Below are 955,678 nucleotides of genomic sequence, written 5' to 3' on the forward strand. Positions count from 1 at the left end.
TTAACCCAAAAGCTGTCGCATTTACAATCAAAATAATTTAAAGATGATTTAAATAATCGTTAAAAATACAAATTTCCACAAAAAATAATATATATTATTATTTACGTTCCACATATAAAACATATACTAAATCTCTATATCATATTATAGAGTATAAGTAATATTAATTAACATAAAATACAGTGTTAATAGTGTTCCACAGAAGACACTAGGGTTAGAGCGCATGTCACAGTAACTTGTTGGCTCACGGTGCTCTCAGGACGGCAGTGCGGCGCGGACGGACGCGCTAACCGCCTGGGTTTCACTTGTTATACTGAAAATAGTACGCGCGAAGTTTATATTATTACTAATTTAATAGTAAAATCTTGAAAAAAATCGCGTTTTTCTAACCTTTATTATTACTTTTTAATTAATAATGATTTAAATCAATTTTATTTTGGTTATAGCAATATGTAGTTTATAATTTACTTATATATAAAATGGATACAACATAAATATTTTAGTTTTGTGTTTAAAATGCATTCACGTGTGAAACTGAAGGTATAGTGGTATTATTTTGTAATGGCGTTCAAAAGACTCGTTATCGCTTGGGCGGTCTGGCTCGCGTTGCCATTGGCAACGGGCCATCTCAACGTGCTCATTAGCCAGGCTGAAGTTATGAAGTTGTTAGGTGAGTGCTAATCTTCTAACTGTACGAAGTTATATATTGAATTATAAATATTATATAGGGTTGTTATTGAGGGTATATTTGTATTTCTTTTTTTATATTTTAACAAAGTATTATATCTAGTCTTTATATTTATGTTTCATTAAATATCTTTAATTGAATCAATGTAATTGGTATTATGTTTTTAATTTTAACAAACGAATAGATAAAAAGCTACAATTAAAAATTAATAAAACAAGCCATTTTTGTTTATTTTGTATCATTTGCTTAATTCTAGATTACGAGATTAGTCATCAATAAAGTAGGCATTATAAAATGTATAGTTTATTTAAACATTCTGTCTTTACAGGTGATCGTAATATTTCCTTAAGAACTTATATTTCTCATTTTATATCTCATAGCGATATACCTCATTTCTCACTTTATGTACTAAATACATATAAATACAAATAAATAAACCTAGCTACCTATATAATATTCCATGGACCAACCAAAAGAGAAGAATAAAATAAATATCCAAAATATAGAAATGCATTGCAATCCAATATCATAAATATTTTAATAATTTACAGTTATTCAACAACTTATGACGCAGTGCGGAATGTACGTATGTACATACACATATATGTATTTAGATAGGTACATACATATCTAACATAATTTAATACATTTAGAGGGCGAAATTCTAAATTTATATTCATAATTTCATATGAATGCTTAAAGCGTAGGTTATTCGATGATGATAGATATGTATTTCTAAAATTATTAAAATGTTATTCCATAATTAAGAAACAAAAATGTTGTTTTTTTTTATAAAACGTATAAAAATTTTGCATAGCGGAGCGGAACGGAATTTGAACCCGCGCCAAAATGCTGAAACTGTATTTTTAAGAGATTCAAATCCTGCTACGTTAAAATTTTTGAATGTTGTATAACAGTATTTATCTTTCATAGTTATGTATATGAAGGTATTGAAATAATGAAAGAATTGAAAAAAATGGGTCGATTTTCTATTATATTACAAGCTTCTTCCGCATACATCAGAAACACAAAGAGAATACCTAGAGTTTAGACACTTAGATCTTCACTATCCACAATTTAGTTCCTCCACTCTACGTTAGCTTTTACTATATATTTCCCTAAAAGATACAGCAGTGGCACAAGCGTGCGACTGTAAACGCGTCGGTTGTGGGTTCGATTGCCACTCACGCCAACGACTTATTATTTATTCATGATTTTAAATACCACAAGATAACAACGGAAAGCGCGGCGTTGAATTCCGCCACTCAAATTCGGCTGGTCAGGTTCCTGTCAATGTCAAAAAAAACAAAGTCAATTCAGCATATACGATTCAATAAATATATGAAAATAGAAACCCAATTGTCTATTATTTCAAGAGCTTATGCTCAGTTGGAACTATTTATAAATGTTTACCGCAACGGTTTATCAATAGATTTACGAGTATTTGTCGTTTAAACAGCATAAATAATGTTTTATTGCGTATACGTTATTTACGATAATTTGTTTTAGCAATTTAGATCCCACTATAGGTTTTATATTAATTGATGATTGTGAAACGGAAATGGAAGTAGGTTTGATACTGGAATGTAGCAAACTGGTTTTGTGCTACGGCTTTGCTCACCTCAAATTTTAGTATGATTCATGACACATTAGTACCCGGGGTAAAATGTCCACTATAAAAATAGACAAGAGTAAGTTTAACCTGCAAAATAACTCTAAAACAGTGTTGCGTTAAGTGGCGATACTTAATACACAATATCTCGAAAACCGAACAGTTAGTGGAAAACAGAGTGTCTTAACACTACATATCCTCTATGAGGGAAAAAGCATGGATTACATCCGTCACAAATAAGCAGAGAAAATATAAATGAAAAACATTTTTAACCAATACACTATTATCTCTGACACTATCAAAACACCAACACTACGAGTACAGTGGCGTGGTCCTGACGTCATCCCCCGTTCTTGAAGATCAAAAAAATGTAATTATCTACCCCCGATCTACCCTCAACCATTTATATTTGTTCTACAAATTCGACGTATTTCCTATACGCAATTGAGCGCGTTTCCAATGTTATACGACTAGATTTTTGTAACGTTAAAAAAACTATTTTTTAAGAAAAAATTAAAAAAATATTTCACTGGTTTACTAGTGAACAAAAAAAATCCTGAACACAACTTAAAAACTTAACACAAAAAAAACATATAACACAATAAGTCATGAAGAGAACAGTCAAATTGAGAGCCATAAAAATAAAAGTTTCAGTTTGTGATAACAAGTTTTAACAAAGGATTCCTCGAGACCATCGCAGGTGGTAACTTTTATAGCGGCATCTATCAGACGAGACGTGTCGCTGTAAACAATGGAGAGTGAGTTATAGCGCAAGTAGTTTATTACTTTAGGGAGCTCGCGACATTCGAATTGGGATCTTATTAGAGATAAAAGAAACACACTACCGCGCTATGCATACTGGATTGTAACTGGAGGTTTGATAAATGATATGTGGTGTCCTCGTAGAGGTCTCCGTGGTGGAGTGGTACAGCGTCTGTCTGTAGACGGTGGTATTAGATTCATTCTTCTTTTGGGGAACTGAGGTGGACTGATCGTGGTGTTAATTTACGCTACTTGACAATCGGTACGCAATATCTTGGACGAATAACGGAAAGGGAACGGGTCATCCGATTTTCCTGTTTTGTTCGTCCATTCTTTTACTGATCCAGAAGAAAAAGTTAAAAAATAAATATAAAATCTAATAACTTAAACTTTTTTATAAAACTAAAAATGTCTAAATGTTTTTTTACAAAAGAAAATAAATTCAGTTATATTATGCCGGTCAGCAGTTCATTTAATATGCTAAATACTTAGTGTTTGCGGCTTTGTTATAAAAAAATGTATTCCTTTTGTACAAAGCCTTTGTTATAACTAATTAACAAAACATATGCTTAGACACTTTTTATGCGAAATTACTAATTATTAAAATAATTCATAATTAAAATTCTCTTTTGCAAAGGAATTCCATTTTATATTCCAGAAATATAATAATACCTATTGAGACCTAATAAGTATGTTACCGTTAAGCAATTTTCCGCCTTGTCCATGCATATTTTCGAAACTTTCCCAAAACTACCACTACCAAAACTACTTAATCGATAACTATGACACTTTGTACACATATTCCTAGAAATATTTGAAAGGACAAAGGATTTTAGGGCATAGGAGAGGAGGACGCAATGCCTTCCGCATTCGGCAGAAAATGGGGAACGGAGTGTCTTAACACTAAGTTCCCTCTGGCTACCCTGCTGTGTGCGGGATATAGCGTGAAGCTGATTTAATTTTTTTACAGAGGATTTTTTTTAAATATAATATCTTTTGGCTATAACATAAAAAAAAGCTTCAACGAGCGAAGCTGCATTTGAGTCTAGTAGTTTATAACTTGATTAGTAACTTAATTATAAGCAATAACTAACCGCTTAAAGAAAAATTCTTCATACAAATAATACTTGTATATGTCAAAAATAATAGACTAAAGAGACATCTGTCGAGCGGGGATTAATGACAGTTCAAACATCAATTTGCCGAAGTCTTATCGGCCGCCGCCAGCGTGGGGTGCCGTGCCCACCTATTTACAGTGAACGTATATGGTACGAATATAGAATATGTCATGGGGACTGGAAATTTGGTTCCCCATCCCCAATTTCTATTGAACTAGCCCCTAAATGGCTGAAATGAATGAAAAGCGTACTTGGTGTTCATATATGTTGTTTAATGGATTCGTTGTTGAATTATTTAGAACGATTGTTTTAGTTTTTCTTTTATTATATGTAATAAATAGACTAGGCTTTCCTACCCTGCTGTATGCAGGGTGTGTTTTATTTATTAAGTAATTACGTCTTAGATTAGTGGCCCAGCGGCACGTCTAACTGAAAGCGCGAAGTACCGCGTTGAATTCACCAGTCAACATATTTATTTATTTATTTATATATACTTTATTGCACAAAATTACAAAAAAACAATGTACAAAAGGCGGGCTTAACGCTAAAAGCATTCTCTCCCAGCCGACCTTGTCATGTGGGATAATAAGTATGCAGGTGTGCAGAAGTAAAATATACATACATATACATACATACACATCCAATAAATATATAAATATACATATAATATATAATTATAATAAAATATTACGGATATTATAAATAAATATGTTGAAATACATACATTATGTTGAGAACGAAGTGTCTTAACACTAGGCTTTCTCCGTCACTCTCTGTGGAATACAGCTTGAACCTACTATAAATAATCTTACAAAACCCATAAATTACGTATGTACAAGTCAGTACTACGGTAGGAAGTGTCTTATTAGGTCATTTCCCAGCAGGAAACACGCCACTTGTTGCTGAACGGTAATGACGCGTGAACTAACTGACGCCGAGAAAGCCTTATCGAGGGTAGTATCAATAAAACTAAAAGTTATATGTATACTAGTATTGCAGGTGTAATAAAGAAATGTTAATTTTATGAAGGGCTTTCGTATAAACGTGGTGGATGTTGGGTTGATTCTCTGTTAGTGGAGAAGTTATATTTAAATTAATTTCGTTTTGCCTCTCTGGTAAGAGACCACTATTCAACACGTAATATCTTCAAAACGAATAGACTTACGTTACTTTTACTTTTAATTGTGGTTTGATCGCATATTTTCTTTGTATATCAATGACAAGAAAGGAAAAAAAACATTTATTCCCCAGAATGAGAATCGAACACACGACCTTCGTATTTATTGTTAAGCAATGTGTCGCTGTGTGTGGTAACGACGACGTTTACATCTAAAATTACCAATTATTATTATCAACTTATTAATATTCCTATACCAAAAAAATGAAAAAAAGTGGTAAAAAAGCGTGTTATCACAAAACAAATTTAACTTTAATAAATTGACATATGAGATTTTTAATAATACCTGACAGTTTAACACGTATTCTGTTGCTTTTTAATTGGACACCATGACACCCGCGCCAGGGTTGCCACGTTATAATTCATCACTACGCTATATATACACATATTATATGATAAAGTAAACCGTTACAAATGACTCAGGCCGATATATTACCAACCCTATGATTTGTAACGTTCTCATGTTATGACAGCTGTCGTTTTTTATGAAGTATAGATATTTTCTATGTATATTTTTGGTAGATTTTTAGTGACATAATTAGAATAAAATGGAACCTCATCATTTGTATAATATTAAAAGAGTAGTACTTTTCCATCATTGGAAAATATTTCAGTGACAACAAATATCTACTAGTTTTCTTCCATGTATAGATTCATACTTTACTTTTTCATAATCAAGAATATCTTTTTTTCCTCACGCTGTATCACGCACGTTGCAGGGTAGTCAGAGGGATCCTGGAAACGTTTCCCCATTTTCCGCTGAATTCTTAAAGCATTGCGTTGAAGTGGTGGAATTCAACGCCTCGCTTTTTTACCGGAAGAAGGAATGGAAATACTTAATATGTAATTCCCCTGAATGTGAATCAAACCCACAACCATCATGTTTATAGACCTTTGTGCCTCTACGTCACGACGCGACTTTCTCCAAATAAGCTATTTACAAATAATTTTACGCCATCCTAACATTTAACGGTGCACAAATATAAAAGCAAATATTATGATTTACATTATAAAATACCTGTTCAAACATTGCAGAGACAAAACGTGCCAACATAAGAAATCACGTACCTAACGTTTATATTATGAAGAACTTTTATTAGCTTCATGCTGTATTCTAGATATAGCCAGCCGGGTAGGTAACGGTAACCTAGCATTAAAACACTCCGTTCCCGACGTGCCACCCAATTTTGTTAGACGCCGAGTGGTGGAAATCACCGCCGCGTTTTGTATTATTATAAGAGCGAGAAAATGAACATTATTCGCTCCCTCGAGTGAGAATTGATTCTGCAACCGTTGTGTTTAAGTTTTAAAAAACTTATAGTGTTTTAACGTAGCGAAACTCAAACCTGTATCTCTTGAAAACGTCCAGGTTCTCAGTTAAGTCGTTTTGACTATATTTTCGTTCTATTCTTAGTATATTTAATTAAAACTCTTTAAAAATAAATATAATGCAAAAATAAATAATCCATGTACGTTAACCAAAGTATTCCCCAAAGGTTTCAAGCCAAAAATTGCTTCACAATAAATGAAATAGTATGGTAAATTGTGAGCATTTATGGCTTATCATTTTTGTACTCACCTTTACCCCTTGGGGGTTGTTTCGTTTGACATTACGAGCTATCTGCATGTTTTTGGGTCTACTGCTGTTAATTTATATGAATGTATGAATCGATTTTCTTTTTTGGTATATTCCTTAACCGATCGTAGCTGGGTATACAGAATACATACTTTTTTATAAATTAGATGTTGGGTGGTGGAAGCTAACGCTGCATTTTGTCTACAGAAACTGAAAAAGTAATTAACATATTTAAGATATAAAATTTCTTCGAATATAGAAAATTCAGAAAGTGGGCAGTGGAGTGTTTTAACACTACGTCCCCTCAGCCTCGCGAAGTTGAAAAAAAAACTAACTCTACAAAATTCCGTATGGATAAATAAAACAAAATCTAAGTCTTTCTAAAATATGAACTATTATCTAAGAAATAATACAATATATTTTAATATAAAATAAGTAACTATTTTCTCTTACACTCGAACTCCATATATGGGGTAAAGTGAAACGATGCGTGAACAGTTTACGTATGCACCTTGCAAGCTGAGCGTGAAAGTATTCCCTAAGTTGAGCGGAGTGTTCACGCGTGAAGGATGCCTACATAGTTATATCACGTGTTTTACCATACGCTTTCTTATGACTTAAGAGTACTATATATCACTAGATCGTGCTATACATATATAGTTGCGATTGATACCTAAAGTCTTATATTACATACCTATATATTTATATAATTTTGAGAAATAATTGTAAAGGCATAATTTTATAATCATATTATCATTAAGGACTTATATACTTTAAAATATATCCATACAAAATAACATACGAATACCGCTCGCAGCAAAACGGCGTGTCCGTTCGGCGCGCCGATGTCGCGTAGCCGTCGGCGCCCACCCCTTAGTGGCTATCTGTCTGTGATTGCAGAATTTAAACTGTTTTAAGCTAATATTGCTGGGTGAAATAAAATTGTTAGGTATCATTTGAATTTAAGGCTAGTTGGGGCGCAGAGAGTTGCTGCAAAATCGACTGGTTGTGGGTTCGATCCCCACTCGTGAAAGTGAAATATTTATTATTTTAACTCAATAACTCAAAAATTTGGCGGAAAGTGGGAAATGGAAGTGTTTTCTTGGGGACGCAACGTCTTAACACTAGGTTCCCAAGTTCCCTCTGCCTAACCTGCTATGCTTATGAGGGATACAGATAATAAAATAATAAATGTATATTGTTAATACTTCTACTTATACTCGGACTTACTAACATCTTACATAAAGGCTAATAATAACAACGTAAAAATATAAATAATTGCTGTTAATATATTAATATAAAAGAAAAAAAGAACAAAATCTATAGAAAATAATAATAATAATAATAACTTGTAATAACAGCCACTTGTTGGGTAAGCTACGTGCGTCGTACAAATCTACTTATACTTAACCCTGGCGTAACGTCATTGATATCCCGGAGGAATCTTTTATTAGTAAATTAAGCGGAAATCTTGGATATCAATATCATATTATATCAGAGATTATTGCTTCTTCGAGGTCAAATGGGTTTGTTTATGGTGGTGGAAGTTATATCTTTTGGACAAATTAGTAATAGGTTATGATGGGATATAATTGTGTGGTAGGTGTTGTGTTTTATGTGAATGCTGTATACACTGAGAAAGGTAGGCATGGGGAACCTTTGAACCTAATGTTAAGACCACTCGTTTCCCAATTTCGGCCGAATTTTCGAAGCAGCAAAGCAACGCGACGGTAGTGGGATCGATTCCCACTCGAGTAAATTTTTTTATCAATTCCTCGCTAAGAAAGTAAGATGACAAAACTTCGCGCTAAGTTAAGCCACACAACACACACATAAAGTCTCAAAAATTGGTTAAGGAGCACAGAATGGAGGGTCTTAACACTAGGTTGCTACTACTTTACTATACGCGGCATATAGCGCTAGGCTAAAACAAACATTTCTTATTGAAATGTTCAATTATATCTATACTAATATAATAAAGCGGAAGAGTTTGTTTGTTTGTTTGAACGCTAAGATCTCTGGATCTACTGGTCCGATTTACTACCTATGTTTTTGTTTTGTATGAAAGCTGCATTCTTCAGAAGTGCTATAGGCTATATAACATTACATTACACATACAAATTAATATATTTTTAAGTACTTTCTAATTTGACATGCAATTTATTCTGCCATGTTAATAACAACCGTCGCGTCGCTACGCAACCGTTACCGCGTCATTTTGATATTCATCCTTATGAAAATAAATATAATAGTCACTTTTAGCATTTCATCTAGATTGAAATTATAGTTTACTGTATAACATTCTAATAAATAATTAAGGAGATGTCACTGATTCGAAATGACCTAGCCTTCGGGCGGCATAGTATGAGTATGACCGACGCGAAAATATTCTTATAGTTCAAGCAGGCGTAGCCGCGTCCGGGTCCACTAGTAACAATATATAAAGAAAGCCATCAAATTAAAAAAAGAACCAAATTTCTCAAACAATAAAGAAAACAGCACCGTAGAGTTAAATTATTAAAAACTTTAATTACTTTCTATAGAAACCGCGTCGCACACTAACAATACTTGTATTAAACATTAAATTTACTTCTACGATAGTAATTACTACAATTGTAGTACTCGTGTATAGAAGTAACCAGCCCAGACCCACAAAGGCTTTCTCTAATAATGTTTTTGCACAGTCACAAGATTTGACTAATGGTGGTGGTTGTCGTGAACACACCCCGCTTCCCACGAGCTCGATGTGTATACCAATTTAATGTTGTAATACGGGTTTTCGAATTGAGTTTAATTTTATGAGACTGTAAGATTTGAGTGACAAGCGAAGGTTATAGGGTTTTATATTTTTTTTGTTCTAGTGAGATATGACGCCGCGTTTAGTTTCGCCATTATATCACAGATACATTTCCGGCGGAAATACTACTAATATTGATTTTTATTTTTGAAAATGATAAAAATAAGGATATTTTGATATGTTGAGTGTACGGGGAGCATAAGTTTTAATAAATATGTCAGTATGTCTCTTTTTACTAATGGAAAATTGTATATCTCGTACAAGCTTAATTCTATGTTATACAAAATTAAAATAAACGTGTAAATTAAAAAACCTTTCCTAATGTTCAAACTCAAACCACAAATTAAATTACAAATATGTAACCTCATTAAAAAAATCCAATTACTTAGAATTTTTTTTCGCAGCACCTACAAACTGCCGAGTCATTTAAGATATTAAAAGAAAGCATAAAATTCAGGATAGCAGGTGTGGATGTTACCTATGTGAAATTCATGTGTCGGCTGGCTTCATACATCCAGTAAACCTGACAGGCTTCATTACAAACTGTGAAGTCTAACTTCTATCATAATGTTATATTATACGAGTATGCAGTTAAGGTTGGATTAATTTTATTAACCTGGAGTAAATTTTTGTTTTATTATTATAAGGCCATCTTGGCCCTTAATACGCGTAATGTACGATATTCATATTATTGCTGTGAAAAAAAAAAATAACAATATTAACATATATTATGTTATCAAAACGTTAATTATAATTAAGGGAAACATGTATGAAATCAGTTTGTTAGCATAAAATAATTTATACCCTAAAAAAAAAGACCTAAAATAAAAAAGTCAAGTTAACTGAAACAAAAGCGATTCCAAAAAGCTCAACTTCGAATTTACGTAACGTAACTTATAAATGTTGTTGGTATTTGGGAAAATGTTCTTTTATTTCATCCCTGGGGCACCATAAAGGTTAAACTATTCAGTGATAATACTCGAAAACTTTTCAAGGGCACTTGCAGGAGTCTCTATGTTAAATGACTGACAAATAATTAAAGAAGTTCCTTTATTTTATAAATATGAAATTTAATTATAACGTGGTGCAGCGGTACAGCGTCTGACTGTAGACGCAACGTGGGTTCGATCTCCACTGGGAAAAGTGGACTATTTTTACGTTCTCCCTCCGGCAATGTAACAAATCACGGCGTTGAGCTCCGCTATTCAATACATAATATCTCTTAAAATGAGTGAAAAGCCCTCTTTTCATTGAACGGAGTGTTGCGTTACTCACTGATACCATAATACTTGAAACCTAGATTGGTCAATGACTACAAGGTTGGTAATTGAAAAATATATTTTCTTGTCTAAAACAATCAGAGAATTTTACCTAAAACCATTACGCCGTAAATGTTCATCACACAAGTTCTAAAGCAAACAAATCAAAATGTAAATAACAATAAGAAATTTGGAATATTATAACTTTAAGCTCCATAAACAAAGATTACGGTAACATCTTATATTAAAGCGGATGGTAGTAATTTTCAATTACAGTTTCCAAGAAGGTACAAAATAAAGGATTTATCTCTGAAAATGAGGTCAGGAACGAATTGAAATTTATTGTGACGATAACGGGAATTGTAAGGAATCGTAAATTTCCTGAGATAGACATTATATTTTGACATTTTGATATAATATCCTTGTAAATGTGATCCTTTTTATTTATTTTACGCCATTAGGATAGGAGGCTAGGATAATTAAATTACTATATACTATCAATGTTTCATAATTTCATTAAAAAATCAGAATCCTCTAGTAGCTTATAATGTCGTTTGTTGCAAGCGCTCTTTGTCTATGCAGATTTAGTACTAGAAGTAAATACAATGTAATGGAAGTATTTACATTGCTTTGCAGGGTTAAGTAGACTTATACCTTACTAGCGGACCCGGACGCGGCTACGCCTGCTTGAAGTATAAGAATATAATTTCTATAGAAATATAATTTCAATCTAGATGAAATGCTAAAATTGACTATTATATTTATTTTCATAAGGATGAGTATCAAAATGACGCGGTAACGAACGCGGTCGCGTAGCGACGACGGTTGTTATTAACATGGCAGAATAAGTTGCATGTCAAATTAGAAAGTATTTTAATTTATTGGTACATATGTGTAATGTAATGTTATATAGCCTATAGCACTTCTGAAGAATGCAGCTTTCATACAAAACAAAAACATAGTAAATCGGACCAGTAGATCCAGAGATCTTAGCGTTCAAACAAACAAACAAACTCTTCCGCTTTATTATATTAGTACTAGTGGACCCGGACGCGGCTACGTCTGCTTGAACTATAAGAATATTTTCGCGTCGGTCATACTATACCGCCCGTAGGCTAGGTCATTTCGAATCAGTGACATCTCCTTAATTATTTATTAGAATGTTATACAGTAAACTACAATTTCAATCTAGATAAAATGCTAAAAGTGACTATTATATTTATTTTCATAAGGATGAATATCAAAATGTCGCGGTAACGGTTGCGTAGCGACGCGACGGTTGTTATTAATATGGCAGAATAAATTGCATGTCAAATTAGAAAGTACTTTAAAATATATTAGTTTATATGTATAATGTAATGTTATATAGCCTATAGCACTTCTGGAGAATGCAGCTTTCATACAAAACAAAAACAATGTAGATCGGACCAGTAGATCCAGAGATCTTAGCGTTCAAACAAACAAACAAACAAACAAACAAACAAACAAACAAACAAACAAACTCTTCCGCTTTATTATATTAGTATAGAAGTATAGATAGATAGATATATGATTTTAGCAAGTTTTTTTCAGCTTTACGCTATATCTCATTTATAGTAGGGTAAGATAAGGAATTTAGCCGAAATCTCGGGGTAATACGTGTTAAGTTGAGGAACTTAGCTCCGCGCTTTGCCTTATTACCAGATCGTGGAAATCCAAGAATTAATTATTCACGCGTAGTCAACATTTGGTGCGGTAACTGTAAATAAATTAGCGATAAAACATTCCGTTTTTATCGGTCTTTAAACTTCAAACTTGAAACTTTCTTTTACAAATTATTGTTAAAAGATGAACGGTACAAACCTTAATATATGTTCTAAAAAAGTAAAATTAAATAGCTAAACCTCCAGACCTCCAAAGTTAACTCCTTTTGCTTGCATTTCGACATTAGATAAGAACAAAAGGCACATTAAAACGGCCCGAGCATTCGCGTGAGTAAAGAACAACGAAACAATAAATATATGGTTATCGCCATTTTAATAAATGTCCCTGAAAATGTGCAGAATATACTAGAAATGCAATAAACGCTTATCTTTGAACGCCCTCGTGGAGATAGTATTGTATATGACGTCTGGGATCACTTTACTTGGATTTGTGGCTTGTAGACAAAATTAGGGAAAAATCTGATAATACGATTTGCATATTTTTGGGTTTTAATATATCTTTCAGTATAATTTTCATACTAAATGAGCGAAACGAATGTTTCATTTTATATCCCGCATATTGCAGGTTTAGCACTAGCTCCTTTCTCCACTTTTCGCTCTTTCAGCTCATGTTTTTTCTTGTTACCAGAGCGAGGAAATAAAAAAAACATTATTGAGAATGGAAATTAAACCTACAATCGTCGCGCTTACAGGCATACGTTGTGCCGCTACTCCACAACGGTCTCAAATTCTTATAATAAATTATAATTAGTGTATTTCTCATACACTTGTAATCTTCATTACAATTCAATATAAATTATATTAAACTTAGCAGAATTTGTACGCAAGGTCCTCGGATACCCTATGAGTGCTCTAGCCAATTAATGTAGTTACACAGCTATTATGTTATTACTTTTATTGTTACGCACTAAAGCAATACTTTGTTCTAAATTATATTCTAAACTACTTCGCTCTTTAAATTTTTATATCTGTAAATAAAACCATACAAAACTTTCATTAGAAAAGAGTCGTAAGTCGTAATTTCTTCACTCTGGCACCAAAAAAAAAAACCGGAATACCCCATATACAAAGCCTCGAAAAATTCATCGGAGAATTTTAACACTAGGTTCCCTCTGCCTACTCTGTTGTGTGCGGGATACAACATGAAATCGTTACAAATTTATTAAAAAAATCTTTACACAAACGTACAAACAACACAATAGCATTAAAGATTCATCGTCCAAATAATTGAAACTATAAAACAACATTAAAAAAAAAAACCTCCATTTGCTTAAAAACAGACATTTCAGTACCCACCGTCCGTAAAATGAACCCAAATTACGGGCTCGATGGACTTGCGTTACGTAATTACGTGTAATGGGTCGTTACAAGTAACCAGAGTGCGTGTTGGCCGTTATAGTGCGTTTATAGACACTGCTGTCCTCCTACCCTTAAAACTTTGATGTGATGTAATTGTGATGTAAAGATGTTTACCTGTTATTATTATTATAATTAGAATGTTATTTTCATAACATTTTACTATAAACGAAAAAAATAATAATGGGACAACTTTTGACTGTAAGCGCGATGGTCGTGGGTTCGTTGTTTCTCCAGTAAATGAATTATTAAATTTAAGAGGGGAGCGGAGAAAGAAATGTTTTTATAATAAGTTCTCTCTGTCTACCAAAAAAAATAAATATAACGAAATTACACGTGAGTTCCATTTTATTATTAAATTTAAAATATTTTTCATTTATTCTTTGATAAGAAATAATATACAGCGAAGAATAAAACAAGTAAGCATAATGCAAAAGCGAATTCAAAGTCCAGGAACCTAAATTACCATTTCATGCCAACGAAGGAATTTCACGAAGCTCATTACCACGTAATTATAGGTAGAAAAATTCAAAAAATCAACTGTACACGATTCGATAACGTAAACACGTCGTTATAAATGTAAAAACGTGAACAAAAGAACACAAGGGTAACTATAAGCACTGTAGGTACGGCAGTCTCATTAACAACTCCGTGTACTATCTTACAATATAATGACGTACATATATTCGCGCCTCGACAAAGGACATGCCGCGGGGTTCATCTTCTCGTTAGTTTATAAATATAATTAGAATACGATTGTTCTAAAGAAAATGTTAACAAACTTAATTATGGCGAAAACATTGTTGGTATTGTTGCATTTTCTTTGTCTTTAAGAAATGCGAGAGTAAGGAGTGGTGAATAAGCAATTTATAATGTGCTTTTATAGTTTGTTGTAATTTTGTCTTTTGTCTGGGTTTATTTTTTTAGTTTATAGTTTCTTTATACGTTGGAACTAAGTAACTAATAAAATAGAATAGTTTTTAGTAATCTTACTATAAAATGTAGAGGCCAGTCGTGGCGTTGGGCACAATCGTTTGGGGTTCGATTTCCACTCGAGGATGAAATTAAATGTTTAGAATTTATTTCATTAGTTCTAGTGTAGAAGAAAATTACTAAAAGTGATGTCTAAAAGATACTTTCTTAACACCATCTTTAGAATAATACGTTATTATATACGGATATGTATTTTTGTAGTGATATTGAAAAGTATTTTAAATAAAAACAGTATTTTTTTTGTGATTTTTGAACCAAATATTATGTCATATAATATTCAGAGTTGGAAAGTAAAAAATATTGAATTTTAAAATTCTATATATTTTGCTTATAAAATATCTATGTCTAAATTTCATTTTACCATACAAATATCTTTATTTACTTGTATTTAGACTCTGTACAGTTTGTCCTGACTTAAATTACGAGCCTGAAATTAGAATTAAGTGCTAGAGTTAAATATCCTCTACAGGATTTTCTGCTGGAGGACTAAATATATTTGAAATATAACGCAATATAGGTTACTTTAAAGTAGCGAAATTGATTTTTTATTTATCTATGATTCTAAAAGAATTAGCGTGAAACCTTAACGTGAAAAATATATTCAACGAATGGTTGGAATAGCTTAGTAATATATCATGGAATATACAATCTAGCTGTACTCATAAAAATAATTCGACTGATTATCATCTAAGGCTTACGCAAATGTGAAATATATGAGAAAATATAGTATTTAGGGCATTTATAAAAATAGTAGGGCCCAAAATAATAATTTTTAAAATCTTACTGTTTGTCTGTGCAATTATGCACGGTTTTCTCAGAAACAGCTTTAAACTATTGGACGTAGTTTTAATTATAGTATTTCGTTAAGCTTCTTTTAACATAAATAAAAAAAATATATCAGTTCACTTTCCCACGCAGTCGAAGCTAGTATATACTTTAATGCAGTCAGAATTATCATAGACAGACAGACTAGCTAGATATAAGTTTCTTCATTAAAACCTTTTACAATTTAAATAGATGTTTGTAGCAAACAGATAAACAGCGATGCTCAAAGTGGCAGTGTCTAGGGCGTCGGACGCATGTCTGTGAACTTAGCAGAGCATTGTCCAGCAGATCAAAAAAAAAATGGAGTTCTCTTCGCATGCACTTGAGTTCTATAGTTCCTGATAGGTTTTATAAATAGTTCTGTCGTTTTTACCCCTGAAAAAGTTATGTAAAAAAATGATCTGCTAACTTCCCTTGGCAGATCATTTTTTTGCAAATAAAAATCGGGGCGAGATCTGCACTCATAGGGATGAATAAAATAGTTCTTGATAATTTTTAACAATAGTTCTGTTAATTTCACGAAGAAAAAAATTTTGAAACAGAAAAAAAGAACGTTCGTTTCGAAAATAGTTCGAAAGGTAAAGTAATTTTTAAAATTAATAAAATGATACTCAGAGGCGAGAACTCTTTATTTTACAATAGAATATAAGTAGTTCTACGATATGAAGCCTGAAAGAAAACCAGAACTCTGAAAAAATTGCCAGCAGAGCATAGTTGATTGTATGAAATATTGAAAAATGTCCATTTCAACTCTTCATATGTGAAAGTACTAAATAATTTTCTATTTTAATGTGCTCAGACTCGGGAACTCTTTGATTTCTAACAGAATATAAGTTGTTCTATTATAAAATGTCAATTATAAAACCAGAACTCCTGTAAAAATGCCAGCAGAGCATAGTAGAAAATTCGATTTGTTGAAAAATATCAAATTAACTTGTTGCGACAACAAATATTTCTTAAAAATATTAATATCATTCTCAGAAGCGAGAACTCTTTATTTTACAATAGAATATAAGTAGTTCTACGACATTTAGCCTGAAAGAAAACCAGAACTCTGAAAAAACTGCCAGCAGAGCATAGTTGTTTGTATGAAATATTGAAAAATGTCCATTTCAACTCTTCATATGTGAAAGTACTAAATAATTTTCTATTTTAATGTGCTCAGACTCGGGAACTCTTTGATTTCTAACAGAATATAAGTTGTTCTATTATAAAATGTCAATTATAAAACCAGAACTCCTGTAAAAATGCCAGCAGAGCATAGTAGAAAATTCGATTTGTTGAAAAATATCAAATTAACTTGTTGCGACAAAAAATATTTCTTAAAAATATTAATATCATTCTCAGAAGCGAGAACTCTTTATTTTACAATAGAATATAAGTAGTTCTACGACATTTAGCCTGAAAGAAAACTAGAACTCTGAAAAAACTGCCAGCAGAGCATAGTTGAACATACGAAGTATAGAAAAATGACATTTTTAACTCTATATATGTAAAAGTACTAAATAATTTTCTATTTTAATGTGCTCAGACTCGGGAACTCTTTGATTTCTAACAGAATATAAGTAGTTCTATTATAAAAAGCCAATAATAAAACTAGAACTCCTATAAAAATGCCAGCAGAGCATAGTTGAAAATTCGATTTGTTGAAAAATATTAAATTAACTTGTTGCGACGAAAAATATTTTTTAAAAATATTAATATCTTGCTCAGAACCGAGAACTCTTCATTTTTCAATAGAATATAAGTAGTTCTACGACATTTAGCCTGAAAGAAAACCAGAACTCTGAAAAAACTGCCAGCAGAGCATAGTTGTTTGTATGAAATATTGAAAAATGTCCATTTCAACTCTTCATATGTGAAAGTACTAAATAATTTTCAATTTTAATGTGCTCAGACTCGGGAACTCTTTGATTTCTAACAGAATATAAGTTGTTCTATTATAAAAAGCCAATTATAAAACTAGAACTCCTGTAAAAATGCCAGCAGAGCATACCTGATTATTCAATTTGTCGAAAAATATCACATTAACTTGTTGCGAAGAAAAATATTTTTTAAAAATATTAATATCTTGCTCAGAACCGAGAACTCTTTATTTTACAATAGAATATAAGTAGTTCTACGATATGAAGCCTGAAAGAAAACCAGAACTCTGAAAAAATTGCCAGCAGAGCATAGTTGATTGTATGAAATATTGAAAAATGTCCATTTCAACTCTTCATATGTGAAAGTACTAAATAATTTTCAATTTTAATGTGCTCAGACTCGGGAACTCTTTGATTTCTAACAGAATATAAGTTGTTCTATTATAAAAAGCCAATTATAAAACTAGAACTCCTGTAAAAATGCCAGCAGAGCATACCTGATTATTCAATTTGTCGAAAAATATCACATTAACTTGTTGCGAAGAAAAATATTTTTTAAAAATATTAATATCTTGCTCAGAACCGAGAACTCTTTATTTTACAATAGAATATAAGTAGTTCTACGATATGAAGCCTGAAAGAAAACCAGAACTCTGAAAAAATTGCCAGCAGAGCATAGTTGATTGTATGAAATATTGAAAAATGTCCATTTCAACTCTTCATATGTGAAAGTACTAAATAATTTTCAATTTTAATGTGCTCAGACTCGGGAACTCTTTGATTTCTAACAGAATATAAGTTGTTCTATTATAAAATGTCAATTATAAAACCAGAACTCCTGTAAAAATGCCAGCAGAGCATAGTAGAAAATTCGATTAGTTGAAAAATATCAAATTAACTTGTTGCGACAAAAAATATTTCTTAAAAATATTAATATCATTCTCAGAAGCGAGAACTCTTTATTTTACAATAGAATATAAGTAGTTCTACGACATTTAGCCTGAAAGAAAACCAGAACTCTGAAAAAACTGCCAGCAGAGCATAGTTGTTTGTATGAAATATTGAAAAATGTCCATTTCAACTCTTCATATGTGAAAGTACTAAATAATTTTCTATTTTAATGTGCTCAGACTCGGGAACTCTTTGATTTCTAACAAAATATAAGTTGTTCTATTATAAAATGTCAATTATAAAACCAGAACTCCTGTAAAAATGCCAGCAGAGCATAGTAGAAAATTCGATTTGTTGAAAAATATCAAATTAACTTGTTGCGACTAAAATATATTTCTTAAAAATATTAATATCATTCTCAGAAGCGAGAACTCTTTATTTTACAATAGACTATAAGTAGTTCTACGACATTTAGCCTGAAAGAAAACCAGAACTCTGAAAAAACTGCCAGCAGAGCATAGTTGTTTGTATGAAATATTGAAAAATGTCCATTTCAACTCTTCATATGTGAAAGTACTAAATAATTTTCTATTTTAATGTGCTCAGACTCGGGAACTCTTTGATTTCAAACAGAATATAAGTTGTTCTATTATAAAATGTCAATTATAAAACCAGAACTCCTGTAAAAATGCCAGCAGAGCATAGTAGAAAATTCGATTTGTTGAAAAATATCAAATTAACTTGTTGCGACGAAAAATATTTTTTAAAAATATTAATATCTTGCTCAGAACTGGGAACTCTTAATTTTTCAATAGAATATAAGTAGTTCTACGGCATTTAGCCTGAAAGAAAATCAGAACTCTGAAATAACTGCCAGCAGAGCATAGTTGAACATATGAAATGTAGAAAAATGACAAATTTAACTCTTCATATGTAAAAGTACTAAATATTTTTTTCAGAGTTCTGGTTTTGTAGTTAGCTTTGTATAATAGAACTACTCATATTCTATTAGAAATCAAAGAGTTCCCGAGTCTGAGCACATTAAAATAGAAAATTATTTAGTACTTTCACATATGAAGAGTTGAAATGGACATTTTTCAATATTTCATACAATCAACTATGCTCTGCTGGCAATTTTTTCAGAGTTCTGGTTTTCTTTCAGGCTAAATGTCGTAGAACTACTTATATTCTATTGTAAAATAAAGAGTTCTCGCTTCTGAGAATGATATTAATATTTTTAAGAAATATTTTTTGTCGCAACAAGTTAATTTGATATTTTTCAACAAATCGAATTTTCTACTATGCTCTGCTGGCATTTTTACAGGAGTTCTGGTTTTATAATTGACATTTTATAATAGAACAACTTATATTCTGTTAGAAATCAATGAGTTCCCGAGTCTGAGCACATTAAAATTGAAAATTATTTAGTACTTTCACATATGAAGAGTTGAAATGGACATTTTTCAATATTTCATACAATCAACTATGCTCTGCTGGCAATTTTTTCAGAGTTCTGGTTTTCTTTCAGGCTAAATGTCGTAGAACTACTTATATTCTATTGTAAAATAAAGAGTTCTCGCTTCTGAGAATGATATTAATATTTTTAAGAAATATTTTTTGTCGCAACAAGTTAATTTGATATTTTTCAACAAATCGAATTTTCTACTATGCTCTGCTGGCATTTTTACAGGAGTTCTGGTTTTATAATTGACATTTTATAATAGAACAACTTATATTCTGTTAGAAATCAAAGAGTTCCCGTGTCTGAGCACATTAAAATAGAAAATTATTTAGTACTGTATCATATGAAGAGTTGAAATGGACATTTTTCAATATTTCATACAATCAACTATGCTCTGCTGGCAGTTTTTTCAGAGTTCTGGTTTTCTTTCAGGCTAAATATCGTAGAACTACTTATATTCTATTGTAAAATGAAGAGTTCTCGGTTCTGAGCGAGATATTAATATTTTTAAAAAATATTTATCTTCGCAACAAGTTAATGTGATATTTTTCGACAAATTGAATAATCAGGTATGCTCTGCTGGCATTTTTACAGGAGTTCTAGTTTTATAATTGGCTTTTTATAATAGAACTACTTATATTCTGTTAGAAATCAAAGAGTTCCCGAGTCTGAGCACATTAAAATAGAAAATTATTTAGTACTTTCACATATGAAGAGTTGAAATGGACATTTTTCAATATTTCATACAATCAACTATGCTCTGCTGGCAATTTTTTCAGAGTTCTGGTTTTCTTTCAGGCTAAATGTCGTAGAACTACTTATATTCTATTGAAAAATGAAGAGTTCTCGGTTCTGAGCAAGATATTAATATTTTTAAAAAATATTTTTCTTCGCAACAAGTTAATGTGATATTTTTCGACAAATTGAATAATCAGGTATGCTCTGCTGGCATTTTTACAGGAGTTCTAGTTTTATAATTGACTTTTTATAATAGAACTACTTATATTCTGTTAGAAATCAAAGAGTTCCCGAGTCTGAGCACATTAAAATAGAAAATTATTTAGTACTTTTACATATATAGAGTTAAAAATGTCATTTTTCTATACTTCGTATGTTCAACTATGCTCTGCTGGCAGTTTTTTCAGAGTTCTAGTTTTCTTTCAGGCTAAATGTCGTAGAACTACTTATATTCTATTGTAAAATAAAGAGTTCTCGCTTCTGAGAATGATATTAATATTTTTAAGAAATATTTTTTGTCGCAACAAGTTAATTTGATATTTTTCAACAAATCGAATTTTCTACTATGCTCTGCTGGCATTTTTACAGGAGTTCTGGTTTTATAATTGACATTTTATAATAGAACAACTTATATTCTGTTAGAAATCAAAGAGTTCCCGAGTCTGAGCACATTAAAATAGAAAATTATTTAGTACTTTCACATATGAAGAGTTGAAATGGACATTTTTCAATATTTCATACAAACAACTATGCTCTGCTGGCAGTTTTTTCAGAGTTCTGGTTTTCTTTCAGGCTAAATGTCGTAGAACTACTTATATTCTATTGTAAAATAAAGAGTTCTCGCTTCTGAGAATGATATTAATATTTTTAAGAAATATTTGTTGTCGCAACAAGTTAATTTGATATTTTTCAACAAATCGAATTTTCTACTATGCTCTGCTGGCATTTTTACAGGAGTTCTGGTTTTATAATTGACATTTTATAATAGAACAACTTATATTCTGTTAGAAATCAATGAGTTCCCGAGTCTGAGCACATTAAAATTGAAAATTATTTAGTACTTTCACATATGAAGAGTTGAAATGGACATTTTTCAATATTTCATACAATCAACTATGCTCTGCTGGCAATTTTTTCAGAGTTCTGGTTTTCTTTCAGGCTAAATGTCGTAGAACTACTTATATTCTATTGTAAAATAAAGAGTTCTCGCTTCTGAGAATGATATTAATATTTTTAAGAAATATTTTTTGTCGCAACAAGTTAATTTGATATTTTTCAACAAATCGAATTTTCTACTATGCTCTGCTGGCATTTTTACAGGAGTTCTGGTTTTATAATTGACATTTTATAATAGAACAACTTATATTCTGTTAGAAATCAAAGAGTTCCCGTGTCTGAGCACATTAAAATAGAAAATTATTTAGTACTGTATCATATGAAGAGTTGAAATGGACATTTTTCAATATTTCATACAATCAACTATGCTCTGCTGGCAGTTTTTTCAGAGTTCTGGTTTTCTTTCAGGCTAAATATCGTAGAACTACTTATATTCTATTGTAAAATGAAGAGTTCTCGGTTCTGAGCGAGATATTAATATTTTTAAAAAATATTTATCTTCGCAACAAGTTAATGTGATATTTTTCGACAAATTGAATAATCAGGTATGCTCTGCTGGCATTTTTACAGGAGTTCTAGTTTTATAATTGGCTTTTTATAATAGAACTACTTATATTCTGTTAGAAATCAAAGAGTTCCCGAGTCTGAGCACATTAAAATAGAAAATTATTTAGTACTTTCACATATGAAGAGTTGAAATGGACATTTTTCAATATTTCATACAATCAACTATGCTCTGCTGGCAGTTTTTTCAGAGTTCTAGTTTTCTTTCAGGCTAAATGTCGTAGAACTACTTATATTCTATTGTAAAATAAAGAGTTCTCGCTTCTGAGAATGATATTAATATTTTTAAGAAATATTTTTTGTCGCAACAAGTTAATTTGATATTTTTCAACAAATCGAATTTTCTACTATGCTCTGCTGGCATTTTTACAGGAGTTCTGGTTTTATAATTGACATTTTATAATAGAACAACTTATATTCTGTTAGAAATCAAAGAGTTCCCGAGTCTGAGCACATTAAAATAGAAAATTATTTAGTACTTTCACATATGAAGAGTTGAAATGGACATTTTTCAATATTTCATACAAACAACTATGCTCTGCTGGCAGTTTTTTCAGAGTTCTGGTTTTCTTTCAGGCTAAATGTCGTAGAACTACTTATAGTCTATTGTAAAATAAAGAGTTCTCGCTTCTGAGAATGATATTAACATTTTTAAGAAATATATTTTAGTCGCAACAAGTTAATTTGATATTTTTCAACAAATCGAATTTTCTACTATGCTCTGCTGGCATTTTTACAGGAGTTCTGGTTTTATAATTGACATTTTATAATAGAACAACTTATATTTTGTTAGAAATCAAAGAGTTCCCGAGTCTGAGCACATTAAAATAGAAAATTATTTAGTACTTTCACATATGAAGAGTTGAAATGGACATTTTTCAATATTTCATACAAACAACTATGCTCTGCTGGCAGTTTTTTCAGAGTTCTGGTTTTCTTTCAGGCTAAATGTCGTAGAACTACTTATATTCTATTGTAAAATAAAGAGTTCTCGCTTCTCAGAATGATATTAATATTTTTAAGAAATATTTTTTGTCGCAACAAGTTAATTTGATATTTTTCAACTAATCGAATTTTCTACTATGCTCTGCTGGCATTTTTACAGGAGTTCTGGTTTTATAATTGACATTTTATAATAGAACAACTTATATTCTGTTAGAAATCAAAGAGTTCCCGAGTCTGAGCACATTAAAATTGAAAATTATTTAGTACTTTCACATATGAAGAGTTGAAATGGACATTTTTCAATATTTCATACAATCAACTATGCTCTGCTGGCAATTTTTTCAGAGTTCTGGTTTTCTTTCAGGCTTCATATCGTAGAACTACTTATATTCTATTGTAAAATAAAGAGTTCTCGGTTCTGAGCAAGATATTAATATTTTTAAAAAATATTTTTCTTCGCAACAAGTTAATGTGATATTTTTCGACAAATTGAATAATCAGGTATGCTCTGCTGGCATTTTTACAGGAGTTCTAGTTTTATAATTGGCTTTTTATAATAGAACAACTTATATTCTGTTAGAAATCAAAGAGTTCCCGAGTCTGAGCACATTAAAATTGAAAATTATTTAGTACTTTCACATATGAAGAGTTGAAATGGACATTTTTCAATATTTCATACAAACAACTATGCTCTGCTGGCAGTTTTTTCAGAGTTCTGGTTTTCTTTCAGGCTAAATGTCGTAGAACTACTTATATTCTATTGAAAAATGAAGAGTTCTCGGTTCTGAGCAAGATATTAATATTTTTAAAAAATATTTTTCGTCGCAACAAGTTAATTTAATATTTTTCAACAAATCGAATTTTCAACTATGCTCTGCTGGCATTTTTATAGGAGTTCTAGTTTTATTATTGGCTTTTTATAATAGAACTACTTATATTCTGTTAGAAATCAAAGAGTTCCCGAGTCTGAGCACATTAAAATAGAAAATTATTTAGTACTTTTACATATATAGAGTTAAAAATGTCATTTTTCTATACTTCGTATGTTCAACTATGCTCTGCTGGCAGTTTTTTCAGAGTTCTAGTTTTCTTTCAGGCTAAATGTCGTAGAACTACTTATATTCTATTGTAAAATAAAGAGTTCTCGCTTCTGAGAATGATATTAATATTTTTAAGAAATATTTTTTGTCGCAACAAGTTAATTTGATATTTTTCAACAAATCGAATTTTCTACTATGCTCTGCTGGCATTTTTACAGGAGTTCTGGTTTTATAATTGACATTTTATAATAGAACAACTTATATTCTGTTAGAAATCAAAGAGTTCCCGAGTCTGAGCACATTAAAATAGAAAATTATTTAGTACTTTCACATATGAAGAGTTGAAATGGACATTTTTCAATATTTCATACAAACAACTATGCTCTGCTGGCAGTTTTTTCAGAGTTCTGGTTTTCTTTCAGGCTAAATGTCGTAGAACTACTTATATTCTATTGTAAAATAAAGAGTTCTCGCTTCTGAGAATGATATTAATATTTTTAAGAAATATTTGTTGTCGCAACAAGTTAATTTGATATTTTTCAACAAATCGAATTTTCTACTATGCTCTGCTGGCATTTTTACAGGAGTTCTGGTTTTATAATTGACATTTTATAATAGAACAACTTATATTCTGTTAGAAATCAAAGAGTTCCCGAGTCTGAGCACATTAAAATAGAAAATTATTTAGTACTTTCACATATGAAGAGTTGAAATGGACATTTTTCAATATTTCATACAATCAACTATGCTCTGCTGGCAATTTTTTCAGAGTTCTGGTTTTCTTTCAGGCTTCATATCGTAGAACTACTTATATTCTATTGTAAAATAAAGAGTTCTCGCCTCTGAGTATCATTTTATTAATTTTAAAAATTACTTTACCTTTCGAACTATTTTCGAAACGAACGTTCTTTTTTTCTGTTTCAAAATTTTTTTCTTCGTGAAATTAACAGAACTATTGTTAAAAATTATCAAGAACTATTTTATTCATCCCTATGAGTGCAGATCTCGCCCCGATTTTTATTTGCAAAAAAATGATCTGCCAAGGGAAGTTAGCAGATCATTTTTTTACATAACTTTTTCAGGGGTAAAAACGACAGAACTATTTATAAAACCTATCAGGAACTATAGAACTCAAGTGCATGCGAAGAGAACTCCATTTTTTTTTTGATCTGCTGGACAATGCTCTGCTAAGTTCACAGACATGTCGGACGCTTGTATTGTCTAAAGGCATAAGGGAGGAGGGTGCCTTGTACGAGTACGTAGGGTTGCCGTTACTTATGCAAATAAACTAAATTGTTGGTAATTGCTTAATTGTATTATTGAAGATAGAAAGGTAAGTAAAATATATAGAAATACGACTTTTTGAGACAGTTAACATGTATCTATAGGATTCTTAAGAAAATATGGCCAAGATGTGATTTAAAGTGTCTAATTTTAAGAAGAAAATTGAAAATTTTAGTGTAGGTATGAGTATCACGCATATTTAGAATTATGAACTTAATGGACCTGTCCAAACTTAAAATGCCATTTTATCAGTTAATAATTATATTATTTTAGGAAAACAAACAACTTGAAAAGAAGAAATAATAGATTAGGTGAAAATGTAATTATTAATATTATATTATATTTATATCATAGTTTTTATACATTTTCCAACTTTATTCTGTCCCTCACTCTGTATGACATTCGTCAACCCTCAGATACAACTATATATCTATACATATATATATATGTATATGCATATTCAAAGTAGGGGTAGTGATTCATCAATTGTGCAAAGTGGCACTTCACAGTCAGTCCGTTTGACTGTCGCGTCCGCTTTGCCGCCTCCAAATGAACGCTGATTGGATGATCCGGGGTTTTAATTTTTTTATATGTTGTTTTTTTTTTCATTTTTTTTTTGAATTCATCCACTACAGATTTCAATATCGAGCTAATATTTCGACAAGTGCCACTTCTAAAATGTAACATTTTGTTGGTTTGTTTAATTTTTGTTCGTTTCAATTTTTTTGTGTTGGTAAATTCTGTTTTAAACCTCTCCTGGCGTAGCATCACTGCATCTGCTCTGTGGGCTGTGGGTTCTATTTCAATTCAGGTGGATAAATTATTTTAATTTCTTTGCTCTCGTAATAAGACAGCGCGGCGTTGAGCGCGGTGGTAAATAATTATTAATAAAGGAAGTGAAATATTCATTTACCACCGAACCCACAACCGTCGCGTTACAGTTACACCCTTGTGCCGCTGCGCCACGACGTCCATGGTATAAAAAGGAATATTATAGTAAAAAACACAATTAACATATTTGTGCTACATACAGTTATTACCACGCTTAGATATATTTTGCTACAGAATACTAAGATAAAATTTTTTGAAAATTACATAGCCATTTTAGTTCATACCATTGCATTACCTGAATTTTCAAGACACTTTAAGAATCAACTCACGTAGGTACAATCTCATTGTACAAAAATGCTAAAGTACCAAAATACTCTCGTCCAAGCACTCTCTTTAGTTGCAAATGGAGTTAGTTAGATAATTTGACGCACTACGCCCCACGGGAATCGAACTGCCATCTGGGGAAGGACATTTGTTCGGTGCATTCATTCGGCTCCAATCGTGGAATTCCACCTCAATGAATTTTAAATCCTAAAGCTGCAATTTAAGATTCATTTTTCTTTGAATCGTTTGGCAGAAATTAGAATAATGTAATTTTTTTTGCGATGCAGCCGAAATTGTGAATTGCTGTTAGCTTGACATTGAGGGATCCCGAAAAAGAAAACGGAAAAGTGCATTATCATACCATCTGCTTATTATCTGGAGGAGAGTTCGCATCTTTTATATCATTTAGGTGAAAATTATTGTATGGGTGGATTTTAGTTAAAAATGTTGATTTTAGTTATTATTTTTAATTTTATTATTAGGGGCCATAGAAAATATGACTTGGTACTTCAAAAAAAATATTTTTATTATATGTTTAGTTTTTTGACTTTGTATTTAATTAATTATTTAATTTATACCTTGTTCATAAAGTTGATAAGTAACTAACCCTTAATCAAACAAGCTTTATTTTTCGAGTAATTTGAAATCTGGTCACGGCTTTTAGGTAAGTGGGTGCCGTAGATTTCGAAAAACAACTCCTTTTTTTTATAAAAAGGGGGGAAATTAATTAAGTGGGAAATTATTTCCCATTATCCGGAATAGCTCTCAACTTTTGATATATTTTTACTACAAGTTCTATACATGTAAGTTGCTTCTACTTTACTTGTTTCTTTTTTGTCTTATATAATAAAATTGAAAAAAATACTGTAATATGAGTGAATAAAGTTATAAAATGAAACAACAACGTTAGGAATGATATATAGTTTTAATATAAACTGAAACTTGATTACTAAGAAAAATAATATTATTGAGGTGGAACAGTGTGAAAGGTTTTGAAGCAATTTTTAGCACACAAAGCTACTCCACAGGCGGAACACAGTCTGTTGTTGGTGAGTTTGTGATATGAGATGTTTCTCCTAAGGCTGTCAGTAAGGCATCCGTTGAAATCTGTTGGGCTTGTATAGTAGGCGTTTCTTGTTTATCTTCATTCGATTCGAAGCCGAAGATATATTCAAGACGTTGTTCAATTAGGTTATCGTCAAGCTGATTGAGGTAAGTATCGGAAGGAGAATGAATGCTATTGACATAGCATGAGTCATCTTCAGAATATGAGGCTGATAAATCAGACAAGTTGTCTAAATTTTGCACCACCTCCTCCAATTTTTTCTTTGGTAGAACTTTTTGTAACTTTTTGGCGTCCATATTTAAATAGCTAAAACAAATAAAAGGAAGTCTAAACTAACTTGGTAGTCTGAGCAGTACAAATAGTTCTAAAATATAATAGTTATAAAAATCAAGTGAGAAATCACACAAACACAGTCATAACTTTCGAGAAAGCTCCATATATGAGTTACTCGCTGACAATTTTGTGTAAGTTAGATAAAATTATAAGTAACTATACCTGTTTAGGTACGTATATAGTGCAACAGACAAATTATTTATTGTATATATAGAAATTGGTATTTTTCAAATGCAGGAACAAACAATGGGAAATAATTTCCCACATAATTAAACCTAAGAAAATACAACAAATATCAATGCTGCGAGCCCAAAAACCGTAAGAAACATTCAGAAAACAAGTCTAGTTTACAATATTATTGTGTTTATGCACTTACCAGATTTTTTTCTTCAAAAACTTTTAAATCTTCCGTTTGAACCGGTTTTTTCACAAAATATTTCAAACTGTGTTTTTGACATTGACATACAATGACAGTTCGCGCCTTAAGACAAAATGTTGCAAATAAATAAAATTAAAAAATTCTGTACGATTATTTTTCCCTAAGGTTGGTACTGATTAGAGTTGCCAAAAACGAAATAAAACAAAAAAATTACAGTAGTGGCATGTGGGAAATAATTTCCCAATATTTGATTAAGGGCTAACAAACAGATAGAAACGCTTATAGGTGTTTAGGGTATAACGGATAACTAACGGAGAGTTGTCGAAATACTTATGGAAAAGGGAAAACACATTGAAAAAACGGGATTTTACGTTTTATCTATATTTATCTATTCGTTGGATATAAATCCACAACCGTCGATAGTAATATTAAAGTTTTTTTTTAATAATTTGCCTTTTATAATATATAACCTTTTATTTCTTTTTTGTTCTAGGCCTAGACGCGGAACTGTATTACGTGCGAGAAGGCGTAGTGAACACATACGCTACCGGTTTCATAGTGCCCGTGCCGGCGCACATTGCTGACTTGGAGTTCATGTGGCAAGCCCTAGGGAGAAGACCGGTAAGTGAATCGGTAATAATTTATGCATTTATGCGGTATTTACTTTACTTTTATGAGTGTTTTCTTTCTATTTTTGTGTTATTTTTAAGTAAAAAATATTTTATTAGAGTTGTTGATAATTTTGTATTAACTCCTCACTTTTGAGATACCAAGAGAAAATTTTAATATTTTGGAAGTAATTCTATTTAGAAGGTTAATAGGTTAGTTTAAAATAGTGACAGATTCAATTTAGTTCTATCAGTACTTTTTTTTTTTGAGAGGCCATTGTCGTGCATGGTTAGTTTGGTTTGACCCCCACTAAGAGGAATGGTAATTTATATTAAAATTAAGTTCCGTCATTCATCATGCATTGTGTGAATTAGGCTGGAAAGCGAAAAACAGAGTGACTTAACACTAACTCTCTATGTCTACCCTGATATACGGAAAAAAAGCGTCAGAACTTTTTATTATTTCTTTACGCGTATTGATACCTATTTGCTATTCAGAGTTAACCTTTCAATTACGACCTATTTGCCTCATTTCTATTGTACTCGAATGTATGCGAATATTTGTTAAAATTTAACAAAAGCCGGTTATGAAAAGAGACCCTATAACAATGATCAATAAACTTTTATTGATGAACATTTGATATCATTGTTAGAAAAGTATATTTATATGTAGTTACAAAAATATTAAATTATATATATAGTTATATTTATTTGTTACAAATAGAGAATGGAATAATACTGGGTATTCTGTGCTTAAAAAAATAAACCTACTTCTAATATATGTCTATTTTCTAGATGCCTATGATGTTATGTAAAATTTCCCATCCATAATACTTGGATAACCATTTCTCTAAAACTACATGGCCGATTTCAATAAATATTAAAAAATTATCAATATGAATCTTTGTTTCTGAGAAATTTGATAATAAATATATATACTTAGGAAATTGAACACACGGGCTATGAAATGTAAATAAATTGTAATACTGAAATATCAAAAATATATAGGTACATTTACATGTGAAACTGTGAATTTCATTATTCGAATAAGATTAAAAATATACTCATCTACGATAAAAAATATAGGAAAAGCTTTTGGTCTTTTGAGATTATAGTCGCAATGTTACTATAGTAAGGTCACGTATAAAGCACGTGGACCTCCCAGAGGGCAGAGAGATATATTTTGTAAGCGCAACGTCTGGTCCTCTCTCGTCTGTACCTACTACAAAAGTATTTTAAATTAAAAATTAAAGAACATATTTCTTATGAAATATAACACAAGGTAAAATAATTAAGTTGGGCTTTAGAGAGTTTACGTGTTAATTATCTTTATAAGATTTTTTCGGGTTTGAAATAGATATTATTATGTTATATTAATATAAAAGTGTAGAATACGTTAGAAATCAAAGACTAAAATAATAACTAAATATTCCCAAAATAAAAGTCCATAATGACCGTAACGGTGGTTAGTGCTACGATAATTCTATCAGCCACACATACTTATTTATATTACGATAAAAACATAAGAAACTAATTAATTTTATATTGCAGTAATAATTAGCCTTATAGTCTGTCCCAAATATAGCAATGCAATAGAACGAATCTAGTGATAAGATACTCTGTTTTTTGCATTTTGCACTATGAGTATCCTTAGTGATCCTTATACCATAAATATAAAGAAATTATCATAAAAAATGATACAGAATTCTATAATGAACGTAAAAGCTGCTTTAATAGAATGAAATTAGTCTTTCATTCAACAGTATTTCGAATACGAACTTTAATTGTTTCAATGTTGTTTCCGCACTTCCAATTTGGCTAAAGCGATTTAATTTTAAGAAACAAAAGACCAGATTAAGTCGACGTTTGTCATTGAAATTCAGGAGCGTGTTTCACGAGTGTTTATTGGTTCATTAATTTGATAAATTCTCGAGTAATTAAGATTTACTTTTCGTTATTTAGTAGGTAATTTGTTATTGTATCTATATATATAAAATCGAAAGGTCACTCACTCATCACGAAATCTCAGAAACTACAAGTGCTAGGAATCTCAAATTTTGCATAGGAGTTATTTATAGGACGTAGGTGCTCGCTAAGACGGGAATTTGCAATATTCGACTTCTAAGGGGTTGTTTTTGGGGTCCAAAGTTTGTATGAAACTTCGTTACTACAAATGCTAGGAGTCTCAAATTTTGCATAGACGTCACTAGGACGTAGCCATGGAGACAGAAATTAATAATAACATAGTTCACGCGGGTGAAACCGCAAGCGGACCGCTAGTTATATTTATAAATGTCGGATATTTTATTTACTAAATGAAGTTGTGAAAGTAAGAAAGAAGCATGCATGTTTCTTTTTCCTGATGGGCGTTGAAATATATATGTATGTCTTAAAAATTATTATTATTATATGTTATTTTTAATTTGTAATAGTAATACATTCCCTTTGTAGAGTACAAAGTTATAAAATATAAATATTTAAAGAATCTAGCAGCTTTATTAAAGTTTTTTTTGCACAAGCGTAGATCCTTCCTCTGCCTATCATAACTGAAATTAAGTCTGAAATTCTTGTGGAAAACGGAGAACTAGAGAGAGTCTTTGCCTTATTTTATGGAAAATGAAGCGTGAATTTTTAAATAACTATTATCAAATTATTATTTTCCGCATCTACAATATCATATGACGAATGACAATAGGCGAAGTTCGCGACAAAACGTCCAGTCACGTTGAGGATTATTCACTGTGTCGTTAGTAATTCTGCGCACTCGCTTGTTGCGACGTGATGGTCGAGGCATAGAAGTTTTAATGCTATAATACTAGAACATATTGTTATAATACTTCCATATATGTGACCATTTATTTTATTTTAAATATTTAAAAAATATTATAGTGTAATAAAATGATTAACACGTAATTAAGCCTGTATATTGTTAGGTAGAATTTTGCGTTAAGACACCCTATTTTTGTAGGCCACCCAATCCATGTCGTCAGAAAAATCAATAAAAAAAACTCATATAATCAATCAATCAAAATTAAATACCCAAAATCTTAATAAAACAATTATTAATTATTCATACAAGACTTGTTCTACAGTTGCCGTACGTGATGGCGATAGACTACGAGAGCAAGGGCGCCATGCTGCCGCCGCAAGTCAATATATCCGAGCGGGGCTACGTGCCTACTTCCCTGCAGACTTTTAGGTAAGCCCAAGGTTAACTTTTATCTTGTTTGTTAGTCCTCAAATAGGTGGTTGTTGAGAAATTTAGTTGTTTTGTCTTTTTGTAGCATATAACTAAATGGTTTTTTTTATAATAAGGAAAAAAACTTGAATTGAAATGAGGTCATCGTGGCATCGATACCCAATCAAGCAAATGAATTATTAATTATTAATATTTTCATTTAATTTCTTAGCTCTATTACCAAGCGCGGCGTTGAGTTCCACTACCCCACACGCAATATTTCGAAAATGGACAGCGAAGTCTCCTTTGCTATATGTCCTCATATTCCTGTACCGCGTAAAGATGAAAAAATGTATATATTACAGAAATCGTGTATATTTTATGTAGCTTAACGCAATATCGGCAGGGTAGACAGAAGGAACCTAGTGTTAAGACACTACACTCTCCGCTTTCCGGCGAATTCTGGAAGCATTGTGTGTTTGTATATTAATATTATAAAAGGTGTAAAATTTTGTCTGACTGTATATATAAAAAATAACTTTTCTCTAGGGTAAGGCTACCATGCACCGGCTCGAGGAGTGCTGAAATCCTAGTGACGATGCAGTTGAATATTTCAGCGCCGGATCGCGCTCATAAAGACGTGCGGCTCACGTTCAAGAGAAACAAGATCTGTTTGAAAGGTAAGCTGTACTGGAGTCTTGTACGGAATAGTCGTTGTTTTTCGGATATTTTATTCTGTTTTAGTCAAATGTCCTGCAGATTGTGGTAGTTTTTGGAATTTATTCCATTAAAATGATTTTCTGACTTGACTAAGAAATATGTAACTATTATTTTTCGTTGTATTTTTTATGAATCTTCCTTATTTTGAAGCCGCCTTGGCGCAGTGGCGCAGGCGTGCCATTATAAGCGCGATTTTTGTGGGTTCTATTCTCACTCGAGGAAATGAAATATTAAATATTTTCATTATCTTGCTCTGGTAACAAGGCATATGATCAATATATGAAGAATATAGGACATATACAGAGGTTACCAAGTAAGATTGAAGCTACGTAAGCTTAGAAAATCTTTGTATTTCGGTAATAGGTTAAAATAATAAAAAAAAATAAGCCTAAAATTTAATAAACAGTTAAGCCTACAAAACAAATATAATATTTTGTTAACAGAAAAAAATACCTTGCTACAAGCAGATAAGATGCCACTACAAAAAAACATATTTGAAAAAATAAGCGGCCTTTATCAAAGTATTTTTAGAATCGTTTCATGCGATCACACAGAATGAATGCACCGATTATTTTTACTGCCACATAGCGTGGAAATAAATTTAATATTGTTTTGATAAAAACAAAGAGAAATCGCCCGTAAATATTGTTTGCTTTTATTTCAGTGGGTATTGCGTTCATTGGTTTAATGTTTTCGTGGAAAGGATTTTTTTTAATAATAGAGCTCTTAAAACTATATTTATTGGGAGTTTTTAGGGTTCTGTACGAGAAAAGCAAAAACGGAACCCTTATAAGATCGCTTTGTTGTTCATCTGTCTGTTTGTCTATCTGCGTGTCTATTAAGATTATTTTTTCATTTAGAATGGACTGATTTTTTTAAATGTAATTAGATTTGTGTAATTTACAATAATGTTACAATAAATAGAATTAATTCAATTACTTTACAATTACTACAGTTTTCGATTACGATTACTAAAATTAATTATATGGAGGCTCTAGTAACCCGTAGTAGTCGTGTGTCCACACCAAGTGCCTCACAAAATTAGAGAATGGAATGCTTAAATCTAACTATAGTACTTTGTGAAAAAACATAGTTTAAATAAAAACAAGTCACGAATCTTATAAATACACTAAGTACAACTTAAAAAGAAGAAAAAGATAGATAAATAACATATCTCAAAGCAATTTGAAATATATTCGAAGTTAGTCTTCCTTCCCTCTTTACAACAGCCAATAGATACACTAAAAACACATAAAATGATATAAAACCCGACTTCCCAAACACTTTGTCTGCGGCAATAATAATAACAATAAATTTACCGACTACGCTCGTAGAGCTCGTAGGCGTGTTTATATAGAAAAGTATAATCGTCTACGAGAATATTATAAGTGAATATTTTAATTTTCTTTAGGAAATATAGGATAAAATTTACTGTTATTGACTAAGTTTCTTTATCTAACTGAAGTTGTTAAGTTATTTGTATAAGAAAAGAGATTGGTTGGATAATTCTTTTGGGTATAAATGTACTGGTGTAAAGTAAAATGTGGTAGTCGTCGCTTGTTGTCCCACCTTTCCCACATTCCTAAATTTACAAAGATGTAAAATTTTAAATTTCTACTTTTTGTCATTTATATATTGTTTTACATAATATATAAATTATAAATTCATCATCTAGAAGATATTATGTATTTTTACGAGTTGACGAAGAAGAAGCTTGGAATTTCGAGAAATCCACTCTCTAAGAGAGGACTCCCTACTAAGAGAGGATTCCCTGAAATTCCAACAGGAATGGAGAAAAAATCTAAAGTCTAATGAAAAAAAATTGTGGGCGACCACTTAAACAATATAAAGAAGACTAAAACATAATATAAAAGTTATTATTTGAAATTTGTGCTCTATTTAAATAACGTTATCTGATATCGGTGGTAATACTTTTCAAAATTTCCCAGCACGCGTTTTATAATGCAAACGTGCAATTTCGCTCAGATACCCGTGCGACGTTTTGATATAATGTTTAGCATAATAACAAGGTTTGTTTATATTATTTGTACTCGGAAAACGGTAATAAACGTGTTATATTTGATCCTAATCTGGAATTTATATTAAAATAAATAAAAAATTTATTTATGTTTTAATGTTATAAAAAAAAACTTCAGTGTGAAGCCGTGATCTCGTATATAGCAGGGAAGTTAGAGGAACCTAGTGTTAAGATACTCCGTTCCACACTTTCCACCTAATTTTCTAAAACACATAAAAATTTACTCGCTCAACTAGTAATGTTTCATCAACAACAGTTGAATGGCAAAACTAAATCAACGTTTACTTTTCTAAAGCAAGAAATGAAATTAATTTTAATATCACTTTCCTTCGAATGATGGTTCAACGGAAAACCATCGCACTACAACCTAAAGCTTTCCACTGTGCCATAACAGCTTTACAGTTAACAATAAATTACAAAATTACATCAAAGCCTTAATTTGAAAAGCTCAATAAAAACAAATTTCGTCTTATTTTCACAGGCGAGTTACCACGAGTTAACTCCACAAATCACACCCTCACATTCTTTATTAGCATGTAGACGAATCGGTAGACGCAACAGGATATTTTGCAAGGGATGAAGACGTATTAGGGGTGGTCTCCTCCCCTCTATAATGTGTTTACAAGTATCGATTGTTCTATTGTACTTTTATTTGACTTGGAAATTTTATGGTCCCTACAAGCGTCGAGTTTATTGTAACGTTTTATCAAATTTTAGATCTGAATGTCGAGGCAGTAATTGTGTTTTGTATTTAAAATGTATGGATTTTTGAGTTATTTATTTGTGTGTCGTTTGTTATTTTAATTGGAATTGAAATTGAATTTTATTTATTACTTTTTTTTATTTGATATCTGTTATTTTTTATTTGTTTTCCTAATAGCTTCTTTTTTGGTATAGCAGGTCAAGCAGAGAGACCATGATTCACTTACTGAATCCAGATATTTTTTGCAGGTTAATATTCGGAACTTGGACCATTGTGGCATGGTTTCTAGTTGTAAACCTAAATAACAAAAATATTTTATTGAAATATAATCTTAAATATAATAAAAATAATAGAGAATATATATGAATTTCACAAAGATTTAGACATATAAATGTCTAATTAGTACTACAGTACTTAATGAAAGTAATAACTTAAAATTACTTGCTCTTCTCTAGCCATACTTGAAATCAGAAAATTAATTTTGAAGCTTTCGTATTTATTTATATAAATAAGAAACCTTATTTTAAATATTAAATAAAAATATTGGCAAAGTAAATTATTACATAAGCCTAATATTAAATTTAATTAAATCTTCGTCTCAACCGTTGCTCCCAAGCCCACGCTTCACTGTAATTTCACATCTATTCTATATCTACTTAATTTAATCGCTTCAATTTGTAAAGTTTTACGCTCAGTTTGAACTGTAGCTGGGTATTTAATAAAACGTACCTGAGATGATTGCTGTAACCATAGCCTATATATACCCAGCCATGTTATATTGCCCACTTAAATATTAGAATATTTTACTTATTCTATATAATTCATAGCTATCCATTCCTGTTTCACTAACACCGTCACTTAAGGGTATTTCTTTGATCCAAATATTTAACAGTCGTATATGACGCGTCATATATTCTAAACGTCCGAAGTAATGTTTAACTAGTAACCTATATAACATTACTGGACAAATGAACTATCCACGAGTTTTTTTTTATTCAAATCAGTTCCTGAGATTACTACTTTTAACTTCAACAAAGAGCGGCTTTGAATTCCTTTAAAATGTTTCGGATTCGGGCCGAGAGTGTAAACTGGAGTGTATGGACTGCAGGTTTTCATGCAGAATGAGGAGTAAAGCTGGAAAAGACTAATTATAGAATATTTTATATTACGCATATTATTTGTAACAAAATATATTGCTTGTGTTTATGTTAAAAAATATTTCATTAATTCTTAAAAAAATACATTTTGTTTGGTATCAATTTTTACTCTAAAATGATGGGGCTGTTTTAGACTTGTGTTATAATTTAATACATTCTCCCATTCTATCCCCATACCTTAAAAGTTTTTCTATTATCCTAATATTTCATTTACTTGGTTTCGTTTATTGAATGCTTAAGGTAAGATGCGGGAACTTTATGGATTCAAGCTACGGTTAAAATTCCACGTGAAATTGATTTTCAAAGTTTTCACTTAATAACAAGGGCGATAACTTGGTGAAAAAGGAATTGCATCAGTGATATCTTATTTTGGCTAGATATATGTAGTGTTATGTACAATTTAAAATTTGAATGAAAATAGAATAGAAAATGCAATAACGCATATCTTAACTGAGAAGGATTTCTAAGGAAACAGAGAAAGGTGATTTTTCAAAACAATAACAAGAAATTTATTTAGATCCTTATAATGTTTTTTTTAATCTCTGATTGTTAACTCTTAATAGTTGCTGTACATGGTTAAAAATGTCAAAACGCAAAAATCGCGGCCGTACGTCGATTGCAATTGTTTGCACACACAATTTATAATGAATTATAATTAATTTTTATCTATATTTAAGTGCTTTTTTCGTTATTTAGTTTTAAAAAAAGTACAACGTTGAATTTCACCACTTTTTGTGTGTTACAAGACGATATTTTGCTAAGTTATCTCTGCTTAATTTCCAATACCTTTCTAGCCAGGCTAAATGGGACTGGAGCCAGACTAAATGGGACTGGAGCCAGACTAAATGGGACTGGAGCCAGAGTAAATGGGACTGGAGCCAGACTAAATGGGACTAGAGCCAGACTAAGCGAGAACTAAACAAGACGGTTATGGTTTCGATGTCCCTTAGAACTGAATTATTTAATATTTTCATTTGTTCAATCTGGTAACAAGACAAAACGCAGCGTTAAGTTGCCATTACTCAAGTTGTACGGAAATTGTGGAACGAAGTGTTTTAACACTAGCTTCCCTCTACCTATTCTATTATATACGCGGGATACAGCGTGAAAACTAAAAAAAAATCTATTTCACACAGGTTTATCAACAATAGTCACTCACAACGACACAGCACGTCTAGCAGGCGACGCCAATCGGAGTACCGGAGGAGTTTTGTTCGCGGCGGGGGGATGTGCCGCGGCTGCTTTAGCTCTATTAGCTGGGGCGGCCGCAGCCGGCACCCTGTATAAGCGTGGCAACAAGGCGAGGCATCATGATTCTATACAGTATGTAGCTTGTGTTTGTATTTTATTTGTGTAAAAAGCTGATTGATTATATTATAGGCCCAAGTATGAATCTTTAACGCGACGGTTGTGGGTTCGATTCCGACTAGGGGTAATGGAGACTAGTCGTGGCCCAGGGGACGACTGACCGACCAATTGACTGACGAGACTGCAAACGTGACTGATTGTCAGTTCGATCCCCACTCGAGGAAATAAATTCTTTTTTAATTTATATATTTTTTTACTATTACTATTATTTATACTTGATATCTGCTATATTATGAACAATTTCGTGTAAAATATATGTACGATAAAATAGTTTATTTTTCGTACAGTGAAAAAAAATCTATAATTTGATTTGATAAATTTTATATATTCCAAAATATGCCTTTTTATATAAACATTTATTACGTAAAGTTTTGTAAAGTCGTTTAAAAGAATTCGAAATAGTTAAAGTACTCTCAGTCTTATCAGTGGAAACTTTCTGTGAAGTTAGTAATGGTTTTAAATTGGCTCTATCCGAATTTCTCATACTGGAGCTTCTTCTAACTGAATTATACTTAAGGTAGTCTTTAAAATTATATATTTTTATAAATACAAGATAGCTTGAAGCTAAGATAACATAGAAAAAGAAGTATTTTAATATTAATTTCCTTATATATACAATGCTATAACTATGCGGGCTTATAAACAGCTAGAACAAATGCGAGATATAGACGTAGAAGTTTGTGCAAAATTGACACCTACGTATATAATTTAGTAACAAACTATTGAAAATGGATTTTCCTACTTTCACTACATTCCCTCTGCTTACCCTGCTATACTATAAAAAGCAAAAAGCTGTATTTATTGTATTTTTACTTAAATTCTCAATAATAAGTCTACACATCAAAAATATAATAAAAAACATGGTCAAAATTATACATCTAAAAAGATTTTAGAAACGTCTACTTCTGGTAAGACCTTGTCTTTGTTTAACATTAACTAAAATTAACGCGATATCACAATTAATTAATATCTATTTGACAGGCTCTCCTTTCAGGAATAATAAAATTTCATCCAAACTTTCACAATTAATTAGTTAAAGTTGAAAAGTAAGATAACTTCATTTAAAACTCGAGTTTTCAATTTTCCCGAAGAAATACCATTTAACTCTTTTTAAAATTATATCCTAATAGCTGTTCAAATATTTAAGGGTTTGTTAAGGGTGTTTAAATAAGGAAAGTTGAGAAAGAAATTTTGTTTCATCAGAAGGAGCCTGTATTGTCTATTCAATTTTGTACTATATTGACATTTTGTGAGTAGCTTTTTGTAGTCTCACTAAGAGAAAAATAATTTTATAATTTATGTTAGCCAAACCTTACCTACTATGTACGGTACCGTTGCTACTGCTACTTTCCGCCGAATTCTGGAGAATGAGAATATTTATTTTTATCGACTAGGGATCGAATCCACAACCAGTCGCGTTTACACACTTGGCACACTTTGTGCCCCTGCAACACGTCTGGCCCCCTTCATTCATACATTCAAAAAAAAAATTTGTGAATAAAAGTGAATATAGTGGTGGAGCTGGACTACTGTATACGATAAATATCACTACTGTACTGTAGTCATAGATTCGATTCCCATTGGTGTAAATACAGTAGCGTAGGACGGAGAAACAACATTTTAAAACCATTCCATCTATTCCATCTATAAAAGTGTATGAGATAAAAACAAAAAAAAAATAAGAAGAACACTATAAAATAGTACTAAATCAAACGATGTTCTTAACTTATTGGTGTTCCCAAAGGCGTACTGATGGATGATAGTACCGATAATAAATTATGTGGTGACATTTAATTGCTTTAGTGCTGTAATGAAAAATGGTTTCAGGAGTTACCTTCAGGAGTATGGAGATAAGATAATGGTTTTAATGAAAATTGTACTCACATTTTGTTTGTAGATAGAATTTATTAGTTTTTAATGAAATAATCCCGCATAGCAGGGTAGGTATGTATAACATAGTGTTAAGACATTTTGTACTTAACTTTTCACCCAATTTTAGAGATACTGCTTGTAGAGTGGCAAAACTTAACGCCGCATTATTTTTCATTAGAGCGAGGAAAAATTTTTACAGAAGTTATATTCTCTATACATTTATGTATGTATGTTCGTATGAGTAGATACCTAGCGGCAAACCTCAAGCCAGTCTGGATTTGAAATTGTATCGCCACCTTGAAAGGTTTCGCGTATCGCTTTCATTTTCCTATCAGCGGTTTTGTTTGCCTTTTTGCGATGTTTCAGTGCCGTGCTAAATTTAACTTTGTTGCTTCTTATTATTATAATATTGGGAAGTAAAGGAAAAGCAAAAGTAAGGTACCAGTTGTGATGCAGGGGCACACGTGTGTGACTGTAATAGCGACGGGTTGTGGATTCCATTCCCACTCGAGGACATGAAATATTTAATATTTTCATTTCTTCACTCTGGTCGTAGAAGGTGCTCGGGGCTCGGCGTTGAATTCCGCCACTCAACACACAATTCATCCAGAGTTCGCCCAACAGTGGAGAACAACTCTCAGCTTTTTCTTTGCTTATATATTTTCTAGGCTTATGATCTCGCTATATGCTGTTAATAATACATTCCCACAAATGTGAAATTTAAAAAATGCATTCAATTATTATGAATATTATATTCTACATTACAAACAACAAGCTGTATGTAGAGCCCTCATTACGTCCTAAATTGTTTTTACAGCGTAAAAAATCGTAATTGCGTACAGAATATGAAAATGAGCATTAAAAGTAGAATAGTAGCAATGGTACTTATAATATCGCGAGTTTTCCCTTTTTAATTTAATGAAATGTAATTTACATTTCATTAAACTACTTTACTTAAAAATAAAATATTTAATTAATTTACTAATATTTTAATTTCTTTGCTCTGTTGTCGAGGCATAGCGCGGCGTTGAATTCCGCCGCTCAACGTGCAATGCCTAAAGAATTGGGGAACGGAGTGCCTTAACACTAGGTTCCTTCTGCTTACCCTGGTTTTTTAATTATTTTAGTTTCCTGAAATTGAATCCATAACCCGTCGTGTTTACAGTCACACGCTTATGTCCTTACGTCGCGGCTGCCTTCTTATTATCTTTAAAATATTTCAATAGAAAATACAAGAAAAACTCATAATTATCCATATTAACAATATAAATCGTTCCAGTACATCGTATACGACAGCAGCATATGGCAGTCACCAGAATGTATTGCTACGTTTGGACACGCTCGGTCGACCGCCGAGTTCCACAGGATCTTACGCTACTATAGCGAGCCTACATAAATTTCCCTTTGGTAAGTTGTTTATATGTATATCTAATTGTAAGCACGACAGTTGTTGGTTCGATTCCCATTAAGGGAAATAAATAATGTTCATTATCTGGCTTTGGTATCACGACAAAGCGAGACGTTATATTCCAATAACGAACATTTCTTTGAAAATCGAGCGGTGCGTGGGAACAAGTGATATGAAGTTTGAAAAATATATAAAAATATATCTAATAGCCACCGTGGTACAGTGGTTGACTATTAACGCGATGCTTGTAGGTTTGGCCTCCGCTAGTTGTATTTTCATTTCACTAGATTAATACGGCTAAGGCATGCAATCTCTCAAATATGTTTATTTACAAAATATATGAGAAAAGTTATCTTTAAAAGAAAAACGATAAAACAAAGATATTTTAAATGCATTCTCATGAAAATTGTATAAAATCTTATTATTTAAAGATTTTTTGTTTCTACACAGGTAGCCGTAGGTCACCCTCCCCCTACGCGACTACGCACATCGGCGAGCACATCTACGCTAAGCCGGAGTCCCGCGTTTCTTATTACGCTGCATCTAACCTCACGCATGTTTCACAAGTAAGTAAAAGTGACTTAAAAAATTAAAAAAGATTTTTCAAATGAAGGGGGGAAGTTGGTATTAAAATGTTATTTTTGCTTTTCTAACTTTTCTGCTTAAAATATTAAACTACGTATATGTTATGACCAGAACATCACTCTATTCTCTGTTCTAATGAACAATTGCTTTTGACAATTTATTCATAGTAACGTGGCGTGGTAGGTAAATAATATACAAATTGAACTTTTATACATTTATATAGCACTATTATTTTTAATATCATGCTGTATCCCGCCATACCAGTGTAAGGATATGGAACTTGAGAACCTACTGTTAAGGCACTGCGTTCTCAATTTCCTCTATGATAATTTCACAAAAAAAAAAAAAAAATCATTTTGAGTTTTGCGTATTACTCGTACTTTTGTTATTCCAAATATAGTTTCTCTTACAACAATATGTGTTTTCACATATGATATTTAGGATGTTATCCTCTTAACGTCTTTTATTTTTCCTTGGTAACCACTGACCCAATTTTGGGCATTAACCTACAAACAATAAATCTCCCTAATACAACCTCTACTTATGTACTTACGACCACGAAAGTACAAAATTACGACTTCACCTTTAATAAATTAGCTTTAAATTACGACTGGGTGTCAGTTATATTATGAGAAATGATTGTAAAATCGCCTTACAAATTATAATTGTATGTTTATTAGTCGTTTTATAGTAAGATATTTCTGTAGTTTTGATACTTTCGTTCTAAAATGAACGAATTTTTTTATAAGCTTGTGTAAAATATAAAAAACTTTAACTTAAGTAAAATATAAGATAAATAAGCGGTGGTTAGTCAATATAATTATTTTGAGGCCAGTCGTAGCGCAAGAAGAAGCATGTCACTTTAAATATGACAGTACGATTCCCACTCGACGAAATGAAATATCTGGGGCCACGGCAGTGCCAGTGTCGCGACATGTGCATTTGTGGAATTTTAATTTATCACTAAAGATTGATTTCACGTTGCATTGTTAACGTTATTTGGTTGTTTATTTCAAGTTAAGGTTATTCAAGTTAAAGATCTTAGAGCGTTGATTGTTTGACATTTTTACATAAAAATTTTCAGCTGAATATTTTTAAGGGGATTTTTGCAAAATATTTTAGTAAGGACAAATTTGTTTTAAGAAAGTTCCTGCACTGATTGTCTCCTTTATGGAAATAAGAGCTAGTTTTAAACTTTTTCATCTTTTTTGGAATGGTTGAACTGCTCATAAAATGGGCCCTTTAACTCATTAAGGATCCAATTTAAACGTGCTGCACCCTTCAGGTGATACAAACGTAACGCAATTACTGATCTTCTTGGCCTCCAAGTTTTCAAAGTTCGTCTGGATAAGGCCTCCAATTCAAAATTAAAAATTATAAAACTTTAGAGTAAAAGAGAAATTTATAATTTAAGATCAAAGTAGAAGAAATTAATGTTAGTAAAATAACTTTTGAAGATACCCAATATTTTTTTGTTATTTTGCTATCTATCTAAATAATATATTAATATTTATATTATAGGTTCATAAAATAAATAGAGAGAGAGATAGAGAGTACACTTAAGGTCCCTGCTAGGTACCTAGATCGATGCCGTTCAAATTAATTAATGCTCAAGACTTTGGCTTTGTGCCTGAACGAGGAGCCTCCGTTATCTAACTAAATACAAACCACAAACAAGTCGACTGAAGTCCATGAGCCTTTTGCGGTTGCCAAACGCTGGTATTGTTAGACGATACAAGAGTACCAGCTTTGTTCCTTAATAGCTTACTGTTCCTTGGGAACTGAGTATTAGGTGCCTTGAGTTTTTGATATTTCTTTTGCTTTTCTTTCAGATAGAATATACTATTCTCTAAAATATATAACAGTCTTAATGTGAACAGACTGTAAACACGTTGGTTGTGGGTTCGATTTCCACTAAGAATTAAAGCTAAAAATAAATAAAAACTGTAGTAAATATTTATTATACTTATATTTATTATACTACTACTACATCAATAGTTATTTTTCCTTAATAAATAGATAATATTTATTTGACAAATAAATGTTTAATTTTATATCAAGGTACCGGAAACGGATTTTGTACGTTGGGCAAATAAAAATTCTTAAGACTCAGGACACTTCTAAAATACTATGTCACTTCTAGATCACCGATATCATAATCAAAAGTGATTATAAGCCTTGGCAAGGAACGGCATTTTTAATTTGCAGCCCTCTTTGTTCACGAATTTCATCGCGACGAGACGTTGGATCTTTAGGAAATATGAATTAGTGTCCTAGAGGCGAGGCGCTAACGAAGGTGGAAATCGTTATTAAGAATTCCTCTTTGACACCGCCTTCGGTTAAATCGCCTTGAGGAACTGTGCTCAGTAGAAATGTAATGTATTGACATATACATCTACTAAGTGTAACTCTATTTCAAAAGGTCCGTCGTCGCGTCGTGGCGCAGGGTCGTGGGTTGGAAGTGTCTTATTGGGGAACAGAGTATTTTAAAACTAGGTTTACAGGTTTCATCTGCCTACCTTGCTAGGTCGGTCAGTGAAAGATTCCAGTCAGTGAAAGGAGACTCCTCAAATAGTTATAGTATAATAAATAGTCTATCTTTTTTCTAAAATACCTTCTGCTTATATATTGCTCACTAGTATAGTAAAATAACGGTAAAGAAACACTGTTATTTTATATACATTTTTCAACAGCAAACAGTGACAAAAGACCGCATAACGGACCCGGCGGAGCAGCTACGATATCTGACCACGCCGAGGTCAAACATTCGTCTTGAAATATTAGTCCACGAGGGCACTTTTGGGAGAGTTTACAAAGGCGTCTTCAAGCGAGGAGATACGTATGAAGAGGTTTTAGTGAAAACTGTTTCAGGTAAAATATATTATTTTATTACTTTTTCAGTAGAATAGCTAGGTGGACAGAGAGAACCAAGGGACAAAATACGCCACGACCAAAAGCAACGCGGAGCTGTCTCCCAGAGCGAGGAAATGAAAATATTTCATACTGAAAAAATAGATTTCATTCACCCGAGTGGTAATCGGACCCACAATCGTGATGTTTACAGTTGTACGCTATAATCCGCAGCAGGGTAGGCAGAGGGAACCTAGTGTTAAGACACTCTGTTCCCCACTTTCTGCCGAATTCTGGATGCATTGCGTGTTAAGTGAGAGAACTCAACCCGTTTGTGCCCTTAGTTATTAATACTATTATAATTTCTATATATACATGTAAGTATATATTGTACTTAATTATTTTATAATTACTATGCTTAGAAGCTGCATCAGCGATGCAAGCAGCTTTGCTAGTCGCAGAAGGGCTAAGACTGTGTGGATTAGTGCATGGTAATGTACTGGCGCCGATGGCAGCCTGCGCGGAGGAAGCAAGGAAACCATTGCTTGTATACTGCTGCGTATCGCATTCGTCTAATTTAAAAAGGTAAATAATAATAATATTCATTGTAGTATGTTTTTTTATTACCAGTGTTTTTTTGGCTTTGATTGTTATTTTTTCTACTGTTTTCTCTACAAGTAGTTTTGAGAAAGAAATTACGCTTATGCTTATCGGAGGTCAAATAAAAAAGGATAATAAATACATATTTTTACTGGTATTATTAAATATTATTTATAAGCAAAATGTTTTTTAGATTTTATTTTTGTATAGACAAGTTGCGCGACACACTGAAAACTCTCTCTATATATAGTCTTCGCTTTTACTAATTTTACCCGCTACTATTTCTAGAAAATAAACCATAAATAAATTGTGAGATTGCGTAAATGTACATTACTAGTACAAACATTTGATTCACAATAACTCATAAAATGAACAGAAGAGAATAATGGTAGGCTATAATTATGACATAAATAATATATTAATTATACTTATTAAAAATATGCTTATCATATTAGGACACAATAAAATAGCAGTTAAATGTAATTGGGTACAATCAATTATTCGGTGGCGGTCGCTGCGGTCGGTGCTCGTCCCAAACAAATTCATTATAAACTAGATTTTGAACATTTCCAAATGTAATTGTCATTTTATTTAGCATTTGGATGTGCTAGTATTACTAGTATTACTGCAATCTATATATATAAAAGGACTTGTCCTCACTGACTGAGGTAAGACGCACGCACAGCCGTAACCGCTGTGCGTAGAAACGTCAAATTTGGACAGATGTTTACTTTCGTAATCTGGACATCCACTAAGAAGGGATTTTGAAAAATTTTAACCCTAAAAGGGTGAAATAGGGGTTGAAAGTTTGTATGGAAAATAATTTAAATCAGCACCGATTTTTATAAAATTTAAAATTTAGATTTTTAAAAGTATTTAATTGAACACGTGTTTCATCGTTTTCTATAATTCTCCCCCTAAGGGTGCAAATAAGGGGTTGAAAGTTTGTATAGATTTTTTTTAAATCGGCACCAATTTTTATAAAATTTGAAATTAAGACTCTTAAAAGTATTTAATTGAACACATGTTTCATTGTTTTCTAGAATTCTTTCCCTAAGGGTGCAAATAAGGGGTTGAAAGTTTGTATGGAGTAATCTTTAAAACGCCACCGATTATTATAAAATTTGAAATTCAGACTCTTAAAAATATTTAATTGAACATGTTTCACGGTTTTTTCAAATTTACCCCCTAAGGGTGCCAATAAGAGGTTGAAAGTTCGTATGGAAAAATCTTTAAATCGCCACCGAGTTAATAAAATTTGAAACTTAGACTCTTAAAAATATTTCATTGAACACGTGTTTCGTGGTTTATTAGAATTCACCCCTAAGCAATACGCAGGCGAAGCTGCGCGCGTCCGCTAGTATAATATATTACTTACTAGTTTGAAATAACGAAACGATTTAGTTTTTTTGTTTGTCTTAAAATATTTAACACTATTTACCTATTTGTAAGCTCATGAACTTTCCTTATGAAGCAAAATATTGATAACTAATTAATCCCCAAAAATATAATTTTTTTAGCTTCCCATTGTAAAGATTCCCCTGCCTATCCTGGTATTAGCAACCTACAGTGGAAAGTCATCCGTTCCCCAAACGGAGTATTTTAACGGAGTATTTTAACTACGCCTAGTTATTATGTCATTGCACTTTAAGTATGACGCGTCAAAAATAAATATCAGCTAAAATTTTAACTTTAAATTCTCCCATACAAAAATACAAAATTCAAACAAATTGTAAACGCCAGAGATATATCAAGAGTACCAGCGACATGAAACGTTAAAACGACGCGGAAGGCGGATAGACGTGTCTACTCACACATGCTGACTCGACGCGTCATTCATATCATTGTTTTGACTTCTGACGTTTAACACCTTTCGAAAGCAGTTAGTAACCCCGAACTAGTATTAAAGGAATTTAGTTTTTTAATTTACAAGTACATACATAATATTATTTAATGTGCAAAAAAATACTAATTGAAGATTCGATAACTATGGATTTTATTGCTATTTAAAAATATGTTCTTTAAGTTTTACGATGTATGCTGTACATTTGGTATGTTTGGTACGAAATTTAGTAGTGAGACATTCCGTTCCACACTTTCCGCATAATTTTTTAAACACTGTGTTGAAAAGCGAAACTAAGCGACGCCTAGTGTCCAGACACTCTTTTTAACAAATATATCATATAGATAATTTTTCAACTTAACTTAACTTACTATATATTTCCCAATAGATACTTAACATCATGTCGTCTCGGACACCAGGCGACCCCGGCGACGAGGGAACTGGTGGATTTAGGTGCACAAGCTGCTTGCGGTTTGGCGTACTTACATGTACAACGGTTGGTGCACGCTGATATTGCTGCTAGGAATTGCGTGTAAGTAATTAATTTAGATTAATTTTTAATGTTTTCTTCTGAGTTTGAGTTCCAATGAATTAGTTACCAAAAGAAAAATAAAATACTGATAAAAATTAATATAATTTAATAATTGATAGAGTCTGAGCTATAAATAGTTCCTTATGTATATATCAATTATCTTTTGTAGCTAAAGCTACTTAAATCTAACGGCTATGCAACTTATGGTAGTCGATGTTAGTATTGATTGGTTTTCCACATGTGTCCATTAACATCATTATTTGCAGCACTGCCAACCCACACAAGTTTATAGAGCGGTACTGAAACGAAACGAACACGTTTGCCCTATAGTGATAAGGCGAACCTTACAATTTTACACTTTATCCTGCACATAGCAAGGATAAGCAGAGGGAACCCGAATCTATCGTTAAGATACTCCGTTCCCATTCAGGCATCTCCGCTCCCCACTTTTCGCCAAATTCTGGAGTAATTGCGTGGTGAGTGGCGGCAGTCAAACGCCACGCTTGTTCCTATGCACCACGACTGACTCCAATATAGTATATATAGTATTCCCAATTTTTTTTCTACATAACAGAGTGGATGAGAAATTGAGACTGAAAGTGACAGACAACGGGTTATCTCGGGATTTGTTCCCGGACGACTACCACTGCCTAGGTGACAACGAAAACAGGCCGGTAAAGTGGATGGCGCCAGAGTCGCTGTTACAGAACCAATACACAACAGCGACCGATGTGGTAACTGTAGTCTATCTGTATTTACTACTTCTTTAAGAATTCATGTGTTTTCTAAATCTTGTAATTCTTCTGTTTTTTTTTTTTTAATTTTTTCTTAAAATTTGTATTTATTCATTATTTTCAATTTTATAATAAGAAAGATAAAGGGATACTAATAGTGTTTTTTGACAGTGGTCATTAGGAATAACACTTTGGGAGCTAGCGACATTAGGGGCGTCGCCTCTTGCAGAACTGGATGCAGCAGACGTTGGGGCCTTCCTCAACGGAGGTTACAGACCTTCTCAACCGCACAATTGTCCTGATGAATTGTAAGCATACCTATCATACCTATCATTCGAATGAAACATAGTATTTTATTTAAAAAATAATTTAGACAATGTGTTTGTTCCGAAGATATTGTTTGATGAAATTTAGTTTCAAATTACTTTGGTTATTATGATATTTAATAAATATATTTGAATAATATATAAATATTATTTCATATAGAAATGACATAAAAGGCATTGAGTTTTTCCACTCAACCGACAATGTCAAAAATGTAGGCAGACATGGTGGAATGGCATTTCCTGACACTAGGTTCCCTATGCATATCCTGCTATATGGCAGAGTGAAGCTAAAAAAAATATGATAATAAATATTATTCTACCAGGTACGGTCTTATGTCTTGGTGTTGGACTACATCGCCGCCAGCGCGTCCGACTGCGCCCCAACTATTAGCAGCACTTCATGATTTCAGACAAGCTCTCAGTACTTATATATAAAAATATATCTAATTTTCATTCTTCAACAAATCACTACTTTTCCACAAATATTTAGAAAACGAAGCGCACATTTAATCGATTATTTTTTCTTCTTGCTCATGATATTTATGTATGTCTTTCAGAATATGCCATTGTGCCTACCAAATAATTTGTGAAATGAGTTAGTTATTATTTTGCTACTTAATTACGGTTACCTCAAGTTATACCAAAATAGTAACGTGCTGAGTTTTAATTTATTTCATTATTAATAGAGGCATTGTGAAAATAACATATAAACATATAAATAAGTGAGGTAATTATATATTTTGTCCTTTTAGGAATTAACTGTTTTCTTAATAGCATAATATTAATATGAAATAAAAAAAAGAAAATACAGACTGTATTTTATAGAGCGTGATATGATGAAGTCTTAAGTACTTAGTCGATATATCTGTACGTTTTTTCTATAAGCTAGATAGGACTGAAAATTGTAAGTTACTAAGGATTCGTAGAATTCTCATAACCTTGAGAAATTTGAATGGTAAAGACATTTTATATTTTATAATTATAATTAAAATAGACATTGAAAAGCTAAATATCTAAGTCTCTGAGAATGACAGAGTCAATATTGAAATTAACGTAGAAACATTTATAAATGTACATAATATAATATTCCTATAAGTAAATAAATTAGATAAAAATAACGACGATACAATATGTATATACAAAGTCGATGCAAACGGAATTAATTTTCACATGTAACTTGACAGAGTTATTAATAAGTCTTATATTGGTGTATTAGAATAACAAGAAAATAATAATAAGTTAGGTTAGAGTTCCTGAGGACATATGTCCGTCCAGGCTGGCGAAAGGATTAACACCAAAACAGTAGTTAGTCACGGTTCAGATACTGAATTGGCTTTGATGGACTATTACATTTACTATCAGAAAGATCATATAAAATTAAACGAATTGAATAATTGAAAAATTAAAAATTATATTTCTCTTAAATTAAATGATACTTTAGAGCTCCCTAAAAATATAATAATTATTATATTCAGAATTGATCCATTGTAGTTAAGTAAGAGTATATTAGTCTCAAATGGCAGTTAATATGAAACCTTACAAATAACTGCTGGTAAAAATAATCCCTCGAAGCCACGTTTCAGTACAAACTGTGATCAAGATATAATTGTCTATTAACCACAAATTATAAAACATTATATAATACCTATTTATGTAAAAACCATAGAGAATGATGTAAATATTGGCACGTGTTTACTTGTAACACGAGTTAGAGGTAAGGAATGTCCACTTTACGGTGAATAAGTTATTTTAATAACAGTTATATATTATAAATATAAATAATAAAATATTAATTATACTGATGCAAATGAATTGATCATTTTAAACTCTTAAACTTAGAAAATAGATTAAAAAAGAAAATATTTGAGCTGAACAGGTTCTTCTATATTATAATACATACTATGAAAACTTAGTAAGTTGTGACATTATAATATACAGTAATTGATAATTTAAAAATGATTTTTCTTTTTAATCTATATTCAGAATTATTCAATTTTCTCGTTTCGTTTCTTCAAAGCTTAGCTATAACTTATTCACCTATTAAATATATATTTTATTTTATAATAAACTATTTTGTAGTTGTATGATGCTACTTGCGACTTGGTAGTGTTTTTCGATATCGAATTTATATATGCGTAGTTTTGTCATTTTCAACTTCTAAATATTGGAAATGAAAGCATTTTTGCAGTGTTATTTTTATGGTACGACATGCTCTTTTTTATCATACATGTGGCGGAACAAAAGCACTACGAAAAAATTTTCACTTAGGACAACTATAATTTTGATGTATACTATGTTTTTTTAAATATTATCACAATTTTACTATTGTTATAGATATACCATGCCAAAGATTTCATTCTTTACCCATGTGCAATAATACCGTAAGCTTTACTATCTTTTTATTTATTTTTATGCAATTATTAATGTATTTTGTTATATCCTGTTACGAATTTAAAATAGCACATTAATTTGTATTGCTCTTACCTATTAAGTTGATAACGCGGTTTTGGATAATACAGGGTGTTTAACTCTAGGCATTTCATGCGAATCTACAAAAGTTATTTGAAAATTAATTTGCGCTTTTCAGCGCTAGGTTATTATTATAATTATAATATAATCCTATTATGTACATGAAATAATACATAATATTAAAATAATATTTCAAAAGAAATACATACATGCACAAGTAGGCTTATTGTATGTAACATTCACGGCCTATGAGTGTTTCGTTCGTGGAATCGATGTTTACTATAAATAAAATACTTTCGTGTCTATTCTAAAGTCTACGTAATTTAATATATCGTATTCTAGATGCCATAGATCGCTAGAAGCTATCTATATTCTTAATTGTAATTAAAATAAGATACTGTTTTATAATATGTATTATGTATTTGTATAGTTATAAAATCAAAATCAATATAGTGTTCTCAGATATTTTTTTTTACTTTTACCTAGATAAAATAGTCATTTTAATAGTAAATAACAATATCAACTTAACTTGGCATTTTTGAAATTTGTCATTTTTCGATGCAGTTTTTAGTTCTTTATTATCATTCAAGAAAAAATACACGAATTATCTACATATTATTATTTCTTATAAAATCTTTTCATAGTACAGACAAGCGCTATATGCTACCTATTAATTATTATAATCCCTTAAATGTTAAATATAAGTAGGTTAAAAAGCCCCAAATTCTAATATATAAGACATTATTTATTATATTTTTGTGAAATATTATATTATATTTTATATGGTGCGTAATATTAGTTACATTGTTGTACGGTTTACTTTATTTATTTTGAAAATGCTTATTTTTGTATGTTTAATATTTTCAATAATTATTTATTTATAAAAGTGAAGTCGTAACTTTAATTGGTAATTTATATTTTGTTTATATTTAATTTGTCTTAATAAAATAGAAATCTGTTTAGCTCTCGCCGAGTCCTGAAAAGCTAGAAGCGTTTAAAAGATTACAAAAATTGCTTTAATATCAAAATAATGTTAACATATTGCGTTAAGAACGTCATCTAATTTATTTACTATAGAATATATTTGTTTTTAATTTTAAACAAGGTTTTTTTGGACTTTTCAATCAAAATATTAATATCCAGATTTCACATACATAATATATGTATTTTTTTTTGATTGAATAAAGTGGAAATTGAAGTGTCCTAACACTAACTAATTTCTTTCCGTCCATCGCGCTTGTGGGTTGTGTGACGCTGAAGAAATGCATTTATTATATTGTTTACCATTATGCCGTATCCCGCGAATTTCATTTCATTACAGCTAAATTCTGGAGGTATTGAATGTTGAGTGGAGGACCTCTAAGCCGCGCCTTTGCTCGTCAGCAGAGCGAAATAAAAATATTAAATATTTCTTTCCCATGAATGGCAATCGAATCCACAACCGTCGCGTTTACATTCGCCCCCTAGTGCCACGCAGCCCCATAATGTATGGGAGTAACAAATATCTTCTCCACGAGAGCTAAATTGATTTCTCAGGAATATTGTAAAAATGAGTGAATTATAAACGTGTCGTACGACAATGAGTGCCAGATGAATGTGATTGCATTACATGTTATGTGTCTAGTTAGTATAAGTGGATGTACGCAATGGCTTCTGTGAAATAAAAGGAAGATGTTATTTTACAATATACTTGAAGTTTTATTTATTCCCATATTATATTAAATTCAATATTTAACATACAGGATGTTCCAAAAATTCTAATGCAACTAAATTCTAGACACGAACATCAAAAAGTAAGCAGCTCTCTAAAATAGAGCAGTTTTGGAAAATAAATTTCACCATGTAAAATTCGTATAAACTTGCATATGAAAAAAAATAAAACGTCGCGCAGTACGGCGACTGACGAGTGTAGTCACGTACGTATATTCTTCTAAAATTTTACCAGAGATCAGTTTGAGTTCGTAGTAAATGGGGATATTTTCATTTCTTTGCTCTGGTGACGAGGCAAAAAAAGCACGGTGTTAAATTCCGCCACTTAACACGCAATGACCCAAGAATTTGGCGGAAACTAGTCAACGGAAGTGTCTGAATGGGGAACGGAGTATCTAAACACTAGGTTCCCTTTGCCTACCATATTATAAACGGGATACAACGTAAAATTAAAAAGAAACAAAAAAAATCATACCATAATGGCGCAGTAGAACAGGATCTGACTGATAACACGATTAATTGTGGGTTCGATCCCCAATTGAGGAAACGGTTGTTTACTTAACCCCGTGTTTAAGTTCGAGTGAGTTTTGTCACTGAATTTTCTATTTTGAATTTGAGCGGAAAGCGGAGGCACATGAATCTAAACATTACGTTCTTTCTCAAGCTTTATCTCATATGTACAAGATAAACATTGCAGTTTGAAAAAATCCTGAATACAGAAAATCACTAAGCCAGGAAGCATTTTTCCCGCTATACCGAAACTTTAAAATTTTCAATATGTATTTTCCTGCGTTTACGTTAGAAAAATTGCAATTTCTGTGTGTTCAAACAGCCCGCGGGAGGCCGCGCGACAAAGTGGCAATATTCTATCTCGACGGGGCTCCTCAAACAAGGGGTGGAGACCGAGACGGAAATACACAAATTTCCTCCTACACAAATGGGATAGACTACACTTATTAATTGGACAGAATTGACGGAAGTTCAGACGAAGCTTGTTTTTGACAAATTTCTCTTTGATACGGCGATTACTTTCACCTCAACGCTTCAAGGGTCGACTAAGCGAGACATAAATAATGTCTCAAATGACTTGTTTAGAAAAGTGTAGACGTTTACGCGATAAAGAATACTTAATAGAGATTGAAAAAACAAGAAAGGAGAGCCAAATGAAGTTAGCTGAGCAATAAAAATGTTGAATATTTATAATATCTTCTTGTATTTGAAGTTTGTGCAGTAATTTAAGAAAGAAACAAAACAATGAATAAAAATGTGAATTAAGTCTTTCTCTATTAAGACTCTAGAGATTAAGTAAGCAAGACCATCCGTATAACAAAAGAAATAAAATCATCTCTACATACCTTGATAATTTTATTATAAACTATATTATGTAAATTATGTTCGAGAATTATGGAATTATGGTCGTGGGGTAGGACCACAAGGGTGTGACTGTAAATGCGATGGGTTGTGAGTTCGATGCCCACTCGAAAAATGTAATATTTAATACTTTCATTTCTTCGCTCTGGTATTGAGGCAATTCGGCGGAATGTGAAAAAAGGAAGTGTCTTAATGGAGAAGGTAGTGACTTAACACTAGGTTCCCAAGCCTACCACACGGTATTTTGACCGCAAATCCAGTGGCCTACATTGATAAATGAACTATGAAACTTAAAAACTTAAACTGGACAAGAATAGAAACGCGTTCTGTAAAAAAATCTTGGAGAGGCTTTTACTGGAAAGTAAGACAATCTTCGCAGGTGTCAGATATCTTCGATGCACAGACACCGATCCGTTCCGATTTTATAATAAGTAGAGTTAGACCACTAAATAATTAGTGAAGAACATAATCAATTCATACATAACATCGTTTGATATGAAAATTTCGCGAACAAGTGAATAAAGCCCGTCACCCTTGCCCATTCGAAACAAATTGTAATTTAATTAAATTGATATAGACAAAGCTATTTTTCGCTGTGACGTTCAGCGGGACACGTAATCTGATTATTTTGATTGGTCTGCCGTTTTTAAACGGACCTTTTTGCGTTCTATGACCTCGGTTGGTGTAATCCTTTTCATTTTGGAAAATGTTCGGACAAATGCCTTTTAGATTTAATTAAACGTGATTGAGGTGTATTACAGGTGTATCGCTTTGGCGGTGAAGAGAGTCAACTCAAATAATACAAGTTTCGTAAAAAGGAAGATCTTAAGGCAATGAATAATAAAGTAGAAATATAAGACAAAAAATAAATTTGTACATACTAGTTGTATGTTAATTTAATGCAAAATATATATAGACAGGTTATATATGTAACTGTTCCAATTTATAATTTACTACCTTGAAACTTTGAATATGTGAATTTACTCTGTTAACCATAAAATCCACAAATTGCAATGATATCTATATATTCATAATAAGCGATATTAATACTTAATTTCCAGTTCCGTTAAAAGCGATATTTTAATAAATGATATGATGACATTCTCAGTTTAGCATTGCCGTGATTGACGACTGATATCGTAGGCCCGCTTTTCAAGCTTTATGGTAGAATTCGGTTGAGTAATTAATGCATAGTAAAGCCTACCCCCAGGCCTGCCCATGGGTGGCAAATATCAGTCACTGCTCTGATCTCCTAGCCCTGCAACACCATTGGTCCAGCATATCCGAGATGTATGAAATGCAAAGGATTTGCTTCTCTTATTGAGGCCTATTCTTGGTACTTATCTGATTTGATTTAGGTATAAATTTATTGTAAATGCAATATCTTGATATTAGCTCAAAATTTTTACCATTTTTGTAAATATTTTGGAGATTTTTCTAATTCTCTTAATGCTCAAGTAAGAGTATTTGGCTATAACAAAACTATGAAGACAATATAAACCAAAGCAATTTCAGATCTTCGAATATCTACCCATATAGCTTATATAGATAGATAAAAGTAGACAAAAGTGTCTTGACGGTTGGCGACGAAATTGGTCGTGTGGCGGTCGTAAACCCTTTATAGCACCGTTGTGGGTTTATGGACTGTGGAGTGGTCTAACGAATCGGCGCACGGTTAATAGGTCTTAAACTTACATTGTTACGTACACATATAAACGATTTAGCTTTAGATTTTCCTAGTTATTTCTTAGATTGATACAAGGACATAATGTATGAAATGTAGTAAAATTATTTTGCGGAGAGCATAGGAACCTGGTGCTAAAACACTCCGTTCTTAATTTTTCGCCAAATTCTGGAGCATATCGAGGACTGGATCACTTTTGTATATTCTCACATAAAAACATTAAAATATTAATTTATACAAGTTGTTTTGGTCATATGCAAAATTAATTATCCTCTATTAATGAAACCATCGTGGCGCTTCGACTCAGCGCCTGATTGTGATTGTGACGGTTGTGGATTCGACACTCGGGTGAATAGAAAACAAAAATAATTCATTTTTGTTTTCTACTACTAGCAACAAGACACGGCGACAAGAAACACAGCTTTAAGATCCGCCAATCACACGCATTGCCTATAAAAGTGGGTAACAGTATCTAGGTTCCCTTTGTCTAATAAATTTGTTTTCGTATAGGCAAGTATGTTTAAGTAAAATATTTTTAAAGTATTCAAAATTCTTGCTTTTCTAAACTCATAACTCATTTTCAGTATACATATATGATAATTTACAACTGTTCATTACATCACCAATCACCGCCCTTACCAACTTTCACACCTTTGTAACATGTGCCTTTTATGTACTCACTTTACTTTCAAAAACATCGTAAGTTATCAAATTTTTGTCAAAGGAAAATAAATCTTATTTTCTATGAAGTAGAGTTGGATGTAGCATCTTTACGCTATATTAGAAGGTTTTATTATGAACAAGGCTTTGTATTGCGATGTCATCTATTTTGTAGACGCGACTGCTCCCCAGCTGACCTGCTATAATTTGACGATGAAAATGAAAAACTTATGTTTTATTGCGTTTGTGTGGAGCTGTTTACTGAAATTTTATGTGAAAAAATATTAAATAAGTTTTAAAAATGTGATATATTTCACTTCACAACGGTGTATTCTAAGTGATGTCATTCTATCGCTCTCTTGTTTCCTCTACAACATAAGCAGCGGAAAATTGAGAATATTTTAAATAAATACTTGCGGAAACAAAAATTAACTGAGGACTTCGTGGCGTGACTATTGGAACAGCCTCTGCCTCTAAGTTTCATGCTGGAAAAGACAATTTTAGTCTGCTATCTTCAGTACCTCGGTTTTCCACTGAAAATCCAGCATTAAGACACTCCATTTATTATTTTCCGACTTATTACAGAGACATTTACATGTTACCAGAGCGAAGAAATGAAAATAATTTATGTTCTCTAGAAGAGTAATAGAGTCCACACCTGTAACGTTGCGCTACGACGACAATCAGCAATTAACTTAGACATAATTATTAAAATTAAAACTGAGAAAACTCCCAAATTTGAAATGATTAGCTGAACATAAAGCATCATAAACACAGAAAGTATATTATTATTAAAATAAATATAAAATTTCAATATTTTAACAATACAGTTTTGTTTTACGAATATTTTTAAAACAAATACACATCCCTATTGGAGGAACTCTTAAACAATATTTCATTAAGGCGTCAAGTTTAGAGCAAAGTTTGATAGCGAAGTTACAATTAAAACATCGAAGTTCTGTTTGTTTGTCTGCGTCTGTTATATCTCGAATCTTGAATAAACTTTGTAAGAAACACGGCAGATAATGAGCCTTTTGAATGCTGGACGCAGTTAATTGTAATTAGATATAATAATTTGACGGCTTTTATGATATTTAGCTGTTTTTTTTTAGAAATATAATTTGGGAATCCTTGTATCACAGATTATTTTTTCAGCTTTACGATGTATCTCGCTAATAGCAGGGTGGCAAAAGAGTAGTAGTAGTGTCAAGACATTCTGTTGCCCAATTTTTGCCGTAATCTGGAGACATCACGTGTTGAATAAAGCGCGACGTTGAATTTCGCACTCACCATACAATGTCTTCATAGTATCAACCGAATCAACCGAAATGAAATGTCTTAATATTAGGTTCTTTTTATCCTTTTATATACCGGATACAACGAAGGTATTTTTAAATCATTGTCAGATAGCATCTACATGAACTTAGTTGAATAAATGAAAGGGCTTTACCGTACATTATTTACTTGGTTTTTTCATAGTCCTAGGTATAGTATAATAAATTCCCACTGCCACTACCGTTGTGGTTCGATACACTCACTATCGTAAAATGCACATTGCACGGTCTGTTTGTACATAAATTTTAAATCCACAATGTGCGGGTTTTTGGGATTAAGCGGCAAAAAACATATCTACTGGTGCAATCTAATATATATACATACGAATATGTAGGTATAAAATGTAAATGAAACTAAATATTTATGAATTGTTTTTAGAGTTGCAATAGTTTTTTTTATCTTTTTCGGATTTTTACGGAGTTATGGTTGATATTTTTATTTGTCTTTAGGTAATTTATTGTGAGTATAAGTTGCTTAACATATAGACTTTATTGCAAGTTATCATCAATCTATATTGAAGATTGACAGAATTGTAGGTAGACAGAAAGTAAAGGTGACCTTTACTTTCTTAATTTAAGTCACATCCCTTACTATTTGGCTACGGAACCTTAATATAAGAATCTTTACAATTATTTGACATAAAATAATAAATCTTCCAAGACTGTAGATCCTGCATCTTCATGTAGCGTGAAATTTCGCGTCCCATACCTAATGGACGATGGTGCGCTATTAAATTCTAAACGGGATTGATGGGTTCTCCAATGTTCTCATAAATTTTACTACTAGCGACCCTACGGGCAATGACCGGGTCAAATGCGACATTTTACTTAATGTTAGTGGCTTTTTAAATAAAAATTAATAGGTGTATTGACGACGTTGCAGTGGTTGTAGATTCGAAGCTTACTTGAGAAGTTATTTATAGTCTACTAGAAGTCTTCGTCCACTCGTGTATTCTTAAAAATATAAAAAATATATATTTTTAGCAGAATAAGGAAAGAGCTAGCGTCAAGACACTCCGTTATCCATTCTTTAGTCTATAATTATATATTTCAAAATAAACTGTACCAAATAAACAAACAAGCATCTAATCAATATATTTTCAGCAAGATTTAAATCAAATTTAAAAAAAAACCACCCTTTAAGAAACCCCGTTTATACCTTTTATTTAAAACAAATATTGGAATCGTTATAACGCATTACTACGTGTAATCGATGCGTTAGGAGTTGTGTAATATGCCCACCTTGAAACAAGGGCCGCTAAAGGCATGTATGGCTATTAAAATTACGATTGCCAAATATATTTTTTATCAGTTTAAAGGTTATTTTATAATTTGATCTTTAAATGTGTATTGTTTTTTTATTATGGTTTTTTTATTTTTTACATGGGTAGGCCATGTAGAATCTAATTTAAATAAGAACGTTATTTATATAGTTTATAAAATTTGCAATATTTATAAAAAAAAACTAGTTTTCTAAGCTGGAATATAGTTATGTACGAGTTTTTGGGTTCAATAAAATATTATAATAATGCCTCATTTTTACATATGTACATTCTCCAATTTCCCGCTCTGGTAATAAGCAAAGCATTGAAATCCGCCATTCAACAATCAATGTCCCGAAAATTTAGCGGAAAGCGTGGAACGGAGTGTCTTAACACTAATTTGTCTTAATTTACATTGTGATATGCGGGAAAAAGCGTGAAGCTAAAAAAAACACATAATTACAATATTTTTAGTCGGTAAGTGGTACGTAAATTTCCTAGCCGCTCCCCGATAAAGACGCTGAAGGCAGCAAGATCAAAGGTTGCTAGGTCACCAAACATTTGAGAATAGACACTCAAACTTCTCTTATTTCGTAACCTTATATGACGATATTAATTTATATCTGGATGACGGATCTCGTTTCTATTTGATATTGTAGAAATGTACTGAAGGATGTTTGTTTTGAAGTTTTTATATAATTAAAGTCTAAATTGTAGATTTTTATTTCATTTTAAATTACCTTACTTATTGATATTTAAAAATATAACATTTATTTTATTTAAAGTGATATTGTGTAATTGTGTTTCTTTTTCTAAATTATAATATCAATCAATAATAATAATAATAAATTTAACTAAAATAAAAAAGAATAGCCCAGTGGCATGTCTATGGAAAAGTCGATGTTCAGCTCTGGACGAAGATTGGCTGATTAAAATAATGATGATAGGAATTTAAAAATTTGACTAATCTATTCTTAAATAAAATGCAATAAAAACTTGGCAAATCACAAACGTCTAAAGCACACTTCAGACCAACTAAGGCCAGATTAAATAATACTTTACGGTACAAACAATAGAATTTAGATTAAGTTGTCGGTATAATAGTAGTTTTGTTTACGACAACTCGGTTAAAGTTTAATTGAATCGGGGTAAGTGTTGGGTCGGGAAGCGAACCGAAACTTGATGGAGATTTAACGATTGTGTTATAGGTTGACACTTAGATGAGCGATCGTGGAGGAAATGGCACGTGTTCTTTTTTAGCATTAAGTTACGTGAGACTCAATAAACAAAAATATTTAGGCCGTTGTCTTGTGGGAGGTAATTGGTAACAATTATCGTAACTTATTGTACAACGCTAGAGATTTTCAATGCGAAACACTATTATTATAAGATTATTTTGTTAAGCCAAATGAAATCTTTGCGAAAAATCTTTTAAAAGATCATGAATTAAAGTTTTAATATTTTTACCTCATATTATAACTTCTTACTGTTATGACGGAAACATTCTAACAACTCTTGCAGTTGACACTGGCCAATGAAGATCCAGATGAGAGATACTTCCTATATCCTTATAAACTTAAACTACTAAGCTACTAATTACCTTAAAAGAGTGTATTATTTTACAAGAAATCCGTCCCTCAGAAAATAAACACGTACCATTTGTATAACTACAATCTCTGAGGCCATAGAAAGTAACGTCCCTAATTCGATTATCACTTCCTTACTCGCCCTCAGGGACGGTGGAGTTGAATTGCTTTATTGCGTCGTCGTAATTTTTGCTGTTTGTTCAGTCACACGAATATATTACCATTAAGAGGGTTTCGATGTTCCCTGTTTACACTGACCATTGTTGATGAGAGTTCAAATAATTAACCTACTTTGATAATTATAGTGTAAGTTTCATTACTTATTTGTTAAGTCTAATTTATTTATCCACAATACTCATATACAAATAAATAATAAAAATATTTCAACAAAAACACTATACGAATTTAAATTTAAAAAATCTTATTATACTTACTATAAAAAAAACAAGAACGTCTTTAAAATTATCCACAGTGCTGAATTTGAAATTCATGCATTAGTTTTTGAACTTATGCATATTCCGTTAACTCCTTGCAAATGAGTTTTCCGTATAGAAAATTCAAATAAAAATATCTTAACACTACGGAATGGGGAAAGAATAACGCAAGATTAAACTGCAAAGAAAGTTGGAATGTGGAATTGCAGGAGCGACTGCAAGACAACTGTTTTACTAAACTTTCAGCAGATCTCAGTTTTAGTGAAGTTCGTAACTTTTTTCCTCCAGAAGGTACTTGTGGATGTCTCTTATTTCTTGAATAATTATGCTGAAAATTATAGTAATTGCCGTAAAATTTTCACTTTCAGTACGCTTCTATTGAAAGAAAATTGTAAACGCCATAATTTCGCGTAAAGCTTTGTCTGGGACGAGTCTGGTTAAAAAACAAAAAGTTAAAGACAATACAAAATGTTATAACAAGAAACTTATTGTTGAAGTTATTTGTCACTGAATTTGAAAAGATGTAGTCTCATTTAATCACATTTACAGAAAATATTTAAAATAAGTAGCATTAGCGTGAGCCGTCGTGGTGCAGGAGCACAAGGATGTGACTGAAACGCACCAGATCTTGGTTTCATCACTACTCGGAGTAATGAATTATTATTTATTAATATTTTTATTTCTTAGCTCTAGCACCAATGCAAAAATCCGGCATTTAGTTACGGTACTGAACACGCAATGCCTAGAAAAATTCAGCAACAAGTGCGGAACGGAGTATCTTAAAACTAGGTTCCCTCTACATACATATGCTATATGTGGAATACAATGTGAAGTTGATTTTGTCGCATTAGGTATACCATCGAGTTCAGATTAACAATTTCATCGAACTATTAGCATGTTAATGCTATAATAACATGCAAATTATGCCCGATCGAAAATCAAGACGCTCTCTCAATGATGGTTAAAACAGGTTTAAACCAGTTTGAGCCACCCTAAACCGGATTACACCGCATCAAGGCGGAGATGTTCATTTATTATGTAAATACGCGACAAATTAAGCCCAATGGGTGTTTCATTTGACAAACGTGAGCCGTTAAATGTAGCGCTGTATTTATGTTATCGATTAAGTAAACATTTTTGTTTTGATAACATTTATTTACGACGTTCATGTACTTAAATAGGGTAGAAGCGACGCCAGGGCAAAAAATCGTTTTGTGAATTTTGTTAATTTAGCTTCATGCTTTATTCCGCTTGTAGAAAATTAAAGAAGAAAGAAATTGATTTCAGGGTTCCCTCTGCGGGCAGAGAATTTTCTAAGCATTGCGTTTCGAGTGGCGGAACTAAACGCCGCATTTTATGTTAATGAAACCAATATAGAAATCAAAAAATGAAATCAAAATTAAATGAATATTCAAATCAAACTTCAGAAATGTGTGAAATACGAAAACAGCAGAGTAAGCACTAGAGAGCTAGTGTTATGACTTTCGAGTGGAAATCGAACCCACAACCTGTCGCGTTTACAGTCGTTCCTTTGACATAGTATATTTACAACTTAAAGCAAAAAATGTATATCACGTATAATAACTGACATTAGATTTCAGTTAGTCTCCGTAACAACTTCGTCTCATGTCTGGTCCTTAGGCGATGAAAGCTTTTAAACGCTGACACATTCTATTATAAAGTTACTTTCTGCAAATATGCTATCAAGCGTGTCATGTGCTTCCACGATTTAAAGTCAATATGTAACTTTAGACTTCACTTAACATAGTTAGTGGGCGATGAAGACTTGCTCTAGAGTATTTTAATGATAATATCCGCCGGGATACATGTTTGGTAAACTATAGAGCCCAGAAGCTAGGATATATTGGAATTTGGTGCCATTTTGCTCCATGACATTAGAAAACTGTGCTTTTTTTATGTGTGTGTTTCAGATAAGGTTCCATTATAGCTTGACTACTTTTGTTTGGGGAGTCAAACATTATATTTGTTATGGAGCTGATGACAACTGATTAAAATATATTTTTTTCAGTTGTGAATATAAAATTATGAGGTTTGAAAATTTTTTATATTTACTCTTCTTTATTTTTATAAAAAAAAAAGATAAAACCAATTTTATACAAAGCGTATCCTAATCTCACAAATTAATTTTATAATGAAAAATATATTAGTTCACATACTAAAACAACCTGGATCAAATCGCAATATAGTTTCAATTACGCGTGTAGACTACACATCCTGACTACTTTCTATCCAATTAGGATTAGTAGCGCAGCGTGAGTTAGAGCGACTTTACGTCCTTTAAAAAATATCTATATATAATATATTTTTATGACATAACAAGACATAGAGTATTACAAATTATATACGCTACGATATCGGCATACATTTTTCATAATTTTATTTTTTTCTTCGTTTATTCATATATAACCTCTGGGGGGCCGTCGTGCTTCTTACTTCACACCTTCACCAGTATCGTCGATGCTATAATCTCGAAGGTCAACCAAGGCATATAAATATTAAATAGTTAAGTAATATAAAAATACTAGTAAACAGTTTTTGAATAAGCACGCTTGTAAACGGGCCATATCTCTAATGGATCCGATCAAGGAATAATGCTATGTATTAGTGGGGAGCTTTTTGAAAGGTGTCCGTGATTGGTTTTTAATTATTTATAAGAAGCGGTGCGTGTTAGCTTTTAGGAAGCTCCTGTATTTTTCTTTAATTACTCCATTAATTGGATTTCGGATTATACGACGTGTTCAACTGAAAAATGAGCCTAAAATTTTTTTTTACAATGATTTATAATTAGATTTTCCTTAAAACAGTTGTTATTTATTTAAAATATTACTATAGATTTAAAACAATAATTGGATTATATAGTGATAATATAATATTGCAATAGTATATTGTATTTTGAGGGATAATCTAGATTTCCAATTTAGCAACCCAATTAATTGGGGCGATGCACAACGCACAGTGTACATGCAAATCAATATGAGACACGGTGTGTATAGAAATGACATGCCAACGATAATATTTGTGTTGCCAATAGAAATGTTTACACGAGCGACCCGTGGAACGCTGTTGGATCTACTATAATATTTTAGTTTCAGTGTACAAAATATAAAACTTTATTATTATATTTTAAAAACTTGATTATAAATAAAATAGTAGGTATTAGAAATTAAAAAAATATTTAAATATTTAAGAAACGTAATATTTGGACAGAGCAAGAGTGAGTGTTTATTTCAATAAACATCTGATCCGAATGATGACCGAAGTCATGAAATCATTCGGTTTTAAGATGTTCTACTCGTCACTTTCTGCCGAATTCTGAAGGCATTGTCTGTTTGCATTTGCTACGACACCAGAGCGAAAAAATGAAATTATAATTTTTTCGAGTGGGAATCGAACCCATAACCTGTTTCGTTTACAGTCACACGCTTGTGCCGCTTTGCTAAGACTGGCTTGAAAAAGTATTGTAAATCTTAAAAGAAATAATGAAATTACATGAAGAAGTCATAGGGATAACTTCTACAACTATAAGCAATTTCTGCCAAAAAAAGGTGAACCATAAAAGACGAAATCAATCATCGTCGCAAGTCGACGAGCCGAGATAAAAATCGAGCTATTCGAGTGTTCTCCAATAGTTTTATTCATTTCAGTAGATTTCACGGGTGATCGCATCGCAAATTGCGCTTCCCGGCGCTCCCCGGGATCGAGCTCTGCCATCTGTTGGCAAAATAATGACCTCGTCTGGCATCCCCTCCCTTTTACGTGTAGGGGTAAAGAAAATTATGGGCTTTATGTTAGGAAAAGAAAAGTAACGTGTATTAAAAATCTGTCGACAATTCTATTATGCATAAAAACTAACATAACTAACATGTTCTTCCAATTATTATTTTTTTCATAAAGCGAAGCGGGTTTCTAACGACAATTCTATACTATAAATATAATCACAGCCTCTAGATATTCAAATATATCAAAAGATTTTGTTCGAAAATTTCCTTAAAATGAGCATAAAAGGAAGGAAAGCCGCCTATAATGAAACTATTTATCTCCGGCACTCCCTTCCGTGAATACCGGTCCACCCGATCAGTTGAGAAATAACCCTAAATGTATATCATTAATATACTAGAACCAACATACGTATATTATACGTATAGCTTTCACTTTCTTACAAATTACCAGAGGCGTCATGGCATAGTATATGGGACTAAAAAGCGATGGTTGCGGGTTCAATATTCACTCAAGGGAATTGTTATATTTAAATTATTTTAAGTTTCCTGCTTTGGTTGGAAATTGGGAAATGTAGTGTCTAGGTTCCTTCTGCCATCTTGCTATGCTCAATATAGTATGAAACTATTTTTTTATATTATATTTTATAACATTCTTTTCTTATAGATAAATGCTCTATTAATTAATTTAATATTCAGAAAATTTGTAATATGTACAAATTTGTGTTGAATCTAGAATCTCTAACACTAAAGATGTTAATAAATATGTAAAATATTTTTTAAGGAATAAAATATATCAATATTAAAAAAAATATCCACATAATTGACGTGACAAATGACTTACACAGTTAACTCAAAAGCACATTACAATAACAAACTTTCTAAACACGTGGAAATGTCAGATTGACGTATAATTAACTCGTCGGTAATCCCGATGAGGAGAAATATCAAATACTTTGATGTTTTGGGTCAGGAATCAAGACACTTCACGTCACGGAGGGTAAGCCCTACGCATGTTAAACTTAAATAAGATTTAAATGATGAAATTTCATGGACGTCAGTCAGGGGGAGCCTAGCGTTAAGACACTCGGTCCCCCACATTCCGCCGTTTCCTCGAGGCTTTGCGTGTTGAATGGCGGAACCCAACGCCGCGCTTTATCTCGACACCCCAGCGAGAAATGAAAATATTAATTATTATATGAAAGTATTGTTTTTCCAGTCACACGCTTGTGTCTCTGCGTCCAATAGATAATCATGCTTTATTAATGCAGTTAGAACATAATTATTGTGAATTCAAATGTCTATGCTAAAATCTTTATAAAACCGAATTCATAGTGAAAACTTTGTAAGATGCCATTAAATGGTATAAATATAGCTTGTTTTATTAAATCTTTTTAATACAGGTTGTAAAGGGGTTACATTTTAAATTTTAATTTCCAATTGTCCGCAGTACCATGTCTTTTTATTAAAAGCCTATACGTTATATTAAATTAAACATTTCCCTACCATAAATTTTGATATCCACAAATTCGATTAACGAAACCAGGTAGTGCAACCTATTTTTCTTTTAAAACATAAAAAATTTACATCATAATAGGGACCCTCGTCATTTAGGAAAAACCTTAGTCATTTCCGCAACGTCCCGTTAGCGGTCATTGAACCGTATCGCCGGGAAAAATTCACGGACGACCCTTGTAATTAGTGACAATCAAAGGAATTTACAGCTTCTTTTACAATTTTAACGAGAAAAAGTTCCGCCGATTTGGTGCCAGAAGAGTGATTACTCGTCTTTGGGTATTAGCGACGTTTTGGCTAATGTAACGAGCTGGTCAAATTTAAGGCAAAACCAGTTGTTTTTTTTTTCTTTTTTCACATAATATGCAAATTTGTAGGTTAAGAAAGGAAAATTCAGATACGTTACTCTGTTCTCCTGATTTTTTTCTATTTTAAAATCAATTTAAAACCACAATTAAATATAATACTTTTTGGATTAAAAATATATTTTATTAAAAAGAAGCCACATAAAATGTATTTTCTATTAGGTATTATGCTCTATTTTATATAGAGAATAAAAATAAAAATGTAATATATTCTAACAATAGTATTTACTAAAATATTAATAGGAACAAAACAATTTTAAATGGAAATCGTCACTTAGATATTTATTTTGAACCTGCATCAACACATCTGTATAATCTATAAATTAAATATTCATTTTATTATTATTAAAATGTTTTTGTTTCAATAATATTCAGCTTACATTTTCAGTTAAGTTTTAATTGTTCATTTCTATTTCATCCATTTTGCTAGTTGATAAAAAATAAATCAAAAATAATAAACTAAGTATCATATTTAATTAAGTAGACATGGAGTGAGCTCACTGAATAATTAATTTGTTTACAAAATGGTTTTATCTTTCTATCAAAATTAATTAGACAACAAGTATACACTTGTTTCTTTTAAGAATAAATAAGAATAATAATTGAAGAAAAACAACGCTTTAATTAATTATATGAAAATATTTTTTATAAAACTTGTTATAGAAGCTTTTTAATTATAATATAAATTCAATTAATTTAAATAATATAAAAAATACTTCCATTTCAGCAAAATATATAAAATATATGGTCTAATTTGTGGTTTTATAAAATAACAAAGAACCAAAATAATAAGTTCATTTGATTAGATAAAATGCGACGAGCTCCACTGCACAAAACGAAAAGATTGAACAGAAAAAGGAGAGCGGAGAGTCAAGTTCACAATATTCTTTATTCAAATAGATTATGCAAGCACTTGAAACTGTTGAAAGTTGTTATAACATAAGCTATCATCTCCCCACAAGACAGTTCTATTGAAATCTCCATAGTGGCTATATTTAATAGAAAAAGTTACAATTTTATGATTTAATAAAATTTAATTATATGCAATATATATATTTGCATATATCGCCATTTTTTCTTTGCTTAACGTATAATGGCATTAACGTAAATATAATAATGTTTTTGTAAGAAAATAATAATGAAGACAAATAATATTGGTTGTCACAGATTGCGGCTTGAAACGTTGTGGGTTCTATTCCTACTCGGAGGAATCAATTATTTAATATTTACATTTTTTTGCTCTGGCAACAAGACTAAGGACGGCGTTAAGTTCCACCTAAAAGAATATCTCAAAATTTCATTGGGGAACGATATACACTAGGTTCCCTTAGCCTACCTCACTGCAGTGAGATGCAGTATAAAGCAAAAATAATAATAAACAAAAACGTAATTTCTTTAGTACCTAATATCATGGACCGAGCAACTCTCCAGTGTCCAGTAGAGCAGGTAATTTCGAGAGGCAAACACTTTACTGGGTGGTCCGCATTAAATTGTCATTAAGTAAAAGCTGGGTAATGCCAGGAATTATTTAATTAGGTATCACCTGTTACACTGATTGAGATATATGGTGCTTACTTACCTTCCTTTGTAAATAGGTTAACCTGGGGTTTTTATGGTTATTGGAATGTTAAGGGTATTACTTGCGGTTAATTTCAGTGACCATTTCTATTGCCTTTTGAAAGTTACAATATTTTAGTTTAATATCAAAAATTATTACAACACACACTGTTATCACTAACTGAAGAATACAGTACCTATTTATTACTGAATGAATGAATTTACTACTAGGACTAGAGCCTTATATATATATAACATTTGAGGAATTTAGATATTACGATAAATAAAACGTGAAATTATAAATTTCATAAATTATTTCAATATGGTGGTATATATTTCGTGGAATTTTAATATTCACAATTTTTTTTATTTCACACTGTATCCTGTGTTGAGATATCCCGTTCCCCACTCATACTAGTACCCCTGCACCACGACGACCACTCCCTCTACATATTCTGCTGTTAGCGGTGCAAAACATGAAAAATATACAAAATTATATATAAACAGAATCGTGAAAAATTCACATTTTGATTATTCAAGGAAATTATTTGAATTTCTGTGACTGAGATTCTTCAGAAAATCAACATATTTCATTGAGTATTTGACTTTAACATGAAAAACACAATTTTCTATACAAATACTGCCTTCTAAACTACAAAATACAGGTTATATTTTCCTCGATACAAACTTATTTCACTCAACATTTAAAAAAGGACTAAATTTCCAGGTCACTTATGCAGAAGTTCATTGAAAGCATGTGAACGCTTCCAATGAAAATGCCTTCTTTGAAAATGTTTCCTTGCAAAACATCACGAACGGCGCACCATTTTAAAACTTCAAGTTATGATTGAAATATTGCAAGTTGGCATGAGCTCAGGCAGTAGGGAATTTGCGACGATCGAATATGAATTAGGTATATGTTTTTATAGCTTATGTACGTGCTTATTTTAGAAGTATTAATTTTTTAGAGATGTAAAATAAGCTTGAACAAACAATAAGAATATTTTTTTGCAGGCAGTAGATAGGTAAATTTAGGCGGTGTAAAATGGAAAACGAAAAAGTTTCTGTCCGCTCTCCACTTTTCACTTTATTTTAGAACTATTGCGTGAGAGGCCGTCGTCGGCGGGGCAAGGGGCACAAGGGTGTGACTGTAACGCGATGATTGTGGGTTCGATCCCCACTCTTGCTAATTAATTATTATTTTCATTTCTTCGCTCACGCACCAAGGCAAAAGCCCGACGTTGAGTTCCGCCACTCAAAAAGCAATGCCTCGAAAAAATCGGCTGAAAGGAGTGCCTTAACACTAGATTCCCACAGCCTACCAGCAGCCTATACAGCTGTATACGGGATACAGCAAGAGGCTGATTGCATTTTTTAAATTTTGCTGGAGTGGTGGAACTCAAATTTGTCATTACCACAGCGAGGAAATGAAAAACATAAATCGATCGACATAAATCCTGAGATGGAATCGAACTCATAAGCGCCGCGTTTACACTAACGCTATACTGCTACGCCACAAATAAATATAATTCTATATATAAAAATAGTTATTATATTATAAAAACAGTATAATCTGTAAATTTACCACCACTCTGACAACAGAAGGGGTGTAAAATTGATGAATCATCGATGACCCCACGCCTTGCCCTTATTCCCGGGGAAGGTCATATGATACCGCTGTGAGCTAATGCAAAAATTGTGTGATATCAATAATTGTACCATATAAAGTTACAAGACCAATATTTATACTCATCGTGACTTTAATATAAATAAGTGACTTTAATGTTAAAGTGCATTATTTTTACTCGATTACGCCGAAGCAAAAAGGAGGGTTGTTTACTTCAACTTCCTCCCGTTAGAATTAAAGTAGGTGGTACCACGGCAGTCTTCTCAAAATCACAATGAGCATGTATGTATTAATTTCTTAAACATGTATGATGTCTATACATATAGATATGTTATTTAAAAAAATATATAATAACACTAACTTTTACACAGATTTTGCGGAAAATGAGGAACGGAGTGTCAGGATACATCGTGACACTAAAAACAATAGTTATAAATATATTAATTAGTTTATACGTAACCAATTCAGTTAAGATTTTTTTTTTCATACTTTTTAGAGCATAATTATTATATCAGGTGACTATTAGGTGATTTTTATATCAATTAGGAACTTAATTTTATGGATTCTATGATTTTCTTATTTCGCACAATTGAGTAAAATGATGTGGTAAGAAGTCCTTCGAATTTCCACTTTTTGATCATTTAAATATATTATGTACGCTTAGTTTCTAAACAGAATAAAGAAACATACTTACCTCTATTATCAATACAAAAAAGTTCCTGCATGTAATACATAATCTTTTTTTAAATAAATCGTATACTACTTAGAATCTTTCTTATAAATGAGCCATAAGGCATAAAATTACTACCAAAAAGAAACAAAGAAAAATCTCCTCATATTACTTAACATAAAACTAGACCACCAGTCATAATAACAAAGCACCCAGTATATTATCTTTTATATAACGAAAATGTAAAATCCAGCTTAGTTTCATGTCCTGGTAGCTTGTCCCATCAGCATTTAATTCACTTAGCAGCGCCCGAGGGTATAGGAAGAGGCAGCGTATGGAGATGATTCGATTAGAATTCGTTATATCAGTTGCATGTGCATTTTGTAACATGTTGTAATTGATTTTGTATGAGCGTTTAAGAAAGTTAGTCGGTGGAGGTATATATTATACTATTTATGGTAAGAAGTAGAATGAGAAAAAATTGATAAATTTATTATTGTTGTTATTTTACCTTAGGTAATTGTGGGTTCGATGTCCGCTTATAGATAAATCACGTTAACTTAACGGCGTTAAGTTTGGCTACGAAAAAAGTAGAGTAACTGTAAGCATCAATATGAATTAGTCTTAAATACCACGCCGTTCATATTGTACTGATGTATATATTGTATTTTCCCTATTTTATTACTTTTGTACCTACTATAAGAAAATCTGGTTTTTCGAAAAACATTAGATCCATTACAATCATTAGCGTTATCCAACGTTTTAACAATAACACTAACTTTTCAAATGTAACTTTACACTATAGCCTTAAAATGTTTGTATCACAATATAAAAATAAATCAACCAAACGAAACAAATTCAGTGAATTGAATGACTAACGAAGCCCTTTGTTTCTAACTGCGACACTCTTTCAAAAATTCAATCGAGTTTACAGACGACATTTTGGAATAAACAACAATATATATTTTTTTGGAATATATATTTTTCTTATTTTACAAATCTCCTTCTCTAAGACAAGCAATGAGAATTACTGTTGAAGCTATCCCTTTCTTGAGTATATGTAATTTATAGATAACTTTTTTTGTGAACTTGGCAGAGGGAAGGGACCTAGTGGTAAGACACTCTGTTGCCCACTTTCCGCCCAACTTATAATTATCATTTCACCGAGTGGAGCCTACGACAAACGAGACAACCAAACATATACTGGTGCATTTGCCTATATACTGGTGGGGTAACAAATATGACATAAATAAAGGCGAAAAGTTTAATTTTTTAATAGTAAAATTTAATTAAAAGATTTATTTATAATTTTATATTCGATTGTAAATACAAATATATTTTCAATACCACTTTATTATAAAACTGAATACGAACAATACAAATAGCAAGTATAAAAATAAACATAATACATCAAAACAAATCGAAGTTCCATGGAGAGTGCTTAGAAAACACATTTTATACGAGTGCCTGGCTAAGTGGCTATCTTAGACCACGGCCAGAGTGCTGTTGTGGACTCACGGTAATGATATTTACTTAACTCTATGAAAATACATTTAAAAAAGTCCTATCTACCCTCAAAACGCTATTGAAAATTCAACTCTATTTTTAAGTTATAAGGTAATTATTAAAACAGCAAATGATTATAGGTCATCAACGTACTAGCTCTATACTTTAAGTTTTCTTGTAGGAAACTCTACAATTTAGTTGTTTGAAATTCATTCTGACGTACAAAGTTTGAAAGATTAAATAAAAGTTTAAAGCTGGAGATTGGCGCTGACGTAGAAATATATTAGCTTTGAATATTGTTATCATAAGTTAGTGGAAATTATAATTTAAACTCAATATTAATATTATAAAATTTATTTGTACTGATTGACTTGTTTTAATTTTTTTTTATGCATAATCTTGCTTCGCTTAAATTTTAAGTTAATAGTTAAAAAAAATCTCTAGCCTAGTATTCAAAAAAATTGTTTTTCGATGGGTTCCCTCGGAAAAAGAAGGAAAATAATATTTAAAAAAGAATATAAAAACTTAAAACGAAATTGAGTGATTTTACTTGTATTCCTTTATCAACAAACTTCACAACTCATAATTATTCACAGCCGTCATCTTAAAGTTAAAAGCGTTTTAATTTATTTCGACATAATAATTTCAAGTGTTTATTCAAACAGTGTTTGAAATATCCCTGTGCATAGGTAGTGGGTTCAAAGGAATTATTTGTAAATAAGATCAGATGAAATTGGTGTTACTTCAAATATACCTACGTAAAAAGATTGGCTTTCTGTGTCAATAAAAGAAAAAAATTCTTTCATATATTTAATACTTATATTTTCATTCCTTCGCTCTGGTGTCGAGACAAAAGCGCGGCGTTGTGTTCCGCCACTTAACACGCAATGTCTTCAGAATTCGGTAGGAACTGGGGAACGTAGTGTCTTAGCACTAGGTTCCCTCTGCCTTCCCTGCCGTATACGGGATACATCGTTTTTAGATTGATTGATTCTGATTTTAATTTTTAATTTTACTTACATGTAACCACCTATTTAGAATTATTAACGTTATTTTGATATATTTTTTGTTTTTTTTTTGTCAGTTTATCTCATTAAAATATATATTAATACTAATTTAAAGTGATTCCTTAATATCATTAGTTACAAAAACAGCTGTGCCAAACGGAAATTATACTTACCGCTACCGTTAAATTATACCTAACGTTATAAAATAAGCCCTCGTGTAAACAAAACCCAAAGATTTATATGAACTCCTAAAATATGGGGGCTCACAAAACTTTTCTCTGTTTTCACATGCAACTTTGCGTATCATAAAGGAAATTTGAAACACTTGCCGCATATTTTTTGCCATTTTCTTCACATCGCCGATGCTAATATGGTTAAACCTTTAAACCTTCCTTCAAACTGAAGTTGCAAACTTTGCAGTATCCTCAAAACTGTCTTTGATACATGTACTCGTAAAATATGTAAGTGGCTATCGAAAGTAAATAAAGAAGTCCTGAAAATGAACACCATAGATTTTTTTCAGCTTACGCTTTATCTATATATATAAAATCGAAAGATCACTCACTCATCACGAAATCTCAGAAACTACAAGTGCTAGGAATATCAAATTTTGCATAGGAGTTACTTATAGGACGTAGGTGCTCGCTAAGACGGGAATTTGCAATATTCGACTTCTAAGGGGTTGTTTTTGGGATCGAAAGTTTGTATGAAACTCCGTTACTACAAATGCTAGGAGTCTCAAATTTTGCATAGACGTCACTAAGACGTAGTCATGGAGACAGGAATTAATAATAACATAGTTCACGCGGGTGTAACCGCGAGCGGGCCGCTAGTTCCGCATATGACTAAGTAAAAAGTATTTAAGTCTTTATAATTCATTCTACTAGATATATTTTGTTCGAGATATCACTCAAAATATTTTAAAACTAGACTGTATTTAAAATCTTCTGTTATACATATAAAATAAGCTTAACACTCGCTATGTTACTTAAGAACAACTTCTTTAAGCACAATTTTATTATGCGATCTCTTTTACGCAATATCGAGTTTTCAGTCCTTTGAAACTACTTCGAGTGTGAAATTTGCGTTCATTTCATTTACTTTCTGCTCAATAAAAATTTTCAATACAACGGATATTTATAATGAATTTTGAATAAATATTAAATTATAGAAATTGTGGTGGTGGAATTAATTCAAATTATTAATAAATATTAACGTTTGTACTTAAATCTGTTAAAAATAATTTTCAATACCGAAGTCTTTTAATAGATAAAAGGTGAAAGGTGTCACATATTGGTCATGAAAATAATATTAATGATTGTAGCGTCACGGTGTATCTAGTTAAACTTTCTAATTGAGAATTTACTTTTTAAAAATAAAATACTAATTTAAATTAAACTATTTAATACGTCTAATCGATTTGGAGATCACAACAATATTAATTCTTAAAGTTAAAAATATTTGTATTACAAAAGTTATAATGTATTGCGACATTTAACATGAATTTTTACGAAACAATAAAAGTGCTTATAACAATAATGGGAATATTCCGGTGGTCTCGCTGAGCCAGCGGAATAATCTCGCTTAACCTAATACTGAGGGTTTGGGTGAGTGCATAACTATCTTGCCTGTAACAGCTTACACGGCAGAGGCAGCCTGTCAAGACACTTCGTTCCCCATTTTCAGACGAACTCTGGAGGCATTGCGTGTTGAGTGATAGGACTTAACACCACGCTTTTCCCTCCACACCAGAGCGAAGAAAGTGCAACTATTTCATTTCCTCGAGTGGGAATCGAATCCACATCCTGTCGCGTTTACGGTCACACTTTGCACCACGACTGGCCTCCGATATTATTGTACTTACTATAAAATGGAATTATATATGTTTTTAGCATACAATCGAATCCATAATCATAAATACGCTCACTGTGCCATATATTTTGATACCTACTATTTTTCTTAAGTTTTTTTTTTTTCAAATATAATTTTAATAATATTTAATGTATACTTAAAGCAAATAAAACTTTTAAAAAGCAAAATTTAAAGCTTTCACAACATTTCGCCACAAGAAAATATTAAAATCTCATAATATGGTAATATCAGTTCATGTCTCGAGGGCACATTTCTCATTTATTAAAAACGGGTATCTATGTACCTACTGGCGCCCCTGATTGTCTTCAGCCGCGGGCCATCGATCTCCAAGGATATTGGAAAACAAAGATATTATCAATTTTTATTATTACCGGTGAGATAGACTGGAATATTGAGTGGGTGAGGGGGCTGACTTCATTTTGTCATTTATTTCTGATTATTTTGATGTTTGATTAGCTGAAACAAATGATTGATTGATTCTGGAATTATTAAATTTTGTTTATATATAATTAAAGTAGTACAGAAAGTCTTTGTGATTATAGATTTAGAAATTTAATTTATTTTCGATTTAAATGTATAAAAATTCAAGCTTTCTAAAATTATTCTACGACTGCACCTACAATAAGTTTTAACTAGGTGCGAAACTCTTTTAGGTTCCCAAATTGAAGGTACATAACAAGCTACAGGTATATAATAATATGTCGATTTACAAAATATGCATAATCTGTACATGTTCATACAGTATGTGCCATCACGGTGCAGTGGGACAGCGCTTGTTAACGCGATGAGTAGAGGTTTGATCCTACTCCGATTGCTAACGCAACATATTGGGGGTTTCCACTCTAGGAAATGGGGGCTGAAAAAATTATTATTCATAATACAAATAATTATTTTACAAAGGAAAAAAGATAAATATATATCTTTAATAAATAGCATACATCACCTACCTACCTTCTATATCTATAAGGGACCTAAGAATTTATTTATATGTATATAAACAAAATTCGCTCGAGCAAAATACGAAACTGTGTCAAATAAATTAAACGAGCATGCACAAATTGCGTATAAGAAGGGTCCAAAGTAATTAATCACCGGCTGCCTTAGCCGTCGTTTTAAGAGACAATACGCTAAAATGCTTTTAATATTTAGATATACACATACGACTATACGTAATAGAAGGTGGATATAAATCATGAATGAATACAACCCAATGATATTTTAGACTTACACGTGATCATTTTATAAGTATTAAGTAAAAAATTTTTTAATAACGATACGAACGAGCGAAATACGAAAAAACGTAACTTTTTTCTTATGGTTAAAACAACCTAAGCTGCAAGCTAAAACATCGTGTCTTCATACAGAAATTTAATATATATTTATTTTTTTTTGGAAAACGTACAAAAATTTGAACGTAGCGAGAATTGAACCCGCGCTTGAAGTTTCGTTCAATTAGATATACGTTTCCTAAAAAAGTATTTTAATCCTAATTATGGAATAACACTTTAAATTGATTAAGAATTTAATATATGCTAAACTTGCAGTATAAAGGACATCCTACAGCCTAACGTCAATAGTACAGCAAATGAGATGAAGTAACCCGGAGTCTAAACAGCGGAACCAATTGCAAGCTCATCCGTGTTTGTCGTAGTGCTTCCTCCGTTTCTACTACCGGTATTACTATTTGATAATCATATATTTATTTAAAAACTGCGAACAAAAATAGCGAGAAATGAGATTATAAGAGTGTTTCTTAGTCAATTTTTATTAATAAAACTTTGAGGTGATTTTCGACCCCCAATGGGCGGGGCTATGGATGCCAAGGGATTCTTACCGTCCTATGTACAAAAAAGGAAAAATTTATTTAAATTAATACTAAAAGTAAATATTTAAAAATAATTGATACTCTATAACGATTCAAATCGTACAATTGTTGTTTAAGAAATGAGGATAATCTATAAAAAAATAAAATATTAAAAAAATGAATTTTATAGAGTATTTTTTCTGTCAACTTATTTGGTTGTTTCTTAGACATTCAGTGAAAAAACTTATTTTCTCATCAAAGCTATATAAATAACACGTAAAAATAATATTAGTACAAATAGTATTAGTACAAACTGAGTAAAATATGAGTCGAGAACACGTAGTTATATTTTTCCCCACCGGAACACAGCCGCTCTTTGAAACTAAAAACCGGAGATTGCCTCGTCTTCCATCTTGCGATGTCTAGATCCCATCGACTTCATTAGTGACAGAAATTAAAATTCTTTGAAGACAATACGTTCCTACTATAGTTTACAGTACCTTAAGAGGAAATTTAAGCACTTCCCGTTTTAAAACCAAAACTTGACGCTCTTTCCGGCATTGCAGACACACAGAGAAAGTAGTGTAAAGACACTACTTTCTCTAATTTTAATTAAAATTTTGAGATACTGTGTATTGGTGACGGCACTCAACGACGTACAGAGCAACGAAATGGAAGTAAATCTAAGCACTCACCCAGTGGGAAACGAACCCACTACCTTTACAGCCGCACGCTTGTGCCCCTGCGCCACGACGGCTTGAAATTAAACAATTACCCACCACTACACTATCAGAGCCAAAAGGAGTGAATAATAACATAACTTTACTTTACGTTCCCAATGTAAACAAACTTCGAGATTTGTTTGAACAAGAGCTACGAACTAGATTTCATCTCATTCAACAAATTGTTATTAAAATTCTGCTGGCGTTGAAGTTTTTTCACTACCTAAAAGGATTGGTAGACTTCGCACTAAAACGCTCTCGGAGGATGCATTACGAAATTTTTGATGAAATTAATAGAGTGGGGAATAATTTTAAGTGGTTTTCGTTTTTTTTTGCTTTACGCTGTATCCGTCATGTGGCGGGGTAGGCAGAGAGCCTAGTGTTAAGACACTCCACTTCCCACTTATCGACGATTTCTGAAGGTATTACGTGTTAACTGACGGAACTTAACGCGGCACTTTAACTGTTTATATTATTTTTTATATAAATTATTTTCATTACATTTTAGATTATCTTCTTCTAGTCATATCATTTAAGTAAATTTAGATGTTAATTAAATTTGCTAACTGCTGTGGTTATAGGCTGAATTCGTGTATTTGTATTAGGCATACAACGTCTAACCTCGGTCTAGACAAGTCAGCGTCGCTAAGGCTAAGCCTCAGAATTTACGATGTCTCTGTTATTGTTTATTTTTTTCCAGTTTCAAGATTTATCTGACATCGCCAAGTAGAGGGAACTTAGTGTTAAAATACTCCGATCCCATTTATACTCTTCCGTTCCCCAATTTCCGTCCAATCCTGGAGGTGTTGCGTGTTGAATGGTGATCCTCAATATTCCACCATTCTTCGCTCTGACATCAGCAAAGAAATTTGCATTTGAAGAATGGAAATCGAATTCACAATCATTTAGCATTTACGATCCCACGCTTGTATGCGTATGATGTATGCGTCGTGAATACCAAAAAACCAATTATTTTAAATTTTGGATAATTGACATTTTTCTGTAATAGATTCGAAGCAAGTATTCGGTATCCAGAATACTACTAAATAAATAAACTTAACATGCAAGAAAGAAATAATTAAAGAAAAAAAAATCATTTAACTTACAGTTTAACGAAGTTCAAATAAGTTGACGGCGATTTAAATTCCTCTTCGTAAATGAATGCAATGTTTGCAGCGGATCGAGCGAATATTGCAGCGTTTCTAAATTTATTCAGCAAACTCATAGCCTTGCTGCCAGTTTGATTTACAAATTGAAGATGCTAGAGCTGAGTGATTATAATTTTCATTACTTATTATTGATTTCAGTCTGTTCGGTTGGACGCGTTATCTCAGGAACTATTGGTTTGAATTGAAAAAACATTTTTGCATTGGATATTCAGTTTATCAACGAATATATCCTTTTAATGCGAGGCTAGACGCTAGGGCACAAGCATGTAAATGTAAACGAAACGTATGGGGTGTCGATTCTCACTCAGGGAAATATTTAATATTTTCATCTCTCTGGTAGCGAGGCAAAACGAAGTGTTAAGTTCCACTACTAAACACACAATGCCGGCAGGAAGTGGGGAACGGAAGTTTCTTAATAGGAACGGAGTTTCTTAACACTAGGTTCCCTATGCTTAATATTTCATTTCTTCGAGTGAGGATCGAATCTAGAACCTATTACACTTACAATCGCACGCCGCGCCTCGACTGGCTTCTAATGTTGCGTACTTTATTTAATTATTTTATAAAGTGTTATATAAATATACCTTGAATCTCCATACGCAATAAACAAAAAACATAACTTTTTTAAAAAAATAATTATCAAATTACATAAAAAAGACATATTAGTTAACTTTTATTCACCAAATGTTAGCTGTCCGCGTACAAAGCTAACAAGCTATCATGCTATAATTAAAACCGAACTGGGATGTAAATGGACTCGTATGTTAATTTATTTAAATAATAGACGCAGATTACAAGGTGCTCGCATTAAATTAACAAGGCTAGATGCCGTTTTGATATTACATGGTGTTGACAATATTAATTATTTTATTTGTTCGTATAATAGAAAAGAAAAGTTAATTATATAGATGGAAGATATAAAAAAAAGGATTGGGTCAGTAATTAATATACTATGTATTTAATTCCATTTATTAAAATATATAACTGTATTATTAGTGGGTGAAGCCCTGAACAAATGTATTGTGAAAAAGCGGAGAACTAGTAGGTTATTTTTATTTACCGTGTTAAGTGAAACATAAACCGAAAACGTGAAATAAATGTATATTTTTTATAGGGATTAATATAAGGTAACATTTTAAATAGCATATTAAAGTAAGCATCTGGGAATAAGAAGTCGTATTTTTGTAACACAAAGGAAATGAACAAGATAAAGAAAATTAACATTACCTGTTCATTTCTAATCTTATTTATTTTAAATGTTTTATACAAATGAAAAAACATTGTTAACTATTTTATTTAGAATGGAATTTGTGAAAGCTGAGATATAATTTATATTATAATATAGATGATTATATTATTGTATTGTATATATTATATACAATACAATAATAAATGTCATCGTGACGAACTGGGATAATGTATGCCTGTTTGTCCTATGGTAGATTTGGGAATCACTTAGGTGATTAAGTAAATTACAATGATTTTGCGTACGCTAAAATCTGCCAAAACAGGAAATACATTAAATAAGAAGAAGATAACTACTCTACACGCAATTTCTGAAAACTGAATTATAAGAGGAGAATGAAGAGAATGTCCTTACATTACGTTCTCTTTTTCTTCCTATAAAATATGTATATACTGGAACAGCTATAGAAAATATCAATATTCCTCTGTTATAAGCATTTTCGAGTAAATTTCATTTATAACTATGAATATTGGAAATCTAGTTAAAACCTCATCTCAGCTTCGAGCCCTTATAATAGGCTATTTCGTTTAAAGAGTCAAAATACAAAATTTCTTAACACAGTTTGTTAGTTTCCGATCGTCGTTAGTACTAAAATCCACAACTCAATTAAACTTTAAAGGCTCTTGATAGAGCCTTAATGAAAACAGGTCTGTGTTCTGGAGCTATTTTTAGCATGCCAAAATACGTTTTATTACAATGAAATAAACACGTTAATTGCTTACATGTGTACATTATTAATCGAATCATCATATATATTTGTTACGAAGCAACTTTAATTTGCGATACGTTAGTGTTTTAATTACATTATAATTTTGTAATCCTGTAAAATATTGTAAATTTCTGGACGAAATCGACTATTTGCATTCGTTTATTTTTTGGCAGATTTATATTTTTCTCTGCACATCAGGGTTGGCAGAGAAAACCTAGCATCAAGACATAGCGTTTTCCAAATTCAAGACGGTTAATTTTCTACTTCAATGCATTAATCGAGACCTAAAGATTTAGGTCCCTATTCTCCCAAATTACACCAAGTATTCTCCTTAAACTGTTGTGGATTAAATTGAAATTACAGGATCCTACATGGTAATACCCTCGTCAAAGGACTTAGGGCGCGGACTCTTGGAACACTAAGACAGTATGCGTTATATACTCATATTAACTATAGTAGCAATTGAATTTATTCTTTATACATAATGTAATGGAGGTCATAGAGCAAGTGATATTTAATTTCTTTATATTAGTATACAGTGCTTGCTATGATTTTGCTTAATTTTGTCCATTGTATATTTTTATTAGATTCACGATATATTTCGCTGAGTAGAAACAGAGGGAACCTAGTGTTAACATACTCCGTGCTCCACTTTCTGCTGACTTTTCAAAGCATATGAGTAGAAAGATAGATATGAATAGAAATGAAACCAACAAACGTCGCGAATTACATAACAAACAAACGTTTGCTTCTGTTTTGTACATTGTATTTTTTTGTTAGATTCACAGTGGAAAGTGGAAAACAAAGTGTCTTAACACTAGGCTCCCTCTGCCTACTTCATTAAACGGGAAACAGAAGATGTTCCATTATAAATAATGTCTTGCAGTCGCATCACAAACGCATTTTCTTACAAAATGTAACATTTTTGTCTCAAGTAAGCGTTCATAAAATTCACGAGTTTCCCAAACAAAATTTATTGGGCAGACGCCAGCCTAATACATTTAAAACCCTTTAGTGTCGCCATCAATAATGCTGGGCTTACTGAGTGGTGGAAAATTCTTTGACGTGTAATGTGTTTGTGTATAACATATGCAGTTATGCAAGTAAGTTCTATTTTTTTTAATTAAAAAAAATAAATCAGCTTCATGCTGTAGCCCGCAGAGTGGGAAAGCACGAAATCTAATGTTAAGATTCTCTCTCGCTCTCTTTCTCCGTTCCCCACTTTTATTATTTTAATGCTTAATCAATTATTTAATTTCATGCATCGTTATTACAAAAATAAAAGTTAAAGTACATAATTTTTGAGCCAAATATCGGATCAAAATGGAACGATAAACGTACGCAAAGACTGGCAATCCGGAAAGTCTTTGAGAAGACACTATTCTCTCCTTTACTGTTCATTTTAATGACATCGCATATTATGCAGTAATGTGCAGCGCCATAGTATGTAAATTTACTTAATTTTATATACAATTAAGCAGGTATTATTATTATTTACTTGAGAAGTAAAAATATTTCAACTACAAAGTTTTCAATTAACGAAAAATACAATTTATGACGTGCTTTTACATCGGCATGATTGTAATTCATTAAGTATGGAATGGTCACAATATACGTAAAGAAACATTGTGAATAAAATTCTTACCTATATAATTAAATTATTCATTTACAATAAGGAAAAGTAATTTATTTCATTATATTTGAAGTAAATAAAAAATAAAATAAAAATATTTATTTCAGTTCCACATATAGCTACATAGAAAGTAATGATACCAACCTAGTAAGTAACTAGTATAATACTAGTAAGTAAGGAAGTGCACATTAAATACACAACAGAATAGTACATTTAAATAAATATAGAAAGAATAGACACCAATCGTGGCACAGGCGCACAAGCTTGCGTCTGTAAATGCGAGAGATTGTGGGTTCGATTCCCACTCGAGGAAAGTGGGGGATAGATATGTCTTAATGGAAACGTAGCGTCTTATCATTAGGTTCCTTCTGCCTACCGTGCTATGTACAGGATGCAGCGTGAAGTTAAAAAAAATAAAAAGAAAGATAATAGTTTTGCAATCATGCTCTCTGTTTCATAAGACACATTTCACCTTCATCCTGCAGTCAGAAGAGAGAGTCAAATTTATCTTGAAATGTTTTAATATTTCATGATATTTTGTACGTCGCTTTCCGTCTTATTTATGAGAAATTGGGTGGCGGAACTCATGCTGCGATGAGAAAATGCAAATAATTCATTCCCCTGAGTATGAATCGAACTCTCAACTATCACATGAATGCGCTAGGATGACCTCAAATTGTATTCGATGACTAAATAATTATTTAATTTATTCGTCGTCAAAAAATATGGATATATTTTAATAAAATTTAAATATGCTTTCACAAAAATAATATTCGAACTCGTTAGCGTCAAAACGCAAACGAGCTAGTTTAAATTTACATAGAGAAATGATAATAATATAGCTGCCGTTGTGTTAACAGAGCAGGGCGATTATTACGCAACTCATTCGATACGTTAAATAAATTTCAACGCGATTTTTTTTATTGGTTAAATTTCGGTCAATTATATTTTATTGTTACATTATTTTATTCATTATACTGGAGAGTTATTTATTTACAAATACTTATATTATCTATACTTAACTTAGCTTCACGCTTTATCCCTAGTCAGAGAGATCGCTCTTTACTTTTATACACATATTTTTTGAGCGCCACTCATTCGTTTGACATGCCCAAACTGCATAATAAGTCACATTTAATATGTTATAATAAATCAGTACGATTTACATAAGTTCTCGTGGAAAAGAATGCTTGGAAAGATTGAAAAATGTCGCCCATAACACACAGTAAATTTTATAAAATAAATAAATAACTTCAGAAATAATCTTGAAAATAGTATTACCACTAGAAATACTAACGTATTTCGACTTTTATTTGCGGATAAAAGCAAAATTTGGACACTCTCCAAATTAACTCTTAGCCGAGGATTGCAATTATATGCGGTGAAACCATTACTGCAATTGAGAGATAACAAAACAAAATAAAGTACTCTCTTAAGTACTTATGAAGTAAGCTGCAGGCGCTACTTCTTAAGCAGTTACATAGTCATTTTGGCATATCTACGAAAATTTATATAAAATACTTATGAAATTTGTTAAGTTATGATATTATTAATTCGTATATATTATGTTTTTTTAACTGGTTTCAACCATTTAATTTTATTTCCAATGAGAAAGTAGGTCAAATAAAATGACTAGGAAGGAATTGATGTTTAGTTAAATATAAATTATAAAGCCAAGTCAAACAAATAATCCATTTTACAGAACATTTTTCCGACTTCCGACACAATGTCTTGAAAATTTTCGGTAAGCTGAGATTGGAAGTTTGATAACTCTTGCTAGTCCTGCTAAATACAGGATACTGCGTGAAGCAAGATATTATGTAATACCTTATACCTTAACTAATTAGAAGACAGAGAAGGGAGTAATTTTCAAATCCTACCTTATCATTTTTTACACACATATTCAAAAGTCCCTCCTTTCCAGATTTTTGATCCAATTCGGATATATTTGAATATTTAAAGCCATATCGTTCCAAGCAACTGCGACGCTTGCTATCACTAAAATCCTATGTTCAGTTTTCATAACATACCGGATAGAATAGTTCCTTCTGAAAGTTTCGAACGACTTAATCCGGCGGAATAAAGTCAACGTTTTATTGGCTGAAATTCAAGCTTCAACGACGATATTTTTGTTATGGGCGGACATAAAATTCTAAAGTCATTTTAATGAACACCTTGTGAAGACTTAAAAATCTTTTATATAAAATATAAAGAAATAAGATAATAAGTTGTCTCTTAAGAGGATCCGTATCGGTAATTAACATTGACATTACTTTTATACACATATTTTTTGATAAAGGTTAGTCTGTTCTGGAGATAAACCTGATCAAACAGTAAGACAAACAAAAAATTTAAATATAATTTTGTAATTTAGTAACAAGACAGGCACTTCATTTTAAATTAATAAAAATTATATTTACATAACATGCAAAAAAAGCTAAATTTGTAATTAATAAGAACGAGTACAAATATACCAAAAAAAAACACAAATAATATAGTTCTCAAAGTTTCCGAATAGAATTTTCAGTCTGTACAGAGTTGATTGGGGATCTATCGGTGGCATCACTAATCACTCGGTGATCTCGTTCACTTCATTGTTCGTCCTTCACTACTGAATGACATATACAGTAATAAATCAATCAAACGTGTATTGGATATAGTTACCATGTGGTAGGAGGTGTAGGTTGTAAACGTTCGTGTTATTAAAATTAATATTAATAAAAACGTTATTTACAGGTTACCGTTGATAGGGAAATAATTTTCTTTTCCTCGCTCTGGTAATAAGAGAAAGTGCTGTGTTGAGTTCCACCACTCAACACCCGATATCTCGAAAATTAAGTAGAAAGGGAACGAAGTGCCTTAATATTAGGAATAAGGATATCAGACTTGATCATAATAAAAATCAATATGAATCTTTCATAAATGTTTTAGAGAATTAACAAAATGAACACTTTTGTCATAAGTTTTTATACATTTGCAATCCAAAATATTTTTTAAATTCCGCCTAAGCTTATACCTTAACCGCACAACTGTTGGTCCAGTAATCCTGTCATGGTGCGACAACCATAGACAGGATTATTCGCATAGTGTTGAGAATTAGAAAGTAAATATAGATATAGTAGAGTTTATAATTGAATTCAAATTACACAATAGATTAGTAAATAGTAATTATTCTGTTGATTTAGGTCCAAAGACAATATTGCTATACGATGTTCCATAACTGTATATAATGCTAGAGACAAGTGTCGGGTAGTTTGTGATTGACACTGGCTGTTAAACCACAGATCGCTTTGCAATTCTGTTAGGGCTGTGTAATTAATATACGTATGTAGTATGTATGTGTAAATTATGTTTCATGTTATATCATAATTAATAAATGCCTATTCCAATCATTTTTCCATTCAAGTTTAATAATTTTAGGAAAGGATGTAGCAGGATTAGGATATGAAAACTGCACTGCTTTTAATGAATTGTTTTGACCATAATTGTATAACATGCTTTTCATCTGAAATAGGGAAATACGAAATATTTGTCCCAACGCCTTGCAGTAAGGGCTTAAGTGGAGATTACAACCCTTAACGTTAATCTTAATTTTCTTGCTATTATATACTTTAAGTGCTCATTATTAAAATCTCTTTTACATAAGACCACCGTGTGGACCTAAGTGATTACTAAAATTTTTAATAAATATTTTTACACTAAAAGGCACCCGAAGAACTCTGTCTACAATAGGTTTTATTCGAGAAATGACCACTTAAAATACATTTCTTACCAATTTTCCTTAAGCCGCCACAAAGCTAAGACCTATATGATATTTTCCGAACACGGGAACCCAAAGTACTTTACAAATCCCGTCTGTCCGCTCCCGCATTGGATTATAGGAAGTCAGATTGAATGAGCTTGACCGTAAAACAGGATAGCAATTGCTGGTAGAACGAGACGAAATACTACATTCTGTATTAAACTGTGCAGTGTAAAATTCCATAGCATCGTAAACAGTTTTTTAAAACAAAAAGATGTAACATTCATTGTGATAGTTAATCTAAAAATAACTCTATTTTTATGGGAATAAGATTTAATTTGTATCAGGATGACTAAAACAACGAGTCTCTGAACGGGCTTAATAATTTCGAAGGCGTGCCTAGTTGGCCGTCCGAGGGATTTTGAGATTTGTCGCTGATTTTTTATTGCTATTGTGGAATTATTATCGCCGCAGGGCGGAGGTGGACAAATAGTTTTTTTACAGCCGCTATGGGGGCACCAATGAATGGGGTTAAGCTCCAGTATATCAGTGTTATTGTGTGGAAGTAAGTCCGCCTGTGCTTTTGTATGTTTAACATTTTACGTTTTTCAGCTTTTATGGAAAATTATTGGCTATTATGAAAGTTCGCTGCTGTTGGTGCTGTGTGAAAAATAATAAAAGAATTTAAGTTGTATGGGAAGTGTTTTGAATAGAATAGAATAGAATTATATATTAACATTTTGTATTTACATCTATTTAAAAAACTATTATTAAGAGAAACATGTTGAGACATTTCGTTCTCGACTGTTTCCTGATTTTAGGAACGTTATATATTGGAAACGAATTAGAGTTATATCTTAAATCAGCCCGATATCGCTGTAATTTTATATAAATAAATATTTCCTGACAGCATACATAAAGCCAGGTCACATATTATAAAATGTATGCAATAATAAACATCAATTAAGATATTGATCAAAAATGTCTATATATAACTTACGGCGTAAAGCAATAATTGCGTATATATTTCTAAACAAACGACAACAGCAATATAACACGACATAAGACCCTCACGACAAACACGTCTACAAGAACCCTTTTTCTCATACACGATAAAAACTTGAAAACTTAATCAGGCCATGTCATTTTTTACCATAAAAAACCTCATCATCTATCATCGCGTCATGTCTGCTCATGAAAAGAGGCGAAACGCAACCTTTTTCAATAGCAAAACCCTGTCACACGGCAAAGTGCTCTACACACAAAATTATAAAAAACACATCAAACAAATATAAATCTTATTTTATGTTGATAAAGATTAATATTGTACAACTAAATTTTTCTGTTTAGTTTATACCTCTGATTGTACGTATATCGTACCTACGTATACCTACTGGGGCCGTAGATGCGGTTATTAGCACCAATTCAGTGGGGTGAATATCTATGCCTTAATTTGCTTACGTTGCTTTGAAAATATGTACATACATTATAGATATTATGCGTGACGCGTATTTTGTATGAAATCCGGACATTTTTGACGGATTTACGGATCAGTGGTGTTTGATGTAAACTAACGTATCGTTTACAAGCTACCGTTTTTTTTTTCTTTTCTATTTTATTTAGAATATTTGCATAGATTAGGGTTGTATTTTTTGGGAAAATTTGTTCTGCTCTAATATGTAAAAAAAGTATTTTATATTTTACTTCTATATTTAGCTATGTTATACATAGGACAGCGCCTTGATCCGCTCTGGTAAACAAAACGCGATCTTGCATTCCACCACTTAAATGTTTCGAAAATTGGACGTATTTGGTGGGACGTCTTTCATTGTCTTAACTCTACGTTCCCTCCATCTACCCTGCTCTTTGTAAATAAATAGTGAAAAACATTACCAACATCAAACGGTCCAAGCTGTCCAAACTATATACATAATATATTAATATGTATACAGGAATAGTCATTACCTACGGATATTTGGCACGGGCGTTGGCAGCGACAGTGTTTTCCGAGTCGAAGTCATCACCGATTTGGCACTCTTGTAGAGCGTTAGCAAAACGCTGATACTATAGTTGTAAAAAGTAATAGGGTTGCGTTTTCGCAATTTATGTAGTCATATGGGCTGCATTGATATTTTTAACTGCCTTGAAAGCTAATATATTTTCTTTAATGCTTCACTTTAGGTAGACAGAGGAAGAGAAGGGAGGTGGTCTCTTCTCCATGCTCCGCCTGATTTTCGAGATATTTTTTTAGGAGTTTTAGTTACCATAGCGACGAAATTAAAATTAATTTATAAACCCATAATCGTTCGTTTTTAGTAAGACGTCGGCATTCATTTTATTTTATTTACTCTTATGAAAATCATGATATTTTTCAGTATTATAGACAAGATACAAATAACATTGAGTTTCACATAAATAATAACGCCAGAATAGTAAGTTAAAATTTTTTTAGCTTCACACTGTATTAGCATTAGTTATTAGTATTAGGTACCTGAACAATTAAATAAAAATATTAAATATTTAATTCCATGAAGTCCAACCGAGTATGAATCGAACCCACAAACACAGCGTTTACAGTCTGTGCCTATGCGCTGCCTAAGTATACTAGTATTAAGTATTTCATTAACCTCTATTTCGTAATAATTTTGCTAAAATCTGACATTAATACAAAAACTACCACATACATATATTTTTTATACAAACAAAAAAAGACTTAAAAAGCTTAGAAAGCTAAACCAGATTATTTTTCCAAGGAAAAAATTAACATATACAAAAAAATGTTAATAAAGTTTCGCTTATGCAAATAACGTATGAAAATATGAGTTAGTAAAACATTCTACTACGACTTGGTCTTTGATCCTGCCATCAAAAGTTGCGACACGCGTAATCTCTACATATAACTTTGTGTAATTCGTGCGGCAATTTTTTTTACCTTTTATTTTTTTACTCTAGTAACGTTGCGTTAGAAATGTGGCGTTAGGTTCCGCCACTTAACGTACAATGTCTCCATTTGAGGCACAAAGCTGAGAACTGAATGTCTTGATAACAGATTCTGTCCTGCTATATCAAGGATAAAGCGTAACGCTGAAAAATATAAGTATGGCTTTAACGCTTCATTGTCAGTTCAGTCATTATTTTTTACAGCGACATCCGAGGCTGAGATCACCCACTTTCTTCCCGTTAAAAAATCTTGTGATAGCAAGCGAAACCTTACTGTCTTGTCTTAATAATATTCTACATACAGGACAAAGCATACCGATTAGTTTCGAAAAGTCGGTGGAAAGTGAGAAACAGAATGTCTTAGTAGTACCCTGCTAAATGCGGTATACAGTTACAAAGCTAAAAAATATTTAAAAAAATAATTATAGAAAGGCACATATAAGCACAATATTCCACTATGCCAGTCGTAGGACGTAGAGGAAGATTGATGAATGAAACTATTCTTTTCGCTTGCCCCCGATATATGTACTCTTGGAGTTGGGGAAAAAAGGCAGGTGTATTCAACTTTTCATATTTAGGATACACATCTTACGTCAAACAAGTATTGAGGTCACGTGAATTACCATGCATATTATTAAAATGTTGATTTTAACCAAAACTACTGATACGTTTCCTGATTTAAATTATTAAAACAAAACTATTTTAAAACTCACATTTAACTTCATATAAAATGTAACCCTACAATTCTAAATCTCGTACAGTGAATTATAACCCGTTACCACGCTACAACACGAAGAGGCACTTCAGACGGGCGCATTCCTCGCCATAATAAATGACAATTAACGCTCGTAGGATACACTGGGATGCTGCACGGTAGTGCCGAAATCTACAGTAAATGAAATTATGGGGTTTAATAAAGTGATGATACACAGCTAACATTCCTATTTAGACATAGTAGAATAGATATGTATCTATAGTCTATTCTAGCATTACAAATTTGGAGAGTTTAGGTTTAGGTTAATATTTGCGATACAAGCCACCTCAGGCAATAACTTTTTTTAAAGTTTACGTGTTGAGTGACGGTTCCGTCACTGGCTTTGCCTCTTTACCAGAGTGAGGAAATAAAAGTATTAATAATAGGCAACAGGCGACAGATTCTTACAGGAGACTAAGAACATGTGCAGTCGCACGCCAGTGCCACGACGAGCCTCAACTACGTATATAACATAATTATTAAATATTTTACATTTAATCCTACCGAGCGTAATCGTTAGTGGTCAAATTATATTTAAACAGAATACATAATTAAAGATTACATATTTTATTTATGTTTTCATAGGTCAAAATGATTTCGTAAACTGTAATAATAAATTTTTTTGAATTACGTGAATGATTTATTTTTATTATAATTTACGAAAATTTCAGAATGGAATTGAAAGAGAAAAATGAAAGATTTAATGAATATAAGTTACTAATACTTGCTATATTTATTAGCAAGTTTTTGTAGGTTCGATCCCCACAAATCCTAACTCGGGGAAATGAAGTGCGGCGTTGAGCGCAGCCACTCAACAAACAAAGCTTTAAATTCAACCAAAATTGGAAGTGCCTATAACATGAAGGTATTTTTATTACTGTTAATATCATAACCTACTTTCTACGAAGCGGGTAAAAATAGCGTTAATTTGTCATCCAATTAAAGTAAACGATATCGCCCCACGCTTACACGTTAGAAGTAACACGGTATAATCAAATAAGTCATAATTTCCTTCAATTCACGTCTCAAATTATCACCATGGCGACGCCTGCGCCATCTCTTGTCAGTTCATTAACTTTTTCGCATGTTTTACGAAAGGGAACAAGTTATAAGCTATTTTATATATTTTTTTAATGTTTTTCTTATAGTATCTGAATATTATAACATATAACTGAACATAAAATAGTGATTATTTTATGTTCAGTTTCACGCTGTACCCTGCATGTAGCAGGGTAGGCAGAGGGAACCCTAGTATTAAAACACAGATTTCCCCCGAATTCTGAAGGCATAGCGTGCTGAGTGGTGGAACTAAAGACCAGCCCCGGACCAGATCACCAGAGCGAAGAAATGCAAATATTAAATATTACATTTCGTCAAGTGCACATTGAACCCACCGCCTGTCGCTTTTGCTATTATACGTTTGTGCCCTTACTCTACTACTGGTTTCTAATATTTTTGCTTATAAAAGTATTAGACTTTAAAGTAGCTCTTTTCAAACACTTAGAATAAGAAAAATGATAGAAACGTATATATTTTTGTAATCTTCACAAAATATGTCATTATCATGTAAATAGATCAATAAAAAAATCGATCGATTGATAGAATCAATTTATTTGATTTTTCCAAAAAAAAACATAACAAGCAATTATGAGCCTTAAAATAATTGTTGTTAGAATTTTTATGAAAATTTATTATAAAGCTGAATTTGAATCTATAACTACTACATATACGACGACGATAACCACAAAACTACTGCACCATACGGACTTCTTAACACCACATACAAACTTACCATCACTTCACCCATACCTCACGCCAAACCTGGAGTTCCGTGAAAAATCTCCGCAATAAATCTTTATTGTCGTGTTGTTTACTCCGCATTATTTGTGCCTCCACAGTTTTCCTTGCTTTGACAACTTTATTTTTTCTCTGCCGTATGGACCTTGCTGTGTAGACGTTTTCCATTGATTTCTACGATTATTTTAATTAAGCGGAAAACTTGTGCAGTTTAGAGGAAAAATGGACTTTATTGTTGGTACGCTATAAAGGTAATGGACCGTGGTGGATTTTTATGTTGTCCTTAAATCGTAAATATTTTATTTTATAAGGTTAAGGCTGCTCTTATAAAGTATTTTTGTTTATATTAATTTTCACATATTTCAAAAAATAAAATAAAAACTGCTTCACGCTGTATTCCGCACAGGGTACATAGAGAAAACCTAGTGTTAAGGCATTCCGTTCCCAAAAAAAAAAAAGCTTTTTTAATGAATGCTTAAAATGTTTATTTATATTATACAGATTAACATTACTTTACTTTATAGCTGAGAAAAACATGTACGGGTATTTTCCAAGTACATTCCCATTTCTTATATTTGAACCCACAATACTCACACATGCAACTTAACCCAACTGCGACATTATTAAAGTACCCACCTACCATACTACAATTAGAAAATTAGTCTCGATTTGCAAAATGAAAATTGTCAGCAACATCTGCTGTGGTTGCACAACTTGCTGTGCCGGCGTCCAAATACTCTGCAGGGTCTATTTTCCGTACGTGTGTCCATGTAGAATGCGATATGTGATTAAATAATAGTGAAGAATAAAGGAAAAGTAGTGAATTTATTCTTTTTATTTTGGTTTGCTTGATATTAATTGAATATAGCTAATATCTTAAAACTTAATGTATCTTAAAGAATACACAAAAACAAAAAAAAACAAAACTAGCCTACAAATCACTCATGTACAATTTAATAATTTAATACTTCGTTATAAATATGTAAATTTTTATAGTCATCATAATTAAAAAATACGCAAAATGGTACGGTAGACAGTAAAAATAAGAATGAAAAAGAACTCAGATGATTTAGGCACGCCGAGAGAATGAGTGGCAATAAAGATTTATGAAGCAAGAGTAAGTAGTAAGCAAGCCGTGGAAAATCTCAGTCGATCTTCGTGAATATAGTATCGATGATACTAGAAGAAAGTAATGCAAAATGTATAATAACCTGAACGTTTGAAGAAACTAATGACTATAATGAGATGAAATAAGTATGATACTTTAGCGTATGTTCTCGTGCTATCAGAACTGTTTCCTACTAATGAGCACTTCGATATTTCATATGACGACATATATTATAATATTATTTTCACTAATTCAATTCAATTCAAGAGTTAAATCTTCATATATATTATTTGCAAGCAAATATTAGGCTAAAACTGAGAATATCAAAAATGTTTAATGTAATGTTGTATAAAACACCAAAACTATAATAGATTCATTATTCATACAACAGTTGTAGTAGACTGAGATCCCAGGGTCCCCAGATCTACGCCATTTTAGCAAAGCTGAAATTTTGAGGACTATTAGTCCATTATCTAGTTAAGACCTACCTACTCACAAACTTTGCTAAAATGACGTAGGTCTCGCGGCTCTGGGATCTTGGACTATAACTATCCCAAGCCAGCCCAAACTATTTTTTATACGATAAATTTAAAATCTCGCTAAACCTCCAAGCACAACATAAATAAGCTGTTGATCAATCACAAATACATATACAAAAAGTGATAATTACGTCTGCACAAGCCTTGCGCGGGTCATCCTTAATTAGAAAAGTTGGGAGCGACGCGCTGCCTGCAATCGCGGCGCGGCGTTCGTAAAAATGTCATTTGGCGACAGCAGAAATTTTAATTGGATACACAATACTTTTAAACTTCATTTCCTGACGGATAGAGGTTAAATTAAACTTGTTACGCCTTTGAGTAATTGCAATTAAAATAACATTTTACTTTTTGTATACTTGGTTGGTAACTCTTAGTTAGAGTTAGACGCTGTCATCGTAATTTAGTTGGCTGGTGTCGGAGAGCTCTATGGTTGTTTATTCGTATGTCGATGTAGAATAATTTTCAATTGAAATTTACGGTTTGGGCAATATACAGTACATATATGATGGTACGGCTCTAAAACAGTCTTTATTTTAATATCGAAACGCTTTTTCTGCTTAAACATAGCTTTAAGCATTTTAAAATAAATGAATATCGTCATATTTTTTTTTAAAATGACGCTGTATCCTGCACATATCAGGGTAGGCAAAAGTAATCTATTGTTAAGACATTCCGTTCCTATTGAGACACTTTCGTTCCTCACTTTCCGCCGAATTCTCGAGACAGTGCGTGTTAATTGGCGGAATTTAACGTCGCTATTATTCATTCATATACTTTATAAACACCAACTTTTATTAGATATTTAAAAAGCAGCCATAAACAGAAATAATTTTATTTATTATTTGAACATTTATCGCTTTTAGAAATTTGTATAAGGAATACTTTCTTTTTTTGTATAAAAAAGCGGAAATAAACATTCTTAACAAATAAATATTCTAATTTAATTGGCTGTCCAACGCTAACCGGACATGCTCCAAGAAATTTCACATAACGTAGCGCAGTGGAATTTTCTAGAACTAAAATCCTGTTAAATCGGATAGGTAACAAGTTGAAACTGCAGAGCAGTAATGAACGGCATTCCCAACATTCCAGGATACGAAGACATAGCAGGTGAGAGTTTATTGGATTTCGCCTTTCTTGCCTTTGCCAACATTTTATTGAGTTCGGACTGAGTTTTACTAAAGGCCTTTGATATTTGGTTTAGTAAAGCGCTTTGAGTTAGAAGATATCCGGATACTAACGTTCGGGGTATACTTTCATTATCTTGTTTTTGTTATTCAACGACTGCTCGGATCAATTTTCTTGTCTTTTTACTTGGATTTTTTACTGTTTGGATCAGTCGTACAATCTTTTTTGCGCTTACATTACACGTTTAAAATAAAATAGAGAATTATTTTAAAAATGGTTAGCTAATATATTGTTATTCCTATTGATCTTAGTCTGAGCTTGTACAACTTTGTATATGTACTTAATTAGCATCGAATTAACTACCACCTTATTTTTCACCTTTACTGATTACAGTGTTCCCATTAAAATAAGTAGTTTATCTCAAACTGAGAACGAACGACGTAGCTTAGCCACTAGGCTATCTCTGCATATAAATGCGGGAAAACATACATTACGGTGCTTTTTTTGTATTCCGAATACAGCAAGGAAGCAAAGAATAACTAGTGCTAACACTCTGTTCCCTATTTTCCGCCTTATTTCGTAACGGTGCGTTTTGAGTAGCGAAATTCAACGCCACGATTTGTCTTGTTACCACAACAAGGGAATAAAAATTATTACAAAAATTATTACACAAGTATTGTTTTGCAAAGAAAATTGAAAATCAATTAACTATATTAAAATTCCAAAAAATATAATAAATGCTTGAACATAAAAAAACCGCAAACGAACCCGTTGTACTGTCCTAACCTAATGTTATAATGAATAAAAAAAGCAGTATAAACTTCCATCAGATATCCATTTTACTGTTAAAAAATTATAACAAACAAAGAAAAGCAACTTTTGTATAACATCCCACAGTTTTACGTCAAAAACGCATTTAATCACGATTTAATATTGTAGATTGCAAGTGCGAGTGAGTTGCACTTGGTACCAACTTTTTCGTTTTTAGTTTTATTCATTTTTAGGATATAATAGGTTATTTCTCCAAAATAATATTAAATACGCATTTCGGATTTATTAAAGGTTGGCAGTGTGATTTTAGAGACATGTTATGAGTAGCAACTTAATACCTTACCAGATCAAGGAAATGCCAAGTTCCCTAAGTGGGAAACGAACCCACACCATCGTGTTCACTGCGCTAAAACAGCTTCTAACTTATACTACATTACATAAAATAATAAATATATACTTAAAAAAAAGTATTTATTTATAGAAATCATATCAACATACAAGTTTCGATACGTTCAAAGTTTTGAAACATATAGCACAAGAGGTAGCTTATCGCAAAGTTACAAGTGGATAGTACCACCGCATTCTCATATCCCGCGGGAAGACGCAGCCTGGAATGCTGAGCACATATTGACTTGTTAAGTTATTATTATGCAAAAATATTCATTAATATATAAATATTAAATTTTACGTTGTTTTGGGAGAGTTATTTAAGTTCTAGTAAACCATTTATTAGCCGTTCTAGTAGAAGGGCGGCGTTAAACTACGCAAGCTTTTGAGCAAAACACTAGTTTTTGCCAGTTATATTTTATATTTGGAAAATGTATATAGCTATATAAATTTTAGATTTTTTAAAATTTTGTGCGTTTGTTCACGCTAATCTCAGAAACGGCTTAGCTGATTTAATTGCTGTTTCACGTATCGTATTTAGGCAAACATTTCATGTTAGTTTTAATTCATTCAAATAAAAAAATACACTTTTAAAAAATTTTGTTCGACAAAACTACTATCCCATCAGCCTTCCGACGACAAAACTGCTATAAATAAGTATTTTATTGAATTAGCTGTAACTTTATTTTTCTATATGGAAGCGGGTGAAGCCGCGAGCGAGTCACTAGTAATAAACAAATTCACAAAGCCACAATTCCACGTGTAATTAACTCAAAAATAAAGCATCCATTAACCTAAGTACTACAGATTTATATGTCCTAATAAAAATCGCGGCTAATAATTTCGGTACCATAAAAACAATCTTTCAGCTCCTAATGTATTCAAATTGCGGTCTGGTTAAAGAATATTCCTGTTATCCCTTTATTCTACGTAATCCACTCGTTATCTGGAGGATAATTTAAAAGAGAAGGATATTTAAGTAATTTTATGTTTCAGCGAATTTTTTCCTCGTCATCGTTCGTTCAGAATGGTCTCTTTGTAATTTAAGCGTCGTAGTTTATTATACGGATCTAATATGAATAAAGTAATTGGTTGCGTGTTACGTGATGAAAATGTTACGAGAATGTTAGAAATTATAAATATATATCAAAATACTGTTAGCTCTACTTACTTTATAGATTTTTACACGGATAGCGATATAGTATGGAAGAGAGTTCTCTATCATACAAAAATTTCTGAATATTTATCCACACTCACCCTGCAGGATACGAAATTGGATAACTCTGTCCAATATTTAATATATTTTTTTATTAAAAAAATAAGCGAAAAATCAAAAAACGATGCACAGCAACGCATGTGAAGTTATTCCACAACTGTCATGCTAAGCTATAGAATTACAACATTAGGTCCCCTCCTATCCTTGAAAAGACCTGCCGGCACGTGCTCCACCATCCACCTAAACACCTTTTTATCCCAAAAACTGATATAGATATACCTAGGCCAGTTCAAACAATTGTCTCGAACTCCCCCCCGTTATTGACGCGTCGCACAATACCCGCCAAATTTGCATGCAGATACTGTTCAATGCACCAACAATACAGTTTGGAACAAACGAATAACTATATAATATACAAAGACACGAATTCCCAACTAGTCTGTATAGAAAAGATAAGGGAAATAAAATTTTGTGTGAAGTTAGGGATATACGTTTTTAGATTCAGCTTTTTTCTTTCTACTACCTATAATTTATAACTAACCCAAACCAATATTAAAGGAAACTAAAGAAACGAAAGGAATATAGGAGAGAAAGTAGACAGGGGGACTCCAGTGTTAAGACACTCCGTTTCCTATTTTCCATCTAATATCATTTGAATATAACTAAATTTGAGGAAAAATACCAAAATACTGCATTCGAACCGCACCAAAACAAAGAAAAAAATCAAAACTACTTAAAATTGTAAGAAATCCCTACTAATATCACCAATAACCTCCAATTGAACCTCAACTACTAGCTGAGCGTATCATAGTCATACATCGACCAAAACAAAAAAAAACAAAATTACTCAAAATAGCATAAAATCCCTACCGATACCACCAAAAGCCTTTGAACCTCAACCTCAACCACTAGTCCCCAGTACATACTCTACGCATCCTTCGCAAGCCTCCACTACGACTTAACGGCAATCACGGCTTTGCGACACCCAATACAGGCTGGCGGGCAGATTAATTGAATAAATTTGCATTTCATTTAGTAACATTTCCATTTGTTTCAAATTAAGCAACTACGTACAGTGAGTGAGAGTTATGAAGTGTGAAGTGGGATTATCGTTTGTGTGTAGCTAGTGTGTTGCCCCTGGCTTTTGGTTATTATTTATTCTTTTGTTGAATATGACTGGAAGTCGTTATGGCGCAGTGGTACAAGTGTGTGTACGCCATGGTTGGTGGGTGCTCGAGAAAATTAAATATTTAATATTTTCATTTCTCTTTCTTTCTGGTAATGAGGCAAATCGCGGCGTTGGATCCCACTGCTCAACACGCAATGCCTATAAAATTCGTCGGAAAGTGAGAAACGGAAGTGCATCTTAACTATTAGTAAATTATAATAATATATTTTCAGTATTTTTTTAAGACAACGCATGAAAAATTTTAGAATTTTTTAAAGTATATTTATTTCACTTATATTGACTCTCTACTCTACATCAGTAATGAAGATCTCGTTCGTTCGTTCTTTACCTTACTTTAAGGATTCATTAAAAATGTGTCAATCAATAAATCTACATCACACAGTGTTTGTGGGTTCGATTTGAGAGCACTACATACCCTTTGATGACATTTGTATGAGAACCACTAAGATACCATATAGAGGGTGCATGAGAAAATGTCCTACTTTTTTATCCATTTCATTATTCTGAAATGCCATAGCTTTATTCCTCTTTGCAACTCTATCAATTTGACAATATCTATCTATATTTATACATATATTTTTTTATATTTTTATACCTAGATATATAAGGTTTATTATGTTATATATACAATAAGTAAATATTTCAAGAAATTATATAATAAATCAAATTTTCCATCATATAATCGAGTAAAACGTGTGACCCGAGAGAGTGCGACGATTAGCGCCATTTGAGTTTCAGAATATGTACGTGATATAGAATAAATTACAGTGTTTCACTTCACTAGGTGCCGTACCTACTGATGAGGATTATTATATACTCTTTAGTTTGTTTTAGTTCTTACTTATAAGACCTGTGTACTTAAAAATGTTTTTGTCAAAGGGATACCTTATTCCATTTTTGTCTGGGAATGGACAACGTCATTTCGAAAGTTAAGTACTGTTTTTTTTGCATCTGGTACCTAATAACCAAAGTAACCACCATATTCCATATTCCCTAATAGTACTTAGATGAGTATATTCACACAGAAAGATTTAAGCTTTATAAAATAACAAAGAATTTTAAATTTCATAAAAATATATATATTCATGATATAGAGATAGAGAAATAAAAAGATACAACACTTTACGGGTAAAAGCGACAGGCCTATCTATATAAAATAAAATATATAAATATTTAAGAAAATACAAAACCGTCTTGAGCATTGTTACTTGATATTTCAACCAAGTCATTGTTCTAAAGTTTTCTCAGTCATTCTAACCGCAGGGTACACTATCTAGAATTGCTCCGCTGAGACAATGTAAGGCGGCGAGAATGCATTTTAGAAATCAAAATACCCACGACTACTCCAACGAGGATATTCAATACCAATCCAATCTTATCAGCAGAAACTTTATATTTTCTATTTTTCCGTATAGTAAGTAATATAAATATATTTTTATTTACATATAAATATTCTGGTTGTTCTACATATAAATATTCATTATAGTTTTACATATAAATATTCTGTTGTTCTGGTTGGTTGTGTTTACATATAAATATTCTGTTATTATATATATACTGGTTGTAGCCCAAAACTGCGTGGATTCCCACTCCAGGGAATGAAATATAGTATAATTATGTAGAATATTTTCATTTTCTCACTGGGGTAACGAGACAACGCGGGGCGTTGTGTTCCGCCACTCAACAAGTAATGCCTCAAGAAATCGGCGGAAAATGGAGAACTTTTATTTTTAATTAGATTATTATATATAGACTTGCAATTTTGCTGCTGCTTAATAAGTGTTTTTAGGTTTCATCACTTACCAATCCCAATGTCATTAATTAGATCCTATAATTTTTATAATAAAAAATATAATATGTTGTTCGTAACTCCATTAATAATTTCATACTTTAAACTTAAAATCTGTTTTCCAACTAACTTCGTCTCTAAGGTCAATATTATCAGACCACGGTCCAAGAGCCATCTAGGTTGATTTTCCATGCCCTAGGGAATGCCTAATCTCTAAGCAATAACTTCAAACGAGAAAGGCCACTTCAGCGTTAGAATAATATTTTTTTCCATGTATGCTTTACTAGCTTTAACTTGCGGCTTCGTAATTAAAGTATTTGACTAAAACTTAACTAAATTATTTAACTGATAATTGGATTCTTCTTCATGGTTAATAAGTTAACCAAATTATAAAAATATATATATAAATAAATGTTCATATACTTATCCCTTAACATTCAAACATTAAATGGAAAAAATTGTATATAAGATAAATAAATATTCATATATCCCTTAACATCCAAACATAAAAATGCCAAAATATAGTCTGTTAGATAATAAATAAACCAGACAAACAAGAATCATTTTATTAAAACATTAAAAATGTTTTACTGGTCGTAAACATTATGTATACAGTATTAAAACTGACGAAAGACCTAATCGATGGCTCCCCTTCCAATTAATATACCAAATCCACCTTTCATGTTCATTCCTTCGAAAAAATCCAGCAAATCTTAAACGATTTCGGGAATGGGGGAATCCACCTAATGAAATCTTTCGACTAATAGAGGGTAAAAGAAATGAGGAACGGTAATGATATTCTAATAAATTGTATCAGAATAACTATATAAATATAGAATTTGTGATGTTGAGGAGTTGATCAATGTATAGTATTTTTTCGGGTTTTTCTGTAAATGAACTCTTAATACTAGGATATACGAGCTTAGAGACCCTAGTGCTGAGGCCCTCTGCTCTCGAAATTTCACCCGAATTCGAGAGATCCCACTGCGCCACAAAGGCCTGTCACGCAGTAAATAGTACAAGTGTCTAAATTTAATTTAACAAAACATTTACAAAAAATACTATTACAAATAGCTTACTACATGTTTTCAACAAATAAACGAGTAAATTTCTATTCTCAAACACCCCAGTTTAGTGTCACGAAGGACGGTTCAAATTAACACGAGAGTTTATTAATTATCCCCGATCATACCGTCGTCGGACATTTTATATGCTTATGAGTTGTTAGCAAAAACATCAATTTACATTATTAAACCGGTCTCGGCCATGTCGGTGACGGTAAGCGGATTACTCTGGACCTAATTGAATGGTGTCCGCGGGTGAGCCAAGTTCTGAGCGAAATCTTTGTGGTCAGGATATTTTGTATTGGGAATATAGGTAAGGGGTACGGTGAATAGTTTTTATTAGTAATGTTTATGATAGTAGAAGCTAGTAATATATAATATGAAATTCATACCTAAATAGATAGAGTTTCAAGTATTTACATACAAGTATTCTATCACAAAAACATTTTAATCTATTACTACTTTTACGAGTCATAACTAACGGCCATTATGTATGTACTTTACTAAAGAACTGGCCAGTTTTACAACTTCGCTATTTAAATTTCAGAACTTTAGTCGACATCTGCAGTAATAATTCTTTGGATTTTTATTTGTGGATTAAACAAATGAAGATTCAAATTAAAAACAAAAAATCTGTGTTTTACTATCAATAGTCAAGTGCCTATAATATAATTAAAATTAAGGTTCCGTAGTTTATATGCAATATAGATACATACATATATTATTTATATTAGGTATTAATTAATTTGCCTGTTACATTTGCCTTTTGTTGCCAAGTATAAAAAGAATGAAAAAGTATTAATAGATAATGTTGACCTTCGAGGAAGTTGTAAATATTCCTTTATTTGATTCCTTCTTAATGATATTATCACGTTCACCCTTCCCTTAGTTAAAATACATAATTCGGTTATAAAAATGTTAATATAAATCCTTTCGCCATTGACCTAGAAAGTTCCACCACGAAAAAAAGGAACAGCAAGAAACAAATTAGTTTCAATATTACATTTTTATCTTACGCTCCTGAACAATATTTCATACTATTACACAAAATACATAAAGAAACCCCCTCATACACCTCTACAATACACTTATTACATCTAAGACTAGAATTCAAGCAAATCGCTTTATACTTCTGGGAAGGCTATAAGGCACACATTCGCATGGACGGGATCCTCATAAGCCGATTAGAGCTGACGCTGGGCCTTCCAATTTGGCAAGCAAATCTCTTCACACCTTCATACAATAAGGCTTTCGTGCAGGTGAAATTACACTACGGATTGACAACTCGGGGGTTAGCGTTTTTAGGGTGTATGAAGTTACTTGTAGGGCTTGAAAATGATATGTAGATTGGCACTTTTGGTTTTTCTTTAATATTATACAGTGCCATGCGTGTGACTGTAAGTGCGATGGTTCTGGGTTTGATTCCCACTCTTTGAAACAAATTATTATTTATTAATATTATCTACTATCAAACACGCTACAACTGTGCCACAACGAACTCCTAATATTATATTCTGACTTTAATGAATATAAATAGTCCAAACTATAACTACTAATATAATTCAAAAATCCTAAACAAAACAAGGTGAAATAACTAGTTATATTACAAAATAAAATGAAACTCTCGACAAGGCGATGCCTTTAAGCAAACTGTCAAGAACAATTAAATATTCACCTCTCGACTGCAGCACTCGAACGATTCTAACTTGTGTATTTAGAAGGAAGTTCTATGATTTCCAACTAATGGAGAACTTGGTTCTACTTGTTGTTTTGTTTGGTATCGAAATAAAAGTATGTAATGGAAATTTTAATTAAAATTATAACTTTATCAAATTATTAGATATACTATGAGTAATATGCGGCGTTAAGTTCCGTGACTCAAACGCAATGCTTAGGAGATTGGGCTGTGTGTGGGGTAAGGAGTACTAGTAATATTAGATATTGTGCTATTGGTGTGGGATATATAGCTGACCTGCTAACCTTTGCAAAGTATACGGCTCATGAGGGTGTAGATTCGATTCCAACTCGGTGAATATTTAAACACAATTTTTATTTCTGTTTTTGTGTTCCACCTGTTCCAGCTATAGGTGATAGCTCCTCTGGTGCTCTACAGGGTCTTCAGTGGCGGATTACTTACCATCAGGTGACCCATACGCTCATTTGCTTTGACTATTCCATAAAAAAAAAATGAAATAATTTTTAGACACTTCTATTATAGCCGCTACAAATACTATAGTGAACAAGTAGAATTTTAAACAAAGTGGTTGAGCTATTAGTGGTTATTTGTCTCCATTAGCGACGTTAAACATGCGACAACTCCACCTAGTGTTCGATACGGTTATTCGAACTGTGAATCTTTAATGTGACTGGCATGTTCATTACAAAAACTTTTATTTTCCTTGTTTTCATTTATTTGAATACTAAAATCTAGGTTTAGAGGCCAGTCGACTGGTTGTGGGTTCAATCCCCATCCGATCGTACATTTTAATTTTCTAGATGAACGCAAAAAATCCAATCGTAAGTCAAAATCTTCCACCTCCACCCATTTTGAGATGTATCTACGTGTTATATGGCGGAACCTAACGCCGCGCTTTGCTTTATTAAAATTATACCTAATTGGATTCGATTCTATGGCTATCAAGCTCCAAACTCACTACATTAACTCTTATGTATATACAAAAAGTCTACTCTAATATGTAATTCTAAATGGTAAAACCACCCCAATGCTAATTAAAAGTGAACTCATTTATTCGTTTTTCACACCAAGAATCGGCCTAATGATACCTTTAAATTTCTGTATCGGCCCTTTATTGGAAAAATGGGATTTAGGTTAATTAAAAAGTTAATTTCATTCAATTTAGATTGTATTAGCAAAAGGAAATTAAAAATTCGATCGACCTCCTTCAAAGTTGCATAGTAATGAGGAAAAAATATTATACTTTTCCTTATTTTGGTTGGTATCGAAAAAGCTTTTATCTATATAATATGCGTATATTAAACTTTTCGAAGCCGTCGTAGTGCAAGAGTATAAATGCGACTACAAACGCGAAGGTTGTGGGGTTTACTCGTATAATGAAATATTTAATATATTTATTTTCGAGTTTAGGCACTCAACAGCGGAAAATGGTGAAAGCAAGTGTCTTAACGGAGAACGAAACTACTGAACATTAGGTTCCCTCTGCCCACTCTGCTATATTCTAAGATTTCTAAATTTAACGTAAAGCTAAAACAATCAAAATAATATCATTTATATGATAGACATAAAATAAAAAGAATACAAGTTCTCAATAAATCGTAGAACGAGGACCGTTTCACTCAACTCTCCGATGGCTCTTACGTTACACTCAAAGTGAAGTGCTATCAGTATCATCGAATTAGCTACTACTTTCTTTTCATTGATTTCGCAATGGATAGGTTTCATGTACCTATTTTTTTTAAAGTACAATTTAATATAGAATCTGTACGTTTTGTTTTTAATAAAATAACACGGTAAATTTGATATCCCCACTCGAAGAAATGAAACATTTATCCTCCGTTAGAGGAAGCACGGCGTTAAGCTCCGCAACTCATCACACAATGTCTCGAAAAATACGAGGCGGATTGTCTTAGCACTAAGTCCCTTAAGATGTTTTTTTTATATAATCTTTATATACATTTAATGTACTTTCAGGGGTGTGAGCTGCTGGGTCATTAGCTTTTTAACACTAGAAGCGCCGCCGTCCCATTTTTGACCCAAACGCAAGGTTGATTGTATATAACTTTTTTATTTGTTAATTTATGTAAATGAAATTTTTTTACTATTACCAATTTTACACCTTTATTTAATTAAAAATATAAATAATTTTATAGCAGTCATACTTTTTGAAAAAAAAATAGGTTTACCTAGAACTGCCGCTGGGTCATTTTTGTCCCGCCATTATTATTTTATTATTTGAGGGTATAATTTGACATATTTTCATGTATCGGGGACGAGGTGGAGGGGAAAGGGCAATGCGGGGGCGGAAAAAAATTTGAATAATAGGTTTAGCAGTCAATGCCTAAGTTTTTAGGGTTCTGTAGCTTTTAAGGAAAAAAAAACCCTTATAAGATAATTTTTTGTCCATCCGTCTGTCTGTGCCTTTATCTCAGGAATGCTTGGAGAAATCGAGTTGATATTCATATGAGTATATGAATATGAACTATATGACGATCTACAGTCCCTTGATTTCCTGAAAAAGCGCCCTTAAAAAATGATATGACTATTTATATAGTAAAAAACATGTATTTCGACACTATAAAGGGAATCAAATTAATAAGGTACTTTAAGTTAACTTAGAATTATGAAAATTGGTAGCTAGCATCTACATGTAGTACTAGTACAGGAAAAAATCTGAAAACTATACATTTATGTATAAAACTTAAAAAATAATAGCCTGAAAAGTAGGGTAAAATTGGTGTCAATACTAAATTTTGCCGCTAGTCCAAGTGAGGTATCAGATGAAAGGATGACTAAGCTAGGCTTGAATTTCAGAAAAACACTTGATACCAAATGTGGGCAATTGTAGGGTAGGTAGAGGGAACCTGGGAACCTAGTGCTATGCACTCCGCTGGCGTTTTCCGCCGAATTTTGGAGGCATTACCACGCAATGTTATAAATCATCTGTGATGTATCACTGATGAAGAATATATTAATGCATTACTTGGCCTAATAATAATATTAACTAATTTCAATAACTTATAATTTTATAAGAGTTATTCAGTTAGTTGTCACGACCTTAGAACGTATTAGAAATATTTGATTCTTTCTTTGTGTTTTATTTTTTGGTACTTTTATGTTTGTTAAAGAATAAGAATTGATTATTAAATATGGTCTACATATTTTACGAATTATTTTAATAATATTTTTTTTGTATTATACCAACAATCAACATAATAAGTAGAATGGGACAAATTTGTCACGACGGCGGTTCAAAGGGGGTATCAATCTTCGGCACTTCTAGTGTTAATATTAAAGATTTATTAAAACTCAATTATTTCTGTCCGTTTGCATTCAAATTTATCTCATAAAGAAATGTTACATATCTTTCAGGATACTACAGGATGCTTCCCTATACGGTAACATGATATGAATTTTAAATAAGCTCCTTTGCATTAGAATTTTACATTATATAACTTATATTCTGTCACTTAAAATAGCCTTATCTATAGAAATAAAAGAAGATAGATTTCGTTTTAAAATTAAAGATTACATTTTTAAGCAGTTTATTTTTAGACAAAATTATTTTTCATCATCTTTCTTGCATCAAGTGCTTCTCGATACGAAACGTAGCGACTGTAAGTTTAAATTTTTATAAGATAATTCATAATTAAAATGCTGGTCCTCTACAAAAGGAAATGAATCAATTATTTTATTATTATTATTTTCTCTATCTGTATATTATACTCATATATTAGGTATACAGTTCGTTTATAGCAACTACTATATTGTATTATGTTACTTAACTACAAGTATATAAATCAATAAATTCTTAAGTAATTAAGTCTTCAAAACCTACGAGAATTGTGTTTTATATAACTTTACGCAAGCCGTAGGAAGTACGTTAAGATATCAAAACATGTATCTACCCTGTATCCGTATATTACCCTGGCGTACAACAATTTATAGGCCCAGAGTACAGTCAACCATAAATTAAGAGGCATACATTACGGTGGCCCTATAAATTGGCACTATAATGAACCATTAGGCGGAAATTAGCGAAATAACGACCAACGCATGCCACTAGTTAATGAATTATTATTGATGAAATATGTATACCTTTTTTAATAGGGAAGGAACATGTGCAAAAAATGTTTTTTTTTATAAAATATCTCAATGTAGATTCTATTTTCTTGAAAGAATTGAAGAAAGGAGGAAGTGGAAGATCATCGTAAATGGAAAGCTATTAGAACAAATTAATAAAGTGCTACCTAGTAAATACTTTTAGTACACAAGACAGATACAAAATTTGCGTGGAGAGGCGTATTGCTGCCGGTTATAGGATTAATGGTATCTTGGCTGCATTGATGACCAGGTGTAAAGTTGGCGTAGCTGCATGGTTAACCTAAACAATAAAGAACGTACCTACTCAGATGATTCGGATGACGGTGGCCTGTTTTATGCTTGTAAAAATGAATGATGATGAAAATTTTGCCCTACCTGGTTAAACAACGGGTAGTGTCTGTTTTTTCACACACACTGATTCGGCTTATAATATCTACATTTACATTAATAGTGAAATAACTGAGTTCTCTCCGCATATCACACTTAATAAATAGTGTTATTTTATAAAAAAAAATTAGGCGATACAATAAAGATGAAAAAATATAATATTTAAACTGTAAGTAAAACCTACTAGACATATATATATACGTATATAGCATATACATATACTCTAATATGGATATGCCTCTATGCATAGTTTAGATAATACAAGTGGTTGCATTTCAGTACGAAGCACTTGTCGTGTTCTCACTGATCAAAGCAATTATTAACGTAGAATAATATACAAATTAATATTGGTTATAGTGGCGCGATAGGACAACGTTTTACTGTTAGCGCAATAGTTGCGGGTTCGATTCCCAGTCGATGAAAATAATAATTTTTAGACAATCCGTCTCGCATTTTTCGAGACATTGTGTGATGAGTTGCGGAGCTTAACGTCGCGCTTGCTCTATCGGATGTTTCTTACTAACTTAATTATTAACGTAGAATAATATACAAATTAATATTGGTTATAGTGGCGCGATAGGACAACGTTTTACTGTTAGCGCAATAGTTGCGGGTTCGATTCCCAGTCGATGAAAATAATAATTTTTATTTTCCGCTGTGTTGACCAAAGTGTGACATTGAGTAGCACTAGATTATCTCTGCCTAACTTGTTTTACATGAAATAAAGTGAATTAACAAATAGATCCTTAATATACCCGACAGTCGTAATTAAATTACGAATTACCTTCTATATAGACATTTTTTCTTATTTACGGTTATCATACATAAATTAAAGTTAGTATAAAATCTAGTTTTAGATTTGTTTATACCAACCAGTTTGTGCGCTGCCCGCAATATTCCTCTGTTGTCTGAAATAACAGGCTTCGTGAAATGTTAGCTGGCTGGCAACTTTCATAATATTTTCTGTATATTTTATTAAATTCATTTTGAAATACCCATCTCTATATTCTGTTTGTGTTTTTGCTATTTGTTTTTATTTCATCGTAGTAAAATCATTAAAATGGAACATGAACTCCTTACTGTCGTGTAAAGTGTAAGCTAACATATGTATGTCAACTTTGCGGTGGTATATTTTATGGTAAAAATGGTTGAAAAATATATTATAGTCGTTTGTTTCTATTTTAAATATTGAGAAAAGAAAACTTTAAATTAAGTATTTATAATTACTTGTAATTTTTGAAAGTGATAAGTCATATGTATGTACATTTAGCTATGACTTTAAGTAATTACAAAATTAACACTATGTCAGTCCCAAAATAAACTATTAATAAATAAATTATCTAAAATTATCTTTATACTTAAACACGTTTCAAACATAAGAAATAACACAAAAACACTGTACTAAAACGACACCAAATTACTCATCCCCATACAAAATACTAAAAACAATTTCAAATTCAAAAGGCAAACGTCTCATTACAAATATTTATTATTTATAGCACCACTTGGTTTCAGCCAAAGCCTTACAAAGCGTTGCATAAAACTGCAATACAGGGTGATCCGGCGTCGGGAAATACCCGCACTTTACGATTATTACTTCCTCTTCGCTCTCTGTGACTCTGGTGGATTCACTTTATTCTTTATTATTCTTTCAAAGGGGAAAATAGAATTGCCGGCTACCAATAACAGTTGCAGTGCTGCAAATGGTGGCACTCTGTCAACCTTCTTTGTTCTGATTCCGGAATTTATGAGTTTGCCTGTATATTTGAATTTTAGGTGACATAGTGGTTTGTAATGGCTTTTGACGTTATAGTTTTGTAGTAGGTTTTTGATGGAGTACGATGGTTTGAATTCATATCTGAAGCAAGAAATATTTGTCTGGTTTGGGTCTAGTTACAGTAGGATTTTGGTACGATAGTTAAAGTACGACTTTGGGACCTATTACCCTAAATTTAATTTCTGTAACTATGTAGGCTACTGACTACAAAACCAAAATAAAAAAATAACAAATAACTCATATCCCTAATTCGATACAGAATCACTATAATTAAACATGTAAAAATTTAACATCAAGATATTTTTAAAACTTTGCTATAAAAAATGAAGAATATTCAAAAAAAACATTATACACCGTTGAGACAGGTGAAAATGATATTTCACAAGAAGCCCTAAAAACCGGCCATCATCAAGAGAACTCCACTTAACCATCTCCACGACACCCCATAACAATTTCAAACAGCTAAAGTTAAAACGCCTACGGGTAAACTTTGAAACAGAATTTTGTCTCTCACGTCTTACTTGTACTATGGGCAATCTGCATAATTCGTAGACGCTATAAAAATGGTAATGCAACTCACTCTGCTTTCAGTCCTAATAGGTCGAAGCCTCGAGGCTGATATGGTTTCAGTGTTTATAACCCTCGGGTACCAGGGTCAATTTGATGTTTTAAGCATTTTTTCTGGTGTGAGCAGATTTTCTTGCCTTTTTATGGCTTCGTAAAAATATTTATGGTACATTTTATGTGATTTTGAGGCCAGTTATGGCGCAATGGCCCTAGCGTGCGACTGTGAATTCGATTTTCACTCGAGGAAATTAAATATATAATATTTTCATTTTCTCGCGCTGGGAACGTAAAGTGACTTAATAGGGACAGAGAGGCTAACCTAGTGTAGGTTCCAAGGTTCCCTCTAGTTACACTGCTATATGCCAGATACAGCGTGATTCAAAAAATATATGTGATTTATATTTATGTAATTTATGACATGTACAGCTGATAGTAATGTTTTCAGTTTTTTATCTTAAATATCAGAGTAAGTACTACTAGTAGTAAACACATAAGCAACAAGTTTATCAAAAAAACCCCTTGACAAAGTCAGCTCATTTGTAACACTATCAAAATTAATATAAAAACCTGACGCCACACGCCTCACATGTGAAGTCCATCCTAACAAGGCTTAAGAGGCGTTCATAAATTTCCGTAGAGCGATAAATAAGGAAAATTGCCAACCCTTGTCTGGCTGTATCAAATTGCTGCACAAACATGTCAGTGGTAGAGCCGACAACTTCTGAAAATTGTAACACGCTTGCTTATGTTTCTTGTTAGTTGCGGCTTATTTAGCCGTAAAATTAAATATTGGCTTTTAAAACGATATTTACGTTAGTAGCCGCGTTTACCTTACTTTTCTAGATATTTTTATTTGGGATTTAAGTTCTACACAGCTTGACTAGCTATCGTGGCGTAGTGGGAAAATATTTGTAGGCATACGAATATGAACATGGCGTAGCGATACAGCGTTCGACTAAAACGTGACGGTTGTGGGTTTGATTTCCACTCAAGGAAATTAAATATTTTTGTTTGCTCAGTCTCTAAACGAGACAAAGCGCAGCGAAGAATTCTGCCACTCAACACGCAAAATGGGGAATACAAAATTCCTCCACCTATCCTATACATAGTTCTACAAAAGATACATGACAAATAAATTTCAATAGATCATTTTATAAAAAGACTTCTATATAAAACACAAAAACACAATTACTATTAAAAAATAAATTTAACATTTAAAGTATAAACAGAAAAAAATCGCATCAATCATTCTTCTAAACTTTGGGCATTTCCCCCGCTAAGTTATCAGCGCTTTGTTTCAGTCATGAAGTGTTTAATATAACCATTAATCTTGGTGAATTTCGTTCTTATAAAAAAGAAATCCAATATATCAATATTTTTTTAACAGCTTCTCGTTGTATCCAGCATGTAGCAGGCCTGCCTACGCAGAAGGACTAGTGTTAAGACGCTCTGCTCCATACTTGCCGTCAAATTCTAGAGGCATTGCGTGTTGAGTGGCGGACCTCAACGCCGTTCTTTAGGCACGTAACGTACGCAGTTGTCTTCATATGGGAAATATATATACCTCCACTAAACCATGATGCTACTTTAATCTCGTTTTCTGATAAAAATTAACTCCTCATAAAAATTATCAACATTTACGAAAACTTCCATTTATCATTTAATTTACAACGACGCGTTTATTGCCGATAATTTTCGTTCCGATAAAAGCACTCATTTTATGTCGTTAATATTATTATGAAGTAAAATGGAAAGATAATAATCCTGTAACATTAATTTTATTAAATTTGCAATATAATTTTTATATGCTTGCACTAGTCGTCGCCCGCAACTTTATTTGGGATTTACTTTAACATGTAAGATTAGAAGAAGGAAAACTAAGACCAGCCTGCTGAGGCAGAGTTATGCAAAAGACAGTCTTTTCCGTCTCCGTAGGAATTAAGGTAAATTTTCTTATTGTCCCTTTACACTCCTTAAGAACCCTAGCACTAGTTTCGCCGCTTTCGGTAGTGCGTTGTCTGTGAGTCACCACTGAAAAAAAAACGTCACCAAATTTGAACCTACGTACTCCTAACCAGCCACCAGTTTTTATCTCTATAGGATTAGTTTTAAATGTTTGTAATGCCGCACCCAAAATACCTTAGCTATAATAATCATGATCTAGTTTCACATTTGAACTTTCACTTTTAAATCATGACAACATTGAATGCGTTTATATAATTAGCGAGAAGCAAATAAGTTTCCGTGGTGTAGCGGTTATCACATCTGCCTAACACGCAGAAGGCCCCCGGTTCGATCCCGGGCGGAAACATATTTTTATAGTAAAAATACATTTTATTGATTATTATATTGAGTTTTGCAAGAAACAAATCGACTCCATCTTCTGTAATATTATTGTTTAATGGAAAGTTTATATATAGTAGCAGGTTATATATAGTTTATAAATAGTTATTTATTCTTCACGAGTGGCAAATCTCTCTGTTCTCCGTCCAAAACAAAAAAAATGATTGTTCAGTGGCAAAACTCAACTCTACACTTTTATTTGCCAGAGCGAGAAATTAAAATAGTAGATATATATTCTCCGAGTGGAAATTGAAACCACAACCATTGTGTTTACATTCAAGAGCTGAGCCACTGCGCTACTAAGTATATCATTCAATATTTTCATTCTTTGCACCTACTGCTTACTGTTTTTTTAAGATGTGACGTCAAAATTGCATATTGGGCCATACAAAAAATTCCAATGGACAAATAAATACTTAACGTAACAAGTTTCCGTGGTGTAGCGGTTATCACATCTGCCTAACACGCAGAAGGCCCCCGGTTCGATCCCGGGCGGAAACATATTTTAGTATTTTTAAAAAATATATTTTTTGTACACATATTTAAGTTGGTAGGTCCCTTTTTGCTCTACATGTGATAACAAAACACTTTTTTTTGTTTTAAGTACTCCTTACGTCCTATAGTATACCTATAGTATACCTACAGTATACCTACACGGTATTTCTCATTTCTCTTCTGCTTTATAAATTACTAGTTGACAATCGTGCCAAACTTTCGCCCAAATATCTCGAGTATCTTAACACTGGGTTCCTTCAGTAATACGGTAAAAAGCGTGAAGGGGTTTCTTTTAAATTATACATAACTTAACCAAAACCTAAATAATTATAAATATAGATAGGTAGAACCTATACAAACTTAAAACATTTAATCTGAAACACCATAGCAACGTTTGACGGCGTCTCGTCGCCTTATCGAGCGGCAATTTGCGAATACCCCTTTGATGTGGCAAAGACAGCCCGACCGTAAAATAATTAATTTTAATTAAAACCAAATTATAGATCTCACTATCAAAGTCAAGTTTTGATTTAATTATTCTATATTCATAGTATTTACAATAGTTTAGTTGATTACGTTGATTTGGTTGGTACGGCTGCAAGAGTTTGTTTGATCACGAATCTCTTAGAAAATAGTAGAGTAGGTAACCAAAGAATGTTTGCTTAGATATTCCGTTTTCCACTTTTCCATTTAAAACTTCTTTCTCAGATCTTTAAATATTCAAAGAATAAAATTGTTTTATTAGCAATTTCAAATCAACTAACAACAAAAGTCATCTTGTATAGGTACCATATTTATATGAATATGAGGATTCGTGAAATGTATTTTATAAATATAAACATTCCTCCGAGCAGGAATCGAACCCACAATCATCTATCTAATTTACAGCCCAGCCCTGTTTCAATGCACTGCGATGGCTTAGCAGTTTTATTTTTTAATTTACATATTATTTCGGAAAAGCAAATAAGTGACTTATCACTGAACTGTCTATAACTATTATAAAAAGTAAGCAAATTCTCTGTGATATTTTAATTAATTCTCTTTATTGACTAATAATATTTTTTTAAAATGTTTATAAAATATAAAAAAGTTTTAAACGATGTTTTTGAAAGCTTTAGTTTTAGTCAGCATTTTCCTTTATGCTAGAAAACGAGTGTGAAATTCAATCAAATTCATGAATGGCCTAGCTTAATAGGCGACTGTCAAACGCAAGGCTTTAAGCTTGCTTGCTTTTTTTTCATTAGCTTCCAATTTCGAATACCTGTAAATAAACTGTATAAAAATTATATTTGTATAAATTTTATTTTCTTTTAAATTACTAGTGTTACACTTGCGGAAGTGCCTGGGAGTTGTCATGTAACGAAAGCTCACAAAAAATATCGCCATTTTGTTATATTTCTTCTTGCTGTGCCACGATGGCCTAATTATACATAAATACAAATAAAAAAATAATTGGTCGTTTAGTCTGTGTGATCTCAAAAACGGCTGAACCTATTCAAATGCAGTTTTCACTATCGTATTTTTGTAAACTTACCTTAAGCGGTTCGCTAGTACACTGTAAATAGTATTTTAGTACGTTTTTCTTACAAAAAACTTTATTATTTTTTAAATTAAGATATTTAATTCAAAAAAGCAGAGATAATAATAAAAAAATATATTAAAATAAAAACATTCCACCAAACAAAAATTATAAAAGGGTAAGCTATTACACGAACACTTTGCTATAAAACAACTCTAACATTATATAAAATGATTATTTCACGTTAACATAACTTTGTTTTGCAATTTTAAGCCTTATTTTTATGTAACTAAAGTTTATTTAAGCTGAAGTAGACATAAAGTAAATAGGAAATAATGATGTACGCATAACATTGAGTGTTTTGCTTAACTGTCAGTGCAGGCCTCACAAAACATGGCAACCCTTGTTTTGTTTATGTTCTCATTCATTTAGGTTTTTTCAATTATACGGACGCACCAACTTGATTTTATAGGAACCACTTTGTTATAAAAAACGTCCTTAGGCTTAATCGACAATGGCTAACGCATGCATTATATAGAAGAAACATACTACCTGCTAGTAGTTGAATAAATGATACAAATTGTGTATAGTCACTTCCCGCTATATTCTGCATATAGCTTATTCACTTTTCGCCCAAATTTTAAGACAAGCTTACAGTCAGACATTGTGTCATGATGGCATCTATTAACACCCGTAAGTGGGCAGAGCAGACTTGGGAGCCTAGTGTTAAGACATTTCATTCCCCAGTAACACACTTTCATTCCTTTCCCCACTTTCCGCCGAATTTTTGAGGATTGCGTAGTAAGTGACGCAGTCTAACGCCGCCCTTTACTTGATGTCCAGAACGTAGAAATGAAAATATTAATTATTTTATTCCCTTTAGTGGAAATGCTCCAGGACGGGCTCAAATTTTATTATGTGTTCTATATATAAGGAAGAATATAATTACCCAATAAAAACTGAACGTTAACGATATAAATGCGCTACTTTATATGAACAATAATATTATCGTACGGTTTCAGTGTGTAATGAAGCCATTTTAATTGTAAAATAAGTTTAAACGTTTAAGTAATGCACATAATTGTAAATACATATAGTTAGTCCCTACTATTAATATAAATGTGACAGTAACTCTGTCTATCCATTTGTTACTCTTTCAAGTTTTTTGACAGACAGTAAGACCGATATGAATTACATTTTTTTCTATTCAGTTATGGAACCCTAAAAAATAAAAATAAGCTAATATACACTGATTTACATACATATATACACTGATATCACCACTATATTTTATCCACGTTTTACCACTTCATTATTGATACAGTCCTAAAGGTATCCCAATCAAGCGGAGCATTCGACCAGACGCACGGCACACACTGGTCACCAGTGTATGAAGAGACCTTCACTTCACGAGGTTTTCTTTAACGAACAACGATGATCGAAACATATAAATTAGTATATAGCGCATACTATATGATATAATTATATAGAGTTGATAGTAATAGCGCCAAGCTTTATTATTATTTTTTTTTTAATTTTAACATATTTGAACTCGTGTCTCTTGGAAACCGTTCAAGTGTTCTGCTCACTAAGCCATATGCTCTAATCAAAATGATATCAGCATTTATTACCATGTATTACAATTATTTATGCTAGAACCCATGGAGGTTGCTAAGTTTAAATCTCAATCATGTTAATAATAAAGCTTTTGTATCTTGCGCAGAGCAGTGTAGGCAGAGTATTCATGGGAATTACTGTTAAGACACTGTTTTCCCATTAAATCTCTTCCGTTTTCCATTTCCCGCCCGAATATATTTTGGCTATAATTAACTCCTGCTTTATAGATTTCAATTTTATCATTATTTTTAAACAAAATAACGAAACTTAACACTTGTTGTTCAAATGTATAGTCTTTAAATTCATATAAAACTGCAACAATATATTTTACAATATATAACATATCTTAAGCTACCATAAGGGGATAGTACAGGCCAATATCCAATGGTGGTCAATCACAATGTAATTGGTTCGAGGAGCAAGATACCCGTGAAATGACCCCCCTGACGAGGGTCCCTCTCATCTCAGCTTTCTATTTAGCCCGACACACTCAAGCTTTGATACTTTTAAGTTTAATTTTAAGGATCGACACATTTTAAATTGAATTAAACGTAGTGTTTTATAAAATATTTGCATTTATATTGTTTGGATTGTTTTTTCATCTAAAAGAACTAAAAGCAAGGTGAACACAGGCAGTGAGAGAGTAGTGATAATGCACTCCATTGCACCCCAATTTTCGGGACATTGCTCATTGCTTCAACATATGAGAACCTTCTTCAGTTGTCAAAACATGAGATCTATAAAAAAAAATATTGTTATAAATTTGGACTTTATAGGAGAAGACGTCTATGCAATATTTATATAGGAGAAGATTATTTGAATTGAAATATAAGCGATTCCTTAATCTTAGCACATTGGAGGTGATAACTTCTTTTCACTCAATGTTTCAGGAAACTACAGAAATATCAAATATGAATACCTCACAATCATAGAAATCTCAACTATATTCGGCCTTTAGCGACCCAATTTCTACTTAACGGAGCATAAGTTTGTACATTTAACATAACTCTAATATACATTGCAAATGTCAGTACACCGTCTGTACGTACAAACAGTAATATTCAATGTACAGATAGCTGCATATTAGCAACACCCTGTGAACACAGATGCATGGTGCGACGCCTCTCTGTATAGAGCCACGTTAGGTTTACATTTAGAAAATTTGTAATCACTTCTATTCTATAGTAGAATAGGTCTATTTTAGTTGAAACAAGATATTCTAGAAGTGATTTCATTGGAAGTCAACTAGAGTGTATGACCGCAGAGATATTCAGTGTAACGTGTATGTATAGGGGTTATTAAATGTATGTATGAATGTATGAAAAATGTTAATTTTTATTACCATAATTTTGAGACGAGTGCTAATGAAATGATTAGCTCTTAAATACCAGTAGAAAACAGTATATTTATTTCTTTTCCTAAGCTAAAAACAATAGTCTTGTATTAACGACAATTTATTGAAAATAATTGACTAACTTAACTTTTTATTTTTATTCGGTTGCCAGTGGGAACCTAGTGTTAAGATACTCCACTCCCCAATTTCTATTTCTGGTAGAGGTAGTGCATGTTGAGTGGGGGTACTCAAAGCCCCTCAACACGCAGTGTCAAAATATTTAAACTTTATACAATATTTTTAAATATTTTGTCGTAATTAACATACAAATATAAGAATTCCTTCAAGTGGAATTTAAATTCATAGTCATTATGAATATGTAGGTAAAAATAAATATATTTTTTTACAGTTTGACACTGTATACTTATATCAGGGTAGACAGAGGTAACCTAGTGTTAAGACACTCTGCTTCCTTGCCCCCGCCCAGTTTTCGAAACTTTTCCAATAATCTACCTTATACACATAATGATATAATTTTCATGTAAGTATTCATTATTTCTATCTTTTGAACATGCTTAGAATTGACTTGAGAGTGACAGCTTTGATTGTCATTAAAATCTAAAAGACAATATATTCGCCCTTCCCATTTTCCCTTACTTAAATTACACCTTAAACGATTCTTTGATGTTGGAACCCCTTTTTGTCTTGACAAGAAATGCATTTTGTCTTGAGGTTTCGTAAAAGTAAAAAAATGATTTAAAGTAATTTATGAGGTTTTTAATGTATTGGAAATGTTATCTTTAGTCAGATAAGATATGTATACTTCTTTCTAATACATATATTTACATATACCTATTTTAAGGTTAACGTAACACAAATACCTACTATATTTTTAAATGAAACTCTAACCAGGTTTCATTTAAAATGTAACACATGATATCGGAATTCAAAGTATAGACAGAGTATATTGCACGCTCGAAGCGCCATAAATAAAGACAGTTCTTTATTTACTGAACTGAACTGACAGAGTATGTCCACAGGTTCATCTGAAAATTCATCTTTAACATGATGAACCAAATTCTGGAGGCATTGTGTTTTGATTGACGAAACTCAACGGCACACTTTACGTTAGGAAATGAAAATACGAATTATTTAATTTCCTTGAGTAGGAATTGTATCCATAGCCTTTCGCGTATACAGTCGCGCGCCTTTGCCCCTTGGGTTCGATCACACACCTCAAAAATGAATATGACAGGACTTCTAACATTTTCCTGCCCAAATCACAAATACAAGAAATGCACAATCCGAAAACTGAAATAAAAACATCCCTTACTTAAAAAAAAACCTTTTCAATTTTCTATAATAACAACTCTACAACTACATACAAAAAAGTACTTTTAAATTGGCCTCGTGCTATCAAACAGCAGCCAGACATCTTACTAATGAAGTTATTCTCCCTTCCTGTCTGTTTAGGAAACAATTAGGTATTATTACAGACCCTAGCTGAGGGACACGCCCTCGCTAATGTGTGTTGTTCACGATAGGTCGCAGTCAAGAGGATTTTAAGGCATTCAGAGTACGAAAGGTACGGAATTGTAGGAATAGTTTTGTTTATACACTGCCCTCCAAAAGTTAGTTGAAATTAATTGACCTTATAAATAATGTCACACAATTTCCAAAATTCGCAGTTTCATTGAATGATCTGTTTATTATTTATGTTTGGTAACACTATTCTAATACATACAAAAGGGAATTCCCCAAAATTCATTTTGTTTTCTTCAATAATATATGGTTATGTGCTCACTGCTTGAATTGAGTGCGTCAAAAGTCAGTTGAAGTAGTAAAATTTAAACGATCTCTGATATTCTCGCGGTTTTAAAGTTATTTATTAGTATTGTTAGGGCAGTGTAGGTAGTTTAAATTTAATAACAAAATATTTTGAGGCGATTTGAGTATTTTTGAAATCATAATGGCTCCGAGGCGAAAACTAACTGTAGAGGAAAGAACGATCATTGTATGTGAATACAAAAAAATGAAAAACTTAAGTGTTGTGGGAAAATTATTTAAAGTTAGTCCAGAAGGCGTGCGAAAAATAATAAAGAAGAGCTTGGAATGTTCTAGTCTTATAGATAAGCCACGGTCAGGGCGTCCTAGGGCTACTACTTCTGTTGATGATCGACAAATATTGCGGCTGTGTAAAATCAATCCCAAGATTGTGGTACGACAGATCAAAGATCAGTTACAGGAAGCAGGAACTTCGGTTTCTGAAAGTACTATCAGGCGACGTCTGCATGATGCTAATTTACGAGGTTACGTAGCTAGAAAGAAACCTCTTTTAACATCGATCCATAAAAAAAGAAGATTGGAGTTTGCCCGCACATATTGGGATAAACCAATAGACTTTTGGAAGAGAGTAGTCTTTAGCGATGAATCGAAGTTCGAACTATTTGGAAATCGACGCCGTCAAACTGTATGGCGCAAAAGCAATGATAACTCTTACGACGACAAATACTTACAGCTCACTGTGAAACATGGTGGTGGGAGTATAATGCTTTGGGGGTGTTTTTCTTGGCATGGTGTTCGCCAGCTGCAATTAATTGAAGGCAGAATGACAGCACAGACCTATTGTCATATTTTCCATGATAATTTAAAACAATCTGCTGAAAAAATAGGGTTAGGTCGGATTTTCAAGTTTCAACAAGATAATGACCCGAAGCATACAGCAAGGATAACTAAACAATATTTTGAAGATAACGAAGTGGATTTACTGGAATGGCCTTCAATTTCACCCGACCTTAACCCCATTGAACATTTATGGGATGAATTAGACCGCAGGATCCCTATTCCCAATAGATGCAACAGAAATTTGTTTAAAAATAAAATTCTTGAAGCATGGTTGACTATTCCGGTCAAAACACTACAAAATCTTGTAGAATCAATGCCTAGACGACTTAAAGCAGTTCTACATAATAAGGGCAGTCATACAAAATATTAAAAGATAAGATATTGGCAAAGACACAATCTTAAAAATAATTTTTCAACAATTTCAACTAACTTTTGATATCCTAATTTAACAGTTTATTTACCGGAACTTATAGCTATAAAAGTTATGATGGTTCTTTTATTGATTAAAATACTCAAAATTGATTATATTTTCATAAATAAATATTGACGCCATGTTTTTATTTTGTTTTATTATAATTCTCTCCCATTTATTACATTATTGATCATTTCAACTAACTTTTGGAGGGCAGTGTATGTTTGTGTGTTTGTTTTCAAATTTGTTAAATTGGAGGGATTGTATTGAAATGAATGCTGCTATTATTTATATTGATTTTTTGGGATGTGATGGGTGTAGTTGAGATGTGGATTCAATTCCAGTTTGGGGAAATATTCAATTGTTCATACTTAATAACCAGATTAATTAATTGAAAAGTGGAGGGTAAATTGCATTAACGCTTAATTTCTTTGCCAATGCATAATAATTTTTACAAGGATGACCTAAATTCTAGCTGAGATTAATTACTATTAAAACTAACATTCTAAATATGAAATTTTGGGACGATGGATGTTTGCTTTACTTTCGCACAAAAACTACTGAACAGATTTAGATAAAACTTAACAATAATATAGCTTATACTTCAGAATAACACAGGCTACAATTTCAGTAAATGATTTTCAGTAAATACGTATGATATGGCTATAATAGCAATAAGCCTAAGCGGGCGAAGCCGCGCATGTAGTATTTGTTTGCTCACATTAACATTATAATATATAACGATATTTACAAAACTCCTTTTGGATACCGAATAGGAAATTCAGTAATTAGGAGGCAAGCGCTCATATCGTCCTCGATCTTACGTCAAGCGAACTTCTTTGACAAGTGATCCGTCAAGAAGAAAAGCAATTATTACTTTCTACGCTAGGTATGTACCTACTTTATATAATAAACCATTCGATATGAAGATGTTTACTTTGACAACACTACAGTAACTCGTATACAAATTAGTAAAGTTACAATATAATTATAATTTAACTAAAGGGGAACTATGTTGGAGATTCTTGATGAGTTTCGAACAGACGGTATTATATCTAATGGTATTTGCTGTATTGGTTGTTAAATATAGAAGTGAATAATAGATTTATTGGCTGTATTTCGTTGGAAGTAGTGTTTCTAATTTCTGTAATTGTTTACAAATTATTAACATAAAATATTTTCTACTAGATAATTTTGTTAATAAATAAAAATTATATCTCTATGACCTTTTTGTACATGCTTGCATTGATTACGAGAGATAGAGAGAGACATTGATAAAGGCCTCGCTTTATCGAATCACACCGTTTAAACATCTACATATACAGCTAGCTTTTACAGGCGATAGTTATGGTTTCAATTCCTACTTGCAATTATTTCCAATTTGGTTTTCACCTAACAGACTAAAATCTAATGCGAATGCGGCTAAAAGTTAAGATTTTTTTAAAATTACTAAATTACTAGCTATCTTGCAATTTATTATACATATACATCAAAAGACTAAGAATTTAAAAACCAAACACCATTCTACTTCCCAATAACGAACAGCAAAAACACATGTCGGGTCTTACATTCAACTTGGCTTCACCACACAACCCTTTACACTGAAGCAACATGCACATGCACATCCACATGTACATGTACATACATGCACGTACATGTACATGTGTGGAGACGATACGCCTGACTGTATGCATAGATTCAATTTTCTCACTAATGATCGTCTGTGTACGACAACACTGCGACACTGACACGCGTTGTTCTAGCATACCGCTAATTTAGTCTTGTAATTAGTGGTACATTGAATTTTTAATGAAGTCATTTTCTATCTATTGTATAGTTATATATAGACATATTATTAATGTTGAGTTTTGTTTGTTTATTTGTTTCTGGAAGATTTTCATGTAGAATTTTTTTTCCTTTATAGCTTCACGCTGTATACCGCATTTGGGCGGGTAAACAGTGGAAACTTAGTATTAAAACACTCCTTTCCCTATTTTTTGCCAAATTTTCGAAGCATTACGTTTTCGGTGGCGAAACTCAACGCTGCTATTTTCCCTTGTTACCAGAGCGAAGACCTATTTTTTTTTTAAATAATAATTCAGTTCCCCGAGTGGGAACCCACAACTGTCGCGTTACAATCACATGTTTGTACCCCTACGCCATGATGGCCTCAAGGTTTTCAATAATGAATACAAAAAAATAATTAAAATATTACCATAGGAGTATAAATAAATATTGTACTGTAGATCTGTTATGTTTTAGTATCAGTTAATATAACTAACCTACTAATTTAAGTTTCTATTGAACATGAGAAACTTAGTTACATTGTTTCACGGTTCAATCATAATTGAAGGTAGTTTGATTGGTTTATTAAGCTTCTCCTACAATGTAAATAATAGCAATATTAATATAAATTTTGTATTAGAATATCGTAGACATACATCATGTATTTTGAATTACATGGACATTAAGACGTAATTTTCTTTTGCTTTGCGCTTTATCTTGAACGGAGAGCGGAGAACAAGCATTCTTAACCGTAGGTTACCTTTGCTTATCTTACTAAATGACAGATAATAAATGCGTCAAGCTGAAATTTTTTTCCTAGAAAATCAGAAGTTTGATAACAGCTAATGTTATGAAAACAAATAATGATTATATTATTTTCCATAATTTAAAAATGATGATTACATTATTTTACCTAAAAAGAAAAATAACGTTCAAAAAAACTTTTACAACTATACAAAAAGCTAAATTCACATATAATTACATACAAGAAGTCCCACCGACTCAATATTCCAGTACAAACACCAGTGTAATAGAAAACATGTTGCTGCCGGCCGGAAGACGAGCGCAAACAGTTTCCGGATGTAAGTAAGTAAGGGTCTGGGACTACGTTATTTTTTAACCATGTTTACTTAACGGGAGAACGTCTTAAGATAAAATGCATTTTAAATTTTAGTTTTTTGGTTTTTAATAGAGTTTAAACTTTATTTTAGTTTGTTATAAATCTTCCTTTTCGAGTATAAGAGTATAGACTAATCTTTGAAATTATCAGCTTTACGCTGTGTCCAGAAATGGAAATATTAAAACATTTCATTTCCTCAAGTGGGAATCGAACCCGCAACCTGTCGCGTTTACAGTCACTCTTTCTGCTCCTGCACCACGACTGGACTCTGGACTGGACTGGCCTCATTTTTTTCTTTTCTACCTATATAAAAGAAATTGGTAAGAAAACTTAATTTAAGGAGAATCTCAAGGTTTATTCAGTAATTGTGATGATGCGGTGCGGTTTACGGAGGCTTTTAAAATAGACACAGCGAGTGTTGTCGGCAAGTACACACTAACACGTCCTGACGGGCTTGCGGTTAAGTCTATGGCAGTACTGTTAATGTAGGCGAGGTTGATACTGGAGATATTTTTTAAGTTAATATCATTGAAAGTTATTATAAGAATATTTCATGTACATTTAAAATCAAAAAAGATACATTAAACTAAATAAATTGATATGAAGTAGCTTTGATCAATTTCAATTCTTCTCCACCACAACAAGAGCAGATTTTTTTTGTTGGATATATTATTTGTTGAATTTTAGTTCAGCCTCACGCTTTATCCCACATATAGTAGCCAAGTAGGTAGACAGAGAGACCACACTATCAAGGGATTGCGATCTTCACTTTCCGCTCAAACTTGATATAATTATCACGAGTTACTTCTCTGAGAAGATTTAAGACGTATTTAAGACGAGAAATCAAAAATAATAAAATACTCTATTCTCCATTTCTTCGAATGGACACCGAAGATTTATTAGATAGCATTTAAATTGAGACGCTATTCCAATACACCACAATTTTGATAGACTCTAATATTATTTTTTTATGGAAACGAATTTAGAGAAAAAATAAAAATATTATAACATTAACTGTATATTAAAGCAACATTAACGGGAGTACCAGTCCCTGTAATAAGTTTACGGAGTACATCGTTTCTCCATCCCTCCTAACGTTTAGGCTAACCAAGTTTTTCGGCACTCAAATCTGTGCGGCAAGCTTGGTGTTTGACGGAGCCCTAATGTTATGTACAGTTATTTACTCTAATATGTACTTGAAGTATGTATATAACATTTATCTATATTTACATAATATTAAATTTAGTGCTGTACCCGCATGTGACAGCGAAGTCAAGGAACCTAGTGTTAAGACATTCATTTTCCAAATTCCACTTAACTTTCCAAACATTTTGTGTTGAATTACAAACTCAACGTCCACTTTTTCTTTGTTTTTACCAAATGGAAATCAAACCCATTACTCCCTACTGCGCCATAGCAGCGAATTCTATTATAAATAATAATGCACTTTATATCCATAGAACGCAGTATAATTGCATGTTGTTCTAATATTATATAATTACACATAGAAGTAGTGTTCATATTTCCTATATATACCTAGACAAGTACTGTCATCTTTATTTACTCGAGTAATTAAATCCACTATTATTACATTGCAGTCGCGGCAACTCTACAGGCTGTTATTATAGATAATTCTTAGTATAGGTTGGTCTCTATTATGTGTAATTTATTGCGTAATTTTATGGAACTTTAGTGTATTGCTTACTTAGATATGGTAAATAATTTTAAAATTCAAATTAAGATTTTTTTTTGAGTAAATTTGCCATTTTCACAAGTTTTTTGAATAAACTATCTTATTGGACCCATAAATACTAAGATCTATCGGAGTACAACTTTAGGTATTCAAATACAACATCAGGCTATCAAATCATTATACATTTTAAATTCTCGTACCTGCAACAAAAAAAACATAATTTTCTTCCCAGACAAAATAAACATAAAATCAAAAATGAAAACACCGGAAAAGCCACACAAACGAAAATGGAAAATTGGTAGGATTTCAGAGAACCCAGCAGCCGTGCTCATATCGTAGCCAGAAGCACACCCATTCGCAACTCTTTCATATCGAACAGTGATGTGATTACACGCATAACTCGATTTCGATTAATACTCCAACCGTACACCGAAAACTACGGTTTCTGGCGTTCGAAATCAAATCTGTAGCACTGATAAGCCTTATCACTACATATTTGGGTTTATAATTGACTGGAAAGTACAATATTGGTGGTATTACATTTGCAAAATGTGGGAAGCATGAGGAATCCAATTATTTGGACACAATCAACGAGGGATCATCATGGGGATGTGTCGATGGAGAAGTTATTCAATGGAACAGTTAATTCTAACGAGTTATTTGAGTTAACATGATTGCCACTAATTTGGTCTAATAGACCTAATTAACGGTATTTACGTTGTCTGATATAAGTAAAAGTACGTAAGTTATATTTTTTTTAATATTATAGTTGTTTTAGTATATTCAAGCCTCTATATGCCTCTATATGGAACATAGAGACCGTCGTGGCGTGGTGCTGTAAATACGAAAGTTGTGGTTTCGATTCCTACAGAGAAGAGTGAAATATTTAATATTTCATAATGTTGATATAAAAGCCATTGATATAAAAGCCATTCCCTAAATTCATGTAAATCCCAACTTAAAAAACATTTGCTCAATAGCGAAAGTAATTTGACATAGCTTTAATCAGTGTTTCTAGTATATATTATATATGTGTATATATGTATGGGTATATATTATGTATGTATTATATGTATATGTATATATAGTCGATTTAACAGTATATATAATTATATATTTATAACTTGTGTAGGTATATATACATATATATATATATATATATATATATATATATATATATATATATATATATATGTAGCATGTATTATGTTTATAATGTGTTAGTTAATATATATATTTTTCTGATATTTTATTTTTTTTTCTGTGTTGCACTGTGTTGTTATTCCGCTGTTTGGCACTCATCCACTTCCATAGGTTGGCTGGAAGAGATTTCTTTCAGAAATAAGCCCGCCATTGTAAACATAACTTTTTAACTGTTCTCTTACTATTTATACATGTGCAATAAAGAATATATAATAATAATATATTATAACACTATGGTTTTGATCATTTAGATAATAAATAGGAAAATCCATCCAACCATTATCGAAGCAGTCGTTCGATATTTGTAGATACATCCCTTTATGTAATACTTATAGTAGTATACTTAACCTACTTTATGTAAATATCTATTCATATTTATACGATTATATGAATAATATTGCCAAAGTCTCAGAAAACATCGTTGACATTGAATAAAATCACCGTTCATTCGGTGTAATGGTTGCTTGGAATGGCAAAGTTTGACAAGAAATATACGAGAATGTATGAATTGACAACAGGATGACTTGTTTTTTCTTATACTTTTCCCTTTTTTTAGAGGTACAGGCAGGCAGGTAGGGGTGCAAGTTTAGTTTATAGCTAATAAATATTTTGATAAGAAAATGAGTAGGTTTGGTGATATTGTATTTTTTTTTGGTTGTCTATATATATAACTTCCGTTACTGCGAGACTCACATACAACGCAAATACCAAAGGATTATGGAGTGCAGGGGAATTCTAAAAATGTTATTAATATTACGTACATTTAAAATAAATATTTAAGATCCTTTGATTATAGATAGAGCCCTTCGTAAGGCAACGATGGTTATGGATTCGATTATCACTAGGTGGAAAGAATTATTTTATCACTTAACAAGCGATGTCTTGAATGTAGTAATGATTTATATTGAAAATTAGGTTCACTCTGTCTACCCTTCTATATGCGGAATCAGACTTAAGTTAAAACAAGATATCTTGTAAAAGAGACATAATAAAAAATACCCTTTTGAATATTATATGCAAACAAACTATCATACAATAACCATTACTCAATCTTTATTATTCCAAAAAAATCATTGAAAAACCAAGTCTACTACTTCCCAAGACTAATATTTTCTTAGCAAAAGGAAAGGGGGAGTTAGGCCATAAATTCCATGATGGTTAGTAGAGCATTAGTTCTTCTTTTATAGTTCGCGGGCTATTCAATTGAGAAAGTGGCTTATGGCGATCTTTTTGCCATTTATTTTGGACCTAAAGAATTAGGGTTGGGTATTTTAATTTATTGTTGCGGCAACGTCGATGTTCCATATCTTTTTTGTAATACATAACAAGAAGACTTATTTAATATAATTTATTTATTTTTTATGATAAATTTAAATATATAGGTAGGAATCGAACTTCTAAGTGTCGCGTTTACAGTTAGGCACTGTGCCACGATGGCTGAAATTGTATAATAAAAAAAATAAAGGTAAAACATAAACCTAATTAATTTTGTTGTAAATTCCAAAATATATATGCCTATTCTTTTTCTTGTCACTGTACATTAAGTGTAGCGAAATAACAAAAGTACCGACCGCTAAAACGACGTAATCCCCTGAGGATCCTCTAGTTTTTACGTAACCTTCCTGACTTTTCGCAGAAATCCAATATATTGGGTGCGGATTGCACTAACTAGAGCGAAAAAAATATATTAAACCATTCCCCTGAACAGGAATCGAACACACAACCATCACTCAAATACAGCACTTAAATCTAATCATAATACACGTATATAGTATATACCAGAAAGCAATAAACCTGTAATTAACGGATGCAAACACACAATGTCCACATGTCGCGTGGTAGCGACGAATCAATCATTTCAGTACATTAATAATTTTCATTCCAATTGTAGGTATTTGTCATTTTAAAATATCGACTAGGTCTACTATAAGCTAGGAATAAGTAAATGTAGCTTAGATATAGTCATTCGAGGTCATTATGGCGCAGCGGGACAGTATTTGGGTGTAAATATGGTGTTTGTGGGTTCAATAATCACTCGGAGAATTAGTTGTTTTCATTTCCTGCTTTGATAAGAAAATGCGAGGCGTTATGTTGTGTTTCTTTACACACAAATCATATGAAACGGTGAACAAACGAGTACTAGTTTGTTTCGAGAGTGGCCCCGGGTACATAACTAGGTAGTACCTTGGTACAAGTTAGCAGAGGGAATCTGGGAACTTAGTTCTAAAATACTTCGTTCACATTATGACACTCCTGTTCTCCGCTTTCTGCTAAATTTTCGACGCATTGCGTGTTGATTGCATCTCCTGTACTACTTCAAATAAAAACTAATACGTCGTTGTTGCACCAAATAAGTGAATACAAAATCCATCTAAGAAACCAGTTTATATATACAATTTCACAACTTGAGGCTTTTAAATATATAAATACTTTTTCATTTTAACATATTTATTCTTTTTTATATATTTAAAATATAATATTAAATGTCAAACTCATATAACGAAGGTCCTACTTCTATAATTGACTTGGAATAGTTAATTTTCAGACAACGACCTAATAAGTATACTTATAACGATCAAAGCGATGTTTTTTAATTGCACTCTCCACTCACCTTACCACTTCACACCCTTCAGACAAAATACTTGCCGTGTAACTAAAAAGGTGCATTTAGAATAGTGTAAGTTACTAAAAGAATAGCGGTGTTTGATAAGGATTACACCTTCAAATTCGTTTTCAGATCCTCAAAAATAAGAGACTAAATTAGAACACTCCGTTCCCCACTTTCCGCCAAATTCCGAAGGCATTATGTGTGAAACTCAACGCCACGGTTTGCCTTGGCACCAGAGCGAAGAAATGAAAATATAAAATATTTAATTTCTTTGAGCGGGGATCGAACCTACGACCACTGCGCCACGACGGTAACTATATTTAATAGTAGGTAAGTTAAAATACTAATTATAAAAAATATTTAAACGTAAATAAGGCATTATGAACTTTTAAATATATACAGCAACCTAAACTAAAAAATGCAGTGAAAATATCACATAAAATTAACTACTAAAAACGCTCGCCGACTCTGAATACTTCTAATTTAACTTCATAATTTTCATTTTTGAGCTGTATTTTTTAAAATTTTAAAAAATATAGGTAAAAAATGTATGCAAATGAAACGCTGGCAGCTCCAAAATGAACGCGAATGTGAATGTTTGCAAATTAACAACGTCGCCTGTAGCTTTATTTTATCAAAAACAATTTTCATTTATTACTTGCTAACTGAATGTTTATATAGATAACACCTATATAAAACTAAAATGAAACTATTCAAGCAAGTCGAAAAAATATAGAATGTTGAATATTATTTATTTTAGAGATCTATTTTAATTATATTTATTTGATTTATTTTAGGGATAGTGAGATGGCAGTATTCCAATTAAACAATATGATTTTGAATTTGAACCTTACCTCAAATGGAAATCGAACTCATAATCAACGTTTGTTCAATCATACATACATATATAAACTATAATTATAATATACTTAAATAAAAATTATCATAGAAGAACTGTATTAAAACAAAATATTTTGCTTTAATAATTCACAAAATAAACAAACTGCCAAAGCCAGATTCATTTCAAAGCACTTTGCACTCAATAATATTAATAATTTGTGAATTTTAATTTTAATAATAACATTTAAAAACATTTTCCACAGATATCTGTTATGGCCTTTTATTAAAACGAGTCTAATGTTTTTATTTGTATTGCCGATTAAAAATATATTTGCTTAAATAAAATTAATTAAAATTAAAATTAAATTAAAGCGTAATATTTATGCTTCTTTCAAAATAGATGTGAGTGTATCTCATATTAGGTCACCACTTTGCTATGAAAAGTATATATTTATAAAGAATTAGCTAATAAACGCCAGTCATGGCGCAGGGACACAAGCGTGTGACTGTAAAGGCGGCAGGCTTCGCTCTGGTGTCGAGGCAAAGCGCGGCGTTAAGTTCCACCGTTTAACTTGCTACTACATAATGGATACTGCATGATGGTGAAAAAAAATTACATTAATCATATATCATATAAAATATTTAATATAGGTACTTTCATAACTTCAACATTTTTCTAAAACGAAAATAACATTTAGGTACAAAAATTATAAGAACATTACGAAAGAAAAAATAAACTAAAGCGACTTAATAGCTCAACCAACCCATGTAAACACGAAATCGAATTTCGCAACATCAAACATTACTCCATACGATGTATCCCCTAATCTTTAAGAAATATTAGAAAAAAAATATGGAATTCGAGATCAAAGGCCCGTCACCTGCACGTATTTATGAGTGAGTTTAGGTAAAATGGCGCTTGAATTTGGACAAAATTATTTAAAAATTCCAAAAAAAAATTTTTCATCCTTATTTAGAAGTGATAAGGTCTATAATATATATTTTTTACAGTAAAAACAATATGGTAATAATCAAGAGGCTTTTAAAGTTTAAATGCTTGGTGAATTGAATTGTTTTCCCGCTAACCGCGTGTTAAAAGCGTTGCGGTTTGCGGCCTGTCGGGAAAAGGTGCGTTGACTTTGTATGGCGACAGTACATAATGGATAGCCTGTCGTTTTGGTCTGGATATAGTATAATGATATATACTAAAATTATATATTACTACAATATATGTATGTTCATAAAACTTAACAAATTTGTATTTCAAATCTTTTTTGCTTCACGTGTTATGTATATAGAAGAGTAGGCGATAAAATTACGATAGCATAAAACAGTATTTGCTTGTCTATTATTTTAATTACATAAATTGCATAAAACTTGATGCGAAGTATTAAAAATAATACCACTAAGAAAATTATAGAGACATGAGGTGTTCCATATTTCTATAGTTTTCTGTATTATAATATAATTGCTAGTTTGTATTTTGTTTTTATATTTTTTATCAAACTTTTAAAGATGTGTGTATTTTTATAATAAAAGTTGCTTAAAAGTAATAACATAATAAAAAGACAGAGAATGTTATACCATTATATTAACGTTGTTCTTCTTACAAACAAAAGGCATATTCACAAAAAACATATTTCTCAAACTGTTATACAGTTTAAATTTAATTTACAAAAGAAAATGCTAATGAAAATCGTCGCTCAGTGTCCCACACTCCAAAATTAGTAAACAATAAAAATTAATGAAATATAAATTAAATTAAAATAATAAAAATAAAAATTAATGAAATATAAATTAAATTAAAATAATAAAAATAAAAATTAATGAAATATAATCATTCTACCGAATGGGGATCGAATCTTTATTGTAGTTGTTTAAAAACGATTTGGTTTAAAACAAAAAAAAAACTTTATATGATGTAAATAAAAAATAAAAAGTAGAGATATATTTTTTATGTATAATACATTTTAGGTGAGATTAGAATCTTGCACTTTGACTCGATACAGTACAATATTTTCAACATATCACTCGACTGGGAGCGTGGCGTCTCCTGTAATCCGGCTACTCGGAGGTCGGGTTCAGAGGATGGTTTGAGGTCGGGAGTCCTGGCGCTGTGTGGCCCATGTTGACTGGACGTCCACACTAAGCCTGGTGTTAATATGGACCCCCCGGAGGAGTCCGGGGGGTGCAGGTTCATTAAGGAGGGGCGAACCGGGCCAGGGGGGAAACCCAGCAGCCAAAAGTCCCCCGCATCGGGCAGTAGTGGGATAGCGGCCGGGAGTGGGCGCGCAGTGACAGCCCGACCAATACAACCAGACCTGTTCCTTTTTGCTTTATTTTTTTATAAAAATAATAAATTTTATTATCAATTCAAAAGATTTTTTTATAAATCATTATTTTAAAGCATTTAATATTGTGATCAGTAGTTAGTACTTCTGTATTGAATAACATTATTTTATATTGTTATCAAGACACAAAGTATCAATACATGCAATCATAAGGAAAGCTTAGAATATAGATAATGCGCAAAATAATTATTAGTTTCCCTCTTTTTTTATTCAAAATAATATTGCTGTTAAACCTTTTTCATAGACAAATTAAGTAAAAATCTCAATCTTAACTAATGTGTCTAAATAAAAATATCATTTATATTGTCAAAAAATAAGCAGTCATTATAATCAATGTAAAGCTCAATTTAAAAACAACGTTAATTATTAACTTTTAAAAACAACTTTAGTATTAAAATCTTAAAATTTTTAATAAAAGTTAAAAAACATAGCCGTCTAGAAATGAACATTCTTGCTGAAGTGGCACGATATTGCCCACCGCCCCCATAAACATAATTTTAAAGTAATCAGCTCTTTGTGCACATTTTCAAAGGCTTATTATCCTAGGTTATGAAAGTGCCTGTTAGCAGACTTTATACGAAATATATTTTTTTATTCTCTTGGAAATAATGTTCTTTTATAGTTAATAATAAACAATTATAAAAAAAAATATATAACTATATAGACGCTAACATTTGTAAGAGGAAAATAGCTTAAAAATTGTTAAATTCTTTTTTAAATGTTCTATTTTGAAAACATTGCTTTTATTGTAGTCAAATAGTATTAGTTACGACGTTAGTTGCACTAATTATGCAAGCTTAATTGTAGATATTAACAAAACAAAATTTAAGTGCAGTTGAGGCCGTCGCGTCGTAGCGTAAGAACTCAAGCTTACGACTGGGCCGTTGTGGATTCAATTTCCACTTGTCCCTCAAGTGTATAAAGAAATATAATAATAAGATATAATTATATATTATATATCAAAATGATAATAAGAATATATTCTTAAAATAAACTTCTTACTTTTTATTAAATTTATAGCAGTGTCATCTATGAAATGTGGAAATATTTACAATAGAAATGGCCAAGGCATAGTTCACGTTACTCTTGATAGATGGTGGTAATTATTAAATATAAAGTTTTTAAATATACTATAGAGTAATAAAACATATAAAATAGTAAATTTATATATTTTACGATTAAATAATAAATTTTAAATACTCTTAATGTTTTCAACTTAATTAATTTGTATTATGATTTACAATTGTAGCTTCACAATAATATTGACTATGCAGTTCATTAAATATACAACAGATGGCGCTCTTTTAGATAGTATATAAAGACTGACTGACTGATTGTTTATAACATTATATACATATTTTTTATCTATTCTTTTTCTATGTAGAAGAATCTAACTATCTTATATTTGACCATGCCAAATATCTCCAGATACTCCTGATTCTGGTGGGGTGGTGATTCTTCGGCTTTAAACATGTTCATGTAATGTTTTTATTTTATTTTTCATAGTTATTTTTTTAGTAATATTATTTTGTAAAATGGTCACAAGATCGTCCTCTTTATAATAGCAAGTCCCCATAGCAAGCTTTAAAAAACAAAATAAGGAAAGCCTTCAAATAAAAACAATATATCTACATCTAAAAGTAAAAAAAATAACACTTATAAGATCCCTGCGCGACGTCTGACCTCAGTTTTAGTTTTAGTTTTAGTTTTATAATATAGATATGTTAGTGTGTACATATTATATTTTAATAGTTCTAACAGAAATGCATGACCTCATTATATTACAGATGATCGCAATAAAATACAAATACATATGTATTTACAAGATGTTTCGAGTGAGCTTAGAGTCGTTTCGTGTTTTATTATGCTGATCGTTCGGTGGTTAGCCTTGTACTATGTAAAAACTCACGTAGGAAACTGTAGGTGATGTTTTAATTACATGTTTTTGTATGAAATTGTATTGTAATATAATTAATCTTGTATGTCTTAAATCATGGCGTTGTGTTCTGCCAGTGTCTAAAATGAGTGAAAACTGGGGAACTGTGGCTTATCACTATATGAGATACGGCATGAAATCGTCAATCTTTAGCATCTCATTTAGCAAGATGGGTAAAAAAACGTATGTTACTTAAGCTAAGTTGTTTGTAAAACTCAATAAAGTTTATTATTATACCAGACCGGATTTTTTTTTTATAATTTACATATACCTAATGATCCCCCGGTATCGAACCCACACTAATAATAAAATAATCTGGCCCTCTCTTACTGCAACACGATAGCTACTATCTATTATTATTATTTAACTTTTATAATCCTTTAATCACTTTACCAAATCGATTGTGACCTTACAATGAAATATAGTTAGTTACATATTTTTTACAACTTCACGCATATAACAGGTTAGGCAGACATAGTGTTAAGACACTCTGTTTCCCACTTCAAATCCAAATTTTAAAACATTATGAATGAGTGGCGTAACTCAACGCTGCGGTTTGTTTTCTTATCACATTGAAAAAATTAAAAAAAAACATATATCCGAGTAGAAATTGAACTCTAAACCATGGTGTTTACAGAAAAACTCTGCGCCTACAATTACATACATTTTTCATTAAGTAATATCATCAAACGGCCAGTCATATAAATAAAATGCGGAACTTCTCACCGACATTAATATGTAAATTAGACACTATGTGCAAATACATTCGATCGTGATCTACACTATGTTTAATTTGCGATAGTATCTGTTACTGTTGACACCCTATAGGGAACTTGTTGGCACCGGATTTAAACGTATAATATATTCTTTTATACAATTCCTAGAGAAAAGGAGAATTCATTCTGAAAAGTCTATGATAACAAGGCGAACACCACGCAAGCACCATGCAATACCTCCAGAATTCGGGAACGGAAGTGTCTTAATGTGAACGGAGTGTCTTTACACTAGGTTCTCAGATTTCCTACCCTGCTGCTAGACTTCAGCTTTGAACAGATCTGTATTTTTAAACTTAATGTTAATTTTCTGATTAAAAATAATTTTATCCTACTAATATTGGATGGATGTTTGTTGTAGGTACTTTCTCGCATATACTAATACATACATTTAGATGTTGCTTTACAGTAATATAGCTTATACATCATAATGACACAAGCTAAGAATCATGTAAAGATTGTGATTATAATTTTTTTGTAAAGAATTCGGTTATTACATTACAATAAGTTTAAGCGGGCAAAGCCGCGTTTGGGTCACTCGTAAACATATAATATATATTTATCTATATTTTAACAAACCTATATTTAGCAAATCATAATAATATGTCAACAATAATTTATTAATTATAATTAGATTACTCAATCATGTCGTGTAAAACGTACAACTTGTCAATATAAATTAAAATCGATTTATCGTATACATTTTTTAGTTACGTCCTGGTAACTTGCAATTGTCACGAGTAGATTTTTTATAGTAAAGTACCTATTAACTTTGCATATTATAATTATTCTTTATCGTTTATTGATACTATTATAATATAGAACTTAACAGGATGTTAAAACGACAATTGTAACTCAATTAGGGCAGTTTTTACTTCATTTTTCTTTTAATTATTTTTATCAAGCTATTAACTACCACGAAATATACCTAATTGTCTATATGTGGGTACTTGTAAGTAAAACATTACTTAACAGTATTTAACATTTTATACATAACTGCCTTTTGATGTCTTTTTTTCTATTAGATTAAAAAATCATATCAAAACCTACAAAAAAACAAGTAAAGCCACAGTCCAAGATAAGTAAAATAGAAACGTACGATTAACATCGTCGGGACCATTTCAATTCGGTATCTCGTCACACAGCAACCGTGAGAAACACTACATATTATTGCTACAACAAAATATTATTGTAGTACTTGACTAAGGTCATAATAACCGATTATTATCTAACCGACGTGAATTGCAAAAATATATATTATATTTTTATTATGTTAGATGTAATTTAGCAATTGAATACTATTAATTTGGAGGAAGAACAAATAAAGATGAGTAAAAAGTGTAAAGAGTTATAGTAATTACTAGCGACCCTCTTGCGGCTTCGCCCGCTTTTACTACTGGATTATTCATATAATGTATGTTTGCAAAGCACTTAAGATAATGTGAAAATTAATTAAACCCTAATGCAACCCGCATTTTCCAATTGTTTCTAACAGCAAGGATTTTTTAGTAGGTACCGTAATTTTAAATCTGTGCTACGAATGTTTTCAAGTACTTATTAAAATATATTTAAATTACTATTTTTACATAGTTAAATGATTATTTTTAAACGGAAGAAATTATAAACAAAAACCTACCTACTAACAACTACTACAAAAAATATGAAACCAAATATATCGCGCTGAATTAATACATTCTACTCCAATTATCCAATACGTGCAAAAGCATCTAAATCTTTATTGCTATAGAGGCAGGCGGGTTTTTTCTTCGAGCTTGTGGTTAATGCTGAAGAGAGTAATCTGTCCCTGATAAAAAGCAAGCACGACGTGGCTGCCTGTGAGGAAAATTAAATAGAATGCATCGGCCGGGAATCAAACCCGGGCCGCCCACCTGGCAGGCGAGCATTCTACCACTGAACCACTGATGCGTGTAAGGCAGGCGGGCGCGGCGGACGCATGGCGAGTGGCGAGCCGTTTCGCAGCAAGGATTTTTTGATATAGTAACAACTTCTAAAGTACTTATTAAAATGAAAAACAGTAAAAGTTTTTGATCTACATTAAATGTGATACCTTTCCTTCATCCTGGAAAGAAGCTCAGCTAACGCCACTGCCTAAAAACCGCAATCCTTCTTCCATGTCTGATTACCGACCTATATCCATTTTACCATTTCTATCAAAAGTCCTTGAGCGTCTCATACACCAACAACTTACTAAATACCTGACTCATAACAACCTTTTTAATCCTTTACAATCTGGTTTCAGACCCGGTTATAGTACGACTACTGCACTGGTTAACATATCGGATAACATTCGTCTGGGTATGGAGAATCATCAAGTTACCGTTATGATTCTGCTTGACTTTAGTGACGCCTTCAATACCATAGACTTTGATATCCTATTAGCCATTATGTACTCTCTTAACATATCTCCTAAAGTGATTGATTGGTTTTACTCTTACTTGCATGGTTGCAAGCAACGTATCCGGACACAGGATTCTTATTCTGAATGGTCCCCGGTGCTTGCTGGCGTTCCACAAGGTGGCGTGTTGTCCCCTCTCTTATTTTCACTATTTATTAATTATTTCTGTCATAATATTGCTTCTCCCTACCACTTTTACGCTGACGACCTGCAAATATGTCGTCAAAGTTCGTTGCACGATCTTTCAAGCACAATCTTAGCATTGAATGAAGAACTGAGAGCTATTACAGTACGTAGTAAATCCTTAGGCTTAAAACTAAATGCAAAAAAGACTCAAGCAATTATAATAGGTAGTCCAAGACTTATCTCTAAAATTACGTTTCATGAATTGCCATTATTATCGCTTGATGGAACCTGCGTCCCTTTTACTGACAAAGTTAAAAATCTAGGAATTATGTTTGACCAGCATTTATCCTGGAAACCGTTAATTAGTGAGGTAAGTAGAAAAATATTTTCAGCTGTTGCGTCGTTACGTCGACTACGTAATATCTTACCCATTCCTACTAAGGTTGCGCTGGCACAATCACTCCTACTACCAATTCTCGATTATGCTGATTGTTGTTATCTTGACATAAAAGAGGAGCAATTAAATAAGCTTGAGCGGCTCCAAAATGTTTGCATAAGGTTCATTTTTGGACTTCGCAAGTACGACCACGTATCCGAATTTCGTAAAAAACTCAAGTGGCTCCCTATTTGACTTCGCCGGAATACTCATGTTCTCTGTCTTTTGTATAATGTTCTCTTTTCTACGCATTCCCCTTCATATCTTAAAGAACGATTTAAGTTTTTATGTGAATCACATAATTTACCACTCCGCTCCAAGTCTCGTCTAACCCTTGAATTTCCTCGTTATTCTTCTTCCGTCTATACCAATTCCTTCACTATCAAATCTGTCCGCTTGTGGAATTCCTTACCCATTACAGTCAAACAAGCTATGACTATACAAACATTTAAAAAGAGGCTGAAAGATTATTATTTAACGCTATAAGTACCTAGGTTTCGATAGTATTTTTTGTATTTATTTCATGTTCTTGTTTCTGTGTTCAAAAAAAGATTATTTTATAAACAAAGTATTATATATTTATTTATATATTTATGTATGTGTGTATGTATGTTTGTATGTATGTATGTATGTATGTATTTATGTATGTGTGTGTAAAACTAGATATCAGCTCTGTACACCCCTTCCCTTTTTCAGACAATGTATTCCGTCCTCTACCCAAAGGTTGCCTGGAAGAGATCGCTCTCTTAGCGATAAGGCCGCCAATTGTACTGTTCTATGTATTAATTCATGTATATGTGTCTTTTCTATGGTACAATAAAGAGTATTTTGTTTGTTTGTTTGTTTGTTTGTTTGTTTAAATGGCCAACGTAACTAATATACTTATTTATATGCTGAGAGTAAGGGGTAAGTGAAACTTGAGTAACATACAACTGATGTATCAACGGCGGGATGTGTCAACAATTAAATGCGTTTTTCTCTAAAACTATTCGCAATTTCGAAATACTGTGAAAAGCAAATTTTATCTTCGTTTAACGTAGAAAATTAATCAAGTATTTTAATGGATAAGGATTAATACCATTTTGGAAAAATATCCCTCACAATAAAAAATATATTGAAATTATTATTTTTAGACAGAAAAAATGATCACTACACGTTATTCTTAAAAGATACGAATATGCCGCCGCGGACTTTTTTGTAGATTTTATTAAGAGGAACAATACTCCAGTACATTTTTTCATGTAGTACTTACCATTAGAGCAGCGCATGCGCGAAAGTGTCTCAACGGGTAGGACTTTATACACATTTATCGTATTTATGTTAATTTACATAAGAATTTACAAATAATAAACTATATATAAACCTTCTACGAAAAACACCCGACTTAATGGTGAAGACCGCATCAAAATCCGTTGGGTGGTTTAGAAGAAGAAGAGTTAGAAACAACAGACAGACACGAAAAGCGACTTTGTTTTATAAGATATAGGATAGGATAAAAAACCAATGCACTTAATCTGTATGCAAAGAGCTAAAATGTAAGTTAATCTCTAGAATCGTATAGTTCAAGCAGACGAAGTCGCGGGTGGGCCGCTGTATAAAATAAAATAGTATGCAATCCGTATAACAAAAGTTTAAGTGTAGCTGTTGATTGGCGTCTAATCATAAATGCCTTTTGGAAGGTTGCCTTAGCCATAGCCTTGGCTCTCGTATCATCTACACCGACAGGCAGGTATGAAGAGGTAAAGTATTAAATTATTACTTTAAATATTTTTAAATTGCATCGGCATGTTTAATTTACTTAGTGATTTTTACTAGAATGTGTTAATAACTAAATATACGAAAAGTAAGAACAAACTACTACTAGATTTCTTTTAAACTTATAATAAAAACAAGCCAATTCCGAGTTTTACCCACGCATGAATTGTTCCGTACTCTTATCTGTGAAAACAGTAAAATAATCAGGTTTGTTGTATGGGATCCCCCTTAAATATTTACTGTATATATTTTTTTGTTTATTAGTATTTATTGTTTTAACTGCAACAGAATTATATAATCTCTGAAAATTTTAACTGTCTAATTGTCACTGTTCATGAGGTACAGCCTGTTGACAGACGGACAGCGGAATCTTAGTAATGAGATTCCCTTTTTGCTTTTGGTTACGGAACCCTAAAAAAGATGAACATTTATAATAATTTTAGAATAATGATTTCTATACAGCACTTAAATCGATTTCGAAAGCGTAATAAATTATGCTTATTACTGTTTAATCATAATTAATTGATTTCCATATGTTTATAATGTCATATTTACACTTAAACAATATGTACTAGTAAAGTATAGAACATTAAATATATTTTAAATCCGTTAGCGAGGCCGAGTGTGGTCTCTCATAGTGCAATTTAGTTCATGGAGATCCATTGTGCTATTGAATAGGTACGAACGAAGATATCTCAATTTAATGAACACTCCCATGAAAATACATTTGTATGAATATTTATGTTAACTTTTAGTATGCATGTATTATATTAAGAGTAAGAAATTAAAAAGGAATATTTAATTTTAAGCCAAAACGGTGTTATTTAGTGTTTTTTCTTTATTATTACATCCTTTTCTGAATATTGAGTCTAGTGGGCACAAAGTGTCGTTACATTATGTTCTCAGGTTTCCTCTGCCGACCCTACAATGTATGGCATATAATATACATATATATAGCTAAAAAATAATTTAAATTTCAAAAAAAAAAATGTTTATTAACAAAATAATCAACATTTAACATTTTATTAGAGCACGAACGAAGTATGTACTTACTTACGTTTGACCTAGCGTCATTTTATTATCCACTTTCAACTTTTACCTCCGCGCGTGTGGAGAAAGTTCTACTCTAATAAGGCTTAAAACTTTTTATACCTAATGATATAATACTTTGTTTTGCATTTGAAATAAGTTTCTAAATTTTCAATTTATGCAATATTTTTTAATCCTGTGCCTATCTATATAAAACGATGAGATCTTTTATTTCTCTCGAAAGTAACAAAAAGTTTTAAATAAATATACGATTAAAGGTGAAGGATAAATAAAGAAGTGAAGTGTGGAGACTCTCCGTTCTCAAATTACGAAAAATTTTAGACATCAGTTTTATTCATTAGACACTAGTTTTATCAGATACATTAAAATTGAAACAGTTAAAATATATATTTACCCGTATAGAGATTGAATCTACAACTATGGGATGACATTTTTTTAACTTCATGCTACATAGCAGGGTAGGTGGAGGGAACCTGGGAACCAATTTTTAAGACAATTCGTTCCCATTAAGATAACCCAATTTTGAAACTTCTCACGTAGAGTGGCGGACCGCGGAACTTAACGTCGCGCTTTATCTCCTTACAAGAGCGGGGAAATATTCATAATTCACACCTGAGTGGGAAGTGATCCCACAACCACCAAAATTAATACTTAGATCCAAAAATATATTACCTACAGTATTACTTAGAGTAGGTATACATAAGTGAAATCTTCGTTAATATGCTTATATTAGCAAGCTAGCTTTACGTGTTAATAAGTCACGAGTTGAATCCTAATTTTAGATATTCATTCATTGCCTAAGATAACATTCAGATTGTACCCACTATCGTACTTGCAATCTTAAAAGCTAGATATGCATTAACGCTTATGGAAGTGTGTATTTAAAATGACGTAACCATATGAATATGTTTAAAATTTTTTTTAGGTTCACGCTGTATCCCGCATATAGCAGGGGAGGCAGAGGGAACCTAGTGTTAAGACACTCTGTTTCCAATAAGATACATCTGTTTGCACTTGGGAATGAAACAAAATGAGGTAAACAATCTTAAATTTAAGAGTTTTCGTGTTCGAGTATTGAAATCTATTAGAGGACGCAGTTTCGATTTCCGGATGTTGAAGATGGTTTTCGTACAGGAAAGTAATACATAACTTTTCTACATAAACATTGTTATAATATAGACGAAAACGTATAAAAATAAATGCTAAATATATAAGATATTTAAATTAATTAATTAAAATAATTGCGTGTGTTGATCTTCCAGTAAAAATAAAATAAGCGAACTTATCAAATTCTCCTTTGCTCTTAGAAAAAGTTTCTCAGTTCTCACCAATCGCCCACATCCGTGTAAGCATATCATCAATTAAAAAGGCAAATTTTCTTAGAAAGATTTCTAATTAATTAGGCAACCTTTTAAATATCGGTAGCTCACCAGCGAGAGACGACAGACCTATCCAGATCATTATCTCAATAAAATTATGGCATCCAAAAGTAAACGGCTATAATTCGCTTTTGGAATGTACCTAAACCTAACTTCTAAGAAGTGTTCACAAAAACTTAGGCAAATTCACCGGACGCTGTTTTTTTAGTGCCAAAAAATCGTTCATCACTTTCAAGGTTGGCGGCTAGACTTGCACAAAGAATGCTTGTCAGTTCGTCTGTTTGTGTATGTAGATAGTGTATGAAGTCACGCTAAGGTCGAATATTACTTATGTATATATATTTGGTTAAGATTATTTCTTATTTGCCGACGGGAAAAGGTATAGGCGAGGTCTTTCCCACAGACGTGTTTTTTTAAGTTTGTATTATAGGTAGGTACAATATATACAAGGTGAACGTATAATAGACACTTAAGTGGCATTTAATGTGGTGTTTTAAATCAAAGTGTCATTTTTTATAATGTATAGTAATAATGTTGCATCTTGTAATTTAGAATATATGTTATATGATAAAATTTGTTATATGATAAAATTGTATGCAGAAGACAGTCGGTGCGAGTTCAAATTTTGACGAAAATGATATTTATTGAATTAAACTTATTGGTTATATGTAATCTTAATCTGTAAAATATAATAAAAGGATAGAAAATCGATTCTGAACATGAAGGTTAGGTATATAAAAAAAATAAAAATTAGTTAACCGACACAATAGGTATATCGATTACAAAAGTTTAAAAGTTTCGTTTTTCCGACTATGTGCGTTGATTGATGGAAACCATAGCCATATTTTTCCTTACCAGAGCGTGGAATCAATATTTTTTTAAATATTATAATTCCTCGAATGCGTATCCTAGCTAAAACCACCACATAGACGTTGTCCTGCACTACAGTATCTTCTAGAACTTACCTATTACGACATTTATATTAAGAAAATAATAGAGATTAAAAAAAATGCTTATAATTGAAGCACAATCGTGTTTCTAAACTTTCCTTATGATTGCGCGTCTTGATACTCTTAGGTATAACAATAGAAAATAATGTTACTCAATACAGAAGTACCAACACAATATTAATTGAACATTTATTTCTTACTACAATTATTACTGGTCTTTTATATCATTCATGATAAATAAACTTATGAATGAATAATTGATTAAGAAAAAAGCAAAAAGGAACAGGTCTGATTGTATTGGTCGGGCTGTCACTGCGCGCCCACTCCCGGCCGCTATCCCACTACTGCCCGATGCGGGGACTTTTGGCTGCTGGGTTTCCCCCCTGGCCCGGTTCGCCCCTCCTTAATGAACCTGCACCCCCCGGACTCCTCCGGGGGGTCCATATTAACACCAGGCTTAGTGTGGACGTCCAGTCAACATGGGCCACACAGCGCCAGGACTCCCGACCTCAAACCATCCTCTGAACCCGACCTCCGAGTAGCCGGATTACAGGAGACGCCACGCTCCCAGTCGACGATGAATACAAAAATATTGTACACTATCGAGTCAAAGTGCAAGATTCAAATCACACTAAATGTATAATATCCCATTTTTATTTTATCATATTATATTTTAAATTATTTTAATTTTTATAAACAAATTACATTATATTACAATATTTTTTCACAAAAACTTATTTATTAACAATTCAGATTAGATAGGAGGTATATGAGTTTGTCACATAGCGTAGGTACATACTAGTACAGATAGTCTCCAGCAGATGTCTCTACAATACTTTCTTTCCATACAAATGTATATATTGTCAAGTTATGTAGAGTACTTATATTTATTTATCTTACTGTTTCATTTGTACACATTTATTATTTATCCGTTTACAAGAAAAGGTATATATATATAGGTCGTATTTTTTTTACAAAGAATTCAAATATATAAGGTATATTATTTTACATTATAAGTAACATATTTGGCATTTATTAGATTATAGACTCTACAATGACTTCGCCCATTTTAACAGAAAAAAAAAAGAAAAAAAAAATACATTTTTCTTTTTATGTAATAGGATTTTACGGATTTTAATATAGTTTATACTAACAAAAAATATATTTATTTTACAAATTATTTTAGTATAAGTCAAAAATATATAAAAAAATCTTTCAAAAGGAAATTGAATAGACAACCATTACGTAGAGGCAAATATAAAGCAACTGGATCACAAAGGCGTCATTATAATAAAAAATAAAACGCCATTAGGCAACAATTTACGTAATTCAAAGAATAAACAAGATGTGATAACATTAGCAACTGTAGTTTCGTGAACTGTATGTTCTGTATAATTATACTTTTCTACTTTCAAGAGCGAGGAAGCGTTTGCGTTTGTCTAATTTGCATACGATAGAAATCAGCCAAGGTCGGTAGTAATAAACTTAATTGTAGCTCTCATTATGTATGTGTTACAGTCGAACGTTGAAATTGATATGTTTCTAGATTTGCCTAGTTCCTTAAATGTTTATTAAAACTTAATCTTAAACTTTGTTTCCAAGAAATATAAGAGATTGATCCCTCTAAAATGTTTCCTAAGTGACTAATAATCAACACACAAACAAAATTTCTGGAACTATAATGTGGATTTTTTTTTTATTGTAGATAGACATGCATTTATCCGCTATCTCACCTGGTGGTAAGTGACGATGCGAACGATGGTAGAGCATGTGTAGATAATGGAATCTGGAATTTTAGTATGTAGGGTATAGGGAATGTAAGGCATTACGAGAAGATTTATCAAAATTTCATGCTAACTGACTTGCGGTTAAAGACTATTAATATATAAATTTGTTAGCCAAAATCTGAAATACAAAACTGAACAGGCAAAACTGGGAGCGCCATTGATTCCACATTTCACTATACCACATTTATATAAACTAGACAACTATTAGAATGAATTTCTTACAATAATAGATACTCATATAAAATAATTAGGTTTTTTTTTTATAAATGTTTAACTTTTTATTAACAGCGACATCTAGTGTAGGATTTTATAAACTTTGTACTCTATTACAGTGGAGCACATTTAAAAAATATTTAAAATTTTAATTTACATATGGATAACCAGAGCGGAAAAATGAAAATTATTAATTTTCCCGAGCACGGATCGAACCGATACAGACTCCGTCGCCTGTCCCGCGATGATCCCTGAACAATTGATTTGCTTAGCCTAAGATCATAGTAATTTACCTAACAGCAAGCTAGTTGTTAGAGTACCTACTTGAAAAAAAAATAATTACACTTCAAGTATAATATAAATACCCAACTATCGATCAAATTCCTCCCCACTGCGCCACCGGCGTCTTCACAATAAATATATTAAAATACTTCAGCCTACCTTATTAATAATTAATCACTAATGAATTGATAATAAAAATTAATTTTGTCCATACATGCTATATTTAAGGATACAAATGTACTATAGAAATAGTTTTTGCAGTACTAGCTGTGTATTTATTGTCAAATGGAATGCAGATAATTGCTATAAATACTTACTGGTTTTGCTTAAGTTTTTTAGCTATTGTATAACTTAACACATTTATAATTTAAACGTTAGAACCAATGGCAGGGTAGCCATTGATTTTATTTATTTCTAAAACAATAAAAAAGCCGATTGAATTTTATTATAATATCAATCACGTATATATGAATAAACAATTTGCGTCAATTACGTTGTTAATTATGTTGAGTGGTCAGTGAATGATAGGACTTAAAAGTTGTGTCGATTACATAATTGTTCCTATATTATGTCTGTTATGTTATGTCACATTATGGTAGGATTCCATTACCTTTACCTTTTTATATATTTTACAATTTCCACTAATTTAGTTATTAATTATTCTATAATAGTAGTAATATTCACACTGTATCTGGCACATAGCATGATAGACCTGAAGAAACCTGAAGACACTCTCATTCTCTACTTTCCATCAAACTCTAGAGGTATTGTATGTTGAGCACAACGCCGCGCTTTGCGCTGATGAGTGAAGATATTTCATTTGCTCGAGTAGGGATCGAACTTACAACCACGTATATCACGTTTACAGTTTTAATTTAAACTCATAACTACCAAGTTTAATTAAATACATGCCTTCCTATACATGTAGCAGACGCCTGCTTTGCATTTCCATGTATTATTCTAATCACGCCAATATAAAATATCGATCGCAACACGCAATACGATATATAAAAACAAATGTATATTACGCATTTTCTTTATATTTCTTTATACACAATTTAATTTACTAATAAGACTTAATTTTTACTTAGTTTATTTTACCATTACTAGGGACCCGCTCGCGGCTTCGCCCGCTTGAACTATACAATTCTTGTTATTAATCTGAATTATTTTCTGTTCTAAATAACATTATCATTTTAAAAACAACATCCATGCATTGGAAAATTAAATTTCAGCCAATTCAATAAAACAATTATTTTGTAGCAATTTACTCGAACAACTTAGTTTTTACTGATATAACTTTTTTTATTTATGAACCGATTTAAATAAAATAAACAGTAAATGTCAAGAGAAGTTTGCCTAAATATCGTTAATTTAAAAAATCATTTTTTTAGGTCCCACTATATCGATACATGACAGAATAATATGAAATATTAATTATTAACTACTATGTATATTATTACATGTAGATTAAAACAAAAGAAAAACACAAACACATTTCTTTGTTTTTTAGACTTATTGCAAACAAGTTACAGAACCCAGCCCAGCACTTGTTTGTTATAAGAAATTTGACAAAACAGATATGTATGTATATAAAATAGATACATATTGCTTTATAAAAATATTGGCAAAGAGAACGTAGAGTCTTACGAGAAACTTGCAGTAAATTCCAACGTTCGTCGCTAAGTTGTGTAACTCAACGACGTGCTTCATTTCGCTAAAGCAGCTATACCATAAACATAATCTTCCCCAAAATTGAATTCGAACTCACACCCTAGCTTACAAACATACATACATACATACATACATACATTATTCTAATCATGTCAATATAAGATATTGACCGTAACGTTTAATATGATAGAAAAAAAAACAATAGATTAGAATGTCTGAATTTAATAGGATTAGTTGTACTTAAAGATTTATAGACACTGTCAATGTTTTGTCTCTGTACCGCGTAGTTGATTGATGTCGAGTGTATATTATATTACTATTATATTATATTTTATAATGAACCAGATCTTATTAATGACTTAATTTGTGGGCACAGAGGGCCTCGTTTCGTGGCGAGGCTATGACTGTAACGCAGCCGTTGCGGGTTCGATCGTCACTCGAGGGAATTAATTATTTAATCATATTTCCCTTCAGAGATGTGTAAAGTTTATAAAAAATCTTGTGGTTGATATAACCGTGTGCAGTGTTAGCTTGAAAGTAAAAAGTTGTCCTGCAAGGTTACAAAGGACATTGGTTGCTAGGTGGTATGTATGTATGACCGTTCATACAGGTCTACACTCTTTTCTTGTTTTATTTTTTAGCTTCACGCTGTATCCAAAATATAGCAGGGTAGGCAGAAGGAACCTGGGAACCTAGTGTCAAGACTCTCCTTTTCCATTAGGACATTTCCGTTCCCCACTTACCGCCGAATTGTTGAGGAAAAACTCAACGCTACACTTTACCTTGTTACTAGAGCGAGGAAATGAAAATATTAAATATTTCATTACCCCGAGTGACAATCGAACCCACAACCATCATGTTCACAATCACATCCTTGTGCCACTGGGCCACGACGATATCAAGTCTAATAATCCTATAGTATTTAATATTTATAACACTAATATATCATTCCCCGAACATCAAAAAAACTCTCGTCTTCTTAAACGACGATATGTCTATCATATGTCTATCATAAACCAACCAAGCTATCTTCCATTCAATAACAACTAAAATGGCAAACACACCGTATGGAGGAATTACTAAGCGATAAGCAACAGCTGATACATAAATATAACATCTAAAAATATAAGCCCTAAAACATTCCATGTAAAAACAAATAAATTATATATACAATAACAGATAAGAAACGAATGTTTCGTTCTAAATAACACCGTTGCCAATGATCTCGATAAGATTTGCAAGTATAAGTAATATAAAAAGTGTATTATGAAAAATCTAAAAAAAAAAAAAACACTTTTTATTCGTGCACTAAAAGGTAGAAAAGATTTAACATCTGAAGAGTTTCGCTTTTCAGGTCCTGGTTCTATCATCAGGTATGCTCGATGATACCATATTATATGATACCCAGCTATATGCGGAATACACCGTGAAGCTGAATTTGTTTAAAAAAACATATAAATGGAGTGTCGTACCACTGGATTCTCTGTTCCCATTTTATTTCAAGCAGAAGACACGTGTAGCTAAAAATAAGATAAAATAGTAGATATAGATTCAAGGCAGATTATAGATTACGAAAGACTCAAACTTCGTCTCGATTATATTATTTTAAAAATGCTTTTTTTTTAAAAGTCCTATGTCCTTTCTAAAAATACTTCTAAGAACACGTGAACAAAAAAAAATACAGTCGAATTGATAACTCCCTTTTCTTACAGGAGTCGGTTAAAAATTGTGGTAATTTGTTCACGTAATTGGGCGTGAAAGCGAAACGAATAAACTTACATTTTAACTTACATATTTATAACATAATTATGATACTTATAGACTATAGGCTCCGTCAAGGTCAAAAAAGATATATCTGTAAAATACACATGATGATTGTGTGTTTGTTCGATCTAGAACTTGAAAATTTGTAATAAACATTTATTCTATTGTGACAAAACGAAAATATGGCATTAAGTTCCGTTACTTATACCTAATGTCCAATAAGAGCGACGAGTGGAAAGCTAATCGATTAGCCACTAGGTTTAATCTACCTAGTACTTATGAAATGGAAGATGCGTGAAGGTCAAAAAAGATCCAAAAAGAAAAGGAAGAAAATAAAAATTCCAATTAAAGTTACTTGCACCCGCACATCCGGTGAACACTAATGATCGGCCTGACAAAATCTTGTTTTTGCAACACATTCGTAATAAAAATGCTTTAAGAGATAAACTTAAAGTTAATTTCCCTTTCAAAAAGATAATATGTGAATGATAGTTAGGATATTTATTTTCTGTTAAATAAAAATTGGAAATGTTAAAATAGTAAAAGTACTAAGGCAAAGGCCTTTCTTTAGTTTACTTTCATGATGAAATTATTTAGGTTTTCGATAAAATATCTAAAAATTTACATATAACCGAAAAAACACCCATGATTATAATTTAGATGGAGGACGTTTCACACCACCATTCAATATGCAATATCTCCAGAATTCGCAGGATGGAGAACGGAAATAATAAGAGTATGGCTACTTTTGGCATAAAAAAACACATAAATAACTTTGGCTTAAAGTAAAATAAACACATTACCCTTCTTTACTTCGTACAGTCAGCAAAAAAGAAGAAAATGCATTAACATTTTATCTCTATATGCTACCTCTTGTAACTTAAACGATGTCATCTACCTCCACGGAATACCGTTACAGCAACTGGAAGAGCAAGTTAGTTGTACTGTTCTTATAATTGCAGTTAATGCTGCGGTATCGAGCTATTCGCGAATATAGGGCATACGCATGATTCAAGTGCAATTGATAATATTATTTTTGGTGACATATAATAAGATAACTATTTATGAATTATTTACATTATAATAATACTTTACTACTTACATTATAAAATCAGCAGCAAGGAACCTAGTCTTAAGATACTCCGTTCCCCACTTTCTGCCGAATTCTGGAAGCATTGCGTGTTGAGTGGCAGAATTCGCCGTGCTTTGCCTCAACACCAGAGCGAAGAAATGGAACTCACGACTGACTTTTGATTTGCTAATTATAATAATGAATATAGCAGATTTTACCATGTTTTCAATAAAGGCTATTATAACGTTATTTTAAATTGTAAGGATGTCGTGACTTTAAATCACTTGTGTCATATGCTCTATATTTTTAATTTTTAAACTTACTCAAGGTGATTAAAATATATACATAGTTTCTTAGTCCATGTAAATATTCGAATTTACTGATTCTAAGTCCTTGACATTCTTTATAATATAAAATTCTGTATGGAAACCGACAATACTACAGATAATAGTATTTTCTTGAACTCTACATTATAAAATCAGGTTATAATTATTGTATTCTCTATAAATCAATCATATCGTCTGACTTCCAAGCGGCCATAGCCCTTAATGGGCAAAGGTATTTTTCGATTGTAAAGTTTAATTAATTATTTAATATTTATCGAAGACAATAAGAAAATGTGATAAATATTTTATGGCTTGTAGGAAAAATATATGTAATTATTATTTAATAAAGTAAAATTGATTAAAACTGCATTCTTTACAATATATAACAAATATGAATAAGGTCGATGTTATATATTTTTCAATGTGCACACAAAAAATAGGCCAGGGACGTATTGTAACATCCAGACATGGCACTCGATACCAATTTAAATCTAAATCTACATTTTACCTAAATTTTATCTGTTTTCCTGCGTATCAGCGTAGGTGGAAAGAGAGTAGTGATAAGATATTCCGTTACCAACTTTCGAGACATTGTATATTGGGTGCAATTCGAAAATTTATCAGAGTGGGGAATTTAACACAAATTCCCCACCACGGATTGCGATGATTGGGATCCACACGTTGATATATAGTCATATACTTTACCTTAATGCCTTAAAAACTTATAACAAAAATGAAAGTTGCATATGCATTGGCAGAATCAATTATAATAGCAACTAGTTGAGAGCAGGACACAGGTGCTCTCCGCCGTGGGAAAGAATACCTTGATCTTGAACTACGAATCACTTTTTTTCTCAATTTTGCACACAAACGAGTACGAGAGAGGCTTTCATTGCGAATAAACAATCTCCTTGGACGTCCAATCGACTCGTTACAACGCTATTAATGGAAACTATACTATAAAATTACTACTGTAGTTCTTGTTGTTTCAATTTCTTATAGTAATATGTAGTTGGAAGCTATCTTAAATTAATGGGATTTTGTTATTTCATTTTATTATTAACGAATCTAGTGATCATTCAGTTTGTTTACTTTTTATTTTTTTTATTAGCATCAAATGTTAAACAGAGAAACTCAATGTCGAAACTTAGGTTAATGAATGTAGTAAACGAACGAACGCCGGACTTTTTTCTATCGCGGAGAGTTTATAATAATTGAGGTTCTAATATATAAACCATTGCACCACCATGTCAATTTTTACATATTAAAGCGATTTTTTCACTTCGCAATATAATTTAACTAGCGGCCCTATTGCGGCTTCGCCCGCTTTTGCTACTGGATTATTCATATAATGTATGTTTGCAAAGCACTTAAGAGAATGTGAAAATTAATTAAGCCCTAATGCAACCCGCATTTTCGTAGTTTCAATAAGGATTTTCCAATTGTTTTACACAGCAAGGATTTTTAGTAGGTACCGTAATTTTAAATCTGTGCTACTAATCTTTTCAAGTACTTATTAAAATATATTTAAATTAGTATTTTTACATAGTTAAATGACATTAAATAATACATTCAACTCGAATTATCCAATACGTGCAAACGCATCTACATCTTCGTTGCTATAAAGGCAGGCGGGTTTTTTTTTTCGAGCTTGTGGTTAATGCTGAAGAGGGTATTCTGTCCCTGATGAAAAGCAAGCACTACGTGGCTGCCTGTGACGAAAATTAAATAGAATGCATCGGCCGGGAATTGAACCCGGGCTGCCCGCGTGGCAGGCGAGCATTCTACCACTGAACCACCGATGCTTGTAAGGCAGGCGGGCGCGGCGGACTCGCTTGTATAAGCATAACGTCGCGATGCGCGTTTCGCAGCAAGGATTTTTTGATATTGTAACAACTTCTAAAGTACTTATTAAAATGAAAAACAGAAAAGACAGTTTTGATCTACATTAAATGACCAACGTAACTAATATACTTATTTATATGCTGAGAGTAAGGGATAAGTGAAACTTGACTCGATACAGTTGATGTGTGAACGGCGTGATGTGTCAATAATTAAATGCGTTTTTCTCTAAAACTATTCGCAATATCGAAATAGTTTAAAAAGCAAATTTTATCTTCGTTTAACGTAGAAATTTAATAAAGTATTTTAAAGGATAAGGATTAATACCATTATGGAAAAATATCCCTCACAATAAAAAATATATTGAAATTACTATTTTTAGACACAAATATGATCACAACACGTTATTCTTAAAAGATACGAATATGTCATCGCGGACTTTTTTGTAGATCTTATTAAGAGGAACAATACTCCAGTACATTTTTTTCATGTAGTATTTACAATTAAAGCAGCGCATGCGCCAAAGTGTCTCAGCGGGTAGGACTTTATACACATTTATCGTATTTATGTTAATTTACATAAGAATGTACAAATAATAAACTATATATAAACCTTCCCTGAGAAATACTCGACCTAATGGTGAAAACCGCATCCAAATCCGTTGGGTGGTTTAGAAGAAGAAGAGTTAGAAAGTTCAGACAGACACAAAAAGCGACTTTGTTTTATAAGATATAGGATAGGATATCGCAAATTTAAATACATGCATAATATCCATATATTTCATAGAACCTTAGATACCCTTAGGATAAAACCAGCACGTTAACGTTTTTCTAATTTATCAACTTATTTGATATATGTAGACCGCATCAGGATGTTCATAAATATACTATATTTTTAAAGTTATAAATGACATCATTAAGAATTACATAGCTGCGTAATTTAAGTAATTAATTTAAGTCTGTATTCTAATTTGTTTTACACAGTAAGTGGGGAACCGAATTGTCCTAATGAGAACTCAGTGTACTGTCAGGTTCCCAGGTTCTCTCTGTCTACCCTGCTTCGTGTGGGGTACGATGTTTTACGTTAGATTAAAAAATAAATATTTGTATATATTTAAATAGTGATAGAATAAAATAAATACACAGCAATATTTTCAAGCAAAATTATTATTTCGACAGGTTAGCGGACTAAGTAACCTTTTCTTTACATTTGTAATATTTTTATAGCACATTTTACTTTTAAATAATTAACTTTTTCCATTTAACTTTTCACTATTAGGTAGGTACCTATATAAAGTAATTTTATATATAGGAAAGGAAGTTTTCCAAAATTCATGCATTTAGATCGGTTAAGTTTTTTCTGAGGTTAATGTGTACAAACTCACAGAAAAACCGACAAAAAATTATAAATTATTATTTTGGCTTCTAATCGGTCAGTTACAATTTTATTATTTGTCTAATATATATAAATATTCCCCCAATGCGGATCGAACCCACAACTATCGCGTTGCAATAATAGCAATAATATCACACTATGTCTATAATAATATACACCATGCCTATTACCACATTGCAAGACCCATAGATCTAACTTATTGGCGTTTAATTCCACACCTGGCCACTTGGTGGTCTTTTAGACCCCAAGAAAAAATAAGCACCTAACACCTGTGAATATTGATAAGAGTAATTCATAAGGACCTCTTGATAATGAGACAGATGCCGTTTGATGCCATGACCATATATGGTGAAGATCTACGCACCGTTAGAACTCAAGATAACTTCATTCACCTGTTTCCTTTCATTGCTTTTGATGTGTTCAGTTAGTTTTTTGTATTGCATTGTATGTACAATTTATTTTTATGTTATTTATATATGAGAATTAATTTAAGATATATTTAGAGTATGTACATAATACTTATGCCTTTTCACTATTGACTGAAATAATATAAAACGCGCCGTAGCCCGCAACTTCGTTTGCCTTGAATGCAGTAGGCTTTTTTAGCTTCCCGCACATAGCAGGGTACTTTTTCTAGAGGGAAAACTTTTTCTAAATAACTATTAAGAGAGGATTGCCCATAATTCCTACGGTTACGGTAAAAATAAATTTAACGTAGTGTATTTAGCCCGCCAGAGACACAAGGAAGGGGTAAACATGACAGGTTGTGAGTTCAATTCCTACTCTAGGAATTGAAATATTTAATATTTTCATTTCCTCGCTCTAGTAACGAGACAAAGTCGTTCGCTTGCGTATCCAATACGCAAGGCCTCCAGAATTTTGCGACAAGTGGGGACACTACGAATAAGTTCATTCAAGCCCCTCTATGCAGAATACAGCGTGAAGCTGAAAAAAAAGCAAAATATTTTTTTCACGCTACACACATAATGTTTTTATAGTTATATATAACGTCACATGAATTTCCATTTGTTAAATACTAGGTTTAAAATTATTTTATTTTATAATAGTGGAGAGCCTTCGGCTCCGGTCCGGAATGGGACCGGTTCGATTTCCACTGGGAAATGAGTTATCTTCATTTCGTTGTCTACCAAGATCAAGCATGGAATTTAATTTCGCTGCTGCACACGTAATGTCTCAAATATTAGGCGCACAATGAGGAGTGGACAGGAGTGTCTAAACATTATATTTTTATACACAGCCCACATGAATAATTTCCTTTAAATATAATGTTGGTTCCTTCTACAATCATAGTAAATATTGTAATTATATGCTTAAACATATAAGTCAGTCAAGTCGGTACAATATATGAATTTAATAAAACTTAATAACTAATTAATAATAACTTACATTAGTCCCACACCAAAATTATACCTTTATATATTAATAAGAAAATAGTATGTATATAAATAAAAATATTTTGCTATTAGTTATTAAAAGAATGTTAATATACGTTAGCATATGTGTTTAGTTAAAGGTGCATACAAAGGTGACAATGACATAGGTTTATTAATCATCAGTAAATTAATAGTTTTATTTCTAGTGCTTGCAGACGGCCGATTACATCCGGTGACTATTGGTTCGATTGACAGCTTTCGAAGGAGAGGTTACACGGGAGGAGCGGAGCGGAAAATTGTATTATGTACTTTTTAAAAATTTTATTTGTGCAAAAAGTTGTAGGCAGAGGGAACCTAGTGTTTAGACATTCCGTTTTCCACTTTATGCCGAATTCTGAAGGCATTGCGTATTGAGGGACAGAACTCAACGCCGCGCTTTGCCTCGACACAAGAACGAAGAAACGACTGGCCTTAAAATAAAGTGAGTGTAAAAAAACGATTATTTGGAATATTATTCAGATATGACATTTAAACATTTTTTTTTCAAAATATAACTCACCTAATTAATTCCTTAATAATAAAAGAATTTGATTTTATTTTGCGAATCAACCGGTTATTCTTATAATATGCATAAAGCCTTGAATATGACTAAGAGATCCATTTTATTTCTATAAAAAAAATGAGTGCAGAATTTTGTTAAAGTAAATCAAATTTTGTGACCTTTCACAAGCGTATTGTAATAAAATTAACATATTCATTAATATAAAACGCTTCCTTAAAATAGTTTTGATAAAACCACTAGCCCCATTTATTTAGTTATTTATTATTTCGTATAATTTCTATAATGGGAAATGTCAGGGTTTCAAATAAGGTAGAGGTAAGGACTAATATAGTTCGCTAATTAATATTGTCCAGTATTTTATTTTAGCGTGTAACTGTAAACGCGAGGTTGTGGGTTCGATTCTCACTTAATAAAAATGTTATCTATTAATATTTTCTATATTAAATAAATGCTTACACTCAAAAAATTATCTTACCCAAGATATGTAGATTCAGATTCTCAAATAATACGTAATGGCTATTCATAGGAACGAAAAAAGGAAAGCGAAAGAAAATTAATTATCTTTTTACCATGCTTTTAACTTTTTTGAACTTAATATAATTATATTTAAAAATATATAACTGCATCGGCGTTAACATGCACCACCCAATACCGACACGAATTGCTTGCTATGAAAAAAGAAATACATTTTTGCACGCAATTTCAATTCCGCTTCTTTCCACACGTAGTTCACCCTTATTATCCCGTTAGTCCAGCCTCACAAACAGGATTGACCATCGATACCTAATTACGAAGGAGCATCTTACTTTACCAATATAGTATTACCACCTGTCCAAATAAAACAATAAATTTGCTATCACGTCTATGGAAGCAACAGTATTTTTTTTAATTAGACAACGGATACAATTATACTTTTTAATTTATATTTTTATTTATAGGATCTGGAGGTTTTTTTTATAGTAAGTACTTGGAATTATCCTGCTCTAAAATTACGTATATAGGTTTTATTTTAACAAGGTATAATTTTATTAAGATAATTGTTATATATATATTTTTTTATTTTTTTGTGTGGACGTAAAAAAACGTTAAATCACGTTTTATCTTTTAACAGATATTTCGGTTACGCATAGTCTGTACCAAAGATCTCCGATTTCGGTAGGAAATATATCTAATATATAAAAATATATGATATAAAAATATATCATTCTTTCTCTTTCATTCTCATAGTTCATCTTTGGTACAGCGGAGAAATTAAAATATTAAAAATTTAATTTCCTCGTATGGGAATCGAACCGACAACCTGTCTCGTCTGCAATCACACGCCCCTCCGCCACGACCGGCCTCATAATTCATAAATGACCATATATTATAAGAACATCAAAGCTATATTTATGTGTACATTAAGTGTTTAAGAAAAGTAATTGGACGTTACAATTAAGTACTAGAATATTACGTAAACTAAAAAGTAATTTTCAACATAAACCTACAATTATGAGAATTTCATACATTGTTGTATGAAAGTTTATGTATGTGTCCGCCATTTTGAAATATAAACTAAAAATGTCTAGTAATAAAATTCAAACGTAACCTTATCTATATAATTAGCATATGAAATGAATTATAACTACTTATATAAAAAATATATGCATAAATAATATTTTTTTTACATTAAATTAAATAAAATAAAAGTCACTCCCACCCACTAATTTACTCTATGCTTTGAAACTACTAAGTCGATTTTAATGTGGTTTGTAACGTGACGATATCTATTTCAGCTTAACACTGAATCCCGCTTGTAGCTGGAGAGCCTTCTGTCAAAACGCTGCATTCTCTATTTTCCGCCTTATTGTTAAGACTGTTGTTGCCTGTATGGAGGCAGAGCTCAACGCCGCGCTTACTCTTATTATTAGAGTGAGGACACAAAAATATTTCGTTCGAATTAGAATGAAGAGATGAAAATACTCCGAACCCGGGTTTAAATTTACTCGCGTAGCAGAGTAGGTGTGGAGAACCTAGTGTTATAAAACTGCGATCGTCATTTGTCAGATAATTCCGTGTAGCGGAACTTAACGCCGCCATTATAGAATATTAATCTTAGAGACATATATTAAACTTAGAGAGATATACTTAGATACTTATATTTTATGAAATAGGGACATTCTTTATTAATTATTACGACCTTGATCTTAAAGCGCATCCTTATTCCTTATTGCATCAATAAAGCGCAAAACATCCTTAAAATGATTGTAATTATTGATACTTCTAGTTAATACTGTGTAATTTAATATTGTACCAGTTACTTTTGTATTGAAAATATATATTTGATATGCTCAATTGCTCTGCTCTGGTATGAACTTTTTTCCTGAATTTATTATAATTGCACCAACAGCTGAGCGCCGGGTTGTTTTTCTTTATTATTAAACGAATATTTTTAGGTAATAAGTATAAGTGATTCCTGTTTCTTAATCAAATTTTAATTTCATTAATTGATGGATTTTTAAATTATTATTGGCAGTTATTTAAGGAAATAGGCATGCGAAGCTGCCGTAGAGGCTAGTAAGAATATATAGATATCTATCTATATCCATCAATACCTAGAATCTAGATTATAGGTATTGATCAGTATGTATTGAAGTGAGAACATAAATTTAAACTTCAATTGGTATCCACAAAATACAATGCGCTATTAAATTTGTAATTAGCAATATATTCAATATACAACCTGTTTTCACTTGACGTTTATAATTTTTCTCAGGAGAAATGATCTTAAGGACCTTGATGGGACATCGAACCAGAACCACTCTTGATAAAAAAGAAAAATAACTAAAAAACACGCAAGTACTTTGAACTATGAATATTAATGTTGGGAATAATAATTTCTGATTATTTAGAACTTTGTTTACGTATTTTTAAAAGTTTTTAATGTTTAAAATTGTGGGAAATGGAAATATCTTAATGGAAACGGAGTGTCTTAGCCTCTGCCTACTCTGCTATGAAGGGCTACAGCGTAAACCTAAAAAACTTTATTTTTATATAATGAGTAAATAGTGAAGCAATGGAACTTCCCCTGACTGCAGACAAAGTGAGTAAGGTGACGGTGAGTTTCGTCACTAAACATGCCTCCCTAATTTCGACGGTAAGCGGAGTACAGTGTTTTAATATTAAAGGAGAATTCACATCATATATAAACATGATAATGTAGATGCTCAAAAGCTACAAGAATTTAAAAACCTCCTCCAAATGTAACAAATTTAAATAGTAAATAGTTCTATCAGCAACAATAATTTAATTTATTGTTTTTCAATTTATTTCGTTTTTGCATATTACTATTATATTATTATTATTGACTCAGTTTTTGCTTATAACATTAGTTTTGAAGTTGATTTTTTAAATAATTGTTTTACAATTTATATAGAACGTTGTGTGTGGCATTTTATTTGACTTGTCTGGGCAAGTTTATAACATTTGTTTAACATTTATATGTACATTTTACGTACATATATGTTTTTATAAGTATATTTCTATGATTATTTTAAAAAATACATAAGCAGGCTTTTTTAGATCTTCAATGGTAAAAATTAAAAATAAGACATTTAAAAAAAAAATAGAGGATTATTAACTTTATTATACAGCAATGGTCGTTCGTGTATTATAAAACATATGTTTATAATAAATGACCGACACGCACTTTTCGCATTATATATCCCGTATAGAAAGAAGTCTACAAATATATATCTATTTTGTACACAGTACAAAAAACATCAATTCCATTAGGATTCAACAAGGCTGAATTATTCAACAAGGCTGAATTATATTCCTTCAATATAAAAAACAGTACGCACCTTTGAAACTAACTTTATACGAGTATAGGGGCATTAATTAGTATAAAACAATCGTACGCACGACAGTACCTACTGAATTTTACTGTGCCGCATCTTGTATACAGTTTTTGCGAATATAATACTTGAAGACTAATATATGAATATAAAATATAAATATATAAAGGTGACCTTTTCAAGTGAACGCCATCTGCCCTCTATTTTTAACTAATGCGTTAGACAGATGCAAGGAGGAGGTAATTAAATTATTTTTTTCTTTAAATGGTCCTTATTTTCTTTTCATTATTTTTAAATTGTTTTCTAATGAAGAATGAATGCTGTTGCGGTTGCCACTTAATTTTTTATAATTTAAATAAATAATTTTAATTTTAATAATTTTTAAGTTTTTTCTAACCTACAGATAGCAGGGAAATAGAAAGAAACTAGTTTTATTGTAACTTCGTTCTCCACTTTCTGCTAGAATAACTCGAATATTAGTAATGAGTGGCGGAATTCTACATTGGACATGGGCCATAATATAAAAATAATTAATTCGACCGAGTGGGCATCTTACCCACACGGCGAATACATGGAACACTTAGTAGTTTCTTCTCATTTAGTTTCTCAAGTATTTTTTCTATTTATTATAACTTTCATTATAACAGCAATCATTTAGCTGTGTTGATACCTATCTATTCATAACACCTGTTGAAAATTCAACACTGATGTAAGCGTTAACAGAAATATTAATTACTTAAGATACAAAGATATTCAAATGTGAAAACGGAGATGTGCAAAGTATGCAAATTGAAAAGTAAAATGCCACTTGCACACTTGCCGCTTCGTAAGCCATTCCATGACTTCGATTGCTGAATGAAATTATTGCAGATGCTCTCTCATAGTTTAGTGGGTATTTTTTAGTTGAAACTCTTTCTTTCTTGCAAATATCATAGTAAAGAAACATAATTAAAGATATATATTTATTATTTTTGGATCAACATGACTGTAAGTGAAGATTGCGGGTTCGATATCCATTAGATGTAATGGCTGTATTCATAAATCGGGCCAATTGCAAATCAGTCTCGCACACGAAGGAAAAAAATATTATATTAGTAGTATAGAGGTTCTCTATATTTTTTTTCGATTCACGCTGTATCCCACATAAAGCAGGATAGGCAGAAGAACAATGGGAACCTAGGGTTAAGACACCACATTCCCATTAAAACACTAAATGAAAATCTTCTAAATGAAAATATTCCATTCCCCAGAGCGTGAATCGATCCCGTAACCGCCGGGCTTCAGTAGCTCGGTTGTGCCAAAAATGTGTAAAGCTAGACAAAAGAATAATATATTCCTGCCTATATTCATTTGTATGCATCAAATGAAGTATGAACTATCAAAATATATACGAGTACACGTATTAGGTAGTACAAAGGTATGACAAACGTGCACGACAAATAACAATAGAATCAAACTTGTCTAGTACAAATAATAGATTTAAATCGATTTCGGCAGGGTTGTCAAATGTATAATATTTAATTTTGTATAATATACTATTAAATATTAATGTTAATAACTGCTTAATTATAATTGTTTTAATCCTTTTTTTCCTGGTTTTGTTTTTTCGTTTTCCGCAAGTGCTTTAACTTAATTAGAAATAACGAAATATTCACATAATTTGGTACCTTATTCAATTTTAATAATATAACAAAAACAATACAATAAGGAGTCAAGTTCATGAAATAAAAAATCTACACCAATGTTTAAAATAAAATGCACGGACCGGCACATACTAATTGTCGTGTAAAAAAGCGGATTTTTTATTTTTATAATTATTAATTATAAATTGTAAATTTTCAAATTTATGGCGTCGCAGCGATTGACTTTAAACGCAACGGTCGTGGACTCGATTCCCAGTCGGGGGAATGAATTATTTAAATTTTCTCGCTCTGTTAACAACGAGAAAAAGCGAAGCGTAGCACACGCAATGTCTTAAAATTTGGGGAACGGAGTATCTTAACATTCCTTCTGCGTACACTTCCTATAGGTATGCGATATTATTGAATCTCATTTTCTATTAAAAGGTCTTTAAACCAACATATTTAAAAAAGCGCATAAAAATCCACAGCGACTGCTAAAGAAATTCATACCTTTATATATTTTCATTTCTCCGCTCTTAGCAAAATTTCTCCATTATTGTCGCTGTGGTACAAAATCTTATTGTAAACGAAATGGGTTAGCTTAGTTGTAAGTTTGACTTGAACTGGGGTGAAAACATTTATGATTGCTGTATTTTCCAGCTTCGGTAAAATAGTTCACTGCAGCGTGTTCCGCCACTCAACACAATCAAATGTTGAAATTACCTAATTCTAAATTCTGTAATAACTCATAGTAAGTGGAAATAGTATGGAAATAGAGATTGGCAAAAAATCCACCCAAACGAAGTTACAGGCAGCCACTAGTCTTAAGTAAATGCTAGTAGGTACTTTCCAGACATTTCGTTCGCAGTAAAGAACAGTGACGCAAAATGAGAAAAATTCTTAGAAATATTCCATTAGGTGATGAAGTATGTAATAATTAATAATATATTATGTTACAAACTCTGTACCTATAAAATTACTGTCTAAATTATGACATATTTAATAGACCAGATTTAAATATACTCGTACTTATTATCATTTTCAAACATTGTTTTTCTGTTTTTTCTTTGAGTATTAAATGTAAATTATACTCAAAATTTTTATAACTAAAAAAAATAAATAGAAAAATAATGTAAGCTAAATTTCAAGTAAAAATTGAATCCAAATGATTAATTACAACATTGAAGTACATGTTTCCCAAATACTAATGCAGATACTTTTTATATAAACTTAACCTAGCGTCAAGACACTCCTGTCTCCACATTCCGCTTATATTTGAGTCACTATATATTAAATTGAATTGCACTTATACAGGTCAATCGATCGGATTCAAACCCATTCATTCGCGTTTACAGCCGAAGGAGCCTTTTAGTACATAAAAAATATTTCTCCTTCTCAAAGGTTAATCAATTCATATTCAATGATTTTACATGACGTAGTTGATATTTACTGAGCACCTGACAAATGACTTGGAAAGTTAATTCTGGGTAATCTTACTAAGCATCCTGTTTCCATACTAAGAATATGTAATTGAAAATAAATAACAAAACGATTTATTATATAGACATGATGTTAGAATGGAAATGGAAATTGTTATTATATTGACAATATGTATAATTACCTACTTTTAATGTTTATTAGACATTTTAATAGTAAAACCTGTCGTCGTAGCTAGAAGGGCTGTGGCGTAGTGGCTTAAGCGTGGTCGTAGATGCGACAGATTGTAAATTCGATCCCTAGGAAATTAACTATTTAATATTTTTATTTCTTCGCTTTGGTGTCAAGGCATAACGCGGCGTTAAGTTCTGCCATTCCACACGCAATGCCTCCACAGTTCGGCGGTTAATCAGGAACGGAGTTTCTTAACACTAGGTTACCTCTGCCTACCCTGCGGTGTGCGGTATACAGCATGGAGTTAAACAAATAAGAATAGAAAAACCGTAAAGCTAAAAAAATTGATTAGGGCTGAGCCTTTACATTTTACCATAATAAATTAATCATTTATAAAACTCAGTAAACATTATTTATTTGTTATTATTTACTTAACAGACGATAACCTCAAAATAATATGTTACCCTAACCCTAACTTATTAAGATAAAAAGTAGAACATATCAACTGTAACAATTCTTTATTTGCCTAAAGGAAAAAATGTCGTCCCTACATTTAAATTAAAAAAAGAAAGAAAACAATAAATATACAACCCTAAATAAAATTACAAGACATTAACCACTTTCATTCGCTGGTAGGGCCACGTCAATCACGGACCTAAACTACGATATTCGGTCAATAGTTCTAACATTAGCATTTAAATTGAAACCTAATAGGGTATTAGATAAATTGTGAAGGTGTTTAGATAGCTGGCTTTGGTAACAAAGTTAGTTGAATTGTATGAGTTTATTGTGATTTAGAACCTTTATAGTAACATGGCTTTTCTGGTAGGCATGATTGAATATGTTACCTAAATAAAACAGTAGCTTTTTGTTTCATCCCGTATGGCTGGATAGACAGAAGAATCTGTGTTAAAACACTCCTCTCCCCAGTTTCCGCCGAATTTTCAAATCTTGTCTGTTGGGCAGCGGTTACTCTACCAAAGAAAAGGAAATAATTCATGTCCCCGAGTGAGAATTGAGTGGCGCAACTTAACACTGCAATTCGTCTAGAAGTACTAATGTATATGGAGCAAAAAAACACTTTTCAGCCAAATCAAATGCCTGACTTATGAAACTTACCAAAAAATGCAAGAATTCGTATACCTATATAATAAATATTTCACAATTATTCGCAATAAAATTTACATACACATGTCAGTCGTCTTGATAGAAACATTATTGTGTAGCAATAAATTGATGTTCACATTTATAAATTATTGCAAAGTCCTTGGAGATTATCCTTAGTACGTTTATAGTATTAACTTTATATTACTAGGAAATAAATATCTCTAAGCGTATTGTAGAAAAATATTTTTACTTATTGCGTTTATTTAAGAAAATGGTTTGTCTATATTATAAGAAATAAAATATTAAATATTTCATTTCTTCGAGTGGGAATCGAACCCACGACCTGTCGCATTTACAATCGTCTGTAGCCCTGAGCCACGACTGGCTTTATGAATAAATTATAAAATTTCAATATACAGGTGGTACCATAAAAATATGGAATTTCTGAATGGCAACCCTACGCCAAATTTCGGGCGTAGGTGTAGATAATTCGAAAGTCACACTTAACAGGTAAAACCACTAACTTATATCCAATAAATAAAATAAATGAGAAACATTGGGAGATTCGAAATGGATATAAAACAATTATTTTACGTATCTACATAATATGCTTTTATTGAAAGTTACTGTTTGTTTGTTTATAATTCTTTTTGGAACTTAGTGCTTTTACACTCCATTCCTATTAAGATACCTTCATTTCCTCAAGTGGGAATGGAACCAACAATCAATTTAAACTCGCGCGCTTGTGCCACTGCGCCGTGACTAACACTATAATTTTAACTATAATTTTCTCTGTATTTTCATTTTGTTGGTATGAAAAATCTCAATGTATCCATTGTTTAAGACGATAAATAGTTTCATACAAAATATATGAAATTTTATATTTTCTTGGCTCATATAAGAAACAATACTTTTCGCAATCTATACTATACTTAATATAATAAAGCTGAAGAGTTTGTTTGTTTGTTTGTTTGAACGCTAAGATCTCTGGATCTACCGGTCCGATTTACTTTGTTTTTGTTTTGTATGAAAGCTGCATTCTTCAGAAGTACTATAGGCTATATAACATTACATTACACATATAAACTAATATATTTTAAAGTACTTTCTTATTTGCCATGCAATTTATTCTGCCATGTTAATAACAACCGTCGCGTCGCTACGCAACCGTTACCGCGACATTTTGATATTCATCCTTATGAAAATAAATATAATAGTCACTTTTAGCATTTTATCTAGATTGAAATTATAGTTTACATTCTAATAAATAATTAAGGAGATGTCACTGATTCGCAATGACCTAGCCTTCGGGCGGCACAGTATGAGTATGACCGACGCGAAAATATTCTTATAGTTGAAGCAGACGTAGCCGCGTCCGGGTCCACTAGTTAACTAATATGACGAGCATAAGGTTTGTTTGCATTTAGATCTTTGTATTTTTCTTAACCCTTTGCTTTATTCCTTGTAGCAGGTTAGGCGGAATAAATTTTGTATCAAAACACTACTGTCTCCAATTTCTACTCCAATTCATAAATTCGTTGAGAGGCGAGTTGTATTCCGCAACATAATATTAAAAAAAAAGTCTTAGAAAATCTTTAACCAGGATCAGGTAAGTCTCTTATAACCTAATGGTTGTTAAATGTAATGTATTTTAAAATGCACATAAAAAATTATGTACAATTGATATTAATTACATTTTATTTGTCTCATCAAATACATTTGTTTTTTAAAGAAAATTTTATGAAAAGGAAGTGATTAATTATATTTTATATTACTTTTAAATTATGCTAATTTATATTAGATATATAATTGAAAATGAAAAAACATCCATCAACCGCAAGTAAACCCGAAGCAAAATACTAGTTCAAAATAAAAAAGTAAACCGAGAATTTCTCAAATAGCAAGGATCATTTGAAAGTCAGTACGTTTGAGACGGGCAAAGACCCAAGTTAATTAAAGACAGGTCACTAGAAGGTTGCACTACCAAATATAACTCGTAATTGTTTTGAGCCTTCATAAAACAATAAAACTGTTAGTTTACTATGAGTTAGTGTAGTTATTATATTATTAACTACTGTGCTGTAGAATAGTTACTATAGTTGCTAACGTTATGGAAACAGGACATAATTCTTGCTTGTGTTGTGCGTAAATAAATTTTATTATTATATATTTTATATTATTATAGAACGCTATGGGTAATTCAAATCCTATTTGAGAATATGTTAAAGTTAATGTAGTTATCAAAGGTGGAAAGCATGTCTCTGCATGCCTCGCAAAATGAAAAGATGCATAAAGTAAATAAATAATAAAACTCGATACTTAAAAAGTTATCATTTTCTAAACTGTGTGACATGGTGTGTAAACATAAAATTTACACAAACATTATGTATTTTTTTCTCTATTATTTACGAATAAATCAATTTTAAAATCAATTTATAAATTCTCATATTTTTTTTCTAAATATACAATTATCCGTTGGTCGCTAGTATAAAACGTTAATGGGTATCGAATAGTAGAGCGTAGAAGCACATTAGTAGAGGTAAAGGTTCGTTTATCTTTTCGTCAGTAGTGTGTATTCGTCAACGTCGCAAATGATGAATTTTCTAAGAAGTAAGAAGGTAATCTTTTGTCAGTCATTTTGCGCTTTGGACGGCTGACCTTTGAATTTTTTTCTGTAGATTAATCTAAAAAGAATTTTAATCAACGGTTTCAATTTTATCATAACAAAAACAGTTTGATAATATGAATGCTGAATAATTTTAATAAGTTTATAAAAAAAATATTAATACGTTGAAAGTAATTTCTTACTTTGACTGTCGAACACGAATTTTAAATAATATTTGACACTTCTGCTATTACATAGTAAAAATAAAAATCAAAAAATTTTCATTGTCTACTTTCATTTGAATAAAAATAACAAATTAATTGCCTACATTTATTTCAATTACAAAAATCCTAATAGATACTCAAACTATTTTTATCTATGACAGTATATTAATTTAACGATGAAATTTTACATGAATAATTAATGTGAGTTACTTTATACCGCCCACAAAATGATTAATCACTATTTTCTGCACAAAAGTAAAGAAATGGTAGGCGTGTTCTAAATAAAAAAAATAAGGTTCACGCTGTAACCCGCAGTAACAGGATAGGCAAAAGAAACCTAGGAACCTAGTGTTAAGACACTTTGATTGTACCGTGATTGTAGGATCTAAACACAGGACTTTGCCTAGTTTCCAGAACGAAGAAATAAAAATACTAGTGGGAATTGAACCTATAACCCGTCGCGCTTACAATCACACGCATGTGTCTCTACGCCATGACTGACCTTAATATTGTGTTCATGAAATAATCTGGTCTATTTTTAAAGAAAAATCTCCTCTCCTCTAATCTCCTCTCGTCTCAAGCATAATATAATTTCTTTTTTATATTCCGAATAATAAATAAAAGTAGTTCAAGTCAGCGTCCTTATCTCGCTAACCTAAAAATTTCAATATAATCTAATACGATCTAGAAGGGGAAGGCTGGCCCATATTCTATGAAAGGTCTCTTGTGTTAGCACGTGTGGACTTATTACTTGTTGGGAACTAAACGTTCCATAGTACACACTATATAAAAGATAATTTTATATACGTAAGTATATTTGTATTTCAAGACATAAATATATTCGTCTTTTGACTCTATTATAACGCAGTGAATCTTATTGTAGCGTCGTTGGTTTTGGATTTAATTTCTATGTAGTTGTTTCTTGTTCTCCCTGGATGCCATGGATCAAGAGGACGATGATACTAAACAGGGCGAGAGGCTAATGTCTAATAAGATATGAATTTTGTGGATTCAAATCCAAAATTCCATGTTAAACAATCTTATTGAGTTTTCCAATCTAATCTTCGATTTATATTTGGAGATTAAATTATTTTCATTTTCTCACTTTGATAATAAGACAAAACACAGCGTTGAGTTCAGCCACGCTACAAGCACCTGCTAAATAGGTACATATAAAAAAACCTAAGAACCTAAACAAACGTGAACGTAGAAATATTTTATAATCGGAGGGAAATTTGAAATTTACAACTTTCTTATACAGCAAAAGCAACATATAATATAATAGAAAACATAAATTGGTGTTTTAACGACCGACACTAGCACTTACGCAAGACGAAGACGCTTCTTCGTGACATTTCAAGCAAACATAACTAAATTAAACGTAAAACGCACAACGCGAATCAAAATTACCATACTTTTCTAATAAACCTCTAGAGACTCACTTTGTGCTATAAAATACGATTTCACATGCGCTCGTTTTGCATACATTATGAGAAAATTAGTGTTTTTTTTTCTATCTTGAATCTTTCGTATTTTGCAAGATAGATAAAAAAATATAAAAATATATGTACAGTGTATGTGTTATAAATGTACAGTGGAGAACGGAAGTGTCTTATTGAGAACGGCATTTCCCATGAATTTCCGCCGAATCTTTTCTAGAGGCATTGCTTATTGAATAGCGAAACTTAACACTGAGCTGTACTTCGTTACCAGACCAAGGGAATTAAAATATTAAATATTTCAATCCCTCAAGTAGGAATCGAACCCACAACCTGACGTGCTTGCAATCACTCGCTTTCCCCCTCCACCGCAGCTGGCAATGGCCTTTTACAAAAAAAACGTTTTAATAAAAAAATAACAACATATAAATATTACCCTTCCCTTCTAAAGGAGAACGTACTTCATGAACGGCCGCGCACTAAATTTAGTAAACGATAAAAAAAGTAAGTTATTTCACATTTCTTCAATGACAACTACTTACACAAATTCCAACAAGAAGTATTGCCATTTTAGGCTTTGATGGCTATGAACTGAATGTTAAATTCTTCAAATGTTTCCTCAGCCTTAAAGCGGCACTATGCTAAGATTTCTTATCGATTAATAATAATATCTTAATTATTTTTTATACGATCTGCCAATTCAGTGTATAATAAAAAAATATATTCAAATATAATCTACTTCAGTTAGACAGTATTGCATTAATACAAGTATGCAGTTCACTTTTCCGAGTTCAACGAAGTCCTTAAAGGGTCGCTCAGCTCGCGCTTTAAACCAGCTAACACTGGTTTTCACCATTATCCGGTATTTCCACCAATAAATAGTCGAGGGGGACCGAGCAAGCAGAAAGAGTTGAAATACGCTTAGTTCTAGGGAGCGGATCGTAATTACCAAATTCAGAACTCTTTATTGCTGGAAAGCAGGGAACAGAGTGTCTCGACAAAAGTATAAGTAAGTTATTTTTGCCTATCCTATTCAAAATAAATAAAATCATTCTTTGCTTAGCAATATATAAATATAATCGAAGAAAATTATTTAAAAAACACACATTACTTATACCTAACTTTCCAATAGATTTAATACGATACGACCCTGATACCGAGATGTTGTAAGCTGGAGAACGTAAAAGGACATCGGGGTCAACGCATTGTCTCACCGATGCGCTAAAGTGCATCTAGAGATGACTCCGTTGACCTTCGAATTGAGGAGCGAACGGTCCATGTGTAATAGACAAATATACATTTCTTGTAATTTATATATATATATATATATATATATATAAATATATATATATATATATATATATATATATATATAAATATATAATATATATATATATATATATTATATATATATATATATATATATATATATATATATATATATATATATGTATTTATGTAAACCGTAGAAATATATATTTAATTTAAGTTATTCAAAATTACATAAAGATATTATTAAGATATGAAGATATTATTAGTGAAATATTCACTTCTTATCCCTCATAGCAGGTTTAGCAAAGAGAACCCAATTTCTATTTATTCTTTTCTTTAATCCATCCGAAGTCGACAGCTTTTCTTACCTTACTTTTTGCCTACCATTTTTTCTCTCTCTTTTCTCAGTCTTACGCTGGCAGGTACAACTCAGTGTTAGTACATTCCGTTCTCCACTTTCCACCGGATGAGGCACTGCGTGTTAGTTGGCGGAGAACTCAACGACCAATATTACCATATTTAGTGAAGGAATATAAAACAAATAAAATGGGAATATTAAAGAAATACATAATTATGTAAATGTAACATAATGTTTTGTTTTACATCTTTCATTCAAATTGGATCACAGATCGAATAAGATCATTATTAATTGTTACGACCCAAGACGCGGCAGTACTCACATTATTTTTATACTTTTCCAAATCGAAGGTGTGAGAATATAAACGAAATGTAATTTCCTGCATTAATTAAATTACCGTTTATTTTATATTTTACTTTTATTATAATTTAACTTTATTTTTCACATAATTAATTATTTTGTTTGTATGAAAATGCATTTAGGTAGAAATGACTCATTAATTTATGCCAACATATAGCAAAGACCTTCCGTTCTCCGATACTATCGTACAGTTCCTTCCCTTTATATGTTTATTATATTCGTAATTTCTCACGATAGTCTCCTTTGGCAAATCGAGATAAAAAACTAATTATAAATGCTAAACGGAAATTAAAAAATCGATTAAAGTAATCGTTTCACAGTGAATTTCGAATTTATAAGCTCAATTAATGTGAATGCTAAGTTTACTGTTAAATCGTACCTATATTATAAATTCGAAAGTAACTCTGTCTGTCTGTCTGTCTGTCTGTCTGTCCTTTACGCAATCAGGGCCAAACCGCTAATTTAATTGTGATAAAATACTCATATAGAGATACTTGAGGGTCCCGGGATGAACATAGGATACTTTTTTTTTCTCATATTTGTAATATTTTCGATATATACCAATAAATTAAAATAATTAATTTGACAAGGAATTTATTCCGCCATGTTAATAACAACCATCGCTACGCGTTGCTAAGCAACGGCTTGCAAAGTTTGTTGTTTTAAGAAAACGTCACCCAAAGTGAGTTTGCTTAATGCATACATGGCGGGCGCCGATATAGATTTGTATACATTAACAAAAATTAGATGATTTCTATAATTTGATATTCATCCTTATGAAAATAAATATAATAGTCACTTTTAGCATTTCATCTAGATGGAAATTATAGTTTACTGTATAACATTCTAATAAATAATTAAGATGTCACTGATTCCAAATGACCTAGCCTACGAGTGGTATTGTATGACCGACGCGAACGGGCAGATGACTTTGATGATTTTGTAAATTTTTATATATTTTCGAATGACTATTATTATTTGCTGCTTATAATTAATTTATCTCAGTTCGGTTATCTATACCGATGTTATACACTTAAAATATCGTAATTATAATCATTTGAGAGTTTATTTAATATGTTCGCAAAAATTAATAATTATTTAATATAGAAAAATGTTTAGTACGCGCGCACGGCAAACTTTAGGTACTTTTTCTAATATTAAGAATTTCCTTTAGTTACTTTTATTTCTTTTGTTTGTTCATTTCGGTTACTCAGATATTTTTTCTAATAATAAATCTCCACTTATTATTATTTTTTAACTTATTTTAATTATTTATCCTTATATTTTCGCGAGCGTAGCCGCGTCCGGGCCCACTAGTCTTCATATAATTTCTTTCATATGTGATTGTTTCGTTCGATAAAGCATATTTAGCATAAAACAGAGTTAAACAAATCGACTTCTTCTATTTTAACGGGATCCCACAAACAGAACTTAACCAAGCTTTCAACAAACTACCCTCGAAGTGTATACTTTCCAATAAAAGAATCATCGTAATAGGTTCACGGCATATTGAATTAATCGTCGATATCGCGCACATACCTAATGCAAATTTAAGACTTATATAAATTTCTCATGGATAACATTGTCCAGCTACACGGGAAGTACCAGTTTTCAAATAAAAAAAGAATCGTCAAAATAAGTTCACCCCGTCAAAAATTCTGAGATAATTAACAAACATAAAAAAAAACCTTCGAATTGATAATTTCCTTTTCTTAAAAAGTCGGTTAAAAATCCACGCAAACCAGTAAATAAATTTGTAATTTCATATTATATCGCGAAATATAAAATTTTATACACCTACAAATCTGCACGTGTTGCGCAAGGCATTGTCTACCATTGTTATATTTACACAAAAGACTTTTTATACACTAGTGCTATACAAAAACAACCTCGTATTCTGACTGGAATGCTTTTACTTTCTTTCGATACATTTTTTGTGCCCATAGAAAAAGGACAAGGCTGTGGAATATTTTTGAGAGATAATTTAATATGTATTATATCATACTAGTTGTCGTTCGCAACTTTGCTTGCGGAGATTTAAAAACATGAAATGAAAGAAATATTTTAGTTTAATTTTAAGTAGTCATTGGAAAAATAATAAAAAAACTGTAGATATATTTCATTTATTTTTGTCTTTAAAAATACTTTTAATATAGAAATTGTAAAAAGAATTAATAAAACATTCTCAACTAGAAAGATGCACCATTTCTCACGAAAGTAGTTGCATTGATACCTGCTTGCATTCCCACGCATACTTGCATCTCTTTCTGTCATATGCAAGAAGCATTGCTGTCACACTCTATAAAAACACTTTCGACGTCATCCACTCTCACTATCTATAAAACGTATGCTCAAATATTTAGAATCTTATTATTATTTTATTGAATTTATTATTAATTTTTTTGTTTTAATTTTTCTTGAGGTTATTATATATAATTCCGCCTATCCTGCTTTGTGCGGAATACAGGATGAAGCTAAAAGCACACAAGAGGACTCTCTCTTAGTTTTGTTGAAGGGAGTGTATTAACACTAAGTTCCCTCTGCCTCTCTGCTAAGTGCGGGATATAATGTGAAGCAAAAAACTCAAAACGAAGAACAGAGTGTCTTAGCACCAATTTATTTTTAACTTACCCTTGAAAATATATAACATTTTTTTTCTTAAGTTTCATCTAATTATTTCACATACTACCAATAACATAAACATTGTAACTACTTTCTTTAGAAAGAGAGGTATAATAAATAATAGTCAATTAGACTGAGATAACGCTAAAATCATAGGACATTTTTTGCTGGCATCGTAACATTACTTTCTTTTACATCGCATGTGTGATTCGTTGATTCGGATAAATCGGTAAAAGAGCGAATGTTTTTATCTTTTTACAATATGATAATAAGAAATTGGAAATTCTATTATTTTAGTGAAAATCGAATCCACAACCAATACATCTTATGTAATGTCAGATGCTGTTCTACGGCACGGAATTGAAATGAATATTTTTCTGATTAGGATTCTTACTAAATAATATAATATTTTTAGCTGTATATTATTAACAGAATCTGTTGATAATCATAAAATAATTATCTTTATTTAATAAAAGATAAGGTTGATATTACGTTGATATTATTATTACTATTCAAACTTCTAGCGAATATACAATAGAAAGTGATAGTTTTTCACTTAAATTGTTCTGCTTGAAATGGTTCGAGAGAAAAGCGACATTACTCCATAATGCGTGCTTTCTCCGAGTTCGTTGGACACAGACTAAATAGATAGATGCCTATAACGATTACTCTTTTCGTATAACTCTTACAAAAGTTGATATCTTTTTCATCATAAAATGGTATGTATCGGAAAGTAAATGTACTAATTCAAAATTAATTTTATTGGTATGTTTTTGGTATTGAATTTTGTAGATCGAAAAGAACATAATTATGACATAGTGGCTAGAGATATTTTCATACTCTACGTTAGGTACATAGTAACGTAATCAGAGGCAAGCTGGGAACCCAATGATATAGCACTTCGTTCCCATTAAGACACTTCCGTTACCCATAGTGAATGTCTTAAAAAATAATGGCATGTCACTATTTTTACAAGATCTATATAATATACCGACAAGCTTACATAAGCAAAAACACTCTTCTATACAAAGTAAAAAAGTTTACCCGCATTAATCTAAAAATTTAATTCGCGGCTTTAAATTTCAATAGAATTCTATCACACACGTTGAGGTACAATACCTATTTATCTATAGACACGCGTATATAATAAAAATGCTACTTTTTTTCTATCCCTATTGTATCTTATAAAAATACATTTCTAAGGCAACGGAACCTTCGATTGTCGATTTGTTTGGTTGAAAATGTACTCTTGTAATTTTTTTAAATAGACTGTTTTGCCAAAATAATGCTATGAAATAAAGTAATTTTTAATTAATATTGTTATTAAAGTGTATGTTAAAGCCTTTCTTATAAGTTATATAATTTTGTCGTGAGTAGTACTTAATTCCTACTTACGCCATTAAAAATATTTTTATATAGATACACACGAAAATAAATAATAACTCTGACTCTTACTCATTGGGAAGATTTAATTAGTTGAAGAATCCCCGGGACCAACTAAGACTAAGACCTGCAACTGTTAATCCCTGCTCCCCACCACATGGAGAAGAGTCAAGCAGAGAGAAACTAATGTCGAGATACTCCGCTTTCTATTTTCATCCAAATTAGCATAATAATAGCTTAATACGATAGATATATGATGTTACATACGAAATTCCGTTAAAGAATGTTCAATAATTCAAGCAATCTCACGTGCAACACATGCCACCAAAATCCCATTTCTTATGAGCAAATAGAAAAAAAATAGAAATGCATAAGGTTTTTTATCTAAGCGTCTTTCACATAACTTTCCCCGGAACATAATAGAGCCAGGTAGGAGCATTATGGGGGCGGGTACAAAAAATGCACCTCTAAAAGCACCCAGATCCTTTGATAGTGACATTCTATAAACGAGGTCAAAATGTTGTAATTTTATAACTTTTATATGTTTTTCACCTTGGAATAGTAGTGTTTCACGAAACAATTATAGGTAATAAGTTAATATAAAGTTATTTACAAGGAGTAGTTAAATATCTGTGTTGTTGACACGACTTGGCCTATTCTATATTTATTTTTTTGTAAAATGTTATAAATTAACAATCAGTTTGAACGTATATGAAAGTAAAGTCTATATAACGTTTATACGTTATCTATAAAAATGTATGGCTCTACTAATAGACACCCAATATCTATTAATAAGTGAAAGACTAAAACAGGAAACCTACAAAATTCATTGCATTTATCCTTAAAAAAATCTTTAAATTCTATTAATATAATAAATATAAAAATAATTATTATTTAAAGGGTATCTTATATACGTTCCTATAATAAACGGATACTGATGATAAAGATATGATATCAATATAAGCAGAATATAATCACAACTGTACGTACAGTTGTACCTTATACCTAAATCTATTCCATAGAAAGTATTCACACACACACATACACATAGCCATGCACACATAAGTACAATTTAAATAATAAGCCCCTTTGAACACGTGCGCTACCTGCGCTTGCGCAAGAATCGTCCCCAAAAGATTTACTTTTTGCCGTTTCATCGCAATCTCTTTGTATTCATTCCATCTTTAAGTATTTTTATTTGCTATTTAAAAGATATTTTATAAAGATTTTAAATTTTGATTATTAAAAGTTATAATTACGTTGTAATAGAAGTAAAAACTATTTTTAGTTAATAAAAGAAAAATATAGTTTTATTTTGTTGTAATAGTAATTTAGGTATATTATCAATTTTTACCATATTTATTTAAATTATTCATTGGTTTTTATCGTACTTTTTTTCTGTCTTCTACAGTCCTTATAATGTGTATGCATTACATATATACGTATTTATATATAAAGAAGGTGAATTATTAAGACCCAAAATAAATATACAAAAGGATTAAAATAATATTTTTAGGATTTTATAGTAAACGAATCAGAGAAAAAGGAACCTGTATTTAAATAAGTAACCTGGGTAACTATGGGTGATTATATATGGATATAAACGATTTTATATATTTTTATAAATTTTCCAGCTTACACACGAGTAATAATAAAAATAATTCAACCTCAGGCTAAAAATTATTAGAAAAAAATATATTTCACTCGAGGTCGTTGTTGCGCAACAGTAAGTCACCAGCTGGTTGTAAACGAGACAGTTGTGGATTCGATCCTTCCTCAGAGAAAGGAGGAAGGGTGACGATTTTTTTAATATCTACATTATAATTACAAACATTCTAAAACTCTAGCTAAACAAAAAACGAACAATCATACTAATATGTTATATTGGCTCAAAAAAATTATACAAAAATTCTTACAAAATATTTACAAAGTCAATAAAAATTATAAAAAAATATAAAAATGTAACCCATCATATATCTCCAATATCGATATGTTACATAACGGTCCCTTGTTATCGCTGACCCTGGAACACCGGCCTTCACACATTCTACAAACGTTTGATCACGTTTGTTATTAACTAAATAATGAAAGACCTACGCATCGATATTACAACACGGAGTAGATCGTCGTGATTGGTATTCATTTTAAAATATCCAAAACATATTTTTCAGGTTCCGTATCTCAAAAAACGGAACGTTTAGGAACACTTTGTTGTCCATCTGTCAAGATGATCATTTATCTCGGGATCGTGTTGTGATAATGAAATAAATAGTATGAAATTCATATTAATTATTCAGGTCTACAGTCATTTTATGATTAATTTAAGACAAAAATTCAATATGAAAGTGTTAGTTAGTTAGTGTGTGTGTGTGTGTGTGTGTGTAAGTTTAATGATCAAAATTACCTGTCTCAATTTACACATACCTACACATTGTAGTATACTATTAAAACAAACATAACATAATATTAGTCAAAATTTTGACATAATACAATAATACTCACATCATTACTTAAAATTACATGCCATTAACTATTATTTCAACGCCTCAAATATTATTTCTGTAACCGAACATACACTCTATAGCATACAAACCTAAAATGGTCTCAACAAACACTATGTCATCATATGTATGTATGAGTGTACGACTATTTCTAATTACACCCGAACATAAGGACCTATAAGATGTGCAATGATTCACACGGCCTGTAATCTGTATAATCTTAGTTGGAGTGACCTAAATCCGCGCAACTGCTAGTACTTTCATTGTGAATGCTTCACGCACACTAGCTTGTACGAATTATATGTATAGTAGCTACTATAGCGTATGATAGACAATATTGTGACGCACACTTGTGTAAAATGCTAAATGTATGAAAGAAAGCAATGATTACCAAATAAGGTAAGTTTAGAAACTAGAAAAATACAAAAAAATGTTATTTAAGTAGACACATTTTGAAATAAATAGTAATATAAACATAGCACACATACGCAGTGTAAAGCAACACAAGCTTGCACTGACTCACACATGCGTGCACACAAATGGGTGGGTTACAGTTCAGCATTGTACTTTGGCATTAGACCGAAGAGAGTATAGTATATTATTTTAGAACTAGGACAGTTCCACCGTTCTCATTATGAGAAGGAATGTGGAAACGTCGATTAAGGGCTCGGAACCGAGCTCAGAGCAATTCAAGTTTTGTGAGACAAATGGAAATTTTGCAACGTTCATGACAAATGTTGTTAATGATTAATGGATTAATTCAAATACTGACGCAATCTACTGCGTATGCATATTCAATTTAATTCTTTAAAATATACACTTAATTTTCACTCACATCACAGGGTATGCAGAGAAAACTTAGTGTTAAGATACTCCTTTCCCCACTTTCCGCCGAATTTTCGCGGAACCCAAAACAGACGCATTACAGTCACACCCTTGTGACCCTCGGCCTCTATTTATTTCAACCATTTCACTATCTCACAAAAGCATCCAAAAGCACGCTTCTTTTAAAACAATTAACCCTGACCCGAATTGATTGCCCAACATTTTAGATGACGATAAGCCAATTTAGTAAATATTTATAACTTTAAACATAAAATCTTCAAATTTATATTACATGAAAGTAATTTTATATTTTATAAAACGGACAGCGGTTGCGCAAGAGACGTCAGACCTACTTTCTCAACAAGCCATCTTCAAGTACGCTATCAGCTAAATTATGTATTAGATTTTAAAACGACAAAGAATAATGATGAAAGAAATGCTTTGTAATTGCAACTAAATTGTATATCAGTGGCATCAAACAACGACAGAACAATATGGGCCCATCAAAAGGAGATTAGGTGAATTGGTGATGAGCATGACATTGCCAGCCGTTGGGTTTGTGAAATCGTATTACGTATTTGCAAACCATCTCTTCTGATCTATTTTATGTTAGAAGATGTTTTAAAAGTATCATGAACATAAAGAAATATATAAAAAAAATGACTTTGTTAAAAGAAAGTTTTTAAATATGCAAATGTTATTTATTCAAATTTTAAGCCATCAGATAAATCGATATGAATCGATTGCTCGAGTGATCTATCAATGTACGTACGTTCATGTGCACAAATAGAAAGTAATCGTGGAATAATTGATTATCGCCAGTTATCATATAAAATAGTGCATATAAAATATAAATACGTATAAAAATAGTCATAACCATTACGCAACTCTTGCGCATGACGGTTGTGACGTAACCGAAACGAGCTCAGCGAAAGTTAACGCAATTTCACTCTCCACGTTATCTTTCTCTTTACTTCCATCCTTCTCGCACGTATGGCTTTATTATTTCCTTTCTCTTTTTATTTCACGACTTTCCGTCTCGTTCTTACACTTATTACAAGTTGTTTCCGTCTTTCTCTAATGCCTTCTTCACGGTTGGTCTATTTTTTTATTTTCCAGCTCGTTGGAGGCGTTGCTGTAATATTTGTTTCTTTAGTTCAAGTAGTTATATGCTTAGAATAGTTTGTTATTAAAATATTATTAACTCTAATATTGATAATTATATCCTTCTGGCTAACTATATTATGAAAGATAAATGTTTATGACACTTTTTTACATAAATTACGCCTAATGTGCTATACATTTGGGGAGGAGAATTGTATGCAATGGTTGTGGGTTTGATTTTAACTCAAAAGTAATTAGAATAAAAATGATGTTCAAAGTCATTTATCTATAAGTTTTCTGCTCGTATAAGAGTATACGATTACACAATTACAATTTGATTTAACTTGTTTATTACCTACGTATTTAGGTATACGAGATTGTAGTTTAACAATAACAAACAATTATTTGCTTTAAATTATTTTCAATTAATCTGAATATTGTTTTATTATCAGTACTAATTAAGCCACAAATACATTTATCAATGAAACCGCAAAAGTAGGAAATTTATATAATAAATTCCTTATTATTTTGGCGATAATAACTTATTTAATAACATACATTCGAAATAAAATAGAACACTATGTGATATGTAAAAAAACAATGTATTTAATTAAATGTGTAATTACATTTAATTAAATACATTGTTTTTTGATTTTTCGCATTCGCATTAAAGATTTTTCCCATAAAATGTGTTTGAATCAAATTAATTTATGATTAGGAATGTAATATCATAAATGTATTAACCTAATTTTAAATAAAATAGTTAATAACCTTTTTATCTGTCACTATTAAAAAGGAAAAGATCTAAACCATCAATAAAAGGTTTGAACCACAAAACCAATTCGCAATTCGTACAAGTTCTGGTGATCGGTCCACGGGTATAAGCCCAAGGTTACTGTGGAAAGTAACTCTAGCATTCCGCTGCCCACGACGAGCTTTCGTCCCGCAAGGCTATCCACCTTGTCTATCCTTATCTTGGCTCACCTTTGAATTGCCGATTAAAATATTTACCTAAACTTAAGTTATGTTTGGTCTTTGAAATTTGAATAATCTAAGTGTATGTGTGTTTGCAAGTTTGTTAATAACTGTGGAAATAGATATGCTTATAGCTATTATTATGAATAGCTATAAGCTTGCTTATAACTATTATGAATTCATTTAGGAAAGAATAATATTTTTTTAGAAAGTATATTAGAATTTTATAGCCCTGTCATCAATTCGGCGGAAAGTGGGTAATGGAAGTGGTAATGGGAACGGAGTGTCTTAACACTAGGTTCCCAGGTTACCGCTGCCTACCTTGCTATGTGATGAATATTAATGATATTTACTGTGTAAATTTACTCATATATATACTCACTTACTCATATATATGTTATAATAAGAAAGACTAATTTATTATGTTATAATAACATTTTATAACTTTTTATCGATTTAAAATTTCGATAACTAAAACACAGGTATTTGAAAGCAAGAAAGCGTCAAGCAAAATCAAAAACACAAAATAAAAGGATATCAATGCTCATTTTTGTTCCGAGTCGCCAGTCACCTTCTAAAATGACTCAACAGGTCATGGCGACCTTTCCCTTTTATTTTATTCCTAAACCAAATCGCAGGAAGTGGCCAATTTTAATTCCTATGAAACCTTTATAAACTGTTCTTGAGCTTATATTTTTTGTATACTCATTTGGTTATACAGTGTGTGCATCATAAATTAAGTTTTATGTATTTTTTTTCATTGAAGTTTTTTTTTTCACTTAACGTAATTAAAATTTCATTGTGGCATGGTGGTAAAGGGTTCTTATCCTATTTAAAGAAAAAGGTTATAGGAATTACCTGTTTAAGTAATAAATAAATCGGCATCTCTTTAGATTAGTCAAAATGTAGCGTTTTGCTTGCCTATTCCAATCGCGATGTGACCAAGCAAGAAAATTAGGAACTAGCTTCGTTAAGTTTTAATTACTTTAAAGTACAAAATATACCAGAGTCAGTTCGAATTCACACTGAATTATGTATGACGAGAAATGTAAAAACCCGAAAATGACAAAAGGTGGTTGTCATTAAGTTAAGGTTTCTCTTATAGACAAAAAACAATGAAATTGGGACAGACATGAATAAAAAAATCATATTTTCAACAGTTTTTGACGAAGTCAGGATTTGCACATTATCAAACTTTTAAAAAAGATAAAAACGATACCAACAAATTGCACCTTACGCCGAAGACGTAATGGCTCGTAAACATGGCAATTATTGATTAATAATTTACATATAAAATCTATAATATAATTATTATAATCTTTGAATTAAATCAACGCAATTTACTAGATATATTGACAAGAATAGTATAATTTATGATATACATGATAGTTCTTATTTGAATGATTTAAACTGTAATATTATTAGTAATAGTATTTATATTTTATTTATTCTTTCAAAGAATAAAATCAGAAATAAAGTTATCAAGAAAAATACTGAAGTTTGGACATAGAAAATTAGTTAGTTAAAATGGCAGTACACGTAGGGCTGGACACGCCTGGATTAATGGTCGTTGGAGCAGACGAGACCTTAAGTGGAGATGACTATTGGACAAGCATAGCAAAAGACACATATCTTCAAATAAAATCAGGACTAACAACCTTCTCCTTCATAGAAAGGGCTGGTTAAATCCACTTCAGCAGCACAAAGATAACTATTGTACACACATATATGAAGAATAGGGTATTTGTATGTCCCTATCACACATTATATTACTATAGACAAGTCCATGAATAATAATAGGTGTAGAATATTTTCCCTAATGAAACTTCGTAATTATAATAAAGTCATAAACGATAAACATCGTCGAAACACAACACAATTATCACTCTTACGGCTTAAAACTTAAAGATGAAATTCCGTAATCGATGCACGAGGATACACGCATGTAACATGCATACGAAGTCAAAGTTCGCAACTTAGCCTTCGAGAGGGAAACCAATCAACTATCTAATGAACTGGTATACGAAATAAATTGCATATGTGAATAGATAATAATTCGTTTATAGCATCCATTGTGTTGCATGTCCTTATAATTTCTTATTTGTATATTAAGTTTTGTAGAGCCTTAGAAGATGAATTTGAATGTGAATGACGCTATATGGGCACAGTGGTTGTGTTAGGTATATCTAATTTAATATTTATTTAAATTAAAACAGTTTATGTGAAAATTTTTTTCAAGATAATTCATCAGTCATCAATTTCCTGTTGAGTGGTGAAACTCAACCCCGCTCTTTGTCTTGTTATCGGAGGAAAAATGAAAATGATTCATCACGAGTAGGAATCGAACCCCTGCACCACGGCTACTTCAACTACATCCTTATAATTAATCCATATTTTCGATTTATCTTTTTACACCTGTTAACAAAAATTAATCTTGTCATATTTCGCTCATGCTGGGACCTTGCATGTTAAACGCGGGTACCTACCCTTTATTACAATGAAAATTAAAATAAATATATTATATATTTCTTTCATTTCACATGCAATTGTGAGTGAAGGTTAAGGTTTCGATCCCACTCCGCGAAAAGAATTTCTTTCAGTCTATATTAAAATGCGCGGCGATGACAACCGTCAAGCAACACGAATATTAATACTTACTTTGTTAACACATAGCTATATTATACCAAAATTGACGTTTTTAGTACGGAAAAGGTAATTAAATATGTATATTATCCATATCAAATTACTCAATACGGAACTATATTATTTAAAACTCTAACAGCTCGTTAATTGTTAATTAACCGATACTTAAAATAGATTAATTAGCACGTTTCACTTTCGAAGCCATTTGTTTGAGATAAACAGCGTACACAATGCAAAGTTGATTAGGTTTTTGTATGAAAAACTTATTTACGCTTTTATATTTATTTATTAGTACATAGCTTCAGTGCGGTTGGCGAGCTGTGGATGAAATTACTTTTAATTATTTCCTTCGCATTGAAGAATGCGTAAAAGTTAAGATAACAAGTCGACCACGACTCTTCCACCGTACTATGGATAGGTAGAAGTGAGAGTGTTTCATTAAATCTCAATATGTAATAGAGAAAAGTGAAAGATGTGATATATTAATCCACAACCAATAATTTATTGTACACGAAATAAGCATCAAGGTTATCGTGGTTCAGCGGAACATCGTATAATTCTACACGCGACGGCTAGGATTTGATTCCCGCTCTGGAGAATGAATTTTCAATTATTAGCGATTGAACCCACACCTGGTTTATTTGCAGATAGCCACTTTACCGCTACACCACGAAGGCCTAATACGCCACGATAGATATCTATAAACAATATGCGTCTACAGCAACTAACGTGAGAATCGAATACAACTACCGTGAATGTACCAACGACCCTGAGACTGGTACCAGGAAGGAGGAAGGCTAACAACTAAAAATTCACAGCGTACGAGCCTACGTCGGTAATTTTCGGTGCGACGTGTCGGTGTGTCTTCCTCGTAAGTATTGGGGTACAATAGGGAATTTTATTTAATTACAAATATGTGTGATTGTTTGTGTAAATTTTATTTTAAACGGAAAGTGTAAATTCCGTTTTATTCCCGTTTCCGTATCAATTTAGAGAAATCTTTCAGTGCTTCTCTATACTCTCTAAGCCACTTACTTACACGCCTTCTAATTTCAACTCTTTAAGTATAATCATTTCGTCTAAAAATTGTCTGTCAATTACGCAGTAACGGAAGATTTTAGGTTTTAATTTTATATGTATTTCACGGTGGAAAGCCTCGAGCTAAATTAATACAAATTATCACATCAAAGAAAATATTATTATTTAGACTATTCTGGACTTTTCCTTCGTGTGTGATAGAAGGTAATGAAATCATTTTAATTAACCTAACCTAACCTGGCCGGAAAGCGTAGAAAGTGCCTTGACCACTAGTGCCTCTACCTACCCAGCAATGCTTATGAAACCTAAACTTAAGCCTGTGAAACAAAGCATAAAATAAAAAAAAATACAAATAGTATATAGATTTTTTACTTTTACATATATATTTTTAAATATAACTATCATAAAACATAAAATACAGCGCTTAGTATGCCACAGAAGAAAATCCTCGGTAGTCCACACTACATCTACTCAGCCTGCGTACGCGCCGACTCGCGAACCGTTTGAATGACAAATTTCATTAGACCTTGGTACCAGCCACTCGTATTTTCCTAGTGCGCACGTGATTTAAATACGAGAAAATGTCGCTTTTTTTGGATCTATGATATGCGATTGTATTGAAAATACTGTTTCTTTTCATTGTGTGGAATAATATTAATAATAACTTAAAATAAATATAAATATAACTATGTTCTATTTGTATGTATGTATGTATAACATCATAAAGAACTACAGGAAGATATTATCGTGATTTTATTATTACAATTAATTAACATAGATTTACGATTGATCGATATCAGAGGTAGTGATGTAATGCTATTAAATACAAACGATTATACTTTTTCAATCTGGTTTTATTTAAATAAATTCTACTTCAAATTCTTAAAATTCTTAGAAATATTTCCATATAATATATTAATTTTTGATATATATTTGCATTTGATAGTTTTAAGTCACAACTATAGTTTTAAGGCACTTCTTTTTAAACTTTCTTTCTCATTAATAAACACACTATGTGGTAGGGTAGCCGTACGAAACCCCAATAAATATCAATAAAAATAAATGTATACTTATATATGTTTGTGTAAGATACTTAAAAAATATATTGTTCCTTTATTTATACTGTAAGTTCACATTTATAGTAATAATTCTAGATTAACAGGAAGTGTACCCTAGGTTTTGATAAAGCGGCAATTTCCGTACCGAAATTCACGCTGACAAGTCGCTGGTCCGATTTCCACTCGAAGAAATTGAATATTTAATATTTTCATTTCGTCGCTCTGGTAAAGAGGTGAAGCGCAGCATTAAGTTTCGTCACTCAGCACACTGCCTCCAGACTTCGGCGAAAAATGTGAAAGTGCCTTATTGGGAACGGAATCTAAGCACTAGGTTCCAATATTCCTTTTTCAAAAAACAAACATTTACAACACTGAATGTCAAAGTAGCTAGTAATTACTATTCAAATGAACAGAACGTAAATAACTTACTGTGCACGTGAACAATGCTAACACTTATATGTATGTATGTACGCTTTAACTAAGCAACCAATTAAGCGGCACGCAGCTATATCAATCATATTGTAGCCCACGTTACGATCAACATAGATTTATCCTAGAAAACGCCAGGTGAGTATGATTTTTGTGAGATATTTTTATTTTCGCGCATAATCATTAGTGAGGTAGACGGAGAGAATGGAGAGTTTAACACTAATGTTAGATGTATAGATATTTGCAGCAAACAATATTTTTTCGTTTTAAGTTGACATTATGCCAGTCTGGCCGGCTGCATTACCCAGCTTTTAATACTGGCATTCATCTCTTTGTCGCTACCAAAAAAAAATTGGCAAATGCATGAAATTATGAAACTAATTAGCCTTTCATGGATTAACCGTGCGGGTGCCAGGCCGATCGGGTTGTGGGGTAAGGAGCTGAGAGCAGTGTCTGAAATTTACAACCCAAGTGTAGGGTAAGGGTAAGAAATATGTTTTTAAGTTTACGTAACAAAATATGTTCGTAAAGTCCCCAATTTTCATACATCATAGCGACATCACAAAGGACGCGTCCTTAACCAGAGCTATGCATTGTTTTTGTACCGACAGCCATTAATTACTACTACAAGTGGGCACCGCGGTAATCGTCCTCCTACATACTAGTATTGATGTTCATCGCGACCTCGGCGTCTCCTCTGTCACAATGTTTAGAGAAAAGTATTTTTTAAATATATTTTGATTGATAATTTTGATAGATGTATTGGTAGAGAATCTAGTGGTAAGACTCTCTGCTTTCAATAAGAATTCACAGCATTGCGTGTGGCGTGGAATTCAATACAGCGCTTTGTTCTAAAATTTAAAATATCGACCCCATAACCATTTAAAATGGGGAATAGCGCGATATGCAACTAACTTATTTCATTGGACCGGATTTTAGCTTGCAAATCAAGTCGTATGAGAAGACAGATTAATAGCGTTACGCGAGAAAATGCGTGAAACTGCTGCAATGTAGAGATCAGGCTTCCATTAATAAGCATACCTTATAAAATATAAATAACACATTTCATCTTGAGCATTTAGCAAGCTACCAGTCATAAGGGGTCATACGGCTCACCTCGATACAATCTACATCATTTATTGGAAACTCGGAACCAGCAGGTCAAATATCATGTGATTGATACCCAAGTCGTTGTAGGTACAGGTATAATCTATTTACTTTGTATGCTTAGCTATTATTAATCGTATATTATTGGCAAATTCTTATATATTTTATGCTATTATCCCGCACACAGCAGGGTAGGCACAGGGAATCTAGTGTTAAAACACTCCGTTCTTAACTTTGCGGTAGATATTGAATCGTAGCGTGTTGAACGGATGATATCAACGCCACTATCATATCCGGGAAACTAAAATAATTAAAATACAATCATACCCCAAGTGTAAATCGAACCCATAACCGTTTGTTACAAACTCTGTTCCACTGAAACATGAGGACATCAGGAAGATCTTTCTATTACCTATTAAGCCGTTCTTGGTTCAACTTATCTTATTCCATCAGTACTAATAGCTGGACGCTAATTTATCCTTGCTGATGCTATCTATTCAACTAGCTATTCACACTGTTAGTTCGCGCGGCCGTCGATTATACGTTAACAAAATTACAGTATAGGCTAGTAGGTTGTTAAAATTTATATTTATTGTTAAAGAACTAAGAAAGGACATCGTATTTTAAATTTTATTTTATGTACGAATGTTTTGCCAGTCATGAAGGCCAGTCGTGGCGCAAACGACTGTAAATGCGACAGATGGGGAATCGATACCCACTCGGGGAAATTATGTATTTAATATTTTCAATTCCTCACTCTGGAAACGAGACAAAGCAAAGTTATATGTGCCGTTCTTATCGGGTACGTCAACTAAGAATCAAAACGAGGATATAAGAGATGGGGTGAAAAAAGGCTCCAGAGACTAGTCAGTCTAGTCGTTTCTGTCAAAAAAATAATTCATAATAACCTTTTATTTTCATCTCTTGACTGACTGAGGAAGGTGCGGCGTTAGGTGCCGCCACCAATGTTTTGCGGAACAGAATAGAATAGATATAGCACAAATATTCATACATAAATACATTATACAAACACTCATTTATTACCTTTTTCTAAACAAGTTTTATATGCAAGCCATGAGAATACCATTACTTAGTTGTTTCCAAGTAAATTATAGAAGCGTTGAACACCATAACTTTACCGTGTATTTAGCTAAGTGTTTATTTATACCATATACATACATATATTTTTAAGCTTCACGCTGTATCTCGCACACAAAAGGGTAGGCAGGCAGAAAGAACCTAGTGTTAAGACATTCCGTTCCCCATTTTTCGTCGATATGTGGAGGCATTGCTTCTTGAGAAGCAAAACTCATCGACACGCATTGCTTCAACACTAGAGCGAAGAAATGAAATATATTATTTCCTCTAACGAGAGTCGAATCCACAACCTTTCGCGTTTATAATCACACTTGCGCCCCTATGCCACGACAGGCCTCTGTAATACATACATACTTAACTATATATATAAATTGTTGCTTACTTCATACGGTCCTATTAAAACTGCATTGCACGTGTCGCACTATGGACTATTAGACTAGTATTTAATGATTTAACACGCTTCTTGTTTCTTTGAATTTTACTCAGATACTATCTCAATTGAATAAATGTTTGTTGTCTGTTTAATTTATTATAAGGATTTTCTTTGTAGCTACGTCTCGCTCAATAACCCATTAGAGATAGCAGTTAGAAAGGTAGGATGAGACGTTCGGACTTCAAGAACATAGTATGGATGCTATTGGAGAAAGGTCAAGGAAAAGAAACGAGGATCCCCAAAGGACCTTTAAAAATATGGTGATAACAGTGGACGAGACGAAAGATGTAATACAGATATTGTAGCGTTTGGTGGTCCGTAAATAAAATGTGAAAAAAAATTGTTGAAAATAAAAATAATTCATAAGTATATTTATGATTAAAACAAGATATTTTGTATAGAAGGTTCCGAGAAATGTCAATTCAAATAGCACATTCCTTATAGAAAATAAATTTATTTTATTTTATACCATTCTACTTCCATGGGAATGTTACAATCAAAACAAACTTATTATTATTTATTGATGCAATAAGCGTAGGACAAGTTTATTGTTATTAGCAACGGTAGCCCCTTGATTGCTAATAAATAATGTAATGATATCATTTATGTGTGCCTAGCCGTGAAGCCTTTCGTTTCTCTTAAGAAAGCTGATTTTTACAGAAATACTAATTGTTTTTATTTATCTATGGCCCTATAAACTTGATTTATAATGATGGTTCTTTACTCGTACATTTACATATTAAATTATTGAATAGATTAAAAATGCTTGCTTAATGTAATTTTTATATGTGAATAGTTCAAGCAGTGCGTGTTGAGCGGTATTGTTCTTTTTCTGTTCTTAGTGAGGCAATGACAATTATTTAAATATGAAATGAAAATGAATAATATATTTCTTTTAAAAATAATTTCACCTTTGAAAACAAGACTGTATTTTTTTTTATTACATAAAATTATATATGTTATTTTTTTCTTTTCTTTCTTTTTCTCCGTGTGGGCATCAAACCCACAACTAGTGTATATACAGCCCACTTTCCCACTGCGCCACAATGGCCTCTAAGACTCTAAGACAGTAAATAGGTATATTTTATTGGTACTTTTCTGTTCTTCACTTAGTGAAGGGTGATAATTTTACAAATATTTATTATCCATCAATTTGCTATAAAATGTCATTGCCACAACACAAAATAAAGGTATCTCATAATAGAATTTGAAATTTAAGTTTTATATGCAAATTATGTTCAAGCCCATTAAAATACGTGGCCTTGTATACCAATCATCCATAATTCGCTTTAATACTAATGTTATTAAATTAACTTCAGTTTAATAGTTTGAGGCCGTTAAATAGTAATAATGGAGAATCGTATAGTTAATTAAAAATATGTTAGAGGAAATGGTTATGGGGCCGTCGTAGCGCAGTGGGTTACCTCTCTCTCTCTAGTCTGATATACGTGATAAAACGTTGAGTTCTGCCACTCAATATGCCATATTTCAAAACTTTTTGCAGAAAGTGGAGAATACAGATATGAAACAAATCCGTGAAGTAATTAATTTTATTCAATACGCATTCGTCACAAGTGTCAACGTGAACGCGAATAGAAAAGATTGCTATAATTCACGATTGATTGACATACATACATATACATCGAGCATTTGTTATTTGTATTATTATAATTAATATTATGCTTATGCTCTAATCTAAATAGTACATACGTAAACGTACATACTAGTAATTACATAATACATTGTAGATTCTTATCCATAGAAAATAAAATATTTACTTCAATATTGGTTTAAAATTTCATATATTAAATAGTCTTAGATTTGTCAAGAGGTTACCGGGATCGGAAGGGGAAGAGAAGAGAGGCATAAAGGAGGGCGTTAAGGTAAATAAGCACCAAAAAATAAACAACTGTATTTATTGAAAGAAACAATTACAACCATAATTTGTCAAAATATTTAATATTTATAATTTTAATATTACCAAATCCTTATGAAACTCCACTGTACCGCAGGATAGGGGAACTCTATTTTGGATTTCCTTTATATTTTCGTTATCAACTCTTGCTGTATACGTCCAACATACATATAGATGACAAATTTCCTAATGCTCCGAAGACATAAATTAAAGTGCATAACGTGTCCTCCTCTATGTTTTCAAAGTTAGAGTGAGCTTTTTTGACAATCTTATTTTCTGTGTATCATTTATAATACAAAAATACATAGTTACTAAAAAAAAGTTAACTTAATTCACTACTATATAAATGTTTTACTTTATCCTTCTACTCACGGAAATTAATTTCGATTCAAAAGGTCTTCCTTTTTTTCACAAAGACAACATTACGTATGCCACGCAGCTACCTATCTAATTTTAGTGAAGTTAGTTAGCGCATCTGAAGGTCGTTCTTTGTTCGGTTTCGTTTGAGGCTTAACCTATTCTAATATATGTATATTGTATACATTAAGACGTGAAAATAGTTTGGATTTTTATCTTGTGTTGACATTGAGTTATGTTTGGAGGTTGCGGATTCAAATCTAAAGATAAATCTTTGCGTAGTATAAAATACAGTCGCTTCACAATGATTTACCTTTTAAACTACGGAATGGATTTTGATGCGGTTTTGACTAATAGATAAAGTGAATAAAGAGTTAGTTTTATAAAAATTGTATTTCAAGCGTTTTTTTAAATGATATCCCATACTTAAGAAAGAAAAATCCTTTTTTGCCTCAAACGGATACAGGATGAAGATAAAAAAAAAATCATAATTAAAATAAGCTTGATTGTAAAGGAACTGAGGCTTCGATGCTATGTAGTACAACGGGCAGTTTTTTAATTTTCCTCGCTTTGATAACAAGACAAGGAGCAACTCTGAATTACATTAGATACTAAACATGAAAATGTATATAATATTAAAATTGGGCGGAAAATGGGAATCGGAGTGACTTAACACTATATAACCTATGCCTAACCTATTAATCCAGATATCTACAACTATAAAAAAAATCTTAATATCCCTTTCTTATACAAATCTTAATGTTAAAAATAAGTTCATTCTTGCATAAATGCAACATGTATTTAATTATATAAATTTGGTAAATCCAATGAAATCTTAAAATAGCATTGACATTTTTTAAAACTTATAAATGTGGATCACCAAGAAGGTTAAATAACAGTAAGTTGACTAATATGTGACCGCCACTGTAATTGGTAGAACGACAAAAATTGCTTTTACTTAAGTGACATGATTTCGATTGTGCACTTAGTAACCAGACCTGGCAATCGTCGATAAGGATCTGACTGTAAATGTGGTTGTAGGTTCGATTCCCACTCGGGCCGTTGAATTATTTACGTTTCCTGTTCAATAAGACAAGGTGCGGCGTTTAGTTCCGCCACTCGAGCTCGAATTCGAATGTAAAACGGAGAACGGTAAATTTATGTTTAATTATGCTAATTCAGGGGAGAACTTTTCAGCTTCACGTAGTGCCACGCATGTAGCAGGGTACTCAGGGGGAGCCTAGTGTTAAGACGCTCCGCTCCCCACTTTCCGCCGCATTCTAGAGACTAAATCAAACCATTCACACATTCTGGGTATTCAAGGTAACTCTGACTGCAGTTCAGCGAACATTTCTTTGAGTGGGAATCGAATCCACAACCTGTCGCATTTGCAGTCACACATTTGTGCCTTTGCGGCACGACTAGCCTCAAACTACTTACTACTAGTTAATTAAAATTTAAATATATCCACATTCATATCCGCCAATGATGTCATTCCTTGATACTTCGAAAGGCACACTGATTGTGCCTAATAAATTCAAATTCAAATTCAAAAAGAATTCAAAGAGAAATTCGAAATACAAAGTAAGTGGAATCTAAATTTGTTTTATTCAACACAACAACACGTAATGAATAGAATTGGACGGAAATTGAAGAACTAGAAGTGTCTTAATGGGAACAGTGGGAAACTAGGGCGTTCCCAGGTTCAAGTATTTTGTACCGTACAAAGCTAATTTAAACATGGCAAAACAAAAACAATAAAATATAAGGTAAAAACAAAATAATACAATTTCATTACTCATAAAAGTTAATTTCTATTCTTATAAGCAATAATAATAATATACCTGTAATAACAGATATGTAACGCTAGTATCTATGTAGATTGAAACAATATACTCTTCTAACTAACATACAGGAAATGCGGTGTTATTTTCCTATTTTCTACATAAAGGAAACCCACGCTGCAACCGATTGTTCATACATATATACATACATATATTAATATATTTCTATAGCGTCAAGCGAGAACCGAGTCCCCACTATTGGCGTTTCCGCTATTTACAGTGCACACTAAAAAGCCTATATACTAAAAAGTTCAAAATATGCACTCTTTCATATATTTTTTATACTAAAAACAGCATTATTTCTTGGAAATAAGATTGTTTTTTGTATAGCAAGTTTAGTACCTTGAATTAGTTAAACAAAGACCGCCCTTCGTTGCAAAAAACAGAACAACAGCACTCAAGGCATGGATTGGTGCAACAACGCTATATAGATGTTTATATGCAGAAGGAATTCATTAGATGCCCGCATACACGCAAATTGGAAAATTGTATCGCGGTAGGAAACGCTTGCTTATTTATGTACTTACATAGATATGTACAGAGAGAGAATGTGTGATATGATGAAGTGAATGAAGCGAAAGTGGGTTCAAATCCCATTTTGAGATTTTTTTTTTTTGTAATATAGGTACTTAAAGATCTCCCTGACGTGATCAGTACAGTTTAAGCTTTGTCGTTTCAATTCAATATTTATTTCAGTCTTCACGTTGTATCCCGCGTATCCTGCAGGATAGGCGGAGAGATCCTAGTGTCAGGGCCTGCCATTATCCGCTTTCCACTTAAGCTCGAAACATTGCGTGTTGATTAGTAAGTACTCAATTACAAATTAAAAATATACCTCCTCGTACATACAATGGAAAAGATTGTTTTATTGTTGTTTGTCGTTGAGTTACGCCATTTAACACACAATGTCTCTATAAGGGGTGGAGCATGAAAAATGAAATGTTTTTAACACTAGGGTCTTCACCGTGCTACTTGACAACCCTGAAAGAAATAATAAATACCTTTTAAAACTTATACAAAGACAAACCGATAAAAATCATACCAATCTATTGTGCTCAAGAAATTTGCGCAGCATCCATTCAAGTCTGTCTCAAAGTCATAAGAAGTGAGATATATCATTGAACGTGATGCGGAAGTAGATAATCAGAAATCATGAATCCAAATTACTTGCCATTTCGGCCGCCAGATGTCACTGAGCGCCAGTAACCAGATCACGTACTGACAGACCAAAGATTTCTCCACAATAAACAATTATATACCTTATTCCTTAGTAATAAGGGACACATATAGTTATATGCTAGCAAAAATAAAGAAGTCTGCAGATAGACGCGGCCTTGGTCCGCGGGGAAGCGTGGCATATTAATAAAGACTCTCGTATGCAATCACCGTTCAAGAAGACATAGGCAAGGTGGAAGAAAGGGCATGGAATGTCAATCGCGCCCAAGGCCAGCCGCTCCGTATAACCCTACCATATTATACAAACGACAAACCTCAAATAACTTTAACAACAATAGTGGCATTCTCAATTTGCGCGCATTACTCGCTAATTGCCGAGTGTAAACACAGATATCTTCTCTTAGACGTTAAATATATATGTTTAGACACGAGGTCGAGACGCTTCTTCCATTAAATGTCAAGGGTTCCTCTATTGTTAGTTTATGTAGGTATAATTATCGATGGTAAATTTCAGTTTCTATATAAAATGAAAAGATTACTTTCAATAAAACCTCATTGAAATGTTGTATAAGTGCATAATTCACATTTAATTGATTTGTAATCTTGTATAAATTACAGGCGGAGTCTAAATAAGTCTAAAAGTGGTCGTTGAATATTTATTTAATTGGCGTTTGCGATCACTTATGGGAAAAGCTCACATTATTATAAGTGAAGTGCAACTAAGAGGACTAATGAAAAACAAAAACGTATTAGACAAGTAATGTCCAGCGAATATAGTGAAAAATGCTAAATATTCGTAATTGCTCGTTGACTATCTTCACAAATTGTTTTATGGCTTACTACTTACATGCTATAATAGAGTAGATTGTTAATTATACCAATACTAACTTTTACATGAGGCTTCGTCTGTGTTGCCATTTAAAGATGAATGCCATAAATGCCCATAATTCTCATTTCTAAAGTCCATATTTAGTTTTTGATGTTAATTTAACAAAAATATGCATACAACAATTTTAACTGACCAGTTAACCGGTTTCTAAAAGATATTAAATTATATTTTTTTATAAAATGTAGAAAATTAGTACAAAATTTGTAAGATAAGATATTATACTCAGCAAAGTCAGTGCACGTTTGCGCTATTTAATAGCACCTATTAGACGTTATATTAATAGTAGGACTGGTAGCATATTGTATAAGAGATCAACGTCAATCGCCTTCCAGATTACTTTGAAGCGCAAGGATTAGTTTAATAGTGTTTTGTAAATATGTACGTCTGTCCGTCATAACAACGTCGGGCTTATGAGATACCTATTACATATAACTAATAGTATGAGATCTTATTTCCATGTCATTATATCAAATTATCTGATTATAACGATTGTGGATTCTATTTCCACTAGGGGGGGAATAATTATTTTTATTTCCTTCCTCTGGTAACAAGACAGATCCCGGCGTTAAATTCCGATGACACATATCACTGGCTCCCGAGACACTTCGAAGAGCTGACACAAAGAGATTACGAAATATAGAATAACTCATATCTATCTATAAATAATACATATCTAAATATGTTTTTTTATATCTTATATGTATATAAGATATAAAAAAACATAATGTATACACATATATCTATATCGAAGAAAGATAGAATTCCGACTAAGCAACTAGAGCAGCTATCAATGAATGAAAAAAATACTACTAAGTAGTTTATAAATAGGGAATACAAGGGTACAACATTGAATTGTTATTCGATGATACTACACTACACTACTTTGTAAACAATATTTTCAATAACAGTTTTTTTTTAGAAGAGTTTTATTAGTCTAATATTTTCTCCGTCTTTAATATGCAAATATGGAATTTGTTTTAAAATAAAAAAACAAAAAACCAGTGGTGTTTTAGTATAACGACTGCGTATATTTATCGTTCTAGAGTGATGTCACGATTGACATATTTTAATAATTGCGTTGTGTATTTTATATTTTTCATTAAGAAAATACTTGACCTCCATGGGAAGTAGGGATAGAGTGGGCTTGGACTTTTAGCTTTGAAAAGATTTGTAAATGTTTTTTTAGGATGGGCACAAGAATATTCTTATACTATTTTTCCGAAGAAAAGAAATTTTAATTTTCTTCTTTACATCCATCAATTGTTCCATCAATAACCAATTGTCCGGCACTGATACGGAGAGTTTCATCAACAACCAATGTTACTGAAATACAGCGAAAACTAGGAGCCAAATAATTTCTCAAAAAGCTTCAAATATACAACAAATCCTATATTAAATCATAATTATACGTTTGTATATACATATAAACAATTCTAAAGGCCTATCGCTATAAAATTTAAAATGCTTTTAAAACCTATTGTCCAAGTTGCACACTAGCTTTCAATTTGCAATTACGAACCATTACGTCGTTCATAATATAGGTACTGTACAAGGTCGACCGTGTGGAGTCACTGGTAACGCGTGCTGTGCTGACGAGGAAAGAATAACTAAATATATGTATATATTATATTATATTGATTTACATATTATTCTGGATTTACTTATATTGTTGATATAAAAAAAATAATAACTGGAGTAAAATTAGCTATTTTGGTTTATGAGTGGAGTTTCAAATTTTTTTTCAGCCTTAACGCTTTGCCCCACAGTTAAGAGGGTAGACACAAGAATTTTTTCCTAGGTTCCGGACTTGTCGCAAGGATATAAGCTTGTAAATGGCTGACTGTCAAATGGTTGTAGGTTCAATTCTCACTCGAGGAATTTAAATATTCAATATTTTAATTTTCTCGCTTTGCCAAAGCCCTGAATTTTCGAGGCATTGCGTGTTGAGCGCCAAGACTAAACGCGCCGCCACCAGTGATCGGTGTCTGAACAGGGAATATACACGAAAAGAAATATTATTGGAGGCATTGAACCTCGTACAATATGTACCTTTATCAGGGTAGGATAGACAGAGATTAGATACTCTCTGTCTAGACAAGACACTATTCTCCACATTCCGCCCAATTTTCAAGACATTGCGTGTTGAATTGTTACCAGTGCGAGAAAATTATTTTTAAGTATTTATTTTCCGCAATCGGAATTCGAACTCACAACCTATCGCGCTTACAGTTACACACTCGACCCTGGGGCCACGACTGGCGTTACCATTAATCATTAAGATTATATTCTTATAATGACTTCATAACAAACCAAGCCTTCTATTGATAGACTGAATAACTATAAAAATGTATTGAAAACTGCATAAAAGAATGCGTATTTATGATTTACGATCTACATTAAAAGGCATGTGGTAATGTGGCTCTAATGCTGAATTAACAGACAGATTAACTTGCAATTACTTTGCAATTATCTATATTAATTATTGTCTTTAATTCTGTATAAGAAGATAAATCTCATAGCTGTGCTTTATATCGCTTACAGGAAGGTATTCGCTTGATTGTTGATTTTTAGAAGTCGGTTAAAAAGGAAACCATTTAATTTGAATTCAAACATTGTTTAAGAATCTTATCAAAATACAATTTATGTTATTACAAGTTTTTACAAGAGTATTATCATGAAAAATGTTATAAATGAACATAATTACATTAAAAATAAAAATTATTTCAATATTAAATTATTAAATTTTCAGATATACTTACTTACATACCTAATTAAAATTTTATTCCAACTAAACTTTGCCAAATTTTGTTTTTAAGTTATCTCGTAATTAGTAGGTAATGCTCGTTCATTGTATTTAATATGCTGTTTTTTTTCTTTGAATATTTCCGTAATATATTCTTTTTTTCACGTCCTACCATACTTTTAAAAGAAGGAGCGGAAAAACTTAAAATAATTCATTACCTCGAATAGAAATTGAACTCACGACCGATTTTATTTATTAGTACCGTGGTGCTATGGCATATATATGGGTAAATATTTATATATTCCATACACCTATATATATTATAGGTAGGTATATGCAGTGCATCCGCCGTGATCCGAGCAAAGAGGAAGGTCGAAAGATTTACAGCCTTTTGTCTTGGTTAGACACTGTGCACTAAATAACATAACCTTTGCGAGTAAAACTAGTTTTATCTAAAATATTTAAATTTATTATATGTTTTAGTAGTAAAAAATACTAGACTAAACATAACTATGCCTAAGCATGTATAATTTTTCTAGTTATTATTAATTAAAATTGTTATCTAAATTTTTGAAGATGGTATCGTAGATATAAATTGTAATTGTAAATTTTAAATACAAAATTATATTTTAAAATTTAAAATATATTCTTAATTTAAATAATTTAATAATTTTCAATGTCTTGTCTTCCGCGAAACAAGCAATATCTCTAAAAAAGTATTGAGAATTTTATTGACATATTTAAATTATTTAAAAAAGGTAATTGAACGATATCCTAATATCATCCTAAAAATATAGTGTCTTAACACTATTCTTATTCATCTACATATTATTATGAATAAGCCATAAATAAAGAGACAAAAACAAATATATAAAAAACCAAAAGAATCGAACCCATTACCACACCCAAAGGGACGGTATGACAATAAAACGCGAAATGAGTAACAAAAAACAATACCTACTAAATACCCGACCTTGATGGATAAGTCAAATTCTTCAGATGTTCAACTTCAACGCGTAGGCGACCGCAAAAACTATCCTATGACATTGCTTTGTTTTGTTATAGCATGGTTCTAATTTGCTAGAGATTCGAAGTTAGTTAGGATTTTGTGGCACTAAGCGGTTGAGCTCGAATGTCGGCTGGACAATTGGTGCAGCCCACACTTTGCAACGTTGTATGGTTGTAGTTAAAGCGGGTTTCAAAATATATTTTCTAAATAAAAAATGTTTCGAAAGGAAAAAAATACCCTTATTTTGGCCTCTGTCTGTCCATATTTAACGACCATATATCTCAAGATTGAAATTGAAATTTATATCAAATATTTAGATCCACGATCGATTTTAACATAGCAAAAATCAAGCTTCTAAAAGATATTACAATTACATACAAAAATGTAACAAATGTAGAAAGTGGCAGAAATAAGGCATTTTAGGCATCTTCACCTTCTTTAAATTAATTACGTATTGAAGTGTCTACTAAAGTTAACCTTGCTTTTGTTTCTTTTTTTCAATTAAAATAAAAGTAATCAAAGTATCATTACAATAATTCCTCCAAATGAGAATCGAACCCAAAATCATCGCGTGAACAATCAATCAATACGATACAATAGTTTCAACTTACAATTACAATATAAAAAACTCCTTTATTATGTAATACAAATAATATTTTTTATTAACTTAAAAAGCCTCGCTAATATTCAGCCATAATACTATCAAATAGCAGTGTGGGCGAAGAAATTTCGGCAGGTAGGTAGCCTTAGGTATATTAATTCAAAACACAAACTCGATACGATCGTTTCAGTTCAGGTCTGTTGCACTTTGCAAAAATGATTTTACACCGTTTATGTCCTCATTTACATAAGTCCTTTGTTACACTGTATGATTATAAGAAAAATTAAGTTTTTAATTTTTGTATTAAATTAATGATGGATGTTTTGTTTAATAATGAGTATTTACGTTGAGGCTCAGTGGCTCAAGTGACTGTAAACGCGATAGGTTGTGGGTTCGAGTCCCACTGGAGGAAATGAGATTTTACATTTTCATATTCTCGCTATTGTAACGAGGCACGCGGCATTGAGTTCTGCTACTCAACGTGAGCGGTATGTCTTAACACTCCCTCTGCCTACCCTGCTATATGCGGGATATAGCGTGAAGGTGAAAAAAAATAAAAAAGTATATTAAAACAAAGAATGAGTGATTTGTCACTTACTACTTTTATTATTAATTCCGTAAACATAATTGCATATCAAATGTCATATAACTAACTATAATTATTTTCAAAACAATTTCATATAATTAAAGTATTTTTTATGAACGTTGCAATACTAAAATGTTCTAGAACCTGGACAACCTAAATTACGATACTAATAGGTATAATAATAGTGTGAGCATTTTTTACTGACACCGTCTGTCTGCTTTTTTGTGGCTATCTCGAAGTAAATTTGACTTTATAGCAAATAGGTATGAACTTTAAAAGCTTTCTAAAAATATATTCTATAAATATATAGGTTCTCTTAAGCCAATCTATACGAGATTTAGATATAAATGAAGTATTGATAGTTGCGTGGGAATGAAATACTTTGAAAAATCATATTTTTAAAGTAAAAAAGTACTTCTCACTTATCGATGAAATAATTAGAAATAGGTTTAGTATTAATTTGTTTGCGGTGGAACTAGAAGCGAAAAGTATAAAAGCGAAAACTCTATAATTTTGCTAAAAGCTCTTGGCTTGTCGAGAAATATCACCAATCTCTCTCTAGAATTTACTAAGAAGGTGGAATTAGTAGAATCATTTGTAATTTGGTTAGGTAGTGGTAGAAACCTCGTATAATGGAAGTTATCTTTAATATACGATTAAAGTGGCCTCCTAAGCATAAATCAGGAGGTTTTAGTAGGTTCCGGAGGCTTCCGCTTAGCTTCAGGAGGTTCCATTGAAAGGGGTAATTTGACATAACCTATACTACCTCGACATATAGATTATCCAATACAATACAACTTTTCAATTTAAACAGATATTTCCTTAGATTTGCGCAGCCAATCAAACAAACTATTGAGCTTTATAATATTAGTTTATAAAATATATGCATTAGATCATTCTATACATATATAAATGTATATGTATGTATGTATGTTTAGTTATTTCTAGACAACATGACGAATATACTTATACAAGCTTCATGGGTGAATAGTTAATTGCTCACATCTAGCCTTACAGGCGGTTATTATGTACAGATATTATTATAGACTATAATTTCAAGTCATTATATTACTTTATATAGTAAAATATATGAAGCGGCTATATTGTGATTTTCTCAAATAAAAGTTACTTTTAAAATTCTGATGATTTTGAATACATTTTCCGTATTTGTTTAATATGTTTACTTCTTGACAAGTGGATAAATCATAAAGAGGACCCAATAGTATCAGGAACTATACATTTTTAATACAAATTTAATAAAAAATACTACTAAAAGTTTCTGAAACCACAATTATTATACATTTCTTTTTTAATTTTCGAGACATATCGTATGTAGTGAGTGGCTCAAAGTCTCGCCTTATCTTGTTTCCAAAGCAAATAAAAATGAATTAGGTACCCTGCGTAGGAATCGGACCCACAAATATAGTGTTTACAGGTACATTCGATTCCCACTCGGGGAAATGAAATATTAAATAAGCGTGGCGTTGAATTCCGCCACTTAACACGCAATGCCTTCGAAATTCCGCATAAAATGTGAACGAAACGTCTTAAACTAAGCTCCCTCTACCTAACGAGATACAGTATGAAACTAAAATAAAATAATAAAATGTTAATAATGACCATATAAGGAATATCAGCAAACTAGAATAAAGAAAAGGCAAAGCTGTAGATTAGAACAAGTTTGCAAATAACACTATATCTTAGCAACAGTACGAACAATACAATACTTACAGCTAATGTTACGCCACAATACACCTTCTGTTCCACACTCAGTTAGGCCTGTGGTAACAACGTAACGTCCCACTTCAGTCAAGGTTCTAGCGAACATCTATCTATATTATAAGTATAATGCTTATGTTTATTTGTTAGTTGGAAAATAGATAATTTTACTATGAAAATGATTTCTAAATTTATTTGCTGGTTTGAAATCGATAAATATTGAATAATTAGATTAATAATTGTGTTAGATGAGCCGTTTATCAAGGAAAACACCAAACTGGAGAGAAGGCGAGAGATTAAGATACTCTGTTCCCCACTTTCTGGCCAATAAGGAAATAAAACTTCATTCCCCCGAATGAGATTGAACTCATATCAACACCTTTATAACCCACCATCGCTGTGCCGCTTTTCCAAGTCACCCACCACGATAATGTATAATATTTTTATGAAATATAAAAAATAAATATATATAGAGGATGGGGAAATTACATAAAAAAATAACCTTTAATCTTCCAACGTCTATCTTTGTACTTGAGTTAAATATATATATGTGAGTGTAATAGTGCGACTGCGTGCTCTCAAACATCACGTATTTGAGATATACATTATACATTCTTGATTTTTATTATACCAACTTTGCAAGAAAACTTGAATTCTGTCTTTTTGTAAATAATAACTAATTTTGTTTACATTTGCTAGTAATATAAATGTTACCTTCGATGCACACCTCGGGGCATGTCGTGTAAAAGGGTATCATTAAGATTAAAGCTAGGTCAAAGAAGGCGTTTTAGATATTTTTCTCAATGTACGAAGGTAGGTACTAATTTGAAACAATTGTCTGTCCAATTATAGTGAAGAAATAAGGATATAATTATTATGCTTTACATAGTAAATGTTGAATTCATTTGGTTCTCTTATTTATTTTATATAGTAACTATTTAAATGTATAAACCCGACTGAAGTTTAACATGCACATTAACTTTCACACAAATAGACGACAGCTGAAAAATTTTACTATTTATCTATAATATAATAAAACAGTAATAAAGTGTGTCTGTAGATTAAATTCTCTACCAAAATAATAATTTAGTGTGATGAAAGAATAGTGATATCACACGAATCTATGACTTGATGAATGATACCAGGTGGTAAATAGAAGTATAGTGTATACATACATATAAACAAAATTGATATGCCCATGTACTTCGTATACTAATCCTAATATTAATATTCTTGTTTTGTTATTTCAGCAAAGCAGGGCAGGCAGGGAACCTAGGAACCTAATATTGAGATACTCCGTTCTCCATTTTCCGCTGAATTCAAGACAATGCGTGTTGGTCTCGTTACCAGAGCGAAGAAATAAAAATATGAAAAATTCAATTCCCCCGAGTGAACCCACAACCATCGTATCACCTCTTGTGCACCTAGCACGCCTCACCTATTTCAATAAATAACATAATAAAAACATCTCAGTACATACAAAATTATCTATTAATTCCTTACTTAGGTCCATTACAAAGGCACTCTAAACAATAGTCTATAGTTCAACTAAGTCTGTCCGTTCACTTTGCATCGCTTTTTTGGCGAACGTCCTCGCCGGCATCCGCCTCGCATATAGGAGTACCCAAACCTATCACTTTTTTCGTTAGATCATTAAAAACAACACGATACACCAGTTTTTAGTCTCATTTCGTCTTCGCAAGGCCACAGCCATTTATTTTTCCCTTCTATGCTCACGCCGTTTTAATTTTATTTTCAAAACTTATTGTAAACAAATATTATGTGCTGATATTTTAATACTTTACATTTTATTTTATACTCTCCGCGTAGAATTCAAGTCCGCATTTTTACAACAATACAGTCGGATGCCTTAACGTTAAACATCTAGCTATATAAATAACTCTATCGGTTGGAACGAATTTCATTCATTTACAATCAATCGCTATTCTTGTTACATCTAAAAACTATAACAAAAGTCCCACAATAGAAAATAAGAGTGATTTGAGCAAAAACTGCAATGTTTTTACCAAGAAATGACGTAACTACCCACAATTCGCCATTAAATAGCTTATTTTAGTTTTACGACCAAACATTTTTTATTAGACATTAGAAAAAAAGTGTCAATATTAGTCAAAAGGAAGGAAAAATAATCGTCGTTGGACATACGGCGCAAGGCTACGAAATTTGCATGTGAAAAGATTTTGTGACGCCTTAGATTTTGTCGGTTTGTCCATCTATAGAGGAATAGCGTCGTAAAATGTGCCGAGAAATGTTTTTGCCGTAATAAAGTCATAAAATTTCTTTACTAGTTTCAACCTTTTTGGTGATCCAATTTTTTTTTAATTGACATAAGCCGATGACAATGGTATCGTCGTTAAATGCACAATACTCTGTTTTGTTTATACAAAAATGTCATTAAAGTGCCGACAGAACTAGAGTAGTATTATTGTTTTACTACGTTTTTGTTAAATAATATTTTTTTTTATTTTTTTTCTTGTATACATATATTTTCTTGTATAGAAATAAGCAACTTGGTTTTCCATGTTATACTTATGACCTTACATATGTGTGTTTCAAAGGATGTAAATGGATAATTATATGAACACCGTACTTCTTATAAATCGTTTAACCCCATAGGAATTTTAGGGTAAGAGGTAAAAAAATCTAGTTTTGTTAAAAAAAAACAATACAATCATGCTAGAAGCGAATTATTAACTAGTGCGGTTTTTTATATGCTTACTCTGCTACATCTTAAATTATTTTAGACACAAAGACTTCGAATTCGCTCGATAATGACGTAATACTAAAAGAAAGGAACTATTGATAGTCGAATTGCTACCCCCACCCCCACCCCGTTCTCGAATTTCTAAGCCCCTGAATATTTCCGAAATGAATATTTTTCAGAATCACAACGAAGTGACAAATTATTCCTACCAACTGCCCATATTCGGGTGAAGCTATTGTATTATACAATCTACATATAAAAGATCTCTGGAAACAATATTTATTTATTTTTTACAAAATTGCACTTTAGATATGTAATGATAATTATCATATTATATTTTAAATTTAAATCCTAAGTATTGTAACTTTTAAATAACTTTCGTTTTCGGCATTTCACTTTTGAAACTATTGCTATTGTAGAAACCGTCTGATCTTTCTTAGTACACGTAATAAAGATTCCAAATTCTAGATCACACCGACAGTAGTCAAATAAAGAATAGAACTATTAAAATAAACAAAACAATGAACACAAAAGGACAAATGTGTCCCATTGCATAATTACTAAAGAATATTTTTAAGAAATGTGAAAGTAAAAGTTCTGTTGAAAATTTTAAACTGAAATGAACCTTATTTGTAGGCTAATATGGACAAGAAAGCAACTTAGTGAAATATCCGTAATAAAAACTCGGCTACTCGGCATTTTTATTGTTTTGTCCTATTTTTATTGCCTCAAATTTTAGCTTTCGTTTTCAGTTCAAGACTGACATCATAAAATGCAATATTCATAGTTCGTACTGGTTACTTTAATTTTTGGCCTTTGAAATGTTATATTGCTATAATTAAAAAAAAATGTTTCGTACCCAGAAATGCAAGCTTAATGATTATGTCATTTTTAATTATCAGAATTGGTTGGTATATAGTATATTGTAAGAAAATAAATTTAATTAATTAGTACCGAATAATTAATATTAAAATCAATTTTTAAAAGAATAATAAAATAAAGGAATAAAAACCAGTCGTGTCGCAGGAGTACAAGCTTTTGACTGAATTCGAGAAAACGAAATAAAAATGATATCGTTCTAGGGAATGGAACTTGAAACAGTAACTGGAACTTGTGTCCAAAGTATATGTTCCTTGGAAATGAGCATGAAATGCCGCTTGTCTCAACTCTCCTACTGAAGCGAAAGCGGCAAATATAGTTGAGAGTTGCAAACAACATACGATTTGATACATCTATAAGGGCAGCATGGTAAACCCAACTATGCTCATTTAGTTTTAGGCACCTTGTTATTTTGTGTTCATTATATGGATTTTTCATATTTTAAAATAATTGTATCAGATTTCAATCCATAATTATTCAATAATCAATAACTCACCCAATTGCTTTTTTTTTTCAATATTACTTACATTCATAAGTAAATGCAGTTATTAACAGCAGGTACCCTTAAGAGATTACGATTTGGACATAATTAACCGCTTTCCAAGTCACCTTTATGGCTGTATCGATTAAGATGTAACAGTTACGTAATGGAACTACCAAATTAAAGTTAATTGGTGTGGTCGTTTAATTTAATTATAAAATATTTAGTATATGAAGAGTCAACACTCATACATTATAATATGTTGTTTAAGAGCACCTGCAGATACATAATCCTGATTTATTATTTACAACTATTTTAAAATATATAACTATTTAAGTCGAGCTCGAGGAAATGAGTAAGCAGGATAGACGGAATGTGATAACACTACGTTCTCCATTTTTCACCGAATTCTTGAGGCATTACGTGTTGAGCGGAAATCAACCCGAGCTTTGCCTCGTTACTGGAGCGACAGGAATAAATGTGAAATATTTAATTTCCTCAAATGGGAATCGAAGTCAAAACCTGACGCGTTTACAGTCAGTAACAGCCTTCAATAATAATTGCAATTATAATCCAACAATAATAAAAAAATCTAATAAACAATGCAACTTGTTTACAAACTAATTTTATTAACACACATAAGTCCTACCTACTCGTACGTAAGCCTATTAATCTATGTGATTTCGATCGTTCGAGATAAGCTCAACTCATTATCACCTATCAACGTATGTAGAGGCGGTCGTCCACTGAATATGCGCTATATAATATAAAAAATATAAGTTATTTTTATATAGAAAGTTCTGTCTTCTAAGCTATAATACAAAACACTTTTATTGTTGTCCTTCAAAGAGTTTTCTTCATTGGAGAAAGCGAAGCCAGCCGTGGTTTTCCAGCGAATAAAGCAGTTGCTTATATTTTAAAATTTATTAGAATACGGTACTTCAACGCATTTGGTCTAGGAATAAAAAACCCAAGATTATAAAAACTCCTAATAGGACTAGCACTAATGACTTAAATTCAAACTTATATTGCTAAAAACATCAGATAATGAAAAATGGAGTGACCAATCACTCTCTTCCAAAAAACTATAAGATAGGTTATTTAATAGATTTTAAAAAATACCACACTGGCGATACATATCCTTAGGCAAAACTAATTAAGCAATACCATCAACAACATAAAACACTACGCTATATTTTAGTGGTACAAATCACTGACAGGACCGCACCTTTTAAGCATACATACTCTATAATTATATACTTATTACGAACATATTAATAAATAATGCCAGTTTAACAGCTCTTACAATGCAAGAGACGCCATAAGGAATCTAGATGTAGAGAATGTTATATAGGAAGTTGTACTTAACTGCTGTTTCCATTTGAAAGGTTGCACGTGTAGTGTGTTTTCTATTAAAATGTATTAACAACGTTATATTCGCAAACAGCTTCTTTCTAGTTTTCTTTTGTAATATGCACAATATCTACGAATGAAAACGGTATCTCAAGATCGATCTCAGAGCGATATATGTGTATGGCACATTCTAAAGGCGGGATGCAACTATGACCGAATGCAGGTACAGTAGGTTACAACAAGACGAAACTGGAGGTAAAGACTAGTATATATTTAATAAAATTAAAAATTTTATAATTGCTTTAAATATTTTGTTAATTTGGCTCATTTTAATCTTTCTTAAACAAGAATATGCTTAGAATATGAGATAAGCTGAAAAGATGTGGACACCAAATTATCATGTTATTTTTCACTGACAGCTGAGATCCTTCCATCAAGATGACACGTAACGAAAACTACGTAAGCTAAGATAAAGTTGAGTTAAGATTGCGTTTAGTAAATCTGTGTTAAGCAGCTTTTATAGGATTATTCATTAGTTTAATTAAACAAATTTAAACTTATTTATCCCATATAAGAATAAGTCTTCCCTTTTAATAAAGGAGGAAGCCCAGCGAATACTTAACTAATTAATTAACTTACTTTATTAACTATTAAGTTATGCATGTTTTTTTTAGCTTCAGCTTCAACATCGCGCTATATTCCGCATAAATAAAGGGAAACTAAACATTGCATGTTAAGAGCGACGAAACAAAAATATTAAATTCTTCGAGTGAGAATCAAACCCACAACATATTGAGCTTGCAGTCATCCGCAATATAAGATAATATGCTCTTATTACAAATGTATTATTTTTCAGTTTTTTTATTATAAAAATATTAATAGGTACCTAAATAAAGACTAGTAATCATAAGGTTTAAAGTAATTTAAATCCTGAATTAAACTTTTTACCCTTTCATGTATTAAAAAAAAGATATATAACATTTTGTTTTACTATTTATTTATGAAAATGCGTTGCGTACGTGATTATTTAAATATCAATCGATATATCAATAAAATAGTAAATATTAAAAAATATTAATATTTTTTTTATTACTGTGAGAACTCAGGTTGGCCAACGAAAGGAGTAAGGATAAAGGACGAATCCGCTACCGTTAATAACATTTTACCACTTACATAATAATATAGCTATTGATTTTAATATAAAACAAAATGTCCCAAGAACAATAAATCTTTTTTATTTTTATCTAAATACATAAATTCATTTGCCCTTATTCCACATTTAAAAAAAACAATATTTTATATCATTTTATTACCAATCAACTTTAATCAGTGGACTTTACTAATAAAGTATACCTAAAAAAGCTTTTAAGTCTTTCCCTCAAACAGTTAGTTAAGGTACAAATTCTTTTATGTACTTGCCAGATTTATTTCTGTAGAAAGGTCGTATTAAAATAAAAATTTCGCAATTATTTTTTTTAATCACCATTTGTAATTAACCAAAATGGAAATTCAGGTGGTAAGAAATATTAATTAAATACTCTTATAGTAGTTTATACAATTCTTGATATTTATGACACCTATTAAAAATAATTAATTATTACACTGAAGTCGTCTTGCTATAAACACGAATGTCGTCGCTCGATTGGGAATCGAATCGAAGGAATTAATTATTTTCATTTTCATGCTTTGGTACAAGGCAAAGTGGGTTCCACGGAGTGTCTTAACACTGCCTATCCTGTACAAAATATTACTTTAATAAATATAAAACTAATCATATAAGTGCCTTTGTCTGTTTGTTAATTCTTATTTCAATACAATTATAACTCTACACCAAAAGTACTGCAAAAAGTATTTACCTAGCATAACTATATATATTTTTTGTATTATTACCTTTATTTGTTTAGTTTTGAATCTTGATTTTAATATTATTTTTAAGAAATAGACCATTTTTTTTAATTATTCTTACAATTGAAGCTATTTTCTTTAGAAAGATGAAAAACAAACTGTTTTCGAGCAAAAATTTTACTTAGAGTTAATTTCCTTTAAAATAACACATAAAATCTAAATCTCCTATAAATATTACGTAAAAATAGTCCTACTTGTTGTCTTAACTCTAAACAAAGTGATGGTTGGCTTTCGTTTAATCCGATCTTCCTGGTCGGGATGACTCGGTAATGCGGTCAGCGGTGCGTGATGATGCGTCATGCGTAACACAACCTTGCAATGTCTTTGGATAAGTAATTATATATAATGAAGGTATAAAAATTAATATGTACCTACAGAAGAACACTTTTCAGCAAATAGCAGGGAAGCAACCCCTCTGCTTAGTGTTAAGCCTTACATTTACTTTTGCCTTAGTGTTAAAACACTCCGTTCCCTAATTTCCGCCGCTTGAAGCAATGCGACCTTTGCTTTTTCACCAAAGCGAAGAAATGAAAATATTAAATATTTCATTTCCCGAGTGGAAATATGTAGTTATAGAAAAATATATGTAAATTAATATTTCTTAAATCTCAAAATTTATTTTTTATACACATGACAAGTCTGAAAAATAGCATAAATAAAAAAATGTAATAATAATGATATTAACCTATGAATTGCAACAATGATAATAATCGATATCCGGTAGAAAAATTGCAAAAATTGATATTGAATTCTAGATAAAATGTGCTTGTAGTTTACATATATAAATATGCAAGAAAAATAAATAAATATTTAATAGGTTGTATAATATACGTGTGACCGTAGTGGCTCAGGAGCACAGTTTGTGACTGTTATCACGACGATAGTGGGTTCGATCCCCACTCGGGGGACTGAACTATTTACATTTTCTCGGCTAACAAAACAAAACGCGGTGTTTGGTTCCGCCACTGTGTCCGCCGCAATATCTCAAAAATCCGGATGTGCGTGGGAAACGAAGTGAAATGTCTTAACACTAGGTTCCTGCCTAACCTGCTGATACAGGATAGAGCGTGATGCTGATTTTTTTTATGTAACACAACGTGTAAGCAGTATGCTAATCAACTCACGAATTAAAACCTTTCCGCACGTAATCTAGATCCGACCGGTTTATATATAATTGCTATTAAACGTTTTGTATTGACGCATATAGTAGGTAGGTACATACGGTACGTTACATAATATAATATATTCTTAATTTACATTAACAATTCTATATTTATTTAGATCTTTAGTTGTTATGACAATTTTTTTATATATTTCTATAACTTCTCAGCCAACTCGAGAGATCTAACGTTTATCTGGTGGATTCCCACTGAATGGTTATAGATAATTAGAAAGAAGATTTCACCGCCCAAGGTCTTCAAAGCGCAGTCAGAGCGTGTGACTATCAACACAATGGTTGTAGGTTCGAAATTTTTTGATATTTTCCTATCCTCGGTCTGATAGGCAATGCGCGAACTCGTTCGAAATTCGTAAAGAGAAGAGTTTTAATGGGAACGGAGTGTCTAACACTAGGTTTCCAGGTTTCTCTGAATACTCTGCAATGTGCGGGACACAAGACAAAAATAAATAAAATAATATTTTTAAAATATATACAAAAGCAACAACCATTTTAACTAACTAACATAATTTATTAATTATAAAACTAGCATTAGACCGCCTTAAACTATAAATGCCCCCCAAATATAATTATGCAAGTGGCCTTAAACAAAAGCAGACGAAGCCGCGGGCGAGAACTACTTCGAAACAAATCATTATAAAGCAGCTATCAACATCACGATTAACGTGGGTGTAAGATCACGATGGTAATTTGATACAGTAATAGCTTGGCTATAAAGCATTGTAGGATTTTGGTTCAGAAAAAATTGTATATATATCTGTTCAGATATGTACCTAATACGTTCTTGTTATTGTATTTATTTTATTTTGGCCTCATACTGTATCTCGTACATAGCAAGGCCCGCAGAGGGAATCTGGGAACCTAGTGTTAGGTTCCCCCGTTCCCCATTAACTCCTGTCCCACTTTTCGTCCCGATCACAAATTCGGCGAAAAGTATATTATACATAATTATATACCATATACCTTTATATTATTTTCTTGTTTATAATATTGTAAAAAGACTAATTATATATTGTAACTATAGGTTACATCTAGGTATAAATAACATTGATATAAATGGACCAGAGATGACGTGACTAATCAAAAGCAATTACTGTTTGCGACGGTTGTCAGTTCGAGTCTCGACTTCTTGAGGTTGCAATATACCTAAATATTTTGTTTAATGTGAAACATAATAGATTAAAAAAAACATTATCAGTATTAAATTTGTACTAAAAAGAGAACTATATTGTACTTTTTGTTAGATATAAGTTACTTTAAAAAAGACCTTTTAAAGGTTTTTTACATATCATTGCAATTTTTTAAATATTGAAGAAGATACCATTAGAATTTGTAAATACTCTTTATTCCCATAGATATTTTACATAGTTGACTCCACTTTATTTTGAAGTGCAATTATATCACTGTTCCACAAAGTTCTGTTCCATAAGGAATCTTTTATTTTTTTTGTTTTTTCTCGCTGTACCCCGCACATAGCAGGGTAAACAAATGGAACCTAGAACTCAATGTAAACACCCCATTCCCGTTAAGACACTTCCGTTCTCCATTTTTCACCGAAATCTCCTTAACATAGCCTTCATTTCCTCGAGCAGAAATCGAACCCACAATCTGTCGCGTTTACAGTCTCACGCTTCTGAGACTGGCCTCTGTTAACTTCTATCAATCACAAAACCAGTATGGATGATTATTTCAATCATTATGTAAGTAAGAAGTAGCCTTAACCTTTTACAACGCATTGACGTCTTAATGCATTCTACGAGTACATGCTACAAAAGCTAAACAAAAACGTCGATTAAAATATCTTCATACTTCCAAGTTCCTATCGCTAATACAGCAATTGTTTTAATACCTATATTTATTTTTATTTGGCCTTAGCAAGCATTATTTTTTAGCTGTACGTATCTCGCTAATAGCGGAGTAAATAGAAGAAATAACATGTTTAAGACATTATGTGTTGAGAGACAAGAATCGAAGCCGGGCTTTGTCTGGCTACCGGACAGAAGAATACTGTTTTTCCTGCACAAAGCAGAGAAGACAAAGCGAACCTGTAAATATAAAGTTAAGAAACTCCGTTCCCTTCATTACACCGATTTCTTGAAGCATTAAGTGTTGAGTGACGGAACACGACTCGAACTCCCACTCTCGAAGCCCCAAACCTGTGTCGCCATGTCATAACTTAACTTTCCTACATTACCTATATTTTAATACTTTACAAGTAAATGCAATGATTTTGCATAAATAGAAGTAATAATAATTTAATATCAGAAAACTATCGCATCACAATTTATGCTATGAGTTGTTAATAGTAGTTTGAACTTTGCCCTTCCTTGTGAGTAAGGAATATATTGCAGTTGCTATAATAGAGCCTTGATTTGCTTGTTTATAGTGTACGATTAGTCGTGTACGTTGATACGATTTTAAATTTTAAGAATCGATTTTAAAACATTTTGTTTCATCTTTTAAAAATTATTATTAAGATAACGTTTAAACCTTTAAACGTAGCAGGATTTGAATTTATATGTAATGTTTATATTTTTATTCTACGTACTTAAATTTTTTTTTTTGCGCTTCTCCAATAAATCTTGATCTTTCTTAATTTTTGTAATAAATGTAAATACTTTCAACCATGGCATTTTATCAATATGCCAATTTAGGCTTTGATCAGCTATTATTTATATTTATACCAAAAAAAAAAAATAATTATAAGTATAATTAAAATAATATTTCAGCAAGAGTCATTAGTTGCATTCCCCAACGCCGTCTTTGTAGGCTATAAAATATTGAAGAATCCTATCATTTCCTATAAAATTTCAAGGAATCTTCTCCAGTGCAATATTCGTCGCCAAATATATATAGTTTCGACTGAGCTTCATCTCTCAGTTACTTAGAAAATTAAAAAAAATATATAGATATATGTATAGATTATTTAGGTACCTACATATATTATGTTACAACCTACATTAAAATACCTACTGGAGGATTCGTCAATCACTGTATGTCACCATTGACTCACGAAGTATGACACGAGGTATACTTTAATAAAATATTATTTGTGAATAGTGCTCAACTGGCACGCTCGAAGCGCCATAAATAAAGAACCGAACCGAACCGAATATTATTTATTGTAAAAAGGAAATTTTAATACTGAATTATCTCGTCCTATGAATCATTCATAGAGTACATTACGTACAGATGTAAGTTAAATTCTATTATAATATTAGTCATTGATATGAAAATAATGGATTTAACACTTGAAGACATTTTCGCTGTAAATCGTCATAGCTTATTGTAAACGCGATGGTTGGGTGTTCGATACCCACTTGGGGTTATTAATTTTTAACCGACTTCTGTAAGAAAATGAGGTTATCAATTCGACTGTATTTTTTTTAAATTTTTTTTTTATGTTTGTTACCTCATAACTTTTGACTGGGTGAACCGTTATTGAATTTTTTTTTGTTTGAAAGGTGAAGCTACCCGAATGGTCCCATTTTTTTTTGGTCCATGTCTGACAATGGTATCTATGAGAAAATCACATAAGTCTTAAATTTGCATTATGCATGTGCGCGACAAATAGCCGAATGACTCAATGTCGCGCCAACCGATTTTGATGATTCTTTTTTTATTTGAAAGGATACACTTCAAGGATAATTTGGTGAAAGTTTGGTTGGGTTCCGATTATGGGATCCGGTGAAAATTGAGAAAGTTTGTTTTTTTTTTGGTAAAAAATTGATTATACTGTAATAGTTACAAAAACTGTTTAAATTGATATCAGAAGTGAGATTCCCGATCGTTGCATTTCTTTTCAACCAACAAGAGGATCCTCCAAAAAGAGGATGTTCTCATTTTCAACCAACTTCAAAAAAAGGAGATAGGAGGACGATACTTTTTATGTATGTTCTTGTCAATATACCAAAGTGTAACTTTGCACAAAAATAATACCTAATTAAATAAAGTTTTACATAGGACAACCACAACCACTCGTTGACAACTACTACCACCAACATCACCACTCGTTTAAAAAGCATCATTTTAAGATCTACCCATCACTTAAAATCGTAAAATAAATTAATTTATAACAAAAAGAAAACAAACAGGAAGTAAAACAAACAGGCTTAGTAATTAGATATTGTAGTAAAGGCTTTGTAGCATTAGCTTGACACCGACTTCAAAATTATAAAATCTTTATATAATTATTTTTCACTTTTTAGTTCGTTGTTAGAAGTCGGTTTTGTTTTTGTTTAAAATTAATTTTCATTTCCTTGCTCTGGTAACTCTGGGGTGTTGAATTTTCAGTCTCAGATATTAAGCGGTGCGTGGAAAACGGAGTCATATTATGGAAATTTTATTTTAAGCTTATATTAATAAACGTATAACTATGTTTCCAAAACAGATTTGAAATACAATTCTATACTTTTCAATTCAATATAAGCGAGTTTTTGTTTCTTTTACTTTAAGTACCTACAATGATTTATATATACATATATTTATTATAAATCTTGAATATTATTAAATAATTATAGGTATAGCGTTCTCACAACATAAATAAACTGTGGGCATATGCAAATATCCACGTGATACAGATCGATTAATATGAATTATTGTATAGGAAATGATCTGCCGGTTGGAGCTGTGATTACGTTTTACAAACAGACTATGAAACAAGTAGAGACTCTTTATTTAATAATTATAAGTTAACTAGTGGGCCCGGACGCGGCTACGCCCGCGAAAATATAAGCCTAAATAATTAAAATAAGTTAAAAAATAATAATAAGTGGAGATTTATTATTAGAAAAAATATCTGAGTAACCGAAATGAACAAACAAAAGAAGCAAAAGTAACTAAAGGAAATTCTTAATATTAGAAGAAGTACCTAAAGTTTGCCGTGCGCGCGCACTAAACATTTTTCTATATTAAATAATTATTAATTTTTGCGAACAACATTAAATAAAATCCCAAATGATTAAAATTACAATATTTTAAGTGTATAACATCGGTATAGATAACCGAACTGAGATAAATTAATTATAAGCAGCAAATAATTACATCAAAAATAATAGTAATTCGAAAATATATAAAAATTTACAAAATCATCAAAGTCATCCGCCCGTTCGCGTCGGTCATACTCATACTATGCCGCCCGAAGGCTAGGTCATTTGGAATCAGTCACATCTTAATTATTTATTAGAATGTTATACAGTAAACTATAATTTCCATCTAGATGAAATGCTAAAAGTGACTATTATATTTATTTTCATAAGGATGAATATCAAATTATAGAAATCATCAAATTTTTGTTAATGTATACAAATCTATATCGGCGCGCGCCATGTATGCATTAAGCAAACTCACTTTGGGTGACGTTTTCTTAAAACAGCAAACTTTGCAAGCCGTTGCTTAGCAACGCGTAGCGACGATTGTTATTAACATGGCGGAATAAATTCCTTGTCAAATTAATTATTTTAATATATTGGTATATAACGAAAATATTACAAATATGAGAAAAAAAAGTATCCTATGTTCACCCCGGGACCCTCAAGTATCTCTATATGAGTATTTTATCACAATTAAATAAGCGGTTTGGCCCTGATTGCGTAAAAGACAGACAGACAGACAGACAGACAGAGTTACTTTCGAATTTATAATATAGGTATGGATGGATAAGTTTTTATCATATATTTTGAATGTAATCTCGAAGCCTGTGTTTTTTGTTCGAATTCCAATTGGGGAAATGATCATATTTAAATTGTTTTCGTTTCTCCACTGTTGTTAGATTAATTGCAACTTGAGTTCCCCTACTCAACGAAAAAGAATTTAGTAAATGGAGGTAAATAGAGTGTCTTGAGCCTATGTCTCTTCTTTAACTCTATGACGACTGAAGAATATAAAGCTGAAAATGAAAAATGGATACTGTTCTAGTCAATTAGTTTATTGATATAGATATGTTGTTTTTGTTCATATCATACGCGTGCCTTAAAACCTAATAATAATATATTTTATAACAAAAAATATATAGATATATTAAAAATGCATTTATTTAATATTTACATAAACGTTGATTCATTAATATGTATCTGACAAGTTGTATCGCATAGATACATGATGTTGTATTTCTTATGGGAAATTATATAACAGAGGAAAATTACCTTCTGAAATAAGTTATTTCTTTAAAAAAACCTTGAAATAAAAAACACTTGTTACGAAAATTCGAATATAAAACTCGAATATTCATTTCGTTCCAGATTTAATATACAATTTATAGTTGAAAGTACGTTTAAATTAAACAGTTTAAAATTAATTTAATATTTATTAATAAATATGTGTTCAGTTTTTTAGCGCTGTATGCGCGTATTCTACGCTGTACCTCCACATAGCAAGGAACCTGAAACAGAGGAAACCATAGAACCTAGGCTCGTTTGTGTATTGCTGCTGAATTGTGGAACTTAACGCCGAGCTTTGCCTCAACACCAGAGTGAAGAAATGAAAATATGAGGATACTGTTGAGACGATCTTTATTGATTAGCGGAACCTAACGCCGCGCTTACCAGACAAGACAAATTATATTAATTTAAATGTCACAATTCCCGTTAATTCCATTTACCCGTTTCAAATTTGAAACCGTATACTACACCGTTAGTGACATTCTATTTTATACCATAGGTGTATCTAACATAATAATCATTTAACTTCCAAGTTCTAACTCATTTACGTATGCAACGCACAAACGAAACATTTTCTACATCTATATATTAACAAGTGCAACCTGGACTCGGTGGTATAGTATACATTTTATATTAGCAATCAACATAAAATAGCAATTACTTTTCAAAACACCTTCTCCTAGACATTTTTTCTGCTGCTCAGGACCCAGGAACATTTTCTACGTAAAAATTATGAATTAATATTACCAAACAATTAATTAGTTAAATATCTTTAAGAACACTGAAGAATTAGGCCGGGGTGGTGTTGTGGCACAAATTTCTACTTTAAGTATGGTGGCTTTAGGGTCGATTCCTACTCGGAGAAATAAATTATTTCTCTATTCTCATTTTGCACTTACCGCCACTTAGCACGCAATTTGGCGAAAAGAGGACACCGGAGTGTCTAAGCACTACATTCCCTACCTATCTATATGCAGGATTTCAAAGTATTCTTCGTTCAGAATAAACACCAAGTTGCCGTATTCCATTACTAAGAGAAAGGTTACCAGATCGTTAAGCATAAGTTCTGAAACATCGACATTTTCATGATTGACACTACACAACTAACTAACGGTTGAGAACCGCACCTTTAGTTAACTTGAGATTTATGATTTTCGATAAATATTGGAGATTAAACGTTATCGAGGTACAGTTGAAGACTTTTATAAATGAATTAGTTAATATTAAGTGGGGAATGGAAGGTTGTAATACTTTCCAGTTCCTTCTCTTCCCCCTCTACCCTCCTTGAAATATGCGGGATCTGGCGTTGAGTTAAGAAAATTTCATGGAGTCATCCTAGATATTGTAAACCTATATAGATAGTCTCCCGTGATAATTAGTAAAATTATGGAATTAATTTTCACCAAAATTTAAGAGTATGAGATTAAGACATTTCGTACACTATAAATGTTCTATCCAATTGTCAGACATAGTATGTTAATGGTAGAGCCCAACACTCCAACTTAGCAGAGCAAACTGAACCTACTGTTTCTCAATATCTACACAATTTTAGAAAAACGTGTCGAGTTGTCTAACTCGGCGTAGTCTTCTCAAAAGAGTGAGAAAATGAAAATAATGTAAATGTATTATATATATCTTAATTTATACCTTTATATACTAAAATGTGTCACATTCATTCTAGGTACCCTACTATAAGAGAATGTGAAAGCCTTGGGGGTTTTGGTAACAGTAATTTGTGTTATGCGAATAAAAGACTACGAAGGAAAAATCCTTTCTAACATGATGCAATAAACCATTATGTTACATACTGGTATCCTGATTAATAATACTATGCTATATATTAGATTGAGATCTATGAATATTGTTCTACCCACAGATATGTACAAGAATACTTATTACTAAGTCTCCGCTGTCCGTTTATCTATCCGTGAGTAACCAGGCTGTAACTCTGAACCGTAAACCGAACCGACAGTTCGACAGTTTTCCAATTCTGTCTTGGGAAAATTACAATTACAGTTGAAATTTTCACAAATGATGTATTCCATTGCCGTTATAATTAAAAATACTAAAAAGTATAAAAACAAATGTTTAATGTTTTAAATGATTTTTTTGTTATTTTTATAGATAGAATGGGACTGAACCCTCCGTAAACAGGGTAGACTAAGAGCTACCTCTTTCAGACAGAATCCGAGTCATTGAGTGTTGGGTGGCAAAACCCAACGCCGCACTTTGTATTGGCAGCAGGTACGGGAATGTAAGAAAAGTTACTTTGATCAAATGTATATTCTTCGAATGGGTCAACCAACCATTGTATTTTACAGAAAAGATAATTTTATAGCAAATAAGTTAAAATTAAAAACTTCATTAGGTACCTGTTGGTAATGTAGTTTTCAAAGTTTTATTGCCAGAATTGAACATATTTTTACGTCAACGTTATAAAAATTACAAAATTTCGTCAGCTCTACATTTGCGTTACAAATGACGTAATAAAAGGTGACTTTCAAGATCCGGTACTCTCAGAGTGATGCACGGGAAGTGAGTCATTCCATGTCGACTAAATAGGACACCAGATATCACTATTTTTGTACTATACTAACAAAGAGTTTGTCTCTTGGGAAAGTTACAATTATAGTCTTTTATTGTTTAATGATTCAGAAAAAAATAATTTATTAGCAGCCTCTCCTATGACGGTATGATTCAGATTTGGATTGCTTCGTATGCATTTGAATCATAAGTGGATCAGCGTTTGTCTCTTAAAATGTAAGTTATATTTATTTCCCCGCTGAAATCTATCCCCCCATTCCCCCTTTCCGAAATTGGGGGGGAAATACGAATTATCTTAGCACTAATGAAAGCGTACAAGGAACTACGCCCTTTATTCTCTTCGACTATATTATATACAACACCCAGGTATATACATAAGTAAATATGTATAAATATAGAATATTATAATATTCGCATCCATAAGTTGTATAATAAAAATAAATATCACGTTGTCTCCAATTTCTCAAATCATAGAGCTACGGCGCAGTGCGTAAACGTCAGGACGTGGATTCTATTTCCACTCGAAAGAACGATTTACTTAAATTTCCCTTCTCTGGAACCAAAGCACAGCGATGAGTTCAGCCACTAAACACGCAATATCTCCAAAAATTGGGCAGACATAGTGACTTAACACTAGGTTCTCTTTGCTGCTTGCTATATATCTATAAGGAACATAGCTTAAAACTTAAAAAATAAAGAAAAAACCAACAAATCAAAACATTAACAAATTTCAAGTAAATCTGTGCCTGTTTACGAAATTCACCAAACATTTCTCAAGCTTAAGGTCCACTAGTTTATTAAGGATAAATACCTACTTGCTGGCGCCGAGTGAATGTGGACAAGTATTTTAGTTATTTCCACTGTAAGTAAAAAAACATTATTAAATACACGTAATCTATATTTAAACTTGTATAATAAAACAAGTAACGATAAAAAAATATAATGAGGTTAATACGAGTGGCTGGAGAAAAAAAATGTAAAATTATTGATTTTATGTTTTAAAGTCTTAAGTACTTACGATGAATATATATATTCAATTATAATAATTAAATTCAAGGAATATTCCTAGAAAGAAAGAGTTTGATGAAAGCTTTTTTTAAAGAAAAATTTTAGAAATTTTAAAGAAAAAAACCACCCATAACCACAACGAAGTAGATAAAAACGTACCTAAACTGCGGAGATCGTGAAATAAATTTTCTTTGTTAAACGACTGATTCAGCCAATTAGGACTACTTACGAATGAACATTCCACGCCTCTTAGAAAACACTTTAAAACTCAACTGGCATGTACATTATATACCTAACACGTTTTTTCTCATAGAATTTCCGGCATATTCGTTAAGTGGCAATGGTTGCAAGTCCAAATTTGAGGAATAGAAAGTGGGGAACGGAGTGTCTTAACACTAGGTTCATGTAAATAAGTAGCTTTTATTCTTTTTATTACAAGGGAAAATCTAGGGCTGATTAATGATAAAATAGTTTATACCTACTTCACACACAATATAATAAACAAACGGCCTATAATAAAAATAACTTATCCATTACCCTTTTCCATTCAAAATGGGTAATAAAAAAACATTTCAATATTTCCATAGATTAAGTAATGAAAATGATAACTCCTATAAGTAAAATGTTATTACGGGGTAAAATATAGCCTAGTTTCAACTGCGTTCGGGCTCTGTCTATAGGTATCAGATTTCAGCAGTTTGGTCGAGAAAGTAAGAGATAGACAGGCAAAGCTACTTTCACGTTTGTTAAACTACGTATAAGTATACATCAATATCGACTGAAATCATATATAAAAAATATTTATTTATAAATTTTTAGGCAATCGCAAAATTAGCTTAGAGACTGAAAATAAAAAAAATGTAAAAAAACTTTTATTATTTTACTGTTAACCGGTAAAATCCCATAACTGGACTTCTATTTTAACGTTTTTTTTTCCTTTCACATATAAAAAGCTAGACAGATAGAAAGTAGTGATAAGAACACTCCGTTCTCTATTTTCTTTTCAATTTCCAGACAGTTTGCAGAATGGCAAGATGTTAAATCGTGCTTTATTTAGGTAATCTACAGAAGTTGAAAGCATTAGCAAATAATTAATTGGACATCCCTTATTTACATTACGAAAAATTTCTCTCTTTATATTTTTCAATATTCACATATTATGGTATCGACAAAATTTAATTCTCCACTTTTAAATGTTTTAAAGACGTTCTGTAAAATAAAAGGCTTCTACATATACTTTCCCATCGACTTCCCTTGATTATTTTCGTAAGAACTATTTCGTAATTTAATGAAATTACCCATTGGCGGGTAGCATTTGAAAATAGGCATAATTGGTTAGGATACAGCATCTGCAGGCTTATTACCTAATATAGGTTTGCGTCATAGACCAGGCTAAGCGTCCTGCTGTGAAACTGATTACTGTAACTACTTAAACCTAGTCAAATTGATCTCAATGTACGATAGGATTATTATTATTTGTACCAGAAATGTAATATTTTGAGCTTAAATGAGCTAAATATATTTTAGTTTAGCTTTACATTTATTTAAGAACTAGCCATAACAATTTTGTCTGCGTGGAGTAGGAAAGGTAAGGTTATATTTTATAACATAATATTTTTTTCGTTTCTGTAAAAATATTTATTACATTTTCAGCTTTAAATGTTACCAAGTCCATTTTGCTAGGCGATAAAAGTAGCGCGTTCAAAGAAGTATTTTTTAAAAGTTTACTGAGTATGCAAATGCCGAAATCTATACAAAAAAAACACTTAATTTTCATTTTCTTGTTAAATTCCTGAAAATATTCAATAAAAAAAAAAGATAATAAAAACAACATTTTCTTACTTCTTCACAACTGTTATATTATATACGAAATATAATTTTTCGTAGTGAAGGGTTTCCTGTTCACAGTCCATCACGGTTCTCATAAAGTAATTTACACAATACAATTTTTTCGCCACGTAATGCTCTGCACATGGCAATTCATCTAAGGTCATGACATAGAGTATAGACAGCAGTAATACAATTGAAAAAGATTCTTGAATAAATAAAAAAAAATGTTTAAGTTTATTTAAACAATAAATAAGAAAAGACCTAGGTAAGTGTTACTAGCTGAAAATTTGGTATATATTTACAACTATTTTATACACATTTCTTAAGGAATGTACGGATAGTCTTATAGGACAGGTACCTACCTATATCACTCCGTTTCTCACAGGTGCCATTTAAACGATAATCAATGTAACTCTTTGAACAATCAAACAACGGAAATATATGTACTTAGTGTATTCATAGTGTGCATTAATATAGTTAAAAAAATTGCTTGTTTAAATGCTAATCTCATATACTATTAGTTTAAAAAGATTTTTATAGAGAGAGCTTTAGAGCTTCCGAGACTATGACTATTCTTAGTTTATTTAGAGACAACGCAGGACAAATTTATAAAAATAAATATTTCTTAACTAGTTATTGATAACAATACGTTTCTATCCTTTACCAAACGAGTAAGTAATAATAATAATATAATAATTTGGTACTCTAAAAATGTTTTAGCTGTATACTATATTTTAGTTACAATCAATGACCTTATCTATACTGCAAGACCTCATAAGAGTGAGATTTCGACGGGTTCCCACAAAACTCAAGGCTGATGTAATTTGGAGACATGTGGCCACCACACTGCAAGGTTATACGACTAGCTTCCTGTGTTCTATTGAGTTTTGAGCTAATAATCTTAATTTTTTTATGTAATTTATGTAAATATGTGCTATTTTTGATATGTCATTATGTAATGTGTTAAGGGAAATAATATATCTTGATGCAGTTGAGATAATTTCTGCAAAATTAGAAGTTTTCCATAAAAATTGTATATTTTACCTTTTGCTTTTCTTACTCGTACACCTTAATCAGACACACGAAAGTGTACGCAACCAAGTTATAATTAAAAAAAAATAACGATTTCATACAACATTTGACTCCTTTCCTCCTTACAACTCGTAAATCATTTAATCCACATACACTCTCACTTCTTATTTATGTTTTTGCTGGGATATACCTGCTACTAAAAATTATGTAAAGCTTACAATAATAAGCACCTATTTATATGACTACCTATACATTGCAAACAGGAAGGCAAAGGAAAGTTATAATAATCAAGTTTATACAGAACTATGGCGGGTTGTAAAAATGTATGCGATTAAAATATTGGCAGTATGGTACGTTTTTGTTACGACTTTTTATGAAAGTTTTATAATTTCATCAAACCGTCAGATAAAACATTATATGAAATATGGAAACGTCATGTTATCGGAAATATTGGAAATAACAATATGACTCAATTTGTCATTCGTCTTTTCTCAGTAAATAACGGAAGTACCGACGTCCGTGCAATGTAGATTACATTTATCCTCTTAATAAAGATCAAAGGTTAATTAATATATTCATTTAATAGAATTAACATTATTTTATTCATTTATTAGAATTGATTACTATAAAACTGTATTATCCTTTAAGCAAGTTACTATAAAATATCCTTTGAATAAAATAAATTGCTTAAACTTAATTTCCGTATGCAATGATGGAAAAAAAAACGTACCTAGTACGTATAGCAATAAAATTACGTAGACACGTGATATTTGAACATATTATGAAATATCACGTTAAAAAAAATATCCATCCTAGGCTTTCGTGGCGCAGTGGCAAAAAATGTAACTATTAACTTGTTTTGGGTTCGAGTCCCACTCTGGAGAATGAAATGTTTCACATTTTCATTACTGTGCTCTGGTAACAAGACGAAGTGCGGCGTTGAGTTTCGCGATTCAACACACAAATGATATCTCAAATTCAAGCAGATAGTGGAAAACGGTCTTAACTCCTGAGTTCGAGATAACGTGTGAAGGTGGAAAAAAGTCTGCTAAATATATTAATCATAATAGAAGTACGAGTATATTAATTATTCACCAAGTTTTTCACTTAATTTCAATAATAAATTAATAGTTATCAACTATTTCATAATGGGAATTCATAGACTATAAACATTTTGAGGTATCGAACTGCTTGTCTATATTTATGTTATGTTAATAAGTAAATACTGTTTACAGCTTACATCCGAGTCCTACATCTCGTTCCCACAGTGGAGGAGAGCGTGCGATAAAACTCGACTTAACAAAATAAATATTCAACAGTTCATAGTTATAAACAAACGCGCATGTTAAAACGTACAGATAGTAAAAAAATGGGAAAGAAGTAAATAACATAGGTATCTTAAGTTTTTAATATAAAGGAGGGTTGATGGAAATAAAAACAGATGTTAATTTTAACTTTCTGAAGGAAATAAGAAAGATCCAAAATAAATTTCGTTACTTCTTTTTCAATAAGTAGGTAAAAATCAAATGATCTACTAATATCTAGATCTAGTTATTTTTTCACCATAATAGTAAATTGATAATCCCATCTCATATTCTTACTCTCTTTAAAGTCAAAATTATATTTATATTGAAAAATAGTACTGAATAATGCCGAGTTTAATTTTTTCACTATACACACATAAGTCGTAATTATTACTAACTTAATATATGAGAAACAACAACAAGAAATAACCGATCGAAATCAATAAAACCGAAACAATTTATTTAACAGAATCAGACACATTTTGAACATGGTATAAAATTGTACTTAATTGTAATATGTACATAGAATACACATATTTACTATTATATATATTTTAAGTTTTCCTTTACATTAGTAAATTCATATTAATTAGTAACTTCTTCCTTATTTTCATTAGAAGCTCGAAAACAAGGATAGCTAGTTGTTTGGTAAAGACCAAACACTAAAGTGTTATCATTGCGTTAGTTGAAATTCATTATTATATATAGTAAATAGCTTTATGTTTCCTCAATCAAGCTGTGAACAAAAAAAATACATTATATTGAATAACAGTTTATTATCAACAGCCAAAGGGACCTAACCTAATTTTAAGTATATTAATTATAATCTAATTCATAAATTGAATTATTTCTTATATTTATTTCATACTTATATTCAAGAAAACGTCTGTCGTTCTTGCTCAGATTTAGGACACACAAATACTTTAATATTTTTTATTATTCAACTTCACGCTAAACCCCACATGTAGCAAAAGAGATAATCTAAGACACTCCGTTCTCCACTTTCCGTCGAATTCTGGAGGCGTCACGCGTTGAGGGGTGGAACTCAACGCCCCGCTTTATCTCGAGTAATCATCGAACCAACATCATCCAACATTGCATTTTCACAAGCACGTATCGTATTTTTTAATTTGACTTTATAAGTTACGGTATAATTTAAAACATAAAAATAACAGACGTAAACATAAGACAGACACAACAAACAAAAATAATCGATCAATAATATCCAGTAAAGTCGATGCGTATAGATATGGGGGTAGTCCCATTTTGTAACTGGTATAATATGCTATATAATCAATCCCCGCATATACCGCAAATGGAAAGTAATAAAATTGTATCCTCTGCTGAATTGAAATCTGTAATAAAATTTTGAAATGCAAGAATGATTCTCTTTGCGCTTTATTGGTTAGAGTGATAACTTACATATTTTTTTCTCTATAAATATTAATTAAGAATATTATTATTACAAATTTTAGAGTTACCCCATTTTTCCCAACTGCAACATGGATATTAATAGTATTGGACTAGGGAAATATTAATTGAAAAATATACTTTTAGCTTCACTTCTCTAACGTATTTTTCAAACAGCGATACTAGTTAAATCTCTCCATCTCTACATATATTTGGTTTGGTAATTTAAATTTTTTGTAAGCTTTCAATCCGAAGATCTACAGACTAGGTCTTGATATTTTAATAATTATTTGTAATATACGATTATTTAATTAATATTAAATAATATATATTCACAATGTTATTGTATTATAATCAAAGAATTTTTCCGTCCTTTGTCCCATTGTGTAATACACACAACACAACACTTATATAATTGTAATGTTGAGCAATTAAATTATAGTTTAGACCAAAAATGATTTTTCTTTTGTTCTTTCGAATATATTGAACGGTGATCTAAAGTTTTACATACGAGTATGTCACTTGTCAAGTATGTATTAGAATTTGGAAGTAATTGATGAATGTTTGGCAGATTTTACTCGTCTATGTTTTTTTATTTTTTTTTATTATATAAAAATTGATTCGAAAAATTTGGTGTGCGAGTCTACAGTGTGCGGCATACAGCTGAAGCTAAAGAAAAAAATAATGATATAATATAAATATAAATATATAAATAATGATGGATTTTTCAGAACGTAAATGAGCAGTAAAAAAGGAATTTTGAAAAATCCAATGGAGTAAATAAAATCAATCATGAACAGAAATTTTAAACATGTAGTAGCTAATTTTTAGAGGTGATTTTTGTACGCGACAAAACATCTCATGGGAAAACTGAAAATCACGGAGACAAAGCCGCGAGCGGAAAGTATATCTTCACGCTTCTTAAATATTTTATGAAATAATCTATGAGAGGTTCAGATATTTTCTGTCCTCGTAATCTTTTGTACCAATGTATAAACAACTATAAAGGAGGAATCCAATTCTTGGCATTTCTTGCATGAAAGCTGAAATTTTGCATGTCAGTTCCATGTGGAGTTTAGTGCAGCTGGAAGAAAGAATTCCTAAAAATTACTAGGTATACGACTAAATATTGAGTTTTTTATCATACAAGTCCGAACAATAATTGCGTGTTTTGGGAAAATCAAATTTACAATAATCGCATACAGACATATAACTATTAAATAAATAATAATATACGCAAATAACGCACCTACTACCGAATTCTTAGAAGTATATACTTTTTAGCATTTAGTTTTTCACTATATAACAATAATTGCTGTAGGTTGATATAATATAATTAACTTCGATATTTTAGCAGGAAATGTATAATAATTTGTAATTCGAAATATCGTATCAAGGCTATCAACTTTCCGAACATTCTCTGACATTGGAAGATAAAATTCATGTATACACTTATATTACTGTAATAGGTAATAGGTATGTAGAATTTTTAACGAGTGTCGACGACCGTTTAACTGCATTCGAGTGAACGTAACGGGTTCATATCCCGTATTAAGTGTTATGTATCTTTAATAAAAAGTTTATATACAATGTTGTAAATTTATGTCATCTCAGCGATGAAATAATTATAATAATTAAAAATAGAAAGATAATTATTGTAATTATATTTTATATTCCGTCTTACTTTCATTCCGACTGGAAAACTAATTTATAATATCTATATAGTAATATACCTATAAAAAAATTTACGCTTTACAGTCCACGTAAAAGAACTTGCAAGCAACTGGTGTAAGTTATCTAAAAAAAATATTTTTGACATTTTAGATTATTATATAGTAAGGAAGCTAGTGGGAAGAACAACGAGAAATCATTTTTTTATTATTTCCGCTCATTAAAATATACAACTTAAATTATTTTTTTAAATTATAAAAGTATAAAAAAACATAAATCACTATTTTCAATGCTGACGCTACCACATCTATGCGCTACTTCGGAGACATGAGCAGTCTTGCTATAATTATTTTTAAACAGTTCCTGACGTCATTCTAATAAGGACATTTGAGTGTCGCTTTCATAATTTGTTCTTGTAAGTATATAATATAGGTCGCCAAATCACATCTGCACTCATAGAGACCTAGTTTCTTGATATCTTAATTATTCACACCAATATAGTTTTTTTTTAGCAATATGTGAAAAGATGTAAAATGAAAAGCTTTTCTTTTTCTTTAGTGTTTTTTTTATTATCCGACTACAAAAATAAGTGTATTGTTGTTTACCAGCCTATGTTATGTATATTTCTTCCTATATATCATTGTAGAGACGAAACATATTGATCGATTTTGATTTTTGATAGAATTAAGTCAATCGATTTATTTCAACCTTGCTTTATATCACCGAATATTTTGTTGCTGAATGGTAAACATATTATTGTATCGTTTTTAACATAAAAAAATACTAGTATCTCCTACGTCTCACTTTGATCTCAATTTTCCGCCAAGATGGCTTATTATTACGGATATTTTTTAAAGAAGACTAATTACGGATATTTTTCATGAATGAAGAAATCTTTTTACGTTAAGTCTTCCATTTATCGCGGAAAACTACACGCTATATTGCATCACGTGAACGTTTCAATACAAGCCAATATAAACCGTTTCAATACCTAGAGCGAGTTACCTCAGAATCACAGAATCGAACCCATAACCTGTAGTTGCAGTCACACGCCTGGGCACCTGCGCCACGACTGGCCTCTGCTAATAAAATGTATTTCACAAGCACCTATACAAATTTTTATTGGCATCGATTATATACTACCAATATATATGCAAAACTAGAGACATTGAAATCTAAATTTAAAATGACGCGAATAGCCGAGTAGGTAGGTATAACATATTATTTTTAGCTTACTACGGTATTTACTACGTACAAATGATAAGATAAAGGCACAATAAAATATTGTGAAAGTGTGTTTGATGTTTCACTTTTATATTTTTGTTGATAACGATGATAAAATCTGTGAATGTGGTGATAACAAATGAAGTTAAGTATCTATTTTGTTTCGTTTTAGAGTTCCTTTCTTAGCGTAGTAATTTGAACTTTGTACTCTTTGATTAATAGAATATTTACAAAATAATTACTATTATATTATTTTTCTACATCTTTATCACACCGGCTATAAACGCAGTGGTTGTAGATTCGAATTCCACTTGGAGGAAGAAATTAACTAGCAAGACAAACGCTTGGAAAACCGCCGCTCATCAGCAGAAAACTGGGCGTCGTGACCTGAAGCTGAAAAAAATAATTAGTATACAAAATATTAGAGAAGGATATTTGCTTACTAATTTATTGTATACTTCTGTAACAGCGAAGGCAGATGGAACCTAATGTTAAGACATTTCCACCCACATTTGTTAAAAACATATAGAAATATATTATTTATATATACCCTCAAAAACCACGAAAAGTTGCTAGTACCTACTATACGTTATATCAATTTAATCAGTCCCTAGCATTCTATCGGTAATCTTGTTTCATGGACAGATTGGCAAGGCCCTACACACAATATGTGTGATAAATATGATGTTATTTATTTGTCATTTTATATTATTATGATAAATGTTATAGGATGAGTAAGTTATATTTTTAAAATTTTAGTCATAGACAGATAAGTCAGTAGAGATGACATTCTGTCCATGTTAGAGACATGGAGTGTTGAGTGGCAAAGATTAAAGCTATATTTGTAAATTGTCATTGTCTTGACAGAACGAAGAAATATGCAAGCAAACAATGTATTAAAACGTATCTAAAAACGTCGATAATATGATCCAAAATTCTACTTAACTGAATATGTTCCACCTTAAAGATAATATTTATTTCTGTAGGAAAACTAACTACATACTAAAACTTTAAACCACAAGCAACCTGCACAACAGGCATCCTTAGACTTACCACTATTGTATAGAATACCTTGAAATTACCACAAATAAAACGCCGACAATCAATTTCCATACTCATCGTAAATAAATAACTGCGCGTCCTTAAACGGCCTCTATGAAAAATGACGACCGAGAAAACACCTAAAAAAACGCGAAGAACGCAAACAAAAAACACAAGTAAGTATTTTGGCAACATGAAATATTCAAATAAATACAATAGATAGATAGCTTAGCGAGTTAAGTATAAATATACCGATTTAGATAGTTAAGACTTTTCTCACAGGTTCCTTTTAAAATGTAAGTCTTGAAGTTGGTCATGTAATAGTTATAGAAAAAATGCACGATGAGATCAGCGGCGGCCTTGGATCCGCGTCGTCAGATGTACACGGTTAGGATTGGTCACTAGATACAATTTTTGTTTTCTCTGACTTATGTTAGAAATAAAATATAAAAAATAGTCACAAAGTATAAAAATAGTCAAAACTTTAAAAGCGTTATTCGCAGTTATTTCTGGTAAAAATTCACGTTTTTTTTTATTTTCCTTCAATTCCGATTTTTTGTATTTTGTTCAAAATACATTTATCTCATAAACTTAATAAGAAAGTTTACATATAAATAAATGTATACAAAAGGTTAAGCCTAAATTGTTACGAGTACATAAATAGTTCTAAAATAACCACAATTAATACAATAGCTAACTATATTTAAATTCTATATGTGATTGTTTTCTTCGGTAAAACCCCTGATGCTTACAGGACATTGTTATTGAAATAGAAATCCCTAATATTATAATTGGACTTTGAAGTGTTTTACGTAACACACGTATTTATTTGTCTAAAATTCCTCATTTAAACTTCGCATGGTCGCCTTTTCATTGTGTTTAATTAGAAAGCTCAGAGATCCTAACGAATTGAACTTAGGTTTAATTCGAACGTAGTAGACGTTTAAATTAAAACAAAATATTTGTATGTCTCTAAGGAGCCAATACTCAACAATCCTTACATAAACTACCAATTGAATGAAATTCGCAACATGGACTCGTCTTGCTTCCTGCTTGTGAAACAAAAACAAATGCATATAAAAACACTAATTACAGAATACAATAAAGGGACGAATAGCTGCACTGTCACTTCTAAAAATATATTTTTTTGCGCAGTTACTTTGACGACATATTTACTTGAAATATATAAAGAGTATAAATTCATATTTTTTTCTTATAAAAGTCTCATCGTTTCTGCAGTTGAGATTTAGCGAGGCATTAAATTCCGACATTCCACGCGCAATGTCTCGAAAATTCTCCGGTACGTGGGGAATTGTCTTAATTCTTAATACTAAGTCGTCTTTGCTATACGCAGAGTTCGCGTACACCAACCTAGATGCTCTTCAAAATAATCAATAATCTTGGCTTCTTCCGATGCACCATATTTCTGTTATAATTCAAGAAATTGTATATAATGCGAATAGTAGCAAAATGTATCAGCCATTCTATTTTAAAACAACGTCATCAGTCACGTTGGTGGAAACTTTGTCTCAACGTGAATCTGGAATACGTACATAATATAAATCAAATTCAAGGCACCTCCGAGTAAAAGTTAATATTTAGATTATATATGAGGTAGATATGTATGGGCTATGGGTAGTTCATTTTTTTATTATTATTTTCATACGATATTGTATTATTGTAATTAGTCTAAATTATTTACAATTTTGTTATGATAAACATAGTAAAGACACAGGGAACCTAATACTAAGACACTCTATCCCCATTTACCGTCTCAATTTTCGAGATATTGCGCGTTGAGCGGAATTCAACGCCGAACAATTATAAATTAAAATTTCACAACATAAATTCAATTGTGCAGTATGCTAATAAACCATAAAAATTATAGCCGTCCATGTTTATCAAATAACATTTCCCATTCTTAATTACAGCCTTCGTAATTATCAATAATTATCTATTTACCATACTTGTAAAAAATAGTTTAAATTTATATGCTTATATAAATATAGTATATTTATTTACGACATTGAAGACGTTCAAGACAAAGTAATTATACACCAAAAACAGGCACGAATCAACCATAGGTCCATAGTTCTCAAGGAAAACTTTAACTAAGTAATAGGAATTATATGTTATTATTATTTCTAACGTCACGTGGTGTGTAAAATACTATTTATAAAAGCTAATTAACGCGAGTATCAAACGAACGAGGAAATTGTAGGACTCGTACTAATAGTATAATGGAGTAAACAATATTTGTGTGGGGAATGATTTCTTCCGTCTTGAATATTGCATCACAATTAACATGTTAGAACTTGTGGACATTTTATTTGGATTTTTCTGCAATAATTGGATTTTTAAATCATTATTATTAGGAGAAAAGAAACTACTTAGCATTCACTGCTTATATATATTCTCCATGTGGATGCCCAGCCTATCTCGTTGAAGGGTGTAGAGTTTAGAGCAGTGCCTGGGATCCGTAAGTAAGTCTATACCAAAATATGTATTTAGTATTAATTTTCAAGTTCCACATTTTCTGTTATGTTTCGTTACAATTTTACGTGTTGATTTTATGTTATAAATCTATCTTTTTATCACTTTCTCCTGCAATAGTTTCCGGTGAAAGCCGCATCCGATAATATTCGTTGCGTAGTTTGAAAGACTTAAGCGTATGTTGGCGGGAAGCGACTTTGTTTTTTATTATGAACTAGCGCTCCCTTGCGGCTTCGCCCGCTTTAACTACTGGATTATTAATATATGAATGTTTGCAAAGCACTTAAGATAATGTGAAAATTAATTAAACCCTAATGCAACCCGCGTTTTGGTAGTTTCAATAAGGATTTTCCAATTGTTTTACACAGCAAGGATTTTTTAGTAGGTACCGTAATTTTAAATTTGTTCTACTTATCTTTTCAAGTACTTATTAAAATATATTTAAATTACTATTTTTAGATAGTTAAATGACATTAAATAATACATTCAACTCGAATTATCCAATACGTGCAAACGTATCTAAATCTTCGTTGCTATAGAGGCAGACGGGTTTTTTTTTTTCGAGCTTGTGGTTAATGCTGAAGAGGGTATTCTGTCCCTGATGAAAAGTAAGCACTACGTGGCTGCCTGTGAGGAAAATTAAATAGAATGCATCGGCCGGGAATCGAACCCGGGCCGCCCGTGTGTCAGGCGTATATTCTACCACTGAACCACCGATGCGTGTAAGGCAGGCGGGCGCGGCGGACACGCTTGTATATGTAAAACGTCGAGGCGAGCCGTTTCGTAGCAAGGATTTTTTGATATTGTAACAACTTCTAAAGTACTTATTAAAATGAAAAACAGTAAAAGACAATTTCGATCTACATTAAATGGCCAACTTAACTAATATACTTATTTATATGCTGAGAGTAAGGGATAAGTGAAACTTGAGTAACATACAGCTGACGTGTTAACGGCGTGATGTGTCAACAATTAAATGCGTTTTTCTCTAAAACTATTCGCAATTTCGAAATAGTGTAGAAAGCAAATTTTATCTTCGTTTAACGTAGAAATTTAATAAAGTATTTTAAAGGATAAGGATTAATACCATTATGGAAAAATATCCCTCACAATAAAAAATATATTGAAATTACTATTTTTAGACAGAAATATGATCACTACACGTTATTCTTAAAAGATACGAATATGCTATCGCGGACTTTTTTGTAGATCTTATTAAGAGGAACTATACTCCAGTACATTATTTTCATGTAGTACTTACCATTAAAGCAGCGCATGCGCGAAGGTGTCTCAACGGGTAGGACTTTATAGACATTTATCTTATTTATGTTAATTTACATAAGAATGTACAAATAATAAACTATATATAAACCTTCCCTGAGAAATACTCCACCTAATGGTGAAAACCGCATCAAAATCCGTTGGGTGGTTTAGTAGAAGAAGAGTTAGAAAGTTCAGACAGACACTAAAAGCGACTTTGTTTTATAAGATATAGGATAGAACTAATAACAAGTTATGCCTATCCCTATAAAAAATAATAATGAACATGTTAAAGAAATGGTCGGACCCTCCCACTATTGGTGTGATATGAGATATCTTTTTATCATTACATTTTTGTAACTTTTCCGTGGTAATAAAAAATTTTACTCAATAATTCATAGAAAAATTAATGTAGATATATAACGCAGTATGAAGGTCAGACGGAAATCGGACAATACAGCAATTTAATCTAACATATGCTATTGTTCCAATTTGAATAAGAGAAATATATTTATTGAGGTCACCATAGACCAATGGAAGGGTTTGATTGTAAGCGTGATGGTTGTTTGTTCGATGTTCACTCCGAGGAATGTTTTTGTTTTGTAACTACACTCTGAGGCCCACACATGGCAGGGTAGGCAGATAGAACCCGGGATCCTAATGTTAAGACACTTCCGTTCCCCACTTTCTACACACCACCGATCCCCAACTTCTCAGCTTTCCCCACTGGCCACAAATGTCAGGCGAGGAATGATTGGCGGCGTAGAGTCCTACCAGTCGACAGGTAGAAAAAATATCTTTGAAAAGAAAAATGTTGGAGTTTTTCAACAACTGAGAAATAGTTTATTTTAGTTCAAAAGATTCCGATCGTTTAATTTATCTTTTAGGATATTGAATATGTAGCTAAATATATTTTAAGTATTTTAGTTTGAATCATGTTAATAAATTCAATATGTAATGAAGAATGTGTATACAGAGTCATGTCAGTTAATGATTGTATTTTCTGATTACATCGATAGCAGAATAAAATTGATAAAATTTATGGAATATTTTTAAGAGTTTTAAAGTGTTATTCCACACTAGAGACACCAAAATATAAATATTTTTAAGTTTTACATATTAAGAAAAGACTCATAAATTTCAATAAATAGCCTAGATGAAAAATATGTATATTAGATATTCTCTAAATTATAACAGTGTAACTGATCGCTTTTTACCGAGCTACTTCTTTCGTTCCCAAGCAAACCCAATTCTACACTTTTCAAAAAAATCAAATATAATCAAATCATTTTACATTTTATGTAATTATTTATATTTTTCATTAAAGTACCAATATGTATATAGTAGGTTAATATCGACTTCAAGTACCCCTATGTTACGCAACGCCCAAATCTCATAATCGATGTCCACTTCGATTCACGGGTTATCACAAACGCAACACTGAAGGTTGTGACACAGTTTTCTTCTGTTTTATCTTTTAAGTGTGCGTTTGATGGCTTAAATATAGTTTTAACTATAATATGTTGTGAACGAAAGTACTTTTTGGTCGAGTGATAACGGCTGTTGAAACAATTTGATATAAATGTTTCTATTTTATTTATTATCGACTCACTTTTAAGCAGTTAAAGCAGGGCAGCAGGGCTTCGCCCCGATCAATACAATCAAATTAAGAACAATCAATTTTCACTCAAAAGTGAGAACGAAAAGTGAATAACGGAGTCACTTCTGAAAGGAGAGCTGTTCCTTTCTGTCTTTCTACCTAAGGTATTTGGTACAAAGATAGTTTGAATGACTGTAATAAATTATTTTCCTGTAGAAATAGAATTTCAGGAATTATGTTGTTACCAGGAATTTATTATACGGATTATAATTGAATTTTCCTTTATTATTACTAATGTTAGCTTAAAATAAATAATTGACTTTGGTTGTGTTGTATGTCACCGCTTACATATGATTAATCTTTTACAATATTTTAAGTAGATTAAATAAGTTAAATATACCAATAATAAATGAGTGGAAGATGGAAAACCACAAAGTTTTTGTACCTATACGAATAAATTAAGCCTGAATGACAGAAAAACTAATGACCAATGAATGACCTTCCTGAAGGAAAATGGAATATAATTTCAGGAACTGTTGCTATCGTTTCTAGGAAATTATTGTATGGATTTTATGGAAAATTTTCCTTAGCTGTTACTAACCAGGTTTCAAAATTTGTGACTTACCTACTGTTTGTTTTTTATACAATGCTTAAATGAACATATATTTTCAAAATTGTATATAGTAAAATGTAACAATTTTAATCTATCCGCACGAAGCCCTCTGCCTGCCCTACTATGCGAGAAAAAACGTGACACGACGAAGAAAACTTTCACGCATCTTCCACAGCAGAGAGAATGTCAAAGAAATGGCAAATGTCGCTGAATTCCGCGTATAGCATGGTTGGCTAAGGGACCTAGTGTTAAGACAGTCCTGTTCACCAATTTTCGAGACATAGGAAGAAATTGAAAATAATCCATTCTCCGAATGGAAATCGAACCCACAGCCGACGTGCCGTTGCTCCATAGAACTTTGAATGAACAAAAAAGTTGAGTAATTTATGTCTGTATATATAATTCGCAATACAGCATATCTATGGCGGATACTGATATTTTTTTATCTGTTTATTATTACTTAATGTTTAGACAAATTAATGTGTAATGTAAAATTAATAATACAAAAAATAAATCGTTTTGTCGTTTTGTCGAGAGTGAAAAGATATTTCCGTTTGAAAATGAGTTTTAAACACCTGTTATTTAATTTAATCTCCTTTTGTATATTTTTTTTTATTTAAAGAACTAATAACTATACAGACATTGGATTTTTCCATATCATTATCATTATAATTTTATATTCTTCCACATAAAAAAAATGAATATTTACTCTTCACCTAAGGCTCATGTGGTATATGTACATATGTTTTAGTAATTAATGGAGGTTACTTTCTTTCTCATGTTAATTACTAATGCGGTCGACAATTTTTTTTTTCATTTGGTTAATTTTTTTAATTCTCTTGTACCACAGTAGATTCTTAAAAACATGGACCCTTTTACAACTTTTTTTTTATTAGCTTCACTAGTATCTCGCATATAGCAAGGTCGGAGAAACTAATGGTCTAACCACCGAGGACGCAAAAGATCGTGCAAAATGGAGTAGTTTGACTAGGAAGGCAGACCCTGGCAATAGCCGGGATTAATGCCAGGAAGAAGAAGAAGAAGAAGCACGGTCGGAGGAACTAGTGTTAAGATAACTGTAATCTCCACTTTCCGCTCATTTTTAGAGACTACATACTATACTATACTTATACATATTTATGAAGAGGCCAGTTTTGGAGCAGGGGCACTTTAACATTACAGGTTGTAGATTCGATTCCCATTTGAGGTAATGAAATGTTTAATATGTTTATTTCTTCGTTCTGGTTCAAGGCAAAGCGCGGCGTTGAGTTCTGCACGCAATACGTTCAAAATTCAGCGGAAAGAGTGGATCGGAAGTGTCTTAATAGGAACCTAGTGTTAAGACACCTCGTCTTAACAGGTTCCCAGGTTCTTCTTGCCTCTCCTGCTATGTGCAGGATACAGAGCGAATCTACCAAAATATACATTTTTTATACATTTTTTTAGTTAATAATACAATTTTGCTCACACAAGAACACTCAATCTTTGATAACATTAAGAAATTATACACAAAGTTCACATATAATTATCTATCTATATAATTATTTTATTACGAATTAACAGTACGATTATAGACGATCCAAATTTAGGTAACCTACATTAGAAAGAGAGTGTTAACGTTCCGATAAGCAGTTTATAGGTTATCAGCTATATTCAGATATCTATCTACCATAGTGGTTTAGACAGCCGCGTGTAAAACAAAAAAATTGTTTAAAATAATTAAGTTGTTTTTTTAGCTTCACGCTGTATCCCGCACATTATATATTCGCGGATTTCAACGCCGTGCTTTTGCCTCGTAACCGGAGCGGAGAAATAAAAATATTAAATATTCCATTTCCTCTGCTGTATATCGAACTCATAACCTGCCGTGTTTACGCTACGCTTGTACCACATCACCACGACTGATATTTTCGTTATGTTTAATTTTTTAAAATTAGCAGAGAGAATGAACCCGTGCCTTCATTTACCCCGTCCTTCCCATAAAAAAATTAACAAAACCCTTGCGTTGTAAGTAGCAAAACTAACCAAAAAAAAACATCAAACTATCATTAATAATCAAAAAATCACATACAAAAAATCTTAATTATTCTTAAAATTATGCAAAGATACATATATTTAGTATAAAGCTGATAATAGCATATATTATGCATTGTGAGACACGTGCGCCCCGGTGCCGGTGTGATATTCAATACATTCACCCGCTGCCTCTGCGCTCTAGGGTTACGTAACGTAATGCCAACTTTCAATGTCGCGTGGCAAAGTGCGTTTTACCATCCGCTATGATAAATGGAATAATCTAAATTAACATTTATATGTGGATTTCTTTTATGTTTAGTGAAGCCTTTCTAAAGAAATTTTTATTTTCATTCAGTGGAGGTAATGTATATATTTTTTTCATTATATTATATTAGGTGGTGTTAAAATCCTCCATTCCCCCCCAGAAATGGATCCTCCTAGGAGTATTCCGAGGAACACTAGGTTCCTTTTGCCAAGAGGCAGGAGAGGGCCCAATTTCTTGATTGTAGGTCAAAGGGAACTACAACTAATAAAAGTTTACATACTAAAGATGAGTCAGTACTCATTTTGTTCAAAGTGAACTACAATTATAAGCTTATCATTGTGAGTCTATTAGGTTTTACATTCTTCAGGTTATTTCCTTTAGTATAGGTAATATATATATATGTTTTTATTTATTGTCAAATTTCATAACTAAAGAATAGATATTCATTTCGCAGCGATCTTAACAAAAATTGTCCTTACAAATGAACAGACACAAGAAAGACAGATAAAGATAAGCAGAAGAATAACAAAGTGATTCTATTAAAGTTCCATTTTTGTATATTGAAAATAAAACCTAAAACCAAAGATGGGTACCAGATATGCATCTGGTAAAAAGTATAATGAAGTAAATGTATTCGAACATACATATGTATATCGTAATATTTGTCTTAATAGCCATTTAGTAATAAACTACACCTATGTATGTCTTAACTAATTACAATAATAAACACCTAATAAATAATAAATAATTAAATAATATATAATAAAGCGGAAGAGTTTGTTTGTTTGTTTGTTTGAACGCTAAGATCTCTGGATCTACTGGTCCGATTTTCATTGTTTTTGTTTTGTATGAAAGCTGCATTCTTCAGAAGTGCTATAGGCTATATAACATTACATTACACATATATATTAATATATTTTAAAGTACATTCTAATTTGACATGCAATTTATTCTGCCATGTTAATAACAACCGTCGTTGCTACGCGACCGCTACCGCGACGTTTTGATATTCATCCTTATGAAAATAAATATAATAGTCACTTTTAGCATTTTATCTAGATCGAAATTATAGTTTACTGTATAACATTCTAATAAATAATTAAGGAGATGTCACTGATTCCAAATGACCTAGCCACCTAGCGGGCGGCACAGTATGAACGACGCGAACGGGCAGAGGACGTTGACGGTTTTATAAATTTTCATACATTTTCGAACTTTATTTGTTGTTTATAATTAATTTAAAATACACTTTGATTCTCTTCTTATTTTATTTGATATTGCCCGCTAATTATCCTACTTGATAGAGAGAAATGTTTAGTTATTTCGTAGAGTCGATATCTATGTACGCACGTACGGAAAACTTTAGGTACTTTTCCTAATATTAAGAATACCTATCCTTTAGTTACTTTTAATCCTTTTGTTAGTTCATTTCAATAACTCAGATAATTTTTTCTAATAATGTGTATCTACTTATTATTCTTTTTGATTATTTGAGCTTATATTTTCTTACTAATTCTATTGAGAATTGAAAATAATTTCATGAATATATTTAATAAATATTCTTATAGTTGAAGCAGGCGTAGCCGCGTCCGGGTCCACTAGTAAATAATACATTCACAAGAATAATGCAAGACACTAATTATTAGAAAACTTTCACCTTTTACGACTTGTTGCAAAATCTACATTTATTGCAACCTTTATAATATATTTCCAATATCGTTGACAACCGGTTTCTATTTCTATCGTTAATGAGTGACGTCAGGTGCCTTGTTAATAATTTAACTACATATTTATGCATATGGAATTTATATACTGTATAAATTGGTTGAATTATATACAAGAACTGCATTTTTTCAAAAAATGGTGAAAAATGCGAAACTGAGTATCTCTTAACACTAAGGTGTGTTTAAGTGATTTATTAATCACTCATATTATTATCAATAAAATAAAATCAATCATATTATTATAAATACCTATAAAAAAAAATTAAAGAAATTATTGGAAAGAATCTGATAATAATTGCTTTCTTCAACCAAAATCAGAACCAATTAATTTTCCTCCACATATATGTAACCACACCTACTCTAACAATCGCTATAATTCAGGCCCATCCAATAATATATTTTGAAAGCGGTTATTAACCTAAGAAAAAGATAAAATGTAAACAGGGAAAGTCCACAAATAAATATAATGAAATCCATTGATTTAGGACATATTCCAAGAAAATTTTTAGTTGCTTGGGAACTAATTGTAAATTATATACAATTTAATTGTACCTTACACTTTAGGTGACCACAATGACCATCAAATCTGTATAGACTCCTCGAACTGGTAACCTCTTTAGCAATAAATGATTACTGGCAGCTGTTTTAAAATTTTACCTGACTGAATAATTTAATAACATGTTTTTTATTTTCTTTTTACATTAAGCAGGCTAAGTGGACAGAACCTAGTGCTAAAAAGTTTTGTAATGCACCAATTTAACGCGAAATTTTAAAAAGTTTTAGTATAAACATGTTCATATCAACTGCGATTGAGTTCCACCATTCAATACGTAATACATCTAGAATTCAAGGAACGGAAGTGTCTTAATAGAAACGGAATGTTTTAACACTAGTTTCCCAGGTTCCCTCTACTACATAGGGTACTATGGGACAGATACAACAAAATATCTATAAAAAATATCTGTCAATACTATCCCATTGTATCACAATGGCCGCCATACCTATATTCTAATATATATAGACATAAATTAACCACAATAGCTAGAAAACTATAATTATTTCTTATAATTGCGGCATACGGAACCCGAGTAGGTGTGATCGGTCACCTTTGACCGTTTCTAATAAGCTATATGACAGGAGTGTGATGTCAAACGGCATTGTAATGAATCACTGCCCATAAAGGACTATTGCGCAATCAGTTTCAAACTTTTCCATTTAAAGCAGTGTGTTTAAAATTTGTATTGAAAAATAATATTATGCTATATTGGTTAATGAAATAGGAGGTGGTGTATGACTGTAGACAGCTTCGTGGGTTCGATTTTCAATTAAAGATTGTTTTGTTAATCTATCTTTATTTTATATTTTTTGTTTGTTGGCAGTTCTCCATTTTCTCCATTAACTGGCGAAAATCAACGTCGCCCTTTGTCTAATTACTAAAAGGAGGAAATGAAAGTAATGCATTCTCCCGATTACAGACTGCGCCGCTGCGCCATAACTTCCTTTTTAGTTATAAAAAACCTGGATTAAATTTAACTAGGACATGTATGTCTGAAATTTTCAAAAATTTAAATTAAATTAAAATTAAATAAAATTAAATAATTTTAATTTAAATTTAACTTTTTAATTAAAACAATATTTTGTTACATTTAAAATAAGGTAAATATGTAAAAGGAACCTGTATTCGTCGCATCCTTTACACTTTCGTAGTTGTTTAGGTAATATCCTTTCAACAATGCTGGATTTCTATTATTACAAGTCAGTGTTGTAAATGAAAGTGATTTCGCTTCACACTAACTTAAATTAAAACTTAAACTTTAAAAAACTAGTATAAATAAAAAATAATTAATTAACGCCGTTGCCGTTGTGGCGCAGGGGCTCAAACATGCAGGTTTAAACGCGACGATTATAGCTTCGATTCTCACTCGGGAAAATGAAATTAACATTTTCATCTCTTCGCTGTGGTAACGTAGAAAAACACGGTGTTGGATTCCGCCACTCAACACACAATGCTTTGAAAAATCGGCGAATGTTTTTTATTTTTTAATTTCGCGTCACTGTATGTTGAGTGGCGAAACTCAACGTTGCGGTCGGTGGGGTCTGAGGTACGTCTGGCACATAGGATGTGTCACGTGTCACTTGTTTTAGCTATATCCATTTGACCACGGAGGTCAAGCCACAGGTGAAAGCTAGTTAAAATATATTCCAAATGGTCATGAATTCCCCTTACCGTACCCCAATGACGTCACAAAAAACTTTTCCCATAATAACAAAATTGTTTTAGCGTCATACTCGTAGTTAGAAAATTATAGTGACGCCATTAGATCGTGCAATCATGGGTTATTTTGAACATAATAAACTATTGTTTTGTTAGAACTTTTTCCTTTTTTGAGGGTATACTGTATAATCCTTATTGGACTTGAATTTTTCATCAATTTTTCCTTAACTTGTCTTTAAACATATATTTTTCATTTAAAAATGCACATGTACGTATAATTTATGTATCAACAATTAAATGAAAGGTGGGAAATCAGTTAACAGTGGTTTGTCACTAACTATGCTAATAGTAGGATATATATACATTTTAATATTTTTATAATAAATATTAAAAAATAATTATAATATACATTATAAATACTGTACTGCAGGTATGATAAGTACAATGTTTACCGATAAATTTACATAAAGAAAAACATTTTCTTTTTCACGAGAAAGTGAAAAATAATGAGATGTTGCATCGAAAGTGATATTATGAAGTCGAAGAGTTTTTATTAAGGCCATTGTGATGTAGGGACACGAAACGTGCGATTGTAAACGCGACAGGTTATAGGTTCGATTCCCACTCAAAATGAAATATCTCCAAAATTCGGGAAAGTGGAGACCGGAAGTATCTGCAGGGGGAATGGAGTGTTTTGAAACTAGGTGATGTAGGACGTCCTCCAGCTAGATGGGGTGACGATATTCGCAAAGTAGCGGGCAGCGGCTGGATGCGAAGAGCTGAAGATCGAGCTCAGTGGCGTGCCATTGGAGAGGCCTATGTCCAGCAGTGGACGAGGACAGGCTGATGATGATGATGATGATTACCTAGTGTACCTGCCTACCCTGTAATGCCTTACATAGCGCGAAGTTAATAAAGTGTACTTCACAGTTTGACAGGTTATGGGTTCAATTCTCACTCGGAGGCTTAATAGACATAACGCTTAGAATATGTTATGTGTCATACACAGCTATTAGTCGAATCTATGACATGGTGGCCATTATCATTCTCTGGTCACACGACCTAAATTCAAGCTATTTGTGACATTTCATGCTTTAAATAGAATAATTGCACTATTGCCTGCTGATATTGCTATCCATCCCCATCCGTTCCCATTGAAATTTTCGATAACAAACGAACAAATGTATTATTGTATTTAGTTTACTAGGTTAGCTACGTGACTAATTTACCTACACTTGCACTACATGTAAATTATAGCCTCCGTGTACAATCCGCTGCTAGTTATAGCATAGCTCTGCGTGTGTTTTGATTCTTTTTAAAGTTTATTTGCTTATATTGTTATAAAAACTCTAAAAATATTTCTTAGTATTACAATGTCACAGAGATTTAAGAATGTTTGATGCCAGCTTAAGAATTTTGTTAAGATGTTACTCCTGACCTTGAACTATTGTGGTAAACCACTTCTATGACATGTGAAGGAACGATGGATGTAGGCATTAGTCCATTCTCGTGATCCGTTGTGGTCCCATAGCTAATTAACTTGGCACCTCATTGCCACCTCGCGTGTAAAACCTTTCAATTCTTCAGTAAAGTACTATTAAAATACTGTATGTTAATGCATTTATTGTATATTCCTGTAAGAATAATTTATAACAAGTATAATGAGTACATGTGTTTTACAAATTGTAAGAACGTACTAGCCAATTAGACTTGTATTTACGATAGTTTACAGAGTTGCGCGTGCGCAGCATCAGCCCGTCACACTTACAGGACAGGAGTATTACACATCGGCTGGAGGCGACCTTGGCTCAGCGTGAATCACTGCGGCGAAAGTGGGAGAAATGTGCCACCTCGCCCCGCGCCCACCGCTCACTTTTACTTTCCAGCGTGGCGCAACCGACGGCGGCGCCGGCACGCCACTCGCCCGGCGCCCGCGGCCCGCAGCGCCGTGCGCCGATACCTCGCCATCTCCCGCGACCTCCCGCGACCAGTACTGCCAGTGCCAGGATTACAGTGTTCAGTGCTACCTGTTCAGGATTCAGTTAGTGCGGTGAAAGTCCAGCTACTCGGCTCTACGGCGTTGTGCAACGCGCGGCCTCGCGCTCTCTCGCAGGAAGCGTCGCAATCGGAAGTGGCGCAAGCTCCGGGAAACCATCGCGCTCTCCAGCGCGCACCACCACCCTGGAGTACTCCAACGAGGACCTCTTATCTACCGCTGCCCCTCGGTAAGAACACGTCCACGTCGTACATGTTATTTTAGAAACGTTTAATCGTAGTCGTACGCGACAGTGCAGCCGTTCGAGAGCGCGGTGAAGGGGCCGCACTCGGAGCGCACAATTGGCGTCACCGGCGACTGAACTTCGGCTCGGGTGTCGGAAACGCAACAAATAAAGAAGTGAAATATCCAAGGACAATACAACTTTCAAGTGATTTCGCGCGCCGCCGACAATAAAAACTTCGTAACGCGCCTGCGCAACCTCGCGGTCTCCGCACCGCGCCGGGCCTCGCCGGGCCTCGCTGCCCCAACACACTTTCGATAGCTGTTACAAAACATCTCGGCACGTCGTTTTCACTTCAAATTCTCATTTCGTTAATAAACAAACAGAACTTGCTCATTATAATATTTGAAATTTTCGCATCGCTAATTATAATTAGTACTTATTCATATGCAAATAAGGCGTCCACTCTCGGTAGTTGTAGAGCAGCGCAGGAGTGCTGTTGCTAAGTTGGTGCCATTAAAGACATTTCAAGCAACTGTCATCATTAAGTAGAACTGAAAGGAACGCGGCCCAAGGCCAGTTGGATAACGAATTTTCGTTTAATATTAATAAATGGCAGCCGCGGCTGATCGTGACGGCTTCAATGGTGGATGCGGATGCATAGGCCGAGCTTTGATTGACTCTAGTAGAAACACTTTCACGAACTCCAACAAGCACACGTGATTCGATATCGATATTGGGATACATATCATTGCGATCACATAATTTAATTAAATTGTACCGAAAATGGTAATGGATTAAATCGATTACCAAATTGTGAATTCATTTTCTGATATACAGGGTGTCCCAGGAGTCAACGATAAAACGAAAACAGGTGATAGACCAAGTCGTGACAGTTATGGGAAAAATATGAAAAAAAATCTTTGTCATATATTTTTCATATTATATTGATTTTAAAAAATGTCGGAAAAACCGACACCCTGTGATGATTTTTAAGGTCCTAAGACTACAAATATTACTCTTTCTTCATTTTTTTTTCTGTAATGTAATCATGAGTAACCCTTCTATGAATTACAGTGTAAGATTGAAACGCATCTGCATCAGTTTTAAATAAAATGTCGTGTTTTAGCCAAACATTAAATTCAAAATAATTACTACACCCAACTTTAACCGACCGTACTGTAAAAAAAATGTACTACACTGTTTTTGCAAGTAATCTCAAAAGTTGGCGCATTTAATCTCGATTCCGAAATGGTACAATACTTGCTGGATTACTTCTTAGTTGAAGAGAGAAAAATCGAAATACACGGTAATCGGGGTGACGTTCAGCATTTTGGTATCTTTGCCGATACATTCTAGCTGCAGTATTAGCATTACATAATCATTCTCCATGAATGAAATGCATATTGGCAATGTGTCAAAGACCGAGTATATGGCCTGGGAGAGCCCGGACTTGAGCACTATCCTTACAAGTCCTGGGCCAGCCCCTAAGTCGGAAAAGTTCAGGTACCTTGGATCCGTCATGCACGAGTCTGGAGGCATTGATCACGATCTCCTTGGCCGGATAAGCGTTGCCTGGGCTAAATGGCGGGAGGTCACTGGTGTGGTCTGTGATCGCAGGATACCGTCCAAACGCTATCTGAACTTTTCCGACTTAGGGGCTGGCCCAGGACTTGTAAGGATAGTGCTCAAGTCCGGGCTCTCCCAGGCCATATACTCGGTCTTTGACACATTGCCAATATGCATTTCATTCATGGAGAATGATTATGTAATGCTAATACTGCAGCTAGAATGTATCGGCAAAGATACCAAAATGCTGAACGTCACCCCGATTACCGTGTATTTCGATTTTTCTCTCTTCAACTAAGAAGTAATCCAGCAAGTATTGTACCATTTCGGAATCCAGATTAAATGCGCCAACTTTTGAGATTACTTGCAAAAACAGTGTAGTACATTTTTTTTACAGTACGGTCGGTTAAAGTTGGGTGTAGTAATTATTTTGAATTTAATGTTTGGCAAAAACACGACATTTTATTTAAAACTGATGCAGATGCGTTTCAATCTTACACTGTAATTCATAGAAGGGTTACTCATGATTACATTACAGAAAAAAAAATGAAGAAAGAGTAATATTTGTAGTCTTAGGACCTTAAAAATCATCACAGGGTGTCGGTTTTTCCGACATTTTTTAAAATCAATATAATATGAAAAATATATGACAAAGATTTTTTTTCATATTTTTCCCATAACTGTCACGACTTGGTCTATCACCTGTTTTCGTTTTATCGTTGACTCCTGGGACATCCTGTATATTATAGAAAACGAATATCTATTGTATTATTGAAGTATATACTTGCCTATGTATATATGAAATAACAACAAAAACTCTCATTTTCATTTCACTAGTAGGCGTGTTCTCTAAAAGATTAGCAGTAAAGATTTAGATCGTGATTAACCAATGACAGAAGTACAATGAACACTTACACTTTTGAACTTTCACTTACAAGAAATACTGACGTGAAAGTTACTGCGCCGCGTTATACGCAACAGAATCTTACGGATGACTTCATTCTCGCTACAAAAGGCTTGTAGTTTCGAAAAAATTACCAAATTTTTGGAAAGTTGGTAGAAGTGAACAATGTACTGTAGATTGTTTAGGGAATTTAATGTTTTGTAAGAGTGTTTTGTAGAATCTACTATGATGTATATAAATACCTGTTTCTTTTTAAATTACATTATCAGTAACACTAATTTCTTTGTCTAGGATGAAAAATAATGAAACAACTGTCAATAAAAGTACATATTTTCCCATTTTAAAATTGATAACGTAGCTAAATCTGTATCATCAAAGACTTTACTCATTTTAGATGTACATCCAAATTTATGAATATTTGTAACAACAACAAACTCGCCGCAATATAATTCGTGACAGAACAATAAAGCTGACATTTCAGAGATCTAGAATTTGTCATCTCGTACTCCAGATTTGTAAAAATAGTATAAATTTATTTGATTCTCTAAATTTTAAGTCTAACAGATAATAAATAGGTATTACTTATTTCAATATAATACATTTTCAAAATTTTTGCCAAAAAACAACAACTGCGTTAAATATTAACACGGCTCAAAACTTAAGAATAAAAAAAATATATATTTTTTTTATTTTTATAACAAAAAATTGAAACGTAGTAGAAAATAGCTGTATTTTATTATCTACAAAGGTTTTTGTATTTATTCTTGCCCGTATAAGAATAACACATTTGAAATCTGTTTTAAATAATATGCTAATATATTAATGAATTCAGTCCCTCCGTTTGACTTGCTTCGATAAAAGTTGAATTGTTTCCGGAAATTGAAATATTCATAATATCATTAAAAAATTATATTAGTATAAGTGATGCATTATAAATTGTGGTTTTTTTTTCCGTTTTTAAAATTATTTACGACATTTGATACCTATTAAATGTCATTATTATATTTTTTAAAGCTTACTCATCTTTGAATAGCAGCAGGATGAAATAATTATAAAAGTAATTTTAACAAATTAAATCGATTTCAATATCTGTTAATATTGGTTACCTTTATTGTTTGTTTGTTTTTATAAATAAACAATTTAACAGTAACTGGCAAAATCAATAAATATTATTATTTAGATTAATACGATTTCACATATTGAAATAATATTAATAACTTTATAATATTAGTTTAAAAACAACTTTTTTCTTTCTATTTTTTATCACTAAGTAATTAGGTTAGTATCTTAAAATGGTTTGGATAAGATAGGCTTACTGGAAAATTACGATTGTATTTCCGTATAGAAATAAATGCTCATTTTAACGACAACGATGATATAAATTTATCTAATACCTTGTGAGGCAGTTACGTTTCTATTCTCACTTGTAACAATGCTTACCTATATTAAAAATATCCCGTTTCTAGATGTTTTAATAAAAATTGTAAACTAATTGTATCTGATAATCCTGAAAGGAAAGAAAAAGATAAAATAAATAGTTATTACAAAAATATTACACAATAACAATAAAACAATAACAATAAATATTTTTAGCATTTTAAAGTGTTTAGACTAATCATAGATAAATATTTTAGAAAACAAATAAAAATTAAATGTAGCGGGTCTCGCACCCGCGCCTCTTCGAATCCATTCAAGTCCCATCCAACGTACAATTTTCAAAGGGCGTGGGTTCAACTCCCACTAAGTTTAACTTTCTTTACGTTTTCTAAAACATTACTAAAATTGCGAAAATCCTTAAACATGTGAAAAAAACATTCAAATTATCGTTAAAAAAAATTTTAAATTCTAAATACGGCGCTCGGAATGTTAAATTAGGTTACTATTACAATATTATTGTCGACATTTCACTGTGAACTCTTGTGCCTTAGCTATTTTGCAAACTGAATAGACCATTGTTTAGTTACGAACGAAAGGTCTCGCCTACTCCGATAAATAGATCCGTGTTGTATTAACATGACAGTTTACTATTAGTTTCTATACTATAGGAAATATTCAGTTTATGAAGGATAGAGTTTGGTCACGAAGAATTTGGCGGAAAGTGGAGAGCGGAAGTGTTTTAACACTAGGTTCCTAGGTTACCTCTGCCTATGTGCGGGTACAGCGTGAAAATAAAATCATGATAAATTATGAAAAAAGCAGCTGTACAATTTTCTGGTAGGAAGCAGGGTAGACAACCTAGAGTTTGACGCTTTTAAATTATAATCTATTTTTAATTAATACTATTATCCATATTTATATTCATAAAAAAATATCCTATAACACACTATAAAAATAATAAAAAAAGCATAATTAATAGCTATCATTAACCTATCCATTACAAAACAAAGTTAAGCCAAATTAAAATTTGAAAAACAAGATGCAATTAAGGCGATTCTCATGCAGCCTTTTATATAAGTTCTCGGTACAGATGATATTTACTAAGTTATTCAATCGTTCTAGACAATGAAATGTGGAAGCGAAAGTGAAATGGTATTACGTTATCAACGGAACCAGTTTATATACAATTTATGTTATTAAATAACCGGTTCTTAAAACTTTCTGATGTACATTTTTGTAATTTTTTAAATTATTTTCGTCGTTGGGCGCCGTTTTTATTATGCATTTAATTGCAGTATGACCTAGATTGTACTTTTACTTAACCCTGTAACAGTAGGTACTCTTTAATTGGATTTACATTATGTAATATATAAATGTTCGTTGTTAAGTAGACAGTGTCCGTCCGTTCGTTCGAGGCCGTCGAGGCAGGACACAAGCTTGTGATTGTTAATGTGGGTTCGATTCACATTGGCAGGAATGAAATATTGAATATTTTCATTTTCTCGCTCTGGTAACGAGCGGCGTTGTATTCCGCCACGAAACACGCAATGACTTCAGAATTCGCCGGAAAGTGGGGAACGAAGTATTTTACCACTAAGTTTTCAGGTTCCTTCTGCCTTCCTGCTATTTACGGATACAGCGTAAAATTAAAAATAATATAAACGCATGCTTACTGTGATGCGATATGAATAAGATTTAAATATATTTTAATTTTAAATACATATTTATTTTAAATACATATTAAATTGATATTTATTTTTACTTTCATTCACTTTTAAATATTTATGACCTCGAAAAGAAAAAACTTTCATTGTAATTATGTTTTAAACTCTATAATTTATAACGGATTATAAATTTAATTTTTACTTAATTAAAATATTTTTCTATGATGTAAGATGTCCGTTTTCAGACCGAACCTTGCGTAGATAAACGCTTTAAAACGTTACAAATTGAAACATCGTTGCAGTATCTCGACCAATTTGTTCGCGGTGAATATCAATCTTCACTTTTCATAAAAACATCATTTACATACATAAAAACATTTAAAAATTACAAATAAAAACTACAAAAGAAATTATTAAGAGTTGGTACAGTGGGAACGCGTCTGACGTAAAAAGACGCGTTGTGGTTGTGGGTTCAATTCCCTGGTGAGATAGTTAATTATTTTCAATTTCCCGCTCTGGTAAAACAAGAATCTCTTGACACACAGACAGACAAGTTCTTTATGCCTACTTTTATATTCAGGAAAAAACGTGAATTCACGTATATCCCTTATTTTATATTAGTTAATATTTAAATTAAATTTCATCAAATTCACTTAATATTACAAAAAAATGAGACGAAAGCATGTCTAACGACCCACTTTGCATAATTATCTCAAATTTCATTTGCCCATTGTGCAAGCGCACTGGCTGAGCTCCGAAACGTGCTCGAATGCTGACATCGCTATCGACTTCGCTTTACGTTGTACTATTTACGTTGTTTTTGTTATCACATTTTTTTTAACGAAATAGGTTTCTGGCGAAGGAATAGATTCTGCTTATAGCATTGTCGTTTATAATTTTAATGTTTATGGGGTATTTTATGGGATAGGTACGGATAAACGTATTAGGTATTAGTTTTTTAAAGTTTTATATGAATTTAAAAGTTTAACTTCTACTTTGCGCCGAATTCTTGAGGAATTGTTGATTAGCAGAACTTAACCCCGCACTTTGCCTCGTTAATAAAACTAGGAAATTAAAGTATGAAATATTTTATTTTCTAGTGGGAATCGAAAACCGAAGAAAATTATCGCACTATATACGGATTAAATTGTCGCACTCTCGTGTCCCAAGACAGCGTCATATTAAAATATCATATAAAAAAAGTTTTCAAATTATTATTACCTATAATATGTCGTTTAATTTAATTAAGCTATAAATTAAAATAAAGTTGTCGCCATATTTAGTAATTTTACTTATATCTATCTACTAATATCTTATTACTATTGATCACTGACATTATAAAATACTAGCCACTGTTTGACAGCAGGTAATAAATGGTGTAAATTAAAAACATTTTTCTAGAAAAATTATGTTGTCACTTTCGTTATTCAATAAAACTAAAAAATATATCTACTTTTTGTATTTATAATGCTAAAATTTCGAACAAAAGTGTATAGAATGAAATGTTTTTATACGTAATATACCTAGGTATGCTGCTTTACTTTTTAAAAAACGAAGGGAAATGTGTAAAATTTTTAAAACGTGCTATAAATTTTTTATACCTAAAATAAAACTTTTATAGTTAAGTATCTATTAATTTATTACTTAACCTAGTAAGAATATTTTACGACAAAGCCTTAAATCTCCGAGTTCTAGACAACGTTTTGTATTTACTAACATTAAATATTGCTAGCGACTGTTAATTAACAACTTGACTTTGACCTAAATGTGTGTGGTTATTAATTGCTCATATATAAAATAATACATCTTCTGTTTAAGGTAAAGCTTATTACGCAATATTTTAGTATGAAATAGAAATAGAACGAACCTACTAAGCCATATATTGACAATTGCATGTAAAATATAGCAAAAAACTAAAAATATATTTAGATATTATGTTTTTACAAAATTTACTCAGCAATATTATTTTCCACTGCAATTTCCACACGACTGCGATGTAGTATTAAACAAAGTGTACAATAGAATCATCGTTTAATCAGCCACAGCCGCTAGCTGGCGAGTAGGTACCAGCGTAGGCGACGGCGATACACATTGCAACGTGCCGACTCGAATCCAAGGTCTTTCCTAGTGGAAGAGAACGGTGTTTCCTGCGGCCTATCTCTTACACACACACACGCGCCCACGTGCCCGTGTCGACTCAGAAGTCAGAAGCACCTAGGACTGGCAGCCGAGAGCTCATCTCCTGGTGTGAGCTGCAGCTTCCGAGCTCTCTGTTATATAAACGTCGGGCGATGCGCACGCGCAGTACTGTGTCACTGGTGCCCGCGAGCGGCTCGCACCGCCGAAGGACTGCGCCGACCTTTTTTTCTGTGCGTGCGATGTTTTCACTTTCGTCATTTTGACCGGCCAGTTTGATTTGACGTCGCTGGCGCACGGACGTGCCCACCAGACCTTGTGTTTATCCTGTGATCGCTGTGCTACGTCGGATTTTGTTTTACTTATTTTAGTTTTTTTTCGTTTTGTATATTGTGAAATGGCTGTGATGCAGTGCTAATATGTTCGACAGTAACGCCCTTTTGAATTTCTACAATGAGATTGCGAATAGAAGTGCTCTACAACTGGCAGGGTGAGGATTATTATTGTTTGTTTACTTTTAATTCGCATAGTTGCGTGCGCGTCGAGAGAGGCGAGAGTGGCGGTCCGGCGGGATGGCTGACACAACCTTGTGTCTAATGAACGCTTGTCTCCTCTCCGCCTCTCGCCTTCGCCTCTGGGCCTCGCTCGGAGAGGTTAATAGGTTCACATTAGACGGTGGTTTGCGAAATCAACCGAGCTCGCGGTACGAAATGCGCCCGCGCCGCTTTTCCACGCTTAGTTTCGCGCGCATTTAACACGCAAAATAAGTTTGAATAAATTTAATGCATTATTATTATAACCAATGCGGTTGTGTCGAGATGGCCTACATTATATTAAAACAATTACGACATTCTTATTGTGTTGCTTGCTCGCGTATATACGTATGTTTCACTTATCTGATCTTAAGTAATTGGGATTTCACTTTTGATTTATTATATCACAAAAAAATGTTTACATTTTTTTTGTTTTAATTAGCTTTAACTTAAGCTAGCATTTGATACTTATATTGTAATGAAGTTAAATTTATTTAATAATCTTTTTTATTCGTATGAATTTATATAAATAATGTGTTTTTATTCAGATTATTATAAAATATCTACTAGGTATGTGGAAATGAATAAGAGGAAAAATTATATAAAAAATATATTGTAAGTAATTGATATAAATATTATACCAAATATTTTATGCTTTAAAAAGCTATTTTCTTAATAAATTGTTACATTTCACTTCAAGAATATTTATATTCAAATATACATAACAAATTCAACATGTATATTCTTAAAATACTAACAAGTTGTCGCGCATGGTAGAGAATGAAGTGATATGTCACTAAGCAAGAAAAATAGAAATTTTACTTATAAACAAGGTTATTTTGAATTAAAATAAATTTATAATAACGATTATACGTTGCCTCATGAATGCTCTTTCTTTGGGCTTTACAATTAAAATTAATTATTATATATATTTAAAATTAAAATTTTAAAATTAGTTTTTTGTATTCAGAAGTTAAATACCAAATTTCAGCGTTTTACGCCGCTTTTATATATTATTTTTTTATTTAGAATTTCACCTAAATTATTGTTTATTTTCGAATTCTCAGTTCAAATCCGTTATCGTGTTATCACACAGTGCCTTGCTACCGTTGCCTTGAAGATTTTATATAATCTTATTGATAAATATAATTTATATTTTGAAACAATTACTACTTTTGATTAAACGACATATAAATATATTACAAATATTACTATTGCTCCATATAGGTCGAGATAAAACATGTAATTAACAGACACGATCCTAATCTTCTTTAAATTGTATATTAATTATGTTATTATTGGTTACATTTCAAACGGAATAGAAAATTTATTTACAAAACTTTATATTTTTACGAAATTTTATGCTTATTTAAATATAAAATTTCATAAATATATATATATATATATATATATATATATATATATATATATATATATATATATATATATATATATATATATATATAGTCTGTATGTACATATGTCTAACTTAATATCGGAAATTATTAATTAAATTTGGGAACGAAGTATCTTAAAACTTAACTGAACGTGATATGGGGAGGAATTATAATAAAAAAATTATATAGGTATATTAAAAAGAAAACTTAGTGACAAATCACTCTGAGTAAAATGTATCGATGAAATATTTTTTATTTTATTTACAATATACATATACTTAACAAGGTTTTGCAGGGGCTATCGATAGTTTTAATATACATACGTTCCTCTTTATAAAATTTTGACGTCATCAGTTCTAAAGTAGTCTATGTCAATGGTCACTGTTGGCACAGTTGTTAAAAGTTTAAGGGCAACCGAATTTGATTCAATGTCGCATAAACATATTATAAATATAAATTGAAGTTTAACTATTTCATTTAGAAAAGAAATGTTATGTTTTACAATATATATTTTAATTTTAAATTATAATTATATCGAAAAGAGTAAAATTTAAAGTTATTTGATCTGATTATAAACGCAATGGTTGAGAACTCGATCCATTTTCTTGCTTTCGTATCTAATACATAACTCGACATGTAACATTCGAATGTCGAATTCGAATGAAAAATGGAAAAATAAATATATTTCGACTCACTTTTCTATTTCTTACCGTCTATCCTACTAATTCACAATATTGAATATTCAAATAAAACATAAAAATATCGATGTTAACTATAACGCCATGACCTTTTTAGTAAAATCCACATATTGTTGTAATATAAACGAAAAACTTATTCGATTAAAACGTTTAAACCTTGAATGTTAGTCGTGTTGAGAAATAATTAATAAATATACACACGCAGTATTTATATATTTCATCTCACAAATTATCTGATATATATAACCTTCGATCTTACGATCTGTATCGTATTTTGATAACACGTTTGTATTCATGTCTCGAATATCTGGCGGAAAATGGGAAACGCAGTGTCATAACACTAAGTTCCTTTTCCCTACCCTGCTATATACGGAATACAGAGTGAAGTTTTAAAAATATCATTTTAAAAGTAATAATATTTTTCGTATATGTACCCCTTATTATAACACTATGGACTTCTACTATTTCTATTATATATTATTATTTACTATTTATTATATTATATTTGCGCATGTTTTAACCACTATCTAAGGAAAATCAACACTATTTTGTTGCATGGAGGAAGTAACCGAATCGTGAAGGGGGAAAAATAATTATCCAAATAATTTGGAAAATCCTTTAGAATTATTATATTGGCCACACTATCCTATATATTATATTCTTCTAAAATTTGCATGAAATTTTAACATACACAGAAAAATTTAATATCTTCCGTCCGTCATTTAAATATTAGTTCCAATAATGCTATATTGTACCAAATTATAAGCGGAACCGCGTAAATATTAAATATTTCAAATTTTTGGTTTCACTTATAAAGTTGAATTTAATTACATAGTAACAATAACAAGTAAATATATTAAAAGTAAGAAATAAATTATTTTTAAGAAAATTATTATTTTTAATTACTTTCAAAAATATTGGACGAGCATTGTACAAACAAACTGAAGGCTACAACTGTCTAATTTGCATAGTCTGTCTCGAAAATTGCTAAATAAACTTAAATGAAGATGACAGATGAAAAAAATATCTTATATAATTATTTAAAATTCGAAAAAAGTATTTGTTTTTTGTATTTAAATTGTTTTTATAATATATTTTTGTAACAGCTTGAAATTCATATTGGTATATTTTCTTATAAGAAGAGAAGAGAGAGAGAAGATACTTGTTAGATAAATTAATAAATAGGAAAAGTATTTTACAAGAAATAAAATAAGTCTCTCTATACGAAAAAAAATATGAGTTTCATATAGCTATAGTCAATAGCCTATTACGAAACAATTACACGCAAAATGACTTAATCTCCAACAAAAACAATCGGGGGCATTCCGTTATCGTATACCTAAATAAATATTTTCTCAAATAAACTGTGTATTTAGAACAATTTTGCGCCCTACAATCGTTACACGAGGCGAAGTTCCAATTTTTCACAATGTTTACTCTATATTTGTACGAGTACTTTCAAAGGGTTATGTCTACAAATTAATCTATTTGTGACAAACAAATGAAACCACAATGCTTTTAATTGGCTCTAAATGAATCACTTTGCCTCATTTTCCTCGAAAAGTAACGGCGATTGCAAGAACGCAAGTTTTGTAATTGTCGTCAGTACAATAGTATAGTACATATAGAACTAAAATGTTAAGTCGATGATATTTTTATTATTAGAATGAAATTTATTTAAATTTATGTTTTATTGAAAATATCATTATTGTAAAATTATTTATTTACTAACGATTTTTTGATCGTTTTTATGAAATATTTTTATAGTTACAGTTTCTGTATTCTTCTACTCTATTTTTTCTTGTGACTCTTTCTACTTTTGTCTAGTGAAGAAAAATGTATACCTAAATATTTTAATTACATTAAGAAATGTCCCAAAAGATCGACTTTTACTCACATTTGATTTGATATCTTCAGTTTATTTTAATAGATAAATCTTTGCTGCAATAAGTAACGTTTAAAATAAAATTATGAAATAATTTCATTCAGTCAACGGTGCCAAGACCACCCCAGCAGAACTATTTACATGAAAACAATATTCAACAAGCAATATATTTGTAAACGTTAACTGTAGGTTAAAAGTAGGTTTACAGCGTTCCGAAGCTAGCCTAAAGTGTCTTTCGCAATAAAGTAGCTACTTGTTTTGGGGCATACTAGAGATTTATTCGTTCAAAGAACATAAAATTTATGACAATTTATATATGTAGTATTTTTATTTCTTCACTCTGGTAAAAAGGCAGTATTGAGTTCCGCCAGTCAACAATTGGGCGGAAAGCTTTCCGCGGGAAGGGCGTGTCTAAACACTAAGTTCCCACCCTGCTACGCGAGATTTTTGAGCTACATTATTTAAAACTATTAAATTTATATTACTTTTCTTAAATCCACAGTTTTGTTTTTGTAATATACCTACATACGTATTCGTAGTTAATATGTTTTCGTATTCGATTTGGATTACTTTAACTTATTTTTTCATGTATAACATATAATATAAATATTTTAACAGTTATTAATGAATTCGTAGTTATTTAAATCCGTTCTTTTTAAACGAAATTTTAATATATTCAAGTATACTTAGTTTGCATTTCGTCTTGTTGGAATAATTTGTTACAAATTCATATTAGAATATATCGATATTTAAATAACCGTTTATTTAACATGTTTATTATTTTACTATATTCACAAGATAGTTCGTAAATATTACATAATATTATATATAGCAGTTATAGCACAATATAACTGTAATCTGTTTATGGATTTATAGACTTGTGGTTTTCAAACGGCTAATTAATGCTTTAACATATTGCGCACAACGTAAATTTAGTAAAATATTAAAATTATTTTCTTTTCGCTCTGGCGGCACGGCGTTGGGTTGCGCCACTCAATACGCTAAATGTTTTAACACTTGATTCTCTCAGAGTGAAGTGAACTGAGTGACAAGGTTGTTCTTCAGAGAACCACATCACTCAGCTATTCCTTTTATTTTGAGATGTACCCTCTAAACGCACATTTCGAATTAACTAATAGGAATAAAATATTTACAACTATTTAAATGATTCTCATGTATATGACCTTTAGCATATATGTATATAAAATAATAATTTATTGATCTACAAATTTCTTCATTCGTCTGACATTGGACTAAATTAAAAAATATAAGTATATTATCAGACAACCCGACGTATCCGTCAATAGGCGATGATTGTGAAACTATACGTTACATTAAAAGATAGATTACAGAAATTAAATTTTATGTTTTATTACTATTAATTGTCAATACTGTGATGACATGACATTATAAATTCATTTTATTTCGCCAGTCAGCTCAAACATGGTGCGGCGTTGAGTAACGCCTAATGTATATTGCAGGATGGAGTGTCTTAACATTAAATTCTTCCTGATTGCCCTGCTAAATGCGGAATAGAATCAAGCAATTTTTTACACAGACATAAAAAAATATTAAAAAATAAGAACAATAGATAGACCTGTCAAAATAGTAGGTATGTATTCCTTTTGTTCTAAACAAACAGACAAATATAACATTTGCATACAGTGGAGTGACATCTTTGCACTTGTTCGACAGTTGCTAAATCGCATTTTAATGTTCCCAGAGTACGATTGTGGCGGTCATCATCTATTAACACACTTAACAAGTTTCAATTCAATTAGACTGGCTGGCTAGTATATAGATAGCGTTTCTTAAATAAATATCTGTTTTATATCTTTTTTTCTTTGTATTTACGTATCTATATTAAAAAGAAAAAAAAATAGGGAGGAATCACTATGTTTTAAGTTAGTTTTACGCTGTGTCACGAATATAGCATAGTAGGCGGAGGGAAACTAGTGTTTAGACAGTCGATACCGAAATTTAGTGGCGGTACACAACGCCGCGCCTTGTCTTGTTGCGAGAGCGAGGAAGTGGTTTTCAAAATTTAATTTTGAAATTGTTAAATTTAATATATATTTTTTATATTATCCATTCTATGAATGTACATAAATTAATTTCGAATTTATGCTTTCACTTTTAAAAATCATAAACACTTGCACTTTGAAAACGTAATAATAACAATGAAATTATTTTATGACATCTCTTTTAAATTGCTCTTACAAAACAATTTAAAAAGGTAGGCAAATAAACGAGCGGTGAAATCGAAAGCGCGACCCTTCTGTCATTGATAACATAATAGCAAGGCTTCTAGTTAAAGTTTCTAGTTAAAGCAGTAACTTTTTACGACAATATAAAGCGGCAAAGATCAAACATCGCTTTGTCGTCCCGAAGGTCATAAACTAATTGGTTACAAGGATCATTCTTAACAACTAACTTTATTGTACGACGTAATAAAAAAAATAAATGAAATAAAAAAAAAATGTTACAGTCGAAATGATCCCCGACCCTTTCTTGTTCCTTGCGGCACAAATTACCGAAGGACGTTCGAAGTGGGTCACTTCGGAAATAGTTTATTGTTATCGGCTAGTCTGCGCGCGCGCAGCTCACACGCACACACACGCATCGGCCATCGATTTTCAAACGATCACGCACACACACAACCCCCTCAATTAGGGTTCCCATCCTCCTCACCGGTTCACCTTCACATTTGAATATCAATAACTGAGGTATTTCATCTAATGCCTTCCGCTTTCGTATGAAAAAATATATATTGAATAACTTTCCTAAGGTCAACGAGTCGATAAATCGTAAAATATCAAAATTTATGATATCATAATACCATTATAATGACCTCACGCTAAAGGTCACGTGTAACCTATTTATTTTATTATGACGTTGCCCTTGTATTTGATGTTTTATAAAATTTTCGACATTCGTCAGCATCTTTCCCTCAGTTCATATAAATTATAATAAAATTGAAAAATTGTACCGTGTTTATATAATCAATTAGATAACATAAAAAACATTATCATAATTTTAAAAAAATTATACTGTCCACAACGCTAATACATCGCCATTTCAATGCTTATACATCGAGGGTGCATTTATTATATAAATTAGTGATAATCATTTAAAATTATTAATAAAAAAGATAGTATACTTATATTGCCTATATATTTTACGGTCTATTCGATTGTTCGTAAGCTGTAAAATAAGTGAAACACCTCAAGGCTCTCAGACAATGCGCGTACAGTACGTACAGCACGAACAGCACACTATTGCACAATGTAGATAACGCGTAGACCTATCAATTTGGTCTAGCACATTCACAGGCTTACAAATCTGCGTTCACATCCGGAGTAGGGCGAGCACGCACACATCTGAATGTGAACATGTGTGCGTCACGCACACATGTTCACAATTTCCCGCAACTACTAATATTCGACGCACGCGCACGTGCATGTGTACTACAGCGTACTCACACACGTGTAATACGCCCTAGAGTGCTAAAACCAGAGTATCAGGACTGGAGAATGCGTGTCAATAGTACGTACCTTTTACCAAATGTTCGGCATTAGTGATAACGCCCTACATTGTTTGATATTTAATACGCTGTGTGAATGAAATATAGGATATGGCTAAATTAGATTGTAAATAAATATGTGTTTTGCGAAAACCTTTTAATATGTATTTTTACAAGTTTTAAAGTGCTATTTGGATTATTTCCCACTACGGAAAGAAAATTGTTTAGAAACAATAAAAATATATAATTTATAACTTATTTTCTTCCTTTTAATTTCAAAACAAATATTAGTACTACTACATTTTGTACGACCCCGTTGCAACAAAGTGTTGTAAAATAACTTGTATTCTACAAATGTAATATTTTGTAACTCAATGGCGAAAATACGAAACGAAAGCGCACGTTTCACGTCGAGATATATTTAGCAAGCTGTCAGTGTACGGGTAGGTCAGTACTATTATGACTAAAAAATGATAAGCTACTCTATCGTAATGAAGAATTAAGCAAGATCATTTTCTTCCCGTTCTTATATCGATTTTACCTATCTATAAACAAAATCAGTTATAATTTACGGCTTTTCTTAGTTAATCTAGCTTTAGCGTTACAATGGCTATGTATGTACAGCAAGTAAAATTTTTTTTATTGTTTGACTAAAGCTTATTACGACAGATTCATAATGGATGAAAGATTCCAAAAGAATTGTTATATAAGGCATCTTTAGCTTCTGTGCCGCAAATAGCAGGGTAGGTCGCTTTATGTCTAATTTTCGAGACTGTGTGTAAACCTGCGGAACTGAACGCCGGGTTTTGTCTTGCTTCCAAAGTAAGAAATAGTATCCGTCCATCCCTCCGAATCAAGAGAAAGAATCGAAGTGACTGAAGAGTCACATGCTGTGCCGCTTATTACAATAATGACAACAATGTTATTGAAATTTACTACATTTCAGGACAAAAATATAAATCATATATATATATACAATGTATGAAACAAACTCCTACCACACTTGTGTCGGCTAATTTAAAACTTCATGACATCTCTTTCCAAATATAAAATATCTATATATGTTATAACGCTTATACGATTTTTTTATTAGTCTCTACTTTTTGCTTTCAAGTCTCGATCACGATCTTCTTAATTATTATTATACACATCATCATAGTATAAATACAAGATCATTTTTTTAGATAATTATTAAATTTAAATTATATAGCTTTAGTAGAGAAGGCGCAGCGTTGAGTTCCGTTTTAAACACGATGCGTCTCGAGAAATGGACGGCTACAATTCTGCCAACAATACCTGAGAAGCTGTTTTTTTTTTAAATATTATTAAAAGCAAACTAAAGATAATAATCAAATAAGATAATATTATATAGATATTTTCTTTACATTAATTTTCACCATTTCTCAGATTTACGAGGTACGACGTACGAAAATATATTTCAGTACCATTTAAGTGGCGTGACTCAGTGTGGTTTTAGTTGCAAACGTGATTCAATACTAAGAGGCACCATTTTAGTGAAAGAATAATGTTAGGTCATCCTTTGAATTAGATGTAATACGCAGTAATGCCATATGCACTTAGAAATCGTATTTAATTAAAAATAAGTATTATATAATATTTGATAAATCATTTAGATAATATAATTAAGTGACAAAGGCATTGCATCTGACTGTAAATAAAACGGTTGTGGGTTAGATTCCTACTTGGGAAAGAATATTTTTATTTCAGTGATCTGGTACCAATAAAATTTGGTGAGTCATCCTGTTATGCAGGTAAAAGCGTATGTAAAAAATAGAGAATAAAGAAATACAAGTAAATACTGAATAACAAAATAATAATTAGCAGGCATTATAGCATTAGGCAGCCTTTTGACACGGACTACTTCTGAAAGTAAAATTAAAAACAGTACTATATCAATTTGCTTAACTAATGGTTATAGGTTTTACGAATAATACTGTCATAAATAAACATACTTACCAAGAAGTCATAATGCACAAGTGTTTATTCCATTACCCATTAGCAAGTTACTTGTTCTAACATAGGATTGTAGTAAAAACACTTATATACTTATATTATCATATTTTTATATTTTCACATTTTCATACTTTCAATAAGAACGATTTATTTTCATTTCCCCGCTCTCGCAAGACAAAGCGCGACTTTAATGGCTCATTTTCATTATCGCTAACTCATTCGTTATTTATCATCTGGGGAGTCCCCAAATATGGTGTATCGCCTGATGAAAGTAGGCTTTATATATAGAGCATGCGGATATTCCCGGCAAATTACTTAGCAACCAATGAAATTCATCGGTAAGTGGATAGCGAGAGTAGCGCGGACCTTATGGCATGCGTGGACGAAAACGATTATAGCATGTCGTCCCTACGATATGAACCTGAACCATGACCTGCCTGAACCATGAACCATATGCCTGAACAAAAATCTTCCGCATACCAAATACTTGCGAATATATGTAGACTTTTCAGAAATAACTTTATTCATCATAAAAGAATTATATTATTTTAATTTCAACAAAGATAAAAGCAACGAAAAAGAAAAAAATATAATATACATAGTGAGTATTGACTAATAAATAATTGTAAATAACACGCTCGCGGAAACTATACGACAAAAGAAATTAAACAAAAAATAAATAATACATTCTATATTTCCAACAAACATAAAATAAATGATTTGCTGTACAGTTTTTTAATCAACTTTAGACACTAATAAGCTGTCGCCATTACGAATGCGTCAAGAGGCACAAATTCATAATTAAATTGACTCCTCTTAGCAATCGACAGGACATTAAATAATTATAACTGCACATATTTATACGGCTCTTCATGCACGTTCGGTGCACTTCCTTGATGCCCCGCCTTTGAACATCATTGTCGATATTCACACTGATAAATCCTACAGTTTATAACTAGTAAATAATTCATTTCTAGTATTTTAACAGTATTTTCACGATTTTTTTGCCGTACATAACCGGGGTTACATAGACACTCCGTTCCCCATTCGGACACTTCCGTTCCACATTTTCCACCGAATTCTTGAGGCTTAGCGTGTTGAGTCGCGCTATTAAACGCCGTGCTGTTACCTGGTTATCTTGGTTGGAATCGAACCCACAACCTTCGTATATACGATCACACGCTTGTGCTCCTGCGCTACGATGGCCTCATATAAGCTTAAAATTCTATAATGAAATTTATCATATTTTTAATGTATAGAGTAAGATTTCGTTTCGAGATTGTCTAAGGATTTCCTTTGTAACAGTGACGCATCTGTTAAGCAAGAATCTTAACCTAGGGAAATGAAAACAATTAAACAGCACTACCTGTTCCTCAATTAATTTTATTAAGTTGCATATTTCTGTATTTCTGTATAATTAGCCCATTATTTCTTCCTAGAAAATGTTCTAGCGATTCGTAAGATAACGTTATTCATATAATTATTTGTATTTTTTTTTCTAATAAAATGAAATAAAAAAACAATGAAGAAAAATGACGACACCTATCATATTATTTCACAGTAGCGAACATGAATGTTAGAATATATTTCTTTTATAATAAAATAAGATTTTTTGGTCCAAGGTCTAATATTTCCCAACAAGTGGCTGTAATGAAGGAAAAAGACAATTTTCTCATAGCACTTGATGCGTATCTAACAAAGCAACTGCATAATAACGATGCTGTTAAACACTAAGAGATTTTTATAAAAAAAACTTACCTTAAAAACTAAGGAAGATACTAGAAACAATACAATTAACATAAATTCGCTTTTATTACACGCTCGTCTGGGTTTTATTACGTTTTATAATTTTGAGTATAAGAAAACAAAATAAAAATTTGATCAATTTTGTAGGGAATATACATTTTTTTTAATTATCTTAAAATTTTGAACTTATATCGAGTTTAATAGTTTTAAACGTGAATATTCACATTTCTAGATTAATTGACTATCCAACACAAAAAGATTTTGTTAATTTAAACCGTTAGTTCCTGAGATAAGCCCGTTCAACCAATAACATCCTTCACTTTAATAATAACAGAACGGATTTGGATTATATTATATTTATATTTCAAAAGCCAAAATTCTTTATAAGTTATATTTTCTTAAACAACACAATATTAAGTGCTGATGTCAGAATTTTCTTGAGAACGCGAGTTATGGAAAATTGCCTTGTGCCCTCTACAGTACAAGTCACGTACGTAGAATGAACGAAGAGTAAAGTTTTCCTCAAACCATTTCAATTTACACATATTTATTTGAACATAAACATAAAATTTCCCAAGTCGCTTTTTTTCGCTTAAACGTGTTTATTATTCATATTTGACACGTCTTATTTATTTTTCAAAGTAAATAAGAAATATGAGTTTGACTAAGTGTTAGACAAAACATAAATGTTATTTATTTTTATTCGATACATTATAGAAGGGTAGGTAGAGAAAACCTAGTATATAAAACTCTCCTTTCTCAACTTTCTACTCAATTTTCGAGATTTACAACTATTCTTACATGTTGTGGGGCGGAATTCAAAGCTTTGTCTAACATTTAACATTATTATTAAAGAAAAGTTTCTTTAACTTAGATACATCTAACTTAGAATAATCTCACCGAAAATAAAAATCACGTAACAAAGATGTAAAAGCAAGGAAATCAAAACCAAGTCGCTACAAGTTACGTGGTCGATTACGTAAAGCCTTTCGTATACTTTCTCTGTCAGCAAAATTTAGCGTGAACGGTTGCGCAAGCACGAAATGGCAGTCGACTAAATTTCATCATTTTGTACAGCGAGAGAAGATCAACACGACTTATACGGTGGTCTGTGACGAAATGTGAAATGTGAAGTTTCTCCAGATTTTGGAGAATAGTTCACAAATTGTGGGACACGATGTGAATCCTTTGTATCCGATACTGATTAATGTCGATGTGGTGGGGTGGTTTTAATTTTTTTAGATTTTAGCGGTATATTGCAATGACTGGAAAATTAGGACGAAAGTGGGAAATGGTCTATCTTAACATAAGACTCTCTGTCTGTGACATTTCTTATAACACGATAAAATTTTCAACAACGTCATCCATGTATTTTCAGTTTTCACACACGCAAAACACATAAACAAAAATATTTATATTCTTTAAATCTCAATTTTTTAACGTTTTTAATAAAACCAGAAATCCAATAAAATTGCTGATTTTGAACAAGAAAATGTAATTTTATGCAAAATATAATTTAAATTTATTTTAACCTAAATGAATTTTGTGTTGATTACCGCTTAATTTTACCTAACGCTGATGTGAATTGTGAGGTAACTTTCTAAAAACTGCTCGAGTGACCTTGAAATAAAACGTTCTTACAAAACCGCGGGCCACTCGCCGGCCCTATCTCCCCCTCCTGTGCAACGCGCGGATCTACGCATGCCCCACCACTGCCGCCCGTGTGTGCCCCACCCACACACGCACAGACACGTGTAGTACGCTAGTGCTGTGCTATATGAGTAGAAAAGACTAGTGAAATATCTAGCTCGGTCTTAAAAATTAACGCCAATTATATCTCGAGTTGTGCACATGTTTATGCTATAAAAGGAAATGTAGAGGAAAAGTTCTAAGAAGCTGACTTATTCGGAATGCGGATGATTGGATAGTGATGATTCACTAAAACTTCTCATGTATTCGCTTTCTTGATGGAGCAAAATGAAATTATTGAACTAATAACCTTTCCATGTGGAAGTATATAGTTTTCATAGTTACACCTTGACCCGATGCGCGCTAACAACAATCACCTTAAAAATTCTAGCAGTTTTGAAATCATCACCTTCCAAATAAGTGAAATCCTTGAACATGCTAAGTGGGTCATGATCAGGTTCCAATATGTCTCGTTGTCGGTTATTACCATTGAGTAGTAGCGGCGTAGATATGTTGCGCAACACTGTTGACTTTCATCCTGAAGGTCAAGTGCCATCCTATTTCAAAATGGACCTTGGTCGAGTCTAGTTTACCTCGGAACGGCGAGACAAGAATCGAACCGAATAAACGGAAGCTGTTATATCTAATCAACACTAAATTCCGTTTTTATATATATATTATTTAACTAATAAACATAACTGTCAAGTAAATCATATAAATTATTTTAATATTCCTAAGACTATAAGACACGTCAAGGTCACGAAACTTTGCAGCGTGAGAATCGCTTCTACGTAGGTATATATATATGACTTAATCTGTCATAATTTGTTATAATAATACGGGCGATATTCAAATGACTGTCTACAATCATATCCGACCTTTTCTAAGACACGTTCGTTATAAATAGTCATCTAACTGCAACGGTGATCGCAAAATGTCGAACACGAACTCGATTTCTTACCACTGTGAAGTGCGAACGAAAATACAGAAATACTCGAAAAGCCTTTACCTTAGACTTCGATGTAGGTATTCAAATTGTTGCTAGTTACTTTTCTTCCCTCACGACTAAACCTGACCTCTTATTTATTAGTTGATTATATGTAAATCACGTTTATTGAAAGACACTGTTCTCTCATTTAAAACATAACATTTGTGAAGTATCGAGTCAAATAATATACAGTTTAACTAATTTCTAGCGCGAAGCCGACAATTATTTGTCAGTTGAAGTATCTGGCACAAGAAATCAATCGTCAATCAAACGCAAGGTGAGAGTATACTCGTATGTAACTGTGGAAGCTATTTTAGCAGCATCGAAGGTAAAACTCATTCGCGCTTTCGGCTGGTCTCTTTACAAGGGTACGGTGCCATTTATAAATAAATACATTTGTGAGTTGCCAAGCTCGGTTTGGGCATGGCCTCATCTAACAAGTACATGGAAGTATGCGCGTATTTGAATACAATTCAGATTTGTGGTTTGCTGTGTGGATTGAATACGCTGTACACTAGTAAGTACGCCAGTAGGTACAGCTGCTAAGTGGTAGTCAGTGAGCGTATTGTTTGGATGTGAACGCTGCTTTACTTGTTGATGCCACGCCCTTGCCGTTTAGTCTAATGCGACAATAAAATTCTACCAATCATTCTGCGTGGCACCGCTGGATTGTGTCATCATATGGAACACTCGACTCGCATTCTTTATTATATAAAACAATAATAACAAGAGACAAAAGATAGTATCTATCTCTATAAATACGATACGTGCTTTTGGTAAAATTACAAAAATGTGAACGTAAATGTATTAATAACAAATAAGTTATTTACTATTTATAAAGCGCAGAACGGGAACAGAGATGTCACCGAAAAAAACTTATCTCAACGACAATGATCTCACGCGACTCTTGCCGACACTGATTAACATTTTAACAGTTCCTTGTTTTGCTACGTAGAAGAAATTATCGGTATGTTATCGTTTCCCAAAAGTCAGATGCGGGCTCGTAATCGCACTCATAGTAAACAAACGCGCGTGAATTTACCCAATGCGTAGAATCTTCGTAAAATATTTATAGAGACCAATTGTTTAGATCTGTAGAAGAGTAGGTGCAGATGCACCAAGATTGTTAAATTGGCCCCGGAATCTTATGAATGAACTGATATTTGTTGTTACCGCCGTTACATAATGGCTGTATGTGCTGGCACTAAACACTCCGTCCGAAGGCCGCCGGTACAAAGCGTGTGGCGCGCGGCGTATCGGCCACGCGCGCCCCGCTACTTCCTGTTTGACAACTATCGACTTACATCACTATCGCTTTCTGTCATACTTTGCACGGCTGTTAGATGCTTGTAAAGGGGTCCGCCCTGTTGCTAAGTACTTTGTGGGATTGTCATTGAAACATTGGTACCGGAATAACTGGTGGTGCTCTCGGTCTTCCTTATTTATGTTATTATTTGATAAGCATGGCCGCAATGTAACTAATCGTGGCCCAATTTTGTGGACCAGCGTGAAATATTTAACGATAGTGTAGTAAACTCCAAGGAACGCGGAGTGAGCGTTAAAATGGAAACGAACAATTCAATTAAACCGATCATTTCAGGCCTTTAAATGGAGCGTGAAAATGTCACAGCTCGTGGGACTTTGTACGAATGTGGTCCAGCGGGCTGTTAGCAGTCAGCTTCGCGTACCAACGCTTCAGAGCATGCTCAGCCGTGGATACCAGACAAGTTAATTGTTTGCTACATTCCTAGCGATCCTATTTATTGGTGCGCGTGTGATTGACTAAATTAGCGTCTAATTTCATGTTTAATTTGCTCGATAAGTCAATGTAAGAATGGTAGTGTTATGGAATTTTAGTCCATTTTCTAGAATATTGGTATTTAGAATGATGAAATTTAACTAAACTATGTTATACTGAATTTTGTATAAACCTGCACAATAGCTATGAACTTATAACTCGTTACGTTAAAGCAATAAAGAAGCAACTCAACTTATCTACATACCATTACATTACCCAATCTCTCGATGACATTCACGGCTAAAGCTATAAATATCGTGTCATAATGATGATAATTCGCGTGGGATCAAATTCGACATCCGTTGATAGGTTGGATTTATATTAAATAAAAATTATTATTATATTTTTTGTTCACAGCTTTACGCTGTATACCTACTACAGCAGAGTAGACAAAAGGAACCTAGCTTTAGGAAATTCCGGTACTCATTTTCCACCGTATTTTCGAGACATTTGCGTGTTAAATGGCGGAAGTCAATGCCTTGCTTGTTATCCGAGCGGGGACCTTCAGTGGGAATCGAACCCACAACAGTCGCATTTACGATTGGACGTCGCGTATATTATAGTTATAGATGTATTGGACTCAATATTTCAGTAATTTCACGTTACTCGTCAAAGAGAAAGGAAGGAGTATTACAAAATTATTGCTTCGAAATAGATTGTTTGTTAACACGACAGTAACGAATTAGGAAAGTTGCACTGCTACTAGCTCTCTCTGTTAACTTATTTCAAGAGTTCTTATAAAACATGTTTCTTTGCGTTCCACGCTGTGTCCCGCCTAAAGCAGAGTAGAAAAAACCTGGTGTCAAGACGTAGTGTCTTGACACCAGGTTTTTTCTTCATGCAATTTTCGCCCTAACTAAAGACATTACGGGATACTGCACTTTGCCGTAGCAGAGCGGGAAATGAAAACATATTTTTGAAGTTTCCAAGAATTTGTAATATCAATTAAATATACTTAATGATAAATCCAAAATCCTACAAAAAATAAGGCTAATTGATTAGAGTACTAGCGAAAACGATTTATTAGTTTATAGTAATTAGAAATTACGAAATAGGTAAAAACGCAGTTTCAACATAATTTTAAGTTTTGATTTCTTAAGAAATCTCATAGCCCGCCACTCATCACTGAATGGAATTATGTCTTGGCTCTATATTCCCTTTGCCTTCCCTGCATTATATTTGATTTATAATATACTATATATCGTCGAGCTAAAAAAAATATGAAATAACAATATATTTTTATATTAATAAGAAATATTTAACGCACACTTAATTTTCGTAATATAAATTAGGCAACGGCGGGAAAAGCTACTTTTTTCAATCTTACGCTCCACTAGGCGAACGACTACAATTTCATGCTTGTTTCAATTTCAACACTACTTATTTCACAAAACACTGTCGTTCGTTACTTTGTTCCTTACATTGGTCGTATACCAATTAGTTGTTACTGTCATTTAAGTAATTCGTATTAAATATTTCCTTTTTTGATGATATTTTTATATTTTTTGCTACGATTTTAGCGTGAAAGGCGCTGGTTCGTATCCAAATATTAAATCTAGATATTTTACTATTTATCTATCTTTATCATCTCTATCTCTATCTTTATCTTATCTATCTTTTGTTAAATAAAGCTAAATAAATCTTTCTTCGCTGATTTTCACAACGTATATTGAATCATATATTTTTTCCAACACATTAAAAATAATTACAATAAGAAATATAATGTTGTGAAACTAAATAAATAATAATAATGGCACAAATTAATTATTTTATATAGTATCCATAACAGTGTAAAACAAGTAGTTTTTCTCGAGATTTAAAACAATATATTAACAATAGCTAAATAAACATAAGTAAAACAAACAAATAAATCTTTCATTCACACCATAAACAGAGTTCTTTGAAAATACACGTGTTTCGTGTACGTAATATAAATCATATTTTCTATAACATACTTATATTTAATGATTGCCTCAGGTTTTTCCATACAATGCGCACGAAAGTTTCTTTTGCGAAAGTATTCCGAGCGCGCGCCAATTCTCGATTCACGCACTACATTAGGTATTACAATAAAATGTTTTGATCAAACAATTAAATTATTATACACTGATATACTTGATTACGTTCAAATTGTTGAATTTCTTTCTTTTCTTTCATAATGTTAAATTTTACTTGTAATTAAAAAATCATAGAGAGGCTAGAAAAAATATTTAACCAGGTAAAGATCTAGTACGAAAACGCCAAGATATTGAAGATGTGTAAATAAAATAAATAAAAATCTATTTTTAGAAAGCGTAGCTTGATAAGAACTTATGGCTTAGTAGTCAAAGTGCTTGGACGGCTTCCAAGAGGCGCGGATTCGATTTACATTTTAAAATATTTCAATATTTATACAATTCTATTCTATTAATTTTAGCCATTTCACTTATTGTTATTATAGTTTTACATATTGCTTTACATAATTGTAACGTAAGTGCTATTCTGATGTATAAGCAATATTAATATAAAGTTTCATCTAAATCCGTTCAGAAGTTTTTGCGTGTTCATGGAACAAACATTCACACTTCTAATATTAGTAGGATATATCGTAAATCTAAAGCAATTATCTTAATTACACGGCGCTACTGTACTTAGAGATACATCCTTTTAGAGCGCATATCATAAAACACCTTCAACGGAAAACTTAGATAGGAATTTGCGAATGCTAAAACGCACCTTTTTAATTAGACATACTAATTAGAAACAAGAATTTATAATTTACATATGTATGTATAGATATATTATATAGAAATAACAGATTAAAAAATATTGTTATAGTATATGTATTATGTATTTAATTTCAATTTCATATTGATATTAATTTGATTTTAAAAACTTTACGGTTACTTAAATTTATTAAAACACATCAATAAATTCAGATCTCTACAATTTTTGTATCTTCAGTATAAAAATAGACAATAATAAAAAAAATACTATATATTCAAATTTGTCAGTCATCCAAAAACCAAGTGTTATGAATTATGATCAAATATACTCTATAATATTTGTACTATCTTTCCTCTTTCTTCTTTTTCCCCTACTAATCGAGCATAGCGGAAAATGGAGAACGTAAAGACTTCATTAAATTAAATATCATTACATATACCTTTAGCATATAAAAAAACTATCAATAATTGTATTCACAAGTACCAAGATGATGTAGTTTGACCATTCTAAGACGGTATGTATCTAATTAATGTGGGTAGAATTATGTAACGCTTGTATTTCTTTTATGTTCCGGCCTTGAGCTGTACTTGTACTTGATACTTGTTCTGAGACATTTTTATTGCTCGGTGTCAACATAAGTGATATCTGTTTCTATACTTCCTGTTTATATTTATTTATGTATACGAGTATGTATGGCTGAGAATGTTTTTAATTGTTTTTAGAAAACTTTTTTTTAAAGCAACTAAAATTATAAGCTCGCGCGTTGGGTGTAGTCTAGACTTAGTCAGGCACATAATGAAAATTTAATAATTATAAATATTAATAATTATTAATAATTTAATATGGAAACCAAAGAAGTTATGTGTATGTTAAAATGAAAATAATTATACTTCACTCAGTTGATATTTACTCTGCCAAAAGAGCTGTAATTGTATTTAATGTATTTACCTTAATTAAACCCCCAATTAAAAATGTTCTCATCGCATTCGGTTACGGATTGTTATTTTTGACATTTCATATATTTCATATTTAACACATAATTCAAGGAACTGTATGTGATCCTAAATTCTTACATTGATTTTTTACGTAATTTTGAAACAAGAGTGTGTACTTTAAACATAATATTTCAAATAGCATTTAGCATACAACACGTTTTCTGTGTTAAGTCAAAGTATAATGTGCCAAGTTTCATCAAAATCCCTACAGCCATTCTTATGTCATTGAGTAATAAGCTTTCACATTTAAAATAATAATATAAGTAGCTACATTAGTAATTACGTATCGCCTTCGTATTACAAAATTAACGAGTGAAAGGTAAATAATTATCAATGAAATGAATACGGAATGTTTCCGGAATTTTGTTTACTATGACCGCGGTGAAAGTGAATTACCGAAGGTCAATAGGTATATATAAGAAAAGCTAAGATTGATAAAATATGTAGGTACATACTTTGAATTCGTTATTTGAAGCAAGTGGCGACATCTTTTATTAGTTCAGTTGAACTTTTAGCGCCATCTTTCGGCGGCGCACAGAAAGTAATGGAAAGTTTAACGTTACTTGTAAAGGTGGCCAACAGATATCAGTGTAAACAAAATTATATTTCTTTAAATATACTTTTGCGATTTATATTATAACCGTTTAGCTTTTGTTTAATATTAAAAATACAAATATTTAGTTACATATCTATCTCTACAAAACTTCAAGATATTCAATTGTTCTGATATATAACATATAATTTTCTATGAACAAACACCAAGCAACCCTGCAGATACGGCCGACACGAGTCGCTTGGCGCGCACAATGGCGGGCGAGCCTGACGCGCGCTGCTGCTCACGCGGCGCCCTGAAAATGTCACAATGCCAACTATTTTCATGTGACTTTTCACTATTTGAACACGTTTAATTCACTTAGTTATATTTTTTAGCATCACGCTTTAGTAGCCAAGGTAGGCAGAAGAACTTAGTGTCAAGATATTTCGGTGTGTCGAGTGGCGGAACTCAGCGCGGCCTTATTTTATTGCCAAAGCTAGGAAAAGCAACAACCGCTGCACTCAAATTTATCATATAAAATTATATACTCAAGTTACAAAACTCCAAAGACTGCTAGATTCTTCATATAATAAAATAAAAAAGGAAACTGTAATAAAATGTTATTTAAGCTAACTAATTTATAACATCCAAAAAGATTAATTATAAAATATTTCAACACTATAGAAGTATAGACCAATTTAACAATAATAGAAATATATAATAAACGTACTTTTTATATCGAAACAACCGAGTTCATTGCTCAAGGTGAATGTGAATTTTACATCACGATTTACCACAGAATTTGTAATGCTTTTCTTAACAACGCAAAAAATTTAATGTGGCTTTTTTTTAAATAAAATTAAAGACTGTAAGGTAATTGTTATATATATGGTACATACTGTCCAATTCAATAATAATCAGTAGCGAAGAATTACTAAGTATTACATAGCGTATTATTCGCATTCGCATTCGCATTCGTATAATCGAGTTTATTAGTATATTTTAGAAATTCGTATAAAAAATTGAACCCGCGCTCAAAACTGTACAAGCGCTCTGACCACTAACCCACACATTCTTATTAAACTACGTCGAAATTCTTAACTTTCTACTTAGCAGCTTAAAATCGCTTATGCTTATACTTGTGGATTCATCGAATTTTCCTATTTTCATTATTATTTTATTTTCAATAATATTTTTGAACTATTAGGATCTTAATTCAAGACTACAAGGAATATTTTTTTTATTTTTATCAAATTCTACATTTATCACCACGCATAGAAAAAAATATATATAATTAACAATTCAAATGAATTTCAATATACAAATGTTTCAAACGATTAAACAGCTCTCAAGGAAATGGTCCTTTGTTCTGAGAGCGCGTTTTTATACACACATACCTACTCCTTGCGAGCTAATTAGATTTAAGTATTTGTATGCTAATACATTTTTTATAAGCATTTTTTATGTGCGTTTCGAAACAACTTTTAATTATTTGCGAATAAAATAGCTGTTCAACTCAAGCTATTTATTATATCCTTTGTTTATTTTATGCGGAGTAATTAATATATTTTTAGAGATATTACCATGAAATGAAAATAGTTCATTCGCCCGAGCAGAAATCGAATCGGGAACTGTCACATTAACAGTCAGATACTTTGCCGTCGTCAAGTGCACTATGATATACAGACTATTTATAAACATAAACCTTAAGCTATTAACAGCAAAGAGAACAATCGGCGTTGCGTCCCACCACTCAACACGCAATACCTCGAAAATTCTGTGGAAAGTGGGAATCGGAATCACTAGTTTCTTCTGCCTACCACATTTTATGCACAATACAGAGTGGCTGGAAACAATCGCATACAGAAGTAAAAAAAAATGCAATAAAGCAATAATTCATATTGTAAAACACATTTAACACGAAGAACAATTCTTCTAAGCAATTTCTTTCTAAACGCCGCGACGAAGACGCCTCTGATCGTCATATAAACGGTCTTGCGTTACAACGCTAATAACTAGTTGCGACTTGCGATACATTATCAGGCCAAGGTCGGTTGCGACAGACTTTCTAGCACTTGCTACTAGGACGACGTGTCGGTGTCGGCTTCATTTAAATTCATCTCACCTTACGACCTTTTTTGATTGGGACATATTTATAAATGGCCATTGTACCCACAAAATGCTGAATACTTTTTTTTGGTTCACGTTGTATCCCGTATTGTGGGCAGGGGAATTTATTTCTTGACACATTGCGTGTTGAGTTGCGAAACTCAACGCCGCGCTTTGCCTTGTTACCAGAATGAGAGAATGAAAATATAAAATAATTCACTCCCTCGATTGGAAATCGAATTCGTGATGATTACATCACGTTTACAGTCACTACACCACGACAATTTATTATTATTTATTCTATTTATAAGAATTTGCCGCTATCGATGATATTGAAATTTAACGTTTAACAGTTCACTGGCTACAACCTTGTCTTCCTTTACATCGGCGTTTCGAGTCTAATATAGATCGAGATTAATGAACCGAAAATATGGCAAACCTCAATTCTGTACGATTTCACTTATTAGGTACATAGTACCGACTATCGTGCTAGAAAATGATAAATCTCACGAAACTACAATTTGGATGATTTGTTTAATATTTTCTACACGGGAAGGAGCACGCTATATAGTTGATTATGTTTTATTTGTTTAGCGCCAAGTACTACGACGATGAACTGAATGCACAATTTTTAATATATCTGCCATATTACTTCAGATTCAGTCAATCACAACTTAAAGACGCGTCTATTACCTACAATAAATATCTATGAAATACTGAAATTACAACATAGGTATGCATTACCATCTTGCGACAAATTGATAGTTTAAAAATTGCTTTATTTTAAATTGATTTAATTATAAATTTACTAATATAACAATTTTTATTTCCAGTGCTGGAATGATGGGTGAGGGGCTGCTGACGCTCACGTACGGCAAGCACCACGCCTGCATCCTGAACGAGGTGGGCGCGGCGTGGCGCGGCGCACGCTACTCCGACCTGGTGCTGGTGTGCGACGACGCCGTGCCTCTTGCGGCGCACCGGATCGTCATGGCAGCTGCCAGCCCTTTGATAAGGTAAAACATTATTTCAATTTCAAAAAAATATTGTTTTATAAACACCCCATATTTCGTTGTTTGTTCAGTTTAGGCATATTGGACGTTTAGCCATAGATCATAAAATTCTTTAGCCTTACTTGAACGCGAAAAGACAAATCATTTAAACTTTTATACATTTAATTATACCCCGAGGTAGGATCAAATATAACCATCGCAGCATATATAAAACATGATCTTAAAACTCTACAATAGGCTTTTAATGTTAATATATTATAAATGATTTTTTTATTTTCAGAAAAATACTGGATGACACACCATCTATTGAAAATCCAGTCACAATTCACATGTCGGGCATCAACAGCACACTAATGAGACATTTACTTGTTTTCTTATATAGCGGACAAGCATATATCGAGGTAGGCTTTGTTATATTTCCTATCATTAGAATATAATGTCCCAAAGATATATAAAATAATTTTAATAAATATTTTTTTACTTCAACAAATAAAATAGTTTTAATAAAAAAATAATATATTAATATTGTATCATTTTCTTTCAGTCTGGTGAAATAGATGATATGCAGGAGCTATTCGAATTGTTGGAAATTAAGTCAGACGTATGGAAATCTACAAAAGAAAGACAACAGGCAGAAGAGCGAAACAGATCGTGCGATAGATTAAAAGGCAAAAATTTCAAAACTGATATAAACAGCAATGAAAGTAGTAAACATGATGCACCATCCGGATCTTCACATTCAGAGAGCGAACGAGTTACACCAAGCGCAGGCTACAGTAAAGACAAAGAACGTGAATCTGATTCTATGACTATAAAGAAAGAAAATATGTCAACTAGTAGTAACGATGAAAGAGATGATGACGATCCAGAAAGTGACAAACGGGATAAAGAATGTGGCAGGGTTTCGTCACGTCGGCGGAGTTCTTCCAATCCTGTAAATTTATCACTAGCAAGAAATTCAGAGAACACAAGTAGCGAACATGACGATTCACAAGACCTGGATGTTGAAACTGTTGCAGCAAAGGTAATTTTTTATAACTGCATATCTGCTTTATATTTCATAAAAAAAATGTTGGCTACGTTAATAAGTCGAATCAATGACATTTATTATATTATTTTGTACTTTTTCCCAGAATATTGGAAGGAGACGATCAACCTCTTCAAGCCAAGACGACCAACCACAAGAAACTGTTTATAGAAGGCAATTATTAAGTGATAGATTAGGACGGGGCATTGACAGAGCAAAAAGGAAATCCCATTATTTGGAACCACCAGAGTTAGATTTGAGGACTGTTAAACTAGAAGAATACCAACACCTCAAGACAACTGATAATGAATTTATGGCCCTTGTTCAACCTTCACCCGAAAACTACGTAGTGACCCCACACAGAAAAAGAAGACCTGGCTTTCATAATTCACCATCACAGAATCCTCCATTTGTATCATTTCCCCCGAGTTATTTAGAAGAGATGGCCCATTTACGATATGCACAAGGACCTGGCGTGGCTGCAGGAGTAGCTAGACTTGGAGCATTACATCAGATAAGTGCTTCAGCACCTCCATATTTACCGGAACGAAGTGCTACTCCACCAGCAGCGGCACACGATGACGCTCTTAAATATCGACCTCCTAGTGCAGGGTCCTGGGGGCCATGGCTTTGCCAACCACAAATGGGAGGAGACGAAGCGCCATCAACAGAACACGAACAAGGTTCAAGTAAACAAGCACCGGTTCGTGAATACCGTTGTGAATACTGTGGCAAACAATTTGGTATGTCTTGGAATCTCAAAACTCATCTTCGAGTTCATACAGGTGAAAAACCGTTTGCATGTCGACTATGTGTTGCTATGTTCAAACAGAAAGCCCACTTGTTGAAACATTTATGCTCTGTACATCGGAACGTAATATCATCTAGTGAAAACGATGGACGGACCAACACGCCCGGACGCTTCAATTGCTGTTTCTGTCAGTTAACGTTCGAAGCTCTACCAGAGTTAATCAGACATCTTTCCGGGCCACACAACAGTTTGCTTTTAAGTAAAAACCTACACGAATGACGCCTGCCTACATGACGCGATCATGTGCGTTCTATTGGACTTTGAAACTTCTCTCTCGACCAGAGAGCTCAATTGTGATATGTGTTTAAAATGGATATATTTTAGGTGTTTAGTTTTAAGTACATTATCGCAGAGCGATACTCATAGTAAAGCATTCGCGAGTAAAGGTTACTGCGAATGTTATGTAACTTTTTTTTAATTTAAAATCATATTTGCCGAATGGGTCCAAATTATTATAATTTGTTTAAAAATTATAATCCGGGACCAATACCTTCCGAGATAGTATTTATTTTATTTGAAAGATATATTTTCACTAGCATAAATATTATTTAAAAGCCACCGACACATTAATTCCTTAAGCATAGAAAATAGATATGATTGTCGAAGAAAAGTTGCGAATGTAATACAGCCTTTATAGTAGGAACGTCACACGAACTACCTCCTAGTAGTAATCAATGTTTCATGAAAGTACCGGTGACATTGTGCAAGCGAAGACAGTTCATGTCTCTAGTCAGAATTGGAACTTAGAATTGACAAATGATTGTGTTGTTCATTCACTTAAAGTAGTACAAATTGTAATTGTATTATTATCATTCAGAAATCCTCTTATCTCAAATAAACTTACACTTTAATTTTTGTTCCATTTAATCTGACTTTGGCATTTCGCAGCTTTTCGGACATTTAAAATCTCATTATTAGTTTTTATTACTTGCGTAATTTCTAAATATAGAAACATTGTGTTCGTAATATTAAATTCGACTATGCCTTCACTTGTTCGTGCCGACTATTTTTCATTGTGGATGAACACCAAAGATTTGTAAAGCATTGACGTTGTTTTGGTGTATACATTTAAGAGAAATTTTAGGGACCTGAAATGATTTCGATGTGTTAAACTTAACGTATTATATTTAGGTACCAATTTAATAATCTCACGACTGTAGTTTACTTACTGATGTGTAATGTATCTTCTATGTACTTTCGTAATTCCACTACCAGCTTATAAGAGCTTGATCGCTATTTTTTACTTTTACTACCTATCTTAGTATTAATTATAACTATGACTCGGCATTATGTTCAAATTTAAATATTGTATCGCCTTGTCCTTACTTTATACTTTAGACTTTTTAATCTTTAATGATTTCCCTAAAGCGCACTAGTACCGTGGCCAGTTATTTATAAACTGATATCTTACATTAGTTAAACTGTATGGTTGATTGTTTATCTTTATATGTTCTGTACTTTTTATTCTTGCAATGTTATTATCGAAGACCAAAAGTGATTCGTCGCTTTAATTTTAAGCCAAAAGTTTGAGCTGTCTAAAGTTCGCTATCAATAAGTTTCGTTTGACATAATTTCGAATTTTGAATGAGCAATAATTAGAAATTGTATGTAGGCCTTATTTTATTGTTAATACTCATTTTTGGAAAATGTAGATTACCTACCGCATGAAAAATTAGGTAGTATATTCAATGTATGTATCAGGTAATAATTTTTGTAGACTCTACTTTTATTGACTTATTTGAAAACTAAAGTTACCAGAAATTTGTTCAAAACTTAGTAATATAATTGACAGAGTTGTCGAATCGCTTTAATAATAAATAATTTCCTTTTGTTACCTATCGTTATACCTGATATTTTATTTTACGTGTTTTGTTTTTATTGAGGTATTTTTTTTAATTGGGGAACAATTTAATCTTAAGAAACGTGATTTGATTTGTTAGTTGTATGTGATAAATGTTATTAATGTAAGGCGATGAACAATAAAAGGAATGGAGTCTTCCTGCTTTCTTTTTGTCTTTTTTTTGTAAATATTTTGTACTATAATTTTACGCCGCATGACAAAATCGTCCATAAAAACAATCGCTGCCGCTAATACGTAAAACGTTTACTCGAACAAATATTCTATATTTTTTACAATCCTAAAATACTTCCGTAGCATGTAAGGTTGTTGTGATATTCCGGAGGAGAGACGGAGATGCCTTTACGTGTCAATGCAAATTTTACATATCGAGTGTTTCTTACATTTCATATATGAATTTACGTGTTTTTTTTTTTTCATTTGAACGCCAAAAATAAAGCAAAGTAACTAAATTCCGAATTTAGAGTATTACTTATTATTTGTTTAATAAAAGTAAAATTAACAAAAATCTATGCATATTTATTTTACATATTCATAAAAAAATATAAGAAACACTCGAAACTTTACACGTTTGTAATAAAAATGTTTCTATTTAGAACATGACTTAGTTTATAATGTAAATACTTAGTTCGTAAGCTAAAACAGTTAAAAAAAACTTAATTTGTTGAACTTGAATAAATTGTCTTCGTTAAAAATTAAAATTGTAAATTATAAAAGTATTTTCACAAGTTTTTCTATCACATACTGTATGTACAATTTTTTGTAGATATTTTTTAGAATAATATAACATTCTGTAAATGTGTTCTTACCCTAGTAAATTAAATAACGAGAGTATTTTTAGTTACAAATGCTGCTGTTTGTTTTTTTTATCCTATCCTATTTTTAAATCTTTTAAAGAATTATTGCCTTCAGAAAGAGAAACGGAATGAGGTGAACGGAAGTGTCTTAATGGGAATGGTGTTTTACCACAAGGTCCCATCTCCCTGCCTACCCGTGTAATATGCGGGATAAAGGAAAAAGTAAAATAAAAAAAATACGTATAATTTTGCGTGTCTTAATGGGAATGGAGGGTCTTAACACTAGGTTCCCCGGTTAAATTCGCCTACTCTGCTATGTGTGAGATACAGCCAAAAGCTAAAAAGTATTTTAAAAAATATTGCAGATGTTTGAAACAGCTCGGTTAAATTGCTAACAATTTATTTACTTTTTGTCATACCTAAATAACAATTTTATAATAGTATAAATTAATTTAATGTAATATCGCCGTTAGCGATGTCTAACGATGTTTTATGATTATAATTGTATGTTTAAATATTATACTTAATTCGTGGATCATGTGTGTTCAATTACTCAACATAAGACATATTAGAGAAGCCGAAGTGCAGGTGGACATAATATTTAATAGTTCTTATTAATCGTACCTAAATATATATCGGTAAAAAAATACTTAAGTAAATAATATAATAAATAATTTGCCTAGTTATAAAACATTGAACTAATCGCTAGTCTCCAAATTAATGACCAATAAACGAAGTGCTTATTTAAATATATTATACTAGCGGACGCGCGCAGCTTCGCTTACTTATTTAGGGGTGAATTCTAATAAACCACGAAACGTGTTCAATGAAATATTTTTAAGAGTCTAAAAGAGTCGGTGGTTTAAGAGTCGGTGGCGATTTAAAGATTTTTCCATACAAACTTTCAACCTCTTATTTGCACCCTTAGGGGGAGAATTCTAGAAAACGATGAAACACGTGTTCAATTAAATTCTTTTAAAAATCTAAATTTCAAATTTTATAAAAATCGGTGCCGATTTAATTTTTTTTCCATACAAACTTTCAACCCCTATTTCCCCCCTTTAGAGTTAACATTTTTCAAAATCCCTTCTTAGTGGATGTCCAGATTACGAAAGTAAACATCTGTCCAAATTTCACGTTTCTACCATCAGCCGTTACGGCTGTGCGTGCGTCTTACCTCAGTCAATGAGGACAAGTCCTTTTATATATATAGATACTAGTGGGCCCGGACGCGGCTACGCCCGCGAAAATATAAGCCTAAATCATTAAAAGAAGTTAAAAAATAATAATAAGTGGAGATTTATTATTAGAAAAAATATCTGAGTAACCGAAATGAACAAACCAAAGAAGTAAAAGTAACTAAAGGAAATTCTTAATATTAGAAAAAAAAAACCTAAAGTTTGCTGTGCGCGCGTACTAAACATTTTTCTATATTAAATAATTATTAATTTTTGCGAACAATATTAAATAAAATCTCAAATGATTAAAATTACGATATTTTAAGTATATAACATCGGTATAGATAACCGAACTGAGATAAATTAATTATAAGCAGCAAATAATTACATAAAAAATAATAGTAATTCGAAAATATATGAAAATTTACAAAATCATCAAAGTCATCTGCCCGTTCGCGTCGGTCATACTCATACTATGCCGCCCGAAGGCTAGGTCATTTGGAATCAGTCACATCTTAATTATTTATTAGAATGTTATACAGTAAATTATAATTTCCATCTAGATGAAATGCTAAAAGTGACTATTATATTTATTTTCATAAGGATGAATATCAAATTATAGAAATCATCTAATTTTTGTTAATGATTTGTATAAAGAGATTTGTATAAATCTATATCGGCGCGCACCATGTATGCATTAAGCAAACTCACTGTGGGTGACGTTTTCTTAAAACAGCAAACTTTGCAAGCTGTTGCTTAGCAACGCGTAGCGACGATTGTTATTAACATGGCGGAATAAATTCCTTGTCAAATTAATTATTTTAATATATTGGTATATAACGAAAATATTACAAATATGAGAAAAAAAAAGTATCCTATGTTCATCCCGGGACCCTCAAGTATCTCTATATGAGTATTTTATCACAATTAAATTAGCGCTTTGGCCCTGATTGCGGAAAAGACAGACAGACAGACAGACAGACAGACAGACAGACAGAGTTACTTTCGAATTTATAATATAGGTATGGATTGTATAAATACTAAATATTTTCATTTCCCCACGGTGTTAAGTTCCGCGACCCAACGCGCACTGCAATCAGAATTCGGCAAAAAATGGGTCGGTCTTAATAGAAACGAAGTGTCTTCACGCTAGGTTTCCAGGTTCCCCCTGCCTACCCTGCTACGTACGGGATACAGCGTGAAGCTAAACATGTGATATGATATCCACAATTAGCAAATCGTCTATGATTACCAAACTGCGCCAATATTCCTAAATTTTCCAAGCCAAGATATACCTAAATACTTTTAATAATATTACTTCAATAAACTTTTTATTATTAGTATTTTATATTATTTTATAACACCATACATATTTATATACCCATTTTAAGAATTTATGCATTTTTAAGTATAAAATAAGTATAGTTTATTTTAAGTTAACTGCTGGTATTTTCATATTTAATGGTTTAACGTCTATTGCCTTGCATTAAGTGTAGGTACTTAGGAAGAAGATGAGTAAACACGACGATTACCGACAGGTTTAACTTATGTCTTTTTAGTATATAAATGTTTTTTACTGTGGCTTTGGCTTGATGGGTATCTAAGATGAAGTCTATTTTAAAGTTTAAATTCAAACAAAAGATATTTTTATATAGTAGCGACCCGCTCGCAGGTTGCAATGCAGTATTGGTATCGACGCTATTATACAGCATCGAAACGTGGGTATTACAGATCTCACTTTTCGTGAGACTGTTAAATAGTGCAAATGTATTTCGCGTTTTGTATTTACTCTGTTGATTTTATATATTTTTTTAACACCATAAAAAAATATAAAAATAAAACGTGTTATCTAATTAAAATTCTGTTATAAAGTTATACCCTTGTTCCTTAAAGGTCGTCCTTACCTTTGAAGAAGAAAATGTACATATATAAATAACATAAAATATATATTACATGGGCTGATATCAGGCGAATAAAAAAATTCAATGGCTGTTTAAAATTACTTCAATAAAGTATTTTCTTTTTTTGTTCGTATAATTATTTCTTATTAAGTATTGCATTTTGCAATTTGCTTTTTGTTTATTATACAAAGTCGTCATAAAATTATAGTATCTATAAATGTGAATATAAGTTTGTTTGATACGTTTTCACGCCAAAACTAATCAGTCGAATATCAAGAAATTTTGTACACATATTCTTAAAGATTACATACCTAGGATACTTCCTCCTTTGTAATCTTTACTTTACCTTTAAAAAGATAAGTTAAGTTTTATTATTATTTTTTTTATATTTTCCTTTGGTTATAATATTAAAATAAGCTTAAGTGAACGAAGTCACGTTTGAGTCTCTAGTAGGTACATTCGAACTTTAAATATAATATTTGTTACATTGTAAAAAAATAAAATACGATAACAATTTATTACACTCTTATTTATAAAAGAACCTTGTCATTAAAAGAAAATATCATCACGTGCAATTCGTAAGTAAAGGCTCTCGTGGCGTAGCGTCTAACAATTGTGGATTCAATTCCTACTCAGAGCATGAATTATTTTTATAATTAATTATCCGAGTGGGAATACAGATATTTTTTATTTTTATTTATATCTTACTTCAGAGTGAGGATCTAATTCAAAATTATTACGTATATAGATAATTTACACTAGTTAAGTTAGCCTGAAAGGCGTCGATCAGTTGAGTAACAAAAAATAAATTAATAATTTAAAAAAACCAGACATCTAGGTTAACCGGAAATACCCTATGAATTTTGGTGTCAAAATATGCGTCTTCTTAAACGGAAACTTCTTACATACGGTCATATCTTTTTTCAAGTAAATGTAGAAATACGTTTATTTGAGGAAATCATGGGGCCGTAGATCTGAGTATATGCTTTGAATTTCAACTCGATATCTCCGAGCGTTCCTGAGATAAAGGCTCTTGACAGACAGACAGACGGACGGACAACAAAGTGATCTTATAAGGGTTCCTTTTTTCCCTAAAAGGTACGGAACCCCAAAAATAACTAAAATCCCTCAGCCATCTTCAGATTCCATCATCAGACCAGCTCGATGGTACCATAATATTGTACTGTCATCTAATCTATATATAATTACCAAGTTTCACGACGATACAACAATTGGAAGCAGAGCCCCTAAGCCACGACGGCTCATATATAATTAATCTATTATAATAAATTAGATATTAATGTTAAATTAAAATATATCAACTATAACATTTAAAAAACAAAACACCTGTACCACAAGTCATATAAACATTGTGTACACAACCAACTAAGGATGGTCATAAAACAAACAATTTGCACTGTAAGTACTCGAAGAGTAAATGAAGTGAGTTTTAAAAATAGACAGCAAAGATAGAAATAAAAAGGATAAGAATAAAACCGGTGCAGGCAGATGGTTAGCAGCTTTTTGCCATCTATGACTCTATGGGCCGGCATGGGAACATTCCGAAACTTACCATTTACGAACAGAGAACGGAAACACTTGTAGTTACGTGTTATATATAGAGTGGAGTCGGTCGTGGCGCAGTGGCATAAGCGTAAAAGTGACTGGTTGCGGGTTTGATTCCATGCGGCAATGAAAAATTTAACATTTTATTTTCTTCGCCCTAATGACGAGAGAGTGAGTTCCGTCACTCAACACACAATGCCTCAAGAATTCGACGGAAAGTGGAGAGTGGAACGTGTTAACTTCTTCTTAAATGTCTTAAGAAAGATGTGATATATCACTATGTTTCTCCACTCTTATGTAGACAGTACAGAAGACGAAACAAAAACACAATTTATTTAACACCACAAACAATTGTCGATATAAATAAAAAAAATACATTCGTATCTATTTTTGAACAAACAAAAACTAGACAATGTATAAGCCATACCGTGTGGAGCTTAAAAAATGTCACTATCCCCTAACAAGGCTTTGCAAACTCCATTGCAGCATCATAAATCAACATGGGGTCACTCTATTAGATCAGGACCGGTTCCAGAGTAGGTTTAAAAGTGAGGGTCCGGGATGTAAGGCATCATTCCCAGTCCATACTTTGGTGACTCTTGATCTCCCGAGATGTTCAAGTTTCTTGTTCTGCTGTTGGTCGCGAGCGCTTCGGCGCAGATACCCTCGCTGGGATGGTGCCCCGATTATCAGGTATTTTTTTTTTAGATAATTATTATTATTTACTATATTTTTAAAGATTCATGAGATGAGAGATTTAGAAAATATATTATGGAATATTATTAATATTCCATAATATATGTATGCGAGTATGCGAGTGTAAACAGCAACAGGTTATGGGTTCGATTCCCACTGGAGGAAACGAAATATTTAATATTTCCATTTCTTCGCTCTGGTAACGAGGCTTAGATTGGCGGATAGCCCCGCCAGCGGCGGCAATGTGAAGGAAAGTGGGGAAGTGTCGTAATGGGAACGCAGTGTCTTAACACTAAGTTACCAGGGTCCCTCTGTCTACCTGTCTAAAGAATATAAATACGACTACTTTTCCAAGTTACTTATATGTATTAATTTTTCATCTTGCCTGGCTCTTGACCTTAACTCTTGTATCATCTTCGTCGATACTTATGTAATTACTCGCCATAAGGGGACCGGTTGTAAGGTTGATGACAATTGCTCCGTATTTACTTTTAATATGAATTATTCAGTAAATAGCTGAATAAAATTGAATTATACCTTTTTTAATTTTATTTATTGTTAATTTTCCTCCTCATAAACTGTTAGGAGCACAAAAAAATGCACAAAAAAGCACAAAAAAATGGTCATTACATTACGTTCGATGAGTATATATTTTTAAGCATTCGTCTATATATGGTTTTTTCCGGTACGTTCACCACTTTGCCCTTTTTGAGGACAACACTAGTTAATTTGGGCTTCAACTATTACATTTATTATTAATTAAATCGAGAAAAATAATAATGCTAAAAGCTAAAGTACCAGATAACCCAATAGATATCGGATTATGAACATCGTCAATACAAAATATATCAGATTATCTAATATTATGTACATATATTATACCAATAACTTGGAGGAAACAGTGGCGCAGTGGCTGCAGCCTTGATTGCTTGTCAGGGGAATATTTAGTCACTTCCACGTCCTATCTATACATGTCACTAATGTGAGCGGAAAGTGACGAATGGAGTGCCTTGACACTAAGTTCCCCTAGATAGATAGATAATCCCAGTTATAATTTTCAGCCCATGGCGAACTTCAATATCAATCGCTTCTTGGGTTCCTGGTATGAAGCTGAGCGTTACTTCACCGTCTCTGAACTGGGAACTCGGTGTGTTCGCACTAAATATGAGAGCACACCCGAAGGCAGGATCTTGGTCTCTAATGAAATAACTAACTCTTTGTAAGTATTATTACATTTTAGGGAAAGTTGATATTATAAGTATCTTTCATACTTATAATGATAATTAAAACATGAATAAGCACATTAGAATTCGAAATAGTTATTTAAGTAGAACAATAAACACATAATATACGAAAACAGTACATTATAGTATATTTCAGAATTAACTAATGTAAAAATTGGTTTTCAGAACTGGATTGAAACGTGTAATGGAAGGGTCTATGCAGTTGATTGGTAGAGAGGGAGAAGGTCGCATGATCATCAAATATTCGGCGATCCCGGCGCCCTACGACAACGAGTACAGCATTCTGGACACTGACTACGAGAACTACGCGGTGATGTGGTCTTGCAGCGGCATCGGCCCTGTGCATATCCGTAAGTATCACAGTAAGTTGAATATTTTAAAAAGTACGTACATAATATTGTTTTCTTCTCTTTACTGGCTATAAGGGGGATGTTATTATTAAACATATTTTTCGGATAGGGATTACAATCCACAATTATCTCAATAAATCAGATATTTGGTAACATCTCAGCACAAATCAATTATGCTATAATGAATATTAATAAATATTATTTTATAAATCTTACTTAATTATTTGACAGAAAATGCTTGGATCCTTACTCGTGAACGTTTGGCAACACCCATGGTAATGCAGAAGGCCTACACTGTGCTGGAGCGGTACAGAATTTCCAGAACATTCTTCGTTAAGACTAACCAAGCTGATTGCTACATCATACCTAGCCCCGTGGCTGATCCTTTGGACATTAAAAACGATGTCATTATTGACGCCAAAAACGTCCCATTAGAAGTATCTCTCGAAGAAAAGGCTCCAGCACCTGAAGTGCGTATTATAAATTATAATATGTAATTATAAATAAATAATGTCTTACAGTTAATATATTTAATTAATTAGACTGAAACAGGTAAAATTTGTAACACATTGTAGAAAATAATTATTAGATAAAGTAATAAATACAATCAATAAAAATATGTTTGTTACAGAAGAAAGAAGACCCCGCACCAAAATCTGAAAACATTCAAGAACGTTCCGGCGAGCTGGATATTTCTGTTGAGGAAAAGCCGATGGATATGCCCGAAAAAATGTCTGAAATGAAAGATGAGAAGTTGAAAATATCAAAAGAAGAAGAGATAGAAATGATGAAAGAAAAAATAGTGTAAACTATTAAGAAAATGTAAAAAAATAAGTGATGACTATTATGTAGTTGTTCTTGTGTTCTTAGCTTTTGAAAGCTACTGTACCAAATAAAGCATTAAAATGACATGTCGTTAGACACGTAATAGTCAGTAAACTTTGTCAAAGTTCCGTAATAAAATTAATAAACATTTCAACAATATGTTTTTATTTATAGCACACACACAACACTTTATAGTGTTTTCGTTTTAGTTCATAATATGATTGATTTTTTTTAAAAAATGCCAACTGTGTGTGCAACTATAATTTTACTCAGGTAAACTCGTTATCAGTAACGTCATAAGCAAATATTGACGAAAAATTGCATACTGTTTTCAATAAATTAACATTTATTTGCACTCATTAATTATAATATCGATCCTGGATCTAAGGAGTGCCTCACTGCAAGTATTTAAATTACCAAAAAATATAGTTCTTTATAAAGAAAGCGTCACAATCGTCAATAGAGTCAGTGATTCTGCATTCAGTATGTACATGTACATTCCACATGTATAAACAAGATTTTATAGAAAATATTTAGACATTTCAATTCATTTAGTAAGTTGGCCCTTCATTATCCGTCCCAGAAATAATAACTTTTTGTGGATCCTTGAAATCAATGTTTTTTTTTTTGATAATATTAATATTTGATAACACTTCATCAAAAAAATTGTTATGATTGTTAAATAAATTATACGCTTCCTGACAAAATTCAAAAGCAATTACTTCAGTCTAAATAATGTGGTTTTCAAAGATACTCAGTCTGTTATCATATAATATTACACTGTTATATTATATAGCTCTATTAGACACTGTGAGTAATTTAAAACAAAAAATAGAATAATTTTGAACAAAAAGGAACAGGTCTGGTTGTATTGGTCGGGCTGTCACTGCGCGCCCACTCCCGGCCGCTATCCCACTACTGCCCGATGCGGGGACTTTTGGCTGCTGGGTTTCCCCCCTGGCCCGGTTCGCCCCTCCTTAATGAACCTGCACCCCCCGGACTCCTCCGGGGGGTCCATATTAACACCAGGCTTAGTGTGGACGTCCAGTCAACATGGGCCACACAGCGCCAGGACTCCCGACCTCAAACCATCCTCTGAACCCGACCTCCGAGTAGCCGGATTACAGGAGACGCCACGCTCCCAGTCGAATGTTAAGTTGAAAGTATCGGTCATATTCAGCAATACCATATGAATTCTAATCCAAAGATTAATTTTGTAATTTTAAAAGATATATATTTTTTTAATTTTCAAATTTATTATGCCATTTTTATTTTTCAATTTGTTGTATTTATTTACGAAATCAAATATTTAATAAAAAAAGTAAAGAGACCTCCATATATAGTTACATAAACTACTTTGTTAATATTGAAAAATACTTAATAGATGGCGCTGCTAAAAAATTATCATATAGAAGTAGTAGACACCGTCTACTCTTAAACTTACAGACACATCAAATACGTATGATTACAATAGCCCAAGATCCCAGAGCCGCCAGACCTACGTTATTTTAGCAAAACTGAAATTTTGAGGACTATTAATCTTAATATATAGTTAAGACCGTATAAATAAGTTAAGGATATAATATCGCGGCGCAGCAGCCTTGACGAAAGCGAAGGGTGTGAGTTCTATTCCCACTCAGAGAATGATTTATTTTCTTTTTTCCCTCTGGTAAGTCTGGTAACTAGTCAAAGCAAGACATTCAGTCTTGCCATTCAATCTGCAATGTCTTAAAGATCGAGCGGTGATCGAGGAATAGTGTCTTAACTCCCTCCCTAGCTCCAATGTACCCCCTGCTCACCTTACTATATGAAGAATACAGCGACAATAATGATAAAAGTTTTAGTCGGTTAAATCTCGACAAAACAAACCCCAAGCAACCAAACTGTTTCTCAAATTTTATATAAATTATTCCACTCTATTTATCATTAAAGCGGATGTCATTGATTAATTTATTTAATATTTTAAACATGTTTTCGTTAGTTCTTCTTAACTCGCATTACGTCTTAAATAAAAACTTTTTTCCCAAAAACGGCCTTGACTTTAATTTATATCGGTAGGTCAATTCTGAAGTATAATTATTATAATCATTTGCCGCGTACTGATAGTCGCGTGTGCAGTCAACGCTTGACCAGAAAGACGCGCTAACGTGTTCATACTAATATAACTATAGAATTCTTGTTTATACGTTTATAGAATACTCAAGAATTTCAATGTAAGTACTCCATTTTTATATTTTATTAATATTTTTACTCAATTCTAAATCAAAATAAATCAGCTTCACGCTGTTTCCCGCACACAGCAGGGTAGGTAGAGAGAACCTAGTGGAGGTTCGACGGAAAGTAGTGAACGGAGTGTCTTAACTAGTGTTAAGATTATTCTGGAGGCATTATGTGTTGAGTGGCGGAACTCAACGCAGTGCTTTGCCTTTTTTCTCGAGTGAGGATTGAACCCACAACCGGTCGATTTTGCAGTCACTTTGTGCCCCTGAGCCACAACTGACCTCAATTCTAAATTTGTTTTTTTTATGTCATATACAAATTTTATTATCCTGTAAAAATTTTAAAAGGCAATGACATGTTCTTAGTAGTCATTTGACCTCACGTATGTCAATCTCAGATATTTATCATATATTTCAGTTGAGATCTCGTTTAGTGTTATTGAAAATTACTAAATCAATAAAGCTTTGAGAAGATGGCTCTTTAAGATATCATTTAGTATATTTTATTTAATTATTTGTAAATCTGATGGGCTTTATTTCTTGTAAATCTGATGGGCTTTATTTATATTTGTTTTTAACATTACCATGTTAGCTTTCCAGATACTATTATTGAAATAATATTTTTAAGATATTACAATTTATTATTCTGTTCAAAAAATAATGTGGATTATATTGTTCTGATTAAAAATATTGTTTAGTTAAATTACTTAAACAAATTAAATTCAATACAGGTTTTTTTAGCTTCACGCCGTATCCCGCACATCCTGCTCCCCAAGGTAGACAGAGAAAACCTGAGATGCCTAGCGTTAAGACTCTCCTTTCCCATTAAGATACTTTCGTTTTCCATTTTCCGCCGTATTCTGGAGGCATTGAGTGTCGCGTGAGAAATGAACCCACAAGCTATCGCTTTTATAACTACACGCTTGTGCCCTGCGCGCCACAACTGGTCAATAGTAAAATTAAGAAAACAAATTCAAATCAATTCTGATTTAACCCGGTCAACTCATAGAACAAGATTTATTTCTTGTTTGTAATATTTATAAAATTAGTTCACACGAGGCCGTCGCTCGTGGCGCAGCGAGAGTGATTCTACGTCTGATTGTACAACCGATGTTAGGGAGATCGATCCTTGCTTACATTAATTTTCATTTTCATTTTTTGCGGAAGTTGCCGCGGAAAGTGGAGACCGGAACGTATTTTCAGTAATTTCTCGATATTTCATGGTAGTATCATACGCGGCATTTGTAGTTGCTTTTCTTTTCATTCAGTTACGATTCTCAATTATCATAGAAAATTTAAAGTATTTTTTTAGGTTATATAGGCACCTTCACCTGACCTCAACCGTCTGTAACACTATCCTCGCAACAAAACCAATGCTGTTATTACGATAATATAACCTTGGCTAGATCCTATCAGGTTAATCTTATACAGAATCCGCAAAAAATATATTCGTGAATTAAAATAGCTTTTTTTGGAAAGCTAATTTTATTAGCTTATCTCTTTTTAATAACACATATCTATCTACCTTCTATTCTCAGTCTGTAACATCTTAACATGTCATTGTAAGGTTACCCATTTTTTATTTTCTTCATGCTGTACCCCGCATCGGGAACCTTCTTGACACACTCCATATCTACTTTCCGCCCAATTTCCAAGATATAACGTGTTGAGTAGTGGAATTGAACGTACTTTGCCCTATTGCCAGAAGGAGGAAATGAAATGAGAATTATAATTACCCCATAATTATTCTCAAGAATCAAAATTGAACTGGCCCCTATCCTCCCCAAACAGAACATTTTTACTACACCAAAATGGATTTAAGCGTTATTTACTTGTTTTTGTTGTATTATCAAAGAAATCGGAATCTAATGTTTTGATGTTTTTCCCTATTACTACTCCATACATTAATAACAGTAAATGAAAAGATAAAACATAGTTGGTTTATTTTTTCCTCATATTTTAAATTGTATGTTGTTAAGTAGTACAATTTAGTTCTATCGTATGATTAATGTGAGTTGTTATACGGACAAAAAAGGCCAGTCGTGGCGTGGAGGACACAAGCTTGTGACTAGTGCGGGATACCATATTACAGCGACAAAAACGAAAATTGTAAATATTTAATTTCCTCGAATGGTAATCAAACTCACAAGCTGTCGTGCTTACAGTCGCTTTGCTCCTGCGCCAAGACTGGCCCATAGAATAAATCTGCATATTTAAAAATATTTTTATTATACTTATTCAGTGACATAAATATCAATTATTATAACATATAATAATTGTTATTAAAATAAACCTTTTAATGATAAATCAGAACAGGTATTCAATATAGATATTTCTTTTCCACGCGTTTTCTACGCGAATATAAAAAATTTACTAAACTCTAAAAATGAAATAAAGAAAAAATATACACAAATATATGTTATTTAGTACATATTCTATTTTATTAGAAATAGTATTAGTGTAAAGTGTAAACAATGAGCTCTATAAAAATTCCTGCAGTCACCTTTGCCACGTATCGAAATTAGAACTATTTTATACTAGAATACGCAAGTAGGACAACATTATACCTAAGTGATTATAGTCCATACAATGGACAAGAAAAGAGAAATAATAATAATTACCTACTCAATTTTTTACAAGTTAGAAATATACTCGTAGATGCTCTACGAGTATATTTCTAACTGTTATCCCACAAATTTGTAGAGCGAATAATAATTTTACGGAGTGAATTTTCACTGTTGATATCTAATATCGAAGTTGTATCATTAAGCCCGGAAAGCGAATATGAAGAAAAAAAAATACTTACCTACTAGCTTTTACTTACAGATTTAAGATTTTTTTATGTATAACGTTAAATTTTACATGTACAAGAATCTTTATTACACAGTAACCATTTTTAGTATAAATACTAAAAATACCTGTAAACAGGTAGATCTTAAATTTAATTACAATGTTTTTTATGAGTTTACCCCTACATGAAGCATAAAATAAATATATTAGCTAATAATATTTAATTTACCCTGTACCTAGCATATAGCAGGGGAAAACAGAGGGAACCTGGAAACCTAGTGTTAAGATACTCCGTCCCCTATTTTCCGCTGAATTGTAGAGGCATTGCGTGTTAATTTATTGATGATTTAGTTTAATGATGGAAGTTAATACCGCGCTTTGCCTCGTTACTAGAGCGCGAAAATAAAAATATTAAATATTTAATTATTGATATTTAATGTAACTCATAGTGGTAGGTCAGTTTTGGAGCCTTAATTATCACATAATGCATTTAGTGTCATCGAATCGTGTATAAACAATAAAGATGATATACAAATCAAGTATAAATATACGAACCAAGGGCCTTCTGCTTTTTACATACAATGAGTAGGTACTTTAATCCGGAAGTGCCTTATTTTTAAGGCGGTGTTTACTTATAGCTTATCTTTATATCAATTCTCATTTATTTCTTATTTCATTTATTTAAAAAAAATATTGATTGGGACTTCTCCATATTAAATTTAATAAATTCTGTCAATGTTTATTAACGTCATTAGAGAATGCTAAATCTTTCCGCAAATAATTATAAACTTCAATCAACATATTTACACTTAGTTATATATAAATGATCGAAGTAAGGAAGTTATACTTCATTAAGATCTAGGTAGATATATTTTAGAAGTAGTCAATTAAGTAACACGCGATATCTATATGGTTTTGCTTAGAATCCTCGAAGAGTAAGACGCAAGGAGTCCATAAAAGTAAATACTTCTGACACATCTGTATAAATTTAAAGATTTAAATACTTAATAAATAATATTTAAGAGGATTATAGTCTTATCCACATGTATTCAACACTGCGGCAGGTACTTACTTAGCTAACTAAATATTAGATTAGCGACAAAGTTTTTACGGTTTTAAAAATTCATTATTTACAAAAACTTCACATAAAAATCTTAAAAAGACGAGTGTTTGAACAAACAATTATTTGTTGTAGAGGTGATGTCATATACGATTATATGACTAATAGACAGATTTAAAAATAGATCATTGTCTTGTCACTTATTTCTTTTATCTTTGTAGTCAGGGTAGACAAAATGAGAAGGTGGAGAGTGGAGAATTACTATGGAGGCAACCCGAACGTACGTAAAACAGATTGGTGCTTCTTTGTATTTAGCAAAAATAATTCAATTAAACTTGTTTGTTTAAGTTAAGGCTTTCATACTTTAAAGTTAATAGTTTTTTGAAAGTTTATGAATTTCAACATCAGAACAACGTATAACAATAACCGCAATGACTGTGGGCTTAATAAATTTAATTCCGAGTTCCGCCACTACGCCTCTGCATAAGTGTAAAAAGTGCAATTCTTTTCTTAGTTTTTCAAAGCTTTTGTCTCCAAAATCATTAAAAGTTAAAATAAAAGACAAATATATTACCTATCTCAAAAGATGTTATTAAAATTTAAATAATACTCATAAAGGAGTTAGACGTGAATTGAAGTTCAATTAGCACTACCTACGTACACATTATAAAATATTTGATGTAAAAAATATCAAGGTAACATTAAAAATGTTATATAACGAGTTATAAAAATCAAACATAGGTTCTAAATAGCGTTGGGAGTTCTGCTTAATCTTTTTGGTCTGGTTCTTGTTTGAAGATGGGAAAAAAATGCAAATTATGTTATTATATTATTAAATAATAAAAGTAGTATAATACCTATGCGATAACATATTAGAACATTGATATAATTAACATAATTTTCGAGGTTTTAAATCAATATGACCAAATACCATATCTTCGTGATATAAGCAAATAAAAACATAATAATGTTATCTTATATACATACAGTTATTGTCAGAAACACTTTAAATGATACCACAGTTATAACTACTCTATAAAAGCCTAATAACATTAAAAAAAGAGCTTACCAATAATAAAAAAAAAAAAATTTTTAAACATAATAAATAATAAAATTATCGTTGAAATATAAAACATCATTTGTAAATAATATAGTAAACAATCTCTAACCTGTGAAAGCGGCAACGTCGCACAGTCTTCATTCATGAAGTCGAGTCCTAGTGGCGAGTGGAACGGCGGTGAAGTGATTTTAAATCAACATGACACTTACACAGCACAACAACGCACACTCACATTTATGGTTTTATCGGTCCACTGGCTTAATAGATAGCTAAACCTCTAAATTTTCAGTGTCTCTCTTGCTTTTGAATTCATAAATTGCATCCCCTTAACATATTACGATATACATCTAGGGGGATCCGTCATATTCTAGTCACACATGAGCCTATGAGGTCTAAAATTTCGTATAAATTTTAATTCGATGAATGCCCAGCCCACAGAAATTAAACTAATATCCATGTGATCCGCAGAAGTGAGAGTACGCCATTTTAAAATAAAAACACTAAATAAAAGTAACAAAAAGAATTGTCTAAATTCGTAAAGTAAATATTACAAAAACACAAATAATAATCATAAAAACACATTATACACAAGAAAAAGACGAGATAATTTAACAAAGACATAGGCCGAAAGTCACGTAAAGGTACTTTAAATACAAAGCAAAACACGAAACTAAAAGTACCACCTACTAAAACTAAGACTGTTAATTTCTTCATAGGAGTTATAAAATTGGCATTACTATTTCCGCTAAGGGTAAAACATGTAAATACTTAGATATATTAATTACTATTTAATTAAATCAAAAACCAATTCTGATTCTTTAAAAAAATATAATATTTTACCCCATAAGCCGAATAGTAGTTTTAAGTTAAAATTTTAGTTTAGTTAAAAGATATATAATAAAATATTCATTTGGACTCTATTGACACTATTCATTACTTAAAAAGTTATGATTATAAGTCAAGTCAGTAATTTTTATTGTTATTTTTCACGTAATTGCTATAAATAAAGATGTAATTATTACAAATAAAAATTTATCCTTCAATACAATTTTATAAATATAGATGTAAATAATTCAAATTGTCAAGTCTCCGAAATTTTTAAATTTTAAAATACAACAAGGCGGAAGGTGGCATTCGACTACGGCAAATTTTGTCCCTTTTTGTGTTTCGCGCCATTGCTGCTATATCGTGCAGGAATGATTGATTATAAAACTATAGTTCCTAATAAATGTAGACTATACTTTTTATGCATGATTTGATATTAAAATAATTAGTACAATTTATCAAGACTATTTAGAAATAATTTCTAAATAATAATTTATTTCGTATTGAGTTTTTGTAGGTTCCCTCCCGTGTGACATTATAAGACTCGTTTCTATTTCATTTTTATACGGTTTAGTATCATAATAATTAAAAATCTTAATTAAAAATTTAAAAAGTATATTTTAGAAGTATTTTAATTATTAGCACTACCAGAATCATGTACTATGAATTATTACAATGATTTTTAATTATCTGTGCAATGTGTAAACTGTAAACATAATATACCTAACATAACTTCGCGGCTAAGTCTTGTTGTATTTACTTGCACTTTATTTTGTTCGTCGATGATTAAGTGTTTTTAATTATGTTGATGTTGTTTAATATTAACTTTATCATTAATCGAATTGTAAAACGTGATGATATGACATGTGAATTGTGATTACTGAGTGTATCATCCAAAATACATTATCTTAAGACTAGAAAGAAACAAATGTTGAGTTTTTAATATTACTTGTGATAAAAATATTAGCGATAGTAAAATGCAAACTCGATGTCGGCGATGTATTAAATGTAAGAATCGAAATTCAATATCATTTTTTGTGTTTAAAATTTTGAATATAATTTTGTGGGTGGTTCAATAACGTCATAAAGGAGATATAATAAAGTGCCTTAAAGTAGGCTTTTATATTTAAAAAAATATGTATGTTCGGTGGCGGAACATAACGCTGTGACTTTAACACTGTAACGTGTTGTCCTCGTAGAGAGGAATAAATAATCCATACCTATATTATAAATTCGAAAGTAACTCTGTCTGTCTATCTGTCTGTCTGTCTTTTACGCAATCAGGGCCAAACCGCTAACTTAATTGTGATAGAATACTCATATAGAGATACTTGAGGGTCTCAGGATGAACATAGGATACTTTTTTTTCTCACATTTGCAATATAATCGATATATACCAATATATTAAAATATTTATTAATTTGACATGCAATTTATTCCGCCATGTTAATAACAACTGTCGTTGCTAAGCAACGATTTGCAAAGTTTGTTGTTAGAAAACGTCACCCAAAATGAGTTTGCTTAACGCATCTCTCTATTGAAAACTGAAAATAATTTCATAAATATATTTAATAAATATTCGTATAGTTCAAGCGGGCGTAGCCGCGTTCGGGTCCACTAGTAATAATATATATTTTTTAATAATTATTGATTTTAGTGTGTGGATTTTTTTTGTTCACGCTGTATCTGTCAGAAAACAGGGTAGACAAAGGGATCATATTATTATTTCATCCCCCCGAGTGAGATCTACAACTGACCCTTTCGCACTGCCTCTGCGCCAGGACAGCCTCGTTGTCGATCATTTAACTTTAACAAGGATAACCAAAGCTTTTTTCGGCAGGTTATTCTAAAATATCCTATGTTCGAACTTTAAATTACTACTTTAAATGAAAGCTTCTTTTCATAAGCGTCATCATTCATCATTATAATATTTTTTGTTTGTGAATTAAATCATACTTATATGATAAAACATTCATTAATTACGTTTTATTTTAAAACGAATATTTTATTTTTCGCCATTTGTTTGATGTTACGCAAGTGAGCACTAACCTGACAGAGTGACTATAATTTATAAATTACTACACTTATTAAACAAATTTTATGTTTATGATAAATACGATATTTAATTGTTGAGTAATTTAAAATATATATATAAAGCTATCGAACTGTTACTACATCGCCTCAACGATGTCTGTTAAGGGAAAAGTACAAAATCTTGAGACTAGTAAAAGCTTTTAATGTTAATTATAATAAAAGATAAATGGTATTTGTAGCTTTTAAAAAGATAAACTGTATGTAGTATCAATAAAGTTTGTATATTAGCTACCACTGAGTTGGTATACCTACTTACTTATTATCTCATTCTTATATATTTCGTTGCAACCACGATAAACTTAGTTTTTTTAAATTGTAAAGTTCAATAGATAATAATATTCTCAAAGTATATATATAGTATATGAAAATTCGGTAGATTCATTATTATATTTCCGTACAAAAAATGTAATGATTTCTATGCTAAGTATGTAATTTAGTACGAGTATTATTGTGTATGTAATTACACAAAGATTTTATAACATTTATACTTATTTCATTTTAGATGTCCGTCCTAAGGGCTATAGCGGCGTTTCTCTGTGGGTTGTTGTCCCTCCAACTATGTGCTGCACAAGTAATCGAATCTGGACCGTGCCCGAACATCGCCCCCATGGATCCTTTTGACGCAAGTCGGGTAAGATCATTTTAAATAGCTTTTTACGTACAGTACTCGACATATCGTGGCCCTAAAATTGGCTTTCTGAACTTTTGTGTATCGTTCACTTAAGAAGAAAATAATCAAAAGTAACGGATAAGATAAGGTAAGTGACAAATGTATGATGCTGATGCTGTTGCATAACTTCAGTGCTCGTCGAATACTGCTTGCACAGTAATTTAGATTTTTTATTTAGGACATAAAGAGGGAACCTAGTGTGAAAAACCTTTGCTCTCCATTTTTTCACATTTTTTTTAAACATCCCAGAAACTTAATTAATTTATAAACATAAGTATTTGCTTGAACTCGGAACTGAAGAGTGTACGTACAGTCAAAGACCTTTCTGTATTTTTTACAATTCTCTGCATATTCAAAATCTACGAGTATGTATATCAATAAGAATTGAGAAAGCTGTATGTAATGATATATTATTTTTTTACGTCTTCCTCATTTTAAATCATAATTTATTTAGTCTTCACGGTCAGTACACAAAATAAGATGACTCAGCAAGTTATGACCAAAACTGCAAACTTACGAAGACTTCGTGATGACTGTAGACTTATTATTATACTCACGAAAACAAACTAGAAGTAAACTTTTTAATTTTATATTTTTACTTACTTTTGTAGGCCGTCATGGTGCATGGGCAAGCGTGCGACACTAAACGCACGGTTTTGGGTTCGATTCCCACTTGAGGAATGAATTATTTAATATTTTCATTTATTATGAATTATTAATATTTTCGCTCTGTGTGGAAAACGAAAGTGAGCGTTGTGAATCAAAAAAGACTATTTCTTTTTTCAGTACCTAGGAAAATGGTATGAATATGAAAAATATTTCGCGATATTCGAAGCTGGAGGCAAATGTATCACCGCCACCTACAACTTAACCGACAACAACGAATGGAAGATCAGTGTCCTTAACAAACAGATAAATATATAGTGAGTACTGAAGTGGTGATAAATTATTAAGTAAACACTCACAAGGATTTTTCACGTATCTTATTATTGTGCTCGAGGTCACAGGTTCAATTTTAATAATTTTTACAATGACAGTATTAAAATGAACGATGACTTGCTTAATGTCGTTATGCACGAATCGTGAGATATATTTTTAATTATTTTTTTTTAATATATGCAATTTTTATATATTAAAGATGTTTGAAAATGCAAATATATAACAATCATTTTACAATTTTAACAGCACAGGATTACCGGGACAAATTAAGGGGCAAGCGAAACAACAGTCACCCAACCCAGGAAGCAAGTTGTTAGTTCGATTCCCGTCTCAGCCACTTGCCCCCGACGCGCCGTACTGGGTCGTAGACAGCGACTATGACAATTATTCGCTAGTATGGAGCTGTTTAGAAGTTGGATCTTTTCATTCTAGTAAGTCTTAGTTTTTTTATACATATTTAATTTAGTTTTAGTGATGTAAATAGACTGTAAAATAAAAGATGTACCTTACTAGTCTAGTCTTATCTTAACTAATATTATAAGTTTGTGAATATAGATGTTCGTTCCACTTTCACGCAAGAACTACTAAATCAATATAGATGACATTTAGCCAGTAGTAGTATGTGGGTAAAGGTACATTGAGGTGGCATCCTTTTGTCATCCTCTTTTTGTTTCACGCTCTATGTCGCATAAAGTACGTTAGGCACAGGGTATCTAGTGATAAGACACTCCGTTCCGTAAAGTTAAAAGTAAAATTAATCTTATATTCAATGTTTTCAGTGAATTCCTGGATTCTGACGAGGCAAAGAGAACCTTCAGAAGAAATAGTGAAGAAAGTGTACGACATAGTAAAAGATAAGAAGATAAATGCAAAACTATTTTTGCGAACAGATCAGAAAAATTGTCCTGAGGATGCTTAATTATATTTACAGATAAAAATCGTAGAAAAAATAATATTCTCTAACTTACACTTCGTAATAGGCTTTAAGATTTTCTTTAAAAGTTAAAATACAGGTTGGTATTTGTACTCGTATTTTAATATTGTTATTAAATCAATTATAATATTTTAAATTATTTACGTAATAATATTATAGAGACATGGAAATTTTGTATAAAAAATGATAGTATCTGTACGAACACGAATATTATAAAAACCAAGTTATATATTAAGTTAAAAAAAATGTGCCAGTAATATATGAATAAGAATAACAATGCAATGAATATCATTAAAACAAATACATATATAAAAAATATATATTTAACTTTCATTCTTGTCCTATTTTATAATCCTATACTATATATACCGGCGCCCTTATGACTACATTGTTAGATTCTTTAGATCGCTTTTTAATAATTACAAATGGTTATTAATCTTAATTTCATCACATTAAATACACTACATAACGGCCGAAAGCTAAGGCACGGAAGGAGGAGGAGAGACACAACATAATATTAAGACAATATCATTATCAAGTGGGTGTACTATCATTGATGTGACAGCTGTTCTTTTTCTCCTCTGTAATCTCGTCGTAGGTGGGCACTGGGCAAAAGAATATGTTTGCTCTTGGTTTGAGAAACTTCGGCCATCTTAAATATTGAATAGATTGTCAGATTGTTTAGAATATTTTTTCTATTATAAATGCCGTATCTTTAGCATCCAGATGTTACTCGATGTTATGATGAAGTTCACGAAAACAAATAAAACAAAACATAACCTTAAAAAAACACATTTAATCTCAATTTCGTAAACACACAACGTAATAACTAAAATTAAAACAAGTCGATCAATCAAGTGGGCGTACTGTCGTCGGAGTGCCAGCTGTTCCTCTTCTCCCTGGTGGCCTCGTCGTAGGAGGGCGGCGGGAGGTGCGCACTCTTGGTCTTGGCGGGCGGCGCGGGGCGTTCCTCCTCCGCTTCCTCCGGGATGGAGTCCCGGCGGCGGTCGAACTCCGACAGCGCTGGTTGTGATATGTTGTTGCGCTGGGTTAACTTTGGTGCGCTGTTTGCTAGCTGGAAAGAAGGGTTTGTGAGAAGTTAGCCAGAAGGTTAATAAGATCTAAGCAATGATTTCAAAGCATGTTTCCTGATGATTCCCTCTGCACACTGTACTGTACCCGTTTTGGGATACAGCGTGAAGCTAGAAAACCAAAATATGCCAAATCGCTAAATAATTCCTTATTCTATATATGTCTCCTCCCTTGTAAAACCTAATGAAAGGATAGGAAAGAAGGAATTTACTTGAACTGCAGTTGACTGCAGGAAAGGTCCTGCATTTTGGAAAATATAAAGAAAAAAAAGAATCTAGTATTGTTAATTTCCCCCTGATTGAAAGTTATATTAAATTAATATATTTGTAGTAAATTCGTATTTTCTAATAACACATACACTTAATAACACAGTTCTTTTTATCATAACAGGCTCTGCCTACTAACGTTATTTTTTAATAGATTAAAAGATTTCCCTGAGTATTTGAACCCTCGACGATCACTCAATAACAAATCCTAACTGAGCCATATTTGTATATACTAGTAAAAATATCATAAAAATCTATTGATTCATAAAAAAATAATGTTTTAATGTACTTTTTATTCACAGTATAGTTGCGTTATGACGCAGCCAGCGATGTTATAAATTTCAGCTAATCTTACTGACACATTGTTTAAATATAGGAATTAAAATGGTACATTTAACAAGGTTTCGTTTCAATTTACACATATTTGTGTTGAGATTTTAATAATGCTTGTTTGTTCGTTAATAATGTTGTACGGAATCGTTGATAGTTCACTATATAAATGCTATGTATTATTATTGCAAAATTTTTCCTTGTTTAAAGATAATTTTTCTGGCACCGTGTTCTTCTTTTTAAAAAATAACGTTCCTTTTATCTTGTGGAGGTTAGTTAGTGTTTTTTATGAATATTTTAAAAATAAATTACCTTATACTGATGCGGTCTATTCTGGCTTGACAGTACGGGATTCGATATAATATGTCCTTTGCCTTGTTGATGGCTTATTTCCAAAGCGGATCGTAAAAGATCGACCTTAGACGCTGATCCCTGCGGTGTTTTCGGTGATATTTCTATATTACTGCACCTTCTTTGACTGTTACTGCCACTGCGACTTCGGCAAAGCTCGTTTATGTCGCCTTGTGAAAGCTAGAACAAGATTTTTTTGGTAAGGAATAAGGGTTCGAATTATACTATCCTTGGCAATATTTTTAAATAATATATTTTTTTATTTATGAAAGTAAATAAGTAAATGATTAGATAGGACTCATTATTGTTCTACAAAATGCCAATAAAAGATATAAATAAAGCCTATTTAAACACGAAGACGCAGGTATTAGTGAGGTTCCCTTTTTGTTATAAATTGCTAATTAACTGAATATTTATCACAAGACATTTAATCAATCAGTTATTTTCATAATAACATAACAAACTATAGTGAAAATGTTGTTAAAATAAACTTACTCTAGCTCGGGATCCTCTAGAAAGTGAATGTAAAGATCCGAGCGGGTTGAATCGAGTGATTATGTGAAGTCGTTCCAAAGATACCATCGTCTCAGCATCCTTCCGCAATGGTTCCCCGTTCAATTTGTCACCTTCCCCGCTTTCTAAAATATTTGTATTGGGAGCTAAATATTCATAATAGATTATCACTTAAGTACTCCGAGTGAGAATCGAAACAACCAGGTATCGCATTTAGTCGTTGTCACTTTGTGCGACAATAGCCTCAAATATATGCAATTCGGAGTATTTATTAATTAATAAATATTATTTATTAATTATATATTATCAATTATCTTATACGTTCAACGTCATTAAACAGTAAGTATTGTAATAATATATACAGTGACGCGTGGCGCGCCGCGCAGTGATTGTTGACGTTACTATCCCACATGATGACAATCTCGTGAAGGCCGAAAAAGAAAAACAATCTAAATATTTGGACCTAGCCCATGAGATTACCGCCATGTGGGATGTCAATGCGACTATCATTGTGCCGATAGTGGTTTCAGTTAACGGTCTAATAGCGAAAAGCCTCGACCAACACCTTAAGAGGCTATCGCTTAGCTGTTGGATCAAGAACCGTATACAGAAGGCAGTATTACTTGAGACGGCACGTATTGTGCGGCGGTTCCTCTCTCTGGAGCCCTAGCCACCGATGGCTTGGACCCGTGTCCCGCCCTCGGAAGAGTGGTTTTTTATATTTTTAAATGTATCTTTTTTATAATAATTTATATTTAAAAATGTAAAATTGATTCACTAATTTAATAAAAGTATATTCTAGTATACAACACAATATTATCGTACAAATGGAATTATAGTATGACACTCGTTCACATTATAATTTGACGATGTTGTGGCTCAGTTCGAGTCATTTGTATACGAAAGTGTTAGGTTCAATGTTTTCTATCTTATAGGGTTCTGCTATCTAATAAATACCTTTGTTATATAACAAACTGTACAAAAATATTAATAATTAAATGACACTGGATCATCTCTGGTTACCTCCAAAAGTACGAAAACTTAGTATAATTATTTGTTTATGTAGCCACTTTAGTAAATAATAGAAAAAAAAACAATAAATAAGGGGCAGTCCATAAATTGAGAACAAAATAGTTTATTTTGTATCAAAGCTTGTATTGTGTTAGTTGTTAGTTATATTCTATGATAACCTGTCTATTAGTAGGTTATCATAGAATTAAATGAATATAGAAAGGAATGCAAATTGCATCACAGGTAGGCAGAGAGACCCCAGTGTCAAGTTTGCGGCTGTTTTTTATTAATTACCATAATAATATCAAAAAAAAATATTTTAGGCTATTGCCTAATACATTGGGCTCCGTAACTCATATAGCAAATATTACGAGTAAATATAACAAAAACATTTTTTTAAAAACTCGATAAGAATATATTATCCTGCAGCTGAAAAATAAATCACTCACCAGTATCAGGATCACATACATCAGGAATGCCCTTCATATTGATGTTTCTAAGCCAGAAGTAATGTAGCAGTCCGTACAAGACCCCTCCTAAAAACGCTATGAGCCCCATATAACGGAACGCCTCTCTTGTACCCAACGATGCTATTAGCAGACCACCTCCAAAGCTACCACTACCTCTACCTGAAAATAATTTAATTTAGAATATTCATGTTTCCATATAGAAAAATATTGAAATCATTTCTTAAAGATTTTTAACATAACAAGCATCTATCGTCATATGTAGGTGTTAGATGAATTATGTAATCGTTTTAAAACAGTTTCTTTGGGGATAATAATAGAGAAACTAGTGTTAAGACACTTACATTAGAAATTATTTACTTAACAGGTAAACGTGTCTAGCAGCAGTCTAATGAGAGTGGAGAAATGAGAATTTCAATACTAATCCATAACTATTGTGTAAAAATGACTGACTCAAAATTATTTCTAACTATATAAACATTCCTTTAAATCCTTATTAAAAAAGCGAGAGCTATGAAAATTAGGTAATATTACATTTTTGTAAATTTTATCCTCCACCGACTTTGGTCAATTTTGTTGTCTTTGAGTGTTCTTTTGTATTTGTGTTTTAGTTATTTATTAATGTTTTAATTAAAATGTTCTTCTGAGGTGTTTGTAGAAGGACTGTATGAGCACCCATAGAAGTCTAACTATAATAAATTATACGTTACCAAGACTAAAATGCGCCATGCCCAAAACACCAATTAACGTAGCGAGCAAACTCTTCGGCGCTAACATAGCGCAGTAGGTCGCCGCCGCCACCCACATTAGATGCACGGATAGTGACTCCATGGCCTCGAATGGGAAACACCACCAGGAATTTCTATTGAATTGGGAATGTGGAGTCACTAATTTCTTAAGATTTATCGTTTCTTTTAGTAATAGAGTAAGTACATCGTAGCTTAAGAAAATAAAAAACGAGTGCAATATTACATCTTTACATCATAAAAGCAAATGTTATGGAAAATTAGAAGGTAAATCTGTTTGTTAGAAGACAACAGTTTTAAGTTTTAATGTCAATAATTAAAAAATCACTATAAAGAGGCTACTATATCTTGTTTATCCATTAATTTACCTTTTGTAAATTATAGAGTTAAGACACTTTCGTTCTCAGAGTACTATATAAAGGTTAACCATGTAACTATCAAATAAATTACACACCACATTTCCTGCTCTACCGTAATCTCCAACGTCTGTCATTTCGTCCTTTTCCATTAAAATACCATTTACCTAGTAAATGTATTTATGACGATCATTGTCAAGTTTATGAGAACAACGTACGTAGGTGTCACATCCAGATAGTTGTGTTAAGTATTGTAAAACAACTATAAATAGCTTATTATTTCGTATATAATGTATCTTTTATCTATCTTTATTAATATTTATTTTACGTAGTACTTAGTATGTATAGAATTAAACTAATATCAAATACTTAGTAACTAAAGAATGGATTTTATATTTTTAAATTACTTCAAAAAAATCGACGCCCTAAGTTTTTGGCTTTGGTTTGTGGAAAGCCCATATGAAAAACACATTTATTAACAAAAACAATATCTCTTGAATAGAGTAATAAAAAAATTCAATACGATACGAATACAACGAAACGATTATAGAATATATAATTTTAATTGCCATTTCTATACATTGGTGCCTTAATAATTAATTTTGATTAAATTCATAATTCCATTCAACGTCATATACAACCAGTAAATGCAACATCTCTACAGTACAATAAACAGTAGTACCTACAATTGAATAATACATTATCAGATTGCTGATAAGGAGCTATTGTTGTGTCATTAATTGTCAAGCTTTGCTCATGTAGACCTGAATGTTAGATTCTTAGGCAATGTTAAAAATAGTATGCGTTATCTTATATTTGTGAACTAGTAGCATGTAGGTGTAAACGTATAAGTAGTTGTGTGTGTTGTTGTAAGTACTTGCGTGTTTTTACCCAGAGCAAATCTGGGAACCTAGTGTTAACTGTTCCCCATTTTCCACCGCGTTCTGGAGGCATTGCTTGTTGAGCGGTGGCACTCAATGCTGCGCTTTACCTTGACACCAGAGCGGAGAAACAAAAATATTAAATATTTCATTTCCTCAAATGGAAATCGAACCTACAACCTATCACCTTATATTCACACGCCTCTGCGCAGCGACTGGCCTAGCTACTTTACTATAGACCGTATTTAGTTATTTTAAAATGTAGTCAGTAATAGTAGTCCTTTGTCCCCCATGAGAAGTAAGCGAGGCATTACTTCTTAATTATAGAAAAAGATAGTAAGCATCGCACACATAAAAATAAAATGAAATCAAAATTTAAATGAACAAATTAATTGATTCTTCAAATTAATTGAGACTCACTCAATAAAAGAATATCCAACCAGCCTAGCCGCGTGTGAGAAGAAAGCCACGATGATGACGTTGACGTGACCGATGCGAGACGTTATCGCGTCCGCTCCGTAGAGGAACGGAATACTGGATAGGGTGCCCACTGTTACCGTTATACCTGGTGGAAAGAGGAGGAGGGTGTGGGTTTTATTCCTTTTGTTACTATAATTATGATACTACAAGTAAGTTTTCAAATATTTATTAACATTAGCAAACAAATCAGATTTTCAAATACTGCCTTGTCAATACGGCCTCGAGATTAATAAAAAAATATAATAAAATGTATAGCTATTTCACTCAATTATTTTACTTCAAATTTGTAAACAAACAACGAAACTTATTGTATAAAAAAAGTCTTTAAAAAACAGGGCATACAACACATAAAAAGTACTTACCTAACAAAAAATTAGGAGCGCCTAATTCCTTCAAATACAAGAACAAGTAAGACTCGATGAATCCCCAAAAGTTTCCCAACGCGAATAAGAAGAAAATAAATACAATTATGTGCGGCATTTTAATTATATTTACTAAATCCCTTAGTAAATTGTCGGCTGGTAACTTTGCACCTAGCGGCATGACTGCGACGGTTATGGCTGATATTAGGAGTAACGCATCGTAAGTGTAAAATGCAGCAGAATAATCTGTGTAACCTGAAAAATAACGTAGAAATAAAAAATATATCTATATCTATCTATACTAATACTTTTTTTTATAATGTGTAGATAAATAAAAAGAATCTAATCATTATACGAAACTTCCATATACATTTTTTCTAATGAAACAGAACGCAATAAGAACACCTACATAAGTAAAATAAACTACACCTGAATAACTTTGCCTTTAAAAATAATGCGTAGCCATAAAACGTATTTTTTTCTAAATTATCTAATTTTAACTAACATAATAAACTTCAAATCAAATTATTAAAATAGAACATTTCATATAATGAATAAAAAAGAAATAAATAATTACATTAATAAAGACGCAATTACCTACACTAATAATACCAATACAAAAGTCCCAAACAAAAGAAAGCTAAACTTGAAACAAAACAAAACATTTAACACTATTGACATTGTACTGTCAAAGACAAGTAGATACTAGATAGCGCACTCACCGACTTGTTTACTTCTCATATCTATCAACATTCCTGTTATAGGAGAGAATATAGCCATTCCTATACTAGAAAAGAGTCTTTCTCTGCCAAAGTCTCCGCCGTATTTTTGAATCATTGTCAAAGCTATGGGATCCATGATCGTGACGCCGGCTGACAGCATTATGGTACCCATGAAACGTAGGAAGAAGTATATGTAAAATGTTTTATCGTCGCTTTCTTTGTAGTCCGGCGGGCATATGTCTGGACCTCCCTTTCTAAAAATGTATGAGACGATAAAATACACACGGACGATAAAAATGTTATCGGAATAAATTTCTTAGTTTTTTTACAATTTAGATAGAATATATAAATGAATATGAAAATTAAAATAGCTGAATGATCTGGATAACGTAACACTGAAATCATTTTTATAATATAAGTGGCATAGGAATTATGAATAATCTTTTAAAACTCACTCAAAAATTTCCATCATAGATCATTTTCAAAGTAAAGCGTGCTAAAAGATTAACATTTACAAGTTACAGTCTCATTTTGTAGCTTTGAATGTTTTTTTTAATTGTACGGGCAGCACTTCGTAAAAGGAAACTTAAACATTATTAATAAGATATAATAACGTATAGACAATTATTAATTTGTTTAATGCGTCAACTAACCAAACAACTATGATATCTACTTGTTTCTAGTAGATGTGAAATGTAAATACACTTGTTCATTTCAAACTGTATAATAGGTATCATTCAACGTCTTCTATTATTTTATTACAATTCACTAGACCTAGTATATCTGAAAGTAATCACAATAAAACATAAGAAATCTTACCTAAAATCACATTTCTGTACCATACAATCGGCTGACAAACTCTCAAGTCTTTGCTGAGACAGCTTCGTCATGTTATGCAGCATCACGAGTCCGCCGCATCTCAAATCTTCTTTATCTAACGCCGTTATGTTAACACCTTGCGCTATTAGAAGTTTCTCACCGAATCTTGATCTGAAATCCGTTACTGTATCGTTGTCGTCCTGAAACAATGATTATGATGATGTTAGTTAGAAGATATATGTTTATCGTTTAAATATGCAATGTTGTTTATACTACATGAAAAGAAAGTTGATAATGCTGTTAAATGGTTTCACCGGAATACAAAGTTATCATTAAAATATTTTAAATATTTATTGTATTACAGAAAAGTACAAACCCTTTCCATTTCTATGCCGAGCTGTTCTTTTGGTTCGCCCAAGTCATCATGCACTTCTATTAAAAAGAAGGCTGCATCGTTAAACTCTTCGTCGTCATCGGTCACGTTTAGAAAACTAAAAATTTTTAGTTTACTATAATTGTCTTCTATTGTAGATTGAAGCAAGTTTAAATGAGTTTGTAATTTATTATATAAATTTTATTAATTTTTATAATTAAAAAACAAAAAGGGTGTAAAGTTGTTTTATGATGTTTTAAGATGATTGCTTCGTTTAAACAGTAATATTGCTATTTTAGAAGTAACGTAAATAACGTAAATAACGTAAATGGTAACATCATATAATAGAAGGAATTAGACAAATTCTAATAAAATGCTTACTTAAGCCGGAAACGGAATACGGAACAAAAAAAGTGCTAAAATTTGATATTTCAAATAACATTTCAATGCCTCGTTGAGTGTACCTGTTATCTTATGGCAAATTCGTAGGCTCTAAGGAAGGCTTAGTAATCATTTAATGTTTGTAGTATTGTTTCAGACTGTTTACAAGACTATTAATGTGCTATAAACGTTAGATAAACTGACGTAGGCAATTTAATTTTAACCAGGTGCTACGGAATTATACAAAATATAGCAATGGAAAAATTATGAAATGCAGCACAGGATATTAAAGAAATCAAATTATATTTTAAAATAAATACATGATAATCCAAAAACCGTTGTAACATTCAAGTCTTAGACACTGTTGTGTAGATTTACCTACGCGATATTTCCATATAGTTTGAACCCTGGTGAGTAAAGTATGTTAAAACCTTTTCTTACATCACATATTACTTTAACTAAAGGTACATGGTATATCATATGTAAACAATGTGCATGTTTATTATTTGCTTTGTCTGGTCTGCTCCATCATAATCAGGCAGCAAAGTCATTAATTCGCAAAAATAAAAAAAGAAAGTAAAATTAGATGATGATCGATTGTCAACCTCACTGTATCCAAAACATGGTAATCATAAAAAGAAACACATAAACTAGACCATCCAGCAATATAATCGGCTTACTCTTATAAAAATATGCAAATTTTCGTACCTGCTGTTAGAAAGATTCGGTGGATAGATTTTATGTGATATGTGGAAGTCTAAATCATCTTTATCGTCTGACGGGTCACTCGAAGGATTCTGCGTCTGTGACAGCATACAGTGATCTACACATCGATCGAGTACGAAATCCACTTGTTCATCTTCATCTGGACACTCTCTGCTAGGACAGGGGCTCCACCAAATCTAAATGACCGTTATTTTGTTATATTGTAATAAAAGCGAAAGTAAATAAATAGTTATGTATATTAAAATTATTTTAAATATTGAATGAATAAGAAGTCGTGAACAGTCTTAACGGTTATAATAATATTGAATCAAATATTTAATAATTTAATTGTTAAATCTAATATATAACATTGGTTTAAATTTACCCATATAATAATTCTTCAGGTAATGTTCATAAGTTTGTAACGTTTCTTAAAAAGCGGTTTACTAGCTCATAATCTAAGATTAACAGATTATAGCTAGAGATATTTTATATTGGTGGTGAATAAGCACAAAGTACTCGTAAATACAAAAGGTTTGACGAGAGGATAATTTCAGAGACATTTTAAATATTATTTTTTTTAACTTTGCCTTAAATTCATTTTATTATTAGACGAGAAGATACACCCTGTAATAAGGTAGTTTGCTAAATTGTTTTTCCTTCCTAAACATTTTTTGAAATATTCAGGAAGATGCGTCTTTATCAGTTATCTCATAAGAACTTGATATGAGCTCATAGTCACTAATATGCATAAATTTAGCTTTATTCTCTTAACTAATGGAGACTCGCTATGACAAGACTGGTTAATCCGGATGAGGTCGATTTGCTCAAATTCTTAGAGGACAGGAGGTAAGTTTGTACTCGTTACTACGTAACTAGGGTCCTTCAGTGTTGATTTTGTAATAATTCATAAAGTAACTACTTTTGTGTCTATACAAGGTAGGTATCCTCTGTTTCAAAATCATGGATATTCCGGAATTAAATGACAACAGCGTAACTAAATCTGCTTACATGTATATTCATAGAACACTAATTGTTTCATATTTATTCTGATATTCACGTATATCTCCAAACCTAACCCGTAATTCTAATGAAATGAAAAACCGTAGCATCAAATACCTCTACACTCCGTTTTATAGGATGTCGCATAACATAGGCTGATGGCATCACTCCCGGCGTCTCTTGGTGTGGAATTAAAAGCAACGAGTGGTGAAACGCTGCGTTTAGTATCAGAGCAGTGATAACTACAGGTTTATACTCCCCGAAGCGATCGACCAAAAATCCTAAAAACATAATTTTCGATATAATTTGAATATAAAGTGATATGCGCTTTTGCTCATCCAAAACTTACCAGTGATAGGTGGGCTTAGAAAAGTAGTGAAAGGTAAAGCCAAATACACAAAAGAAATCTCTGGCACAGTTAGTCCAATACTTTGCATATGAATAGTAAGGTACGGCAAGAGGGATGCCGTCGCTCCGTACATCACAAACAGAGTCACTTTCAACATGATGAGATTCGGATTGATCCGCAACCAGAGTATCATCCTCCGCCAGCATCCCGGCGTCTCCTCGCTGTCATCGTCCATGTTGCTGTCGTCCTCGTACTTTTTTGGTATATCATCAAACGATTTCGCCATTGGCTATACGTATTCACATTTTCTTAACTAGGTTTCAGTGTTTATACGCGAGTTATATCTTATCGACTGACGCTCGGATCGCTGAGGTGATGTGACGATTATTTGTTTAGGTATTACGACTGCGACTCGAGTCGACGGCAGCGGGAAGCCAGGAAGGTCCCGTGCTCCCGAGCGACTGCGAAGCGGACGGGCAGGACGTCGCGGGACGCCAATTTACAAATAATAGCAAATTATCCTCGTTTAAGAAGTGTCACGGCGATTGGTGGGGATGCTAGTTAAATCGACTGGTGATCTGAAGACCTTGCGGGTAATAGCCGAGGTCGGGGCGCTCCTGCAACGGTCTTAGTCCCCGCGATGGCGCCCATCGCGAAATAACGTACAACTTCCTACGAATAGATACTGTAAGTTACTAATATTAATACCCTAAATAATTTGTATTTGATAAGTTAGACTAGATATCATTTTTTTAATAAGTTAGTTAAAAGCTTCAATTAAAGTGTAGATACATTCATATGTATGTATATATTAGTTTTTTAGGTAGTAAACTTCAAAAAAGTTGCCTATTATCTTAAAATTTACACTAAGGAAAAAAGACAATGTTTTTTTTACAAAAGCTGCTTTCGAAAATACTGTTTGATGTCGTCATATTTTATTATAAAGTACTGCTTGATTAAAACTAACTTTATCTAAAAAATCAGTACAAATATTTTGACCTTTACATGTTAAGTAAAGTCACAGACCAATTAGGCCATTCGCTACAGTATACGGCTTAGATAATTTTAAACTCCCAACTTCCTTTAGCGGAAAACTCAATTACTTTAAAGCGTACTAATTTTAAACTGTACGTATCTAAATAATCATTCTACTTCCTACTGATGGATTCCCACATACTTCATTTAATTAAATGACGCTCTGATATAATTCATAATAAGTGTTAAACTTCATTATAACATTAAGATATAATCATAATAAAATATAATAATGTTAGATTAAACAAGAAAATTAAATGTATCTTTTACTAAATGGTATATAAAATATATACAAATTTACGTTATATTACAATACTGGTAACTTAGAAATGATTATTTTTTATACCGCCCTCTTGCGTCAAGTAGCGTTAATATATAATTTCAATTTTTAAGTCCACAGATAAAATATAAATAATACACTTTTAAAAATATATCTTAACAGACTTGGCATCATGATTAAATATTGTTCTATTTATAAATTTGTACACATCTGTCTTCCCAAAATAATAATTGCTATTATTGTAGTGATAGTAATTAAAATGTATTCGTAAGTTACTATTTTATATTTATTGCCTATATTAAAACGCTTAGTTGAAAGAAGAATAAATAAAACACAACAACGTTTTAACATTAAATTTATTAAATATTTTTAAAAATGTTAAGTAAGTTTTGCAATTTTTAAATAACATATATCATTAGTACGAATTAATTATTTTACCTTAATTTCTTGTGACATAAGTTTCACCAAAATTGTGGTTCTATGTCTACTAGTAATAAAGTTTTATATTTAAAATTCTAATTTACGTGAAATCAGTAACTATAATTATTAAATACTTAAATTTCTTGAATATACATCTTGTAAATTTGTTTATATAATATGTAATTTTAATAATATAGTTTCACAATATATAATTTTAATACAGTACGACATTAACGAGTTAAAGTTAAAAAAATCACATAGCAAAAGTGACGACATCTATCGACACGATGTGCAGTTAAAAGAAAAGTAGGTCTCGATGTCTATAGTCTACTGCAAATTGTCAACCATAATGCATTGCGCATAAATGGCCGCCATGTTGCTGCCGTCTGAAAGATGTTCACATCTGTGTGTGTTTACTAATGAATTTTAAGGACTCTACTAGCTAAATTACTGTGTTTGTGAAATTGTGAGTGTACAATGGTTTTATTTTAGATATGTTTTAGTGTTTTAAAAGTCTATCAAATGTCTCTTAGGCCAATAAACAGTGAAATTTTCTTTAGGTAGTCATTCGAGTCGGACGGCATAATGGCTGACAATCTGATTCAAAAGCCACATAAAACTAGTGAAAAAAACAAGTATAACAACGTCGTTCATCGCACTACGAGTGAATCTATTCGACTGAACGAATCAGAGAAGGGAGTGACTCACCCGACGAGTCTTCAATCCGCCCATAACCCAAGGAAAATATCTTCCTTTCAGATTACCAGTGTGACTGTCGGCTCTCGGGTGAGCACTGATGCAGGCGACGACTCCGCTGACGATCTAGACGAATCTCACACCGACGACATCTCAAGGGTGACCGATATAGAGAATGAAACTCCGAGCTACTCAGAGGATACATTTTCGAAAGACGACGTTTTCTACAACGCGTCGAGTGCATCTTTAGGTTGTGCTCCTGTCATTCCGACGAGTTCGCAGTACGGGCTCGCGATCGTCGGCCAGGACACCAACACTAACCAAATAGGAGCAGTGCCAAATAGTAATAACACTGAAGTGAATGACATGCACGTCAGTGTCACTAATGCCGGAACTGGCAGCATTATCAACCTTATAGGCAATTCGAAGCCACAAGAAGGAATGAAGGAGATACAAGAACATGTTAGAAATGAGCGCTTCAAAGTTGTTAAAATAGAAAGTACTGAGCCTTTCCGCCGTGGCAGGTGGATGTGTATGGATTATCTAGACCATACCACTACACAACAAAATGCTCCTATCACACTTAATAACAATTTGGATGTGACAGAGACTAACAACTTGCAGGCTCCAGATAGTGGAGTTGTGATGAATGATAATCAACATGATGATATGTGTAATGATCTGGGGAATAAAGGACCCAAGGATCAAGTGAATACAGTGCAGCAAATGGATCAAAATATTCAGAAGCAGTTTCCCATGGCTTCACCTGGACAATCTTTGACACAACCTATTAATATAGTGCAACAACAAATACCTGTGAATCAATCTGTGTCTGTTCAGTCTCCACCTCTAGAAATGCCCCAACAAATGCCAAACCAAAATCAATTGCAATCTAACCAGCAAGTGGGACAGCAGCATCCACAGAGTATGACACACATCACTTTGCAAAATACACCACAAAGTCATGCCCAGCCCCCTCAACAACAGCAAGTGCAGCAAATTCCACAAAGCTTTCCACAACATCAATTACAACAAGTGATTGCACAGTCGCAGGGTATGGCGATGCAACAGATACCCATGCACCAACAATTGCCACAGCAGATGCAACAGATTCCTAACCAGCAAATGCAACAAATGGGCCAACACTTGCCTCCCACTCAGCTCACCAATATGCAGATTCAGCAACAAATGCCTCAAATGCAGGGAATACCGAACCAAGGACAATTGACCCAAGTGCCCGGTCAGCAAGCACAATTGCAGCAAATTCAAATGCAACCCATTCAAGGCCAGCCCAATCCGCAGCAAATTCATCAAATGCAACAAGCGCAGATTCCTAATATCGGACAAAGTCACCACTTGCAAGGTCAACAGACTATGGGACAGCAAGCTCAACTTCAGCATTTGTCTAGTCAGGCCCAAATACAAGCATTAAATCAACAAATGCCTAACCACATGCAACAAATGCAGATACCCACACAGTTGACTGCAACTAACCAGCAAATTTCTCAAATGCAAACACAAATGCACCAGTTACCCTCGCAGCCTCAACAATCAGTAGTTACTGGAATACACCCTCAAATGCAACAGCAGGGAATAGGGGTCCCGCAGCCTCAGTACAACCAAACAGTAAATCAACAGCCTAATCAATCAATGATAAGTGCAACTTTACCATCATCGCAGCAGCCCATGGTCCAACAGCAGCATAGTGTTCCACAATATCATACACAACAGTCTCAGATGACCCAGCAGGGGCAGACACTGCCTCAGGAGGTGCTCACTAGTATTGTAACATCACAGCAAGGTGCGACTCTCCCCAGTAACCTTCAGCCGATGGCCACTCAACCCCAAGGTTCTACATTGCCTGCGAATCTCCAAAGCTTAGGCGGGCAACAGCAGCAAACTGTGCACATGGCCCCTCAACAGGGTACTGTGCCACAAGGAAACATACAAATGATGACTGCCACCCCTCAAAGTATGCAGATGACTTTAGATAACCAAACCAATATGCAAATGCCGGCATCTGATCCCATATTCATGCAGCCAGGAAATGTTGGTCAACAGATACCTTCGCATATGACCCAGCCCCAGAATATGATGCAGCAGCAGGCTCAGGGGCAGATGGGCGGGGTGCAATATGTTCCTAATCAGGCGGTGCCGCAGGTGTCGATGGCGCACCAGAACATTCCGATGTCCATGCAGCAGACAATGCCGGTTGGAATGGGAGGCGCGGTGCACGCCAATGTGGTGCAATCTCAGACGAACATGGCGCTGGGCTACGGCGGTGTAGTGCCGGTCATGTCGCAGAGCAGCGTGGCGCCCGTCGAGGCCACTGTGTCCGGGACTAACTCGCCGGTGGTGTCCATGCCGGTCAACTCGACCGCGTACGCGAACGCGGCGGCGCCGGTCCATGACAGTCAGGGCTTTGGCAGCCCGGTTAGTGCGGTGGTGTCTCACGCTATCAGTAGCGCAGTGATTAACAATGTGAATGTGAATGCATGTGACAGTGGTGCCCCCGAAGTTGCCCAGGACGGCCTGCAGGTTGGCGACATCGGTGACGGAAAGGACGAGCCTGCTCCACCTCCTGAAGATGAAAGGTGAGTCCATTGACTTGGCGCTTTGTTAAAATTTATCTTAAATAATCCATTTTTACATGATGGTAATATAAAGATAAGATAACCATGGATCTGATAACAAATACACTGATTAATTTATTCTCTAAATTTCTATAATGTGTACTGTTTTAGTGATTGTTTATAAATTCATAGATCATTTTGAAATATTTTTCAGAGTGGTTTTTTGAATATAATGTTATAAATTGACATAATTCACAAAGTCTTAAATCTTTTATTATGTTGGAATTCATTTTAATTTAAATTAGGAACATAGTTCAGGAATATAAGAATATGAAAAGTTTATCTTTTATTGTCAGACATGACATCTTTTCTATACTAATAAAATAAACTTTAAGATGTTGTTTGTTTAGTTGAACACATACTAATTTCAGAAACTTTTGATTTTAATGGATGGAATGAGGAAGACTAGACTGTAGCTATACTACACCATGTTAATAGTTTTGACAAAACCCATTGTTCCTGTGGTCAGAGTTACCTAAAGCATCAAGAAGGTGTCATTTACAATTTTTTATTTATGGGGATGAAACTAAAACAGGATCTTAGTTACTATATATAATATAATTACTTTATTAAGCACATATAAATGGTAACCAATACACCATGTGGAGACCTCCATGACATTAATGTGCCAAAACTTAAATTATATTCAATTGAAATTATTACCATTTACAATATCTTAATCTTACTCCTTAAGTATAGGATAAACATTTTAAATAATAATTAATGTCCCTTTCCATATTTTACTTTTATTAATAACTAGTGGACCCGGACGCGGCTACGCCTGCTTCAACTATAAGAATATTTATTAAATATATTCATTAAATTATTTTCAATTTTCAATAGAATTAGTAAGAAAATATAAGCTTAAATAATCAAAAAGAATAATAAGTAGATACACATTATTAGAAAAAGTTATCTGAGTTATTGAAATTAACCAACAAAAGGATTAAAAGTAACTAAAGGATAGATAATATTCTTAATATTAGAAAAAGTACCTAAAGTTTTCCGTGCGTGCGTACATAGATATCGACTCTACGAAATAACTAAACATTTCTCTCTATTAAGCAGGATAATTTTAGCGGGCAATATCAAATAAAATAAGAAGAGAACCAAAGTGTAGTTTAAATTAATTATAAATAGCAAATAATTACATAAACATTTACAATAGTTCGAAAATGTATGAAAATTTATAAAACCGTCAACGTCATCTGCCCGTTCGCGTCGGTCATACTGTGCCGCCCGTAGGCTAGGTCATTTGGAATCAGTGACATCTCCTTAATTATTTATTAGAATGCCATACAGTAAACTATAATTTCAATCTAGATAAAATGTTAATAGTGACTATTATATTTATTTTCATAAGGATGAATATCAAAATGTCGCAGTAACGGTTGCGTAGCGACTCGACGGTTGTTATTATCATGGCAGAATAAATTGCATGTCAAATTAGAAAGTACTTTAAAATATATTAGTATATATGTGTAATGTAATGTTATATAGCCTATAGCACTTCTGAAGAATGCAGCTTTCATACAAAACAAAAACAATGAAAATCGGACCAGTAGATCCAGAGATCTTAGCGTTCAAACAAACAAACAAACAAACTCTTCCGCTTTATTATATTAGTTAATAATAATAAAAACTGACAATGTTTATATATGTAGATATGAAATAATTGGGTTTTATTATCTTATTGCAAAGAAAAATATGTTATAATATCAATACTTTTGTTGATAAAATTTACATAATTAATAGTAATCTTCTACAATTTATTTTCATTTATTTCATTATTGAAATAGATATTTAGAATTTTTATAGTATAAACTTTTATTCTGTTCCTAAAAAATAAATTAAAAGAATATTTTTAATCAGTAAATAATTTTCTTATATTTCATAGTAGTTATCTGTCTAATTGAAAAATGCTAATAACCTTGTTATATACCTTACTTATTTGGTATTGTACATTTTTATGTAAATTCCGATTAACCTGGCAACAGTTTCCAATATTGGCTAAGTGGGCGAGTGTGTGTACATCTATTAGCAAAAATAACTCATCCGTAGACAATGGCGGTTGTTTTCTTTGCATTCGGCCGCGGCTCGAACCGTCGAGCGGAATCCGACGTCCCTTTGATGCTGTTTATTTGCGCTTCGTCCTGCGACATAAATAGGTGGTTGACACGCACGGTGCATGGTGCCCGCCGGTATGCCGGTGACTCACGCGCACCGCGTCCGATTTGGTGACCAGCTAACAGAAGTTACCGTTCTCTTTTTGTTTCGGTATATTTTTATTGATTTTGATGAGATGCTTCCGATTATCGATTATGTATTTCTTGATAACTAACCATTTGTATTTATTATGCTGATGGTATCGCCAGTATTCCCAGGGCGAAATCACAATGCATGAGCCACCGGCGCCGGCGCAACGTCACTGGCGTCAATGGTAATCGAGTCGAGAGCGGAAGGCCGTGAAACATGAGATTGCCATTCGCTTGTGATCGGCTAATATCAATCCGGCGTCCGCTTATTAGATCAGTTAGGTCTTACTAAAATTTTACAATTGAACGACAAATTAGTAATAAAAGAGTCTTAGATTAAATATTTTCAACTTCAAGAAGTACATACCGCTGTGTAATATTTGCCCACAAGCATACTTATACATTAAAATTCCACGAGTTTTTCTGATAGCCTATTGTCTAAATGTTTTCGAACTCATCATACGTAGAAGCGTCATCGTTTACAAGTCGAAAGAATATTATTGTTATCTGAGGAATTTATTATGTTGCTTTACTAAAAATATTATATTTATCAGATCTCTTTGAATTTTTAAGTACATTCAATAATAATGCTTAGAGAAATATAATCAATTTTACAGATTCTCAGTAAATCCATGCAGTCTATTGGCGTGCTAATATTGGTGAAAGTACCGAGATGCACAAAATACCGCAGAGCTCAGTTCTCAGTATTGTCAAATAAAACGTTCACAACTTAACGACTTGTTAAATAATAGAAGTTGTATATTTCTAACATTTGTAATTTTTGTCTATAATCGCAAATTGAAAAATGACGTATAATTAAGATACTGTTTTATTGAAAAGATATGAGAGTATGAGAATTATTACTTGTCTTGAAAATTTGAATTCGCTTCATAGATACGGTCTGCTACAGTTTTTGTGTATATTACGTAAGATAACAAATTCGACGCCGCAACCTTTTTGACGTCACCACTTTGTAGATAGACAGTACGGTGTATCGGGTAATCTCGTAATTTGTATATTTATACTAAATATTGTTGATATGGGCTCAGGGATATGTATCATAAATGAATTGTGAGAAATTTAATACACAATATGTGAACGTCCATTTTATGTATTGTGTAGAATCATAAGTGATAAATGTATGTTATATTTATCTGAGCTTTTTTGCTAAATTTGCTGATTTATAGGAGCAGGCAGAGGGAACTTAATAAATAGTGATACATCACTGCATTCCTTACATTATTTTTTTTTTTATTTTTAGCTTTGCTTAAGTTTTGTTCCGAGTATCTCTGCGTACACTCCGTAGGCGTAAGCGCGGGTTGAAATCCGCGACGAAACTTTTATACGTTTTGATTTTTTCCTAAGTGTGTCTAATACTTTCAAAATATTGAACACAATAATTCATTATTCCGATTGAGTATTAAACCCACAACCATCGTACTGACAGGCATGAATAATAAAGAAACTAGATTAGATAACTATTGATGTTTAGATTGGTTCTCTCTTTCAAACTGTATAAGATTTACAAAGACCAGAATAAAACTGTACGACTGAGTAGCTACTAAAGGAGGATTAGTGAGTTATTATAAAATAAAACCAGCAGAAGCAGAAACCCTGTCAAATAAGTCCCAAGCAACCACAACGAGCGCGAAATGCACCAAGAGAATGATGACTTTGCGTGTAGATATGCATGTATAAATCAAGCGCTGTTTTGTTTTACGTATATGACCAAAGATGGTCCAATTATATAGTGTGCATGTTATTTTTTTTTAAGATACACCTCATTGAGTAAGACGGTGAAATATTAAGTATATTATTTAATTTCAGACGTTATTAATCGTGTCATTAGTCTGTTATTTTTTACCCGCACAAATTAGAGATTAGAGAACTATTAGTAATGTATTAAATCATTGGTGCTATTTTTTTTTCTTTAATTCTAGTAATATGGTAGAATAGTTATTATTGATGGATGTTCACATAGCTGACAAAAATAAATGTATTCAGTTTTAATATAAATAAATAAAAAGATAGCCAGAGGGAGTCTAGTATTGGTACACTTCGCTCCCCATTAAATTGCTTATGTAGGTATAAATTGTATAGCATCGTTATCCATTTTTCGGAACTACCTAATTATTTATCTATATTTATATTTGTAAATTAAATTTCTGTGTTACTAGCTTAATTAAATTTAGCGATAATTGTAATTTATTGCACTCATTAATTACTCATTGTTATTTAATTTTCGTTAAACGTATTGCAACGAATCTGTATATTATCATTTTAGATATAAATACTACCTACTTATCTCAAACAAACGAGTTCTTTGTTGCAATGTTAATAGCGAAACATGGATTTCTTTTCAATAATCTAATGTTACTTAACGACTTCAAGAAAAGTTGTTGGACTTTTTTTGTTTGTTTTTTTATTTGAGTATCTTTAATTTGATTTGGTTGATCTAATTAGACTAACAAGTGCACATACACTTTGTTTGTATGTTTGTCCACAAAAATAACTACTTGAAAACTATAAATCATGTCGAGATTATCCTTTTTTCAATGTAATTGGTATGTTACTTAAGAAATAGTCCCAGCAATTGGTTCCGGCGCTCTTTTCTCTAAATACTTATGGAAATTGGAACATATTTGAAATCTGTTTATTTATTTTTAATTAGATACCTTTGTTTACGAGATAAACGTTTTACAGCAAAGCGCATTAAAACAAAATACGTTTCACATTTTAGAGGAAACAACTTGGCATAGGTCGATGAGCTGCAGGATATTGTGCATTCCGTACATATTTTAACCACTAATTACTCGTTAGTCTCGACCTTCTTGCGCTCACATTTACAAATACTTTGTTTTATTATTATTATTTATTTTTTTTGTTTATTTTATATACTGTTAGGGTATTAATTCAATTTATAAATGAAAATTCTCGTAGTAACTGAACGACTGTATAGAATCATGATTCAGTGACTTCATTTTTTCCCCATGAAATAAATACACAGTGTAAATCGACTTCATTACTAATTATTGAAACTTGGAACTTCACAACATGTGAAATCTAAATCTAAAAATCTACTATGTTTTGTTTTCCTCATGACATAATTTTCCATTGACTATAGACTAATATAGCAAGTGAGTGTCAAAACTCACAGTTATCTATCAAACGTGATTGTGTTATGTTCCAATGAATCGATATCTCGGTTCGTTAACTGATAATGTAAATCAATTATTTATCAGCCATTATCCCTATCAATTAGGTATCTTTATTTTTACTTCCAACACAAATGTTCAATAGTGTGTGGTCTGTTTTATAATTGTTTTAGTTTCTGGCGTTGACCGTTTCCTACTTTTGTTTTTCTATTACGTTCTTATACCTATAGATTTATGCGTAATACCTATTTTCAAGTAATCATTAACATTCCAGGTAGGAATTAGTTTAAAAAAATGGAAAGAAACATCAATTTTTGTCTACAACATTAATTTTTGTCTAAAAAAAAATATACTAAAAATACAAAAATGTATTTTTTAAGGTTAGAATGAAGAATTTTAATTAATTTTGTTTTAACTGTTATTTTAATTAACGCTCCTATTAGAGTCTGTGAAGATTTCATTTCGTGCTTTCCGTATACATAATATACCTATATAAAAACGAGAGAGGCTGGCAATTTTAAACTGGATATTTACCGCTATATTAGAACTAATTTAACATAAATAATTTGATGCTTTTGATACGCTATACATAAATGCAATATTTCTTATATTATTAATTTTGTGTCGTTTAAAAAACGAAATAGATATTACAATTTATCCAAAGCATTTTTTTTTATTTAAAGATGTTGCTTATTGTAAAAAACGTGTTTATTTCATCAGCCACTAACAGTTTTCTTTCTACGACATTACCCCAATATATATATGTATATGTAATTTAAACCAAATATGTGACCGGTTTTTAAAATTTAATCAAACGATCTATGCAAATTATGATTTATTTATATAATCATTTTTTAATATATGAAATATTATTTAATAATTTGTTTTTTTTTCTGGAGTACGAGTGCATATTTAATTACTGACTGACTGTCTGTCTATCTGTGTGTATTTATATTCCTTTTACAAGTAAGCAAAACATTTATAAATAAACGTTCATTTACTATAACCATAAAAATAGCCTTCTAAGTTTACACAATAACGTAATACATGTTATCAATACACAACACTTACGCCAAGAATATTACTGAAGGTTCATTAATCCGATAATAGTGCGGTTATAATGAGAATAAAAGGAGCATTGGGAACTGCTGTGCATTGTATTGACCTCTGCATAAATGATATTTCTAATAATATCCTTTATCTCCGTTTATGTTTCGATTCTCATACAGCGGGGTTCCATGTGTATCTTATTCTTGGTTTTGTTTAATGTATTTAGTAGTTTATATTTTAAATTGGTTTTTATCATTTTTGTATTCGTTTCGAAATGTTATAAAATTCAAAATGAAAAATATAAATACCCAGATACCAAGAATATTTGCAACGAATAGAAAATGCATTGTGGTCGATGTAAAGCATAATATAGTAAAGTGGAAAGCGTAGGTGGTTGATAAGCTGCGGACGCAGTCCAGTTCTAGTTTTATATCGGTGTATAGAAATTTATGCGATTGAAAAGTACACGTCTGGTGCATTATAACATTGAGAGAAATTCACAACTGCCTATTCCGGATATCTCCGGGGCCTTTTGTCATTCTCCGCCGTCATTTATTATGTCTTCGAGTGACGTTGAAGGCAAGAATGACGTTCGTGTATTAAATGACGTATGTATGGTGCTGCCGTATCAGATGGGGCATCTACTTGCAATTCTAGCGTCGCCAGAACGAATCGACTGCCGCCTGCGCTTACCGGAAACAACCTAAAAATGGCAAACTGCCAGTCGTAATGAATGCATCTTTTCAGTATTCAGTAAATTATAATTTCAACAAATTTAAATGAAGCTTACAGGGAATTAATTAATTAATGTATTCATTTTCGCTTATCTCAATGCTCTGTTTAGTTATTCATATATATTATTAATATAACTTGTAGATAGATTAATAAAGATAAAACTAAGATATTTTTATATATATTTTATATAAATAATAATGGATAATACTCGTTAAAGTTACACAGACTAAATGGTGTGCTGTGTACCTACCTACCTGAGATCACTGCAAATTCGTACCTCGCTCGTGCACTTAATGTTTGTACTGCGGCAATATTGAAATGACCCAGTAGTTCGAAACCGAGCTTGCTTTCCCGTCGAGCGAAGTTCATTGGCACCAGTCGGTATTCTCATTCATAGCCTCGCACTCTGGACAAAACTAATTCTTATAGAAAGAAAGTGAGTGTCGGTTTCGCTATCGATGCCTATTTTTTGCGACCATTGTACGGCACTTACATAAAAAAGATAGCTGTAGGCAAAGTGGTTACGTAGGCGATAATATGTAGCGATAGTGGGTATGTCCGAAAACCTTTTATGAATCTCTGTTTGTATTTTGACATGGTTTACATTAGGCTGATAAGGTTTTTGGCAGTTGTGGCATCATCGAAATTAATTGGATTATTCGTTATTGGTTTTTACTAGACTTTTGTATGAATATATTTTTTATTGAATGAATGAATGAATGAAACATATAATGTCACATTTCACATGAAATATATTTTGTGACTAGGGAACGATAATAAATTTACAACTGTAGGAGTGACATATTTGAGTTTTGCAATAAACATTTAAAAAAAATTAAACCTAGATATCTTATCCGTTTTATAAACAATTTACGGCACGCACTAATAAAATATATTAAATAACGCAATTAAATATTTAAATTTTTAATTAACGTTCAGTTAAATTAAGTTCCCAACTCTTATCAAGTACAGTTAGTTACTAAGTGTATAATATATTATACAAAAGTCTCTTTCATTTGAAAAGTATGACGTGTCATTTCTTTTTAAAATAAGCAGATGTTAACCATCTGTGTTACCAGCCTTATTGATCAGATTGCGCACCTTGTTATACCACTCAGATGTGGTTGGACGAGATCTGCGCCTATTTGCAATCAATGAAGATTTACATATATATATCGTGGAGTACCAAGCGGATGCCACTCCGGTAGAGTGCATGTAAAATATGTTTCAAATACGCATTTGATCACAATTATGTTGGTTTTGTTTGTATATATCTTCCAACTGAGGCCAGTCGTGGCACAGGAACGTAAGCGTGTGATTGTAGACGCGACAATTTGTGGGTTCGATTTCCATTCGAAGAAATGAAGTATTTAATATTTTCATTTCCTCGTGATGGTAACGACTCTCTAATCAACTCAACAATGCCTCTATAATTCGGTGCGAAGTGGGGAACGGTGGAGGATTTAACACTGGAGTCTATCCTATGCCTACCCTGCTATGCAGCGTGAAGTCGCAAAAAAATTTAGGTAAGGCCAAGCCTGTTAGCCAATAAACTTGCGGTCATCTGTATCTGAATTACACCTACGTTATAATTATAGCATTAATACATATTAACTACTCGTTTATAGAACATGTAAGTGTACAAAGTAACTCCGACCGCACATTAGGTTACATCAAGGCAAATTACTTAATGTAAGATATAGTCTTCCTCGATAAATATACTTTCCAACACGAAAATATTTTTTGGTTAAGGTAGTTGATCTAACTAACTTTTCAAATTTATAATTTTAGTATACCAGTAAGGACATTATAGATTATAAAATTACAATATATACAAACTATAGAATAATTAAGCCTTAATTAATATTTGTAGATGGTAAACTTTATATTGATTGCATAAACTTACACAAATAAACCAAGGTCGCGGTATCGCACCAGGTGGTACCACGCAAATCCGTTGCTCGTTTTTGGTACGTTGGCTCATATTTGAAATTATTGATTATTTATTAGCGCTAACAATGTAAATAAAACGCAAGTTCGCAAAGCATTTTTTTGTATCAGTGTCAAAAGCTGGGAGTGACACAGTATACAGTGTAGTGACAAATCACTATGTTTGACGATGGTATCAGATTGTATATTTTGTACTCGGTATATTAATCTATTAACCATCCTAATAATGATTTATATTTTTAATATTCGATAAGACTTTGAAACTTTCAACCTTTAGTTTTCGTTTTGAAATGTATAAAAAGTATCTTTCTAAATCTAAATTTATTTTCTTATCTTTATCATAAAACATTTCCAGTAACTACATTTATTCGCATGTTAAACATAAACATGACTTTTACATCGAGAAACATAAACATGACTTTTACGCTAGTATTCTATGTTGACGATAGTTCTAAAAATATATAACAAGTAATTTTCTTACCCGCCAAAGAATGCGATACAGAATATATGAAATGGATTGGCGCTGATGCGAGTGCAATAAAGCTTAGAAGCTCATAAAACATTTACCTACCTGTTGATATATTGGTTGTTTTTACAAAAAGGATCTTAAAATATTTATATTTTTAACTTTCTTAGATTATTTTCCAGTGAAGTGGGCTTATATCTTATTATATCTTTCTTATGAAAAATAATGTTAATATTGGTTTTTTTTTATCTATTTTACAACATAAACTCGAACTTCTAAAGCTTTACACGTTTTTAGATGATGCGTCGTGCGTGCGTTTGTAAAATCGAAAATAATCATTGTTATAATTTGATAATATTTGCGCTTCGTTGCGTACTTTGTTATATGTTAGTAAAATTATATAAAAATAAATATATTAAATAATGTGTCTTATTAATAACACGAATAATATTACTTTGTTGACTGTGATCTGGGAAAGATATTAAATAGCAAATGCTTTCCCAGAACTTCAATCCAATTTCTGACTCAGTACATTACAATTCAAGTTTTAATATTGCTTCCAGAAACTCCAATACCGTCTTCCAAAAAATATTTTATTATTATGTATACGCAATTTATTACTTTATTTACTATAACCAATTTTAACTTAATAGTCACTGGAGGGAATGAACTATTTTCATTTCGTCGCTCAAAGACAATGTGCGGCGTTGAGTTCCGCCATATCTGGTTCCCTGTATCTATCATGTTATGTTTTATATATGGCGAGAAGCTAAATTCTCTCTCTTCTGTAATAAGAACTCTTTAATAATATTTTTTTACATTTTGTATCGTTATGAGATATGTATTTTCTTGGACGTTATAGTAACTCATTATCAGACTAAATACTGAAATGGAAATTGTGCTTTGAAAATAGAAGAGAAAAAAACTTTTTCTATAACATTTCTATATACTTAATGGAAAATATTAGTTGAGATTGTTTTGCAGTAGATACTATTAGAAGAAACTATAGATAGATATATCATAATTCCTACCTACTGTAAAAACAAATACAACATTTCGCCAATACCGGATCTCGTACTAATGTAAAAGTGAAACAAAAAAAAATAAATACAGATTCACTCTCACCGGCCTCTTTTGTTCGTCATAGTGCAAAATCAACTGTAATTTCCTGACCGAATTTTTTTATCTCGCCTCTCGATGTCTGGCTGACGGGTCATTTATCTTGGATTTATATTTTTTACTTACATCAGTCTTTGTAAACATTAGAGATATGTTAGGCGGTAATAGAAATTTTATTATTTGATTAATAGTCGAGAGGCCGTCATGGCGCAGCGGTTCCGTGTGACTGTAAACGCGAAGGGTGTGGCTTCGATTCCCACAGGGGGAGAAGTAGTTATTATATTTTCATTTCTTCGCTCTGGTGACAAGGCAAAGCGAGGTGTTGATTTCAGTCTTCTCTTCTTTTAATGGGTTTCGCTCCATCCTGAGGAGGCTTAATAGTGTATAATATAAGTATGAAAGTCATTGAATACGGCTATCCTAATAATTTATCTGAATAATCCGTAAAGCACCAATTAAATATGCAGTTATAACATAATGAATGAATCATAAACGGATTTATCAACGGCCAGTTATGTAAAGTGCAATATCAATTATAGTTGTACACGGTACAACACGTTCCGCAACTGCAGGGCGGGTCTCGTGAACTGTGCCGGTCGTTGCCCTCTCAGCCGAATCTACGACTTTCTAATGGGATTAAAGTTTTGTTACTTAAGACGGCGACTCGGACCTTAACTGAGGTACAATTGGAGTGTACACTGTTGTTATTTTTGTTAGCGTCACGCTATATCCCGCACACAGCAATGTAGACAGGGAAGACACTCCCCATTTTCCCTCGAATTCTGGAGGCATTGGGTGTTGAAGAGCGGAATACTTCGCCGCGCTTTGCATCGACACCTGACCGAAAACGAAATAATAAATATTTAATTTCCTCGATTGGAGGATCGACCCCATAAACTACGGCACGACTGGCCTCTATACTGCTATCCTACACAATTTTCTCCCATACATAACTGTCTACTAAACGTTTCACATAATTAATAGAATAAATCCAACAAACGTGCAATACTTCAGCATCATCGCTCAATAATTGGATAGCTTTACAGTACATGTGCAATTATACTCTCGTAAAGCTAGAGATCGAGCCGGCGAACGCGCTTTCACTGGCTTGTCGATCTCGTCAAACTGCAACTGAAACACTTCAGCCGTGTCGTTAGGTTAAGATTCGAATTCGTGTAGCAAAACTACCTTTTCCTCTCTCCTCCCCAGTCCGTGTCGCGCGGGGAGTTATTCATGAAATGCCTTATGGACACTTCGCTTATCTAAATAGCTGTTTCACATTATGTGTTTTCCTTTATTGATACTTATAATTTAACACTAATAGTGTATAGTGCTAAGTGTATAATAAATTATGATTAAAATTCTTGTCTAATTTTAAAGCTGATACAAGTAGTCGTAATAGTAAAATGAACTGTATGTGACGCACAAATATCATTATGATTATATCAATAAATCAAAGTCAATTTAACTTGTAATACGTTTAATTTTAATTTGTTTTGATAAATTACATTTAACTTCACAAATACAAACATATCTATTGTAGATTATTTTCATTACAAAGTATTATATGTATATTATTATTAGCTTTTACCTACGGCTTCGCTGGTGTGGTTAAATAGGAGATTTGTGAATGACATGTGACATATTCAGCAGGTACAGTAAGATAAACGTCACGAATGTGATGAAATAAAGCCTTAAAGCCTTAAAGCCTTTTAATAGATGGACTATTCAATACAAAAATATTTTTTCGATTCGAACCAATAGTCTCTGAGATAATTTCGTTCAACTAAATAAACATTATAATATTAGGTATGGAGTATAAATTTAACATATTACCGAAACTTATTTAGAAGTTTCTAAGTTTATGTAATTTGATACACTAATATAAATGAGGTGATTACGAACCAGCCATGTAGGTTCGTCGTGGTGCAGGGGCATAAGTTTGTGACTATGAACGCGACTGGTGGAGATGGATTCGATCCCCAGTCGAGATAATGAAATATTTTTTTAAATTGATATTTTCATTACTTCGCTGTGGTGTCGGGCAACGGAGTGTCTAAACACTAGGTTCGCTCTGCCTACCCTGCTTTGCGCGGCATACAGCGTGAAGCTGATTATGTTTACAGTAGCTCATGTTATTGTGACAGGTCCAAATCGAACTCTTCCGGCGCCTCCAATGCCGTATCTGTTAAACGTTCGACGTATTCGTATTTATCACAACGCTCGAAATAGTCCTTATCAGCGCCGCTCTGAGGTCAGTGGGCGCTACGTTGACACAAGCGATAGTTAAGGGCTACTGTACACTGACCGACAGGATGTTTAAATGTAAACATATTATGTCAAACAGTGTTTCAATTCCTTATATAGTTTTTTTTATAATATGTCGTCCTCATAAGCATGAGCGGTCATGAGCTACAATTAGGAGAAGCCGTTCTTAATATTTAGTTGTGCTGACACCGGAATGTAGTTCATGATGAATCATTTAGTATAGGCGTCCATAATGATGATTTGTCATAACCACTTTCTATATTTTTTCTGGTGTGCTTGTACTCGTCACTCCTGCGTGACGATTCGCCTTGATTTTTTCTAATTAAAATTTATAATTTGGTCATCTCCGTGTATGAAAACCCTAACAGCTCTGATTAATATCCTAGTTTCTGCGTAGTAGTTTCCATTTCATAACAACGTTATCTTTTTGACATCGCTCGTAAAAGGCGTTGAATGGACTTTATTATTATTATGGAAAATCATTTTCATTCACATTTACAATCATTTACAATACATTAACTTTCTTATGAACATCATTTTAAAATATATGTGCGTATTAAAATATCTCTGTCTAGTGAAATATCAGAGCCCAGTCGGGCACATGCGTGTGACTGTTAACGCGACAGGTTCGATTCCCACTCGAAGAAATAAAATATTAATATTTTAATTTCTTCGCTCTAATGTTGAAATGTTGAGGCAAACCGCGGCGTCAGGTCAGGCACTTCACACGCAATGCCTCCTGAATTCGGCTGAAAATGGAGAATGAATTTTGTATATTATAACACTAGTTCCCTATGCCTACTCTAACATGACGCTAATAAAAAAAATATGAGTAGTTACTTTTTTTTGTTACTTTGAGTAAGCTTAGCCGTAAAATTTAAATTCAATACATAAAACATCATTACATGTTAATTATTTATTGGTTTTGTAAACTCATACAATATTGAATGCCCTTCTCAGTGGGTGCGGAAAAAAGCAATAAATAACCCGAGTGTGCTCTCAGCGTATGCCCTCAAATGATTTAATGCAGACAGGCCTACCGCCGGCTCCGGACAGACACTGTTCATTGTTGTGTTAAACTTGACTAAACAAATTTGTATAAGAAAATACTGAAATAATAATGGTGTGTGTACTTTTCAAACAATTGACAGTAACTAGCCGTGTTGATTGGTAAACATGAATACTGTGAAGGATTCTTTTCAATATTTGCTGTTGGCCTTGCCTTCTTTTATAAATTATTTTGTATCGAAAATGATTTCTTAAGCTTCACCTGTATTCCGCATATACACTCAGTTCCCCACTTTGCGCGTAATTCTGGAGACATTGCATGCGTTGCGTCGACTCCAGAGCGAAGAAATGAACATAATAAATATTTAATTTCCTCGAGTGGGTATCGAACCCACAACCACACCTGTCGCGTTTACAGTCACACGCTTGTAAATATATAAATGCCCTGCGCCACGACTGGCGGACAGAAAATTAAATGGTTTTCTAAAATAAAATTAAATTGAAATATTTTCTAGGCTGTGTTAGCAAAAAGTGTTCCGAAAGGTGGCATGAAAGATACGCCCTTAGTTCCTATTATCAACTGGGTGGGTAATGATCACTGACGTAAATATGTATTCTGCTTCATTACAAAGGATGTGCTTCTTCTGTCAAGTTAAAACTAGTTCTAGTAGACGCTGCATAGGATGTGTTTTTACGTTTAGGTACATTCATCGACATTTTATTTTTTATAGTAAATGTGACATTTTGAAAATATAAGTTTTGTTTTAAATGTTATTGTTATTCTTGTTATTAATTAAAATTAGTTTTCTACAAAATATATTTTAAATGTATATCTTGCTCGTAAACAACATTATAATGATATGTTACAGTTACCACTTTCAATTTTGTATCGCATTATTTATTATGCCGCTTGCGCTTTCTATTTTGAAATTTTACCAACGCTTATCAAAGTTTGGCCTTTGATCGGTTATTGCATAAAACAAGTCAGAACTTGTATGCCTTATACAATTGATATTTTTTTTAACAGCAGCAGGGTAGGCAGAGGGATCCTGGGAACCTAGTGTTAAAATACTGTGTTCCCGTTAAGATGCTTTCGTTCCAACCATTCCGCCAAAATTTCTGGGGGCATTACGTGTTGAGTCACGGAACCCAACGCCACGGTTCGTTTTGTTACTAAAGCGAGGTAATGGAAATATTTAATATTTAATTTAAAACTTTGTATATAGAAATATTATAGAATATAAATATATCTAAAATCCGGTATCATATTGTAGTAGAACGAGTTTGGAAGCAATTTTCTTAATTCTCAATAAAATGAGAATCGCAATACAATATTTGATCGGTTTGTCGCGGTTTCTTTTGGATAATTTATGAAAGATACTTTAAAAATAATATTTAATTGCACCATTTTTAATGTATGAAATGCAATTTAGCTATTATATAAATTTATTAACTAAGCTTATTAGATTTAAGCGTTCCAACCTGTCCTAATTGGTAAACTAGGTATTAAGTTCGCCCCAATAAAATACAAAATGTAGGTGTGATCAGGAATCTAAAAGAGCGAGTGGCACGCAAGTGATTATTCCTCGAAATACACCCGTGACCTTCTAGAGGTCGTCCCTGTCTATCCGCACTCGTTAGGCGATAAAGTAATTTCTGAATGGATTAGACCGATTAAAAATCACCATTGGCTCTATGCCAGACCTATCTGTATAAACATTGCGAATTTAAAGAAAATGTCGTTACGTCAGCGGACCAATATTACGTCTTATGTCTGAAGGAATTTCGGTCTTGTAAATAAAATGGCTATTAAAATACTTATTAATATTTTTATAGGAGTACCGAGTACGTACTGAATAAATGTGGTGGCGTATACATTTTTTTTTGGATTTTTTTGATTACCTACCGCACATAGTAAATTAAAAGTTATTACTCGAATTATTTATAATTTACTTGTCCCCTATAAGATGTAAAATGGAAATACCCGCTGTATCCCGTTCTCATAAGAATTTCCAGAAATCCTCTCTTAGTGCTCCCATTATTCACATTCCTCAACCTACGTAAATGCCAATATTCAACTTCCTAACTCCGGTAGTCTCGTCAGGTCATTGAACACTAAAGCCTTTATAAAATAAGTTAAAAGGTAACCTCATATATTACACTTGATATTCCACAATTTTAAATGAGAAATTTAATTTAATTTCATAAAAGTTGCTTTTAGCTGCGATATATTGCGGAAAAGTATTTTAAAAACACATACTAGGTATAGCACTAAAATTAATGATGTTGAATAATATACAACATTTCCTGCAAAGCTCTCTTGCCTTTGAGCTAAATGTGCACCTGAAATACATACATACATATGCCAACAACTTCCACTTTCCAATATTGTTACCTCAAGGCGGCCTGGCCGAGATCTACGTCGTTAACTGGCTAACGATGAAAGACTGCATAGCGTGCCTGCAGTTGGCTATTATATTGAAATTAACGATCCGAGTTCCTACTTCTTAAGTTTCAAATATCCAGCGCTATGCGTCGAGATTTACATCTCTGTTTGTAACATAGTATTAGATACAGTTGTAAGAAATGTTCTAAATGATTGTGTAAACTATTATTGTAATACTGATATGTAAAATTGGCAGCGTATTGAGACCGTCGTGACGCAGGGCTACAGGCGCGCAACTGTAAACGCGACCGTTAAGGTTTCGATGTCCACTCGGGGGAATGAAATATTTAATATTTTCATTTCGTGGCAAATAGGGGCGTTGAGTACCACCAATCAACACGCAATCCCATAAGAATTCGTAAGAAATTCGGAAAGTGCGGAACGGAATGTCTTAACAATGGTTCCGAGGTTTCCTCTGCCTGTATATTGAGGCCGGGTAAAATTTATTATAGTGGCGCCTTTGAAGAATATAAAGAATGTGTATGTAATAGTTGTGGGTTCGATTTTTATATTTTAACCTTCACTCGTGGTAATGTAATATTTCAAAATATTTCTTTTCTTTGATAGTTATTACTTATTAGCGACGTCCATACTCCATAGCGACACGAGTTGACAAGAATGAGGAGTTCTTTCTCTGTTGGAAGTTGGAACTGAAAATAATTGAGGACGGAGAAAAATCATAATACGCTCAAATCACGTCTAAATCTAATCAACTTATTCAAAATATTATATTAATTATTTATACATATAATATATACAGGCATAATAAACAATAATAAAGACACTCCTCGCCATTTGAAACATTAAAGTAAAACCGGGAGTGGTGAATTATGTTAGTAGTAGCACATAGAAACAGCGTTCGTTGACCCCTCGCTAACAAAGAAGCTCTGGAATATTCTGTTACCATTTCTGGAAACATATACAGTTCGCCCACCACAGCCTACAGGGGTACGCTGTTGATCATTACTCATTGCGGCCGTGCTGTGACTAAGATATCTACATTTGTATTAGCAATTATTTTAGCGCATGCACGCTTGGGACCTTTAGTATAAAATTAAATAAGTATCAAATTACTATGAAAACACTTGTACAACATTATAGTTAATTTAAAACAAAATCCGCACACAACACGGTAGGCAGAGGGAACCTACTATTAAGACACCCCGTTCTCCACTTTCCGACGCATTCCGGAGATATTCCATGTTCTGTGGCAGAACTCAGCGCCGCGCTTCACCATCAGAGCGAAAAAATGAAAAAATGAATTTAAATAAATATTTCATTTCCTTTCGAGTGGGGATCGAACCCATAACCTGTCCGCTTTTACAGTAGATAACACTTTCTGCCCATGCGCCACGACTGGCCTCAGTATAGTATATTTAATAATAATTAATTGGATTTTTAATACATTAATAAACCTATCGAAGCTGCGCATGCGTCATCCTCAAGATAGAATTTAAAAATGTATTAAATTCATCAATCACGAATAAGTCAAGACAGTGATGCTAGGCACAAAGCTCCGTCGGCTCTCACAAAAGCTGTCATGGGTTTATAAATAGTTAGAATATCTCGGCGTGGGCTCCGGTGCTAGTGTACCTAGTGGCATCGTTATTTTTTTTTAAAACCTTTTTTATTTATGATCGTTTATATAGGATGGTTCGGGATTCGTGTAGGTATAAATTCTGGGAAAATAATACTAATAAATTTAATGAATCTAGTTTTTTCTATCTACAAATACAAATTAAAAAAAGCATTTTAATATGAAACATCCAACAACAAATATAAGCAGCAACTGGTATATTTATAATATTAATTAGTCTGTCGTACTTGTTGTATTATAATATGAATACACGTGAAGGCGCCGGAGACAGGTGGCGTCCTGTTGTACGTTGACTTCGCGGCCTTGGCGTCCACTCGTCTCAATGGCATGCCATACCGCGTCACTTTATGTTTTTTCCTCAAGGCCGGTTACGTTAAACTGCTATGGGCTTTACATGGTTTTTTTTTGAAATTGTGTGAAATGTAGCTACATGTTATATCGATTTATGTTTGGTTTTTTTTATTTAATAAATTTATTACATAAAACATTCATTATAATTTTTTTTTTTTTTCAATAGATAACTTCTTATATTAATAAACGTGTATATCAAAAGTTCTATTACAATGGTGACAACTGAACTTTAATTTTGAAACATGATCACATTTAACAAGTGAACGAACTGACTTCAAAACCCACTGCTCCAATTGGCTAGTTGGTGGATGACGTCATTCATGTCTGCGCCCCGTCTACGTCGCTCTACTTCCCGGAAACGTATACCACACTGCCTTCCTGCTATACTATCAAATGTAGATACTTATAAAACCCATATCACCCCAACAAATAATGAGGATGTACCCAGCTACTGGCTGTAAATGCGACAGTTGTGGATTTGATTCCCATTCGAAGGAGTAAATTTATTTTCTCGTTGTGCTGCATTTTGCTTGTTCAGTGGCGAAGTAAAACGGCGTTTAGTTTCGCCACTCAACACGCAACGTCTCGAAAAATTGGGCAGAAAGTCAGGAACGGGGTATCTTATCACATTAGGTTACCTCTGCCTACCCCGCTTTATGCGTGATACAGCGTATAGCTAAACAAGAATGAATAACCCGTCAACCGAAATGAGCACGAGAGAAATTAAACCACACCACATTAGGGCGCTAATATAGTTCTTTTTCGTTGACGTCACCGACGCCTGTCACTCGACCGCCATTGTTCCTGACAGCGCAGTAAGTAAGTCACTTACTACGAATCTAACTGTGATTTTGATGAATGAGTTTCACTCTTTATGTCATTGAACTTTGATCTGGTTCCATTCGATGTGGGTGTTGGAAATGAGTGAAGATATGTATATTTAGTTACGTTATTACAGCCGGTTACGATCTGTTGAGCTTAAAATGTATGAAAGTGTGCACTTGAAAGATATACTCTAATTTACTGTAACATTCATATTTTCAAAATTATAAACTTTTTAGACGTGCCTGAAACGAATATATTAGTCATTTAGGCTAATGTACTTGGACTGGTTAAGTTTACACGTGGACGCTAGTTTATTTTAAAAATATATATCTGTTTTATATTTAATTTATTAAAATACTTAGAAAAAACTAATAAAAGTGAATAAAAAGTTGAGTCTCTTGTATGATGTTTAATGATTTGTAAATATCTTGATGATTTTAAACATAAAAAACTTAAATGCTAACAAAAATGAGCTAATATAAGGTCGAGCTTAGCATTCGCAATACACTTGTAACCAGGAAGCGATGTACCGTTTACCTCACGTTACGTTAGCTTATTGTATTTACTGTGTATTGTCCGGCGGGTGAGGTTATGCATTATAATTCACTAGTGCTGTCAACAATGCTCTGGACCTCTGTCGCGTCCACCATCTACATTTATAACTATTACGTTAAAAAAAAAAAACTAATGTACAACACTATTAGGCCTATAGAAAAAAAATGAACTATTCTTTATTTTGCTTAAGATGTCAAGGAGTTAGCCTATTTCCAGACGTCTCGGAAATCGATGTGAGATGGGTGTCGCACTGCAGATACCTAAATATTACTCCCTGCGCAACCTATCGGAGAAACTCTGTCGAACTTTCATATATTTAATATAAAATAATAACTTTAAATATGGTCAACCATATTCATGAACTACGTGCGTATATTTTTGAACATCTGAACCCAAGACCTTGCGAAAGAGAAAACAATTGCAATACATTTGAAAAGTAAAAGCTTCAACGACAGCCTTAATAATGTTCGATTAGCTTATTACAATATTAATTGAGAGTTGTTCAATCATATAGCTAATAAGTTGACCGGCGGCAACGGTCGTTGTCTTCAATTAACCCAGTTCCTGGTCCGTTTCGTTTTGTTTAGTCTGCCCGATGTCTGCTTTCTTCTACCAGATCGCAATGGCTGTATACTCGTATGTAGTATAAGTAGTGTCTGTGCTAGGACAGAAACAGTGCTTTTATATTACGTGAGAGTTAGACACGTGTTCTGTAAGTACATATTGGTGTTATTGTATTTATTGTCAACTACGCGTATTTCGCTTAAATGTTTGTTCATTTATTCCGACTCTATGGTAAAGAAATATTTAATATTTTCATTTCCTTGTTCTGGTAACGAGGCAAAGTGCGGCGCTGAGTTTCGCCCCTCTATACGCAATGATTCAAGAATTCGGCGGAAAGTGGAGAACGAAATGTCTTAACGCTAGGTTCCTTCTGTCTACCCTGGTATGTGCAGGCATGTGGGTAGAAATAGCGTGAAAATAAAAAAAAGTTAAATTCCTAATGCATTTAAGTTGAATTCTTGGCATGTTTCGTCTTTTCAGCGATTTGCCAATCGCTTTTATAATAAAGATGTCGTAATATTGTGTTTATCTGTGACATTGTTGGAGCTTGCTTAACACAATGCACTTACAACTAAACTATAAAAATATTATTATATATTTCGTTCTTAGCGATGTTACTATTAGTTTTAGGTACGCGTTGGTATTCAGAAATATAAAATACTGATAAATATTATCTTTTATTTAATTCTGTAGTCAATATTATGTTACCGATTTACTTTCGTTGTTAAGTTACTTCAGTTCCTTGGTAGTTTAATTTGCATGTGCTAATTTTGACGCTGTCTTGGAACATTTGCTTTACACTATTTGATATAAGATAAGTGGATAAGCGTAGCCTAATCTATTATGCAATATAATAGCTGTTAGGATGCAAATTAATAGTATATTTATCGTTAAATATTTATATGAATTACAACAGGTTTTCAAATTTTATAAATAAAATATTGTAATACGAATACTGCTAATGAAGCCAGTAGTGGAGCAGGAGCATAAACGTGTAAAGGGAATGAAATATCTAATATTTTTATTTCCTCGTTCTAGAAACGAGCAACACGCAATGCCTCCATAATTCGGCGGAAGATGGAGAACGGAAATATCTTAATGGGGACGGAGTGTTTAAACACAAGGTTATTTTGTTCCCTCTGCCTATACTGCTACGTGCGGGATACAGCGTGAATCTAAAATAAAATGTAATACGAAACTTATCCATTAACAGTTTTTTGTTAAAAACAATTACAGCACACGAAGTGGTTATTTTTGAATATATATGTATTTACAATTTTAGTTTTTTGTACACCTACTCTGACGAGACAGTAAGACGGCTGACCCAATTGGCACAAGCTTACATCTTTAAAAGAGTACTACTTCCTTTACTTTCCTTGAAATTGTATGTATGTATAGCTTACCTAGAAACCTAACTACGTTTTTAATATTTTTTTCTACTACCTAAATAATTTATTTATTGAATTTTTAAAAATAATGAGATCAAATCAAAAATCTTTAGAATTAACAATTTGTGTTTCATTCTGCATGGAGAAAAGTAAGCATATCCTTACCCGTAGTATTAAAGCACTCGGTTTCCCAAGTTTTTCTTCCCAATTTTCGAGAGGTTGCCTAGTAAGTGGCAGCACTAAACGTCGCGCTTCGTCTTCTTACGAGTACAACCGTCGCGCTTACAGTCGGAGTTAATAAACCAATTTTGACTAGAGAAATTCGCCTACATCATACAGTCTCCTTTCTACTAGAAAGCACAGGCTTTCTTAGACATAGCCTTTTTTTTCACGACAACTCCACCTAAGTACAATCGCCTAATCGCTAGTATAGCCTTTTATTTTGTTTGATGGCTAGTCTTCGCACGTTGCATATCTTATAACAATGCGTGACCAGTATTATACGAGTATATATATCTTACCTTTAGAATGCGTTAATATTTTTTTGTATAACTGAATATTCTGAGGTTTGAGGAGTGTTATATGTTTGTGTATGTGCAGGACTGTTTGTGGCATCGTAGCTCCCAAACAGATGAACTGATTTTGGTCTAGTACCTATTCATTTTTTTTTTGACGATGGCTTACTCGAAAATGTTATTAGGCACGATTCGGAAAATTATTTTCAGTTTGAAGATCATCCGCTCTTTTATAGTGTTTGTTTACTTTTAAAGGTTTTGTGTCGGATCGGTTATCGGTTTTTTTAATAATGTTATCTTATTTAATAACATCATTTGTCGTTATTCGTTTTATTTTGGAAATACATTTGCTTATAATATAATTATAACATTTTGCAAACTTTTTGCGCAAAGCTAAGCTGGTGTCACGTGGTCACCGCCGTGTAACATGACGTTTCGCAGGTCCACACGCCCATTTGCGTGCCACGAGTGAAAAAACTTGGCATTGGTCACCAGCCCGTTTTATCCTATGGCGCTGTGTCGGTGGCGTCTCGCCGGCGCTTGCTCGTCACGCTGGAACACTAATTAGCGAATTTGTGTTGCCATATGTAAAATAATTGTGGGAATATTTTTGATTTTTAGGCAAATTGTTACTGGTTAAATAAAGTATTTGTGTTTTTTTTTGATAAATTAATCGTTTTTTTTTTGTTATTTAAAAAAACACAACATTGTAATTATTTTTGGATATTGTATGTAAATATACCTACATTAAATCTTGGTTAAATTATAATTGCGCACTGTTAATTTTGGCACAGATCAGTGCCTGCGTGTTGTGACTATTTCAATTATGTTTGCTATAATTGCGGACTGCAGTTTAATTATACACTTACCCATGAGAGCCTTCTCGGGTATACTTTGAAGTTTGAATAATGATATAGTATTTTCGTATTTCCTTGCATTCTTATTATAGATTTCTTGTTAAAAATTATAAATATGGTTTTTTTGTAGCTAACTATGTAAGGATGCATTGCCTATGATTATGACATACTGCAGTCTAGAAGTACGTATAGGATAATATACATATAAGTGTTATTAGATAATGTACTTCAAAGCGTAAGTGTGGCGTCAGATTTTACCTCATAGGGCGCAGTCTCAACGAAAGAAAATAGTTATTAATATTATGTATACCTAAAAGCTTATATTTTTCACTGCCGGCATCCCATTTGATTAATTCAATCGTTTTTCATTCCCTTATTTCAATATCGACGTAGTAATTTAGATTTTCTGCCTCGACATTCAATACCATTTACTTCAATTTTAAACTTCTTACATCCTCATTACGCGTAGTCATTAAATCTTTATAGAAATTATACGTATATTAAACGGCGGATATAGTTGCGTTCTTTGATACTTACTACTTGGTTAAACTACTTTGTATGTAGATAGATACCTGTTTCAAAGTTTAATGAAACTCTTTGCTTGGACAACTTGTTACTAAGATGGCCGTGATAAAATCTGCCACTGATTCAAACTTTTTAACATAAGGTATTAACTGAGATATATTTTAAAAGCAATGGGACGCAATCTAGCATATAAGATGTTACGTGTTTGATTTGATGAGATGATTGTGGGGTTAATTCCAAATCTAGTAATATTTATAATGTATGTGGTTTTTGAGGTCTGTTTAGACAACTTTATTTTTGCGATTAGATACGTGTTTCTTTGTAACCTGAATTAAAAAATTATCAAAAAAAAAATTGAAAAAAATGAATGTCTTTGCCCGCAAGCTTAAAATTTGTCAACTTCTTTCTATATTTTGTAGTTCCCGTTGACCTACTATATTGAAATTGCTACGGAACCCCGGTAGCCGAGTGCGACACGCACTTAACTTTTTTTTTATTTTGCGCGATTTTTTACTGAACGCAAAGTAAAATTTACCAACAAAACGAATAAAATGCGATATGAAATATTATACATTTTTAAAAGGGCCGTTATTTTGCTTAATAAAATAAACATCATATAAGTATCTTGATATCAGATAACATTAATTTGAAAATACATAAAACACTTTAACATTTTATTTATTTAATAATTTAAAAATATAACAGCGTTAGCTTATTGGTTGACCATTAAAGCTTAAGATGTATCGTTCAAAGAAGGCTCTAAATACATTTTGTTAACTTCTTTATGACATATTTGTAATGCTAAATAATTTGTTATTTATTTTGACTACTGATTTAAGTGAATTTGTGCATTACAATAGTTAAACATACTACAAACTACCTAACCGTACTTCTTTTTGGCTATTTTGTACAAACATGACTAAACAAAGATTAAATAGCAATAGGGAATACCACAACAGAGCCTGATAGCCTCACCATCTTTATGGGAAATCGGATTTTTAGTATACAATCAAAGAAATTGATTAAAATTATATGTATAGTAACTGATAAAGCAGGTAAATTATGAGTGAAGAAAAAGAATCGAATAATAATCGAATTTACACATTATCTGCAATTGTCTTTTATTATTTCGTTAATGAAAACAATTTATAATTGTTATTTAAAATGAAAAAGAAACATTCATATGCAAATGGAAAACAACATAACGGTTCAATAAATATATTATGATACATCCTAAACGTACTCAACTTAGCTTTATTGGTATTAACTTGCCAGACAATTGGATTAGAAATAGACGTTGAATCTAAATATAATAGTAAGTATATGTACATATGTATGTTTAGACACGACACATTCCACCCAGGAGAGTGGAATCGCATGTAAAATAGAAATATACTGACTTGCATGTATTTGTTTTTTTTTTTTAGCTTCACGTTCTTTCCCGTAAATAACAGGGTAGGCTGAGGGAACTTGTGGAGAACTGAATGTCGTAATGTATTAAAGAGTTATGTATGGCACTCAGTTCCCCATTCAGTTCAATTTTCAAGACATTGAGTGTGGAGTTGCGAAGCTCAACGCCGCACTTCATTTTGTTACCAGAGCGACGATATGATAATTAATTATTTCCAGGAATGGGAATTAAACGCACAATCGTGGCGTTTAAAATCAGGCGCCACGATAGTCTCACGTATTTGTACTCTTGCTTTTTTTTGTTTTATTTATTAACCATCGATACCTATTTTAGATAGAGCCTTGAGACTTTTTAAGTTCACTTCATTACTTATGTATGTACGTGTAGATTATCTTATCTTTATTGCGTACATAAATTGTGTGAATAACTGGATTTAATCTCTGATCCTTCTCATGATTCTACTCGGATTTTACATGTTTTTTTTTTGTTTTTAAAATATATTTAATAGTTTACAGATTAGGATCTATGCAAGATGTATTCTTTTTTATTAAAATTTAATATTTGGTTTTTTTTATAAGATTATTCACATTATAACCATAGTGATTCGCATTTTACTACTATTTATTACCGCCCAGAAATCTACTATCCTTGTGTCATGTGCAAATTTTATGTATATTTTTCATTAATTCGAAATTAACTAATCTTAACATGCAATTTCCTAATGCATATTATATTATGTATGTTCGGAGAATTTTTTACAATGTTTCGGAAGTTGGTATACAGTTTATACGCCAAAACAAAATTAGCCATTTATTTATCCATTGCCCAAACTAGACACTCGCGTGACAAAAGATTACTAGTTGCTTACAATTGTTTCCGCCGTTTGTATTCTTTTGCCTAATCGTGAATTATGAATAGCACCTAAAGTACCTACTTTACGTATACTAGTTGCAATATTAAAAATTAAATTTTAAATTTACTTTTATTTAAATATTAATATTTTTATTTAAATATTAAATTTACTAGTTTTTTTGTATTATAATTCGTTTTTTCTATATTTTTATTTGTAGACGTGGTTAGAAATAATAAATTGTCTGGATTCAGATAGTCAGTTTTAATCATTGTAATATGACAAAGACTCTATTTAATTAGCTATATAGCGTCTAAAATTTTATATTAACTATAAAGGGGGACAAGAAAATAACCATATGCTAACCTCAATTACCTTTCTACCAGATACAGCCTGCGATTATAAAATCTATTAACTCAAAAAGCTTATTTTAATATTAAAAGAAAATACAAACAATATTTTAAATGCAATGTTGCGACAATATTACGGCAAATTGGAGTTAAAGCATTATAGGACTTTTTCTTTTATTAGTCTCGGAAAATAACTGCGCACCAAATAAGAAAAGTGTTGCATGGAGGTGCATATGTATATATATGGAATAAGTTCGCTTTAAGATCCCGTTAATAACTGCATAACCGTAACAGAGATAAGAGTACGAAATTTTTACATAGATAAAATATCTGAGGAGCTCCAGTCATTCGATTTGAATGTTTAAAATGCCTGTGGTTCGAGCGACGAGGAAATTTAATACCAATTGGTAAATTCATTCCACGGAGTGTTTGTATTTACCAGTATTTCTTTGTTCTTTGCTTTTAATTGAAAAAAATTTTTTAGTTGAAATGAGATTATTTCACAGAATTATGCAGTGAAACTTTCCACTAAAGTGAAGTTAAGTTAAGTTGGCTTTGAAATGAGATGCTTTGTTCTTGCCTCAATTTCATTAGTTATAGTTAGTTTAATTGTTGTGTAAGTTTGTACGTTGCTTTTAACATTTTTAACTAGTGAAACTTAGCCTCTTATTGTTCGGAAGCAGGCAATATGAGAATATTTTTGTTTGGATTTCCAAAGTAAACTATTTTTGTACCTACTACACTGTTTGACTTCAGTTTTATAAAAAAATAACTCGTAGAATTGATAAAATTACTTGTAACAAAAAGATAAAATTTTCACAATACTTACATTAAATATTTTATTCATTTAGTTGTATATATTTGATTTTGGTACCTCTATTATCCAAGTACGTTACTTCTTCAACCTTTGAGGTTGGACGATGCACTTCTCAATTTATTCTCTTTTTACCATTAAGTCTGACCGTGATACTGATATCATAATAATAAATGATCACTGTAATTGAATATCCAGTTACCTACCTTGATTTCAGTTCAGTTTCAATGCGTTTTTTGCTCATATATTTTCAAGTTTAAATTCCACAATTGATTTTTTACTCTTAAATCGTTTATTGTTGTCGTTCAGTGAGTTATTTGTGTCAAAGGGGCTTTATTGTATTGTATTATTTTAAAGATATAGATAGATCTGTGTAACGTCGTCTTATTACATATAAATTAAGAGTGAAATCACTCTACATGTATTATTAGTTTTATTTTTCTTAGTAATTATTTTTAATTTATTTAACATAGTAAATGTAAGTAAGTGTAACGTTGGCTACATTCGTATGTAGTATGTGTATTCGTATGTGTATTCGTTCGTGTAGTGGCGCGGTTATGTTCGTACATAACTATTGCACATTAATTATATTGTCTTTTAAGTGTGATTTAGCCAAAGAACCGTTTCTGTGTATAATCACTTCTAATTCATATATTTTCTTATAGAAAGGAAATTAACAAAAATATTTTTTAAAATATCCCCTATATTTTAAAAAATATTTTTGTATAAGCGTCCGTTTGTACAAAATTCGTTGTCTACCTAAAAAAATTGAAGTATTTCTTCATTCTTGGTAATTATAAACTTTTAGTCTTAAATTAATACAATTAATTATAGAACATAGTAAGCTAAACTAAATGAACATAGTTAATACATAGAGCTAAATGTAGAATTTCAATCAATTCTTAATGCGTCCTATTATCTTTTTCCTTTTAGAGTTGAATATATTTCAATTAATACTTTAATTATAATTTAAAATTTAACTTTTGAAAATCTGCTTAGTAAGGCGGTAGTGATAAATTAAATTCAACGTCCTACCGAAACCTTTCGTTGCTTTATTACGACAGATTTATAAATAAGTAATTACTTGGAAGGTCATAAATTCAAGGCTGATTGTAGATGATATAAATCTCACAACCAGCCACCTATTTATTTTTTTTTACATCTAGAGGTCATGGACACTATCCCCTTAAAATAGAGAAAAGTGGATAATTTCACTACGATACAGGAAAAAAGGAAGAAACCTATTTTAAACTAGTTACCCGCGGCTTCGCTCGCTTGTATTATTGTGTGCAATTATTTTTTTTTTCTCTAACAATTCATTTCTCATCAGGCAATTACTTTCGTGATTTAATACCTAGGGAAGTTTGCTAAAATACATTAGTTAAAACTGCATTCAAATCCAGTTAAGATTTCTGAGATTAGCGTAAACAAACGTACAGACAAACAGACAAAATTTTAAGACTTATTGATAAATAATAGATGTCTTCTATACCTTTAATGTACAGACAACGATTAATTAGTTTTATTATACCTATGTATAGATTTAGGTAAGATTGTTTTTCTTTCTTTGGTACATGTTTTACCTGAAAATAATAGTGCTTCCTTCACTTTAAGATAGCGTGACACGGAAGAACTTATGATCAAGAACAATTACGTATGTTTTAAACTACCTCTTGGTGACCTTCGTCTTTTAAGTTTTAAACGTAACAAACAAAAATATTCATAGTTAATTTTTATTGTTCTTTTAAATAATCTACAATAATTTATTATATACTAACTTCATATAAAAAGAAATGGAATGATAGTAACGCAATATGTGTTTCATATCTATTACGTTTTTATTAGTTTCATGCTGTATCTCGCATATAATAGGATTAGCAGAGGGAACCTGGGGGCCTAAACTCCGTTACCCCCTTTCCGCTGAATTCTTGAGGCATTGCGTTACTCTGGTAACGCACGCGAAGAAATAAAAAAATATATATTTCATTAAACCTACAACCGTCGCGTTTAAACGTCGACGACACGACGAACACTACGGCCTCCTAATTAAAATGTAATAGCCCAATTACTTTTGAATATCTATAAACACATTTTTTTCTAGACCTATTTTCAATCAAGGTAATAATAGATAGAGTCGTTTATAAATTAATATAATAAATAAAGAAAATCCTTCGAAACATAATTTTATCGGCATAATATATCATATTACTTATGAATAATAATATTATTTTATTTTATTTTAGCTTATAACTACAGGTATTTATTAACATTAGGGTGAATTTAAATTAACTTGGAAATTTGAAGCTTCAAGCTTTTTATTCCCGACAGTTCAAGCTTTATATTCCCGATGTTTTATGAAGGCAAAATATATTTCATATCATAAAAAAATACAAAAAATTATAAAGCTCCTCTATGAAACGAAAAATATTGAAGAAACGCTATAATTATATAATAATGAGTTAAATATTAGTCAAGTTATATGTATTAGGTACTAGTAGTATTAGGCGCAATTTACAAGTTTTTCTGAACCGTACGTACAACTTGTTCAAACATGCGCTACGAATTACGTAGAATTATATTGCGCATTTGCTTTTGAGCCCGTATTTATAAAGCGCTTTCAACTCTGAAATCGATCTTGAGAGGCCGTTTTCATTTATAAATCTTATACCTCTATTAATGAAAACTGTATCTCAAGGTCGATCTCAGACCTAAGTGCAATATAATACAGGATTATTTGGCTGCTCTTAGCGTATTGATTAGTAGCTAGCCTAGACTGACTAGATAAGATATTTGTTGAAATGATCACTCGAGCGCGTGCCTGGCTTAGAGTTGCTAGAAGAAATAATGGAAAATATTATACACTTCTTTTTTTTTCTTTTAATAAACAAGATCGTTTATTGAGCTGTATATTGTTATTACACTAACTGTAACCTGTACCTGCTAAAATAAAATGAAAAGAAAAATAAATGGTCTTTAATTCCTATTAGTTCCTATAAATATAACATAACGATATCTGTCAGACATCTTTACACAACGATAATGCAAATACAGACAACGTCAACACAGCTAAGTGTATTAGCAACCAACATTCAATACCGAAATATGTTAGAGAATATTTATTCGCCTTTGTGATATTTTCGCATCTGTATCTTGCGTGTTTGATTCACACGAAGAACAAGTATAACGAGTAGTCACGTAAAACCATTTGAAATAATATCTTATTTCAACGAAGATTTCTTTTATATTGTAACACTATTAAATTATGTATAATCTATGGAATATAGGGCATTACGGAACTCTACCGTCGCTATGTCATTGTAGCGCATCTTTGTCTTTTTTTTTGGTTATTATAGGGTCAAGTTCCATTAAATATAGTTGTTAAAAATTTAATCAAGAAACGGACGTATTGTCCCTTAATGGGAACAGAGAGTCTTAACTCTAGGTTCCCAGGTTTTCTCTACTCACATTTGCATAGCAGTATTTACTGAACATTTATTGTCGTCTTGATTAATATATAAGAAAAAATATTAATAATAATATTTTCTCGTTACCCCTTGGTCTTCCTAGCAGACATCGGGGTTTATGCTATGCAAATATTGTGTTGTCATTGTATTTAAATACGTTTGCAATCTTTCAAGCAAGGAGCGGGTCATAGTAGCGTTGCAAGATTTTCTTACATTGATTGATTGATAATTAGGTACAGGTGAAGGTAATTAATTCATGTTTTAGTTTCGTTGAGTCTTAAGTGACATTTTTTTTTCTCAGCTTCACGCTGCGTCCCGCACTCAGCAGGATAAGCAGAGGGAACCTAATATTAAGACACTCCGTCCCCCATGCCTGGACACCAGAGCCAAGAAATGAATATATTAATTATTTAATATCCTTGAGTGGGAATCGAACCCACAACCTGTATCATTTACAATTACACCCCTGTGTCCCTGCGCCACGACTGGCCTCAAAAATATTTTCTAGTGCTTGATATAATGTCTAATTGATAGTTAGTTATATTTTATTAGTCGGTATAATTAATAGATTGTTATATTCCATTCACCCCTGTCGATATGAAGCGTGTGTCATTGATAATACGTTCATTACACACGAGTAATAAAGCGTGGTGATTGCGCGAATCACTTGCCGATAAACTATTTTGCACTTGCAACTTATACGTATGTGTTTGCGTGTGTTTATTGTGTATATATTGTGTATATATTGTATTATAATATAATATATATTGATATTTAGGTAGGTATAATATAAGAATATTTTAGTTTTAGTACCTTCGGTGCATTACAATAGTTGGTGAATTGAAATCGGGATAATAAGAAAATTTCTTAATATACACGTTTCCTACGTTTTTAAAGTGCAATTACACATCTCAGAAAGATAAATCGTTTCTTTTTAGATAAGTATAAAAATTAGAACGTAGCTGTATTTGAACCTTTTTTCGCCTTTTAAAAACCGTCTAAGATTTGCACGTTTTTCATTTAATATAATTATTTATTTCAACACAGGTATGTATCCAATAGATATGATTTTAATTGAGTATTAAAATTTAATCATCCAATAATGTAAACCTATTTTCTACTTTAATTACATATTGATATGTCGAAAATTATATTTATTACATTAAATTAAGGGGGAGGTCCCCCTAGAGGGGCTTTACAGTAAACAACAAATAGTAACATATAATCTACTACTTACTTTAAAGATGAATAAAGCTAAATAAATAAATTAATAAAATTTAATTTGACGTAGATACCTAATTTTTACTTTAATTGATACATAATTGGTGTGTTTTAATTTAATTTGTTGAGAAAAAGTATATAATTTTCCTTTTATTTTTAACAAAATTAATTACACATAGTTGAATGATGAAATAATTGTATGCATATACTGTTGCATAATTTTGCGAACCATTATAATTATTCCGCTCTCATGATTGGTACTTGTTTATAATTTAATAATGCTTAGTACAGACGGCGCTAGACTGTATCCTAGAAAATGAGATTATACGTTTTATGCATTATTTCCAATTATCTTAACAACACGGTAATTTAATAAATACACGTGTGTATAACTGAAACAAACATACTTTAACAATTGTGCGCGTTTGTTTTGCTAGAGCGGGGAAATAAAAATAATTGATTGTCTTGTTTGGGGTCGAACCCACAACTATCACGTTTACAGAGAACGAGAAAGCCCATTGCCTTCACGATAGACTCTTTAAAAACCAAATCTCATCAAAATACAATACGTCAATGTCATAAGAGTAAATTACACTATAAACTATATAATTTTGAATCTTAATAAATTTCTCTTAATATATTAACGTAATAAGTATATGTATATAGCAGCACCTCTTTATAAACTTTGTATTGACAGGAAAAATGATTATGTCTATTGCACGGTATGTCTCCGTCTGGCGCAGGCTATTCATTATAATTTAATTAGGTTCAGCTTTTAGGTTTCATTCTGACATTGATTATGGGGATTTGTGGGGAGTCTGAACGACTGCGCTAAATCTGTTAAGCCCCGACCTTCGTGAGCAGTTTTGGCTTTTTATTATAAAATGTCAGGTTTTCCTAGCTTAATTTTTAAATCTCACTGCGCTGACCTATTAAAAATGTAAGGCGGCAAATTGAATCCCACTAGTATAGCAAAGTAGCAGGTATTTTTAGCGAATATTTTTGAATAAGAACATATTTTTAATAATAAATTTGCTGGTGTATGTTTTAATTGATAAAAAAACCTTTTAATAAAATCTACAAATCTTTCGTGTACCATTTTCTTTATTATTGTATTTATGTGATATAATATTAATTTTGTAGATATATTGTATTTGAGATTTTTCCACAGGTTTATAATTTTTTAGAGAAATTTGAAATTTTAAACAGTGTTATTGAATACATATATCTAACCAAGTGTCTTGGAATTGCTATTAAAGTAAAAATTTGATTCAATACAAAGAGAACTTACTTATCATTCGCAAAACAATTATTATTCTTTAATCACGTTTTGATAAGAATGTCACGTGATTGTCACACTGTTCCACCTTGACACGGGGAATCCTAGTAATAAATATTAAATCTTGAGCATGACACTTCTTCATTTGGCTATCTGTTTTGTCGGAGAACCAGACTATTCTGGGATGGACACGGACCACCCGGCTCCCCCTATTCACACGCCCATGCTCTTAGGAGTCACTCCGAACAGCGATCAACAAAGCCTCAGTACATTAGTACCTGCATCACAAACAACGCAATACGACGCTAAATAAAAATATGTTTACACATGCACCAACTAACCGGACAACCTTGTTTCGTTACAGGTACTATGACAGTCTGCGACGCACACAGTGAGTCAAGCTATGTATGACGATTACTGACGAATTGCTCCTATCGATCGATAGCGAAATCGATTTTATTTTCTAATTTCATTTAATAGTCAATTGTAAATACACTGTATTCTTAAAATGTTTTATTACGCCATAAAACGATTGAGTGTTTTTTTCCTCTGCCATTATTATGCTGAGCCAAAACAATAACAGTAAAAAAAAACTTCAAGGCAATCCAGATTTATTATTTGTATTTTTTTTTGCGGAAATTGGCAAATGCACGTGTCGTTTAAGTTTTTTTTTAATTGACTTACCACACAATTTGTCACCTTTTTGCAATTAATTTGTACGTTTGATAAGCGCGAATTCGTCGGTGAGCGTCTTTTTGCTTTTTGTATTATCAATTATTTTTATGTGTTTAGCATATTATAAATGTGTAGTTAATTATGACTAACAAGTTTAGAAAAAATAAGACAGCGAATACTTTAATTTAAAAAAAAACTATTGCCGATTGTAGTCCTAACAAGTTTAAACGATTTCTATTAGTACAGGTATAATAACATGTAGGGCGTTTGTGTTAATTGTTTTTTTATCCATCTTAATGCTATTCAATATTATTATTATTTTTTAATTTAATGGATTTAACTCGCAATTGAATAGCATTATGATTATTTTAGAGATGTTCCCGCCAAGATGTGTTCGAGAGCGGCAGACTCCTCAGGGTTTTGAAGTTCTATATGGTTCATTGGCAAGGCTACCATAATTTACTCCATTCATTCTGTCTTCTACTTATTCTATTCTACTTTCTTTTTTATTATTAGCTATGTTATCCATTATCATCGTTTTTTTAACTACCTCAGTTTGTACATTTCGTTAACTAAAGAAGAAATAGAATTACATACATATTGTTTCTGACCTTTAAAATGAATCATGCAACGCCACCTAGTGTTGAGTAGCGGTACTATGAAAGTTAATGTAGGTGGAGCTCATTTTAATTCACCAATGGCTTTGGATATAAATAAATATATAAAATATATATATATAAAACCTATATATAAATAAAAAGTTTATACATAAAAAATAGTAAGAGATAAATTATTATCACTTTACTTGTTTTTATTTATTTTATTTCATCTAGATAACATAGTTTCTTAAAAGAGATTAAATGTGTTACATTTGAAAAATTTAGGACTAAAAATAAGTACTAAAATATCATTATAAAAGTTTACTTACTCGAAAAAATTACGATATGATACAAGTTTACAATAATTTGCCATCAGCCCGGATAGCTCAGTCGGTAGAGCATTGGACTTTTAATCCAAGGGTCCAGGGTTCAAGTCCCTGTTCGGGCGGTTTAGTGTTTTGTTATATTGATAAATAAAATAATATTACAAAACATTTTTTTTAAATGTTTTTTTGTTCGTGAGCCCTGGACCTCGGAGTTTTCGTATATGTCAAATTTATTAAGGTTAAACAATATTTGATGTAATATTGTATTTTTGGAACGAATGTGAAGTTATATACAAATATAAAAAATAACTATTAATTTAAAACAATTGTTTAAGTTTTCGGAGTCGTTATCTTTTTTAGTGAACTTATAAAAATATGTAATGTCAATCTGTCTCGCACGCAAATGAACTGAGAAAACTGAAATATTTTATTTTAAAACGTTATTGATATGGATTTCTTATTTATTAATTATCTTTTATTTTAATAATGTAAAATATCTTTTTTTCATTTATAAAAATATAAATAGCGCCATCTATGACTCGTAGTAAAAGAAACTCATTACGCTTACGGTTTCCAAATGTGCTCGCGAGATGACAGCACAATGTTATTAAAGAAGTTTTATACTTTACAATAGATGGCTCTAACTGTCCTGGATGTTTAGTTAATTTATATGGAAATAGGTATGGGATTTTGTCATTTTTAAAAAAATATATTTTAATTGTCCAAAAGTTTTGTTTTGTTTTATTTATATTATGTGTCTTTTAAAAAGTTAAGTTTATTTATTTTAAATAGGATTTTTTATATAGTTTTGAAAATAAAATATAAAAAGTAAGTTACTGATCACATCATTCTTCCCTAAGGAAATGCAATAGAAATAAATCAACTGACATTAGCTCTATCCTAACCGCCTTTAATGTCTACTATTGAATCCCAATCTAACGAACGTGCGTAGAAATTACACCAGGTACACATACACAATGCGTTACGAATGATTTTATTACACTCATTTGGCCGTACAATTTATTCCTAGTTTCACTTTAATGTAACAGCATGATAGCTACTTACTATGGCAGACAGTTCAGATTAAATAGGACCTAATCAAGTCTACATTAATGTCACTGATAAAAAGGTAAAACGAGGATTGTATGAAACTAGATTTTATCAAGAGCTTCGTCCGCATGTACAAATGAAAGTAACTGCATAAATAAATGCAAACGTGACATGTGTTATATATGGAACGGATTCTTAAGATTCTTCCCTCTGGCTACTCTGCTACATGTGAAATACAGCGCGAAACTGAAAAAAAAAAAGTTAATGTCAACAAATTTTGTGCATATGCCAACAGTACACATGTGCCATTAGGAAACTGGAATATTGTGTACCTCCTACATCATAAGAACAAAGGCATATCCTCGCTATCTCAACTAAAATCTGGGTCGCCGCTACTGTTGCAACCTACTCCAGTCCGCCGCAGCCACGTCTATGTAGATAAAGATGTTTATCATTTTTTGTTTAGATTCATATCTCTTTATAGATATTTTTAAGTCTTTATTACTCGTTGAAGCTGTAAAAATTCAACTTTTGCAGTAATAAAGTTAAACTGAAACATAAAAGAAGTTTATGGCAAAATTTTCATTTAAATAACCATAATATTGTTTGTTTATGTGCAATGTTTGCGAGATGTTTATTTACCTATTACATTAAATGTAAGTAAATTGTTTTTACTTGTTATATGAAATGATACTAAATATAAGTTGTTTTTAAAATATAACAGCATGCTTCATCATAGTTGTGTATTCAAATCTTATTCTCAAGTAGATTTTGATATTCAAAAGGAAATTTGAGCGAAAGCGGACGGAATGCAACAATTTACAAGCAGAATGAGATGCGTGCACAAAAGTCTTTGTCTTCATATAAAACAAATACGTATGACTTTATTTGTTTCTTGAACATATAAAGAAAGTAAATTAAAATTGTAGCATTTTTTTTTTTCTTAATTACACATAAAAAATATTTTATTTTAAGATATTTTAGGAAGGTACTAAAGGTAAAAGTTTATTTTGTAGTGTCCAAAGGAGGTTTGAATAATTTACGCTGTTTTTATTAGTCTTTTTTTTATATAGGTCTATATACCTATAGAATGTGGATATAAGTAGATAAGAGTTATCATTTGTTACTTTGCATTTACCAGAACACAACACTATTTAATCCGCCACAAGGTTTAAGTCTTTAAATATCTTTTATTATATCGTCGAATTAGTAATCATATTTATAACTTTTCTGATACATATTCACACTACCGATTTCATTGTCCGTCATATAACAGAATAGGTATAGAAAATCAACTTTTAGGACACCCCTTTCTTTACTTTTTGCCAAATTCCAGACTGCATATTGGGTGGCGAAACTCAACGCCGGGTTTGATCCATTAGAATTGAAACATAAAGAATAATATTCCGCTAAATGGGGATCGAATCCACAATCGTCGCGTTTGTAATCAGACGCCGTTCCACTGCAGCCACCAAGGTCTCAATAACGATGTTGCAATTTAATAAATTTCTCAACTCTAATTTCGCTGTCATAAATTTGATCCCTGATATTTTACTTAAATACAAGCTATCATACAACTAAGGCTACCTGCTGTCAATCTGCGCACGCGTCGGTCGTTACAAGCGCTATTGCGAAATACATCCACTTTGCTCCGTAGCTATGCGTCGTTGCGTGTCAAATGTAAATTGCCACTATTATTTTGATTAATAGACTCATGGAAAACCCCCATATTGTTTTAACGTCTTTCAAACGTTCCTAGAAAACGTTTTAATACATATATATTTTGCACATTATAATGATTCTATAATGGTAAAATAATTTGTGCAGGTGGTTGTGATTATGACATCAAGGGCTGTCGATCGTTTTGTTACCTAGTAGGTACCTACTTATATGTACGTACATGGATCTGGAAATCATTTTTAGGTATAGATGTTTAAAAACTAGCTTTTAACTGTGGCTCCGCCTTCGTGGTCAAAAGAAAACAACTACTCGTGTCGCCTTCCTCGATAAATGAACTATAGATACCTACAACACAATTTTTTTTTATTAGAGGTAATAAAGAATCCAAGCCAACTCTTCTGCATTCTTTTATTAGTATCGGTAGAGATGCATATATACAGTAGAGGTATATATTTTAAATGTTAGATACATTTAAAAAAAAAAACAAATTACATAGCAATTTTACAGCAAAATTTCATTTCGTTTGTAATTTTTTATTTCGTCTTTAATGTTTACTTTTTAATTAAGATACTTATCATTTTTTATAACATCATTTAAGCCAGGTATAGAGAGGTATAAAGATAAAACGAAATTATCATTGCATTACAGGTGTCTTTAGCGCTTACCCAACGTTGGTAAAACGCTCGAGAGTCATGTCCTTTAATAGTAAAATGCATATCAAATCGTAACTGTTGGGCAACCCTAACAGAACACTGTCGTTGCACTCCTTTGTCGGTGAGCATTGCGCTGTGCTATATCATAATGCTATGCTATTTAAATACTGCACTCGCAGGCACTGCACTTATTGGTCATTGCAAATTGCTAATGTAGAACATGAGTAACGCAGTAGACAATACTATTGTTGCGTAAACCGGTCGTCCTTCTGATTCTGACCTTTGTTACCATACGTTCACTATCTCTGCTTCACTACCGCTACCGTTGAAGAATTTAAAGCGGAAAGCCTATGTCGATTTGTTGCTTGAAACTTTGTTGTCGATACCTAGTATAACGTCCTGGCTTTATCCGGATGTAAGAAGGTAAAATACAGTAAAAGCGTGCCTAAGGAAGTTTATAAGCAAAGGGATTTTTCTTTATTTCAATTATTATTAATTTTTATTTTTCTACAAGGCTTTTGAAATTTAAATCTAATCCATGTTAAAGTTTTCCAGTGACTCGCTTTTGAATATAATCAGAAACTTTAACTGAGCCACGAAATTATGAACCATTCCTACATTGTACATATTTTTTAATATCTCCAAAATCAAAATTGTGGCGTCAAAAATAACAAATAACGAGAATTTAACTTATTAAAGAGTTTGCACCGCGTAAACATCAGAAATTAAACAGTGATGAAATAAATATAATATCTAACTCACTGTGATATTAATGCAATTCTGTCTCATTATAATTTATTATAATAAATTATCAGTTAATATGTCCAAACATTTCATATACCTAATATATGTTGACAATGACTCAATAAGTTTCCCCTTTCTAAAAATCTCAACAGGAATATTATGGCATGACTAATTTAACAAGAACTTATTTTATGAACGGTTGAATCTCCATTTCTTGTGAACTTTAGTTAAAACAAAAGAGAAAAATCATATTTTTCTCTTTTTATTCATATTAATCAAAATACTTAACCTAGTCTCCAGAAAAAATAATATTTGCTTCACTAATATATCTATAAACGTCTCTCAAAACAATACTCTGACCTACAGGATATAGCGATTGCTTTGTCTCTGTTACTCTTCTGAGAAAGTATAGGGTAAAATGCAGTAGAGTGCGTTGGGTTTTTCAGGGTACAATGTGTTAAGGGAAAGACTTGATGACAGCTGGGACTTTACAGGAATTTATATATTTAGAAATATACTTTTAAATAATATACTATTGTTAAAATGTTATGTTGTACATAATGTTGTGGTCTTTGTTATTACTTTAAACTTCGCTACCTCAGGTATGCAAATATCTTCCTATGTCCTTCAAAACAAAATACGTTCTTATTTGTTGATCTAGCACTATTACCAAATAGCATTCCGTGGCAGAACCTAGCGCCGCGCTTTGTCTTGACACCAGAGCGAAGAAATGGAAATATAAATTTAAATAAATATTTTATCTCCTCGAGTGGGGATCGAACCCACAACCAGTCGGTTTTACAGTCACACTTTGTGCCCCTGCGTCACGAGTGGCGTCTAGAGATTTTTTCAATAATAAATTTAAATTGATATAATATCAAATTATTATTTTCTATTGATATTTCATACAGACGATAGGTGACTGACCTTCTCGGATAATATGTGCACACTGATAAAGAATTACAATATAATTTTTATTGCAGCGAGTTATGTTATTTTTAAATGTATGATCTCAGCGTTAAAAAAACTTGTGACGTCATTCTGTGATTGGCTACAGGAATTTATACAATATGTACTTTGATATGAGTGAAGCGATATTTTCTACTGTGTAAATATATAAAATTATACATTTGAATCAATATTTAAATCAAAGTTGTATATAATATATGTAATTTTATAACAAATATAAGCCCCCTGAAACAAAATGTACATACATAAAAAACAAAGAAATTTACATACAATTTTACATGATAAGAAAAGTTACTTAAATATCAAGGAAGTGCTTTCTGTTAGGTATAAGTAAATACATCTTGACTTCTTGTAAACTTAAACAAGAACAGTTAATAAACGTAATGTTTGTTAACATGAACTGAATTAAATGAACTTTAAATATACACTATGTCTCACTCGCCGTATTAGTAAGACGTACTGCGCGAGTGCACGCAAATGGCTGTGTTAACGTACAGTACTGCCGACGATAATAATGTTACACGAATAGTCGCCGATCCCGTAGATTTACAACCTTCTCTGCTCATAAAGTAGATGTAAAGCTCGTTCTAGTGATATATTGTATATTGCTTTGGGCATTGTTTGATAAAATATTGTCTTACAAATTGTTGCTTATATATTTTGTGAATTATATTGATAATAATAACTATGGGCGAGATTTTGTCATTTTATATGTGATTAGTTAAAATTAATAATATTCGCATACGTATTAAGTCTCATAAAGAAATGTTTAAAAAATCGACAATGTTTTTCTATAGAATACTTATAGAATACTTTTAGTAGTAAATTGAAACAACAAAACAACGCGACACCCGTCAATCAATACAGGACATGCGAACTTCAAAACCAAACAGATTTACGGCTTGCAGGGACCATAAAATGAAATGTAAAGCCTCTCCGTACCGGCCGCAATGCGGAATCGCATAAATAACGCATTTAGCGTCTTATTTAGCAACTGCTCGCGAAACGTTCCAGGCACAACGGTTGAGCCGGTTAACTGTCCACTAATAATGTAACATTGGAATTAACTACTTATTGAGAAATCACAATAAATTATATTATTGACTTTTTATTTCTCGTATTTGGTTATGTTCTATCTAGGTGTTGATGTTCTGTAAGGAGCATATCAAATAATTTCAATATTATTCTAGACTTGTTTAGTGCCAATATTCAACGGTATCTTAGTCTTTTCTATTAAAATAATAAGTAGCGATCATTACATAGAACCGGTTATACAGCATCATTTTTTCTTCTTGAAAGAGTATCCATTTAATAATTTAATAAATTATTCTAAGCGTATGCAGCCACTGATTCATCGGCGGATGTAGATAGCGTTGTGGGAAAACTGAGATAAACAATATTAGCGGAAATTATCCATAATGTTATCGGTAGTTTGTATAGCGGTAACAATGTTCCAGAAAGTTAGCTGCTTAGACATATAGCCCCTTCCTTTTTATAATTATTAAAGACTGATAAATAAGTAAAGAATAAAGAAAATATTACCTAATAATTATTGAAAATAAACAGTTGTTTATTTATTGATTGTGGGATCTCCCTATAGGTCTCTTAATTTTTATGGGACAAATAGGAAAAAAACAATATAAATTACTCTTTTCATATTTTATCTTGACAACAGACATTTCGTTACGATTTTTATGTAGTGAAAAAGAAAATGTTTTTGATTTTTACGTTACGGTTACCCAAAGGAAACATTTGGTAGCATTCTATCAATCATCCCCTTGGCACCCGGAAACGACAAGTAAGGTCGATGTACGACCTTTCCCTCGAGCGACCTTGTAGATCGACGAGGGGTGGTTACGGTTTCATTATGTCCTACAATTGAAATATGTTTTTTCGTATTAAAAATATTTTTTGTATAATTTTTGCACTATGAAAAATACATTTTAAATATAAGATTTTATATAACTGACAACTGACTGTAATAATTCTTACCAACTTCTACGACTGAAGTGTAACAATGATTTATAAATAATATGCACAATATTTAATGACAGTCAATATCGTTAATCACCACTGAGCTAGATCACGTCGCAGTGATACAAGGACCAGGTTATTTCCGAGCACCTGTGAGGGTGTCGGTGGGCGGAAAATCAGAAACACTAAATAACGTTCCACATTTAAAGCTGCCACGAAATGTCAAAATCGTGCAAAACAAGTTGTTAGTTCAATTGTACAAGCGATGGTGAGCGAAGTGGAACAGTTAGACAACTTTACCAACACGTTGTTGACCCTGACCACTTTGCGCAGATCTCCACAGATCGGTGAAAATGTTGTAACGGCCGAATTACATCACGAACTACTATTATCACTATCGCTCTCTAGCTGTCGTATCATTATCGACTGATCGATATCTGTGCAAGTACAAATGCACCGGCCGTTGTCCATTATCTGCGTGCCCATTTGTTCTAATACGGTAAATGGGCACGAAATTGTCGCTGAATTACAATAATTGTCTGACAAATGTCGATACGCTAAACTGTATTTACTTGTAAGGTAGTTTGTTGGTTTTAGTTTTGATTGCAATAATATTATTTTTCTTTAACAGCGTCCGTAGCTTTATTTAGATTCAATTCCAAATTGGTGTTTATTTAGGCGTTACGAATTTCAACCTTGACAGGCTTAGCTCTGGCCGCGCTCCTTTAATCTAAATAAACCGTGTCGAGTTCTATCGGTATTGGAAAGATCTTAAAAATGATTATTTTATGTCAATTATTAAATTTTACAGTTCACACGCTATATACATTAATACGCACTCATAAATCTTGTAATGTTTACACTCCCTATTCTGCTTTTAAATTATTGGTCATACTCACACCCCTTGTTGTTGTAAGGTCGTCGCCCGTCCTTCGTTGGACAGGGTGTCAGGTTTACTGATCACATTAGTGTAGTGTTACTGACACCATGAATCCGAATGAATCAATTATTTGGTTTTGGATATTTTCTAACTCATTTTGTTATTATTTATATATTTTATTTGTTAACAAAATCATAAAATAACTGAAGAACAAATATATATTTCCTACACATTAAAAGTTAACTTTAACATCAAAAAACATCCTAGTCGTAATGTTAAATCTGCAGATATAAAAAGTTCGTGTTATTCACGGTCGTTCAAAAGCAGCTCCGTTGATTCATCAACACAATTTGGTACGCCGTGTGTGGTATTCCACAATGCATCTTATCAATGACTATGTGTTTGTTCGAGCTTATTTTAATTTTCCTATTGTGTCTCTCCTGATCACCACAATATTATGTTTATATTAACTAAGTAATTTAACGATAATTTTACATTAACTTTTAAAAATATCAAATGAAAGAAAAAACTTAATACTTAATAAATTGTCAGCTCAAATAGTAACATCGTGGTCATGTTGAAATCATTATATAACATAGTAAATGAAATTGTATAATCTATAAATCTTTCCGTAAGCCCGATTCGACCGTTTCCGAGTGGAAACTTACATTAAATATCGCCATTGCAATCAACATTCTAATTTCACGCTACAAAATAATTTATTTCATCCAGCTTGTGCCAGTGTCCAGGATGCTGCGTGTATGGGCATATTTTGATATTTTTTACTAATGACTGTCTTTTTTCACACTCTCTTTATTTTGGTGATTATTTTTATACCTACCATGCCCTTTTCTATGTTCTTTTTTAAGCTCAATGCTATGAAAGAAATAAAATAATTTTAAGCTTGTAGCCAATAAAACAATCTTGACTCAATTTCTCTTGTCACTTGTTTTGGCTAACGATCATCAATTAGGTCACTGTTTATTTCAGTGAATATTTTAGTAGCTGGTTTTGGGATTGGAATCACCTAAATACATTTATTTTATTTCATCTACATTTAAAGTATCAAAATATAAGAAAATATGATGAAATATTAAGTAATTAATGTATATTTACGTCTAGGATATCATCCTGTACGAAAATCATTTTATACGAGGCCGTCAGTAGTACAGTAAGGCATCATCTGATTACAATTACCTTATGGTTGCGGGTTCGTTGCCACTCGAGGGAACTGAGGGAAAGGAAAGAGCGGTCGACATAATATTTGAATTATTTTCATTTTCTATTTCCATTATGAAATTTATACGCATTTTTATAATTTATATAGCAGAAAGTAGGGCACGGAGGTTTGCTCTACCCAACCTGCTATATGTTAGATACATTATAAGGGTAAAAAATGCATAACAAAGCATTTTCCATAAATGTTTCATAAAATTGTGTTATTGTATTGTATATTAAACTATTTTAAACATATCAACGATTCTTCCAGTAATCACCATGTGCCGTTGCGGGGGTAGCAAGGTTACATTTCATTAGTGTTTTATACCGACCGGGATCCGCGGTCAAGGTGAGCTCGGCGCCACTCGCGTGTACTGAAATAACCTATCTGGATAACTGTGGAGAGAATAATTAGGCAAATCTGTATCTGTCCGGATGCTGTCAGACGGACTTATTGAACGGCTTTTTATCTGAGAAATATCATTGGAAAGTATGTTTTATGTTTAATTAAAATGCAATTCGACTAATTCTGATGATATTTAAATTATACTAATTGAATAGTTAATTAATATAAAAAATGAAAGTGAACTTATCACTCTTGTTTTTTTTTTATATTTAAACTCCTATAATTATATTAGTTTTATGAAGTAGTGCAATTAAGTGTTATTAAATTTTCTATGATAATTTTTGTGTATATTACATTTTTTTCGCGTAGCTTGGTAATTTCGTATTTTTTTATAGTAATCGTTTTGCACAATTACAACACACTTTATAACTCATTTTGTATTTATTATAGATTTTTCTAGAGCTTTAAATTGTAATGGCAATCTTAATGATTTAAAAGATTTAATGAGAAAGTGCATTAAAAAATGTTTAAATAAATGCAATATGTTTTGTATGAACGAATTAAATTTTGCTTATTTACTGTTAAATAGTCTTCATTATTAAGATATGACGCTGAAGTTAAAGTAAAGACTTTAAAGATATGGCATACTGACATGATAAATTCATATAAATTTAAATATACCTTACGATTATATTAAAAAGATTTTGAAAATTAGAATTTTTGTATACCAGTTCATTAATCAACATTACTTAACTATAGATATGTAGTAAAGGTGACCCAAAAAACAATAAAGAAATAGGAACATATACGCCATGTTATGTTGTAAATGCGTCCCATAAATTGAATCCGTGCCTCGGTGAACTAAACCAGGCTTTTGTGCTTCTGGTGTAATGAGATAACGATGTTGGCTTCACCACGTACCTACCGGCTTCTAACACATTTATTACCTTTACCTTTAGTTTTTATCAAGATTGGTGTTAAACAATCGTTTAGTATAATGATACTTATAATTATTTATTAAGAACTTGTTATTTTAGGCAATTTTTTAAATTACGTTACAAAGAAATTTGAAATCACACTAGTTCGTAATTAAATAAAATTGTAAATGGTCTATTTGTTGATCTGTTCTTATTTACTTTAAAAAATCTTTTATCTATTGTATTAACAAAATATTAATTAAAATAATACAATATAGGTTATTTTAAATATTAAAAGGAACATTTGTTATAAGTAAAATTTTATTTTGGTGATAGTATGAACGTCCTTTGATACTATGTGACGTAATATATACATATCATACGTATTAATTTAGTTACAAAATTAGCCTCCAGTATAAAGAACAGCGTAGACACCGTACAGAATGTAAACAGTAATAAAGTTCACTGCCAGCATCCACTATTCAATTAGACACAATCAATTGGTCAGTTTTCAAACGACTTGGCTAATTTCACTTTAAATTGGGTAACGTTGTCTGATTTGATAGTTTGCCAGAATATACTGGATTTAGGTATATGTATGTAATCTAGTTTTATCAAACATCTTATTATAATATCTCTGGTTTAGCTTAGCTTATAAAGCTAATACTAATAACATTATAGTAATGTTTTTGTTTTGAAAAATTTATTTGATATTTAAATTTTTTATTTTTATAAATAGTTCGCAACACCTTGTTTTATGAGAAACCTTAATAGTCCCACAGTATACTCATTAAAAGCGAATAATCATAGAATAGGGTTTACGATAGTTTAGCGTGTTGACACGAAAGTTTGTCGTTTTGCATTGTTCCATGAGTCACTCCAATCCCGACCTTTAGCTGCAATACGTGCCATGTTGCAGTACGATAATAGCTTCATCATACCGTCAATCATCATGAGACCGCACAATAATTTATCGAGCAATTAGTCGGCGATTCCGACCAGTTTCCTCGTAACTTCAATACTTTGCTTACATTTATGACCTATAAATGGCTGAATTTCAAAGAAGCTACTACGTCGGGCTATCTTTATTTTACCGAGAAATAAGCTTTGGTAAATTTATTACAAACAATAACGGCAGTTGGTTTCAATAGTAACCTCGAGTTTTTCTTGGCTTTCGGCTTTGTATTAAATTTCAAAGCGTATCATCGTATTTTACATATTCAAGAATGAATTAAATATGTATTATAACAATTTATATCATATTTATCGGTGGTGGTGTCCTTCGACCTTGAGCACACAGGATCGATGAGGAGTTAAGTACAGTAATCTTAAGTACATCATTGTACACAAACTCCCTCTGTGTGAGTTTTTGTTAATGGTTTTTTCTTTATTTTGACCAGACTATATGAATATTCTATTATATTAATAGATAGTTACATAAATTTTACACAATATTACTTATGTAAATAAAATAAATTACAAGTGCTGTTATTGAGTTGTAAATAAAAAAATATGATTATTAATATCATAAATATCGAATATATATTAAAATAATTTTCAATTAATCAATTTATCGCATATTTGAATCTACGTCGTGGTGCATTGGTAGCTTGTATGTATATATTTAATTAGATTTTTAATTAAAGATTTTATCACCTTACTTTCATGACCTTCGCCTGTGACTTTGTGATCAGCGGAATTCTTATTTATAGTTGTAGTAGAGTAGTGTCGTTCTGTTTAAAGACGCATCAATGAAACTTGGCTAGCGCAATCTATCTGTGTAATTTCTTTGCCACTACGAAGAAGTATCGTCGAAAGGTTCAAACAGTTTTTCAAGATCAAGTTCCTTTAATATAATATTGCCCAAGTAATTTGTGCTTATATGACCTCACTTGACTTTCACTTGACCTTTTTCTGGTAAATCATTATTTAATCTTATATTTGGTAGGTATATGTTACATGCCCTGTTCCTTATATTCATAATAATCACACTTTATCGTGTCCGCTATCTTTTGTTTAAAAGTTTAATCTTTTGTTAAAATTATTTGCCACACTTTATAGTAATATAGGGGCTAATCGTGGCGCAGGAGCACAAGCGTGCTACTGTAAACGCTACAAGTTTTGGGTTCGACTCCCACTTGAGGAAATGAAATGTTTAATATTTTCATATTGTTCGCTCTAGTAACGACTAACAAGACAAAGCGTGACGTTGAATTCCACCACTCAACACGCAATTCCTCCAGAATTCGGCAGAAAATAAGATGTAGAGCGTCTCTTTGTCTACGCTGCTAACTAGTAAAACAATATAATATTATATTGTATATAATATTATAGATTGTTATCATACATGGCTGTTACAGTAAACGTGCTGAAGCAGACTCAAACACAAATAAACCGTTCCAAAGGTACCTTTCATACCATTGTTTATAAACACGCGCTAACAGCCAGGTCCTTTACGAAATTATAAATAACTCTCTAGTACACATTTTGTCGTATTTGAAGCTTTATTTGCATGTACAGTGTACACAGCGAGGTTGCTCGACAACGGTCACTGCGGCTACGAGACACTAGTGTCGCACAAAAGGACATTTCCTATTTTGCACAGGCCGCTTTGTGTAGCTTTTATACTGTAAATAATATATGTAACTCTTTGTTTTTTTTTTTTCATTTATTATGTTTTTTGGATTTATTGGATAATCTGATTATTGAGTTGAGAAATTTATATAAAATCCAACATAAATGCATAATGTATAATAACAAAGAAATGTACTTGTTATGTTCAAAACCTAAATAGTATTGCGGAAAGAAAGCTCAACTCACATATTTTATATTTACCCAGGTCACTACAGGTTAAGCAGTGCCCGAATACATGTAAACTTTAAAACTGACACGGAATAAGAAATGTAATAATTTACTAGCCATTGCCAAAGTAAGTTATCTCATTATGTTTACATAAAGTTGCGTTGCGCACTTTAAATAACACTAAAAATCAAAGGAAATCGTTTTTATTACTTTTTATTTCTTTTTTATTGCCGTTGTCATAAGGTTTTACATAAAAGGTTCTGGCATTTAAGAAAAGTACACGTACACTACTCAGGAAAATCTTTTAGTGGTTAAGGTTACTTGAACGTTTGCAAAATTGTTATTAACGTCACTAAAAGTATTTTTATTATTACTATTTTTATTACAAAGTACCTATAATATATTATAATTAAAAAACTAAAAAGTTTGGTTGTTACTACTTTGACTTCCGCATTAATGCGTGACCTTAACTCATGTGACATCATCTACTATTGCATTTGACTGTGAATTTTTTATGTCGCGGAAATAATCCTTTTAAGACTCGTATAACGTCACTGTTATTCTGACGCACTTTCAGATTTAATAAAAAAATGTATATTGTGTACATGGCTTTGGTTATTTTATTTATTACACAAAAGCTTGTGCAGGTCCAAACTATTAGCGAACAGTATAATTTCGGTGTCATAAATTTTAATCATAATAAAACAAGACAACGTTTTATAAGTTCCTGTATAGTACGATTACATTTTTTAAAACCATTTACGCGGGAAAGTTTTAATTATTGTAGGACTTACTTACTATATTTATTTTACGTTCAAATTTTAGTGAACGTATTTGAAAACAATAAGCCAATCTGTAATAACGAAAATACATTGCCTGCCATAAATATTTATCTCGGCTCCATTCATACTCCGCTACTGGTTTTACGGCTGTTTCTATCTCGATGACGTGTACCTCTCCACTAATTGCATGTTCTCGCCCACTTTTGCTGCGTGACGGATTTCTAGACGACTTCCTACCGGCTCTTTATCTATCTCACGCCATGATTGGCACCTGAATGGAGAACACATCATCATTCATTTTGCCCAGCTTCAGGCGAGACTGATTTATAACCTAGATGCGAACGTATTTCAGTTGTTGGTTTGTTTATTTGTCATAATTCATATTTTATTCATTTAATATTGTGATCAGCTGAAGTATAGTATACTATACGCTTCAAAATTAATCACATTCTTCGTATTCATATTTATTTTTTATTTTGCATGACAGGAATGTCACAATATCTTAACTAGATCAAATGATTGCTTGCTTGCGTTAACCAATTTTACTGACACCCTCGATGCCTTGCCACTAACTGAACATCACTGCTTATGTATTTCTTCACAGCGCTGAGAATGATCTGCTTCGCTCGGCTCCTCTAGCAATAATGATTAACTTAATACTTCAATCATCAACAATAAAACTTGGCGGGATATCATTAATTGTGTATTTTAGTGTTATTGTAGCAATCTAAACACTGATAATATTGTTGGGTACAACGTTAACTAGGCTAGTTCAGTGATAGCGTATCGATCCTAGTTCCATTTTAGCGGCCTTATCTGCTCCAGTGTGTTCATGTGTGTGACGACATAAAATTATTTTTACCTTTAGCATGTTAAATACAAAAATAACGGACTTTATCGAATTTAGTACATTGGAGCAGGTAAGTTTGTACCGTTTGGAGTAGGCTAGGGCTGTGGTGACGTGGTGATGTGTCGGCAGCATCAACGGGCTGGCGCTGGCGCTGGGCGGTAGCGGTAGCGGCAGCCCCACGGCGGCGGACTCGCGCGACTCGAACGCAACCTCGCGTGCTCCCTCGCCGCCGCCCTCCGAACGACAGCAACACACAAGGTAGCCACGTTAGGATGTTTGGCTTCTATGGTTGTTTTGTGAATACTAGCTTTATAACACTATCAGACCTGATTGATAAACGACCACACTTTTATTTTAAAAGCGAACTAAAGATAATATTATTAAAAACAACGTTCGCAAGATCATATCTGCCGCTCCATCTCAACAATCATTATGATGCAACTATCATTAAAGTAATTTGCGTTGCATCAAACGTCTTGACGTACCAAATATGTACCTATAGCAATAGGTACTCTCTATATTAGTAAAGCATAATGTGGTCTTTGATCTTTGGATTAATGAAAAAGCTAGTATTCCATATTGTATGTAAATATCAAGGTGCTGGTACTGTTTTGATTATTTTGATATTATGGGTTTGTGGTCTTTTTGATTTTATGTTGTGTCATCATATTTAGTGTGATTTTATATTGTTTTTTTTTCGTGTTTTGCATGTTGCATGTTCATTTTGTTTATAGGTTTTGGTTGTTTATGCTGTTGTTTTGTAAATTTATATGGTATATGTATATAATGATCTTACATTTTATTTGGTAATGAATTTTTTTTTGTTGCTCTATTAAATAGGTTACCACTTATTACATTGTTGTATTGGCAAAACAAAATTCAACATTAACGATTCAACTTATTTATATATTTTTATTGATATTGTTGACATTCACAAATCAATTATAATATATTTTATAGCTCAAAGCTTGAAATATAAAATGAAACAGATAACCTATTATTCTATTACAAAGTAACTAAGCACAATAGGGAGCTGTTGTAGTAAACAATTTACTTATATTGTCACACGAGAAGCTATACTCAATGGGTGTTTGTCTGTCTGTCAACACATCTTTATTTACATACTAAAGTTGACGACAAAACAACAATGCTGCCGACGTATGCAGCTAAACAACATTGTAAAAAGGTTAATTATGAAGATTAACTTATCGGACACTTGAATAAATTTATGGAGGATGTCAACGATAACGAGTGTTAGGTGAACGATAATAATGTAATCCTAAGCTGCATACTTTGTAAATATTATATTATTAGTCTGTAACTAATAATTTGTCTCGTCTTGATTAAAGTTATTCGGAACATAACAATTTATTTTAAATGTTGAGTGGCGGAACTCAACACTGCGTTACGCCTTGTTACCATAACGAAGGACACTAAATATTTTAAAATATTATTATATTTTAGTTTTACTATGGAAAATATAAAAAAAAGTATTTTAGAACTTCAACCTATCACTGTAGGCGTGTTACAACCCGAGAGCAAATATAAATGTTCATATATTTACTTAAACACTGCACACCTACTTAGTAATATCAGTATTTAAATATACATATTATATGGACATGTAAAACAAAATATTAGCACGCAACCGGCAAAACCTATAATCGTCATATTAGTATTATTTGCTACATACGAGTATGTACTCGCGCACAATTCGGGAACGGCTAAGTGTTTATGTCATGCTCCGAGAATAGAAGGCAGCTGTCAATGGGGAGTTATTACGTTTTTTGTCCGGTCTCTCTTCGCGAGAGGTTGTTGACTCGCGTTTTGGATGTCATGGCAAGGATGAGGTGATCGCCGTTGCTTTGCGTTTTTTTTGTGTAGCTGTAGATATTATGTATTTATTTATTTGGTTTTTTTTATTCGGGTTGATAATATTATTGTACAAGTGAGAAAATATGTATTGATTGTATTAGTGATTTTCTTCATGGATATTATTTAAAGATATGTGAACCATATTATTTAAAGAATTTGATTTAGGTTAATATTTAACCATTTAAAATAGTTATAAAACTATTCTTAACCAGTAAAATGCGAAATTAAAATGACATATGTAAATATAATTTATTTTATAATTAATTAAAAGGATGTGGGGAAGAAAAAAATATTCTAAGAAACCTTTCGCTTTATCAAATACAGCTACTCTATTTGGAGTAATAATAAAAGGGACATTTAGATTACATAAATGAAAAAGTCCTTACGTTATCATAAAGAATTATAGGGCAGTTAGATAAATTTTATTATTTCTTGATCAAGTTCCGTTCCACGCTTTCCTCCGAATTCTGGAAGCATTACGCCTCATTACCAGAGCAAGGAAATAAAAGTATTGAATATTTTATTTCCTGAATTTATTTCGGGAATCAAACTGGAAACCTGTCGCGTTTACAGTGTCACGCTTGTGCACCTGCGCCTTAAATATTATAAGATTAGTAAAATTATCTGTTAAATAAATACGATTTGAGATAACTAAGACATAAAAGGCCGCAATTCTGGTTTGATGTCAAGAGAAACCACGTCGAGATTTAAACGGTGAAGGGTTATTGCCGAGCCTAAACGTTTGAATTAATAAAGTAATAAATGTTGATAATAACATTATAACATAGTGAACCAATCAAGTTTATTAATGAAATAATGCATATAAATAAACATAGGGGCAATAAATTTTATTAGGTACTTATTGTAACTTATTATTATTATACTAAATTTTGCCGGTTAATTTAACGCATTATAATGCAAGTTTGAATAAATATGATCAGCATTTAAAATATGTTAACTTATTTAATATCAACGAAAGTGTGAGAATTTATATAATTATTGTATAATAATACTTTAATAATTGTATAAAATATGTAACTTGTAGCACTTGTTTGCTCTATTACATTAATGACGGCAACAGTCGTAATATCATTGCAAAACACATCAAATTCATCATTAATAACGAGTATAGGTAATTGAAATAAATCCAGTCGAAGTACTGTTATTTATGCCTCGTTATAATCTGGTGGAATCAGTTATTTTCAATCAAAAGAGACACTGTAATTCATCGATCGTGATACCAAACCACTATCATATGCTATAGAATTATAAACTTTGTACGGACACCATATTATATTAACAAAAGTAGATTATGATTTGCTATAACTTTAATTAGCTCTTGCTTGCAAATCACAATTGGCTGTGCCCAAAAACTTCAATGACCCGTTACTCTCCGCCTAGCAACCGCTGTAAGAGTTCGACGGCCGGTAGAAGCCTCGTTTCAACCTCATAGATTCGCCATTCGCGATTTATCATGTTACTGTTGCTGTCAATCAATAATGTAGGTGGTGTCAAATTTGCTCTTTTTAGGTCATTTCTATGTGGATTTTGCTTTACTTTACTCAAACAGAATTAAACCTTATTGGCTTTGTGGCAAAACTCAAATTTAATTATATCGATTCGTCTCGATCGAGTAGTCAATCAATTTACAGTACATGAAGCCTTTGAATTATAAAAGACATGTAAATGTTATATTATCATACCATTATTATCATTTTATTTCTGCCATAAATATTTCTCAAAAAATGTGAGTATAAAATAACCCTGAAGCCTTATATTTTACAAAGCTTCATTAAATTTCTCACTTGGGTAGAGAGCGCTCGCAGTCACGACCTGACTATTCAAGCTACGTTCGTGACCGGTAATGACGCCGAAAATGTATTATGGAACAGAATCAATCTGTAATTCTTTCATCGTGTTCGGAACTGGTACAGGCTTGTCACAGGAGAAAATTTCCCATAGAAAACAACCATTTCTATATATTTGCTATTTACTTTACTAAAAATTATATAAAACGGTTTCATATAAGAAAATAATGGATATTTATATACTAGTTATTTATTATTGGAAGATTTTTTTTTTATACTACATAGATAATGCTGTGTAGCTAGAGTTACCTTCAGTTTGATCAATACCCTGATTTTTTTGTTTATTTCACAGTGGGATTGGCATTTGCCGATTACTCGCACATTAACCAACTCCGTCTAATTGCTCCATTCAATATAAATAAAGTAGAAATAAATAGCATTCTAATTAAATAAACATCTTCAAAAGAGGAGATTACGGTGTTGGCTCTCGGTGGTGGCGGTGGTGGTGTCTCTATTTACGAAGCATTGGCACCACGTCTTCGTCGGACATTAAATTTTATATGACGCTTTTATTTAACTACCACTTTATAGAATACAATAAAACGTATGAATTTCATAAACTGGATTGTACAATCTGGTCGGCAACAGCTTCTGAATAAACGAAGCCTCATGTAGTCAGTAGTCTCATATGACACTGAAACTAATCCCACTTGCCATTGTAGCCTTGGGAAGGTTCCACGCGCCGGACCGTGCTAGGGCAGCCTGTGCTTACGTCACCTACAAGGACATACACATACAGTTAAATTTCTACCCTTTTACACCACAATAAAGTTTAAAATGCCAAAAGGCTACTGTTAGTCTAGAATATTCGAACTGCTATAACCCGCTCGAGTTAAGATGCCTACTTTGTCAAGTGTAAGCCACAAAGTGAAAAGCAATTTAGCTACGAATTAGAGTTTATAACTTCTTCATTACAGTCTCTATAAAAGTGACTTAACTTAATTTTATAGGGACTTTCAAATATAACGTATCTATTAATGAAATTTTAGTTTTTTATATAGTCATTCCACCACCATACCCAATTCACCAGTTCCACCACTGAGCTGGTCAAACACACCATTACACTACTTAACCACAGGATATTTTACAGTATATATTTTATTTTAGTTTCACGCTGTATCCCGCGTATGGCAGGGTAGGCGAAGGGAACTTGGGAGACATTGGCAAACATTCAATGCCCTATGACACCAGAGCGAAAAATTCAAATATTTAATATTTCATTTCCTAGAGTGGGAATTAAACCTACAACCTGTCGATTTTACAGTACGACGAGGACGACTGCCCTCAATATAACCATGTATTATCTATAAAATTATCTGTATATGTTTGAGTTATCGGTTTGTGGCTAAAGCCACTTTAAGACTAATAACCTCATACCTACTGACTATTGCTATGGTTACGGCGGACACTAAATCTAGACGCCGTGGATGTCTTTAACCGCACAATCCGTCATCATTCTTTTGAACGTTGTTGACATGGCAGCAATGTCGTCTCGAGGATAACCATCATATCTTATACATATTATAGTTATTAAATGTACAGTATTTGTATTTTATGTAGTTGCGACTAAACGCGACAGGTTATAGGTTCGATTTCACTCAAGGAAATGGAATATTTAACATAATGGAGTGTCAGACACTGTAATATGTTAATTACTAGCGACCCCCTTGCGGCTTCGCCCGCTTTTACTACTGGATTATTCATATAATGTATGTTTGCAAAGCACTTAAGATAATGTGAAAATTAATTAAACCCTAATGCAACCCGCATTTGTAGTTTCAATAAGTATTTTCCAATTGTTTTACTCGGCAAGGGTTTTTTAGTAGGTACCGTAATTTTAAATCTATACTACTAATCTTTTCAAGTACTTATTAAAATATATTTAAATGACTATTTTTATATAGTTAAATGACTATTTTTAAACGGAAGAAATTATAAACAAAAGTCTACCTACTAATAACTACTACAAAAAATAGGAAACCAAATATATCGCGCTGAAATAATACATTCAACTCCAATTATCCAATACGTGCAAACGCATCTAAATCTTCGTTGCTATGCCTCTACAGCGGGCGGGTTCTTTTTTTCGAGCTTGTGGTTAATGCTGAAGAGGGTATTCTGTCCCTGATGAAAAGCAAGCACTACGTGGCTGCCTGTGAGGAAAATTAAATAGAATGCATCGGCCGGGAATCGAACCCGGGCCGCCCGCGTGGCAGGCGAGCATTCTACCACGGAACCACCGATGACTGCTCATGACGCGCTTGTATAAGCAAAACGTCGCGGGGCGCGTTTCGCAGCAAGGATGTTTTGATATTGTAACAACTTCTAAAGTACTTATTAAAATGAAAAACAGTAAAAGACAGTTTTGATCTACATTAAATGGCCAACGTAATTAATATACTTATTTATATGCTGAGATTAAGGGATAAGTGAAACTTGAGTTGGCACAGCTGATGAGTCAACGGCGTGATGTGTCAACAATTAAATGCGTTTTTCTCTAAAACTATTCGCAATTTCGAAATAGTGTAAACAGCAAATTTTATCTTCATTTAACGTAGAAAATTAATAAAGTATTTTAAAGGATAAGGATTAATACCATTATGGAAAAATATCCCTCACAATAAAACATATATTGATATTACTATTTTTAGACAGAAATATGATTACTAAACGTTATCCTTAAAAGATAAAAATATGCTGTCGCGGACTTTTTTGTAGATCTTATTAAGAGGAACAATACTCCAGTACATTATTTTCATGTAGTACTTACCATTAAAGCAGCGCATGCGCGAAAGTGTCTCAACGGGTAGGACTTTAGACACATTTATCGTATTTATGTTAATTTACATAAGAATGTACAAATAATAAACTATATATAAACCTTCCCTGAAAAATACTCGACCTAATGTTGAAAACCGCATAAAAATCCGTTGGGTGGTTTAGAAGAAGAAGAGTTAGAAAGTTCAGACAGACACGAAAAGCGACTTTGTTTTATAAGATATAGGATAGGATAAACAATGTTGAATCTATGGTGGCACAGTTGGATAGGCTAATCTAAGACTATGGTTATTTATGTAAATTAGATACTCTGTTTATCGATCTGCTTAGATAAAGCGAAAGGAAATGTATTTTTGAATTACGTAATTTTGAAACTTAAATTGTAATCAAATTTGTCAATTTTATCTATACAAGTGGTTATTATCAAAATTTATGTACATACTAAAGTTTTTATTTAAAATTAGAGAAACATGTTCTTTCACTTATCATTAATAAAATCTTTACTTCACACGTTACATTTTAGCACTTTTTATTAGTAATAATAGTTAGAAAAACCAAACAAGTGCGGCCACCTGCATCACTAAAAACAAACTTTTTATATAATGATACTTTTATTTTGAAATTAAAAATACCATTTACTAGATATAGACACTGCATTAATCTCATAGAAAAAGATATTCGTAAGAATATCACAGGGATATGATCGAGAATCATCAACTTCATTTACCAAATAAATATATATACATAATTAGATATGTATTCCATAAATAAATCTCATACACTACCACGGCGTTAAGTTCCGTCTTTCAACAAAACAATGTCCCCAATTTGGGCGAAAAACACAGAACGCAGTTTAACAGAGACTCGGTGATCTCTAATCTCTATGCATACTCTGCCCCAGATATGAGTGATACAACATGAATTAATTTAAACATACTCTGTTTGAATATGTTTGAAAACTGTGAGAAAAAAAACATTATATAATTTTTTTTCGAATAAATATTTTTTATAGTCGTTGTTATTGTCGTACTTATTTTAAGATATTTTAAGATACCATAAACAGTGTTTATTTTGTTTCTTAGGAGTCAATAAGTTTTTATATGAACAATTATGCAAATTAACTCACATTGGCAAAAACGTGGCACATAACTATTTCCGACTCAATATTTAAATAAATAAAAAAAAACAGCTTTATTATAGTTAGCAGCTTCGCCCACAGCTTCGCTCGCTTGAACTGGCATAGTTCAAGCGGGCGAATATATACGGTTATTTATTTAATATTATTTAGGTACATTTATAATATAAGGTATATTATACACGAAATAAGTTGTGATTTAAAACCTTGCGGACTTTATTTAGTAGATATTAGTGCGCGGGATACCCTTTTTTCACGTAATTCACATAAACACGGGATAAAAAGCCTATATATTCCTCTATGACCTCCTCTTTCTTTCTGTGAAAATTGGTTCTGCTGAAGATTACCCCGGACAAACAGACAGACAGACAAAATTTAAAAACAGTAGCTTATGTTCTCCTATATGCGTATGAGAAAACAGTAATTTTGACTTTTATTTTATTTTATATATAGATATGTAAAAAATATACCTGTATTTATGTTTTATTTTTTTTATACTGATCCATTTAGTTATGTATTGGTATATATATTTTTTATTGCTACCTTAATTAAGTCCTACATTTAAATTTTATTTTAAGTTGAAATACATGTTTTTTAATTGAAATTAAACAAAACAAATGCGCAAATATTCTAATTAATTACCTCGACAGCTATTACAATTTGTATTTTGTTATTATAAACTATAACAATTTGTCTACTGCAATTTATATAATACTTCTTAAGTATCTATAATTAATTCTATTACCAACATCCCATTAGTTTCATCTATCTTATTTATTCAGTCAAAATGGACAAAAAATATTTTGCTTAAAAATATTTTATTTATTATCGCTAAGTTATTTAAAATTAAGAAAAAAAAAATTTACTAAGAATATTCAATATTGAATATTATATTTATACTTTGAATATGTTTCTTTTTACTTAGCAAAGAAAAAAATCTGCTAAATATATCTTGAAGGGCAAACGTGGCTGCGGATACTCGATTTGTTATCTTGGAGCTATCCTTGGCTTCTGGTCTTACCGGGGCTAAACGTTATGTCGGTCGATATAGTAAATAGGTTGGAAAGTTTCTTCATTTATCTTTTCGATATAATTATATAAAAGCTGCCTTACATTTTTTAATGTGTAATTATTTTTAGACATTTAACTAAGCTCCAAAACTTTTTTATTTTGACACACCTATTTATTTAACAGTTTAAAATATTTAATAAAAAACTACATTAGTAATGTTCAGCTTACTAGATTTGAAGCTTATCTGTTAAGCTTGAAAAAAGCTTAATTGAAGTCCATTATAAACCTTTAATTTCAATTACATTATTAAGAAAATTGAGTTACCTTTATTACGTTCATTAAATAATTTTAATTGCTCAAATAAATGTCGTTGCCAAGGAGCTATCTGAATAAACATCGTAGCACTCTAGGAACCATAAATAACATTTCTAATTAGTGTTTATCTTGTTTTTCACACTCGATTCACTCAGCGGTGACTAACTGTGCAAATATTGAATGATGAAGCTTATATTTCACGTTCGCGTTAATATTATAGTCCAGTGAGTCACTTATTAAAATATATATATCATGTGAAAATTACGTAAACCAGTAAACTAACAAAGATAACAGTTTTGAAGCTTTGAAGGATGACACAGTTGGTAAACTATTTGGTTACTGGTAGTATGAGTGGTTACCTGACTTATTTTGGTCCACCTTTGTTTAATATTAATTTGCGAATAATCTGGCTAGTATAATATTTTTTTTAGGCTTCACGTTTTATCCCGCACATAGCAGGATGTTTTTTATTCCAACAAAAACATTGTTCTTATTAAATACTATGTGGATTTCTTATCTATGGTTGTAACAATACATATTCTCCAAAATATATATTATAATCATGCTTGCTACGTTTAAAATAAGTGGTAGCTAATATCTTCCATTCCAGAACAGGAGTCAATATGGGCATAAATTGCAATCACGACAAAACATTTCATGGCCTAATTGAGATCGACATGTCGGGACGTGAGTTGTGAAACGTGTTCTAATTATTACCCGTTAGCATTGACCTACTCTGCGAATAGAGAATTAATTAAAAATGGTAAAACCTAAGTCTAGGTTATAGTTTTTTTTTTAAGACATTGAGATTGAACGTTCCGCTAAAATATATAACGTTATCTATCTAATTACTTGTTGCTAAATATATATAATATTTTAAGCATATATTTAATTTTATTATATTTATTAAACGCTTTGTAAATTTCGAGCTGCTGAAAATCAATTTTTAAACATAACTAGGTTTCAAACCTCCAATTATGCTCGGCCTGGCTCTGTAGGCCGTGCTGTAACGCATAAGAAATGATGTCAGTTACCGTTACCATCTGTCAGTAGGTTTTATATCTGATGAACGCTGCCTACTCGTAACGGTTTACAGCAAGCACAATGCCGACGTATCGCCGAGGGTGATACAGTTAGGCTTTGCACGTACATCGGGGTGTTTTTAACCAGTTTAATTTTGTTAATGAATTATTATTATATTTATTTAGAAATACTAGCCTGTAACGTTGTTTGGTCCAAAATCCAAATGCACTATGCAGATAATATTCGAAAATTAATATGATTTCAAATTTTTCATTATTTTTAAATTGTTTTATATAAATAATTTGAATGTCATAAACAATAAATCAATATACATTTACTATATCATACAATTAGTAACAAACAGATGTATTTGTCTTTGCATAGCATATTCTCGAATAATCTTACGACAAACATTCCAGTAATTATTTGCATAGCATTATTTGGCACTGAGTAGCAGAAACTGTAGTACTAATAGTTAGACGCCCTACTGTTGGACATAGGTTACCCTGAAGAATCTCCACGCCGATCGCCCCAACGGATTCGGACCAGATCGTAGATTCCAACATACATACATAAATGCATATCGGTGTTACACGTGTAGATAACCTTGAATGATAATTATATATTTAAATAACTTTAAATCATCAATATAAATTTTAAATAAATATCAATTCAATTTCCATTACAAATATAAACAACAATAAATGAACACGCAAAAGGAGATTAATAAAATGGGCTTTATTCATTTAAAATATTTGGAATACGTTGTTTATTAAAGTGCTTATGCATGAATATAACAATTTTATACAATCACTGTAAACGATTACTTTTTGCTTCACTTGTGATATTAAATACTTTACCAATCATATAATTGATTCGATACGCTAAATATACCTATTTGTAAATCAATAAAATTTAGGCGATCGTGGCGCAGTTCCATAGCTAACTGTCAACGCTATGGGTTGTCGGTGCAATCCCACTCAGGGAATGAGAAAATTGAGCCGAAAGTAAATAACGGAGTGTCTTGACACTACGTTGTCTCTGCAAAAAAATTGTGAAGCTGCTATTTTCATTATTAGAATAGCAGGTCGACTCTGGTTATTTACACACTTAAACATCAACGTGCAGCTAACGCGTCTTTATATGATGTCTTATATTGCACTAGAGCTTATGTTTTATTATTCAATTCTATATGTTACTATCCTTCCATAGTGGAAAATTTTCACATGCAATTGCTACATGTACCTAGTTCAGTTTACAAATGATATTCAATGTCGTCGCATAGAGTACGTTAGTTGTTAGAACACTTGCAAATATGTGTGTGTATGTTTGTCCATTATTATTATACAACCGACTATAATTACTGTATTCATTATGTCATTAAGATCACTATGAAGCTGTGAGGCAATAATTATGACTATTTATATATGCAAATTAGGATTCGTTTGTATGTGCTACTACTATATAGGTACACGTTCGTTGTTAGTTTATGTTGTTGATGCAAGTGATTTATATTTTATATCGGCACGAGTACAATTATATTTCTGTATTTTAGAATATATTATTTGTTTCTAATAATTGTTTTCGTATTTTATGTTATGTTGTTTGCTTATGTTTTAAGTTTACTGTATTTCTATAGTATTATTGTAATATTTTTTATATTTGAAAGTAAATTAAAAATTATATATTTTTTAAAACTAATTAATATTAAGCTAATGTTTCATAATATAACACTTTTTGTATGTTCTTTTTTCAGGTAAGGCAATGTCTTCTATACGGGTGACATCTTTTTCAAGGCGGAGGTACGTGTTAGACATCCATCAAAAGTTATTCAAATATCAATCACGGAGTAGGTCACAGAGGACAACGTACTACAATTTTAATCTCAACTCAGCGTCAAATTTCTCGACGTCGGTCTTGGAGTCTCTTTAAATACATGAACCTGCCCTCGCTCTGGACAAACACTGGCGGTCATCCACCTCGGCATTGGTTACTTAATGTCCAACAAATTAGTCATGAGCTAAGACAAATATAAGTTTAGCGTTTGCCTCATAATACAATCACATCATTTGGTCAAAAACCGCAACGTATGTGCAAACAGCTCGCTTTAAACTTGACATTACTCATGCAGGTCCCTTGCGTGGCTCGCGTATTGCATCATCCATAATCGATCGTATGATCTTACCGCGTTCTAGAATGTACGGTTCCCTTGTAATTGACGTGCAAATTAGTTTTATTACTTGATTTTTATATACCAATATTTTCGAGTTTTTTTATTCAATTAGGTATAGGAAGTGAGTACATAAATAAGGTGATCAAATTATCTTCGGTGACCGAAATAGATTGTTTACACCACGCGTCGGCACACTGCCAACTGACACCTGAAGCAGCACTATAATGTTTTAGTAGGTACATTGTATACTAGCTTTTTATTTCATATTTTTAACGTCGATTTGAAATGTTACTGCAATATCAAGTAATGACTACACATAAGCGCGATTGTTTTTATAATAGATTGAATTGAACTTAATTTATTAGTACCTTAAACCACGCTACATATACCAAATAAATTGAGGCCACTCGTGGCGCAGCGGCAAAAGGGTGTGACTGTAACGCGACGGTTGTGGGTTCGATCGGCATTCGAGGAAGTGAAATATTTATTTACTGAAATAAATATATTTACTTCAATAAAGTCTTATACTAATCAAATCAAACATGGGGTATAATATATTCACAACACTTTTCGTATGTACTTGCTCTTCGCAAATCTTTATTCTAATGAAGTTCTTTCCTCGAGTTAATGACACATGACAATAGTCGATTGTGATGCTATCAAAAGTCACTCCTCATTACCGCTATCTCATACCGCATCGAGTGATCTTCATTTGCGATATCGCTTGTGCGATGTATGAATGAATCATTTATTGTTTCGGTAATCGTGCGTTGAATGTCCTTTGACATTGTGTTCTTGGTTTTTTTGCTCACACATCGCGTTCTTATCGCAAGAATGAACTTTTCTTAGTAATCAAATTTCATATATATATATGGAAGTGAAACTTAAAAGCACTCTTCTTATTTTTAAGTTTGTTGATTTAATCGTTAGTTTTTTTATTTATTTAAAAATTAATAAGAATGGAGTGTCTTGAAAGTAGTAACGCTATGCTGACTGCTGAGTGTCAAAGAATCTTATTTTAATTTTATGTTTCTTTCTTCAAAACTTAGACACATTGGTGCTGAGTAAATAAAGCCTAGGCCTCAACTTAATGTAACCATACCTCGTGAACACTTATGTTAGAATCATAAACATTTTTAGACTTGAATCCATTACCATGACGTACTGTCGCAATTGCCACATGCTCGAGTTATATGCCGACATTCGCAGAATTAGTGACATAATATTGTAAATATACCATATTGTATGATACTGTACAACTTTATTCACAATACTACAATATTATTTACTACGTATATTTAGTCATTATTATAAATAGGAAACGTCTAGAACAATTATGAATAATGCGCATATAAAATTTGTATCACCATCGCAACCATTAACTTAGAATAATCATAATAGCTGGGGTAAATATAATTATTTTATTAGTTGCAATTAAGCCAGCCTTATGTCTCCTCTCGATAAGCTATAATTCGTAAAGGGGTCACGTCCCATACGATAAAACTCCGCAGCCATCTTTGTGAATCCAGTTATCAGTGTTATCAGCGTTTGTTTACATTGACATGGCTGCTGTTTGCTGACAGCGATAACGATGTTTTGCATGTGGTGTCAATAAAAAACTTATGAAAAAATCTACTGCGTATTATGTACACACATGTGAAATGTTTACTGCCTTATCGGAATTTTGAAAATATGCACTCATACCGTTGGAACTGTATGTATGGTTATGCGTAGGTACTTACATAATATATTTTTGGTTATATTTTATTAATAATTTCAGTATTTAAAATTACTCCCATTATTTTTTCAATATCAACCACAGGTGATAAAAATGTCATATCTCAAGGTAAATTAAGAAATGTAAATAAAAAATTCTGTCCCCTCATACTACGACCGACAGAGAAAGCTAAAGGAGATATCTCGTTCAGAAGGTTCATCAAATCAGATCAAATGATCACATAATCACATGAAAGAAATGATCTTAGGTCGTCTCCGGCGCGTATCATTGACGTCAAATTACTTTCCGATATCTAAACACCTCATCAGCGTTACATAACGTGACTGTGCTATTTATTTGTGATATCCACTATCTTAATTGATCATTTAAAAACATTACAACGCGTGTAGGTAGCAATAATATTACATCAATATTTAGTTTCTCGTCAAAATATTTGTCTTGCTCTAATATTTCGCATATCATAAACCCAACCCACTGCTCAAATCAGAGTTGTTTACATCCTATATTCTCAAACAAGGTTACGTAAAGCTCCTGGCTCCTCGGTTGGTACGGAATACAAATGTATTCTCATTCACAGTTAGATAATGTTCGAAAAGTAGTTCATCAGTTCAAGGATCACAAAATTCTGCTGCTTGTTCCAGATAAGGCTGATGTTTGTGTGCCCTTTATTAAGTTGCTAACCAAATTGTTTACGTACATTCAAAATTATGACTTACGTAACGTGAGATAACTGAATGTGCCCTTCGAATTAAAGTATCAGGGTTAAGTCTTTCACAAATATATGATTAATTAATTTTTAAACTCTTGACATTTTGAAAAATGATAACTAGATTATTAATTATTTAAAAAAGAGTAACTAAAATAACTCTTACACTATGTTGTCCATATAATTTAAAATTATCAATTTATGTATCTTATTAATATTCTTCAATTTTATTAAGTGATTCGCAAGGATAAATATTGAAATGTATATAACAAAGAATATGGCATCGCATTCATTTTGAACAAGTGTGATTTCGTCATTTTCATTTTCTACTAACTGTTGACACGTGACACCACATGAGGTACTTTAAGAAAAGATTTATTTCAGTTCTTCCGCGACTATAAAATAATGTAGCTAAGACTTTTGAAATCCGGCCAAATTTAATGCGATTATGAGTCACAAAAAATATGTGGCTTCCTCTAAAACACCAACGACTACCGCATCGCGCATTGCCTCAACCGCATACCGTGATTTATGCATTTTATGGCAAAATACGTTTTTACTACACAATGTTGAAATCTCATGTCGAGCAAAAATTCCCGACACCTCGCAAAACATCTCGTTGATTCGTCTCTTGATATATTAATATGCAAAACTAAATTCAAAATAGTTTTATTTCGCTATAAAACCAGCTGTCACGATTTATGTAAGTGCTCTAAAAACACGCGTGTGGGTTGTTGTCATTCTTTTAAACCAGTCCCAGTTTTATTTTTGTATATTTTTTTCGACGTTCCTCCGCCTGTTCGACGTCTATATTATGAGCGCAGTTTTTTAAGTATCTGTGCCCAAATATCTTGTGTACGATGTTAATTCAATATTTTATTAGATGTCTTAGTTTAAGCTACATGTAAGGGAAAAGTAAATCCAATTGCAACTGTTTCGGAATAGGTAGTAATACCTACTTAACCTACTTACAAGTGAGCTTTGTAGTAGGGCTTCGATACCTTATTATTTCTTACTCAATTGAACATTTGAAGTGACTTGTTTCTCTTCTTATGTAAATAATTTATTCGTTTAAATTAGACTGATGAAGTGAATGGCGGTCGTTTCAAATGTTACACTCTATGGTTGCATCACTATATTGTGATAATTTATAAAATTTCTTAATTTTAATATAGTCAAACGCTTAGGATAGGTTGCACCATCCAGCACGTTAACAACATGACAAAGTTGGTAAATATACCAAAAGCGGAGAATAGAGTAACTAGGCTTCTCTTTGTTCTTGGCGAAGAGACACAAAAACAATGTATCGTAGCTACAATAGTTATCCTATAATTTAAAAAGCATTTACTGAACTTTGTAGTTTATCAAAAAAAAGTAATTATTATTATATGATTGATGTTACCACCAGTGCATCATAATTTGTGAAGCGACATTAGCTTTATGATGTCATCGCAAATGATATCACCTTCCGCTGTAATGTCATAGTTCATTTTCAATTTAAGTTATTTCCTTGTATTTATTATAATAAATTGCAAACTGCGCCAAAGTCTTACACTCGAGCAAATCTATCATATTGCGTGCAGATGGCGCCCATACTGTGCCCATACCAATGGTATTTGGGTATATGACCTTAAATAAGCTTTACATTTTGTAGCTTTATATATTGTCCATATATTTCTTTAAATAGACGAATAAAGCTTATCGCTAGGCTGATAGTGATAAGTTTTTCGGTTCTTTTTGGTGAATGTTCAGAAATCCTTAGGTATAGCCTCATATCCAATTCAAAAAGAATTATGATATTTCTACAACCCTAATATTTTACATACATATTTGAACTAGTATTAAAAAGTGTAATTCCCTGCTAGATAGGTAGGAGTATATCGAACAGGTAATATTAATATACAGGTTGATGTCCTGGTCGCATGATTACGACACTTTTACGACACTTTTTGCCATTCATATCGTCACAGTTTACCATATTGAGGATACCTATACAGTTTTATTAGTTTCTCTTGGCCAAAACAATTTGTTCGCCGACTTTACGATACTTTCACCAGTTTCTATCGATATATTATATTATTTATGCATAAATTATTATTCTTTAAGGCTTTTAGCGTCCACTCGTTGCTATCTGGTTCGTAGTCAACGCGTAAATACATGCACTTAAACGATTTCACTGCATGTGTCACATGCGCGCTAAGCCATTATTATCTAACTAGTCCTTCTTATAAGGGCGTTTTACTCTCATGCATGTACACAATCTTAATCTGCTTTTCGATGTCGTATACCTGTTCTGTATTTTAATGTTTGCATTATTTTGTTATTGCGAGAAGTGACATTCGTTTGTTCTAATTTGATTATTTATTCGTCATTATATTCGTTGAATGTCGACGGTTGTAAGATTGCCAGATTTTGTTGTATTGTTGTTAAATCGTCTGTCATGTGCCAAATGTCTGTCTATACCTAAGAATTTTCAACATGGAGATAATTTCACCTTTGTCACAACGTCCTATCAAATTTTTACTTAAGATATGAAATATTTTATATAACTAGTAGCTGTACTCATCAAATTTTTATTAAATATTACTACTTGTCCTTATTGAGCAGTAAATTAAATTATTCAAGCTAATCAAGATATGATGATGATGTAATCAACATATGTATATAAATTATTAGTATAAAATATTTATATATATTTTATGATCTACGTATTACGTCATACTCTACGAATCGCTCAGTTTTTATATTCGCACTACGAGTCACCCACCCTGTTCTGGCGCACGGTTCGTACATCGCTCCGTCTTTGTCTGCCGGCCGCGGCGACAGGCAGTCTGGTCGCTCGGAGCGGCCACCGTCGCAAACAAAACCCTAGGTCACGGACGCTGGACATGTTTTCCTCCACGAATCACTACACTCTCCCAGAACAGTTCTGTCGGGGGCCGTGAGTGTCTCGTGAATATTGCGATCTCCTACGGAATTCCGTTTCCGGCAACGAACTAATTTGAATGCACTTGTTGAAGCACTGAACTGCAATGAAAGGAACCACTTTGTTTTATCAGCACCGATGACGACTTTATTGTTAGGTCTCTACTGCCGGCTACCACCTGCCTTGCTTTTTACATTGGTGCCAAAATTGAATACAAAAAATTTCTCCGCCGCACAAAATTAATTATAAAGAAATTCGATAGGCTGAACTTGAAATAGCGTACGTGCCAAGTAATACATTAGCATCATATTTTAAATAGTTACTTATGCCAACATTGTAATTTTAACAGTCGTACAGGATAGAAACATACAGGTATATAAATATATGCATATCGTGAATTATCGTTTATTTTATGTATTTGTTTTATTGACTATAATTAAGATTTTTTACTATAGTATTAAATAAAAATATAAAATATATTCAATTTACCATATCGACGTAAAAGTTTTTTGTTTTGACAAATTACTTGAGTAAATCTCCATAGGTGTGACTATTTTTAGTGATTACAGGACACCACGTTGTTACCCGATTGTTTTAACACGAGTGGTGGTCTTTATTGTTTGTTTTGTTAGTTTTATAGCTTCCTTCTCATCACAGAGAACAGAGGTAGCCTTGTAAATAATCTTCTGAACAATGTTACAGCTAATACGTTGTATTATAAATTATTATTTGCATTCAGTTATGAAACTTGTTGACCCTTTAGTGACTTTAATGAATAAACTAATTAGGTTTTAAAAATATTTAACAAGTATTTTGAGCCATGCACCAGCCTAAATGTTTACGTATATTAATTTCCTAAAACGTGAGCGTCAATACTTTCATGTGACATAGTTAGTGACTGATGTCTTCCGGCCCGATTTTTACACTAATTTCTCTCATGTTCATTGCTTTCAAATAATTTGAATCTTAACGCATGGTAGTAGATCCTATTTTATTACTATATATTGGATACGGCTTCGCTAAGTGTTTTTCACGCCTCCGATTAATTTAGCTACTGAACGTCTACAATAGATGTCTCAAGTGCCAAGAGTGATTTTAAGATCTGTAAGCATGCTATGGTTTGAATATTGATATTCACGACATATTTAAATTAAATTGTATTTTAAATCTGTTTTACATAGTATGCTAAAAAGTACTATACTAAAAAGTAATGACTGGCAATGTTGTGTCGTACTTGTTTTTATTTCTTACTAGATTTTTAGTTTTTAATCGGGTCTTGTTTTGTCACTGTTACAAATAAAAATTACTCCAAAAAAAGCTTGACCCACTCTAATGTACGCACCACCATATGAAAGTTCACTTTTCACAATTTTCATTTTACGACTTAAATTAAATTCAATACCAACTTCTCTCATCTATCAACTCACAATTAAAGTTTACTTTCCAGATTATTCTTATCAACATTTCTTAGCTAGTCCCGCCCAATATAGCCGCTAGTTTTACATTTTTTAAAGTTACCGCTTAGAATCATTTTTATGTTTCAATAAAAACTATTAATTGACCTTTCTCTTTTAAATATTGGTTAAATTAAATAGGAAAGTAAATGATTTATTAGACTTAATTAACAATTTTCGTTCACATTACTCGCGAGTATTCGACGTTATATCGTTTAAATTTCCTACAAAAATTCCATTTAACACCAGAATGACAACTATCTTATTAGTTGCTTCTTAGTAGTTTACGGAAACAATATTGAGCACTAGTTTTAAGTTTTTGTTATCAATATATTAATGGATCCAATTTCAATCTCCAAATCCAAAAACTGTAAAGATTTGATTTTTCTTTCTTCTATTTCTTCATCTTTTTATTTTATATATAGACTTTCAAAATCCCGCCCACCTTTATAAATAATATGGCTAGAAAAATATGTACAAAGGTGCCATATTTTAAATGCAAACAGAACCTTAAAAAATAATTTCTAAGTGTGAACAAAAAGCAATTCATCTCGCATTAACGGTGCGCGCACAAAAAATATTGACGTCACCTCTTGCAAGAACCAGAAAATATAACTACGGCTGTGTTTATGTACCTATATGATTTTGCTGTATCAGCTATGTTATAAGATATATCTTAACTTGATATCTTACTTTGATTCAGGAGACACCGGCAAATTGTTGAGCACCATGTTTACTGAAATATAGCTGAATACATTTTTCTTTTTTTTATATACCTACTTATCTACTCATAAGCGATATAGTTCAAAATTATTTCTAAAAACTATTTTGAACTATTTCTCATTGCGTATGGGTTAATAAAGCCTGGGGGTTGTATTTGATAACGTTTTCAATATATCTATTGTCATCTTTTAATATTTCAAAATGGAATCGTTACCTTTGTTCCTACTATGCAAAATTTTAACTATAGCCGGTTAAAATAAACCCAAAGAACATTCTAGAAAGGTGAAGGAACTTAAAATTTCGAGCGTTTTCAAGTGGCTGTATGAAGATTGCGTACATGCCATGTTATTCGGCAACATTACAGTGTTCCTTACGCACACACATGTGTAAGTTGATTGCACAGTTTTTGTTGCTCTTTTTACTCTGTCCGCAATTTCTTCCATGAAACTTGCCAGAAAAAAACATTATCATTTAACAAAGTACTCCTTTATGATTAATGATTTAAAGTTTATCTTCTCTTCAAATTTTAAGTGATGTTCATTCGCCGTATATTCGGATTCTCATGTGAGTAATTAATTTTATTTGTGACAGGAACGCTGCTAATGATCGTGATTATTTAATGAAAACGTAGTAAAGACCAAAGAATAATTTTAATTGTTTGATAATAATTTATTAGATTTGATTTTGATCTAAAATATTAAGTATAAAGTCAATTTATTTTTAAAACAATCAAAAAATTAGAAGATTAGTTAGTTAGTTAGAGAAAAAGAAGAATAATCGATCACTCATCGCTTACCAAACGTCATATCCATTAACAGCTAGCTAGCACAAATTGACCGCATTGAAAACAATCAAGCGAGACCCAGCATATGTATGTAACACGAGTCCGATGGCATTGAACTTCAAAATTCGCTGCCCACACGTTGCTACGTACGCGAAACAATATAAGTGTACTTACTGCCACTGATTAAAATACGCTTAGCGTTCTGCGTTCTCGGTCGACTAAAACTGATGATGACTGACTGATAATACAGTGAGTGGCTTGGCTCGCATAACAACAAAGACCGTGTAAATGCGGCGATGATGTCAGACCTCCTCTGATCACCGCCTCAGGCTTTCCATTCGCAAAACTATATTCTTATTTTTCTTGTAACCACTCAAATATAAAGAAATAATGATTTTAATGAAACAACTAAATTAGTACTGTGATTTCCTGCTGGCTACCATGACTTGCCAAGTACTGGCTGGAGTGTTGCAGTATCACGGTCATGATCGCCTGTTGTGAGAATTTGAAGCCTTTTTCGAGCGTTTCTTCCAAATTACATTTCATTATGATCGGCTTGCGAAATTTTAAAGTACGTTCTCACTCAATTAAATGTATATTTTTATAAGCTAACATTTTGTAACTGGTCATATTATTTGTTCTTATAATAAATTAAACTAGCTCGGTACACCATTGTATTGTTTAAATGTATTTATATTTTAAGAAACAATAATTATTCAATATTATGCACACAAAAAGTTTGTACCTTTCTAAATAAATTAAATTACATACCTATAGTTAAAACCGTAGCGGGTGAATATTTTAATTTATGCGTCTTCTTTCATACAATAATATTTTTAACAAAATCTTTTATGTATGTGGTAACATAGGTTAGTTCCTTATAATTATGTAAATTGTAATTGTGTTCTATGTGAATGTGTGCTTGCTATGAATTATACGAACACAAATGTTACACGAAATTAACTAGGGCATTATCTACTTTATAATGCTGTTATTATATCTAATTATGTATATTTATTATAATCTGTAATGTAAGTTAGCAAACTTTTAAACCTACAAAAAAGTTTAAACTTTCTACATTTTTTTATATTAATAAGATGTTTTATTTTTTTATATTATTTAGATTTTTCTCTGTAAAAATTACTTAAATTGAATACTGATATATTATTTACCTAATTAAATAAGGGTCGATTAGTTTTAATTGATGAATTTATTAAAATTTTATTCTTTTATACGTGTCCTTAATATAAATTGACAAATTTTGTAAGATATGTACCTATATGTTAATAAGAGTAAGTAAGAGCACACACATTCCTTGCGGATTACCTGGAGAAATGGATTCCACCACACCTAAAATATGTTATATACTTTTGAATAATATTGAAACATTACAAACCGTGAAAATATTTTTATTTAACGCGTAACAGACGTGTATCTTAAGGGAATAGACAAAATAAATCACATCAACTTTCCCTTTTATCTATCAAGAACATGATATTTAGTGACATATGACAAGCAGCTCGTGTCCGACAAAGTTGAGGAAATAATTAATTTATTTCATTACCGTCAGATTTATTTTAATCGCCGCTTCCCCTGCTTAGGTTACGGTCTTCACATTTTGACGCGTTTCGATATTCTTAGAAAATTTGCCCGTTGTGCTAATAACCCCTGTTGCCGTACAACATGTCTTCACTAATGTATTTTAATACTTATAATAGTATGTCTACTTTGTCTTTAGGACCAAACAGAGTATGATAATTTTAGATGTAAAAGGCGGTCATTTAAAATGTGCTCTGATCAAAGAGATCCTGCGGTTGCTGGTCTGCAAGTGACAGCTTACTAATATGCCAGATTATAGGGTTTCCTTTTGTGATTTGTATTGTATTATTTTCTCTGAGTAATTTGGTCACTCTGAGTTATTTTACAAAATAGAATTGATGGATTCAAATCCTACTGGGGGATTCATTTACATTCAATAATAGAAATAGATTTATTAAGTAGTTATTTTATTATCATTTTTGTGCTTATTATATTGTATATAACCATTCCTATGTCACATCTTCGACCATAAGAATTGAAAGTCACTTGAAATTCAGAAATAAAGCTTATACCTATTCTACGAAATTGGCAATAAATAAATAGTTCAAACGACGTTTCGTGCCAGAAACAATTATTGCATGTAATTCCCAGAAGGTACTTTAATGTTGAGTTTTCCGTTTGGCTAAGTGGTCATGCTGAGTTGCCATTGTAAATGATGCCAATCGAACATCAAAATTTCTTCAGATGTTAATTAAAATTATTTGAAATTAGTCAAGTCAATGTATGGTATACCTTAATATTTTAAAAATGTTACAAAATATTATGAATTATTCATAAACTAATAGTATAATCCTTTTACGGACTTATTTCTTATACTGTACATTTTAGATATAAAAAAAATTACAGTTAGTTAAAGAACCAGGTAATGGATATCTAGCATGTATGTGTTATTTATTGTCCAATGACGCGCTAACATCTAAAAACTAGGAAGAGATTAAATAATACGTACGCTATCTTATATTTAACCATATAAAGATGGTAGGAATTCGAAGCTCTTACATTGTTGCCCAATGTCCTTGTTTACATTAATAATACAAGAACTCGAGCACGAATCCTGTTGATTTGTGGCATACAAGACTTCACTTCAAGTGTTCTGGCGAATGCTTTTTAAAATAACATAATGAATAAGTACATTTATCTGGACAAAAGAGACATTGACCCAATTTCGTTAAAATCATCTTTGTTTCGATTAATGCTTGCATTCTAAAAATGATTAACTTTAAGTTTTATATTTATGTATGAAATAATGTTTTTCTATCAAACTATATTGATAAACACTGTGAGTGTCATATTTAAGTTTAATGAGTGAAATTAAAAGCTTAAAACATTTTTCCTTTTCCTTGAATCAAAAATAACAATTCCACTAATTTTATACTCAATTTAAAGTGTAACAGTTATACGTAATTTTGAATTTTTATGAAAGGGAAACCTTAATCGGACTAAATCGGATTAAGGACGTCGAGTCATAGCATCATTTTAATTATTGTCGAAAGATAAACAAACGCTGGCGTAAGAAAATCGCCCACGGTCGAAGCCGGGTTCACATGGATATGCCATTTGATAATCGCAAGTAGATACACAAATTGATAAAAGCAAAGGAATTTTTTAATAGAATTATTTGAGATTCGGAAGGAATCTCAAACGTAATTCTTATTTCATACGTAATTCTTATTTCATATTTATGATCTTTTTATAGAGCGGTGTTAAGTTCCGCCGCTTAACACGCTCTAGAATTCGGCGGGAAAGGGGAAACGAAATTGTCTTGATAGGAGCAGAGTGTCTTAACATCAGGTTCTCAGGTTCTCTCTGCCACTATGTGCTGGTACAGCGTGCAGCTAAAGAAAAGTCATATTTTAAAAATAAAAATGAAATCAACTTCACTTTGTATCCCGCACACATCAGGGTCGGTAGAGGGAACTGTGAGAGTGTTAAGACACGTGCTTTTTATGTAAATTTCCTCCGGAATCTTCGATATTCAATAGGTTTCCGTTTCCCTCTACATCTGTCTCTTCTATTTTCATTTACAATGTTAGTACCACAACACAAAGCCCGTAAAACCCAACAATGTACCCGTTTGGGCATAACTTTGAGTCATGTTTGTGTATCAACGTCGTCACTCCACACCTAAAGTATCTTTACACAATGATCTTGAAGGGCGTGCACCAGAAATATTTATACTTTACTTCAATACTATTTCTTTCAAATTCTCTTAACTAAAACTACTTCGTAAATAATTTTAAATGCTATTAAATTATTGATAATGATAATTTCATATGGTTCTTTTAGCTTATTGAGCCGATCATTATTATGTGACTAGCGGACGCGCGCAGCTTCGCTTGCCTATTTAAGGGTGAATTCTAATAACCCACGAAACATATTAAAATATTTCATTGAACACCAATGAAATATTTTTAAGTCTAAATTTCAAAATTTATAAAAATCGGTGGTGATTTAAAGATTTTTCCATACAAACTTTCAACCCCTTATTTGCACCCTTAGGGGGAGAATTCTAGAAAACGATGAAACACGTGTTCAATTAAATACTTTTAAAAATCTAAATTTCAAATTTTATAAAAATCGGTGCCGATTTAAATTTTTTTCCATACAAACTTTGAACCCCTATTTCACCCCTATAGGGTTAAATTTTTTCAAAATCCCTTCTCAGTGGATGTCCAGATTACGAAAGTAAACTTTTGTCCAAATTTAACATTTCTACGCACAGCGGTTACGGCTGTGCGTGCGTCTTACCTCAGTCAGTGAGGACAAGTCCTTTTTTTTATATATACTCGTATATAGATAATATGTGATTTATTTATTATTATATCAGCCATAACATATACTATAATTGATACTTCAATTACAAAATTTGAAACATGAACTCCAGAATGATTGTTTTTACAATTATTTTCTTTATGAAAATACAACGTAAAAGCATTAAGTATTTAGCTGGCAAATAAGTACGTGTCACGACTGGCGCAAAATAACATTGTGGAAGTAATCGGATACTAGCGGTGATCCTATGTCAAAGGCTTTATCGCATTCTTTCCAAACATTCAAAACAACATACCACAGCACATAGCATCGAAACTAGTAGAAATATTCTTAGCTCTAGCTCTATAGCTCTACCAATGAACCGCTGCGTGATATTATTTGGCACATGCAATCTAAAATCGGCCAGCTTCATTTTATGCACTAAAGCTCAATCCAATATACCTGCCCCCGGAATAGATTTGTATGACGGAGCACGTGGACCAATCGAAACGCCGCCCATTGAGAATTGTTGAATAATAAAATTTAATTCGTGTCGGAGGAAGGCTATTTCAATTAATTTGGTGCCAGGAACTGGCATTTCTGTTTTGACTTATCAACGAGGAAACTCTACCATGTTAAATAATCTTGTACTCGTATTGTAAATAAATAGCATTCTCTTGTTGTGTTGCTCGCTTGTTTTTGTAAATTTCTTTTTAAAAAATAATAAAAAAAAATAATTTATATTTTTTCCCTAAAAGTAAGTGTATATATTTCTGCGAAATGCCCATCAAAATTGACATGCCAACAGTTAACACGAAATAGCAGTGCCCCGATTGCAAACATTCACTTGTAATGAAAATAATGATGGAAGCTTGCGCCACAGATCGGGCTGCGCGTGCGCCGTTTGCCGATAGCGGGAAATTGCCGACACTTGCGTAAATACGGTAGCCAAAGCCGCCGGCGTTAAAATTAAACACTCGAGATAAACTCGCGCCTATATAAGCTTTCTTGATCTCTATCTCTTGATATCATAATACTGACTCTGATTTGAATGTGCAATGGCGCGGATATCTCGCTTCCATTATCTTACAATATATATAATTTTAATATTTTATTATACAGATGAACATTTTTTGTGTCTATAGTATAAAAATTGTATTTTAAATATCGTTTGTTTTTGCATATTATGTCGATATTCATTAGTGATACCTATAGATATATAGGTAGTTTTTAAATATATAATGTAATCTAACAAGTACATTTATAAAAATAATAGGAATATTAATGTGTTTTGTATTTTATTATGTTTTCCTTTAAACAGTGTCGCTGCTGTCTAGTTGAAAGCCGAACGTTTTCATGGAATCACAAGTAGGCCACATGCATTTTCTAGATACATGATAACCATACGCAAATAAAATTGTATTATAAACGAACACTACTGTAGTTGTTTGGAGATAGTCATAACATTTAAATAATATGTTGATGTGTAAAATGATACAATAATATATAACTGATGTTTAAAATTTATTGTAGTTTGTATATGTACCAGGTATGTATATAAAATGGCTTATTTACTGTAATAACATATGGAAAATCCTCTATCTATTATCGTAAATGTTTATTGGTGAGTAATTTATTTGGTCAAAGTTACCAACTTCGACCTTCGCCAATGAATCTTTTTTGTGGTCAATTACGTAAACATTACGTTTGTGGTTTGGTTTACAGCCGAGGAAAAGTTGAGAATGACTGGACGTGGGAATCATTAGCTGTTAGATTTTCTTATGACTGTCTTCTATACGTAATGTTTTATTTTTTACTATCGGCCCGCACGCGACTTCACCCGCTAGGTCTTCACAATTATTTATTTACTAATCTGAATTATTTTTGTGTTCTAATACCTAATTTTTTTTTTATTTTAAAAATAATATTCATTCATTAAAAGCTTAAATTTCAACCAATTCAATAATAATATTATTGTATAGCAATTTAGTCGAACCAAATGCTTATATTGATATAAAGTCAAAGTGAGGTTTTTTTATTTATAAAACGATTTAAATAATACAAACACTAAAAGTTAAGGGATGTTTGCCTAAATACAAAAACGAAAATTGGACTTAAATTGCTTTAGTTGATTCTGTTACGCTTATAATTAAAAAAATATATTGTTTTAAGTTTTATTACATTGATACATGCCCTCAATAATATATTTTGTCATATATATTTGTTTGTCTAATTCTTCAGTTACTATTTTGTTATTTGTATAGATTTATTTATTTTAGGAAGCAAATATTAACGATCGTCTTTGAAAAATTAAATACTTTAACTAAATATTTTTTCCTACGGATAAGTAACTGCACATCAGTAGATGTGCATTATTTGATCACTGAGTAATACTCTGGTGCATCTGTCGTTCGTGGAAATCTTCCAGGACATTGTCGGGGACCGGGAACAATCTTCTTAGAACTTAGTCGCCTTGTTGCCCTTCTTCTCGGCTTATTGCTTAGCATTGTCAAACGTCACGACACTTGCTGTGTCTATGTCACTTGGACTTCCTTATTATATTATAAAGATATATAAGCTATATATAATAATCTTATAATAATCTTAAATGAGTAGATAATATTTAAACTATACACATAATAAATCTCTTATAAGTAACATATTGACTACAGACTAAATTAATTATAATTATTCATAAAGAATATACACTCTAGGTATTTTTTGTGACTGCAAATTAATTATATTCACAAAGAAATTAAAGTGTGCAACCATCGTCTATAGAAATATGTAGTGATTGGTGATCATTAGACAAATTCCGAGCACCACTTATAACTATAGCAAAAACTGTTTTGCGTCATTTCACCGCAGCTCCGATGGATGGAGTGTTCCACCGGTGTGACCGCCGCTCTAGGGGACGTTGACCGTGGTCTTACTTTAGGGGATTCAGTACGAGAGCTGCGAACACGTGACTGAAAGTACTTTTAAAAGTATTCCTCATTTTTTCTTACCTTTATAAGTAACGCTAAAAAACGTAACCCACTTTACGCCTGGCTTACATTGATTGATTTGATGTTGGTATTACTTACAATAATTTATGTGCGTTGCTTGTTATTACTTTATTATAACTAGGTATTATATTTTATTTCAAGTGAGTTTTTACGTAATTGTTTTTGTTTTCCTTGAAGGTGAAATAAGCGTGTTCTTATTACTCATTCGAACGAAAGGTATTATGGACTATGGTACCTAAAGATATTAATTACGTTACGTTGGAAAACGTTAATAAATTTAATGTTTTACGCAACGTATACTTTTTATTTATATCTGATAACCGATGGGTTATTTCATAGTTATCAATTGTTATTTTTAAGGAAAGGTAAATATTTTTTGAGTGATCTGCATGTATGTATATCAAGGTGTACACTCGTCGTTATATGTAATAACGTAGTACGGCTATAGCTATAGATATCGTGGTGAGCGGATATCGGGTGCGCGCTGAGCACGCGGTGCGAGCGCGTCCAGTCAGAGTGCCGCCGCGCCGCCAAACAGACGCACGCGAGACCTGCACGTGCAGCCGCACCACTAGTACACAACAGGTCCATCACTGAAACCAAACTCGGGATCCGTCGTCCCGCGGACCTCACTGTACGAACGATGTCCATTTGCATGTACCTATTCTGTCCATGGTTTTTTCTCGTAATGTACCTTGCGTTTCTCATGCTTGACGTGTGAGAGGGTTGCCGCTGAGTCGAACCGCTAAAGCGCAGGCGCGTCGCCGCGATCGATACGGGCGCGCGTGGCCCCTGCCCGAGTGCCCGCAGGCTGGCCGCGGGTGTCGCGGGAGTCGCGGGTGTCGCCGGTGCAGCCGCGTGCCGGAGCGCCGCTGGGTGCTGTAATGCGCGGCTGACCGCGTCGCCACGATCGCTCCGCACGCGCCGGGCACGCGGCCGCGCGGCGCCATGAGCGCGGCCACGCCGGAGGTGCGCGGCCCTCCGCACGACGCCGCCTCGCCGCCGCCGCCGGTGGCGCTGCCGAGGATCAAGCCCGAGCTAGGGCTCAATGATGCCACACTATTCGCAGTCTACTGTTTCATTAAAAACTTTATCGGGTAAGTCTTGTGGTTTATGCCGTTGATGGATAAATGTTCCACGTCTGATGTGGCGTGGCGAGAAATAACGATTTTAATCGTGATATATTAATTTAAAAAATTAAATGTAGTTTGTTACCCAGCTTGTAACCACAATGTCAATTTGTGACATGATCTTTCTTTATTTGAAGTACATTATTAGGTACCCACCTAGAAAAAATTGCCGCTAAGTCGGCAGAGCTAGAGCGTTAGAAGTTAATATACATATATACAAAAAATATATAAACGGTATATGCCTTTGAGATCCTAAGACTATTCGTTTACTGTCACGGTCTTGTCTTATATTTTTCACAAATTTCTCAACAGTTGCTCTAAATATATTATGTTATACATAAAATGATTTAGATAATGATATTTTAAGAATAGAGAATAGAGATACATAAGTAATTCTTGTAATTGAGTATAGTAACCGTAGTACGATATTCATCGAAAAAAGAATTTGATTCCAACTGAATTATAGTCCTTAATAATAATAAAAATATTATATAATAACTCATAATATATTTATTTATGCATTATTATCTCATAAACGTGACATAATGTACCGTATGCAATGTACAAACTGAACAAATAACATTTGCAAGGTCGTTGTATTATTTTTTATAAATATATTTATAGTCCAACTGTTTTGGATTGGTAATGAATTAATTAATCGGTCAAGGAGTGTGTTGTGTTGTAATTCTGAAAATAGTGACAAATATATATATATATATATATATATACGTAAAATAAAATTGTAAATTGTAATACTAATTACTATTTTATTACTTTATATTCAGAAATCCTTGAGTGAGTTGAGTACTTCAAAATTTAATTAATAAGAATTGAAACTTTAAATAAAATTTATGTCCATATTTATTCTGTTAAAACTGTTAAAAATTCTGTTAAAATTAATAAGAATTGAAACGTTAAATAAAATTTATGTCCATATTTATTCTGTTAAAACGAAAATTTTACAACAGAACAAAAATCTTTCATTGATCATATGATTCCTATGCAATTTTGACCTAAACTATAACAATTTTCAATACTTTTCTAACAACCGTAGTTTCAGATAAGCCATTCGAACAGATATGTGTCCAACCTTGAGCGGAATACTAACTGCCCACGCCTGTATTTGTTAACCTTTATAAGGTGATAGCTATTTTAAAACGCTATTTATTTTATCAATATGTTAGTTTTTGTTGTCAGCAGATTTCGATCGTTTTACGTGATACTTTTTGTTAAGTTTTCAGTTCACTTTTATCTGTATATTATTTTATCTTTCAATAAGTTGCCTCAATACTGTTTATAACCAAAAGTAATATTATAAGAAAATATCCAAATACATTTCAAACAAACAATCGCCTCATTAACTATGGAAATGAATAATTTATGATTTTTTTCTATGTGATTTATGATTACTTGTTCCTAAGAGCTATTGCCACTGAGTTTTTACTTATGTTAATATGAATCATGCTTATAAATAGATACTTTTACTTGCTTGTTTTTACAGAGCATTATCTAAAAAATAAGATTTTCTTAAATAATAATTTAATCAGAAATAGCCAGTCTACTAATACTGGCCGTGCCGTCGTAGGGCAGGGGCCCAAGTGTTTCTCTGTAAACGTGACAGGTTGTGGGTTCGATTCCCACTCGAGAAAATGTAATAACTAATATTTTCATTCAGCTTTGGTGTAGAGGCAGAGTGCGGCGTTGAGTCAACATACAATTCCTCCAGAAATCGGCGGAAAGTGTCTTAATGGAAACAGAGTGTCAGCACTAGGTTCTGCGTACCCTGCTATCTGCTGGATACAGCGTAAAGGTGAAAAAAATAATTAGAAATAAATTTATATATCACTGGACACAATAGACAAATTAAGATAGACGAACATGTTCCTGTGAACTCTTTCTTCTAGCCGATTGCATTGACCGACTTGGCAGTTGGCCAGCATCACTTGTACTTCGCAAATGCATTTGTAATTAACGCACTGCACTGGCTTTTCATTTTACACGACTAAAGAGAATGTCGTCCTATTTACCTTGTGGCAGGTGCTTGATTTAATGTCTGCGTGTTCATTTTTACTAATTAACCTAACCTTGCACCTATCTAGATGCAAAAAAGTTGATTAGAATATTTTTATTTTATACGAGTTCTAGATTTCACACATACATTCATACACTTGCAAAATGTGTCTTAATGTTATGCGTTAAAAATAAAAACTAAAAACTTAAAATTAAACGTAAGCTATTTTTTTTAAGTCCTCACTAAAAGAATGAATATTTAGCATATCTGTCCATATTTTACAAGTTGGAATTTTGGATGTTTTCCTTGGAAAATTATTAAAAGTCGTATATGTACTTTTATTTATTAGTCTACCATACTATTTCTAACTTTACGCATTGTTTCGAGCGGGGACTCGGAAAACACAGCTCTAACGCTATATCATAGCTCTTTTGTTTCACCTACTGTCATCAACCTCTTCATACACGTCCTTCTGTGGATTCCCCATGTTTTGCATATAGGTACCGTTGAGTCGTTCTCCAGTATCATTTGTCATGTTTTGAAAGGTTATACGAATAAACTTTCAGTTATAGTACCACTATATTTTTTAAGAACATAAGAAGTTATTATTATTAATGTTGATATATTGCACATATTATGTTAGCTGAACATGGTACATGCATACTCAGCTACACATTCAACACAATCCTATTTTTCCAACAAAACAATTCCGTAGTGGTGCAGCGGTACAAGGGTGTGTGTAACGCGACAGGTGTAGGTTCGATCTCCACTCGAAGAAGTGAAATATTTATCTACGTTTTAGTATATTTCCATTTCTTCGCTCTGGTGTCGAGGCAAAGCGCGGCGTTGAGTTCTGCCACTCAACACACAAAGCCCCCAGAATTCAACAAAGTGCCTTAACACTAGGTTCCATCTGCCTACCCTGCTCTGTGCGGGATACAGCGTGAAGCTGATTTGATTTCGGATATTATCTACTGTACACAGCAAGGCTTATATAGAATTACACGATGCATTTGAAACGCATTTGATTAGCGGGTGAACTTAGGATGCAAACTATAGCTTTGTTCTATTAGCTATCATCACTTTCACAATAACAAAAGGGAAAGTCGGTGGCGCTCGCTCCCTTGCGGTCAGATTAGCTCGAGCTATTGAACACCTAATTCTTCTTGTTCGTTTCATTTCACACTACCTAATGATTGCTCTCTAATATCTCTTGGTTTCACCTTAGCAACATTTGTTGTACTACGCCTTAAAACTATCCATGTATAGGCTAGATTTGTTTGTATTCATCTACAAAACGATATATTTTTTTACCATATTTCTTTTGTATTATGTAAACTGACACATAATATCTTACATAAGATCCACTGATAGCATCGACAGCACGTATATTGATTTTATCAATCTTTATATTAATCTTAAACATAAATTCTTTCAGCGAAGTCGTATTTTGTTATCTAATAAGACATTTTTGTCACGTCGTACTAAAAGCGTACCTATATAAAGAAAAATATGTAATTACCGAGAAAAAATTGTGGCTTCTAAAGATGGCCTCATTAGTTTTTCCTGTGTTTAAATCTCCAGTCATCTCTTTATGTTTTTACTTTTAAGGCATGTTTCGTCACCTCAGACAGAAATTGTTTCACAGCTCATTATATTTTATTTGGTGATCGTTCAATTTGCTTAAATTGGATATAGTTTCCGTTGACCATACTTAGAAGCGTTTTTTAAGTGTCAAGTAGACATCCACGCAGCATGTTTTATAAATCAAATTGCAACGGAACATGATGCACTTGCAGAATGAAAGTTCTAAAGCTGCGGAGTCCAACTTTCATTGTGATATCACAGACATTATTAATTAGATTACTTGCAAATATAATACCTTAATGATCGTAGAAAGCTCTGTCAACGGTATCGCGTGAATAGGCACCGTGCATCGACAATGGCTCCGCTCGTCAGGTCCAGCTCGGACCGCCTATCAGCTGTCGGCTCTCGCAACGATGCGTTTCGATATGATGGGAGATAGTGCGTGTCATTACAACTGCACGTAACTCGTAACGAACCTTGCGTAATCTACGCTGCGTTAACACATTTCGCATTCGAATACTTGTTATATCATTTTATTAGTATCATTAGATTCTATCAACTGTGTTTAATTAGTAAGTTCATGTTGTTGTTGTTGTTGCGAACAATCAACAAGAAAATTGTTGTTTTTTGCTTTATTTATATCCGATACTATAGCTATTGTTCAAGTCACACGCGCATGACTGTCTCTTAGTACTACAGTGTATTGATGTAACTATCTTCCTATGTCGACTTTACCTATTCAACATGTACATGCGTTATTTCAATGTTAATTATATGATAATAACGTAAAACTACTAATAATCATTTAAACTTATAAAAAATTATAAACTAATTTAAATTCATAATTAACTTTGTAATGTTATAGTAATTATATATGTAATCAGTAGTCCAGATCGGATAATATTTAATACGGTGCATTCATATGCATTTGCTTTAAATATATTATTAGCTTACATATTGTTAGCTTCATCCCATTCATAATACTGACGTGTCCCCAATGTTATTTGTACTGTGACGTTTCACCTGTTCATACTATTATGTAGTTTATTTATAACACTAATAAAATTACATAAAATTTTATGAATTACAACAAATTTCATGTTGACTAATCTAGATTATGTTGTGCGTGTAGCATTGCATTTGATGTGTGTAGAGCCTTGTCAATTAAGTCGATTTTTTAATATTTGTTTTATTTTCAAAGAATTTTCATGTTTGTTTGTTATATTTTTTGAAACTCAAAAATAAAGGCTTCCTTTTTCTTTCTATAAAAAAACTGGTTTTTTACGAATCATAATAAAATTTCTGTCACTTCAATTAACTTGTCAGATATTTTTTTACCATTTGTTAATACTTCCTTATATAAGTATATTGTATATCTTTTTATAAGTAGGAGTTTATTTAGTTAATATATTTCTCCCCTCTTTTAATGGGCTGCAATCTGCAAGCAAGCTTTGCAAATAATAGACGGAAAACAATGGCAGCCCATCAGCGGTTTTCAATTTAATTAAGCTTAAATCAATCCTTATATTGCTAGATTTTAATTGTGAAGCATTAAACTAGCTATTACGAGTTATCTTTTTTAACTATAGTTTTATATATTTTATCTTAATTAGTATTTAATCTTAAATAATTATCATCTTGCTTTGATAGAAAGAGAGTTCCAAATATGTTTCATTTCGCGCTTTATTCCTTATTTAGAAAAGTACGCAAGGGGAACCTAGTATTAAGTCTCCAATCTTTACCTAATAGTAAAGTTATATATTTTTTAATTATTGGAATATATTTTAAATGAAGAAATAAAACTTTAATATCTTTAGATATACCTTTGTATATCCTTCATCTATTAACAAATGTCGCGAAAGTTATATGCCATCGTATAAAAATCGCCTTGCGTAGTGTTGCGCAACGTCGTTGCATCTGCAATTTGCTCTGATGCATACTTAAAACTTGTTGCGTATGTTTGCGTTCACTTTTATAAGATCATGTACTATTACAAGTTCTTTCTAATCCACAATGTTGGCCTAACACTTCGGCTCTTACACCTTTTATATTTTAAAATTCTCAAGTATTTGAAGACACGAGGATAAAACCGCAATAACTATCCTATTTTTAGATTTAAATGGTTGATAATTTATAGAATTTTGGGGGTTGCTAAGTTTAACTTATTTTTGTATAATTAAAGACGAATGAATACCCGTGAAAAGCTAAATTAATATCTAAACACAATTTAACGTCAATCAACACAAATCGTTACGTGATTACTTAGACATCTCATCTCGTATATTGATTGACGTCGCCACAAGCCATGGCGCCACCCTTCCATGCCGACCCATTCACGCAAGGACGCCGGGAATAGGGACGCGCACACTCAGTGTGTACACGAATTCTGCGAACGGAAGACGTCTTTCACTTAAAATTCTAATAAAAAATAGCGCGAAAGTGAATAAAGGTGCCCCCCGTAACAGTGACCAGCCAGCAGGTGCCCTGGAGGACCATTTGAAACACCATTTGTAAGTTATCAACGCAACGTATCGAACTCTCGGCCTTTGTGACGCTTAACTAGGTCACGCTTCCGCGTCCTCAACCCGAATACTTTTTATCCACATATAACATGCTGTTGTTCTGCTTTCATTTTACCATTTTAGTATAGTTTTTAATTAATATAATATATAAAGGAACAATAATTTATATAATTTAATAATTATAAACTCAATTACTTCTACTACCAGTTCCTTTTCCTGTATTATTATTAGTAATTTATTCAACAACGGCGACATAAATTTCACGTAATTGTTTCATATACAATAGGTTTTTGAATCGGGAAGCCTGTGTTCAGAAAGTAAATCGATTATATGAAATAATAATTGTCAGTGCGAACGCAATTTAATTAATATTGGTATCTATTGATCTCGAATGGTTTACAAGATTTGTTACAAGACATATATTTACTAGAGTCCCGGAAATTGAACGGACTTCCTCCGAACATTGTAATATGGTCGGAAGCATTAGCCTCTACGCCTGTCGATTACGCTCCGATAATCTTGATATTCTCATTCTCCGATTGGAGAAAGTTCTGTAACTTCCATATAATAATGCTCTTGTTCATTTAGAACTTGATACTTGTTGATCCATGGAAATATATTGTTTCACAATTACACAACGCGGCAATTGTTGTTGCTTGTACAAACATTTTTAATTCATTCAATCTATTTATCCATATTTTCTCGCTAAGTGTTTGGTATTTTAAGTCCTTAAAATTTTCCATAATTTCAATATATTTTCTCAATTGTTTCATTAAATAATTACGATTAATACAAGTTCCCTTACACATCCATTTTAACTTTTAAGATTATGAACTTTATAAATTTATGTAAATTATCACAATTAGTTGGAAGTTTAATCACATAGCTAATACATCGAATTTCATTAATCTTAATAGATCAGTATTAAATATATAAGCATAAGATTATATTGAACTGTAAATATAACAATATATTTATTTGTTTATTGTCATTTATTTCATTGTCACATCGGAAACAAATATTTCATCCCGGTTTATTATAGTCGACGCTGCTGTCGTAGCGCGCTCGCCCGTCCACACTTCCTGTGGCGTCAGGTGGTGCTATTTCTACCTCTCCGTGAACCGACCCGCCGCACGATTCACGTTCAAAGTCGGTTATTTTAAATTTGAGAACAACTTCTCTTTTAATTTTTTTTCTTGTTGGTATATTTTGACACAGTGAATGAAATTGATTAATACTCGAATCAGGGCCATTCCTCTCCAAACATTCCAAATAAACAACGTACCCGTAGTAAATATTTTTAAATTTTCCTAAGCCTTGCGAAACTTCCCGCATTCCATCTAAATACTATTAATACGAAAGCTAGGCAATAATTTATCCGCGATTAAATTAGACGTCCACAAACATATTCCCGCCTAAATATAAACGAAATATTTGTTCGCGTACAGTCCACCTTGCGCACTCATCGGGCACTTATAAAAAGCGCGAGGTCAGAGTCTACTTCGGACGCACAGTGGTGTACTCGCACGCGACCCGTAAACACGCCCGTGTCGATATCGATGCTTCGTTATCCATCACGTGGAAGCAACATCAGTGACGTCAGGTGGCAATGCAACCGCCGCGCCAATGCTTCTTGGCAAGACGATTGATTGAGGGATCTCCGACACTAGTGTGCGTGTCGCAGCGGTGATAAGTCGTGTCCGTATGGTGCAAACACTGATGGCAGAGTTGCGGGTGCTGATAGGGAAGAGGGCCCCGCCCGGGAGCCCTCTCCCTATGACCCCGCCCGCCCAGCACCACTATACGAGGAGAGATCTAAAGACTAACCTGCATCGACACATGAGTATCGTCCTCGACAGGTCAGTAACAGTGATGTCTCCAAGCACATGCTCACTCAGTATATATTTGAAGACATAAATCGTTCAAACAATAAACGTAATGGTTAATGCTCGGCAGTAAATTTTACTATAAACCATTGCAAGTTCCTGTTGCGACACCGAACGTTCCGTATTTCGTAACCCCAGCCTCAGCGGTTAAAAGAAAGGCCGTTATAACAATCGTGTCTCAAGGTAACGTCGAACCACCTATCACCGCCGCTCCCTCGCCGTACGCCGTAGGTAATATACGTTAATTATAGTATTATGAATAAAATAATTTAAAACCCGTCAATTGATAGATGCTAGGTTCTCAATCGCACATGACGAGGTGATTGGTCGACTTGTCTATTATGTCTGTGGAACAATGTGTACTTGCGACGCTTCTAGACTATTCCTCGAGCTGTATAGCTATTTGTAAAGTTTACATGTTCTCATGTTGTAATTATGAACTAATGATTATTATACCTTACACAACTATAATATAATATAATATAAACAAACATAATTTGATGTTTAGCAATAAGTCTTTAAAACAATACGTGCTTATCATTTCCATAAATGGGTAATTCATCTAAGTTCTCGTAAGTACCTATACTAAATTGAATAAATTGAGATAGAATAAATAAAAAGAAGTATCTTGTTATTGTACGTCCAGATTAATCTTACATCTATTCCTTTGACGATATAATTAAATATAAGTAATTAAGTATCAGTAGAATTATTATATAATCACAATATTTGAGTATATAACGCCACACCTACAAAAATATTAACGTTCTTATTGTTATCTCGAAACTTTACAAATGTTGGTACATTTTTGTAAATTTCATTCTGATACGTTTTATTGATAATATACAAACATTGTAAGTTTCTAATCAAGGACTGTTTCGTTACAAGTTATTTTTAATGTGAGCCTAACCTTAAAAGACGTTGCTAATAATTCACACAATAAATATAGTAAAAATTAAATTGACGATAGGTATATAGGAGGCGTGCCCAACACGTTGCCAATGTTTTGTTGTCGCCCGTGCCACATGCCTCAATTATGTTGGCATGTGTCTTGATTTATCTATTTTACCTGAAGGATTTTTACACGAAATTAATTTAAAATATTATTTCATAATTCGATATGAAAAGTACTGATTTTTATTGTTCATTTTATTTGAGGTAATGGTTTATAATTATAACAGAGCCTGAAATCTGGCCAAATATCTGATTTATTACAAATATTGATTGATAATCGTTTCATCTACTTCTGTCTGCAAAGACTACTGGGCTGCCCATTGTCCAATAAACAAACGCACTTTCTTACACCCCTAAATGACCAGACTATCAAACTCTGGCAAAGTATACCTGCTCTAACTTTGTCTATGAGGGATAACAAAATAAATTATGATTACATAATAATAGGATTATTAAAAGGATATTTAAAAAGTGTCGTTTCAGGGATTCAGTTTGCTTGTTGAACTTTTAATACTAGTGTTTACTATGTTCCTTATATCGATACCGATATAAGGAACATAGTATATACATATGGGTATACACCCATAATATACTTACGAATAATCCAAATGATGATTTTATACATAATGTATAGACATTAACATTTATTTTAGATTTAGTTTATCTTATTCTCAAGATACAAATGAAATCATGATTTATAATAGATACCTGGAAGTAATCCAACAGAATGTGGCGGAGATGGTACGATCGCGTTATACCTCCGACACTCCTAGACGGGAGTCACTCGACGCCCGTCACATTATTCACCGCAAATATCGATATCGTCGCACACGCTCGGATTACGACGGACGGCGGGGGTGCTTTGTAGTGGTGACCGCAGTCGCCTGCTCCGAGACGCCCGCGCACGTCCACCCGCGTGTCCGCCGAGGTCGTCCTGAAGCCGTGCTCATGCCTCACCATTTAGGTCAATACACTTATTCGCGTGTACACTTTATCGCGCTCCTATTATCGCATTAAGCCTATTTTTGTTGGTGTATCGATCGATTCGGTCGAGGCGGGACGCAGTCTTTAATTTTATGAGTGGCGAGTGTAAGCGTCGGTGCGCGTGTCGCTCGTTGGATGACATCAGTTAAGCTACCACGTCCGCTGGAAAACAATACGCGCTCAGTGCAAGCTGTGTGCCCGAGTCGCACACACGAGGACCTCCATGGAGGACAGACGCTGCGCGACTTGCGACGCCCTGGGGAGGCGCAGCCTCTCCAGTAAGCTGCTGCAGGTGGCGACGGCGCAAGCGCACATGCGGACATGCTCGCATGGCACCACCACGACGGACACAATCACGCAGCAGTCAGACCTTGCTTCTCGGGCCCTTGCCGCTAAACGACGCAAATCGATAGCGGGCTTTAAGTTAAGCCTACCACCAGATAACAATCAAAAAGCTTCCTCCACCGAGCAAACCAGAAGCAACTGTACACGCAGGAACACTTGGTGTTCGTGAGTATCATATGTGTACATTCTCTTTGAATATTTACATTATTTCAGTACTTCTTTATCGAACACTTAATCCGTTGCAATTGATTGTACTACCTGTATTGTCTTTTTGCAACACCTATGTTATTTATCGCCACTATCTAATACTTACGTATCTCACTTATCGTTATCGAACTCTTGTCTTGTATTGAGTACGTGATTGTTGATGCGTTGTACAAGCTGCTTATATCAAATGTCATATTATAATTGTACATTTATATATATGTATGTATATCTTAAATTTTAATACCAGAGTTACATGTGCAATGCAATAAATCTTATCAAACTTTCGATATAAAGATAACCTTGAAAACAATGAACCTTGCCGTGTAAAATCAATCTAAAGAACTTTGTACGGACGTCAATAGATTTTTGTCGAAAGCATTTGAGGAATGGAACAATATAATTAATACATAATCTAATCTGCTTTTATATGTATCTTCATAATTAATAATTGTATAAATCTCTTCCGTTACTGAGTGATGAGACACATCGACAGCCGAAACTACGCAACGGCTGAAATTTGGCATGCAGGTTTCTTGTGGAACATTCCAGCATAAGCAGAGGATTTCTCGAAATTCCTGTAGGAACGAGAAAAAGAAGATATTACGTTTTATAATACACATTGCACTGTATTTCTATCATATAATATGTGTACTATGTTTTAATGACTGACATACGCAATTGAATCGTAAGGCCATATTTCTACATGCCATGCATATTCATGTTATTACCCTCCGTACATCTATAATATCCAATGTAATACCTATAATATTTACAGATTATTTTCTTGATCCTTTGTCTGCATACTTGTCTGATATGAGATTAGTCCAGCAACTCGAAACTAACGGAAACTTCAATTTATTCAACTTTATCCTATTGCGTCAATAAGGATGTGACCAGGAGACCACTTGAGTTGAGGGAACTTATCAGTCACGAAGGAGCTTTTACAAAATATGCAATGTTTCATAGAGCAGGTCAAAATAGAACAATAATATTTACAATTTCGACACGCGAACACGTCGTAAAAACATAATAATATCGGAAAATCGTTGCAGGCATTATTCTGTATAATAATAGATTTTCGTTTGCGCAAATATTCTTATATAGGCGATTAAATTAATTTTAAATTTTAATTGGTTTTTTTTTTCATTAAGAAAATTACAGTCAATTATAGAGTCTTAGTAAGTATAAACATATATTGTAGTGTGTGACTAATAATGATGATGATTGTTATTTAAATGATGTAATTGTATCGAGGATTCTTCAAACCCTACATAAATGGACATGATAAGTACATCAATTATCCACCACTTCAGTTAACTCCTGAGTACACAACTAACAATGATAATTTTCATATAATTGCATTTGCGAACAACACAAAAAATATTCACTTTTTGCAAATTACGGGTACAATTGATTCGTTGTCGTTTTTATAGTCATTTTGAAGGTCTCGTTATTTCTGTATATGTAGTCATCGAAATAATCTATACATATAATAAAATGGTACCTACCACCGTAGGTATACTACATGAAAAATAAAATCAACTTCACGCTGTATCCCGCACGCAGCGGGGTAGGCAGAGGGAACCTAGTGTTAAGACACTCCGTTCCTGCACACTGCAACTGACACTTTCTGCTGAATTCTGGAGGCATTGCGTGTTGAGTGGCAGAACTCAGCGCGCCGCGCTTTGCCTGGACACCAGAGTGGAATGGAAATATAAATTTAAATAAATATTTTAATTTTAATCTCCTCGAGTGGGGATCGAACCAGAACGATCGAACACCCAGTCGGTTTTACAGTCATACGTGTGTGCCTCTGCGCCACGACTGGCCTCAATATAAGATTAAGGCCGGTAAAAATACTCGTTTTTAGCTTGATTTAGTCTTAGGTTTTGAATAAATATTTTAAATTTGAAAATGTTAGAAAATAAAATAACAACAAGTATCGGTTTTTAAATAAGAAAAACATGAACATTTACCTGCAGGTATAGAAAAGGGCAAGGCAGGCATTTATAAAAGGAAGACACAACTAGCATCTTTATCTCAGAAAATAGTTAAATCGTTCTGTTCAATTTTCACCTAAACGCGCAACAACAAGTGTGTGATAGATGGCAAAAGAACATACGTTCTTTGACCTTACTAGTTTATAATCAGCCTCTAGCTGCTATTTAATAACTTAAATTACAATTATTATTTAAATTTTATACCTGTGTCCAATGTACAGCATTTTATCTATATATATAAAATCGAAAGGTCACTCACTCATCACGAAATCTCAGAAATTACAAGTGTTAGGAATCTCAAATTTTGCAAAGGAGTTACTTATAGGACGTAGGTGCTCGCTAAGACGGGAATTTGCAATATTCAATTTCTAAGGGGTTGTTTTTGGGGTCGAAAGTTTGTATGAAACTTCGTTACTACAAATGCTAGGAGTCTCAAATTTTGCATAGACGTCACTAGGACGTAGTCATGGAGACAGAAATTAATAATAACATAGTTCACGCGGGTGAAACCGCGAGCGGGCCGCTAGTTAGGTATATTACCAACATCAAGGTAACATAAAACAATAATAAATTGAAGTTTCGCATGTCATTGCAAATATTGCGTCATACAAAAATTAATGAACTCGAAGCTTTAATAATCGAACTAGTTACAAATTACCATTGTTATACATTCCTAAAGAAATATGACTTGCACGTTTGCTTAACTAACATTTTTTTGTGTATATTTTAATAAAAACATTTGTATTTGAACTATAATTATTTACAAAAAATATAATACTGATAGATTTTACATTGCTAGATTTTTTATATTCTAAAACACGATTCTATCGAAATTCACGAATTATCATTAGACAAATGTAATACCCTTCTAAAATATTTAATGAAAACAAACAACAATTTCAATATTAACATTAGATATTATTATACACTAATGAAGGTCGACAAGTATCACGATGAATCCAGAGTGCGGTAAACAATAAGCGAATACAAAACACCCATAACACAGTCGTACGGGAGTTACATACATATTCAACGGACACTTGTCTCGCAGTTGTTACTTTGTTTACTTGCGGCGGCGGTGACCCTGACTTTGCACTACTTTAGTAGACACTAGACACTAGAAAAGCATAGTATGTTCTTCTTGGATCTAGGTAAGCTTATTTTTGCAATTTTTATTTTATATTTTGATTCATTAAGTTAATAATACTGTTACGCTAGAATCTTTTAAATACTACGAAGATATTCCATTAGGCATCAAAGGAAGTAATTAAACAGCGTCTAAAGCAATAACGCTTATTAAGTAATGGATGGAGCCTTCAAAATAAATACAGACCTTTTACCGTTATAAATTTTCACTTTTAATAGAAATATATCTTGTAATGTAGTTTTTGTAAATCTTAAACTTCATTCGTACCTACATATAAAATTTCTTATACTGGATTCATATACCAATTTTTTAATTTACTTTTCAATTGTAACTGGAAAAACAGTTTTTATCAAATTGAATACTTTAATTTAAAAGCAGACTAATGAAAACGTAACTGCAATATATATTTTGTTTATAATACTGTTAACTGGCAATAGAGCCGCTAGCGCAGTAAACTTGGTAAACATACGTTTGCGGCCGCGGAAATTAAATTTATTCACGCTATTTCCATATGAGCGTCAGTTGCGAAAATAACTCATTATTATTATATTTCCAACCGAACAGTAATCGTTTCATAATATCGTGGATTTTGTAAGATGCGTTGTGTTCTTATTGCAACAGAACGTGGATTATCTCGCCTCCTGTTGTTGTTCGCTAACTTGAACGGACGCCAAATAGTCAATTTTGAGTTTTGCTCAATCACCCTCACTAGTCGTCTGGTTTCTGTTAGTGAATTTTAATTATGTCTTCTGATTTCATTTACGTACTGGTGGTCAATATTTATGTAATTGTAAATTTGAAATCAATTTTGTACTTGTTTGATGTTGTCTTTATGTTTTAAAGGTTAATATTTTTTATTATTTTACAAAGCTTTGTGAATATTTCGTTTTGTAAAATTACTATATAAAAAATATAACAATAATTTTAATTGTTATAAAATTAAACGTTTCTCATAATAAATTAAACGTCTATTCTTACAATATTTATAAATAAGTAAGATTTATTCTTAAATTACTAAAATACAATATGCAGTTAGTATCGCATTTTATTAATTACAGAACAATGTGCGGAAATCTTTGCACAATTAATGTGATAATGTTTGATGCGCTTTAAGTATCTCAATAGTATAATAGACTTTTTGTACAAATTTTAGAAGTAAAATTATAGTAACAATTAATAATTACTCAATAATTATCATCCAAACTCTACTTCAACTCTACCACGAAGCTCTGGTGATGCGTCTTTCTCAGAGACTATGTAATAAAAACAAATTATCTTAATTAGGTATCTGTATCCTGTATACAGCCAGGTAGGCAGAGGAAGTCTGGAAACCTAGTGTTAAGATTTCACGGATTTCCCATTAAGACTTTCCGAATTCTTGAGGCAGTGTGTGTTGAGTGACGGGAATCAACGCGCTTTTTGTTGTAACCTGTTGTCCCTGTCCCTGATGTGCTTTAATTTTTTTAAGGTTTAGCTATTCAGTACTCAATAAGGAAATGGAAGTCTCAATTTCACTAGATTATCTGTATCTCCGTAAAATGCGAATATGCATAAAAGTTCCTTATATTTTGATTTATTAACTTTGATTTCAATTAAATTTAATGTATCTCTATAAAATACCCACAATTAGTAGTGTCCTATAAATTAAACTCTTCAAAACAATATACGGAAGTATCTCTGTTAATGAATGCGGCAACAGTTTTACGACAGTATTTAGCCGCTTGTCTAATAATAAGTACTACCATGGAGTCACAACGCTTAAATTAGTTTTTATTGTTATGGTTAAACTCGTGTTTTACTACCGTAATTGAGTACACAACTCACCGATATCATTTATTTTTAAAGAAGTGTCAGATTCCTTCCTTATATCTCTTAAGACATATATATATTTTGTCAATAGAAATAAATTGTATGCTTAAGTAGGTACTTACTAAAAAATTGTTATTGACTGTTTGTTGATACTGATTGATTTTTTAAGCCATTAACTATTATATTTATTCATACTGGAAGCTATACTTACTTTAGTAATAAATCGTATTTTTTATTTGAGTATAACCGGTCTTAAACTCTCGGCTCTAAATCTTTTGTTTTCTTTGTGTTATTTTTGTTTTTCGTTTATCGCTGTAGGTATAAAAACTGACCAAATCTGGTCAGCCTTGAACCCACACGAATAGCATAATTCAAAATGAACATTAAATATCAAGATACAGCAGTTATGGATTCATTCTCGTTCCAAAGTGCGGCCTGTGCGAGGCGGAGCGGGTGTGTCGCAAAAGCGTTGCCTAGGTGTTCGGAGGCGCCGTCGTAGCCCGTAGTAGGTAGAGCCGTGCGCGCGCCGCTCGCCGGCTCCCCCCCAACCGCTCTCCCCCCCGCGCCGCCCTCGCGGACCCTGCTCCCAGTTTGCCGCAACGCGTCGCTCGGCTCGCCCGCGTCTTACCACTCGCAACCTTAACCAGCACTACCTCAACACGCACAACTCGCAAACACGGCACCGCTACGACCGAAGGCCGGGACGCGACAGTCCCGCATCGTACACTCACTCTCGGACACGGGAGCCATGCAAACTAAAATCATAAGTGCCAGCTACTCATCCATCATGAACAAACAGGATTTGCTCAGAGAAGTCGTCGTCAAGTACATCGACTACTTCTACCCTGTGTGAGTATCGACATGGTTACAACAGTTATATTTGGGCACCGCTCGAGTGTGGCGCACTGCGTCTCTCTGCGTCGCGTGGCGTCGGGCTGCGGAGGATGTGGCGGTGTTTGGGTGACCAGCCAACCGGTAAGTCGGTGAAGGTTCCACGGCAACGACTCTAGCTGCAACTGGACAATGCCTGCCATTGGCTGACGTCAGCGCCGCCTATTGAACCCAACCGTCTCTATCGTCGCTGCTGCTGTATCGATCCGCTGCATTGAACACCAAATCGTTTTAACAGTCTACGACGTATATATCTTATATATTATAAACTCTAACTTGACCTCGGAAAGCTCAGACACTGGCATTGATCTTTTCGGTGTTAGAACAAAAACCTTCATTGTCTGTAAATATACAGACTATACGTTCTCTATGAACGTGCTTTATATTTGCATGCGTAAATAAAACTTAATGAATATTTAATTCATAATTTGTGTAATTTAAATTAGCATAATTATGTAAAAATGCAGTAAATACTGATGGTAATACTCTTATTTGTTTTATCGTTACCGCTAGGTCATGGAAATGAGACTCTTTCACGATTAAGTCATTCATAACTAATATCACAGCATATGAATATAAAAATCAAGGGAAAGCATTGTTGCGTGATGTTTTTGCGTGACTTACAGTGACCGATGGCGTACCCTCAGTGTTCCACTTTACCCTTTGTGTTTAATTCATTTCATTATTAATGTTTCACAAGTATATACTCCAGTACAATATGCGAAATTTACATGTTAAAGGGAATTTGGTTATTATCACTTTGGAGCTTATTTGGGGTCATTCAAATATAGCAGTAAACTGTTGGTGTTGTTGTTTTTTTATGAATTAAAAAATATATGAATTTTTAAATTCAAAAAGCGTATGAACCTCTTATTCTGCTACAAACAAAAAACAGCTGACTTCCAACATAATTTTCTATCATAACAGAATCATAAAAATACATACACAATATATTCTTTCAAAATATAACATAGAAAGATAACGAACAATGCTTCTTCACATTGCATTGTCACCATTCCCGATATTAATAAAGTTTTTAACACATAACGGTCGTCGATCATTCAAAAACTGGTAACAGTAGTGTCGACACCGTCCCGTCGATTTCCCTTCGGCGACCTTGAAAGTGGCGCACGCCACTCGCGGCGATAACGTACTGCACTGCACCACGGTAATCTGTTACGGCGTTACGAAGCCTCACATACTCCTATAATACTATAATAGAACGTTACGTGCTATGTGTATGTACTTATATAACTTATACTACCACTACTACCACCATACATTTGTTTTTTATATAGACAAATGACTGGTGTGAAAATACATACAAACATATTATTTTTTTACTTTTTAATTTATTGATAATGTCAGATTAATTTTGCTTGATAGTCGGTAATTAAGCAGTGGGTTGTGCCGTATGAGTAATAAAGGAAATGTTGAATTTTCATGAGCTTTTACATATTTATTTGTTAACCTTTGTCTTCTAGGCGATGTTGTATTACAGCTTGTCAATGTGAGTGATTCACGAAAATAAAACAATACGATTTCATTGTTTTGTTTATTTCGATTTCTTAACGTAGATGTATTTTTATAACACTATTTTAACTTTCTAATTTTATTTTGTTGTTCAGCAATATGTTAATATATTCTGGTAAAAACTAAATGCATTATATTTTATTTAATACGATTGCTTGAAAAAGCTTTCTATCTTATATAAATATATTTACAATGTAACAAATAATATAAAAAAACATCAGACAATATTTAAGTTTATCAAAGTTGGAGGTCTCACAAGTACTAACCTTTGTTGATGCTCTTTTCACGACGCCGTGAAGTGAAGGGCTAAGAAAACACGCACGTGCGCACTTACAAAGCTCTTATCATGTCCTTTGTTCACTTGCAGGCCCTATCATAATACCTTATAAACAATATTCTTACGCACTCAAGTTAACACTCATATACAGTACATAACGCTTATTATATATGAGTTTCCTGATTATTCAGTTTTATTTTAGTGTTATGTACCACTTAGTATTACAATTCAATATAACCAGTTGCTTCTAACTTACATTATATTTTGATATTTCTTATTGTTTATACTGACATGGCTGTCATTGGAGTGCGCAAATGCTTTCTCTATTTTTTGTTGTGAGCTCTATTCTTTCATATGTCCGTCACAGTGTGCAATTTTGTCACCATCTACTTACATAATCTGTCACAAACATAAAAACTTGTTTCACCGAAATCAACCAAGAGAAAGCCCGTCTTATCTTCACTCCTCTGTCACTGTGATTTCAGTTGAGCTTTCAAATTATTTGTATAATAATTAATCATAATCAACAGTTTTTACGGGCGTGCCCATGAGAGCATTATTAACGTCACCAGCGGTCATGCGGTCCACTAGCGTTATTCAATACTTAAGTTCAGTAACGGACTGGTCGAAATCGATACGCAATCCTCGTCGTTGTTGTTCTGAACGCTCCAGTGGGCTCAACTTGAGCGTTGTTCTGTTCACCTCATTGACGCGGCACGGAATCCGAAGCGGGAGAAAGTCAAGTACATGCCGGTACAACGTGCCACATACTGGCTACCGGATGATTACACGACTGAGATTGGATCATAATGGATAAGTCGGACTCTGAGCAACTTAATGATGGCGGTGGTGGATGCCACCAATTAGACTGTGTCGGCGTAATGGGTGTATTCCGCGAACACGTGGTTCTCGCTTAGTTTATTGTACTTGTTAAGTATTACACGAACAGTTTTATATCCGCATGAGAAATGTAATGGAATATTGTAACTTTTATGAAATATCGCAATTAGTGTGGTACTACACTATTATTTTATTAAGCATACAATTTTCTCTTACTTCTTTTTAAGCAAATTGATGAAAACTAGCACATTAGATATGTATGAAAAGACTTTCTTTAACAAATTAGAGGGTAAGGTCTTCGAGTAATGGTAGTGCGCTATTCGCCTATTGTTCTCTTTGTTGCCACATAAAGCCGCTGTGGGTCACTGCTCTTGCGTTATTTATCCACAACACTGTGCCTTAATGTAATCACTCGTAAACTTACTTGTGTAAGCGGATCTTCTCAATATTATTATCTTCTTATTATTATATTATTATTATTAATATTTTTTTTTGTTCAGGCATAGGAAGCCTACTGTTAAGACACTCCGCTCTCCACTTTGCATCGAATTTTGGAGGCATTATGTTTTGAGTGGCAAAACTCAACGGCAGGTCGAGGCTGCCTATGCCAGACCCTCTTCGAACATGTGGATAATGCTGTTAGCCCTATTGGCTTTTACAGCGACACCGGTTGGGTAGGGAAGAGGGTACTCTGTCCCTGAAGAAATGCAAGCACTAAGTGGCTGCCTGTGAGGAAGTCGACGACTGTAAGGGCGCCCCCTGCGGGACTCGAACCTCGGCTTGCGGCCGTCGAGCGGACTGGGATTTCACCTATGCTAAGCAAACCAGCCGCGACATGAAGTCGCGACTGGGGACAAATTAGACTACTCTAAGGGAGCTAACGGTCCCTAACCGCTGGGCCCGACCGCGCCGAGACGCGATCGAGCCGTTGAATAAGCTGGACTTCGTCGTCGATTCCGTCGACGACGGTGTTTGTGTCGTGTGTGAGTAGTGTGTTTCCTACCTACATACGGGGCATTCGCTATGGTAATGGCGTCATCGGAGTCTAAAAGGACGCTGCGCGGGCGTCTACGTCTAGGGAGTGCGTTAGGGATGTAATCACACGCATTAACGATGAGGGGATTCGCGTGCGAGCCTGCGCGCTCAAAGTAGCGCTTCGCTAAACGTTTGCAATGCTCGTAAATCGATTCCAGTTCAAAGTCTCTATGTAGGTCGACGTTACGCACGAACCAGGGACAACCTGATGCGATACGTAAGAATTTATTTTGTACCTTTTGCATGGGATCTAGCTTAGTATGCGCGAACGCTACACAAGCATAAGAGAGGACGGGTCTTATACAAGTTTTGTATAGTGTCAGCTTATTTCTAAGTGACATTTTACTACGCTTGTTTATGAGATAGTATAATCTATTAAGAATGAATTTAGCTTTGTTGCAAGCTTTCGTGACGTGGGGTTTGAAGGAGAGTTTAGAGTCTAATGTGACACCTAGATATTTGACCTCTTTTTCCCAGGGAATGGCTTTATCTAATAGATAGATGGTAGAGATTTGCTCTGAACGAGCGCGAGGGAAGAGTATCGCTTTACTCTTCTCTGGATTAACCTCGATTCTCCATTGGCGGAACCACACACCAAGTACGCGGGCCGCTTTCTGAAGTCGATCGGCTATTATGCGTGTGTTACGCGAAGAGGTGTATAGGGCGGTATCATCGGCGTACATAGCCAAGTGTACATCCCTGGTACGAGGTATGTCTCTTGTGTACAGCGCGTATAACATAGGAGAGAGGGTTGAACCCTGGGGGACGCCTGCGCGGAGGAGGCGGGGGGAGGAGAGAGTTCCTTCTACTTTATAGCGGAAGTATCTATTTGACAGAAAATCCTGCAGGATGCGCACGAGACAGTCTGGCAAGCCAGAGCGCCGCAGCTTGAAAATTAAGCCGTTATGCCAGACCTTGTCAAAGGCTTTCGCTACGTCGAGAAAAATGGCGGCAGTATGTCTGCGGTAGGAAATTTTTACTTTATATTGGGCTATGTGCTCTACCACGCGATGGACTTGGTGGATGGCGGAATGTTTCTTTCTGAAACCGAATTGCTCTTTAATGAGCAGAGATTTGGCCTCTACCACCTCGGAGAGTCTAATGAGAATGATTCTCTCATAAATTTTTCCTAAGCAGCTGAGAAGGCTGATAGGTCTATAGCTAGAGGGCATGTTCCGCGGCTTGTTAGGTTTCGGTATACCTATGACAATGGCTTCCTTCCACTCGTCGGGGAAGGTGCACGACATGAGAAGGGAATTAAAAATAATGACCAATAGAGATAAGAACTGAGCCGGAAGGGACTTAAGTGTTCTATTAGACAATTTATCGGGCCCCGGGGCCTTCCTATCTTTGAGATTTTTGATGATGTCTTTGACCTCGTCTTCCGAGGTCGGGCGGAGCGATTCCCCTTGCGGGGGCGTCAGCGCCCATTCTGCGACCGCGGAATCCAAGCGCGCAATGTGGCTCGGGTCGCAGGGCTGACTACTCGGAGTACATTGAGCCTCTAAACTGTCAGCGAGACATTCCGCTTTTTCGGTGTCATCGGCGGCAACTGATAAATCTGGCCTAATGAGAGGAGGCATAGTCGAGAGACAATCGACTCTAAAAACACGCGACAGCGCCCAGAATGCCTGGTGCGATGGAGCGAGCCCCTCGAGCTTTTTATCCCACGACTCCCCACGCAGAAGTTCGAACTCGAATCGAACTCTCCTCTTTAATCTATTAAATTCCCTACGATTATCGTCAGTCGGGTATGCGTCGTGTCGTCTCATTGCTTTATTTCTGCGTCTAATCAATCGTCGGAGCTTTTCTGAGATTTCAAACCTACCTTCGGGTAGGTTTGGTACCTCTTTCGAGCAGCTCTGGATTGTGTTTTGAATATATTCGGTAAATTTATTCGCCGCGTCTATTGCTAACTCCGCGGAGTCGGCGATGCCAGGTATTAATTCCTTTAAAGGGGATTCATTCGAACGGAGGAGCTTTCCAAATTTCCTCCAGTCGGTTACTGTTTTAGTGGGTGGGCCTGAGGGGCGCACCTCGCCTAATTTGAGAATGACAGGACGGTGGTCCGAATCGAGGTCGGGAATTGTTTCTATTGAATGTTGACATAAGCCTACATTCGATAGAATCGCTATGTCGAGAACCTCGCCTGTGCCGTGGGCACTAAGGCGGGTGGGTGAAGGCGGGCCAATAACGAAAGCATTATATTTACTAGTGAATTCAAGGAGTCTCCTACCATCGGTATGAGTCATCGACGAATTCCAATTTTTATGTTTACAATTGAGATCCCCGATCAGAAGGACCGAGTCACCCATACTAAGTAGCGATAAAATGTCGCTTTCTAATAGTTGCCTATTTCCCGAACGATAAACGGAGGCAATAATCAATGGCTGATGGCCTGTGAGGAATACCTGGCACACCGACGCCTCGGCGGCTTCAAGAGACGGAGGGTCGAGCGGTATACAGTGTAAATTCTTTTTGTAATAAATCATAGTGCCGCCGCCTTTGGTGGCCCTATCATTCCTTACAAACCTGTAGTTCGCAATGCTGGGACTGCGAACCCCGGGCTTAAGAAAAGACTCCTGTATACAAAAGATATCTAATTGGTGAGTGTGAGCGAAGGCACTCACTGACTCACGTTGACGTTTGACACCATTAGCGTTAAAAGTCGCTATAGACAGGGCTCTTGGCTTAATACGCGCGAGTTGCGAGTCAGCGGGTAATGGAGTGAATCTATTGATGACCGCCATTGGAAAAGTTATTTAGATATGGAGCCCGCGATGGCTTCCAGGAGATCGATATGCTCGATTATCGCTTGGGCGCGGTCGTCTGGACTATTCGTATTCCTTAATTTATTCGCGAAAATTTTGATTTCGTTGAAGTCAAGAGATCTAACTAAATTTAGCACTAGTGCGAAATCGCTACCATTAGAGAGGGCGGCGCGTGAGGGCGCAGGGGTGGAGTTGGGAGCCCCGACCTTGACGGTCGGCGGCTTGACCGGCGCCGCAGCGCGGGCTACTACCGGAGGTGGCGCGGGTTTAAGCCACGCGTTCTCCTTAGGCTGGGGTGCGGGCACGTATTTAGGAGCCGGCTCCTCTATTTTGCGATTAGCCCCCCTGTTTTTGCCTCCGCGCCGGGTGCGTCTGCGCGGCGCGCGGGAGCATCCGCGATAGTTCGCGGGATGACCCTGCGTCTGACAAAGCACACAGCTGGGAGGGACGGCGGGATCGGGAGCTTTGCGGGGACAATCCGCAGTGGCGTGGTCGTCTAGGCACTTAACGCACCTAGGCCGCGCGAAACAATTTTTGGCCGAGTGGCCGTATAGTTGGCAGCGATGACACTGCCCTATGAGTCCCCTCGAATGTGGGGGTTCGACCCTGATGCCGGTGAGAGAGCACACCGACCTCAGGTTGAAAATTTCCTTTCCCTCTTTAGTGAGGTCCAGGACGACAAGGACTATATCAAATTTCGCTTTAGTGCGAGAATTGTAAAGCCGATGCGCTTGGCGCACGGGGAAACCCTTATTCCGGAGATCGGAGAAAACAAGCTCTACGTCTAATTCTTTCGGAATGCCCTTTAGAACTACGCGCAATTGGCGCTCGTCCTCTAGGGCGTACGAGTGGTATCCTATTTGATATTCCCTAAGGAATGAGGTTAGTTGTCGGTGCTCCGACGAAGTGGCTACTTGTATTTTGATTCCTACCTGCGTTAGGCGCGCGGTGGAATAGGAGATATTTTGGCTGTTAAGCCAATCAGAAACTTTGTCCCATTTGTGTTTTTCCTGCATGTAAATGGGCGGCGGAGGCTTGACACGGGGGGCGCGGGGGGTCTCGGGCTCTTCCCGCTCGGCCGCAGTTGCGGGGGCAGGGGAGAGGGGGACCGGCGACGCGGCGCCATTCGCACGGGTGTTTTTGCCCTTGGGCTTATTTGCCTTCTTGGGCGGCGGGGGGGCCTTAGGGGCCTTGGCCTTACGTTTGGCCGAACGAGATACGACGGTCTCGAAACCGTCGTCTGAGTCATCGGAGGAGGAACAGTTGTTCGCCTCCATTTCGTTACCGGACGGTTGCGGTGAACGGGGGGCGCGGGGGACGCGGAGAAGTTCCCTCGGCGGGGCGACTTCGGAGTCGCTCGGCCCGTCCGAGAGCATCGGCTCTACTTGGTCAACATCGGCACTCGGGCCGTCGTCGGGCGGGCTCGGGCTCGCGTTGCGGTTGCGCGCATAATTGACTGCCGCGCGGTAAGCCTCACTATGGTGGGCTTCTAGGTAGCGGAGGATATCCTCCTTTTCGGCCATTATGTCATTCCCCTCACCTTACGGTGGGGGAGGGTGTGTAATTTAAGTCTAAACTATCACTTTGGCAAAAACTAGTCTTCCGTCGGTGAACGGAAGGTGAGTGCCTAACTATAAAAACTGTGTAAGTACTCACAGAAGAGTAGACTCTCTAGTCCTATCGACCTCAGGACAACGCAGCGCCGGGCAGCACAACACAGCAGGGTGCTACGCAGCTCAGCACAGCGCAGGATGAAGCAGGAACCACAACACTAGAGTATATAACCGACAACGAATATACATAATAAGGGCGTCCGATTGTGCGACCTCACCGGAGCAAGGCCGAACCGGAACTGCCTATGCCAGAGCGAAGAAATGAGAATATTAAATATTTCGTTTCCTCGAAGGGGAACAGTCACGCTTTAGTCCCTGCGCGACGATTGGCCTCTTATGTTACAATTGTCTTCCTTTCCATCGTCCTTGTGTAACCTCTAATTGAGAAGTATCGACATTTATTATGCATGGCAGTGACTGATAAGCGATTTATGCGAACATTCCTTCGCGATAGTGTGCCAGGTGAATTATAAAAATAGCAATGCCAGGTGAATTATAAAATGATGTCAATCGTTATATATATAAAATTTAAATTGCAATTTATCCATAATTAATAACAATTTTCTGGTAACATGTAAGGAGGCAAAAATTGAACAGGACAGGCTTAGGCGTTATTGATTTCCCAATTTCATTTTACCAATAATACAGTTTTCTTATTCTATTAATGTTAGGATTGTTTTAATTGACTTCAGTGTAAATATGAAGGGAATTTTTAAATATTATTTTTATAATGAAACTCATTGAATTGTTTTTGTTACAGCGCATCAGGCACAAGCGCCGTGGCCATCGACAATAAGATCGAGCAAGCTATGGTGAGTATCCCTAATACATAAAAATACAATAAAATTTAACTTAAAATAATTATACTATTGATATATAATATTTATCTGTTATTAGAAACGGTCGTGTTTTAATAATACATATATCATTCGCGTTAGATAGAGTCAATATGAAAAGTAACTGAAGTAAGTACCTAGAGTTTTAGAGACAATGCATATTAGATAGCGAAACTCAATGCGGGTAAACTGAGTTCAGTCTAACCTCGGAATTTATGTAAACCTATGTACATATTTTCCCGGCAAGTTTCAACCTACAGCTATATCTTTCAATCAAATACATTACATTAACGCAACGAATGGTGTCTAAATTATACTGATAGCAATTTGCATCGATGGACATAGCCCATGTGACGATTGGTAAAAGTTAACCTCTCCTAAGTATGGAAAAGCGAGTCTGACGAGAAGTGAAGCCTCTATCTACATTTCCCTTTTACAAGGAACTTTATCATCTGTATTAGAAATTAAATTCTCTACACTTTCACAGTCTAAACTCAATAGATTTAATTAAAAAGCAGCATTAAAACATAGAATTATTTTATAAATGATAATTAAATTTAGTTTCATTGATAATAATTCTACTCAGAAATCACGTTGTAAGAAAATGTGCCACAGACAAAGTTTATTGCTGTTGCAGTTTTATGGATTCAAATCTTATATACCTTTATACATACATTACGTTTTATCATTAGTAGTTATTTTGATATATAAAACTAAGAATAATAGGTTCTTAACACGGTAGTGAGAAGAAAAGTAATTTATACATCCTTTTTTTATATTTTAGTAGTTTAATGTAATTTTTTTACCTGTAATTGATTGCAAGTAATTTTATACACGTGCACTAGCCACGTCAAGTTGATGCATTACGTGAGTGTTAATTCCTAATTGAAATTACAAACTTAATTTTACCTAAGCTTTATGACGCAAATGTTTTGCTTAAATCATATATTGTCATGACGTTAACGATATGATTGTTGTCCATAGAAAAACTTGAGCAATCACTTTTTTTGTAAATAATTTGTTTTAATTAATGTTCATTTTCTCACATAAACAGTAACTTACTTATTATTTTTTTTATCTCAAATTATTATTTAATGTAATTCAGCGCTACACGAGATGCAATATAATAACAATTTAATATAATAAAAAGCATCGTGCGAAAAATTTTAAAGGTCTTCATCTCTCTAAAGCGCAGTAATCCGGCGTCCTTTCGTTTTTTGTGGCTACTGTTGTTACGAAGATATTTTAAGTTTTTTTTTTATAATAAATTATATTGACTAAAAATTAATTTGACACTATGTTGTTAAAAATTGAATTTGGACAACATTATTATCAAAGATTTACTTATAATTTCAAAAACCTTTTGAAATGAGTTTTTAAATTTCATGTTTTATTATGATTTTTAATAAAGGTTCTTTAATTGTTACTAAATACAAAGGAGGTTTTGATCAAACCAATTTAGAGGTGGATTAAATTTAATACGTTAACAATTTATTCTTTTATGTATGTACGTAATATAACTAAATGCGCGTATGTAGTACAATTATTATAAAGGTCCGCTACCTTAAAAGCATGTCGGTATGCGTGTCAATTCTCAACACACCTTACACTTAGTCAACTACGTGCAATTATCCGCGCAATTAGGGCTAATTGACGTCAGTACTCTCACACTTGTATAAGTTCCTTATGAAACACTATCAGATTGACGAAAGTATCTACAAAATATTCCTAAAAATATTACGTTAAAATTAATTGGTAATCATAAATAAATATCATTTTATGTTATGTAAAAGTTTTACTTTAATCTTAAAAGACAAGTGTCAGTCAATCTACGAAAGAAATTTAAAGTAAATGTTAGAGAAAGTTGTGTAATAATGTCTATAATAAAATATAAAAACCCATTAGTAATATAATAATTATGAGTTATATTACTTAGGAAATAAATAAAATCGTAAATGATTCTGTAGTTGCTTTGAAAATATATAGTATTAATGTTAACTGGGTTTTATATTACGTTTCATGTCATTTTGCCGGGGATGCAATGCAAGGCGGTAAAGTCTAAGACCTACGCTGCTGTGTCAGTGTGTCGCCAAGTTCCGTATGAAGTTGAGCTCAAAACACATTCTTAGAAACTGTTTCCACTTGTTCGAGATAACATCAGCCTATTTATTCGAAAACTAGAGTTCGAGTTTTTTTGTTTAATTACTATAATGTGATAACCTACATTTTGTTCAATTATAACATATATTCTCGTACAAAATATTTGTTTTTCATAAAATGTTACTGCTAATGCATTTATTCTTGTACGATATATATTTATGCGAAATAGCCAAGTTTAATTGTAAATAAAATGTAACTAGGTATCTCCGGGTGTGAGCTGATTTTATTTCATAACATTACAATCTCGTAATATGTTTTTGAGTTCCTGCACTTGGTAACAAGCCGAAACTAGAACTAATGGAAATAACACTGTAATTTCTTAATACCGGATCTTAGCAGTATTTACTGAAGTATAAAACTTTATTACAACCCATGTATTAGACGGTACAAAGTGTAATTGTTCCCTGACGTCGTCTTTTATGAAGTAGATACGGTGAGCAAAACAGTCCAAATAATGATGTGACTGTTTATATAGGCTGAGTTGTTTATAAGGAAACCGTTACAATTGAATTGAAAGTAAGAAAATACATTGTAGACGAATGAGATCATTTAAAAGTTAATAGAAAAATAAACTTAGTTTTTATTGAATTTATATTCAGGAATGTATATATGTATGTATGTGTGTAATAAGAATTTAATCATTAAAGGAAAGGTAAACTAGATTTGTTGCCACCATCTTTTTCATCTTGATATAGTACTATTTTTATGTCTTTAATATCAACATTATCTAATCTAATAAAATCTTTGTTTTTTTACAATTCATTTAAAATTATCTAATCTGTTCAATTGTCAAAATAATTTGTTTATCATAGTATTTTTCCTATTTATTTTTGTTGTTTATCAAAAAAATATTTCCGTCATCCATATCTCTTGTTACAATTTTCTTATATCATATGTAGTTAGATAGTTTATATATATTTTGCGATTGCAATGAAGATTCATAGATGTGCGTTATTGAAGTGGACGAGCATCGTCTATAATTAGCTGCCACAGATGGCCTCAAGCGATTGACCCCAATCCAGCCCTAATGCCCACTAACATCACGTCGTATTTTTATCTCTCCATGTCCAGCACGCTCATCTGATTCTTTTTGCTCTAATAACGAAACTACTTTGTTGTTTACTCGCTTGGTTTACTATAAATTGTATTTTTAATATTACTTCTCGTGGTCCTATTTTGATACGTTTTATCTTATTTTTCTCTATATTAATATTTATTGATATTTGACATGTCTAATATAATAATTATTATATTCATCAGACTTCATTCTTTATGGATATTTACTTGTATTTATCTAGTTTTGTGAGGTCCCAATAATTGAATTTCCAAATTTTTTGCGCTTATATTTTTTCTTATACACTAGTTATAAATTTAACACTCCTCGTTTATCAGGTTAGAAAAAATAACGTTATAGCTTTGTTTTTTATCTAAATCGTACGACGACGATCCAAAAATAGTAACTCGATCAGTAGTTCGCCTTGAAACGCCATCGATAGTAACTTAGCAATAAACGTTGTGTTATGGATACTCGACAGTATTCAACATATAATTTCTGTGCTTTACTCGGGGCTCGTTTCGCAAGATCTCACGCCTTCCACTATGCGTTACGTCAGCGTAGTTATGTTTACTCAAGATTCGTCCAGTTGTGTTTGGAAGCCATAGCTCACACTACTGACCCGAATACCGACAGCTGTAAACGATTAGATGAAACGACTGTTTTGTTTTTTCTTTCTTTCTTTGATCTGTGATGGTCTACCGCTGTTTTAAACTGCTATATTTTATTTGTTTTCTACCATAACGTCTTTATCGTCTCTTAAGTTTGCACTATAGATATTATTTTAAATATCAAAGGCGACATTAAGCTGATGGGTGTTCTTTAAATTTTGTTTGAAAATAATAATTATTATTATATGAAAACTTGCCATGAATACTTAAATAAGATACGATTACCTACATGAATAAATTATTTTGCTCATAATAAGCTATTTGAATATTTGGACTGTTTTGCTATACAAATTAACCTACATAAAGTTTTAATTACGCTAATACATATTACATAGGTACATGTTGAAGGTCACAATAACTTTGATAATAATATACTCGACGTTCTCACAATTCGTTCCCTCATTAAACACCATATAAATTACGGTCTGGTACAAAATTTGTGTTTGCTTTAAACACCAGCCGTATGGTAATTTACTCGGTGCAGCTACGTGATTTGCATGATGCCGGCATGACCCGCCCTGACTAATAATAGATACGGAAGGAAAGCTAGCCCCGTTGCGCTGCAGGAGACACGTGCCTAAGTGATCACACCGCCGATTGGTACCGGAGCAGCATGAGATAGAGATTAAGCGACGACAACAGGTCAAGTCACGGCGTCGCGTGCTAACTGCCTTGCAAGCTTAGCTCCTTGGCTTTTAAACTGCTTAGTGTTGGCAGTTGTTAACACAGTTGATTAAACTAAAGTGTTCATTAAACGTGTTTCCCATTTCGTTTCTCTATTTGTGTAATGATAGGAAAAATTTTATCACTGGCAATGTGTTTTGTACGTATTTAAATTTGCTTCAATTACTTTTATCTTTTTATCTTTAACTAATATAATCTGAAGCTTATTATTTAAAACAAAAACCTTTATTACTTTAGATAAACAACTTCACTATACTATATCTAATAGGAGCATTATCACCGACAACATTGGCTAATGCCGTTTATTTTCCACGATTAATCCAACGGAAAATTACATAAATTGTTGAACCGAATCCAATTAATGATAGATCTTGTATCGTACCTGCGATACCGCATGTGAATCGTAAACATGTTTTGCAAAACTCAGATAGATTTATAAAAACAACTTTCACAGATACAATCTGATGTAAATAAATAAAGAAATATATTTTTTTATTATAATTTTAATATCCGAACCCACAACCGTCGCGTTACAGTCATCCTTTTGTGCCGATGCGCCACGACTGCCTCATTTTCTAAAGTCATAATTTAAAAATTGTCGAGTAAAGAAAGATATGTGGTTCTTGAATAAAGTACTACATTATCGCAAAATTTAACGAAAATGCTTAAATTATGAAAAAAGTAGATAATGCTTACCCTCGAATAAAATACAGTAAACACCGATCTTAACTTTCAAAATATACATTTATATCTTTTAATCTTTATTTATTATTCTCGGATCCTTGTTTTTGAGGCCGTCGAACCTCTGTATCTTCATAAAATACCTTTAACGATGTTTTCATCACTCGGGTCAATACTTCTCGAGATAGCGGGATAGGTAGGATTTGTCATCTCGTGTAGTCACTGTGGGTCAATTATCGAGAGCGGCCCTCTAATATAATGACCCCACTTTGTTTTCATTTACACATTACAGACAAATAAAACTCTTATCACGTAAGATAGCCAGGCGACGTCAACGCTTGTTTACTTTGTATTTTTTATTGTATTAAAATTAAATTCATTTAAGAAGATGAGGAAATTGATATCTGCTAAGAAGCCGACCCGGGTCATGTTCAAATTTAATTAAAATACTTTGCGTAACTTTTATTTATAGATATACATATGTTGCGAATGTATTTTTGTGACACTGTTATCTGTATTCGATACATAACAATTCAATTGTTTATAATAAAATATCAAATATAGCACTTTTTCAGCTGTGCAAATATCGTACGGAAAACAATAACTAGATATTATCACGGCGCTGTTGTGTACATATGGTTTTTAAATAACTCGGAGCTACAATAGGTTGTGCAAATTTTCTATTCGTGTGAAATATTTCGACGTGTATTGTAAATATAAAAATAGTTGCTTAATGAGTATTATTTTAAATTAAATATGAAAGATTTGATTCATCAGGTAATTTGAAACTGATTTAGAATTTATTTAGGCCAACAAGTAAAAAACATGAACTTTCCTCTTTATTAAAATAAAACAAGACTTTCAATAGTACAATAAAATTGTAAACAAAAGAATTTGCGTATTAATTGTGTCATTAGTAGCACGCCAACGCCGCGTCGTATTATTTTTATATTCGATTGTAAAGCATTGCCGCTTATTATGGCGATGATGTCACCCGAGCGTGAAGTTTACGGGCGCCTCTCCGCTGTTGTTTACTTATGCTACCAGTGAAACCTGTTGTTCGATACTCGTGATTTGAATCTGTAATCCTTATTTTTTTCAGATATAAATATTGTGAACGTCAACGTTGTTATCAGTATGCACTGTCTCTATACGGATATTTATTTGTTTTTTGTTGCTTTACTTGTATTTTATCTTAGATAAACGATTGATTAACATGACCATTTATTTTTGTATCGCATGACTAAGGTAATAAAACTTCCATTCGTACAAATTAACACCGTTTAGATATATGATCGCACAACTTGAAATTTTTAAAAATTTGAACTTTTACTAAAGAATTTAAGGAAGCTTTTCAAAACCTGAAATTTCATAAAACAATTTCGCAAATCTCTGCTGCGTCCATTGTTCCTGGTCGTACGATCACCGTTCAATGCAACCGGACTGGTTTTTATCTCATGCCCTTAGGTTCATTATATCATCGTGTTCTGTATTTTTGTACGTGACTGCGAAAAAGTTCAGCGCACTCGAGATGGGGACATTGCACCGTTTATCATTACACTGCGGCTACCTAACAGTCGGTGTGCTCTCTCAATATCAATAAAATCTCACTCGTCTTATCTTGGCCTCTTAACACATTTCTTGTGCCCTGTTATCTTACTTACCCATTAATGTGCTAATGTTTACTAATGATAACTAGATGTTTAATTTTTGTTTAGTGTTTGCTAGGCGTTCTGATTTTAGTGATCGCCAAGTGTTACCATTATGCGTTTACTTCAGTTCGCCGGGTGATCAATTGATTGCTAATGTCACATACGTTTCAATGAACCTATCGGCGCCCGTCAATCTTCAATGATGTGACGCTCACGGGCCAACCAACCCGAACCGGACGAATTCAGTTACACCAAACGCTTCCATTCCTCTTTCTTGAAGGTCAAAACTACCCACGTTGATATAAGAACTCATCACTGCGTTTATTTTTAATCACCGCTATTAATAGCCACTGAAAATTTAGCTCAGACCACTTTTAGTGTCATGTGCGCTAGCACCTAAGTGTACCTTGACTCACACGTCAGATAACCCAGACTTCGCGTAGGCGGATGGATAAGTAGCATATTTTTTTAAATTGCATTCGTTGTTGTTAATGGAAATATGGCAAATAATTTAAACTAAATATGTGTCGTTAATCTTGCCTTGTGAGTTAAGTCCGCATTCTTACCTTGCTGTTTCTATTTTTATACAAACATGTCATGATGTCAATGTAATACATGTTGTTGCAAAAATCAATAGAATTTTATTCATCTGAAAAAGCCTACTGATTTTGATCCGTTAATTATTAAATTTATAGTCGTTATATCTTTATTTAGCACTGAGTTGTTATTGTCCATATATGTATGATGCAAAAATAAATTCTGATCGACTTTTATTAGTGTCAGCATCTCGGCCATTTATATTAATACTGTGCTGCAAGTTCTCGAACACAATTAATTATGTAACTTCATGGGTTGGAATATAAATAATTCTTTGTATAAACAATAATTATAGCGTACCAAATATGGACACAATATTAGAAATTGTTATATTTATAAATTATATAGGTTTTTGCTTTGGATAGCTTATTTAAATGTTGAACATTACTTGTGTCCACTAGTCAATCGTACTGAAAAATCATGTGTGGCTCATTAATATTTAATCTTTCTTGTAAATATGGTTTGATGTTTGACGTCAGGTGGGAATAAAATATGATTTCAATGCTTAAATACAATATGCATATATTTTTTAATATGACAAGTTATGCACAGTAAACAATTAATGGCTAAGAGCTTAACGATGATAAATAATTATTTTAATATGAATTATTAACGTTTTACATGTAAAGTATATGTAAATTTCACGGCTTGTTTGTTGCAAACAACTCTACATAGTACGAAAACAAGAGCTTAGTTGATATCTATGCAGTATGTACAGTGTAAGGGTTCACACGCGGCTCGCGTGGCGATGACGTGTTCGCCGCCATTTTAAATAGGGCATGCGCGCGCGCAGACCATCAGTCGCCCGGTAGGACGCCACGCGAGCACGCCACTCGCTACCAACCCGCAGTGTCACCGCTGACTCTACTACCCGATAGTGCATAGCGCGCATTCAGTCGTCCAACAACGCTCAAACATGATCGACGTAATCAAACCCCGCGATGGATGCCTCTACGAAATCAGGCAGAGGGGACAGAAGGAACCCTGTTACGTGGTCGTGCCTGATACAAAAGTATGTTGTTTTATTTTTTGTTAATCGATTAAATGCGTCGTATTTATTTGGGTCAAAATCAACGTGTCGGCTGTTACTTATCGTGATACGTAGCTCGTAGCGGCGGTGTTGTTGAATTATTTTAATTCGTGTGAGCGCGGATGTCGTACTTAATGTATTCGTTGTTTTTTAACGGTTTCGAACGTTTTTATTATTTTATTTTTAAATATTATTTTGAGTTAAGCAAAAATTTTATTTCTTTTAAAGTATTTTGCGTCTTATTGAATAATGGATTTAATTCAAAATAGTTCTTTGATATTTTTATCACAATATTTTTTATCGTTATTTCAATTGATAATAATAAATAGTACATATTTTGAAATATTTTAACAATAAATTTGTATTGTTTCAGGATCTGGTTAAGAGCCACTTGATGTTCGCGGTGCGCGAGGAGGTGGAAGTACTGAAAGAGCGTATCGCAGAACTGATGGAGAGGATCAACCAACTTGAGGTGGAGAACAGCTACCTGCGCGCGCACGCCAGCCAGGACACGCTGGCGCAGCTACCGGCCGCCGGTGCCAAGCCGCCGCAGCCGCAGGGCCCGCAGCCCCCGGTGTCGTAGGCCCCCGCCTCCCAGGAGGGACTCGGGAGGAGTTATGGCTGTGCTATGTTATATCGTATGTTCACGGGAGAGACGACCACGAGTGTCCCAGAGTGTCCGCGACCCTGCACTATCGTAGTGCCACAGTGTCGCAGTGCCGTAGTGTCGTCCGCGACCGTCGCGCAGGAGCCGTCGCGAAAAACTACTATGCTTGGATCTATAGATATATTTTTCGTTATTTAATATTTAGGGTGCAGAATTTCGTGCTAACTGCCATGCTTATGCTACGCGTCTCGATGACGAGCCCGATAGTGTAACCATGTATTGACTATATTTTATTCAGTTATTCCATTTAAGTATCTCGTAAGTCGCGTGTTATTATAATATAATACTAATACATACTGGAGTAACTCTACGCAATCAACGATGACTGTTAATTTATTTTTCATTATTTTAGTAGACGTCGTAATTTAAGTTATTTATCGAGTTTTATAATGTTGAATACAGATGAAATGATATTGTTGTATTTTGTGAAGTCATTCTGCAATCGTTGGATATGTGGCAGTTTGATTGCCCGAGGAGCGCCTGCGCAGAGGACGCGCGTGGAGTTACAGAACTACTATGAAATTTCTTAGCGATACAATAGACGATTAGAGGCTTTGGTTGGTTTAATCTAATATAGAGATTTGTAAGACCCTTCATCATCAAAGTGGCAACTTGTGGACAGTCAAACTGTCTTGCCGCTGAGCATCGCCTCCCATGTAATATGTAATGAAAGGTTTTTGAACCATATCTGTCACTAGTAATAAACGAAATTGTAACCTAGTGTGATAAGTTTAAATAATGCGACATATTATAATAATTATAACTAAAATGTACTTGAGATTAAATCTCGCCAACTAACCCACAAGGAACTGCAGTTTCTGTCGGTGAGACTACTCAGTATGATTTTGTTCAGTATTTTTTCATATAAATTACACGTGTCCCTCGCCCCTACCCAATTTATGATCTGTCTAGTGTTGAATGTGTGGGATTTCCTTTAGTTGTACTTTTATTAATACAATTAATAAAAAAAAAAAACAATATATTTACTATTCGATGTTAGTTAAATCGTTTAGATATAGTCGTTGCGAGGGTGTAGCCTCGTTACCGCTGGCTTTAGTGAATTTTGCACGCTGAAACTAAAAAAAAAACTATTTTTATTCCAACCCTATAACTATACTTATAAATAATAGAGTTTATAGCAATTTAACATTGTATTTTTTTAATGATTAAAATTGTTTGTATATAGTACAAGTGTTGTAATACAATCGCGAGGAATGTACATAGAGTATGAAGGCATTTGAAAGATTGTTAAGTTAATGCTGTATTTAAACACGCTTCACCGTTTATCGAATATTCGAACAAAGTGGCTGGGAGTGTAATTCATACATTTAATATGAATATAATATATAGAGGATGCTGGAACGAGTCAAGTGAAGAGAGGCCCAGCGGATGATTTAGACTAGTATTTTGTACAAGGCTACGTATGTGTATAGACGTTTTATGAGGTCTTCGTAACTATTGTGATTAGATATGAACTATGATATATTATTCTGATATTGTAAATATATTGTAACAGAATGTCCAATGTAGCTTATGTTGACCAGATGGTTCCTCGTACCCAATAAAGCAAGATTTACTCGACATTTTTATCTTTTATTTTATCCCTTGCGTGTTTATTGCAAATAAATTACAAGTAAAAATGACAATAAAATTAATTAATTTTTAAATAATTAAAAAAGACTAATCATAATAAAAATAATAAGCAAAATATTAAGTAGCAAAGCGTATTTGTAATACAATATAGGGATTATTAAGGACAAAATCATTTCCATTCTTTTTTTCTTAATAGTAAATACTGTAGCGATTACAGCCTTTGTTTAACTAAATACTCCTTAAAAACTTATTTGGAATGTTGCCATTACAATAAAGTGGTTTTGTTCTCATTTTGTCTTTATGAAAAGATTAAAATTGCTCTTGAAGTGATTATGTAGACAAAGAGATTATATATTGTTTAATATTTCCTTTATCGGACAATAAAAGAGCTTTTGTGCATTATATTCAGTATTTAAAGGTAGAAATTTATCTATACAATTTAGATATGCTTTCAATTATATAGATAGAAATAGAAATAATAAGTATATAAAAAATTGGTCTTGTATTTCGAAAACGAAAAATAAATAAAATTGTTGTATTCGCTATTTAATATTTTTGTACAAAATGCTGAGAATTTTAATTACTTATATATTTATTTAAAGAGATGATTAATAAAACAGTAATTATACAAAATAGTATGACATAATTAAATAAAAATTATAAATTCATTAAAAACATGTTATGTATACAGTATGAATTTAAAATGGCACACAATATAAATATAACAATATTTTTTTAACAATATTTTATTTTTTTATATTAGGAAAAATGGTAAATTATATAATACTTGTTATATATGCAATAAACAAGCAATATACAATATCAATAATCATATAAAAACAAAATATATTAGTTTAAAAAGCGCTACATATTTAAAATTGTACGCATAAATTTCTGACGTGTACATCACTAGATGGTGTTAGTTTGGTTTTGTAAATAATATTGCTGTAGCTTGATTTATTCTCCATAGATGACACTAATGATTTATTTTTCATATTTATTGTTTATAATATGTTTTTAAATAATATTTTTCCTTTAAAAACTTAATACATACATATTATGTCTAGGACATAATATGTATGTATTAAGTTTATATATATATATTTTTATAATGTTCAGTATTTTTTTTACACTCATTTCACATATAAGTCTACTCGACACCAGATGGCGGTAGTTATAATACTGCTTGCTTGTTACTATTCTTTAAAAAAAAATACAAAACTTTACAGTTATATTGCTTCTACATCAGAATAACACATAGGCTATATTTAATGTGACGATTTTGTAGAATTTGGCTATAATTTAATAGTCACTTTAAGTGAGCTAAGCTGCTCGTAAGTTCTTGAATTCTTTTATTACATACAATCCACCCTGAATAATAAATAATAATATCGTTTATGCTCTTTATAATTTCCTACAATATGTTGTCACTTTAAAAAATATAGACATAAAATAATAGCTCTTTTTTCTTAAACGCTCCTAAACGACAAAATATTATAACCAGGCAAAATAAATTATAATTACAACTAAAAAATAAAAAAAATACAAATAGTGAGTAATATGTAACATATTGCAGAAATAGTATTCGACAATTTACTAGCCAAGATATACGAAGATAATAATGGGAAATTGGGGCTTTTACCTGGTAACATTTTCGGTAAGCCTTGAAAAACCAAATGCTAGCAGCCCTTTGAAAGTCTGTCAAATACAAATATGTCAATTGTTTTGACATTGGCATTGTACGTCACCGTTTCGTGTTGTGTTATTAGGAAATTAGGAATTCGCAAAAGTAAATTAAAACAAATATGAATTGAACTGTACTGAAAACAAATATGGATAATATGACTTTAAAAGAAATACAGAATAAGCTATTGCAATGGGAAGCGGCGGACAATCCCTTGGCACCTCTATCTTCCAGCCAACGTGAATCTATATTAGACTTAGAGAATCTTGTACTTGGAGGGTCTACCGATGTTCAAGAGGTAAATTATTATAAAAAATATTTGTATGGTTCAAAGTGTTGCTTATATATTGTAAATTGTAATAATTTAATATATACATATTAATATAAATTACATTTCGATGACTGATTTGAGATTGATCGAGAATTGTATTATACGTAGAATAATATAATCAAAATTTACAAAAAATAGTTGTTAGTAAAAAATAATATAACATTTATAGGAAAACGAAAGCAACCCAGGTGCATCTAACATTCCACCTATAGAAACTACATATGATTTTTTAGAATGGTATGATACTTTAAATGAGCAAAACATTAAGAAATATGACGAGCCATATGAAGCATATTATAAACAACTTGAAGATAGAAAAAATGAATGTGTATCTTTGACTGATCAGGTAAGCATGTTTTATTTTTCTTTATCGATATTTAACTCAAATATCATTTAAATAATATTACAGCTTCGCAATTTATTCCAAAATAGTCTAGTATCAAAAATATCTATTTTCCACTTTCCCTAAAAATTTTGGCACATGCTAAATTAGCACACAAAATAAAATATTTTATCCTTTCCTATATAATATTATCGTTTGTGGTGTTTTGAGAGTGCCAAATAGTCTCCCTATTAAAGCCACGAATGAAGAATGCTGATTCCCCGTATGCATTCCTTTATCTAAGCAATCTATACTAATATAATAAAGCGGAAGAGTTTGTTTGTTTGTTTGTTTGTTTGTTTGTTTGAACGCTAAGATCTCTGGATCTACTGGATCGATTTACTTTGTTTTTGTTTTGTATGAAAGCTGCATTCTTCAGAAGTGCTATAGGCTATATAATATGACATAACACGTATGTACTAATAAATTAAAATACTTTCTAATTTGACATGCAATTTATTCTGCCATGATAATAACAACCGTCGTCGCTACGCAACCGCGTTCGTTACCGCGTCATTTTGATATTCATCCTTATGAAAATAATAGTCACTTTTAGCATTTCATCTAGATTGAAATTACATTTCTATAGACATTATATTCTTATATTTCAAGCAGGCGTAGCCGCGTCCGGGTCCGCTAGTATACTTATATAATTAGACTTCTAAAATTTATGTAATTATTTTACAGATAGCAGCAACTATGTCAGATTTGAATAAGTTGACAGATGAATACAATTTAGTATCCAATAAAACAAATGTACTGCACACAATGAGTGAACAGTTGTTGGCTGAACAAAATAAACTTTCTGCAATAGGTAATATTGATTGATATCATCAAAAACCATACATTTACACTGGAGAGTTAGTATAGGAGGAGATTTCTTCTGCTCAGGGACATTGAGTGCCACATAAGGCAAATCAATATCAATAAGACATGTACAGACCACTACAATTACTGGAGAATTCTATAAATATATTTATTGAAGAAAAGATTTTCTTAGATTCTTTATGCACTCAGGATTCCTTCCTGAGAATTAAAAGTAAGACAAATTTCTAAAATCAAGTCTGAGCAGCCATTTTTAATTAAATTCAGGGCAGCCACAACTCGTCAACCATACTATATTAGTCCTATCATTGAAGTATGAACATCCAGAAATAATTCATTCCAGAAATAAACTAATGATAATTCTAACCAGCCCTAGATTTTTAAGTAAACTATAAAGGAATTTCCATAATTTGCCTCTCTCTCTTTCTGCATACTTTAGAGAACTCACATAACATAAAAAGTACTTTTATTTTTTATTCTAATTACAGGTGATGACATTAAAAGTAAACTGTATTATTTCAATCAAGTGGAATACTTAGCTCAGAGATTGAACAGCACTACATTGTCAGTGAACAGTGAAGCCTTCTTTACACTTCTCGCAAAAATTGATGATTGTTCAGATTATATGTTTAATAATGTAAGTATAAGTCCCGCCAGACAATATCCAGAGTTTGTAAATTTTCATGGAAACTGGAGAATGAAATAATTTCAGAGGGAATGAATTATATTCATTTCCATGCTCTGGTAGAAAATATAATATGTTAACAAAAAACTTTAAAATTTCAGAATTCATTCAAAGAATCCTACACATATTATGTAAAATACCGTCATCTGCAAAGTCGGGCTATATCTCTCATCAGAACTTACATAACACAAATATTGAATCATGCAACAGAACAAGTTTTAACACCTGATGAACAGAATGATAGTGAAACCATGGAAACTGCATATGCAGTGTATTTTGGCAAATTCCAATCAGCTGCACCTAAATTAAAAATGGTTATCAGTGAAATTGAGAAACGAGCTGAGAAGAATGAAGAGTGAGTTTGTTTTTTTTGTATTTCTATTTATGGTATATTGATGAATAAAGTATTAGTATATTAATAGAATAAAGGTGTAGTTGAATTTATATAAAATGAGTGTATAAGTTCACATATTAAAGTCTATCAACTTTAATAACTTGTTAGTAAAATGCAAGCGTTATTGATATTTTAAATATGACTATTAGATATGGCTATTATACTGAATGATAGATGAATAATTTTGTTTACCAAGTAGTTATCTGTGACTATTGGCGGATACTTAACGTGGGTACCCGCGGCAGACGGCGGTCTGTGACTGATGGCGGATACTTAACGTGGGTACCCGCGGCAGGCGGCGGTGACCATTGCGCGTCATATCGTACCAGATGTAATGAACAGAATAAAAATAAAAAAATATTATAAATACTTAAGTAGTTTGCCTATCATACTGAAAAACAAACAAATGATTTTGTTTCCCAGTTACGCTGCCCTTTTGGCGGACAGCCAGCGCGAGTACGCGACTCGGCGGGCGCGCGTAGCGGGCGGGGCAACGGCGCGCGCATTGGGCAGCGCCGCGCATGCGCACGCGCGTGACCACTGCGCACTGTATCGCGCCGCGTGCTCGCTACTGGCACTGGCTGTGCGCGATGAGTGCGCCCTGTACGAACACTTCTTTACGCAAAGGTCGCAGGCTCTGGAGTAAGTTAATCTGTATAACTAAATATGTTATTTTATATTTTGTACTTGCAAATTGTCATTGATATACTAAAATTTAAAACATTATTATCAAATTTGCAGTTATTACCTTCACCTATCAGCATGCAATGGTTCATATAAGACGTTGCAACCTTACATATAAACTAACTACACAAAGTTATAGTTTCTAGCTTAAAGCAATACTTAAAATATGGTTATTTCTTACTAACCCTACGATTGTTTGGTCAGATGTTTATTTTTGCCGTTAAGATAAGCTGTTAATACTGTATATCACTGTATATTATCCATAAATAACAATTACTATAAATAATCATTACTATCAAATCCACAGTGACTACCTCCAATCGCTCTGCAATGGTCTATATGAGACATTACGACCTCACATATTACATATTAACCACTTGGAGACACTAGCAGAACTCTGCGTTATATTACGAGTGGAAGTTATTGAAGAACAAGTCAATGATGATCGTGAGTTGTTTTTATAATAACAGTAGGTTAGACAGAAGGAACTTAGCGTTAAGACGCTCCATTTCCCATTTTCAACCCAATTTTGAAGAGGTCATTTAACCTCTTCAAAATTGGGTTGGAAATGGGTCCCTCGTCTGGGAATGTGGCCAATAATCGTCACATTTATAGTCAGACGCAGTCTCGTGTAATCTGTAACCATGGAATATTAATAATAATATTAATAATATACTTTATTTATTTAAGTGACCAGTGACTCATTATGTCTTAACTAGGCTTAAAAATAAAATTAAGATATTTAATTTAGGAATTACGCGTCCTCTACTTTTGGTTTATTTGTTGCTTTATATTTATCGTATTTATTTTTATCTGTAACTGCAGCGTCTCTGTCGGCGCTGGGCGCGGCGGCGCGCGCTCTGCTTGAGGACGCCCAGGAGAGGCTCGTGTTCCGCGCGCACGTGCACCTGCGCGCCGACGTGCTGCACTACCGCGCCGCGCCCGGAGACCTCGCCTACCCCGACAAGCTGCTTATGATGGAGGTGACACACACACACTACTTGTATGAGGACATGTGTGGATCTGAGGTTACATATGTAGATGTGAGATCACATGTGTGGATGTGGGATTACAGGTGTAGATGTGATTTGTGGATGTGTGAATTTGTGTGCGCGTAACTATGATTATATTACAATGTCATGGTTTATACTTCAGCTTCACGCTGTATCCCGCACACAGCAGGGTAGGCAAAGGGAACCCAGTGTTAAGACACTCCGTTCCCCACTTTATGCCGAATTCTGGAGGCATTGCATTGCATTCTATACTTATTACATATTAAACCTTTAATTTCCAGCAAATTGCTCTATCATTGCAAGAGCAAAGTCTGAAACGTAGCGATTCCCGCAACTCAATGGTGTCAGACATTTCGGCGACCTCTCAAGAAGTTGCAAACATTAATGTTGAGGCCCAAAGAAGGCCTCAGGCCTCTCCAGCTGATCTCCACGGGATGTGGTATCCAGGTGTCAGGAGGACTCTAGCAGCTCTGTCTAGACTTTACAGGTGCTTTTTTTCTATTTTATTATTGTTTTATTTATTATAAAAGTACGTCTAGAGGTCGTTGTAGCGCTGCGGCAAATTGTCTGACTGTAAATGCGACGGTTGTGGGTTCTCGTACTGCTATGAAAAGAGCAACTGTTGAGTTTCTTGCCGGCTCTTCTCAGCAGAACTGCCTTTCGAACCGGTGGTAGCTTTTTGTTTATATGTTGAATAAAGAATATTTTGAATTAAATTGATATATCAAGATATAGCGCGGCGTTGAGATTGGTTCAACACGCTATGTCTCGAAAATTGGCCGGTACGTGGGGAACCGAGTGTCTTAACACAAGGTTCTCTCTGTCTACCGCTTTTATACTTTTTTTTTACTTCACTCTGTATTTCGTATGAATCCAGGGTAGGCAGGGAGAACATGGGAATCTAGTATTAAGAAACTCCATTTCTATTGAGACACTTGCGTTCCCCACTTTTACCGAATTCTCGACACATTGCGTGTTTAGAGGCGGAATTTAACGGCGCGCTTTGCCTTGGTACCAGAGCAAAGAAATGAAAATATTAAATGTTTCATTCCGTTCAACCGTCGCGTATACAGTAACACGCTTGTGCCACAATGCCACGGCGGTCTGGACTAGCACCACCCTTTATAATTATATAATTTAAAAAATAAAATTCACAGGTGTCTTGAAAAAAGGGTGTTCCAAGGCCTCGCCCAGGAAGCAATCTCACTTTGCGTTCTAAGCGTAGATAACGCATCAAAACAAATATCAGCAACCAAAACGAATATCGACGGCGAATTATTCCAAATTAAACATTTACTTATACTGAGAGAGCAAATAGCACCATTCCAAGTAGATTTTATAATAAAAGAAACTGTTTTAGACTTCAGTAATGTTAAAAATGCTGCTTTTGGTCTAATACAGAAACCAAAACAGATATTTTCGTTGAATAGCAACAATGCGTTGTTAGAATTCCTCTTGGAAGGCACTCCGATGGTTAAAGAACATTTGTTGGACTCGAGGAAGGAGGTGGATAGGCAGCTGAAGGGATGTTGTGAAACATTCATTAGATATGCCACTGAGATATTGGTTGGGCCATTGATTGAGATTGTTGAAAAGGTTAGTGGCTTTTTTAATTTAAAACTCCAAAATCAAATCAAATCAGCTTCATGCTGTATCCCGCACACAGCAAGGTAGGCAGAGGTGACCTAGAGTTAAGACACCCTTTTCTTTACTTTCCGCCGAATTCTGAATGTATTGTGTGTTGAGTGGTGGGACTCAACGCCACATTTTACCTCGACACCAAGAAATGGAAATAAAAATTAAAATAAATATTTCATATCCTCGAGTAGGGATCGAAACTACAACCAGTCGCGTTTACACACTTTATACCGCTGCGCCACGACTGGCCTAACAAAATATTAATCCATTAAACAGAATTTGAATGCACCCTCATTACTCGTTTGTTACACCTACAACGCAATTTAAGCTTATTATTACTTCGATGATTAAAATCTTATTATAAAACTTAGGCCCTCATTTATAAACTGCTCTCAACTCTCAGATCGATCTTGAGTTGCCATTTTCATTCAGACTTAATTTATTTCTATTTAATGTAATGTAAATGCTAATTGAATAACCTCATTTTTCAGGCCCAAGCCTTCACTCCACCAGATCAACTAAAATCCCAACTATGGGCAAGTCCAGGGAAACTGGCAGTTGCTGTAAAAGAAGCTCAGAAACGTATAAAAACTCATCTCGCCCCACTACAGAGATCAATGCAACTGTATTTAGCTAATAAGGAGACTGAGTTTATATTGTTTAGGCCTATACGGGTATGTATTTTTTTTTAATATATATATACAAGAAAGACATTCTAAATGCCACACACAGCATGGTAGGTAGAGGGAACCCAGTATCAAGATACTCCGTTCCCCATTTTTAGCGAATTCTGGAGGCATTTTGTGTTGAGTGGCTTAACTTAACGCCGCCTTTTGCCTCGATACTAGAGTGAAAAACATAAAATATAAATTTAAATAAATATTTTATTTCCTCAAATGGGGATCAAACCTATCTTTTTATTTACAGAATAACGTCGTAGGATTCTTTGTACAATTAGAACAAATCCTAACGAATTCTGGCTACACATATGAAGACAAACTAATAGTAGCATGTCCTACTCCAGAACAAGTTTCTATATTTATTTCTTCAGCAAGCCTCATAAGCCATTCAGAACCCGTGTTGCCATATGGGAAAAAGAAACCAACTAATATTGTTAAAAGACCCAGTGTTACCAGCGTACCAGAAAATATTGAAGAAAAGAATATTGGGAATGTTGAAAATAAGGAACTGAAATAGATTTCCTTATTATAAGGCTGCCATGGCGCAGTGGCACAAAGGTGACTATAACGCGACGGATGTGGGTTCCTACCCTACTGTGTGCGGGATACAGTGTGAAGCTAATTTAAATTTAATGTGATTTAATATATAATTTAAGTGATATATTTATTAATAATAATTGTATCTGTAATAAAATTAATGTTATTGTTAAATAAAAACAATATATAATTTTAATTGTTTATTTACATATTTTAATTCTTATGTTACTATAATAAATACATACACCAAAGACAGTGTTTTATTTGAATAAAACAAAAGACATTTGGGTGAGATGTTTAATAAAGGTCTTAACTGATTCTGAATTAACTATTATACAAATTAACTATGGACTTAAACTCTGACCCAGTACATGCCAGCACGGATCCTAGTGTAGTCGGGAAGGGCTTCAGTGGGACCGACTGCGGCTACGGCAGGACAACGATCAAATAGGTATTTGTAGCATACATCACGGACATTTTGTACTGAAACTGAGTCAATTCTAGCGTCTAATTCATGAACTGGGATGCGACGGTTATAGCAAAGGATCTGACGACCTATGTCTTCACAGACTGGGGTAGTTCCATCTAACTGGAGGAGCATGTTAGTCTTCAGAAGGTTCTTTGCCCTTTCAACTTCACCCTCGGTGACAGATACACAGAGTTTCATCCATTCCTTTTGAATGTTGTACACCATGTCTTCAATTTGCATTGGCTCTGCAACAAAGTAAATTCCCCAAAGGCCAGTATCTTTGTAGCATGTGTTGAACGACTGGAAGCTGTGGCAAAGGTTTTCTACAGATGCAGCCCTGGCTAAGTAAGAGGCATTGTTCATACCGCCTCCTTGAGACCTGTCCCACGCTCCAATAAGAGTGTTTGCGACCATTAGGGGAATGTTGTCGGCGTCTGTCCAGCCAGCACCTTCAACTGCAATGGCAATGTGAGCCAGAGGCATAGAATCATCTCTAACACGGATTTCTGAGCCTGTGTATCTGCAGGGAGCCAGTTCAGGAACATCTAAGAAAGTATTCTTTAATCCACCCAAATGCTTGTTGGCCAAGTCTACAAGTTTGCCATGTTCAATGCCACCAGCTCCAGAAAGGACAATACGCCCTGGTTGATAGTGAGTCTTAATGTATTGTTGAAGATCAGCCTTAGAGATCTTCTTGATGTTTTTAGTGGGTCCAAGTATGGTCTGTCCTAAGGGAGTACCTTGGAATGCTGTGGCATGAAGATGGTCGAACACAACCTCTTGTAAATTGCTTTCGACATCTTGCATTTCACGTAGAATAACTCCACGTTCTCGTTCGATTTCGGGTTCAGCGAGTGATGAGTTCTGAATAATATCAGCAAGGATTTCTACAGCGGCAGGTACGTCGTTGGCGAGGCATTTAGCGTAGAACACAGTTTGCTCCCGTGATGTGTAAGCGTTTAAGTGAGCGCCCATATTTTCAACGAGTAATTCTAAGTCTGTCTGTGACCTCTTGCTTGTTCCCTTAAAAGCCATGTGTTCTAAGAAGTGAGCGACTCCATTGTTTTTGGAGTTTTCGTACCTTGAGCCAGCGTCTATCCAGAGACCTACTGTGGCTGTAGCAGCACCGGAGTCCTCAGAGGCAACGCGGATCCCATTGTCGAGAATAGTAAGTTTAGTTGGGGGAATATTGACTAGGGCTTGCTTGTAGGCCGCCGCTGTTGCAAGGGCACGGACATTATTGCCGTGCTGTGATATAAGCCTCGCTACTTTCAGCATTTTTCTCTTTTCCTGGCACTTTATAAGACTCTGCTCGCTGATTTACGTAATGTGCAATATTCTTGCTAGATGTCAAAAAATATTATAGCACAGATAAAAAAGAAAAATGACTTATGTCTCCATAGATATTTAAAAAGTATTTGTCTATTGCATATTACGAATGAAGAAATTATTATGTAAAAGGAAACGTAATCTAAGACAATAATTTGACAATTATTAAATTTTAAAATATTTTATTTTAAAGGTAGCATATAAACAAAATACATCATATTTTTATTTGAGGAAATAAGCGGAATTAATTTTCTTAATTTTACATACATTTAGTATCACATATTAGAAATTGATTTCTTTTCTTGGAAATTAGTTTAGTACGTCTAATGATAAATACATGTAACATAATGATATTACGGTTAATTTTTAGAATTGTTTTAAAATAATCCTTAATGCATAATAGCAATATTATATTATTTAACTGTAAAAATTAAAACGTTTCCGTGTGACGGAACGGCGAAAAGAATTACATGAAAGAAATCATGTGGAAATCATTTCTTTCACGCCTATTCCATTTCGTCGGAATATTACGGAAGCAATGATGTGTAGTGACGATTGTTATTTAGTTAATTTCGCTAAAGTTACCTGGGGAAGTGCGTGGCGGGCATAGGCAATAATACAGTTCCTACAAAATGTTTTACTTGTGATTTTATTATTACGTTCATCATGACTACAATGAAGAATCCTAATTCGTCGTCTTCTAAACTTGCACTCCTTAACCATATTAAATACGAGCACCTGGTAGCTGGAATATCAGGTGGCGTCACTTCCACGTTAATTTTACATCCTTTGGACCTCATTAAAATCCGTTTTGCAGGTAAGAAATGATTCTATAATTTAACCCCATGTCATAACAATCTCGTTTTATCTCAATGTGCCTACATTAATACACAGAATTTGAGAAATAATGTAAATATATAACTTATCGCCACGCTAATTAAAATTATTTCGAGATTCTATTTTATATTCTATAAAAAAATCGATTTCGCGGTTGCAATCTGACCTTGAACTTGAAATATCATCAGTTGAAAGTGGGTCTGTAATTTAAGTTCGTTGCAACTGATGAAACTTAAAGCAATTGTTGCAAATTGTTCTGTGATTTTCTTTGTTCAATATAAGTGGTTTCACTGTACCAAATTTTATTTCTTGTACTATTTTTTTGATGTTAAATACATTTAGAATAATTGAGTACTATAAATGTAAATATATTATAATAATAATTCAGTTTTAGTCTTTAATATAAATATACGGTAAATTGCTTATAATGATAAATGTATTAAGCAGCTTCTTGTTATATTTTTCATAGAAGCCTTAGTGTCAGCGTTAAACTTTCTGTCAAAACATTGTTGGTTTGGAAATGTCTAGAGAATGATGAATGGTGAAAGAATTTCTAAAAAGATTTATGAAGGAAGAGTGAGTGGTAGAAGCAAGGGAAGATTTTGGCTGACTGTATCATTGATACAGTGTTTTCAAAGTCACATAAAAAGCGTGAGGATCCCCTGAATGGCATGTATAAACAGGTTAATGACAGTGGCCAAGGCAAAATATGTAAATAAAGAATGTAGCATTTGTTGTCTACTCTGGTGAGTCCTCTAGTGACAAAGTGTGAAGTTTAGAAACAGAAAAAAATAATATTGCAAATTTTAAACATAAGCATAAAATTCATGTTTTACTATATAATATGCAATTGCTCTTTGTTTTATTTATGGCAGTAATTTGCAGGATGACACTAATTAGTCTGAACAACCATTGTTTAATATATTTTAATGAATGAATTCTGTAAATAACCAGTTCCAGGAAAAGTTTTTGAGAATATTTACCTTAGTTTTAAAAAGAATTTTTTTTTATGTATACATACATTTTTAAAACTATTAGAAATATGAGAAAGCACATATTTCTAGCATTGTAATGCATCATTATGATGCATTATATCTTGAATCTTGTTTTAGAACTTTAAATAATGTAATGAATATAATTATTTAATGGTACGGTATGGTTTTTTTATATTCCGAGTGTGCCAGTTGAACTCGTATCACTTCCCCAATGTCAAGTTTTCTGTGTATAATACATATGTTTGAATCTAAAATTCTACATTGATTTACACAAACATACATATTAACTGACCAACAAGTATGTAATAATAAAATTATAGATTTTATTGTGCTGTTGTGGCACAGTGGCACAGCATCGTACTGTAAATGACACATCAGTTATGGGTACAATTCCCACTTGAGGGAGGGAATGAATTGTTTTGTGTTGAGTGCAACCACCTTGTGAAGCTAAAAAAAGATATATTTTTTTTATTGTTTAACTTTCTTTTATAGTAAATGATGGCAGAACAGCAACAGTTCCGCGTTACGACGGTCTGGGCAGCGCTTTCGTGACTATCGTTAAGAAAGAGGGTGTCCGTGGTCTGTACCGAGGTGTAACCCCTAATGTGTGGGGCTCTGGGTCGGCATGGGGCTTCTATTTCTTATTGTAAGTATTATACATATTTACATGAGGCCGTCGTAGTACAGCGGCTTAGTATCGGATCTATGGTTTTCACTTGGGGGAAAAAAGATTATTATTTTGGTAATAAGACAAAGCACAAATTAAATTTATTTTTGAATATTATTATAAATATTAATAACATTGGATGGAAAGTGGAGGATAGAGTCCCTTAACGATAAGTTCCACCTGATTATTCTACTATATGCGGAGATAAAGCGCGAACCTAAAAAAGATACTTCATACGTAAGAAGGATGTAAGAATAAGCAACCTATGTGCATGGGAAGGTTGCAATAGTTGTTCATGTCCCCAGCCGTGGGAACAGAACGACTAGTATGCGTTTATTTTCATTTCAATATTGCAAAAACGTTAGCAATCTAAAAAATCAAAAGCATCGGCACAGCTGGAACTGGAACAGGTTCCAAAACCTCAATGGTACAGCTGGAAACGTACCTCAGTTTTGCCGGAACGTACCATTACTAATTTAGTATATAAATAATTATTTAGTAGCATTTATGTGACGTGACGTGGTTATTTTTAAAAATTTGAAAGTAAGATTCCTTTGAAAGTATTAAAACGATGAGGATATTAGTCTTGAATGATTAGTTCAGACTTTAGTAGGACTTTACATGTAAAATGACAAAGAAAAATTTATCAAAATCAATCAAAATTTTATTAGTTTTAGCGCTAGGTTAAGAAAGACTTGTTCAAATCTTAATTACGGTTTATTTTTTATATTCCAGTGGTTTAGGAACAAATTCGGTTAGACAATCAGATGGGTTGACGGACAACCGCTCGCTTGATCCTATAAGAATCCAAATTCGACACATTGCATGCTGAGTATCGGAACTCAACGCCGCTCTTTGTTATAAAGAAACGACATTAAATAAATGACCAATACCATTCTATTTCAGCTATAATGCAATCAAAACCTGGATTCAAGGGGGCAACGCCCGTACCCCCTTGGGTCCAGGCCTGCATATGCTGGCCGCAGCCCAGGCCGGGATCCTCTCCCTTATAATGACCAATCCCATATGGGTCGTGAAGACCAGACTATGTCTTCAATATAGTGAAGCTACAATTGCTGAAAATAAACGTTATACAGGCATGGTTGATGGGTTGACGAAGATATATAGGACGGAAGGTGTTAGAGGATTGTATAGGGTAAGTGATTTTAGTTTTTTTTATATTAGTACACTACGGTTTCTAAGTAATGGCTACCCTAAACTTATCTGTAGATACGCAAGTTTGATTTTAGGAATTTTCCTTATGATATTTACTTCCTTAGTCTACAATGCACAATACTTTAAAACTTTAGTGCGGCCACGATTCGTCGACAGAACCTACCGTAGTATTTTTTCGTAAAAATGGGAGAATATAAAAAATATATGGGTTTCCCCAAGTTTTGATTAAATAAAGATTTTTCGTTGCACTTCATTACATTTGTATGAAATAAATGCATTTTGTTTTGTCACCACAAAAAGCAGTATAAAGTAAATCATATATTTCGTACGTTATATAATAATTAGATAAATGTCAATAGATAAACCTAAAACCTGCCGGGCACATTACAGAGGTTATCATTTGCTAATGAGCAATTAGGTCTGCCGTAATTTCGCAAAGTTATAAGTAATTAAATCTATTTTATGTTATATTGCGCTTATATGGATTGTATACAATTACCAATTTAAATAATAAGGTATTAATATTATAAAACTGAAGTTTGTTTGGTTGAACCCGTTGATCTCGGATTTCACCAACAAAAAGAACCTTAGAACAGAGAGTTCGTTTCAACTCCTTTTTCTTGTTCGTTCCTTTCCGCCCGACTATTTGTTGGTGGAAATCCTAATATCTGTTTACTCTTTCAAGCTCAGTTCGACCCACTTCTCGGTATCCGATTAAAGTGAAATTTATATTACTACTTCATTTCTAATGACAATAAAATTACTTGTTATCAATATTGTTTTTAATCAAAAATAGAAAATATTGTAGTAAAAGGCTTGATTTGTAAAAAAATTTGCCTCTAACTATTATATTTAATCAATAATTATTATTGACTGTAATAAAATCTAGAAAGGTTGTTTTTAAAACAGTTTTTTTTTATTATTCTAATCTACTCTACCATTTGCTACATATACATGAAAATAAAATAAAAACAATTACTTTGTACTAAGTTATTATAAATGATACAAACTTAAATAGGAAATAAATATCCATTGCATTGTTAGAAAACAATTGAAAATATTATATAATAGAGAGAAAATAAATAAATATTTTTTAATAACCATTGTAAGGAATAAAGAAGTGCATTTAATTAAAAAAAAATCTCGTACATAGTTACTAGTACATTTTATAAGCTTCGATACGATTTCTAAAGAATAAACAAATCAATTATAGTTATTTTATACTGTCGATTGGATTAAAGTGATTCCGCAAGCCATATAAAAGCATTTATTTTTTACACGTGTAAACTTATGTTGAGATATATATATATCTCATCATAATATGATGACGTTAAAATATTTACCCTTGCGGTTCTATAAGTGTGGTTTATTTAAACTATAAACTGAAAGATTTGTTTGGTTGAACGCGTTCATCTCCGAAACTACTGTATCGAATTAAAGAAATATTTTTTGTTGTAAGTATAGTGCATTTATCGAGAAAGCATAGGCTATATTATATCACGTTAATCTTGTCTATATATGTACTTTACTGTATTGTCCACTTACTGTAATACTACTAGCAAATCTTTTATTTATTTTGTACGATGAGATGAGAGACGAAAGATGAAAACGAAAATCCATTTCTTATTGTGGTCGTCGTGGCGCAGTCGTAGACTGTAAACGTGACGATTGTTGGTTCGATTGGTATTCGTGGGACATGTTTATTATGTATTAATGTTTTTATTTCTTCACTTCACTTCACTGGTACTAAGGAAAAGCGCGGCGATGATTCACTCACACCGCGACTTGACATGGAAAACCTTAAAAATTATTACGGAAAGTGGGGAACGGAGAGTCTTAACACTAGGTCCATCCCTCCGTCTACCGTGAAGCTAAAAAAGAAATTTATTTTTTGTGTTTAGAAATTTCTAAGGTTTAATATTAAAAAGCGGCGTAGTTGGAAAATTTTATAACAAATTATCGATGGATGATCGATCGCGTCGATATTTCAGGGACAGATAAAAGGATCGATGTATTTTGTTAAGATTTGTAATGATTTGATTTGTTGCCCTTGAATGAGTTATGTAAATTTTAGTTTCATATTATATTAATAGGTTGGGTATATTTTTTTCATTTTTACAAAGTTAAAAATTGCTGGTACACTGCTGGTGGAATACTTACATTGTTATTAATAATATAATATACATTTTTCATACAAAAATGTAAAATGACAATTTTAAATATACAAAACTTAATAAGAGTATGTTTTTAATGAACACCATGTAATGTCGAGGTCTCACAATGATATAACTTCACGCGTCTCGTGCTGGTAGCGGAGTAGGCGGAATTTCAAAGAGAAATTTCAGTTAGTGTTAAGACACTCCACTTTTCGCTATGAAATTAATGAAACATGTCTATATAAATATAAGATAGTATTGCTTTATAGAACAGTGTACGCTGCTCTTTAGTTTTTTGGCCAACTTCCAAAACAGGATCTTATGTGATGTCCATTTTATTATTATTCGTGACGACATGGTGTGTACCTACTTTGTATTTTTCCACTGTTTCTAATACACACGTTAGAAATCACGGGAATGCCATACGTATCTGCCAAGAATTGGGTTTATAAGGTGGACTGGGATTTAGGAAGTATAAAGATCCTATACCTTTTATTGTTTTCATGTCTATCGTGGCGCAGGGGCTTATAGTGTGACTGTAAACAAGACAGCTAGTGAGTTTCTCGAGGAAATGAAACGTTTAAATATTTTCATTTCCGCGCTCTGGTAACGAGGCAAAGTGCGGCGTTGAGGTCCGCCACTCAACACGCAATGCTTCTTCTTCTCTTCTTCTGCAATTTCGGTGGAAACTGGGTAGCGGGGAGTCTTGATGATAATGGAATATATAAACACTACTATATCAACACAGATTCTAAAGTTCCCTCTGCGTGAAGCTGTACCCCGCTCACAGCAAGGTAGGCAGAGGGGACCTAGAGTTCTGGATTGCGTGCCTGCGCACCAGAGCGAAAATATGGAAATATAAATTTAAGTAAATATTTCATTTCCCCGAGTGGGGTTCCAACATACAACCAGTCGTGTTTACAGTCACACTGCCCCTGCGCCACGTACGGCCTCTATGTGTACGTATGTACATACAAGAAGTATATTTTAGTCATACAGCCATAGATACGTATATTTTCTATATTTATAATCTTGTACATAAATTATTTGCTAGTACGGTACGTGCCGCTGCCCAACACGCTATATGGTACAAAAGCATGCGACGGTTGATCGATCTGATTTTTCGCTATACATATATAAAGGTCGCAGTAATATTCGTTCTGTATTTTTTTATACTATTCAAGGTACTGTTAATAAAATAACACATTTGCTTAGCCCTAAAACGTTAATTTTCATAGGCTAAGGTATATTTTTAGAAAGTAATATTTATTATTTACCAGAGACCTGCTTAAGGTGCTAATTTTTACTTAAATTCGTTAGTGAAAACTGTATTTAAATTGGTTAAGGCGTTTTGAGATAAGCGACCAAACACACAAATAAACAGACATTATTTTTTTAAATCAGATATATTACGCAGATATATTACGCAAATAATAGTTTTAGTCATATACATATGTTACATGTATAGACAGTCATTAGTTACGTTTTTATTATGTATATTGATTTTTATTATATGTAATATCCATAGATGTATATATTTAGAGATAAAATTGATCACGTGTTACTCTATTGTCTATTAAGGGTAGTGCAATGATCTGAAAGTGGGTTATCTCTGTATTATATTTTTGTTTTTTTTCTACTATTCTATTTATTATTTTACATAATGTTGTCATAAATACGAGTATATATTAAATGGTGAAGTAAATAGCCTTTCTAGAAAAGAAAGGCCAGAGTGCGACTATAAACGCGAAAGGTTGTGGGCTCGATTCCCACTCGAGGAACACGCTCACACACTTCTTCACACTTCTTGTTTCTTGGTAACAACTAACAAGGCGAAACGCGGCGTTAAATTCTACTATTCAACACGCAGTGCCCCCAGAATGGAGTGGAAAGTGGGGAACGGAAGTGTTTTAACACAGCACAACACAGGTTTCCTATGCCTACCCTGCTATTTACAGGATACAGTAAAGCTAAAAAAAATATAATTAAACTGAACAAATGCACGACGTGTGTGCCAATGTGTATAGTAAAATTAATTTTTCGTTCCTTTCTCATGATTCTAAAAGATGTCTATCTATGTATACTTAACTTAGCTTCAAGCTTCTATTTACTATTCGTCGTAATTGAAAAATTTGTAATATGATTTTAAAATGAATAAAATTGAATAAAATTAATATGTAAACATACTCGTATTTATAGTGAAAATAATATTATGTATGGAATATCTTTAATGGTGAAAGATATCGTAATATTTTTATTGCGTTTCGTATTTTATATAATTTTTAGTATATTCGCTTGCGCGTGTAAAACGTATGGTTTTATTTTGTGTATTTTTGATACTAAATATAAATTTTAACCAATCTATAACGTCAAATATGTGGGTTAAAAGGAAGCTAAAAACAAACACTGGATTATTTTAGTTCACCCTTCTTAAAACTAATATAAAAGAAATACATGTAACAATTAGTATTTAATTAATATATGCTCCCTCTCAACATTGTCTATCGCGCACATACTGCGCATATGAGTCATGCAAAGAGAGGAGAGGGAAGCGTCTGTCGAAAATATGGCTAATGCCATATGGGTGGGTTAGAGTGAGAGAGGAGGAGCCTGCCTGCCGGTGCCCTCCACGCCGCTGCGTGAGAGAAAGGAAGGCCAGACGGACCGGCGCCGTAACACGTTACGTAACGATGCGGTTTACCATCTCATAAGAAATTATCACTTCAAAAATGAATTGAAACAAAATTTATTCTCACCAAAAGGACCTTGGTGCAATAATAATAAATAAAAAAAAAATTACCATTAAACCAAAAAAATAAATAAAACTTTTTTGTTATAAAGTTTAAAACAATATAATCTGGTTTTATACATGAAATTAAGGATTAAATATGATAATCCAACCTTCATATATTGACAAATTAAAATTTTCTTGTTAATCTTTTCCAGGGTTTCATTCCGGGCATGTTTGGCGTGTCGCACGGCGCTTTGCAATTCATGACATATGAGGAGATGAAGAACAGGTACAACCAGTACAGGAATCTACCCATTGATATTAAATTGGTTAGTATTAGAAAATATTAATATATGTCATTATCTATAAAAATAATTTGAATTTTTATGTAGGTTTAAATTTTTTTTTAAATTTTAATGAAACAAAAATATCATGAACTGATAAGACATTTAGATTTTAAGAAACCTAGATTGATCATGGAAGTTAATGTTTAGTTTTGCTTTAAATAAAAAACGATAAGTAAATATAAAAGTTTAAATAATTGTCACGTGTCTGGTTGAATGCAATAGTTGTTAGCTCAAATACTACTTATGGAAATAACATTGCAATATTCATTCAACTTTATTTCAAGGCTGCTTAGAGAAAACGGTTCGTCGGGTGCCTTTACTAATTAAAATTATTACAGTGCGGTTGATAAGTGTCCGACAAGTGGCCACCGCGAAGTTAGGTTTTCTGAATTTTTGGACATCATAACAGTTAACTTGTGTTGTGGCCACTACTCGTCGCCCGTAATGTATTATGTATTGATTTTTGACTGTAATCTAATACGCCTATTTAATTCCTTTCCAGACATCAGTGGAATATCTAACATTCGCGGCCGTTTCAAAGCTAATAGCGGCCGGCGCCACCTACCCCTATCAAGTGGTGCGCGCGCGCCTCCAGGACCAGCACCGCCACTATGCGGGCGCCTGGCATTGCGTCACCGAGACCTGGAGGTACGAAAGGTTCCGCGGCTTCTATAAGGGTCTGACGCCGTATCTCCTGCATGTAACGCCCAATATATGTCTCGTTATGCTCATATGGGAGAAGTTCACCAATAATCATATCTGATGGGAATCTTGTATTGCACCTTTATATTTTACTTTATTTTATTACACTGCTGACAGGCTATGTGCGCCTGGTCTTGAGGGTTGAATGATGGGAATTTATACTATGACTGTTTTTGTTTTTTTTTGTATCATCTGCTGTGGAGTTATGGGCGCTAGTTCTGGAAAGTCAAGTTGATAGGAATTTTTACTGTAATTGAGTTTTTTTTGTTTTTTTTTTTATAACCTCTTGTTGTACTTATCGGCGCCTAGTTTAAAATTTATGGGCTTCTAGCATTTTGTCGTAAATTTTATTGATTTAAATATTTTATAAATTTTCATTTTATTATTTGTGCCTGCCGCGTTTCATGCTATCTGATAAAAGTTAACTACGTCTGGTTTTTAATCTGATGAAATAAAAAAAAAGATATAAAATTAAGCATTGTGTGAACGCCAAAGTACAAGTAACAGTAGTTCATTTGAGTCATCGAAATCAGTATATGTTTTATGAATTGACAAGTAAAATATTATACTAAAATAAATACATATATAGCTCAATTTTTAACCATAATTATACCACATAATTATGTATGTTAAAACATTTTATTTCTTAGTTTGTCCTTCAAATGTTCTCTAAAATTTACTTTACATGTCAATTCAATATGCAAAATTTTGGATGTACACAGATTAATATTAGATCTCAGTTTTTTAGCGCCATATCATGATTTGACACTGACAGCTGTCAACGATTGGACAGGGTTTTAGTAATATCTGTGAAAGGTAAGGAAAAAACAGTGTATTGCATTAAAAACTTACAATTGAATTATTTTGACGTATTGTAATCGAATATGTAGTGTCGACATATATATATTGTTTGTAATAAAATTTAGATATTTTTTAATATAATTTAATTTATTTGTGTAAATTGTGACAGTTTTGTTAGATTATTAAGTTAATGTGTAGCAATGTATTATAATTTATTATTCATAATATAAATACATCGTACACGAGTTGAATTTGCTCTAGTTGGCCTCTTTAAATATTTGTTACGTTTCACACGGAAAGGAGTAAAAATAAAGGCTACCATTGACATTTTAATTGTATAAATAAATACTTGGTTTATCTGTATAATAAATCAGTATATATTGTTGGCTTATTGACATTACAATACGAATTTTTTTTCATGATATTATAGTAATGATTATGTGACAATTTTTTTTTATATATGTAATAAGTCAACAATATATAAGCCTGTCTCACGACATATGTTGTGTTTTTGTTTAATTTGTACTAATATTTGACGTCGTGCTTGTAAATTTAATAGTAGTAGTACAATTTCCCATCAGATCATGGTATTGTTAATTTTAACAACTGGCAACATTTGTGTGTTGCTAGAACTCTAGATATAAAATATATTTTTTTGTGATAATAGTACTTAGAATGTCTTGTAAAGATTTTTCCCATAAATCTGTGTAAAAGACATGTTTTTTCTTTTACATAACCGTTACATGTGTGGTGAGACGACGTTAGGTACCTTATGTTTAGTAATAAAAATTGTTTCATCTTGTAAATTAATAAATACGTCTTTAAAATTAATCTAATAAATTACTTAGAAACATCACTTTTATACGATGCTTAGCAAGTTTGATATTCTCCTATTATTGAGGCTTTCCCCTAGATATAACCCCGCCTATTTAACATGTTAAATTTTAAATATCACTCTTTCAGCCAATATTAGTTCAATTTAGTCAGTTTTAGTCGATTTACGTATAGATTAATCTATAACTAATAAAATATAAAAATTAGTTTAATCATTCATTATTATTCATACATGTTAGCAAAACATTGTTATTAACAATATTATATTTAATTAGTACAAAAATAGTAAAATATTTTTAACTCATTTATAATTTCAAAAGACAACCGAAGACGTACTTTAGTTAATATTTATTGATTATTGATAATAATATCAAGCTCAAATTAAATTTGAGTTATTTTTGTCGATTTATTTACAGTGAATGTACTGTAATTTAAATTGTTATAACCAAATATGTATATAGATCAATACATATTGAATAACTTTCTTTGCATATTCTTAGTGTTTCTCATTTGGTGGCTGGCCACAATAATCACTGAGGATTTATATTATATATATTTTTTATATATTAAATTAATAAGGACATGTTTCATTTCGCCTTTTCAATTTGTGTGATCAATAAATGATAGCAAATTGGATAATCGCCATGTTGTTTTTTTTTTCATCTATACTCACTTTTATCAATGGAAACACTGAAATGTATGTTTGCGTGCTATTTCGAATTAATTTGTATTTTTTAATCTTCGACATTAATAAATAAGGTAAGTATAACTTTTTTCACTTTATTTATATTTTTAAAATTTAATAATCTGTATACACTTTTTTACAGACATGAAGGATGGCGGGGTTTCTACAAAGGACTCAAACCGAATTTAATTCGCGTCGTTCCAGCAACCATGATTACTTTCTTAACATATGAAAATGTATCACATTTTATGTTACGACGGGAAAAGGAGATTAAATTAACAACATAGGGAGGGAGGGTGGCCATGTTCTTATATATCCAATTTATATATAGTGATTTAATATGACAGCTACAGTATAAGCAATTTGTGAGTAATGGTAAGTTACATTAAGGATTTTTTTACCTTAAGTAGTTTTGGTATGTAAGTTAAATTAAAAAAAATAAGAAGTTTTGGATTATTGCAAATATACCAATGATAGATTAATTAGATAATATTTGTGGTATCAATCGTACCTTTTTGCACAAAAGTTATGTATAATGATTTAAGTAAACATTAATATATGGTGGTATTATATAGAATTTGGGAAAATAGAGAACAGAGTGTCTTATGTCAATAAGGCTTTATTTGCCCACACTACAGTGCGAGATAAGGCATGCAGTTAAAAAAACACTGACATAGCACCCTCATTTATCCTACGTACATAATCCTAGGCTTAAGCTGAGCTTCGCGTTTGTGTAAGTGTCTCTAAAAGTAGAGTCAGAAAATAAATATCAATTCTTCTACACTCTATGTTACATCGTCGTAACTCGTCTGATAAGAAATGACAGTTGCTTGAGATAGTTATATCATAAAAAAACAGAGTTTATTTTCTTTTATTACCCCTTGCTCATATACGTTTTTCTAGTCTCGTTCAGTGAAAGTTCACAAAAATAAAATAAATAATTATTAAATATGTGACGATGCTATCAGTACAAGAGGTGTAGGGCGGTTCTCAAAAAGCAGTAGAAGCGATTTAGGTCAAGCACCTTTTACTTACACAATATATGAACCCTCAAACAAATGTAAAGCTTAGCCCAGGCCTAAAAAATAAAGGTTCATAACCAATTTTAATTTAAATGAATCCTTATTTAATTTCCAAATTGTTATTGTTAGTAATTAAATTTATTAATAAGTTAATTATATTACATTCAATATGCTTCGAATAGTGGTACCAAAATATTCCATATATTTTAGCTGTTTTTTTAGTTGAGCGTGAAGCTGTTTTTTTGTAATTAAACAAATAAATTTTCTTTTTTTTTAATTAGTAAAGTTAGTAGTTTATTTTGTTCAATATAGGCTGTGTTTGGTTCCTGATAGAAATGCCATTTGCTAGATAAGCAAACTTACAGGTAATAAGTGTTTTATTATAATATTAGTTTAGTAATTCTCTTAATACGTTTTATAGTTTTAGTTTTTGTGTTAGCTATAATGATTATAAAAACCCAAGGTAAGAGTTATACTTGATTGATTTACTTTTTAAGTTAATTTTTGATTAAATTTGGATATATGTAATAAAAAAACCCTTTTAATTTGTAAATTAAGGTAAAGCTTCAAAAGCATAATTAGATATAATGTAGACTTGTAGTATTGATTGCTTTCAGGTTTACAATAAATTGTAAAATTATTACATTCTGTCACAAATAAATAAAAACATTTTTTTAGGGGTGATTATAGTTTTATTACATACATTTAATGAATAGTTGGTATTTGATTGAGTTTTTTTAATATAATATTATATGTTTTAAATATAATTTATAAAAATTTAAAACGTCTATTATTATTGTTTCAAAAAGTAATATTGAAATATTTGGTTTTTTTGTTGTTTGTACCAAACTAAACTAACTAAATTTTGAAATTATTTTATTTTATTATTATTGATATTCTCATTTAAAGATTAAGATTTAATTTAATACGCACTTTGTCACAAAATAATGAAAATTCTAAAAAAAACATTTAATATGCTGCTTTAGCATTATCGGTTTCAATTACCTTAGTAATTTGTGCTTGCCCTAGTTTAGTTTAAGGCTTCCGCAAATTTTAATAATTATAATAAATTCTGTTCCTTTCCTTTAATTATGGCTTCTCGAACGTTCTAAATAATAATAAAGAAGTTTTTAACTGACACATGTTTTTTTTATTTCCCAAAAATAAATTCTTAACTAAGTATATTTAATTTGCTTTAAGTTTAATTTTTTGTGTAAATAAACCTACTTTTTCTAGTTTAGATCAAGTTACAATGTGACATTGGATTTACAATTTTGTTTTGTAGATTTTGCGATAGTTCACTAAAAATAAGTTTTTTTATTTAGACTGAATAAATACACAAAACATTGTTTTATTACCTTTAGACCTGCCATTAACTTAACATAATTGATAATGAAAGCGTCATGGCGCAAGAACAAGGATGTGACACGATTCCCACTCTAAGAATGTGGGGAACGGAGAACATTTACGTAATATTATGACACACATTTTTTCGTGGCGTTTGAATCTAACAATTCAAGTTCTTCAGAACCACTAAATGCGCCATGAAGATTATCATCTTCATGGCGAATTTGAATTTATGTATGTATTTTATTACATTCTATTACATGACGCGATCCAAACGCGGCTTCGTTTAAAATTTTTTTTATATTATTGTCCAATTATTATTATTCCTCTGAATCCATTCGATTAGTGGTTTTTGTGTGGAAGTGGAACGATTATACATTCCCACAAATTTTCACATTTATACGTTGTGGGTTCGATTCCCACTCGAGAAAATAAAATATTCAATATTTCCATTGGTTCTCTCTATGGTGTCGAGTAAAATTAATGTACGGTGTGGCGTTCTGTCACTCAACACACAATGCCTCCAGAATTCAAGAGAAAGTGGGGAGCGTAGTTTCTTAACACTAGGCTCCATCTGTTACTTGCGAGATACAAAATGCGAAGTTAAAAAAATGTAATAAGTACCTAATGAATACATTATCGGAATTCCCAAGTTGAATGCCTTAGAAACAAGAAGATTGTTTATAAGCGTTTTAATAATAAGTAATGAGATAGGGACAGCTCTATTAAATATTAACTATTATTCTACTTGTAATATTGATATGTTTGTTTGTTTGGTATACCTACATACATTACTCCTTTTGTGAGGAAATGCCTTAAAAAATAGATAAATAAATACTGCTAATGCAGCCTTCTGATCATCATGTACAGATGCAGTTTTTATTTTTGAAATAAAAATATTGAAAATGATTTTTAATGTCGAACATCTGGTGTATTATATTTATCCATAAAACAGTAAAATGAAATTGAGGATAGTCGTGGCGCAGGGGCACCAATGCGATAGGTTGTGCATTCGATTCCCACTCTATGAAATCAAATACTTATTAAATATTTTCATGTTCTCACTCTGGTAATGAGGCAAAAACTAACTAAAAAAAAACATGCAAAAATGGCGGAACTGGATAAAAAAATGAGGAACGGAATTGTCTTATTAGAAACGGTCGTAACGTAGGACGGTGTCGTAACATTAGGTTCCCTCTGCATACCCTGCTACTATATAGTGACTAACACATGCTACATATGTATTTCAAATTCCTTACAAAGTTTACGTTTTGGACGTTTACGTTTAATTTTTCATTCGTATTATGTTATCTAAGTACATCACGTACATACGATTTTGATAAACAAATTCATTATATCAGTTAAGAACTTAGGATATTCACGTAAAACAAAAATATTTAGTTTTGTTATAAATTTAAATTTTAAAACCTATCCTATATTTAAGTGCACCGAAGAAAATAACAAAACGAAAGAAAATGTCCTTCCAATAATGTCACAGGAAACGGGCGCGGTTTGATTAGTAATAGCTCAATAAATGCCTAAAAAGTAAATATATATATATATATATATATTTACTTTTTATATTTATATACATATTTACATACATATTCTTATCTGTTCTGTTCAACACGATGTGTAGCGTCACGCGCATGGCGGCAGTCGTCGCGCGGGAAACTGAATCATGTCGACGTCAGAATGTACTTGCGACCGCGAACTCAAAAGACGCGACGGCTTCTAGAAAAAAACAAAATTCAAACATGGTGAGTTTTATTTTAAATTAATTTTTCGCAATACATTAAGTTAATTAAGAAAAAAATAGTAACGAAAACGACTATAAAAGTCTATGATGTTTTATTAGTCATTACTTACAAAAAATATGTAGGTACATATGAAAAAACATGGTTTTATTTTTTTAATTTATGTATTATATTTGAAATTAAGTATTATTTTTATCTTCATTTTATTTAAAGTGAAGTTTTAGATATTTTGACAAGATGGCGCTCGATTTAAACGTTTGGAATAGGTTTTAATTATTCAAGACCGGTTGAATGTGGTCGTCGCGTTGAAAGCAAGTGTCTTTTTTAGTCAAAAATATTTTTTTTAAGATGCTATCTTTTTGATATTACCTTTATTAATGATAAATCACGGTGATTATTCATGCAAATATTAAGTATTTATGTAGTCGAATATATTCTCTGTTTTTTTATTCTTTGAATTAATTAAAAAAAAAATACTCGTGAAAAGTAAAAATATACTTTAATATTTATGTATTCATCTAATAAATTTATTTTAAACACTTTTGAGATGAAATAAAATATCTCGTGATATTAAAATTGCAAATATATTGTAAAATATTTATTATTAAAAAAAAATAATGAATAAACTGAATAGCTTAACTTTTATATCCAAATATACATATAGTCCATCCCATTAGCGTCCCCATGCGTATTGTAGGGTGAAAAGATTAATTTAGGTAGGCAATGGCTCGTCGTCGCTTAGCTTTGTACATTGAAATAAAAATCTTTGATTGGCGGAATATATACAGCCGCACCTTTTCTTATTAGATAGGGGAAAATCTTTCTTAAAGTATAAACATTGTTTCCAAATGAAATTTGAACTGGCTATCATTGTATGTTAAAGGCAATTTTCATTACGTATGTCGTAACTAAGTATTTAAATTAGATAATATAAATATCAATATATGGTATTGTTGGATTAGGCGCCAACTGGATTAATTGTTATCTTTTAAATATTTAAAATAAATTAGTGTATTTTTCAATAGTCATCTTGCATAATGTCTACTGCAATGTTAAAAAATCCTAAGTAAAATAATTGTTGAGGTCGCGAGAATAAAATATTTTTATATTACGTCCTGTCCATAGTGTGTAGAATGGGCTGATATGTCATCTCTGAATAATCCCCACAATACAAGAGTTGCAGGAATTATGATTTTAATCCTACTCGTGCAATACAATAGGTCGAGTAATATATTTTATGTAATTTATAATACACAAAAAAAATATGCATTTTAAGTTACCAGAAAATATGGCAATAGCTGTAATGGTAAAGAAGAGTGACGAAAGGTATCTAATTAAAAATATTCAAGGTTTGTAAAGATGAAAAAAATAATATTACGCCCTACGCCCATACCGAAGTCGGACTCTTGTCGCCAAGGCAAGTCAGGCATAAATAACAAAAAATTGTAAACATTATCTGTTATAATCTAGATTGCCACTTGTCTTTCCATATGTCGAAGTGCAACTTAGTAGCAGTGTTTGTAAACGGTGGAAAATCACATGGGCGCATATAAACATTAGAATATATTTAGATTTATGCGATGGCGTCTGCTTAGTGATATAGGTCACTTAAGTATTTAATTATGTAATAATTATTAATTAATTAGTATATATATATATATAGACCTAATTATTTCTAGGCTTGTTTCGAACGATTAGGTATTATATCATAACGTAAAAAACTTAGAATGAGAAACAATTTAGGTGCATAGTTATCCACAAACGGCTGGACGCTACTAATTTATATATATATATTTTTCATTAGAACCTGTATCCGTGCGATAAGGCCAGACAGCAACGAGTCCGATGATAGATCCAAATAAACTTCATTTTATTCTTAGTTCTGTTATCTCACGAGAGGGCAAAGTGTTTACTTCGTGCCTTTGATAACAATAATTGTGCACCACCAATTGTTAAGAACATACGCCTCTCTTTATTATTTAAGGAAGAATATTTTATTATGTTCTGGTTTTGTGTTGAGTGTTATTAAAGACTATTTGTGTGTGTTGTAATTGTCTAATTAGTTAATTTAGTTGATATTTTTTTTGTGTTTTTAGTAATATTTAATAATTATTAATTAACTAGAATTATAACAGGATGTCGCCTAGCAAAAATGGAAAACGTTATTCACAGGTGATTTTTTTTACATTTTACATTAGAATAAGAAAAATACGAGTATACAAAAATAACAAAAAAAGTCGAAGATTTCATTTAAATTCTACATATTTTTATATATTTTAAATTTTGATTACTGCCAGGTATATATCTATATAAGAAAATTTTTTCTCTCTCCATTCTGTACCATTCTCTACTTCTCATTTCTAGAGTTTGTAAGTTAGCTATTAAAATCTAAGGCCTCACATTCTGAAGCAGGCGTAGAAAACGCCTTCTTTTTAACCAATTTCTGTAAGAGGAGAAGGTTATCAATTTAACTGTAGAATTTGTATCTACTGACATATTATTCAGCTACTTCATGCTTGAAAAGCTATAATAGAATTAAACTATTTATTAAAGCCTATTTTCACGAATATCTAAAGAAAATAGTACATTTAATATCAATTTGATCATGTAGGTATCCCCTATCGTCTATCAATGTGTAATAGAATGGAAACGTAGTTTATTTCTTATCACACGTTTGATAAGGGAATGCTTATCCGATAAAATAAATATACAACGTCTCGTTTGCCTGATATTCAATATTTATTACGTACTCTAAGTAATTTACTTGCTCTACCTGTCGACGTACAGGTTTCGGGATTTGCTCTTTTACAGGAAATTTTTGATAAAACAGGATTATTTCAGTGTTTTAGTCATCAATTTGAAGAAAAATAATGCAAAAATTTAAACTTTATTATACCTACTTAATTTTTTTTTAGTGTTAAAGTGATATTGTTTAAAGTGATACAAAAGTTCTAGAATATTACTTAAAAAACAGATTTCATTGTGCATATAAATAAAAGGAATATTGTTTAACAATATAATGTTAGCTGAGGACGCTTTTGAGTCACAAGTCAATGGTCGTTTGAGTGTAAGTAATTGAGTAACTTACTTATGTATTTTGACGAGTCTTCAAATAAATATCAATAATCAGCTTTGGTTTATTGCCTCTGTCATGTGTACTAAGATAAAGAAATAATGATTCATGTTGTAATTGAGTGATATGTTTATAATATAAATATTAAATTCTATATTTACTCTTTAAAAACATAGAAATTTGAACGTACCGGGGTTGAACCCGCGTCTTTTGGAAAACCGTCCAAGCGCTCTGACCAACTAAGCCATAAGTTCAACGCGAATGTGAAACTTTTACGTTTTGTAAAAACGTAATTTTCTTTCGTAAGTGTGCAATAACACTAAGAAAATATTCTGTATTATTTGCATATTACAAAAATCTGTCAATTTATAATTTGACAGATAAAAATATTTTATTATGTACATATTATAAAATTATTAAAGCAGCGTAACAATTGAACGACATAATCCATATACGTCCAAAAATAGATCAATGGCGGTTTATTAGTTGATAAACGATTCCAGTAGCTCATTGATACTTCCCGTGGCGCAATAAATTCCTTGGCATGGTCTGACTATGACTGTCATTAAAAAGTATTTACTATATGAAAGTAGAATAGAAAACTATTAAAAATGTTGTAATTATTTTTAAATGCTCTAAAGGTTGCATATAGTATAGTCTCATGCTTTAAACATTTAATAAAAATATAGCATTAATAATTAAATATGGAAGGCAGCCAAGATAGTACATCCTAATCCTAATGTTTTAAGCATAACAATGATTAAACTTCTCAATTTCTTAACAAGGAAGGATAAGAAGAATATTCAATCTTGTGTAATATATAGTAAATTAATATTCATACAACTTAAGTTAGAAGCTATCGTGATTCTTGTGCCCCACAACCGTGTAAGCGCGAATGTAAGCGCGACTGTACCTACGTCAATTCCTACTTGAAAAAAAGAAATATTTATTATACTTATCTCCTCGTTCTGGAAGCGGGAGTGTCTTAATAGGGGCGGAGTGTCTTAACACTGGGTTGCCAGATTCAATCCGCCTACCCCAGTGTTGTACGAGTTTACAGCGAAAAGATTAGCAAAATTGAGTTAGTATTAATTAACATGGCTGATTAAGACCATTTTCAGAAACATAAGTTGCATAAACACGTTGTCAAATATAGCTAATAATTTGCTTTAGTATAAAAAGTCGATGAGGATAATTCTTTTTATTTAGTATAGATAATTTGATAACACGCAGAATTGATTAAAAAAAAAAGAGAGAGATACTCACAAAACAGGTGTAATATGTCGTGAACAGCGCTTGTATAAATAAATTTTGCATTACTTAAAGTCTTAACTGATTTGATTCTAAATGTTAGACAGGTACAATCGATAAATGTAAAATAAAAAACATCATTAAGAATTTGATTAAAATCTAAATTAGTAAACGTGCAAGCGAGTTTGTTTTTGTTTTTTTTTTTCAACATTCACATAGCTTCGACATGACGTTAATGTTTATTTTTGTTTTTTTTTTTAATTTAGCTTCACTAGAGCGGGGAAATTAAAATATCAGATATTTCATTCTTCGAGTGAAAATCGTATCCGTCGCCTTCACAGTCTGCGCTACGACGGGCATCAATCAAATCTCAATATATTTGTGATAGACACTTGAATTCAGGTCATTAATAACGCTTACAAAATATAACTTCTACTTTTATTTAATTAATGAGGCAAAGTAATCGTCTTGCACATTAAATTAATACGTTATCATTTAATTGTCAATTAAAATTATAATGGCTTCGAAATTCAATGATCAATTAATCAACTGTTGTAACATAAAGATATTAATTAGAAATAATTACAAAACGAAATACTTAGTTAATATTTCTTATGAATTCCTTAAAAGCTACGAATAATGCCTAAACTACGAATAAATAATCATCATAAAGAAAATAATTGAGGCCATCGTGGCGCAGGGACACAAGTGTGTTACTGTATACGCGACGGTTGAAGATTCAATTTTCACTTCGTGGGAATGAAATATTCAATATTTTCATTTCCTCGCTTTCGTAACGTCGAAAAACACGGCGTTCCCTTCAAGCACGCAACACGCAATGCCTAAAGAACTCGATGGAAAGCACCCCACTGTCCGCAAGTGTCTTAATGGGTACATAGTGCCTAAACACTAGGTTCCCTTCACTTACTCTGCCAAGTGCGGCATAAGCATACATAATAAGCTAAAATGCATACAGCATAAGCTAAAAACATCACGTTGATTTTTAAAAGGCCGAACGATATTTATTATTTAGCGTTGGCATTTAAATAAGGGGAAAAATAACTAAATAATTTGCACAGCAGGGTAGGCAGAAGAAACAGAGAAATACGAGTGTTAATTTGATTTTTTTATTTAATTTATGACATTAAATATTTCAAGAAATACTTTTCTTGCTCACTTCAAACAGTATTCTTAGCTATCTTCAACTAAATAATAACAACTTAATAGTAAATCTGTATCGGTCGATATCAAAACTACAAAGTCCTATTATTGTAGGGTTTCTCTTCCGTTCAGGGAAACCGTAGGAACGCTACTTGTGGTTCATCAACTTATTGTCATGGGGTCAGCTGGCGAGCAGCACTAGCTTGACGTGTTTTAACGTTTTAAATGATTGCCCAAAATAAGTGTGTTAAGAATTTAGGTCAAATTATATTGTATTTTTGGTTAAAGAATGAAAATTGTTTCTTTGGTAAAACTCCATTAAATTGAAAATTAAGAATACATTTAAATATAGGCAGAGGTTATATATATATAGTACTTTATAAGGTCTCTTAACAGTGACATTTTCCGTGTTTGATTAGGTCAATTGAAATGAGTTTATAGTAAATCTACAATGTTTATGGTAAACATTGTAGATTTACTTAAAAGTTGATTCACACTCTAGAGGTACATCTTTTTTGGGTTTCATCCTGGTTTTCATTATAGCTTTCTTAAACCGAGAATAATTATTATTACTTAAAATACCGATAACTACTGGATGGAAGTACCTAAATGAATTATAGTATGGTAGTAGTTCTAAATCTAAAATCATTAATTTCCTCAAATGGGGATCGAACCCATAACCACTTTATGCTCCTGCGCCACGACTGGCCTAGAGACAGTATAATTTCGAATATTTTTCGGTTGATACGGTAATCGTAAGAAATATATATTATTGGATTTGAGAAAATAATTTATTGACTATAAGAATGTACGAGTAGGTAGTTTTTCAAATGGTATAAGAAAGAATAAAATGTCTAAAATCTACCTGCGTACTAAACAAAAAAAAATCAATAAATATGAAATATTCTCAATAATACACGATATTAGATATGATTGTAATTTTTATTTTAATATAAACGTATTTTTTCATTACATATGTTTATGGATTAGTAAATTAATTAATTGATTCACATGAATTGATTAAATAAAAACAACTAAACGGATTTTAGATACACTAGCGACCCGCTCGCGTCTTCACCCGCTTGTACAACACTATTATTTATTTACTAAACTAGATTAATCGTGTGTTCTAATAAAATTCGGCAGAAAGTGGGGAACGGAGTGTCTTAACATTAGGTTCTCTCTGGCTCTCCTGCTAAATGCGAGATACAATAGTGCAAACTGGTCACTTAAATGGGTTTAGCCAAATCCTATTTTGTTATAAATATAGATAAGTTGTTTTTTTTTTATTTTAAAACAATTGAATATCCTTATAGGAACTACAAAAATGCAAATCTAAGGGATTAATAATTTTTGCAAAAGAAATCTTAGGTGCTTTGCAAACATGCAATATTAATTTTAAACAGGAACGAAATTCAGTGTATTAAGAATTAATTCAGTAGTTAAACCGAGCGAAGCCGCGACCGGGTCACTAGTATTAAATATACGCTACTACTACTTCGGTCAAAGAGTTTACTTTAAAATATATTTATAATACAAAGTGTAACCTATGTAGAGTTAAGACTACATACATTATGGTTGAACACGCTACGAGTGAGTCTACGCAGGAAAATGTTATTGCTAAATTATACTTACTTATGCGTGCAATTTTACATCCATAGAATTTTATTCGGAATGAAATGATTTTTTTTTTATTTTGTCATTTATAAACATTTTTTTAAAAGTATAATATTTAAGTATAATATATAATAACTTTTAATTTCTTCGCTCTGGTCTCGAAGCAAAGGCGCGGCGTTGAGTTCCGCCACTCAACACGCAATGCCTTCAAAGAATTTTGAAGTTAGAATATAATTTCAAAAAAGTTGTTATTAAAAGAAGGAATTGAAATACTTTGCTTCTATATCTTGATAACTGTTTAATTAGTTCAATAGAAATGCGATAACTCCCTATCAATTGCGTTGACAAGAGCCGATAAACAATTATATATAGACGGACAATTTGTACTAACATCATATAATATGTACTTAGTGTTATCCAACGAAGCCAGTAAAGGATAATAAGGTATTTAAATGTTTCTCTGTATGTATGTATGTTTGTAACTCAATATGGCTGGTTGTACGTCTGTACACAGGTTTTTTAAATTTTAAATAAAAAAAGGCTATGAGGCCAGAGGCGGAAAGGAAATATTTATTATTTTAATTTCTTCGCTCTGATCATCTGAATTTGGCGGAAAGAAGGCAGCGGAGTGTCTTTACACTAATCTCCCTCTGCTTACCCTGCTACAGCGTTATGCTGAAAAAAACAACTTATTTGTTAATAGTTTTTATTTTAACCTCATTTAGGATACTTAAATAAAATTTGTGACAAATAACAAAACTATCAAACTTGTTTATTAACTTTTTTGGAATTTTCCACGACCATGGTGTAGTCCATTTGAATTTAAATTGATTAATTATTATTTAAAGTAAAAATATATTAATAATGATAACCCATTTGACATTGACACATTATTTATAATATAGATTTTTTTTTGTATTCCGTACTTCAAAAGGTAAAACGGAATCTTTATAGAATCATTAATTACTTTTTCCGTCTGTCTGTCTGTCTGTCAAGACCATTTATCTTGAGATCACGTAGAGGTATTAAGCTGAAATTGATATCATATATTCAGCTCCATGATCCCTTGAAGCAACAAAAAAATTTGAGCTTTTAAATCAATGCAATCAAAAGATACTAATTTTATGCATCGATATTGCTGCCGGATTATCGAAATCTATAGGGACGTTCGAGGGATCTCTAGTTGCGAAAATTGACACAAAGGCAGAAAAAAATGGCATTAATATAATTGTAGTTCATTCCATATAAAATGAGTGAAAAAACGAAGCACAAACTTAAGTTTTTAATTTATAAAATTTTACGTTTTATAAATTGTACATTCTATTGACATACAATCCTGAAAATGGTATGGAAGTCTCAGTGGGCGAGTCCGACTCGCACTTAGCCGGTGTTTTTATTTGTCATGTAATATTTTTACCAAATCTTTACTTGAATGTAGAATTTCTTGAGACTTTCAGTTATTCTATAAATACAACATATCAAGTAACTCCTAATCTTATTATGTAAATAAATATATCTGTATGTTTTCTGCTCATATTCCATGTCCGTTACAACTCACTTATGAAAATAAAAAAAAACAATTTTGCCAAACAATCGCTTAGGAGTTATAAAGTTAAGCTCATTTGCCCAATTCGCATAATGGGTATAAGAATATCATCGAAACGCGATATCCCAAAACGTATCGTGGGAGCGTCGTTTAAAGTGGCATTATCCAATAAGTATAATTACATTATACTAAATTCCTATTTTAGTGAATCAACATTATCGGATTAAGTCCGAGAGTGATGCTAGCCCTAGATAGTCCCAGGCCCGCGGCAGGGCGGCGGCGGCAGTCCCCAGCGCGCCGCCATGAGGGACGGCGCGCCCCCCGCGTCCCTCCTGCGGCGCACGCTCCGCGCGCTGCGCTCGCCGTTCCGGTGCGGCGCTCCCCTCCATCTCGCCTCGCTCCGGCGCACCGTCAGGTTCTCAGTGTCGGACGGCGACATCGCGCGCTACTACCGCACTATGCGCAAGAAAAACAAGAAACGCGCCGAGTCCGTGGGCGCCGCGTCGCGCAGTACGGACAGCTCGCCCACCGTCGAGAAAAAGAAACCCATCAGCATACTGAAGAGGATGAGTAGCTTGGGCACGCGACGCGGCGATAGCTCCACGCCGACCTCCCTCTCGGAGGACGCCGAGTCCGAAATCGACCAAGTGCCGCCCCAGGAAGTAGTTTTACACCCCGATCAAGAACAGAAATCCGAGACTAAACGAAAAGTTAATCCCCAAACGAGCAGCGAGTCGACGACCGATAAAAGTGATGACACAAAAAACGAACCGGAAGTGGATTCGGGGGATAAGGTTTCCGCCGAAACTGAAACCAAAACAACCCCCGACGTCAAGGCGAAGACGGAAGTGACAAAAAAGCAGCATATTCAGATAGAGCCCGAAATAAAAAAAATAGTGCCAATTAAAATGGACAGTGATAAAAAAATAAATACTGTACCCGAAAAAAAATTAGACACGGAACAAAACTTAGTGCCTGAAAAGCAAGAAATTAACGTGGACAGTAAAGACAAAAACGAGCCATCTGCGTCCCCCGAGCCCCCCTTCATTCCCATCGCCGTGGAGCACCCCGTGGCGATGCGCGCCTTCACCAAGGAGGCCTGGAAGAGGCGTAAGCCCGAGATCATAAAGCCTGTGGAGGAGCCGAGTCCGGGCAACGCGCTCAAGCGCCGCATCGCGTTCGTCGCGCAGACGTCCGTGGCGCTGTCGGAGGACCGCGACGACGACGACGACGACGACGACGCGGAGGGGGAGGACGGGGAGGTGGGCTCGCTGGAGGAGGCCGTGGCGCTCGCGCGGCAGCGCCTCGCGGCCGCGCACTCGCCCGCCGACGCCGAGGCCGCCAACACCACCGACACCGCCGACGACAGCGCGGAGGGCGCCCCGCCCGACATGCCGGCCTACGGGGACCTCATCGAGGAGGGCCGCGACGACGAGGTGAGTAGCGAGAGGGCGCGAGGCGCGGCTGGTCGTGCGCTATGACCCTGGAGGAGAGCGGCGACGAGTGCTACCTGACCGTGTGCGAGTGCTGCGGCTTCAGCGCCGAGACCTCCCTCTTGTTTCCAGTACGTTTCGTTTCACGATAGTGTACGGAGGACGCGACGATGCCCTCCGTGAGTACACGCCAAGCTTCAACGTCCGTGTGCTTTTGCATTTGAATAGTTTTATTTTTAAAATTTTAACGCCTTAGCCATTTTGCATCTGTGAATATATCGAGGCATATGGTAAATAACAAAGCTTTTATATTATAAATATGTATATACTTTATACATACTATTATTTTATTTAAATAATATAATAGTATTCGATAACAATAATGGCAAGTGATAATTTTAAATATTTTTTTAAATAAATTACCTTAAAATTAGAGAAAATTGTACAGCTCAGGGTACCTATTATGTGCACTAACAATTTCATGAATCAAATAATCAGGTTCGTTAATAGCTTCAGCAAGCATCCATGAATCCGTAACTACGTTGTAACCTGTTATCAATAATAAAAGAAAAATATAGTGTTAACTTTTTAAAAATGCTAGGTTTGTTTTTTACTGTGCTTTTCTTTTGATTAATTCTAAAGTTTCTTCTGCATTACCTTATATTTAATAGACACTAAATGAAGTTATTTCTTGAAGTAAGATTATGTAAAGCTATAGTATATCATTTTCCAATTAGCTAATTATTCCAATAGATAATTCGTTATTATTAATAAATTAAAAAATAACTAATAGACATGTTATGCAATACTTAGGCAGAATTGCGAAACTTTTTTTACATATGACACATAGTATTTTTTTTAATATTTAAATGAAGTAGATGCTAAATAGATTCAAATATTTAGGACGTATTCTTTATGAGCAACTAACTTTTCAATTAACATAAAATCATAATTTGTAACCGCTTATTTACATTTTTAATATATAGTGGTCGATATTGTGGACAAAATTCTAATGGTGGTACAAGGTCATAGAGCTTTTTAAATTATTATCTATACTAATATAATAAAGCGGAAGAGTTTGTTTGTTTGTTTGTTTGTTTGTTTGTTTGTTTGTTTGTTTGTTTGAACGCTAAGATCTCTGGATCTACTGATCCGATTTTCATTGTTTTTGTTTTATATGAAAGCTGCATTCTTCAGAAGTGCTATAGGCTATATAACATTGCATTACACATATATACTCATATATTTTAAAGTACATTCTAATTTGACATGCAATTTATTCTGCCATGTTAATAACAACCGTCGTTGCTACGCGACCGCTACCGCGACGTTTTGATATTCATCCTTATGAAAATAAATATAATAGTCACTTTTAGCATTTTATCTAGATTGAAATTATAGTTTACTGTATAACATTCTAATAAATAATTAAGGAGATGTCACTGATTCCAAATGACCTAGCCACCTAGCGGGCGGCACAGTATGACCGACGCGAACGGGCAGATGACGTTGACGGTTTTATAAATTTTCATACATTTTCGAACTTTATTTGTTGTTTATAATTAATTTAAAATACACTTTGATTCTCTTCTTATTTTATTTGATATAGCCCGCTAAAATTATCCTACCTAATAGAGAGAAATGTTTAGTTATTTCGTAGAGTCGATATCTATGTACGCACGCACGGAAAACTTTAGGTACTTTTTCTAATATTAAGAATACCTATCCTTTAGTTACTTTTAATCCTTTTGTTAGTTCATTTCAATAACTCAGATAATTTTTTCTAATAATGTGTATTTACTTATTATTCTTTTTGATTATTTGAGCTTATATTTTCTTACTAATTCTATTGAGAATTGAAAATAATTTAATGAATATATTTAATAAATATTCTTATAGTTGAAGCAGGCGTAGCCGCGTCCGGGTCTACTAGTAATTTATATTTTTTTGAATCTACGCGTCTTCTGTATCACGAAGGGTAGATCTCCTCAGTTGTTAACTTTTGCCTATTAATACTTACTTCAAATAGAGATTGACATTTTAGTTCTGGATATCGAATCTATTATCATCTATCTATACTAATATAATAAAGCGGAAGAGTTAGTTTGTTTGTTTATTTGTTTGTTTGTTTGAACGCTAAGATCTCTGGATCTAATGGATCGATTTACTTTGTTTTTGTTTTGTATGAAAGCTGCATTCTTCAGAAGTGCTATAGGCTATATAACATTACATTACACATATATACTAATATATTTTAAAGTACATTCTAATTTGACATGCAATTTATTCTGCCATGTTAATAACAACCGTCGTTGCTACGCGACCGCTACCGCGACGTTTTGATATTCATCCTTATGAAAATTAATATAATAGTTAGTCACTTTTAACATTTTATCTTGAAATTATAGTTTACTGTATAATATACTAATAAATAATTAAGGAGATGTCACTGATTCCAAATGACCTAGCCACCTAGCGGGCGGCACAGTATGACCGACGCGAACAGGCAGATGACGTTGACGGTTTTATAAATTTTCATATATTTTCGAACTTTATTTGTTGTTTATAATTAATTTAAAATACACTTTGATTCTCTTCTTATTTTATTTGATATTGTCCGCTAAAATTATCCTACTTAATAGAGAGAAATGTTTAGTTATTTCGTAGAGTCGATATCTATGTACGCACGTACGGACAACTTTAGGTACTTTTTCTAATATTAAGAATACCTATCCTTTAGTTACTTTTAATCCTTTTGTTAGTTCATTTCAATAACTCAGATAATTTTTTCTAATAATGTGTATCTACTTATTATTCTTTTTGATTATTTGAGCTTATATTTTCTTACTAATTCTATTGAGAATTGAAAATAATTTCATGAATATATTTAATAAATATTCTTATAGTTGAAGCAGGCGTAGCCGCGTCCGGGTCCACTAGTTGTATTATACTCGTCATCCATTTTATATAACTGTCTCGTTTATAACATTTAAATTCATTCTCTTCTTTCATTATATCTTATCTCAGTGCATACGCACATTTATCTTTAACCGTTCTATTTAATCAATGACGCATATGCAATATGAACTTCTTATATTTACCACAATATATACAGATAACACATCGGGAAAACATAAAAATTAGAGCAAAATTAAAACAATTTTTTTTATTGCTTCACGCTGTATCCCGCACACAGCAAAGTAGGCAGGAGGAATATTGTGTTAAAATTTCATTTCCTCGAGTGGGAATAAAGCCCATGGTCACGATTGGCTTTTAATGGCCTAGCCTTATTTGGTTTATATAGATTATAATATTATATTACATATACCAGCGACGCGTAACGACATTTTAGCATTGACATTTTGGAGGAACGCATTGATCAAATGTATCGAGATATCCTGATTAACATAACGACATACATGCTTTACAAAAAATATTTTAATAATATACATATTAATGATATTATAATAATGAATAAACATACAAGTATATCATATTAGTTACCGAAGAACGTCGATTATCGACATCGTCATAAAATCCTTTTAAGTTGGTAAAATTAAGATATTGACACTCCAAGAAACTAGAAAGTAGCTTCAACCTTTTTTAAGGCAAGGAAAACAGAAGGACCTTAGAACTAAAAAAGTTTCCAAGAGGCACATCTTCAATTTTACTTAGCGGACTTTAAAAAATTGAAGATTTGAATTTAATTTAAGATTTTTAAAAAATACTTATTTAAAGGGACCTAATGTCTATGTAATCTGCCTTTCCGCCTGTCTGTCGAGACATTGCATCACTAGTGGCGGAACCCAACGCCACGTTTTATGAAAAGAAAGTGTAAAAAAAAACTGGCTCCGAATCTGTACTTTTAGTTATTTATGTCATTTTCCCTTTCATGTTTTTTCAAATTTCGTATTTTTTGATGTAAATGTAAAATTTAGTTATTTTCAAACATTTTATCCCCTTTATAACAATAGTAGTTGTAACGTCAAGCATGTTGGCGGTCACTTTGCGTAGAACGCCGTAACCGGACACCATACAGGTATAGCTTTACCGAGTCGCGGTTACGTAGTTTGTGCAACGTTTTGGTGTCGGTAACCACCGCTCACTACAATGCCCATACTAAATCTAGTTCAAGGATATTTTGACATTATTATAATTATTATATTTATTGTATTGATCAATTGTTTCTGAGTTATCTTGTTTCTTATAACCTTATATGGAGTGTTAGATATCAGTAAGTATTGTATGTGAAATCTGTATTTGTATGTGATCAAAACAATATCTCTAGAAATCCAGTTACCTATCTTTCAATACATGCGGTCGTAGCGTTTGAAACATGAATTATTTTTATATCGTCGCTATGGTAGTGACGGCGAAGTGCGGCGTTAAGTTCAGTCACTCAACACGCAATATCTCGAAAATAGGGCAGTGAGTTGGGCACGAAGTGTCTTAACAGTAAATTCTCTCTGCAGCAGAGAAAATCATCACAAGATTAGGACCTTAAACCTTTAGTTATGTTTACATCCCTTAGCATAGTGTTACAGTAAATTTTGTGACTCTCTATTATCCCATCAATTGAAATATTCTCCCTTACTAAAAGTTTTAATATGCATAGTAATGACGGGAATATATTTAATTCAAGTTCAATTCAAATAATTGATAATTCTTATAAATCAGTTTTCGCCACTGCTCTAAGTCAATAATTGTATTAAAAAATTAAAAATGTATATTATATAATGAGTGGGTAACGGAAGTGTCTTCATGGGAACGGAGTAACACTCGGTTTCCATTCTCCCTCAGTCTACACTGCTACGTGCAGAATACAACGCGAAGCTATGAAAATATATGTTTTGATACAAAAATGCCCCTATTTTGCATCCTTGAAAAGGTTCATTATTTTTCATGGTGTAGGCTTAGAAAATAGGTGCTCAGCAGAGTTGCTTCGTTAAAAGAATTAGGTTATGCCATTTTCATCGTTTTCTGTGGAATGTATATTACTTATTATATGAAGGTAAAATGTACAGTGCTGTGCGATGTTTACAAATATTATTTGTTTTTTAGGCCACTCATGGCACAGGGCACAAGTTGTGGGTTCGATTTTCACTCGATTTTCATTTTCTCGCTCTGGTAAAGAGGTGAGCGGCGTTGAGTTCCCCCGCTCAACACGCAATATTTCCAGAATTCGGTAGAAAGTGGGATACGGAAATGTTTCAATGGGACCGGAAAAAAACTTATAATTCACTCGCGTTAAGTGAGAAATGCACAAATCACTATAATCACTAGAACTTATAGCATATTTTGTATCTAATCCATATGCCGTCGACTCCGCGCATATACAATTTTTATGTTTTTACATTTTTTTCGAATTCTTTTAATTTAAATACCACTCACTTAAGCGTTGTCCTAAGGTCTGTATTTATAAATCGTTAAAATGGTGGCCCACCAGCACAAGGGTGTGCCTATAACGCAACGGTTGTGGGTTCGATCCCCACTCGAGGAAGTGAAATTTTTATTTACGTTTACATTTCCATTTCTTCGCTCTGGTGTCGATGCAAAGCGCGGCGTTGAGTTCTGCCACTCAACACGCTTGCCTCCAGAATTCGGCAGAAAGTGGGGAACAAAGTGTCTTAACACTAGTTCCCTCTGCATACCATGCTGTGTGCGGGATACAGCGTGAAGCTGATTTTTTTTGTATTTTGATTTCTTTCTGATTTTGTTTCAGTTGGAATTAACTATACTTGTCAATTAAATTATTCTATTATTCGAAAATCTGTGTCTATTAGACATTTTGAATTAAAAAGAAACAGCAAATTAACAACGTTAAGATAACATAAATACAAAATTATACAAGAAATACCGAAAAGTATATAAATATTACAAAAAAATACCTAAAAATATATTTTTGTATAGTAAAATACACTTAAATAAATATATTAAAGGTACAGCTTATACTATTATCTCTTTACATTGTGGTTTGCAATAACTATCTTAACAAAATGTAATAAAAATACTTGCTTGAGCATTGGACGTGCCAGTGATACCTACATATATAACTGTAGAATAAATCGTTTAAAAATAACTTAACAAAATTATATTTTTATTTATATTTAACTATTTGATTTTAGTTTTCAATAATAAATGTATTTTTTTAATAATTTTAATAAATATGGCAATAGTATTGCAGAAATGTAATTGACAAGTAGTTTTTTGGTCTTATCTAACGTATAGATAAGCTTTGCTCAGTGATATATCCGGTCATCAGTCTCTTTATACTTGCATTTTGTTATTAATTGCGCATTAACAAAAGTTCATTAAAACTTAAACAATTACAGTGTTAACAGTGATTTGTGAGGCATAGTGAGATTTTTTTTTCAGTGTACCCTCAAAAATATATAGTAAACTAGCTTCCATAGTTTTAAAATTTATATAATTATTTATTTTTATTAAATGTCTATCTTTAGTACATTTTTAAACTATAATAAGTGAATATATTATCGAAATTTTATATAAAGATACTGCATTAGCATAATTATATCTTATAGATTCACGAAGTAATTTAATACATTTTTTTTATTTTGATTCCACAAACTATTATAAAAAAGAACTTTTGACATTTAAGAACTATATTTTAGATCGGTTCAGTGAAGTTAGTGTGAGATTTGTAATTAAATGCAATAATTGCCAACGGACAGTTCTGGAAAGTGTTAAAAATTAATAAGTTTCTTATATTTATTTGTTCTATTTCGTGTGGAGATGTCATCTAAACACATAAGAAACGTAAGTTATTATTAACACTTTTTGACAGTTTAGACTCATACCCCGTTTTATCGACGAATATCGACAATGAATATATATTTTTTATTTAAGATTAATCAATTTGTAAAGGGTTTAATGGATCTATATTACTAAACTAACTAAACTTAACTTTTAAATTATTTTATTTATATTTAAGAATATTTTTTTAAAAAGAATTTTAATATTTTTTTATTACTTTTAAATTTACATATTACACATAAATAATTATTATATATAAATATTAATGCAAAAATATTTTAGTGTTTTAAAAAAATACTATATAAGCTACAAAGAAAATTATTCGACGTTTTTGAATTAAAATCTCATTTATTTTTTTTAGTAGTTCTAGTCTTAGCAGGTTTATGCGAAGTTACTAAATAAAAAAAAATGCTATTTTTTATTCACATATCATAAATTTTTGGAAAAAATATGTAAGTTTGAAACAAATAATAATATCTAGTATAATATACAACGTGTGTGAGTTTAAGGCGTTATCTCAAAAAAATATCTCCATGAAAATTATAAAAGAAACAGGATTTTACTATATATTTTTTATTAAAATTAGAATACTGTTAAATTTAGCTTTTTATTAATAAGTTAAGGAAGTTTTGTTAAAATACATTTACTTAAATATTTTGGTGGTCATCTATGATATAAATGTATCTAGAGGTATACTTTGATTAAAGTCAAAATGTCGAAATATAAATTTCAGTTTTCTTTTAATAATTTAACTACTATAGATATTGACAGTTGATTGGCAGGAATTAACGGAAATGAGAATTAGAAGTCGAGGTCGGCTTAGCGTCTTACATAGTATTACCTAATACTAAGTATCTTGAATTATGTCCAAAGGTTATACATAATAATAACAATATTTCAAAAATAAAAGATAATATCTAGGTAGCAATTATTGTTAGTAACTATTATATTACTTACAAATATTTTTTCTCATTTATAATATTAGTAAGTATGTACTTCCATTTTAACATTAAATTATTTTTAAAAATTTAATTTATTTAATAAACATTATTTATTTATTTAAAAATATGATATATATTTTAAATTCAGCAACTATACGTTACACCAATAGGCATCTAATATTTAAAATTCTCACACGTGTAAACGAGTTCTTAAATACCGTTGCTTAAAGTATATGCGTGTTCTGTTGTAGTACATATATATACTCGTGAATTTAATTTGGAAAAATATTATTCACAAATAATTATATTTGCATATAAGCATTCGGAGGATTGAAATATTATTCACCTTCTCTCTGGCAACAGAGCAGTGTTGATTTTCGTTACTCAACACGCGAATTGTTGTGAAAAATGGGCTGGCCTCAGTTGGTACGAATTTGAAATATTATATGGGCACGCTCGAAACACCATAAATTATGAACTGAACTGAATATTATATATTCTTAAAGTATTTCTTTATATAACTCATTTTACTAGATATTTAAAACGTATAAGAGGATAACTGTGTGTACCTACATGTAAATACGATATCGATACATGCATTTTGCTTACAGATTTTTAAATAATTGAAACTGATTTATTATATTTCATAGAAATAGGTAAAGAGTATTTATTTTTGGATTTGGTTTTATTATTTTAGCTTAAAGCTTTAATGCCGCATATATAGCAGGTTGCTAATTAGCGTGTTTATTGGCGGAACTCAACGCTGCGCTTTGTATTGTTAGAGCGAAGAAAGGAAATAATCAATTTTCTCATAGGGAGATCGAACCCACAAATTTAATACCGTTCACAGTCTGAGTCACGATTTTTCCTTTAATTTTTTATATTAAAAGTAAATATAAAAAAAATTACATTATACAAATATTATGAATAGTAGGTATACTACAATGTAGTATTTCCCTTTGTTGTTTGTTATACGGTTTCTGATCTCTAAAATACCAATAGGTCTCTATAAAATGTAAATATATTATTGATTTAAAATAAATTTGAAATCCGTATGGATGGAGCTTTTAAGCTACAGGTTTGTCTGTGTGGATTTAGGAAATATTTCATATTTCCTCATGGTAAAATTTAACCTATACCCTTCAATAATAAACACTCTACTTTTATAATAACTAATATTTTAAATTACAAATTTCTAGTTTTGAAACTAAATACTAGGTCGACTTTTCAAAATTTGTTAATGTTTACCTTACAATTTTATAAATATATTCAGATATCGAAGATTAATACGAAAAGTAAAGCCTCAAAACATATCAAATGATAATTTTCAATATACAAGAAATCAGACCAAAACTGAATTACGTGCGACACTCGCAAGACTGTAAAGAAAGATATCTTATTACAATCTCATTGACTTAACTAGGGAACGTAGGGCTTCACTCACGTTACTCCCATACCAGGTCATTTAGTAATACTGTACTTAGTTAATAACTATACGAGTACAGGCTATAATGAGTATACTGTGGACGAAGGTGCTGAAGTGCTGGAATATTTGTTAAATTATCAATTTTAACTTTTTCGCTATTCACATGAATACTAAATTGCCAACTAGTAGCGTAAGTATTGAATTTACGTGTTTATATCATGAATTACGCGGAAAGTGGGGATGAAAAGTGTTTTAATAGGAGCAGAGTGTCTTAACACTAGGTTCCCAGGTTCCCTCTACGATATATAGCGTGAAGCTGAAAACAAAATTGGTTATAAATGTTGTAAAATGTAAAATATGCATGATATAACGATGAAATCATTTCTTCATATCAATTCATTCAATAAGTATGTGTATAGATTATATTAATACAACTACTTAGTATATATTATAGCATAGCCACAAGTTTAATTTCATTTCCAATAATTGGTCATATACTCATCATACATACAAATATAAAAAAACATTTCAAATAGCACAACATTTCTCAATAGAAAGAGTAAAACATTGTAAAAAACTGTTAATTGAGTTAAAAAAAAAAAAAAAATACCCTTGTTATAGACACACGCACCAGCCAGCTCCGAGAGGCGGGAGCACCTCTACAAAATCCTGGTGATCGGAGAACTTGGCACTGGCAAGACTTCCATCATCAAACGATATGTCCATCAGTTCTTCAGTCAGCATTATCGTGCTACGATCGGAGTCGATTTCGCCCTTAAAGTTCTCAATTGGGACGCGAATACTGTTATACGCTTGCAGCTATGGGATATAGCAGGTTGGTTTAGTTAATTTTTTTTTCAGCTTCACTTTATCAGAAGTAGAGTAGCCAGAGAGAACGGAGTGCCAAACGATTCGCTATGGTCTCTGTATCTTTCGCCTTGTCCAATGTCAACGTAGCTGAAGTCTATGAATTTGATATGAAAAAAAAAACAGCTTCATTTTTTTGCCGCACAGCGAGGTAGAAGGAACTTCCCTAGATTCCTTCCCTAGAAAGGTTTGTCTTAAACTTTTAGAAACCCCGTTTTCCACACACCACCCGGCACCATTCAACACGCAATGTCTTCAAAATTGGGCTGTGCATTGAGAACGGAATGTCCCTCTGCCTACCCAGCTATGCTGTGCTGGATACAGCGTTAAGCTAAAAATGATTATATTAAACACAAAAAAGTTTTTATAGATTGATAATTTAACAGATGTCAATTTTAAATGTTAATTATTTTAAAAGTCATTGTTGTGTTTGAAAAGATTTTCAAACAGCGAGCAATGGATGATATGGGATTGATGTTCTCATGGATGTTTATGATTCTCATGATAATTTATTTGCTGCTCTTCATGGCTTTGCTTATAATGATTCCTTATTGATGTAAGAATTGATTTTATTTGCTTTTATTATGTATTTTTTAGACTTTATATATGCTAGTGAATATTGTTTTAAAATATTTGTATTTATTTAAGCATCCTATACTCTAATCTAAAATTTCAAAAGCTATTGCTATAATTATAAGTGGGCTATAAACGTAAAGTTCTATTTCTTCCTATTTGTTTAGTAAAATAAAATCTTCTCGTTAGAGCTTTCTTACATTTGTCCACTTCTGGTGGGAATTATCTGTAAGTCAATCATTAGCGCACGATTAAGGGTTCGAGTCCGACGCGGAGGAATGAAATATTTAACATTTTTTATTTCCTCGCTTTTAGATTTCTTTTAAATAGTGTGAACAATGATGGTTAGCATTGTGTCATTGGTTTTAAACTAGCTTTCATCTGCGGCTTGGCCCGCGTGGTCATATGGAAATAACAATGAATTGTATATGATAAACTCAATTTATGTGTAGTGCATTACGTCAAAATTATTCACGTGATGCAATACGGCCCATAGCCTTCCTTGTTAATTGAACTATTTAACATAACAGGAATTTTCAGTTCAAACCAGTTCTGAGATTATCGCGTCAAACCATACCAACTCTTCAGCTTTAAATATTAGACTGATTTAAAGTAATAGTACCAAAATAAATTATAACTGTATCATCAGATCTTTTTACATTTCGAGTCTAGGTGAACACTAAAATAAGCGTCAAAAACTGAAAACGAAACTAATTTTCCACTCATCTTCCAGGTCAAGAGCGTTTCGGCAACATGACGCGCGTGTACTACAAGGAAGCGGTGGGTGCCTTCATAGTGTTCGACGTCTCCCGCGTGGCCACCTTTGACGCGGTCGTCAAATGGAAAAACGATTTAGATACTAAGGTTCAACTGGCTGATGGTTCTCCGATACCCTGTATATTGTTGGCGAACAAGGTGAGAGTTATATGGAAAAGATTTTACAAAAACATAGTACTTACAGTGATGCTGAAGGAAGGTCACGTATAAACACATGAGGACCTCCAGAGGGCATTTTAATGACGGACTTAATAACAGTGGACGAGGCAAAAGAGGTATGCGCAGACCGTACTTTCGCTTTGACCACCCTGCCAGGGATCAGCGTGAAGCTAAACAAATATAGTTTCAATATATCACTAGCATCAAACATATACAATCATATGACGTCCATATATCAGCAATTATTTTTTACTTTCCTGATTGATTAGGCAGAAAGAACCTATTTGCATGCATCTTATAGAGATGTGTGTGTGTGTTTCTTTTTGTATTACAATAAAGTAATTAATCAAAATAAATTAGTTTACCTTAATTAATTATATTTAATACTGCACAGGAAAGAGAGAGAGAAAGAGAGAGAGACATAATTATATTTTAATTTATTGCATAATTTTGTCCCTCAGTGTGACCAACAAAAAGATGGTATAATAAATTCTCCCACAAAAATGGACGAGTACTGTCGGGAGAAAGGCTTTGCGGGGTGGTTCGAGACGTCGGCGAAGGAGAATATTAATATAGAAGAGGCGGCACGTTCGTTAGTACATAAGGTGAGCTTAAGTAAAAAAACTAAATTTATATGAATTTTCTTATTAATTGATGTTTTATTTTTAGTAGGTACATTAAAATAATAAAGGCAGCAACAATTAAAGGTAAAGGGGCAACAATTTTTATGGAACTTTTCTGTAATTAACACATTATGTAAAGAAATACACAATCGAATATAGAATATCCTTCTTTTTTGAAGTCGGTTAGTCATAATTATCAAAAACAAAATGAATCATTATTACTATTTACCTATCGAAGCATTCATTGTAATTGCTATAAAAACTTGGTCAGACACTATTGTGTTTACTGCAATTGTAATCAATTTAATTGGTTTTTTATCTAAATTAATAATCTGAATAAATTTGAGACCGTTGTGGCGCAGCGGCACAAGCGTGTTGTAATTGCGACAGATATTGGTTCGTCTCCCACTCAGGGGAATTAAATATTTAATATTTGCAATTCAAAGCACGGCGTCCGCCACTCTACACGTAATGCCTTGAGAATTCAGCGAAAAGTGAGGAAGGGAAGTGTCATAATGGGAAACGGAATGGCTTAACACTATGTTCCCAGGTTCCTTCTGCGTGCTAAAAAAAATGAAACTTGAAGGAAATAAATATAAATTCCAAATTCGAACTGGCAACCTAATTACCATTTATTCTTATGAATCAAGCTCATATGTATGTACAATATACATGTATGATTTAAGTATGGTTACATCGATCTTTCTAGAATCGATAAGACTTCAATTCCTTTATTAATTATCTTAAATGAGATTTCCTTAGCATAACCTGTTGCGAAACAACTGTCAGTGCAGTTTTAAAAACAGCCTTTTCTGCATAAATCATTTTTTCTTCAAGTATATAGGTATGTGAATTGTGACATGGTACAGTTAAAGTGAAGTTGCTAAGTGATTCCAAAAAAATTAATTTTTCATTTAAGAATAATTTGTAAAAATGGTTGTGAGTTCTATTCCCACTCCAAGGAATTGATTATTTTTATTTTCCCGTCGTTTCAACATTCCACATGTAATGTTTCTAATTGAGAAGAAAGTGGGAAACTGAGTGTCTTAACTTTAGGTTCTCTATCCATGCCACATATCCAAAATATTATTGTGACTTAAGGTGTCATATATAGTATCAATCCGTTTCAAGTAAAATTTTTTCGATATAACAAGCTTTAATATTTTTTAAAATGTAATTTCCAAAATAATAATTTCCGAGATTATAGATCTAGACAGACAGGTAGACCATAAATAATTATTATTTCCTAAGGCAAAAAAACACTTCGTGTTTAGATAAATTTATAACATCTATTACCATTAATATTAAATAGTTTTAGATAAATTCAAGTTATTTATGTGTTTTAAAAGATACGTTTGTAAATGCTAAGTGTAATAGCAATTACATGTCAATTTATCATAGTTTATATGAATAATTAAAAAAATGAATTACTATGTTCAGTTTTTAGTGAATATTTTATTCGAAATGTTGTCAATTGTACATTTCCATAATAACAATATGTTGTTTTGTACGCCAGTCGTGGGGCAGGAGCATAAGCGTGCGACAATAGATGCGACAGGAAATAAAATATTTATTACTCACTTAGATGTCGAGGCAAAGCGCTGCGTTGAATTCCGCCATTCAACACACAAAAATCCAGAATTTTGAGGAAAATGGGAAACAGAAGTGTTTTAATGAGAACGGAGTGTCTTAATACTAGGTCACCAGGTTCCCTCTGTTTCTGCCTTCTATATATAATATATGTATTTACGTGGGTAATTCAAGGTATTTCTCAATAGTATATAATTATAATTCTCAGAATACTTTCAAAATATGACACAACATGTCGACTTTATTTTTAAATACATAATTGTGTACAAAATCACGTTAAGCATAAGTAGTTTTCGATAAGCTTAATATTTGGGCTTGTCGTCCAAAGGCAAAAAAATATTTCGTGATGTCTAATCTAATTAAGTATCAAATAGTTATTAAGTACCTACCCATCAAATATGAGACTAGCCAACGTATATGCACATCGATCCAAATGAAGCTTTTCAATGATTAAAATCAACTTCAGACTGTATCCCGTACACAGCAGGGTAGGAAGAGGGAACGTAGTGTTAAGACACTCACTTTTCTTCAAAATAATGAGGCATTTCGTGTTGTTTGTGGGAGTTCAGTGCCGCGCTTTGCCTCCACATCAGAGCCATGAAATGAAAAGTAATTTAATATTTCATTTCTTCGAATGGTGATCGTACCTACAACCAGTCGCGTTTACATAGCATACACTTGTGCGTCTCTGCGCCACAAGTCCACGATTAACCAGATTTTTTTTAATGATAAAGATTAAAAATTATTTTTACAAGAAATTTAATTAGCAGTTTCTTATTGTTTGCTAATTCAATTTTAGCAATTATAAATCGTTACCATATAGGTTAGTACTATGGTGGAGGAAAAAGAGTGTGGAAGTCGATACAAAATATTATTCTTTCAATAGCCAATCCATCTCAGTCCAATTTTTTATTACTGATTTAATTAAAAATACTTAAATATAGATGTATATAACTAATATTATTTATACATACATATATTATTTATAAGACGTAGAATATTAAAACTATGATATGAATATTAATAACATTTGTTAAAATATATGTATGTAATTTATGTCAAATTTATAAGATTTTAAAAATTAACTCAACACGCAATGCTTCATCCGACCGAAAATGAAAAACGAAGTGTCCTGACACTACGAAGCGTGAAGCTGAAAAAAAAATTCGTTGTATTATATAGCGGCTGCTAGATTATTAATATGAAATTAATCATAATGTAATACGCTTGCGACGTGAACTAACTAAATTACATTTTCAATTAATGATCGTCATTGGATGTGATGGTTTTACAAATAATAATTATATTTACATTAGAATACTATTAAAATACCACCGTGTTTAACTCGTTCACGCACGCGATGACTGTAGATTCACCTGTATCCCGAAAATAGTCCTCGATTTTCACTTTCTGCGCTCAGTTTTTGAGACATTGACCGGTTTCAGAAAACTGTCCAAATTTTAAATGTTATCGTTTACTTTATGTAAGGCATCCCACAATGTTTCTATAAAAATGGAAAGAGGTGATGGGTTAATATATCAATAGATTCTCTCCATTTGTCTCTTGTTACTTTAATGTAGTCATTGTCGATACTTAGGTATAAGTAATTCAATCATTGCATCAATTATGCATGTGATTATTTTAGCCTTGTTAAAACAAATTATCGAGAAAGACAAACTCTGCTTTAGTATATTTTTCACATTTTGACGAATAGGTAAATCATCTTCTGTTTTTCATTTTTGGTCGAAATTTTGTAACTAAAGTCTTCACTATTTTAGAACGAGGAACCACCTAAAAAATCTCACGGCGATAACGTATAGTCGTTAAGTTAAAAAAGTAAATACAATAAAAATAATCAAATGTATCCAAACTATTATCCATTTTCCATGAAACAACCGGTTTCGAATGGAAACATCCAGAAGTTCAACGCATTCTGGTATTTGGACTGGTTCGTCGTGTAGATTTTAGCTTGATATTATTTTATAGCTATAGCTTAAGTACGCCGCCTTTTTTAATATTTATATTTTTTTCATATTATGAGGGGGGTTTTGTTTTATTTGAAAAGGAGACATTTGTTTTTCTTTAGTTTTACGCTGTATCGCGTTGATAGTTGATGTTATTCATAAATTTGTTAAAATCTGTAGTTAAGAGATTGTTATTTTATTATGCTTATATAATAAATATTTCTCTCAAAATTTTCAGCCTAAAAAGTCTAAAAGAAAAGTCGTATAGTATAAGCTATTTCATTTTGAATAAACAAACTAATACTTTTGTAATAATAAAAAGCTTATTGCTGTCATTTATGTGGAAATGTCACCGATAAGTCAGCATTTTTATGGCTTTACTTTTTTTATAAAATTTGGACAAGGTGATCTTTTGGGGTTTATATTTCTAGATTTTGTTTAGTTGACGTCAAAGGTGTTTTTTAAATTTAATTTAAGGTGAAGGTCAATTTAGTTACCTATTAAGAACATTACATATTGTTTTGATATGTGGGCGTTGAATGAAATATTTTGTATAAAAAGTTCCTTTTAGGAGTCTCTTAAAATATTAAATTTTAGTGATCCAAGAAGGAATGCGGTTTCATCATACCGTTGTCGTTATAAATAATGGCGCCGTTAATTTACTTATGCAACATCGTTACTAAGAAGCTACTAACTTATGTTAATGATTTATCTACCTACTTGTTTAGAGAAATATTGCGCAATGTATTGTAATATTTATTTTTTATTTAATTTTTTATCTTCACGATGTACCCTGTTAACTTAGTGTTAAGACACTTTCGGTCTTCACTTTCCGCCAAATACAGGAGGCATTGTGTGTTGAGTGGTAGAACTCCTTGAAACGCCTTTGTCTTGAAAAAAATAAGCTTTCGCCCTTTTTTTGGAACATTCAATTATTTGAAACCTTATTAAAAAAAAACATACCCAACTAGTTAACCTACTTCCCCAAAATATGTATAAAAATGTCGTAATTTTCTTAGAAATAAAAAAAAGAGATTCGTGTAACTCTTAACTCTGAACGGATCTTTCTATATTGTTTCCATAATACAATTACAAAAATATATTTTTTCTCCAGATCCTTCTCAACGATAAGTTACTGCAGAGCAACGATAAGGATGGAGAGAAGTTCGCCCTCGACCACAAGATCGCCAACGGGGAGAACAATCGCGACCAGAGCTCCGGCAGATCTTGCGCCTGCTGACCGACACCAGACCTAGCACTGATACCCTGCAAAATTACCATTTTTCTATGTTTTCCAACTTTTAACATGCATTTTTTGTTGTGTAAAGCAAAACTAAGTAGTACACTGGTTTTTTTTATTTAAAATGTTGTTCATTTTCTTATTGTTCCACAGTAGTTCCTTATTATTGTTTGTTTTGTTAATTAAATAATTTTAGTGTACATTTTGCAGTGTATTTTCTATAGTAACTCTACCATCGAATTTTATTTTCGTTATTTCTTATGTTATACATACATACATGTGTTTGCATGACATTTATATGAAATGCCTGAAACACACGTAACAACTAAGAATCTATATTTAATTTGAACAATTTCATTTTATACCGTTTTATAGCTTTAATATGTATTTGTTGAATAACTTGTTTTTTTTATATTATGCAAGTAATTAGAATTTTGTGAATGAGTTTGTTTTTATTGAAAATTTCTGGTATAAGGATGTAACTTACATATTATACATATTTAAATAGTGTTATTCTTCCTATATTTTTTTCTCATAATTAGAAACTTTAAGTATGACAGCAATACATTTTTACCAGCTTTGTTGAATTCATTTAACAAAGGTGGTAAAAATGTATTGCTGTCATACTTTATGTATAAATTGTTAATAATACTTTAGAGTATGTGAATATGTAGATTATGTCCTTTTACACTGAACCTGAAAAAAAAAGTTTAAACAATACACACTATACAAAGAAAGTGTTCTAACGCCATTTATAAAAAAAATATCTATCTAACATACAAAAAAAGCGATTTTTCTTATTTATAATATATTGGTGCGTTATTATATTAAAACAAATAAATAATAATATCTATAGTATTTAGATGTACGATGTATCAAAGTGCCTCTTGATCGAATTTCTTACTATGTGGGTAGTTGTAATGTAATTTCTTTTAAAAGTTCAAGTGCCATTTTCGGCTTGAGTCATATATAACGTAATATTATTATAGATTAGTGCGAGTATATTATTAATATTTGTGTTATTTTATTGTAATAAGTATTACTGTATGAGAGCGTGTGAAGTTATTTTAAAGTAATAAAATGTTTTGACATTATGATTGATCTTTGATTTTTCCTTTTTATACGTTTTTGGTTAGTAATAAATCACTCGTCTCTCTTCTATTTAAATGTTTTTTTTTCTTTTTTATTTCCATATATTACGATATATTAAAAATGTTTTTTTTTTGGTTGACTAAAACTGGTTTCTTTTGAGTAAACTTAAATGATTGAAATCAATTGTAGTAGTAAGCTCCAAATTTAGTACTAATTTGTGATTACATTATCACGTTCACAAGAAATATAAATCACTTAAGACTGCTAAGATCAGTTTATCTATAATAGTAAGTATGTTCGTATATAATTGTAGGCACAAAATACGCATACATAAATATGTAGCTAAATTATTAATCAAATTAAATATCCAACATTAAATAATCTACATATTCATAGTGTCAGTTTCACTTACGCGTTAGATAAAAACGTCTATTATCGATAAATCATCGGTTAACTTCTAAAGATATTTGCGCTGTCTAAGTCTATGTGCTATACCTACTAGCACTTTATTTGAAATCATTGTGGGCTAAAATCCCACTGGTGGGAATTTAATTTATTATGATAATATAATGAGATAGTAAAAACTGATAACGGACATAAAACTATTAGGCCTGAAAAGGAACATTATAATTGTTTTTGAAGACAGAATAGTTTTAGAATCATTATAAACTTGTTAAATTATAAGATATAAAGAAATAGCTTAGCAATAGGTCAAATAGGTGTAAAGCGTGATGAGTATGTATCGACGACATATTAAAATCAAAGGTCTAGAACATCTCATGTGGAATTTTAAATGCCGATATTAATATTAAAAGAATGTATGTATAAATATGCCTTTTTTATTCATAAGTCATATAAACATTTTTCCGTCATCGTTTATCATTGACATAATATATACCTACGCCCAAAACATATTTCTAAACACCTACATATAGGCCTATATAGATTAATTAATTATTCAGGCACGCGTTTCTAACCGGATTTTAAAATATGACAGTAGTTGGATATATCAAATAATATTATTTATGAAATAACGGCCAGTCAAGCTTTTTAGAGGTCAGTTGTGGCGCAAGAGCACTACAGTGTGACTTTAATGCGACAGGGCTTATAGAAGGGGTGTGCGTACGATTCCCACTCAGAGAAATGTAATATTAAATATTTTCATTTCCACGCTCTGGTAAAGACGCATATCTCGGGGTTGAGTTCCGCCACTCAAAACAATGTTCCCAAAATTTAGCGGAAAGTGGGAACGGATGTCTCTTAACACTAGGTTCCCAGGTTCCCTCTGCCTACCCTGCTATATGCGGAATACAGCGTGAAGCTATAAATAATAAATAACGACAATTATAGCGTCTATAAATAATTATTAAATTAAGCTTTTTTGGAGAAGCCATCAATATATAAAACTATTTAAATAAATTCCGGTTGTGGTTATGTTAACAACGTGGCTTATTTTATAATATACTGGCATTTGATGTTACCTAAATGTTTAGGTATAATCAATACCGTATAAAGGAATTTTAAGACAGCAGATCTAAATAAATTAATAAATTTATTTAATATTTTAATCTCCTCGCTCTGGTAACCAGATACAAATTGTTATAGTTGAATAGGCTTTGTTTTATAACAAAATTATGAGTTTGTGTCTGGCTGATTTATTGTAAATAAAAGGCCAGATCTGTGGTCCATTTGATTGTTCGGGGGAATAAAGCCTTTTCATTTGCCCGCTCTTGTAAGAAAAAATGAGGCGTTGAGTTCCACCATTCCGTTTGAGCGGAAAGCGGAAAACACCATTATGACACATAGCTACACTTTTAATTAATTTTTTTTTTACATAATAATGTAAGTAGTAAGTATTATAATAATAATAATACTCTTTTTTTGCATTCATTAATTTTAAACATATACTATATTATATTTGTTTATTGATCTCGGACTGTACACTGTACTACAAAATGAGTAAAAGGGATACTATAACAATTCGAAGACCAGTTCCATGAATATTCTACTACGGTGGCTATGAAACCCGTACTCAATTCACTAAGTCACATATTATTTTGAATGTCACTTTGCGTTCTTGGCTTACAATTTAACATAAGTAGTACGCTTTTCTTCGAACACTTGAAGAAACCAGCGTTCATGTTTTTAATAACAGTGTCTTGAGAAAACACGTTTTTAGTAGCGGTGTCTTAAAATGGTTTTTTTTGGCCACACTGTATCCCGAATACACCAGGGTAGGCAGACTGAATGTAAGGATTAAGACACTCCGTTTCCCATATTCCACCGAATTCTGGTGGTATTGTGTTGAGTGGTGGAATTCAACGCCGTTCTTTGCCTCCGCACCAAAGCGAAGATATAAAAATATTAAATATTTCTTTTCCTCAAATGGTAATCAAACCCACAACCTGTCGCGTTTAGTCACACGCTAGGGCCCACAACGGGCCTCAATGGTGTACCTACAAAATTAAGTATACAGGGTGGAATTGTCAGCACCACTTTAAATGAAACCACAATTTTAACTACTCTATAAAAGCCTAATATAATTCGGAGAAAAAATAATTCCCAAAAATGAAAAAGTTATTTTTTCAAACAAAATAAATAATAAAATTATCGTTTTAAAATAAAACGCCATTTGTAGAGTATAACATAGGCACGCACACACTTACCCGTCAAAGCGGCAACGTCGCATACGTATGTGTGCGTGACATGAAATACAGGTATGGATAAAAATCGTAAAATGAAAAAAAAATCCTACGTCTAAACTGTTGAGGTACCTTGATTAATTTTTTTAATTCTGTGTTGGAAATATTTTACCCTATATGCAGTTTCAGTAAAAGAAGCGCTGCCTCTTCCACCCTGTATATGGCGAGCCAACTGTAACGATTCACAAAAACTTGTTCTACACGATCTTAACAATTTTGCGAGACTGACAAACATGTATATGGACGAAATAATTGGTGTGACATATGTCCACGGTGAAGGTAGTTACGTCGGAGAGGTATTTCACTGTAAATGATCAATATATTTTGTTTTTATTTTGCAGGTGACTCAGCCCCAAGCGAAATATTTATTAAGATCGAGCTGACTATTTAAGAAAACACGTTAGAATTTGACAGCAATGTCGTATATTTGGTCAAAAAGGTTAGGTGAAATACGTTAAATGAAATCAAATTATAATTAACTTTTTAATTTATGTATTAAAAACTTGTAACAAATAAAAAATATTAAAATATATACAAAGTGAAGCTGAAAAATCAACTGAGACCAGTCGTTGCGCAAGGGCACAAATGTGTGACTGTAAACGTTGTGGGTTCGATTTCGAAGCGAGGCAATTAAAAATTTAATATTTTCATATTTTCATTTTAATTTAATATTTTCTTGGCTCAATTCGAAGGGAGGTGGGGAACGGCAGTGTCTGAACGGGAAGCGGAGTGTCTTAACATTAGGTTCCGAGATCCCCTATGCCTACCCTACTATTAGCGACATACTGTGCAAAATTTTGGAAAAAAATTAAATATTTGTTTATTTTTCAAACATTTTTTATTTAAATTGATAAAAATTACGTGTAGCAAGAAAACAAACAAACAGCATAAACGATAAGAAATTACCTTACGGGTCGTTAAAACTGCATTGACCTTTTAATTTTGTAAATGAGCATGAAGCTTCTCTTTTAAATGCTGCTATTAAATAATTATTTATAACATAAAAAGTAAAAAATTATATATAATATAAAGTTTGTCGTAGTGTATTTTTGTTTATTATAATATATATTATTAATAAATTGCGGTCGTAGCGGCGTTGTGGGTTCGATTCCCGTGAAACGTGAATTATTATTCATCCATACTTTTATTTCTTCGCTCAGGTAACAAGGAAAACGTTACAATCAAATTGTACTTATATAGAAAGTACAATTACTTAATTATTTATCATTAACTAATTATTTTGGGAATGGAGTGTCTTAACAATTATTTCGTAGTTTCTCTCTGCTTATCCTCCTATGTGCGGGATACAATAAAACATATTTAGATTTTTTTTTCAAGGAAAGTTGTGGAATGTAACTAGAGATAATGCAAGTACGAGATTTTAGATGTAACTGTTTCAAAAAGATAACGCGTTAAGTATGCAAATGAACTGGAAACCTTTTATTTGTATTTGCACAGAGATTGTGTTTTTTCACTCATTTTATCAGGACACATATAGTACTTGATAACCGCTCGTCTGCACCAGAGGTGTGTTCTAAAATATTGAGAAGTTGTTACTTAGGACACTAAGAAATTATAATTGAAATTATAATTTTTAGAATTATAATTTATTTGAAATTTTAAAATTATAATTTTTAAAATATTCTTAGTAATGAAATGAAAATTTAATTCTGTGTTCTTGCCTTTATAATTAGTTTGTGATTTTTTGGAAATGGATAACAATGGGGTAAGTAGTTTATACTTTTGACGTGTGATAATGTCCAAGATAAAGTTTAAAAATTAGAATTAGAGCTGGTGATCACTAAAAAAGTAGAAATACTTTGGACGACAACGTAGCTGGAACCTCTCTAGTATTACACGGAGTCGTGGACGGCGTTGATCAGTTACCATACTAAGGGTAGGCACCCACTTTCCACGTTCTGTCCAATTTTCGAGACAATGTGGGGCGGAACTCAACCCCACGCTTAGTGCACCAGAGCAGGGAAATAAAAAAAAATTACTTCACGCTGTATCCCGCACACAGCAGGGTAGGCAGAGGGAACCTAGTGTTAAGACATTCCGTTCCCCGACTTCTAGTGCATGTTGAGTGGCCGAATCGTGTGAGAATAAAAATAATTTAAATATAATAACTATACTGATTGTGTATATCAAACCCACAACCATCGCTCTTATAGAAAGACGCTAACCCACATAACTAAAAAAAAAACAAAAAATCTCTATTATTAACATAGATAAGTTATAAACAGTTTTCTTATATTAGTTTGCTTATTGTTGTGTAAACAATGTTATATCTTCATAGAAGCGTCATACTAATGAGATGTCGCGTCAATATTTGCCTATGATTAAATGGTTGATGACTAGATAGCTACTGAATTATTGTTTACAGTAATTTGTTGCACATATCACTAATTTATTATTAGAGATTTTAAAGTATATAAAAGGGCTCCTATAAATGTACAAAACTAAACTTCTCTTCGCAGTGCCGAAATACGTAAGTTTTGTATTAGGCCGTAGATCTGAGTATATGGCTTGAAGTCCAACTTAATATTTCTAAACTTTCCTGGGACTTTAACTTTAGCTCTTGACAGACAGACAAACGGACAGACATCTTTGTTTTCTTAAAAGGATCAGAACCCTTAAAAAAAACAAATAAAGCTTTATAGTCTCAATATATTATTTAATAATTTATTTATCATTAATATGTACATAAATTCGTGACGGTCGAACAACACAATTACCATTTCTAAAAAATCATTCACGACGGCTTACGACGGTCATCAAATGCACCTTTAGGCAGTTAGAGCCCAATTAAGGTAACGAAAAAAGTTGATGTTGAAAGACACGTTTGTTCCCAAGCTATTACTTAAGCATTATTTATAAATGAATTTGTATGTACAAATTCAGTACATTTATTCTATCTTGGTCAACTTCACGCAGTATCGTGGAAATGGCAAGGTAGCCAGTGGGAACCTTGTGTCATGACTTCAAGGGCAAGGAGCAGCTAATGTCATGACAGTTCATTTTCCTTATTCTGTCAAAATACAAGAAGCTTTTCGCTTTCGTGTTTTACTATTTTTTAAAGCATACTCCTTTTGAAGTATAGAAGTATAACAAACAGAACGTAGAAGTTACTACTTTTCGCCTTATGTCGGGCTAGACCAATTTTAAAATTTCAATTTTAAATATTTAATTTGTTATAAAATGTAGTATAAAGGTAGAAACTAGCTTAATTAATCTAAATTTATTATTATATTTCATTAATTTCAATAGTAACTCATAAAATGATTAAAGATTTAACATGTCATCTAACCTTTAGTGTCTGTATAACATATTGTTTTTTAATATGCTATTTTGAATATAACAGCTATAAATTTTTTCTCGGTTCTTTTTAACGGCTATTACTGTTAGAAATAACGTGTAGGGCCATCAATAATTCGTTACGTTAAATAATAGGTCTGTTTTTATATTAGATAGAGCAAAAAGATTTATGTGAATACAATAATGTACAGTGTTTTTTCATTTTAACTATGGACTTTGCCTCTTGCTTACTAAAAAATATTTAAATGACATCAGTGAAAATTTATGTATGAATAAGATTTCACACTCCTATTTAAATGATTAAAAATTCAATGATCTCAAAGTAAATATTTAATTATACAAAAAAATCAGCATCATCCTATATCCCTCACATACCAGGGTAGGCAGAATGAATCTGGTGATAAACACTGCGTTCCACATTTTCCGAAAATACCTCCAGGTATTGTGTGTTAGTGGCGGAACTCAACACGGATTTGGCCTCTACACCAGGACGAAGAAAAAAATTATTAAATATTTTATTTCCTCGAGTATCACATTTTGTGCCCCTGTGCCACAATTGGCCTAAACTTATTTATATAAAAGCAAAATTTTAATTTTATATAAGCCCCAGATCAAAAATATTACTACTTCGTCTTGGCAAAGTGCTTGCAGCTTCATAAAACGTCACAACCATCGCGTTGAACTTTTTATTCGTCCGTCAAACGCAACTTTTTATCTTTCACTGGACATCCTTCATCCATCCATCACCTGTCTCCTGCTATTCCTCCAGCTCGGAAATATTTATACATGCATATAATTAGTGTAGTCGTAACACTAGTATCTTAAAAATAAAAGAAAAAATGTTTGAAACAAAACATAAATTAAAAAATTATTATTTAAGCAATTAAGATTTAATCAACGTTCTATAAAAACATTTCTAAAGAATTATGTTTGTCATTCCTTTCAATTTTAAAATTACTGATGTCTCTTATAACAATTTCGAACCCATCTAAAACAAATATCTGTCTTCAGGCTACTAAGCGATTAAGGAACGATGTTGTAATAAACGTCGAAAACTTAACGGTTTGGACTCCGGAAGAGAAATCGTGGTGGAGACGAAAAGTACATAAGCCCACGCAAGTTATTTTAAACAATGGTAAGTATTTAAAGTTATTTAAATACTTACCTTACTTACCTTAATAATATTTTCTGATAATATGGAACAATATGTACCTATTAAGAGGACGGAAGTGGCAAGTCATCAAGTAAATCCAGGGCAAAGTATATTATAATTAAAACCTTTTTTTATATCCATAGAAAATATATCCTCTTATGATTTAAAAGAAGATTTAAAAAAGTTTTTACTCAAAACTGCTAAAATTATTTTATTACAGTTTCAGTGTGCATGAGAACCGGTGAGTTCACAGCTATTATTGGACCTAGGTAAGGCATTCCAATACTATTTAGTCAATAGTTATTATTAAAGGTAATAGTTAGTCAATAATATTGACATATTTACATATATATTTAAATATACCTGAAAAATACATTTTTAACAAATTTAATTTATTCCAACTAAGCTTTAACAGAAATTCGTTAAATTTCTTTCATCATCATATATCATATATTTATTATACATATATTTTTTCTACATTATATTATTTTCTATAGTGGCGCAGGAAAAACAACTTACTTGGTGGCGTTATCTGGAAAGAATACGTTACCAAGCACTGGCACTGTTAAAGTGAACGGTACTAATGTGGAACAATTACAAGGATTCGTTGAGATTCTGCCGCAGTTTGATGTATTTATGGAGGGCTTGAGTGTGATGGAGCATTTAATTTTTATGGTTAGTAAGAAATAGATTTACTTGTAAATAAAATGATAAATAAAAAAATAATTATAATTTCAGTTTTATTAATTATTCTATTTCTTATTGACTTAAGTGTAACGCACATTACACATTCACCACCACCCATTCTTAAACAACACGTCCTAATTATGTTCCAGACAGAAATGAAACTGGGGAGCATCAGGAAGTCTTCGAATAAGGCAATTTTAAAATCTTTAATACATGAACTAAAATTGAAGATGTTGGAAGACTCTCCTATCAGTTCATTATCAGGTGGCGAGAGGAGGTTGTTATCTCTAGCAACTTTAGTAAGAAATTTTATTACATAAAAAGAATAGAATAACGCTAAGAAGACTGACTGACATAGATCTTTTTCGAAAAAGTAACAGAGTCAACATTAATAACAATTAATATGTATTTACTTATATGTATAAGTAAATATATATATGAGATTTATAATATGATAGTAAAATAAAAAGAGTAACACTAACTTCATGTAGCGAGCGAGAGAACACACACGATGGATGGTAGTTTAAAATATCGACAAACAAAGTACTTTAAAATATTCTCATTTCGACCGTACTTATAAAAAATGTAAAACCACATTTTCATGTTAATAAAGGAGAATTTTTGTCGATCTTCTCTGTAATAATATTTCTATTTATACCAATAAAAAATATTATTTACTATATTTACAGCTATTATCAAAACCCCAAGTTTTGATTTGTGACGAACCAACCACAGGACTAGACAGTTACAACGCAGCATTAGTAATTGGAGTCTTAAAGAAGTTGTCGATTTGCGGGAAAATAGTTATCTGCTCTGTCCACCAGCCTTCGTCGGATCTGTTCAAAGAATTTAATGCCTTTTCTCTAATGTCTGAAGGAAAATTGCTATTTCATGGATCGCAGGAAGAATGTAAGAATTTGTTTGAACAGTAAGTTTAATAATTTGATATTTATGTCTCCGGTATATAGCAGGGTAGACTGAGGGAACCTATTGTTAAGATACTCTGTTTTCCACTTTTGTAAAATTTTCGTGGCACTGTGTGTTGAGGGGCAGAACTCAACGCCACGATTTGTCTTGTTATCGAAGTGAGGGAATAAAAATATAGATACCAAGATGTATTTTTTTTGCCTAAAAACGGGTAATAATATCAAAAAGCTTACACTAATAGCTATAATGGTAATTATATACGGTATAAAGACTGATGAAACTACCGTAAATCTGAACAAAGATCAATTAATCTATTTGACAGGACAATAATAGGCCATTCAAAAGTAGCTTTCATTCTAGTATTTTTTTTTCTTCTATTACACAATATGAGAAGCTATTTTAAAGAACCCATAGGATAGTTTTAAACTTGAAATAAGTTATTAATGCTAGAGAGAGGTTGATGCCTCGAAAATTCGACGGAAAGAGTGTCCGGTGGAAAGGGTGAACGGAGTGTTTTAACACTAGGTTCCCTCTGCCTACCCTGCTATATCCGTGAAGCGGAAAAAGTAGAAATTAAATAATATTCTAATATTTTTTCTAAACAGAATGAACCTCCGCTGCCCGCTCAACTACAACCCTGCGGAGTTTTACATCAAGGCCGTGTCCATGGACTTCGATAATAAATTTTTAGTTGGTAACATCCCACCGCTGGATGACGAAAGAACTGGTTTTGTGCGACACACCAGGTACTCCGTTTACATTGTATCGTTACGGATACAATTTAAAATATTATATTAATTACTTACCTACATATATAATTAATTGATTACTAAAAATAATCGTGTAATAATTAATTTCTATCTCTTTATATATTATTTTCCTCTAATATTTTTTATGGAATCTTATGTTATAAATGAATATATGATTTTTACATACTTAAAAAAATACTTACTAAAACTATTGAAACTTTAAATCTATATATATAAAAGGACTTGTCCTCACTGAAGTAAGACGCACGCACAGCCGTAACCGCATGTCTGTGAACTTAGCAGAGCATTGTCCAGCAGATCAAAAAAAAAATGGAGTTCTCTTCGCATGCACCTGAGTTCTATAGTTCCTGATAGTTTTATAAATAGTTCTGTCGTTTTTACCCCTGAAAAAGTTATGTAAAAAAATCATCTGCTAACTTCCCTTGGCAGATCATTTTTTTGCAAATAAAAATCGGGGCGAGATCTGCACTCATAGGGATGAATAAAATAGTTCCTGATAATTTTTAACAATAGTTCTGTTAATTTCACGAAGAAAAACATTTTTAAAATGAAAAAAAGAACGTTCGTTTCGAAAATAGTTCAAAAGGTAAAGTAATTTTTAAAATTAATAAAATGATATTCAGACGCGAGAACTCTTCATTTTTCAATAAAATATAAGCAGTTCTACGATATTTAGCCTGAAAGAAAACCAGAACTCTGAAAAAACTGCCAGCAGAGCACACACACAGTGGTACAATCAACTATGATTGTATGACATATTGAAAAATGTCCATTTCAACTCTCCATATATAAAAAAGTACTAAATAATTTATTTTTGAATGTGCTCAGACACAAGAACTCTTTGATTTCTAACAGAATATGAGTAAAAAATATATTTAGTACTAAAGTACTAATGATACTTTAGTAATGTTAAAACATATGTAGAGTTAAAATTGTCATTTTTCTACATTTCATATGTTCAACTATGCTCTGCTGGCAGTTTTTTCAGAGTTCTGGTTTTCATTCAGGCTAAATATCGTAGAACTACCTGTATTCTGTTGAAAAATGAAGAGTTCTCGCTTCTGAGCAAGATATTCATATTTTTAAAAAACATTTTTGCATCTCAACAAATTAATTTGATATTTTTCAACAAATCGAATTTTCAACTATGCTCTGCTGGCATTTTTACAGGAGTTCTAGTTTTATAATTAGCTTTTTATAATAGAACTACTCATATTCTAATATAAACTTAAGAGTTCCCGTGTCTGAACACTTTAAAAAAAAATAATTTAGTACTTTTACATATGAAGAGTTGAAATGGACATTTTTCAGTATTTCATACAATCAACTATGCTCTGCTGGCAGTTTTTTCAGAGTTCTGGTTTTTTTTTAGGCTAAATATCGTAGAACTACCTGTATTCTGTTGAAAAATGAAGAGTTTTCGCTTCTGAGCAAGATATTCATATTTTTAAAAAATATTTTTGCATCTCAATAAATTAATTTGATATTTTTCAACAAATCGAATTTTCAACTATGCTCTGCTGGCATTTTTACAGGAGTTCTAGTTTTGTAATTGGCTTTTTATAATAGAACAACTCATATTTTGTTAGAAATACAAGAGTTCCCGTGTTTGAGCACATTCAAAAAAATAATTCAGTACCTTTACATATGAAGAGTTGAAATGGACATTTTTCAATATGTCATACAATCAACTATGCTCTGCTGGCAGTTTTTTCAGAGTTCTGGTTTTCTTTCAGGCTAAATATCGTAGAACTACTTATAATTTATTTAAAAATGAAGAGTTCTCGTTTCTGAGAACGATACTCATATTTTTTAAAAATATTTTTTGTCGCTACAAGTTAATTTGATATTTTTCAACAAATCGAATTTTCAACTATGCTCTGCTGGCATTTTTACAGGAGTTCTAGTTTTATAATTAGCTTTTTATAATAGAACTACTCATATTCTAATATAAACTTAAGAGTTCCCGTGTCTGAACACTTTCAAAAAAAATAATTTAGTACTTTTACATATGAAGAGTTGAAATTGACATTTTTCAATATTTCATACAATCAACTATGCTCTGCTGGCAGTTTTTTCAGAGTTCTGGTTTTTTTTTAGGTTAAATATCGTAGAACTACCTGTATTCTGTTGAAAAATGAAGAGTTCTCGCTTCTGAGCAAGATATTCATATTTTTAAAAAATATTTTTGCATCTCAATAAATTAATTTGATATTTTTCAACAAATCGAATTTTCAACTATGCTCTGCTGGCATTTTTACAGGAGTTCTAGTTTTGTAATTGGCTTTTTATAATAGAACAACTCATATTTTGTTAGAAATACAAGAGTTCCCGTGTTTGAGCACATTCAAAAAAAATAATTCAGTACCTTTACATATGAAGAGTTGAAATGGACATTTTTCAATATGTCATACAATCAACTATGCTCTGCTGGCAGTTTTTTCAGAGTTCTGGTTTTCTTTCAGGCTAAATATCATAGAACTACTTATAATCTATTTAAAAATGAAGAGTTCTCGCGCCTGAATATCATTTTATTAATTTTAAAAATTACTTTACCTTTTGAACTATTTTCGAAACGAACGTTCTTTTCTTCTTTTTAAAATTTTTTTTCTTCGTGAAATTAACAGAACTATTGTTAAAAATTATCAGGAACTATTTTATTCATCCCTATGAGTGCAGATCTCGCCCCGATTTTTATTTGCAAAAAAATGATCTGCCAAGGGAAGTTAGCAGATCATTTTTTTACATAACTTTTTCAGGGGTAAAAACCACAGAACTATTTATAAAACCTATCAGGAACTATAGAACTCAGGTGCATGCGAAGAGAACTCCATTTTTTTTTGATCTGCTGGACAATGCTCTGCTAAGTTCACAGACATCGTAACCGCTGTGTGTAGAAACGTGAAATTTTGACAGATGTTTACTTTCGTAATCTGGACATCCACTAAGAAGGGATTTTGTGAAATTCTAATCCTAAAGGGGTGAAATGAGGGTTGAAAGTTTGTATGGAAAAAAATTTAAATCGGCACCGATTTTTATAAAATTTGAAATTTAGATATTTAAAAATATTTAATTGAACCCGTGTTTCATCGTTTTCTAAAATTCTCCCCCTAAGGGCGCAAATAAGGGGTTGAAAATTTGTATAGAACTTTTTTTAAATCGGCACCAATTTTTATAAAATTTAAAATTCAGACTCTTAAAAGTATTTCATTGAACAAATGTTTCATGGCTTATTAGAATTCATCCCTAAACAAGCAAGCGAAGCTGCGCGCGTCCGCTAGTTAAGCAATAAAAGGAAATATTTATTAAATGTTTTATAGAAATATATATCGACTAGCGGACCCGGACACGGCTACGCCTGCTTGAAGTATAAGAATATAATTTCTATAGAAATATAATTTCAATCTAGATGAAATGCTAAAAGTCACTATTATATTTATTTTCATAAGGATGAATATCAAAATGACGCGGTAACGAACGCGGTCGCATAGCGACGACGGTTGTTATTAACATGGCGTAATAAATTGCATGTCAAATTAGAAAATATTTTAATTTATTAGTATACCTATATGTGTAATGTAATATTATATAGCCTAAAGCACTTCTGAAGAATGCAGCTTTCACACAAAACAAAAACAAAGTAAATCGATCCAGTAGATCCAGAGATCTTAGCGTTCAAACAAACAAACAAACAAACAAACTCTTCCGCTTTATTATATTAGTATAGATAACTTTTATTTTAAATTATTTAACATGATGTACCATTATCAATCGTAGCGACATATCCCCAACTGGACAATAATAATAATTTCGTGTTAACTTTTTCTACCATTTCCATGTTCGTAGGCACGTCAACATGTAACATGTTCATATGTCAGACATTAATCTATTTTTCCATCGCCTATAAAAACTTAAGGTCAATGAATTATTTCGTAATATTTGTTAATACTTTCCTATATGGTAGGTTGCTAAGACATTCTTTTATAGTATTAACGAGTCTATTAAGCTATGGTATAAAAACATTCGTATTTGTAGGTTTTGCTTATATTGTTTAATGTTGTGCAATAGCACGTGTTTTGTTTAGAGTAATTAAATGTTAAAGATGGCTTCGTGCGTGTTATTGTACTTAAGATTGGACTACACGTTGTAGCAGGGTAGAACGGGAGCCTGGCAACCTAGTGTTAAGATACTCCGTCCTAACTTATACGAACACTTCCGTTCCTCACTTTTCATCGAATTCTGGAGCCATTACGTGTTGAGTGGCGGAACTTAACGCCACGCTTTGCCTCGCCCGTTTGCTTGACTGTGCACATCACTATTCCTATGAAGCTTAAAAGCTTTGCTTCTTATAAAAAAAAATTCGCTTACAAGAAAAAACTTACTGGTCACTTAAAAGAATATTTTGTTTTAATTTTTATACATTTAATGAAAAAATAGACAATATCCGTAAATCGATATAGTTTCGGCCGACGTTATAAGTATATTTTAATGGACAACAATAAAAATACAAAAAAAAACCAGTAGTACCTATATTATAATTGCCTTAAAGTTGAACGGTTCATAACTAACCTAGCCCACGTAGTACATCTTGTAGGCCGATAGTTATTTGTTGAATGTCATTGTTAAATATTATGTTGATATTACGCGTCAAACTCATGATGGTTTATGGCAACATTTTTTTTAGCCTATAAGCCCGTTTTTTTGTATTAAGTTATTTATTTAACTTCACGCTTTATCCCGCTGTAGTATGGTACTAAGGGAACTCAGTTTTAAGACATTTTGTTCCCCACTTTTCATCAACTTTCAATACATTGCGCTGAGAGACGGTAATCAACACCGCGCTTTGTCTTGTTTCTAGAAGGAGAAAAAGAAAATAGTTCATTTGCCTGAATGCGATTAAACCTGCAATCGTTGCGTTTATTGGGAATTTCAGACGTTGTGCTGCTCAACACGCAATGTCTCAAAGATTGGGGGGCGGTAATTGGGGAAGGAACAAAATCATATTTATTTCTATCTATATCTATTATCTATTTATGAAGTTATTATTTTGTTTAGATTCACGTGATTATTATCTAATGCTTATGTAATATTTCAACAGATGCCAAAGAAGTTGGTTAAAACAGGTACAGCTGCTACAGTGGCGCTCCTCACTGTTATTGAAACGGAATATAAAGAATTATATATTTCAGCTATTTTTTGGTATTGTAAGTATATATTATATTTATGATTATTTTTACTTTTATACATATTACGCAATTTACACAAAATTTAGAAGCCGTTTGTAAAAGTACATATAGTATGGTCGATACGATTGACTAGTCGGAAAGTTAAGAAAATTGGTAAAATCGAATCTGCGCAGCCATTTACATGTTTGACCACGATTCATTGACCGCATTGTACTTAAACAAACATAAATTCACGTGGTGTAAAACAAACTTGGTTTAAATATTTATATTATTCTAGGAAATATATATCTATAAATATAAATAAAATCAGAAGAACAAAGATATTATTAATAACTTTTTAAAATTATTAATAACAAAGATATAATATTAATAAACCATTTTTTTTTCAGGTTATGTCCTGTTTAATAATAAGTACATGTTATGTCGGCATAACAGGTAGGACCCAACAAGGGGTCCAGGATCTGAGAGGATTCCTTTGGCTTATGTGTTCTGAGGTATCCTTCAGCGTGTCGTACTGCGCTTTGTATATATTTGAAGCGGATTTAGCACTTTTCAAACGGGAAGTTGGCATTTATAGAACTTCTTGTTTTTATGCTAGTAGATTTTTAAGTATGGTGAGTATTAATTATATTTTATTCATTGAATAAAGATCATAAAACGATCTAAAGTTTTTTTAACATAATATTAATAACTTTTAAAGTTATTAGTTTTGGTTATAGATAGATATCAGGTAATATTTGATGCCATCGTAGCACAAAAAAGACGATTAACCCACAAACAGGTATGAACTCAAGTCAAACGTAATGGACTAGTATAATAAGAGCGGCATTAGATTCCTTCACGCTACACACATCATGGCTTATTAGACGAAAATGATATAGATAACACTAAGCTATCTTTATGTATCATAAAAATAATACAGGAAAATAAGGAACGGAGTGTCTTAACACTAGAATCCCTCTGCCTAGCCTGCTATATTGTTAATACAGTAGAAGCTGACAAAAAAAAATACAAATATAATATAAAGAAGTAAAAGATACCCTCCTGGAACCTTAAATTAAATTAAAATATTGAACCAAGAAACTTTGAATTCAATTTTCAGTAACTTATTCAGTTTTTAACCACTCGATCAAAAGGTCAATTAACAACGAAGTAAATGTTAGTAAATTAAATAATTACACTCTTTAGACAGCTTTACTTAAAGTATAAGTAATTACGTAATCATTATTCTGTGAATAAATTAGATGTGTTATTAATAATCATTCATATTCATAAGCTATTATTATTTTATATGATAAAAGTACACACATGTAATTTATCTAGTGATCGACATCTAGATATGAAGTAATATATTTACATACATTTGCAATGAATTAATAATAACAAGTATAAAAATAATAATAACCGTCTCTCTCTCTCTCTCTCTCAGTCTATCCAAGCTTCCTTCTATACTCTTAGATATAACTTAGAACTTTATATTTTTAAAAATTAAATCACATCTGAAATGGTCAACGGTGACCATTTCTGGGTTTACCTGTGGTTACTTCAAGATGGAATCCGGCTGATCCGTCACAGTAGAAGACATTTTTATCTCTGAAGACCCTTCCTGTACGTGTTGAACCTGTTTCCCCACGCCCCACGCAAACCTTCCAAGGGACCGGGTTCAAAACCTTTTAATTATACTAATAGCTATTGCAGTATTACAAAAGTTGTAGTGGTCTATTTGTCGATTGTAACCATTATTTAAACAATGATAGATTTTTTATTCATAATTCTCGACCCTTGACACTTGCTAGAAAAAAAGTTTTACTGCATTTAGTTTTGTTTTTTTTAGCTATACGCTATATTTCGCCCATAGCAGGGTATGCAAAAAGAGCCTGGGACCTAGTTTCCAGACACTTAATTTCCATAAGACACTTCCACCATTGAGTCGTGGATCTCAAGACCGCGCTTTGTCGCGTTACCACAGAGAAGAAATTAAAATTTAAACCGTTTCATTCTCTGAGTAGTAATCGGGAATCGAATCCACAACTTATCGCGTCGCACGCTTGTGCCTCTGCGCCCTTTGATTTTGATTTTGAATATTAATAGTTTGTGTAATACTTGAAGTAAACTATGCATGTGATAAATATCTCATAGTGTTAACCTTTAATACTAAGACCTATACCACGCCGCACCTCAAACTAAGTTCCTGACTAATAACTTTGTATGTCATCAATATTATATATATTATATACTAGTATTCATATTGTATTATGTGTATAAATAAATGTACCCAATACTCATATTTATTATACATTACACACATCAATTGCAACTAAAAAACCGAATTCTAAAGGAATTGCGTGTTGAGTGGCAGAACTCAATTGCGCGCTTTGCCACACCAGAGCGAAGAAATAAAATATTCGACTTCCCCAAATGGGAATCGAACTTACGATAAAATTACATTACAATTGTATATTTTTAGTCCCGAATCATTTACTCGTTTAGAGATAGATTTAATTGATTAGTTCATAGTGTCTGGGCGGATAGAAGGGAGGATTAGACTTCTTATAGAATAGAAGAAGAGAGGAGTGAGCTCTCTTCTCTTTTTTTTAAATAAATGAAATAAAAAAGTTATTTTATTCAGATGCCGCGTTGTATAATATGGCCGGTAGCGTACGTTGCCATCGCGTCGCTTGCAGTAGAGCTACCAGATCATTTCGTCACGACTCTAAAGTTCGCTGTTGCACTTATAGCCACTGCTATTACTTCTGCAGCTTACGGTAATTGTATGGGTTTTTTGTTAATAAAAATAATTAATTATATAAATTTACACCTTATTCTTATAAACTCATAAAAAAATGTCAACTTCCTAACGAAACCCTGATAGACAGATTGAAAACACAAGGTAAAACTTGAATTTCTGACAAATGATATTCATCATCATCATTAAAGAGTAGTGAGAACTGTCCACTTCATAATAAGAAATAGTTCTACAGTCGAATAGTTTTAACAAGCATGTAAGAATTTTGACGTAGGTTGATGAAAACGGTTTGACCTTTTCTAAAAAAAGTATTTTTTCTTTCTAAGTGTTATTACATTTTAAAATCGTTAACAATATTATGTAATCTTCCAGGTCTCGGCATGGGTGCCCTATTTTTATCGACAGGTGCAATGGGTGATATAATGCCGTGCGCAGACCTACCTCTTTTTCTGATGTCGGGTGCCTTTCTACGGATATCATCGCTGCCCACGTGGTTGTATCCCTTGAAGTATTTTTCTCATTTCTACTACGGGATTGATGTGTTAAGTAATATATACTGGAGGCAGATAGATTGGATTGGTAAGTTACGAGAATTGAGAATTTATTATATAAAAAAAATGTTTGCAAAGTATTTTTTTACATATAAAAAATATTTTAAGGATCTCAAGCATCCATAAACAACACTTTTATAGAACTAGACGCTTAGGCACTCTCAAACTAATCCGACAGGTTAATCTTGTTGGACTTTTTGTAAGATATCGATAAAAAAGCCCATTTACCAAATTGCATTATAAACATTTTTTTATTTATTATGTACTTATGAATTTATATTTCTAATGGTTATGGTTTAATATAAATGTAACCATTCATCATAAGAATGTAACCGTTATTTAATACATTAAATCTAGAAGGAAATTACATAAAAAATATATTATATTTATTTTTCTATATTATTTATTTTCTATATTTTAATATTTATATTTCTTTCTTAAGTTCTTTATGTATAGAAAAATCCTATTAGTAAAATATGAATGTAGCAGAAATTTTATTTCGTTTAGTATAATATTGTAATAAATTTATGTTCGCAAGGATGTTTATTTTATTTTTTATATATACGAGTAAATGACTTAATTCACGAAGAAACGAACATGAACACAATTCATTTGACAAATCCGTTTAAGCTTCCCACGATTATGTTAATGCTTCCTCAAATATATTTTAGTATTTATCTTTTAAATTTTTTCTAAAGCCAGCATCTAAAAAAATATATTAGATAATCCTGATTCTTTGGTTGTATTATTTGAACAATTTAAATGCAAATTTAAATATTTTATGGTAATAATGTTTTTTCCTTGATGAGGCCAGTCGCGGCGCAGGGAAACAAATATGCAACTGTAAACGCGACAGGTTGTGGGTTCGATTTCCACTCGAGGAAATTCAATATTTTATATTTTCATTTCCTTGGTCTAGTAAAAGACCAAACAAGGCAAAACGCGGCGATGAGCTCCGCCGCAGCGCCGCAACACGCAATGCCTCTAGAATTCGACGGAAAGTCGGGAACGGAGTTTCTTAACACTAGGTTCCCAGATTCCCCCTATTATGTTCTATTATGTTCGTGAAGCTAAACGAATGAAGTGAACAAACTGTTTAGCTTTATAATATTAGTTATGTTAGATTAGAATAAGAATTAAATCACTCGATACTGTTACCCTCACAACCTATCTTTACTTTACGTAAATAACAATCACATTTCGAAAAAAAAACAATGATTTTTTTATTTTCTTTAATTACGTTGTTTAAAAGTATAACGTAGGTACCAGTACCTGCAAATAAAAACGAGGTCAATATAATTTACTTAGTACTATATAAAAGGATTAAAAATATAATTTATTTTTATTTTAACATAATAATGGCAATTAACTTTCCTTTTTGGATAATAATTGTGTTAAATTAATGTAAGAAGAACTTTAAGAAGTCCGTTAAAAAGTAGCTTTGAATAATATCAATTAATATTTTACTAGACAACGCACAGACTATACTAATAGAAGTAGTAAGTTCTATTGGACTTAGAGAATTAAAATTTTGCAGGTTACGTTAGAGTATACGAGAGATATAAGAGCGGAAGAAACGAGAATTTCCTTTTTAGGTTTTAAAATCCTCGCATATTATTTAATAAGTAGGCGGGGGATTCTTTGTGTCTTAATTAATGTTTTTTACAAGCTTATTAAGCTTTTACAATGACAATCAATCAACTTAAGAGAATGTGACTACACTCTTTTGACGCACTTCTTATCGTCCGTGTTAATTGAGAATTCGAAATTGTGCTCCTATATGATTTTAATTGAACCTAAGAACATATCGTTATAAGATAATAGCTGTGGGTTCGATCCTTATTTAAGGGACATATTTAAAATGTTTTTAGTTTCTCGTTCTGGGAAGATAAATTAAATGTAGACTTCCACTTTTCACGTCCACAGAAAATGAAAAACGCAATGTTCCACCAGGTCCCATTTTCGTAAAGGAGTTTCGTTGGTGTGCAGCAAAAACTACTCTACCGAAGTAAAAAAAAGATTGAAAAATGTTCAATAATTTTATTCGAAAATTGTAAGAAATTGCCGTCGTCAATTATATAAAAAAACTAGCGACCCACTCGCGGCTTCGCCCGCTTTAACTATTGAATTACTCATATAATGTATGTGTTTGCAAAGCACTTAAGATAATGTGAAAATTACTGAAACCCTACTGCAACCCGCATTTTGTTAGTTCCAATAAGGATTTTCCGATTGTCTTAAAATAAACACAAATAATAACACAAACAACAGAAAACTTAATCAACTATCAGGGTCTTGGTTCTCTGATCGCGGTCTCAGACGAAAACCTGCTTTAGAGCAGACACATGGAAGGGGATGCGGGGGGGGGATTGGAATTGGACCCTCGGTTTCCTGAGGGAGGCCTAGATTAAACGACCAAAGTCAAGACGTCTGACCTCGGGCGGCCGGCTATGCGGAGGGCTGCTCCTTAGGTGCAGATCAGCCGATACATCAGCGCAATGGAATACGTTGGACGCGAGACGACTAATGTGTACCTCTAGGGTTTCTACCTAGGGTGGGTTACGGTGAGTGGCGCGTGGTGTTCACGTAGTATGGTGCCTGCGTCACTCGCCGGAGGGTGAGATTCTGTACTATCTGCAGGATTCCTCGTTGAGTAATACTCGCTAGGGCATTGTGATGTCATCAGTGTATAGTGCGTAGAGAGCAGGTGACAAAATTCTGACTGGGACAACGGCAGCGATCGGGTCGCTGCTAGACCCCGCACTCTCAACTCTCACGCAAAATGTCCTGTCACTTACAAAGCAGAGCGGCAAAGACATGCGCGACGTGCTGGGGGGTGCCCGCTCTGAGCACTTTATGAAATAAGCCCGAGTGCCAGACGCGGTCGAATACGCGTGCTACGTCAAGGAAGACTGCTATTGTACACTCACACTCTCTCTCGGTTGATCACTGTTGCATGGTTTACCCAGAGTGGTATACCCGCTCGCCAAACTGCTCGCTTCTTGGGTGGATGTGCGACTGGTGAAGTGAGAGAAATAACTTCTCGAACAGCTTGGCGACCATGCTGAGGAGGATTATAGATCGGTATCCCTCAGCAGTATAATGAGCAGGCCCTCGTTCCATGTCCGGGGGAAAGAAGCCAGGCGGGTGCGGCGGATCCACTATTATAAGCAAAATGTTGCGGGGCACGGGGGGACGCGTGGTGGGCGACGAACCGTTAATCAGCAAGGATTTTTTAGTACTTTAGTTTTAAATCTGTGCTACCAATCTTTATAATATATTTAATATATTTAAATCACTATAGATAGTATTTATGCAGGTGTATAAATATATATATGTTTGATCGCGCCATGCCCTGTCTTTTATATTTATTCCTCTAAGATTAGGTTGCCTGGAAGAGATCACTTTTAGTGATAAGGCCGCCCTTTCACATTTATTTTTTGTACGATTTTTTTTTTGTTTTTGTTAAATATGTTTAATATGGTGTGAAATAAAGAGTTTTTTATATTTTTATGTTTATCACTATTTTTAGATATTTAAATGACTATTTTTAAACAGCAGAAATTATTAACAAAAACCTACCTATTAATAACTACTACAACAAATATGAAAACAAATATATCGCGCTTAAATAATACATTCAACTCCAATTATCCAATACGTGCAAACGCATCTAAATCTTCGTTGCTATAGAGGCAGGCGGGTTTTTTTTTCCGAGCTAGTGGTTAATGCTGTTAGCCCTATTGGCTTTTACAGCGACATCGGTTGGGTAGGGAAGAGGGTACTCTGTCCCTGATGAAAAGCAAGCAGCACGTGGCTGCCTGTGAGGAAAATTAAATAGAATGCATCGGCCGGGAATCGAACCCGGGCCGCCCGCGTGGCATGCGAGCATTCTACCGCTGAACCACCGATGCATGTACGGCTGGCAGGCGCGGCGAACTCGCTTGTATAAGCAAAACGTCGCGGGGCGCATGGCGAGTGGCGAGCCGTTTCGCAGCAAGGATTTTTTGATATTGTAACAACTTCTTAAGTACTTATTAAAATGAAAAAACGTAAAAGACAGTTTTGATCTACATTAAATGGCCAGCGTAACTAATATACTTATTTATATGCTGAGAGTAAGGCATAAGTGAAATTTGACTCGGCGTGATGTGTTAACAATTAAATGCGTTTTTCTATAAAACTATTCGCAATTTCGAAATAGCGTAAAAAGCAAATTTTATCTTCGTTTAACGTAGAAATTTAATAAAGTATTTTAAAGGATAAGGATTAATACCATTATGGAAAAATATCCCTTACAATAAAAAATATGTTGAAATTATTATTTTTAGACAGAAAAATGATCACTACACGTTATTCTTAAAAAATATGAATATGCCGTCGCGGACTTTTTTGTAGATCTTATTAAGAGGAACAATACTCCAGTACATTATTTTCATGTAGTACTTACCATTAAAGCAGCGCATGCGCGAAAGTGTCTCAGCGGGTAGGACTTTATACACATTTATCGTATTTATGTTAATTTACATAAGAATGTACAAATAATAAACTATATATAAACCTTCTACGAAAAACACCTGACTTAATGGTGAAGACCGCATCAAAATCCGTCGGGTGGTTTAGAAGAAGAAGAGTTAGAAACAACAGACAGACACGAAAAGCGACTTTGTTTTATAAGATATAGGATAGGATAACTAAAATTTTTATTGTTACAGATTGTCCAGTCAATTCCACATTAAAATGTCTAGACAATGGAGCAGAAGTGTTGTATGAAAACGGATATTCAACTAATTATATTCTAGAAGACAGTTTAGGAAACCTATTTGTATTTATAGTGTGGAGTGTTCTAGGATACTGGGGCTTGAAGCGAGAAGAAAATAAAGGTTATGCTTATTAAAACTTTTGTTTTTTTTTAAATTTACAGCGAGTATAATAATATTTTTGATCTTTTTATTACCAAAATTACTTATAATAAGAGAGGAAGACACAGTAAGGAGTGGAAAACACAGTATCTCAGTATACATGATGATTTCCCATTAATGATTTTAAATATTAAATTTATTCCATTTCTCAAGGTTTTTTTAAGTTTACCACAAAAATGTTAGAAATTATGACATGATCGACCTTGGTGCGCACCATGAGCGTGTTGCTAGCTACGTCCGCTACGGAATGGGGCAATTACTTAAACGATTTACAATTTTATCATTGAATAACCGTTTGATTTGTTTACATCTTTCACAATCGTAAATTGTTCTCTTTGTGTGTATAAGGAGATTTTATAGGAGATGTTTTTAAACTATCGTGGAGCAGACGACTGTAAACAGAACGCATGCGGGTTCCCACGGGGGAATGAAATGTTTAAATAAAACAAACACTTGATGTTAACTGAAGTTTGCTAAAATACAAAATTGAAAATTGCATTTAAATCAGATAAGCCGTTAATAAATCTTATTTTTATTTTCATTATTATATTACTTACCTTACAAAAAACCTTATATACTTCTACATACTTTCTTATTTTGGAGGATACATTATTAATAAAATATAAGAAAATAAAACCCGTTTAATAATAAAAAAAAGTATTTATTAAAAAATAATTAATCCTATAATTAATTAAATTCATTTTATTGGCCACGGCTGTTGGTTACTTTGAGAAACCTACAAATACATAACTCGTATATATTATTTGAGGTAGTCAGTGCTAAAGTAATCCACATGATATACTAAAAATGTTAAAAAATATATAATAATAATATAATTTCCAGCTCTATTTGCTTTTTAGTACTTTTATTAAATGAAGTCGGTTAAAAATTCATTATACTTAGGATATAAGTTAGGTAAAATTATGTTAAATAATGTGGATGTCATCTTTTGCACTGACTACCTTTAATTCACATAAACAGGCGCTCCTAATCTCACGCACGATATCATTCAATATTATTGTCTTATATTAATTACATTATTATAGAATAGATAATATAACTATAAAATATAGCAGTGAACACAGTTTAGATTTATCTCTTATAGTCGATTTCCAAAGAGAACAGTATTCTTTTTTATATCACGCTGTATAAAACGTTAACATTTTAGATGAAATGAAACGAATCTAATTTTTAATAAAAAACGCCATTTTGATTACAATTACCAATGGAAAAACAAACATAAATAAAAAAAATTAAATGGCATCCATTACGATAAATATATGACATCAATGCTATACCTTCGTATGCGTTAGAAAGAGTCAATGAAGCGAGAATCGAACCCGCAGCTACCATCGTTACCAAAATAAAAACAATATCTACATTTAATACACCGGTGTGCCTCTACTCCTCTTGATAACCATAAGAAAAGCAACAATATGTGCTATAAAATACATTACAAGTAAACAAATGCAATTTCTCCAGAAATTTTCTTCAGCATAACCAAATCTCTTCAAAACATCCGGACCCGTCTTTATGCAGGGCATGCCTTTTATACTAACACAATTTATGGATTCTATGGAATCCCATTGAAGTATAGATATAGATTCGACTCCATAGTAGAACCCAGACATGTATTTTATCCAGGAAACGTAGGGGGACGCACTGCCCAGATTGAGGTATATTCCGGAGAACATGGTGCCAACGAGTTCGAAAGGCACCGACACTAGCGCTGCTGTCTCCATTTTATCAAACACAGATGATAGGAAGGATCCTATAAAGAAAAGTTATTATTTAATTCGTTGTAATGAATATTATTAGGTAATTTTTTAGTTTTCAACCATCGCGTTTGCAATGACCATAAATTTGTTTTATATTTTTTTATAAAAAACGAAAAGATTTGTCGCTAAGATATTTTTATTAGCGATAAATTTGTTTTTTGTTACTTAATATATTCCAAGTTGAATGCACTCTATATTTTCATCCTCTAATAAGGAAGTAACACCAATACACTAGAGCAATAATCCGAGAAGTAGCTAGTTTTCATCGTTACACTTAAATATAAACTTAAAAAATAAACTGGTTTTTAATTCGTCCAGTTATAGACTTTTTTTTATTTATATAGTGTATATAAATTAATAACCCAAAACTTTCCTTTAAGTCAATAAACTCGATCAGGAAGGGGATATGAACAGGTAAAGTCACGTTTTTATATAATAAAAACCGGTTAAAATCAAAAACGACGCATCACAACGCGCTTCATTAACATATTCTACTGACATTTTCATTCAAAACGCATCTTTAATTTTATTATTTTTTTAGCTTCATGCAGTAGTATCCCACACATAGTTAGGTAGAGGGATTAATGCCAGGAGGAAGAAGAGTTAGGTAGAGGGAACTAGACAACCTAGTGTTTAGACACTTTGTTCCCCGTTCTCTACTTTCCGTCGTATTAAGAATGTGTAATTTATCTAACACCAGCAGGGAACTTCCTTTGAACACCCTGGCAATATATAGTATTAAGTAAGTATCTTTCTTCATAAGCATCTTTCTTCATAATTCTTTTTTTTCCTTTTTTTACTAATCCAATACGATATTTCTTTAAACATCTCTTATTTCATGACATATTTTATTCATCTCTTAAAAAAATATTTTAAATAATATATTAGTAATATATATTTTTATGTTTAAATTTACTACGAATATATATTTTATAATAATAATTTAAACAATAAATTAGATAACATTTTTTATAAATCACTACAAAATGCTAATGAAATTGGATTAACGCCATATCTCGTCTAATGTCATGAAAATCTAAGGCTAAGTGATGCAAATTTCCTGAGAATATTCTTTTATTTGCTATTTTTATATGGAACTTGCTTTTTTATTATTTTATTTCACATATTTATCAGATTCCGCTTTTCAAACGCATTCGTAGACACACATTAAACCAAACTAGATATGTAAAATATGCTTTAAAAAGAACATAAAAATAATGGTGATAAATATCTAATGCTAATCCCGGATAGATCTAAACTAATATAAATTAGGAAATTTGTATACGTATTTAGAAGTCGCGTAAAAGTCCTGTTAGCTTCACTCTCCAACCGTCATTCGCTTCGCTCGCTAACAATAAAACTCACAATAATGCTTCATCAATTATACTTAATTTCTATATAAAAAAACACTCGCATAAAACCTTTTGAATAATAAAAATATTTTACCATAAGCATTCGCGTAGTTTGCGCAAAGAATGCAGACGAAACAAAAACCGAGCCAGTTCATGAAACCTCCTTGCAGACCAGCCACATTGAAGATCAGGGTAACGAAGAGTACTGGTTCGATTACCGCGCGAGGTATCTGCAATTAAGTGTTTACTTAGAAATGTATTACTAGAACCGTCGTATTGGCCGCTGCACCACAAAGATCTCTTTTACCGCAAGGATCTGTTAATAGAGAAAAAGAGAACTTTGTGTTCAGATACTCCGTAGCCAACATTCCGCCACACTCACAAACATAGGCTTATTTGTAAACCGCGCTCAACTCTGAGATCGATCTTGAGATGCCATTAAATAATCTATGAATACTATTACTACCCAAGATCGATCTCGATACGAGCCTTAGTGAATTTAGTTGCGGAACTAAAAATCTTACTTTATCTTATTAGAGTAAGGAAATGAATATAAATAAAATCGTACCCCAATTTAGGATCGAATCTACAACTTTTTGCTTCACCGTTACATTGAACTCAGTATACATATTAATAAATATAAATTTGATAATATTTTCTGTATGCATTATCAACAATTAAAAAAAAACTTGTTTTTAACTTTGTTATCTTTAAATATAAAGTGTTAACGGTTTTTGTAACTTTTAAGTAACAAAGTTCGAATAAAACGCCTATAATTACATTTTCAAAGTGTGTTGTAACAAAAATGAGCTGTCAGTATGAAATACATGTTTGACGTGTATAATTAAGAGATCTTTAGCTGCCACGTTTGTATGCAAGAGGTTATTTTTTCTCTTAACTAAAACTCCTTCATACTAATGTTCTACTAACTCATGAATTTCTGACTATTATTTTTTTTAGTTTTACCTACACACTGAACTCTATTTCGCATCTTTCCCCAATTTTCGAAGCACTGCTTGTTGAGTGGCAAAACTCAACGTGGTGCTATGTTTTCTTGCCACGTGGAGGAAATGAAAATGGGTCGGACCCGCAACTGTCTTGATTACAATTAGTTTGTGGGTTCGGTTCCCGACAGATTGTTAAAAGCGCAGCGATGATTTCCGCCAGTCAACTAGTTTCCAGAATTCAGAGGAAAGTGGGAAACGGAAGTGTCTGCAGCATACAGCGTGGACGTAAAAAAATGCCATGCCAAGAAAGACGGGTCCAAACCCCGCTACATAAAAAATTTATACGTTTCTTGTTATTTTAAAAATACATAACGAATATTGTTATTTTTTACATCACTTTGAATTAGTGGATTCATTTTAATGACACTTCGGTGAAAAGAAGCCTTTTAAGTATTAATGTTTTCGCGAGATATAATTGCATTACTTTAAATTGGAATAACACATAAATAAAACTGAGATGTGACAAGATATGTGTTAATTGAAGCGATGGATTCTTGGACGTGTTTTTATGTTTTTAAGTGAATACATAATTTAGTTTATAAACAGAATACATTAAAATTTCATAATTACAAAAAAAGTACTTAAGTACAAGTAAAATACTTAAAAAATCAAACTTTATATTTTTTTATTCTTTTGTGTTCTATGTGTTGAAACAAAAACTTTAAAATAAGTTAAAGAAAAAAATACTTACCCAAAATATAGCCTTAGATAGATAATACGGCAACGGAGCATAAAGCCCGCTGGCCGTCTCTCTCAACAGAATGGGCACTTCACCAGGAAACGTGAAGAAGACCGCGTAAATAAATAAAAATATTGTTTCCGTTATAGTCAAGTACAGAAGACCTTCGGCGTTTTGTATGTCCCTTTGGTCTAACTCTTTGAAGTGACCCATATAGGGTATGGAGATTATGAGGCCGACAAACTAAAAGAGAATTGGTTAATTTCATTTAAAATATTTTCATATAAATTAAATTTACGAATTCAGGTAGTATTAGATAGATGAGAACTTTCTTACTCATAATTTATTAAACGCCTTTTTAAAAATTTGTTGGACTAAATCAACAGAAATTATAAGACAGATAAAAAACTGTTACAATCAGAGACTTTCATCTCTTCAATAGCTATTATTAAATTTTGCCGATTTAATATCAATTAAAAACTAAATATCGTTTTTAAGTGCGGATGTTACTATTATATGCAAATTATAATGTTTTTTTATAAATTTTCTTACCATTAAAAGCACAAACTCTGCAATCCATATAGATTTGCTATGTTTTACAGATATTATATTCCTCCACATCAACCAGTAGAATTGTACGAAGTAGTTCACTTTGACTCTGCAAAGTTTCAAACACATGAATAATTCATATATTAAACTATGTAAATTAAAACATTACATTAATGAAAATTAAACTGTTTTCCATATATTCTGAAATTACAATATTTTATTTAATTAAAATACCATACATATTAGTACCAATAAGGTAAGTCAAATAGTATGTATATATGTTTGTTCATATTTATAATAAGTACAGATATTTGTTTACTTACAGAGTTAAATATCGCTCGAAATACACGTTCTAAAAGATAAAGAATATAATTTAAATTAATAAAATTATTAATACACTAAATAAAAATAAAATTAATACACTATATAAAAATAACAAAAAAGTTTTACATAATAAAGATGAAAGTTTAAGGACTGGAATCTATTACGAATGAATACTATCTAGTATCTACTATCGATACCATACATTATATTTTAATCTAAAAATATTGCTATACTTTACTCAATCTATATTATTATTATGAAAAAAAAATTGAAACCTATAGCTTTCAACTATCTAACTATCTTTTATCTCCTCCCCTTAACAATGACAATAACCTGTAAAAAAGTACCATAAAAATACTTTTTATACACATTTGCACTTACTTTTTCATCAGCAGTTCCATTAAAATATTCCATTTCGTCCTTCACATCGCCCACCTTATTTTCAATGGCGGCCGCTATACTCGATCTTTGATACTCGTTACAAATACGACGTATCCTCTCTCTGCTCTCCATTTCCTTGTCTATCTCTATTCCGAGCAAAGTTACATAATATTCCGCTGCATTGAAACCCACTGGGCATTTATAGTTGAGGCTGGGGAATAATTCTTTTAGTTGTTTATCAGAAACTTCATAATTTAGAAAATGAAAATAAAATAATTTCGACAATATTAATTAATTCGTCATAATTTCGTCATATACATTTAAGTTTTTATTCGGAGACTATGGTTATTTTATCAACTGCTACAAAATGAAGTATTATAAGTATTTGAATAATAATAAGTTGAATTGAGAACCTCAACCCTTGCTTAAAATAGTATATCAAAAATAATATAATGGTAGAGGTGGTAATAAATGTTGTTGTGTGAGAGTCAGGGATTTTGATTCACTCTACAACAGTTTTATTCGTATAATGTAATACAATTAAACAAAATAAAAACTATAACAATCATTATTATCATCACAAATTAAATAAAATTATTCCACAGAAAAAAACATTTAATAATATTATTTTTTTTTATGCAAATTGTAAAGGTAATGCTCAGCCTACATTTGTACATACATGTTGTATAAAATTATTTAACATTCGAGACAATTTGTCGAATACTAATATGACTCACAATATTCAAATTTGTAAATAATTGTAGGTCAATAACTGTTTTGGATATAAAATGGAAATAAAAACATTATATGAATGTTTTTATATTCCGAGTTGAGCTTTATTAATTTTATACAAGGAAGAACTTGAATTTGATTTTTTTCTCGAAATCTTTTTTTATATTTTCCACTTGTAAAGTCAATAACCTGCTGTGAGATATGGTGGCTTCAATTTGTTTCCCTAGAGCTAAATGTAAAACTAAATATAAAAGTGTAATTGAAAAAACATTATATATTTAGTTAAAACTTGCACATTCTTATAATCTCTATACAGCACAAAAGGCACAGCATAAGAATCACTTCGTTCTCTTCTTTACGCCCATTTTAACATGCTTTTATCTAAATATATCTGTCTACTTTATTATTATCATTATTACTATTATCATCAATCTAATGTATTCTATTTTTCAATACTATTTTACCCGATTTACGACCTATTGCACTGTTATTTGCGAGATTTGCGTGTTGAATCCGACCACAATACAATACTTTTATATTAGATTTTTTCAGGCAAGGATCAGAACAGCGAAAAAAGGATAGATAGATCTATCACTATGTCTAATCTGACTCAAAATTAGACTTACTATCAGTCTAACACATGCCGACGTCAATTAATAATCCATTATACTAGGATGGAAATATCAAACATCCACTAATTAAGAACTAAAATTAGAACTGGATTAGTAAAAAGATAAATATCTGATAAACGTCCACCAAATGATACTTTAATTGTAAATTATATTGTGTAAAGGTTTTATTGACCTTTATATAATTTTAGCTAAATATTTGTAGAGCTAATTTATAGACCGCGTATCTAGAGAGACTGTATTAAAGATTAGAGATAAAGAAATTTTATGATCTCGTAAAGACATCACGATAACGCGACATTTCTACTCCACATTTAAATTCTTTTGAAAATATAAATAAAATGATAATCAATCAATCAATTTTATTATCTTTTTGCTGTTCTTCCGCGTTCTGCATTGCAGTTGGACACAATTCGAACAATCAGTCCCATATTACATTTTCATCTACTATTTATTTAGAGTTATTATGGCAACACTTTTATTTTGTCTAGCGTCGTATTTTATCCAGTCACACTCTCTAAACTCTTATTTTAAGATTGCTTATTTAGCATAATAGTAAAACAATAAACATATATACATATATATCTGTTATAAATACGTAATGAAATATGAATATTTCAAAATTTGTAAGGACTAAGATGCCGTCATTGCGCACAAGCGTACCCCAGTTCTCTTTGCCCATCCTGCTATATGCAGGATACAGCGTGAAGCTAAAAAAATATAAGTATAAGCTTTACTTACGAGGCAAAAAACTGATCAGCCTGTTCAATAGTCCCATGAAAGGCTATACTGCCATTTGCTAATAAAACGACTTGGTGGAACAGTTCAAACACTCCAGATGCTGGTTGATGCACGGAACAGATGACTAGTTTACCACCTATGGCTAGCCTTCGTAAACGTGATACAACTGCACTTGCAGCTGAACTGTCCAAGCCTGTTGTGGGCTCATCGCAGAATAGTATAGGTGGATCGTTGAGTAACTAATAGGAATAAAAAAAAAAGGTGAATATAATAAAAGATCATAAAAAACAAGGAGAGTTGGAAGAGAAAATCTAGTGCCAAGATGTTAGACCTTGGCATAATTGAGCACGAGGAGACATTGTGTGTTAAATGGTGGAATTTAATCAATCAAACTCAGGCTCCTTTCAAATTAGTTAAATTTTTGATCCGTCGAAAGTCGTCGATAAAAATATAGAAACCGTCGTGGCAGGGGTACAAGCGTGCGACTGTAAACGCGACAGTTCACGGAACAGGACAAAGCGCGGAGTTAAGTTCTGCCACTCAAGACACGATAAGAATTCGGAAGAGAGTGACGGAAGAGTCTTAATTAGGAAAAAGAAATTTAATTTCATAATAAAATAGATAAAAAAAATCATATTTTTTATTTACCTGAACAGCCAATGCGACTCGTTTCCTCTCTCCTCCAGACAGAGCTTTAAGTTTTGTACTAGTACAAGACATTACTCCTAAATCGGCTAACAATTGTGTCACTCGTCTCGCGCGCACCGCTGTTGTTGCCCTCTTGTCCATCATCAGACGAGCCTGTTGAAGAATATAAGCCAATAAGAAATAAGAGATATAATTTGATCCGAATTATTACCTTGTCTTAGCAAGAATTGCTCTGAAGGTACCATAGTAAAATTATTCTCGAACCCCTAACTGTCTGTACAATACAATAATTGACAGTAACATATGGGCTGATTGGTAGACGATTTTTTTGGTATACAATTTGGAGTAAAAAACAATCGAAAATGCGATAAAAACAATGCGTCGAAACAATTTTGATTGAGTTGACTAACGAAAGTTAGACGATTAGTTTCTGTGCTTCAAGGGCCTGTAGATACTTGATAATAATTTAAGCTCGACACCTTTACGCAATCTTGGGAAAACTTGTCTTGACAGACGAGCAAAGAATCAGGCAGACCTAAAGGCTCCGGTTATTTTTGAGGCTATTGAACCTTAAGTAAATATATATCGTACCTATATTGTAACGTAAACATTCGATTATGTATGACACTGTAAATATATCCAAATAGTGTATATAAATACGACATTCGCTAAGTGTCGTCAATTCCAAATTCACATTTTGCGAGGAATTAATATTAATATATGCAAATATATTAATCTAACGATAAACTAAATCTTAATAATGTCTTTCCTATTTTCGTATATTTTTAAATAAATAATTATTTAGCTAGTCCACAAACCGTGAGAAGCTTTCAAATGTTTGAAACAATTATGCTAATTTTAGATAAAGGATTAGTGTTCTTAAAAATAAAATTTTAATATATTCAACATGGCTATTTATATCGCTAGAATACAAATAGATGTAGACAAATGTATTAATATTATTGGAAAAAGAAAAATACGCTTCTATTGTAAAGCCGTCGTGGCTTAATGGCACAGCGTCTGACTACTAACGCGACGGTTGAGGGTTCGATTTCCAACCAGGGAATGACTTATTATCATTTCCCCTCTTTGATAACTTCTTATCAGAACGAAGGAATAGAAATAAACACAAAATTTACATTACATTTAAATCTCTTCCCTTACTGAGTAACTGACAGACATCGTACAGTTTAAACTAGTGTACTAGACTTAAGTTGAAATTTGCCATGTAGTGTGGGAGAGTATTAAAAGAGTATTTCTAATTCCTACAAGAACTGAAAACAATAAGATTTACCATTTTTCGTCGTACAATCCACACAATCAAAAATTGCGGGCGACGACTAGTTTATCAAATCTTATTTACACCCTGGTGAAGCCAAAATGTGGATAATCCTAAGCATATAAAATATATAGTTTAAAAAAGCTTAATATAATATGGGAGTATCATCTTCAATATCGCCGTTGGATTTGTAATATGATATTGTAAACGTATATTAATCCAATGACCGGTGTAGTGGAACTGGTCGAACGATTCAAATAGGAACCATTAGGCCAGAACCATAAAAACGGTGTCTGATAAAGCAAATTAATAAGTTAATGACAGTTGAGATCAATATCGAAGATCTGGACACCCACTTGGCGGAATCCAAGTTACCCAAAATAAGCTAGCTACTTAGTTCTTGCGTGGCCCAAATTAAAATTAGTATATTGTAATATTTAAATCAAGGGTTGTTCTCCAAACTCGGGCACAGCGTATGACTGTAAAGTGTAAAAATGATGGTTGTGGGATCTTTCAGGGATTGAATTTTAATTTCTTCGCTCTAGTAAAAAGACTAAGCGGGGTTGAGTTTCGCTAATCGACATACAATGTATTTAAAATGTGGTAATCAGTGGGATACAAATTGAAGTTAAAAAATCATTCAGAAGGAATGCATTTTGTTATAAATATTACGCAAAAACTTTTTATGATTAAGCAATTAATGTTCTTTAATGACATTCATTAAGTGCAATATTTAATTTGATTTTGATTGCGTCGGTCTTATTGAATATATTCTTATACATTTTGAAAATTTTAAAGTGAGGCAAGTCATTAAATATGTAAATTATGTTGCTTTGATATTAAACTTATATTAAAATTTTAATTTGATTATAGTTAATTTAAAGAGAAGAACGTTTTAGAGCGCCTTTTGTTTTTAAAAAAATATAAAGTTTCTAAAACATAACCTCCCCTTTGTATGCTGTTGGTCCTCATACTTATTAACATGTTTTTATTTAGTCGAGCTGTAACAAACTATGTAATAAAATCTAAGAATCTGAATTACTTAATAATTATATCCTCGTAAAACTTGTAGTTATACTCGTACGTAGCTTAGGTCCCAATACAGTAATAATTATTATACATTAATAAACTCTGTTCTCATTAAGACACTTCAACTCTGTTCCTCAGTTTTTGCAACTCAATGCCACCTTTTACCTCGTTACCAGAGGAAAAACATGAAAATATTTAATTTCCTTTAGTGGGAATCAAACCAACAGCTTGTCGCATTTAAAGTCGCACGCTTGTGCCCCTGAGCCACGACTGGCCTCACGTTTTACTAATCATTAAATTAAATTTCAACCATATACTTAACCATATACTTATTACTTACTTACTTTATTACTTACAAAGAGTCAATAGATTTTTTATTGCGCTACGAAACTCTACGCGTCTACCTCTTCATAAGTATCTAGTGTAGCAGAAGTACAAAAATAATCTAGCAATATCTAGTAATAATATTCTTGGACTTCTACGAATAAAGTATAATAATTTCGTATGAACAAGCGACAGACATAACCGGTTGAAATGAGACGTCCTAGGCTACCCGTGTCTCCATAATTATGTAGTTAAGATGTGTGTTATTTCGTTATTAGCTAGACACGATCCTACCAGAACAAGTCTACTTACAAAGTTCGTTCTTATAATTTTACATTGTATTTATCATATATTTATCTATATTTAAATATCCATTGCAATTTAAATTATAAATTTAATTGGTTTTACTTCCTTTTCATTTCCTTGTGGTGCATATTGTATTTATCTCATTGAACGCATCATTTGTGAGTCTCATGTCATTTTCAGGGTCAGGTCATAATTGAAAAAAAAGTATTGCATGGTTAAGTTTTCGTCGCATAACAGGCAAAGAGAATAGAGATAGAGACTACGATGATTTATATATTCTCTTTCTGTTTATCATATGTTTGGCATTTGGTGTCAATTTATATAAAACTTAGACGAAAAAACAGATTTTCGATTTTTCCCGGATAAGCAAAAGTAACCTAGTGCTAAGAAACCTCGTTTCTCACTATTGACTGATTTGCGGACAATTACATGTTAAGTAAAAAAAGAAGAAGCGAATAATTACAGAAATACGCCCACGATATCTTAATGAATGAAAATATAAATGAACGTTAGTGTACAACCGCAAAATAACCAACAGTTTTCTACGAAATTTCTACATAATTGCTACGATTAAAAAAAACGTTAATTAAGTTTTACCGGAAAATAAATTCTTTAAATGGTTTTAATATCTCAGCTAATTGTTGGTCTCAGAGGAGAGGAGATCCCATAGGGTTATAGAACAAGTTTGATGTACTCATATTGTTTGAATGGGCGGAATTAAATAATTAAAAGATACCACTAGACAGTAGATACAAATAGAAAATAATACTTTAAACTTATTTATCTTTGCACTACCCTAGTGTTCAAAAGTGTCCTAGTCCTAGTGCACAAACAAAAAGTTCGGCGGAAAGTGGAGAAAGGAAGTAGACAGAGTCTCTTACCACTGGGTTTCCACTTTCACAGATTCTCTCTGCCTACCCTGCTATGTGCGGGATACAGGGTGAAACTAAAAAAATCTTTTAAGCATATATAAATTATTCACATAAAAAATAGGTACAATAAAAACGAACTATATTTCAAATTTATTCTTGCTAATCGGTTATATTTTACATGAATTATATTTCTAAAATAAATTTATTTATTAGAGTGCTCTATAATTGGCTGTTCTATTTTCATCATCATCATCATCATCTAATTATACAAAGAATTGCAAAACTTACCATAAACTCCATATGTTCAGCCACAGTCAGGTCATCGATCGACAAATCCTCCTGAGGTACGAATCCCGATATCCTAGCAATCAGGTCAGCTCCAGCAAGACGGCCGTTCAACATTAAGTAACCGGAAATCGCGCTTTTGTCCCGCCTACTGATGGCGGCGAGTAGTGTTGTCTTTCCGGCTCCACTAGGGACAAAAAGCTTTAGATATAGAAATATAAAGAAAGGATAAAATATGTAACAGATTTGTATATGTAGATCATTTATTGTTTGTAAATTCAGTGTTTACTTACGCCACGACTGCCTCTACGGGAATTCTTTTGCACTTTATGTATAACAAATAATATTACAGCCAAAGTGTTTTAGTGTCCATACTCTACACAAGCATATGAATGAAGGAAAATCAACCGATTTAGGTGTATATAACCTTAAATTTCATTTAACTAAACTACTTATAATAATAACGAGATCTACTACTATTAATATAGCTATAATCATGTAGACGACGGGCAAAGTCAGTAGCGGAACACTGTTAAACAATACTAGAGAATATAAATAATAATTAGGAAAGAGTATATCAATAAAGTTTACTTCTTCTCAACGAATAATAGCAGCTTTTAATTTTACAAATGGCTTCGGAGAAGAGATACCAAAAATTATAATTTATGATAATTTGAATATAATATGATAGCGCAACATTGAGCCCTTGTTGCGACACCGGATTCCGTGCTTCTAGTGAGGTGATCACGGTGACCTTACCTTACTAATATACATATGTATGTTGTTCAATATTCTATTTTACAATATAATTGGTATTAACAATATTGAAAAAACTATAAGTTTATGGATTTTAGTACAATAACAGGTTAAAATTTGTTAACTTGTATAAAATAAGAACGTGATGCAAGTACGCATATATTATACATATCTACATAGGTATTGTTATTTTGAATAAAAAGAAATGGCAAGGCACATCCTCTGGAATGTCAGTGAATACATTTATTTACTTTCAGCTTCCACTAAATTGTTGTAATATTTTAATTAAATGGAAGGAAAAATAGTATATTTAGAACCTTTTTGGGATTCAAACTCTATCATTTCTTATAGAAAAACACATGCACTTCATTGCAATAGTATTGGTTTTATAAAATATGTATATAACATTTTTAAGTTCAAAGCTCACCTTGAACCCATTAAAGCCACTAAGTTGCCCGACGAAACGACTCCGCTCACTGAAAACAAGAAAAGAAACATTAAAATTCCGTTATAGCACTCCAACATAATAGTAAAGTAAATATATTTTTTTTCTTTTAAATATTTTATACATAGAGATAGGAGAGTTTTAGAGACTAGTCCTGGCATGAATTTTAAAGGTTTGGAAATAATAATTGATGATTGTATTTGACCAAACGGGAACCGCCGTTAGTGGTTGACGTGTCATCGATGCTATTGCAATCTATTGACCGACTTATAAATGCAGTAAATTTATTAATGTTTATCATTAGTTCGTTACTCTGCTTAGCTTAGACTATACCTAAAAAACTGCAAATTCAAGGAAATTATTAGCTTGTAGCAATAACCTACGAATTAACAATTGTAGAGGTAATGGCGGTAAAAAATAACCAGCCTACAGCTTGAAAATGTGTAAATCCCCCACTGGTATGATGATTTCACAAAGATCTAATAAATTCATTCAATTTTTCTCTTTCTTTCTCTTATTTACTATTCCGTAAAATGCCAAATGCCAATGCCAAATGTATTTCACAATATTAACAAATAATCGATAATTATTTTAATCGTAATTACTTTAGCTAATTTCTTTCATTATAATGTGTTGCAATATCACATACCTTAGATGATTTTCATTATGGTAAATATGGTAAGTACCTATACCTAAGTTAATTTCTCGAAGTTAGGTTTCCTATACATTTTTTTCAAAGCATTTATACTAGGGAAAAAAATAATAAAAAGGACCTATAAAAAAATGAACATCTAAAATTAGGGCAGCCACGACTCGTCGACAGTATTGACTGTGGAGAGTTCAATCAGTAAAAAGTTTGGGCTGCAATAAACTATTCTTTCCGGCTTACATACATACATAGGTGTATAGGTTTATATATATGTATATCTAATGAGATAGAGCGAGAAAGACATCTTTTTTGACCTTTTAAAAAACTTTTCAGTTAACCTTGCTATTGAAAAATCCGAGACACTGGAGGTGAAACAAAGTAACACTATCTGTAAATAATAAAAAAGCTAAAACTTTAAATGAAGGGAAAGAACAAAATTTGTTATATCAACTTGTATCAATTTCAACTTCGTCCAATTGCGTAACTAACCTTCCATTCATTTTCAAATTCACATAAAGCTTATATTTTATTTTTATGACTATATTACGTATATCAGTCGATGGTTATAAAATTGTAACTACACGCTAAAAAGACATGGTGCTATAAATTATACTACGTTATGTATATTCTAAGTCAAATTATAAATAGAAGTAAAAAATAAATAATATTTCTCAGCTGACATAAATATTTATTATCTATCTATATATATAAAAGGACTTGTCCTCACTGACTGAGGTAAGACGCACGCACAGCCGTAACTGCTGATAGTAGAAACATGGAATTTTGACAGATGTTTACTTTTGTAATCTGGACATCCACTAAGAAGGGATTTTGAAAAATTTTAACCCTAAAGGGGTGAAATAGGGGTTGAAAGTTTGTATGGAAAAAAATTTAAATCGGCACCGATTTTTATAAAATTTGAAATTTAGATTTTTAAAAGTATTTTATTGAACACATGTTTCATGGTTTTCTAGAAATCACCCCCTAAGGGTGCAAATAAGGGTTGAAAGTTTGTATGGAAAAATCTTTAAATCGCCACCGATTTTTATAAAATTTGAAATTTAGATTTTTAAAAGTATTTTATTGAACACATGTTTCATGGGTTATTAGAATACACCCTTGAATACGTAAGCGAAGCTGCGCGCGTCCGCTAGTTAAATATATAATTCATTTATAAATTATAGATCGACCTCATTTCCATAGATTAAAATTAACAGAGAAGGGAAGTGTCTTAAAGGGAACGGAGCCTTAACACTGGGTTTCCAGATTCCCTCTGCCTACTCTGCTATAGGATACAGCGTGAAACTATAAAAAATTATGAGAATAAAAAAAAAATTCTCATAATACGTAATATGTAATCATTATTACCAAGTACATAATCACTAGCATAAATAATATATATTTAAACTGAGAACTATAACTATGTATATACGTCTAAAGAAATAGTCTATTTGTATTTAAATTCTAGAGAAGCTATTAAAAACTAAAATGATCATAATTTATATTTATGTAGACTGAGAAATATTATATATTCTTGTGAAATAACGAAAATAATAAGTATGATTTATACGTTTTTTTAAAGTCAAAAGGCAAAAGGTTCAAGAAGTTGTACTCGTATGTTAAGTGGCGGAACTCAACCCGTTTCGCGTTTTATCTTGCCAAGGAAAAAAAAGGAAATCATTCCCACGAGTTGACATCGAACCTACAACCATCACAATAAAAGTTAGACGATCTACGAAATAGAGAACGCTCATTATGCCTTTATAATTAAAGTCCTTCTAAGCTGTATCGTATAACACTTTTAATAAGAACCGTCGAGATAATGTAACACCTTCCTTACAGTCAAGGCTAGTGCAGTCATAGTAATACACAAAAACATGACCTACAATTTGTTTACAATCTTATTTTTTAAAAACTTTCCACTAGTGTTGTGACGATTATTTTAATAATATGAATATTTTCTATATTTTCTTTTTATTCTACATGTCACTTCGCTGTAAAAGATAATTGATTTTTTACTTCCATATAAATGAATTGATGAGGTCTTGTAACCTTTTTATTAATAACTTGCTAAACCTGATTTCATCATTAAGACGCCTACTGGCAATCTCATCACAGATACAAAAATTAAAACTAGGCACAAATATTCGCATATATTATAATAACGAGTATCTTAGGGTATGGCATAAGTTACAATCATTACTTTTAGTGGCTTTCTTAATGTGGCTTCTGGTATTTTAGGTACATCTTTTTTTTTTATTTTAAAATCTAAAGCAGTGTAAAAAAAACTCAACGTCCAATATTTATGTCTTTACCCATGTAATCAAATTAAAATTCTAAAAAAGCATTTTTAAATCAGATATCTTACGTTAATAGATATTAAAGTAAAATATCTATTCTGTCAATGCTATCGGAAGCGTCAACTGGCTCGGAATGCAGTTCTATTGTATCTATGTATATTGGAAAAAAAAATACTAACCTCCATGTAAAACTTTAACTTCTTCATACGTCGGTGACCTCCATATACTTGTTTGAATTTTCTTTTTTCTATACACTGATAGGTCTTTCCAAGATAACGTTAAGTTTTCGGGAGAATCTCCAAGTCCTGCCAGTTCATCATCGTCCCAGTTAACCACTGCGCCTGTCAGGACATTACGCGTAGGTACCTTCAACCCGAGATCCTTCATTTTGAGGTTACGTCATTTGGCACTGTGAACAATGATATATCAAAATCAAATGTTATAAATTTTTATATACATACACTATGCAATATAATAGTATAATTATAAAATCACTCTACAAGAGGCCATGGTGGCGCATGGACTAATATATGGTTGTAAGTTCGATCCCCACTCGAGGCAATGAATTATTTTTTAATCAATTTTTTCTTTTCTATGCTCTGACACCAAGGCAAAAAGCCCAGGATTGTGTTCCACCACTAAACTTGCAAAACGCAAACGCCTTTTAAAATTCAGCGGAAAGTGAAGGACGAAATGTCTTAACAATAGGTCCACTCTGCCTACTCTTCTGTATGGGGGGTACAGAGTGAAGCTTATTTAATTTTTTATTTTTTAATTCTAATAGGACTAATAGTAATAATTTAATATCTGCTAAGTGAGATATGCATCTGCATAATGTCGATAGTTAGCATAATGTCGATAATTTATTGAATTCATGAGCATTTAATAAGGTAAAATATTATTGGCACCAGTAAAAGATAGCTGTTCTTTCTTTGTATTAAAATGCTTTTAGTAAACACTTTACTCCGACAAGTATTTAAGGTAATTGATATAATAATTAAGATGGTACCCTTGAATTTGTAATTTTATTATTATAAGTAAAATATATTTTTGTTGTTGTGCTGTTGTTGACCTTCTTATACAATCTATCTACTTTCTACTTTCTTAGCTTTTGTACTCTATTCTCATACTACAAGAACACAAATAAATAATATTTTATTTATTAATACATTCAATAAAATTTACTAAGTTTGTAAATTTAAATAATACTATTCGGTTGAAAATTATGGATACCTCATCATCATTATAATTTCATGCCCAGCATGACGCCTACTTCTATAATATCTTGTATACTGCCAATACCTATATTTTTAAAAGTAAAATTTCCTATAAAATTAACAAAGTCCCTAATCGAACCAATACTATCAAAGAAAAAATCTACAAAGCCGTTGCCTATCTTTACTATTAAAGATTAACAAATAGCTTCAATAAATCACCCTTCATTAACGATTTCCTCTCCCATACAACACTTATCCGTTACGAGAGGCGTGTCAATAGGCTATATTAAGCGTATTTCGACATTGGTAACATTAATAGCTCTAGTTGCTATGAAATCTTAGTGCTTCATTATTTGTGTAATATATATCTAAAAATATAATTTAATCGTAATTTATCATTAATTACAATTACTTTTTTTAAAAAAATGTCTGTATATTTGTTGCGTTTGTTTACGATTGGATTAACCGATTTATTGCATTCACTATTGTAATCGTAGCAAGCGTTCCCTTAACATTGACAGTAACACATTTATAGTGTTTGTTTTATTTTAATCTGTTTATAAAAAAACAAGTTATACCATTTTAAGGTTCAATATGTTGTTCGACAATGTTGTTAAAAAATATTGTAAATTTGAATTTCTAATATTACTCACAATTATTTTTTGAAGGAGAACTAAACAAAAGAATTCAATAACTTTTCGCGGTGGTGGCAGAAAGAATCCATCGGAGTCTACTAAAGTGAGGAATAAAAACGATTTTAATGTAATATTCCTTTATCCAAATTAGAATTGACACTCCAATCACAAAGTACGGACAGACACTGCTTTACTACGTTCGTCTAATTATGGTTGTATATTTTTTAAATAAAAAAGAAATAATATATTTTTTTATGTTATTGAACGCTAAAACGAAAACGAGCCAAAACGAATAATATAATAAAATTATTTTCCACTTTTTACCGAGCAGCTTTGATCAGCAGTGAATGAGCGTAGTTTCAACATAATATATACCTACAAAAAAATATGTTAATTTGATAGTATTATTTTAATTTAAGGGCACAAACTTGTTTAGAATGCTTGAATGATTTGGTGTCGTGGTGTAAGTGTATAGACTTGACAGATGAAATGTTAGGACAGCTTATGAATTTAAGCAAAAATATTTGTAAGTTAATATTGACATAAATTAAAATTATTTTAATAATTAGTATAGTATCTATAAAATAATTAATAAATTAATTATAAAATAATTAATATTCTATACTCTACTTAATATGACAGCTATCCTACACTACCAAATTAGTCGCTCATAAAATGTGAGAAACAGTGAAATTCATCATTTTAAATATTGCCCAGAGACGCCGACCTACAATTTATCTCAGATACTTGGACAACACAACGACAAAGGAATAAATTAATCAATTCTATAAAATAACCTAAAAATACCAAATTAAATTATAGGCACGAAAACTTGAAAATTTGGACGCAACTTGTTTTACCGACCTCACGCAACACATTAACATTCACTAAACACATAAAAGTAAAATAATAATCACAAAAAATAAAACAAACCTGTTTTGACATAAAATTATTAGGCCGTTCTCATAATCTGTCCAATTTTTTATCTGTTGGTAAAAAGCGATTCCTTTTTTTATATAAGGGCTAAGCTGTCACCGCATGTCGTCGACCTCGAATAGTGTTACCGATGACTAGACAGAGGAAATCAATAAGTTTACATTTCCCATCTTAATTAAATTAATATAAGTGTTCAATTAGAATTAATACAATGTATTGCAACTGTATTTAATATTTTAATTGTATTTGATAAATTACATTAGTCTACAGATAAAATAAATGTTTTGCAAATCAGTAATTCTTTTTGAATTATAAAAAAATAAATATGTTTATTGTTAATTAGCTTATCGCAATTAAGCACATAAACAAAGTTTTTCAAAATTATGATAAAATCGAAGCAAAAGTTAATTTAATTTTTTATAATTAGTATGAAGTGAATTTCTTTTTTTTTCCGCTACAAGTCATATCCCATATACGAGTATACCCGGTAGCCTTATTTTTGCAGTGAAGCAAATCTAAGCTGTCCATTATGATATAAGCCTGGTGGATCATAATGATGATTAATAATAATAACAGCTTCACGCTTCACACAGCGAGGATAGGCAGAGGCAAATTCGCGTTAAAACACTCCGTTCCTCACTTCACCGAATTCTGGAAGCATTGGGTGTTGAGTGGTGGAACACTACGCCGCTCTTTGTCTCGTCACCATAGCGAAGAAATGAAAATATGAATGTAAATAAATATTTTGATTCCTCAAGTGGGGATCGAACCCACAATCGTCGCGTTACAGTCACACCCTTGTGCCGCTGCGCCACGACGACACCATACAACTATCAGTATGACCATTTTTTAATTTTTTTTTCCAAATGTCAAAAAATAAATAAAATATATATATATACATACGTACGCGTTATACAATGATACGTTATGGATTTTTTGTAGGTTTGTAGGGGATAAATGTCTAGTACAAAAACTACCAACTAAAACATTTCTTTAAACAAGAAATCCAATAATAACTACTTAGATTCTTACGATCCCACTACCACCTTCTTAAAGTATACAAAGTAAAGTACGCTAGAAAAACCGGACAAGCTTGAGTCGGGCTCGCCCACCGTCCTCGGTGGTTCCGAAACTTCTGGGCGAGTAAAATATATATTGGAATATGCATACGGAGCTCCTTCATCTGATACCTCACCTAAACTAGCTGCTTTAATACCAAATTTTGCCCTCTTTTAAGACTATTATTTTTTAGGATTTAACCACAAATGTATAGATTTCAGAGGTATTCCTGAACTAATACTACCCGTAGCTAAGTATGCTAGCTCCTAAATTTCATAATTCCAGGTCAACCAGATGTACCCAAATAATTTTGATTCCCACTACATTGTCGAAATACGCGTTTCTTGCGATAGAAACGGTCGTATCTGTTTTTAAAGTAAATTTGAGTATATGGTTTGGAATTAAACTCGATATCTCCAATCGTTCCTGAGATAAAGGCTCTTGACAGACAGACAAACAGATCGACGGACGGACAACAAAGTGATCTTAGAAGGGTTCCTTTTTTTCTTAAGAGGTGCGGAACCCTAAAAAGGGAAATATATCCACACCTTACGTTGTAAAAGAACGCTTACTAATCCATGTTCTCACAATAATAATTTCACTAATATTTAATGTTACAAGCCTTACAAACTTGCGGTTTGGAGGATTTTCACTTCGCGGTAAAGTTTCTTCGGAATATCATTTTACTTGTAGCGGATTTTAATATTTCTATTAGAACATAGGATTTTAGTTCATATTATTAACTGGGTACAGATTAGATTTATGTTTAACGGTTATTATGAAAATAGAGTTAGTATGTTTAAAACAGTTAGGTGAATAAGGAATATAATATCTATTATAGACTATTCCAAATTTCATGATTACTAACATAACCGTAATAAATTTCCTTATAGTCTTATAGAGAACTAGCGACCCTCTTGCGGCTTCGCCCGCTTTTACTACTGGATTTTTCATATAATGTATGTTTGCAAAGCACTTAAGATAATGTGAAAATTAATTAAACCCTAATACAACCCGCATTTTCGTAGTTTCAATAAGGATTTTCCAATTGTTTTACACAGCAAGGATTTTTAGTAGGTACCGTAATTTTAAATCTGTGCTACTAATCTTTTCAAGTACTTATTAAAATATATTTAAATGACTATTTTTAGATAGTTAAATGACTATTTTTAAACGGAAGAAATTATAAACCAAAACCTACCTACTAATAACTACTACAAAAAATATGAATCCAAATATATCGCGCTGAAATAATACATTCAACTCCAATTATCCAATACGTGCAAACACATCTAACACTTCGTTGCTATAGAGGCAGGCGGATTTTTTTCGAGCTTGTGGTTAATGCTGAAGCGGGTATTCTGTCCCTGATGAAAAGCAAGTACTACGTGGCTGCCTGTGAGGAAAATTAAATAGAATGCATCGGCGGGGAATCGAACCCGGGCCGCCCGCGTGGCAGGCGAGCATTCTACCACTGAACCACCGATGCGTGTAAGCCAGGCGGGCGCGGCGGACGCATGGCGAGTGGCGAGCCGTTTCGCAGCAAGGATTTTTTGATATTATAACAACTTCTAAAGTACTTATTAAAATGAAAAAAGGTAAAAGACAGTTTTGATCTACATTAAATGGCCAACGTAACTAATGTACTTATTTATATGCTGAGAGTAAGGGATAAGTGAAACTTGAGTAACATACAGCTGATGTGTCAATGGCGGGATGTGTCAACAATTAAATGCGTTTTTCTGTAAAACTATTTGCAATTTCGAAATATTGTAAAAAGCAAATTTTATCTTCGTTTAACGTAGAAAATTAATAAAGTATTTTAAAGGATAAGGATTTATACCATTATGGAAAAATATCCCTCACAATAAAAAATATATTGAAATTACAGTTTTTAGACAGAAATATGATCACTACACGTTATTCTTAAAAGATATGAATATGCTGTCGCGGACTTTTTTGTAGATCTTATTGAGAGAAACAATACTCCAGTACATTATTTTCATGTAGTACTTACCATTAGAGCAGCGCATGCGCGAAAGTGTCTCAGCGGGTACGACTTTATACACATTTATCGTATTTATGTTAATTTACATAAGAATGTACAAATAATAAACTATATATAAACCTTCTACGAAAAACACTCGACTTAATGGTAAAGACCGCATCAAAATCCGTTGGGTGGTTTAGAAGAAGAAGAGTTAGAAACAACAGACAGACACGAAAAGCGACTTTGTTTTATAAGATATAGGATGTTTGAAAAACCTAAAACTTTAATGTATTAAATTGCTCAGACCACTCAAAGTATGTATCAAGTGTTTAGAAACATTTATTTTTGCAGCTTCACGCTGTATCCCGCGTGTAGCATGGTAGGCAGAGGACGTTTAGTGTTAAGATACCCCATTTTCTGCCGAATACTGAAGGCATTGCGTGTTGAGTGGCAGAACACGACACCACAGCGAATAAATGTAGATATTAAATATTACTAACACTACCATTTTTTGGAAGAAATAATAAGAAATGTTCTAAAAATAAATCGTTTTGTAATAAATATAAAAAGCTTCGATAGTAATAGTTTTAATAGTTTCGTTACATTAAATGATCTTAAACGCCAGACAAAAAAAAATCTCCCTCTGTCTATGAAGTAGCACAGCTATCTATTAAATCCCGAAGTATAACCACAATTTAATGGTATCTTGTTATATTCTTTCAAGTTCCTTAATCCTTCTTTCTGTCAAGGTACTTCCTCCAAGTACCTTGATAGAAGTATCACATAAAATAATGATTTTTAATCATCAATTGTATCTATGTATATCTTTTTATTAGTGGAAAATTTCCTAGACTCGAGCATGAGCACGTGATATCGCCAAACATGAATAGTGAAGCTAGGAGCTAATTTGCATGCATAAAAGAATAATAAAAAGATTGCCATATTAATTTCCATATTAAAGTTCGATTTAAATATTCGATTAGTATTTTTCATTTTTAACAGATAAGAAAAAGATAAGAAGAATCGTAACACATATGTGATGACAATTAGAGTTTTGAAACTGCATGAGGTAAATAACAGGTTTATCGATATTACCTTCAAAATTTAAGATAAGTCCGTACTTTTACCTATATCTTTGTGTATTTCACATCCTTTGATTCGTAAAAAAATAATGATACACAAACTGCTTAAAAATTATAACAAAACTATTAAATTCACGTTTCAATCATTTAAATAATTGTTATTACTACATTATTTTGAGTATCACAATTTTATACGATAATTCCCTAACTAATGCTGAATTGTTTTCTTTGCATTAAGCAAAAACAAATTTGTACTACTGAGAAACAGAATGTCTTAGTCGCAGATAGAGCCTTAACTATAGACTTAACTCGGTTATTGTTAAGCGCTTAACTTTGCTGAAACCTCTACGCCTCATTAAATTCCGCACTATGCAAAATTAATATAATTAATAAAATTTAAATTACAATTACATTCTATGTAATTGTAATATAGACACAGAACAATACAAATTAATCTGAAAAGTAAAAAGTATCATAGCGTAAAACTGATTTTTAAAGTTCAACTACTTATATAAGATTTGTCGCTACATAATCTTAGTGGCGGGAAACCACTTTTAAAATTGTAGAGCGGTCAACATCAAAACCATCAATTTTCAAATCTAGAATTCCTTATTTTATAATTTAGAATGATGAATAGCAACAAGTAAATTTGTATAATAATGAACACAAAATAATGTGTCATTAAAATATCATTACTTAATTATTTTATTTCTACATGCACCTGTCGCAACGGTAAAGGTGAAGTCACTTAATAAAGCTCTTATTATTATTTGCTTTAATATTCCCCACATAGGTACGCAATGGGAACCTGGGAAACTAGCTCATCCGCTCCTCACTTTCCACCGAATTCTGGAGGCGTTTTAAATGGCGGAACTCAACGCTCTACGCGCTCTACCTCGTTACCAGAGTGGGAAATTAAAGTATTAAATATTCGTGCATTTCTTCTTGTGGGAATTGAATCCATCACCTGTCACGTTTTCATTGACACGCTTGTGCCACGCCTCCCTGCGCTACGACTCTGCTCAAAATATATATTTTTTTCCAGAATTGCAGAAAGAAAGTAAAGCGTTGGTTTTCACCGATCGGCACGCAGCATTGCTAAAATGGCGGGACGCCAATTTATTACTTTTTGTTTTTACATTACCTATATTTAAAAACAATGCTATAATAACTTGCACATATTAAAATTAAAATAAATACTGGTTCAATTTTAAAATGTCAATTTTTTCATTAGCCTATCAAAAACATAAATATGGTATGTATTTTCTTTTTTTTAATGGTATGTATTTTCTTTCTTTGTGTACTTTCAATGAATAAATGTCCTTATTTGATATATCTAACTAAAAATGTTCAATTTATTTAAATAACATTTTCATCTTTTGCAAAGACTTTAGAAGTATAATTAAAAAAACCCATATTGAACAAATCTGAATAGAGTTACCTAAATAACTGAAATATAAGCTCTAAAATAGAAAAGGCCTTCCATCTTTCCCGTCTTTGTCAAAATATGAATGTACCAGATAAAAAAAAAATAAGAACACGGAAACTAAATTTAAATAATTACTTTTTTTAGAAAACGTATAAAAATTCAGAGGTAGCGGTTTTTAAAAGCCTTTTGGTATCTGTGGAACCATTTAATAAAAAAGGTATTTTTCTTTCCTAAATATGAATTAACATTTTAAAAATGCTAAAAATAAATTAACATAAATTTCAAAGACCTCACGCGTTCCAAAAAAGCACTTAGTATGATAATGTCACGGTAACATATCGATATTTTAAAAAAAACCTATGAATAAAAAAAACATAATATCAATAGTAAATCTAATTTAAACCGAAGACTCACCTTTGAGAAACCGGTAGAGAACTGTCGCACGTAAAACTTTTATTTTTATTAAACAAAAATGTTAATTTTCCAAAAATCACTTCCTTCGACCACGTGGTAGAGACTTAAAGCTATGATATAATATAATCCTGCTTTTTTTGCTTATATCCAGTTCTCTTACTAAAGTGGCCTAAGTACCAACGCGGCCGCCGTCATCGAATCACTACATGCGACTGACACTAGTGTAAAACTAAATCGTCAGATATGTAATGAGTTTTTCCATTTAAACCAATGTAATAACTGAAATTATTATAGATTTTTTCTTATAAACTATTATTTACTATTGATTCTATGTGAAGCGGAAAATAATCGATTTATGTACGTAGTATATAGATAAAATTTATTATATCCGTTTTAAAAGGGTACCTATTTTCAAATAATAAGTATATTTAACCAGATCTATGGATAGTCCAAGAAAAATAGTAGAGACATTAGATTTTTATACAAGAGCTTCTAAAAGCCCTGTCGTCTAAGACGCTTAAACTTAAAAGCTTAAATTGTATTGGTGACTAAAATTTTAAAATAGCAATGTAACGTTAAATTGTATTTATAATAATATCTATTAGTAAAATACAGATATTCCATTCCTCAAGACACTTTTTTTTCAACTTGCTTTATACCGCACGTTGTAGGGGTAGGCAGAGGGAATCTAGTGTGAAGAAGTATCTTCGGAGTACCGCTCTCCACTTTCCGACGAATTCTGGAGGCATGCGTGTTCAGTGACAGAACTCAACACCGAGATTTGACTGGACATCAGAACGAGGAAATGAAAATATTAAATATTTAATTACCTCGAGTGGGGATCGAACCCACAACTTATTGTGTTTACAGTCACACATTTGTGTCCTGCGCCAAGACTGGCTTCCAACAACACATATCATATTTAAAATAAATTAAGTAATTTAAAATTGTATAAATAATAAAAAATATGTTTATTACCAAATAGTGAGTGTTAAAAATCTTCGTATACTGTCGATAATAGTGTAGGAAAGTTACGAGTATGTAAAAATTTTGAGGGGTAATAGATAGATAAGTAGACATAATAATAAAAAAATAAATAGATATCATTATCATAATAAAATCTTTATCATGATATAAAATTGGGCAATTAAGCATTTTTAAAACAACCACATATTAACCCTTTTATTTACATTATAATTTATTTATTTTATTTTTATAATTATCATACATTTGTGTTTTAACACAAAAATAGAAATACAATAAATAAACTAATCTTTAATTATCTGTCAAACTCTACCACCTTCGCCGTATTTTATTATAGGAATATAATTTATTAAAGAAGATTACGTTCTGAGGAATTCCTTCAAATAATAATTAATCTTCTGCGTGAGTGCATGTTACAATATACCTACCTAATGCGTGTTAAATGTTAACGTGTGCTACTTGCCGTTAGAGGCATATAAGCAAAATTTTCTATACTTTATAATCTATTTAAAGTCAATTAAAAATATATAATTGACATGATAATATAGCCAAAATGTAAACATATATGGTATTATTTAATACATTTTTGACGTTACATATAAAATTATAATGATATCTAAGTCCGATGCCACACTGAAATTATTTAATTCATTCAATTATTTTAATTTCATCACACGTTAGGTACAAAGGGAACCTCATTCTGTTAAAAGTTTTTAAATAGTCAACACGCAGTTAAACGTTTGTCAAAGCAACTCAATTGTTTTACTGGCATTTGTTTTTTAAATGTGGACACCGATAATTTTGGACGTCGAGTGCATCGTTTGTAACAAAACGTTGCAAAAAATTAAACACGACCCTTCCGACATGTCGCGGAGAATCGGTAAGATGGCGCATAGACGCTCGAGAACCCCGAACTGGTCTTTGGAAGAAAAACAATATTTACTAGAACTAATAAAGCAACATAAAGAGGTGGTTGTTACTAAAACTAACAATGGTCCCAATCATTCTGAAGAGAAAGATGTCGCTTGGAATGAAATTTTGCAGCAATTAGCTAGCAAATTCGGTGATAAGTTTTCAGATTTTTCAATTAAGAAAGTTAAAACGCAATGGCAGAATATGAAACGTATAGCTCGCGAAGAGTTATCGGTAATAAATGGTTCGGCGGCCCAGCAATGCACTAAGCAGTCTCAAGAAGTATGTAACATACTTGATTTATTGAAAGAGAACGGACTTAAAAAGGAAAGTGATAATTTGAACGAAACTACAATGAGTACTAACATTGAAATAAAAACAGAATGTATTGATGAGTAAGTTGATTGCAGTTGTAATAATTGACATTTTCGTAATAATTATTATTTACTTAAATCGTTAAATCATCAAATTATTAATTTATTGTAAATCAATATCGTTATTTCTGTTACCTGTTTCTCTTGTGTAAGATATCGATCAATGAAAGTTATTTTGCCTTAAATTTTACAGGGACATTACTGAAATAGATAGTATCAGCGTAGATATGGATGAACAATCTTGTAATTCTCAACAAGAAGAAAATATGATTACAGAATCCTCTCGTGCATTAACTAACGAACAAAATCTATTTATTAATGTTCGAGACTCTGAAGATTTACAAAATATAAATAAGAAAACCGCTTTTACGATGACTGATATATCATATCCTGATAATAATTCACATTTAAACGTTTTTAGCAAGCAATATCAAGATTTTTTAAGGTATACTTTCTTTTATTTATCTGACATTTTATTTAATTTTTTTATGTGGATTATTTGATTTCATTTTGTATATTGTTAAAGGTTTTCGGCCACAGAGAAACAAATGAAAATAGAATCCCTTCAAGAAGAAAGACATGTCGTAAGAGCTATGAGAGAAACAGCAGAGCTAAACAAAATCATAGCTGAACAAAAACTGAAACATATCCTTTGGATAAAGAAACGTGAAATGTTGTAAGAATCTTTTATTAATTCATAAATTTTAATTATTTATGGATTTTATTATTTTTGTAGCGTACGTATTTTGATTTAAAATATTTAACGTCTTTTTTTTAATTTATATACAAATAATATTATTTTAACAATAAAAAAATTATACTTTTTAGTAATGTGTAATTTTTTAATTTTTTGTTTAGAACTGCCATCTATTAAATAATTATGTAGTCAAGTGTTTGTTGCCTTACTGGTGCCATCTATTATTATATTGCGTAGCTTTTTGTGAGCTTGATGAAGCTTGATTGCTTATGGTTTTTTACAGAAAAAACAATATAAAATTATTTATTTAAATATTATTTTCGTTAATATAAATTGCGTAAACAGTACGTACTTATGAATGATAACGTAAAAAAGTAGATGCAAAAATGTTAACACTTCGTGACTTTACAGACTTTCACTAAATAAAAAATAAAAATAGTTGCGATTGTCCATGGTTGTTTGTCATTTAACTTGAAAGAATTTTCTTCGGGAATAATCGTGACACTTAATTATATTTTTAGTTACTGCCATTTAATTTTATTTATAAGTAATCATGAGTTTCATTGCCAGAACGAGAATTCCTATTTTGCGAGGACTTTCTAGTATTAGGTGAGATATTTACCGGTAAAAGATTACGCAATCCTAACCCAACAAGTAGTTTTAAAAATAAGAAAAAAAAACTTTTGAAATACAACATTTCTTTGTTGTTAAGTTATTTAAAATCTATAATTTATTTATTTTAGTAAAGAAATATTGAAAGTCACAACCGACTTGATTCATTTTGTCTATTACACATATAATTCTTATTGTTTTGATTATATCTTCGTACAATAGATATAGCCTACTAGATGATGCTATTTTCAACTAAAGTTATTTCGACTGGCCTTAGTGCCTTAAAAATAGGCTAAACCATATTAACTACATACAAAATGCTATGTTACATTTCAAGATACTCAAAGTTATTATAATCATATAAAAATATTGCAGAATGTATTCTGGAGAACCAGGGTCTGGTGCTGGCAAGGGTGGTGGCGCAGGTGGTTCCATCCGTGAAGCAGGTGGTGCATTCGGCAAGATGGAGGCTGCTAGAGAAGATGAATATTTCTATAAAAAGGTATTTTTTTTCTTCATTTATATGGATAACAAAAATAACCATATAATAACATTTTCCTTAGTTATATGCAGTGAGGTCCTAAAAAACTAAAAATTAATAATTTTTGACATGTTTTTTTAAGAAAACCTATAAAAATTGATTGTAGCAGATGCTAACAACATAAATATGTTGTATTCTTATAAAATTTTGATGCTGCTTGATGAGCATGAATGGCTGAGTAATCAGAGCACTTGAACAGATTCCAAGAGGTGCCAGTTCAAATCCCTTCTTTATTATTTTTTTTAATTTATTTTGTAAATCAGTAAAAAATATTTCATTTGTTACTTAAACAACATCATTGTGGTGCTGTGGGACAGCACCTGACTGCACTTGCAATTGTTGCAAATTGAGTCATTCTTTGACTTTCTCTAGGACTATTGGCTTTTAAACATTCATGACTTTCTCTAGGACTATTGGCTTTTAAATAAATTCTTACCTCCAGCAAAATGTAATCTTTCACTGATCCAACTGTGATCTTCATGAATGGCATTGAAATCCAATTCAAGCCTTTATAGGTCAACTATGTCTGTTACATTAAAAACTGATGTAAAACTCTTTTGTTCTTTTTCATACAGCAAAAAGAACAGCTGGCCAATATCAAGGGTCATTTGGACAAAGAAATCTCCTTCCATCAAGAACAGATCAAACGCCACGAGGATGCCATCAGACGTCACAAGGAACAAATGGCTGACATGAATGAGAACAAATAGATTTTTTTACCTTAATTATTAAATTAGCATCAAGTCCTGTTCATAACGAATACTATATTGCTGTTTAACAAAAGTGAATTTTAAAGTTAAGATGTCAATTTTTTTGCTTTTATTTTATTTAGGAATTAGTCTTGGACATCAAATATATTGTACAGGCGTTATTTGACTTTTTATTTATTTCCCTACTTACTTTTTTTAATGCCATGTGATGAATATTTAAAATGATATGCTTAATATTAAACTAAAAGTTTTAGAAATATTTAGTTACTTATTATAGAGTTGTCAGTGTCAATAGTGCTATAATTTTCTGAATTTGTATCTTTTTTTAATTCTATAGTTTTCAGCCATAACTATTTACAGAACTTGCATAATATGTAACAAGTTGACAATTGATGTTAAGATATTTGTTAGAGAGTTTTGTTACTTTTAATTTTATATTTTATTTAACATCGTGATGAAAATGTATAAATTTAAAAAAAAAGAATGGTTAGGGTCAAACAATATGTTACAGCAATATTTTTTTATCTTCATTGATAATCGAAGTATCAAAGATTACTTATCTTGATACTGTGATTTTCAACAAACGAAATGATAAAGCTTTGACCTTTAACATGAGTATGCTGATTAAATATTTTTAATAATTATAACATTTGTAATAATTCATGTTCGTAAATAATTTGACAGCTACATTTTATTAATCTTTCTGTATATTTAAGTAAAGTCAAATACATGCTGGATAGCGCCACCTATTAGGATAAGTAAAAAAAATAGGTTTCTTAAATAGTTCAGCGTGAATGAGATAGGTGTCGCAGTTCTATAAATAATTATTCGAATTCCATTCTTTAAACCTATAAATAAAAATTACAATTTTTAGGTGAGATTTTGATTTTTCATTGTGTAATAAGAATATGTTATGTTTAGTTAAATATTTAATTTTGGTATGTAATTGAAGCCATCTCCAATTTATAATTATCTTACTTTATCTTGGTAAATATTATTAAGGAGAACACTATTAACCTACATATTAAATATATTATTATAACAATTTAACAGAAGCTTAAACTCAATCCTTGGTAACTGGCAACAATAAATAGTTCCTGAAGCATGCAGACGATCTGAATAGATAAGAATATCTACATTATTCTAATTCCATTCGAAAGGGTTGACTGACCTCACTATTACTTTATTTCGGTCTCGCTAGAAGTCATATTTGTTTTTATTTTTAGTGTAAACTATTTAAAGTATATACAAATATTATGTGTAAATGACAAACGTAATAAATCGGAGTGCGTGCCGACTTGACAAGCTTCATCGACCATCGGGCGACGACCGAGGCGAAGGGAAGACCCACATCCACGAAGTTAGCCGCGAGTCGCGTTCTGCGAGAAACCCAACGTAGTGAAGCTCGCGCCAAGCGCTGTTCAGTTTACTACAAACTGAAATAGACGGCGCATGTCGCTCCTCGCTTTACAGTGGCCGAGTGTAGTGTTAGTGTAATAACAGCATATAGTTCTGTAGTGATTACTAGTGTTGTGTCACTCTGTTCCTGCGGCCGGGCCACTCCAACTTGTTGTGATGCATTTTAGCATATTACTATGGGTGTCTTGTGTAGCCCTCGCAGGATACGTTCGAGCGACAGAGGTAAGGGGACCATCTTTACGCGGCATTCCGGCTTTTTGTTAAGGGACCGGTATTATAATCTTACGTTTGTCCAAAGAACTCGTGTTCTTGCGTAATTTCAATGTCAACACGAGTGTTGTTTCTGTCATCAATCTAAAATATTCTTAATGGCCGTGTTTGTAGTGACTATAGTTGCACCGCAACGCATCGTTGCCTGCATTATAATATTATCGTTGCCTTGAAGTGTTCGTCAGGTAAACAATCGTTATCGTGGCTCCCTCCCATCGATTTATGTTTTTTTTGGTTTATATATTGGTAGTGGTATATTGTAAACAAGCGGCTAAGCGGTATGAATGGGAGCATGGTGCCGGATCGCCCACGAGCGCGGCTGGTGAAAGCGTAAAGCGTGTACGCAATACGCACTGGTCGGTCCAGAGACGCAGCTGTGCTCAAACCTCCATTTACTATGGGTACCTATGGACATATTTGTTTGCCTCTGGCTCTGGGGCTGGGGCGCGTGGCCGTGGCAGACTTCTTTATTGCCTTATGAATCATGCTGACACTGCACGCTGTGTTTTTGGCTGCGTTGCTTGCTTTTACATAACGGAGTAAATAGTTGAGTAACAATTGAGTATTGCATTTATTTTGTGTAGGTATTATGTTTTTTTTGTTGAATATTTAGAACTTACGTTTTAATGTGCCTCAATTATTGCTTACATGACTATAGATCTGAATTTTTTTAAAGATTTAATACAAACTATTTGATCTTCACTAGTTCTTATCTTAATTGATTATCATAATTAGAACTTTTTTTAAGATTAGACTATTAATCTACATTAGGTAGGTACTTAGAATTAAAGGAATTAAACATTTAAAAGTACGCTTTTATAACTGCAATTAATATCAATCAATAATGAATGAAGAAACAGTCTATACAGTTCAAAAACTAATCCATACTATTTTGATTTCCATTCAAAGTGTATCTTCTGAATAAAGTTTCAATACACGTCTAGCGGCGTTTCGTCCCGCCCGCCTCGCTTAACACTAGGTTCCCATTACCTTCCCTTTTGTGTGCGGGATACAACGTGAAGCCGAATCAAGTTTTATTCATCTATATATGTAAAATCGGACGTACTTCGACTTCTAAGGGGTTGTTTTTGGGGTTGAAAGTTTGTATGAAACTTCGTTTCTACAAATGCTAGGAGTCTCAAATTTTGCATGGACGTCACTTATAGGACGTAGGTACTCATGGAGACAGAAATTAATAATAAAGTAGTTCACGCAGGCGAAGCTGCGGGCGGGCCGCTAGTATAAAATAAAACACAAATATTATGGCTTTTTCATACCAATTACCAGTGCGTGCAATTCTTGAATTACTATTATTTAAAATTAAAACATCAAAATAGATTTCATTAAATACACAAAGTCATCAATCAATGATGCATATAATTAATAATTACATCGAGGCTGATTTTAACTTTTTTCTTACTCTCGTGCTATTTCCACACGAATGGTCAACTGATCGACTTTTATGGCCAGACAAGAGACAAAGACCGCTCATTATGTAAGAAAACATAATTTATACAATTTCTACTAAGTATTATATGCAGCTCCACCCGCATCATAAAAAAAGGAAATAACTAAGTTGTGTTTGACACGCGACACGAAGTAATTCTGATTGTAGGTACAGTGGGTTACAAAGAAACGATTCACGTGATACAGTATAAAGCTTTAGTTTCAATAAGTGGTTGAGTCTCGGAGTTCAACGCTGCTATTAAGCAAGTTACCAGAGCGAGGGAATGGAAATATCAAATACTTTATTTCATCGAATAGGAACCAAACCCATAACCGCGAGTCGCGTTTACAATCGCACTCTTGTGCCCCCGCAACAAGACTGGCCTCACAAAACACAAAATATTTTTTCAATTATGTTGGCTAGTCCATTTAATTAGTAGTTCCTAAGATTAGCTCGTTCAACCAAACAAACATTTCAGCTGTATAATATTAGTATCAATATTACTTCTAGCAAGTAATGACAAGAAACTATTTACCTTTAACTATTGACCTTAATTTTATATTGTAGTGATAAAAAGATACTCCCCAAATATAGTCATTTTCCAGTAACAAAATGAACTTTTTTAAAGTTAAATCCTAATACTATCTAGAAACCTACATATAATACAGTATATTTGTACTTATTTTAAAATAACATTATGCGGTTTCTATGAAAGTAAAAGTCTCATTAGATTTCTCTAATAAGGTTAAACAGATTTATTTACATAAGAAACTAAGTAATACGAGTGCTCTTTACGTATGCCGACGACTTAAATCAATATGTATCTACTGTACTTTTTTTTCATGAAACCCTCGTGCGAGTTGGATAAGAATCTAATGACAACACTCACGCTTGGCCACTTTATATTATACTTATTTAGAAGACGTATAAAAATTTGAAGGAAAAAATGTTAATAACCGTAAACAGAACATTCTATCACGTCACTCCATTCTGCATTCTCCGCCATTTTAAAGGAGTAGATACTCTACATGCGAGTGAGGGCGTCGTGGCACAGGGGCATAACGGTGCGACTGTCTACGTGACGGTTGTGAGTTCTATTCGCACTTGGGGGAATTAAATACCAGAGCGAGGAAACAAAATCCCAGTCACGTAGTATGGAGAACACACGAAGGACATATGAACCTCTGACCATGCAACAAACAGACAATGACAAACATCGGGTCTTAATAAAAATTTTACGTCGATGTATTAATTTTAATTTATAATAAACTTCATTACAATTTACAATACTATTATTACATAAAATAGTTTCATGTTTTTATTGTAAGCTTTCAATTTTTTTTTAACAATAATCACTCGGTTAAAATGCAATCTTACATTTATATCTCATATTAATTTATTTTTTATTAAATAAATATCTTTTATTTATAAATATCTCAGTAGAGTGGTATAAAGTGGGGAAACAATTTCTCGTTGCAAAGATATTCATTTACATTCGGTTCTGAATTTGTTACGGACAGGCAACATGGTTTCTATGGGGAAATGGCGTCCTCGTCTTATCCCTATATTTACATAAGAAAATTTAAATATTGAGCAAAGTGTTACGCTACATATTATTCTAAATATAGTATCTATGTATTTATATCTAATCCTTTTTCCGCTGTATTGTTTACTATTTAGTGTGTACCTACTGCCTTCGTAATGGGAACGGAGTGTCTTAACACTAGGTTCCCTGGCACCCATTGTCTTTCCTGCTATTTGCGGTATACAGCGTGAACCTAAAAAAATATTCGCGTATCTAAATATTATGAACAATAACGATTTAAGCAAACTTATAACTTTTTAAAATTTAGTTTTTTCTCAAGTTTTATGATTTGTCGGGAATTATGAATAGAACTTTTGTGTCAATATCGAGGACTCGCTTTAAGAAAACATATTTACAAGAATTAATAGTAGGTAATTTTCATTAGTAATTCCGTAATATTCACATTTTTTAAAACTCTAAAGAATAATTTAGGTTATAATGTGTTGCCCCATTGATAAATATCTTCAATATCAAAGTAAGTTGAAAGTTCATACTTATAAGGAACAAAGATATAATTGGCCTAGTAGGTAATTTTCAGCAAACCAACTTCTCGAGCAATAAAAGAATTTGTCGGAACTAGCTGGGAGACAAAAAGAATGCGAGTGCGACTTCAATAGAAATAAAAGGATGTGCTGTTGCCAGCAGTTCCGTACTATGGCATGGAACACATTCTATTTTTTCGCCCACCTATAGAATTTTTTTTCAGGATTTCAAAAAACTTTCTAGAGATAACGTCTATCTCTATATATTGTAATTTGGGGCCTATTTGGGCGAAATAAAGAATTGTAAGTAATGTGATGAATTAATTTTACAATCGAAACACATGGATAAAACTGTATTTTTTTCAGACCCAAATGAATTTTAAGAAAATTTCTCCCGGAAAATATTTAATTAGTGGAAAAATGGGTCCCGTTATTTCAATGATATAGTTGTGCAATAGGTATTACTTTTGAAGTATATCTAAAATACTGGACTTGTTCTTTTTCTTTTCAGTTAATTATGCAGTCGATATTTTTATTACTTTATAATATTTTAAATATTATTTTATATATTACTAGCGGACGCGCGCAGCTTCGCCTGCTTATTTGCATCCGTAGGGGTATATTCTAATAAACCATGAAACACGTCTTGAATGAAATAATATTAAAAGTCTAAATTTCAATTTTTATAAAAAACTGTGGCAATTTAAGGATTTTTCCATATAAAAGAATTTTTCTCTTATTTCATCCCTTTAGGGTTACAATTTTTCAAAATCCCTTCTTAGTGGGTGTCCAGATTACGAAAATAAACATTGCCCAAATTTTATGTTTCTACGCACAGCGGTTACGGCTGTGCGTGTGTCTTACCTCAGTCAGTGGGAACTACTCCTTTTATATACCTATATAGATAATAGACGTTAAATGCTACTATTAATTACACCCTGAAAAGTAAATCGTAAATTGAGAACAAAAGTTGTCATTACGATTTCTTTATTGCTTAGATTTGTAACAAAATATTAGTCAGTATATATATTATGGTTAAAATAAAGATATAATTTCTTGTTACACTCTAAAACGTTGCTATATATTCTACTAGCGGACGCGCGCAGCTTCGCTTGCGTATTTAGGGGTGAATTCTAATAACCCATGAAACATGCGTTCGATTAAATATTTTTAACAGTCTAAATTTCAAATTTTATAAAAATCGGTGGCGATTTAAGAATTTTTCCATACAAACTTTGAACCCCTATTTTACCCCTTTAGGGTTAAAATTTTTCAAAATCCCTTCTTAGTGGATGTCCAGATTATGAAAGTAAACATCTGTCCAAATTTTACGTTTCTACCATCACGTTACGTTTTTACGTTACGTTACGTTACCATCACGGTTACGGCTGTGCGTGCGTCTTACCTCAGTCAGTGAGGACAAGTCCTTTTATATATATAGATTATACTATTTCCAAAACAAAAGCCATGGAACTGTAGTTAAATAACCATTATTTACATACGTGTTTGCACTTGAATGGCGCCATAGATAAAGATTGTCCAGACTTTATTCGAAGCCGTGACCTCTGGCATAGATATCAGGCCACTGCGTCACCGTAACTGCATAATAAGTAAATATGAAATAAATGCAGATTATTTTGTTATAGTCCATTTAAATAAACAGTTAAACGTATTCTGGCATTACGTATTGTTGTGAATAGATTAGCCTTCCTGTCCAGTAGTAGTTTATATAACTGGACTAGATACATAGTAATGTAAACACGACGGTTGTGAATTCAATTCCCACTCAGTGGAATTAACTAATTTCATTTGCGAGAGCAAAGCCTTGAGTTGAGTTTCGTCACTCGACACGCAATGTCTCGAAAATTGTACAGAAAGTAGAAGAAGAAAATTGTACATACTTAATGTAGAAAAAAACCTAACTAGAAAAAAGAGAAAAAAAAAATGTATACTTTATCGTTGGAAACTAATTTTTGAACAAAAATTGCTGTTTCTATGCTACAAATATTGCATTTTAGCTGCAAATAAACGACTCCTGAGTTTATATTGCTGTCTTTACCTAAGCGACAATATCATGGCAAGGATAAAGACAAATTATATTTCTTCTGAGGAATAATTGTTCAAGTGCCAGATATAACGTAGCAATTTAACTGATATTGTAGCTGCAGCATTTTTTTTATTTAATTAAGAATCGTCTTTATTATGAAGTTGGTTGTAAAAAAGTTTTTATTGGAGTTACAGATCAACCTTGACTAAAATGGAGATCATTTAAAAAAATAAGTTAAGCTCGATTACATCGATGCAAAGGATATAATATTTTTAATTACCCTAAGTAAATAAAAGTGTTTGTACCCAAAAGTTTTCTTTCATAAGTTTAGCCTAAGTTATATAATGCATACATACATACATATATTAGTCCTTTGTTAGGGTTTTGTTTAAGAAAATGTTTTAAGTTGACGGCCGACAGCCTCAGGGCCGTGTGAGACCCTCATTGTTGATGGTGCTTTGTTCATACTCTTAGCCATAACGAATACTTGACGTACGTAATTATTTAAATTGAGAACAACACTTTTATTCTTAAAGTAAGTAATCAACACATTAAACTATCCTAATTAAAAACTAGTTTAGTTTTTCAAATTCTAGCTGTATCCCTCATAAAGCAGAGACGACGGAAACATTCTCAGTATTACAGAGAGAAAGTAAAAAAATATTTTCCTTGAAGGAGTATCGTACCCACAACTATCGCGTTCAGTCAAACGATGTCTCACTATGCCACTATGATCTCAAAGTTGTACTTACCTTAGCACAGTTTGTTTGTTTTTTTTAAGGAATTGTTACAATAAAAGGGTGTATAAAAGGTGTCTTCTTTTGTTCTTAAACTTGTTTTGAAAACCACCGATAACGATTTTTTTGAGATGCGATCAACATGCTTTTTCTGTAAACCAAGACAGAACCTCGTGTTAAGACTATCAAGAATAAGGATTCTCGTGATTTTGCATGTTAAATAAAGTAAAAAAACTACCTACTTATTTAGAAAACGTATAAAAATTTAAATGTAGCGGGATTTGAACTCGGTAATTCTTAAAAACTCTCTGTCCGTCTTTCTTAAGTGTAAAATAACACCTTTAAAATGTAAAAAATATTATCTTTTTTGTTTATTCTTAATAAAAAATCTGTACGATCACTAGACGTGTTATCATTTTGATAAAACACTGTAATCTAATAGTTTTATTCATATCTTATATTATTAAAGTCCGTATTTATAAATTACTCTCAACTTTAAGATAGATCTTGAGACGCCGTTATCATTAACTAATTATTAAACAGGATCTCAAGATCGTTCGATCGTTCTCGAGACCGATCTCAGAGTTGAGAATGGTTTCGTCGAATTGAGTTATATTTAGATATATTTCAATAATATTACCTATATTAATCTTAAGAAAACTGGGGCAAATGTTAGTGTATTTTTTTAAAAACATTAAACGGTAATCATATCACAACAAGATAACAATATTCAAGTAGTAATTAATCTGTTTAAATTTGCATTACTCATAGAAGTACAGTATGCTCACTGAAGCGCTTATCTTTAATGAAGAAGCTGTTTTAAATTATTTTTAACAAACTTTTAAATTTTCTCATTTAATCTGAAGTGTAGATAGAAAATAATATTACGTTTTTTCGCCAATTTTATAACACGTTTTTATAAGGTCGAGCTGTAACTAACTATGTAATGAAAATTCAACATTCAATTTTCACACAATTTATACACAATAGTTCATTGAAAAGAATAGAATTAAATTCTATTTAATTATTAAAAAAAATTAAGATAACATGTCTAAATTAAGCAATACGTTCATACTTCGCTCGTTTAAACTTTTGTACCTATTGTTTCTATATTATAGCATCATTTAGGGAGTGAGAATGCTATTTACCCAATTATTTTACAATTTGAAGTGTGAAAACAATCAACACACAAACATCAAAGGATTACAAAATTATTTTTAATTACCTATTATATAGATGAGACAGTAATTTATTTACTTAAGTATTTGTCAAGTAATGCAAAATCTTTAATGCATAGACATCTTGTGTAAAATGTGAAGTGAATTAATTAATATAACTTCATGTTTTTTCCCACGTTCGACATTCTACGGTGAAGATAACTTATCTGGTGACCAGGCAGACCAGGCAGGCAGGCATGAAACTTCGTTCCTCACAATCCACCCAATTTTTTTTTCAACCCAATTGCTTGTTGGTGAAACTCAACGCCGCATTCTATTTACTAAAATGGAAAAAAGAAATATTGAGGACAATCGTGGCACAGATTTTTTTTATTTCAATTTAATACATTATTTTCCTCGATTTTTTATCTTGTAGTGTTATTAACATCATCAGTAACATTTTGCCTTTCGTAATTTGATTGCTATTTTCATTGCGTATATTTTAAATATTCTCATAAAATTACATTGAATATATAATTCGTTTTATAAATAATGAAACGAATGTTGATGAACAATTAATTAATATGATCAATTTGATGCCAAAATATTTCATGGCTCGAAACGAATTAAATGAAAATTTTATTGATTTTGTTCATTCATTATTGTGTATATAAAACCATGATGCCTATAATTTGCAAGTTTAAATTAAAAAGTTAGAACTGTACTCCTAATTAAAAAAAATAAACAAAATTGAGAATATAAAAATATTTAAATTAGATAATTGTGACTTAGTGCGTTTGCGCTATGCTAACATAGTAAAAGACAAGTTCCATTTCTTTCCAAAGTACGAGATTACTCCCAGGAAAGATCTTTGAGACTCTTTAAACGAGCTCGATTTTATGTTCTAGAACTATTAATTGCTTACTTTGCTATAAACACTTGAAATGATGTAAAGTTTTTATGAACTTCATCAATTTTATTATAACATGTCACTTGATACACTTTGTTTATTTTTACCAATTTAGTCCTTTATCGTAGCTGTTATTGTCATTTTTTTATTTTTTAAAACGTAGTACCAAAACACTCAACACTGTGCTTTGTCAAATTACCAAAGCGAGGAATTAAAAAAATCGCTTATGAGTGGAAATCGAATCCATTACCATCGCATCTACAGCCGCTGTACCATGACGTACTCAAATCAACATGTTTTTATAAAATAAAAATGATTCCTCATATCAATTCAGATAATCTGTCATTGTGTCAAAGTGCCATGCCATGCCATCCAAATCTGGTCATCTATTTTTGAATGATACCACTTCATAACAAACTAATTGCGATCAATACTTGCACACGTAGGTTTTAGCAGCGACCGGAAATTAAAATATTTATATGAATTTTACTATACAGCAGCACCTTATGTCATACACGTGGTCTAATAATATACAGCTAAAACGAAGCATATGCTTTAAATATCTTATAATATTGTTCAGAGTAATTCATATAGTTATTTACTCGATACTGGTTACTTTCTCAGTTTCTTGCTACGTGTAGGAATAAGAAACCTATTGCTAAAACTCGAAGAAAAGTAGCGGAACCCAACGCCGCAGTTTGCAGAAAAAAAATAGCCATTACAACATATTTTTATACAACAGCTCTTTGTCATTCTTAATCTTCTTGTTAACATATTTAAACGCCTGTATAATTAAACATTTCATTCAAGTCAAGACTTCATTGTGGAATGTCAGTGGAATTCACAATGTTTATAGTTGCGTAACTATTCAAGTGGCGTTATTTAGTTACGAAATATACATACAATTTTGTAGTTTACATAAAATAAAAAGGCTTCATATTTTTATTTATGGCTAACTTTACCACTCTGCGTATAAAAGTTGGGGCGGATCATAAGTAAGTTAACTTAAAATCACGTAGCTGCCGACATCCTACTTGCAAATATTAACCTAGTTTTGTGGCCGTCGTGACGCTGTGGCACAAATTGTGAGTATAAACGTGATGGTTATGAGTTCGATTTTCCCACTCGGAAAAATTAATTATTTTCATCTCGCTCAGGTTATAAGACAACACGGCGTACGTAATGTCTTAAAAATTGCGATTGGAGAACGGACTGTGTTACCATTGGGTTCACTCTACTGTTTTTAACAACCCAGTTTTATTCGGCAGTAGGTGAGTTCGGCAGTACCTTAATTAATGCGATGAACTGATGGTATTCTAGTCCACAACAGAGCACCTTTGTGGCACAAGTCAAATGTTTGCTCCACAATCTTGAAACGTTTCTTTGAGTCTCAAATTCTCAAGGACGTCCCCGGCGAGAGCTTTGTAAAGATTTCGAGGTGGAGTTGGTCTCTGTAAATATGTAATGTTGACTTACCGTTGTACCTTTTATACAAACTGACCAACTAATGTATTTAAATATTCAAACATTAGTACTTTTAGTCGTTCCTTCTACTCCCTTCTACTTAAATATTTGGTTGTGTAAACTTTGGATGGGCTGAAATATTTTTACATAAGAAGTCTTGGTGAATTTTGATTGTCTGAGATATAAGATAAATTTATCCGCCTATCCAACAAAAAAGATAGGTAAGAAAAAACAACGATTAATAGGATTTAATTAATTTGAAATGTCATAATGACACATGATACCAAGCTTAGATCAGATTATATTTTAAACGATACCTATATATAATACACTAGCGGACCCGGACGCGGCTACGCGTGCTTGAAATATAAGAATATAATTTCTATAGAAATATAATTTCAATCTAGGTGAAATGCTAAAAGTGACTATTATATTTATTTTCATAAGGATGAATATCAAAATGACGCGGTGACGAACGCGGTCGCGTAGTGACGACGGTTGTTATTAACATGGCAGAATAAATTGCATGTCAAATTAGAAAGTATTTTAATTTATTAGTATATATGTGTAATGTAATGTTATATAGCCTATAGCACTTCTGAAGAATGCAGCTTTCATACAAAACAAAAACAAAGTAAATCGATCCAGTAGATCCAGAGATCTTAGCGTTCAAACAAACAAACAAACAAACTCTTCCGCTTTATTATATTAGTATAGATATATAGGGGCACATATTACTTATATAGCTGCAAACAATTTCAATACAAATTTTGCAACAAACATGAAAGTTACAACCACGGTGTTGTAAGGGACGGTTTTGCAATAAGCATTCTATTTTATAGCGTCTGCAGGGTCCCGTCCTTTCATGGCACCCTAATATCGACCCCTTCAAGTTTTTTGCAAGATTTTCCCCTCGACTTAGAAAGAATATTTTAAAAATTGCTTGTAGTGCTACGTTGGATGTTTAGCAGTTGTTGTGAATTACTGGGCGTTACGGCTTCAATTTTCGTATGGTCAATGTTTATAGAAATTTAGTAGTCTAGAACCAAGGCTTCCTCTGTCTACCCTGCTTTTTTATGCGGGAAAGAACTTGAAGCTGTTTTTTTGCATCATGTAAAATACGAGAAATTAATGAAAATAAGAGTACTTTTAAGCATGCATGTGAAGAAATGTCCGACACTGCCCTATGTCCTACCAGACAGGAACAATATAAATGATACAAATGAAACATACTATCAAGTTTGATGTGAACCCACGACCAAAGCATGCAATCACAAACGTTGCAACTGTGTCTTGTCAATGTCAATTTCCAATTAACCCTACTTAAAATTAAAAGACATCCAAAATGCCTTTCACATGATTTTAAGTTTATGGTTACGCTTTTTTTCTAAAAAGATTAAATAAATAAAATACTGGTTACTTGTGACACATTCATTTGTCACTTAAAGCTGTAATACAAGAACTTTTGAATACAAAAACTCAACATTTAATAGTGTTCGGGGGTAAATTTGTCAGCTCTAATCCGTGTCTATTTAGTGTTAAATACGTCTGTACGGAGTTAACAATAAATCATAACCAAAATGGCATCTGGTAAACAGCTGTTTACAGCGTGTTCAGTTCATCTCACAATGTCTCCTTTGTTGTACAATTATACTATAGAAATATAATGCAGCTTATAATTCATCTTTTGATCTTTATATTATTTTTGACCATTCAAGTTTTTAACGTAATGCTAATAACCAAAAAACAACTAAAATAGTTTGATTAATGACTCGGGAATCAAACCTACAACCATGTAGACTCTTACCTAGTAAGGCACAATAGAGTCCTATAAAGGTATTTACTTCTTGCAGTAATTAAATTAATGACTTGGAACATATCTTCTGTCTCAGTCTTGTTAATTCCAAACGATAACAATAATATATTTAACCTTCGCATTTGTGATATAATTAAATGGATTTTTAACGACACATCAGTGTAGAACAAATAAATAATCACGAAGTGGTAATATTAATCTAAAATAAATACATTACCCTCCAGTGCATCGCGTAGTCGGGTAATTATTAACATTTAGCATTTATACATATTTCGGTAAAGGCATACAATTTTAAATTTCAAACTTAAATATATTAATTTCATTCGATTACTTTTTCTAATTAAAAACACATCTAGCAAAGATATCCATCCACAACCAATTAACCAACAATTTCTAAGAAAAAATTGTATTCGAAAAGTAATTATATTTGAATTTCTAATACTTAATGTATTTTGAATAAACCTGTTTATGTTGAGGCACTTTGGAATAAGACATATAAAATGTTTTATATTTTAATACTTCTATATCTTTTTAGAAGTATTTTAAGCTAAACTTTGGCGCCGTCTAAACATGGATAAAGAAATATATTAATAACATATATTAGGTGGGGAAATATATAAATAATAATCATAATATGATAATGATGTTATTTTTTCTTATTATAGCTGAAATTAATTACAACGTTTTTAAGAAATATATATTTTATAAAAAAGAAAATATTTTTCCAGTTTGGTTTGGTTGCCTTTTCCTCGCAAAATTAAAAAAAAATATTAAAAATAGTTTGATACTAGCGCGACGTCAACCAGTACCAGTTCACAAATTCTTTTCTTTTATTCAAAGAAACTAACCGAGGAAGTACAATTAAATAGACTTTAGTTACACACTCTGTTATTAAAACGGTTATTATTTATTACAGTTCATCTTAAAACATTGAAAGCTTATAAGATGAATCAATTTTAATTAAGAAATCGTCGACCCAATGACTATATTACCGTTCACTTTATTTTAAATGCCAGTTGCAACCTTTTTTTAATATTTACGTAGAGGGATAGGAAAAACGCATATGTATATGATACAATGTAAATTGCTCCTTGTGACATTGCGTGTTGAGTGGCGGACCTCAACACCGCGTTTTGCTTCTCTCCCAGAGCGAGAAAATGATAATATTAAATATTTAATTCCCCCGTATAGTCGCACACTTGTGTCCCTACGCTACGACGGCCTTTAATTGTTTAATTTTCGATTATCATTATATAATGGCAAGTTACAAACAGAATATACACATATCGGTATATATAATATATATTTTACAAATTGTTAAATTCATATTAATTTAAAAATAAATATAAAAAAACTTAAACTAATTAGTCATTATTTAATCAATGTAAATAGACTTTGTCCATTGTTTGAAAACAGTTGTTTGCACGTTAGCCACTTCGTGCAAGTCGGATCTTTCATGAATCCTTATATACGCTGTATTGTATTGCTTTTATTTAATTAAGCATATATGGAGAAATGTTTTAATTATTTATACTATTGTTACTTTAGCCACTACAATTTTGTTAGTAAATACATAATATAGTACGCATTATTTCATATTCAAGAGTTTAGTCTCCAGGTTTCTATAAATAAGGAACAGACGAGGAATCCAATATATTTGTGTATAAGTGTAATTTTTATGTATGCGTGTTGAGTGCCAAAACTCAACGTCGCGCTTTGCCTTGTTACAGGAGAGTTAAAATGAAAATTATATCAATATTTTATCCGCGCAAGTGGGAATCGAACCCCTAAACGTCGAGTCGCAAATGATATACAATAATATTTCTTAGTACTATGTATTTTTGACCTAATTTTCAAACGACTTAGGCCTGTTTCTCACACTAAAACTCAATCACCACCTGTACCTGTATACTGTAACATACTCACGCGTAATTCAGCTTATATCAGCATCGTAGAATGTGTATCACGGAACAGTTGACATGTCTACACAGCGACTGGTCCAATTTGTTGTGCCGATGCAAATTGCTTCAATCCATTTAAACTTTGTGCTCGTTGTACAGGGTTCAAACTATGAGGTCAGACATGTTTAAGTAATTTTAATAGAAATTATGGAAAAAATATGCTAAAATATACTAAATACGTAATAGTTAGGTTGTATTGTTAATGAAGCGAGAAAATGAAAATAATTAATTCCCCCGAGTGGGAATAGAACCTAGAGCCGTGGCTTTTACAGTTAAATGACGAGTCCCTGCGCCAATATGATCTTTATAGTGTATTATGTGAAGTAAATTATATTTTTAATTGATATCGATAAGTCCTTAGTCTGATTGGACTCGCCATGGCGTAATGTCTTTAAGCACCTTGAGGATACGCTAACTTATTAATCTATTGAGCATTGTAAGAAATTTCTGCTTTATTTATTTTTTAAGATTTCCCTGTCTTTCTATAAAAGAGAGGGAGAGAGAGTTTTATAATATTTTAAAACATTGTAAATGTAAGTAAAATATTTCTAACTCCATACAAATCATTTCATCCTAGCATGACTAGAAGAACGGTTAAGTAAAAAACCTTTAGAAAAAATATATAAAATATCTTATTATTTTTTTTTTTAATTAGTAAAGAAAATATCGCACGACACATCCAATGGAAACACGGCACCAACGTTCTCTGCGTCAGTTCTAAAACGCTTAACTAGACGCATCCGTCTTCTCGGCAGAACGAGCGTTTTATTTACAAGGACTTCTTGATTTCAGAGTAATTGGACGTAAGATGTAATTGAACTCGTCAATTGTAGAGACATGTGATTTTGTTAAATACTACGTCTCCAATACAATTAGTGTAAGATTTGAGACCGTTATAGCTCAGCGACTTTCGTGGGTTCGATTGAAATAAGTTTTTAGTTTCCTCAAAGACACCCTTGATTTCCGCTACTCAACGAGGAAACGAGAAAAGAAGAGAACACAGTGTCTTAACACTAGGTTATCTGCTTTCTGTGGTATACGGTATATAGCGTGAAGCTAAAACGAAATAACAGTTAAACATTTCGCTATGACTGACGTTATTGTGTCGAAATATTTTGAGGCCAGTCGTAACGCAGTGGCACAAGCGTTTGATTGTAAATCCGACGAGTTAGAGAGTCAAATCCCACCCGAGGAAATGATTTTTTTATTATGTTCATTTATTCAGGAAAAGCATAGCGTTGAGTTCCGCTACTGAACAAGCAATGAGAATTCGGAAAATGAAGAACGCAGGATCTTAACAGTAGATTCCCTATGCTTATCCTGTTGTATGCAAGATACAACAGGATAAGCATAAGCATAAAACTAAAAAAAATTTATGAAAGAGCTAAAGTTCATAAAGGAAATTTATATTTTTTTAGCATAATTCAAGATTTTCCCTATTATGTATGCAGATGTAGATAAAGAACTAAAGCTGGAGTAAAACTAGGAGTTATCATGTAGTAATAGTCAGTATAAAGTAAGAAAGAAATAATACGAAATAAACGAATCAAAATAAAAATGTACAAGAGCTACAAATACGTCTCGTAGCTTAAAAACAATTTTTCTCATTATACTTGAAATGTTGAATTCTTAACATTATATCCAAGAATTTTACAGATGATCTGTCTCAGTCCTTAGCTGAGCTCCGTCGTAAGTCAAACATAACTTATTTCTATTTTAGACAGTCTCGGACGCGTCTGACGGCGTGTATGCCTTTAGAATGTTACCAAAGATGATTTTATTTTTAGTTTTCGACTCGCTCTAAGTTATTTAAAATGAATGTGGCGTAAGGATGTGAATAAGGTCGTCTTGGCACAGGGCGTGCGATTGTAAACGCGACGGCTGTGGGTTGGATTCCCACTTGGATTTACGAAATATTTGATATATTTATTTTCTTGCGCTGGTAAAGACAAAAAGTGCGGCGTTGAGCTCCGCCACTCAACACGTGGAAACTGAGGAATGGAAGTGTCTAGGGAACGGAGTGTCGGCATGTGCGGGATACAGCGTGAAGCTACAACGTTACAAAGTATTTAGATGACGGCATATAATAGCATATGGTAGGGTATTAACTTCACATAAATGGGTTCTGAATCCGAATTCCATTCGAGTAGCTGATCATGATTAGGTTATACAGAACGGCTTTAGCTTTATAATATTATCATAAGAGATATTTTTGTACATATGTAATATCTAATATAAACAACGGAATATTCATTATTAATGTTTATACAATTTGTATAAATATGAATAATGAATATAAAAGTATGCGCTTGTTATTTCGCTATTGTTAATACTGTGATGATCAATTGAGGACAAGTGATTAGTCTAATTAAATATGAAGATCAATGGTTCAATCAATGGTTCATGTATCATTATTAAGTAAATATATTGGGAATTATAATATAATTTTATTTTCAAAATTATCAATATATGTCTATTGTCAAATAATGACAATTTATCATTTCTGAACTAAAATATTATATTCTATTATATATAATTTGAACTATGTAATTATTTAAGTGTTTAGTTAAAAAATTTCGAAGACTTATCATAGAATGCTTATACTATTAGATACTAAGAAGACCAATAAATAATACACGTTTAAGATCTTCTGAAAACAATCTATATAAAATAACAGTAATTTCTTTTAAACTGATTACAAACTCAGAATAGTATAATTATATTATACACACAAGAACCACAAAACGCAAATTAAAGTGACATTTCCTACTCATTCCAAGCATAAGTTTATTAACAACGCATCTTCCGTCACAGCAATTATTTTAGATTGCAAGCATCACCAACTTTCGTCTGTCGTCTATACTATTGAGTGTGGCTGTGGAGTTTAAAATGTGAAATGTATAATTAATTTGTACTAAAATGTATTTGTTGATTTCACAAAACATTATTTTTGTTAAATTGCTATATCCATACTAATTTTTTTAAGTGGAGGCTATACATTAGGATACCTTGATTGTTTTAGATTTGATACTCACCCGGGAAAATTATTCAATTTAAATTATTTCAATTTTATTGTTCTGATTCAATACATCAAAATTTGACGGAAAGTAAATTAAAGGGGGTATCTTAACACTAAACTCTTTCTATCTTGTATGTTTAATAACTACCAACTGTGTCGACAAGACGACGACACGGCGACATATAAATAGGTATGTCTATAATTTATATCATGAATAATGTAATATTTTAAATATATTATAACCCTAAGACAGGTCTTAACTAATAGTATTATATGGCTAGAGCTCATCAAAACTTCATATAATTAACTTATTGTATAAACTACTGATTACTTATTACATGAATACTTAATTGTGATGTATAGGTATAGGGGAGTGTATGGGAGCAATAAGATAATTTTTTTTGAAATTCCTACGTGATCGTAAAAAAAACTAGATTTTACGTTTTGTTAATGTACAAATGAAGGCTACAATTATGTTGTTATTCCTGTAGATATTATTATTTACTTTACTGAAATATATAAAAATATAACTGATTCAAAATATAACTCTTCAGTAGCACAAAAATAAAGGAAATTTTCCGCTTGACAAATTGTTACGAATCTTGGCACCTCTCATAATACGTCGACCTAGAACAGAGTGTGTGTATTTACTAGTAAATATTTTAAATATAATCCTCCAAACACTTCGGTGAAGCCAAATATAGGCCAATACTGTCGTATTTTCAACCCATAGCTGTCGTTAACTTTATTTATTCGTTTCTAGGGTTGCCCACACAAAAGACGATTTTATTATCCAACTTTTACGCCCCATCTGTTTTGTTTGTTTTAAACCTATCTCAATAATCTTGATAAAATAGAATTGAAATGCATATAAGTAATAATGTACATATAAGAAGAGAAGGGAAAGTAAATTTTGTCAAAAAAAAAGTTATTGGAGCCAGTTATAAATTGAAATAATAAAAATAAACAGATAAAAAACATTGTATGGAATTTAAATTTGTTGATATAAATATTAACATTTTATCTAAGTTTTATGTAAATTTAAAAATGACTGCACTTTAAAGCATCCATCTAGTCCTTGCATTGTGCATTCGCACTACCTACTTACACGCCCACATCTCATTGTTGTTAGAAGGAAATGGACATTCTTGGTACTTTAACCAGTAATAATGTCATGATATTATATCCTTAAGAAACTGTGAATTTCAATTCTAAAGAGAATAGGAAACTTCAGTGCGGCGTTCAATTATGAGTTTATCAACTAAATCTAAAGTGGTAATAAGATAACAAATTTGTTTTCTATATAAACCTGTCCTTCTGTAAATACATATTTTCTACTACTACATTACGCAATAAAGGGTAAAACGATCTAATGCTATATGTTCTATTACTAGTATAGCTAATGCCCCAAACAATCCAGTATTAGTAATTGATTAATACATAGAGATACAGATGTAGGTACTTGTTTGTAGTCTCGTTAGCATCACTGAAATCGCTCTAAGCGATATCGAATTCCGCTAACTATTTTGAGTAATACAACGTACTGTGGAACAGTAAACTTTTGATTGAAATGGAATCCATCTAATTTAAGAGACGTGTGTGTGTGTGTGTGTGTACAATTGTATGTCTATATAAGGACATTTATCAAGTATTGGCTCTAATTACTGTATTGTGTCATAGGTACGATACAGATTATACATAGGTATGATAATTGTATTATTTGTAGGGTTCCGTACCTACCTCAAAAGGAAAAACACAGAACCTTTATTAACAATATGAAGAATGGCAATTTAATGGAAAGGTACTTAATTGTAGGTAGTTCATTTTCATTTAAAATGAGTGATTACGCCCCAAACTTAAGTTTGACAACTTTTAAAATAGATACGTAGCTGTCGGTGGGCGAGTCCGACTTGCACTTAACCGCTTTTCATGTTTAGATGTTATAATATATGTTGAAATATAGAATATGTAGTCTTAATACATTTATTTTCATAGAAAAAGGTACTTTATGTATATATCTTACATATGCAATATTGCTGTTATGATTGCATTAACCTATTACATAGACATGTGCTTGTACGTCAAAGCTGACATTAACATGATATAAACAATGTAAATTAAAATTGAATAATTACCTAGTTTTGCTTTAAGTCAAAAGTAATTAAGGTCTAAGGTTGATTGTTGATTGACTGCAAAGTATACGAAACGTTGGGTTTCCAAAAATATATAATACTAAACATCAATTCAATTCAAAAAAATACATTTAAAATAAGAAATACCTGTATATACATTATATATATTTCGATAGAAATAAAAAAATATATAGTTCTCGTTCTAACCTAATTAAAAATAAGTCTTAAGTGGAAAGTATCTAGGTGCAACTGTGTCATAAAACTACGTCCTATTCATATATAAAATGATATTCGTATCTGAGATCTGTTTGATAACTATTCTCTTTAAATATGTGAATATGAATATGTTGAATATAACTTTGCGTTATAAAGCTTTTTTTTATTGATATTATAAATAAATATAAACGAAAGTAGATGAAAATGAATTTTATATCTAAGAAAAATTACATAGATTTGTTTATATAGAGATATTACCTGTAATTAATAATTATATAGAATATCTGCTAATTAACTGACTTTTTCCGAACGTAAAAGCAATAGTCTATTACAAACTAAGTAAAATAAAATAAAGGTCAATTTTGTTATATTGTTTACACTTTGGATCGGTATAAAAATATACTTAACGAAAAAATAAATAACAGATTTAGCAGGTTTATACTCTAAGCCAACGATACTATTTTAAAAATATGAATATTAAGTATTGTGAACCTAGTAGTAATATAGTACACGTACATTTTCCCGCACAGTCATCATATACGTAGGTATAGGTAGGTCATCTTTACACTTGCGGTTTCATGTAAAAAAGGAACTTATTTTATATGACTCAGTTTAAGTAACCATTAGCAATTATTATTTTAGTTACACAACATTTTTCTCCAGGCATTTCTGGTTTCCTTAATTTTCCTTTTTTTTTAACCAAATTCATGTAATTATAGTTTGTGAGTGGGTATCTTTATCTATGCTGAAGAATTTGTTTGGTTGTAAATAATACTTCGCATAAAATAAAAAAAATTAAAGCCTTCAAAGCTCCTGTGGCTTCTCTCCCGTGACCTGTACGCGAGTTTGACTTGTCCTTTCCATAAAAAATCTTGGTCTAATTTTATTGAGAAAGACTGTAGGTTACTAAATTATATGACGTTTCGTTTCGATGTAACCCACTGCACCTACAGCCAGTTACCTCGCGAGCTTAGAATATGTTAGGTATATGTCAACTCTTAGCTATTTTCATTTAACCAAAAAGGGCGAAGCTGCTGGTTGAAGCTAGTTCTATATAAAATATATTTTTATAAAATACTTTATGAATAAATTTGTACTACAACACCACTATCAGGAATTAATTGAAAATTTATTTATTTTCATATTAATAAGTTTTATATTCATTTCATATTTATAAATGTTGAGTACGTACGTAGTCGTTAACAAGTTTTAATTAAAACCGCTACTCTGCAAGACTAAATATGTTACTTGAAACTTTATTAGTGAATTCCCTATAAGTTTTTGGGGATGATTCTCTTTTGCTTTGTAACTGTTTTAATAAAATATTAAGAAAACCGTAAATGTGGTTCTAGGCATAGAATATTAAATAGTATTAAGATTCTTCGTTTTCCACTTTCCCATCTACTTTAAAACATTTCGTGCTGAGTGGCAAAGTGGAACGCCATGGACAAAGAAAAAAACAATTTATTCCCACGAGTGCGGCTCGAACTCGCGAACATCACGTTTATATTCAGACGCAGTACTACTACGCCATGATGGTTTTTATTAAACTATAACGATGGGTTTTATTAAACCCATCTTTAACTTAATAAAAAACTCAAGAGATTTAGACTATATCATTAGGTATAAAAAATCGTTACGGATGGAGTTAATGTGTTAAAATATTTATAGGTTAATAATTTTATTAGTCAAGTACGTAAATTACACAAAATAATATTTGGTTTCCTGCTTTCATTTAAAGGATGCCGTGCTGCGAATACGCTATTTTTTTTTAGGTTCATGCTGTATTCCGCATGAATCAGGGTAGGCAGAGGGAGTCTAGTGCTAATACACTCTGCTTGCATTTGCAGCCGAATTCTGGAGGCGTTACGTGTTGAGTGGCGCTAATCAACTTTGCCTCTACACCAGAGCAAAGAAATGAAAATATTAACTATTTAATTTACTCGAGTCGGAATCGAACCCATAACCTGCCGCTTTCACAGTCACACGTTCTACCCCTGCGCCACAAATAACCTTAAGTAATAATAACAATTTATAATAATAAAATTCTAACACGAGCACACTCGTGTTAAATGTAAAATGCACACGGCTCATGCAAATTCACTTTCAAAATACATAATCAATAAATATGGAATTGTACACGAGTTCATACAACTGTTACGTCCACATACATACATACATATGTTCACGTTGGAGTCACGAAGCTGAAAGATTAAGCGGTTTGTAATTCACTTTCGAGCAAATGTTTTTTTTTTTATTATTTTATATCTATACTACTGTACCAACTTCATATTATGAAATTGATAAGTTGGTGGTTCAAATTGTAAAAATATTTTTGTGTTAGATAGTTCTTATGTGGTCTTTTGCAGAATTTGGGGAATGGAGTGTTGTAATACTGGGTTCCCTCTACAAAAAACAAACAGAACAGAACAGTTTTGCAATTGAATCTTTGATTAAAAATTGTAAATAGAATAAGATCAAATGGTTGAAATCTAACGATCAACTTTCTTTTTCATATCTTGCTATATAATAGAAAAAGTAAATCTAGAAATTCTATATTTTAATAGAAAATAATTTTCATATTTTTCACAAACGGAATATTAATAGCTTTAGTGATTAATTTTTGACGTATAAAATGTATTATTTGGATTACTAAAATTATTTTTATTATGAAACTATTGACCTTGAATGAAATTCTGCTTTAATATTCAAAAAAATAATATGTTTTATATAAAACTACATCGATGCCGCGAATGTTCATTTCTTTGCTCTGATAACGCAAACACAGCGGAAAGTAGAGAACGGAAGTGTCTCGACACTACTTACCCAGATTCCCTCAGCTGACCCTGCTATGTGCGTAAAAAAATATAAAGTTAGATTTATTTCAAGTAAATATTAATTATAAAATGATAAAAAAATATTTTGCCTTTGTTTGTAGCTGGATAATGTGATTAGAAAAATCACCGGAAATCGAAGGGAAAACCATAGTATCGTGTGTTATACATTAAATAGATAAAATATATTAGAAAACATAATTATAATGAACACACACACAATTTATCTCGAGCTACATGAGTTTGCTTACGCATTGATGTGTATAATAGGATGTACCTATTAAGATTAAAAATATTTTTTTAATTAAACTTCATTTATTCTGTTTTAATTAAACATAAAACCTATGAAACTTAATAATCAATTTACTTTATTTGATTTTTCTTAATATCAATTTATTACCGAAGTAATACCTATAACTAAGCCTCAAATCGGTATTCAGGATGCGTATCGTCCAAAAAGTCCTTGAACCACGTACCTACCTACCTACCCTATAAATAATTCAGATAACGACTTAAATCAATTAATAAATGTAAAATATTACAGTATTTTGATTTTTGAATTGTTTGAAAATATTAAGTATTGAAAAACAAAAATGTCCAAAAAATCTTTTATAAGAATTAAGTTCTTTTATAATTAATTTAAATCAAATGCTAGTAAATATAGATATTCTATAGTGCAATTAAATAACATAAAAGCATATATACATTAAAATAATATTCTTTTCATACTTCTAAACTCTAAATACAACTTGAAAGAAGCTACAGAAACCTACAGTAAAGTCCAAAGCGGAGCTAATTTTGTAACATATAAAATATGCAAACGCACGGAAATGAACCCGAAAGGATTACGTAATAAGTTCAACTGCAATCTGGAATCGGAAGTGTCTGCAATATTAATGAGGGTTGGCCATTGGTTTTATATCTTCAACTTGGTTCTTCAGGTTGGGCCAAGGTCCGTCAGCGATTCTTATATTATTAGTTTAAGAGTTAGATAAGCTTCTGCCAAGGCTAGATGCATAATTAAGGGATGGAGAAATCTTTTTTGTCAACATTATAGTTTTACTCAAATGTAGATTAAATAGTGATTCGGCTTTTGTGAACTTTAGGGAACGATTTTAATAAATTATAACACAGACAGGTACCGACTTTTAGTAATTATGTTTAGTCTTGATAAATATTAAATTTCACTATTATAAATAACTTAATAATACGAATTATTGATGTACTTAACTAATCGTAATTGTTCTGAGCTCGAAATCCGATCACAGAAAATGTTTTTACTATTTAGGAAGATTAATAATGTGAGAGTTTCTTAAGCTTTACGTTCCGCCACTCAGCAAACCATTTTTAAAAAATATGACTAACCTCTTGACTATTGACTGCTTGATGAAATAAAAATAATTGAATGTAATTTATACTTTTTATAATAAATCTTCTGCAATGATAGATCTTTTGCATAACTATTTTAATCAATTTTGCAGTACCCTGGTGCCCATGTTATATTACAAGTTATGGTTTAACCTATTTCATATGTCAACCGGGAGGTCCAAGGCTGGGTTCTCTCTAAGGATAGGTTGTATTTTGACTGTAGAAATATTTGCTACATCCGTTCCGTTGATACGGAGGCGTAACGATAAGATTCGTCCAATATCTGTCTATCGTCCAATCGAAGTTTAATTCTTACGGGAATACGTCCGGATACAAATGACATGAGATTTTAATCTATTGATGACGATAGGAAATGACAAATTAAATATGAGGCCGTTGTGGGGCAAACAACGGGAAAAAAAATGAAATGAATGAAAATGTAAATATAAATAAATATTTCCTCGAGTGGTTATCGAACCCCCAACTAGTCGCGTTTACGTGTTCTTTTAATCACCCACATTTAATACATAGAAGGTAAAAATATCATTTTATTTCATAGTTATTTTTCTACACAAAATAGCTTTCCATATCATTAGTCAGTCCTCATATAGTTTTAGGTGACATACCAATTTTTATTTAAAACACTTTATCAATGAACACATCGACTAGAGCGGATATTGTAGTCTGCAATGGTAATAAGGGATCCGGTTAGACGAGATTGATTTTACTACGAAAACACGAACTTGGAGTAAGAAAATTTAAGCTTTTTGGACTCGAAAATATATTATATTGTTTTCTGTTCTTTTATAATACATGGTTATGTTATAATAGAAAATTAAATATATCTTTAAAAAATCTTAAAATGTTTGTCATTAGGAATGCAACCGATACATGATCTATTTGTATGTCTGTAGAAATATTACACTTATGATGATACACGTGTGATTGTAGCAATTGCGGCAAGTTATGGATTCGATTCCCACTCGAAAGGAAAACATTTAATATTTTCATTTCTTTGCTTTGGTGTCGTTGAATTTCGCCACTAAACACGCCATGCCTCCAGAATTCGGAGGAAAATGGAGAACGAATGATCTTGACACTAGGATCCCTCTCCCTGATTCCTGCTGTGTGCGGCATACAGCGTAAAGCTAATAAAGAAATGATACTGCTATCGCGACCAGTTAAGGTGTGACTTACATCGCACAGTAAGTACTAAGACTTTATTACGTTTAATATTCACTTAAACAATAGAAACCGTTGTGAGGGCAGTGGTACAGTCTGAAATAGAAGACTGATTGACTCGATTGTTCTGAGTTCAGTTCCCACTCGGGGGAATAATTATGTATTCTGGTTAAAAGCAACATCAAACGACTGAAAGAAGAAAACGCAAAAAATATGTTTGTAATAATATAATAATATAATATTATTCTGTTCTTCTTGCCTATGAACAATACGAGAAATGTGGGAAGAAAGTTCAGAGATATTAATTTTGTAGCAGCCTTTTAATATATTTAATTTGAGTTGATATTCGAGAATTTAAAATGTAAATTTATAGGCAACCTTGACGAGTACCTCCTACTTAACGAGTCTACTGTCATTTCAAAGACACTGATAAATTGTTTTAAGAATTATAGCACAATATATATGCTAGTCAAAATTGAGTTCAATTTTTAACTAGGTTTTGCCACATGCCCAAATATTATATCATTTGAAAATATTAAATTGGGTTATGCAGTGAAATAGTATTAAATGACAATTTTTAATTTAGATATATATCATTCCTCTTTGATATTTATATAAGTGATTTTTACAAATTTGACTTTTCATTTGCATGATTTATGACAATTTATATATTTTTTTCACATATTGAATATGTTGCCTTTAATATTTTTTTAAAAGTAAAATAGTTTGAAATATTATTTTGTAAGATTGGTTCGCGACGGTTGTGGGATAGGAATATTTTATGTTTTTATTTTCTCTCTCTCTTAATGGAGAACAGAGTGTGACTAGCGTCTCTATGGCTACCCAACCAAGTTCAGGATACAGTGTGGGGCTAAAAAAACTTTTTTATTTATTATTTGTTTGGAAAACCCATCGAGCTATATTTAAAGACTTAAATTATGTTGTCCGATCGGACCAAAAAAATGCATTAAAAATTACTTAATATCAAAGAATCGTATGATAGTATATCCATTTTTCCAATAACGTGAAAGATATGAAGAAAAATGTAATTAAAACTACGGTACGACTAAATTGAAAGATGAAATGACGTTATTTTAATATCCTCCTGAAAGAGGAACGAGCATAGTTTAAAACTAAAAAGTTTATGAAACGCTTGATTGAAAAATACGTTCTATGAAAAAATATCAAAGATATCGAATAAAAATCACGATAGGAGCCTTATTTTAATAATTTTCTTGTACTCTAAAAACGTGACCTAATGTTACTTTTCAGCTGTTTTATAAGAGACTAGCGGACGCGCGCAGCTTCGCTAGCTTATTTAGGGGTGAATTGTAATAAACCATGACACATGTGTTCAAAGAAATATTTTTAAGAGTCTGAATTTCAAATTTTATAAAAATTGCTGCCGTTTTAAAAAAAATTCTATACAAAGTTTTAACCCCTTATTTGCACTCTTAGGGGGAGAATTCTAGAAAACGATGAAACACGTGTTCAATGAAATACTTTTAAAAACCTAAATTTCAAATTTTATAAAGATCGGTGCCGATTTAATTTTTTTCCATACAAACTTTGAACCCCCATTTCACCCCTTTAGGGTTACAATTTTTCAAAATCCCTTCTTAGTGGATGTCCAGATTACGAAAGTAAACATCTGTCCAAATTCCACGTTTCTACCATTAGCGGTTACGGCTGTGCGTGCGTCTTACCTCAGTCAGTGAGGACAAGTCCTTTTATATATATAGATTTTGAGGCCAGTCGTGGCGCAGACGATTGTAGATTCGATTCTCATTCGAGCAAATGCTTGCTTGATGATAACAGAAACATGACAAAATTACTGACTAAATACTTAAAAATGTACAATTTTTAAGCGATATCCACAGTCAAACATAAATATTTTCGTATGGCTTAACAATGAGACGGACAGATAAAAAGATTTTTGGGGTTTACTTCACCTGTCCTGTGCAAATCGTAACATGTTTAGAATACAAACAGAACATGTGTTCCCTATACGAATATATACATGTATCTAACCAATTACAATAACGTGAAACCAGAATAAATCTGATGTCGAGATGAAATATAAGAATCATACCTCCATCATGGCCTGTCAACATTGTGTTCAAAAAGGATCCTTGTATTTTGAGGATATTATTTACAATCGCTTCGTGATATTTTAAGGGATATACCCACGGAAATCAAACACGTAATACAAATATACTTTTTTTTGTATTTATTTTATATTTTTCTCAATTCTATATGAGATAGAGACTTGAGTTTATGTAGTAAATGTAAATGATTATGAATTTATGTATGTTGTTGCCATAATATGGCAAAAATGGTGTTTCTTCGATACTAATATTAACTTAATTAAGATTTATGAAACGAGAGAGGTAGGAGGAGATTTCAGTAAAACTTCGCTTATACAATATCGATGATACTGGAGGAAGGTCACGTAAAAAATACGAGGACCCTCGGAGGGTTTGGATGTAAAGGTATGCCGATATTGACGCTCTATTCCTACAGGCAAGCTAGGAATAAATCCTGAACAAAAAAATTACTTCATTAATTTGAACTAGTAACCTACGACAATGATATCAGAAAATCAAATGAATAATAATATGGTATAATTAATTTATGTAGTAGAGTCCTTGAGAGGAAGCGACATGCCACATAAGGACCAAAACGCATTCGATATATTGTTTAAAGAACAATGCATCCAATTAAAAGGAAATCTCATGTGGAAGTGACTCAACGTTATGCAACACTGTCATTTATGTTTGTATGGTTAACAAAATTGTAGCCAGAACTCGCTCTACGTGAAATTCATGAAGCATTTATTTTATAAGATTAAATAAATTGGCTTGGTGATAGTGAATTCGAATCCTATTCCCAGTAAATATTTGTCCTTTTCCAATTCTGGTTAAACAGATATTGGGAGCCAAAGATTATTTCTATTTACTGTTTATAATTGTAAGTTGTTAAAAAATAAGGATCATTTTGTTATAAATCTCTGTTATTTGTTTATTTTCTTCCATTCCTTATGACCTAAAAGCATAATAAATATTATAGCGTCATATAATGGAACAAAAAAGAATAGAGGCCAAGAGGGAAATGTAACAAAATTATAATTTCATTTTTAATAAATTTTCGTAATTTTACACTTGCCCGTTGAAATTACATATTCTGTGAAAAATAAATTAAGGTGTAACTGAGGTAATTTACATTTAATTAAAGTATAAAAAACCAGTAGGTATGTATCCTTGTCGTTGGAATTGTGTAGTTTGTTTTGTGTAAATTTTATTAGTTTACTGGTGTTTTGTCAGCTTGACGCTGCATCCCGCATATAGCAGGGTAGGTAGAGGGAACCTTGTGTTAGACACTCCGTTCCGCAATCCCCACACAATTTTTGAGGCGTAGAGTGTTGTGTGACGAATCACTATCACTGCGCCATTTTTGTCACCAGAGCGCGGAAATGAAAATAATTTATTACCCCGTGTGGGATTGAACCCACAACCGTAGTGCTATTATTGATATTAATCTTATACAAGATAATAATCTAATTTATTTTATACAATGTCATCAGAAAAAAAAATTCTTGTATATAAAACTGAGGATACGTTATAATATCAATCAAGCAAAGAACAGTAATTCTAATCGATTTTCCATTTCATCTAAATATAATGCTATTCAATCGGTTGCACATTTTAGAGGCACACAGTAAACTTCGCCATTGTCACGTACAGGGAGAACTAAAAAAATAGAAATATTGTAACAAAAATTAGTTATTGTATCGTTATTGGAAAAAAATACTGTTTGTACTACCTTTCATTACTTATAAAGAAATATATATATATATTTTACATAAGAATCTAATTGATTATCGTTAATTAGAGAAAATAAAATTATAATGACAATAATTTTTTTTATCATTTATGGCCATATAACAACGTAGGAGACGTTGTTGACAAATCATCTCATTGGTGGCGAAGAGAATCAGGCCATAACGAGGTAGAGGCAAAGCGCGGTGATGAGCTCCGCTGCTCAACACGAAATTCCCCTAAAACCCGGAAATTGAGGAACGGAAGTGCATTAATGCGAAGGGTGTGTCTCTACACTAACAGCGTGAAGCTCGGGGACTGCTAGTGTCAAACAAAAATCTTAAACAAATAGAAAATTAAATATGCACTTGTTTACTCTTACAAAATGAACAACACATTGTATATTTTTATGTGTTATTGTCACAATGGGTTTGCCTTGGAATATTTTATAAGTCCGCCGTTGTACGCATCTCGTACAGCTGCTATCTTTACGATCAACGTCATTCCCTCGTTTTTCGTCTTTTGAACAGTGTGTAATTTGTCACTTCGGACATTTAAAGTTGGCGTGATTGATAAGCGTTTTGACATAAATTATATTGATATATTGTATGCAGCTTCTGGTAACGAGTTATTTTATTTTATTTAAGATTGTTGTCTTACTGTACTGTGTTCAGATTCAGTTGTAGGCAGAAGGAGCCTTGTGTCATGTAACTGTCACAATATTGAGACATATTCATTACTCAGTCAACAAAATGAAAGTAAATTCTTACTGTCTATCTGGTTGTCTCTTCTACCACATTCTACACATGGGGAAGGACCTAGGCTGACACTCTTGACTCTACCACGGGAGAAAGATAGTATTCAATCAAATTATTAAACAACTACAAATGAATATATGAGCCTCTTGTTTTTACCTAACCTTACTTTCTTATGGATGTCGTCCACTAATCAATTTGCGCTACATGTGTTTACAGAAAGTTCACAGAAGCATTATCAAACGACATGCTTGGATAATGTTTCTGCTTGTAACTTGAAAATTAATTCATAATACATATTCATAGGTTTTTACCGCGCATGTACCCATCAAATCTTATTTATGCGAACAGAAAAGATAGTGTTGTGTTATTATACATTTACTTTATTTCTATTTTTCGTAAGACACGCAAATTAAGCCGCTCTCGCTTATACATTGTTTCTTTCATTGGCCCATAATTAGGAACGTGACTCGTGCATTTCTGTACTGAGATTTAATTACTTATCGTGATGTTATAAATTACCCTTATCAGAATTTCGGCCGCTGTTTTATGGTTTACGAACAACAAACTTTTTTATTTATAGTTAATTTTCTTTTCTTATGTACTTTAATTGTTTATTAAACTGTATCGGCATAGTGTAGTAATTAATGCTTGAAATTGCGTAAAAAAATATTATTTATTGATTAACAAACAAGACCAGTAATCTAATTTAGCTACTAAAATAACAACGTAATATAATTTACTTCTGTTACAACTACATATATAAAATGACGGTATTGGAGCTTTAAGACCCAATTATTTATAAACATTTGGCAAAACCTTTATAAACATTCGGTTATTTTAGGCCCTATTTTAAAAACACTTACGTGCTATTATAAGAAATACTAAGAATGAAGTAGCATTACCTAAATAAAATGTTATAGGACAAATCAGAAAATTTAAGATTTTCCAGTAAAACAACAACTCAACACGCAATGAATCCAGAATTCGGCGGAAAGTGGGGAAAGGAGTTTCTTAACACGAGGTTTCATCTGCCTACCCTGTTGAGTGCGGGATAAAATAAAACATAATTAAAAACAAATATTAAAATACGTAAAATTCTTAATCTGTGACTATTTTTAGAACATTTTTTATTAATATTCAAAAACATTTGATTTAATAACACTAATATCGCTGCAACACAGCGTCGCATAGTAATTTGTCAACGTCACTCGCTTCACTGACATAATGGAAATTTAGTGTCAACTGACCAGCCATTCCGGCTGAGTTGTGCTGGATTGTTTTCATAGATTGTTAGGGTTTTTTTTAATGTATTGTTACATCTATTCAACTACAAGTATACTAGATGCTAGATTTATCTTTTTCTTCTGCTTTTATTATTTTTTTCTTTGCTTCTTTTACTGCTAGGTTAAGATCACATTTTATATTGAACTATAGCTTTTAATAATATTTTTCTAAGTAAAAAGTAACAAGTAAACTTTTTAAAAGCCTTATGATTTAAAAGACACAAATCACAACTACGTGCTAGCTAGCGTATATTTAGTCTTTTCTGTGCGTTCGTAGAATTTTTCCTTATTTTAAAAGACTAAAGAACCAAATCGTGGTTATAGTTAAATATGTACATAAAACCCGAAGGAAACAATAAATATTTACAGGTGCTTAAAGTATATTACCTTTTTTAATTACTTTCTTTTACTTTTTTTACTTTCGTTTTCGTCATTATAATGTAACCTGCTGCTTCATCTGCATCAGGTTGTATATGAAACGTAAAATATAAAAAAAAAAGTTTCAATTATGACTTTAGAATATCAGATTTATATGAATTTGATTGATTTGTACAACAAAGATCAACGCCTTTTTCTGATTGCTAATACATTTTCTAAGAGTGTTTATTATTAGCCATATATTATGTAAATACATAAGTTAATATGTAAACAGGTGTGCCGAACAACAGGTTTTTAGTACGAGGTCAGCGAGTGACAGATGTGCGACCCTTGTTATTTTTGATATCGAAATCGAATTTTATGGTAAAAGTAACTTTTAATATAAAATATTTTATAAAATAACAATTTAAAAAAAACATTTGCTTTCGGGAATATTGATGAGGTTGACATACTTTATTTATATATATTTTTTTAGCTTCACTCTGTATATCGCTGCAGACTAGGCGGAGGGAACCAACTTTTAGAACATTATTGATTCCCCACTTTCCACCCCATTTTTAAGACTTTGTAAGTGGAATTGTGGAATTCAATTATTCCCCTGCTCCATGATAGCCTCATGTAATGGATATAATAATAACGAAAAAGTAAAGCTTTTATAATTTTTTTATTGTAAAATACAGTTAGTTATTAAAGATTCAGAAAGATTGTTTACAATTACACAGTCACGCTTGCATTTTCATCGCAAATATCCGTCCGTATAGGACAAGGTAAGGACAGCAAAGAACGAAGTAACTGCCCTATTTTCAGTTATAGCCCTTCGAACGAAGTAACTGCCCTATTTTCAGTTATGCCCTATTTTCAGTTATATATATATATATAGCCACCTTGACATGTTTGGTGGGTGATAAAAGTATATTTAATTTTATGTTTTAGTAGGTTTGGTTTACTTAAAGCTCTTTTTTGCGTTGTGTTTACTAAATAAAAATAAAAAAGTAAAAAAAAAATTTAAGTTAAACGGTTTTATATTGCAGATAAATGTACTAAAAAATAAAAAATAATTTCATGGAAATTATGATTACTAAAATAAAATCGTGGGGACACTTTCTACTTACCACTAGGTGGGTGAAGTCTCATGCCATGTCTTTCGATTGTAGATATTGGACGTGCCCCACGATTTTATTTTAGTAATCATAATTTCCATGAAATTATTTTTTATTTTTTAGTACATTTATCTGCAATATAAAACCGTTTAACTTAAAATTTTTTTTTTACTTTTTTATTTTTAAGTTTTTAGTTTTTATTTCTCCTACTATTCAATTCGTTGAGTGCCTCATTATTGCAAGGTTAATGGAGAATGTTACGATCGACCCCCCAGAGGTCCAATAGAGGAGCAAGGCTATGTACAACAAGATGTGCCTGAATCTTGAGGGGAAAACGCTAACGACATATCATTTTTATCCACCTAGTGCCATACAGTTCTCGGCGCGCTTTTACCTTTTACCTTGGGTGGTGTACCCCTAGCGACGTCTCATTTTTAGGCACCCTATAGCCACACAGTCCTCGACAGGATACCAGATCTTGACTTAGGTGGGAGATTCATATTGTAATTGTGTATAGTATACTGTATTATACTTACCAAGCCCTTTATTTTGATACCCATATTGATGGGATTGAAAACTACATTATCCGCCATTTTGTAGCAGTGGCCATCTTTGATTTTGATTTTGTATAGTGCCCTGAATTCTACTTGACAAGCCCTTTCATTTGATACCCGTATTGATAGGATTGAAAAAAACTAACTTGTCCGCCATCTTGTAGTGTTGGCCATCTTGGATTTTGATTTTGTATAGTCCACTGAATTCTAATTGACAAGCCCTTTCATTTGATACCCATATTGATGGGATTGAAAAAAACTAAGTTGTCCGCCATCTTGTAGCGGCGGCCATCTTGGATTCACAATAATATTGAATATGGATAATTGTATTGTCACCAGAATCAAAGGCGTATACCAAATTTCAGATCAATCGGTTAACGGGAAGAGGGTTAAATTTCAATTACTAAATTTGACCCAAACAAACAAATAAACAAACGGGGTGAGCTAAATAAAACCGTTTAAAAAAATAAGTGCTATGAATTTCCGTTTTATCTTATTTTGTAAAACCCAACGTACTATTTTTATGTTTTTATATCTTTTATTAATAGTAAATTATTTTTTAGTTTTAGTTCAGCTCTATTTATTCCACAAGCCCATCTAAACCCCATTTTTTTTCTACAATATAAAAGAAAACAATAGAAATTCTGTAGTGTGTTACAGAATCATAACTATCTATGATCACGCACATCAATACAATGTTGCTCTCGTCATAATATTATGCCTATATCATAAAAACTATTCAGTAGAAAAACATAAAAAGAGCCGCGGAATAAATTAAAACTAGCGTGGGAAGATATTAATAATAAATTAGGTTACTCCATCCGTTGCCCCACTTTACCTGCTTTTACATGTATTTTGTGCGTCTGGATAATTAATGTATTCAATTTGTTTTACTCAGACGAAAGCTTAGGGAAGATGTGGGAGAATGTGCCAAACGAGGACTTTAGAGTGTACTCGTATGGCTGTTACATTCCTTGTTGATGTAACGTGATGTCACGTTTGTTTTTTCGAAATTACGGAAAATTTTGGAAATTGAAAGAATTTGATGTTTTTCAAGAAAGATTCGAGGTTCGGGTTCTAATCCCGTTAAGTTTAGTTTTTATACGTAAATTGAAGGAAACTAAAGTCATTTGTATTATTATTTGAGTCTTTTTATGTGTGTCGAGCAGGATGTTTTTATGATAAATGCGTCGCGTCTGCTTCGTCGTAAAACGTAGATTGATTTGACATTTACGTAAATTTATAGAGTAGCGTGATTTTCTTACAAATTATGCGGTTATATGATTTATTATGATATACCAAACATTCAATTACGGAAGATCACCAGGAGTTTTCTGCTTACCCTGCGTCGTGCGGGATACAGCGTGAAGCCAAAATAATAAATAAGTCACACAAAAACACATATTGTTATATATATTATAGTAATTTTACTTTTATAATATTGTATAATTAGGACCATTTAATGTATCAGTTTCGTTATTATTTTAAATTTAGTGCTATGAGCCTATTAAACTAAACGGGCCTACCCTCGGATGATGGACGGTAGAGACTTAACAGTAATAGTCTGTAGGCATAAAGGATATTAAAGCTATTTTAAACAAAATAGTTCATTTTATATGAAAATTTAATAGATTTGATGATTATTAATGTTAAAACAACTTTGTTTTTATTTGTGTGACATTGTGGGTTTATACAGATAAATTCATATTAAAGGTTGTTCCATAGAACAAGCAAAATATGTAATTTTTTCTCATTGCTGATTACTTTCATGCTATCTCATGATTTTTACCTCGTCCATAATTTTAATATGAGTAATTTCTATTTCCAGGTAAATCTTTCAAGAGTTTTATCGGATTATATTCTTAAGAGCTATTCCACCGAAAAATCGTGGATTTACATTTTTCCCGGGGTAAGACGGTGAGTGAGGTACTTATTTTTTTGTCTTAAAGAAGATTTTCATCTTATAACGTTTATGATGCTGATCTAAATTAAAATGTCTTTTTTACTGTGATAAGGCACACGGCTACGCGGTGGTGTTACCCCTCCTCCTCCTCCTGATTATAAGGTACCTTACATTAGTTATCAGGAAGCTCAACTGGCGTTGAGTTCCGCTACTCAACACGCAACGCCTCTAAAAAAATCGGCGGAAAGTGAGAAACAGTGTCTTAAGCGTACACTAATAGTCTCAACCTGTTTTTGTTTCTATTGTTCATTTTCTTACCTAAATTAAGTAAGCCTCTATGATTTTCTATTATCTGCTAGGCATATCTACCTACTTAGTCGAAGTTTAAACAATTAACGAACTTTTTTATAGTTGATCGAAGTAATGTCGAATGCTTCACCTAGTTTTAGCATAAAAATTTAACTCCCTATCGCAAGTTATAACTTTTTAAAATGGCTGCGTTTAATGGAGGCGACAAAGTGGCGCTTAATCACTTTTTTATTTCTTTTAACGCTAACGTCATATGGGTATTATAGAGTGAACCTGGCAGAAATACTGAACTTATAAATTAAACTTTTAACGTTCGGCAAATAAGTCCTTTGTGGCCAAGTTAGAAAGTATATTTAAATTATGGGTTATATTTTTACTCAATATACGGATCATACATATTGGTTAAGATATCATAGTGTATAAACTTCGTTTTTGAATGTCATTCCTACGAAATTATTATTTTAAACATGTCGAAACCGTATCTCATTCATAAATTCAAATTTGTTTTTCAAACGAGACAGTATATTAGAAACTAAACAAGTAAATAACATTATACTATAATGAAAAAGTCAATAAAGCTTCTAGCGTTCGGAGTTTCCAAAACAAATTATAATATAACGACATGACTGCAAAGTAAACATATTTACTAAATTACCATTAAATTAACTTTCGAGCTACTCCTTTGACCAGAAAGACCTGACCTGTTGGGTCAGGAGCAAACATTTTTTGTTCGCGTATATTAGTTGTGCAATTCGGAAGTTTAAAGTGGGCAAGTTTTACCTTCAACACTGAATATTCTGGCCAACTTAAATTAGAAAACCGTTTTGAGGACCTCAGATTTCAGTGAGAACTTTGTTTACACGAGGCTTTCAACGGAAATGGGAAATTAAATAAATCTTTATACTATAGAACAACTAAATAACGCTCTACAAGCTTTTTTTTGATTAAACCTTCACTGATAAGATTGCAAATATATAGTATGAGATATAACGTTTTTGTTTTTATTTATGACATACGAGTAAGCACTCTTTTTTTATCATTAGGTTTTGATTGGATTTTTTCAAATGAGAGAACCTAATTTTTTTACGCTGTATCCCGCATAGATCAGGGTAGGCAGAGGGAGCCTAATGTTTAGACACTCCGCTCCCTAGTTTCCGTATGAGTATATCAGTACATATTTTTTCTATACAAATTTGTTTTTAAGTTTACAACAGATTACGTAATTATATCGTTGTTTTTATTATGAATATAACTCAAAACTTTCTTGGCAAGCTCGCTGTTCCTCTGTTTAAATATTCTTTGTAGATATCCTTTAGTCTTCCCGATCACTATCGATGAAATTATTAGATAACTTTCGCCGTGAAATATTGCACTTTTCGCCTTAAAGTCGCTCGACTCGAGAGTTCGCTTCGAGTTGAATCAACAATTAATATTAAGAAATTATGTAACGCTTGCTTACTTCTTTTGGATCTTTTTTCATTTGAAAATTCTTTTATTAAATTTTAACTTATCGCCATTGCTATTTATTTAGCATAAAGCAGTACGCTTAAATTCTAAATTATAAAAATATATTAAAACTTTTACTACCCAATTACAATTCACGGAAGTATCTAATATATGTGATAAGAATAAATATTCTCTTCCAAGAGAATTCTTAAGCAATCATGCGCAACTGTCGCTTTCGCTTTAATCTATACTCATTTTTATTGTTTTTTACGTATATATATAATTCGCGTTAAGATTGCGTATATTACGTGTCGTTAGTTTTTGCTCGGCATCGATGCTCGCACCGATTATGTTGGACACGCTATCGCTAAAACGATGTAATTGTAGTTATTACTAATTTTACTTAATCTCTTTTCGATTTTGTTTCGGTCGGTGCTCAGTGTGGTATGTCTCTAATTTATATTGAATTAAATAGTATTAATTGTTTACTGATTTTTCATACATTTTCTGTGTACAACTAGGCTGGGAAAAGCTGGTAGGACGACTAGAGTCGTGACTGGTGTAGCTTCCATCCATCCATCAGCCTTTCAACGTTCACTGCTGAACATAGGCCTCCCCTAATTTGGTGTAGCTTAACACTGCGTTATATTTTATAACAACGGAGAAATGTAAATTGGGATCAAACCTGCGTTTATAAAGGTAATACTTTGAAATACCAAATATATAAAATGAAATAAACGATAGTGATAAAATAATTTATAAAAGTCATGTTATTACGTTAATTATTACATGTGAATTACGTATTTAGGGAAAATAAATAACATTAATAATAATTATAATAATAATGTCATTTTGCAAATTGGTTAATCACTCGCCATTCACAACTTGGTGAGCATGATTGTGCCGGAAATTGATATTAATTGTTTCCTCATTAATGTTATACATAATATATATAATTTTAAGTGTATTGAGTTTAAACGCCTTGTTTTTTTTTACTTATGATTAAATGATAAAATATTATATTATATTATTTTTGTGTTAAATATATATTTGAGTATTCTTTATCAAACCATTGCGGCTTATTCGTGAGAATAACAATAACATTACATATAAATTATAATTTTATATTATACACAATTCGAAAACTAATTGAGTGTTGAGAGTTACCAGTACGAGGAAATGAAAATATTAAAAATTCCATCCCTCCAAGTAAGAATCGAACCCACAGCCGTCATGTTTACCCAGGGCAAGCAAAACACATACTTTATATTTAACCTATTTAACTTCTAAGAAATCTATTGTGACGATACTATCATTAACTTTAATTTATGCGGCAGCAGTAAGAATGCGGTTAAATAAATATAACCAAGTGGCGCTATTCCATTAGCAAAATAAGGGCCAGGCAGGTACAGGATTGTAAAACCTTCGGGGGGTAAAGGAGGACAGTAATAGGTCGTTACGTCCACGGCCTTTGTTACGGCGAGAGACAATAACTGAAATAGCCGCCTTGAAATATCCTTTAAATCACCTTTATCTATAGTTAATGGATATCTTTGAATTTCTTAATTATATTTCTTTGGAGTATTGGTTGAAAATGTTTATTATTTTATGTTCAAATAATAAATTTGAAGATTTTTTCTGTGTGAACTCTTTTGTTGTTTATTATTATATTTATTAGAAACTTAAATATAAGAAAGATAAATAAAAACATGATATTATAAAGTAATTTTTAGGTAATTCTGGTAACAAGGAGACATGACAAGTTTGTATGAAGATATAGGATCTAGTAATACATTATAAATTACATATATTGACGTTTATTGAAGTTTGGACGAAGGTAGACATGAGGATATTCTTTTCATAACGCACTGAATAAATAACACATGATAGAACGGCTGTTTTAGTTATTTATCAATTTAATGTGTTTTAAGATTATATAGTTTTCCTTATAATAGTGTTAGATTTCTATTTCTTTTCGCCTGAAAATATTGCTTATTGATTTGTCGAATTCAACGGTGCAACGCTTTTTCTTGTTACAGCTGAGAAATGAAAATATTTGTTTTTCTCGAGTGGTGATCGAATCTACAACTATCACCTTTATAAACTAGACGCTGCTCATATCACAGCGCTACTGCTCTTAAACCTTTGGCATCATTTTGGTAAACTTCGTATGTATTTTTAATAAATGAGTCTGTCAGACGTAGACAGAAAATAACGTTATTACGGTACTAAGGTACTAAGCTCTCAATATAGTCCGAGTTAGTCCGAATACCTCTAAATGGAGAATTAAATATTGAAGAGAAAGTCCCGTCAACAAGAGAAAAATTTAAAAGCAATCAAATCCAAAATATTGTGGAAAATAAAGAAGTGATAGTTTAATGTTGCTGTGTTATACTCGTAATGTAAGACATTTGTCTTTTGTAACTTATTTACGTTGTTAGCATTTCTGTAGGGAGATTTTTACTTTTACTATAATTAGCTAAAACAAAGTTGCATTTTGCCTAATTAAGTTATGGTTTTTGCGAGGTGAACATTAATCGGTTTTACAAGAAAAAGTTATAAAGTTGTAACAAGTGTGTTCGCGACGACCCATGATCTGGAACCTATAGTGTACAGGGCGTCAGCAGCTCATTCACTTGAGTTCCGCCCGTCCGGTACAAAGTGTATTATCGGCTTATTAATGATAGTGCTTAGAAAGATTCCAAGAGATATAGGATTTTTATACGTTTTCTAAAAAAATATTTTTCTTTCCTAAAAACTATCTGATTTATTCCACACTTTGGAACAAGTTAGATAGTTATAAAATTTTAATAATCTATAAATAAGTAATCCTCATTTACCGTTATTACAACCCAAATTTCAAATGCTATCTGGATTAAGTTATGTTGCTTCAGTCATTAATGTATTCATCCCTTAACCTCGAAGGCTGTTAAGGAGTTATCCTATATGCATATCATTAAGTAACTGATTAATCTTACGCAATATTTGTTTATTAACGACGAGGTTGGATTAAAGCAAACGCTAAGGTATACACGAACTATGGTATTATAATAAGATGTTTTAACCTTGGACGCAACAGCAGGGGTGTTCTGAGTTTGACCAGATTGTTTGTGTGACTGTCTGTGGCACCGTAGCTCTTGAGCGTATGAACCGATTTGAATGCGGTTTTCTTTAATCTAGACACTTGTTCATCGCGGTGGATCTTAGCTATGTTTCATTAAAATCGGATCAGCAGTTTTTGCTACCTACAAACATTTTGCTAAAATGAGGTAACTATTTTTTAGAATCTTTTTGGGCTTTTTTAATTTTGCATAAACGATAAAATGCTTATTAAATATGTCGTTTTTTACGTGATTAGAAAATATTAAAAATTACTGTTACTTTTAATTGGTAAATTTTAGTGAAATTAGTAGTTGTCTCAGTATAGCATATAATATATTAGGTAGGTAGGTACACTTAAAAGTAATCTTAGCAATTATTTGTAAGTGTATTTGATTTCTTGTCAAATTTAATATACCAGACCATCCGTCATTTCGTCAGTTTCCATGTTGTTTAATCCTTACAAGCTACGTGCGCGTAATTGGATAGAGCGTTAGATAAAGTTTCAAACTACGGTCTCTGATCGTACTGCATTTGTTCACATATATTAGTTTTGTACAAAGTTAATTTAACTTTTTCATAAGTTTAATGTATGCATACCTGTAGGTATTTTAGTAATTATTCATAATTTCATATTTATTATTAATATGTTATATATATAAATTTATTTAGCTTCACGCCATATCCCGCAGCAACAGGGTAGACTAAGGAAAACGGGAACGTAGTGGACGTTAAACATTCCGTTCCCATTAAGACACTTGTTCCCTAATTTAATTCGAATTACAGTGTGTTTAAATAAAATATATTGAAATTGGACATTTTAATTAGGGACACGTATATGTAATATGATTGCTTTCTATTGTTGTTTTGTAAAGTCTCTTTGGATTATCGGGAAGAATATTATTTCCAAAACATATAATTTAAGTATTCATTTAGGTATAGGTAAAGGGACAATAGATTATTTAATCTAATTTTTGCTTATTATTAAGTACATAAAATTTGACTCGTTAATATGTTAAAAATTTAAACCCTCCTTCCAAAGTCGAATGTGAACCGACATTGTATATAATATATTCGAGCAAACTGCACGACTATATAAAAATAAAATATCCAATACAAAATATAAACTAGAAACGAATACAATATACATAAATAAACATTCCCCCGCACTATGCTATGGCCATAAAAAAGGATCATCAATGCCCTAAAAAATTTTTTTTACTATCAAACGCAGGCACCAAAAGTTGGTTTAAATCCGTCCAGCATTTTATGTGGATCCCGGACATATAGGTAGACAGGAAGCCAGTTGAAACTGTTCGGATCGAACGTTGAGCTGTATTGACACTACATCCATCTCCTGCTGCGTTTTGCACAGGACTGAGGACTGAGGACTGACAAATGGCTGGCGCTTTGTGATGCTTTTCCGTTTTGTACGGTGTAGGAGTCAATGTTTGGTTGATGAGTCAGTTTTCAATTATGCTAGTTACATTGGTGTTATAATCTATTGAAGTATTATTAAGGATCGTAATATTTAGTAAGTACTTGTCAGTTAAGATGATTGGTAGGCGTTGGCAGCCACCAATCAATATACTTTGGAACACGCGGGAAAAGTGGGAAATAATAAAATGTAGGTATATTTTTTATGTCCCTCTTTATATATTGATTGTACCTATAGTTTATATATAAATAAATTATTTTTACCAGCTTCCCGCTGTATCCCGCACACAGCAGGATAGACAGAGGGGAACCTAGTGTTAAGACACTCCGCTCCCCACTTTCCACCGAATTCTGGAGGCGTTACGTGTTGAGTGGCGGAACTCAACGCCGCCCTTTGCCTCGACACCAGAGCGGTTTACAGTCACAATTTGTGCCCGTGCGCCACGACTGGTCATATATATAGTCATATATATACTGACTCATATATAGTATAGGTGCTTTATAGCGCAGCGGCACGTCTGTTCTAGACGGCAATTTTGTTCTGGTTAGAATAGTTTCGTGTGGATTCTGCTAAATAAAAATGATTTTCCACGTTTTCCAAAAAGGAACAAAGAACATGAATAAACAAATAAAGCAATCCAGCTAAAAGTTTAAAAATTTAAAACGAAATATTAATTCATGCAAAATCGAAAATAATCAACTTGCCGCCATTTGTAATAAATATGATAAATTGACATCTTCATCTAAAATCCATTAAGCGTTTCCCTATAGAGAATCGATAACGTTCATCTCAACATGGAATAATTTAAAGTAATATCGAATGATTCGCGATCATTCGATTAAGGATAATTCATTTGTCTTTTAATTGCGATTCTCTGTTCGCCGCTCTGAGCCGGTGTTCAAAGAATATTATTAACTTTGGCCTTTTTATTGTCATTTGATATCCTTGGATTTTTATAATACAATCGATTTTACTATTATTACAATATTATCTATAAACCAAATGAGCTATATTACAGTAATATATCCAGTCGTGACGCAGCGGCACAAACGTGTGACTGTCAACGCGACAGGTTGTGGGTTCGGTCGTCACTCGAGGAAATTAAATATTTAGTGTTTTCATTTCTTCGCTCTGGTGTCGAGGCAAAGCGCGGCGTTCAGTTCCACCACTCAACACGCAATGTTTCCAGAAATCGGTGTAATGTGGGGAGCGGAGTGTCTTAGCACTTAGACTTCCTCTGCCTACCCTGGTATATGCGGGATACGGTGTGGAGCTGATAATTGTCTATAAATAGTAAATATTAGAGAGATCGTGGGTGCTATATTTATTTAGTAGGCGTTAATATTCAATTGTATATCAGTTTTTTTACTATCATTACACTGGCGATGTCAATACATTGCGAGTGCGAGAAATAACTACACGCATAGATAGCAGTAGTAAGTTGACAAAATATTTTTATTTATTTTCTAGTTAGGAAAAAAATACATTATATGAACAAGCTAGCAACATGAGCTTTGGCAAATTTGTAAAACGGGCCATCTATTTCTTTATAGCAGTCAATTAACGAGAAATACTCTTAAATTTAAAAAGACCTACAAAAAAATAAAACAGCGCACTTGATAAGGACTCTAAAAGATCAAAAAGTAAAACCGAGTCGTAGCCAGAAATCTAAAATGTGCTCTCATTCAAAAATCTACCTTATACCTTAAAATTTAAAAGTGTTAATCAATTGATAACCCATCTCGTCCGGACTCAATGCGTAGCCAGGAAAATGAAGTTCGTCGACAAAGGAAAGCCAATTTTATTTCTATGGAATTAAAGTCCAAAATGTACTACGATTTTTTGGGCTCATTGCCAAAACGTACGTGGAAACGCACGTTTTTGTTTTATTTTCCATGCACGTCTGAATAGTGTGAATACTTTTTTGTGGTCCACGCAATATGTTAAAGAGCAATTTATACGTAATTTTTTTAATGAATGTTCACTTTAAAAACAACAAGTGACCTACATATGGAAAGTTCAGAAAATAAACTTATAATTAACATTGGTTTATAGCAATGTTGATATTAGTAATTTATTTTCGTTATAAAATTAACTGGGATAACCCAGTGATATTGTTATAATGTTATTTATTTAAGATTGATGTTTGTTTCTCAGAATGTGGTGTATAATTTGATATTTCAAATAATTAAGGAAAACAAATTTTGTAACCACTAATTTACAACTAAAAGATAAAGTAACGTACAAGATTATATTGTAAAACAGAAGTTAAATTATAGATATCGCTTATTAGAAGCCATTCGTGGCGCAGGGTCAAAAGCGTGTGGACTGTAAACGTGTCAGGTGGGTGAGGGTTCAATTCTCACTAGATGAAATGAAATATTTAATGAAACAGTTGAGACTAATTACAAACTAATTGCGTCTCCTGCAATATGTTTATTAAATAGTGCAAATATGTCATTGTTGCACCAAATCATAGACATTAAAGCAATACGAGTTTAATTAATAAATATTTTAATCTACCAATATATTATAGAATTTCCAATCATCCACATAATGAGATAACACTGGAAGCCACAAAAATGTATTTAATTAATTAGGCAATAACAACGTGCGATAATGGTAGTACGACCCTTGTATTGATCGACGTAATCGAAATCGATACTTTTTGATATAAATATACCTATATTTCTAAACCTAAGCTAATGGCACATACGCTCACGTTTGACTTCCTTCTTGTTATCAATAACTAATAACTAACACATGTTACTTTTCAATTTTACTACAAATATAATTAAAATTTACACTGACTATTATACTAGTTTTTAATAACCGTGCGACTGTAAGCACGACAGGTTGTGGGTTCTATTCCCACTCGAGGAAATGAAATATTTAATATTTTAATCTCCTCGCTTTGATAATGAAGCCGAACGCGCTGTTGTTTTGTCCAGAATTCGGCGGAAAGTGGGGAACACAGAAAGTTCCAAGGATCCCTCTGTATAGCGTGCTATATGTGGGATACAGCGTGAAGCTAATTACATAAAAAAATGTACACAAAACTACAATTAACGTTTGAATAATAACAATGTGTTTAATTTTTATACGAAACAATTGCTTCATGTTTTTACAAATATATACCTTTTTGCCTTCTGCCAATAGTTTTATATTTAGTTATTTAATAAAATTGTTGTTAGTTAATTAAAAAAATTGAATATGAGTTTTGATGATTGGAATTATTTTATATATAGACACAGACAGACCCACTATTACTGTATATTTTATATATATGTAGTAATAGTGTGTCTATTTTTGTTATCTTATTACCTATATTTTTTGTTTCACTGCCTAATTTTAGACAAGTAGTATAAAGCCATTATTAATAATTAGACAAACAAAGATAAACAACCACTTTTTCCCTGATTGTTTTTCTAAGAACAAACAGACTCAAAAATATGTAAACACAATATGCACAAATAATAATTAACTTAATGCGTGTAATATTATTTTTTTAACCATATTATTAGTTTTGCTTCCGAAAACTTTGATAATAAAGGTGATGGGGTTATCTTAAAATAAAATTATTATAACCTATGTCGGTTCCGACTTTTATGAAATAAATATTTAGGTATACTTAATTAAAATAATTTTCGTTTTTCGTTACTTTTTATTCGAACCAAGAATATGGCTTAGATAAATCATGGTGAACGTCATCCGTTCACCATATTCTTTAAAATTTTGTCAGAACAGCCTTAAATATTGTTGTATTCTTAAAGAACTTGCTGCATTAAACTCGCTACCTGGATAAACGTATACTAATTGTATCTAAATACGCCATCAGGAATGGCTTGTCGGTCGGACGTGAGTTGACTCGCGATGGTTTATTAGCCAGTATATAATAGCTACATAATCCTATCAATAAACAAGCGGCACGTCAGGCACATGTAAATCACGTACTAATGAGAAATAATTAATTTCAGTATAAGCTGATTAGAGCTGTTGGGTTGCCTATGTGTATAACATATAGGTATGGTTGCTGTTGAAAGTCTTTTCCGAAACAGGGCAGGTTGACGAAAATGGGATGTCGTTTAAAAATTTGGACAGGAAATTAGATAGTTTAAAATTTATAAAAGTATTTATATGCCAGTATAGACATCCAGGAGCTTTTTCCTATATACTCGTATAGTGAGAAATGAACTTTATTTACTTTTAAAAAGGTATTATTTTCATGTTATTATTTTTTAATTAAGTAAACCTATATCATAATTTGATATTAATATGATATATATTAAGATATAGGTACGGAGTAAAACAAATTCTTGCATTAGGCATCCATGGTTGAGTATTATAAAGAATGACGATATCAGTTTGACATGTAATACGTACTCTGCCAACTGATTTTATGAACCCTTAGGAATCGTGAACCCTCTAAAAGATAGTCCAATATCGATACAAATGCTCAGAGACACGCTCACTTATCGATCGTACGTAGGTGCGGCTTCGTTATATCAAAAATACTCAAAGCAAAATATTACTTATTATCTTTTGAGTAAGGAATATATTACCATCATTAGTATTTAACCAGTTTGACGGTGTACATAGTATTTGTCGAATCGTAATTTAAAATATGTTTACTTTGGTCTTCAAATTGGAAGTTATTGAATGTGCCAAATAAGGTAAATGAATGTTTACAAATTGACTTTGATATTGAAATGGCGAAAAAATATATTTATAATATACAGAAATTATAAAATATGTTTTTCCATTTACGTTTTTTTGCATTTTATACTATTATTTAAATTTGTTCTATAATGATTATCAAGATTATACATTCACTTGATAGATTTAATGTGTAATCTACGACATAATTACACTTTGTTTCAAAAGAAACTTTTGGAATAATTCAAATTAAGCAAATAATATAATTTATTATATCCTACTTCCTACATATAAAGAGGATAGGACTGTAACACAACACTTTGTTCTCTTTTGGCCCGAATGCAATACGCGGCGGAACTTAACACTGCACTTTGTTTTTATCAGAGGTGGGAAAATAAAATAATTAAGTCCTCTGAATAAGGATCGAACCCTCAACTATCGCGTTTACACTTAGATGTTGTCATACTGTGCCACGTGGTCTCAATTTATTACAGATATATTTTTTAAAAAGAATAAACATTGTATTTAATACTCGTACAGATAAAAAGATCTTTTTGTGTTATAATGTAAGGCTTCCCTTTAATCTCATAAAGTTATTTGTTCTTTTTAATGTTTTTAAATAGGACTGACTATAATTTTGTTCATAAGATAAGTATGTAATTCTCATAGAGAAAAATAACAGCGCCGTTATTTTTTTATAATAATTATTATATTAAACAATTCATGTAAATTGAAAATAAAATAAAATATATAAATTCGCCATCTTTTCGTAGCATCATGTAAGCCTGTCTACTTCAGGTCAGTATATTGAAACCACTATATTGAATTTTTCCGGATTAAGGAATTTTCTCATATAGCTGAAGGTGGCGGGGAAAAGAGCAAATTTAAGGTTTCAACGTCACTGCAGCTTTAAAATAAAATTCTGATTTTTGGTACAATATATGTTTATATGTGACTTGGATTTTAGTTTTATTCAATAACTGTTGGATCTGAGTAGGTATAATAAAAAATAACGGTTGGATATATTATTTTTATACAAAGATGCATGTACTCAACACGAAATGCTTCCATAAGTCTGTAGAAAGTTACATATCTTGATTGAAAACGGAAACACAACAAACACTAGGTTCCCAGGTTCCCTCTGCATATCCTGCTACATGCAGGGTACAGCATGAAGATAAAAAATAGAATAAGTATGATTTTACCAATACAACGACTACCGAACCAATCGCAACTTGTTCATAATAAACGTAATAAATTCTCTCATTCCGTAATTGAGTTTGTTGACAGTCGATCAATTAATTAAACCACAACAATGATCAACATTTACAACAAATTCTGTACCGAAAACTTCTCTAATTGGATTCGATTCGGTTTACCAATTTCTATTCTTATTCTTTTCTCCATTTTCTGTTTGTTGTAGGGCATTGTCGTCGCGAAAATTACAGGAAGTCAGTCCCTATGTTTTGATTAAAACTGCCGGGAACCATATTCCAATTTATTTTTTAATTTATATTCGTTCCGTATGAGATCTCGAGAGAGTTGGCTGGTATTGGGTTAGATTTGCTTAATAGATCCCCAAAGTTATATATATACCAACTGATTTTCCTTTTGTTTGTTTAGGTGTATGTGTATATTTCTATGTAAATGTTTGTTTAACATTTCACATACAATATGTAACACAAATAATAATAAACTTTAGACATCCCAATTGTTTTTGGATGTGATTATTTTCTTTATAAAACAATATGTTGTGTTCGTTGTTCTCGATCCTTGGATGAATTTAGAGAACAGTATTTCAAGATTTGTTATTTTTTATTTCATAGTTATGATAAATATGATGTTAATAATAATAACAACTTATATTTGTGTGATATACCTAATTATATAGAAATTCTATATTACAAAGATAGAGTAAAGAACATCGTGTTTTTATACAGGATAACTGCTAGAATATATGAAAAGGAGAAATAAAAATTAAATTAATTGAGGCCAGTCGTGGCATAGGGGCTTCGACTCTCACTCAGGTAACAGTCACGCTAAGCACGGCCGCCATCCAACACACAACGCCTCAAGAATTCGTCGAAAAGTGAGAAACGGAAGTGTCTTAATGTGAACGGAGCGTCTTAGCAGGGTAGCACTTAGCCGGGTAGGCAGAGGGATCGTACACTACGTTCCCTCTGCCTACCCAGCTATGTGCGCGATACAGCAAGAAGCTAAAAATTTAATATTAAAACTATCTAGTAAAGCAAGGTACACAAGATATATACATATGTTAAAATAAAGAAAACTATTTAAATAGTTACAAATTGAAACGTAAAACACACATTAGGTACATTTCTATAAGGAATCAATAAATCTATTGGCATAATACAATTATGGGTCACGCCAAGTTGTTATCATCGCTTAACCTGATTAACACCGATAACTTAGTGTGCCGATTTGCTAATTTTTCTGCCTTAAGGCCACAATTTGTTACTGAATCTAGAAAGAAAAAAACCTTTTTTAATTTCTTTTTTTTTAATAACTTCACGATTTATCCCGCCGCGCCACGACGACCTTAGTACATTCCGGTCTCTTCTTTACTCCTGAATTCGACACATGTATGATGAAACCCAAGACACAGCTAGGCCTTAAAATAAAAATAAAAAATCCCTTAAGTGGGGATCGAACACACTACTATCACATTAACATTCATGCTCTCCAATGGTGCCAAGATGAGTTAGGTTGTAAAGGGGTCAATAGAATACTATCATATATAGAAATATAAGAAGAAATATGTAGAAATCTACCTACGTATATTCGCCGAAATGAATTTTCTAGTAATATTTTTAGTGTCTACTTATTACTATAATTAACATGTTTTTAATATTAGATCGAGCTGTTAACAAACGAATCTGAAGGAATTTGAAGCGTATTTTTTGTTGTATTTTTTTAAAAGAATTTACAATTTATCATCACTTAAAAATTATTTTACCTGTAAAACCTGACGAATAAAATTAAAAATCCGTTTTACATATATTAGTAAATACTACGTCAGTTCCTTTTCATACCTAGCAACCACATGAGAAATATCAAAATGGCTCATGAATTTGCCTCATTTAAAAGATATGTTTTATAAAGATATTCTTGGTTCGAGTTGGAGGTAATTTATTAGGTAAGTGGTGAGGGATTATGAATTTATTTATACGAATTCCCTTTACAATTTGGAAAAAAACCTTTCCAAGCGTATGTATCATTGATATTTTAATCATTTACTTATCTACGCGATGTTCAGAGTTGTTGAGATTCTGTTTTTTTATATTATTTAAAACATTATAATTTTTTTTAAAAACATAAATTTAACCTAACATACTATTATAAATGGTGTATATGTTGTACTTTCGTAAAACATTGTTTAAACTATTTTTTATTCCACAGATATTTTGTTTATATAAACAAGCTACTCAAATAGAACCTTAATAGGAAGCTTTTTTTTATTTTCTTAGAGATTCTAAGATAATATGAAAAAAAAAACAATTTTTATATACAATATCTATACTTTAGTAGATTTACCATAGAAAGCTCTTTCATGCCAGTAATACCTGTATTTATAGGTTATTCACGTATGTTTCAAAGACTACCTATCTAAATTCAGGTATTATCAACGTGGAAACACTCTACCTAATGATCTTAGCTATAAATTTACTGTCCCCTCCTAGTCTCCTCTAAAATTAATCGCATTGTCCTTGCGTGACTGAACCGAGACAACAGATTAATTGAACGGTGGAATATTTCTTTAAGTACCTATTAAACTACTTTAGTCTGCTTTGTATTGTTAGAGAGTACTATTATAATTGGAAACTGATTATATGTAATTAATATACTGTTTGTTCATTTACAACTATAAATTATTCTATAAATAGTTTGTAGATCAATGAAAATATAAATCAAGAAGTTGAATTTTCTTTATACTAGAGTTTGGAGTAGGTTAAGGTTGCTGTGAAATTTTAGTTTCTTTTATACGTACGTATAGTTTTATTTCACATAATATGAACTCATAGCCGTTTCATTTGATGAAATACAAACCCGCTGCGCTATCGTGGCATATAATATTGATCTACACCATCTAGACTTTTTTTGCGTATTTTACAAATGTTCGTGACGGATATTATAGATACTAATATTTTTTTTATTTTTCAGGTACGTAAATACAAATAAATGACTTTATTAGCTTCGTGCAATAGACTCTACGGGTATGTAACTTACTTTTTACAATTTTCACTTACAATATTTAAACTGAAACATCACTTCTACTATTACTACGTTTGCTACTTACTACTTGCGTTAATGAATCAATAACCAATCATCACCGCGAATTCGAATTTACATAGTTTTTTAAATTAACCAACAAAAATGTTATTTACTCATCAACATATAATGAGTATACCTAATAGTTATTCAATATTAATAAAGTCATAATAACGACCACCAATATGAAAATTGGTAAAATAACGATGACAGAGATAACGTACTTTAATTTAGATATTAAATACCAACCGCTCTAACTGACAGTATTGTTCGCGGTAAGTTAATTTAAGCTAAATGCAAATGTTATTATACAATGAACTTTTAAAATTAACTTGAAATGAGAAATGTTTTTTCTTTTTTTCTTTTTTTTTAATTATAATGATTTCAGTGTTATATACGCATTCTGATGAATGAGAATTAGCATTGTTTGCTTTTTTATAATAACTTTGATCGAGTTAAATATGGTAGACGTCAGTTGTGTTAGCGCTGTAGGAAATAATTAAAATTAAATATTGTTTGAAATTTAAAACGTATCTAAGGCATTCGTGGTGCATGAGGTTGTCGTAGCGCAAATACCGCCATGGCGCAGTTGCACAGCGTTTCTTTGTAAACGCGACGTTTATGGCTTCGATTCTCTCTCGGGGAATGGAATTATTTTCAGATAAATTTTATTTTCGAAACATCGAGTAGTGTCTCGAACGTCGTGTCGTAACGAGGCTTACCACTAAGATCGTCTGCCTACGCTGCTATAAAGCGCGAAGCTATATGTATTTAACAGTAACTGATATAGATATAAACAAATTTCCATCTAAATTTAGTAATTCAAAAGAGAATCTATAAATTTCTATACAATCTTCATTATTCCTATAGAAATATAAAAATATGAATTTATCCATTCCGTTATCTAAGCTCGCGGACCGTAAAACCGATTTTAATTTAAGCCAGCTCGCAGATTCAGCATTCCTTTTATTGACGTTTTGACAACTCGCTCCCGAGCCCCGAGCCCCGAGCCCCGAGCCCCAGCTCCGGCATACCAACCCGATTTATTACTAATTCCCGTTCGACCCACTTACTTAGTCCGATTCTTGTTAAATGACAAACGAAATTAATTTGAGAAAAAATGTTTAAGACTTCTTTTGAAGTACTTGCTTTAGTTTGTTTTAGCTATGTATTTGATTTGTGTTTTTTTATAAATTAAATATAAAGGTTGTAATATTATATTCCTTCCATTGTTATGTAAGGGTTGTATTTCTAAACTGGTCTCAACTATGAGATCGTTCTTAAGATACCGTTTTCAATCATATATTTATAAAACGGCAACTCAAGATCGATCTCGGTTTTAATATAGTTGACATGAAATGTATCACATCCCCACTCCTCCTTATTATTATTTACATTTCACACTCAGCTGAAATTTTTACAAATCTTATTCGCTATATATCATAAACGAATTTTATGATGTCAAAAACACCAAGCGTGATAGTGAACGCTTCTGACTATTAAAATTGCCAAAATTGATAAAATAACAATATGTATAATCTATAATATGTAAACAGCATTAGGTATTTAGCTACTAAGCATTAAAATAGAACAGCCAATACTAAACCGCCAGTAATTTGCGGTGTCTGCGACGGGAATGCAATATCGCCGTGATATTCAAAATATCAGCGGAATGCGATGCTAATAGTTCCTAACCGGCGGCATCGATCGTCTCTACTGGTATATTGTATTGTTCAATTATACTGTCATTGTAATTTAACTGCACTATATAGATAGGGTTTAATTATATTGAATTGAATATCACTTTTTTTTCACGCTGTATCACGCTCATAGCGGGATAGACAGAGAATGATGACAAATTTGATCAAGCTCAAGATGTAATGCCTCAAGAATTTGTCGGGAAGTGGGTAATGGAGTCTTAACATTAGATTCCGATTACGATTAAAATTTACAATTAATTAAAAATATTTTATACAATCGAAAGTGAAAATATTACGTAAAATAAATAATTTGCAATATCCAATTTTAATATGATTTATCATATTCTATATATTACTTTAAAGTAACAATAGAATATTCAGGTTCGCGTGTGCTGGATTCGAAGAGATCCTCTCAAAGGCTTCTTTCACTCACCAATATAACGTACTAAGCTCTACGAGTACGTACTTATGTGAACAAGTTGATGTTTTAATATTAGCGGTAGTGATTTATACTTTTAGATACATAAAATATTGAAGACCTCTGTGGCTCAGTGGCAATGTCTGACTGTAAAGCTGATTGGCAGGTTATTAGTTCAATTTACTTAATACGCCATGTTTTTAACTTGGGTGTAAGAGGACAACGCTAAAAATAATATAAACATTTTTAATTTACAATGTACATAGTTTACTATATATTTTGCTGTAATCGTTGGAAAACTTACCATAACCCAAAAAACTAAATAATGTTTGATTTTTAATGGCAAAACATTAATCTATATATATAAAAGGACTTGTCCTCACTGACTGAGGTAAGACGCACCCACAGCCGTAACCGCTGATGGTAGAAACTTGAAATTTGGACAGATGTTTACTTTCGTAATCTGGACATCCACTAAGAAGGGATTTTGAAAAATTTCAACCCTAAAGGGGTGCAAATAAGGTGTTAAAAGTTTGTATGGAAAAATCTTTAAATGGCCACCGAATTTTATAAAATTGCTAAAAGCAGGCGAAGCTGCGCGCGCCCACTAGTATACTAATATTATTAATATACAAACCTTTCTTTCAATCCTTTTACGTAGTATTACAAAGATACAACACCTATTGCATTTGTTCACTTTATTTTCGACACTGTCCCTGCGTGGGTCTGGTAGATATTACGGTACATTGGGTTCCGCAACCTAGCAGTAAACTATCAAGGCTCTTTTAAGTCATTGAATATGAACAGCAAGAAGGGCAAAGCTTGTCTATGGCTTATCTGATGCACTTTGCTATGAAACATTATATTATACTCTAACTCATAATTATAGTAGGTAGAATTAGTTGTCCATATTTTTAATTTACTTAAAAAATAGTATAAATAAAAAAACCAAGTCAATTAACGCAAAGTAAACAGCAATAGTACCTTAGTTAAAATTAACCGTAATATTACTAAAGTACTTAACAGAGGAAAGTTCTAAACATTAATATTAAATCAAACTGTATGCGGCGTGTGCATTAGATATTCTAACATTACCTACCTCTGTGCTGTGTCGCGTTGTTGTTAGTATTATGGCGCAACCGCAAACGGCTGTGCTTATGTACTTTTAGGGTAATTCGTATATACATATTATATTATTGCATTTGTTATTTATATAAGTGTAAGTGCTATTAAAAAAGTAAATCTAAAGCGATCCCTCTGTTTTCCTGATTATTGGCTTAGACAAAACAACGTCGTGGCGCAGCGGAGGGGCGTCTCGTGGCTGTGGGTTGGATTCCCACTCGGGGCACTTTCTGTTTTCTTCGTTCTTGTTTGGGAAATTCAGTGTAAAGTGGGGAACAGAGTGTGGTAGCACTAGGTTCCGTCTACCGACTCTGCTATATGCGGAATATAGCGTGAAGAAATGCGTGTTTTTTGGATTATGAATTGGCCTTAAAATTGAGAGGCAAATTTAACACATTTCCCACCGCTAGGTACTTATATCCTTTCTAGAATCGCATTACGAAATACCTCGATAGGCTTATGTAGGTGGAAACAAACAACGAAACAAGTTCTCCTTGCTTATTTAATGAAAAAGAATGTTTAAATAATAAATGTGAGTATCGCAATGATCGAAGATTTCTCTTTTTCATACTGTTACGATAGCGATGAAAGGGGTCTTATCAAGGAGGCGTGATGGATAACTCTATGCTTTACGCTATTTAATAATACTAAGTAAATATTAGGTACCAACTATCGATTATATCAAAGTTTAATTTGATGATTTCATGACTATACTTATATTATTGGAATTTCCGTGGAATTTCAATCCATGGATGCCCACATTATATTTAATTTAGATTATTGGTCTGACTAACTGATGATGTTGACTGGAGTATGTTATCTGTCATATACCTAGGCACCTATGTGATGGCCAGGTGATGAGGCAAGAAGGTCACGGGCAGAAGGTTTATTACAAATACTGATACGCAACAATGTTATAATTATTACGTAACTTTGAAGTACTATATCATTATTCAAATTTATAGGTAGGCTTTGGTTGTGAATTTAAAGTCGATTTTACATAAAATGTAAATGTAATGCAATATGAATTCATTTGTAACTATGTATTTCCGGCATAATTCTAATTAAACTTAAGATAGAGATAGTGAATGAGCGTATAATTAGTGTTGCCTTTCTTCGCTTTACACCTATCTTTAGAGATATATGATGGATGATGGCATCTAACAACTGTGTTGTAAAGCGATAAAATGTTAAAAGAGATAAGCGATTTAATTTTAAGTATAAACAATATCCTGGTGGGAATATAATCAGCACTTCTCAATTGACAACGATAATATTTGGTAAAATTGTTCTTGCCTTAAGATGGTATAAATTACCTTTGTATTCAACTGCAAAGTCATAGTATAGTATGAGACTGTCATGGCGCAGCGGCACAAGGGTGTGACTTCAACGCGGCGGATGTGGGTTCGATTCCCACTCCGGCGTTGAGTTCTGCCACTCAACACGCAATGCAATTCCAAAATTCGGCAGAAAGTGGGGAACAGAGTCTCTTAACACTAGGTTCCCTCTACCTACCCTGCTGTGTGCGGGATACAGCGAGAAGCTGAAAAAAAAAGTCATAATATGTAAATATATATAAAATACTCCCAATTAAATTATCTAGCAACATTGTTATTCCGGCATCTAACAAACTACTGAAAGTACCTAATTACAGTATTGAAAAAATTAAAGGCGTAATCGTACCGATTCGCACGATATCATGCGAAAGGACAATGTTCGGTCATTATGATAGCAGCCAGTACATTAATAGAACCGTTTATTAAGAATTTGCACGCTAATACTTAAGATTTTGTTGTAATGGAAGAAAAGATTTATAAAGATTTTTTCTTTTTTTAATTAATAATGCAAACTATGGTGATGTAATTCAGATTATAAAATAAGACACAGCAGGGTGGGCAGAGGGAATCTTGGATTCTAATGTTAAGTCACTCTGTTCCCATTGACACAATTAAATTTCAAAGCTTCCGCTGCATTCTTGTGGCATTGAATGTTGAGTGACGGAACTCATCGCCGCGTTTTGCCTCAAAACCAGAGCGTGATAATATCTAAGCCACAAACTATCGCGTTTATACAAGATTGTGCCTATAAATTATACTTTTATAATTACAGTATCTAATTTACTCCAGTAAATCAAACGCAAGATCTATTTTTTTCTCAAGTTTTCTTGACTTTAGATTAGTTAAAACAAAACTAAACTGTATGTTTTATTTAACATTTAGATAATAGTTATTAAACAATTCCGTTGACTTAGGTAAATAATATTTTATCTGTTAATTCAGGTCATTCATTATCTATGTGTCAAATTTCGTTCTAATCTGTTAGTTTTTTCGTAATTAGTTAACAATTATTCTAAATAATATCATACAATTTTATATTTTTCATGTAAAAAAGTTTCAGTGTTTTTCTATTATATGCTTTATTTTGAGATTTTTTTGCAAAATTATCTATATATAAGGGTCTTAATCATGTATTACTTGTTACACGTTATGCTAGCAGTGCTGACTCTATTTTTTTAGTTTCGATTTATTTTAAAAGAATTTACCTGTACTGGTTGAGAGAACTTAACGCCGCATTTTCTAGTAACACTGGGTAAATTTAAATTCAAATTCAAATCGTCGTCGTGGCGCAGTGACGTAGGCATGTGACTGCAAGCGCTACAATGATGGGTTTGATTCCTACCTTAGGGAATTAATTATTTAATATTTTTACTTCTTACCTCTTATAAGGTGAAGGCGTTGAGTTTCGCCATTTAATACACAATGCCTCGAAAATTTGGCGGAAAATGTAGAGCAAAATGTCTTAATACTAGAGTCTTTGCCTACCCTATCTATATGCGAGATACTAAGAAAATAAACAAATAGAAATATTTTATGCAATAATCATATTATAATATTAAAATAAGTTTTTTTTACACTCCATCTCCACATCTCATGTAATTTTCTTGTCGGAACTACTGCTATTCTTTATAATATTTTCTCGTCTACGATGACACGGAGACGCTAAGGGTCTTCGTTCGTGAAGAACTCTTTGTTTTTTTCCACTTGCACGTGCAATTTGCCTAGCTCGGCGTGAAATTGTTTTTAGTTTTCATTGGATAATTTTATGCATACCTAGTCTTTGTTATGATAATAGAGGAACAATAAAAAAATATGATTTTATCAATGAAATTTTATGTATTTTTGAAAATTGTAAACGTTTTTTGGCATTTATGAATTTATATTTAACACGTGCCTCATGAATTGGACGTTTAAAATTTTCGGTAAAAAAATTCAATAGAGTACTTTCCAAATTCGTTCTCTATTGTCTCTTTTCGTATTTATTTATAAAAATATCTTAGTTCATTTATCCGAACGTACTGATATCCCTTGCTAGTAGTTTACGATGATACATGATTAATTGTAGACCACTACCACTTAATAACCACTTCGTATAGATTCAAATTGGTTATAGGAGATGTGTATTCAATATTAGATATCATAAAAATTTGAACTTTACGAGACTAAAACCCGCTCTTGCCTCTTGGAAATCGCTCAAGAGCTCTGACCACTAATCCATACGATCTTTCTAGTGTAAGAGTGTTTAAACGTATACCAAAAAACGCGGTTTCGAATCCCGCTACGTTCAAATACCGAGTGCGTCCGGTGGCCATACGTTTACTAAAATATATATAATAATATTTTAAAAATGTTAATAATAATATTTCTTATATCCTTTATCGGAACACACCTAAAACTATTACTGCATTAGCTAGCAACTTGCAGTGAACTAACAGTACAATGATAATGAAAATACAAAATAACACGAAAACCAAAGCATTATCATATAACACCAACCACTACCTAGCTTTACCGATAAGGTAAACGATAATATCCTAATAAATATTAATTACTAGGCAGTGTTTATTATTAATTCAATCACGACAATCCTTATAAGGGCATAATGTTTTTGTGATGTAATTGTTATATTTAGATTCTTGTTTTAAGTTGGGTTGTGGTAGATTTATTCTGAAGACCTATCGGTCTTAAGATAAAAGTGTATACTACAAATGTAAAAAGAAAGGGGAAGGAAAGCGTCTCCAAGGTTCCCTTTATCTACGCTGCTATGAGCGGCATACAGCGAGAGTCTAAAAAGAATATATGTAAAAAAAATTATTAATTGACGGACAGACACACAGACGGACAAGATAACATAGTGATCCTATAGGGATTGTGTTGAATATACCTATGAAATAGCATTTGTTATTTATTTCGCTCTATATTTTATACTACACCCGCTTTACCTATACTTCGTAAGTAAAAATAAAACACATTTTTAGACACAAATGACATTTTTAATATAGGCACATTTCCATTCACCTATTTCAATTTAAAGTAATTTTGAGTTCTAGATTCACAGAACATCGTTAAAGATAGAGAGGTTTAGTAATTACTCGAGTTCTCATTAGAAGTAAACATAGGTATCACATACTTATAGCGGTTGGGTCATAAATAACAATATATAGAACAGGTGGAATGTCTAATAAATAGCTTAAATTACTCTTAAAATCGATTTCGTCGTTAATGTTAGTTAGTAGAGAGAGAATAAGGCGTTTCTAGATATATTGGAGTTATATATTTAAATATGAAGGAACCGGGATTTGAATTGGCACTTCTTAGAACTTATCAGGTGTTCAAAAGGGAGGGTTTAATTTTTGTCGTTTAAATCACATTTTTTTTTTTTTTAAATTAATAATCCTTAAACTTTATTCTAAGTAATCGATCTGTTAATCATCAATCAATCAATTTTGTTATAACATGAATTAAACAAAAGCCTGTAAAGATGACGCGCTAGCATAAAATTTCTAGATATTATGCTGAAGCTAAGTGCTAACTTAAAGTAGATTGGAGTTTTGATTAAGCAATCATGTGGTCGCTGCGTTTATGAATAAGGTAGTACGTAGTATATAATATTTTCAAAAATTTTCATAGTTAATTATTGTAGCAAGTTGTAATATAAGATTATCTTTAAATAAAAATATATACTTATACAGATTTAAAACAAGGTGGTCACAGAAAATCAAAAGATTGCGTGTTGATTGACGGAGCTTAACGCCGTGCTTTGTAGCGCAGATAACTAAACTAAATATAACTAATTATCATTATTCCTCTGAGTGGATATCAAACCTACATACATATTTTTTACAATGGCTGTTCTACTGCGCCGTAAAGGCTATACCTACTTAATATTCTTATCTCGCATATTCTTCTACGTTGTTATCATCAATGGAAACCGCTCATTCATTACCTACTGACTCGAGAATAGTAATGTTCTTATTAGCAAAGTTTTTTCTTCCATCCGCACTTAAAGAACAAGTCGATTGATTTATAGAAAATATACTGTTTTTATACGTATTTACGTATGAAGCATAGAAGAAGGAGAATTTCGAATTAGTTGTTTACATGTTGTTATAAGGTCTACAAAATAAAGAAGTTTTCATCAGCTCGAATTGGTATTAGTTTTATTTTTACTTGCTACCCACGAGTGATTTCCTCCGCTAAAACTTATTTCTGTATTATAGACCAATAGACATTTTTTTTCATAAAAAGTATCCTATATCCTTTTTAAAACCTCTAAGAATATGTATGCAAGTTTTATGGTAATGGGTTAAGTAGTTTTGGGGTGAAAGCGTAACAAACATGCACATTTATAATTTAGTATGATTCAATGTAGTTTGATTTTCACAAAACTGGAACGGCAAAAAAAGAATGTTTAAGCGGCTTTCTCAATAATCATAATCTGTATCTATACTAACATTATAAATCTGAAAAGTATTTTGCTTATAAGCGCTGATCTCAGGAACTACTGATTTCAATAAAAAATATATTTTTGTATACGATACTCCATTTATTGAGGAAGGCTCAATAAATGGGCCCTATCCTTTCCTTAGAAGTCACTTAAAATGTGTCATAAGTACAACTCAAATTATGTATATATTTACAATTTGTTAAGAATTTATTAAGAAATCAACGCTGAAATCTCAATTTACTGAAGATCTGTGCAAATCACAAGGAATTTAGACGCGACACAAACCAATCTCCCGTAAAAATAAACACGAACCTCTTCATCAATATTAAATTCGAATGATTCGTCTTCTTAAAACGTATCTGCGAGTAGGTACGACTTAATGAAATGTAGAATTGCTGCCGTTTTCAGGAAGTATCTTAATACATTTTCACGAGTTTCCTAAAATTTGTAAGGTAAGGAAAATTTGTAGTATATTACTGCTTTTAATTCTCTCTGCCTTCTGCTTTTTGCGGAAAATATTGATTGGATTGCGCATTATTATTGCACTTTGCGTGAAATTTTATCCAGATTAGAATTTGAAGCTAAAAATGTTACATGTACTGCAACCAAGTATAACAAATTCAAGATTAATCGTATCGTTCAAAATTTAGTCAATTTTCTTTAAATGTTTTTACGTTAGACCAGTTTAGAAGTTGCTCCAAGAAGTCAACCTGATAGAGGGACCCCTACAAAAGGTAAAAGTAAAAAATCTATACTTTTTATATAAATCATTTTAATCAGTTCGCGAGGTTATTTTATGTAAAACTTCATAACCAGATGTTAAATGTAAAAGATAGCGTCGGAGATACTGGAAGCAAGGTCATGCACAAAGCATGGACTGCACGCATGAAAATCACAATGGTTGTATAAACAGTATTAATTATGTTATATCATGATTGTAGTGTTTAGTCCAACTATTACGTTATTACATGAAAAAAGTACCCAAGAAAATAATTTGCTATTTTTATGTTGTTATTCGCTACATAGGTAGGTAGGGTATTAGATTTTTCTTATTTTACTGTTATTCCTTTTTAAATTATCTATTAGCATTAAAAAAAAAATGACGTGGTCATAACCCAACTTTCATTCGACCATCTCATTTAGGATTTATTTGACTTATGAATATTAAAGTCCGTTGCGAAATTGAGCGAGCTCTCAAATCTCAGTACTTTGTTATTCCTGCGAGTGACGCGGACGATAATGAGCTCTTACTGCGGGTAACTAGATGCTACTTCGAGATTACTTCTATGAATAATATATGAGGGAGATAAGCCAGGGTAAGAGTCAACTGAAACTTAGGGCCTGAATCAACACCGTTTGACAAGTTCCTGTTAAAAAGTTGATTAACAAGAAAAAGATTGTTATTAGAAAATTAAGGAAGTAAAGAGTTTATCGCTTAGTTATACTATAAAATATTACGTTTTAATAATAGTTTTTTGTATTGTTTTAATTGTATATGTATGTGCAATTAAATGAATAGATATTAGGTATGTACGAGTATTTAGCCTCTTTAGCTCTAAGGTTTCAGACCGTAACATCTAACTTAAGCATTATCAGCGTATCCTAAACTTGCATAATGAGCAGGGCATGACAACTGGCAACACTCCAAATTCGTATTAGAACATAAAAAGCTAGGCCAATTGCCAGCTTGCAGATAAGCACGTTTTAATTACATGGCAACTTCCGCTAAAGGCTGGTTAAGTGACGCTTCTATGAAACCACTCGAAACTTTGCACTTTGCTCCACTTGTGAACAATTTCGACATCAAAAGTACTTACGATTGTTTTTTAAAAGTTTTCCTACAAATATTTATATTTGCTAGAACTCTTTAATATAACCATGGTTGTGGAGTTTGGAAGTGACTGACTTAAGATACGATGTTTGGGTTCTGTCTCCAATATACATAGGTAATCGTAGTCAATCTTTAATCTTCATCCTGATGAATGCTTAATCTTCATCCTGATGAAGCCACTCGTGGGAATTAATGACTTTCATGTTCGTGGGATGTTTGAGATTTTCCGCTACTCCTTCGATTCTGAAATCGAAAAACGAAATGTCTTATCTACTCCTAACATATCATTCCATTTGCCTACTGTGCGACATTATGAGATAAAAGTTAAATAAAAAATATATACCTGGAAACAAAATAACAAACAGATAAAGTAAGTTTACAATATGTATATATGAAATACTTAATAACGCATTTGCTTTCATTCATAATATGAAGTAGGGTTTTTACCGATTTTTATTAAAATACCTCTTTGTTGAGCTTTTCGCAGTTGATTTAGTACGTTGTTCAGATTTTACTGATCTATTGTAATGTAACTTATGGCTGTTTGTTCGTTATGTTATTTATTCAGACAATCGAGAAGAAATAGCCATGTCTTTATTTATTGTTTTATTTTCCTTGCCTCGAGAACTCGGAGGCGATGGAAGTGTCTTGACCGTAGGCTTCCAGATACCCTTTGCCTATCCTGCTATGTGCGGGAGAAAGCGTGAAGTTATTTATGGATAGATAATTTTTATTACAGTAAACTTAAGATAACGACAATTTTTAGATAACTTGACAAGCCAAGCAGATGAGACTAGGCAAAACCAGTCAACATAATTTTTAGGTAAAATTTAGGGCATACAAAAAACAGAAATTATTCTGTCACTACATTTCAGCTCTAAAATGAAAGCTTCCATTTTCATATAGTAGAGTTTCATTTTGAAACACAAAGGGTACCTTTAAAATAGCGAAAAATAGAGTTCGGCGAATAGAGAATTAGGTCACTGCATTGACATCTGTAATACTGGAAATATTGTGTTGTTTTACATTAATTTTAATTAACAAAAGTAGTGGCCGACGCACCCCAGCATGTAAACGCGATGGTTGAGGGTTCAATTCCACACTTGGAAATTATTTTCCTTTCCTCAATCTGATTATAACACAAAGTGCGCCGTTGAATTGAGTGATGACACCTCGGGTATAGTCGGTTCATTGAAGCGAATAAAAATCCTGTATATAAAAATAATACAGGCATTTGCCCCTTTCATAAATGAAATATGTGCAATTTATATTATATTTATATTTTATTTTGACAGATTTTGAAGGAATCCATTTTTATACAAATATTTTAGTCAGAGTTATCATTAGGCTTTCACAACCAGTTATTTGACCTCAACATGAGAAAGATGCGTGGCAATAACAAAAGATCAAATCTAGTTAAAAGTTAATTTATTTGTAGGAATATTATGCGTAATATTGTTAGGTCAGTCAAAGTGGACGAAAACGTCAAACGCAATCCGAACACTAGTTCTCGAAGACACAAGTTAAAAACTATTAAAAAGCAAGGTATTTACTACGATAACCCGCATAGGTGCCCTAATTGTGCCTACTATCTAAACGATTTCAAAGTCAACTAAGTGTGTACAGCTGATAATAACCATAGCATAGGCGGGCCTAGCGGGGCTCGTGTTCGGTTCAACGACGTGTTTATCATATTAAATCAGTGTGACAGTGACTTGGACTCATTCAGTTAGCACGTTATTAGTTTATTATTATAGAAACAAGTATTTTGCGTCATTTGATAAGCTTTGTTGTTTTAAAGTGGTTAGAGTTATTTATATTATTGTCTTTCGTAGCAGACAAATTTAGTGTTTAGATACTCCGTTGCCCACTTTCCGATTGATGTTCGAGACATTGCGTGTTGAGTGATTGAATTCAACGCTGCACTTTGCTTCGAAACCAGAACGAAGAAATGGAAATATAAATTTAAATATTTCATTTCTTGGAGTGGGGATCGAATTCACAACCAGTCTCGTTTACAATCACACTTTGTGTCACTGCGCTACGACTGGCTTCATATAATATATTTAGCTATTATTTATGCACTTGGAATATTTTTTATTTTGATTTGAAAATATAAAACCTGCAAAAAACACCTACGTGTGTTTCAGCCAATTAAGGCTTATTTAATTTGCGTCCACGTTCTACTTCAATGATTTTATTAACATTTATTTTGTTAATATTTTACTACTTGCACTATTTCTATAAAAAATAAAACAATAAACACAAATCATCTGTATATGTAATTTTTAGGGTTCCGTATCTGAAAAGATAAAAACGGAACCCTTATAGGATTACTTTGCTGTCCGTCTGTTAAGACCATGATGTCCTCCACGGTATCCAGACCCCCCAGGTATGCTATACGTTGCCGAGGTATAGTATAGAAAACTTAAATTAGCCATCAAAATCTGTATTGAATAAAAACCAACTTCTGTTTATCAGTAAAAATCTTTATAATATCTTGCTCAATGATCTAGTATCAAAACTTTAAAGTAGATTATATAAATGAGATCTTATCTTACTATACGAGTATTAACCATATAACAACCATAAGTCTAAGCAAAATTTAATAATAACTTAAGTAATACTATTAAATCGTTACGACTCTCAAGTGTGTGACCATCACAACCCTTCCTTTTATGAAAATTTGATAATAAACCCTAATATAACAACATAAGGTGCACCTTTGTATGTTTATTCATGGAGCAATCTTAATCAACTATACTCCGTTAAACACCCTTATGGCGTAGTAAAAAAGAAATAATAACTTTGCCTATTATTAGCGATAGTGGTGGGTTTATATGGTAGGAGTCCCAGCTATTAATGATAAGTAAAATTTATTATGTTACTAAGATGATAATTAAAAACAATCATGATTTATCAAAATATAATGTCTAAGGCCATCGTGGTGCAGGGGCACAAGCGTGAAACGCGAAGGTTGTAGATTCGATTCCCAATCTGGGAAATGAAATATTTCATTCTTTAATTTCTTCGCTCTTGTATCAAAGGAAAGCGTGGCGTTCTGCCATTTAATGCCTCGAAAATTCGGCAGGAAGTCGAAAATGGAGTGTCTTTATGAGAGAAAGTGCCCTAACATTATGTTCCCTGCCTACACTACTTCGTGCGGGATACAGCGTGAATTAAAAAAATATATATAATACCTACATTATTTAAAAAAATATCAAGCTAATAGAAAAAAGATACCACAAACAACAAAAAAAAATTATCCAGCCGTAAATCACTATTCTCTATCGTGGGCTAGCGATAAAATTATTTACTTTAACAATTCACTATCGATCAAGCGTTCCCTAAAGTGCTATGATAACGGCTTATCTACAAGTAAATCCCTACAAAATATAGTCTTATAAAATAAAATACTGAAAGCGACTCAGGGTATGAGGGAAAAGGGAGGAGGAGGGCGGAGGCTGCAGAACAAGGGAATAAGAAAAGTTATTTTACGGTTCGTCCGCGCGAATAAACACAGGTGTGTTAAAATTAGAGTTGGAACTGAGAAATAATACGAAGTTTGCTCGTGAATATGTTTTGTGAGTTTGTAATGTGAATTAAAATGTTAATAAATGTATATTATGTTTATAATTTTCTGTTGGTTTGCCTTTGGTTATTTTGGGAGTTCCGTGGTGTTATTGATGGTTTTGGTTATAAATAATGGTAAATTTGTTTGGGGCCAGTCGCAATGTTAGGGTACATTTGGCGTTTACATTCACACACTTGTGTTAAGTTATGAGTTCGATTCTCACTCGAAGAAATTAAATATTTTAAACGCAATGGCGTTGAGAATCGCCACTCCATCACGCAATTGCTCCAGAATCTATAAATAAACAACATTTCACCTTTTAAAGTGACCTTGACACGTTAAGCGTAAATCTTAATAAATCGGTTCATTGAAGCGAATAAAATTAATATGAACGATACTTTTCATAGCCGTTTTAATATATCCGGCCATAGCTGCGGTATGTTCTTGTATTTGCATAGCTATATAATATCTAATAGATAATTTGAATAAAAAATATAAAATATTTTATTCTTAACAAAGATTTAAGTATACTCAAAGATATGGGTCCTCACTCAAAAAAGTTAATATAGATAAAACACTTTAGATACTCTTTCTAGTTATATGAATAATGGTAGTCTCTACAGCGTAGAGTGGTGGAACTAATCTGATATTTTAAACAGCAATACTTTGCTTCTCTGCAGCTGGCGCCCAATCTGCTTTGCCTGGAACTCTCAAAGTGCACAAATGGGTTTGCAGAATTACAAATTAGATAAGTTCCATTGTTAGAGTTATTAATGCTTTTACAATTTGCGTAGCCAGGTGTGGTTTTTGTAGATTAGATTTTGATTTAAATATGACTTACAATTCTATTTGGCCATAGTAAATTTAGAATGATACACTAGATATAAAACGCGAAACAGGTGTAAATTTATAAATAATTAATCCGATTGTCTATCACTATATTGTTTTCAGTAATATAGTTAAGGCGATTTGTTTGCAGTGATAGACTAGCGGAAGATAAGGACAACTACCAAAGTAGACGAGACTTGACGAGATATTGACAATATACTCTCGTCTACCACACACTCTCTACTTTCCTTGTAAATATATGTCATAAAATATTCTGATAGATATTAAAACTGCGTTCAACAACAACAATCAGTACTCAAATAGCGTCTTAATAATGAAAAAGAAGATAACAAAATAATTTAAGAATATTTATATTTCTTTGTATAATTTATTAGTCTTTCAGTTAGCCCCGTTTTATTAATATTTCATACCGAAAGCCAAACTGCACAGATGTTCCGTCACAACTGTTCAATATTTAGTTTCAGCTGAAGTTTTTGCACTTTTAGCATAACTAAAGTTTGAGTTGCAATTAATCTGGCGCTATTCTGCCTTTGTTAAGTATCACACAGAAATTTGGATGAGGAATTGCGTCCTAAAGTGACTGACTATATCTCTCGAGTTACGAAGGTGTTTTTGACTATCATGATTACAGTTTTAATTCGTGAAAATGCGATATTTTGTTAAAAATTACTTATTGTGCACTATAACTTACAGTAATATGGTGTAAATGTAAAGATTACAGTGAATTGGCACATTGTTTTTAATAAATATGCGTTTGGACGTTTTTCGACTTTTATTTATAGTCACAAATTCTGAATTAACTTAAGATCAATCCTAAGCAAATCTTCCAAAAAAAACCTAAAACGGATGATCGTAATCAACGCTTAAGTCCTTAAAAAATGGCACAGCCTTATGTCTAATTTATTTTTATTTCTCTTCTTTAATAATGCCAGTAAAGCTCCTTGGAAGGAATTTATTTAAGAGAGCATTACTTAAAATGAACGCACGATGAACCTTTATTTTATTCCTCGGAGGTGTGGATGTAAATGAGTTTCTGACTCTACCAGTGATATATGAACGTCGGGCTGAGCTAAGTGAATTTGGAATATTCTATATGCTTGATTTTTACTATCTTGTGTTTGTTTTCTAGATTTAGATTGAAAATCTAGACCGTCAATCTTATAAGGAGATATAAAATTAGACACGATGAAAAGAATAAAATTAATTCATTTATTATACTTATTATATTTATAGGAATTTGATTTAAACCTAAACTGTTTTCTCAGCAACAAAATCAAAAAAACAAACTGCATTCAACGTAATATATAAAAAGTTTACGTCGCTAAAGGAATTTCCAAGAGAAGCGTACGTTATCCTAATCTTAACATCCTATATATAGACTAAGCTGTTCTCTTCAGCTAAGCTCTGCTTGTAAGGCGAGCTCTACTTACCGTGGTGCTGTCCAGAAATAGTTATTTCACCTGTGAAGATTGTGCTGAATTAAAAAGCTTCGCCGGTTTGAAGCTTGAGTTTTATATATCTATTCTATAATTGCTTTTTTTTAAAGAATCTCGTTTTTCTCGCGTAGAAATAAGTGACAATTCCCATTGTTTTTTCACAACGAATTACCATAACTTTAAAGAAAATAAACTTTTTTTTCGTACTGTAAGTAAAAAAGTTCTTTTTCTCTGTACTTATTTTTGTACCATATACATAAATAGGTACGGAGAGTTTAAAGTTTTCTAGATACGCGGTATTTACACGTTACCACCCTTACACTAAGTTATCTTTATCTATTGCAAAAACTTATATTGATATGGGGAGTTTTATAAATAATTCCTTATGTGTTTCACATCCTTACAATACTTCATTCTTATATAATATTGACACCACCTAGCTGCCATTTTCACTTTTCCCATTCCACCCTCAATTCTCGCGTGTTTTTTGGGCAATACATCTTGAAGTTGGTCAGAACGTCGCCATGTCGCCTTTCAGCTTAATCTGTTCTTAATCGCCTTATTTTTTATCACTTTTATGTTTTTATCAGCAGCTTTTCCAAACGTCACGTCATAACAAAATATATTTTTGGTAAACAATATATGATAATCTTGACAGAATCCTAATATCTTAAAAACATTCAGTTTCTCACTATATCCTGCACATATCAGGGTAGTTAGAGGGTACCTGGAAATAAGTGTTAAGACACTTTGTTCCCACTAAATCGCTACCGTTCCCCACTCAACGTATAATTCTGAAGATATCGCGTGTCGAATGGAACTCAACGCTGCGGTGTGCCTTATCAGAGCGATCTGATAAAAATATTAAATTTTATTTCCTCGATTGGGAATCGAACTTATAACCGGTCGCGTTTACAGTCACATGTTTGTGTCCTTGCGCCACGACTGGCATCTAAAAATAATCAAAAATATTTTTATTTCTAAAATATTTTCCAAAATATAATTTCAAATTATACAGTTATATCTACCTACGTTATGTATATCGTCGCTTCTCTCGAAATAGCAAGATCTTAAATGTACATACATACATATTGACACAAATCGCGACAGACGACACGACACGCTTTTATTTACACACAATTCGCTCTCAATGAATTTTGTTATACCACGAGTATAAGAAAATGTATCACGTAGCACTTTCATAATAAAACGAATATAACCTTTTGCTATAACTGACATATATTATATTCGAAGAGTTTGTTTTTTTTTGTATATTTTATTTAAATGTTTTCTTTAACCCGATTTTATTTTGCGATGTATGAAAAGAGGACTATGTTTAATTATTGCTTACTTGTGTTTTTAGTTTTTGTATCCTGCATAAGCAGGGTAAGTAGTGGGAACCTAAGACTTAAACTGAGGAACGGAGTGTCTTGTCACTAAGTTTCCTCTGCAAATCCTGTTACGTGGATACAGCTTAAATCTAAAAAAATACATTTTCCGCTTAACAAAAGGCCGCCTTGTTTTGTATTTTATTTTAGTGTTCCTCGATTTGTCTGCTTCATCCATCACGCGTGGCAGACACTTTGCTCATTAGATATTTGCGTCTGTAGCGCACTAACAAGCAACTGTACGTACCTACTACTTTTAAAATACTATTATTTCAATGGGACTCGTCTTGTTTAAATTATTTTTTTTCTTTTTATATAGTAACGAGTGCGTGTCTGAGTGTATAGCGCTATTTGTGAATAATTAAATTATCGTTGAGTGTTGGAAGGAAGGTCCTACTAGCTTATTTAGATGACTCGCCAGTCTGTAGTATAGTTTTCCGTGTATTTAAATAATTAAATACTTTGGGTCATTTGAGCACAGGCGCCTGGTTGTGGGTTCGATTATCAATTGAGAAAATGAAATATTTAATATTTTAATTTCCTCGCTCGCTGAATTCTGTGGAAATGTGGATTTTGTCTTATTGGGGACGGAGTGTCTCAACACTAGGTTCACAGGTGCCCTTTGCCTACCCTGCTATGTACCGGATATAATATAATAAAAAATAATATATTTTTTATTATATGTAAAATATATAGGCAATTAATACGAAAAAGTCTAATGGCACGTAGGTTTCGAACCAGTACTATAAACGTCTTAACTACGCAACTTCTACGAAAATTGTCATCTTTATTTTAATACAAAATATTATTGGAACAGGCAAGCTAAGTTGTTAGCAAGCTTAACTTTGAAATATGTCATTTTCACGTATTTTTAAGTCCTCTATTAGCAATAACGATTGCTGAAAGCTCCTGGCTCCGAGAAGACTATGACAGTTTATAAAATAAACATTGCTAGTTTGACGGGCATCTTCGTCGTATATTTAACGTCGTGGTTAGAATACTAACAACTTACTCGTTTTGAATACTAAAACTATAAAAATAAAATAACAACAACAAGTCTATGAAATTGTAAGTAGAGTACAAAATTAAACGATCTTAATTACCTTCCTGCCTACCTACCTTCGCTAAGTGGAAAACGTTTGGTCATATTGAAAAAGAAAACTTGCATTTTTACTTTTAATTCGACGGTTTTTTAATTTTCTTGACGAGTTTTCTTAATATTTTTAATTTAGATCATGTTAATTTCTTAGAGGTCAGTCGTGGCAAAGGAGTATAAGCGTGCAACTATAAACGGGACAGGTTGTGGGTTCGATTCCCACTCGATGCAATTAAATTTTATTATCTTTATTATCTCGCTCTTGTAAGCGCGGCGTTGGGTTGCGCCACTCAAGTCGCAATGACTTCAGAATTCGGTGGAAAGTGGGAAACTATCGCTATTCCTATATCATCAAACAATACTCCGATCGCGGCTTCGCCCGCTTAATCTTCACTAGTATAATATGTCTAAATACACATAAATCCTCCGCTTGACCCTTAAAAACCATATTAAAATATACTGAACACTTTGTAAAACATTAATGTTTAAAAAAACAAGTTTTCATACAAACTATGATAACTAATCATATAATAGGAATATTGGATAGCTCTTATAAACAGTGGTTACACGCCCGAGCTCGCCAGACGAGGACGACACAGAAAATTTATTTCGAGACGAGACTCCAACTTAAGTTATGTATGGAGTTGTTGAAGTGATATTCAAATAGAAGTGGTATAACCACTAGTGGAAGTGGGATACTATGTAATTTCATTGTAAATTCATAGTTTTATTGTATGGTGAGGTGCAGTTATAAATGCGAATATTCTTAACATATTATCTTATATTCTTATATAAATATGCATAGTTTTTTTGTTGTCATCAAATTTGCATACGTAAATAAAAAATTTTTATTTTTAGTTTATTTAAATGAAAATTGCGTGAATTGCAATTGTATTAATACATTTCCCTTGAAGGAAATCTAATCAGCTACTATCACTTAAAGATACCACTACTGTGCTACGACGGCGCTATCCTTATAATGCACACACTATAATACAGTTATTTCAGATAAAAGTAACATTATCAAAATAACCCTTCTGCGTCTTTATTCTTAGTATAGTCTAGTTATCTGGGATGCTGAGTTAAATCGCTATCGTCTACATCCTAATTTACTTTTGCAATAATTAGCTAAGTTGAGACTCGACTGACTTAATGTTATTCCTTTACACCAAATGTACTTTACTGGATTGCACTTGTAAATGAGGATTGTTACTTACAATTTTTAAAGGAATTAGAAGTTTTTTTCGGGTATTCATAATATAGTGTTAAGACACTTCGTTCCTTGCTTTTTTAATACTTTGCATGACGAGTTGTAATAGTTGTGTGTAGTAAAAACGTAAACGTAAATCACAAAAAAACATACAAAAACGTACACATAATTGATTACAATTTATGTACATTTCATTTTAGTTAGGTTGTGCTTTTTTGATTTTATTAAAAGGTTGTGCTTTTGTTCGGTTCATACAGAAAGATAATGTGTAATTGAGTACCTACCTAGATGCATTCACGAAAAACTTTTGAAAATTAAATTACTATCTAACAAAGTTTGTAATGTGAAATTGGATGGATGAGACTTTTGTCTCTGTGGACTTTTCATAATCTACACGGAAAGTTATATTATACCAGATACAAGCAAATAATAATATTTATGCTTTTTCCTGCATAACAGAGAGTGAAGAAAACTTAGTGTTAAAAACTTTGTTTTTCGCTTTTCACCCAATTCGCGAGAACATCACATGTCGATTAGGAATTCGAAACCACACACAGCAAATTATTTTAATACAATCATTCCCCAAACAGGAATTGAACTCGCATTTTGCCCGTTTTTAGTCTAGACAATGTGTCACAGTGCTACGACGAGACCGTACACATATAACCTAAATGAATTATATTGGTAAAACCACCATTCCTCAACCATATGACATAAAGATCAAACTAAAAGCTTATCAATTAATAATCACTTAATACCTACAACAGTACATGCATCTATCCTGTTAATTAAACTCGCAGTGGCAGCTATTTAACAGATTATGCCGGTTGGCATATGCAAATATATGCATAACCGTGTACACTGGAGACGTATTTACATTAAGACTAATCTCAACGCATATTCTAGACACTTGCTAAATATGTCTTATTAAAATGTTTATTTTGTATGTTAATCATTATGCACAAACTATACAAATATTGTATCAAATTAATATTTTTAAGGATAGTCGCGGCGCAGGGGCACAAGCGTGCAAAAGTAGACGCGACAGGTTGTGGGTTCAATTCCCATTCGAGAAAATGAAATATTTAATATTTTCATTCACTCGCTGTGATAACTCTATATTGTATTAATGAATTAAGTTTAAATAACGGGTAATTTTAATTTTTTCTCAGTCGCAAATTTATTGGAGTACAACTTGGCTTAATAATTTTTATTAATATAATATAACATATATATATTGTAATTTTTTCTTATAATTTGCATTTATAGTAATATGTTGTGTTTTAATATTTTTCTTTGAGTTCGTAAAGAAAATTGTAGAAAAATGATAGAAGTCATAAAATAACTTCACAACGGACGAACAATACTCCACAGTCTTAAGTGGTGGGACAAATATTTAAACATAAAAATCAAAGGACACGGCAATCGTTGAGACGCTGGCATTCAAGTCAAATCGTTTGACTGTCTCAGTCTGTGTCAACATCATTTCTACGAAGAATAAATAGGGGTCTAGGGACCGCTGTCTTACAAAGACCGTCTGTGAAGTCTTCGAATGCGTCTCTAAAGTTGAAATATTATTCAAAGTGCTTTCCTTGTGGTGAAAGCGTCTCGTAGTCATCCATGCAAATGTTACGTAAATATGAGCTTTATAAGTTTTTAATTTTTGATGATTTTAATGTACCTTAAGGAGAATTTGTTTGTTAGTATAAAATAAGTATAGTTTGTATTTTAGATATATAAAAAAATAAGTTGTAAAATGTCCATAGTTTGTTCAACTTTTTGAACGTAAATTTTTGTCTGTCTCTAATGGATGTGCGTCGATCACTCTTGTGTTATTTTGAATAATTCATTTTCAGATAGTAGATTGCTTCATATTTTATATACAATATGAATTCACATCGGACAAATTGAATAACCTATATATTTTTTATGTACTTATATGAATTTGAAACTGTTTAACATATTACAAAGTGCATGACGACGTTAAATTCTTGAAAACAGATAAATTAATGAAACATCACTCAGTTCTTTTATTCAATTTCATTCAAGTAATATATTTTATAAAATTCATTACTAAATATTATTTTAAATATCAAAACTGTAATGTTGTCCAAATATTTCATCATAAACTTTCTTTTTTCTTATATTAATTTCCATTTTCTATTATTTTTCAGGTAAGTTCCCTCCTCGTCTTAACAGGTAAAGTTTTTATAACAATTTGCTAATATTCTTGAGAGCTATGAAAGCTTAGTCTCGGGAATTCTAAGAGAATTAGATTATCTACCGTTGGGCGTGATAATGTAGCAGTTTGACCCAATTGTTAGTCCAACTTCCAGCCGACAGTTCATGGCCAGTCTTAGTAAACATGTTTGCATGGAAAAGTATTTTTAATTGATTTTAAGAAGAAAAATTAATCATTTTAACATTCGTTTTTAGAAAAGACCATTGTTAACAGTCATTCTGATTTAACTATTCAAATTGCTATGCGTGATTCAAATGTTTTGTTTATTTATATAATATTTGGCAAATATAACCGTACCAAAATAAACTATACCGTACCATTTGACTATATTTAGTATAAGTGAAAAGAAATTTCTTGGCATCCCATGGATTCACCATGGCATGGTACCCATCGTCTTACAGGTAAAGAGCTTTAAGCATTGTCTGGGGCTTGCGACCTAAACGTTGCAAATATCAGAATCGCTTTTAACTTTTTTTTTTGGACCTCTGTTGTCAGAGCTTTTTCTTCTACTTAAGCAAATTAAAATATCGCTGTAAAAAATCGCTTTCTAAGTATTTTCGTTCTAGAAACCATATATTTTAATAGGTAGGTAATATCATATCATAAAACAATAACTTGATTACACAAAAAATATTTTATTCAAAATCTTTTATAAGTTAATGTAAGTTATGAAAAGAAATTCTACTGAAATTTTCTACTAATACTTAGAACAACAATGTTATTGAAATATTTCATAAAAATGTACGAGAATTCTGTTCTACTTTTTACCGCTTCAGACTTTTATCCTCGAACTCAATTATTTAGTATCATTTGTATGCAAATATAATATACTTTTTAAATGGCTTTATAAAATATTGTTTTAATTATTATTGTTAAGAGATCGTTATAAAACTGAACATGACCAGTTCGTATGTTAATTACAATTATGTTAGATAAAAATAAATAAAAAAATAACAAGTTTATATGTACGAACTCGTAATAAAAGAATATGAAAATTAAATAAAATGGATTAATTAATTAATTAGATAATGGTCCCTAAAACACCATGGTTATGATGACACTTTTCCACGTATAGGTATATTTATAATATCCGTAGCTTAATGACCCAATGACAAATTCCCAGTGCCCGAGGTACTTCACCGCCACGGGGATACAAGGGACCAAACAATTAACATGATGTAATCCAGCCTTTCTCGATAAATGGTGAAATCAGTAGTCTATAAGATAAGCGCATTCAACTAAACAAGTCTTTAGCTTTATAATATTATAGTCAGGTTATTAGTTATAGATAGATGGTGGTGGGAAATACCACTCAGCATGCACTCTACAAATGGATGAGAGACGGAAAAGGATGACTTATGAATAATGTCCACGCTACTTCCTTCTCTGTATAGTCAAAGTTTATGTGGATGGATGTTTATTCCACTTTTACGCAAAAACTACTGAACACATTTGGATCAAACTTTACAGTAATATAACTTATACATCAAAATAACACATAGGCATAATCAAAATAACACTTATATAAAGATTTAGTACAATTTATATATACAAAAACAATAACTTTAAACGGGCAAAGCCGCATTTGCATCAGGAGTTTATAAACTTTCTAAAGAAAAACATAAGAAGCATTATTCAAAATAAGTCATGCACAGTAAATAAATACCATACAAACTCGAATACCCGATGTAAAACTCCAATAAAGAGGCGTCACATAGATTGATTTACGAGGACACAACGTCGTATCTTTAAAGTTGGACGCGGCGCTAAGATCACCATTGTTTACAGAACAATAGTGCGCTTAGGCTTAGAGATCAGGATAATAGTGCCTGTATAATAATCCTGTTGTTATAGTACTTGAATTCAAATAAGATTAATTTCAGGAGACTGATGTCTGATGCCTATTATTAAGGACTAGTGGACCCGGACGCGGCTACGCCTGCTTCAACTATAAGAATATTTAGTAAATATATTCATGAAATTATTTTCAATTTTCATTAGAATTAGTAAGGAAATATAGGCCTAAATAATCAAAAAGAATAATAAGTAGATACATATTATGAGAAAAAATTATCTCAGTTATTGAAATGAACCAACAAAAGAATTAAAAGTAACTAAAGGATAGGTATTTCTTAATATTAGGAAAAAAGTAGGTACCTAAAGTATTCCGTGTGTGCGTACATAGATATCTCTACGAAATAACTAAACATTTCTGTCTATTAAATAGGATAATTTTAGCGGGCTATATCAAATAAAATAAGAAGAGAACCAAAGTGTAGTTTAAATTAATTATAAACAGCAAATAATTACATAAAAATTTACAATAGTTCGAAAATGTATGAAAATTTTTAAAACCGTCAACGTCATCTGCCCGTTCGCGTCGGTCATACTATGCCGCCCGTAGGCTAGGTCATTTGGAATCAGTGACATCTACTCAATTATTTATTAGTATGTTATACAGTAAACTATAATTTCAATCTAGATAAAATGCTAAAAGTGACTATAATATTTATTTTCATAAGGATGAATATCAAAATGTCGCGGTAACGGTTGCGTAGCGACGCGACTGTTGTTATTAACATGGCAGCATAAATTGCATGTCAAATTAGAAAGTACTTTAAAATATATTAGTTTATATGTAAAATGTAATATTATATAGCCTATAGCACTTCTGAAGAATGCAGCTTTCATACAAAACAAAAACAATGTAAATCGGACCAGTAGATCCAGAGATCTTAGCGTTCAAACAAACAAACAAACAAACAAACAAACAAACAAACTCTTCCGCTTTATTATATTAGTACTAGTTGACCCGGACGCGGCTACGCCTGCTTCAACTATAAGAATATTTACTAAATATATTCATGAAATTATTTTCAATTCTCAATAGAATTAGTAAGAAAATATAAGCTCAAATAATCAAAAAGAATAATAAGTAGATACACATTATTAGAAAAAAATATCTGAGTTATTGAAATGAACTAACAAAAGGATTAAAAGTAACTAAAGGATAGGTATTCTTAATATTAGAAAAAGTACCTAAAGTTTTTCGTGCGTGCGTACATAGATATCGACTCTACGAAATAACTAAACATTTGTCTCTATTAAGTAGGATAATTTTAGCGGGCAATATCAAATAAAATAAGAAGAGAATCAAAGTGTATTTTAAATTAATTATAAACAACAAATAAAGTTCGAAAATGTATGAAAATTTATAAAACCGTCAACGTCATCTGCCCGTTCGCGTCGGTCATACTGTGCCGCCCGCTAGGTGGCTTGGTCATTTGGAATCAGTGACATCTCCTTAATTATTTATTAGTATGTTATACAGTAAACTATAATTTCAATCTAGATAAAATGCTAAAAGTGACTATTATATTTATTTTCATAAGGATGAATATCAAAACGTCGCGGTAGCGGTCGCGTAGCAACGACGGTTGTTATTAACATGGCAGAATAAATTGCATGTCAAATTAGAATGTACTTTAAAATATATTAGTATATATGTGTAATGTAATGTTATATAGCCTATAGCACTTCTGAAGAATGCAGCTTTCATATAAAACAAAAACAATGAAAATCGGATCTGTAGATCCAGAGATCTTAGCGTTCAAACAAACAAACAAACAAACAAACAAACAAACAAACAAACAAACAAACTCTTCCGCTTTATTATATTACTAGTGGACCCGGACGCGGCTACGCCTGCTTCAACTATAAGAATATTTATGAATATATTCATGAAATTATTTTCAATTTTCATTAGAATTAGTAAGGAAATATAGGCCTAAATAATCAAAAAGAATAATAAGTATATATATTTTATTAGAAAAAAATATCTGAGTTATTGAAATGAACCAACAAAAGGATTAAAAGTAACTAAAGGATAGGTATTCTTAATATTAGAAAAAGTACCTAAAGTTTTCCGTGCGTGCGTACATAGATATCGACTCTACGAAATAACTAAACATTTCTCTCTATTAAATAGGATAATTTTAGCGGGCAATGTCAAATAAAATAAGAAGAGAATCAAAGTGTAGTTTAAATTAATTATAAACAACAAATAATTACATAAAAATTAACAATAGTTCGAAAATGTATGAAAATTTATAAAACCGTCAACGTCTTCTGCCCGTTCGCGTCGGTCTTACTCATACTACGCCGCCCGAAGGCTAGGTCATTTGGAATCAGTGACATCTCCTTAATTATTTATTAGAATGTTATACAGTAAACTATAATTTCAATCTAGATAAAATGCCAAAAGTGACTATTATATTTATTTTTATAAGGATGAATATCAAAATATAAGTTCATTTTGGGTGACGTTTTCTTAAAACAACAAAGAAACTTTGCAAACCGGTGCTTAGCAACGACGGTTGTTATTAACATGGCAGAATAAATTGCATGTCAAATTAGAAAGTATTTTAATTTATTAGTACATATGTGTAATGTAATATTATATAGCCTATAGCACTTCTGAAGAATGCAGCTTTCATACAAAACAAAAACATAGTAAATCGGACCAGTAGATCCAAAGATCTTAGCGTTCAAACAAACAAACAAACAAACTCTTCCGCTTTATTATATTACTAGTGGACCCGGACGCGGCTACGCCTGCTTCAACTATAAGAATATTTTCGCGTCGGACATACTCATACTATGCCGCCCGAAGGCTAGGTCATTTCGAATCAGTGACATCTTCTTAATTATTTATCAAACTTCATAAGGATGAATATCAAAATGTCGCGGTAACGGTTGCGTAGCGACGCGACGGTTGTTATTAACATGGCAGAATAAATTGCATGTCAAAGTAGAAAGTACTTTAAAATATATTAGTTTATATGTGTAATGTAATATTATATAGCCTATAGCACTTCTGAAGAATGCAGCTTTTATACAAAACAAAAACAATGTAAATCAGACCAGTAGATCCAGAGATCTTAGCGTTCAAACAAACAAACAAACAAACAAACAAACAAACTCTTCCGCTTTATTATATTAGTATAGATTGATATGTGGTGCGATATGTAGGCTATAAAGTTTGAAGTACGACAGAATTTAGTATCAAGAAATTTTCCTCGTTTGGTGACTTCAGTTTATGGTAAAATAGAAAGACATTCTTGAATCGTTTAAGATAATTATAACTTACCTACCGCAGTTTTCTTTATAACAGAAAACACTGAAATTTGAAGTCTTAACCGACTGTTGTAGCGCTGCAGCAGCGTCTTACGTTATGGTGTTGGTTCAATTCCCACTTCAATCGAACGACAAGAAAATTAGACGAGAGTAGAGAAGTAAAAGTCTAGGTTCCCTCTGCCTACCAAAAAGATAATTAAAAATTGCACAATAGAAAAAAATAAAATAGAATCGCCAATACAAATAGATGATAACCAATGATCGATGTCAAATGACAATCTATATTGGACATCATTGACGCTCAAATAAGAAATAACTAATCAATACCGAAGGAGAATTTCCTTGGGTATGTCAATAAACAATCTATATTTTACCATGAAAATCACAAATAAATAAATGTTGGTAGAAATTGTGTATGAACAAACATTAATTTAATAAGTCCAATTCGCAGAAACGATATGAAACGGTAATATCTCTTGGAAAGCGAGTCCACAATGAAAATATTACTTTTATATCAAGATAAGTTAGAAAACAGAGTGTAATAACGTTCAGTTATTTGTGACCGGTATTGGGAATTGGACCTTTATACGAGTGTATATCTATTTCATATCGATTGGCTGTGGCTTTTGAAATTGGGCAGTTTAAATTAATGTTTTTCTAAAAGGATTTTATTATTTTTATTGGTTTTGTTGAGTCAATTTATTGACAAGTTCTTCACTTAGATTTTCGAAAATGAGATCGCCAAAATGAAAATATTTTTTATATTACAATTCCCTCTAATTGAGATTTGAATACAGAACAAAGCCTAATTTGTATCAGAAAAAAATATATAAAGAATTTTATAAGCTTTTCTGTTCTACAGCTTCGCCTGCTTGATCCATTTGTAATAACGAATTGTATATGAGACATGCTAAGTGTCCGGGCTCACTCTCACCGCAGGAACAGAGGATTATATCGAAACGGCAAAGTAATGTAGCCTATGGCCTTTCTGTGTAAATGGAACATCCAACACAAACGGAATTTTACAATTTGAGTACATCTTGAAATTAGCTCGTTTACCCAAACAAATTCTTCAGCTTTATAATTTTAATATAGAGATTTAAAAGAGACTTCTCTTTTTTAAAATATAATAATATAATTTCAATTTTCAATACATAAATAATATCAGTTAGATGGTATACTGTAAAAGGAAAATAATTGTATCCAAAACAGCATTCTATCGAATCTCAATCAAAACGTCGTCAGCAGTGGCGACAGCTGGACGCACATGATTTATGTAAGGCATGAAAAGTTTTGCAGATGAGTCCATACATTATCTACGAGCATAGCCTGGCCCCGGCAACTTGGTAGCTTGGCTTATGATATTGCTTTGGTGCATATTATATCGTTAAGCTATTAGGATATTATTGTTGAATGATGATTGTAATTTAAATTTTTATATACAAAAAGATTAATTTTTTGCTATTTTCAAGACACTATTAGAACATGTTAATGTAATACTTCTCTACAAAACCTAGTAGAGTTGCACGAGTAAGGACTAGTCAGACCCTAGGGTGTTATTAAACCGAACACCGTTGAAAGACTGCATTCTAATGTAATGCGATTTTATCTTAATTCGCTTAGCTTCGCTTTTTATATAAAAATTACGTATAAAAACTTATATTTTTGTTTATATAAGCACTGCTAATTTGACAGCTAGCTTAAATGTCTGTGTCGTCAGTCGGAAAGGACTCTACTAATATTAGTGAGGCAATTAAGCGAACGGTCTTTCACATATCATGTAAAATACATTTAATGATGTTTAGTATAAAATTATCGTCAAAAAAAAATCGAGAGCGATGTAATGCGGTAGCACTTAGGTGATAAAAAATATTATAGCTTAGTTTTGAAAAGTTATTACAGCAAATTCACGTCTTTACGTATATAGTTTGTGTGGAGAGCATCAAGACAGAAAGATAGAGTGAGAGTGTTAAGAATAAACTCTATTTCTGTTTTTGTTTTCCGCCCGAATTCGAGACATTGCTTGAAGAACACAGTGCCTTGCGTTTAGAGCCAAATACATATACATATGAAATGTACAAACATACTAATACATAAATGTATATAAATAATAGCTATATATAATATAATAATATATGTTTTAATCAAAACCTATATTATTAGGTTACCTAATTAACTAAACAATTTTGATAGTTCCACATACTCGTAGTACTCAAATTAACAGCGCGCTTCCAACGTTCCACTCGTGGGTGTACACAATAATTATGCTATATAAAGAGATGCTAAATGAAATTCGTTGTAAAATAGCATTAGTTTTTAGTAACTTTTTATTTAACATTGCTTTTGGAGTTTTAAGATTTTGTCAACATGTTGGTATAATGAATGTATGTAATTGCTATAGTTGTTGGTATAATTCTTACTGATAATTATCTGATAATTATCTGATAATTATCTGATAATTATCTTATTTAGTATTCACATACCTAGAATTTGAATTTTTCTATATTAAAACGTTGCACACGTCCCGACTGCACAGACGGTTTTTCTTCAAACCAAGTTTCTCCAAATAATTTTAAATAAAATATAAACAAACATAAAATTTCATCTCGCATACCAAAATTGCATGTCAGAGAAAGCAAGCACATTGCTACTATTAGACTTGATGTATTCGCGCAATTTTGTAAGTTCCTCGCTCTTGCGATTGTTGCGATGACGAGGCGTTGCGTTGAGGCCGTCATTCAACACGCAATGCCTTTATGTCTTTATGGACATGGATGTCTTAAAACTAGGTCCCCAGGTTCCCTCTGCCTACGTGTGGGATTCAGCGTGAAGCGAGAAAAAAATATAAGAAAAACTTACTGATAAATGACACTGGTCTTTATTGTATGTTTAATTGACATTGCTAGTTAAGTGGTGAAACTTAGCTCAGTGTTTTTTTGATAGTGTTTAGTAAACCCAATACGTTACAATGCTGTCCCAAGCACAGTATACTTACATATTATTCTTATTTTGATGCTTTCACGGTGTATATAGCGGGGCATGTATAGGCTAGTGTTAGGAGACTAATCCCCACGCACCCCTTAATTTTCGAGACATTGCGTTTTAAATGGCGGAACTCAACACCGCACTTTTGCTTGTCATCAGAACAAAGAAATAAAAACATGTAGTCAAGACGCTACGCCACGGATTTCTTTATATAAAGATACAATATACAATAAGCTAAGCTATTAAGCTTATACAATATACATGTGTATATCAGGAACAAATATAATATGTGCGTACTTGGTAATTAAATTATAAACGATGCCGCAGCTTCTTAGTGGGATTATAAGGTTATTAGTTCATGTTGAAATCAATAAACCGATAATAATTATTTGTACTTAGAACTTTGATCTTAAACGATATCTGTATTCTGTATCCTAGTATTTAATGTAAACAATTCTTAGTAATTTTAATCGAGAAATACAATTGTTTGTCTTTAATTAAATTATTTATAGGTATACCTAAATACCATTTAGAATTTAAAAAAAAAATGTTCTTTTTAGATTTTTTTTCATGGTGTATTGTATTTTACAAATCAAACCCATTCTGTTTGCCTTCGTTTCATTTTATAGAATTCTTTTGTTAGTGTTTCTATACTCTATCTACTTAAAAAATTAAGCATTCATAGGTACTTTCTCTACATATTTAAATGACTTAAATTTTTCATAAGATTTCTATTTGATATGAAACTGATTAGACTTTTAATTCGATACTTAGAAGTTAAATCCAAGAGGCAATTTCGACCACCCATATAGTGTCATAAAAGCCTACCTTTCACTTTTAATTAATATAAAGAATGGGCGGGTGTCAAAAATATTTGTCTACATACAAAGGATAAGGCCAACCGTTTCATCCGGTTCAATACACTTTAAACCTTCTCTAGAAAGTCAATATAGATATATAAACAAAAATATGACTTTGGTGAAAGTATTGAAATTCAAAAAGGGTTGAACTTTACTGGTGAAGATAGTTAGAAACTCGTTACCCCCTGGGAGTATAAAACTTTGAAATCCTAAACCCACTGCACCAGACGTCAAAATATTCTCATCTCATTCTATCCGCAACTTAAACCGAAAATACCTACCTTTCTAAGTTACTACCTATAGTAACTTAGAAATCTTTGGCGATAAACTGATAAATATGTTTAACGAACTGAAAAATACACTTTACTAATTATTTTTAAATTCTTTTTACGCTTTACCCTGTATTAATGTTAAGTTCAGTGTTAAGACACTCCGTATTCCACTTTCCGCAAGATCTCGATACATTATGTACCTATTGAGTTGCGATACTCAACGTGACAACAATTTTATTGCCCCGAATGGGCCTCGAACCGATAACTCTTAAGACGCTTTCGTCCCACAAAACACAATGTCCTTGTCTATTATTGTTATTTTACTATATTATTATTATTTTTATAGTAAAGAAATATATACCTACCTGTCATATAAGTATGTATGCAAATAATAATTTTGATTTATTAACATTACTGACTAAATCCATGTTTCTATAATCTAGAAAATCTGTTCTACATTACATAATTGGCTTATTCAAAACATGTTCGTATCTCTTGAATAATATCTCTAAAGTATACTTAAATGAATTTATTATCATTTTAAATGTGGTAACACAGACTGCGAAACTACTTTTATCGATGCCGTAAAGTTCTTGTTTTTTGACCTAAAGATAGCATTTGGTACAAATTAAATAACTTATATAACATAGGTCGTCTTAGTGCAGTGAAACTGTGTTCGATAGTAAACGAGTCGGTTGTGTGTTCCAAACCCATTCGGGGCAATTAATTATTTTGATTTCTCTGGGATACCATATTTTTAACGATTTTGAAAACGTTGAAAATATGGCGTAATAGAAAAATTCACACTATAAAATGATTAGTTTAATCTTGAGTTACATCTATGATCTACCTACACGTGTCTACGCCTACGTAGGAATAAATTGTAAATGTTTGTGGGCTTTAGGTTAAAAGTGCATTAGAAATCAAATCGTCTTTTTGTAGTCACATTGGTAGAAAAATTGTGACTTTATATTTTTGAAATATTTAATATAGAGTTATTTATTTTTTCTACCTCCACTGTGATCATGATGATCATGATGATCATGATCATTTAATCATTCGCATTTTTTTAATTAATGAGACTGAATCATTATTTTTTTTTATAAAATGAATCCTGGTTGAAGGCCGTCATAGTGCAGTGATACAAGCTGTGCCGATGATTGTGAGTTCGATTTCCTCTCGGGAATTAATTAATCTTTTAATTTCCTCGCTCTGGTAAGCTAATGTGAAGTCCAATGTCTCGAAAATTTGGTAAATTGTGGGAAACGGAGTGTCAATTATATTTTCTAGATAGCTAAAACACAAATAATAAACGACGATAAAGATTTATCATAATATTTATGAAACTTACGCCTAAGATAAGTTTCTCGAGTCAAAAGTCACTCAGTGTAGTGCGGCCGGCAAATTTAGCTAACAATACAGTAATAGCAAGATGTTTCTAACTCATTAGGGAAGTTGCCGCGGACCTCCTAACGGGAGTTGGGAACTTGGATGATCTTTTTTATGCAATATCTGCTGAGACACATTCTAATATGACTTTGTTATTAATTTCTTCATTATATAGTATACTTACATATATTTATACTTCTATTCCTAGCTCCATACTTTTTTGTTTACTAGTGTCATATAAAATGTAGAACCATAGTTTTAAGTTAGTCCGTTCGCCATTATCCGTACTATTTTGGATATCGCGTGTTGAGTGTCGGAACTCAACGGCGCAGTTTTTCTACTAGAGCGGAGAATTTTTTATCTTCGTACTGTATACCAGACTAGGCAAAAGAATCTAGTGTTAAGAGACACTTTCCTCCAAATTGTGGAGGTATGGAGTATTGAGTGGTGTAACTCAACTTCAAAACGTTCTTGAAAAATAAATATTTCATGCTAGGAAAAAAAAAAACAAAAACAAAACCCATTAAAGCCTACAAGGCGGAAGAGAAAAAACAAATTAAAGTAAGAATCCCGAAGAAACTCGTCAAACAATAAAGGTGGCAGGACTTGGGGTGCGCAACTAGAATACTAATGTATGTAACTTACTGCTTGTGAGTTGTAAGTGTTAGTGAAATCTTTCTTTTGTGCATAATTGAAGCTGTTTTTTGAGAGTAATTGATATTACTTAATCTTAATGTATATTAAATAATAAATGGCCGTCGTGGCTTAGAGGTACAAGGATTAGACTGTTACGCGTCGGTTGTGGGTTGGATTCCCATTCAGGGATATGAATTATTCTTCATTAATATTTTCAATTCTTTAAAAGGCAAATTTCCGATGTTGAATCCACCACTTAACAATACCTAGAAAAATTCAGCGAAAAGTAGTGAACAGAATGTCTTAACAGGTTACTTGACTTCCGTCCTCTTATTTGACTAGACAGAAAAGTTTTCCACTTTTGTAATAATTATTGATCGAATCCTATTACGAGGAAGTAAACATATATGAAAAACTCCCTGGAGTACGATTTGAACAAATATCCATTGTATTCATGCAGGATATTACGGTAGCGGTGACAATAAGCTATCTTATATTTTTATTGGCACTAAAACACTACATATTCTATACATACATACACACCTATATTTGTAAATTTTAAAAATCTTCTCAAATACTTACAACACTTAAAAGCTAACCTTACTGAGGATAGGTTCCCCTTTCATATCTGCATGCAAAATATTTAAAATATTTGCCATTTTAAATATTTTGCTCAAGGTTTTGACGTATGCATTTGTTTAGTTTTATGTAAGCTTAAGTAAATATCACACTTTTATTATTTATCGAATTTTTGATATTAATGAAAATGCCAAGATCTGCAAGAGTGCTTCCGAGCGTCGTACAAATTTAGGTACTGTGTACCTACCAAATTTAATAACCCACAGTTTCCATTTTGTGGGGACCATTTGGATTGGAAGTTGCTTTGTTTTTATTAGGGGAACGGAATTGCCTATTTCCAAAAGTATCCCTTAGGACTCACATGTCAAATCTCAAGGGCGACATCTTGTTTGTTGCTTATTAGTGTGCAAAAATATGTATAAACAATGCTTGACTACGTGGTTACGGTAGGAACTAGTAAATAGTAGGTTCTGGGTTAGGTGTAATCATTTATAATTTATTAGAAAACTTATGAAAAATTTAAAAAAGCGGGATTTCAACCTCTTGTAAGCTTGACCACTAAACCATGCCTTCTAAAAAATATGGAATAATACATGAAGAATGTAAAAAAATGTATTCAGCTTTTATTATTCTCAGCTGTTTCACATTTAAACAAAAATTGATTGAGTCGTATGGCTAGTGTTAATCTAAAAAAAAAGAAAAGATATTAGTTACTATTCATTTTGTATTTAAGTGTATAATTATTTTCTTATTTGTTGCATATAAGTTTTTATTTTAATATTTTTTTTTTATTATTTTTAAAATAAAGATTCAATTATAACGTTTTACTTGAATTGCAACACAACAACAAAATTATTTTTACGACTAAAACTCTAAAGAAACTAGTAAATTGTTGTACATATTTTGACACAAACTTTGATGAAAGCTGTCTGTTACCACGAAAATAGAAAGCCACGTATTTTCTAACTACACAGTGGCCACTGTCGGGGCATAACGGCGCTACGTCTAGACTGTACATGCATTTTATATTGTTTCAAAGGTCATTGGTTCAATTATGCTTAATATAGCCAATGCTTATATTAATTCTTAGGTTAATCATGTTATACATGTGAAAACTTAGAATAGAGTGTTTTACTTCTAAATTTTTTAAATCTGCTTTATAAGAGTAACATAAATAAACAAGTTAAATACAAATTCTTAACATTTAGGTACTTTATGAAACACATGCCTACACACTTCTTGTGTGGCACCTACTAGCATAGTAAAGTAGTGGCAATTAAGAAAAGAATCCTTAAACGTCAGCAGAAAAATCCTCGTCTAATGAGACGAGGTGAGGTGTGCTCGTAGGCTTGCCACCATTGTATATTCTTGTATGCTTCAACCTAATTGTTATTTAAGTATTTTTTTTGCGTCCTTAGAGCTTTCTTATTTAAAAAACAATCAGAAATTGAAGGAGTAGAAATAGTTCCCTTCATACGCTAGTCCGACTCGCACTTGGTCTATCCATTTAATATAGGATAACATCATTGCAGATGATCTATCATAAGAAATTTTATATTAAGACAGTCCGTTAGTTAAGTCCGTCAGTTAAGTTCTCCACTTACGGCCCAATTTTAAAGACATTGCGTGATGAGTGGCGGAACTCAACACCGCACTTTATCTTCAAAGTAAACTAAAGAAATAATTAATTTCCTCGAATGGAAATCAAACCGACAATCGTTGAGACTGACATCTGAACACTGACAATGAATTATAATAATCAAATATGTGTACTTTGTAAGAATGATTCTATAGGGGCAGAACTAAAAGAACATAATAAAAAGAAACAAAGAGCCGTATAAGAGCAGCCCTACTAACCACAATCTAAATATACCCTATAAAAATAAACGTAGGGTGTTACAATAAAATACATAAATGTGTAGCACGGGCGCTCAGTGGTATTATCGATACACCGAGTAGATGCTTAACGATCGATCTTCACATTACAGTATCCTTTATCTTATATGATAATTTAGTTTGCTTGGAAAACTTATTTTTTATATGACGATAGGAATATATGCTGCTAGCATTTACTCGCAGCTTTACCCGCATATTTAAATGGAAAAACATTAAATGTTTTGGTTTACTTATTCTTAGCACGACAGGTAACTCCTTATAGAGAGGTTACAAGGAAACAACCTAAATGGTTCGTACAGGATGTATATGTACATCAATAAGAATTTGGAAATTTCAAAGAAGTATTTCCTTTCAACTAAAACAATCCTTCAGCTTTAGGAATTTACTGGTTTACTCGTAGATACATTAAATTTTTAAGTACTATTTTATTTATTTAAATATATATGAGCTGTTAGTCGTTTGATAGTAATTATTTTTCTCAGGTTTAATATAGTATCAAGTATATATAAAATAAAGAAAAAAAAATAGTATATTTTTATAGTTCCTTATACCCAACATATAAAAAATAAAAACTTGAAAGTAGCGGGACTTGAACACGCGCCGAATTAAAAAAAAACAGTCTAAGGTTTCCAAGCGAAAACTTTTATCATCACACTGTCTCTAAATGAACGAAATATGAAGAACAGAATGTCGTAACGTCCGGGAACGCATGTAGCTTAAACAAATAATGGTGATTCCGGGTTTGATCTCCTCTCGGGGGAATGATCTATTATTTATTAATATTTACATTTCTTCGCACTGGCAAAAGTCCGGCGTTGAGTTTTGACACTCAATACGCAATGCCTCGAAAAAATCGGCGGAAAGTGAGGAACGGAGTGACTTAACATTGAGTTCTCTCTGCTCACCCTGCCATATACAGTGTGAAGCTAATTTAATTTTAATTTTTTTACATTCAAATTAAAATAACTCTTTAGTCCTAATATTCGATGATATAATTAAGAGCTCTATTTCATTCGGGGCGGTAATATCATTCAACGCTCGCACTTTATTGTTATAGCTTCAATTTGTTTTCATTACACTTATTGGGATGCGTAATTATACATAAATATATTTATTTGGGTTCCTATAATAATAATAACGATAAATTCGTATTATATTATTGGTATATATATAAATGTAATGTTTGTTTTACTTCCAAGATACTAACAGAAGTAAGGTTCAGTATTCTGTCATAACTTCTAAGCTTCTAACTCATGCAGAATGCAGGTGGTTAAGCTAAAGAATATAGAAAGTTGAAATTGGGCAAGTAGAGATAGAGAAACCAGTGTCAACATTCTTCATCCGAATTCGAACATGGCATATTTAGGCTTGTCTTAATAAACCGCTCTCAACTCTGAAATCGATCACGCGATCTTGAGGCGCCGGAATGGAACTCAAGCAATCTTGAGGTGCTTGTCTTGAGTTGTTTTTCTTACTCGTTCCGGAAATGCAAATAATTATAATATACGCATCGTACTCAAGGGTAAGTGTAGAGCCCACAATCGCAACCGTAGACTTGACTTGTTGTAGGTTCGATTCCCAGTCTAGGGAATTAATTATTTTTATTCTTTTGCTATGCATTTTCCATTTTATGTCTTAAAGTCTATGCAAACAAAGATTCCGGGCGAAGTGTTTTATAAAATAAATATTATTTCAATAAATGTATGGATACATGTTTAAAACATTTAAAATTTTAATTGATGTAAAAAGAGTACGAAATTGTTTAACATATTTTATATAAATGCAATATTAATTATTTATATTTAAATTGTAAGTACAAAAGTGGGACACGAATGTATTGAAGTTGAAAATTGTTTCATTTGACATATCAAACATGAAATGATGTATCCAATGTTTTATTTTTTTACTTTATGTCATTACATTATAAATTATCATTATAAATAGAATAGAATTTATTATTGTAAATTATAACTAAGATTATAATTAAGATACAATTGTTAATATATTGCAGAAGAATAAAAATAATTAATGACCTAGAGTGGGAATCGAATCTGATCGAACCCACAACCGTCGTATTTACAGCCAGATGACATAATTACTCGTGAATTATTTTATTTTCATTTCTCGGCTCGTATAAGGCAAACAACGGTACTCAAGACCGCTTGAGTTACTATGGCTCGTATTTAGAAATCGCTCTCAATTCTGATATCTTTCTTGAGACAGATCTTGAGATACCTTTATCATTCATAGAATTTTAAAACAGCGCCTCAAGATCACTCTCAGGATCGATCTCAGTATTAAGAGCGGTTTATAAATACGAGTGTAAATATGCAATGTCTTGAATACGGACGGACGTCGACAAGTAATGAATGTTGACTAGGTTGTCTCGTGTCAACCCTATGCAGTACTAAGGGAAAAAGCGAGAAGCACTCTAAATTAGTTAATGATGTAAATATACATTTACAGTTGTTTACTTTATCATTACATCATGTTATGATGTTTTATAAATCAAGCCTTTTCATTTGATCCCCACGTTAGTTGGGTTGGCAACCATTTGAGTTTAGTAAACCTATTGATTATACATAATTTCATTGTCATCAGAACAGTTATCCAAATTTCAGCTCAATCGGACACTGGAAAATGGGTCAAATGAGCTTTGAACACATACACAAACACAATAATTTAAATAAAATAAAGCTTCTAAAATACTCTGAAGCGCCGTCACAGTATTAGAAAGTATAAAATTATAAATATTTATATAACTACCCAAAAGAAACAGGATAATTATCGCGCAGCTCTAATTATTTGCTAATATAATAATGTAGGCGCTTATTTACATTCAAAGAAGTTGATAAGAACATTTAATGTAGATAGGCGCTTTTGCCATTTTTAATATAAAATTTTAAACAAACTAAAGAGATCTAATAATTATGTACTTCAAAACATACCTATGTTTGTAATAAAATCGTAACGGATCGGTGTTTATGCATGGAAGACATATAAGAAAACAACGGCACAAGGGTGTCACTGTATTTATTAAAGCCTTTTTCATCTTTCATATCTATAGAACAAGAAAATATTAACAATTAGCACTCGGAGACGATAATAAATTTTAATGGCATTTAAATAATATAAATTAGATCAACATGCATTTATTATGGTATTAAATATAAATATTGATTATTTTTATTTAAACAGAATAATAATAAAAAATAAAGATTCTAATATACGCTAATAGTTTAAAATAGGTGAAGCGTAGGCTAAAATTTAAATTACATTTTATGTCGGGAAAGTCCATCATTAATGCATATTTATGAGTGGGGGAAAAATCTCGACACACAGTCATTAGTAAGGCATTACTTAAGGCTTGGCCCAAAAGACAATTTAAAGTTAAATGTAAAATTAGCTCGTGAATAAATTTTGGTATTGTCGTAGAGCAATTGCTATGTCCTTGTCAGGGTTTTTAATTGATCATATTTTTTAAATTTAAAATTTAAAGAATTTTTTATATCATGCCTCATTCATTAAAACTGTATCTTCAAGTGTTTTAAGTGTTTATTGATAACATGTCAAAGCCTGAAATTAAGAGCGAAGAACGCACTTTAACTTATTGCCAGAGCTATCAATGAAAATTATTAATTTCTACGAGTAGGAACGAAGCCACAACTGTAATAGTAAATAATAATAAAATAAAAGGAAGAAAATAAAAGCAATTATAGCAACACGTGCATATGCTAATATCATTTTGTAATTAAGTAACTTTGGAAAATACATCTTAATCTAAACCAGATTATAATTATGATTGTAAGATAGATTGTAATGCCATGAATTAATATCGCTCACACATCAGGATCGCACGAACACTATAATTTATGTAAAGGTAATGAATAATTTGACTATAATAATAAAAAGTTTAAGCGAGCGACGCCGAGTTTATCGCTAGTGATATAACAATTGTTTCAAAATACCCAAGAAGGTGTAACTTTTAGAAATATTATGAACATTAACATAACGTTCCTACAGCTGACTCGCTCACAGAAATAGCTTAACAGTTATATCTCATGACTTGCGCCAGCCTTATTTGGCCGGGGGCATAATGGCCGCGTGCTTTTGACGGGGGCACGCCCTATCCTTCGCTGTAAATGTATTAGATATTATGCCCTCTTTGTTATCTATGTTTTCCGTGTAATTTGGTTCTTTGAGTCTCTGTAAGCTGATTATTGTTTTAATTTTTTGTGTATTTGGAAATGTATGTATGTAATACCCATGTGTTTTTGGTTTTTGTTGTTATATTCGTTTAGAATGTATGGAGTTAATATTTAGTATTGTAGGTAGTGGTTGTGACTTTTAATTTTGTTCGAATAGATTTAGTTACTTCAAAATAATATGATAAACTTTCTTGTAATATATTGAAATCAGCTTCCCGCACACAGCAGGGTAGGCACTTTCCGCCGAATTCTGAAGGTATTGCCTGTTGAGGAGTTCAACGCCGCGTTTTACTTCGACACGAGAAATAGAAATATAAATTTAAGAATTATTTTTAGAGTAAAATTTTATTAAAAATGCTTGTGACCATTTTCCATTTCCTTTCAAGACTTATCCCAACACGATCGTTGCAACTACCAATTTGACGTACGCCACCACAATACCAAAACCCCACGCACTACGTTATCAATGTAACCCACAAGCAATTATCGCGACCGCCGGACGGTTAAAAAGCGTTGGTCACGTGACCGGTCGCGCAAATAATTATCGCGTAACATTAGCGCTGATTGATGTGGCCTCATTGAATTAAACTGCTCTTTAACTATCTAATGGTCTCTACATTTTAAACTTAATTATAATTTTCAACAAATAACTGTTGCATTATTGTTAATTGTTAATTGTTACTTGATTTTGGAAGATTTGTTTACAAATAGTGATTAATTAATTGCATGCGTTAATTGTGCTAATTTGAGTGGTAAGTTTGGTGTTTGATGCATGAGTTTTGCTAATATAGGCTATATAAATAAATAGTTCTATATGTATAACCAAGGAGGAGTCCAAGAGGATGAGAATCAAGAACAGGAGGTCATGTTATTATTTTCATTTCTGCGCTCAGGTAACGAGACAAAGCGTGGCGTTGACTTTCGCCACTCAACACGCAATGTGGAGATTATTATATTTTTTGTTTCTTATATATAAAAATATAATGTAAATAATACTTTAGTTAGGTTTCGTTTAGTCTTAACACTTGGTTTCCTGAAACTTGGGTACCCTGTTATGTTCCGGGTGCAGAGTAGGCGAAAAAAATGCTTCCAAAAATATAATATTCCAAAATTTATACATCTCAATTTCCTCCATGAGAAAATTCACTTAGAATACTGCTTAGATAGTATTAAAAGGTTATACAGAAAAAATATTTACGTTTAAGATTAAATCATCGATTTTATACGTAATGGATGTTGTTATTTTGAGGCGGAGTGTCGATGAGCCATTTTATCGGGATTCCGCTCGGTCGCGCGGGATAAGCATGCAGCTAGGGCTGGCGGGACTTGGGGACTTAGATTATTAGACTTTAGTCTAGCCGGTGCTTTTAGACCATTTAATGATAAACTATGAGTTAGCAGTTGTTAGATATTATTGATTTGTTTTGATTTAAATTTCATTCGAGTTTATAGTAAAAATACGACATTCTTCAATTAATGAAGAATAAGACAAAATAAAGAAATTCTTACAAAAAAATAATAAGTAGAGTGTCAAAAAGAGTATTGAATTTTTTTAAGTAATTATTAAAAGCGAATTTTGAGCACGTGTTTTTTTATCAATCTCAAAATATCTACATATCCTGTAAAATCAATATTTTTTAACAAAAATAATATTTAAGAGATTGACTAAATAAATTCAGCCCTGAACGTTCAGTAAGGTATATTTTACTTGAAACATATCAGCATGAAACCGTATTTTAAGGAAATTCGCGTATAACTTTTATATTCCGATTGTCACTTCACGTTTTACCTGTAAGCGTTATTTTGAATAATATATATTTCTTATACGTTATGATTTTTCATTTAATACTTTAAAAATATAAATGACTTATCTTGATAATTTATTTCGTCATATCTTGCTTCCGAACAGGTGGATGTAATAAAAAATATTAACTTAAGACCTAATGATGGATCTAATTATAGTTTTTATTGATATTATATTCGCTTTCGTCACCAGCATTGAATTTCGGCACTCAAGTCTCTTAACTCAATGCCTCCAAAATTCAATGGAGAGTGGAAAACGGAAGGTCTTAACACTAGTTTCCCAGGATCCTCTTCCTACCCTGCCATGAGCACGATACACCGTGAAGCTAAAATATATATAAATATGTTTTACACTTAAAGCATTTGGTACCAGTGCCAGAAGGAAATTTATCGATATCACCGCTATAAACTATGTCCTTTTGATATGCGTCTCACGTACTTGATCATGGAAGCCATTGATATTGCCACACAAATTTATGCTGGCTGCTCTCAGATATATATTAAAATTTCCGCAGAATCTGTCTTAAGGGCTAAGTCGTTTATTTTGTAGCGTCGTATGTTTTTTAATGAACCGTATAACTGGATTACAAGATTGAATATTTACAAAGGACAAGATGTAACTGATTAAAATTAACTACAAGTAATATTACATCGTTATATAATATATTTTAAATATATTGACTAATCTAATATAATATGTTAGGGAGGTTTTGTAATGTACACTATAGTTGTCCTATCCAAATAGAGTGACCGGGCCAGATTGTTACGAATTCGTAGAGTTCATAGTTTATATACCTTGAGTCAATTCGTTCAAGTCGCTTCGTTTTTCGTTTATCGTTCTAATTCTAGAAAGAATTTGATAATGAAAAACGTCTAAATATTCTACTTAATACAAATATCCATACCTATATTATAAATTCGAAAGTAACTCTGTCTGTCTGTCTGTCTGTCTGTCTTTTCCGCAATCAGGGCCAAACCGCTAATTTAATTGTGATAAAATACTCATATAGAGATACTTGAGGGTCCCGGGATGAACATAGGATACTTTTTTTTTCTCATATTTGTAATATTTTCGTTATATACCAATATATTAAAATAATTAATTTGACAAGGAATTTATTCCGCCATGTTAATAACAATCGTCGCTACGCGTTGCTAAGCAACGGCTTGCAAAGTTTGCTGTTTTAAGAAAACGTCACCCACAGTGAGTTTGCTTAATGCATACATGGTGCGCGCTGATATAGATTTGTATACATTAACAAAAATTAGATGATTTCTATAATTTGATATTCATCCTTATGAAAATAAATATAATAGTCACTTTTAGCATTTCATCTTGATGGAAATTATAGTTTGCTGTATAACATTCTAATAAATAATTAAGATGTCACTGATTCCAAGTGACCTAGCCTACGAGTGGTATAGTATGACCGACGCGAACGGGCAGATGACTTTGACGATTTTGTAAATTTTTATATATTTTCGAATTACTATTATTTTTTATGTAATTATTTGCTGCTTATAATTAATTTATCTCAGTTCGGTTATCTATACCGATGTTATACACTTAAAATATCGTAATTTTAATCATTTGAGATTTTATTTAATATTGTTCGCAAAAATTAATAATTATTTAATATAGAAAAATGTTTAGTACGCGCGCACAGCAAACTTTAGGTTTTTTTTTCTAATATTAAGAATTTCCTTTAGTTACTTTTACTTCTTTGGTTTGTTCATTTCGGTTACTCAGATATTTTTTCTAATAATAAATCTCCACTTATTTAGGCTTATATTAATTTAGGCTTATATTTTCGCGGGCGTAGCCGCGTCCGGGCCCACTAGTTATAAATAAATAAAAAAGTAAAAAAAAAATTTTAAGTTAAGCGGTTTTATATTGCAGATAAATGTACTAAAAGATAAAAAATAATTTCATGGAAATTATGATTACTAAAATAAAATCGTGGGGACACTTTCTACTTACCACTAGGTGGGTGAAGTCTCATGCCATGTCTTTCGATTGTAGATATTGGACGTGTCCCACGTAGTACATTTATCTGCAATATAAAACCGTTTAACTTAAATTTTTTTTTTTTCTTTTTTATTTTTAAGTTTTTAGTTTTTATTTCTCCTACTATTCAATTCGTTGAGTGCCTCATTATTGCAAGGTTAATGGAGAATGTTACGATCGACCCCCCCAGAGGTCCAATAGAGGAGCAAGGCTATGTACAACAAGATGTGCCTGAATCTTGAGGGGAAAACGCTAACGACATATTATTTTTATCCACCTAGTGCCATACAGTTCTCGGCGCGCTTTTACCTTTTACCTTGGGTGGTGTACCCCTAGCGACGTCTCATTTTTAGGCACCCTATAGCCACACAGTCCTCGACAGGATACCAGATCTTGATTTAGGTGGGAGATTCATATTGTAATTGTGTATAGTATACTGTATTATACTTACCAAGCCCTTTATTTTGATACCCATATTGATGGGATTGAAAACTACATTATCCGCCATTTTGTAGCAGTGGCCATCTTTGATTTTGATTTTGTATAGTGCCCTGAATTCTACTTGACAAGCCCTTTCATTTGATACCCATATTGATGGGATCGAAAAAAACTAACTTGTCCGCCATCTTGTAGCGGCGGCCATCTTGGATTTTGATTTTGTGTAGTCCACTGAATTCTACTTGACAAGCCCTTTCATTTGATACCCGTATTGATAGGATTGAAAAAAACTAACTTGTCCGCCATCTTGTAGTGTTGGCCATCTTGGATTTTGATTTTGTATAGTCCACTGAATTCTAATTGACAAGCCCTTTCATTTGATACCCATATTGATGGGATTAAAAAAAAACTAAGTTGTCCGCCATCTTGTAGCGGCGGCCATCTTGGATTCACAATAATATTGAATATGGATAATTGTATTGTCACCAGAATCAAAGGCGTATACCAAATTTCAGATCAATCGGTTAACGGGAAGAGGGTTAAATTTCAATTACTAAATTTGACCCAAACAAACATACAAATAAATAAACAAACGGGGTGAGCTAAATAAAACCGTTTAAAAACGATAATGCTAACTATATAGTGTTATTTCACTATACTACTATTACTATTTCGTGTTATAGTGTTAGTTACTGATATCACCGAAATAGCTGGCAGCTAGCGAATAATAAAGCATTATTCTACTTAAAGCCTTTGCATATACGAGTATGTATATAATCAGCCACGGAAAGTGCGAATTAGGTAGAAATTTACTGACATGTGAGCTAGCATTTTCGTATTATATTTTTAAATTTACTTATGTAATCTTGTAGTACTACTTAGTAATTTAGACAAAGATGTTATAAATATATATTGCTATAAAAATATTAATTACAATAACTATAGTCTAAATTATATTTTTCATTTTCTTCAACAGTTTTTCTTGCATGAATCAAATTGTAGGTACTGAATTCTGTAACACACCGCAAACATGTTTTTCTGTTTTTTAAACCTATTATTCTGCTACAACCATAGTAATTAGAATTATGACGATTTTGGTGTGGTTTTTACGTAAAAATCTATTGCTACTTACATGTACTTACTCATTTGTGTTAATTAATTAATATTTATACTTACCAATAAAATGAATACTAATCTATATAATTGCATTAATTAATATTAATAATAACTTTACTTATCAACATTTACAGTTAGTTCAGTATTTGGTTCTTTTTCAGAAAATATATAAATATAATAACATACACCTACATCTACTAGATACCAGTGCCCTTGCAATTTAATCAATGGTCGATTGTGCTCACATCTCATTTGTCGTGTCATTGTGGTCCACGGAAAGTGCTCTTCGAGTGAAATTAACAACTCATTCATTGGTTTCGTTATATTCAATTGATTTTACATACTGTGTTATAGTATAATATAACCAACTTCACGCTGTATTCCGCGCACAGCAGGCTAAAAAGGGAAACCTAGTGTAAAGACACTCCGTGCTCCACTTTTACTCAGCAAGCCCTATCCCTAGCTGGATACATAGTCAAGTTAGGCACAACTGCATTGAGATAAGATCAGTCACAAATTACTGTACCTCTTATTTATTTACCAGAGGAATAAAAAAAAGTTAAAAAAATACAAATACAAAAAATACAAAACAATAAATAGTTGCCTGTATAAATTAAAATCTACATATGTAAAGTTGAGGAATCACTTTTTTTTTTAATTTAAAATAATATTATAACAACTTAATCTTTATAGCAAATAATAGTAAAAGAAACTGAAAATATTTACTGATCCAAGTATTTCAAAAAGAAAACTAAAACTTTCGAGTATCGCTTCGACACAAAAAATGCACAAAATTGAAATTGCTCAATAATTGTTAGAAAAAAATGACATTCAGCTACGTCAGTTGAATACGAATGAGGACGTTGGAAAGGCATGTCACGACTAACTGAAATACTAGGCAGGGCTATCGGAAGCGCAGAGTTCGTTAACGTCGCCCATCTCGATGCAGTCCAGTCGAGGTGACCATAATCCTGGGTAATATTAAGTGAACTATTTTTTTTTAACAAAATTTGTAAGGTGGATTTTTTTGTTATGTTGATTTTAAATGATGTTTATAGAAATCGACATTGTGTTTTATTCTTAAAAATGAAAGAGAAAACCTTTTAGAGTAATTATATATATGTCTGGTTCTATTCATTTTACATAAATATCAATAATGGTTATATTTAAAAGATGCATTCATAGGAAAGAAAATCTCTATTTTTAATAAACTTAACTAGCAACTATATCTGAATATTAAAGAAACGATAAACAATATTCCATTAATCAGAATATAACACTAAATTAAAATGATTATAATAATCCTCTCTTGACTTTATATCGGAATATCCAATTTATCAAATATGTATGGTAACACTACTTTTGGGTTTAAACGTGACGTGCATACGAAGAAGAATGTATCAAATACGTTGCCCGGTCAATGTTCCTGCAGTAGAAATTATTTTTACTTTTACTTGCATTTTTTAACCCTTATATGTACACAATCCTTAGTTAGCCGTACATGCACTCCTATGACTGTGTGAAACTAGTATAGTCAGTAAGCAATGGCTAGGAATTAAAGTTTAAGTATTTGAAGAAACAATATTTATTTATTAAGATGCAATTGTAATTCATAGAACTATTTAAGAAGTTACTTTAAAATCGATAACTCCAAGGTTGTTGGCTAATTTTGGCGTTAGAGCCTGTTAGGTACCTAATCTAAATATCACATCTTTATTATATACGCTTTAAACTTAGCAAAAGTAAACTTAGAATTCTACTCTTAGTAGATTCGAATTGAAAAAATATTTTTGCCTTCGACAATCCATTAATTACAAAAGAATATGGAAACCGTTAATCCTTTTGATGTAAGTCACTGTACCTCATTTGACAAAAACTAGTTATTCCAAATATAGCACCGTTTAAAATAAAATAAAATCTGAGCGTTTATTAACATCCTATTAAAAAAAACACGAATTCATTTATATCCTGGAAAAAATGTAATTTCACAGACTTTTGTCGCATCCAGGCTCTATTTATGGAGTTAAATGAAGTTTCATAATAAAACTGAGAACAAAACCAGCAGTCCAGTTAATTTTTAACGCATTGCCGCAAAGCTTGCGGACGGACGCGCGCATATAAATACAAGTGTGAATGCACCTGCGCCGTTTGTTGCGAAACAACTGTGAATTTCACTTTATTCCAGACTCTGGAAATGAATTTAAATTTAACGTTTGGATGTCGTTTTTTTTTAGTTGACTCCTAATTTTAGTTTGATCTCTTAACTTTTGTTAATTATTTCAAGGGGTTACAGTTTTTTTTGTAATAATTTTTATGAGAATTTATCTATAATTTTATTTTCAATCATTTTTGGAAGAAGTGGAGAGAGGCCTTTGCCCAACAATGGGATGGTGCAGGCTAGGGAAAAAATCGTTTTTGATTGAACGGTTTACTTTAAGTTACATGTGATATTTTATGTAAGATAGGCTAAGCTACAAGCTGTTCACTTGAAGTTTTTAACTAAAAAACATATTTACGACAAAGGCAGAGCTATAAAATAAACTCTTTTGTTTTATTACAACAAATATTTGTTTGTGTATAATGTGTATTTGAGAAAAAATCATACGGTTACGTGAGAGCAAACGGCCATTGTCGGACGGGCGGATGCACGTGCTCAGTTTATTTAATACTTACGTAACTTGAACGCGGGGCATTTATTATAGTATGGACAAGGGGACTGTAATAAATAACAGGATCAAAATTGCTATAAAATATAACTTTGTTGGCTGACAGTACTTTGTGAAACATGTACATTTGTCGTTTGTATATGAAAATAGCCTTACCAATTCTGCATTAAACTAGAAGAGCAACTAAAAGAGCAAAGCTAAGAGCATAATATATCATTATATTTAAGTGCGTGCGACTAAACAAAACCATTCTCTTTAAAGTCCCTAAATATATTCTATCGGATACGGAAAAAGGCGATCCTCTAAAGATTTTCACAAATTCAATTTTATTTAAACGGTTTAAGAACTATCTCTCGTTGCAGTATTTCCATTTGAATGAACCTGCTTTGGTTCTTAGAAAAGATATACAGCTTTGTGAATGCCGAAATCGACACAATATTGTCCTTTGAGAAATGGAATGTATAAAATATGTTTCAAAATAGAGCAAATGTGGATGAAGGATAAATGCATTATATTGATTTCTTTATTGGTTTAAATCTTATGTAGTACCATTCCCAAGATAATCTATAGAAAGGCATTTTCTGACCGAATTTTGAGACATTGCTGCTGTTTTGTGAAATTTAACGCCGCACTTTGCCCATAACATACAAATGTAATGTAATTTACTGCCCCACGTGGGGATCGCACCCAATACTAGAAATATTAAAACTGGACAATGTATACCATAAGTGTTTATAGTAAAGAAACCCCAGCATAACCTACACATTAGTTTATCATATTAATTAAAAATATAATACTTCCATTTTCTCAAGTAATTACAATACACATTAAGAGTTCTCTTTTTAAACATACTTTTAAGCTTTTTTGATTGTGTCATTCTTCAGATATCCTTAAAAGCCTCGTTATTTATTTAATTAAAAAAGAAAATTACACAGTTTTTTTAAGCTTAAAGAAAAATAAAAAACAGATAAAATGGGAGCTTTGCATATTTATTTGAAAAATTTAAATACAATTAGTTATAAAAATATATTACATTATTTAAAATATACTATTGTAATTTAATGGTAATTATATAATTATTAATTGTAAAATAAATAATTAAATTATATTTTTAAAATAATGATTCTATAATGTAAATTTGAAAAATAATTTGTATACTTTTATATGTCGTATTTATTCAGTTCTTCGATTATGTAGTCTGTCACAAGCTCCTTAGCGTCGGAAGCCATAACGAAATCTGTGTGAGAGAAAGAATCACGTGCTACTTTACGAACTCTGCAATTGGGCATAATTTCTGCCATAGCTAGTACATCTCTCTCATGCAGAAGTTCATCGCTCACTGTATAATGCATGGTAACGTCCATAGTTATCTTGCTTAAGTCATAAGCTGGTGGTGATAAACTGCCATAATGCAATAAGTTAGCGATGGGACTGTAGTACCACCTTCTGAATGATTTGTCGTTGATATTTTGGCCGTAATGGGCATATTGCTTGATAGACGCTCCACCTAAAACTTCAAATTCTTCCATGATACCTTCCTAAAACAAAATATTTCAATGAAATTACTTTAATGCTTAGACGTGGCATAGATACAAACATTAAGTAAATCAAAATTGCTACCATAATGGCTGCTATGTTGAAAAGACCACACGATCCATTTTCGTTGCAATTTCCAAGATCTAGATTATTCCATTCTGGTCCAAGAATTTCAATAAGACCCATCCTGACTGCAACTGCCTGTAAAAATATTTAGGCTTCAAATCCTTTCAACAATTTACTCTCTTAAATTATATAATAATTAATTTATAGAATAAAAATATAACAGAATAATTTTTACTTCAAATAATATACTTTAGACTTACATATATAGCTTGTGTACTTATAGCAGCCAAACTTAGCAATCTATGTGGGAAGTGTCGTTGGTAGCCTACACCAGCAAGTAAGTGAGCTGACGCAATTTTCTGGTTATATTCGGGAAGCATAGAATTTAGTACAAGGAAGGTAGTTCCACCCTGAGAATGCCCAATGTAGTGAAGCTGAGATTTTCCGGTAAAGTTCAGAACGTAGTCAATCATTGCCGGCAGATCTTTCATACCAATATCTTCAAAAGTGAAATCGAAAAAATCTTCTTTGTCTGCAGGATGATCTGGATTTAAGGAAACATGGTTACGTGAGTTGATAACTCCTCTCGCATTGCCCATCCAAACGTCATAACCGCTGTCCGCTAAATTGTAAGCTGTAAAGTAAATATTGTGTAAATTTTCGAGTATATTAAGGTAAAAGTAGATTAACATTGTACTTCCGGTACGAAAAATATAAATTTATATTATATAAATTTTATCATGTCAATTCGCTATGAACTTACCCACGCTATTTTCAGGACCAGACGTGAAATAGGAAAAGGCAGAAGACTGTAAACCGTGCATCAGGAATACAACAGGCTTAGACATTTTCGCAGAATCCTTATTTTCATTGCGGCCAAATGGGATTCTATTAATTTCTAAAATGTACCCATCACTTGTCGTCACTGTATGTGTTTCAGAATAAAATCCATCTTTAGCTATTCTTTCTTCCTAAAAAACGTAATCAATAACTTTATTTCTCGTATATTACTTTATTTGCTGCTCTGCCTAATCCGTGTGCGGGACACATCGTGAAGATAATTTTGATTTGAATGTGCAGTTGAGTTCTTAGCTTATGGTGTTTCGATCGTCAAATTTAATCAAATAGATAAATAAAAAGCAGCATGGTGGCAGTGACATGAAAAAGACAAAAATAAAAATTTGTCATAAGTTAATCACGAATTCCAAAATTTAACTTACCGTGTCTAAATGCCTCGATACGGCATTACGAACGTCTGCAGTCAACACTTGAGCACAAATAAGGGTCACAATAGAAAGTATTCGTAACATGATGTTTTCTTAAATGACAATGTTTCTAATTTCCACTGTCGTTTTATAATATGGCAATTATCTTTATCTTTGATTATAGTAAGGCAGCTTCACCTCGTTATCGCTGTATGTTTTGTTATATCCGTCAGTTTTTAAATAAGTTCATTGTTTATGACAGGCTTAACCGATATAATTGCTTTGCCGACGATTAAAAAGCTTTCTTTATCGGTTACGCGTTTGTTTACTATTTATGTCTACGTTTCCTCTTCTACATTCGTTGATATGATAAAAAAAATTCAACCTAATACGTTTTCCTGCATACGAGGTTTATCAGAGAGTTGCTTTTCAAGAGATGTTTTGTTGCGACGCACTTTATCGTTCCGGAACGGGAAATTGAAAATAATTTAAACGTATCATTCCCCGGAGTATGAATCCAACTCTCAATTATCGCGTTCACGAATCAGTTGCTGTCACAAAATTCCATTCCATATGGTGATTTTACTTTCCGAGGCTGTTAACGACGACGGTCAGGGGTTCGATTCCTTCTTATTTTCTTTCTGGTTGAGTACCCTATGTGCTTAATAGTTTGCCTGAGGACAAACGCCGCGAGCCAGACTTAAAGAAGAGGTTTAAAATAAACTTAGAGAGTATTTTTTGTCAACTGTTTAATTGGAACAGTTAATTAAATTAATATTAATTTAATTTGAATTATATGTAAAGAGACTCGAGATCCTGCAGTTAAACTCACTAAGAGTTTTGCAGGACACAGGGTAACTTTATATATATTGTTAAACGGTACTAATAAATAAAAATAAAAAAAAATTAAGACCGGTTCTTAATATTTAAATAAATGTATTAATAAGATAAGATAAGATAAAAAGTCTTTATTGCACATTTACAAGAATTACAAGTATAATTTTGGGACATAAAATGCACAAAGGCGGCCTTATCACTAAAAGTGATCTCTTCCAGGCAACCAATCCAAGGATAGGACATCTAAGAGTGAGGGCAAAATGTGGTGCAATGCTTAAATAAACTTAATAAATATATAACCTGTACATACAATACATAATAGATATAGATATACATATATATATAATACACATACATAAAGATATAGATAATATACATACACATATACATTAAATATATATATAATTGGGAAAGAGAAAATAAGATAAAATAAATGATAAAGATACAAATAGGTATACATATACTACATCCGAAGATAATGATTCTTAACTTTACGCTTAAAGATATTTATAGACGTAGACCATCTCACGTCTCGTGGTAGCGCATTCCATAATTTCACTGCTTCTACAGTAAAAGATTTACTGTAGCAGTGAGTGCGGCACTGCGGGAACTCGAGCACGTTATCACGTTTCGAGCGGAGACTGGAAGGAATACAGGAGTTAGAGCCAAGGAAGGAAAAGCGTTCCTTAAGGTAGGAAGGAGTATCGGGATGGAAAAGGATGGAATAGAGGAGCGTGACAGTGTGGAGGTTCCGACGGTTTTCTACAGAAAGCCACCGCAGCCTAACACGATACTGGCTGATGTGATCAAATTTCCTCAGTCCGAAGATGAATCTAATAACCAGGTTTTGTAGGCGTTCAAGTGTATTGAGCAATTGTTGCGAAATGTCCAGATAACAGGTGTCAGCATAGTCTAATATAGGCAGCAAGAGTGAGTGCGCCAGGAAGGTCTTGGTTTGTATGGGCAAAAGATTTTTCCATCTCTTTAGCCTACCAATAGTGTAGTACATCTTACGACTCAGCTCAGAGATGTGAGGAGCCCAGGAGAGAGTGCTGTCCACCTTGATACCCAGATTTTTAACAGTGTTACTGTATTCCAGCTTACAATTGTCAAGGGTAATATGAGGATAGGAAGGGAAATTTATTATTTAGCTATTTGTTGGCGACTGCCTAGGAAACACACCTGTGACTTTTTGGGATTTATTGCCAAACCAAATGACTTGCTCCAGGTACTGATTGTATGCAGGTTGGAATTTACTAGATCAATAGCTTTCGCAATGTCATTCACGTCCGCGGTCAAATAAATTTGCAGGTCATCGGCGTATAAATGGAAGGAAAGGGATAGAAGCTTGGTAACGGAGTTAATTAAAATGGAAAAAAGGAGAGGAGAAAGGACGCCACCCTGCGGAACCCCAGCACTAAGACGACATACGGATGATCGTTGATCGTTAATACGAACAGTTTGCTCTCGTTCATGTAGATATGTGATGTATTAATTATCGAATTTGTCAATTACTTTATCCTTATATTGTAGCATTTTGCTCTACAATATATTCTAGGCGTGATAATCCTTAGTAAAGATTAAATATATAATTTGGCCGATATCAGGGCCTTTCAGCGTTGTATTAGGAATATAATCTATGTAAATAGAATATAATATAGAAGAACTAGCGACCCTCTTGCGGCTTCGCCCGCTTTTACTACTGGATTATTTATATAATGTATGTTTGCAAAGCACTTAAGACAATCTGAAAATTAATTAAACCCTAATGCACCCCGCATTTTCGTAGTTTCAATAAGGATTTTCCAATTGTTTTACACAGCAAGGTTTTTTTAGTAGGTACCGTAATTTTAAATCTGTGCTACTAATCTTTTCAAGTACTTATTAAAATATATTTAAATGACTATTTTTAGATATTTAAATGACAATTTTTAAACGGAAGAAATTATAAACAAAAACCTACCTACTAATAACTACTACAAAAAATATGAAACCAAATATATCGCGCTGAAATAATACATTCAACTCCAATTATCCAATACGTGCAAACGCATCTAAATCTTCGTTGCTATAGAGGAAGGCGGGTTTTTTTTTTCGAGCTTGTGGTTAATGCTGAAGAGGGTATTCGGTCCCTGATGAAAAGCAAGCACTACGTGGCTGCCCATGAGGAAAATTAAATAGAATACATCGGCCGGGAATCGAACCCGTGCCGCCCGCGTGGCAGGCGAGCACTCTACCACTCTACCACCGATGCGTGTAAGGCAGGCGGGCGCGGCGGACGCGCTTGTATAAGCAAAACGTCGCGGGGCGCATGGCGAGTGGCGAGCCGTTTTGCAGCAAGGATTTTTTGATATTGTAACAACTTCTAAAGTACTTATTAAAATGAAAAACAGTAAAAGACAGTTTTGATCTACATTAAATGGCCAATGTAACTAATATACTTATTTATATGCTGAGAGTAAGGGATAAGTGAAACTTGAGTAATATACAGCTGATGTGTCAACGGCGGGATGTGTCAACAATTAAATGTAAGTAATTATTTTCATGTAGTACTTACCATTAAGGCAGCGCATGCGCGAAAGTGTCTCATCGGGTAGGACTTTATACACATTTATCGTATTTATGTTAATTTACATAAGAATGTACAAATAATAAACTATATATAAACCTTCCCTGAGAAATACTCGACCTAATGGTGAAAACCGCATCAAAATCCGTTGAGTGGTTTAGAAGAAGAAGAGTTAGAAAGTTCAGACAGACACGAAAAGCGACTTTGTTTTATAAGATAATAGGATATAGAATTAGCCTTCAGTTAATTGTATAAACATTTCATATTAATCGGAAAATGCGATACATCGGCAAAGCTATTTTAACCTCTTTTGAATGTGTTGCCGTTTTTCACCGTTCATATAAATATTTTTTATTTAATTAATTTTAAAGTCTTAATTTTTTTATTTATTTTGAGCCTATTCAAATAAATGAACTCTTAATAAATAAAAGATTTATATGAAAAAAAAGGAAATTAAAATGGTGAAAACTCTTAATTTATTGAATTTTTGCAATTTAATAAGTATTATTTAGTAATCATAAATTAAGTCCATAAGTCTTTTAGTTATTAATTAGGGAATATCAAAAATTACTGTCCATATGTTTTCCGTTTTTAAATATCGTATTGGTTCAGGTCTTCGATTATGTAGTCTGTTACCAATTCCTTAGCGTCGGAAGCTACAACGAAATCGTTATGAGAGAAAGAATCACGCGCTACTTTACGAACTTTGCAATTGGGCATAACTTCTGCCATAGCCAGTACATCTCTCTCATCCAGGAGCTCGTCACTAATCGTATAGTGCATAATGACATTTGCAGTTATCTTGCTTAAATCATAATCCGGCGGTGAGATACTTCCGTATTTCATTAAGTTAGTAATTGGATTGTAGAACCATCTTCTGAATGATTTGTCCTTGATGTTTTGTCCATAATGAGCAAATTGCTTAAGAGAAGCTCCACCTATTACTTCATAATCTCCATTTATATCATCCTAGAACAAAATACGTTCCACGTAAGTATAATATAAAACTAAGGTTACATTAATCAAGTCTTAATATGAAGGTCAAAATATTACCATAACGTTTGTAACGCTTAAAAGCCCACATGCTTCAAAGTTTGTCTGACAATCTCCAAAATGGGGAATATTAGATACAGGACCCAAAACTTCAATTAGACCCATTCTAAGTGCAAATTCCTGAAAGAATGTATTTAATAATGTTATAATAACATTGAATCAAACTAAATCTATTGTTCTATAGGAAAAATCAGACATTAGATTTTTTTCGAAGTTATACAAAATATTATTTAACTATTTTATGTGTTTAGACTTACAAATATAAGTTGTGTACCAGAAGCAACTACACGTATTAGTGAATTAGGAAAATGTTCTTGATAGCCTACACCAGCAAGTAAATGAGCTGTTGCTATTTTTTGGTTATATTCGGGCAGCATAGAGCTTAAGACAAGGAAAGCAGTTCCACCCTGGGAATGTCCAACGTAGTGAAGCTGAGATTTTCCGGTGAAATCCAAAATATAATCAATCATTGCCGGTAGATCTTTCATACCAATATCTTCAAACGTGTAGTCGAAGAAATCAAACTTTTCTGAAGGATTGTCCGGATCTAAGGAAATGTGGTTACGTGAATTGAGGACGCCTCTCGCATTGCCCATCCAAACATCGTAACCGCTGTCAGCCATAAGATAAGCTACAAAGAAAATGATCTTGTAAAGTTTTTTGGTACCTCTTGGCTGGCATATTATAACAGATACAATATGACCGGTATAAACTTACCTATGCTGTTATCAGGACCTTTCATGAAATAAGAATAAGCAGAAGCTTGCAAACCGTGCATCAAAAACACAACAGGTTTAGACTTTCTCGCAGAGTCTTCATTTTCATTGCGGCGAAATGGAATTCTATTTATCTCTAAAATATACCCGTCACTTGTCAATACTTTATGTGCTTCGGAATAGAAGCCATCCTTAGCTATTCTTTCTTCCTGAATAACAAAATAAAGTGATTTAATTATTCTGCGAATACCATACCACTTACGAATATTTTTGATGGGAATGAATGGCCAAATTACAGTAATATATCATTTGACATTTCAATATATAGATTTACATAGCAGTCGAAGGATGCCAAGGGTTTTAAGTTTTTGAGAATTAATGACTCTCAACTCTCACTACAGGGCGGCCTAGATCATACTATCATAGTACTAATTAAAATAGTAATAAAGTTACTTACAGTATCTACATGCTTCGCCAAAGGACGAATTTCGTCACTAAAGACTTGGACACTAATAAGAGACACTAAATAAAGTATTCGTAACATGATGCTTAAGTAAATGGCGAAGAGTCCAATCCCCTTCTGTATTTATAATGACTATTAATATTATCTCTAATGTAGTAAACCAAGTTCACCTTGTTATCTATGTACCTTTGGTTACTCTTAATCGGCTATACTTTTGCGAAGATTTATTCTTTATAGCAGGTCTAAACAATTTAATTGTCCTATTCGATTATTAATTTTCTTTATCGGTGACTCATTTCAGTACTTTTAGTGTCTACGCATTTGCCAACAATGTACATATACATTATATAAGACGGTTTTTTTTTAAATAAAAAGACATAAGAAATTTGTACATAGGTGTGTTACCGATGACGATGACGTGACTGATGTTTAATTTTGACGAAAATCAATTCAGTTACTCTGAAAGGATACTTTTATAATAAATATATTATTATTCACACAATATACGAGTTTATTATTTCTCAAAAAATATTAAACATATTTTAATGAGTCTATAAATAAAATCTCATTTGATATATGAGCCGAGTATGAGTGGAGAATATAGTGTTTTAATAATATTTGTATATTTATAATGTATGTTGATATTTTTTGTTTTAAAGTTTTTGGGAAGCCGTCAGCGCAATGTGATGGCGTCTTACTGTGAATGTGACAGTTCAACTGTGTTGATTCCTCGTGGCAATGATTTGTTTTATTTTCTTCATTTAATTGCTTTCATAACAGGGCGTTAAGTTTCGCCACTTAATCTTAATAATGTCTCAAAAATTAAGCGGAAAGTGGGAAACGAAATAACTATTCATTCAACCTAGCTCATGATAGTAGAGTTCATTAAATTCTGCAAATAGTGCTATCGGTTAAGCAAAGTTCTTGTTTAATAGAACTAGTCTACAGATAATCTAATATCAGTTTAATACCATTTGTTACAGTTTTGATATTCGTGTTAATAAAATAAACTGTTCAACTTTAAAATATGTCTGATTAAAAGTAGTGTTGTGGATGCGTATCTTAATCAAATAATGTTAAATCAAATTTAATATAATTACATTACAAAATATAGAAAAAATTTGAAAAAAATATATATTTGAACCGTCGTGGCGCAGGGAATCAAGCGTGCTACCTACAACGCGACGGTTGCGGGTTTGGTTACCACTGAAACCACGTTGAGTTCACTGTATACGCAATGTCTGGAGAATTCGGCGGAAAGTGGGGAACAGATATGTTTTATTGGGAACAGAGTGTCTATACACTAGTTTTCATTCCCTATGTGTGGAATACAGCAAGAAACTAAAAAAACAAAAAAAAAACCATTCATAAAGAATAATTGTTGATAAGAATTGAACAAAATATCATAACATAACTTTTATTATAACTCTAGTAATTGTGCTCTCATATGTCACAGCTACACAATTTTCAGGAATGAAACTGATGAATTTGAATCTATTAAAGAACACAATTTTCATCTCATTGCATTTGGACCTAAGATTGTGAGTAATCATTTCAGCCTCCTTTTACTATAAATAAAAACATATTAGACAAATACGAGAACAGAAGAAAAAGAAGAAGATACTCGTATATACCATCATGACGCGACAGCACCGCCATTGACAGTGACATTCTAAAGCAGTGATTATTTTCCAATGTTTATTTACAATAAAAATTACGATAGGTTTCACAACCTAACTCCTAGCTCTAGACAGGTTTACAATAGGCTCGTCAATAGAGATTAGATAAAAATACAGCAATTTCACAAAATCTTTTTCATGATAGCTTACTGATAACTTTACATTTATGCCTACAGGAAGTAAAATGACTAACGTGTTAGTGTTGGTATGTATATTTCACGGTCACTGGCTCATGCAAAAATCGTGATTTATCGAGTAAATAGTTTCTATTTATGTCAGTTGCAATATATTTAATGTAATTGTTTCATCTAGATATAAATTAAAGTAAAATAAGTGAGAATATTAATTTATATTTAAAATATTTATCAATATCGTTTTCACGGCTCTTATGAGTTCTTAAAAATTACTGAATGTGAATTGATTTCAAATTGGTGTTATTTATATGGCTTTGTTTATATAATAATAACATTCTTTGTGCGACTAAGCACGGCCAGTATTATGTTTCTAGACATTTTTATTTTGGTTTTGTAAATGAATAAATTGTACATTTTAGTAGTTTATTGTTAATTCTCTTATTATATACGAGTTAACGTTTGCTATTTTTTTTTTAGACTTTATGATTTCCCAAATTATTTTCATATATAGGGCAATCCACGCCAAGCTGACAAGTAAAAAAAAGCTAGTCTCCGATTTTGGTTATTTTTCCTCAACAGAAATGCGTAGTTTAACACCATCGATATAAGTATGTATTGTGTTGTTCCCTCTGCCTACCTTGTGAAGTGCGAGGTACAGCGTAAAACTAAAAAATAATCGACATCATCATCAACCGTTTTCATACACGCTGGACATGGACGTTTGCTATTTCATATTTCTTCAAAATGTATTAAGACATTCATAACATAAGAGAGATAAGGGAAGATGATTGATCTCAGTAGCACAGTACCGATGAAACTGGAAGAAGAGGTCACGTAAAAGAAAAAGATTGATGACAATGGAGGAGGCAAAAGAGAGATCTAGATAGGTATACCTAGGTATATAACGTGAAGCTAAATAAACATTGATAACATCATTCAGATAAAACAACTTCTCATTAACACTTCCTTCATTAGGGTCTATGCGTTTAAATAAATGTCCGTATTTATCCTCTTAATGTCCCTGATAACGGCTACAAGCATTTTCATACAAGTAGAGCAAGTCACTTAAGAATGAAAGTGATAATATATATTTTTTAAGTTTTTAATGGTATACATTTGATCTGTTAGAACATAAATAACAATTAAACTGGACGGATTTATGAATTTCGTTACGTCATACAATAAAAATCAATGTCGCAAAAGAAAATAAAACAATGTCGCTCTCCGCTCAATAAACAAAAAAAAATGGTTGATAAGGCCACTCAAATATGCTTTACTAAATCTTACTTTATATCGGTATTCGGTACCGATAAAAATGTAAATTGATTTAAAATATTGAATAGGCGATATTCTGTATATTATTATTTTTCTTGAAAATCGCAATTTTGATTAAAATTACCAATAGTTTGAGCAAGTTCTTATTATCTGAAATATTATTATGTAAGCTTATGTATTCGTTAAAATGTTACCATATTTTTATTTAATCTTCGTTCTAAATTCTAGAGCTACTATTGTTTTCTTCATCCCATAATCAATTTCTAAAAGAAAAAAGGTACCATATGAATAAAAAATACATCTGATGCTAATAATATTTTTATTCTTTATATAAAAAGACTTTCATTGTTTCCAGATTATTCTATTCTAGAATTGTCTAAATACTATCAATAATTATAAATAAATAATCTAGATATATATTTCCATCACTTCATTATTTATCATTTCCAAATCTGTTTGATTCCCAATCTACATATGTTTCACAATTATTCGACGATAATAATTATACCATCTACATATGTAAGTTTCTGTATACAAACATTAATAAACTAATTCTTATAATCATCGTTTATATTTATTTAATTGTTCAATAATAAAATCAGTAACTAGTTCCTTCGAATCTCTTGAGCCAATGAAATCGGTATGTGTGAACGATCTGCGTCGTACTCTACGAGCACGAGTATTGGGCATTACAAACGCCATGGTCAGCACATCTAATTGATCTAGAAAAACGTCATTAAGACTGTAGTGCATAGTGACATCCGCAGTGATACTTCTTAAGTTATATGGGGGTGGTGTAGGCCTCCTGTATGCTATTAAGTTACCCAAAAGACCATAGTCCCATTGTCTAAATGATTTGTCTTTTATATTTTGTCCGTAGTGAGCATATTGTTTGATGGAAGCGCCGCCTAACACATCCCATAAAGCAGCAATGTCGCCCTAAAAACATACAATAAGTTTAGTTAAATGTCTACACATTACATTACCAATACTACATATACTAGAATAATAACAATACAAAACTTACCAAGAAGTCTCTTATGGCAAGAAGATCACAAGCGTCACGATTCTTTTCTATAAGGCAATCTTCAGGATTGGGGCTAATCCAATTAGGTCCCATAATTTCTATCAAGCCAAAAGTGACGGCATATTTCTGAAATGCAAAAACATGGTCTAATAATATTCACATACAAGCCATAATTATTCCGCCATTCCGACACTTATTTCATTATGGTTTTTTTCGGTCTTCGGTCATTAAGTTTTCCGCAATATACAATGTCTTGAATTAGGCAGTAAGTGGAAAACTTAACTGCAAAGTTATAATATTAATACTTACATATAAATCGTTGGTTCGTTGAGCTGCCAATTTTATAATATTGTCCGGAAAGTGACTTTGATAACCTACGCCAGCAAGAAGATGAGCTGAAGTTATTTTACTGTTATACCACGGCATCATTGAATTCAGTACCAAGAAGGCGGTTCCTCCTTGAGAATGTCCAATATAATGTAGCTGCTGTCTATTAGTATAATGCAAGACGTAGTCAATCATGGTGGGAAGATCTTTTGTCCCAATATCGTGGAAAGTGTAGTCGAAGAAGGCTCTTCTATCTTTACGATCATCGGGATTTAAGGAGATGTGATTTCGAGAGTTTATAACGCCTCTTGCGTTTCCGATCCAGACATCGTATCCGCTGTCAGCAAGGTTGTAGGCTAAAATAGAAAAATAGTTTTTTTTTATTATTTGCTTTTGTATGAAAAATTAAAAAATATCTTTTTCTTCTTTAGGATACTCCTTAATAAGTTATTTAGCGACTTATTTTATTTTGTTTCAAATCATTACTTCATTGCTTTTTTTCACTGACAACTTACCAATGCCTGTTTCCGGTCCTAAAGCAATGAAGGATAAACCGGAGTTCTGCATGCCATGCATCAAAAAGACGACCGGCTTAGAAACTGAAGAATTTTGGGGCTCAAAGCGACCAAACGGAATCCTATTAATTTCTAGGATATATCCATCGCTTGTTATTACGTGGTGGGACTCGGAGTAGTATCCATCATGAGATATTCTTTGCTCCTGAAAGTTAAAAATAAAAAATAAATTTATTCAAATTTCAACTTCTCATATTTTAATGATATAGAAAAACTTTGTATAAAAATAACAATTTCATGACATCACATTTGAAATTTCGTTCATTGTTTTTAATTAATTGAAAACTTAGTCATATATTAATTGTAAATTTTATTTAGCACACTTTATATCATTTTATTCGTTATTATTATCACTTAATTCGTTATTGAGGTTTCTTATGTATTTAAATAAATAATCAAATATATATATAAGTACAAATACATTTCTTATCACCTTAATAATTTCAGTAGCTAGTTGAGATACATGTAATAATTTTATATGATGTTTAATAGTAATCATTTTAATCTTTTAGATTACCTAATCGTAAACAATTTGTCTCGCGATTATACGTTCGATATTAAGACTTTCTGATAAACAGATTAAAGGATTACCATTTTTAATACTAATAGTATGTATAATAATTATATTTTTATAATTAAAGACATGAAAGCATGAAAGCAATATGGGATATTTTAAAAATATTTTGAGAATCGGTAATCTAAATAGTTTACAAATGGTAAATACAAAGTTAAAAAGCCGATGCAAAAATTAAAACAGGACTATTACTATTGCTAGATTAAAACAAACAGTTATTTATTATATATAATATTTTAAGAAAACAAAATTAATAACCGTTCAGAAATATGAATTTTATATTATGATATAAATTAAACATCACTAGTGTAGCGCAGTCATAGGAATTCGGTAGTTAAGCGACACAACTCTATAAAGTTTGGACTCGTTTGATTTGTTGTACGAGTGGTAGGGGGTTGGTAGACGTGGTATGCAAATCCATCTTGGAAAAAATAAGTTCCTGTCTTTGATTATGAGATGCTAAAATGAGCGTGTGCCGAAGGTTAAATTATATGAGGGTGTATAATCTTGTTATATCGTTCACGCTGACCCTCAGGGCAGGTTAGTGATAGGTTGTTACAAATTTTTTTTTATCAAAAAAATAAAAATAACATTAAAAGAAGTACTAAAACAGAAACTAATTTAAACTTGTTAATTAAATTAAAGAAATTGAAATTTTATATTTTTATACATAAATTTAATAACGTTATTTGAAGGTACTTAATATATGTACCTATACAAAACTTAATAAGTATTTTTGAATATGTTCATTTCGGCTAATTGCCTAATATTATAATTTTTAACAAATAATTATTTATTTTTCCCTAGTACGTTTAACAATTTTAAAAATCTGGACTTTAACTTTGTACTTACGATATCCTTTAAAATTAATTGATTTTCCTCCCAATCTGAAAGAGGAAACGCCTGGGCACCAACTAATATGGTCACTATCGAAATTATTCCCAACATGATGACAAATGACAACTTTTTCTTACAAGTTCGTGTATTTATAATCTGTTAATTATCATTATCTAGAGATAATTACAAAACACTTTTGCAATGTGTGTTGACGTAGAAATCGTATTTTTTTCACGAACACACACACCAGCTAATTATGGTTATCTTTTTAGATTTGCCTTAATTTGCTAATATATATGTTTGTTAGAATCTATTGTTAAAACTGATCTGTTCATATTTCTGTGCCTCGCATCTATATATGGAACCTCTATTATCAATACTTATCTATAATTCGATAGTTGTTAAAATGTTACTAATCTAATATTTCCGCATAGTATTTTTCTACCAGATAGATATACATATGTATATGCCTATTAGAAATTAAACATTTTCGTGATTTTGTTTGTTAAATGAGTTATAAATTTCCATTATGTCTATGAAATGTGGCTTGCTTGAAGTTTTTGTTGACAAAATAAACTGGTGTCCACGTAACAATGAGATGTTTAAACATATGAGTATACATTGTCATGACCTTTGTTTTTTGTAAAGTAAAAATCCTATGCATCTCGTCTACTTTCTCATGAAGATCACGCGCTAGCGAGTACAGTCGATTATATCTTACAATAAATGTTGAAATTTCTCCTATGAGTAATTAATTTTACTATCGCCATTAAACGCAAAGCTACTTATACAGTATTGACAAAAAAGGGAACAATATATAATCAAACAAAATTATATAAATGTTTTATTAAAATCACCTTTACATAACAGTATATCCGCTAAACTATCATTCACGGAAATGAACAAGTATTAGAATTTTCTGAAGTTTTATACCCGGCGATTTATCTTATTTATCAAGTACTTCTAATCCCATAATATATTTGAGACAAACCTAAATCTCTTTATTTATAATACTCGATTAAGCGGCTTTGTTTGTAATATAAAATTGTTTTATAAATACATTTTTGGCAAATTATAACGTCGTGTGGTCGCATATAACTTTGAAGGACATTAATAATACTTGTACTACTATTGGTACAGTCCCTTCGCCGTTCTTGAAAATAGCTGTGCTTTGCTCTTCTGGGAGCGGTCTATTATTACTGACAGGTATATTGTTGCCAATGGACCTGATATAGTGCTAGTAGACCGAGTGGCACGCCGTGCTGTGATTGTTGATATTGCTATCCCTCATGGTAAAAATCATGTGAAGGCAGAAAAAGAAAAATAATCTAAATATTTGGACTTAACCCATGAGATTACGGCCTCATGAAATGGCAATCTGACTATAACTTTGCGAATAGTGATTTCAGGTAACGATTTACGCCCAATGTTAATAACCAATCCTAATCCAAAAATTGCAACCATAGATTGAAATAGACAGAGATGGAGGTGGGCATGCAGGTTAGTGATTGGACAGACATGTCGGACAGTACGAGATAGACGTTAACTGGAGATAGGAGATACATTATTAATATTGGGCGTTAGTGGTAAAAAGTCTTGGCTATCATCGCTTAACTATTGGATCAAGAACTTTGTACAGAAGGCAGTATTACTTAAAACGGCGCGTATTGTTAGAAGGTTCTTCATTCTGGAGCTCTAACCACCTGGAGTTCTTCTTGGATAATAAAAGTATATGTTGTTGTAGGAATATAAGTTATTTATCTACCAAACTACGGTCCGAGGTTATCACGAAATAATAATAAAAAATACTTATTGAACACTAGGTTCTTTCTGTGGAGAATGAAAAAGAAATAAGGCATTAAGTTTAACAAAAAGTTAATATTTATACATTGGTAGTGAATTTAACTAATTAGTTTATTTTTTGTTGTTTACTACATTATTAATTATAAATAGGTGTATAATCTACTGATAAATATATAATTGATGCATGATGCATGATTTTATAATTAATACAAATACGTACATAAGTATACCCATGCTTAAGATTGTTTATCAAAAATATGCGATTACTTTATAAAAATTTGCATATATTTAAAAGATAATATATTTGCAAGTAAAATTAAACATTAAGTAAAATAGATTACTTTATAATCTATTTGATAATCAGTGGAGAAAAAAATTGTTGTATAATGAGAGAAGATATAGGTAAATTTTGGGAAATAAAAAATGAATTTTAGTGTGAATTTGAAGGGAAATTGAGAGCATGAAATAGAATTATAGGATATTGAGAAGAAACTCCTCCTCCTTATATCCCATAAATTCATCTGACGTACATCATCTTGCGGTCCAAAGAGGAGGCCCCATAAAATCTAAATTTGCAAACTATTGCCTTAAGTTGATCTCTACACAATAATAGGCCATAAGAATAGAAGAAAATAAGGAATTAATAAAAATAGAATGTAACATTATTAGAATTATAAAAAATATTTTTAATGCTACATATTAACTGGTAGTAATATTGAAATAGATCATTATACCCCATGAATAATGAAATAAGATTAATCGTTTAATTTATCTGCTGATAATGTTATCAGGCAACTAAAACGTCCGGTATTATGTTTTTTACATTTAAAAAATAATCTTTAACACTTGCTCGATATGTTATCGATTGCGACGATAGAAAATAGTGGCAGAATTAAAAGGTGAAAGATTATCTTTTTATTTCATCTGCACTTATTTAAAACGCTATGATAAGATACTTTATTTTTAATATCACTTAGGCTTGCATTTTTTTATTTGTTTATTGGTAGACATTGTGTGTGGATTGGCGCAATCTTATGTCGCATTTTGACAATCTGGACCAGGCAAATGATTTCGCCTTTTTAATAAGGCATGGTTCAAGATAGGCTAGCATAATATTCTATGTAGTAAAATGATAGATATCGTATTTCAATGAAGGAAATCACACTTCTGGACTTTGATCTATTTAGTCGTATTCAGTATCAGATAGTTGAACCAGCCACACCATCATTGCATTTCTTGCGTTATATTTAAATCTTTTGTTAAGTTATTTGCTACTGTTACTGCGTAACTTATAAAATTAAGATTGCTTTGCGAAGTTTACTCGTTATAGTAATTAAGAACAGTTCTTTCAATTTTACGACCATTTGTCTACGCCAATAGCCAGTGACTACGATATGTGGTATACTATCGGCATTTATAATATATAGTTCAGAAAATTATAATATATTGTTCAAGAAACGTGAACTTATTTATCCATATCTATTACTTCAAATTTTAAAAAAAGGAAATAATACCATAATTTATAGCACAATAAATAAATTATCATGTGAATTGTATTTAACAGTTAAGTCGAACTATACTTTTCAGCCATGATAAGACGTCATATTTCAACTACGTATTTGTTATTTTGTTTAAAAACAATTAAGTATTAACCGTCTTCGAAAAAGAAGAGGTATTTAATTAGGTTTTCGTTTGGTAAAAATACCAATGTTATTCTGATTAGTCTAGTAGTTAGATTTTGAGCATTTTTGTTAATTTGGAAGATAAAAAAATCACGATACTTTGTCAAGATCTGTACAAGGAGTACTTAAAGATTTATGTTCCGTTTGCGTCATTCTTTTGTATTCTGTAAGACATACTTGTCATTTGATTCTATAGAAATTAAATGTTATTAGCTTGACCTACCTAGGAGTTTTCATTTCATTATAATTTTAGTTTAAATGGACGAAATGATTTTCACTTAATAGCAGTAATTTATTCTTTGTAAAACATTATCGGCTATTCGGCTATACGGCTTATACCCCTAAGGTTTTAAGGTTAAGGTGAGGCGTCTAAGGCTGCCTGTCCATTGAACACACATCACACCAAATGCAATATTTGATCCTCCATAAATCAAGGAATGAAGAATGAAATAAAAATGAAAAATGAAGAATGAAAGTATTTTTTTAAATGTCGATTTACTACGTTCATTAATATTTGCCTATCTACGAGTAGGTACATATATAATATCTATCACTTATCGGATAATTGCTTTCCATAATTAAATAATTACAATAATAGGTACAAAATGTCATATACAGATAAATTGTTTCCTATATATCTATATATGGACCGTTTATTTTGAAAGTGGTGTAAGTCCATTTTTGAGAAAAATGAGCTATTACGTAATTCATGCTTAATTTAATGTAATTTTTTTATATATAACTAGTCCGTGTTAAATTTCTCAAAAAAAACCCATTATTTGAACAACGTAAAATCGGTCGGTAAATGAAATTGCATAATCATCGACATACTAATCTTTAATTTTCTCGAAACAAAAGAAAATGGACTTACACCACTCTCAAAATAAACGGTCCATATATAAAAGGACTTGTCCTCACTGACTGAGGTAAGACGCACGCACAGCCGTAACCGCTGAGGGTAGAAACGTAAAATTTGGATAGATGTTTACTTTCGTAATCTGGACTCCACTAAGAAGGGATTTTGGAAAATTTTAACCCTAAAGGGGTGAAACATGGGTTCAAAGTTTGTATGAAAAATGATGAAAATGATACTCTTAAATATATTTCATTGAACTGCGAAAGCGAAGCTGCGCGCGTCCGCTAGTTTATGTATATAAATACAACATAGAATTTAATACTTTAAGATTAGATTTCTTTGTTTAGGAACCGGATAAAGCAGGTAGCAATAAAAGAGTAATGCAACCACCAAATGCTTATAACTTAAGATTTCAAACATTAATTTAATCATATTTCGGGCTTAATTCTATAATCTGTCTCCGTTTATGAGGAAAGAACGGAGTGTCTTAACACCAGGTTCCCTCTGCGTTGTGCGGAATACAGCGTGAAGCTGATTTTAAATTTCTTTTTTTTATTAACACCGAAAGTAATGACATTGTCACAAAGCATTTTCGAAATTAAAATTACGAAAATGTAATTTACATTTTATAACCAATTTTGAATCAACGTCTTACATTTGATCGACGGTTCTTCTTTATTTACTTTCAGAAAATTATTTCAAACAAAATATTTTAACGTGGTTTACTTACCTTCACAAGTTCGTAAAATAATCTTTATTTTACTTAATTTTATTTTTTAAAACACACTTTTCTTTCACATTAATCACATTTTGACCTAAAAAATCTTTGAGAACCTATATATATATATAGATTAGTAAAAAGAGCAAATTTATTTAACCACATATTTAATCTAGATTCTTTTGCAATGTATTAATCTACACTCTCTGATTAAATATAAAACTGAAATGGAAATGGTTTCTTTTGATTCTTTTTTTATTAACTATTAAATAATAAAAAATTATCAAAATTTTTATATGACTTCATTTCAGTTTTTATACCTATAGACTATAAAAGCATAATTTTATCTCATGTTATCTCAAACCTTTTTAATACATCGTAAATTAGTAATGTCAAAATAATTTCAAAGTTATGTAGACCTAGAAATTATTATTTAATATTTTATGTATATTTATTCAACTTTAGCAACGAATATTATGGAAAAACAAATACAAGGCACACTGCACAACAACGGTAGCTTATAAGTTAAGGTAAAATATCATAAAAAATGTTTTACTTAAAAGTAAATGGAGAATACAGCCTGAAGTTGAGAAAGAACGATGTAGTTTTTATTTTTAATATTTTTAAAATGTTATTCTAGTTTTAAGAAAGAAAAATCTTATTTAATAAACATAAATTATTAACGTAGCGGGATTTAAACTCCGACCACTAAGCCATAAGTTCTCAATAAGCTACGTCGAAATTATTATGTGCTTGTTACCATTTATTTATGCTGTTAGCAGATTTATTTTTTTGTTAAAGGAACTAATTTGTCACTAAGTTCAATAACACAGATAATAGTGATATGTAAACGAGAGAAACCTTCAGACGAAAACGACAACGAATGAAGAAATAAGGCCCGAAAGTGCCTTACCCTAGGCCTTGCTGGGTAAATTCGTTGTAAAACATTTCCTACTAAATGAATTAAAACTTTTAATGGTGGCTCCGGCGCTAAGTACTACATGAAACAAATAAAGTTGCTATGTGAGTAACAGGAAAAGTTGAAGACGCGGGTACCTACTACAAAGTTTCAGTTCAAAAATCCTTTAGGCGACTCTCCAAAAAGCAATTATATCGAAGGAAATGTATCTATAAAGAAAATTGCAGATTTATTATAGGATTTTAATATTTAAGAGAGGCAAATTGTAAAAACCCCGAGTTCTTCGCTTTGAATTAGTGTGAGACGTGGATGTTCATATATGTGACGTCGGCCGCCAATCATGAAAAAAAGCAAGGATATATTTTTATGTCTTATATTTTTATTCATACTTAGTAATAAAATTGATATTTTTTCCGGCTTTCCTTTTCCGGTCACTCACACAAATGCTAAGCCTTGCGAACTTCACTTCCAACTTGCCACTGAAATAGTTATATTTGATTTTGTATTTTCTATGTAACAATTATTTTTGTGTAAAATCTGTTGAAGAAATAAAGTATTTTTTTTTGTGCTTGAATAATATAAACATTTATTTTTCAGGTAAGAACCGAAAACATCAATGATCGTCTATTTAAGAATACTAAGGTAAAAATTGGATATTCATATCCTGCTAACCAACAGCCAGCAGGTAGGTTATCTACTGAAAATGTTTGAAAAATGCAGCAGCAAACGCGGTTGATTGACAAGGAGCGGTTATGCGTTTGTGATTGGACAGCAAATTGTTCAACCGCCATACCTCTGTACCTCTTTGTCAATATTCTATAAAATTTCAAAAAGTGCAGTAAATTTTGCTTAAAAGGGAAAACAAACATTTTTTTATCAGCTTTACTCTGTTCGCATACGCAGTTGGGCATATAGGGTCAATTATTAGTGTTAGGGAGCAATAAGAGAAGATTTCTTGAAATTACCACAATAAACTTGAAAATTTACTGGAAGAAAACTGTATTTTACTTTTTGCTATTCTTGCAAACAAAGTTTCAGGCTACAACTAGTCCTTTTATGAAACATTGTTCTTAAAATCAAAAAGAAAAAAAATATATTTAGTTTATCATGTTCGTGATGTAGAAGAGTCTACAATAATTACTAACTCTGGCTAGCAGGTGTTATATAGTGTCACGCCCCGCCTGTTGGGAACGCTGTTCAACTGATTGTACTTCAACTTGCGAATTCGTTTTTAATAAAATACTATCTGTATTACTTACTAAAGTCAAAATGTTTGTTATTTTTTATATCATAGCATGTTTTATTATATATCTTATCAGGTTATCTTTTATGTACATAAATATGTAAATTATTTTGTTGTTGCTTCTATGTGTCCTTTTGATAGTGTATGTAAGGTATAACACATAGCTAGGAAATCAGAGGGATTCTACTGTCTAAGACACTCCGTTCCCTACTTTCCGTCTAATTTTACAGACATGGGGAGTTATGTAACAGAAGCATAAGCTGCGCTCTGTCTACCAGGGCGAGAAATGAACATAAGCTAAGAATAATAATTTCTCCAAAGGGGAATTAAAAGTACGATACTCTGTCATATCGCCAAGACGCGGACGGCTTCTAATTACATGATTTCATGGTAAATTGTATACTTGCCGTATTTCAATATAAATATAACAAAGCCACATTTTATTTTATCGTTGTCACATTAAATAACAATCAGACATTTATTAATTACTTTTTTATCTAGATAGCTTTAGCAAAAAATCACTGAAAATATTTGGAGATAACAAAATGCATTAATTAACATAATACATTCAGATTATCATGGAAAATGTGGCCCAAATTATTCGTTTAATTTTGTTTTCTTATTTTCACATCTTGCGAGAAAGAATAGAGGAAAATCACTCTTTTTCACTTGCTGTCTATATTAGTTGGGCGGTGAAACATGAAGTGGTTTTTTTCTTAAATGTGAGATAGTATGTGTTGTGTAGCCTAATCCTATTTTTAGCTTCCCGCTTTATCCTACATATAGGAGGATAGGATAGGATATCTTATTAAACATTTTCGTTCATCACTTTCTATCGCATCCTGGGAGCATTGCGTGTGGAAGTCAAAGCTACGCTTTCCCTCGTTACCAGAGAGAGGAAATAAAAATAATAAATATTAGAATATAAGTATGTAAACACTAAAGAATAAGTGTAATTTTCATTAATTACTTTATTATCTCTGATACAATTGTTGCATATTTTGTTCTCTTATCATTGTAGATATTCATAGGCTTGTATAATTCTAAATAGCGATCGAACCACAGGGTAAATTCCCTAAATTGATTCTTAAAAGTACCAAATAACAGACTTTTCTTTAACCTTCAAAATGAGAAAATGGCTAACTAGAAACGTAACACAAGTATAGATTACTTAAGAGTATCACTGAACTCTACTTTAGTCTTATCTTTTAAACTTTTAAAATACTATTAAATTGAGGCCATCGTGGCGTAACGACACAGCCAACTTTAAACGCAACGGTTGTAGGTTCATTTCTCACTATGGACAATGAGTAATTGTCATTTGATCCCTATACTAACAAGTCAAACGCGTGGCGTTGAGTCCCGCCACTCAACTCGCAATGTCTTGAAAATTTGGTAGTAAGTGGGGAACGGAGTGTCTTAACATTAGGTTGTTTATTTTAAAATCCCAAAAAATAATAAATAACCATTTAATATAAAAATACCTGTTAATTTGACTTGGGACAAACAGATTTTTTACGAGATATTTGCTCTTATCTATACTATGGTGTACTTTCGAGATATAGCAGTAATAAACCTAGTGTAAAGAACTTTCATCTTTATGACTATTGCTGCTTCGCTTTGTTCGGCTTCGGTTGTAAAAAGATATGCATGCCTTTATTGTGGATGTGCAAATGGAGTGAGCTGCGTCTGGGTGTACCCACGGGTGATCCTATAAACTATTTTACTATCTTTTACTTTGTTTATAATTTTAACGATATTGAAATTTTAATAAATTTTGCATATAGATGAATTAAAATTTTGTTTATTTTATATGACAATATTTTTTTAAAAGTGCAATTACGTAAGTGTCGTCTCAAAAGTACAGTGTTCTAACCCGATGTCTAATTTTAATATTAAATAGTATTTTTTTTATTCCCTAGCCAAAATTATTTCTAACCAACTTATATTTTCATTAATTTAAAAAAAAAACAATGTCATCGATGATGATGACGATGATGATTGATGTAGCATTAAAATATTCTATCGTCCCGGAAAGCAGGCTTATCGTTTAGCGTTTTATTTTATAGCAGATGTTTTTTAATTAGATTAAGACAAGCATGTGACTGTCAACGCGAAAGTTTGCGGGTTCGATTCCCACTCGAAATGATTCAATATTATTTAATATATGAATTTCTGGGTCCTGATGTCGAGGCAAAACCGCAGCCATGACTTACTAACTCTAGGCTACCTCTGCATACCCTAATAAATGCAGAATACAGCGTGATGCTAAAAAAAATTATTTCTTAAGGTTCACCACACTTTTGAAAGGTCCAACATTACATGTTTCATATACACTCATTTGAATTCCTAAAACTAATTTAGTAAGGATATTTAATAAAACATTAATTTAAACGTTATTCCTTTAAGTTTATTACGTAAACTAAGTTCCTAATACTGGTAAAAGTCTATGATAAATGCTCTGTCAGCTGGTACTAATTCATGAAGCGTGGTGATAAATCGCCTCAGGACAAGTTAAGAAAAGGTCGCCCGAAACTAGACTCTTCCATTAGGTACTATGATAAAGTAGGACTCGAGGACCATTGCATGTAAAAACTAATCTATTTGCCCAAATGTAAACTGTAATCGCTATAGGTTATGTGTTCGATTCCTACTCGAGGAAATGAAATATTTAATTATTTTCATTTCTACGCTCTGGTAACGAAACAAATCACGGCGTGGAGTTTCGGCACTCAACACGCAATGCCTCTCATTCGGAAAGTGATTGAAGTATCTTAACACCAGGTTAACATGTTTTCTTTACTTACCCTGCTAAGTGCGGGATATAGCGTGAAGCTGATGCATAAAACAAAACTAAATAAGGTTATGCTTAAGACGTATACTTATAAATACATATAGAGAGACATTGAATTGGAAGTATGAGCTATTAAAACCCAAATCAATAATTTTTTTATGTTCTTTATAGAATATATGTATTTTTATATATAATTAATAGTTAATATTGACGAGAATACTTTATTTGAAGCTTGACAATTTTTGGTAATGGATAATCTTATTGGTTCGCGTCTGCAACATGTTAATGCTCGCTCGAATATTTAAAATGTAGTGTTCGTGTCGGCGTTATATTGTAGTGATAGTAGACTAGCAGGACAAAAAAGTACGTTAATAATCTTATTTATAATAAAAAAAATATATATATATATATTAATAATACTTTTTAATTTTTATTCGGCAATTGTGAATGTCTGCAATGTTATATAACATTACCGTACTTCAAAACTCCACGTATGCACATCATACATTTCTTGAATAACAGAAAATTAAAATTAAATTAATGCATTAAATATTTTGAACGCAATCCTAGTTTTTTTTGTTATTTGCTGTCTAGCTGACATGTATCTTATGTATGTATCAAACGTCAAGAAGCAAAGAAGGAAAAAAACTGTTGTTGATTATTTATTAAAAAGAAACAAACAATCAACTTGATACCATTAAATTTCTGCCATTACATACTGAATTAATGTTTAAAAGTCAGCATGATTCTGGAAGACTCAAAAGAAGTAACTTGCTCTCGTTGTACCGAACTTCGTAGAGCCTTTATAATTGTCGCCATATCTGCCATACTACCAATGATAGTATTTTCAGCAGTTATCTTACTTTTATCTACAGAAAAAATTGATTCCCATTTGGAAAGTATTACTGCAATCATTGTTGAATTCGTTCTAGGATTACTCTACATACAATTGTTTGTGGCTACAGCATTTCTAATCATCGGATTTTTGAAAAGACATCGTCCTGTGTTAAAATATCAATTTTGGTATATCATATTTCACGTCATATGCATGAGTCTGTTTATAGTATCTTCTCTTATAATGACTTTAGCTAATGAATCGTATGCTCTATCGGTAGCTGTGGTTGCTGCTGGAGGGGCTTACTCTTATGTTATATATTATTATATGAAATTAAAAATTTTGCTGTTAATACTTTAAGAAAGGATTGCTACTATAAAAAGAGGTCATAAGATTAGAAAACAACCACAATGAAAACTTTAGCAAGCAGAAAAAAGCTTTTATATGAATGCTTATTTAAATTCTACCATCAGATACGCTGAGCAATAGCGAAACTTGGGAACTGGAGAATATAAGGAAGAATCGCTATTGGAATTGTATTTGAATGAAACTCCTTTTACTTATTTAAATAATAAATCTCACCGACAGTTTTTGGCTTACATAAAGTTTTTTTTCTTCCTTAAAGTAGGCTTATTTTGTGGGTAGAATCGTAGATGTGATGTGTTCGTAATCGGCTTTAGAGCGCCTCGTAACTTAGCGAATTAGCATAAACTATTCATTCTGTTTTATCCAAAATCCTGATTTTAAGATACTCTAAAGTCTAATAATTATAAAAAATATTGCTTAATAAATATTTGGACATTTTGCATACATTATATGGTGTTGGGTTCCGCCATTTAACACGCAATGTTTTGAAAATTCAGTAGAAAGTGGGGAATGCAGTGTCTTAACAAAATAATCCCTATTCCTACCATTCTATATGCCATATAAATTATATTTGCTAGTAGTAGTAGCTGCATATAAAAATTTAAATGCAGTTTATGCACGTCTTGTCACCTGCTTCATATTAAAATATTGAAAGCAATTGAAAGACTAAAGGGCAACCTTTAGAGGATTATTCGTGTATAGTGTATACCCTATTCATAGCTATTCCTAAGTGAATGTAGGGCTTAAAATGACACACATACTAGATAAAATATACATACTATATTAAAAAGCCAGCATTGTAAGATATATTTACTGCAACTTCAATACTCGGAGTTACAGAAAACTGAATGGAAGAGTCTTTATAAAATATAACAAAAAACCTTGTCAGTGCTCTTCATAAAATTACGCTACATTCTGCTATCTCATATTTTCAATGGAGATGTTCTTCAAAATGTAGAAAACAGATGTGAAAGATGCAAATTACATTTAAGACTGGTCTTTAAATGCAATGGAACGAAGACTCTAATAGAGCTTTTAAGGTTTGTAGGCTGGATTTTATTTTAAAAGATATATAAATTTACCTGACTTGAAAAAGTAGGTTTGGGTAAAGCATTACAACGTTCTTGTTGATATTAAAATATTGGAATAAGTTGGATTGCTCAAAAATATATTTTAAAAGCATACAATCATTATGTGGTATTTTTTTAATGTAATTTGTGATTACATTAAAAAAATACCTAACTAGATAGCTAACTGATAACCGAAAACTGAGACTTCACGTGTCAATACACAATTTCTCATTGGTGTCTAAGATACCTTGATGTTCTTATTTTTGTTGTAAAAGTGTACCTATCAAATTGTGTTCATAATACTAAAATATACGAGTATATTATTTGGCTTATTTGTCTTTAATACATAACACATGTATATTTATTGTTCATATACTCGTATGTGTATCTCATATTGGTTACAGATCAAAGATGAAAAAGGCAACCGTTCAAAGTTGCTAATGGTTCAATAAATAAGAATACAAATGTTCAGTAATAAGAGCGAGGCTATAAGAAACTCTTTCGCAGTCTAGTCACGAAGTATTTATGTTTTCAAGTATCGAAGCTACCGCCGCTGGGGAACCATTGCTATTCGTTAGAGCGAACTAACGCCTAACCAATAATGACAAGTTAAAATTCTGTTCATATATACCGATACTAGCGGACCCGGACGCGACTACGCCTGCTTGAAATATAAGAATATAATTTCTATAGAAATATAATTTCAATCTAGATGAAATGCTAAAAGTGACTATTATATTTATTTTCATAAGGATGAATATCAAAATGACGCGGTAACGAACGCGGTCGCGTAGCGACGACGGTTGTTATTAAGATGGCAGAATAAATTGCATGTCAAATTAGAAAGTATTTTAATTTATTAGTATATATGTGTAATGTAATATTATATAGCCTATAGCACTTCTGAAGAATGCAGCTTTCATACAAAACAAAAACAAAGTAAATCGATCCAGTAGATCCAGAGATCTTAGCGTTCAAACAAACAAACAAACAAACAAACAAACAAACAAACAAACTCTTCCGCTTTATTATATTAGTATAGATTGCAAGGAGTTTTACATTTAATTGACAAATGTAAGTGATAATCAGTTTTTTTAACTTTCACGCTTTATCCCGATTTTGACTTAATTATCCTGAACTGTTCAAACATTATTCCACTTAACATGTCACTCCGTTAATTCCATTTCTTTTTTACTGAGAGATTGTATTTAATGATGGATTTATATTTAAACGTAGGTGAACAGAGTGTAAATTGAACCGGCAATCATTGCCTGCAAGTCTGAGTCGACTTCGCAATAATTTCGTATATACAAATAGTGTTTTCGGTCGTAGCGAGTTTCGGATTACAAGATCGACACATTACAAATCATTGATATTCTTAGATTGAATTATTGAATTGAATATCTTATTACCAACTTACTTTATTCTACGTAGGTCCCTACTATCAAAATTTTCTTAAATACTATTAATGTTAGTAATAATGTAAAGTAATAATGCCAGGAGGAAGAACACTGCTAATAAAAACGCCATCAAAATCCGTCGTGCGGTTTTTTACTTAATGTGTCCATGAGATAATATGTAAAAAATATATGTAATACCTATATGTACATGTGTAAGCATACCTATTCATGTTTCGACCTAAATAATTTATAGAAAGCAGTTCCATACGCAACGAGACGAGTAAAATGCCCTGCAGGATAAATGATAGCAAAAAATATATTAATTACAAGAATATTTATTTCAAGAATGTACAGAAAACTCTTAGAATAGAAAAACTTTTTTGTTACGACGTTTTTTTTTTTCTTTTTCTTTAATATAAACAGGTTCGGATTTTAGTCTAATTGGTTATCTTACAATATTAAAAAAAAAACAAAACTTATTTTTTGTAAGTAGTAAGTTAATTAAAATTACCAAAAACTCGTAAAAGTGATTATACTATTATAAAGTTATTAAAAAAATTAAAATACAAATACTAAACAATATCATATACCTCGTATAGATAACTCGTATATTATCTTTCATCCTTTTCGGATTATGATTACTAAATTATTTCTGTTTTCCGCTTTCAAAAACAATGTTTTTTCATGATGATTGTTTCTTTTAATTTATATGGAAACGATAAGAAAGTACATAAAGTGCAATGGTATCAGGCGTTGTATTTTGTTTTACCTTGAACGGTACTAGGTTCTATAATATAAGTGTCATTTCTCCACATTTTTTTATATGAAGTTACAATGCGCTGTTTACAACAATTGACGATAATTTTTTTGCCTAATCTTGCTCCAATGCCATCATGACAAAGATCTTTTTCGACGCTGAATGCTTAAGGTGCTTAACAGAAACTCTAGATATAAATATGAACTGAGGTTAGTCGTAGCGTAGGGCACATAAGCCACTGTAAATGCGACAGGTTTTGGGTTCGATTATCACTCGAGGAATTTCATTTCATTTAATATTTTCGTTTCTTCACTCTGATAACGAGCTAAAGTGTTCGCGTTGTTCACTTGGGAGTTTTGCGAAAATGGGGAACGTAAGTGTCTTAGTGAAAACGAAGTGTCTTGACAGTAGGTTCCCAGGTTTACAGCTATGTGTAGAATACAGAGTAAAGCCAAAAATATATGAAGTATTTTTTTTTTCAAAAAATGCACCTATATATGTGTGTAATTCTTTAATTAAACAATGAAAATGAACTATAAAGATTATAGTTATACAAGACCCTGTCTCTATCGTGGTATACCCATCTAAACACTCGCCTTATTATCCTCCCAACATTAATCGTCCAACTTAACACTGTCACGGACTAGCCTTGACCTGCGTCGGTAAATCTACTTAGGTACAGAACCCTGACCAGATGAGCAAACGGCTTTTAGAAACACTCACCGCCGCCGCCCAGCTGTATATCACGCGGAGTGCTCAAGCTGACGCCAAGTGACACGAGACATATCGAGCGTCATCTGTTCTCAAACTTGACTTATTTTGGTGTTTCTTTTCCTAATTGTTTCTATACATCTTAGTTTTGTTTTGCGTGGTAGTATGTGTGTAACATTTTCTTTTTAATATATTTTCATGATACAAACCTTTCCAAAATATCTCTAAGATAGGCGGAAAGTGGAAAATGGAGTATGTAGTGTTGCCATGTTTTTGTAATACAGGCCATATGACGTCATATTTTGTAGACTACGTGTTGAAAAGCGGAACTCAACTCCGCGTTTTTCCTCGATACCAGAGCGAAGAAATATTAATTTAAATAAATATCATTTCCTCGAGTAGGGATCGAACTCACAAATAGTCGCGTTTATACTTTGTGCTCCTGCGCCAAGAGTGGCCTCTACCTATTTATGAAAAAAAGATGCAATTATCTACGTTATCGTTACACAAAAGAAGTCACATTTATATTTGGAAGAATTCTCATTTAAAATAAACTATACAGAGAAATCTTTATACTTCGACACAAAATACATTCGAATTAACATTTAATACATATACGATGTTAATATCTTGTACAATTTGATTGAGCTCTATGAGAAACAAATTGGGTATTAATATGTTTAACAATATAAACATCAGCAGATGTGCGATTTTCATTTTATTACTTCACTGCAACAATGAAATTGATAATGTACCAACTTTATCTGATGCGTATAAAATTATTTTTACATTGCTCTCGAAATCAGCAACAATGAATATTCGGTTCGCGCAGATATTGCCAATTTCGAACAGAAATAATTGTGTTAATCAGATATCGCAACCTCGTTTGGACGATGACTTCCTTTTGATGTAATATTCACAAATTATTATCTACTAGCAATACCTTTTTCTGAATTTCAACAAAGGATTGATTTAAATGATTGATATTGGTCCCATTTTAATTTACGAGTTTATTATTTTATAGAATGTGTTGTTAAATCACGTGGACATATTTTATATAGTTCACTCAGAGAGTTCTGGCTACTCTTCTATACGGGATGGTGTTTGCTGCGCCGTGGTTTTAGTCCAGAAGCGCCGTGTGCACAGTGGCGCAAGCGAACGATCGTTGTGTAGCATTGAGTTTCGCAACTTCTCAACACTTAATACCTTAAGAATTTGGCGGAAAGTGAGAAAAGGAATTGTCTCAAAATCTCAATGATGTATTTTATTAACCCATAAATAAGTATTATTTAAAAAAAATGTCTTAATTTAAACAATGTAGGGTTGATTTCAACTGGAACAATATATCTAAAGTAGTTCCATGTCTCCTATCTTCTCATAATTAGTGCAGTAATATTTTCCGATACCTAACTCTGTTACCCTGAAAAGAACGGAAAATGGAGAACGGAGTAATTTTATTAAGTTGCCCTTACTTGGAATATCCCAATGTTGTGCGCATTCAAATAAAAAAAATATTACATTAATTACGATTTTGAAGCCAGTCGTGGCGCAGAACGACAAGGGTATCACTGTAAACGCGACTGGCTGTGGGTTTTCACCACGAAATGCCTCCAGAGTTCGACGGAAAATGGGGAACGTCATGTCTTAACTAGGTTCCCTATGGCCACCATGCTGTGTGCGACATAAAACGTGAAGCTGATTAATTTTTTAATCACAAGTTTATATTAATCATAGAAACATCTCTAAACCGGAAACCAACTCATCATAACCGGTATTTGCTGCAACCATACGCTTGCTTATCACCGGATTAATTACTGATTTGCAATTATCTAAAATGAGATAACCGAGAGCTTTGGACGTCCATTATTTGAGATTAGACCGCGTTTAGAAGGGTCATTGGTATAAATTAGTGATGCCAGTAAACAGTTGCCAAGTTCGTTTGGCAAGTGAGCAGTATGCAGGTGAATAAATTGCCTCTGAAACTATGTACGACGTTCCACCACAGCGCCGGTCTTGCTTTGCTTCAATTAATTATTCTATTGAAACGTCGACTTCTTCGTCGAGCTTGTCTTAATCAAGTTTGTAATTGAGTTTTCTTCTCATTCATTTATTTTCTTTATATAACAGATAGTTTGTTTTTTTGGTAAATTTAATTGAAATTCAAGTATATACCTTTACGCAGTGCCTTGCACACAGCGAGGTAGGCAGAGGATACCTGGGAACCTATCAATTAAACACTCCGCCCCATTTTCTGCCGAACTTTTTTTATATAAATATACCGCCTATTTATCGCAATACTGGTTTAAACTCTATAGACAGGAAGTCGTAGATTCAACTACTCTAGGGGTCATTTGTACTAATTGATCCCCAAGTAACGTAAGCAAAAGAAAAAATATTTTATAATATTTTTTTTGAGCATACGATATTGCTATTGATTCATTTCAACATAAATCATCAATATAAAATCAACGGAAAAAAATATATTAGAAACGCGGTCTATCCGAAATCTTTTCGTAGAATTATTTCAACTTATTTCTTTGCACTTACTGTATTGTATATAAAAATAATATATAGCTTTTTATATATTTTTCGTTCAATTTAATTCTCCATTCGGGAGAATTAATTATTATTCATAAATCATTTCCTCGATCTGGCCTGCTTCGCTCCAGAATTCGGCGGAAAGTGTAGGACGGGAGTGTCTTAATTTTAGGTTCTTAACTTTGCCTATCCTGCTATGTGCGGGCTACCGCGTGAAGCTGATTTAATTATTGATTTATAGACATAGTAACATCAACGTAATCTTCATCATCGGATATCCAAACAATTACCTCGAATGACTTATAGGTGATCCCTGAGCCCCAGCAATTACTCAGTTGACTGACTCCAAGAACGATACATCGTGTTCCGTCTGTCCGCCTGCAAACACTTGATTGTGATTGGAAACTTGATTCGTTACGGGCCACGATTTGAACGTGGAGTGGAGCTCCGGGTTAGCAAAACTATTGCAATTTGCGGCGTACTTTAATAGGCTCTGCCGTTTTGCAATGGAGATGCCGTACCTAAATAGTTTAGTGCCTTTGTTTTGATTTTGTAAACTGGGGTTTTGTTTTGCTTGTAATACTAATTGTTCATTAATATGAATTGGTTTTGTGCCAATAAAAGATTTTGGTATACACTTATTCATTACAATATTTGAATACTATGCTATTACTATTTTATTTTACCTTAACTTAATTTGTAACAGAGAGGCTAATTGTGGCGCAGTAGCAAAAAATGTGACTATAAAATCGATTAGTTTTGGGTTTAGTCTACTTTCGAGTAAATGAAATATTTATTTAAATGTATATTTCCATTTCTTTGCTCTAGTATTAAGGCAAAGCTCATGGGTTAGCCCCATGTTAGTTTTGGATAACACTAAATTTATTATGTTTTTTGTTCCTTTTCACCTATTCATTTTTTATATTTGAAACCACTCTGAATCAAATATCTCACTCACATCACCAATTTAAAATAAATCTATCAACACTATAAAATATAAATCCGGATTTCGCTGTATTAATTCGACTTTTTATGTCGAACAATGGTTTTACGAAACGTTTTAATTAAAAATTGTAGGTAAATTGTTGTTGAAACGAAAACACAATAAATATTTATTCGGAAATTATCATTTTAACAAGTGAAAAATGGCACTCGATTTTTAATCTACACGATATTTTTGAATACAATATTTAAGTTTATTTTTGTTTGTCAGAGGGTTTTTTACTTAATTGTATATTCTGACGTCGTTACTCTAAGCTTCACACTATCTATATGGCAGGGCAGCAGGGAGTCCCCATGCCAAGTCGCCCTAACAAGAGCGAGAAAAGGAAAGTAATTAATTTCCCTTAGTGAAAATCGAACCCACAATCATCGTGACTACAGTCAGCTGCTATGTTGCTGTGCAACATAAAGAATGTTATATGACGTTCGTCGTTTAAACGTTTATATTTTAGATAATAAAGTGATCATTCTCTTAGTTATTTCTGCCAGAGTGAAGAAAAAATATATCTTTCTACGAAAAAGAATAAACAAAATTATCACGGCTGAGCTTATTCAAATAATAGGTAGATCCAAAAGCCTTCTATCGGGCATACAAAGTACGAGTAAGTTATAATCAAAAAACTTCCAACCCAATACTTAACATTCCAAACAACAGCGCCTCTACGAGTGTTTACTTATTCCCACTTTTTACAGAGTTGGCTTAATCGAAGTTAAATTGATAAGCAAATAGAGTACGATAAGCCAATCGCTTGCCAGTGACAGCTTGTAATGGTTTCTTTGAAACAGTTCCTAACATTCAGTATTAAATATAAAAGAAATTAATTTAAAATATGAAATATTAGTGGTCTCAGCGTAAATGCGATTGTTTTGGTTTCGGTTTCGCAATCGGGAAAATTAATTGTATTTCAATTTATTTATTTATTTATTTATTTATTTATATATATAAACCTTAACCTATTACAATAAATGGCGTATAATTAACAGTAATACAATTTTGGTTAAGCTAACAATAATTGATTAGCACTACCCTCCGAACTAGTTTTACTGTATGACGGTAGGATAGTATTCCTCGCATGCTTGTTTTCTTACTAATGTAGTACATATAAAAAGTTTAGATGCAGCCATTTATTTGTTGAATTTTCTTGATAATATTAAAATACAATAATAAAAACTTCTATGAAAAATTATATAATATACGCTAAGAAAATTTTATGTAAAATAAAAATATAAAAAATATAAAACGGAAATATATATATGTAAAATGTAAATATCATTGTATGTGAGTGAGTTTTCGTGTGTGTTCATGCGTGTGTGTGAGTGTGTGTATGTGCGTGTGTGTATGTCTGAAGTGATTAATTTTAGCGATGAGTGAGTTTAATTTTTTCCAACATTTTCGAGTATTAAGTATGATTATATTAGTTTGATAAATTTTTCTGTGTCGTTATATGTTAGTGCTTTAAGATATTTGTCAACTGTTTTTTTAAATGTATAATTATTGAGGTTTTTAAGTTTTACAGATTTGGATATTTTATTGTAAATATGTGGTGCCAGAGAGAGATAGAATTTCCGTGCAAAAGCTGATTTAACTGTGGGAAGTTCAAACACTAGGTCTTGTCGTCTTCTTTGATTATGAGTTCCCACGATTGAGTGTTTGTGTTGGTCTTTTAAAATTGCCAATAAATATGTTTGCCTTACATTTAACATTGCTAAGTCTTTATAGAGTGCGTCAGTAGGGTATCTATAATCTTTACAAAATATTACTTTAAGAATAGCACGTTGAGCCCTTTCTACTCTCAATAATAGTGTCTTATTGGCCCCACCCCAAACAATGATGCCATAACTTATTAAAGAATTACACAGCGCAAAGTAAATACTTCTCAATAATTGAAGATCACATATGTATCGTATATTCTTAAAAATGGAAATCAATCTCTTGACTCGTCCATACAGTGAATTTATGTGATCTTTCCAGGAAAGGTGCTGGTCAACAACAACTCCTAAATATTTTAAACTTTGTGTTTGTGTTAACTTTTGACAGTTACATATTAAATTAGAATCGTCAAGTCTGCAGTAATGTGCTTTTAGTTGTAGTGATTCTTGTTGGTGTTGGTCGTGGTATTTTTTTTCGCGTATACAAAATGTTAGGTACTTGGTCTTGGCAATATTTAACGAGAGCAAATTGTTGTCCAGCCATTTCATTACCACACTGAAGTCATTATTGGCATTTCTATAAACTTCTTCAGAAGAGTTTGCTTGTGAAATTAATACAGTGTCGTCTGCAAATGTTATAATGTTAGTATGTTTTAGTCGCAAGAGACAAAGGTCATTTATATATATGAGGAAGAGTGTAGGCCCCAAGGTACTTCCTTGGGGCACTCCATATTTGACATTAGCTTCATCACTCAGTAAATTATTAATACTTAACATTTGCTTTCTGTTAGTTAAGTAGCTAGTAAGCAATTGATGTGGAAGGCCACGTACACCTACATTTTCCAGTTTTTTTAATAGTAGAGGCACAGAGACAGTGTCGAATGCCTTCTTTAAATCTAAGAATATTCCTATACACTTCACGCGGTTATCTAAAAGGCTTATTATATTTGAGGTTAGAGATTTTAGAGCATCAGATGTAGATTTATTATTTTGAAAGCCAAATTGGTTTAGGGCTAATATTTTATTTTTCGTTAGGAATACTTTTAGGCGATTGTTTACAATTTTTTCAATGATCTTGGAAAGTGTTGGTAGTAAAGAAATGGGCCTGTAGTTACAGATTTCCTCTTTTTTTCCAGATTTAAATATTGGTATAATTATCGTTTTCTTTAATGAATTTGGGAATATCCCTTGTTGAAAGCAGGTGTTAGTGATTAAAGCAATGGGTTCAGCTAAAATGTTTATATATTTTTTAAAAAATATAGATGTAATTCCGTCCCACCCACATGAATTGGTGTTTTTAAGTGACTTTGTAATATTAGTAACCTCATATATATCAGTTGGATAAAGGTAAAATGAACTACCTTGATAATTATTTTGTGATTGCAATTGTAAAAGTTTACTTTCTGTCATTTGTGTTCTATCGAGTATTTCATTTGCTAGAGTTTCGCCAATATTGGCAAAGTATAAGTTTGCTTGGTTTATCGATTCTTTTGGATGGTGTGTAAGTTCGAGTAATTCTAATGGAATATGTTCTTCTTTTTTCAAATTGCATACTTCTTTGATACAATCCCATTGAACTTTTGTGTTATGTTTATTATTGTTTAATTTATTTTTATAAAATGATCGTTTAGCAGCATTTAAAACTTTTCGACAAGTATTCCTATATCTAATATAACTGATTTTAAGAATAACATTATTGGGGTCTTTACGTAATTTACTATGTAGTCTATCTTTATGTCTTATACATCTAATTAAACCAGGCGTAATCCATCCCTTAATGTTTCTTTTCCTCGATGATAGTTTTATTCTTAATGTATTTGAATTTATTGTTTTAGTAATAGTATTTAAAAATATTTCAGTTGCCTCGTCTGTATTTAAATTTAGTAATAAATCGTTCCAGTCAATACATTTTAATTGGTTAGATATAGCTACATAGTTTATTTTTTCAACATATTTAGTTTGCGAGCGTATGGTAGGTTTATTTTGTAATAGCGAAACAATGACACTTGAATGATCCGTTATGGTCGACTGATAAACTATAGTTACAATTGAGAGTTTAGATTTTACAAAACAATGATCGAGACAGCTTTTCTCTGTAGTAAGATAATTATGTGACGCAGTTAGACCATGCATAGCTAAAAGTTCTAGATAACTATCACATTTAGAAGAATTACAACCATCCTTAGTATCTATATTGAGGTCACCCATTAATATTAAATTAGTTTGTTTAAAATCATTTAAGATTAAATCCAGTGATTGTATAAATTTATCTAACTTACTAAATTCTGGTGGCCTATAAGCGCCAATGATATTGATATCTTTTAAACATGCAATAATACAAGTTATTTCACTGGTATTTTGTGGTTCTATTACCGTTACACGCAAGGATTTTCTCATGTACATTACAACACCGTCATTTTTATTTATGTTCCGTATTGTAGAAAAACTTTTAAAATTTGATAATATAGGGAGTTGATTTACCTTAGAGAGCCAGCATTCCGTAAGTATAATAATGTCAAATTCTATTTCTATTTGTTGGAGAAGAATTATAAGTTCATCAAAATTTCTATTAATACTTCTGATATTCTGTGTTAAAATGCGTAAACTGTTATTACAGGTATTTTGTAATGTCCTTTTGCACAGTGCAACGTCACTCGTCATTATTGCTGTACCGACATTGATGTTCTTATCAATATCGGCATTTATTTTTTTTATGTCAAACATTAGTAATGAATTAGTAGTCGATTTTAAAGAAGCAACAGTGATAGAATGACGTTGACTTGCATATAAAGGATGTTACAGAATATTTTAACGCATTTTTATTTTGAGTGTATGGAATATTATGTGTATGAATGAGGTGATTGTGTAATTGTCTAGATGTGTAATTTTTAAATTTGTACGTGTAGTGTGAGTAAATAATATTAAGTCTGCAGCTAATTATATAAACTAAGTATTGGTTAAATATTACTGATAATAACTTATACAAAATAGCAAACATGAACAGTGAGAAGATAAGCAATTTATAACATATAAAAACCCGAACTAGTCACATTGTACCTTCCACTTTAATATGTTCTACTTGTTCCAATGATTTGATGAGAATAGCAGGATCACCATCATTTTTCTTTACAAATATTCTCCCTCCAGATATCCAGTTATACTTAAAGCCGTGCGATTTCCGTAGCTGCCTGGTATGATAAAACAGCCTTTTCGCGTTGGGTGTGAGAAATTCATTTATGTAAATAGGTTCTTTTATATAATGATTACCGAGAACTTTTGTGCTCATTTTTTCATTATGTTTCTTATTATACGATTTCACAAGTTTTAGAACTTCATTACGTATTTCCCCGTTTTTATATTCTACAATTATCGGTTTTTTAGCACCTGACTTCATTCTGTAGCATTGCCTAATACTTTCGTCCACAGTCTTCAGACAAATTGCTTCGTGAATTTTTGTTACTATTTCATGAACATTTTCGTTATCTGTAATGGGTGTAGTTATTTCAATAAATGAACTACGCTGGCTACGCTGCATTTCTTCTATCTGTTCCTCTAAGGCAGTGACTTTATTAGTTGTTTTTATGTAGTCATCTTGAAGTAATTCCAAAGACTTCCTAAGTTCACTATATAGTTCAGTTGTTTGAATCAGTTTATGTTCTATTTTTTCATTACAATTTATAATTTTTTCATTTTGATTTTTAAGTATATTATTCTGTACCTTTAGCTCTTCGATACTTTTAGTGATTTTATCAAATTTTGATTCTTGTCCGGATTTGATAGTTGTAATTAAGAGGTGAATTTCATTCCTTAAATCTTCAAATTCACTGCGTTCTTTGCGCTTCCGCCCAGGCACCAATGGCTCCAAATCAATTTTATTCGAACATGCTAAGTCCGGTTGAGAGGAATATTTACCGTCTTTTTTCGTTGGTGAGCGCTGCATCTCAAAATTTTATATTCACTATGCACTAATGGCTCGTCAATGTAAGGTAAAGAAACCGGTTATATCTGCAGTTGAACGGGTGTTTATTATAAAAGGAGTCTTATAACTTTACTTTAAGATCGATTTTCCTATGAAGATATTTAATTTAAAATTGAGAAATAGACAGTATATTGTGCACACAGCTGATCGGCAGCAAGCTACGCGAAGGAAATGAATTATTTTTATATTACCGTTTAGGGAAGACAAAAAGCAGAGTTCCGCTACGTGTTGAGTGGCGGATCTTAACAACGCGCTATGTATATTAATTAACTAAAATTGACCAAAGCCAAGAAATTAAAATAATCCATACCACGAGTGAGATCGAATCCACGTCCGCAGCTATATACGTCACACGCTATAATTTCATTAGCCAAAAGTCCCAAAAGACTTTAGCTTAGAAATAGAAACTACCACTGCTCTACAAGTTTGCAGTAGACACACGTTTTTGTAAAGCTACAAACTAGTTTCAGTTACGGCTATTGCATTATTAAATAACCGCACGTCTTTAACCTGTTTAACTTTAAAATCACATTTTAAAGTTTTCTATATAAATTATTTAAAATTACTTACTAACACTACACAAGGTCTTGTTTAACATATACTAATATATATCTTTTACGAATTAAATTTCTATTAGTTTGCTCCTACTGTTGTTTTTTTTTCATATATACCTACCATCAAAATTAAATATATTAAAATAATTATCATTTATTATCTATGATTCACTTACACAATGACAACAATGTAAAATAAAAACGACGACAGAATGAATAAAAACTATAGATCATCTAGCGTAGAACAATCAACATCCTGTGTAACGTGAGAAAATATCTGAACAGACTATACTTGATTTGAGGCCAGTCGTGGTGCAGGGGTACAAGAGTGCGAGTGTAAACGCAACGGTGGTGGGTTCTATTTCCACCCGAGTATATGAAATGTTTAATATTTCGGACTCTGATAACGAGGTAAAATTGGCGTTGAGTTTCGTCGGATAGAGGGCCACTGGGATTACCGTTCCACATTAGGATAATTTGTTCCTCAATATCTGTTGAAGTTGAATTCTGGCCTCATATAAATCTTGCTCTTAAATTATTCTGTGTATCAATGAAAATCGCACTAAAGTTCCGTCATTTTCAGAGATTACTCATATTATACATATGTATAATATTTTTATATATTTGAATGTAATATTTAACAAAATGTTACCATCATATAATATTCCATTAGTAAATTGACGAAAATTGGCTCGGAAGTGCCAGCGTGGGTCATCACGATACGTATGATTTCCCTCGCGCTTCCAATTTACTATTTCAGATATGGATTTAATATACGCTCGATTTATTGAAGTCACCTTTTTTCATTATTTTATGGTATTTTCGCTTATTAAAAAGAAAACCAGCTCTACGCTGTATCCCTCATGTAGTAGAAGGAGCCTAGCCTAGTGTAAGACAGTCCGCTCCCCACTGTTTACTGAATTCTGGGGGCATCTCAAGTCAAGTTTAAAATAGGAAATATCAATATCATTCCAGAAATATATTCAAAAATGAAATATCATTCCAGAAGGCCACTTGTGGCGCACGGGGAGCATCTTGCGACTGTAAACCTGATGATATGTTGTGGGTTTCATTCTCACTCCAAATGAAATATTATAGGTGATCCCTGAGCCGGAAGTGCCTTAATGGGAACCGAGAGTCTTAACACTGGGTTTCCAGGTTCCTTGCTGGACACAGCATGAAGCTAAAAAATACAAAAGAATTGTTACTAAAGAAAAAGAATTTAAAAGTCTTTGGAAGTGCTGAAAAACATCACTATCGGTTCATCATATAAAAAAAACTATCAATCGCGTACAGTGCAAGTCCATTTGTTTGTTAACTCCGAGTGCGGCTGTGGGTCAACTGAAAGAGATTGGTTATTCTCTCTGGGGGCATGTAACAGAGTATATTGAAAAAAAAAATAGGAAAAAACGAGACAAAAACTACGTGTGTTGACTTTGACTACACGAACAATTGTATTTTTCTATGACTCAGGTAAAGCTTGTCGAAGCCTTGATTTGTTTTGACTCTAATAAACCTTAGACAGGGTCTAACGAAATACGCGATGGTTATAGGTTCGATATCAATGTTATATATTCACTTATTTTTTGTTGTTTAAAAGATACTCGCCCGATTCCTACTCAGATGAATGAATATTTTCGTTTCTCCACTCTGATTAGACTAAAAGCCTACTACTAGTCTAGCCTAGTCTAGTCTAGGTGTTTCTGAGCACTACGTTCCCTCTACCTAACCTGCCTTATGCAGGATACAGCGCGAAGTTATAAAAATACTAATTCTTGTATAAATCAATGTATACAATGTTTTTTTTTTAATTCATCTGTCTCAAACAAACTAAAATTAACATTAAACTATTAAAATATTTAGATAATTCTGTATCCATAAATTAGAAATGACTATTTATTTTATCTCTGAAGCAACACAAATTTGGAACTTCCAGTATAGTTATTAAACGCAGTTGTTTCTTACACATGTAAGTGTAGTGGAATACAAACTTTATATAATAATTCTCTACCCCGTCTCTAAATCTAAATAACTTTACCAAGAATCCGCGAGCGTGCCATGTGTCACTAATGTTCGAAGTTTCAAATTGTAATATAAAATTAATGGCCGTTTATATCTAGATGGAGTAATAGAAAATGTGATTTTTTTGTGTTTTATCGTCTGTCAGGCGGATTTGGGATAACGTAGTGATAAATCACTGATACAATAGTTTCTCTAGGTTCCGATTACGACAATTAACTACTTATATGATTTCGTTACTCGGATACTGTTATAAGTTAATTTGTCATGCTAATATTTTCTTAAAGGATATGCACCTATGCAGAATGAACCTAGTGCCAAGGCACTCTATTCCTCGGCTTTCACTAGAATTGGTCATATTGCGTGTTGAATGGTGGGACGTAACATCGTGTTTGTCTTGCTAGAGCGAGAAAATGAAAATAATTTATTCCTCTAAATAGGAATCGAACCAAGAACCGTCGCGTTTACAGTCTCACTGCGCCATTACGACCTCAAATAATACTACTACTAATTTATGGGCAAACTAACATATTATATTTAATTGGTTCTCTAATAAAAATACTCCGAGACCAGCAGTCCTATAATATTAAATGAAAATGATGATGTTTTTTCGTTCCATTAACTCAATTACTCGCCACATTTGCTACATGTAATTAAATGTTATCGGAACTAGCTTTCTTCTTTCGTAGAACTAAATCTGTCATTTCCTTCGAATTATATAAATTGTTTAATGAGAATTTTATGGTCTAAATATTAAAGGTTTTTTTTTGTCAAAGATCTTGCTTGTATTTTCGCGGTTTTAACACATCGCGTTATCTTTAATAGTTCCTGCGTTTACTATCAAATTTGTTGGTTTAAAATTTTATTTTTTTACAGTTATTCAACAGGAGTTTTGTTATACAAAAGAAATAGAGAAAGAAAAAATGCCTATTTCCACTAATTACAACTTTCAGATTTAACTTTCTCATAATATTTTAACTTATAACTAAGACGTTGAAATTTCTCTATAAAAGATTACTTGTAGTGATAATAAATAATAAAGCTTTTGAACTACTCTGTTATTAGAAATTTTTCAATACTTTTATAGAGCAAATAAAAATTTTAAATTTTTCACTGGATTTGAAATCATAACACTTAAATAACATAAGCTGCATTCTGCTTATTAAATTATTATTTAAATGTAAATATTCTGTTTTAATTAAATATTTTATTGCCACAAATATATGTTACTTTATAGCTATTGGTGGACATCTGGTGTTCGTCGGCTGGTGAACCTATAAACTTTTTATATTCCTTTTACGAGAGCTAGTCTTACTGTGGAGAGGAGCCGGAAATGATCTGCGAATTGAATATTCCTTTTTTCCTTTTTTTTAAGATCTCTCTAGCAATTTATTTTAAAAACATTCAGAGTACGAACGATTTTCCTCTTCTTTTGGTTTATATATTGTTTTTTCGCTATTTATAAATGGTATTTGTCTCTTTTGATTCTTTTACTTACCGTGTCTCTCCTAGTTGCCCGTGTTTTAAACACGCTTTTGAGCTATTAATAGATTTTAAATGCTAAGGCAACGAACCCACGACCGAAGTAAAACTTTGCAGTTATTACGAAATAATATTATCTGCACACAATACGTTCATTTTAGATCCCCTTGGGTCTGATAATACAGATACGTACATTTTTTTGTACGAATCTATATTATCAAACCCAAGGGCATTTTTGTATTCCATGGAGCGGCGTAGAATGAGGCTGTAAAAGAAAACGTTTTGATTAGAAATACGTGACCGAAATCGTAAGCATTGTAAAGTATACGATTATAACGCACCTAATCCTGAATATTTCATATGCCGAAATATTTTATGAAATGCCTTAATTTAATAAAAGTAGGGCGACTCGGGTGTACTGTGCTACCTCTTAATACAATTAGGAGCCTATATTGTCAAAATGTAGGTAAATGAGTAAAATTTATAAGTAAAGATGGCGTATTTGTGAATAAATGTCATATAACCGTATATGAGATTTATTGTTAATGGCAATACAGTCTGGAATTCTGTTTGATTAAGATAAAATGTGGTTTTAGTGTCACTGTATGTGGACTTAGTTTAAATTTAGATTTTATACTTTATTTTTATTAGCTTAAAGTTTCAGTTAATAGTTTAGTCTTCAAGTTTTTTTTCTAGGGTGTGTAGGATAGGCAAAAGGTGAAAAAGGTATTTTCCGCGAGCATGGGGCTTGTTGGTTTTCGAAACCCAACTCCACAATTCTTTGTAATTGAACTCACAATCATTTTAACAGTGCCACAATTCTTAACAAAAAAAAGAGTTTGATGATGTATCCCACATATAGCAGAGAAGGCAGAGAGAATTAAGTTTTGTTAAATCCGTTCCATACTCTACTTTCCAATGATTTTTTTAAAAAAATTGCGTGTTGAGTGGCGGAACTCAACACTCTGCGCTTTATCTTGTTACCAGAACGAGAAATATTAATTTATCCCTCCGAGTGAGTGAGTGAGTTTTTAACAAAATAGATAAAATTATAAGCTGCCGTCTCTTGGGGCGTTTCACAAACATTTGCCGACATTACCAGAACAAAAACATTCAATTACAATTCACCTTTTGCCTCGACATAACGTAATAACGTTTTAATGGTTCGTTTTGCCGTAATTGCCTCCACATTACTTTTTAATACTATTTCTACCTAATGTGCCCTTTTTTAAAATAAACATTAATGTGCTTTTTATTTTATAATGGAAGTTTGATATTATTTCATTTTGATCCTTGTGTTTGTTGGTTGAATTAATTTTCGTTAATATAAACTGTTAATCAGCTTAAAATTATTATATTCAATTGTAATGTTGTTTTTTTTATTCAGCTTCACGCTGTACCACGCAGCAGGCTGCTGCTGCAGGATAAGCACAGGGAGCGTAGTGCTAAGTCACATCGCTCCCCACTTTCCTCCGAATTCTGGAGGGTTATTAATTGGCGGAACTCAACAAAAATAAAAATATTAAACACTTCATTTGCTTCAGTGAGAATGAATTCTACAACCAGTGCCCCTGCGCCATAACTGGCCTCATAACTTTTGTTACTTTAAAGATTAAAGACTATTATAGTTTTGAAAAACTTCTAAGCTTAAGTTAAGCAAAGTTTTCAACAACATCCTTACAGACAAATATATTGAAATAGACAAAATTAATTATAAGTGTACTAAATCTTAAGACAGAACGATGAAGAAGTAAACTTAACTTATTCACTTAACTCTACTATACTTTCTTAACACTACTACTATATCAATTAACGAATGTAAATAAATGTTAATTTATCGAAAAAAAATAACTCCTCCTTTCTATTATACAAAATAATGGTAACTCATTGATAATAATTCGATTCAATGCATTAAATATACAATTTTTCATCAATCTTTTCTTATAACGTTATCATGTAAAATTCTCGTACGTAAACCGACTTTACGGACAAGAAGCAATTTTTTGTTTCTTCCCTTTATTTTGCCTGTTGTTTGACTCTAAAAAGCTTGATGTTACCCGCATGGTGAAGTTATGAACCGTATATCATTATGCTGGTACTTTTTATTACTTTAGTAACAAAAGTAAATATTGTATTACGTAGCCCATATGTAAAATTACACCATAAATAATTTTAATATGCATGACTAATAGGTTTAAATTGTTTAGCTCATATTACCTACGAAAAATGCAATATTGAGATTAGAAACATTGTCATAGAGCAGTTTTCATTATTAGAGTAGGCTAAGAACTGCTGCTGAGGCCAGAGATGGGACAAACGGAAATGAAAATATTATATATTTCGTTCCCACAAGTGGAAATCGAACCCACAACCGTCGCGTTTACAATCGCATAATTGTGCCTTTGCGCCAGGACGGACAGCTTCACTATTTTCTTCACCTGCAATGATTTTTATATGGAAAGGACAACGACTTCTGGCGAAAAGTGGAGAGCGAAGTGTTTTGACACAAGTTTCTCTATGCCTGCGTGAAGCTATATAAACAATAATATAATTATAATTAAATAATTAAAATATAGATTGATGTATGTATTTATATCTATCCACTTAACACTTTACGAATCGATTTAATCGTCATGATAATATGTAGTGCAATACCGCTGAGATATCTACTGGATATGTATACGGATATATTTATTATAACTTTTATCTGCTATCTTCATTATGGTAAAAGTTTTAAAATATATTTAGTATTGACAATATTTTCATTATAAGTGGTTAAAATAAATGGATATATATAAAATCGAAAGGTCACTCACTCATCACGAAATTTTAGAAACTACATGTGCTAGGAATCTCAAATTTTGCATAGGAGTTACTTATAGGACGTAGGTGCTCGCTAAGACGGGAATTTGCAATATTCCACTTCTAAAGGGTTGTTTTTGGGGTCGAAAGTTTGTATGAAACTTCGTTACTCAAATTTTGCATGGAGGCGTCACTTATAGGACGTAGGTACTCATGGAGAAATTAATAATAACGTAGTTCACGCGGTTGAAGCCGCGGGCGGGCCGCTAGTACCCTATAAATGTAGAAGTTACACATTTATGGACAATATTAAAAATTAGCTTTTCTCATATTTAATGATTAAAAACAACTGCGCCTCGGCTAATTAACTGTTTTCTTTTTTCATTTGCAAAAAATATATTTATTTGTATCTAAATTCATTATATTAACGATATTCAAAGACAACCTTTTAATTATTTTCATTTTCTTTTCAGGTATGTCCCGCTAACCAGAGTTTAATTATTTACTTAAGTTATTGTAAGTATATTTGTTCTTTTTCTTCTTCCTCCTGGCAGTAATTCTAGCGTTTGCAACGGGATGCCTTCGTGCTCAACCTACTGTACTGTGCACGGTCTTTAACAATGGCTCTCAAGTCCTGCATCACGACATCCCACCAGCGCTTGCTTGGGCGTCCGAAACCTAGGCACTTTCATCCGACTAGTACCGACCAACCGAATAGTTCCTAAGAAGGCCAGACCAACGTGGTGGCGCAGTGTGACATGCCACTCGGGGAAAAAAATATTAATATTCAAATTACATTTCATAACTTGTTTTAGTAAAACAAAGAAAAGAGTTGAGTTACGTCACTCAACGTGCCTTTCCTCAAAAATTGGACAGAAAGCATACGGGAGTGTCTTTATATCAAACCTAGTGCCTACCTGCTGTAAGCGTGAAGCTGAAAAAAATACATACAAAAGTAAAATATACAAAATTTCTACTGTATATAACAGCTTTTTTTATTATAATGCAAAGTAAACTACTCTATAATTATTCATTTAGCTATGTCATACTAGTAGCGACATGTCCATTTAGTTTAAAAGCCAAGGACAAGCTCTAAGCATTTGCTGTAAGTGCCGATATTAAAATTTTGGCGACGGCCCAAAATCTGTACACAAAAGGTCCATTCCCAAAATAACGGAAGGAAAACGTAGCTACCTTATGTATAGGATAGTCTTGTCTGATACTTAAGCATATTTATTGTCCGGAAGTTCTAAGTTCAAACCCTGTTTGAAGAAAATATTAGACGGTTGATCATATGATGAATCATTATAATTTAATTATTCTCATTTCCCTGCCCTGTACCTATAGCAAGCGTAGCGTTGTGTTCCGCCACTAATCACTAAATGTCTCCAAAATTGGGCGGAATGTAGAGTGTTATAACATTAAGTTCCCTCTACAACCCTGTTAGGCGTTAGGGAAAAAAATGTAAACTACATACACTTACATTTCTTTTGAAATAAAAAATCTTTTGCTTGTCCAAATAAATATTTTATTCTAAAAGTCTTAACATCTGATTCATATGATAGAAATGTTCTCAACATAATATAATGACCTGATTAATATAAATTCTCACGTACGAACTATTCAGCGGAGTCGGCTAAAATTCTCTTTGAGCGGGCTTTGAGGCTTACCACATTTGCACGAATTGAAGCCTAGTTTTGTTTAGACCAAGTTTTAATGTTTAATGCTTTAGAACTTTCAAAGTGTTTTACTGATTATGTGTATGTAGAATAAATTGCAAATGCAAGAACTACGTTTTTGCTCGTTCTATCCCGCACTTAGCAGGGTGGAAAGAGCGAAAGAAATGAACATGTTAAATACTTCATTCCCTTACAGTCACACGCGTGAAGCCTCGATGTCCCCCAAAAAAACTAGAATATAATAAAAATAGTGTATTACATCATTATAATGTGAACATGCTATGAACAACATAATTTTTAGTAATGTCACTTTCACACTTTTAATCGAGGGATAGTTAGTGCATGTCATCTTGAGTTAAATATTTGTGTTCAAAAATTATAAACAAAAAGTAATAGAAATAATTCATTAAAAATAACAAACTAAAAATTTTCTAAGTAAATAAACATATAACGTGTAAATAACTACTACATAAATATGTTCATAATACATATGTACTTAACTACCACTAAAGCCGTCGTGGTGCAGGATTATAAATGTGCAACTGTAAAAGCGATGGTTGCGGGTTCGAATCTCACGCGAGAGAATGAAATATTTAATATTTTAATTTTCTTCGGTGTCGGCAAAGCATGGCGTTGAGTGCTGCCACTCAACTTTGTATGCCTCAATTATTTGGCGAAAAATGGAGGATAAAGGTGTACTAATAGGGAACAGAGTATCTTAATAGTACCAGGTTCCCTTTGCTTACCCTATGTGCTAAGTGCCGGATACAGCGTGAAGTTAAAAAGAAACTCATTATAGAAAATCGAACCCACAACCATCACGTTTATAAACAGACGCTATCCCGCGCCATAAAGGCTTCAATTACTTATATCATAGCAACAAATATAGTACAGAAACCTTTCACAATTACTCACATTAACGAAAGCCTTCGATTGGCTATGTAATGTCATCGGAGGCAATTTCGTTAATGGCCCCATATCAACAGCCTATCTGTTGATTAGGGCACGTCTGCCTGAGACGAGATGTAATCTTATCAAGACAATGTGCTAGTACTGAGTTGAAAACCTTCATTTTCTAGTAAGAGCTTATTTGTTATTTATAGGTCTTTTTGTAGATAATTGTAACTTTGCCTTGAAGGAACCGGAACATCGTAGGCGCAAAGTAGGAAAGGGAGTGTTATAACACTAGGTTGCACTACTACTGTTAGTTAATACTTAATATGTTAAAACAAGAGAACATGTCGTTTTGATTGTTTTGGTTAGACTTCCATTTTCATTATCGATAGAATCCTCTTCGACTGGAGGCTGCCACTTTCGTTTTGTCTGTTACTATGCTGTATCTTTTGAACGGTATCACATCCTCACAAAGTTTCACATTTATAATGTTAATAGGTATAATGGATTATCGATAATAGTCTTTTCTTATATAAAAATTACTTAGAACTAGTCGTTGTAGATAACCTTAGAGGTAGCCTATGTCCTGCACCGGGCCTCATAAAGCTGAAATAGATAACAATCAAGAAAATGCTTTAATTTCAACTAAAAATGAAATGTTACGTAACACGTACGTGTCACGTAAACGTGGTGAAATGTTAAATAGCAATTCTAATGTAACGTTTGTAATTTGACATCAAAGTATTGACCTTCGCCCTCGTCCTCCGCGTCTACGTGCTCGGTGCTCCTACGCCTGTCCCTTTATAATGAGTGGCTCGGGTCTCACCGCACTCACTTTGTGAATGCTTATACAAACCCTGTACAGAGATGAAAGTCCTATTTAGTAACAAACTATTTCAATTCGTGTACTTGTTTGTTGGTACTGAATAATTAAAAATATATAACAAACGGGCTTGAGTTTTGGGTATTTTGTCAAATTTGAATTGTATTACTGTTATCAGATGCTGTTGATTTCATAACTCTATTAACGTTTAAATGATTAAACTGGCACCAATGTCTTTAACTATTAAACACCCATCAAAGGAGCTCAGTAAAGTAATCAATGGCTGAGCGGCACGTGTTGCGGTCTTTAGCGATTTAATGAAATATCAACATCTAAACTGTACTTCATTTCATACAAAATGAGTATGGATGTATATTTGACATACAATCCTGAAATTGGTACGGAACCCTCGGTATGCGATTCCTACTCGCATTTGTCCGGTGTTTTTTTCGTAATTTTACGCAATCGAGTTTTTTGGATTTTAATATTTATTTTTTTTATTTATTAAACTTCACAAAATATCTATTATATATCGTTTTATCAAATGCTGATAATTGAAGTATACAAAGCAAGTGTAGCGAGCGCTCCCTACGGGACGCTATATTGATTGGTACCCATTTGTTTCTTGTTAAACGGCACACGAATAAGCGTAACGTACGAGATAATTGACAGAGACGAACAGGGCCGCCGACCTCGTGACACAGCGCCACATCCTTTGATGCTCTGCCAAAAATCAGATTCACTTGTTTTTGTATTTACAATTCTGGAGTTTTTCTTGTCTTGTCTTTGAGGCTTAAGTCAGAAGGCTTCAGATTATAATGGAAATGGTTGTGTTTAATATACATGAATGCCTTGAGGTACAAGAGGTCAAAAGGGGACCTCGAAAGATTTTATTATAATAATGATAAATAATAGATATGTATGAAAATATGTAGTATATCCATATCCTACATGATAATTTCGGATAAACAAAAAATATTTCTACCTACCTCATTAACATGGTTTTAAGATGACCCAGAATGATTATACAATTTTAATATTTTATCATCTATATATTAATATACTTATATATTTACTGCATATTAAACTAATTAAATTTTAATAGATTTTTTCAATAAAACGTTGACAATATTAAATTTTGAAACGTTCAACAATAGTTTTAGCTACAATAAGGCGCTTATTATTAGTACTAGAGTAAGCCACGTCTAAACACCCAACAAAGGAGCCCAAAATGTAATTAAGGCTTCCGTGCGACCAATCAAATAGAATTCAATTAAAAGTCGAAAGGTGGAACAGGTTAGTGAAATAAGTTAAATTGCACCAACGTTGGTATTGGCAAATGTGATAGAGCTATTTGCATACGGCTTGGGCGAGTAATAAGTTTTGTTTGAATTGATGTTCGTATTCATATTCGTTTTCTTGTAATACACTAAAGAGTATTTCTAGAGTATGTTTACGATATAGAAGGGTCGATGGAGTTAAACTAGTGATAAGACACTCCGTTCTCCACTTTCCGGCCATTCATTGCGTCTAGAGTGGCGGATTTTAATGCTGCGCTTTCTCTTGTTACCGCGCCAAAAAATATATATTTCCTGAATGGGAGTCGAATCCACAACTGTCGCATATATGTACATTGTTTCGCTACCCCATGAAGGTCTCAATGTACCAGTATTTCATATGAAAATTGATTTAGTATATGTAAATTTTGGGCGCAACCTTCGTGCTGATTATTTGTTATGTAAATCAGATATTATTATCAGAGTTAAATTGAGTTTTGTTCCACTTTGATGTAAATATTAAGATATGTTTGCTCTCTACGTAGAGATTAGGTTTAATATTTAGTAAATATCACATGAAAGGAATATTTTATTACATATTACGAAGCTTTTGTGCAATATCAGCCGTATGAAATAGACAACAAATGGAAATTATATTTGAATTTATTCTGTTTCGTGCGTAATACGTATATTATGATTTAAATATGGATCTACTGGATTTGGTGACGGTAGATTTAAATACAACTCGATGAGAAAACTTTTGGGTATGCTTTCACATATCTTTGATTGTAGTACCGAGTTAACATGATAGAAAATAAAGAGATTTTTTGAAAATTCTGCTGATGAGGCTGTCGTGACGCAGGGGCATAAACGTGCGAAGGTTGTGAGTTCGATTACCACTCGGAGGAATGAAATATACACCCTGGTAACCAGGCAAAGCGCGGCGCTAAGTTCCGCCACTCAACATGCAATGCAATGAAAAATGGAAGTGGTTTGAGTTTTATGCGATACAGATTGTCTTAACCATAGGTGCCAAGGTTTTCTTAACTACCCTACTATGAAATTGATATAGAGTTAAGTAAATGATATGGCAAGCATGAAAGCATTCTAAATTACTTACAGCAGATACACTACACAATAAAACTATTTAATATTTGTGAGTCACAGAAGTCTTATCGAATAATAATGTCATTTTGCTTTTAAATATTAAAGTAGAAGCGGATCGGTATTGTCACAGGCGTATTTCATTGAATATTGAAAGGACTAAAAAGTCGCAAACGTCAGAACGTCTCCGACCTAAGCTGTTAAAGTTAAGCGAAGAAAATGCCTTTATACGAAAAGTGGAAATTATGAAAATGATTTGGAAGGCGCGGCAAGTGTGTCATTAAAGGAATTTATTTTCGAGCCGAAGGGTGTTTGAGTGGGCGCGCGTTGTTACTAAGTGCCATTACGGTAGAGATGCCATCTTAGATTTAGTTGATGGACAGTTGGTTTCAAACAATCTATTTTCTGTCACCTGCTGTTCGGAGTTTCATGGAGTCATCAATATGCTGTTAGGTATTATCCTATTCCTCTAAAGAACAGAAATAATTTCTATCTAATTCTATAACTTGCATAAACTTCCTAATTAAAGTATTCAGATTTTTTAAATTATAGTATTTATTATACATACATTTACGATACTGCGCAATAAAATACGTCGATACAACATGTATAAGATAAGATACGAGGATAAAGCCACTGGGAATGCCTATACGCCACATTATGATTGAAATCAACTATTGTCACACTATTAACATTTCTCTATCAAAAGCATTTAAACTATCTATTCATAATTTGTTAATAAATATATTATTATTATTTTTAATTATGTATTTTTACTTTTGATGTATTTTCTTCAATTACCTAGATTTATCCTGGCTCTGGTAACGAAGTAAACATAGAATGCCTTCAGAATTCGGCGAAAGTGAAGGACGAAAGTCTTAATAAGAACGGAGTGTCTCAATGTTAGGTACCTAATTTGCATATATCAAAGTCTTTATGGATGTATCTCGCATATACATGCAAGATAATTGATAATACATTTATAGGTAATGTACTTTGGACAATAGATATCTAACACGGTATATAGGTATATTTTTATATGTAGGTATATTTTCATATTGATATACTAAATTATAAAACGTATTTTGTTAAAAGGAAAACAGGACAGGAAAAATGAAAAGGAAAGAAATTCTTAATTTATTTAATTTACTTAATTCCTTGTTAAAATTATTATGATGTCCTGTAACCTCTAACATAGGGACACCCTATTTGGGATAAAAATTGAGTAATACAGTCTGTATTGGCTATAGGTTCCAGTTACAGAGCGCACTTAAAGTTCGTCTGTATATTACAGACAGTTTAATAATTTTTACCATTCGTGACTTTTTATAGCTTTCTTATTAATTTCAATTTATATTAAGCTATTAGTTTAATTGTTGTCCATTATCGTAATATATATTTTTTATGTTAATGCAAGAAGAAAATAGAACAGAAAAAGAAATTACGAGCTTTCTTATTTTTGATTTTACTTACCTATATACGGGGTGTCAGCTGGCAAAACAAGAGAAACTTTGCTATACTTTCACCAAACGGATGAAGAAAAGACATTTATTTTACATATTATAAACATTGCTACGTGTGTTATCCTATATCCTATCCTATCCTATCCTATATCTTATAAAACAAAGTCGCTTTTCGTGTCTGTCTGAACTTTCTAACTCTTCTTCTTCTAAACCACCCAACGGATTTTTATGCGGTTTTCACCATTAGGTCGAGTATTTTGCAGGGAAGGTTTATATATACTTTATTATTTGTACATTCTTATGTAAATTAACATAAATACGATAAATGTGTCTAAAGTCCTATCCGTTGAGACACTTTCGCGCATGCGCTGCTTTAATGGTAAGTCGTACATGAAAATAATGTACTGGAGTATTGTTCCTCTTAATAAGATCTACAAAAAAGTCCGCGAGAGCATATTTTTATATTTTAAGAATAACGTGTAGTGATCATATTTCTGTCTAAAAATAGTAATTTCAATATATTTTTTATTGTGAGGTATATTTTTCCATAATGGTATTAATCCTTATCCTTCAAAATACTTTATTAATTTTCTACGTTAAACGAAGATAAAATTTGCTTTTTACACTATTTCGAAATTGCGAGTAGTATTAGAGAAAAACGCATTTAATTGTTGACACATCACGCCGTTGACTCATCAGCTGTGCCGACTCAAGTTTTACTTATCCCTTACTCTCAGCATATAAATAAGTATATTAGTTACGTTGGCCATTTAATGTAGATCAAAACTGTCTTTTACTGTTTTTTCATTTTAATAAGTACTTTAGAAGTTGTTACAATATCAAAACATCCTTGCTGCGAAACGCGCCCCGCGACGTTTTGCTTATACAAGCGCGTCATGAGCAGTCATCGGTGGTTCAGTGGTAGAATGCTCGCCTGCCACGCGGGCGGCCCGGGTTCGATTCCCGGCCAATGCATTCTATTTAATTTTCCTCACAGGCAGCCACGTAGTGCTTGCTTTTCATCAGGGACAGAATACCCTCTTAAGCATTAACCACAAGCTCGAAAAAAAAAACCCGCCTGCCTGTATAGCAACGAAGATTTAGATGCGTTTGCACGTATTGGATAATCGGAGTTGAATGTATTATTTCAGCGCGATATATTTGGTTTAATATTTTTTGTAGTAGTTATTAGTAGGTAGGCTTTTGTTTATAATTTCTTCCGTTTAAAAATAGTCATTTAACTATCTAAAAATGGTCATTGAAATATATTTTAATAAGTACTTGAAAAGATTAGTAGCACAGATTTAAAATTTCGGTACCTACTAAAAATCCTTGGAATCCTTTAAGTGTAAAACAATTGGAAAATCCTTATTGAAACTACGAAAATGCGGATTGCATTAGGGTTTAATTAATTTTCACATTATCTTAAGTGCTTTGCAAACATACATTATATGAATAATCCAGTAGTAAAAGCGGGCGAAGCCGCAAGGGGGTCGCTAGTTTGAATATAAAACCATCTAAGCAGACCTCAAAAGAGAGTAAGCGAAGAAAAGCAGTGTCTTGTAAGCTAACAATTCAATTTATTATTGTTATATAGTTATGTTCATTTATCTCTCTAGTGTTAAGACACTCTGTTTTTCACTTTTCGCTCATTTTAGATGCCTTGTATGTTAAGTAATGGAATTCAACATCTATCGCATGTACATTACGATTTTACTACGGCAGCTTCTTTTGTCATAATGTTTCAGAAATATATGGCGTAAATATAAATTGTAATTTGTTATAATATAATAGGCAGAGGGAACTGGGAGAGGAACTGTTAAAACTGTCCGTTCCCATTGAGACGTCACCCACTTTCCGTCGTATTCTGGAGGCTTTGCGTTTTGAGTAGCTAGTAGGAACTCAACTTAAATATTTAATTTCCTCGAGTCGAACCCACAACGCGTCGCAGGACTCGGACTCTAATTCAATTATAACAATACATTTTTTTAAATATACGTATATACGTTTCAAATGTCATGTGACATTAAGAACTCAGTTGTCTTAACCATCTCAATAACAATTACCTTAATTTTCACACATATGACTTAATTGCTGTCATCAAACTTTCTGATGGTGGCTTTACAAAGTTTTATTTGATATATATTAATAAGATGTAAATGAATTAAGTAAAGTAAATACATACATATGTCTTAAGCTGTGACAACTGGTACATTTTTTAATATATATGTACCTATGACACATTCTAAGGAACCGAGGTAGCTCTGGCACTCTTCTGGCAGAAGGTCCCGTTGGCCATAGGTTACATCAACGAAATGATTGACGTAATCATACATGACGATGTCATATAATACAGACTGTAGCCTTCTTCCATATATGGATTACTCAATTAAATGTAATTATTCAGTTCGAACTAGTAATTCTTAGATAAACGATTTCTTCAGTTTAGTTCTAGTCTAATATTGTCAATTAGTGTTGATTCCTAGAGGAAAGTCAGCCCGAGAAATTAGTGGTTCAATTGAGTTGTATCTCTACTTTAATTGCAAATGAAAGACGAGGGGTGTGGGACGGGCACAACGGTCAGGTCTAACAATAGAATTTAATTAGTTTTGTTAAGGATGTGATATATTTATTATTTTAAGCCGCTTTGATGACTTGCCGGGTGCTTAACATTTTGAATATTGTAAAGCACTTTGAAAATATATATAGTTATTTTTAATTTTACACTATATCCCGCAGAGCAAGATAGGAAAACAAGAGTTTCTACCGATTTTTCGACGAAATTAAAACATAATTAATAAATAATAATTCGTACTCCCAAGTGGGAAACGAACCCATAATCGTTGCGTTACACTCACACAAATTTATGAACGAATCAAAACTCTAATTTCAAATGTTCTATTAAAGAATTTTATATTTTTAATGCAGTTATTTTTATACACTTGACAGTAGAATATCCGACGAGACGTTGGTTCGGTTGGCATGACGAGTCGACTTGAAAAGTTCTCTCAACAAAGAAAATGTCTTCCGACTTCATTCCAAGTTATATTTTTAGATATTTATTTCTAAAATTTTGTTACAAATCTTTTGATATGAGATAAAACATACAATGGTTCTCAGTGTTATTATACTGATAGCGATTTTGAGAATGTTTCTTTAGATATTTCTCCGGTTTGGTTAAGAGTCAAGTATGGATGTGTGTTGAGTGGTGAAACTCAATGTCGGCACCAAAGCGAAGAAATGAAAATATAAATTTTAATATTAGTAATAACGTGCCCTTTTCTTCAAATGAATTGAATTTAAAAAAAGGATTTTACATATAAAAGGTTTTTTAACATTTTTATATATAAAATTGTTTATTGCTTAAAACAAATGTTCTTTGTATAAACATTTACTTTCTTATCAACAATAAATCATATCAAAGTCATTTTACAAAAGATCATAAAAAATACTCCTTATTTTATATTTATTATATTATTGTGATAAAACAGTCATTAAAAACAAATTGTACGCCACATACATCGAAATGTAACTTTTGGAATTATTTGTTGTTGTTTTTTATAAGTATTGGCTACGCATTGCGAAAATCATAGTATCGATAAAAATCTAGATAATGTAAAATAAATATACGTTGAATCTCTGGAGGTCAGCTGTGACGCAGGGGCACGAACGTGTCAATGAATATTATGAAATGTTTAATATTTTCACGGTAATGATCTGGTAAAGCGCGGCGTAGAATTTCGCCAGTCAATAAGCAATGCCCCCAGAATTTGGCGTAGAGTGGGGAACGGAGTGTCGTAACACTACGTTATCAAGTTCCTACTGCCTAACGAACGAAATTAAACAACACTGTTCAATTTTTCATGAACTTGACATAAACAATAGATAGATACATTCCGTATCTGACACCCGACAAATTCATTCTATGTCAGTACACTCGTACATATTTACTTGTAGTAGTACAAGAGCATGCATATAGAATCGCGATTGTAATTTACATTCACAAAGCAAAGCTAAATTGGATTGTCGGGGCGCAACGTTTCATTCAAATCGGACTTAACAGTCGCTTGTTTTGTCATAAAAAATATTCTCGAAAAGATTCCACGTTGAATATGTTACCTATATATAAGGTAAAGACATAACGGTAGGTTTTATTTTCTTAGGGATTAGTTTACCGTCCGTACCATCCGTTCATTTTCAGCCAAATTTTCGAGGCATTCCGTGTTGCGAGGCGGCTTGTTACCATTAAATGGAAATATTAAATATTTCATTTTCTCGAGTGGGAATCATACGCACAACCTGTCGCCTTTACAGTCGCAAGCTTGTGCACCTACGCCACGACCGGTCTTATAGACTTTAATGGTAAATAGACTTGTTTTTGGATAAATTGAATCGCTACCACCCTTTTCAAAATATAGACTGTTATAAGTAAAAAATCTAAACTTTACGCGGTAATTATTGTTTTGAACACTAATAGCGTTTCTTTCAAATGATTAATGGTGTATATTTAGCGATAATCCAGTTTTAAAGTTTTATTTAAAATGTATAAAAAATCCCAAAATCAAAGATCTTACTTACAACATTATTATTATCGCCTCTCCCAGTTTTCATTACGGAAATACAGCCAAGTTTGAACTTTCAAACTTTCGAAAAACTAGATCGTAGCTCAAATTCTTTGATGAACAAGCTTTCGAGGGATTCTTTTTTTGTTTCGTCAACTTTTAATTTCGTTCCTGCATTTCTGTTGGGATTCGCAACAATGCCAGTGTTTTGCTATGGACTGATATTACAAGTTACGATGATGCAGCAATGTTTCACGTACGGCATATCCCTCCTATACATTTCGAAATTAATTTTGAGTTTTACTTTTCAACAGCTGATCTTGTTTGTTTAAATAAATCTATACTAATATAATAAAGCGGAAGAGTTTGTTTGTTTGTTTGTTTGTTTGTTTGTTTGAACGCTAAGATCTCTGGATCTACTGGTCCGATTTTCATTGTTTTTGTTTTGTATAAAAGCTGCATTCTTCAGAAGTGCTATAGGCTATATAACATTACATTACACATATATACTAATATATTTTAAAGTACATTCTAATTTGACATGCAATTTATTCTGCCATGTTAATAACAACCGTCGTTGCTACGCGACCGCTACCGCGACGTTTTGATATTCATCCTTATGAAAATAAACATAATAGTCACTTTTAGCATTTTATCTAGATTGAAATTATAGTTTACTGTGTAACATACTAATAAATAATTAAGGAGATGTCACTGATTCCAAATGACCTAGCCACCTAACGGGCGGCACAGTATGAACGACGCGAACGGGCAGATGACGTTGACGGTTTTATGAATTTTCATACATTTTCGAACTTTATTTGTTGTTTATAATTAATTTAAAATACACTTTGATTCTCTTCTTATTTTATTTGATATTGCCCGCTAAAATTATCCTACTTAATAGAGAGAAATGTTTAGTTATTTCGTAGAGTCGATATCTATGTACGCACGTACGGAAAACTTTAGGTACTTTTTCTAATATTAAGAATACCTATCCTTTAGTTACTTTTAATCCTTTTGTTAGTTCATTTCAATAACTCAGATAATTTTTTCTAATAATGTGTATCTCTACTTATTATTCTTTTTGATTATTTGAGCTTATATTTTCTTACTAATTCTATTGAGAATTGAAAATAATTTCATGAATATATTTAATAAATATTCTTATAGTTGAAGCAGGCGTAGCCGCGTCCGAGTCCACTAGTATGTATATAAAACTGAGTGACTGGCAGAGAAGTATAACTGTAACAACGCAGCGTCGATTGATGAAATTTAGCAAATAGATTCCTTGGGAAATATATAGACGCAATAATAATTATTTTCTCGAAATTCCTACGGTAACACAAAAACACGGAATTTTATGTTTAGTCTACGCAAACGATGTTGCAGGCCACAGCTAATCTACAATACAATTTAAGCTATAGGTAAATTTCATATAACGATTAACTACTGCTTTTCATATTCAGATTTACAAATAATCCGCAATGAAAAATTGCCATTTGAATTTTTGGCTTACTGCAAACATGCTACAAAGGAACCGTCATACTTGTCTAAATATTTTGAAGGCAGCCTGGAACAAATTGTCTTTGTAAAACTTTATGGAAGGCGATATCATAGAAACACCATCTATTTCACCAGTGAACTTCAATTATTTGGCTTCTATTGTGCAAGTTATAACAAACCCGTCTCACAAAATCCATTATCGAAGTCTTTTCGACGTCCTAAATTAATTCCGATTTCAATAGGTTCTTATTTTATGGTATATAAATAAAGGCATTCAGTGAAGTTTCGCTATATTCCTTTGGCGGGCGATGAGAAAACGACTGGAGTTGTATAGTAATTATCGAAGCCAGGTTAAGGACTTTAGCTGTTCTTATTATCAGTCGAGAGTCGGACTGTCGCGAACATTATTATTCAATTTCCCTTTTAACTTCTCGTTTCTATCTCCGAGATAGCTCTGCAAAAGTTGCCGAGATAATTACTTGTTATTTTTTAAAAATGTATATAATTTCAGGATTTCAGAAATAGTTTTGTTTACCTACTCTCCTACCTATCCCTGAATTTGTTTCGTTATGTCTTATATAAATTACGTTGGAACAAGAAGCTTTTACAAGGACGAATTAATTAAAAGTTGGTAGCTTACTTTCGCGTCTTTGGCTATTATATTTTGTCATGACAACTTGTAAAATTGCTTAACTCGTCGTTACCGTCGTTCTTTGTATGATCAAATGTAAAGTTTCAGTTATATTTAAGAATTTTGCCTAATATCTTAAAACAATGTTTTATTTCCATTAGGACTGTGTACCACCAGTAGAGTAGAGTAGAGTAGTAGTACAATATCTGTGAACACGATGGTTGTGGGTTTGATATCCACTCAGAGAAATAAACCATTTTCATTTCCCTTCCTTGGCTAAACATTGTCTTTTATGGTGTTGAGTTACGCCGCTTACACGCAATGTCTCGCATTCAAACAAAACGCCCTTCGGTGGTACTAAAGATTTTTACATCTCCTTCCTTTAGTATTTTGAACACTCTTTTCTTTCACCATTGGCATAATTATATTTTGCATTTTTGCAATACGTAATTTTTCATCAATTGTCAAATACTTATCTAGTGTACTATTTGAATATTTTATATTATAAATATTAAATATTCCAATTCTTACAAAGCAAAAACTTAAAAAGTACTCACAGTGAAAAATAAGAACAGATCTCTATTAAAAGTTGAAGCACCTGAAAACAATTAAACTTCTAAGAAACGATTCACGGCCAACTTTCAATTAATTTTTTCTACTATTTGCTGTAGCACTTTTATCTTATATAAGCTTTCAAGATTTGTGTTTATAAATTATGAAATAAAATATCTTCTTGAGCAGAAAAATTTAATTTAATTATAGTTACGTCACTAGTTTGTCTTAGGATTATGTTTATATGTTTATATAATAGGCGTTATCAGTAAAATTGTAAAACATATATATTATAAGACTGAGATGCCAGGGACCCTACCTACTTCATTTTAGCAAAGCTGAAATTTTGATTGGATTGAAGATTGAATTTAATTGATTGAAGGCTTAATAGTTTAATATGTAGTAAAGTCCCACTAAAAACTAAAATACTTTTTTTTTTAATAATTAAAAAAAGTATTTATAAACATAAACACCTGTTACAATACGTAACACTTGTAATTTTTAGATTAAAATGATTAATTTCATTTATCTATGAATTGATATGTACCGGTGTTTATTTATTTGAAATTTTGATTAAAAATATATACTTATAAGGTTAATGCCAGCAATTAATCTTATAGAAGGTACAAAAGCACGAGATCTGACTATCAACGCGACGGTTATGAGTTCGATTCCTATCCCGAGTAGGATTAATAATTATTGTGTATATTATTCTCATTTCAATTATTATTATTATATTTTTCTCGCTCTGGAAGGTAGATAAAGCGCAGAAGTCCAGTTTTGATATTCTTGGTAGGCCCGTTATTTTCAGAGTGAATCGAATAGAATTGAATGTAAAGAAGTTTTTTCTTATAGTAACCCCTAAGCGAAAAAAACTATAAGTACATTACATTCTTCCTCCATATAGATAGTACACATTTAAAGTCTTCTTCCTCCTGGCATTAATCCCGGCTATTGTCAGGGTCTGCCCTCCTACTCAGCCTACTCCACTTTGCACGGTCTTTTGCGTCCTCGGTGATTAGACCATTGGCTCTCATGTCCTGCATCACGACATCCAGCCAGCGCTTCCTTGGGCGTCCAGGAGGTCTCACTTCAGGAACTGATATAGCAAGGCACTTGCATCCGACATAGTTCTTAGGCCGGCGCGTAACGTGGCCAAACCATCTCAGACGACGCTCTTGGAGCTTATCCGCTACGTCACGGACCCCAAGACTACCTCGAATGAAAGTATTGCGTATGCGGTCAGACCGCGTTACGCCGCACATCCACCTCAGCATCTTCATTTCATCATAGTACACATTTAAAGTATATGTCTATTATATTTAAAGTAGTTAAGTATTACCAGCGATAACTAAGAGTTGTGTATGACGTATGCTAAATGCCAGAGGTAATTCTAACCGCAGGTAGCTACAGTTGGTTACATCGAAATAGTAAATGTGGTGTAAAATTGCCTTTAGCCGAATGAACTAGCATACAAATATTTTTCCTGACATTATGGCGTTGAACCAAACAAAATCTTCTGTTAGGTATATAACATTAGTATAGATACATTATGTAATTTGACAAAAATACTATTCGTGAAAATATACATATAAATAAACTAGATGAACGTAAAGACGCATAATATGAATATTTCATACATACGCTATGTTGGAAAAATCGTAACTGACATTATTTCTTTAATTATAAAGGACAGGTGTCTGCCGCTGTGAATAATTTTCTCTTTTGGAGCGTATAATTTGGCCGGAATTTTACAGATTTTGGGACAGAAAAGTATAATGTCCGATTAACATATAAATATTTGAAGCTCTCGTAGCGTAGCACAACATCTGACTAAAATTGCGGTTGTCTCTTTGGTTGTCGGTTCGATTTGCACTCAGGGGATTAGGGATAAAGCATAGAAATAAATAAACGTACTGAAATTTTAAATTCTATAAAATTATTTCTTCATTTCCCTGTCATTTTATTTACAAATTGTAATATGTTAATCAAAACTTTTGTAATGATTAAGCAAAACTTAATCCTGTTTGGACTGAACCAAATAATTTTGAAAGCAATGTTCTAAGTTTCACCCAAAACCCATTGAAAGCCATTCAAAGCAAATTAGCTTTGAACTTAATGCAATACATCAATTAGATACCGAAAATACATTAAAATCAACTTCAATATTCAAAGGACAGAGATCGATACAGAATGCATCGAATATGCTGATATGATTAAGATAAAACGGAGTATTCAGCACTAGAAATTAAATTATACATAAAGTTTTCCCAGAAACTCCTACCAAACATCTAAGTATATCTCTCTATCAGAAACTAAGCGACACAGAACGCTGTGGTGTCCTTGGGGAGTGTAAGGGAGCTTTTTGAGAAAGTTCCCCCAAATTCCTACAGGACATTAAAAAATAGAAATTTTATAATTTATTTTTGAGAAATCAAAATCGTAAGCGATGCTTACGATAGCAATACATTTCCATATGAATCCTTTCATTTTATAAAACCTAGTCCACAAATTAAAAACGAGATAAAACGTACATCAAAGACGTAACGGAAAAAGGGCAGACGAGAAGATGGCTAATGAAGTCGAGTGACAGTGCAATTACACACGATAGATACTAAGATGTGGGGTCGCTGCGCTAGCTTACTAGTAATGCCATTAGAAATATAGCGCAATTTGTGTTAAAAAATATATAATTAGGTAAAAAAAATAAATCTAAATCAGCTTCACGCTGTATCACGGGCAGGGCAGGGAAGAGGGAACCTAGTGCTAAGACACTCTGTTCCCCACTTTCTGCCCAATTCTGGAGGCATTGCGTGTTCAGTGGCAGAACTCAACGCCGCGCTTTGCCTAGACACCAGAGCGAAAAAAAGGAAATATACACGTAAATAAATATTTCACTTCCTCGAATGTCGCAACCTGTCACGCTTGGGCCTGTTGGCCACGACGCAATACGTATTCCCATACGTAAAGAATATAGTACAGCATGTGGTCATACTCTCTCTCCGTCTTCTATACCAGAAGAATGAATCAGACGTCGAAAGAGCACAATAAGGCTTATTTTTTAAATATTAAATACAGCTACGTATAAGTTTCCAACTCGTTAGAAATAACAACTCAAGTGACTTAGTCCGCGTTTCGAACTATATAAACTTTGAGCACACAGAATTATGCAACTTTTACAATCTCGTACACTATTATTATTTTCGTGTTTCGAATTAACATTAATATATAGTATGCTATTAATTTTTTTATAAAATAACTATTTTCATGAAAACCGTAAATATAAAAAAATTGTGCAAATAAAAATGTGTTTTGCTGCATTTAAATGAGCTTTTTTTTTTGTCAGTTTTACGCTTTTTTCTTCTTAGAAGGGTGTTGGGCCGCAGAACTTAACGCCGCGGTATGTCGAACAGGGCGGAAGAATGCAAATAGTATAATCAATTACTTCCCCGAGTGGGGAATGTGATGACTACCACACAACAGGCAAACGCTTTCCCATAGGCCATGAGCAACTATTTAGCTGTGCTTATTTACTAGTTTTTTGGATCAAATAAAAAGGTCCAAATTAACTCTGATCGCAAGTACCTACAGTAGATTATATAAAAAAATACGCGTTGTATAGACCTTGATTTCCATGCCCTATACCAAATAGACTATCCAGTACAAAAAAATTCGACCAAGTAGTTCCTGAGATTAGCGCGTTTAACAAAACAAACTCTATAGCTGTATATTAATTAATATATATAAGTAAAAATTATTTTCATATTCATAAATTCAGGTATTAGGTTCGATTCCCATCCTCAAAATATGTGCAGTGACCAGAAACGCTTGCGGTTGATTGACAATTCCTGTTTATCAGTTGTTTGATTTCGGCTTTTGATTGATTGGCTGTATAACGTGTTAGTTGAAATTGTCACAGTTAAATTTAAAGCTTCCTGGATATATATTAGAATTTATAATAACAAAGTTTCAATTGATTATTTTATATGAGGATTACTGACAACCTCTTATGTAAAACGTAACGACATTGTCTCATGCAGGATACTTTTTTCTGATATGGTAAACGCTGTGTTGAGATCCGCTACTCAACACGCAATGCCTCCAAAAATTTGGAGGAGAGTGGGAAGCAGAATGTCTTAATACTAGGATCCCTTTCCCTACCCTGCTACATGCGGGATACAGCGTGAAGCTAAAAAAAAGTATAACTATTATAGCGTATCTTCAATTTATTTACAATCTCGTCCTTCTGTAGCGTGCGTTCTAAGCCGCAAGCCAAGTGTGGTTAATGCAGACGACAGCTAAGATTTACAGCACATTTCACTTGAAATTACATTGTGAAGTTGTGGAGTTTTTGCAGCTGCTTGCGCCACCTTTCTTAAAACTATATTTTTAATATTAAATAACGCCAACTAATAAACATCAGTCTGTCTAACTCGCTCTCTAATATTTAAATGTATAAGCATGCGAATGCAAACGCATGAGCTTGTGGGTTCGATTCCCACTTGAGGAAATGGAATATTAATATTATGATATACTCGCTTTGGTAAGGAGGCAAAGCGCGCTCCAGAAATTGACGAAAAGTTAGGAACGGAAGTGTCTTAAAATAAAGTGCCTTAACACTAGGTTCCTAGGTTTCTTTATATATAGTATAGGTATATAAAATATACCTATTAAATTCTGTTGATAGAAGTATTAAAAAATAAGGATATTTTGGCCTACTTTAAAGGAGTATCTATTTTAAAAAATCAAGTCAGCTTCACGTAGTGTACAGCACACATCAGGGTTGTAGAACTAAAACAAAGAAAACTATTCATAATAGGTATACACTCAATATAACGCTACATATATTTTTAAAGATTTTAGCTTAAAATTACACGATACGATGTAATAAAATGCAGAACTGGCGGAAAACATAATAAACCGCATTGAAACAGGCCGCGATATGATGAAAAAGAAATGTAATTTGCACACGCTTTCCCATTCATATAAATTTGTTTTTTACTACCACTAGGTACATATATTCCACTACTGGTCTTGTTAATTTTATATATGACAGAGTCTATCTAATTCTATGTATAATATGTATATAAAATTATATAAAAGTTAAATAATTTTAAGTAAAACCGGTCAAGTGCGAGACGGACTCTTTCACAATGAGTTCCGTAATCCCATTAAAAATCACAGGTATTCAAAATTGACCTTCCTGAAAATTGTAGTATATAAGTAAATATAAATAAATAATTCAATAATTAAATACCTCAAATTTCTTTTTTAATTGGCTTAATTAAGCCATTATCTCGTAAATAAAACAAAAAAATATCTTTTAATTATAATCAACAACATTCAAGAATAGATCGATACAGGTAATTATGTCAATAACAATTCACAGCGAAGTCTGAGCAGCGGGAGAGTGCGACCCCGAAGCGCACTGACCCGACCGGCTGCTATCATTTATGTTACTGTTGCCATATAAGTGTTCTTTTAATAGGATTGTTAATTTATTTTGTCTTTTATTTATGTTTTTTAGGCCATAGGTCAGTGGCCTTGAGTGGGTATTAATTATTTCTATTTCCGCGCTATGATAGATAAAACGCAGCGGCTTAAATTCAGATAGAAAACACAGTGTCTTGACACTAGATTTTCCCTGCCAACTTTTTCATATATCATCTTCATTATCATCTTATTCATATAATGAAACTGAACTTACAATGGGTTCTGTTTCTATCATCTTATATCATTTTAATATTATACATTTAATCTTATCATTATAATTGCTATTAATAAGTAATGAACTCTTGGATTTTTTAAGTGCAACAATGGCCATGGCAAATTACATACATAAAGAAAAAGCTTAATTATGATTAAGCTATATATGATAAATGTATAAGAATAGTTTTCTGTTATAAGTCAATATACATTTTAGATTTTATATAATGAAAGGCACTAAAACAATAAATTCTAATACTAACATTTTGGTCCACTCTACATCTACTTTTAAGTATTTATTTTAAGTAACTACTCGTATAAGCATTATACTATAAAGAGTCAAAAAATGCAAACTATATCAAAATTGCGAACTGTATCAAAATTTCATCGCCCTCAAAACATTTTAATCATATTAATGAAATACCAATTACTCAGGCGCGTGTAAAATATGAACACTCATTAAAGTGCTCTTCAGATCGCGCTTGCCTGCGCTCATCGATAAGGATTAAGTATATTGAAAATTTACAAGGTTTTCTAACGATATTTGTGGAAGACTAGACCTTTTTAGGTCACTAGCGGTGTAAGTTGAGTTTCCTTGAATACTATTTTTTTTAACATAAGTACTTATTTCCAAGTTGAGACTCTTTTTTGTAGTTTCACACTGTATCCCGCATTTAGCAGGGTAGGCAAGGAAAACTTTGTATTGAGATACCCTTTTTGCTCCCCAATTTCCCCCAATTTTCGTGACATTGCGTGGTGGTCAAACTTAACGCCGTGCCTTGTCGTGTTACCAGTTAAAAAAAAAATTCTGCGAGTTAGAAAAGAACTACGTCGCTGCGTCACGAGGGTCTCCATACTATTAATATTTTTTCTGATATAATACTTATACGAGAATACTAATTTATAGCTTTAAAAAATATCCAGTTAAGAGTGCATCAATAAGTTCCAAATTAATTTTACCAACAAACAAGCTGTTTTTATTAATAACATATTATTTTAGTTTTCTTTTTAATTTACGTTTTTCCTAGCCGATATTAAAAATATATTTTATCGTAAATCTATACTCGTTCCTTTAATTATATTGAAAAAAAAAAAAAACAGATTTTTACATAAGAACACTCGAGCTCAACGAATTACCACGTTTAATTCGACCCCGACCCAGTTCTAGACAAGTAGGAAGAACTTAATTAGTACAATATGCCCCAACTCCACACGTAACTAGCTCCTGTCCCTTTTGTGATTTGATTAATTAAATTTGATTTTTTACTTCGTTTTCATTATATTATAAAATTATATGAAGTTTTGATTAATATAATTAAATTTGAAAAAAATAATTGTTGTTTTAATACATTTAACCTTGTATGCAAAAATTTGGTCAATGTAAATTTTCTAAGAAAATTACAAGTATTGGAGCTTAGAGATGAAGCCAGGACGTGAATAGTGTAACTCTTCAGAGCTATATTAGTAAACCACTCAAGCTTAGGTTCATATAATTTATAACACATTCCTGCTGTACCATGTGTAGCATTGATGTAGAAAAGCGAGTTTGTAGTTTTATTAACTTTACCTGTACTTTTTTACCTATATTAATTATTTATTCAAGTTTAAAGTTGCTTTTAAAAGAGTTACTTGAAAATATGTGTATATGAGAAATTGATATTATGTGTTCCACTAAAATCTGGATTCGCTTTTTCATTAAAAAATATATATAAAGCAAAAATCCAGAACCATTCAGCTATTAATCGAAACTAAGCCTGATGTTGGTTAAATAAAAAATATAGATGCAGAAATGGAGGCCGGATGAACGGCAATTGCTCAGCGTCCGAACATGTGGCATTTTTTTTATTAAAAAAAAGTCAAAACCCATCGTAGAAAAATTTCGATGATCCACTTTCGAATCGCAAAAGTTGTTCAATAGTGTACCTATGCGAGTTCCTCTTACCTGTTACTCGGGTAAATTAATTGTAATCCTACAAAGCTATGGAATAAAGTCGATTTTTCCATTTAATTGATTGAAATTCAGTTCTGAAATGATCTGTAAAAATAAGTTTCTAATCTGTTGACAGTGTTATTGTTTGGAAATTTTGAACTTTTAAAAGCTTTTACTTTTAATCTACTATGTTAAAGTATTTTGTTGCCTCACGCTTCATCTTGCAAATAGTAGAGTAATCAATTAAGCTTTACGCTGTATCTCACTCACAGCAAGGTAGGCAGAGGGAACCTCGTGTTAAGACACTCCGTCCCCATGTAAGTATTTATTTGAAATAATGAGATAAAGAACTTGAATTTAAATAACTAAATCAAACGAAAGAAATGAAAATAATATATATATATATATATATATATATATATATATATATATATATATATATATATCTATACATATAAATACAGGCAGTCAGTTTTGTCGTGTGCTTAACCGATATAAATATTGTATTTTGACAAACTTTCCTTAACACTTAGTGTTTGTTTTATTTCAAACGGTTCAGAAATAATAGTATTTTGTTCGATAAAATTGCTACATATATTTATAATTTTTTTTGAAACTTTAGTTTTTAATGAATAGATATTGTCTTTATAATGTTCTTAGAACATAAAAAAGATAATAAAAAATTAATAATTAGAACATAAAAAAATTCAGATAAGTAAATAAATAACTGTGTAGTTTAAGCGGGCGAAGCAGCAAGCGGCTCGCTAGTATTTAATATACATTTATTACCTTTGACATATTAATATGGTTTCCCTATAACCTCAAGAACATATAATCGGTGACGTGGCCAACCAAAGGCTATAAAGGCACATTCACACAATGTTTGTGGTTGCAAATTTCACGCAGAAACCATGCTTATTGCTTCTATACTTCTAAACTATCCTTTCTCCGTTGACTCTTTTCTTGCAGTTTCTATGTAAAATAAATAACAGTAGCCGATAAATTTTCTTAACCTAAGATACCTGGACGTCTTCTTTGGGATTCAATTAATTTGGTACGCCAAATGAAGTAGAAATATGTCTCAGTGGATGTTTAATTAAATCGTCGACGAAATTACTACGTGCTGTGAATATAGAATTGGTAAAAATAAGATCCTTGAACATTTGGCTGAGATTGGTAGAGTGGGACAAAGGTAAGCTGAGAAATATTTAGGTTTAGGTGATGAGGTAAGTAAGGCTATGCTTAGTGGACAGTAGCTGATTGCAAATGCAATGGTTTTAGGTCCAATTTTCCACTAGAGTTAATTTCATTATGATTAATTACTTTCATTTAATAGATTGAGGGAACCTAGTACTAACACTCCGGCTCTCCGCTGCACGCTAGAATTCAGAACACTTCGTGTGGTTTAATAGTAACTTAACGTGGTACTGACTCATTTAAAGTACATATTTAAACATGAGATCTAAGAAAATGTAATTAAAATTTCAAGCGTAGGACAATATCGTATATCACACAATGGGGGTTTGATATTTAACTAAATCCGAGGATCTCAAGTTTCTGCACACAAAAGGTAGTTAATTAAATCCGCTACTCGACTTTAGACTAACTCTCGAAGACTACCAACATACATATGTTACGTGCGAACTTCCTGAAGCTTATTCTGGCATAACTTATAAGTACATATCGTACTATACATACAGGTACATAATTATATATCTTTAGATTCAAGCTGCATCCCGATTATGGCAGAGCAGGCAGAGGGACCCAAATGTTGAGACTAACTCCGTTTATCCAATTATGTATATCCAATTTTTGAGACATTGCGCAGTGTTTTGTCTTGTTATTAGAGCACAGCGAGGAAAGGAAAATAATTCATTTAGCTGAGTGGAAATCGAATTTACAACCGACGGGTTTGCAATTAGCGTGATGCTCTACGGCGCGGCGACCTGAATATAATTTTTTTATATTTACTTTTAATTATTTCTTTATTTCAGTTTAACTTAAAAGAATAAAAATAAGTAAATAAAAAACGTTTTATTAAAAAGTTATGTTTCCGCCCGGGATCGAACCGGGGACCTTCTGCGTGTTAGGCAGATGTGATAACCGCTACACCACGGAAACTATACAGAGTTGAATAAATTTACGTATAGCAAGCGGCTAAATTAATATGACTTACAAATTTTTATTTTATTATAATTTTCTTAATAATTATTACATTTAAATATATTATTTATGCAACGTAACTCACAACCAATTCTACGACAATATGAAAACTAAAGTAATTTTCGTTTTCGTTCGCTTGGATCGCTGTTTTATTCGTTTTGCGTATTATTTATATTTTTTTTAGTGATTGTAAATAAAATCCATTATGTCTTGGAATGCTTACAGTGCCACATCACTCGTTTCTCAGTTTCTCTTCAATCAAAAATCATTATATTAATTAGACCTCAAACATGAATAATAACTATACATACTCACTACAGTGACCAGCATTGAAGCGTGAACACGTTACATTAGGCGTAATGTTAGTTTAACATTAGTTTACGCTAATTATAGACGATCAACGATCCCGCTAACCGTAATATGTGGTGGCCGAACTAATATAAACCACTATTGTGTAGACCGCATCAATTTTCAAGCATTGCCCTCGCCATATTGGAAATAATTGCACTTTACTATTCTATACACAATCCAATGCCAACTGAATGTTATTATATAAATTTCGCGGACAATCTGTATCTATATGAGGCCAGTCGTGGCGCAGGGCGATTTACACTCGAACAAATGTTATTCATATTTTTATTTGCTCGCTCTGGTAACGAGGCGAAGCGCAGCGTTGAGTTCCGCCACTCAATACGCCATGGTACAGAATTCAGTGGATTTGGGGAATAGACTGTCTTAACACTAAATTCCCAGGATTGTACCTACCCTGCTATGTGCAAAATATAGATTGAAACTAGAGAAAAATAAACTTGCAAGCACTTTTGCAACGTCGAATAACCATAAAGCTACCACCGGTTCAGAAAACAGTTCTGCTGAAAAGAGCCCATAAAGAACTTAACAGTCGCTCTGTAGCTAACGCATTTTTATCCATCAAATACGTTCTTATAGACTTTCTTAATTAACAGAGCGAGGAAATGAAAATATTTAAATATCCCATTTACTCGAGTGGGAATCGAACCCATAGTTGTCGCGCTTACAGTCACACACTTTTGCCTCTGCGCCACGAATGGCCTCAACGTCGTTTTTCTTTGGGAAATATAAAATACATTTACTCAAATAAAACACTATCGGGTTAGAGCTAGTCTAGAGTATAATATTTATTTCCTTAAGGTACTGTCCATATCAAAACGAAGGAACAGTGTCGTATAAAGCATTAGCCCGAAATAAAAGAGAATAGATAAGTGAATTTATTTGATAGAGTCTAAATCTAAATTTATTTGGGATACTTTTTACATTATTCGTATATAAAGTTATCTTGTATATTATATAGTCTAAATGACATATATTTAACATGTAGATTCTAGGTACATCACACAATATTTAAAAAAAAAACATCGCAATTCATTACTCTATTCATCCGACTATATTAGAAAATAAGTAAACTCGTCTTAAAAGTCATATTTATGAATCTAAAACTAGATAATAAAATATTCAAATAATATTATACGACGATATAACCCAGTACTTTCGAAGTAGCAAACATACAAAACAATGAAAAATCTCTAAGGTAAATTCATAAAGGCACTCAGAACAAAGTACATAGTCTCAAGAGTCGCACCTCTACGAGTACAGCCACTTACGGCTTTAACTGTCTCAGGAAGAGTGAAACAAGTTGTTATGGTGGATTAAATTTTCAACATTCATACAATATACATCTATTATTATAAAGCTAAAGAGTGTGTTTGGTTGAACGGTCTTATCTCAGGAACTACTCTTCTTTCTTTTTTATTATATAGGCGACACCACAAGAAAAAAATCGTTATATTTATTAATTAAACATATTTTTTAATTAATTCAATGAATATAATGTTTTAGTGTTCGCAGAATGGCTTAGCATCTGACTGTATTGTATAGTTTTGTTTTGAGTTCTGTCATTGATTAAATTATCAAGTAGATAATATGAATAATATCTCAGATTCGCCCAAAAAGAAGAGAAGGTAGTGTTTTAACATTTGTTTTTCTGCCCTACTATGAGGAAAAATCTGTAAAGTTAAAATAAAAAAATATTATTCAAGTCTTTAATTAGTATAATTTGAAAAAATTGTACAAAATCTTTTATTTTTTCACTCAAATTGCTGATTTTTTCCTTTAAAATTAATATAAAAACGTCTTATTTACTATATTCTTATTTTGGAGTATTAACATAAAATGTTTTAATAAACAAGCAAGCTCTCCTCTAAAATATAGCGACATTTATCATTTCTGTTGTCACGCCATTGTGGATTTAGTATGTATTGCCTGCTGTGCGTGCGTTTTGATAACAAAATTAACATTCATATTGATTCACGTATCGATGCGATTATTTGCAATGTAAACAATTATAGGTGTTCAATTATTATATAGATTAAATAATATACTTTTTAACTTCATGCTGTATCCCATTAGCAGAGTAAGCAGAGGGAACCTGGGTACCGATTGTTAAGGCACTCCGTTCCCATTTCCGAGAGTCTTTCGTTACCGTTACTACTAAATGTTATTACTAAATGTTGAAAATATAGACAACATGATCTTTTATACTGCACATAGCAGGGTAGGCATAGGGAACCTGGGAACCTAGTGTTAATCATTTCGATATAGCTGCGATCAGAGTTGCCTCGACCATGTTTCATACGTTACCTACTTTTAGTTATTTTGAAGGAGAAACCGCAGGGGAAAGCTAGTCTCTTGTAAAAGTCAAAACTGAACACTCCTTTTCGGTTTTATCGCACTTTGGCAATAAATCTTCAAGATATTTTACTCCCAGCGAATGTAGCGAGCTCCATAATGTATGGAGGAAATATCCTTAAATTTATAATTTTCGAGTTCACTGGCTTGTGTCGATATTAATGTGCCAATGTTATTTGCCTGTGAAAAATATGCATACAGTCGATTCCTTGTAGATATCACCTGATGTTTTAAAGTAATTAGTTTTATATAGTTATTTATTTTTTATAGTTTGAGAAATGTATTATCTAAATGGTTAAATCATTTTATTATTTGTCATCACAGAATTAGCTGTCGTGGCAAACGGTCTGCCTTTAAACTGGATGGTTGTGGGTTCATAAACATTTCTTAAATCGATTTATTTTTAATTCTCACGTAAGTGTTTACTAATTACTATCGGCTCATCGAGCCATTGTAGATCTAGGGGGTATATGTGTGTCTATTGGATAGACTATTATTTTAAGTTTACTCTATATAAACAGGTTTTGTTAAAACGCACGTTACAATTAATAAACCTTGACAAATAAGTACAAGTTATTATGTATGTAATGAATTACAAATATGTATAAATAAATAAGTTTGTTATAAGTTTTTTTTTTCTATAATTAATATATATATATTCATATTTCTGATTTGTTCTTTAATGGTAAATTCTCACTTGAACACACTTCAAATGAGCTCAACATGATTTTTCATACAAAGTACAGGTATTTTCACACTTCTCCGAACTGTGAAAATACTACTATCAAGGAAAACTTTAAAAGAATAAAACTAGATTTTTTAAAATTAAAACTCTTTCATAAACCAAGTTTGCAACAATAACTATAACTATAAGTCATTTTATAATTATTTAATAAGTGCTCCAAGCTGCACAAAACAGAGGAAATTCGCGCGAGATTAAATTTCAGTAGTAGTAGAATTAAATTATGAGGAAAGTGCGCGTTTGTTGCCTTCCCCGATGGGAATCGCTTCACACTGTCAACATTGAATAGAATATTAAGTTTTCAGTGTAACTATGTACCTACAAGTTGCTCTAAGGAAAAGTCTAACCTGCTTTGCGTGGGTCGCGCGTTCAAATCTAATTCGATTTAAAAATTAGGGTTAATTTACATTCAAGGAAATTAAATATTCAATATATTCATTTTATCGCTTTGATAATGAGGCAAAGCGCGGCGTTGAGTTTCGCCACTCAACACGATATGCTTCCAGAATTCGGGGGATCGAAACTTTCGAACGCCACTTTTCGCCGAATTCTGTAGGCATGTTAAGTCTCATTACCAGAGCGAGGAAATGAAAAAAAAATTAAAAATATAATCAACCTGTCGAATTTACAATCGCACTCGCTTGCCCCTGCCCCTCGACTGGTTTGTAATTTGTTTATGTACATACGCGCTTTATCGTTACGTTATATGGCGTGATAGATTAATATGACGTATTAATATTACCGTTAAAAATAACAGATTATTTGATTTGATAAAAGATAATGCTATTCGGATGGATTTATCAGCTAAGCCAAGCCTTAGACCTTGATATAAAAATCCTCAAAAAGAACGATCGCCTCCCAATCCGTTGTAACAAACAACTGATCTAATTTCTTATGGCTTCGGTTAACGATTCAGAATGTTGTTTACTTTCTTTTTATGTCGATCATTTAGTTGATTATTTATTTTCTAATAATTATCGAAATGTAAGTGTGATGGTATTGGACAGAGGAAAAAGTGTAAATTTTCAATATATTTTAGATTATCTTTTATAATAATGTATTAGTTTCTTCATATTGCACTTTTAATTAATTTTAATTTAATATTGCATTGTGTGTTTAATGGTGGAACTCAACGCTGTGCTTTGTCTTGTTACCAGAGTGAAGAAATTATAGTATTAAATATTTTATTTCGGTGAGTGAGAATCGAACCCACAACCGTAGCATCTACGCCACTGCGCCACGATGATCTCAAAAATATGTTATATTTGCATAATCTACAAATAATAGTAAATACAAAAAGGTCCATATGCAAATATACTTTGCAAACGAAAATTAATGTCCACCGTAAAAACGGGAACATAAAATTGTATAAAATAAATTCTTGTTTTGCAAAAAGAACAAAAAGTTTCGCCATAATTAGATACGGTATAATCTCGGGAATTAAAATATATTGCACCGTGGGCAATGTTTCACGGCTGCAGTAATATTTTTTTGCATATTATTTTTGCATATAACAGGGTAGGCTGAGGGAACCTAGTGTTAAGACAGTCTATTACCTATTTTCCGTGGAATATTTGTGACATTGTATGTGTGGCGGTCAACGCCGCGCTTGGTCTTGTTTCTAGAGCAAGGAAATGAAAACGTTAAGTAATACATTTCCCCGAGTGGATCGAATCCAAAACCGTCGGACTTACAGTTACAAGCTGTGTAACTGCGCTACAACGGCCTCAATCAGTAGTAGCAAAAGGTTTTTAATGTATTTATGTGCGAGGCCCATCCTGCGCAGTCCATTTAATATAACTCAAAGTGTACTTAAAAAGATTAATCGAATATACTTTTGTAATAACTTTTTGATAGTCCATTATTACAAATAAGTGGAATTATTGGGAATTTTCGAAAATGGACGATAATTTAACGCGATAACGTCATAAGAAAACAGATGAATAATATGCATACTTTTATGAATTGAATTATTGTAATAATTATTTTGTTTAAAGGAGTCGATTGAAAATTACAATATTTTCGATAAATTTACATTTATTTGCACTCGTTAATTCCAAATACTTTTTTAAATTAAATTATACGGATTAATTACAAATAACAATATGCTATAATTACAGGTAACAATGAATGGATAGTAACGTCACGAGCTGAACGATTAGGCCGATCGTGCCTCTCTTTCGTTTGTTCCAGGCTCTCGCTTGCACAGTCGCCTCAGATGGAACGTGACAATGAATCATTCTTTTTCTTTCCTTTTTCTTTTTATCGCGTTAATGAATAATCTCTATAATTATCTCTAAGTAAATACCAACTACACTTAGCTAAAATTTGGTTACTTAAACAGAACCCTCCACAAATTGTGTAGTTTACAAGTACTAGAACTGAACGTATTCTGAACTAAACTGTGTACAAACTTGCAACAATTAACTTGACTTGGGCTCGCTCAATAAACTTGCATGGTATTGATGAAGTAGATAACTTTATGGGACAGTCCCTCGATGCATGCTTGAATGATTTACGTTTTGGCAGAGCCAGTCATTATTAAAGTATTGTATATTATATTGATAGAGGATATCGTGGCACAGTGGAGCAACGGACTGTAAACGCGACGGTTGGGAGTTCGATGCTCACTGTGGAGAATGTTTAAGTAGAAGAAACAAAAGCAGCGTTGAGTTGAGAAATTTCGAATTTGGGTGAACAGTGAGGAACGATTTCTATATCGGCGGAACTCAGCGTCGCACTTTGTCCTGACATGCTGAGGAAACTATTAAAAAAATATTCCCCCGAGCGATGGTCACACCCGTCCACAAACACACACATAAACACGCTTTTACAGTTATTGGAAATTTCAAACTCTTGAAAACTTGAACAATAATTACGGAGGCAGAATCTTGGATAAGCACTGTTTTCCGCTCCAAAATACCCGGTCTGTCGGCCTATTTCATCAATCAGTCTAATCGGTTTACGTTCAATGCATTCGGCGAAAACATTTTAGCAAATAACGCCTGTTTATCATTTTGTATGTTGTTAGGTATTACTTTGTAAATAATTTTCATTATCGTAGTTTTCTTTTAGCTTAGTATTAGAAGGTTATATTGCTATCGATATCGATATTAATATAGTGGTATGCTTTTTCATATTGGCAATATTACTTCTAATACTTCTTGACATGTTGATAAAGACGTTAACGTTTTTTTTGTGAACTTCACGTTTTATCGTGTATGTAACGGAACAGGCAGAAATAATCTAGTGTCAAGATAATCTGTTCTCCGCTTATCGTCTCGTCGTTGTCGCCTCTCGTCCTTTCTTGCCTGAGTGGTAAAAAAAGATAATTCCTTCGAGAGGGGACGGATCCCATGTGGAACATGAATCGGAACCTACAATCATTGCACTTTCACTGCGTCAAAGTGGAGGCATTATTGTTTTTATTACTATTATATAATTATATTAAACATATGTTATTATTGAAACACATGGTACATATATAAAACATTCATAATATATTCAAATTAGAAAAAATCCATAAAGACAGCACTTCAGCGTATAATGTCATGTATATTACCAATAAAAAAAAGCTCTCGCTGGCGTAAAATGCCTGTGGATTTTAGTCATAAAAGTTTCACGAGCCGATACAAAAACAAACCTTTCATTACCAACTTAGATCCAATTTATAAGCCGCGGAGCTTTGTGATGCTTTTATTAAAATTGTGGCAAACTTTAATTGATACCGACATAGCTTTGATTCTTCCGGTCAAATATTACTGCCAACCCCAACGCGACTTCGACCGCTCAAACTTAATGTTGCTAGCGAGTCGCTAGCGGCTTCGCCCGCTTGAACTAATCTTAATTGACTCAATAATTTATTTACCAATCTTTAAAGGAATTATACAAACATAAATACTAGCGTTGTTAATTTTAGTATATTGAAATTAAATCTTTATTTAGGCATTAATATTGATTTTTGTTAATAGTAGATAATATAAGATATTAATAATTATTTGTTTTTGTTTCAGGTACACCTTGGCGTCAAAAGTCTTAACAAAATTTATAGTTCTTTAAAATTTAAATTTTATCAAACAGAAATGATATCTGACAAGGAAAGCCTTAAAAGTAAAGGTCTCAAGATAGCAAAAACTTATCTTCTGGTTGAATTTTAAACAACTTGTACATTTTAAACAAAGGATAAAACTGTCGTTACAACTTTGAAGTCCGTCAACGAAACCTTAATATTAAGGGTTCAGTAAATGCCTACCGAAGTGGGTCGAAAGCTTTTAAGTAATAAAACCAAGTGAGCTTTGAAACTTATTCTCAAATATTTTTTTAAGCTTTACGCTGCATCCTGCTTATAGCAGAGAAGTCAGAGGGAACCTGGGAACCTAATGTTAAGACACTCTGCCCCACTTTTACTTCTCATTTTCCGCTGAATTCTCTATTGCTTGTTGCGTGGTGTAACTCAACGCCGCGCTTTGCCTTGTTACCAGATCGAAGAATTGAACATAGCAAATGTTTGTCACGTTTGCGCCATTACATGCCCATTAAAGAATAAATAAATACATAAACTCACTGAATCTTGTCTAATTTTAGTATCGAATGCTGCTGTGGTAAGTGCCTAAATTACTCTACAAATTGGTTGATTTACGCTAGTCAAGTGTAAAGCACTGCGCACTATAGCAAGTGATCAAATATTAACGACAATTGCTAAAGGCAATCAGACGTCCGGGTAATTCTAGCAGTTTGAAAATGCTAAGGTGTAAAGAAAGTAGAACTAGCTCTATTAAATATTTATATATTAATAAATTTCACATGTGGCCAGTCAGAAAGTGTTAACACTAGGTTCCCTTTGCCTACCCTTCTATATGAGAGATATAGAGATAGATAGATTTTTCATAAGAGTGAAGCTAAAAAAATTCTAACGGAATGGTTTGCTCTGTCTATCCTGTTGTGTGAGGGATTGTGATCAGCGTGAAACTGATTTATAAAAAAATCTAATATGATTTCATTAATATATTCATTTTCTTTCAATAAATGCAGAAGACAGTACGTACCGCGTCGAAGGCAATATTATTCGATGAGCGGATTCGTTCCGAGATGCACTCAATTTAGGGAATATTGAAAACAATTTCCGCTAACCTGGCTAGTGCCTGCAATTTCAATTTTAGTATACTAATATTTGTTACAGTTACTTAGAATTTTTGTAATAGCAATACAAACAGAATAGTGGATCGTTTAAATGTATGTATGATTGAAACGCTTCTAAATAACCTTTTTTTCGTATCCTGCATATAGGAGAGTAAAGAGAACTTAGAACTCAATGTCAAGATACACCGCTCTCCATATTCCGCCCAATTTCGCATCACATTGCGGAACCCAACGGCGCGATTTGACTTCTTATCTCATTCGTACCCTCGATTGAGAATTGAACCAACTATCGTCGTGTTTGCAGTTAAACGTTGTGCCATTGCAACACAACGACTTCATTAAATAATTCTAAATAAATAGAGAATAGAAGTGGTCCTAATTTAACAATTCCCTTGACTGGAAGTTCAATCTACAATCTACACGTTAACTATGACCCAATAACATAAATACTTTCTAGTAAATATCTATGCCTAGATAGAGTACCTATCAACTGCAAAAGATATGGGATCCATTACGCTGATAAACACCCTCCCCTAACAAAGCGTGGTAATAAAGGCAAGGGATGCATTTACTGAAATTACATACGAGTACGTGCAGGGTACAAGACTGTCTTTTATATATAAAACTTCAACAGTGTTAGCCAAGTTATTTTATATGATAATAAAAAAAAGAGTTCATAGATGTATATTAAGGCGCAGTCGTAGCGTAGGGGCACAAAGGACGACGACGGACGTGGGTTCGATTTCCTTACTCAGAATGAAATACTTCGAGGGAATGGAATAATTCATATTTTCATTTCCTCGCTCTAGTAACGAGGCAAAATTCGGCGTAGAGTTCTGACGTTCAACATGCATTGTCTCCAGAATTTTTTGGTTATGTTTTTGTTATTATTAGTTGCATGTTATGTTCGGGAAAAGCGTGAATCTAAAAAAAGCCATAAAATAAGACAATTTTAAAATATGTCTTTGTAATTTTTGGTAGTGGTAAAACTCAACGGCTCTTACCAGAGCGAGAAAATAAAAGCTAGAATTGAACTTACACCAGCCGCGTTTCGGACGTTACCACTGTCCCGTAATGGCGCTATATCACAAGTTACCTGCATACAACATTATAGATTTCGATCCTTAACTGCAATTTTGTAGAGTACGAAAACCTGTGTCAACTTTATTTTGACGTTTACAATTTGAACCTTATTTTATAGTATATAAGGTATATCCTCCACATATGGTCTGTAGCTAAGAGGCCTCTTAAATTTCAAAGCTACTTTTCGTCGATAACATTGAAGTTAGTGTAACAAATAGGTTTAAAACGGTTAAATGCATTTCGATCTAACACAAACTTTAATATAGTTTACTTTATAGGTTTTATATGTACAAGAGAGCTGGTTAAATGTTTGCTGGTATAGGTAGAGTATTGACTTGAGATGAGTTGTGATTTTGATATAGAATTGATATATTTAGCTTTTAGTTGAGAAATTATATATTTTTTTTATTTATTTTATTCAGTTCTTAAAATGGAAAAAATTGACAATTTATCACTACGATAAATGTTATTTTTTTTTAATAACAACACTAACGTAGGTTATTTATGTGCCTTTATTGGCAATTTAATTTGCCGTAATTGGCTATTCCTATAAATTAAATATAAATAAGTAAAAGTATCAAAATATGACATCGTTGGACCTTAAAAGCTAATGTAATTATATAGATGTTGCTTACCTAAAAAATATAGTACATGATTTACATATCGAAAGAAAAGTATAAATTTTTCTACATTTAAAAAATAAAAAGCTATGTTTCCGCCCGGGATCGAACCGGGGACCTTCTGCGTGTTAGGCAGATGTGATAACCGCTACACCACGGAAACTATACGCAGTTGGCTGAATTTATGTATAGCAAGCGGCTTAGAGAAAGTAAATATGGCCTCGATATTTTAATAATTATGTTTATTATATTCGATTTCTTCATAAAAATAATTTATTGATAGCCTTGAAGACAATGAAAAGTACTATCATATCTATATTAGATTATACTTTATATAAAATTTTAAAACAACTAAAAAGTTGTTATACTCCACTCTACCGAATAAGACCTCGGTACAATTATAAATTTTTAAATAATTTTTATGTATGACAAAATATGAAAACTTAATATGTGATAACTAAATATAAAACTTTTATGCTAATACAGCTTACGCAGTTTCAGTTTCCTTAACCTATATTGTCCATATTTTATCAGTCACGCCTAATTATTTCAGAAACTCCTCCGTAGTTATGGCTATAAAAATGATAATTTTTCCGAATACGCCCCCTTGAACAACTTCCTCTTTCAAACTCCAAATATAATATTAGATAAACTTTCGGACTTTCCATTCGTTAAAGTATTAGCTTCTGTCCCTATAGCAACGGCACAATAGGCACAGGGAACGTAATGTTAAGACACTCCGTTCCCACTATTCCGTATATATTATAGTACTTATACATATATACATATTTCAAGACGTTTCGGTAAGCGTTTCTAAGGCTGTTTCTTTCTAGAACCTAGGGAAATTTTGCTTTATTCTCCAATCTCTATCCAGAAATTTTGTTGTAAGTTACAGAGAGTTGACTATACTGAGATTTGAATTGATAATCATTAAGATATCAGGCATATTAAATCACTTTGTCAAGAGACAGAAAGTCTCAATGTGAAAGAAGGGTCTAACACTAGGTCCCCAGCTTCCCTCTGTTAACCCTGCTTTGTGCTGATCTCTCTCCACCTGACGAAATTGAAATAATCCTATACATTTTATATAAAGACAATATCCAATATCATTTACTTTACAATTATCACTAAACATAATTACCGAACATCGATATACAGATCAACAGCATCCCAAACTGCACGCAATTACCACCTGACTTGTCGACGAGATGAATCAATTATCCGGGGTATGAAATTACGTATTAGATGATGACACTCGAACGACATTGATTAGCTATAGCCATCATTAATTGCTCCCAAGCTTTAATAGTCGACGCGTTGTAGGTGCCGTGACTAGTACTTAAGTCCATAGACCTGTGTTTTATATTATTTTGGGAAGACAGGTTGAATTTAGTAAGTTTTTACCCATTTTTTATTTATTTTTGTAGGTTGGAATTAAGAATAAGTTCTCTGTTTTGCATCTATTTGAATATCTATTTTCCACGTTTTGTCTTCAGAGAGGGGAACATTGAAAATGTTTAACAACATTATAAATATTAATAAGTTATATATGTACAAGAACACAACTTTTCCTATTTAATTACTTACGGCAAAAAAATATTTCTGCAAAAAAACATAAAAATTATAATTGTCTTCGAAATGAAATATGTTTCAGTGTAATATCGGTGTGATTTATAGGCAATGCCAACAGTCATCGCTCTTCTACCTTTCACACTCCACCCTACGCTCTTTCAGCCCACCTTTGGTTTAGTCACGAATGCTATTTTTCGCTGTCTTCCAAAAGTTTCAATGATTATTCGTATTTTTACCGGGACCATTAATCACTTTATTTTTTAACATTTCTGGAACATTCTAAATGTTATTATAAATTACTACTGATATGGAGTTTACCCAAATATGCACAAGCGGGAGTGTTGAAACACTTTGTTAGTTCTCCATTCAATTTACTAAGCATAATGTGTCAAGTAGCGAAACTCAACGTTGCAGCTTGTCTGGTTAACTAGGGAAATGAAAATCATTCATTGCCCCAAGAGGAAACCGAGCTCACGACCTTCGTTTTAACAGTGAGACGCTGTGCCACTAAGCCGGTATGGTAGAAAAATCACAAATCACAAAATGTATGTTATGTAATATTTATTACTTAAAAATATATTCTATAATATATTGATAAATTTCCAAAAAGTCACATCTCTTCACGGTGTCTTACATAAACAAGGTACATGAAAGGCACTTCCCAACAGCACCCCGTCATCCGTAACATCGAGCTGATAGCCGATACTCCAGTCTCCATCGCTTACAAAGGCCCAAGCTTTTATCCCTTTGAGACGCGCCGACAAAATACACGTTATTGTTCGATACGTGCAATGTAAATTTTCGTCCCGCTTACAAAGCAATTTCACATAATAGGTGGGCAATCGCTGTAATAATACAATATGGCTGATATTTAATATATTTTATTTGTTAAAGGTGAGTCTCAGAGAGTAGAGCCTGGATTAAACTTAATGTTTTATTTGTGTTTGTGAAAATGAATGTAATTGATTGATATTGAGCTTAACGTTTTTAACGCCTAGCGTTGTAACAGGGAATCTTGTGTTAAGATGGTGTCGGAACTTAACGCCGAGCTTTGTAAAGTTTTTTTTACGAATGTTATATTTAGACATTAGACATCTAATCTACGTAATATATAATTTCATGATCTTACAACAGTAAATAATATTATAAGCGTGTAATTCATATTCTTAGATTTTATTACAGTTATTTATGTAAAGCTCGACCTAATAAAAACGTATTAAATAGACAATTTTAATGAAAAACAAATATACCAACTATCACAACAAATTCCCAATTGCTTTCAATTCTAGACCACATCCAATGCCTAAATTCAGATCATAATTTAACTGAATATATTCAATTGAAGTCGTAGTTCAAAACTGGTGAACATTGAACCCCTCCAAAGCCAACACGTATCTAGGCGGTTTGCAATCAGGAGTCCAATTATACCAGGGAGTAACAGTATTAGTTCATGGTAGTTCACGCCCGGTAAATTTATGGCCGCTGGGTATTTATTACTAAAAATGGTGGCTTTACGGTTTATATAGCTACTGTCGGTGGATGTTTTTTTTTACTAGGCTAATATTGAATCATTGAGTGGCGGTATTCAACGCCGCTTTTTGCCTCGTTATCGAAATGAAAATATTAAATATTTTACCTGAATTTGGAATATTGGAACTTAATGACGTTAAAAATCGCAGCTTCACTTTCTTTTCTGTAAAACGAGATCAAAATTTAGCGAAGATAGAGGATCTTATGTTAAAAAACTTGTTTTCCATATTTTCTAAACAATTTTTCAGATTACCTGCCAATTTAAGGTTAACACCGCACTTTGTCTACCAGGGCCGGTAAACCACAAACGAAAAAAAGTTTTAATAGTACATCCATTGCCCCATATGAGCATCGAACTCACAATCCCTTTTACATTCACTCTGTCCCAAAAATAAACTACAATAATTATAATATAAAGTAAAACCCACAAAGCACCATTATGCAAGTAGCGTATGCATCTGAGTGAGGCAAACACGTAAACGCAATCACAACTCCAATTAATCCGAGTCGGGTGCAACAACTAAACTAGTTGACGCTCGGTTCACAGCGTGAGCGTAGTGATGCACTACGTAGAGTTGGAACTTGGCGTGATATTTTAGTGTTGTGTGTTTATGTGTATGTTTATTTGATTTTTGTTTTGTCATTAAAGCTGTCGCGGCCTAGTGGAACAGTGTTTGATTGTAAACGCGACTTTTGTAAATTCGTTTTGCAAATTTAGCAAATAATTAATTTTCCCGATAAAAATTAGTCTAATGCGTTAAAAATTTAGTTGAAAAATGAGGAGTGAAGTGTTTTAAGACTATGTTTTCTGTGCTTACCTTGCTAAATTCGGAGTATAGCGTTAAGCTATTTTGTATTTTTATATGTTTTCAGCATTTTGGTGGTTCTTTAACAAGCCATTTAATTAGTCGGGAAAATAGAATAACGTAACAAAGTTATGATATTCTATTTCTCAGTTTTCATAAATACCTTTGACTTATTTAATAAAAATCTTATTATAACTTATAGTAACCAAATTAAATCCGACTTATTTTCTCTTCAGTTTCAAAACCACGAAAATATAAAACACCAAAGCGATCCCAAGTCCACAGCAGCAGTGCGCAATACCAACATGGCATCTGTAAACAAATGTACGGGAAGATGTTTACAATTTGCCCGCATTTAATCGCGCTTCTGCAAACTGCGCCTTAGAAACCCCCTAGGTACCTATACGAGTATGTCTCTTAGCGCTAACAATGGCAACTTAATAATGTGTGGATAGAATGTCTTACATATTATGAAACTTTAACATATAAATTATAAGTAACTAGAGACTGTATCGCACTGTTAAACTTATTTAAATATTATATCATTTGATTATTTTTTTTTAGGTAAAAGATTATAATAAGGCCCAAGAGGCAAATGAGGGAAAATAATTTGAACTGAAATTAGTCCTCATTTGTCTATAGTAATAGAAGGTTAACAAAATATGAAAGGAGAAAATAAAAAAAAGAAACAACTAAAAGACGATTTACCTCCAGAAATTAAAGAAACTCTACGTCAAATGGACGAGGCAAAAAATGAAAGTCCAATTACGCGTGATATATTAATGAATGAAATTCAACATTTAGTATTTTACTCAATGTATTGTCTCTCTGCCTAACTTAGAATTTTTGAAACATCATTTAAAAAAATCAACAACAAAAAAAATAACACATGAATATGAGAACTTTAATATATAACCACGAAACGAAGAAGAAACCGACATACTAATATCCAGCGATTGCACACAAACGGAAACGATATTAAAAATCTCAGGGCTCTCATTGTAAATATAGAAAGCATATTTTTCTCTACGCCCGCGCTATTGGCGAACAATGGGCCCCAAGAATGTATACAAGCAATTGTGCCAGGATTTAAGGACTAGATAGAAATAAGACTTAAGAGTAAGAGTTAGTTCAAAATAGAGCGGGACAGTATCTGTACACTTGATGGTGGTGAGTTTTCCCACTAGCGGCGTTGAGCCCTGCAACTCAACGTGCGTCTCAAATTTGAGCGGAAAGCTGAGGGCATAGTGTCGGTAGCTTTTCTGACTACGTTTTGTATGCGAGACCAAGCGTGAGGCTATAAAAATATGTATATACAATACACTTTTTAGTTTTACAGAGCCGGCTGAGGGAACCTAAGAAAGACCCTAGTGTTAAGACACTCGGTTCCCATTAAGTCACTTTCGTTCCTCACTTTTCGCCCCATTCTGAAGGCATCACGTTTTGAGTGGCGGTACTCAACGCCGTGTAATATCCTAAATTTTATATACGTAATTTAACTTTTCAATTTCATTTTCACATACAAAATTGCTCAGCCGGGGCCGCGTAATTATTTTTCTGGGACAACATATTTTCCGGTAAATTTGGAACAAAAGCCTAATTTCAGGATGCTTTCTTTGTTCTACCTATCTCCCTTTTTACTGTTTTCCTCAATATCTTTAAGAAAAATGGATACAACCAGCCCAAGATATTTTACTTAAAAAGTTTCATAAACTAGGTCGTAGTTAATTTAAATTAACACCTTTTATCTTATTCGATTTTTTTAAATATTATACATAAAGAAAAATGATTGACTCTAAACAAAACTAAAATTTATGTTTAATATCTAGGTTCCTTCTGCCTTCCCTACCGGTAAAAAGCGAGAATCTAAAATAAATTGTGAGGAACATTTTCGAGACATTGTATCAAGTCCAATCTGCAGATCTAAATGGCGGTGTAACCACGTATACTACTTAATTCATATTACGTGCCAAGAATCGGGTCAGCTCCAGTTAGAATATATAGTGTTTCCTATAGGTACCGAAATAGTTTAGAAAATGGGCCAAGGCTTGCTTCTTGCAATTAATCAAAATGTAGCGCAATTTTGTATAACAATATTGTTTTAAAATTTCAAGGTTCTTGTTTTATATAAAAACTATGAATTCTGTCTATTTTATTTTATTGTTTCTTGAAATATGAAAATTGTTGACTAAATTGGAAATATGTTTCGTCTCATAGCGTTGTTCTAGGATCTATCATGCGACACATATCTTAACAATAGTGTTGTAGTGATCCCGTAAGATCAAATAATACTTGCATGATAACTAATTATAAATGAAAGAAGACGGCCTCACGCATTTTCCCTCTTCAAGATAGTAAAAGAACACTTTCCGCCCGAATTCGAGGTATTGCCTGTCGAGCTTTTGTCAAGGAACTTTTATCGAGCTTTTATCAGCTTCGCGTATCCCACACATAGCAGTGTAGGCAGAGGGAACCTAGGACCTAGTGCCAAGGTACTCTGTTCCCATTGAGATACTTTCTGACGAATTTTTGGGTCATTGCGTAGTGAAAAAAAGGAACTCAATGCTGTGCTTTACCTTATTACCAGAGCAAGAAAATTAAAATATTAAATATTTATTATTACTAGATTCTATTCGCCCAATCATGCGAAGTGATGGGTAAGGTTGAAAAAATATACTTGCATAATTTATTTATACAATTTTATCAATTTGTCCATATTGACTTATATTATGTTGGGTATTATGGATAACTTATATTATGGATATTGTGGTGGGTATTGGTTTCATCAATTTAGCAAAATTTACTTATATTAATTTATGATCGTTTAATAATAAATAAATCTTTTGACTTTACGGATCTATAAAATAATGGAAAATTCTTTTAGCCTTTGTTTCATTGTTCTTTGTCAATATCTATTGAACTGTTCTATACAAAGTAGTATTATATTGTGATCGACACTGTGTACTGTAGTATTTATTATTCTCGTCGACTTTAATCTTTTATTGTTATTATATCCTATCACTGTCTAGTATGTTCGGTTTTTTTATATACTCTCAAAAATATTATTTATTCAATTTAATTTTTAAAATAGCCAATAGCTATCTTCAATTAATTAAAAATTCTTGTAAGTCCATTTTATTAATGGGCAAAGATCCAGTCAGCTAGAGACTTATCATGGCTAAAAGGTTCACTTATCAACTTATTACAACAATCAACTTATTATGTAAAAACATATATGAAGTTGGAAATTGCATAAATGAAGAAATTGTCTTTCTTATAATAATACAAAATACATTTTCTTCTATCATTACATCTAGCGAAGCAAGCAGGTTTAATATTTATTTCTTGTAATTTTTTTGTTTTTTTATAGCCTAGTTGTTTTATTTATGAGTCTTTTAGAAAAAAAATTCTAAGCCTGTTAATAAGAGGCGTTAGAGAACAAAGCGAGAGCTGAACCTGAAGGAACAACATTTTTTTTATTTTTTTTATTTGTATTTATTTAAAGCCAAATTTATTTGACAAATTTGAATTATTTTTCTTTGTTACTAAATTGTATCAACAATTTCATTATTAGAATTTGTGTTTCATTATTAGAATTTGTGTGAATTTCATTATTAGAATTTATTTTACGTTATTCTTGCTATATTAATCGAGATTCAAGAATAAAAAAAAATTCATGTTTTGTCACCAATATTTTTCTTGTGGGATGTAAATTTATGATTTTGAGTTCTATTTTTACTCGGGAGAATAAACAATTTTCATTTCCTCGCTCTGGTAATAAATCTAAGGACGGCGGTGTATTTGGGAGCACTAGTAATGAACGAAGAGTCTTCAGCCCATGTGTCGCTGTAACCCGCATGTAGGGAAACAGCCGGGATTTAGTGATACCCGCTATATGCGGGATACAGCGTGAAGCTGAAAAATACTGCATGTAAGAGAGAAAGGAGAACTGAAATATGAACACATTATATGTCACATTTAATATTTCCACCATAATGTGGTTATCAACAATCAGATTGTGGACGCTAAGCTTTCCGCCACCTGATCCCAGCCTTAACGAAAACGAGACAAGTGAAGGGAAAAAAACGATAACACTAAACATTTGTTACGTTGACTGGTGTGTTTACCATACATATTGTAAGAATGTTATGTTCTTATAGTTATTAGAGAATATTGTTTTTCTCTAGTTGTATTAGGTAAAGCAAAAGTCGCACTCGTTTCTATTTCAACAAAGTCATAAGGATTTAGAATATGTCATGTGTAACACAAAGAACTCTTTATTATTTACCCTAGACCACGCAGGCAAAGCCGTAAGTTAAAGCTAGTTTAACTACATAACACGACAGTTTCGCTACTCAACACGTAATGCCTCAAGAATACGGCGGAGAGAGAGAAACGGAGTGTCTTAGTCTTTCTCCCTCTGTATACCCTGCAATGTGCGGGATATAGCATAAACCTAAAAAATATAATAATTCGTTTAGGTTTCTTTTTTACCCCATCATTGTAAATTAAACAGTTACATCTTTCATTATCATATTTCTGATTTAATAATAAACTCATAATAAACAATTACAATACCTTCAACTTCAAGCTAACAGAAAAGAGATGCTAATGTTTAGAAAAAAATGATGAACGAAATTCAGGAGGCCGATCGACGTCAGCGTCGGCTCAACTCGCAAACTTTCTTTTTGAAATGTAAATCAAAACCCAAAAGCCCGTTTTCCAATCCTCTTTGATGTGCTAATTGCAGGTCCGCGAACTTCAACAAAATCACAGACTTTGCATGAAATAACGTAATACCTTTATAAAAGGGGTTGGTCAAGCTTGAATTAACTTTAGTCTGCATTCTGTTAATTATGTTTTAGTTTACTGTGTTGGGTAATAAATAAACTGTTAAAAGTTTGATGCCTTTTAAGTATTATAGATAAATGTTCTGTCTAAAGACTAACATTGTTTCATAGTAACGTATAAATAATAAAAATATAATTAATAATGAAGAACACATCAGACGAGTTTTCAAAGTACGTAATAGCCTACCAGTTTAACTTATATTGCTGCCCACAAATTTTAAACAACTTCATGCATAGCTGGGTAGGCAGAGGGAACCTAGTGTTAAGATACTCCGTTTCAGAGATGAAAAATTAAAATAATTTAGGTATATTTTTTCTCTTGAGTTCCCTAGTTGAGGCACCTAACCGACAACCTCAATATTTATACATGATTCAGTATTTATTAAGAGTTTTACCTATAACACTACATTTATTAATATGTATTATGAAGGACGTGAACGAAGATATTATATGTCATTCCTTTCTTCTTCACATGATAATAAGATTTGATTAGTTCAAGATTATCCTGTTTCCTTACTCCACTACACAAAGACACTGTAATCATTCCAGAAAAATAAATGTTCTTTTACTTTGTTGTGCAAAGGAAAAATCTGCTGCCGCAATGATTCCGGAGGTTGCTCTTTTATATTATGTTATTTTTATTCGCGATTTTCTTTCTATTTCCTCAAGTCATTAGTTCCTTTTTAGCTAGTTGTTTATTTTGTATGAATCATTATAATGAATGAGATAAATATTTTTTGTATATTCTGTTGAGCACTTCGACATTAAAAACATTTTTCAGCAATAGTCCATTGGTCTTTTATTAAAATCATGACTATGAATAGTAAGAAGCTCTAAGGCATCGCGTCGTAAGTCGCGGAACTCAACACCGCACTTTATCTTATTACCAGAATGAGTAAATGAAAATAATTAATTTTTCACAGTGGGATTCAAATTCTGTCTGAATTCCATAGAATAACCATCGAATAGAAAAAAAACAAAAGATTTTCTTGAATTATCTGTTCGTGTATATTGCGAAATAAAGAAATATGTTATAATATATTTTGAAGGCTAACCGGGTATTATCAAAGGAACTACGTATACAGAACGGGCAGACGTTCATATTGTCTGTCGTTTACGCTTAGTATCGTGATATAATCTGTTTTATTTAATATATAGGTCGCAATATCAAATTGGCTATAAGAGTTTTTAATATTTTACAACTTGTATATGGGTCGAAGTATAAAGTTCACATAAACAGATCGGTTAAAGTTTGCTGGCACCCAACGTGGGGCGTGGGTTGCAATTGCAAATGCAATGTCGCATCAGTGCTTTTATGACTGTAGAAATTCACAGAAAATCCACAGTTAAGTTCTAAAACGATCTTCGTTTTATTTTATGGCTCAAAGTTAGAACGCTGGCGTAATATTATATTTTTTGTTATACCAATGTTAAATATCAAGAGAGACTTAGGAATTGTTGTTCTATTTTTTTATTTTTATTAGGGCCACTGCGGTGTTCCGGTACAGCGCCTGATAGGGAAATGGTTGAGAGTTCTTTTCAAAAATTAAACGGAAAGAGGGCAACAAAGTGTCTCAAAACTAAGTTTAGTCTGCTTAACATTGCCCTGATACAGCGTGACGCTGCAAAAAAAAAAATATATTATTGTATTCACAACCTAACAATGCCAAGAATTCCAAAGCCTAAGCAAACTAATGTCAGTAACATAAAGCTACCTTAATTCTGCCTGTCGAAAACAATCGTAGGTGACACGTAGCACCCACAAGTCACGAGTCCGTGACGCCGCGTGAAACCTAATGGTGCTTAAATTACACCTGAATCACCACACGTGCGCGACAAATGACGGCAATATTTTGAACAGGATTTTAATTTAAAACCAGAGTTAGTGTAACACGGGTCACTAAACCACCTTATTAAAGATAATGGATTTTTTAAGAGTTTTCTTCAGGAGGATGAGGAAAATTATTATCTGTATTGATTTTGTTATCCGAAGAAGTTCGTTGTACGTTGAAAATTGGCTGACATTGAAATAAAATTTTAATTAACCTTATAGAGAGAAATATAGTGGTTTCTTACTTTTTTCTGACTTAACCAAACGTCGCTTTTTGTATTGGTGATGAGTCAAGAAATCTATACTAATATTGTAATGCTGAAATGTTTGTTCATACATAACTCTTAGCTTTTTTGATTTGACAACAAAGTAGCAAGCAAAAACCTAGGAACCTGCTGTTAAAACACTGCATTCTTCATTATGACTCCCGTTTATTCATAAGTATAAAAGTCTACACAACTGTGTTAGCAAAACAACTTTTTTGTTGTTCCTCACATTTTACGCATTAATGTGCACGTATAAATATTAGATAGGGGTCGGGAGAGGCCAATTGTAACGATCTTCCTCATTCACTCCACGGACGATGGTGCTATTCCAAAACTATTTGTATTATTCAATTCATATAGGAGGGTCAAACTTTTATAAGGACCCTCATATGTTTTTGTGACATTATAGAGTTCGCGAAGTCTTTGCCTGCCTAGATTATTTTATAAGACTGTGTTTTATACTACCTGAAATATTTTTCTATATTAATGTTCTATTCATGTGAAAAATTTTGTAGGTTTGCAAATGTTCATTTTTTATATATAATGTATAATACACACAAGAACAGAACCGACAGTGCGAACCCACTGTTGATAAGAAGTGTCTACTTCATTCCCACTTTTCACCTAATTTTCGAGACACTGCTTGTTGAAAGTTGAAACCTGCTGATTGTAAATTTCTCTTAAATAAATCGTTTTATGTGGATAATAAACATTCATTTACTAACATTATTATTAACCATAAAAGTAATTAAAATATCCAACATTCTTAAATAGTATATTCCACTACTATCACCAAACTTACTCAACCCGAATCGCATTAAAGCGAGCGTAGAAAGCCCATCAAATAAAGTGACCTTAGTAGAAACTTCTGCGAAATTCCTTTGTGTCCCTTCAATCTCCTTACGGACCATGTGGCGTACAATTTCCAAACTATTATTTTATTCAAATTCCGCCATTTCCGGAAGTGCTGTTATCCTAAAAGGAATGAAAGGGACAGTTGTCATCTATTTCACTTAGCTAGCTTTGCATCAGAATCGTATCAAAAGAGAGGATTAAGAGTGCGCGCACTGTCCTGTTACAGTAACGTGGATGTGAGGCTTTCCTTAACGTATTAAACATACGTATCATACTATATGTGAAAGTTTTAAGATTTATTTTATGTGATTTTTCTTCTTTTGTGTTTGCTGTTTGCTTATTAGAGCAAATAGTTTGATATAGTATTTTAGTACTAGGTGTCGTATTACAATGTTTTTATGTAAGATTTTTTAACGGCTTTTGTAGTATTCTGTCGATTTTGTAAATAAAAGATTAACAAAAATTTGAAACCAAATAGTTAATAGCATTACACACACAACTCATTGTGAATAGTGTCGTTGACTTTCTTTGATAATCTTATGAAGGAAGATGTAAGCTATTAATTTAATAATATAAACACCAATTTTAAAAAGCTTTGTTGCACATGATACGCCTATATCAAATACATACATACACACGTAAAGATTAAAAAATTCTGTGGTCTATGTCTATACACGTAGCGTTATATTATTACAGCATTAATCTGTAGTAATATAACGTACAATATAATAAAATCTATTTTTAGTCAAGTTAGCTATAACATTTTCAGAGTTTTAGAGCTTTTCCCAGTCGTATGTCCGTTACAGGCTCCCACGCCTTTGTTCCTCGTTAACATGTACGTAATAGGCCTGAGGGCTCCGTGCTTTTAGAGTTAGTGAAAGTAAACCTTACTATTCTTAAATATATCAAAATATATCCTTATTCTTTTTAAAAATATTTTGAAACGAAAATCATGAAGTTATTACCGGTGTTAAATTCCACCTCTCAACAGGCAAGGCCTGCTGGAGGCGAATTATGGAATTCAGCTGAAATTAGAGAACAGAATTGTCTTAAACGGAACGAAATATTAACACTAGACTCCCAGGTGCCCATTGCCTACCCTGCTATGTGCGGGATACAACGTGAAATGAAATAAAAAAAAGAAAATACATTACACATTTCCTTGCTATACTTTGAATAAAAATATATGAGTTTTTGAGATTGTAACTTTGTAATATCAAAAAAATATTCATACCTTATAATAGTCAGTACATCCCTTGAACACGCTGTCAGAAAACCGCGATGGTCATAATAATTCGTTAAAAAGGTAAAATCTTTTTGTAAACTGGGTTAAAGATGAAATATGATATGACACAAATTCTAATAATGTTTGTACATTTTTAAAGTATGCCACGAACATACGACTAGGGCTAGCCTCTAATTCGCGATTTACGTAATAATATGTTTATCTTTTTTGTAAAATCTTTTTTTTTTATAAGCAACAAAACTTCTGTGATGTAGATTAAGGATTTTATATGAGTATATATGGGTTGAACATTGCGGGTTGCATGGCGGAATTGAAAGCCGCTGTTAAATTAAAATAATTTATACCATCGAACTGTAATCGAACCCACAGTCGTATCGTTTACTGTTGTGCCGCTGTGCCACTCTCTCCCTACTTATACAATGACATTTTTTCGCTCTCATTATTAGAAGTACTGTATAGAATTGAGAGTCTGAACTGAGTCATTACCTTGAAAATAAAAATATTTCAAAATTAAAAAGTCTATATAAAATAGTGAAATAATATAAACATCGAAGATATTGGGGTTCCACTGACATGTACTTAGCGTGGCGAGCCCCTTACTATTAAGAAATTACGAGCTATCAGCTATCAGGTGATGCCACACCCGATTACACGCTATAAACATTCCTTATATAACAAGATTTCAACCCGCACCCTCTGGCAATAAATCGATTGTGCTATTAAATTGGCCACAAATATTTTTTATACACGCTTATCCGCACAGAGGATCTTGTGTCAAAACGCTGTTCTCAGTTTACTGTCCTAATTCTAGACATTGCATGTTACATGCCAAGACTCAACGCGCTTTGCCAGAAAGAGGAAGAGAGTGGAACTATAAACCCTGAACCGTCGCGTTACAGTCGTACGCTTGTGCTCCTGGGCCACGACGCCCTTTTACAAGCTTTTATTTATTTCCACCAATTTCATTATAATTGTTATAAAATTATTAAACAAATATAATTTGAGTCAGATTTAATTTCGCCCTCATACATTTAATTACAGAACACCGTCGCTCGATGTAACAATGTTCTCACGAATATATTGTACAAAGCCTATAAATTATATTCATTATATTAAACTACTCGTAGCTTGGATGTTTGTTTTGCGTGTTTCAATATTCAACAGTGGTTTGCCAAAACATTTATATAATAGAGCTGATGAATTTCGCCTTATTGGAGAATATGTTTATTTGAGAATTGTATACGGAGATAATAGGTTCGTTCTCTGGTGTAGGTAATATGCAGTAGCATGTCACAGGTGTAGGCAATTAGCTAATAGGCTAATATAAAAGAAAATGGAAAATATATTTAATTAAACTTAAATATGATTCTAATGATATATTTGCTGTTTAATATACAATATGTATACTTTTAAGTTAGGTGCTGCTATTATTTATTAAAGATTAATTAAAAACCATAGTTGAGTTACGACACCCACAAACCAAAATAAACACTTTTTGCTTGCTTCCCTGCAAACATAAATGAGATTCATAAAGATAGTATATAACAAAAACGTTAAAAACAAACAAAACATCACATTTTCTTAAATGTGCCAATTTGTCCTTGTCGTTCTGCCCACGACGGCCAAGTAAAAAGGTGTTAATCAAGAAAATCTTCTCTAGCGTCATTTAAAATCTTAGACTTGCAGATCAATTTCCACAACAAAATAAAAATAAAAAAAATACATTTATTTATACCTTAAACTTCTTGAATCTCGCAACTTGGTTTGCTCGTTCCCATAATAATGCTTAGAAATCCTCTCTTACTATTTACTTCAAGTGAGCATTGAACCCACAACAATAGCTGGTAGACTTCTTAATAACGTCTCAATATCCAATAAAGCAGCGTAGGCTAAGGGAACCTAATTTTAAGACATCCCTGCTTCTCACTTTCGGCCTATTCAACGCGCAATGTCTCAACCCTGCATTTTATTTACTGAGCTGAGAAATAAAAGAAAAATTATATATAATCACTCTCCCGAATTAGTATCGAATCCACAACGGTCGGGTTTACAGTCAGACGGTGTGGCACTGGGCCACGATGGCCATTTTTAACCGACTTCTGTAAGAAAAGGAGGTTATCAATTCGACTGTATTTTTTTTTTTTTTATTTTATTTTTTTTTTTTTTTTATGTTTGTTACCTCATAACTTTTAACAGGGTGGACCGATTTTGATAATTTTTTTTTTATTTGAAAGGTATAGCTTCCCGAATGGTTCCATTTTTTTTTGGTCCATGTCTGACAATGGTATCCATGAGAAAATCATATAAGTCTTAAATTTGCATTATGCATGTGCGCGACTAATAGCCGAATAACTCAATGTCGCGCCAACCGATTTTGATGATTCTTTTTTTATTTGAAAGGATACACTTCAAGGATAATTTGGTGAAAGTTTGGTTAGGTTTCGATTATGGAATCCGGAGAAAATTGAGAAAGTTTGTTTTTTTTGGTCAAAAATTAATTATACTGTAATAGTTACAAGCAAAAACTTTTTAAATTGATGTCAGAAGTGAGATTCCTGATCGTTGCATTTCTTTTCAATCAATCTCAAAAAAGAGGATGTTCTCATTTTCAACCAACTTCAAAAAAGGGAGATTCCGAATTCACCCGAATACTTTTTATGTTTGTTCTTGTCAATATACCAAAATGTAACTTTGCACAAAAATAATAGCTAATTAAATGAAGTTTTACATAGAACAATCACAACCACTCGTTGACAACCACTACCACCACCATCACCACTCGTTCAAGAAGCATCATTTTAAGATCTACCCATCACTAAAAATCGTAAAATAAATTAATTTTTAACAAAAACAAAAACCGACTTTTAACAACGAACTAAAAAGTGAAAAATAATTATATAAAGATTTTATAATTTTGAAGTCGGTGTCAAACTAATGCTACAACACCCTCACTACAATATCTAATTACTAAGCCTGTTTGTTTTACTTGGCACCGACTTCAAAATTATAAAATCTTTATATAATTATTTTTCACTTTTTAGTTCGTTGTTAGAAGTCGGTTTTTGTTTTTGTTAAAAATTAATTTTAATTAATTAAATTACTCCGTCTAAAGCATTCAATCTGATCAACAATGTTGTTCTATCTTATTTATCGTATTAAAAAGAGACTTTTATGTTTCCCTCAGGCTTTTTTTGTTTATAATGTCTCTCTTTAAATTTAGCTTCTAAGATTCTTTGATATTTAAATATCAATTGCCTTATAATGTTTGAAAGAAAGCTTTATAAATTAAGAGTTTTCTTATGATATCAGTTTAAAGAGAATAACTATACATTGAAAACTAAAGTTTAAATTATAATCATAAAACTTTTTTTGTATCAATTTTGTCCCGCAAAGTACTTTATATATAGATATAACGTTTTTTATTTAGAAACCGATAAAAAAAAACATTAAAAAGTTAATAGAAGCTTGCCAAAATAGGAAACCCACAAAGCTCGAAGAGTGTAGGAGAGCACTTTAGTGCTCGTTCCTGTCCCCAAGCAATTTGCAAAATATCCGTATAAGAGAAAAAAAAACAAGATTTTACATTTTATAGTTCATACAAACAAAGCTGCAAAGACTATTGGACTACAACTATTGGATTTAAAAAAAAAATAAAAAGATATAGAAAGCACATACAATCGACATTAAGTGAGCAAACAAACAACGTTAAGGTTTTGACTAATTTTCATTAAGTGGACCATTAGCTGTAAGGAATTGGTGCCAAACGAGCGCTGGGCAAGCCGATAAGTACAGCACGGGAACCCCACAAATAGACCTATTAACGGTATAAACCATCATTACACTAAGCCCCGATGATTTATACCAAATTGCTCCTATATTTCATCTTGATTGCCAGGAAAATTCATAATTTCTGAATTTTGAATGTGGCCTTTTTAAATGGTTTGCAATGGGTGATTCCAAGGTTCGTAGATGCGAATTGTATTTTATATTTACTTAGGGTATAGTTGATTTTAGTCTTCCTTGATGACACTATAGGTTCGATTAGTAGACATTTTATAAGAAATATTTTATGATTATTTTTTACTCATTTGTAAAAAAGGGCGATTGAATTTCTTCAGTACTTACCATCTTTGACATCTTTTTGCATATATAGCAGGATAGATAGAAATAATTTATTCTCTGTTCATCAAGACACTCTGGTTTCCCACTTTCGTTCGAATTCGTAACATTCTGTGTCGAATTGCGGGACTTAACGTTGCGTTTCATTTTCCGGAGCAAGCAAATGAAAATACACAAAAAGCTTCCTAGCGTGGGAACACTTAGGCACTGTTCCACTACGCCAATCTAAAATGAAATATATAAATAAAATTTTATACAACCAAAATATTCTTCATAAAATTAAAATAAAACAAATAAAATAACTTATCAATTCTTGTTTAGTGAAATTCAGATCGTGAAATGTGAGCACCGAGCCGTCATCGATCAATCTCCATCGTATCTCGTCTATTCTACGTGATATTGCTGAAGTAAATCATGCTCAACAGTCGCACTTGTAAGCTATACAATTTAATGGAAATTTCACCATTTGTGACAATTCCATTATAAGAAATACAATATCTCGGTAAAGTATTTTATGACAATTTAAATAAAAATCTGTGTTTACGGGATTGTATTATTATAAGTGTATTGAAAATGAAACAAAATAAGAGTAATTAATGTACCAATATTTTTAAATTATATTTTCATGAAACTAAATAAACATTAATAAAAAATCTGTTTCACTTTTCTCCAGCATAGCCAGGTAGGCAGAGAGAACCTAGTGTAAAGACTTTAGAGTTTGCCACTCTCTTTCTAATATTCCAAACATTACGATTATTTATAACTATCAATAAAAGTATACATAGTATAATAGAAATATTCTTCATATATCTTTCTTCATCCTCAGATCCCATTACAACAATTCAATGTTGTTCCAGGCAAGTTCCCAAAGATCGATCCCAACTAAAGTTGATCTGACAAATTGGTTTGACCCACTGACATGATTCAGCTTGCGAAAAGAATTTAAATATCGGTGACGCGTCTATTATATTACTTACTTATACTTATTCTATTATCATATACTTAGTTTATGTAAACAATTTTGTTTTCGATCCGTTAACAGTACTGTAGCTGTAGTAATGAAATAGAAGTTTACATTTAGGAAATAATGAAACATTTGTTCTCTCAAAATATATGTACATTTTTCATGGATTTAAAATTTGTTGCATAAACTATGTGCATGAATGAACTATAACATTTTTAATATCTCTCTATAGATAAATATTACAGATAAATAATAGTTTGTTATTATTTTTTTATATAGTACATTCAAATGTTGCAAAAAACGTTACGAACAAAACCTACAGAAGTTTATAAAAAAAATCCAAAGGACAAATAAATAAAATCTTAAATTAGACCAAAATTATCTTTTATAAACGATTCGAAGATTTATTTATCTTCTTTAAGCTTCTCGCTTTGTTCCTAATAAAGTAGTCAGAATGTAGCACCAAACTCTTCTTTATCTTTCGCCTCGTCCACTGACATCAACTCAAACTTTAAACATTTTAAAATTAATCAGTTTCAGAATATATATTTTTAATAAATAAGAATAATTAAAGTTTTAATCATACATATTTTTCAACTTAACCATTATCCATATTCTCTTAACGACAGCACAGGAATCTCAATAACGCCGATGCGTGCTCATCTCCAAACGTGGGGCCTCGACTTATAAAATTCCTGCCCATCCTCCACGCAATTAAGTAGGGGATATGCAGGAATGGATATTACAAGAACCTTTTTGGGTAAAATTAAATTATATTTTTAAGCCTAATAGAAGCTTGGGATATAGGAATTACTTTTTTTTGGATATTTGTCAATAAAAAATCTTTTTAAATAGATATTATATTATGTTACAAAATAAATCATTATAACCAAGATACCACGGAAAAATGTTGTTAAATTCGTATTTAATATTCGAATTCGGTTCGATTCCCACTCAAGGGAGTTAGATATTAAATATTTTTATTTCTTCGCTCTGGTAACAAGGCAAATCGCGATGCTAAGTCCCACCATTCCACAATGTGGAAGTGTCTAAACGGGAACGGAGTGTCTTAATACTAGGTTGCCTTTTGCCTACCCTTTTATGAGCGAAATGCAAAAAACTTACTAGGTACTTTTTAGACCAAATATATACCTGCATAAGAAATTTTAGGTAAAAATTCATATGTTATACAAAATGCCAAATATTTACGCCATGTTTTTCGCTATGTATATACAAGCCCCTAATGCTCACCGATGTTATCAGAATATTTTCCCTAATAAAGCGGCGTACAGCGCCCATGCGTTCAAAGAAATCATTACCCCGCATACAAAATATAATATCATAAAATATATTATAGTCTGTATGTGTGTATATGAAAACATTCTCACAAACTTGGGAAATATCTTTTATTGCTTGCGGGATTTGCTAAACATTTCTTCGCGTGTAGAATTTGGAACGCCTAACTTCATTTTTATCATACATTTGATATAGAGTTATGATCGTGTCGCGATGTAGCTGAGAGCTGAATGTACTCGCGTTGGGTATGGGTTCGATTTCTACTCAGGAGAACATAATCAATTAAGAAAGCAAAACTCATTGTCTTAGTTGTTGAACCTAGTGTTGAGGCACTGTGTTCTCCACTTTCCGTCTAAATTTGAGTCATGTAATTTAGTGGACTTGAATGCAGTACCTACCTACTTCGCCTAACAGGGAGTGAGTGGATGGCGATTACACCCACAACCATTTCGTTAATTAAATATTAATATAAATAGATCTAAGTATATGTCATTCATTAAATTAATAATAAATAAAGTGACAATTATATGATTATCCAACGCATGTCATTCAAAGTCAATAATATCCATAACTTCTTACGCAAAATCTACCAAATAAGAAGGAACCAGCTTGAGCTTGAACAAGACAGCTTGATGGGATCTAACGAAGGCAGTTCTTATACAGTCTTTTGTGCCTTTTTGCCGAAAGCAAACATCTATATGGATATTTATGCGACGTTTGTATGTATCGCGAATTTATTGAGAAAACGGGAAAAAAGACTTTATTACGACCTATGAATAAGGAGAGGGGAACTACTGGGTACTTAAAGATTTACTTGATATTTTTGTTATAAATATACCCTGCTGTATGCGGGATACTTCATGTTTTGCTCTTAGTTTCTTTTTCTTATTGACACTTATAAAATGTTTTTGTTGGTTTTTGTTAAGTTAAGAGAGAAGAATGAATAACTTCATTTTTTTCTCTTAACTTTTTATACACATGATCTTATTAGGACCTGCTATCCTATTAGACCTATGTTATACTTGGCCATATTTGTATACAATGTATAATACGACAAAGTTTTTATATGTTGTTTTCTTTTATTTTAGCAGTAGTGTAGTATGTAAGAGGAAGTACATTAAAGATGTTTTTCTTTAATGTACTTCCTCTTACATACTTATTTATTAGTCTTCGTTATATTTAAATGTAGCTTTTAAAGATTTTATGTCAATGCAAAACCATTAAGTTTATTATAATTTATTCAAAAGATATACAGAAACGCCCTAAATCTCTCTTAAAACATCAGAGGCACGAATTGCCCTGGAATGGGTGTCAGAATACTCAGTCAATATTTTTGTTGGAACAGTATTATGGCAAGTAATTGGACGACGGTTTCTCGTTTTTGAAAAAAAAGCACTTGATAGTTTTTTTCTTCATTTCTTGCTGTATCCCGCGTACAGGAGCCAGTAGCCTGAAGGAACCTAATTGAGGCATTCCGTTCACCACTGTCGGTCCAATTTTCGAGTCATTGCGTGTTGGGTGGGGTAGCTCAACGCCGTGCCGTGCTGACCAAAGTGAGAAAATGACACGAATGACTTCCCCCGAATGGCAATAGAACCTACAACCGTCGTGTTTATAGACACACACTGTGCTGCATGAAGATGGCCTCAATTTCCTCATTATTTGTACCTGTTATTTTTATATTTGTAATAGAACGTGATATTTCATTTCATCTTATAAAAATGTTCATTCATTTTACTACACTTTGAATGTTATTCTTTGTAGTATTTTTCAGTGTTAAGGCCAACAAAAACGTATTCCCACTAGCTCCACTGAGCAGATTTCGCGTGGTGTTTGAATCGTGTTGATTCAGCCGTGCTGGGAGGACGGTTAGAGAGCAAAAAAAACGTAAAGCGTTGATTTATGACTAAGAGATCGCATCATAAATCATAACACCCCTTATACTCGTATATCTACAGGACCTTCCAAGTAACGGGCCGCTTATTAAATTATATTCGATTTGATGATTATTATATATTCTGATTAAAAATCAAGCAAGAATAATTATGCACTTATGAGGAAAACCTAAAAGTGAATAATTATTAATTCTATTAAATTTGTAAGCGTGGCGGTTGTGGGTCCGATTTCCACTTTGAATTGACAACAAGCTAATACGCGGCGTAGAGTTCCGCCACTCCATAGGTTTCGATAATGGGGCGAACGAAAACAGTGCTGTAACACTAGGTTCTCCTGTATACTCTGCTATATGTGGGATACAGCGTGAAGCTAAAACAATATAATTATATTGTTATAGGGAATCCCACTTAAAACATCCCTGTTTTTGCGTAGAAACGTAGAAAAAATATAAGAAAGCAGCGAGAAATATTTACGAGCGTCGTCAGACTTCCTTGTGTTATTAATTAATCCAGCTAATTAAATTTTGCCGCATTTCCAGTAAAAAAACTCAACGCCAACAAGTTTAATTTCTAACTTCAAGAAAATAGTGACCAATAAATTGGTATTGTTATAGGAAAAGAATAAATAAACAATACTTTTAATATAACTTGAATAATACTTGAATTAATATTCAAGTTAACAGTTTGTTTATAAATATTATAAACAGCAAATACTTTATATAGAGACCAAGGTTAAAAAAATACGTTTTATCTATTTTTAATAAACTATCTACTACGTTATACGAAGATACTGTAAGTAACTAAAGTTCTGTTTGGTTACGTTCATTAATATTTAAGCATTTGTTAAAAAAGTATTATTATTTTTTCCGCGGTTAACGAAGAGTAAAGAAAAGATATATACATATTCCGTCATACTCGAAAATATAATTTAATATTTGACATGCCTAAGCTTCTGACGTCCCAATATAATGATAAATTGAGTGATCTCACACATAATAAATGTCTAGACAGTTTTATTAATGTTTGTACGCGTTTATATACCTTTTATAATATAAACCTATGATGGGATGGACCTTTAAACAAAGAGCAGCAATTTCACGCGTTTTCTCGCAGGATAGACAGAGAGAAGTTAGTATAGTGATAGAACACCCCGTTGCCTACATTCCACCTATTTTTTTTTTAAATGCGAGAACCGCTGCTTAATAGAGTAGCGGAACTCAACGTCGCGTTTTGTCTTGTTACCAGAGAGATAAGATAATGAAAGCAATTCACTCTCCCGAGTGGCAATCACCTCACTGCGCCACAACGGTGCTTCGATCATATTTTATTCATCTGTAGCTTCTCAGCTTAAACATTCATTTTCTCTCATATTTAACGTTTCCTGCTCTGTATAATATGCAAGGTTTTTAAGAAAAAGCAAATACTTATTAATAATGTAGGCAAAGTTTGCACGTCGTTGTTTTAAAAGTAAATTTTCCTTTATCATGTCGCTTTTCGGAGTTCGTACTTAATTTAAGAGGCATTTCGTTTTACCGTGCCAAAGTATATACATATATTTTTAAAAAAATAAATCTAAAGTAGTAAGAAGAGAAAATCTTTTCCAATACATATATGTACCTAACTACTAATTACCTTGTTGTATTGTCTTGTTACTTTACTATTAATTAATTATTGTATTTCAAAATTAGTTTTTTTAATAACGATTTCATTCAAAAGAAGAATAATGGACGAACGAATAGATCTTTAACGTTAGAATTGTATTAAACAGAGAGACAGTACTTTGAACGTAAAACAAGTATTCCTCGAGTACGGAATTGTCGCTCGTGATGGTTAATTGCTGTAAAATTGTATAGTTAGCTTCTATTTCTCGCACTTGCTGCTTCACATTGTACTTAGTATTTTCATATTTAAGCGTTTTGAAAAATATACCCTAAGAATGTTTAAGGATCTTTATTTTTGTCTGTGTCGTGTGTCTTAACATTAGGTTTCGTCTGTTTCTCTGCTATAGCGGGAATGGCAGGTGGGTTATAGCGTGATGCTATTTATTATGAACCAAAAACTTGAAAAGAGGGTAAATAACGGGAACGGCCGCACAAAATAATTCAACACCAAAATTGATTTCCTCAAGATTTCTCTCTTTTCACATAAGACTCTAAAGAGATTCTTTGAGATTTGAGATGCTTTGGCTTATAAAGGCATTCAGAACATTCAAGATTTATAATCCAGTGAATGCAGTACTTGTATTGTTACCACAAATATTCTTTTCTCGAATATGAAAACGGGGGCACGGGTAGATTGCGGAGACTGCAGTTAATGTCGCTAGCAAATGAGAAAAGAAACGGAATCACAGCTATCAGAAGTTCAACAACTTTTAGTGTGTCTTTGTTTACTAAATGATATATTTTGATATTAAAATTATTTATGCGAGTGTTTTTGTTAAAGAATGGCATAATCTTCGTTTAGTAAGGCTTGTGTCAGCCGCGGTATAATGATTTTTAGTAGGTTTGTGTAAACAGGTTCTTATCATACTTAATATAATATTTGATTGATATTATAATAGGCAAGACGGGAAAGTGAATGTCAATTTCTGGCACGTTTTTCTCGCCTAACTCAGTAAAATATTTCTTTACCCAATAACAATTTCGTTAAATGAACAAGAGGACTAATAAATTAATAATTATATATATTATAATACCTATAGTTTCCTCCATTTTTTTAATATTTATATAGGTCCTTAATTACTATAGGTAAGCGGAGAGCGTACAGATTTCCCACTAACATTAAGACACTACGCTAGACTAGACACTATACAAGCATAAATAATATTTAGGTAACCTTTTTAAATATAATATTCAACATTTAAAATATATTACCTACGCAAGCTAACTTACTAAGTATGTACATAAATAATTAGATCTACTTACCTTTGCACAGACACATTTAAATATTTAGACGACCAACTTTAAAACGTCGTTGCTGATTGAGATATTTTGATGTTAAAAGTTAGTTAGTTAAAAAATTAAGGCATTTGTTTCTTCTATATTTTATAAAATTCATAAATATGGAGCTAACTATATGTATGTATTTTATAACTATTTTTTAGCTCAAGGTGCCCCGCACATAGCAGGGTAGACAGAGGGAACCTAGTGTAATCTCTGTCAAACCTAGATACTTCCTTCGTTCCGTTTTATATTTTTCGTCGAATTTTGGAAGCATTACGTGTTAAGTAGCAATTAAATGGAAATCCTTAGCAAGTAAATGAAAATATTAAATATTTAATTCCCTTCAATAGGAATTGAACAAAATAAGTATTAAAAAAGTTCAATTTCGGACACATTTTATTATATTCTATTGTAATTTGTAACGACCTAAAATATTCAAAAGGCATATTGACTAGAACTAGAATCCCAAACACCTTTGAACCCAAAAAGTAGCTAGTATTATCTAAATAAGATATTATGAAAGTACGGATACACCCGTCGGATATAAATATTTCTCATTAAATCCCAGTATTAAATAGGTATCCCAAAGTAATCAGAAACAACGGTTAGGACGACCTGTTGGGGATATATTGGGATTTGTTAGAATTATTTAAAAACATCTTCTCTTAGCTAGGTACACTACGGCCGATAAGCCGTGGCCACTGTGAAGTTAGTTATAGAATGTAGAAACTAGATATCTGTGCAGATTTGATTTTAGGATTTTTCATACTTTTCATTACTTTTTTTCATGTTAATACAATGCACAAAAATCCGGAAAGCCTGACTTTAATGCGGCCACAACACATTGGATGTACTTTACCTAGCTAATAGTAGATTTACCTGACTTACCTTTATATAGGTTTAGGAGGAGCTTGCGTGTTAGTATGTTATTAGTTTTCGATTACATAGTCGGTTTTAGACATACTCGTAGGAAATATAGCTTCGTGGGAACTTTATAGTTTACACGTAAAGCCTTAAAGGAGCATAACGTAGAATGTTTCTAGGTGGGAAGTCTTACATAGTGTTTAATTAAAATAAATAATCAGATAAATATCGCGCGTTTAAAAAGATTTCAAATTTTTCTTTATATACGAAAATGAATGAAAAAGAAAATGAAATGAAATTTGGACTTTGTGAGACATTGCTCTTTGAATAGTAGAATTTTGTTTAGGCAGACCCTCTCCTCATCTTTCCTCGAATGTAATTTGTAGCCGGAATCAATAGATGCGTGAAAATAATTTTGATTATATATTAATATCATTCTAATATAATATTATTACTTTTAGTTCATTTGAAATAAAAATAAAACAGCAGCTAAGATTAGAAGGAAATAAGAAATTACTAAAGAAAACTTTCATTCCAACGACTGAACAAACCAACACAAACTTTTGAAATAATAAGATAGAGTGCTGAAAGCATCGATACCTTCACCGATACTATCAGTTCGCCTTTCAATTTGTTGAGGACGAGAATATCCTTTCAACGGATAAACAAATTAATTCAAGGATTTCTTTATATAATTGATTATTTAATATGTAAAAAGAAGACCTTTACCTCCTTTTTGCTTTAATTTTCTCCTAACAAAAGCTATGGCTTCTAAATACATTCATTTTTATGAATTATTTTTTAACATCTAAATCAATATTTACCCATCAATATGGGTTTTTTTTCTTAGAGTGTCTTAAGAATTCGAAACCATATCTGCTAACTTAGTTACTTTTACAAATACCTAGATTACTTAAATACGTGTCATGTCGGCAAAAACTTTCACCAACAATTATAGAATAACTTTGATGGTTTCCAAAAATTGCTTGTTTAAATTAAACTTCGTATATTTTGTTTATAAAACATTTCACTATTAATGAGTTCTCTTATAAATAGTTTTTTGTCTCAAATAATGTTCTTGTGTTTTTTCATTTTAATTAAATTTGCTATCTTTAAATTATTGTTCAAGAAGATCAGTCAGTCAAAGATTATTGTATTTGTGCACAAATTACAAACGTGCGACTGTAAACGCGATACGATACGTTTTGGGTTCGATTCCTACTCGAGGAAATGGAATATTTAATATATTTTTTCCTCGCTCCGGTAAAGACGCAAAGCGCTGCGTTAAGCTGCACTACTCAACACGCATTGCCTCTAGCAATTGAAGGAATTTGGAGAAAGAAGTGTTTTAACACCGGGTTCCCTACGCAAATCCTGCTATGTGCGGGATACAGCTTTAAGCAAAAAAAATATTGTATGTACCTATTACATACATATATATTTAGTACTCCAATCCGTAAGTCCCGTATAAGCCTAATTAAATATTCTAAAGTAATTAGAAATGAAGATAAACGCGACCCGCATGAATTATAACAAGGATTTACCTAAATCACGTTTGAAATATTATGATATTGTATAAAATAATCCTTTCAGGCAAAAAAGGTTTTACATTATTTAAATGAATATAATAAAGGCTTAGGTCACCTAGTTAAAGCTTATAAAATAATCGATATCTAATCGAGTAGGTACTTGGTCTAGAAATTACAAATTAATAGGCCGCCCTAATTCTAGAACTTACATTTTAGAGTTTATTTTTTTTAACAATTTGTAAGTTTTTACACACTGTACGATGTTATTACCGATTTACACTCAGGAAATTGGTAATAATAAATAGAAATGTATAATCTCAATGTTTTATTGAATCTCCTTACACCTAAATTAGAAGATTAGTTACATAAAAAGGACGTTCTTATCAATAATTCATTAAATCATTATACTTGTATGTAAAATAATAACAATTTTAAACTTTTAAATTCGAAATAAAAACTATTATTACTTAAATATTATAAAGGAGTTATTTGCCTTAAAATATGTATTGAGAATTTTCCTAGCGCACTCTAACGTGAAAACCTGAAATTTCCACGCTAGCCTCCCGTCTCGTTTACGAACCCTCTGTTGGCGGCACCGGGTACCAACCGTAGTTGGGGACTACACCCCCTACCCTCCCCTACTAAAGCTATCGATCTTCTACCGTCACTATACAACTTACGCTAACCGAAAAGACACTGCCAAAAGCTTAGGAAAGCTACACCATAAGCTACCAATAAACAAACTTTAGGCCTAAGTATAGCCTACATTTTTTTTCTGGGTAAGTGACCTTTTAATATGTATTCATATGTATGGTGAATCCATTCATCATCGTTTTGCCATTCATGATGACGTGGACGTTTAAGTTGTTTACTGTGTGGTTTTATATTGTTATTATATTTTAAGATTACTATAATATTATTTTAGTATTATTCTTCGTTTTAGAAGTGTATGTAAAAATATAATATTTGGCGATTGCATCAAGTGCATATTTGATGCTCTGCTGAACTTTCGAGAAATAGGTCGCCCACTCAATCTATAGCTATGTAGGCACGTCGTCAAAGTCATTTAGCTTTTACGCTCTAGAAAAGTGCAATGCGATCTAAAACTGTTGAATCTAAGGTGCACTTGTGTAGCAAATATACGTTTTACATAAAAAATTGAGCTTATTTTTGTAAGTGTATACTTATTCATTATAAGAGTTATAAATGTACGTAATATTTGTTCTAAATTATTCGTGTTTTTCTTTTTCCAGGTGGGCGCTACTGGCGTTCCGTCGACGGAAGGCGCAGTACATCAACACGACGACCCACTTGCGTCGGACAAGGATCTGTTTATTGACGACGATGGCTCCGGTGTAGAGATCGACGAGAGTTCCGGATCGGGCTGGGGGCCGGGACCAGGGCCCGACGACGAGGACAACCGCAGCGGATCAGGTGACACTATATACGGGCCGTCAGATGATGAAGACTTCCCCACTACCACAACGAGACACCCCGCATTGGAAGTGGAGCCGGATATTCCGGAGGAACCAGAGGACCCCGATTACCCAGAATCGGAAATCGACTCCGTCCCGAATCCCACCCCGCCAAAAGACCAGTTCGATGTAGTCAGTCGTGAGTAGAGGCTGAAGCATGCCAGTTTTGTTGCGTATTATTAGTTTTAGATTATTTGAATGTAGAATAATTTTACAGGTGAATTAACTAAATAAGAAAATGATCTATTGAAATTTGTTTTGTATTCCAACAATTAAGTTTTAAATATTTCAAAACTTAAACTTCCATATTGAACTTACGTAAAAGCTATTCTGCATTCTATAATTTTTTTAATAATATTATTTCTTATCATGTTCAATACCAGCTTATATTATTATTAATCGTTAGTCAACATATTTGAACTAATGTGACTATTAATAATACAGGGCTTATTATATATGAGTCACAAATGTTCCAGTAGTTATATAAATAATAGACAAGCATAAAGTAATTATTTAATTTAAAAATATAAAGTAACCAGCCAATTTGGATCAATTATTAATGAAGCTACTAATATTATGCTTATCATAATATTTTGAACTTAGTTTTTTATTTTAGTAAGAGTATTTATTCAAATTCTATGCTATATTATTATAGTACAGCATAAATATAGCTAAGGATTTCAAGATTTTTTTCAAATGAACACTAACTAAGTAAAGTTATTAAATTGTAATCGTATAATTTGGTGTCGTTGCGTTACAAACACGCAACTAGGTTGGCCTTCATTATCAGCGAGCAGTTAGCGTTAGTTATTGTTTAACTGTTGCTTATCCCAGTATTCTTTCCTCAACATCGACTTATTCGTCTATTGTTAAATTTAATGTCAATAATTATATAAATTTTAATATTTCCAAGGACATTGGTAAGTCTTGAGAAATAAAATTACTGTGCATGACATCATCATATTACATTATATAAGTTTTTTTTTTAAATTAAATTATTGTTTAGTCTATTTTGATTTAAATTTAAACTATTATCCAATTTCTTCACAATTTAAATGTCTCACTGTTTATATAAAGTCTTTTTAATATTGTTTTTCATACGCTGAGATTCAAATTTTCGTTTACCTTCATAAATCTCATTTTCATCTTTAGTCAAAAGTTATTAGTGTATGATGATTATCGTATAGTTACAGTGCTTTTGTAGGTTATTTAGCAAAAATGTTTATATTTACTGAAAAATTATTCATATTTACCGAAACATCAAGCACAATAGTTTTATTTCATATTTTTAACTCTAATTATTTTCGAATATTCCCTTCTTATATTCTCGCATGTTCAAAGTTTTTATCTGCTCTTAGGTGTCATCATTCACTTACATTTTTCTTTAATTATTACATTATGCTAAATCCTTCCCGATTCCGAATTAACCAAATTAACCTGCTAACTTGTCCAAAGTCTTCGTCATCTTCAAATAATTTACATTGTTACCTTAACTTCTAATGTTTTTCTATAAAAAAAAAATAATAATAATATTCCCAGTAATTGTTCTTATTGCATTGTTCCCTACTAATACAATATTATTTAGGTACAGAAGTAATATATTCTGAAATAGGTTACGAAGAGATTTAAGTGAAGATTTTTTTATAATTTTTAATTTTCCACCATGTACCTTTACAGCACGTATATTGACCAAGCCTGAAGGAGCACCAGACTCTCGGCCTGAAGAGCCATCACGCCCAGACCAGACAGATATTAGCATATCTGAAGAAGTTTTGCCCATTGTAAGTATTCCAGTGTTAATATATAAAACGTCAGAAGTCAGAACGAAGTCATTGTCCCTTTATCATTTGTTTGCAATGATAAAATATCTGCATTTTGAATTGTATTTAGCTAAATGCTAAAATCCTATAGAGCTAAATATAAAAAATATAAAAATTATATAACTTTTATAACTGTTATAACACAGAGACATATCGTCTTTTTGTAGCCGTTATGAGTTCGATTCCGACTTGGGGTAATTAATTATTTTCATTTCGCCGCTCTGGTTTTTTATCCTAACTCAATGATAAATAGTTAAAATAAACAATTCCCATAAATTCCAGGACCAAGATAAATCCGGTTCAAACTTAGAACCGGAGTCGCGGCCGGCCGAAAACTCCGTGATCATAATGAACAACCCCGAGGACCGCGTCACCAGCTTCTTCGCTCAGCCTGGCATACTTGCTGGTAAGTATTTGTATATTGTATATAAATTCATCATAACTAGGGAAGCACAATTTGTTATTTACTTCTTCTGATGCCAGTCGTGGCACAAGAGCAGGAGCGTGTGACTGTAAACGATCATCTAAAAAGCAAGGCCAAGTTGGCCTCAAATAAACTGGGGGTCATCAGCAGAGCGAGACAGTACTTCACGCCATAACACCGATTGGGCCTGTATAGGGCCCAGGATCGGCCTCCTATGGAGTACTGTTCTCATCTCTGGGCTGGTGCACGTTCGGTTGACGTTTAACCGTAAAAGTTCTATTTCGAAACATTTCTCTTAACTTTTTTTTTCATCTATCTAATTTTTACTTAATCATTTTAAAAAATCTATCAAAATGCAAAAACATAATAATTTCATAAAACGGTTTAAACGAATAATTGATTATGATTATAATGTTTACTTATCAATAATTGTATCTTTTTCCAGCTGTGATAGGCGGTGCAGTCGTGGGGTTGCTATGTGCGATCCTAGTAGTGATGTTCATAGTGTACAGGATGCGCAAAAAGGACGAAGGCTCGTACGCGTTAGACGAGCCCAAGAGAAGTCCTGCCGCTGCCTCCTACGGTAAAGGCCACAACAATCGAGAATTCTACGCGTGAGATTCGGAAACACTGCCACAAGTATATTAATTTACATTAATTTTACAAATTTTAACTTAAAACTGTTTGAACATTGTAAATTTGCTATAGTTTCTCGTATAGAAATGTCTGTAAGATTTAATTTTGACAGTTTTAAAGTTGATTCGTAATGTAATTTATCGATTTAATTCGATTGTCTCGATTTTCAGCAGAACTTTATTTGTTTTCATAAAACAATAATCCTAAATGTGGCTAGTTCTGAAACGAATATATAAAAATCTACTGTACTAGTTGTACGGACGTACAGACGATGTATGGTAAAGTTGTTCGACACACATATGTATGTGTGAATTGAATTTTTAACAAAAATATCAATTTTTAAGACCAAAATTTTAATCGTCAAGTATATCTTGATGTAAGTTTTACACGGATCAAGCGATCTGTTAGAAATTAAATAGGAACTGTTATAAATTCTAAAATACGTTTGAAATTATTAGCTAAAATTATATTCACTAGAAAATTTCACTAATATACTCTATGAATTAATTAGTTACAACGTATTAAAGAAAAAAATTGTTTCTTTCTAATCTTATAAAAAAAAATAACATAATAAGATTACTTAGAAAGTGACAAAAATAATGATTTAAAAAACAGATCGCTTGATAACGATAATTCTAAACTGAATGTATGAGATTTATCACTCATTAAATAAAAAAAACATAAGTTGAATCTGAACGAATCTTGTATAATGTACTGTAAAAATAAAAAAATAAATGTGCCATCCGCTTCTTTATTGTATATTTGCCAGTCATAGTTTCCTCATCGCATAGATTATAATTATAATCATAATTTATAGTCTATGGACGCGTCTCTATCTTGTCTTTATATATAGTTGTATGTATGGTTTTTTATTGAAACTTTGTTAAATAAAATCCAGGTGATTAAGAAATTAAGAATGAAATTTTAAATAAATAAAAGAAATAATTATTATTGTTAGTGGCTGCCGTGGCGTAGTGGGTTAACATCTTAGCTGTAACGATAGTTTTAGGTTAGATCACACCCGAGGAAGCAATTATATATAACTTATTTTCATTTCTCCGCTCTAATAGACAAGGCACGGCGTTGACTTCCGCCACTCAATACGCAATGCTTAGTTGGAAAGTGAAGAACGGAGTGTTTTAACGCAACATTTCCCTCTGCCTATCTTTTCCTGCGGGACAGATTGTCACAATGTTTCAATGAAAAACTATGTATATGTAGTTAAAATGACTATCAAATTTTCTTAAGATTTAATGAGCATTGAAATTGTCTATATATACTTGTATAATTACTTTTTACGAATTTTATTTGTGTTCCTTTAGATTTATTTAATTTTTCTTTTATTATAATCATGGGGTTTCTATTTTATATTTAATCGCATTTTTATTTACCGGTTATGATCATTTATATAATAATGTATAATTTCCGTCATGACGCAACGAATTTTGTTGTTTAAAAATTAAATATCTCATATTGTAGATTTTTACATCTGCTATAATTAATCCAATAAAATGATTTTTATATTTTAATAATATTTGTTCTTTATTTAATGATTTTTTTAGAACAGTAACACAATGATTTTATAAATATTAATATGAGTTAAAAGTAATATCATAAAAAATCTACATTATGATTGCTTACTATATGTTTTTTATAATAAGACGCCTAACTTTTTCATTTAATATGACAATTCAGTCAATTAATTTATTTAAATTATGTGTAATAGTCGTAATTTAATCGTAATGGTGTAATTTTCATAATGTAATCGCTTAGTGATTTAAAATTATATTTTATGTACATCTGACTTCGTAACATTTGACTATTATTGAACATTGAAACGTAAACATAGATAATGAAAGGTTTCAAGATGTATCCTATTTTAAAAATTGTCTGTATTTTTTTAGAATATTTAAAAGTAATAGATTTTAAAATAATAAAGCTATTAATTCCCTTATAACATTAAAAATATACTTTTTTCCAAAACATTCTTTAAAAAATACAGATAACAATAAAATTTTATATGAAATATAAATAAATAAATAAATAAATAAACATTCCTCAAAATCTCCGTAAAGCAGTAACTAAAGCGACGCTCATTTAGTTTAAGAAGTGTACATTAAATTTGTAAATTCTATTAGATACTAACTTATAAATAGTAAACCAATAACCAAATATTGTTCATATACATATATATTCAATATAAATACGAAATTAAATTATGGATACCATTTTTTTACACCGTGTACTTTTAATACTGTTAAATTAGTTTTTCTTTTACTTTTATTAATAAAATTATAGAAAATGGTTATAATTCCTGAGTATCAAAATTTTGCAATTTAATTGTTTCGTAGTAACGTAAGAAACTATGAATTTTGTGGTGACATTTTTTTGTGGTAATAGAATTTAAAGTAATATGTCAAATAATATATCCATTAGCTGACAGCTCGTGAAATTAAAAAAAGTATAATTTTTAAACTAATTTCACAGTATTTTAATGATTTAACAACCAGAGTTTCAGAATTGTACTATTCATAATAAAAATTTGTTAATATCCCATATTCTAGTAATAATTAATATTATAATACTAAAATGACGTATCCTATTTAACATAGCACTTGTTCTAAAAGTAACACAAAATTTAATAATTTTGAAGTTTTCACGCATATCCATAATTTTGAACTTAGGTTACATTTGTTTTTAATAATAGTATTCCATCTATATTTAAAATTATAGATTAACATTCTGTTTATTTAGAAAATATGACTTAACATATTTTTTGTTAAATATTTATTATAATTTCATATATAAGAGTCAAAATATGTAAAATTTTTTACATAAAACTATGCTGTTTTCTAACCTACAAAAAATATTTTATGACTTTAATAATTTTTAATAACATGCTCAATTTTACTTTTTGACATTTTAGTATAATAACTGTGTATGTGTTATTTTTCATTTACTTTTAATAATATGAATATTTAAAATAAATCTAAGGCAGCTCTAAATATAAATATCATTTTCAACATATTTAAAGTGTTATACCACACTAAGGATAGAAGAATAGTTGAGGAAACATATAAAAATTTAAACGCAGTTTACGTTTAATTTTTTATGTATTTTCTTAAATATTACAAATATCATAGTAAACTAGCGTATATAGAATATACCAACAATGTTGAGACTAAAAATTGTGGATAAGCCAAGTAACAAAATTGTAAATGTTATATTAGTTATTGCTTTTAATGTCAGTGCATGTCGATAAAAACATTTTTCTTGCAATTTTGACGTTTTTGTTTTTAATCTGTGTAATAAATTTTTAATTTCGTATCATTTTATTTTGAAATGATAATTTATAGATTTTTAATAATAAATTTAAAAAATTATGCAGCTAAAAATATAAATTAGCTTATTTGAACCTTTGTTAACATAATAAAAGTAATATTTTTCAATACAATTTATAATAATTTTAGCTCTCATATAATATTAATTTAAATATCACTTTTGTTTATTATTTTCTACTAATGTTTGGAAAGATTAGATTTAGGGTAGGCATAAATATATCGATGTCCACCTTGTAAATAATGCTCCTTTACACTTAGGTAATTATACAGGTCATTATCAATATTCGTTTTGTTTTATTTTTATCCCTTTAAATATGCAATCTATCAAGTTGTTTCTTTCTTTTTATTCTATATAAATTATTTAAACAGTAAAAAATAAAACAAACAATTTTTATAAATTATATGATGAAACTTTAAATTTAATTATTAAAAAATAATGAAGAACAATTCATTCTTTCATTCATACTTTTATGTATAAAAAAGACAAGCAAATGTTTATTTGCACAACTGAAAATTCATAAAATTTTATTCTAAATATTTAAAGAATATATTTATCATAAATTTCATATTGTACTTTTTAATTGTTGCAAGCAAACCAGCAAAAAGTATTATATAATTCGTGCTATGACATATATATAATAAATAAGTTAGAAATGTCTGATCTAGATAATGTAAAAAGATAAAAAAAATGTGAAAAAAAATAAAGAACTAATAAAAACACGTTTTAAAAGAATGTTTGCAACTACCGGCTACATTTAAATACTTACATTTAATGTTAGATTTCGAACAGAAAAAGTTAAACTTAGTAGCATTCCAAGAAAAAAGTTATGAAATGAAAATAAAAAAATAATTAACACAAACAACACAACAACACTTAAAATTGTCATGTTCTCGAGGCCAGTTGTGTTCATGCTCTCGCTAACTTGAGGAAATGAAATATATACGTAAAAATTGGCCAGAAAGAGGGGAACGGAGTGTGTTAACACTAGGCTTGTTGTAAGTTGTTTGAAACCTGTATAGAGCCTGTATTAAAAAAATAACAGAGTTCTTTCTGTATCAAATGAAAAAAGTGAACATATCGCTTATTAGCATTCACAAAAATGATCTTTTGTGCACACTCCTCTGATCTTTGTGTAACGTTGTAATATTTGGAAAAATTGTGCAACAGGCAGCGTGGCCGAGTGGTCTAAGGCGCTGGTTTTAGGCACCAGTCCGAAAGGGCGTGGGTTCGAATCCCACCGCTGTCAAATATTTTTTGTTAATTATAAAATATAGTTGTTTCTAACTCCAATATATATTATTAATAATAGTGAAGTGATATACTTAAAATAGTTTGTATTTTGAGTGTTTAATTTGTTTTTTCAGTGTCAGTTAGTTTTATTTTTAATTTCATTTTCAATGTTCAATTCTATGTGTTTATGTTTAATCGAAATAAAGTATATTATACTTATTAATTTAATTATTTGTGTATGGGTTGTTTAAATATATACAAATTACCAATGTATAATATCAATCAATAAGATTCGCGTGGGCCTATCTAGCGGTAGTTCAGGTCGCCAGAGTCCAGGGGGGCCTGGACTCTAGCGTATGCGTGTTCTTGTAAAGGGTCTTTTTATTTTATATTTTTCAGGGTTAATAAGTTAGCAAAATTTCAGGGGTGGGCAAAGCTTTATTCTATCCCGAATTTTTTTGTCGCCAAAAACTGGCACGCCAGTCTAATTATTGATCATTGCGAATTGAGCTTTTTATATTACCAAGATAGGTGAAAATATCCCAAATATAATATTTTTTCCTGCACGGAAATGGAACTAACGACCGTTTATATTCCAGTGCGCCGCATTGATTTTATGTCCTATTTTATAATTTCATAAAACTCTCCTAACAATGGGTGCTTAAATATTTATAAACATAAAAATAATAATTTTAAGATTATTCTTGATATAAATTTTGTAAAACAACTTTCACAAGAGACAATATAATTAATTACAAGCGTTGTCAGGTGTCAGCCATATATCAAAATATAAGTTTTGCCAATCAAATATAATATTTTTGTAGGTGAAACGGACGGGTTTCTCTAGAACCGCGGCTTCACACATCTATCGCTGTCATTCTATGTTAGTTTTATTAGCATACTTAGACTTTGGTGGACAAAAAATAGTAATATTTAATTTTGTTTCTAATATTTAAATATATACTTAATCTTTTATGTTGATGTTCAGATGAAAAATATGTGATCATTCAACGTCCGAGACGGCTCTGGGTTCCAATCTTATATAGCTACAGAAATATGTATTTTATAAAGCGCTAGTTCTTTTAACCTCTCTTTTATCATTGGTAACGTTTTTAATATGAGTGTATTTAGATTTGCTATAGTTACTTTGAAATGTAAATTAGTATCTCTAATATACGCTTGTGATTCAATGGCCGCGTGGGAATCGAACTCAGAACCGCCGTGTTTAAAATCAGACGATGTTTACCACAAAGTTAGATATTATTTTTTATTATTTGCGTTTACATATATTTAAAACGATTTGTTACAAACTTTATTAAACATCGCCATACAGAATAGACTGTTTTAGAAAAACTAGATAGATTTTCATGTTAACTAGAAAATTCATTTGACTAAAAATCATTCCTTCTGATACCTCCCGAGGGGTACGCCTAAACCCTAAACATCTCTTTAAAATTAATTGAATAAAAACAGTCACTTTGTTATGTTAAAATTACATTACGCCAAAATTGTCTTCTATTTACAAAGGTGTTTTAACGGCATAAACATGGTAGCAATGGCCGATAGAATACTATCTTGTATGAAATTGTACAAAATTTCAAGTTGAAAGAACTTATTATTTCTGTCGTAAAACTTTAATCTTCGCCATTAAACATAATGACAAAAATATGAAGCAAAAAAAACTATATAAACATTAATAAACTTGAAATAAAGTGCCTATTTTTAATGACTTCGATTTAGTATCGATAGATTATATCTATATCTAATATCCGCTTGGCGACAACTCTTATTCCAGTTACAGTACGTTCTGCAAGTTGTGGTCATATAAGAACCTATTCTGAACTTTTATACGTTGTTCTCTCTTGAAAGCAATAATCAAAAATTTTAAAAAATCTACAATTATAACTGCGTAGCCATCTACAGCTAATTTCAGAGCGGCCACGACTCGTTGACCGTACTGTGGCTTTGGCCAGGACACTTTTTGCGTTCATTAGAAAGAAAAAGTTTAGTGTAGCATTAAAGTGTTGACAGAGAAAGTGATCTGATTAATGATGAGAGTGCGTTTCATTGAAATTTGTAATCAATATTTTTATATGTGGTTATTAATAAACTTATGAGCTTTTTAGGTTATGGGTTCGAATCCTACTTGGGGGAAATCGGTAAAGGGTAAATTACTGTGAGGACATTACGGTGAAAAATGAAAAACTGAGATATCTATGTTTTTTTTTATTTAATTCTTGCTTACACTACAGACTTATGGTCTGTACCTATGTTACCTATATACCTACCTATGTTTAATCACTAGATTTATTCTGACTACTTTGTGAAATATAAGTAATATATTTTTTGAGACATAATTAGATATTTAAAGGATAATAATTTCATTGGTGCGAGGCTTTGAGTTCTGGCACTGAACAAGCAATGCCTCCAGAATTGGGCGGAAAATGGGGAACAAAGTGTCTTAACACTAGGTTCCCTCTGACTACCCTGCTGTGTGCGGGATACAGCGTGACACTAAAAAAATCTAATCGTGCTTAGAGGAAAAGTTAGGTTAAGTTATAATTTCACAACAATTTCCTTACTTAAGGTTTGAATCAAAATAATAAATAATAAATGTGTAAATATGTGGTCAACTTACGGTTCTTTAAAAGCTAAATAAAAAGCGTGATAAAAGTTTAGATAACTAAGTAGGTTTTTTCAAACATAATCAATTTGATACGCCTATCACAATTTGAGCTTATTTGCTGTATATTTCATAGTTTTATTTTACTTTTATTCGTGTTGTGGGGTCGATCTGAGATTCTGACAGAAGGTAGTCATTAATATTTGTATTATGCAGACGTTGTTTTTTTGTGTAGTGTGTGTGTGTATATGTGCGCAGCCCTTTATTTATACATTCTATAAATAAAGGATTATTTTTTTTGTATATATTTTTCTTTAATGAAGCAAAGACGTATGTATGTGTTATGAGTGAGTTTATGGGTGTAGGTTTCATACCCATAAACTTAATCTATAAGAATCCTTCCTCCGTTCTTTATTTTTTAAAATATTATTTTTTTAATAAAATATGTAAAAATTTTAAACATAACTGGATTCGAACCCTTGCTTTTTAAATAGCTTAAGATAGCATAGTGAGATATAATCCTTTAAATGTATTAAAATTATCTTGTAAAAATAAATAAAAATTATGGTCGTACTTATAACGACGAATACTGAAAATCGATTATTAACTAAATGACTTCTATTCTATTTCGTATTCGTTTACGAAAGTCGTAAAGTTTTTATATATCTATAGGAAACGACACAATATATCAAAACTGAATTTATTAAACATAATTAGATGAAACAAATACAATTGATTATCATAAAATATTCATATTAGAATTTATATCGTTCGTTTTATAGACTTACTTAGTATTTATGTGTTTTTTTACCGCTTGAATGATGTTTAAAAACCAATATTTATAAAAGTTGCATTTCTGTTGCACATTTATGATGCAAGGGACATCTTCTATTATTTTTTTTTTTCAGGTTCACGTCGCGCTTACAGTGAAACACTGAGTCGCTACTCTACGAAGGCATTTTGTTTTTTATCATAAATACTTACTTATTATTTACTATAAAGCCTTATGTATAATTAAAAAATAGCTATTAATACAAAATTATAACTCACCTAGGTCAACGCACTTGCATACAAGCCGGTCTTGCAACGTATCAGCAAACGTCAACGCGTCATAAAAATTTAAAAATAATTTGCAAAATCTTGATTTAGATCGGCAATCAATCTACCGTAACATATCTAAATTTACGACTTGGACGACTTTTCTAGGTGAAGTTCACGTTTTGACGAAGGCTGTGGACGGGTGGTGGTACCGCAAGGTTAGTATATAAGCTGAGAGAAATGCTCTCTCCACATCCACTAAACCGTCAGCTCTCATATCTAATCATGGCAGCTAAGCTTCTCGTCGCATTGGCGTGTTTCGCCCTTTGCAACTCTAGCCCTGTCCTTTTAAACGGTAAGGATTTTTTAATATTATCCAATATTTTCTTTTAAATTACCTCTTTATTTTGTAAACATATATCGAAATTACGAATATAATTGTATATTATATTATTAACAATATATTGCAGGTTACCTATTCCGTGATGGGCGCGGCTATTCTATCGGTCAGGGCTATTCTAACTTCGGCGGACAAGCGTCAGGATCAGCTTCAGTAAATGGAGGTGTTCTACAAGCTTCGGGAAGTGCTTCTTCGAACGAAAACCACCCTTTAATTAGAAATTATGCCTACGAAGCGTTCCCTGGTCAGGCGGCGGCTAAAGCTGAAGTAAACGACAATGCGCATATGCCAGCGTACGGTTCTGCTAAAGCTGTAGCTCAAGCGCACGGCTTACCACACTATTACGTACCTGCTCCTGCTACCATTGTATCTTATGAACAAAATTTCGAATTACCATCTCAAATAAGGTATGAATTCCCCGCTGGTGGAGTAGTTGCCGAATCATCTGCTGTAATGGATGGAGATTCCGAAAGCTCGGTAACTTCTGTAAGAAGTGATGGTTCTGGATCTGCTGAATCCTCTGCTAATACCCACGGCGTCGGCAGCTTCGGTGTTACTTCATCTAACTCTAAAAGCTTTGGTGGACAAGGATCAGCCTCCTCCAACGCAAAGAGCGCACATGGAGTATCTAACATTGCTACCAAATCAAATGGCTTCGGTTCTGCATCGTCCAAATCTCAAAACGAACGTGGCCAAGTATCCGCTCAATCTCAATCAAACGGAGGATCCGCTAGTTCCTCAGCTAACAATAATTTAGGATCTGCCTCAGCAAATGCAGACTCTCAAGGTTTTGGTTCTTCCTCTTCTGACGTTGATATGAATAATGTACAAGGTGTCGTTATAAGTTCAGCTAAAAATGTTGACGCCAAGAGGATTCACTGGCGATTTGGCACCGCTTACAGCAACCCATCAGGACATGTTCATGCTGACAGCAAAGCTAACGGAGGCTCTGCTAAGTCCTCTGCTCAAAGCAATGGCTTCGGTTCCATCCAATCCGCTGCTGACGCCCAAGGACAAGGGTCTGCACATGCTAATGGTAATTTGAACGGAGGCTACATCAATTCTGCGGTTGAAAACAACGGAAACGGTTATGGATCTGCCAAGTCCTCAATCAACAATAACGGATATGGAGTCGCTAATTCCGTAGCAAACTCCAACGGTTTTGGCAATGTGAAATCTTCTGCCAACATTATGGGATCTAATTATGGTAATGTCAATGCTCATGCTGATGTTGATGATTTTGGACACGGTTCCGTATCTTCTGTTGCAAACGGATACGGATCAGCTAGCTCCATTGCAAATGCAGGACCAGCTTACGGCGCACTCCGCGCTGATGGATTTCCTCACTACTACACCCCATCTCACTTGAAAGCTAATGCTCAAACTTCTGGCCAAGGCTCTGCCAGCTCATCTGCTAAGTCCCAGGGCGTAAACACCGCCTTCAGGGTTGTCAATTCTTCGGCAAACACCTTTGGCGTTGGCTCTGCTCAAGCCAATGCAAGTGCTTAACTATCTTTAATTAAGCAAACCACATTAAGACGACTTGAAAAACGTCGTAACTTGTCTTAATGTATTTGCACTTTAGTTTTTAAGTAATTTATTTTATTTATTTAATTTATTTTCGAAAATAGTTCGTAATAAAATAGTTGGTTGGTTTAAATATTTTCTTTTATTATTATTTATTCATATGTTATCCCATCCCATACAAATATATTAGGAAGGTCAGGAATTAATAGTGACTAACGTAATAATAATACGTACCCTTGTAAAAAAATATAATTAGGAAAAAACATTGGATTATACTTTATCAAAATCGAAGAACACTTAATTAATTTAGACAAAAAAGGTCTTATGATTAGTAAAATATTGTTCTAAATAAATGATTTCTAATAGCTAGATCCATCTAGTTTTCATTGTTTCTTTGTAATCATGAAAAAAAACAAAATTACAACAATAACATTTCAGTTATTAAGATTTTTAATTTTTTTATTTATATTTTTATGAATATCTATTTCAACTTTTTCGTATTAAAAAAAGAAAAGAAAATTAATATAAAAAAGAACTACTAGAAAAATGAATATCCAAAATTGAGTGGCGATAGGGGCGAAACACAATGTTCGAATGATCCATTTTAAATGTTTGGATTTTATATAGATCTTCTCGCTGTATCCCGCATTTAGCAGCGTAGGCAGAGGGAACCTAGTGTTAAAACACTTCCTTCTTCACTTTCCGCCGAATTTTTGAGACATTTATCCCACACACAGCAGGGTAAGCAGAGAAAACTCAACAAGGAGTTCGACGGTGAAGGATATCAACGGTGATGTTAAAAAATAACCTTACTATAAAATAATAAAAAAGATTTTTTTCCTGAGTGTGGAATAACACTTTAAAAACGTTAAAAATGATTTAATCAATAGCAGTCTCGTTTGCCATACAATAGTCCATAGCATGAAAGGAAAAAAATAATTTTATTTATTATTTCATTAAAAAAATTACATACATTTATATACAAAAAATATAATAGCAAAAGATATATTTATATTATTATACAATTACAATTTTCCTCGCAAGAAAGGTTTAAGGTATTTATGGAATGATTCGTTAACAGGTTCTTTATTGAGCGGGCTCTTCATGGCTTCTTCCATCAAACGTTCGTAGGCCCGTCCGTCGTACGATCCAAGAGTAGAATTTAGTACCTATATGAAAGATAACATTCATTATTTTTTTATAGCATTGGCAAAGGCAACCAAGTTCTAATGTTAAGATAGCCTGTACCGAATTAACCTTTCTCAAAACCGTTTAGACCGATTCTCTAGGCATTATACAGACAGGTGGAACTCAACGGCGCGCTCGCAAGCGTTACCAGACGTAATAAATCAAAAATATATATTTCATTACCCCGAGTGGGGAATCAAACCCACAATCGTAGCGTTTATAGTCGCATGCTACCCCACACCCACAGCACCCGCATAGTTTTAATATTTTCTATAAATAATATAAACAAATCTAGAATATATAAAACAAAGTAATAGAAACTGAAATCGAATTTCGTAAAAAAACGTCTAACCAAGTTTAATGTCTCATGTAGCTATCGTGTCCAAAACAGGGAAGTCCCACGATGCTTTAAAATATATTTAAACAAATAAATAAATTTAATGCGTGAAGCTTTTGACAGGGTTATCGATCAAAAACAAATATTATTATATAGATAAGGAGAGGTCCCGCTCGGTCCGGCATAAAGCTGGGTAGTCAGAGGAAACCTGGGAACCTAATGTTAAGACACTCCGTTAATAGTGATATAAATAAAAAAAAGCATATTGAAGTTTAATCAATTATTACATGTGGTTACGGATATTAACTACGGACTACGGACTTTTAACTTAACTTGTGAACCCATGAGATATCCACGTTTGCCCATTTTACTAATATTGCGTTCCTGGTGTATTAATTTGCATGCATAAATATATTAACATTCCAACGAGTGGGAATTGAACCCACAACCACCGTCATAATATTCAGATATTTTTGCATGACAAATAAATGTAATTTGCTTACCTCGTCCCTATAATCGAAGGCATCCACTAAACCTATAGCGTTAGGTCGAATTATCTCTAGTAAATCTTCATATTTCCTTTGCAAAGCTAGCACATCCTTCTCAGAGACTTGAGTGTACTACAAAAGAATGTTAAACAAATTAGATGGAATTTAGCGTTAAGTCAACTACGTTTCACAGTTTCCGCCATCCGAGCGGCGGAACTCAACGCGTTTTGTCTACCAGAGAGAAAATTTATTTCTCCGATTAGGAATTGAACCCATTACCATCATGTTCACAATCGGACTTTGTAAATTTATATGTAGGAACTGTTAATAAATCAAATTTAAGTTAATTTCCGGTTCATACTAAACGTTAAGACCCAACTTTAATTGATAAGTCAATTAAAGTTGGATCGATAATAATCGTTGCTCTCATTATAATTTCCTTCAAGTAACAAACAAATAAATATCTATTAAAAACACCTTGTACAAAAGAACTAGCTTTTGTCTGCAGCTTCGCTTGTAATTACAAAAAGGTTTAAAATTCTTATAAAGCGATTTATATTGAAAAAGAAGCATGATAGAGACATGTGACTACAACATAAAGAATATACAAATAAAAAACAGATATAAACAAAATCGCTTGAAGTTCAAGCAATTATTTACGACTTCCCTCTCATTAAGTAAACTAATGACGCCTAATAAACGTTGTAAAACACGAAATGCTATCCGGTTTTATTTCAATGACAAATGAAGTCAGCGGGGGCTCGTTTTTTGCGGACAAATGCGGTCCATTGGCCTCATATCTGGGTAACTGTATCGAAGAACCTATCTTAGTTAAATATATGTATATCACGGTTAGAAGAAGCGCACGCGCAGTTTAAAAATAAACACTTTCTATTATGCTGTTTTAGGAATTATTAAAATTATAAAAAAAAATACCTGAAAATTGTATAAAAGTTGGATTTAGAAATTTGTTATGAACTAAATATATCTATTGAATAAAAAAATTGAAAACATTAAGCAAATGCTAGTTGAATAACTATCGGTACAATAATATTTATATATTTTTGGTTGAAATATTAGTAATATTTATTTCCTTAAAATTAAAAGTTATTTAATTTTAATTAGCAAGGAAATTTGTTTTGGTATGCGCACGCTCTAAGAACGGAAAGAAAGACGAATATTGTAATGATTACAGCTAACCATACTAACCCATATAGATAGTAGATAGCTAGAGATATGTGGTACATTTTTTGCTTACTTTTTGTCTAGGTGCCATAAAAAATTATATCCATAGATAGCACTTTGACCGCAATTATATACGCTTCATGCTTTGAGAAAATTATAGACGCGAATATTTTTTATAGATATACTTAATTATATTTTATAGTGTGTTTACCATATCAAAGACGCTAGCTGTTATGGTTTCTTTTGGTGTTTTCCTATTAATTAAATTAACTAGGAAATCCATTAACAATCAAAACTATTTATTATTTTGTAGAGAAGTAAGTATGTATATTAATAATTGCTTTAATAATTTTTGTAATATATTAAAGCTAAACATTTTTTTCGAATAAACACGCTCACGCTTACGCATCTCAGAAACTATTTTTACGATAGTTATTTTATACTTTGGGCATTTGGAATATGTCATACAAAATTTATAGTTATTTCTATTTGACCATGGGCCAACAAAAGCTAAAGTTAAAACATATACGAGTATATTACAATTAAAACATTATAATAATATCTAAGCTGCCGCATTCGTAATATCAAAAAGAATATACAAATATCTATATAAATATATCAACTCGGATGAATAGCTAGAGCCGGTTTCCTAAATGCAACTATAAAATAATTTACAACGTGAGAAAATAAAATTACGACTTTTTAGCTGTTAATAGATTATTTGCATACATAAATCCTAATTTAGTAAAATCACAAATAAAATAGTGTTATTTATGTGTTAATTAGTACACAATATCTCTTCACTACATATAATTTCCTGCCATTTATTTTACATTTAAGAAAGATAAAAAAAATGCTTTATGTTTCAACTTAACGCTGTATCCCGCCCACAGCAGGGTAGGCAAGGTAGGTAGTGTTAAAACACTCCGCTTTCCACTTTCTGCCCAATTCTGAAGGCGTGTTGAGTGGCGGAACTCAACGCCGCTCTTTGCCTCGACACCAGAACGAAAAAATGGAAATATAAATTTAAATAAATATTTAATGTTCTTTGTATTTAGTATCGCATTACAAAATGATACATCCATTAGTAGACAAATGTCTTCGAGTTGATTGAACGTTGCATATAAATCTTTTAAATTTCTTTCTCAATATGATTTTTTTTTGAGTAATAAATTGTAATTTTACCGTTCTTCATAAATTATGAAACGTTTTAGTAAATTAATATTATATAGGTATTATGTCGAAATAATTAATTTTGAAATTTGCACTATACGTCATATTAGTCATTTTTTTATTAACAATCAATTTTTATTTTGGAAATAAAAATGAAATTGTTTCTTTTTTTAGCGTCAGCTGTATCCTGCTCATAGAAACTTGACAGATGGAATCTGGGAATCTGTTTACCTGTGTTATGACACTCTGTTCCCATTCAACTTCGCTTTTCAATTTCCGCAGAATTCTGGAGGCGTGTTAAATGGTGGAACTTAACGCAGCGCTTTTTCTCTTTACCAGAGTGAGGAAATAAAAAAAATAAAAATTTCGTTTGCTCGAATGGTAATCCAACCCACATAGTGTTGGCTTGGATTTTTTGTTATTTTTTTTCTTTGTAAACATCTTCTTTTATGAGAATATAATTATTTTATAATACTCACTAATAATAGATCTCCAATCTTCTCCAAAGTCCAATAGATGAAATAAAGTTCTAGAAGCTGTTCTAGAACAATCTTTAGAGGTGGAGATAGCTTTGAAGCTCTCTTTTCTATTTCAATTTTATAAACGGAAAGCAAGATGGCTCTGGCGTGGGCCTAAAATAAATAATCAAAATATATCTCTATATATAAGAATAGTTATAGCTATGAATATAATGGCTTCAAATTCGTTCGGTCCAAAAAAGATTATATTTATGAACTTAGTGGATTCGCCCGCTTGTAAAACACAATCATTTATTTACTCATCTCATTTATGTTTCGTGATCTAATAACATTATCATTTTGAAGACAATATCCATACATTAATAGTTTAAGTTTTAGCTAATTTAATAAAACACTTTTTTTCATAATTTGACCGGAGGCATTGCGTGTTTGACGGGATTAACGTTATGCTTTGCCTCGTTACTAAAGTGAGGAAATGAAAATATTAAATATTTCATTTTTTCGAATGGGAATCGAACCCACAACTTATATTATGCGCAACGACTCAAATGGAATCAATATATGAAAATTAAATACAGTGATGGGAAAATAATAATTTCGAAGTACAATAGTTCAGTACCTCAGCCGCTGATGTCAATTGTATAGACGCTTTGTTCCAAGCGTCTTCCGGAGACAGTCCCGAGGCCTCATACTGTTTGAGACTCGACACAGCTGTTGATAATTTGCTGAAAGTCATTTTATAAATTATAAATGTATACAGTGCCATCTAGGAATTGTGGCTGCCCTGAAGTTAGGCTTTCTTTTTTTCGCATTGCAAAAAGAAAATAGTGATGTGTAATAGTCATGTGCATCTAACTTCAGTTCGACCACGAGGCGTCAAGCAAACATACTGTACCTATATTTTCTATATAAACATAACTATTGTACAACTAAAGAAACATTATTTTTATATTTCTTATATTTTGCCAATTTTAAAAGAAATTACAAATTTAAAGCACTTAAAAGAAAGCAAGCAGCTTAATACTATATTATTATAATTAGATTTACATTAAAGTTTTAGTAGACATTTATATACATGCAGTACAGACATATATTTTTATATACGTTAATCTTATTTATACAACAATTCGTCCATATACAATTTATTTTCATTTCTTGCAACTAAGTATAGAACTATATTATTGAAAATTAAAATAACCCTTTGCTATATTAAGCACAGCGACCTGTATTATCGTAAACAATGTTATTACGACTCCAATTTAATACTATTTACTCCTTTTATATAGATAAGATAAATTTAATAGCAAAAACTGATAATTTAAAAAAACAACGTTATCAAATAACAAATGATAATTATGTTAATCTAAACAATGTTATCTTACCCCCTAGATACTCTTTGGAAACCTTTTACAATACCGTTGAGTGAATTGTCCCACGGGAATGAAGCTTTTTCTGCGAGATATTCCACTGACGGGCTTAACTTTTGATTTTTAGTAGCTTGATGCCAGGATTTTACTAAAGACCTGTAAGATATTAATATGTTACTAAAAGCATAAAAATAATAGATACATTGCATCTATACAATGGTTATCAGTATCAGTTGTTTGTACTTTAGCCATTCGTAATTGTGATATCTAAAAATATTTATTTATATTTACAAATAAATGTATACCTTAAAATTATTCCAATAGAACTCTACATTTTTGCAATATCATCATTCTTTAAAGATATTTCTAAAAAACTTTATTTAAAAGACAAAGCATAGTAAAACCACGTTTACCTAGCAGCCTGCAAGAGCAGCACGGTGTTTTCACCTTCATAAGTGCAAGTAGCCGTACAACCCCCATACAAAGAGGGCAGGTTAGAGGACAGCATGTAGCCATGGCCGCCGCACGCCAGCCTGCACTTTTCTATGAGTTCAGTACAATCGAATGAACTGATTACTTTGAAACAGCACGTTAAGGCGTGTAACTGGAAAATGGCATGTTAATTAAATAAAATTGATTTGTAAGCTAAATGAATTGATGGAACTTGGTTTTGGATTCGAATCCCAATTAGGGGAATTTTTATACTTGTTTGCCTGGTATCGCCAAACAGTAGTTTCAAAGTATTGCGTTATAACGAGAAAGTAGAGAATAGATTGATTTATCATGAGACCCTTTCTGGCATTTTCTCTCGACACTACCATTGTACAAGATTAAAAAATGTACGTGATCAAGCACTCTCATCAGCCCTGTTGAGAGTGAAGATGATGAGGAGGCAATATCCGGTATAGGTTAATTGATATATTTTTTTTTACTTTTTTATTGATATCTAAAAATCTAGAAGATTGTTAAACGTTTTTTTCTAACTGATTTCTGGTCATTGACACAAATTAAAATAATTATTCTGCTTCAAAGTTACATAATCAAAAATAGAGAAAAGGGTGTTTACTAAGTTATCTTTCTCTCTTCATAAAGAAAAAACTTACCTCTGGTAAATTACTCAATTGCCCTTGATTGACATCTCTATTGACTTCAATATATAAATCCCAGAGCCACCTCACTGTGAAATGATAAGCGTGAACGGTCGCTATGCCTATAAGTAATTTGTGTTGTTGCGTCACATAGTCCAGGATTTGAGGCTCTGGTTCACTGAGAATGAAGAAAGCCGAAAAATTTAGTAGAGAATTTATACTTATTTTATAATGCTCAAGCTAACAATGCGAACAAAGTCGTCGCTAAAAGCAGGTATAACTAATATAATTTTAAAATTGGCATTTATTTACAAAAAAGAAATGCTGTCGTATGCAATAATTTGAACTTTTTACTTTAAGCTAAAAGAAAAATAAAACATCTATACTAATATAATAAAGCGGAAGAGTTTGTTTGTTTGTTTGTTTGTTTGTTTGTTTGAACGCTAAGATCTCTGGATCTACTGGTCCGATTTAGTATGTTTTTGTTTTGTATGAAAGCTGCATTCTTCAGAAGTGCTATAGGCTATATAATATTACATTACACATATGTACTAATAAATTAAAATACTTTCTAATTTGACATGCAATTTATTCTGCCATGTTAATAACAACCGTCGTTGCTAAGCACCGGTTTGCAAAGTTTCTTTGTTGTTTTAAGAAAACGTCACCCAAAATGAACTTATATTTTGATATTCATCCTTATAAAAATAAATATATTATATAATATTTAATAAATATTCTTATAGTTCAAGCAGGCGTAGCCGCGTCCGGGTCCACTAGTGAAATATATAAATGATTGATTACTTCGAGTGGGAAGTCTACTCATGTAACGCTCTGGTAACGTTGAGTTTCGCCACTCAACACGCAATGCCTCCAGAGTTCAGAGAAAAGTGGAAAGTTGAAGTGTATTAATATGAATGTAGTTTAAAATTTATTCCCATATTCCCCCTTCCTAGCTTGAGACAAAAATAAATATCGATGAAATCTTGAAAGAATAATATGTGAAGAGTTTACTGAAAACTAAATAATTGATTATGGAACTCTGACTGATGCGCTTAAATTATTAGTCGATTTCTAATCAGGAGACTATTCAAATTTAATATACGAAACGGATACTGTTCTACCGATCTAGCAAATAAAAGATGGATGGCGGGTTCTACCCCTCAAATTAGCAGACTTTGGACCATCGGAAAATGTATCATCATGTGACTTCTGAATACCTCATGTGAAAATAATATCCTCGTGCGTATAAAGTATATCTATATATATAAAATCGAAAGGTCACTCACTCATCACGAAATCTCAGAAAGTACATGTGCTAGGAATCTGAAATTTTGCATAGGAGTTACTTATAGGACGTAGGTGCTCGCTAAGACGGGAATTTGCAATATTCGACTTCTAAAGGATTGTTTTTGGGGTTGAAAGTTTGCATGAAACTTCGTTACTACAAATGCTAGGAGTCTCAAATTTTGCATGGACGTCACTTATAGGACGTAGGTACTCATGGAGACAGAAATTAATAATAATGTGTTTCACGCAGGCGAAGCCGCGGACGTGCCGCTAGTAATATAATAAAGCGGAAGAGTTTGTTTGTTTGTTTGAACGCTAAGATCTCTGGATCTACTGGTCCGATTTACTATGTTTTTGTTTTGTATGAAAGCTGAATTCTTCAGAAGTGCTATAGGCTATATAACATTACATTACACATATGTACTAATAAATTAAAATACTTTCTTTAAATTAAAATAATTTGACATGCAATTTATTCTGCCATGTTAATAACAACCGTCGTTGCTATGCACCGATTTGCAAAGTTTCTTTGTTGTTTTAAGAAAACGTCACCCACAATGAACTTATATTTTGATATTCATCCTTATAAAAATAAATATATTATATAATATTTAATAAATATTCTAATAGTTCAAGCAGGCGTAGCCGCGTCCGGGTCCACTAGTATATTAATATACCTACTTAGGTTTAGGCTGCGACTGTCTTCTAATAGCTGAGTATCTTAATGCAATAGTGACCGCTCTCGCGAGATATTGAGACGAAGTGTTAACGATAGTAACTCGCACGTAGACCATCGTGCCGTACGCCAACTTGCTGTTCGGTGATGCTTTGAATGTACCATCCTGAAATGGATTTGGTTGAAATGGGTAATCTTTGTTCTATATACAGAGTGGAAGAGGCAGCGCTTCTTTTATTGAAACTGCATATAGGGTAAAATATTTCAAACCTAGAATTTAAAAAAATAATCAAGGTACCTCAACGGTTTGGACGTAGTATTTTTTTTACATTTCACGATTTTTATCCATACCTGTATTTCGTGTCACGCACACATACGTATGCGAAATGGCCGCTTTGGCAGGTAAGTGTGTGCGTGCCTATATTATACTTTACAAATGGCGTTTTATTTTAAAACGATAATTTTATTATTTATTTTGTTTGAAAAAAAAACTTTTTCATTTTTGAGAATTATTTTTTTTTTCCGAATTATATTAGGCTTTTATAGAGTAGTTAAAACTGTGGTTTCATTTAAAGTGGCGCTGACAATTCCACCCTGTATACAAAAATATACTCTGTTTAAAAAATATCGTGTAAAGTATTTGTTAAAGAGATTACCTTTAGAACCTGTGCATTCTTCATCAACATCATGTTTCTGGGTATTCTTACATTGTCAAAACCAAGAAATCCGTTGTTCACTGTATTAAAACCAAGTTTTGGTCCTATTTCTCCCACTTTGACACCAGGTAAGGGCATGTGAGTTTCTTCATCTCTGATCTGCACCATAAAGGGCTGGATTCCAAAATTCTTGCCTTTTATATAGAGCTGTGCCATCACTATACAATAATTTGCTGTGTGTCCCACTATATATGAAAAATAATAATATATAGAAAAATATATTCTTATAGAAATATATTGTTCTACATATTGTATCAAAATATATTTTTGCCACTATCTCTTTAGAAATCGGGTTTATTTTAAGATTAAAATACAAAAAAAAGTTAAACACTTACAGCCACCTGGCCACCATTTATAAGAAGTTAGAGTTGGACTGTGTAAAATGAATTCTTCAGAAATTGGATCATAAGTGGCCTGTGTCTCCAATCCACGAATGAATGTTCCGTGTCCTAGTTCGGTCTTAAACATACAAAAAAAAATCAAACCTGCTCCACGCTGTATCCCGAATACAGCAGGGATTGTAGAGGGAACCTAGTGTTAAGACACTCCGTTCTCCACTTTTCACCTAATTTTTCAAGACATTACGTGCTGAGTGGCGGATCTCAACGCCAGGTCATTTGCCTTATTGCCAGAGTAAAGAAATCAAAATATAAATAAATAATAATTCATTCTCTCGAGTGGGGATCGAACCCACTACCGTAGCATTACAGTCACACTCTTGTGCTCCAGCGCCTCAACAGCCCCAAACAATCAATCGATTTTAAAGAAACATTTGTATGTTATTTATATACTCGTATGTATTGATGTAGTGGATATCAAAACGAAAACCATCCAAGCGCTCCAAAGAACTTAAAACTTAAGTTATGTTTTTTTTTTAATATTTCGATAAAATGATATTAAGATATACACCTGAGCATAAGTTCCAATTATTTCGTAGTTAAGTGCTCTTTTTGCCCAATACTCTTTCTGCTCATCAGTCCCTTGACCCAAAATAGCCGTCAAGAACATCGCCGAATGTAGCAAGAACGGCGAATTGTCTTTCAAAACTGCTGCCTGCACAGACTGTCGAAAGAGAAACCTGAATCAAAAATTAACGTTTGTATGTTAATATACCGTCACGGATTAGACGTTTTTAAATTCTGTTGGGTATTTTTTTTATTTTAAACCTTAACTTCTAACTGCATCTAAAAACCGCCAAGTCTACGGTGGCGTCAAGTTAATCCATATTTTTTTAATTATGACAAAAAAAATATATGAATAAAAAACTTAAGTTTGTTATAAATTATTTTATTATTATTATATCTTTTCATAGAAAACTCTACTTACTTAATCCTTTCTTCGAAAGGCATACTGTCGTCAAAATAAGTCCTTGTAGCCTGAGAATAGAGGACGGCTTTTCTTACTGCGTTCTCATATTTTTCTTTATGACTCATATAATCTTCCGATACATTATCTATGATTCCCTTAACACTGAGTACTTTATCCTCTGTAATATAAATTATATTTATTAAGGCTGAACAGAGTATTTCGCAAATAGCAGGCAAGGCACTTTCCCCCCAAATTTCAGGTTAACCAGAGCGAGGATATTAGAATATAATACAATCGCTAACAAAAGAAATACCGTAATGTCTTGTGGAAGTGTAATTTTTAAGTAGATATGATTTTTAGCTTCTAGCTGTATTTCACACATGCGAGGGTAGGCTGAGGGAACTTGGGAAATTAGTGTTAAGACATTCCGTTCCTATTAGGACACTGCCATTCTTCACTTTTCATAAAATTCTGGAGGTACTGCGTGTTGAATAGGGGAACTCAACGCCGCGCTTTGTCTCTTTATCAGAGCGAGGAAATGAAAATAATAATATTTAATTTCATCGAGGGTCGCGTTTAGTCTCATTTTTGTGCCACTGCGCCACTACTGGCGTCGTGATATTTTTCTATTAAGAACTATTTGCTAATATTTTTTAAAAGGCAACACTTAAAACAATGATCTGTCAAAAACAATAATGACAAAATAATATAATGTTTTCTTCTTTACAGGAAATTAAGTGAAAATTTTAATTTACGTTACAGTGTTGCTAAAAATGAGAATTAACGATTAATTAACCTTTAGACATAACCTAGAAATCACTTTCTAAATAAATATTTGATTGTAAAAAACAATAGATAGAACAAAATTCTCACCCAAATCTCTCCTGCGTTCAGTGCAAAGAACTCCATCGTCCAACAAATTGGTCAATTCTTCTATTTTAAAGGTACAACTATTTCTCTCTTTTTGTAAATCAGAATTCACTTTGAACGACATAGCGTTTCCACTAAAATATGTTAACTCAGTGACTGATGTATATCAACTGGTTTTATTTGATAATACTGTAGTGTATGAGATAAATGATTATTGTTTAATACTTGTAAATTGTTCTTCTCAATGACGATTTTACTTTTACTATCTCTAGAGGTATTTATTTGTAATTCATTATGGACTTTTTATTTGTATTTTATGTTTTTTAAATATGTACCTACATATTTTAATTACGTACATGTTAGTAAATTTTTAGATTATAATGTAAAATTAAATACATACATTAATAAATTAATTTTAAATATTTATTTCTTTTATCATTTTGTACTATATTTATTTTCAAAACTGGTAAATTAATTTGGTCCGTGCCAAGGTCGACCCGCGTTTAAGTGGTTTAGATGACAATGATGTATGTACATTAGCAAATATTTACATGTACATTAGCAAATATTTTTTTTATATACATACATATATCTAAGCCAAACAATGAAATACAATATACTTCACGATTCACGTATTTATAAAATACATTTAATTTTTAAACAATTCTTTTCTCTATCTTCTATATATATATATATAAAATCGAAAGGTCACTCACTCTTCACGAAATCTCAGAAACTACATGTGCTAGGAATCTCAAATTTTGCATAGGAGTTACTTATAGGACGTAGGTGCTCGCTAAGACGGGAATTTGCAATATTCGACTTCTAAGGGGTTGTTTTTGGGGTCGAAGGTTTGTATGAAACTCCGTTACTACAAATGCTAGGAGTCTCAAATTTTGCATAGATGTCACTATAACGTAGTCATGGAGACAGAAATTAATAATAACATAGTTCACGCGGGTGTAACCGCGAGCGGGCCGCTAGTAATAAATAATTTAAACTACATATTTCTAATAATTGTGTAATATAAAAAAAAATTGCTACTAGTGCGTAAAAGAAATCGAATACTTATTAATTGTTACCTAACAACTCTATGCAATCATTCTCCGTATATGTATAGCATATTTATTAAATACTTATAATTAAAATAACATTAATGTGACCAACAGTAACATAGGCGTGCGACTGTAAACGTGATCATAGTGGATTCGATTCCCATTGCGATGAAATATTAATAAATTGTCATTGCATGTTGAGTGGCGGAACTCAACGCCGCGCTCCACCAACACCAGAGCGATTAAATGAAAATACAAAATATCCTCGAGTGATGGATCGATCGAACCTACAACCAGTCGTCGTTTACATTCACCTATCCCCCTGCGCCACGACTGGCGTCATTGCTTAGTAAGGTTAAGCAATTAATCCTTAACCTCTGTGCTGTTAATATTTATGTACAAATTAACATATTTACGTACACGTACGCTATACCATTCAAATTTAACAAACGAATATTAGGACGACGTGCTATAGCTTATTGAAATGACTAAAATACTTACGCTCTCAAGTACTCGTGCACTAGTGACAATACATATACTCTATCGTTCGTTAAAATGTTGTTTAGTGCCACACAAATTATTTGCGTGCAAATTTATTGCGTGTTATATGAAATAAAAAATAAATTAAATAAAAAGAAGAAAGTAGAAAGAAATTCGTATAGTAGTTTCATTATCGGCCATAGCAATCATATCTTAGATACTTAAAAAATATTTACAATGCATTTATCGCTGGTATTATTCATTTTTATCATTAGTTATATAAAATACTTTTATGGGGTAATCACTGTGTGGTTCCAAAGTTTGAAAATATACTATATTATATAATAATAATTTTTCCAAATGATTCTACTACTTAAGAGGAGTACGACAAACATACGTACGGAAGCATTATATATTGCACTTATATATTTTTGTTACAAAAGCTTTAGGTATATAAGTAGTATTGTACTTTTATTGGACATCATTATCGACTCGACTTTTAGATACGTGATTTAATAAAACGATAGATTTTAATAAAATTAGTAGAAATTATTTAATTAGAGACTATATGTAATCAATATCAAAATTTGTTTTGAAATTAGCTGAGTATCAGACATGGAAGAAAAAAAGTGGATTGTCCTAACGCTAGGTTCCTTCTGCCTGGGGCAACTGATATAAAAAGAAACACGCTATATATTAATAAAAAGTATTTTAATTAATAGTTAACAATTAATTACAATTAATTATTTATACATTACCAAATAATTCCAAAACACAATACAAATAAATAACAAACACAACAGAAAAGTAATAATATAGCCCGTCATTATATTTATTCATATTTAATTATAATTTTCCCTTCATCATGGGCTTCATATATTTATGATAACTTTGATTTACAGATTCCTTGTTCAATGGATTCTTTTCTACCTCCTCCATTATCCTCTCATACACTCTACCATCGTAAGAGCCTAACGTTGAGTGTAAAATCTGTAAAAGATTAATATTTATACTTATTTAGAGAACGTATAATTTTTTTTATTACGAAATTCTTGAGATTAGGGAGTTGAACTAAATGAACTAGACTTAAAATTGTCATTTGGCATAAATTAATTTAATTTATTTATCGCTATAGGTATAAATAGGTAAAATATCCGTATAGTTAACTTACCTCGTCTCTAATATCAAATGCATCTACCATTCCGACGGCGTTAGGACGAATAATTTCTAATAGTTCTTCATACTGCCGCTGTATCAGATCTATGTCTTGTTCCGATATTGATGAATACTATAAAAATATATATTATAGAAATAACATTATAATAACAATCTTCTTTAAAAAAAAGTTTTCTGTAAATGTAGACATTGATAGCGGTTATTTCCAAACCATGTTTAGAAAAACATTATTTTTAATTTCACATTTCTATAGGAACATATTATTATATAACGTTCTACTTAACGTTTTTTTATGGTGTATTTAAAATACTGGTTATAAGTCTTCTTGGATACATATAATTCACCTCTAAACACTAAACATATAAAAAAAATCTTAGTTACATAAAACGTTTATTACACATTTTAATATGTTTGTTTTATATTTATAGTTAGAATAATAACTACATATATATTACCCGTAAAAGGTCCCCAGTCCGCTCCAACACCCAATAAAGTAAATATAACTTGGCTAGTTGAGTCATCACAATCTTTACATTGTCACTACAGTTTTTGGTTAATCTTTGTGCTTCGTTCCAATATGTGTTTATTAGAACTGCTCTGCAATGTGCCTGTGAAAAGTTTAATTCAAATCTCATGAAAATCTCGTCAAAAAAAAAAAAAAAATTCATAAAAACATCCAGCATTTTGTTGCCTTTGCCTCCTCAACTCACTTAGGACTCAATTTTAGTAATATTCGAGTTGTTAGACAATACCTAAATAACTTTTGATAAAAATTTAGTATGAAGCTTCCTAGACTTATTTACGGCATATACGTTATTTAAAAGAGATAAGTACTTAAATAAAAAATGTAAAATTCGAATGTTTCTCACTGAAAAGAGAGCCTAAAAGATATCTAAATGATCCTTATCATAGCTATGCAACAGTTCTATAAAGTTCAAGTCTTACCTCAGCTGCACTAACAAGTTGGACTGTCGTCAGGAGCCACGCCTCCTCATAGTCCTTGCCTGCCTTCATTCTATCTCTAATACTTTTGACGCACAATGCTATCTTCCTAAAATTATATTATTTATATTATATTTAACTGTAATTTTATAAACATTATCTTTCCTTTTGCGTTTATTTTTGTTATGTGTAATTATATCTATTTATATAATTTATTTTTGATTTGTTTCTCTATTATTTGCAATATTTTTCAGTATGTATATTACTCACCCTCCTGCTACAGCTTGGAAAGATCTTATTATGCCTTCGGGAGTATTGTCCCATTGCACTTTTGCATTAGTATTGAAACAGCGATTCAAGTAAGCCACTGTTGGAGTCATTATGTTCCCAGCTTCCGCTTGTTCCCACTCTTTCACTAGAAATCTATTCATTTAAAATGATTAGGAAAAACCAATAAAGAATTTAATGTTATATAATGATTATTCATAATAAAATATTACTAAAGTTTTAAAAAAAATTCTCAACATTTATTTTTACGTATAATTTCAGATTTTTGAATGATGATTCATACGTTTTCTTTTATTATAATAATTGGTAAAGATTAAGTCTAATATAATTTTATAATTATTGATTAATTTTAATATATTAATTAATTTTACAATTATATTAGATACAAGCGTGCGACTGTAAACGCGACTGGTTATGAGTATCTTTTCCCAGTTGAGGAAATGAAATATTTTAATATTTTCTTTGTTTCGCTCTGGTGTTGAGGCAATATGCGGCGTTAAATTTCGCCGCTCACCACGCAATGCCTCCAAAATTCAACGGAAAGTGAGCGCAGTGTCGTAACACTAGGCTCCCTCTGCCTACCCTGTTACTTGCGTGATTCAGCGTGAAGCTGAAAAAAATATAATAAACCATACCTAGCCGTCTGTAGTAGCAGCACAGTATAATCTCCCTCATACGTCCTAGTAGCGGCGACAAATGCATACAAATATGGCAAATTGGAGGACAACATGTACCCGTGACCGCCGCACGCGTATCTGCACTGCGCTATGTAGACCGCTGCGTCAGATGTGCTGACCGCTTTGAGGCAACTGGATAGGGCGTGGAGCTGGAAGATAATTATTTGACCAGGTGAGGCCCGTGAGGCCGGCTCATTTTAAAGTTTATCTTTCTCTTTTTTTTTTTTTTTTATTTTCACACTGTATCCCGAACTTAGTAGAGTAGGCAGAGGGAACCTGGGACCCTAATGTTAAGACACTCCTTTTCCATTAACACACTTCCGTTTCACACTTTTCCCGAATTCTGGAGGTACGCTTCTGCCTCTGCGTCACGACCAGCGTCAAGATTCATAAATATATAGACACAAATTGTAACCTCAGGTAATGTGTCCACATTGCCCTTCTTCATCTCAGCTTGTACCGCCGTGAAAGTGTTCCAAAGCCACGACGCAGTCAGTTCTAGGGCGTGAGCCGTCGCTATGCAAATGAAGAGCTTGTGTTGCTGTGTTGGATAGTCCAGGATTTGTGGTTCTGGAGCTCTGGTCGTGAAATATGAAATTCGGTATTTTAATATATTTTTTGATCTATATATCTTTAGTTACTTACCAGTGTGGCATGAGTGCAACTGTAAACACGACAAGGTATGGAATTAGTCGTGGTCAATTTTCCACAAGATAAGATGCCGCCAGAATTCAGAGGAATTGTGTTTTATTTTTCTTGAAATATAGTTATAGTTATAGTATACTCATTTAACTTTATATCGAATCATAAACTACAAACTTCAACATTTCAAGGATATTATTACTTTAATTTTAATAAGTACATATCTAAAACCAGTAAACCACCATTAAAAATAAGTTTTATTTCAAAACTTAAAGAATAAATAATGTAGCATGTTGCTCTTTACTGTTGTAACTATTTAATTAAGATTAATCCTAAATAATATATAATGAATTAACTAAAAGACAAAAATCTATAAACGAACCCTGGCTTCAATTCCGATTGTCGTCTGACAGCAGAGTACCGCACTGCAATGGTGATAGCTTTAGCGAGGTTGAAGGAGGCTTCACCAACTAAATTGACTCGTATTAACACCATAGTGCCGTACGTCAGCTTGCCATGTCTTGCCGATTTCACGTAAGTGCCATCCTAGAACCCAAAAAAGCAGAGAAAAAAGTATTGATTAAGATTGCTTTATGTTACTTAACATGTGAAAGAACAGCTTGGTAGTAAAATCTATAATTAGTTATTGAAGTTTCATAGTTGTCGTAAAATTTGTTTAAAAAAGAAACTATAGGTAATTTAATGATCCATGTTTACCTTTTCAACTTGAGCATTTTTCATGAGCATATTATTTCTGGGTATTCTATATTGATTGAAAGCTAAGAACCCATTGTCAGCTGTATTGAAACCCATTCGTGGACCCAATTCCCCAACTTTTATGCCCGGGAGTGGTTCATGAGTATCCATATCCCGTATTTGTACTACAAATAAATGGGTTCCATAGCATTTTCCTTGGGTATAAAGTTGGGCTACGACGATGCAATGGTTGGCTGTGCGTCCAACTGAAAATTACAATTTAGCGTTTTGTAACATTTTATAAAATGTTTTAAGTATCACGCTTGGTGCTGTTTGTCAACGTAGTAGGCAAAATAATCTAGTGGCCAAGATATTTCGAATTTAAACCTACAATCAATGAATACAGTAAATTATATAAAACTTACGTCCGCCCGCCCACCACTTGTAAGACGTCAGCGTTGGGCTGTGTAGAACAAACTCTTCGGTCTTCGGGTCGTAAGTTGCAGTGGTTTCCAGTCCTCTAATAAAAGTTCCATGACCAAGTTCAGTCTGAAAATATAAAAGTATTTTACTGTTACATAAAAAAGTATATTTTAGCTTCACGCTGTATTTCGGTGAGATGATGTGGTCTCTGCATACCTCTCTTACCTCGGCCACTACGATCAGCCCTCACATGACTTCCATAAACATTCCTGATAATAATTAATAATTTATTATTATTAGGGATCGGTATTATTTAGGGATAGGTACTATATATTTTTTTATATACTACATGTTTTTAAATGCGAGTCGGACTCGCCAACCCTGGGTCCCGTATCAACTTAAGGATTATAGGTCAAAGGGAACTACAAGTCATAAAAGTTGACAAACTTAAGTTTGTGTATGCGCTCATTTTGTATAAATTGAACTACAAATATAAGTTTATAATTATTTTTTGTATGAAATACCTATGAATTTTCACTATTCATTTTTTTTTGTTTGCGTTGTAAGTTCTCACTTCGTCCCAAATTTCATAACTATCCCTAGGTATCCCTACGTTACCTATCCCTTCCGGAAAATCGGTTACAGGAAGTACATTCGCTAAAAAAATAACAAGTAATCAATTATAACCAACGGATTACTATTATTATATCTGTATTTATTGATATTTAATTGTATTACACTTATCACTTCGTTATATTGTAAGCAAATATGGAATGTAATAAATAAGATAGTTTAATCATAATATACAATCAATCAACATTGATTTGATAGAAAAATTGCAATTTGCATTTATAGAAAATTCTTAAGCAATTCTTCGGTAGGTTTGAAGATGCGTGGGAACCTGATTGATTTAGCACTAGGTTCCCTCTGCCTACCCTACTAGGCGTCGGAAATCGTAAATCTACTTATACAATTCTATATATGTATACCTGCACATATGCACCGACAATTTGCATACTGAGTGCTTTTGGCAGCCACATGGCCTGCTGTTCAGGTGTACACTGGCCAAATAAAGTTGGTACAAACATGCCAATGTGCAGAAGAAATGGTGACATGTCCTTGAAAAATGCATCCGATGTACGTCGGAGTACTGGAGACCTATGGATGTAATGTGATATTAAAGATAAATTATTAAAATTTTATATTTAATTTTGTTATTTTGCCTATATCTTTCTGTTGATTATAAAAAAGTTTTATGTGTTTTTCATAATTTATTGAGTAGCGGAACTCAAGTAGAAATCGAACCGACAACTATCGCGTTTGAAGTTGCGCATGTCCAACTGCACCACGATGGCCTAATATCCTATCTACTTCCTACTAATATTATAAATGTGAAAGTTTGTGAGGATTGATGATCACAAAAACCGCCTTATAGTATTTAGACGAAATTTTCACAGTAACGCATAGTAATAGCAAGAGATACTTCAGAGTAACAAATGTATATACAACAATTTATGTGAAGATTTTGTATAATTGAATTATAATATAACAATAAGTTTAAGTGGTTTTGTAGCAGGGTAAGCAGAGGGAACTTAGTGTCAAGATTCTCCGTTCCTCGTTTTACGTTTTCGCCGAATTCTCGCATTACGGGGTGAGTGGTGGAACTCAACGCCGCTCTTCTTTTTAAGTTAACCGATACTTTAAGTATCGTTATGTACATTACTAACATTGTAAAAGTTACTACTTATTTGATACATAATAATGATCCTATTTAAATATTTGCAAATCAATTGTTATGCATCCACTGACATGAAATTCAAATTCGAAATTATCTATATTTAAATATAAGCCATAATAAATACTTTCGAATCTTCAATTTACATAAAAAACCCGACAAGTTCTAGTCGGGCTCACGTACCGACGGTTCCGTACAATTAGTGCGCCGTAAAAAATTAATAATACATGTATTGGAATATGCACACAAAGCCCTTTCATATATCACTTGAAGTAGCGGCTTTAATATTAATTTTTGCCCTCTTTTCAAGGCTATTATTTTTTAGGATTTAACCACCAATGTAGAAATAAGATTTTTTCAAGAAATCATGGAACTGTTAATCTCCTCTCGGCTCTCGACAGAAAGACACACAACAAAGTGGTCTTGTAAGGGTTCCTTTTTTCTTTAAAAGGTACGGAATCCTAAAAAAGGAAAGGTAATATTTTCATTTTTAAACGTACCCAAAACTTTCAAGGCCCGTGATGTCAAATAGTTCATTCTTAACAATTTGGGCGTACAAACACGATTTTCTAACAGCATTTTCGTATCGTTGTTTCGCGTCCAAGCATTCTTCAGGTATTTCATCGATCGTCGCCCCCCCATTCAGTACAATGTCCTCTGTAATCAAATGTAACTAGCATTATTGAATTGAATTGAATGAATATTACTGGAAATTACACTGCCGCACTGTATAGTAATCGGCCAAGTCACTTCGTGTCACAAGCCAGTGTTAAAAGACCTTAGACTCTTTAAAACGATATTTTTTATGGAAAGTTTAATGTATAAGAAATACATTACAGAAATACATTTTAATGAGTACACACTAAGGAAAGAAAAATACGTTTTATAGAAAATGTATTAAAATTTCAACGTTTCAGGATTTGAACCTACCTACCTTTTGGTAAACGTCCCAGCACTCTGAGCACAAAGCTTGAACGCTATGCTTGCTACGTATATCTTATGAATTTTCTAGTTAAATTTATTTTAGCAAGTTATAAATAAATGCAGGAATTTTATCCTTTATTTTTTATATAGCTGCGCATGTAAATATTATAATAATACATGACAATACAAAACATGAGTAGGTATATATTTTTCATGTTTATTTTTTATTTCTACTAGCTACCGAGACAAATCGCCGTACTTCACATAAAAAATAATAAAACTAAAAAAAATATACCTTTTGTAAAAAAGAAATATACTAAATACTATATAAAGCTATTCCTGCAATTTATTATATTATAATACAAACAATATTATTTTAGCGTGTTATCCTAAAAACAATATTTTATTGAGGCCGTTGCGTCGGTCGTGGTGGCACAAGCGTACGACTGTAACGCGACTGTAACGCGACTGTTATGGGTTTGACTCCCATTCCGGGGAGTGAAATATTTAAAATTTTTTTTTCATGCTCTGGTAACGAGGCAAAAAACGGCCATGAGTTCCGCCTGGCAATGCCTCGATAATTAGGTGGAAAATGAGAAACGGAAGTGTCTCAATGGGAATGGAGTGTCTTAACATTTGGTTTCCAGATTATATCTGCGTACCCTATTATGTGTGGGATACAGAATAAAGCCTAACGAAATATTTATAAACTAAAAATATCATCTAAAAAACAGTATTTTTGTAACAAGTATATAAAACTTACCAATTTTTTTCCTTTGTAAAGTTTTGTCTTTACCACCATCTAATATATTAGTCACTTCCTCAATATTAAAGGTACAACTGCGTCTCTCCTTATCCAAATCTTCATTAACCGGCTTACTTGAGCTCATTTTCGGAAAATTTTAATATTTTTCGCTACACTATAGTTTCGGCACACTGTTTAATACTGCACTGTACGACAAAAATCGTATAACTGATTGTCTGTCATATCATATAATAGACAATCGAATATACGAGTTTCATTGCATACGGTACTACGTGAGAATACAAGCCGGTAGTGTTTTAAAACATTTACTGATCATAAACCAACTGTATACATATCAGTAGTAGGTACACAAAATGTAAAAGAAGTTGTTCTGAAAAACGCGAGTCGCCATCTCGTTTTGGATGTTCTGTACGTTACTGGCAACACAAGGACACTTCACTAAAAATAACTAGTTATCTAAACATTTGCATTAGAAAAATCTAGCCAGCCGTGGCCTACCTGCCACAGGTTGTGAGTTTGATTCTTATTCGAGGAAATTTATTATTTTCATTTTCTTGTTTTGGTAACGAGGCAAAGCGCGGTGTTGAATTCCGCCATTTAAATTTTTTAAATTTTTTTTTTTGTTTGAATTCCGTCATTTTCAGCATAAAGCGCAATGCCTGCAGAATACAGCAGAAAGTGAGCAACGGAAATGTCTTTATGAGAACGGAGTATCTTAGGTCCCCTCTGCCGACCGTGATATGTACGGACCGCGGGCTACGGCGTGAAGCTTAAAAAAGAAAAAGATATACATGTTTCCTATGGTGTCCCAATTATACGAAATTTGTATTATTCGGACTACCAGTATGTTAAATTTATATGTAAACGCGTGAAAGACGAACATACAGATATACATAGTATAAAAGTACTTATATATGTATGTGTTTATATATTTTGTTTCATGATTTAAGCTCAAAATTTTTAAAAATATCCGAATGTTTGAAAATTAAACGCTATATTTAATCCTGTTAATGGAGTTTCTATTTTATAGAATTTTTGTTTGTAACAAAATTGTGTGCTGCACTTTATGTATATTAATGAGTGTTCCGCTTAAAGCGCGGCCTTGGATTCTGCTACTCGACATTTAAATTTTTAAAACATATATATAGAAAAAGCAATGGCCTCGTGACTAGTTCTCTAGACTCTAGACTGTTTTAATCGGAAAATATGTTTAAAATTGTAAGATCACTTTGACTTTTATTAAACTTTTATACCTATAATTTATTATAAAAAAAATTATAAATCTATAAAAAATGTGTGGACTAATTAAAATGTTGTTTTATTCAAAAAATTGTAAATATTTTCTTTAAAAAAAAACGATACTAAAGTTAATATTACAGTATACGTATTTTAAAAACATAAAGTATACGTAACTAACTTACGATATACGGAACACTAAAAGTGTAGTGCAACATTGTAACAAACATTGTAAATATTATGACAAAATATTGATATCATAGAGGTGGAGATATCGACGATAAGAAAACTCTCTGATGTATGAATGCTCTAGATTAGGCGTTTTTTTTTTTAATTGAGCCTAATATTTTAGCATAAAAGCCTACAAATGCTATCAGTGTAAGTATTTTTAATTTCCGAGAAACAAAGATTGTCTAATTTTCTGAGAAAAAATCTAGTTATTTTACAAAATATTGAAAATATCTGAATTTCTAAATAAAGATATTTAATACTGAATATTGGACAATTATTTATTTTTTAATATCCCAAGATCGATCGTGCAGGATACAGCCAGAAGCTAAGCAGTTTATGAAATGATTATAAAAATTATATTTTTATTTAAATGTATACCGAGGAGTACTTCCGTGGTGGCTCATTGGGAAATTGAAGAAAACACAAATGTTATAGACACACACACACTATGTCTTTCATATTTTTTTTATAATAATCATTTTATAATATTTGTTCCTTATTTTTACCATCTGATAACAAAAGTCTGGTAACGGTAAAGCCGTTTTTTTCTTTATTTTAGTATATGATATACCTATTATCATTTACAATAATTATTTTATTTATTTATTACAGTTTATTTTTCATCATTAAAGGTTTTATGTATTTGTGAAAACTTTCGTTGACAGTCTCAGCGTTAAGGGGACTTTTGGCCGCGTACTCCATCAGCCTCTCGTATGCACGACCGTCGTAAGCACCCAGAGTAGAGCGAAGAATCTATTATCATTTTAAAAAATGTATTTTTAGTAACAGATATAAATAAATCATAACTTTAAGAAATTTCAATTAAAGATGTAATGTAAGAAAAAATTTGTTTAGGCATCACTTAGCCTAAGTTTTAGGTAATTATTTAAATTTTATACGATAAGAATATAATGGGAAATATGAGGCCCTCGACCCCCTAGTCGTAAATGGTGAACGGAACGGAGTATCTTAATACCAGGTCTCCTTTTAGGTTCCCTCTGCCTTCATTATTTCATTTCTGAATGGGATTCGAACTCACAAAAGTCGCCACAACACAACACCACAACACACACAACGGCCTCTCTACTAATAAATAAATAAAATAAAAACAATACCTCGTCCCGTATATCAAACGCGTCGACAAGGCCCACTGCATTTGGTCTGATCAACTCAAGTAACTCTTCATATCGATGGTAGAGAGTCTCTACATCTGCTTTTGATATTGTTGAATACTAAAATTTATGAAACATTGATTTTCTCTGTCATCAGAACTGAGATAATAAATAAAAATTTCTGACAAGCACGGCAGGTCAAATAAATACTTGTAATAATAATGGCGTGGTTTAAAGTAGAATGTTGCAAATATATATTTTTTATTTATTTTAATTTAATTTATTTATTTTAATTGTATTTAACATTTTTTTTAATACAAAAAAATAATTTAAACGATGAATTTGCATTTACAATGTTTCAAATATCCATTATTTAGCGACCTGATTCATATCTTACCAATAAGAGATCCCCGCATCTCTCCAAGGCCCAATATACCAGGTACAACTCAGCAAGTTGATTTAAAACTATTGCTAGTTCTTTAGATACTGTAGCGGTCTTTTTTTGTGTTTCGTTCCAGAATACACTACATAATAGTGAACGAGCGTAAGCCTTTAACAAAATAATATTAATAAATTAAATAATATAAGTTATGCTTAATTATATAAGTACTGTGAGGGATACGCTTCACGCTGTATCCCGCATATAGAACCTACCGTAGGGATAAGACACACTTCCCAATGCACCACCCATTTTTTGAGATAATGCGTGTTCAGTGGCGGAAGTTAACGCCGCAATTTGTCTTGCCACCAGAGCGAGGAATTGAATATGATTCATTTCCCCAAGTGGTTACACCTTAATTAATCATTCCAATTCTTGTGAATTCCTTTTGACCTTGTGATCTATAGAATATTTTTATTAAGCCAATCATTAAGGAAAGAGTTTCTTTAAAAATTGCTTTATTCGTTTTTAAGCCCTCCATTTGATTCCAAACCACGAAAAGTGCGGATGCAAATCCTGCTATTTATTTATTTTTTATACGAAATAACCATTTCTCTTTTATTAATGTGGATAAGTAATCACTACAATAACTATTATTATTTTTTATTATTTCATAATAATGATTCTTAATAATATAATATTTTAAATCTTACTTCGGAGGCATTGCATAGCAAAACTGAAGATGCGTTCCACGCGTCCTCCATCTCTTTGCCGTTCGCCATATGTTTTCGTAGAGACTCCGCTGCTACCTTAATTTTTCTAAGTAATAATGAAAACATTTATTAAAATTATTATAATATCAAAGAAAAATATATTTTAAATTAAATAAAATAACATTAATTAGGGTACAACTGACCGCGATGACTTAGTCGTGAGAAATATATCCGCCTAATGTTCGAGCCATCGTGATAAGTAACGGGATTCAAAGCCGCGGTTTATTTTATCTCTTAATGAATTCAAAGTCATAAAGACAATATGAAGCTTACCCCGCAACCACACTATCCATTCCATCAAGAATTCCCTCCGGAGTGTTTCTCCATTGCTTATATTGTTTATTGCAATAGTCCTTCAAAAATCCTATAGTAGCAGGGACGGGCTTGCCATTCATCGCATCGTTGTAGGTTTTTAAAAGATATCTGAAACATTTTTTTATATTTGTATAGTTTTCTACTTTAAATATATAGAATAAAACAGAAACTTAAGTGGAAGATGTAAAAAATGTTTTTTATCAGCATAAATTTAAAAAATTAATAAAAAAAAACAATACAATAAATTGTATTTTAAAAATAAAATTTTAATAATAAAAGTTATTGTAGAATTGATAATATTTTTTTTTCGTATGTTCATATGATATAACTTATATAAATCACAAAAATGTCGTAATTTCTTTTATTGAAGCTAATAAAAAAATATCAGAAATTATTATCACTGGGCAGAAGAAACCTAGTGTTAAGAAACTCTGTTCCCGATTTTCCGCTGAACTCGCATATCTTTCAAATTGAAACATGACCTTTTCAATTACATATTTTATACATATATAACATCAAATTATAAAATATAAAAAAATATATACTAATAAAATAAAAAATGTTTTCCATACTAACCTACCAGTCTGCAACAACAGTACCGTATATTCTCCTTCATAGGTGACTGTAGCTGCAGCCGTTGTATTTAAGCAAGGCAAATTAGAAGACATAAGGAACCCATGACCACCGCAGGCAAACCGACATTGATCTATAATGCTAGTCGATTCGCGGGATACTACCGATTTTAGACAGCAAGACAATGCGTGTAACTAAAAGTAAAATATCTATATATAAATGAATTGATTTAAGTTGTTTTATAGCTTTATGCTATATCCCGCATATAGCGGGGTAGGTAGAGAGAGAGAGAGAGAAACAATGATTAAATTATTCAACTTCTAAACCTTTTCCGACATATTGCGTATTGAGTGGTGGAACTCAACGCGGCACTTTGTCTTGTTACTAATAACTCTTTCCTATGAGTAAGAATCGAACCCACAAACGTCGCGTTTACTTCCAGATTATGTGCATCCACGCAAGGACGGCCACATTTAAATATGTACTTAATAATAACATTTAATTTATTTGTACTAAATAATATTTTTTTAAGTGTTTTTTTTTTATATTTTTCTATGTCTTTTAGATGAGATAATATTATAATAGTTATTTTCTCTATGTTTTAAATAAAATAATAACTTATCATTATTTTATGCCAGGCTATCATAATAATAGGTAGTAATCGTATTTATGACTCTTTAGATTGAAATTATTTAATAAAATTTATAGTAAATAAAACACATTTTTTTAGCTTTACGCTGTATCCCGCACATAGTAGAGTAGACAGAGAGAACGTGGGAACCTAGTGCTAAGTCACTCCACTTAATATAAGAAATAAAAACTCTACGAGTATATAATTTTTTTTAACATAAAAATAAATTAAAAATCAAAAGAAAAATATATGTAATTGATACATTTTCTATAAGTTGGTATACCTCGCCAAGTCTTTCCACGTTGTTTTCAGCGATTTCCTTCATAACATCAGAGTATAGCTCCCACATCCATAACCCTATCACCCTGAAGGCGTGGCTTGAAGCGATCGCTATGAACAACTTGTGCTGCTGTGTTGTATAGTCCAGGATTTGAGGCTCGGGTTCACTGTTAATTAATGTTTTTTTTCATTTAGTGTCATGTATCCCTCACCGAACGGATAAGGAGGGTAGACACTTGCGTTCCCCACTTTCCCCCGAATTCTTGAGGCATTGCATGTTGAGTGGTGGAACGTTACCATAACGAAATATGGATTTTTTAATTCCACTGAATAGTTGTGTCCCTGCGCCATGACGGCTCTATTATCGATATTGTACTAAATATTATTTTGTTTTGAGCTTCACGCTGTATCCCGCACACAGCAGGATAGGCCGCAGGGGAACCTAGTGTTAAAACACTCTGGTAAATTTTTCAAGGCATTGTCTGTCGAGAGCCTCACCTAGACGCCGCACTTCACCTTCTTAGCAGAGCAAAGAAATGAAAATATTAATTAATCTCGCCGAGTGAGAATCGAACCCACCACCGTCGCCACGTAGGCCTCTTGTATTTATATTCGTAGCATAAAGGTATTTGAGGTGTCCGGGAGCTATTTTTAGTTGATTTTTAATTTCTTACACTTAACGGCGTAGAAATAAGTATTTCCTAAAATGGAAACTGTAAATATATATGTTTATAGTAGGTACAACAAACGCAATCTTCTACACAATTAAAATAAATAACTAATTTCACTTACTCTTGTTTTAGCTTAGACTGGTGTCTGACTGCGGAGTACCGCACGGAGATCGTGGCGGCGGCCGACACCAGGAACGACAAGTCAGTCAACAATTGAACTCTAACTACTACCATTGTGCCGTATGTCAATTTGTCGTGCTTCGTCCGTTTGTATGAACCATCCTGAAATGCCATCGGGATAGCGTTGAGGAATGATTAAATAAATATTGATATAACGCTACGTCATTTGTTTACGATATATTTTAATAATAAATATCGAAACAAAAGTCATTGCGCTAGTTTACGTTGCAAAAAAATAAAATTTACCAGCTTACCCTCAACACTTGAGCGCTTCCCATTAACATATTCTTTCTTGGTATCCTAATATTATTTAGTCCTAGAAAACCATTATTGGCTGTGGCAAAACCAATTTTAGGCCCAATTTCCCCCACTTTGATGCCAGGAAGAGGTTCGTGGGTATCATAGTCTCTTATTTGCAAAACAAATAAGTGAATACCGTGACATTCGCCCCGTATTATTAGTTGCGCCATTACGATGCAAGTGTTGGCCGTTTGACCCACTGGAATTTTTTATAAGCAATAGTTTTAATTGCGCTGCATTTTTTTTTATAATATTAGCTAAACGAGAAAAAAGTAGTGTAGGATATGATCTTTCGGTGTCAATCACTGATTTTTGGTTACAGAGAAAAAAAATTGAAAGAAAAGAAGAAATATCAAGTTAAACTCACAACCACCAGGCCAAAATTTGTATGATGTAACTGTAGGGCTGTTCAAAATAAATTCATCGGTATCAGGATCAAATGTTGCAGTTGTTTCTAAGCCTCTTAAAAACGAGCCATGTCCAAGCTCAGTCTGGAATATATTTTTTTCTATGAACAATTTGTTTTACCATTATTTTAACCGCAATAACAAATACAATTGGTTGGTTCAAATCATTCAAAATTTTTCATATACTTCTTTATTATCTTATTCTATTTATACAAAATTTCAATATATCATAAACTAAAATAATATTGGTACACACCAGGGCATATGTTCCAATCATTCGATAATCCTTTCCAACCCATTTTGCCTTTTGTTCGTCACTGCCTTGACTCAAAATAGTCGGCGTGAACAAAGCGTAGTGATTTAAGAATGGGTCCACATTCTGTATTACGCCTTGAGCTACTCTATACTTGTTTGATGGCCTAAAAAATGTTTACCTTTTATTTTCCGAGAGAATGTTGTATCATGAGACTCCGTTCTCCGCTTATCACAGAAAATTAGATGTAAAATTACTTCTTGAATCGCAGAACGTCACACTTTACGTTATCATCCTATTCTTAACTATTAGTCCCATTTCTTAACTATAGTTTATATAGTTTATTACTTTGGAGAAAATTAAAAGAGTTTGATGTCTTAAATAAAACTTTTAGATGAAATATCCATAAGAACTCTTATCTCTTATAATGTCTAAAAAAGGTGAAGCATTACACGCGCGCTCAGCAGCTTTGTCTCAACACACCTTTAAATGAAGTAATAATTTATTGATATTATTTCCTTACATGTTCTTTAGCCTCCCAATTTATCTACAGCGGGGGCAACGAAGATCTTTCTACTGTCATCTACCTCCTTATACATGCCCCTGGCAAACTGCAACTTCGTAACCATTTAAAGAAAAAAAAAACTCACGAACGATCAACTTCATGCGGACGACCATCTAAAAACTTAAGAAGAAAATCGTACAATATACATCCTTTTCTGATGACATTCTCATATTTTTCTTTGTGACTCATGAAATCTTCAGGTATTTCGTCCTGAAGTTCCTCTATGTTTAGCACTAATTCCTCTGTAAAAAAACATTTAAATAACTCTTACATTAACTGATAAAAATATTTCAAAATACCCTTAAAAGAATTAGGGAGAAATAATATATATTATCTTTAATTTTAAGGAGATTTAAAAAAAAATAGTAAAATGTGTGTGTAGTAGTTGCACTACAAAAATGCAGCAGCATACAGAGAATATAGAATAGAAAATAGAATTTACCGATATGTTTTCTTTGTTTAGTATTTTCTTCGCCGCGATCAATAAAATATATAAGTTCTTGGATATTAAAACTGCATTTCCTCCTTTCTTTTACTAAATCTTCATTAATGTGAGTCATTTTGATCTTTTTTTACTGTTCAATCCTTAGAAAAGTAATAAATAAGGTTTAATTATCATAATATTTATATCTATAACGGTCGCTAGTTGTGGATTCGATTCTCAGTCTAGAAACTTATAAAATTTGAATATTTAAATTTAAGAGTTTTTGAACAAATATAGAGTTTACTGCTTCCACCCGGTAACTGATATCTTGGAGATGAATGAGTGTGAGGATTAAAGAGTTCGACGCCACGACGACCTCAACGTTTATGTTGATTCATGATTGTATTATAAAATTTTATTATTAATTCACGTTTGTAATGAAAAATTATTAATTAACTACTGCAATACATATATGTATTGCGGTAATTAATTAATTATAATATATTAAAATATAACGTAGTCAGCTCTTGTTAATTTTATTTTAAAAAACGACTAAATTTTATTTATTTAAAATGTTTTTTTTACTTTCTAGTGTTATAACATACCGCATTTCTATGACTACGGCTATTTTAAAACTATATAAATTTCAGGCCAATTTGTTTCAGTTACAGTTACAGTGACCCCACTATGGAGAATGTCTTATTTCCTTGTTCTGTAGACAACGCGTGGCGTTGATTGTTGCAATAATATAATATACAATGTTGTTCACTGTCTAGTGTTTATGTCTGTGCATGCGCATTTGTGCATATCTACTACAAATATTTTATTCTCGCACATTGCATGATTACTCTATACAGAGGAAACTTGAGGGCTAACGGTGGAATCACTTCGTCCCCATTCGACTGTCGAGTTCTCGAGGCATTGCGTGTTGAGTGGTGAAACTTAACGCCGCGCTTTGCTTCTACACTAGAGCGAAGAATGTTCAATATTGTATTTCTTGAAGTGATAATCGAACCCACAATTTATCAACTAGCCTCAAATTTTATTTGCCTTTAAATTAAACGTAATGACATGAGTAAGCTGACCGTAACCCCGAAGTCAAATTGAATAAAATTAATAAAAAACAAGTAATTTAAATATAATACCTACATATATGTATATATCACTTCACAAATAAACTGCCTTGTGTTCTTGACGACGACAAATGCACTAGTGATATTTTTTAATTACAAGCCTTTGGTACCTTGCAATCAACAAATATGTGTTTGTATAATGTATATCAATATGGCAAAAAAAAACTGTGTGTATGTACGCACGTAACAAGTTATATTTCTTTAGGGTAATAAGATATTTATTTTTTAAGCTTTACCCGCAAATAGCAGGGTAGGCAGAGGGAACCCAGGCTAAGACCTTTCATTCACCAATTTCCGCCGATTTTTGGAAGCATTGCATGTCATGTCGCGCTTAGTTTGTTACCAGAGGCCATCGTGACGCAGTGGCATAAGCGTATAACTATAATCGCGACTGTTATGGGTTCGATTCCATCGATAGTCGATGAAATTAATGATTATGTTAATTGGTTTCTTCGCTCTCGTTATAAGATAAAGTCTTTCTAATGAAATTATCCTTCGCATTATCCTATGGTTATAGAGAAAACGATAATAATAGAAAGAAAAACGAAATAATAAATATAAAATTAAAGATTTCTTTTTTTTTATAAAACGAATGAACTACTAATATAGTAATAGTGAAGTTGCATAGATTCAAATCTATACATAAGTAGAACTGTTGCTCACTCACCGCTGCCTTTGTCTGTTCATTGAAAATATATGAGAAAAAATATTATAGGAACTGTTTTCGAAAGTAATTGGGAAAGGTGAGAAAAAAATGGTTTCATAGTACAAGCGGGCGAAGCAGCGAGCGGACCGCTAGTATTTAATAAAAATATAAAACAATTCAATTAACATTTTAAACATAATTTATTTATATTAATTTCATTATGAATAAAGTTCAATAAATAAATAAATACAACAAGTATATAAAACAAAGTTATAACTACATATATTTAAATAATAAACACCTGTATTTCGATATTTGATATAACATTTTTAATATGTCACAATAAAAGTATAATTTGTACTAAAAATATACAATTTTTAAGTTGCAAATTATTTACAATTTATGTAACAGCCACCATTTAATTATATAACTAAGTATAAACCCTGTTTTCCTTACAAATAACAATTCAAAATTCTATTAAGATTAAAAATATATATATCACAGCTTTCCTCTCATGAAAGGCTTGAGGTATTCGTGGAAAGTAGAATTAACCGTTTCTTGATTTAGAGGGTTGTTACGGGCATCCTCCATTAGTCTTTCGTAGACCTGGCCGTCGTACGCGCCTAGAGTTGAAAGAAGCATCTGCCAAACACAAATGACAGAATGAATTAAATATAATACAACGGCATATATTTTTTAGAGGCCGGTCGTGGCGCAGGGCACAAAGTGACTGTAAACGCTGGATGCCTCCAGAATTCGGCGAAAAGTGAGTAACGGAGTGTTTTAACATTTGTTTGGTCTAAAAAATTACATATAAGGGTCATAATCAGAAAAAGTGCACATTTTGTGTCTTTTCTTGTCCCGCTACTTTGAATGCGTTTTAAAAATACAATTTTAAAGATAATTTAAATATTTTGCCATTTAAGATAAATTTACTTATTAACTTAAAGATTTTTGTAATATTTTAAATGTATTAAGGCTTTTAATAGTATTTTTTGTTAGTTGCAAAAAACCTTTCAAAATGCTTCCATACAATTTTTCGTGTCCCATTCACCACTTTACTTTTTAAAAATTGATTTGTTACGAATATTTATGGTTTTATTTGATTTCAGGTATGTTTATATTACTTTACTTTATGCATAATATTAAATAGAACTACTTTTATTGATACATTATTTAATAAATAATATATATTAATTAACTAAATTTGTCCCAAAATATTGTCTTTTTGTTACTCAGGGCTAGTAACGTACAATTAAGATATGAACGCAATTATTTTGGATGGTATTTAATATTAGTTTTTATTGTGGCACCATTATTCTAAAAGTCAATGCTGTCGTAGCTACAACCAGTAGTGTTCTCGCTGCAGTTGAGGGGTTCAAATGTTTTAAAGGGAATGCGTAAAATTACATCTCAGGGTTATAAACGGCTTTTATTTTGGTAAGTATTCTATAATTTCGTTTTCTTGTTTATGTTATTTGCTTCTTTTTACAAAATCTCAAAAAAGAACGTCAGTGCTTGCACATGCAACACGTGGCTTATGAGCAAATATTTAAAAAGGTTAGAATTTCTCAGACTTCATTCTCAATTTCGTTATATTTCGTTACGTAACGAAACTGAGAAAATATGAAGCCTAGTTCACAAATACGGTACCATTGTTTTCTTATATATGTTTATAATAAAATTTTATCGAACCGGTGCTTGTATATGGAAGATATGTATATAAGAAAAAAAAAATGCTGGCATATGAAAAAAACTATTAGTGACTTTTCATAACGTAAAGTAACCAAAAATAATGATTTTTAAGTTTTTTTGCTTGTTTGCTTGTTTGTCTATGTGTTTGTGCACGCTAATCTCAGAAACAGCTGAACCGATTTAGTTAAAATTTATTTTTATTCTTTCTGAAATTAGTTGTGATTTTGTGATTATTATTTTTTGATATATATTTTTGTATTTTCAGTAAGCGTAAGCTCCTATGTCAAATGCTGAAACAAATGCTTTTTTTTTTTAGATATAGAGAACGTCTTAAAAAGACCAATTCTATTAAATATGAAGATATGCGGAATAAACACTTACAAAGAATTAAACTTAATTCCAATGATAACGACTCAAATTTTGATATATTTTAAAGTGAATTTAATTTTATCATTAACTTTGTGATCTCTAACTAGAAATATAAGTTTATTACGTTACGAACTAGCATTATTATATTGTTAATATTCTCACTTTGTTATGTTTTCTTCTTACATTTATAATCTGTTAATTCAACGATTGAACCTTTAAAATTTTGATCTGTGTCTCATTAAATAAAAAAAAACAATAGTTTTATTCATATAATATCGTTATTTTGTTGTGTATAATGCCTTATGTCATCAGTTTCGTAACAAACTTTATCAGTGTTGTTACTTATCAGTTACGTTACGAATTCGAAAATGTCCACTTTTCTGATTATGACCCATAAACAGAATGCTTTATTTAGATAAAAACTTTTTTTACCTCATCCCTAATATCAAAAGCGTCAACTAAACCGACAGCATTGGGTCTTAACTTCAGCAGTATATCCTCGTACCAGATTTGAAGAGATTCTGCATTATTAGACGATATTGTAGTATGCTGAAAGAAAAAGTTATAAACTATAAAGATTAAGCCCTGGGACGAGGCGTTTCGTCTACCAGACTAGGAAAATAAAAAATGTATTATTTAATTTATTCAAATATGATTATTCCCTCGGGGAATAGGAAGGAAGGAAGAGGAAGTGGGCAACGGAAATGTCTTAATGGGAACGGAATATCTTAACACCAAGTTCCCAGGTTATCTCTGCCTACCCTGTTATATGCAGGATAGCACGTGAAGCTAAAAAAATGTGGTTTACTCACTTGTAATAAATCACTAAGTCTTTGCAATGCCCAATACGCACAGTACAGTTCAAGTAACTGTTTAAGAACTATATGAAGTTCTGGAGACAACGTGTGAGCAGCCTTCTTGACTTCTTCGCAAAATGTTGATAAAATTATTGCTCTACAGTGTGCCTGAAATATAAAAATAAATTAATATTTATATATTACTTTTTATTTTCTACTCTAATATTTTATTTTATCTGATATGTAACAAGACAAAACGCGGCGTTATGCAAATCCACTCGATACGCAAAGCCTAGAAAATTCAGCGGAAAGTGAGAAAAAAAAAACAATAATTTCAAGTTATATTGATTTTTTCAGGTTACCTCAGCCGCTTCAACCAGTTGAACAGAAGTAATGTTCCATGCATCTTCAAATGACATTCCTGACGCTACTCTCTGTTCCATGATGCTAACACACATCGAGATCTTTCTGTAATTAATTGGTTTTTTTTATGTTTTTGACACTATAATTTTCCACTATTAAAAAGATAAGTGAGGCCATACGTGAATGTAAACGCGATAGATTGTGGGTTCGATTCCCAGTTGTGGGAATAAAACATTTATTATTTCTATATCGTTCCCTCATTCTGATGATAAAATTATCCAGGACAAATCTAAAAGTAAATATGGTAACTATAATTTTGTCCTCTACAGAAATTATGTCAGTATCTTACCTCATGGAAACGATTTGGAAACCACGAACAATACATTCGACGGACTTTTGCCAGGTTTTGTAGACATCTTGTCTGACATCAGCTAAATATTGGACTGTAGGATATAAGTTACCGTTATCGACTTGTTGCCAACTTTTCGCTAAAAATCTATAAAAGAATAAATAAATTTATAAAAGTTGACAAACTAAATTATTTTATGAATGAATGAATGAATGAATGAATTGAACCACAATTGTCTGTTCTATAAGCTTAATATGTTTTTTTTTTTAAGATTTTCTTTGGGTGAACGCGCTAGTCTCAGGAACTATTAGTTCAAATCGAACAACTATTTTTTTATATTGGATAGTCCATTTTAACGAGGACAACTGTATTAAATTACATTAATAATTTTGATGTAACCCACTGTGCCTGCGGTCAAAATATACTGCGAATACACATCTCTTAGATATTTCTAGTGAAAGCTAGTAATATATATACTTAGTATACCTAGCAGTCTGCAATAATAACACGGTGTTTTCCCCTTCATAAGTACACGCGGCAGTGGCCTGAGCATACAAGCTGGGTAAATTGGAAGACATCATGAACCCATGACCACCGCAGGCGAGGCGACAGCGCTCTACAAACGATGCTGTGTCAGATGTTACTATTGCTTTTAAACAACACGCCAGGGAGTGCAGCTGGAAATAAAAATATGACATTTATTTATATTCATAAAAATATAGAACCGAGATAGCCGTCGTCGTGCGCAAGGCAATAGTGAAGGGTACTTCTGATTGTCACAGAAAAGAAATATGTCCTTTAAATACTTGTTTTAGTGATAGAAACTAAGGTATTAAATGTCACAGAAAAGACCACCCTTCAAATAGTACCTACTAGTAATTATAAAAATAGAAAAAGCTTTCATTTTTTTTAATAATGCAAATAGTAAATGGTTAATAATTGCTTGATTAAAATTCATTAATCCTGTTTTTTTTAAATATTAAAAAATATATTTAAAGTGAGTTGCATGTAAAAATACCAATACGTCTAACTTGTGATAAGTGTGATAAATACAATAAGTATACTATAATTATTATAGTATACTACGACTCACAAGAAAAATTGCTTTGCCATTCTAAATATTCTAAGTATTCTACGTAACAAATAAATCGTTTCTTTCGCGTTAATTTATACTAGAAAAAAAAAAACGATACTAATAATAGAAAAAGTATTTAATAGATACATTGAAAGATTTAATAGGTTTTTATACTTTTTTATCATAACACACTATCTAGATAAATATCCTTTATTCAATTATTTAAAAAAAAAAAGATTTGTACATACTTAATTAAAACTAAAATGTTGACTAGCTAATTTCATGGAATCGGTTATTCGTGACGGTGCGCGCACGCATCGTAAAAATTTACTCTCGTAATTTTTACCTAAGGGGGGTTTTTAGGGGTTAAAAAAATATAACGTGGGGAACAGAGTGTCTTAACACTAGTTCCCTCTGCCTACATATACAGGATACAGCTTGAAACTGATTTTTTAATTTCATTTATTCAAAAATAAATTTTAAGTACCTCAGGTAACCTATCAAAATTACCGCCAAGTAACTGTTCATTAATGACAGTGAAGGTGTCCCACAGCTTGGTCGCCGTAAGTCGCATGGCGTGACACGCGGCTATAGCCACGAATAGTTTGTGCTGTTGAGTCAAGTAGTCGAGGACTTGGCTTTCTGGCTCACTGAAATATAAGAAATAGAAATAAATACCTATATTATACCTGATTTTTATATTTTTCAAGTATGACGCAAAGAAATTTTAGAGCATTTTGAATGCCATCAGTGCCGTGGTCAATGCGACACTACTTAATTATCGTACATATCATAACAAATTTAGCAAATACTAACAGTCTCTATAAACACATACAGAAGTATTAGAGGTATTTATACCCTGAGTGTATAGTGTGTTGTATTGTCGTAGTCTATTCGTACTATTAGACATGATAGATACTAATGAACTGTGTTTTCCAACCAAATTTAAGAGATATCTATGTTTATTTTTCTATTCTATAATTTAATTACTGTTATGTAAAGGTGGTGGAGTAGGTACTTTTGTTGTTCACAAAGAGCATTTAGCAAGATCAAGGTCATCTTGCTAAATGCAAATTTCAAAAGAACACAAGTATATATTATGCATAAAAACGTTTTTTTGTGATTGCGTTATTGCCTTGAAATTGTGTTAAAAATTATAAAATTATAAAGTTTATTCATATAATGTCAGTAAGCAGTATACTTTGACCAACGGCAAAAAATATATAAAGTAATATTTCATATAATATACTTATAAATATTTTACTTAAAACAAAATACCAAGGAAAAATTAATTAAAATCTCAAAGATTTGGAAGATTTTGAGTAATTAACTGAAAATTAAATACCTATTTCATTTCTTTAGCTCACACTGTATCCCGCACACAGCAGGTTACGCAGAGCGAACTTAAATTCTGAAAGCAAGGCGCTCTGGTGTCGAGACAAAAAACGGCGTTGAGTTCCGTCACTCAACAGTCAATTAGAGATTTAAATACATAATTTATATATTTCATACTCAGGTTTTCTCTGCGACTGTCTTCTTACAGCGGAATAGCGTATAGCAATAGTAACAGCTTTACGTAAGTGACTGACTACATCGAACACTATGACCACTCTCACGAACACCATGGCTCCGTAGTTCAGCTTGCTGTTTGAAGATTGGACATAAGTGCCGTCCTGAAACAAAAAAAATGTTTGAAAAATCAGAGCGATTATAGGATCACTTTGTTAACCATCTATCTATCTTTCGAGACCATTTATCTTGAGATCACGTGGAGGTACCAAGTTTTGGTTTTCATTTGGACTAAAATTAATATCAAATATTCAGGTCTACAGAGCACAAAAAATCTAGCTTTCTAAGTCAAAGCGACATGCATCATTTTCTTACATTTTGCAATCAACACCCACCTCAGGGAGGACCTATGAAATTTGAATACCAATAAAGGAAAACATACAATTTTTTAATAAGTTCAGAGATATACGAGTACTTAAACTCTGCAGTTGGGTCAACTTAAGTTCAGAGTAAACCAAACAGGTATCGTGATAAGCATAGTGATTTTGTTTATTAAGAATTTATTTTATACTGTTATCAATTACAAACGAAAATTAATAATAAAAAGTACATACAGTTATTTGTACTTCTATAACACTTTTGGTGGCAAATTTCTACCTGGCAACACTGATTTACATATATTTTTTTATTCAAATAACTTACTTCTAAAACTTTTGCGTGTTTCATTAACATATTCCTCCTAGGTATCCTGACGTTGTCAAAACCCAAAAACCCATTATTAACAGGATTCAAGCCCATTTTAGCCCCAATATCCCCCACTTCAATGCCGGGCAAGGGTATGTGAGTTTCTTCATCTCTTAATTGTACTATGAACGTATGTACTCCATGACATTTTCCTTTGGTATATAATTGTGCTATTACTATAGAATAATTTGCTGACTGACCCACTGAAAAAACAATATTAAAATAAATAAAAAATTGAACGCTAAAACATCGTCCTAAATTGTACGAGTATATCGATCCGTTTGGCCATCGCCAATCATGGTTTAGTGGAACAGTTTGATTGTAAACGCGACCTCTGTGGGTTCGATTCCGAGAAATGACTTAGGTATTTAATATTTTCATTTCCTCACTCTGATAACAAGACAAACAGTACTGAATTTTCTAAATTAACGAAATAATAATCATGAATATCTTCATAATTAAAATTGAAAATTTATGGAATTCGAACATGTCATACTCACATCCTCCAGGCCACCATTTATAAGATGTTACAGTCGGGCTGTTCAGGACAAACTCTTGTGTATTAGGATCATACGTTGCGGTGGTCTCCAAGCCTCTGATAAACGTCCCGTGACCTAGTTCTGTCTAACATAAAAATACATAGAAATAAATTTGCCTACAATAAACAAATATACGTCAACGTGGCACAAGGGCGCAAGTTCAATTTCCCCACTGAAATATTTAATATTTCCATTTTTTCGCTTAGGTGTAGAGGCAAAACACGCGTTGAGTTCCGCCACTTAACATGCAATGTCTCCACAAATTGGCGGAAAATGAGGAGCAGAGTGTCTTGACACTAGGCTCCTTCTGCCTACTCTACATGCGGGATACAGTATAAAGTCGACAAAAACAATAAACAAATGCTTGTGTATGGCAATAGTAAACCGATGAATCGTATGTATAGTTAACACTTTAGAAACCATTTAAATAAGACATACATTTTTTAAAAAAAATATTTCAGTCTATCAATCGAAACAAAATTTAAATATAATTACATTTTGATATTACATTGAAACTTGTTCACGTTATCAAAATTGTACCTATAATTATTTTTTATTCTATTTAGCAATTTAGACATCCTACTACTAGATATATCTATACTCACTTGTGCGTAACTACCAATTATCCTCGAATTCCAGGATTTAGGCAGCCACTGCTCTACTTGCTTCTCATCACCCTGGTTGAGAATAGCTGGCATAAACATAACATAATGTAGCGCGAGAGGAGACCCATCCCTTAACGTTGAAAGCCGAAGTAAGTTAGGTACCACATCCCTAGTATAAAAGGAAATGTAATCAAATTAATTCGTCATAATTATTTATCTGTATGCATGTAGACTAATTAGTTTACGAGTTATGAAAGGCTCAAAAGTAGTTTGAAATGGTGGTTGTAAAATAAACATTGCTCGTTTCCAGCTTTTTAATTTAGCTGGACACTTGCCAGTGTTCTAGGTAATCCTATGGCAAAACCATCAGACCAGCTAAGCTGAGAGGATTTTCTTTAGAATAGACAGAGAGAACCTGTAAACCTAGTATTAAGACACTCTGTTCCACTTTACCTCCTTGTCAGAGGGAAAATAAGAAAATTTAAAATATTTGATTCACCCGAGTAAGAATCGAACCCACAATCGTCTCGTTTACAATTTCTCAATTTCGTGCTGAAGTGAAGAACAGTCTCTTGACACTTGATTCTCTCGGCCTTACCTGATATAATATGCGTAATACAGAATGAAATACTCTGAATTATTGTATAGGTATTCAGATTTATCTCGATATCTGCAATGAATGTTATTAGAGTTTTAAAAAAATATAGTTACTTACCTATAATTCTTTAAATCGGTTTTCCCATCATCTTGCATCTGTCGAACCACAGAGAACAAAACAGCAGATTTTTTAACACTATCTTCATATTTCTCCTTGTGACTCATGTAATAATCTGGTACATCATTAAACTTCGCAAAATGCTTAATAATGACGTTTTCTATGAAAAATATATTTATTATAAGCAAAAAGATTGACAGACAGATAAAACCTAAATAAATAATTTCACTTATTATTAGTGTAAAATTAATAGTCCTAGTCAATGGGATTAATTAATAAACGTCTTATGTATAATTCAATATGTCTACGCTATCAAAGTTGCCATAATCAAAATGCTGAGGTAGATGTGTGGCGTAACTAACTTCGATAAAATCAGTTACAAGTTCGTGTGAGAAATTGAAAAGCTTTGGTTTCTTTTTTAGCTTCACGCTGTATCCCGCAAATAGTAGGGTAGGCAGAGGGATCAGGCCAAGGTGATGATGATGTTTCGAGCATGCCAGTTGAACGTAAGTTATTTCGCAAATGACAATTTATATAAAGAACACGCGAAGGAAATTATTCGAAAAACAAAGATAAGCTAGACATATCAGCCTGTGCGTGGCTAATTTATTTTACTTGTAAAATTAGTGTTATATATATTTTAGTAACATTTCTGATGATAACATGTCTCGTTATTTTATTTTATATACTTTGATATGAAAACTACATCTTTATTTAGGAATCCTACAATATTCAGTTGAAATAATATTATAAGAGGAATTTTAAAAAACAATACTTATTAAAACATCCAGAAAAGGAAAGGAAAGGAATATTTAATTGAACACTAGGCTTAAGTTTAATCATGTGCATTGAACATCCTATATACCTTTATGAGTAATAGGGCATCCAGAAAATATATTTTTTTGAAATTTTGAAAATCACTTGAACTTAAAAGGATATAATATTTAATATGTTATGTTATCATATATTGTATTTAATATTATATACTGTATTGGTATATTAAGTAAGTAACTAACTAACATTCTCTTTCAATTGATGTTAGATTCTTTTTATTCTGATAATAAGAAGAAAAAACGAATTATCAAAATTTTATTATAGATTGTTGGGGCAAATAGTATGTATCATTCATAAAAAATAAGTTTCATAAAAAAACCAGATACCTACAGATTTTTGCACCCAAATCTGGTATTAGTAATCATAATATGTCGGCATGATTGAAATTGTGGCATGGTTATTTAAAAATATTTAGATATCATTTAGTTCTGTTCTTATTCTATAGCTATTAATGGTACTCAGAACAAATGTGATTAATGATGTGATGTGATGTGATTAATAATATAAGTATATTCTAAGGCCCATAAAATGAGTTTTATGGGCCTTAGAATATACTTATATTATTAACCAGAGGCCACTGCGCGGTTTCGCCTGCTACTTTTTAAAAAGTAGCCTATGTGGTTGTCCATAGCCCCCTCTATCGGCGAGTGAAAGTCGCATAAAATAAGTTTAGCTGTTCTGAAGATTAGCCAGGAGAAATAAATAGAAAGACAGAAAAAGAGACATAAAGTATAAAATTGTTTGTTTGTCTTTTAATACCGTACATAAAGAAATAAAGATTTATTTATAAAACCATTTTTCACAATATAAAATTATTTATTAATAATTTGAATACATAAAGTACATAGTCAGTACAGGGCCGTGATCGCTGCACCTTCGAGATAATCTATAAAGGTGGCTTTTTTTTTTCTTATAGCTTTAGCTGCTATAGTTATTTATCAGATGTTTCAGATCTTCAATTTTTTATCTCGTTGAAATGACACACTCATCACACTTAAAAAAATCATAAATTCATTCGTTATTTTAAGCCTCCCTACATCATTTTTTCGCAAATATATTCAATGTAGACACATGTTACTGTTTTATTATAGTACAGATAAAAAAGATAAATAAAGCAAAAAATAAAAATTAGATTAATAAAGCAAAAAATAATAATATTATACTCTTTTTAAAAAGTAAATGTTTTATATTTATTTATACGTACACAAGAAATGATTACTACAAAAATATAGAGACTATATAAAAGAAAAATATTAAAAAAAACATTATTTATAGAGCAATGTATAACAATAGGATACACAAAAAAAGTGCAAAACATTTTAAATTAATTTCTTAATTCAATGACCCTTGATAACGATAGTCAAAAATAAAAACGTACCACTTTCCCTTCTCTCCTTAGTGTTTTGATGACCACCATCCATAAATATTGTTAGCTCTTCAATATTAAAAGTACATTTGGCCCTTTCTCGTTGTAAATCAATATTTATTTTGGACATTCTGCCAAAACTTTAGAGGAACGCGCGGAATACGAACGGTAGCTACTCGAGTTTGACAAATACTGAAGTTATCAAGTTAGTGTGTGTATGTGTAGTGTGTTATACTAACGTAGCGGAAGCGGTACGCCGTATGAATATGAACCATATAGAGTTGCAGACGAAAACGAGTTTATATATGTATATTAATAATACTATAGTACTTAATGATAAGGCAATATTACTTGAGACGTCGCGTATTGGGAGGAGGTTCCTGGTTCCTGGCTTCGTTTTCTATTCTAGCCTGGAGCCGTAGAATCTTGTCCCACCGTAGAAGTTTTTTTTTACATTTTTAAATATATTTTCCAAAATATAAAATTTTCCTCTTTTGTATTAAAACTATATATTGTGGGTATATTAATTTCTATATATGCAATTAAGGTTGTTTTCATTTCTTTTTTTTCTGTTTAACCACTATTTGTGAGGTAGGTACTCTATGTTCTCTACATTCTGAATATGGTATACGGTACCAATTTCGGTATTATATCTCCAAAAATTGTAATACATTAGACGACTGAAACTACTACTTCAATATTCCAAATTCAGTTTTAAACTGTATAGTTCAACATTAACATAGAATAAATACCGTCTTCCTAGTTGTATGTAACATTTAATTAATAGTATTTTTTTAAATAATTTTGAAATTTTATCAATGTCATGTCACATCTGTCTTAATTTTATTAATTATTAATATTATTAATTTTACTTATTATTTTCATTTTAAATATTTTTTTCTTAATTGTCCTAGAATTGTGTAAATAAGAAAAAAATATTGAATCTAGAGTAAATGAAAACTGTTATAACTAGTTTTTCGGCTATAAGCATATTATTTTTTTGTATTTAATATTAACTTTTCATATATATTTAGAATAACTTATTTTTAAACTATATTTAACATAATCTTTAATAAACAAATGACTAGTTTAAGAAAATGATATACATGGGAAGCAAACAATATATAAAATATCGGAACAACTAGAACACGACCGAATATTAGAACTTTCAAAAATCGAATTCGAAATTTCAAATAAAAAATCCAGAAAAAAAATAGAGGTTAAAACGAAAACAACAACCAAGTTTTATATATTTTTATTTATATTTATGTATAAATCACTTCTTGGCTGTGACGGCGGCCTCGTCCTCGCGCGCGAATGTCTGCAGCAGTTCCTCCTTCTTGGCTGCGATACGCTCTTCACGGCGTTTGCGGGCTTCCTTCACTCTGTTGCGGCGGGCCTCAGCTTGATCGCTGAAATTAAGATTTGATTAATATAATAAATACAATAAAAAAATTGTAACTTTCAATTTTGAAATGTTGTGGCGTATTGGCATGCGATTGTAAACATAACGGTTATGTATTGGATATTCATTACCCCAAGTTCCCACTTGGGGTAATGAAATATTAAATATTTCCATTCCCACGCTCCGGTAACGAGGCAAAGTGCGGCGTTATGTTCCGCCACTCAACACGCTCAGAAATCGGCGATAATTAGGCAACAGAGGTGTCATAATGAGAATGGAATATCCTAAAACTATTTTCCCAAGTTCCCCTCTACCTACCCTCCTATGAGCGAAATATATAGCAGGATATTAAATAAAATGTAGATTAAATATAGATGTGAAAATCTAATAACAAATATAGGGAAATGTAAAAAAATACTATACACATCTTAACAAAGAGCTAATTATGTACATACTTTTTTTATATTCAATTTTAAAACTACCAAAACAAAACTGACTCCTAAGAACACTTTTTATACATTTCAATAAATTTTCAATTACTTAGAGGTAATTAAAAAAAATATTATTATATTATAGTATATAATTGAAAAAAAAATCTACTTATATTAAAAATGTAAGTCTGTTCTACTTTCACGCACTGAGCCGATTTAGATGTCACTACACCATATATACTTCAGAATAACACAGCCTACACAACACAATATAAAAAAAAAAAAATTGTATAATTCCTCTATAATAAAAGAACACTAGGGTCAGTAATACAAAATAAAAACAAATCATAATATAACAACAATACCTCAACATCTTAGTCCTAGCCTTTTCAGCCTTCTTCCTGTGGATGTACTCCATGAGGACACGTTTGTTCTTGAACACATTACCCTTCGCCTTCATGTACAGGGCGTGATATAGATGTCTGTCGATCTTCTTGGCTGTTCTGTACTTGAGAAGTAATTTACGGAGCACCCTTTGTCTTTGTACCCACAGTTCCTATTATAAAAATATCATCCATGTGAGTATTACTTAGTTCTAATTATAAGTTTTTGAACTGCTTTTACAATGTAAAAAAAAAGAAACTAAAAGAAAAAACATTAAAGTTTTTTTAGCTACACACTATTCCTAGTTCAGAGAGAAAGGAGAACCATAATCTCTGCATACTTTTTTGCCTCATCAAATGTCATTAACTATTAAATATTTTATTTCCTTGAGTGGGAATCAAACCCACAACAGTTGAATCTATTGTAACACACTTGTGTTATACTCTGCCACAACAGATAGATTTCAAGCTTTAGGTAGATGGAAGTGCAGCATAGAGTTCTGTCATCAAGCCAACATAGTGAATCTAATTTGGTCAAAAAATGAAGACCAGAGTATTTTCAGTATGTTCTCTTTTCCTTCTGCTCTATCTTTTATACTATTAAAAGATGAAAATCTATTTAAGGAAAAATATATTTTTAGTACAAATAATAAGTATTTTTTTATTTTCTTGCTTCATAGAAGGAACCTAGTATTAAAACACTGTGGTCATTAATTAAGACAGTTCTGTTCCCCATTTTATCCCAAATTCTGGTGCCAGGCCGTGCAGAACTCAATGCCCCACTAATGCTTTGTTGCCAAAGTGATGTTTTTTTTTAAATATTTCATTTCTTCAAGTGAAATTAAACCTACAACCTGTCACATCAACAGTTGCATACTTGTGCCCTCACATCACAACCAACCTAACCTAACCTAAAACATATTACCATAATATTTGGTTATTTGATTTGTCATTTTATTATAATGGATGATATAAAACGACTGGCTAAAAATAAAAATAGCCCACGGGTTGGGGCAGCAGCCCTATGCAAGCTTTTTAAAAGACCATATTCTTTTAAGACCAAAAAAGAAAATAAAAAATATCAATATCAAAACTCACCTTTTGTGGCATACGGGCATTTGCAGTACCTCTTCTTTTACCAAAACCGCAATGTCTTCCCTTTCTACGGGCCTCGGTATTCTTGCGAACGCGGGCGCGCGAGTGCACCGCAACTGGTTTCTTGATGACGAGACCATCCTTTATCATCTTACGGATGTTCTGTCCTGTGAATTGTTAGCATTTTGGTTTTATAATTAATTATATCAATAATTGTACGTATAATATTGCATATTAATTCATGAATATAACACAAAACATCGTAATGTTTATTAATATTTTATCTAATTTGCTTCATTTCTTTTAATAATAACTTGGTTATATAGTCAAAAATTAAAATCAACACACATGGTTAAGAATATAAAGAAACTTACGGGAATTAGTGTTGGCGATTTCATTGATTTCATTTGGATCTAACCACACCTTCTTTTTACCACATCGCATAACAGAGGCTGCTAGCCTCTTCTGCAGTTTTAAGGAACTGAAATTTAAACATTATCTTTGTAGACCACATGGTTTTCACAAGACGATTGTTGACAACGACTGTGTGTGAAATACGCATTATTATTTTCAAAAAATATATTGTACATATGTGTACCTATAAAAACAAGTCTTTTTTATAAATATTTTATTAATATACATGAAAATTATTTAATTATTTTAAAAACTAACCTCATCGTGACACGGTGAGATCCAACGCATACAAGAAAGAAATATGGCGGGCTTTGTACAGATAAGCTTTGCGAAACAGACGCACCATAAAAATTTATCACAGACCTTCAATGTCAGTAAATTAAACTTCCACCTGTATATTAGAATGATTTATCAGTATCAATTAGAATAAAAAAATATTTAAAACGAAACGAAACTTTTAATATTATTGTTTTTATGTAAACATTATAAAAACATTCCTGTTGAAAAATTTTGTTTTTTAATGTCAATTGAAGAAAATACGAGTTAGTTTAAAATCGCATATTTTATATTCAAATACAAAATATACGATTTTAAACTAACTCGTATTTTATTTACACCGTAATCTGAGGCCAGTCGTGGAGCAGGGGCACAAGTATGTCATACGTACGGTAGGTTTGATCCCCACTCGAGATAATTAAATAATTATTTAAATTTATATTTTCATTTCTTCGCTCTGGTGTTGAAGTAAAAGCGCGGTGATAAGTTTCACCATTCAACATGCAATATATCCAGAATTCGGCGGAAAGTGGGAAACAGAGTCTCAGAGAATATTCCCTCTTATCTAACTCTATCTAAGTATACTAATGCTAAGCTTACACGCTTGCCCAGGCATGCATAATAAACTAATAGTTCGAATCATTCACGAAAGCTTGCATGCCGTTTAAACGAGTCCATTAATATGTTTTTCACAGGCAAACTTGACGGAAAATGTTAATTTAACAATAGTAAAAAAAGCATGAAAGTAGCAACACATAGATATTACTGTACGAGTATTAAATAAATGAAAATAATTTATTTGCATTTTGAAATAATATAATTTTTTCTAATTTAAAATGACTTTGAGTCTTTATTTATTCTGGATTAATAAGGAAATAATACATTTACAATAACATTTAAATATTACTTTTTTATTTTGGGTCTATAATAAAAAAATAATAACAATGCAATACTTTGTTATTTATTTGCTCATAAATTATTATAATATTGCAAAGCAAAACACATCCACTCGGCATGAAATCATGAGTAAAATCGAATACGTATGCGATGTAAATATGATTTCTACATCCACATTTGTCTTTTCTATCAGCATGTAAATTCAACCCTTTCTGAAGGATTGTGGTTTTTGATCTTTGCATATGGCGTTCTGAGCGTGCCAATTGCAGCATTTGAGAGACTTCAGCAAGCATGTGGATGTACCATTAAATAACGTCCCCTGTCATTTTACACTTTGACTTTGACAGAACATACAGTATTTATTTTTGATTATTTATTTGGCAATTTTATTTAATGTCACTTTCAAAGTTTCAATTCAACTTACAAAAACCCAGGCCAGTTTTATAAACTTGTACCCAGTGGCGGACTGGCGGTCTCAGTAAATTTTTAACTTTTATCACCGACCACCGTCAATTTTAGTGAGTGCGTGTACACAGTGAAGGATAGTAGTATTATTTATTTTTATTATAAATAGTAGGTGCGCCTTTATATATATATATATATATAAAAAAAAAAATGTCTACAAAAATAAATCCTGATTTACAAAATGAGAGAAATCAATGTAGTTTTAATATTAAAGAGTTAATTCATCTAATCGATGGAGGTGTTGAAAAGACGGAAGAGAGAAAAAAAAGAGGTAATTAATATTTCACGGAAACTAATTCGATTTCAATTTACTGTTTTATTATCATAACAAAGGAGTCTAGATGGTCTTTGTATTTATGGTTAAATCATATTTAATAGAAAAAGATAACAATATAATGTTACATTTTTACTGTTACAATTAATCTTAAAACTATAACTGTAAAATACTTTCTGGGTATAATATCTACAGTAAAAACTTAAATAATTTTATACTGTTACATATATATTTTTGTAGTTAACTTTTATTTTGTTCCAAATGCCCTCATTCCATAGTAACTAAAATTCAATGTTAGTATCTATAATTATATTAATCATTACATTTAAGAATGCAAGCCATCATTGTGCAAAGCAACAGCATCTAATTGTAAACACAATATTTCTTAATTTAAATCCAACATAGAGGTATGAATTTTTTTTGCTTGCCTGCTCCAGTAGACAATGTGCAGTCTTGAGTTCCAGAACTCAAAATACAATGCTTTAAATTGAGGTAGAAATTAGAGGTAAGAGTGAATCGACATTCCTTTTATCTATCCTGCTGTACGGGGGATAAAGTGAAGAGCTTGAAAATAATACATTTAACACAATAAAATAGCTTGGAACCTTATTATATCTTTAAAGATGATATTGTTATGTTAATGGTTCAATGTTCAATACTTATCATATTTATAATAAATTAGTCTGTTATCTACTTTTATCAAAAAAATCTACTTTTAATTAATAAACAATAACAGATTAAAAAAATAACTGTACATTAATATCTTCATAGTATTAAAATATTTAAGACATGAAATTTTGTATTCATAAAAATTTTCAATTGGGTTGATACATTTTAATATTTCATTGCACAGTGAGGATATAAAACTGTGTTAAATTCCGTCACTTAAGTGCAAAACCTTCTAAATTTTATGGTTTCAACTGGCACACTAATACCATTATCAAAGAACCATACCATACCTATTTTGTGGTTAATGGACTACAGAATTGTCATAATGGGAGTAGAGTAAACATGAGCATGTCAGTTAACTAATAACTTGTTTTGCCAATCCCTACTATTGCTTTATATCAAACTAGTTTTTACCTGCAATTTTGCCGCAGTGCAGTTAAATAGAAATAACTAAGAGGTGTAACACATGAGAGACATGACAAATTATAAGTGTCCAAATGTCCGTTACTTAGTATCCAAAGAGTTTTATGTATAGATATTTATTTTCGCCCACAGAGGAGATGGTGATGAAAGAAAATATTCACAATGACGATGTACCAGCAGTCTATTTAAGTCACAAAGAGAAATATGAGTTGGCTGTGAAAAAAGCTTGCCTGTTATTTAAAATGATAAGACGATTACAGGAAGAGGAGAATGCTGGCATGGAAAATTATATGTAAGTTTACTCTTATTTATATCTAATTAAAATTAGATTAGCTCACTCATTGTTACTTATAGATAGACATTATCGCTATAGTGGCACATTGGAACAGGTGACTGTACCCATGGCAGTTATTGGTTTATTTAATCCTCCTGCTCTAGCAATATGCTAAAATTTTTTTGTAAAAAGCTTATTTTAAAGTTTCTAGCATCCCATTCTTCACTAATCGCAAATGTTGAGCTTAGATTACATAAATCATAATTTAAGAAGTTTAAGCCCGAAGCTTACTTAGTCTTATGAGCATTAGCTCATAAGACTTTTAAAAAAGAAATATAACCAAATTTAACCATTTTTGCTAATATGTAAAAGACAAATTTTATTATGTCAATAGGCATAGTGTTCGTTTTAATCAAATATATTTAGCATATAATTTTAATACATAATATGTATTGTCATTAACTCCAAACAAAGAACAAAATGTATATGTAATTTACATTTTTTTACTTCAAATTATGTTGAATTTCTATGAATAAATTTTTTTATAGTCGCTTTAGTAGAGGTTATATTATAATGCGATTGTCCTGAAATTGTCAAGCAGAAGCCTTTCACATAACTACCATACAGTACGGTTGAAGAGCCGTGGCCGTTATGAAGTCAGGTTTTCTGAACTTTTGCGCATTGTAGATTCGGGCGAAAAATAAACAAAAGTAAGAAAAAATCGTAGAGGCCAATCGTGGCACAGGGGCACAAAGTGTGCCGCAAAATTGACTGGTTGTGGGTTCGATTTCGGCGGAAAGTGGGGATGGAGTGTCTTAACATGAGGTTCCCTCTGTCCACCCTGCTGTATGCGGGATACAGCGTGAAGCTGATTTTTTTCAAAGAGAATCTTAAAGTTCTACAGCTAACTTGAGAGCGACCACGACTCGACGTCCGTACTGTAGGAAATTATTAAGAGAAACTGACATACATGACAATACATTCTTCACATAACAACCAGACAAAATAGCTACTTTGCAAACAATGCGAATAATCAACACAAAGCGCGAGCGCGTTAACTTTTGATTTAATGCCATTTAAATACTTTTGTAGAAACGTATATAAATTTTGAACATAGCGGGATTTGAACCCGCGCCTCTTGGAAACCCCCAACCGCTCTAACCACTAAGCTAATAGTACTTAACTTAGTTTTATTTAAACAGACAAACGTCGCAGCATTATAAACATCGTCGATGTCCATTATTTTAAAATAACGTGTAGATCAGTTGAAATATTTCTGGTTATCAGAGTCCCTTTTTCCTGAAAGTCTCTTGGCGGGAAGTGTAGATAAGCCAAGTTGAGTCTCGCTATGCTAAAAATAATTTTAATGAGATTGTCACATTTTTTACTTATCTATGTTCATCATTCGAAAAGCTCAAGCCATATCGTAAATAAAAAGTTCGATAAGTATGTAATCTATTGTATACATTGAGATAATACATACAACATAGATTATAATTTATATGATTTAACTCAAAATTAGCAATTTGCGAATGACCTTAGAATAAGCTTTTTATACATGCTCAGTTATTACCAATGAAATGTTTAATTTTTTTTCACATAGTTTACAAGTTTTAAGTACAAATTTTTGGCGAGGCGTAGGAGCGTGTGACTGTGACAAGTGGTTGGTTCGATTCCCACTCGAAGAAATGAAATATTTAATATTTTAATCTCTACGCTGATGCCTCCAGAATTTGGTGGAAAATGAGTAACAGATTTTCCTCAGCCTGCTTTGCTGAAGGATGCAATGCATGTGAAGATAAAAAATATATAATTTATTGATTTGTTATAGGGCCGTCCTAGGTGGCACGTTAGGTTCCGCGATCCTAGGAGATGGATCGCCTCTCACATTGCACTATGTGATGTTTATACCCACCTTAATGGGTCAAGGTACGGTAGAACAGCAGGCCTATTGGATTGGAAGAGCGTTCAATTTGGATATCATAGGGACTTATGCGCAGGTTTGTATAGTTTTTGTCATATAAATATTTTTTTAATTTGACGGTGTGTCCTGTATAGAGGAGTGTAGACTGAGGAAGGGGACCTAGCGTTAAGACACTTCGTTTTCCACTTTCCGCCCAATTTTCGCCCAATTGAATATTAAATAGTGGATCTCGATGTGCTTTGTATATTATATTTCACCTAAATCTATTCAGTAATTTTAGAATGTAGAATAAACACCCATCCTCACAAACTTTAACATTTATGATATTAGGAAGAATTAAGTAATATAAATTCTTGCCTATAGTAGGACTTTGCACAGTCATCTGACTTTAACAACTATTCATTATTTTACTATTTATTTAGACACTCCTACTGTAATTTAAATTTGTGTATTGAAACAATTAGAGTAAGTATTATCGTTACATTTGCCTATTTATGTATGATTTTTCATGGTAATATATTCATAGAACATTCGATGTTTTTACAAGTATATAATTATCGAATGAATTTCTTTTTTATCACCACAAGAACTTAACAGTAAAGTACTATTATGAAAAATGTTTTTATATCAAAGATATTTCACTATGAAGATAATTTAGTCAATTTATATTGTACGTAATATATTGCATTATAAAGAAACGGAAAGTGGAGACGCAGATAGGCTATGCCTATTTACGACTCAAGCTGTATGAGATAAATTATGATAATATATATATATTTTTTAAATTATTCTATTATTTTCTATTAAAAATCGTTTTTTCTTACATTGGCAGACTGAACTAGGCCACGGTACATTTATTCGTGGTTTGGAAACAACCGCTACATACGACGCTAGTACTAAGGAGTTTGTGTTACACAGCCCCACACTCACTTCTTACAAATGGTGGCCTGGAGGATGTAAGTGTTATATACTTAATAATATTTCTGAAATTACACATCTACCTTTACATAATGTTTGTGGGTTCAATTCTTTTTAAAGTAAAACTTTTTATTGATTATTTTCTCACAATTGCATTTGATATTTATGTTTCTTAATAATTTATGTCTATGAAGTCACTATAATATTTAATGATGATGATTTAACATAAAATGAACCGGTACTAAAGTTTATATACATACTTACATGCGTAACAAGTCGACTTTAAGGTAATTACCTACTTTATCTTTTTTTTCTACAACCGGTTTAATTCTGCCGCTTGAGAGTACGAACTACAAAGTATTCCATTAGTTTTAATGTGTGACAGTTTGTATATTTCTTAATCAATGAAATAATAACTTTAATAGTTAAATTGGATGAGATTTAAATAAGAGAATTTTTAAACTGGATAAAATCTAAAAAACCGTAATATTTACAGTTATTATAAAGGGCGGGAGGATTGAGGTCAGTCGTGGCACACTGTAAAAGTAACAAATTGTGGGTTCGATTTCCACTTCAGGAAATAAAATATTTAATATTTTCTTTTTTTTCGTTTATTTCTGCCACTCAACGTGCTCAATGCGTGTAAAATTCGGCGGAAAATGGGGAACGGATGTGCCTTAATTGGAACGGAGTGTCCTAACACTCGGTTCTCAGGTTCGCTTTACTTACCCGGCTGTGTGTGTATAAATGTATGTATAAATAAAATAAAACAAGGGCAAAAAAAGTATAAAATAGTTTATATTTTTATGCAATATTTTAAATGAGTTTCTTTCGTGTTAAGATGGAACAATCTTTTGCTCTGATGCGATTTTCTTAATAATTTCTTTTCATTTTGTTGTGTATTTAAGTAATTTTTGTACAAAATTATATAAGTTTATGTATCACGTTAAATTTCTAGAACACATTTTCTAGAATGTTTAAATATTATCTATTAAGTATTATCACTCGATTAGGATAAAAAGTAGATAAAACTATTATAGAGCAAAACAAATCAATACTATTTTTCTATTATTATTTGATTTTTTTGTGATTATACTATAATCACTCCGTTATATCATCAAGAACAGCTTTATATCTTATTGACTTATATTCATATATATTTTTTCGAAATTGTATAGTGATCGTGCCAAACATAAAAATAAAAGATGCAGAATTATAAATATGACGCTGCTATCAATATAAAAAGTGTAAGCCATTTGTCCAAAAGCTGTATAAATCGGTTTAACCCAAGCAAAAGATTCGCCGCACTTAACGGGCGACGACGCACTAATGCAGAGCTCAGCTTAAGCTTACGGACTAATTATATGGAAAAATATTAAAATATAATATGAATATGACTCGCATGTATGAACAATAGAGAATATTTACATTGTTTCTAACTACTTACAACAAAGTCGACTGTCATGGCCGTTCAAAGGTTAACGGAATTCTCGTAGGATACGTGAGATGCTTGAAAATATAGACTTACAATGTTTTTAGTTCAAGTTTTTGCTAAAAAATTTAAGTTTAAAATTAAAGTAATTTTTAATATAAATTTAAATTACACTTAAATTCGAAAATTTACAACCGAAACGAAATTTGTATAAATGTGAAGTTGTCCCTAGATATTATATCTACTTAATAAACTTACATATTTCGCGACTTTATTCTGGTTTATTTTGTATATTCGAGGGAGATGGTTGTATTTTAAATATTTTTTCTCGTCTGATTTGGTAATGGATATTTGTATGACTCTCCACTGCTGTGAGATTCTGTAAGAAATTCTTTCTACGCCTATCTGCGGTAGTGTTTCCAGGTCGATACGACATGGGTTCCACCTTTTTAGTTTATATCAAGGAATAGTTAAAAAAAATTATGAATGACCGTAATTACGCCGTTTTTAGCACTTAAATAAAACGTAGCATTAGTGTAGGTAATTGCTGTCGTGCGGTGTATCATTCAAAGGTTGAATTATTATGAATCATTATGGTGATCTTTTCTTAATTGGCATTACACAGTATTTACAATGGATTGAGGTTCCAAAGCCGATTTAATCAATGATTATATAAAAATATCAATCAATTCTGTATGATAAAACTGAAAATTGTGTCGTTGGCATTCCACATATATATTTTTTTTGGTTTCGCACTGTATCATAGTGTTACTAGAGCGAGGATATGTAAATATTAAATAATTCGTTTCTTCGAACGGGAATCGAACCCACAGCCATCGCGGTTGCTTGTGCTTGTGCCACTAAGCCAAGACTGCCTGAGATAATATGCGAAAGACGGAATATGTGATGACGTGAAAGTTAACTAACGTAAACTTTCACATTCACTATGCATTTAATTCCGTATTTATACACCGCTCTCAACTGTGAGCACGATCTTGAGATGCTATTTTAATCGTAATAATTTTGTTCAGCAATTTATAAATACGGGCGTTAATGCTACGATTTTAAAGTTTAGATGATCAAACTAAGATATGTTGATAAAGTTTAATTTAAACAAATATTTTGGAGTTCAATGATGTATGTTTTTTTATGGTTTTTATCATATTCATAGCGTACTCTTATAATATATCTTCTTATATCCTATACTTTGCCCGTGTTTATATTTTTCAACCACAAACTATGTATTACAGAACAAACTATGTATTACACAAAAGGAAATGGTGTCACAACGCATTAACATTCACTATTTAGATAAGAATACTACTAAAAAGAAAATATCAAATAATTAAAGTAAATACAATACAAAATTAAATAATAATTACAATATTCATTTTAAATAATCACTATGTAATATTTTATTTTTTCGTAATGGCAATGGAATATCTTAACACTAGGTTTCCCGGTTCACTCTACCTACACTCTTTAATCTAGAGTTAAGACTCTCCGTTACCCACTTTCCGCCGAATTCTGGAGGCATTACGTGTTGAGTGGCGTAGCTCAACGCCGCGCACTTTGACACCAGAGCGAAGAAATTAAAATATAAATCAAAATAAATATTTAATTTCTTCGAGTGGGGATTGAACCTACAACCAGTCGCGTTTACAGTCACACTTTGTGCTCCACATTATCAAAGTAACCTAATTTAAGCAGAAAGCAATTATTTCATTTGATTGTGAACGTGGTGATACATAAATAAAAGGGAATGACTTCAAAGGGGGCTTGCAGGTCATCACTGAGATAGCAAGTGACGTATAAATGTTTATGTTCCATATAATTTGCAACATATGTACTTGATGCAGGCTTTTTGACACACTTTATATTTTGATAATTTAACAAAAATTTTAATTTTTAAGTTTATTGTTTTAATTTCGGCAAAGTATGTATTCTTATTATGTTTTCTTAATAATAAATCATATATTTGAGAGACGTTGTTAAGTGGCGGAAGTTAACGCCGCTCTTTGTCTTCGATTAAGAATCGAAAAAACTATTATCGCGTTTATAGTATGACGATTACACAGTCTATGGCGTCACAATGGCTAGAGTAATAATAGTTTTTAAATAATAATAATAATGTTTATCTTTTAAGTATTTTGTCTTGTTTCAAATCGCATACTTCGCCTGTAGTTAGATATATAACTGAACTTTGATCAAAACGTATAATATAGCTATAGGTACATATTTAGCAATTAAAAATAACATTTATACATCATTTTGTATTATTCTTAACTCAAAATTTTAATGTCTAATATAAGGAAAACAACATTTTATGTATCAAGTTAATGTTAATTTTTCGTTTACCTTTGTTGTCTGCAACAAGGATTAATTAGTTTTACTAGATTGGCTTAATAACATTTCGTTTCTTTTTCTAGAATTACAAAATTTTTTTTTAATAAATAACATTGAGAACTAATTGTAATTTTTTGCCAATAAAACGAATTATTAATCATAGGATAAGTTTAGTCATTTGCGATAAGATATTGTAAAAAATATTTTTTCTCAATAGTGGCCCATACTGCAAATTACTGTATCATTATGGCACAACTATATACAAAAGGGAAATGCCATGGCATTCACCCCTTCATCGTACAACTTCGTGACGAAGAAACCCACATGCCACTACCTGGCATCAAAGTTGGGGAAATTGGAGCCAAGCTTGGCATGAATGGCACAAATAATGGTTTCCTGGGCTTCGATAAAGTTAGGATACCAAGAGATTATATGTTGATGAAGAATTCCAAAGTGTTGGAGGTCAGTTTTATTAATTTATTATTTATGCCCTATGTTTACCTGACTAATTATTGTAGGACCTCAGCTCAGGATAAAGCTTGAGACTATTACTATTAGTAGTAGTAAGTGGTCCTGTTCCTACGTATATTAACATTACTCTACATGCAGTGCCCTACATGATATAGTTGACTAAAAATACTTTTTACAATACTACTGTGCTTTATTACTAACTTAATATTATTCCTCCAATAGGACGGCACATACGTAAACGCACCAAGTTCAAAACTGGCGTACGGCACAATGATGTTCGTACGCGTGATGTTGGTCAACGACATGTGCAATTATATGGCAAAAGCTGTTACGATAGCGACTAGATATTCGGCCATAAGGAGACAGTCGCAGCCTAAGCCTAAGTAAGTTTTTTTTTTATTTTATTGTATTTTATCTGTGTTTAACAGATCGCACCTCCACAGCCCATTTCCCTCGCTGTCGTATAACAGCATCAATCCTAGCACAGCATTGTGTACCTACTGCGTGCAGCTATGTTGACACTTCATAAATGCAGATAAGGATCTGTTAATTATGTTCAGCAGCAATACGCCTTTCTCTAATAATTAATTTATATTATTATATATCCATATAGTGAACCAGAACCTCAAATCCTGGACTATCTCACTCAGCAAGACAAACTGCTGATCGGCATAGCGTCGGTACACGCGTTCCGCATGAGCGCTAACTGGCTCTGGTTGATGTATAACAATGTTACTGCTGAATTAGAAGCCGGCGATATGGAGAGATTGCCTGAGGTAATTGATATTGTATATGTTTTATGTATTTCTTAGTTTCTCGCTCTCGTTATTTTTATTTCCTTGCTGTCATAACACGACCAGGCGCGGAGTTAAGTTAGATACTCAATAAAATTTTCAACGAAATTAAAATCTTCATTATATAATTGCATACCTATAAAACAAATACTGGATTATTTCTCACGGGTAAAGAGATGATAAACTTCTTAATTAAAGAAAAATTCTCATTGATATGCATGTATTCTTTTCACAAAAACTGGCTATACCTCCGGGCCATACATACTCGTGGTGTCGTTTTCTGTTTTGCCGCCAAAGCCACTTACGTTACTTTAAATTTACCCATGTCAAAACCAGCATCGGGCTTTGGGGTTGGGTCGCTAACTTATGAAACATGTGCCGTAGCTCCACGCGCTATCGTGCTGCCTGAAGGCGGTGAGCACGTCGGACGCGGCGCAGTGCGTGGAGCGCGCGCGGCTGGCGTGCGGCGGGCACGGATACATGCTGTCCTCCAACCTGCCGCTCACGTACGGGCTGGTCACCGCCGCCTGCACCTACGAGGGGGAGAACACCGTCATGCTGCTGCAGACTGCCAGGTCTGTATGCCGTCTGTACTAGGGTAGCCAGGGAAAGCTTATCGTTTTTATCAGAGTAAGAATAAACATAATGTTAAGAAAAAAATAAAGAAAAGAGACGTATGTCACTACGTACGCCAAAGCATACAAAATACATCAATATATAAAAATATAATAATTATTTATTTTGAACAGGTATCTAGTGAAGGCGTGGCAACAAGCCGCCGCAGGTAACCCGCTGACACCCACCGTGCAGTACCTGGGCGAGGTGGGCGCTGGGCGGCGCTCCCCGCCGTGGGACAACACTATTGAGGGCATAGTCATGGGCTTCCAGAGAGTGGCTGCTGGGTGATTACTGATTTTTTATTTATTATCACATGTACTTAGGTAAGGTGACCCGACAACACTAGTGAAGGTATAGTAATGAGCCACCAGAGAGTTGCTACGGTGTGAACGCCATGATTTTAAATATTTTTTTTATTTATTTTATTGTTCTTGTTACATTTTATATAAATTGTTAAAAAGAAAGCAGTAAAAATTTTGCTAAATTTTAAACGGGATTTTATTATACTGAAACAAATTAGGATCGAAATAACTGATTCTTTTAAATATCTGCAATATGTTAATTAATAACATTGTTTATTGTCGAAGCTAAGATTTCACACAGATATCGTACAAGCCGCTGCAATGTTAATTTTTCAAACATTAGAAGGTATTTTTTTCAACGTTTAAGTTTATTTTTATTTAACAATTTTATATCTATATAGAAACACGTTTTGCGTTTCATAAAAAAACTCTAATATAATAATTTTCGATTTTTTTTATATTTCTACCGTAAATATGATAATGAAATAGTTATATTAACAAATGATAATTATTATATAGTTAAAGGAAAAACTTACACCCTACACGTAGTGCACTAGCACTGTAATCACCCTTTAATTATGTAATATATTAAAAAAAAAACAAATTATAATTTCAAGTAAACCTTTCAAACGTCACCAAGAGATGGCGTTATATGTTTCTGAATCGCGCTATCGTTCCGCTCATACAATTTCATATAAACAAAAACCGCCGTTAAACAAATCGTGCCTCAATCTATTGAGTAAGGAAATTATTGGGCCCACTTAATACTGGGCAATGTCCTAAACTAGGGCGAACGTATTTTTGAGGGGTACAGGTCGTCCCCTTGAGTCGCGGGCCTACTTTGCACGCGATTCGGGTGAAGCGATCTGCCCTAAAAATATTTATTACTTGATTATTAACTTTATAGTTTATACTATACCATTACACATTAATAGAATCAGCTTTACGTTCGATCCCGCATATAGCAGTGTAGGCAGAGGGAACCTAGTGTTAAGACCCTCCGTTACCCACTTTCCGCCGAATTCGAATTCCAGAGGCATGGCGTGTTGAAAGGCGGAACTCAATGCCGCGCTGTGTCTCGACACCAAAACGTAGAAATGGAAATATAAATTTAAATAACTACAACAAAAAAATATAGAATCTAAGTGGATAAGTATCTTACTCATCTTAGTGATATTATAAATATAAAAGATTGTAAAATGGATGTTCATTTCAGTAAAATTGATTATAGATAAAAATAACTCATGGCCAACCATTTATTTTTATATTATTTTTGTGTCAAGTAAATTAAGCGGGCGAAGCTGAGTTTTGTGTAAAAGGCCCAGGATAACGAAAATATTTTAAATTTGAACATTTCTTTGAGTGTAATTTGAATCTACGATTGCATTCTCTCTTGTCGTTGTCTTTTGACGTCAGACTTAATAGAGTTGATTCTAATTTTACAATACGGGAACCTTCACATTACGCAGATCTGTAGATCTAGTAGATCTGTAGATAATTATATTTTTTTCTCTAAAAATTAGATGTAATCATCACTGATATTTATACCATTGAATACTTGAACTTGCAATTTACATCAATATATGTAGAGAGAGAGGCCAGAGGCCGTGGCGCAGCGGCATAAGGGTGTGACTGCAACGCGACGGTCGTGAGTTCGATCCCCACTCGAGGAAAAAAAAGAAAAATCCATTCAGCCTATATGCTACTATAAATAGCTTTTATTTGACTTGTAGTGTTTGTATGTGTGATAGTATATATTATGAAATCCTCCAAACTCAGTTTGATCCAATTCCCAGGGTCCGATTGAGCTGAAATTTGGATTACAACTTCAGCTCTGATGACAATGAGAAATAAAATATAATCAATGTTGTTGCTAATCCAAAATGAACTCCGCTGTTTAAAGGCTTCATTTCTAAAATACAATGAAAAACATTTAGAAAGTTTGTTTTGAAAAGGTCTTTTTATTAATATTTGATTTTATGTTTTGTAGGAAAATCGGCCTGTGCGTCGCTCAAATAGAGAAACGTCAAAACAACGGCTTGTCGTATGAGGACGCGTGGAACATGACTTCAGTGCAACTGGCAGCCGCGTCTGAGGTAATTTCATTTGTATACGAGTATACGTTTATCCTGCATAGCAAGATGGATAGAGAAAATCTGGTGTCCAAGACCTTCCGTTCTCCTCTTTACGCACAACTTCGAGACATTGTGTGGTGAGTGGTGGAACTTAACGCTGCACTTTACATTCGCGTCGCGGTTACAGTCTGTAGCTATCCCGCTGCTACACTGTGGTTTCTGTAATCTAATTTATAATTAGTATTTATTTATTGTAATTAAATACAATTCATTTACACATTTAAAATGTAATGAGACGATATATTCAATTAATTAGTTTAATTTCCATGTTTATTCATTTGACAATGTAATCGGACTAATTAAAGTAAGGTATTTATTATTACACATAATATTTTTATTTAAAAAAAATAATTATTATTTTATTTGTTTTCTTCATTTAGAAAAAAAAAAACACTTAATTTAAACAGATATTTTATTTTCGGCCATCAATAAGCAGCCTCTTTTTGGGTGGAAAGTATAGGACTGAAAGAACTCTTAATAAATTATTCTGTTTTCTTCTTTTAATTTCTCCACTTGTTTAATATGTCTCCGAGATTAACGGTGAAAATTAAATATTTAATAAATAGTAACTCTTTCTTGCCAAACAATAATAATAAGCAAACATGTTTGGGCAGCAGAAACTTATAAAGAAATCCCAACAGATGCTAACAACATAACTAAATAAATCCGCTTCATGTCGCATCCCTCACACAGCTGGGTTGGTAGAGGGAACCACTAGCGGCGTTTGGGTAGGGCGAGGCTGGGCGACCGCCCAGGGGCGCCGGACAAAAAGGGCGCCGTAGACGCCCGTTTAGGGCGCTTTGCGCAAAGATGTATTGGGTATTTGCTGCCCGGTGCGGCTTAGGGGACTTGATGCCCTTTAAAATGGTCTAAGATCTAAAAAAAAAAACAAAGTGATCATACAACAACTCATATAACAACTTTCAAAATAAAATTGCAGAAAACATAGACTTTGAATGCCTAATAAAAGAGTTCGCAGATAGAAAGGCTAGAAGAAGTGACATTTTATTAGTTTTTGTCATATTTTTTTTAAACCGGCACTGGAGGGAACCTAGTGTTAAGACACTCCGTTCAATCTGGATCTAACGTTCCTCCGTTCAACGTTCAATTCTGGATTAAAATATTAAATATAACTTAATTTATATTTTCTTTTCCAGGCCCACTGTCGTGCTATTCTACTTTCGTCGTACTACAAAGAAACTGAGAACCAGATCAAAAATGTTTCGCCAGAACTACGCACTGTTTTATTACAATTAGTTGATTTATACATTGTATACTGGGCTTTACAATATATTGGGGATTTGCTGAGAGTAAGTATTATTTATATATAGTTGTCACGAGTTCAAAAACCTCTATACTGGCCTTTTATACCTATATAATATATATTCAGATATATTAGAAACGAAAGTTGTTGTCATATACTTACACTTATTAATATTTTTACTACAAAATATTTAAAATTATTTTACGTAACTGTATTTTTTTTGTACCAGTTCACATCAATATCTGAAAAAAATATCGAACAATTGCAAGGATGGTATGAAGATTTAATGATAAAGCTAAGACCAAATGCAGTTGGTTTAGTCGACGCTTTTGATATTAGAGATGAGGTAAATATTTTTTTATTATTATATTAAATAAACAAAATTGACGCCGTCGTGGCGCAGAGGAACAAGCATGTGACTGTAAACGCGACGATTATGGGTTCGACTGCCACTCACGGGAATAAAATATTTAATATGTATTTTCATTTCCTGGCTCTGCTAACGAAGCAAATCGCGACATTGAGCTCCGTCACTCAACACGCAATACTTTAACAATTCAGCGGAAAATGGAGAACGGAATGTCTTAACTCTAGGTACCGAGGTTCACTCTGCCTACCTGCTATGTAGCATGAAGCTCCAAAAAAGTATTGCATTTTTTTCGTATTTGTTCAATAAATTAATTATGTTACAGATTTTAAATTCAACATTAGGTGCTTATGACGGTAACGCATACGAGCGTCTAATGGAGGAAGCAATGAAAAGTCCTCTTAATGCCGAACCGGTTAATAAAAGTTTCCACAGCTATTTAAAACCTTTGATGCGTGGAAAATTGTAAAAAAATATTTTTATTTATGATATTTTTATAATATAATCCGTATTTTATGGTGCCTTAGCCCGTAGGTCTTTGACGTTGACAGTGACAATAGTAATGAATGTTAAGGATAACTATTTTTGTTTCTATAATGTGAAATAAGGAATATTATATAATTAAAGTGTTCTTCTTTTTAAAGTATTGACGCATTTGAGATTTTATAAAATAAATAATTTATTTAAAAAGGAACAATTCCTTTTTAAGTTGTTAAATTACATTTTAATAAATGTATGAATGAATAATTACTTTGAAATATTAAAAAAATACACTTGCTTACAATATTGATCAAGAATAATGATTTTTTTTGTTAAATCATTTTTTTATGTATGTTGTATACCTACTTAATACGTGCAATACTTTGTTTGACAGTCACTTTGTAATATATTAACATTTTGAACCGACATTAAGATTTAAAAATCATATTTTTTTATTTTTATAAACAATTGACATTTTAAATATATATTTTTATATTTTACGGGTGGTGGTGATTATACATTCCAAGTCTAACTAAAGAATGAGCAGTATTTTAATTGTTCTCTTAAATATTTTAATAAAAATGAGATTGGTTTATTACAATATTATAATATATTTACATTGAAATAAAATTTCGATATTGTTAAAAGTTGTTTCATTATGTGTGTTACCTTAAATATATATATCTATGTGTCTACCTTAAAATGTATGTTAAATAAGTTCTAAATTGATGAATATTTTTTGTAATGGTTTTTAATAAAGACTTCTTCTCAAGATTTAAAATATTAAGATTTAATCCTCCATAAATTACATTTTAATTTTTTACTATATTTGTTTAATCTGAATTAACAGAAATAGTATGTATTTAACATAAGGTTGTAGAGATACTTTCGAAAAATGTGGCATTTGTGTGACTGAAGAAGAACGTGCTCAATTGGTTCGGGCACGTCGAAGGAATTAGGGATGAAAAAAATAGTTAGGAAGCATATGTGCAACGAAGCCAACCAACTAAAATCCTAAACTCCGACCAAAATAGTCACCCAATGTGGCGTAATGAAATTATTTATATTTTGTATTTAATAATATATTATTATTATAAATAATTTTTTACCATTGTGTCCAGAGGCCAGTCGTGGCGCGGCGGCACAAAGTGTGACTGTAAAGACGACTGGTTGTAAGTTCGATCCATCCATATATTTCCATTTATTATCGCTCCGGTTTCGAAACAAACAACGGCTCCGAGTTCCGCCACTTAACACGCAATGCCTCCAGGATTCGGCGGAAAGTGGGCAACGGAGTGTCTTTACACTAGATTCCTTCTGCCTACCCTACATTGTACTCCCGTACAATGTAGGGTACAACGTGAAGTTGATTTTACCATTGTGTAAATATAAAACCAGTATTAACTTATACTTTTATATATATTTAAAGCCGGTAAATAAAATTTGAAGTATACAAATGATTCTATCAGAAGGATATTTTACAGTTACTAGATCCAACTACGGCGATACTAGTGGTAGAAATTTATTTTTGACAAATGGTTGCAACATTGCTCATCTGCACTTCAATATTCTTTATTTTTGCTTGTTAGTCTGTGGCACTCTGTGGTTTCCGCTTTGTCAAAACAAAAATAATGCGATCGTATTTTATGTAAACAAGAATCTAAATAATTACTCCCCTCGTTGTTTGTGATAAAATCTTCAATAGAAATACATAATATGACAGAATTTAATAATTTATGTCGAGCCTGTCTAAGTACAATTGATTCGCTCAAATATATTTTGTTTGAAAACGTTTCGCCGGACGTGTATTGGTTTTGCACTTCTATAGAGGTAGCGGCCTTTTCAATTATGTATATGAAATGATTTACTAAAGATATTTTTGATATGTAAAAATATTAATGAAATGTATTAATATTTCAGATAGTAAAAGACGAGTTATTACCACTAGCACTATGCAATAGTTGCTATGATTTACTTTTTAAACTATCGGATTTTAAAAGAACATGTCTTCAATCACATAAAACACTAATGAACCACAATATTAAATCGGAAAATGAAAAGATAGTAACGCAAGATATTTCATCTAATAATCACAACTTGAAAGACTGGTCATTTAGCAGTGCACAACATAATTTTTCTTATGACTCCAAAGATATTCATCATGTAGGTGTAAAAGAAGAAGAATATGAAGATAATTATAACAATGGTAAATATTATGTTTGTGTAAGGTTTAAATAATTTTAATAGATAATTAAGTATTCATTCAAATCAATCAACTAAAGACAAGCCACATGATACAGCTCTCAGTCTCTTCTTTTGCCTTGTCTGCTATCATCAACTTCTTCATACAGCCACTATGGGGATCTGTGATATTTAAAGTATATCTAGATATTGTGTTTTTATAGTCAATCAGGGTTTCTTGTCTGAATATGGAAAAAAGTTTTTTTAAAGTTTTTATGCTGCTGCATGCATGCTGTAGCCTGCATAGAGCAGGTTAAGCTGAGGGAAGCTAGTATTAAGACATTCTGTTCTGCAGGGACCACCATATTTTCAAGACGTGTGTTATGTGCCAAAATTCAATTCCATGCGTTTTTGTCAGCAGATGAAAATAATTCATTTTGCCAAGTCAGAATTGAACCTACAAGTATTATTTTCTTTGTTCTGTTGAATGATCCTACCAACCTATAGTTATACCACTGATTGAAGAGCCTTATAAATAAATAATTTAACAATAAATTATATTTCAGGCTTGGACAGTCCAACATTTGTAGATGAACTGCCAGCAATAGTTAAGAGAAAAAAAATTAGCAAAAGGTATTTTTTGCCTAGTTATGAACTTCTGTAGTATATTTTAATTTCTAACATACATATATTATTCAGATATTTTTTTCTTTAACAATTGTGTCCCAATGTGACATTGAATAATAGTAAACAATTTTACTGTATACAGAGTAAGCACTGTAATCTTTAGATCTACAACTTAAAATCTCATACTATATTATATACTAAGGAATAAAGTAAAAAAAAATATATATCTTTACCTTTCAGATTAAAAGAAAAAAGTATTAAAAGGAAGAAAAAAATCACATGTGAATTGTGCAATAAAGGATTTGTCTCAAAGGAAAGATTTGAAGTTCATAAGTTAATACACCAAAGTAAAGGAGTATGTCTAATTTATTAATATATAACTTTAATAATATATTCTATAATGACATCATACATTAGATTTATTACTTTTAAAATAAATTCTTTAACCAAATCAATTGCTTATATTTTAATATTGTACATTTTTGGAAACCTGTCATTTCTAACACTGCAAAAATGTTATAGTCTCAAGAACTGAAAATTTGTTGTAGGTGATTTAATTAATTACCTTAAAGTTACTTTTTTCTAATTACGATAAAAGTAAACCTTAAAAAAAATATATTACGGTTTTTGACATAGTTTAAGTCTTGTTCTAAAGTGTTCTAAAACATCTTTCTGTCTATTCTTAAAGTTGATATTATAATAGCACTTTAATTATTATTATGGCACTTCCATTATAAAATCATTTATATTTTAGACATCACTCAATTGCATACCATGTAACAAAACGTTTGTTACACTAAGTGGTTTCCGGAGACATCATGCAAGTTGGCACACTCGGGTCAGGCTCAGCGTGGTTAAATGCCGCACTTGTGGGAAAATTGTTAAAAGTAGGGAAACATTGAAAGTTCATGAGAAATTGCATGTTCAGAGACATCAGTTTATATGTAATGTATGTGGGAAGGGATGTTCTACCAGCTGTATATTGAAAGTAAGTTTTTAAATGCTTTTTTTGAAATGAAACTAATTTTAAAGTTATATTTCGCGGCCTTGAATTCCATAATCAGAAACACAATATAGTAAGATAACAAAAATAACAGGGTAATTCATAAATTAATTTAATTCCAGGCCCATCTAGAAACACACAAAGAAAACCGAGAACGAACATACACATGCGAACACTGCGGCAAAAAGTTCTACACAAAAAAAATACTAATGTCACATGTGACAAGATGTCACACTGATAGAAGATTCATATGTCAAATATGCAGCTACCCGTTTACAGATAAATATAATTTGGCCAAACATTTGTTGAATCACGAGGGGAAAAAGTTTTTTAAGTGTGACATTTGCGATAAATCATTTTCGACTCGATCTTCGTTTGTTGAACATCAAAGGATTCACTCGGGTGAAAGGCCTTATATGTGTAATTTTTGTTCTAAAAGTTTTATTTCTAAAAGGCGTTTAAATGATCATCTTAGGATCCACACGGGGGAGAAACCGCATAAATGTTCAATTTGTGAACATAGTTTTGCTCAACGCGGCACTTTGACTAGACATATGAAGGTCCATGACAGGGCGCCGGCATTACTCAGTTGAAATTATTCGCTTATTATTTATTGTTTTGAGGCCAGTTATGGCGCAGTATTGTGCCGAATGCGTGTGACTAAACGCGATGGGTTGTGGGTTCGGTTTCCGCTCAAGGAAATGAAATATTTAATATTGACTCTGGTACTGAGACACAAGGGGTTGAAAGGCAGTGCTCTAACACTAGGTTAAGAGTTCCTTTTGCCAATCCTTTTATAGGTTAGTTTTTAGTATCTACATGAATAATTTTAAAAACAAATATAGGCTAATAAGCCTTTTGATAGGACTGTTTGAGAGTTTAAATTACGAGAAGTTAAATTGGTAAATAAAAAAAATATGCAAATTTAAATGTGTTTTTATTTATAAGCTTATTGTTTGAATCATTAGCATTAATATGAACTATTTATGATTAACTGCGTTAATTTTATATTAACTATTGTATTAAATAGACTTATATAAATTCGATGGTAATCGCGACGGTTGTGGGTTTGATTCCCACTTGCCACATTTAATATTTGCATTTCCTTGCTCTGGTAAAGTGACAAACCGCGGCGTTGAGTTCTGCCACTCAACACGGAATGCCTAAACTTCAGTGGAAAGTTGGAAAAGATAGTGATTTAATAGGAACGAGGTGTTTTCACACTAGGTTCCCAGGTTCTCAATGCCAGGCAATGTTGCTATGTGCGGGAAGCTAAATAAAATATACATAATATTAATAGTAGGCTTTATTTTACATTTTTAACCAGTAAGAATTGTACTGATAAAGACAGACGGACATTTTAATTAGTTAACATGTATATAAATAAAGCTATACTTCTTTAGTGTTTGTTTTATTTATTTAGGATTTCATGAGTTATATTATGAGTCATGATCATCCTGAGAACCTAACTGCGTGTAATTTTAGGTTTTCTTCTTTCCTTAAAAAAATTTTTCTTCCCGAATTAACAATGCCCAAAATTCAGAAGGCCTAATTTAAGGGGGACCACAAAATCCACCATACTGTAAAAGAAACTAAAAGTTAAAGAAGTATAGCTTTTTGTATACAAAGAGATAATCAATTTATATATTATTTAACGTTTGTACAATATGTTTAATAACTTTACTAACAATATGTACTACATGAGTGAAAATGGATGATTTATTCCTTTTATAGAACTATACACATATATTATTCGAAATAAAGTAAATAAAATTTATATATATTTTTTAAACTTCAATGACTACAACATATGATTTTATGATTCTTAATTTTTTTTATTGTTAAAAAATGTATATTAAACAGGAAAGACAACTGTTTATTTCATCTACAAAAAAACCTGCCATTCATTATTTTTATAAATTAGGTAAAAATATAAAGTGACTTTGTAAAAAATAAATATAGTGATCTATTTCCCTGATATTGTATATTTCTTTATTATTATGAATTATTTAGATTGATTTTTTTTATTTTTCTGTACTATTTACTTTACAGTAATACTTAAACAGTATCTAATATTACATACAATATTTTTATTCATAAAAAAATTTACAAAGCAATAGAAAAGTCAATTTTACTACTTATGATTTCAAGTCTTGCAAATGTAAAAACTTTAACATATTCAATACCAATAACGCTATGATATTAAAATAATGAACAATAATATGAATAAACGCTATATTAATAAAAAATATATTTAATGCCATGGTTCAATTGTACAAAGTCATTGAATAATTGTGTATTCATCAACCACTCGGAGGAATAATAAATATATTTTAACTTTTTCAATATGATATTGCAGTGGTAAAACAAATTACGGCTTTGAGACGGCCATATCCAATCCAGATTTTTTTACCTTAATGCTGTATCCCGCACTTAGTAAGGTGAGGCAGAGGGAACCTTGTGTTAAGACACTTCCATCCCTCACTTTCCCCCTAATTTTGTAGGCATTGCGTGTTGAGGGGCGGAAATAAACGTCGTGCTTTGCCTGTTTACCAGAGCGAGGAAATGAAATTATAAGGTAATTAGTTCTCTCAAGTGGGAATCGAACCCAAAATCGTCATGTTTACAGCCACACACTTGTGTCGGCCTGAATTATTAATTAATTCAATTAATAAATTTAAGGTCCTTTCAATTATGCCACTGTGCATACGCAACGGGTAATGGCGGAGTGTTATTTAAAGGTAAAGGAGCTCTTATAAGACTTTGATCTTCATTAGTTTTCCCGTGCCCTTTCATATGTCTGTTCAAAGCACACTTTTGTATAAACGCTTGGTTACAAAGTTGACATTTATGCGGTTTCTCTCCAGTGTGAATCATTCTGTGGTTCCTCAAGTCTTTTCTTGCCATGAATTTCTTAGGGCACAGATCACAGGCGTACGGTCGTTCGCCTGAAATATGAGAATAAATATGAAATAAACATGATAGATGTATACAATATATTTTTTTTTTTTTTTTTTTTTTTTATTTTATTTATTTATAACAAAGTACATTAAAATTAATTATTCTTCGCGGTCTTAAGCCCGATTTGGCTTGTGTGACCACTGCACATTCCTAAGTACATTAAGTTACAGAAAACATAAAAACTGTACAAAGATACAAATATTTTTAACAAACACAAACATAAACAAAATTACTAACAAAACAAAAAATAAAAATGTGATTGTGAGGTAGGTTGGAAAAAGATGCGTATTTGTAACTACGCGTACGTTTTAAATGTCGAGCTACAGTGTGTTACTTTTAAAAAAATATATATTATAATTTTTTTTTGTTTCGTTTCTTAAATATTTATTTTGTATTGTTTTACTTTAATAATTTGATAAGAAAAAATTTTTTATTTTATATTTTATATTATGTATAGTAATTTTATCTTTGAGGATTTTCGGTATTTCATTAATCAGTCTTGGGATTATATAGTTAGTTGTCCTTTTACCATAAAAATTGTTTGCTCCAGTTGTTTCAATTGTATTATTTGAAATCGATCTCGTTAATATTTTGTGTTCTTTGAAGTTTCTGTTGTGATAAAAGAAATTTTCTTTAAGTAAAATATGTTTTACTTTATCTTGTACTGGTAATACTTTGCAATACTCGAAAAGTTTATGTTCATTGTGGTAGAATTTTTGTCTTACTGACGATGGTGCAATCATTTTAAGTGTTTTTAATTGAATATTATAAATTTTGTTGACATGAGTTCTGAATGTTCGACCGTAGCTACTAAGCCCATATGAAATTATACTATCCATTAAAGCTGAATATAATTGTAATTTATTTTTGAAGTGAAGTTTGTTTTTCACTAAATAGAGTTTTGCTGTAATAAGCCGTAGTTTATTGCATATATATTCAATGTGCTTATCCCAATTAAATCTGTTGTCTATAATAAGCCCTAGATATAAATGCTCTTCAACTTGATCAATGGCCTTGCAGTTACAGGTCATACTATTACGATGCATACAATCGTGGTCGTGAGATATAATTTTGTACTCGCCCAAAAATCTATTGTGACTTGAACATATATGCAGCAGTTTTGTTTTTTGTGGGTTTATTACTAGACCTATGTCATGTGACCATTTACAGAGCAAATTAAAGTCGCATTGAAGATTTTCCACAGCTGACCTAATGTCTGTGTCTGCTGCTACGAGGCAAGTGTCATCCGCATATTGGAACAGTTGACAATTACCTATTACATGCTGCAAGTCATTTACATATGCCAGATAGTGAAGGGGGCCTAATACCGAACCTTGAGCTGTGCCATCAGTAACATCGACTTTTTCGCTGTATTCGGTACCTATTTTAACCACGTATGCTCGATTTGCTAAATAGTTTTCACACCATCTTAGCAAGGGTCCTCTAATGCCTGTATTTTCTAATTTTTCTATCAAAATATTATGTTGCAGGATGTCGAAGGCTTTACTATAGTCTATGAATACCATTAGAACGTGTTTTTTCTTATCTAAGCTTGCATTAACGTAGTCGGTTAGGTCAGATAGTAGTTGTGTCGTACTCTTATTGGATTGGAAGCCGAATTGTTGACAAGCTAGTATATTATTACTTTTATAGAATTCGTGTATTTGATTAGATATAAATTTTTCAATTATTTTATCTATTACGGGCAGAATTGTAATAGGGCGATAATTATTATAATTTTGTTTACATCCTTTTTTGAAAATTGGCCTAACAATTCCAATTTTTAGTTCGTCAGGGTAAGAGCCCGAATGAACACTTGTGTTGATTAACTTACATATGACTTGTGTGATTTTTGTACAAATACACTTAATATCGAGAGGTCTTATATTATCAACGCCGGCAGATTTTTGTGTTTTAATATTATTTATAATTTTGCATATATCTTTTTTTTCCGCTTTCTTAAATCTCATCGACATATTATAAATTCTTGTCTAATAGTGGAGTTTTGCATTTCAAGATTACATTCTTAATATTATTATTGAACTCATAAGCAAAATTATCGGCAATTGTTTTAGTAGCATCACTATCAAAGGCCTTTAAAATTACACTGTCTAATGATTCTTTAATTCTACCTGTTATTCTATCAAGTATTTCCCAAATTTTTCGTTGATTGTGTTTATGTAATCTGATTTCATTTTGAATACTTTTGTCTTTTTGCTGATGTATAATTTTATTACATTTGTTTCTTATTTTAGTATACTCAAGTTTTAATATCCTATTGTTAATATCATTTTTCCATTCCTTAAATTTACTATCTTTTTCCTTACATACTTTTACAACCTTAAAGTTTACCCAATTTTGTTTATTCCGTTTAGAATTTTTTATTTTTACTTTATATTCTCCCGCTTCATAACATTGTAATATTTTTAATTTTAATTCTTTATAAATTGTATTCGGACAATCCGTATTGCATATGCTCTCCCATTTAACGTTTTTTAATTCATTTTGTATAATGTTATTATCAAATTTTATTTTATATTGAGAAACAGCCTGTATATTGCTTGGTTCTAAACAGGTTATGATCGTAAGTCTATGATCTGCCAGTACAGTTGCGACCGCCGCGCTGACCGCGTCTTGTGTGTGCGATCTCAGAAAGATGTGATCTATGCAAGTTTTGGACGTGTAGTCTATTGTAGCTTCTATTCTAGTATAATCGGAGATCCCACACTCAAGACCATTCTCACTCATTAAATTAAGATATTGCGTACGGATGTTATTGTATGAGCGAAGATTTATATTCATGTCACCCAAAACAAGTAGATCCTTATCTGGTATAGCAATTAGTATACTACCTAGTTCACGGATAAAGTGTAATGCATTATACGATGGAGGTCTGTACACAGCGCACAGGTACATAATTCGCTTTGAGGGTGTCGTTAGTTGCCCAGTGATACATTCGAAATATTTAGTAACGCGATTGTTTAATTTAAATTTATGCTTTTTTGAAATATACATAATAATCCCACCTCCTTTGCGACCATTACGTAGCTGTGTATACATAGTGTAGCCATCCAAATAAAATAGTGTACTGAGGTTTTCTGTTATACCTACCTCACTTAATATTAAAACATCTATATTTCTTTTAGCCTTGGCGACAATTAATTCTATATAGACAAAATTTTTAATAAGCGACCTTATATTAATGTGGATACAAGTTAAATTACAGTTATATTTAGAGACATGTTTAAAATATTCGTTAATATCTACACAGTCATATATCTCTGTAATGTTATTCGATGTTATACTAGAAGCCATTTTAATAACAACACTATATATATTGGCATATCGAATAAAGGTCACTTGCTTACTTCACTAGTTCCTTCAGGTCTTCATCACTTCTAATAGTAAAAATCTTACTCTTTTCGGATTTTCTTACCAGTATTTTCCCTTCCTTGCACCATACAAATTTAAATTTATCTTTACATATTTGTTTAGCGTTCCATAAAAGAGTTCTGTTATAGTAAGTTAATTCTTCTCTTATGTAAATATGTCCATGCATTTCTTTGTTGCCTGTCGTGGTTAGTATATTGTCAACGTAAATTTGAGTCGTTTTTGCTTCTTTAATCCAATTATTTCTTTTAATTTCATCATACATTTCGAATTTTAATTTTCCTAATCTCCCAGGTGGCGTCGGTACCCGCTTGATTTTTTTTATATCTGCCACGTTTTTGTGTAATTTTTTCGCTATAGCGTTTGATATTTCTTCCAAATTTTCGTTCTCTAGATAAGGTATTCCCATTATTTCGATATTTTTATTTAATTCTTTTTGCTCGTACTCATTTAAACGTTGTTCTAAGGCACAAATTTTATTGTCGGTAGATTTGTATTTATTTTCTAAATCAATGGTTTTCTTTTCTAGTTGTTTTACTTTGTCCTTGAAAGCTTCCATGCACTCGAGAAATTCGTCTACTTTCTCGCTGCAATATTGGAGAGCAGTGTTTGTTTCCCTTAGTTCCTTTTTAATTATTTTGTTTATTTCAGTTGTTAGATCGTTAAGTAGTTTTTCATGTCGAATGGATAGTAGCTTTGCTGTTGTACTTCCTCGTCGTCCTCTACTTCTTCTTGTGGTGTAATGAATGAGCCTCTTCGAGGTGATTTTTGTGAGCAGTCACGGCACGTCCACTCCAAATTTTCAGCTGATCTCAGAGAATTTAGTTGTTTAGCTGTTAGTCCTGAGCATATCGCTGTAGCATGCACTATAACACTACACTTATTACATTCAAGTCCAGGATTCTTTTTCGCTATCAATTTAGAGCAATGCGTACACTTTGCCATAATTATCCTTTTTTGTTTTCTACCGTTTGAGTTTGAACGTCTAACCGTCACGAATGACAGATGAGGAAAACCTATCATATAAAAATTCAAACATCATTGGTCAGTTAATTTTAAAAACCTTTTTTTTGCTAGCCATATCTAAGACGATAGTACCTTAACGAACCAATCTTTTTCAATTTATTTTACTTTGTATCAGACTGCTTTTAATAATACAAATAAACACATCTGTGTAAATATAGGGTTAGACCATTACATACATCAGAATATTTAAGAAAAATTTTATACAATTACAGAAATATACTTGAGGCAACTGTGGCGCATCGGCACAGCGTATGACTGCAAACACGACAGTTGTAGGTTCGATTCCCACTCGGGGTGCCAAGTGCGAATTATTTTCATATATCCCAGTCTGGCAACAACACAAAACGCGGCGTTGAATTCCGCCACTCAACATGCAGTGGGGAACAGGGTGTCTTAACATTAGATAGCCTTTGCCTACCCTGCTATATGCGAGATATACAGTATGAACCTAAAAAAATACTGACCAGTATGCGTCCGCATATGTATTGCCTGGAAACTTCTACTTTTAAATGTTTTATCACAGAGTTGACACGAGAAGGGCTTTTCAGCGGAATGTGACCTCATATGCTTCACTAGATCAGCCTACAATTAAATATAAATAAATTAATATAAAATCTCCTTGCTATGGTAACGCGACAAAACACGGCATTTAGTTCCGCCATTCATCACACAATGTCTGAAAAATTGGGCGGACAGCAGGGAACGAATTGTTGCAATTAATATCCTTCTTCATGCAAAATATATTGTGAAATTTAAAAAAGTGTAGCTGTAGGACCATCTTGTTCATAATCTTTCATGACAATGACAGGGAAACCATTATGTTTTAATAATTTCTCTCATGCTTAGTAAGAAACGTCAAGAGACAGGAGTGAATTTAAATGTAAGTTCTCTTTATCGTCTGCTATATTTTATCAAAGTCAGAAGTTTTGATATAATTATCAAAAATTTTGATAATTATATCAAAACTTTTGACTCTCTGAACGCCGAACTCAACGCCGTTGAACTCAACATGCAATGCCTCGAAAATTCGGTGGAGAGTGAGAAACGGTGGGCTTGAACACAAAGTTCTCACTGTCTACCCTGGATACGGCGTAAAGCTAAAAAAAAAACAATATACCTTTATATAAAACCTCATATCACACATAGTGCACGCGTAGTTCTTGATCCCGGTGTGTCGTATCAGATGTATCTTGAGGTTGCCGGGTTGCGCGAACTTCTTCCCGCATTGGGAACAGCTGTAGTTCTTCTGGTTGTTGTGCGTTTCTAGATGCATCTGTATAAGAGTTGCAAATTATAGGCAGGTGGTTGCGGGTTCGATTTTGGAAATCCTACCATTTTTGCATATATTTAAGGTTATTGTTTTGATCGTTTAGTTACTTGGTTTTGCAAAGCAGAAATAAGATCTTGGTTATATAAATTATAATATTAATTAAATTAGATATGTTACTGTCTTATTTATATTTTATTATATTTTCAAATGATACCATTAATAATATTATATTCTTTATTGCACTAAAAAAAATACATAATAAACAATATATAAAGACATTTCGTGTACAAAGGTGGACTTATCTCTATAAGAGATTTTTTCCAGTCAACCAGTATAAAAATAAGATATTCTACTTTAAATTACGTTACCACCAACACAGTAAAAAATATAAAAGTCACTTACCTTTAAAATCTTTATGAAACTTATTGAACCAGCATAAGGTATAATAAAAACAATACCTGAACTGAAGATCACCCCAAACCTCGCCTTTAGACAACATCTTCTATTGACTTATTAATAATACTATTAAGATACAGGACTATTTTTGTATGTTATACCTTAAAATAAAATTTACAATTATTTTTCAATCAACGGATTGGTATAAAGAATAATCAATAGTCATATATCCTATACAATGGTATGTAGAAGTCCATACTTCCAGCATTTCAAAATTTAAAAAGTATATTAGGTACATAAAATGATAATTGAAGTCAGATAGTTAGAAAAGACAATTGTTTTCATTTTGTCATATTTATTTATAGACTAAACACACATTATTTGTGAAATAAATATTTATTTATATTTTTTACTTCTACCCACCATGTATCTTTATGACAAACCTTAGACTATATGAAGTTCGTGTGACAGCTGCATTTAATACTGAACTTCAAATTGCAGACTTCATTCAATAGGATTGAATGTCCTTTAAAACAGAGGAGTGGATTGAGAGTCTTTGTCAAGTAATTGAAAATGAAAGGATTTATCCCAAACTTATTTTATTTAAAGTATTTAACGCGGTTACATAATTTTATATAAAAAAAGACATTCCATTTATAAAACATGTAATGAATTTAATTCTATTATCCATTCACGAAAATCCTGCAACTGTATCAGAACATTTACAAATACATATTGAAAAATTAGAAAAATATTTAAAAAATATATGCATAATTCATGTTAATCAAAAGTTATTCACTCATGTTATTTTTACGTTCAGAAAAGAAACATGACCACCAATAAGACTAAAAATAGCGAAATCCCAAAAGACGATAACATAAATTGAGATTTGCATTCACACAGAAGACAGGCATTCAAAAAATATGTGAAATATGCCAACAGCTCTATTTAAGGTTGCGTAGTATAAATGAACCAGTAATTCATTAGAAGATGCTTGCAAATGATACACAAAGAAACTTGAAAGTATACAAGGCCGTCCTAAGCCTACAACTTAGAAGCGCAATATATAAATACTGGACAGGTTAAAAACAAGAAAACCTAAAGTTGTACTATATGAAACTTATTACAAAATTATATTATATCGGCTTAAAGTTACAATTAAATAGAAAATAATAAACTGCAGCAAGAACCAGAAAAGACCAGAAGATCTTGTCACTATGTTTGTTTGCCTTGATATTTCACCTTAATTATGGAATCTTAAATTATGGAATATTTTCAAAACTTGTTAATTAGGTAGATCAAATATCTTTTAAGCATATTGTTAATAACAAAATAAATTAAGATTTTCTTTCTAGAACAGCATGTACTCAACAACCAACATTTTTTCAAGCTGATTCTGAGTCAAAAATAAATTTTAAAGAATTACACCTAAATCTTTTTACAAAAAAAACCCTCATCCACGTTTTACCAAAAAATCCACAAAACCTAACCTTCAAATAAGAAGAATAAATACACAACAAGTTAAAGACTAGACCTAAAAAAAGAACGAAAAAAAATCCCTCAATCCACACTCCAAAAACAGACCCAACCAAATTCTAACCTTCAAATTGTAGGGCTGGACGAACTTCGCATCGCATATGTTGCAGTGGTGACGTTTAACACCAGCGTGTATCAGCTCGTGGTTCTTGAGCACGTTGAGGTAGGCGAAGCTCTTGCCGCACGCCGGGCATTGATACTTGCGTACCGCGGAGTGGATGCGCGCGTGCGAGCTGAGGCTGCGCAGCGACAGGAACGTCTTGTCGCACTGCTTGCACTTTATGTCCGGCTGGAAATTACAAATATTTTCTTGTTTTGTAAAATGAGACAAAATGTGTTTGTTCTATTGACAATTCCATTTCTTTTATAGTCCTTTTCTCCCATATCCACCCTCTTTTACACGAGTTTGCTAACAGTAGATATTTCAATTAAACAAAAATTTAAATATAAAATACCTTCTTCCCAAAATGTCCTCGCATATGAGCTTCAAAGTTCTCATACTTTTGGAAGCTCTTGCCACATTTCATACATTTCATCCTTTCCCGTCTTCGCTTCGGACCATCAGGGTCTTTCGGGGGTCTTCCGGGACCTCGTCTCCTTCGTCTTTGCAATATCTGACTGAAAGATTTATTTGTTTATAATATAATTAAGACAATGTTACAATGTTATCCAGAGGATGTCCTGACTAATATCTGTCCGATATTTGTTTGTGGGCATACGGGTACGCGACCCCGGATCCTCGAGCCGCCACTCTTACATCCTCATCCAGTCCGTAAGAATGGTGTCCTAACTCCCCCCCTTCCCCTCCTCTTTTCCTTAGCTCCCTCCTTTTACCTATCCTACCCCTTCTATTTTCCTCTCCCCTCGGTTTTTTGTCCCCACAAAGGGGTTTTGGAGGTCAGACGGCAGTCGCTCCATTTAAAAACCGCCAACCGCCACTTAAATGGACCGAAAAAGCAAAAGACTGGGTACGGCTAGGGCGTCGCCGCAAAACGACGCGCAGGCACATCGCCCTACACCTGCGACAAGTGGGCAAGGGCTACCGTGTCATGTACGGGCACGGCTAAAGACGCTAGTCCCCAGCCGGAAACTCCGCTTTGCAACGTGGAATATTGGCTCTCTGACCGGACGATGCAGGGAACTCGCAGATGTACTCATGAGACGTCGGGTCCAGTGTGCCTTCCTCCAGGAAACACGCTGGAAGGGCAATAAGTCCCGTAACATCGGACAGGGTTACCGGCTTATATACACTGGGTCACCTTCGGGTAGAAACGGTGTAGCGGTAGTGCTTTCTGAAGAGCTTCAGAATGGGCTCCTTGAAGTTGACCGTCGCTCCGACCGCTTGATGCGAGTGAGGGTACTGATTAAGGGCGTTATCACAAACTTAATCAGTGCCTATGCTCCCCAGGCGGGATGTAGCGCGGCCGAAAAGGAGACATTCTGGGAGCAGTATGAAGGGGTGCTACTTGCTGTGCCGTGTACCGAAGTGGTCTTAGTTGGGGGGGACTTGAACGGGCACGTCGGTAAGGCTGCTGAGCCGTATGAACGTGTTCACAGGGGTTTTGGGCACGGTCTTCGCAATGCAGAGGGAGAAAACATTCTGAGAACCTGTATTGCGTCTGATCTGGCCGTCGTGAATACGTTCTTCCAAAAGAATTCTCAGCACCTTATCACGTATAAGTGCGGGTCCCACCCAACTCAAATAGACTACTTATTGACCAGACGGTGTCATATGGGCAGGGTAACTAACTGTAAGGTCATTCCAGGCGAAAGCCTAACGGCCCAACATCGTCTTCTTGTCATGGACTTTAACGTCACTCCGAAGAAGAAAGTAGCCGAGAAACGTAGGCCTCGCATCAAGTGGTGGTTGCTGAATGGACCGATGCAGACCGACTTCCTGGCAGAGGTGAAAAGTCATAATCTTTCGACTAACACCGAGACTGCTCAGGAGGCTTGGGATCGGGCTCAGTCGGCAATCATTGCGGCAGGCAGGCGAGTTCTTGGCGTTTCTAGGGGAGGACGTGTCATCGACAAGGAGACATGGTGGTGGAATGACGAGGTCCAGGAGGTGACTCGTGAAAAGAAGGCTGCCTTTAAGAAGTGGCAGGAATCCAACTCTCCTGAAGACAGACTGGAGTACACAGTAGCTAAACGTGCCAGTAAAAGAGCTGTAGCCAGAGCCCGCAGTGAGAGTTTGTCACCATTGTATGATAAACTTGAAATTGTGGAGGGGCAGAAGCTCATTTACAAACTGGCACGTTCCCGGGATAAAGTGACGCAAGATATCGCAAAATGTCTTTGCGTCAGAGATTCCCAGGGCACGCTGCTCTGTAATCATGACTCTGTGAAGGAGAGGTGGAGAAGCTACTTCCAGGAGTTGCTGAATACTCAGCACCCATGCAGTCTTCATCACGACCCACCGCCTAACCTCGGACTTATTGCCCCAATAACCCTAGACGAAACACGTAATTTCCTTCGACGCATGAAGAACGGAAAAGCGGTGGGACCTGACGACATTCCGATCGAAGCGTGGAAATCGTTGGGCTCTTGGTGTACTCATGCTTACTGACCTTTTTAACCATATCTTGAACACTGGTAAGATGCCGCATCAGTGGCGGCTTAGCTTTATTACCCCTATTTACAAGGGAAGGGGCAGTGTTCAAGATTGTGGTAGTTATAGGGGCATTAAGCTTATGAGTCATACCATGAAGCTCTTCGAGCGCATGATCGACCTCAGGCTCCGCCGAGAGTGTACTGTCTCTGAGTCTCAATATGGATTTCAGCCAGGGTCGGGCACCATGGACGCCATTTTCGCCCTCAGAACTTTGATGGAGGCATACAGGGAAAAAAGGAGAGCTCTGCACGTGGCCTTTTTAGATCTGCAGAAGGCCTTTGACTGTGTGCCTCGTCAGTGTATCTGGTGGGCATTGCGATCCAAAGGGATCCCTGAGGCCTATATTGAGATTATCAGGGGCATGTACCACGATTCCGCTTCTATGGTTAGGACTGCTGTTGGCGACACTAGACCCTTCCCGATTACAGTGGGGGTTCACCAGGGCTCGGCTCTTAGTCCGTTCTTATTCAATGTAGTGCTCGATACTGTCTCGGCTCACATCCAGGACCATCCTCCATGGCTGATGATGTATGCCGACGACATAGCACTCATTGCCGAGAACCGACTGACGCTGGAGCGTAAAGTGAACCTCTGGAAGAGTACGCTTGAGAACGGCGGTCTTAAACTAAATGTGTCGAAGACAGAGTACATGCGGGAGCCGGGACTCGAGCACCATCCTTATAGGTCCTGAGCCAGCCGCTAAGTCGGAGAAGTTCAGGTACCTTGGATCCGTTATGCACGAGTCTGGAGGCATCGACCACGATGTCCATGGCCGGATAAGCGCTGCTTGGGCCAAATGGCGGGAGGCCACTGGTGTGGTCTGCGACCGCAGAATACCGCCCAAGCTCAAGGGGCTGATATACAAGAGCATCGTCCGACCGGTTCTTTTATACGGCAGCGAATGTTGGCCAGCACTATCTCGGCACACTCAGGAGCTTCACGTCACGGAAATGAAGATGCTGAGGTGGATGTACGGCGTAACGCGGTCTGACCGCATACGCAACACATTCATTCGAGGTAGTCTTGGGGTCCGTGACGTAGCGGATAAGCTCCAAGAGCGTCGCTTGAGATGGTTTGGCCACGTTACGCGCCGGCCTAAGAACTATGTCGGACGCAAGTGCCTTGCTATCCAAGTTCCTGGGGCGCGACCTCCCGGACGCCCAAGGAAGCGCTGGTTGGATGTCGTGATGCAGGACATGAGAGCCAATGGTCTAACCACCGAGGACGCAAAAGATCGTGCAAAGTGGAGTAGGTTAAGTAGGAAGGCAGACCCCGGTAATAGCCGGGATTAATGCCAGGAAGAAGAAGAATATAATTAAGACAATAAGTTAAGACAATCCGTCTTAACAGTAGTTTCCATTTGCCTATTCTGCTCTATGAGAGCAGGATACAGTATGTAAAACAATATATTTTTTCCTCATATAACATAATTAATACGAAGTAAATTGAGCTTAACTGGCATGCTGGAAATGTAAAAATAAGAAACTAAACAGAAGGTTTAAATAGTAATAGATGTTGTACAGTAAATATATTTTTAAAAAATGTCAATACTATGAAATTTGATTACTTTTTTAAAATATTTTTGTATGGTAATTACTTAAAAAAAGAGAAAGTTTTCAATAAGACACGTCCGATCTCAGGAGCATGCTTGGCTTATGAGGCCTAATATGAAACCACTCGAGTGTGGAAAATGAAAAAAGAATTGAACCTGGGACTTGTTACTATTACAGTTGCATGCACTTGCCCCTGAGCCCTACTGACCTCAACCAGCAAAATGTGAGAAGGATATAGTGTAAAGCTAAAAAAATAAATAATAAATTGTTCTCAGTTGGATTATATCTCAGTAATTTTATTCAGCTTTAAACAGCAGAGTAGGCAGTGAGAACTGCACTCTCCTTTTTACACTTTCTACTCGGATTCAGGATACCAAAGAACTATATATAGTTTTATACATCATTAGCTTGTTATAGAAACAAAAACTCATGTGATATGTCACACAGATGTGATATTTTAACATAAAGCTATACCTTTTTACCTGATAAGAATAGCATCTGCAGAGGGTTTCTCTGTTTTATCTGAATTGTCTATATTTTCCATGGTCATAGTATTTTCATGCATTTTAACTTCATCACCAAGTTCTGTTATATTTACTTCTACAATGTCATTTCCTTCATTTGTAGACTGATCATTTTTCGTTTGTAAATTCTAATAAAAAACGACAATTTGTAAAAGTGAATTTAAAATTATCACCATTAATAATTATTATTAACATACCTGTAACTTGCACTGCTGTTTCAATATAACATTGGACCTTACTACTACTTGTTTGAAATAATATAACTTGTTCAACAAATCCAGACATGTTTGACAAATAAGTTTTGGAAGAGCATCTGAATCTGAAACCTGTAAATGACTATAAGTTAATAAACAGTAGAGTAGATATGATGATACCAAAAAAGAAATGTGCTTTTACTACATTAAAAATACTTTAGCTCCTCGAAACGTCATATATCAAGAATTCAATTCAATACTTTAGCAAATCAAAGGTTCCATAAATTTTTATTTTACTCATTGAATATATACAGAACAAAGAAAATCAATAGAAGAACCGTAAATAAGAACAATAAATATTTGATCAATGTATATGTAATACGATAAACTTCAATGTTCGAGAGGAGAATAACTTAATATTTCATCATTAAATATTAAACAAACTAATGTATAATATCACTAGTCATATTTACCTCAACGGAAGTGCAATACTTAAATACACCAGCAGAACAAGATGTAAATAAATCCTTTAAAGGGCCCGTATCAGACAAACAAGCCCGACAAATCTTATTAAAGTCTAATAGGTGCGCCATTATTACTTATCAAGGCAAGATATTTACAAACTCATTGATTATTTACAACAAATAAGTAAAGAATTTATCAATCAATCATACAAACAATATGGTACAGACCATAAATATAGTTTATAGTTGCAGATAAAAAAATTGGCACTTACACAAAAATAAAAACACTGTCCCTGGTGTTGCCATTTTGTCCAAAATTAAATCGCTATATTTTTTGATAAAATTCCTTAGATACTTTTATATTAAGAAAAAATGTAAAGACAAAACAATGTAACAATATATTCACATTAAGATGGTAAACTTTCAATATTTTTTAAAATAAATCATATTTTTTTTATTTTATAGCATATTTTACTTTATTGTAACCAGCAGTAGCCGAAAACATGAAACTAATTGCAGGTAGTTTTAGTGACAATAGAAGTTACTCTTGCTTGTTGAGAAATTATTGTCAATAACATAGATGATGTTTTATAGAGAATTTTGATATATTTATTCAATACAGAGAAAATAGAAATTTACTAAAATTTATTTATTGAGGCCATAGGCCTAGCTATTTTAAGAACATTGGTTGCAGGTTCAATCCCAGTCCAAAGAATAACAAATTTGTGTTTCGAGGTTCTAATAACACAATACATGTTTTTAAACAACCTTAAGAACCTTTGACCAAGGAAACGGCCCACATAAAGGGTCTGGTAATAATAAACATACATATTTTACATTATTCTTAAAACATATTTAATAACTAGCGTTTCTACTTTAACGGAGCTGGACGTGTACCTTAAGTTAATAAGTAAGTATACCGTCTTAACTACATATCAGACTATGAAGTAGGTCTGGCGGCTTTGGGATCTTGGGCCTTAAAGTGGTATATAAAAAGAAACAATCGAGCTGATATAGAAATGAGGTTATCCCTGAAAGCTCTTGAATTATTGTAAAATTACTGATAAAAACAGTAACTGTTTGTGTACAGCACGAAAGATTAAAGATATAATTAAATGGAAATTAGAATGTCATTGAACATTAAGTGGATACTTAAATTAAATGTTTTGAAATCATTTATGTTACCTATATGATAAGGACGCTTTAATTCATTAATGATAAGAATATTAAAGAGCGTTTATTAGGTGACATGGAATATATATTAATAAAATTAAAATTCAGTGCAATTTTCCGGCGTCTGGAAATCTGTACTTTTATACTATATTATTTTATATTATATCTTTGAATATTTTTTTTCTACAAATAATAGAAACATATATTGTAAGAATAAAATATTCTCATTTTATCTTCTATTAAAAACGCCTGCCTTAAATACATTGTTCTCATATTCATTGTTTTCATAACAATTTAAAGTAAGACTTATAAATAGTTAAAGTTGAAGATGTTTAAAGAAAAGAAAAGTTAAAGGTGCTTTGTAAATAAAGTGATAAGCATTTTTGTGAACCTGTTAGAAACAAATAAATTCTAACGGTACATCCGCATTCGGCACGATTACATATTAAATATTAAAATTAAATGTCAAGTTTATTGTTCGCTAGTGCGTCGCGTGCCGCGTCGCTGATTGGATTTAGGTCTTTTAGGTTAGACTAGATAAATTAATTAATTTTGTGTATTTATTATTATCGTTTAGTTACAATTTTGTCATGATAAATTGTGTGAAAAAAGATTTGACGTGTATATACGTAAATAATATGTACAAATATAATATATTGTATATATCGTGTAATATCGTGATAACGTAGGATATACTTTTGCTTCTCTAACAGTGCATACACGATCATTTCATGAATATACATTGTATTCTCGGTAACTGATAACAAAGTGATCGAACAAAACATTTCCAGTTGTAGTTTTGCTGCCGGCGTGATAACATTCCTTTGTAACTGTACTTGTTTGTTTACAAACAGTGGCTAGCAAAAAATGGACGGACAAGACTCGGTACCTATATTAAATATGCCATCAGATTCACGCATCCAGGGCCTAAAGGATCATTTTCTTAAAGAATTTGAATGTGAACCGGATTTCATTGCTCGTGTTCCCGGCCGCGTAAATATAATCGGCGAACATATTGATTATTGCGGCTATCCGGTGTTGCCAATGGCATTGGAACAGGATATACTAGTGGCGGGGAAAATAATAGACGACTATAAAATATGCTTACGTAACAAGAATTGTGCGTATAAGAGTAAAGATTTCGATATTAAAAATTATGACGATATTAACATTGAAGCGGATTTAAATGGAAAGCCTTTTTGGTATAATTATGTACTTTGCGGTGTCAAAGGAGCTTTGGAATATTTAAATAACGAAGTGTCGAGAGGTCTTCAACTTTGTATTGATGGAAATATTCCGCCAGCGTCGGGTCTATCTAGTTCTTCAGCATTAGTTAGCGCAGCTTGTTTGGCCTTTTTGTATGCCCAAAATGGGTCTTTGAACAAAAAAGATATAGCATCACTTTGTGCTCAAAGTGAAAGGTACATAGGTACTCAAGGGGGTGGAATGGATCAGGCTATAGCATTTCTGGCAGAAAAATACTGTGCCCAATATATTACTTGGAATCCTCTGAAGGCTACAAAAGTTCTTTTACCTGAAAACGCTTCTTTTGTTGTAGCTCATAGCTTATCTGAATTAAATAAAGCTGCAACTAATGACTATAATCGACGTGTTATAGAATGCAGACTCGCAGCAAAAATATTAGCTTTGTCCACAGATGAGGTGAATGATCATAACATTATTACATTAAGCCAAGTACAAAAAATACTAAATAAAAATTTAGAACAGATGATCACACTAGTATATGAAAAACTACCAAAGGAAACATATTCCAAGGAGGAAGTCTGTTCTATTTTAAAAATTACTGAAGATGAAATGAGTAATTTTTACTTAACTCCCAACACGATACATTTGAAGGAGTTCAAGCTTAAACAGAGAGCTTTGCACGTTTACGAGGAAGCTTTGAGAGTCGATGCATTTCGTAGTATTTGTACAAATTCCGTAAAAAACGGTGAATTGAACGGTGCGTTTAATGGAAATGGTAATTTAAATAATTGTGGAGATATCAACGATACCTTAACTAAATTAGGAGAGTTAATGTCCAACAGCCATCAAAGTTTAAAAACGTTATACGAATGTTCTCATGAAAATCTAGATATTCTAGTAGATATGTCTAAACAAATGGGCATCCATTCACGGCTAACTGGTGCCGGGTGGGGCGGATGTATAGTAGCGCTGTGTCCAAATGATAAGATTAACGATTATATTGAATTGTTAATAAATGAATTTTACATAAAACATTGTAATATTGACAAAACTTCCGCCAAATCGTACGTATTCGCAACTAGTCCTAACTATGGTGCAGTTATTTATGTAAATTAATGAATAATCATTATTTATTATTATGTTAAAATGTACGTAGAAAAATTTGTTTTACCACCACTAATGATAGTCATATATGTATTTTTCGTAATTTATTATTTTTTTATATTTAAAATAGTTTATTTTAAAAATAAGATATTGTGTGAAAGAATTTAGAATTACAATCGCATTTTAAAATTATTATGTAATAAATAAAACAAAACTTGTTTTTTGTTCTGATATCTTGAGATTTTGTTTGTTTTATTTTAAAATGTTTAAGTGAATTGTAAACGCGACGGTGGAAATTGAACCCATGATTTTCACTCGGGAAAAGAAATATGTTTATTTTCCTTATAACTAGAAATCGGCGGAAAGTATATATATTTAAACAGTTTTGCGGACCATTTAGGGCTCCTTTGGGAGTAGCGCCCGGGGCTCATGGTCATTTCTGATTTTTTTAACAAAAAATATTCTTACATATCTAGTCCAGCCTTTTTTTTTCTATTATTGTATGGGAATAATACTATTAAGTACCGTAACACACGTACATATCTATAAATTATACGTAATTATATGTAAAAAGAAAATTCAAATTCGTCAAATTGATGTCGACTCTATATAGAAGGTACATGTTCCTTGTCCTAACTCCTGATAAAAAAAAAGCTATTTGTCAACGTCAAGTTGTCAAAATAAAATCATAAACATAAATACGTGTTGTCTAATGACGTAAGACGTCTCGTAAATTTCTATATTTGGCTAACAAAATTTATAAAACCATTAAGGTTACACGTTTTATTATGTATGTAATGTTTAAATGTACATTTTGTCAGTTGGATTTATTATAATTTGTTTTCTGTAGCTCTCTACTAAAAACAAAGTTCAATAAGTCGTTAGGTAAGTAAACTTAAATGTAAATAATAGAAATCTCGATTTTACATGTAATTTTCCTAATATTTTTCTTATTCATTTATTTCATAGCTTACTAAGGATAACCAGCAATGGGTTTACTTAAGGTATTTTTTATTATTAAGATTATCACATTTTTAGGTTATCTTATAAAATGATACTTGAAGTAAAAAAATCATTTATGTAAAGTATACATGGACTATTTTTTACATTTATCATGAAAACCATTTTGATAAATTCATTTTGTTTCATAAATCATTAGTGTATCAGAATAAGACTTCATTTAAAAGCAATTTAAGGCTGTAGCAGTGGCAGTTAGACAAATGAATTATTTTCATATCAGTACTTAGATAAGAAGACAAAGCGCAAAGTTAGGTTTTGCCACTTAAAATGTAAAGTCTCCAAAATTGGGTGGTTGTGAGAAAAGATGTCTAAACACTAAAATAATATTCTCTACTTACTCTGCTATATCTCAAATACAGTAGGAAGCAAAAAAACTATGAATTATAATAAAGTATATTTATTACATCTTCAGAGTGATCCTTTAGTGGAAGAGAGTTTTATTTGCACAACAATTACCACTGCTAAAAAAAGAAGATTAAGAAGAAAGAAGTTACAACAGGCAAGAAATTTAAGTATGAAATACAGTACTAACTGATTCTAACTAAAAAGTTTAATTTTTATAGCTTTTTGTTAATGGAACATTCTATTTAAAAAAAACATAGACAGTGGTTTGGATTAGAAAAGTTTTTTTTAATTTGCTTCTAAATTCTGGAAAGAAAAATAATACTTTGTGAACTTCATTTTACTTAACCTTTAACTATGGACGTGACTTTTTTATAACATACATATGGACGTCGGGTCTGTCAGACCAGTGTATTTATTGGTCATATTCCGACTGTTTTTTAAAGGAAGAAAACAATTTTATCTTTTAGTTTACATGAATAGCCTCAAATCAAACAAAATCAATATAAATAAAATCGCTTTTTATTAAAGTTTACGCATCACAACGATTTAAGTAACTTAAAGTCACAATTTCAGTCTTTGGCCACATGGGATGACTCTTAAGAAAATAATACTATAAAAAAAAGACAGATAATAAAATAAATATTTTTTTAACAAAATATAAAGTCTAACAAATAAAAAAAATAAAGAAATTACATCTTTTGTTATAAAATAAAAATTTTGACAACACCTCAAGATAGGGTATTATTGAACATCAATACACAATGGCTTTCAACATTGTAGGCAAACAGGACGATTGCAGTCAACATAAGTATGTGTTGTGTTTCTATATATCTTTTGGGGGCAAAGTGTACATGTTTTTCAAGATCCCAAAACTATTTTTTTAGCTTCATGTTCAAAAAATGATAGATCAGATCGTGAAACACGAGTCAAAGTCATTCTCAATTCTTAGAGTAGTTTAGTATACAAAACGCGTCTTTTTATTTGATAAAGTGCTATTTTCTTTATAAAATGTCGTCGTCCAATTCTTTTGTTTGATGTTGATTATAAAGTACCGATATTTTTGTCCCTGACGTGCTAGGTCGATCATTTTTTTCCATTTTATCATATAAACTAAAAAAATTGAATCTTTTTTAGGTAAATAATATTTATATTACTAAAATATATAACAAACAATGCCAAATAATATATGATATAAAACAATAAAAACATTTGAATACAAATAATACAATTAAAATATTAAAGTATATTTTGTAATATTATAAAAATATATGGCGTTTTGAAATCATTCATGTATGGGAAACATGGACGTCGGGTCTGACAGACCCAGGCCCCGTTTAGAAAGTTAAATACTCACGTGTTTTGAACCCAGAGACACAACCACTGCTATCTACATTCATTTTGTCATTAATACGAAAGGTACTGAGAGACTCAGTGGCGGACGTCACCGAGAAGTGGCCGATTTGTAGAATTCGTAGAACTGTCTGGTCTGTCAGACCCGACGTCCATACTTAAAGGTTAATATTTACATAATATTATTATTGATTAATGTGTATTATAGAAGCAGAACCAAACAATATAAAAGAAACAAAAATGTTAAATAATGAACTCGAGAAATCAAGAGAAGAAGTCAAAGCTGCAAGAGAAGCTAAAAAATTAGCAAAACAAAAAGCAAAACTAAAAGATAGTAACATTACTGCTACAAAAGAAAATGTAAGTCCATCCACTAAGCCAAGTGGGAGTAAGCCAAAAAGTGAGATCTCAGTAAATATAGAAGAAAATAAACATGAAGAATCAAAAATAATGGCTGAATTCTCTAAAAGTAAAGATGAAGTCGACAGAGCAGCATTTGTTACAGAGAATATTGCAAAAGATAATGAAATATCTAAAGAAACTATCAAATCCGAAAGGGCTGCAAAAAAAGCAGCGAAACAAGCTAAAAAGAAAACTAATGATAATAATAAATTGGTTGATGATAAACCAAAATATGATTTCCAAGTTAATGATAAATGTGGCGACAATAAATCTGATAATGAAAAACCTGTTAATGATTTAACAGTAAAGGAAGTTTACGATACATTGAAGGATATAGTTAATGTTGCAAAGGATGTTCAAGCTGTTACAGACAAAGTTATTGCTATAGACTTGGGACTTCGGAAAGTAAGTATCAATTTTACTTATAAGTATTTAAAAAAAAAGTTTTCTTATTTATGTAAAAAATGTGTATTACTTTTATGTTTAATAAAATTATCATTTTTATAGCGAAAACTGCATTTAAATTAGCATGCACAAAAGCACAGACAAAATGACAAATTTAAAAAAACACTGTTGTGGGTCTTATTATGTTAATAAATGCTTCCAGTCAATTTTATATTTGTATTTGTTGTTTATATTTATATATATATTAATATATATTTTCTTACAGACTAAAGACGAACCCGAAAAAAGTAAGGCTGAACTGAGAGCAGAAAGACGTGCCAAGCAAGAAGCTCAAAGGGCAGCAAAACAATCCGCACAAACTACTAAACAAAAGGCAGAAACTAAAGTAGAAACTAATAAGTCTCTTAGTGTACCTAAAGAAGTGAGTTAACTAGATAATATTTAATGAAAAATATTACATTAAATAACTTTTATTCTAAAAATTGCAATAAAAAGTTTATTCAAAATCTGATAATTCAGTTAAGTTGACTTGAATTTTGAAATGCTTCATTGATTGAATCTTATTTGATGCATGATTATATATTATGAATTTATTTAACTTAATAATATTTTTAAATGTGCATATAATTGAATGAAAACTTTGTAGTGATTGTGTTGTTTCACAATAATTAAAAACATGGAGCAAAGAAAATGGAAATGAAAAATGTTAAAGTTCCTCCAGTGGGAACCCAACCAACAACCTGTCACGTTTACAGTCACAAGCTTGTTTGTGCCCCTGCACCACAACTGGCAAAAATATTTTCAAAATTGTTTTTTACACAATTTTTATTGCAAATGTACTTTTTAGTTATGACACTGTTGTTTTTTATGAATTTTATAGGAAAAATCCAAACCAAAATCTGTAGAAAAGTCAAAGCCAAAATCTCAAAGTATGCAAAAGATGAATTGGTTCCAACACCTCCATACGGAGCACGATAAGGAGTCGTTGAAGCAAATGGCAATTAATATAAAGTAATTATATTATATTTTTTTAAAATATTGTTAATGTTTTTTTTTTCAGCTTTAAGCTGTATCATCCCGCACACAGCAGGGTAGAGGGAACCTAGTGTTAAGACACTTTCTGCAAAATTCTGGAGGCATTGCGTCTTGAGTGGCAGAACTTAACGCCGCGCTTTGCACCAGAGCGAAAAAATGGAAATATAAACGTAAATAAATATTTCACTTCCTCGAGCGGGGATCGAACCCACAACCGTATGACATACACTTTTTCTGAAAATAATGAATACAATAAAGAAGAATTCTCTCATTTGTCGCAGTCAGTCAGAGATATATTAACATAATTGGAAAATATCCTTCTAATATTAATTGTGAACCTTTGTAACACTTTCACGCAAAAACTGCTGAACGAATTTAGATGTAACTTTACAGTTACAAGACTTAGGATAACATTTATATGTTATTTATATATATGCTACAATTTATATAAACATTTTGTATAATTTGGCTGCACGGCATTTGACTGTTATATAACAGTTAGCTTAAGCGGCCGAAGCCGCACTTAGATCGCTAATATTAATATAACACAATTTTAAACATAGCGTTACAAACTTGTTTTTTTTTATTACATTTAATGTATTTTTTAAAATAATTTTCAGTTTACATCCAGCAGTCAAAAAGTTAGGTGTTCAATTAGCGAATCATGTCGTCACCGGATCTAATGCGAGATGTATTGCGTTATTAGATGCTTTGAAGAAGGTTATTGTATTTTTTTCTTTTTTAATTTTATTGTTTTAATTTTTTTTCAGCTTACACTTTCCGACACATAGCAGAGCGAACCTGGGAATCTGCGGAGACTACTGTGTGCATGCGTCTCACTTGCTGCTTGCGGCAACTCTTTATAACCAACGCGATAAAATAAAAATTAAAGCTATTTCATCTTCCGGAGCGGGAATCCCACAACTATCGCGCTTACAGTCACACGCTTATGTTCTGCATCACAGCGGCCTCATATTTATCTTAAAGTGAAAATCATTTTGAAATAAGAAAGTGGAGAACGGAGTGTCTTAACACTAGGTTCCCTCTGCCTACCCTGCTGTGTGCCGGATACAGCGTGAACTTGTTTTTTATTTTATTTCAGATGATACGAGATTATACATTACCAGCGCGTACAGAACTTTCCCGTGGGCTAGAAGCGGCTGTGGCCGATTGTGCCTCATTCCTGTGGGCTATGAGGCCTCCGTCTGCTGCTCAAGTTAACGCACTCAAACATTTGAGACATCATATAACGCAGCTTCCCAGTGATGTGGATGAATTTGATGTTAGTATTTTTACATACTGTAATTGTACTTAGGTTTGTCAATCTATGTACGAGTATGTATGTATAGTAGAAACTTGATTAGTCAGATTGATTGTTGTGGTCAGGTTTTGGGATAATCGATAAATGTATGAGAAAAACTGGTTTAGTGCATATATCTAAACTTTAATTAATATTTGTAAAGATAAATTTTTAACATACATTTATTCATGTACTTTTGTAATTAAATTCTAGAACCTTTAAAAATTCAAAAGTGCTTTTATAGTTTATTTGAATAATAAATATTTTGAATTTGAATTTACAAGCCTAGGGGAAGATGACAGGCCTCTATACATGTATATGTTATATAAGTTTTTGAAAATAATATAATTTCATATTTTCTTTAAATTTAAACCCACTTAAATACACACAGGCAAAGAAACGTCTACAAGAAGAAATCGATCGCTACATACACGAGCAAATAGAAATGGCAGGCGAGGCCATCAGTATTGCGGTACGCAAGAAGATATGCGATGGGGATAACATACTCACTTATGGATGGTATTTATTTTGAATCTAATTTTATTTTTTCTTACAATACTTCAGAGTACGCAGAAATAATGTAGTTTTGATAACATAAATATTATTTTTTTAAAATTAAATTATACCAGGTAGTAAGTTAAAAATCTATCTCTGAGAATATTTTTATTTCTCTGCCTGAGGAACAGTGTCTTACACATTAGGTTCACTTTGCTCCCACTTCTACATGCGGGATACAGCGTGAAGTTATAAAAAAATAATTAATATATAATTTTTAACATTTTAAAATATTATTCCACAGGAATTATTAGGAAAGAAGAATACTTTTTAGAAAACATATAAATCAAATGGAGCCGTTTATACGTTTTCTAAAAAGTAATATATCATGATTGTCTCTTCCCCAGCTCATCCCTAGTGGAGCGTATCCTGGTATCGGCGCACGTGGCGGGCGTGCGTTTCCGCGCAGTGGTGGTGGGCGCGCGCGTGGGCGGCGGCGCCGCAGAACTGTTGCGCCGTCTACGCGCGCGCGGCGTCTGCGCCCTCTACGCGGACATCTCCGCGCTCAGTGCGCTCATGCGACATGTTGGTTTTTGTTTTTGTGTTGTCTATATGGCTAAGGAGAAATTATGTAGGGTGTATGTCGAATATTAGAACTCTTTTGTTTGTTTTTTTTTACTTTGTGTTGAATGTGTGTGTAGGGTATAATGTGGTCATATAATTTACTGGACAGCGCGCTCATGTGCCGTGATTTTTTAATATTAGATGTGGCAATATAGCGTTATAAAATATATATTTCTTGAATGTGCATAGGTATATCTAAGTGAGGACTAATAGTGGTGTAAAGTGAGATTATCAAGTTCACACGTTGAATCACTTGAGTGCTCTTGTTTCTTATTGACAGATTATAAAGAAGGAAGACCTGCTGAGTTAGTTGCGCAGGTTCTTCTCAGGTCTGAGGCGCTTTAGTGAAGCGTTGGTAACTTATTCAACATTCAAAAACTTATTTACATTTTTTTTATCTTGATTATTAATTCCTATCTTTTTTTTCTACAGATGAACAAAGTAATAGTTGGTTGTGCGTCCCTCCTTATCAACGGTGCGGTACTAGCTCCTGCCGGCACGTTATCAGCCGCGTTATCAGCTCGAGCCCACAACGTACCATTGTTGGTAGCATGCGAAACCCACAAGTTTGCAGATAATGTGCAAACTGATGCTTTCGTTTATAATGAGATTGGTTTGTTTACTTTTCTTTAGCTTTTTTTCCTTTTTTTAGATGGTGTAGTGTTACGTTGCGTGTTATCTATTCTAACTCAAAAATTATAGAAACAAATGTAGATGTAATATAATTACAAAGAGCCTGAAATATCATTATTTAAATTTATATATCCATTTCTTCGCTCTGGTATCGAGGCAAAGCGCGGCGTGAGTTCCGCTAGTCAACACGTAATGCCTCCAGAATTAGGCGAAAACTGGGGAAAGGAGTTTCTTAGCACTAGGTTCTGCCTGCCTACCTTGCTGTGTGCGGGATACAGCGTGAAGCTGTTTTATTTATTTTCATAATATAAAAAAAATATTTCAGGTGATCCAGACGACTTGATAGACAAAACAGATGACAACTCGCCTCTAAAGGACTGGAAATCGAACCCCAACTTATCATTGCTTAATTTAACTTACGATGTAACACCGCCTTCCTTGGTAACGGCCGTTGTTACTGAACTGGCAGTCTTGCCTTGTACCAGCGCGCCTGTAGTGGTGCGATACAAAATGTCCGAATATGCACTATAAAACTTTGGATTTAAATAAATACATTGAATTTAATAGCATTTTGTACAATTATTTAGAATAGAATATACTTTATTGCACACGTAAAAGAAATATATAACAACAAATAAAAATAAAAGAAAAACACGTATGCAAAGGCGGTCTTATTGCTTTAAGCAATCTCTACCAGACAACCTTTGAAACATTACGGATGAATTGAAATGAGGAGAAGGGGGACAACGTCTCAGTGCAATCTATACTAATATAATAAAGCGGAAGAGTTTGTTTGTTTGTTTGTTTGAACGCTAAGATCTCTGGATCTACTGGATCGATTTACTTTGTTTTTGTTTTGTATGAAAGCTGCATTCTTCAGAAGTGCTATAGGCTATATAATATTACATTACACATATATACTAATAAATTAAAATACTTTCTAATTTGACATGCAATTTATTCTGCCATGTTAATAACAACCGTCGTCGCTACGCGACCGCGTTCGTTACCGCGTCATTTTGATATTCATCCTTATGAAAATAAATATAATAGTCACTTTTAGCATTTCATCTAGATTGAAATTATATTTCTATAGAAATGATATTCTTATATTTCAAGCAGGCGTAGCCGCGTCCGGGCCCGCTAGTTTTAAATATAAAAATGTAAACATTTTTCCGATTTCAAACCTTACAAATCCAACGTACGCCAGTGACAATTGTCAATGAGCTTCTTTTAATTGAATAATATACCTAAAGGTCGCAAGAAGCACTTGAAAACTGTTTTAATAAATTTTGTATTTTTATGTTTTATAAAAATGAAGAGGCCGTCGTGGCGCAGCGGCACAATGGTGTGACTAAATTATATTTCGATTTCTTCGCTCTGGTGTCAAGGCAAAGCGTGGCGTTGAGTTCCACCACTCAACACGCAATGTCCCCAGAATTCGGCGGAAAGTGGAGGGCGGAGTGTCTTAACAGTAGGCTCCCTCTGTCTACCTTGTTGTGTGCGGAATACAGATTGAATCTGATAAAAAAAATCTATGTTTAAATAAAAAACAATACTTTAAAATTGATATTATATTATATAAAAACAGTTTGCATTTCAAAGTTACTATTGAACCAAATGTACACTTAGTGCCAGTCGTTGTAAATGAGCTAACGATATTTCCTTTAATAATATTGTATGGACTATCGGAATATTCATTAATAATCCGAAATTAATGTTTTAATTAACTTCAAAGTAAATTACTGGTGTTTGAATATTTACAATTCTGTGCAACGTCTGCAATCGTTCTGGTTATTTAAAATATATTTATTGTTCATGGTTGTGACTTGGGAGTTCAGCACAATGAGAGAAATGAATCTCTTGGCACTAGGTTTTCATTGTCTATAGTTTAACAAAGAATATATAACAATTTAAATATTCTTTATATTCTATAGATTACCACATGTAGTTTCATTTTATTGTATTAATTTTACTCACAATACTCACTAAAGTTTTTTTATTTATATTTTTGTTGATTTTAATTAAATTATAAGAATGTATTTTTTTTTTAATTTACTTAATTTAATAATAATATTGTATTAAAATATACGTACATATTTATATATATGCCTGCTACTTCACGTGCTTGGAAAAGTAAATGATGATATAGGTAGGTACATTTTTATTTATGAACCTACCTATGTTTCTGAGAAACTATTTATATTTCTGAGATTAGGGTGCATTAACGCACAGATAGAGACAAAAAAATGTTTTGAATCCTTTGATAAATGCTCTTAATAATAGTTTTTGTCATATGTCTTCCAAGTACCGGCAGTAATCAGTTAAATGTTTATTATATAAAAGTTCTAAGGTATATGGATATTGTATACTAGCAAACACCAATCACTAGCTTCACCTGTATCGCACACGCAGCAGGGTAGGTAGAAGGAACCTGGGATACTCGTGTTATGATACTCCATTTCCCACTTTACACCGAATTCTGGAGGCATTGCATGTTGAATGGCGGAATTCAGCACCATGCTTAATGCACGCACTGCAGTTAATTTAATCAAAACACAGATGTACATTTTTATGAAGTTGATGGTAATTTGTCAATTTCATGATGAATAGTTTGTCAAGAAAAATGTAAACGAATGGCTCAAAAGAGGAGATTTATGGGATAACTGATAAAGAATCATGTTCCTCCTGTAATTTTTCTCTTTTGACATGTCTTTTATACAAATGTTTTTATTAAAAATCCTTTGATTCACTTTTAAGTGAAAAATGAAGGCATTAAAAAACCAAGCAATATATATATTTTATTATTTATTCTCAACATAATTTAAGACACAATATGTGCATATCCCATACTTTATTGCAACTGCTCATACTTAAATAAAAACTTAATTTTTTTATGTTAAAAACTTTTTAAAATTACAATACAGTAGGGACTAATATATATTACTCTTTGTGGTGTTCTGGCTTATGGATAGAGAAGTCTAATCGTACATAAACAATAACACACAAAAATAACATGTATAAGAAACCTACAACCAACAAAGGTTCTTGCAACATCAAAAGACGAGGGAATGTGTAACGAATTTGGAAATCTTGAATATGATTCTCCACAACATTTCTTTTGGTAAAAGATATTACAGGACGGCCTTTAGTATCTAAATAAGTGTAATGGAGATTGTCAGGCAGCCTCGTCACTGCAAATGGGAAATTTACTTTGATGTTTGTTGATCCTTCAGGCAAGATGATTTTTGTGACTAGTTCATCAACTTGCATATCATCAAATACATGATCAATTGCTCTCATTTTAAGCAAATATTCATTGCCTGAGTGGTACAAGTATTCATAACTTGGAACATTATATCCTAGGGTGTAATGTGATCTCCAGCCTCCAAACAATGGGTAGCGAGGTCTTAAGTCTAATTCAACTAAGTCTTTCTTCACCCTCATGTTTGATGTTGAGATATTGCCATTGCTGTCACGGTAGTACACATCAGAGGCAGACGCTGGTAGCAGTGTCTTGTAGTTGCGTACACTGGAAGGTCCACTGTGATGATCTTGTTGATAATCATATCTTGAAAATGGTCCCTTTAACTTGGCACCAGTATGCTCAACTTCAATTACCTCCTCAATGGCTATATTACCCCAGTGGGAAACTTCAATAAGACGTTCTAAGCGTGTCACAGTTAAGAAAGGAGAGTTATTCTTATAGTGAATGTTTAATTCTTTCTCTGTGAATGGGGCAATGTTGGGATATGGTCCATATAAAATAGATACATCTGGCTGTGAGAATGGTTTCACTTTCGTGTACGATTCAATGGATTTTGTGTTAAGAAGAACATTTGTTCTTTGTGACAAAACCTCGTATGGAGAAAAGAAGTATAAGTTACCAATGTATTTGACTAGTTGATCTTCTTGCTGGGTAATAGCTGTTGGATACGGCAACAACGCTTTGGTGTAGACTGAATCGACAGTAAACATTGCTGTAGCGGCGGCATTGATGCTGTCCTTTAGTTCAACACGCCAAAATTTAACTTTGTCATAACCTTTCACAGAGGTTTCCACTAAGTGAAGATCTTTATTGTTGATGTCTTTAGCCACCAAATAAGCTAAATTACTTTTAGCTGTATCTTCAATAGCTAAAAGGAAATTCTTCACCGGCACTTTTCCAGTGTTTTCCAGCGTAAGTTTAGATGAAATTTTTACGAGTTGCGATGAAAGGTCAATGGACCTTTCTACATTTTTTATTCTTATACTACTTGAAACGGTGTCAACATTTACACCATAACACTGTATGGCGATATATAACACAAATAATAAGCAAAACTTTATTTCAGCCATCGCCGGTAGAATCACTCTGACATTTGACAACGAAACGAAGTGTAACGCACTCAGCGGAAGTACACGCCAGCATTAAGCCACAGATTAATTGATATTCTATATAAAACAGGAAATAGCGATCAGATACGTCATTAAATTATCATCCTAGAAATTAAGTTTGATTATTGTTCTTTCAAAGGTGACATTTTTATTGGTTATTTTTTATATAATGCTCTATATGTTATTATTGTTCAATTTAACTTATTAAATACGATGTACACATATAAAGCTTCAATATATTATATATAAACCTTATAAGTAAAATTAAATTATAAAATTGAACAATATTATTATAATAAGAAGAAATGTAATATAAGCATCCGTACTGTACATAAATAAGGTATAAATAATTAACAATGTATAAATTATAAATTACTATGGCAGCACTAGCATTAAAATCATAAAATGTCATAACTTATAGCTGCATTAATGCATTTGTGAATTGTTTTACTTTTTTCACTAAGTTGGGACGAAAAGGAAGATACTACTTTTCTACCTGCGAATTGTGAAATGTGATTATACCCAGTGTTTAAACACATTTTATTATAACGTGCTATTTAAATTAAAATATTATTATAAAAGCAAAGGAACATATAAAACTATCAAAATGCTTAAATTATTTGTTCGTCTAAGCATTATATTACTGGGTATGTAATTTCATTGTTTTAAAACAAATTAGTTTCATAACAGTAAGTGACTAATATTTTTTTATTTCAGTTATAAACATGGCTATTAATTCATGTGAGGCATTTGGAAACCGAGGCTATAACACGAAACAAAGAAAAGGATATAAGGAAAGTTCTAAAACTAATCGTGTCGGCACTCCCCCGGCTTTACCAAATCCTGGACCTTCCAGAAGAGGCCTCGGGATCTCGGCTTGGGGTATTATAACTGTTATTATATCACTCATATTAGCAGTTGCAGGCTTATACTATTTTTCTATTTGCTACCCAATAATTTGCCAGAAAAACAAAAAATATGACATGATAGGCTTGACCTCTGTAGCTTAAAATGCTCATTTTTTATATTTTTTTGAATATCAAATGCATATCTGATACAATTCAGGTGAGATAAAGTAAGCCAGTTAATCTTTATGATGGCTTACATTGAATGTGTAGAGATATAAATGGTTGTATCTTCTTGTTTCAATTCCTATAAACAACATTTTTTATCAAATGTGGACTAAATTTAATATTTGAAAGACTGGTGTGGACCAATTTTTATACTTTATACAGTATTATTTCTTAGAATATTAAGAATTTTATAAATTTGATAACTTAAAATATAGATCAGCAGGTGCCATAAAGCAAGTTTCAGTCCTTATTATTTACCTTATTTTTTGCATTAAAAGGGCACTGGATTTTTTTTATTACATAAAAATTTGCAGATACTTCTAAACCTATAATATTATAATGGTAACCATTTTCAATTTTAAATGTTTAATTTATTTTAATTATCAATATTTTTTTAAAAATGAATTTTGTATGTACTTATATAAGTAAAACCAGTGATTATTTAGATTGTAGTTTTTTGATATAATTTGTCTTAATATAATTTCTTAGTTCATAAAATTTAACAATAAATATTTTATTAAGTTTAAGATATTGTATTTTATGACAGGAAGATATGAAATTGGTGCCTTTTACAATAAATATAACATTAAAAATTATAATTGTATCCTGAGAATCCAAACAAGGAATAAGTAATTTATACTTACCATCATTTTGTAAAATGTACAATAGTCCTAAATAATATATTTTATAGGATCGCCCAAAAACATTTTTATTCAAAATGTTTAATTTTCATAGTATGTTAGAATTTTAACAGTACATTGGTTGAGAAAAAAATAATAGAAAAAAACATACAAACATAGTAGAAAATGGTTTTTTTCTAATATGGTTTTTTAATTTAACTCATGATATTTCATGACTTAAATTTTACTTATGATTTAAAACTAAAGTCAAATTATATGTTTTTATTTTTCTGTTTCACTTTATATACTCTGTTTCTTGTCTCGAATATTGTAATAAGTGGATAATTACAACATAGACAGAAAAAAAAATGGGTATTTAATAAGATGTATGAGTCTGAAAGGAATGGATTAATTTAGATTAGACACATTTTCTTTTAAGTCAGTTTCTATACTAACAACAACAAATCAGAATGTATAATTTATTTTATATATTTTATTAATAAATATGTCAATTATACTAATTATACTATAAAATCCTTTACTAAAGGCCCAGTATTATTATAAGAAATGGGTTACTTAATGTGTATATTTTGATAAATGTTTTTTATAATATTAAATTGAACAACATACTGGTATGTCAGTATTGTTAATTTGCTTGCCTTACTTTGAAATAAGGTGATTTATTCAATATTACCTCAAGTTTTTAAATGTATTATGTAAGATGACACTTTACAAATATACTTAACAGAATGCTCAATTATAAACATTTTTTTTAAATATTTTGGTCTTTTATTTAAGAAACAAAGTGTGTTATTTGCAATTGAAATTATTTTACTATTTTTGTTTATATTTGGCATCTTATAATTTACGTATCAAATCATACTTTAATAGATTGTCGGTCATTCATATTCAGAATAAATATATATAACTTAACACAGTACAGTAATTGAATCTCTCACTTTCGGTCTTCCTCTATAAAGGCTGGAACCCCTAAATGTGGTCCTTTACTATTTGTGAAATAGTAACAAATATTGATAAAATATATTTTTTAAACAAAAATGTATTAGGTATTGTAACTGTGAACTTGTGTACTAAAAAAACAAAAATATATTATTAGAAATTTATTTATCTTAAAAATGTCAGTGACTACAATAAATGCCTCAAAATATTATTATTATTATTATGGAAGATATGCGGCAAACAATGTTTTCTATAATTACAATATCCAAAATATGTAACTGTTAACTATTCATACATAATAGATATATAATAAAATATAACACAGATGGATTATTCTGACTGACAAATAATAATTTGTCTAAACAACTAAAAACACTAAAAAAGCTATTTTTTATTTTAAAACCAGTCTTTAACAAACAAAATATTTATTGAACATAAAAAAATATAACTAATTGTTGATGATTTTAAAATATAAATTATCTTAATGTATGGCAATAAAAATATGTATACATTTCTTATTTTAATTCAGAAACATTAATAAGTAACATTCATTTTAAATAGGTACAAATCTATATTTATTTTTGTAAGTTCAATGACAATTCAACGGTAATTAACGTTCTTGAGTATAACTGTAAAGTGTAAGGAAAACTATTGATAAGCTATGTGATAGTTTTGGATATGCACAGTTCAGATATTGAGTAAAAATATATATAGGCATCACAAAAAATATCTAAATACATTAAAAAAGATCTACCAAATACAAAACACATTAAAAACCCACATCATACATAGCATTGCGACCTTAGACAGCTTTTTCAAAATGAAAAAAAGTTTCATAACACTTTCACATCACTAGTTTAGAGTTCATCTTTCTCCAAGTCTACGTCAGAGAGGTCAATGTCTTCTTCTTGGGGCAGTTCACCGTCTTTGCCATCCCAAGGCTCGGACGATTGTATCTTGGGCATTTCTGCTCCTCGTACGGGCGCCGTTTGTCCGCGACCGAAAGAAAGGTCTCTGTAAAAGTTTGATATATTTTTTTAGAAAGTAGTAAATGAATAAAAATGGTAATTTTTAGAAAGTATGTGAAAGCGAGAGGTAGCCAAATTTATGTTTAGTCCAAAAGTTGAGTATGATATTTATATTAAATACATAATGTAATAATTTACATGGTAATTATGAGTTTGGTTCCAGTTGTGGTAAAAGCTTTCCTTTTACATACAAAGAATACTTTCATAATCACAAAAATATTCTTTAATATAATATTCTTTAAAATGAATATTCCTGTGTTTTATATCTTACAACAATTATGCTACTAAGTACTTTTGTCATTTAAAGTGTTGCATTTTATCTCTGAGATAAAATGTTTTCACACATTCATGTTTTGGTACATACAAAAAAAGAAAATATGTTACAAATACTATATTTTTCTTGATATATAAGGAATTATATTTTTTTTAACAAAATTACCATAACGGGAACGGAGTGTGTTCTACTAGGTTCCCTTCGCCTACCGCTACGTGCAAGATAAAAGGTAAAATAAATTAAAAGCCGTCGTGGCGTGGTGGCACAGCGTCTGATTGTAAACGCGACGTTTGGGTTGTATTCAAACTTGAAGGGAAAAGTCATTTTCGTTTACTCGCTCTGGTAACAAGACAAAGCGTGGCATTAAGTTCCTCTACTCAACACGCAATGTGTTGAAACTTGGGCGAGGTTCCCTACGTCTACTTAATTTAAGAAATAAATACTAAATGAAATTTCACCTATTTTACTACAAAATAAAAAAAAGGTTAAACTAACCTCAAAAACTCATTAATTCCGCTCTCAGAGAAAGATCCTCTAAGCGTCGAGAACTTTAATTTCTTAGCGTTAACGACCGCCATCGCGGGATAACCGAACCCGCCGAGTTCCAGCGACTCTTCTAAAGAGAGCTGAGTGCCGGCCTCCGACCAAATCCATCTATAATGAAAGCAACAAATTAATTATAATAACAAAAATAATTATTTATATAATAAAAAAAATATATATGTATCTCAACTTCACTGTCATTTTAATTTCCCTGAACTAAATATTCGGCGTCGTGTTCCGCCACGCAGCACTTCACATTATATCTATATATATAAAAGGACTTGTCCTCACTGACTGAGGTAAGACGCACGCACAGCCGTAACTGGTGATGGTAGAAACGTAAAATTTCGACAGATGTTTACTTTTGTAATCTGGACATCCACTAAGAAGGGATTTTGAAAAATTTTAACCCTAAAGAGGTGAAATAGGGGTCGAAAGTTTGTACTCTTTAAAATATTTCATTGTATACATGATTCGTGGTTCATTTTAATTCATCCCCTAGGGGTGCAAATAAGGGGTTGAAAGTTAGTATGGAAAAATATTTAAATCGCCACCGATTTTTATAAAATTTGAAATTGAGACTCTTAAAAATATTTCATTGAACACGTGTTTCATGGTTTATTAGAATTCACCCCTAAGGGTTCAAATAAGCATGCGAAGCTGTGCGCATCCGTTAGTTTAAAATAAAACTATTGTAAATAAAAAACCGCTACAGTATGACCGTAAAACCGCGACGGTCGTGGGTTCGATTTCCACTAGGATAATTAATTATTTCATTTTATCGCTTTGTAACAAGATTTTACTGATTTTAGAACGGAGTTTCACAGTACTACGCCCCTGCCTACCCTATTATATGCGGGTTACAACGTGAAGTTAAAAAATAAGAGATTATAAAGAATTTAAAAATTGTATATGAAACTACTTACCCCCACATCTTGGCCTTATATTTCTCTCCTAAACGGGCTAAAACCGCTATATAACCATTACGGCACGCCGCATCGCAGTCCAATATGTGAGGCAAAATGGATACTACGCATAGTGGTTTGTCACTACACGCCTTCATCGTTTCTTCATTCACTACCTGCGAAGTAAAGAGAATAAAATTATTGTCTTTTAAATAAAAGGTATTTTAAACGGATTAATCTAAATTTTATATGACCTGTTTATATCACCATATTAATTTGTGTCTTTTTTTTCTTTTATTAATTAATTTTAAGTGAATTATTTTCTCAAAATTTACAAGCAATAAGGGACTACAGGAGCACCTCCAAAAGTTCCGTTACTCCTGTCGATGTTTTTAAAAAGATTGTGAAATAGAAAGGTGAAGAAGGCAAATTCGTTTTTAAACTACAATTTGAGTGTACAATTTGAATGTCTGAGTTTACATGATGGTGTGTTTAGTATAATTCTGAATTGTTGAAAAACAAACAGTCTGTCCGAAGTCTGACCATAAGCCATACTTTCTATGGCACTACGTTGATTTTATTACACGAGGATTTCCAAGAGGCGCTTCGAGTCGCTAAGTTAAAATATTATAAATGTGAAAGTTAGAGGACGGATGGATTTTTTTCACTTTCACGCAAAAACTATTGAATATATATAGATGAAACTTAATAGCAATATAGTATAAGATAATAGAATAACACATAAGCCTACAAAGTACATACATTGCTTACGAAATGCTTACATAGCATTTTGTATAATTTGGCTATAATATAAAAAAAGCTTAACATGACTTCGACGTTTATGACACTTTAAAAGATAAAAAAAAGAAACCTGTATGATTTCCGGAGCCGGTACATTCTCAGCCACTTTATCCAGGGCCCAGTTGACGATATCGCTGGAAGTCCTTCCTCCATTGTAATCTTCCACCGAGTCGCTGGTCTTCTTACCGGCGGGGAACATTTTGATAGTGGGGTAACCTTGCACTTGGTAGCGAGACGCCATTACATTGTGTACAGTCGCGTCTACGGCGCCGAGTTTTACCTGAAAATTCATAAATATTAAGTATAAATTACCTTTTATAATTTATTATAACAAACTTTTTGTTTTTAGGGTCACGTTGTATCCCGTTATAGCGAAGTATGAAGAGGGAAAGGAGATCCAATTTAGGACCTCGGGCCTAGGGGGGTTTTTTAGGGCGCTACACGAGCTAGAGCCGCCCCAATATGTATGTGTTTATTAAGTTTTTTTATACAATAAAAAACCTAGGCATTTTATCGTAAAAACTGATCGTAACTAGCAAATAATTATTATGTAAAAATACTTTACTAACATATACCACATTAAATTGCGAAACTCATTTAATCAGGCACAAAATAATTGCAAATTAGAATGCAAAAAGAGCAATAAGTAATTCGTTATAATTAAGAATTAACATTAAAAAAATCTGTATATACAAAACTACTTTTAGATATTTTTTTTATTATTTTTCAATCTAAACCAGAGGGCCAAGATTAACGTTATATCGTTTTATTTCAAATACATAGTACATACATATAAATACACATTATATTACTTTAAACTCATAATATATATTTTATGGTCCAAACAATAGGAATTGCGATAATACGTGAATACTTCAGAGTCTACTGAAATGCTTGTACGCTTGTACCAACTTGCATAACATATTTAGTGAAAATAAAGTTTTTGTAAGTAGAATTATTCTTAATAATTTTAAGGATAAATTAATTATCTATATTACTACATTATAAAGCAGAAGTTATAGTATAGTTTAGTAGGAACTACTGGTTGTATATATAATTAAAAAATAAATTAAAATTTTTATGTTCACGCATGTCTCGACGGAATACACAACATGCATGAAGGTGAAAAAAATATATTTATCAACTATCCTTTTTATTAAGATTATCAATTTTTCATTTTAATTAATATAATTGACGTCATTTTGACGCACTGAAACAGCACAGCACAGTGGGTTGTAAACTTAAAGGTTGTGAGTTCTCGAGGGAATAAATAATTTGATATTTGCATTTCCTCGCCCTGGTAAGAAGTTCCGCAACTCGACACGTAATATACAAAGAGTTATAGTATTTTCTTAAGTCGAGATCGAACTCATTACCGTCGCTGACACTTTTCAACTAGGCCACATTATTTTTATAAAAAATATACATACTTAATTATAAAGAAGACATTATCACTTATTACATACCTTTGGAAAAAAAAGATGCAAATTTTATTAAATATTCACAATACATACAAACATATTATGTTTTATAAATACATATAAATCTAATACTCACTTTGCCCTTAAGCTCAGTGGCAGCCTTGGCCCAATGTGGTTCAAGGTTCTTGCAGTGACCGCACCACGGCGCGAAGAACTCGACCAACCACAGGTCTTCGCTGTCCAGAACCAGTTCCTTGAAGTTGCTGTCCGTTAGCTCGATCACGTCCGACTAGAAAGAAAATAAATGATTTTTTTATATTATATAATATCAATTGCTATAGAGGTCGATATTGTTTTATAGGATTTACGTTCTGAAGCTTTTAGTATAGAACAATATCAATTGTTAAAGGAGTACGCTTTATAATTTAAGCTTCTATCTTTTAATCAATACACCGGATTTTAATGCAGTTTTCACTAATAGACAGAGTGATTTCAGAGGACAGTTTATATGTACAATACGTGTATATAATATTAGAGTTAAGTTGTAATATGATGGCGCATTCGCTAAAATATAAAATAACGAAATAACCGTAGTACCGGACAAAATTAAGAATGGATCAGTAGTATATGTATGTATATGTAGGCATATGAACACGTTTTTATAAAATTTGAAAAAAACGAAGTAGGAAGGTACTTTAAGTTTATCAAAATCATTTGAAACTTAAACTGAGTTCAATTCAAATTCTTAAAAGTATAGTTTTTATTCGATTGCCTCGGATTTGATTTCTCCAAAAGATAAAAGAAAGAAAAAAAAATTCTCGAAATATTATAATTATTCTCAATAAAGCAAATATTATTCATAATAACTAAAAGTCAAAATAGGCGCCACCAAATGTGGTTAAATAGAAAATAAAGCATGCAGTTAAACTAAAAGGTCACACTGACGTGTCTATTTTGTATGAAAACTGTGACGAAAGAGATTGGACGCGTAGGAGGAATTGTGGGCGACATTGCTTTCGAACTTTAATTCGTAATATTTGTTATTGCACGTTTTTTTCTCGAAGCTTCTATACCACATGGTTTGAATTATTTTAACATAGCGGGATTCGAACCCGCTTCTCTTGGAAACCGTCAAAGAAGCGCGGGTTCAAATTTACGTTTTCTAAAAAGCATGGTTGGGTAATTTAAATATATTAAATCGATTTCAAGTACCTATCCACAGCCTCGATACCCTCTAAAAATATTATTAAAGCTACCTTCTGTTATGAAGTGAGTCAAGAGTGAATATTACTATAACTTTATGTCTTTTTGTTTTTAAAGACAAAATGTATAAACTCTTCCAAAAATAGCTTCTTACCATATTCAAACGATGTAAACAAATTGTAATATACGTTTTGGTTTAATAATGTCAATACTACAAAATTGTAATGAGAAAACACCTGACTGTAAATGCAATGGTTGTGAATTCGATTCCCACTCAGAGGAATGATTGTTATAAATATAAAATAAATAAAAACAGCTTCACGCAAACAGCAAGGTAGGTAAAGGGGACCTAGTGTTAAGACACCCTAGTCCCCACTTCCTGTCGAATTCTGGAGGTGTTGCATGTTGAGTGGCAGAACTCAACGCCGCGCTTCGCCTCGACACCAGAGTGAAGAAATGGAAATATAAATTTACATAAATATTTCATTTCCTCGAGTGGGGATCGAATTTCTGTGGTAGACAAAGTACAACCTCTCAGAAATTGGTTGGCTATGTAGAAAGCTATAAAAATGTTTTTTTTAACAAAATTTATAATAACTTAGTAAAGAATGCAGCATGTACACATTTTAGATAACATGTCATCACTTCTTATAAGCAAACAAAAGATAAACTAACAATAGATGGTCTTTTCCTATTACATAATGAAAAAAAAATTTAGTAAAAAAACATTTAGTATACTCTAAATAAGAATGAACTTTATAACTATTTTTTTTAAATTTCTTTACAATTTAAAAATAAATTTCATAATTATAAAGAATATAAATAGTAAGCAAATTTTATTACCTAAGAATCTGTTATATTTATTTTGGTATATTGATGTCATTATATTATTTAGTAGTTGAGCATATTCACATACAACTATATAGTTTTTAGTTTTATACTGAATTGTCTCAAGACCAGAGCAAAGAAATGGAAATATAAATAAATATTTCATTTATTAATGTTTAAATATTAAATACTGTATGGTCAACGAGTTGTAGATGCTTAAATTAGCAGTAAAAGGTTGACAACTTGATTTTATAATTTTTTTCTTACTTATGATTATTTTGTTCCCAAGTAAACAATGCATAAAAGTTCATTAAACCTAACTTCTGGACAGCCACAACTCATCCTTCATACATTGATTAACTTTTTTTTTAAATAAATTATATATGATAATCTAAAAATAGTTTATTGTTGTTTCATCAATTTTAATTTTGATATATTAGAGTGCACAACTTTAGGTTTAACATTGTACAATTCCCTGTGAAACAATTTAGCTTGTAGAGCATTAAATCTTATTCTCTTTAAAGATAAAGTTATGTGAGGCTCATCAATTTGCTTCCTTATATTAGTATCCCTTGATTGATTTTTCATTCTCCATGATATGAAATGCCCATACACTTTATTCTAATAAATAAATATATATCTGTATTGTCAATTAATTTTAAATTCAATTACATTACAATGTCATTTATTTGTGCTTATGTAAATTAGTTTCGATAAAATTGTTTTAAATATTTTGTCTTATTAATATTACATACTTTTGAACCCATATTATAATTATTGAGAATCTTATTTAGATTTTGATAAATAAAATTTACCTTTCCAGAAGATCCAGATGATTTCTTTCCAAGATTCTCATATGCTTTTTCTTTGGCTGCCTTAAGTGCGGCATCAACAAATGACTCAGCTGTTCTTTGGCCTTGATAAGGAGAGTGTTTATTGCCAATGAATATTTTAATAGTAGGGAATCCAGATACTCCATATTTCTGACCAAGTTCTTTATATTGGTCAGCATCTACTGCTCCTACTTTGGCAATGCCCTGTAAGAATAATTGAATTAAAAAACAATATAATGATTAAATTTCTAACTAGAGGTAAGCATTGTAGTAATTGCACAATAACAAGTTACGGGAAACTTTCCGCCTACGAAAAAAAGTTTGTAGCTTTTATTTTATAAGTGACCTAAAAAATTAAGCAAATAATTGAAAGAACTCCTTTTTATAATGTAGTAATTAAAAAGTTTCTTACCTTAAGAGCGCGAGCAGCTTTCTTATATTCTGGAACAAGGTTCTTACAGTGCCCGCACCAAGGGGCAAAGAACTCTACGATCCATACTTCGTCGGAATTTGAAACTAATTTATCAAAATTATTTGGTGTCAATTGAACAACATCAGACGACGAGTCGTAAAGGGCATACGTGCCCGATACTAATAAAATAACGCCTAAAACAAATAAAAATATAATATTAAAAACACCGGCATAAGTACACCGAGTGAAATTTCACGCGCGTTTTATATATTTTCAAACTTACCTAATAAGCGTGAACTCAGCATTTTAAAACAAACAATAGAGGCTTATAATTAAACTGTATAACTAAATGGTAAATATCAGATCTTTCACGTTTAATCTTCTCGAAAACTTCACGAACAATGAAGTAAAATAAGAAACAAACACGTCAATCTTTTGCCAAAATATCATGGACAAGATAACGCAATTGTCAATGGATTTCGTGGATTTTCTTTATTGGTTGGTTTAAGTTTGCCGCTATTGACTTTAAAGTTTAAATGTTACTTTACAATGTTATTTTTTATTATCTACTTTAAATTTAGTATTATTACATGTTTTTTAAAGAAAATAATTAAATATATCATATATTTTTAAGCATCATGATTTTCGTAATACATATGGAAACCATTTTATACCACGATATTTAAAATAAGTAAGTAAAATATACATATAAAATTTTAGAACATAGTATGCCAAATTTATCTATTTTTGAATTTTAATAGTCGTGGATAGAATTGTGTGTGGTACAGCAATAATAATGAGAGGTCGTCTACTCTAAAACTGTATTTTAGACCAAAAACATGTATATTACATTGCAATACACCTAGATTGTCAGTTGTTGTCATTCACTAAATATCACAGCAAAAAATATATATGACAAATAATATAATTTATCAGATCTGTCGAACATTCTCTTCGTCACCATCCAAATCCAAAGTTATTTGGTGATTTGGTGCTGATCACTCGATCAGTTCACTTCTTACTCTTCTTAGTGTGAGGGTGAGTCACAACACGCTGCTACACGCACACGCACCAAGTGTAGGCATGGGCAGAGTAAGAGAGAGCGCCAGGTGGACCGTGTCCACCCCAAAATAGTCTGGTATTAAATGTAATCTGTGACTCAAACGTATTTTCCAATATATAAAATCTATATAATAATAAATCCTTTAACAAAAAACAAATAAAATAGTAGATTTACGATCGAAAGTCATTTTATGTTATAATATACCTCTTGACCCCGTAATGTCTATTCACCCCGTTTCACCATTATCTAACATTAGCAATTTAAAATATAGTATAGCAAATGACACATTACATTAGTTAAATGTAATAATCAATTTATTTACGTAAATAACAATAAACTTCGATATCATTTCTTGTGATTTGATTCTAACTTTACAAGAATGTGGAATTTATATTCCACTTCGCTTAATACTGGCCACTGCATCTGCTAGCACAACGTGACCACAGAACACATTAACTTGAACGTGACAACTGATAACACTATTATCAGCGAGGTGCTGTATTTCCTCTTATATGTCGGCATATAAATATTTCACAATAATTTGTAAAATATGCTCACTAAATGGACATAACTTAATGTGTATAAAATATATTAACATTTATAGCAAGTGTATTACGTACATATACTATGTTAAGTCGGAAAGTTTTCAATTTTTGTTATAAAGGTTCGTGTGTTTACTTTGATTTTGACAAGTTCATTTGCCTTTTATAAATTTAGGCAGCACTTTTTCGGCGGGAATTCATTCATTAATGGTTAGACGCCAGGCTAATTTAGACTCCCTTAGCCAATTTTAATATTAATTCTATTTCTATCTTTACTAATATTATTGTCTTCTTACAGTCGACAAACTTTTTCACAAAATGGGCGCTAACGCTAAACCATTTACTGTTCTCGTTGAGGGTAATATAGGAAGTGGGAAAACAACATTTTTAGAACATTTCAATAAATTTGAAGATATCACATTGTTTACTGAACCTGTTGAGGAATGGCGCAACCTGAGGGGTTGGAATCTACTGGTAAGATGCATTTCAAAATCACTTTAGAAGTTACTGTTATTAATCTATCTAATGTTTATAATTTTATTATTTTATAGGATTTAATGTACAAAGATCCATCAAAATGGGCAATGACCTTTCAAGCGTACGTTTCGATGACAATGTTGGATATGCACCGTCGGCCCACTGCTACTCCAGTGAAATTAATGGAGCGCTCATTATTTAGTGCTAGATATTGTTTTGTGGAACTCATGATGAGAAGTGGAACCTTACATCCTGCTCAGTTTGCGGTACTTGACGAATGGTTTAGGTTTATTCAAAGGGAAATACCTATTGAAGCTGATCTCATAGGTAAGACTATTACAACCTACTTATGAGTTCTATTATGGTTATAATAATATTCATATTAGTAAATAAATTTATGTATTCTATATTGTTACTGAGCTTTTACCTAGGTAACATATTTATGAATAGAGGCAAATAAAAACAAGTACTGTATAAATTTAATGTTTTTATTCTCTTTTACAACTTTTAATGCTAATATTACATAAATGGCTGAATATTTAAACAATGTTTACAGTATATCTTAAAACAACACCCTCAGTAGTTCATGATAGGATAAAGAAAAGGGCAAGATCTGAAGAGCAATGTGTTCCGTTATCATATATTGAAGAATTACACCAATTACACGAAGACTGGCTTGTTAACAGGACATTTGGGGAGTGTCCAGCACCTGTTAGTATAAAAATATTGTAGTTTTTTTATTTAATTTAGTAAAGTATTATATAAATTTGTAATTACTTTGTAACAATCTACTACTAAAATATAAAATTATAGTTATAATAATATTTTATTGAAATGAAATGAAATATATAAATGAATAAATATGGACTTTCAGAGATATGAAGCTGCAGTAATTTAAAGATTATTAGTCATCTCGTATTAGATGCACAGATGAATCATTTTCTAAAGGGTCATAAAAATTAACTATCTGGTTTATCATACAAAACTATCATTGTAGCTGTTCATTTATTTAAATTTGCTATATTAATATGATGACATACACAGTTGAGTGCATGAACAATTAAGATAAAATGTCACGTAAACATGGATTTATTCATTCACTAGACATAATTATACTATGTAAAAGTTGTTTAGTATTGTTTTTTTATTTCACATTTTATTCTCCGTGCATTACCCAAATTTCGATACAATGGCGTAATGCTTTACAATTACAATAAGTGAAAAAAATGTTATTTTTATCACTTTCCAGGTATTAATGATTGATGCAGATTTAGATTTATCTCAAATAACTGAAGAATATAAGAAAAGTGAACATCAAATCCTCAGAAAGGCTGTCGATGTTGTAATGCAGTCACCGACTAAGCTAAGTCCAAAGAAACCTATAACTGGTACTCCAATAAAAATTGTACCAAATATTAGACTTTAAGTATGTATTGTAAATTAATTTTTAATTTTAATATAATTTTTTTTGGCTTCATGGTGGAAAGTGGGGAACAGAAGTAACTAAATAGGAATGGAGTGTTTTATGACTATATTTCTAGGTTCCTTCTGCCTACCCTGCCGCGGTGCCCTGTGCGGGACACAATGTGAAACTAAAAAAATCTATGACTAAATAGGTCTGTTATAGGGTGAATAGCTGAAAGAAATATGTATTTATTTCCTGAACAGACAAAACATGTGATTTTTATTAATCTCTTATTAAAGAGTACTAAAAAGTTTAGAGACTTATTTATGATTAATATATCTATATAATTATTAATTATGTATGCACGGTCCACTAAATTATAAACAAAAGTTTTGTTATAAATTAAGTTAAATTGCACCATAATATTTTTTGTGAACATTTATTTTAAGCTGTAAAAATATATAATAAAATTTAAATATTGTTAGACTACTACATAATTGTAAATATTTTGGATTTTGTTCTAAACAAAGCAAGGAAATGAAAAATGAATCGCAAGAAATAATCAAACCCATTGCTATCACATATCCTAAAGGGCCTCAAACTTTGTTAATATCTCAATAATGGTTCACAATAGTAATCACCTAATTCAGGGCTTCTTAAACTTTTGTCATTCACAACCCCATTTATGATTGCGAGTTTCTTAACGACCCCCCATACAAATATAAAAGAAAAATAAATTAATATTTTTTGATTATTTATTTATTAGGTAACAATATACATATACATATGAAAATATATAGTTTTAGAATTCGTTTTGAAACATACAAAAATCTAAAATTAAAAATTGCACAAAAAATTAAATTTTATAATTTTATCTTAATTATTTATTATAGTTTCAAAAATAAAAGTGAAGTAAATAACTCAAAACCTTCAACAAATGCGCGTGTCTAGACGCTGCAAATCCACTGTATTCTGCCAACTCTAATGATGTTATAAAATGGTATATATAAATATTTGACATTAAAATCTCTCGCGACCCCAGAATTTTGCTACGCGACCCCTTTTGGGGTCGCGACCCATAGTTTAAGAAACCCTGACCTAATTCTTTGATATATATTTTAAAAGTTAATACGAAATTAAATTATAATTTTTCATTGTTGGTAGTCTGGATAATCACAAATCTGTGTAATTGGTAATTTTGTTTCTAATCAATGATGTTATATAGATTTACATAATAATATGATTGTGTCAAATTATTAGGTTAATAATTGATGTCACACATTTTAATTTTTAATGTTTCGTGCACTTTACTAATGTATGCTTAGTTAGATTTTGATATATTTTTAATTTACAATTAAGATGGCAACTTCTTAAGTTATATGGTAAACGGTAATATATGATTTTCTTTAGGTTACAATATTGCTATTGCTGCTTATTTTTTTTTTAATAAAAATGTTTTGAGTTAAAATATTATTTATTCAAAAAGATGTTTGATACAACATAAAAGGAACATTTGAATTGACATATGGCAGTGAAAGGGATTATGAAACTTATATTTTATTTATTGCTTAATAATATTCGTATAATTAAGACACCCATTGGACAGGTAATGTGTATAACATGGCTTTATTATTAAAAGAAATAATTAAAAATGTTAACAAAGGTTATTTTCGTAAATTAAAAACATCGGAAATGTTGATTATTAAATGATCCCAGTGGCTTAAAAAATATCCAAATACATTGCACAGTATAATATTTTTGTATTATTTTTTTAATACAAAAATAATACAAAAATATTTTACTGGATATCAAATTTATAAGGCTATTAAATTTATAACTTCTTTTGTATGCTAAATAGGTGTTGTTGATAAATAAATGACTCGCAAGTGTATATAATACATTATGTATGGATAATACCTTCTATTGTAATATTGTTTGTTTTTGAATTATATTGTACCTATTTATAAGAAATTTGATATTGGTGTTTTTAGTTATTGCTGAATAGTTGATTGATGCATTATATACTTATACTATCTAAAAAGTGGTTACTTATTAAATTAAGTCTCTAAATGACACTTGATGCGTTTTCTCACAATTGTTTGCATAGTGTTAGTAATTTAAGCTTTAAATAAATGAAGTATGTTTGAATATCCTTTTAAATTAAAGATGATTTCCAAGAGTAGGTCACCAAATTCCTAAAGCGTTTATATTAAAATGTTTATAAAATATTTAATAACAATAAATGTAATTATTTTCTAATTGTAATATAATAAGTCGAATATAAACATAAAATAGAGTATATTTTGAAAATGTTCAAAATTATTATATTCTTATGTTTCTCATTTTGTGTCTTTAATTTTTAGTATTATTCACAATTTAATGTAACATAGTTTTATATTTGTGTAAATTGTATGTAATAAACATGTATATTACTTCTATTTTTCTACTTTTACTTTTATTTTTTAGCTTCACAATGTATCCCATAGTAGGCAGAGGGAACCTATAGTTATGTAATTTCTTTCTCCATTTTATAACTGCATTCGAGAAATTGTGTGTTAAGTGATGGAGCACAACATCACACTTTATTTCACCAGATTGAGAAAATGTAAATAAATTATTTCCTCCAGTGGTAAATAAATCCACAACTATTATGCTTACACTGTGATACTGTCTCTCTGGACCATGTCATCAGTGTCATGTTTTTCTTACACTATTTATTTTTGCTTTATTATTTTTTACTTTTTTTCTAATGTATCCTGCTTATAGCAGGGTAGGCCTCTGCCTACCCTGCTCTAGATATTGTTGAGACATTCCGACGTATATGTGTTGAGTGATGGAACTCAATGCTTTATCTAACCAGATTAAGAAATTAAAATTTATTAATTCTTAATGGTAATTGAATCCATTCTATCACGCTTACACTGAGACTTTGTTTCCGTTGCGCCATGATGTTTTTTGTACATGTTTATTATTTTGTTGCTATTTACTATAGGTATGCGTCTAATATGTTATTGTATACGTAACTTATAACATAGCCAGTAGACGGGACACCCCAATTGTATTTCCATTTATTGAATTATATATTTTGTAGCTTTACGCGGTATCCCACACATGGCAGCATATGCAAAGTTATTTATATTTATTTAAAAAATATGAAAATCTTCGATAGTTTCAATTTTTAAGTGTACATTTTATTTGAATTTAGTGTTTTTTTTTTTAAATTTTTATGAAATACTTTATATTTCAAAATGTGGGTACGGTAAGAAAACTGAGATTGCAAAACATAATGGCAGTGTTGTCAGTATAAAGTTAATGGCGCTAAAATTGCTTATATTGATTAGATTTTTTAAGTGTTGCCTTACACTTTATATTTCTCTGCCGAAAATTTGGAAAGTTTTACAATCATTACTGTGCAGCGGATATAATATGTTAAAAAATAGTCCATTAAAAAAATTAAGTAAAAATGATTTAAAATTGCGTTCAATTTTCTTAAAATAATTATAGTTTGACATTGTCAGCCGTAGCGCAGGGTCACAAGCGTGTGACCTTAAACATGTCAAGTTATGGACTCGATTCTCACTCGAAGAAATGAAGTATTTAATATATTCATTTTCTCATTGTGATAACGAGACAAAGCGCGAATGCCTCTAGAACTCAGTGGAAATTGGGGAATAGAAGTACCTTAATAGGGATGGAGTATTCGTATACTAAGTTCCCTCTGCCTACCCTGCTATGTGCGGGATACAGCAATGTGAAGGTACAAAAAAAATGTTTTTTTTTTTTAATTTTAAGTAGTAAAATGCGATGAAAAAGACTCTACTTCTAAAAGTTTGGTTAAAAAATAATATTTAATAGTTACTTAGATTCTTGAAATTAAAATATACTTAAAAAAAAAATGATTACCTGAATTAATAGCACAACTACTGCGTGTGGCAGCCCCGAACAGCTGTCAAAGTATTATTTTGTCATTCTCAGGTGTTTACATGCCGATCGTATTATTTAGGTCAAAATTATAATTAAATTATTAGGAAATTATTTATAACTAAATATATTTAGATATATACTTATTTACATATTATACGTTAGAAATTTTTTGTTGTAACGTTATTTGTGATGACTTCTTGTTGTGGCAACGAAGTAGTTTTCAATTCGGCAATAAGTGAAGTAGTATCAAGTAATGTAACATATTTAGCTAATTTATTGTGTTCTGTAAATAAATCTACAATTGTTTCCTTATTTTTAATTGTAGTTAGTGCTATAATATTCGTGTTAACTCGCAGTATCGGTGCTAAATATTCATTTTATCCTACGCCTTCAAGAAAGTAAAAGTAATGAGAGTGTTAGCTTCACACCAGTGAACTCCCGCTGAAAGAGGTTTGTACAATTAATTTCGTTTTTTTGTTGATTTCTCTAATATGCTGTAGTTTTTATTTTATTTGCTCATTAATATTTTATAATGTAAAAGTTGATTTAAGTATTAGTTTAGACTCTAGTAAAAGCTCTGTTTAAAGGTGTAATTTTATATTACAAACTTGATATTGAAGTTTACATTATGTTAGTATAAAAAAAAAATGATAGATCTTATTTTATCTATTTGGCTTGTTAAATATACATATTTGAAATTACTATTAAAAGTTTACATATTGCCATTTACTGTGCCACAAAGGCTTTAATATTTTTTATTATTTTACTAAATCATGTTTCGTACTGAAATTATTTGTTTCTTTGCTTTCTTCTTTATCTTGTTTTTTACTTGTTATCAAAATTAAAATAAAATACATTTCTTTCATATTGTTTGAATCTTTATCTTACTTCTCAATATTGCTGATATATATTTGATATATATTTCATTTGAGATAATATAGGTCAAAGTTTGTCAGGTGCTATTGTGGTGCTGTGATACAAAATATGACTATAAACCTGATAGATATGTCAGAAGTTGGGTGGAACGGAGTGTCATATTGTTAAGTTTGCTCTGTCTACTCTGGTATGTGGGAAAAATGTGAAACTCAAAAAAATATTTAGTATTACATATTTCTTGGATTTTAATTGGAAATATTAAGAAAAATTTATATATCATATAGTGAACTTTGTGATATATTTATAAGTCAAATTATAAGCCAAATTACTTTAAGGCACAATGAACCTATTGACACATCACCCCATTCTCCTTTAACATAATATATAAATCATTTAATCAATTTATATATTAAATTACAACTTGAAATCAAGTAATTCATGTTTAAACAGGTAAATTAACTTGTTAGATAAACTCAAACGAAAGTGAGTGGAGCTAGATGCCTGAGCTAGCTTAGCCACAGCGCCCACATTACCTCATTCAAGTATTTTCACTTTCTTAAGCAGAAAGCGTAAAGTATAAGTGAGTCTAAGGCTTCATCAATAAGTCCTCTAGATTATTCATATATAATAGTGGGCTGAGATAATCTAATGTTTATACAATTTTCGTTCTTTTACTCATTGTTGTGTTTTGAGTGCATAACTCCCCACCATACCTTGCCCACTGTCTTAAGTTTAAAATACATGTGTATTTTGGTTGTAAAAGTTATGCAATTCATAATTGTTTCCACAAGGTTGATGTGATAAGCGATTAAGAATGCATGTTTGTTCATCAATAATATTTGTTTGATGTCTATTTGTTTTATTTATAGATTTGCAACTAATATGGAGATAAAATAAAATTAATTTCCTTCCTTCTCACTTTATTTTTCGGTCAAAAAGGCTTCAAAAAAAAGTATTATGTATACTTGAGTTGCTTAAGATATAAAGAAGTACAATTATTACTATGTATGTCAACATAGAAACGATGAACTAATGAAATAATTTATTATCACGTTTTTAATAGGTAGCTAACGTTTTAAGTCTTCTTTACGACACTATTAATAATATTTATTATTAATTGGAAACATTACATGTGTTAAAGTAACGTGAAAAAGGGTTAACGGAGTGTCCGCAGAGTGACAACATAACTGATAAACCTTGAAGATGAAAAAAAAAAATATTAATAATTGAACATAAAATACTTTTTTTAGTTTCCGCATTGTATCCCGCACATAGCATAGCCTGAGAAAACCTGAGAATCTAGTATCAAGACACTCCGTTCCCATTAAGACACTACCGTTCGCCATTTTCAGGTCAATTCTAGAGGCATTGCGTGTGGAGTGGTGGCAGCGCTTTTGCGTTGTACTTGTTATCTTAAAATAAAGTACTAGGTTGAGACTCGAATGTTTGACTATGTATATACTGCAGAGAATGATATATTAATTAAAAAAAATTTTTTAAAAACCCGCTTTTATCCTTTTCATGTTGTATTGAATTTTACAAATGGAGTACTTTCATTTAATACCCATATATAGATGGGTTGTGGGCAAAAATTCGTAATCCGCAATTTAGTTGCGGCGGCCTCTCTGTATTAACCACAAAATTGATTGTATGAAATCATTTTTATAAGAACTGAAGTCGTAATCTAAACATCTACTCAATCAGACACTGGAAGGTCAGGATCAAATGGGCTTTTCTTAGTTTCACATAAAATACTTGTGAAAATAGTCTAATAGGAATAACTAGTAGATTCAATAAGGAATGTGTATCAATACATAACTGTAATATAGCCTATAGACTTCCTCGATAAACGTAATATCAAAAACAACTTTTTTTTCAATTCCAGTCAGTTGTTCCTGTCGTTAGCGCGTACAACCAAACAGACTCTTTAACTTTATAATGTTAGTATAAATAATTAGATAATGTCGTATATATAGGTTAGTTTAATTTCTTCTTCGGCTCGATCAGACGAATCGCGGAAATTGATTCCGCCATTTAACTAGTGATGTCTCAAAAATAAGCAAAAAGTATGAATAAAAAATTATATAGTATAGGTACGTAAATAAGTATTTGCATAATTGGCATTTGGTATAAAAAATACATATCAACATTTTAAATAGAATTTAAATGTATTTTTAATATGAATGTGAATAACACTTAATTATTAAGATTTTTTTATTTATTTGACATTGAAAATGTTTATTTAAGTATGTATTTTTTGTTTAAAATTAAATACGCATTTTCTGTTCTATACAATAGATAAGTACACTGCGGCAGTGTTCATCCATTTTAATAGTCTGTATGATAATTCGATAAGATCGGATTACCATTCAATCGATTTTTAAGTTAAAACATCGATTTCGAATCATTATAACTTATAAAAAAATCTATTAAATATTTCTTGGCACACATTATTTTTAAAGATAAAAATCTAATAATCAAAGTCTAGTAATTATCTTACTTAGTTATAGTATATATTGTATAGTATCTATATATATAAAAGGACTTGTCCTCACTGACTGAGGTAAGAAGTGACTGTGCGTGCGGCACAGCCGTAACCGCTAATGGTAGAAACGTGAAATTTGGACAGATGTTTACTTTCGTAATCTGGACATTCACTAAGAAGGGATTTTGAAAAATTTTAGCCCTAAAGGGGTGAAATAGGGGTTGAAAGTTTGTATGGAATTTTTTTTAAATCGGCACTGATTTTTATAAAATTTTAAATTTAGATTTTTAAAAGTATTTAATTGAACACGTGTTTCATCGTTTTCTATTTCTTCTTCCCCTAAGGGTGCAAATAAGAGGTTGAAAGTTTGTATGGAAAAATCTTTAAAACGCCACCGATTATTATAAAATTTGAAATTTAGACTTAAAAATATTTAATTGAATATGTGTTTCATGATTTTCTAAATTCACCCCCTAAGGGTGCAAATAAGGGGTTGAGAGTTTGTATGGAAAACTCTCTAAATCGCCACCGATATTTATAAAATTTGAAATTTAGACTCTTAAAAATATTTCATTGAAAACATGTTTCGTGGTTTATTACAATTCACTCCTAAATAAGCAAGCGAAGCTGCGCGCGTCTGCTAGTAATCTATATGTATAACATCACATGAGAACAATTTTGACAAATATTTCAAGTTTAAGCTATAAGCAAACTGATAATTAATATGTACAGGTGTATAGTTATACAACGCAAGAATTATGAAGTTATTAAAAATATAATATGATATAGAGATAAACGATTAAAAGATTTAAAATAAACGCCCCCTGTCACGAGTCTTAATTAATTCCTTCAATCGAACATGATTTAAAGAATTTCTCCTCGCGTTTTATTTTTTCACAGTCAAATGACATGTAATTATGTGTAAATATGCGTATTCCTTTTTATGTTTCATATTCATAATTGTGTTTTTCATTATTCTCACGAGAGCAGTCTTTTGTTTTTGTTTTATTTTACTCATTAAAGGGCTTCACATTGTCTTTCCTTCAGAACAAACTCTTTCTCTTAGGTAAACGTGATTACTACTTTCTCATAGTGCTTCTCAAATTATTGTTCAGTTTCGAGATATGTTTTCTGATTGTGTTAGACAAATGGTATTTTTTTAACAAATATGGAAGATAATTTAAGGTCAAGAGTATAGAAGAGTATAGAGTAGTCTATAATTTCCATAGTTCTACAGTAATTTCATCAGTATCATGGAAAGAAATATAACGTTAATTTTTTTCAATGGTACCTCCATTGAAAAAATTAACGTTATATTTCTTTTCAGCTTCACGCTGTATTCCGCATGAAACAGAGTAGGCAGAGGGAATATAGTGTTAAGAGACTTCTTTTCTCCACTTTTTGCCGAATTCAGGTGGCATTGTGTGTTGAAAGGTGGAACTCAACGCCGTACTTTACCTCGTTACCTCGTTAGAAGGTCAATCGAGCTCTCCCCTTACCCCTTTTACCGCTATATCTATCTATACTGATAATAAAAAGTTGAAGAATTTGTTTGTTGTCATAATAAGAAACAATCACGTTCGAGAAGGTTGTACCACATTAACTTTGCTTCGTCCTCCCAAATGACTTAACAAAAAACCACTTACATCAATCAGTATCAATATGGCACAATACTTTTCCCGAAAGGACGCCATGATCAATTCGTCATTTACAATTTATTTAATGTCAATCTGTTTCAATTACAAGTGTTTTCTTTGATGCATACAATATGTGGCTTTAATTAAGATGTTTACATAACTCTTTTGATTTGAATTTCCTCTAGAAAAACGTTAATTTATTGTTATTCCTTAATATAAATTGGGATATATAATCTCAGTTTTCAGTTTCATCTCTTACATCCCTAAATATCCTAATTGTTGAAAGATGTCAATGAAGATAGTTTAGACAAAAAAATTACGTTATTAATTCTAATATGTGTTATGCATTCGTTGTGTTTCTGTACATTTTTGTTTTTACTTATAAATATTTGAGTAAAACTGTAAAAATATATAAAGAAGTGGAATCCAGGTAAATCCCATTTTATAGTACTTTAATTTTTTTAACAATTTCGTTATTTATTTGTTGGTATAAAGGACAATGTGTCTTAAGTTAATACAATTGTTAACTAACTAAGATGAGTAAAGCAAAATTATACTCGAATTCACTTATATACGTATATAAGATTATATATAGGTGATTATTTCAGTCCACAGCTTGCTCGGTCGTCTTTTTTCCCAAGTACGTGATGGGTCAGCTGAGCTGGGCGTATAATTAATTTAGGTTTGGATACATTATGCTCATTCCAATAACATTAACCAACTACATATAATGAATGCCTCAGTGTATGAAACTTGAAATATCAAGCAAAAACTACTTTACTAGTACATTTTGTTTACTTCTCAACGATCTGCAATAGTAGGTTATCAGTTTATGCGCATTTATGTGTTTTAAAGTTGTATGGAATTTGTATGTTGCGTATATTTTTTTTTATTTTTGTAGTTTTTTGTATATAAAGGCGTGAAATTTTGTCTACGTAGTAAAAGGATAAAGCGTAACCTCATATTTCATACTAGTCGTCGTTCGCAACTTTGTTTGCTGCAATTATAATATGTATAATGAAAAATATAGTTTTTCTTGCCCCCGTTTTCGTCGTGTTTTCCCATCTCAATTTCAACAAGGTTTTTCAATTTAGTAGTACATCATTATGTATGCTAAATTTCAATTTGCTAAGTGCAGTAGTTCCGTATGTGCGTTTTCTGACAGTCATATTGTAGAGGTATGACATAATGTTTGCGAGTCCATGGCACAACTTTTAAAATTTTACATTACCCCAAACAAGGATCGAACCTATGAACATTGCATATTTAAAAATATTCCAAAACAAATTTTATCGATAAACCCAAGATCAGATATCGTCACATCTCCAACGTATGCTGATGAGTCTCCACTTCTTTATATTCAACATACATATTAACGTTGCACACCGCGTCACTGCTTTATATTTGAATCGCAGAAATAGGTACACGCTTTGAATTTCATGTTCGCGTTTAAAATTTATTTTATACTATGAAAATGTTACATTTGAATTAATTAGTTAAATGTGGATAGAGCTGCCTACACTTATTTACCATAATTGACATTATGTAATAGTTAGACTGAGATATGGTCTAGCTAAGTGTTTGTTTTAGATTATATGCCATCCTGTATCTGATTTGTTGCACAAGCAGTGCGCTACTTTGAGATTGGCTTTCAAATTAAGATTCATTGGGATGATGTTTGTTTCTTTTATATCAATTTAATTGATTTTTTTTTATTTTACAAACTAGGATTATTATCTATATATATAAAATCGAAAGGTCACTCATCACGAAATCTCAGTAACTACATGTGCTAGGAATCTCAAATTTTGCATAGGAGTTATTTATAGGACGTAGGTGCTCGCTAAGACGGGAATTTGCAATATTCGACTTCTAAGGGGTTGTTTTTGGTGTCGAAAGTTTGTATGAAACTTCGTTACTACAAATGCTAGGAGTCTCAAATTTTGCATAGACGTCACTAGGAAGTAGTCATGGAGACAGAAATTAATAATAACATAGTTCACGCGGGTGAAACCGCGAGCGCGCCGCTAGTAATGTATATAATATTCGACTATGGTTTTAGTTATCTTTTTCGTGACATGGAAAAGATTACTAAATAGTCCAACATTATTGCGCTCTACATAATAAACTGTAGTGGCATTATTGCATATGTATTTGTGAAGTTAATTTCTAGGGAAAAGTTTCATGACACTATTTCCACGAGATCCTTTATTTTCCGGGTATTTAAAGAGCATGTGTATTTGGTTGTGGACTGTTACCTTTCGAGTCCTTAATAGAGACATTATGTATCCATATTTGAGGCCAAGGGTTGTTTCAGAAAGCGAAGGACGGAATTTTTTAAAACTAAAGTGTTTCCTCTTACATTGCTATATGTGGAATATAATATGGTGCTGGAAAACATATTCCTTCGATGAGGATTTGAAACCATCTCCTACGTGCAGCCTACCTTGTCTGAGCCATGATGGCGACAAATGTCTTGTATTTTGCATATTAACAGATTTTTTTTAAACTAAGACATATTTTTTCTGTTGAAATTCCGTTGGCAGTAAATAATTATACCTCTTGGCCATGACATCTTTACCTACGATATACTACCATGTCACAGAATTCAAATATTGTTTGTGTTCTGCTATTGACAAATCCCTAATGTGAATTCGATATGTTTGTATTAGAATATGTATGTATGTCTGTTTTAAATTTCTAAATCGATGTTTTAAGTTCAAGGAGACTGAGGTGGTTTTTTAAAGATGGAATTTTACCAAGCTTCAATATTATACCGTTATGGAGTACCAGATACATATTTCATTTATTCTTGACTTTCAGTGGTTTATAGAATTTTATTTTGAGGGAATGGTAGGTAGGTATAGGACGCACAGAAAATTATTATATTATAAAACATATTGTTGCACGAGATACTTATGAAAGTCGTAGAATATAATGATAGCTTAGTTAAAGCTACATAATTATATTGGAACATATATATAAGTAAAAGACCATAAAATATTTCTTTAAAAAAACTATCAAAAAATAATAAAAGAAGCGCCTCGCATACCGTCTATACTCTACAATCTAAAGGTATTTTTGCAAATGATTACTGCAACATTGATCAAAACTCATTCAATCTTCACAGCCAGTTTTGAGACGAACACGTCGAACATAAAAAGTGCTTATTGTATATTCACGTGTAAGTACATATATATACATAACGTATTTATAATACAATTTACACTCGACCCCATCTAGAATTACTTCTCTATTATATATTCCTATAGATTTATAATCCTTTGAATTGGACTGGTCGTAGCCAACTCTAGATGCGTTCTTACATTTTATTTTCAATCGCAATCAGTCCCACGGTAAACAAAAACTGCAACTCGAGGCGAGCTTCGACAAAAAGTGGTATAGAGTTCTAGATAACTGGTCTAATACGGCGGCTAGGTGGCAATAACTCTGAAACGCTACCGTCGTAAATATTTCCAAGTCCTTTTACATCGGACGACGGTTGAACACTTATTTGCAAGTATTTTCAATTTTCTCCTTTTTCGTCACACCTTATAGTATATGTACTTTTTTGTAGATTCATATAGCAGGTTAGACAGAGGGTACCTACTGATAAGGTAGTCCGTTCCCATTAAGACACTTCCGATTCCCATTTTCCGCCGAATACTCGAGGCATTGTGTGTTAAGCGGCGGAAATAAAAATATTAAATATTTCTTTCCCCCGAGTAGGATTCGAATCCACAAGCATCACGTTTACAGTTGTATGCTTGTGTCTCAAGTCTGGCCTTTGTAATTACCTGTACATAATAGGTATAGCTATGCTATTTAAGTTGTATGATGTCACTTGAGTTATCTATTTCTAAATGTCAGGCTTATTGTTCCTATTTTTTGTTCATTAGGTAAAATGTTTTTTTATCTTAGCAGGCAGAATAAAACATTTACCCAAGTGAGATTTGGATCTAAAAGCAGCGTTAAACGCCACGTAGGCGTTAAGGTAGTTTTGAGTTTTAAAAAAAATCGTCAATCTTATGATAATCTTATTTTATAAGAAAGATAACTGCAATTTTATGTTGACACTGTGTACTTTGATATTTCGAACATTCACGTTATCTCCATAAATGATATGGCGTGTATATTTATTGTACTGCAATATTTTATTTAAAAAAAGCATATCTCAACACTGTATCAGTCATTCATATAAAAGACTAGCGGACGCGCGCAGCTTCGCTAGCTTATTTAGGGGTGAATTCTAATAACCCACGAAACATGTGTTCAATTAAATATTTTTAAGAGTCTAAATTTCAAATTTTATAAAAATCAGTGGCCATTTAAAGATTTTTCCATACAAACTTCCGACCCCTTATTTGCACCCTTAGGGGGAGAATTCTAGAAAACGATGAAACACGTGTTCAATTAAATACTTTTAAAAATCTAAATTTCAAATTTTATAAAAATCGGTGCCGATTTAAATTTTTTTCCATACAAACTTTGAACCCCTATTTCACCCCTTTAAGGTTAAAATTTTTCAAAATCCCTTCTTAGTGGATGTCCAGATTACGAAAGTAAACTTTTGTCCAAATTTAAGGTTTCTACCATCAGCGGTTACGGCTGTGCGTGCGTCTTACCTCAGTCAGTGAGGACAAGTCCTTTTATATATATAGATTACGTCCAAATAGTCGGTGTGAACAGGAAATGAACAGGAATGTATATTAGTAGATATGTTGCTAAGATGCTATACACTTTGATTACCTTGCATTCAAAAACCAAGGCCAAATAATTAGTCGTGTTGTATAAAAGTATTTAAAAACTTATTTAGACGCGCTTATCTCGCCAGACAAAAACACGTAAATGGCTGTAGTATCGCCCATGATGAGTTCATTATGGTTTTTTTTATGGTATCCACTTGTCGTTACTCTTTGGTACTAAGATTTGTCCTTCGGAGGAGAGATTGTGTGGGAATCTATGCATTTACTAATATAATGCAAATACTATGCAGGAGCAGGTGCGCAAGTTGTTAATAAAAAAAAATACGAAAAATACGATAAAAAATATAGATTTTCTGATTTCTGATTTTGAATACTTTATGTGATTTATTATTGTCCAAATGAAGTCAAATTTTCTTACATTCTTAGGAACCTACTCCATCACGCTGTATGGGTAGTCAAATGGAACCTTGAGTTTCATTGAGTCTTCAATGGAAAAACTCGAATCGGCGCTTTGCCTTATTATCAGAGCGAGGAAATAAAAAATGATACATCCCCTAGTGGAAGTAATTGAATCCATAACCATCAGGCTTACAGGCAGAGGCTATGCCTTTCCAGCGCGAACGGCCCAATTTATATTTTTAGCTAAGAGATTTCTCACATGAATATTACTATGAAATTTGTATTTCAAGTCGATACTAGAAGCGTGTCACAAATACTTCAATTATCCTATATTTGGTTCGACGTTATGTCAGATTTACGTCCATTGCGGTCACGAGCGAACCTGCGGCTATGTGTTCCATTTAAGCATTTCAAATTCGTTGTATATAAAATGTCATTTATATTGTCATCATGACCTGTAATATTTATATTTTTTTATGTAATTTTTTGGATGTTAACTTAATTATTTCATTACTTTGTTATATTTATAGAGGCCAGCCGTGGAGCTGTGGCACAAGCGAGTTATTGCAAACGCGAGAGGTTGTGTTCGGTTCCCACTCGAGGAAATTAAATATTAAATATTTTTATTTTTTCGCCCTTGTGTCGAGTAAAAGAATTGGGCGGAAAGTTGGGAGCGGATACAGCGTGAAGCTGAAAAAAAAATAGAGCATAGAGCGTTTCTTTCTCTAACTTTATGTAATTCAAAAGTAATATTTTGTTTATTTTTAATTGCAACAGTATTTACGGCCAGTACTACTAGACACTAGATACAGGCATTAAGTGCGCACTGTAGTGTGCGTCATGCGCGTAACGTATCCAATATTAGTTATTATGTGTTTAAGGACAACGTGTTTAAAAGTAGGTTGGGCAAGTGGCAATTATATTAACTCGTTAACGGCCACATTTTATTTCTAAATGCGCATTTACGATTTTCGATGGAACGCGTTAAGAAATTTTGCTGGGACTTTTTCTTTCGTTGTCATAAAAAAAAACTGTTTTTTAAGTAAACCGGATTCACCACAGGTAGGTAGATGTAAAATTGTCGGTGAATAAATTTAGGACAAAAAAATCGAGCGACTTTTTGTACGTTTGTAACCTAATAATATAATGTGATCCTGTTTCCTAATGAGAAGATAATGGAGCTGTGTGTTTGGTTTTCAATATAACTTATGTAGAATTTTTGTGTTGCGAACGTTAAGTTGTCCTATTTAATTTTATTTATGTTTTATTCAATGTATTTATGGAGGTCTGTCGTGGTGCAGGGGCACGAGCGTGCGAACGGGACAGGTTGAGGTTTCAATTTCCAACTAGGAAATGAAATATTTTACGTTTTAATCTCTTCCCTCTAGAGGTAGGTTGTCCCGAATTCGGCGGAAAGCTGGAAGGAAGAGTCTTAACAATAAGCGTCCAGATTCCTTCTGCATACCTCGCTATGTTAAGCATTACGTATCTTGCGGATCACAACTGAGGCTTAATTCCTCATTAATTATTATCGATATTATCTAAGCTCATCATCATTGATTTAGACCTAAGAGTTAAAATGACCCAAAAACACCAGATTCTTCTCTCCAATTGGAGATACACCGTAGATCTTAGTTCACGTATCGAGTGACGTAAGTGAGCGGCGTGATTCGGCCAGGCTCTTTACCGGGCCCCCCACCAACTATTTGTTTACAAGAGCCGACGCCGCACGCCGGCACAACGCTTCGGCTTGCACGCGAGTACGCACCAGCTCTGTGACAGATAATAAGTGATTAAGAGTGTTCGGACAGATTCATCTCTATTTAGATATATATTTTTGGTATATGGTATATGACTGCTGAATCGTATATGTCGCGTGCGTGTTGAGTGCTAAGGATCTTTGGTTTTACTAGCGTAAGTTATTTTTTTTTTAGTTGTTTATAGAGTTTTATTGAATATTTAAAAGTTATATTTTTTTATTTTATTGTGGTATTCAAACTTAGGTTAATTATTTTTTTGTAACACTTAGTAATTACTGTATTTTTTTTATTAGTTGCGAACGTTTTTTTTTCTACGTTTCGCGTTTTTATAGAAAAAAGTAGAGCGCACTATAACAAAAAAAAAATGCACTGTTCTTTGGGTGAATTTTATCAATACTAAACAGTCTTTGATGACATTCCAATGAATTAAACACCAGTTTATACCTGAACGTCGTAATTTTTATGTCACTTGCGTTTCATTTCGAAACTCAACCGGTTGGGATGTTTAAAGTTTCTGTAATAAAATTAACATATCAGTAGCAGGGATCGAAGAGGACGTAAAATTTGGGGGCGGATACGCGGCAAGGAGCAATGCCTTACAGACAAATAATTATTATCGGTATCATTATTTATTTAGTATTGCATTTTGATTACATTCGCTGATTTCGCCGTCATGTCGACTGATAAGAGATAACAGTTACTGAAATAACTGAAATGTAACTATTTAATGCCATATAGTATGTGGGTCGTTGATCACGAGATGCCTGCTTAACTCTTGGCAAATATAAAATATTTTAAAATTCTTATTTTTATTATTCTATCCTTCTAGTAAATAGTTTGTGGTATGCGACGATAATGTAGCATCAGGAATTTATTGAGCCTCTAAGACTTTTAAGGTTTATAACTAACTATAATTTGACTACCCTATATCTATATGCTGAAGGACTAAATTTGAATAACTATTAATAAGTTGCTTCTTCGATCACCATTTTATGTACTTTAAATAACTTTTAAAGTGTACAAAGGGAAGGTATGTGTATAGTCGACATTTTGGCTGGCGCGACCGTCTCGAGCCTATTTCTGTTTATAAAAACTTCAGCCGTATGCCTTGCACTGTTGCACGTAGGGAATAACAAAAAAACATTCATGTGTGGTCGTTTTCATATGTAAATTAATGAATAGATTAGATGTAGGGACAAAAAAAATATGTTTTGTTTATACATTCTTATAATTTTTTAACTATTGCTATCACTGGTACTTAGGCCTGAAGTGTAAAGTAGAGATTGGAAAAGCCGACGTGTATGTACATTTTAGTTACTTTTTTGCTTATGCCTATAAATATTCTAGCGGTCCCCGTGCTGCTTCGTAAATGTATTTAAGAAAAAATAATTATTATTTTAGTATGGCTATAATGTTATACACAAAATAAATCATTCAATAGTCATTTAAATCTTTTGAGATTATATTTGATTTTGCTCGGAAATAATGGCGACCCTTTCAGAAAAATGTTTAGTTATTTCATATCCATCTAGGTAGGTTAGGTGATTACGACAATCGCGGTTTTTGCTGTGGAAATTCAGAATTCCGGGAAAAAGTAGTCTCTATATTGCTTAACAACCCCCTCTATCTTTCAGTGTAGTTTGTTAGTCTTATAAAAATCGATTCAGTTGTTCAGAAAAGCCCGGATAAACAGAAAGACAGACTAAAAAAATTCTTGTGTGTTTTAGTATCGTATAAATAAATATATAATGTAACTAAATAAAACCAGTTACTTTGAAATCACAGATAGACGCTTCAATTATATTTAGATGAATAGATTATGCGCTTTTCATTGTGATTTTAAATTAAATTTCATATTAACTGCAAAAGTTTTTTTAATATTGCAATTGAACAAAACCTAGTATACTTATCTGATATTTTACTGTCTCAATTATTTACGTTGTTTCCCAGTCCGCCCTTTTCCTTGACCTCCAGACAGTCGACCTTCTCGCCTCCTGGACTTAATCATACTATTGTTTGCACTTGCAATAAACATGGCTATATGAACCAACCAGTCAAAATTTTACAAGTTATCCATATTATCCGAATTCTATTTTTTGTTATAGTTATTACATTTAAAAGTAATATATTATATTCTAAAAAAACTTTTAAAGGACCGAAGTGTCCTTATGGGAACGGAATGTTTTAAAACTAGTTACCTACTCTGCCATGTGCGGAATACTGCGTGCAGTTAAAAAAATATTATTAATATTAAATGCATAATTATTATATTATTATTAAAATGAAAGTAATCGGTAAACAAAGAACTTTATGTGAATTTGTTTGAGTACTTCAGGATAATTAGTCGTTTGACACAGTTTCTGAATAACCGTTATTGATTAATTTGACGTTACGTTTTCCTTCTTTTCTACTATTATAATATCAATAAGTTCGTTTCGATCAATTAATAATTTTGTTAATGCTGTAACTTGATTATGATGTGGTAAATAAATAATAGTTAGGAGTTCGATCCTAATTTTGAAAATTATTTATTTTCATAAAGTGCGGCGTTAAGTTCCGACACACAACACGCGTTGTCTCAAATTCGAACGGAAAGAGAAGAACTTTGACATTAGGTTCTCCCTGAGTCTACCTTAACTCATGCAGGATACTACATAGCACATGCAGGATAAAAAGTGAAGCTAAAAATATATATATACCTATAATACTTAATGAAGATTCAGGTAATGATTTTATACAAACTTCTAACTATTTCTATAGCTCTGTTAAACAGCGCAGCGTTGAGACCCACCACTCAATAGGTAACAATATCTCGAAAATTGTTTGGAAACTAATTAACGGGCTGTCTTAACATTAGATTCCCTTCAACTACTCTGCTTTACAGGGAAAACCTTCACAGCTGCTAACGATATATTTTCACTTCGATTGAGTTCGGTAATTACTGAATACACAGGGTTAGAGGTATCGGTAAGGAAGAGTTATATGCAATTAAAATAAAAAGAAAATAGTTTAACTGAGGCGAGTCGTGGCGCAGAGGCACAAAGTGAGTGTGTAAACATGATTGGTTGTGGGTTCGATTCCCACTCGAGGAACTGAAATATTTATTTAAATTTATATTTCAATCTCTTTTTTTTTATTTTTTTTTGTTCTGATGTCGAGGCAAAGCGCGACAGTGAATTCGGCAATTTAACACACAATGCCTCCAGAATTCGGTGGTTCCCTCTGCCTATCCTGCTGTGTGCGGGATACAGCGTGAAGCTGATTTTTTATTTAGTTTTATATAAAACACACAACAATGTTACGTAAATTCCAAGTTATCATTTTTATATAGTAAAGTAACTAAACTCCTTGTGCTCGGTATCGTAAAAGATAACTCCCACGACTGTGTTATCGGATATTGACCGCAGTTCACACGCGACTTGCTACTCGGTTTGTAACTAAGAAAAAACAAAGTTAAAGTTACATAACTCGTTTAAATTTTTAATTTTAAATTTCTACGGTTAGTACTTATGTATATACCTAAATAAAACACCTATTGTTAAAAATCTTAAACATAAACCAGTCTTGGTATAGTATTCCTGAATTAGTTAAATAAAAATCCGGCGTTGCAACACATTTTAATCCAATTAAAGTATCTGAATTGGCATTTAATCCTCACACCCCACTTTTTTTTAGGGTTCCGTAGCCAAAGGTAAAACGAGATCCTAAATTAAGACTCCGCTGTCTCTCCGTCCGTCTGTTTTCCCATGAACCGTGATGGTAATACTGTAGAAATTTTCACAGGTGATGAAAAGAGAAAATCGTGTTTTCCCCTACACAAAACACGATTTTCTTGAAATATTTTAGATAACCATACGGACGAAGAACCTTTCATGTGCAAGTCTGACTCACTCTTGGTTGGTTTTTTATTTCACCATTTACTTTTTAGCTTTGTTAGATAATAGTGTACAGATTGGTTACGGATTTTAAAAACCGTCTGAAAACGTGACTAAAACTATTATAAAGATTGTTGGCGTCTGTAGCAGCGGATATACTATAGACAGTATTAGAATTAAATTAAATGGATTGTGTACTCGAAATCTAATATTTAAACTACAATTATTTAAATTGTTATGAAAATGTATTATAATTTACATTATGAGGATTATATAATAACCGTATAGTAATTTGTTTGGTATGTAGGTTAAATTTTGATTGAACATAACATTACTGTAAAAATAAGTTAAATAACTATTAAATATATTTTGTTGATATTTAGAAATATATAACCTGATACAGCAACTAGTATCTTAATTACAAAAACTTTCAAATAACAATGTTTTGAACCATAAAGAAAAAAATAAACTGAAACGTAATGATATGACACTACCAGATTTAAGCACAACTCGGGCCATTCAAAGTAGATAAATAATTTCGATATGCTTATAATTTTAAGTGTTTGTTGATTATCTCCATCTTTTAATCTTAACATAACGTATTTTTAAACGACTTCGCTACCTCGGCGAAGCAATTGTACCTTAGCCTATTGTGTAGTATAAGAAAGTTCCCATTTCTATCGTAACTGTCAACTCAGTTGACTTCTGGTCCGAGGTTGCGATGAAAGTAATTAGAGGTTTCGCTTTCGTACGACCAGTTCTCGGGGCTTCTTGTTCTGACATAAATTCGTCTATTAATGTTGTTACTATGCGATATCAGTTGATATTACTATTTTATTTATTATATAAATATAAATATAAATAACGCTAACGGTCTATAGGTGTTCTAATTTTTGAAATCGCCATGTTTGTTTTCTTGATTCTTTTAGTTAACTTTTTTTTATATTGGACTATTTTTTCTTAGGAATTCTTCCATCAACTGTATTTGCTTCAAGTATGGTATATTGCAAGAAAACCTGTTGTTTATGTTCCTTTTAATATTTTTATGTAGAGGCTTAAGATCTAGAGCTATTGTCCCCAGCATAGTACATTACCCTTATACGATGAAACGACGTTTAAAATATCATTTATCGAGGGTTTTAATGCATATAAATATATATATTTTTTTATATATCAACTAAATAAAGAACGTAATGTTTTTCTTTGTATTTATAAATTAAATATTGCTTATCGATTTCTTATTAGAAGTTACAATTAAGTGAAAATCGAGATTATTATCGACAATGTTTAAGTTACGGGGACTGTTTTATAGGTTGGTTGGCAACCCTACTTTATAGTATCAAGTTGATACAGGTTAGTCAGTAAAACATCTCAGCAAAGGTGGTTTACGCGCATTAAATGGTGCAAAATTTAAAATTTTACGATCGAAAATGCATGTTGAATATAACGGCGTCTTTTAATGTTATCTTATATAGTTGAATTTTATATGTTTTATATTATTATGTGGATATAATCTTTTTTCTGATATGTTTTAAAATCAATTGAAATGTAAGATTGCTTTTGGTTGGTTTTTATTGACTTTTAAATGTCTATAATTTAAACAGTCAGCTAGGCTGTAGTTCCGGAATTAACAAACATCTTCTTCATTCTCTTAGTGGTCAGTCTTTGAAAGAACTTCCCCCTCTTTTAAAAGTAGTTTACAGGGGCAATGCCATTCTGTTTGCTTCGATTTCAGTTATCATCAGTCAGCCATGCAAATATTTGTGTAAGTATAAGTGTTAGCTCTGAATATCCTGATTGCTATCCGACTTTTGTAGATAACGCGAAGTCAATGTTGTGTAAACAGAGAAAAAAACCGCGACTAACCTTTACAGTGACATTTAACCCGACTTTATTTATATCGTATATTTTATGTGTATAATATTTTATTACCGTTATCACGTCGGTGACGCCATCTTGGCGAGATGAGACAGTGTCTGTGTACACCCGATGGTTGTGAGTTCGATTCTCTACTAGGTAAAGTAAATTATATGTATACAAATTACATATTTAGCAAGACAAAGCGCAGTTTCGGGATATGGTATTCAAAGAACGGGAGTGTCGTTACACTAGGTTTTCTCCTCCCTTTCTTGATATACTACTGGAGATGAATAGAGTTAAAAAGTCGTTGGTTCAATAGAAATCACTGTTCAATTTTGCTTTGACTTTACTGTGATTTTAATTAGAGGTCTTTCTCAATATTTCCCACTTGTCGTAACCCCGTAATTATATTTATTATCATTTTAATATTGGAATTCCAGAAATATTGCAACTTTGAAAGTAAAAGTTCACTTTCGGCATCTCAAATGAATGAAAGTAAACCATTCTACTGGTTCGTATTAGTTTCGCTCTCGGTCGCTTTGACTAGTTCCTCTGATAGCTGCCTCTGGACTTGAAATTGTTGCTTACTAACTATTTTTCCTTATATTATACATGTTAGATTATTGAAATAAAACACTGTGAATTTCATTTTTTAAAGTTATATAAATTTCTCTTGCGTTACAATTATAATACTACTATTTTCAAAACTGTAAAAAATATCTAAATTTAAGAAAATTTAAGTGCATCTATGTGCTCTATAATAACGGAAATCTATAAAAAACTACCTATAAAATATTCTTGGAGATAAAATTTTATATCAGTTTTTATCTAACAAGTGGGATTCCCTCATTGGCAGTCGTTAAACAAAGTAGGTACCTTTCCTTTGATTCAAATTCAGGTTATTTCAATCTGGTAGGTACCTACAAGTACCGTTATTGCGCTAAAAGAAAAATCTGAAATTGGTAATTTATTTAAAGAGAATATTTTTTTATTATAAACACGTACTATGTCACACGAGAACTGCTTTAAATTCATTTATATTCGCGAAATAACTGTGCGAAACCTATATACATAGGAGAAAGTTACCCTTTGAATACTTGTCTTGGAACTTGAAAAGAAATAAAATATTTATCGACGGGCACATTTTGGTTAACCGAGTACTTAAATCGGTAAATGCAGTTTCTATATGCTTATGGTGATTGCTCTAAGTTGTTTATTATATTAATATATTTGTTTTTTATCTTTAAGTCGGCGTCGGTTTTTATTACACAATAATATCTATCATTTTCAGTTGCTTAATTTAGTAATTATACGGTTACAAACCAGGAATCGACGCAACCCGATAAAAATGTATGGCTGCAGGACCTATCGAGAACTTTCAGCTGGTGCGGTTGAGGTCTTTTCGGCCTCACATTTCATACATTACAGTAACATAACCCACATCTATTTAACGCTGATTTCGATCTCAAGCCGCAGTGAACATGTCAAACGGTTGGAACGCTATGAGGAGCGGGTTTGAGTCTCGCTTTAGTATTTTTTTTATATGTTTCTAAATTATTAAAAAAGTTATATGTTTTGCTTGAATATTACTTTTGTTTTGAGGACCGATTAAATGCTTTTGATGAAACTTTAAAATATTATAATAATACTGATTATTAAGTCTACTTACAATTTATTAATAAATCAAAACAGCATTTAAAATAAACTCTATAATTATAAAACTTATAAAACAAAAACTAATAAAAGTGACGCAGGATTTCATCAGCGGAGCATCTGAATTGTTATACTTACCTACTTATTCGATATACAGTTAAGCTTTACGTGGGTAGCAACCTCCATAGGCCCACTTCAATTTATTGGGAACGCTACAGTAACTAAAAGTTATTGAAAGAGAAATTCGTGTCATCACCGAAACCGTGGTCGAAGTAAAAGTGTTCCGAAATATGTGAGTCGCAAAATTACTTTGCGATTTCGTTACAACGAGGTTACGGATGTGGGTCGAGTAACAGCTACCAGATATTCGGTCTTTTTTTCAACATCCGGCAATGCTTCACGGTCAATGGAGTTTTGGCTGTCGATGGTTTTTTTTTTTCTTCAGTGTTGCCAGGTGTAGGCGTAATGTTGGAGATGTTAGATTATTTAAGTGTTTTAGTTTTTTTTTTCTATTTTATTTTTAAGGGAAACAAATAGTAGATACACTAAATTCTTTAGTTATTTAAAATATATAAAATAATATTTTTCTATTATTTAATTTTTTCAGCTTACTTATACATCACAGAAACACGTATTTTTGAAAATAAAACTTTTCAATAATTACTTAATGATTGAGGTTTAAAAAAATATAATTATCTCAGGCCTTGATATATGTGTGTGACAATGAAATTATTTATTTTGTTAATAATATTTATTTTATGATTAACCTACAAAAACTATTTATTTGAAGCTTTTGAATCTAAATATTTTTTTCTTTTTTAATAATAGCCTGAATATGTCAAGACCAATAACTATAATGATAAATCCTATAAATTTAATTGTAGTTTTAATTGGTCATATGTTTAAACTTATAATAAATAAACTATACATAACCTTTAACGCAGATACATGTTCAAAATAAAGCAAAGTAAATTCAGTAATTTCTTGTCATCGTAAATTCAGTCAAGTATATAAGTTAAAATAGCTTCCGTGCCCTTTACATATATCAATGGTTTTTTATGTATGTGAAATACATCAATTTTATCTGAGCATAATCGTTCCAATATAGCAGATATAGCGCGTTGTACAATGTTTCTTTGAAATTTCATATTTTTTATACTTTTTTGCTTTAGAAAATATCTGTATAATTTAAAAATCTTGCTTTAAAAATTTTGCCTGTGCAGTGCAAAGCTACTGGACTTAGAAAGTTGAACTTTGGGTAGGTTAGGGACTATAGGCTTTTAATATCTTAAGTACCCACAAAAAAATGAATTTATTTTACTTTTTACTTTTTAATTCTCATAATTTCTCATCGGCTAAACAGTGACGATGCTTACTGGAAAAAACTTGTCTATAAAACCGGTATTTTGAAATAAAGACACTATCCCTTAAAATTAATAAAAGTCTGATATGACATCAGCACCATATTTTATTTAATAAAATATATAATTTTGCAGCATCATGCTCTTCTTTCTCCATTTAGAAGAATAGGCAGCGGGGACTTGATGGTATAAACACTCCTTCCTCTCTTTTTGGGCTTTTTCGTAACATTGCGTTAATAGTTGTAAAACCTAATGCCGTGCTTAGTGTACTACAAAGGAAATCATTTTTATAGGTTATTTCATTTTCTCTAACATATATTTCATGTCCCCGAGTGAAAATCGAACCCACAGCCATCGTGTTTACAGTTTTACCTCGTCCGACTGCGCCACTACGGCCTTAGGTCTATAAAAGTAAAATATGCTTATTTATCTACGTGCTTGTACGACAACCACTTATTAATGAAAGTTTACTTGTAAACTTGTGCTTTCCTTTGCCCATATTTATAAATTATGATGAATATGAATGAGATAAGATAGCTGTTCCAATGTTATATAAAAGACGTTGAGAATGTATGCGGTCATATGGTATTTAATATTTATTGATATTTCAATATTTATTAAAAAAAGATGAGGCCGTCGTGGCGCAGCGGCACAAGGGTGTCACTGTAACGCGATGGTTGTGGGTTCGATCCCCACTCGAGGAAGTGAAATATTTGTTTACGTTTATGTTTTCATTTCTTCGCTGTCGAGACAAAGCGCGTTGTTGAGTTCTGCTACTCAACACGCAAAGCCTTAACACTATGTTCCCTCTGCCTACTCTGCTGTGTGCAGGATACATCGTGAAGCTGATTTAATTTTTATTTAAATGTGTTAGGTATCTGTTTTAAGTTTAGTAAACTAATTAATGTACCTACATATATTCACCTTTAACTTTATATTATATCAGAGCTTAAACTGATAAAGTTAATTACATTTAAAATATACATCATTACATTTTAAATATGAACGAAACCCCAAATGCTACGGTCTCTGCACCCCTTTTTCGCCTCGTTCACTGTCATCAACCACCAAAGGGGAGGCTTCATGAACTTTACGTGACCTTCCTCCAGTATCGGATGATGATGATGTGGATACATCATATCCCTCTTACCAGTTACCACTCACTCTTACTTCACAAAATCTATATTATATTGTTTTTTTCTTATAACCGTTTTCTTAATATAAATCTTTAACAACCATAAGTTTAATTTATGTACTGATAATAATGAATTAAGTATAAATAAAATTATAAACTACAAATTTAATGTTAAACAAAACATGAATGTAAAAACCAGTTTTCATTTTATACACACGTGTACAGAGAGGTGTATTTAAAAAAACTGGTCAAGAGCGAGTCGAAGTCGCCCACCGACGGTTCTGCATCAATTTCATAATTATCAAATGAAACGTGGCTTAAAAGTGGACATATACTTATAAGTTTGTAATATTTTTTTCCTGTAAGTATTTACTTAATTTATTTGTATGTATCGCAAGTTCTTAGTTCTTGTCAAATTTTATAATTGGTAGTCCATGGGAAGCACCTACCCTATAGATTTTGCTTTTGCCGTGATTTTTATAAAATGCCGCGAAAACAATACATAAGCACTCGTGTCTTTTCATTGTATTGACATAGAAGCTGAATTTTTACTTTGCATCAATGGGCTATAAACCTGAATATTTGATATTAATTTTAGCTTGATACCTATAATTATGCTACTTTGAGAAAAATGGTGTTGACAGACGGACAGACATATCTATAAAGACTCGGTTTTTTTGAGATAAGGAACCCTAAAAACTAACTTTAAATTGTTAAAGCAGTATCCTGTATAAAGGTGAGCTAAGGTTGTTTATCTTTACACTCGCTACGTTCCATTAGGTACGTGTTGAGTGGACTTCAAAGTCGTTTCCTTTTTTCTTTTTTCTTTTTATTTAACGTTTTGTGTCGGAAGTTTGAGAAAGTTGTTTATAATTTTTTATTAATGTATGAGGGAGTAGGTTTTTTTTTATATTATACGTATTTATTTAGTACTTTCTATAGTATTACTGTGTATATTATTATGTTTAATGATGATGTCTTAAATTAATGTCTTATTTTTTACATAAAAGGATAATTTAAATTTAAGAGAATCACTGTAATACCCTTAAAACGTAAAGATTAGTTATATTCTTTTTTATCAATGATCTCTATAAAACATAAAATAACTATTTTAATGCAGGTGAAAATTGAACAAAAATATTAAAAATATACCTTAATTATAGCCATGCGAACATGGTAAATCTTAGTTAAATTAAAAAAATATATAACATTATAATAATACATTTAAATAATACATCAGTTAACGTGTTTTGTCTTACTATCATTTAATTTATATAACGAAAATATTTTAATGGGAACGGCTTGTCTTAAAACAAGGTACCCAAGTTTCCTCTGCCTACCCTACTATGTGCGGGATATAGCGTGAAGCTATAAAAATATACCAAAGTTCTCTTGCAGTCAAAAATATATTAGCACATACTCGTATATAAATATATATAAAAGGTTTTTATGATACGTTCGTGGAGGATCTGTTTTCAATGAGGCTCTTACCATTGGCCCTCACCCACTTCATTCAGCCCGCGCGTGTTTTGCTTATTAATTAACCGTCTTCTATGCTTTTTGCTATCTCACTTATAATACAACTCTAATGAGTGCTATTAATTATAATCATTACTAAATTTGAGAAGTAATGATTTAAATATACGTTTATATACAACTTATATCAGTTTTATAGCAATTAAGGGCGTTCCTCTATAATGTATTGTAAATGTACATCTTGTATCAATAATCTCATCGTTTTAGAACATAATTTATAACGCAACGAAGTAGGTACCAGAATTTAATAATATCACGACAAGTACCAGTTATCGATACACTCGGTCTCCGCATCAGTACGTTGACCCTAAAATGTTCAGTTTGTTCAAATGGAAAATGGAAACAGCTTTGTTGAGCACACAATGCCTTGTAGTCTTAAAAAGTGGTGAGGTGAGATTTCTCCATGTGAATTCAGGTGAACGTATGTAAATCCTTAGGCCCGACTCCACTAAAGCGGAGGTGTGCAGAGAAGTCCAAAGCGGAGACTTACAAGACAAGCTCAGCGATCTATACTGGGGACGAGATGTGTGAATAATGAAACTCTATTGGTTGTTAAAAAAAATGAAATTACCTATATTAGAAACTCTATTGATTCTTTGGTAGAGTCCGGGCCTAAGAGACGGTACGAAGGCGTTTTTCGCAGTCAAGGTCAAATAATTTTATTCAAAATAAGAAGTTACATGCTTAATTTTTTGAACGTCAAACAATTTACCACCAGTTCACTAAATTCAATGCCTCAGACCTGAGAAGAACCGCAGCAAGAAATTCAGCGGGACTATTTTGATATTGACATTATTGACACCGCCCCTATCCACATATCAGCCGAATTTCATGATGCTATCACTTTCACCGACACGACGCTCGATTTGGGACAATTCAACGGAACACGCTGATAAAAAATAATTAGCCACTCTCATAAACTTCGATATCTATTCGTATTAGTTGCGTCAGTAAATACGAGATATGGTATATGTTATATCTAAATTGGAAAAACTATAAACTTTATATGTTAATCATATTAAACATAAAGAAAACATCCAAACGGCTAAGTAAAAATCCAAGCGCGATCCATCCAATACTTATTACTTTAATGAATATTACCTTCAGATATGACATGTATTTCGTCACCACCCATGCCAGTTAAACGGTGGCGGTGCCGCGTATCGTTTCTTCATTTACACGTTCCACTTTGTCCAATAAGTGGAGGTGAGTGGTGTCAAATTGGCAGAGCCAGTGATTTGTTGGGGTGACCTTGCTCGGCTTATTTCGGCGTAATTTTCCATTATTGAATTGTTATATGTAAATTGTGCAGGTTATATTTCTGATTATTATATTAGATTTAGTATTTGGATTACAAATTAAATCGGCTTCATGCTGTATCCTGCACACAGTAGGGTAGGCAGAGGGAACCTAGTGCTAAAACACTTTCTTGTCCATTTTCCGCTGAATTCTCGAGGCATTGCATATTGAGTGGCGGAGTTCAACGCCGCGCTATGCCTCGACAAAAACTACATACATATGAAAAATATATTTAAATTATCTTATTTTTAATTGGGTATAGGTGCAAATCACGAATTGGTTAATTAGTAGCGCCAGGTGAACAATGCTGCGTCGTAGATACCTACATTAGCATTATACCTGCTATAGGTACTACGAATGGCTTTGGCACGCGTTAAACGTATGAGTTCAACAATGTCAAGGCTTGGTTATGTCACATTGCGTAAGAGAATATGTCTAAGGAAAACTTGGATAGTTTGAGTACCAAAAATACGTTTTTATTATTATTCTGTATCTTCCACAGTTAAACGGTTTGGTAGAAAGCTAGGTTCTGTCTAATAGGTGATAAATGCCTTCATTCTCCATTTTCTCAGATTAACGTTTTACGTGAAACCTATATCGAGTAAAGAAAAAAAAGAAAAAAGGAAACCAGGTTCATATAAAATTATGTAATGAAAACAAGTCGAAAAATTCTTTTTAAAAAATCTTTAGCTTCAAACATCTTCGATCTTTCCGCTCATATCTTTCAACTTTATCATTAAGTCAAGCGCAATTAATAAAATTTAATCCATTCATACATATTTAAATATAACAAAAAGCAATTATTTACATGGAAATTTATATCACCAGTTCCAATGTCACCTTCATTCCTAAATCTTTAATGTATATAATATCTTTATCAGTAAATAGCGCCGCGGGGTGTCCGCTGTCAAGACTTGCTTTATGCGAGTGCAAGTCTTCGAGGGATTGGTTTCATGCAAACGTCTCTCAGACCTAAATTGTTAATGTGAAATTTAATTGTATTTATTTGTTTATTTTTTAAGTTTCACGCTGTATCCCGCATATAGCAGGGTAGGCAGAGGGAACCTAGTCTTAACGATATCTTAACGTTTGTGACTTGCCGCTGAAATTTCGAGATGTTGCGTGTCGCTTTGTTTGATTACCAGAGAGGGGAAATGAAAATGTTAAATAAATAATTGATTCCCTCTAGTGATAATCGAACCCACAACCGTCAATTTTACAATCACATGCTGTGCCACTGCACCACTAGGGCTTTTTGGATCTGAATTGTTCGTGTTAAGTTTCCTTTTATTTACTCCTTGTTTTATTTTTCCCTTATTAACTTTGGATCCTGATTCAATGCACGTTCTCTTGTTGTAATGGCGATCGTTATTTTGTTTATCTTTAATTTATACTGAGAGTCGTGGATGTACTGCTGCGTGGCTTTTTGGTCTTTTTTGTTTTACCTGATTATTTATGAAAATTTAATTTGCCTTTGTAAAATTGTTTAAATAAAAATATATACTCGTAGGTAGGATGTTGGATGCATTTATCAAAAATTTAGCTGATCCTTCTTTTTAAACCATCGTTTTATAATATCATTTAAAAGTATTTGAAAATTATATACTTTGTATATTTTTGATACGTTATGTAGGTAAGGACTTAGGGAAGTAACTTCTTTATATTTCAACCATTAACTCTTTATTCAGTGTACTTAAAACTCATAAAACTTATAAATTATTTTTGATAATATAATTATATTATTAAAGCACGTATGCAAAATTTCGTAAGTGTATATATGTTGTGTGTACGTATGTTTGTATATCCACAAATATCTCAGATACTAGAAATCAGAAATATATGTAATATGGTAGCTATATAAGGAATTATTTCTATTATGTAAGTAAACGTAATAAAATTGTATTAATACCAAATGATTGATATTGTTATCAATCGAATCTGGTGTTACGTATTGATAATGCCAGAGCTAGATAACTATCGTCAATGCAAATTGCAAATAAATTAATTATAAATTGTATTTTAAATGTATTAAATACCAGGTTGTACAACCGTCGCATTTATAACTACTGGCTCAGTTAGTTAGTCAGTTTATTTGCAACTAAAAGGCAATCACGTAATTTAAAAGTTAAATGTTACTTGCAAGCTACTTTGACTATGAATTGAAGTAAGGTAGTTATTTCTAAACATGTTATGGAGGGGCCCTATATGTATTTGAAATGTTGTTGATCAAGTGTACCCTAATTTGTCATGATTTTTGAATTTGTACTGTGATTTAATAATATTTTTTTATAAAAAAAAATAAATATAAAAATCATCTTTCATTTAGATAACTTTTTAAATTTTTATTAATATAACTTTATATTGTTTTTAAGATAACTATTATTAAAGTATTAAGCATTGAAATTAATAAAAAAACCAGGTGCCATCAAATACACGAACCTAATATACGAATCGACATCTTTAAGAGTTATTTATCAATCTTTATATCATAGATACAGCCTAAAGTAGATAGTTATTTTAACTGGCTATCGAATAAATGTGTCAATGTGCCTTATTGTCGCCCTGTGTCCTTGTCGTACATCTGAATGTGTGTCGGTTGGGATGACAACTAATGAATTACCGAGACAGCAATCGATGTTCGTGTCGAGTTTAAAGTGAAGTTAACATGAGGTTATTACAATAAAAGTTATGCACGCGCTCATTGAGTATTTGCTTAGTTAAAAGTTATAAGCGTTTTTAGTAAACTGTTATCTTTAGATGTCTTCGATTAACAGTTATCAATTCTATTTAAATGGGTTAGGCAGATAAAGTTCCCAAGTCCTAATCGAGGCTCGATGACATCCTCACAAGTAGTCACGTAGTGCTTGCAATTTCTGAGGGACAGAACACCATCTTCCCTCTCCCGGTGTTGCTGTATAAGCCAATAGAGCTAACAGCATTAATCTTATGTTCGAAAAAAAGTATATAGGGGAAAGATGTGTCAACACTAGGCTTCCTCTCCATGATACGTGGGGAAAGGCGTAAAGCTGTAAAAATATGTAATGACATTTCTCTAATAGAGAGAGAAGTGAATTTCACTGAATATAATAAAAAAATGATCAGTTACATTAATTTATCAAAAAATATAACGATAAGAGATTATCGATATAAGGTAGGCGTTTGATTGATAGGCTGCATTTATTTGTTCCCATTTGCAGCAATGTCATCGTATCGCTGTATTTTTTAAAAATCAGATACTACACATTAACATTAATTAAAAGTCTGCGACATAAAAAAAAATAATAATAAAAACTGCGTGATTTAATGTATGCTGAACACGCTCTCAATACTCATATTCCAGGATATTTTGTTTCATATGTAGAGAGAATTAATAATCGTTTACGTTTTTTTATGTGCGAATATTATTTATCTGTAATTTTGCGAACCGCCAAAATATTCAAGTTTCTTGGAATTTCGCATGTATATATAAAAGGAAAACATTGACAAAAGTTTGTTGATATAGGTATATTTTCATATCGTGCTTTCTGTTCGTGTCGTGTTTTATTATAATTATGTTAAAAATTATTTAATATCCTTAGTGATTGTCGGTGATTCTTTTTTTTAATATAATTTTTACGTTTAAATGCAACGGTAGGTAAGTAGGTGTTTAGAAACAAAATAGGAAAAACAAAATGAAGTTACTGATTTTATTCTCGATTTGGTCACATGGTTTGATATTTTCATTTCTTCATAGTACATCCCGCATATGCAGAGGGAACCTAGGGTAACGACACTTCGTTTTCTACTTTCCGCCAAATTTACGAGACATTGTGTGTTGAGTGGCAGAACTCTACTACTATATATATGCTACTGAACGTATAATGCAATAATAATATAATAAGCAGTTACTGTAAGACTTCGAAATTATTCGTTAATTATATCAGTGGTTATTATCTAAGTTCAAAATATCGGGACAAAACAAGATTTATTTGTCATTGCTTTTTATTTGTGCTGTTATCGTTTATATTTACGGCACATTCACCTAAGATATGATCGAATTTATGAAATATTGTTGCAAAACATTTATTAAATGAACGTTTAATTTTAATTTTATTATTTGTGTTTTATACACGGTTGGGAAAAGTGTAGCTGTACTACAGGATTGCAGGTTCTGTTTCAAGAATAAATTATAAACGTTATACACTTCAGATATTGATGTTGCCATTTAAAAAATAGATTTTTAATAAAAAAAATATTTATCTATTATTTAAATTACTTTGGATATCTAATAAGTAATTTCATCACAAAACGTGTTATATTTATATTGTTATTATTCCAAGGCATACACTACTGACCGACTGTTTATAATAATAATCGACGAGATATAGATCGCGGCCTAGTTCGAATTTAAAACCACGCTCCAATTGTAGATAGCATTTGTTATACGCAGTGTATCTATCATAAAAAATGATTGTCAAGGTTGCGGCCATGATGATTTGCACTTGCCAAATATACTGTGCGGAAAAATTTTACGTGAGTAAAAAATTATGACAACATCGCAATGTTAGTAAGAGACAGACTGTACAAATAATGGTTGCGGGTTCGGTTCCCATTCGAGGAAACGTCTCTATTATGATTTAAATTTATATAAGCTGACAAGTGCGGCGTTGTGTTCCGTGTCAATGGTACTTTTTTTTAATAATAGATGGTAAGTGGAGAAGAAGGTGACAACACTAGTTTTACTCAATCAACGCCGGTAATTGTATGGAGTAGGTATAAAGGGAGATTAAATAAATAATATACAATAATTTTGAGTTTTTTTCTGTTCAAGAATTGTAAAGTTCTCTTAATATTTTTATAATGATGTATACAATCTTTGCTTTAAGAATAGTTTTTATTCGATTTTGTACGATAGGTACTATTAAAATCAACTTTACGTTATAGGTATTTCTATAGGTTATTTTTATTTATTTATTATTTAATTTGTTTCTTTGGAGGCCGTCGTTGCGCAGCGACACAGCGTCTAACTGAAAACACGACGATTGCGGGTTCCTTTAACACTAGAGTCAATGAAATATTTTTTCCACCCTGGTAACAAGACAAAGCGGGTTGAGTCGTGCTAATTGTAATAAATGGAAAATTGGGTGGAAAGTTAGAAACACACAGACTCCGTGGAATATGATTGTTCTTATATTACTTACAGTAATTAATGGTAAATTATTTAAACTAACAACGATTATTATATAAAGTATACGTATATAGAATAAATAAAAAAACCAACAAATTTCGAAAGCATGTCATAGCCGCGTCCAATGATCGTAAAACACAAAGTAGCTCCCGGGGTCTTTATTAGTTTTTATTGTGTCGGAATGCAATTGAACTTTATTGCTTGCACGATCATTAATGTAACGGCCGGAATAATGATATATCGTTATCAATGAACTTTATCGGATTTAATGCACAAATTATAAAATGTTTAAGTATTTTTCTTTGCCTCTCTCCCGCTATGAAAACGGTATCGTTTTGATATTTTTATACAACATAATTAAGTTTGATTTTAAATTTTGGTATGTTAAATTAACTGTGAATTCTTTTTAAATTTCGCTCAATAGAATATTTATTGGTTGTTATATAATTAATCTTCTTCCTTTAATATATTTCCTCTGTATGGTTAAAATTACAGCTTTTCTTAGCCAAAAGTGGCTTTAGGTCCTCTAAGCCTACCTTGTAATATATAGGAGATGCGTTATGTAAACAAAATTTAGCTAAACTTATCGTTGTAAACGATATGAATATTTAATGCTTATTACCCCACTTACAGTATCTTAGTTATGTATCGAGTAAAAAATGCACAGACAAGCTATTAGCTAACTGGGATAAGGAACCATTATTGTTGTAACCATAAAGTTATCTAAAAGGACCATTCCTTTAAATAATTCGTGGCGGTATTGTTCGTTTTTGAAGATAAAAACGGAGTTTTTTTAAGCACTTATTATTTCAATTTATATGTATGTAGATAATCTAGTGTTTCAACTTCAGTGAAATTTCATTTCTTTACTTTAGAACCGTTCAACTCAACAACAACAACAACTCAACTCAACTCAATGCTGTGTTTTGAGCAAGGAAGTCGAAAATAAAACCATAAGCTCCTTTTCTTTATCAGAGTGGTAGGATGATAGAAAACTAACTAGATGGCAGGTTCAATCATATGTATTCAAAGGTTACAGTGCCATCACAGTCTTGCTCGCTTACCTTGACCGCTCTGTCCTCTCACTTAGATAACTTGAACTATGGTATAATAATATCAGTATAGGGAAATAGTGTCATTCAAAAGAAGTTTCCATCTTTAAAATATCTTAATTTAATAATGTTGACATTGAATGTCTCTACATGCCTTTTGGCCACAACTGCATTATAAAAAACGAAATTTGTTAGTTAGTTATTATACAAATATTTATGCAACACGCAAGTTAGGTTATTTCTTAGAACTTCATTTAAAAATATTCATGTTGTCTTATTCCATCTTGTATATGGTTTAATAAAGCCAGACTCATTAAAAAGTTTTTGTTAATCCTTTTGTATCCCTACCTCGAAACATACAGTTTTTTTAGCTTAATTTGTTTTAGTTACAATATTGTAGGTATATATTAAAAACTTAATTATTAGTTATAGTCTTTAAGTTAAGGCATACACTTACGAATTATAAAGATATCTTATAAAATTACACGTCGATAATTGCTGAATGGCACTTTCTTATTAATATTATTGATACTAATATCAACCGTTACTTTATTTCAAACTCTGTTTACGAGTAGGTCACAGTGAGTTGCGGATTGATTTATTATCCGTTTGTCCTGACTTTTAAAAGTATTATGACGCCCGCGGCGTTCGCTGTGAATTTAAAAGCACGTGCGCACATACATATGTCCGTACATTGGTCCCGAATACGATAATACTTATTTGGCTTCAAACTGTATCTTTTTGTTTTCCATACAAATGCACTAAAGATGTATTTGATGAGGGTTGACGTTTGATATTATTTCAGCGTTGTTCCTTTTGGAACATGCATGTATTATAATTGAAGGCACGGACTTGAGCAATACCCCGTGTAATGCCTCGTGCCGTATATCTAAATTGTTATCTAATTTTCTCTACGCGACCGTTTTATTTATATTGATCATCTTTTTATCGGTGTTTTGTTGGAGGGTAGGTGATTCAATCACGCCAATAGACTCGCCGTCGTTAACGACTCGTGATTCATTGCCTATCAATTGTAATAGAGGATTTAAATAATTCGTAATGGACCCTTCACGCTGTATCCCGCTCACAGCAGGATAGGAAGAGGGAAGCTAGTGTTAAGAAACTTCGGTCCCCACATTCTGCCGAATTCTGAAGGAACTGATTGTTGAGTGGCGGAACTCAACGACGCTCTTTGCCTCGACACCAGAGCGAAGAAACGGAAATATAAGTTTAAATAAATATTATGTTTATTATTTCCTCGAGTAGGGATCGAACCCACAACCAGTCGCGTTTACAGTCACACTTTCAGCGCCACGACTGGCCTCATTCGATTATTTTATTTATTTATAATGGAAGTATATGAGTATTGTAGTTATAGTATAAGTACTGACTGCAGCCACCGCCCGCCAGAGTTTCATACAACATTGGCCAATTAAAATGAGTCTCGTCGCGCTGCGCCCGCGCCGCTACGACTCGCGATCAAATTGATTACCCCGGACACCGGTTTTCTTTTTATTGTCGTCTGATATACAATTACCATTATGCTTATGTTGAAAGCTTAAAGCTCAGATAAATTGTAGATATTATATTATATATACTACTCGATTTTGTCTATAAACGAATAGTTTCGCTGTAGGGAATTCGTAACTTGAAGGAGAAAGTTAATTAAAACAAGATATTATGCAAATTCAAGACACCATTTATCATTTTACTTTCCAAGTGTTCTACCACATTTTTATGACTGAATAAATATAAAATTTAAATTTGGCAGATGATCAAAATTTTCCTTTTAAAAATTTCACGTGACGTTGCTTCTTAGAACAGTGTGTTTCTAATATAATATGTAGATAGGTACATAATATTGCTATCGCTTGTGATAAATAGGGCGTTCTCTTAAAGGTTGTTAGGGCAGTGACCTACATAGCCAATGCTCGGTCTATATACTCCGTTATCGACGTCGCGATAGGGATTTGATTATAGTCCGAACATTGTACAAGTTGTTTCCTTATCTCGGAATGCAGTTGCCAGTGCTGATTTATGAACAGCCGGGCAAAAGTCTCATCTCTCCCAAATATCCGTATATACTTTACTTAATTGTAAACGATTAGTGTTATCGTAAAATAGTTCGCTTTTCGAAATGTGTCGAGTGACTGATCTACCTATGTCTGTCTGATAGTGTTACTTGTGGTCATCGGCCCCATTGGTGAGTTCTTCGAGTGCAGTTAGCAGTATAAATTCTCATTAATATTCCAATCCTGTTGTATTGCGAACTTACGCCGCACATTATTCTTATTTATCAGTGAGTGATATTGTTTTTATTTAATAATTTCAATAAACTTTATTCATTCTTAATTGTCAACTAATTAATATAAGATATGACACGAGTTGTATATCATTTCAACGTAAGTTAATACATACACTGATGAACTGTAATATCCTCTATACTTAAACACGTTCCGGCGCGAGTAATAAGGCGAGGAGGGCGGCGTGCGGGCAGCTTTCGTTGTGTGTACTCGTAGCTGTACAAAAAATCGAATAGGCGACCAATACAATTTTGGGAACAAGCTGAGGGGCGGGTGCAGCGGGTGCAGAGTGTAGCACTGCGTCGCGTATAATTGCACGCTGCAGTCTCTCTGCGCCGGACTGGGTGCGCGCACGCAACCTTAGCAACCTTAACAACATTACATTGGTATCCCCTTAGACTATGCACGCATACTTCTGCTGCCGGAGTGTCTTTTTTGTAATTTCTGAACATTAAATCAGCTTCAAGTTTACTTTGTTTTTTCCGAGCGCTACGCCGCGGTAGACTGGATAGTGCTAGGAATTAGCTACACTTGAAAAAAAATATGACGTGAGTTGAAGCGATGCAGTCGTTGGTTAGTATCTATAAGGGTATAGTTTTTAAGACGTTTTTTTATTGCCACAGGGCACCCGGTGTCGCAACTGTCACTGCGGGAGGGGAGGCGGGTCCCACCGGCCCGGCGTCCCAGGACGGCGACATGAAAGGAGTAGAAGCCACGCCAGAGGAACAGGAAAGATTAGCCACAGGAAATAACAATGGTTCGCTTGACTGTAAAATACCCACACCCGAAATATCAGGAACACGGACGGTGTTCCATTCGACGCGAGTTTTCATGCTGGTGTTTCTATCGGGATGGGTTTTACAAGGAATGTTCCTCACTTACTTCGTGAGTGTGACGACGACGGTAGAAAAATTATTTAAAGTAGAATCCAAGACGACGGGGACCCTGATGGCTGCGACTGAGATCGGACAAATCTGTACTGCGTTGTTTTTGACGTATTTAGCTGGTCGTGGCCACCGGCCGAGGTGGATAGCTTGCATGATGCTCGTCCTCGCCGTGGGAGTCATCGGCTGTGTGGTTCCGCATATTTTGTACGGGACGCGGCTAATGGACGTGCACTTGGACGCGCACAGAGCTGGCGCTGCACCAGTCTGCTCCTCTGACGGCAACTCCTCGATGATAGCGTGTGACGACGCGCACGCCGAGAGCACGGCCACGAGGTCCTCCATCACTGCTGTGGTGATACCGTGGCTGTTTATCTGTCTCTTGGTCGTCGGCGTGGGACAGACCGGTATAGCGACGCTCGGCATACCGTATGTCGACGACAACGTGGGAAGCAGACAATCGCCATTGTATATGGGTGAGTCTTACAGTTTGTTTTACAAATATTAGATCAAAAATATCCTTCTATGGTCCTATGTGAAGTAAATATTCTTAAAAACGTGTATAATATTTTCTAAAAGACTTTTCTAATATAAATGCTGTATAATCATTGAACTTTGATGCTGTAGTGATCGTACTCATACAGAAAATAAGCTCACCGTATACAAGGCGGCTTAATAGAAGCAATTGTCGTCACAGGAATAAGCTCATTACTTTTACTTTAGTGATATCCTGAATACGATGATATTATCGATTTGCTCGTTGCGTCTCTTGGCCCTTATTGTGATATCAAAAAGAAAAGCAAGGCTAGACTAGGCTGAGTTATGTACCTGTTTTGAATAATCTGGTCTTAAATTTGCCTAATAATATTTACATTTTTAATATCACCATGTTATTATTTATGCATAATATTGACGATATTTTTAATCCTGATATATATGTTCCATTCTTATAAAATTTACCTAATTTGTGTTTACACAGTAATGTGTAAGTTTTTCATATATATTTTATATATCGATGGTATAACAAGCGGAAAAGTGCACTCACAATGATGAAACTTTCCAGTCTGGTCAAACTAGTTTGAGGTAGAGGCGACGGTAATCGAAGTATTTCACGTATATTTCATTCATTTGTCAAAAAATAGTGCTTTTGTGTACAAAATATTAATTACTACTAAGTTAAAAGTACTGTTATACAAAATTTTGCTAATGTTAGTAAAAATAAAATTATCATAATATGTGTATTTTTATCTATATTCAATTTTAGAAGAAATAAGTTAAGAGCAAAGTAAATATAAACTAAAAATGATAAATTAACTTTAAAAGTAGTATTACTTCTAGTATAACATGTCTTCTTGAACACGGCTCCGGGCCTTGCGGCGTGCCACAAATTTTATACGTTTTTAATTTATTTTTAATCCTTAGTGCGAAACTAACTTAAAGTTACGAGTATTGTAAAGAAACCAAGCAAACATTTATAATTTTAAGAATTGCAGCAACATGCAATGTAATAATTCATCAACTGACGTTTTATGTAGAGACACGGTCGATGCTTTTTATTTGAATGCATGAGAAGTTCTAATCCCCCCTTTATAGATTTTAAAGAATAAAAAAAGTATTAACAATACAACCTTTTATTGAAATTGATTGAACATGGAATAAATTAAGTTAATAAAATTATTGTTAGAGTCGTGCACTCTACTGTCCCTCATTTTCTGATTATGTAAAGATATAGTGTGGTTACTCATTTCTCCATTCTATTTTTTCCACGAAACATTTCATATAATTAAATTAGGAATATATTTATGTATAATATATATTCTAAACAAATATTTCCTGGAATAGAATTTGGATCGATAAATACTGCATACAACTAGACTAACAACGACTCTATCACAGTTACAATATAAAATTTTAGCGTTACAAAAATTCCACTAAATCACGAGTTGACTTTCCGTGTACATCGTATGACCCCAAAACGCCTATTGATAAATATTTTCGCACTAAATTGTTATTTAGAATCAATAATGACAAATCCGACCTTATAACTTGGCCTGGTTAGTGTTTATCGCGCACTCATACTACTTACCATGTAGCAGCAAATGGCAATGTTAAGTTATTTTATATAGTTATTCAGAGGGAACCTAGTTAAGACTTGTCACCTCGTTTCCCATTTTCCGCCCAATTTTCGAGACATTGCCGTAAGCAATGGCGGAACTTAGCGCTGCGCTTTGTCACCTGAACCTACAACCGTCGTGCTTACAATGATACGCTGTTCCACAGCGTAACGACGGTTTCAATGAATTAATTATGGAAAAAAACTAAGGCTCTATATGATTTATAGGATGGTGCAGAATAAATGCATAGCACACAAGCGAGCTCTATGAAGTCTTGTACTTTTTTCTATTTAATATGGCAAGGCTACTTTGCGAGACGTTGACCTGAGTTTTTATGTTCTAATGTTTAATGATATCCGCAATATAATATCTTTTAATTTTCTATGTCTAATATATATGTTTGTACTTTATTTTAAATATTTATGGTATATATATTGCAAAGAATTTTTAATTTAACTATTTTATAAGTGATAAAAATAGTTCTTTAGTTTGTTTTTCTAATTCTTTCCGAAGAATTCGAGTCCCACAAGGGACGCTCTTGCCACAGACGACATCCTCTAAAAGTGCTTGCGATTTTAAGGGACAGAGCCTACCCTACCCACCCGATGTCGTTGTAAAGGCTAGTAGTCCTAACAGCGTTCACCTCAAGTTCAGAAAAATTAAAAATATTTTTCCCCCGAGTGGCGTTGTGCATATAAATAAGTTAAAATTTCATACTAACTAAAATTTAACTTATAATAATAATTCTACATACAGCTACTATAGCAGCGGCATTATAACGTTAGCTTAGACATATTCTGCTTGAATTAATGGTATTAGATAACTTATAGGTTATCAACGTCCATTCGTATTTAATAGTCTTGCTTTAGACAATTTAAAATATTAGGAAACAACATAACATAATAAAATAAATGTTTTATTTATTAATTCTACTTGTCGCTAAATTGAAAATAAATTAAATGTTCACTTTTCGCTAGTTTTAAAAATATCATTTTCCATTCAACCAGACGTACGAAACGATTTAAATATAAATATTCCCTCGAGTGGGCATCGAACCGGCAATTATCTCGTATATTTATATCAATTCTATTGTATCAACTCTATGTTTAATAATTTCGTTACTTCGCTCTGGTAGAATGGAACAAACAACGCCACTCAACACGTAATGCCCCCAGAATTCGGCGGAACGGAGGTGTCTTAATGGGAACGGAGGTGTCTTAATGGGAACGGAGTGTCTTAACACTTGGTTCCCAGATTCCCTCTGCCTACTAAATGTATTAAGGTCATAAACATATCATTACATTTACTTTTGTAATAAGCATATAAGGTAAAACAAACTCGGTATCTTGCTACTGCGTGTCAATTGCATTTGATAATTGCTCGAGATAGTCCACCTGACGGCACTGATGCCATCATTTTATGCCCAAAGCGCTTTAGCCTTGTACTCTATTTCATAATACACATTTGACGTCATCGCTGCCATTCGGGATGTACCTGAATAAACACATTTGTTGTGGGTTCGAATACGATGGCGTAAATATATTTATTAGTAGATTTGCGCAAAATGATAAACTAATTTAAAAAGCGCAATAAATTGTGCCAAAAAGCACGCAATATATACGCATATAATAATAAATAATACCTTAAAAAAATAAAAACACACTTTACAACGGACGGACGAATATAGTGAGCACAAACTCGATATGTTTTCTAGCAGGCAGTCCAAGGTAGCTTCTAGCAGGTAGTGCCCGATGTATAAGAAGCGTGTTAAAATGTAGTGTAATTTAGAAGACTTAACTTAGCTTCCCGCTGTATCCCTAGCGAGGTAGTCAGAGAGGACGATGCGCCAAACGCTACAGTCTCTACATACCTCTTTTGCCTCGTCCACCACCATCAACCTCAAAGAATATATATAACAGAATGGTACTTAAATATTAATAATACATTATTATTTGTATATTTCGGGCACGTGGTCCTTATTTGTATGTAATACATATTTGAATAACAGCGGAAAGTAAATATTAGAGGAAACAGTACACTTTTATTTACTTGATCGAACGGGGATTAATGAAGATGGAGGAAAATACAAGCATTTTATTATATTGATAACAAATGGAGCTTGTCCCGTTCCTCATCCCGCGATAGTGGTATCTTAATGAGTTCTTAAAACTGAACTAGATATTTTACTATAAAAATTATTGCATCATTGCATATAAATAAGGATAAAGGAAAGTCTATAAACAAATAAATAACGTTTTAAACATATAAACACAATGACTGACACACTGGGAAAACTAAAATACTACTTTAATCTATATATTTAAAAATAACTATGTAACATTTACGTCTTAAAACATAAAGGCGGAAAGAATGAAGGAACAGAGTGTCTTAACACAAAATTTCCGCAACCTACCCTGTTATAAGTACGGGAAAATCGTTGCTTTTTTCATATATTTTTTCAGCTTCATGCTGTATTCCGTACCATGTAGCAGAGTAGGCATAGGAAAACTCTCCCCACTTTTCGTCGAATTCTGGAGGCATTGCGTGTTGAGTGGTAGAGTTCAAAGCCGTGCTTTGCCTTGAAGAAATGAGAATATTAAATATTTCATTTCCTCGAGTGGAAATTGAACTCACAACCTGTCACTTTACCATTCACATATTTTCATTATATTATAAACAATTAACATAAACCATATACTACTTAGTATTACAGTGGAATAGGAAAACAAAAGATTTTGTAACCAAGTGTTTACGATTCAAGACAGATTAAGTGACGGCGGCGCGGCGGGTGCGTCTTGAGTTTACGAAATGTGTCAGATGCGTTGTGTGCATGCATGCACTATTTCTGTACGGCAGGGGTGTCTAAATATATATTTGTACGTAAAAAACATTGTTTATTTGTATTTTTTTATCTTTATTTGGATATCTTGAATTTTATGTAAATGAGCTTTAAATTCTAATTTTTTAAAGTTTTACGTACGTATGTAGGTATATGAAGGTATATATACACAGTATAGAGACGCTATTAATGTAGATTTTGTATCGCCTAAGATAAGGTTATAGGTTCAAGTTTTTAAGATTTTAAGATTTTTCTATATTTAACTAAGACACGTTTTTCTGGCATTGCTAAATAAAGTGCTACGTTGTATTTATAATGTTTTATTAGTTTTTGTATAGATTATGCAGTGAATTCTTAAGTATAGCATAGATGTTGTGAAGATATCATCTTTCTCCCGAACCCACAACCATCACATTTACAATCAGACCCTGTCCCACTGCGCATATTTTAAATGTTTTACGAATAAGTTGTTACTTTTAAGAATTTTTAAAGCTTATACTGATACGCTTAACATTGATAAAAATAACATTAAATTTTACTCATATCTTTATAGCTTTGAATAGTGAAACTTTATTTTTATTGAGATTGAGATTAATGATGTCTTAAATATGAAAATAGATAAATATATGTAACAACTTAGACATCGTAAAAACTGAATGAGAAATAATTGCCTATTGAAAATACTTGCTTCTACAAAATTAATTTTGTGAAATTCTAGTCGCGTCGGGTTTTATACGGGTGTTCATTAAATTGATTGGTTTCTAATCTCATTTACTTCATATTATATACAGTCGTTTAAATATTTGGTTCATATAATTCACCCGCATTGCCATAAATCTGAAATGAAATACTATCTTGATGCACTTTACGATAACTTTTTAAGAGCTAATAAATTTATAATTAAGGTCCTTTTGAATTGAGAGATTTCATTTAATTTTCATATTATAATAAAATAAGGCATACTATTATGTCATTACAATATTCTCTGCTAGGATATAGTTAATGATAACTCATAGGAGTTATCATAGTATAGACTAAGCGGGGTTAAACCTACCCCGTGAAATGTTCCTATATTAAGAAGGGTAGGCTTAAGTAACTTAGTAAAAAGGTCACTATTTTGTCCACTTTTTCTTCACTTTTACTGAAAGCTACCCCGATCGTAAAAGTCGAACTCATTATCATTGTTTTCAATTGACACACTGTACTAACATTTATATTTTTTTGTACCAAAGCGGTGTTAGTATGAAAACAATTAAATATGCTACAACAAGAATCGATATTAGAAATAATTACTCGTACTAATAAAATCGATTTACAATTAAATGTGACATCCCTAAGGGCGTGCGTATTCGTGTCAGTAGGGCGGGAAGACGGGATGCGACCATTCCGACTCATGTCATTTTATTACTATTTTAACATCGAGAAGTTTCTTACGAGTTATGAGTACGACCACTTGTTAATATCTCTCCGGGTGATTTGATACATCTAATTTCTCTCTATTTAATAGATAAATTTTATTAATGTAATAAATTAATAAAATACTTTATTTTAAATTATAATATATTTAAGTCGAAATTGGAATATGTGTTTAAAAGTTATGAATGTGGCTTCAATTCTCGGTAGAGGAAATTTCTTAGACACTTATTACGGTTCTCTTTTTAAATTCTGTAAAATATGAAATTGCAAATCAAAAATATTTATGAATATAAGTAATTTCAACTATATTTAAATTTTTTATCGCTTTTATTTGTGTCTGACTTTAGAAGCCATATTTTTTAATGCAATCAGTATATAGAGTTTCAAGTTAAATAGAATTACTATTATTAGAAATCTGTTAGTCATAGGATATTTTTCAACTCTATTATTTCGCAAGTAGGTTAGGCGGAAAAAGCGCACTACAAATTCTGCGAACTGCCAATTGTACCTTATCTCTTAATCACAGAACCAAAGTTTTGTTTGTGATCAAAATTTTATGAAATCTCTATTTAGTTAACCTTAATTTTTATGTAATTTTTATTTTAGCAATTATTTCAACTGTTATAAAAATTACTATTTAATCTTGTTATTATTACTATGAAATACGAAACAGAGACAGAGGAAGGAGAACAGAAACAATTACGGGCATAAAATATAAAATAAATGTATTCTGTTTTCCATCTGCCTAAAAAACAAAAACCTAGTGTGTTTAGCCGCTAAAATGAATGCATCGCTTTGTCTAGTTATCAAAGCGAGAGAATGAAAGTAATTTATTACCCCGACCGGGAATCGAACTCACAACCGCCGAGTTTACAGTCACACGCTGTGACTCTTCGCCATGACAGCCTCAGAGTTTTTAGTCTTTTGAATAAATAAAACTATCCTTATTGGATGAAGACCACCACTACGGTCTTTAGCTAATAATATCATCAAACAACATTTCTAACTCTGTAGCGACATTATTAGATAATTAACTGTTTCTAAACAGTTATAGCTCAATAAATCGACTGTTATATGGGCGTCTGTATGGGTATCTTTATATTTCTTTTTTTAGCTTCATCCTGTATCCCGTATATGTACCATAGTAGGGTAGGACGGTAGGGCAGATGAAACATTGCATTCAGACCTAAATTGCGTCGGATTTTCGAGATACGGTGCGTACAGTGGCGGAATTCAACGCCGCGAATGAAAATAATTCTTTCTCTCATGTCTCTGTGGGAATTGAACCCACTATCACTTTTATAGTGAGAAGCTTGAAGCGTAATCATACATATTGGTATTACTTTAAACATTTGCAATGCACTTGTGCAATGTTTATCATATTACATTTTTGCGGTGTGTGGCGTAGGTCAGTTTCTCGTTGTAGATTAGATTACTATAGATAAGATTTTATACTAACAATTGCGACATTTTCTAGGCGATATTTTTTAATTAAATTTATTTATATAATAATTATACAATTAATCGTTATTGTATAGGTATAACATTTAAATACTTAACTTGTACATAAACGATTGTTTTTTTTTATGTTTTGATTTTAAGCACTACGATAAAACTTGAGTCAGCTGCATAGAGGTAAAGAGAATTAAATGTGTTCAAGACACTGTGTTCTCCTCTTTTACGCCCCAATAGAGTCACTGCGTGTTAAGTGGCAAGACTCACAGCCGCGGTTTGTCTTGCTAGGGAAAAGTAAATAAATTATTCCTTTCTTTGGGTTTTGAAGTCAACGCTACCATCGCTTTTACAATCAGACGTCGCATAGCACCACGATGACCTTAAAGAGATAGGTATACGTATATATTTTAATAGACATTAGATTTCGTCCTTACATTTTTAAATTTATTTCAAAATATTAATTAATTATTTTACCTGCATCGTAAAGCGCATAAAATTAAAAATAACAAATAACATTCGTTTGTTGGTACAGTTGTATCGAGATGTCCATATTTATTCATACTATCTACATACGTGAGGTGGGATTCGTCATCACTCCCAAAACTATTTCTTTAAAGTCCAATGACCGCGCCGTCATAGTGTCCGGCGAAGTTTTTATTGTTTTTGCATTTAGGTTGTAGGTGCTAAAATTTGAATGATTGGATTTTTAATATTATTTTATTTTAGTAAAAGACTATGTGATATAGTGAATTTTCTGAGTTGATCGATAAAATTATGATTTTTTTTGTTAATTTACTATTAATAGCCGTAATATAAAAAAAAAAATATTTAAAATATTAAATTACATGTTTACCTACGTAACCATACAAAATTTAACAATTTTTTAATAGTTCAGAGTCTAAATGAGCTCGTCAAATAGAGTGGCTGTGACATACGGACGGACAGATTGACAGACATGACGAATCTGTAAGGGTCCCATTTTCCACCATTCGGCTACGGAACCCTAAAAAGTCTTCCAATATTTATGTGAAACTATTTTCAGAGTTTGTGTCATATAGAAGCCAACGTCGCGTTTTTTCTTGACCAGAACGAAACAAACATTTATTTAGCCAAAACAAACATTTGTCTAGTGCGGTTTTTAACCTGCATCTGCCAAGTTCAGTGAGCACCAAAAATTTGTAATGTAATTTTATAAATGCGACAGTTGTGGGTTTGATTCACTCTTGAGGGAATGAAATATTTAATATATAATTTTTTTTCGTTCTGGTAACGAGGCGAGTGACAAAGCGCGGCGTTGAGTTCCGGCACTCAACACGCAATGCTTCCAGAATTCGGTGGAAAATGTGAAACGTAAAAGTCTTAATAGGGATGACAAAAATGCTCATAAAAGTGTATTTGAATAAAGAATATTTTTTTTTTTTAAATTATTAAACACTTTTAGACACTTTGTCTAATACGGGAAACAAACGACGGCCTTGTCATAATAGAATTTAAGCCTTCGTGGGCTGTTAAATTAATTAGAAAACCTTATTATTATTAGACTAATTTAGTCAAGTAATTAACATAGTGAAGTACACGAGTCGAGTACTGCAAGGTCAGAAGGGACCGGAAGTTAATATATTCAAAGTAGTAAAGTTACATTATGTTAATTAAATAATAACTATCAATTCTCCTTATCTGATATTAGTTTTCTTTAAAAAAATGTGAATTAATATGTACTTAAATAGATTAGATATATTGATCGCTCTTGCCATATCAAGAAATGTAATAGCTCTCCTTTTATATATAGCTAAATTGGCCTAAGCTTTTGCGTACACGGACGGGGATTCGAATGCAGTTATATTCTGCATTTTATTATTAATAGAGCATTGCAGAACTTAACGCCACGTTTTACCTTGACAGCAGAGCGAAGAAATACAGCTGCTTAATTATAACTAATAATAATATAAAAAAAGCGTTACACACTACGAGGCCACAAAACTATAGTGCGGTAGTGATCCGTGAAACACGCATGTCTAACATATGGTCACGTTTAACGTAAATTAATTGTATAAATATGGACTATGAATTTAGCCTAGTCTGTAACATGCCTAGTCATGTGGCACGCATTTTTAATTTTATTTTCATTTCATATTTGTATTTTACTTTCACGTTTTCCCGTTTATTTGCGTCTACACAATCATTTTCATTCATATTAGAGCCATTGCGAGTTGAGTGGCAGAACTTAACGCTGTTCTTTGTCTAAACGAACCCTGGAAACACAAAGCCCGAGTGGAGATTGAACTCATAACCATCGCCTTTGCTGTCAGTGCGCTTATAACTCGACTCTGGAACAACGTCTGGCTGTAAACACGACGATTGTGGGTTCGACCCCCACTCGACGAAATGAATTATTTACTCGTTGTGGTAAGACAAAATATGCTTATTTTGAATCCTGTCTAACACTCTTCGGGATAAAGCGTGAACCTATAAAAAAGTTATAAATTGTAAATTCTCATGACATGTGCCAGTTAATACGTACATTTGTTATCTAAGTGAAGTTAAAATATTGGTATGCTTTTTATGAATCATTTGAACATTCTGTATGATTTCATTTGAAATATTTACGACTTATGTCTAGTTTTTTTTATTATTTATAACTCGATTTATTATTGTTTTGATTGTTGGGAGCGACATTGGAATAACTTATTATAATCCGATTTTATAATCCGTTATATTCGCATTTTTAAGTGACAGAGGAAACTACACTGTTATGTGTGATTTCGTATTTAAATAAATACCGGCCATATATATTCATATTGGGGATTTTCGAGACATTGCGTGTTGAGTTGCAGAACTAAATACCGCACTTCTTTATCAGACCGAGGAATTGGATAACAACAATAATTTAAATTTGGTCATACCCACGAGAGTAGACTGAACCCACTACCACGTGTTTCATAACAAAACGAGGAAAACAAAAATAAATTAATAAAAGTCATCCCAGGATTGAGATTTCAACTCATATTCATTGCCACCAATCTCAATGTTGACGTTTGCGCTGCAATGAAAGCTTTTAGTTTTTTTGACCTTTGTACATTTTATATTGTACCTATTTTAAATTCTATTCAATGTATCTTTTTAAATGTGCAATAGAGACTCTATCTTATTCTATCTTTAGTTTTTCGTATTGAATTCACCGACGAATCAAATCACAGAAGCTCATGAATGCATTTAATAATGTATCTGAACCGGTAAAATACTTATAGGCTTTAAGAAAAACAACAATTTTAAAAAGGTTACAATTTTAATCTTTAATTAAATTCTCAGATTATTACGGCTCTCAATCGTTAAGTTGATGTAATTTCAGATATACTGACATGTATTTACCGGTGATAATCGTTAAGAACAGAAGAAATGTTCAATGATCGATTATTCGTTGCATTCCGAGATCGTGGCATGGTAAAGATGAGTCTTTTTGTGTACGCAATGTTTGTGGGTTCGATTCTCACTTGGGCTAGCTCACTAGAAAAGTACTTTGGTTCCCGGTCTGGGTAAATAAATAAAGCAGTGTCCTAACACAAGATTTTCTCCGCTTTTCTAGCAATAAAAAATCTGGAGATGCAAGAGGAAAAACATTATATTACTGTCGAAGGTTTTACTGTACCTACTGGATTTTATAATTTTAACTCTCGTATAGTAAGCGTATACGCCCAATTCGATTTTTGGCAAGCGGTGTCGACGATTTCTGCGAAAGATTACATTTGGGACCTAAGTACTCGATTGTTTCTCGGTCGCTCACCCTTGGCGGCTGTTCGTAATATTTTATTATAACTTTCAATTTAACACGAAAAACTGGGACATCTTTTTATTCAGTCATTCACCCTGTTAACATGTCTGGTTACTTTTACAATAAGAAATTTACGCCGTGGCTGAGAAGCGTCTGAGAACGCAATGGTTGCAGAATCGATTTCCATAATAACCGTTGTTAATAACTTTTGTATTTTAACTATTTAGAAAAAGTGCGGCGTTATGTTTCGCCATACACACTCTAAAATCTAAAATGCTGAAAACCTATAAAAGTTTAGGCGTTCGTATTTATAATATTAGGTACATAAAAGCATAACAGATTCTAAGTAATTCTATTTATTGCTAACAAGACGCCTAGACAATATAATTCCTCGTAAGACCGTTTGAGACACTGTGCCGCTGAATATTCCACAATTAGCCCGCCCATAGTGTTTGTGATGAAATACTCAATTCTGTTATCTATTATATTCTAGTTTTTTATTTCGGTTTTCTGTGTTTTAAGATATCAAGGCAGATATAGACAATTTACTGTTAAGATACTCTGTTCTCCTTGTCCGAAATTTCTTGGTGAGCGGCGTTCAACGCCATTGAATACACAATATCATTATGCGTATGCTGATATATGCGGGATACAGCGTGAAGCTTAAGAATGAATATAGTGCACACTTTATGTGTACTGTACTATATTTTTTTATTTTAAATTCTTCCTATTTGGAAGTTGCTATCCTTCCAATATGTTTGGAATTAATTAATGACCAAGTAATAATTTTGTCAACAGCTATAACAATTGGAACAAGAGTCATCGGGCCAGCACTTGGTTTTCTTCTCGGAGCTCTTTGCACAAGGGTCTACGTGGACCCCCTGGTGGACCCCGGCTATAAATACAGCGACCCAAGATGGGTTGGCGCTTGGTGGCTTGGTAAGAATCAGATATAATTATTTTTTACCTTATCTTAATCTATTTTCCAGTATTTTATTGGTAGAGTAAATATGTAGTGGTAGCTATCTACATAAAGCTATCTTTTTTTTCCACTTTCACTCAAATGGAAATCGGAAAATAAGGATACTTAAACTTATTTTTTTTTTCAAGAAATACGAATATATAAACTTTCATTCATCAACGTGGGCAGAGGGTTATATGGCTCAATCTGATAACAGACTATTTTTAATTGTTGACTCATAAATATTAAAATAAATACAACATGTTGTAAGTCATCATGTACCCATTAAAAATAAGCATAATTTATTTTTTCTTTGTTTACGTTGTTTTATTACGATGTGTTTTGTTTTAAGTGAAGAATTTTCTCGCGATCGGTCATTGACTTGACAGTGTAATTTCTTCTTGTTGCAAAGATTAAAAATAAATATAAGGTACTTATTTGGTAAAGTTTTTAATTATTACTTCATCTTATTCCGATGTAATTCAATTAAAAAGCATGCAACTTTTATATAATAACAAAAATGGTAAGCATTTATAATTCCAACCCATATATTATGTATGGAGTTACAGACCATATATAATAGCTATGTTAGATTTTTTGTCGGGATTCATAATGTTTTATGGTGTACATATGTCTAATTACCGTGTCATATTGTTGCTCCAAGGTGCATTATTCCTCACGCAATGCCTTTTATTGCTCACACTTTGTGGGCAAAAAAGACTACGATTTTCTAAATACAAGACGATAAATTATGCCGACCATCACCACGTTTATTGACACTAAAAATTTTATATGCCGATATATTACTTAAAAGTACCTACTTCTGGTTTCTACATGGCACATGCACTATATAAGCTAGCCCAGCTTCAAATCTTAACTAGTCCCCTCAAACACACTAATTGGACTCATCCGAACTGTAAACGCACGACTTCCTGAATATTATAATTTATTTGACGACCGGTAAAATAGAAGAGACCGTGTAATGTTCCATTGTTACATTCATTCAGCGAACGAAGGAGCTGGAATTCCTCCATAGCCATACGCACATCGCGGAACTGCCGGCTACCGTTACCCACGCATTGGCTCAGATTTGCGCGCAAAATCCACGAAGAAAGCACGCACGTGACTGGACTTTTAAACGAATGCATATCACCGTTGTGCTAAATTTGCAAGTCGCCCACAATCCGGCTCTTAATACCTCCAGAGCACGGTTCGGAATCCCTCAATATGAACTTTAGAATATGTTATGCCTCTAGAAAACTGCGTCAAGCGTGTCTCGACTGCCAATAAACTGAATTCGCAAACGCTCATTGAATGGTTTCCGCGTATTTCCTTATTGTTCGAGTGCTGCGCCTCGTGAATGGGACCTGGAATTTAAATAACCTTTTTAATGAGCACTATTGCTTCTTTGCCAATATTAACCAGAATATTTATAACGCATTATGTAACTATACAATTTACTTAACTGCAACGCTTTTTAGTTTCATACAAATATGAACAAGCCATTAGAACGTTAATATTTCGTTTCCTGTCTCGTATCTTTATTTGTTTTTGGTGGACACGAATTACTTTAAGATGGTTTTTATAGAGATTTCTTATCTATCTGTCTATTTATAATAATCTGTTCTACTTGTATATGTATATATATATATATATAATTGGTATCAATTGCCCCAGGTGATATCATAATTGCGATGTTCGTTGGTATTCGTATGTTAGATAACGATCGTGCGTTGATGATAGCCACGTCGTTTGCGTGTGACTGGAAACGGCCAAAAATTTATTTTACACGTGTTTTGGTCGTCTCTCTTTAGGTTTCTGCCGGTTCAAGGTTTATTTACATATAAGATCGTACGCTGTCGCTGCATACTATGTTGTGGGGGATTCTTGTATGACATCTATGCAATGCAATTTTCACTCAGCTTTCGCTTTTCCTCGCTCGTCGTCGTCGTCACGCTGCCGGCGCACGCTCCTCGTTATATAACGTGTTACATCACGCCGCGTCACCAACACTAAAATAAGCGCTCTATCCACGCGGTCACGGCCAAGGCTGTCCGCCTGTGCGCCTTGTTGCCGACAATTATGCCATCGACGCCGGTAATGAGCATTTAGTGGGTGGACACGCGACCGCCGAGCTCACTTTTACTTTTAAACCGGTTCCACGCTGACCTTCGTATCCTCGCTCTATGTCAAGATGTTGGGAATGTTTTCATCAGGAACTAAAACATAAACACTAGTGTCGGGAAGCCTCGCAACACCTCAAATTACCACTCTGAAGTCCATATGATGTATTCCTTTTTTAGCTTCATCTTTATTCCGAATATGCAGTCACGCAAAGGGAATCGAGTGTTAAAATACTCCGCTCCGAACATTTCGCCGAATTTTGGATTTATTCCGTGTTGAGTGACGGAACTTAACGTTAGCTACAAAGCTAACGTTGAATCTCCTCATACAAATAATAATAATATACTTTATTTATTTAAGTACACAAGAGACTAAGTTAGGAGTAGTAGTTTATTCCCCCGACTGGAAATAAAACCTACAACCTTACAGCTACACTCTGTGCCACTGCGTCACAACTCGACTTCGTTTTCTACAGGAGTCAAAACGTAAGCGTCATTAAGCCACGCCAAGCCAAGCCAAGTTGCCAAGCTAAACCCCAAATTATATCTTCAAATTATTTACTTATTTTATTCAGTAATCGATATAAGAATAATGTCAATAATTTAAATAGTATTCGTACTCATGTACTGCGTCTACCGAACGCCCTTGACTGATCGTCGACCGGGCGACCTTGTAACACGTAAATGTTTTCTGTTTAGATTTACGATCAGGATAAATGTTTGAATTGCACTTGCTGGTGGATTGAAATTTTCTTCTAAAATTATTAATTTTATCTACAATTATATCAAATTTCAATATAGTATTAATTTGTTAGTATTTGGTTTAACAGAAGTTTATTTAACGCACCTCGACGGCGTTAAGTTCCGCCGCCCAATACGTAAAGTCCCGAAAATTAGGTGGTGCGTGGGGGAACAGTGTCTTCACATTAGGTTGCCGCTGCCTACTAATTTTAATAATAATATATGTTATATTCGTTTAGATAAATAATGAAAAACTCTTAAAAATGTTGTCAAAATTATCTTAATGTTTAAGTTAACAAGAATTTATTATAATATCAAAGTAACTATTTAAGCATTCTTGTGACGCTTCCACAACTGCGTAGTTCTAATCTTTTGATTAAATGCTAAAGATATGGACGTGACACAATATTTAAGCAATGATTCTTTAAAATACAAGTCCAATAGTGAACTTTACAATTTTATAATTTCCGTTGATTTATTTATATTTCTGTTTTCACTTATAAAATTATTGTTATTTTCTTTAATTGAGGAAAACTCTTTTATTGTAACCTTCAGGTATTTATTTTAGGTGATCGAAAATAAAAGTTATATTTAATATGGTTTTAATATTGAGAATACTAGGATTAGCTAGTATTATTTTAAAAGAAAAGTGACGTTTCTTTTACGCAAATTAATTACTGTTGAGCTTTAATGACTTAAAAAATTTTCCTACTCATAATTCCCCTAGTTCATAATATGATGTAGGTAAAAATATATATTTTGTAAACTACCCGCATATTAAATTTAACTTCTTTTTTCCATAAACGCAAGATCAACATTCCTTTAATAATTTACTCGTTTTTTCAATTATTCATACTCTACCTAATACCCAATTATGCTGGATTAATTTTCTCAGTATAGGTACCCGGCCAAAGAACTCGGTAGCCATAATGGGTGTAATTAGAATCTACCATACTAAGCTTTATGTTTTATATAAACAGAATGAGTCGTTCCCACTGCTTTATTTTTCATTTAGCAGTTTTTGCCGATGTTACAGTTTACTTAGAGCGTTGAATTTACACTTTGCGTTAGTTATGTTATTCTTTCAATAGAGATTTGATTGTAAAATCTATTAGGAATAAATTCCATTCGATGTATTTTTTACTTAGAGTGTGGTTCAATATGGTAATCACGAATGGGTGTGAATTCTAATCTCACTTATTTAGAAATTTTATGTACATATTACATCGGTTATCCAAGAACTAGATTTGCAAATTGAACGCTATGTAAAGCGTCAGGAAGTTTTACAAATGCTAATATCTTAGTTTATATTATATATGTAAAAATAAATTATGTAATATTCTTGCTAGGACATATTTTTGACGGCAAGGACTACATTAGGTCTAAGGCGGTTGTGAGTTTGACTCCAAGTGCGCTTATGTTAGAGAAAAGACAGGGCATTTTACTTTAAAATTGTAATTCTTAAGAATTGATTTTTTAAAATAAGTATAGCAATTCTACAATTTTGTATATAATACTTTTTTTCACCATTTCAAGTTAATATGTAAGGTTATATCAATAAATAAGTTTTTTTTTATTATTGAAATTTCTACATCTATTCTAAATGTAATTCTTTCGTGCATCACGCTGACAGCGAAAGCACTTCATCACAGTCGTCAGTCTGTAGAACGTTGTACAAGTGTTTGTTGTCTTTGATTTAAGAACACACGGTACGAGCTGGCGGCTCAGCGTGCCATAGAATGTCCGTAAAATTTATTTTAAATGTTTTCTGTTTCGACGTGTTATGATCTGTGTGGCAATTTACTTATTTTTGTGTAAGAAATGGACGTAGTGGGCATGAAATATAGATTTAAAAAAACCGGCATTTTTTCTCAAACCGGCATTGCTTGATCCTAGGGTTACCTTATTAATATTACTCTGAAAATAGTAAAATATTATCGAAATCAATCATTTTAAGTGATAGCTTATGTTATTCATAAAAAAAAATGATGGAGTTTTAGATGTTTCATAGAGCATATAAAAAGCCAGTAGAAAAATAAATATAAATAAAACATGTATATATTTTTGTTTTCAGGTATGGTGTTCATAGCGGGATTCATCGTGATGCTGTCAATTTTGATGTTTTTCTTCCCGAAGCAGATCAAGCAGAGTCCGCTACCACCCCCACCGAAGAAGATAAAGGAAAAGCGAGAGCCCTTTTTCAAAGGTAAAAAGCTGTTGTTTATTGAGTATTTTTTATCCTTTGGATAATTTGTTGATGGTTTTGAGTTCGAATTCTTTTTGCGAAAATTTTTGTATTTTCTCGAATAGGGTTCAAATTAACACAATATCGTAATTAATTTTACGATCTTTTCGAAAAATACGATGTTAGTCTCTGCTACCCAATAATCACGCAAATTAGTTAGTAATTTTTATAAGAATTAGTTGTTTTTACTTATTTAATCTGTAAAATGCATAACGATAAAAACATTCTACGCTCGTGGGTAATTATTGCAGTAATTTTCGATAATACTTATGAAATAATGGCACACATGATAAGAGTTCCTACAGTAAGCAATCAAGTAGTGATAGTGTGTCCCACATCGATGACGATAACAAAATAATTGTACGAAAATAAATGACGTTATTTTAAATTTATAGATAGATGTTACGAAAATATTTATCTTGACTATTAATCATGCTAGCAACAGTGATTGGCAATATTATATTAGACGTTCGGATATTGTAGGTTCAAATCTAAAATGGTTTTATTAAAAAAAATATTTATTGATATGATTTTTATAAACTGAAAAGTGTTGTTGAAGACCTCAACTCCTTTCAGATACTGTAAGAAGTTCACGTAAAAAGCATAAAAGGATGATGGTAGTTGAGAGTTATGGAGACCGTAGCTTTTGGTATAATAATCATTACACATATATGTATATGTGTAGTTATTCTAAATATGTTTAGTTATTCATTCTAAATGATATATAAAAAAATAGCTTTTAATATAAAGCGGAAATTTTCCAAATATTTTCAATGTTACCAAAATTGCAATGTCACTTTAGTAGCGATCATAATCTTTGTTATATCATCATATTTACGGATATGCAGAATATTTCACGTGTACTTTGTACAAAAATGTGTTTTTACGATGTGTCTCTGCTAAGCAGGAATCTGGTGTTAAGACACTCCGTTCTCATTAAGATGCTTCCGTTCCCTACGTTTCATCAAATTTTGGAGGCATCTCGTGTTGAGTGGCAGAACTAAACTCCGCGCTTTGCCTTGATATCAGAGCGGAGAAATGAAAATAGAAAACATTTTAAATGGGAATCGAACCTACGATCGTAACGTTTACAGGCCCCTGCGCCACGATGGCCTCAACCTTTTTTAACGCGAGAAAACTGCCATTTCGGCCAGTATCAATGAAAATAGTTTTAACAGTTTTTCTTAATACCCTGAGATCCGGCCGTTGAATCCTGCATAAACGAGTTTTCTTAATTAAACCTATATTAATGAATAATACATGATTAGTAGAACAGATTACACCTGGGTTGCCTGGAAGAATCCTGCCGCAATCACCTTTAATTAAATTTTTTCGTAACTCGTTTTTGGAGAAAATTGCACCAATACGTTTTTTATATGAATCGCACATCATTTGAAAGATAATCGCGTAAGGAATTGGAAAATTAAGGGTTGCCAGCTCTCAGTCTGCCGCAAGTCTAGGGTTGCCTGGTTTAAACATGTCACTAAATGTTAATAATTTGCACTCATGTGTTTTTTTAATGAATTATATATCAAATTAAAGCTTATTTTTTTCTGAACACTATAAAAAAGGGTTGCCTGAAAAATTCCTGCCGCAAACAGGGGTTGCCAGCGTTTGAAATATTTTATTCCGGTTCCGTTTGACTATGAGAATAGACGATGAAATGCGCGGTCTGCCTTATGTTTTAAAGTAAAATATTATATAATAGAAGGTCAATCTTAAAATCAATGTTTATTCTAATTGTTTACCTGTTAAATGATGATTTTAATCATATTAAGTACACGCAGAAAACTATTTAAAGATCATAGGGCAGAAGAAATCATCCTTATTTTTCAAGTAAAATAATGAATCTATAGTATTGAGTCTTTGCAAAATCTATTTTCTAAATACTAATATTTATTTATTAATTTAAATAACCCTTTCAAAACAACTAAATTATCTAATTAAGTAAATGTTTACAAATATCGATCTACTATAAGGTATTAATTACAACATGTTTCCTTAATATAAAGAAGGGTGACAATTATTGCGGATATTTTTTTATTAATTAAGAAAATATGGAAAATTACATTTCAATAAACAATCTCTCTCTCTCTCTCTTCGCCCTCTGCTTGTTTGATTTGACAACGCCGTCCGTATCCGTAGAAAGAACTATGGCGCCCATCTTTTTGGTACGAATATTTACGTTTTTGCAAAGTAAATGAAAACTATTCAACTAATGAAAACTATTAAAAAATATAGATAAAAAAATGTCGCTAGCAAGAACTTGTTCTGATAGTTTTTAAGGCATTTAGGTCTGAAAGAATTGTTCTTATAATTATAATAAAGCGTAATCACTCACTCACGTCCCTAACTTAGTGTAATCAAAACTGAGGCAATTCCCACGGCCACAATTGTCACATTTTATTAAACTATATAATATTAAAGATTATAGTATACTTTCGTTTTGCATTAGAAAATAATTAAAAAATACTTCTTTATATTTTTGTTTTAAAACAATGAACTTTTTGTAACACTGTAAATGATAACCGTGCATTGTGTCACTATTTAAAAAAATGTCACTGTATTTAAAATTCATTTTTTGGCGAAACAATAACATAATTTTACACTTTTGGAAAGATTCCTTGTTAAATTCTATCACATTTTCACATCTTCATTTTTGTCAAGTAAAAACGTCTTTGCTCCAAAATGAAAGGTAAGTAACTAAGTAATATGCTCAAAAACAACTCATTTGGCCATCTGCACTTTTATTGCATTTAGAAACAATACATCTTCGAAAATAATTTTATTGCATTTGGTTTGCTTTGTATCGCGCCGCAAAATGTTTATCTATAGTAAAAAATAGCCAACTAATTGATATTTGCCGACTCTTGGTCATAAACCGTCGGCAATCGGCGTCGGCATTACTGTCGGATTTTCTTCGAATTTATTTTGCTAACTTAGTTTTGTTTATTATAATTCTATTATATATATTTCTTTCCTATGCAAATTATTAAAAACTGCGTGAGAAAAAATCAAATCAAATCAAATCAAACAAGTAGAGGACGAAGAGAGAGAGAGAGAGAGAGAGTTCATTGAAATGTATTTTTCAATATAATTAATAAAAAAAATATCCGCAATAATGGTCACCCTTCTTTATATTAAGGGAACATGATGTATATGTATGTATATTAATAGTTTATAGAAGATCGATATTTGTAAACATTTATTTAATTAGATAATTTAATTGTTTCAAAATGGTAATTTAAATTAATAAATAAATATTAGTATTTAGAAAATAGATTTTGCAAAGACTCAATATTATAGATTCATTATTTTACTTGAAAAATAAGGATGATTTCTTCTGCCCTATGATCTTTAAATAGTTTTCTGCGTGTACTTAATATGATTAAAATCATCATTTAACAGGTAAACAATTAGAATAAACATTGATTTTAAGATTGACCTTCTATTATATAATATTTTACTTTAAAACATAAGGCAGACCGCACATTTCATCGTCTATTCTCATAGTCAAACGGAACCGGAATAAAATATTTCAAACGCTGGCAACCCCTGTTTGCGGCAGGAATTTTTCAGGCAACCCTTTTTTATAGTGTTCAGAAAAAAATAAGCTTTAATTTGATATATAATTCATTAAAAAAACACATGAGTGCAAATTATTAACATTTAGTGACATGTTTAAACCAGGCAACCCTAGACTTGCGGCAGACTGAGAGCTGGCAACCCTTAATTTTCCAATTCCTTACGCGATTATCTTTCAAATGATGTGCGATTCATATAAAAAACGTATTGGTGCAATTTTCTCCAAAAACGAGTTACGAAAAAATGTAATTAAAGGTGATTGCGGCAGGATTCTTCCAGGCAACCCAGGTGTAATCTGTTCTACTAATCATGTATTATTCATTAATATAGGTTTAATTAAGAAAACTCGTTTATGCAGGATTCAACGGCCGGATTCCAGTGTATAAGATAATAGATGTCTTGTTTTGATTCTTATTAAGTGAAATATAAAAACATTATAGGTATTAAAATAAAAATAATTAATAATTCATTTAATCTTATTTTTTACAGATTTCTTCGCAACTATCAAAAGACAGCTCACCAACGATATACTGATGTGGAGAACTGCCTCCTCGGTCCTTCATTTGATGCCTATCAGCGGAGTTTACTCGTTTCTGCCCAAATATTTGGAAAAGCAGTTCCGTTTGCCGACGCATGACGCCAATCTTGTCTCGGGTGAGGTACTAGCATTAAGTTTTATATTAGACTAGCTGCCTAGCCGCGACTTCACCCACATAAACTTACCTAATAGTAAGTTTATATATAATAGGATAATCAAATTATACAAAATCTTTACACAAATTGTAGCCTATGTGTTATTCACGTATACAACACGTATTAATGTAAAATTTCATCTAAATCAATAGAACAAATATCAATCCAACCTCACCAATTTTAACATTTGTAAACAGATGATAAGATTTCTAAAGAAAAAAAATGGTTAGCAAATTTTTGGGTAAACTTTGAACGTCACTATTTCACATTTTTATGTTTTACTTTTCTAGAAAAAATAGTTCTAATAATAGTAATTATTGGTGATAATTATTTTATTTGTATGAAATCGCTGTCTCTAAAAAAATATAATATATTTTTAAATATTTCATATAATAAAATGACGCACAATATCGAGAAACCTATTTTTCTTGTAATGATAAATAGTCAATTTAACCACTCATAGTGTTGCAGTTGGCAGTGAATGATATACAGTCAGAAAAAATAAATGTAAATTATGCTTTGCTAAGATAAAGAGCGGCGTTTAGTTCCGTTATTTAACACATGATTTCTCTAAGATAGTCAATATGTAGCAGAGTATTCTAGTTTATACTATGGCCTAGATAAGCCAGAAATAAGTCTTTAACAGTAGGCATAGACTAAAAGATTATGTGAGTATTCAGACCTTTCTCATTACTCGCCATTTAGAGGGCCTAGATGGCCATTTTATAAAAAAGAAAGGTTATAAAAAGTATTTAATTAACATCTAATAGCTTTTCTTTAATTATAATTTATTGTCTATTTCAGGTTTGGGTGGTATTCTAGTAATGGGCTTGGGCATCATTACCTCGGGTGTGGTTATACTGAAGGTGGTGCCGACCGCCCGTCAGGTTGCCGCGTGGACCGCTACTACCGCTGCTATATATAGTGCAGGTATGCTATTATATACTAAATTAAATATCATATTTAAAGCTAAAAAAAGGAAAATTAAAATACTAATTGATTGTTACCATTAGTAAACTTGTGACACAGTTCCCCATGCACCGCCCAGCTTTCGAGACATTGCGTGTTGATTGGCGGAACTTAACATCGCGTTTTATCCTTTACCAAACTGAGGCAATAAAAATCATGAATTATCCCTTGTTGGAATTGAACCACTACTAAAACATTAGAATATAAATTACGCGTATTTAATATTATTCAATTAATTTCCAGGCATGGTAGTCCTAATGTTCGTCAGTTGTCCCGAAGAGAACTTCAAGGCTCTGAGTGTAACAGATGTGGTTAACTTATCGTGTAGCAACAACTGTCATTGCGATGGAGCTTCGTACTCGCCTGTTTGTGGACAGGTAAGTTTGATTCTTTATTTTTTCTTTTTAATTATTTTTCATTTTTGATGAACATTAGGGGTTATAAAAAAGTAGCGTGAAGTTATAAAATAAGATCCTTTACTTGGATTTTTTGTCATTTCATATAATATATTGATTATAAAACTGGCTAATTAATTTGATTATTTAAAATATAAAGTAAAGTTTTGGATCGGTACCAATAGTTTCTACCCATTTATTTGCATCTTACTTAATTGTTGTGTTTTGTAACTTCATCATAAACATTTTTAAACGGGAATGGAGCCTACAACTAGTGTGTTCTTCCAGGATTCCTTCACATATCAATCGCCGTGTCAGGGAGGTTGTTTGAACAGCGAGCAATTGGACAACAGCACGTATCTGTATTACAACTGTTCGTGCTTCGCCGGGTCCTTACCGGTCGGCGATAAGGCTTTTAAAACGTGAGTTTTTAATTTAAAAGTGTTTCTTTTTTCATGTTAATATATTTCATAAAAATGATGTCATTTTATCACATTTTTTAACACTCATTCGAGAAATTAACATTTGATTTGATGATACATTTCATTTTTCTTAGGAGAATATTTTTTTTCGTGGTTATTTTTTAAAAAAACGTTACGTTAGTAAATAAGTCCGTCTAAACTAATGTCAATATTAACAAACGAACTTATATAACACTGACTTCTCTCATATCCCTTACTATGAAGACAAATATGACCTTATATGATGGAGACAAATATTTTCTATTCTATAATATTTTCATTAATTACAGAATAGAACGCTACTCCACGAAGCTAGAGCACAGTGAATACGCGGCGTTAGGTTACGCGGTAAGCGGGGAGTGTGGTGGAGCTTGTTATCAAATATACGCATTTATAGCGATATTTGCGGCTGTTATGTTCGTTCATGCGACTGGCGAAGTGGGCGCTGTACTGCTTATTATACGATGTACTGATAAGAATGGTATGTTTTTTTTTTCATTGGCTACTTTTTTTAGATTAATATTGTATTTCGCACATCGTAGACAGTAGAAACCTAGACTTACGATACTTCCTACCCCAATCTCCGCCCAATTCTATAGATATTGCGTGTTGAGTGGTAGAATTCAAGGTTGCGCAATCTACCTTGGTCTACACCGCAGTAGTTGTGGGCTCAATGGGTACCCAGAAGGAAACCAAATTAATTTAAATATGACAATTATTATCTCACATGAAGTCCACGACTCCGCCATGGTGACCTTGCTATACTAAATATACTTATATAATACTTATAACTACAGACAAAGCGATGGCAATGGGCGTGATCCAGTTCGCAATAGGCGTGTTCGGCAATGTGCCGTGCCCCATAGTGTTCGGCGCGGCGGTGGACGCCGCGTGCCGCCTGCGCGACATGGCCTGCGGCGTGGTGGGCGCGTGCGCTTCCTACGATAATGATAGCTTGAGGCATTTCTATTTGGGTGAGGCCTTTTGTTTTTGCTGACAATGATATGGTAATGAATAACATACACGTTGCCATAGCAACATGTCACTGTCACTTTGACACTTCAAGGTATTTTTGTTTGTGTGAGCTTTTTCGTTCCTTTTTATCTTCAACCTGTATTCTGAATATAGCTAAAAAGAAAAAAAATCATTGTATTAATAAACGCTATTTCTCATTCACCGCACAATTTTCACAAAAGTTTTAGTTTGAGAATTCTTTATATGGATTTTTTTAAGGATTTATTTATGTCAATTTGCGTTTTTTTATTATAACTAGTGGACCCGAACGCGGCTACGCCCGCGTAAACTATACGAATATTTATTAAATATATTTATGAAATTATTTTCAGTTTTCAATAGAGAGATGCGTTAAGCAAGCTCATTTTGGATGACGTTTTCTAAAAACAAACTTTGCAAATCGTTGCTTAGCAACGACGGTTGTTATAAACATGGCGGAATAAATTGCATGTCAAATTAATAAGAATTTTAATATATTGGTATATATCGATAATATTACAACTATGGGAAAAAAAAGTATCCTATGTTCATCCCGAGGCCCTCGAGTATCTCTATATGAGTATTTTATCACAATTAAATTAGCGGTTTGGCCCTGATTCCGTAAAAGACAGACAGACAGAGTTACTTTCGAATTTATAATATAGGTATTGATTTGCATTAAACCAATTAACCAAAGTTATTAGAAACATAACCTAAAACTTAACACTAATTTTCTATTCCAGGTCTCTCGGCCAGTCTAATGTTCCTCGCGTTCATAATGGACATGCTAGTGTGGAGTCGCGCGGGACGTATCGACATGAACCCCGCGGACCGACCGCCAGACAGAGAGCCGTTGCCTTCGGATACTCCTCTCTGATGTCCCACTTCTCCTCACTCTCCTTCTCACTCCCATTATTTGTCTCTTTCTGGTTAGAAAACTAAATAGGGTATACCATGTTACTATTGCCTTCTTACAGACTTCAAATGCAATATAATAAGAAAGTTATAAGTATATGGGAGTTAGTAAATGTTTATTACTTTTTTGTTACAAACGAGTAAATTCTTTTAGAGAATGACAATATTTATTTAAAAAAAAACCAATAATGAAATATAATATAAAGAGAATCACATGAAATATTTAGCAAGAAAATTATGAAAATGTCTATTATACAATTCAATTCAATCAGCTCTTTCCGTATTTTTTTGTGTTGCCCATATGTCAATCTTATTTAATCTAAATGAATCACTAAACTATTTGGTGAATAATTCACCAGACTAACTAAACTTAAATTATGTAAAGTTAACAACTGGCAATATTTTCTTTAAATCGGGCAGTTTCCATTAGTTGGCAATGATACTCTGGTTTACCCTATATAGCTTTTCTATATGTTTGAATATAGGATGTGTCTCAAAATTCAAAACTGATAGGTACGCCCCACTCACATAATCAGTCATCGATTTTTCTATAATATATATTATATTTCTTAATGAAATGATCGACCGAAAATACCGATTATTAACTTTTTTACGAATAATCGAAAAATATCGATTTTTACAATACTTTTATTTTGAATAATCGAATGATCCTCTTTAATAAAAGCAATTACATATTTTTGCTTTATATTATAATGATAATTGTACAATTGTTATGCGACTTTAAATTAACTTGTAATGGACTCGATATTTAATGAAATATTAATATTATTGTCTCTATATATATATTATATTAGTAATTTTGTTAAGCGACGAATTAATATTAGGCAAATTTTTAAACTACTATAATAATTATAATTAGTGTATTTATACAATTCTTTACTTTAATAAAAAGGATAATTCGCACGCTTTTTTAAAATTAATTTTAGTGCAATGTTTAAAATGTCTGAAACATCACTATTACAACAAATGACTGAATTTCGTTATTGAGCATTTTACACTGGTTGCTTTTTAAACTGTGCTCAATTTTTTTATAATAATGCATAATATTTTTTACACGTGGCGCTATATTTCTTTTTTTTTTCTTGGTTTTCAAACGTAAATAGTACAATGTATTGGAGATAATATAAATAGGAGGGAAATATGGTCTGTTCTGATCCGTAAAGTCCCGAAATATTATAATAGATGTATTTATAGTTATAATATTCACGTAAATCTACGTAGAAATCACATTACTGGGACTGAGTTATTATTAAGTTTGGTGTTTACTGCCTTAAAATATTTTTTTATTATATAAGATACACATGGTTTTATAATTTTATATTTTTATTATTTGATGCCATTTAAATAAACTTTGCAATGATTAAATTAAATATTTTAATGAAGTATATAAAAAATACTTTTTATATTTTAAATGCGAAAAAATATCAATAACCACCATTTTTAACATTAGCTATTTTCTTAATAAATATATTAATTTTTTAAAACATTAAAAGGCATTGAATACCAAGCTATACATTTTTTTCGATTAATGCGAATTACATGGCTAGTGATTAGATATTTATTAGTTTAGTTTCGTTTTATTAATTACTTACTTATAAATGTAAATATTAAATGAATTCAAATTAAACACGCAAACAACGTGTTCTAGGCATCTATCGTTATTATTAGGACCTTTAATAATTTATACTTATGTATCTACATATTTTTATTAATTCGCCTAGTTAAAATTTTCAAAATCATTTTAATAATCGTCTGATATGGTTTTAAATAATCAATAATATAAGGAAATAACACTGAAATAATATACATTTTTTAAATTTTACTTCTGGCCCTGAAGTTACCTAATTGTTTTTTTAATTGTGGAATTATTATTTTCAAATTAATAACGTCAACACGTTATTAGAAAAAAACCACAATAAATAAAACTATATTAACAAATTAGTAAATCTTTTGGCCTCTAAAATGAAGTAAAGTTTCTTTATAAAATAATGTTTCATGTGTAATAAATATTTATAATTATATATTCAAATGTTTATTCTTAAATCGTAGATGACTTTCGCTGTTAATATATTGTTTAATTTTTGTAACACTTAATTTAAATGGCAGTCTATAGTTCCGATTTGCAATATTATTTTTATTAAACAATTTACTCTCAATTAGGAGGGTTAAAAAGGCTGGGTCGTGTGTAAAATACTTAGTGGAATTAAGTTTTTTTATTAAAATAATAATTCAATAGATTTAGCATTTTTGTTCAATATTTTTATTATCTGTGATTATTTGTATCACAAATATTGTTAGTATACTAATTGTTTAGGTACTTTATGTACTGTTAGTAAAGTTGGATTGTCGACATGTCTCGTAATTTTTTTTTTTAATAAGATAATGAAATAGTAACTTAAATGTTATTGTTGTAGCGGTTTAATCTACCTTTAAAGTAACTAAAATAATGTAAGTATACATTTTCCAGTGCAATAAAATTACACAGATAATAAAACTCAAATAACTGTTAAGATATAAATAACGTTCAACTGTCACTGCCAGGTCAATACAGATACTAAAATATAATAATAATAATAGCTTTATAACACAAATGAACACTTTCTATTAATAAAAAAGGCTGTACAATATTTTCCTAAAATAATTCTTGTGCATTATATTATATGTGCAATTTTTATATGTAGATGTAACTACAAATTTATAAACCAATGTTTTAAAATGCATTATATAAATCGATTTTATTTTGAAGTTCTTTTTTAAATATTTTCTTATTTACATTTTAGTAATGAATTTAAATTGAATATAAATATAAAATATTTTAGTTTTTTTGATGTCAATTGTGCGCAATTATGTATTTTTTAATTGTAAATGGTCATACTTTGTGATAAAAAGTAGGCATTTCATATTTTAATCTTATAACATTTATAAAAACGCGTTGACGTTGAAAACCTAGTAAATTCAAAGTAGCTTTAGAAAGTGTTTATGTGCAATCGCTATACTGTTAGCTTAAATTTTAATTATATTAATTATTTTGCCATTTACTATATAATATATTTAGAAAATTTTTCTACTAAATATCTATACTATATTTGTAGGCATAAGTAGTTTTACTTGTTGTTTGTTTCTAGCTTATATCGATATATCTTCATAATAACGCATTAACTAGTCTTAACTACTTTTAGTGTTAACATCTGATACCTCGATACCGATCAAATGGTTAAATTGACACCAATCACTGTACATTTTGAAATTCATTGGTTTTTAATTATTAAATAGTTCAGTTCGTAATAAAAGGTGTTATTAATAAGTGTGTAATTAATTGTGTGAGTGAGTGTACAATAATATTTTATTATTATTTAATATTAGCTGTCACGGCTGAAGATTTTGGCGGGAAAGACGTTTGCAATGAATAAGAAATATATTTGTGCAAATACTTAATTCTGTTTATTTTACCAATTATTACATTAATAAAGGATTTTTTAAAATAAAATATTATGTATTGATCATAGTTACTGTTTTAAAATTTAAAATGTAAGTTATAAATTTTCTAGAGAAACGTCAATGTCATTTACATTTATTATCTGTACGCTCACACATGTTAAGTTAGATTAATGACTAGTAATAAAAATGTACCAAAATATCACAAAGAAATGTTAGATTGAATACAATTTACGTATAATATGTACATCTGTACACTATATTTTTCGATAGCTTAAGTTATGAAATGGTTATAATAAATAATTATTCCTTTTTTTTTCTTTATAGTAAAATGAACTCTGGTCACGATTCTGGTACAGCTTTTGTAAGTTTCGATGTATTTGTAGATTTGTTACTGTGGCCTTTGTCACGTATTTTTTTTAATTATTTGTAAATAAAAACTTTATTGAGATATTTATTTGTTTTATTTTATTCTTATATTAATTTTGGTCTTAGGCATTTTATGCCAAGAACACAATCAAATAAAAAAAAAATATAGAGATACGTTATATAGTAACGATCTTAGTATCGTAAGATGTAGATATTCATTAATAATGAGGCCAGTTGTGATGCAGAGGCACAAACGAGCGACGGCTTGTAGGTTCGATGCCCACTCGAAGAAATTAAATATTTAATATTTTCTTATACTCGCTCTGGTATTCGGCCAAAGCGCGGTTCTGAGTTCCGTCACTCAATTCACTACGCCTCCAGAATCTGGCAGAAGATGGAGAACGGAAGTGTCATAATGTAAACCGAGTGCCTTAATGCTAGGTTCCCAGGCACTGTCTGCCTACCCTGCTAAGTGTATGATACAGCGTGAAGCGACAAAAAAATAGCAGTTGTCGATGACAGACGCGTTCAAACCAACAAACTTTGAAATATTAGGTATATAAATTGTTATTAGTTCTTCCAAACAATATGTAATTAGTTCTTGTATTTTATTTTAATCTGACATCTTAGTTAACCACCTACTACTGACAGCTTGTAGCCATAAATCATCATTATATACTACATATTTGTATAAATAATTACATTTCCAGGTCACTTCTGTGTTACAATTTTAATTTTATAAGGAAAATTATATATTGCGGATTTTCCTACGTACCTGAACGAATGAATATATTACAACTGTCAATTCTATAGCAAATGTTGAAAAAACAAAACAAAGAATTTAATGAAAATAATTGACGCCATTACGAATTTATGAAACAGTTGTATTCTAATTTTACATGCAACTATGCGAATGACTATTATATATATGATTATTAGTTATTTTTATTTCCTCGCTCTGGTAGACAAAGTGCGGCGTTGAATTCCGTTATTGTACATAGTGTCGTGACACTAAGTTCTTTCTGCCTAATTTGCTATATGCAGTAGGATGTATACAGCAGCAGGGGGCTGATAGAGAATTTGTGTTCAATTTAATATCAACCAATATCAGCAATAGTGTCGATTTAATTAAAATGTTACTTTTCAAAGGAGTTACGAAGAATAATCATTTTGAGAAGCTGGTGGTGATGTATTTTAATAAATATCCATTCACTATTTATATAAATATTCTACCAGAGCGGTATATTCCCTTTCGATCAAACTCAAAACCATCACCCTTATGTGAGTGTCATTATGTGACGCACATTGTCATACTACGTCACGACATCCTCCACTTTACTAAATATTTCTTAGTGCTAATATTAGTATAGTTTTTTTGTTAATCAATAAATGCATTTTCGTTGGACAAGGAAAAATAAAAATTACATATTTTTTTGGTATAATACTGATATAATCATAAGGAACATAATATTAACAATATTATGGCGGTGTTAATTCTATATCACATTTGAGTTTGTTCAATTTAGAAGCTGTCTTAACTAAGACGACGGGTGCTGCGTGACTTAGCGCCTATAACAAAAGAAAATAAATTAAGTTATCTATATATATACTATGTTGATATTCATATTTAATAATATTTTATAAATAAAAGAAAAATAATCATCAATTGTTTGTCAAAATTATTAAAAACATATGTGGGGTAAAATGCAAATTCAAGTAAAACAAAAAAGAAATTAAATCTGTCGGCCTTTTTATTCGATATTTACAGATTTTTTTTCTAGGATCTTGTCACCAATGATAGCATTAAGATATATAAGATAGCACAGCAAGTAACATAGGAAAAGTGAAAAAACACAAACAAACAAAACAGTAGGTATAATATAGTATAAGATATTCTGAGATATTCTTGTATGCTGAGTTTTAACATTTATTGATTCTATCCAGAAATATTTCTGGACATTGTTGCATAGAAGTTTTTAAGCAAAATAAAATGACAGCTTACCCGTATCCGCCTTTGTGTCCTCCGTAACCGCCCGCACCCGCACTAGCACTGGCACTAGAACTGGCACTGGCTCCCGCGCCACCACCACCATAGCCACCGCCGTGCCCACCAAGTCCACCATGGCCGCCACCAAGTCCGCCATTGCCTCCGTGGCCACCGCCAAGACCGCCTCCGAGACCACCACCGCCGCCATTGCCACCGCCGAGTCCACCTCCGAGACCGCCACCATGACCACCGCCAAGTCCGCCTCCGCCTCCATTTCCACCGCCAAATCCACCATTTCCGCCATGTCCACCGCCGAGTCCACCTCCGAGACCGCCACCATGACCACCGCCAAGTCCGCCGCCGCCTCCATTTCCACCGCCAAATCCACCATTTCCGCCATGTCCACCGCCAAGTCCACCATTTCCGCCGTGTCCACCGCCTAGTCCGCCTCCTTGACCACCCCCTTTGCCAAATCCGCCTCCGCCGCCGCCGCCGCCACCGCCTCCACCGAAACCACCACCTCCACCGAAGCCTCCGCCGCCGCCGCCTCCAAAGCCACCACCACCTCCACCGCCGCCGCCAAATCCTCCGCCGCTCTTACCACCATAACCTTTGAAAAAGAAATTAGACTTTAAAGAAGTAGGTAGAAAGAACCTAGGGCTAAGACGGAGTGTCTTCTCTGTTCTTTACGTTTACAGTCATACGCTTGTGCCATTGCGCCGTGATGGCGTCAAATAAGTATCCAAATTATGTTTCAAACTGAGATATCATTACACAGTCAGGCACTGGATATTAGGAGGAGGCACGTCTTAAGTCCAAAGACTTAAAATCCTTATTGTGATTTTAATATAACTTGTTTTTATAAAACTACTTTTTTGGGACACTAAAGCCTCATCATCAAAGTTCATTTTACGCACATCTAGATAATTCATATAATAAAAACATTTATTAATAGCCAGATTTAAGATCGAAAACAGATTAAATTTCAATATAAAGTATTATTTATATACAAGTTACACACCTGGCGCTGCGTGGACACAGGCGATGACCCCGAGGGCCACACAAGTTATCGCGAACCTTGCCATCTCAGGACTGTGCCCGTTCTCGTCCTGCACCAGCCTTTTATACCAACATGATTATGTCATTGTTCAGCTAGTGTTTGTACTCTTCAGTTTTTGCTGTAGTTTTTGCTTTTTTAGTTTCGTTAGGACCCGACTAAAGATAGTTTGGAGAAAAATGACCTCATGTATTATGATCGACAGCAACTATTATTGTCATATGCTTATTTGTGTTGTAGTGATAATTTTAGTTTTGGAAATGTTTATCTAATATATGTATGTATAAAGCAAATGTTTGAGTATAAGGAAGTTCGATTGGACGGTGATGTAAATCAATGTTAACCCAATTCTCTGAAGTGTATCTTTTTTATTAAAAAGAAAATAAACAATTCTATTGAATTTTTTTTTAAATCATTAGGTATTCAGTATTCTCCACATTTGGAATAGGTTCTATGCCTGAAAACTTCATTTCTTTGCTTTTCGTTAGTTTTGTTGATATTAAAAGTAATTTATTTGACACCGGGGAATTACCTACCTAAGTACTTATGTTTTAAATGTAAACAATCTGCTGATATTAGAATTTTCTATCTACCTATTTATGAAGCGCCTTGTTCTCTGATCGATCAGGAGAACGATCTTGAGATGCCGTTTTCATTTCTAGATTGCAATCTAAAATCGATCTCAGATTTTAGAGTTACATGTGTGTGACTGTATTTATAATGGTGCCTTCGATTACCACTCGAGGGATTCATTCTCTAGATATTCAAGACGCGATGCCTCGAAAATTCGGGAAAATATGGGTTTCCTCTAACCCTGGGTTCTGCTATGTACAAAATAAATAGAGTGTTAAGCTAATAACATGAATATACTCTTCTTAATAGGTATTGAACCCACAACCTTTTCGAGAATATATCTCGTTATTACTAGGTTTTAACTATATAATGAACAAATATAAATACAATGTATACAAAAACTAGTATTGTTTTCCATTTAGTTCTGTGCTTAGCGAACCCAACGGGGGATTCCAACTTCCAAGTGACTGTAATCGTGTTGTTCAGTTGAATTTTTTGCTTTATCTCAAAATCTAAGTTAAATAGCAAATCAGATTTTAGCATAATAATGGACGTTGTGTTCCGGGAACTCAATTAAAAACTTAGTAATAGCTCGATAATTTTAATAGTTAAACATGTTGTATGCAACAAGGTAATAATTAAGTTAACTTAAGTGTATTGTATTTGAAATATAATAATAACTTAACAGTAGTGGCGCAGGGGCACAAAATATGCTCCAAAATCGACTGGTAGTGGGTTCAATCTGCACTCGAGGAAAGAAAATATTTCTTTAAAATGTATATTTTCATTTCTTCGCTCTAGTGTCGAGGCAGAGCGCGGCGTTGAGTTCCACTCAACACGCAATGTCTCCAGAATTCGGCGGAAAGTGGGGAACGGAGTGTCTTAACACGAGGTTCCCTCTGCCTACCCTGCTATATGCGGAATACAGTGCGAAGCTATAAAAATATGTATATGTTCTTTATTACTTTTTGAAAATAAAATGAATTGGGATTTTATTACGAGTTTTAGCAATTATTACTTTGTTGAATAGTTAATAGTTACCTTCACACGTCACAGCAAGGCTTTAATTTTTTTTAACCCGATTTCAGAAAAGACGAAGCTATATTTTAAAAATAAAAGTAAATAAATATTTAAAATAATGGAACGAAGAAATTTTTGTGAAGAATTAAGATTATACAAACAAAATGCTTCCGTAACTTATTAATCACAATAAAAAATAATAATTGGAAACACAGATAAGCACTTTAGTTTTTGTTATTTCTTATTATTTGTATAATCTGTGCAATCTCGGCCCTATTATGTTAACTTCGCCTTGTGGTTACAAAGTGTATTAATAAATTATAACACGTCAAAGACGGTGTAAAATGTAGAGTAACTATTTGTGTTATGTTTTTCCGCATAACGTATTTTAAGATATAAATATTTATTTTTCGATTTCAAACCTTTGGAAAGTATCCGATGTTTTGGTTTTACGCTGTATCCCGCATATAACAGGTTAGGCAGAGGGAAGTTAGTGTTAAGGCACTTCGTGCCCCACGCACCGTCGAAATATGGGAGAACTTAACGCAGTGCTTTGCCTCCTTACTAGACCGAGAAAAAACAAAATCAAATTAATAAAACGTTGAAAAGACAACGTTAAATATTTTAGTCTACGAATGGGAATCGAACCCACAAACGTAAAGTTTACAATGCGCCTGCTTGTGCCCTGACGCCACGCTGGCCTGTAATTTAAACTCCACAATTCTGTCTGTTTAGAAGCCGTTTTAAAAAACAATAAAATGATTTACTTGTAACTTTCCTCGTTTTTAAATCGGGGACTAACCAGAGGTAAATCCCCAAATTAAAAAGATTTTCCAGGGAAGAAGTTTTTTATAAGGAGGCTCTCCTTGCGACATACTGTTGCTCCATTGATATATATCACCTATAAAAGTATTATAATATGTAATAACTCCAGCTAATGATAAACTGTGTTTGCATATTACATAATAAAAGCAATTTATTATAATTTTTTTAATGATTATTATATATACTAGATCCGCTTTGGCTATAGAGACCGACTGTTTATACATGTATGTAGTAGAATTGAAAATTCTTAATGATATAGCAGAAGCTTAATGCTTTATATGACACAATAAACACAATAAATATGTAGAATACTTGGAAGTTCAATTACATAAATCAACTTCACGCTGTATCCCGCATGTAGCAGAGTAAGAAGAAGGAACTCAGTGTTAAGGCACTCCGTTCCCCACATCATGTTCATTACGGATATATACATACATACATATGTAATAAAAAAAAAGTTCTGATATTTTTTTTATATTTAAAATCTGTTAGCCCTATCAACATGGTCCGTGCGTCCTTTTTTTCCATATCAATAAATTTTTAAACAGTTTTAAAAAAAATATTATTTACTAAGCCTCACCTGAATTCTAAAATAATGTTTAAACGAATTCTTACATAGATATTATATAGCCTTGGGGTTCGTCTCATAAAACTTTAGTCAGTAAAGCAGTGTTGTCTAAGATCTAAATAAGCGGAAACTCTGAAAAGAAATAAAATTAAATCAAAATAAAAACAGCTTTTTGTTGTACCTGTAATTCTGTACTCATTTTATTTCATTGATAGCCAAATAAACATTTTCATGTCAAACCCATCTAAATGAAATAAATGTGGGAAACGAAAGACTTAAAGAGAACGGAGTGTCTTAACAGTAGGTTTCCAAGTTCCTCCTGCTCTGTACCCCACAGGGTACAGCGACAAGCTAAAAATAAAAACTTTTAAGTTCGAAAAGTTACAATAAATGATTAATCTCAAACAACGTAAGAACGCCTGTGTTTTTATTTACTTTGCAACATCGTGCGTCGATGCTATTTTTTACTATTGATCTTATTGATAACTCGTCATTTGTACGAAGCCAGTACTTGGAAATGATTCAATGTTTTATATTAATAGTTTAATGTAAGTAAATAGTAAGGCTGTCACGATCATATTATTTATATTAAGTGTACCAATCGTGGCGCAGGTAGTACATTCGTTACTATTTTCATTTCCTTGCTCTGGTAATGACGGAAAGTGCGGTGTTGAGTTCCGCCACTCAACACTCAATGCCTCTAGAATTCGAGGGAAGCTAGGGAACGGGCGTATAGTAATAAATGTCTTAGAAATAGGTTTTCTGATGCTGCCTGTAATGTGCGGGATACAGCGTGAAGCTAAATAGCTAGCAATGTATCGAAAACTGTACAGAAAGTGGGTAATGGAGTACCATGTAATGGGTTTCTCCTGTCCATCCTTCTGCTGGGAAAAGGAACTATTGTGATTCGTTTTATATTAACAAATCAATTTTTTATCCTTACTTTTTATATTCAGTCAATTTATTTCCCCTAAGAAACAATTAGATTACAATTGTTACTTGCGTAGAATTTACAAGTTTATTCCTTACACTTTTCCTCTTATACCACTTTACACACATTTACTTTACCACGAATTCGGTTCGCAAACTTTACTATACATTTATAATGCAACTGGCGATCCTCTTGTGGCTTCGCTCGCGTCCAATAAACAATTATTTCTTACTCATATGAATTATTTTCGTGTTCTATTATACTAACATTATTGATAATTAAACATAATATCTGTGCATAAAAACTAAGGTTTCTGGTAATTCAGTAATTCGGCTATTTTACAGCAAATTTTATTGTTTATGAAATAAAAAATCGCTACACGTTACGAGAAGTTTGCCAAGATATAATAGTGAAAACTGCAATCAAATCAATTAAGCCATTCCTTGGATTAGCGTGCATAAATGCACAGACAAACAGAAAAATAGACAAAACTTAAAAATCCTTGTTTTGGGTTCTATTCCATGGGTAAATTATGCACACAGCTATCAGTTACGATCTTTTTAGGAATATAGAAGAAGATAAAGACTTCAAGGGGATGTTTAATGTTTTTAACAATTAGCACTTTGTTTTGCACTTGCGTAGTTATTTACAACATTAATGTTAATAATGCTATTGATACTGTCGAGGCGCAGTTGTAATGTGCCTGAAAAAGATCGATATGATTGGGTTCAAATCCAGCTTGGTGAGGTTTTTACATTACAACCCTGTGGTACCCTTTTATTCGCTGAATAATAACAGAAAGATTAAAAATATACTAAATTATTCTTTTACTTACTTACCTAAAATAAATCACCTTCAATTGTAGTGTAAAATGTAAGAAACAGGAAGCGAGTCGTGTCAAACAGAAATGAAACACTTCCCTTAATGCAACTAAGAAATCGATTTACAGCTATACCGATATCGATCTCGAAAGTTCTTTAATATATTATTAATTTCAATGTTAAAGAACATTATAACCTTAAAAAAATAATTAACAAAACAGATACATACATTTCTATGTCTGTTTTATTATATAAAATATTCCTTGTTTTTTCTTATCAATATATTTATAGACTATCATATTTTCTTATCAATATATCAATATATATGATAGGAAATAATAATATTCAATAATATATTTTCTCGTCTGAGAATCAAACCCCCTGCGCGACAGGCCCTTATTTTTGTAATTAGGAACATATATTTTTGGTTAAGACATAATAAACATACAAATAATTAAAACAATTATAATATACGTATAAGCAGAGTAAAAAATAATTGATTACAAAAAACACAATTGCAGTCGTGATCATAGTAATACGATAAATTGTGTCTACATACGAGTAAATGGTAGTTCACTAGAACCTTCTATACAACTGTATTATAATAATGATTAAATGTACGTAATTTATGATTTATTTGATATTTCTATAAGTCAAGGCAAAGCAAAGGCAAGCTTGTGTTTGTTGACATCGGTATCGGATATCTATATAATCAGTTACTATACAACGTCGTTTTTCTGTTTTTAATCTTTGTTTCCGATTTCAATGCAGGGGACAGGGCTTGCGAGCTTTCGCTAGAATTCGGCACATTGTGTCTTGTTATAGCGGGGAAATTAAAAAAAAATAAATATAATTAATTTCAAAAAGCACAGCGTAATAATATTTAATAAAAGTATATTATGTAGTGTCATAATACACAATATGTCGAAAACTCGGTGGTGTGTGGGGAAGGAGACACTCCTTAGCACTAAGTGCCTTTGCCTACCCTATCATGCAGGAAAATTTGTAAAGCTTACCTTGAACCTTCACTAGGATGGCAATTCAAAGTCATAGTCCTGATAACCCTGCTATACTACGGGCATGGTGAATGGAATATCACGTAGTTTCTTCTTTTATCAGTCACTGGAACGCTTATTAATGAGGGAAATATTCATTTCCTACAAAAATAACCCTAAAATATACAGCAGAAACTATAAATTGCTAATTCGATTACTGAGAATTAAATTATATTAAAAACTGTAACAAAAAATCTGATTTTTTGCTCGACGTCCAGTCAAGTACCTTGGTGTTTTTTTAGACCAATAATTATTATTATTATATGGCGAGGTGTTGTTAATCTGTTTCCTTTGTTCAATTTCGGCTGATTCAATCAACTGATAATATTATGCTTTTAATAATATGAACTAGTATTGCTGAATAATCACATCTTTTACAACATGAATATAATAGAAACGGATAATACTAAAAATATAGTGGTTTCTTTCAGTCGGAATAATATTTTAATTATTCAACAGTTCCACCACTAAACAAGCAAATCCTAGAGAACAGAGTGTCTTAACATTAGGTTCCCAGATTCCTAACCTACTCTTACATGTGCGGGTAACTGTGTGAAACTAAAAAACGTTTCTTTAACCACTTTAATAAGATAATAAGTGGTCTTTTGCGACACCCAAGCAATATATAGAAATTATGCGATAAAGAAATTCGAAATATCTTGGCACTGAGTGTTCTCAACTTATGCTGTTACAGATATGTGGAAGGTTAAGTACAAAAAGATTAGGTCGCCTGGTATACTCGTATATCTTTTATTACTATACATTAATGACTCTATAAACATCAAGACAAATCGCGTCACTCGACACGCTATCGAATATGGGCGGTGTGTAGGAAAGGAGTGTCTTAACACTACGTTCCTTTTGCCTTCCCTGCTGTATTCGGGGAACAGCGTGACACTAAAACAATATTAACATCTACAATGTAACTGAACGGAAAATGAAGAACGAAATTCATCTCTATCTTTGCTTTTCCACGAAACCTGGCCATACGTATATTTAAATAAGGAGACGTAGTGTTTGTCTATTTATTTATTTTTATTATTAATGTTGCACAGTTATTACTTACAACCAATTTAGAACTCGTAATGTTAATTAAAACTTTATAACGTAACATTTATATGAGTTATATAATAGGATTTTCCGTCCTATTGAATAATTTATCGTACTCTTTGATCTATTATTCTACAATGACTGTGTTTCTTCAAAGTCTTCGTTGTAGTTCTTGTGGTGAATACATATTTAAATTACTCTTCATAGGTTACATCTTCCAATATGAATACGTGATAATATATATTTTTTTTTCACACTGTACGGATTAACTTTTGGATGTGAAATCTACATATTTTTTATAAATTTGTAATTACCAAATTACCTTCAGAGAATATTAAGAAATTATATGTAAACATAAACAATTGTTTTTTTTTTAAACAGAATTTATTATGAATTTAAATAAATTATAACATTTATATAAATCAGCTTTGTAAATGTTTTATCTGTGATATTTCCCGCGCTTTATGCATTTTTGTTTTGTTATAATTACTTTATAATAAATATGGGATTTTAGCTTTTAATATGATAATTTTGTGACAAATAGAATTAAAAGTAATTTCGATGGTTTTATGTTATGTCAGTTTATATTATTTACTTAAATAAATTTGAAAAAAAGTGTAAATAATGCAAAAGGTATGGTTTCACGATATCATGAACTATTTTATAATTTTTAATGTATTAAGAAATAGTACATATATATACTTTGCTTAACAGCCGAAACTACTCTGAACTTTAAAAGTGAGTCAAAACAATTACATGGCAAAGCGTCGCGGGTTGTGGAATTGAGCATTGTTTTTTTGTTAAATATAACATATTTTAATTATAAAAATACCTTGGTAAGAGTTTATATTATCTTTCTAATTATTTTGTTCCATTTTAAACGTATCGTAACATATTTAAAAAACGTAACTAATCATTTTGATATTCCTTAAAACTTCTCACGTGTATTTTGCACGTGTCCAAGTTTTAATTTAAAAATTTAAACTAGTGTACTACAAAAAACATACTTTTTATATGGTTTTTTTTAAAGATAATAATATAATTTGTTACTTTAATAAAACTATAGTTTCAATTCGATTTACTAGATTTGTTTACGGAATTAATTACCAATACACATATTTATTATTCTCAAGATCAATTAATTACATGCCATTTATGTTAGATGTTTTTTGAACGTAACATCTGTACTTGATTATAGCCATTGACCTCATAAAAGTAAACAATCCTATTAAATACACTCTGACATTACTTTAATATAATTTAATTAAACCTTATGTAAGAAAACATAAGGTTTAATTAAATTTAATCTTATAAAATTTCCGATTGCAATCGCGAAGGTTGTGGGTTCAATTGAAACTTGGAGGAATTAATTATTTTAATTTCCTTTTTCTAGTAAACAAATATAGTTGCGTGCAGTTTCGTCGGTAAACAACCAGTGCATCGAAACGAGGCGCATAGGTGAAAACGGCTGTATTTAGCATATTTACCACGCACAGCCAAATTTTCGAGACATAGGGTGCTAAGTGGTGGAACTCCACAGTACTCTTTGTCTTGTTACCAGAGCGAAGAACTTTTATAAATAATGAATTCCCCCGAGTGGGAATTGAAGTCATAACCGTCGGATTTACAGCCGGACACCGTTTAGCTGCGTCACGACGTTGGACTATGTATTTACTCAATATAAAAAGTTTAAAGCCTTGTATGAACATGTATGCAAAAAAATCTTAAGTGTTAATTATTTACTTGTGTACAAATCATTGACAGCTGAGTGGATATATTAGGAAGACAAACTGTTTTGTGAATATTATGATTTTTTTAAATTTTTATGTTAAAACTAAGAATGAAATTAATTTCTTTATATATTTTGTTTTTTAAAACAAAAAAAAAGCTTCATATATAATAAATAAAAGACTAAATGCACTTGAACATAGCTTATATTTTATTGACTATAATTAAGTAAATATGAAATAATCACAGTTGCTACTTTGACTTCAATTTTTCTTACTTTAATTATAATCTCGATGATTCATTTGTATCTCTTCATTGTTCTGGGATGGCATAAAAAATGTCTACTTGCATACATTATAATCGCTCTGACATCATGTTATGTTAATATTAGATGTACTTTTATGTCATACTTAACCTAAATGGCTTACAATCGAGAATTTAATAAGTATCTTAAGTTTTGATGTCCTCGCATTGACTTACTTTCCGTAGCTACCAGCGCTTGCTGACGCAGATGCGTGGGCGCTAGCCGACGCAAACGCTCCGCCTTGACCACCGCACGATCCAGATGCGCATTTACCACAAGAACCAGATCCACATCCGCCACCTGAACCGCCATAGCCTCCGGAGCCTCCACCATGGCCTCCAAGTCCGCCAGAAAATCCTCCGCCAAGGCCACCGCCAAGGCCGCCGCCGAGTCCACCGCCTTTTCCTCCACCGTAGCCTCCAGATCCACCACCACCGGCACCTCCATTAAATCCACCTCCAGCTCCTCCTCCGAAGCCTCCAGATCCACCGCTACCGCCTCCAAAGGCTCCAGAGCCACCATGACCCCCTAAGTTTCCTGAACCGCCATGGCTCCCACCTAGCCCACCGCCCAATCCACCTCCAAGTCCAGATCCACCCCCAAGTCCTCCGGAACCACCAAATCCGCCTGATCCACCGTGACCTCCACCAAGTCCGCCGCCTGCTCCTCCTCCAAGCCCAGCCCCACCTCCTATTCCTCCGGAACCACCGAATCCATCGGATCCACCGTGACCTCCACCAAGTCCGCCACCCGATCCTCCTCCAAGCCCAGCCCCACCTCCTATTCCTCCGGAACCACCGAATCCACCTGATCCACTGTGACTTCCACCATGTCCGCCGCCTGCTCCTCCTCCAAGACCAGCCCCACTTCCTGCTCCACCGGAACCACCGAATCCACCTGATCCACCGTGACCTCCACCAAGCCCGCCACCCGCTCCTCCTCCAAGTCCAGCTCCACTTCCAAGTCCTCCGGAGCCACCGAATCCACCTGATCCACCAAGACCTCCACCAAGTCCGCCGCCTGCTCCTCCACCAAGGCCAGCTCCACCTCCAATTCCTCCTGAGCCACCAAATCCACCTGATCCACTGTGACCTCCACCAAGACCGCCGCCTGCACCTCCTACAAGTCCAGCTCCACCTCCAAATCCTCCGGAGCCACCGAGTCCACCAGATCCACCGTGGCCACCACCTAGGCCTCCTCCAGCACCGTTACCACCATCAAGTCCGCTGTTGCCACCTCCAAATCCTCCTTTTCCACCTCCAGCACCACCTCCAGCACCACCTCCATAACCACTGCCGCCTCCTCCACTGCTGTAACCGCCGCCTCCGCCATATCCGCCATTGCCTGTTGAGCCAGTGAAGGCAAATCCTCCAGATTTTCCATCATCAGATTTAGTGTAGATGACTTTTTCATTTCCACCTCCTAGGCCACCACCGCCTCCTAGTCCAGCACTTCCACCAGCTCCACCTCCAAGTCCTGCGCCACCTCCTAGGCCAGCGCCTCCACCAGCACCACCTCCGAGGCCACCGCCTGCGCCAAAACCGCCGCCAGCACCGAGCTTGCCGAATCCACTTTGGACTTTGCCAAGGATTCCACTTACACCATCATGAATTGCACCCAATCCCGCACTAAATCCTGCACCGAGATCGGCGCCACCGCCACCACCACCTCCACCGCCGCCTCCAAAACCGAAACCACCGCCGCCTCCAAAGCCGAAGCCGCCACCTCCGCCGCCTCCTCCGCCGTAGCCTCTACGGACTCTCTCTGAAAAAATAAAATATTCTTATTACAGAAAGTTGCAATATGTTTTATAATTTATTTCTGTATACCTTTAATACAATGCCTCTAGTAAAAATCCGTAAATTAAAAAATTGTCACTAACTCTTTATATATTTATATATTTTTTTTTGTTATAATAAAAATATATACCAAAAAAAATTTTGGAAACTTCTATCACAAATTTATATCTCCATAAATTACCTTAACTTTGCAGGGCCCACCCTAATAAATAATATTGGGTAGCAAAAATTAATAAACAACCAAATATAATAGCTAAGATGCTACATACGAGTATATAAAAAAAATAACACCTCAAATTTGAACAGACGACCCTCACGCTAACTGCTCCCAATAGCACCTTATTGCTTCCAAATAATTTCTTTAAAAATTTAAAAATTTCTTTAAATCCATTTACTTACCCGAAGCATGTGCGGAGACCAGCAAAATGGCAAATACAAAACAGGACCGTCGCCTCATGGTTGCTCACATACTAACGACGAATTGACTTTATCACCCTTTTATACATCTTCAGTTATCAAAAGCCACGCGATCTAAGCCAGTTCACAGAACAAAGTAACAACGATATACTGGGAAATACTGCGGGGTAGAATTTACTAAGACATGGTCGTGGGTTCCCTCACGACTTTAACTTAAAATGGTGACAATTGAAGCAATTGGAAAAATATTTTCATTGTTCTAAGTTTTTTTAAATATTGTGTCAGTATAGTTTTTATGTAATTAATTAGACTGGAATTTTCGCTTATTCATAATTCGCAAAAATAAATAAAATAAAAGTGTAAACGTTGATTCATTTTTAAATTATATACTCATTTTTATGCATGTTTTTATTATATCTATTTAAATTGCCATGTACTAAAATATTATGACCATAACTGAAAATTGTATAAAGTTTAGTAGTTATTAAAACATAAAGTATAGTAAATACGCTGTTTAATCAGCATTTTTATTATGTTTTTAGCATTAACGCATCTACTGTTTATGTACACCCTCGCCCTGTCTACCTAATTATATGCTGAAGATGCTAAAAAGAAAAGAATCCTATGAGAAATAAAGGAAGATAAGAAATTATAAAAAATGTAATCCTAAGGAAGGAATGGAAATCCAAAAGGAATAAAAAAATATTTTATTTCACGATTTTCTTCACTCGCTCTACCATGTTAAATATTAAACTTAAACTGAGTAAAGGCAAGGAAGTTAAAATATGTAATTGAACATTATAATTTTATCCATTTCTAAATATTTAAGAACGAATAGACTGGCTAACAGCTTATGAACCTAACAGCTATAATTTTGCTCAGCTTTAAGTTGTTTTTGAAAACAAAAAGAAACTCATGCGGTTGTCCTGCACTTGCAGTAATCTTGGTTACTCGACTAATATTTTTTGCGATGCACACATTAGACGAGTCGGCAGATAAAATCGTGTTTGTAAGAGGTATTTCCAAGGCTGAAGGTCACGCCTGCTTACTTATATAGTGCCTTTAAATATTATATGTAACACAAATTTGTCATTTTTCTTTAGCTATTCTTGCAAAGAGAACCTAGTGTTAAGATACTCTTCTCCTATGTATGTATATAATCGCATAAATTGTTAGAGTTCGGGGGAATGAATTATTTTAATTTCCTTGCTCTGGTAAAATATAGAATGAGGCGTTGAGTTCTGTCAGTTAATACGCAATTTCTAGAAAAATGGGCGTTGTATGGAGAATAGATTGTCGTAACACTAGGTTCCCTCTGCAATAAATGATATTATATGCAATAGATCAAATAATATCTAGAGGACGAGTATTTCGAACTACCCTTATTCTCAATACAAACCTAATGTGGGTGATGTTTATGTTTTATTAAAAAGCTAACGAAAGATATGGGAGATGCCCGATATTGTAAATTTAAAATTAAAATATATAATTTTTAAATTATATTATTATGCAATTTTTTTTTCGAGGATACCATAATAATTAATAATAGAAATATGTGGAATTAAACGCTGTTAATGATCATGTGGGAAAGCCAATGAGTGTTATAAACATATGTGTGTCCTAAGCAATGTAAAGTATTTTAATAGAGCAACTTATGGATTTTCCGGCTTTTCGTAAAAAATCTATTGATATTTAAGTGGAAATGGCATATAATATAATTTATATTGTAGAAAACAACTTTTGATAAAAGACTAACTAGTAACTACTCGAAAATCAACCAAACTGTTATGTTGGGTAGAGGATTTTCGAGACATGGCGTATTGAGGAAGCAGAACGTGAAAAAATACGGAAAACGGGGAAAAATTAAATATAGTCATTCTCCTAAATGGATATTGAAACTGCAACCATTGCGTATAGTCATACTCTGTCCCACTGTGCCAGGGTGGCCTAGAAGGTGTTCCATAAAGAAGTTATCATTAAATCTTTAACATTTCAACCTATTATTGAAACTGGAAAACTTCAATATGTATATTTATATTTTTTTTATTGTGTGCCTGAGATAAAATAATAACAAAGACTTTTTTTGCACATTTATCCATATAAATATAAATGTTACATAACTCTTTATCGTCATATAAACAATACATCAATTATTAAATTAATTTATGTACACAATAATAACAACTAACTATAAGTTGACGTGGAGGTCCACGCCAGATTAGGGGAGGAGGCTTGAGTTTATTTATATAAATTCAAGCCTCCTCTTATTAATAACCATAAATGTTTTTACCTTGGTTTTACCATAAAACGATAAAAAATATTAATAAACATTCAGCAGATTAAATTAGAATTGGTACTTCTTGAGATTGGGGCGTTCAGCCAAACACACTTAGATTCAGATTTATAATTAAAAAAATAAGTATAGATATTTTAATAGCGTTGTGCCTATATGTGTATGCATTTCTGTCGGGCGGCCATGTCGTGACATGTCTAAGTGCATCTCACGTAAAAAACACCACATCCGTGAGCATTTATTACTGCTGTGATGTCATCTGGATTTTATTGATTTAAATTTAACTAAACAGGAAAATAAATATTCCAAATATTGATTAATGGGCTCGCGTCGTAATGATATTTAATACGGTTTTTTCTATACAACGTTTGTAAATGTAATTAAAGCAGTCGGATTCTAAACGCGACGTTGTAGATCCGATTCCCATGTCCATGTCTCCCGAATAGCTAGGGAGGGAACCTAGTGGTAAAAACTAGGCACTTGTCCTTTAAAGGATTTTACATCATTATAGCAAGTGAAGCAAGCGATAGCTGGTTTGAGAAGCGAGTAGTTTGATGAATAGAGGAGGATCCCAAAATAGCTTTTTTAATTGTTGTCTAAATAATGTTAATCTTAGAGTCTATAATCCATACAGAATAAGGTCAATTCTAGATTCCTGGTATTCACAACAGCAACATGTTCTAGGAACACCATTAATGTAACAACAAAACACGATCAAATGAACACTTTCCTCTTAAATTCTTGTAATTGATTGCAATAATAGATTTATTTGTTTATAATTGAGTGGAAAAATATTATGATACAGTTATAGAGTATCAGCCAAGCAAAGTTAATATACTCCATTCTCCACTT

General features: G+C 32.2%; 35 protein-coding genes, 11 non-coding genes and 1 pseudogene across 81 annotated transcripts; 26 read left to right on the top strand and 21 right to left on the bottom strand.

Annotated features, from left to right (window-relative positions):
* The first annotated feature begins 265 nt into the window (after window positions 1–265).
* Window positions 266–53,384, top strand: LOC146535914 (tyrosine-protein kinase Dnt-like). Its single transcript, XM_085191200.1, has 13 exons — window positions 266–670; window positions 29,198–29,325; window positions 32,405–32,511; window positions 33,040–33,170; window positions 38,245–38,431; window positions 41,628–41,755; window positions 42,207–42,322; window positions 45,035–45,212; window positions 45,614–45,776; window positions 48,023–48,166; window positions 48,741–48,900; window positions 49,072–49,208; window positions 49,550–53,384. Exons 1-13 carry the CDS (start codon window positions 562–564, stop codon window positions 49,659–49,661), a joined length of 1,800 nt encoding a protein of 599 aa, XP_085047326.1. The 5' UTR covers window positions 266–561; the 3' UTR covers window positions 49,662–53,384.
* Window positions 53,385–112,068: 58,684 nt separating this feature from the next.
* TRNAV-AAC (transfer RNA valine (anticodon AAC)) lies at window positions 112,069–112,141 on the top strand. Its single transcript has one exon. It is a non-coding gene; the product is annotated as a tRNA-Val (tRNA).
* Window positions 112,142–112,601: 460 nt separating this feature from the next.
* TRNAV-AAC (transfer RNA valine (anticodon AAC)) lies at window positions 112,602–112,674 on the top strand. Its single transcript has one exon. It is a non-coding gene; the product is annotated as a tRNA-Val (tRNA).
* An 18,783-nt stretch (window positions 112,675–131,457) lies between these two features.
* LOC146535917 (signal recognition particle RNA) lies at window positions 131,458–131,754 on the top strand. The gene has a single exon (XR_014878390.1).
* Window positions 131,755–142,871: 11,117 nt separating this feature from the next.
* On the bottom strand, window positions 142,872–143,167 carry LOC146535918 (signal recognition particle RNA). Its single transcript, XR_014878389.1, has one exon.
* An 87,112-nt stretch (window positions 143,168–230,279) lies between these two features.
* On the bottom strand, window positions 230,280–230,350 carry TRNAV-GAC (transfer RNA valine (anticodon GAC)). The gene has a single exon. It is a non-coding gene; the product is annotated as a tRNA-Val (tRNA).
* Window positions 230,351–241,242: 10,892 nt separating this feature from the next.
* Window positions 241,243–277,325, top strand: ken (zinc finger and BTB domain-containing ken and barbie protein). 3 transcript variants are annotated; one of them, XM_085190979.1, is made up of 5 exons: window positions 241,243–241,548; window positions 272,602–272,784; window positions 273,062–273,182; window positions 273,326–273,805; window positions 273,915–277,325. In XM_085190979.1, exons 2-5 carry the CDS (start codon window positions 272,609–272,611, stop codon window positions 274,836–274,838), a joined length of 1,701 nt encoding a protein of 566 aa, XP_085047105.1. In that variant the 5' UTR covers window positions 241,243–241,548; window positions 272,602–272,608; the 3' UTR covers window positions 274,839–277,325. The 3 variants fall into 3 exon arrangements, with proteins under 3 accessions (XP_085047105.1, XP_085047104.1, XP_085047106.1); XM_085190978.1 differs by lacking the exon at window positions 241,243–241,548 and adding an exon at window positions 249,254–249,682; XM_085190980.1 differs by lacking the exon at window positions 241,243–241,548 and adding an exon at window positions 272,358–272,501.
* A 5,126-nt stretch (window positions 277,326–282,451) lies between these two features.
* Window positions 282,452–285,191, top strand: LOC146535921 (apolipoprotein D-like). The gene is made up of 5 exons (XM_085191959.1): window positions 282,452–282,612; window positions 283,677–283,834; window positions 284,025–284,209; window positions 284,441–284,679; window positions 284,841–285,191. The coding sequence occupies exons 1-5, from the start codon at window positions 282,532–282,534 to the stop codon at window positions 285,015–285,017; spliced, it is 840 nt and encodes a 279-aa protein (XP_085048085.1). The 5' UTR covers window positions 282,452–282,531; the 3' UTR covers window positions 285,018–285,191.
* Window positions 285,192–285,884: 693 nt separating this feature from the next.
* LOC146535922 (signal recognition particle RNA) lies at window positions 285,885–286,180 on the bottom strand. Its single transcript, XR_014878388.1, has one exon.
* A 951-nt stretch (window positions 286,181–287,131) lies between these two features.
* LOC146535923 (apolipoprotein D-like) lies at window positions 287,132–297,779 on the top strand. 3 transcript variants are annotated; one of them, XM_085191535.1, is made up of 5 exons: window positions 287,132–287,247; window positions 295,585–295,713; window positions 296,539–296,675; window positions 296,938–297,122; window positions 297,471–297,779. In XM_085191535.1, the coding sequence occupies exons 2-5, from the start codon at window positions 295,585–295,587 to the stop codon at window positions 297,608–297,610; spliced, it is 591 nt and encodes a 196-aa protein (XP_085047661.1). In that variant the 5' UTR covers window positions 287,132–287,247; the 3' UTR covers window positions 297,611–297,779. The 3 variants fall into 3 exon arrangements, with proteins under 3 accessions (XP_085047661.1, XP_085047663.1, XP_085047662.1); XM_085191537.1 differs by lacking the exon at window positions 287,132–287,247 and adding an exon at window positions 293,705–294,090; XM_085191536.1 differs by lacking the exon at window positions 287,132–287,247 and adding an exon at window positions 293,705–293,996.
* A 622-nt stretch (window positions 297,780–298,401) lies between these two features.
* Window positions 298,402–309,292, bottom strand: LOC146535924 (major facilitator superfamily domain-containing protein 6-like). Its single transcript, XM_085191534.1, has 13 exons — window positions 308,832–309,292; window positions 308,600–308,763; window positions 307,484–307,677; window positions 306,398–306,512; window positions 306,022–306,221; window positions 305,203–305,456; window positions 304,481–304,735; window positions 304,059–304,203; window positions 302,366–302,517; window positions 301,638–301,817; window positions 300,160–300,302; window positions 299,626–299,844; window positions 298,402–298,700 (listed from the first exon to the last, which is right to left on the bottom strand). The coding sequence occupies exons 1-13, from the start codon at window positions 309,115–309,117 to the stop codon at window positions 298,479–298,481; spliced, it is 2,529 nt and encodes an 842-aa protein (XP_085047660.1). The 5' UTR covers window positions 309,118–309,292; the 3' UTR covers window positions 298,402–298,478.
* An 89-nt stretch (window positions 309,293–309,381) lies between these two features.
* On the top strand, window positions 309,382–428,400 carry LOC146535925 (uncharacterized). Of its 7 annotated transcripts, XM_085191528.1 has the most exons (6): window positions 310,905–311,032; window positions 311,127–313,856; window positions 347,278–347,304; window positions 363,508–363,636; window positions 417,548–417,599; window positions 426,526–428,400. In XM_085191528.1, exons 2-6 carry the CDS (start codon window positions 311,152–311,154, stop codon window positions 426,733–426,735), a joined length of 3,123 nt encoding a protein of 1,040 aa, XP_085047654.1. In that variant the 5' UTR covers window positions 310,905–311,032; window positions 311,127–311,151; the 3' UTR covers window positions 426,736–428,400. The 7 variants fall into 7 exon arrangements, with proteins under 7 accessions (XP_085047659.1, XP_085047658.1, XP_085047657.1 ...); XM_085191527.1 differs by having other exon boundaries at window positions 310,899–313,856; XM_085191533.1 differs by lacking the exons at window positions 310,905–311,032; window positions 347,278–347,304; window positions 363,508–363,636 and adding an exon at window positions 309,382–309,518 and having other exon boundaries at window positions 311,326–313,856.
* TRNAK-UUU (transfer RNA lysine (anticodon UUU)) lies at window positions 348,563–348,635 on the top strand. Its single transcript has one exon. It is a non-coding gene; the product is annotated as a tRNA-Lys (tRNA).
* A 1,724-nt stretch (window positions 428,401–430,124) lies between the features above and the next one.
* On the top strand, window positions 430,125–437,516 carry Cog3 (conserved oligomeric Golgi complex subunit 3). Its single transcript, XM_085191491.1, has 12 exons — window positions 430,125–430,394; window positions 430,597–430,773; window positions 431,497–431,623; window positions 432,123–432,271; window positions 432,421–432,674; window positions 433,137–433,355; window positions 433,705–433,844; window positions 434,223–434,380; window positions 434,692–434,897; window positions 435,568–436,006; window positions 436,540–436,722; window positions 436,976–437,516. The coding sequence occupies exons 1-12, from the start codon at window positions 430,245–430,247 to the stop codon at window positions 437,243–437,245; spliced, it is 2,472 nt and encodes an 823-aa protein (XP_085047617.1). The 5' UTR covers window positions 430,125–430,244; the 3' UTR covers window positions 437,246–437,516.
* UQCR-C1 (Ubiquinol-cytochrome c reductase core protein 1) lies at window positions 437,453–439,114 on the bottom strand. Its single transcript, XM_085191492.1, has one exon. It carries the CDS (start codon window positions 439,010–439,012, stop codon window positions 437,618–437,620), a length of 1,395 nt encoding a protein of 464 aa, XP_085047618.1. The 5' UTR covers window positions 439,013–439,114; the 3' UTR covers window positions 437,453–437,617.
* Window positions 439,115–439,525: 411 nt separating this feature from the next.
* On the top strand, window positions 439,526–452,800 carry LOC146535929 (solute carrier family 25 member 32). Its single transcript, XM_085191493.1, has 6 exons — window positions 439,526–439,880; window positions 441,388–441,541; window positions 442,469–442,718; window positions 447,841–447,954; window positions 448,475–448,620; window positions 451,137–452,800. Exons 1-6 carry the CDS (start codon window positions 439,730–439,732, stop codon window positions 451,279–451,281), a joined length of 960 nt encoding a protein of 319 aa, XP_085047619.1. The 5' UTR covers window positions 439,526–439,729; the 3' UTR covers window positions 451,282–452,800.
* Window positions 452,801–454,969: 2,169 nt separating this feature from the next.
* Rab32 (RAS oncogene family member Rab32) lies at window positions 454,970–483,229 on the top strand. Of its 8 annotated transcripts, none has more exons than XM_085191494.1 (5): window positions 454,970–455,123; window positions 474,964–475,177; window positions 476,516–476,697; window positions 477,180–477,323; window positions 482,010–483,229. In XM_085191494.1, exons 1-5 carry the CDS (start codon window positions 454,995–454,997, stop codon window positions 482,133–482,135), a joined length of 795 nt encoding a protein of 264 aa, XP_085047620.1. In that variant the 5' UTR covers window positions 454,970–454,994; the 3' UTR covers window positions 482,136–483,229. The 8 variants fall into 8 exon arrangements, with proteins under 8 accessions (XP_085047620.1, XP_085047624.1, XP_085047623.1 ...); XM_085191498.1 differs by lacking the exon at window positions 454,970–455,123 and adding an exon at window positions 457,132–457,292; XM_085191497.1 differs by lacking the exon at window positions 454,970–455,123 and adding an exon at window positions 457,870–458,187.
* Window positions 483,230–490,207: 6,978 nt separating this feature from the next.
* On the top strand, window positions 490,208–506,164 carry LOC146535931 (protein brown-like; annotated as a pseudogene). Its single transcript, XR_014878316.1, has 11 exons — window positions 490,208–490,382; window positions 490,621–490,669; window positions 490,898–491,075; window positions 491,237–491,386; window positions 491,777–492,015; window positions 492,620–492,741; window positions 497,840–497,988; window positions 498,360–498,584; window positions 500,600–500,735; window positions 501,089–501,295; window positions 505,983–506,164. The product of XR_014878316.1 is annotated as a protein brown-like (transcript).
* A 675-nt stretch (window positions 506,165–506,839) lies between these two features.
* LOC146535932 (protein scarlet-like) lies at window positions 506,840–532,216 on the bottom strand. Its single transcript, XM_085191620.1, has 12 exons — window positions 532,017–532,216; window positions 523,434–523,663; window positions 520,288–520,336; window positions 519,108–519,291; window positions 515,010–515,162; window positions 514,362–514,600; window positions 512,260–512,470; window positions 511,878–511,906; window positions 511,558–511,663; window positions 511,018–511,248; window positions 509,414–509,549; window positions 506,840–507,960 (listed from the first exon to the last, which is right to left on the bottom strand). The coding sequence occupies exons 2-12, from the start codon at window positions 523,639–523,641 to the stop codon at window positions 507,572–507,574; spliced, it is 1,935 nt and encodes a 644-aa protein (XP_085047746.1). The 5' UTR covers window positions 523,642–523,663; window positions 532,017–532,216; the 3' UTR covers window positions 506,840–507,571.
* Window positions 532,217–533,700: 1,484 nt separating this feature from the next.
* LOC146535933 (uncharacterized) lies at window positions 533,701–534,966 on the top strand. Its single transcript, XM_085191196.1, has 3 exons — window positions 533,701–534,307; window positions 534,480–534,731; window positions 534,813–534,966. Exons 1-3 carry the CDS (start codon window positions 533,784–533,786, stop codon window positions 534,964–534,966), a joined length of 930 nt encoding a protein of 309 aa, XP_085047322.1. The 5' UTR covers window positions 533,701–533,783.
* A 465-nt stretch (window positions 534,967–535,431) lies between these two features.
* LOC146535934 (ATPase inhibitor mai-2, mitochondrial-like) lies at window positions 535,432–537,007 on the top strand. The gene is made up of 3 exons (XM_085191801.1): window positions 535,432–535,592; window positions 535,971–536,097; window positions 536,712–537,007. Exons 1-3 carry the CDS (start codon window positions 535,537–535,539, stop codon window positions 536,844–536,846), a joined length of 318 nt encoding a protein of 105 aa, XP_085047927.1. The 5' UTR covers window positions 535,432–535,536; the 3' UTR covers window positions 536,847–537,007.
* A 1,245-nt stretch (window positions 537,008–538,252) lies between these two features.
* Window positions 538,253–751,761, top strand: Sdc (Syndecan). Of its 3 annotated transcripts, none has more exons than XM_085190860.1 (5): window positions 538,253–538,487; window positions 745,036–745,396; window positions 746,935–747,038; window positions 747,360–747,483; window positions 747,947–751,761. In XM_085190860.1, the coding sequence occupies exons 1-5, from the start codon at window positions 538,422–538,424 to the stop codon at window positions 748,117–748,119; spliced, it is 828 nt and encodes a 275-aa protein (XP_085046986.1). In that variant the 5' UTR covers window positions 538,253–538,421; the 3' UTR covers window positions 748,120–751,761. The 3 variants fall into 3 exon arrangements, with proteins under 3 accessions (XP_085046986.1, XP_085046987.1, XP_085046988.1); XM_085190861.1 differs by having other exon boundaries at window positions 745,036–745,216; XM_085190862.1 differs by lacking the exon at window positions 538,253–538,487 and adding an exon at window positions 744,420–744,561 and having other exon boundaries at window positions 745,036–745,216.
* Window positions 637,540–639,522, bottom strand: LOC146535936 (lipase 3-like). Its single transcript, XM_085192083.1, has 5 exons — window positions 639,389–639,522; window positions 638,932–639,139; window positions 638,429–638,802; window positions 638,187–638,303; window positions 637,540–638,104 (listed from the first exon to the last, which is right to left on the bottom strand). Exons 1-5 carry the CDS (start codon window positions 639,476–639,478, stop codon window positions 637,727–637,729), a joined length of 1,167 nt encoding a protein of 388 aa, XP_085048209.1. The 5' UTR covers window positions 639,479–639,522; the 3' UTR covers window positions 637,540–637,726.
* On the bottom strand, window positions 643,334–645,379 carry LOC146535937 (lipase 3-like). Its single transcript, XM_085190863.1, has 5 exons — window positions 645,006–645,379; window positions 644,550–644,757; window positions 644,090–644,463; window positions 643,833–643,952; window positions 643,334–643,748 (listed from the first exon to the last, which is right to left on the bottom strand). The coding sequence occupies exons 1-5, from the start codon at window positions 645,090–645,092 to the stop codon at window positions 643,371–643,373; spliced, it is 1,167 nt and encodes a 388-aa protein (XP_085046989.1). The 5' UTR covers window positions 645,093–645,379; the 3' UTR covers window positions 643,334–643,370.
* Window positions 648,345–651,689, bottom strand: LOC146535938 (lipase 3-like). Its single transcript, XM_085191117.1, has 6 exons — window positions 651,455–651,689; window positions 649,969–650,173; window positions 649,436–649,809; window positions 649,127–649,252; window positions 648,793–649,038; window positions 648,345–648,362 (listed from the first exon to the last, which is right to left on the bottom strand). Exons 1-6 carry the CDS (start codon window positions 651,548–651,550, stop codon window positions 648,345–648,347), a joined length of 1,065 nt encoding a protein of 354 aa, XP_085047243.1. The 5' UTR covers window positions 651,551–651,689.
* On the bottom strand, window positions 706,795–706,867 carry TRNAV-AAC (transfer RNA valine (anticodon AAC)). Its single transcript has one exon. It is a non-coding gene; the product is annotated as a tRNA-Val (tRNA).
* TRNAV-AAC (transfer RNA valine (anticodon AAC)) lies at window positions 717,308–717,380 on the bottom strand. The gene has a single exon. It is a non-coding gene; the product is annotated as a tRNA-Val (tRNA).
* An 884-nt stretch (window positions 751,762–752,645) lies between the features above and the next one.
* TRNAL-UAG (transfer RNA leucine (anticodon UAG)) lies at window positions 752,646–752,725 on the top strand. Its single transcript has one exon. It is a non-coding gene; the product is annotated as a tRNA-Leu (tRNA).
* A 3,547-nt stretch (window positions 752,726–756,272) lies between these two features.
* LOC146535942 (uncharacterized) lies at window positions 756,273–758,416 on the top strand. The gene is made up of 2 exons (XM_085190867.1): window positions 756,273–756,725; window positions 756,841–758,416. Exons 1-2 carry the CDS (start codon window positions 756,611–756,613, stop codon window positions 758,277–758,279), a joined length of 1,554 nt encoding a protein of 517 aa, XP_085046993.1. The 5' UTR covers window positions 756,273–756,610; the 3' UTR covers window positions 758,280–758,416.
* Window positions 758,417–759,225: 809 nt separating this feature from the next.
* Window positions 759,226–770,673, bottom strand: LOC146535943 (acyl-coenzyme A oxidase 1-like). Its single transcript, XM_085190866.1, has 13 exons — window positions 770,466–770,673; window positions 769,611–769,770; window positions 769,194–769,362; window positions 768,620–768,743; window positions 768,225–768,469; window positions 767,574–767,734; window positions 765,618–765,780; window positions 764,928–765,118; window positions 764,530–764,670; window positions 763,767–763,872; window positions 763,148–763,300; window positions 760,326–760,442; window positions 759,226–759,466 (listed from the first exon to the last, which is right to left on the bottom strand). The coding sequence occupies exons 1-13, from the start codon at window positions 770,584–770,586 to the stop codon at window positions 759,323–759,325; spliced, it is 1,995 nt and encodes a 664-aa protein (XP_085046992.1). The 5' UTR covers window positions 770,587–770,673; the 3' UTR covers window positions 759,226–759,322.
* A 2,020-nt stretch (window positions 770,674–772,693) lies between these two features.
* LOC146535944 (acyl-coenzyme A oxidase 1-like) lies at window positions 772,694–780,632 on the bottom strand. Of its 2 annotated transcripts, XM_085190865.1 has the most exons (14): window positions 780,531–780,632; window positions 780,264–780,451; window positions 779,077–779,233; window positions 777,831–777,999; window positions 776,844–776,967; window positions 776,440–776,684; window positions 776,105–776,268; window positions 775,496–775,658; window positions 775,039–775,229; window positions 774,386–774,538; window positions 774,119–774,224; window positions 773,629–773,781; window positions 773,169–773,285; window positions 772,694–772,987 (listed from the first exon to the last, which is right to left on the bottom strand). In XM_085190865.1, the coding sequence occupies exons 2-14, from the start codon at window positions 780,388–780,390 to the stop codon at window positions 772,844–772,846; spliced, it is 2,013 nt and encodes a 670-aa protein (XP_085046991.1). In that variant the 5' UTR covers window positions 780,391–780,451; window positions 780,531–780,632; the 3' UTR covers window positions 772,694–772,843. The 2 variants fall into 2 exon arrangements, with proteins under 2 accessions (XP_085046991.1, XP_085046990.1); XM_085190864.1 differs by lacking the exon at window positions 780,531–780,632 and having other exon boundaries at window positions 780,264–780,523.
* A 1,530-nt stretch (window positions 780,633–782,162) lies between these two features.
* LOC146535945 (acyl-coenzyme A oxidase 1-like) lies at window positions 782,163–789,884 on the bottom strand. The gene is made up of 14 exons (XM_085190869.1): window positions 789,745–789,884; window positions 788,614–788,756; window positions 788,257–788,413; window positions 787,610–787,772; window positions 787,314–787,437; window positions 786,901–787,145; window positions 786,588–786,748; window positions 785,800–785,962; window positions 784,889–785,079; window positions 784,271–784,420; window positions 783,938–784,043; window positions 783,243–783,395; window positions 782,849–782,965; window positions 782,163–782,486 (listed from the first exon to the last, which is right to left on the bottom strand). Exons 2-14 carry the CDS (start codon window positions 788,729–788,731, stop codon window positions 782,340–782,342), a joined length of 1,995 nt encoding a protein of 664 aa, XP_085046995.1. The 5' UTR covers window positions 788,732–788,756; window positions 789,745–789,884; the 3' UTR covers window positions 782,163–782,339.
* A 602-nt stretch (window positions 789,885–790,486) lies between these two features.
* On the bottom strand, window positions 790,487–801,539 carry LOC146535946 (acyl-coenzyme A oxidase 1-like). Its single transcript, XM_085190868.1, has 13 exons — window positions 801,347–801,539; window positions 799,135–799,294; window positions 798,420–798,588; window positions 797,776–797,899; window positions 797,234–797,478; window positions 796,535–796,695; window positions 795,510–795,672; window positions 794,434–794,624; window positions 793,948–794,094; window positions 793,598–793,703; window positions 793,251–793,403; window positions 792,871–792,987; window positions 790,487–791,016 (listed from the first exon to the last, which is right to left on the bottom strand). The coding sequence occupies exons 1-13, from the start codon at window positions 801,462–801,464 to the stop codon at window positions 790,873–790,875; spliced, it is 1,998 nt and encodes a 665-aa protein (XP_085046994.1). The 5' UTR covers window positions 801,465–801,539; the 3' UTR covers window positions 790,487–790,872.
* Window positions 801,540–802,573: 1,034 nt separating this feature from the next.
* Window positions 802,574–805,451, bottom strand: RpL19 (ribosomal protein L19). The gene is made up of 5 exons (XM_085190870.1): window positions 805,321–805,451; window positions 805,023–805,129; window positions 804,652–804,815; window positions 803,536–803,726; window positions 802,574–802,746 (listed from the first exon to the last, which is right to left on the bottom strand). Exons 1-5 carry the CDS (start codon window positions 805,323–805,325, stop codon window positions 802,611–802,613), a joined length of 603 nt encoding a protein of 200 aa, XP_085046996.1. The 5' UTR covers window positions 805,326–805,451; the 3' UTR covers window positions 802,574–802,610.
* Window positions 805,452–806,586: 1,135 nt separating this feature from the next.
* On the top strand, window positions 806,587–822,038 carry ACOX1 (acyl-CoA oxidase 1). Its single transcript, XM_085190871.1, has 13 exons — window positions 806,587–806,971; window positions 808,199–808,358; window positions 810,172–810,340; window positions 811,097–811,220; window positions 815,178–815,422; window positions 815,654–815,814; window positions 816,045–816,207; window positions 816,610–816,800; window positions 816,975–817,127; window positions 819,136–819,241; window positions 820,438–820,590; window positions 820,774–820,890; window positions 821,237–822,038. Exons 1-13 carry the CDS (start codon window positions 806,851–806,853, stop codon window positions 821,378–821,380), a joined length of 2,007 nt encoding a protein of 668 aa, XP_085046997.1. The 5' UTR covers window positions 806,587–806,850; the 3' UTR covers window positions 821,381–822,038.
* LOC146535949 (U12 minor spliceosomal RNA) lies at window positions 817,868–818,018 on the top strand. The gene has a single exon (XR_014878382.1). It is a non-coding gene; the product is annotated as a U12 minor spliceosomal RNA (small nuclear RNA).
* Window positions 822,039–822,911: 873 nt separating the features above from the next.
* On the top strand, window positions 822,912–826,132 carry LOC146535950 (uncharacterized). Its single transcript, XM_085190884.1, has 6 exons — window positions 822,912–823,221; window positions 823,312–823,597; window positions 824,139–824,205; window positions 824,440–824,554; window positions 824,954–825,187; window positions 825,325–826,132. The coding sequence occupies exons 1-6, from the start codon at window positions 823,108–823,110 to the stop codon at window positions 825,793–825,795; spliced, it is 1,287 nt and encodes a 428-aa protein (XP_085047010.1). The 5' UTR covers window positions 822,912–823,107; the 3' UTR covers window positions 825,796–826,132.
* Window positions 826,133–826,493: 361 nt separating this feature from the next.
* LOC146535951 (uncharacterized) lies at window positions 826,494–841,417 on the bottom strand. Of its 2 annotated transcripts, none has more exons than XM_085190883.1 (8): window positions 841,140–841,417; window positions 840,670–840,798; window positions 840,431–840,600; window positions 836,237–836,399; window positions 835,990–836,070; window positions 833,697–833,852; window positions 833,044–833,161; window positions 826,494–828,150 (listed from the first exon to the last, which is right to left on the bottom strand). In XM_085190883.1, exons 1-8 carry the CDS (start codon window positions 841,257–841,259, stop codon window positions 827,891–827,893), a joined length of 1,197 nt encoding a protein of 398 aa, XP_085047009.1. In that variant the 5' UTR covers window positions 841,260–841,417; the 3' UTR covers window positions 826,494–827,890. The 2 variants fall into 2 exon arrangements, with proteins under 2 accessions (XP_085047009.1, XP_085047008.1); XM_085190882.1 differs by having other exon boundaries at window positions 835,846–836,070.
* Window positions 841,418–841,901: 484 nt separating this feature from the next.
* On the top strand, window positions 841,902–844,852 carry Galk (N-acetylgalactosamine kinase). Of its 2 annotated transcripts, none has more exons than XM_085190880.1 (2): window positions 841,902–842,040; window positions 843,095–844,852. In XM_085190880.1, exon 2 carries the CDS (start codon window positions 843,171–843,173, stop codon window positions 844,623–844,625), a length of 1,455 nt encoding a protein of 484 aa, XP_085047006.1. In that variant the 5' UTR covers window positions 841,902–842,040; window positions 843,095–843,170; the 3' UTR covers window positions 844,626–844,852. The 2 variants fall into 2 exon arrangements, with proteins under 2 accessions (XP_085047006.1, XP_085047007.1); XM_085190881.1 differs by lacking the exon at window positions 841,902–842,040 and adding an exon at window positions 842,812–842,830.
* eIF2Bdelta (eukaryotic translation initiation factor 2B subunit delta) lies at window positions 841,911–852,786 on the top strand. 7 transcript variants are annotated; one of them, XM_085190873.1, is made up of 12 exons: window positions 845,348–845,498; window positions 845,583–845,617; window positions 846,046–846,145; window positions 847,537–848,135; window positions 848,401–848,556; window positions 849,016–849,146; window positions 849,791–849,890; window positions 850,273–850,452; window positions 850,862–850,989; window positions 851,373–851,550; window positions 852,022–852,202; window positions 852,548–852,786. In XM_085190873.1, exons 2-12 carry the CDS (start codon window positions 845,603–845,605, stop codon window positions 852,751–852,753), a joined length of 1,974 nt encoding a protein of 657 aa, XP_085046999.1. In that variant the 5' UTR covers window positions 845,348–845,498; window positions 845,583–845,602; the 3' UTR covers window positions 852,754–852,786. The 7 variants fall into 7 exon arrangements, with proteins under 7 accessions (XP_085047001.1, XP_085047004.1, XP_085047003.1 ...); XM_085190875.1 differs by lacking the exons at window positions 845,348–845,498; window positions 845,583–845,617 and adding an exon at window positions 841,911–842,040; XM_085190878.1 differs by lacking the exons at window positions 845,348–845,498; window positions 845,583–845,617 and adding an exon at window positions 841,911–842,040 and having other exon boundaries at window positions 846,046–846,132.
* A 2,224-nt stretch (window positions 852,787–855,010) lies between these two features.
* On the bottom strand, window positions 855,011–856,619 carry LOC146535954 (dolichyl-diphosphooligosaccharide--protein glycosyltransferase subunit 1). Its single transcript, XM_085190887.1, has one exon. The coding sequence runs from the start codon at window positions 856,558–856,560 to the stop codon at window positions 855,166–855,168; it is 1,395 nt and encodes a 464-aa protein (XP_085047013.1). The 5' UTR covers window positions 856,561–856,619; the 3' UTR covers window positions 855,011–855,165.
* Window positions 856,620–857,044: 425 nt separating this feature from the next.
* On the top strand, window positions 857,045–857,756 carry LOC146535955 (uncharacterized). The gene is made up of 2 exons (XM_085190890.1): window positions 857,045–857,246; window positions 857,317–857,756. The coding sequence occupies exons 1-2, from the start codon at window positions 857,207–857,209 to the stop codon at window positions 857,607–857,609; spliced, it is 333 nt and encodes a 110-aa protein (XP_085047016.1). The 5' UTR covers window positions 857,045–857,206; the 3' UTR covers window positions 857,610–857,756.
* Window positions 857,757–859,400: 1,644 nt separating this feature from the next.
* On the bottom strand, window positions 859,401–867,956 carry CaBP1 (Protein disulfide-isomerase A6 homolog CaBP1). The gene is made up of 8 exons (XM_085190886.1): window positions 867,784–867,956; window positions 867,501–867,694; window positions 867,071–867,292; window positions 864,361–864,513; window positions 862,874–863,083; window positions 862,024–862,178; window positions 861,050–861,208; window positions 859,401–860,266 (listed from the first exon to the last, which is right to left on the bottom strand). The coding sequence occupies exons 1-8, from the start codon at window positions 867,803–867,805 to the stop codon at window positions 860,110–860,112; spliced, it is 1,272 nt and encodes a 423-aa protein (XP_085047012.1). The 5' UTR covers window positions 867,806–867,956; the 3' UTR covers window positions 859,401–860,109.
* Window positions 867,957–869,026: 1,070 nt separating this feature from the next.
* dnk (deoxynucleoside kinase) lies at window positions 869,027–873,425 on the top strand. Of its 2 annotated transcripts, none has more exons than XM_085190888.1 (5): window positions 869,027–869,227; window positions 869,404–869,579; window positions 869,657–869,909; window positions 870,139–870,293; window positions 870,832–873,425. In XM_085190888.1, the coding sequence occupies exons 1-5, from the start codon at window positions 869,191–869,193 to the stop codon at window positions 871,006–871,008; spliced, it is 798 nt and encodes a 265-aa protein (XP_085047014.1). In that variant the 5' UTR covers window positions 869,027–869,190; the 3' UTR covers window positions 871,009–873,425. The 2 variants fall into 2 exon arrangements, with proteins under 2 accessions (XP_085047014.1, XP_085047015.1); XM_085190889.1 differs by having other exon boundaries at window positions 869,179–869,315.
* Window positions 873,426–874,956: 1,531 nt separating this feature from the next.
* Window positions 874,957–938,482, top strand: LOC146535958 (solute carrier organic anion transporter family member 74D-like). 4 transcript variants are annotated; one of them, XM_085190892.1, is made up of 11 exons: window positions 874,957–875,361; window positions 908,639–909,375; window positions 921,291–921,431; window positions 926,392–926,523; window positions 930,637–930,801; window positions 931,645–931,770; window positions 932,053–932,186; window positions 932,493–932,626; window positions 932,956–933,146; window positions 933,463–933,639; window positions 934,402–938,482. In XM_085190892.1, the coding sequence occupies exons 2-11, from the start codon at window positions 908,712–908,714 to the stop codon at window positions 934,533–934,535; spliced, it is 1,998 nt and encodes a 665-aa protein (XP_085047018.1). In that variant the 5' UTR covers window positions 874,957–875,361; window positions 908,639–908,711; the 3' UTR covers window positions 934,536–938,482. The 4 variants fall into 4 exon arrangements, with proteins under 4 accessions (XP_085047018.1, XP_085047019.1, XP_085047020.1 ...); XM_085190893.1 differs by lacking the exon at window positions 874,957–875,361 and adding an exon at window positions 886,743–886,928; XM_085190894.1 differs by lacking the exon at window positions 874,957–875,361 and adding an exon at window positions 907,725–907,915.
* Window positions 938,483–938,925: 443 nt separating this feature from the next.
* LOC146535959 (uncharacterized) lies at window positions 938,926–941,561 on the bottom strand. The gene is made up of 3 exons (XM_085191102.1): window positions 941,407–941,561; window positions 940,401–940,995; window positions 938,926–939,967 (listed from the first exon to the last, which is right to left on the bottom strand). The coding sequence occupies exons 1-3, from the start codon at window positions 941,468–941,470 to the stop codon at window positions 939,961–939,963; spliced, it is 666 nt and encodes a 221-aa protein (XP_085047228.1). The 5' UTR covers window positions 941,471–941,561; the 3' UTR covers window positions 938,926–939,960.
* An 8,640-nt stretch (window positions 941,562–950,201) lies between these two features.
* LOC146535960 (uncharacterized) lies at window positions 950,202–952,671 on the bottom strand. 3 transcript variants are annotated; one of them, XM_085191101.1, is made up of 3 exons: window positions 952,516–952,671; window positions 951,845–952,081; window positions 950,202–951,802 (listed from the first exon to the last, which is right to left on the bottom strand). In XM_085191101.1, the coding sequence occupies exons 1-3, from the start codon at window positions 952,571–952,573 to the stop codon at window positions 950,490–950,492; spliced, it is 1,608 nt and encodes a 535-aa protein (XP_085047227.1). In that variant the 5' UTR covers window positions 952,574–952,671; the 3' UTR covers window positions 950,202–950,489. The 3 variants fall into 3 exon arrangements, with proteins under 3 accessions (XP_085047227.1, XP_085047226.1, XP_085047224.1); XM_085191100.1 differs by having other exon boundaries at window positions 951,833–952,081; XM_085191098.1 differs by having other exon boundaries at window positions 950,202–952,081.
* Between the last annotated feature and the right edge of the window lie 3,007 nt (window positions 952,672–955,678).

Source organism: Heliconius melpomene, chromosome 10 (genome assembly GCF_056956725.1).
Source record: "Heliconius melpomene rosina isolate 202511_hmr_F chromosome 10, ASM5695672v1, whole genome shotgun sequence".
In the NCBI taxonomy this organism is placed as follows: Eukaryota; Metazoa; Arthropoda; class Insecta; order Lepidoptera; family Nymphalidae; genus Heliconius; species Heliconius melpomene.

Coding starts and splice junctions, on each gene's coding strand:
- LOC146535914 (XM_085191200.1), top strand. CDS start 562: ATGGCGTTCAAAAGACTCGTTATCGCTTGGGCGGTCTGGCTCGCGTTG. Junction 671..29,197: donor TGAAGTTATGAAGTTGTTAG/GTGAGTGCTAAT, acceptor TTTTTGTTCTAG/GCCTAGACGCGGAACTGTAT. Junction 38,432..41,627: donor AGGCATCATGATTCTATACA/GTATGTAGCTTG, acceptor AAATCGTTCCAG/TACATCGTATACGACAGCAG.
- ken (XM_085190978.1), top strand. CDS start 249,612: ATGTTCGACAGTAACGCCCTTTTGAATTTCTACAATGAGATTGCGAAT. Junction 249,683..272,601: donor AGTGCTCTACAACTGGCAGG/GTGAGGATTATT, acceptor TTTTATTTCCAG/TGCTGGAATGATGGGTGAGG. Junction 273,183..273,325: donor GCGGACAAGCATATATCGAG/GTAGGCTTTGTT, acceptor ATTTTCTTTCAG/TCTGGTGAAATAGATGATAT.
- LOC146535921 (XM_085191959.1), top strand. CDS start 282,532: ATGTTCAAGTTTCTTGTTCTGCTGTTGGTCGCGAGCGCTTCGGCGCAG. Junction 282,613..283,676: donor GATGGTGCCCCGATTATCAG/GTATTTTTTTTT, acceptor TATAATTTTCAG/CCCATGGCGAACTTCAATAT. Junction 284,680..284,840: donor AAAAGGCTCCAGCACCTGAA/GTGCGTATTATA, acceptor TGTTTGTTACAG/AAGAAAGAAGACCCCGCACC.
- LOC146535923 (XM_085191535.1), top strand. CDS start 295,585: ATGTCCGTCCTAAGGGCTATAGCGGCGTTTCTCTGTGGGTTGTTGTCC. Junction 295,714..296,538: donor ATCCTTTTGACGCAAGTCGG/GTAAGATCATTT, acceptor TTCTTTTTTCAG/TACCTAGGAAAATGGTATGA. Junction 296,676..296,937: donor AACAAACAGATAAATATATA/GTGAGTACTGAA, acceptor CAATTTTAACAG/CACAGGATTACCGGGACAAA.
- LOC146535924 (XM_085191534.1), bottom strand. CDS start 309,117: ATGGCGAAATCGTTTGATGATATACCAAAAAAGTACGAGGACGACAGC. Junction 306,513..307,483: donor CCGAATCTTTCTAACAGCAG/GTACGAAAATTT, acceptor AAAAATTTTTAG/TTTTCTAAACGTGACCGATG. Junction 304,204..304,480: donor CGCTCCTAATTTTTTGTTAG/GTAAGTACTTTT, acceptor TCTTTCCACCAG/GTATAACGGTAACAGTGGGC.
- LOC146535925 (XM_085191527.1), top strand. CDS start 311,152: ATGGCTGACAATCTGATTCAAAAGCCACATAAAACTAGTGAAAAAAAC. Junction 313,857..347,277: donor CCACCTCCTGAAGATGAAAG/GTGAGTCCATTG, acceptor GTTTCGTTACAG/GTACTATGACAGTCTGCGAC. Junction 363,637..417,547: donor GAACGACAGCAACACACAAG/GTAGCCACGTTA, acceptor TTTTTGTTACAG/CGCATCAGGCACAAGCGCCG.
- Cog3 (XM_085191491.1), top strand. CDS start 430,245: ATGGATAATATGACTTTAAAAGAAATACAGAATAAGCTATTGCAATGG. Junction 434,898..435,567: donor GCTCTGTCTAGACTTTACAG/GTGCTTTTTTTC, acceptor TAAAATTCACAG/GTGTCTTGAAAAAAGGGTGT. Junction 436,723..436,975: donor TATTGTTTAGGCCTATACGG/GTATGTATTTTT, acceptor TTTTATTTACAG/AATAACGTCGTAGGATTCTT.
- UQCR-C1 (XM_085191492.1), bottom strand. CDS start 439,012: ATGCTGAAAGTAGCGAGGCTTATATCACAGCACGGCAATAATGTCCGT.
- LOC146535929 (XM_085191493.1), top strand. CDS start 439,730: ATGACTACAATGAAGAATCCTAATTCGTCGTCTTCTAAACTTGCACTC. Junction 442,719..447,840: donor GTGTTAGAGGATTGTATAGG/GTAAGTGATTTT, acceptor AATCTTTTCCAG/GGTTTCATTCCGGGCATGTT. Junction 447,955..448,474: donor TACCCATTGATATTAAATTG/GTTAGTATTAGA, acceptor ATTCCTTTCCAG/ACATCAGTGGAATATCTAAC.
- Rab32 (XM_085191494.1), top strand. CDS start 454,995: ATGTGTAGCGTCACGCGCATGGCGGCAGTCGTCGCGCGGGAAACTGAA. Junction 475,178..476,515: donor GCAGCTATGGGATATAGCAG/GTTGGTTTAGTT, acceptor CTCATCTTCCAG/GTCAAGAGCGTTTCGGCAAC. Junction 477,324..482,009: donor CACGTTCGTTAGTACATAAG/GTGAGCTTAAGT, acceptor TTTTTTCTCCAG/ATCCTTCTCAACGATAAGTT.
- LOC146535932 (XM_085191620.1), bottom strand. CDS start 523,641: ATGAAGGATCTCGGGTTGAAGGTACCTACGCGTAATGTCCTGACAGGC. Junction 512,471..514,361: donor GCTGATCAGTTTTTTGCCTC/GTAAGTAAAGCT, acceptor ATTATTCCCCAG/CCTCAACTATAAATGCCCAG. Junction 507,961..509,413: donor AAACTACGCGAATGCTTATG/GTAAAATATTTT, acceptor TTTTCTTTATAG/GATCCTTCCTATCATCTGTG.
- LOC146535933 (XM_085191196.1), top strand. CDS start 533,784: ATGTGGACACCGATAATTTTGGACGTCGAGTGCATCGTTTGTAACAAA. Junction 534,308..534,479: donor AAAACAGAATGTATTGATGA/GTAAGTTGATTG, acceptor TAAATTTTACAG/GGACATTACTGAAATAGATA. Junction 534,732..534,812: donor CAATATCAAGATTTTTTAAG/GTATACTTTCTT, acceptor ATATTGTTAAAG/GTTTTCGGCCACAGAGAAAC.
- LOC146535934 (XM_085191801.1), top strand. CDS start 535,537: ATGAGTTTCATTGCCAGAACGAGAATTCCTATTTTGCGAGGACTTTCT. Junction 535,593..535,970: donor CGAGGACTTTCTAGTATTAG/GTGAGATATTTA, acceptor AAAATATTGCAG/AATGTATTCTGGAGAACCAG. Junction 536,098..536,711: donor ATGAATATTTCTATAAAAAG/GTATTTTTTTTC, acceptor TTTTTCATACAG/CAAAAAGAACAGCTGGCCAA.
- Sdc (XM_085190860.1), top strand. CDS start 538,422: ATGCATTTTAGCATATTACTATGGGTGTCTTGTGTAGCCCTCGCAGGA. Junction 747,039..747,359: donor CTGAAGAAGTTTTGCCCATT/GTAAGTATTCCA, acceptor CATAAATTCCAG/GACCAAGATAAATCCGGTTC. Junction 747,484..747,946: donor TCAGCCTGGCATACTTGCTG/GTAAGTATTTGT, acceptor ATCTTTTTCCAG/CTGTGATAGGCGGTGCAGTC.
- LOC146535936 (XM_085192083.1), bottom strand. CDS start 639,478: ATGTTACGAATACTTTCTATTGTGACCCTTATTTGTGCTCAAGTGTTG. Junction 638,304..638,428: donor TAAGTACACAAGCTATATAT/GTAAGTCTAAAG, acceptor ATATTTTTACAG/GCAGTTGCAGTCAGGATGGG. Junction 638,105..638,186: donor TCAACATAGCAGCCATTATG/GTAGCAATTTTG, acceptor ATTTTGTTTTAG/GAAGGTATCATGGAAGAATT.
- LOC146535937 (XM_085190863.1), bottom strand. CDS start 645,092: ATGTTACGAATACTTTATTTAGTGTCTCTTATTAGTGTCCAAGTCTTT. Junction 643,953..644,089: donor CTGGTACACAACTTATATTT/GTAAGTCTAAAC, acceptor ACATTCTTTCAG/GAATTTGCACTTAGAATGGG. Junction 643,749..643,832: donor TAAGCGTTACAAACGTTATG/GTAATATTTTGA, acceptor ATTTTGTTCTAG/GATGATATAAATGGAGATTA.
- LOC146535938 (XM_085191117.1), bottom strand. CDS start 651,550: ATGTTGGGAATAATTTCGATAGTGACCATATTAGTTGGTGCCCAGGCG. Junction 650,174..651,454: donor AATTAATTTTAAAGGATATC/GTAAGTACAAAG, acceptor TTTAACTTTCAG/GAGCAAAGAATATCTCATGA. Junction 649,039..649,126: donor TTGCCATAAGAGACTTCTTG/GTAAGTTTTGTA, acceptor GTATGTTTTTAG/GGCGACATTGCTGCTTTATG.
- LOC146535942 (XM_085190867.1), top strand. CDS start 756,611: ATGCTCTCTCCACATCCACTAAACCGTCAGCTCTCATATCTAATCATG. Junction 756,726..756,840: donor TAGCCCTGTCCTTTTAAACG/GTAAGGATTTTT, acceptor AATATATTGCAG/GTTACCTATTCCGTGATGGG.
- LOC146535943 (XM_085190866.1), bottom strand. CDS start 770,586: ATGTCGTTCAAAGTGAATTCTGATTTACAAAAAGAGAGAAATAGTTGT. Junction 769,363..769,610: donor CCTTTCGAAGAAAGGATTAA/GTAAGTAGAGTT, acceptor TTTTTGATTCAG/GTTTCTCTTTCGACAGTCTG. Junction 763,873..764,529: donor TTCCAAAGAGTATCTAGGGG/GTAAGATAACAT, acceptor AATGACTTTCAG/CAAATTATCAACAGCTGTGT.
- LOC146535944 (XM_085190865.1), bottom strand. CDS start 780,390: ATGAGCTCAAGTAAGCCGGTTAATGAAGATTTGGATAAGGAGAGACGC. Junction 776,968..777,830: donor TTGTCGGTGCATATGTGCAG/GTATACATATAT, acceptor TTATATTTTCAG/ACTGAACTTGGTCATGGAAC. Junction 776,685..776,843: donor CAAGTGGTGGGCGGGCGGAC/GTAAGTTTTATA, acceptor TGTAATTTTCAG/TTGGACGCACAGCCAACCAT.
- LOC146535945 (XM_085190869.1), bottom strand. CDS start 788,731: ATGACTCACATTAATGAAGATTTAGTAAAAGAAAGGAGGAAATGCAGT. Junction 782,966..783,242: donor GATGCGGGGATCTCTTATTG/GTAAGATATGAA, acceptor CATAAATTTTAG/TATTCAACAATATCAAAAGC. Junction 782,487..782,848: donor CGTTTGATATACGGGACGAG/GTATTGTTTTTA, acceptor AAATGATAATAG/ATTCTTCGCTCTACTCTGGG.
- LOC146535946 (XM_085190868.1), bottom strand. CDS start 801,464: ATGTCCAAAATAAATATTGATTTACAACGAGAAAGGGCCAAATGTACT. Junction 797,479..797,775: donor TAAATGGTGGCCTGGAGGAT/GTGAGTATGACA, acceptor TTGTTTTTTCAG/TGGGTCAGTCAGCAAATTAT. Junction 793,404..793,597: donor AACTGGTTGAAGCGGCTGAG/GTAACCTGAAAA, acceptor TTTATATTTCAG/GCACACTGTAGAGCAATAAT.
- RpL19 (XM_085190870.1), bottom strand. Junction 804,816..805,022: donor AATCGCCAACACTAATTCCC/GTAAGTTTCTTT, acceptor AACAATTCACAG/GACAGAACATCCGTAAGATG. Junction 802,747..803,535: donor GCTAGGACTAAGATGTTGAG/GTATTGTTGTTA, acceptor TCTTAATTTCAG/CGATCAAGCTGAGGCCCGCC.
- ACOX1 (XM_085190871.1), top strand. CDS start 806,851: ATGTCTACAAAAATAAATCCTGATTTACAAAATGAGAGAAATCAATGT. Junction 810,341..811,096: donor TCATAGGGACTTATGCGCAG/GTTTGTATAGTT, acceptor TTACATTGGCAG/ACTGAACTAGGCCACGGTAC. Junction 815,815..816,044: donor CAGTCGCAGCCTAAGCCTAA/GTAAGTTTTTTT, acceptor ATATCCATATAG/TGAACCAGAACCTCAAATCC.
- LOC146535950 (XM_085190884.1), top strand. CDS start 823,108: ATGACAGAATTTAATAATTTATGTCGAGCCTGTCTAAGTACAATTGAT. Junction 824,555..824,953: donor TAATACACCAAAGTAAAGGA/GTATGTCTAATT, acceptor TTTATATTTTAG/ACATCACTCAATTGCATACC. Junction 825,188..825,324: donor CTACCAGCTGTATATTGAAA/GTAAGTTTTTAA, acceptor ATTTAATTCCAG/GCCCATCTAGAAACACACAA.
- LOC146535951 (XM_085190882.1), bottom strand. CDS start 841,259: ATGGCGCACCTATTAGACTTTAATAAGATTTGTCGGGCTTGTTTGTCT. Junction 833,162..833,696: donor ATATGAGGTTTTATATAAAG/GTATATTGTTTT, acceptor ATTTAATTGTAG/GCTGATCTAGTGAAGCATAT. Junction 828,151..833,043: donor ACATATGCGGACGCATACTG/GTCAGTATTTTT, acceptor CTCATATTTCAG/GCGAACGACCGTACGCCTGT.
- Galk (XM_085190880.1), top strand. CDS start 843,171: ATGGACGGACAAGACTCGGTACCTATATTAAATATGCCATCAGATTCA.
- eIF2Bdelta (XM_085190873.1), top strand. Junction 849,147..849,790: donor CAAATGGCAATTAATATAAA/GTAATTATATTA, acceptor AATAATTTTCAG/TTTACATCCAGCAGTCAAAA. Junction 852,203..852,547: donor TTTCGTTTATAATGAGATTG/GTTTGTTTACTT, acceptor AAAATATTTCAG/GTGATCCAGACGACTTGATA.
- LOC146535954 (XM_085190887.1), bottom strand. CDS start 856,560: ATGGCTGAAATAAAGTTTTGCTTATTATTTGTGTTATATATCGCCATA.
- LOC146535955 (XM_085190890.1), top strand. CDS start 857,207: ATGCTTAAATTATTTGTTCGTCTAAGCATTATATTACTGG. Junction 857,247..857,316: donor TCTAAGCATTATATTACTGG/GTATGTAATTTC, acceptor TTTTTATTTCAG/TTATAAACATGGCTATTAAT.
- CaBP1 (XM_085190886.1), bottom strand. CDS start 867,805: ATGCTGAGTTCACGCTTATTAG. Junction 863,084..864,360: donor CCACTGAGCTTAAGGGCAAA/GTGAGTATTAGA, acceptor ATGAATTTTCAG/GTAAAACTCGGCGCCGTAGA. Junction 861,209..862,023: donor TATAAGGCCAAGATGTGGGG/GTAAGTAGTTTC, acceptor CTTTCATTATAG/ATGGATTTGGTCGGAGGCCG.
- dnk (XM_085190888.1), top strand. CDS start 869,191: ATGTTAAGTCGGAAAGTTTTCAATTTTTGTTATAAAG. Junction 869,228..869,403: donor TTTCAATTTTTGTTATAAAG/GTTCGTGTGTTT, acceptor GTCTTCTTACAG/TCGACAAACTTTTTCACAAA. Junction 869,910..870,138: donor TATTGAAGCTGATCTCATAG/GTAAGACTATTA, acceptor CAATGTTTACAG/TATATCTTAAAACAACACCC.
- LOC146535958 (XM_085190891.1), top strand. Junction 921,432..926,391: donor GGTTGGCGCTTGGTGGCTTG/GTAAGAATCAGA, acceptor TTTTGTTTTCAG/GTATGGTGTTCATAGCGGGA. Junction 933,640..934,401: donor CTTGAGGCATTTCTATTTGG/GTGAGGCCTTTT, acceptor TTTCTATTCCAG/GTCTCTCGGCCAGTCTAATG.
- LOC146535959 (XM_085191102.1), bottom strand. CDS start 941,470: ATGGCAAGGTTCGCGATAACTTGTGTGGCCCTCGGGGTCATCGCCTGT. Junction 940,996..941,406: donor CTGTGTCCACGCAGCGCCAG/GTGTGTAACTTG, acceptor TCTTTTTCAAAG/GTTATGGTGGTAAGAGCGGC.
- LOC146535960 (XM_085191098.1), bottom strand. CDS start 952,573: ATGAGGCGACGGTCCTGTTTTGTATTTGCCATTTTGCTGGTCTCCGCA. Junction 952,082..952,515: donor GGTCTCCGCACATGCTTCGG/GTAAGTAAATGG, acceptor TTATTTTTTCAG/AGAGAGTCCGTAGAGGCTAC.